Genomic DNA, 1,153,433 nt, shown 5'->3' on the forward strand with positions numbered 1-1,153,433 from the left:
AATCCTAAGTACTTAAATTAAATGATGGCTATCTTTAACAAACACACAAAGAGATTGTGATTATCTATAAGCATATTTAACTCTACACATCTTTGAAAAAAAATCAATTACAAGAAGCATTATATGCAATATATATACAAAACATATACTGCAACATGATACTCTTGGAATACTATATTTAATAGTAACTTCATAAACACCAAATTATAAAAGACTGTGCAAACACAACAAAGAAATACGAACACTTATCCAGAAAAAGCTCAGGATGACCTTTAAAGATAAGAATTGTCAAAGTAATGTGAGGGGGTGGGCTCTTTACCTGTCTGCCTGCTGTGTGAGACGGGCTTTCAGCACCTTTGTTTCCTTCTGCTTTCCCTCCTCCTCACCCCAGAGAGCCACCAGAAGTGCCCTGTCCTGGAACAGCTGAAACAGAAAGAGATGAGAGGAGATCTGACATGATTAGACCCATCCAGCATCAGAAGACAGAAAAGAGAGGACAGGAATGGTGGGACAAGACCAGCCTGGCCTGCACGGTTATCCTTAGCCAGTGTCAGACTTCTAATATTGCATAGTAGTCAGAAAAAATTCTAGGAGGTGGTTTTGAGGGAAAGGTGATGGGAGAAGATGAATATTATATCCATGACAGCTGGCAGGAGACACACAAAGGATATATTTTCATCTAAAATACAAAATGAGAAAAAATTAGTTACGGGGTTGGTTTGTTTTGCTTTTATTTCTACTAACGAGATGAGGAATGGTCTTTCTGTTTGTTTTGGACACAGAAAGGATCTGTAAAACCTTCTTCACTTGACAGATTTGCTTTCCTGTGTGGGAATAGCGAAAGCTCTGGGAGAGATGGATAAGAAAATAAACCAAAAACAAACAGACAAATAATACAAAACTCACACACACAAAATCCCATTGCCTAAACTCTTTTTGAGTGTAGAACCTAAACATCACCCTATCCGATAGGCTAAACCAATGATGATCTTGCTTTCTTCAGGAAGAGTAGACATAAAACTGCAGTTGCATAGTTAGGTGAGTCTCTGATTCAAATACTTTATTCTTCCACCATGCAGCATGAAAAATCAGACTCTGGGCGTCTTATCTAGGCTGTACAATGTAGATGGCCTTTGCAGCTCTTCGGCTACCTTGTCTTGGTATCTTAACACCCTTCACAGCATAGCCATCAGCAGAGATCTCAAGATGTCCTTCCTGCTCCAGCAGCAAGCCCCCAGACCTCCCTCTCTCTCTCTTCTCATCCCCATTTGCAGCAAAAGATCCCATTTCGAGAAGCTTTTGTGTGGGCTTGAAAAATTTTTAGTAAAATTAATCCTTTTCATAAGCATTCCAAACTTGTAATTCCTCAAATGTTAAGAACATTTACTGCTCAGAAATAGTTTGTAAAAAAAGTTACTTACTGCTAAATCCATCTGCCTGCTTAAAGGTGAAACTTAAATATATTCCTTAACAGCCTCCAAATAATACACTCCTCTGATGTGTCTATTTTCAGATGTTTTGTATTTTTCTGCAATCAAAATTGCAAAACTTTTTAAAATGATAGCTCTGGAAATTATATTTTGTGTCATTTTGACATACTCCTTCAACAGATTATGGAGTCAAGGAGCTAAAAGAACATTAATATTCTTTAGGCAGTCGTTATCTGGCAACTCTTAAGCAATTTCCTTGCCAAAACTAGAAAGAAATATCCCTACAAAGATACTTAAAAAGAGACAATGCCTGCTTTGGTGATCACTCCATGCAAAGCCTTTGTGAGAACTGAATTTAAGAATACATGCTTAAAGCTGGAAGTCATTCTTTGTTCAAATAAGAATGAACTGACCTGAAACAGCATTTCAGCTCCTTTCAAACCCTCAAAAACCTAAAGAGGTAGCTAAAGAAATGTCCTGCATGAGAAAATAAAATGGAAACTTTCGCAATATGAAGTAATTTCTGCCCAGACAAAGAGCACACAGCCATCAAACTCAGCATAAATTATAACCCAAATGCATGTGTTGTAGCACATTAACCGGTTGTGACCTGATCCTGCTGGCGCAGTAATTCCATGGAAACACTGGGGAAAAGACAAAAATGAAGGGAATGGAGATTTTTCCCCACTCTCTCCCAGCCCCTGCTCGACTGCAACAGGAACGCCAGGGCTCAGCTGTACGCAAATCACCCCGCCGTGTTAGCTGGTTCTTTTCACTGGTTTGAAAGAGATGGAGCTTACCGGAGCTCTGCCAAAGAGTTACACACAAGTGTGCCTTATATTACCATTAAGGAATAATTGGATGTTAATATAAAACAAAATATCACTGGCTTCTGTACCATACACTTCTGTTCTGCTGGGTTAGGATTATGCAGCCAGAAAGGAGGTGGAAGTTAATCTTGATAAATGTTAAGAAACAATGCTATGCCATTTGCAATTTAAAATTTTTAATTTTAACCTATTGGGCTGTTCCAAAACACTTCCTTCAATAACTTTTGAATAATTGATTTAATTATTTTCTTTGATCCCATAGGACTTGGTTGAATATTCAGCTTCAACCATTTCTAAAAATGGTTCACTATGTCAAGCATCACTCATTTATCTATACATGACATTATTCTATCCCTTCATAAACAACTTCAGTTTTCCCTGTAACATCATGACAATACACTCTGGGGCACAAGACATTTTGGCCTTGTCTCTCTAAGGACACATACCTAGTCAAGCACAGATCCACTAGGAAATCTGAAATCTTTGTTAAGAGCCTTGCGCTAAGATTTTTATAAAAGAGGTGGCAATTAATGTAACATCTGCTTTGTTTCTTCTTTCTTTCCTGTTGAAAGAGAATATTGATGTGAATAGATGGCTTATGCTAGGACAAAGCAAAGAAACAAAGCTGACTAAGGCACATTCCCAAACTTATGATGCAGCAAATATTAGGATAAGAGCTACCACACCTACTTGTACATTGGTCCACTGCAATGGCATGTCTACTGTCATGAGTTGACCAAAGTAATGAAAAGGCCATAGATACCTTTTCATAATTCATATGGAAATCACTGTAAATGTCTCAAGCTTTGCCTTGCTGGCCTGCACCAGCTGCCGATATGTCTCAGCTAGGAACATGCCCTGCAGACACAGAAGGGGCTGTGTGGAGCACATCTGCAGTGTACATCCACAGGATCAGTCCACAGATGTGGTTTCATGCTGAGCCTGATGTAACTCAGGGGTTTTTCCCCAGCCAGGACACCAAATGTTACTTGGAAAGTGACAGCGGAGAAACTCATGGTAATAGCAAGCAATTTGCACATGAAGGTTTGTTAATAAAACATGCAGAGATCAAGGCAGCCATTGTACACAATGGTTTGGGGAAGCTACACAGAGGATGTTCTTCAGCTCTGAGGACATGTGGAAGGACAGCTGTAAGGGCTGTGTCCCCCTGTGCTTTCACAGCCCAGTCAAGTATTTCTTCTGTCAATCTGCGGTCTTTGTGTTTCATTTGGCAAACTCTTTGGCTATGTGGCATACCGCAGCCCTTTGAAAACCAGTAAAAAAAAAAAAAAAAAGTAGGATTTCTGTATAATCACTTGTTATCTGCTTTGTTAGCTGCTAAGCCAGACAATGTAGTGTCCTTTTATTAAGAGCCTTCAGTGTACACACATTTTTTCATAATTATCTGTTGGGGTTTTTCAGCCATTCCTCCTGACCACATGTTTGGAAACTCAAAATATTTGAAATATGTTTGATTCTCCTTGAAACTTGAAATAATTCTCCAAATTCACAGCAAATAAGGCAATGATTATTATACAACTTTCACGAAATATCTCAGAAAAGCTCCCTTTCATAGTCATGATTTAAGAGGAACAATTATCACTGCCTAGCCTTACTTTAAGGCTGCAGCTTTAACAGGCTGAGATCACTGTGATTTCATTAATAATCAATAAAAGAGGCAATAGAAGTTTCCCCTTCAAGCATCTTATTCACAATGAAGGAATGTTCTAGTTTAAGGCAAAAATGTAATGCAGATGGATGATGACAACATCACTGGAAAGATCTTCAGGCATTTACATATTTTTCTGATTCCAAAACCCATTAGAGAAGTCAGGCACATTTTGCACTCACTTTTGAGTGCTGTGAACACTGTGAATTTAATAATAAAAAGGGTTCCAAGTCACTGCTAGCATAGTGCTAAATGCAACCTGTATTTCTCGTAGTTTTTTCCCCAAGTGACAATCTCAACAAGTCTAGACAGACATTTTCTCCTACATGTTCACTGAATCCCTCCCATTTTGCTACTGAAACACTTCAGCAGCAACCTCAGTGAAACAATGCAGCCAAAACCTAGCATAAAATTATGCTGTAAACCTTCAGTGGATAGTTGTGTGGAAACGTCTTTTTCCACAAATAAAATAATAATAATAACAAAAACACAAACAAAGAAAACACCTCTATTTATATCTTGAACATCTTGCTTTTATATATCCAAATAAAAAATTCATATTCTCTGATGGTATCAGGGAATCGCTTGCAGCCGAATAGATACTTTTAACATTTTCCTGCTAATATTATGATAGTAGCATTGTTATAGCTGTGATGGTCTTACAATATAAGGGAAACAAGGTCTGCAGGGGGAGAGGTAATACCTTTTATTAAACCAGATGATGTAGCTGGAGGAAGAGTGACTCTGTGCCCTGGTAAAAGTTTTGTGCCTGAAAATATCTGTTGTTATTTTTTCTTCCTTTACTGTGAAAGAAATTGGTCTTCTTCCCACAACTATTCTGCAATCACACTGGCTATGCTGGGGAATCCTCTAGCTTTCATTGTCCCTGCCACTGTCTAATAGACTCTGTCTATTGTCTGCCACTGACAGACAATAAAAATTTTACTGTAAATAACAACCAGAGCTTCTCCATAGCCTGTTGGGTGAAGTGTCCAAAAAGATGGGGACAAAAACAGGATTACAGTTCCCCTTTCTGTCTTACTTACATGTGGAGGCAAGCGGCACATACAGAGGATTAAACCCTATCCTACAAGATGCTGGAAAAAAGGAAAAAAAAAAAAAAAAAGCAGTGCAGACCCAGGCTGAACCAGCTGCAGTCAGCGCTTTGCACAGAGGAGCCACTGATGTCTCCCATCCTATTACTCCATGCCCGTTCCCAGCAAATGATGAGGAGCAGGGCCAGCAAGGGGCTGAGCCGCGGTGCCTCAGCTCCCATGAAAATGAAGCTGGGACAATGAGAGGTAACAACACTTGAACCAACAAAGCCTTCCCTAAAGGAAAGGTCAATACGGAAGAAGACTAAGGGATTGCCTTAGTTGTCAGAAGTGCCATCTTTTAATGAAAATGGCAAGCACAAAGTCATTTATTTTTCATGTATTACATGGCAACACTTGTCTTGCAGTCAGGTATCGCAGGCATGCTTTCAGTGCTGTGGTTTTAATGAGGTGCTTGATCCTTGTGTAAAATCAGCACCACAGCCCTTATCCAGCAAGAACTAACAAGGAACTATAAATGGCCCAATTACCAGGCTGAAATGTCATTCACACATTTGTTATCTCCCACACCAACAGGGAAAAATAACACAGAGACACAGTAGCTGAAGGCAAATTGCAATTACTGTCGATTGAACTAGGACTTGCGAAGCTCTTCATGTAATTCAAAGCTTTAAAATTTAACGTGAACTATATTTAGTTTCCAACATCAGCTGGGTTCATTAATATTTTGGTTTAGATTTGCCAAAAGTCACAATATCCTTATTAATAATATTAGCAACTCTAACTGTTGTCTACTTGATACTCTACTCAGTTTTTAACTCTTTTGCTAAATTACTTCAGGAGCTGCAGCACTTGAGACAGAAGATTTCTGTAACACATGGTCAGGGAGAAGCTGGACACTCTTCCTCCAAGTCACTACCATGTCAGTGCAGGGCATGATACCTGAAGAAGGGATTTTGCATATTTGTATTCCAGCTGTTTTTCTTGCACTCAAGCCTTAGTCATCCTCTTGCTAAAGCATATGCTGTTAATCTTTAAAAAACGCTAATGCGATAACCCCATCTAATTTAGATATTTGTATTAGCAGTACTGCAATGCACTGGTATGCCTAAATAAAGCCATCTTCGAAAAAAAAATAATAATTTGTATTTAACATTTTAACTGCCTTATAAAAATATGAGCAATGGCAGACAGTGGGAGTGCTGTGGTCATGGTAAGCAGCACTCAGTTCCTCCCCACTCTCCTTGTTTCTCAGGCACACCAGCTAACCCAAGCATTGCTCTGAAATAAAGCTTTTCCACTTACAGCTAGCACAGTCAATTCCCAGGGAGTAATCTAAATCCCTCACCACTTTCAGAAAAATTTGTCTGTTATATACCTAACAACTGAAGATGACATGATCTTCTATAAAGCATTTCGGATGTAAAGATGAAACAAAACTATGCACTGAATGTCTCATTTCCAAAGCGCGCAAGGAAGCTATAGGAACATGTTTAGATACCAGCACTGCCAAGCTTAAACAGCCTGCTAAAAGAAACAGAAGAGTGCTTGTATTCCCCCTCTTACCGTGAGCTGTCAGCAAACTCACTAATTGGGGCTGTGAAATCGCTTATTGCTGGTTTTATCTGAAAAGCAAAGAGGTAGGGATAAGGACAGGAGCAGATCAGGCGCTGACATGGACTGTGATTCACTCAGTTTATAGACTGATTATGCACTGGTGCAGATCAAATGTTTTCAACGCGTTTCTTCTGCTTTCCAACCAAGAAATATCAAGCAGATTTTAACACATATGCTTAAATTTGCTTACAAGAACAAGGGTGTTGCATTTTATATAAAACTAATTATGGTAATACATGGTGCTGAATGCAGGGAGCTACAAGCACTGGAAACAATAACCATGTCTTATCTTTGCACCTTTCTGAGTGATAATACTCACAGGCTTTTAAGAGAGAAATAACATTTTTTTTTTTAACTTTGGCATAGTTCATTCATCTACAGGATTTCACTGAATTTGGTATAATGCAGGAAGACAGCCTAATTTTCAGCAGTTTTTGGTAAATCTCACTTTACCACCCATCTTACAGAAAAGTCTTTTATAGATAGACCATGCTGTGTACTGTTTGATTCCAAAGTGATTCCCAATTTGATTCCCAATTAAGACTTGAAAAAAAAAAATCATAAAAAATTGTTCATGAGAGTATTGCTACAAGGTGTCTACAATTTGTTAACATAATAAAAAAATAGTTCCTGAATTTTTGCTATTTTTGCAATTCTTAGTATATAAGGATCTACTTACTGCAGCTTAGTAGGTCTTTCCATTTTCTCTTACTTCTTTTGTTCTGTTTTGTTTTGGTGCATGCTTTTTGGAGGTCTGGTGTGTGGTTTGTTTGTTTCTTTCTTTTTTTCTTTTTTTTTTTTTTTTTTCATTGTGACTATTAGGATAGAAGGTCAAGATAAATTACATTTTCTACCCATCATTTTTCTCCTGGAGTATCCTTCGCATCAGCATTTCCCTCAAGCTAAACTCATGCTTCACCAGTTTTTTTAAGCACAACAAGCAATCTAGAGCTTGCCATCTCATAGCAGAGTCAATCCAGCTTGCAGGAGAGGATATTACGTTATGCTTTCTACCCGGCACACATCACTCCCTTGAAAGCATATGCTCCTTTCTGCTGTTTAATAAGAGAAGCTTTGGCCTTTGGATCAAATGTCACTTGCAGTACCTGCTGGAGCCGTAATGTGTATCATGGATTTGCTGCAAAATCCACTACAATTATTATGGAAATTTTCCTTAGGAATATAAGGGTCAGTGGTTCCAGGGGAAAAAAAACAAAGAAACAAACAAACGAAATAATAAACCACAGAAAGACAGAAAGACATCCCAGCTACTGGAATGGACAAGCTACTTCACTTAATTCCCTAAAAGGTGCCTGGGACATCTGGACATCGCGGTCAGCCCAGACTCAGCAGCTTCTTTCCTCTGGCATGTAATGTATTGGAGTATGGAAAACTGTCCACTTGTAACTTAGTTACAAGCAAAAGATCAGAAGTGTTTAAATGAGTGCAAGCGCATCCTTACTTGAAGTTAAACAAGAACTTAATCCCATTGCAGGCATGGTCCCTACACTACAGCCTCACTTGTAGATTAAATTTTCTACAGGACAAGTTTTCAAAGGGCCTAGATTATCCTATGGCTATCTAAGGTATCTAGAGACATAATTAGTAGCTCAAAAAAAGAAAAAAAAGGAAAAAAAAAAAGGAATTAAAACACTCATATTTCGGATACTAGAGTGTATTTGGATTGTATTTTGTATCTTTGTATCCTGAGCTTAGGAAAAGAGCTTCATTAGTTTTTTTTTGTTTTTTTTTTTAAAGCATCTCACCACTGACAGAGACAGATTACTGAAATATATGGTCTTTAGGTCTCATTCAGTTCCTAATCACTGGATCCTGTGATGCAGTCAGGTAACATTTTTCTCTCCAAGCACATTACAATTTGCAGGCAAACTGGGTAACACTTTCTAAGCTTATTTAATATTTCTAGTGTGGTTGTCAGCTGGCTTATGAAATGTTTACCTTTACGGTGGTTTCCACGTTCCTCTTGATGAGTTTCCTCTTTGGAAATTAAACTTATCCATGATATTGTGCAAAGATATTGCCGGTACTGCTGACCAGAAGGAGCACTGAGTTTCCTGAGGCCGTTTCATAATTGCATTTTGGAATACAAATGAGTTTACACTCTGAAGAAGATATTTCATTTGAATTCTTCCCAACACAATTTCTTTTTTAAACTCCATCATCCAATGTTCACAAAGTCTATCCACACATTAAATCCTGTTCTGTGACTGTGCAAAATAATTCTCGTATGGGGTTCAGCCACACAGTTTTGGCCCTGCTTTATCACCTGCACTCTACGCAAGTGAAGGCCAGGTAGAGCGAGGTGGACACCACGTGTCCTGTGTGATGTGCAGGTAAAAGTTGTGCTGTGCGGTGACACTGAAATTGCAAATTCAGAATTCCTGGTTTGCCCAGCTGTGAGTCAAATCAAAGTAAAACAAGCAACAAATTGCAAGTGGATACTCTCCCAGACCACCCAGAGTCCCTCTGATCGAGTAATGCTGTCAGGCGGTAGTATGCATTATTAGAGCTGCCCTACTGTGGAATATTGTGTCAAAAATCTCTGGTAAAGCAGAGTTCTCTACTTTTTATTACTGTTTTGTGACTTGAATGCCCTGGGTGCTAAGCCCCCCAGCGGTTTAGAAAGGAGATTTCCACAGCTTAATATATGGCCCACCAGAAAAAATGTGGACACAAGTAAATGACGATTTTGTCCTTCTTCTATTCAGGCTTTTTCTCTTGTTGGTGGCATTTTTTTCATAACTACTAAAACACATGTGTGCTACACGAGAGTTCCTTCGATGCTCTGGTCTGGACACTTCGGTGTCACGCATTGCCCCAACTATGGCAATCATGAACTTTCAAAGAGGGTTTTTCTACTTTGTCACCACATAACTTCTGCCAGCTCTTCATTATCATCTTAACACTGAATTTTTCCACTACCTGTGTTTATATCTTTTAAAAATTTCTAATCATGATTTCCAGCCAGTCTAGACATGGATAGTTCATTTTATCTTTCTGCACAGTGCATGCTTTCCTGACCCACTAACCATTTTTATAGCTTTTCTCTAAACTCCCTCCAAATTAGTCAACATCTTTCTGTTAATGATGCATTCAGAGTTAACCTAAAAGGTGAAAAAGCATCACTAAATGAGCTCCTTTCTACACTAGCAGTGGCTTAAATGAAAGCAAGTTGAAGTGAAAAAGTTGATTTTAATGGTGCTAGCAGTTGAGTAGAAGTCTGCTTAGATGTGGAGCCACTAGGCAGATGGATGGCTACATGAATTTTAACAGGCCAATATGCTAATGTGGAGACGCCAATAAACAGAACCATTTGGAAGAACATTTGATGGATTCAGGGCAATGTCATGAGGATTTCAATATCTTTAAAAGGTCTTGGAAATTAGAGAAAGACAGAAATGTGTTCTCTTCACACTCCTTAAAGGGAATCTTTTTTTTTTTTCTTTAGGTTTTGTTTGTTTGTTTTTGTTTCAATTCTTTTTGAAGACATGAAATAGCAACCATGCAGTCTTTTTACATACGGAAATGTCAGACCAGGAAAGGACTGAACTAGTTATTGGTTCTGACTGAAGCAGAAGGGATATTTGGGGCAGGGAGTTTGAGGGAGAGAAGGATGTTTTCCCAAATGTGCTACTCCTCTGTATCCATGGACTACCATAAAATTTCCTCTGGTGTTAGAAGTGATCAGTAACATGGAATTGCTCAGCTTATAAAACATTATTGGTTGTGTGGAGAGATTTGTATTAAAATTAAAATCGTATCGAGTTCTGTACATGCCTTGAATATAGCACAGTGTGGAAATATAAGAAACGAAGGATGTGGCTCTTAAAATATCTACTCAAGAAAAACAATAAATAAAATGCTAAAAATGGGAATATATTAAATGCCAGAGTCTAGATCTGCAAATACTAAAGCAAATGTTTAATCATTTCCATCTTAGTTACATGAGTACTAATTCCATGATAAAGAGTCTCTGGCAGGGCTAAAAGGGGAAAATAAGAGCAAAGAAGTTTCAACATCAGATTCAACATCAGATCATGAGAAAACTTCCAATGTTTCCCAGAGCTGAGGATTAAGCTCAAAACATTTACAGAAATTCATAAGAAATTATATCTTCTAATGAAAGGGAAAAGGGTTCTTGTAAATTTTTAATCTAAACTATATAGACAATTACATTAATAAGACTTAATTATATCATGAAATATTTAATGTTTATCTCTATGCTAAATATTTTTTTGAACATAGTTCTCCTAGGAAGATTTGCAAGAATTTTGTTTAAGAAATACTTAGAAACCAAACAGAAACAACTATTAAAAATAATTTTGAAATGTACTAATAGCACAGACCATTGCTTCCATCATTACTTAAAATAAATAAATAAATAAATAAAAATACTTTGGTAATCTGTACATTTTATTCTTTTTGTAAATACAGAGAAAACATAATAAATACTTTGTTCAATATGTTCATTTAATAGAAAAGCAGCTCATAATGTACAATTAATATCAAAGTTTTGGCAGTAATGTGTAACTATTTATTAATGTCTACATTTACTTTGTATTTTGCCAAAACTAACCAGCCATATATTTACTATCATCCACAATGTGACTAGCTAATTAATCCACTTGTGAAATTTCCTAAATTGTATGTTACTGCTATTTTTGTTATTTGGCTCTTCAGCATGACAGTACTTCATAATTAACGCATGCCAAGCATGCCATATTTCTTGCAGGAAATGCACTGGTTTCCCAGCAGTGACTCTGCTTCAACACGGGATATGTCCCTACTGCCCCACAGGTTGGGCTCCAGTTCCCACCGAACATTGGCCCTGACTGTCTGTGCACCTGCCAACTGGTGCTGGGATGTCAAACTTTAATTTAAGAATATTACCAAAAACAGTGTAATACCCCTAGAACAGCTGTATTTTTTTTTTCATTAAAATGAACATTGCTAATGCTGAGGCAGTTTCCTCTGTAGTATCTGAAGGGCTGTACAACACTTTGGTGGCTCAGCCCTCCTAATTTCATTGAGGTTCATAAGAATTAGGTGGCAGAATGCCATCAAGTGATTATTTTTTTTTTTCACCCAAAGCATGAATGAAACACATGTGACGTATCTAACATGCATTAAAATGCATCTAATATGGTCAATAATCAATACCCATAAAGAGGCCCCATGAACACATGGACAAGTCCTTCCCTGGGCTGTCAGCTCCTCCCAGGTAGGAATCACTGCTATGGAGGCTACCCTGAAAAAAATAAGCATGTGTTTTTGTAAATTGGAGGCCTGTTCTTACATTTAATACAGTTAGTACATGTACTGACTCATACCTGTACATATTTTATATATATATTTACATCTAATGCATAAAATGTATACATTTCCATATGCACACACACCTATATCCATATGTGTATACAGACACAGACATACAATCTATACAGAAGCAGAAACTCCAGCCTCTATTTGTCCACCTCCCCCCACACCAGAAATATAGATTATTTTTATTTCTGCAGGGCAAGATCAGAACTTGTAGAAGAAAAAGGAGAGTAGTTTGCACCAACGTGTAGGCACAGAGGGTGCCCACGCAAGGATGACAGGGTTTGGCACATGGGGGTTGCAAAGTGGTGCTCTGCATATTCAATTTCATCAGTTCCTAATGTTTTATTTAATAATTTGTCAGAGGATGAGTCACTGTTATTATTTTTTAATACAAAACACACATGCCATTTTGCTACGGCAATCTCTTTAAAAGTTCTGCTCACAGCATGCACAATCACAGGAATTTCCCACTCTTTGCAACCTGTCTGTCTGTCGGGTCTCACAACAGCCAAGGCACTGCAACTTTCTCTAGATTCGCCTTTCTGTTGTGTTTTACGGATTTTCTCTGCCCTTCCTTCCCGCCACTTTCTCCTGCCTTTTTTATTTATTTATATGTTCTATCATTTTTATCTCTTTTCCCTTTCGTCTATAACGCCTTGCTGGCTTTAACTCACTCTTTCCTTTTACCTACTCTACCAGGCTGCAGTTTTGATTTGTGGCTTTCCTGTTTTATTTGGAGGCCGATAAAGGAGGGAGCAAGTGGCCCCCTGTGCATGGAGCCAGGAAGCAGCACAAGGGCTGGTGCATCAGAACCGTCTGCCCTGCACACCGCACAGTGAGGGGCACGAAACAGAAAAATTACAGCCTCTAGCTCAAGGAGAGAAGCTGCAGTAAAGCATGGGGAGCCAAGAGCCTGGCCTCAGAGGAGACGAGCAAATAAACCTGCCCAGGAATAAGAGAGAGGGCTGCACAGTTTGCTGCAGCTCAGAAACTCCAAATTAACCAAAGCAAATCCTGAAAGCCAGCAGGGACCTGCAAGTGCATGGCAGGGAAGAGAGGAGGAGATGCTCAGAAACCTTTCTGTTGTTGTTCTGCCTCACTTCATTTCTTTAGTTGTTGTTGTTGTTTAGAAGGTAACTAGGCATGTAGGAATGCAAAGCAAACAAACACAAAGGGTTGTGGTTTTTTTGTTGTTTGTTTGTTTCAATTTAAAGCACTCTGCTCTTTCCTGAAAGCTTACTACCAAGAAAAGACAGAAGCAGACCCGCCTCCACTTGAGCTGGTTTGCGGCCCCCATTACATCTGTCTTGGGAGGCAGAACAAGGCACGGGCAGATCTGGTCCCACGGTTAGTGCACAGGGCAGTAGAAGGGGCCAAATTTATCAGATCAAAATCTGATTTTCCCCAAGTCATTTAAAATTTCTTTTTTCTTTTCTTTTCTTTTCTTTTCTTTTCTTTTCTTTTCTTTTCTTTTTTCTTTTCTTTTCTTTTCTTTTCTTTTCTTTTCTTTTCTTTTCTTTTCTTTTCTTTTCTTTTCTTTTCTTTTCTTTTCTTTTCTTTTCTTTCTTTCTTTTCTTTTCTTTTCTTTTCTTTTCTTTTCTTTTCTTTTCTTTTCTTTTCTTTTCTTTTCTTTTCTTTTCTTTCTTTCTTTCTTTTCTTTTCTTTTCTTTTCTTTTCTTTTCTTTTCTTTTCTTTTCTTTTCTTTTCTTTTCTTTTCTTTTCTTTTCTTTTCTTTTCTTTCTCTTCTCTTCTCTTCTCTTCTCTTCTCTTCTCTTCTCTTTTTTTTCTTTTCTCTTTCTTTTCTTTTCTTTTCTTTTCTTTTCTTTTCTTTTCTTTTCTTTTCTTTTCTTTTCTTTTCTTTTCTTTTCTTTTCTTTTCTTTTCTTTTCTTTTCTTTTCTTTTCTTTTCTTTTCTTTTCTTTCCTTTTCTTTCCTTTCCTTTCCTTTCCTTTCCTTTCCTTTCCTTTCCTTTCCTTTCCTTTCCTTTCCTTTCCTTTCCTTTCCTTTCCTTTCCTTTCCTTTCTTTTCTTTTCTTTTCTTTTCTTTTCTTTTCTTTTCTTTTCTTTTCTTTTCTTTTCTTTTCTTTTCTTTTCTTTTCTTTTCTTTTCTTTTCTTTTCTTTTCTTTTCTTTTCTTTTCTTTTCTTTTCTTTTCTTTTCTTTTCTTTTCTTTTTTCTTTTCTTCATTTTTTAAAATTATTTTTAAATTATTTTAAATTATTTTTTTACGCCTGAAAAATTTAGGGCTATAAACTCCTCATACCCTCAGGTGCCTTCTTAGGAATTGATTTACAACTTGTGTTTAGGGAAAGCTATGTCTTAGCTTTAAAATACACTCCCCATTTCTATTTCCACTCTTCCTAGTAGTAAACAAGGCACAGCAGACCTCACCTTTTCTTTGAAACGTGCAGGACAATTACCCACATGTCTCTCACTGCCACCCTGCCGCCAAGGAGTCCCCTTTGGACCAGCAGCCTGTGGGTAAAAAAGTCAGTGGTCAGCCACTGCCATGGTCTCCACCAGGCTTTGTGGCAATCTTTGGCACCAGCAAATCTTGAATTTTCTTACCTCAGACACACTGCCACGTCCATGGGCATAAGGAAAGAGGGAGAAGAGATGGCTGGGGCTGGTGCACCAGGGTCTCCATGGATGGTGCCAGGTTCAAATTCAGACTTTGAAGGCACAGTGAGATGAAAACAAATACCAGTTTAACTTGCTACCTTGCAGCTTTTCCTAGATCATTAAGTCATGCTATAAATAAATAAATTAACCTCTGCCTGTGTTAACTTTGCTGTTCCTTCAAGGAACTTTCACAGCAGCATTAATGTAAATGTGCCAACATTTTGGGAGATTATTCTCATTGCTGATACACCTCATGCTTAAAATGGGAAATATTCTTTCTCAGTGCTTGGATAGACATTTTACAGGTGGCCCCAGCATCCAAGTCCTGCCTCTAAATTCCAGTACACAGCCTTTTAATAATCATCATCATCATCATCATCATCATCATCATCATCATCATCATCATCATCATCATCATCTTTTATCTTTACGAGCCATCTTGGTAGCATCTCTGTATCACAAGCTGATATTCCTCCATCTCAGTCAGAGAAGGTAATCCCTTACATAGGACTCAGTGACTTTTCTGGCTGCAGTGAACTGAACTTTTTTTACACCTAGAAATTAATGAAAACAAAGACACAGCAAAAGAAAGCAAGGGTGCAGTGAAAAGATACCACACAGGCTGCTGACGGTGTGGAGTGTCTGCCCACTCAGGAGCCCATGGAAGTATGTTTTTCTGTTGGATTTTATGAGCCGCTAGATAAATTTTCTCATGAGTAAAAGCATTTGTAGCCACACAATGGAAAGCAAATATAAAAAAGGCAACACGGTCCCATGTTCTGGGCAGTGCAGACAGGTACAGAGTACATCCCACCACCTTGCACATCTCTGTTGGGCAGGAGGGAGCCTCTGTGGGTAGGGTGCAGAATCGGCTTTGGTGAGTGATGGTCTAACTGCATGCAGCACATTTTATGTTCTGAAAACAGAGGAAAATGAAACCCAAGTGAATGCAAAGAGGAGAATAAAAACATGACAATTTTGCAACTGGCAGAGGAGAAATGAAACTAAGATTTGGCAAGAGATCAGCTTTAACTCAGAACCAAACCCAACGGGCACTAGTGATATAGCATATAGCTATTATCCTTACAGTAACAGAGAAAAACATCAAAATAGATCATTTCTTTTGTGTTTGAAATAGGCCTTTGGCCTAGCTCCACACAAGAGCAACCTGGGCTAGATAACACAACCGGCATTCTTGCAATGCTGATGCTCTGACAAGGTGCTTTGTGAGTAAAGCAAGGGAAGGTTTATCATCATGTATCTAGTTATCTGTCCTAAGAATGCTTTCCATTTTAGTTTTGTCATTAAGATGGATTCACTCAAGTCCTTCTTTAGTACCAAGGTAAAAATAAGCTTTCCCTTCAAACACAGCATTTTTTTTCCTATGCATTCACTTTTCAATAGCATACAGGATTGTATACATATACATACATGTATACAAAGTGGGATTTTCACACACAAAAATTAAAGAAAGCTCAGTCTTTACAGTAACACCTGAGAAGCCCTAGAAGAAATATGCTGGTTGCATTTCAAATGTTTTCTGCCATAACAATAAAAAACTTTTCCAGGGACAGATGCTCAAATAAACCAGCACAGCTTCTCTGAAGTGAACTGAGCCATGACTGCTCCAGCTACAGATTTTGTCCATAGCAGATACCTCTGTGGACTGATCCTGATCCTAGCGAAGTCAGCCATGAAATTCCATGTATTTTCCATAGGGCAGAATTGGTCCCAGCATATACATATAGCTGAATTGCTGAAAAGATGAAGGAAAAAAAGACATCATAAAGTTCCTGGTTTGCTAAGCAGATGGTGGAAAGAAGGCCAATTATAGTGTAAAGCATCATTTCACTAAAAGAAGTGTGAGTGCTGGAAGAGCTCTGAACAGAGGGGATTTTGCTCTGCCATGTGCAGTCTCCAGGAAACAAAAGGAAGGGTGTGACTGAAATGAAGACAGGCAGAATGTAATATTTTCCTTTGATGTGTAAACAGATTTAATGCAACAAAAATCAATGAGGAAACTCTCCAAAGGAGAGTATTTTAATGTGTTATCATATTTCACATAGATTTCATAAAAATTCAATTTCAATTATAGCACAGTTTACAAACAGTGCTGTGCCTCCCTGGAAAACATATGGCCATCAAAACTTCAAACAAAATACTGCCAAAGTCGCTCATAAAAAATAAATAGCCATAAGCCAGTGTGTTATTGTCCTTTTAATGTTTGTTGAATGCCTATAATTCTTCTCGTGTCCGCCTCGGCTGTCAGCTTTCTGACACTCAGGTCTCCCTTTTGCTCACCTCCCCTGGAAGATGTCTTGGAGAGAGAATGCTAGCAGGAGCTATAGTGTGAGGAGTTCTTAATTATTTGGGATATTATCTTACATTTCCAGCTGTGCTGCTGCAGAAAAAAAAGGAAAAAAGTATCATAACCACCCCCCCTGCAAAACAGCAGTGTAGCAGCAGCAGAGAGAGGATGGCTGAAGCACGGGGTGGTGCTGCAGCGTCTGCTGGAAGTGGGGAAACAGGCTCTTCCCCAGCAGCAGTAAATGACTTCCTGAGAGCTGTGAGCTCCTGCACCAACTCCTGCTTTGATAAATTAATAACCTGCTCCATGGCTTGGTGTGCCCCAGCCCAGCGAGCTGCAGCCCCTTCGAAGCTTGGCACAGGGTGCACAAGTGGAGTTGGTGTCGGGCACGTTGCCTCTGGTCCCTCTGCAAGAGGCAGGCCAGAGCCACAGAGGATCAGCGAGCGTTATGCATGCAGGTAGGGGTTTATTTTAGTACTTTTGTCAGGGGATTAGATCAAAACGGATTCTGTGCTTCTGCAACACAGGGGCTCAATGATGCTTAATACACTGCGTTGTGCAACAAAAGGGCATTTACATCTTACACAGAAGAAGCTGAAAATAGATCAAGACATCCAGTACTGGCCTCACAGCTGGCTCTTTCCACCTTGGCTAGAAGTTGCAGGGCAGAATGAAGGTAAAGTCTGGGGAAAAAAGCAAAGGTGGCTTTGAAACAGCCCTGACTCACCACACCAACACGCAGCTTTGACAGCAGCGCACCCTATATCCCAATGACCACTGCACGGATATATGTGACAAACCCTTTTTCATTCAGCTGGGAAATAGGCACAGTTCTATCGAAAAAGAAGTGATGCTTTCCCCCTACCTGTTATTTCCAGAAGTGTTATTGTGCAGTTCCCAACTGATGCAGAGAGAAGCTTCATCCAGTAAAACCAAACTCTACCCTTTTTTCAACAGTGACACACCTCTTTTGTCCTTTAAGAGCATCCAGATGTCAGGAGACCAGCTTTGGCAAATGAAGGGCTGCCATGGCTGGGGGAGGACAAGGTGCTCTGTGCCTTGCTGAGCAGCAGCTTTTGTCCCTGTGGTGGGTGCACAGGGAAGGACCTCCCTACAGGACAATGCCACAAGCATGCCTATGTCCCAGGGGCATTTGGAAATATTGGGGGGGAGCTACTGGTTATAATGGTTTTGCACTGTGCTCGGGCTGGAGAGGGAAGCTGGGGATGGAGGGGGGTTAATACGGAGCAAGTGCTGATAAAATGCCAGGAATGCAGCAGGAGAAATGAAAAAAAGGAAATATATGGAAGAAGGAGGACATTATTGATAGCATTAGTGAAGTGTAAGTGTGTGGGAAGAAAACGTGATGTATACTGGCAAGGGCAGAAGAGCTCACAAAACCGATGTATTTTAGTCATGAGAGTGAGGACACTGTGCAGAGGTATTAGTTTTCCTCAGGATACACCTGCCTAGCAAAGACTGCAGTGGTGGAGGGATGGCAGGCAGTGGTGCTGGCTGTGCCTCTGCAAAGATGTTACAGCTGGTACCCGTGAATTTTGCTCTGCTTTCACTGGAACAAAGAACAGACATCCTGCATAAATATAAATAAAAAGAAAAATCCATCCTCTGATCTACCTACCCAGCCTGAGTGTAGGACACAGAAACACAACTCACGCCAGCTAGTCTGTGAATCCTGTGGAGACAGGTCAATGTGCAGCCACCTTGGCACTAACATGCTCCACCTGCAAGGACCCAGGAGAGATGATCACCACCCTGAGCTCTCTCACTCTGCAGGGCCGTCTCTGATGCTGTATGCCCAGCAGGACTTTATGTAATAGGAGAACTGGGCAAAAATATGCATTGTCTGTGGCTCTGCTCAAATGGGATATTCAAGCACCTGACCGAAATTGCTAGATGTCACTGGGACCAGCCACTGACTGAAAAGACCATGCTAGCTTGAGAAAGGCAAATATTGTGGAGATAGAGCTATGAGAATATAGCAGTTTATATATATATACACACACATATATACATATATATATATATTTTTTTTTTTCAGAAAGGATGTAAAATGTATCTTTTATGTTCTCCCATTGACGTTAATATGGTGTCTCCACAGGATGTGTCACACTCAGAGGAGGGCCAAACATTCCCATATCTGCCATTAGGATTTTACAGGAAAACATTTAGCAGAACGTTTTTCCCATAAGTAGTTCATCTCTTCACTAAATGCGCCATTTTGACAGCTTCTATCTTTTATAGGGAAGGTCCTGGGGGGGGAATATGGTCTTATGGCTCCTTGGCCTAAACAGCCATCAGCCATGTGGTTTTGGTCAATTCTAGAACAATAAAGAAAAAAAAAAAAAAAGACTGTTTTCTTATTACAAGCAACAGTAGCTAAGTTCACAGCAGATATCACAGGAATACTAAAATAGATCATTCCCTAAATGCCTGAGAAAGTAGCAATAATTTAATGTTAAATATAAATACCTGACACTTTCAAGCTAGTTCAAACTAGTTTCATCAATAAATATCCTTGTATAGAAAGATGAGTCTCATAGCATATCCCAAAAGAATTTAAAAATGATGGGAAGACTTCATGTACAATTACAACAGCGATAGTATTACAGTGCAGTACAGGAATGTACAATTCTGCACATTAAATATTCTCCTTACAACCTACCACCTGGGTCTCTCCTGCAAGGGCAAATTTATTTTGATAATTTCCAGTCCCCTATTTAGACATCTGTAGCGTCGAGGCAGTTTGAACCCATAAACCACAAATTCACACTCAGATGACAGCCCTGTAGGACATTCGTAGGTGTGCATGTTGACTCAGCCTCTCACCATTAAACAAAACCCCCAGAATCTGCAGCAGTTTGGGGTCAGACATAATGTGCCTTTTTGTCTTCGATTTCCTCCTACCTACCGCATTAGCTGAGCCCCTCATACCCAGGAGCAGGCAGTGGTGGGGCAGGTGGCTCGTGTTTTGCTTCCCCAGCCTTGGGTTTGAGAGCCACAGGAGACAAGCATTTGGGAGTGATCTAGTGCACGTACAGGAAAGCACCAGGCTAGTATCTAAGTGCTCTTAAATATTTAACGAAGAGTCGTGAAGAGGAAATTGGCCACCTAGCTTAACTTGTAAACAGCAGGGCTGCATTAGCTGACAAACGCAGCAAGTGTCTAAAGCGCTAACAGGCAGGGAAAAAGAAAAAGAACAAATGCTGAGGATGAACAAATGGAGGCATAAAAACACCTTCGTTAGCAGGTGGATCGGTGTTGTTGCAGGAGGTGGGAAAGGACCCCCTGGTTGTGGGCCATGAAGAGTAAAGGCTCTTTGGGGCTCCTTGGAGAGTGCCCCATGTCCTCAGGACACAGTGGGGGGAAAAGGTTCGCGTGCGCTGGTCCCTTGAGCTCACTATCTGCCTCTGAAAACCCTGGCTCAGGCAGCAGAGGAACATATCCTCTGCCCTTCTATGAACTCCCCAAGGATCAAAGACAGTAAAAGGAGAAAGCCCTAACCTGACATTTGTGAAAAGGAACATAAAATATCATGGTGGTGGGTAAGCAGTTGGTTAAAACAGACTGGGAAGCCTGAATGTGACGCCCCATGTGGTGAAGACAGTGGGACAGGGACAGGAGCAGGCCTGAGGCAGAGCCTGGAGGACGAAGTGCAAGACCAATACTCGTCAGAACTGGCAATGTCACACAGCTGGCACGGCCAGCGCTGCCACAAGGGCTCCCCGACATCAGGAAACATTCAGGGAGCTGTGGTAAACCCCAAAGGAGGTTGTTTTGTGTGGGCGGCCTTCCCTGAGTGGCCCTGTGCCTGGGGCCTGGGCCCAAGCTTCCTGCAGCAGTGAGGGAGGTGGGAGGGGAGGAAGGCTGTGGTGGACTTTGGACTTTGATGAGGCTACCCATGAGTGAACGCGAAACAAAAGACAGCTGATGGAAACTAATTGTTACATAAAAGAGCTCCGTACAGATGTGTTGAAGACACAGTTATGAAAGCTGCGATTTAACATCTCTTCCAATAAAACCTGTGTCGAATGACAGCCAAGCCTGACACAGTTAATTAAAGTGGGATGCGCAGACACTTATATAGAGACAGCAATAAACAGCTTTTTCAGTTGATTAAAAAGCAAAGACTGAGGCTTTTGACTTGGCACAGAATATATTTGCTGTAAGCACACCTCATTTGCCACAAGTTAGGAGTACTGCTGCTCCCAGCCAGAGGGTGAAGCCCTCGGTGCATTTAGCTGACCACCCCTAGACCAGCAGCAGCGTGTGAATGGGCACGGGCAAATAAATTATAATAAATGACTGACACAGCCCCATGGCTGAAAGGCTGTAATGAGTTTGGGAGGTACCTGGCCGGTGCATGGTGCTAGGCCTCCAAAAGGCAGGAAAAGTGTTTGGAAGTGGTTACACATTTTGTGCAGTGGTTTGTCTTTCCCTTTTCCCTTTCACAAATGCTCCTGTCGGTTGCTAGACAGAGAAAAACTGTGCCAGAGCACTGAAAAATTAGTTTGGAAGCAGAGACGCTTATTCTTGGTGCAACTGGCTTTTGTCATTCATAGTTTTCAACCATTGCCGTCTGCAACAGCATCCTGGGCTTGCAGTATGACAGCCAGCACATATGTACGTAGCAGCAAAGTGCCTTGCCACAACTTGTGTTTATAGCCAAGGAAAGAACAATAGAGAAGCAAGAGGAGCATTATATTCATTCCACAGTGCCTTGTCATTAACAACAGCCTCCTGCAGCCTTTCTTCCTCAGCAAATTGTTTTACTGAACAATTTACCAGGACCATGGAAAACTAAAGGTGGCTGTGGCTGAATTTCTGCTTTCCACCTCACTGGGTTCATTAAGCATGATTAACTCTCTCAGTGAGAATGCCACCAGCTGTACTTTTACACTGTGATGCTGGTATCCCAGGATTTGTGAGCATGGTTTACATTACTCATCTGGATTCCCACACTTACAGAATATTTGTATGGATGGGACATGTACAGTCCAGACGAGAAAAGGTGAGGTGTTATGGTAAAAATTTTGTTATTCATTTTTCTCTCTCTAGTAAGCAACAACACCATATTTTCCAGACGCATCGACATGGTAAACAATGTGGGAAATGGAATCAGAGGGATTCTACTGAAAATACCAGCTAACTGCCAACAATAACATAACATGTAACGTAACGTAACAAACATAACATAAAGTATAATATAACACAATGCAATGCAACACAGTGCAATGCAAGCTACCTGCTGATATCAGAGGACTGACAGCAAAGGTAAGGCAAGTTGTTGGATACAAGGGCTCATCAACAAAGCTAATAATCCCTCATAAATGGATAATAGATATAAAACAGAGTTACTTATATAGGATCCAGAGGGCTAAAAGAGGCTAGAAACTATATGGAAGAGTGAAGGAGCAGAATGGACACATTTTTAATCGACCTGGTGCTGGTTTCAGCTAACAGCCAGAGCTCTCTTGGCTCAGGAGCAAAGCAGAGTCCCTGTCAAATCCGTACTGAACTTAAAAGTAGCAGAGAAAAGCAGAAACTCAAAATGAGCTTTAGTAATGAACCTGCACTTTACTTTTCATAACAATGGATTTTTTAAAAGGTATGTCAAAGAGAATTGAATTTGGATCCATGAATACTGCAGTAAATGATGTAAGTCAAGTTAATTAAATTCTGTCTCCCAAGAACTACATTTTTCCTTCTTCTAGCAGATATATGCTACATATTGTAGTCTTGGTTAAATCCAAGCATCCATTTTGGATCAAAGTATTTTCCCCATGAAACTATTCTGAACAGAATGTATATTTTGGAAAAAAAATATACATGTTCAAAATGTACAACGTACATATTCAAAATGTACATTTTGAATGTATAAAATAGTCTCATAGGCAAAAGCTATAGAGAATAAAGGAAGAATAAAGGAAGATGGTAAAGTAAAGCCAGTGCGAACCAGTTCAAAATTCTTTTCTGTTAAATTTTGGTGCAGGTGCAGGACCACTCCTCACCAAGACCAGCCTTTGCTTTGGGAGGAGGTGGGATGTTGCCAGTCTTTCCCCTTTGGGTGATAATAATTACAGTGCACACCACCAAGAAGCTCTATCAATGCACAAAAGAGCCTGTGGGACTTACCATCAAATGGCCAAAATGTTTCTTGCAGCATTAAATCATCAGCAGTCACAAGGTGTACAGCAATGGGAAAAATAAGTATATCTCTTGGCTTTGTGGAGGAAATAGGGTGATAAAAGGCCCTCTCTCATTTTTGATTTTTAGCCTGTGAGTGTCATTTCACATCCAGATGCCCATCAGCAGTATCCAAAGTTCATTACCAATACTGCTTCTGAAAAAAAAAAAGTACAAAAGATGAGAATTTGTATCAGCAAACCATAGGGCAACAGTGTTTTATAAACACTTTAAAATATATAATTTTTCATTTCTTTCCATTTGAATACTCACAGTAGCAATATCGTGTGTTCTTACAAGGGTTTTGCACCACAGATTTATGCTTTACTGGGAACTACACCGCTACCTTCAGCAGTAAACTTGGTTCAGAAAAACAAAACAAAACAAAACAAAAACCTCACGTGCCCTGACTGCACAGTGAACAACAACAACAAAAAAGAAAAATAATAATAACATAAAAATCTATCATTAAAAAGTGGGTTTGCTACACAGAATTCTGAGCAGTCTTTAATTTCCACTGTACATTTTCACCCCCACTGAATGGTGAACTCCGGAGCTCACACACAAACATCCAATGACAGGATTTTAAATCCTGGGGCATAAAAAAACTGATTTAATCAACCCAAAGCATGTTGATAAAATAGTTAAGTAGATTAGATTAAAATTCCATACTTGCAATGTTTTATGAACAAAGCTGTTTAGTCCTGTGGGTAACATTTTTCTTTGCCATAGTCTAAGAAAAATGCCACAAACAGCTGTGTTATGTATGCTGAATACATGTTACTTATATCATAATAACTGCTCAGTTCTTGGCAAACTCAGAATTCAGAGTACTCATAAAGAGCAAGTTATGTGCATATCCATTTCCTATTAGAAATTTAATTACGTGGAACCAGGCTATGAAAACTAGAAATTTTGTTTCCTGCCCACGTGCCTGGACTTTGAAGTCATCCCTGTGTTTATGTGGTACTTTAGCGCCAAATATTGCTAAATTGAGTGCCACCAGATCTCACACTGACAGAAAATACTCACAGAAGTGCATTTTCATACTCAAATATGAAGCTAAGCAGTACCATGAGCAGTATCAAGTAAAGCAGGTACATCTCAGTGGTGATCGCTGCCGAGTTCCCCCCAGCTTAGCATGAAGAATGATTGGGGAGAATGCTTAAAACCATTCAAAATTGAAATTACAGAAGAAAAGGTAGGATAATGGAGCACTTTGCTTTGCAAGGCTGCTGTAGGTTAGGTCAGGCAACATTTCAGTGGAAACATACTATTTCTATGAATTCATAGCAATGAAAACTAAAATGCGAGATGCCTTTATTATCATAAGCTTCAGTTTCTCTACGTATGCTTTTCATGAATTCCTGTACTTTACGAGGTTCTTATGATCCCCAATTTCTTCGAAGCAAATACACATCTCTGCACAAATGCAGCCTTGCGAAGAAAGTGAGCCAGACAAGGCAGCTGTCCTTTGTAGCTCACGTGTCTGATCCCAAGAGGAGGTCAGCACAAAGTGGCAGCAAGAGCGAATGCAAGAGCCATCAGGCAGGAGAAATGGCAGAATTTCAACTCCTTGGGGCCAGGAAACAGCGAGAGTGCTGGCGAGGGTGAAGAGAGAGAGGAGGGGACTGGAGAGCAAGTGAAGTACCCCTGAAACTGGCTGGAGAGAAAAAGGGTGCAATCATTGCAATTGTACATAACAGACCTAGTGCATTGTACAACTGTAGCATTTGCACAGAAGGATTTTCTTGATGGAAATATGTGAACAGGGCCTTCCTGGGGTAGCTCTGCATACCCACATTCACTTCATAGAATCACAGAATGGTTTGGGTTGAAAGGGACCTTAAAGCCCATGCAGCTCCAACCCCCTGCCATGGGCAGGGACACCTCCCACCAGCCCAGGCTGCCCAAAGCCCCATCCAGCCTGGCCTTGGGCACTGCCAGGGATGGGGCATCCACAGCTTCTCTGGGCAGCCTGTGCCAGGGCCTCACCACCCTCACAGCGATTTCTTCCTAATATCTAATCTAAATCTCCCCTTTTTTAGTTTAAAACCATTAACCGTGTCTTATCACTACACACCCTGACAAAGAGGCCCTCCTCAGCTTTCCTGTAGGCCCTCTTTAGGCCTAGGAAGGCTGCCGTAAGGTCTCCCTGAAGCCTTCTTTTCTCCAAGCCAAACAACCCCAGCTCCCTCAGCCCGTCTCCATAGGAGAGGTGCTCCAGCCCTCTGATCTTCCTTGTGGCTTCCTCTGGACTCTTTCTAATACCTCCATGTCCTTCTTGTGCTGGGGGCCCCAGAGCTGAATGCAGGGCTCCAGGTGTGGTCTCACACGAGCAGACCAGAGTGGGTGAATCACCTTCCACAAACTGCTGGTTACACTTCTTTTGATACAGACGCTTCCCTTGCCTTCTTTCCTGCTCTTTAAAATCCATATTTTAGCAGGGAAAAATCTATATTTTGGCTGAGGAAAACAAGCAAACAAAAAAACATAAAACCCCTAAATGATCAAAAACAAACAATATCAAACAAACAAACACAAACCACAAAAATTCTTTCTTAGAAGGCCTGAGACTATGACAATATGTCAACTATTCGAACCATCCCAAAGAAGGCCTCTGCCTGTTAAAAAACATGTCTTTCTTTCAGCTGCCTTATGGCCTAAGTCCCTCAACCCAAACGAAAATTCAGTCATTATCAGTTCTATAGGAAGAATAGAATCATAGAATCATAAGGATAACACAAATGCTATTTTTTTTTCCTGAAGATTAACAGTATTCAGTCAGTTCTGAAATATCTCCCTCACGCACACACACAAATACACCCTGCTCAATGATGCAGCAGGCTCTTGGGGTATTTATTGATTTTCTACCCTGGTGCAATCATGAAATACGATGGATTGCTCTTCCTGCATATCTATACCAATGTACATCTACGTCTGTCCTTTAACTATTCTATCCCTTTCTTTCATCTTTTGTCTTAATTGTAGCACTGGTACCTGGTGCTACCTGATGGTACCTGAAGGTGAAAACTGTGGATTTTCAGCCAAAGTGCAAGTAGTAGGAGCAAGGTGGTCTCAGGTACCTGCCTCCTTTAGTGGCTGTCCAAATGTTTTTTTTTATTTTGCATTCAGTGCAGTTTTACACCTTGTAGTCAGTCATTAGTGCTAAACTGTTAATGGACTCACTCATCTCGGAAACTACAAATGCAGCACATCATTGCCTTCTTGCTGATGCTGTGAGTATCATCAGACAACTTAATCACACACGTACCTGTGGCTCTGCATTTAAAATACACTTGAATATTGTTGTGCCCATTAAGTGTAGACTGCTAAATGTGTAAAATATGTGACTTGTGGCTTGCCACCATAGTTTTTATCGTAGACATTGAAATAGTACCGTTTTGAAATAAAACACACAAATTAGCACTGGTTGGAGGGTGGGTTTTGTGGTGAATGTTGTACCTCTCAGGAAGTTTTCAATGACTTAGAAATTGCTTTTGTAGTAAACCCACAGAATCATAGTCCCTTTGGCCCGAAAATTGTGAACTTCTAGACTGATCCCCTGTGTAATGTAAGAACTACTTGAATTAAGTCTTTGCTGAATTAAAGCATTATCTGTTTAGAAAGACATTAAGTTTTGATTTAAAGATTGCCAGTGATAGAGACTGTAACAATTACCCTTGGTAATTTGACTGAGCAGGAAATATCCTCACTGATTGAAAACAAAAACCTCAAAACTAAACACAAAATACTTCTATCTGAAACATGACCAAATTTCACTCATCTGATTCTATATTAATCCCATGGATTCAACACTCATTTATACTCCCCTGTCCTGTCTCATGGAGGGATCTCTGATCTTAAGCTGTACTTTGTAGTAAGAATTTTGCAAAGCCATAGGTATTTTGTTTAGTTAATGACCCATTCCAGTTTCACAGTTTAGCTATGCACTTCCTTCAGCAGCGAGTTCAAGATACTATTAAATTTCAGAGTAAGAATTTCATTTTTTTTTACACTCAGGAGTTTTGTTGTGGTATTGGAGTTACTGATTCATTATCTGCATTACTGACTTGATGCTTCAATAGATTCAGCCTGCTGCTGTGAAATAAGGCAGGGCAGGGAGTCAGCAGAGACCTTCCTTCAAGCTAACGAAGCTCAAAGGTCTCTCAGGCCGAAATGATTAGGAATGCTTTGTAAGACTATGCCTTGTTTTTGTTGGTATATCTATAATGGAATTAGATATATTGGTATAGGACTGTCTACGTGACTCTCTGATGCTCAGAGGTTTGCAGAGATATTACCTCTTGCCTTTTTTGATATAGATATAACTTTGATTTTTTTCTTTCTTTTCCTTTTTTTTTCTTTTCTCTTTTTTTCTTTTCCTTTTTCTTTTCCTTTTCCTTTTCCTTTTCCTTTTCCTTTTCCTTTTCCTTTTCCTTTTTCTTTTTCTTTTTCTTTTTCTTTTTCTTTTTCTTTTTCTTTTTCTTTTTCTTTTTCTTTTCCTTTTCCTTTTCCTTTTTCTTTTTCTTGGTCTGCTGAAACACAAAGATATTAGTTTAGAGTTCCAGTTTGGTTTGAGGGACAGTTTCTTACAGCTTATACCTAGCATCAGCAAGGAATCAATGACTGTCTTAATTTACAGAGTAAGATTTATAAGCAAAGAAGTGACAATTTTGAATTCTGTGGTCATTTGAACTGAAGTGAGAAGGAGGTGGCAAGGAGAGCAGCCCCATGTCACCCACCAGCATCATCAGATACCGAGGATGGTCCAGAGCTTTAGTGAAAGAGGACAATACAACACGTTTGGTCTTCATACTGTCACCCACAGCCTGGCTGAAGACATTATTTCAACAGGCTCCTCTGTGCTCATGAGTGGTGGTGCAGGACTGAGATGTGTATGCCACAATGGGGTCATTTTATCAGCTTCATTTTAGCTCCTCACTTTCTTAAAGGCTGTAGAAAGAAGTATGGTTTCTCCAGGATGGATAGGACAAGCACCTTTAAATGTCAGCAGTAGAAATTGATACATACTCATAACAAAGAAAGGACAACAAGTGCTGGAATTGGTTGTGTAAGGACACTGTTGGTACTTCTCTAAAGTGTGAAAGAAATGCCAACAGAGGCTGGCTTAGCTACAGCTGATTCTGTTTTGGAGACACAGAGAGGGCAGATGCCCCCCTGAGGTCCTGTCAAGCCCTGTGATTCTGTATTTGTTATCCTTAATTACATAGTTCCCTTCCTTCAGTGCCGTCTACAGTTTTCTGTCATCTGTAATGAGGATGACTCTGCTTTTCTGTCATTCAGATCTTGCAGAAACATCACAAGTTTTTAAATTTTAATTCGAACTCTACAAATATAGTTAGTACAAATAAAGAGAACAGTTCAGTACAAAGAACTCTATTTCATATTATCTGTATCCATGGAAATCCAGTTAATTTCCCTGATTTTTTTTCAACCTGCCAGTGAACTGCTTCACAGAGAATAGGAGGTAAAAAAACCTATGAAAACATTAAAGAAATAGAAATGCACTTGGGCACTTGGGAATATGAATAAGGAAGGCTTGAAAAGAATTTAGAAAATAAGATGCTGCTGGTTGCTGAGTCCTACAGACTTTGGATAAACGTACATACTCTCTAAAACAGCTGAAAACAAGAAAGAAAAGAATCCCATCTAATTCTTCTATTATATATAATACACGATGTGATTTACTGGCTAGACTCTTTTTCTTGTTCTAATATTCCAAGCAACTTGAAACAGCACAAACCCAAACCTGACGAATATAGAGGCAAGCACTGGGGTAAAACTCTGTTTCCATGTGCTGCACTGGGATGCTGGTAGTGTTTTTTATTTGCAAGCAGCAGAATTTGGGACACCTAATTGAGGACCCCATTGTGTAGCATGCCACATTTAATCCTTGCACTGAGAGTGACACACCAAAAAATCACTGTAATGAGCCCCTGGATATCTTTAGGGTTCAAATGTGCCCCTCAATGCTTTTCAGCCAGCTGGAGGAGAGGAGACCTCTCCTGGTGTGTGCTTTCAGTCTCTTCACAGGGCTCATGTGTCATCAGTGGAGGCTTATTCGGGTGCTCTGTGGAGCCTCTCAAGGATACACTGGGAAGCCAAGGCAACCTGCAAGGGGTATTACTCATTTGATTTACAGTTTTGCAGTACCTTCCTGTGCGGAGTGCCTGGTTGTTATCTTGTACCTTGATGTCCATCAAAGCTCCTGCCAGTTAAGGGAAAATTAGACAGAAGTATTTTTGCAATATCAGCATTCAGAAAAGACCACGTAGTTGCAAGCGAACAAAGCCCCATATTTCAGTCCTATTCTTTTTTCCTTTCTTGTTGTATTTAGCTAGTTTGCACGTTGCCTATCACACACCTTGTGGAATCTCTATACTCCTGCTCACCTTTGAAGCTGCATCCTTGGAGACAATCCTGTCTTGGTGGGCAACGCTTGCCCAGGTAGCCAAGCATCCTTTGCCAGATTTAATCTTGCTCCCTGAAACTTGCTGTTATAAGATTGTGTAGGTGTTCTTAATTAAGAGGCACATTGTTTCACATCCTCTGGGACACAACTATTGCTTTATTAGAGACATCTTCTTTCCTTATGGACTTAATTAACTGCTCTTGTCCCAGTGAAGGGTAACGCTTCCTACACCCTCCCCTTTGGAGAGTCACCAAGCAGATCTCGGTGTGAAGTGTCCTCTTCAGTGAACTTTCATATTTTATATCATGCCGTACAAATAAACATACTTGATGCAGCAACTAAATGGAGTTTGGATGTTTGCAGGTTATTGCTTGCTCCTGGCTGATGAGATAGCAATTAACCACGCTGGAGTGACAACAAGTGTGGGGTGACTGACCTCAATATATTCAACTTTGGTAGACAGTAACAATTGTTCTGATAATAATGATGCCAACAAAAATTGGATGTGATACGGAAGTATGTGACAAGATTCAGGTTGTCATTCTGTATTTATTGGATATGGCTATTTAAACAGACAATATAATCACTTTTTTTTAATTACATTGTCATTATAGTCAATGTTTTGCTATTTCATTTAGTGTTAATGTGCTTGTTAACCTAAATTATCTTATTCCTTTATTAAAACGTTTATATTTCAAATAATATTTTTTTTTTTTAAAAAAAGGTCAGTTTTATAGCATATGAGAAGAAAAATGTTTAATAGTGTTTTAAATTTACCAATTTGGAACCATTCTATTTAAAAAAGTTGAAATATATTATTAATATTTTAAGATACTTTTAGCAGTAGATGTAAATGTTAATGGATAGTAGAAACTTCATATTAGGACAGCAAAAGAAAAAAAAAATTTGTTCTCCTGATCACAGCCCCTTAAAATAACATAGTATTTTGTTGCAATTTTGATATTCCTTAGGTAAGGGCACTGTTGTTTAGTCAGATTGATTAATTCAGTGACAGGAGATGTTCTTCAATCCTTTAACACTTATTAAATTTATATTAAGACTGATCAATGCATGATGAGAGCGGGCATATAGTTTGACAGATAGTCTTAAAACTGGGTAGACAAGATATTGATTAGCCATACGCACAGCTTTTAACTCTCTGGTGTGCTTCAGTCCTGGAAATCCCAAGTAAAGCACTTTGCTTGTGCAAAGAAGTGGGGCCAAAACCACTGGTGGTGGTGTCCCATCAGTCCTTCTTGCTGCACTGTGGGACATGACAGTCTGTAACCCGCAGTTCCTGCACAGTCCTTCAGTGCATGCCATTACTTTTTACTGTCGCCACAGTACTAGGGGATTACTTTCAGCTCTTCGGCTTGCTGTGTCCCAGTGACCTTGCATATTTAATCATAATTGGAAGTCAAGTGACTTTTACAAGACATGAATGTTAATTAGCTTTCAAATTGCTAGAGAGGGTACTTTGTCTGGAGATCCTCTGATTGCAATAATTAATTAGTTGTGCGAGGTCAGCCTCCTGTCTTGCACAGTTCATTGAACGGCATCTTTTCAAATATTTATAAAGATGTTTTAGTACCTATCACTGAAAGCTACATTAATGCTTTAATTTTAAGCAGGAAAAAGGACAACCTAATATTGTCAGACATGACTTAGACAGTATATATAATGGCTATCTCAAATTAGCCATTTTATTATGTTCTTTTTTTTTTTTTTTTCTTCTTTCTCATGTCAATTAATAGCGGGGGGAAAAGACACTTGATTCTGCAGTACAGGAAACAAACCAAAAAAATGAATTAAAGCTGTGATTGTAGCCTAATTAACATTAAAATATTGTTCAGGGCAATGAAGTATTAGGACTTTAGGAATTTCAAGATAATTAGACTAGCTAAAAGTATACGGAAATTCATCGCACGTCTATAACAAAGGCTTCACATCTTCTGAGAAGTGTCAGATAGGACACACCAGGGCAGTACAATGTACGAACCCAATCACGCTCCTCACAGACAAAAACGGAAGAAGGTCACAGTCTTTTTATGACAGACCTATTTTCAGACTGCCTATTGAACTACAAAGTCCCATGAGGTGGATGTGTTTTCTTGAAGCGCAGTAGCGCACCAATGCCAATTGAAAGGCCACCGAAAGAGCCTGGGCATGGGATCCAGGCTGGGGAAGCACAGGCTGCACACCAGCCTCGGGGCTCACACGCAGCGTGGCTCTTGCTGCAGGGCAACTCCAGGCTGCACAAAGCGTCCCTGTTATAGCCTTGCTACTAAAATGAAGTCCAATGACTAGCAGAGATCTGCAATTTGAAAGTGTGACCTCCGCAGCGAGGACAGCAGTGCAGCATGGCATACTTTCATGCTTTATGCCATTTAAACAAAGAGGCTCTGCCCAGTATGTGCTGGGCAACTTAAAATTAATTGCAGCTACATTCCTCCTCCTAGCAAAACCAGCAACTACCATCAGGTTTTTAAAGTAGAGTGTCTAGGAGCTTGCATCCTTAGGGCAGGATATGCAGACATTGCTTTTTTGGGTGGGGTGGAAGGAGAGGAGAGATGTTAGGATCCACAGACATGCCTGGAAAAGGGCAACTATAATCAAATGTACACAAGAGTCTTCCCACCTCACCTCACCTCGCCTCGCCTTGCCTCACCTCGCCTCGCCTCACACCTCACCTCACCTCACCTCACCTCACATCTCACCTCACCTCGCCTGCCTGTTCTTCCTTAAGGACACCTCTTCTGAGACTTTGTTATAAAAGGTGGCAGACCCCCTTCTACCATGTGGGAACATTAACGTTATTTTCATTGCTTTCTTTTCCTTATGAAAATTGGTTGTGGATCAATTTAAAAAGGTGTAGAGCTGCTATACTTACACTTCTGTAACTTCGAAGCTCCAGATTTACAAAATACTCATTTTCATATCATATTTCACCAAACATGAAGAATTTCTGTTGGGCAATGCCCATTTTCATATTGAGCACCCCTCTCCAGCCTTTCTAAAGGCTTCCAGAATATTTAGCAAATTCCCACAGGCTATGTGAGCTTGCTCCCGCAAGAGATGAGGTTTTGCTAACTGTCCTGCAGGTACATTGTGGACAAGGACATTAGCTATGCAACTAACACCAAACCTTTTAATAGCTTGGACTCAGAATCAATAAAACTAAGATAAAAATCTTAAGTTTCTTGCTATGTTAAGCTCACAGTGGCAGTATTAATTCCACAACAATACAGGTCTATTTGCTCCAGTTCATGCTTGCCAACACGAGGAACTACTGTTTGAAATTCAGGACTCATGAGAGCCACCAGGAAGCAGGTATCCCAGGCTCACAGGCTAAAAAGGGCCACCTATGTAATGCCATTTGCCAAACTTCGATGATACCTTAACTGAGCTATCAGCATGCTGTCAGACACCTTTCAACACTGATCACTGTGGTATCTCAGGGAAAATCATCGCTGCCAGTTTATCAAGAAGTCCTCAGAAACACAGGCAGCGAACCATTGCAGAGACTTGCTCCAGCAAAACAAAGGGAGGGGACACACTGCAATTGAACAACAACTTAATTCCTCTCTGGAAAGAAAGGTCACTTACCTGGGACTGCACTTCTTTAAGGTGCTTTGTCTATATGTACACTCACACAGCAAGCATGTCTATACACAAATACTGCAGACAGAGTAGCCATAAGGACACATCTAAGCTTTGCTGCTTTCATAGTATTTTTTTTTTAATTATTATTATTTTTTTCCCACAACATTCACAGCTCCATGTAAACATCTCAGGAGAAACATTTTGCTCGAGTCTGACACACAAGCCAGATACAGCCACTTATCCAAGCAAACGGTGTCTGAGCTGACAGAGCACCCCTTAACCTCCCCTTCAGAGGTATGCATATGTGTTTATTCTCTGAACACCATGAAAGAAAGGCTGTGCATGATGTCCACCAGTGGAGCGTGAGGTCTGGGACAGAAGACAGAAAGCTGCATGTGACATACTCTCTGCTATACCTTTCCTATCACTGGCACCCAGCAACACTGTGCTCTTCACCCATGCCTTCCCAAGGAACCAGAACTTCACCATCCCTAGCTTGAGGTACTGTATTAGCCATGTGAGCTATGCCCAAATCTTCTAGTTGTCAAGTAAGTTAAAACTTTGAATCTTAACATTGTCTCTTGCTATTTGGACGGAGCAAGACCTGATGTAGGTGCTGGGCTAGGGCAAAGCTCAGCTTCTGGCACCAGGTTGCCCACCAGCACAGCTGGGCCTGTCGACACAGGCAGAAACCCATTCCTGAGGCCCTTCCCAACTTGAGTTATTCCAGTGGCTGAACAATGATCTTTTGAGCAGATTGTCTCTTTGGCTAGTACTGCCTTAAATCTAACATGCATATATTATTATCTTACACTAATCCCCAAACACCTACTTATGTGACACGAGATTGCTGCTTGTGCCTCACCAACACGAAACAAGTGAGAAACCATTCCACTGCACAGCTCTTTTCTAAAAGCTTCCGAGTTGAAAACTTGTGTTATGTTCAGATTTGTTTATTTAAGATTCAGAACATTCAGTGACCAGATTGTATTTTTTTTCCCTCCAGATTGAACATTCACTTGACATGTAGTAACATAAAGAGTTTAACAGTAATCCTAGATTAATATATCCCATGAGTTCCTGTGGCAGTTACAAACTTTCCTTTCAACTTACCTGTTAAAATGAGTTTACTCTGATTAAATACACATCAGTTCAGATACTATACATATTGTGTTTGTTTAAATATCTTGAAATATCTTGATAAAAAAAAATTAAAAAAAAAGTCTAATATTGGTTTAGTGGAGATAGTTGTATCTGTTTTTTGTTTTTGTTTTTCCCAGGTAAAACTTGTTCAGCATCCTCCAGAGACCAAGAGACCAGCAGTTTCCTCTATTCATGTATTACTTTGAAGGCCGCTGTCAGAGGTCATGGGAGTCACAACATGTACTAAGTGATGTGCAGCTGGCATAAGGAACCAAAAGATGCTTTATGCTTCTTTTCTCCTTTTTGTCATCTTACAATATGGGCACTAAACTAGAAACCCTTATTTTCATCAGATCTGTATTTCACACATGTGGAGATGGTAGGCGTGATAAATTAGAGAACCAAAATGATAAATTATCATCCCCTCTGTCAGCCATACCTCTGCTCACCAATCCATCTCTCTAAGACTTGAAAAATTCCAAGTGCCTCAATTTCTTTGTAGTGATGCCCAGGGCTAGACAGACAAGTTTCACTGTTGGTTTGCTTGTTCCACATGAAAAATGTCTTAGTTTTTAAAGCTGATTACCCAGACAACCTTTTATTATCAATGTCATTTCCTTCTTTTATCACCTTCTCATCCTCCAAAAAGGAGAAGGAGAAGGAACTCTTTTATGTGAAACAGATTTTTGGAAATGTATTGAAATAAAATTTTATTACGTATGTGACTACACTAGTTATAGTCACTACCAGCTTGATAAGAATAAATTAATTATTGTTATATCAGGACCTTCTCTGTGATCTTGCTGATAGCTGATCAACTTGGGAAGAAATTTTAAAGGCCTTCCACTACAGAGCTTTTCTTTCTTTCTGTAAATAACAGACCCATGATTAGCGAACAAAAAACATTCAAAAATGACAATCAAAATAAATATTCTCAAATGCATTCCTAGTCCCCAAACTGTTTTCATGTTATCTTAATTGTGCAGAATGACTAATCAAAGTAGCACCAGCAGCATCAATCCCGATGTGTAGCTTTGAACTTGTCTTGTCGTACTTCAATGTTTACGCAAACTCTTGCATAGAAGAATGACAGCCTCTATCACAAGGCAGAGACTCCATGACACTGTTATTGTGTGTGAACATACAGAATGTCTTTAAATAATAATAAGAAGAAATCATTAGAGAATTCCATAAAGTTTGGCACAAATGCTTTTTTCATGTGTTCTGTTTAAAGCTTCTCCATTCAGCAAAGCAGTTTGCAATATAGCTTGTATTGAAGCACATCACGTCACCCTTCAAGCTTATGTGTATTTTTTTCTGTTGAAGGAAAATGTGTGCAGTGAACGTAAAAAGTGACAGAGCTGTATCATGGTCACCCAGGAACTTGAAACCATGCCTTAGACGTAGCCTAAACCTAAGAGGTAATTGAACAGTGTATTTCAGGGTTAGATTTATCAGAAGTTCCATTTCCCTGAATAATTTTAATAGCTGATATTCATGGAACCCACAAACTGCTTCACACTGCTAACAAAAATTATTAGTATTGTGGAAAAATAATTTTACCCTGATGAATTCAATGAAATAGTTATAGTACTAGCATTTCACATGAAATGTTATTAGTACTTTCAGGAAAGCAACCACAAACAGCCTTGCAACTATACCCTGAAGAGACGGATGTTTTAATCAGTGATACAAGCACATTTATCCAATTTTTGTTTTCTTCTAAGTTTATGTCAACTTAAAACACACAAGAATCTATGGCATTAAGAACAGCAAGAAGTTTGTGGAAATGTAGGAAGTTCATAATTTTGTTGTTCCTTGCAACTATTTATATAATTTCCTGCGCAAAAATATTTTACTGAATTTATGAGGATGCATATACAGGATACTAATCAGGTTCTCAATCTTCCACCCTTCAGCTCCTTGCATCCTGTCTGCAGATACAGAACTGGGGACTGAGGCCCCAGAACTGGGCTCTCAAAGGATTGTGAGAAACAGCTCCTATGGAGAACCTTGGCAAAGTTAAAAACAAATCAAAAAAATCCAATACAAGAATTATTACGAGGTTTAATTTAAAGATCTTTAAGGCATGGCAGTGGTAGAGCAAAAGAACTCCATCAAAATTCTGCCTAAAAGCTAAAGATCAGATTCTGATCTAATATCCAACATCTAATAACTCCACTGACATCAACTGTGTATTTCTATGAAAATAAATAAATTTAATTTTTAATAGTAATTTACACGTAAGCTAGTGTAAAGTAAATGAAAATGTCTCACTGAAAGGAAACATGACACATCACAATAAAAAAATTTCATCTGGTCTGTATAAGAATTTATGATTTCAAACTCATGTTACCTGCATATCCACTAGTTAAAATCAGTTCTGCCAGAGAATTGAAGATATGAGGATTTCTCCACCAGAAAACAGACATTTCTGAGAAGAGCACATGCTCAGACCTCATAAAAACTATAGTTTTATAAAAATTGAAGGGCCAAATCCATATCTGATGATTTCAACAGAATAAAGGCAGAACCTGTGGAATCATAGCTGTGTGGTATGAAACTATTTAATTTGGGATTTTTGTTCTAAAATTCTATTGACATAATATACAGCTATACACTTAATTTATCCAAACGTGCAGAGCTGCAAAGAACATCCAAATAGAAGTTGTATAAAAAGCAAAAATTGTCATTAAAAAAGGAATTTAGCCATTCGTACAAAGTAATGTTCTTTCCCTTCAATTTGCTTTTCTTTAGTTTTCATTTTAATCTTAAATTTAAAAATTAGTCAACACACTGAATCAAGTATGTAGATTTTCATTTAAATAAGTCAGTCAACAATTTTTTTTGTATAAAGTATTTAACACTTCATTGTAGAAACATAGGCAAAATGACTATTATAACCAAAATGAAAAATACTGTTCAATCTAAAAAAATGTACTTAAACAAGAACCTGAAAAAGTTTATGATATGCATAACATTGTTCAAGCAAAATTGCACTAGTATTACATAAATCAGGAGTTTTATAAAGGCCCCAATATGGCAAAGTTTAGAAATAGGTAGTATGCATGCACAATAGTACAACAAAAATCTCTTATAAAACAGCAGTTATTTTTGTAATGCTTGTACAAAGGGAGTAAAGAGCAACCACAAACATATTTAATCTGTTAGGTTAATATATTATGATAGCTAAAAGTCAGTCATGTCTAGCAGAGGAAGGAAGAGTCCTCCACAGTATATATGTGTGAATCAGTCTTTTGTGCCTTTAAAGTTACGTATAAAATACTTTGATTCAGTTCAAACCTGAAAGACATTGTATCCTTTATTTCCATCAAAATTAAAAAAGTTGAGTCAGATTTTCCTTCTTAGCAACAACAGAAAACAAACCAGGTCAGAGCAAGTGCTGGAAACTGATACTGAGGCTTTTCACTTCTGATAACTAGATTTTGGTATTTTACCCAGACTACTGAAACTCGGGCTTAGGTGAGGTTTAACTAATATGCAATTTGGTTATGTTTTATCTCATCAATATCCCAATTTATTTTTATTTAAAGCATCTGCTGTGTTTCGGATTCCTTAATATCTCTGAACAAGTATGATTTTTTTTTGTGATTGCCAAAACTGAATGCTGTGATTGTGTGAGTGTGCTTAAGGTGTTTTGTGTGTATGCGTTTCCCTACTGCTTGGTACATGTTGAGGAATTATTAATCCATAAGTAATTCATATGATTAAGTGAATAAACATATAATGCATGTGTAGGCAATGCCCTCTTGTGCTCTAGGGTGGCTACTGTCCTAAAGGACTCTTGGAGTTCATATGCTTTGTCCCACAGCAAGTAAGGTTTCAGCTTCCAAGATATATTGTTACTATGTTCTATAAGGTTTTAATAAATACAAAGCTTGTTTACATGGTATATATGTTTAGTATAGCATGTACAGTCACTGAATTTCTGAAACATAATCATTGTGTTCATGCAGATCATTAGATGTTTCATTTCTATAATCTTGTTTACTTCTTGGCAACCTAAAGCTAATTTAAAAGCAAGTTATGTTTGTTTGTGAAAAGTTATCTAGCTTTATCAGGATCTGAAGAGAAATTCTAATGGGCACAAAGAAGAGAGTAGACCATTCAATCATTCTTTCACCATTTAAAATAAACAAAATTACACACTGTACTACAGCTTCCAGACTACATAATGAAAAAGTGCAGATACCATCTTCATTGATTAAGTAGAACCAAAAAAGTTCATAGAAAATAGATTGCTCATTTTCACGCTACAAACGATAATGTTGTTTGCCATTTTAACAAATTTAAAGGTGTGTTATTTCAGCAGCATTGTTATAAGTTGTACCGTAGTGCAGTTTCTTTTTCATAAAAATACCTTACAAATGGTCAGTCAAAAGTCATCAGCAAAAGAAAAACCCAGAAAACATCAACAAAACAAAAAACAGAGGTAATGCTGATGCCAAAACAATTATAATACTGTTGGTACATAGAAAAGTAATCCTTATATTTTATACATTTATACAGAGTATAAAAGGTAACAGCAGATTATGCCACAGTCTCCCTTATCCCAATATCTATTTTCTTTGGAAGGAGTTCTCTTCTTTCATCAACGCTTGCTAAGGAGTTTCGACAATTTTGTCCATCCATGTATAACTTTGCATATACTGGATTGGAGTAATTTGTTGGCTGCAGAGAAATTAAGCATACCTTAGATCAGTCAGATTAAACCAAAATAAACATTTATGGATATGGAAATGGGGTTGTTAAAGCTAGAACAAGTACACATAAAATATAATTGGACATATTTAATAGATACCTGGACTTCTGCAAACCTGATAATGGGTTAATTATTTAGTTCAAATTAAATTCATGATATGAGACATGCTATTAAAATAATCAGTGACATGACATGCAGCATAGTATGATATTAAAACCATAAAAGCAATGACAAAAACAAAAACCTTGAAAAATGTCTCTGAAGTTCACTTGTCCACCTTATTACACCAGAAGATTTCAGAATAGGTATGAAGAAGTTTATAGAGAAGGTGCACTGTGAGACCATGTGACGCGTTTAACAGTAGAAAACTGCAACCAACAGTTTCCATATATTACCTGTTCTAAGACATCAGCATCCCATCAATAGCTGACCATGTTTTCGAATTCTGTGGCCCAAATATACAACATGATTTGACCAAAAATTCAATACTTTTGTAATGAAAATTAAACTTTGTTTAAAAATAAACCAGCATAACTATTAACATATCATAGTATTTACAGATTGAGAAATATTTTCTCAACAAGTTAGGTAGCTTGGACTGTAACGAAAAAATCTATTGAACTGAGTAATACTTCATTATAGGACAAGTCCATTTTTAAGTCTGCAAAGCACTCGAGTATATGAGAAATCTCCTACATATGACAGTGTAAAAGGATGAACATGGATGAAAACTTACTCTCCTATCACTAATGCTAAGGCAAAAGCACTCCCCAAGGTTTATAATATAAATGTCTCAAATAATTTCTTCATACTTTGTGCCTTTATTGTCTTCTAGAAGACCTTTACTATCCAACTAGATATTCAGCCTTTACCTATAATAACTGGAAAGGGTACTTTATGGTCAAAACATTCCTTTCTCATAACCAATGAAACAGTACAAATTTGCTTACACAAATATAAATGTTTACAAAAAGTAGAAGAACAGTAAGACAAAACAGGTAAATGAATTTGTTTGGTGTATGTAAGAAGTGATTAAATTTTTTATTACAGCCCCTACCCCCTCAAAGGTGGGTAGATTTTCTTTATTTGAAAATATGCTGAAAAAAACACTTGGGTAACAAGGAATAAAAGGAGTCCAGAATCTTAACTTTCCTTTTTCCTGTTGATCAAAACTCTTTCTGAACCCAGGGTTCAGATATTCTTTAGGATGGCTAACTAAAGCAGCTACTCCTTTGGGTTAGTTAAAAGCTGCCTATTCTATCTATTACAGATGACAAAGTTACTGCCATGCTTTCTTAGAATGGAGGAAGAAAAAGGTGAGTCACATTTATTAAAAAAAAAAAAGCTACTCTTGTATGTTTTTGGAAATTAAATATGTAATAACTGCTGCTGTAATTTATGAGAGCAAAATCTCATTTAAGCCTGTCTATTCCAATTGAATTGGAGATCTTTACATTTGTCATAATGATTATCATCAGCAAGTTAGGTTTTTTCCAACTGACAGGACTTTTTATTTCTTTGACCATCACTGTTAAGGGTGATAACTACAACAGTACAAAGACTCTTGGCATTTATATAGTGCCTCACAGACAGTAGGCTCTGTCTCCTGATATCTCTTTGAGTAGGTCCTAATGTAGTACAGTGAGGCACAATAAGTAAATGGAGTGTCTTGAGTAACAGAGTTACTGCTGCATATGGACATATATTCTAGGTCTCCTCGTCAATGGTTCTATAGTCCATCAGAAACATCATACCCTCTACAAATTGTTACATTTTCAAACAATAAAGGACATATTACAATCATGCAAGAATGCAAATGGCACAAAAGATGAATATATACTGAGGCATATGAAAATGAATGTCATATTGATATCCCTTTTTAATATTTTAAACTTCAATGTTTGCAAACATCACGCTGAAGTGTAGTCAGTCTGATACTTTAAAAGTAACTACCTTAAGATTTTATTCAAAAATTGATTGAAAGCTGAGCAATCAAAAAATGCATTGCAAATATTAAAGGAAATTGTTCATTTTAGTGTGTATCAAATTCCTTTAAAATGACTTTTTTTTCATTTACGTGGGAACTTATTTCAGCTTGATAAACTTCACTAAATGTCTGTACATACGAATTGAAAATACATCAAGATATATGGCTCCGAATGCTATGCTAACCTTACATAATGCTATGAAAAAGCATCACTTTTCTCACTGGCTTTGCATCCCTTTGTAAAGATACATTTGCAGTTTTAGCTCTTTGTATGCAGAGAGGAACCCCTTATCTCAAAATGAAAATGTATTAATCCCTGTCATTCTTCCTGACATTAAAAAAAAGAAAAACAAAATGAAACCACACACAAGATACCTATATTCTAAAATGACAGACAAACTTTCTTTAGTGAGGGGCTGTGGTGGAATGAAATGAATTTGAATCATCATTTCTCACCCCTGTTGACAGTGGTCCTTTCAAGTCAGAGTTTAGGTAGATTGATGGAGTTGTGTGGGGAAGCTTGAATGCAGTGGGCCCTCCCCCTATGTATCTGGCCTGTATAAACAGAAAAATTCAGTTTCTGTGCTAACAGAGTATTTTCCATGTGTACTTATAATCACTGTTAAATAATGTTTTCAATCAGTGCACTGTTTATTTTAGAGTGTTCAACAGCAATAATAATAATAATTAACAAAAGCTCATTGCATGTATTCTTCAGCTTGAAAAATTCCTGCATTCAGTCTGAGAAAAACATTCGGCATTTTAAAACCATTTTTTCATTAAGTATTAGAGCCCGACTTCAAAATGAGCACTGGTTCAGTTACTCACCCTCCAGGGAGTAACTCCATTTTCAGCTTACCTCTTGTACTCTGCACACTGACTATGTGATTCAGCGATGACATTCCTAGAGCTAACAGTAATCCGGTTATTGCTTTGTCAGAAATGCCACAGAATGATGGCTGCCCTTTGGTGTATGTCTGATTACAGAGCTCTAGGAAAGATATCGCAGCATTACCCTGTTCATCCCATGTCACATCACTCAGGGTGTTCAGTCACTGAAGAGTGCTGCTGCAGAATGACAGCATCCTTTACAAGAAAATGATAATACTTACTAGTTTTGTGTAAACATTTAATCTATCTATCCAGCCAGGACTCTGAATTCTTTATGCCTTTGGGAGTTTTCATATATGAAGTAAGTTAAATCTTCTATGTACGAATACATTCTTTCACAGTTCAAAAGGTAGACTCTATGATAATGTATTTCCATTCAGTATTTGTGACTAGACTAAGAAGATGATTAGGCAACTCAAGGCAGAATGTCTGTGACAAAACTCACTTCACAGTTTAGTTCCAACTCTGTTTTGGTAAAATACAGGCACTAGGAAAGAATATCCATCATCAAGCATCAGACTGCAAAAACAATTGTTAATATACACAGGAAGTTTCTTCTAATGAAACCTAACTTGTCTTTATGTCCACTATGTAGTTAAATCTAAACAGCATCATTTTGTTTCTATTAATGACAAAGGCAAAATCTTTTAAAGACATAAAATAAGTAGTGTTTTGGCCACTTGAAAAAAAAAAATTACCTTTTCTGCATTTACAGTAAAATCTGAGGCTAAAAGACCACCTTCACTGTGATCATGGCCCACCTCATACATGTTATATGATGGATTGCCAATTTCAACATTGATTCCTCCGTTTATAATAGGCTGTCTTCTGATAGTTTTTGTCCTGTAATGCATAAACACAAGAAATAAGCTAGTGACTTAAGCTAGTAGCATACAAGTGTTGAACAGCTAGACCTATTTTAACATTTACAATCTTCTCGGAAGAGATTTAAAAACATTAAATTTTACATAAAAACATTACATTTCAAAATATAATTTTAAGAAAAAAACAAACGTTCTTTATTGAAGTCAACTCTATTTCTCTTCTGAAGAGTGATTATTTAACTGTTGAGAATGACTTCTTCCACTTAAACAATTTACAGACCAGCAACTAGTTTTAACAATTTGGCTATTACTGAATCTGTTGTTTAGGAACAGCAGCATCTGACATCCACGGAGCCTGGCAGGGACAGCATTACTAATGGTACAGCCAGAAATGTATTTTGTTGGCTTTTCAAAAAGAAGAAATATATATATATATATATATTTTTTCCTTCACACTTCTTCACACATTTCTAAAGGACTTAAAAGGAGACATTATCTCAGTTTTGGAGGTAGGTTAACAAGCCTCAGGAGAAAGGAAGATGCTCAGGAACAACCAGCAGACCAGCTACTGGACTGAAGTAGGTGCTTTGCCATCTAAGTCTTCTGAGCCTTCTTTAGTAGGCCACATCAATATTATTTGGAATATTTCCTTGTTAAATCTCCCTCTCCACTACCACGATTTTGCTAAACACAAGAAAGTCAACAGCTCTTCCAAGTGTCTTTATACAGTAGAAATTCCCCAACAACTCTGTACAGCTTTTGAAGAAGTCAAAATATCTACTACACTCCCTAATGTAATTATGAGCTGTAGGGCAGCTAAAAGTCAAGAGAACAAAAGATTCACTGTTCAGTGCTGGAACTTGGCTTTCTGTACAAGATAAATACAGTACTGATGACGAGGCTCAGGATTCTACAGTAGGTACTCTGAACATTGTTTACATCTTCACTACAACTTACACAAAATCGAAAAGAACTAATCAATGTAAATAAATCAGAGTGAACTATAATTAGAAACTGGAAATTCTCCACAGGCTCTACCTGCAGGTATTCATAGACATGAGCAATATTTCTTAATTACATGGTTCCAAAGAAATACATTAATTCTGCTTACTAAGTTCACTAAGTCTCTGGATAAAATTATTAACACTTTTTCAGCCTTGGCAGGATTGAGCAAACTCGACAAGAAAGAACTATATCATCTTATTTACTGCAGGTGGAATACAAACACAGTAAATATCAATTGTTCCAGCAAGAACCAAAATGTAACTAACTAATTGTATCCAGAAACAGGTTTTTTTTTTAATATTCTCAACATTGAAGATTTTTGATATCAAAAAGGTGCACATATTTCAAAGATTTACTTTTTATTGCATACATAACTATAAAAATACTTACCTTCGTTTTCTTTTGCAAAGAAATAATCCAATTACCAGAGTAGTGATCAAAGTCACCAGTAAAACAAGAGGAACAATGATTGCAATGCTTCCTAAAACAGGAAAAGGAAATCTCATTGATCATTCACAACTAAGTCTAATCACAGCTGTAAAATAGTTAAATTAATTTTAAAAAGAATAATATTAAATTAATAATTAATAATTTTTAAAAGAATAATATGTTCCTTACCAACAAATTTCATGTGATAAGCTTCATTAATTTGAGATTTGAATGTTGAAAAAATATCACAGATACTGGTGTAAACACTACCAGAATTTTTGTCAATTAATCATACCTGAGTTAATTCTCACCACACACACACCTCTCCTAAACCCTGCCCTTGTTTGCAGTAATAACATACGAAGGTGCATGGAATTGCCACACACTTTGGGCTTAAGTAGCATGGTCACTGATATCAACTGCCTCCATCATCTTCATCAGTATATTTAAGTATTTAAGTCACAAAAGTAATAATTTAAAAGATTCAGTGCATGGTTCTGATTGAAGAATTCTGTTGTTAGCATTAATATATATTTATTACTTTTATTTGTGGGAGACAAAGTGTAGTAAGCAATATTAATTTCTGTGTGGTTGGCATATCCCTTCCTTTTACTGCATTCTACTCAGGAGCCAGTAATTTTGTTATGTTGATATAAGCAATCAAGGCAACTACAATAATGCTTAATGTAGCAGAAAAACAGTGCACAGATCAGACAGCAATGTTAAAGCAGAGGAGGGAGCAGGGAAGAAGAAAATCAGCTGAACATTATTTTAGCGGATAACTAAAATGAAACCTGAAAAAGTAAGGTCAGCAGCGGTACCCTTCTAAGAATTTCTCAGCTCTTGTAATTCGTCAATAAAAAAAATACATACAAGTACTTTTATGTTATAACAGCTCTCAAAGTGGTCCTTACAGACCACAGGACTCCAGCATGAAGCCAATGTGGAATGAAATGCATTTCCTCTAATATCACAATACTTAATTGGTGGAAAATGAAAATACTGCTTGCTGTTTCATTGACTAGATGGGTTGATTCATGACAAAATAAGATGTTGGCAGTCTGCTCTACATGAAACAGTATTAATAAAGAAATGCAAAAAATGTCCTTGAATTCTACCTGAAGGCTTACTGGAAGCCAAGTCAGATTCTCAGAGGCCTAAAATAAAGTACTATCGAAAAAAACATTAACGATTCTGAATTCACTTCAGCTTATAAAGATTCAACATGTAAAGAACATTAAACAATTGCTATTTTAAGATAGCATTTGTGTAAATACCTGGATGAAGTTCTCCTTTAGGGGGAAAAAAAAAAAAGTTCATTTTGTCTTGGCATGTGAACTTACACAAAAAGCCCTGAAAAACAGGCTACTAAGCCTGAGCTGCTGTCTGGGAACCATGGTGCAGCCTGGGGTCTAGCAGAAGGCAAAAGATGAACAGATGTTTCCTGAATCATAGCAGGTATTCCTTCAACAAGAAATATCTAGCTAGGTTTTGCCTGCTTTTTTGCCTGTTTCCAACTTGTAAGTTTTATTTCACTTGTCTGGATTGCTAGGAAGATTTCATCTAAGCATCAAGCTGACCTGAATAGTGGGCTATTCATTCTCCTGCTCCTCTTGGGTTAAATGTGACTGAGACATATAGCAAGGTACCATCAGCATACTCAATGCACCGCAGGGGACCTTGTCCAGTTTAAACTGCCAATGCCATAGCAATGCCATCCTTTTATGCTTACAGATATGTTTAAAAAAAATACGACAGGAGCTATTCTTATTTTCAGGATGATTTTCACAGCAGGTAAAATTCAAACCTCTGCAGACAGCCAATGCAAAAGTTATGAACTACTTACAACTCTATTTTTGATGCTTTCAGTGGGACTTAAATGGTCAGAGGTCTTGTACTAGTTCTCTGCACAGCAGTGGTATCACCAAGCACTTGTCACTTGATACATTTTAAGAAAAGTGCAGGCTAGCCTTGAAACAGTGAGTGTATGGCATATGGCACATATCCAAACCTTCTCATGAAACAGTGTCAATCAAAATGTTAAAAAAAAAAGGAAAACCTTTTTTTTTTTTTTTCAATTTAAAACAGGTAACCAGCACATATCATATCACAAACTCATATTCTAAAGTATCAGCAGGTTAACATTTGATGAGCGATAGCAGTTATTTGAAGTACTTACTTGTACTAATATTGTCAGACTTGCTGCTTTTGGGAGCTGGCCTCTCACACTGTGTGCCTGACCAGTTGGCTGAACATCTAAAAGGATCCAATTAAGATGGTAAAATTAATAGATGTCAGCTGTTAACACAGTAACCTATTAAAGAGACCACCAGCATCTTCTCAAGAGCTACACAAATGACAACTGTGATTCTACAAAGAAAACAATAAGCTTCATGAAAGGAGTCAACAGTACTCTGCCATAGCACTTAAAACATTCTAAGTTCTTAGTTCAAAACTACAGCTTTGTATCTTCAGTTGCTGTTATTATCACTGCAATCTTGATTCCAGAGTCCTTTTCTAAAATTATTCGATAATAAAATAACCAATCATATATTAATGTATCTTATACCAATTACCGCCTACTATGCAATCATGAAGGAGCACGTGAGCTGTATCCATGCACAGATAACTTAGTCTAGCAAGGTTTATTTGTACTATGTTGTCTTAGGGTCAGCTTTGATCTAGAAGCTCTATCAGCCACTTCCACATTGCAAAAAGAATACTTGACTGGACATAAAGCACCACACGCATCCAGTAACTCACACTATCTATACTAATTGCCTCTTCCCAGGGTGCTGCTGCTCCCCTTTACGCTGAATAATGCAAAGTTTACCACAAAATTGTTCTTACAGACCTGGCTGTAATAATTTACTTGCACAATTAAGATCAATCTTTGAGTAATATTCACAAAGTTACTGAAGTTTTCCTTTTCTTTCTATTCACATTTAAATGTTTTCCTGAAAATTCTATAATAAAATGCTTTATCTTTTATTAAATTTTAGCTATATAAGTACATACATATTTATAGCAATATATACATATGCATGTAAGAGAGTTAAAGCATAAAAAGCTACAAAACTGAAGGAATAGGAGGATCTCCATTGGCTTCAGAGGTCCTTGAATACTGATAATGTTAAGAATAAATATTTTGTGAGCTAGCTACCTGGATGAGCACAAAGTTATTCAGCTGTAATTTCCTTGTGTGAATATCAATATGCAAATATTTCTTCAACTGAGAAGTTGCTCTCCATGCATACAAGCAAATACAAGGAGTTCATGCATGCAGCCTCAGCACATCCATCAGAAAGGGAAAAAAATACCTGAATGAAATCCAGTTGCTTATTCATCCTGCCGTAAATATGATTAAGTTTGCTACAGAACCTGAAACTCTCCTTGTGGAAACGGCAGGAAGTAGTCACTTTTCATCTGCCTCTGTTGCATATTGTGCAGTGACTCATATTTTTCACCGTATTTTTGAATTATTTATGAGTTTCAATACGGGTTATCTTTAGGTAAATGCAGTAGAGCATTACTTTGCATGCAGTTCTAAGAACAGCTATTATCTAGTGCCTTTCTAAGGATTAAATGAATTGCAGAGTTTAGGGCTGGACATGCTTAATGAGCAACATTGTTCTATGATACAAAAAGGTTTGGAAAGGTACAAAACTTTCCAGATAAATATTGTGGAATTAGTCCCAGCTAGCTTTGCTGGTGACGCCTCTGACTCTCTTTTGTCTTTGCAGATCACATGGGAAAGAAGGCTAATTCTTCCCTTTCCTCTTAACCCTTTTCCAGCACAATCCAACATTCAGACAAAACCCTTTACTGGGTTTCATATTAAGTTTGAACATTCTCTGGAAGGTTTCTAATTTCTTTCTTTTTTTTTTATTGTTTTTTTTTTTTTTGTAGGATTTATTATGCACATACTTAAATTCTACAGACATAAGTAATGCACAGATGCTATTTAGAAACATGTTTATTAATTGATAGCTGGTTCAAAATTTTCCTACATAGATTACTTGTGTTATAACTTAGTCAGTTCTTTTATTTATTTAAATTTAAATGCAGCCTTCCATTTCCTCACAGCCAAGGAACCTCCCCAATTGCTAATTAATTACAGAAAATATGATTTACAATAATTTATTTTAAAACTGAAACCAACTGACATGTTCACTCCTGATTACCACCATTTTAGCCCTTTCCAAGCCAAACAAAACACAGTTTTAGTATTTTAAAAGATGTATTTGTTCCTTTTTTTTTTTTTTATATATATAGACCCTTTTTTATCAATTATATCAAATGGAAGTGATTACACTGATGGCCTACCTTATTAAGATACTACTTAAGGAACTATTTTTTCAAAAGTTTACCATTTAACGCAGGGCTGCAAAGAAAGTATCTCCATTCTTATAGACAAACACCTTAAATCTTTATATTTAGTATATTCTATAGAGAACCAAACTGTTGGTATGCAACAACCATGAAAGAAATCTATATTTTTTACTGGAGGTTTTGCATCGTTGCTCTTGAGGTTTCAGTTCAGGTGATTAAAACTTGTTATGAGAGGCAAGTTCCACTTAATGCTATACTATGGAAAATAAATTATCAGAGTTAGACAATACATTGACTTAGTACCTAAATCCTTATATTGAAAGTTTTAAACAATTCTACTGTATAAGAGAATCACTGCTGTAAACCTACCTAAAAACACTTAAAAGAATATAACATAGTGAGACTAGTAAAAGATTCACCACTGAAGTATGCCAAGTATAAGCTTATCAGAAAATTGTGCATACTGTACAAAATCTTAGATATGACACCATGACAGCTGGTGGAGAAAGAAAACCTGCAGCTCTATATGTAGAAAAGAGAGGAACAAATTAAGGTAGGAGGATTAGTAGTTCTTGGCATTTTAATTGCAAAAAGTCAGCAATATTGAAACAGTTCTGAGGAATTCGATTGATGTCTCATAAAAACATGATAGCTAGTTGCCACTTCACTTTCCTTTTCCAAAGGTTTGCTGTCACCAATATCCTTCAATGGGACGGAAGCTGACAGGATGGCAATGATTTTCTTCTGTACTTAGAGGTAAAATGCTTGCCCTTTTATGGTCTAGGAAGGTAATAAAGAATCTTCTTGGGCAGACAGAACAGAAAATGAAATAAAGTCCAAGGGAAAAGTGTTTGCAAGGAAATTTGACACTGAAAATTAGCCCTGAGCAGGCACATGAATAATGCTGGGGTTAGGACATGGACAACAGTTGCTGTAGGAATGTGGGAAAGATTAGTAGGTCTAAATTAGTTTTACTAGTGTTCAGATACAGTAGACATAAGTTGTTCTTAACAACAGACATTTTTCTGATATTAGAACATTTAAACTCAGACTGTTCAGTATCTAGCATGGGAACTGACTTCTGGTTTAATTGGATGCACATCATTTTGTACTTTTCCAAATCATTTGATACCAGGAGCTTTTGTTCTGTAGCACTGCCAAGAGTTTTATGGCCAAAGATATGACATTTGCAACATTTGCAGCATGGGCCAAAAAAAAAAAAAAGGGCATTGATGAAGCAGAAAGCCATTGATTTCATTGCATAAAGCCACCGGTTTCAGTGAAGACATACATACTATCAAGAACTGCACAGAAAGACAGTGATAAAGCCTAATCTGAGCTACACAAACAAATAAAGATGGAAACAGATGGGGATCTTGACAGTGAAGGACAGGTTGGAGTCAGTTGAGTGGTGCAAGGTGCTACAGGTGCAAATCTCCAGTCCCCAACAGAGTCAGTGAACAGATCAAAGAGCAACAGCATCCTAGAGAATGCCAGTATAAATCCCGAAAGTGAATGTAATAAACAAAAGGTTGTACATGGCCTGCTGCCAAGGTCATTAATGAAACTAGCTACGGCTCTCTCTCTTACAATTTAGTTCTACATTTAGAAAGAGGTGACTGCTCAGGAAACACACATTGTGAGATACAGACTGCCTGTGCAATAGGAATTATTTATGCAAAGGAAGTAGTATTGCAGAAGAGAAATGTTTTAAAAACTCTAAACTGGAATTGTAAAGACATCTGACTTATAATGAGAAACATTCAGAATTAAGACATTTACATTTCAGAGAATGATCATGCTGTTGTTACAGAATCTATTCATGAGAGAAAATGTCTCTTTTCTCTATTTTTCTATAACCCTTACAGGTCAGTGCACTGAAACACTCTAAACTCAATTATACGGGCACTTGACCAAAAGGAACCATTTGACTATGAAATGTCTGAACAAATAGAAAAAGCTAGTAAAAAGGCTAAATTGGAGGCAGTGTGGATTTATCCTTTTTTTTTTTTTGTGTGTGTGTGTGTGTGTATATGTGTGTGCCACAGGCACTGTCATAAAATATAATATAGAAGGCATAATATGCAGTTAAAAGTGCTGTCGTAAAGAGCTGCTTTCCAACTCAATACACCAGTGTGTAACAAAAAAAGTCAGAAAGCAGCACTGAAAGATTAGACCAGAAGTACAACAGAATCTGTGAAACAGTCATTACAATACAGAGGTTGAAGGGGAATTGAAAATGTTTCTTACCTAAAAATGTTATTTCTTCATTACAGTAAGTAATATAGTGAAGTAAATTTCTAACTTTTCTTTTTAGTCAAGCCATAGATAGCAATGTATTAAAAATAGTAAAAACATTCAAAGGAAAGTATCCAGCCCTGCTATTTTGAGGACACATTAAAATTCTACTAGAAAATGTCTTCTCATTAGTGTTATAATTCTTTGTAAGATGAGAACACAGAACATCTGGATTATAGTTATTTACTATTTGTATTAAATCGCACCAAAAGACAGAAATTGAAATATTTCACTTTTTCCCTAAAACTCTGTAGAAAGACATAGTATGAAAAAATCTTTGCCCTATACTAAGTCACTGAACTATTCCTTATAAAATAAATAAATAAATAATAGCAATACTTAATAGAAGCAGTCTTCACACAGGGAGCTGATAGTACAGAGTTATACCCACAGACAAACCCCAAAGTAAAGGAATTTGCTGTAGAAGCTAAGGGATTGAAACCTTACAACATGACTTGAAAAGGAAGTACAGGTTACCTTGCTGTCCAAAAAAATAAGAACAGAAAAACTGCATCACCCAAAAGCAGGCAACTTTTCCAACAGAAAATTACTTTTGAGGAATGCAAAGAATTTTGGTAAAAACATACAAGAAAAACTGTGACTTTTAACATTAATTTAATTTTTGCATGACATTAATACACAGAAATCATCATTCACAACTAGTGCATGGTGTTCACTGCTAAGGAAAAAGCCTTGAGATGCATCTTAGCCTCTATGACTCCAAAGTAAAAAAATAAGTGTAATTGTGAACTCCATGCTGTTAGGAATTTGTATACAATACATATACTATTATAATATTTTAATATTATTAACATAGAGTATATAATATTTTAATATTATTAACAGAGTAAATATATAAAAATTAAGCATGTCTAGATGACTACTACTTCGGCTGAAATTACACTGAGCAACCAAGTAAAAGAAAAAAGAATAGACTGAGGTGGTAAAAATATTAAAAAGAATGAGAATTGACTGGATCAATAGGTATATGACAAACCATGTTTCTCTCTCCTTCTCACAGAGGTAAAGTAGTGATGTATGGCAGCAGTTGCTATGCAAGTTTTATCTGAACAATTTTAAACTTATAAAGGATACTTGCATTACAGCCTAGCTGCTAAATGGTCAATGAAGAATGTACATATTCCTGTTTTCCAAGGTCTTGTCACTTTTTTCCTTTGCCAACTACTCCTCAAACATCTGTTTGCACTTAGTTCTTTAACTAATGCTAGTTTACAATACAAACTGAATGAAAGATCTTCCACAATATAAAGTTACAACCTGCTGATTATGTTCAAATTCAAGACATTTATAACAGACGTTTTTTAGTTGAAAAAGAAAGGTCTCAACTAGCACAATACAGTGAAATTCCTGTTGTAATTATAATTGTGTAGCTCATTAAATATAACCTAGGAAAGCATATGGAAAACATTTATTACAAGATACTTGATATATTTTTCTGTTCTATGATTTATACTGCCTGTCATGATTGCAATTGCCTTCTACTCTTAGGCTGTCTTCTCAATGCTGTGATTGTTCTATGCTGCAGTAGCTTTTCTTCTATTCAACCTTCAGAAAATGCCAGTCAGAGGATTTCATAAGATTTCCTTCCTGTCCAGAACCAGACTATGGGTCTACCTTAACCTTTTTTTGATCAGACTCCTGCCATAGTTTTACATTTACTTATGATTTTGCATATACTTATAGTGTCTCTACATACATATACTGCATACGTATATTTACATACTAACTGTTCACATTTAAAGATTTTTAACGAGAAAAATGTCAGGAGAGAGGTACAGCATCACAGGTATATGAGTTTGAGGGAAAGTACTCCATCTGGAGGAACTCAGTCTTTTTTTTCAGATTTGCAATAACATGTACATGTGTACACATGCGTGTGTGCACACACCCATGCATGCATGCACACAAATTTTCTCTCTCCAACCTACTGAAAATAAAGCTCACAATTTATTTACATTTTATTACATTCCTGGAGGAATTATTTATTCTGATATCTTCATATAATCACTTCAAGTTCAAGCTTCTTGTTCTCACACATAAGAAATTGATTTCTTTTCTCTCCCTATGTGTTCTGTATTGTTTCTAACATATTACTCAGCCAAAATCCTAATTTTAGAAAGGAAGTAATTTAAACGTGGTCCACCCTTCACTTTTCAGTTTCTTTTGCTACTAAAGTCACGCTTTCCTTCAAGCTCCTGTATCATACGTGCCTTTTAATTAATTTGAAAGGCCACTGATTTCTCTACTCAATTTGCTCTCAAAGCCATGCATCTGCTTACTGCAAGCAATTAAAGTATCTAGGGTGACTTCTACATTACAGAAAAAAACAGTCTTCTAGTTTAGAAATACAACACACAAAACCTGAAAGCCTCTGAACAGTCAACACTTCTAACCATGGACAACTAATTCAATGTTGTGTATTGTCTTCTGAACTTTCTTTCTTACAGATGACAGCTAGGAAACAGAGGCTCTGAAGTTTAGATACACAGACAATAGCCTAAGAAGGAAGAAATGACTACCCTTTTAGTTAGCCAGCAAAATAATATAATCTTACTTGTGTCACATTGAACTTCTCATCCAAACTGATGCAGGGTTGCTCAAAAGCCCATTAAAGCATTTATAAACTCTCTTTAAATTCAGTGGGATTTTGATAAGGACCAACACAATTTGTGTCTTTTATCAGTTTTGACTGTAAACTTCTTAGAGCAAGAACTATCCTTTGTTATGTTTCCATAATGCCTGGTGCAAGGGTGTTACAATTTTATCACATTTTTGTGCAGATGCTAATAATAATACAGAGTTATAGCAAACTATAGATACGGTAAAGGTATTAAATAAACAAATGTAAGAGAGTGTAATATTCTACTAAATCAGTATCTATTATAGCCATTTCTACTAAAGAAACTGATAGAGTACTGCTTACGTTACAATTAGGGTTGAGCCTGTATATTTGAAAGCTTTTAAATTTTTTCCAACTCTCTTCACTGATGTAATACAAGACAATCTCTCACTAAACCTTGCTTCTCTTTCATGGTGTATAGTTAGGAGATAGATAATTAGTGGGAAGGAAATAGAGATGCAAATAAAAATAATTATTAAAACAAAAGACTGACTGATAGAACAGCTAGAACAGACAGTTTGTAAAATAAATTGAAAAAACATTTCTTGACTATTTCCCATCTGAATCTGATCTCATGTTCATTCTGCTTTCAATGGGCTGATGAAGTTACTGAAGCAATTCAGACATATCTCATACGCTTCTAGTGTTACACGTCCCATTCCCTCAAGATCATTACAGAGTAGTACTGAAGATACTTTTAACAAACTTAATACATGAATGCTAAAAAGACAGTAACTACACATAAGATCATACTGTCTGAGGACTCCCTCAGTGGTACAATTTTCAGAAAAGGTCAAATTTTATCATTTTGATGTCAAATTCTTTCAACCCTTGTTGAGCAGAAAGGAAAACAGAAAATTATACAGGAAAAAAATAATGCTTTTTATATTCCTAAAAACAATGCAAAGACTTAATAATCTAGATCTGTAGGTGTCTTACATACAAAGACAAATCACAGTGTATCCTGCATCTTTCAGAACTTGACAGAGTATTTATTGAAACTGAAGACCAGCTTCACAAATTCTTCCTTTTTTGGTGGTTGATACACAGTCAAAGTGAAGACTTAAATCATTCATAAGCTGGTTAGGTAGAAAGTACAACTTCTGTTTCCAATGTGCGCCTGATATTTGCTGGATTAAAAGTTTTAAAAAAATTGATACAAAGTTTTTTTAAAAAATTAACCCTAACAGCAAAGGTTGTTTAAAGGAGACTAAATTCTTACAGGCTTATGTAAGTTTATGTATGTAAAGTTTATAAACATATATAGTATATATATGTATAGTATAAAAAAATAAATGTTTAAGTAAAAACAAAAAAAACACGTTTTTATACTGTAACATAAGCATGTAAACATAACAACTAAAACATGTAAAACATGTAACATAACAAAAGTGTATGTATAGTAAAGTTTATAAACATATACGGTTCCTCTGTATGATTATGGCTAGGATTGCCGTTTAGAATGGATAAATCTTATTTTCTCTTGTTTTTACTGAATGATAATAAGGGCTTTATTACATACAAAGTATGCATTCTCAACTGATCTGGCTGCAAGAGGCAGAAGAGTTCTAACTGAATTAAAATAAAACTCTCTCTCTCCAATTTCTTCCCTCCAAAAATCATCCACCTGTGACTAGTTAAGAAAAATGTTAGCTCTTAATTGTCTCTCAGAGACCAAGCAGATGTCATCCATAGTGTGACCAGAAATGCAAATTGGAGGGGTAAATTATCTTCTCTATCAATGGAGCAGAACTTACAGAAAAAGTCTTTGAGAATCCTGTTCCATGGCACAATGTCTCTGGGATATTTTCATTCCTTCCTGAAGTCTTTTACTTGATAGTATGAGGTCAGTAAAATTATAAACAAGCTCCAGTTAGAAACTAATTTGTGCCCCAAAGACACAAGATATTGGAAAAAAAACAGTGAAATTTGAGGTTGGCAAGAAGGACTGAGACATATGGAACTACTCTTCCTCGATCACTGTAACTGTCTTTAACTCCATCAAACAACTATTTGCCTCTCTTCCCTTTCTTTTAAGCCAGAAACAATTTAGAAGACTCTCTTAACTCCTAGACACAGACAGTGGCCGTACTAACCCAACAATCACTTTGAAGAGACAACAGGAAGAATAGCTTTATCTGCGATTATACTGTGAATGTGAAGAAGTAAATTATCTACTAAGGCTTCATTTAAACTTCATCTTCTTCTCGTTACTGATTCATCTGAATCTCTTCCTCACACTGAAGAGAAACTTAAATTCAATCTTTCTCTAGTACCTTCTTTTCTTCCATGTTTCCCCCTTTCCACCTTGTAATACATTTAACAAAAAAGCTTCTAAAACTGTATTCAAATAAACCTCCTGAAATGAAAGAGAAAGGACAGTTTAATTTTACTAAAAATCATTATATTGTTAATGTCTGTTGCTACCTTATTTATTTATTTATTTTGAGCTTGGCATATTCACTTTACTGTATAGCACAAGTGTCCAATAAAATTAATCTTGGGAATATTGTCACAGTAAAAGTAAATAGTAAGTAAACAAAATAAGTTAATCACTCTGTTCAAAATGTTGCAATCCCTCCCTCATCTTTCTTTGGAAGACAACCTGCTCAAAAGGGAAGAACCACAGCCTTCATCAACTAAATAGTCCTTTGGATACTAGCGTTTCACCTTCAGGAAGGAAGAAAATTGGGTCTAATATCACTTTTACACAGAGAAGTGAATCTTTTTCTCTCTGCTCTGTCTTCTATAAGCTGTTGTTTTGTACTTTTCCCTAATTATATCTTTCAAAAGAAAAGGAATAGTCTCATTCAGTCTTGGAAAGTAATACCTATCCGGGGATTTCTGAAGCCTGTTTTGTTACTTTCTACAGCTGAGTCCAAAGTGACCATTGCGTGCTCTGGGCAGTGGCTTCACAATGGCTTCTGAAGGTAAAGAAGTATCTTCATCTGTCTATGTGTTTGGCAGCATGAATCTTTTCAGCATCGTTCCTATTCAAACAACCCACCTCCGTACTTCTTTGACTTACATAGTTAGAAAGTAGGAAGAAAGGATTAGGGGGCCTGTAGAACCTGTGATACCTTTCTGTTAGCATAAATTCTTGAAATTGTTGGCATCTGGCCTCATATAGAAGCTCTAAGGAGGTTAAAATTCATGTTATCAACTCAAAGACTAACCAAGAGATTCAAATATGATTTTATATATATATATATGTTTTAAACTGCTTCTCATTTTGGTCAGCAAATATAGTTAAGCCAAAAGATCATGAGAACAGACAATGTCAAAAAATAAACATCGATGCTACTCAGAAAGTTCCTAATTAAATTAACCTCATTGAAATCCTACTGTAATATCCAAAGCAGTTTTGACTCCAGTAGAAACAGAATGTAACCCTTGTTGGCTATAGGAATGCATATTAAAAAAAAAAAACAAAACACTTCATATTTTTCTGTGAAAATCTTACATTAGATAAAAAGTAAACATTTACTGTTTAAGTAATAATTCTTAAAAATTATGAGAGAGTATGTAAAATTCAGAACTGATTCTGAATGGTGTATTTTTATGCTATTTTATCTGTTAAAACATTTCACAATAAATTTTGGACAGTTACTTTCTTGAAAGCTCAGATAATATCCCCAACATATTGGAAAAAAAAAAAAAAAAGAGGAATGGTACTTGCAGTACATGACCTTATAAGCAGCAACATGTTTTGCTTCAGGCTATCTTATTCTTAAATCTGTAGGATGCACAGAAATAGAAACTGCCCTGGCAATCATTTCACATGAATGCTGACCAACAGACCTACCTCTCCATACTCTTCAAAATTTTAAGACATGGTAGTCAGAAGACTAATGTACTTTCTAATGGATTTATGGTAGCTCTAGCCAGTTTCATTGCCTGAAAAGCACCAACAAAGTATTTTGATTGTACTGTTTAAAAAATAAAAAATAAAATTATTCACCATACCTAGTCAGTCTCATTGCTACCTACCAGACAATGTTATCAATCCCCACAGCAGTTTACATTTTCACAAACCATGCATTCAGATGAGATAAGATTAAAGCTGTTGGAGATTTTGTATTTTATCCCAAATCTAGGTCTTTGGCTCATGACTTAAATTCCTACTTTTGCATCACAACTGTTGAGTAAAGCAACGTACATCTAACTGTTATTGTGCATCTCTGTGTATGCCTAACTTACAGCATTTTCAAAGACTGAGTCTGTTTATTTCCTGATAAGGATTAAATTTTACCCTTTAATACATAGACCTTAAATCTGTTAGCAAAATACAGCACACAAGGGTGTCTATTCTATACATTTTTTTTACCAGCAAAGTTATGACGTAGCTCAAACACTTCTGTTTAATAGTTAGTATTTTACAGCATATTTCTATAGTTTACAAAAAGACCTATGAATACAGGCTAAACTCTTGAAAAGGTAGCTAAATAGCTCCCCAGCTTCTTTCCCTAAAGAGATAAGGAATAGTAAGTCAGTTTTAGACTACAGAACATGTGCAATGTCACTGTTTGCTAAACTTTATGCTGTGTAGGATTAAATTGATAAAATATCTCAATGTGAACAATAAAAGCCAAGAAGCAGCCTTTTCAGTATTTTCAATACATTTTTTAAAAATAAAGCTTTTTATTTCTTCCTCCAATGACATAGATACTCCAACAATATGTTTAAATATAATCATCAGTGAAACTATCAAAGGGTCAGTGTGCATTACAGAAACGAGAACCCGGATTAAGTATATACTGTGAAATGTATGTGAATGTGCATGACTTGAACCAATGAACTGTGGCCTGAAATGATGTCACAGAATGTGCAGCATTAAGTGGAAGGTTAAACCTACTTGCATCTCGGTTCATTAAACGCAGTTAAAGTGCAAATTCCCTCATTCTGACAGTAGTAATCACAAGGGTTCACTTTCTGGTCACAGCGCTGACTTTTAAACCCCACAGAGCATCTGCAGAATTTCAGTAAAATAGACCTCTATAAATATTCTGCCTTTTGCTGAACAGATTTTAAATGCATTACATATAATTATGGCAAGACACGCACACATACACAGGCACACACCCATAGATATAAATAAATTAATAGCTTTTTTCATGGAAAGATCTAATCTGACTACACTGAAAAGTTTGCTCATCGAAGCTTATCAACCACTTTTAAAATAATGGGGCTATACAAACTTAGGTGTTCAGGAATCTAAGACTTGTAACAAAGTAGTATTGTCAAACATTCTATGCATTTGTATTGATTGATTCAGTGTGCAATGGTCTTAAGCATGTTCATGACTGTCTTCTTAGCATGGTTAAGTATTGACATATGCTACCACTTTTATATATTGCAAATCCATAAACAAATTAACATATGAAACTTGTTTTCCTTGAGATGCTATGGTGTTCCATATGAATTTGAAAAAGAATAGATCAGTTATATTAAGAAAAAGAAAGGAAGAATCACAAGGTTCCAAAATAACTGTTCTAGGTGTTTAAGCACCTAGACTACTAGACTTGCCCATCACATTTTAGTCTTACATATTACAGCTGTTATATTCTCTTTCTGCTGAGATTTATGAGTCTCTCTAGTCTTCTACTAACGATATTTAAGGAGATCCAAATAACAGGTAAAAAGGGCCAGGTGAAAATAACAATAATAATAAAAGATCCATAGGTACTTAAAGCAAAATAAGGACTATGGTGCAGTTGCATTCCACTGTCTCTAGCCCCAAAGCTGCAAACATTTGTTATCAACTTCTTTCCAATAGCTCAACCCTTATGGTTTTGCACCTTTGCAAAGGTGCTTGAGCATTCATAGGGAGGAACATTTGATCTGTCTCTTACATTGCTCAAGCCACAAAAGCTAGGCATTTCTGTAACCTCCTTGAAAGTCTGAATACAGCTAACACTCTCTCTAAAAACACCTACGTCATGCACATCAACAAATGTCTGCATCTTACAAAGGTATTGTAATACCAGATCGCAGACAAGAGTTTACTTATGTCACCCTGGAAATTACATATATAAGTCTAATTCTATCTTCTAATACCTCATATATTCTCGGAGAACACTGTGACATCTAGGTTGGTTTAAGAAGTGGAAGACTATTCCACAATGAAGCTCTTCTGCAGTGCAGAAAAGATTGGATGATTTATTAGGCAAAAGTAAAAAAAGAAAAAAGAAATAATCCAGAAGTGTGACTCAGTAGCTCAGTGCAACTCAGAGCAGGAAAACAATAATTTCTTGCTATGATGACTACTTCTGTATTTAACATTTAGTAGGTGAAAAAGATACACCATAGCTCTCAAGAAAGGACTAGAATGTAGGCTTTACTACCTCTTAGGAGAGTACCTCACAGTCTAGTCTACAGAATTAGATTTTCTTTGGTATTGGATGTCTGGGCTTAAGAAAAGCATCTTGAATTATTTCCTTAATGCTGGTGTACTTCTGCAGGAGGGGAGAGCAATCTCACCACAGAACAGCCAAGCTTCTACGGGTAGTGTAAAGGTTAAGAGAGAAACGAGATACATGAGCATATCCCCTGACACATAAAGGAAATAAACACTGATATCATTCTCCCTGTTCTCTAGCCATCTGGTTCCTTACAGAAACGTATCACCACCACCTCTGACCGCCTTTATAGAAGAAAAGACTTCATCCACCTTTGAATAGCAGGGGCAGACAACCATCTTGTACATTTGAATTCCATTCCAGAACAAACGCGTAAATGAGCTTTAGATCTGGCCCAAAATTATTAAAAGTCTCAAAACACTTATCTTTATGTCTATACGCACACAATATATAGCTCGTTGTTTGATACACATATTGCAAAAATGTAGACAAGGGTTACAGAAATAGTCAGAAAAAGTACCAAAATATGCAACTGGCATACTTTATTTCCTAAAGAGATCAGAAATATAAGAACTTTAGTATTTGTCAGTGTTTTAATATGGCCTCCACAGATATTTTAATGGTCTCTACAATGCAGGATACTCACAGACAGAAAGGTATATTTGTGTCTGGGTCCAGCTGACATGTACCACCATTGTAACAGTAGCCATCACATAACTGACAGGTAGAGGCAATCTTTCCATTAGTGCAACTGTCATAGTTAAAAAAAGAAATTGCCATCAGTATATTAGTAAATCTAGTGAATCCCATTACAATGATCCATATATTAAAATACTAATTTTGTGATATGTATTAGAATTGAAAGAATTCTAGGTTTCTAACTTGAAAAGCTAGCGCAGGCAGTGAACTTTTTACACAAAATATTTTTAATCTTTCCTTTTATGAAAATAAACTATTATTATATAAAATAATCACTCAGCAATACAGCAGCACATCTTAATTTATATGCTTTCATTAGTATCAATATGTCTTTTTCATTGTCACAGATACTGCAGGAAGAACACATTTTGATAGTGTGGTAAAACTAGACTGTTAATTAAATATTTCTATGGCAATTTTTTTTTTTCCAGTTGAAGACACATTCAGTTTCCTGCTACGTTATGCTTCTCCCAGTGAGGAGTATTCCAAAAGTTGGTTTAAAAAGGCAGGAGCCAGTGAGTTCACCCAAAACTTGGTACCTGCACACTCAAAGGCACTGTTCTGATGTGACCATTTCAGGGGCAAGTTGCTCTGTAATTGATTTTACAGATTTAAAAGATACTGCAGTGTAATGGCTATCAAATATGTAATTTTGAACATAACCCTCTTTTCCCAACACACACACACACACACACACTTACTTGCATACTATGTCATTACTGTCCTTGTTTATTATGCAGTGTCCCCCATGACATCTTATACACTTGTCCACTTCACATTTTGGACCTTCAAATCGTACTGGACAGACACATTCTACGCTTCCATCATCAGAAATAGTACATGATTCAGAATTCACACAATAATGGTGGCAAACATCTGCAAGAAACATGAAAGCTAATTACAAAAAAAACATTAAGGAGTGTCATATAAAAAAAAAAGGAAGCTTTTTTACTTTCTTTCGAAAAGTACAATAAAAACAAAATGGTAAATGAAACTGGTGGCTCATTGAAAACTACAAGAATCAAGAGCCCCCCCAACAGATACGCAATATATTAACAACATAGTCTTGTGAAGTGAAATAGAAATATAAGTTCATAAGAGGTTTTTTTCTTTCTGGATGTCTAACCATTCATGGCATCATCACACATGATACAAAGACTACTGATGAGAAGCACAGCAATGTTAATATATTTAATGGGACATTGGCTGAATAAAAATGTTCTGATAAATGCATATTACCATTAAAAGCGTTATGTTAAACTGAAATGGGAACAGTATTTTGAAATAATTAACTTTTATTTTCATTTGTCCACATATAAAATTTTAATGAAGTTCTAATATTACCATATAATGACATGACCAATAAGTTCTACAAAAAATACATACCGCCTTATCTTTATAGGCTGTGCAGGACTCTATTATCTTATGCAACTGCTTCAACGTCAGCAGGACTGAGATTTAAAGCAGTGAATTCTTTAACTCTTTGGAAACACCAGTAACCATCTCATTTCCCTTTTATATAAAAAAGTTGGCAGACTAAAGAAACTTCTAGAGCTACCAAGATATGTTAATATCTAAACAATTACGTTCATTTTTATTTATGTAAGAGTGACAACTTTCTTTTGACTAAACAGTTTTATTTTTACATCTTGTCATTTAAGCTCCTCAGTGGGGACAAATCACTCCTGTCTGTTTCTAGTACTTCAGTTCTGTGTAGTTAACATTGTGTTGAGCTTTTGGTGGTGTTCCTGATGGACAAATGAAGTAATTAATAGATAAGATGCGTCATTTCTGAACTACGCATTTGTATTAATTCAAATTGTTCCATATTAATAAAATATTAACTTTCTGTCAAAATTAAAAAATTCAAGTCCTTTGAAGATCAGGATATAGCTGAGGACAAGTCAGCTTATTTACAAGTCAGAGTATTACCAAGCTCTTCAATGGAAAATGAAACCTTGGCCATATGGCAACTTCAGCCTTGAATGTGGAATTGTAAGATGTTGTTTTAATATTTTCAACATCAGAGCACAAGTAAAATACCTATGCAGGTGCATGTATCACACTTTGCGTATAAACTGTTTTTAATCACATCATACAAAGACCAAAACAAGTATCTTAGAGGCAACTAATCTTTGTAATAAAGTTATATTAATATATTTCAATAGGCATACAAACCGACCACATTTAATACAGCAAAAAATCATACATACATTCGAATAAAGCAAAACAAACAAACAACTTAGGTGTGAATCTATACACATATCAATAGTTGTCAACCTATACAATTTCACAGAACTGTTATTGGCTACAAAATAATACTCTAAAAGATTGTAAGACTCTTCTTTTCCTAAAAATATTAAGTTTTAAATAAACAAAACCTTTAGTTTATTTTGTATTTTATGATGTGTTTGAGTCTCTCTGTATTGTGGCATTTTTCCAAAGTGTCAGCAGAAAACCCAAATCTGACAATAAGCACTGTTTAAAAGTAACCCTAAATTTACATTTAAATTAATTCTTTTAAACAACAACAACAAACAACAACAACAAAAAGCAAAAAACATGTTTGCAGAAGCATTCAGCTAGAAACAAATTGTTTGGTTTTGGGTAAGCCTCAAGTAAATATTTTTTCTTAATCTGTATGTCTGTCTGGGCATGATTTATGTACTATACTGTTTTCAAATACCCAATTGTGTCTGCAGATAGTTATTTGTGGATCCATGCGGTTTGTTTAATACCAAGTGGAAGAGAATCACAATTACTGCTGGTTTTTCTTTCAAAGGTTTCAATATATTTCATAGTCTCCCAACTGGAAATACATTCAGTTTACTTCAGTACAAATCCTATTTAAAGATACGCAGTAACCCATTCCCTGTTTGACAATCTTTCACTAAAACTAAGTACTTTTTGTATCTAGTAGGTAATTCTAAACCAGACCTTTATAATAGCTAATTTCCCTTCAATTTTGTTTAAATCTAGCCTTTTCAGTGAAGTCACTGAATTATGTAAAGAGATGATGGTTTTCACGTTGAACGTCCTATTCTGCAACAAGCACTATGAAATCCTCTATCTCAGTGTTATAGTCAATGCAAAGCACATGTAGAGAAAAAGAATTTTTTGGAAAATAGGAAAAAAATTCTGACCTCAGAAAATTAATTGATATTAAGTTAGGCTTGCTTGTTAGTAGCTGCTTGTTAGAATGCTACAGACTTTCTAAAGGCATGAAAACCTTTGGATAATAATAACTCAGTGAGAAGAGATCAATGGGTGAGTAAAATGAAAAACTATAGAGAACTTAATATGCAGAGAATCTAAGCCTTAAGCCCTCAGAATTAACCAAGAGTAATACTTAGAAGTCATGATTTTCAATACTATGAGCAGGCAGAAACCATACTTAAGGTGATCTTCGAGTGAGTAGATGAAGGAACATGGAAGAATGAACCTCAAAGCAGCACCGATGATACGCTGCTTACTAGGATTAGAAATAAAATGGTAAAGTAGCAGTTGGAGAAAGTGTTGGCTATTTGTGAAGATAAAGGATAGCAGAAAAATCTTTGCTTTAACCAACTATGTCATTATTATTATTATTATTATTTTAGGAATTCCACCAGCAAAAAATAACAAATGTAAGAACTTTAAGTAGAAAATTTTAATTCAGTGATATTATTACTATTTATGAAGTCAGATGTCTGGGACAGCTCCATTTTAGGTGTTTCTTCATGGAAATACCAAAATTAATCACTTCTGAAAAAGTTCTTTTAACCTCCTATATGAGCAGATGGATATTGTGGAAGCATGTTCAAAGTGTATCACTTTGATACACCAGATCCCATTTTCTTAGGAGAAAGAATAATTTTGGAGCTAAGTTTATCAATGCATGCCACAGATAAATAAGTCAATTCATGTTAAACTTCCATTCTGTAGAACTTCTATTATAAATCCAGGTTTACTAGCGTGTGAAGATTACTTACAGTACTGACATCTGTCTCCTGTATACTCAGGCAAGCAGCTGCAAAAGGGTTGATTTCCAGCAGTGACGCTGCAGGTTCCTCCATTTTGGCAAAAATGATGGCAGACTGTCTGATTGCAGTTTGGTCCTGTAAAACCTAGTGCACAGTTGCAGGTAGGCCTCCCTGTTCAAAACAAATAACACTACTTTATGATAGAAATAAATACAAATTAAAATAATAATCACTACATTAAAGATATATTTTTCATAACATTAGCGAGCTTTAATGTATGAGCCCAACTTTTTCAACTTACACTTGTGCATGTATGGTCGGTCACTGGCTATTTATTTGGGAATTATTTTGAAAGACTGTCTTAGGTAGGAATTTTAGATATGACTAAGCTCTTAAAAACATCCTGACAGGCTGGATTCCACTCAGTTGCAGAAGGTAATATTTGTATAATCATCATTGCAGTTTCCTCAGAGTTCAGTCCATTATTCTCAGAAGTTCAAAGTTTTGTATACATCATATGAATACGCAAATATTTACTAGTACGCTAGTAAGTCACTTTTACATAACATTTTTACTAAAAGAAATATCTGTGGCTGTTCTGTTATCCTGACTCTCTAATATAATAAATATTGTAACTTAAGAAGAGTTGACTTGTATGAGACCAAAGATGTACATAAGGTCCAATATGCAACGTCTGAAAAGTAGTGAAGGCAAGAATATTTGTGCAGAATGAACTACTAGTCTACAGTAGCTTATTTTTAAGGGGTTTTAAAAGTGTTTAAACCCTAATGCATTTTCCTCCTATGATTTTTACCTGTTTCAATTCTCCTATTTTTTCCCCTTATCTAAATCTAATGTCTATGAGATTTATAGCTTTGTTACAACTTCACTGTTTTATTAAACTGTTCCACTTATCACTGATTTTTTAAGGCTTATCTTCTTTAAAACTACATTCTGTATCATGTACACGTCTTTCCATCTCCTGAATTTGCTTCTATATCTCATTTATAATCTTCTCTTCAAGTCAAATGACTTAATGTGTCCAACTAGTTGGTCCCCTTCTCACTTCCTAATAATGTAGTCTCATTGTTGCTTATTTCTTATGATTTTTTTTTCCACTTTCCTTCCCTTTGCTTTCATCATTCTGCATTTTGGGTTTCCTTAAAGTTAGGGTAAATGGACCAAGTTTAACTTTTCTCCTTCCTGGCTTCCAAAATTGGTATGGAGAGATGCAGATTCATCAGAACCTGAAGACACTTCTGGGATAAACGTGCAGACAGAACAGACTTCATTTGAATCATAAGGAATCCAACCTTCTGGCAAGTACAATCAAGATCTTAACTGGGTCCATGCAGACTGTGACAGCTAACAGGCAAAGACACAGAGACACTACATCTGCACAAAGGAGTATGGATAGGCTAGCAATAGTCTAACAGTAAATAGGTATCAGGCAGAACAAAAGGAACGCGCCAATAAGTAGACTACAGAAAACAAACACAGGAACATGAATGATTTATATATATATTGAATAATTCTAAGAAACAAGGTGGGAGAATTGAAATGTCCAGTCTTGAATGGATACATCAATATAATTGGCTATGGCAAATTTGTAAAAGGAAACCAACTAATGGGCTGTTGTAAAACTTGTATGCATTTACTCCTTATCACATCTTTGCTTGTCATGGAATAGGGCTACATGTAAAGAAGTATTAGGGTTACAGTTAACTACAATTAACTACATAATACACACTGTATATACATTCTACAATGCAGAAGCCCTTCAGACTGGAATTGCAGGCACAAATGGAAAAAATTGATTATTGGATTTTTTTAGCGACTGCCCAATCTAGACAATGGTAGGGCTGTGGAATTGGAAAGAGATCAGAGAAAGACAGATAATGCAGTAATGATGAAAGACTCCAATCATCCCTGCATTTACATTTGTAAAACTCCACACCAAGGAAGGATGCAGAAACTAACTTTTAAGATATAAACAATCCTGCTTCATGGAGGCGTGGGTTGGAGAGCACACAAGATAAGCTATGTTTGACTTGGGCCTGACCAAAGACTTGGTTTAAATTGTACAGGAGAGCCAACATATTCAGTAGTCAAAGGAATTAGCATTTATGGGTTACTTTTCCATAATTATTTCTCACCTTTGTATTAATCTAACAGAAAATATTTACTGTTGCCTGATTTGCTGAAGCATTTTGACTTGGTCCCTTCCTTGCTGTATTTGGCCTCAATCATTGTTTCCTCAGTAATTTTTATACAGTCTCTGGTATAGGTATCCACAACTATCAAATTCACATTGGCTCCTGATTCTGCAGCTAAAACTCTGCAATGTGAGACTCTTCTTTTTCTTGTCTCTGTTCTATTTAGTTGGATGCCTAGTTAAAGTTATACAGATTAACCTAAATATGCCATAAACTCCACAATTCTCATTTTCTTCCAGTCTGCCTTTGTTTTAATGTCATATAATCATTTAGTATCATATTCATGGAAGAATTTTTCGATGCAGGTGAAGTACCATTATTTTTTCTACTTTTTCTAAGGCATGTAGAATAATTTATTTATTATTTTTCCTTCCCTAACTTCTTACTCTTTTGTTACATCAAACCCTTCACGTAATTCTTTTCTATACTTTCTATTTTAAGCTATGCTAATTTAAAGTGTTTTGCAAATCATTCTAATGCCCATGAGATCAGTTAGTCTCTTCCTCTAATGAGTACAGCAGGAACAAACCCATTGACTTAAAATAGTTCCAACTAGTTTAATATGCATCAGCCTGGTTATTCATATCTGTCCCCTGTGATCTAAACATTAAATCAAAGATGTTGAACTCAGATGTTAGCACAGAGTCTTTGTTTCTCCCCATGTATACACTTATATTTAAATTTCTGCCCTCGAATCAGAGGTTTTCACATAAACATTCATCCGAATCCATCTTTCAAATAAAATAGTGATAGAACGTAAGTTCGAAATTGTTTTTTATTACTAACATTCCCCTATTTTTTAAACTGATGGACCATGATATTTTCCTAGTTTGTAGAAAAGATTATTCTATTCTTTGCTAATGTAGCCTTATAAATATGCCAAATTGCTGACAGTTATATGAAAATTTAATTCAGTATAGCCTAAACACCATTTTTGTCACTGAATTTAACATGACTTTTAGTAATGTTAATAGTTCATTGCCTATTTAACACAGACTGTTGGCATCTGAAATAATAGTAATAATAATAATGACGTTTTCATCTGCCTTACTCTCATAAATTATTTTGGATATAAAGTGGTTCCAAGAACAGTTTAATAAAACTACAGTATTAAACAAACAATGCCACAAGTTTTCACAGCACAGAATTCAAATATTGATTTATGCTTGCAAAGAAAATACTTACATTAACCAACATGTCATATATCCTAACTAACAACCATTGCATCTCATGCACAGAGAATATAAGCATTTACACTCATTATGAAGTTTCAGGACTAGAACTATGTAGGGACAAAAGTACAAGTCATCTCTTAATCCCTCAATTGTGCCACAACAGACATATTCAAAACACAGTATGGAAAAATATTCACTACACAGTAGAAAAAAATATTAATAAGATAAGTGGCTTACGGAGTGGTGACTTCTTCAAATTCAGATAGCCATCTTCTGGTGTATTTTATTAAAAAAATAAGCAAAAAGAAGTTCTGAATAAAAAAATAATCCCAGTTTTGTTTTTTTTCTTCAGTGCAACCTTCAAATGGTTTTACTGTATGAGAATACTGTCTTTTCCTGTACCTATTACAAATCAGTACCCTAGCCTGCACCTATCCTGTTTAGACCCCTAGCATATTAATCCCAAGAAAAAATCTGTTTTTGACTATCTATGTTGAAAAATCTTGTTTGTAGGCAAGGAGGACAAAATAGCAACATATTTTCAACGTCTCACATGAAAATGTTTTAATTTGAAAGCCGTAATAATAATACCTAGAAAACAAGAGGCACATCTTTTTGTTTAGGATTTCTCCACACTCAATGCATTACAGTGAATACGCATCTTTGTGACTTACTATTCCTAACCCAATTCTTGGATAAACTGAATTTCTCACTACATGTATGTGCAAGTGGTAGCATGAGGGATGAACTCCCCATATCAGTGCATATTTTCTATTTGAAGTAATTATAAATAATAATTCTACACAAATGAATTGCAGCCAAATAATACATTAAGGGAGGACTGATAGGACATATAAAACAAATAGCAAAAACTATGATGACATTTCTTTGAGTAAGCAATGTACTTGTCACTATTGTCTGAAGATTCTCTCTATAGCCTCCTCTCTCTTAAAAAAAAAATACAGAAATTTTAATCTTAACTGTGAAACTGATAAAACAAACAAAAAAAAATCTGTTTTTTTTTTTTCCAAAAGTTTTGCACATAATTTAGCAAGTTAAATAACAATGCCTTATGCTGACCCTGGGATATATAATGTTGGTTTTGGCAGTAGGACATGACCAAAACATGTCAAACTTTTGGCATGGAGATGAAATGTAGTTTCCCCCTTTCTTGCCAAACAAAACAAAACAAAAACAACAACAATAAATCATCTATAAGAAGCTGTCAGAGACCAAAATCTTAAAATGTTCAATTAGCAGAGGCTGTACTTACCCCTAGTCTCCTGTTTCAATTTCCTATATAATAGGAACAGCTTTTCAAATTATCTTAAAAATTAGCTAATTAATATTTTAGTGCATTGTTCCTGTAATATCCAGGTGATTTATTTCTTGTATCTAGTCATATATCTAAAAATCCTATTTGAATTTATTTTGTAATGAACAAAGCTGTAGGGCAAGCGCTTTTGATTCATGCTATTACCTAGACCACAGAGAAATATTCTGCATTTGATATGACCACAGAAGGTATTCTGCTTTTTTTAAGAAAGTACAGCCTTTTGTTTTAGGAAAATAAACACAATTTTTATAAGCTTTTTTCTTTTTTTCTTTTTTTTTTTTTCAAAAAAATTAGATCATCTAGATTAATGCCTGCACCAAGACATAGGTAATTTATTTCTTTCAGTCAATGGTAAATTTCCTACCAGCAATATGTGTATTCTATTCGTTATGTATGAATACGCACAATCTATTTAATTTGCATATTCTACTTGCTGTCACTATTAAAACAATGTGGCACACCATAAGTAATATAAGTAATATCATGTCCTCTAGAGTAGTTATCAGCAGTTTGTGGGAATCACAATAATTCATTTCTCTGATGCTGATGAACCATAATTAGCTTTACTGAACCAACAGTACTGGAGAGAAGCTGTATTACAGTACATAATTAGTAGCCGAGCTGATTGGGATCAATCCCAACAGATATGTATTCTCTCCATGTTGTGAAAGAAAAGGAGAAAAGAACCATCCCAAAATGCATTATTATAATTTCAAAGGCTGTTATTTCCAAGGTTGTTTGTGGGGCTTCTTTTGGGACCCCTAGATCAGCTGCACACCAGACCAGACATCTTCGACCCCCAGTAAACCACGCACCCTTCCTGCACCTTCCCCTGTCCTGGCTACAGGAAGATGTACGCGTGTTGTGCTTTAAGCCAGTGGGCAGCTCAGCACCACACAGGTTTTTGCTCACTGCCCACCCCTTACCCATAGTGGGTTGAGATGAAGACAATAGGAAAGAAAAGGAAATAATAATGATAAAATAGTATACAAAACAATTGCTCGCCGCCTCCTGACCGATGTCCAGCCAGATCCTGAGCAGAGGCAGCCCCACGCCAGCCAACTCTCCTAGTGTTATTGCTGAGGGACGTCCCTTTGGGCAGCCTGGGCCAGCTGTGCTGGCTGTGTCCCCTCCCAGCCCCTGGGGCACCCCCAGCCCCAGCTGGCAGGGCAGCACGAGGAGCTGAGCAGTCCTTGGCTCTGGGTGAGCCCTGCTCTGCAGCTACTGAAACATGGCTGTGTTATCAATGCTATTTTCATCAAAAATCCGAAACACAGCATTGTGAGAGCCTCTATGAAGAAAATTAACTCTGTCCCAGCCAAAGCCAGGACAGCATGCCCCTTGGAAGCTTCCCAGTTTGAACTACTGGGACTGACCAGATATTATCAAAGAACTTGTTTACTTTGCTAGTGTTTTCAGTATGCACCATCACGTCCCCAAACCATCTTGTTTTGTTTACATAACAGAACATAAAATAACAACTGTTTTATATATATACTTATATACTTATGTTTAATCAATTTTTGTTTAGTGGAAATAACAAATTTATACTTGTTTTCATACAAACACCATGATTCTATGTGGTTAAATATAACCTTTATACCATAAATATAGTAAAAAAGATTTATTTATCTAACTTTGTGAACTAGTTAAATCTTGGTATTGTGTTCAAGACACTTATAAAATTTTGATCCAACATTTTTACCTTTAACTGTAAGTAAATAGGAAGTGTATTTGTATGGTAACTTTTTTTTTTCCAAATTCCCATTAATTTGGTATATTGGAAAGTGTTCATTATTATATCCAAACTTTTAATTACACGTCTCAGATGTGTACTTTTAATTAACTGATGACATTTTCTTTGTTCAATTTTTGTAGTTCAATACAACTGTCATAAACTTAAAAATTTTAATTAAAGCTGCCCCAATCTCTAGCTATATAATGTTCACATAGGAATTTGCCAAAAGGCTTAGCAGTAAGTAAACCAACAGTGAATAATCCCTGAATTGCCAGTGGGATTTGTTTAACAAATTAACATTTGTGTGCAGATAATGAGGTTCTACAATTTACCACATCTAGCAAAGATTTAGCACTATCATGTTTTAAAAAAATGAGTAATACTCTGCAATTTACTTAATTGCTTATCACATTCCTATTATATATTAGGTAGTGAAAGAGAGCAGAATTTACACGTTCACTAGAACACACACATTTGCCAGAAGTGTATTTTATATGCTGCGTCATTCTGTTTTTATCGGAAAATGATGAAAGATCTGTTTTCAGGATGTATCTACCTTGGTTTTCTAGTAAGACTCCCAACAACAAAGAAACTTCCCAAGTCCTACAGAAACCTCACAGCAGCTGGGCTCCTGCAGAAGCTCATTTCCCTGTGAGGCTTCCGGGCAAACACCAGCAGTATGCAACCGAACCATCTTCCCTCAAGTCAGGAGGCATGCACCACGGCAGCTTGGATGAGCAAATACCACATCAAGAAGTCCAGATTTTGCCTCCGGCAACCCCAAATTCACAGGGGCTCTTCCATAAGCCCATTGTGGCAGAAATAATAGACAGCAACTGACTCCTTCAAACTGGGAAATGGTGGAAATAGAGCTGCTAAGTGGTCCCTGTGTACTCTACCCCGACTCCCGCTCAGCATGCTGATGGTCTGCCATCGCCATCTACAGCTGCCTCTGCTCACACCGGTGCTAGCCCCGAGGCACACACTCTGCAGCACTGCCCTGTAAATTTCCTCACAGCCCCTAAGCTTTCCAAAGGGCATGCGTGTAGAACACTTGTAGATTGACTCCATTGAGGCTATTTGAGTTGGATAATATAAGAAAATGGATAAGGGCAATCTGATCTTCTACAAAAGACAGATTAAAGCAAGCTGAAATTATCACAGGTCATTTATATTTTGCAGGTAGGATCTAGATAGGCACTAGCACACACGTGGCTGCTCCAACTTCCGAAGAAAAATGCTGCATCACTTTGAACCAAAAAAAAAAAAAAATTGGGAAAATATGTGAAACTCGATTGCAACAGTTAGCAGGACAGTTTGGTGAGACAATTGTATAATGGATCAAAAGCTGCATTAGGAGGAACTGGTTAGGAACATGGTATGCACAGATAGGAACTGAGCAGTAAAATTAAAATGATACTGAGCTGACTTAAAACGGAAATTTTATACTTTCCAGTTGTAAGAGAATTCTCTACACACACAAACAAAAACAGTATGTACCATACTTTTGGCTAGCGGACAGGTCAACCTGGTAGGATGTAACATTGGAAATCTGGGCATAATATAATGCCTGCTCTTGAGTTCTACAGCCATGAATGAAAAGCAGAGGAATTCCTGTAATAAAGAACCTTTGTATTCCTATGTGTTGCAATGTGCAAGGATAAACTAATCCTATCCACTAATGACTCTCGTATGAACCTGACAAGGCAGATCAACTCTGCCTGGAAGGCCGAGATGATGAGAAGGAAGTAAATGAATGCTGGTCTGCTTCAGATTTCACACCCTCAGTCCAAAATGTGAATGGTATGTGCAACCCTTGAAGCTAAAAGTGCATTGACTGAATTCAGTGACTGAGTAACATGTTCAGCACAGTGGTATACCCAACTGGAAAGAAGGAAGAGTTGCTGAAAAAACACCTAAGGAATTAAGCTTTGTTGAGTTAATAAATTACAGTTTTCAATGCCTTAGGGGCATCCAGTTTAGCTTCACTCTGTAAGATATATAATGGCTTTAGTATACCATGGATTAGATTAAACGAGGACATAGGGACATCTCACTGACATGTTAGTTTGTTTCAGGAAAACACAATTTATTGTCTGATATAGATAAGAAATATAGTCTGATAAGAAATAGAGATTTCTTCCTAATAGAATATTTACAGGGTCCAGGGGCAAGGCAAGCAAGGAAAATGAGATGTGGATCAATTTGAAAATTTTATCTGGAATGCTGGATGGAGTCACTTTGATTTAGAAAGATATATGGTCTTTTTTTCCATGTCTCCAGCACATGAAAGTTATGGCACAGGCTTCAAGGCATGGCTACCCTCATGAATTGGACATGGCAGATGGGAAATCTGGTTAAATTGAAATATGATTATTAAAAATTCAATGAAACTTGGAAAGTGGACAGAGCACTGCAGAATACTACTCCTATAAGCAGGTATGCCCAGTAAGAGTCATCAGAACTTTTGACATTGTAAGGACATGGGAGTCAGATGCTCTCTTTTTGCTTACAAATAGAAGCTGCAATTTTAATAGCCAGGTCTCCATTAGTAATGAGCAGGAATGGTACTGTGTTGGCTTTAGCTAATAAAGGCTTGGCATGCTTTGGCTAATTTTGGTACAGTAAACTTCTGATGCAGTTAAAGGTTCAGATTCCCAAAATCAGGCAACTGAACATTGAAATGTGGACTGTGGTGACATCCAAGCTGGCTCTCCTAATACATTTTTGGTATAGGCACGTAATCCTGTTTGAGACCAAGAGGAAATAAGGACAACGTCTGCATCTCCAGGCCCTCTGTAGCAGATGGGACCACGATTAACAATTCAGCAGAAGTATATTGTATAATACACTCATATCTCTCATTTATTCACTGGTGACCAAACGTACTACACTAATTATTTCAGCAAGACTGAGAGATTTCAGATGCTGGATTTAATAGGAAAAAAAATATTCAAAATCCAGGTTATAGCATAGCTGTGTGAGCACAACAACTGCTAGCTGCCTGGTAAAGAAAGAACAAGTTGCTGGAGGTGAGTGAGCCCTATGGCTACTGCCAACTGCCAAAAGAAAAGGAAAAATAAAACCCCAAGGTCCAGGATTCAGAACTGAGCTGTGCTATAGGAGCTAAGTTACTAGTTATATACAGCCTTTTAACCCCACAAAAGTATCAATTAAATGCCAGACATTTAAAGATGTGGGAGTAAATATCCTCTATTCAGATGAGAGTGAAGTTCTGCGCATCATTTAAATCACCCATGACTGTCTTTCATTCACTTGCATGTCCTCACTAAACGTGTATTGATCTCACTAAATTGATACAAATCTCTGCTTATCATTTGTGTCAGTAGTTCCATTAGCTGTTAGAAGCAGTTTCAAGTACAATTAATCAACTTCAAGTTGATTGTGCAAGTAATTCTTATTTTCTAATATTTAGTCATTATTAATAATATTAACGATGAAAAACATTGTTAACCCTCAAACACTCAGAACTGAAAAATCATTTGTTTAACATACAACAAATTACCAGGTTTGGATTCACTTGGATTTTTGCTACCACATGTCTGTAAATCAGAAGAGGATCCACAGAAGCCAGTATAGTAAGTGAAACTGAGTTACTAAACTATATAAGCTAAATTAGTAAGAATGTTGAGGAAAGCATTAAGATGTAAGCCCCCTCTATCACAGAGACTAAGATTAATTCTGCATTACAGGGAGGTCCCTTTGTGTTAAACAGACACAAACTCCTCTTCTACAGTCCGGTGCCTGTACTTCCCTTTCAGTAACGAGAATGTTGGTCATTTCAACACAAAGGAGAAAATGATTCTACTGCAGCACCTGACAGGCTTCTGAGAAGAGACAAGACATCAAACTCCTCCTCCAGCTGTCCTGTTTTTAATAAATATTTAAATGTTCCTTGGAACAGAAAATAGAATTCATCTTCTGCTTTCTCACATAATTACTAAATTTTAGAGTACTTCTTAACACACTTTCCCTTTCTAGCCCAAACTATTTAATTGAAGTATACAACCTAGAACAGCCTACATGTTAGGGACATAGATCAATTCCCAAATATGCACATTTTGACAGTTAGGATACTCTTCCTTGAGGTAAGAGATGTGATTTCAAATTCCTCCAGGCAAACAAAGGATTTGAATTCTGATCAACCAATTCTTCTTGAGAATTAGATTAGGAAAATGCCTATTTTGTGAATTCCAGTAAGATACTGGGAAAATTTAAGTCACACCGCTTTGTAGCTCAAAGAAACAACTTGACATGTATGCCCAGTAACACCTAAGTCCTTAGCAGGAGAACTGAGATAGAGAGAGGACAAGATGTATGGGGCTTTTCCAGATGTGATTTGACTTGACCTTACAATTTACAATTCCCTTTTCACACCTCAGTATGTGTCTTTACACTGAATACTTACATGCTTGCTTTTGTGGGATGTAGTTTAGTTTTGCCAAAACACTGAGATACATGAAAGGAAAGCACTATTCATTATAAAGGATATGTATAGTATATACTGATATATGTCACAGAATGTAAGTACAAACAAAGGAAAGAAGTTACAAAGATTAAGAAATCACAAGCTAGACATATATTCAAACACTTAAATTACAGTAGGTATAATAATATAAAGCTGCTCAGAAATATTTACCAAGGAGAGAGGCTCCACAGGTTCCTCCATTCTGGCAGTAATTGTAGCAATGATTGGTTTCACACCTTTCTCCTGAGTAACTTGGCCAGCAGTGACATCGGGGATCCCCCTTCTCATTTATAATGCACTTTCCTCCATTTTCACAGGTTAGTTTGCAGGTATCATCTGTAGCAAGAGCACACAACTGTTTTCAACAACTCCCTCTCACGTGACTGGCAAAACAGAGCCTGTTCATATTTTAAATGGAGCTACTGATCTCTGTCAACGTGGATAAATAAATAAATAAATATATGTATGTATATATATATCACTTATCATAGAAAAAAGACACCCTTAGAAGACCGTGAGCCCCCACTGGAAAGGCTGTTAAGATCTCCAGAGGCAGTGGGAGCTGTACAGCAGGGCTGGAGCCTGGTATCATACCAAGGTACCGGCACGGGCACGTCTGCTTGGCAGCTAGCTGTGCTTCATCCAAATGATGCGACATGAAAACTGACCTCCTGAGGACAGCAGTTATTACGAATTCTTGTTTGAAGCTATCATTCTTAGTTTAAGAAATGAAAAAATGAATTTTGGTTTCATCTGTGGGATCTCAGAAAACTTCCCTGTCTTCTGGTGACCTCAGCGTAATGTGGCTTGCCTTTTCCTATTTGATTTTTTTTTTTAATCTCTCTTCCACTCTATTAACACCCTTCTTAATTAAACTTTATCCAAAATATTTAAAAGGAAACTAGTCATCCTTTAAATCCTCCTCATAAATTGATGTTTGCATACTAACTTGTTGCTCTTAAACCATGTTTTCAGATATATTATTTCCTTGCCTGATTATTGCACTTTTCTCAAATTAAGCTGAAACTAGACAACAAACCTCAAAGTTCTTGTGGAGGACTGAGTGGCACTACATCACTTCAGGTGTTTACAGTGACAATACTAAATACCATATGTTCTTCATTTTTTGGTATCTACCCTATATATATTTATCTACTGTAACAAAGCTACTTTGTACTTGGAATTTTGAAGATGCCTCAGTATTTTATTTATTTAGGTGGTTCATTAAATCCTTTGATGTTCCATGAACCATTCTTCAGTGACTCATTATAGAAGTTGGATATGGATAATGTGGCATAACTTATTGGAGAAAAGGTCTATTTTTGTTTTGCTTATCTTATCTGTTTTACTTATCATTAGTCATGAGTTTATAGAGCAGAGCTTAGTAAAAACTGAGCAACAGTACAGACAAGTGCTCATTTTTATGAACCTTTCTGATTGCACATTAAAAACATCAGTTATAGTTCTCTTCTAGACCAATTCTGCAGAGTTAAGATGCAAAATTTGAAAAAAAAATCAATTATGACAGACATTATTAATTCATCAGAATAATAAAATATCATAATGCATATTTATAAGAATGAAACATGAACTACAAACTTCAAAGTTACTGTAATCACACCGAGAAATACATGCCTTCATATTTTCAGGAAAATATACTGAACCAAAAATTGCCCACAGTGAAGATTTCTAATCCAACTGCCTTTCAAAAACGTAGATATTCACGTCTTAGACATTTTAAATGCAATATACGTTAAAACTTTATGCAATGGTCAATGGTTAACCTGGAAAAACATAAAAGTTGTTATATTTTCCATCATAATGAGATTACTAAAATTTGCTACTGGTTTTGTTCTCTATTCAACAGTTTGAATTCAAGAGTTTAAATACAAATCTAATATGAAATGAAGGAAAGTAACCACAATAATTTTGGACTTTTAAATAAACAACAAACTAGGACTGAAAGATGTAATGGATAATCCAGTTTAAAGATACTATGTTAGACTTTAACAGTATAGGGCTTTTAATGCTGCTGTTTTGTTGTCTGAAAGTAAATACAAGAGTCAAATTACTCTTGCTGATTCACATCAGCCAAGTACAAAAGAGGATCAGATGCCTTTGTGTGCGAGACAAGATCAGAATGATCCCATAGGAGAAAACAGGAAGAAAAAAACAATACAGGAGAGAAACACAGAAGAATTGTTATAAAAAGCTGAACACTCTTAATTTGAATTAGTGAATAAAGGCCTCAAGAGAAAAGAGTTGAGAACATCTGTAATATGCATTTACTTCTGGAACAAAGCAAAGTAAAATAAATCAGAAATACTTCTATCTGGAGTCAATCCAATACTAGTTAGAGCTAGCAGGAACTTGGACTCAAAGACCTCTCAGCTGTTCTTTTCACTTCTAAAATGTCAGAAGTAAATAATTTCACTTGTTATAGTACTTCCAGTCTAGCTACTGAATCTATCTAACATGAAAAAATGTAAAGGGTTACAGGTCATGTAATTTTATCTATTTTCTTCTAGCCTGGTTACTTATTCTTCAGCTGCCTTGATTTGTCTAATCAATCTTAATACATCTTCAATAAAGATCAGAGTAACTTTGATTTGTGGTTTTTCTTATGTTTTTCTTCCTGATATGACTATTTGACAGAAAAATTAATGAATTTATGGCCTATTTGCGCTCTTTGCCTCTTTCCTCTAACTGAAAGTAAAATCTTACACAGAAGAAACACTGAAAAAGCAGCAATACAAAGCATTCTGAATCTCACTGATATTTTTTCCTTCACTTGTCCAATTTTTTGTGTTCCATCCCTCTCCCCCAAACACACACATACACATCTTTCATTGGCATTTCTATAACAACCTTTTCTTTCTTGAGAAAAATGAATCTTACTTTTTGCTATTTTTTTTTCCTCTGAAATATCCACTGATTTCCAGACTAGCCAGCTAAATGGAGAGATGAGGCACATGGTTAATGAATGATAGTCATTGGCACAAGAAGTTTCCCTTCCAACAGTGGAAAATAATCATCTCATGGAGCACAAAAGTATTTGTTCTTGACTATCCTAAAGAGAAGTGCATAATTCATACTTTCCTGAGCTGAATGCACCTATTAGGGAGAAAGTACAGAGTTCTAATGTTATGCTAAGGTTGTGCAAATTTTTCTGTCTCTCCAGATGAGAGTCTTAATATCTATTAGATTTTTTAGAACAAGTTGTAACCTCTGAATTTTGTCTGAATGCTGTATGAAAGACCTTGATTTCCCTTCAGATTTTTTTTTTTTTTTTTTTTGCTTTAAAAAATCCATTTGGTTTACAACCCTAGGTGAAAGAGAAAGGGCTAAAAAAAGGATGCACAGTGAGAAGAAACTAACACCTGCTTTAATTTAACCCATTTTCTTCAGTTCTGGGATATATCACTCTCAATGGTATACCTTTCTATAAATACAGAAAATAGTTCTGTAATCAAATATTTTTTCAAACCAGAAGGAGACGTCTGTGTTTTACACTGTTTTATTTGGTATCTAAACAATCTGAAAGCAGGACAGAAATCAAGAAGCTAGCATATGAACTGCTATAGCTTTGGCTAGTACAGCTCCCTGAGGCAGAATTTGTGGGTGAAAAAGAAAGTATACAGGGATTAACCTCTACGTTCCCAGCCAGAGCACTTGGTCTGCCTCCACTCTTGCACAGTGGGCAAGTCATCCCAGAAATGTGCTGAAGGGAACACCGTGATAAACTAATGTTTCATCTCTCTTCAGAAGCAATGTCAGATCTGAGTCTTTACAATTTTTTCTCTGGCTTTTCATCCAGTCAAGACAGCATAAATATTCCCTTCTTAAAATGAAAAGTGATAAATATTCACCCCCAGAATACTGAACTCCTGGAAGTGTTCTGTTACTTTTACTCATTCAGCTGTGATACACACTGTCTTCCTCCAGTGCTAGTCTCTACATTTCCATCCTCTCGGTACATATTTAGCATCACTGTTCTACAGGCAATTAGATACAGTGAACCTGATGGATGCAAATCAAGTGGTCTCTCAGAAATATGAAGAGGTACTCTACCAATATGAAATCTAAAGAGTAGCTTCTAAATTGAAAAAGTTGGGCTTGCTACAGTCAAGAAATAAATCACACACACACACATAAAAGTTGTGCTCTGTCAGTCATAACCTGCTTGGGAAAAGAGAGATGGAAGTTTATCTAAGAACTCACAGGAAATCACTTTCATTTTATTATCAGACCATTCTGAATGATACAACACATGTATATTGCAATAACTCTAGCTTGAGAATGCCAAATTAAACCCCCAAACTGTTTTTCAGCCGTTGTAAGAAATGTTGGTAAAACAGCTGTCTGGAGCAATCTGGATTCAGTCTTACAGAAAGCCACTTTAGAATTCCTCACATAGTACTTATGAAGAAAAATCAATTCAATGGATCAAGACTTACAGAAAGGCAATTCTGTTATGCAGAATTTGAAGACTCACCTCAATTTTCGTTGGTTAAAAATCAACAACAATCTAATGAACCAGAATTTGAGTCGTTTTGGGGGTATAGTCACAAGAAATAGAGCAAGAGCCCTAAAGTGGTTAGACAGCTAAGTAGTAACTATGGGTCATTGAAAATAATTTTTAGATTGTACTGTGTCATCAGAAAAATAAATTTTATTGAAGCATTTCAGGCTTCTGATGACAAGTCAAAAGTAGTCAGGTAGAAAGGTTTCCATCTCAGATGAACAAAGAGCTGATACTTGGAGGGGCAGGAATTGTGGATTCTCTCTGAAGACAAAGGGTATTTAAATAGATCTGTCTTAAAAGTTACAGATCTTGTATAGTATACTAATACTTTCTGTCACTGACTTCTCAAACACAAAAGAAACCATATCCTGTGATTTCTAGAACCTTTTAAAATCCAAGCTGATTAGGAATTCATTTCAGCTGTATAACTACATTAGGTTTGGCCTTAAATACAGTAGAATAATTTTAGAGCACTTAACACTCTTCTTTTATGGGGAAAAAAATGTATATATAGAGAGCAAGAAATCAGTAGCTATTTTACTATGAAGTCTAAATTTCTTCTGTTTTGATTTTAGAGATTATTAGATATTACCAAAAAAAGGTCATTTTAGATAAAAATATTTCAGTTGTTTTTTCTTCTTTTCCTATTGCTTCAAACTCATTATAATTTGCTATGTTGCTCTTACTGCCTTTTAACCATTGTTGCAGCCTAAGCAGAGCTGTTTCTTGAGGGTCTTTTATTTTTTTCTCATGAATGTCTCTAGTTTAATTTGAAATCCAAAACACTTTTGACCTTTTCAAACCTCTTTTGGTCAAAATGTATACACATCCATTTTTAAATATAATTTTGTATCAAATCAGCTGGAAAGCTCGTTTTTATTTTGATGAATATAAACAGTTTTCTGAATCAGGCATTATGCTTTTTCATATTTAGTTTCCATTTCAAATATGTAATACTTATGATGAACAACATAAAATAACAAAACTCTGACTCACAGACAGGCTAAACTCTTGCTATGAAAAAATTGACCATTTCCTGCTTCTCACAGTTTTCAATACCTACCTAAAAGGCTCTGATCAATGCATGTTCCATTAACCAATGATTTTCCTTCCGGACAAGCACATGATGCACCAGAAGGGTTGAGTAAACAGATGAATTCACATGTCAGATCCAAGCATGGATTAGGCACTGTTTCAGAAAAGAAAATATTTAAAAGTTTATTTTTGGTGGTGGCAGTGTTGTTTGTTTTTTTTTTCTTTGTTTGTTTTTGTCATAGAATTATCCTGTGTTAGAGAACTGGGAAGAAGTAAATAATCACAAAATTCTGATACACTTCCAGTTTCTAGAATATCAACAGCCTGAAGACAGTGAACACTCACTCAAATGGCAGTGCTTGATTCAGACCATGATAGAATTTACTCCATCAATAAGAAACATATTGGTAATATGCAGTAAAAACCCTCATTTGTATTCAGCTCTCTTCTAATTTTTTTATATTCCATTCACAGTGTGGGTACACAAGGCAGGCACTTGTCCAATGTCTCTTCAAATGAAAGAAAAGGCATCGAAACGTAAATTTAACTTATATAAAGAAATATAACTAAATCTATTTTCATTTTGTACAACCAAGATATGTTTTACATTTCTACAGCTGATGGTTACTTTAAGGTTTTGGTTTATTTTTCTGAGGTGAACTTGCCAAATATTTAGTTTTAAGTATTTATGCTTACTCACAGTCCATTTGTTTGTAGCGATGAAAAATCAAGGCACTTTTTGCTTTATCAACATCCACACTTAGGTATTCTACAAGGCTCTTGCCAAATTTGTGTACTCTAAATGCACCATTTTTAGGACCTGCTCCATATATGTAATCCTCAAAAATGTCAATTCTATGTGGATGCAGTAAACCTTAAATAAAAATAATACACACAAACACATATTCATATACAAATAGTAAACAGTTTTATTTTAATAATAACTTATATTGCACTGTAATTACAAGCTAAAAGGCATTATTATTCAGTGTGTGCAGTTTTTACCCACAAAGATTGCCTTTTAAAAAGCAATCTTCTTAAAAAGAATTCTTTCCATACTATGAGCAACTAAATGTGTAGCTTTGTATTAGCTTTCAACCTCAGAAAATGGTTGAACATTGAGAAGCAGGGAAACCCTACAGGAAAGACTAGCTGATGAAAGACTACCTTTTATACTACACATATTTTAATTCATAACTATGGTAAATAAATGCAAAATAAAATGCAAAGCTTCTACCAATTCCTCATTTTTAGTAGCTAGTATCTTCCAGAAGCCTCTGGTGAATTCCAGACTGGTAGTTAAAATGCTCTCTAGCACCAGATGTAATATCATCCCAATGAAAATCCAATACCAACTGCCAACTAAGCTTTCCTCAGCATGCTTTCAAATTTTTGAAGTCTTCAATGTTCTTTCTACTAAAATTTCACAAAATAATGTTACATATATCATCAAATTATTGAAAAGCCAACATGCAGTTGTTTAAAAGCAAAGTTTGCTTGATCAGAATCTCTTTTCTTCTGAAAGAAACTTTCCCAACTGACATTCTTTTAGCAGAATTCTGTGATTGTTAACTGACTGGAAAGCCAAATTAATTTTTTTTCTCCCAAACTGACCCTGGTCAGATCTCATCACAGTCTACAACTTCCTCATGAGGGGGAGTGGCGAGGCAGCCGCTGATCTCTTCTTTCTGGTGACCAGCGATAGGACCCAAGGGAAGTGTTTGAAGCTGTGACAGGGTAGGATTCAGAATGGATATCGGGAAAAGGTTCTTCACTGAGAGAGTGGTTGGACTATGGAACAGGCTCCCCAGGGAAGTCGTCACAGCACTGAGCCTGCCAGAGTTCAAGAAGTATTCAGACAATGCTCTCAGACACATGGTCTGATTTTTTGGGTGGTCCTTTGGCAACCCAGGAGTTGGACTTGATGATCCTCGTGGGTCCCTTCCAACTCAGATATTCTATGACTCTATGATCTATGAACTTTACAATTCCTATGCAATGCCGAAAGCTCCAATTTCTAACTAGTTAAGGTCTTCCTGCTGCAATGCAAATTCAAATGAGGCTACAAAAATATTTCTCACAGTGGTATTTAATAGTAACTAAGCTAACTATTAGGTAACAGTCTTGGAAATTTGCACGTATAATTCTGTATTTGTTTCCCTAAAGTAACTTTATCAGACTATTAAAAAACTTAAATACGTATTTGTTCAGATAATATCTAAAGTATTATCTACAAAAAGCAATGAATATTAGCTCTTAACAGTGAACGTTTTTTTCTTACATAGTTTCTCAGTATAGTAAAATTTTTGCCCAATAAAACAGAAATCATGTTACATAAATCCTCTTCATACCTTGTTTACTGCTCACGGACACAACTGAATCAGAACCATCAAAAAGAACACTTCCAATAACAGATAATTCAAAATCAGCCCAGAACAAACGCTGACTGAACTGATCAACTACAAGACCTAAAAAGAAAAAAAAAAAAAAGTTCAACCAAGTATATAAAGGTTAAAATTTTTTTATTAAATCTACAGTTTTCTATCATTCATATTCCAGTGATAAAGATGACAATGAAAATACAGGCTTGGAAACCAAGGAATAAAATATAATATCTGCAGCTTAAACATTCCTTGAGTCAACTGGTTTCTTTTACTTTCTTAAACTTACACATCCAAGGTCAGTACCTCAGCAAGTAGGGATATCTACCAGTTGGGAATATAAACATAGGATCTAATCCCGTCATTTTCTCTATCAACAAAAAAAACTATTTTGTCAATAGATTTCTAACCAATAGCACTAGCGTGACTGCATGTTAGGAACTTTAAAGCATTCACATTTGACGCTATATTCTGAATCTATACTGTTTCCACAAATATATATCTAACTATGTATTTGTTACCACCAAAACTTCATACATAGTAATTATTACAGAACTAAAAATAAGATTATTTTAATTAAATTAGGTTGAAAGTGTTGCAAGAATTAAGCAGCAATATCCACAAATGTGTTTACACTCATATATATGGAAAGAGAGCAAAAGTGAGAGAGTGAGAGTACAAACAAGTATAAAAGACAGAAAACAATGTGACTACTCAACCTCTAGGCAATAACTAAATAGTTAAATCGAGCAGTCCATGTTACTCTAGGGGATGCTTAAATGATTAATATGTCATTTTAAGTCATGTCAAAAGCTTCAACCTATAACAATATTTGAACCATAAAATAATTTAATTCAGAGCTTCTGAAGTTATAGTGTATTTTTAATAAGAATGGGAAGTATTTTTCTTCCTATTTATGTAAGTAGGTAAGTCAGAAAAAAATACATCAAAAGAAATTATACATAACAGCAAAAATTCTCATCTTAAGGTCATAAATTAATCAGCTACAGATAGATGAGAGGAAGTAGAGGATGTGTGATGCATAAACCAGTGAAATATGTTTCTATTTGTAATTCTGTTTTTTTTAAAAAAAAAGTCTTTAAAAGAAACACTAGAATTCAGACATACAGTTAAAGAGAATAATTTCTGGTAAAATAGCATCATAATGTGTTAACTCTGGGTGTTATAAAGTACTTGTAAGAGAGAATATTTTAGAAATAGTTCCCAGTCTCCAGCTTAAAATTATATATATATATTTTTGCATTTTAGTAAGAATACTTAAATATCAAAAAAAAAAATATCTCAATGATTCCTTCACAATACCAGAGATAGCACATAGTAAAAAAATATATATATATTTTTAGAACTATATTTACAGATCTGTGCATCTGGCATGTTCACAATGTTTTATAAAAGAAGCTCAGCAAAAAACAAGCAAGAGTTCTGATAAACTAAATTATGATCTCTTTCTGTCCTAATCATCAGAATCTACTTACTGAATTTATTATTGACTATATATTATTGTGTTTCAAACTTGCCTAGAAAAGAGCATTAGCTTCTTCTCCTCAGAGCTTTCCTTATCACGGAAATAATGCCTTAAGTTGTTATATTTCAGTCTAATCATGTCAATAAAGAGAGGGTATGACCTTTGTAGGGTGAGTGTAATTTGCATATACAACTCCATAAACCCACCTCAGCTAGGGACTTAGAAGTCTATTAAAATATTACTACTTGTGGTAGTGATAGTGTCAGCTAACTGACATTTAGATATTCAGATAGTAACCTCTAGAAAGAAGCCTGTATTTCAATAGATATGCATAGCAAAGTTGGACAACCCCTAATTTGCAATACAATAATAACAAATTATCATTGTATGCGTGAAGAAACATCAAATATTGCATGAGAAAATGGGTTGCAAACACATCATTTGTGGTTTCAAGACAGGATGCTGATATTTAAGAGAGAACCATTTCATTATTGATTTATCATTTCCTTTGTCAAAAAAAAAAATTTACTTTTATCCTGACAATGGAGTCTTAATGGTAATTCATAAGATCTCAACATGCACTGTCAAGCTTCAAAATATTTCTGTAAAATACTGAGATAATTTTGTTGCTTCTTTGAACACCTAAAACCTCATTTTATATTATTTTGCAGAGTATTCAGGAAACTAACTGTAATAGGCTGTAAGACTTCACATACGGTCTTAGAAAACGTGTTTCTCTGCTAACTGGTGTTCCCTTAATTGATTTTGCTTGTCAAGTGTTATTGAACAAATCATTTTTTTTAAACTGATTTTATATAGTCCTTTGGTACTGCTTTGTAAAATTAACCAGTTAAGCTTTGTTACAAGAGTGTAAGTCATATCAAGATGCATTGTTTGAAAAAAATAAAGTTTTTTTATTAGTAGCTGCACATCAATAACCTGAATATATATTAAAAAGTATACAATAAATATATATTTGCAAACTGAGAAATGAGAATTCAGACAAAAAATCCACAATGAATTAGCAAATGCCATGTGATTAAGAAGAATGGATAAGGTGCACACCTGTAGGTCTTTGTAAATTCTTTTGAACCAATATCCTCCTCAGTGTACCATCCATAGATGATTCCTCTATGTGAGAGCGATCCCCAATAACCGTCCAGTACATCATCCTAAAAGCATTACACATAAAAAAAAAGAAAAAAGATAGAAGCCTATACTAAAACTCAGAACACTTTATAGATACTATTTTTTTTTTTCTTTTGTGAGCAACCTACCTGAAAGATGGGAGATAGCTCACCCTGATTTACATACAAGTAAACTGAGTGGCAAGGTTAAGTAAATGACTTGGAAAAGTTTAGACATTAGTGGATATCATTTTGTTTCTCTTAATTTGCATCGTTATTTGAATTACAAAACCAGAGTAATGTTGAAATATACATACCCCTTTTTAGGATTTACAGCAATTGCATATGGTTCTCCTGCGATACTTGTTAGGAGTCTTGTACAGTTAGGTCCATTCAATTGACCTACATTGATGGAATATCTCAGACTAGTCCAATGAGTTGTATAGTAGCTGAACCAATGCATTCTGGAATGATCGGTCCAGTAAATATTTCCAGCAATCCAGTCAACAGCAATGCCCCTAGGTCTTTTGAATTCTGGACACTAAAAGGAACAGATGTTAAAGTCAGATTTAATGAAATGATCATTCACAGCAGCTGCATAGTCACAGATTTGTATTGGCAAGGAAGTTTTAGCTTTAACATATATGGTGAAAAATTTAAAAACACTTCAATGGAAAGACAAGCTCCACCTGTAGGAGTAAAAACAGTGGAAGCAGACTGCTCATAGTTCTACTCAACAAAGAACAAGGCAATGGTTCAAAACAACTGTTTCATCAAGTCTTGGGCTACCTAAATTATTAAAACAGCACTTAGGCATGAGCTACATGAACTACTAATGCTGAAGCAAATAAATGTTACATATCGAAATTCCAAATGAAAGTAAAAGAAAGAACTGAGATTATTATACTCTATGAAAAACTATGCTATGCAATCCCTACCTAATCCTCCCTCATTGGAAATGTTTTTTGAGACCATTCTGAGTTATGGCACCTCAGGAGTCTGCCAAGGAAAAATAAAATCACTGCATTCAGAACACTGCAAAAAATTACCTATGTATTCTGCACAATATTAGTATGCAATAGTAAAGAAGCTATTGAAGCCCTTTTCCTCCCTTGCTGTTAACTGTAACTGTGCTCCACCATCAATTAAAACTAGAGCTATTCAGCTTCACACACAGCATTTACAAGAGTCTTGACTGATTACATCTTTGAGATTATAAACCATCATATCTGGTTTATATGAAATCATATCTGTATTATGATTTCACAGTTATGATTAAAGTCTAGATCCTAAAATACAGTCCTAAGGGAATAAGATCATACTGCAAACTGGAGATACATATGAAGAATATTCTCTGAAATTTACTAAAATTCCTGAAGAGAGAAGTAAAATCTATAAAATAGGACTACCCAATTATTTCTTACATGAATGCAGTATATCACCAAAAATTAATACTTGCATGAACTAAATACATATAAAAATTGTACACTGGTTTACATATAATTATATCAAGTTAAGTTATGAACAAAAAAATTCTATTCTTTGACAAATGCAGCAACAGAATGCTAGTAAACTATGTAACTGAAATCAGTAAAGAAAATCCTAAAATAACTTATTTTCCTTGGGTATCCTTAATACTACAAAGACATTTGTAGACTTTTTTTTCATCATAAAATAAAGGTCATTTCAGTCTCTAGGTGAAGTAATAGGACGTGCAACAGTGCATTTAGATAGCCTGCTGTTTGTAAAACTTTAATCCTGCAAAAATGTCATAGAATGCATGTTATAAATGTAAACAGAACCCCGACTTCCTATTTAGATGAATATTAAACCAGCAAAATCAACCACCAAATTTACAAATTGGTACTTCTTTAAAACACAGGTCATAGTAGTTTTTTTTAGTTAAAATAATACATCATAAATCTTTTTGCAAAATGACGATACGAGCAGGATATGCTTTCAGAAATACAACAAAAATAAATTATTCTTTCAAGAAGTGTAGCATCTGAATGCAACATTGTTTTTTTTTTTTCCACTCGTTAAGTAATCCAAGCATAACTCAAAGAATTTCAAGTAAAAGACATCATACCTGAAAATGTGTTTTTTTGATTTTTTTTTTTCCTGATAACCTTTCATTGCATTTTTTAATCTAAGATCCTTTTAATCCGGGATAATATTCATGAATCTGTGTCTAGAAGACTCTCATGCCTGGAGATCTCCAGTTACTATTTTGGAGACCATTAAGATTAATGACTTACCTGGAAGCACTGGACTACAGTGCTGGAACTACACTGGACTACACTGGAACCAAATGTTCTTTTGGGACAGCAGCTACCATGGCCAGCAATGTCCCTTGCCTTTCTTTGGACTGTTCATGAACTGCTGTTTATAGTAAGACTGCCTTTTTTTTTTTTTTTTAACCTGGTTAACACATCATGCAAGTTCCCATGCAGTGTGAGGGGTGGTTCTCAAAAAGCTGATGAAAGCGGATGAAACATGCAGAAAAACTTCTGGAACGCTGATCTTTCCTCATTCTCAACTATACAGGAGAAGTGAAATTCCAGTAATGCTGGGATTCATATTAAAGATCAAATTAACAAGGAGATAACCATACGAAATGGAAAGCAGACAGCTGGTGTAACAGCTTAAAAAGGGAGAATAATAATAATAAAAAAAACTAGCTGATGCTACTGCCGTTTAATTCTCAGTTGTGTTCATTAAGTTTCAACCTAGCTATATCATGTTTCTGGTGTCTTATGCAACTTCTTGTACTGTCTACGAAAATTACTTATTGTAAATGAGCTTTTACCTAAATAGGTTATTTGGATTATGTTAATTTTAAAGAATGATTTTTGCATACAGAATAAGGCTGAAAATACAGGAACGAAATCCTATTTTCTACAGTTCTTTTAGCCCACTCTGATGCTGAATATAATTTACTACAACTTATTAGAAAACCTGGGATTTGAAGCTTGATAACCTTTTATAACGTTAGTTTCTGCACATCTACTGAACATGTCAGCCTGACCATTTTTTATCTGAATTGTTGCCTATTGTAAAACATCTTTTAAAGGTACATAAATAAATAAACCTACAGTAACATCTTGGATTTGGAAATCGTTTTGATATAGTGATAGATTACATTTAGAAATCAATCTCTGAAGCCGAATTTGATTGGAGGAAGTTTGTTACACATACAGCAGGAACTCATCACCTTGCAATTCTCAGCATTTTAACTAGAAAAGACAAATTAAAAATATAAGTTCTATCATAAGTACATCTGAAGAAGTATTTTTGCTGTTTTCTTTAGAGATGTTTTTGGTATTGCATTTCTGTAGAAAAAAAGAATGATTTTTTTTTAATGTATCTTGATTAAAAATAATATATTATCCAATAATAGATAACAATAAAAATAAATTAGAAAAGATGATACTTGAGAACTCTTAGGCTTTCACTTATGAAGACAGAAAATTTCCTTAACAGATGAGCATCCCGGTAGATGCAAATATTCACCAAACCACTGTTTGTATTACATAAGTAGGATCATTTAAATAACATATCTATCTGATACCAGACAGAGAGGCTCTCCTAAGGTCATAATTAAACATCATCCATACAGAGCTGCTGCTTCAACGTAAAGCAATAACTTAATGCTGTTACCTTTAAGAATAGTAAAAACATTCTGATGATATGCACAACTAAAAAAGAAGCAGAAAACCTGTTACTGTTCAAATCAGTTAACAGCTGAAAAGACCAGTGTAGATATTCCTTAAATATTCCTTGAGCTTGAATATCTGCTATTGTCATCAAGAATTTGCACAGGAACTCTCCTGTACTAATGGTATCATGGTGTGTACTGGAACATCTCAGTGTATGGATCTGAGCAGGATTTTTTTTCTTTAAATAGTATTTATTAGCACTTGGAAAACATCTTCTGCATAATTAATATACCGTGAGGTAAAAATACACACGTCAGTTCCAGTAACCTCATGAAACACATAAGTCACAGAAAATATTTGTGAGGGTAACCTGGAAAATTTCTGTAAACCAAACATTATCATTTTATAGATTTCAAACTAGTCGGCAGACTTAGATACCACTCTTACTTCATATAATGTGCATTAACAGAACATATTTAAGCTATGGTACGTTTTAGCTGGGGTTAGTAGAACATTTAAACCATTTTTCCATTTAAAGCAATGGACTGAATTCCCCATGACCCGGGGAAAAGCTGGGAGTACATGGGTAGATAGCTATATCATAGGAGTAGTTGAGGGCCCTTGTTAAGCTCTCAGAACAGTGAGCCTGGAGAAAGCTTCTAATATACTGATTAAATACATTACAAAACCTATGTTTTTCTTCCTATTATACAGTACAATTATTTTAATGTTCAGCTTTGTGTTCTCTTCCATGAAAAAACAGCACTTGAGTTTAAGTGGCAAATCATTGTGTTGAAAATTCACCTCAGATAACTTATATATCCTCTCTCAAAGGATTACACCAGTAAACAGCTGCACCAGTTATCACCAATTCACTTGTATGAACTTGATCAGAATGTAATCCTCTTCTGTATCTGCCAATAAACTCTGAAGAGTTGATATTTACTATTTCTTTTAATGCTTCAATTTGTGCCAAGTTTAAACCCCTTTTCACAGATAAATATAAGAGATACTCGAAGCTGTTCTCTGAGGAAGGCTCTTGATATGCTAATTCCATGGAGCAATTTCAGTTGAGATGTATTTTCTGCATTAATGCAATTACCTGAAAATGCAGGTGAGTTTGTTCAAGTTTGCCATCCTGATTTACATATCAAAGTCTAGATATAAAAGTTATAATGTAACCTTTGAAAACTTATCCATTAAAAACTTGAGTTAAGTATAAGGAATTTTCAAGCTTTTTAAAATCAAAATTTAAGTGACAGTGCTAAAGCAACACTATAAATTAATTAAATCACTGATCTGCTATATATATGGCAATAGTATTTGAGTATTAATGAGATAATATTTGGAAAATATTCTGAATAGGTTAATGCAGTAAGAAATAAATGCTTCACAAATATAAATGCAAGGTGGTTGGAATTAGATGACCTTTAATGTCCCTTCCAACCCAAGCCATTCTGATTCTATGATAAATGAAAGGTCTCCAACTTATATTCAGATATACTCAATTCTGTTCATTTTCCACATACAGATCTGTAAAAAGCTTTATATGGCTCGGATGAAGCACCTTCACAAGCATCTACCATCTACCTGAATTGTTAGACGAAAATGGTATATAAAGAAAAGCATTTTTTTTTTCATGCAACACTGGGAAAGCAAAGCTGTATTTTGATAACCTCAACTTAAGAGGAAGTGACTAGAAAGTATTCTGGCATAATAGCAAAACAGTAACACAAAAAACAATATAAAATAATAGTAATTGTAAGAACATTTTTACTTTATTCATTTTAAACATGGAGACAACATTGAATCAGTTAGGAAAATTTGAACCCCTGGACTATTAAGAAGTCTCAAGGAAGTTTATGTTCAATTTTATGGATTCATAATAAAGCACAGATCCATTAAAGATGTTGTGGGCCAACAGACTACACTTACCTTTGTAGGAGTTGACTGGATATTAACCACGAAGAAATAAAATAAATCAATAAAAATAACAACAACAACAAAAAGCCCAACGCGTTCATTTCACAAGACTTTACAAGTTTGTTATTTTCTTTACGTAAGGAATTTGATACAGAGGTTTGTCTAGCAGGACTTCTTAGGTACAGGTATCTGCCACTTTCATATGAAAAAAAAATATCACAGTAGAATTACTCCACATTTTCAGTGAATACTTAGATTCTCAAAGTATCCTGCCCCAAAACTTGAATGACATACGTGACCAATAGAAATGCTAGGAATAATCTTCTGTTTTAGATCTACTTCCCACACATATGCTATCATAAACAACTGTCCACTGGTGCCTACATCCTCAGGGTTTCTGCTCAAAGGTCAGAAATGTCATTCACTTGCAAAGGTAATTTTCTTGGAGGAAAGGTACTTAGAGCGGGTTTCAGATGTGCAAGATTTGAATGACAGATGAACGATGACTGTTGCTATTGGTGTTTATTGTACTGGATACAAAAGCATTCATGTAATGTAAGCTCATCCCTGTTAACTCTCTTAATTTTAAGGAAACAGCTAGAAAGATGTTCTTTCTAACCTCACTTCTACTGGCCAAGAAAAAAAAAAAAAGAGTAACTGAGTAACTCTCCTTCTGCCATCACATTTAATACAGTCAAAAATCTAAATTTAGAGCATTGCAGAAACACAGACATACAGATCATGTTGTTATCTTCAGTTCAGCACTAACATATGCTTGAGAATCTTCTACATACAGGTTAGGTAAAATGAATATCAATCTGCACTTCATTTGTTTACAAGTAAAGACTGCTTGAAATTACCCTAGGTTAGAAAAATCCACATTTCTGCAGCAAATGGCAAAGTGACATTTATACTCATTCAAAAATAACTACGCAGTTAAGTAAATAAAGGAATAATTACTGCTTTCGTTTTTAAGTGTTTCTCATAGATTTTCTAATATTATTGTTTACCTGGTCACTATGGAAATCAGGCCTCTCTTTGGCCTATCTAAATTTTCTGTTTTCCAAGTATTTGAAATTCATGCCTTTCTTTAAACAATATCACATATATATATATATATTATAACCTCTCTTCTTTTCTCCCTCTTAAAAAAAAAAAAGAAAGAAAGAAAAGTATATATATACCTTCCTAGTACACAATATTTCCAAGTTTCTAACATATTGGTTATTTCTGTGTAGAACAATTTTAAATACAGTTGTGTTCTCCTAGAGCCATGATGAAGTCTGTCAAGAGTCTTGAAAGGAAAGGCATAGTAATTTAATTCGACACATACTATTTGAATAAAATAATTATCAAGTAACAATTTTAGCTTATTAAATCATTAAATTATTATAAACAATTGGAAAAGAAAAATAAATGGAAATATATTTGTTATTTGTAATCTTTGGGTTTGTTTACTTACTATCAAGCCACTGTTACTTTGCCTTCTCTCTCGGTCATGAAGTTTTTTGTAGAAAATTCCTCCAGGATTAAACTGAGTACTCCAAACAATCATGTTCCCTTGAAAATATGCATCCATTCCAGTTATCCTTGAATTATGTTCAATATGTGATATTTGTTGATGAACATCACTGTAGTTGAATGGATATGCAAAACCCAGGATGTCAGTGTCATTAGCAACATAGAGAACTTGATCTTCAGAGCCTAGGAATTATTATAATGAAACAAAAATAAGGTAAATGTCAATTAAGGCAAAAATCAGTGGTTTTCACTCAAGTAGCTTTTTGGTGTTTATCTGACCATTTCTTTCGTTAAAAAAACCACTCATGCTCTGGACAATAATTGCAACTCTTCATACTTTGATACTATTATATGACTTCAATGTTCTCCAGACTCATACTGTATATATTACGAAGTGTGTAATGTAAGAATTTGAGCACTTTAAGCAATATACAAAAATAGGGGATATTATGCATATATCCATAACCCACATCAATTGCTACACATTTTTAAATGCATGTTGTGTCTAAAGGGTCCTAAACAAACACAAACATGCCAATAGGCATTATTTTAAAGTGCTCTAGTATCTTTACTGAAGAGAGTGAAGCTTTGAAACTGACTACAACAGAAGCAAACTGGACTAGAGTTGCTATAGAACATGCACAGTAATGCCTTACATCTCAGCATTTCAGATAGTGTTTATGGATACATGTGAATGTGCAATATTTATGGTTATCTAGTTACTATCTACATTTGGATATCATATATGCTATTCATAAGAAAGATTATTCTGAGTTGTTTTGAGAATTACTTGTGTGTATTATTCAAGAAATATTTATCTAAATATTGATTATATATGCAACACATCAGCGCTACCAATGATGTACATAATAAATGATTTAGTATAGCCCATTTATTATAATTTCTGTAGCCTTACCTTTTGCTACACAACTGTTATTCCTCTCCTTATAATTTTTCTCACATGTACATTTGTATGACCCTTTAATGTTATTGCAATGTTGGGAGCAGGCACCAAATACCATACACTCATTGATATCTGTGAGGGAAACAAATGCAGTTTATGAATCTATAGTCTAATACTATCTATTATTTAACTGAACATCCTGGAAAAATGCAAATGAAGAAAACAAACTCATAAGTATCAGTATATCTTGCAACAGTGAAAGGAAGCTTTCTGCAATTATTACTAACGTTATTCCCACTGTAATCAACACACCTCAGAAAGACATGTATATATATATTTACTATTTCTCCATCCTTCTTATATAAACCTATAATCATTAGAGCTTGAAATCAACTTTGAGAATGAAAATGCCTGCTACAATTATTTCCAACACATCTACCTCTGTTAGACCAAAAACTAAATGATCACCTGTTATTGGACAACCTCCCATGAATGGCATTTTCTCAAAAATCAAGTTATTAAGCTTTTTTATCAAGAGTCTATTCACTTTGACAGTCCCATTGAAGTGATATGCACTTTTTTCTGCAAGTTACTGTTCACCAGTAAAAAAGAAATTTAATTCTTAAACTATTCTTTGGAAGGTAGAAGTACTTATCTTTAATTATAACATCCTTTTTTTTCTGCTCAATGTGCCATCATAGATATTAAGACATGTTTTCTAAGGTATTTTACCTTCAAACTATTTATCTTTGTTTCAATTCTCAGTTTTATGCATCTTCATTATTTTTAAGCATCCAAAGTATTCTCACATATATATTTAAAAGCCGGTCCTAAATGCTCAGTTAAATATTCTATTAGACCATGAATCATCCATTAAAATCTTAAATTAGAAATTCATTTAATATTTGTCCTGAACCTTTTGACATTCACAATCAATGTTAATCTTTGATAACATCTCCAGGTATATTCATAACTCTATATCCTGTAAGTCCTTTCAGTTTCTTATCTCGGTTTCTAAATCTCACAGCTATGAAACAGTTTGGGAAGAGAAAAAAAAAGTGATATGCAACCCCTTCTTTAGCATAAAAAATGGACTACCCAGCTGACTTTTAATACTTTACAGTAAAAGTGATGGAAAAGGTCTGTACCTTCACATTGTCTATTTCTCTTGTTTCTCTGAAATCCAGGTTTGCATTGACACAGCAGAGATGTTTTTGTTTGATTACAGTATGCATCATCTCCACAAGGATTCACATTAGCTTCACATGTATATTCGGTGACACCTAAACATAAACAAAATGTCTAAAAAAAAACCTGATAGATTTGTTTATCTGTTAAAAATGACATTAAAATAACAAAAAAAAGTGACAAATTTATCTTTCCGTTGAAAGATCAAGGTAAATTTTAAACAAATATATGACATTACAATGTTTATCTACTTATGCATATAAATTGACACTATTTAGTTGAAATACTGTGCTTCACATCAAGAATTTAATACCAAAATTTATCTTGCTGCAGATGTGAAATAAAGTGCAATCCATTTATAGCTGATCTACTCCAAAAAGAACTACTCTAAACGCTCTAAAGGCTATTGCAACTTTTCCTTCCTTTTGCAGAACATCAAACAGAATTAAAATCAAATAACAATTAGCTGCCTTTTATTTTTTATTTTTTTTTTTAAGACTTTATCTGTTTATATACACTGTACAGGTTATGTTATTTTCATGTTACACTTCAATGTTGTTGAAAAGGTTTTCAATGGATGAAAGTCTCAGTTTATTCTTTATTTTCTGCTACAATCATGAAAACAAACTGTCAGAAAACTCACTTATTTTGCAGTCTTGCTCATCTGAACCATCTCCACAGTCATCAAACCAATCACACTGTAGTTCCATTGGAATACATTTCTTATCATTACAAGCAAATTCATCTTTTTTACAAGGTCTTGTTTTATATGCGATTTTATCTATGTAATTACAAATGAGTAAGAAAAAAAAAACAGTATTTAGGCAGTATTTAAGCTTTTTAAATTATTTTAGACACATGTAAATCGAAATGACCATGAAGCATTAAGCAACTGGAAATTATTTCAAGCTTAATTTCTTTCAATTTCAAACTCTGATCTACTAACCTCCAGTTAAGCTTTACTGAAGGACAAGCAGATCTCTGTAACAAAGTTTGCCTTCAGGTTGTTTTCTTTGATCTGAATGCCTTGAAAGGTAATGTCACCTACCACAGTGATCTTCATCCGAGTTATCACCACAGTCATCAACCTCATTGCAAATCTGTTCGGGTCGCAGACAAACTCTGTTGTTTCTACATCTGTACGGCCTTGTTGGAGGGCATGGAAACTTTACTGTATATTAAAAAAAAAAAAGAAATCAGCTACTACCCAGCTAGTATTCTTGAATCTTCTTTAATGTCTCCTTATCAAGGCAATGAGCAGGCATGGGAACACAGCTGTCCTTGACATACGAATGGTACTTTTTATGTTCTGATACCTAATAAAAGAACACTTAAGCAAAGTTTACAGTGTAAGTTTTTCATTTCAAGAATGAAATTATTTTGTGTGATATGGATAATTACACTTTTTTTTTTTTGAGAATCATTAAATATGACTGACATAAAATAAAGGAAGTGGCAAATTTAATGCTGATCTGTATTTTGATGTAGAAACAACTTTTTCCCATCTATGCACTTCCTCTAAGAAGATTATTTTTTCACAAATATCTTATCTGAAATTATATGAATAGAAGTAACAATGGAAAACTGTATCAAATTGGATGTGCTCAACAATTGTTTGCATTGATGATTCCATAGATTGTTGTTCAATGGAATGTTAAAGTTAATTATAGCTGTAAAAGTTAAGTATAGCTGTAAAAAATATTTTCAACATTAATTTTATTAAACTTGACTGAACTCATTATGAAAATAACTTGTAGCTGTTAATCTAGGATTTTTTATTTTCCAAGAACTCTGAGAATTTCAGTTTTACAGTGTTTCAGATTTATAAAATTTCAGTTTTATAGCTTCTGTGAAGTTATTTTATTCGCGATTGCAATGGCAGGTGTCCTGAAAGCAGGAGCACACAGTAAAAGTTTATCATAACCTTATATTCCCTATTACCTGATAGCTGCTTTCTCCCCTGTTTCCTCATTGGCTGAGTACTACAGGTTCACAACCTATTTGACGCGCTTCCATATACGTAGAATTTAATTTGACCAACCATTAATTTCTCCTTTTTCTTTTTTTTTCCTTCTTCTCTCATGACTAGAGGGCCCATGATTTTTGTTTTTACTGATTTTGCATGGCTCATCCTGTTTTTCTTAGCTATCCTCCTTATTTTGGGACAGTGGGACCTTCCCCTTATCTGCTTAACATACTCCACACTGCTATGCTGCACAATCACTTTTGAATATGCAAAGTTAGTGGAATTTTCCACTGCAAAGACACCTTCTATTGCAAAACCAACTTTGTTTCTCACACTATCTAATAGATGATGTCTTTTGTTTTGTGCATTTTTGGAAAAAATGGCTTTGGTATTTCTAAAGTTTTGTGATGCTAGACTTCTTAAAAAAATTACTCAAGGTAATTTCTATGTAATGTAATAATACATTTAGCATTTGTTAAAGAACTGTTGTTTTTAGAATAAACAAGTATACATCTACCAGATAGACATAACTTTAAAAAGGCACGTAAGTAATTTCTTATTTGACATCTACCCTGTAATTTTAACAAAGACTGTAAACTGAAAAAAGAGAGAGGAGGGGGAAATTATATCCAGTTCCTCTGTCTAGAGTTTTCACTGACACAGGTAACAGTATAACGCAATATGAACTCAGTATTTAGAAAGTATTACTTTGCTTGTATGCTCACATTTCAAGATGATCTTCTAAAGATCAAATGAAGAAAACTTAGATGTGCGTGTCCTTATACACTTAGGTATTTACATGTTATTTCTAAATCACTTACTGGCGTTACTACATTGAAAACACTGAAAAATTTAATGCCATACCACACATTTCAGCAACTTCATCAGAGTTATCCCCACAGTCATCCTCTCCATCACAAACCCAAAAATGCAGTTTGCAGAGAGAATTGTTGCACAAGAACTCATCAGCTCTACATATACTTCCCCCTGGAAGGAAAGAAAGAAGGCAAAAAAAAAAAAAGGAAAACAGAAAGACAAAGAATGAATGTCAGTTCTTGATAAAATCAGTAACATTATTACACATACTATCTGCAAAGGATAACACGTAGTGTAACTACATGAACAAATCCCACATGTAAGAGTTGAAGAAGCAGAGGGAAATACTCATTGTACTGTCTTCCTTGACCATACGCTTCTTCCACTTTCTTTTCATGACTGTTATATCTAGCAATTTCTTATTTGGCCTGACTAGAAAGATAAGTTACCAAAGAAAGACAATGAAAACTCACCAGCTATAAACTTTGCTATTAGGGTAGATCTAGACATATAGGTACAGAGTAGATAAGACTAGGTGACCTCTAAAAGTCTACTTCTTTTCTTATTGGGATATTTAGCAGACACAAAACACATCAAGAATATTTTTTCCATACAACTTTGGTATTGATTGATCTCTGAAGCATCTAACAAAACAGAACAGAGTGTGAGAGCTAGAGTGTTCAAGCTTTAAAAATGCTTCAAGTTGGATTCAGTTTTAATATGTGCAGCAGTAAGAAGGTATTTTGTTTCAAAGATGTTACAACTAAATTTTACCATTACAATCAATGAAGTTATAGAAACTTCTTGAAGTCTTGAAGTTCATTTTCTACAGAACATATTTTTCTGGTAAATGGATTCTCAGTTTTCTGAGAAAAGTAGAATACAGAAGTAAAAAAAAGAAGAAAAAAAAAAGGCCATGTACCTGCAGAGCAGGAAACAATGAAATTTTTTAAGATAGCATCAAAACTCTCCTTGTGGCTTTGCTCAATGCATTACATCTATTCTAATAGTTAGATTAAGCTCCAGTGGCTTACTTGTTCACTCAGTGCCCTGTTCACACCCCATTAAAATGAACAGAAGGGTTTCTTTCACCATAAAAGGTTCAGAACAGGTTTATTTTTTTTTTTTTTCCAGAACATTAATTTGTATGAAATACCCACTGTGTAAGAGGATGCTGGGAACTCTCATTCTATGTTACTGAATATGAGTCACTTCCATTGCAAATATAAGTTACAAGCAGTAACAGAAATTTTATTTATTATTATTCATGGAAAAAATATAATCCAAGTTGTTTTTTTTTATTACAGAAGACATGAATATAAATAATTGTGTGTATAATCACAATAAAACCACAATACTAGTTGAATCATAAGACTGAAAGAAACTAAAAAGTTGTATTTTTTAAACATGCATTTGTGGGCTACAAATAAATAGTATGGAAATTGTTTCAGAATGCTATAGAATAAAATTCCATTTTTGTTTGCTGTATTTCTAAAGAGAAAAAAATAGTTATCAGTGAGATAAACTGGCATTTGTTTTATGTGATTGCTCTGCCTGTCATAATTCTTTTATAGAATAGATTTCTATAAGAGAAATCTTAATTGTGACATAAATACAAAGTATTATAGCAATAACCAACTAGGCAAAAGGTTTCTTATTGCATTATAAGCAATTTGCAGTTCACAGAAGCTTCATTATGCCATCCAAAGAATAATGTAGGCTCCAGATAAAATAAGTATGTTACTACTTATTTACAGTTCATTGCTTTTCAAAGAGATATAGGCTAGATATTTGTAAAGGCAGTTTTAAAATGGACTTCTAAAAGTTCGTTGATTTTTCCATCTTTTTAAAACAGTTCATATTTCAACACTTCCAAATATGATATCTGCTCTTTGCAACTGAACATCTCTGGAACAGATTTCAGATTTCTTCATTGTTATTCCTTTCTTCCATATTTCATAATTTTCTGGTCTTTCAAACTAAATCATCCTATATAACCTCTTCCCCCCCTTCCCCCCCCAAGGTTAAGCATTGTGGCTTTGTAGTTTTATGATACAAATAATGGAAGAATATTTTGCTCTGCAATTGCTTGCTTCACCTCAGATTATTATTGCTTACTTCTGTACTGCATTATACCTTTGAAAGTACACACAGATCATATGACTCTAGATGCCTAATCCACAGAACTATACTCGAAAGAGAAAGAAAAAAAATAAAAGTCTGGAAAAATAAAACAAGAAACTGACAAAATGCTGAGTAAAATTTTACTATGATTTCTTTGACTGAGAAGTTCTGTCTTTGCCACAATTATTGAGTTACTACACTTAAAAGTCTTGTGCAGAGTTACACTGCTACTGCCTGGTAGTTAAAGAAAGGTTCAATTTAAAAAATAAATTCAGAAATAAAACATTTTTCATGGTCCTAAGCTCAGAAGAAATACTAGGGGGAACTTCAACAATATTTAGTTGCTTACATCTATGCATCTGTGTCATATATGTATGCAAATATATACGAATGCACAATTGAAAAGGCATATTAGAACAAGATTTCTGAATTTTCATCAACCCTGAGAATTAGACTAACAGACGTATTTCTCAAAAACATTTGGAAGCTTAGTATAACCATGAAGGTAAACCATGAAGGTATAAGCATAGTGTTTAGCTTCATGTGAATCAACTTATGTGCATACTTCTGTTCTATTAGGAGAGAGAATTCAAAGCGTGGTCTTACAGTTTCTGGTTAGATGCAGGATTTCATCTACATGAAACAACAGAATATTGGGGTCTTATTTATTTAGCATTTTTTCATTATAATGCATGGTTTTCATCTTATTGTTGTAAGATTGTTTTAAATAACAACAGTCTAGTAATAGTGGATGTATTACTGATTTCTTTGATGATAAAAAAACCAACCTTGGTCACAGTCTTCTTCATCACTGCCATCCACACAGTCATGGATTCCATCACAAAGCCATCTGACAGGAATACAGTAAGCCTTATTTTTGCATCGAAATTGATCTTCTTTACATTCTGTTACACAATCCATCTGTGTAAATACAGATGTGAACTGATTATTAATGAATAAAAATGACAACATACTTAATGACAAACTTAACAAAATTTACTGACGCTTTTTCATTGCCCTATGTATTTAATAAAATACAGTTGTCCCTGACAATGGAATATGTAATTTAAATAGTTACTGAAGTCCAAGTGAAATCGTAACCACACTATACATGTTCTGATAGTGCTTCTGTTGCTCAGCATTAGCAATGGAATTCGTGGCTATATTTATATGTCTAAAGTGAATTGTCCTGAAAGAAACAACCCTGGACATGAAGCCAGTTAGTACAAACTGTCTCATATCCACATCGATCTGGACTAGAAACCTACAGAATAGATTGTCTTCACCTGCACTGGGTAGCATTTAGCTCATGCAAACTTCTGGCTCTAAATGGCACCTTTATGGCTCTGAGAAAAAACAACTATTTTTGGTCTTTTTTTCTTAAAGTTGTTCAAGAAGGTATTAGCGTTTTAAAAAAGATATCAACAGTGTAATATCTAGGAAGAGTATGGCATGAAGGCCCATGGAGAGTGAGGTGAGTCCTAGGATTATTCGATATCTCAAGGACAGAGGGAGGCAAATGTGACACAAAGTCATCCATGTTGTGAGTACAGAACAGTCTCTGAAGCGAACTGCCCCAGAATGACATCCAGGTGTTGATTTAGGGGAAACAAACTGACCTATTTGAAAAGAAGGACACACAGCAAACAAACATAATCCACTGTAAATACAAAGCAACCAAAATCATGGGGCTAACTTATCTGACAATGTTCAATGAATGCAGAAAGAAAAAAAGTGTCTCTATTCAGTTCAAAAACTGTTACAAAATTCATGTCATACACTAGAAAAATAAAATTATCAGTTACCTCATCAGATCCATCAGCACAGTCATACTCCCCATTACATTTCAAAGATGCTGAAATACAGCCTCCACTTGCACAGACATACTCACTTGAAGAGCAGGTTGGAGATGCTGGTTACAAACACATATTTTAGCATTAAGAAAAAGATAACTTATGTATAAGCTGCCTTATGATTCCATGTCTTTATCTGGTTTAACACAGTGTGCAAACATGTATTTATAAGTGACGAACTTTTCCAAACTTACAAGGAAATATTTGACAAAACTGAATTGTCTCATCCTAAGTAAATTATATAATGACAATGAAAGGATATGTGTTTTATCACTGAGAAATTTCTTTTTGTGTTTTCCTTATGCTTGGTAAGGATAGCAACTACATATATACACATATTCATGTAATTAGTATATTATAAAATGCATACTTAAAGTGGGCCTAGGTTTTACGTAAATTATATAAATGCTAATAATTAAACAAACTTAAGTTATATGAAACCGCAATTTTGGCATGTATACATTATTAAAGTTTAAATAAATACATATTAATCAGTTTTTATTTAAAATACAAGTAGACATTTTTGTTGCATTGGAAATCAGGAGAGTTGTGTCATAAAATTCCATTAGCTTCATTAATGCAGATGAAGCTTACAAAAATATAATGCAAATATAAACAACTGAATTTTCCAAGACAATAATAATGAAATAAAACAACAAATTTGCTAGAGAAAACCTTCGTGTAAGGACTAGTAAATAATGAATGAACACCATAAAACAAAAAACCTCCAGATACCCTAGTAACATGCCAAGAGATGCTGGTATTCTCAGAGCAAAATTTTGTAACCTGAATTATATTTCACTAAAATTAAATAGCATTCCTCTCAACAAGTTTCATATTGCGTGGCTGTATATAATTTTTTTTAAAAACATGAGTAGGAAGACAGAATAATACAAATTCAAAAGAATGAACTATATCAGACTTATTTGCACTTCTCCCTACTCGCAATGCACAAGTAGTCAAGTTGTTGACTTATTTTCTCCTTGTTTCATTCTGATTTATTCCTTGTTTCATTCAGTTTTATTTGTCAGCATTATATAAAACAATACCTGGTTCACAATTTTTCTCATCATCCCCAAGTTTGCAGTCTTCATGACCATCACATTTCCATTTTGCTGATATGCACTGACCGTTGGAACACTGGAACTGATCCCTTGAACAGCCTGTTTCACAATACCTCTGTTACAATAAAAACAATGTGTATACAAAATCAAGAGTTTAATATAAACATAGGTAAATATACAGCTAATCAGAGAAATTAATGGCCATAACCCTTCACATTATTAAATATAGCAATGCCTTATAAAATAAAATATCTTTGTAAGTATGATCCATGAAAGGTGGGAAGCATCTGAGGTCCAATACTAGCAGGAAAGGAAAGGGGACAAAAGGAAAGAACAGGGAAGCTGCAAAGCAAATATCCATGAAGCTTCTGCTACATAAGCAACAGTCTACGTTTTTTCAACAAAAAACATAAACCAAACAAACCAACTGCTGGTATTGAAAGCAATAGCTCCCCAGCTAGGACAGAAAATGTATGGAGGATGGGAAGAGGTTCAGATCATTGATGGGGCCAAAAAGATGTAGATACACTACAGATAAATATGACTTGCTTCTCCTTTTAGAACTAATTAAATAGGTTCAATTTAGTAAATACATATGTATTTATCGACTCATGTCTACAATTTCCATTACTGCTTATTAAAACAGTCATATGTGGGAAAACCATGGTCAAACAACATAAAACTACCAATTTTCTCAAATGTTTCTCCTGGAAGAAACCTACCTCATCTGAGCCATCTGCACAGTCATAGTCTCCATCACACCAGAATCTTGCTGAAACACAGTCTCCATTTGCACAAAGAAAGTCTTTCAAAGTGCACGTTTGAGGCTCTGAATAAAGAAAAGTAACAACCGAAAGTAGTAAATCTCTGTTTATTAGCATTTAGATAAAAATATTTCATATAAAAAAATCCCCAAACAACTAATCGATGAATTACTGTAACAAAGTCAAAAAACCACCAACTCTGAAACTCTCAGGATTTTTTTTATCTATAGGATTTTGTATTGTTAAAATTTAAATTTAAATTTAAAAAATTTAATTTCATTTACATATAAGATATTAATGAAAATACTGTCATTTCAGTTGTCAAATTTCTTTAGAAAATAATGTGATGATGAATATATAAACATTATTTATTTTAATGCATGCATGTTATCACAGGTTCAGTGAGAGATACCACAGGCTAGAAATTTGTTTTGCACTCATTGCTATCCGATCTGATTAGAACTAAACAGATCTTTCACTTTCAATCGCTCAATAGTGTACCTTTTATCACATACCTTTTAGCAAATATGTGTGTCAAGAATTAGCTTCCCCTGTGCTAAGCATTCAGGGGAACAGTCTTGAGATGGTAAATGGAATACCTAAGAAGGAAGGTTCGGAGTTTCAAGTAAAATAATTCCGTTTTCAAGCAATTAAATATGGGACGAAACATGACAATTATCTACTGACTGAAATGCTGACAAAACTGTTAAAGTGTTTTAACAGAAAGAGAATACAATGAGGTGAAAAAGTTAATGGACAGCATACTTTCATAAAAAATACACTATTGTCAGAACGTTAGAAAACAGAAAAGAAGTAAAAGTAAGAACAAGGATGGAGTTTTTAAGTAATGTCAGAGAAAACAGAAAGGAGATGTTAGATAAAAAGAATCGTAGGAGCTTACAGATGGACAGGAGACAATAAAAGTTGGAAGGTAAATGGGATATTTTTTGATAAATTGATATGTTCTTCTATTCCCTAGGAAGAAACAAAACACAGGTAGGTCTGAAGCCACTATAAAAGGCGGACACAATAAAAGGGAAGAGCAGACAAAATTAATTCAAGGTACAGGCAAAGCAAACAGAAGTAGGCCGCAGGGAACGATGGAGTAATCGTGCGAAAGTGAGATTTGTTGCTTCAGCCTATTTACTTCACTGTCTGCATAGCTCTGCATTTTTGCTTTTACTGCCATGAAAACACTGGACAAGGGATCAGAGTGGAAGATTCTCCCAACAGAATACCATGCACTTTCCTCCTGAAAATGAGGACAAACAGCTGGTAAAGGGCTGAAGGGCATGTCCTATGAAGGGAGACTGAAAACACCTGGGTCATCTAGCATGGAGGAAAGAAGGCTCAGAGGCGACCTCATGCTCTCTACAACTTCCTGAGGAGGGGAAGTGGAGAGGGAGGTGCAGATCTCTTCTCCTTGATAACCGATGAAATGTGCCAGGGAAGGTTCAGACTGCATATTAGGAAAAAAATTCTTTACTGTGAGGGAGGTCAAAAACTAGCACAGACTTCCTAGTGAGGTGGTTGATGCCCCAGGCCTATCAGTGTTCAAGAGACATTTGGACAATGCCCTCAATAATATGTTTCAACTTTCAGTCGTCAGGCAGTTGGACGAGATGATCTCTGAAGATCCCTTGAAACTGAACTAATCTGTTCTAAAAGACACTGGAAAAAAAATGAAGTCCCTCTGGACTGTGAGCCATTAGATTAAACAAAGGTACAGAAGAGATAATTGAGCAAAATTTAATTGAGCCTCTATATGGAGCCTCTTGACTGCCACAGTTTTGGGAGCGTAGGACTGAAAAAGCAACCAAGGTTTATTTGTGAGAATATTTCCATTGGAGGAAACACTGCATTATGTAAATAATATAAAATCAAGAAAAAAGATTGATTGGTAGGATCTTTTCAACAGAGAGCTGGGAAGAGTTCAGGCAATTGGCAAACAACAACAACTAAATCAGTGGAGGAAGGGGGAAAAAGAGAAAGGAGGAGAAGATGAGAGCAGCAATAGATTGAGTAATGTTAAAGGGTCTTTAAATAGCAATGGAAAGTAGCAACATGCCTGTTTTTGAGAAACATAACAGAGTGATCAGGGAAAAGCTAAAACAAAACAAAACAAACAACACTCCCATCCCACACCCAAAATTAGAAACTTCCAATTTAGAATTTGGCAAATACCAACAGCATGACAACATATTAGACATGAGTCGCACAGATCTATGGTAAAGTCAAACTAAGATTTTTTTTTTTTTTAATAGAAGTCTCCAATTTTATAAATCAAAGACTGTCTCAAGAAAGGAGTATTTTTGATGAATGTTTCAGCTTCTTCATTTGTTTTCCCCTCACTTCATAATTAAAAGCCAAAATTACCCTCTTTGAAAGTTTTTAAAGAGGAATTTCATTTTTCAGGTAGGCACAACTTTTCATTTTGAAGCTGTAGGAAAATAGGAATAGAAGCAGATCTACACCAATTTCATCAGTTCTCCAGCAATGTTATTTTTAAGCAAATCAAAGGTTAGCTTTTATATGGATTCTTAGATTATATACATAATACTAATTTTCTCAAAGCAAAAGTTCATTGTATAAATGTTAGCAAATCACTGACATTTGATCCTTTTTACTGTTAACAGGCCAGGAAGAGGAAGTTCAAGATATGATAAATTATGTAAAGGAAATACTTTGTGGAAAAACAATTCATATGCAAATAAGCATTTCTCATGTTTCTATACTTATTTGCAAAATATAAGGAAATACTTTTTCTATACTGCTAATGAATTATTTATAAACAGAGATTTGATTCTGCAAAAATGTACACAATGAGCTAACTTCTCATTTCTCTGTTTGCAAGAAATATTTCTTCTGCTGTTGGAATACATCTCTGTGATTTACATATGAACACAGAAGAGCACTTTCCCATCAGTGCTGTGGCTGTTAGTGAAAGGAATAAATATTAATAGATCTCTGTATAACCAATAAAGGACAGCATCTTTCAGCTTCTGCTTTATAAAAGCACTGAAACTCCTTCCTGAGAAGAGCATTTTTGAATTATTAGAAAGAATCTTATTTGAAACACAGAACATAAGATGATCTCCTTTCACATTTTAAAGTTGGAAAATTATCTGTAGAGCCAACAGACACTTTTGTTATCAGTTTAAATGATAACAATAATGGGACCTCATAAGAAAGATTTAAAATCATTTCATATTTGGGGTTCAATTTCTTATTTAATAAGCATGGATATTGCACTATCATGAACTGACAGAATTTTATTAGGAGACCGAGGTACTTGCATACAACTCAGAGGGAAGAACAATTTTTTTTTTTTTTCCTTAAAATAAGATATGAGGTTCAAACTTATACTGTACTTTTTACCTGTATTAGTGCAGGCCAAACATGTTTGCTCCTTATGAGAATTCTGTATTTTGCAACAGCTGTTGCAAAGTCAACTTTTAGAGAAACTAATTTGTATAAAAGGAAGGGTGCAACTTGTATGTAGAAAAACAGCAGCAACATAAACATGGGATGGGAGCTCTTCAAACAGAATGAGTTAGGAGTGTATATTGACCTCTTGATTCATTCAGGCATTTGGCAGCCCATCATACGGACTTAGAGGAATTAGAGGGACATACTTAGGCCATACTTTCTTTCAAGGCATTAAAGATTCTGCAGATACAGAATGGAGCCGTTCTGTAAAATGCAAAGCAAGAATGAACGTAAAGCAAAATTATATTACCTAGAGAGGCCTTCAAAGAAGTCATCCATGTCTCAGTTCTTTTGCAAATGTTTGCTTAGCAATCAACAGAGATTTTGTATTCTTGGGTAGACTATCGTCAATAATAAACAGCTTTAGCCTATTACACAGGTAAACTGTGTATACACAGACTGTGTGTATAAATTGTGTATACACAGGTAAATTATCTCAGGTAAATTGTGCAAAATATGCTGTTCTATGGACTCTCTCTGTGGAGAGTGTAATTAAGATAAAAACCAAGGAAGAGTCATACATGTAAAAAAACAGGGGCCAAGTTAAAAATTATGGGTGATGATTACTTATTCAATGGATTGTTTCGTTGTAAAAGTTAATTACTTTACAAAAGAATGGTAAAGATGGGAAAAAGAAAAAAAAAATGTATCCAGGGGCTCAAGAGATTTGAAAGAGATCTACTGAGTTTTACTAGGTATACAAAGCACACACGGATAAGGAAAATCAATGAGCTAAAAATATAAGTTGAAAGAATACTCAGAAGACATTTCTGGCTTGTCATTGTTTACTCTGTCCTAGCCACTGACCACTACTGGGAACAAGCCAGCAAGATAGATCCCTGGTCTGAAGCAGCATGTTTATATATTCTGCCAGAGCACTGGCTCTGGCAGAATAGTGATGATGCAGTAAGTGATATTTGTAGTAGCTATTCTCTGTACTGAAAGAACTAACTTTACAGATAACTACATGATACAAATATATGCCTCGAAGTCTCATTTTGTGAATGGAGGTCTGTGCCTCACTGTAAGAAAAGGATGTAGCTGGGGTTACTGTATTCATCGGATATACTACCAGATAATTATGTGGGAGTGAAACCTTTCAGTAAGCCAAGCCAGAGTACCAAGTGTGATGCATCCACATAACATTAGTGGAAACAGTATTAACATGACAAAATGAAAGAGGAGGTAAAATCAAAACCATCCTTCCTTATAAGTCTCCACTGTTATACAGCTAAAAGCAGTAGCATAGACCATCCTGCAGAATGAATGCCTGTAAGCACAAAATAGTTAATCATTTTTTTCTTCATGTATTTAATGTGATTTTCAACACAGATTCTAATTTTTTATTTTGCTATTTTTTCAGCATCATGTTTAATCAAAACAAAGGCAACACTTGTTCTTTGTTAATCTAGGCATAGGACTGGTAGATGTACATAAAAGAAGAAATCTTTAGTACACATCATTTTATTGAAGTAAAGCCTTTACTTGCCTTTAGCTACCACTGAAACCTACCTGCTTTTAGAAAACTGACACTAGGCATGGTCATATTTGCACCAAGTCAGCTGAACCTTAAGCAGTGTAAAGAATACAGAAAATTTATAGCACTGTCCACTCAAGATCTACTCACAATGACATTAGGAGACATTCTAGCTTAGTTTCTTTCAATATGTTAATTTAAATGTTTTCACTCAGACATTAAATAATTGCTAGTTCTCATTGCATTTAGGATACAAACTTATCCATGGACAAAATTAACTAATTTGTTTTCTTGACAACTTGTAAGCGCAACAAAACAGCACTGAGAGGATTATCCAGCAACCGTAATATTTCCACACTGATTGAATGCATGTCCTTCTACAGCATTATTACATTTGCTTTGCTTCAGTGTTTACAGTACTTTATATTTTCTTTAATTACATTCAATAAAACATTGCTGGTGCCTTCTTTTGAGCAGGAATAAGACTCATTACTACAGATTTTCCCATTTTTTTTAAGTTCCCTGAAAGAGAAAATATTTTTGCCTAATTTCTTTAAAAATAACCCAAAAAACTCTAACAGCAAAGTCCCCTTCCAAAAAGATAATAATTAACTGAAAAGAGTTAAAAATACATTCTGTTTTGTTTAGTGCTAGCAATCTGTGCCTTTACCCTCCTTAACAATTCTTACTTATTTGAGAGGGTCAACATGACAGCAGGCAGCCTTCATTAGGATTAATATTTTAAAAAGGTTTTCCAGTTTTGAGCATATTCACTGGAAAATTCAACGGCTACTTAAAAACATTTATGGCAAGTTTGGTAGTACTGTCAGTTACACTGTCTTCAATGTAACCACTGCTTCTTGTGTGTCCTTGTCTAGGTTCCCGTTAACATGGCTGTCCTCTCTCTTCCTTGAACTACTCCTGTCAAACTGCTTCTGATATGAAGTTGTGGGAATGGGTGTGACATCCTTCACTAGCTTTTTGTCAGTTTTTTGAAGGAGCACAACACTTTTGCATTCATCTATATAAAATGATGTGTTAAGAAGTTCATTAGATAAGAACTACAAAGAAGTAAACAAATAAGCCTGGGAGGATAGTTCACACTGTACATTGTAAGACAAATACAGGTAAAGAACAAAAAAGTCTGGAGATGCTATGCCAGAAACACAGTCTTAACAGACACATCTCTTTGCATTATAGCACTAATAATTTTTCACCCCAGTGTGTGATATTTTCTAACTCGCTCTTTTTTGCTGCTGATAACTTCAGGTTACTATTGTATGTGAAAGTAAATAATCTAGATAAATGTACATACTTGAGCTGAATTTCTAAAATTCAATGAATTCATTCTGTATTCTTGAGAAACAGCTCATTTTCTGATATAGCTGCCTGAAAAGGCCTTTGTAAAGTCATGTATGCTATGAACAACTTATCATAATGTGCCACGCAATACATTTTGTCAAATTCTTTTGAAGCTCTAATATATATTTGTTTCATTGAACTTTATTCTATAAGTGGCCAGACAGCCCATAAAGAATTTTCTACATCTATTTTGAACAACTGAACAATATTATGAATTTTCCCAATGCTTCTGAGATTTTGAATTTTACAACTGTGCCAGCCTACTGTATTTAATTTAGACAGCAGAATAAGGGACTTAGGAAGAAAACAGTTAGGAGAAAAGGATGCATTTGACAAGCAAAAGAAAACAAAAAGTACCGAAAAGCAAACACAAACTACAATTATTCACTACACAAAGATCTGTTTAACGCTTATATATTGTAAGGTTTGTTCTGAGAATTTAAACAATTTTAGTTTGATGCACAGGTTGCATCCAGGTACTCTCAACTCACTAATTCTATCCACTACAATTAACTACAGATTTCCTTATCTGAAAGTCTGGAGAACAGCCAAGAATGGAGTATATAACTTAGGTATTGGTGTGAACACAAAGATGGCAAGCTTAATAAATAAATAAATAAATAAAAAAGAAATTGCTGAATAATTTCTCCTACATTATTTGAACACTTGTTTTTATAACCTTATTCTATGACAACCTAAACTTTACAGAAGAGAATTATCAGTTCTGGACAATAAATAAATACCACTTCACACATGACAAAATTTCAAATAAGATGCTTGATACTTGTTTTGCAAACAGTAGTAATGTTTAGTGGAGGTGGGCTTTTTTTGTTGTTGTTTTCTGTTTTTAATTTTCAACTTTTAAAAAGATTATCCGGTCACGTAGATTAACACTGCTATACCAAATCCATGTCTTTCTTTGATTTTTACATGAGCATAATAGAAAATAATTTCTTGCTATTTATAATAGAAATAGAAAAAATCTCACCATCACTAATACTCAATTCCGAAATAAAATCTCCAGTGAAGCTAAGGAAGCTTTTGTGTGTTGTCAACAACACCTGCTTCCCTGCCCCACCTCCTGTCCAGGTTTAACAATAAATGGCTCTGAGTGATTACTGAGACAGATGACATTTTCCTCTTTACATGAAGCATTTGCATTTGAGAACTATGACACCATTGCTTTCAGTAACTCCTTTTTTTTTTTTTTTTTTCTGCAAATAGATAGTGATAAAAAGGCATGTAAATCCACTTAAACTTTCAAGCTAAATAAGCTAGTCTTCAGACATCCTCTACCTCTGGACAGCATATCTTGAAAGGGAGAAAGGAGCAGACAGCATTTGCCCACCATGAGAATGCCTAGTTTATTAAACACTCTAGCTTTGAGGTTATTACCTCAAAGACGCTAAATACACATTCAGGATATACAACCAGAAATATGCATTCAAGATTGTCTGAACAAAAATATATTAATTTCTTGGATTTCTAAAAACAAAAGAAAAAAAATGGACAGAAATTGTTTGCCAAATGAAGAGAGGACACTTCAGAACTACTGCTGGAATTTCCCTCTTGAAATATTTTATAAAGACAATGATTGCAAGATGAAAGAAACCATTATGAATTTGTCATTGCCTCCTGAGAGCCAGATCTAAAATAACACACTGGAAGTGGTATTACAGAGATTTATTAGGCATTGAAGTTCCTAATGGGTGGGAGAGAACTAGATTAACCAAGCTACTTTCAGTAACAAGGTCGACTTTTTAATCTAGTTAAGTATAATAGAAATGGGTTACCAAAGGCACAAAACATGGCAAATCATCTAAGCAATATACAGAAGGTGATGGAAAGATAGTGTTTGATCAAAAACGTGTTTAACAAGTTGTTAACAGTATTATTATTGTAATTATTAAACAGTAATTGTTTCTTGTTAAACAGTATTTCTCACTATGTTTTACGTTTCTTACCTAGAGATAATAGACATGAAACGTAAGAGTAACTCTGACAAAGGTAAGCTAATTCTGATACTATTGATTGTGAATTCATCAGGTTATTGAGAAGTCACAAGTCAGACCTTTTTATTTATTTATTTATTTATTTATTTTTGTAGCTCTCATAGAGAATTACAGATCTTTAAGAATTAATAAAATCGGAAAATTTCAGCAAGGGACATTTTTGATTCTGGTTGACTGATTTTCAATGGATCAGGTGGCATTGTAAGAAAGCACATATGTGCAATTTATCCGAATTTTAAAAAATCCCCATACATGTTATACTGACTGTATTCATTGTAACATGCACTTAGGTAAAAGTTACTTACTACAGTTCTCTTCATCAGAATTATCACCACAATCATTTTGGCTGTCACATCTCCAATGATCTGGAATACAGTTGTTGTTTTTGCACTGGAATTCATGAGGCCCGCAAGTTTTTTTATCTGTAATTAGGATTAATATCATTTACATCACTGCAGAGTCAAAAGTGGAAAGATTGCTACTGAACACTGACACGACAATATTACCAAAAACCTTTCAGAATGAGCAACCTAAATACTTAAAAAGTTATCTTCAGAACTAATTTATTTCTCATACTGCATTCTTTAAGATTTTATTTATTCACTCATACCAAAAGAGATATACTTATAAATTTGGTTATAAAATTAAAATAAATACTGTAAAAACCTCTCATTTAAAGTGAGACGTGAAATTTAGAAGCGATGCACAGATTAGCTCGGAGAGGTTAACAATTGAATCTCAAAAAATACACTGACTTTTTTCTTGAATCTTACTGTAAGATTGCTCTACAAAAGATCAGATCACAGTAAGCTACAATATATATATATTTAAATGTACATAATATATATTTCTCTACAGCTATGTTTACATGCAATTATTTAAGACTAATCATACCTAACAGAAAACTTTGCATTTTGCTTTATATTTTTATCTTTTGTCATCTTGGACTGAAAGTTTGCTTATACAGAGGAAAAAAAGCACATAATGCTAAATTGAAATTAATTTTCTTCATGCAGTAAATTCTCAATGAGATTTCCTGTTTACAGAATAGTATCATAGCCAAAGCCTTTCGGGGATGCATGAACATTCTGAACTACTCCAGCAGGAAGGAGCTGTCTCTGTGTTTTATTTTTTTATTTCACTGTGATGATATTTCAGCAGAAATTTCTTAATTTCCATTCAGCTATTTCATAACATCTCAGATCAGACTTCATGTTCCTATTATGACAACTTGATAAGTTCTAATAACTGTCAGAATGAAAGAGAACTGAAACATTCACTTAAGTCAACCTGCTTTTTCTGCCTCTGAAATAGAAAGGATGATGTCCCAAATTAGAGGTATTACATTTGATGCCATGGCCCAAACTGCTGCTTGTTGTAGTTTGCTTTAGGTGTGGTTCTGGAACTAGAGATATACAGCAAAAAAAATTTTGAATATCAAAAAGGTGGAGGCAAACAGCGACATAGCTCCTCACACTCACAAATTTGTTAATTAAAATACTGCCTTTTGCATTTGTTCCCCGTTCTCTGCCAACATCAAGATTATAAACAGTTTTCTCAAAAAATACTTTTTCTTATGATGTTTCTCAAGACGACAAAAGTAATTCATAGATAGTCAATGATAGTTCAGTCACGACATTTCAAGTACTTACATTGGCAAACAGTTTTAACTTTGACAAACAATCTTAACACTTTTAACATTATACAACACAAACATAAGAAAAATAAAAAACAGAACTCTTGCATTTCCACCTGTAGCTTTGTAAAAGGTGGTTTCAAATCAGAAACCCATCCTACACATTAAAGTACTTCTAGTAAACTCTATAGTCCCACATCACCTATCTGCCCACAAAATGAGTCCTAAAGAATAGTCACAGATCATATATTATTTATTCTTCCATATTGGACAGACACACCAAGATCTAATCAGTAATACACAGAATGCAGAGATAACATCCTTTCCTTCGGCCACTTGCTAGGTTGAAGACAACATGTAAGATATCTTTTCTTATTCTTTATAAAGAGTTACCTCATTCTCAAGGACGCTAAATCCTTTTTCTAGGATTGCCTCTTTACACTTTTGGAGAAAGGCTGGATTTTTTTTTTTTTTAATTTTTTAAATATCTATGTGTGTATTCTAAATGTATGATTATTAGTTGAATATTAGTCTTTCTTCTTCCTACTCTAATTTACCTAAAACAAACACATATTTAACTCTTTCTTTTAAAAAATACTTTTTATATCTGCAAGGCTTTCTTCACTTGAGAAATCTGAAAGCTTTTTATTCCTTTGGGTTGACTCTGATCTCTTATAGCAGCTTACAGTTGACATGTCTTATGGACCAGATTTGCTTGTCTTTTATTTCCTTCTTCACATTAATGAGAGCTCAGGAAAACCCTAGGACAATAGAACAAAGATATAACAAAGAGAAATATTTGGGAAAGTTGTGTAACAAATATATGATCTTTCAGACAGAGCAATTTATTCAGCTCAAAAGAAATAGTGCAAGAGATTAATTTTTGAATTGTGGAACCCTGAAAGGCACACACATATTTGTCATTGTTGTCTTCAACACTAAACTGCTTTGCATTTTTCTTAAAATGAGGCTGCCCGAAAATGTGGAAGTTCAGATAGGAATGGTACAAAGAAAAAGAAGTAAGTTACGGTAACTCAATTTTTGTATTACTCTCTTTATTATTGACATAGATTAATCTATTTACTGTAAAGGCCCCTTTTCTTATATTGTGTGACTGCCTGAGGTAGCTGCTGGTTGGCTGGAGTCCATCTTCTGTACTTGTCTAATGATACTGTATTTTAGAAGTACTTCTAAATGAGCATGAAGAAAATGGGATAAAGACTTAAATTGAAAACAAAACCCAGATGATTATACATACAGGCTAAAAGCACATTGATACCAATACCAATGAAGTAAAAACCAAAATTTTGCCACTAACTGCATTACACTGCAGTTTGGGGGATTCACCATCATCAGGAAAAACAAACAAATAAAACAAAAACAAACAAAAAAACACTTTTACTCTTTAGGCTAAAAATTAATATTTAAATAAACGAGGAAGCAGAAAACAGTCATACTAACATTGACACATTATGTGAATAGAAACCTTAAATACACGTAACTTTTAAAGCAGATTATAATCACTTTCCAACACTGAACACAGCTTTCTTCATATGCTAACCCCAAAAGGGCCTTTTGCGATGTAAAGGACTAAAGATGTGAGTAAGGATTACCATAATTTAATGGCTTGTTTTAACTGTCTGGACAGCAGGCATGAATTAACTCTACCTATTGTTCTTTGAAAAACACCACATGCTCATTAATAAGCATGCACTTCCTAACTGCTTTAAATTGTCTGAGTTGAAAATGAACCATAGAAGACTAAATACATTCAGAACAATTCTAACAAATTCACTCAATATAGTATTTCCAATAACATATGGTAGTAAACATTTACTAAGCAATATATACGTGACTATGGGACACTTAAGCAAAGAAGAAATTACCCTTTATGCAAGTTTTGCATTGCAAGCATTTTAAAAATGAACTATAAATGATAACAAGTTAGTATTAGCACCAACATATGCATATCTTTATTACACTCAACTTGTAGCTTCATAATTTAATTTTCCCATAGTTTGTTCATAAAAATAGCCGTCTTTAAATACATTAAAAAACAAACAAACAAAAACACAGACGACCAAATCTTGTTCTAGCTAGTGATATAACAAGATCATTTAAACATATTTCAAATCCTAAAAATAAAGAAAACTTTAAAATGTGATTAAAGCCATCTTGTTCTTGCATATGTTTACTTATTAGATGAGTGTGCATAACAATCACGACTGGCATAGAGATTGTGAGTAGGGATAAATTTTTTCCTTCTGATCCAACACAAAAAGTAATGGCATTATATTCAGCTAGCAAATTTAAAATAAAAAGGGAGGGGTTTTTGCACAGAGGTTCTTTCTATTGCTCTTTCTATTGGCTTTTGCCAATGATGAATCACAAGTGTCTTAATTTTTTTCCTGTTCAATATTAGTTTTTTTTTTCCCCTTAATTTTCCTTATTTTTTTCCCCGCTCTGCTTTCAAATTTTGTGCTTTGCATATATTATTATATGAACCTTTTTAAAATTCTTTGTTCCATTTCAGTTGGGCTTGAATGGGTTACTCAGAAACATGAATCAACACTTTGGCAGCTGGGAATGCCCTTTATGAGTACAGCTCTTGCACTGACATCTTTCCTTCATCTTGCCTGTAGATGATCTGCCTTCTCAAACTACCATATTTAAGTACACAAACTTTATAAGTATCAGATGTTCTTGGAGAAGTCCTATGGGGTTGCTGAGTTTGTGGGATTGTGTGATAGGACATGTCTCACTGAAGCATACAGACAGAAGCAAAAGTTGGTCATGTCAAACTGCAATCTGCTCTGGATCCTTTTGTCCAGTCAGTCTTAACACCTAATTCTCCATTGAAGATACCTCTGTTGACAAACATTTAAGTCAACTTCGTACTGGTCTTTATTCTGAGTTACATTTCCCAGTATATCTCACAACACTGACTCTTGTTGCATGGAATAAAGTAATTCATTTATTACAAGATCTTTTTGCTACATTGAGTGTCTTTCTTACTCCAAAATAAAAAGGTGATGCAGAAATTATACTGAATAATCTACTGAAATTATACAGTAGATTATAGCAAATTATGACATTTTTCACTGTTTATTAATCATAAAAACAATAAAGTATGCAGAATAAATTGATGAAAACTGGATAATTCTTTAAGAAAAATCATGAAAGTTATTATATTCTAGATGAGATACTACTACTTTATTGGCTGGAGCTATAAATTAGTATAATATAAAGTGCATAGTTTACTTATCCAACAAGAATTGTAAGAGCCAGACAAAGCTATCATACCAGATAGGTACTACCATACATTGGAAGAGGACATGTTAAATGAAATCCTTATATACTTTTGCTACTTTTTTCAACAATGTCAAGCTACAGTCATATTCAAAACAGTAATATATTCTAAACCTGTGTCATGCTTACCACAGTTAGCTTCATCTGATCCATCAGCACAATCAGGGTCTTCATCACATACCCACAGTTTAGAAATGCAATGTTTAGTTGTTTTACATTGGAAGTGGTCTGGAGAACAACTGTTTTCAGCTTTAAAAAAAAAAAAAGGATTTAAAATTAAAACAAGAAGTTTCTGCTTATATTCCAAACACGTTTTGTACGTAAGGTTTAAAAAAGAAAAAAAAAAGTAACTTCCATAAGAAAACAGTATTCAGGTTTATATTGTTTATAAATTCATCATCTTTTTAATATTATTTTACACACAACAGCAAGATCTGAGCAAGAATTTAGAATACAAAAACATCCTCACAATAAAAACACCCTGAGTGCACTCATGGATTCCTTCTTCTATCCAAGCAGTGAGAACACTGCAACAATCAAGAGCCTTTTCACAGGGATTCCTCCTCTAGTTATTTATCATGAAAAGTTACTTGCTTTGCTGATTTGTTTCCTACAACATTCAGCTCCACAGACTAAGAGGAAAGTTAAGTTCCTGCCTTAAACCAAGAATCTGCTTTCAAGCCAGCATGGGTGGAATGCTACTTAGAGTGGAATGCTACTTTAAATTCATGTAGTGAAACATGATTCTACCTCAACTAAACTACCTCACAAAAACTTATGCCAGATCTTACTATTTCTTAAATTCATAACAGAGTATAAAGGCAAGATGAAGGACATATACCTGGACTGGACTGTGAACCAGTTATTTGAGACCAGATGCATAAAGATTTCTTTAGAGATAAGTATATGTACAAGAACCTTTAAATTGTCCTAAATTGAACTGAACACAGGTGAAAAACAGCATGACCTATTCTCTGATAACATTTTCCAACATGAATACTTGTCCCACTTTTACCTAGTGAACTCCACAAAATTTTAACAAACTTTCCTATCCATGTTGAAAAGCAACTTGCTACTTGGCACCGATGTAATACCACTGATACTGATATAACAAGGAGACATGCTTGTTTCTTTCTTGGGTTTGGCAAAATGAAAAAAAATGTGTTTGTTAAAAGATGGTGTATTATTTCTTTCAGCGTCATTTCCATGCATCAATTTACAGTGCTGCATTTAAAAAACATGTAGACTTGGATATGCTGCTAACTCTACTTACAAAAAGTAATACTTCTCAGCTAGGATACCCCATCAAGAAATTTCAGTGTCTACCTTCCTCCATTTTACATGTGGAAAGCCTTAAGTATATAATATGACTTGTTCAAGGTCACTTAAGTATAAAACCAAGCAGTGGCCAAGCTGAGAAAAGGTCTTTGTTTTATGAATGTTAGTCTGGTGAAATCAGAACAAGATAGATAATATCAACTATTACCTGTCTTGTGACAGGAACCCTAACCACCTTGAACTTTGAGGCAGACTTAACCCTCCCACTTTGGGTAGTCTCTCCTAAGGCACTTGAAGAGTTTTCAGAAGCCATAAACTAGATTTTATTAGAATATAAACTAGCACACTTAGTTTTCTTAAAAGAGAAGCTCATAATGTTTAGGTAAGACAATAGTGTTTTGTTTTTTTTTAATTATTATTTTTAAGTATATAATGAACCCTTCCAGCCCCCTACCTCATGCCTTTGCAGGTGGGTTGATAGCTGATTTTCAGACAATTCAAAAGCTTGCTTTGTATCACAGCAGACTGTCCTATCCCATCCTAGTGGAAAACATTCCAAGGAATTCACTGATGATCCTGACCCTATTCCTACCACAATCCTTGAGCACTGCCGTGCTGTGGACTCTACTGCTCTGATTTCATTTTGCCGGGTTCACCTCATGGTTTTGGGAACCTTTCATGTAACATGTCCAGATCTTTATAACGAAAAGAGCAATCTCCCTTATCTTCTGGAGGTGCTTACCTGACACCACTTAATCTGTTTTTAAAGAAATGTGACATGCAATAACAATATTGTTAGAGGCTCTGCTGCGCTGATTGTAAGATGCCATTAAACATGATAACTAACAAAGCCTTTGTATCCTTAGCAACCCTTCCCTTGGAGAAGGACGTGTTCTTTCAGAAATGCAACACATGCAAACTTTGAGAAAACTAATTCTGAAAGTAGGAATGAGCACTTTAGATCAGCTGTAGATCTGATTAATGAACTGAGTGAAGGACAGAGATGTATTTGAAGACAACAACATTATTTTAATTGCAGAATGATCAAAGATACTACCTATTCAATACATTTCCATTTAAAAACTGAAAATATTTTCTCTATTTGTCTCTGAGAAATATGGAGTGAAACTGAATTTACCGAAAGATGTATAAAAAGATGAGTAAATGGAAAGTTGCATAGATAAATTAATGAAGTCCCCGTAGAAAAGGGAATTGAAAAGGTAGAGAACTATATCAATGAAAAGGGATATAGAAGGAGCTATGGATCTACAAAATACCCAGTAAAAGAAGAAGAAAATTATTTTTCCCTTTAAATGTGTTGCCGAAAGCCATGGCAGATGAAAGCCTCAAGAATATGAGTCATTTGTGAGGTGGTTAAGAGTAAAATGGATATTTCAGCCTAAGTCAGAAACCCAATTAAATGCTTGAAATTAATTTATTTACACACCCCTTTTCTTTGCAATGACTTTTAAAAATGAAGGTAATAAATGACATTTTACCTTGTTCTCTTGTATATAAAGCACTGTACATCAAACAATCCAGTGCATTAGCTGCTTTGCATGTTCCTCACATTACTTTGCAGAGGACATTAACATTATTTTACATATTGTATTTCAGCTTCTGGTTTAAAATCAGCTACAGTTGTCAGAACAAAATTTTCTAAACAAAACTTACGGCAGTCTCTTTCATCTTCTTCATCACCACAATCATCCTGTCCATTGCATCTCAGATTTATTGGAATACACTTCTGATTCTTTGTGCACTTAAACTGACCTGACAGACACACATGTGTGTCTGGAATTTGAAAGAATAAAAAATATTAAATTAAAGAGATTAAAAGTTAAAGATTAAAAAAATTTACAGATTAAAAGTTAAAATAAAAATACAAATAACTTTCTTGATAGCACGGCATTTATACCAGTTTAGCATGTTTCTTAAGTCTTTAATACATACAGTCACCTACCGCAGTTCAGTTCATCAGAATTGTCCCCACAATCATTCTCTCCATCACAGATAAAAGCTGGAAGAGCACAAAGTCCAGTTCCACACTGAAAACGTCCTGGCTGACATCTGAATTCAGCTGGAGAAAAAAATGCTTATTAATACTATTGGAAGAATGATAAAGTGTCAATAGCGTTGTTCTTTCTCAAAAGAGCTATCAAAAGTATTTGTGAACATTGAGCCTATACAGTCAAATAGAAATCTAAGTAGATAATAGCAAATAAAATGTACGTGTACTACTGTAAAATTGATTTCAAAGTGTGAGATTTTATATTCACGTAACTGTAGTTATAACTTCCTAATGATATGTTTATCATTACAATGCTCTACAGGTTGATGCTTACTAATAGTTCAACAGAAATTTGCAATTTAGGATATAAACATTTCAGTTCAAGTGTGCATTTAAGAAATTTACTATCTCACTCTAATTCCACCTCCCATGAGTCTACCACTGCTTTTTCTCATAGCCACTGCCATTTGTGTGAATGAGCAATTATGCACTTCTATAGCACTATTTTCTATAAACAGATTATAGCTAAAAATGTTAATCTTACATACGGTGATTATATATGTTAAGGTTTGCTTCAAAGGCCTTTGCAGCAGAAAAAGAGAACTAATAGCATTGTAAAAAAACATGGATTAGAGATTTCAGTACACAAAATTCAATGAGCTGTTACTTATCTGGAAGACTATATAACACAGAGTTTTTTTGTGTTTATAAGCTTGAGGGAAGAATACAAGAATATTTTGTTTTATGTAGATTAATTTAATAGTATTAAAGAAGTTAGTGACGGTGACTGAGAACACAGCATCATTAATAGACATTACTGTTCAGTAATCTAGTACACTAGACAGGTACTTTTCTAACAACTAAGTAAACCAGCAGCCAGCTGCCATCAAAACAACCATCCTTTGGGATGCTGAAAGAATCATCATTATTGACTTCCAGCTGTCTACAATTCAATGGAGGAATACTACAGTAACCTACTATTTGGACTATGGGAGGCTATTGAGAAATATGCTGTATCTTTTGTAGTGTGTCAAAGTTACACAGATGCATGAAAAATGTTCACTGCATAAAATCATTCAGACTGGTGGTGAAATTCATCTCACCAAACTTTCCTTTGACAAAGTTTATAAAACTATAAAATGAAAATGTTTATATAAAACATATCATGAAAAATAAACAGAATCTTAGTTGGAGTCACATCGAAAACGTTGCTGTTTCAGGAAATTGCATTAAATGATACCATGCAGCTAAACCTGTATAATTGCAATAAAACATAATCTAATGAAAATTGTAATATCACATTTCTATTGCAAAAATAGAACAATTAAATTCAGCAAAAATTTAGATGGAATCAAATAAAAAGGAAAAATGTGTTCTTATAATTTTCCAAAGATCTTAAGAGACACTTAGTAATCATGAATTAATGAAAATCTTACACAGCCTGACAGACAAGACTCTGTGCCCTTTCTAAATCTGACAGAGACCAAGGAAAGCAAAACAGTGCTGCAAACAAAAGCTTTCAAAGAAAATCCTCTTCTTAACATTTATAAAGCATTATATTTGGTTTGGACTCTACAGACAAAACTGAGTTCCAAATGTAGAATGCACTTACGGCATTCCTTGGGCTCATCAGAGCCATCCCCACAGTCGTCAACAGTGTCACATTTCCACCAGAATGGAATACATTTGTCAGTTTTGCAACGGAACTGGAGAAAAGGAGAGAAAGAATATGTTGTTTTTTACAGGAACAGCATAAACTATAAGAAATTAGATTCATTTGATTAAATCATTGTTCCACTAATAACTTCTGGTTGTTGATTTTATAAAACCTGATCTAAAAAAAAAAGTGTGTGTTTTTGGAGATGTATTGCACTGAGACTTCAGCTGACAGAAGTCACTGCAGTTTCAATGACATTGCTACACTCATAGTTCCACTGATAAAAAGCAATCACTGCATTTTGCTGCATTCCATGACTTGATCCTTTAAGATCTTATTCAGAACAACCATAAAAACAACATTGTAATTTTGTTTTCACTGAAAAAAAAAACCACAAACAAAATAAAGGGTAGAAATGATTTGATGCAATCTTCGAGGGCTAATCCTAAAATCAGAGTTCATTATGTTAGGGAGAAAAATCTGGATAGACTATCTGCACCTTTCAACAAATGTGTTTCTTACCTGGTATCTCTATGAGCACAGAAGGGAAGGAAACCAGCAAACTTAGATGTGCAAGACATTTAATTTTCTGTGACAGCATATTTTTTTTCATTTCTTCATGTTTTAAAAAATATTAATTACTCAATAAAACTGTGTTTAAGAGGTATATAAAACTTGGTACATTAGTTCAGTTTTAATTTGTCTGCCAAGACTGTTCAGGGTGTCACTGCCATTTATACATTGAGCAACATCATTCCCATACCACACAGAGACATGCTATACAATTGGTTGGATCTAAATTCAGGCATGTAGCAAAAACAAATTGCTCTATTTTATCCTTCGGTGCATGTTGTTGTATACCACTATCAACCTCTACTAGACAAATACATCAGCTCCAGATTTTGTTTCTGTCTAATCCAGTATTTTAAGAGAGTACTTATCTGGATATCCATACTCTAGGAGATTATTTAGGAATGGGTGTAAGGCTGTTGTTCCGTTCTACAAAGGTAAGCATATCAGAGTAGCTCAGCAGAAGGCCTCCTGGTGTAGGAAACCAACAGAAACTCAGACAACTCTCATTCTTTCTACTTTCTGTTTGCTAGCTTGGCCTTTTTACTGCCTCATTGTTTTAAAGTACCAGCCACACTGCTCACCACAAGGCACTTCAAGCCATTAAACTGACAACATAAATTTAATTCCAGGAAATGGGTACTAACTCTTAGATATTTTTACACTGCATGGAAATACTTATGATCCCTTCTAAATCTGGTATCCAATCACTTAGTAAAATTGGGGGTCAGAGCCATGTAGGTGTGTGTGGAATTACCTTAAATGGCCTTCTAGAGTCTGATGTATCTTGTACTGAATAATTTCTTACATCAGATTAGCCATCAAAAGACATTGAATGTCTGCCTGTGTGTAAAACGAGCAAGTGTATCAGCCATCCAGCTGCTTCAGAAATGGCTAACAGTGGATGTGTTTTCATGAGTGATTATATCATCAGAATAACTAGAATTTTACAACAAAATCTGAAAATCTTTACTGAGCAAAGTATGTTTTTGCCACAGACCTCTGCATCTGATGCCATTAGGCTGACAAATTATCAGAGAGTAGACAGATTTCAGAATTAGAAGAAAATGACTAATAACCAACATCAATTTGTAGTTGTATTTCTGCAGGCAACTTCTCCTATATAACCCCTCTCTCCCTCCTAAGGAATGCAGAAGTGATAAAATATTACTTTTGGAGGATCCAAGATACAACGCTATCCTTCAAATCAGGTTATGAATTAATAATTTAGAAAGGAGCCACTCAATCAACTGTTAGCATGTAAGTAAAATTAAAACAAACAAACAAAACAAAATAGAAAGTGCCTTTTTATTTTAATAAAATAAATTTAAGAAGGTGAATATATGTGGAAAAAAGATTAGGTAAGACATTCTTCATTTTCTTTTATTCTTTCTTTTTGCTCACCACTTAATGGGAAGTGACAGACAGAAAATCTAAACATAAAAGATGCAGTGAACAAAGTAAAACCACAGAAAGCACTGCATTATGGTAACAGAGGAAGACACTGGGAAGGAATCTTAACAATATTACTTGAATGAACTTGTACATCATTATAAAATGACGACGATAAATTGAAGATGACTGCTATTCCTTCAAAATGAAGAGTAAAACCCTTTCGTTACTGAATATGGACAAAATGCATCATGATATGTAATGTTGTAAGGTCATTAGCATACATATAATGAAACTCAACTACTAGAAAAATTAAAGCTTTTAAAGGCCATATGTACTATTACAATCAACCAAACTAATTGAGTAGAACAGTCCAAAGCCTTTTATCAAACTGGTTCTCTTGTAAGAAATAAATCAGTATGTTCCAGTTAATCTAACTTAAATCTTAAGAAAATTAATTTATTTCAAGTCATAGGGAATCCATCTCCCATAAATAATTCAATGTTTTAATTGATACAATTTTTAAGTAATTGTGTATTTTACCACTTTTATCTACCTAACTGGACAGCTCAGTCCCATCCTTTTCTTGTATCTTGTATTTGTGTAAAGTTTGTTCATGCATGAATACCCTCAAACCATTTTGTCATTTTATCGTTCATGTTTTATATATATATATTTTTTTTCAAAGCAACATTTATGGGTTTAGTAGCTGTATTTGCTCTAATGACTGGAGGAAACATCCACATTTGACAGGGAGCAAGTTCTGTGCTCTCTGTGGAAAAAAAAAGAAAAAAAGAAAGAAAAAAAAGAAAAAAAAGGGCATTTGAAAGTAAGTCTATTTTCAACTAATAATCTTGAAGATTAAGCACTTTAAATGTGTCCATGAATTTCCTAGTCTTCAGGTGCTTTGACTGCTGCTTCCACATTTCATGGACACCAACCTTCGTTATTTAAAAGCAGGTGAAAACACAGTAAAATGCAACTCTTCTCTACATACATATACACTTACCTGACTGGCAGTGCAGTTCGATAAACATGTCTTGTTATCTGCAGCAAGGTAAAAGTTAGTGGGACAGGCACAAGTATGCATCTTGTCAGGGGCTAGAAGGCATAAATGACTGCAACCACCATTGTTTAGTGTGCACAGATGTTTAGACACTGTGGACAGAATTGGAAAGTTGTATCAGAGACTATTATTTCAGTTTATTTCAGAGTATCTGCTTTATAGAGGAAAAATGTATTACACACTTTATTTTCACAAAGGAATGTTTCATATCAAAAACAAATCAAAAAAACATATCAAAAACATATCAAATTTTCCTTTTGCCTTTAAGCTATTCTTCTTTTTTGTATGGAACAATTAGTTATTACTAAGGATATACATTCAATAAAAAAAATGATAAAAAGAAAAAAAACTCATATATATATATAATGAGACAAAAAATTAGCTAATCTAGATCAAGTACCAAATTGTATTCAGAATTCAAACACATAGACATCAGGAAACAAGACACAATCATAATGCCTATATTTTCTGACCTTTTCTCAGTACAGAAGGTTTCTAAACAACAGCATTGTTCTGCATTATTAACACTCTCACACTTTTGCAATAATAACGCTAAATTTCTTCATAACATAATGCTCTGATCTTGGTAACTGTTAGCTTGAACTCTAACGTAATTTAACCATTGTGTACTTCCAGTCATTAACTATAAAGCTCTTTGGGTATTTAATCACTGAACGAGACCAATCACATTCATTTAATACTAGATATACTTACAACATTAATCACATATCTATATTTTAAAAACTACTGAAACTTTTGAAAATTTCTGAAATTCAAAATAAAACAAATAAAAAATAAATCATTGCTGATAAATAATCTTCAATTAATTATTAATTCAATTAATTCTTAATCTTCAGTTAATTCAGTGACTGGCTACTTACTAAGTGAAACACATGTACATGCTGCATGGAAAACATAGAATAATTACCATCAGGTTGTCTATAAGAATGATACACCTGGATGTCTGTTATGGTGTGCCAGGAATTAATCAGTGACAGTCTGTCTAATCCAGAGGTTTTGTGGGCACGGCTGAGTGATTTGGTTTTCCCGTCTGTCCAGTAGATGTAGTCTTCAAACAATGTTAGTGCAATCACCCCTGGAATATCTTGATTAGGGACTGTAAGAAGAGATGCTAAGATTAATGCTCACTCTTGGAAGACTGCCAGCTAAAATATTCCATACTGAATGGGTTGACAGATACAACTGCCATATAATGTCTTGAGAATAATTATCATGACAATATGTCAAGCCTAAAGGGTTCTTTATTACCAGTTACGAGAAAGATGGATGAGGTATGTGAGCTCTGCTTGCTTGGAATTAGTTGGCCCAATCAGTGTTAAGGAAATGAAAGAATTCCAGTCAACAAAAATCACCTCCAGATTCTAAACCAATCACGTTAAGTTGTAAAGTCATACATAACATAATTATCACTTAACCTAATTTTTACAGAAGGCCAGTATTCATTTGCTGTCTTCGGAGAATAAAAGTTATTAGAAAACACCCAAAATACAAAGCATACATCCCCAGATGCATTGTATTTAACACAATTTAAGGCAATTATTATTATTTCATTTTGGCAAAATATGCTGACAAGTGAGACAGGGGGAAAAAACATTTTATTAAATTAAACATAACAGTAAGAGGGCATATTGTTTATTCCTAGCATAACCAACCATACAGTAAAAAAAAAAAAAGACACAAAGTAATAACACTCTATTGTTATAATATCACAAAATTATAAGTCAACATCACTTAAAAAAGGATGAAAGAACAAAAGGGAGAAAAAAGCTTTGGAATGTTTTTTATCCTACTGTATGCTTGGACTATTTGTTCTTGGTAAACACACACAAAAAAAAGGTAGAATTCAGCTTATTTATAAACTGTATGTAACTGTAATCATAAATGTCACAGGAAACATCTAACTACAATGTTCAATTTGTGTATTATAGTCTTTTATCACCGAATCACTCTACTACTGATAGAGCTAAAAAGGCAAATTATAGAAGTTGAGTCTGTCATTTTAAGCAATATATTCTTAACATGTTTACCTTGTTTTCTTAGATGACGATAGCTTCATCTTTCTACCTGGAATGTGCTCAAATAAGTTTGGCAAATCCTAAAGTCTCACTGGAACATTACATAGTTCACTGACAACTGATGACCAATACTTGTATATGGAATAAGAATTTAGCAAATGTACTTTTGTGTACAACAGTCTTTCCTACACAATGAATGCCAGCTTAGAGTATGCTGCCTTCTGGTCCTGAAAACAGATTCACAGATTCACAGATTTCTCTAGGTTGGAAGAGACCTCAAGATCATCGAGTCCAACCTCCGACCTAACACTAAGTACTCCACTAAACCATATCCCTAAGCTCTACATCTAAACGTCTTTTAAAGACCTCCAGGGATGGTGACTCCTTGCTTTTTAGACCTGAAATTATTTTCCTTTCTTGTATGTTTGCACATTCCATAACCATCATACTGAAGCAATGATACTCTTATAAAGTATCATTGTTATAAAGCTTCATAACATTTCTGAGAAATTAGTCAAATTGCATTCATATAAAAATATCACAATTTTGGCACGTATTACATACACAGCTTTGGCATGGTTCTCTATATAGTACAGTGTCCCCAAGAAAAGCTCTTAGTATTTCCCTTATTTGTAAAAATCACATTGTGAAAACGGTGTCTACAAAATGGAAGTGAGTCACTCTCCATGTTGACTGTTGCTATCCCATTTGTCTTAGCAATGAAGGAAAGAATTCTTGAAGAACCGTTATTTTCAGCTTTACCACCAAAGCAACAAGACAAGTCAAAGAAAGGAAGAACATAGAAACTATAAGCACAGGTATTTCCATCATACTGGTTATTTTCCTCAGGGTGACATTTTGTAACCAATGGACTGATCAAAATACATTGCAGGAAAAACATCCAAGACTCAGGAAAACTCCAAGAGGTACAGTAGGGTTTGTCTGTCCACTGGAAAACCCATAAGCATTATTATCTAATTGTATCAGTTACTTGCACATTAATTTTACCCTGACTCTGCTCTGGTGTGAATTAAGTAATTCACTCTGTGGGGAAAATAAGCTGAAGGCTAGACAACAATACACAGCCTCACCCTAGATTTAGTACAGTGTGTGGGAGAATCTCCAGTACTGAAAACATTGGAGTGACCTACATAACCCTACATCTAGGCACAACAGAGACTAAGCAGTCAAATGCTAGTCATTACTATTTTTCTAATGTTCTTTCACTTAACATAAGATTTTTTCCACTTAAGATTTTCCTTGAATCTTCTTGAGAGATTCTTCAAGCTTTGCACACACCTTTAATAATGCTGAGTTCAGCTTAATACTGTTCCAGAAAAGGTATGCATCACTAATTTTAAATAAAGTGAATGATCTATAAAATGCCTTAGCATAATTATTAATTGGGAATACTAATTACCATATCCTATTCTTACAGACAGATTACTGTAATTAATTAAGGAAGCATAGAATTTACACATTCATGTCAGGTGGAATAAGGAAATTACAATTCTGAAATATGAGTTAATTAAACTCTGTGTACACACATGCTATATGGAAGAAACATCTTTTGGTTTGAATCACTACACAGTATTTCAGCAGATCCCTGAAGAACTGGACCGCTCTGTGGCCACTCCCCTCATGTAGTTAATTCATTAAATGTAAGTCATTCAACTGTGTTATTACTGTGGTATTACCTTTACCATGGGATTTTGAGTACATCTGGGCACAATCCATCGTGCCATCTTTATATGACTTAGTTACAATAAACTTAGACTTAGGTACAACATACTCAGCATTTTTCAAATTTTATGTATGTTTTTATTCAATATTTATTTACTCAATATTTATTTATTCAATAGCATTTGCTATTGAAAGTTTTCTTATAGCCTCTGAGTCATATGGTTGTGTCACTGCAAAAAAAACTAAAAGACAAGCAGGAAACTTAGGTTCATCTGCTAAACTGCAGAAAATTCCCCGCTGATCTTAAAGGATAGTTTCTAATGAGAAATGCAGACCAGACTGACAGAAGAAGCTGGAAGGAACTGCAGAAAGAGAAGCCGGTACTTGTAAAACACTGGACTGTAAAACCCTGAAGCTATTCACAAAGCCATTTATCTTACTTTTATTTGAGTTCTGAAAACATCTTTTCATATAAATTATGACCCTTTCTGTTACTTTTGACATTAAATTAAAGATGTCAAAGATACCACTCCAGCCTTTCTAAATTTAAAAAAAAAAAAAAAAAAAAAGTGATGTTGCCTTTGTCTGTATTCTCTTATTCTGATCACAGTTAGGATTAAAATCAGAACAAATGGGCATGTAAAAGCTTTAACGCACATAAAGAGGATTTACTTGAGACAATTATCTTGATTTGGTCTTCTGTAATACTCCCCACTAATGAAAGATACCTGTAGCATTCATCCTCTCTTTGGCCATCCAGTAATTATAAATAAACATCATATCCTGAGTACAGATATATGAGCAGATGCTTACTTTCCTTTCTGTGTATATCTGTGGGTTGTCATAATGACACACAATCCATTCAGAAATCCGAGTACACAATTCATCTTAGCTTCAATGGATTATGAATCAGAATCCAGATGAAAATTCATATTCATGATCTAAAAAATATTCAGGAGAATAACATACTGTTTCAATTCTCTTATCATGCCTTACTAATAGGGAAGCTAAGTAAAATGTGTAGTGTAAGATGCTAACTACTACAGTTAGAGCACTGCATTTCAGAAAACGACTGATGCAAGTAGATTTTTCCTTGACCTTTTCCTAAAAATAATTCTGTAAGCACCACGTTTAGAAACTTGTCTTTCATAAAATATCTTAAAATCAAAACCAGAATAGACAATATGATGTAGCAGGTATTATATAATCTATTTATGTTCTTTAAAAGAAACATGATGCAGTGTCACAGTGTATCTGTTTCTAAAAACTGGATTTTGCACATAGGTCAAAAGATGAAACTGTCAGGGGCTTAATCACTCTCATGTTAGGGTTGTATTTTGCTGCTGCTATTTCTGACCTCTACATTTTCCAGAATAACTAATCATGAAATAAGAATGGATGCTGCATCCAATCAACAATGAAGCAATGTGAGTCTCTTGAGAGTAGTTCAGTTTAAATATTTGACATGTAGGGTGAGAAACTGAAGCCCCCACAAAACAAAGCACCTTCTTTTCATCAATGCTGCTAAATGAGTACACATTCATATCAGCCACTTATCGTGGAAGCTTTCTCTTTGAGAAGAACTGCTTTTCCAACTGAGTATAGAGCCAAGCTCATACATTTTAATGAAGGAACTTAGAAATGATTCTGTACGTAAAGGGACCCACAAGTTCACTCCTGAGCTCAGCTACACCTGCACGTAGGAGGCATACAGGATAGCAGGACCATTCCATGGGAACCATGTGGCCAAGCGTATACACACTGAACCCTAAAGCCGTGAAAGGAGTGATGGCATGATGATTTCGACTGCTGAGCAGGAAGTCGTCCTAGCCAAATACTGATCTAAAGGAAATAATGAAACAGTACTATAAACAACTCATTTGGTCTGAGAATTTTTTAACCCCTGAGTGACTTCATAATTTTAACGGGTTTCTCAGTTAAAGTCAAGATTTCATGAAGTGATGTTCAATAGAAACTTGATCAAAGTCAGGACCTTGCATCATTTATGGCTCTAAAAGACCTAAGTCTTATGACTATGAAGCTTGGAGAAGTTACAAAAATAAATAATAATAATAATAATAAAAACACAGGGAAGCAACGAAAGGACTATTTTATTTAACATAATATGTCAACATGTTAAATAAAATAGTACAAACAAATGTAAATAAATATATATATATAAAGTAAAATACATAGAAAGTAAATACAGTATCAATGGATGGAATTATATAAATTTTATTCCAAGCTGATCGTAAAAAGCAATGTATTTTCTTTCAGTTGGTACATCTGTAAAGACTGAGGAAAGATTTTATTAAAAAAAAAAGCACACAAAAAAAACCCACAGATATTTAATGGCAGTTGATTCTGATTTCTTTCACTGCTTGAGGAACAGTACTATCATAGTTCTATCATATCCCAAGCCAGGGGGGTTGGAACTAGATGATCCTTAAGGTCCCTTCCAAACCAAACCATCCTATGATTCCACAGCTGAATATTACTTTGCTTCATTCCTTCATTGTTTGATATATTATAAATAATGGAACATCAGAACTGTTGACACCAAATAAACAGGTTATAAAATCTACAGTTTGTATCAACTGTGAATGACAATAAAATGTGATATAATTTTTATGTCATATTTTTTGATGCAACAGTAAAATAGTCCCTCATGTTTGTTCTTTGCCTCTGGGGACATCAGCATTCCAAGTTTTCCAAAATCTGAGGCAGTGACAACTGTTGATTTATCATAAATGTATGTAGTTGAAGAAACATGCACTGTCTTTTTTCAGTCTCTTAATTCCAGAGAAGTTCAGTTACGTTACTGCTCTACCTCTTCATAAATGGCATACATTATTTACATGTTGCAATACTAATTACAAGTCTCAGAGCGTACATTACGGAGTGAACTATACTTGTAAACAGGAGAGCAAGACTAATTGCCCTCCTTTCTTTAGCAAGCACTGTGAAGATGGACTACTTTCTGCATAATCAAAGTAAAACCAGGTCAGAGTCATAACAGGTAAGTACCACCACCTTCCCTGTATCACCTATTTTAAAACATTTAATCAAGGTGTCTACTTGCCAGCCCATCAGTACAAAAGTAATACACTCTGTTATGCACAACTTCTTTAACAACTATGAGGGACGAAAAACACAGAATGCGAAATCACCACTCTAAGTCATTTGGGAGGAAAACTGCAAATGAAATTTGTTTTTGATTCTTTTTCCTACCACAGCCTTGCTCCGTATTACAGATGGGTGATTCCCTTGCAATCCCTTCCTTTTCTAACAGGCCTTCTGCTGCTCTTCTCTACAAGGGTTTGATCTTATACAGAAATAATGAACTCTCTCGCAGTGGGAGAAGATGCTAATCTCAGGTAGTGCTTAACCAAACAGGAAAAAAACAAAACAAAACAAAACAAAACGATGAGAAATTTCATCAGGAAGTGAAGCCAGTAAAGAGAAGGAATGCACAGGCCTATCAGAAAGCTGGAGGAAACTGGAAGAAGAAATATAGGTAGGTAGTAAAAGAGAGAAAAAAAAAAAAAAAAGGGAGGTTTGCAACACATCGGAAGCGGTGGGGAAAAAGAAATGATTAAAAACTTGAACACAAATAAAAACGATAATAGATAACATAATAGAGAGAAAGAGCTGCATGAACTTAAGGGAAGAAGAGACACATAACTCCACAAGAGGCTACACGATTCTGCAGATGTTAGAATCGCGTAATCGACTTAAAATGTCTTCCTCTTACATATTACACTAGTTTTGATTCAAGAATATAAATTAAAATGCTCTATGTCATATCTGTGATAAAAATGTCTACTTTTTCTTGTTTGAACAATGTTTCCTTCTATTTTCTGAGTACCCATAAGCATAGAAAGCATACATTTGACTTCAGGGGTGAAAATAACGTTATCCAGGATGTTTTAACTACAAACTTCAATCACTATACTGAAGAAGCCATACAGAAGAAGTGAACATCAAATTATTTCCAAAAGTAAAAGCAAATACTTTACTAACTAAAATGAACAAAAAATGTCTCACTGCCAGCTGGTAAAATCATTCTATAATCACTATTACTATACGGACATTTTCTGTTAAAAAAGAAACCTGTCAAAGTCACTGAGCAGGAAAAAAAATAAAAATAAAATAAAAATATAGGATATATAGATTAATTCTAGTAATTGAAATCGTTTCACAGATACATATATCCAAATGCATTTTTAGAATGGTATTACTGATATTTTTACTAACAACATGCACATGCACACATACTCTTTTTTATAAATATAATATATACATCACACAAGCATGCTGGATAAGTATGGAAGATCCACGTACTGGCACTAAATGGTAGTATGCCTTGCCAGTCAAAAATCAATTGTCAGGTGTCCCAAAACTACTATCAGAAAAGAAGCAGGAAATCTGGACAGAAACAAATTCAAACATCTTAAGATACAAATGTATCAGTGGCATTAAGGCTGACTATTAAGTATGACTTATAATGATACCATGAGCAGAGACTAATAAATTTTCAAAAATCAGCTTATAAAATCAGTTGATCAAATCTAGGACTGAAATATTGTACCGTCCAACTTTAAAATGTTTTATTGCTTTTTTATTTAGACGTGAGCAGTTATTTACATGCCACTGCTACCCTTTAGTAGTAAAGTACAGAGTAGTATGCTATCACAATAGTGCTTAAATCATTCTCAAATACATACTAGTCACAATTAGAGCAGAAAGACACATAATGTGCTAATGAGTTTCAATTTTCAGATTTATAGAAACCACTTATGTGCCTACCGCTCTCAACACCTGGAGACACATGTATCGCTGCAGTTTCGATATTCATCCCCACTCTGCCTCTCAAGCTGTTCCTTCCATCACCTTTGCTTCCCCCATGCTCCTGCCCAGATTCTCCCCTGCCGTCATCTAACTTTGAGTACATAAACTGCTAAGCCCCTTTTGTTTATCTCATTTATCTTCTACCACATGTAAATGAGCTATTCAACATTCTTCACCTTTCTTCATTGAGAACAGATGGCTGCCTCCCCTTTTTGATTGCTTTGATATCAACAAGGAGAGACACCGTGACATAAGAAAAACTGAGTTTTCTGTTCTCTGTTCTAGTTGCTTTCTGACAGCGGTATCTGCATGGAAATTAATGCCAATCCCTTAAAATTTGTGATGCAGTATGTCCAGCACATATGGAAGCTTCACTGACTTCACCAGTAAATGTCCATTAAGATTTTAATGAGTATGTAGAAAAAGTATTTTCAGAGGCTTATAATCTAATGAAATTTTGGCATATTATCGCAGGAACAACAGAAGATATAGAAACCAACCCATTGGCAATCTTCGTAACGTGGGCTCCATAAACCAGAGACTGGAACCTTAGAGTAAGATAACTGTGCGAAGTGACTTTAACGTAGGAGAACCTATATATTTTTCCTGAATATTATCCTTTGACAGAGATAGAACACAATACAATAAAATACTCAGATTTAGGAAGACATATGAATTGGAGATTTTTATCTGAACAATTATGAAAACTATGACTCTAGAACCTAATAGTAGAGGTCAAGCAATTATTATGAGTTTGTGCTAACAACAGATGCAGCTAACACCAGATGTGGTTATAACAAACAATTCCACAGATGCCATGAAAGCTGGAAGAAAACTTTTCCAATATCAGAACTACAGTTTGTCTGCTGTTAAAAATTTTCTTTCCACACTTTTCTAATTTTTCATCTATTTAAACTGCAGTTTAAATCTGAAAGGAATTGATTTCTGTAATCTGTTAGGACAACTCCATAAACAAATGGATTTACACTGCTATAATACTCGGGTGGCCGAGTTTAAACTTAGACACAAATGTTCTATTTCTACCTACAAAGCCCCTGAAATTAGTAATTCTTGAAATTACAAATGCTAAAAATTTAAAAAAAAAAAGGTTAGCATCCCCGAAAACTTTTTACTTAATACTGTAAAACTTGCACATATTTAGAACAATTTTAAAGTTTGTAAACACTCAGGCTCAGGTAGAAACCAATTTTGAAGACAAGGATTTTTCAATTTAAGATAATATAGAAAAGTTTCTGTCTGATAACTATATTACAGCTAACAAAGTAATTTCCAAATACACAGTTCATTTAAAGGCTTAGCACATTTTCATTGCTTCATGTCCATGCCCCTGTAAGATGAAGCAATGAAGTGCTCTAAAAACTTTTGTTTTTAGAGTGTAAAATATCAAAGAATTTGGCACAGTTAAATTCTAATCTTAGCCCAGAGGAGTTTCCGTACTTCCTAAACTGGACTATCAGATTCCATTTTTGTATTTTCAAATTCTCATCATCAAAGAGTGAAATGGGAAAATGGTAGGTACTCTGAAGGATAGGAGGAAGGATTGCTTGTGTGAGGCAATCTGATAGCTAGGGAACTGCAAAGCTTGCGTATCCTCTGGGCAATGGGAACCAAAAGCAGCTGTTAAGTCTGACAAATTCTTATTTTTTTTATTTTTTTTTAAAGCTCACAGAAGTAAACCAGCTTAGTGCTTAGCCAGATTAGTGCCTCAATGCTTGCTTAATCATTTACTGTGCATAACATTTGTGAATGCTGCAGTGCTAAATTGGCTAAGCTCTAAAGACAGTTTACATAATCACACATTAAACTTCAAATAGATAAGCAAGGTCATTGCTGCCCCTAGCGCCAAGAAGAGCTCCCAAGTAGGGTAAGATTTCTGGCCTAGTTAGCATGTTTTCAAAGTTCTTACTAGGACTCTTGACAGTTATAAAAGCCCCCTTTTCTGTTGAAATGCTGAGGAATTTTACAAGAGGAAAGCAGCAGATGTTCTCTTTTCCCAAAAAATCTTTAAGACTCTTAAGAAAGAAATAAAAATACTTGTTGTAAAAAGTGTTACCATTATGATCTACATTTCCAAAATACACAAAAACTGCAGTTGCATGCAAAAACAGTCGTTAGTTTAACAGACACGGTGTCAAAAATTAGCCCCAAATTGTTCAATTTCTGTAAGTTTCTAGCACAGACTTTGCAGTTTTCTGTGTTCTATCTCATACAAAAAATATCTCTTTATGATGTATATTCAGATCTATCCATTCTAACATCAGACTTATTTGGTGGATATTGTGAAGTCTCTCTGTCATTTTCTGATACTTTTCATACCAGGTCATTTAAGATTCAAAAAACATCTTTTCAGAAAAAAACTCAGAGCAAACTAGCTCTATCCTCAAAGGTCAGAGAAACAGGTGAAAAAATACTTAGCTTACGCTACTTAACTCACAACAGCTAGCACTTCAGGTTGCATTGCTCACATGATTCCCATTTAGACTTTATCTGCTGCGTGAGTATGTATTTTATGCTCACCATCTGTGCCTTTATCCTTCTACATATGAAAATACAAAGGACAGAGTAAGCTCAAGCATCCATTAGTTAACTTTGACAATAAAAAGTGTCTCAGAATGACAGAGGAAAAATAGACCATGAAATCCATGTGAACAATACATCTTCAAGAAATATAGTTATCACAAGCTATGAAACAGATCTTTCTTATTTAAGTGCTCATTGACAGAGATTGCAGTTTCTTGTATCAAAAAGCTAGAAGCGATCACTAAGTTTTGTTTCCTCTAAATCCCAACCGCTGAACTTCCCCAGGTTTCCCTTATTAGGGCAATTCATTTGCAATGGTTAAATGTTATTTTCCAGAAATGTTTCTTGTCTTGTGCTGAAACATGAAGACATGAAAAATTGATTTGAAAGTTTGTTCTAAGAGAAGCAGGAAAAATATTCTGATTAAATACAAATTGATCATTATGAAGTAGCTCTACAAAATTCTCAAAGCACCTTTTAGAACATCTACAGGCATGTTTGATCTACTTCAGATGCCAAGGATTCTATCACTTATTTGTTAAATACACAGAAACTTTTGTACAACTTGGTTTGATAATTGTATTTTGCGAGAAGCACCTGATAACAGAAAATGACAAACAGTATTAGCTAATGAGAAAATCTTCCTCTCACATAATTTAAATACTTCAGGATCTTCCTCTCAAAGCAAAAGTTTCTTCTCGCTTGAATCTCTTACATGTCATCTGTAAGAACCATGTCCTTAAAAGTATTGTAACAGGTTTACATAAAGTCACAACCACTTATGCAGTTTGCCTCAGACATTTAATTGTTACCAAATTTTTATGAATTTTCATTCCAAAATCATCATAGTAAAACTTACAGGCCTAACAGCCTACAGAATGTCCAGTAATGCTTGATTCCTAACACTTTCACTGTAATACTTATGGAGTCAGACATGCTCCTTAAGTTATGAATGCATTCAGCTGTCTAAAACTGGCGGCAGTGTTGTTAGCAGGGAAGCTGCTCTGTACTGCTACCAGCTATGGCTTTGTGACAAATTGCTTCTCCAGATTCATGTTATCTTCTGGGGGAGTGATCAACTCTGTGAATATAAAAGCAGTTGAAGGTGATTCTCACTCAAGCAACAGAAACCTGTAGGCTGGAGACCAAGGCAAAGGACACCAAAGACAGTGAAACTGGAATTTTGCAGGTATCTTCTCAACTGTACTGGTATGAGGACATTTTCTGAGACAGAAGAAAAAAATCTAGAACATTCAGACTGAAAGAGAAAACTGAAAAAGATTTGACCACTGCATTTGGATGTGGACTAAGAAAGAAACATTTCCACCATTTCCTTCTTTCCCTTGAAAGATCCAGAAAGAGGAGTAAGAGAATAATTGTATGGAAACTAAATAGCAGGATAGCAGAATGTGGAATAACATGAAGAAGAGTATGGAGCCTTGCTTTACCTGTCAGAAAAATAGACTGTCAGCAGGAATTCAGCCTGCAGACAGGATATGTCTGAGCAACTATTGCTTGGCTGAGCAGGTTAGGACCATTAAACTGTCCTGTGCTCACTACAAAAAACATGGAAGTTAATTCTGAGATTAATGGGAATGTTTACAGCTCTCATAGCTATTGCTGTAGTCTCCCCAGTTCAGCATTTCAAAAACTGTTCATTATCTATTTATAACTTACTCTTCTTGAACACAAGAGCTAGAAAACATTTTTTCTATTTTTCCTTTCAGAACAAAGCTCCAATCTGGAAATAAAGTACTCATTTCATGAGCTCTGGTTCAGAGAAATCCTAGAGGCACTCAGTATGAGATAAAAGCCCCCAAAAGCCCAAATACACAAGTTTTACCAGGATAACAGCAGTTCTGAAGTTTAGGTAAAGCTTGTGGAAGGAAGCTCAAGTAACAGTGTTTCATCTTAGCAGAAAAAAAATAACCAAAACCAAAACCAATTTCATATATTTCAATTAAAGTTTAAGATTATACCATAATTATACCATTTGGAATATGAGAAGTACTCATCACAGTGTAAAACTTTTTTCTAAAACACTTTATAGATAAAAGACTAGCTTTCTAATCATCTGTTAGGTGAGAAGCAGAACACAGGGATAAAAATTAGTTAATTACATAAGTATTTCAAAAGTTATTATTTTATCCATCTACCAAGAAAGCCCCAAATTACATTTGTAATACTAGTCTGCTTACTGACTCATGCTGAGCAGACTAATGGGCTTTCCAGACCTTCTCAGGCTGCTTTTAGCCACATTGTAACACATGGCACACAGGACATATTCCTTCCACTTTTAATAGTCAAGTTTCTCTGGCTTTATAACTTGGTCAAGTATATACTACAGCACAGAATTGACAGGGCAGCCTTTGATTGCTGAGTCTGTTCCTAGAGTTTTTGTTTTCATTTGACATTTTTTCCATGGGCAAGTTTAAAATGTGGAATGCATGTTTAAAAAGGATTCATATTCACCATAGATAAGGAATATGAAAAGCAGCTTTTAAAATGTTGATAAAAAGGAAAAAGTGCATCAAAATAAAGTTGCAAAAATGTTTTAAAGTACTGTTTTCACATGATTCTAAGTAATATACAAAACGTTTCAGTTTTAAAATTACCAAAAAAAAAAAGTAATTAGCTGTTTGACTAACCTTTATGTCTATGAGATCCATCCATGTCAGAAAACTCGATGTGATTTTCATCAGCCCAATACAGTCTGTGGTTGACATAATCTATTGTAAGAGCCATAGGTCTAGATATCTGTGTTTCTATGACAACTGTTTGACTGGAGCCATCCATACCAACACGGCCAATGTGAGGATACTCACAGCAATCAATCCAGTACAAATATCTAAAAACAAAATACAACAGCTGCTTGGTGATGAAAACAGAAAAAAAAAAAAAATGTAATTAATTTAGTTGACGTCAAAAATATATTGGTAGTCGTTAGTCATTCCATGATGTTTCCACTTTCCAGGTAGCTTTTTTAAAATTATTTTTTAATTCATAGAACTAGGTTAATTTTCTGAACAACAGTTTTATGTAAAATATTATAATATTTTACAATTATATTATATTATAGAATCATTTATGTTGGAAAAGACCTCTAACGTCATCAAGTCTTAGTTGACCATCACCATCAACTGTTAACCTAGCACTGCCAAGTCTACCACTTGACCATGTTCCTAAGTACCACATCTACACATCTTTTGGCTACCTCCAGGGATGGTGACTCAACTACTTCCCTGGACAGCCTTTTCCAATGCTTCACAACCCTTTCAGTGAAGAATTCTTTTCCTAATATCCAACCTAGACCTCCCCTGGCACAACTTGATGCCATTTCCTCTTGTCCTATTGCTTATTGCTTGGGAGAAGAGACCCAAAACTGTCTCTGTAACTGTTAAGAAAAATGTCTCCTGTCCCTATAGCTCTCATACCAGTCAAGAAAGCAAAAATAGCGGTGATACTCAAAACTTCAATCAGAATGCCAGCACAGATTAATAAATAAATTATGCCAAGCAAAATTACTAATTACTGAAATTAGCAACTACATTCACCTTTTAACGAATTATTTAAATTAACTAGGCAGTTCACTGTTGTGAATCACTGAATCACTTACAACTGCAACATCACTGTTGTTGCAATAAATTTTTCAAGCCTATTGACCATTTAAAATTTTTAAGACCCCCTTAGCAGTAAGTGAAGTTTATTGTATATTTAAAGGCTTTTTTTCTAAAGTTATATGTGGACTACGAGTCTTCTCTCTAATCTTCCTTCCTCCCCCCAAAAGCCTGAACTGCTATCTCCTAGTACTGAATCAATCCAGTTATTAGGCTTTTGTTAAAATCAAAACCCTAATTTTATAACGCAAAAATAGGCAAAAGCTATCTTCCAGTTAAGAGGGTTGAAACATTTTCATTCTTCAATTCACATGCAAGGCCTATCAAAGAATGTCTTCCAATAAATTATAGCTGAATAACCCAACTTATTTGGAATCTAGCGAACACAGAAAAGAGTGACAACAAAACAGTTCACTTCAGTGAATAAATGAAACAAGCTGCAAGATTTATTTGTCTCTCATACAATATGAACCTTTTGTTATTCAGTATCCCATTCATTCATTAACAAATAAATATGATGATATAATAATTGTTGTTAATGCATTTTAGACTACTGATATCCAGTATAGCTAAAAGTCAGATAATAAAAAAATAATTAGTGCTTCTCTTCTGATTTTATAAAAAAATATAAAATTAAGATCAAATATTAATTACTGCAGAACTGTTTCTTCATACCCAGCTTGAGGATCCAAGGACAGATCTCTAGGAAACTTCACCCTTTTGCTCACAAGGACAGTAGGGTATAAGCCATTGAGTTTAGACACTTCAATAATTCTCTTTTCGGTATCAGACCAATATAGATTCTTCCCAATCCAATCAACAGCCAGTGCATTGGGAACAGCAGTATTGTGGACTACCTAGAAAAGCAAAAATTAACCATCTAAATACTGTGAGAAGGAATAAAAATTAAAGAATTAAATATATCTGAATACTGAGAGGTTGGATATATGATACAGAGAAATACAATGTGAGAAAAACAGGTATTACTCCTTGTTAAACAATGACACTTCTGAAGTAATGACACCTTTGAAAGTAAAAACAATGTGACACCATTTCTTATAGTCAGTGAGAATGGAGAATAGCCTGATGTAGTAAACACCAAATTTCCAACTTCTTTACATTATGCACTAAATTTTAACAATTTTGTATCTTTTATTTTTCATCTTAAGTTTGTAATGTTCCTTTTGTCTTAATAAAAAATACATACTTTTTTTTCCCCTTTACTACTCTGTTTTTCATAGAACTGAGATGAAGCTTCTTTCTTGGTAACACACCCTAAAATATGTCTACTTGTTAGCTCACCACTTCTTCTCACACTACATTGGCGTATATTTCATTTTAATATCACACCAGTGTCATACATCATGACAGATACCATGAGGGCACATACCTTAGGCAAAAAGAAAAAGCTCACCTGGTTGGAAAGTAAATGCTGTGCTCTTATGGTCAATGTTCATTTCGTAGAAGGAAGAGGAACTTTCTAAGAATTAGTTCTATTTCAAAAAGACTACCTTACTGAGGAATAAACTAAGGGATGGAAGCAATTTAGTGCCATAATGGATAGACTATGATTCACTGACTTGGGATGTGTTATTCTCAAAATTTCTGATGACCTGAATAATTCTGAGACTTGAACAAATATCTCTAGACATACAAGACTACAAACCTCATCCTGACAGTATGACTCAATCTAGTCTGGCTGGGAATACTTCACGTTAAGTATTGTCTCAGGCTATATTTGAATATTCCCAATCATCTCAAAATGAGAGTCCAACTTCAGCTAAGCTTCAAAATTCTACTCCTAATTAGGTCTCTGTAACTAGAACTTAAGTAAAAAAAAGATTAAAAATCACAGGGAGCAACATTGGAAAATATTTAAGATTTCTTAAGTACTAATAATGGATTTATTACCATAGTGAACATTCTAATTTATCGTCATCTTCACCACTAAAGGCATATGCACTCAAGTATAAACTTTACATGTAAACATTATAATGTACTACTGAATGTCTGATTTTAATTTAATTTACCATATGAAGACATTGAAAATCATTCAAGAGAAGAGATACTGTGAGATACTTTACCCTAATTTTATAGTTATGAATATGTAAAAACATCCTTTCAGGTTATTACGTTATTTACCACCTTATAAAATCTTTCTAAAATTAGATCAAGTTGTGCAACATTTTTTTCACGTGAATAGAATATTTTATTTCCTAGTACCTTAACATTGCCAGCTTCACTGTTTTATAAATGTGCGACTGCATCAAAGCTATGCAATGCAACATGGGACATTTCATGTACAAACAGACAGATCTGCAAACTTATATTTGGCTTAGTTACACTGTCTAGAAGCATCAACCAAAGTAATTAGTGTCTTTTCTGATGACTTTTCTTTCGAAGGATCACTTTAAACTTATTCCAGTCACAGAAATGACCAGTGTGACATTTAAAGTCTACAGACCAGCTGACTACAGCATTTTCCATAACTTCAGTATTTCAGTATACTTACACAGCTTACCAACTTAGACTTGTTTTTTCTTTGGCTTTCTGTAAACCCCACTGCACTAACAATTCAGTCAACTGTCAGTTAAGTCATACAGAATTTAGCTCATAAATACAATCCTCTTAGCCTTTAACTCTATTTCAGACAAGATCCAAATGCAATTAAATTTTACTATGACTTGCTACCTCATGCCATGTATGCGTATGCATATACCCAAACTTCTCAAGTTGGCTTACAACCATAAAGGAGAATTTTCCAAAATACTCCAAAAAAAAAAAAATACATCTAGCAGTAACTTTATTAATCTACAACTACCTTGATGTCACTTCCATTCAAACACATTCTGTTTATCCTACTGCCATTTGGTCTGCTGGAATCAATCCAATAGATGAACTCTTCTCTATAGTCAAAGTCTATTGCAATCACATTATTTAGCCCCTAAAAAAGGAAAAAAACAAAAATAATAATAGTAAAAAAATCAAGCCAACTTATTCAAATAAGTTTGAATATAAAATATTTGATAGCATTCAGAATGCAAAATATACTGCATACAACAGTCATCAAAATGCTTCACTTTACTATTATTTTTGAGTACCTTTTTTGAGGTACTTTAGTTTTAAATAATCAGAAAAAGACAAAAATTATAACAGTAATAAGTATGGTGACAAATAACTATTGCACTTCAAAAATTCAGATGACGTGAAACTAAATGAAGTTGTGATATTCTTCATTTCTGATATTGAAATTAACGTTATCAGTAAATGTATTTATCTTTTGCTCAATCTTTTTGTTAATTACTACCTTTGGCATTACTCTAACAAACAAGAGGGAAAAACAAACAAACAAAAACCAATCTTGCAACAATTTTCACCAAATGTAAGTGTTATAATGCCATCTCACAAAGGAATGGAAGTAAAATACTATCCTATCTTGTCAGCTCTCTGGAAAATGTAAAGATATTCATTTTGTAACAAACTCAGAAATAGCATAACATTTACTATCTTTAGTGGTTAGTTTTTACTATTTATATAAATGAATCAGGAATTAAAGACTGTGATGTTCAAAAAAGCATAAATTTTAATTCTTGAATAAGGTTTTCAATTCTCAGATGCACACACACACATATATAGCTAGTATATATATATATATATACATATATATATATATATATAAAGTGTGAAAGTGAGAGATCCAGCAGGCATCTGGAAGTCTCCTATGGCTCCAATTACTATGCCAATATAACAAAAGAGAGTGGTGATCGGAGATGAGGTAATCCTATAGGTTGGAAACAGTAGTCATGTAATAATGGCTTTTCATCCCAAATAGAAGATAGGAAACAAAGGTTTTGCATTCAAATGATGGCCCTCATTTCCTTATCTGAGAACTGGAAAGCCTTGTCCCATAACCTGCTTAACATTCTACTTGTAGTGAATTCATGGTTATTCTTAATATTATACAGAAATGTTGTTATCAATCAATGATGGAGCAGCAGTAGTAAAAAGAACAGATGCAGTTTGCACTTTTAAAACCATAAGATCTTTTCATCAATTCTATTATCAGCCCAATGACCTTTTACTCTAAGGTATGTTGACAACCTCCCTCGTTAATTAAATTCATACTTGTAGAGGGAATGCTCTGGAATTGACAACTCTAAAATAAACAACTAAGAACAACAATATTTAATTGCCCTGAAAGTAATATGTGGCTTATCTGCAAACTACAGTGTAATAAGGTAGATCTATCTTTTGAGCAAAACTTAGAGGAAAGGAGTGATCAGGCAGCACAAACCATCAGTAAAGCCTGAAATGACACAGTGTTTCAAAAATCACATATCCATGCACACATAATTTTAGTAAAATCAGTTGCAATTCTGACACTTGTAATTGTGCTACAAAAAAAATAATCTGTCTCTTTTATTATTACTAGCAAACATGTACCTAAAGATAAAGCTGCACACCAAATTCTTAACAAAGGAGACCAAAGATGAATCATAAGACTATCAAAATGTATAACATTCTGGAAATCAACGTCAGCAATTTGTGAAAAGCTCTATACCTACATATTTTAAAACACTGAGTAAATTTCTTAAGTATGCAGGCTGATAAAAGAATTTGAATGCCTTCAAATCTTTTGTTTCAAGTGTTTTATTTTGGGTGAGTTTAGTTCCAATATTTATCAGAATATTAGCTGCATGTAAAATTGTTTCTGTATATTTGCAACAGAGTTCTCTGTCCAGACAATATCTCTTCCTGCTCTGCATATCACTTTGAAGTCCTCCTAGCATTATTCTTTTTCTTTTCTCTTCTATCCTGCTTTAAGAAGGAATGGTAAAACTTTTAGATGGCATCAGCTGCTTTAACCTCGCATCTCAAACCTGTGGTTTTATTTGTCTCTGTTACATGCAGCATACTGTATCCTAGTCCATAAGTTGTGGTCCCCTTGGTGCATCAATAAAAAAAATAAATACAGGTAAAATCACTAAAAAGGAGGAGGAAGATTCTACCTACTTTGGCTATGGAAACCCTACAGGTTTTAATGACTACGAGTGAAGGAAATGGAAGGCAAAGAATACAGATGAGATGTATTTTGAACAGTTGAACTTTTTATGTACATTTGAAAAGAAAAAAACAATAAAGGAAAAAGCTGGCATGTAACAACTCAGAGAAGACTGAATGAACTCCTGCTTTCATCGCCTCTACTCTGAGTTTATATGAATAATTGTTAGAATGACAAAGCACAGATCAAATACACAGAGAAGGGAGGTTTTGCTCCTTTGCCAGAGCAGTTCTGGTATTTGCCTTCATCTGGCAGATGTCTAAGAAAGGGTTAGAGCTGATCCATCGTACCATTACAAGGACAAAAAGATGTCCTCATGAGGAAGACAGCTCACCTGTTCTGCTGGTATAGCTTCCTCTTTTGCTTTCAAATCTGGATGTTTTCAAAAATGCAATATTTATAGGATCAAAGGCCAGAAGCTTCAAAAGTTGATATATATATTAGACTAATGAATTGATGTGATTCAGAAACCACAGATTGTCTTCAATGGCTGGAGCTACATTGTCCCTAATGTAGTGAAAAGGAGTCCATTAAATTCAAGACTAATAAAGCTCTGCGCCAATCTGTCAGCACCAAGCATAAAGAAATTTTACTGTTGCTCCCCTCTTTTCACAGGCTTCTAGTAATAGATATACCAGCAAAAGAGGAAAGGCAGTGAGATGTAAATGAGAGGCAGTCAGAAGGATTTCAGAAGAAAAAACAGATTTTAACAAAATGTTTCCTATGCTTAAATAAATTAAAATGATTAATGTAAGATGGTTAATTTTGTAATTACTGTTGCGAAGACCTAAACACCTTTCTTGTGACATTAAGATGCACAGCTTACTGACACAAGAAATCACAAAAAACCTGATGCTATTGACTGGCATAACTGATTTGGAACTCTAATCTGTGGTAAGTAACTACACTTAGGTGAAGCATAGAAGCAGAGCAGAAACTGCTAAAATGATAGCTCTGTACTTACTGGGCAACTTTCTATTTTTGTAGTTTTTTCAAAGACTTGTTTTGCTTTGTTTTGTTGTTTCCTGTCATAATAATTTAGAATAATTACACGAAAAAATCAGATTTAGCAAAAGATGCGTGTTCATGCATTGTAATGCTGCAAATATTGGAATCGAGTTTGTCTAAATTAAAAAAATAGATTTGGATTCTGACAGTAATTATCCCAAATAATACATGGCCAAATATATATGTATTTTTTAAAAAAAATAAAATATACAAATTGTTCAAAACATATTGCAGTGGAAGAGGATCACAAATAACATAAATTTTCGTACATCAGAATGACTGACAAAACAACTGCCTGAGCCTTAATCATCTCAATACTCAGGTAGTAAATTTAAAATATTAGCAAAACTGTGAAGGTACTGCAGTTGTTCTGTGGTGCATACAATGCCAATTGTAGAATGATATTTCTGTCAGTTGCACACTTTAAATAAAAATAAAAGTATCGAGTTAAACTTAGAGCATGGTACTATGATTATACCTGTTTCAACAAAGTGTAGTTGGATCCATCAGTGCTAATTTTTCTTATTTCATGATGATCAGCCAGAATTAAGAAAGGTTCCTCATCTAAACCCCGGGAGAAAGAATATATTAGACTAGCTTTTACGTTAATTTATGGAAAATCAGGAATACAATGCTGAAATACAGATGGTTTGAAAAATAAATGTTACATGCTCTGATCAATGTTATGGATGAAAGAAATATTTAAAACATTCAAATGTTCCAAGAAAGATCAATGATGCAGTATAAAAATGAACAAAGCAATCAATTAGTATATCTTCCAATGTAATTTAATTTTTTGCCTTTGGAATATGGGAACCATACTGTATTTTATGATAATTTAATGTCAGCAATTAAATTTGAAATATATTTCATACCACTTGTTTTAATTTGAACATTCACTTTCAAATTATCACTATTATTTTTTTTCTGTTGCAAACCAAATACATTTTGTCCATTACTTTTTGAGACCTCAATACTCTGTATATTTTAGATATAAAGAAACAGATATTTGGATAAATCTTGACTTTCTAATTCTGAATTTATGCCAAATTTGGCTTTTTTACCCCATTTTTCTAATTTATCAAATAGTATTCCTTCAGATTATGCCATCACTTTGAAACATCACTGACAAACACAATGTTTTTTGTTTTTTTTTAAGTCTTTGTTTTCATTCTACTAACTGAGATTGATACACAAAAAAATAGTAATAATAGAAAATGTATTTATGATTTTTATCTACTGCTCATACATTCTGGGATCTAATGTGCCGTCAAGCCTATTCTGCTCTTGTACTAAATACTTTGCCCCACCTCACCTATATGGTTAACTTGTGAGACATTCTTCAGTTCTTCATGATCTGAGGCACTATCCTCAGCAAAGACTGTTAGTGGGTTGTGAAGAAAGGCTGCAATCTCTGTTCTGTTGTAAAGATCTCAAGGCAATTTATACAAGACACCAGCGTTATGCTGAATGTTTGCATGTTGGTAGCTCCTCTCAGCACAACCATCCTTGCCACACCTCACACAGCTTTGTCATCATCGCTTTTGAAGTCTGATTTATTACAACTCCAGTATACAACTGTCCAACAATGTCCTTCAGCTCCCCCTCTCATTTGAGCACTCTATGAGTTCTGAATATATGAGTGGCTTTCAAGGCGTGAGATAGGAGTAAAGTAAAAATTTGATCCTGTATCTCTACCCTCCCCCGTGCTTTCACTCATTACTCTTGGAAGCACCTGGACAAGAATTTTGAGGCAAACAGAGGTTCCAGTCTTCCTATCATTAAGAAAGAAAATAGATGGTTTTGATAAAACAACAACCAGCAACCGACCAATGAAACAAAAACTCTGCAATGCAGGAATCTCCTCAAGCCGAAGACTGCACTATGAACAAAATCCAGCATAAAGCAGTAATGGGGTTTTTGTTTCTTTTCTGTTAACATTTTGTTCTTCCTTTCACTGATCTAATGAATCCTACTGACTAAAATACGTAAAAATAACATCAAGGACATGGACAGAGGTGTGAGGAAATAATCAGTGTTCTTATATATCTTGAAATGTACTGTGTATTACAGATGAGAGTTGAGGATTTAATATGCCACAAGAATAATGGAATTTCTTTTGCAATTTGCAATTTCTGTTCTATTTTCCTGTTCCTCCTTTTCCCATGCACATGTTGAACATACTGGGAAGTCTGAGGGACTATTCACCAAAAATGATTTGAGTACAATACATACTAAAACCAGAACTTATTATCACATTCAGACATTGAATCACATTCCTACTGTTTGTTGAAGAAGTACTGTGCTTTGAAGTAACTGTTTATCTTGCTTAAAAGGGGAACAATAAAGACCTTGGAGTTAAGGAATGTCACAAATTATTTTGGATACAGCTGTGAATAAAAAAAAAAAAAATAATAAATTGTGATACCTGAAAGGGATTTACAGCCATTTGGGTTATCAGGCTGTATTTCATACCCTTCTGCACACAAGCATTTGTAGGTTCCATATGTATTGATGCATTGCTGGCTACAGGGAAATCCAGATGAACATTCATCAATATCTATACATGTTTTGCCATCATCCTTCAGCTGGAATCCAGGCCAGCATTTGCACTGGGAAAAAAAGAACACAAATATATTCATTTTGAATTACTCGCTGACTCTGTTATCTTTTGAATGTGTTAGCATCATAAATTTCTTTATGTAGCCTCAGGTTTTTAAGTAAAATTCTAACTACACTGCTATTCATACTGTTAACAGGCACACATAACTACATTTCTTGTCAACTGATGGTGAGATCATAAATATAATTCCCTGCCAAATAGATATCTCCTTAGAATAAGTAATTATTCTTTCAACATTAACTGAAGCAGAAGTAAAATGCATCTTTTCAAAAATATGGAAAAAATCCATAAAATATAGAAATTTTCCCTAAAAATATGGGGAAAAAAAAAACAACATGAAAATAATGACACATGGCCCCCTTTTGAATTCCTTATTTTCAAATGCACATGGACTTTTTGGTAAGGTTGATCGATGGTTTTTAATGCTTTTTTCTTGAATATTGATAACATCCAGCATTCTGTGTAACGGATCCGGTAATGTGAATGAGAACTCTGAAGCCAATTTTTACTCGGGTCTGATGATCACTGCAGTAAACTGATTGCATGCAACATCAGTGATGCAAAACACAACTGGGTAGAAACAGGTGAGAATGGATGAGGAAGTTAATATCAAATGATTTGAATCGGAAAAAAGTTCTAAAGGCATCAAATATGTATCAGAAGAAATTGGTGGCCAAGTGAAGTGAGGACAAAAAGGAGAGTTTTTGAAACATACTAGGGAAAACGAATTATAGTATTAGACAACTATTATTTCAGAATATTACAAATGTCAGTAAAAATGCAGAAATGCCATACCACTTAAACTGAGATTCTCTTCTGTATTTCACAGAAGACCAAATGATGTTATTTCACATAAGTTTCAAATAAATTTACTTGTATGTAAGGATTAAAAAAAACAATAAGTGAAAGATCTTCAGAATTTTAAAACTGCAGTTTTCCTTACGTATTTAGAACTGGGCTAACTCCTCAGAACTGCAAAGAATTAATCTCTGGTAACTTAAAAGAGCTATAATCATTAGATATAAACACTATAGTCAAGAAATGAAGAGGCTTTGAAATAGGAGCATATTTTTATCAACAGACAATTGCATGTCAGGTTACTTGTATTCTCTGTTTTGTTCTCTGCAGAGACCCATCATATGGTTTCTACACAATCACGCTACTACAACTTTGCTACTACTTTGATTCATCTAGCCTAGTCTCCATGGCCTTCAGATTCATGGTTTCAAGGGTTTGACTACCTAAGGGCCTAAGCCATATTGGCCAAATTCTGTTTAGATCTCAGTGAGCCAATATTTTACTAAAAAGATGAAAAGTTTGGGTGTGTGTTAGGGATACTGCAGAGCTAAAATCATGAAAAAATGTCTCTCATAATCCACAGCTTCTACTTACAGGTTAGTGCAGTGATTAGGGTTTACACAATACACAGGAAGTATTCTTTTCTACATATTTCAGAACGCAAGAGTAGATTCAGGAAATTCAACACAAATCACATGCAGGTAACTACAGGTTTTATTCTGAAACTAAGGCAATTGTACTTTGTTCAATTATGTTAGTACCTTTGCCTTAGGAAAAAAAATGGAGAAAACTTCTACTCCTGCTATTCACTTGTACGTTTGATTTTTTCACAAATGAAAATGAGACTATTTTCAGTGCTCTGTACACATCAGTATAATTTGCTACACACAAAGAATTGTATGCTTTTGTCAATAGGTTTAAAGTATGTTTTATACCTTTTTTTTTTTTTTTTTTTTTAAATATTTATATATACACGTGGCAATTATTTGCTTACTGGAAACAAAACTTTGAATCTTCTCACTACGGTAGGTAAACCACTTCAATACAAGCCACACATCACAATGTGTGTGCAACACATTGGAGTTTTATAATAATCATGCAATAGTTAAGAAACAGGTAAGAATTAAGAATTTGCATTTTCTAACACCATATCTTATATTCACCTTGTATCCAACGGGAAGATCCTGACAATCTTGAGAGCAGCCACTAACTTTCTTACTGAGGCATTCATTAATGTGGCAGCTTTTCTCATCAGAACCATCACTACAATCTTCTTTGTTATCACAAACATCACTTTGAGGAATACACTTGCCATTTTTGCACATGAAAAAAGAGCTGTTACATGACTGCTCTGGAAAAGAAAAAAGAAGACACAACTTTGTGTAGTTTATTAGTATTTGGAATTAATTTTCTGATGGATCAACTGCAATATGTGCATGTAAGATCAAACAGTTGTGTAAAAACTGAATGTTCATTTCTTATTGGTAGTATTATAATACCTTTTTACTTTTCAGTATCTGCTTTTTCACTGTTTGGAAAACTTAAAGGAACCTCCCATCTTTGAAAGACTTGGTTGAAAATGGTCAGTGTATTTAAGAGACTGACTGCCTCTCTTAAAAGATTACGAAGAACAAGTTAAAATGAAGTAATGCAAATTAGAAGCCTAATAAATATGTTAGATATCACGTATTTGATGTAATACAAATCAGCAGCACAAAAAATTACACTGATAACACTGAAGATAAACTTTTACTATCATATAGAACTAAATTTAATTAAAATAGTCTGTACTTCTTTAGGAGGACTTCTGTAATTAGACTCAAAAGTTAGATTTGGAAAAATTAAAGGGAGAAGTAAAGTTGAAATACAAGATAAGTGTAGGGAATTTTCCTCCTGTAATGAGTGACTTAGATTAGAAACAGGTCAGATCATTAAACAGGGAACGATGCTAGACATAGCTACAGATTCACATATTAACATCTATATCATACAAATCCCAGGGCTTTGAAAGATTTTAGAATTCATTTGCAGTTTTTGAGATTATCTGAAAACTCTTGTGTATGTTCATAACATTAAGATCTTCAGTAGAATTGTCAAGAGACTGGTGGCAGAAGCTCCCTATGCATTCCCTATGGTTTGAAATTTCAGCAATAACATGAGGTCTATCAAATAAATACTACTGTTTTGGGTATGACTATTTAATTTTCACACACATTAAGATGTGACTATAATGTAATGCTAATTTTATCAAGGATTGGGATTTTAGGTCTGACTTCTATAGATATAGGTAAAATGTACCTTCCTGATTTACAATGTGAGCGCACCTACAGCCTCACATCTTGGCAACAGGTCAGTTCAGTTACATTCCACATCTCCAAATCAGAATCACAATACTTAAATATCAAGCACTTATGTTGCCTTACCACAAAGCAAATGAGTGATTTCCATCAAAATCATTATAAAGGCCTACTATGCAATAAAGCCATAAGATCTAGACAGCAGAACTGGTCTTTCAAAAAGCCATAGAAAATGATATTATATGCAGACCACTCAAAAAACAGTCAGACTTGAGCAAATTTATTCATGCCAGTAAAAAATATCAGCAAACCCAATCATATCTGCTCAGTAAACACAAACCTGAACTTTTGCATTTTACGTTTATAGGTGCCTCATCAGAATGGTCTGGGCAGTCAAAATCACCATCACATTGCCACTGGGAATTTAACAGGCATCTTCCATCTGCACAAGTGAACTCTCCAGGATGACAGCGACGATATCCTAGAAATATAGTAATCAATTACTTCATACTTTGCTTAATATTTTTGACATACAATTTTGCATACACAAACCAATTTAATTAAAATTGTCTTTTGTTCTATAAACAGATGCAAAGCATTATATGCTTACACACGAATGTCTACCAACAAAGAGAAATCAAATAGTTGTTATGCAGCACAGTATAGTCATGAAACAATTCCCACCTACGCAAAACATATTTATGCAGCTCTTACATAAATACATTTTCCTTTAGAAGTAATTTAACTTTATGCTATTATTAGGAAATAGCTTTCCAACAGACATTTGAGAAATTACTATACCCACCAAGTAGTTTTTACAACATGTTTACTACTCATAAGCTTTCCCTTTGAAACATTCAAATAGTAATCATTTTAACCATTCCAAGCATGCATTTTCTAAGACTTCCACAAAATTAAGATATATAAAGTTTATATACTTTAAAAGCTAAAATGGATTATTCACAGAAAATTGTAATATATAAGCAGATATTTTCTTCTTATAACACATCTGTTTAACCTAGAGTTTAAAAACAACAAGCCAATAGAAAAATCTGGAAGAGTCAAATTTATTTTTTCCTATTTGGTTTTGAAACATGAAAGTTTCAGATGGAAAATGACCTTCTATTTGAAAGATATTTACTTGTAAGATTCATTACACCAAACCAACTACTAATAAACTTGTGCCTGTTTTGGAAAGAAAACTGTAATTTTTCCTGTATTCTATGCATATAAATTCTGCCTCAAATTACCTGTAGTCCTTGAAAAGAATCTTGAAAGCAAATTTTGATTTATTTTAAAACTCAAGAAAAAAATACAGAGTAAAATGGTTATAGAAGAAGAATTACATAGCTATACTCATCCTGGTTATAAAGAATGATTTTGATTTTTTTTTTTTAAAATCCAAATTATGCAAAATCATGTTTAAAATTATTTCCTTTTGGGAAAAAAAAAAAATCTCCAAAAATTTGATTCTTCCAAGAAGCAAATTTAAATTCTAGTTACTACTGAAGCTTTGATTTAAATACCCAGGTTGTGAACATCTGAAACAAGCAATGATAAGAGACAAATTATAGAAGTAGAGTTAATATTTGTCCTTCTTTTCTAATTACTACATTTCCTGCTACATAGCATAGCTTTTTTTTGATAGCAGATGGGACATGACATTTGACTGCCTGGGATGAGGTATCACTACATCAAGAGCTTTGAACCTTTTGTATCTTTAGTTATCATTTAGAAATGTGTTCATGTACTATTTTCAAAATGCAATATGTTACAACATCAATTACAATCATCACTTGGAATACAAAATAATTCTGAGGCCTCTGAGGTGTTGTTTTTTTTTTTTTTTCCTCTCTCTCTTTTAACATGCATCATGCTTGAAAGAAGATAGGCTGATTTGATATTTGATGCTTTTTGGTTGTCTGAAACACCTTTGACTGGGAGTTTTTATAAGCCAACAGTTTTACCTCAGATCTGTAATGTTTCACAAAGATGTCACCATCAAAAATTTCATTACAAATGTGAAGAACAAGGGCCTCTGTTCTCTTCCCAATTTAATATTGCCTCTTTTCTGGATGAACAGGATATAAATAAATTGGGAACTAAAATAAGAAAATTCTTGCTATTCCTATATTTGTCTTTTGATTAGTTACATAAAGTATTTTGTACAGATTATCCTTGAATAGGGTTCCTCTTTTCTTTTTTTTTGAAGAGCATACGAAATGCCTTACAACATCAGACAGTGGCTCATCTAGCCCAGTATTCTGTCTCCAACAGCAGCAATAGGAGATGCATTTTAGGGAGAATATATTTTGTTCTCATGCTCTCCCCAGCTTGAATTATTTTTATGTTTTTGTTTACAAGTAATTAATTATTTAGATTTCATAAACAAAACAGGATTATATAATGGAATTAAAATTTGTTTCAAATAAATTTTCAAGGGCTACAAGAATTTTTACAATCTGTTTAGATGCAAAATCTGATACAAGTTAAAACTGGTTATTCTAATTGCCCGTCCTATTTTTATATTATATCTGAATTATTCCCTAGGAAAACAAACAAATAAATAAAATATACCCTTGAATAATACAGATGAAAAATAATAGTGTTTTAAATAGAATCCTCTAACTTAGCTTTTAGAAATGTATGTCAAATGAATTTTTATCCCACTCAGTAGACAGCGGATGCTGAATAACCATATAATTTGGGGGGATATCAAGATGCAGATCTAGCAGAGCTCTAAAATCTAATAGAGCTATAGTTAGGTTACTTAGTTTGCAGTCAAATAAAAAAGTAGATATCTCAGTGAAATAGATGGTTAATTTTTACATCATAACAGCACCTTAAAAAGTCTGTTTTGGAATTTACTTCCTGCTCTCTACAAGTAGTTACCTTTCTCATAAATGAATGTATCCCTTCCCTAAAACTACATTATGAGTTTACCACACTGTTTTATCCTAGTCACACACTACCGTGTGTAGTTGATTACTACCTAACAGAAAATCGCACTGAAGCACTGCAACATGTAACAGATGTTGCTGTAGATTTCAGTTTACTCAGTAGAAATTAAGTGGAGCATGTTCCTGAAGGCAGGTCTATATTACAATTAGTTCAGTAGTCTGTACACTCCTTCTTCTGTTGCTATTTCCTCCTTCTGCCCCTCTCCAAAAGTCTGTCAAAATACTTCTATTTATTTGTTAGTATTTTAAGGGACCATGCATGTAGATGATGCTATAGAAAATATAGAAATATATATATATAATAGAAATATATGAGCAAAAAATTGTAATCATTTAGAAAAAAATGCACTTATTTCTGAAGTTTTTGAGAAACTGTTCAGTTCTAAATGTTTATTAAAGAACTGAAGACTGCTTCCAAGTAAAATCTGATCAGAAAAGCACTCCTCCTACTCCCCTGACTCCTCAGCTTGTTCATGTAGTGCTAAATAAAGGAACAAACCCCTAATGAGTCACTTCCTATAAAGGGTTCTGGCATACGGAAACTATAGTTTATGCTTTCACTATTGTGTGGGTACACTCTCAAAGACTCCTTTTGGCAAAATGATCTAGATAGCAACAGCTGTTAAGATACCAATGTCAGTATAAAGTGTGCACTTCAATCACCCAAAACAGTCAGTACAGGTGCAATGGGGTGTGCATCTGACCTCACAGAAAGCTACAGTCCTCGATGGATTAGTGTGCTGTAGAGAGCAGCAGGAGTGCACTCAGGTAGAGCTCCCACATCCCCAGGAGATGTGCTGCAGGGCTACCTGGGAGCCCAGAGGGCACATATGCTTGCAATGCCGTGTGCCAGGGTGGGAGGGAAGGTGCATTTAACTTCTGTGTGTATGTGTGTGTGTCCATGGGTGTGTGTATTCAGAACTCTGGGGGATTAGTTACAGGAGGGCATTTAAAAATGAGTAAGGTATATTAACATTTTACAGGTGTACTCTGATTTATCCATTGTGTTGTTGTTATTTATACCAAATGTATAGTTCATCGATATCCACTTAATTGTATGTCATTAATAAATCAATAACCTGCTTTGATCCTGGTTTGGTTTAACTACATGAAGTAAGCAGTTTTTCATTACAACAACTTATTGTCATCAACCGCTCCTTTCAAAACACCACGTAGTTTACTTAAGTGAAAAGGAAAAATAAAGTCTGATAGGAAGTCTGCATGTTTGATCTGCTTTTTTCTAGGGTAGCTAACTACACTGGCAACCGCACCAGTGGCATGGCGCAGTAAGGATGCAGCAGTAGAATGAAATAACTGGTAATGAGAACCTAATATCCACAGTAGAGGCATTTCAGGATTTCACTTCACACTAGCTCTCCTCTGTTCCTGTGGACTTCCTGTCCATTGCTGTCTGAAGTATACCTACTATCTGGCTCAGTTTCAAAGGATTTTGTTTGTTTGTTTCCCCCTATCATTTTGTTTGCTTCAGCAGTGCTGCATGTGTGCCAAAACACCATATGTGGGGGTGCCTGGGAGATTCACTTCAAAAGTGCACTCCTGATCTGACCTACATAATGTAGATGCAGCAGGAATCACTGCTTCATCTCAAAGAACCAGGAGTTATAGATTGCATGTTTTAAAATTATTTTAAATCTTATTAGCAAGTAACTGTAAGTCACAACCATAGGAAATAATTTGTCCTTGCAGCTCCAGCTCCAAGTTAATACCACTAGTTAATGTTAAAACAATTATAAAAAATGAAGAGGGTTTTTTTTTTTATATTATTTTTTTCCAATAGTGACTTTAAAGAAGCAGACCTTGCAGGAGACCCTGTAGTTAACAGTCTGAAATTTTTCTGTTTATTCAACTTTTATTGTACTTGCCACATTCCAGTGATTCATCTGATCCATCTCCACAGTCATCATCATGGTCACATACAAACTGTTTGGGAATGCAGATGTTGTTATGGCACATGAAAGCATTCTCATCACAAGTGTTATTAGGAGCTAAAGAAAATACAGTACATAAAAAAAAAATGAAATTGAGAACAGTAAGGTATATAGCCATTTTCTTACAGAAAAATGACATGAGAAGTAGCTATTGTCAGTGTATTCACTGTAAATAACTTTAGCTTTTTGGATCATCACACAATTAAATGGCAGATAAAGCTGCTCCTAACCACTAAGATACCTAAAGGATAGCTAAAATCTCACATAATCCAAGACAAAAAGGTTTCAGAAGTTGATGCTGTCTACAGCTAACTTAAGGTTTGCCTCTGAGAAAAATAAAGTTAGTAAAGTACAGGTTTCTTTCTTATGTTACTCTGCTCCTTAACAAAAGCTCTTTAAAATCCATAAATACCCCAAGTCCAGCCCATCTTAGAAATAATATATCATAAAATATGCATAAAGGAGGCTGTAGCGAGGTGGGGGTTGGTCTATTCTCCCATGTGCCTGGTGACAAGACGAGGGGGAATGGGCTAAAGTTGCACCAGGGGAGGTTTAGGTTGGCTATTAGGAAGAACTTCTTTACTGAAAGGGTTGTTAGGCATTGGAATAGGCTGCCCAGGGAGGTGGTTGAGTCACCATCCCTGGAGGTCTTTAAAAGACATTTAGATGTTGAGCTTAGTGATATGGTTTAGTGGAGGACTTGTTAGTGTTAGGTCAGAGGTTGGACTAGGTGATCCTGGAGGTCTCTTCCAACCTAGATGATTCTGTGATTCTGTGATTCAGTGCAGAGACATTTTTTCTGTATTTTTAATCTACACCATTGTTATATACGTAAGACAAAACCTCTAGTGAAAGTACTACTGTAATTCTGACACATTCAATACAAATGTATTTCAGAGGACTGTAAGCAATACTTTATAGAGCAGGACACGCCAACATCTGACCAATTAGCCAGAAGAAATTCTGAGCATCTGGGCATTATAAAGGCAAAAGTATCAAGAAAAGAAATACTATGCATTTTAACATGCAAACATACCACAGCCTGCTGTAGAAAGTTCATCACTTCCATTAGGACAGTCTCTTTCTCCATCACAGAGCCAGTGTTGAGGAACACACGCATGGGAGCCTAGGCAACTGAACGTCTCCACAGCACAGGTAACTGAACCTGAAAAGATGCTATGTGTGAGTGTTCAACATGGTCTAACTGCTGTTTGCTTTGTTTTGTTGTTGTTGGTGGTGGTGGTTTTGATTGTTGTTGTTTTAAACATAAATGGTAATGACTGGGGAAGCTAAAAGAAAATTTGGTTTGTACAGTATGATAAACATACAGGCCAAAACTGTATTTTACAGTAAAATTTTGACAATCTATTCTCTCTTCTGTTCTTTCCATTTACTCTTTCTTAATTCACTGCAAAGAAATTTAATTTACCGTACTTCATGAAACCTGTCCAACAGAATAACTTTACTGACCAATTTTGGGCTTTATGTTTGACATCATGCTTTGGAATGTCTGAACATAGGAACTCATTTTATTATCCTCATAATCCTAACTTCACTATACTCTATGCCAGGAGGCTGCAGGTATCCAGATCTTTCACGAGACAGCCCCATATGTCTAGAAAAGAGCAATACGCACTACATATAATAGTAGCGGAAGTAAGAAAATCTTCCACAGTTCCAATGCAAGGAATTCAACATACTGTTTGACTAAATCTGATATTATTATTATTATTATTATTATTATTATTCAGTTTTTTCTCTATACAAAATATTATATCCTAGGATTTATTTTACTATTTTGAGGTAAACATTTGTTCAATCCATCAATTAATCTTCTTAGATAAGCTAAATATACTTTATTAACAGAGTATTTTCTATTCATTTTAATTAGAAATTAACAAAATAGTAAAACAAATTCAAAGTCTTCGTTATTTTTTTTTTGGTACTACTTACGCAAGTGAAAGAAAGCTTTTGTTTATTTATACTCATTTGACATTTTTGGATGCTTCTGAAATCAAACTTCAGGCTAAATAAATAATGATTATGTAAGGTTCAAAAACACAAAGTCATCTTGATCTCTCTTTTCTTTTTACAATTTAGAATGGTCCCCTGTTCCTATGAAGAAATACAGCCTTAACTCCCACTTGGTTACTGTTGTGGATTTTTTCCTTTTCAGGACAGGGCTTAGAATTTTGTGGGTGGGCTTTCCTCTAATAGATCTACAATGTATTGTCAAGATACCAAAAGAAGTAATCCTGAATATCCTTCAAAGAAAAAAGTAACAAAAATCACCGGGTTGTAGTGACATTTGGTAATTTGCTGGCCTTTGTCTTCTTTCCTCCTCCCCCTTTCTATTTCCTGCTCTGTGTTTCCTATTAAGGTTCAGGCCTTGATGTTTCTTAAGGTTTCACATTGTTAAATAGTAGTCCCAGATGCCTGTCTTCTCATTTCACACCTGCTCCCCTGATCCTGTTCCTAGGGGGATGAGAGACAGACAGAAATCTTCCTCTTAAAAAGACACTGCCTCCAACTCTCCAGTCTTCACGCTGACCTGAATACCATGAAAAAATGTACTGTAGATGGAGGTCAACTTGAAGTTAATGTAAAAACTCATTATAACAGTATATTTTCTATCTTCATCCTTTTCATTGGTTAGCATTTCTACATACGTGTTGATTAAGAAATTATTTTAACAAATCACAACTCTGAAAACGAGCTGAAGAAATTTATCTACTTAATGTAATGCTTTCAGTAAAATAATCATAAATAACGATATTTTTATTGTGTTATCACACATGAAATATATAGCAAAATACTCTTTGCTGAACATACTTTAAATAAGAAGATTAAAAAATATTTAGAAGTTAATTTTTTTAAAGAAAAATCATAAAATACAACAGACAAAGATGGAACCAATTTATAAAATATCATGAAATTGTATCAACAGTGTAATGACAGCATAACTTGACACAAGTGATTTTCCTTCTAAAAGAATTCACTAAATTTTCCACTCAACTGAGTCTCAGATAAAAGTAAAAATTTCCTGTAAAATTAAAGTATTTAGGGATTTGAGAGGATGCAATCATGTTTATGCAATCATGTTTACAACTGTATATACAAAAATTTAAAGGGAATAGCAGAAAGAGTTGTGAAAACAAACAAACAAGCAGACTTTTAGAGTCTTAAGGCACCTACCTACCACTGAAATATAAAACTGAAATAACGATACAGGTATTTTACCTCAGGGATGGGAATTAGAGAGAAGTTTGGTTTTGCCCATGGTGGCATGCCCCTCACGTCCTCACTGACAGACTACACACAAATCATATAGTCCCCACAAAAAGGAATTTAGCAAGGCTGTTGGCAGGGGAGAAGATATCCTCTATCCTTTAAGGACACGTTCCCTTTCCACTACCTTCATGGATCACTTAGTATGTATGATCTGACATGATACAGAGCTAAAATTATTCTACTTACCACAAATAGCATCACTCTCATCTAAACCATCTCCACAATCATCCTCACCATCACAAGTCCATTGTTTAGAGATGCACTTGTTTGCAGAACAAGCAAACTGATTCCATGAACAGGACGTATCTAGGAATGACACCAACCACTTCATTTGTTAGGTTCAAAACAGCACTGTGATTCCAGCAGTTTAGCCAATGAATGGATCCTCAGCATTGCTCCTTTCTGTCCTCCCAACTGTACTGTATTAATACACTCAAATACAGTATAATCCTAATCTCTGTATTCCAGATGTTATCAGTTTATCTAAGAGTTTGCATTCGCCAATACATTTTTTAAAAGGAGCAATTAATTAAATAATGATAAAACATTCAGAATGATTACATTCTAATATTTGAAAACATTTTGCTAGTGGGAAAAGGACAACCTTTAAAAGCATAAAGCTGATTTGTGTATTTTCACATGGATGTTTTAACTATACTGAACTGCTTTATTTTGGTAATAGGACAGAGATGGCACAGTCCACATTTTCCAACTTTATCCTCCTCTTGGTACTGCAGTATTTAAATGAATTTTAAATATTTCATGTTCTTTTCTCTCTTTCAAGAAAAATAAGGATTTTAATCTGAAAATGAAGTATTAGGGACTTTTTTTATATAGCTTTATATTCAATCTCAGAGACAAACTTGCATACTTCTTTTTGTTTTTAAAGTGTGTCAGTGGTTACAGAAATAAAAATAAGATAAAATGCTCACCACAGTGCAATTCATCTACTCCATCCTCACAGTCTTTCTGCCCATCACAAAGCCAGGTGTTCAGAATACATCTTCCACTAGGACAACCAAAATAATTTTCTTCACATGTGGGTTTGTTTTGAACTGTGATAAAATAAAGAATGTAATGTAAAATGGTCTCTACTAGTATGAATAGGAGCCTAATACATTTCTGCTAAATTTCTGAATACTGATGGACAACAAAGTGATCATGTTTAAAAATGTAAAAAAAAAAAAAAAAAGTTATATTATTGTTATATTATTTAACTGATAACTAAGTACTTTAGGGAGCTGAAATACTTTGGAGAAAAAAGAGAGCACAGCTTCAATTTAAATTAAAGGGACCTACAGATGAAAGTATTAAGTATTTCCGTTAACAGATTTTTAGGTCAGGTATATCAACACTGCTTGTTTTTTTACACCAGCTGAAGAAATTGTCCTTCTGTTCCATCTGCCAGTACCTACAAGATAACTTAACTGGGGCAGTATTCTTCTCACTGGGATAAGCTATAAGCTTGACACATGCTCTGTTACCATTGAATTACAGTACTGACATAGGAGCCTGAGATTTAGATTTTGTCACAAATGGAAAAGTTGTTCTTCCATGCTTTATTTCTTTGTATATGGTGGAAGTCATTTGAGATTTATTTGAATGAATACTCAGAAAACAGACATGGGGAATGAAAACGTACCATATATTTAGTTTCAAGACACAAATAGAAGTATTATTCTAATGAGCAGCACATATTTTCAAAATCTCAAGTAAATTTGTTGCCTGTGAAAACCCAGGCAATATGTACTCATTCTGAAGCTCTCTGCAAAGGGTTCTATTACTCCTTTAATGTATCAGGGCTATCTAAAGTTGTTTTGATTTTTTTCCCCTCTTTTTCTCTCTCTTTAAGGAAAAAAAAAAGTTATGATATTTATGGCTTCTGCAGTTGTATGAATATAAAAAAGGATAAAGAAATAAATAGGATGTTTATGATGGCTGGGTAGAAATTAAAGACTGTCCAAGTATAACCACCCCTAAATGAATATTTTGCCTTAATTTTCTGTAAGAACAATGACACTGAACAAAGTTAAGATTGTTAATGAGAATTATCATATTCATAACAGAAACAACACTCAGAAACTTAATGTGCCACAGTCAGTCAGTTCTGAATGAAATGGCAAAGGAAATCACAAGCAGGTTGAATTGGAATGGTGCTGCTTTCTAATAAAGGGAGGAATGATCCAGGCAATTAGTCACACATTAAAACGATGGAACTTTTGGCACACATTTGGAAAGACAGGATAAAGTAACACAAATAAATGGACAATGCAATAAAATGCAGTATTAGTTTACTTATGCAACATTAATTTACTAAAGCTATAGCATACTACCATTAAAATCTTCTTTGGTATGGAAAAAAACGTACAAACAAAGGAAATACAGTAATTCTAAACTATTTTGAGCTCAAATACATGTAATACTAAAGAATGACTGGATAATCTGCAGAATTATGGAGATTAGAATGAAAACTATAATTTAATATGCATTTGGCTATAGGGAAGATGAATGTTCTTAATAGCGGGTTTAATTGATGTTAGTGCTGAAGTTCTAGGTATCCTCTGGATCCTTGTAATGTTTTCATCAATAAAGTTGGCACAAAGTAAATGAGAATTCTAATAGGTTTTAATGATGCAATGGGATTATCACTAAGAAAAACAGAATACTAAATGGAAAAAATCAGATGATGTTAATTACTCAACTAGAAAAAAATAGATGATATTTAACAATGTAAAATTCCAAGTTTTATTTGTACTAATTAATAACATTAATTATTAGAAAAAAGAGAGATACTGGTTGTAAGGAGAAGATTACAAGTTAACTAGAGCAAGTCAACTATGAAAACAAAGAAACAAAATTTCTTGTGGGATCTTTCTCTCCAGTGCTACTGCATAGGTTCCAAGAGTAAATCTGTTTCAACACTAATAATTTACGTTATCTTTTAATTTCATTAACACTATGGTCATTCTGACAAAAATTGCTAAACAAAACATCATGAAAGTGCAGGCTTTCCCTCAAATTTATATTATATACGCATATATCTTGAAAAAAGTATATTTCTAACATGTTAGTATTCTGATCTCATGAAAAATTCAGTCGCAAAGTTGGAATAATAAGACTCTTTAAACTGTCAAATACATTTGCTTCTTGTTTCTTTCATGTAAGATACTCTTCTCAGTCATTATTTTTATTATTGGCTGTTTGCTCATACCTATTGTAATAATATTTCATGAGTCATCTTTCAAAACTCTAGCATTATGAATTTATTTAACTTTTTCTATATGTCATAAGGGTGTAATGTTTTTTCCACAGGAAAGTAGAAAGAGAGAAAACCAAGACCCATAGGTTTGTATGTAAAGTAACACAATTTCCAGCAGTAAATACCTCTTCCTTTTCTGGAAGCCTACTACCTCAGCCTGGGGACAGGGACTAAGGTGTACCACAATCTCTTTGTACTGGCTCAAGAGCGGAAAAATCACCGAAGCAATAGCCCTGGATTCTACCCTGTCAGCCTACACCAAGTACCTCAACAAAATAAAAGAGAAATTGAAAAAAAAAAAACAAAAAAAAAACAATTCAACAAGGAAAGAAATACAATCCACTAAAACAGTAGTTAATAAAAGTTCCTGAGCATTTGTGCCGAAGCTTGATAAGCTTGATATTTTAATGACTGATGTTTTACTTAGATAAAAATGAATAATGACAGACCTAACCTGGATGAAACACGAAGCTAGATATTACACTTGTCTTCAGAGAAATGCATTAATTTGTAATAACTTGCATTATCTAATGAAACGTAAAATAAAAACCGCAGAGAAAAATTTCATTAACATATTTATCTCTACATTAAATATTAAGTATTGACTGAGTAAACATTTTGCAACATATTTAAAAATAATATCATAATATATTTTTTTCCAGAAATTTGTGTATATACACACACAAACATATATATATATATATATATTCTTTTTGACAGTTACCTGGGCATTTTAGTTCATCTGTGTAATCTCCACAGTCATTAGATCCATCACATATCCATTCCGGCAGTATACAAAGTGAAGTAGAATTACAGCTAATAAATCCCGTAGATTTTATTCCAAGTTTATAGAAATAGGCACAGTTTGTATTTTCTGGAAAGAGACAATAAATTACTGTATCATACCTAATACAGACTGAAAGCCTTATTGTTTGCTTTTTATGTTTAGCTTGAATTTGCACAGACCATGCAGCTGTTGGCATCCAAGTAATGACTATGAATTATCCACTATATAACAAGGAATAATCATGGAACAGATGCTAAGATGAAGCACAGACAAACACAAACTTACCACAGTTCTTTTCATCTGAAGCATCTGCACAATCAATGATCTGGTTGCACTGTGATGATTTTCCAATGCAAATCCCATCTGCACAACGGAACTCTGTTGAAGCACATGTTGAATCTATAACGTATGGTTAAAAAAGATATAAATTCATGTACTAAACAGACAGTTCAGATGCATATTATACTTTTTATACTTAAAGCTTCTACCTTTTAGGATGGGGCCTTCAGAACTCACTGTACCTTCCAAAGCTAAAACTTCAGTAGAAATTAGTAGGCCTAATAAACTCAAAAGCATAGGTTTCTCATTTTTAAATTTCTTTATTGAGCCTAAACATCTCTCTTTAGATAATCCACCTCAATTTGAGATAATCATGTGAGAAGGAAACAAGCACTTCCAGCACCATTTATGAATCTCTTAAATTCTTTATTTAACACCACATAGGGGTTCTTGCCTGTATGCTTTTCTCTCTACTCATATTCAGCTGTGAGATTAAAAACCACGTAGTACTTTCAGAAAAATCCTAGCCACTAGAGTTACATGATTTTTAGATATACATTGCATAATTTCTCCTCCAAACTTTCTGAATTGTAACGAAGGATTTGTGTTGTCTGCTAGATAATTTTTATTCATTGACTGAAGCACAATATAAATATTCATGTTTTAAGATATAAAAAGAAAAACAATTTCAATATAAAAAGAAAATCAATTCTGGTAAGTTTTACAAAGGACATAGACATTGTCATGCATCTGAGAAGCAAAGAAACAGAACATTGGCTACTTCAAAGAAGAAACAGTGCAGCAGATGCAGAGAAGAAATAACATAGCATATTTTTCATCCTTTCCATCTGTGGCACATGTACTACCTCATGTATCACTTCATGGAAGAAGCTGCAATAGTATTTTTGGAGTTTTCCTTAGCCCAAAAAACCTCTCCTTGTAGAGGACAGTAGGTGTAAAACCAAACTCAGTCTTGATAATCAGTCCCAAAATATGATCTCTTAAACATACCAGTGTGCACCTGCTCTTGTTTTTGAATTATAAAGAAAAAATCCAAACCCCTGTAATTCCAGTAAAATTATCTGCATTTTCTAATTACTTCTGTTTACATATGAAGTATTTACAGAGTAAAATTCTGAAACCACCTTGGAAGTAACTGCCATTTACCTTTACAGTCAAATTCATCAGAGTTGTCACCACAGTCATTTGCACCATCACACACTTTGTTACTTGAAATACAACGGCGATTAGAACATGGTTTGAAACCCTTTCGACAGCCTCTATTTTCTGGAAAAGGAGCACATAATTTTATTTAGACATTTGATACATTAACAGAAATAGCCTTACATTAAAAACAAACACACATACTCCAGAAAGACATTTTAAGTGAAAATGCATTTGAAGCTACAGAAAAAAACTTCTGAAATTGTTTTTGTCCAACACAACAACTTGGACTGATAAGCACATGAAGAATGATAAAGAATAATACATGAAAGCATGATGAGAAAGAACAGAAGAATGGCAAATAAAAGAATGAAAAAAAGGAAGTCTAACTACAAATTTTCATTATCTTGTGATGCTAGGAAAAAGAACTGTTATAAATTCTGATCAAACAGCATGAAAAATCTAGATTGCTAAAGTAAAACAAATCTGCCCTAAGCCAAATTCAACAATACTATGGAGATTAAAATAATAAAAAATATTAGCATAAAAGTTTCATACCTGACAGACATCTGTTCATCTACAGGATTAAGTATGCCTTAATTTTTGAATACTAATACTATAAGTATTGGTATTGCTTAAGTAAGTACACTATTGAAGAATGTATTAGTTTTGAGTATTCAAACATATCTAACATGTAAAGTATTTCCTGAAGCCCTAAGCATTGTAGAATTAAAGCCACAATTATAAACAAAGTTCATAATGTTCATTGGACTAGTTAATCAGTAATGAATCCAGCATCCTGTACTTCATCAGATTCAGGAAGCAACATACTCTGCATGACCTAGTGCATGACAGAATTACATCTCTTTTTCTAATATGTAGCAAAAAGTTCTGTATGGTTGATTTAAATCAGGCAAACGTTACACAAGAATATTGCAAACTAATATAATGTCCATCACAAAAATATGTGGCAAATTCATATAAATACAAATTGTTGGATCTTGCATTTATATTTTTTCAGTATCAAAGAAAAAGTATAAAGTAGTTTTAGCAGCTCTGTAAACCTGAAACTGACTTCTGATACATAAGACAACTACTCTGGAACAACAAAAAACAGTATTTTGAGATTCTTCACCAGCTGTAGCTTTCTTTCTAATTTGTTCCCATATGACTTTCTCTCTATTCCTTCAACCTACTCTCCTCTCCTAAAAAAGTACAGGAAACTATGAAAACTTAATCTTTCTGCTATGGACTGTGAATGAAATCAATGACTAAAGCTAACAGTAGAGCCACGTATGTTTAATCAATATAGAAACATACATGGCTGTGGTTTTTGTTTGTTTGCACCATGTTTTGTGCTGTAGAAAATAATTTATCTTTATGTCTAAGGAATAGACACAAAAACAAATATGTTAACACACTACTTAGTAAGACAACCTAAGAAGGAATTCATGGATATAAGTCATTTACCCTTCAGGTGATTTGAAGCAGTCACCTGTAATTCAAGGGCTTCTGCCCACCAGGTAACTAGCATTGTTTTGTATATTCTGGATTCTCATTTCCTTGTCTGATGTGTTTCATTTTTTTCAAATTCAAACAAACAAACTTCCTTAGTTATTTAAAAGTAGATGATCTGCTGGAATGTTAATATTAGATCGACATGAAATGATTAGAGCAATTATCACCTATCAATCTGGAAGGTAACAGGATGCTAAGTGAAGATGAAAGAAGAAGACAGCATCATTTCCAAACTGTACTCAGATGGTTGGTGTTAATTTTTTCAAATGTGGAAAAATAAATAAATAAATAAATAAATAAATAAATAAATAAAAGCTATTCTGTTTCTTTTATCCAGTATCAAACTTGGCTATTAAAATGACAGAAGTGAAATCTGGGAATGACAGAGGTGAACTCTGGGAGTTAAAGTGGACATTTTCAACTGTGGAGGAGGCAGGTATAAACCTACTGGTTTTGAAATCACATGAAATTGTTCATAGGGGAAACAAAAGAGATATCAAGGCTGGATACGGAACAAAGTACAGACCAAGAAATGGCACACAGGTATCAAGGAGTTTTCACCTAATATGCAGGACACAGGGATTCAGTAAAGTGACTTAGTGAGGTAGGAAAATTATCTGAATTGCAGTGATTCAGAAGCTGTAGCAGGCAAATTCATAATTCAGTTGGACACACACACACACACAAATAAATAGAAGTGATTCAGTTTATTATTATTAGGACAAAAAACATAAGAGCAGGATAGAACCATTTGGGTGAAATATGAAGGTAAAAAGTAGATGGCCCTGTATCTAATTTGTTGCAAGATGCAGACTGATTGGTGTGAAGAATAATGTTAAGATATAATATTAAGATATTATATCTTAAGAAAGATATTAACTTAAACAGAAATTTCTGTGGAAAGATTTATATTACACAGCCATTCTTGTATTTTATACTTCTATTTTAGTGCTTTCAATGCACAGAGAAAATATTACTAAACACGGGAACAGAAATATAGATTGTTAAACTAAAGCTGAAAATACCGTTGTTTTTGTTGTTTCTAAGCTGTTTCCAAGCTGTGTTTTTCCTAATTTTTGTTTTAGAGACAGAAATATAAGAGCATTTGAGATGCTTTGTATTAAATATAAGACAGCTAATACATGAAGTTTGCAAGGAAATACCTTAAAGGATAATTAATTTTGTCCATATAATGTCAGGGTTTTTTTTGCTGATTTTTTTTTTTTAATCAGTAATTTGGCATTTCCTTCTTGTAGTGCATTTTAGTGAGTATGCAAGTAGATATAAGCAAGTAGAAAGTCAGAGAAACCAGCATAAAATTGTATAACCGAAATAACATAAAGTCAAAAAAACTGGAAATACTCACCACAGTAAAAATGTTTCTCATCAGACTTGTCTTTACAATGAGCAATGCCATCACAAGTCAGTTGATAATCAATGCATTCACCATTTCCACATTCAAACTCAGAATACATGTTGCAAGTAGAATTTTTAGCTAAAAATAAAATATATCAACACATTATTTTTATACCTGTTACCCTTAGTGAAACTGAGAGCAATATTTGGCTGCATTTATATTAATCTCCTCCACAGTTTTAGAACACCAAATTACAAAAAAACCCATAGCATCGAAATTTAAAAGCTCCCACATAGTAGTGGCCTGCTAGACTGATAACTGATTTGTACATTTTTTGATATTTCACAGGAGTGAGGACCAATATCTAAATAACAAACACTTCTCAGACATTTCATATTGGGGTGGAATTCCAATCCACGGTAGGAGAGAGCCTGTAAAAGATTATATATATATCCATGAATAGAGAGAGATCCATGAATATATGTGAACAAGTAGTGAAGCAAGTTAAAGGCAGTGACTCTGATGAGATGATGACTTTGTTATTACTGTTCTCAACATTTCTTTACCTACATGCTTATCCACAGCTTGTATATAATCATTTCTTAGGAGATGTTTAAAAAGCTCTTCAATATAGCACATCCAAGAGCAAGAAGTAAACTCTCAGCATTACCTAGTGGTTAATTTGGACTCAGCTCTGTTGCGGTGTACTGCACAGCTGCTCAGCGTGTACACAAGTGCCAGGATCAATGTACTACACACAATGTTAAAGGGATAGCTTAACACACAATGAAGAAAACCTGTTGTTTATACTTCACTTCTTTTTATTCAGAAAAAAATCATTGGTAGACATGAAAATTTTGTGTTCTCTCCTTTTCAGAACAAATATTTTATCTACTATTTTATAGGAGAGATGTACATTTAATATTTTGACTTCTGCTTTCCCTTGCATATTGATTTTCTGTTAGTTCAGTTAAAAAAAACTAAGAAAGTATTGCAGTATTTACACAGAATGATTTGGTTGTGGACTTTGTTAAAGTACGTTTGCTATATATGCATGGATCTGAATGAAATATCAAAGCTGAGAGAAAGGAGAAGTATACAGGACAAATCAAGAGGAAGAATGGGGAAATTATATCTATTTAGTATGTTTTGGTTTTTTTTTTTTGCTTGTTACCGTTATAATTACTTCTGCACAATTTCAGGAGGAACAGATGTCCTCTACACGCAAAAGTCAAGCCAACATAATTTGAAAATAATTCTTGATTTCAGTCAAATATGAAGAAAAACACAAATATGGATTCCAGACAAGGTGAGATCTGATCCTCAATATAATTTATAGAGTCCTTTAAATTTCAATTATGTTATCACAGCAATGCTTTATCCTTCTTTTTTTTCCCCCCTTTTTCAGCATTGTAAGAGGTAAGATATTAGGAAAAATCATCCTCAGTTAGATCTGTAGTTCATCTAGTTCAATATTTTAGACTGTAATCTTGAAAGAAAGTCCCCCCCCCCCCAAAAAAAAAATCTAAATCAAAATGTATGGATAGTTTGCCCTCAGTTGAAGTCTGACAGTAAACCCTTGTATAGATTGCTTCAAATCCCAATTTTCAGAAACAAAAGATTTTAATGCCTTTCAGAACTGTTTAGTTGATTACAAACAAGTAGTCAGTGTAGTCTTATTATCCATATAATCATCCAATTCCTCTTTGAATTTTACTAAAGCTTTGTCTCAAGAATCTTCACTGGCAGTATGTTATGTGTACATTTCACATCCTTCCAGCACATAGTTCCATGTTCATAAACACCAATTCCACATAGGGAAATTGTGATCTTAGGAAGCTACAATGGATGACCACATATTCTGAACCACTGGTGAAACTGAAAAAATAGTTATTTCTTATTTTCCTTATGTGTTGAGACATACTGGTTCAGAGGCAGCATGGAAAGATGTAGGAAGAAGAAAATTTGAGCAGAACATTGTCAAAACAAAACAAAACAAACAAAAAACCAACCAACCAAACAAATAGAAAACATATTTCCAAGTAGTCTACCCACATATATTGATATATTGGCCAACTGCTCAAACACAGACTGCATGATTAAGTACGACAGCCTTAGTTAATAAGTTACAATTATTTTATATATTTTAGGACATGTGTATTGGGTTTATGTGGCAAGGTTGTGGTAGTGGGAGGCTGCAGGGGCGGCCTCTATAAGCAGAGCCCAGCAGCTGCCCCATGTCAGGTACGGGCCAGTATCAGCCAGCTCCAAAGGAACCTCCTGCTGGCCAGAGCCAAGCCAATAAGCGATGTTGTTTGCAAGTCTGTCAAAGCAGATTTAAGAAAGGGAAAAAAACCTGCTGCACAACAGCAGCTGGGAGAGCGAGGAGTGAGAGCCAGCCCTGCAGCCCCCAAGGGCAGTGCAGCAGGAGGGCAGGAGGTGCTCCAGGCACGCAGCAGCAGTTCCCCTGCGGCCTGTGGAGAGGCCCCTGGTGGAGCAGGCTGTCCCCCTGCAGCCCATGGGTCCCACACGGAGCAGATCTCCACGCTGCAGCCCGTGGAGGAGCCCCCGGTGGAGCAGGTGGATGTGGCCCGGAGGAGGCTGCGGCCCATGGAGAGCCCCTGCAGGAGCAGGCCCCGGGCCAGAGCTGCAGCCCGTGGAGAGGAGCCCACGCAGGAGCAGGGGTCTGGGGGGAGCTGCCGCCCGTGGGGGACCCGTGCTGGAGCAGTTTGCTCCTGACAGATGGAACCGATGGTACGGACCCATGTGGGAGCAGTTCTTGAAGAACTGCTGCCTGTGGGAAGCCCACGCAGGATCAGTTCGTGAAGGACGGCATCCTGTGGGAGGGACCCCATGTGGAACAGGGGCAGAGAGTGGCCATGAAGGAGTGGCAGAGACAAAGTGCTGTAGACTGACTGCAGCCCCCGTTCCCCGTTCCCCTGCGCTGCTCGGGAGGAGGAGGTGGAAGAAGGTGTTTTTAGTTTGTTTTGAACTTCTCACTGCTCTCCCTAGTTAGTAATAGGTAATGAATTTTATTAATCTCCCCATGCTGAGTCTGTTTTGCCTGTAACGATTGTTGAGTGATCTCCCTGCCCTTATCATTGTATTTTCTCCCCCTTTCCCTTTAAGGAGGGGAACTGAGAGAGCAGTTGTGGTGGAGCTCAGCTGCCCAGCTGAGTAAAACTACCACAACATGAAATGAAAGTACTCGACAGAAAGAAACTGCAAATATGAAATGTTAAGTAGAATACAACTACCCAAATTGGAATTGAAGGAGGGAATAAATATTAATGCTTTTTAACCTCCCAAAAGTCTTGTGAGACATAAATTACTTAAAAGCCTGTTATGTGCTAAGCTTTCAAAAAATTTGTAAACACTGCTAGAGCAATTTTTACAGTATATATGAGCAACCAAATTAATGACTTGGGTCAACTATCTTTGCTTGTGATAGTCAACTGCATCACACCACAGAAAAAGCACTGCATCAGCTAGTATTACTTACTCACACATCTGTTATCATCTACCAGTATTCTATCCCCTCTACATGAACAGTTCACTCGTCCGTCAGGAGTCAGAAGGCATAAATCATGACAGCCACCGTTCATTTGTGCACAAGGAGATAATTCACCTGAAAAACAAACAGGAAAAGATGGACTCTGTTTTATTAAATTTGCTTCAACGGCCAACATCTTAGAGAGAGCAAAGATCACCGTATTTCAGATTTATGGGTAATTGGTTCATGTTTTATCAGTCAGATGAAAATGTCAGCATGCCTCAGAGGCTAGCGTGTTAAAGCTAAACAAATGGAGTTATTTTGAATATAATCACTAAACAAAACCCACAACATTCAAAACCGCAGGTATTTGACAAGAAATGATTTAGCTACTATCACAAGAATGCCTGTAGCAGACAGTGTCCATTCAATACTATTTAGTTACATGGGGAAGAGGTTATATCGCACCATTTGTTAGCAGTTCATACAACAAGAATTTATGAAACGTAAAATGTTTTAACTTTATTAAAACTAAGTAAAATTCCTGAAACAAGTGATATGGAATCAATAAAATAGTGTATTTTCTTTTGTAACTTACAACTGTTAGTATCATTGGCAACAGCAATAATGCCCATTGGCTGATGTGGGATATCAGAACGAAGAACTTTTGTATCTCCTCCTGTATATTTACTGGAACGCAGAATAGCTCTTCTCACCCCATCTGACCAAAAGATATAATCATCATATACTGCCAGGCTGAGAAAGGTGCCTGGCCCGGATTTAACGATTACCTAGAATACATAAGTACAGAAGAGGAACATGAAAAGGACTGGTGTCTGTGAAAAAGAAATGTTAGTTTCTTAATAGTTTTAAACAAAACATTTATTCTTATATGCTTACAGCACCTGGAAAAATGAGATAACACTTAAAATGTCTTAAAATGACACTACAAGGGTTAACTAATTGATACTTCAAAGTTTCGTAACTCCAGGTTTCATAACTCTATAAGTAAAAAAACACAATTTAACTAAATGCACCTATAAAAATACCTGCTCAGTACACTACCTGCTTAATAGCCTAAACAGAACAGAGAAAAAGAGATACTGTAGAAAGGCAGAAAGTCTACAAATTGTGTCTTTATGAATCAAACTGAGAAGCAAGTTTCAGAATTGGAGTGTTTGTCACTATGATGACATTAGAAACTTGAACGCGACACACAAAAAATGTTTTGTGTTTTAAGATCAGCAAATTATAAAAAAAAGAGGTCCTCACTCGCCATACTAATTATCAGTTTAAAGCCTAGAAAGAAATTATGAATTGCAGTTTGAATGAAAACTGCAGAAATACGATTATTTTAATTTGCCTAAATATCATCTATTCTAAAATATTTTCATATATGTTATTTCTTTCTGCTTATTGGAATGAAAAATTTAACATGTACAGTTTCTGTTCTGAAGAACGTAACACATTTGTAATCTGTCCTCTAGTTTAAAATTCAATTTTGTCTGAACAGCAGAATTACTGGAAGGGAGTCATTATTTTTTCCATTAGAATTTTTGAAAGATAATGAAAACAAATAATATTCTAAACACACGTGTTGCATTTTATTCTTTTATGTTTCTCTGTGAAAATTAGAGACTATACTACATGTATAAAGTTGGAACAATTCTAATCCAGGATGGCATGAAAAACTTTATTTATATATCTAGCTTTTGCTTATCATAGGTAAGTTGGGATAAAAACTGAAAAAGAGTATCTTAAACAACCCAACAGAAATCATTCCTTTTTATAATTGCCAGTGTTCAGCCTATATCTCTACCTAGGCTACCATGTTTTTTTCATCTCCTATATGTCCTTTTTCCTCTTTCCCAAAGGCCTTTTAGTAATGGCATGAGTTCATGGAAATCAACGTGAAATATAGAGGATAATTATTGACATACACACAGCAACATTTGATGAATTTGAGCTACTCATGCTGACTGCACATATGCACATGGGCTGCACGTTGCATGCAGAGCCAGCTGGTACGCTATTCAGCCTACCTGCCCGTGGGTGATGTGTGCCATGTTTTTTAAATGATAACAGGAGAAAAAAGTAATATGGTCAATCCCGTATTAAAATAAATCTTTGTCATCATGCAAAGAAGTCACCTAGTATAGAGGACATCTAAATTCAATTTCCTGGAATAATAAAACATTTTTTCCCACTACAACTCTGCCTTCAAGATTAAGAAGGTGCCCTAACTCTGCAGTATTCAATGCTTCTCCATGCTAGAAATGAACATGTTTAAGTTTCTGAAAACCAAGCTGCAATAGTAAACTTGCAGTGTTCCTGCTACTACTCACATTTGCAGTTTAGATGAAATAAATATTTAAGCAACTATTTATTAACAGACCTGGACTTTTCAGCACCATTCAAATGGGGAGTATTTATCTCTAAAAATTGTGACTCTTAACAAGGTTCTTTGCAACTACATGTGTATTAATTACACAATACTAATTTTCAATATTATGAATGATAATGGGAATCCTCATCGAGTGTTAAATGTATGCCAATCTCTATTACAATTTCATGAGAACGTGGTTTTAAAAATAATCTTATTCTCCATATCCTTATAAATTATTGTTGTTTTTTAATTAATTCCTTCTTTCAGTTAATTTTTGTCAGGTTACTAACGTTGCACATCAAGATATTTTTGCAAACAGACCCAAGTTAACACTGTCACATGGCTGTCAGCCAGCCATCTAGCTTGCATGCGTTAGAGGACTTTATTGCCACTCTTTCATCAATTTCAATCTTAGCATTAATTTAAAGAACTATTTAAATAAAGCAACTCACCAATGATAATTAAGTGAAATCCCTGGCAAAACACCTTAGCAAGCTTAGAAGCTAGGGGGCATTTTACTCTTTGCATTGGTTCTGTACTTCTTCTGACATCGGCTGATGGAAAATACAGGCATGTGGAAATTCAAGAAACATATGTTCTTTTTGATCAGATTTGCAACAGAAAAGAATCAAGAACAGAACATTCCCATTACAACTAATATATTTATCCTGCTGAATAGAGAAAAATAAAAAAGCCGCCAAAACTTCACTTCCGGTACCGTTAATTTCCAAGATTATCCGCAATTCCAGCTGCTTTTCAAACACAGAAAGAACAAATTGCTTAAAAAGTCCCAAACCTAACAATAAACTATCATAATTAGAAGAATAGGAGACAAAACATGATGAACTTAAATGTCTAGGTGGCAGATGCAGCATTTTTTTTTTTTAATATTAACCTTTTTTTCTGCCCTATTATTTCTTCTAATTCTGTTTAACAAAATCACACAAAATCAGTAGAAATTTATTAGATAGTTTCTCTATAGAGAATGGGTTAAATCTTATTTTATTACTTGACAAACAGTCAATCTCATTAAAACATCTGCCTTCTGGTGGACATTTTTTTTTGTTCAAGTTAGTTTCCATATCTCATAATTTATTAAGATAGAGAGAATAAATCAGTGTGATTCTTCAACTCAGAACCATGTTCAGGATCTGCATCTTTTTGTAACTGGTACTGACCAGATCTTAGTGAGAATCTTTTCTAAGACTTTTTAACACATTCTGATTTTAATGGAGTTAGACATTCTTCATTTCTAATTGCTAATAATTTTGCATGCTTTATCTCTCTTTTAGCTTCCTTGGCCAATCTCACTTCTGATCTGCCTCACTGAGTTATCCACCTACTTCTTAAAGTAACATTGGTGTCATGGTGAATATCTTCCAAGAATTGACCAAAATTACAATACTGTCCTCAGTCACACTTGTCTTTCAAATAAATATAATGACATGTCTGGAAAGTAATTTGAGATGTCAATCATAAAGTCAAGCTTTTCGTAAATGCACAGCGAAACCTTTAACTTCCATTTCTGTATTAAGTGATCTGATGGAACAGACATGATAAAATGTTACTGAAAATGGAAGTTGAACACCAACTTCAGAACTATTTTTGCTTAATGGCTTAAATACAGAATTCTAACAATAAAAACACGTCTTAGAGAAATTGAAGGCTATAATTACTGAAAAATTTTACATGGAGAAGCCTCTAAAATGCATTTTAACAATCAAATCTGTAGGCCCACAAAAACATAACTGAGAACAAAACATTGTAGTCTGGATGTTAGAAGATAACCAGACTTCTGTTTACAGATCACTAACTATAGTTGTAGGTTCCAGATCTGTAAAACGTTACAGGGCATACAATATTGAATGAGAAAAGAAAAAATAAAATAAATAAAATAAAATAAAATCAAAGATGCAAAGATAGTTTACAATAGACTGGAAAAAAAAGTTCTAAAACATAAAATCAGCTTTATCAGCTCAATCTCTGTTCATGCCTAAAATGTTATACCTAAAGCAACACTAAGCAACCAAATGTGGCTGTGCCACAATGTGAAATCTAATGGAAGGCAGGGTCAAAAACTGAAGAAAAAAGGGAAGGGATTGTCAAAAAATGACAATTGCCAAATTTATTTTTAAACAAAGATCTGATGAAGTAGAACAATAAATGTATATATATATAAAAAAAAAAAAAAACAACTGCATATTGTTTAAGTAAGAAAAAGTAACAAATATAACAAAAATAACCTTCCAAACTTGGAAGAGTACTTCAGCAACCACATATTAAATGAACTCTAACACTCCATTTAATAGATACAACTCAATACTGCTAAATTATGTTCTATCCATTCATTGTACTAGATTACTGTGGTGAACAGAATAAAGAAAGAAGCAGCTACCTGAAAGAAATTCATTATATTACATTAGCATTTCATGTTCTACCCTACAATTTCTATCTTTGTTAACCTAACTGAAACTAGAAAGCATCAAAGCAGACACAGTGAGGAAACAGGTAATTGGTTTAAAGTATTCTTTAGGGGTGGCTGAGAGCAAGACCTTGCTGAAAAACCGCAGAAGATCTCAGACCACCACAATGCGGGAATAATTTTTACTTGTATCATCCTAATGTTACAGAAACCGGATATCTTGCCAGGCTGGATAACATACCAAGAATGAAACACTTCTGCCCTAGAAATATTTAACCAGATCAATAATACAATTTCATGGTTTGATTCTGGCATTCTTAGTAAGAACACATCTATGAGGTGATGAGCAACTCTGATGAAGCACTGCCAGTGAGGTCAATACAGCTTAAGTGAAGATTTGAATGAAGAAGCATGATATACATGACAATACCAAACTAATGCAAGAAAAGAACTCGGGAAACACACACAATTCCATTCTCCACGTTTATCCTTCTTTTTGTTAGCTATGTTGAAAAAGACAATATATTATTTTCTGCCTGAACTTCTCATTGTTATAAAATTTAAGCTCCTGATTACCCTCTGTTCTTCAAGGGATATATCAGTTAAAACATCTGTGAAAGAAAATTTTGCTGGAAAGTTTGAGGAAATTTCATCATGTATACCTTGTAACTTTCTCATACATGTTCTCCTGAATTTTATTCTGAGGTAACAGGTACCTGTACCTGACACATATGGTGGATCTGATTAACTATTTTGCTATATCTATATGTTTCTTGATACAGGTTGCAATCAAGGTTTTGAAATTCTTTGCAGTTTGACGCTAATTTTGGAACCATGGTCTTGTAAACCATATTCTGAAGGTATGACTATATATTCCATATTATCTAGCTCCCATATTTTACATTATTTATAACATTAAGAAAAGGCAAATAGCTGTACATATTAAGCATGAAAAGATAAATACCCTAGTTGACTGTGTTAGTTGTTATATCCTGAAAAATTGTTTGCCTGTCATAACACGTTGTGTGTCATCGTACATGAAAACTCAGATCAGCATTTTTGACAATGGAGTTAGTTGATTCTCCCAAAACAGGTATTGGTATTGGATAACAGCGATAGCTATAGAATAGCTTTGTATAAGTCACCCACTACAGCTCCCAAAAAAGACTTCAGAATGCTGTTGTAACTTGTAACAGCAAATCTTACTACTTTTAGGAGCTTTTTTAATGTAACAGAGGAGAGTTGAAAGTGCAGAAAGACAAACAAAGAGATGATAGACTAGAAGAGGTAGAAGTGTCAACAATAAATGCCTGAAAAAATTAAATGACTAGTTTGTCTTGCTGATGCAAACTGAAAGCCAGAAGTCTTGATGAAAAAGTGGAATTTTAGTAATGGTTTTTGCAATTAAACTACATCATCTCCCATTTCATGTTTGCAATGCATATTTTGTTCTATCCTGCGCGGATCAGGAAAGCAAAACTAAACACCAAAGGAAAACAGAAAAAAAGGAGCAGAACAAGACAGAGGTATGGACCAAAAAGTGAAAATGTAGACAAAATGTATGGGAAAAAAAATCAAGTCTAACAGGAAAAAATAAATAAAGTGTAAGAAAATGATTTAAGAATTCCTGTTGATCTAGAAGAAAAACATAAGAATATCCACTCTAGAAATGGGTATTTTCTAGTAAAACATTTAAAGCACAGAAAATAATATTGTTTTTAAATTTACTACTAATAAACTAAACAAGGTGTTTAGTGACACGTTCTTCATTTACTTTATCGTGCACTTTGGGAGGTACAAAGTCCCTGAATGGAAGGCCTCATGAAATATGAGAAATGTAGAGCTAAACATGCAAGAATATTGTGAACACAGATCAACTACCTTTAACATATTCCAAGCAAAACATCTACTTAAGCTAATTGAGCACTCCAGCACCAAAATGTATGATGATAGAAGAATAAAGGAGTACAAACATATTTTAAAATTGAGATTTAGAAAAGTAGAAAATAAGATTTGTAGAGTAACACACTCATAAGCATTACACAAAAGAAATTCTTGTGGTTTCAGTAAAGTTTGGCACACGAAGAAAAATTATGATTCTCCTATGAAAAGTAGAGAATCTCTCTCTGTCTTTTACTTACTTCTACGTTTTTCCCCACATTTTTCAAGTTTATACAGATTTTTTTAGTGCAGTGGTGCTTCAGGGCTAATACCAATGTAGAGAGTATGGTAATGGTCTGCATATTCAGAGTTTCACAAATTGGAATGTGTTGAGTTAATAGAGCACTACTTCTTGTTCAGAATTTTTTTCAGTTTAAGATCTAATATACAATTAATAGTAGAAGAAACATTATTTTTGTAACATTTTGTTCATTTTAAAGATGGTAACAAATGCAAATTGACATTTCCAGTGAATATATTTGTGATTTATATTTTACTTACATATCTTTGTGATCCATCATATTCACACCTCTCAATTTTTCCCAAGCTGCCATCTGAAAAGTAAAGTTTCTCTGCCCTATGATCAATGGTAAGTCCATTTGGTGTCAGAATATCTGTACTAATGATAACCTGTGCATTCTTGCCCGAGAGGGTAGATCTCATGATGCTTGGGAGCTGCTCGTTCCAGTTAGTCCAAAACATTAAGCTGTATTAAAATCAAAATAATAAAGAAAACCGTAAGATACATTTTATGATTTAATTCTCTTTATGGAATGAACAACAGAAAAAATACATGCGAAAGGACTGGTATGTAAAAGAGAGATAATAAGGAATCGAGTGACCTTGGTATGTTCTACAGTGGGCACATCAGGCCCATGGCTGATGTTGAATAATGGTAGACAAAATGTTATGGAATGAGCTGTGGATGTAATTTATACACTCATCGAAAGTGGTGTGTGGGGGACTGAGACTGCCCATTTGCATTAGCTGACTTTTCTTGAAACCAGCTTGGATTTTTTAATGTACCATGAAAATGCAATCAATATTTGATCTGAAACATAAAAACATACAAAATGTTGTAGCTTCACTCTGTGGTTGCTTTAAAAAAATTATACTAAAGTTTGTCTTCTAAAACAAGAAATCCACTAAACCTTCATAGGGTACAGCTGTATTAGATGACTGAAATAAAGAAGTGAAAAAGTGCTGATGTGTTCTTGACATTAATTATAAAATCAAAATTTGGTAAAGTCTTCATCATCATAATACTTACTTTTGACATTCATCTAGAGCTAACACATGTGGATGATCATCTTCAGACATTGTTATTACTGCTTCCCGGTTGAATGCTCCTCGACGTCTCTGGTCAACGGTGTGCCTTGTAATTGAGGATGTGGTTGAACTGGTCCAATACAGAGTGTCCCAAGCTCTGTGATAAGCAAGTCCCTCCACTGACCCAACATCTGGAAAACATGGTTACAGAAAGAGCAAATAAAACTCCTTCTGAAAAGACCTTTTCTTGTTGATGTTGATCCTGCAAAATCACAGAGTTGAGAGAACCACAGAATTCAGCCTACTGGCTCCATCAGTTCCTTTATACTTCCACCTTCCACCTGTTATTTAATTTTTTTTTCCCAAAACCAAAGTTAAAAAATATTTAAAAATATGGAGAGCAAGATCACTCTTAATATCCTAGTACCGTATTTGTCAATGCTAGCATTTGTTGAAATAATATTTTCACTACAGTGTCTCCAGCAAATACATTAGAAATAATATGCTTTTATTCAAGATGGCAGTAAATTAGTCACAACTTTAGACTTCATATTAAGAGAAGTCTTGGGCATGTTTTTACTAATTACTTGTACTATTTCACCTTATCTTTGGATGTATTTTGTAACAGAGATACACATTACATTAATAGGGATCAAAGTGTCCTGTTACTATTATCTGAGTAGGCTTTTATAAAACACCTGAAACACACTGAAAAAAGACCAGCTCTGAATGCTGTAGCATCAATACACTGTTTTAGTAAGCCACAATACCACACACTTTCTTTCTACATAAAAAATGTGTTAGAAACAAAAGCAAATATTAATAAGCAGCTAAAACATATATTTAACATCCAGAAAAGATAAATTGCATCTGATTTCAGTGTATAAAAGTGACAGACTGTGAGAATTAGTAATTATTTCCTACCATTATTTTTGAATTACCACAGAAATGCATGCTGATTACTTCACTTATTATTTTGTTAGAAACAAGTAATTTTAGACCAGAAGGTTCATACAGCTATTAATGAACTATAGAAGACAAAACCTAAAAATATAATAAGGATTATATTATGCTGATTATTACAATTTACACTCAGCTTTCAGGAAGATGTAATTTTTACCATGCAATTTGTACACACAGAACAGAAAGTCCCCAAATCACACCAAAAGTTTCATCACACCAAAAGTGCTAACACTAAATTAAAACTATGAAGTAAATAATTAATCAGTATTTTAGATTTCTCTTTCTTTGCATTTGGAGATCTCCTGATTACATTTTCATGATGTATCTGCAGAGAAGTCGCAGCAAATTTCTTACAGAAGAAAGAACAGAAGAAAAATTAGATGACACCCCTTAAAGGGAGGTGAATATATGTAGAAAAGCTATTTGTACCTATGAAGGGAATTAATGAATAAAATATATTCAGTTCACTTAAAGTAACTCAAGAAAGTGAATTGAGTTTAAAACTGGCATTGAAGGCAACTTGAAAATTACAAAAAATTCTTCTGACCATTGTAAAGGTTACATTTTAGATAAGAATTCTAGATGTGACAAAGATTAATGGGTTAAAAGTATTCTTTAAGAGCAGTAGCCATATTATTTTTAATTTTAAGCATCAAAACATATTGAGATATAGCAAATGTTTCTCTTTTTTTTTTTTTAATATAAATCACCAATTGAAATCAAAGAGAGATAGTTCTTTCAAACAGCAGGACAGAGATGTGCAAGCACTTTAGTACTTTAAAACCAGTTAGAACATGCCTGAATGCAGGCTTATTATCAGCTATGGTTTATATAGTTTCTGGTATCATCTTTCCGTATGATAAATTAAGAAAGCCAGTTGCTTCATTCTTGGATATTGCAACCCTGAGCACCCACGACACATGCATATTACTTTATGCCAGGGTATCACAGTATCACAGATTTCTAGGTTGGAAGAGACCTCAAGATCATCGAGTCCAACCTCCGACCTAACACTAAGTACTCCACTAAACCATATCGCTAAGCTCTACATCTAAACGTCTTTTAAAGACCTCCAGGGATGGTGACTCCACCACCTCCCTGGGCAGCCCATTCCAATGCTTAATAACCCTTTCGGTAAAGAAGTACTTCCTAACATCCAACCTAAAACTCCCCTGTCGCAACTTTCGCCCATTCCCCCTCGTCCTGTCACCAGGCACGTAGGAGAACAGACCAACCCCCACCTCTCTACAGCCTCCTTTAAGGTAACTGTGGAGAGCGATGAGGTCGCCCCTGAGCCTCCTCTTCTCCAGGCTGAACAAGCCCAGCTCCCTCAGCCGCTCCTCGTAAGACTTGTTCTCCAGACCCCTCACCAGCTTGGTCGCCCTTCTCTGGACTCTGGAATGAAACAACTAATTCCTCCTGAAATGTAACTCTGGCATGGTTCTGGCAAAAATATGCTGCTGAAACAACAGTCTGTAGGGAGTATAAACAGGATTATGTCAGTCTTCATTCCTTTTGTCCACAGACCTCCCAACCACTGAAATCTGTATTTCTCAAACACACCGTACTTCAGGACATGCAAGAAATATCCCTGACAACATAACATTAAAATATCACCCTTAGGACTGACATGGCCAGCACAGTATTTTAGGCAACACGAACCAGAAGAAATCCTAAAAATAATAATTTTTCAGAGCCAGAGAAACAGAATATGGGATTAAATGGAAATTTGGGATTGTCTAAAACATCCTTAAGGCACTAGGCCAAGCAGTGCATATGTGAACCATTTTGCACCCTGGTCTGGGTCCAGGGATTATTTCCAGGGGCAGAAATCTGAGATATAGGTTCTGATATACTTCTTGGTCAATTTTTGCAAGTTTTCTGCTAAACTGTGAAGTTAAAAGAAAATTTAGGAAAAGTGATAAATGTTAAAATACAGAACTAGGAATATAATTCAAATTTAATCTATTAATTTCCATTGCACTTATGTTGAATTTTTCCTATTTGCCATTACTTGCAATTCTGTAATCTAAAAAGATGACAGAAAATATACTGACATTTTCTGACCAATTCTGCATATTACTCATCATGATCAAACCATCAGAGAATTTATCACTTTTTTTTTTTTTTAACCTTTCATACCTGTGCAAGTTGACTGTTTCCTCGCCATAATTATGGAAGGTTTTCGAAAAATGAAACAAAGCCATTTGTTCGGCGATAAGACATAGCCCTTAGGAGGCGAGGATTTAACTAAGATTTGCAGCAAATCATGCTCTTCAATTGAAAGGCACCTATCAGAAAATAACAACCAAACCAACCAAACAACAATACATTTCCCTCATGTAACCTTTTGAATTTCTATCAACTTCAGCTTTGTTACTTGTCTGTACCTGTCAAGAGATTCAAAAACAAACTGTTTATACAACATAGACAAAAACTACTCTGTAGTAGAAAAAGGATAATGATATTGTTCCTGCCACAACTAGAATGATTAAAGTGCTCTTGAAATACAAGATATATGTGGGTTTACTTGTAATTTCTACGCTTAAGAAGTCCTTATTTTTCTACAGAAATCATGTTCTTGTATAATCATTCACATTATTAAATTGGACCAATACATCAAACTGCAACTCCAGATCAGGGTGTGTAATATATTCTTATAGTATGAATATTATTAATAATGAAATGGTCATTTCTAAATTTTTAGAAAGAGAGTCATGGAAAGGTCTGCCATGTATGGAGAAACTGCATACAGATGAAAAATATATATTCCCTTGTTTGAATGAAAAAACTAAAATGAAAAAATGTTCTGTTTTGAAAAACCTTGCAATATATGCATGTTCTGAACGGACAAGAACTAAAACAAAGTAATCAATAAAAACACTATTTAAGAGCGAACAATAGCAACAATTCTAAAAGAAAATTTTAAAAGCTAATAAAAATACAATAAATCTCTGTGATTAAGGGAATTTCAAAGCCTTAGAGTTAAGAGAAAAAAAGTAATCTGAAAGTTTATTGCTTAGAGTCAGGCTGTAAAGGCTGCCTGAAATCAAATATCTGATATTCAGTTATGCAAATGTGTTTTCATAAAAAGAATTTCAGGAACTACCTGAAGTATTTGTGATCTTTTAAAGAAGAGAAGTCTCCTTATAGACTGTGATCTCATCTTTGAGCAACCTAAATGTGAAACTATTAAACAGCTCAGGTGACCTGTGAGTGGATGATAATGTTTTCCTAAACACCACACAATCGCTTTGACTAAAATATATGCTTTTCTTAAAAAAAAAAAATAAATAAATATGAAGGAAGGAAGGAAGGAAACTATATAAACACTATCTGTAAGACAAGAATTAAATGCTAACTAAATATTGTCTGCTGAAAGCATATACCAAGTGCATTTGCTTAGTTCCACTGGAAATAAAAATCCTGAAGGATTTATACTAAGAATTCTCCTTTATTTTTCAACAAACTTTTTTTTATCATGTTGCTCACTTATGAAATTGAGAACTCCACCAACACAAAAGAGAATCATTTAATACTTTTAAAAAACACAAATCTATAAGGAAGGTGGTTTTAAATTCAGTGACATAAGGACCAGACAGTAAATGCTAAAGTCATCCAAGATTTAGATAAATTCTTACAATGGAAAACAAAACTAACTTTGCCCTTATTAGCATTTAGTATGAACTGGATGAATTGTCATCAGTACATCATGTAGGCAAATCTTCACTATAACTAGTAGTCAATGCTACAAAAGCTTTTTGTTTGTTTGTTTACATTGTTTCTTGGGTAAAAATATGTTTTGTTTTACATGTTAGTCAAGAAATGTAACATTCATATTAATTATTTTACAGTATAACAAAAATTAACAGTGTAATTAAAAGCAAGGACCAACTAAGGACAGAAATAGCCCTCAAAATGGTCCTCTAGCCACCTTCGGGTGTCTCTCATCAAAACTAAATCTTTTATCAACTTCATATTGCCAAAGAAAGGTCACTGGAGGAGACTCCAAAGCAACTGCATTCTAGTGTCACATCATTACCATTTTGCACTGAAATTATTTTATATTTACTTATTTCTTACTCCTTATGGGATATCCTAGGGCTTTTGTTGTTGCAGTTAATATATCATCAGATATTCAGTTACTTTAAAAAATAAGCGAAATACGTTCTCATCCTATTTTGTGCTACAATTGGGGGATTCAATCCCAAATCTACTGACAGTATGAAAATTAGTGATTTGTTTACTCTCAGCTTCATATTTTCATAGCATCATACAATATTCTGAATTAGTATAGCATAAAGAAACTGGAAATGAAAAGAAACACATTTGTTTCACTGACATATTGAATTAAAACACTGATGGCATTAGATGCCTACAGCACTGATTAAATTTATTCTAGGCATGAAGCAACAGTTTATGATTTTCACATGAATAGCATACTTAAATGAAAGGAACATTAATACAATATGATATTAATATACAAATACTCACATTATTCACCTGCCACTGACATTCTGAATTAAATCAGCAATGGGGTGTATAACTGATTAAATATCTACACAAGAGAATGCAACAGCTTATGATTTACAAAGGCAATGGTAGAGCGATCACATCATTATGTTGCCAAATGCTATCTATCACTTTTACTGAACTTAACGAAGATGGATTGCATACCACAGATGAGATGCGGCCTATAAATATTGTCATGCTGATCTTCATCTGACTTTCCCAGGGAACAGACAAGCAACAAATCAATAACTGAAGAACTCAGATTAGAGCTCCCTCATTACTGCAAATACAAAATAAATACTTAAGGGCGTAAAGTTTAAATTATCCAATAGTTCTAGCCACTGACTTTCGGTAATGTATATAGTATTTCACTGTCTCCTAGATTTTGATCTTCTGCAAGTTTTAAAATTCTCTAGGAAGTTTACAGTCAAAACTTTCTCAGTTTTGACTGCATCAGTTCAACTACCTTTTTCATTTAATATCCTATTCTTACACACCCCTTTTCTTTAGCACAGTTGATAAGCAAGAACTGTCAACATTATACGGCAAAACAGTTTTGTTTTGTTTTATTGATGAGAAGCCAACAAAATAGGAAAATTGAGCATAAACAACACTGATATCAGAATTTTGGAGAAGGCTTTAATACTTAGATGTACTTAACATTTAACACCTGTTTCTTTTTTATTTACCCTCTGACTTGGCTTTCACAACTTACCTTTCAGGATAGAGTCTGTCAGTTGTTTTACCAGACTGGGCATGGGAGATGAAACTGCTTTCTGTCAATCTGTTTGTGTAAGATTACCATGATAGATAACAGGTGATCTTCGGTGAAAAGAATGCCTCACAAGCAGCAAAACACCCAATGAAAGGGTTATAGTTCACATAACTAACTAAATGTACAATTAGAACTCTAAATAATTATTTCTCTTCTACTTTTCCCTTCAAGTAGCCAGAAGGCAGGAAGTAATTTCTGCTATATAAAATTCTAAGACAATAACAAGCTGTTAAAAACAAAACAAAGAAAAAATAAACCAAGATAAGTTGTATTTGACTCAAAAATTAGAGACTGATTTAATTTCTTAATTGCTTCTGACATCAATCATATGTATAACAAGGACACAATATGTTATATTGTAACAGAAACCTTAAATATCAAATATGACAACTCTGTATTGCAACAGTTCAATTAACTCATTATCCTGTTTAGCCTATGAATATTTTAGTGCACATGTAAAGTTTGCTAAAATTATACCATAAATCACCCTTATATCATTTTTCTATATCTGTAAAATATAAAATCATGCTGTACAGTATTACACATTAAAGATTATTAAATCTAATAAAATAATATAAACGTAGGCTTTGTGTTCTTGCAGGCTAGAACTACCTTAAGTTCAAGACACTATAAATGCCTCCATGGATATAAGCTCTCTATTCCTTCAAACTGACTGCAGTAACCATGAAAGAATGAACATTTGTTGTGAATCAACTAAAGAGAAATAAAATCGTTTTAGAATTGGGGGGGGCGGGAGGGGGGGAATGACACATGATGATGACACAAAATAAAACAAACAAAAAAAACACAAACAAAAAACACACTCAATTTTTTAAAAAGTAGAATACTGGAATCTCAGATTCTAAAATGTTCAGTGACTTTCTAACAACAAGTAAAAATTGACTCTGTGTGATAACTATTCACAGAACACTTCTTAAATATGCAGCAAAAAGAAACTAATGGTAAGTATCTTTCTGGATTTATAACATTGACTTAGTCTGTATCAGTGAAGATACATAAAATATTATATGCAAACACTGTATATGTGAAATAAATATGGCATGAATGGCAGGCAGATGCCCAAGTAGTAGGATGTTTATAGTCTAGTCAATACGCAAAGTTATGAAGGTCTACACAAAACACCTGGTGAAATTATTCAGGCAAGGAATCATTCCAATTAAGCATGGAAAAAGGCCGTGAACGTAACCTGCAGTTGATGACTTTAATCATACTTAGATGAACTAGTCAACCAACTGAAAACACGATAGATTTTTATTGTGTGAACTAACCAACCAATGGAAAAGTAATGATAGAGGGAGGATATTTCTGTGCAAATAAGTGCATTAGATATTGATTAAATGCATCTCTGGGACGGCAGTGGTAAACCCCAGTTTGGAGCTGGACAAGGTACGTGAAGCTGGACATTTAAGAGCTGATCACCCATCAACACTTAGCGAACACTTAGCTCACTAATAGGGTGTTATAAGCTATGGAGTGCTGATAATGTAAACAGCACAGAGATACCAGAAGGAAAGACTCAAAGGATCAGTCAGCAAATCATACAGTGTTCATGGGACATTTTGGCACAGCTGCTGATGTAAAAACTCATATCAGCAAATTTACATCAGTAAAAAATTAAAAGAAACATGGAAAGTAGAAGCAGTCACAGTGTTAATTCTTTCCGAATCATCTCCAGTTTAAGAGGCAAAAGCACCTTTCCTGAATACTGAGGATGGGAATGCTAGCAATAAACCGAACTGAAAGATCAGTGTATGTTAGTTCTCACCATGAATACATTTCAGTTTCATAGTAGGGATAACTAAACAAGCCACGGAATGTGCAAAAATATATATTCCTAGAAGAATAACTGGTAAGTATAAAGTTAGTAAATGTTATCCACCTATACAGTTATTTACTGTACAGACTGTAAATTCTACCCATTAATCATAATACACCGCCACATACAAAAACAAAATATAGTGAGAAACCAGACATTTTGTTTTTGCTAACAAGGTAGCAGTTGTAATAATAATTTTTGCTTTTACTACTTAGTGTCTTAGGTTTAACAATAGCCTCTCACTTTTCCCTTGTTGAAAAGTGAAAATCACTGGAACTATACCGTATACAATTAAAATAAATGCAATTTGTTTACAAAATAAAAAGCAACTATATTCAAGTATTTATATTTAACAGATTAAAAATTTCTTCTGAAGAAGAAAGCTCAACAATGAAAGGGACCTCATACAATGTACCAAATTTAATGCTCTGTAAGAGAAATGGGAATATAAATGCCTTTTTGACAGTTAAATTGGAGCCATTTAGTTAGCAAGAATAGTAGCACACATTGGAACACCTTTAAAAGATTCAGACTGTAAAAAGCCTTACAATACATCACAGGATCTGACACTTTATGTTAGCAGTGAATAAATTTTTGCCTTCTATAGACACTAGTGCCTGAAGTTCAAAACAGAAGCAGCCTTTTTTTCACATAACACTTCCTTTCTTACCATGAAGGATATTACACTGGCAAAAATGTCTTAGTGTAATTGTTTACATAGTTAGGACAGAAATGGCTCACCAACAGTATCTCATCTTAATACTTCTTCCCATTTCTGATTTGCTTTCTTTTGCCTTTCCTCCCCTTTCCTCTCTCCCTCAATTTCTAATTCATTTCTTTTCTTTTTAGTGTTGTACAACTATATCAAACCTACTTGAATGCTGCAGTCTTCTACAGATACACTGAAGCAGGTGTTGGTTAACGAATAAATTGTCTCAAACCTCTACCTATGATAAAAAAGGAAACTGCATTATTAGCTTAGCAGCTCAGGCTCTTATTTCAGAAAGTATTCCTTGTATAAACATAAGCTTTGAAACTTTAAGCTTTGAATTTTGCACTGTACACATTAAGAGACCACTTTCCAAATATACAGGTACGTCATTGGACTGTGTACTTTCTTAAGAAAATTTTTCTAACACAACTGACAGATTGAAACTTATTCTACATGACAGAAATAAACCTGACAATCTTGAAAGAAGGATGCACTGTGATATTTAATATTATGACAATTGTATGTGCATAGTCTTACCAAATCAACACAGAAGGTCTGCAGCCTCAGAGATGCATGTGGCTCACTCTGTCAAAAGACTTAGGTGTCAGCATGGCCTCTTCATCTAAGTATATAGGGCATGTCCAGAGAGTTGTTCTTATGACCACACCACACTCCTACTCCTATGCTGTCCTCAATTTTGCCTCCAGAAATGCTGAGGCAACTTCTCGCTTCTGAATGCAAGTTAGTCATCAAATAGCACGCCATCTACTCTCTAAAGCTAATCTTAATTTGCATTTGTAGTGGGATGGAAGATAGTTCACAGAGATGGTTCATCAGGGAGATGGTTTGAGATTGTCTTCTCTCAGTTCTCGGTTGATAGAAAGTTTAGACTTACTGACCCACAGTTTCATGTTCATCAGGGGAGGAAGAAGGGACATGGATGCTGTAATGGCATTCTACTTCTAGGCAGACAGAGAAGGAAGGATACCAAAGTAAAGCAGAAAAGTTTAGCAGATGGTTTATGAATTAGGGCTTAATCATGAATATTATAGAAGGATAAAACAAGGTGCATCCCATTGAATATTATGTATTTTTGGCCTAATGGCTCAATCCACAGTGATAATAATGTTTCCTAACAGGAAACAAAAAGTTTAGGATACAAGCGATCTTCATGATTTTAAATGAATTAAGGCTCCAATTAGCTGTTTGCTCCACCCAAACCACGAAGAATCTACTTTGGGAAAAATATGCTATCTTCCACTGGCTTTCTCTAGATCAAGCTTAGACCTCCTATCCAATGTAGAAAAAAAATCTATTCAGATAATCATGTCATTAATAAGAAAGTCAGCTTGCATTTTATCAGTTGACAAAATAAAAAACAGCCAATGGGAGATGTGGTATAAGAAGGGGATACACACGAAATATTAACAATATCTTATATTAAACAGATATTTGTTTCTGTTGAAACATTTTCATTTTCAGTCATTTCAATCTACCCTAAAATTACTCTTTGATGGAAGATAAGTCTGTTTAGATCTATAAAGACTGAAAGTACTTCATATATTTTTATCAGAATGCATATGAAATGGCTTCTAGTTTGAATATTACGGAAACATTCAGAAGTTTGAAATAATGGTGCTGTTCCACCTAGAAGTGTTCAACAACAAAGAAAAATAAGAATAGAATGCTCCCAAGGCTCCCTTTGAGATGAGAGTAAACCCTATTGTTCTAAATGAGACTGACAACCTGCAGCAATTTATACAAGTCAGATTTCCAAATACCTCCTTACATAACCCTGTGCCTTTAACTGCTAGTGAATTCTATTCTTTCTGTATAATGGTCCATTATCTCATTTTAACCTAGGTTTTCAGTAACAAATTCTCCAAGAGAATGGCAAAAGCTGGGATGTCTACTTCAGGTAGGATTTTAACACCTGTTCAGTGATGGCCAAACCAACATACTGATTGAAGCTCAGTGTCACTTTCATTTATTACATTCTCTATCTTTTTTTGTATTTAATGTCTTCTTTCAATTTCCTACAAAGCCTGTAGTACATTGGGGCTTAAAATTAGATAAAATTAGAAGACAAACAACTTGCAAAGTGCATGTAATCTCTCTAGACCTCTCCTAGAATATTAAATGAGTTAGGATATGATTTCCAAGGCATTGCTTCTCTTAATCAAAAACTCCGCAGTGCTTACACAAAATGAAAAAATAGTCCTTTTTGCAGAGTAAATCCTGCATGATTCCTCAAACTGGAAGAACAGAGAAAGCGTGTATCAAAATGTGTTTTCTAAATAGAATCCCTTTGTGTTTTGTTTCATACAGAACTACCATCGACAACAAACAAAAGGAAAGTCACGAAGGTTCTCATGATTTATGAGGAAAAAAGGCACTTGGGATTCTGTTTCTTGGAACTGTAAAAATACAGTTTGCCTTAACAGGTTCCTGAAACTTTTATAGCACAATGGGATACAAAACACACAAATGTATAGCCAGTTTAAGTCACAGAAGCAGTCTAACCTGTCTAAAGCGAGCTCCAAGGGTGATCTTCACAACTAAAATGTGGAAGATTAAGAAAAGAAAATGAAATGTAATATCTTGCATCCTTTCCTTTTTGGAAGGAAAGACTGAGATCAAAACACATGATACAGACAGTTGTCCTGTCACAACATATTTAAAACATGTATTGCTATAATGATGTTAATTTTAAAAATCTCCATCGAGCGGATAAAACTCTACATGATGCTATAGTAACAAAATCATGAGCAATACTGAGTGGTTAAATAATTCATGAATCAAAAAAAAAATTATTTGTGAGACATCACAGCAAAGAAAACAGGGAATTTTTAAAAAACAGCAGTCAGGACCAACTCCAGTTACTTATTAAAAAAAAAAAAAAAAAGTCCCTACTAACTGACTGACCAACGGAAACAAAGTTAGAAGTTATGAAAGAACTCACTTCCAAAACCTATGCTGCACAAAAATAAAGGTGTTAAGGAATGGCATACTGTGGACATGCTACACTGTTGGTTTTGTTTGTTTGTTTGTTTTGATATTGCTCCTTCCTGCTGAAGACAGAACCCTCTCAGGTACCAGGTTCTTGGTGAGTTTTGAATCTGTTTTTAGTGAACTGGAACAAGTTAGATAAAGTTGTTTATATGCTGTAAATCTACTTTCCCTGAGCAGAAAATGTGTTAGCTAATGGGTTGTTTATGAGTTGCAAATCTGTTCAGTGAGGTGAAAATTTGTCAGATAATGGGTTGTTTATGAATTCTAAATCAATATTCAGTGAGTCGGAACTATGTTAGATAATAGCTTGCGTATGGGTTGTAAATCTGTTTTCAGTGAACTGGAAACATGTTAGATAATGGGTTGTTTCTGGGTAGTAAATCTGTTCTCAGTGAGCTAAAAACATATTAGATAATGGGTTGCTCGTGAGTTGTAAATCTGTTTTTAGTGAACTGGAAACCTGTTTAATAAAGGGCTCTTTATATATCTTAACTGTTTTTAGTGTGCAGAAAAATTCAATAATGTGTTAGATTTGAGTGGCATATCTGATTTCACTGAGGTAGAAATCCATCAGCTAATGGATTCTTTATGAGCAGAAGATCTACATTCGGTGAACTAAAAATCTGGGACAATAATGAACTCTATTTTCACTATTTGATTTAAATACAGAGTAAAGTTTTGCCTGATTTGTAGACCTCAGCTTAATGAGGTCAAAAGAGGCTGTAGATCTGTAAGAAGCACACTAGGTAATTCTAATGTGGTTTTGTATCCCTTTCCAGTAAAGGAAAATTTGCCACAAATGCCTACTGATAATTTAGGAGACAAAAGATAGCAAAATAAATGTCAAATACGTTATCTTTTAATCCTGCAATGAAACATCATTAGTGAAATCTGTCAGCTGGATTCCATTCACTAATTTCTGTCTAATCAAACATAGTCAACATGGAAATCAGAAAATTTTCTCTCTTAACAGTGAATGGAATCACTGATGTCATCTAGTCTAACCATTGTTGGTTGTTGTTGTTTTTTGTTTGTTTTTGTATTTGGGTATCACTGTTAGCCAAATATTTCTACTGTATCAAGCAGCCCCATGAACTGTTTCCTGTTTGCAGGGAGAGAAAGTCATGTGCTGACTGCGGAAAGGAAGGATATGTGGTACAAGAATGCCAATTTTAAATGGATCGCTCAACATAAAGAAAGGGGTTTAAAAACATATGAAGGAAAACAATATAGTAACATATGTTACTTTATATTGTGATGCAATATCCCTTCTCATTTACAATGAAAAAACAACTGAAGCATTTCTAGAAAAACACCCTTGTTCAGAACTATATCCTAAGCATATACAGTACATTTCTGAAGGATACAAAATTTCATCTGACATTCAATTATTCAGAGTGCTGACTCTGCTAATGAAAAATGAAATCAGGCATATTAGGATTACAAGTAGAAACACTTCCTAACAATTTCTTAAAAGTATAATTCTCATCTGTGCTCCATGAAATGTCTTTAGTTCTTGTACAACAACCTATTATAAAGTAATGAGGAATAGTTTATTGTTCTTTTAAAAAGCCAATTTGTATCTGCATTGCTGCTTCACCAATATTTCTTTCTCCTGTTTTAAATGTAAAATTCTCCAGTGGCTTTTCATGTAATGCTTTTCGTCCTATCCTACAATACCAGAGTTAAAATAACGTTGTATCATCCCCGCACACGTGAGCTGGCTGTCTCTCTTGTAGAGCTAATCTCGGCTCTGAATCTCTAGGTTTAATGCTTTCCAGAGAGTAATGAGAACATCCTGACAACATTGCTTAGTTTCATTTTACTGTATCTCAGTATGGATATCATTAATTCCTCTATAATATGCACACATAAAAACACAAAATTAAAATAAATAAATAAATAAAGACTTTTGTACCATATTCAAAAGATGCTTTTCCACTCTTTAATGTGAACAGTTTTCATGACTTGGAATAGCTTCCTAAAACCACAGTGCAGAGGTGCACAATGATACAATTATCCAGTGTAAACTGTAGAAAATTAGTTCATCACTTTGCAGCTGTTTAGCTTATTTCTTTTCCAAAAATATTGTTTGTTAACATGCAGTAGCAAAGGACAATATGTTCTACATCAAATGTACTTCCATTTTTCCAGTCACTTTCTTTTGTCTTGTTATTGTTTGACCCAGACAAATAGCTAAATGTAGCAATGCCACAGGCAATATAACATGACAGTAGAAATTCAAATAAGAATTATCAGGGAGAAAAAAAAAAACAACAATAAAATACTTCAGACATTATGGAAAATGGCTACCAAAATGAACTATAGCCTCTGGAAAAAAGTAAAAGAAAATCAATCAGTATTTGAAAAATAACATGAAGAACCATAGTAAATACATGCTTCTGATGACTGATTACAGATGAATGAGATTTACGGCATATTTTAAAATAATTACATTAGAAAAGAAATTTAAGGCAGCATAAGATTCTGGACTTTAGATTTTTGTTGGACATATTTTCCGATGGTTAATATTAGGCTATATTTCTCATACATCCGCATTCAGATTTTCCCCGAATTTGAATTTTACCATGACAAACCACAAAAATTTGCATTAACGTTGCATAAAAGTTATGCTAGACTTTGTGATGATATTGATGTTGATTCCTTGAGGAGAGACAGGCCTCAAGTATTCAGAAGCTAAATAAAACATCAAGTTTAAGAGAAATCCCCTTGCTAATGTGGTGAATGAAGGCATAGTGAATACGCAAAGTTACTGAGTAAGCCTCTCCTTGAAAAGGACAATTTCATAGGTTAGAGTTTGCCTTGGATTATCACTGAGCACGAGTCGCTTTTCTTGAGCTGAATACAAGAATGGTGAGTCAACTGGACACAATGACCATGGTCCCAATATTTTTATACCGAGGAACAGTTATGTCTGCAGAGGTATCTTACAGTATTCCACTCCCACTAACTACAAAAACACACAACTGATAATTTCACGGAGTAACTGGACTTCTTTCATGTCTAGGCAATGTATAATGAGGTTTGTTAGTAAAGCTCCAAAAAATTACCATAATACAAATTAAATATGATCATGACCTTTTTTTTTTTTTCCTAGTAATATGCTTCACATGTCGTAAGATTGCTATAAATTATTTTGAAGTTGTAATACAGAAAGATAGTGTTTAAATATATCTTGCAGGTAAAAATTGTAATAGTTGTGTTATATGCTTATGTATACTAAAACTTTTTTCACATTTTTAACCCTATGATGTCAAGTGGTTATCAAATTTTGACTTAATAAGTGTTACTCAAAGAAAATACATATTTTGTGAAATTTTTACTCACTTTCTATTAGCACTTTTCTGCCAGCCCAGTTGTCTGTAATAACTTGTATATTTCCAAAGTGTGCATCACTGAAGAATATCCGATTAGAACCTCTTCCTCTCAGACTGTAGTCAAAAGCAAGAGCTATCACATTTTTGAAGTACTCTGGATTTTCATATGGCCTTACTGGTGAATTTAAGTTGGTTTCATCAGAAAGATGTATACTTTTTAATATTGTCCTTCCTGAGTATAACAGGTAACCTTTATGTCTTAGGCAAGTAATTCCATCTTCTGCAAGATAGCCATGTGCACAAGCACAAGATCTTTGTCCATTTCCCCGATAAAGGCAGAGTTGATGACACCCACCATTATTCTTGGCACAAACATTAGTACCTGTAAGAAAAAAAGAAGAAATAAATCTATCTTTTGTACAATTACAAGTAACTAACTTAAATCAGAATGCAATTTTACACATTCCAAGGATTCTTCTCTTAAACTTTATCTACAGTACAAGTAAATCAAAGGCCAAAATAGCAAAGAATATAACTTCAATGACAAATAGACAAAGTAAATTTTAAAGTAAACAATCTAATAGCAAACATAATTAACATTCTTTCCAATTCACAAGTGTATATACTTTATAAATAGAAAATGATTGAATGGATTTTTCTTCCACGTTCCGATGAAGACTTAGATAGAGACTTATGAGCTGTTTCAAGTGCTTTGAAATATTTTATTATTTTTTTTTAAACACCTGTTACTGGCAAAGAGTAAATTTAGATACCATCAGAATCCTGCACTGTTCTTAGTCAATTCCTATCGAAATGAAAACATATATATTAGTATGTACAAAACTGTGTCAATCCAGGTCACTGTTTTAATAACAATGTTTCCTAACTTTTTGTTCAAATTTCTTTTAAAACCTGACTTTAAAAACTTACTCCCTGACAAATGCATTCCATTAAATAATCATTGTCAAATTAGTAAATTCAATGACATAAACTACACTTGTTACAAGCCATATTTAAAATTACAGTAATTGTCAATAATTAGGACCTATTTTACTTTGTCTTTTTTTTTTTTTTTTTTTTGGACTATGTATGAAATACAATTATAGTTAGTTTAGATAATTTAGTTTCTGTTTCTGACAGCACTTTCCATATAACAACTCAGCTCTTTCAGTTTCCCCATTTCTGATTTTTTTCCAGATAGTGAAAACAAAAACAAAAAACGGTCTCAATAAATTGGTTTCTGGAAGAAAACCATTATAACTGTCAGGGAATAAGTAGCATCTGAAAGTACCGTTGACTGCATTTTCTAACTGCTACATTTCAAGCTGAAGGTACATTAAAGCAAAAGTAATGGGGGATGAGAGTTAACTTTCTCTTTAAATTAGAAATGTTGAATTTTGAGTTCCTAGGCAAAATTCCATGAGAAATATTCCTCTGTAGTCATGCAAAAATATTGGGAGACTTATCTGTATACGTTTGCACTTGTGGTTTCTTTTAAGAAGTTTTTGAATTTTTATTAGGCTAGAAATGTTAATATCTGGTTGGAAGGATGAGTTTGAGAGAAAGGCAAATACATGAAAGAGATCCTCAAGTTTCTAAAATCTCTCTTTGAAAATTTCAATGCTTCCACAGTTCACCAGCTGTAAATATCTTTAAAAACAACCAGCTCTAAAAACAGTTTAATTAAGGCATATCCTTGCACATGTAGAATAGCACTGAAGGATAGGAATCCACTTGCGAATAGCACTACAGGGCTGGCTCATCAGAAAGGGTAAAACAGGTGTTTGAAAAAAAAAAAAAGCATTAATCATTTGTCAATCAACAAAGGTTCTTTGTGTGGTTTTGGTTGTTTGTTTCTCTTTCTTTTTTGTTTGCCTTTTTATTCTTTTTTTTTATTATTATTAGAAGGTCAGGAAACTAGCTAATTATTTTTTTTTTTTAAGGAGCATTGACTACTTCTAGTTGAGTAAACTTAAATATATATATATATATATAAAATAGAGTTATATAGAAAAAAAATCCAAAAAATATTTTTCACCTGTTTTTTCCCTTTTGTCCTTCTGGCTCACTGATAGCCCCTCCAAAAGACATTAACCATTTGTACCCTAGTAAAATTTGAAAAATGTATTAAAAATCATTCAGTTATGTTTTTCAAGCTAACATTAAAAGATTTTTAGCCTCAGTAACCATTTATCCTATTTCTAATGCAATCAAGTATTTCAAGCTACCAATAAAATCATTACATATAATGAAGCATTTTTATCCAATTATATTTTCCTAATCCTAAAATACAAAGCCCTTCCAAGCAAGCAGACATTAACTATTTCTAGCCTAGTTAAAAGAAATAATATTTTTTTCTGTGGATATTTTTTATCCATAAAATATTATGTCTAGAATACGGTGAAATTGCATGCAAAAATCTTTAATAAAATTAATACACGTGCTCATTGTTCTTAAACTATTTAAAATTTCTTTAAGAAAAAAAAATGAAAAGACTATCTTATTGATTGTTAAATGTTTTCTTTCAAAATGCACATTTATTTTACATTTCATATTTAAAACAGTTGTTTAGGAAAGACCTACATAAAAAACAAGATCTTCAGATACGTGATGCTGTGATTAAAGCAACTTTTGAGTGCTACCAACACTAGAAATATTTGTATTAAATAGTTTATCTTTTTATGGTAATACTTTATTCCTCTGTGTTTTTGAATATATATATATATATTCAAAAATCTATCTATCTATCTATCTATCTATCTATCTATCTATCTATCTATCTATAATTTGGTCTGGATTTCCAGGTAGCAGTTTGTTCTGAGGAAATCATTACCATTTGTTGGTAGACTTCTTAACACTTTTGCTAACTTAAACAAATACATGAAACAAAGATGTTGCTTACAAAGGTGATACAATCATGTCTCTATTTCTCATAAAATAGTTCTTGTTTTTCAAGACCTCTACTGAATTAGAATTTTAGGAAAGAAAAGAAAACTAAAAGAAAGATTACTCTTAGTGGAGAATAAAATTCATCCATTTGTATCTTTATATCATAAATCACAGAGAGGATATGATAACTTTTGTCTCTTCAATTTGCAAAACAAATCAAATTCCAGTGAAATCCAGTTATTTACAAGGTCTCTTCCCACACAAAAATGCTGGACTGAAAACCAAGGAATTTCAGGAAATAAATATTTGAGAGACAGAGGCTGGGATTTTCTAATCGTGAAAGAAAATTCTGCTTTCCAACAGAAATTTGAGACAGCCTGAGATTACTGCTCTTTAAAGCACAGTTTAAGGCCTATCTCATTCCTAAAGAAAACAAAAAGGTATGATACAATTTGTTCTGGTTTTAGACTTTCTCCTGAAACACCCAGAAGGATTTTAGTAGAAATTGTACTATATATTTTCTTTAATACATTAATTTTAGCTAAAAAAAAAAAAAAACAAAAACCAAAAAACTTTAAGAGTAAATGTGGATATATTGCAAAATTTATTGCCATAAATCATTGATTATTTAACTTTTTGTAAGTTTTAATATACATAAAAAGTATCAGGCAATATTGAAACACGTAATAGTATCCTTAAGAACAGCCAACCTTTCTCTCGTGCTCTATTAAAGATTTTCACTTCCTTCAGGTTTATTCCAAGGCCAGTCCTCATGGTCACAGCATCCGTGGCCTCATTCTTGTGGCCTCTTCTAATAGAGCCATTTGCATGTGCTCTGCCAAAAAAGTTGAAGATGTCTGATCAACAATCCTCAACTAATTCATACCACACAAATGACTGAAGGGCAGTGGAGAGTTTGCCTAACAGAAGGTGAAGAAACCTGGTCTCCTCTATGACACTGATATGCTTAGCTTTCAGTATCAGAAATACCCTTTCTTTGGAAACTGTGTAACTTTCTGCAATCCATTCTCTGACCTTGCTAAGGAATGGCTAATCCTACAAAGGTGAAGCACCTGGCACTGAAATAACATTTTGAGACTCAAATACTTATGAAAAATAAATTACCTGTCAGACCAGTAGATGTAAGCTCCGAACACCGCGACAGAAAACATATCCACATTGCTCCCTGACAGCACAATCTCCCGATTCCCTCCACTTTCAAGGTCAATCCTTTCTATCTTGTCGGTACGAGCATCACACCAATATAATTTATTTTCCTAAAGATTAATTTTAAAGGAAACATCAACAGTCTTGTCCAAGTATTTCATTAAGTGTTATTAAGATTACGCCAAAGCGATAGACCAATTGACTTTAATGAAACATAAAAAATATTGTACATCTTAATGTATACTGGAAGACAAAGAAACTAACCTCATAGTCAATGGAAATTCCATTAGGCCACACAATCCCCAGGCTCACAAGCACAACCTTCTCAGACCCATCTAAGTGTGCCTTCCCTATGCAAGGAGTTTGTCCCCACTCTGTCCAAAATAAATACCTAAAATATTGCAGAAATTACCAATTAAAATATAGCATCAAAATAAAGAGATGAAAATGTGTAATACTGTACTTCAATAGCAAACAAAATGAATGTACCATTAATAGATATTTAAAAAGCATAATAAGGCTTATGTATCTTTGTATAACCTTTAGAGGATGAATGTATTTTAATACTTGTTTGATTAAATATTTTTTAGACAGAGTCTTTGCAGATGTTATATATGAAGTCATTCTTAAAACTGTAATTAATCAGTCAACATGCAGTTCTTTGCCTTAAAGGATATAGCTTTACTGCTTGGGAAAATCAAAGAGAATTAGAAAGAAATTACTGCAACACAAGCACACACATCTAATACCTACTAAAAATGTTGTGATTATACAGGTGATGTATGTATAACTAACTAGCAGGTTAAAGGAATCTAGAAGCCTCCCAAGCAGCTGCCAAAAAGGTAACACAATATATTTAATATTGGAGTATTAATGGTAATAAATATATTGCTATATAAACTTAAATGAACTATTAACTAGCAAAGAAATAAAAACTTGATCTTCCCAGAAGTCTGAGAAGGCATATCTAAAATACTTGTTTCCTGGACCTTTGCAGGTAGAAGTATGCCAGAAATGTATTTGGTGTATATGCTGCAATGCTTGAATAATGACGACCCAACTTTTTTAGGAACTACCCCATATATAAGTTACATAGCTAACATGGAGATGCAAGTGGCAGAAATTTGATGAAGTCCTGGAATTAACTTTCAAAAAAATATCTGTGAAGAAAACTAAGTCAGAGTTTAAAACTCCATCCCTCCAAATACAAATCAAGTTTCTCAAATGTCTTCAAAGGAGGTAGCTTCAAAGTCTGAGAAATATTTCAGACCTCCCCACCTTAACTCCATATTTCAATCACAATTTAAGCTTCATCAGAAAACTGCTATTTAACTGTGTGGAAGAAAAAAAAAATCAGCCAAATATGTTTTAAATGAATAAGTATACCTGATGAGGGACAAAGACGCTCCTCTGTAGGACTACACATTCTTAACTTTTTCCCTAGTATAACATTACCAACCAGCTGAATGCTGGCTGCTTCATATCTTGGTATAATGGGCAAATTCAATGAGATCAAATAACTGCTATTTTCCTCTCCGTTTTTATAGCTGTCAACTCAAGCTCCAAGAGAAATGAAAAAATGAGAAGTCAGGGCAACGAGAGAGTGAGGAGGAAAGAACACCTTTGAAAGTTTTGCCTGGCAAAGGGATAGAGATATGACAATAGCGCAGAGGGTAAGAAGGCATTTATCTCCCCACATAAAGATATACCTTTCCTTCACCTTCAAAACATTGCTGTCCTACTTGCATGAAGTAACTTTGATTGGAGACATCCGATGAGATGTTGTGGCAAAGTATTAAAAAGGGAGTCCAAGCTTACCTGCATTCACAAAAGGTGTACCTTTCTAGCAGACATGTAAAGTATTTACTAATCTGCAAGTAAAGGGTGAATACCTATCTGTGTTTTGAAGACGTGAGGTTTACCCTTCTGGTCAAAATAATTTTATCAGGTTTCTGTGTACTTTTCTGCAAAGGCTTTTTTTTTATTTATTTTTATTTTTTCCCCTCCTCTGTAACAGAAGACCACAAATGTTCTGGTACACTAAGCACAAAAATATTTTAACAAGATCCTGAAGAACAGCATCAATCTGAAACTGTTAGCAGATACAGCCAAGCATCCAGTGGTGCTATATGAACACAGCTGTAATCATTTGTGGCAAAAGCTATTATATTATGCAGAAAATAAAACTCACTCTTGCTTTCACCTTCACTCTTAAATACATTTAGTTTGAATTCCCTAGTCTGCAGAATACACAGATCACTACATCTAAATTCTCATAAAGGAAATTGTGGTAAAGATTCAGGCAGCATTTTGCATCAATGGTATCAATCTGGCCTCACTGAGAAGCCAGAATTCTTCATTACTAGGGCTGCAGACTCCTCTGACTACAGAGACTGCTTTCCTGAACATACTGTGATACTCATTTGATTGAATCTGAGGAAAATGAGTGACACATCTTCATCTCTAGGTTTAAGAGGATACATACAATGTGGCCTGTGTTTTGCAGGATAACTGTAGCATTTATATCCACTGAGTCATAAATCAACTCAGAAAGCACATTTCATGTTCCAATGAAAAAAAGAAGGGAATTCTTTGCAGAATTTACTGCTTCTGCATTACTTGTAACTCTATTAACAATAGCTTTGGAGCTTGAAGGGGACAGAAAGTTCTGTATTTGTCTTAGTGCTTCACTGTAGTCTGTACTCTTATCAAACAGTTGGATGAAAACAGACGTAATTTTTGACACTTACTCTCTTACCCATGTGCTTCATTTAACATAGCTTTCAGCTACCCTGGGCAATTTCCTTCATTGTTGCATGATGATGTTACATGACACCGGAATTTATAACTGTCAAGGATTACACCATTCTATCATTTCATCATCACACTGAGGTCTTCATTACCTAGTGTGACTTTTTTGGATTTGCTGGAAACTTAAGAAGCACTCAACAGATTTAAGCAAGTTTCCAATCAATGTCTACACTTCCGTGAAAATGATTATCTTAGAAGATAAAAACTTGTGCAAAGAAGATACAGTACTTCATTTAGATAGAGACTCATGAAAAATCTCAGCATATGTTAAGAACATTTTCTTCCACCTGTGTTTAGTTACAGAACAATACATTCCAAAACAATCCTTTCAGGTTTTGATTTCTAAAAGCTTCAGTGCTAACATGCAGACTTTAAAAGAAATACAAATAGCCACAGTCATGTTACCCCTTTTCTGGATGTACTGCAATAGATCTTGGCTGGTCCAAACCCTGGGATATAATTACATATCGGAATGAGCCGTTGAGTCTGGAAACTTCAATTAAGTTTAAGCCATGATCCGTCCAATATATGTTACCTAGGAAAAATACCATGAAGTTACTGGAAAAATAAAACACTACTTGAAAAGTGAATTCTTGAGAAGTGAATCTTAAATGTGTAAGTTAAGACCAGAAACTGCTATATTTTAAATTACGTGCATCTAATATTTTTAATTTCTAGTCCTAGTCAGCCTTCTGCTTTAAAGTATAAACTTGTATTTATGATTGTCACAGTTGAGACTGTTGATATATGAAATAGTGTCCAAGATATGTAAAGATTTTTTCCTGGCTGTAATAAAACTGACTCCTCCTCCACCCAAAATAATAATAATAATAAAAAAAAAAAACCTCCACACAAAAAAACAGTTATACCATGTTAAACAATAATAAAACAAACAAACAAACAAACAAAACTAAATTATTGAAAGCAAATTGAGTTATTTGGTCTTGAGCTGAAATGCAAGAGCATACTGTCAGAAATCATGACAATACCTCAAGCAGGTAAACACCTACCTGCTATCCAGTCCACTGCAATGCCTTCAACTCTTCCCAAGCCATTTGTAACAATGTCTTCTTTCCACGTTTGGTCTCGTTTGGATCTGCTGATTTTGTTGAAACCCATGTCTGTCCAATAGATTGTATCATTACCTAGAAAAAAACATGATAAGGATTCTTGGATTAATTTAGTTACTTCAGTCCAGGTACCTACATCAGTAACTGTAAAACTTCAATAATATGTCAGAGTAAACAAAGGAATGGTTATCAACACTATCATTTTTAGTTCCAGAATATTCAGTGCTCTGAAGAACTACAGTGCCAAACTGCCTATACAGTCATTTCCTTCAGTAATCATTCAGATTAAATTTTGGCAGTAGCAAAAAAATTTAACTAGAAAAAAAAAATAGAAATTTTGATAGTGATATAATAAAAAGCATAGAAAACGGACACATAGAAAATACTCACTAAATTAATTTGCACTAAACTAATAAGGATCCCTGTGGGTTTCAAATACAAATAATATTCCAACATTTGCTGAGTTCCAGTTTACATTTGGTCCGAACGATCCAAGTGATAAGACACTCTCATTTTATGGAGACAGCAATTTTCAGGGGTTCTCTTATGCTAATAATCAAAGTCCTGTGTATCTCAATAAAACATAACATTCACAGTAGGACTCAACCACTGAAAACCCATGTCATGGGAAACAAGGCAATAGGAATTCAAATTAAGCAGCTGGCCTTTATTTTGTTGTAGACTCTGTTCAGTTATAAAAGTGGATGGCATCGCACAGAACTGTGCATCAATGCTGTCTGTCGGTTGTCACTTAATATCATAATTGTACAAACCTGTTTTATTTTCCAAATTACTCTGGAAATTAATAGAAATGGAGATGAAAATTCCCTTCAGCATCTGCTTCCTGAAGTCAGTTCTGGCTTCAGACAGATGGAAGGATAGCCTATACTCAATTTGAAGCCTTCAGCATCTATTTATCTATTCTATTGCTGGAATCTGAAAAGAGAATTAGTACCCGGAAATGACCATGGCCACAAAACAGGAAACAACTATCTGCAATTTTCTGCAGCTTCTACAAGTATTTTGCTGAGTGTTGAGCACTAGTATCCACAGCCTCATACCCCAGTACAGTCCTCAGGCAGCTTATTAGCAAACAGTTAAAATGAATTCCATGTAATGCATTTTGCCAATAAAAAATTGGTAGCTCAAGATTCAACATAAAAAGTACTCATTGAGAATTACCTTTTTTCCTAGGCCTTGTGAGCTTAGTCTGTAAACGTTCAAACCAATTATTTCAACTAATAGAGTACAATCTATTCTCCTTTGCACCTTTACATGCCTGCCACAGATACAAATGCCTAGAGGCACAATGATAGCATGAGTAAGAGCAGGAACAAACTATAGAGAGAAATCTGGGGAGAAACGTGTGACAGCGGCTCTGGGTTCCCAGCTCACACTAAGTACAACAAAACTGAATGAAGAATTTGGAAGACTCTTCTTCTGAGAGAAGCAAAATCTTCCAAGTCTCAAACCCCTTCTGAGATTAACTACTGCAGAACTGAAAGGGGCTCAGCAATAACAATGTGTTCTGTCAAAACTATTAACAATTTTATTACTCCACTGTAATATACAGTCAACTTCCACTTCCTCCATATATAGTTGCGATTTTTTTTTTTCCCATTTATAGGAGTGGTATAAGATATCTTCCACTTATATGATAAACTATGCAAAATATTTACCTGCATGGAAGTCTATGCCCACAGCAAATGAAGTTCCAGATACAGGCATTAAAGCATCCATTTTATCATTTGGATCAAGAGGTATTCCTCTAATCCCTTCATGAACAGAATACATAAGAAATGATTCAATACCTAAGGGGAAAATCAAATAGGTAATGAGAACAAAATGGAGACTTTCCCAATCAACAAGACTGGAGGAATTAATAGGCGCTAGACATAGTTTTCCAATACTGCTCCCTAATTTTCTAGAATGATAAATCCAGCTCTTTGAAAACACATTCATGAATTATTATGGCATATTTATAATTAAATAATAAATACAGTATTACAATAGAAGGGAATTATTGTACATTTCAAGCACCATCTTATGATTAAGTAATTAGCTTTAATGAAAAATAAAGCTAAGGAGAAAATATTTTGAATTATGAGAAGTTTAAGAATATTTTCAGTGCATATATTTTTTATCACATGCATTATTATTTTCAGTGCATATATATTTTCAGTGCACTTTATATATTAAATAGACAGTTTTACAGAACTTGTAGAAAGCAGGAGTCAAGACTGTGTAAATTATCTTCTGAGGCATGAGATTCCTCTCACCTCATTTAATCATGCACACTTCCTTAACAGACAACACAGAAATGCATTGTTTAAGGGAACAATGCATGTGATGCATTTTAAATGTCCACATTTGTGTTAGTCGCACTCCAAAAGCATCTATTTCTATTAAGTGGGAAGAAACATTTGAGATGAATCACACCTTTCCACAAATAGAATTAAAACAAGTACTTTGTTGCATTAATCTCAAAGTTCATATAATAGAACACTTCTAAGTTTAAGGGAAATTACACAGCATGATGATATGCAACTTGGAATTTTTAAGAAGTCCAACTGCAATACAGGAAAAGTTCCTTTTTCTTCACACAATTTTTTAAAAAATTCTTTCTTTGTAAAAAGCTAGCTCGTAGAACACCTCAAGAATATTAACCACAAAATTTCGGATAAATACTGAAAGCAGTTCTACCTTTGCATGACATGCGGTTTTTTTGAAGGTTGTAGCCTACTGTACAAACACATGTTCTGGTCGTTTCTGATGTTGGTAAACAGAGCTGGGAACATCCACCATTGTTTAACTGACAAGAATTGCTGCCTAGAGCATAATAGGGGAGAAGACACAAGAGGCAACAAAATTTTAACAGTATAATCCTGACTAAAAATTAGTGTTGTTATCAATTTACTAATATTAACAAAACCGAATTTTGTTCAGGTAAAGTCTTTGTAGTGGAAATATGCATAAAATATTTCAGGCTATACTATTATTCATGTATTTTGTCATGCTGCACTCACAGTATTTTACCTGCGCACTGAGTTTTTTTTTCCCCCTTCACAGTATTTTTTAAAAATAACATTTTTTTGAACAATGTCTTTTTTATAGTAAAAACATATGATAAAACTGAAAATATCATATTAAGTTTATGAGTAGCAACACTGAAATCTCACTAACTTTAGTCCAGAAGGCATGTCTTATTCTAGATGATTAGCAAAACATGGATCATATTTTATTAATTCAAATGGTATACTAACCTTGCATCTTCATGAACTACCACTTGTCTAGTAAAATTTACATACACTCCAATGTGATCTCATAGCTCTATTATCCTACTTCTTACTTAGAACATTTCATTTTAATACATACTTTTTAATAAAATGTGTAATGAACACTGTACAAAGTACAATAAATACACCTCAGAAATTTGAAGCATCATGAAGAAACACTTAAGTCAACTATGACATACAAGGAATTAGTTGATTGCAAGTTACCAAACCCATTTGAATCTAAACAGTACTTACTGCATATATTTCTGTATTCCTAGCTTTGAGATATTTCTTCATATGAAGTCATAAATGTGCACTAATGATTGAACTATACGAATATGAAAGACACCTGCGACATCAGCCATTCTGTGATTCTCCCACATTTAAAACTAAGGGCAAGACTTCCAAAGCACATTTGGTATTTCCTAGATTTGGTAAAATGGCAAGTGTTCAAGGGAAGTGCTCAATATGGAACTGAATAACATTGGGCCCTGAAAGTGAAGGCTGAGATTAATGAAACTAATCTCACATTTTCATAGACTTTTTGATAGACATCTTAAGCATGACAAACTGGTGATGAATGTGTGATCTTTGAGAGAAAAAGTTGAAATTCCTATGGAGCAAATCTGTTGATTAACTTTTCCATGGCTAGCTGTAATTTTAATGACTACCCACCCTTACTGAATCTTAATCATTCAAAGAAAAGATTTTAGAAGACCCAGATGATGCATATCTAAGATTTGGGTCTGACTGCTGATGCACACTTAACTCATACATGCAAAAGCAAGTTATTGCCACCTTTAAGAACACTTTATTCATACCTGTGCCCTTTGTAGCATTCATTTTCCATTCAAAGTGGAAGAGAAAAGGTAAAAAATAAAAAAAGGTAAAACTTTAATGGCTTTGTCAATGCACAAAGCTGTAATATATGATCTTCTAGAGTAAGAAGTGGAGCAGCCCCAAAAGCCTTTCTTTCACACTTGAGTTCTGTGAGATGATGTTAGGACTTCTAAAATTAGTTATAGAAGATTAATAATAATAAAAATAGCAAATTTTGTAGATCAAAAGGTAATTCTAGTACATCAGCTAGTGTATTTATCAAGTATAAAGGTGGCGTCCAACCAGGAAGAAATTTCTGAGTGAAAAATCTAGCAACTGTACAATGAGAAAACATGGTGTGACTTTCCATTGCAATAGAAAAAAAGCAGAACCCCCTTGTTTCTAAGTAACTTATTTTACAAACTTAAAATATTTGTATTAATCCTGTACTTTAGGTCAAAATCAGTATTATTTTTAAGGATCTTGAGTCCCACTGTGTTAAGTGGTCTTAGGATCACACGAATGTATTTGGTCAACCTAGGATTTTTTTGTTGTTGTAGTGCCCAACAACGGATAAGCCTCAGTGCCAGATTTTTCTCAAGTGAAATGCAACCATTGTTCACTATTTTCTGAGCACACTCAGTAACCCACACAGGCCAAGAAATAGAATCCTGGGTTAGTAAGAAGAGCACTCTGTGGGATATATCCCTCATACTGGAAATATAAGGAGACACCAAATGTCCAACACAACTCCTTGTATCTAACAAAGACACCAACTGCACTTAAGCACAAGTCATGTGTACGTTAATAAAACCAGATATTAAATGTTCCTCCCTACCTAAAAGCTGGCTAATGAGATCTTTGGACTACTTATTGTCCATCAGACAGCTTAGCTCCATGCTTAGACTACTTATTTTCCACCAAACATTAGACAGTTTAGCTCCATCCTGTGTTCTTTTTGAAGATTCTCCACAAAACGAAACCATTTGTAGATCTCATCGTCATCATTTTCAGTGCAAACATCAGCACTTTGAAAGCAGCTGGAATCAGAGCTAATCTCTTTCTAAAGAACCTCCCAAATTTTTTCATCTCTAATCACCTCCAAATTCATAAAACTGTATGCATAACCCCAAACTACACTTTTTCATATTATTTTAATTCCCACTTTGCCAACTAAGTTTTGGCAGTATTAGTAATATTCCCTCATTTTATTGTTGATTTATGCTGCTGTCATTTCTGTCAATTTAAATGAATTAAGTTGTCTTAAAGCCAATAGGTAATTTAGAATATTAATGAATTCTCTGTTAATACTTCATTTGTTTAAACTTTCAAAAATTTGAGATGATGTTTACACATCAACTCTTATTTTCTGACTAAAAATTTTAAACTTAGACTTTAAGGAACTCCAACACTCATTACAGCATAAACTGTAGAAAACATCTAATAAATTAAAATACATCAGGCAGATATGCTAAATCAATTATCTCATATTCAATAATTTATTCAATAGTTAAATATTTTAAAATATTTTATCACTGAATTATAATGAAATGAATGTTACTGTGTTTGAAGAATGGATGGAAAATAACGCAAGAAAAGATACTACATAGCCTAAGAGCCGGTTAAACGTGCTTAAAATTTTACATACCTTGTTGTGCTGCCTTATCATACACTTTCATATGCACAACACCTGAAGTTTTGTTTCGCAGGACAGCTGGGTTTCTTCCATCTCTTTTGTTACATGTACCAATCTGAGCTAAATTCTGGTCTGCCCACCAAAGCTTTTTATCTGTAAAATTTTTAAAATTAAGAGGAACATTATCGAATTACTTACGTTTGAAACCTAATGGGGGGGCAGAAGATTTTCAAGTTAATTTTTAGATCAATTGTAGGCAAAATTGCACAAAGAACAAATAATGTATTTATAAAAAAAAAAAAAAGACTTTAGGACTCTTTAGGACTTATAAATTTGTTTCTCTTTAGGTGAAAGATTTTCACACATTATGAAGAGGAAAACCTGTGAATTATATCCAATTTATAACTGATAGTTACAAAACATTATTCACATATCAAATACTATTGCTAAACAGGGTTTGTTCTCAGAATTTGATATAACCATTCATTATGTACATAGAGATGACAGGAACTCAAGTTTTAGGTTTTTACTGTCTTGAGTGTTCAAATTAATAAGTATGACAATTATCATAAAAATCATTAAGAATCTCGTTAGTGACTTTAAGAAATTATTGAAAACACCAACTTACATTAATAATAACCATTTTTAATCATAAGTTACATGAGATATTAAAATAACAGAAAAAAATGACATACTATGGACATACTAGAATAAAAATTCAAATCATCCTAATCAATCCACATATACAGAATACTTGTCAAAAATTAATGACAGAAAATTCTCACAGGATGCACAATTGCAGTATATGCAGCATATTTTTCAAGGGTGGGATTTAAAGTGACTTGAGTCACAAATATTTCATTTAAATTTAGACAGGATTTTACGTGAAATGATGATAGAAACACTACATTTGAACATTTTCCTGTAGCTACATCAGTTATTGTGGAATGTGAATTTTCATTAAAAATAAATTATGATACAAATGTTATATTGATGCACAAATAATGTGCTTCATAACAATTAAAACAACAGTGTAGGAAGAAAAGCTATTTGAAAGAAATTTCAGGAAACTGAAATGTATACATGAGATGTATATTGTCTCCATTTCACTTACTTCACTTCAGGAAAATTTTATTTGTGAAATATCATTTAAATATCAACATTAGATATTGTTTAGTTTTGTTCAGAAAAATACAACATTCATCAATGCCATTTTTCATCATACAACTTTGAGACTGACTCTTCACCTGCTGGAATTAATGCAAGTACCTCTGCAGTTAAAGAGCTTGTTAGCATTATATTAATCTAACAAAAGCTAACAAAATGCCCTAGTGTTGATGGTTAAGGTCAATGTAAACTTCACTATGTTACCTCAAACCTTTACTGGGGCAATATTCCTACCAAGTTTTGAATACTTCATGTTTCATGCAGTTATACAAGTGGGCTACAATAGAGGTCACAACAAGCACAAAGCCAAAAGAAACAAAACAAAACAAAGATGACTTATCAAGAAACACATCAAGAGCAAATAATGCAAACAGAAGAAAAGAATATGAAATATACACTTGAAAACCTTCCCAGCAGCTCTTGTAGAACACTTTTATTCCCTATTGCTAAGGCTTGGAAGACAGAAAAGGCTGAAACAAGAGGAAATCAGAACTCCGGAAAGGCCCTTAAGTAAGTCTTCTCGCTATTTCTTTATATTTTTATGCATATAAAAAGCCTCAGTTATTAGCTTTATTATAGCTCTGAAGGATGACATCAAGGTCTTAGAAAAACTTTCCACAACAGCTACTTCCTGCCCATGTTTCAAAGAAAACACTGGGATGACAATGGCTCTGTAGTACGGCACAGCTTCTGGGATAGTATACTGGCAGGGACTAGTAAAGTGTTGTAAACTAGGGATACTCAAGGACTGCTCACCCTTGCTCCACATCTGAGACTATCAAAACTTCAGAATCATGGTATTGAAATCAACCATGACATGCTTTTGTGACTTGCCATGTGCCAAGAGAGGAAATAAAAAGTGTTTAAATTTCGCACACACAGGCATTAGAATTACACATTGAATGTGAGATGATTTGTTTAATGCAAACTAATATCTTCTACATAAATAATCTTCCACGATGTACATGGCAATAGTTCAGAATAGTTCAGTCTAGAGCAAAGTGAAGAATGCACTGAAATTACAAAAGTGTATTACTGAAAGGCAAGCAAGCTTCTGTCAGATCAAATAATAATAAAAATAATAATAATGCTTACTGTGCTTACTGTCTAATTTTAAGACTAAACACCAGCTAACGTAAACTTACTTCCAAAATGAGAACTCAGCTAATTCTTTCCAACACAATGTTCACAGTGAAGAGCTCCTTACCTAACTAATGCCAAGTCCTTCAGTTGTTTCCCTTATAACATAATCTTTTCATTTTTATCACAATTAATTTCAGCCAGCTTGTTCCCATCTATTCATCAATCTCAATGGTTGCTGGAAGCAAAGCAAAACAGTCCTTTCCTGTCTGGTAGAGACTGAAACACAGAGCATACCAAACATACAGAAAACACTTAGCCAATGCTAACTCTTAATGTCATCCTTCAGACATTGCATAAAAACATTATTGCAGTGAAGAATTTCCTGATATTTCTAGTCAGCCAAACAAATCCAATGCAAAGCCCTGCTAGCTGTTTCTAGGTGCAACAGGAACATCAACATCCCGTATATCATTTTTCACAATAAAGATGTAAGTTATTTCTGCTAGTTGCTAATTACTATTTAAAAACTTGGAAAAAATCAATGCAAAGATAACACAATCTTTACCAAAACACAGATTTCCTTATGAAGGACAACTAAGAACATGTATATGTCATACTTTCTTGACAAGCTCACAAGCCACCCAGTACAAACTCTTGTCTGCCTGAGCCCCAGTATACTGCAAAATAGCTGAATGATTGAATGGTCGAATCCCTTCCATTTGCTGGCACACGTATACTGGTCAGCTTATCACTTTATGAGTAGCTCCAGAGAGGCAACAGCATGTGCTTTGTTTTGACATAGAGAAGACGGAGAATGGAGTGGAGAGAAAAAAAGTGTGGACACTTAAAAATATGAGAGGAAAACAGGGTATTGTGATAGTAAAATTTGGAATTGAGAATGGAGGAAGGTCCTTGCAATAGAATGGAGCAGAAGATGAGGAGAGAAACTGATCTGAGCTCTTAGAATAAAGGAAGATATGGAGTTTTCCACTGGAGGCATTACTGGGATAAAAATAGAGAGAAAAACCAAAGTTACTGTGTTTCTAAGATGCAGAAGACAGGAAGCCAGTCTTCGCCAGTTTCTCTTCTGCTGCAAAAGCTGTTCTTTTGAGGGTACTCGTAGAGAAAATCCTAAATTAAAATGCCTAGCTAATGGAAATTCTACTGATTTTGCCCTGTAGAATAAATTTTTACAAGTGAACAAGCTTGCTCTTAATGCTTTTAATTTTTAATTAAAAACAAATCATAATCAATATCTAAAAAATCATTGAAAAACTGAAAAGCAGACTCTACCTTCCAATGCATCACAATATAATTTTAAGCAGTTTTTTCAAACTCAAACTCCAATGAATAAATGGCCAAACACTGACATGGAAACCATAGCCAATCTTGTTTCACGTCCTGAACACATTAGTCCTCAATGCCTCTAGAATATACACAGATTTTTGATGTGATGGCCTCCAAGTATGAGGCTGACATGTAAGTTCCACAGTTTGTAATGTATTTCACAATACCTGTTTCTCATTTTCCCTCAAATGCCACAACACCCTACCTACCTGAGTAGGTGCTTACTCCCTCGACAGCACTTAAGCAGTAAGATGATCTCCTTCCAACTCATTGCAGGTTGTTTCTCTTGACTTAGTCAAGTCAGCCACCTTAGTGACTGACTAACACTCTGTAGTTTATCACTTCAGAAAGATACAGATTTTTATGCTATAAATTTGAAGTTATACTTCTGCCCCAATCCTCAGCCACAGATAATTTCCTATATTTGCATTAATAAAGAAATTTAAGTTATTTTGTTAGTAAAATTTAATCCATCATATAAAATGTAGTTCTGGTACTACATTTCTAGGAAGCTTTAGTAAAGAAACAAGGTTTCATTCACCTATCTCTGTTATATTCTCGCAGTTAAAAAAGTGTCATAAAAGCAAGTGCAAGCAACTCTCTTCTACTCTCAGCCTTTTGGAAAAGTTACCATTTTAATAGCATCTTACCTCAGATTTAGACTTGACCAACAGGCTTGAGGGCAAAAAATTATGGGTCTCATGAAAATATTAAATTTAACTAAGAAAGGTAAAACAACAGAGAAAGTAAAATAAATTATAGCAGAAATTTGAATTTCTTCAAAATTATCTTCAGTTTTGTATGTGTATTTTCAAACTGGTACAATGTAAATGGCAGTATATGGGCATGTTTAGGTTAATAAAATATACGGCTTTGCAGTGAGTTAACATTTCACTCATGACACTTAAAATATTAATGACTGTGAAATACTATCTTGCAGCAATGTTCTACGTGAAGAAAAAAGCATGAACATTTCCTTTTTTCTCCAAATAGTTATGTATCTTTTAAAGATCTTAAATGAAATAATTAAATGGAGCAAGTCCATATAATTGCAAGTTTAACATCATCAGTATTTTCATTTCAGAAAGACAAAGTTATTACTGCAGATGAACTAGAAGGAAAACGCTATATAAAAAAACTTTTAATCTTTGGGAACACTGCATTTCCCACAAATACTGTGTGTTAACTTAATTTCTAGTTCATTTTCCTATCAATTAAATGAATTGTTGCCTATGATGCAGTTTTAATATTTAAGACAATTAATATAGAGAGCCAGATAGCTGAGTGTTTCATGACAAAAGTTGCAGACCTGAAAAAATTATTATCCATTGCAGTAACTGTACTTCCACAAAATAATATAAACTTTGAAAATATAAAGGAAGAAAAGCATTTACTGAGTGGTTTGCACAGGCATGTGATGACAGAACAGTCTACAGAATTGAAATATTCTGAATATGAAGATTTGGAGACACAAATGGAAATCTCCAGTGAAACTGAGAGGATGGTTGGGCACTGGAACAGGCTTCCCAGGGCTGTGGTTGTGGCACCGAGCTGCTGGAGTTCAAGAAGCATCTGGACAATGCTCTCAGACATAGAGTCTGATTTTGGGGTGGTCCTGTGTGGAGCCAGGAACTGGACTCAGTGATCCTTGTGGGTCCCTTCCAACTTGGCATACTCTATGTTCATTTTATTTCTACATCAATTTTAAAGGAAATCTATCATCCTACACATCCAAAGGTGCTAGAATTTGCTGACTGAAAAGATCGTCCTGTGATATCTTTCTGTTAAATTAATAGTAGCTTATAAAAATCTTTTGAACAAGAAATTACTGTGTTCAATTTTGATGGCGTGAATTATAACAACAACAAAGACTTAGATGTGAGGTAAGAATATAGTGGTAACTGAGTGATATAGTCCACATGAAAATAGGAGGGGTTCTGTTTGTTTGTTTGTTTGTTACATGAGATTATGTCCCACAATAATGGATTATCTATCCTATAAACTTAGTTCAGCTTTTGAAATAATGAATAATGAAATAATTTTACATATGTTGAATGGAGCTTTGAGCTTGGTTGGACGGGGCTTTGAGCAACCTGGTCTAGCGGAAGGTGTCCCTCCCCAGGGCAAGGGCTTGGAATTAGATGATCTTTAAGGTTCCTTTCAACTCATACCATTCTATGATTCTAAGTTATTTCAGTATTCAAAATCTGTATTTGAGCATTATTCAGAATAGCCAATTAAATAATTTTGGCATTGACTGTCATACTGTGCATGGTATATAATCAGAACCTACAGTTTTATGTACCCAACCCCCCCCCTAAAATTAGCTATAAGGCTGGAGTACAGAAAGAGAGCAAAATGTATACAATTTTGATGTCTTGTAGCATTTACTACAAAGAGGTGACCAAATTCTTAGGCATTTCTTTAGTATTTTTATGTGAAACTCATGCTTGGCTATGGTTTGACAGCCTACCAAAACAGCAATCTGATGACTATCTCTGGAGAGCAAATAGGCATAATCCCCAAATAACCAACTTTGCATATTCTTTTACCATGAGATGAAAGCATGACATGTGCTTAATCAGGAGGTTCAATCAGCAGTAATTATCCTTAACACATAGTTTCCTTTCTCCCTTTAGGTATTAGCATAGAGCCAAACAATTTCTGCATCACCAACTGGATGTTCAGTCATGTGCCTCTTTAGCTTACTGCATTACTAGATGAGGCAATTGCTGCTCGAGGGAATAGCATCCAGACAATTTCCATCAGTGTTGTCAGACATGCAAGATCATACAGCTTTTTTTTCCTCCCTTCACAACAGACACAAGAAATAGAGAATGAATCAGCACAATATAAATTCATTACTAGCCCTTAGAGTACTGGACTGCAAATGCAGTGCTTAAGTAGTTTCTTATGATGTCTATATTATTAACAAGGGCAAATCAAAAAAGATCACAAGAGAATAGCCAAAATACACTTCATAATGATTCTTTTATCTTGCCCTTCCATCTTTGTTAACATGACACCTGGATAAATACTACTTAGAAATATAACTTGCAAGATCTTACCGAGCTAGTATTTATTTTTATTTAGCACAGAGGTTTTACGTGGTGCACTACAAGTTTTTGAAAGAGATATGGATACAATATGGGGAATTAAAGGAGAAAGGCAATCTGAAAATTTAAGGGGATGAAACTCATGCAAATCTGGACATTTAAGGTATAATAATAATCAAATTTTGAACTACAAGCCTCTCAAGTTCAAATCTCTTAAAAATACCAACCAAGAAGCATTAACTGGTGTTAGCTGTTCAGCTGTAAAATCATAGAATTATAAAGGTTGGAAAAGACCTTGAAGATCATCTGGTTGAACCATCCTCCAACGACCAATATTACAGCCTTAGAGCTAAAAAATACATGTTTTAGTTGTTCAGAAACCACTGGATGTGTGACACCCACCACAACACAGACTCACACACACATACACGCACACACAAAAGGTTACTCATTAGGCTGAATTAATCTGTTTCTATTTTTTAAATATAATCGATTATTTTACAAAACCACTTGACTAGCATAAAAACAATTTTCTTCCAGAAAATAGCAAAGAAGAAATAGCAACTCTATTTGAAATCTTTAAATATCAAACTCAAGTTAAATGATTTGTTTGATTATGCTAACAAGAATGTTGCTCGATCACTAATTACAATCTTGTTGCTGAAACTGTGTTATCATATATATTAGAATTGTTGTATTTATCCATTTTGTTGGGTAATTAGTATTAAGTACAGCAACATATTGGGAAACAGCAATTTCAAATGCCAAAAACTGCTACACTAGCATTGTGGACAGTCCTTTGGAGATTTCAAGCAGTACTCTAAATGCAAATTTTGATGGACCATTAGTTTTCATTAATGATAGTTTGAGTATTTATGGAAGACAACTATGTACTGTACTCAGAACTGGGCAAATTGCCTAGATATATTTCATATATTAATGCTAATGTAATGAATGGTGTTACAGCAATTAGAAGACTGATGACTTGGAAAATTAAGGTGTATGTATTTGAAGTTTCCTGATCTAAGCAGCCCCTTTGATTTCACAATTACGTTCAGCAAAGTCACAGCTTCTACCATTTGAGTTACTAGAAATGGATTGTAGTGTTTTTTTCAAAACTTTATGTAGTGAAAAAGAAAAAAATAAAAGAGAAAAAAAAATCAAACAACCAATATATCAACTAACCATATGACATGAAGTAAATGTCAGCATAAATATATTTTAGTAATATGAACCAATATGTTCTGTCAAAATGAAATACTGTAATTGTTATTGTCGGTTTGTTTGTTTGGTAGTACACCTTGATGGCTGTATTATATACAGTTTGTGTTGAAAAGACATTGTTCTAATATCTGCATTCCTTTTTGGAGAAGCTAATATATATCTCCAATTTCGTTGCATTGCTGAATGAATTTCAATAGAATATTATGCACTCACAGAATCATTCACTATGTTCAGTTACTGTATTTTATGCTACTGAAGAATGACTAGGGAAATGCTACTACTTATCACCATAGAACATTTCCTTTGACGTTTCTACTATATCATATTCCAATTTTCTAATTAAGTGAGCTGGATTTTGTGATTTTGTGTAAACTGCTTCTGCGAGGACCTGATACAAAATCCAGCCAAATATCTCTCATGGAAGATTTCGACATCGTTTTCTTCTCAGCTACAACCTTACAGTAACTAATCAATACTTCTCTAGCAGTGTTCAATTTTTGATTTAGGGACATTCAAGGAAGACTACATCAATTTGGAAATACTTTAGATATTACTGCAAGCCCCGTTGTAATCAAAATCTTGCTGTATAATGACTCTGCTCATCAATCCAGAAATACATAAAGTTCTCACACAAGAGTAAATTTCCAGCCAGTTTCAGTTAGAGTTAAGGAACCATAATCACTAAGCAACTTTGAAGGCAGGAAATGAGACTTTATACAGAATGCCAAACACAGCTATGTAATTTGATTACACAGAGACAGCAGCTACCAGGAAAAGTGGCAAAATCAGATATGGAATATCGTATCTTAAACTCAATCAAATCTTAAGAGAAGTATAGAAAACGTTTTCTCATTTTCTTAATCTTGAAAAGAGTACCACTGTAGATTCTCTCACATGGAATATCCCAAGTTTTTGTAAAAGTAGATATATTTTATATCAACCTGTAAATGGTGTCTATAGTAGGTGTTAAAAATTATGCATGGAAATGCACATGATGAATTAGAAAAGCTTGTAAAAGACCACAAGAAATTTCACAGGAGTTGAACACAATAAAATGAATTGTCAGTACAGTGGCAGAAGAAAACTGCCATTGACCACATGTAAGACAATGAACAGTGGGAAGTACTGTACAAAGCATTAACATATATTTCTGAATAGTAATTTAATTAAAAAACAGCTGATGTTGCACTCACTGACTCACACAGAGGGAATGTGCTTTTGCAGAAGAAGTTTGGAGGAGCAGACCAGAAAATGTGACTTCATCATGGATTGATAGCAACATCTTTGTAATACAAAAAGGCAAGGGCAAAATTAATTTTTTATATGCCTAAGGGCAAGCAAAAACTAGTAATTTTGTATATATTCAAACATTTTGCTTTCAAATGGAATATAATTTTCATCTCTTATATATCATGCATCAAAAAAGAAGTGGCAAAGGCAGGAACCAGAAGACTAGGAATTCTGGAGCTTAGCGTATGGAAAATAAATGACTGACACTGTTGAGTAGAAAAACAATAAATACAAGATACAGAAAGATGTGAATTACATAACTTGTTTCCATTTCTCTCAAAGATAAACCTTGACACCAACTTTTTTGTTAACATGATTTTAAAGGATCTAATAGTCAGAAAATGTTAAACAGAGTCTGGAAAGGACAGTAAATATCTGAAACAGTAGCAGTTAGCTTCCAAACAGTTTACAGTGGTTAGTTACAAAAAAATTTCAGGAATGTAAACTATAAGAAAATCTCCTTAAATCTCCTGGAAATTGTCAAAAGACACGTTAGTTTTCTGAGCAAAAAGCTGGCCAGACAGTTGCCTTCTGTAAGAACCAGGGCTTTCTCAGATCACGTTACGGTCACTATGCAAGTAAAACCAACTCGCTCTGCCCTCACAATGAATTGAGGTTCCCTCCAATCTTTCCTGGTTTTAGCTGTTTAGAACAATAATATTTCTAACAATCAAAAACAACTGACCAATGTATTACGACCTGTCGAGACTACTCTACCACAAGTGTCTGAAAATACTGAACTCCATCTCTTCTTTCTGCCCCAGTGGAAACATAAATCAATGATACGACATGATATGATCATAACATAACATTAACAAAAAATTGAAGTTCTCCAAAATACTACTTTTATCTGGATAGGTACCAAATGCTGAAGACAGAAAAATGCAAAAGAAAGCAAAAGCCTACAGGACTCTAACACTGAGTGGAACCCAAATGCCAGAAAATGGTTAAGAGTTTTGGCACACGTCATGTCTATTTTCATTTTAGTTGCTAAATGTCAACTGTCCCCCCCCGCCTCCCCCCCAAAAAATGAAGAAATATTCCAGTTCATGTTGTGGTTTAAATATTTACCACATTTCTAGATAAAAGCAGTGAGGAAAATTCATGAAACAGACCAAAAATGATGCAATAAACACACAGTTACTGCAACTCTCCTGCTAAAACTTTCTATTAAAATTGTAAGCTAACAGATCAATGGGGGTACTAAATTTTCACATACTATCATATTAAATCTTACATTATAACAAATTATTCATTCTTCTTTATTTATCTCTCAGTAGTTATTATTGCTTATCATTTATTGATCTCTTGTTTCATTTTGTACTGTTTTCTGCTCTGACTTGTTTTACACACAAAAATGCCTGAATATAAGAAGCTGATGTAAAGCTACTATCACTTCAAGAAAATAGATGGCATCTTTGTTGCTACAGTATGTTCCACAACATAAAAACACACAGGAGAAACGAATACAGAAATCTTTCATGTTTTTCAGTCAGAGCATGCAATACTGTATCAATAAAAACAATACTGTATCAATACAATCATACTGAAATGTCATAGTGCAGTTTATCAAAACTATGGCTCCTAAATAAAGACAAAACAAAAAAGCAGAACAAACAGAAAAAAGTAAACGCATCTTGTGTTTATCAATTTTGAGTAGGAAGGTTTGTCATCACCCACAAAAACAAGGTATCACAAACTAGTGATATTATATGCATATATGTTTAAAAACTAAGCCATAGAAGTTCTTGCCTTTCCACACCGGCAAAAAATCTACTTTAATACAAACATGAATGAAACACTCCTCTTTAAATGATAGCTGTAAACTCTTTATTCTATATCCCAAATGGATCATCACTGCTGTAGTTTCTGTAAATCACAGATAAACACGATACCCTATATGTTTCAGTGACAGTATTGGACAAATATTCTTTACAACATTTCATATTAAAGATCTTCAACAGTTCCCTGAAGTAAAGGTCATCCATTCATTCAATTCCGAGTCACAATCAAATCAATGAAAGACAATTTTTCCATATTAACATTCATGACTCCTTCTGACACAAAACTTGCTTTTGTTTATGAATGCATATATAAAAGCATCCCCTCTCTAACTGATTTTGACAGCATTTACAGCTCAATACTGGCCAAATAGTTTCACAATAAAACTCTAAGCAGCTTTTACTTTAAAATATAACAACTTACACTGTGTGTATAAAGTCTTTGAGGTTCATTTGAAGTAATTTTCAAAAGCACACCAGCTATATGTGCACTATACAGTTAATCAATCAAATAAAATACATTTTAAAAGAGACTGGTAGTTGATGAGTCAACTATACCAACAAAAATCTAGTTATCAACAAAACTTATGTGTGGAAAATCCAAGATAAATATAAATTATGTTGAATTAAACCAGAATAAAGGTGAGAAAAGCATTTAGAAGAAAATAAAACACTAGTTCTGAGTTAAACTGTAATTTCTTAACACACTGTACCCTAGAAAGGGCAAGAGATGAAGGTACATATAAGAAACATTTGAATCGACAAAGCTATATTCTCGTAATATTCAGCATTCTCCAACTTAAAGACTCTACTTAATAATTTTTACTTATGTTACCTCTCTTCTTCTGTGTTTTTTTTTTTTTAATGTTTAAAAATATTTAAATTATCCCAATATTTCTAAAGTGCAATGTATAAAAAAGAAAAAAATCGATTGAATACAAAGAATATTAGCAGACATCTGAAAATCCAACTCATCTATTTATGAAAATGTTTCATCATTCTCTTGGTTTTCTCACAAAACCAAGTCTCACTTTTGCTGTATGCATTATCTACAGTAAAACAATAACTTTTACAAGTTTTTGACAGTTCATAATTAATTAGCTTCCAATTGTTTGAAAATTATTGCTATTACAACTGTACTTACCCATAATGGTTAAAGCCGTGGCTTTTGGTAAGTCTTCTTTCATGGACTCTATTATTTCAAGATTACCACCATCCAAGTTGCATCTATTTATGGTTCCGTTTCCTGAACTGATCCAGTAAAGTTTGTTCTCCATATAATCTATTGATAAACCTGTAATTAACATATACAATTTTAACTGTCGTTTGGATACCTAATATACATTTAGCATTAAGCTGTTTTTACAACAAAAATGTGTTCAAGAAAAAAGTATATTTACATAAAATTGTTATCTATCCACTCAAACTTTAAAAAACAAATCAAGAAAACCAAATAAGCTCAGACATTTTTAGTGAAAACAACATGCTTCTTGAAATATTTCTGCCTTTATTTCTCCAAACATCTACAGAAGTCAATCAGCGACTGACTGATGAAAGTATCATCTGGCAGAGAGCTACTTGAAGGAACTGAGGTCCTAAGAGATGTCATTAGCTACTAGCCAGAACTAGTCATTAACTACAACCAGAAGCCAACATTTTTATTCTAAAATTATGATTATATATTCTTAAAAACAATCTTTTTGTGTGTGTGTTTAAGAACTAAGAAGAGTGTTCTCTCCATAAATGGATAGTCTTCTGCTTAGAATGCTGACAAAGATTAAAAGTACCAAAACATAATAACAGTACTCAATAAATTTATAGTACTAATTTTAATTTCATTTCATAGTAAACTGACTTCATGATCAGCTCTTTGGAATTAGAAGCAAGAGAATTTAGAAATAAAAATATTTGCAGAATAGTCTACTAAGTAAACTAAGCATATAATATTCTGGAAGAAAGAGAAAAGAACTAAAAGACAATATATTTCAGACTTCTCAAATCCTTTAAAACTGTTGAAGAAATTGCAGCAAGAGATTTTCCACAGTGAAATATACTTGGCATGGTGACAATACATGCCATAATAATTTGCTTTGGTATTAGACTTTTCCCAGAACTCATATTAGGCAGCAGATGATTGCCAGAAAATACTGTATTTCACTACAAAGGTCAGCTTCTAGAAGGTGCAAAATACTCTCCTTCCATCCTGTAATCTGCTTCTCTGTAGAAAGCCAGGTATATTTTAAAAATTCTGACAGGAGAAAGCAGTGCCATGTGCTGCAGTACTTAAGAGTTTGCATCATGACACTACTTCTTTTACGCACAGCTGACATATTAGGCCAAAAGGTGTCCACTTTGCAAGCTTTTGAAATGTAGTCTTCCATTTCCTTTACAGTTACTGATATTTGTTCCGCTCTCTGCAAGTGTATCACCCAGAGGAAAAACAACAAAAGCTAAAGAAAGGATACGGAGTATTGCTTCAGCAGACTGATCTTGCAACATCTATTTGCACAGAAGTGATTCCCAGCTGGTACAATAAGCACTGATCAAAGTGAAAGGGTAGTACTTGGAGACACCTGCAGTACTTGGGAAACTTTCCTGAGAATCTGGATGAACCTTGCCATGGAGTTACAAGGGTAACACACAAATATTAAGGTTTCCTTACTATATGGATAGAATTTGCTATTCCCAAGAAGTCCTGACTACTACCAGACAACTGCTCACTGATTTCATGCAGGCAGGTCTATTAATGGGGTTGCTATGAATGTTATCTATACAGCAATTACAATGTTATGTTGCCAGGTTTTCTGCTATTTCAGTTATGAAAGTAATATTTCTACGCATGGGTATACCAAAACATGGCATCACCTGACAGAAGTAACAGTCCCATCACCTTCTACCCAAGTCTATCACAGCTTGTCTTCTTGGAACACTTTCCTGTAGTGTTATACCAGCTATTATTTACCTTTCTGAAAATGTATTATTTCTAATGTAAGCAGAGCATGCTTATTTATATTTTTCATGATTTTTTTTTTTCCCTAACAAAACCAGGTGATTTTCTTGCTATATGTGCCACAGACCTTCAGGATATATTCTAGTATGGGTGACAGGCTTACACCCTATATCAAGGCTGTTAAAGTCAACCTGATCATTTGGACTGTAGAAAAGAAATATTTATACTGACTCTGTAAGCAACTACCAGATGGCAATACTATGTCCCCATTAGAACACTGACTTCGAAGCACTTGTCCTTAACTGACTACCAAGGCATATCTGTCTCTTATTAATACTACACATTTTGCTTTTCAGAAAACTGAGATGAAAGGAAGACAAGGCCCATCTATCCATTGAAGACCAAGTATTACAAACTCAGAGTGCTTCAAAGAGCCTAGAATCATCAGCTAGATGAAAACTGCTACTATTCTTAACAGTGAGCTCATACATCTATTTTGAGTAAATGATGTAAAAGAAAACAAACTGCAATATCCTGAAAGAACTGTCATAGCGGTGACCTGCTCTTACATGTATCTTTACTGCACATAGACCTAATCTGGTACAATTAATAACCTGAAGCCTTCTCCAATTCCTCCTTCCAACACAACATTAAGCAGCAAATGAATGGACTGAAGATCAGGTCTTGGTGATCAGGTCTAAAATTAAACTATACAGTTAAAATTAAGTCAGAAAAATAATTACACAAATGGTATCCTCCTCACAAATAAGAAAGATCAAAATAATTTAGTATTATAAAAGGTATCATTTATGTGTTAGTTAAAATACAGGTATATTATCAAGAATCATTGAAATAAAAGATTTAAAAAATTCTCCAGAGAGTGTAATCTCTTATTTTCTTAGTGGCTTAAGAAAGATTTTTTTAACTGTTTGTGGCTTGCTCGCTTTCATGTATAAATACTTGTGTGTCTAAAATTTGGAAATTTCTGCACACACATATTTAATTAAAAACAAAATAAATAAATAATTTTAAGATTACATTTCAAGTGCCAGTCTCAAAAAGATTTTTGGTTCAAATCTGCACGATTTTGTTTGCAGACTATATATAAAGAAAAGGAAGGACAAGTTCACAAGTGATATTCAAATAGTCAGCCAACAAAATGAAACAGTATCAGTTACAAGAGCAAATGGGTCTGTACTAGACCAAAATGGAAACTAAGCTTATTTAGAGTGAAGGACAGACCTCTGCTTTAACAAACAAACAAAAACCCCATAGCCTATAACTATGGAGTCCCTTTAATATAGCTCAGAGTGTGATTCAGTATGTTTTTAAATATTATTTATCCAAGATATTCCCATACTTAATATGAATACAATATTCCATAATTTAATAATACCTGTTTCCTTAAAAGCAATCCAGTGGAAGCATGCTTTTTATTTTTAGAGCTTTATAAAAATTCCTTAACTGATGATAAGTTCAAGACACCCATAATCAAATGATCTGCCTCAGAAAGTACGAAGCTAAATATAGCAATAAATCTGAATCCCTAAGAAAGTAATTTAATGGAACTCCATTGACTAGTTCTTTTTTCAACTGATCTATATATGTCAGTATTTGAGGCTTTTAGAACTGAAAAATGGACTATTAAGTTCTAACTAGCATCTTAAGACAAAAGTAAGAGACAAAATTTGTCTTTGTAAGATTATCGGTTTCCAAAATATTTAACCTACACAATCTTGGTGTTCATACAGAATATTTTAACTGAAATCACCTCCTTCTTTCAAAACCAAACTCAAACTGAGAAAAAAAAAATGGTGTCAAGCCAACTGAAGAAAACATAAATGTTCAGGACATCTTAATAAGCCGTATATTTTTCAATAATCCACTCATGAATTCACTTATTAGCTCATTCACCTCATTCTCCAAATACTCCAAATTAGCACTACATGAGCTGGAGTATTCCTTATAGAAAAATACAGTTTCTTGTCTTGAAATGAAATGCTACTTTGGATCTTCAGCAGTTTTTTTCTTGTTCTTAGTATGGAATGTCTTATGCTAATGATAATAATTTAAGCTAGTAAAATGGGTATTTTGCTCATGTATGGGTGTGTAGAGTACAATGTTGGAAATTTAACACTTGTTTTATCTACAAAACAGTGTATTGATTTTTCATCAGATATACAACAGAATCTCTTTTCACGTTCATCCTGACTGACAATAGAACTGAGCCAAGATGTCTACCAATTATGAAGTATTTCAGCAACTGACAGGTGCAAACTTTACTTTCGCTTTACATACATATACACATACACAATTTACTTACTACATGCTTTATGACTTATCACACTTTCAGACAGGCAAGAAGAAGGGAGAAACAACTAAATCTCTTTGGTATCCTTTGTCTCACTATTATGAAGAAGAACCTTCAATCTGGAATATAACCTATTTGAGTAACTCAGATCTCAAAGGTGTTAAATTAATCTAATAATACAGAAAAAAAAAATCTCACTTGCAGCTCTGTGGTAAAGTAAAAAGCTTATGTCACAATCCTCAGTCCTACAGGCTTACAGAAATGTTTAACTGTATGAATAGTCCATCTCGTACCACTGAGACTCTACATCCATGAAGAAAAATGTCACAAAACCCACATGGATTTGCACATGCAGCCTTTGACCGTACCGATATATTTACAGAAAAAAATGAGTACTTACCACTCTACCATGCATTTGGTTCAGTGGCTTTACTGCTACTCAGAACAAACTCAATGACAGAAACCATAAGGACTGCAATTTAGGACCTTGTGACCTATGATCACAGGATATTCAGTGCAATAAGTTGCACACAGCCTTACTTCTTAATATTGCCCAAATATTATTATATGAGTTTATGCTTCACCTCAAAATTAGTGGCGTTACCACTCTTTTCCTCCAAATAAACAGACAACTGTTTTTTCAGGTGGATAGAAATAAAATCAAAATCAAAAATAAAACAGTTGCCAAACATTTTCTATAAAATTATTTGAATGTATTGTCTAAAATGCATGTTGTGTTTGCTCTAACATCAATTTTATTTCATTCATTTTTTTTGCTTCTGCAAGTTTAATACATTCAGTTATCAAAAGCCATAAATTCTTTAAAACATAAACAGTTTATTGATGGGCTTTTAATCTGGCAAAGGTAATTGAGATAACTACTTTAACTCCTTAAAAAAAAAAAAATCACAGAAAGAAAGGAATCTGAACAACAACAACAACAAACCTAGTACACATAGAGAATATATAATATTCAAGAAAGTGCTCCAATTTACTGCCAACTATATTAATTCACAAATATTAAAAATGAGGTTAAGTCATATGAAATGCATGCTCCAATTTATCCTCTCTATACATAAAAAAAAAAAAAAAGAGCCAAATTATCTTTTCATCGTGTAGCTGGGATTCTGTTGAGGAAAGTTCCAAATTTCCACCAGTCAAAGAATGCTCTCGCATTGATTAAATTGATTAAATTAATTAAAACCCCACTCTGCACTTTTTTTTATCCATGTCCTAAAGTAGAGAGATGCAGGTGGGTTCTACTTCACCTTTGGTCCACATAACTAAGAGTACACTTAACGCATTACAATAGATTTCAACTCAATTAGAATGGGCCAAAAATACCTTAAATGGTGAAACACAAAAATACATTAGTGTTTTCCATGTCTTTATGCACGTTCTTATCACTTTTAGAAAGTACATGAAAAACATGGTATATTAACCAGGATTTCAAAATAATGTTTGTATTAAAGTACCATTGAATAAAAAAAGAAACAGCAAAAATGGTATTTACCGACAGGATCTTTTTGATTCTGAAAGAGAATTTTGCTGTTGCTGCCATCCATGTTTGCCATGTTAATTGTGTTTCCATCGGTCCAATACAGCTTACTTAAGAAGAAAATAAACATATTGAAAACATTGCCTTGTGTACACAACATTTTTAATGCACCAGAAGTGAAAACATGTTCATAAATTTAGAAGTAGGCGAAATATACAAATAGCAATTACATGATTTAATTAATACGAAGCTTTAGTAGAGAAACATTATTCAATTAAGAAATTCTTAGAAAAGTCTTTCAAACGGATACATTTAGTTCAAGTTTGAAAGACAACAAAATGGGCAAACAAAATCTGAATGAAGAAGAAATCATCTGATGAGCTTTACAACAGTTTATTTATTAAAACCACAGATATCTTACCCTTTTACTGGGTGAACTGCAAGACACTGAGGTTTATCAATTCCATGGATGATCGAGGTTTTCAAGGAACCATCTAAATGTGCCACATTAATTTGTGTTTCATCAAATTCTGAGCTAATCCAGTATAAATTACGTGATATCCAATCTACTGCAAGACCTCTGATACTCTGAGTATCTGCAAAAATTAGAAGCAGTTGTTCTTTTGATTTTCTTTCTAGACTATTCTCAGTCTTTGAGGGAAAACAAACAAAGAAACAAACAAAAACAAGCAAACTTTATTCTACAATTTTTTAAACAAATTTATGCAATATTCTGAGATGTATTTGTAAACTGGTTATCAAGAACGAATAATCATGTTTCTTCCTTACACATCTGAATAAGTACCATGGAATTTGCATTAAGGATTTGGGAAATCCTCCTTAAAAAGTTCTAAAAAAATAACATAAAACCTATTGTTCAAAAATAATAATCAGACAGACTCTTCATTTTCATAGTGCATTCCTCTATTTAAGAAAGCATTTATTACTCAGTGAGCTATTAAAAAGTGTTTTTTTGAAAAGATGATAATGTGGAATGAGTTAGCTTTGACTAGGTAGTTTAAAGATCACATTTAATAGCCATAAAATTACTTGTGAAATAAGAAAAAGGTTCATGTTTGTGTAGTCGCAAGTCATACTTAACATGTAGAATACTAAGAAGCTTTCTAAAACAAAGCAATACTGAAGTTTAAAAGTCTACTTTCTTTATCACTGAGCAGGTTCACTATATAATATGTAAATGGTTCAACAGCACATAAATAGTTAGGTAGCTACAGCACTGAAGAAGGTTTTTGAGTTCTGGAGCTGATAACTAATGTTGCTTTGAAGATGCCAACTTAACTTCCTCCTTAGGCTTTGAAAAGGAAGGATGTTATGCAGCTGTTTATAACAAACACCCTAATCCTAAACCAAAGCAGCAAGAAATCTACTTGTATTCACTGATTAAGGTTTAAAGTGTAATTTATCAAGAACCACTGGAGGAAACTACTATTCTTACTGTAGGTATGACACTGGATATGAACTTCAAAATAAAGACAAATGAGAAAGAGAGATAATTTCTGAAACAATGTATTTTAAAGTTTATGCAGCCCAGCACAGATAGCTCTATCCAGAGTCTATCACAAATATTTTTTATTAAATATGCAAGACTTTTCATGGGAGGTCAATGACTAACAAGAATAGGCACTGCAGCAGTTAGAAAAAGCATGCCTACTAGAAGGAATCAAGCTCTGATGGCAGCCAGTACAAGTTGAGCTAGCAAAATATGAGTGAGATATGATTAATTACATAGCTTCACAAGTCTCTTTGCATATGAAAGCCTTCGTTAACAATATATTGATTAACAATGGTAACATATGTTAATATCTACCTTAAATGGCGGGAATTAATACCAAGGTAGCAAAGTGATATTCTGCCTAGGCTTAGCAGTGGTTCATGATGCATCTTTGTAGGTGAGGAAGGAGGCCAAGGGTGATTTCATTATAGTTCATAGTTTGTACACTATCTCTTCAGCAATTTAACTTGGTTACTTTCACTGACAGAATTATAGCCACTGACAAACTAACATGGCTGTTAGTTTGGCTTGGCCTGCATATATGTAAGGTCAAATGGTTATTGTGCATAAGAAAGTTTGCCAGCTTTCAAGAATGCATGAAAGGACACTGAAAATACAGCCTTGACCCACTTTAAACTGTTCCCTTGCCTCTTTTTTCTTTTTTTTTTCTTTTTTTTTTTTTCTTTTGGTTGGAAGAACTAGAAAAACAAGGATTTCATCCTCTTAAAATGATTAAAGTATGACTTCAGCATCCTTGTGACATTGGTATGAGACTTCATCCAATGGGAATCCTACTACTATATGCCTATAAAGCTTCTTAATTTTTTATGACAAGTATAAAAATGTAACTGTTAGTGAATGAGATCATTTACACAAAATAAGTACTCCTTATAATGTCTGGATACATCAGAACATGATAATTTTGCAAATCATTTTATCTAGTCTGCGACAGAAGCTAACATCAACTAAAAAAAAGATAAAATTATGAAATAATGCTAAATATTAATAATAAATATTATGATAACGATAAACAGAAACACATGGTGAGTCAGTTTCATTAAACTTCATGAAGTTTTTTGATGAGTTTCTTAATTTTTCACTGTATATTTTATACAGTAAACAATGGTGTAATTCTACTACAATTTAAAACCAAACCAAACCAACCAACCAAAAAAAATTCTCTTTTAGGCACCTCAGTTCATGATGTAGAGAAGAACTTCAAGAGACACTATAAAACTCATTCTCCTTATTGGTACTGAAAATTGTCTCTTATGAGATAGCAAAGGAAAAATAAAGATACCCATACACAACAAATTATCAATCTACATAGTCAAGTGGGGATATTGCCATACTTGTCCAATGACTTTCTAAAGTTTGCTAATACAGAAGAAATGTCTTCTAAAGTGACACCCGGGAAAGAATATTTATTTATTTATTTATTTATTTATTTCTGGGGTTAACTATTCTAAAAAAGTATTTCCATTTTTTTCATTTGCTCTCAAAATGAAAAAGTCTGATCTTACAAAAGTGAGTTATTTCTTTCCTCCTCTTCCCCTTCAAATATACACTCAACAATTTGCCTCCAGATAGTCCCTGTCAGACAGTTCTGCTTTTTTAAGGAGTGATATTGCGAGACAAAGAGGAACTGAGGGGAACTGAGGGGAAGGGAACTGAGGGGAACTGAGGGGAAGGGAAGGGAAGGGAAGGGAAGGGAACTGAGGGGAAGGGAACTGAGGGGAAGGGAAGGGAAGGGAACTGAGGGGAAGGGAAGGGAAGGGAAGGGAAGGGAAGGGAAGGGAAGGGAAGGGAAGGGAAGGGAAGGGAAGGGAAGGGAAGGGAAGGGAAGGGAAGGGAAGGGAAGGGAAGGGAAGGGAAGGGAAGGGAAGGGAAGGGAAGGGAAGGGAAGGGAAGGGAAGGGAAGGGAAGGGAAGGGAAGGGAAGGGAAGGGAAGGGAAGGGAAGGGAAGGGAAGGGAAGGGAAGGGAAGGGAAGGGAAGGGAAGGGAAGGGCACCACTAGCAAAGAAAACAAATGGTGTCATTTTAGTACCGGAGCTACTGCCATAAGGTTGAAAAAATCAGGTACAGACTCCTCAGTCCATTAAGTTTCTGTATTCAAAGTACTGAGCAAAAAGTGTCAGAACAATGAAGGTGCTAACTGCAGAAAAAGCAGCCAGTCATGATTTTCCATTTGCAGGTTTTTTTTTTTTATTGTTGAAATAAATCTACTTATTAAAAAAGCTCAGTAAAAAGGAAAGCTTATGTTCTATTTTATGTAACTGAAGCAGCAAGAACATAACAAAGATGTCCAGTATTCAAAAAAAAAAAAAAAGTAATCAAAAGACTCCAGTTCCTGATGTCCCCACTGAAGTACTGAAAACAGCTTGATGTCAATCAGCTTGAACACGACACATATTGCAAGAGAACAGGTAAATACATAACAGCAGTATCACCAAAATTACAAAGCTACCATATGGTGTGACTCCTTGATAATGCCAAATCAGAAAGATCTACTTGCAATTTTTCTGCTCTTCATCTTTATTCCTTCTACCTTCCCCAGAAGGCAGTATTACCATTTTTTACGACACATTTGAATTTTGTATGAAAACAATGTTAGTTATGTACCAATATATCTAAATAAAAATATATTATGATTCTATAAAATGAACTAGAATCCTAAATAAAATTGTTTTCCTATTGTTTATATGAATTATCCAATACCAGTGAAAAGTATACCAAACAAGAATATGAACACTTAGAACACGTGAACTTTTACCTAAAATCAATTATTTTTAATTCAATATTATATTATTTACCTCTTGAAATAATGGTTTCTAAGCCAGTCCCATTAATGAAGGCACGCTTGATTGTCTGTGTTTTCACATCGGTCCAGTACAACCGTTCCTCAACAGCATCAAAATCTATGACTGTCACATCGTCAATGTCAGGAACAGTGAAGGCTGTGATGAAGTTGAAGTATGGATTCTCTATGTCCACTCCTCTTATTTCAGAATGCCTCGCATAAAGAAGAAATTTCTTCCTTTCTGGTAGAAGACAGGAAAATATCACCACATTCTCTTTAAATCATTGCTAGCAGAAGTCAAAGTTATTTGTTTAAAATCAAGTTACAAATGTGTAAATACAGTTTGTGTGAATGATTTAACATCTCCAGAAAACCTGCACTTATTGACATTTGAGAAATAATGTTATACAGCACAAAAATCACAGGAAAAATATATTAATTTTGGATACTAGATGTGATGTCACTGTGCCACTAAATCAATGCAGTCTAGTGAAAGACTAGGGAAAAATCTTAAATAACATTTTAAACCTTCTATCCCACTTATCCCAATCAAAAAGAGCTTAATTTGCGTATCATAACAAATATTAACACTTGGTGTATTTCAGGGGAGCAGACTATCACTGTAACAGGAAAGTTCCGCAATCAACAAAACTCAGCAGAAATTCCACAATGTATATGTGGAATATTACAAGGTGTATATTACAAGGTTTTACTGATAATAGACACAATTAGTTGACATTTAGAGGGCTTTTATAGCTTTAAAGTGTTTATTATATTTTTTTTTAATAAAATTCTCCTACAAGGCTATATGTCTAACATTTGCTCTTCATTTTGTTTTCTTAATCCTTGAAAATGAAACTAAAACAATTTTAGAAAAACAGACGGAGATTAAAGCTATTAAGTACCTTTTTGATATTCAGGTTAATTGACTCATCACTTTCTGATGATGAACCTTACACCATAAATCCTTCTGTTTTGCAAAGGTAAGTTCTAATAACATATACACACAAGCAATAGAAAATATGATCATGATGGTAAGTATCAATGCTACATATAACCCATATATAAGAATAAGTTGCCAATTCTGAAAAAGGAGATGTCTCTTTTAAATCTATCATTAAAATGCTCCGTAGAGATTGTTTCTAAGGCTATTTTAATTTGTCCAGTTCAAAGTCTGAATACAATTGTCAGGCCTTGAGAAGAAAACTTACCGTAACATGTTTTCTTGTCTAAAGAAAGTTTCATCAGATGTGGACATGCACATGCAGCACTTCTGTTGTGATTGATCAGACACATGTGAGAACATGGACCTCTGCCCTCATTAGCAGCACATGGATTGGAAGCTAAAATTGTACAATGAAACACACAAAATATAAAAATAACTTTTGGAGCTAGTCACCATTCTTGTAGCACCAAATATTTTCTCATTATATCATGATTACTATTTTTATCCTAAGCTGATTTACTAGCTTTTTGCTGAAAACAAACAAGATTCTGGGAGAAAATTTAACTCATTAACAGTTCAAGAATTTTTTAATAAGATTTTTAATATTAGTATTCTGAGAAGTGAGAAATACTTTATTCATCTAAATCTGGAGTAACACAGTAAAGAGAAATAAATATTTCCATAGAAATGTAATCAGATATCAAGATGTACACCTCATTTTAAAGTGCAATACTAAAATCTGTTAGTAAGTATATACTGTAAGGCCTAATCTTTGTGACTCCTTCAAATTTCTCACTGAAATTTATGGCTAAATGACATTTAAAAGGTAACTGCTCAAAATGTGATCAATATATTACTTATGAAGTTTAATGGCCTGCTCACCTTCTTACTGATTTGACTCTTGGATCTCTTCCTCTGTTTATAGACTGAGGAGAGGAACACCCTTATTTAGTTTCTTGTTGTATATTTAGTATCATCAAACAATATTCCTCAAACGAAATATTAAATTGCAATAACTAATTCCTCATTAAAGACAGTCAAGAGACAAATGAAATTGTAACTGTACTGAGTGAGTTAGTAGCTGCTTCTAACATTACAGAAAGCTGTACTAAAATATTTTGCTACGTTAGCAATAATTGCCAGTGATGTGACTTTCTGTGACATTAAAATTTGATTGTACAAAGTCCTACTTTAGTTGCCATGCTATTAACCTTGTCTCATTTGCTGGTGTAAGGTACCTCTTTCATCAAAGCAGCATAAGCTATACTGGTGAGAGAGTGGTGAAAATTATCTTTGAAGAATGACCAGGACTACTGAGCTTGTACTTGTAATCAATTTTCCTAGGTTGATAATGAAATCATGCCCAGATTTTTTTAAAGTTCGGGCAGTCACAAAATTTATCATTCCAACTTCATGAAGCCAATGGATAGAGTTTTCCCAGTGAGATATTAATTTTGCAGTTTATTTATAACATTTAAATATGAACAATTGCATACTCCTAACCAGGAGGCACGGAACAGAAACTGTCAGTGAGGACATCAACAATACATTTCATTTTGTCAAGAGTAAAAGCTTAGACTGTGAGATGAACTTCAGCAAATTCAATGTTTCCCCTCAATTTGACCTATTAATTAGAACATTAGTGGAAAATCTAACATGAAAAGATAACTTGAAAACAACATGCAAAATATCTGCTTTTTTCAAAGAAAAACCTCGCCTAAATGTAACTTTTTTTCAAGCAACTTCCTACATTTCTCTGAACAAGATGTGCTGAAATTGCTTTAAAGACCAGCAAGTAAACTAATTGAAGAAGACTTCTTAGTGTTACAAAAGCTAGCAACTATTGTTATCTTCATTCATTATTACACAAACACGGAATGAAAATTTCAAAAACTCCGATTAATGGGTTAATAAAATTCTATCTAGCATTTTCCATCATTCTATCAAAAAAATCACATTTTTTCATATTTTTCTGTTAAGTCCCTTTCAAATACTAGTAGCACTGGAGGCCAATCAGCTCTTTCCCAGTCTTTGCTATTTTTCCTGTTATTCCAAGGCTTATTGAAAAGAAACATCACACATCCTCTTTGTCGTCATTTCTAAATCTCTGACAAGAAGTCAGCTGGGCCAGTAGACTTAAAAATATTCAGTCTTGGTTAATAATTTAATATATTCTTTGACTGATAATAGACTGTAAATACCCTTTTATTATCTTTATGTGATGGCTATATTTGATTTTGGAGTAAACTACCATAATCTAAAAATGGTGTATACAAGCAGATGTGTATATATTCCTTTTACATTCATACTGCTTTCACCGAGTAACAGTTAAGTCTATTCTTTACTTTTTAATAGAAAACAATTCTCTTGAAGAAAAATAGGTATGCTACTGGCCTGACTCACAAAACTTTGGCTCTTTCATTTCCTTGTGCTAGTTCTAACACTTCTTTCTAATTCTATCGTGAATCACCATAAAACCATTCCTTACTTATCTTCTCCATGCCATTTAGGATTTCACAGACTTCTTTCGCGGAGAAGCCTGTCTATAAGCTTTATTTCAAGATGCAGCACCTTACCTGTCTTCATACAAAAACCTTTCACACACTTTTGATCAGCCTGTCAAGCTTTCTCTGTATCTTTTATATGATCTGCTTACAGCATTCAAGATGCAGGAGTGCTATGGATTTATACAGCATCACAGTTCACTGTGTGGTTCTTTATTCCTTTCCTAATCAGTTCAACCAATCTATTTTCCTTTGATCATGGCAACCCACAGAACTGGTGTTTTCATCCAACTGGCCAGCCTTTTGCATTATTTAATTGATTTCCACTCCTGATTGATTGTCAATCTAGTGCTCTTACAGTACTGTGCACAGTTAGACATGTCACTCTTCATCATCTTCTTTGCGGTTTTCTTGACTGCTGTCTAAAACATTATTTAAACAAAATGTTTATTTTTCTTGACCAGTAACCCTTAAAAAGCTCCAGACATTCTATCACTAGTTGACAAATGAGAGATTATCCTGACAACCTCTGAATATGCATTTGCTATGGAGCAACTTATATTAGCTTTATATTGAACCCTTCTGTTCTTGGCATCAGATTTCAGCTAGAAAAAAAAAAAATCTTCTACTTTAATGGTGGATGACATGATTAAATTCTGCCTACACCTTCAAATATATGCACTTTACTTACATCAAAAGGATACTTTTAAATTGCTGACAACCTATTCTCCATATTATTTAAAACCAGTTATAGATCTAACACACTGCTCACCATCAATATTTCCTGTAGTGTTGCTTTTCATAGGTCCAGAGACCATTCTGTAGTACTTGGTCAAGTGAAAATCTTTATACTACCTGATTGTAACTGATTATTTCAGCATTAATTTTTTGAATTTACAAGTTAGTCCTGATCAGAAAATGCACTAGTTCTCAAATATGTATTTATAACCTATATTCTCTATTTCAATTTCAGTTTTTAATCACTCAAAGATTTAGTCAGTATACCATTTATACATTCGCCATGAACCAACATAGACAACAGCAATAGTAGTAGTTCAAAGTTAGAATGGTTCTTCATGGTATTCTACTGTATACAGCATAACAGCTTTATGGCTGTTCTGAAGCTCTTGTTAATGAATCTCTCTGCTTCCCCTTCCTCACCGCCATGTCCAGTTCAGCCACCCAAAAGAATGGGCTTCATTTAAAGCTAAACAAAATCAGTCTGTTCACATTTGCGAGTAAAAATTTCTCATTTCTCTTTCAAACAGAAATCTGCAAGAAAGCTGACAGGTACAGGAGAGTACACAGTTTAAGATGAAAGGGTACCACAAAAATCATGAACAGAGAAAATTGAAATTAATGATATAAATACAATACTAAGAATACAGATTATATGGAATTCCTGATTTTAAAAAAGCATACTGATATACCAGGCAGATGAGAAACACAGATGTAAAAGAATAAGAAATGCCGTATAGGGCACAAATGATATGGGAAAGCCAAAGGCAACGGTACTTTTAGACAGTGGGTGCTATATTTTATAGAAAACTTCCCCCCAAATTAGAAATTTACTGTTAAATTAAGTAACATAAAAGAGAAGTGACAAAGAACTAATTGAAATCCAACAGTGAAAAGCTACAACAGTGAAAAATTATGTGAATAAGTAACAGAAATGAAATGGCTGATAAAATTCAATATATGCACTAAAATATACATGGGAAAAAAATAAATTAAAAATCCCAATTTACGGATACAAGGATGAGCACAGAACTAGCATCTATATGTCCCAGATCCTTTTCTGAAGTAACAGAATTTATATTTTGCTTATGAAATGACTGTCCAATAACCCTCATATTACAAGAGCTAGGATACACTGAACAGAAATATCAGCTATTAGGGCCACGATGAGCATGATGAGGTTGTCTTTCACACAGTGCACAGTAACACACTGAGCCACTTGTCCAAAAAGTTGCAGACATCCAGAATTTATTTAAGTTCAAAAGTCAAAAAGAAAGGTTCATGCATGAAAAATCTGTCAAAGGCTTTAAGGCACAAAGATACCATGTGAGGTTGAAAAAATCACTGAGTTAACAGCTTACTGGAAGCTGACAGGCTATATGGGAAGAGCATGGCTGTTATCTTCCCCTAGGTCCCCGCTTTAGGCACTGATCAGCTTCAGTTGACAGACAGCTGATGTTGAGCTGGGAAAGACAAATGTAGGAAAGTAGGAAAGAGTGTTTTTTATAATTCCTAAAACAAAAATGAAACTTTCAGAAGCCACAGAGGAATCCAATTTAAAGTTTGGAAATGTTGTATATATTTTGCAGGATTTATAATACATTATCAATCTTACTGCTCGTTTCGAAGTAAGAATGATGTATACAAGAAACTTATGATAAAATCTCAAACACATACAATTTTAAAAATCCCTCCCCAAATGAAAAAGCCCAAACTTTGCTCATATGCTACATTTCTGTAAAAGACTACACAAGCCTCAACAGAATACTGTAGTAAAACAGTGCTAGGAAGTTAAATGATTTCCATGTTTTAATTACAAAAAAGCCTGGTGGTACCAGTATGCTTTATATTCAGCAGCTTTTCTACTGCTTGTCTTAATTTCCAGTCTATAAAAATTTAATCTGCAAAATACAAAAATAATATCGTAGCCACTTTTTTTAATTGAATACAAATTATTAATGAAAAAAATGTCACAGATACTTTTTTTTAAATAACTAATAAAATTATTAATGAAAAAAAAATGGGAATGTGTGAGGAAATCACAACTTTCTAACTTTTTCAAGCTGTGATCCTTCCAATGCTTATGTTTACCCCTCCCATCACTATCCTTAGTAGTATAGCTTGTGGTACAAATACAGCTTCTCATGCCTAAAATAGAAGACCTTGTTTTTTGAAGCAAGTGGATTTTTCAAATATAATGGTAGTTGAGAAAATATTTTTTCCTAGAAAATCTGCATTTTCTATGTTAATAGCATTTCTGACACACTGCTTTGATTCTGTAAGATAAGTGGGTCTCAAGCACATATTCCTGAGATGTGACATCATGCTGCATGATATCAAGGAGTCTTCCAACATTCCCTGTCTTTACTAGCAGGTGAACCTGTTACCCATACAAATATCTCACTAAAACTTTATTACCTTAAACTAGCACCTGTCCTAGATTAACTGAAATACTTTTAGCTTTAGGCTACAGTAGTTTATTTAGCTCTGCTGTACTTTATTTCAATCAAAATAAGAAACATGAACTTAAAAAACTAGTAACCTTTCACCTTTATAGGTGACCCAGATGCATACCTACGGATCTGAGACTACAAAATGCTTGTCTTTTTATGCTGTATTTATTTTGACATTTTCCCATGAAAATATAATGTTAATTTCATTTTGGAATTTGAAACTGTATATTATTTTGTTTGTTTTACTGTACAATTGCTACAAAGGCAAGGCAAGGCAAGGGAAAAGGGAAGGGGAAGGGGAAGGGAAATAAAGATGTAACCGAATAGCATCACCTTTTGTCTCTAGCTCCAGTAAAATTTCATGTAACTTACTGTAGATTTGTAGGAAGGAATTGCTTCCACTGAAAGATAATTATTTAAAGTAAACCCAGAAGGCTAACCAAAAATTGAATTTGGTATTTTCTGCATCATAAAAATTGAAGCTGCAATTACACAACTTGATATTTAAATTTCTTGATGCTGGCAAATTACAGCTGAAAAGTCAGCTTATACCTTCCCTTAGGCCAATATATCTATGACGATGGACTATCATCTCCCTAGGCTACAGTCTCTCTCTAAAGAAAGATCATCTCCCAAGAAGTTGCCTGGCGCCAGTCCAAACTGAAACCGAACTTGGTTTTTCTAACAGTAAGAAAAGGCTAATGGGGACTCTTCTGCTACTGTGAAGACACTGAATATAGAACACAGGTCCTCAAACACCAAACTGGAGGAAGTGACTAATTATATAAAATGGCCAAAAGCCTTACTTGAAAGTGGTCCACAGAGATGCGTATTTATTCCACACATTTGAAGGTACTGGACAGAATACGTGAGATAACATGATACAAATTTTACAGTATTTTGTATTACCATCAACTTTTTGGAACAAGAGTTTGACATTTTTTGACTTGGGTGCTCACACTCCAGTGGCATTTTTTCCTTTCTTATATTCACATACAAATTAAGTCACTGTACTTTGTAATGTCTCACAATAAAAACACATGCCCAATTGATTTTTTCAGCATCAGTGTTTTCCTGGACGCATTCCAAGAGTTTTCCCAGGTAGAAGTTACAGCTATGTAGTTATATGTAAATATGGCCTAAATACAGCCATAAGCTACAAAACAATATATTAATAGATAATGCACTTGGTGTTATCTCAAGCATGTCAGAATGTACATTGAACTCAAAGCTACAAAAATAGGAGAAAAAATGTACATATACATACAAATGTACATATGGAAAGTACATATTTGTACAAATTATATATGTTTTAGTATATATTTACATATTAATTATGCATTATTATAGATGTGATAGCTATAAAACATATATTATTCAGGCTTTACATAATCTGTATCCTTAAGACCCTTTTGACTAAATAACATATCAAAAGTCAAAGACAGGTCAAAGACAGAGAATTAGAGACAATGAAGTTACCAGGGAAGAATGAACAGCTAATGGGATACGCGAGACAGTAAGACCACAGCAGAATAGTTGTTGCAGTAAAAATAAACGTGTATAATTAATAAGGGGACAACTCACTTCATTCATTAAACATGACTTGCTTTCTTTTGGATGATCTGTTTTGATGTTTACAAATAACTCATGAGATATTGATATAAAAATATATAGAAAAGATTACATAGACTAATTCTTCCCTCCACTGGCTTATACAACTAATAAAACAGTAGTGCTACACTTATATAGGAAAGCTATATAGAAGAGTTAGACTATCTTGAAAAAGCTGGCACTCCAGCTATGATTAAGAAGTTCTCAGTTCTCATCTCTTTATGATCAATACTCTAACGTATCTCTTTCCAGGTATGGGTTTTAAAACCATCAGCAACATCATAATATTGCCTTCCTGTTGTATACATGATTTTATAACTTTAGATATATTTTAAACATTGGCTTATACACATAGCTGTATTGAAACGTCACTTTACTTTGTTGTTCATTTTACGTGGGGGTTCCACTGGGAGACTGATCTCCAAGTACCCTTTCAACAAAATAACTGAAGATATTTACTAAAGAACACTTTCTTCTGCTCAGCATCTTATTATATCCTTTCATTACTACTTCAACTACTACCTCATCCTCCAAAAATGTGTTAAGTCCTTTTATAATTAATTTGGTTCTAATTATTGGTTATGTTACTAGCAGGGTCTTCCATTTTTCACAAGGAATTAAAAAGAATATTTCACTAAATCAGACAATCCAATAGTAGTTGGGTATTTACTTATCTTCAGCTACAATAACTCAAGACCAGATTGTATTCATCTCAAAAGTTAAAACTGACCAGATTGCATTTATCTCTAATGACAAAGCCTATGCACTTTGCATAATTGTACAGCAGTGTTCTGGTATAAATAGGTGTTTTGCTATAAAAGCTAGTATAAAGTTGAAATGATATGTATGCACATTGAGAGGTAAGTTATATATAGATGAAATTGGGAAGTTACAAAATAATGTAAAAAGAAATAATTAAAGAATTTTATATTATATAATTAATGCATATACTGTGAATTTCCTTTCAGCTTTGATTGTTATCTCCAAAAATAAGATTTCATGTTGACATTTTCAACTCTGAACTTATGCCTCCAGAAGGCTGAGCTCAACCTTCCATGAAAAACATACTATTGTAATTTGAAATTGCAAGTTGTTAATGTTATTTAAAAATAAAAGTTGTTAAGTGAATAGGAATCGCTTTGGAAAAGCATCTGTTTAGGGGCAAGATCCAACTGCAGCTATAAAAGGTAGAAAAGTAGTAGTCTCTACTAGTAGAATCTAAATTATGTAGTCCTAAGTATGAATAGCGGGACTGAGAAGCTAGTAGAGACAGAGAAGTGAATGCCAAATTAAGAAAATTGTAACACTAAAAGAATATTTACAACTAGAAGTTGCACAAACAGTTTATTTTACAGAAAAAAAAAATCTTCCTTCAGAAAGAAGCACGGCAGCTAATATTGTTATGTTTGCTTTTGTCAGACTAGTTATAGTTACTTCAGTTACAAAAAATACTGTATTCAAAGCTTTTTAAATATATGTTGTTCTGCACTATATTTGTAACAGATAAAGAGCAAGAGTTCACATGGGCAGCATTCACAGACACTGATCTCACGTTAGTTCTCACCTGAATAAAGATTCTATTACTACCCAAGGAACACTAGGGATGAATATGACATTTAAGTAAAAATAGTCAGTTCAAGGCAAATCCATATACAGACACAAGTATATGAGAGAGTACTTTTTTCCTCTCATATAAATAATAATTAAGTGTTCTATAAATACGCACCTTGTGGTTGACGACTTGGGTGATATATCTGTAGATCAAATGGCTGAGCACTTGTTTTTTGTATTACACTGACATTCTGGCCAGTCCATTTATTGGCTTTTGCAAGTGTATTGGTCCGCCAATCTGTCCAATATACTTCACTCCCATACAAGGAAACAGCAAACGGGTGAGAAAGATATTCATGACCCCGTATAATTTCTATCATGCCGGTTCCATCATATAATGCAGAATAAATAGCATCTGATCTAGAAGATAAACCCAAATTTAAGATTACATAAAAATAATAATACTAATTAAAAAAATCACACAGCCATTATGAAATTGGTGCAAAATGTATTAAGACTTTATCCTTACACTGTTAAGACCAAAGAATGTTTACAGAGCATCACCAACATCATAGTTGATTTAGTTCACATTTTTAATTCCCTGACTAAGGACGTGAGATACTGTTTTGTTTGTATGCTGTTTTTAAAGTCAGATTTACCTCCATGCTGTGAAAATACAGAAAACAAACAAACAAACAAACAAACAAAAACAGTTTCTATTCAGAAAAACATAAGGAAAAGAAAATGTTGAGTAGCTTGGGTCTTCCGTGTGTTAGTGCCAGGGAGCACTAACAGCAGACTGCTGTCTAAGACACAGCAAGCCAGGAGCCATGCATGATACAGATGACAGGGCAGAGACCCCATCATCCAGGACCACATCCTACTGCCCCTGCGGAAGGTGAGTATGGCAGGTCCCAGCAGTGGCAGTCATGTTCAACCAACAGTCCAGATCTTCAGACAAGTTTCTGGTGACAAGACAAGGTCAGGCAGGGAAGACAGCTTGTGGGTTGGGGTCTGAACCGACAGGATCCACTGCTATGGCTGAGCTGAAATGGGCTCCATGGGCCCCTGGGAAGTCCAGTCATGGCCATTAAGATCTGGTGATGTACTCAGGGCCCTGACAAGGAGTTGTTTAAAGACCACAGCTCACTCAGGAACAGAATTTCTCATATGTAGATTCTTTTTTATTTTAACCAAATGTATTCACTCACTGAATGGATCACATATACTCCCATACAGTCATACATTGACACACTCCTTTAGTCAATGTCTATGCACCAAAGACTGCTAAGGACAAAGAGCTGAACCACAAAGTAATTATGTATAATAATAATGCAATGAGAGGAATGTCCATAAACTACATTCACACACAAAACTCTTTATGTTCAGAATGTACATATCTACATTCTACTTACAACGTATCTCACATTTTTGTATGTAAGAATAAGGATTTATAAACAGATAACCAAGAATTCTGCTATCACTTTACCTGGCATCTGTCCATACTATTCTTTTTTCAAAGTGATCCACTGTAAGGCCATTAGGCCAGGCTCCAGTATCCATATCTTTATATATGATCTTTCTTTCTGCTCCACTCATAGAAGCAGATTCAATGCGAGGAAAATTTGCATCCCAGTCTGTCCAAAATAGAATTCTGGTGAGAGAAAAGGAAAACAGATATAAGAACATCTTTGAAGCATGTGAAAGAATATAAATGTCTCAATGACAAAATAGTTGGAAAAAAGGTTCAGTCACTCTCATTTTTAAAATGAAATGAATGTGACTTTCCATTTAGTGCCTAGGAACACTAGTACATACTATATTGAAATAATGTGTGAGGGTATAAATGGGCCAGTCACATGCAAATGGGTTGCTGTTCAGTCCGCTTGACTGACCATATTCTGCACGTTTTGTTCTTGTCTTCCTGCTAAGTGACATTTCTATCTCCTTTCCTAGGTGAGGACCTCTACTCTGCATGTATGTTGTGTATAGATACCTACTAGGACAAGACCACTGGTGCTCTTCATGTCTGTGCTGAATGTTTTAGCCTTTGTTCACCTATGTGGTCAGTCGTGTGTATATGTATGTATGTTTACGTACGTTGTGTATCTGTGTGTACGCAAGGACTGAGAGTACATGCTGAGTCAAAATGCTGGTTGGAATTGAAGACATGAAGCTGTGGCAGCTTCACCTCTACTGAGCTACAGCATTTGTGCAATCCTAAAACAAACATCTACTTTAAATTATCAGTGTTTCTGTATTCATATTTACGTGTGAAAAGACTGAAGAGCTATTCCCATCTGTGTTCAAAGATTTTATTCTTTCACTGTTTCTAACAAAATGTAGTATACAAATGCCTCTAGCTTTCCAAAAGGCATATTAAGCATTCATTTTCAGGAAGATTGGTGATTTGATTTGGTGGTGGGTTTGTTTGCTTGTTTGTTTGTTTTCCCCCAGTGATTTAATTTGAACAATTTATCTGCCAGTTCTTCTGCCAATAGGATGCCACTTTTTAAAGTTCTCTTTTAAAAGATAACCTATGCACTCTTTAAGATAAGCTATGCACTCTGTAAATAAGCTTACTAGCAAGTTGGCAAACATTATCTCCATTTTAAAGATCAAGAACAAAACAAAAAAGGTGGGATTTACCTTCCCTGACTTTAGTCATCTAAACTATGTTTTTATAGTCACGCAAATATCAAAGTCAGATAAATTGTCCTGGCAATATCTAAATCTGTCCATTAACTGACCACAGGCTCCAGTTATTATCATCTACATTACAAAATTAAAGGAAACAATCACACAGCAAGAGAAGTATTTTGTCAACAAATAGTATCTCCTGAGTTACCTTTTCTTAACCTATTTCGTTGGGGCAGAACACACTGTAAAAGACGGTATTTCATTAAAAATACAGTTTCAGAAATTATTACAAACAAGTTAGGTTCTATAACTTACAGCAAAAAGGAAATCAAATTATTTCACATTTAAACCTCAATTTTTAAAATACTCCGCAACATGAAAAAGTAAATTTTTTTATAATTACCCATATCTGGGATCCAAAGCAATAGCCCTTGGATGTTCCATAGCTCCTGCTATTAATGTTGTTCGCAAAGTACCATCTAGTTTTGCAACCTCTATTTGGTCCAAATTGCTGTCTATCCAGTATATATTTCCTGCAATCCAGTCTACAGTAAGACCTTCAGGTGTGGCCAGGCCATGTTGTACCACCACTTCAATGGCACTAACACCTTAAAAGAGAGAAAGAGAGAGAGAGGGAGAGAGATTCTTACAAAACTAATACAGCCTGATAGAGTGGACATGGACATACAGATCTATCATATGCTCTTGGAATGAGCTCTTGATTAATCCAATGGATGACAGCACTCTTTCATTCCATGTGACATTTTTTCTTTGGAAATGGGGTAGACTGGTGTAAATAAGTACATTTCTGACAGTACATAAATAAATATCATTCTATATTAATTGAAATTTTTAATTCTTTGATAGTTTAGTAAGTAAAACCCTGAAAATTTCAATGAAGGCCAGGGCTCACATGGAGTCACACAGCAGACATTCTTGTACCCTATTACCAGGGACCTCTTTTGCAATATCTGTGAAGGACATGCTTGTGCTGTCTCCCACTGACTAAACATACCAGACAAATTTCATGCAGCTCTATTTCACTTTCTTGTCAATCAGAAAAAGAGAACACTGAAAGATAATGATGAAGACAGAAGGAGCAGGGAGAACCCTGTTTGGACTACACAGTTTGAAAAGCACTACAAGAAAACCTTACTTTTTTCCTTTGAATTCACAATTACAATTATGCTGTCACTGTTTACAAAGATCTCTTCCCCACCATAAAATTTATCTGGATCTCCAAGTGATTCTGCACAAACAGCAACTACAGAAGCATTTTGTTAGCCCTTGGGAATTCCAGGAGGGTGCAGCGTTATTTATATATATACATATATATATATATTTAATAAAGCACAGAAGTCACTTGGCTTTTGATACAGTGTGATTGTAACACAATGTGATGACAACAGACTACCTTACTAGTTTCATACAAACACCACAAACACTAACGGAAAGTGGCAAGACTTTGGTTCTCTTTACATACTTAGCCCTGTAGGCTACTTCTGTCCTAGTCTGAGCCCATGGATATAAACGTACCCACAAATACCATCTACTATGGAGGAAAAAAAAAACTGTCAGAGAACGTAAGCATGAGTGCATATGTGAACTCTTATAATAGCAAATTTTAGATACGTCCATCAGTTAGCTCACACAGGAGTGAAAGCACCTGAATAAACACTTTAACTAAGAACATCATGTATAAATATTTTTTAATATATTATTAAATAATATTAAATTATATTGAGTTATTGGCCATAACGATGTTACCAGAGAAAAGAACAACTCTTTCTGAATGCTATGAAACTACAAAGAAAAATCTTTCACCTAGTGAAACCTGATCATTTATCAGACATCTGATAAATTCTTGCATTTTTATCAGTGTCCTGGTTTCAGTTAGGACAGAGTTAATCTTCCTCCTAGTAGCTGGTAGGGTGCTATGTTTTGGATTAGGATGAGAAGAGCGCTGATAACATGCTGATGTTTTAATTGTTGCAGAGCAGTGTTTACACCAAGCCAAGGACTTCTCAGCTTCTCGCTCTGTCCTGCCAGCGAGCAGGCTAGGGGTGCAGCAGGAGCTGGGAGGGGACAGACCCAGGACAGCTGACCCAAACTGGCCAAAGGGGTATTCCATACCATCTGGGGTCATGCTAAACAATATATAGGGGTGGCTGGCCGGGGTGGGGGCTCCGGCTGCTCGGGGATAGGCTGGGCATCGGTCAGCGGGTGGTGAGCAATTGCATTGTGCATCGCTTGTTTCATACATATTATTAGTAGTAGTACTATTATCATTATTATTGTTGTTATTATTTTCCTGTCTTAATAAACTGTCTTTATCTCAACTCACAGGCTTCACTTTCCCGTTTCTCTCCCCCATCCCAGAGAGGGAGGGGTGAGGGTGAGCGAACAGCTGTGTGGTGTTTAGCTGCCAACCAGGTTAAACCACAACAATCAGACATCTCAGGGCTCTCTAAAACTTCCTGAGGTGGGGAAGTGCAGAGGGAGGTGCCGGTCTCTTCTTCCTGGTAACGGATGACAGGACACATGGGAACGGCACAAAGCTGCTCCAGGGGAGATTCAGACTGGACATTAGGAAAAAATTTGTTTCCTGTGAGGGTGGTCAAACACTGGAACAAGATTTCTAGAGAGGTGCTTGATGCCCCACAGTACAATTCTTGTAGTTTTTTAATATGGTGAAGCTAAATTGCAAAAAAAAAATGAAAAGAAAAAAAAAGATACTGAACTCATTGGACCCTTTGAGGCTGCCATTTTTCCCCCCTACAGTGTATTGCAAAAGGAAACTTTTATAACAAAATTTTGTTCTAGCAGTGCACCAATCTAGATACACACCCTTTTAAAGGCAGAATGCCATCAAAGATCCTCTTCGTGTGAATGGTAGCTCAGTTACAATTTAGGAAGTCCAACACCCTGTAACTGCAGTTGTTCTGACAATTAAGAAATTAAAGATTAAATTCATACCTCCAGTATCAGAAAGCTTGCCTCTGTAAATTTTGTCTTCTACCACGTCTGTCCAGTACAGTAAACTCTGACTGAAATGAAAATCAAGTGCTATTGTATTTCTTAAACCAGGAACCAAGAGGCTGTAGTCACGTTTGTGAAGATCAATTTTTCTGATCTCATGTCGAATAGAAAAAATTATGAAAGCCTCAAATGGATCTGGAAGCAGAAGATTATACATTTCAAAAGAATGATAAAGAAGAGATTATTACATATTGCTATAAATGACAATTGGAATAAGAACAGCAGAGTATTTTTTCAAGAGAAACATGATTAAAACAATTAACTTTCTCATAGTCTTTTGAATATATTTTATATTTTTTAGTCCTTTAAAATTTCCCACTTCTTCATTCTAACATTATCTTTGATCACAATAAAATCAGAAATATCAAACTCAACTATTGAACCATGGTTTATAGCTCCACCAAAAATAGTTCCATAATAAGATCTTTAAAAAGACTCAAGTTATCAAAATTAAAATCTGTTTTCTCAAAAGCTTCAGAAATATTAATCCATTAAATTATACATTTTTCCACAGCCAGTTAGCTGAAAACAATTGGCTTATATATATAACAATAATATATATAACCTACTTTTATTTATCCATTTATTTATTTTAATTAAACCCCACTGCAAACTACCAAGCAAGGAAATTAATTTTTTATGTACTTACTGGTATACCCCATCACCAAACCCACCTACCACTAAAGTTCTCCTTCCTTTGCTATTCAAAAAATTCATGTAAATATATACAAAAGCTCTCTGTGTAGGTCAACCATACTATAAAATTGATTTTGTATATAATTCTTACACAGTTCAGATTAGGGAAAGTTTTTCAGACAAGTAGCTTTGTTAATGGATCTCTGTAAACTTTCAAATAAACTCAACATATCCACACTAATAAACAAAGGTTTTCACACTGAACCACCAGAAAGTGGATGTGTTTTTTTTTTGTTCGTTTGTTTTGTGTGTGTGTGTGTGTTTCAGTTATTTCTCCTAGAATGCAATACAAGTGTACATTTTTTATTTTTTTTTTTTAAGTTAAAGGAGTAGATACCTCTCTAGAGTTATGTTTCTGCCGATGTACTTTTTCATAATCTGCCTTGGCCTTTCCAAATGATCCTTGTATTTGTTAAAGCAATGACTACCTTTCTGAAAGGCCTATTTTTCAAAGCTCTGCTGTGGTTGAATAATTTAATGAAGAACGGGATCACTGACATTAGTAGCAGTTTCACAAGTATCAGTTATCTAAACCTGAGAAACAGTTTAAGGGCACTTCACAATTTCTGGTAAATTGGCAGCCGTTATGCAAGAAACCACAGGCTAATAACAACTTGTGTTTTAGGCAACTCCAATGCATAAGAAGACACATGATATAAAACGGCAGTAGTTTCTTCTATGTTTCTCAGTAATAAGCACCAAAACTGCAAAAAAGAGAAGAAAATTAAAAAATATGTGCTTCCTTGGTGGCTTTTTTTTCCATTCAACTAGAGGAAGTCTACCTCAAACTAAATAATGTAAGGTACAAATCATCAGATACAATGATGAAAAGGATTAGAATTTAATGTGATTTTAACAAATTTAACATACAGTACATAGAATGTAAATCAACAAGAAGAAATGGGTAAGAAAATACATGTAGGCAAAGTAACACCATTTGGGTGTTTGAGGCTTTTTGGTTTAAATGAGCAGATCAAATTTTTATTTTTATTTTTTTTCCCTCTTCCTTTCCCTTCCTGCAACAATACAAAGATATACATTCAGGTCTTTGGTTACTGTGACTGATATACAATCAAGTCACTGTTGTGATACTACATAAAAAAAAAGAATGAGTTATACTGTGACAAACATGAGACAAGGATTGCAAATTAAAAATTTCTCCAGAAAGAAGTCAGAAAGTAGACAGAAACCAGTTTGTCCTGGTTTCAGTTAGGACAGAGTTAATTTTCCTCCTAGCAGCTGGTAGGGTACTATGTTTTAGATTAGGATGAGAAGAGCGCTGATAACATGCTGATGTTTTAATTGTTGCAGAGCAGTGTTTACACCAGGCCAAGGACTTTTCAGCTTCTCGCTCTGTCCTGCCAGTGAGCAGGCTGGGGGTGCAGCAGGAGCTGGGGGCGGACAGACCTAGGACTGCTGACCCAGACTGGCCAAAGGGGTATTCCATACCATCTGGGGTCATGCTAAACAATATATAGGGGTGGCTGGCCGGGGTGGGGGGCTGGCTGCTCAGGGATAGGCTGGGCATCGGTCAACGGGTAGTGAGCAATTGCATTGTGCATCGCTTGTTTTGTACACATTATTATTATTAATACTATTATTATTATTATTATTAGTATTATTTTCCTGTCTTAATAAACTGTCTTTATCTCACTCACAGGCTTCACTTTCCCGTTTCTCTCCCCCATCCCAGAGAGGGAGGGGTGAGGGTGAGCGAACGGCTGTGTGGTGTTTAGCTGCCAGCCGGGTTAAACCACAACACAGTTTTACTCAGGTTCCTCTATGACAAGGATATTTAAATACAGTCAAATTGCTAGCACTAATGATTATAACTTGAAAGCAAAAGCTTTCATAAAATGAAAGCCCGAGCACAAACAAGATGAGACCTGAAAACTGAAGAATCGTTTAGCAAGTTACAAGAATACCTTTTCTTTTGACTAGAAGCCTGGCTAGTGAGTTGTGAACTCAAGTCCAGCCATCATTCTGCTTTACATGATGTAGCAATCAATCACAGTAGTCTAGTAGTCTGTATGATTGGAGTGGTCCAGAATTTTACTAACCCCCCCCTATTGCTGTGTGTCTATTAAGTACCACGCTTCAAGGATAATAAGCTGCATAAAATTAAGTATGTAATTGATGGGATACCAGACCAGTAGGGAAGAATCTAGGAAATTATCAAGCTGAACCTAGATCAGCAATGGCTTGGCACTGTAAATACGGTCATCACAAGGCTTGCATATGAAATAAATATGATATAAATCTTACCTCCTTAGCTTTAGAGAAGACAATCTACAATACTGTACCCTGTTCTGAGCATGACTCTTAAAGAAGAATGTGAATCAACTACAGGAATTTAAGAGGAAATTAGCAACCTTTTTAATAGGTTTAGAAAGCATGACCTGCAGAAAAAGAAAGAACGAACTGGGACTGCTTAGTCTAAAAAAGAACAGAGCAAGATGATGAGTGGAAGTACATAAAATTCTTCAAAGACTTAAGAGGTTGTTAATATGGAAATGGGAAAAATCTTGTTTTCTATATAAATAACAAGTAGGCCAAGGATTAAAGGCTTAAAATGGAGCAAGATGACTCAGAAAAGCCAGAAAAAAATCTTAAGGGAGAGTGGAGCACTGAAATGTATCTCCTCTGTGAAACTGGGAGTTCACCATTGAAGGTGTCTTGAAGGTCTTTGAAAGCAGATAAACAACAGCAGCATTCTTATTGTGTTTGATGTTCTTTCCAACCTTGTAATTTTATAACTATGAATGAGCTACACTGCAGTGAATTATAAAATTGAGAGCAAATACTCTGTATTTTACCAATTAATTATGTGTATTTTCATATACTCTTGCTTTGGCTGAATTCAATGAAATGCGTCTTGATTCTCTTCTTTCCTGATCTCATTTTTCTTTTTCCTTTTAAGAATGGTCATTGATAACAATGTAGTAGACAAAAACCATACATTTCTGTAACTACTGATTTCATGAATGCTTTTTTATCATATACAGTAAGTATATGAAATTCATGATATAAAGATGAAGTACAATCTGCATCAACAAGTGAAAGAAAAAATTCTGATAGAAGAGAATTGCAGGAATAACGCACTTAAAAACACTGTATAGAAAGACTAATGCTTCACCTTTTCCAGTGGTTTTAACTTGAAAGTTTTGGGAAAAATATGAACTGAAACATTTATTTCCCAAATAAATGCCTATTGTTTCCTTGAAGCTTACTGTAATAACAGTAGGACAAACAAGCAACTTACACGATGCTTTTCTGAAGTTTACCTCAAAAGAAAATGATAATTTTGTAAAGAATTTAGAAAAAAATATATAAAGTTTGGCATTGCATTTTTTTTTCCAATTTTAATATTGATAGCTATCTGGTAATTTTAACAAAATGGAATTCAAAAACAGCTTAAACAGATCAAGAATACAGACATTCATCCTCTTTTCCAAGTATGTATCTAGTAATACAATAAAAATACACGTAACAGAGTTTCTACAGCTTAGGAAAGGCTAAAAGTCACTTTTTAATGAAATCTATAGTACATGTTTCTGAGTTCATCAAACTTTTATTATACGAAGTTCTGAAAGGTGGAACATAAAAATGAAATTTAAATATCTTTCAAGAACAGTTTTTTCCTCCCTATTATCATCTAAAAGAGTTCAAGTGCAATATATCAGCACAACTTATTTTGAAGGATGTTCCAACAGAAACTAGGAAGAAGTGTATGGAAATATATAATTTATATTGACTTTCTATTTGAATAATGAAGCCCTATAGCATACTTTTAGTTCAATCGATACAATTTTAAAAGTGAATGAAACATTTATTCTTTGGGAAGTCAGTAATGTAACGGTACATGTCAGAACAGTAAAAGCAAACTAGTTGAAAACATGAAATATGGAAAGCGAAGAAACTGGAGAAAAACACTACAGCACATAAAGCCCTCAAGAACTGAAGATAACATAAGCAGAAATAAGGGAAAACAGGGGAAAGGAAGAGACATTGATAGAGAACCTAAAAAACCCACTCAAATTAATATTTCTATTTACTTATTTTTGTATAACTCATTATATTACCCCGGTTATTCATTAGATTCCTCTGGCAAACAGACTTTTTGATTCTGATATGCCATGTGCAAAAAAAAAAAAAAAAGGTGGTGTTGGTGGGGAATCATAATGATTGCTGTATTTTCAGTCTATTAGTATTCCCATTATATTTTTGATGGACACTCAGCTAAATATTTTGTAAAGTGTCTTGAAAAAATGAAGTGCTGCATACTAATGTTACATGTTACTGCTGTGTACTACAGAACTGTTTGTCTATATACAGGAAAGTGCTATTTTAGATACCAAAAAAAATGTAGCTAAGGGCAAGGTAATAATTTTCTTCTGAACATTTTTTCTCCTGGATGAATGATTATTGGTTACTGCTCTAACATAATACACTTATACTCTGAGTTTAAGGCAAACAAATATGGCTATTCTAAGACTTACTTTATATCAACTGGTAATATTGAAGACTTTGGACATTACTGGGGACTGTTGACCTTCACAAGATCACTTGCAACTCTAGTTGTAGTAGACAACTATAAGCCTTTGTTTTATGTTTATGTAAGAACTATTGTACAGAGATGTAAATTGTATGGACATTTTGAGGATTACAAATGCACAGATGAGACCAAAATTGGGCTCACTTGACTGGTTACTAAAGCGCTCTTCACACAGTCAGCAACTAAAGTATCAGAGATTCTATCCTTTGGAGTATTTACCATACCCTTAAATGAAAGAAACTCAAAGGGGTCAAGACTTTATTATTAATTGTAAAAGTATATGACGTTTTAAATACAGAATAATTTTGTTGCTGTTTTGACGGCATTCAGATATAAACTTTATAGCTTTAAAGAAAGGTATCATCTTTCTTTATACCAGCTGACATCCCCAGTCTCAGATCATATATTTAATATTAAATTCATTGATAAGATGTGAAAAGTCAATTTGTAACTTTAGATTCGTACTTACATGGCTAAATACTAAGCAGAAATATCACATGGCCCTAAGAAAAGCTGAGAAGCCTCACTCTGTCTCAATTTTCTTACTTTTCAGCACAAGTGAGTCTATTTTTTTCTTCTTCTAATTTTTATTTTTCCCTTAGCTTTCAAATACTGCTAATTTGGTATAATTTAAAGTTAATTTCAAGCATTCCTCTACAACAGTTACTAACATCATTTTATAACACTTTTAATCCTTTTTGTGTGTGTGTGTGTGTGTGTGTGTAATCCAGTAAGAATGTGTGTTTTTTTGAATGCTCAGAAATGCCAGTACTAAAATAAATTAGACTCATCAAGAATCAAAAAGGAGTAAAACAGTGTCATAAATATCCCCAAAGTAGGGAAAGATTCTGGAGAACAGAGAGATGCATGGAGAGATATGCTAAGGGATGCCCAAGGACCCTGACCAGTAATGTTCGAGACCAGCAACTCAACGATGAATAAACACAATTTTAAATCTCATTCTCCTAAATCAGCAGTGATCCCCCTTCTGGAAAAGCAGGTCGAGACCTAGCAAATGTAATGCTGGAAGGAGAGTGAGTGATTGCAATGATCAAGTACGGCAAAAATTCTAATCTCACAGTTCTTAAACAAAGCACAGTATGCAAATCCACTATGGGCTGTCATTTACTGTGTCTTGCCAGTGACAGAAAACCGCTGCAAAATAATAGAAACAGCCTAACTTGAAAGTGGGGAGCGGAGTCATGGCAGGAGGACTGCCTCTTTTTGCAAAAGCAAGCTAGTAAGAGAACTCAAAGTATGTCTTCTGCAATCTTAGACAAAAGTTCCTTGATTCTCTAAATATTCAACTCATTTTTCTTTGTATGGCCTACAAGTGACAAACAAACTGGAACATGTTGAACTATAGCTGCATTCTTTTGTTCACATACATGTTATTTAAAACAGAAAAAAGTAATAACCACTAAAGATGTTCGCTTTTTGAAACTGTTGAGTTCAAAACCAGCTAACCTTCTAATACTTTTGCAACACTTCAAGATTGCAAGAGGAGTCTGGATGTAACAAGGCAAGGCACTCTGTTAAAATTGTTTTTATTTACATATTAGAAGACTGATCTTTTACTTCACTTAACCAATCAATATCAAAATGTCACAGACTGATAATTTTCTTGAAAATAAATAGAAAATACCCTATATTCCTTATATACATATATCTATATGTACACATACATAAACATAAATACATATATAACTCCCCTGCATCAAAAATATACTTCAAAATGCTTAAAACTCTGAATGACTCAAAAATTATATGGCATTAGCATTCTATGGGATGTTTTATAAAGTAAGAACTAATACTGCATTACTCCTTCATCCTGCATCACGAACAGCATCACCTTTGATGAGTTTTTCAGATTCCTATCAGCCCTAAATTTTCATAATCCAAACCTATACATAATATTAAAAAATGGGTAAAAAATGAACAAACAACAACCTACCACTAAATGGACATAACAGCTATTAATGTCTGGAACAGTGAACTGAATTCAACTTACCGGTACTAATGCAATTTTCTCCATCCTTACTGAGCTTCCAGCCTTCATAACATGAGCACTTGACAGTATTTTTATGCTGTTCACATACTTGACTACACTTAAGGTGCTTGGTACAATAATCCATGATTTCACAAGTTTTGTTGTCTATACTAAGACTGAATCCTGCAGGGCAGGAACACACAATTCTTCCTCCAGGAACCACAGAACATTGATGGCTACATCCACCATTATTAAGTGAACATTCATCTGAAATAACATGGAAAAATTAAAGCATTAAGGACTGCAAGGGACATCAGTTATATTGTATACTTCTTAAAGACACCGGGTCAACTAAAACATATGAAAAGCCTCTAAGAAAAGCAAACTGAATTTTAAATCTGCTAAACAGCTATGTGTATTTATTTTTAAAATGATCTAATTTTTAAGTATTCAGCATTGTAGCTTTCCTGCAACCTTTCAATATTTTAGCATGACAGATGTACAATGCATACATATATATATACACACACACACTCATCTTCACAGACTTTCATGCATATTATTTCTTTCACTGAAGAAATACAGTGTACATACAGAGTTAGCCCACGGCTGATGTATAGAAAAATAAACACACATACTTTCCCAAATACTTCCCTTGCCTCCAAATACTTGATTTTCTGGGTTTGGGAAGGCTTCATCTCTTAGTCATTAGGTATCTATATCATAAACAACTCATTGTCAAAGAAACATGTACAAGTAAGAATTAAAAATAAATAAATAAAAACAAATAAGGATTTATTTATCCTTCTTTTCCATTAACAACTACTAGAGAATACTATCTCTGCATCGTCTATGTCAACACTCTCACATTATATTCTGCACATAACTGATGATCTGCAAAGCTCTCCTAAATGGATTGATGGTGATTTGTGAAACCTTTAAAGAATCTGATTTTAAAGCATGGTAATTGTGTACAGTGGTCTGTGAGAAATTCTGTGATCTCTGGAGCAAAAAAGCCATAGAATTACTCCTTACCTCATAATACTACTAATAATCACAGAATCAATGGCAGTGCCAAACTGGTCCATTGTTGCACTGGAAACAAGGCTTCATTTTTATTTTTTAATCTATTTGTGTCTTTAGTTATTTTGTTTGATTCTACCAAGTTTCTGAAAGCCCTGTTCACTTGTGATAAGATTTATAAAAATGTTTTCTAAACAAGAATTATTCCCTTCCCAATTTTAATAAAGCAATAAAAAGGACTTTCTTCTAATAGCCCTTTGTTCAGATTTCAATTTTTATTTTTTTTATTTTTATCTTTTTAAAGACAAAAAAAGGATCAAGCTCTTTGAAATATCTAACATGCAAAGGTGCAGCCTGACAAGCCATACATCCTGAATATATCCTTCATTTTATGCTTGGGTTTGTTTTAAAACTAAATAATTAAGACAGGTAAAATGCCTGTTGTTGAGTAGCACACCATCTAGAAGTTGTAACAATTGTTAAAAGACAAGCTGGGCCCTATGTTGTGTCCAACAGGATATAGATGCCATAATTGTCTACTACTAGTAGAAAGATGATTGTCCAAATACAGCAACAGCACAGAAATAATATAAATGACCATACGCTATATCTTCTTTCACCTGGAGTTTAAATGATGCACTAACAACAGAACAGGTGACAGTATGGGAAATTTGGGGCTACCACGTAATTTTAACATACTCCAGAGGCACAATGAATTTAACAATCCCTCTAACAGCACAGTCTGCAAACCAACAGAGTAAGACAGTGGAAATCTCTGCTCTCTCCAGCAGCTTTTGCCCAGCCAGTGAATTCACTCAGCTACGCTAAACAATTAAGGTGACTCAGCACAGCCCATTGAAGGGTCTCCTAGTGAAGACTGATCCTAGAGAGTGAAAACGCTTGAGAGCACCTCCAAATTCTGTTACCATCAAAGAGAAATGTTAATGCCTTCTAGCTATCCCAATACATTTCTTCATGATCTTCTATACAGCTACTGACAGGTTTCCATCAACTCAAGCTTTTGTAATCTGAGAGAATTGCACATTAGGTTCAGTGCTTTCATTTATGCCAGAGCCCCTTAAATTGTTTACCTCCAGAAAATGAAAGAGTTACCTAAGCAGCTATGTTTGCCCTTATTTGAAAAAAAACTGATAGATCAAGGAAAAGAACAGCATGATTTAAATTAAAATAAATAAATAAACATAAATCCTCACACAGGCTACTGTGATAAAATTTCCATAAGATTAACATGAGAAGTTTTGTTTGAAAGAAAATATTATGACAGACGGTATCAAGGAATCAGGAAAATGTGTCTAAAGCAAATACCACAAAGATCGCCTTCATCAGATCCATCAGGACAATCTCTTCTCCCATTGCAGAGCTTCTCAGGCTGTAGGCAGATGGAGGTATCATTAGCACAAGGGTATTTTGGTGGTCCACACATATAGCCCTCGCAATTATCCTCATCAGACTGATCCTCACAATCAATATCGCCATCACATAGCCACGCTTTGCTAATGCATCTCCCTTGGAGAAAAAAAGACACAAAATAAACACAGGAAATCAGACTGGAAGCAAGCTTTGGAAAAAAAATGTCAGTAACATTACACAGGATCAATCCTGATTTTTTCTATACCGAATAAAAATGCTTACAGGCAGGACATATTCTCATAATCTCAGTTAAATATTCCAAATAGTACTAGTTTTTATTATTTTTTTTTATTTTTTATTTTTTTACTTCAGCTTTTCTTCCTCTCTCCTCCTTTATCTTCTATTCCAACAGCCTTCCATAGAAGCAGTGTTTCAAGATATGACATTCTATTTATGTGGGTTTGAGGAACAAAATCTTTCTAGGAAGTATAAACAATACATTTCCAGAACATGACAGAGAAATGATTTATCTTTTACACAGAATAACTATAAAGGATGAAACATCTGACAAGATTTTAGTACTACCAAAGCAGTGTTCAGATCATTTCTTTCAGTCTTTAAAAGGAAAAAAAAATAAAATAAAAAATAAGAAACCAACACCTTTGTGCTGACCACTAACATTTAGAGATGCAAGACAGCCTTTTGACTGAGAACATGGTAATGATCTTTAAAAAAAACATACAGGTATTAAATTAGAATCACTGAAGCCAGGGTTTGTAACAGTTAAAGAATAACAGACAATGAATGTATGTGTGTGCACATGTGTGCATAGTCATGTCCCAAACTGTATTTTCGATCTCTCCAGCATAAACTTGTTACTTGCTAGCTACAACCACAAAAGGCTGGTTGTAAATTTTGGTAACACCTGGACTGAACAAAATTGTTATGGACTTATCTCTCCAATTAATACGGAGACATCAAATAGAACTAATTAAGAAGCTGATCTTGCACTGTGCTTCTGCCTATAAACTACTTAGAGAGGCTGTCTGGAATGGGACAGAAGATCCTGGAAGCATGGGGATCCACTGAGAACAATGCCTGTGGATGCCCAGGTAATGGCTGGTGATAATCAAGACTTAAACACAAGACTGGTAACTGCAAACTGCTGAACAGCATGAACTAACGTGACTTTCTGTTCAGCCTTCCCAGTTTGGCAACCATCTTCCCAACAGAAAATTGAGACTGAATATGATACCAAGCGAGTGAGTGAAATAATCAGCTAGAATAAACTCCCATCCCATTGGTTATTAAATGCACCCCAGTGCCTGATCCACTACAGGCTATCAGTTACTCTGTGTTGCACACGGCATGGCCCCTTATAAAACCACCTTGAAAGAGATTCTGTAGAGCCGTCTACAAAACGTAGCACCCATCCCTAACTGTCATTCTACTATCTGCTATAAAAGAGTAGCTGATTTCAATTTATTTTTAAAAGAATTGTTTGCTGGTTAGCTTAAGATGAGAATAATGGTTTTCATTTGTTATTTTCACCTTCTTTTAATTGCACGGGTACCATCTTCTTCACAGAATGATACAATACACTGGTACAAGAACAAAGAAAAAAATATGTTTCTGCAGCATCCCACAAGGCTGCTTTCACTTTCGGTGAACAACACCAAGAATTGAAATTTCAGGATCACAGTACAGAGAATGCGGTTTCAAACAACAGAACATAATTTTACCGATGCAAAATCCCTGAAAAATTAAACGGGGAGAGAAGTCAATTAGAATGAAAAGCTTTCCCCTTTTGCAATAATGGTCAAAGCCCTAAATAGGCTACCAAGGGGTCAAAGTCCCAAAGTCCCAAATATCCAAAAAAGATAGAAATGAACAGACACAAGGAAACAAAGCTGTTCACATAACATGTATGCTGTCTGTTCTCACATGCAATCAAAATTGCTTCAAAAAATGCCTAGATTCATTATTATCTTGAAATGAACATTGATTTTATATATTATTCTAACACAGCAGTAGAATGAAAGCTAATGGAAGACATGAATACCAAGCAAATGCCAGGTCCCAAAGTAAATTGGTGTTGCTTCTAGTAGAGCTCCTAATCTGTTTTTCTTTTTCTTCCTCTTCTTCTTCTTCTTTTTTTTTTTTTTAATCTTTTAATACATACAAATGTTTACAGAGCAAATCAGTTTTCCTACCTTTCCCTTACCTTAATGAAGATATATTTTAAACTAAATGATTTAGCTACCACTATGATAGCTATGACATGTTCTTAAGTAGAATATACTTACAAGGAATTAATCTTTGACAAAATTCTAAAGAGACAGACCTAATGAAATATTATGACTCTCTTGAAATCATTATTTCAAATTCACTCAATTATTTTTGCTTTACTGCCCCTTACTGAATCTTACATTTTTCGTTTCTAGAAACCATTTCTGTAAAATTCTATGATAAGTTAACTGCCTCAATGGATATATCTTTTCTTTGCCATAGCTCTTTAGCGTAATACAGAAAAAGTAAATGTAAAGTAGTACATTAGAAGTTCTGAAGCAAGAACTATGGGTAAAAGACTCATCCAAATGCTTCTCCAGCTTTTTTTTTTTTTTTTTTTTCCATTTTCTACTACTATTAGCAAGTACAACAGAGAATTAACTTTTTACACACTGTTCAGTCTTTGTCAGTCTACTGAACCCAGGGAGTTTTTGGACTGATGATCTATTAAACTGTAGGAAAGCTGCTTTGATGGACAGTTAATTGCATTCATTTTCCTCTTAGTGTTGCTCCTAACTGCTGAAAGCTGTAATGCCTTCCTAACCTATGGAATGGACCCAAACTCATTCACACAAAAATGCATATGTTCTAATCTGACATGTTCAACAAAATGCAGCAACTATGCCAGTCAGTCAATGATCTTACTTGCTTTGTAGTACACACTTGAGACTTAAACTACTTTCTCACACTAATTTCTGCTATTTAAAAGCTTTTTCTTCAAAGCAGATGCTTATAAATATCTCCTGGATGAGACAAAAGAGAAATTTTCTCCTCTACTCATCCCATATCACAATCTTCCATTTTGACTCTTATATTCCACATTCAGACAGTATTATTTGCTGTTGTCCTCCTCTTCCAATATCACTGTAATCACCAGCTGGTTACTTCCTCTCTGTGTACATTCCTTATTTTCCCACTCAAATAAATACTACTTCTTCCTTCATTTTTTTTCCTCTGGTATATTATTAACACATGGGGGAAAAAAAAAAAAAAGAACAAAATGATAGCCCACAGGATAGCATTAAAAATGGTGACCTACAGAATTAACTGCTTCTTCAACAAAATACAAAAAGCCGTTAAGTATGAAAAATGTACAATAGAGTTCAGATCTATTGCTTACTAAACTGAAGTATTCATGACTTTTTTACATTTGTCTTCCCAGAAGTACTTGAATACTACTACCATTAGAGCAATTTTTAAGTGAGATTGCACAGATTTTAGTTTTGGTCCAGTACTGCAATCTGCAAGTAGGAAACAGAATAAAAAGTATAGATTTTTGCAGTACATAAATCTGAGTTGAGGTACATACCTGTAAAAAAGTTGTAGGACAGAATCTGAATTTAGAATACTGAATTTAATTTTAGCTTAATCTAATTTAGCCTAAACTAACTTAGAAGTAGTCTAATTTAATTTAAAAGCAGAAAGTGGACTAGAAGCAGCCCAATGGTAGCTAATCTAAGGTAGTCAATATACCTCCTTCACTACTGCTGCTCAGAACTCTAACATTGTTTATTGCATCTCCACAAACAACTGTGTGATGTTCCAGCAAAAATGAGAAATGTCAATCTGAAATCCATTAATGCAAATTAACAGATTAATTTACCTTTCTTTTGAAGCAGACCTATTATATTTTGATTTAGTAAATTGGACACTACCACCTAGCAATATATAAAGGGAAAATTAGCCCATTTCTCTTAATATGAACAATTCTCACAAGTGTGAGGAGCTAGACACTATTATTTGTTTAAAATAATCCACAGAGAAAATGACGTTCTGAAACCTGAGAATCATGAGAGGATTATGACATAAACTATTTCTCATAACACCATTAATATTCATTTGTCCCACCATCCAGAATTAAATTGAAAAGTAACTAAATAAAAATTTGATTTCGCAGTTTCTTGTTACAATGCATTACCAACATGTCTCCTCTGGAACAGCAATTTTGCTCTTTCCAGGACTGGTGGAAGGAAAACAATGAAAAAAAAGTTATTGATGAAACTGTCAGAACTGATTCCTGAAGTGATGATTCCACACAACTAACAAGTATGATCGAGTTTTCCTATAAATGAAAGCCGTATATCCTTAAATTCAGCAAATGTTTGATGAAAATAAAATTTTTGCTGCCAGAGAATTCACATTTCATCCTCCATACCACAAACTGACTGAGACATTGCACTCATTGCACATGATTATAAACATGGTTAAACGTACAATGAGGAAAAATAGTTTGAAAACTTTTCCCCATTTAAGCTTCAGAAAAAAAAGATATTACACTTCATAAGGAAGTGCCTTTCTTCTTTCAGGGTTCCCATCAGGCTATTTTAGGGAAAAGACTATTCTGTTAAAAGGGAAGAATCTCTTTTCACTTACTGAACATATTTCATTTTAAAACTACTTAAATACACAGCTATGGAAAGTGCAAGAATACTAAAGAAAGTGTTTTATTTTGTCTAGACAAAATTCTGTATTTCATATTTTTAATTTTCATATTTATTCAGATGTTATGATTTCTGTAACTTTAAAAGCCAAGTAGCAGCAAGCAACCAAGCATTTCTAAGACATGCTGAAGTAGTTCACATATTAAAAATTCACTCTGTTCATACTGTAAATTTCAATAAAGTACTTTACTGTATCCATACAAATTCGCAAATACTCCTAGTCAGAGTTCTGGTTTGCAACATTTCTCATGCTCAGCTATAACACAGACACTAGGACATGTTCTTTCCATTACTAATGGCAGCTATAATTACTACTTATTATATATACTGCAATTTATACTTTGTTTTTAAAAGTTGTTTTACTGCCAATATTTCATTAAGCTTTGAAAGAAATTGAAAAAATGGTAAGTACAATTACAACCTATATACATTGCATATTCCTTTTAAGTATGATTTTGCAAAATATCCTAATGTAAACATTATCTAGTCATATTATTTTCAGATTTTTTAAAGTAAGTAGCAAGATTAGATTTTAAGCATTCTCAGAGAATACATTTTTCTTTCAATGTTGTCATTAAAATTTCCAATGCTGTAGTTCTAATTCTTTGAAGTCTTCTAACTAATTACTTTACATAATTTCAATGAAATCACTTGTAGTGCCAAAGACGGAAAATGGAAGAAAACACTTGGAATTTAAATCATTATTAAACGCTACATTTATGTATTTGTTTTAATGTACTATCAAGAGAACAGTCTCAGCTTTACATAATCTCAAAAGCCATCCATTTTATATCATAAATCAGAAAAGAGATTAGGGAAGGATATTCTCTTCTCCTGGTACGAGTAACATCATCTCAGTAGTATTAAACACTAAAAGCACTGTTTACATAGTACCTTTATGACCAAGTCACATACAGAAACACAAGCACAGTATTAGTAAGTGAGAGCAAAACATATTTGTGAATATATACCTGTACTCTTGCAGGAGAACTTTGTTTTTTCATCACACAGACGTATAGTTCCATTGCAGCCTTTTTCATCACTACCATCTTCGCAGTCCTTTTCTCCATCACAGCGCCACAACTCAGGAACACAGTTCCCATCAGGACTGCATTGAAATTCCTTCCCATTGCATCTTCCAGGAGAGGAAGTTTCTTAGAAAAATGAGAATTACATTGAAAAACATATTCATGTGAGTTTTTTCTATGCAAAGTTTACAATGAATTGGAATCCCCTTTACTAATCAAAGCCAAAGCCAGAGTACCCAAGTATAACTCCACACCGTTTTTTTTCCCCTTTTTTTTTCCTAAATAACCATAATTCTTGCATTCTATCATAAATAAATCAATAAAAAGTTCTTGTACAAGTGTATACCGTGTAGCAGAGCAGGATACAGAAGAACTGTTGATGACTGTATAAAACACCTATTTCAGACAGTGACTGAAGTCCCAATGTAACATGGTATTGTATAAAAAGAGATGGGAGTGAATAGGGAGGCAAATCAATAGTACCAGACCAATTATTTTGATACACGTAAATAATAATATATTTTCAAATATATAAAAATTAAGAACTTTACTCATGTACATTCTGCTAATCCATCTATTTGTATGAGGTCTGCAGATAGAATGTAGACTCATAAAAAGGACCAATAAAATCAAGTACAATTATTTTATTGTGGGAAAATCACTATGAGAAAACTATGAGAGAAGAATATATTAGCTTCTTTTTATCTGTTTATTCTTTATCCTTTACCACAAGCATGCTCCCCTTCTGTCCCCACCCAAATAAATACAAAGTATGACATTTGATTGTGTCTGTAGTTTGTTAAAACATTTCTATGTTTCAGCAATACTACCAAAAATTAATATTTGAATAACACAGAAATGAGAGAGTTACTACATAAAACAAAAACCAACCAACCAAAACAAACAAACACACAAACAAAGAAAACAGAAAATGTAAACAGTAGCTTAAGGAATGTTCTTTATTGGCTCTTTATCTAGGTAGCATGCACCTCCGTTAAAAGGACAAACATCATGTTTATCATAATTCAGTAAAGTAAAACGATGAAACTTCTCTTGGCATAAGTTTCTTTTTTTTTTTTAATGCATTCTTCTGTGATATCCTTCTGTATTATCATATTACATCTCAAATTTTCAAAGCTTGTTGTAAAACTAATCAAATTGCTTCCTGTGTTGCGTTCCAAGGAGATTCCAGAAAGTAACTTCCCCTTAAATCATAAAATGTGTAAGACAAGGTAATGACGTAAACGGTCACTTCCCATTTGCCACTCTTACCTATTCCCACTTCCTCTTCTCTACCTTAATATTCTGTTAAATATTTCTGTTTACAAATAAAATGCAGATTTCCACAGGGAATAACAGGTACAAAGAGAGAGAAATAAATGGGCAAATTCCTCAGTTCACTTAAGTGTATGGGGGTGGGGAGTAAGATTGACATCTTCAAACAGTTAAATGGAAGTTTGTCAACTATGTGAGCAAGGAAAGAAAAGATAAAGACCATGAGTTATCCCAGAAAAGTACAGAGATGTCTACTACAAATCATACCAAAAGTAGACTTTTAAATGTGGTAAGATGATGTTTAAATTCACTATGACTGTCAGCAATACAGCAAAACTTAACGCCACAATTTGTAGTGTGTTTATTGCAAGTTAGGGACTTCTTCACTGCTTCATTGCTATTGAAAATACAAGAGAAACACAGTATGTAGCCTATCTAGGGTCCTTTGTATTTATAATAATACATTCTCTGTATTTACCAGAAATAAAATGTGGGAAGAAGAAAATAGCTACCTTCCTTGGTGCAGTTTGTTTTTGTTTCATCACTAAAATCTCCACAGTCATTGTCACCATCACATGCCCAATGGCTTGGGATACATCTGCCGTTATAGCACCTGAACTGATCAGCAGAACATGAATGGATACAGCCCAGTTCATCACTTCCATCGCCACAGTCATCATCTGCAAATATTAATTTTTATTTTTTTAATTTTAAAAGATACAAAACCTGAATAAAAGATGTCAGGAGAAATAAACTATTTCTGAAAGGTGAGAAAAAATAATGTGGTAAATAAAACAGTCTTGTTTGTTAACTCCCCACAAAAGTACAGTAAACTTATTTCTAATACACAGTGTTACAGAATATCTTGAGTTGGAAGAGACCAATAAAGATCACCAAGTCCAACTCCTGATTCCACACAGGACTACCCAAAAATCAGACCCTATTCTGAGAGTGTTGTACAAATGCTTCTTGAACTCCAGCAGGCTCAGTGCCATGACCACTTTCCAGGGGAGCCTGTACAGGGCCCAACAACCCCCTCAGTGAAGAACCTTTTCCTAACACCAACCCTGAACCTCCCCGTCCCAGCTCCATGCCATTCCCTCGAGTCCTGTTACTGTCCCCAGAGAGCAGAGCTCAGCTCCTGCCCCTCTGCTCCCCTCGTGAGGGAGCTGCAGGCCGCCATCAGGCCTCCTCTCAGCCTGCTCTGTGCTGGGCTGACCAAACCAAGGGACATCAGCTGCTCCTCACACAGACATACGGAGCTTCACCTCTAAACCCTTCACTGTTTTCATAGCCCTCATTTGGACATACTCTATTAGTTTTATGTCCTTTTTATGCTGTGGTGCCCAAAACTGCATACAGTACGTGAGGGGGGGCCACACCAGAGCAGAGCGGGACAATCACTTCCCTCTGTGCGCTAGCAGTGCCATGCCTGATGCACCCCAGGATAAGGTTGACCCTTTTGGCTGTCAGGGCATGCTGTTGACTCTTATTTAACTTGCCATCCACCAGAACCCCCAGATCCTCTTCCATAGGGCTGCTCTCCAGCCGCCTGTCCCCCCAGCTTGTACGTGCAGCCAGGGTGGCCCCTTCCGAGGTGCAGAATCTGGAACTTTCTCTTGCGGAACTTCATGCAGTTGATGACTGCCCAGCCTTCTAGTCTGTCAAGATCTCTGCAAGGCCTACGTGTGAAGGAACATGTAGTTCCGTAACTCTGTCTCTTGCCCCTCTGTCATTTTGGATAGTCTAAGCCCCTTACACTTCTTCACACTTAGCTATTCAGTCACAGATACCAGTAAAGTGTTAGAGGGCTGTAGATTTTCTTCATTTCTTTAGTCAACTACAGATGCTCCCAAATGAAGCTGTTTTATTTTATTCTCAGTGATTCCTTAAGTTAGACAGTTAAATACATGTATAAACAAGCAAGCATAGAACTGTATATAAGTCAAAATGAAAGTCTGATGTCAACAATTATTTTTAGCAGTATCACTTTTTTTTTTTTCTGTGCACTTGCAACAGTGAGAGTTAGAGAAAGATAGCAGCATGTAAGTAAGGGTGAAATGTAGTTTCTCATTACTTTAATGTTGTAGTCATTACAACAATCTTAAGGCAGTTTCTGTAATTTGATTGTGATCACCAAGAGAGGGAAAAAATAAGTATGTTAGATAAACACTGAAGGGTTTCCTTTACACAGAATTTCAGCAAGCACACTGTGATAATTTGGGGATTTTGTCCATTTACAGCTATGAATTCCAGTCAGCCTCATAAAATTACAGTAATATCAAATTATGTGGTGGATGAAGAACCAACCCAATGTTGTTAGAACTGGCATGATACCCCTCCCGCATCACAAGCTCTGGAAAAATATTCATGTGAATAGCTGTCATTCAGATATATTCTCTTTAGGACAAAAGAAGTAACTATATCATAAAGCCTTCCTGACCTTCCCTCTTAGTTGCTGTTTATAAAGTGTAACTTGCCCACGAACAACAAATTAGGTATTTTGTCACCGGAACAGCTTTGTTTTCTAAAAGTAGAAAATACTTTCATAAACAACATTTTGTTTTTGTTTTTAAATAATTGAAGATTGCATCACAATTCATTTTACAGAATACACTATTTGCAACTATCACCATACCCCACTGCACTGTTTCCTGAATGTTCCTTCAATTTTGCTGCTTTCTATATTAGGTAAGTGATTTAGAACTACTATACTTATTCTCTGAACCAGTTGCAAGACAAACTGGTAATATTAGTCTCATAAGAAAAGAATGAATATCAAAGTAAGATCTACCCTATTCATTTCAGATTAAGAACACTCGATACTTGCCTGAATCACAGAGCCATTTGCTGCTAATGCATCTTCCGTTTTTGCAAATAAATTGAGTTAATGGTTCACACGTTGGGAATTCTGTGAAAGTGTTCAAAAACAAAACTTATTTCATGTACATCATCTTTAGTGAGATTCTTTCACCCTCCTGCATGCATAAATTACACAAGTCGAATACATTATAAAAAACATCTGCACTTGCACTTGCCTGAGGCAATTTGGAAAGGAGGAAAAAGTGAGCGAAAAAGTGAGAGAAAAAAAAAGGGGGGGGGGGAAGGCTTTTAACAATAAACACCATCCAATACCTATCCTTCATCAATGTGGACAACTGAAGTGTATTATTCTGTGTCATATGTCATGGTCCTATACTCCCATCAGACCAGGCCTGTCTGCCATTAGTTTTATGACTGATACAAATTGAGTTTTCAGCATTTTTATTTATATAAAAATGGTTCCCCAATTGCAATAACTGCCAATAAAAGATAGGAAATAGAAGACTATAAAATTAGAAGGTTAAGTACAAAGTAAAAGAACAGTCAAGAAATAAAAGTTACTGCACAATGACAGAATAGAATGCAAAATTAAAATGTCAGTATTTACAATCATTTCCTACATGTATTCCTGCAAAAAAAAAAAAAAGTAGAAAACACATTATCATTCATAGAGAGTCATCTATTACAATGAACTTTGTTTTTAAGATTGTGTAATATGCTTTTGCATAAAATGATTTTTTTTCAGATTTCTTTTTCTTCTAAAACCAATGACATAGCTAGGTATGCACATTCATACTATTTACATGTTAAGCTGTGCTTGTATCCGTTCCATTTGGAAAATACAAGATCCACCTAACAAAACCTACAAATTTACAGGAAATAATCTGGAAGTTTAACTTGATTCAAAACGAGTGTGGATGAGCCTAAACTCTCTATAGAGACGTTCAAGAAAGTAAGATTCTTCTCAGAAAGTGTTAGATACCTAACACAAACCAGAGACAACGATATTACCAATCCACTTGAACTACTAAAGGCAAGTTCTTCCTTCACTGAGGACTTCCTGGTTGGAAGTTCCGACAAAGAACATCCTAAATGCAACAGAAAGTAACATCTGAAATGAGGCATAGCCCTGTCAGCTACAACAAAACTGCCAAAAACTACAGCAAATCACCAAGTGGATTCCTCATTAGGTGTCTCCAGCTACATTAGATTGTTCTAGTGTTGTTACAACTGAGCTGAAATGAAGCTAAACTTCACAAAGATTTTGAGAATCAGGCCATATCATCACTCAGGAGTGAAGCGTTTTTCTGATCTTTTTAAACATGCTACATAAACATAGTATTTCTTTATAACAATAAATGAAATATTTAGTCAATGAGTCTCTGACTTAGATTTGCTGTCTCTTGCTGTCTTTGTTGCAGAAAATGTGCTATAGCTAACACAAAAGCTATTATTTTTATAGCAGCTCAGAGACAGTTTTAGCTTAAAAAAAAGTCACACCTAAAGCAACAAACAAGCCACATCAACTAGTAATATTTAGAGATCACCAAGAACATTGTAAGACTAAAGTGATTATTCTGCTTCAACACAAGAAAGAGGTGGGAAGAAAATTTAACACCAGTGACAAAAGTTTGTCAATCACTCTTAGAGAGTCTTTTGTTGTTAACATTTGTTTCTTGGGGGAACACTTTACAGTGACAACCAAAAATCTGTTCTGATACAAATAATGTAGATGTTCAAGGATGATGATGCTTAGCTATGATATATGCTTAGATGTTTTAAGCAAAACTGAAAGCATTTTTTTTGTATTATTAGCTGTCCCATATTTTTTTCTAAAAACTTAATCCTTATATTAAATGCCATTTTCCCCCTTTCCTTATATGAATGCCTTCATGACTTTATTTTCTTTATGTTTCTGTCTACATATGGCTTGTATAAAGAGACTGAAACTAATCAAAATGACTTGTGATTACCCTTACACATACACACATATTGTGTCTCTCAGATCACCACAGTCTTTCCAAGGATGTTTTCCAGTATCTCCAATATTTACTTCTCAAACCTCCAGACTCTACAGCTCCCTCTTACATCCTGGAGGACAGACACAACACCACCCCTCGCTGTCACCTCCTGAAGCTGACTCACAGCCATCCCTGTGCTGACTGCCCAGCAGACACACAAAACAACAAAGGTGCCTCTTGAACTCACAGGGAACTTTCTGCACAGTGTAGACACCAATCTTATTTCTTTTTGCTATCCAGCTGTTCTGTAAAAGCTCTGTTTCTTTGATACTTTCTTTGCCTTTTGGTTATTGACTGCAAATGCCATGACAGGTAGACAAATGGACACTAAACACGATCTTAAGTCAGGTGAAAAATAAGGAGGGTCTTCAGGAATGCCATGATTCTTAGCAATGGTTGTATTTTAAGAAAAAAATATTTTTGATACTGGCATCACCTTTCCCATCCTGCTCACCAAAGCTATAGACTGGCATAAGTATACATAAGTTATTGAACCAATATAAGCCAAAAGTTATTCATAGCTGAAGACTGATGCAGGTAAAAAAACTATTTGTAATTGTAACTATTAAATACAAGATGAATTTTAAACTGTTTCACAAAAGAATATTGGAAAGCTAAATATTTTTGATGGCAGCAATGCCTTTACCCATTAGCCATCAAATTGTAAGGCAGAAAGAAAAATCAAATATTTGACATATTTTACAATCACAGTACTCAGGCGTAAAAGAGCAAAATCCCAAAATATGGAACACAGGTAAAATTTGGCTAAACTGAAAGACAGCAGGTGAAATGATTGTTGATTAAATGATCTGAAGAAATATTCTAGATAAGCTGACAGGATATACCATACCAAACGTGAGGAGAACTTACAAAGATAATATTAATATCTATAAACTGACCACAAACACAAGGTATGGCCAGTCACAGAAATTATTACAGTATCAAGTGCCATGCTGTACCATTACAGAAAACATCGTAATCTGAGAGACTGAAATAAAGCAAGTCCACTGCAATCACCTTCTCTACCTCTGTACACGGCAGGCAACAGATCTTACTTGATTTGAAGCATGGCAATTAGAAGCCTACCTTAATGCATTTTCACTCACATAATGCTTTTGTTTTTTTTTTCAGCTTTATCAAATTTCTCATCTATTGATCAGATATCAAGTACTTTCAATATCAAACAAGTCTTTTTTCTTAACAAATTGTTAAAAAGTAATGAGAAACAAGAGAAAACAAGTTAATACTCCATGAAACATAACAACTATGTACATATAAAATTTTTGAAAGATCTTGAATGCAGTTATAAAAGAAAATAGCGCTGAAAATTACACATGGCCTTAAAAAGTAAAAATGTAAACTCAACTAATGGGTATTAGCTGATTGCCAGTCATGAATAATTGAAAATTAAACAAACTTAAAGGATTATGAATCAACACAATTTACTGATTGGATCCTACTCTATAGATTTTCTGGCAGCTGAGGACCTTGAGATTTATGTTTGTGGAGCACAGGGGTATCAGCCACTCTCATTTACATATTTACTCTCTATGTGCTTTTTTCTTGCTTTCCACTGGAAGGGCTTCATCGGTATTGAGATTTTTGCAGAAAAACTGTTATCAGTAACAGAACTCTAACAATGCTGAAAGTTTACATCAGTAAGAATTTTCAAAAGAGAAAAAAAAAAGGAAATGAAATCAATGATAGTGTTTTCATAGTTTGATTTTGATTAAGAAACAATGTATTTTTGTAACAGTGAACTAAGTTAGAATATTAATACATCTGAGAAAAAAATACAGATCTAACTACTAAGTATCCTAACAAATATAGTTTATATTTATTTATTTACTTCGTGTACAACCTATCACTTCACGTTTGCATGGTTGATGCTACGAAAATATTCTGTCTCAGTGTTCTTTCTCAAAAACTCTTGAAAAGTCATTCCAGAAACATGTCCTATAATATTGCAACACACTTACTGATCCATATTAGTAAGTGGATTGATTTACTAATCCATACTACTAAGTCAAATAATATCATAAATATTACCTTGTAAACAGGTAACACCCTGATACAATATTTTGCAGACAGCTCATTGACCTTTTTGCACTCAGACTCATGGCAGTTACCTGTGACCTGTCAAACAGATGAAGGCAGTCATGCTGACTTATAAAAACTTTAATTGCTTGGAAGCAGCTGATTAGAAAGAGTGCATCTCTCTTTGCAGTATCTCAGTAAAGCAGGAATCATCAGAGCTGCTAATAATTAGTATCTCATTATATAACCAAGAAAGATTCCATTTTCTGCAAAATAGCACATTGATTTATTGACATCAAACTATGCTGAGTGGGCCCAGGTATGCGGCTGAGATAAAGATCAGTTTATGAAGGTGACAGTATTTAATAATGGATTGTAAATTAGAAATGTATTAACTGATCTGCATATTTGGTATTGTAATTAAAAACTCGTTAATAGAATATGTAGTCTTTGTTTGGTTTATTTATTAATCAAATAAATTGTATTTGTCATTTCAGAAAGAGTATCTTCAGTTCATATAAAAAGAAAAAGAAGACCCCTCAGACTCTTTCTATGTGTCAGCTTGCATTAAAAGAGAACCTTATATATTGAACTTTCTGCAGAATAATTTTACCTTTTGCCAAGAGAAAATTCACTTACCACAAGATGTCATTTCATCAGTTTCATCTCCGCAGTCATCCTCCCTGTCACACAGCCACGATGTTGGAATACAGCGTCCATTCCCACAAGCAAACTGGTCAATCTGACATGTTCTTGCTGTCAAGACAAAACACTCCAAAAATGCAAGGGAAATGGACTAAATCTGTTAGGTCTTTTGGTGCATGTCTGTATGTAGAAGTTGCAAATCTAGATAGCATCTCCTGGCCTGGTTATTCATTTTACTTTGTCTGACTAAACATCATTCACTTCCTTTGATTTTAGAGAAAATTGAGGTAATCTGCAGGACTGTGTTCTACCTCTGTATTGTATAATTCTTAGTGGTTTTCCTATGTTGAAGAAAACACTGTTTTACATGTAAATATACAAAACTAGGTGGTAGAAGAGCAGTAATACTTGATAAAATAACAGTGCTAGAGTTGAAATAAACAAAAAGCAGGGTATGAAAAATTCTAGCTTGTAATTGGAATTTTAAGTCTTTTATTTACAAACAGTATTTCATAAGATAAACAATGATTACTGAGATTCTTATTTACACAGAAAAAAAATATAGCATGTGTATAACGTGCCTGGCTTTACTGTTCCTGGAATCTTTGCATTTGCAAATAAGAAACTGTAATGATTCATTAAAGTATACGATATATGTCTTTTCTCTGAAGAAACAAAGATCATTAAATGAAATTATACTATGTAACTACCGAAATGGTTTTGAAAGTTGATGAATATCATAAATCATCAATCTAACATAGAAAGCTGACACTATTTATGTGTTTATTCAAAATGTGAACCTGTAACTACAATGCCAGTGATAATGACACAGACTTTGATCCAGATTTAAGCTTTTGAACTTCATCTATATGTGACTCTACACTTAAAAAAGACTCATACATTAGAAACCCTAATAATCAAGAGAGTACTTTTTCATTTGCTATATTCAATTAACCTTTCATTTTTCTTCACAAAAATAGCCCCAAACAAAATAGAATACAAGCTTAAAATAGTTCAAAGAACTATTCTAAATGTGAATAGTGTTTGACAGTGCAAAAATAAAAGGAAAAAGAACACAAAATTCAAACCACAGCCAACTGACACAGGGATGCAAAGCATGGTCTTCAGATCAGACTCTTATTCTGCAATCATACAGTTGAATATAAAATGATATCAAGATATATTACGATCTGCAGTAACACTGTAATGGTGACATGGACTTTACAGGCCTGTATTTGTGCTAGACATTTTTTTAGCCAGACCACACAAATAACAACCAGTACACAGAAAAGGAAAATTTAAATCAAGCAAACTGAGTTCGGGTACATGCTATCACTGGATTTCAGTTTAAAATGGCCATCAGCTTATTGATGTCTGATATTTTGTACATAATGACTGTTTAGTGTACACTACTGACCAGCAACAACCATCACTTCAAGATTTGGAACTCCATGATTTATTTTAGTGGAATTAGTAAACAATCTTCCTCTTGGTATTTCCTTATAAATCCATTACATAGTTAATAAATTGCAAATGCAAATGAAAACAATTTTCAAGATACCAAAAGGAAATTGAGTAAGAAGTTATGCTTTTGTCAGCATAAAATAAAATTTACTCATCACAGCATGTTAACAAACAATTCTAACTGCCAAAAAAGATTTAGTGGGGACAAGTATGCAACTAATTAGTGCTTTGACAGTCAACTTATATGGATAGATTAAGTGCTGAATTACTTTGGAAAGCACAGTCGAGCACAAGGATTAAGTGAAACATAATTTATATTCCAGCCTTAGGTGCATCAACATCTGAATTAATTTAAAATGGCAATAATCAGATTACTAAAAGTAGACTGGTTCAGTTCAGCTCAGAGCAGTCCTGAATAGTTTATGGAGCTGGAATTAAGTAAAGTTTTTACCTGCACAGGTTTTATTTGATTCATCTTCATTATTACCACAATCATTAGCTCCATCACAAAGCCATCTCTTGGGAATGCAGCGATTATTTTGGCATTTAAACTGATTGTCAGGACAACTATGATTGACTGGGAAAAGAAAAACAGAAAAGCATTTCTCCTAAGAAAATGATCAGAAAAGCAACTGAAAACAGTGTATTAAATTGTATTTAATGATGATGCAGTTAGCATGGTTATCATTGCTACAATATAAAAATAGTTCAGCAATGCAGTCAATAAAAAAATTGAGTACTTAAACATAAAAAATACATAGTAAAGAACTTCCTATTACACTAGTGTCAATATGGAAATCCTCTTATAATAATGACTAAGTGACAAAAGGTAGCAGCATCTTATAAGTACAAATGAAAAGACATCAAAAGTGAACAGACAAAATTCTGTTTCCAAAAAAGTGCAAATGCAAGGTTTATCCTGCATGCCTCTAATATATTATAGATGAAACGCCTGAGTTTCACATTATTTGAGCTACAGCAGTTAATACAAGCTGAAAATATAATGATAGCCACCCAACAACAGTTCCGTTTCAGGCTACATTTGGTACATGGAAACGTGAAGTTGAAGGTTTATCAGAGAATTTCATCACCTGAGAATTTCAATAGGCTTAAAACACAAAGGATCCATAAAAGAACTTTTATTGCCCAGCTGGTAACCTAGTAAACCTATACCATATACATGACAGGGTACATGCGTGGGAGTATGGCACTCAAATGACCTGGACTGGATGCACATATCCATCACATTTGTTAAAAAATGTCATCTCTTGTAACTTGCATTATTTAATACTGAAAGATATTTGCTTAAAATCATCTTGAACTGAACAGGAAATTTTACATTTTTTTCAGTGTACCCAGGTCCTAATCTGAGGTTGGACAGGGCTGTATATTTTTTCCAAAATAAAAACAAAAACATTGAAATATAAAGGAAAAAAAATTGGGATTAAAACAATTTTTAAGAAGTAATGCAGTAAAAATTGATCCAAGGATTTATGTCGCAAAAGGTAACAAAAACTGGTAAATTGTCGGATCCATTGTTTGCCATCAAGCTCACATTTATGTTCTGTGTAAATAACATTTGGAATATAAAATCCTCAAATATATATACATAACATATATAAAAATTGACAGTGATTTAGGTATAGATATATGGCAACATGAATAAAAACATCACAGGTATCAAGAGAAAGGCAATCTCACAATAGGTTTAAAATGACAAAAGCAAATCTTTCTTGAATGGCAAACACAGGTAACTGAACACTTCTCTCACAAGTCAAGTTTATCGGCAGCCAGATATCACCAAATTTTTATTATGTTACGCTAAGGAAAAGAACAAATATGGCTCCATCTATCTCAAAATTTAATTGTATACATAAATACTTTAGCTATCTTAAAGTCTAGTAAAGTTGAATTAACCAAAAATAGTTTAAACCATACATTACATACATCTGATTAAACATGTTAATTTCTAGGTAACCTATACATAGATGTTGAATAGATTTGTCCCTCAACAGAAATCATTGACTTTTCTGTAAGCCTGGGAAATTCGCTACTCATCATTGAAAACTATCTAATTTTTAATAGAGGGGTAATTTTTTTCTCTAGTACAAACACATGGATGCTAGGGGATTATGTCTAACTAAACAAATTTCAGATACCTTTTCTTTTAAAAGTAAAGGACCAAACACTAATAAGTATTTTAAAATACTCAAGACTACCTTAATAATACCTTAACGTGAGCCACCTGAGCGCATGCCCAAATTCCAAAATGAGATCCCAGACATTCATTACATGTTTGGAACATTAAGTATGGATCTAAACATTCAGTATGCCATGCCTAGACAGAATACGTTTCTTTTCAATTCACCTAAAACTAAGTCAGTACAAGTCTATTTATTTACATGGAACGTAAGTATGGGAGAAGGAAGGCAGGCAGGTTTCTTAAAAGCAAAAACAAAGAGAAGCAATACAAAATGTTAATATTGCCACAAATTAGAATATGAGTAGCACAAAAAGAAAGATCTGAGTGCCTTGTCTTGATGGCACTCCACAGGTCGTCAGGGTATCAGAACATCCCCATACAGATTCTCAAAACATCCACATAAGGAAGAGAAGGGGCAGTATATAACCAGACAGAAAGAAAAGGCAGGCTGAAGTCACTGACTGAAGATACGGGGAATGTACAGAACAGGAGTGGTGCTGGAAGACATTCCAATAAAGAGACAAAAGACAATCAATGTCAGATTCTTAAGGGCAAAGATGAAACATTCAAGAATCCTCACAGGGTTCCAGGAAATATGTTGAGTATTCAACTGCCATTACGGCTTGTCATCCACATCATTCACAAATAATATTGGTAGACTACAGGGACACGTGCTACCTGAGAAACTGGGAACTGAAGAATGAATATGAGTGAACTCAGTTCTCAGTTTTGATTTAAAATAATAACGATCCTCTGTGAAGTCTAGCATTAGGCTTTGTTGCATTAGTAGGGCTTTGCTGCCACAATATTTCTATTTCCTTAAAAAAGGATGTCATTGAGTTTCTTTATTGTTTTAATCCGTGTAAAATGAGGTTTGCAAACTGAAGCGCATATAAGCAAAACAAAACAGAACACCAAAGGGAACAAAGATGTAAATTGCTAAGCACATATCCAAAATACTATACAACAGTGAGCAGAGATTTGAGCAGGTTATAAAATGTGTTTGAAAAGATGCACGTTACTGTCAATGGCCATATATACATCTCCTTTTTACTTACCAGAGAATTTCAGGTGTCAAAAAGTAAAATACGCTGCAGTGTAAAAGTGACAAAAAAATCTGGTATTCAAGAGTGAAAAAGGTATCTCACAAACCTGTTTTTGCTAGCTACCAAATATCACTGGAAGAAGGAAGAATTTGAAAGCACAAAAATTATGTAAATACTGCTGACCTCCTTTTCCAGATGTGACAAGTATGTATGTTCTGCTTCTTTTATGCTAATAACAGGGTCTGTTATTAGCAGATCTTGCTCATCTACACAAGAGCAATAAACTATACACCGTTTCAAATGCTGGGTTAAAAAAAATAATAATAAAAAAATAAAAATCTCCTGTTCTCTTCTACCTACTCAGCCATCCACAGTCTCTTTTTTAAAGTTTAACATATATCTGGAAACAAATGGTATTTAAAATGAAAGGACATCTTGCAGGCTTATCCTTGACATTTCAGTAGCTTTTATCTTTGACCTTTCTACCTATTCTTCCTATTGAAAACAACACAGAGTGAGTGTGATACTAGTAGCACATGAACCCTTCATGAGTGTTTTGTGTGGAAGGTGCAAGAACACTTGAGATAAAGATTAATTAATAATCTGAGCAAAAAGGTATTCCAAGTTGTATTACACTTACAAAGCAACCTAGTTTGCAATATGACTGGCAAATAAAACTGCTATCACACGTGATGAAAGTAAAACAGGAAGATTATTTTTTTTTTTTAATCTGAATTTATTATTAGAGACATAGATATTTTTAATGGTATTTAAGCTTTTGCTTATATATATTTAACGAGTGTGTATTCTATTCGTAACTGCAAATAATTCAGGCTAATTAAAAAAAAATCTATTGAAGTTACTATAGCAACTGTTGAAAAGGGATTACTGCTATCATACTGGACTCTTTAACTGTATGTCACATACAGGTTTGGGACCAGATTATGATTTCATTTATATCTGTATAAATCCCCTAAGTATTATGAGCTTTGATCAATGAATTCATCTAAATTACACTAATTTAAATGAGAATCAATTCAACTCTGCCAAAAGATTTTCCTTCTTATTCTTTTTATTAGTTGAACTCCTTATTTAAGTATAAGAATGCTTTGTATTAGTAAGCACTACATTTTTACATTGTTAGTAAGCACTACAATTCAGATCAACTGGACAAATGTCTTGACAAGAATTATGACTTAAATCAGTACAACTACTACATGGAGCTATCAAAATACATAAATGCAGGATAAAAGAAAAATTGTCTATGTAACAGCCACGCAGAAAAAGACCAAGGGATTACAAAGGATGACAAACTCAGTATGTATCAACATCAAGCCTGTGTGAAACAAGCAAGATTTACCTAAGGATATATAAACACCACTCTCAATCCTCACAAACAAATTCTCTCAGCCTCATCAGGTTCATAAAGACCTCAGCAGAAGTACATACATCCAGTTTTGGACACCCAACCCCAAGGATCATTTGACAATGTTCAATAAAGAGCAAAGAAATCTAAACAAACTAATAAACAAACAAACAATTTATTGTGAAAAAAAAATAACAAAACAACACATTAGAGTTGGTTTTTTTTTTTTTTTTTTTAGAGAGAAAAGACTGAGAGACCATGACAGAAGTTTTCAGACAAAGAGAACAATGCTTCACAGTAGAAGAGTTCATCATGTCTACAATTGATAGGAAAATAAATAATGAATTTTCATTTCTGTAAAGGAGACTTGGTTTAGGGAAATGATCTAATGATAGAAATAGGCAAGCATTGCAACAAACTGAGGAAGGAAAGAGGAATTTTCACAGCTGCAACTCTCCTTTCCAGGAATGACACAGATACATAATTGGTATGCTTTCTACTATTTTCATTTCAACACTGGGACTCTAAAGTAAAGATAACAATACTATAGCTCTACTGAAACTGAATTTTTAAAGACAGATTACATCTTGCTATAACTGGAAGTATTGTATTCTTTCTTCTTAAATAAATACATAAATAAATAAAACATTACAGAATCACAGAATACTTGAAGGTAGGAAGAGATTGCTTGAGATCACCTCGCGCAATCCCCCACTCAAGCTGGGTCAACTAGAAGAGGATTCCCAGGACCATGCCCTTTTGAGTTTCAAATATATCCATAAACGGGCAATCCATTGCAGAGTTTGACCACCCTCCCAGTATAAAAATGTTTCCTTGTGTTCAGATGAAATTTCCTGCTTTTCAATTTGTGTCTATTACCTCTTGTTCAGCATGTAGGCACTACGGAGATCTGTCTGTCTGTCATCTTAATTCCCTGCCATCAGGTACTGTACTTAGCCTTGAACTGCCTACCAAGGCAGCTGCCAAGGTGAGGCTGACCCAGCTTAAGAAGAAGGTTGACTAGAAACAACCTGAAGCCCCTTCCAACCTCAACTACTCTATGACCCTATTCAAAAAGTGCAATAATGGGAAACCAAGCAAAATATCCCTAAACAGAAAGAATTAGAAATGACAATACCAAAATCAAAACCAGTATGACTGACATACTCCTCTTGTACTAAGCTATGAAACTAGTACATGAGTGTCATTTAAAAATACTATTATTATTATATGCAAGAAAATGAAAGATTTACATAAATAACTTAAGGATATTGCTTGTGCTTAATACAGATGTATTATTTTGTTTCCAGATTTTTAAATAAAGTATGAAATGTGGGTTAAAATTTAAAAGAATACATACAGCAAATTTCAGAATGTTCATCACTGCCATCCAAGCAGTCATCATCCCCATCACAGCGCCAGCGATCCTGGATACAGCGCTTATTGTTGCACTGAAACTGTTCAGCTTTGCACAACTGTGGTAGCACTTCTCCCTGTTTAACTAGGAAAAATATTCCAGAAGCACATGTGATTTATCAGCTTGATAAATACAGAATGCAATAGTACCTCTATATAAATAGATACTATTTTTTTTGTTAGCACTCTTCAGAGGAGTTTTTAGTAAACTTTGGATTTTTTAGGTAATTCCTCCCGAAGCCTGTAGCAGCATGCAGACCTGAGTGTATAGTTGAGGTAATGTATTTTTAATAAATGGAAGAACAGAATATGCCACTCATAACAGAATGGCAATCTTTTTTATTTTTTTTTTTAATTGATGCATAAGATGATAGTGTAAAGATACCAGTTTAAAATATTGTAATGCCTCACTGACAGTGAAAAGAAAATATTCTTACAGACAATCCAAAGTCTGTTGCACACTTAAGGGCTAGAAAATGATTACTGAAAAGCTGATTCTTGTATCTAAGCAACAACTCAAACACCTGCATTATGCACTGGTACAAACTCAGCAAGTAAAGGATAAAATTCTATGGCGGCAGATTTAAGTAGCAAGCTACAAGCTTACTGGTAAATCCAGACAGACACATTTCTCAACATAAGGTTCAGAATCTTTAGTGTGTAAAATACAACACATCACTCTATGACCCTATCAGGAACACCAAAGTCTTTGGAAAGAGCTGGGCACTGAAGTCAGATGGGAAAAAAGGAGGAAAGATACTTCATTGAGATCTGAAAGTGTCTAGCCTCTCTCTAATGCTAACATTCTATCTTACCAGTGCTAAATCCTCCTTCCAGTATTTTCTGCTAAAAAGAAGAAGTTTTCTTTAGCAACAGAGATGTCTCTGCCAGCCATGCATTTGGGTCCAGTTCAAGGTAATTGTAAACTCAATAATGTTCATCATGATATGAAATAATCCTTTTGCTTTACTCAGCTCTACCAGGTCTATAGCTGGAGAGCTATGTAAAGTTTTACACACTACACTTCAAGAACTAATGAATGAGATCAAAAAGATCAAAATTTTAAGTTACAAAATGTTGTGTAATCTTTTTTTTTTTTTAATGCATATATTATCTGACATTAACCTTAATTTTAAATCCCATATTTTATTATGAATATTATTGGTGTTTCAATGAAGATATCCAAGGAAGAGATGAAAGGAAAAGATGGCAAATTTGCATAGCCTATGTAAGGACATATTATGTATATAAATATCTGCTTGATGGATTTTATAAACATCTTGAGAACAAATATTTTCTATGCCTGATTTCAGCTAAAGATATTAAGTCCATATAATAATCTGAAACCAGTTCATATAGATTATTACCTTGAAATTTTCTTATATTTCTGATATTTTGTAAAAGAGGTAAGTGAAATATTTAAATCCTTTAACACATCAGACATTTTAAAATATTTTCCAGTGAACTCTTTAAAAAGCTTACTTGTGCAAGTTGTACTGTTTTCCTCCAAAAGCTGATTATCAGCACAGGCACAAACTCTGCCTCCAGGAATGGCTAAACAAAGAGTACTGCAACCTCCATTGTTAACACGACATGCATTATCACCTGTAAAAGCAAGAAAAGGAACTTTAAAACTAACAGCCGTGCTAGAACAAGTTTTGTTTATATATTTGTTTTTATTTTTCTTTTTTGAGTATGTAAGCATTTGAAGATCCTTTTACTGTTATCCTCTCCATTTAGGGAAACATTATTCTCATAGTTTGTTTACTACAGCTTATAATATAAAAATAATTTCAGATACAGGTTGCAATAACTTGTAAGAATAAAAAGCAATTACATCATTAGCTCACAGCATTCTATCTCACGTTTTAGGAGATGAATAAACGTTGGAAACTATTTAATATGTCACATCTACATGTGATGACAGATTGCCATGAATGTAGTAGTTTTAAGAAATCCAACAGTATATATAGAAATGGTCTGAATTATAACGGCAGTTGCACATGTTCAAACAATGTGACTACAAATGCAGACTAAGAAAAAAAAGAGAAAGGAAACAGAAATTAGAAGTATAATGAGATCACGGCAGACAGAATTCAATGCAGACATTACACTACTCTTTGATGAACACATCTGCTATTTCTTTGCTTTCTTTTCCCCTGTTGTTCCTTCCCAAAAGCCATATGCAGTTCACATGAAGTTACTGACAGCTGTCAGGTGTTCTAACAAGCACTGCTGCATACTGGTGATGATACTGTGAAAATACAGCTGAATTTTAAGCCTGGTGACAAGGTACCTGTGAGATGTCCTGTAAACCTAAAAAAAAACCTGCACCGTTTTAATATACTGGCTATTACAGCTGAGCAAAGTACATCTTAAAGTTGTATCTGTACTAAATAGCATTGGGATAAATGGTGACATTTCTATTTTGTTACTTTTTCGATTAATGTACAGGATCAAACATTACAGGACTGCAAATATCTGAGGGTCTCTGATTTTCTGTAGGAACTGTGGGACAGGAAACACTGTTCTACTTGTACGTGTCAAAAATGATAGCCCAATAGGCTCGACATTTTTCTTTTTGAGATCTATAAAGATATTAATATTTAACATAGCCCACTTTTAAAACAGTATTTTACTTATACTCATTCCTGTTTAGTTTCATGCTTTCAATCTCTGGTAGCAGACATTAACCAGAAATATGTTCTCACTAAAGAAAGCAAATATTCAACACTTATCTAAATTCTGTATGCAGTAAATGGATTCCAAAGTTTTCTTCAGTAAAATACAAATGTGAATTAAATTGTGTGCATTTTCTAAACTATCCATACTACTTTATGGCTTTTTATCTCATTTCTCTACTGACACAAGTAGCATAAACCACCTACTCTTCCACTACTCTCACAGGCCACTGACTTGGATTCTGTATAACAGCACCTTGTACTTTCAGCAGACTAAGTCATATGTTGCTGATGGAGATCTTACCCAAGAAAAAGCAAATTAAACAAAGTATTTTATGTGTATGAGCCAATGTGTACATATTATCCATTCTGTCTTATATTTTCAGTGTCTCTTTCACATATGAGGAAAACAGTAATAAACACAGAAGAAATACAGTTAGTTATACTGATTTGGCCCACTGTTTTTAATAAGTATAAGATGATAAGTTTTAACATCAATGGACTGAAATATTAAGAAGTGTCTTTGTCATGCCATAATCAGCATGGAAAATATCCTTTTATAACAGAGCTTTGAAGAATCATATCTTTTTAATACCTTGCTGTTTGCGTGGGTCATAAATCTGGAGCCCAAACAAAGGTGGTCTCTCACTTCTTAACAGTGTCACATTTCCTGTAACCAGATCCAACTGGAAAATAGACCCATTCATATAATCTGTCCAGTAAACACGATTTCCATGATGTGATAGTCCAAAAGGATGATTCAGATCTTTCCCACTGTAGACTACCTGCAATTAATTAGTGATCATTGGCAAGGTTAAAATAATTATTTTTTCTTAGCATACATTATAGAGAACATAAAACAGAAAACAGGAAAACTGAGATTAGGAGATTAGCAATGTGCAGACATAGCAATTTAATGCAATGAATTAAATAGTGTAAAGCTGTTCTGTGCACCAGCAACAGTTAACTCCAGAACTTCATATACATTCATTTTAAGTGGATAATGCACAGGAATGCAGGTAACCATGCAATTATTATGTTCAGTAAAAATCTACCTTCTTCCCTATCATGGAAGCATGTTCATTTCTAATAATTTTGGATATGTGTGAAAGATATCAAATATTTGCTCCTTCTGAAATGTTGCTGAAATCCTCTTCTCCTATAAACAATCAATCCCATATTTTGGAGTGATTTTTACCTCAACTAGGTTTTAAGTCAGTACTCTTGCTTCTACCAAAAGCAAAGAACAGTGTGTATGAGTTGCTTATTTTTGTTCAAATGTGAAGCAAAGAGCAGAAACTACTTTTTTATTTTTCTTATTAAATTCCCCATTTTTGGGGGGTTGTGGTAACTTAAAAAACAAAACAAAACATGCCACAGTTTATTCTCATAATAGTAAAAACTATTTTTCCCTACTAATCTTCTGCCTCTGGTTAATTAACATACACAGAACTACAAATTATAACCAAATCTGGTCTCTATTTTATTGGCTGCAGGAATGTAAACCCACGTCTTTGCTATAGCTCTAGTCTCAGGACTCGTTAACAAGAAATACAACTACAACTACAGAGCTATCTGATAAAGAAGAATAGTTTAAAAATATTTCCTACAGAATTAAAACTAAAAAAAAAAAAGTTTTACCATTATGAAAATTGCATTAATTTGAATGATTTAATTTAGAAAGACATAGAAGACAGCAAAAGTCTATATCATCTACTTCTGGGAATGCTGCCTTTATACTTCATCATAGCAGCTGCTGTTTGGGATGATTAAGTTCCAGTATTCTTCTGTTGGCTGGGCTACTTCCTTGAACTAATGCCCAACAGTGTATTTCTATCTTGCCTCCAGAAACAGTGAAGCAGTTCATCGGATTCTGTACCTTGTCTCTATTTAGAGACACATACCCAAGAGAATAAGGAGATATAAACTGTTGAAATACAACTGCTTTGAGGTGACAAAACAGCATCTCACTTTCCCCTTCAATTTTTCTATTTGGCTTTGGAATGTATTTATTTATTATTCATTTATTTAATGGTCAAAACACTTCAGTTAACTGCTTTTGATAAAAATTAATCCACCAACTACTGGTGGAATTAATTTAGAAATTCCCAAGCCCCCAAATCTTCACTATACCAACACTTACAGAATTAAAGATGCTACTGACCCAGTTATATTTTAACCAGAAAATCCTGGAATAAATAACAAAGGACCCAGCATCCAGAGCAAGCATCTTCTAGTTATTTTTGGATGCATACAATTTACTCAGATGTCTCTAAAGTTTATTTAAATCACAGGATTATATAAGGAAACCTTTAAAAATCAACAACAACCAACAACAGAAGAATTCTGTGACACTTCAATATAAAGCCTATAAAGACAGGTGCTTCTTATTATTCAGCAGTTACAGCAGGAGGCAAAAACAGCATCTCTCACTAGTAATCCATGTGTAATTCATGGCAGCTGCATTTACTTGTTTACACCTGTTCTGCCCAGGAACTTTCCAACAAGTCTAACATGGAAAGTAGACAAAGATCTTTGATTAAAATTGCCTTGCTCCCAGTACACTTACCTTCCTGCCCCCTCCATTACAGGACCATAATGGATTTGGAGCAAAAGTATAAGCACTAAATGTGAATCCCAACCTAGCTATTGTGACAAACTGCAACACTACTGCATTGATACAGGTTTAAGAGCAGATAATCCAATATAAATGATTTTAAAAGCAATATGTGCTTGCACAGGGTGTAGTACCAGGGAGAACGGTGTCTACAGTCACTATTTTCAGTACTAGAGATCTGCGTATTGGTCCTATTAAGGCCATCATATGGAGGGAATCATGAATAAAGGACAAGTGAATTTGTGAAAAAAATCCTTTACACAGAAGTAAAAGGACTTAATGCCTGCCACTCTCTATTAACACTAAAGGAAAAATTTCAATTGTCAAGGTACTAATTTTATGAAATAGATGGCTAAACCTCCCCCGTATGATTAGATTCCAGTCTAAAGCATCAGCTGTTTTCCATATGTCTGTTCTGTGCTTGTTCCTTCTAGAAAACAACATAGGACTTCTATAAAGATTTGTATCTAGTTAATGCAGCCATTAGTAATAACTAAAACAATCTCTCTCCAGTGTTGTCTGCACTTGTTGAGTGTTTCCCCTCTACATAGTACCACAAATGTTCAAATGAGGTCCTGAGATTCATCAAAAGCAGTAAAGCTAAATGAAAGCCTCGCTCTGGCAGAGTCAAAAGAAGACTTTTTTTTTTTTTTTTTTTTTTTTTAACTGAAAAGCTCTCTGTAGTTTGGTGGATCAATCAAGATGAAATTCATTGTCACATGAGAAAAATATATTAATAAAAAAAATAACAACTTTTGTGTCACTTTCTAAAGTAAAGATGAAAACTTTAAGCTGTATTTTATTCTTCTGCAGGAGACTGCCAACATCGCTTGTTTCAACAGAGATGACACTGGACATGCCACAGGGTTACACAGACTTTAAAAAGCTTGAAAAGTATTTTTAACATAACACAATAAAATCCAGTGAAAGAGCACGCCTGTGGCAAAGCAGCAGTATTTTTCTTTTACCTTTCTGTCAGTTCCATTCAAAAATATCCTTTCAATGTGATCATAATAGGCATCACACCAGTATAACACATTGGCATGATAGTCCAGAGTTAAACCATTTGGCCATAGCATCTTTGATGTTACAAAAATCTGCCGACTGTAGCCATCCATCCATGCCTTCTCAATTCTTCCCACACTGTCATCTATTTCATCTTCTTCCCAGTCTGTCCAATACATCCAGCTATGAAATCATAAAAAATGAACATTTAGATACCATTTTAATCATGTGAATAATACTGTAGACTTTTAACGGAAGTTTGGAACAGTATACCCACAAGCCAGAGCAATTTTGTCTTTTGCAAGTCTTTGCATGTCTTTTCCACTGCTATATAAAGATATTTACTTTCCATGTATACCGGATGCTGCTAAATGATACTTAAGGATTTTTTCTCATGTTGTAATGAATTACATGAATGCCAAATGGACTGACATGAGAAGTGAAAGAATTGTTTAGGACCTTTTTTTAATCGCACCAGAATTATGATTTTTAAACCAGCATTTTACTGACTTTGTCATGAAATTTGAACGTTAATTGCTGTGTAGTTTGTGGGTTTTTGTTTGTTTGTTTTGTTGTTGCCAAGTCTAATTTGCCTTTACGATGCAAATCTGATTTTTTTATTATACTTAATACTATCAAAAAACTTCAATACATTAGTTGCACTCTAGTTGAATAGCTACAGGATAACCTTGATGTTCTGTGAACTTCACATCCCACATGAAAGCAGCCAAATTACTCTGAAACTATTATGAGCAGTCTATCCCTTACAAAAATATTTAGAACTAGATGTCTAGAAGAAGTATTTGAAAAATCTCTAGTACGGCTAGTAGGCAATTTTAGTGTAGTTTTAAGTGCAGCAGTGTAGATAACCAAAACTACAAAAAATAAGTACCTATGCTACTCTGGAAAATCAGGCAAACATTGCAGTAAGTCATCTAACTGTATTCACTCAGATGAGTTCTCTGAGACACTCTACTGGCCATTACAAACACACCCTGTGTTTACTTTTTTTTTTTTTTTTTTTTAATCGAATTAGTGAATTTATGATGCCTTATTACAGAATTTGCTGGTGACAATTCTGATTTCAACAATTTAAAATACATAACTTGAACTTATACAAAAGCCGAGGGTAGCAAATATGCTAAGAAATACCACGTGTTTCTTACAAAAAGGAAAGCACAGGTTCATGGAAAGAAACACATAGAAGCCAGTATGTAATCTATGAAGCCCCTAAACAGCATTCCAGATCCTGTGATGGAAGGTAACATTAATATGAGGAAAATACTTACTTTGTAACAGATGCATACTTTAAAGCCAGGTATAGGTATGCCATTATTAAGCATTAAATAGAATAAAAACATCATATGTTTCTTAAACAAATATGGTCCTACTTCTGAGTATTAAAGGTGTCATGACTTCTTAGGTATTTAGACATCTCACCTAATTTTAGAATCATAAATCCGTTGAAATCAAAGTTTCTGAAATAATTTCTGTAATCCCAATCCACCTAATTTGTTGTTACTTTAAAGAATAAAATCTTGGAATTTTAATCCTGATTGTCTCCATGTTTCCAAAGGAAGGAAAAAAATGAAGAAAAAAACGGTTTTCCTGACAAATCCGTTCAGATTAAAAGACGCTCAGGCAAACATTTTCAAATCTACTGGTCAAGCATTTTATTCACATCACTTTTACGTTTAAGAATAATTTTCTCAGTTTGTTGTTTTTTTTTTTATGTAAGAAATTGGAAAAAAATAAAGTTATACCATCATTACACAGATTTAGAGATATGCAGGTGTACATCTTTCGTTTCTTTTCTATCTAACATGATTCTAACATGAAGAAGGTTGTATTGGGTTCTTTTAGTATCTTTGCAAATATATGCTAAGAACATAAACAAATTTTTGATCCATGAGGCTTATAAACCTTATAAAACACTACATTTAATCACAGAATTTTAAAACCTATAAATGCTGTAAAGCTCAAGGAAAGACACAGGTCAGTATGGAATTTATATTGAAGGCCAAAATATGTTTTACACATATTTACATGACTGATAAAGAGCGATTAATGAGCTTTCCTCCATTAACTTTTTGTCTGTACTTATTCTAGTTATCATGTCATAAGCTAAAACATGCTTACAGTAATGGACATTTACATTAATGTGCTTTAATTGTATCTCAAAATGCAGTTAATACTTCTGTGTTGGTTAAATCAAGACTAATATTTTCTAAACATAATTAAAATGCCATAATAAATGTTATCCCTCAGGAAAAGCTTCCATGAGAAGCATGATCATGAAGGGCAAGTTATTTTATTAGAGAAGTGTTTTATATAATAGTCCTTTCCAGATAATACATCTTCATACACTATTTCCTGTGTCATGCATTTACTGAGCTGGAAAATTTAACAAAGTAATTTTAGGTATGGTTATGGTTTGTGGTCTGATTTTACATTCTTATTATCTGACCTTAATTAATTGTAGCCTGTCCACAGTCACTTCCATTCCTCAAGGACAAGCTCAAAAGTGAAAACCTGATAGTGTAAATACATTCTAGTACTAGAAAAACAGCAATCAATCCAGCCACACTAGAGTTACCTGCCTAAATCATTCCTCAGTGACAATTTTCTGAATAAATGTATCAGTGAATTTTTAGGTATACCACAACCATAACACACTAATATAATGTTCTTTTTATTATGCAGCCTATCACAACCAATTATATTAGTAATGAAAAATACCTGTCTCATTTATTTTTGTAAACTAATGTGTACAAGGATATGGTTTTAATTAACTTGAGAAATAGAGACTTAAAAAGAGAGAAATAAAGAAGAGTATTATAGAGTTCACCTAATATTAAAAATACATACAGGTCTGATACACTCAATTTGTTCAAGCACAAGGTGAATCACATTCAAATTAACTTGACATAGGTTGAGCTGTGTCTGAGCATACACATTCCTCTCAAGGCTTCAGGAAAGAATTCTTGTCAGGAATTAGAGATATAGACTAGACTACTGCAGAATTTTAGACTACCATATGGCTTTACAGACCCATCCTAAGCAAAATTCAATCCTGTATTTATCCTATAAAGATATAAATTAAACATGATAGACTACTCCATACCCATTGACTGGATCAACAACAATTCCTCTAGGGTGGGACATGTCACCCTCCAGCAAAGTTTTCCGACTCTGAGCAGCCTTTTCCAGTCTGGCTACAGCGATTGTTTTCCTGTGGCCATCATTTGTCCAATAAAGATTATTTCCAATCCAGTCCACTGCTATGCCTTCTACATTATCGAGATCTGAGAGAGAAGGGAGGGGCAGTAATAAAAAATTAATATTATACATTCATGTTCTAACACTATCCATTAATGTCAGTAATGGGCAATATATCGTAAATATAGCTAAATTAGATTATTTTATTGGATTAATTATATTTGCTGAATTACAATACTGAAGTTTGCTGTGTCTGTCAGAATTAATTTTTGTTGAAAACAACCTACTGGCCATAAAATTTGTGTATTAGGCCATCAGCCCTGCATATGTTAACTGTAATCGGACTCAGAGAAAACACTATTTAACAAAATCCTACTTAACTTTATCCCAAAATGGTTATATCACCCAAGTCAGGAGAAGCTTCCAGGATTAGCTCTAGTATTCCATCTAAATAATCTTGTTTTCACCCAGATCAAAATATCATTATTTTTTAAAAAATAAGCAAAATACACATTGTATATACATTGACCATGCAAAGCACATCACAACAATTTGAGTAATTTTTATGTACAGGAGCAAATCATTAACACAGCAAAAAATACACACACAAACAGCATGCCCCAGCGGCACCCCCACCTCTTGGCACCCACAAAACACCTTTACACATAAGCAGCCCTTGACAATCCCATTACTTTTCAGGCACACTTTGCTTGCTCCATCCCAACTCAACCAATGCTTCAACACCGCCTGTCACCCCCACCCCACCGCCGTGTGGCAGCCGGGGGTGCCCTGCCATTGCCGGGCCCCCCTGAGGTGTCGGGGTCTGGCTGTGAGCACCTCGGGGCTGTTCCGAGCCAAACACCGGCCACCAGCAGCAGGAGGCACCTGAGAGAGGCCCTAGTGGCAGTACCAGTGGTTACCTGACTGCCGCCCGCCCCAGAGCCTTCCCAAAGCGTTGCTCACTTTAATAGTTTTCTGAGGTAAAACTTTGGGTGGAATCGCTTATCCTCGTCCTCAGTCACTCCTACATGATTTGGCACAGCTCAGGTTGATAGTCCGAGTTAGCTTTACGACAACAACATTGTGCAGGGGTAATGCAGTACTCTAAAACTTTCAAATTTCGTCACACAAGATGTCTCCCCATAATACAATTAGTAAGCACTAATGGAAAGGCCATACTTAATAAGTTTAATAATTTCAGCATAACTATGAGGTGGTTTTTTTTGCAACAGATCAGACCTGTTTTCCTTGGGACAAACTCTTCACCAATACTATTTTTTTAGACCACAAATGCCTTTACTGACTATAGCTCTAATAAATTATCCCATTCCCCACAAGAAACCAGTGAAATTCTTCATAACGGATGGGAATGTAAGACACTTTTACCTAGTCACAATATACATAACTTATTTAGCAGACTGCAAAAAACTTACTGCTTACTATAACCCATAGATAATGTACAGGGTACCATCAAAAACACACCAAGATAAAATATGAGTTTTATCCCCAAAATGAAATATTGGGCTTTTTATACACTTGGATGCAATAAAAGCATCTATAAAAGGTGTCATTATAATCTCAATAGCATTGTAACATGACAAGTGACTTCACAGCCCTTTCGTTGAACAATGTTTTTCAGAGAGTTGTACTGTCACTATATCCCTATCAAGTTAGCAGAGACATAATGCTTTCAAATAACATTTTTCCTAAATTTTATAACTATTTCCTTAAAAAAAAAGCAAATGCATTTAAAATACAACGTTGAAGTATGTTAAGAATATAGTAAAGATGTGCACTGTATTTTCAAATCTAAAAATAACAATCCCCTTATTAAGACAGATATTTCAATATGTATGCTTCAGTAAGAGCCTGCTAAAAGTTATATCATGACAGCCATGTAATATTATTTAGAACTTTTTCCCTTATCAGTATCCCCTGATATAAAAAGGTATATTCCCTGTTTTCCCTCAGTACAATGGCAGTGAACAAACAGCACAGATTAATAAAGAGAAATATACAGATGAGATATTCTTTAAAAAAAATAATAAAAAAATCCTGTCAATACCATGGAATTATATATGAAAGTATTTGAGAAATGAATTTGCTTGTCTTGAACAAGTTAACAATGTGGTTCAGAGTAGTTCAGGATTAGGATTAGAAGTCTCTCTAGTGTGCGTAATTGTTCTATCCCAAGAATATTGCCTATGTTAACTTAAACACTTGTGGAGATGTATGTAAATGGAGGTGTATGCATGTAAAGCTGTGATGTATTTAACACTTGCTAGCTTTTTTTTTTTTTGTCTGTTCTAACAGGAATTAAAGATATGTAACATCTAAAGCTTTCATATTTAAAGTTTTTTTTTTTACTTTAAACATGAGGAATACAAATATAAGATTTTTAAAAACTCATATTTCTAAAGGCAACAATTTGCCATATCGGTTTTAAATGTATAAGAGATTATAAGCACAGTATATAGTTTCGTATAGAATGGCCTAGCTCCATTAATGTCAGTTAAATCATGTGCACTAATATTGCCTAAAATACTACACATAACACAAGCATATACATTTTTTAAAATAGTTCTTCTGTATATCAACCAGCTAGATAGATAGATTCCAAAGATCTGTGTAGACTTATTGTTACCTTTTTTAAACAAAAATTTAGCCTTTGCCAATCCTTGCTAATATTTCCAAGTGAATAATATAAATCATTAAGGCTCACAGTGACCTCAAATAACATAAGGGGGGGCAAAGCACTGTTTTTTAAAACAAGAAGAATAAAAGAGGGAGAGTGTGTGTTTGTGGCAGTCCAACTGAACAATATTTAAGTCCCTTTAAAAAATTCTGGTTTGTTCCATTTTTTAAATTTAAAAAATGTATTTCAAAAGTAAGTCTGAAGCCTTTATTACAGCATTTTCTGTTGCTGATGAAAGTACACTATTATTGCAGTTGTGCTGCCAACTCTGGGATAGGTCTTGCTGTGGGCTGTCAAATAGTTATCAATACTACACAGCAGTTTATTTTCCAAAGTGAAGAATAAGAAATCACAGCTGAAGCTGTATCGGAAATCAAACTCCAGCAGTGTTAGGTGCTCAGCGTTCTCAATTGCCAGTCAACAGCTTGTAGGATCAGGCTCTCATGTAGGCAAACTGTAATTATCTGAGTTACAGTGTTGTTTGAGCTAGCATATCTGTTCTTGCAAAACCTGATAGTCACAAAAAATGACAACTTCTCATCTGAGAAATGACACAGATAGAGCTCCTTAGCAGCATGCTGTACAGAGCAAATATTAAACCACCTCCTGACACACCTGATTTTCTCTAGTAGCCTTCCACCAAGGAACGATTTAATCTATCCCTGTTGAGTTCTTGAGAGCTGACAGAAATAAAAGCTGAGGTGGTATGGCTGGAGGCCATATTAATTTTTAAAATCATGATAAATACATTAACAAATGTTCTTTAAACATTCTTTAAAGTTATGAAAATACATCAAGTTCTAACTAACAATGTAAGCTTCTGGAAAATGAGTGAGGAAAGAATGACACTGATTTTATTTATTTTTAAATATTAGGAACACCAAAAATACATCATCAAATAAACCACAACTCTTTTGGTAGTGCTTTGGCATTTTGCTACGTTGTATTTATAAAGAGTAGAAATTAAAGTTAAACATTATTTAAAAGAATCTCATCGAGTTGCTGATTTGATATACAATGTTTATTCATGTTTGCATGTTTGATTAGACTAAGCTCAACCTGTCTGACACCTTTCAGCAAGGATACTCTTTGGTATGACCGTGAATGTTTAAGTCTATATACTGTCCACTCTACCTGTACTCCACATTTGGATTAGCTTGTTGTAAAATGAAATGTGTGTTGTTTTGTTAAAGTTCAGCAGTAGAGGTTCTGTGATGTATGTTATCCATTTCCATATTCACAGTGAAGAATTACCAGATTGGCAGCTGAGTGTTCGTTATTTACTCAGACAGCCATTCGTTATTATGCTATCACCAAGCTCCTTGTAGCTACTCCTGAAGGGATCTATCTGTGTGCAGACTTTGAGGTCTGTAGAGAGATCTTATACCAAAAAAAAAGCACCACAGCACTGCAAATGGGAGAGCTGCCTCTGAGACAGCTGGATTAAAACATGGGTTATGAATCATGGGGAATGAAAATCCCTGCATTAAGGCAATAGTATTTTAGTTACTTTCACTGGCTCAAGCTTCAATTTACAAATAGAGACATTAAGCTCTATGAAGAGCAAGATGGATATTCATACTGCTTTTTTTTTTCTTGAGTACTAGAAAATAATTACTGCAGAATGTATTTCAACTGAGGCAGTAGCTACATCTTGCTGAAGCAGTCTTTCATGAAAAATGTCTGTTAAAGAAAAAGAAGGGTTGACAAACTAAAGCTTTGATTAGTGAAATAACATTTAATATGAAGAGACGTGCCTCTAGACCAGGGACATTCTGCACAGTATGATGAGAGAGGTGGAAACTAGAGAACTGCTGATAGTTTTTCTACTTGATATAATATACAGTACAAATATCTTAGTTCAGATTCTCAAAAGTGTTTAGATTTTCCTGTTGCTTCCACAGATGCATGGAAAAATACATCAGGAAAGACAAAGCCAAATAACTTTTTTTTTTTTCCCCTAATTAGTTTTCAAGTGATAGTACTACAGAAAGTCGTCCTCTGCCAATCTACTTGAATAAACTCCAGAAACCACATTGTGATACAGGTTGTAGGTAAAAAGTCTCACAATATTCATAAGGACATTGGATAGATTAGTGAACAATTACAAGAATTACATTATGGATCCACTGTACCTACTGAAAGAATGCAGTGGAAATGTAGGAGTATAGGCTAAACAGACAAAGAATTCGCAGCAGAGCAATTTAACCAAACAACATTTCTGCAGTATGGAAAAATAAATAGGAAGTTCTAAAAAAAATGTCTCCAACTCTGTTCAAGGTCTAGTTTGGTTCTGTTTTCAATGGGTGATTTAAACAAAGTTTTAAATTATCTGTAAAGGTCAGTTCAACTTCTCCTGAGTGAGATTCTCTGAATGTCACTATCAGTTAGCATTGCCTACCATCTTTGAGGATTGTTTCTCGCTCTGTGCCATCAATTTTCTGTCGTCCAATTAGGAAACTGGTAGTATCAGCAAAGTAAATGTAATTGGTTTCGGCATGGAAGTCCAGGGCACGAGGATTGACTAAGTTTTCTATAGGGATCATGTATTCATCAGATACTTTGGTATTCAGGTCCATTCCCCGTATTATTCCTGGGCGTCCCTTCCCATAAAAAAGAAACAATTCATTCTTTGGTCCTGCAAAAGAAAGATTACAAACATAAACAACTGATGCTGCCTAATCTTCTTTACAGTGCATAATGTCACTGTTTAATTAACCAGCACAATTAGTGGGGGAGCAGGAGAGTTATTCAATACCAAAAATTAAACTTTCATATATTCCAAAGGTATCTAAACTCAAGAAATCTAGCTAATTACATTACCTTAATTAAAATACAAATTACTTCAGTGAGTTGCTTACATCTAATTATTTTTTCTATAAAAGTTCACACTGAAAAGAAATGCTAGATCACAGAATAACTTTGCATCTAATGCATCTAATGTGAAATGCACATATATAGCACTGCAGACATTTAATTTTACAATTCATTAGGATCTATCAGGGTAATGTAGACCACGACTGAAGCGATCATTAGATCTAACAAGACTGTAAACTTCAGCAAATTCAAAACACCATTACACCATTTTTTTTTACCTGAAGTTTCTCAGAAGCAAACAAAAGGTTACAGTAATTTTATTTTATTTTATTTTCAAATAGGAAGGAGTATAACAAATTGACATGCTGACTTCTTTCATACTGAGATACAAAACATGGATACCGATATTTCCTACTTCTTCTTTTACAATTTCATTAAGTAGGTTAATTACAAATAACTGAAATTTGTTAAGGTGATTTTCTTTCCTTAAAGATAGTTACAAATATCCTTAGATACTTCATACTATAAGCATAGCTCTTAAAATTGTCTAAAATATGTTCTTTTCCCAGTGCCTCTCACAGTTGTTTGCTGGAATTGTTCATGCAAACAGGGAGAAGATTGACTGAGGTCAAATACATTTATCTACCACCATCCATCAAAGCATTTAGTTGCATGCCTTTCTTTTGAACTAAATCAATGTCATTTGAACAAGAAATCAGACAAGAATAGACTCATAGAATCACAGAACGGTTTGGGCTGGAAGGGAACCTGGTTCCATACCCCTGCCATGTGCAGGGACACCTCCCACCAGCCCAGGCTGCCCAAAGCCCCATCCAGCCTGGCCTTGAACACTGCCAGCGATGGGGCAGCCACAGCTTCTCTGGGCAGCCTGTGCCAGAGCCTCACCACCCTCTGAGTGAAGAATTTCTTCCTAATATCTAATCTAAACGTACCCTCTTTCAGTTGTCCTATCACTCCATGCCCTTGCAAAGTCTCCATCTTTCTGTCTTTCTTATAAGCCCCCTTTAAGTAATGAAAGGCTACAGTAAGTTCTCCCTAGAGCCTTCTGTTCTCCAGGCTAAAAAACATAAACAAAACAGCTCTCTCAGCCTTTCTTCACAGGAGAGGTGCTCCAGCCCCTTGATCATCTTCATGGCCCTCCTCTGGACTCGTTCTAACAGGTCGTTCTTGGGCTGGAGGCCCCAAAGCTGAACACAGGGCTCCAGGTGGGGCCTCACAAGAGCAGAGCAGAGGGGGACAATCCCCTCCCTGCCCTGCTGGCCACCCCTCTGTTGATGCAGCCCAGGATGTAGTTGGCCTTCTGGGCTGCAAGCATGCTCTACTGGCTCACCTCGAGCTTTTGATCCACCAGAACCCCCAGGTCCTTCTCTGCAGGGCTGCTCTCAATGAATTCTCTTCTCTTACTCATGTCTGGGATTGCTTTGACCCAGATGCAGCACCTTGCACTTGGACTTGTTGAACCTCATACGGTTCGTGCAGGCCCACTTCTCAAGCCTGTCCACTTACCTCTGGATAGCATCTCTTCCTTTTCTCATGTCAGCTGCATCAGTTGTGCTAGGTATAATCACAGTCACATAAATCAAGCTTCCTGTCAGAAAGTATTATGAAAGAAACCTTGCTTGCCCTATTCAAGTGAAGGGTCCATTAAGATTGTTGTAAGATGATTGTATGGGTATAAAATTGACGGTGACTGAAACTATTTAACAGTATTTTAGTACTTATGTATTGTAAGAACGCATAGTTTATATTTTAAAAAAAGAGTAAAACTGGTAACTTGTGATGATTTTTTGAAGTCCTTTAAACGGCATCCCTGGTATAATTTGTCACTTCTGTGAACTGGCCCCAATCAAATCATTTTAAGGAATGAAAAGAGTATATGAATTAAATGTCAAGTACATGTTACAAAACAGTTTTACCTGAAAACAGCCCATGTGATTTCCATTGTTATTGATTTCATGTTAAATAACACAGTAACTAAGCCCTGAAATATTAGCATCTGGCAAACTGTTTGATTTCAGTAACATACTTTTGCATGACCTGCCATCGCTTCCCAAGATGAAGCCAGTCCTGCAGCGACAAGTCCGTGTTTTGTAGTTGCTGCTGAGCAGACAGATGTGCGAACATCCCCCTGGCATTCCATATGGGTCCACCTCACATGCATGGCTTCTGACTACAATGAGTGAAAAACAGCATGAGTGAAATCCAGTTAAAGTAAGATAATTATATGCATCAACATGTCGAAAATTTAGATGGGAAAAAAGGGGATATTTTGTCATGGCAAGTCTTTCCACAGGATATAACTACAAAAGAAAGACTTTTTAAGGTGATAACCAAAGTGGACAAATGCATATATCCAAAAGACCATCTTGTGCCTATCAAGCCTACAATGCTGTATGGGATAACTCCTTTCTGAATGAGTTTCCGTAGAGTCATTTGCTGGGCAGCACTCTGCTGGGATAGATGACTTTCTTTACCTTTATTTGTTTGTTTGATTCTTTCTGTTTGTTTGTTTGTTTGTTTGTTTGAGAGCAGAGTGAATCTCATGCCAAATATCCCATTCCAGTTCACTATTCATCTAATGACATTAGACAGCACCTTTCTGGGGGAGACAACTGTGCAGAAACTAAAGGACAAAATAAGTAACATTTTTCCCATACTTGAACAGATGGGACAGAAATCCAACTAAAGCACAACTCTAAATTAGCAGATTAATATATCAAATACACTTTAAAAAATTATCTAAGGTAAATCTGATCAGGAAAAAAAAAAACACAATCATTCTATTTTGCATTTACTACACTGACTTAGAAGAGGATAACAGTATTTTAGATCAAAAACTGCTTTTCTCTTCTTTCTCCTTCCCCTCAGGCTTTTCAGTTTTTGTTGTTGTTGTTGTTTGTTTGTTTTTAAAGTAATCCAGTGGTTTAAGATCAATATTGTTAAAGTTATACAGAAACTCTACCAAGTTCAGCCAGCCTCTACAGCAAATCTTGACAAGCAACAAACATGTCCATTCAAAACAAAAGGAGCTGCAGAGTGAACAAAGGGCAAGAGGAACAGATTAATCACAGGATGTAATAAAAGATTACACTGTGCTCATGTCTCTCCTATACTCAACCTCTCTGACTCCCTCAGGGGTACAAGAGGGAGGCCTATAGCAAGAAGAGAGTCTTTGCAGCCTCCTTCAGATGCTGACATCTGCAAAATCAATGCCCTCAGCTACGAGGTGAAAATTAGTTCACCCAATCAGTTGATAGCTTGCTACCACTTCAGAAACCTCTCTAAAAGCAGTCAGGTTTTTTAATAACATTGATGTTAACCACCAGAATTGGTGTGTTAGCTTTTACATCCCAGCAGTCATGACAAGGATTCTAGTATTTACTGCTATCGGTCATATAAAAAAAAAAAAATGCTTACAAACTATCACTGTAAACATTTTGGATCTTATTATCTTTGTGCAAAGTGCCCACAAATCATACTGATGTTTTGAGTGCAGAAAGTTATGCAATCAGGCCTATGATTCAAGTCAAACCTGAGGACTGTGGACCTCAGAAACTGCTATTTTACCAAAAATTCTGAGATTTTAAAAGTTTTTCATTATAGACTAAAATGAAGTTTTCTTTGACAAAAGGCAAAGATTGTATTTAGTAAAGCCAAGGAAAACTTAAAAACAATTTCCTGTCTCACCAATGACTCTGCTGACAGGTTGGAGGGCTACCTGACTACATCTCCATTCTTTTTGGCAACTCCAAAGACTGACGGAAGGAATGTCGACTCCCTCACACAGGTCCAGAGAATCCAGGAATCTCCAAGGTCGGATACCCAACCAGCTTGGTGGTATTGGACACCTAACAATTTTGAGTGTTAAATTCTGAAAGGCTGAGTGTGTGGAGCCAGAGAATTTACAAACCAGGGCTCTTAGGCAGTTCTCCAAGCTGAATGCTCAGGAACCAGCCGTGATAGGAGGTCAGGGAAGTGTGAAAACTGGCAGTGAAGCACACAGAAGACTAGGAAGATGAAGAAGTCACAGAGAGTTCTGCTATAGTGTCAGATTTTCACTGCATCTTGTGAGACATCTTTCTGGAAGAATGCTCTTCACCGCACATTCACCTATTAACTCGGTTTACATTTCCTAGAAAGAGGAATTTTTATCTCACCTGCTGTTTGAGTTCTTTTCTGGTACACACGGATTCCGTTAGCATTGTCAAGTCTAGTAAGAGACTGAACATCGGTGCCATTATATCTGTTTATCTGTAAAATGCTGAAGTTATCTGAATTAACTGCATATAAATAGTTTTCAAATACTGCCAAACCACAAAGATGCCTAACCTGGAAAAGAGGAAAAAAAAAAAAGGTCATTATTTTAGCTGAATGTTTTAGGTGCATCTATGTTTTATAAACATCAAGTAATAATGTGAAATGTACATGGCAAACTGTATAAAAGTTTCTCGTTATGCTGATAAAATTAGGAAAAAATAAATGCAAACTACACTACAAATGTAGTTCACACTCTTTTAATCCGAAGTTTATAGTTACTAAAGTTTTGTACAAGAAAGTAAGAAAAATAAAAATATTTAACAATCTGTATTCATTTAGCCTTTGAATTTCCCTGGTTCTCTGTCTTTTAAATTAAAAACACCTGCATACTGTGCTAACTGCAACAGCTTATATTAGTATTAACTAATGTTAATTAACTATTAATACCTAATATTAACTAATATTATTAACTAATATTCTCTAGCATTAACTAATAAATGTAGTAAATACAGATACTTAAAACAGTTTATAAGTTGAATTAATGTATTTTTTCATTGTGATATAATCAAAGCCAGGTAAATCGTGCAAGATAGTCTATCCAAAAATTTTTTTAAAGTAAATAAATAAATATACAGTTTCCCTAGCTATACTTGAGTTCCTTTTGTTTGATAGCTTTGAATATGCTTGTCATCACACTCTACTGCTTGTTTCTCAAAAAACAAATTCTAAGACTTTATTCATCTCTGATGTGCATGGGCACGCTGATTAAAAATTACCTAAATTTAGTTAGTCAGTTAGCCAATAACAGCTCAGACATGATGTGTTCAATAATCTAGAGGTTATGCTTGATCTCTAGATTTGGAATATTTAAAATACCTCATTGAGCAATTTGAAAGCAAGAGTTGGTTGGCAGATGTTCACAAGCTGAATATCTTACTAGTGTAATCAATAAATTATTCACCACAAAGTATTTACTCCGCTCATTTATTCCCAAATTCAGACATACCTCACAAAACAAAAACAAAAACGATCCAAAACCTGTTGTCCATCAAATATTTCAGTCCTTCCTGGAAATTACCCCCAGCTGACCAAATCTTGCCATTGTATTCTGCTTTTAGCCATTTAAAAGAAAACAACTGAAATCAATTGAAGCATTTCATTAAGACCCAATAGAAATTCAATCCAATTAGAGTAAGACTAGAGATAAAAAAGAAAACAGACTTGAAAATAATGATGAATCTGTACCAAATTGTTGAATTCTCCTCTGCATTATAATCCTCTTTCTTTCCTATTACCATTTGCACACAGTTTAAAGCTTTATTATTTAACTCCCATGAGAGCTTTATATTTACAATATTAACAATGTGACTCTTTTTACAATGCACGTTATAATGCCTTAATTAATTTTTATTTAATTTATTCGTTTCGGTGGTTTTTACTTCTCATAAAGATTTTCAGCTACCTTATGCATGACTGGAAATGTTGCTTGCTACAAAGAATAGTCCTTTGAAAGCCATCCAGGCTATCAATCAGAAAGGCTGTATCATTTGGAAAGCATGCCTTTTGATATGCTTGTACTTATGAAGTAAAGTTTAATCCCTAAAAGTTCTTTAGAATAGTTTGCTGATTATGCTAATTATTTGTGTTTTGGTAAACAGTGTGTACCTGGAAGCAAATAAAGAATTACAGCAGAATAGGTAAATAGGTATCTGCATGTATTTTTGCACACCCTGTTTAACCACAGGGAGAAGCAGATGTACCCACACCAGCTCTAAGAATCTGAGTAGCAGTCAGGAATTGTTTGGTCCTTGCTAATTTTCCCTCAGTTTCCATGAGCCTGTGTGGAATTGCTACCTACTACTCCATTCTCCACCCTGAGACAATAATAATGGATTGATATATTCCTGTTCAAAAACTCATACAGTCTTAGCATTTGTATTTATGACTCTGAACATCTGAATCAACTGGGAAAAACACCATTGCCATCAACAAAATATGATTTAAGGGCATCCTGATTGGTCTGAACAGGTGAATACCTTTTGCCATTCTCCTGTTTCTTTAATATTTTTCTGCCTCTTAGTCTTCCCTTCCTGAATTGGCCATGATATCTTCTTGACATTAATAATTTATCCCCTAGTATATTTCCATTGCCTCATATTTTTTCTCCTGAAGTCTTTTACAATGAGGACTGACTTACATGGTGCATTGTTAATGAAGCACTGAATTTGTCTATAAGTTGCAAGATATGCTAAAAACAAAAACCTGTAGAAAACAAACCATGTAATTGATTCTTTTAATGTTTAATGTATATGAAATAAAAAGAGAAAAAAAAATCTGAAATTACTCTGGTAGCATTATGTATGTTCATTTATTGATAGCATTTTCTTACATTTTCAAATAAATACCTACTTGTCTGCCTTTAATTACTGTATGTCTCTTTCTCCCTTCATAGTCTACAACTTCCACATTATCCAGATAGATGTCAACCCAGTACACATATTTATTGATGAGGTCTAGTGCAAGAGCAGTTGGCTGTTCAATTTTAGAGTCTACTATCCACGTCCTGTTCATTCCATCCATGTCACATCTCTCAACCTTGGCAACATTCCCGTAGTCTGTAAAGAAAAGCTTTCTGTAGAAAGAAAATAAAATGTTATAAGTTTCAAAAAGTGTGATCATAGTGCAAAGCTCCTGGTGGCACTGTGGAAAATAAGTTTTCATTCTTTGTCGTTTCAGGGGCTGTACCTAACCAAATTGACAATCAGCAGTGATTAACAAAAAATTCAAAATATCCTCTAACAAATTCACAACTACGTGGCATTTTCTTAAAGTGGAATGTACAGAAGTTCTAAATGCATTTCCTTACACCAGATACACCCCTCATGTAGTACTCGATTTGTTTTTAAATGGTCAGTATACATATGTACAGAGACTATAACAGTATGTTAAATATATCTATATATCCACTATTTATTTAAAAAATAATAATAAAAAAAAAGGCAAGATAGTTACAAGAACCAAAGAGTGGCAAAACCATGAAGCACTTAGATGGTCTGGAGAACAATTCATTGCATACAAGGTGTATGCAATCACAAATACAGTGATCCACACTGTCAGGCTTTTGAAAATATATTTCTAAAGATGCATTAGTCTGTAGTGCATACATATCACCATGGAATATTTAGGACAGGTCTACCAACTATAAAAAAGCTTTAAAATGTTTCCACAAATCCAATGAGTCATTCCATTAAGAGTAATGGGAAACTATCTAAGACGTAAAAATTCCTACTGAAGCTTCTCAACCCAATCCTTGATTAGAATTCAGTGGATTTAGTACACACAAATCAATCCTGATTAACCTGACAATGTTTTAACAAGATTAACTATTTGTGAGACTAAATTGCACTTGCTATAAAAGACAACCTTGTCATGACTTTAACATATTATAAAGAATAATATGATTCCAGAGGGAATGTTACTTAAACTACCTTGAGAATCAGGATTTTGTTTTGCAAATGAAGTTAATTATCTCCTAGTTATTACCATTTCTGGTAATAACACTGCATCAACACCATATAAGGTGTGTTTATGTTGAAAAACAGTAATTTATGGCCTTGTAACATCTCATAGAAATTCAGCATTGTAGTACGTTTTAAGCTAGAAAGAATACATGGTTGCTAAATAGCCAAATGAGACCCATGTCCTTTATTATTAACATATTCAAATAAATAAGAATACAATTTAAAAGTAGTTAAAAAGTTTTTCATTGGAAATATACACAAATTAGAACATCAGTAAAAATATTGAAGGCATAAGAATTATCTGTAGGTACAGCAGCTGTCAAATGTTAAAATGAATTGATCACAGAATCATAAAGTAGGACTTGAGGAGAATTTGAAAGGTCAAGTAGTCCATCACCAGGCCATAAAGCAGAGTAAACTTTACCTATAACATTCTTGAGGGATAACTCCATTCCTGACAGGGAATCTGATTAATCAAAATACTTTTGAATTCCTGTCTCGTCCTTTGTTGTAATTTTGTATCCCAGCTGTACTTTAAGAGCATTTAAAAAAACCACACACTTAACATTCTGGTCCATATAATCAAAATGTGCACGCTACAGATGATATGCAAAGTAAAAATTATGTCTGCAAAGCAAATATTTCATTTGGAATGAAAACAGCCAAAAAAATTATGTGACTATATATCTGTGTGTATATGTATTTAATCAGCAATAACAAGACCAATACCTATTACATTTAAAATAAGTTTTTGAAGTATTACATGTACTCTAGTTGACAATCTTTACTTTTGGGGATCAGACGTAGATTATTTAATGGAACTTTATATCTCAAGATTCAATTATTCAAATCAAAGCTCATTTTGCAATCACAGAACCAAAATGTGTTGTTGCTGAGATCAGGCACACATACATCTGTATATATTTCTGCATACATATATACATGTGTATACATATGCATATATATACACACACACCTATGTATCTGTTTGTGTATATATAGATCCTTATATATATACATACATACACAGAGCAGCTACAAAGACCTGAAGCTTGACTTCAAGCTGACTCTACTTGATTGCGTAGTGCACAGTATTCTTACACAAGATTAATGTTTCTATGTGATGTCAGAAAACAGACTAATTCACAAATTAGAAATGATAATTCTTTGCCTTTTGCAACTATTTCTCTCTGGGCCATTTACAACTGATCTCTTTTTAGATCAGAAAAAAAAAAAAAAAATACATACAGTAAAGAGCATCTAATTTAAGTTGCTTGTCCACCTTTCAGGGATGGGGAGGTCATTTCTTACTTTTCTAAATATCTGATTTATATTACCACCATTTGTGCTAAGGCAGCTATCATGACTTAATGTGTAAATAACATACTTTTTATTTTTAGAATAATGACTCTTCTCCTGGAGACTGACAGTAATAAAACTTTATCTTTTGATGTAGAGGCAAAAGATAGAACAAGAAAATAATTGCCTAACTGCCGTTGTATGATCAAAACATACTGAAAATTAAATTAAGGAAATTAGATGCTTTACCATGTAATCTTGAAATACAATTCTGTGTTTTAATACTAGTACAGATTTTTAGAATGAGGTTTAAATCAGAATTGCATTTCTAACACATGAAGCTGACCCACAATTACACTGTCTTTCCCTTCCTTGGGAGTTCTCAAAAATACGTTGTAGTGGTATTTATTGCAACTTAGACTAATTCTCCTGCTCACAAATGGTGCTGGAGTTGCTTATCCATTTTCAGCAGAGGGTGGTGAAATCTTTTATCAAGTCACAGAGCAATTTCAGCATGAATACCATTTGCATTTGCCTGTACAACCCAAGCACTATGCATTAGTACTGACCTTGAGGGACCAACTCTAACAGGGACAGGGAGATCTGTGTTCATTACAGCCTTTATTTCCTGAGACTAACAATGAGGATGCTGTCTGGGACAGCTACAAAATAGTAAAAATTCTGGCATTAAATTTATATTTTTTTTTAAGGCATGTTATTCTTTGAGAGTTCCAGACTTCTTCATGCATGGAAATTCTGAATAATCTCCCAGCTCTTTGAAACTGTATAAGACGCATATTCTGCTCATTGGTAATTAAGACTAAGAGGGGTTATATTCTTCATCAAGTCCAGGTGCTTTGCAAGCATGAAATATTACTCTTTTTTCAAACTTCTCAAACTCATTATTTTGCTGTTTTGTCCCAATGCTTCTTTCAGAATTCTCTTCCAGAATGGTTTGTTCTAATGGGTATGAATCTACATCTAATAATTTAATGACAATTTCTTCAAGACTAAATTATAATCTACTGATTTCTGCAGCGCATTTATTTGGCTTAAACAGTTCTTTTCACCTGTCTTTTCCTCTGAATGTATTTCTCGATGGCAATCAAATTCTTCCACTGTCTACTGAGCATCTAGAGCTAAGCAAACAAAGTCAATCTGTCTCATCTCATAAGGCAGGCTTTTTATGTTGCCCTTCTCTGCAGTTATTACAATTTTAGGTCATGTTATTGACCAGTGCATGGTCAGCACTGGATACGGTGTTCCAGAGAGGAGCTTGCTGGTGTCTATACAAAGGCACCGTAACTTCTCTGCATCTGCTGGAGATTCATCCATCACTGGATGGCATTTGCTATTTTCACAGCTCTATTACACTGCTGATTTACAGTCATCCTATAACCGGCTATTACATGCATCCTCCTCCCTCTGCTGATTTCCCAGTTTTCAGATGACTTTCTTCAGGCTATGAAGTGTAACCCGTTCCATAACTGAACAGCTAAGTCTTAAAAACTTGTGGTTGGAGTTTTTCCAACAAGAGTTTGATTACAGCTAGGAAAACACAGGGATTACTCCTTCACCATCTGAACAACAAAATCTCTGTAACATTTCAAAATATCCTCAAATGACAAACCCGTCAACTAAAAACAACAATAAAGTCATGTTACCAAATAAAAATTAATTTAAAGAAGAATGCCATCACCAGACAACAGTAACAGTGAGTTTCCCAGTCTCTGTTCTTATACCAGTGGTCAAAGATTCATCTCCCCTTCGTTATCGCACACACACACAACCCGCCTCCAAACTAGTAAGGTGGGCCTCAAGAGGCCTGCTGCTCTTTTCTGACAGATGTCTGCCCTGAATGGGAATTTCCTTTCAGACCCAGACAGTTACTTTCTTCAGCTGTAAAACATGATATGCCTCCCTTATCACTGTGGTTTATTTCCCCCAGCTTCTCTTTTGCCACTTCTCTTTTCCAAGCTTTCAGTCACAGCATTCATGATCTGCCTATCTCATTAGCCTTGAAAGAAATATGTGCTCCTCGTAAAGCTACATTTGGCCATTTGAATGACAGAAATCTTAACTTCTTATGCACCTAAGAAGCCATATACTGGATAGCATAATCAGACAATTTTCAGGGGACAAAATTTCACAATTCTGCAACTCTTTGTCAAAGAAAAATAAAAAAAAAAAAGTATGGAACAATGCATGGTATGATAAAACAATTTACTTTTTTTTTTCCTGACACATACAACTGTGCTTCACGGTTGAGTTTATTCGCGTCATTATTTTTCGTCCTTTATTACTCTCCTCAATCTCTCATTCCTCTTTGTAATAGGAAAGAGGTACACTTGTAACCATGTCCAGAAGCTTATGTATTCAGCTGCCAGGTCCCAGACTTTAAATTGTTCCCTGGACAACTTGCAAGCCAGCCTATTTGTAGTTCTTATAGCTCCTCTAACTCCCAAGTTGGCTCTTAAACCTCAGGTGTTCCTTCAGTGCATCTCTGGAACAGAAATGTGTTATCATACAGTAACCTAAATCCCTCATGAGGACAAGCAAAGCACAGTTTCAGGAATGCTCAAACAGGACAAACTATCGCATATCTGATAGCACGCTGTGATTTAAGACCAAATGAATGAGTGGGCTGGGTAGCAAAGCAGTCCCAGCTGTGCAGTGCCTACCCTTGAGGCAAGGCTGGGGGAGCCCTGGGTGCCTTAAATTCTCTCTTGGGTTATCCCAGTCTCTTCCTGTCCTCTCACCTGGGTCACTCTAGATGCTGTCAGTCTTAGGAGCCGTTAGAGAAAGCCCAGGTTTCGAATAACCTCTTCAAACTCTCCCAGTGCCTGACTGACTCGACTAGTACTAGTTCTATGCTTGTCTCAAAGGGGTCCACACCTCCACAACTTTCCCAGTAGCTGATAGGCTGTTTTCACTCAAGGTTTTTCCTCTGCTCCCATATCCTACAGGGTTACCTAAAGCTCACGTTTACACTGTTGTCAGTGAGGCCCAACCCATGGCAGATGCCACATAGCAGTCAAATGACAGTGAAAATACCACCTTCTGCCTCCACATCTTCCTCTCTCCCTCTGGTTTTCTGTTACCAGAGATAAGGGATTGTTAGCATAAGCACTATGTGGTAGGAAAAAAATAAGGATTACACATGCACTGACATTTAAAAGATAGCACATTCTACTTAAGCTGAAGAACCAGAAAAGATGTTCTTCTGAAGTACTTACAGGTTCACTAGCTTAATTTCAAAATGATGGGAACTGCTGGGGCAGATTTTGAAGGAAGAATGACAAAGAGCTTGGCCGTTCATGGGGCAGAGTCAATTGCAATGAAGTTTTAGCAGGCGTAAATTAATATAATATATACAGAGAGAAGGCTGCTTTCTTAGACAAAGTTAGGACCGTGGACCAGATCTATTCAGATTAAAGGAAAAGATTTGCAGTATATCTCAATAGGAGCTACAAGTTGAAAGAGGAGTATTTAATTTCCAGAAATTACATTGAAATGATCATTATCAAGACAGAAAGCTACTAAGATATTCTGTTAATCTCGGGAGAAATCTTGCTTAATGAAAAAACCTAGCTGTATTCTTTGGAATGTATGAGTGATGCCAAGTTATAGGCTTTTTTTCTCACTTAGAGGAGGGATTATGGTATGGGCAAAACTGAATTGGAGTAACAGAAATGGGATGAAATTTAATAACATAAAATAAATAAATAAATAAATAAATAAACAAACAAATAAATAAATAAATAATAATAATAATAATAATAATACCTGTTTTAAAACTAATAAGAAGACCTTTGGAATTGATTGGCACCAGCCAGATACACTCTAGGACACATTGTAAATACAACAAGATACATTGCAGGATAACTAAAATTATGGGGACTGCGATGAACAGGGATATTTTGGGGCTCATAGGAGCGAAATTCTATTACAGCTCCTCCATGATTTCTGTAAAATAACAGGAAGACACATTCCAAGTGTTTGTAATATTTTGGATTCATAGTAATGAGTGTAAATAGTAAAATAATAATAGTATCTTCTCATAGGGAGTTGTAGATTTAGTGCCACGCGGAAAGCAGCAAAGAGCTGAACTGCAGATAGAAATAAAGCTCAGTTAGACAACTCCTTCGCACTGCACAAAGCCTAGCTCGAATACACCATTTGTTCCACAACAGAACATAGGCAAAACCAGCAAAACTTAACCAAAAGCCTTAGGGGGAACATTTGTAATAAAATACCTTTCTTTTTACACAGAAAGCACCAGTTCAAGCAAAGGTTTTCTTATTTGCAGTAACACAGACAGAAGCCTGAGCAAGGAACAGGGTAAATAGGTGTGAATTTGGGAAGGGATTAAAATCCTATCGGTTCACTGCAAAGGTGGCTACAAATTGTGACAATCCATCTGGTTCTTAATGAACAGAGCAACACAATGCAAGAGAAAAGTACTGCAACTACGTTTTTCTACTACTCTAATTGTCCATCATTAGAAACAGACCTAACACAAAACAAAATTTGTTTTCCATTGGCAGGAGGAAAAAGAAAAAAAAAAAAAAAGAAAAAAAAAAGAACACCTCGATAACATTTCCTTAGACACACAGAAATATGCATGTTCAGAAACTTCATAAAGTGAATGTAACACGATAACTCAGGACTGTGATTTATTACATTGCTTCAATTGTATGCTTGCCTGTTGTTTTACCTTATCAGGACAAAATCCTGCATAGAATTTATCAAGTTTGATCCTTTCCTTTCCACTTTTGAGGGGATAAAAGCCTTCATTTTCTTTTTTCTTAGGAATGACAACCAAATAGACATTTTTTAAAGGTCATAATGACCCTTAAAAAGTTTTTCATCCTTCATTTTCCACTGAAATAAGCTTTCTCTGCAGGGTGGTAACTGCAAGTGACTCTCCAATCTACCGTTTCTGAGTGCAGCAGAAATAATATATGACAGTAAGATATACAGTTAACTTTCTGTCTTATGACGTCTTTACACAGTTTCAATTTCTCTCACAAGCTATCCTTCACACAGAAACTAAATATGGAGCAAACCCATATGCAGCCCACTATGTTCTCCTTCTTGCTGCACATATGAATGAATAGGTGTGAATTTCTGTAAGTGCTATAAAATGCACATCTGGAATACAACAGCAATAAATCAAAAGACAAAACACCCACAGAAATGAAACTCAATTCATAAGTTTTGCTATAGAATAAAAATGAAAAGAAACTTTGTGTTACATTCATTCTTGCCATAATAGTTAAATTTTTCTCCCACTAATATTAAGATTAAAGTGATAAGACATAATCTTGAAAAGCTGCATCCTTTAGCATACACCAAAGTTATTCTTGTTTTATCTGCTATTCTGGCTAAATACAATTCAGAATCCTTTAATTGAAGCAATGTAATTACCCTGAATAATTTTGTAAAGCATTGGTGCATTTTCATCACATATTCTCTTTCTTCTCAAGAAAGGGATGTTGTCTGTATTTTGAAAATTTATTCCAAATATAAAATTTTAGGAAGTCAATCAAATGTCTTTTATGTCTATGACAATGTTTGTTTGTTTTTTTTTTTTCATAAAAATGTGCAAAGGTTTAATAAATGTTATTTTTAATTGCAAGACACACTGCAGATGTATTTAAGGCCTCGTTAAGGCCCTTGAACATTACTATTTAATTTGTCCAGTTATGTGCTTCTACAAACTCATCAGTTAAAGTAAGAATGAAGAACCATTGATTATTCCCATTTTATCAGAAACCAGCTGTGCCAAATTACTGTGTTGATCCACTGGGAAAATTCAGTTTTTAAAAACACTCAAACTGTCCTGTGACATGGCTTTCTATAATCACTCAAGTAGACTTTTAAGAAACGACAGACAAATAATACCGAAAAGTCTTTCTTATTTTTAAAAATAGGATATATAAACCCCAAAGTATTTCACACACAGACTTTTATATTCATCAAATATGTGTTTACATCCAAGTCATGCACACATTTCTCTTGGATATACTTAAAATCTATAACTGCGCATGGAGAGAACGTGATGATGAATATAGTTCTTGGATTATCCTAACTAATTATTTCTGAGGATTAGATGGTCATTTCAAACTGCTCTGTATTTTATGAGATGTACAAGACACAGTAAAATAATTTTGCCAGAGAAAATTAAAATTCTGTTTTCATTGGAAACTCAGGGTCTGACATATCCTTAAAAATCAACTAAAGAGTTATTTTCAGTGTAATATTTATATTATTCTGCTTAGAATGATTTCTGGAACAACAAAATGGTGCAATTTGACCATTTATAATACTTACATGAAAACAAGTACATAGCAGAACATGCACACTCAAAGACTTATTTTCAAAGGTTTAATTAGGATTGTACTGAAGTGTTCTCAGAGAAATAGCCAGAACACAGTACTTTTCCTGAAACTATTTATTTTTCACTATATATTATTATATGCACTCAGACTGTTTTTTTCTTCAACTCAGTAAACAGCCTTTTCCCCTAGCTGAAAAGAGAAAATGTTGAAAATTGCTGTTAAAAAACAGGATTTGGGGGGAAAAAAAAAAGTTTCATTAAGTTTCATTAATTGTTCAGTACTTGTAGGAAAAAAATAAAAATAAAAATAAAAAAGAAGAAAGAAGAACCATGAAAGTGTGCCTGACTTCCAGCCTGATGAAATTCAGGCTAACAGGCTGGAGTGTGCTACAGCTTACTAAGTTCAGCTAAGGAACAAATCAGGACAGCACTGGCAGGAGCCAGCTTTTTAAAAATTGTTGTGTAGACACAGTGGGCTATTATTTCAGAAACATAATCCTGCTTCTCAAGGGGCTTTTCTTTCTCAGAATTTGAGACACGACCCTTTTAATCCAGTGTGAGGAATTTTAGGTTTATGAACTGTTTGGCAGTACGAAATGCAAAACTAAATATTCAGTTTGTCTGGGATTTAAAGTTACACTTTGTACATCACCTACATCAATCACTACAGATTTCTGTTTTAAATTAAGAATGCTAGGTTTTCAAACTTGTGATTTCTGTTAACCAAATTCTATTTATATTGAAGTTACAGAGAATGAAAAAGGAAGCATTGTTTGCAATATTAATTTATTTAAATATTTATTATTAATGTGAAAAATAAATTTTAACAGTTCTCCCTCATTGGTATTTTATGACCTATGCCAGACTAAATGTCAGTAACAGCTGGCATTTGAGAACCTGTCTCATCCATCTCATACGGAAAATGCTACAATAATCATCATTACAGAGGATTATATTAAAGTAATCAAAAATCCAGTTTGCACGCTTTAGGAATCTCAGGGCTCCTCCTTTGCATGCAAACGTGAAGAAAGGCTAGGATTATACTCACAGGTGTAGTCTTTAGGTCCCTGAAGCTTCAGACCCCAGCTTTTAAAACTGATGATTTCAAGTAATGATAAATTAGCTGTACACAGCAAGGGTCGAATTTCTTCTCTCCAAGGAACTCACAAATGGAGAACGTATCAGTGGCTTTCAAACCCAATTACATGTTTCTATCTCTGGAAGTCCCAAAGTTGTAGACTGGTGAAAGCTGACTGCTTTTCTGTAGGAAATACTATTGTGGCTCTAAGCATCCTTTCACCACAGTGATGAGAAGATACATCTAGAATGCTGTGCTTAAGGGCCTGTGATAGTAGTTCTACAATACCACTGGCCTCACAGCTCCTGATGTTTAGATTAAAGCTTTAAATATAATCAATGACACCAACGTGGAAGATGATCTCAGATAAAGACAGGCCATGCTGTAAAATAACTAATTTGACAAAATTTACTCTTTAAAATGTATTTAAACATATATATGTATTAATTAACATATAAACTATACTTCAAAGCAATCTTTATACATGCTAATAATCTCACTTTATGCCAAAGGTGAGCAAATACATCTCACATTTGATCTACAGAAGCAAACATGGCTAACGAAATGAATTGCTCTGTTGCCATTGTGCACATGGCTATTCAGCATGGCCCAGAATACAAGAGACAGTCTGTATTTGACAGCAACGGGCCGATCTTTATCGCCATATGCAGGTTTCCTTTGTAACAACGCACTAGACATTGCAGGTTAGGGAATTACTCCAATCTAACTGATTATTCCGGTCTGCGAGCAGCAATGAGGAGGTACTCAGGCTCACCAAGAAAAACATGTACAAGCTGTGCAAAATAAAATAAAAATAAGATTCACATCCAACACTTCCACATTTCTGTTTACAGATCATCCTTTTTTAATATATATATTCTTTTTAAGGTAATAAATTCCAACGTGAACATTAAAACTTGTCCTAGCTCCTGAGGTTCTGACCACGTATCTTCTGCTGGAGAAATTGCTTCAGACACTGCAAGTTAACAAGGCTGTGCAAGTCGTGTTAATGGCACATCTTTCTGCACGCCTGCAGAGCCCGTAAGCTCTGCACCATGGATTCTTAGCTAGAGCATTATTTTATGTCAGCAACAACTGAATTACTTGATGCCATGCCTCCCCTTGGCATTTAGCAGCTTGTAAAGAAAAACAGGCAGTTCATCTTACCCATTAACTGCCAACTAAGCGAGTCATTTTGTCCCCAAAATTGTATTACAAGTTAAATTAAAAACAAAAACAAGAGCTGGTCTGAAATAAAGATCATAGACACGGAATTATCAAGTAAATAGAAAGGAAAAGAAAAAAAAAAAAAGGAAAGAAAGACATGATTCATAGGGAATCGTAATATTTGAAAGTCAATTGGAAATATTGTATTTGTGTTATTTTATCTCTTCTGAGATCAAAGACTCTTTAAATCTTTCTGATATATTGTTCTTAAGGTGTTACAAAAAAGAACTTGATGTTGGTTAAATGACTAGTAACTTGGTTGTACTCCACCATGGAAAAGACTCCAGCGTTTTGCTGTTGTTACTCCACCCTTGATCTCTTAACCTTTAATTTGCAGCAGCTAGTCATAGCAGGAAGGCAGTATTATTTATATTACTACTAATAATTAGTGCCTAATTACTAGAACTAATACAAAAACTGCTAGAAAAGTGACTGATATAAATACAGGATATAGAGCTCATGAATGCTGATTTGAAACACAAATATATAAATGACAGAAAGATTTCAATTTTGACTTCCAAATATTGCCACAACTGAGAGCTCACTGGGGGCTTATGACATTACTAGTTATATCTCCACTGTGACAGAGAAGTTATACAAATACTAACGGGCCAGAAAAGATTGTGTATGCTGCTTTAGTTAGCAAATGTTTTCATAACGTTTTCCTCAAACTATTACTGAATGCTGTGAAGAATACAAGAGAAAAAGATTCTATACATTTTCATATACATGTTTCTACACATAATAAACACTGACAAGGGAGTGAAAATTAATGGAGGTTGTGTATTTTGATGCTCAAAGTCATTTCAGTTGAGCAGGGGCATGGAAACATGGTACACATGGTGCTCTCATGCACATGCATTAGTCAAAGAATGGAACAGTTGTGGTGCTCTCATATGAAAAGTGACGAGACATGAAAAGAGATATAAAGCGTTGCGTGCTAAAGGTTTTTGCATCTGTAGATTAAGGTTTTGAAAAATGTCCAAATATACTCAGATGTCAACATTCCCAAGAATAGCAGGTGCTCACCACTTCCAAAGAAATTACTCAAGAGTCATGAAAGCATGCCTAGACAGAAGAGTATCTGCTTTGAGTCATTATGTCCTCCTGGAAATGTAAAGTATAACCCCACCCCACCCCCCAAAAAAAAAAAAAAAAAAAAAAGTCTTTCATTACTCTGCAAGCAACCCACTAGTTTTAGGAAAAAATAAAAAATAAATAAAAATAAAAACCCTAAAGTACCAGATGCTGCTTACTTCTTAGTCACAGTAATATTGCAACATCCGCTGATTTCCTGCTTAAAAACAAAAAAGCAAACAAAACAAGCCACCTGTCCACCAATAACTATGTTATGAACTACAGCCTAATGACCTGCAATGCTATTTCTGCATGTAGCTAATAAGTCAAGAAAAAGTAGTTAAGCTCTGCGGAGCCACGTGCATCTGCATCGCTGTTCCTGCTGTCCAGCCCTTTTCACTTGGACCGTGTGCTTCCCCGGCACAATTTTCACAACAGAAGAGTTAGGGCAGACAGAAGCCCAGCCACAGAGGCCGAAACAGGCCGGAGCAGTTCCAAGCAGGATGACAACCAGAATATTAAAATGCGGTGATAGATGCTTTTTGCAGACAAACATAATGGTGCAACCAAATATCCCCCCATTTACTGGGGACTTCCAAAACCCTTTCATGCCCCTTATCAAGCTGAGAATAGCTTCCTACAGCTGAGCATTAACACCAAGGTGGATTCTCCTATTTAGGATATCAGACGTACAATAATTACAGTACTTCTAAGGGGAGCTTAGATACTTCCACATCTTTCTTTCTGTTTCACTAAAACTTCCCATCACATACACGTAAATTTAATGTATAACTCTTCCGTTCATGCAGCTGCTTAAATACGGGAATCGTCAACATTGTCACTTTTCTTTTCCTCAAACAAGCTGTAATAAGAAAAATAGGTTGCTTGGGGGATCCTAAGGTTTTTCAGTAATCTTGGATTCACTGGAATTGCTAAATACCCAAACCTTCTGAAAGCTGACCATACAAAATACTTTTTCCTGGGAATCTAGTCAGAAATAGTTTGCATTCAACAGCTTACACTCTTGTCTTCCCTGACGATTTTCAGTGGAGACTAAATGAATCTTGATTAATCTTTTTTGAGCTTCATATTCAGCAACATAGAATATAATGACGTGAGTTACAGAATGACTCTAGGGTAGGGCTTACTCACTAATGACACCTTTTATGAATGGGATATAATGGGGGAATTGCTTTTTGTTCTTCATGTGTGAGCAGTGATTTGATAGGCGAAGATCAGAATATTCAGCTTTCACTCATGTCTTTGTAAATGTTAATGCTAAGCTATGAACGCTGGAAAAGAATAACTTACAGTACTGCAAAATTCTTATTATTTTACAGGAGAATGACAAACATTTATTATCTTCCATTTATGTTGAATTTTTTTAAGTAAAATGTGGTATTATATCATTATCCAAATTTATACTTTATTATAGCATTGGTATTAATGTCAACCAGTCAGAGTTAAATTTCATTCATGGGTTGATAATCAGCTGAAAACATGAGAAGCTTAATATGGCAACTTCCCCTCAGGAAGAAAACAAAATATGATATTTTCTTGGTACAATACTGATAAAGATCCAATATCTACAAACCACAGGCATAGAACCTGACAGTCAAGTTAAAAAATGTTTTTGTGTGTGTGTATGTTCATAGCTGTTCAATGAATGGCCTGTAGACAACCAAAATTTATTCTTACAATAACTTGAAAACTGATAAAGAATTGTTACTGCTCATGACAAACGGGGATTAACCTAACTTACATTCTTTAGTGGCCTTTCCTATCTCCCATTCATGCAAAAAATTTGCAACTATTCCTAAGATGAATGTTTTACAAATGACTATAACAGTACTCCCCACTTTGTCTTGAAATATAGTGTTATTGTTTATTCCATTTTTTTTCCAAAATAAAAAAAAAAATCTCAACCAAAACCATGCTACCTAAGATGTTGCTAATAAATAAACACTGTGATTTTAAAATACCAGCAAACCAAATTGGTGGGCTTTTTTTCACAAAGCATTCATAGGCAACTTCAGAGAGAATTGTGTTCTCTCAGCTTTCTGAAGGACTACAAATGTTACCTTTGTTCTTTTGAATTTTGCTTGAGAAATCGTTAGTATTCCCAATTAACAAATTTGGTTTGAGATTTTCTGGAAGATGATAATTACCACAAGTGAAGCTGCATGTCTGAAATTTGAAAGATCTGAAAGATGGCTCAAATTTTGCTCATGTTATTATTTTTTAACATGAGTTGTTGGCCTGAAATTTCTCATTTCATTTCAGTGCATCATCCCAATCCTTAGTTACTCAGTCATCTGCTACTATTTGCCACATGAAGCTTGTCTCATTTCAAGAGCAGTGAAAACCTGTGCTGTCACGACAAAGTACTTTATAGAAATGTCACATCTGTAAAACACTTAGCATGCTCATTACAGAATTTTGAATTTCAGAAATTAATTAAGCAAGTGACTGAAGCTGTCACCCAGTCCAGAGCAACAGCAGCTAGTTCAGCTTACATTTCCCTTTTTTTTTTCAAGTGTCAGTAAAATGTATTACCACAACATTATGTAATATCTTTGTTTGCAGAAACAATTGATGAGATTTAGCTGTATCTCCCACCTCCCAGAAAAAAATATACCACAAAACAACTAGCCAGAGGAAAATGTCACCAAATTATGTAACAACAAAAAAGACTCTATTTCAGGGAAAAAGTGGACAAGTTACATATACATATATGTATGTAGTGAGGGGAAAACTCAGTGTACCCAGGTGATCCCTGCATACCCTGCTTCTCTATAAATTCTTTCAAACACCAACCTATCCTGCACAGATTTAAAGAGGAAGATGATTCCTGAACATAACTAAATCAGAAAAAAAGGCATGAACAATTGCAGAAGCATGGAATAAATATGCATTTATTGCCAAGTATATGATTATATTAATGTTCAAATTAGGTTACGTAGGCATGAACCAATGTATTGATAGCTGAGCTCTCCAATACCACCTCACAAACTTAAATACTAATCCTAAGAACATTTTCACACTCAAAAATCTGACAATTATAGCTCATGTCACTGAAAATATATGAAATATGATAACAAAGTATTTATGATGCATCCTACCCAGCCTAATGGGCTTTATAAGTGCACTGCATAAGTGGTCACTAACTCACTCAAGCAGTTCCTTGCCCCTTGGCCTCCAGGCCACCAGACACATCGGTTACATTTTAAAACTAACTAAGAAGCTTTATTAATTAGCAAATTAACTTTTGTTTTAGGAAAAGAAGAGACAATATATACCCCAATAATAATGCAGGGCACATTATGTCACACATGCTGTGGTGGCAGCAGAAAAGGAGGTGAAAACCTCTTTTTCCAACCCCAATGCAGGGAATGGAGCTACACAAACCAGAGCGAGATTGATCAGCGGAGATTGCCTTTATTAAAGCAAGTGATACAGTTTGAAGAAAAGATTCACTTTCAGGCAGACAACCCCTCAAGCCTGAAAGCACATCATGGTGTGCCTGTGTGGCAGGAAGGTTTGATTTCCTTATTTTAAACCAAACTCGATACAGACCGACGTCAGAGGGAAGTGGATCAGAGTACAGCCTTGGGGGTCTTGGGGAAGAGGGCTGGGGAGCTGTTTGTTTGCCTGAAAGCAACAGTCCACAGGCATAATTAAAAAAATATATCTCAAGACTATTTTTGTTATATTTATACATTATTTGCCATCAGAAAAATAATTAATGTCTACTTTACACATTAATTGCAAAGGCAGTCAATTCACTCTAATCAGCCTGAGGTGAAGGGAGCACAAATTAAGCTGAGGCTTTTTTTTCCCCACTTTGTTTCAACTTAATTGTCCTCCTCTGACAAAACCCCAGTGAATAACCTTACAATCTCCGGCACTATTTTAATCAAATTGCTCGCTGGTGCCTGTGACAAGGTGGTAGATAGCCTGGGCCGGAACCCACAAAGCGCCCCCTGCTCAAAGCAGTTATTTCCTTTCTTACCTCGTTAAAAGATGTGTTCCTGGGCTTTTCACTTTTTATTCCAAAAGAGGGAAAGGAGCAGGGCAGTAAAGATACTGCTTTATGTTCCTTACAGGTGTTGCTATGTTCAGCAACCAGTAATTGCTTCATACAGCCTGCTTCTTGATGGTACCTGGGTGTGCATGCTTGTCAAAGCATGACAGGCAGAGTGAGCAGCAGTGACAATCAGTACAGAAGATGGTATGGTGCCCAAATCCCAATGAAAGCCCTGGCAATATAAAAGATAACCCCCAGGGAACTAGGGATGCAGTTGCTTTCAAAAATCCTGATTGCTTTCTTTCCGTGTCTAAACATCTTTGAAATGCCGTCTTCATCGCTGGGAAAGTGAGAATCAAACAAGAATTCACAACCTGAGTTCTGAACTCCAAATCCCTGCAAAGTGACTAGAGGGAGTGAAGCACTTTGAACTAGGATGCACAGTAGTTGTATTTAATTACGAAGCAAAATAACTTTTCTTTTTGTTGTTGTTGTTTTTGTTGCTGTTATTGTTTTGCTTTGTTTTTAATTAAAATAGTAATGCAGGCTGTCCTATTGCTGAACTCAATTAAGTATGACAGGGTATGTTCAAAACATGCTCTTCAAGCTCTGCCACTCCAAGTCTAGGCTGGAACACCTGATCTGCAAGTATCAGACAGATGTAAACAGGAAATAAATTACCATCTGAGCACCATGCTCCAGAACTATGCTTCAGAAAAGCTAAGACTCATTTCAATACCTACAAAACAGTTGAAAATCTAAGGACAATTTAAAAGGTAAGGAAATTTTCAATCAAAATGAAGTGTAGATTGGGGAGAGCAGGACATTTATTTTCTTTCTTGGTTACGTTATTCCTCATTCAGAATTTTGGTTGAATGTTTTATCAAGCGATTTTGGTATCACGTAAAATTTTCTGCTAAAAAGGCAGAGTTTACAATGCCATACTGTGACAGACAGCCCGCTAGCTGGGTTAAATCTGTTATTGACTAGAGGTGATTTTCAAATCTGTATGCGCCCATTGCAACGTCACAGAACCTGTCCCCACATTTCCTTTTGAAGCTTTTGTTCTTCCTATTACTAATTAAAAATAAAGAACAGAACCAGTATAATCGTGTATGACAGACAAAAGTTCTCTTCTCTGCTCTAACAGCTATTTAATTGTCTATGAAAATTATTTATTTCTTTATGCACTGGTAAAAAGCTTCAGTGGGAGAGAATGAAGGTGGTAGGTAGGCCAGTGGCCAGACAGTGGTGTGGTGTGTTGGAGGAGTGGCGATACCTAACCCCGGTACTCCCAGGCATTGTATGAGCATCTCCTGCGGCCGTGGCTCTCCCAGGAAGTTTCTTCCAACACGGTAAGTTTAAGAGTTCCCAGGTTCACAATATAGGACACACAACCTGTTGTAGAGACAAAAGAACTTTTCCCCTGCAGTTCTACTTTTGAAACACTCAAAGTCATTAGACTGTCTTTACGTATGCATACATTGCTGAAGTCTGCATCCTGCCATGCGGAAAAACAAAACATGCCAAAGTTCAGGGGCTTCCATCTTTATGATCATGTGCCTGGAGAAGTCATAAAATCATGCTTTATATTTTCCTATCCATTTTAACAGAAAGTGCCCTGGAAGTAGTTCGTAAAACTAAAAAGTAACCCTCCCCTGAAAACCAGTCTTGATACTAGAAAACCCAGAGATCAAGTTATTCTTTATTTTTAACTGCACACCACAAACGTATTTTGGTATGAAAACACTAGCTATTTATAGAAAAAAATAATTGAATGTAAATGCTCATAACAGATCACTGGACATTAGTGATCTTTGTTTTAATTTTAATGGGAATGCATTCTGTTTGAAGTACAGAAATGGAAACAGTAAGGCAGAAGGCACGTGTTGTATTAGCAGCTGGTTTTAGAATACATTTTCTAATGTCACATAATGAAGTCAGTGATCCAAGAAAGCCAGGAAAATCACAGGGTAAAAGGAATGAAAATGATGATATTTATTAAGCCTCTTTTCAAGTTTTTCTAATAAGAATACTGTCACTAATCAGTCATTCATAACAAATATTCATTAATTTTCATCCTTCTCAAAGCACTGAGCGAAAGCAAGGTATTTTTAGAGCTGATGAAGTTGAGGTGTTGAGCAGTGAGCTCACACAATTGACAAGTACTAAAACAGGAAAGAAACTAATTTTTTTTTACCCCTTACACCTGTGCTTTATCCATCTGTATGAAGTTCTCTTTACAAAACACTGATCAGGCAGCATGCCTACAGCTTAAATACATCATCAAGTGACAGAGATGTATCCACATTACCTTGTTTGCTCACTATAGCAAATATTTGCTTTAATTTCCAAGCTCTGCATTGCTGTAAAATAATTTATAAATCTATTAAGTATAAAACCTCAAAATTGTATAATTTGGCTCATGCAAAATTAATTTGACATGCTACAGAAAAAGGGAAGGACTTAACATGGCTGTGACACACACCAGAAATTTATAAAAACAAACTGGTTCTGCCTTCTCCTGTACACACAGCTACAGAGCTTGATAATGAATCTGTTTTGGAAAGATTTCATTAAGACTTTCTCTTTTTTTTTTTTTTCTCTTTTCTCTTTTTTTACCTATAGAGGTCAGGGCATGAGCTCTGAAGAGTACACCACAAGGCATTCCTGGAGGTAACAGAAACGTGAGCTCACCTGGGGTTTATATATATATTATATATATATATATATATGTATATATATATATAAAATATAATATATTAAAAATATATATATATATTATACTGGGAGGATGGTGTGTGATGTTAAGAAACAGGAGTCAAAAATCATATAAACCAAAACTGGAACTACGTGCTAAGCCCTGTCTAGACCCAGCAGCAACACAGGAAGGGTCCTCCATAGTGAATTTTCCAGGTTTCTTGAAGTCTACTTTTTGCTATAAATGAATGCAGTAAGAGGGCTATGCAGAGATGTCTGAAGTTTCATGAGACTTCCTACTTACGATATTACATTTCTTAGCTACAGACAAGATAATATATGTATCTGCAGAAAATCAGAATGGTTAGTAAGAGCCACCTCCCAGATAAAACCTCACTATCTCACCTCTTTTCTCTGGTTTTATAGCATAATTCCTGCCAAGGCAGCTTCCAGGAACACCTAATTCTACGAATCTGAAATCTGAAGTATATTTTCCCTGACAATTAGATTAGGGAAATGGAGGAGGCAGAAACTGCGGGCCATCACTATCACTTGAAACTTGAGGGTTAGCTCTTGCAGCCACAGCGTCAGTTTGTTTAGCACTTCAAGAGATTGAGCTTGATGGTACTGGGTTTTAAATGACCCTATTTGCTTTTAGAGAAAGACAAAGTATGGAAACTATCAGACTGAGTTCATTGACGTACATGTAGTACATGAGCAGTTCTCATGTTACTCATTTTGGATGCAAAGTAATAGGGACTGAGAAATGTTATGTATACCTTCTTTTCCCCTCCATTTTTCCTAGCCCAAACAGAAGCATCTTTCCCCGGACACTTGACACTGACAGTGACAGTCACTACTTTTAATGCTGAAATAAATATCATCTCCCAAACCTGCAAGATACCTACTTAGTAAAGGAAGTCTCTGCAATTTTCATCTTGAGGTTTCCTCACCATTTGTAGAAATCTATGCTATTTTGCAGTGGCAAAAGCTTCCTATCGACACCTGTAGGTTTCAAATTGCAAATTAGGAGCTCTATCTCTCTGCAGTATCACAACAGCAAAATAAAACACCAGCAGGACACCAGATGTGAAAAAGACGGGATTTGGCTCGTCAAGAAGGATTTGGGTCCCATCCAAGGGTGAGGGAAAATGGAAGCTTCTATGAGTTTTTAAATTCTCTTTTACATGAAGTGGCCCATTCACTGCTCTTATTTTCTTCTCACCTAAACAAAAGGAGGTTGCTTAAATTGATATGCAGTTCAGCCAAAGAAGATTAACAATAGGAGCTGAGGAAGATTTTTCCTCACAAGAGAAGTGTATTCCCTTCGTTTTCCTTAGTGCTGGGATAGACTCACATTTAAGGGACATATAACTGTCTGTGTGACTGTATGTTAGAACACACTGAATAAATGTGTCATTTACAGAAGATCATAGTTGCTTTCTAGCTGCTTGGACGAGTGAAAATGTTACCAAGAATTATTCAACGTATGCACGTTTTAGACCTGCACATAATTGCTTACATGACAGTAGGACAGAACTTACAACTTCATAAACACATGAAAGTTACTGTCATAGCTTTTCCATTTACCATATTCTCTTTCAACAGATAGAAAATGGTGAAATTACCTTTCTCATCCGTGGCAAACTGTGAATATGAGCTCTAGAAGCCACCACATGCTGAGGAGAAAATACAGCCCAGGTGCCCCTGGTTATTACTAGTTGTCATGTGTTTTTTTTTTTTTTTTATTATTATTCTAAGAGGCCTGTAAGACTTCATTATCTGATTTTACAGCAGTACTTTACTGATAACAAGTAAAATTCAAGTAAAGGAAGCATGGAGAAATGAAATGGTACGTGCTGGGAGGCAGCAGGCTGACCAGCCCAAGAGCAAAATTCTCTACAGCAGACAGGCCAGGTTGGAGCTGTGGCCAACTCAACTCAAAAACTGTAAATCAAAACAAAACCTGTGCTCTGGGAGCAATCCACAAATTGCATGAATTTTTATGAATGTGTGGGAACACACGTCTTTTCTTTTTTCTGATACCTACCCACGTTAACTCCATCTGTGACATCCTAGTATTATTTTTCATCCTGAAGCTTTCTTTGCTTTATTCTTCCTTCTCTTTTTTTTTTCTAATGTTCTCCTTATTTTTGTCCCCAAGTAAGGCTTTCTACATCCTCTTCTCCTTGCTTTTGTCCCATCTCACCCAATTTGCTCCACCTCCATTTCCATTTCTATCTGCTTCTCTGATCTTAGATTATTTGTACTGCACTGACTACAACCTGACATTTCTTATTGTCTTTTCCATGTCTGTCCATATTATTTTTAAGCACTTTTCTAAAATACATGATAACAGAAAGGAATGGGAGCTTTACAAAGTGATGTTTCAAAATTGAAGACACAGTGGCCTAGAGACACTAAAAAAAATATTTAAACTTGATAATAGAGAAGGCTCTGTAGCTGTGATGTTCACATCTTTATTACAGTTTCTTTTCCCCTGAAACGTTTCTGCAAAGAAATAGCATGATAGGATAAAGTACCCATCATTAAGCCTCAGTATGTGTGAATATGGAGGTAAGCCAAAACAGAAATAGACAGCTTATATGGATTTTGGCAAGACGATATTTGGCATTTAATGCATTAAGTGGTAATTTGCATTGTATTTATTTAGCTGAACATTTATGGTACATTTAAATGTGAGAATAATAAGTAAAAAGAGTTACAAAAACTGCAATCAAACTGTATGCTGCTCTAAGCCTAGAAATTATTAAAATGAGATCTAATGTGAGTATTATTTGATTTTTTTTCTTATTACAAAGGATTCTAATGATAATATCCCTAGGGTTTTCAACGTGTTATTTGTAGATGCAATTTTTCCCTCCCAATAGAAAACTGGACCTCTAAGGCAGCTTTCTTAAGAAATCTCATATATATATATGTTTGGTACAACAGTCTACATATAAGCCTGCTTTTCTCATTCACCTTTTGCAAACCCTCATACGCAGTCTAAAAATTTCTGCAGATCACCTGTTGAAACACAGTGCAACATACACAGAAACCATAGATCAGGTTCTGACACAGAATAAACTCTTGTGATTTTAGCACATTCATATTTTTGGTGTCATTTTAGGGCTTTTAGGGGTTTTATCTGTGGTCCGGAGACAGTAATTCACCTTCAGATTTGTTCCATCCCCCTCCTCCCCAACATGTTTCTAGTTATATTAATTGCCAAATACTTACATGTTGTTTGTCTTATCCTTGTATCATTATCTTCAAGGGACAGCTGTTGAACAGCTGCAGAGGTGCACTATCTTTTGTACATGTGGGGAAGTAAGTTTGTATTTCTGCCTGGGATTCCAGTCCTTCTCTGTAGGATACCCAAACATATTTATCTTTGTGCGAGATAACGTTTGCCATTTAATATATTAGCGGATAATCCATGCTGTATTTGTTTAGTTGCGCTCCTCGGAACGTTAAAACCCAGGAACATTTATTCTGCAATGTTCTAAATTGGTTGCAGAAGCTGACAGCAGAATTTCCTGGAGATTTTGACTGCAGCTGCTTCTCTGTTTTGCCTTATGGAGCTTATTGTACGTTACAGTCAGTACAGCCATTTTTAGCCATACGTTTACTTGAATGCAAATGCCCAAACTTGTCCGTGTGTAGTTTTTTTAACTATCTGATGTTAGAGCCAGCAGAGACAAGAGGAAAAGCTGTGCCAATATGCACATCGGCACTGCATTTCTCTGGAGAGGAAGAGAGAAGACTGCAGCTTGCTGCAATCCCAGCTCGGCCTTGCTGCTGCCAGGGGTACCTCCATCGCTGGAGCCTAGGGACGGAGCTGTTGCTGTCACAATGCAGCAGAATGCATGCTGCTTGCAAGGGTGTGATGTATGTACGTATTCAGGCAGCCAAAACCTTGTGTTATTTTGTCCACAAGACATATGCGTGGCCTCCGTGGCAATGTTTGCCCCAGCAAACAGCTGTGGTACTTCAGCCCCTGACTTCAGGTCTTATACCCTCCCGCAATCCTAGTGACTATCGAGTTTGTTAGGGACAAAAATTGAATACTATAACAAAAATTCACTCCGTACTTGAAATAAAGCTAATGATTGCACTTAGTTTTACAGTGGAAAGAAGAAAAGAGTATAATTAAGAGCCATACATTGCAGGGGATGAGTGGAGCACGCCTGTTAGTGCCTGCAGTGAGTACACAGTCGGTTTGTTGTTACTGTTGTTTTTAATTGTATTCTTGCTTTCTTAAAATGCAAGCAAAACTTTAAATTAAAATATTTACTTTTCATATGCAGCGTCACCTGCCGCCTTCATCTGTTAAAGCTGATACCTTCAAGGTGATATATCTAGTTCATCTTTGGGCAAAAAAAAAGCACACAAAAAGAACAAACCATTTCAAAACACTGCTCTCACAGAAAGCACAAGCACCATCTGACACAGCCTGGAAAGCACCGTGGGGCACAAGAGGCACCAAGGGCCCCATCTGGTGTAACTTGTTTTGTCAGCAAGCAGAGAGCGCTCACCCATGCATATGTTACTGCTTATGTTGTTTAACTGGTCAATGATGTTAATTACAATTAAATGTTCATTGCAGAACTTTATAGCTTGTACGGGTACAGGAACATAGACGTGATTAACTAACTACAGACTAAATGGAAATATTTCTGAAGCTAATGTTTCTGAAAACTATTAAAGGAATTCAGTCAAGTTATATTTCCTGTAACTAACTGGCAACAGGGAAACAGATAATGCAACCACATCTCTAAGGAGTACATTAGAGGGAACCTACGAATATCCTTATCCAGCCGCGTAGTTTATGTGTGGATATTCACAGTAATAATCTCTGCTCAAAAAGCTTTTGCATCGTATCTCCCAGCATCTGTAGTCTTACTGAAAATAAATAAATAAATGAATAAAATAGCATTATCCTGTATGTGTTTATTTAATATATATTTTTTTCAATTTTTAGAAGGGTCAAAAGCCAGCTCACACTCTCTGGAGCTGATAGGCAACTGCTGCCAATGTAAGCAAGCATTCACCCCTAACACTAAGGGGTGACAAGCCAAAGCTGACGCTGCCCACACTCTGGCAGCTGTGGCTCTGTGTCTTCCAACGTTCCCTACAAAAACAGAAGTGTAGAAATAATTTCCTGAAGTTCTGCTGGGCAGAAGGAAACTTTTTTGGATTAGTGAGCAATGGATAACAATGTAGAACACATCTTGTTTTGAAAAACTCCGTTTTGCTAAGTCACTTACTGTGGTGACCACTTTCAGCCCCTGTTTTAAAGCTGGTTTTTGTATATCATGGGTTCCTTCACAGGTCTGGTTTTGAGTTTGGCAACTAATATAGGTTCGTGGAACCTCTTCTCTAAACATTATGGAAATTTTATTAAAAAAAAATAATAAAAATCTCCTTGACGAATGTTGCAAGTCTGTTTGCCTTCAAACAAGGTGATAAAACAGTTGACACCTCAACTTCTAGTTCTCATCTCTTTCTCCTTAGAAACAGGACAAGGTTGGATTTATGTAATTTAGCCCCACACCATGAGCTAAGAACACAAAAACTTACATCAGAAGTGTTACAAGTGCAAAATCAAGCACTCAAGTGTTAGCAAGTGTTACACAGTCAATATAGTCTGAAATTATCACACTACATGACCAAAATTATTTGATTTCAGCCATTCCTACTGTTAACTTCAAAACACACCGCCACATTCACTATCAACTATTGCTTTCTTACATTATGTGGAGCCTCCTGCCCTACAACAGAAATGCATTTTGTTCAAATCCTGCCCTGAGCACAAAGCTCTTCATTCCCAAACAGGCACTTCACTGGCGTTCGTCCCCATCTCCTACCACTCCCAATATATTCATGAATATTCCCTCAAAAAACCCTCCCAAGCTGAAATGAAGTAATCTCCCTATTTTACCACAGAACTTAAGTGCAGAATTTCAAACATACCTGCTAATGAGCACTCAACTTAAAATATGCTAAGGCTGATATTGCACAGCACTTTGCCTTTGACACTTCGACACCATGTGCTCAGCACCTCATTTCCCAATCACTTCAGACAGCTGAACACGGTCAAAACTTCCACATACCAAGGACGCAGGTGGCTCTTGCTGGATATTCATACGACGTAAAGTACAAAAGCAGTAGTGTCTTGTGTAACTTTTGGCTAAAATAATTCACCAGCCACAGACAGGAACCCTCTCTTAAAATCTTGGACAAAATCCTGAGTAGAATTCAATTTCCTTTCCTGAGAAAATATGTTTACACTTCACACCTCCCCTACCTCACTCACAACATCCTTCCCACAAAATGAAAGTAACAAATGAGAAAAGCTTCATTAAGTCTGGCAATGTGCAAGTCTACAACGTGCAAGACATCTGGGGAGGAGAAATCAACGTCTGTGCATGTGAGCTGTAGGTATACATCACGCACAGACACACACTCCATAAGTAAAAAAGCAGGCTAACTTAACCAACCCCAAACAGTCTTGGCTGTTAACAGGATTGAGTATGGCCTGTAGGCATTCAGATCTTTCAAAATTAAGCTGCCAATATATTTAAACATTAAGTTAGGTGCCAATATTAAGGTCTCACTTTTGAAAATTTTAGAACAGACATCATTTTTTTTTTTATTTTTTTTTAAGTATGAGATACGTATATTAAAATACTGGAATACAAAATATTACCATGCTCAGAAAAGTGCCTACATGACAAACCACAAAACAGTAATTTAATAGGGAGGCTAATACATAAAAAAAACAAAGGAAAAAAACACCCTTAAAGTTTCCGAAGATGCAACATATTCATATCAGTAAACCATGTCAAACACTCAGGAATACAAACAAGAGCTTGGCTTGGTGTAGTCAACAAATTTCCGTTCCAATTAAAATATTTTGGTTAGAGGTCTGATTTTCTGTTGAAGTCAGTGTAATCCCTGTTGGAAAAGCAGTTTGCTTATTCTCCGCTCCTTATGCTCAGACAAACGAGCCGTGCCAGCAGAAAGCACCATATATTCTCATTCTGTGGGGTAAGATCAGCCAAGAGGTGGTGCTGTACAGTTTCTGTGTCTGAAGAGTTCTATAGGCATAACCGTAAGTTTATAAAACTTAAAGAGACTGTAAGAATGTAAGTGGTTATTTTTTCAGCGGGTAAAAAAAGGCAGTGAGTTTCAAATATCCTTCTATTAATATAATTTTTCATTTAAAATCTGTCGATGTGAATCCCTGAGCGTTTGGGTTTGGGTTTGTAGATTTGCTGTCAAATAATAATATGAATAATAATGATCGATGTAAAGCTGAAGTAGAGTTAATGAGAGGCCTTTTTTTCTTGGCCTTCTTCTAGGCTTGTCTACACTAACAGTTTGCATCTCCAAAGAGCTGATTACCAACTGATTCAAAGTAGACGTGTTTTCAAGTGGCAGTCTGGACACCTTCCAAACACATCAGTTCTGTAGTTTAGAAACACTCAGCCCGAGGCCAACTGTAAACTTGGACCACATTTCGTGTGTGTCTGTGTGTTGCCTTACCTATGAAAGCGAATTAGCTAGCTCAGATTGACTGGCAATGAGCAAACTTAGAGCAAAAAAAAAAGTTTCTAGCAGTAGAACAACTTAATTTCAAAAAATGAATTAAGCAAGTTTTCCCCTGTTATTTTGTTGTATTTTTCAAAATGCTAAAGGTGAGAAAGAGAAATGTTGCTAGTAATTCAAAAGGTCTCGTCCTTAAAGAAAAGCTGCTCATCACCTACTATGGCCACAATCCAACGTGGCAACTGGCTTCTTAGCTGTGTTCAGCCATGCAGCAGTCACAGACACCACCACACCATCCCTTCCTTCCCTCCAGCTTCACACATACTGAGGGCAAGATCAAAGGCTGAGACAACGTCACGCTGTACCAGACAATAAGTAAAATCTGTTTGATGCTTTTCACATGTTGCTTACCAACCACAATGGGAGAAGGCTGCTCATACCGCTTTACAGATGCAAATGTAAATAAAACTTATAAACATACAATTTCGCTGCAGTCTGTTAAAATAAAGGCAGTTCTTAAAAGGCAAGGATGCCACTCATGGACACAAACTTCTGCAGATTTTCTGTTTCAGTTTCAGTTTTCAGTTTCATTTGCAGTAAATCATGCCACTTCTAAAAGAAAAGGACAAAGAGGGTTTTTTTTTGGTCCTTATTTTACTTCAAATCTCTCCAAACCCCTCAAGCGGAGAAACAAAACACATAGTTACTTTGGTAATGTCTCAGTATATTTTAAAATGTACTTTTTAAACAACACTGAAATGCTAGTAAACACATTTATTCACACCTACTCTCCTAGTATCCCGTTATTTGACACTGTAAGCTTATAGATACGTACACAGATACCACCTCCTTTACTGAGAAAGCGTAACACAAGGCTAGAATATCCCTGCCAGACAGACATAGTCCTAAACATCCCTAGCGAAGAAGATTACAACTTCCACGTGGGTCATATGCTAACATCTCTTCAGCCTAGTAAATTCTGCCTTTATCTATTGAAGCCTTTGCAACAAATTAAAATGATTTTTCCTGTCCTTTCTTTAATCACCTTCCAATAATCCATATTTCTATTTAAGCAGCTGTTTATAAAAAATAGTTATAGCTCTTCTCAACCTCCTCCTTTCTAGATTAGACTGTCACAGTTCCTGCAGGCCATGTTTTTTACATCTTTTATTTCCTATTATGATCTCCAGATTTCCTCCATTTTTTCTATATCTCCACCAAAAGGGTCATGTTTCAGCAGAGCTTCAGCAAGGCATGTTCACATTGGTGAGCATAGCAATGAGGGCACTGACATGCAAGAAACCTCAGGAAAACAAAACATAGGTAAACAGTATGAAAAACCATACACAGAGGTAACACAACTCAAGAGAACAGCAATTCTATCAGGATGATATCATCACACAGATGATAAATTAACTGAATGGACTTCATCATTTTTTTCTGAGTTTGAGTGGTTCTGATTAATCCAGTATCAGAGTAATTCCAATGGTTTTATACTTGAAACCCTGCATATATAGAGGCGGTGATTTATTGTCAGTGAAGAAAGAAACGAATGGCATGGCAATAGCTTATTAGAAAGCCTATCTTTTAGACAATTTTGCACTGCTTGAATACAAAAACTGATGTAAAGACAACGCAAGAAATGTGTGGCCATTACTAGAAAAGATTTTTGGAACTTTGTAACATCATACTATAATAAATGGGTGAACTATTTTTTCTTTTAATTTTTTTGATTACTTGCATTTTGTTCATGTTTTGGAAAAAAAAAAAAGAAAAAAAAAAGAAAAAAAGAGTGTCTCCCTTTCTTACCCTCTGTATATATACACACTCCCTGAGTCCAGGCTAGTGCAAGTAACTCTTAAAAGAAGACAGGTTTTAGCAGTTCTTTTGTAAGATATTTTTCTGTGCTTCCACTCATGCAGTGCTCTAATTCATATCAGAACTTGTCTTCTACATAAATGACCTTACAGAAGATGGCTAGATAATAAGACTATCAGGTAATAAGAAAAATAAAATAAAAGGAGAATTCAGATGGACATGAACATAATGTACATGCATTATAGAGCCTTAAACTCCCATTTATATTCTCATTGAGAAACAAAGTGGCCTCAATTCTCTCTGGCTTAATTGCTTTCATCCTGGAGGAAAATCATTGATAGGATGATTTAAATCTTGCAGCTTTTGTCTGGACATTGCAGGTAAAAAAGAAAAGACTTCAAGCCTTCTGTACGAGGCAGAGTAGCACACCTATTTTCTATTCCTTCACAAATACTGAATTCAATTCAAAGAATCAGAGTAATTTCAGTGAAAGGTGAGAGTTTTGTTCTGAAGCCTAACTAGCTAAGGACTGAAGGACAGGGATCTAAGGGCAGAAGAGTAACTACACTAATTACACAGAGACAGTTTAAAAAGAAAGCAAGATGTGTTGCATCAGCCATGAATTGCCCCAGGTGATCAAATTCATGGAGCTTTATGAGTGCTGTCGCTGTTCATGTGTTCAGCTTGGTTTGCTGAACAATCCAAATGGTTAGTAGAAAAAGGCACCAAGGATACCCCTTAAAAAAAAAAAAAAAAAAAGGCGGGTTTGGGTAAAGAGGGTGCTGTAGTCAACCGGCAGCCGAGATCTTCAGGCAGGTTGCAGAGAAGTGAGGGAGGTGGGATGGTGCATTCAAGGTCCTCTGGACCAACTGACTGAAAGGCAGCCTTTGATAACTGCAAAAGTTTCACTGACTTAAAAATTATTTTATTTTTTGCAAATTTATTACAAGTTACAGCTATGTTGTGATTTCATAAGTGTTTTTGAAAAGCTTAATCTATTGAAGCTTTTTATTTCCACTGTTTTTTTTTCCATAATTATTAACACCATTCAAATATTCTTCCTACTAGACACAAAATACCTGTTAAAATCATTGCACGTGCTGCAAAATAAAGAAAAAATGTTTACTTTAGTTCATGTTACAATAGGTTTTTCTTCAGTTTCCCACCAGTTAGCTTTTTATTCTCTGGGCAGTAATCCTGATTATTAGATGATACCATCACTCAGACTATCAGCTAGATATTCTAATAATACTGCTAGTGTTCGCTTTGCCAACTCTTTCACTCTTTCTTTTTTAGGATCAATAGAAAAAAAAATATATTCTTTTTCACTCAGAGTTTATCACTGTTATTAGTACCTCTTTATTTTTTTGAATTCCACTTTTGGTTGCATTTGAGGTTTTGGGTACCCAGTACAGTACATCTTCCTATGTATACGGAAGACTGGATATTAATTATAGTCATCAATTATTAATGTCAGTAGTATTTGGTTAACAAACATGAATGCACAATAATAAATGCACTCATATAAATACTTGAAAAAATACATGCACTAAATCTATTCAAGCTTCTTCTATTTTTATTGCCATGAATATAGTAGTCACTTAGATCCAACTATATAAGCTATTTTTGTAAATGATTTCACTTTTAATGCAGTTACCTAATGTGCTTGGTATTTTGATTCTTCCCGCTTTATCAGTGACTTTATCGGATGCTATTCAGCTGAATTTGTTGACTTTTACATAAAAGCTTGTCTCTTTTAATACTTAGAAATCCAAATATTTTTGAGTTTATTGAAGAAAAAACATTATTTCTTCTATTTTCTATTTGCACATGCATGCTAAATCATATCACGTTATTTCAGGTAAGTGCAGATGAGGATATGACTTTTTCCTTTTTGTCATTAAGAGCAGCAGCAGCAGCAAAGTTTCCTAGTGAGCAGATCTGTACCACTACAGAAGAAACAGAATTTCAAAGGAAATTAGGTCCAGCGGGAAACCTAAAGGTGACAGAATTAAAAAAGAGTTTTATGCCACAGTTTAGTTAGCAACAATTAAAATTACAAGATGGAATGGCATAGAACTGGAAGCAGAGTTCTCTGAAAACCAGAAAAAAAAATCTTCTCCCAAATGTTTAGCAAGCATTTGAACTAAACAGATAGCAGCAACAGAGGCAAACAATTTCAAAAGACCGCTATTTCTTACCTCTCACAGCCTGAAAGAGGTGGTGGAGTGGGAGGATGAGCAACAAAATCTGAATTCTTAATGAAAACTTCCAGATTGTCATTAATTATTGTAAAGATTTTTATTTTATTTTATTTTATTTTTGAAGACGATTCTTTTCCAGGTCACCTTTAAAACTTTCTAAAAGTTACTGTTCCTTATATGTATCTTACAGCTCTTTGAAATTGCTTTGTGACAAGAAGAGGAACTGAACTCTTTTAATAATGGCATGTTATTAAAATACTAATGATTTTGCTGTTTAAAAGTGAGCTTTAATGATTATAACACTCCTCTTTGATCAGCAGGAAACGGTGACTAATCTGAGAGAAAAAAAAAAAGTTTTAAGACGCAGATATCTCTCAAGCCTTGTGGGTGCTATAAAAGCTCAGAGACAAGAGAGAAAAAAGAGAATAAAAAAGGCAGCAGACAATAAGTGTAGATGTTTTATTCTTATCCTAAAAGACTCCCCTGTCTAAATGACAATGAAGCAAATGAAGAAAAATATCTACTGTTTTGACCTCCCCTGCTTTTTGAATTTTTGCTCCTCTCCTCCCCTGCAAGAGACTTGATTCCTATTGATAACAAATTCCCTGACTTTCCTTGTCTGTGAAATCACTCCAGTCCAGTCGCCAATTATCACACTGCCAGGTCAGCTCTAAGACATTTTTCTTGCTGTCTTTGAGAAATCTCTCCAGCACGACACATCTCTGGCCACTTTCTAAAAGCAGCTGTGAAGGGAAAGGCCATGCTTCCCACAGCCAGCTGCTGGGATCCCCATTCACCAGTCATGCTAAACACAAGGAAAGATTCAAATCGAAACATTTCTTATTAAAAGAATGTCTCTCTGGCTCCTCATCACCTGACTTGTTCTTCTTTGGATATTGCAGGACTCCTAACACGGGATTTCAGGGCTCTGTCTAGTCAGATGCTCCATCAAAGACTTGACCTGTGCAAAGGTTTCTCTGAGCTTTTTCCCAGATTCCACCAAGCAGGAGATTTCTTACCAGCTTACAAGTCTTGCCATGCTGCCAAACAGGTTGAATCGTCAGTCCAAAACTCATTCCATTCACAGGTGAAAAAAAAAAAGAAAAAAGAAAGAATCTCTTTGCCCTCTGGATGGTTGTTTTCCATCCTCTGGATGTCCTTTGCACACCCCAGGCACTCCTGTGCATTTCCTGAGCATAACTCTCTAGCAAGGAAAACTTTGATTCAGTGACGTGTAAAAACTTTCCTATTCTTTCGACTTTGTTAACGTGAACTGCTCAGTCAAGTTCACATTACATTTTGGGCTGTTCAATAACCACAAATGTCTCTGGAGGACAATCATACACAGCTTGATTAAGAAAATACTTGACTGCAGCTGATCACTCTGGACAACAACAGGGTTCATATGAGACCTCCAATGTCTTCCTAATACCCATACGAGAATTATATCAGAAGTGCAATAGATTTACAAGAAAAGCAAGCAAACAAAAAGCTTACAGAACAGAAACAACTGCTCCTTAGGAGTTTTTTTTAGAGCTTCTTTTAAATATGTTTTAAGGATGTTGCTCAGCTCAGTCCTTATACAGAAGACCACATTTCAAAATGCCATCTCACACTGTGCTTTCTCCCATTTTCTCAAATTTTAGACTGAGGGAAAATGCCCAACTATTTCAAGAACTTTGTTATGTTTTTGTTTTTCTTTTTATAACATGGCTTGATTTTAGCCACAGTAAAAGCTGTGCTTTCAGTCTTTCAGTCCTTAGAATCTAAGAGGAAGTTAATGGAATAATCCTTTTTTTTTCTTTTCTTTTTTTTTTTTTTTCCCCTCAGAATGAGTTTCCGAGATAAGGAAAAAGAAAACTTCAGCTATTAATCCTTCCCTTGTTCACCTTTGTGGATTGGAAAGGTTAGCAACTGATTGCTATTGCATACTTAAAGTGAAAAAGATTTTTTTTTCTTTTTGCTGTTCTACAACTGTTTTCTTTTTTCTTGACTTATTAGCATTTACAAGAATTGGTACATAACACCATAACACATTAACAGACATGGCTTTTAACAGCCATCGTATCACAATCTCTTCCTGTATGCATTTGCAGTTGTTGCATGAAAGAAATAAGCAGGGTTCTTTTTTATTATTACTTCTACAACATAGCAGAAGGAAAAGCCGATTAAAAGATTTATTCAAATATTTACATGACACACAATGTTGCAGTATTAAAGTGCGAGCTTGCTCTTTTTACAAATCTCTTTAGCAGTAAGTCTTTTCTCCCCATTGTTACTAATACAACCTTTAAATGGTAGCTACAAGCTCCCATTTCAATGCCTTCAGCCTCTAATTGAGCGTCCTCTCCCATTCTTCTCTCCCCCTTCCTATTCTCCCCCTCCGCTACACCCTTCCTTTGTAGTGATTCATGTACGTCTCACCCATTTCTTCACTCACAGTACCTCTGTGCTCTGCTCCACGCATCCTCCCACTCGCCGGCTTCGCTCTGCACGTCCTCTCTGTAATCTCACCCTATGTGCTTTTTCTGTACACATACCTTTATGATTGGATCCGTTTTGGAAGTGCACTCCTTAAAATTCAACATGTTTTCTATGCTCCCTATTAAATGAAAGGGGAGACTGAAATATAAGAGAAATAAAATGCCTTGCCTATAGACATCTAGCTTGTTGGTGGCAGAGCTGACAGAGAACCTAAATACAAATCTGTGGTCTTGTCAGTTTAAAATGTATCGCCTTCCCTGTCATACATGTATGGGGATCCAAGCCCTGTGACTATGCAAGCTGATTGCCAAACTAGCTAGGATTCTTTAGAAAGGATTCCCCGTGACTACAGACCACAGCTAGAGTGAAAATCCTTCTAACTCAGCTCATATTTGTTTCACGTGAGTCATCAGTACCATCATCAACTGTATGCCAGTTTCAAGGACCAGTCAGAGCAATAGCTTCTGTTTCTTGACCACCGAGGTCCCATATTAAAATTTATCATAACTATGAGCTGCAGACATTAGGAGCCAAGCATCTTACTTCAAAGGTATTCGATAGATAACATATTATTGCAAAACAATTTATTCTTCCTATCTGTTTCTGACTGCCACTTCGTTTTTCTACTAGCATTGCTCTAGCTTTTTAGTTCAGCATACACTTCACTGACAAGTCTGAACTCCGAACAACTCCCAGTGGCAGTGGAAACCCAGCCGTTCCCTCTGGTAACAGCCCCCTGTGACGGTTCCAGTAATTATGTTGTGCTATTCTGAACTGAAAATCAGTCGACGAAGCAGATGAGTATTAGTACACCAAAACCTCTAGCTGGGTAAATAATTAATTACCTCGTTTTTGTTTGTTTGTTTTCCTAAATGTTTCAGGTGGGCTTTCGTTAGACATCGTCTGGAGTACTAAAAAAGGAACGCAGTTTGTATTGGTAAAACTGCTGAAATCCTAGACCAAAGTAATATGCTTAGATTAGACACGTGACAAACTTGCTTGTTCAAGATCTTTTTCAGTAGCAGAGTCTTTCTTCTCTCAACTTAAAGTTGAGTTTTAGAAAAATAACAAGAGTTCTCATTCATTCGCTGTATGGTGTGAAATAAGCTTAGTAGTTCAAGTTCAACTGTAAGGACACAACAGTATATGAAACCATCACCACTAAACATCGAACAAATCTCACAGAGATGTAAAATTCATCACACTCACACAAAAAAAAAAGAAATGGATTAAGTAATTTTCCACCTACTCTCATTTTATTCTAATGATAAATGGAGAATTTCTGGTTCGTAAAGTAACAACTAAATGCAACTAAAACCAGCTCAGATGTGAGCACATAAAAATAGCAGGGCTTGACCTTGTACTACTACAGGGAAGTCTGTCATAGATATAAAGTCTTAGGATCAAGCTCTGAATTCCTTAATGCAGGAAATGGTCTTCTCTGTGCAGATGTACTTTCAGCTTTTAGAAGAATGCTGGAGACAGTGAACACACTATAACAGCAATACATGTTACAGGAGCAAATACCTTAAAATGTAATTATATCTAATGCCTTAAAATGTATTTTTTACAGGAGCCCACAAAAACCAAAACCAACCCCCGCCCCCCAAAAACAAACAAACAAACAAACAAAAAAACAACACTCATCCTGGGCTTCATATTTAAATACAATAAAAAAATAAATGAATAGTAAATCTGCAAGTTACCTAGACAGCAATACCATGTTCATACTTTGACACAGAAATATGTCTCAATTAGAATCAGCATGAAAGTAAAATGAAAAGCAAAAATAGAGAAAAAAAGAACGGAAGAAAACACATTTTTAAGTAGCCAGAATGTTTTGATTATCTCTTTTCATTTTGTACCAAAGCCCAGTCACTAACAAGTACAAGTAATATATAAAGTGAGGATTATCAATTACGATGTATGTTAGATATCCTATTAACATAACTACATATGTCATATAATTAATATAATTGCCAACTAAAACTGTAAAGAAATAAAGTCCACCTAGTGTTTCCATCATGAAATAAACTGATATTGCTCTACGAAGAATCACAGTATTAAATATGATCACTTATAGTCTCCCTCCAGGCCAGCGCTTCCATCTACACTAAAACAGACATGATTGCTCTCAGATGTGGCACTGCAAAAGGCAACTATCTGAATAAGGATGGTTTGCAGCTAGCTAAGAACAAACAGAAGGAAAACCAGTCTTTCTTCTTCTGTTCCATTCCTCCTTGCAGAATCAAAGTGCTGGATATAATTCTTACATCCCTGACAGATAAGATTATCTAATGACAAGCTGTGGATTCATCTAATAAATCCCGCAAAGAATATACAAGCAAATGTATAGAAAAAAAAAAAAAAAAAGGCTGCTGCTGGCAGATCTGAAAGCTTCAAGTTCTTTCAGATCAGAACTTGCAGAAAAATCAATTTAAACACGCATTTTTTATTTTTCTTTTAAAACAACACTGCAGTCAGATCAAGTCAAGCTCACCATCTGCTGCAGATAGAAATACAGCTATACTCAAGAATTACATTATAAAACTTCTTTGTAAACTTTACATGCAAGCTGTTCTTGTCAGAATTAAAGTCATTGTGATCATGCATCTTAATATTCAATCAGGCTTTAAATAAAGAGTGACAAAAGTCCACATATGGATGACAAGCTGTTCTACAGTAAATATTTTTGTATTTATTGAGAAGGGGCTTATGGCTGTTTAGGACGTATTCCACCAGGCATTTTGGTTTAACTACTTACAGACTAATAAAACCAAAATAAAATCTCTGTTCCAAAATCCTCACTGAAATTTACAGTTTTTAAATTAACTTAATTATTCCTATTTAGCTATGCTTTTACTTCATCATTTGCTTGAAAACTTTTCCCAGCTGGTGGCTGTTATAGAGTAGAAGATTTTTAGAGCCCTATATTTTAGGCAAGGCTTTATTCCCAGGTGGCGTTGAACATAACTATACAAGAAAAAAAGCAAATACAATGTGTTTTTATCATTATTGCTGACTGTCTAAAGCAGAGGAAAAAAATCTTTCAGTTTTTTGTGTAATTAAACTTCTTAGAGCCAGTTTCCATATTGCTGCAGCTGAGGGAGAACAGTATAAGAAGTTCCTTTTCCACATACTCTAGTTATAAACACAATTTACAGAAAAACAGAAAATAATCTTAGGAGAAGTAGAGATAAAATTGGTTTTCCATTTCCAACTTCACTTCGAAAAGTTACAAGGCACAACCTGTGATTAATACAGTTATGTTAAGTACTTGCTGCAAGTGCATTACGTGTTACTACTTTGTCCAACTGTGCAAGTAATTCAGGACAGCAGTGAAAAACAGTTTTTAAAACACTAGAATGAAGCAGATACACAGACCAGCACACATCATATAAGGTCAACATTTCCTAACGCAAATAAATAATCTTACCCTGATGTTGGATCAACAGCTATGGCCTTAGGGTTATTGAGATCCAGCTCGATGAGCGTGACACACACTGTTCCATTCTGGTTGCAGACAAAGATCCTGTCACTGACGTGATCCACGAAGTAAAAATTCCCAGTGATCCAGTCGATTGCTATTTGCTGTACATCTGCCAAAAAATCAAAGGATAAAAAGAAAGCTCAGAAGAACAATTGTAATGCAAATAATTATTTGTAATACAAGGAACTTCACCAAAGAAACACTCTACCCAAAGAACTCAAGCTGTTTTTACAATGAGATTTTATACATGGTATATGGTATATAATAAAGAATTAAATTCTCTATGGACAAAAACTAGTTAGAGAGAGTTGTTCCTTTCTAAGCACAAGTCTCATTTCAACTTCAAGGATATCAAAGGTACACATTTGTTCATAGCACTGTTAAATATTTTAAATTCTGTCTGTGAAATTTTGTAATGATATGCTCAGAAGCAACACCACCAACCAATAGTGTGTCTGCGAGAGAGGGGTTGGAAATGGGTGTCTGTTACGCCATGGGGATGGCACACTGATAATGCTTGCAGCAGTTTATTAGATACGTATAAAGGGAACTAAAAATTGATTATAAATATTCCACAGAGATTCTAAAAGCCTGTGTGTAGCTATGTATGTCTAAACACACTGTATGTAATATAGCACATACGTGTGTGCAATGAATTCATTTTTTTTTTTCTTTTTCTTGTTGTTTTGTAAAGTCTGCATGCAGCCAGATTTCTGATTCACCTGTCACAATGATTAGCATCAAAGTAGCTGTCTGCCTGGTACCTGGAGAAGTTTCTTAACAATGACCCAGGAGTTTTTCTCTCAGGATGCTAAGGTGGCTTCACAACCACCTAGCACTACTGCTCTCATTTCCAAACAGTAAAAGGTTTTTTCTGGTGGGATCCTGGAACTATTTCTTGTAAATGTCTTCTAATCTCTGCGTTTTTAAGTCAATCTACTGGTCTAAAACATAGTCTTACAGTAAAAAAGCATAAAGAAGTGCAAGGAACATAACTATCAATTATCAATTTCATTTAACTAAGTTCATTTAACTAAGATTTCTTTACTTCCTATTCTCATTGACAGTACTGAATTGACACCACCCTGTGAGATAGAAGACTTGGTTATTCTTAAATTAAAAATAACAAACTACTATAACTATATTTCCTTTGAAATATTTTCAATGTTAAATACGAATGAACTTTCATTTTCAAAATATATATTTATTATATTACAATGATTTCAAGATACTGATAATATAACAAAATTATTTCATGACAGAAAAAAATGTGATAAAATAGTATTTCACACAGGGTTTTTTTGATGCTTTTAGTTTTGATACTTTCAGTTTTATTTATTTCTATCATCCTTCATAAGTTTTTTAGTCCCAACAAACACACCTGAATAAGAACCTGCTGTTTCTATCACACTCATCTTGTATTAGAGAATATAAAGTAAACCTGATTCAGAGAGAAATTCCAGTCAGTAAGTTTTTGACAATAACTGAGAGTTTATGAGTTATGTATTTGCTAAATACTTAAAACAGACATGGAGACTCATGCATTGTCCTTCAAAGTGCAGATAACATAAACAAGATTTACTCAATAAAATGTCAAGACACCAGCTCTACTCCATCTCAGCCATCCTATTACACAGTTCATTACAGTCTCTTCTATCTCAGATTTCTTCCCTTCTGCTACTCATTTTCCTTTTAATTCACGGTGAATATTATGCCTTTTCTCTTCTGATAGCTCCTATTATAAAGACACGCTGAGCTAGAATAAAGGAATGCTCCATTTAGTCCCGGGTCCAACCTCCAGAGGAGGTCAATGTCAGGTGCGCTATGTAGCACATAAGACATATGTAAGCACTAACAAATATTTCATACAACACGGGGAAAAAATAATAATAATAAATCTTACTTATGGAGAATGAAAGTTACAAAAGAGATTCAATTTTAAATACTTCTAGACACAAAATTAGTAATTAAATTCTTGCAATGTGAGCTCTGGAACACTGCTATACTTTGGGAAGCAGAGGAAAAGGGGGGGTACTGTCTTCTTTCCAACCTGTGGGAAAATTCCTAGTTTTGCCTAAGTGTGACACATACTTGAAAGGCATGATACATACAGTTTATTAGATCTGCTCACGTAATGATACTCACATCTATGAACTATTACCTGCATTTTTTTTCATCAGTGATTTGTTATTGTGTCATTAACGAGAAATGGCACTGGACAGGTATTTATGGAATAAAAGGAAATTAATTGAAGGTCACACTAGGGATAACAATTTGCATCAAATAGCTGCAGCTGAGGTTGCTCAGCAATCCAGGCAAAGTGAGACACCTAGAAGCAATTTAACTGGATAACCTTTGTGTCACAGACTTCAAAAAGCATTCAGAGCTCTTAACATCTCTTTGCCCCATTTCCCTTCCCCAGCAGGTTGTCTTTGGGAAGAGTGTGGAGTTACCAGCAGCACAGGCTGTTTACAAGACATAGGCTCATTACAACTGCGTTCCTTATAAAGCTGTTCATTACAAAGCATGCTATGCTAGAAGACTCGATTACAGTTTCCAGAAAAAGAGCCACATTAATTCACATTTTTCTTCAGAAGTCTACTGCATGAAATGGAGGAGAGATCTCCCACTATGGAGAGAACATTTCTCTAAAATAAACCTTCTAGAGCAGTACATCATTGAAATCTGGTAATTAACTTAGACATTTAATGCACAGTAGCATTTTCATTTAACAGTTCATCTAACACAAATATGTTGTGTATTTTAGGTACCAGTGTTGTGGTTTAGTTTTTGTCTTTTTTATACCATGAGCTCTGCTGTGCGTAGGACACATCCAATTGCTCACAAGAGAAGCTTATAAAGAATTGTCCAAGTCTACGCCTCTGTAAAATCATATCCCATGTGAAAAATCCACTTAGCTGGCAGTTTTCATGATTCAAACTTTTAATCCCTATGGTTTCACTATAGCAGCTATGCATTTAGATGCTTTGAATGGCTCTCCAGTTATCAGACAAGTCAAATGTACTGTATGCTACAGAGATAAGGTTTTGGTTGCACTAGGGACTTTTAAAATATATATTTTTGTGGTCAAGATGTTACTGAATTAATTTCTTGCTTATTTCTATATTCATATATTAAAACTGAATATGTGCAGATGGCTAGTTCACTGACATTGTTAAAGCAATAAATCTTTTTTCTTTCATTCACACAGCCTCAGAAGTCTCTAAAAGAAACACCTTTCCTGAAAGCACACATATTTATTCTGAACAATCTTGTATATGTTTTTGAGGGTTTTTCCTATTTTAATTACAGTTTCCATGGAGTATTTCTGCCAAATGTGATCAACCTTCCTTTAGGACTTTCTAAAAAACAGAGTTTCCTCTTAAGGACTTCAGAAAGAAATGTTAACATACCATATAGTCTAAATTTTGGTCTAAATCTACTTTGATTGATGACGTTATGTAGACCGTGGGCACTAGCAAGTGTGACTGGAAGTATATATTTTTTAAACATACAAGTATTATTATACCTTTAGAGAAAATGACAATTTTGTATGAGGGTGACTAAGTCTTCAAATGCTACTAGAAATATATGTCTTATGGCCAAAATATAGTTTATGAAAATCAGAACCATACTGAATTACTGTCTTCTTTCATTTCAAATCTCAAACATGTATTTTGTACAGTGCACATTTTAATTTCAAATAAAGACTTGCACAAGAAGAATTCAGTTAATGGAAAAGAGCAAAAACCAGTGCCATATTCTTGTATTTGTACTACTGCTGTAATAATTGAGGATTCAACACAGGCACTGCCTATTAACGTAAATATTATGGTAATAGATTTTATTTTTTACAAATGTGGAAGAAAGAGTAGAAATAGAAAAATTAGCATCTTTTCTCCATTTATACACTTCAGTAAAAATTTCCCGTTTTTAACATGCAAAATGATCTAAGCACATGACAAGGAGAAACTTAAAGTAGCTCAAGTCTTTTATAGAAACTTCTGAGTGAACAGAGGAATGATTCTGGATGAAGTATAATTAAAATTAAAAATGCCTAGTGTGATCCCCATATGCTTCTGGTTAATAATTAAAAAGATAGACGACCTCTCTCTATTTCAAGAGAAAGAACTAAGCTTCTACTGCCTTATATACTTAAATTTTTCCTTGCTCTGGACGACTGCAATGAAGAACTGGGAAATCCACTCAAGACTCAATGAGCAACAATTTCATTGACAATTGCTATAGGAAATAAGTTCTTTTTATAAAACCTTTTTATTTATTGCATAGAGACAATACTGATAGTTTCAAATAAATTGTATATTATCTACAGTAAAATATCTTTATCGGCATCGAAATCATAAATCATTATTTATGTTTAGGCAAGGTTTTGGATCTTTTTAAAATAATACTATTTTTGCTTTCATTTTCCTAATATTAATGGATATAATTGAAAATGCTATGAAATAATATTCGTTTTTGTCACAAAGTTTATTTTTTCTTTTGCAACAGTTGCTCTTAAAGGAAGTATTATTTTGATTTACACAAAAAGCTAAAAAAGAATTAGGTATTAATTCTTCTTCCATAGCCCATATACGTTTCTTCTGAAGCAATATAACATCCAAACTTCCACAGAGGAGTTTAATGCTATATTCTTTGCTGGCATGGGGGAGATGAGGGACAGGGAAGTGCTTTAAAGTAGTGGTGGTTCAATAAAATAGCAGCCGGTGTGGGTGGGCAGGTTTCCTGGCCCCCCACGAACACCACCTGGAAACTGCAGGTGAGGAGGGAAGTACCCGCTGCTTCTGCACACCCAAACGTCGAGTGCTTATTTTACAGGACTTTGCAAAGAGCAGCTCGGCCTTGTCAGGTAGCCAGGTCAGCTAAGAGCCACTCGTTTAATTTATTCTATGATAATTGGCTCAACAAGCAGGGTAGTTCTAAGGACAGTGCAACAGTTGTTTGGACGGCTGGCCATATGCTAGGGGAATAAATGCTTCTGAGAAGCGAGAGAGGATTGGGCTAATAAAACTTGTAGGAGTTAATGTTTCTGTAACGAGTATCCTAGCACATGGAAGGTGTCGGTACAGTCCCTAATGGTCACACACCCTACGAGTACTGGGGTGGCGCTGCTCAAGTGCCCCGTGCCAGGAAGAGTCACCTTCTGTCCCGTCCACCAAAGACAACCGGGAACAACAGCTCTGCAGACCTCACAGGCAGTTTCACACCCGCTTTCTCCACAGCCTGTTGTGTTAGGAACTGTGTGCCTCTGGGGCTGTCTTTCGTAAAGCAGCCTGCCATGAAAGTTAGCTTCACTGTGTTTCAACTACGGAAGAACCTCCTGCTTTCTGCTGAAGTCCAAACATGTAAAATAGAAACAAAGGTTTTAAAAAATAAAAAAATAAATAATAATTTGGAAACTAAAACCTCAAGAAATGAGGTCATAAAAAATAATATAAAAATGGGACAACATATTTGAAATATTTTGCCTCTTGCTATGTTCCCTGAACCTTCAGGGTGTATTTTTCCAACACATATGCATTTTACTTCTCCACCACTAGAAAGCTTGATTTTCTTTTTCTTTGACTGAAAGTTGACATTTTATCAGGTGAGACTGTGTGTGTTGTGTAAGGTAAGCAAATGATAAAAGTGCCAGGCATGGACAAACCTGTTCAATTTAACTTACTATCTATTCAGAGGAAAAAAAGAAAAAAAGAAAAAAAAGATAAAAATACTTATTTAAAACCAACACATTTTACTCTAAAAAGTAACAAAAGAAAACAAAAACAAAAACAAAAGAAAGCAACTTGAAGATGGGCTTTTTGACAACTTTTGAGTAATGAGACTAATGGTAGCAATCATTTCTTTTTCCAGAACAGACACCAAAAAGGCTACCAGGTAAACAGTAGTTAAAGCACGCTTAAATGACAGGCTGTAAAATCTGCCTTTGCTTTGCCTCTCATCTGAGAGTAATGCTCCTAATTAGTAGCCCAGACAAGCCAGTACTGACACTGTGGTTTGGGAAAGTTAGATTGGCATAGATTTTTCTGTGCCTGTCCTATTGACAGCAACTGGCTGTAACTATGTCTGCAATGCCATTTACAAAATATATTTTTATTAAAAGTGCCACCATTCAATAAGTTAGACAACATTGTTGTCTAAACTTTAAACAGCCATGTCCTGAGTGATTATTGCATATGTTTAAAAATGAATAATCAAATGACAAATACCGATCTATTTTTTGCAAATGACTCATCCTCAAACACAAAATTCCTTTGAAATAAATCAGCCTTCTCAGACAGTGTTTGTAAGGAGTACAATGCAAAACCTAAAACATTACATTTAAATAAGCACTTTAAAACATCCAGACTTCAAGTTCCTCAGAAGAAAAGAAAGCTTTTCCTCTTGTTTGCTAAGTAACATAATTTAAAATTCAATAAATTGGGTTCCTGTCAAAAATACAGTTGGTATTCTTCCAACCATACAGGATATTAGAATATAATGTTTTAAAAACCTATAAATGTGAACATGGAGACAATGGCAGCTTCTCCAAACTGATTTTTTTTTAAATATGATTCTATTCTAAATATTATGAATACTTAATAAAAGCATCCTGATGGCTCATGAAGACATCCAGTCTCTCAGAGATGTCGTCTCTCCAATCACTCAGAGATTCAAGCATTCAGCTTCAGCTAGACATAGGATGGAACATGTTTATGTTTAAAATTAAAATTGAAATGTTTAAGATTGTATTTTTATCCTTTTACTGGATGCAGCTCACTTCTGAAGAAGAGAAGGTCTAACTCCAGAAACTTCACCTGATTTTGGAGTTTCTGAATTTACCAGATTCACACCAGTCAAAGGACTCTGCAAAGGCCACGATACAGGCTACCCCAAAGGATCCGTGTCAGTCCTCACATCTGTAAGTTAACCTCTGAGCACTGATGAGAAGACGTGCGTGCAAGTCAGTTTTGCGGCCTCTTAAGCAGTACAGCAGATAGCTATGTACACTTGCTGCACCTTTCTGCAGAAGGAGGCCAGGCCAAGCAGTACCGTTATGACAGGCTGCAGTTCGTGGGCTGAGGTGGCACACAGAGAGGGTCTGAGCGGGTGCGGACAGAGCAATGCAGGTCTAACGATAAACCCCTTCCTTCCACTGGGAGCCCTGAGACCTACAAAACAACAGCAACAACAAAAATCCCATCTTTATTCTCTAACAAATCCCTGTTTACAGAGCTTTCAGAGGAAATGTGCTGATGGTAGATCACAGGCCCCATGCTTGGGCTATGGGCCTTTGCCTGGGGTTTTACAGTGGGGTAGTAAAATCTGCCCCTGAAGCTTTTAGCATAGCTCTTCTTTTAGTCATGTTATAAAACAATTCTACCTTACAATGCATCACATTTCCGGAAGGAGTAAAATAAGTGAAATTTTCTGCTGCTGGTCTCGAGTCACAAATTTGGCCATGATGCCAAGATGTGCAAGGCAGAAGCATGAAACAATAAAATAATGGCCTTGTGAATGGCCCTGTTTTTTAATCCCAGGGCTTAGATTTTTATAAGAAGTTAATTTTCTGCCACCAGTCTCGTCAGAAACAAGTAAGAATAGTCAAAAATCAGATCATTTCTAATTTCTGCATTACTGAGTTTCAAGCACATTGCCAAATGATTGTAAACTTGTAGCGGGGTCCCAGTAGCCTGCATCCATACTGAACGATAAAGACAGATTTATAGAGGTACATAGCTATAACAGTCTCTTTTTTTTTTTTTTTTAACTGCACATTCAAAAGCTTCTTATAAATCTGCTGAGACTGTAAATCAAACCCAGTTATTTACTTCAAAGCAGTTAAGTCATCCACTGTTAAAATTAAAGCATAATTCAGCCGCAGTACGCATCCCATCAAGCGTGCGGACTAAGAGACCTGCTGGGGGAAAACAATGCGGCTGCATTAGGCTGTGATACCTGTCTCATTGAACCTCCTCCATCAAAGGCACAAGTCTACAACCTTCCCGCCTTCCAGCACTGCCTGCTGCATGTATTAAGAACTTCATAAAGCATCTTTACACAAAAATAAGGTCGCTTAACCATTTTCCCATAAAGACGCTAGGCAGTAGATTACAGTTTTAAAGACGTGTCAATAAAGTGTGGAGTTACTTTGGCAATACAAAGTATTTAGGGAAAATGACTTCCAGAAAAAGTTTGGACAGTTTAATCCCAGAGGCGGACAACAACTCTTTAAGAAGCACTTCTTGGGGGGATAATGTAGATGTAAGTTAACCTTCTCAGCTCTTAAACAAAGGTTTAGGGGAGGAAGGAAATTCATATTGCATGTCTTTTGTAGAAGGTGACATTTGTCAGACAAAACTGGTTCACAGGATCTAGAGCACACTGTAGTCTCTTGCAGGTAAAATGCAGGTCATAATTTTGTAGTAGAATTTCATATTGAGCTCAATATAGCTGCAACTAGCAATGTATGGTCTAGACAATATGAATATGCAGTCCATGGCATGACCCAGTGCTATAAATCAATCTGTGTCTTTTCACCAAAGGGCATTCTTACATTCAATTTAATTTTAATCAGTAGGTAGTACTGACCATAGAATATTTCATTCTGATATATATATCAGAAATACTCATGTTGGGCACAGAAGTCTTTATCTTCATCTCAGACATATTAGGGGTAAAGGAGAAGACGTTACCCTTTCCCCCCCCCAAAATAAAAATCTTTTGCTAATATATATATATTAAATAACTTGATTATAATACAATTAAAATTTGCATACGGAGTCCAATTTAAATCCAGCTTGAGAATTATGACTTAAAGAATACTACAAAATATTTAAAATCTTTAATCATAAACATATATCCTGAACAGTTAGCAAATACAAGCTCCTTGTGCCACATAATGTCTCTAAAACAAACTCATAGCATGTACCTCACTAGATGAGATGACCTCTTTTTTTCGGTGTTGCAAAGGAAAGAAAAGGAAAATGCTCCTTAAATTAAAGGGTATTAAAGTTTCCTTCACCTTTTTCCCTGAATCTAAAAATGAAATCCTTCAAAAAGGATCATCATATCCATGGCTAACTATTCCCACAACCCAGAGGAATCACTATCACCACGAGATGCCTTCGGCATGCTTGTAATTCTGCAAAACACTCGAAGCCACCATATAGCATTCACTAATGTCAGATGCCTCATATTACAGTTCGATCAAAACAAACAAATAAAACCCTTCATGCCTATCAATGTTGGCTGCCAACTGACTATAACAAACGCATACTCATGCAACCATGATCTCATCCTCCCTGTCTTCCTCTCTTTTTTCCTCTCCATTTCTTTTTTCCGTCCATTTATTCCATTATTCCATGTTGTCCAATATCAAAATAGCAGCCTTTGAGGAGAAGACTGTTATTTGTTATATTTGACCTGACCAAAAAAGCCTAACTTTCCAGACTTAAGACACAGGGTTACTTGATGCACTTAAATTAAAACAAACAAACAAACAAACAAAACCTCTTGCTAACTCTTTTCCCAAAGGGTTCAGTTCTGAAGCTAATGCAGTGGTTATTACCACAGGAAAGAAATCTGAATTTTGTAATCAGTTGTACAGACTTAGTGAGTAACCTGTATATCCTTGAAAGAGTCTTCAAATGAAAATGCATACTATTTTCAGGATATTCCTAACTAGAAGAGAAACAGCATTGATTTTTCCAACACATTATATTTCTTTCCCTATATGTAAATACAAAAATACCTCTCCATATATATATATATAAATAGAAAAAAAAAATCACATAGGCAAAATATCTTCATATGACATACGAGCAAGTCCAAAAAATGCCAAAAGGAGTGAATCTCTGGAACTGCACATTGTGGCAGGTATCCCCATGTACTCTGCAATCAGCTCATTATTTTTGCTTACATGGTGTGACAGAGATCCTATGCAATTACACAAGCAAAGACGGTTCAAACTTTTATCAGCAGCTCAAGAACCGTCATGGTGAATGCCTGACCCAACACATCAAACCGCAGCTGTTTGGTGACATGGTGATAAAATGCAGGGCTTCAGCTCTGTGCAGACAGACCACCCCTTTTGCATAGCGTCCTCCTCATTAAATAACTTACAAAGATTTAAACACATTTATTATTTTTATCAGAACTAAGAATATACGTAGCTTAAACTTAACTTTAGCAAAAGTTATTTAATCCATTTAAAAAAAAAAGTGTAATTTTTCAATTTCAGAATGAGTGCTTTACTAAAAACACCATTAAAAATTGTAAAGCAAAACCAAGATTTTATTTTATTCAACCTAACTGACAAATAGTGAGAAGCATAAGATTTGTTCCTCTGTTTTATTTATTTAGTAATATTGACATGATCCATAAAGTTTTCAGCATTTCAGGTTCTATTCCAGAGTTGAAGTCAAAAGAAAGTTTTGAATCAAATTTGTTTAATTCTGGGTAGAAATCTACAATTTAAGTTCTGTGTATTGAGAATACAAAAATATTTCCATGAACTACAGATTATACTTTTTGAGCTAGACATTGCTTCTGCCATTCAAAGAAGTTAAAAAAATAATAAAAATATATATATTAAACCACCAATTCAGATGATATTTTTAATTTGCCATGCCCACCACAGTGCAAATAATAATCACAGTTTTATCAGCTTTTGCAAACATGAAATTCCTCTTTCTGTAAGAGCCGTTGATAAAGTGCTATGGAAAGAGCAAGGACTTTATTACATTCTGACCCAAGCAAACTCCTTTGTGCATCTCCATCACAGGCTACAATAAAGCACTGAAGTACCCAGGCTAGAGTAAGTACTGAAAGCAGACCTACACAGAGGCCAAACTGAGGTACTTCAAATAACTTCCTAAAAAGCAGTGGCAAAGATGCTGCAACAGGCTTTTATTTTATCAGAGAGGTAGCTTCTCATTTCAGATTACTTCAATTAATGCAATTTGTCATTCATTTATGAAAAGCATGACCTTTATTTACACTTCACCCTGCAGCAGTACGAAGTGTTAGATCAAAGTAGGAGTTGCAAAACACAATTATGCCCCTTTCTTTACTATGAAGACAAAAAGGTTTAAAGGAAGATATTTAATTTTACTGTGATGTTATTGCAATGAACCTTCTATGATTTGTGTCTCAGATAAAAGTCTTAAGGTGGCTGAAGAACTAACTTTAATGACATGATACAAAGTAGAGTATGTAAGAAGAAAGATTTCTTTATTTTTTCTCTTTCTGAGTTGACATTAGTGGTTTTTTGTTGTTGTTTGCTTGTTTTTTTGTGTTTTTTTTTTTATGAAGTCTGAATGAAATGTTTGCATGAATAAACTAATATCTCGAAGTAAGTAGCAAATTTACTGTCAATTATTCTAATGGAAGTAAACTTGATTGGCATCCTGTGTGACAAGAAATTACAAAGCAATATCTCCACTTTGGAAAAAAAAACACTAGCTATATCATCAAAAAAATATGTGACATTTATAAATAAAAAGTAAAGAAGATGAAATAAGTTCATGAATATATAATTAGCAGATGATATTTAATACTAAGTTAAAAATCTAAATCTTTTATTGTCATTGAAGTTAGCTTCTAAGAGCCTAAAGCCTCCAGTTCATAGCCAACTCCACTGAAATGGGAAGATTACAATTGTATGCCTCCTGTGTATCTCCTGTATACACTTCTGTACTTAGAAGAAAGGCAGAAGACAGTGTTCTGTGAATACTGAGGACATCTCAAGAGCCTGAAAGCCATAGCAGAAAGAGTAGAAGACTTTTAACAATTGCTGTGGCTAGACAGTTCCTTAGATCCTGCATAAGATCAGAAGGGGGTTTTGGTTGTAAAAGGAAATGCAGTTCTGTTACTGTTTCATTTACAGCACGTTGCAGGAAAAGGATTTTCTGGTTTCAGCAGACAGCAAACATAACAAAACAAACAAACACTCAGCCAGAACTGGAATCAGAGGAATGAGGGAACATCTTTCCTAATCAGAGAGAAGGCTGCGCTGTGCACATGTCTGCATCTCCCTGGACGCTTACCCATTACTGAAATCCATAGTGAATTTACAGAAGCAGAACAAGTTCAGTTGTGAAAACGATATTACAAAGAATAGTACCAGTTGCTACTATGTAAAAAACAAAATGAAGTCAACAGGGTGCACGTGGATGTTGAAGCCTTGAAAATGTGTGTCTGATCACATACAACAAGCATTATTTAATTCCACATTTCAGAAAAGTGATTCTTGTGTTTGTTTGTTTTTTACTGTTATTTCATTATTCTTATATCTAAGGACATAAATACATTTGTAAAATATTCACTATAAAATTGTGTATTTTATATTTGCAGCAATCTAGTTATCTACGCAGCAGAGCCTTACAGCCCCCAGAATTATTCCATTGTATCTTCATAACCTTGTTAACAAAGTACAAAATGTTATTGTTTTACAAACAGTACAATCACAGAATTGATCAGTGAGAAAGGCTCCCTCAGCATTATGTTTGATAAAGATAAATTTACATGATTACCAATATTTTTATTAACTCTCCGTTCTTATTTTATGAAATCCTTCTGCTGCTGTGGGAGATGTCCGCTTGCTCATGAAACTCCTCCCTGACACAAGAGCTTTGCTATGCAGGCTGGGTTGCGATGTAGGGATGAAAAACAATACACGGTTCTGTCGGAATGTTAGGACAATAACGAAACTAAGATGGAAATCCAAAACGGTCAGCTAGCAAGCTGATGATTGGGAAAAAGGGAATTCTACAATGCAGAACTGAGAATAAGGAGATGAAGAGATGGAGGCTTTGCAGAGACACTATTCAGGAGACTGTCTGAGGCAGAGCCCAGGAGTTTAAAGAAAAGAAAATAATGCAATCAAAAATTTGCACTGAGAAATACCATTGAGATAAGACATTTGATTTTCTGCACACAGTCTGAGAATTAAGTGTCCAGGGCATGACTACTGAAAAGCACATGAAAAGAAAAAGACAGCATGCCAGCTCAGATAAGAACAGAAGCAGGGTTTTGACTGATGTCAATGGAAGATCAATTGTAGAAACTGGATAAGTAACAAAGGTTGAAGAAATAGTAGTATTATATCTGAATGACAAAAAAAAAAATCCATTCTTGGCAATTAACAAGCAGTTAATAAATAGCTCTTATTTCAAAAGTGCGGGTAACCTAATGTTGGCAGGAAATCCAGCCAGTTCACAGAATCTCCTAGGGAAGCTTGTGCCTCAGAAATGCACAGTGCAATGTTACAGGGACACGACTCAAGCCAGCATAAGCCCCCAAGTCAGACTGAATGGACTGCATCCAAAAAGCACCAACAGCAGACAGATGCTTCACGGCTAGCCTTTAGAAGCTCCTAATACATGCACAGTCCTCTTAGGGTCTCTGATATCAAAGGTTATAGCTTAACTTTTGTGCAAACACCATCAAGTTTTGAAATATACAGCTGAAGGTATGAATACTATTCTTAGAAAAAGGCCGTGGATTTGCAATATCTACCATGGCCAACGGAAGACACCTAGCTCAACGTTCATGTTGGAACAGAAACCTCAGTCTTCAGGCAATCTCTGAGCCTGTCTCTGAGAAAGGCTGAATGGATGGATTTAGCCAAAGATGTCCTGGATTTGGCTGGGATCCAGTTAATGTTCTGCCCAGTATCTAGTATGGTGCCATGTCTTGGATTTGGGACGAGCATAATGTTGATAACATGGCGATGCTTCAGTTGCTGCAGAGCAGGGCTCACCCAGAGCCAAGGACTGCTCAGCTCCTCGTGCTGCCCTGCCAGCCAGGGGCTGGGAGGGGACACAGCCAGCACAGCTGGCCCAGGCTGCCCAAAGGGACGTCCCACACCATGGGGCATCGTGCTCAGCAATAACAGTGGGGAGTTGGCTGGGGTGGGGGCTGCCTCTGCTTGGGGTCAGGCTGGGCATTGGTCAGGGGGTGGTGAGCAATTGCATTACTCATCCCTTGCTTTGTACATTCTTTTATCATCATTTTATTATTATTTTCCCTTCCTTTTCTTTCCCATTAAACTGTCTTTATCTCAACTCACAGTTTTTACCTTTTTTGCTCATTCTCTTCCCCATCCCGCTGCGGGGGAGTGAGTGAACAGCTGCATGGTGCTTAGCTGCCTGCCGGGTTAAACCGCAACAGATGTGAACTACCCTTATTCTTCTGGTAAACATGATTATCATCAAAAAGGCTGTGTATAACCAATAATCAGAAAAGATTAGGCAGGAGTTAAAGACTGGAGCAGAGTGATAAAAGGAAGTTTCCATAAAGCCTGAGTCTCTAAAGGAGTCTTATCATTACAAAGTGCAAAGTAACCACACGCAGAAGGACAGTTATCAGATAGCACTGCTGCTGCATTAAATGAAAGTCCATAGAGCACCAGGAAAGCTGTATCACGCACCCGATCAAAAGCTCTCTAAGTCCAGGTCCACCAGAATGGGGAACGAATGTATTAGGCTAAAAAAAATCTCAGCAGCAAAGCCTCCTAGCCTATGCCATGTCCATCAAGATGACCCCAATTATGTTCTACCTCATTTCCTGTGAGCCCCTGCTGCAAAGACAGTGTTTCCCATCTCAGGCCACGGAGTAAAAGATGTTCGAACTAAAGATTTGCACTTGTGTCTGCTGAAGGGGACTACCTAAAAGAACACGGGAATTAAAGTAAACACAGAAACGTATTGAAATCCCTATTTCCAAAAGCCATACAGGAAGGCATGAGGGAAGACTCAGGAAAGATGTAATCTGACACGTATGTCACTGACGGCCCCATTTAACTGCCTAAGTTGGGGGACAAAGCTGGTTCCCCACTGAGGATCACTGAGTCCCACAGCACTGCTAGAACTTGTACCAGGTAACATTTTAATAATAATAATAATAATAATAATAATAAGTTGCCATCGTAAAGGGTAAGGTCAGCTTTGAATAACAGTAGGATTTCATGATACCAAATGACTGGGCAGTAAAAGGAGATGGAAAATTCAAGCTGGATAAACATGATTCTCAAGAGAAAAGTGTGACAGTTCTGTGTGTATAATGATGGCTCTATCTAAAATGAGATAGTGACACTACAACAACAACAAAAGCTTTGGAGAAACTGTCCCAGAAGCAGCATTTTTCCAGTCCTCCCAGAACTGCACCACAATGTAAGGTCAGCTCCAGGGCTCTAGGAGTGCCAACCAGATTCCAACTATACTGTGGTATTTCTTTAGGATACTTTTTTCACACCCCATTCTGCTTCCAGTTACTCTATTAGATGCTCTGAGCACTACTAAAGTGTGATTTGAAGTACAAATGACCTTTGTCGTGAAGCTGTCTCATTTCTATTTGTCTTCTAGGAAGTCTGTAAGCATAGACAGTCTATCACAGAAAAAAAAAAAAAAAATATCACAGTCTACAACTATAATGACAGCCTCTAACACCTGTCTGGAGACACGTTCAGGGGCAGGCTTCACATAGGAATAAACACCTCCCCCCAGATCTTCACAGTTCCTCTCCTCCTGAGTAAGCCAAACTTTTGTTTGATTTCTCATGAATATTCATACAGACTTCACAGGAAGGTTGCTGACAGAAGCACCATCCTTAGTGCTTTGCATTTCCTTCGATGATTGAGACTCATAAATGCCAAGGTAAATGACTAACTCTTCTGAACAGCACAACACTCGTAGCTGTTGTTAATCACTGGAAGGAAGCATTGCAGGTCTGGGGAGGGGAGAGCTTTGGGATTATGTTTGTTTGTTTGTGTCTGCATGATTTCAAAGTCCAAAGACAAAAGCAAAAAAAATAATAAAAAAAATAAATAAAAATGGACAGCCTCAAAGACCTTCCTAGCCCTCATGCCTTTAATCCTTACTCAGTTGTTTTTGTTCAGAAGCTATTTGATGTTTGTTTTTTCCCTGCTAAACTCAGAAGAAAAAGCAAACGTGTATGTGTGTGAGTGCACAACTGGGGGGACCAGAAATGTGCAAGAAAACAAGAATGTAAGCAAAGAGACACTTCTGGATCCTGGTCAAATCCTCTGGGCTCCCTGTCTGACGGTCCTCACAGCAGCTGCACCCAAAAAAGTTAGAGAGCCAAAAAGTCAGCCTTGGCCTAGGCTCATGCAGGCAAGGAGAAGATGCTGGCTTGCAACAAGCAGTTCCTGCTCCCCACCAGAGACTACCCAGCCTCCTTGCTCCTGCGGTAGGGCAGGCTAGAGAAGTCAGCAAGATTACAGCTGAAACAGTACAGGCAAATCCTAACGTTTCTCTTCATCCAGATCAGTCCCGTACAAGCAGATCTGTAAACAGAAAAGCCTGTGTGCCTTCCCAGGTGAGGTGGCACTGAGGAGGTATAAAACACAAAGCAGCAAAGCTAAACACAACAATTTCAGGATTTGTACTGGAGCACTGTGATAACTAAATGCCAAGAAAAACCTGAATCAAATACCATCCAAGCAGAAAATCTCATGCTCTGAAGCAGCATCCCAGAAGAGTTTTCTGCAGAATAGTGGCTGAAACCCAGGCTGTGCTGCCTGGTGCTTGTTTGGAGAGCACATTAAGTGCTTGGTACCTATAATGACGAAGGTGAAAAATGCCTATTAAAGTGAGGAAGAAGGAGATTGTCATCCAGAAGATGCTGCTCCTGCTGCCTCCCTGTCCCAACACACACACAGAAAAAAAAAAAAAAAAAAAAAAAAAAAAAAAAAAAAAAAAAAAACATGAACCATGAGCATAGTATTGCACATCACAGGTTTGGAAGGACAGAAAATTGTGAGAGACTTTCCACTTTCATTCCGTTAAAAAGAAATTTTGCTAGTTTGGTCCTCGAGGTAGCACTTCACATAAATGACTGTTCCTGGAAGTCTTGCTGTACTAACTGGAAGTGGGTGTGAGACAGTGTGAAGCGTCAAAGAGCACACCCGTTATTATGGACGGTGGTTGCACAAGCTGCCTTATCTGAGAGTCTTTCCTGAAAGCCTCTTTGGCTCCAACACTGTCTGCATAAATCTTTCCAAAAGGAAAATTTTCAGCTTAACTTCCAACACCTTCTAGGTCTAGAAAAGACAAAGGTGAAACAACATGCCAATGCCTGGCCTTGGCTAACACAAGATTGTCTGTACTGACATTGCCATGTCCACAGAAACCTATTCTTATTTAAAGGAATAAACCTATCAAGCAAGCAAACAAAAACCTTATCGATGATATAATAATTCTCACAAGACTGAAACTTGCTTAAGAAGTAGCACAAGGTATGTCAAACTGCTGTGCTTCAGCAAACGACACCTGAGATGCAGACCAAGTTAGCACTGCTCTTCAAAGAAATCCGATTGTATCCATCCAGGACATGTATGTGCCAAAATGAAGTCATGTTGGACTGTCTTCTAAGGGAAAATGCTGGATACTAAAGCATCGTAATTTCTTTTATTGTGTGAATCCAAAGATTCTGCTGACTACCTAGAGCTTACACTATATACCATGAACACTAACTCATTTTCATAGTCTGCTTTCCTAGAGGTAGTTTCTCATCTTTAAATAGGACCTACATTCTTGTTCCCAACTACAGGACTTACTTGCCTTCACTAAAAAAGCACTTTGAATAAGGCCACTTCAAGCAGTCCCAATCTTTTTGTATAACTGACTTTTCTACCAATTTTTGTGTCATATGCACACAACATATTTCCTTCCAGATAGCTAAGGAAAACAGATTAGAAGGCTGGGATAAAGAAATTCAAAATTCTGCAAATACTGCTAAGAGTTGTTTCCTCTCCTTTTGGAATGTTCTCTTTGTGGCTAGACAATAAAGAAAAAGTTATTTTCTATGAAGAACAGACCTTCCATTTTCCTTTGACTAACTCCATGGGCACAACCATTTATTTGGCTTGAGCTGCCAGAGGATGTACTTGCGCTTGAAAATGCACAGGCTGAAATCCTTCACCAGGAGGCAGAATGAATTTGTTTGCCTCACCCGATGCAGGTGCTATACACTGAAGAGGAATAGTAGAAGGTGCATGATGGGTAGCAGAAGACGGAGGAAAGAAAAGGAAGAATTTAAGATTAAAACTCAGTTTTGCAGTAGCCACAAAATGACCTATACATGTGTACAGACATATATAAGAAAAATAGTAACACCAGGCCCCTTGCAGAAATAACTCCAGGTGTATGTCTGGAAGGGAGGATATTAATCAGGTGGACAATTTCTGCACTGAGTACTGGAAAAGAAAAATAATAATAACACCACAACACCAAATCTGCCACAGATGAGCTCTGATTGAACCTTCTGGATGTTACTGTGCCCATGATGAGCAGCATGTTTTCCATGCTGCCCCATGCCGCAGGTGCCCCGGCGAACCAGCCTGCTCAGACTGGGCACCGCAGAGCTAGGAGCAGGAGCGGGACAAAAGCAGCTCTCACACTACTTGTTGCCCTGCAAAGTGCACCGAGCACCTTGGAGCTGATATGTTCACACCATGGGGACTGTTGTGGTTCCAACACAGTTATCCAAGAAGAGCGCCTGTCAATATGCTTGTCTGGGAGAAACACCACCACAGCTAAATCTGCTGGATTTTGTCAATCAGTGCTCCAAGCAATGTTTCTCTAAGCCTCCAAGCACCGTTTCCGTATCAAAACTGAAGAAAAGGTTGGAACAATTCTCTGCAGTCGGTGCACGTCCGTGGGAATTACAATTCTTCATTTAAACAAGACTGAACAATTACACTAGAGTTTCAGGAAAATATTAGAGTCCACAGGCTGATGTGTACGAACACTATGAAAAATGATTAGCTCATTAATTCCAGGCACTGTATTCATTTCAAACACATAATACAGCCTTAATTTTGCAAACAGATGTGCTAATGCAGATCCGAACACCACAAAGATTAGCAATTCTCTTCACATGCAGAGAAGAGAGGGAGAGGAACGTAGGAGAGAACTGGTGAAAGAACCACAAACCATAGCGCTAGGATCCACTTTGAGGATGAAGATAAGTGACAGAACAGACACACATACAGTTCAATACAAAACAGATTTTGCTAAGGACTGCAGTTAATCTGATTGCTCTTACTAACAGGAAAAGAAAAGAAAATATCAATAACAGAGTGAATTAAAAAGGCACAATCAAATACTACCAACAAGATTCTTAGGGCTCTTAGATATCTAGAGTATGAAAAAATAAAATAGGAAGAAGGCAAAATGAAGTACAACTATACTTTACATCTAGGATAAGAGAGACCTCTAGAAGTAATATTGCCACAATGAGTGGCAAAGCAAACCAAAACAAAATGAACCCCTTTCTATTTTTTTTTTATTCTATTTAATTTTCTATAGAGTAGATATATAATTAGGAAATAGGTTGAAAATACATGTAAACAAAAACCCTTTACTCTGCAGAAATGACCACATTTTACAGCAGCTATCTTGATAGTCTAAAGCACATTTTCTACAACAAATTGATTACTTTGATATGCACAATATTATATCACCATTGAATTTGTGGTTTGAGTATTTCTGAACCTGATGGTCAGAGAGTTTGAGATCAGTTCAGAGTTAATCTTTGATGTCCATCTCTACTTAAAAGTGTTTTTCTAAATCTTAGGTCCAAAGCAAAACAGTGGAGGTTCTAGCCCTGAGTTTTCAAAAGCCAGGTTAATACCACCATTGCACTCCTTGGTGCTGTGTTTTATAAGCTGATCTGTGGACAATTCTGCTGTGAAAGAAAATTGCATTTTTTGGACTGTATGCTATTTTGCAGTCTGTTCACATTAAAATATGTAAGTGGATGAACACCTCCTTCAGTAGATAACAACAGTCCACAAATTGAAAAGATGATTGAGAAGTAACGTTGTAATGCAACAGACTAATTCCATATTATGAGTCTTTTTTTTTTTCTTAATTGCAAAAAAGGCAGCAATTTGTTTCCAGTGTCAGGAAATATTTTGTTATTTTCAAGAACTGACATACCTACGATAGCTGACAGCAAATGTGATAAGCATGTGTCTCTTCTTCATTCACTGTCAATATTATCCCAGTAGTAAAAAACATTTTCAAGCTTTATGTAACACTACTTTGCCAGAGAAGAGAATTCATTTTATATTTGTTCTTCTGTTGTACTGCCCTGGTTTTGTAAGTTCTACACATTATATTTAAACTATAAAAATGCACATTTTAAAAAACATTGCATGCATATATTTTTTATTGGAATGAGAAACATAAAAGTGCTTCAATATGAGTTTCAATATTTAATGCCTTAAGACTATCTTCAACAGCAAGCCTCCAAATATTACTGACATCTCCTGCACCAGGTCACAGCAAACACTACAGTTTTGCTAAATGACCGTCAGATACTTACTGTGAAGATACTGAGCAATGTTTATTATCCACTCGTCTGTTAACTTCCCAGCTTTTGTTATCCTGGTGCATTTCAGCTGACTCGAAAGATCTCTCGATTCAATCCAACAAATTTTGTCCTCTTTGTAGCTATAATCTAGTGTCAAAATTGCAGATCCTTTAACAGGGGTTCGGGAAGACACTTTGCTTCCATTAAGATACAAGACCTCAATTGTTTCAGAGTTTGCAACCAGAAGAAGAGGAGGTCTATCAGCAGGCTCTGAAAACAAATCAGAATTCAAAGTGTTAGCAGACTGTGTATAGCATATTTATCATATCAGTTTTAACATAATTTTTAAATGTTCTTACCTGCATGTTTTCAGAGATATAATAAATAGGTTTTGTTTTTATTTTCATAACTATCATATATTCCAAATTACTACTCTATTTTATCCTGCTGTTCTAATAGTTCACATCATTAAAGAAAATTAATTACCCTAGCCCCACAGCTTCTGTTTAATTCCAAGTGTCATTATTGCAACATTTTTCATGCCCAAGTCATAAAAAGAAATACATTTATGCAAATTATTTCTATCCAGATTACTGACATTTCTAAAAGAATGGAGGGCAGTAAAACCTGAAGAATTTATGAGTCCGCATGAAATGGTGAGGTACTTTTCATATCTTTACTTTCTCTTACTTTTCGTAAAGTAAGAGAAAAACTGAGTGAATGCTTCTACAAAGCAAAACAAAATATTAAAATATAAATAAATAAATAAAATAAAAAAGCACCAAAGCAAACAAACCCAATGCAATGGAACCTGGCTACCTGCAGATGTTGGGTATAATACTGTGCAATGCAAGGGAGAAAGCTTTATGCAGTGGAGAATCCCGATAGCGAAAGGGAACAGAGACTGCACAGTTTCCACTGGGTTAACATTCAGGTCACAATAAACAAACAAACAAAAAATATGAAGAAGCAATTCACATTCACCTGAATTACTTTGACTGGAAATCCTGCCAGTAATTTATAAAAATACTTGAACAATGTGTGAACACTGAAGGGAACAATAATACCCAAACAGTGAAGAATATATAATTTAAAGTACAAGATATTCAGCTGAAGTGATGCTACAGGATAATGATTTAACACCCAGGTCAAGTTCAAGTTACAATTAAAGAAAGGTATGTTGTACACCCAGAGGAACAAGCAATACTCATCGAGCTAAAATATGTTTTGCATATGATGAGTGCTATTGGGCACAAAAACAGCTGGTCTTGCTTTCGGTGTATTTTAATTGCATTCCTGCCTAGAAAATCCAGGGCTGGTTTGAAATTATGCATCTGACTTAGTCAAGTATTAATTAATATTAATCTCAGTATGATGAGGATTTTGAGAGGGGGAGAATCCCCTCCCTCATCCTGCTGGCCACGCTACTTTTGGTGCAGCCCAGGACACAGTCGGCTTTCATACATTGCCAGGATTCTACTTCTTTTTTTAATTTTTTATTTTTTACTCCTAGGGTAGGATTAGAATATAACTGGCAACTTGGTGTAGCTTTTCAATTTTTATTTTTTATTTTTTAAAGAGAGGAAGGTAACTCATTTATATAAGCAGATGTTTATCCCCTGTAAAGAAAGGATCTCTGCTTTGACTGAACTTTCCAAAGAGACTCAGGTTCTGAGTCACTGACTTCCCCGTACAGCTGTTGTTGCACTAGACCAACTATACACACTGGAGCATGCTCCTTACAACAAACCATTGGTTAATTTCAGTATAAACAATCATTCCTGAAAGTTGCCACCGCAAGCAGCAGGATTTAAAGTAAGGAGTAAGCAAGAGCTACACAAATCAAGATATAAATTTTCTGCAGATTTAGATTTTCTAAATATATATTATAATGTTCCGCAGATACAGATTTTCTGCAGAGAACCTCAGGAAGGTAGTTCAAGAACTACTGACACCTATTTATACACCAAAGGTGACAAGAGATGGACTATGTGGAAGAAATATTGAACAAGTCAGTGCTGTCAATATTTCTAGATGAAAAGTAGAATTTTCAAATAAAAAGAATAAATGCTTATATGGAACCCAAATTGACTAAGTCCCATTGAATATCTAAATCTGTCATTGATGACTTTTTTAGCAGAAATACTGACTCACAAGGTCCCACAAAGAATTCTGGGAACTTCTTTGCATCTTTAAGGGAGATGATATTGAACTTTCATGCAAATTTTATGGTTTAAGTTTGCTTCAGGTTTAATTGGAGTAGCAGCGATGCCTAATTTTGCAACGAGGTATGTTCACACGAATAATAATGCCAAGTGGACACACTTCTGAAGTTGTACTTAAAAACAAACAAACAAACAAAAAAAAATTACCATAAAACACAGAAACTCACACTGCAGTTGCCAAGCATGTGGAAAAAATATTTGTGTTGCCAAGTCTCACCCCAAGAGCTCTCAGCCTAAAGCAATCTGCTTACAGTCAGAAAAATAAAACAATGTTTAAACACTGTATTAAAATGAAATATTTTCAATCAACATTTTACTTCATACAGTTTTCAAAATTTTGCTAAGCAATATCAGGTGAGGAAATGGGGAAAAATGCATAAATAAAAGGATTTACAAATAATATTTCATCAGCAAGTCTGACTAAAGAGAAAAGATGCTTTATTAAATACACTGCTCAGTGGTCTTAATGAAATCCACTGAAGTAGGCTTTATATTCTGTTCTTTGGTACCATGTGCTTTTATTTAAACATCTCTTTTGCTGATATTTTGTTTACTTTTTTGCCTAAAACAATACTTTCTATAATGGATCAGCATGCATTCCTTCTAAAGTGGATTTCATTCTTTCCTATAGTTTTTCAGTACCTTGGAGCATACTTCTCTCCCCAGCAAACCACATGTTGATATCTGCAAAACCACACTTGTATAACTTACTACTTTTCTAACTTACTGACTGTCCTTATCTTACATTTACTATCACCATTTAAATCCATGCAATTTTTTGAAAAATTTCAAAGATCTTTAAAGACTGAAGAAACTTATTTGTGAAACAAACTCTTGTAAAGTGTTGAGGCACAAATGAAGCCACAAGTGAAGCTCCGTAGCCATGCCTTTTTTTTTTTTTTCTCCAGAAAAGAAGGCAATGAAGTTTTTAATAAGCAATTTTATTTGAAAGGTGTCCTGTGTATGGAAATGTCTGTCTCTCCCTTTCTTATAAACTTATGCTACCCATCAGAAGAAGAGAACTTAAAGAGTTTCTGTTTCCACCACTCACTGACCCCAGTGGAGAGTTTCCAAACTGGTACAAAAGGTGTTTGTGTCTGCCTCCTGCCAAGTTTTTTACATCTAACAGCTCTGTGACCAGCTGCTTCCTTCCCATGAAATAACATCACTCCTTTCCTAACCAGCAGCAGTGTGAAAATTTCCTTATTAACATTTTTGCTCCTGTACTTTGTATTAAGGAAGATATTACCACTGCCTGCAATCTGTAAAGCCTTCAAGAAGCAGCAGATACTTAGGAGCTGTTTGCAGATAAGGAGCCAGCCTCGTTGCTCAGTTGTCCAAGGCTGTCATGGAGAACCATATCCTTTCTTGCAGTGTTTTGAACCTACGTATTGGAAACTGTAACAAGGATTTAATGCTTCACTGAACTCTAGATAAAGGTTGTATTTCAGAACTAATGTCTAAGAAATAAAGGAATTATGAAAAAGAATTAGCATTGACACTCCTGAGCAACAGCTGTAATCAAACCTGGCTCCAGACAATGGAATCACAAGTACTCCTGGCACTGCTAAGAGGTTCTGCTTAGCTGGCACTAGTAAACATTAAAACTCATCTGTGTTCGTGCAGAACTTATCCAGAAACTAGATTATTGAGCTTGAAATTCTATTTTTCAAGCAGTCCATACATGAAACAATTGAAGGGCTTGAATCAGTTAATCATGCTTTTTCACAGTAGGGTATTTAGCTTGCCTATTTCAATGTTGTTCAGATAAAGACTGATTCATTATTACTTACTAAAAAAGAGTAATATATGGCATTATCATGAAGAAAAAAGAAAAAAAATACAGAATAAAATAAAAAAGTTCCTTTAAAGCATTTTAAAGTATTGTGTAAGGTAAACAAAAAAAGAAAGAGAAGCTGAAAAAAATGTCTCGTCTTCCCCATCATAAAAATCTACTTGTCTGTTTCCCAAGAACAGAATCTACAAAGCTTAAAAGTTTAGTGGACAGATCTAAGATGAGTTGCAGTGAGCTGACTGCAGCTTTTCAAATAACTGGACTTCATGTGTGTTATTCTTTCTGGAGTTTTCCTTTATTTATTTATTTATTTATTTATTTATTTTAAATAGGAAAGATAAGACGTGAGTAGCTCTCTAATCCAGGGAAGTTTTATGATTCATCCCTCTTGGCTAAAATGAAAGCATCTTCCTTTGGATTATGTTTAAGATAGAGTGGTGGAAAAGATGAAAGTCTTGCATTTCCCCCTCCCTGATCTTGTCTAAAGTACAGATCAGTACTGATGTCACAACAAATAAGAAACTAAGGCGTTTTGCTCTGCCACCAACAGTCCTACTTCTCTGAAAGAAAATCTTCAGAAATGCCAGTATTTGTTGTTTCTTTTTTTTCCTCTTTTATTTTTTTTGTCATTACTATTATACAGAAAGGATAAAAATCTTAATTCAGTGTTTACAAGCAACTAGAAAAACCTTCTCCTGAGGTAGATTTTAAGTCCTTTGCTCTCAGCAATGCATGTATTGCATAACTGTCTGAAAAATATTTAGCACTGTTGAATAGAATGCAGTCAAATTTTATTCTGAAATTCATTTTCAGTGCTTAAACAGTCCTACAATGAACTTGAAACTAAAACCCTTGAAACTAAAACCCTTTCTAAAACCTTGAAACTTAGATTTGTGAAATTTTACAAGAAAATTGTTTTGTGAAATAAATTTAAGAGTGATGAATGTCAGAAACAGGTTTTTACTTTAATCATTATCACTTCAGCCCTCTTTATCCACATGACAAATGTTTCTTCTCACATGGTATTTCTCTCTAGATGGCCTATGAGGGTATAAAATATATCAGGAATTTTGGAAGAAGGTGATTTTTTGTTTCACCAGCTAAAGATTTCTGATTCTGTCGGATTGTTTTCTTAAATATGCTTTCCATCCAATGCAGGCCTTAGAGTATAGGCATACAAACTTGGCAAACAAAGATTTTCCAAAACTCTTCTCAGCAAAGCTACATTTTGTTTCATTTTCACCTTAGAAGAAGTCATCAACTGCTTCTTTATTCATAAAAGAAAGTGTGGTTAAAAAGTCAGGAGAAAAAAACATGGTGTGCCCCCAGCTGTTTCGATACCTATTTTAACGTCCTTCCCAAAGGTACCGTGCAGCTAAAAGTTTCAGGCTCCAAAGTTATGTAAATGAGCCGAGGAAGTAAAATGCAGGCTCTAATGAGGGATGAACCTCCCCACCTTCACAGCCAAGCATTTGGCTGCCTGAAGGGTAGAAAAACAGCAGCTTGTGTGAGGTGCTCTGCAAATTGTACCTACCGTACCACACGCGGCCAAGGCCGCTGTGCGGGGATGGGTTTGGGGCCTGTGGAAGAGGCCGAGGAGGCCTCCAGAGGCCGCCTGCACCGGGACAGGGCTCCCGCAGGCCACAGCTCCCAAACTCAGCTCCCCTGCTCAGCGCCTTGGGAACTGGGCCTCCACGAGTTCCCCCACTTCTCTTCGTGTGAGGATTCAGAAACCTCTCACTCAGGTTACAGAGGCAACAAAAACGTGGCGCAGGGCTCATAGTTACCTCTTGTGCTGTACCTAGGACCACAGATGGCAATTTATATTTGTAGCAGATCTGCTGTTATTAACATCAGAAAGCTTTACATAATGCCTAAGCTAACTTAAACCTCTATTGCTTCTTATCTTTCATACCTTTTGCACACAGAATACTCTTTAGTTCATTTTCTTTATGAATTTGACAACTGCTTTTGTCAAATGCAGACTAAATGGATAGCTCGCTCTTTCCATCCTTATTCTCCTTAGGCTTTTTAAGGAAATTAAAAAGTTGATTATTTTTTCTAAAGGTTCTTTTTCCTTTTTTTCCCTTAGATACAACCTTTTCCCTGGATTCTCTTCTACTGGTCCACATCTGCTTTGCATGCTGTCCCTCTCTGGATGTCACATTCCAGCTGACGACTTCCCAGTGTTGAGTGAGCATTAGAATTACTTTGAAGTCATAACGCTGCTTATACATATCAGGATTGTACCTCTCCCCTTGCTCAACAGGATGGAATTGCCCAATTTCTGACCTGTGATCCATTACACAATTTTAGATACTTTCCGGTAGGACTGGCTCCTCGTTGCTTGCTCCCCAATCTTTTTTTTTTTTTTTTTTTTTTTTGTGCAGGGCAGCACCTTGCTTTTGACCCTGCTTGAACCTTATCCTACAAGGCAGCAACCTGTGAAAAGCAGTTTGTATCATCAGTGAAGCTATGAACATGAATGCTTAAGGAAAGCTACATCCTGGTACATGGAAACGTCACTATTTTCCACACTGTAAACTGTGCCCTGTGAAACAACATAAGCTGTTACAGGTCACTATAGCTCTTGTAGCATTCTCTGCTAAAAGCACCATCATCACTGTGCCAGGAAGTTCTTTGACCTCTGTGCTCTATGAAGAGTTTAGCTCCACTGTTCAACATATTGATAACTGAATCCAGCCTTACTTCAGAGAAAAATTATGATTACACACAAAACCAACATAATGAGCAACACTCATATCTGCGCGGTGCCATGATCTTGATTTGCACTATACTGAAGTGATTTCTCTAGTTAATGACTAGTGAACCCATGCTGAAAATAACAGAAAAGATGAAAACTACCATAAAGCAAACATGACAAAGCTCTAAGAAAGACAGAAGAACAGTTCTTCTCTGTTAATATATGATCTGATTTATTTCAACAAGACCACCAAGACATTGACACCTCATTACAACACTGAGTTACACACTCTGCTGGATATAAGAAAGGAAATTCAAAGGCTCATCTCAAGCCCAACGCTGGCAACATGAGAATTTCCTGACCTGGAATAGTGATATTGACTTTTATGCAGCGGAGGAAGAAAAGCATTAAAATATTTTTACTTTTCGTGGTCTTTCTTATCTCACAACACTTATCTGTGTATTAAAAAAAATAAATAAATAAAAATCGCTCAGCCATGTTGTGTGGAACTGTATAAAACTTCATACAAGCAGTACAAGAACATGTAACTTACTGGTGCTCAAGTCAGAACATACTTAGCGATGTTCTTAACTTGAGGTAGCCTCAAAAAAACAGTGGACCTTCACATTTTATGATGATAAAATAGCTACAAATAGAAGTACTCGAAAAATATATAATAAACAGCTTTATACTAGGGTGTTGAATCATCACGGATGTAAAAACAAACAAACAAAAAAAAAACCAAGAAAGTGTGTTTTTTTAATATAAAAACATTGTTAAGTCAATGTGCTGAGTATGAAAATACTTTGTACAGTATCGCTTCATTAAACAAAATTCACTAATTTCCTCAAATAACCAATTTATTATTGCTACTGGAACCATGCACTAAGTAAAAAGAAAAAAAAAGTCTAGTGTGAATATGTGTATTTTGAAATTCACCTCGGGATATTACAAGGACAAAGCAATCTCATGCCTTTTTTCATCCTAAGGGTACAATTACCTTGTGATCATTTCCTCTGCTTCCTCACTACCTCTGATGTCTTCCCAGAGTAAACAGCTTATTTTGTTTGTGTGAGGAAAAACCTTTGATTTATTTATGAAGAGGGAAACTGGGGACTATTGTAATCTTGGCTGAACTGAGTATTTCACTTTAATTAATAACAACCATATAATAACTTCTAATACTTCCCTTGGAGTATTGTCATAATATGTGAAAAGTTGTTCTAGGGTTGTTGTGTTGTTCTTTGCAATACAGTGAAGGACTTCAAGTCCATATCTTCCATATGCTCTTCTATCTATTTTCATATATATTGTCTATACAGGACCAAAACAGAAATTATTTTCATTAAGGTAAAAAGATGTTAAAACTTACCATTTTTGGCCTTGCAAGATCTGTTATCAGGCTGAAGTACGTAGCCCTCCACACAGCTACAAGTGTACGATCCATCTGTATTTATACACATCTGGCTGCAGCTTCCATATGTATTACATTCGTTCAAATCTAAAGGGACATTAATGAGATTGTTTAAAGATAATAAATAAATAAATAAATAGTGGAATTTAAAAAAAAAAATCTAAGAGGAAAGTTTGATCCATTAAATCATTAGGGTAATCATTATGGTATTTATGTATTCCCCTTCTCAAGCCATGACCTTATCACCAACATTGGCTGTTGAAATTACCCCAGCAACCAAACAGAAGGCCAGGAGTTCTTGAGTTAAACTGCTGTTTATTTTTAAAGTTAAAACCTTCATTTGTTCAATTAGCATCCAATGTCTACATCATGTTAGGGAGACATCCGGACTCTTGTTGGTACTAGAGAACGCTTGTATTTAAAATTATAAGGGGCTGTGGCTGAAACAACATTTCAAGGGAGAAAATTGATTATCCTTCTCAACCTATTTGTGCTGGAAATGTCTTACAGCTCCTTAAATGAACTTTCACAACTTCTACATTAAACCATCATCCACTACATCAAAAACTATATATTTCTCTAATCTAAAGAACAGTTTTCTCAAGTAGGATATATAGGCATAATACCATAAACTCAAGACATGCTATTTAACAGTGGTTGAGGGTTTAAGTAATAAATTGACTTTTTAAAAAACTGCTGTTGAAATTATTTCCTCAGATATATTTTCAATCACGAAACATGACAACCATAGAACAAAAGAACTTAGAATAAATTACATTTATGAAGAATCTGGCTTAGCACTATTACGTGTAGAGGAGTGATTGGTAGTGAGCACATACATAAGGCAACAGAACTCCAATCTGCTTATAAAAATAAAACAAGAAACAAATACCTGGACAGAATTAAAAAGTCATATATTTTAAAAATGGAAAAGAACACCAATTTCAGCCCACATTTAATTATGCCAAAATAACATTCCCTGTTAAGTTGTATGATCTGGGAGGGTTCATTTATCAAATTCTAATCTAGATGTGACTTTATGGGCATGAGGCGAAATGCTGCAAGTGTCCCCAGGTCTCCTAGCAGTGAGGTCTGGAGAGCGGCTCACACAAACGAGCTGTAGGCTCATTTGAGCAAAGGAAAAGAAAAGGAAAAGAAAAGGAAAAGAGTGCCCAACTCCTTTGGTCAGGCTGAGGATGCTTTCATCCCAGTAAGTTAGGAATAGCTGCTGCTGGGGCATGGGCACAGGAATATCAAGGAGTCAGCAGGGAAGTCCGGACCCTCATTATGGTGGGGGGCTCTTTCCCTCTGCCTGATCCCACAAGTTCGTGCTCATTCCCTGATGAACACCACTGAAGCTGGGAAGGAAGCTTGTGAGCACAACAGTTCATCCATGCTCACCAGCCTTCTGTTAGCCTGCCTGCATGGCTCCCAGACCCAAGCTGGCAGCCCACCACTGTTCCCTGCACCTGACAGCCATCGAGGAGCCATTAAGAAACCCGTGTGTCAATCCTACAGCATCTTTCTTGTTTACCTGTGCAGCTTCTGCCATCACTGCTTGTTTCGTATCCATCTCCACAGTAGCACCTGGTGCCATTCCTGGTAATGGCGCATTTGTATTGGCAATTCATCTGTTGGCACTTGGGTAGCAATTCTGTAAATAGTATTATTTAGAGCAAAATGTTAATAAATGCTAATTTATTATTCCTATATCACAAATTTTAACAACATATATATGCATATATATGTGTGGGTGTGCAAATGCACCTCTCAGGAAGGAAACACCATCACCATTTTCACTAGCTGTTGTTGGAAATATGACGTAATACATTGGGAAATGCTTGCTTTGAAAACTGTATTTTGGCAAGATAATAAATCAGCATTCCACTTCTACCAAAAGTTGCTCACAAATATATTGTCTAGGTGTACTGTTGTTCTTCTTAGATGTCTCTTTTTCACACATCAGTCATATTTAAAGCAATGATTTGGAAAAAATAAAAAATATTTTTTTTTAAAAAAAAAGCACCAAACCTCAAAAGAAAAAAAAAAAAAGGTTGTAGTCATAAAAACCAGCAAAGATTATGAGAAAGATTTCAACATCTTTGTCTTCCCTATTTGTCATATCAAGTGATCTTTTGAAAGCTTGTCTTGATTTACTGATACGCATATAACCTTTATAGTAATCAATGGGCATGTATTCTGGCTCAATAATTTAATGTTGGACATGTGCTGTTGGATAAACACTGGACATAATGTATGTCATTACTACTGAAGTCCTTCATAGCATCTATTGCTTACATACATACCATCAGTGCAAGGCATGATGCTAACAGCTAGAAGAAATATTGTAAAAATATACACTAATGATTTCCAGAACGTAACAACATGAAAACAAACTAAAAAAAAAAAAAAAAAAAAGAGAGAAACTTCTCAGCCCCAAGCTGGATGAAGTATATCAATTATTCTGCTAATCAAAAAAGAGTATTTTAATGAACAACATTTTTCCCTACAGGAAAATAAGAAAACGATTGTGGAAAACAGCTGTAAAAGCTTATCTGAAGATATTTTTCAAAACTACATGCAGATGGATCAGAAAGTAACCCAAAAATGGACAGAGAAAGGTTCTGTTGTAGGGTTGGATTCAAGTGACTGGGAATGTCCTAAAGAAAAGGAGAAGTCTGTAGTTTAATATGTGGGCAGTTTTAATCTGTCTGATCATTATTCATCAAGCTCTACTGGGGTCTAGGGTGAAAATTAATATGAAGAAGAGTCAGCATCAGCATCTGAAACCTGGGGCTGCTGGTGTCAAAATAAAGAGGACACTTTGGGAGAAAAGTGGATGTGGCTGCCACCCAAAGTTACTGCTAACTGTACTGAAAAAAAAAAAGAAAAAAAAAAGAGGTGTCACACAATTATCAGAGGATATTCCCTAGAATTCTACAGGCCACACAATTCGGAGAGTGACTAGAGGCTGATAAATCATCTACTGTCCAAATCTGCCCATTTGCTAAGTGGTTTGTGGGTTATTTCTCTGCCTTGTGTGCCCTTGTGAATAGGAAGGTAACACATTTTGGCTGCAGCTTGCTTTGTTGGCTTCTTGTCCCTAGTCCAGTCCTTAAATCTATTACATCCTTCCAAGAACAAGTCCCAGTCAGAATGCAAACAAGGAAATTTCCCCAGAGGTAACCTGAAATGGGGCCGCATGCCGAGGTGTGGAGCTGGAACTGAGGCTGATTATATGCTATCTGTTTATTTAATATTTCTATCTGCACAAAATCGACATATACATTTCATTTTCTAAGCAAACATGGATCGACCATCCTTTACAACCTATAATTTTCTTCCTCAAATATTTGTCTTATGCTGTGCAGCCGGTAGCTTTTACCGGATGATAACTATTTGACTCACAAATGGGACTTGGCTTGTTTGCACTCTTTTCATAATGGATACAGATAGCCAGCAGCTTCAACTGGAATAGCGGGACCTGCACACGGCCAGTAAAGGCTGCTGGAGAACAGCAACAGTAAATTGGAAAGTGAGATACATTAGAGAAAAGTGAATAAAAGCAGCCTATATGCTCCTTTTTTTTTTTTTTTTTTTTTTTTTTTTTTTTTTTTTACAGAAACTGTTGCATTTCATTGATTCTAAATTATTGCAGTATCATGGGGATGGCTTTTACCAACAAAGCAGTTGCATTTTCTTTACAGTACGTATAACTGAAGTACTGCACATAGCCCATTTCTGCCAAAAATATTTCTTGTCACACATCTCATCCCTCCTTCTTTCCACACAGTTCTATTTTTCACACCGTCTATCACAACTTTGCTGGTGTCCTCATCCCATCTGCTATGCTTTTAGAAAGGGATTCTCCGAGACGGTACTCTGCTAAAACTGCCTCCACTTGCACAACTCCTTACGCTCACTTGGGTACGAATGCTGTCTGATCAAGTTGATCTGCTGATCAAGTAAAAGATTATTTTCAAATGAGTTTTCTCAAAAGACATTTCGTAGACCCTGTCAATAACTGTTTAAGAAAGTTAAAACTGGAACAGGGAGAAAATCCAAATTTCTTCTCTCATTTTAACCAGCTCTGACAAGAAGCAACTTATGGTTTGTCTCAGGTTTTACACTACAACTACTTTCACCAGTTTTCCCAGCCGGGAGTCCTTCAGACACACCAGACTTTCCAACAAATCTGCTTAAGAAGAGATGCCGACTGCCATATGTTTCTGACTTTAAAAGTTAAACCCTTTTCCCTCCACTAAATTATCGGTCAGATTATTACAGCAGCAATTGGCCTCCACTCACAGCTCGCGTGCAGAGCTTCCTTGCTGCCTGTCTGACAGACACCTCCGTGCCCCCGAACATTTTTGCTCTACCGCTGATCTCCGAAACCTGCCAGGGGAATTCACGAGCGGAAAAACACAAAATACAACAACAACATTGAGGGTAAATAAATCTATTTTCTATTTTACTGGCTTTTTTGTTTTCTTCACTTTAAGTAACTGATCCTGAAAACCTTTGGGGAGAAAATGGAGTTAGCTTGCCCCTGGAAACGTTTGAAGTATTGAAGGACATGCTATGGAAGACAGGGTGTACATTTATGGTTTGGTTAGATTTGTAGCAGACTGCTTGGGAAGAGGTGAGGAGGCAAAGAAAAATCATAAAGCAGTGAACATCAATATTTCTAATGTTCCAGATAGGAAATGTAAAGAACGGGGATCCTCATTTCTTGTCCTTCCTACCTTGCTTTAGGATTAAGTAAAATTCTGTTCCCACTCTGGTCTCCCTTTCTGAACGTGAATTGGTTTATGAAGTACGCAGGCAGTGAAGAACGAGCATCACCAAGCTTTCCATTTTTAACACAGCTACAAAAACCTGTATTTGTCAAAGCGCAGTATTTCTGCTGCAAGATTTAAAGGAAGAAGCTAAACGGAGGGGAAGCAGCAGAAGCAAGCTTTAAAGCTCACAAGGAGACCCACAACTCAAGACATGGAGCTGCAGAGCAAGGCAAGAGATTTGCAGAGACGCAGGGTAGCGCAAGTATGTGAGTGCCTTTAGGATGCTCTATTTTCCCCAGGCCTGGGTCGTAATGCCAACTCATCCTGCACTGCTTTAGGGCCTTTTCTTCACTGTTCTCTTTCTGCCCCCAGAGACATGCAGGGCAGCATTTTTGTCTTCTCTATGTCCCATGGAAGAACCTCTCTAAAGCAGAGCTCCAGCTCTACCACAAAAGCCCCCCTGCTTTCTCAAATACCCCCATGTCAATCTCATGCTGACTTTGCTATTCCGCTAACGCCCAGGTACCAGGCTCAAAGGAGAGCAGTCCATCAGGCCAAGACGCTGCTGATAGCATCTCCCCTGACATGATATACCTTTGACAAAGACTCAGAGGAGCTGTAAGCTTTTTGGAAAAACTGCTCCCACAGGATTTCATAGTAATAAAATCCTGCCTTCATTTATCCCTTCTGTGTTCAAGGAAATACACTGCTAATCATAGTTCATCCGAAAGGAATGATATAAGGAACTATCCCCTCTTGCATGGCTTTTTAATGAAGGAATTAACCAATTGATCTGACTAACCTTTTTTTCAGTTCCTCCTCAACTGACACAGGGTTCACACCAGGTTCACACCTGGTTCTTAAACTTACATGTTTTGGCTGTTTTTAGCTTGCACTTTCTTAATTCTGTATATTTTTGGGCTAGGAGGGATTGTCGAACACTAGAATGGATTTAAGAAGATGCCTCAGTGAGACTTCCCTTTCCTGAGAGGATGGAAGGGGACTAGATTCGCATCCAGCAACATGTATTTAGATGCCATTATTTTTAGTCACTTTGATGATAATAAAGCCTTTTGGCTGCAGTGGGTTCCCAGTTACATTTCATTAGTGCATGCGTAATATACAAATCCTGTACAGCTCTTTTTGTAATAATGCTAGAGTACAGACGACATCCTAGCACCCTACATTAAAATTAGCCGACCACACAGTGCTGATAAGCACCAGTGATACAGAGCCAGATTAAGTAAAAGCAATTGCCTGAAGTTTGTGGTTCTAAGATCAAGATAATTTGCTTAGGGAACAATAGCAGGGATTCTGCTGTCAGTTTGGGACTTAACAATCTGAAACAAGGGATTCTTGTCAAATAGTTCATCAGAGGATGGCTGTGAGCTACCAGCGCCACGCTGCCTGTGGAAAAAGCAAATGCAGCTCTGGGAGCATCAGGATGTGTCCTTCCCACAGACAAAGCCACAAAGACAAAGGGCCAGGACACCAGTGAGTCCTTTTCTTGCTGAATGCAGATGTTTGTGGCTGTGCCCACCCCACGGGTACCTGGAGGATAAACCCAGACTCGAGCAGGCTTGGAGAGGGGCAGGGGAACAGAGAGCTGCGACCTGAGGGCAGACTGCAAGTTTCTGTGCTGGTTAGTGTTGGGAGAGGAAAACCACAGGCAGTCATGAATATATCAGAGGATCAACAGTGGGGAAAGAGAGAGTATTTAAGCTAAAGGGTTATTGGTGGAAGTACAAAGGGGTATAAATTGTTCATTAATACATTTGGGCTGAAAAGGAGAGGTTCTCACCTATCACCGTAATCAGGCTCTGGTACTGCTCTTTGAATGGAAGCAGCAGGGACAGAAAATAAATGTTTTCAACATGGATCATGATAAATTCATGAAAAAGAGCATATGGAAAGGCCCCTGAAATACCAGACACTGCATTCATGACCCAGGAGGTTCTTTCTGTTACTGTATTCCTCAAGCAACACACCATCTTATGCTAAAATATCATTTTTCATTGCGGAACTAAGATTAATTCTTTTTTTCCTTGTCTCTGAAACATACCCAAAGGAAAACTTATGCGAACTTGTTACCGAATTAGTCTTCTAATTGTACTCCACACGCGTTCTTGTTTCTCTTAAATATTCAGATTCTTTTTGGCAGCTTTGTGTTTCATGAATATACTTGATCTTATCACCGTGTTATTCACTCAGCTTTTACGATTCAATATTCATACACTGATGTCTAGACTGTCCTTATCACGCATATGCTGTAAGCCTTATTTTTCTTTTCTAGTTCATTTTCAGTTTTTTTATTTTTATTTTTTGAAGTACAATTCTTTTTATATATTAGACCCTCTAATGCAATTTACCCCAAGTTTTTTTGTTGTTTTTTTTTGTTACACAAGATAAAGCTCCACAGTTTGCTTCTCTGACAGAAAAGGGTAGTTTGATTGATAGAATTCAATTGCTGGATTGAAATAATGCAGCCTGTTTTTAATCTTACATTCGTTGGTCATTTTATTGGCTTTGACTATCATACCATAAAAATATGACAAAAGTATAATGATCTTTGTCACGCTCCTCGGCCCATAACTCTGTTATGGTAGATATACCACTGAGAAAGAGATTTGGAAATCTAAGATAAGATTCATAACCTTGTACTCCTGCTATGGGTGACCCCTGCCAAAGTTCAGCATTGAAGCAGGAGACAAATTCAAAACAACATGTAATACGGGGAGGAGACACAAAAAACCTTTAGGCTAAATAAATAAATAAATTCCTGTACCTATTTTCTGTTTCGGGTCAAACTGCAGCCTCTGCATTTGGGCACCAGGTGTTTGACTGCTGCTTTGTAACTTGTGATCGGGAGGCTTGGGAAAAGACAAGACTAATGCTACTTTTTATTCATCCCCCAAATAACCCACCCATTTAGAAACAATTGCTAGAAGCCTTAAAGACAGAGACATTTACAGGTAAGGTCTGCAAGCCAGCCTCCAGGTGCCCAGCCCCAGAGATCGGTTAGGCAGTAAAGGTTTTCCATATAGTGTGCACACAAGGAAACAACCACCCCGCACGGTAACCTAAAAACCTTGCACGCTGAACTGCCTAAAGGAAGTTGTAAGCCCTGGGTATAACTGAAATCCTTCATTTTCCTTCACAGAGCTTAGACATCTGAGCCTGGACTGCTCAGAAGTAACTCCACTTGCTTCAGCTCCACAGTGCACAATCTTCTCCTAAGGCTAGTTTGAGAATGGCACTTTGTGCTGGGTACCAGGCTGCTCCTGAATTTTCCATAAAATAGTTACTGGATAAAAGATATTCATAGATTACAGTATTTCCACCCTTTGCCATTGCTATAATCATCAGGCAACAGAGTCATACTCTGAGGTGCATCCTCTGAGCCCACAAAACCCAGACTTCCTGCGGCACTGATTCCTCACAAGGACACCTTCCAGTTCATACGACACGGTGAATGGTGGGTGCATCCTGCAGGGGAACACTGATGTGCTGTGAGGTGGGGATAGCCCAAGGGCCGAAGGCACACCTGGGTATTGCTGGGTCCCATCTCCTGGGCAAGCGCCATAAGCACAAAGCTGTCCTGTAAAAGCTGGGCAGCAGCTTTTGTCATATAAATTGTCATCAATAAGAAAAAGGTGTCTTAATTATCCAGTGTCCATCCCCGTCGGTACAAGTCTCCACACTGGGAAGCCTTGGTACAGAACAACAACTGACATAGAAAGTTTCACCTGAAAGAGTGAAGGTTTCTGCCCAGTATAAGCACTTGTTAGCATGGTGGCATCCGGATTGTACTTCGTAAATTCTACCTGATTTATCTCAGCCCTCCGTTGGATCTATTTTCCCATCACAGTCTATGCTGGCACATAGACTGTTGTTGAACAACTTAACGTATTATTTTAAATAGACATTAAAATGTATTTGCCTATTTTATGATTAGAAGAAAATTACACATCTTGTTTAATGAACTTGTTGTCTGCTCAAAACCAGAAGTATCTTACTGTGATTATTGTTCAGTGAAAATGGGCATGTCTTGCTGAGTAACAAGTGATTAACAAGATATTATTAAAAAAGACAGATTTCCTTTTCTGTCATCTCCAACCTAATGAAATCAGAAAAAAACAAAACAAAACAAAAAAAAAAAAAACAAGGAATGTTGCAAGAAGAATAAAACTTAAATAAGCAAATCAAATCTTCCAAATCCACACTCCAGTCAATGTTCCTTTTCAGAAGTGAGAATATCCATCTTCAAAATATTACCTAACAGCATCTTGGCACAATATTCATGGATAAATTTATTTTTCAAGGATGTGCTATTGAAACTTCTTCCTGCCTAAATCTTGACCTACAATATTTGGCTGAGCTTCAAAACAATTTGTTTTATGTGGTGCTCTTCAACCATAGCATCACAAAACATTTGAAAAGATGAGATCAGCAGTAGTAGGCATGTAGTAAAATATTAGCTTCACCAGTGGAAATGGCTCATTATTTTGACCTTTTGCTGTTTTAGTTATACCTTGGCAGCCACACTCAAGCATAAGCATAAGCTAAGGAGAAGTACACCTGAGAAAATTCAAACTGGGCAAGTGATTTCATGACTGAAGGGATGAGACCATGTATATGGCTATTAATCTGGATGCAAGCTATAGATTTAAAGAATATAGATTTTAAAGAATACATACATTTATTTAATTTTGAATAAACTGGTATATAGTTTTAGGTATTTTCACAGTATTGAATACATACTGAAGCAGGTTCAGTGACTTAGAGAGAATCATCATTAAACTACACGTGTCTAGTGAGGTATCACAGACACTTACCCGAAGCCTGACAATACTGAACATATTCATTAATAAAGCAGAAGTGAAAGTAGCAACTAACAAAGTTTGTGCATGGTGACAAAGATCAGAATGGAAAAACTACAGCGAGGACCGATGGTTATCCAAGAGCAGGCTACCTGGGCTGCTCTGCTTAGTAATCTGGACCTAGTCAGCTAAAATGCATTTACTCATGGTTTCTCATTTTTGCTAGTAAATTGCATTTCAGTGCTTGAGGAATGCTTGAAGAGACAAAATGTAACTTGGTGGCTGGGGCAGAGCAGTCTCTGGCGTGAATAAGGTTAAGCGCAGGGAGGCTCTGGAGTCTCCATCTGTGGAGACGATTCGAACCCAGACTGGACACGGTGCTGGGCAACTTGATCTAGGTGCCCGTGCTTTCACCAGCTAGGCACTCCCAAAGGTCCCTGCCAACCTCAGGGAGTCCGTGGGTCTCACAGGCTGTCCCTTCCCTGCAAAGATCTGCCACCATCTCTTCATCTTGCAGCAGCCTGAAACAGGGGAAGAGGGAAGAGGCACAAGTGACTGCCACCTGCAGAGGGCAGGTGACAACGGGAGGAGAAGGTTAAGATGGGGAGCTTGGGAAGAGCTTTCTCTTCCCTCTCTCCGCCTGCAGGTGAGACGGTGATGGGAAAGAAGATTGGGCAGTGGCTGCTCCCCGTGGAAGCTGCTATCTCCTCTCTCTCCCACGTCTCTTCTAACCCTAACTTCCCTCCAGCAGTGACAGCTGCACAGCATTGGCAGGACGCAGGAGGCTGTTCATCCTTGCACGGTAAATCTCCATTTCTTCAGGCAAAGCATACAGCATGTCACCTTCGAGACTTGCACAAGTCAGCTATCTACTTAGGTGATAAATAGAGCCAGCTCTGGCATCTAAATTCAACACAAAGCAAAGTCACAAACCGGGAAAAAGGAAATGCATGCTCTTTTCACCAAATGAAGGGAGAAAAAAAAAAAAGGATTTAAAAAAAGGATTTAAATTTGATAGTGTGAGATCAACCACACTAAATTGCAGACTGCCGTGTGCAAAAGCAGTTATATATTTTATAAGAGGTAATACATAAGCTTACTCTCTGATGAAACATTGTCTTACACTTCTGCTTCTGAACTATCACTCACTTTAACCATCAAGTATTTCGATGATCTTATTCAATCTAATATTTATGTACTCAGCCTTATTCCACATTTTGCTGATGTTAATTTCTTATGTGCTCAAACATACTGTTGTTACATCTCTGAAGCATTCATTTTTTAAATTAGGCTTTATACTTCTTTGTTTCTGTAAAAAATATATAAATATATACACACAAATTTCTACATGTCAGTAACACCAACCATTTACTGCAAGTATTTAAGTAGTAATAATTTTAAGCACTCTTTAATAAAACAACCTCAAACTAAAAACTACTCAGTGAGTCTCAGAGTGCTCTGGAAGTGTTAATTAATTAATAATTGAAGCCCCACAGCGTTCTGTTGTAATAGCGACCCACTACAACATTAGTATAGGTTCACTAGTGACACCCGTTCCTGTGACTCCAGCTATCTCGCCTAGCCACTGGGTAACAAGGACTTAGAAACAAGTGGAAGAGGTGTGCCTGTTCCTCTAGTTTTATAAATGGTTGTGATTTCCAGCTCTACTTGATGGGAAGCCAGATCACCCTATGTCTTCATCGCTGTTCAATGTCTGTCTTAAAAGAGTCTCTTGTAGATGACCAATACATCTGCCCTCCTCACACAGCCCTTCTCGTTCAAGCACAATTGTGTTAAAGTCCATATACATTAAGTAATAAAAATTTCATATAAGTTTGTTTTATGGCATCATATAACACCTGATTTAATAGAAATCTTCTTTGTTAAAATGTACTTCAGTGCCAAATTCATACTATATATCTAAAACTTTTTGTAGCAATTCTGATGAGAGTTTCCTATAAACATAAGGAGAATATTTATATTTTGAAATAATGTTTATTGAGAAGCCATGGAGTAGAATGAAAATTTGTTATTAATGCACTGAAGTAAAAATTTCTTTTCAAATATCTTCAATGAAGACTCGTGACTGAGACCACTGTTGTCAAGGTAATGCCTGTTGCCATTTTATGCTAATCAGTTTTTATCATACAGTAGACCAGGACAATGCTCTGAAGGTTTTTAGGTGGTGTGTTAATTACGAAGGAATTGTGGAAGGCCCTCAGGACAATGCTCTGAAGGTTTTTAGGTGGTGTGTTAATTACGAAGGAATTGTGGAAGGCCCTCCACACAAGGAACCTTTCTGTTCCATGAACCCAAAGGATAAGCTACAAAGCAAGACACCCACACTGCTCAGAAGGAAGTGACCAACACAGTAGCTCTGTGAATTTTGGTGTACATAGCAGGACTTGTACTGCTCCAAAGCTGATTTATATCCAGTGACTACGGGAAGATACTAGAAAGCAGTAATCTGTAACAGCAAGTGATGCTACAACCACAGACCCAGATCACCACATGAGGTCTTAATTCATCCAACCTCAGTCAATTACCTTGTACAAAATGCTTCAGCTGAAATTCTTAATACTGCAATTCTCACTACTGCTATCTGTGCCTAATGAAATCGATAGAAAGTGTTTCATTTATTCCTAGTGGCTGCTAGGCTTGGACCTTATGCCATCTCTGCAGGCAGTAATGTTTAAACCATTGAGCAAGGTGAAAGAAAGTAGTATTCTGATGTTTTCCACTACTTGGAAGACACACTTGAAGGCACTGTAAGTCTCACCAATCTTCCTGGTTTAGATTGGCTCATCTTTGCCTGCATATCACTAATGGTCATGAGTGCCTATCGATCCCCCTCAAATCAAGCAAGGTTAATTGCCTGCTGCTCCTTGGCTTCCTTTCAGCCATCACTGATCACTTTCTGATTACCTGTGGTGAGATGCAGGCAGATGGTGGTCAACTACATATTATTTTAAACAGACATAATTCACAAAAGTGCTATACGTATGGATAACAATAATGTGTCTTGAAGACTGCATTATACATTTATGCTGTAGGGCACTTAGCTTGCTTGCTCCACTGGATACTCGGCTTAATAAAGACTAAAATTCCATTAAGCAATACATTTCAATAAGAATGACTTTTACTGTTATCTAACTACAATGTACTGGCTTCTAAGTGACCAGGTTTCATTAGCGAATAAACTTGGTGGAAATGAAGTGTCCTGCAAATCAGTAGCAGAGGTTAAAAAAAAATAAAATAAACCTTACTGTATTTGTTCGAAGATAATTCAGAAATGAAAAAAGCAAAAAGCAAAAACAAAACCAACACTACTTAGGATTATTAATATCCCATGTTATTCCACGTGCATGTACCTTTGAACAGTGGAGCCCAAGATGAGGTATCACAAACGTGTGCAACTCACATTTATCATGCACTAAACCCATCTGGACAGGAGCTGTTTTTCTGCTTTCAGCTCTGATCTGTCTTCACAGTAAATTGTTGTAAGTCTTCCATTATATTATGACTCAGAATAAAAATATTTTAAAATATCCAGCCTTTATTCAAAATAAAATCTGCAAGACTGCTACAGGCTGCTATGAAATGATGGTATCTACAAGAGCTCGCTCTCAGTAACAGTCACAGATTTGGAAGAAGATGCATGCACGGAGTAGAGGGGTTTTAGCTGGCAATCTAAGTCACTGCTGCAAGAAAATGGGATGGCAGTGTTGCCAGACTGACTCTTAAATGAGCAAAGCAGGATACAAAGCTTTCACGGAAGCCTTAAAAGTGTCCATTGCCCAGCAAGTTGGCATTCTCTGTTGTGTCTCAAACACATACAGCCTAGCAGATGCAATGCCACTTTCCCCTTAGGTAGCACACGAAGACATCTTGGTCCTCCTCTGGATTGACAGTTTGTAGCAGAAAAGGGCCAGGTTAGCCTGTGCATTTCTTCTGTTGCCTCAGCTAACACTGCAGATATAATGGTGCAGTAGAGCTGGAAATGATGTGGGAGTTTTAAAACATTCCAGAAAGGCCAAAAGATTTTTTTTTTTTTCCTTTTCCTGATACTGGAAAAAAAGCTAGCATCTTTATTTACTTTGGTCACTTCTCAGTTATGTGGAAAAACATAATTAAATCATTTTGAAATCATAAAAGACACCTATAATAGCTTTTTCCAACGTCCAATTTCATGCCTCTTCATGGAAGTAGTACCTCTGAAATTACTTCTCTTCATGAATACAACTTCACTTGATAGATAAAATCCTCAAAAAAATTGCCAAGCAGAAACCTCAGGCTCACGAGGCAGTGCCTGCCTGGAAACTCAGCCAAGGACTTGGAACAATTACATAAAGGGATTGAATAGCAACAGATCCCAGAGAACCAAACGTGTGACTCAGTAACTGATTTTTTTTTGTGTACACAGCTAAAGCCAGTGAAGGATAAGAGAGAGGACTTTAAGCTAGAAGTGAATTAAAAACTAGCAGCAAGGAAAAACTATACCAGAAAAATAAAATTCTTACTCAATAGGTTTTTTTTTTTTTTTTTCCTAGGAGACAGATATATGGAGTTCTGAGCTGGGGCAGGGGCTGGAATAAGTGACATTTTTTTTTTTTTTTTTTACAAGTCCCATTTACAACGTCTGCCAGCTAAAGAGGCTGAACCTTTATATTTTTCCCTGCAGCATGCAGAGTCAGGTTGCAAGATGGCTCCTGGAGTGGGTTTGTCCCGTTGGAGGTGTACAACCCATGACAAATGCCACACGGAGCTGTACATTGCTGCCAGTGTCTGCAAAAATTCACAATTGCCAATTCTCAAAAAAAAAAAAATGTTGCCAATGGTTTTCTTATTTTACTTCTCAGGGTGCTATGAACCCATGAGTCTTATCTCATGCAAGTCTGTGAATGTGCAGAAATGTAGATGTTCAAAAAAGCTAGAAAATACGAACCCTCAAATCCCAGAGCCTAGAAAAAAACTGAATTACACCTGTTCTCCTGATGTCTGTTTGGCATTTTGTTTTCATCTCACCTTGTATCCAACTAGGATTATTTAGCTGTAACTTTTCTGCAAGAACTACTTATACCTACAGTGCCCACTGAAAACATGAAATTAGCAATAACCTTGTAAAGTACGGTACTGTTTCCAACCATTTTACCATGACTCATCTTTCCTCATTGTTTTTCATATATCTTACCCAACTAACGAGACTTGAGCCTTTGGCAACGTGTAATTGATTCAGCGCTGACGAGATTGAAAGCAACAGAAGCACAAAAATTGCTTTTCATTCATTATTTCATTTAGCTGTAAGTCAGTCATCTATCCAGAGCAGCAACTCGCACTGCTCAGAATTGCCTATCAGTATTGCTCATACATGTCACTGACCCAGGCACAGATAATACGTAGGAAAGCTTAATCTAATTTTTCCTAAATATTTTCCATAGGACAAAGCCATCTACTAATTTGCATTATGAGTTCCCCAGCTGTTGTTTCGGTACCTTTTTTTCTTTTTCAAAGCCTTTCAAGTCTCTCCAGCCCCAAGTAAAGCCCATCCTCTAAAGCAAGGAACTGGTAAGTAGCATACTCCAGTGATGAATATTCTCTCCTCTATGTATTTTTTAATGGTTGGGTAAAGGTTATATTTTTTTTTAATGTAACTTTATATATTTGTACATGTATATGAAGAGGAAAACATGCAGTCTTTCACAGGAGAAGTCATTTCCACGTTTTATTGGTGGAGCCAATGTAAATGAACGCCATCCTCACAGCCCACCTCTTTAGCTTCATTCTCTAAGGCATAAGGAGAAAAAGCTGATAAATAAGTTAATATAACACGATATAAAAATTCTCAATACCAATTTCAGCATGCCATAGCCTGAGATTATTAGAGGCACAGCTGCAACGGATAATGGAAAACGAGTGACTGAGGTGATGTGCTTTAGAGGCTAAACTGTAGTACAAAGATCAGCCCCTATTTCTAGCTCCGGAGAATAAATAAAGAATTGCCTTGGTATTTACAAAAGGGCTTCGTGTATTACTTCAGCATGTGGTTACTATATTCTGGCACATTAAAAGTTAACCCAGCTTTTGCCTGGCTTCTGGAGGGAGAAAATAGAAAAAGTGAGGGGGGAAAGAGCATCTCTTTCTTTTTTCTCCGGTTTTCTTTTCCAAAGCTTCTGATCTTTTAGAGGCCAGTCCAACCGTGCCAAGTGGTGGGCACAACACAATGAGTACTGCAACAGGTTTTGTGGGGATCGCTGCTTCTCTCTACTATCTTCTCTTCTATTTTGATATATCCTCTTCACAAAGAGTATAATGAAATTCTAGCAACTCCCAGTGTAACTTTTCACAACTTTTTCAGGCAGAAACATGGGAGGTGGATGTAACTGTAGGTGCTCTCAGCTCATTCCACATTTAGCAGAGAACCTGACCTTTTTTTTTAATGAAACCAGTGTTATGCTGGAGCTCCACAGGACTCAGTCGGCAGAGCCACCTGCATCCCAACTGAGAAGTTAATAAATAAATGCTTTGCTTGATATTAACAAATTGTTAATATCATGTACACATCCTAATTATACTTATATATGAAGTAGAATAATTGAATAGTGTAAAATGTGTAAATAACAGATTTTTTAAAACGTAAGTTATAGGGTTTTCTATCTAAAAACATCTGCAGAAGTTTTAAACATTATCACTTGAAAATGAAGAATAGATACATTCACTTCTTTGAAAATGATTCTTATAAGAGACAGTTTCCAGCATGCTTTAAATTGTGCACGTCATCTGAAGATTTTCTTAATGAGTTGTGCTTTGCTCTAATAAAATATGGTTTTGAAATTGGACAAAATTTCTCATTATTAATTTATTTTCTGCCTCTTGTTCTTCAACCTGGTGAAGACCACAAACTATTTTCCTGAATCATGTTTATCTGTTTTATATGAAAAGGTATGCACACGTATTTACAAAACACGAGTGAAATAAACTTGGTACATTATACAAGGCTGTTAATCATCATCTTACTTTTTTTCTGTTACCAAGCCTAGTGGAAAAGCTTAGGTATGCCCAAAATTAAAGGTAACATTGGAGTAGCTGAGCAAAAAAAAGTCACTATTTATTTAGTGACTTTTAATAAAAACTATTAAGCACGTGAATTTCAGCAAAATCTCTACTCCAGAAACTCTTAATACATTACTACTGTGAAAAATAAAAAGGCAATTAAATATGTGATTTAAAATAGGTGCAGAATAATTAAGTTTTTCATGAAGAAAACAGAAATTGAAAATTAAATCGGGGAAGCATTTTCGGTGGTAGCTAAATTTAAAGTGTGTACAGCTCACCTCTGCTTTTTCTTACATTAATGTGGTAGAAAAATTCTATTTAAAAAACATGTTTGTTTCGTAAAAGCTATCAGTACAACTGAATGTTTTTGGTTTTTTTTTTCTCTTGTTCCACAGATTTGGGCTAACTCAATACAATAAGAAAGTAGGGCGGCTGGTTGGTAGCACCCGTGCATCATTACTTCCAGGTAGCTTTAGGGACCTCACTTTTGCCAACAGCAAAGCAGCGTTTCTGTGCTTTTCCCACATTTACAAAGCAGCCCCGAACACACCTGGATTTCTTTGGATAAAGTGATGTTTATTCCAGCCAGGAAACTTAGCTCTGCAACACTGCTTCTGAGTAGGTAATTGACTCCAAAGAAATCTGAGGTGTGACCCTGCTCCTGAGCTCGTGCTTCCTGCTGCACCTTGGGATCTCCCGGATTCCTTTGCTGTCAGTTTGTTTTGGCTAAGGGGCAGGTTTTCCTTTAGCTACCCATTGCAGCTGCTGTAACTGAGTTGTTATGGCTTGATTACTATTTATTCATTTGTATCAGATAACATCACATTTGTATTGTAATATTACATATGTATTTCTATATTGATCTACAGCAACACCTGGATCTTTCTTTTTTTGAAGGCCTTGTTTTCTGCCGATGACTGGAGATGGAACCTAAAAACTGATAAATACTTCTCATATGGAGCCAGCTATTAACTGTATTCAGCAACATTTTGTCAGTTGCCAAACAGATACAAAACAAAACTTACAATCGTGATGGTTTTGAATTCTTTTTTAGAAAACAATTCCTCTTTTCTAACTAAAGCCTTTATTTCAGCTACTTCCTAAATTAATTAGTTGAATTTCACAAGCACTGAGCATTTTTAAACTCTAGCTGCTAGAAGGAATTATTTGATGGGAACTATAGCTATTCACCATATCTCAGGAAAACATTTAATTTATGCATTTAAATCTGAATTTAAGAGATTAATTTAGCTATCATCTCTGCAAACAAAGAACAGTGAGGTCTACTCTAACAGACAAACAAAGTGTGTGTTTATGTTATGTTCTTTCCCAGGCCCATCAAATTTCAATGGCTTTGGGGTTGAACAAATTGTGACATTCCTGTCTCGGGAAGGTTCCTTCTTTTGCTTCGAGGTTTCTGGGTCTAGTTTTTTTCTTCCTTTTGATGTCTCCCAGTTTTTAATGGTGCTGCATGCTCCCCATCTCCTGTCTCTCCAGTGCGCTACCCAAGTTATCTATCCAGAACATGCTCAATTATTTGAGCACCGAAAAGCACCATTTTCTCCTTCTTCCAACATGTTTAACTGTCCTCAGCCCAGCACACAGAACAAAGGAAACCAGAAACAAGAGTCTCTTCATTCCAACTGCCTCTAACAGAGGCTCTCTCCCACTAAGAGAATAATATGCAATACTCACACAACTGTGAAAAACAATTCCACTACCACATTTGAAAAACAGAGGTTTCAAAGGGCAAACAGTTAATATTTTGCAGCACTTTTACTGTCCCATTCCTATTATCGAGGCTGTAGGGAAAGTCAGAGTAGAAAAATTCATTATCTAACACTCCTCAGTGTTGCCTGACTACAAGTGTACTATTAATTAGAATCACAGAATAATTAAGGTTGGAAAAGACCTCCAATATCATCTGGTCCAACCATCAAAGCTATTGAATAGCCAATTGAAGCTATTTAACATCTATTAAATATATAATTTATATACTTTTTGTTTCATGCTTTGGTGACTGTTGTGTCAGCTTCCTTACCGCCATCCAGTCTCCCTCCAGCAGGTACAGAGACCACCAACCCTCAAGACAGGTAACCACCAGATGGACCTGTCCTGCCATCATCCGAAGCATTGCAAATGCAGTTTATCATGAACTTAAATCACTTTTTTTTTTTTCCTGTATACAAGTCACAGCAACGTTTCAGAGGGCTACCGAAGCAGTAACTAGTACCACATTCAGCAGTTATTTCATTTTCTTCTATGCATCTACCTGTAATTCTCACCAGATTCAAAAGGAAAAGGCAACTACAGCAGCCTGCAGTGATTACGCTTCAGTTCATAAGCAGCTTTGATGATTTCATTGCTATAGAATTATATTTTTTGCATGTGCCTTTCTTTTACTGTGAAACAATCTGTTCTCCATATGGCAACAAAAAATTGCTGGTTTCCTTTTCCAGTTTTAGTTTTAACTTACTCTTTTCGTAACCTGATCTTGTCATCTTGTCTCTTACCCAAAACTCTCCTTCCTCCTCAATTTTGCTCACGGCTAGCTATATACAAACACATCTACGTTGTATGCCTGTAATCCATGCATGCACCATTTCCAGGAACATCCGGTAGAGACCAACTTATAACAGACGCAAACATTAGGAGAACACAGTAAATCAAGAGATGGATATCCACTAAGAGTACAGCAACAGAGGTAGGGGCTTTGTTTGTTTTCAGAATTGACTTCATTATTGCAAAGCATGGCTTTTGTGTTTGCTATAATATGGAAAATATATAAAATATCAGAGAAAATTCTCCATTTTTGTATACCATAAGTCTATGCTTGAGTGACCTCAGTTGTAAAGCAATGTCATTTACTTAGTCCTACACTAAATATTGTACCTTAAGAACACATTGTATATAGTTACACTCTGTGAAAACAGGAGTTTAAACACAATTTCATCTTAGGAAGATTTCAACGTGCATAGATTCATCCATACATATTTAATATATAGTTTCAGAACTCCTTTCCAAGCATTACTGTTCACTATCCCTTACATTTGCCTGATGCAGCCTTCAACATACATTGAAAGCCTAAACCAGTACACAACCCAAACAAGTAGACAGTGTGCATCCTAGCAGTCACAGCCAGTTTCAAGTTATGTCCTTTAAGTAGCTGATGAATGGACATTATTACAAAAATGTCTATAAGACAGGTCTATCAGAGGAGCCTTGGATAAAATAAAGACTTCAGATACTATTAGAATTAATGAATTAGGTCAGGTCAGGTAATTCATTACCTGACTGAACCAGAATCCAATCTGAGGCATCCTTTAAAAAAATAAAAAAATTAAAATCAAATGAGGTAGCGTTCACAGGGAAGTTGTGAAGATAATCATAATTTAAATAAGAAAATGCCTGCACAGTTTTAGCGAAGTCTGACAGGGATATTCTGTGCAAAAGCAGCATGGTAAGCAACGGCAAATTTCCACAAATTAATTTGACCTTGATGAAAGGCGCATATTTTTATCAATCAGACTTAACAAATATTGACTTTAGGCATTAACCAATGACATACGTAAACATCCAGGTTGTTAAAACAGTTGTCAAGTTCATTTTCCTCCTGAAATCATAGTTTGCTAATAAAGATCTAGCTGAACTTCACCTCTGAAAAAAAAAATAAAATGTATTGCCACATGAAGCAAGAGTCAGATTCTTCTCTGCCTACCAACTGCTGAAAAAAGATATGTTGCCCAGGCAGACTGAGATCTAGAGCCAGGACAGACACAGATGAAACTTGGCCTAACTATAACACCAAGGGACCCCATGGCCATGACCATCCCTTTCCAGCAGCACCAGTAGGATGACTGGGAAGAGGAAAAAAAGACACCACCTTTGCTTGTGGCTGAGTTACTCACTGTGGGATCATTTCCATCAGAAGGCTATGAGGACAGCACGCTTCAGACCCATATAACATGGTGCTCCACCAGCACCTGCCAATCCACCAGCAGCTAAATGAAGAAACAACCACCACCTGGAGGAAAACAAGGTCCCCGCTACATTTCCTGAGTGAAGAGCACCTGCTAGCCCTCGCCGAGAAGATAAAAGGTCTGTGCTGCAAGGTGAGGCAGGAGCTGCAAACAAATGACAGGCCTTCCAGCAGGAAGGGCTCCTGGCTGGTGAACTGCTCAACTTCTGTCTCCTCCAAGATCAAAGTCTCCTCTGCACTGTCAGATGCCCTGGCAGAAGGGAAGGGCAGGGACCACAGTGGCAGCCAGACTTCAGCCAAGCGTTTTCAAACATTCAGTAAGGTGAGCGTGAGATCAGATTTGACGAGTACATGAAGGCTTTATTCTGTACCACAGCATTCACACATCTAGTTTGTGTCATATCCAGCCTTCACCGAAGAAACACCTCAAGGCATTTCATGACTGTGTTGACATTTCAATTATGCTGCATTTAAATAGATTTGCTTGTGCTGAGTCTTATTTCTTGCTAAAATATTTCCCATTCTAAATATAGATTTATGGTGTTATTTATTAAGTCAAATTCTGACAGGAAACATGCTAAGGAAGCAGCAAAGCCGAGCGTCACAGTATTTGCCTCCTCCTTTTTAAAATTCTTTCTCTCTCCTTGTTTCATCTGCCTCACGACTTGAGGCTCTGCACGCAGAGTACTGCGGTGAGAAAACCAGAGCTCTGTAAGGGATCATCAAACTGGGGATGGTGTGCAGAAAGGAGAAAGAAGTTTTTCTTTTTTTTTTTTCTGCTGCCTCCTCAAGTGAGCTCTGAAGTGAGCAGGAGACCAGTCTGCCCACTGGGATGGCCCCCAAAAGGTGCAGGCTAACTTTAGAAATCCGTAAACGGTTTAGAAATGAAAGTCTGTAACTCTTGGAGCCGTTCAGCCAACCAGTACTTTTTCCTCAAATTTCCTCAAAGGTTATAGGGAGCACTAGCATTGAAGAACTGGGAGACAAAAAATCGCATCCATAATTTAGCAGCCTCACTGTAATGACCAGCTTCTCTACAAGCCATGAAAATGTCAAAGCCTTTGCTAGTGGAGTTTGCAGAGCTCTGTTAAACAGTTTTTTACACAGCAACCCCTTAGGAACCTGCAGGTTCCCACGATAAGTACCAGATTTACAATATTTGAAGAAAGAAGAAAAACTAAGAGTTGGTTATGTTTCATACATTTCTCCCCTTCTCCCCACTCATGGCTAAAGAAAGTAAACGGTGGCTAATTCCAACCTCTCTGGATATGAGGGCTTGCATTCAACATTTTTGTAGTTCTGGCTGGGCAGTTCTATTGCTTTAGGTGATCTGTGAGTAACGAACATGAAGGTGCCTGAATATTTTCCTACACGTCTTTTAGAGATTTGTACTTACTGCTGTTTATCCAAAGAAAGTAATGGCTCTGAATCCTGTTGAAAAATGTCCCACAGCACTGGCAAACTTTTTACTGAATCTGGTTTTATGAGGACGAATAAAACAAGCGTGCATAACTATTCAGCAATATATACTACTCACTTTTTTAATGCGCCTAGAAATATTTGAGGGAATGTGAAGGTGATCTCTTGAGAATATATCCAATACCCACTGTTACCCTTAAAATCCCATGCTGAAACTTCATTGCCAAAAATAGCCTCCTAAAGGTGACACTCATATGAAAGATGTCACAAGTTGCAGCAAGAGCTGCATGAATATATATATATAAGCCATATTTACAGTGCTGCTGCAACTTGCACATTTATTTCAGTATTCCCCTTCCTATGTGACATTCCTTCTGGTATTTTACGTGAAGATTTTTGTTTTGGGGAATATTTTTAACTACATGCAATTATGCATGTGGCTTGCTTGCTTAAGAATCTCATTATTATGGGAATGTGAAATGTATCCACAAAAATGTTTTTGAATTAAAAAAAAAATAAACCTGGAAATCAAAATGAGCAAGAGACAGGTGTTTTAAACATTCTCTAAAACCAAATTTTACAAGGCAAAGAAAGCAAATATTCCAACCCAAAATATCATTTAATGAAAGAATTCCCCACATAGCCCCATATGAAGCAGGTAACAAACAGATGTCAGCACATCTGCTCATGCATAGGCTTTCACCTGTATGTACTTTTTACAGGTCAACAGTCAGTACAAATAATTACACATAGCCTTATGCACATATGTCTTTGGATGATCGGTGGAGAAATAATTTCTCACCAGTTGCCTGCCTTCCCCCAAACCATTCAAGCACTGGCTGCAACACAGGAGACAGTGAAAGCAGATGAGAATGAACCCTTTTGGAAATTCCCTGGAGTCTGACTGTGCTCAGCAAGGCTTGGCTGTTTCTGCACAGGCTCTGCCCAGCCCTGACCCAGCTGGTCCAGCTGAGCAGAGCACAGCAGCTCAGGGCAGCACCAAACCTGTCACAAGATCCTACTGCAGCATCTCCCCCAAACAGGCTTCTCACTAAAAGGACCATGTGCTGCTGCACTGACTTGTGTGTTTCGTAGCACAGCTGAGGCTCCAGACCCGATTCGGATTTTGGGATAGCAGTAAAGAAGTAAAATCCAATAGAATATTGGAACAGAGAAAGAAAGTTGTTATTCAGGTGACGTAAAGGCTGTTGTGTCACCTGGATGTGATACTAACTTCAGGTCATATTGTCAACCACAGTGAATAGCTTCTTTTATTTTATATTTTATTTCACTCCCATTTCCTCTACAGTAGGCAATTCAGCTACAAGATGCAGATGAGATGCAGGATACTAGCTACTGGTATAAGAAATATTTCCACAGCTTTATTGCAATGCTTTGGACTCACTTCACATACATGGCCATTACAGTCAAAAACCAAACCAAAACAAACCAAAACAAAAAACTACGAGATCAATAATAAAGGAGTTCAGTAAATAAAGTAACACCTGGGGGATGTGATGTTGGTACTCTGTCCCAAAATAGTTGGAGGAGCACTTCCCCATGCATAGTTTTACTGAAGGATAGGTAAAGGACTCACAATGCCTGGGCCCCCACCACTTTAGTAAAGAAGCACGTGTTCCTGCAGTTGTGTCTTTGGAGACCTCTTGTGTAATAAGCATAGCAAGCTGCAACTTGATGATAGCTACACCGGCATGAAAGCTGGAGTTGTGAAGAATTACACCCCTACTACCATTATTTACTATGTTATCCTGACCCACTTGGTTCACAAGAGAGGAAACTTTGGTTGACCCCTAGAATTCACTCTAATTATTAATTATAATGTGTAATTGTAATGATATTGGTGCCTTGGAGTAAGGATAACATGGATAGAGAAGATGATTTCCTTGTGAGAACCAAGCGCAAGATCAAGCTGAGCTGTGCCCAAATTCAGAATGGCAAATACAGATCTTTACTTCAATACAAATGAGAACAAAACTCGTGGGATTATCCTCCGATGTAAGGACTGCTAACAGGGCTCCCTATTAGAATTATACCGGCAAAATCCAGCAACGTGTCAACCAGTGAAAATCCACTTGTTCTGCAGACCCAGGCTGCCTACCAAGTTTAACTATCAAAAAAAAAACAACAAAAAAAACCAACTACATCCAAAACTCAATCCAAATGTTCGTATGGAGAACTTTTAAGGGACCAATATTATTTTACTCACTTTTTACAATGTATAATGTTCTCTGAAGTGCCTTTATTAGCTCATTCAGGGTTTTAATAAATTGAGAGACCATCCAGGATCAGAGACTTACTTTCTTTCAAGCGGTACCTCCAAAACCCTTTCCAATGTTCAGAAGTTCAAACCAAATGCTGACTACCACAGTGTGCTCTTCCTGACCTGAATATTTCAATTTCAGAGCTTCCTAATGAAAATCTCCCATCAAACACTTTTTTTATTGACAATGGTCTGCTCTTCAGAACAAAGAGAACTACACCTCGAGAATAAGAAATGTGTACCTGCAACCCTCCATGTTTTATTGACTACAAAAGTTCTCTGACTTCACGGTTTCTCCACACACACACACAAAAAAATGACAGAAAAAGCTGTGCCATTAAAATCAGACGGGAATCAAGACTGCCCTAAGAGCCCATTATTGCTGCTAATGAGGCTGATACCGCTGCGTCGAGTTGCTCTTTTGCTACTGCTGCTCCACAATGCAGTCAGCCTGATGAACTCGGATCTGCATTGTCAAACACCAAGAACACAGCGCAGGAAGGTCGCGAAGTCCAGGTAGCATTATGCACATTGGTAAAAGAAGAAGGAAGATTGTTTGGAAAATAGGAAATATGCAAATCTGTCCATTTCATTAGCAAAATGTATCTCAAACTTCGGAGACCCACTACAAAAAAATATGTATATATATATATAATAATATGTATATTATATATATATAATAATAATGCTTCTGTGCTCCAGCCGGGTATCTGCAGTATGGGATTACTTCCCTCAGCCAGTGCAATGTAACAGGAGGATGACTTAAAGGAGCCTTCGGAGCGAAGTGTCACCGCGTTCCGTAAGAAACCTGAGATATGGCACACATGCGGATCCACATCCACACAATTTGTGCAGCCTCCACCTTGGCATAAAACCGTGCACTTTAAAATATGACAATCATAACTTCCCATTTTCAGATGGTACCATTTGTTACAGGATGGTTGTCTGCCATGTATTTTATCTCCTACATATGAAAAATTTATAGATGCTCCTGAAGATGTTCCTGAAAAAAAAAATCGAGGAACTCACTATCAACTTTCTGTATAAAGCAGCTCTCATAAAAATTTCTTCTCCTTGGTACTAACGCATCAGTGCTCGGTGTTGGATAGCAGGGCTCCCAGTAACAGCAAATGGCCAACTTGACTCTTAAACAAGCTGCACTTAGGAAACTAACTAAAGGGGGCATAATCATATGGGAAAGGCTATAGCGAGGTTATTTTCTTGCTTTTGTTGATACCGTAGGACAGAAGGCACAACAGCCTGAGTGTCACTGCGTCAGGCAGGTCAGTGGACTCACATAATGAACTACTGGGCCATATGGACTATTAAAATATGGCTATTTACATCCAAACTGTAATTCAAAACTGAAAAATATCCAGAAATATATGAAGTCCATATTTTAGATACCGATGTCTCCTAGACTTTCAGCAATCACTTCAGCTTTGGTAATCCGCAATCACATGGACACATGCTGTCTGCATTGATAAGGAAGCATTTGTTAGCTATGTTTACCATTTTATTTCATATATACATTAGTAAATTTAAGTTCATATGAAATTATTCATATGAAATTATTTAATTGCATTCTTCGAAATTGGAGACAGCAAATATAAAAGGTAGAAATTGATAAAAAGCTGTGGAGAAGCAACTAAAAACTGAAAAAAAATGAATAGTAGAACACCAAAAGTCCCAAGTTGAGAGACCTGATAAGATGACAATTACAGCTGAAAAATAAAAAGCTAATGTATTTTCATGATCTCCCATCTCTTACAAGAATGACTATATCCCTAGATAAAATCTTTTTTTTTTTTTCCCCTTTAATGAAATGACATTCAAAAAGCCCTTCAAGAAGAACAACTAGCAGCCACTACAATATTCTTCTTTAGATTTTTAAAAAGAGAGAAGATGACCTGATTGAAAAATGCTGGTCAGCAACAATAGCTTTGTCCCATCCTTTTTTTTTTTTTTTTTTTCCAGAGGAGAGAAGTGCTCCCTGACTGAGAAAAGAGTGGGCAGAAAGCATGTTCTCCTAATCACTCTCAGGTAACAGGCCCCAGCTGAGCTCTACCAGGCAACAAGCTTTCTATTTTCTTTCAAAGAAAGGGAAGGAGACCTCATTTAGAAAATTTAAAAGTTGGATGATTTTTTTTTTTTTTTCTCCCTCGTGAATAGAAAAGGCTGCAAAATTGGCTGACTAATGCTGCAGAAGCTCTTCAGAGCCATATTGGTTTCATTGTGCAACAGCATGAGAACCCAGTCCCTCTCACCCAGGAAACAAACACGTGGGGATAGCTATGGGCTCCTGGGCTCAAAACGGCCAGTTTTGCTAATTCTACAGTGAATATTAAGAAACCTGTATTCTGATCTGTTTAAAGCTATTTGCAATGAACCACCGAAGTATTTCAGAAGAGCTGAGAGACGCGGTTCAATCCTTATGTTAAATAACGGAATCTGCCAAAAAAAAAAAAAAAAAGGAAAGAAATAATTTGGGTTAGTTTGATTTGACCATGACAAGCAATGACAGAACACAGAGCCTGGGGTTAATTTGAGTTTCATAATGTAATGAATGGAGCCTGTCAGTCAGAGAGAAAATGCGTTAATAAAATGAAATCAGGTACAAGTGGGGATTAGAATTCCTCTCTCTGCATGGGACTACAGTGGCAAAAGGCTATTGTGCAGAATATTAAAACTAAAAGATGCTGATAAAACAGCTTAGCATGTTTAGTAGCTGGTGCACAAACACGATAATCATTTCCACGCTGAGCACAGAATCAATACAGCGAATTACTTGCAAATGCCTCACAGAGTGTTTTCAATGTCACCAAGAAAAGTTCTCTCTCAAAGCTCGGAGCCTTTCTCTCTTGCCAATACATCTCCCACTCACTTCCCACTGCAATACTTCTTTCTAGCTCCGAACGTCTTCTGTCTTGTTTTTTGACACCCTGCTCTGCACAACTTCTTTAAGTTTCATCAGCCCTGTTCCCTCTCCATCCTCACACACTGTCTCTGAACACTAGGGGGACCAACAGAGTCATTTTTTTTTTTTTTTCTTAGGCTGCTCCGTCAAAAAAAGAAAAGCCTTGTTCGGAAGACTTTCTAATTATCGTAGTATCAACCAGCTTTTTTTCCCCACCTCCAACTTAACCAGAAAAAAACCTGCGGCCAGTTTCTATCTCCTCTCATTCCAGCTCTGTAATTTAGTAAGTCTTTCATAAATTTGTTTCCAGTAAATAATTTATTTTCTTTTTTGTTTTGACCTTTAGTGTTGCAGTTACTGGCATAACTTCTAGGTCTTATAGTTATTTTGACTTTCTCTGAATCTTTTCTTGTCGAGACTTTTTTGGTACCATGTCTTCTGAGTTTTTAAAGAACTTCTCTTACACCTTTTCATGCATCTTTTTTCTTGAAACTGAACGTGCTGCACTCAACAACCTATAAACTCAGTGTTTTGTGCAACCCAAAGTAAACAGTTTCAAAAAATGTCATTACAAACAAATAAGAACTGTAATAATTGCAGGAAGAATCTGCATTTAGTTTTGATGCGAACTAGACCAATGAAGAAGCGATGTGGTAAGGATTTCTACAAAAGTTTTAGAAGTATAAAACCCACTCAAGGAGGAAAAAATAACAAAATTAGGTATCAGAACAGAACAAAAAACTGAGTGGAAAACACCACTGAATCTCTTTCTTTATATATGTTTTAAAATGCCAGTAGAGATAACAAACCAGAGTGAATGATATCAGACTCAGTAATATCTCACACTGAAGGCATACAAAGAGCTGGAAAGGCCTAGAGGATTTCTAGGACTCAGAAACCGATGGATTCAGAACAGAAGAAAGTGAACGAAAAAGGCTTTACTTTCCACTGTTCTTTTCAGTATCATGAATTATGTTCTGCTGTCTGCTGTGCATGCCCTTTCCTTTAACATGCTCTGCTTTTTCATGATAAACTGCTGTGGGCAATAACCTATGTATGCTTTTCCCTACAACCCAATTTTCATTTAGTTCAAAATCTGTTTCTGTGTAAACAGTGAGACTTCGAAAATGTGCTCTTAGGCTTGAAGTCACCAGGGCATCCAAACACCCGGCAGCCTCCAACCACTGCCTTACCAAGCTTCATCTACTCGATGCTGGGTATGTTGTACGGATATGCCTACCTAATTACACATACTCCAAGCGTAAAACATTTATTCTTGATAAAAGCAATGTTTTATATTAAAATTGTATGATTAGATTGAACCCCTGAGTCTTTGGTGCTAAAACGTTTAAGAAGGGTGTTGTGGCGCCTGGCCATGGACAGGTGCAGTCACCTTTTGCTTACATCAAATGCTTTGCTAGCACCACTGCCGTAATCCATATTTCATCTCTAAAGAAAGAAACAAAACCCCACACCTCTTCCATACTATGTTTTGATAATTAATTGCCACCTCTAAACTTTTCTTTGCTACAACTTATTCCTTAACTACAGAAAAGCAAACAAACAAACAAATACACAAAACCAAACCAAAGCAAGCAAAAAACAACCACCACCAACAAAAAGCAACATATAGTATCAGCATGGAAGATTAAAATTTCTTTTTAAAAATTTAAATATCCTCCCTGGCAAAATCTAAGTGTCCTGGAAAGTCCTTTTAAGAGTTCTGTGAAACTCCTTTCACATAACCATGTCTCTTAACTTTTTCAGGATTTATGGTCTTCTACATCTTTACTTAACTGAATCATGCTATAACAATATATAATATATATGTATATATATATAATATATATATATTTTTTTCAGGGGGAGTACCAAAGAAAATCAGGAAAAAAACAACACAGAACACCAATCTAAGAACCACAGTGATTGCAGAAATAATTTTGGACTCTACAGAAGTCCAAATTCTTTGGGCTGTGGAGGTACCTTCACTCAGCAAATAGCTGGCACAGGAGACAATCGATGCCTACCATTACTTCACTTAGTTGCTATTGCGCTCTGTGCAGTCAAGCAGATGCGTGAGCACTGCTCATCTCCTCCAGAGCAAAGCCAGCTGGTGTGGCACGGTGGCATCTCATGCCACCAGAGCTTTCACCTCTGCCTATGGCCACGTATTAAAAAACTGCAGTTAAAACCGTTCCTCGCATACAAAACAGCCTGAGCACGTATGCTGGGTCATATGCTCATAATCTCACACTTTTTGAACTTCCAAACTTTTCTTAGTTTGCCCTTTGCTTGTTTAAACATGATTCATTGAAATCTATCTAGCGTCACACTAAAATAGCTATCCCACACCACAGAATAATAATTATTTTTGAAGATACAATAGTGGTCCTGGCACAGGAAGAGAAATGAACCAAGAGACTGTTCTCTGGGGAGATCTAGCACACAATTTGATGTGTAGTGTGAAAACTATCATTTCAGTGACTCAAATCTTCAGACACCTACCATGCAAATTTATTCTTAAATTGGTGTTAATTATTGGTATAAATTTACTTCTCTGCAGCTCCGTAAAATTGAGTTTTTAAATAAGAATTAGAAAAAGTATGATTTCACAGCCACCACCTTCCTTCTCTTAAGATATTTGTGGGCTCTTGAGCTTTCACTGTAATACCAGAGACTTGAAGGTTCTGGATTATAAACTGTCTCATGAGGCAAGGCAGGTAGCTCACATTTTTTCCAAAACGGCTGTAATTTCAGTATTACATGATGAGATTAGGATTGACTGCAATATGTTTTTTTCTTTTCTACCAGAAGAATGGCCTCCTCTTCACTGCTGGAACAGAAAAATGGCATTCACTGTCTAGCTGAGGGTGTCAGCTGGAATAGTTATAACCCTAAAAACCAGAGGAGCTGGACAAGCTGATAGCAAATGTGTGGATGAAAGAGGTTGAGGCAGAGATGGATTAGGACAGGGAGGAGGAGAAATTTACAGGATAGAAAGGATATTCTGACTGAATAGTCAGAAGAAAATGCATCTGGTAAAGGGTGTATTTTGTCTGTACAGTTAATGGATGTGTTTGTACCCTACGGTGTAGTAGATACTTGCCAGAGTGTCTCACGATGACATGAGAATGTCATAAAGAACATCAAGAATCCTCATGGGAATCTCCATCCCTACAATTTTCATATTTGGGACAGTAGAAATGTTCTATATGACAGCTTTGGTCCTCTGGGAGCTGTGCAAAAAGAAAACCTTGAGAGAGCAGCAAATTGGCACGGACAGGAGCTGGTGCTGAGCCCACCTGCAAAGCCACAGAAGTTGCACAATGCAAATTACACGAAGACCAACAACTCCTGCAGAGTGGCTCTTTGCTTCGTCTTGGTGATGATTGTCACTCATCCTGATGAGAACTGTTATGCTCCTCATTGCAAGCTGTTATTGTTTTTTCCCTGTGTATTTCAGGCATGCTGAATGCCAAGTCTTTTCCTGCCTAGCTGCTATCCTAAGGATAGCATCCTAACTTTATGTTTCCTTCCTGCCCATTTCATCGTTCCTTCATTATGCACTTGGCTCTAGCCTAGTTTCATGCCCTGTTTTTCTAACCACTTGGTCAGCTTTGATTAGGTGCCTTTTATGCAGGGTAAGATTTCTTGAAATATGAGCATTGGTATCTCACATTCGATACAGAAAATACTGGAACAAACAAAAATATCTGCCCTACCCAAGAAGTAGCAGGTAGCCCTGTATATTGGCCACATCTATTATTAGCAAGTTATTCAAAATGTGTGTTTTGATCCAGGGAAGAAGGAAAGAGCTCCTTTCAAGTTTAATTTTGAAACACTACATTAGCGGAGAATAAAACCAGGAGTTATATTTCCAGACTATTTAATCCTTTTCCCAGAATTTCAACGATTTGGAAATGAGTTTGTAGGATTTAAGAGCAGCAAATCAAAAAGTTGTCTACTGCACAGTCCTGATGCTATGTCCACGCATTAGTTCTACCAGCAGCCCTCAAGACAGCGGATCAGGATGTGCTGTCGACATGTCCACAGGAATCAGACACAAGGGATTGCAGGGTCACGCTCCAAGACTTGTCTGGGCAACAGGGAACACATCATACATATGAAGTGAAGAATTTATTGTTAGTCCAATTCTTCTTTATTGAATAATACCCCAGTAGTCCAAAATATATAATTAACAAAGAAAAGACTCAGTAATAACAGCATACTTCAAAGCTAAGCTAGGTCAGGCGATACTTGCTTGCCCACTGGGCAATAGCTAAAATGAGCTGCAGCAGCTCGAGTGCAGGCAAGCTGAGACCTGGCTTTTACTGGGAAAAGCTGCTGCCTAGAAAGGTTGTTCTTTGCCAGAGGATTCCAAAGCAAGAAGGATAAATCACTAAATGCTGTAAATGATCATTAGATTTTTGATTGGATATTTAATCTAGATAGCTTAATAAATAAATAAATAAATAAATAATAATAATAATTATATTAAAAAAAAAGAAGCATTCTTTAAAACTCTGCTACTCTGCTATCTTAGAACTTTATTTAACATTCCTCTTGCATTTTTCCTTGTGGTAAAATATTTTTTTTTTCTGCTAGTACTACTAGAAGAAGTATCTTCTAATAAGGCAATATTCTTGTTTGACATTCAATAATTAATAAAATGTGTGATATGCTGGTCACATAGCTTAAGCTCCTCAAGTTCAGGTCTCAGGTACTATGGTGGTGAGTGTAGGAACCTCAACAGCACAAAATATATTTTCCTACAAAAGAATATTATAACTTCTTATCCGCATTTAACTTTGTACTTAGATGCCAAAGAGCACTTTCAAAAATTAATTCTGTAGAGTAAATGTTTTAAAATGTGTAATGTGTACTACCTTGTGATTGCTCAACATAAATATAACCTTATTATACAAATTATTATTTGTTGCAAGTAACTGAGGGCAGAATTCCCTATAACTGTAATTTGCCCATTTTTTGGCGATTCACGAACCAACGTAAAATATAGTTCAATTTCTCTTACTGACTCACATTCAAAATATAGCAGAAATGTGCCCCTATGAAAAAAGTCAGCAAGTATTTTTCCTTGATGGTATGTTAATGCAGGGAGGGGGCAGATTTGACATGTATCAGATTCCACTCTTACAGATTTGGATTTCACAACAAACTCTCTTTTCAAGTTGGTACTATCTGTTGACGCTTATTGGATCTACCAATAATTAAAATACTGAAGTGGTAATTAACAAAGGTGCTGTTAATGAAATGTAAATATTCTAGTGGCTTAGTAATAACAAGAATGACTTTCAGATTCCTTTGGATCATGCTTAACAGCACTACACAGAACAGAGCTGCACTTCAAAATTGCCCTTCCACTTGTCCACACATCTAATACTAGCCGAATCAGTAGCTAACATCTAGTGAGAAAACATAATTTCTCTTTCTCTTGTTTTTGCTTTTTAAAGTGTTGCCTGCATTCAAAGTTCCTTTCTAATTTGGTGCCTGGACCCTGGAAACTGAGAACTTGGGCCCAAACCCAGAAGGGTTCTACATTCATCAATAAAGATGAATGTAAGTACCAGAGGAAGAAACACAATCAGAAGACAACCTAGTAGGAAAGGAGACAAGGAGACAAGGAGACAAAGGCCTCTTTTCTTCTTTCTTCCCATTCACACAAAACAAACCACTGTGACATAAAAAGAAATAGTAACAACAAAGAAAGGTGCTTATTGCTTCTGAGTAACGAGACTATCTAAATTTGAGACAAATGTACTGGATTTTAATTTCATTTCACCGTACTGAAAAGAGGACAGCCTAATAACGCTCTTTAGTGAGGCTTCATCTTATATTAAAAATCTAACAAACACAAGACTTGCAAAAGACTTGCAACACCTGTTGTTCTTTGGCACATAATGAGTAGTAGGCTGAAGAAACGAGGTTTTCAGGTGAAACCACTCTTGGTTGTTCAATTTACCAACCACAAAACTTCCTGCCCATATTTTACTATCTAAAGGTTTTCTGTTTGTTTGTTTGTTTTTTTAACACCATTAATGGTTATTTCATTTTCAAAGGGAAATAGCTCATCAAAACTGTACTATAGGGAGCAATCCTGAACTCAAAGAGGGATAGCTAAGAGATATAAATATTTAATCTCTAATTTCTTAGATTCATTGACAAATAACTCTTTGAGTCTATCACAGTAATTGTTAAAAGAGTGCTTTATAAATGAGGAATAGACTGTTCTGTAGCACTGTGCACATAATATAACAGTCAAAGTTTCTCCACTCTTTATTAACTTAGATCAAAACCTAGAAATTATCTTGTGCTTAGGAAAGAGAACCACAGGACCACACACTACTTGCTCAGAACTGGTCATTAGTACCTTGAGAGAATAAATATTTACCTCTGTACTAGTTTTGGCAGATTAATGGATGAAGAAATTGAATATTTGATCAATTTCACTTTTACTGAATATTCGTTCTGCATTTTGTACAACTCTGCGGAAGATACACACAATCAAAATTCACACTGGAGTTCTACTGAGTGTGCCTAATTGATAATATTGGCTAATTAAATGCAGCTTGTGTGCATATTAATTTGCCATTTTTATTTTGCCACTCTGAAATTCCATCAAGCTTCAAGTAATAAAGAATGCAAACGGCAATATATAGCCATCCCTGCTGCTGAGTACACATCCGGAGTTTCAAAGCACAGGAGCTACTACTTCTAAGAAAAAAGCCACGTTTTGACTCACTTGGAATATGAAAGACAATCTCGAACAAGCCAGGCTTTTCTGAACTTATAAAGGTAAAAGACGTGGTTTACTTCAAAAAGACTGCAATTTGAAATTTCTTAGATTGATATACATATCACCATAAATTAAAATCCTTACAGATCTGTTTTAATGTACAATATCAACTTAAAATTTCCTTCTCATACATAATCCACGAAAAAAATATAATGCACAGTTTTTTACTACCATTTAGTGATGGGTGCTTTTAGGATTGATCTAGCTGAAATCAAAATCTTCTGTGAATTTGCCCTCGGAAGTCTGTTCCTATTTGATTTTTACTCTAACTTTGTATGTCATGAAATTTAGACAAGCTTCCAATCTTTTTTAAAGGCAATGGAAAGAAGTGATGCTTTTGTGCATTTGTCCTCACAATGCATGAACAGATGTTATTGATATGAGGCCTCCTATGCACACAAGAACTGAAGAGGGCCCTATCTATATTGCTGTAATTGTCAGAATCACTTTAATTTTGCAGCCACTTTCATCGCTCTGATTGCCTAAGTTTCCACTGGGTAAAAATAAAACATTGACTCTTTCAAAAACTCATGCTTATTCAGTATCAGGATCATCTCACACTGTCTTAAAGGAAACCAGGATAAAAAAGACTAGAAAGAGATGACTCTTGGGTTCAGAGCAGTAGCAGGACTCCCACCAGTGCTGTACATATGTCCAACCACCAGCATATTCCGAAGCTGGGATTACATTACTCACATGAGTGGCTGGCACATTTGACAGTACATGAGGGAAAAGAGTTGTAGGGTGAGCAAGGGGAGACTGGCTTTTTACTACTTTTTTTTTTTTTCTTCGAATTATCTTTATATTTCAGAAGGATATTTTCTGTGCAATTTGAAATCCAAATGGAAAGTCTTTGGCATTGCTTTCAAAACTCACTTAAACTATTTAATTCAATAAAGTTCTTTATCTGAATTCATGGAGAAACGGTTTTGACAACTAGTAATAAAACCTGGATGTTTCAGAATGCTGTGTTAATAAGACTTGAATTTGATGGAATAATTTCTCTGACCTCTTCGTAAATCTTGTACATTACAGAGATGTCATTAGCAGCATTCAGTAAAAGTAAATGTGCTTGCTGAAGAAAGGAACTAATGTGGATACATTGACATTTATTAGTACCTCATTGTATTGTTATTTTACACTTTTGTTTTGAAATTGTAAGAGAATTCAGGTCACTGATAAAAACCATTATTCATTCCCAAAGGATTTTTGTAATGTAACTTCGGTGAACATATGTTGCTATCTATTGCATACTCCAGATGTATGCCAGCAAATAAGGTCAAATTTATAGCCTTCAGGAGTAATTAGTAAGTGGAAAATCAAAATGAAGAAACTGTGCACCGGCAATTCTAGATAATTGTAGGAAGACTTTCAGTATTGTTAAGAATCTCAGAGAACATAGCAAAATATATGACTTTGTCAAAACAGCTGTCATCTATGGCTTACTTTATTGGAAAGAGTCAGACCTACCCTGTGCCAGTCCCTGAATTAGACAGTGGCAGTGAATGATGATAGCAATACCTCTGAGGGTTGCTAAAATCCACTCCTTCACAAGCAACAAGATGGAAAGACAAGGGGAACAGAGGAGTCTTTAGACTCTGTCTCAGAGCCAGCTGCCACCAGCTCCTCTTCTGGGGTCTTCCACACACCCTCCCAACCTCAGGGAGCACACCAGTGCAGAGCACGAGGCTTGGTCTCACTCCTCCGATGGCATCTACCAGACTGAGCAGTCCCATGTCTCAATACACAAGGTCTGATGGAGGTTGGAAGTTCTTTAGCTGTGAAGAAGTTCAAGACAGCTGTCATGGATCTCTTCTATGCCTGTTCAACCTGTTACAACCATTGATTGTATTAGTAGGAGCTAAGAGCTAAAGGCAAGATCAGTCATGCTGTTCTGGAGGAAAAAGTATGAGAAGTTTCAAAATGGATCCAAGAAATTCATAAAGCTAAGCAGAAAAGGGCGATCCAGATGCAAGGTGATTCAGGAAGATGCTAAGCTTACAAAAACGGAGAGCGCACACACCTAGTTTCTCTTCCTGCCCTACTTCTTGTATTTTTCCCAAAGCACTGACTCCTGGCCCCTGGCAGAGGACAGATCCTTTGGGGTGAGAAATGGAAGAAAATGTTTCTCCTTTGCCTTATAATCCCCTTTACATTTACCTTTCTCAGTTACTGTACATAAAGCTATGGAATTAGCCAATAAAGGCCAAGTATTAAAGCTATTATTTCTGCACTTCCAAAGTTACACTTGAGAATAGAAGACTTGGAAGAAGTTCTGCTTGATTCTTAGGGGGAAAAAAGGCTTATTTATAAAATGTAACAAATGCAACTAGATGAAAAGAAGCCAACCACACTAGCTTAAAAGGAGTAATACTTCATTCAGCAAAAAAATGGATACTTGCAGTACGTGAACACAGCTTTAAAATGCTTCTGAAATTTTCAAATTAAGAAATGCATTTGTTCATCTCTGGAGCTGGACTCAGTGATCCTTGTGGGTCCCTTCCAGCTTGGGATATTCTATGATTCTTTAACAGTATTTAATTATCTGGGGAAAAGCAAAAAACCAAACAAAACTTCCTAAAATCACTGAGGTATTTTTGCATGATTTTCCACAAACATGGAAGCCTTCTCTAGTTTCATTAATAAACATGGCTTTCTCTTCTGTTCTACTTCATAAATTGATTAAACGAGTTTTAGATGCCATAATATAGATTTGAAAATGGTTATTCTGCACCAAGCAATTTGCACTACCAGGCCGAGTTAGCATGTGCGATTCCCTAGTGTGCACTTACAATGTATAGACAAGAAAAATTTAGGCCGAATTCAAATGGTGGGGAAGACAACAGAATGACACTTGAATAATAAATGGTTACAAATCCTGCTCTCTGCGCAAATTTACAGCCTGATTTGAAAAGCACAGTTCTTTTTGCACAGGACTGCATAGACAGCTACCACTGCATGGTAGCACGTTTTCTGACAAGAGCACTCCGGCTTATAAACCTTAACAAATGAGGGAGATTTTAATTCTTCCATCTAAAAGCAATTTTCCTGGGTAGCTGGTAAAGCACAAGATAACTTATATTCGTGTGACAGAGAAGTAAAGAGAAAAAGCAATATTTTATTGATGATTTGAAAAAGTCATCAGCAAGCTGGCATTTGTATTCTAACAAACTTGCCATCCCAAACTGTGTTCCCACCATTCCTTAAAATATCTTATCACCCAGTCAAAGTTATCCTAACTTCGGTTTCTTAAATCCTACTTCAGGCACCTACAGTGTAGATCTCAATGAACCTAATCTAACGCTATTTTTGCTAATAATCTAGTGAGTAACACAGACCTAAATCACAGCAATGTCACTACAGACTCTGCTGGTGGAAGTTCACAGTGCTAAAGAATGAGAACAGAAAGACGATGACTAGCATAGGTGTATGTTTTGTATCTCCAAACTGCTTTTTATGTTTGTATACTTATGGGAACAATTAAGTTTGTTCTTGGAAGGCCTGAACAAAAGCTCAAAAGGACGTAAACAGAAACTCATAAATAGCTGTGGGTTGAAATCAGTAGCAACATAACATCTGTGTCACTTCATTCTTAAAAAACAAACAAACAAAAAAGATGTGTTGCATAGCAATAGAAGAAAGAAATATGAACCGCAGGGCTACAGAGTTGTGAAAACTGTCTTTTCCATTGCTTATTCCAGGTTGTTCAGGTGCAGCAAATGCTAGGTGTGCTGTCTTTAGTGAAAGTAAACACCCATTTCCCTACATTTAAAACCAATATGCCTTTCAGTAATATATTTTTGGTTTTTTGTTTGGTCTTTTTTTTTTCTTTTTTTTTTTACACATAACAGAAGAGCATCTAGGAGACTTGAAATACGTCCTAAAACTTTGCAGTGTATCAGTGTTACTGTAAGTCTCCAGTTTCCTGCACAGCTTTAGTCCTGCCTTGTGCTAACACCACCACTCTTCAAAACTAAAGGAGAAACCAAAACCTTGGCTTAAGCCATTACCACTCTGAGCCTCTCTGATCAGAAGGATCCCAATTATATTACTAGCAGAGGGTTTACTTTTTTGTGTATGATTACTAAGAATTTACTATTTTACTATTTATATTTACAATTTAGAATTGATCTGGGTGCTAGAGATATTTTCTTCTAGTACAAACAAAATAAAATGTACAGTGAAATGAGAATCTACACCCAAGGGAATACGACCTTCAGTAAGGAATCCCAGGCACATCCATTTTCTACAACAGCTGAATGGGAATGACTAAAGTAATAGGTTTTAAAATGTTTTCTGAGAAGAAGCAGCAGCAGTACCACAGCCCTTTTTTTTTTTTTTTTTTTTTTTTTTTTTTACCATTGTGATTCTGTTAGGAATCAGGTAGGCAGGAATAATTATATAATATATCTAATTCCATTTACACATAGATCTAAATGTAGACGTAAGACGTAAGACTCCTTCGTGAAATTCAGGGCTCTGGAGCTGTCACAGAGTGTCTCACTCAAGCCCTGTGTTATAGTTTGCAAATGCACAAGAGTTGTTAAGTTTCCCATCCCCGGGGAAACTGCATGCATTGCAGATTTAGAGCATTCTGTCTGCAGGCACAAGCCAGCCCGAAGTTCCATGCATCAGCTTTTCTGCTGGCCAAGGAAGAAGTGACCTTGTTCCCTGTCCTTGCTACCAGGTTCGAAAGACGTGGGAGAAGGTCCATGCAGTACATGCAAGTACTGACCGAGGAGAGGTAGTGGCCACGTTGTGCTTTGGAGCTGTCATGCAAATATGCTCCACAAGCCTGTAAATATATGCGTGACTATCTTTTTTCTTTATGCCTTTTTTTTTTTTTTCCCCGCCTTTTTTTCGCATTCCCCTTCTCTCTCCTGCCTTTTCTCTCGGGCAGGCTGTTACCCGTCTATCACCTCACCGTGGGCCCAGGTGGCACTGACACGTAGGAGAAAGCCGCAGCAGCGCTGCCAGACAAAGGAAGAAGGAGCCACACAGATCATTATGTGTGCTGCCAAAGAGGAGGAGCAGCAAAACAACTGGCATCCAGTTCGTTTGGGACTGTTAGCAGGTGCAGCAAGTATCCGTGAAACTAAACGGCACTGTGGGAATACAGGGGCTGGTTTAAAAATAATCTGTCAGTAACCCGAAAATCTACGCAGACTTCAATTTGCCTATCTGCTTCAGCGACACTGTTCAGCCGGGCAGGCTTTGATGTGGTACTGAAATAAGAAATTCATATACACATAAACATGCACATTGGTAGATAAAAATATATATCTTGCACTGATCTCTTCTGGATGTTAAGTCAGCTCCGTCTGCATTTCTGTGCTCAGGTCAACCTCCTGTCTCCGAGCCCCACAGAAAAACTCTTGTCCTTTCTAATAGTACAGGTATCAGAGCAAATGCTGTGTGACTGCCTAGTGATCTCCAAAAACAGAAGGCATATATAAAAGTACGTGATAGAAGTGTTGGGACTTGATGTGACATCTTTTTACAGCGAAGCCATCAGATATTCGTTTTTGTTCATGTATAATTCAGAGTGGGGCTTCAACCTGAAATGAATACACTGCATGTGTAGTTGTGCACTTGTGATAACGAAGAATTTAGGAGTAATGTAAAAGAACATTCCCAGAACAGAGAGACATTTTTTGCAGTGTTTCTCCATTTGAACTGTCAGCTCACAATTTTTGAAGCTGTTGGCCCATTTTAACCAAACCAAAGGCTGGGAGTTTTAAGGCGGGGAAATGTGGGTTATGGTGGGTGGGATGCCAGCAGAGGTAGGTCTGGAAGGCCTAGGTAGGCCTGGGTGAGCACAGGGTAGGGAAACATAAATCTGTGGGTTTCAGAAAGGGAAGATCCAGGGACTTGGCGAGGAATGGATGAAGATGCAAGATACTATTTCGTTTTTAAATTTAATTTATGCTTGTGAAACAACTATTTTTCACTTGGCCCTTGAATAACAGCCCCCTCACTTTCTGACTCACTACCTGCTTGTACCTTGTGTCTTTGTATTGTTTCCAGGAGTTGAATCCTGCTTTTCCCCTTTCTGGGAGCATGCTGCATTCTCGTCTTACTTGAAGACTTTAACCAGGGCAGCTCTTCTTCCCAATTCCTGCCTTTAATCCCATCGTTCTTCCTACAGTGCTTTGATTCACGTTATATTCCCCTCTCTGGTTTTCAGACCTCGTCCTCCTACAATGCCATATATCCCAGAAGCTTTTCTATCCCCTCCATAGTCCAACCATCCTGTTTTCCTGCCTCTGTCTTGATCTTATTTCTGCTATTCCACTTTGTAGCATGAAAGGAAACACAGGAGAAATGTATTGCCACTGGTCTCTTTGTTGAACAGCAGCTTATAACTGCTTCTAGGACTTCGTGGGTCATCAGAATTCTTGAATGGTTTCTACAATGGTTTCGGCCTTATTTTTTCAACTGTTTTTGCAAACATCTTGAGGTGTTAAAGTGAATGTAATTTCTTTCAGCCTGAATGGCTTGGAATCGGCTATTTCTCCTCTATACCAAAAAGCAAATGTGTATTTGATGCCCCTGACGGCTGTCTTTGTTCGGGGATCTATATGTCTCTGCTTGTAGACTGTTGTGGCATGATAAAAACCTAAGAAGCATTAAAAATATTAGCCGCATTTCAACTGACAGCACATATATCTTGGTATTGAGTATATAAAGAAAATCAGCTTAGTTTATGAACAGGCTCGGGTGCAACTGTAGTAATAGACACGGTGCTATTAAAGAGTGACAGTCTGTTGTGTTTCCATTACAACTGTCATCTCTCGGGATTGTGCAGGCCTTACATGACTGCTGCTCGGAGCACGCCATGCCTGGGACAAGCATGAGAAGCAGAGCAGAAAGATGAACAGCAAATCAAGCTGAACTAATGACACAGGTGAGGAAAAGTTTGTTGAAGGATAATGGCTTTGTGCTTCTGAGGAAGATATAAACTGTGAAGGGGAAAGTCTGTTTTCTGAGTCTGAGATGAGACCAGGAATGCGTAAGATTCAACTGCAGTCCCGCAGTGTCTGCTTGCACAACCTATTGACTTGCAGATAGTCCTGAAGGACATTGTGAGCCTCGATTAATATTTGTAAAATGCTTCAAAATGGAATGCTAACAAAGAACAGAGCTATCATGAAAATCGGTGGGAATTAGGCCAAAATCCTGTTTTTCCTACTATTCATTTCTCCCATTGATTCTCTTTTGTAAGTGAGTTACAAGTTCTTCTTGTTTGTGATAGCCTATTATCTATTTACCAGCTTCCTTTAAACAAAATCCTCTTAGTAAATGAGTCTGCTTTTCCCTATGAAAAACTGTTAACTCTTATCTCTCTTATGTTGCATTGCGTTAACTCTTATCTCTCTCACATTGTATTGCATAAATCCAAAGCCAGTTAGAAGAAGGAAAAAAAAAAAAAAAAGATAATTGTGTTAACAGATTATTACTTAGTACTTTTTCAAGAAAAAAAAAATGACTTAAATTACTACAAAGCACAAATATTGTTTACAATTAAAATGCAAATTCTAGGCTTTTAAGCTGAAACTTAGTACCCAATTTCTGTGATATAAACTGGTAAAGAACAATATTACATTTTGTTTTTCACTTCCAACAAACTGACATGATGAAATCTGGTAGTCAAGTCTCTCTCTCTCAGATGCATGAAGTATTCTTCTGAGATCTGACACCCATCAGGACGCCCTATGAAAACTTACTGTACTGATAAGAATGATTTATTGTCTGCTACAAACACTGTTGTTTCATATTGTGAGGTCTTGTTAGAATGCTGATGTATTAAGACAAAGTACCATCACCTTCTAAACTTAGATGTGATAATATATAAAACCCGTCTTTGTGGTCATCTAGCTACAGTACTGTAATCCATGAGAAACAGCATCTTTCATCTCTGAGGAGCTTTTTGTAATGTAGCACCTTAGCTCTGAGCTGCCAATTTCTGATCAATCCCGAGCATCCAAAACCAGTGCATCTCATACGTTCATCACTAAAGAAAATCATCCTGTTTAAACAGTTCTGGGTTTATACTTGGTAGCATTTTGAGAGGATTAACCAATGACGAATACATAGTAATAGTTCCCACCTGACAATTAATTTCTAACTAACTCACAGAGCTTTTAAGTGTCGAGAATTCCTCTTATGGCTGCTAACATTTCATAAGACTGCTTTTTCTTTGATTTCTAAGTTTGAATTGCATTTTCAGGATTAATTTTAATTACATTATAGTAAGATGTAACAGCAGAGTAACAAACTCTGTAACAAAATATTCCCTATATACTAATTGCACCACCCACCCAAACTACTATTCTCTGATCAGATGCATGGTTAGTATTTCATAAGCTACTGAAAAATAACAGAAAGCTCCCTCTGATTCACTTGGGAGAATTACAGATTTCAGCCTCATTGCATAGCAGATACCAAAACGCAGATAAACAGAAACCTGCTGAAGTCAATGAAGGAAGAGGGACCCCCATTCCCACCAGAGATGTTGTGCAGACACTGAATGCAGGCCCAGATCTCTGTCCTTCTGATGTGCAGACTTACATCTTAGCCATGGAAATGTTGGCTGAAAAGCTTATAGAAAAATGAGAAATAGCAAAGCAGTCAAGGTGCTGCTTGTGTCCGTTAGCATGTTAATCAAGGAACGGGATAATAAGCTTTTTGTTTTGTTTGAATTTAGCAATCAGACTGCTACTGCTTATGTATGAGCATATATTTAGCAAAATTAGCAAACAAAGTTAGCAATCAAGTAGCTGGAAGAGATCATTCCACGCATCCAACCAGGCACAAGGTTTACATGTGAAGAAGATCAAGGCTCTTTGGGTTTGTCTGCATTGCAGTAGAAAGGCTGCTGCAGGGTGAAAAGCACTGATCACCCAAGTCTGCAGTGGCCAGCTGATCAAAGGAAAGGCTAATTGATAGGGAAGTCATTTGGGTAATTATGATTTGGTTGCTCAGATCTTACACATTTTTAGTTCAATAAATCTCTGCCCTGACAGATGTACAGCCTGGTACCTCTTGAAGCTGAAAGGGTTGTATCTGAACATCTAATTGCAGGTTATAGGAGAGAGGAAATAATGTTCCTATCTGTAGCTCGCAGTTACATAATGCAAGCACTAAGTACCTAGTATCTCTGATACAGAGCAGGGTCAAGACTCATTTTTTGTAAGGACAAACTATTACTGGATGAACTATTGAGTGATATTTCCAAAATCCCATAATTTGATGAAAATGAGTTTGACTCTACTATCAGTACCCTTTAAAGTAGCTGATGAAAATGCCTTCCTGCCAAAGTGAAGTAGGAAATAAAGATACCAACATATGATTGGTTATAATAAAGAAGAAAAAGGTTATAGTCAGTGAATCTTGCAGTCCCAGAGTATAATCAGACAAAGCTGAGTGCTTTCACCACTAATTTAAAAACTGGTATCTCAAATGCTGACTATTAAAACTGCCCAGTCATCTTGCAAAACAAACAAACAAAAAGCAAAATAAAATGCATTACCACAGTTAGGCAGAAGTTTTACAAACACAAAAGGAAATTCTGAGTAGGTAAGTGGGATATTCCATCTTACTTCTGTTAGACTACTTATAGTTGGAGACAGCAAGAGTGGAGGGATATTTTTCTGTTTATGGGTTGGTAGAATGCAGGGATTTATCCTGAGTGCAGGGAAGAAAAGCTGGACCTCTGCTGATTTTACCAGAAGAGAAAGAGTTATGTTCTACATATTTCCCCTTCTTATTTAACAATACTTGATCTGGACGCCTATACTCTACCTCCTTTGAAAGGCCTTGGCAGCACACAGCTGAAATTCACCGAAATTCCCCTTTACCCTCCTCCCAGGTGCTTTCAGTGGAAGTCCCAACTACTGCTGTACAGGATTTGACCCATTCTGAATTGCAGTACTTGGGCAAAATACCATACATTTGTCCCTAAATGCTTTTGAAGCTCAGTTCCCATCAGCTTGATGCGTAAGTAATGCTAAAGCATAAACAACTTTATGAAAAGATACTATGAAACATGAAGTTTAAAAAAAAAAAAAAACACCAACAACCAAAAAAAGCCCTTACTTCTTTCAGAATTTAGATTCATTGAGTAAGCATCCAGATTTGAATTGAAAGTGCTAACAAACTCCTTGCTATGACTACTTCTACCCAAAATCATAGTTAACCTAATTGCATAAACCAGTAGGAACTGATAGCAATTTTTATGTTCAACAAACATGTAAGAAACCGAGCTTGTTTTAGGAGAAGCCACAACCAGGAACACAAGATTACTTCCTGGCTATATTCTTCAGTAGACAGCTACCTGTGTTAAAGAATAAAATTTAGTGACAAGTGTTCCATACATATATATCCAATTATTTTGTTCTCTGGGGATTGCTTTTTATGTCTTTGGGAAAGGAAATGTGTGAGTTAGACTGTGATCTTTCTCAGATGCAGCAGATCTGATTGCAGTTTCTACAAGGCCATGTGGTTGATATAGCCTTAACTTAAGGTCACAGCAAACTAAATCTCATTATTGGCTGTTAACTATAATCTTTTATTCACTTGAATTTGACTTAATTATATTAGAGCTTTCATGGTGATAAATATTTTCTAATACACTTGACAAGGACAAAATACCAAACACTGTAATAAGACAAGAGACTTTGGGTCAAAATCTATTAATTTTCAGTGATATAAATCAGGATTAATTCTTTGGATTTATACCACAATACGAAAAAGAAAAAAAAAAAAAGGATTTTGTTTAATGCTTTATATTTTGACGCTGTACCTCTTGAATAAAGTTAATTTAGACTCCATTGTACATGTCAAATTCTTTTGTGGGTCATCTATTTTTTCTAATCTAAACCAAGGCATTTCCACATACATCTCCAAAACAAAACATTTGCATGAAACAATAAGAAAATCAAGGTCCTCATTGTTTGTTGCTCAATGCTTCAAAATGTCTTTTGAAAATGGAATTGTTAAGTACAGCTTATATATCCATAACAAAAATAGCTCATCCAATTGTATGCCACGCTCTGATTTTTAGCTGAATGTGCTCGGAACAATCTGGCATTGTTCAATCAGCTGCCAGAGCTCTCCTCATCTGATGCTGCCCAGGTGTGTTGATATATGGCAGGCAGCATTTGGGGCAGAAGCTTCTCCTAAGGAACAGCTGGATTCTTAGCTGTGCCATAAAAGGCCTTTTCCTTTCTTACATCTGGCAGCTCCTATTGGGGATGAAATCTAAACTTCTGCAGTGAGAGTCACGGGCAGCCCTGAAATGCCGTGTCTGGGTGTTTTGACCAAAGAACCTGCGCTAGGAGATGCTGTTTACACTGGGATTTAAATCATCCAAATGCAGAGAAGGTTTTAATTACTGCTGTCAATATTTGAAAATTTGCTTAAGAGAGGTATAGCTGGAGGAAAGGAGAGGAGATGCACTGGGCCTCTTGCCTCTCTGCCTTCAGTGGGGTTGGTTCAGGAAGCCTCTACTCACTGCTCCAAAAGCAAGAAGATGTCGAGCGGCTGAATGTGATCCACCTTGGAGGTGAATCTCCGGCAGGTGCAGAGGACAGCTGGTAGCAGGCAGGCAGCAGCAGATGGGCAGGACGGTGGGAAGGTAACCCCAGGCTATCAGGAGATGGCCAGGGCACGGAGGGCAGCTCTGCCTAACCAGCAAGTGGATCAAACAGCAGAAAGGCTTCCCCTCCTGGTTCACCACAAGTCATTAATCACACCTGTTGGGTTTTGTGAATGTCTTTTTTAGATATTTTTTTTTAAAGATGTTTTAAGGACACAGCCAGACCTTCCTCCTCACTTTGGTCTGTCGGATTAAACTGACAGCAAAACCTGAATCCTGTAAATTTCAGCAATGCCTCTAGTGAAATTTAGATCTTACTTTTGCTGGGTTACATGAATATCTTAATTTAATTCCCATTTGAAATAAAAACTCACTTATTGTTCAAGCCTGAATTCAGAAAGTATTGCCAAAGAGTATGTAGTCACTGTGGCGGTACTGGTCATTGACCTATGAGTTATAATACCAGTGAAGGAAGTATTAAGATACTATATAGCTAACATTCCTCAATCGACTGTCATTTGTGAGATGCACACTGAAAAATATTAATGAAATAAGGTGCTTAATGTTTGTGGGTTTAAAATTCATTAAAAAGTACTATTTTCTTACAAACAGAAGTATACAAATGCAATAAAAAGTGAACTTAAAAGGCAGTTTAAATCCTAGTTTTGTTTTGTTTTGATTTGATTTCGATTTCCTGTAGCACAGCTTGAAGATAATTTGCACTGGGTTAAAGCACAGTACCCTAACCAAAAGCACACCCCGATATAACTCTGAGTTCTTATGTATGAATCTGAACTACAGCTCCTACCTTGTGCTGCACTGTAATTTTCTGTAGAAATTCATTTTCATATTCCCACTTCCACTAACAGTTAAATCTACTTTTACATTTTTTTTTCTTAGTGATACTTTGGAAACACACATCAATGACACTGCCTCTGTTTGGAGACCAGCCATTAATTCAGCTAGTAAGTATCCAATTTGCACTTCTATCAAAATAGAAGAAGAACACGGGCACCAATTTAGCACCTCCTCCTGCTCCCAACCTTCGCTGCCCCTCCTGCTGCCCTCGCAGACCTCCCCTGTGCAGAGCCAAAATTAGCCTAGCTGCGCACCCGACACTGACAGACATATGCAGAGGTTCTCTAATTTGATTTTTATCAACTCAACAGGGAAAACGTGAATCTCCACAGCATCTCATTAGGGACCAACCAATTACTCTTACTTGAACTCCCAAGCAGAGATGGATAAATAATTAACAATTTACTAGATGATTTAAGATTTTTTTTTTCTTCTAAGAAGATTGCCATTTTTTTGCCTTTTTTTTTTTCGTTTTTGCCTTTAAAAATAACCTGTAAACTATTTCCATAAATAATCCCTGGTCTGTATTTTCCAGCTTTGTAGGGAATTCTTGGAGGCATTTGATATTCAGCACTCACAGACTGAGCTAATTGTCTGAAACCGCAGATCACACATTACGTTCTTCTCACACGTTTGGAAGGTTGCAGTAACTATAATTATTTTCTGAAGTGAATATTCGATTTCTGCATCTAAAGCAAAATACTCTGCAATCTTATTTTTAAATCTACGTTTCCCTAAGCATTCTTGTCACTAAAGCACTAGAACATTTGAATGTACCAAAAAGCATTTTCACTTCAACTACTAAGATTCTGTGTATTGCAGTGGTCTGCAGTCTTTCTGCAATGTCATTGGAGAGTAAGATATGAAATAGATACATCATTGTATTCACTGAGGTTCGTCCTGCTCTGGTACTCTTCCAGCCTCAGGGGCAAAAGAGTCAAACACCAGCCTCTCAGATCTGGAGTCTGAGTGAAAGTAAAAAGGGAAAAATCTCAATACACAAGTAACCATCGTTGGGATCGGCAGGGAGGAGCAAGGAACTATGTTAAGAACAGAAAAAGATATAGATCTGACAGGGAATAAAAGAAGGCATCCTGTGCTAACAATGTAAATAATATTTATTGGTTTTGTTACAGGACCTAAACAGCTCTCTATATGAATAAAACATGCACCTCTCTGTTCCAAACATTACTGTTTTAGTATTTTTCACAAGTCTTTAGTCTGTCCAGAAACCAAGGAAAACAAGAGGGAAATAAAGATATGGATATGCAGGCATGCATTCTTACCTATAGGTAAGAAAATATGCACATATATAAATTCAGAAAGCTTTCAGCTTGGAAGGCAGGAACTTTCAAATAATGGATTCAACCCGTACTTAATTAACTCCAGATTTAATTATTACAACACCAGAACTATAGCTTTATAAAGAATAGCTGCCTGGAGACTATCCTTCTTTACAGACTATGTAATTACAAATTCCACAATATTAAACTAATCCTAATATTGAAAAAATATATATGTATATATACATACAGAACACGTTAAGAATATTGCTAGGTAACTGAAATTGTGCAAAAACAGTCAATTACAAAATGAATTTGGAAAATATTCATGTATACAACTCCGGTTAAAGAAACGGGGATGCATACATTGTTTTCAGAGAAGAAAAATACCCAGAAAGAAAAAGATATGATAACACTTCGAAGAAAAAACAGGGGAATGCTACGGGAGAGGAAATAGTGAAAAATTCTTTTTTTTAAAGAATCTTTTTCCCCATTTCTATACCTAAAATTACAAGAAAAAAATAATCTGTGGCAAATTTATACCAAAAATGAAGCTCAGTAATTCTTTTGGCTTCTCAACATTCCCAACTCACTATTTTGTTTTAGATCATTCTCTAATTTCTTTGAACAATTCTTCATCTGCAGCCTATTTATAGCAGCGTTAAACAGTCAATAACCCAAAAGTGGACTGCTTTGATTATAAGCTTGCGATGTTCTGCTTCTTGAGTGGATGATAGGTCTTAGAATTATCTGTCTGTGTGAATTCATTAAAGATACTTGTAAGAAGCCAGTAAGCTCCTTTATGGAACCAGGTAGCTGAAACAATTTGAGACTTCCATAAGACTTTGGCAACCACCACTATTCAGCTTGATCGGATGTGCACAGGACATGTGGGAAGAGGAATTTCACTGAGTATTATTTTGTAACCGTTTTTCCATTAATGAGAGAGAAATAGAAAGACCAGTGAAGCAGTGAGAGAAAGCTGCAAATTAGCCTGGGGTGCAGCCAAGGAGGTTCTGGAAGCTCTGTCCTCAGAAAAAGCTAGGAAGCAAAGCTCCTGGCTGAGCGCCGGTGAGCCAAAGGCATCGTCTGTCATAATTCCTGGGCAAGGGAAAATAGCTTAAGATATTCTCTGGGACTACACAGGTTGGTGTAAAGAAACATGACTACAGAATCTTTTTTTTTTTTTTCTTCCTGCCTGAAACAATCTCCAAGAGTCTGAATTTGGTAAACTGCTTCAAATAAAAAGGTATCGTGTAAAGGTTATAGACAGAATTTAGTTTCCAGGGCAAATAGGTAGGAATTGGTCTTCCTGTTGATCCATGCTGGAACAAACAGTGTGGATACTTTCATAGCTCATTGATGTCTCAGAAAATGAAAAATATGATTTAAAACAAGGGCTGGACACATAAAAATGAATTAAAGCAGTGTCTGAAATGTTTCTAGAAAACAGCTGAGGGATGTCTTGCTTCTGGAGATCAAACATCTGTTAAAGTAACAACCAGACTGTCTAGACAGATTATGAAGTCCATTTGTCTCGCAATGGCAAGACGAATCAGGATGAAGTGACTAGTAATGCAATTGCTACTGACAAAAATATATTTCATATTACATGGTTAGAAAAGTTAAAGGAAACTTGCAATTTCTTAATAGAAAAGAACCACAAAAAGGACTTGAGCACCGAGAGAGGAATGGGAAGACTGCAGGTTGCTTGTTTGGTAATACTTGGTATACTGACAGAAAAACAGCCCAGCCCTACTTCCAGCAACCGGCTGATGATGCTGAAGAACTCGTATCACTGATGGGATTCAGTTATCCCAGTTTAGTGCTGGGCTTTTTACAAAGCTTTATTCTAGCAATTAGTCAGAGGTGGGCAAGGCACGCTTGAAAGCTAAAAGGAGAAACAAAGAAGAAACTACCCAAACTGAGGGAAGGCCTTTGGAGACTTGTCCTCTTGGCGCAACAGATTAGCTGCTTCTAGGATAAACCAGAAATGGCCTATAGCTGCTATGAAATCCGTCATGGAACTCGCAGTGATAACCAGGAGAGGAAGCACCTGCTAGGACAGGGAAGGAAAGCTGTCTGCAATAGTCCCCAGTCCATCCTAATGCCTAAGATGTCCATGGGACAGTAGGTTCTCATCTGCTCCATGACGTTCCTGACCAAATTAGACCAGTTTGTAAAACAAGAAAAACAAAAAGTAGTGAAACAACTATGGAAAAAAAGCTCAGAGGGCTATATGTAACAGCATGTTGGCTTAGTGTCCTGTTTCTGAAAACTGACAGAAGATGCTTAGGGAAATATACTATCAACAAGATGTACAGAGCCAACTTTCCTCTGGTTTACCTTCCCAATTTCTGACAACCAGTGCCCAGTGAACATCACAAACTGTTGGCTGTTCCAGGTATACTGATCAGTATTAGCACCAGGAATTTCACCAATCCCGTTTCTGCACCTATTTTTCTGCCCCACTTTTTTTTTTTTTTTTTTTTTAAATTGTGTGGCTAATTTAACTACGCGCGGAAAGAAAAAAGAGAATGGCTGTACAACTCAAATGCACCACAACTGCTAAGAAGACCAGTTTGCTGCAAACCCAGGAACACAAGCATCAGCTGAAAGTCACTTTCGCATTATGAGATGCAAGGAGGAACACAGCTCAGAGGCACCAGTCTATAAGTGTTGTTTACTTCGAGACCTCTGTTTTTCTTTGCTTACTGTCAAGTAATAATAATGTTAGTAAAGCAATTATATTCAGGAATAATAGATATTTGCTGAGACTTAATAGTTATCAGATCAGACATGCTAAGACAGCCTGGGGGAATATTAGCAGTTACAATTCTTGTGGATCTGGAGGAGAAATGCCATACCTATCATTGCTTGCTGAATTATTTAACAGGCAGAAAATGGTAAAGTAGGAAACACTGGTGCAAACCTGAAGTAGAAGCTTTAATAAGTACTGAGAGAGAAGAAATCACTAGAAGAGGGCACTTCCCTTCAAATGGGCAAGTCAAATGTTCAATAAAGACAAACTTAATTGGTCCAGCCAAACACTGAAACTGGAAGAAAATGAGAAAAGTACATCTCTGAGGCTCTGCTTGAGAGTTTAGTAAAGAAGGATGAGATTTCCAGGCCTTTTGCTCATTTATCAAAGGTATAATTGAGCCTTGAACCATTTTGTAAGCTTTCACATGGTTCAAAAAAAAACCACCCAAACTTCATTCAGGATGTGCTCCAAGGGAGCAGGCATTACTAGGTTGAATTTAGTAGCTGAATGAATTGGTTTTCCACATACTTCTTGCCTGTACTTACTGATGTATTATGGTGTCTTATTTTTATTGGTTATATGGGTGATTCATTTATATACAGACCAATTAGTACCAATGCTTCCTGTATCATTAACATATCCACACAGTTTCTTACATTTATTCTGTTTCCTAACCAACAACTCAAATAACCTTTTAGTGTTATACAGTAACTTGTTTACCTCATCATTACCTCATCACTAGCCAGGAAAATTTCTAATTAACCATGTGTCTCAAGCATCTAAATTGCCTTGCTTGAATTTCTACAAAGTTAAACATCTCAATAAGGTCAACATCATTTTAAAGGATTTGTATTCATTAACATCCTAGATGCAACAGGTTAAACCTGGTTTTCCAAACCACATAAAAAGAAGGGATTGGCAACTGCAAGTAAATCGAAAGGAGAAGCAGAGATTGCTTCAGACTAAGCCAAGGCTTGTTGTAATTTAAAGTGATGGCTTTTGAACCCAACCATGTTGAAAAGGCTAATGGTAATGACAGTGTATGACCTGTCTGATCACTTTTTTTGTCATATCAGACAATAGGTGATTTTCTGTTGCATGCTAAAACCTTTCAAATGTATGAAAGATGTGTGAATAACATGGAAAAAAGCTAATCTACACTGTGAACATAAGCTGTGAGCAAGAAAGTCTCCTCAATAAATGAAAATACAGATTCTGTAGAACAGTGTATACCCAGACACGCCAGTGCAGAGGATTAAGGCCTCTGTTCTTTATAAAAAAGGCAAATACTGTTAAATTATTGCTTTCTTGGTTAAGAGAAAATAGATATTGTATGTGCTGAAAATAATTATATTTTAAAATTTCTAAAGTTTTGGCATTATGACAAAATCAGCCATAAAAACATACAAAAGTACTGTAAGAATTGTAATTCCTAATGGATAAAATCATTTAATCAAGTTTTAAAATGTTTAAAACTGCACAGTTCAGACAGCTTCTTTTAGATCTCCTTAAATGAAAGATGAAGCCAACTGAAGTATCTCTTTTAGCTAAGATCTGATTATCAGCTCATAAATATCACTGATGGGAACATTTATGACAAAATTGTATTGGGTACCGTTCTCTGACCTGGTGACAAGATGCTTTCATCCTGTGTACCGCATAGGCAGGGTGGTACAGCACTGCATAGACTAGGAAACTCCTGAGATGCTAGACCAGATCAAAATACGATGCATGGGGCAAGCTCAGAATGTACAAAGAGCTGTAAGAGTTGTATAAACTACAGTCAGGGAAGTTTGTCTTGCCGTGTTTTATATGTTCTTAGTAATACACAGTGTTTATTACAACTATTTTCATGACTTATTCAGTAATATTATAAATTCCTGACTTTATCTTCCAAAAGGGCAATATTTGATAATTTTAAGAAATGTACAGCAACAGAAGAATGCACTGAAATTCACAGGAACTGACATTCAACCGAACTCCCAGGACAGGGAGCAGTATCTCACCTGCCCAGTCCAAACATGATAAAAAGGTCAGCTAAGAAAGACCAGGATCCTGAAATAAAATGGGCAAAGGTGTAGTATATTTGAAAGGCAATGAAAGGAGAAAAGAAAAAAATGATAAAAAATAAAGCAGATGGAAATTTCTCACTAGTAAACGTAATATTTCTTCCCTTGGACCTTGACAGAACTGGAAGCCAGTGAGCACTTGCAATGCATATTTAATTCAGTGGGTGAAGTCCTAACCGTTGAAGCATTTAAGTTCAGATGCTTTATGTTCCACTGGTGTAAAGGAAATGAAACCCCTAATAACCTACTCCCTAAGTTTAGCTGTATCTGGCCTAAAATATGTATTTACTACAGCAATGTTCTCCGGAGAGTTCCGATGAGTGAATACTACTTTGTAAAGGAGATCACATTTCAGTTGTGTTATGCACTTCAGAAAAATTATATGCTTCTCTTACACAACATAAAGGTCAAATCGGCAGCCTGGAAAATTTCTGTGTTAAAGAGAAGAGCTGTCTGGAGCTTTTCTATTCAATGTCTGTTCAAAAGTTTGGCTGGGTATTTCATAGGATATCTCAGATATCTTCAGAGTGGTACTGTCCAGCTTAGTCATACAACGCTCTCTAGAATGCAATATATTTGATTGTTTCTTTGTTGTGAGAGGTTTTAGGTTAAGCATAGCTTCTCTGTTCCAGTATGATGAGCATGTTTTCCCATACTGCTTCTATTGATTATCTACATACAATGATTTTGATGTCAAGGTCAATTTTGTGAAGGGTCACTTATTACTTGTACCTTTTTCTTACAAACCACAAGATTTTGACCTACCAACAACCTCTCCACAGAATCATCTCAGCAGGAGAAAAGGAAAACAATTCTGGCTGAACTGGTTCTGTCAAATCTTTAAAATATTGTGTCACTATCTGAAGTGATATATGTGGCACATCAGATGAATAGGAGCATATATCAATTGTGTGATCTGTGATGCACGTGCGTCATGTAGTGTGACAAGAAATTGATTGAACAATAAAATGTAACAAGTGCACTCACAACAGACCAATATATTTGTTAAATGTTTTTAGGAATACCACAGACCATAATATTTCACATATTTTAATATTTTTTTTTAAAAAAAAAGGAAATTTGAAAATGTTGTGTGAAAAATATGCAGGAAAAAGTCTTGTTCCCACCTTACTTTCTTGATGTGACATATTTAGGTATTTCTTTCTTCATTTTACATGCTTTGCGCTTCTCAGTAAGGATCAAGAAGCGCAACTAATACAGTCAATATATGAAATCATTCTTTATATGCCAAAATTGGAAGCCAGTCCAGGCATGTATGTTCAAGAGATTCAAACAACACCTGGTATGCAATTTTTTAGGTAAGAAATATCATGTATGTATTTAAATAGAAACGTTTAATTGTACATAAATGTTGGAATATCACAAATATAAAAGTATTTGGTCAAGCAAATGAGCTACACACATCAATCTGTGAAAGAAGAGACATCAGTGCCTCATTGAGACTAGCTACAGATCAAGAGAGTTCAAGCAAATGGTTTCTGTTATAACAACATATCTCCAAAACAAATTATAGCCCTTGTGTAGGGCTGGCTCATCTGACACAGGATCTGTGGGAGACGCACGCCTGTGTGGAGTAACAGCTCCAGAGTGCTATTATGCACAGCACATAAAATGGTTTCAGACACTTATGTTTAGTCCTTGAACCTCTCTCTTAATGGAGCCTTGATTCTCTGGCAGTCTGCAGGATGTATAGAGCGGATACTAATAAACTGGTGTATAGCTTTGCATTTAATGAATGCACAAGTGGTCAAATGAAGTGGTCAAAAACTCCACTCATTGCATAACCTTGTTGAAGAGACAACCACATACATGCAAATATACATTGTAAACACAGTAATTATTTTTTCTTTACAATTGACACAAAGCAGCAAGTAGAGTATTTCAGTAGAATTTGTTTTAATCTGGTATCTGAATTTCCATCAAATAGAAAATAAACATACCTGACTGTTAGTCTAATATTTGCCTAAGATCTGTTAAAGATCTTTCATGATTGAAAGCAAATAAAGAGAAACAAAACTAACTTAGTAGATGTCTAGCCAACTCTCTGTGTATTATGAACTTTGCATCCCCTACTATTTTTCCTAATGTTTTGATAATCCCATTCTAGACTTGCCCCAGTCATCCATAGGGATAACAAATAACTAAAAAGACTGTAATGTCATCCCCTTCCTAGCTCATGCTTTGACATGGAGCTTTTATTTATATTCAGTTTCCTTAGATCTAGTGACTCAGTTCCTACCCTGTCACTTCCATCGCTGCTGTTGATACCTAAACCGGGCTTGATACCTAAAAGCTGAGATTAATAGACTTCAGAAGTACCTCAAAGGAACAACACAGCCAGCACTCTTGGCTCAAAGGAGCATTTTTAGAGCAAAATTCTCAGATCTTCAGAAGAAGTTGGAAGGTCTAAGACTTTTAATGTCTCATTATTTTAAAAATCTTAATATGGTAAAGTTTCTGAGGGAGTGTGGGGGAGAAGAAAGAAGCCAACAAATCACTCAAGCTCATAAATTTGATGCTACAGAATGCAGATATTTACTAGCTGATTTTACACCCTAGCTATAGTTTGACTATTACTTTAGCTTCAGAATTAGCGTTCTTCTGTATCTTGATTACATCTCTGCGCATTCCCTTAGTCTCACTGTGTATTTTGAAACATTATCATTTCCTTTGAATTGACTTCTCCCAACTGTTTAACGCCAGTAGCAAAATTTAGCCTCTTACTGCATCATTCTCTTTAGAAATGAAATGCAGAAAGGAAAACTGTGTTGCCTGAAGACACCCCTTCAGTCACTATTTCACCTCAGAAGACCTATCTGGGGTCAGTTGGTTTATCCAATGAAGTCCCTCCCTGTTTCACTCTTGATTCGTTCACCAATTCGTGGTTTGCATCACACTTTATCAAAGACTTCCAAAACTGATATCGGGCAAGTACATTTACAAAAATGTTACTGCTTTGAGAACTTAAATACTTTTCAACAAATGACAAAAGAAAAAAAATATTCTAGAACTCAGCGCTCCTCCTCCAGAAATTTACTCCTGGGCTACATGTTTTTCACTTAGGGATATCATGGTATTTTAACGACAAATCAATGTTAACAAAAGTTGAGAGCTGCCCACTCAAGATATCTTGCAGCATGATGATTGAATAAATTGTGTTAAGTGATGCAGGGAGATGTTCACATTGGCCCAAGGAGACAGAATTTGAACCAATGTTTCATACTTCCTGATGAAATGATTTAAGCACAGGCATTTTAGTTGAAGCTAAGAACCTCCCTCCAAACTTTGTGTACCTCAAGATATGATGAAAATTCATTATCATGTTTGTATTATTCAGTATAAAATGAAATTTCAATTGAAAATTCTCCAAAACATTCACCTAGTCCTGGCTATGACCAACCTCTGTTTTCCAGGAAAAAAAAAAAAAGCACTACTTTTTTAAATTAAAATTCAAACCAGCCCAGTAGATTTATTCCCTACAAGGCTTTAGACCTTTAAAAAGTTCAGTAACATGCAACATTTCTATTCACGTGCAGGAATATAATGCTTTCACCCAATATATTTTGCATTCAGCAGTCAAATGTACTATGCAAACAAATACACTCCCACAATCTTTAGACTTGAGCATCACATTAAATTTGAAATTCAGAAAGGGTATAAAATGTCAAAGTTGAGTTTTTAAAAAAATGTATGACAAGGAACTGATGGATGGGTGGAGCGGGATGTGCAATAATTACTTAGTGAGGAGTCAACTGAAATAAGAAAATGAAGAAATATAATCACTAAAAGAGATGAGCGCAAACGGTTTAGCATTGAGGTAAATGTGCAGTGCAATGTCTCCCATCGCATAGGTCTGGTTTTCACTTATTCATTTTTCCTATAATTAAACTGACAAGTACATATTTATGAGGCAAAATACAAGTATATCACTCCTAAACTGTTTGCAGGTTTTCTATTTCTGCTCATTTACCCGGGTCTATTCTACATGTCAAAGCATGCTGCGTACAGATGACTACTAAGAGTCTCAGAGCTTAGCAGGAGTTCCATGTCTGTATGAGAGAGGTATTCATACGGTCAATGAACAGCTTCCTTATGTCATATTTGTAGATACTTGAGGACACCTCTCTAAACCACTTCAATCACTTAATTTTCTTCTGCCCTTTTCTGCAGGGAGAAGTATTTTTGCACTGATTTTGTAACCGCGAAGGAAAAACAACATTTAATGACATTGTTAATTACCCCTCTTATTAAACCATTTTCAAAAATTAAACTCAAACACATTTTTTTTGAACTAAAACTAATATATGTCTAATATCTTGCTTTACTGCTAGTAGTCTCCAGAGACCAACAATGAGATTCCCCCAACTTACATTCAGAGAGAGAGCCCTGGCCCTCCAACATTTAAAATGTAATGCAAAAAATAGGCAAGGATAAAGAATATAATTGTATCTGTCTTTTCACTGAGGAAAAATGGCATTGAAAGATTAACAATTTTAAATAAATCATCACATTAAAAATATCAACTTGGATAAGAAAAGATAGATAACTCTCTGCAAAGGTTCATCACTGGATATAGAGTCATCATAAGCGTTATGTCTTTAGAAACCACCTGAAATCCTACCATAGCTCATAGAAAAGTTTCAGTTAGAGACTACTATTTGTGTTGATGTCTGGCTACCAAGCATTAATCATTTATGTCTTTCTACATGTAGGTTTGTAACTATAAAAATATTACAAAGGTATTATTTCAATTGCATTACCATTAGAAGGAAAATATGAGTTCATGAATCAGCTTATCTCAGTTTTGGAAGCTGAAGAGTAGAGAAAGATGAAGAGAAACAACAAATGTCTCAGGTTTTCCCTAAATGTCTCAGATTTTCCCTAAGCAGTTGTTGGTTTTTTTTTTTTTAATCAGTAAAATGCATTTGTTTGTGCAGTCCTTTCAGATCCTTAACAGAAAGATGCTCTGAAATATACTGTTGTTGTTATGGCAGAGGTCACCAGATGGCACTGTTAAACATTTTAAGATTTAACTGATAATGATTTTTTTCTTTTTTTTTCCTTTTTTTTTTTTTTTTAAGATGAGCAAGGTTTTAGTTTTAAAAGAAAATGCTATTGTGTTGCTTTTGTGATAGAGAATCTTTGAGGAAGCTCTGACAATTAATTTGAAAGTTTCCTGTCCATCTTCATTTCTCTAACTGGAATCAATAATGGAGCATGAGTATCTCCTGGGATCTCTGGTTTAAGTCTCCAAGAGGCAATCTCCCATGTGAGCTTCTTCTGGCTTCTTTGTTTCAGAGACTAACATATGTAGTGTAAAATATACTCATCACACAAAAAGCATAAAGTTCTGGCTGTGTAACAATCCCTTTTTCTCATCTGGAAGCAAGCCACAAAATGTTGGTATCTGGTACCACTTGTCAAGAAGGGAAAAATTATTACCTTCCTTGGAGTGGGAAGGTGGATCTCCCCCTTTTCTTAATATAGATTTATTTATACTTTTCTCCATACCTACAGGTCCTCTTATTTTTCTGGAATGTTCAGTAATATAATGCTCTTAAAATAGGAGAACACACTTGGATGGAAACTTCTTCACAATGCTTTATACTAATTGATACTTAACAGTCTAGCAAAAACCATTCTGATAATCTGATAATCCCTCCATTTTACTGCTTTTGCAGGGGAAAGTCACTGTCTATGCAACAATTAAGTTTTCTTCTTCCCAAAGATCAGTGGAGTTCCATCAGTTTGTTAACCTGAAATCTTTTTTTTTTTCCAAGTACTGGAAGACTTATTGATCAGTAGTCTTTCACAAGATATATATCTATATATCGTATTTGTCTACTTAGATCTAGCAGTAGTGGAAGGAGTGGGAATGTGTATAAAGTTGTACTTAAGATGATAAAAAACATAGTCATGTTTGACATGAGTTTTATCACCTGGCTAGATGTTGAAGAGATTTATTAAGACAAGTTCTCTAACTGGACCTGAAATGATACATAAAAACTCACTAGCTGGTCACTCAGGCAAGAAAAGCTCTGAGGAATTTTAGACCATGCTTTTATATTTAGTGAATTTGCTTGTCACTTAATATGTTAGTATAAATAATAACACATTTTTAAAACTTCATCCTCAGGAGTATAAAACCATCCACTTTGTCAGCATGTATAAATTGTTACAGTAATATATGGCTGTATAGTTTGGGCAAGTCAGCAAAACTGTATTTAGAATTAACCCAGTGATCACTTTCATTGACACCAATAGAAAATTAAGTCAGCAAAAGTGCTACTTTTGCAGAGGTATAATAATACACATTTTAAAATTTCATTTTACTTCTTGGCGAGGCAACAGATTTCTTTCTGTGTAAGTCACTTAAACTCTTTTGGTTTAGCTCTTTATCTATAAATTGGAAATAACAGTATTGTTTGACACCCTTTTAGATGTCTTTTGGAACCATGGTCTCAATCTGGGCAATGGCAACACCTATGAGAGTGTTTAATTCAGGTATATTGATATCTCAGGGTATCCCTATTTTCCTGTGTCTTGTGGGGGAAGAAAAACTAAGTCTTGGATCCATTCTAACATAATGCAGAAATGTCTCTGAAATCTCAAAAAGTAGCATCAGAATATGAACATGACCCTTTGAACTGTAGATGTCTCTAGACTGGGCAGTCCGTAAATAAAAAATATTATATTAATACATTCCATATTCAGGAACTTGCAGTCTCCTTTGTGTGCATATGTGCTTTAGCAAAAAAGTGTAACCCTTCATCATAAATTTAAACTTTGCTGAAACAATTATTCTACCTCTATGCGGAATTCTATTAAGAATTTCAAGGAAAATGTCAAATAAAATCAGCTGAATATTGCAGTCTATTTTACCATTATATGAATTTCCAGAAATCGGTATAGAAAGAACAACGCGTACATCCAGTTCTTTCAACCAAAATCCCAGGTGCTCAGAGGCTCTACTGTCAGTCTGAAATATTTATACATTGATCTTCTAAGTACTTAAAGCTCCCATCTTGCACACTGTATAACGTGGTAAAGGCTGTCCATCTAGACCTCATTGCATGAACAGGGACACGAATTTGTTAATCTGACTGTATTTTACTGGTGAACTCATCTAAAAAAGGCTCATTTGATTAGGTTCAGAAGAGAGTTCTGCTTAGTATAATTCAAATAATCTAGTGAAATCAATCAATTATACTGATTCAAAGTTGCCGAGAATTTGGATTTAAATTCTGGTAAAATGTATGAATCATCGAGAGCATTACAGATTTGATTTCTATCTGTTCGAGTCTTCGTGTGTATAATTTCTTTTAATCAATGCATGGATAAACTATAAAACCTAAGGAAAGGAAAGAAGGAGGAGCTTGGGAAGATACACTATTATTTTAATCTATTGATTCATAAGATATGACTGTATAATTTTCATTTGCATCTTTAATCAATGAAATTACATTAAAATAACTAAAACACATTGAATTTTGGCTGGGTGACACTTGTCAAAACTATAACATCCGTTAGAGCTGTGGTGGAATGAACTAAATTTAGTTTATATATCTGTTAAACAGAATTTAGGGGGGGGGTGGGGGGGTGGAAGAAACTGAGGTGATAAAATGAAAGATTTCTATGCAGGAATTTTATTTTATTTTTAATTCTGTCAATCTCTTCACTGTTGTAGTATTTGTTTATTACACACTAATGGGGATGAAAACAGAATTTAAATGGAGGTTTTTGCAAGTGCCTAAGCCCTAGTTCAACAACCAAAGTATATAAACTTATTTTTTAACATTATCATCTGTGTTAAATAAGTATTTGATGTCTCTCTTAAATGAGTCTACCACTATTGCTGGCTCCCAAGTGCTCCCAGTGTCACTAATTGATTATCACAAACAAGAAAAAATTCTAGAACATGAAGCAAAGCTGATCAAAATGAAATTTGAAATACATCAGGAGTAAAATAGTGAAGAACAAAATGATATTGGAATGTATGGGAAAAGTCGAATCCACAATAAAGAAAAAATTAAATGATTTCTCATATAAAGGATTTAATTTGGAACAACAGTAGAAAGAGGTTCCCAAGTGGTGGTTATTAACCCAAGGCATCATTACCCATGCTTTTATGCATGGAAAAGACCACTAGCAAAAATATTTTCTGCTTTTAAAATTCTTTGCAGGGGTTGAAAATGGAGCTCATTTCAAGAAGGAAAGCACCCCATTTCTGTCCCCCCAGCTCAAGAGAGAACAGTTGGCAGCCTGTCAGACTGAAGGTGTCGGTGTGACAACATCCATACAGCAAACACCTGCAGCCCTTCTTCAGGTCTGTGATCTCCTCGGTCATTGGCAATTTTAGAAACTGAAGGAGAGAAGACAAAGGCAAAAGGCTTGCAAGTTTCCTTGAAGTGAATAGGGCAGTTTTTAGGAAGAATTCTGCTGTTTTCACAACTTTTTCAAATTTACAGTATGAGAAGAGACTGGTGGTAGCTAATGAAAGACTACTGGGAATAACCTAAGAAGGAAAGGCTCTGAAGATGATTAAATGGAGAGAGATTTCTATTAATTATCCTTCAGTGGATTACAGTCTGGAAGTACTTAGCTATGAAACATTAGAGCTCATCAGGAGAAAGGCAGGAGAACTTGAAGAGGATGATCTTAAAAGGCAGGAAAAGAAGTAAACTTCACAGACAAAATGGATTTGGGGATATTTAAGTTGGGGACATTCACTAGAAAATATGAGAACGCATGTAATTTCAGTGTGAGTTTGAACACGCTGCAACAGATTTTATTTTTTATTTTTTTTTTTAAAGATAAATTGCAAACAAGGAGAGGTGAAGTACTTGGGGTGGGAACTGGGGCGGTAACTGCCTAGGTCACAGGCTGGATAAGGGAACCAGCCCAACCCATGTACGCATTTGGGGGAGGTCAAGAGATACGATCAGGGTGCTAAGATACAGCTGTAAGGGTGAGAAAATAAAAAGCAAACTGTGAAACTAGAACTCTCCCAGGAGGTAAAACGGATACTGAAGGAGTAATAGGACTAACAGTGACTACTAGTAGGAGAAGGGATTATGGCCATATACAGTCATAGTGACTCTAGCACTGAAGTATACTTGAAGTGTCTTGAAGTGCTACAAAGATAATGGTAGAGACAAAGAGGCCAGGGCAGACTGTTTATCTACAGCGCAGTCAGGACTAAATGACAGTATATATCAATGGGTTCTGTTTAGTCAAATCCACTTTGGAGTTCAATGGTTGAAGAGATTAAGGGGAATATCAGGAGTCTGTTATGTGGACTTGGATTTAACTGATAATAAAAATTATGCATTAAGGCCAGCAGGAATGCAGCTATCTGATTCAGGAGCAGCATACATGCCTAAGTGGTCCTGGGTAGTGCTGTGGAAATGACAACTATGACCTGCTGTTGAAACTAGCTCCATGTATAGGTCCTTGCATCTCTTTCCACACATGCCTGTTCTTCACCCAGTTAAAGCAAGTCACTTCTGAACATAAGAAGAGTGCAGAGATCAAATGCATAGCTAGGAGAGAGACTGGGATTTCCGTGTGATTTAAGTACACACATCTGCTTTGTAACCAGATGGAAAACTTAAACCCCAGTGTTTTACGATCTCTTGTTCAGCCCTGAGAAGCATTCACCATGCTTCGTGGGATGGCTAAACAGGTGGGCATTGCCAGGCATCTTGTCCAGTTTGAGACCAGAAGTCACGGACTGGAAAATCCTCTTCTTTTTGGAAGAAGAACCCAGCCTATAACCCCAGTATGAGATCAGTCCTCTCTTCAGGAAGCCAGACATATTCCAGTGGGTACAGTAGATAGTCTCCTTTATCCTGTGCCCTCACTCCCATTGTTTTCCTTTAGCTTGAGAAGACTGCACTTGTTCCCATGTAGGAGGATGATCAGTAGTGAGCCACTTTTTTTTTTTTTTTTTTTTTCCCCTCTGGAGTTTCAGCTTCATATAAAAACCATTCGAATTTGCAGCAGAAAAGAGCCTGCAGCTTGGCCTTAAAGAAAGTTCATCTGATAGGAGAAAGCGTTGGGGTGGACATAAGAAAAATGGAGTATCATTAAAATAGATTCTAATTTTGTGCAGTATGGAATATTAGAGCAGCACATTCCCCCTTCTTCTTGCCTCGTGCCCTAGGGGTCACTCACAAGGTTAACGCAGCCACGCAGGACAGACGGGGACAAGCTGCTGGCTTCATGGCACCCAAGGAAACTGCGCGATTACGTTGGTCATTCACAGAAACAGAGTCATTTAGGTTGGAAAAGCCCTCTAAGGTCATAAAGATCATCATTCAGGGCAAAGAAGGGCTAGTCACTGTGAAACATTGAACTGCTACCTGCTTTTTGATAGCAGATAGTGAGGAATATTGACAAAATCAGCATCAAGATTCTCAGTTTTTTTAACCGGTTTTCTTGTAGCACATAAGTATCTCTGGGAGACAGAAATGCCTTTACAGATTGCCATGTCACCTTAAATTTTGGTGACTCAAGCATCGTAAATGACTTCACTCAGGTACATAAAAAATAAGAACAGCGGGAACAGTAGAAATAGCTAGTGAATACCTCTGGATATTCAGCACAATTTAGACTCCATGAAATATATTTTTTTTCAGTACAACTTATCCATGGCAATAACATGCTGATATTTACAACAATACACTTGATTATTTCTGAGTATTGCATTAAAAAAGAAAAAAAAAGGAATAAAAAACAAGCAAATCTGAGAGCAGACTGGATGGTGGCTGCTTTTGATGCTTTGGCTGCTCTCCACTACCTTCATTATTCAGCTCAATAGGGTGCAAGATCAAGAAAGTCTGCTTCCACCTCTAGGACAGGGCGGCATAACTCATAAGTGTAGTGTTCCTAGGGAAGCATGTGAATTGGAATCACAAAGCACAAACCCTTCTTCTGTAGAATATTATTGTTCATCCAGAAGTCAATATCAAGCCTTTACATTTGGGAAGGAGGAAGTGGAGAACACAGAAGAAGGGATGGAAGCACTGATGGTGTGGCAATGAATAACAATTTTGTTTAAAAATTGTGAGAAAACAGCCTGTTTTCATTTATTGTCTTCTTAACACACACAGTTGGACTTCTCTCATATTTATGCAGCTTTGCCAATATCAACTTATTCCTATTGAAACAGTGCATACCTTTTTTGTACTGTTTCTAATGTGTAATTTACTTGGGTGGGAATAATCCTGTGCATTAGACTGAGTCAGAAAACAAATAAAACCAACATAATGAAAGTAATTTCTTTTATATTTGGTTTCCATGCAGAAGATTCAAACTTGTTTGGGGAAAAAGCAAGAAGACAACGCAGACACCGATGTTTAGAAGCCCTTGAGAGAAAGGTGCAGCAACCTTAGAGAGCTGACTGGCTGAGCTCTCCCCACGCACACCATGGGATGCCTGGAGGAGAGCAGCAGCTTCCATGCCACCTGAATCCTCCACGGATGGGCACAGGAGAAAAATATTGGCTTCCCCAAAACCAAAAACACGGACAAGAAGCTAGTATTCATAGCTGTTTCTTCAGAACCCTACTTCAAAGAACCAGTTCTTTGGAGTGGGAGGTTATGCCTTTATTCCTCTCTCTTGCTTCAAAGTGTTAAGCACTTCTATTAACACATAAGAAAAATATTCAGGTCGCTACTGAACAGAAATAATCTTCCATGCAAAAACATCATAACCTAATCATAAAATACCTATCAGACATCCCCAAACTAAACCACATCCATCCCTGGGTTGGAAGGCAGGGAATTTGTTACAGCAGCCCCAGCCCTCCTAACAGCAATAAGAGGGTAAAATTAAACACAGCACCCAATGAAACTAAGTCTGTATAGACCTCACAGAGCAAATATTGTCAAGATATTACAAGTAGCACACCGGGACTCAGGACTTGAATACCACAGGAATCGAGTGCTTTCACAACCTGAGACTTCGGGGTCTCGTGCTCTTTTTCAGCACATCCAGAGCACAGGCGAGGCAGGAGGAGCATTCCCAAGGCCATCACTTGGTTATTCCTGAGGCCTTTGGCATGGCCCTTTCTGTTTCTCCCATTTTTATTTACCTACCCAATGTACTGCATTTTCATCTTCAGCTCATTATGCTTTAGAAACACATGTATTTCGGTGCCTTTTCTACAAGCAAGAAGACTTACGCATGTTACACATAGGCTAAAGCTGGAATACACAAGAGATCTTGTTCATGCCAAACTGCCCTCCTTGCCACACAAAGCACTCTGTAGGCAGCTTTTAGGAAATAAATTGTGTAAAATGGACTGCATCTGACTTGAGCTTGCATTATATAAATAGGTAAATGGTTCCCAGACTGAGTACTTAAGGATCTGCATTGACTCATCAGCATTCATAACTTCTGCCATAACATGAAGGAGATAAAGCACAAACAAGCACGGAAAAGAAGATAAAAGAAGAGTTGTTAAAAGCAAATATTCTTCTTTCATTGTGTTGTTAATTTTCTCTTTAACAGATCACATTCCCAATCCACCCTGAGCAAGGCAATAGTCTCAGTGGTGGTGTATTTTGCAGATCTCTCAGCAGTAGTACACATAAAACCCTACCTATATAGGACACAGCTGCTTGAAATTTCCAGGCAGCCACCAGATTTGTTTTTGTTTGGGAGGATATCCCCTCAATTGATGCACAGATGGAGAAGGCAGTTAACTAGCAACAATAATAATCATCCTCCATGACAGGCTTAGAGCTGAATCTAAGCCTAAGGTGAGGAGCTGTGGGAGTTTTTAAGGCACAGAGTCAGTGCTCTGGTCATTAGTGCTAGCACACGATGTAACAAAGGCACAAACTTGCTGTTTTGGCTAGGGATGGACTCTTCTGTGTAAGCCTTTAAGCCCAGATAGAGCTATTAGACAGAACCATGTATTAACATACCTGGTGCAGAACTGGATACAAACTAAAGAGATAAACTATTTCAAACAGCTTTTAACCTTGGTGAACAGGTGAATTCTGTAATCACAAAAAGCGTTATCTTGGAGGTTACCAGAATGGGGAAGGACAGCCTCTTGCCTCCTCATCTCTCATGTGATTCCAATTTAAACCATACAAAATCCCCTGACAGGTAGGAAGGTGTTTTTTTGTTGTTTGTTTTGTACACAGTCCCACTATCCCAAAGCAAAGCTTATCACACAACTGTTAGATCCATTATCTTATTAATTATCATTATCATAATGCTAGTTATGGGTAGAAGACTGATTAGTTTGGTCCAGGTTTAGATATTGTGCTGATACAGGAATGCTTAGGAAATTTAATTGGCAACCTATGGTGAAGTCTTTTGAGACAGACATTCAACTACTTCTGCTTCCATGCTAGTGTAAAATATGAATAGTGGGTGAAAATTATACCAATGCGCCGGATTAACCTGGAACTCCAGGGAAGATCTGAATTCAAATAGTTAGGTATGCACCAAATTATTGTTTTCAAAACATTACATCAGCTTTCCTCTAGGCACAGAAAACAAGAGCACAAAACTGTTGCCATCCCCCCGTGGATACCTTTTTAGTGCTTGGAGTACTCTAAAATAAAACTCATACTTTTTATGTATAGCAGCAAATGAGAACACAAAAGGTGTTCCAGTTATTTTGCAGTTTATCTAAAGCCAATCAACCTTGCTATAAATAACTACTGAAGCAGTAATACGTACACGTGTGTGTGTGTATACCTACAATGTATTTCAGTGATCTTTTTTTTTTTTTATTCCACACACAATCACAACAGTCCCCAAAACACATGTTTTGTGAGGATCTATGATGCCCCACCAGACATTTCGGAGCTGTCCTGCTCCCCGTGCCCCGACTGTCCCATTGTGCGTGGGCTTTGGCAGCGGTCACGGCTGCAACTGCAGCAGAAAATCAGCTGAACTTCTATCAGCCTGAGGTTTATGCTCCATGCTGTTTGATTGAAAAATGAAAGTCTGGATTGTTTTCTTTTATTTTATCCAAATGGTTGCAACAGCCCATACATTACAATTGTGTGAGGAAAGGACGAGCAAGGTCAGAGGAAAATGAAGTTATAATTCAGTGACAAAATAACAGGCGACACATGAACGTATTGGCAAATCATGCCCAACAATATAACATTAGTCAAACAACAACAAAATGATTGATAGATTTAAGTATTCCTGTCAATGATTAAAATATGTAACTCTTGTACTTATGAACTTTATCATTTTCCCCTTGCAAGGAACAACAGCCATTTAGTAATTGCTGCCTTCTTTAAGTCACCAGCGCAGATTTAATGTGCTCAAAATAAAGCTATCATTGCTTTCAAGCCATGCAAAATGATTGCAACCCTTTTTGGCACCTATCAATAAAAAATGGGTTTGTGGTGATATTAAAAGATGAAAATCACTTTCTTTTACTCACTGACATCTCCTTTTTGAAGTTAACTTTATGACTAAAAAGAGAACAGCCACCTTTTGTCACTGCTGGAAGATGGATGGATTAAAAGGAGCACATCTCACTGCTGCAAATAGACTACAGATCTTCATCAATATAAATCCACAAAGCATTTGACTGTACAGGGGAAACATATTCTGAAACTTTCATTCCACGAAAAGATTATGGGAACTTAAAAGGCAAACAGCTATTGATTCTTTCTTATTACATGAACTGCTAAAGGAAGGAGAAAAAGCAAATATTTAAGCCATTCCTTTAAAATCTCTTCCTCAACTTGCGGCTCTTCTTAAATGCTAAGCACTGTTAGCACTTCAGTGCAGTCTGTGCCTTTTTTTTTTGCCCTCAAACTTACTGTCTTTTAGTCTGTAAATCAATGAAATCTCATAGAAACTGATTATTTGTTCTGAATATAGCAGCCAAATTGTCAATGACTTATTATTTTATTTTATATTTTATTCTATAGTACCCAACAGGGTCACTGATCCTGACTCCACGTAATAACCAACTGGTTTTCCCTTACATGCATAATTGGCTCTGGAGTGACTAGGAACAAGTAATAATTATTACACCAGTACCCAGGAGCTCCAGACACATACCAGATTTCATCTGTAAAGCCAAAGTTTTCTTCATGCCAGAAAAAAATCCAGTTTCTGACATAGGAGGTATGGAAATGGGAAGCACGAATGACAGCAAACACACCTGTAAGTATGATAGGCAACTGCCTAACGTGCCAAGGACTCCATTTCATATGGTCTAATTAGGCTATTTAGTTTCTATCCAGAACATCAATATATCTCTTCATTTGATTAAAGATACTGAGTGATCATTTTTTTAAGACTGATTTTATTTTTAAAACATTTTGGACAAGAAATATGAAGGGATATCATGAATTCCGATTAATTTCAATACAACTGAAAAGCTTTATCCTGCCCTGTTTTGGATTATGCATCTCTTTCTCCCTAAAAACACCCATCTTTAGACAACTCTCTGAAGAACACAAAAGGCTATTTTCTGAAAAGAAATCACACTGCAGCTGATGACACACCTCTCTTTAAAAATAACTTGTATGGACTGAGGTAAAAAGAACTAGCAAGTTTCTTTACAATGGTATCACTGCTTATCCCAGGCACCATCAGATGTTTCCAAAGGTTCCTACCAGTCACACTCATATAGCAGCTGCCCTGGTTCTTTCCTGCCCCCAGAACTGCTCAGGGCAAATGAGGGGAGGACACCTGAGAAAGGAAGAGTAATGATGCACCTGGAAGCTGATTCCCTGGCTGAACATCGTGTCGTCCTAGCTCACGAGGTAACTGTGCTTTGCAAGGTACACGAAAGAGAAGAGGAGCCGTGATAATATCACAGGGACAAGGCAACACTGATCCACATGCAGGAGCCTTCAAATTCTTAGAATACTTCATGCTTTGTAAGATCGTAATTTCTGGTCATTATTTTAAATTTTTATCACAATGAATAAAAGCAATTTTTTTTCCACAATTCTGGAGTCTAATTATAAAACTTAATGTTTGTCCCTGCTTTAAAGTTAATACCTCTGTGTGCAGCATGGATTTATTTGAGGTTTCTGCAACTCTCTTATTAAATGTATCAGCATGGGAAACAAACAAAACCACTGAAATCTATATTCTTCATATTTAAAAGGGCAGATCTACTGTAATGTTTTATTAAAAAAACTAATATAAAATTGTTTTAAAAACTCACCTTTGACCTTTTAATAAACATTTTAGTCTTCTGTACACAGCAAAACTTAAAACCATTTAGATTCTAGTTTTGATCAAAAAACTACCAAATTTTTTAGATAATGTCCATTAGGAAAGAACAAAATCACTAATGGTCTTACCGTTTTCATGCACATATGAAACATTTTTTCCCCAAAATGTCATTTTTAACATTCAGATGCAAGTCCCTTCACAATGGTACAAATGAAAAAAGTCTTACTGGTAATGCTCAGGAAAACCAGGGATTGTGCTAAAATTCCCTATCTCAGTCTTGCTTGCTGGTAGCTCACCTGGGAAGAGTCTAAGCAAAACAGGGTAAGTGCTCACTCAGGCTGTGCCTCAGACTGACAGCTAAATCCCAGCCAGCAGCCCCACCAGGATCTACCTGCACTAAGTCCATAAAGGATCAGATCTTCAGAAGCACATACAGAAGCACCACAGAAGAATCAATACAATCCTAAGTATCAAGCTACTACTAATTCTGACGTTTTTCTGCTTACAGTTCCCAAAACATTGGAGTTATGGAACTGCAAACCTTAGTTATGGTCAGGCTCTCAGGTATGACCGGACTTCTCAGATGGAGAGGCAATGATTAGGAGCTTGCTAAAAGGAAAACTACATTTTCTACAGCATACATCAGTTTAGAATAGAAAACTGTGTTACACCAAAGGCATGAAATACGTTTCACAGTACATGTTTAGCTCTACGATCAACATTTCCAAGCTACTTGCCAGCAGAATTCACAGTGTTGAACATCAGCATTGTTAGCTCCTTGGAAATCCTTGACACATTTTCCATAGCCCAAATAGACTTCTCATCTGCATTAACAATGCTTTCACAGGGGGAAGCAAGTTCCTGAGCAGAAATTCAGACCAAACACGTGTTACAGCAAACAAAGATCACAGCACAGTAACTTCTCTGCATGTAATCAGCCTGGGGTAGCTGAGTAAAGAGATGAGTAAAGTCCATCTCTCCATTAGGCAAACATCACTACCAAGGATGAGAGCTGGTAAGGGGAAGTTTTTAGGTCTGTGCCTGTTACCCACCTTTTCACCTGATCAGGAATAGGATAGGACTAGGAGGAAGTTCCATGCAGTATGCGTGCAAGCTGGGGGAGAAGTAGCATGGTTAAAAGCTGCTCTTGTTCTCCTGTTTAGATCTCTCACAGTGGTAATCCAGCCAGACCCCAAAATGAGTCCCATAGGATGCAGTAATGGCCATCAAAAAGCAGAAGAATCTGTGGCAATGAACTAGAAAAATCAGACAAATTCTGGAAGACACAAAGATTTACTAAACCACTGTAGCTTTTCCATGTTTCTACCCCCAGAAAATGCCCACAACATGAACCAATACTAAATCTCACCACGAGTAAGTTTCCTACTAACAACTCTTTTGGAAGGCAGCTGCGTTTCTGCAGAAGTCTAGAACTCCACAATCGCACTCCTTCTTGGGACCCTACATGCACAGCTGTGCCTTCGTTAGGGGAAAAAGAAATATGTGGGAAGCACTTTCACAGCTGAAGCTAGAAGCAATGGCCTGCAGATGTATCCGCTAACAAGAACAGTATTTCATTCATATTACTTTTTACTTTGGGAGATGATTGTAACTCAAACGAACATGAGCCAACAGCAATTTCTGCTTTCATTTACAGTCCGTATACAGAAAAAAAGTTTCCTGGGTCCTTTGCTGAACACTGCTAACAGCTTTATTAAGACCAACAGACTGAATTTCCTTATGCAGCTCCTGTAGGGTAAATGCTTTGAAAGTGCTACAGTTCCTTTTCTAACTATGCTGGGATAGGCATGGAAGTTGGTAGAACTGGGGTCCAAATCATGTGAATTTACATTAGACCCAGCTTCCCTCACCTGCTGCATGCTGGAAAGTTGTATATGTATCATGCACATCCTTAATAATGCACCTTATTTATTAGTTATGCAGCCAGGGATCCTTCAGACCGCAGCAATCCTGGGAAAGGATAAGGCATTTTTCCCATGGCTCCTCCCAGCTGTAGAAGCCTTGGTCATCAGGAGAGAAAAATCTGCACTGGCAGAGTTATTTTTTATTAAATGTAACGTGTGGATGTTTTTAAGGTTTGCACATTTTAAGATTGCAAATTTCTGAATTTAACAGAAAATATTTGCTTTTTCTTACATCCTGCATATTAAGTTTCAGCACTGGAATGATCCAACCCTTTACATCTGTTTCAACACAGTATCGAGAAACCTGGCATATGCTGGTGGACTTCAAAACCATAGGGCTGTTTTCAAATAGCAGAAAGCCTGATTTTCTTTCAGATCACATAAGGGCATTTTTTGTCTTTCATCTAGTTCTCCTTTGTAAACCTACATAAGACACATTTAATAGAAACCAGTAACCTTTTCAGTAAGAGAGGAAGCATCTATGATCCCCATTTTACTTCATCTTAACTGTAATCCACAACATGTCACTAAAAAGTATGATGCTATACAAAGCATTTTTCCATTAAGCTCAAGAGGGGGAAATTACTGTTTGAAGATGACTATGTTTTATCCTCTCCTCTAACCAGATGTTATGACCAATGCAAGATTTGGTTTGGATTTGTGTTTCCTTCCCTTTTCTGAAAACCAAACCATCCAACTCCCACGTTAAGCAAAACCCTGTTTTCAGGAAGAGCTAGTAGAGCATTTTCCATTCTTATGCATTGTAGGTCATTCAGATTTACCAGGAAGCACAAGGACAGGCCCCACACTGTGACCACTTAAATTTGTGGGTAATTATCTGATTATTATTTAATGTAAAATATTTGTGTCAATTCGTGGCAGAAAGCTGAATAGTTACACTTCACATAAGTATTTCTAATTAAATGTCCTTAAATGCAAGTACTCAGGATGTCAGAACGGGTTTGTTTTTATGCAACTGTACACATTTTGTGCAACAATTTGCAGCACAGAACTTACTCCTATCCTGTTTTATCCTCCTGATGCTGCCGCATGCCATTACTTTGTGATTTTCAAACTACATTCATGGCTTTCTTGTAGAAATCAACTCATATAACTAAAAACTACCTGCGCATAAATGTTTCATGCCATTCTTGTATCACTTCATTGTCTTTCAACAAAGTAAAAAAGCTCAAATTTGCTAAAAGACAACTAAATGTTTTGATAGTTCAGAATTGTGAGCTATTCTCTTTTTAATCTGTGAGTCTATGTCACTTTTGATGATAATGCCTTGATCCCAGATGGAACTGTTCTGCCATAAATATTTTAAAATAGAACAGAAAATGTGACTGCACATTTTACTTTGTTTAGCAAATAAATCAAGATCTGAATGCTCGTTAAGTGATGTTTGTTTTTAATAAATTGCAAGAGTCAATAACAAAAAAATGCAACTAAAAAATAATGATGAAAGTGATGACACAACCAGTCAGGAACATGAATTCTTATCCTACAACTACATCATTTCTCCAGCAGTTTTTGGAATGGTTGCTGAAATTGCCTTAGAACAATACTGAGGCAGCATGCCATGGAGGTACCTTATCACCAGGTTTAAAATTAATAGACAAGTTGAGATTATTCTTTCCAGTACAGAAGCTTTACCTTAAAAGCAGGGAGAAAAAATCTCTGCAAGGAATAGTTTCTAAATAGGCAGAGTGTGTTCCAGAGTCCCAGAAGAGGGGACAGAGCTAGCAACAACTCTTGTCCTTCAGTAGAGAACACTTCTTTTCTTATATATCCCCTCTGACACAAGAACATAGGTCACAGCTCCGGGTTCCCTACCCAGAATATCCTCTGGGGGTCAGCAGGGACTCCTATCATCAATATGTTTACCCTGCAGGTGTACATAACTGATACAAGGAGCTGCCTTTCCCACATGTAGCTGGATTCGCTTCTGCTAAATTCTAGAAGACGCACATCATTAAAAAAGAGAAAAAGTCAATTAAACTAGTGGCAGGTCCTACATCTGATGCATAATTTTGAAAGAGGCAAGACCATTAGGCAATAAAAAGTACTGTAGACAGCAACAAATTGTGCTGAATTGCCTGCTGGTAATTAAAAAGTGCATTTGTTTAAAAGGCCATATATAGTTCTTAATGAGCTAGGACTCTGACCTTCAATAGCATGGCGAAGAGATGTGTTTGGGGCTTAAATCACTCTAAATGAGTCTTTTATTTTAAAACACAGACATTGCCTCTCTGCCTGATCTGGCTTTGGGAACATGACATCAGCTCTCATAGAACCTCATCTAAGCATGGAAACCAAGCTCCATCCCAAAGGGTCAGAAGAGTGTCACTGTGCATCTCATAAACCTATTTTTGGAATCATAATATGCTCTGCTGCTAACTCCTCCTCTTTTATACTCTTAGCGGCCTTCACTTCCTTTGAGAAAATGTGAAGGCTGACAACGGTCCATTGTTCCTTTAGTCCATCCCAAGCATAAGACAATTAATCTTCCAAGTAGAGTTTTTAACACTTTACTGCATTTTAATGAATGTTTAAGAATGACTGGATGAACTAAAAATTCTTTTAGAAAGATGTTAAATGTAGTTTTAGGAAGTTTCATTTCATAGAGTACCTTGCTACAGCACAATATCCCAGAGCTACAAAGTTCACAGAGCAGCCAACACAAATACAACATCCTTACCCAACAGTTCAGATGCACGCCAGAAAACATTACTGTTCTGCACAGAGTGGGAAAAGGTCACATCCTGAACTTCAAACACAGCTCATCCTTCTCCAGATCTAGCATTTTCATAGGGTTTCTTTAAAACTAATCATCCTTTTGCATAACTAAATAGAATATAAATGTTTCAAAAAATTAATCACACACTTTTTTTTGGTTTTGATAGGACCAGTCTAAGGGCCCAAAACGAAAGGGTTATTGCCATTAACTCTAGTAGGTTTCAGGTCTGATCTTAAGTAAAAATTTTTGCTTGTTGCACACTGCTTAATTTTTGTAACAAGTGTCTTCAAAATTAAAGAAGTTAAAGAACTTAAGAGCCTTGGGATCACATTACCTTCACAGAGTACAGGAAATAAGATCTGCATTCTCTTTGCATAATATGTGGGGTTAAAAATAATATTAAGAGGAATATGTCTCTTCTGCAGTACACCAACAGCATAGATTATGTGTGATTCAAATGCAATTGATTTCTACTACATTTATTTAGTGAATACTACTGAAGCAAGGATGAGTACCATTTTACATAATCTGTGATATTTACGACCTTCAGTTTCAGGTGAATTTTGTCTCTTTCTCTCCAAATTTCAGGGAATGGAAGTTTGCAGTACCTAGTATGGAAGTATGTAGTTCCTTCAACTCAAAATCAGAAAGAACATGATGACAAATCATAAGTTTCAACCATTTAAAACATATGCTGTTTACCCTCTTCCATACTGGTAAGACAAGTGTGTGGAGCAACTGTGGTAAAATCTGTTCTAAAGGACCAGTATCAACAATCAGAGACACAAAAGAGAAAGTATTCTCACTTTATGGAGTCTCCTGGCACACTCTTGTTTTCTTATTTTAGTCAGTGCAGTGGAAACACCTTCCTTCTCTTTGACACGCATATGTCCAAACAGCGGGCACTGATTTGAAATAGGTCTCGTTTACTAGCCCTCATGTAAAAGGACTGTACTGAACCTTGTATGTCTGATCTATGCATTTCCCAGATTTCATTCTTGCTTGATTGCTTCCAGTGATTCTTCTTACTTGCCATTTACTGCCTGTACTTTCCTGTGGTATCACTTCTCCTTTTTGTTTCTACCACAATTTTTACCTCTTTCTATTGCATCTCACAATATTTTAATCTGTATTTTCCACAGCTAACTCAAAGTATAGGTCTTACTCCTCTGAGTTAAAGACTGCTATGCTTTCTTGACTCAGTTTTTTTGTGGAGAAAAGACCACTGAAATCTTCCAGAGAGGATATAATGAATTCTGGAAATCAGCTTTTTATGCTATGTGCATGTTCTTGCTTCTGAGTAGAAGACCAAGAGTTATTTCTCAAAGTGTCAAAGAAAACTTCTTCACACCACTGAATGTTATCAATCTCACTTAAGATTGCTGGTGACATCTTGACTTGTTTATCATAGTCTAAGAAATGATAGCAACTTTTAACTTTTAAACTATATTGCAGGATTTGAAAATGACTTTCTGAATATACAGTTTCCTGAGCTTAAAACTGCAAAATGCAAGAAGCAGGATATGGTATGAAATTAAAGTCCTTGGCTAGAAGAAAAATGCATGAGGTTCCCCCCCCCCCCCCCTCCCCCTTTTTTTTCCTTCTCACCTATAAATTGTATCATGAGAAAAGACAGAATAGCCTAAAGAAGTCTTCCGGACGTATTCCCTACTGAACACTTTACAGGAATGATTAAAAACTTGGCAAAGGAAAAGCCTACCTTCATCAAGTTTTCTGATTTTATTAGTAAATAACTGACTTGAAAAGATACAAACCTAGCAATCCCGTTTTCCTTTATATAATAGGCTACAGATTACAGAAGAGGAAGGCCTCTGTAAATACCAGACAATGTTTTCTAGCTACTGAAAAAACAGGAAATATGTAAAACAGAAATATGTAGAGGCATACGTGTGCCAGGTGGGACTATACCTACACCAACACCCAGGATCGACCCATTTTGGTTAATAACACACAAATGATGGTTGAGACAGGAGCTACTTACAGACCAGAACCAACTCTTTGGCATGGAAATTAAAATGAACACTTCTGGAGGTTCAAGTGTTTGATGTAATGAATGTTTAACTGTTTATTCCAGAGAAGAGAGCCATAAGGAGAAAAAGCATCCCCCACGCAGAACATCTTGTAGTTTGCTCGTTTGTTTGTTCACCTTGGGAAGATAAGGAGCTGGGAAGTCAAATCCCTGCAGGCAGGGAATGAAAGAACTCGAAACCAAGTCTCATAATTTAGCTTGGCTGAGGACTCCTGGGGCAGAAAACTGACAACTGCACTTCTGACAAATTATGTGATGCCAGCCCTTGAATTTGCTCTTTTCTTTCTTCTTTTCCATCTTCCATTTGATACTATTCTGTAAATTTAGGTTGAATTTATGAATAGCTTCAGGGGGACCAAACCCATGTTTTTCAGCAAATGTACCTTTCACTTAATTTTCTTTCTCACTTCAAACATCAGGTTGCTCAATTACTTCAAAATTCTGTTGATATGAGCAATGAATACACAAATAATGTAACTGGAATATGAGTCCATGGAAATTTAATAGCGATGCCTTTTATTGATGGATGGGTGCCTCAGATCAATTTTTCCTCATCAGATATAATTTTATTATTAGTTAACGTAAGAAATATTAATTGAATTCTTACCCTGCAGGTCTAAATTTAAAAGTTTCCGTACACTATGAAAAAGAAAAATGCTCTAACAGAAACTGGAAAAAGTAGTGCTCCTACTAAGATTTCAGTAAGTCTGACCTATACCCTCCCTTCCCTCCTAGTACTAGTGACAACAGCAGAAGATAAACCTTGTGCCACCTTTCTCCCTGTGCCTCAAAGGTACTAGGGATTTGTATGCATTTGGTGTCAAGCCCTGGTTTCTCCTCATTGAAAAGCTGTCTCCAATACCTACGTATCGAGCGTGCATTTAAGATATACTCCATGATGTGAAATAACAGAAGCTAAGCAGCAACTACAATTCCTGCTTGTGGGATACGTTCATGAGTGTGTTGGGTTTTTGTTTGTTTGTTTTTTTGCAATGTGTATATGTCTGACCTCCTGATAAAAAGATTGTGCCTACAGTATTTATTGCCATAAAAACACTTTGAAATTAATTTGTAGAAAACGCATCTTCCATGTTTCATGTAAGATAATTCCTTAAAGAATGCTATTAGCTGTAACATAAGGGGAAAAATAATCAGGTAACTAGACACACTAATCAACAGAAAGATGATAAAAAATCTTGAATAAAACTGAAAATGGGATGCTTATAGAGAGAGTTTATATGTTTGTTTTCTTTTCTCAGTAGAGGGCATCCTCAAAACAGTAACAGCAGGCAACAACAACAGCAGGCAACAATAAATACCATTTAACCTAAATCCCTGGAAAGTAGAACAAAGCTTTCTCTGATCACTCCATCGCATCCCCCTACAACACTGACTGTAGCTGCTTCCATCAAGTTTGTGCCAGCTAACTGGCCCACTTAACTATCATGATCTAATTTAAAATATGAGAAATTAACGTGTCTACTGCACTTTGCTCATTTTATTAGGCAATCAAATCACAGAAAAACTAAAATATTGGAGTTGCAATCTTTAATGCCCTGTCTCGTACGGAAGAAAGAACTCCATGGTTCAAACATTCTGGACTGCACTTCCTACTGTAAAAACGGTTTCCATGACCCTGAAGAAAGTGTATTCATTTTAAACAATTCTGCTCATTAGGAAAACTAATCAGTAGTTGTATTCAGGCAGACAAACATTTGATTTTGCTAATAAGTAACTTTATCCAACTTTTTCTCTCAAGAAAACAAACACTACAACTTGAAATGGAAATAGAAAAAACATGTTACTCTTTCAATAGACAGGATCACCACAACACTCGACACAGACTATATTCTACATTATTTAATGATCTACTAGCATATATTATTATCATATATGGTGAAACATTTAAATTATACGCTTAATTTACTATACAAACAACGCTGATATCTTAACAACAGTATTCACATTATCTGGCCTGAAAAATCCCTTTAGCAACAACCCATAAAAGGTGGGATGAAAACACATCACTCAAACATCTTCCACTGCTCTATCCCCCTGCCAGCCACCTTTAATTTGCTTCGCTGCAATAGGATTTTGTGATAGAAAGTTATTAAATCACCAAGCCCATGACTTCTTTCTCTTGACAGCAGAACAGACTAAATGACCTTGGCTAATTTCAATGAGCCACATCATATTGTATTAAGGCAAAAAGATGAGAAAGACAGTAATATACAAAGAACTGGTATTTGGATGGTAAAATGAGAAGGAGATAAAACAAAAAAAAAGGGGGGGGGGGGGCAATACATGCTTTTGCTGAGACAAATGCTCTTATTTACTAGCAGCTCTGATCCAAAGCAAAAATACTTATGATCATCTTATGTCTACGCTTTTTTTTCTCTTTTCTGTCTTATAACCAGTGAAAATGTAAAAATTTTAATACAAAATGCAGAGTGGTTGCAGAGGAAATAATTTTGAATGTTACCTGATGGTTTCAGCAGCGCCTCTGGTACATCAGAAGCAATGTGAGGTTCCCTGAGGGTACAAGGATTCAGTAACCTGATGTGACACTTTGTACAGCACAGTCTTAGAGGGTGATGAGTGATTTCAAACTTGTCAGAATAAACCAAATCAGCTTACAGAGATTTCTTTTGCTGGCATGCATAGGAAAAGACTCATGAGAAAAAGGTGGGAACATTTACAATTCTAGACTAATTTAGATTTTCTTTGTTCCTTTGAAACACGACTTCATGAGAAAGGAAAAGCAGAGGAAAAAAAAAAGAAAAAAGGAAGATTAGGATATAAATGTAGCTCCATAACTTTATACTTTTATAATTTCTCATTCTTGAAAGGCCTGAAGAATCCATAAAGTTCTGAAATTTCTATTTTTGCCTCTGGTAAACACTACGTTAAACTTCCTAGTGTTCCAGCTGTAGAAGTGCCAGAGTGAATACATGATTCAGTAATAGCTGCATTAATCTTCATCTTGTAACAATTCATTCAAAAAGCTTAAACAGAAAAATAATGCTCTGATTATAGGCTGCTGCAAACATAACAATTATTTGGCTAAATCTTCTGTATGTGTGTTTTGCAGGGTTTTTTTAATACTAAATGATCCAGAGCTTACTTTTGTATATTTTATTGACTAGAGATTAAAGCTCAGATCACAATTAACAAAGATTCAAGTAATCCAAAGAGTTGGCAGAGTTCTATCAGATCTCAGTTAAGTTCAGTTTAACTTAGTTTTAATTAAAAAAGGAAGTATCTCAAGTAACCTCTGTGATCTCTCCTAGATTTTCTTAATCTTAATTAGCCCATTAAAACGTGTCGGGTTACATGTAGGTAATATATCAAAAACATTTTCAAGTTATTTTCATAAGACAGTCTTCCGAATGTAACGCAGATGCTCCTGTGCGCCTAGGCTCGTCTTGTCAGTGGTGTTAGGTAGGCAGACAGGTAGACATGCAGGCAATTACCTTATGAGTGACTCTCAAAATAGCAAGGGCTTTAATGGATGCTGCAGTCTTGCTATTATGATTAATTCCAATATGAGATGGTATAAGCAATCTGAATAATCAGTATTTTAGATGGGAAAGATACAGTCACATTTTTCCATCAACTCTGACTTCAGAGGGGAGCTGCTGTGACTCAGAGCCCGGACAAGCAATTCAAGTGCAGGTCACGAGCTCCCCTGAGCCCAGGCCAGCAGCTGTGGCACTTCACAGAGATGGGATACTGGCCAGATACTACTGACAGTTAATCAGCAGCAGTATTTGGAATGAAAGTGCCCTCAAAAACCTTCTCACTCTGCGCACTTCAGGGGTTTAGCATGAGCAGAGACCTCCAGTGAGTCCCAGTAGCATTCCTGCTTTCCCCTCCCCGAAGCGGGCTTGTCTATCCTCCAACCAAAGAATTACAGAGCATAATGCATGGTGAGGGTGTGACAGAAGACCATTTAATGTGACCACTCTGTACTTTACTTGCTAATGTGTCCACTGGACAGCTGTACACATAGAAAGCTGTTATTTTGTCTTGTCAGCCGTACCAGATAAACTTGCAGCATTCCTGTGACACAATACAACACTGCCCGCAGAAATACGATGGATACTGCAGTGTAATGCATAACAAACTTCATCTTTTAAGTCAGAGCAGCAGACTGGGCTCTTACCTGAGCGTCTGTTATTTCTGTCAGTTTTGCTTCTCAGTAATTGTTCCCAAAATGTTCTATTTTATGATAAATTGGCACAGAGCCAAAGATTTGCAGAACATTTGTGCTAGCAATTTTTTTATTTTATTTTTTTTTCAGTATTCTTCTAGTATTTTCTGGCTGAAATATCCATAATTTTAGCATAATAATTCCTGCAGCTATTAATAATAATGTATTTCTTAAGCTAGTTAAGTGGAAAAGGTCATTTCTACATTCTGTATAAGTTCTTGTTTTCTACAGCTCTAAATCAGAGACAGACTGGAAACTACTTTTGGCATATTGAATTCAATTTTTTGCCAAATATATAAAAAATACGGATTTATAGAACTGTACAGACCACCTCTGCAGCCCTATTAAAAACCCTTCCTAAGATTCATAGGAATGTGACTGTAATTCTCTAGAAATTATCTTAAGGATATATCTAATCCTTTACCTACTCAAAGCTAAGTTACTCCATCTAATCCTTGATGGATATTTGTCTAAGTTGTTCCTAAAACCTTTTTGGGGAAAAAATGAGGCATTTTCTCCTTCAAAATACCACAAAATCAGTGGCTGGAGCAAGCTGAAGCGACATGGTACCTACCCTAATGGACCACAGGCAGGCTGCAGCCTAGGCCCGTGCCGGCAATGCCCTCGGCGAGCTCACCGAGCGTGGTGCTCTGGCACGAACCATGGGAAGAAAAGACTCAGAGCTATAACCGTTCAGCCTGCAGGAATTCGGTGACTCCCCTGTGGCACAAGGTGTTTTAATTAAAGCTGAGCTTCAAAAGTGGCTGAAAACGCAACAGAAATAAAGATGTGGCTCTCAAAAGAAACATGAAGAATGGTGTTACAAAAAAAAAAAAAAAAAAAGGCTAAACCAAAAAGAAAAAGCTCTGAACCAGTCCTCTGCCAGAACAGCTCCAGTTTGGGTCTAGTTCTGGCATCAGTACATTTACCTGAGCCTTATCCCACCTCCAAACAGCCGATGGGCACTGACCCTGACCTGGCTAGTCACACCAAGGTGAAATTATCTGGGGAGCCTCAGGACACCAAACAGCCCCAGCCTGCAGTTTAAACGAGGAGCAAGTATATACTTTGAGCTCTTGCTTACATTTTCAGCATCTGTAAAGCATTCTTCAATTAGTCAAAAAATAGCTAAGAAATCAAAATAACTAAATACGGATGCTTTATCTCTAATACACGCAGTGAGTTTCAGTTCCAGTGAACTAAGCACCCCTTCTCCTCTGAAGGACATTGGAACACATAATGTGAAACAACCATACATAATAAAACATTTTTTATTTCACATTGCCACAACCCCTCCTGAATTTATGCATTACATTCACCAGCAAAAAATGCATACGTGCTTGAACTAAAAGATGATGAGAAAGGAAAGTCATTGTATTTACTACTATTCCCTTGAAATTCCACATACATTACCATTTCACACTGCAGATATGATCATATTTTTACTTGCCCAGGGAAAGGTGCAGGCCTGAATATCTCTCTCAAAGATCATAATATAATGAATTAACATGAGAATGTTAAATTTAGAGAAAGAAATGAGAATAGTTCCAGTTACTGAATGCTTGTGCTCCATTAGTTCTTGAGCATTACTGGAAGCCTTCACCCTTGCGGAGCTGTGACCTGATCACTGAGATGTCCCTGCCACGGTCACTTGCCCCATAACTTACCTACACAGAGCGATCAGCAGATCATTGCAGCATAGGTCTGTGACCAGCTGAGTTGTGTGCAGCTCAATATTTAGAACTGATATTACCCCCCTGATTAATCAAATATATCATATGAATAATCTTAATTAAGGAGTAACATAATTTGAATGCCACTAATACGAGGAAAAAGCTAACAATTCAGCCAGGTTTCCGGAGCAACTTTGCAGGTTTTGGCCACAGAGATGAACTAAACATATCACTTGTATACTCAGTCCTTAAAAAATACAGCAACAGAATGTCTCAGCAGTCCCCCCATTCATTGTTCTGATACATATATATGTATAAAATAGTTAATACTATATTGCATTCATACCAAACATATCATATTGACACATTAGCGACAGCTGTTAGCAAACTACATGACCATAACGTAATAGGATTGTTTTCTTATTCTTTGGTTTTGTTGATAGAAATGTGTCCACTAAAATTTTCAAGAACGACCTCTATGGCTACAAAATATTAATGAGCTGTTAACCACTTCTGATATGAGTTACTAGGCGACAACTTTCTTCATAAGAATATATTTGACAGGACTTCATTCTATATGTGTTCTGTGACCAAATGTTTACTTTTAGTATGTTTAAGTAAATGTTATGGTAATTTATTAGAGTAGGCATTAATTGTACCACTGGGAAGTTTTCATATTCATATATGATAATAAAGAAAGGAGTGGGAATCAATAACCTTGCAAGACTGATTTAAGCATAAATTGAAAGGGCGTGCACGAAGACAAGTGATTTTATGTCGTTACGTATGAAAATCAAATGTATTTAATTTACACTACTATAAGATTTTAATTTTGGTCAATTTCTTTTTTCAATTCCACTGTTCTCCTAATTTAAAGAATTAAAACATAATAATTATTCAGCTTTGGCTGTTTTTAATCCTTTGTCATTCAATCCAGATTTACAGAAATACATGAATCACTGAGAAATACACATTTAAATTGTGAATTGTGGCTAATGGGTGAATACTGTTCTTTTTTTAAAAATAAAAAAAAAAAAAACAGAAAGCCTCAGTAGGGACCAAGTATTGCTTTGGCCAATTTAACTTTTTTTTGGATCCTGGAACCAGTGCTAAAATCAATATGCTGACACAAATTTTGATTTTTCTATAATGCTTGTTGAACAAGCACTACAAAAGCAGAGCCTTCAAGAAAAGAAATGATTCCCATCACTGTGAATAAGAATTGTCATATATTGTATGACAGCCTCTGTCCTCACCTGGTTACGTAAAAATAACTATTTGTAGTTTTGTGAAGTCAGCAGTATTGCACTGATTAATTCCAGGTGGCATTTTTTGTTCCTTATTTAATTTTTTTATATGGCTTATTTTTGGTGCGGGCTTGGATTTTACTATGACAGTTCTGGAAATCTGTCCAAATGAACCTTTAAATTCTAATTTAACTTTCTGAACTGTATCACTAATTGTACCTTTTCCTGTATATTGTCACATTGGATTCTAGCTGAAGTCCCAGAACCTGTTCCTGAGTTTCTGTTTTTGAACATAAGTCCTGTTAAGGATCATCAGCAATTATTTGCCTTGCAGTGAAGTCTACTGATTGAAAATAGTTGACATGTTAATGATTGATGGTATCCTAGATTTGAGCTTAAAATGACAGCCCCATAACTGTCCCCAAGGCAAAGCTTAATAAAACTTCTGAGTATTACAGTTGAGGCGTTAAAAAAATTGACCTACACCAATTTCTATTTAGGATTTCTCATTGCCAGAATTAGGTAAGTACGCTCCTAAACATTTGATAATTTAAATAAAATCGTCCCCATAAGCAAGCTCTAAATGCAAAATAACACTCATGGCAAATCTAACGTCTTTTTCAGTATTGTTTTCATATTTTATTTTGTTTAAATGAATCATAAGAAAAAAGAAATTCTGGCAAACATTATGCTGTGCAACTTTTTTTTTTCCTAATAAAGGGTTTCCACATCATTCTCTTGGAATAACCAGTTCCATCATACGATCTTAATAAAAGTCTGAAACCCTGCATGTAATTTTTATTCTCATTTGCTTCATAAAAATAAATAAATAAAATTAATTAATTAAATTTAAGAGTACTTGAAATGTAGATTAAAATTAATTTTTGTTTTATATGTATATACATTCCCAAGAAGAAAGTTCTAGTTCTCTTTGAACTCAAGAAAATATACAGTAAAAGACTTCAGGTTAAAACATTTTTTCCTCAGGAAATCTACTCACCCCGACAATGTACTCCTTCATCGTACCCATCTGAACAGTCGTAAACACCGTTGCAGAGCTGGGACAAGTGAATGCATTTGTTTGTGCCAATGCAGGAAATATAATTCAGGGTGCACTTGAAATCCACTTCTTCAGGACCTAAAAAAAGACACAGAACATTTCTTATATATACTTTTATACTTCTGTATCTACAACAAGGCAAAAAAAAAAGTTCTATATTGCATACTATTCCCATTTTGAATCTCAGGGCAACACTCCACATATCAGTCCATTCTGATGACTTTTGGCGCATTATCATTGCTGTAATTAGGAAAATTAAAATCATCAGGTAATGATTAGTGCAATTAAAAGGAAATCAAGGGGTCAAAGAAGATTACTTCCCAAAATACAGGTGATAAAATACTGCATTTTTTTTTCTTCAAGTTAAACTTTTCAGAAGCTAAAATTAAACTTTACAAACGTTAAGAAGTATCATAGATTTGCAACTGCCTTGTGAATCCCAGTGTGGGGAATTCTACGGTCATAAGAATAATGGGTACTTATATCAATATCCACTGTTTTGCTATATGGATAATCTTAGCTATTTATGGAATTCCATATAAATGCTACACGTTTATGGCTGCATTACATCACAGAAACTGTCCCTCCATCCCAGGAGTCTGGAGCCATGCAGTACAAGATGGCAGGGGAGGATAAGGGTGCTGTGATAGCTCCCTTGGGGATGCAATCCCCATGCAATCACTGTGCATTCCCTTATCTCTGAAGCGTTAAGGAGAGGGATTTTCAAGGCTCTCTGTTGTTTATCACTTTGTGAGGGTTCTGAATGATTAAAAAACAACAAACATTATAATTTCACATGAGATGGACTTTGAGATTTTTAACACATTACAGAGCACATGTAGGTCTGAAGGGTTTAGCTCGTATAGAGGATGAATTGTACATAACTTATGCGCAGTAACTGAGCTACACAGAGACACGCAGAGGTGTGGAAGTTTTCAGGAAACAACTTGCAGCACCTTGCCTGCTTGTGTCAGAGCCTTGGGTCTGCGCTAAACTGACAGCTTTTAACAGTCCTCCAGGGAAATATCACCTAGGATGCACCATGCTCAGGTGCAATAAGCTTTCACCTTCTCCAAGGCACTAACTGCAAGACGAAGGACAGAGAACACACAGAAGCTGAGAGCTCTGGGAAAATCTCAGCTTTGGCAGATTTTGTCTCTTGGAGTCAGCAGGCCAAAGTGAAGCTGAGCTCCAGAGGGCATTTAGGATTTTTAAACAAGTACAGAAAGCTCTTAGCATGGCCAACGAAATAAAAATCCTTACTTTAAACAAGTGTCCCGATTAGAAGACTGAAGCATGACCTTTCACTGCCACCCTGCACGCCAGCAGGCTGCCCAACATTTGGAGCAGGCGCACCCAGCACCCTTCCCGGGGTTCCCGGTGTCCCTCCTGCCTGGCTCTGATGGGTGACACTGATTACATCCTCGATACCTCCGTCACTGACAGACAGAGCACAGTGCACTCGTCCTAGGGATAAATGAGTGATGTGCACAGGGCTGAAAGTACGCTGTCTGGCATGCATTATTTTTACTATATCCATATTTTATCATATCCGTGTTAGGATACGATGACAGTAGTAACAAAATCTGTTGAGAATGAGAGAGCTGTGACCCCCCAGCACTGGCACAGACCAGCAGCAGGCAAGGATGCAAGAGGCGAGGGTGAAGCAGCTCTCTTCCCTTCTTCCCTTCCCACTGGGCAGCACAGCCACTGGGTGAGGTTCTGGTTCTCGTCATTGTTGGTTTTGCTTGGACTTTGGCATTTTACTGTTTTCTCCCCACTGAGGTAGGAGACTTCATCCTATGGAGCATCCCATGCACACAAAGCTCACCACACTGTGCCTGAAATCTCTGGCAGTGCCGGGTGTCCTCCAGGACCAGCCACACTGTGCAGGGCCAAATGCTCGGTGTCAGCTAGGACAAATAAAACTGGAATGCTTAATTTGATGCCCATTTCAGTTCCATAAGGACTTGAAGGCACCTAAAATTTAACAAAACCAAACTACTTATCTGATTTGTCAGTTACAGCTTGTTTATTCATTGCATTGGAGAACTGTGAATAGAGTGTGAGGAGAAAAGAAAACTACTTTTTCTTTAAAAATAGAGAACATTCGATAAAAAATAAAAATAAAAAATAATTACATCTGTGAAGTATGGAAGCCATGGTACTTGCATTACTTACGTATAAACCTAAGATTGCTAGAGTGCTTTCAGCATTCACAGATCACAATCAATCAGAAAATTGAAATCTGTGACCAAGAACATAAGCCCATGTATTTTTCTTCTAAAAATAATGAGTGAAAAGAATGAATCTCTTCATTAACATTTAAAATCTCAACAGGAAAAAGCTGATAAGCATATGTCTAAAGATTTCAGTATTTAATTTTGACTTGATGCATTTTATTTTAGAATACAAAGTCTCCTTCAGGACACAAATATACTGCGATTTTAAATATATTATCTAACTTAAAATCGGTAGTAGGGGGCTTCCTAAATTGTAGTTCTTTCAGGGGGAGCAGTGTCCCAGGAAACTGGAACATTGCTCACAATGTTTTGTTTTCAAGAGAGATTTAGTTCATCACTTGGGAAAACAAGAAGGTTCTGAATAGAAGGGATTAACTTATTAAGGTGATTGACTAAGGTAAATTCACCTATACTTTTTCGTCAAATTGACTTACACGAGGAGGTGACCTCCAGTCCCATAAAAGGGGGAATTGTCTGCAAAATGACAGGTCTCAATTACCCAATAGTGTCAATGGAATAAGACAGCATGTCCCAAGGCCTAGGAGCAGCCCAAAACTCCCCATCTTCATAGATTAAAAACCCGAAGCTGAGCACCAGGCTGCGTGGTGCTGTGCTCTTGGTGCAGCACACGCTCCTTCGAGTGGATCCCACCCCGCCGCTGCACATCCCGGAACATCCAACGCAAACAGAGATGAGCAGCTCCTTATCTTATTTACTCCTCTCCCATTTTCCTCGAGCAGACAGACACTTCTGGCAGTTTTATCAAGTGAACTTTGGGAAAAGGAATTTAAAAGTGTTCTTCAAAATAATCTCAGTGTATTTTACATCAGTGCGAGAATGCTAAGAACATAAAAGACGGATGATGTCTTTTCTTCCCTTCGAAAGACACGATAATTCATAGCCTTGCAGGTTGGTGGAAAAATAGTCAAATTGCTGGCTGCAATTATGGCAGTACAGCACCCCAGCACTTCAAACGCTCGCACCACGACATCGCTTGGAGGGCAGAGGACTGAAGCCGCCTGCTCCTGTAGCTCTGTGCAGCTTTCTGGGCTGGCTCGGAAGAAGACCGGGCACCACCTCTGTGGTGTAACTGCACAGGAGCCCGGGCAGTGGGCACCTCACTGGGGTCAGCCCATGGCCAGCCCAGGGTGGGCACGGGACAGGATCAGGCCCTGTGAGGGTCCCAGGGTTCGAAACGGCCCCGGGACGGTCAGGCAGGGCCAGGCGAGCAGCTCTCTGCTTCTTTCCCCAGATCCTCCAGAAGGCTGGCTGTGCCTTGGGAACAGACGGAGTGAAAGCAGGCAAACAGGGATACATTTCAGATCCAGATCTCTTTGGCTACTTGGCCAGGATGACCATTTCTGATTTGGTCACCCTGTGTCAAGGCTTGCTCCACCTTCTCAGCATGGAAAAACCCAACACTGTGGTTTTGCCATACCCAGGCAATACACAGTGAACACAGCTCGTGTCCCTTCAGCAAAATTGCCCTTCATTCAGTGGGGGTTGAGAAGAGCTAGGAGAGTCCTTGGGATGCTCGCCACGTCCAACACAACCTGCTTTCCTCCAAAGAACCAACATGATAAGGTGTTAGAGACCACTGTCAGAATTAGCAGAAACATTTCACCGTACACTTTTGACACGGTATCTGTCTTGAGTTCATGCTCGTTTATAACCACATTTGCACCTGCGTTGCTCCAGGCTATACTAAATTTCCAACTAGAGGATGCAACTGAGAACATGCAAGCTGATTATTTCCACTAGGTTTTGTTATCACAAGCAAGGTGCAAGTAGTTTTCATCAGCCAAAATTATGGGTGAACATTATTTCATTACGTACATTTCCTTCTAGAAACATTCCTCCAAATTTAATTTAACATTCAGTGCTAACTTTACGGAGGAGTTACAAAGTATGAATAAAAGATGTTTGCAAAGATTGTAGAGATGGCCAGACAGAAGGAAGAATGCCATGGTGTTCAATGCAAATTCAAGGTCCACAAAAATTCATTAAATTATAGTTAAAAACACACCCTCACTTCTTGCAAACTCATTTAGAGATGCTCATATATGACAGCTGTTACCAAAAGAAAAACAAACAAATAAAATAAAAAGTGCACAAAGGCTGCTAGTTCTGAGTTTATTTTTTCACCTTTGTCTTTCTCAGGATGGTTTTCACAAAGTGTTTTTTTCATTCAACATCTCAGATAAGCAGCTAGGCAGTAGCTTGCACTTTTAAATAACAGACTAGGTAGACAAATGTAGCACATCCTTTAAAACGCATTTAATTTACTTGAGATCCAGCTTTTTTCCAGCAGCTCTAATCCTGAGCTGTCCTCAGCCACAAGAAACAATTATTCCAACCTGTGGGATGCCTTCAAAATTTACATTTGTGTCGTACATCAGTGATGAACAGATCCATCCTGCTCTCCTAGGGGTCCTCCTGGAGTCAGGTACCCAAACAGTGAGCAGTCACCCATAACAAAGCCTATTCTGTGGGTTCAGCAGCCCTTGAATTCAGTTCTGTCTGCACATGTGAGTGGGAGCCCCACGGAAGGCATTTTGTACTGGTGTCCACCTCCAGCACCAATCCAGCAGTGGACAGAATCTGAACCAAAGACAAAACTGATATTTGTGATGCAAATACCAGACCAAAACATGTATTTTTCTGTTCTGACTGCAGCACGTGGTCCTCTAGGGAAGGTTCACTGTAACAGCTACCTAGGTTTTCTCTGCAGTATTGATGAATGAAGAAGATTAATGACTGTAATTAAGCCAAAATGGCCCAAAGTTTAAGAAACGATAATCTGCACAACTTTCTGGATCCCTCTGGATAAATATAGGCTTAAATGAAAATACTCCACTATGGTACAATACGGTTTGTGGTTTGTCCAACACTCTCTGCAGACTGTCGGGTCCATTTCTCCCCTGAAGCATCCCTGTGGCACTGTTGGTATGCCATTTCTGCTGGGCATTCTGGGTGCAGTATAAGATTTTTAAGACCAAAGAATTTATTAGGGGGATTGGACTAGATAATCTTTCAAGGTCCCTTCCAGTCCCTGCTATTCCGTGATTAAGAAAATTAAGACTCACTCTTCTTAGCTCTTGCTAACAGCAAACAACCTGCCCCATGCAGCCAAAGTAACAGGAAATATATGACATAGTTTAAAAAGTGTTAGAAGTCGTCTGCGCTGTGTGTTTGGTTTGGTTTAGTTTGGTCTTGTACAGATCTCTGACAATAACCAGGGTTTTAAGTAGTGCTTATCATTTATAAATCTTGATATTACAACATCTTAAATAAATGAGATATTTCTGGTTTTTGCCAGAACAAGATATACCTTAAAAATATTTAGGGTTTAAGGCTAAATTATGGACATTAAGAAGAGGTTGCTTTTGTAGAAAAACTACGGATTAATGTGAACATCAGTCTATTCTTCACGATCTTCATTATTATCATGATTAATATATCATGATTAATTCTTTTTATACTCAATGCTTGAAAACTTCCAAGAGGTTGAATACTACAGATCATTTTCTGCATTTGCAGGTAGTGTTAAATTCAAACTAAACACACATCATATCCCATGGTATCATAACTGCCTTAAAAAGTCATTCGTCACACAGGTATCAAATCTATAGTATAACTAAATGCACAGCTAAATACAAGGACTTTGAAACATTGGGATTAATTTATGAAAATTACTTAACATATTTTTTTCTTTGTTATTTTACATATATGCAAGGGATTTCGTATGTAATAAGGATTTATGCATCATAAGTTACCCTTATTCATTCATTTCTTCTCTTATTTATCCTTGTGCTTTATTCACCACACAGACTGACAGTAAGTATAAGTTTGAAGTCACCTTCTATTAACTTAGGTATTCAGCTGCCCACCAGAGTAAAAGAATAACAAACACTTATGCTTAAGTATGGGTGATTGAAAAGAAGAAGAAAGCAGACAAAATATTGTGCTGCTCGAGGCAGAACAATAGCTGTTCTCTCTGACCTCACAAATACAGCATGTTCTCTCCAAAATAGTATTTCACTAGAAAGAATAGAACCAGCAGCAGTGAGAAAGATTGGGAATGTGCAAATGAATGAATATACTTATTGCAAGCCCTGTGACCAAACATAAGGTGAGACTGCCAAAGCCTGTAGAAAGCAATACTGAAATAGAAACAACAAAGAAACTGCAGAACTTCAGAAATGAAAAGATTGCTTTGAGTCATCGCAGTTCTGAAATCAGCGTTGATTCACAGCCCCTGCAGACCTTGTGCCGAGCACCTCATCCCTCCTCTCTCTGAAGGGAGGAGTATGGGCACGGACAGCCCTCCAGTGCCTACCTTCCCTTTCAACAGCTTTGGCTCTTCGGGCTTTGCACAGGGACAAGAAACAGCTATTCTAGCCAAAGTTTCCCAGATCCAAACAAGTATTTGCATTGATCTCACTCTGTGCTTAGAGTTCCAGTGTGTAACTCAGTCATTCAAGAGTACATAGTAAAATAAAAATAAAAAATGAAATTAGCTTCCAAAGGATGGTTTATAATGTCGTGTGATACTGTAGATTAAATAGTTCAAAAAAATATCCAAACATAAAGCTCAACAAACCTCATAGTTGCACACAAAGCTCCAATTTTTATACTCCTGTGACAGTCTTTTACTATTGGATTTACTATTAGTATTGAATACAAAGGAATACACAGGTGCAAAACACAGCATACGGATACTGGGCTTATACAACTCAGCCTTTTCCCTTTAGCCTATACGGTTTTGTAAGTACCAGAGAAAAGCAAACAGACAATCTAAACCTGATACAATACAATAAGTTTAATTGTTTAAATGCTTCCTTGTGTTTAAAAACACGAGCACCGTTTGCATCCTGCTATTGCAATGACTGCTAGTAGCTCTCTTTGAGACTTCTCCCCAGTAAACACTTCCCTTTGGCTCTGTTTTCCCTGATCGCTGCTTTCTGCATGTCAGACACTTGCTCATCTTCACTACACAGATGTAAATAATTAACAGAGCCACAGGACTCAGCTCTTCTACTGTAATGTAGCTGGTAGCCACTGGAGAGACGGAGGAAAATGATATTAAAGACTGCACAAAAACTGATGAAGAGCAAAAAGAGATGTAGAGAAAATATAAACCAGCTCAGCCCTGGACCTGTGGGAACACGTGGGCTCGGACAGGGCTGCAGTCACAACGCAGCTCTCCTGCAGCTGATCAGACCAACGGGGTCAACCATCAGAATCGGGGCCGGATCTTAAAGGATTTCTGCCTGACAGGAATCTACCTGCTAAAGCTGTAACATCCACCGAGGAAATCTGACCGGTGATATTAAAATGAGCTCACAACAACAAAATCCACCTGGATTCGTAAATGCAGGTGGGCATTTTGCATCCAAAAATGACCTCACATAGAGAATTCATCTGGACAAAAAACTGTCCCTATGAATAAAGAGGGAACACCACCTGCTTGGCCAAAGCCCATCTAACATAATTCTACAAGACTACTGTTTTTTTTTGTTGTTTTTGGGTTTGTTGTTTTGTTTGGTTTTTTTTTTCACAGAACAGCTTTTAAATTTGGCCATTTCATGGCTCCTTCACAGAAGAATGTGATTTTAAAAATATTATTATATATTTCTGAACATGGTTTGGGACAGTCAGAGAGATAAATGGTGACATACGGAACACCAAAACTTATCCGCCTACCAACTCTTCTGCAGCCCCTCTGGTTACAGAAAAAAAGAAAAGAAACTACAGCTGGGCAATTAGATGGGGAGGGGAAGTAGAAGGGAGTCACCTGGAGTGTTCCAAGCATTCTTTCCACAGAGTTCACACGCTGTGCCAGAAGATTAATAAATCAATCAATTAATAAAGTTTAGCACTTAAAGACTACCATAGTTGATCAAAGTCGAAGTTTAGTGGAAAAGGCAATGCAGAGATGTAACTGCTTTTTCTATATGAACTGACAAGGATCTAAAGTCCAAAAGACAAATATGTTGCAATGAAATCTTTTTCTCAGCTCTTGTATTTTTTCGGATGTCAGTGAAAACATCTTTATTGGAATCACCAGCAGGGCTGTCATAGGATAATGTAAGGCATACCTATACACATATATATATATATGTATACTTGGCATAGTGCATATATCTAAGACATTTTCAGCCCTATGAATCAGATTAGAAAATTCTGACCTTCATTAAACTTAAGGTAAATATCTTAATTTTTTTCTGTTGCATAAATCAAAACCTACTCTCTACTGCTTCACCAGGTATTGGAAAACTCATGTCTTTCTGTACATACCTCTGACTTTTGCCCCACACTTAATAACTGTCGTTCTACAGACTCTATAAATAGAGTCTGTATGTACAAACATGTGTTTGTACATACATATAATGCATTAAAAAGAGCGTATATGATGTATTAGTGTGTCAATACAGTAAATCACACTTTCCCATTCACCATTCTATAATGCACTACAGTTATGAATATAAATATAGGAAATGGGTCTTGCAAAGTTTTAAACCTCTAATTTATCTTAAATTCTCCTAAATTTTACCCTTAAGTTTTCATTTGAATTTGTCATAAATGGAAAAACCTTGAAAAATTACACAGTCAAGAAAAAAAATGCATTCTCTCAGAGGAATTATTAAAAAAAAAACAAAACTCCTTGCAGGCAGAAAATACTAATAAAAACATCTAGCTGTAGAGAAAATAGGTTTGTGTTTCAAAGCAAGAAGAATGAAGAACTCACAAGAGGACATACATACCATGAACTTTTCTTGAAAATCAAGTCTATCTCTTATCTTGCAAGACTCAGCGTGCCAGCGGTGTTTGATTAAAAGCAACAATAACACAATCCTCACCATTAGGATCTTCCATCACAACTGCCCAGCATAATATAGTTACGCCTCAATAAGTTTTAGTATTTTTATATACTTGCTCAATGACCGCAGCTTCAACTTGTGCAGTAAAATTTCTTCATACAGATGCCAAGAAAGAAAGAATTTATGTTCTTTGCTACAGTCCCTAAAAATTAAAAAGCTAAGGCACAGTCTTATTATGCCCTTGTATGTAGGATGTATCAGAATACAAAGGAAGATTCTTGTATGTGCCTATACATATGCAAACCCATTGTTAATGTACATTCCCTGTCTATTCTTGGAGCACAGACTGTCAAATATTTGTCAATGTAGACTGTAGGAAGAGGTGAAAAAATGCTCTCAGTTTTTGGGAAGCAAAAATAATTAATATTCTTTGTACAAGGAGAAACAGAAAAACTTTGTTAATGGATTTTTTTTTGGTGATTTACTACAATACACTAAAGCAAGACTTTATGATCAAGAAAGAAAGGAGGTTTTTGTTGTTGTTATTTTATGTAGATGGTCATTCACCATTACTTATAAGGAACCTATTTTTAATCTGGAGATTTTTACTTAATTAGTGTCTCACATCTCAAGGCTGTCTTGTGTCAACTCTTGTAATGACTTGATGTCTATGTGCAATACAGAATGGGTTGCTAATAGAGTCTCAGTTTGAGAAGAATGATAATGAGGTGAACAAAGAAGTGTTAATTACTTACACAATTAAAGTACCTAATACCAGCAATATTGTAACACATCTACACTTATAGATATTTACATAGAACCTCTGTGTATAAATGTCAGTGAAAAAAGGCAGGTAGATACCTGGTCTTTATAGAACGAGGCAGTGGTGTAATGGCTGGACACAACCTAAAATGATCCCCGATTCTCTGCCGAATACTAGTGCTGCCAGACATTATAAAAATGTGTTTGATTACATTTACACACATTATCCATCTATATGCATTCCATTCTGTCATGTTCCAGCTCATCTTTTCATTACACTGTGAAAATTCTTTTAAAACGAGGAAATAGTAAGAGTTATTTACTGGATCATATCTGCAACAAGAGCTAGAAATCTGAAGAAATTCCTTCTGTAGCCCACATCTTATGAACATTTATGCATACACAGAGAACCTCAGAAAAGTCTATGGACCGAGAAATAATTTACCAAGTTCACATTTGCATCAGTAGAACCGGAATTCAAACCCAGAAATAGTTCTGAAATCATAAATAGCATGAAACTTTCCAGGTCTGACAAGATTTATATAATAAAACACAAGTGTTTTAAAAACAAGAAAGGACTGAAACATACACTGATACCTTAACTTCCCATTTTAAACAGCAAAACAGTCTCCATCTTGCTTGCAACATATTAAGACTCTTTAGTAGATGATGTTAGGATTTACATGCATGTTTTATTTATGATTTTGGGGTAGAATTTTACCATCAAAATGTATAACTGTGTTCTATAACCATGTGAAAATTTAGCTTAGAGGGCCAACATTTCCTAAGTATTTGATTAAAAAAAAAAGTTATTAAATCTGCATTATTTATTCATTTTAAAGATTATCTTATATGTTTAGTTCAGCTTTACCGCAGTAACTTAGAAATACATCTCATGCATTTTTTAAAATGAGCTAGGTAGTTTGCAATCAAAGTTATTCATTTTTATTTTGTACACAGGCACATAGATGTAAACTACCTCTAATTAAAATAAATTGTGTGACTTGTTTCTTCTTATGCAGTCATGCACTGAAATGATGGAAACCAATTTTAATTGTTCTGAGTACAAAATTTAACACTATAAAATACTCAGGTTTGCTGCAGTATACTCGGCGTCAGAAAGATAATTACGGGGCTTCCCATTGCACAGATACTGAAGGTCCTATTGGATTCATCACTGGACTGTAACTATAAAATTACTTGGAACATTTTGATTTTCAAATGGAAAGTAATATGTACTGGAGTGCATATCAAAGTGACGTGTTTTTGTCAGCCCCCTCTGACTGCTGTTTTCCACTTCTCACCACGTATCTATACCTTCACTTCCTTAGAAACATGTATAAGCAGACCAAAACTCATATAGGAAAAATTAGGACAGGTGAAAAAAATATTGTGTATTACTTATAGGAAACATTAAATTAGCAGTTTGGACAGACTTGTGAAAGGTTTTGCAATGTGATAGGTAGTACAATTCAGAAGGAAAATGAGTTTCATATGTTTCCAAGTTACAAAATAGCATAGCTAACCTTCCCTCCTCATTTTCGTACACCTAGAAGGATCCTAAAGAGGCCTTATTTAACTTCACTCAGACTTGGCTGTATCTTTTCCAGAATACAAAAAAAATGAAGTGACCAGAGAAACAGCCTGGTGGATGCACAGAACCGACGCTAGTCAGAGTTGCAGCAAGGCCTAGTGAACAAACCAGCAATCTCCAGCTCTTTCCAGCCAGATCTCCCCCCACGACTGGACTAGTAAGATTCATGGGAACAGCTCCCAGGGGCTGCTTCTGCTGTCAGCCTGCAGCCACTGCAAAGGGCTGACGTGCTCAGGCTTTATCCAAGGTAATGCTTTTAACTGTCATTTTTAGTGCAATTAGTGGTGTCTGAATATATATATATATATATATATATATATATATATATAGTTCACCACTAAAATAAGATTCCAGCACACTGGAATTTCCAGGAGCTCATGCCTGGCTTTTACCATAATCCCAACCAAGGAAACTAAAGCAAAGAAAGAACCGTATTTAGGTCCATTCAAAGAAACAAGAAAGGATCAATTTAATGTGAAACACAAAGGAAAAAAAAAAAGACAAAATATTATTTTCCTGCTAAGCTCTGGTACCTGAGGAGAGCTACAGAAACCATTCCTCCCTCATCAGCCAATTCTTCAGTTTTTCAGAACGGAACATGGAGATTTTCATTGCTTGTGCTGCATTTTAGGCTTTTCACCACTTTCTTTGAAGAGCTGAACAATTCAGGGGACTCAAGAGGGAAGGGACTCTAGAAGTGCAGGGACTTTGGAAGAGGCAAAGGGAAGTGAATGGAAACACCTGAATGCACGAAAAATAGCACAGAAAGGTGACATCCCAGGCCACATTCAGTTTTTCACCTTTTACCGTCTTTCACAGCATTACTTCTAAAGGCAACACCATAAACTCAAGGTAATGATACAATTGCAACATGGGAAGTGTGGCCGAAACCTGCTATGCCTGAATGAGAATGATCACTGCTAGGGTAGCGAGCAACCCTACAAGCCTCAGTGCAATCCGGATGAGGCGCTCCTGCCTGGCAATGCACGTGGCCACACAGCAAGAGCCAGTAGCTCATTCCCAGGAAGAAGCTTCACTGCAAAGTAGTTGGGTTTTGCCCTTCATCTTCTCAATCTTTTTTTTCTCTTCTCTCTTCAGGAAAGGAGTTTTGCTAAACCATGAGATTCATCATTGTGACCAGCAAAATCACTTCCTTCAAGGGAGCTCGAGACAGTGCTCATGAAATAATTCAGCCTTCGGCAGTGCTCGTCAAGGTCTAGCAGACAGCTATGTGTCCCAGGAAAGTCTCTAACAATTATATTAAACAAACAAACAAAACTGTTTTCTCTAATGGCCTACTACAGTAGATCCAAGCTATTTTAAAAGTCCTGGGTTTTCAATCTATTAAGACTAAAAAGCTTCAAACCACCTTCTTGTTATGGAATTATAAAATCAAACCTGTTCCACTGAAATCTATAAGTGATGGGAGAAAGACTACAAGGTAAAATGGATGCAGAAGAGAATTTGTCTTAACAAGCTGTGCGTATTGCTTTTAGAAAGGTCTTATGTATCTCCACCAGAAGTTTGTGGGGACAAGCCAATTAGGTAAAATTAGAGTGTTGAAGAGAGCAATGAGGAGATGTTGGGTTGTGTCTTATAACGGACATAGGAACGGTTTATTGAAAGTATTTTCTCTCTTCCACAAGTGTAACACTAGTAGTGGAGAGCATTCCAGTTAATCATAACAGAGCATACTGAGCTGGACTTATGATAGGTATTAAGACCATTTGCCCCAATATTGGGCTTTAACTGTCAAGATTTAAGATTTAAAAATGTATAGTTGAAGTACTTTGAAACATTAAACCCAAGAAACTGACAAAACGGTTTATAAACAAGATGTATATCATACTGGTTTTATATATAATACAAAGTTTAGAACACGTTACTCTGTCAGAATAAAGGTGGAATTTCTTTTTAGATCATTTTTACTGTCTTGTCCTAATATATTGTGATTCAACAGTTACAGGAGCATTCAATAAACTGAATAAATATAAATTCAATATAATTAGCAAACAAACTAAAGTTCTTGTGTAGAATTATAAGCAAATCATTTCAGATTTAGACATGAAAAGCACACAACTATCTCCATAATTTCATAATTATAAAAAAATAGAAAACATTTCACCAAATTTTGAGCACAAAAATATTATCCTTCCCACTACTATATCCTTAGCAATACAGATATTTTGGTATACACGAATATTTTGGTATGTGCTTGGTATTTTCAGCTCCAATTCGATACAGAGCTTTGTGTGTATAGACACAGAACTCTGCCCTTCAGGAACAGTGCTGACACTGATGACACCAAACTGAATATTTTTCTACTATAGCTTAAAAAAAAAAAATCTTTAAGACTCAATTCTTGAATACTACCAATGAATCAGTGTTGAGCAACTCTCCCTACAACATGAGAACTCATTCCTGAGATCCCCTACCTTTACAATAAGATAAATACATGTTTTCAGGAGATAAATGGCCCCTTGCTATCTGATAGAGTATGGCTAGTCCATCAAAGAGAAATGCCAAGTATGCAAACCAGGTGTTGCAGACAAGAACCCCATTTTTTTTATGACTTTTTATGACCTAAAACATTTTAAAAGTTTTTCAGAACTTTTTTGTTCCTTTGGTTGGATATCACATTGAGCTTAACTTGCTTCACAGTTTTCTCCAGGACACAAAGTTTTCTCCTCCTTGAAGTCACAAGAATGAGTGGGTAGTCGTACTGCAGCTCAGCATAAGTGCTGCAATTTAAGTATCTTTTAGTAGGGACATTTGTTGTTCACTTTAAATAAGAAGTAGAAATTTTCCAGCAAGGTGACAGAACATAACAGATACTGTCTTGGTACTACTGTTTAAAGAAAAGGCTAAAATGGTTGACTAAATAATGACGGAAAGTATGTATCTGATAGCTACAGAGGATGCATGGGTGAGTTTGAATGCTGTCAGAATTATTTACACTCTTTACAGTCAGATTATAGAAGCAGTAGTTCATTTACTTCAATATAATTTCAAGAAATTCCTTTTGTGGTTACTGAACCTAGCTGCTTTACTCCAGCATTTGGTGAGGCACAAAAGTCACTTTATTCTGATGAAAGCAGCTCAGAATGGTTTGTAATATTCATATTTTACCTGAATACTTTCCTAAGGACTTTTAGAAGTTGCATATTTAAAGGATTCCTTTTACAGATGGCTGCATCAACAATGGTTTCCCATTAATCGCAATAGTTTGCCTTTGTGCTGTATTTTTCTAGATTAAGACCCAAAAACTAACATAAACATGTCTATTAAGTTTCTTTGTTTCTTGACACTGCTTAGCTTTCATCAAGGCTCAACTCCTATTAATTTAAAGCACCATCCACAAAGAGCAAGATTTGTTATTTGTTATTAGTTATCATGCCTTCATTTATTTTTATTATGTTCATTTTCTTATACCTCAATGTCTCTTATTTCCTTTAAAAATAAAGAAGCCAATGTCCACAAATGTTTTGCCTTAAAATCATTCAGGGCTTTTATAAACATTTAATTTTGTGTCTGTTCACTGTTGCTCACATTTACAACAGCTCCTGGGTCTAGATCCAGAGCATACGAGGCAGGTGGAGTGAAATTAGGAGATATTTAGACAACCAAATCCAACACTGTGATCGGAAAAGTCTGCCAGGCTCTGACGGTGATGTCCATTTTCACCTCCCAACGGTACAGTGCAGAGACACCTGACAGCCCAAAGCAGAGGTGCTCGCCTAGCATCGTGGCAGAGGGGCCAGCTCAGCTCCCACAAACTTTAAATCCACCATCCTCGATCATCGACTCCAGCTGGTATAATCTAGGCTTACAGCGATGTGACTACTGTTGTAGCCCTAAGGCAAAGAGGAAACTGAATATTTTTTCCTAGCCAAAGAAATGAATTGCAGGTTAAGAAGCATGGGAGCTGCTAACTTACTGTTTTGTTTTTAATTGTATTTTTATGTTTTACTGGGGAAAAAAAATGGAGGCAGGTATGTTAATGCAGTTGTCTTTTTGAGAATTGTCCTTTTCCTGTACAAATACTCTGCAGCAGCGCTGTTTGTATGTGCATAATATTTAAGAAGTAAGAGCCTGTAGGGATCCAGGACTGAGACAAACTACCCCTTTTCACCTCGTTATTCTTGTGTGAAGAAGAAAAACCATCAGGTCCTCTCCCTAGTGAACTTTGTGTTTGTTCTCAGACACCAACAGTATTTGTTTTACTGACAATTTGTACCAGTTGGTTTGTCCACTCTCTGTGCTAAGTTTTGGATGCCCTCCTAAATCTAAGATCAGCTAACAGGAGCTAGGATGACTTTTTAACTCCATTTTACTGTTTCAAATATGACATTTCATTCTTGCACTATTGAAATTTGTTTCAGTTTTAAAAGGACATAGGAAATTTCTTTTTCCTGACCTTTGACATATATGTGTCACTCATAAAGAGTATAAGTAAATAATGGAGCTGGAGGGAAGTAACTCTTCCTTTTGCTTATCCTCACAGAGCTCTTTGCTTTTCCCATGCTAGAGATGATTAAAAATAAGAGGAGCCCACACCGTGAGGCACAGTCGCAGCCCCTAGAACTCTTTACTCCAACGACGACTTGTTTCCCTTTTCCTCTGTTATTGTCCTTTGGATGCTTTTATGGGGGAAAAAGTCAGTGTGCTGTTAGGGGGACCTTGCTCCCATCTTTTGTTCTCTCTGCCTTCTGGTATTTTGGGGGGATGTTATTAAAAATAAAAAAATACCACTTTTAGGTGCTTCTTTAGTCCTGACTCATTTTCTGCCTTTCACATTCCTTTCTGTTGCAGTCACTGGTTTTACCTAGGTGCATATACTGTACACATTAAAAGAAAGGCAATGAAACTGAGATCACCATGTAAAAACACTGCACCCATTTTTCCTTGCAAACATGGTATCTAACTTTCTGATCTGTTCTTTGGAATCTTAATTCCTACAACACTGCTTGCATTGGGTCTGCCTCGAGGTCATTCCTTTTATCAGGAGAACAGTAACAAGTAAAGCTCCTGGCCTTTGTACCAGGATCCAAATACATTTCAAGGACTTTATTTTATGGTTAAACAGAAATGCCATTCCCATTTACTTTTAGAAACAACACTTGTGAGGCTCCTTGCTCCAGGCAGTAGCTCATGAGTGTCCTGGAACATGAAGAACTTAAAGAAACTTAAAGAAACTTTAAAAGTTTCTCTCCCATACACTACCTACTGAGGAACTACAGAATCTATCCACAAGTATTGATATTAAAGGCAAAAAAAAAAGGAACTCTATTAATACCAACTCATATCTGCATAGTCAAAATAACACTGGACGTATAAACCAGGATCACAGACAATAGATTAGGTAACAGAAGCAAGCAGCAAAAGGAAAAAATAAAAATAAAAACAAAATCAAGATCTACATTTACTGCAACATCTTTGTGAATTATTTTTCTTTCAAGAGCTACGATGTGTGCAGATTTTGATTAATGATTAGAAATACAGATTCTTACTTAATGAGCTGAAAAAATAAGGTCTTATGTATCTCTCCATATATTTAATAACTATATTTCTATGTTCACAAATAGATTTGTAGAGCTCCATAAAGTCCCAAACCTGTTAAGCTCTCACATTGTTTCCCTGGTATGTAGACACAAGTACCGTCACCCGAAAGATTTTCAATCCAAGGACTAAGTAAACTTCCTTAGTGTCCAGTGAAGCTCTTAGAGAAATTACGATGTTTTCCGAACAAAGATGTCCACAGATTTAGGTGCCAAAAGACAAAACCCTATTTTTAGATTGGTAAAAAAACAAGACATCCCGAGTTTCCAAAAATTTTTTGTTCTCAATAAATAATTCAAAATATACATTTTACATCCAGAAAATCAATGTGCTGGACTACTGACATTCTGGATTTTAACTGCAGGATTTTAACTGGTATAGCAAGTGGTTTTCAAGACAGGCACAGCGTTTTGTTCATCATTCAGCTTCTTTTTAGGGGCGTTCCATCATTTGATGACTAACTGCTGTGCTGAACATCCTCTTTCCTGCTACGCAGTTTGCCTTGTACATTGTTTGGGGGCAGTGTACAGCCAGCTTTGCTTTGAGAGCGACTGTGCCATCGAGGTAATGGAATTCATGCTTGGTTTATTGTGCAGAACTGCCAATTTTGCTCCTGCATGGCTATTTCATAGCAAGGCTTTTAGTTCACAGTAAATCTCTTCCCTTTCTGAACACGAACTGCAAATTATACAATTAGTGTCCTTTTATATCTGAAGAAAGAAATCTAAATGTTAACTAAATCCATTTTTTCCTCTTGATGTGTATTCACAATGGCATCTCAGGCTTCTTAGGTCACCAACCACACATTATTATTAATCTTCTTTTTCTTCAGACTTCCCATTTCACCTCACTTCTAAAACTCTATTTACTACCAAGACTTTGTTTTTCTAAACTATTTTGAATCTTTGTTTCCACCAGCTTCAGGAAGTCCCTGTGCCACACAAGTTCCAGTCAGAATGCACACGTCATCATTTTTCTCTCAAAATGGAGATTTCCCAACAGACCTCAATAAAACAGTCTGTAGTGAAATGCAGGCAGATGTCTGAATGACCCCTTTCTTCGGTTATAAGGCTTAGACCCTTTTTAGTTTCCCATTTTTTACTGAGAGTTTCCTTCAGTTTGCTACTATGAATATTCATTAGATGTTTGCTACAGCTTACTTCTTCCTTTCCATCAGGAACTGGAATATAAAGAAATTTTTTTTTCTACTTTGGGAAAATGACCCCCAAATGGGCCCAGAACATTGCAATCAAGTTCATGTTTGTCAGCTGGGGCAGAAGAGACATGGTCTTGAGCTCTCCATCCACATTCCTGAGGAATATTCTGCCCATATTCTGGTTATTCCAGACTCCCTGACACCGTAACTCTGTCAATAACAATTAAAAGTGATACTGGTCATGCGCTGTCTCTCTCCCAACACACAGCACCTCCTGCTCCCCACCAAAGTCAACATAATCCAGATTAACCACAACTCTTTGCCTTGCACCAATTCATATTTTTGAGACTCCGTCCTGGGTGGCTGCATTGCCCGTTACTGTAGCTCTTAGGCCACATCGGCAAGATCAGTAAGTAAAATAATTTTGGTTTGCTTTGTTTTTAATGGGCAAGCTGAGACTTCTTCAGCCTGTAGCTTAAATTGTTCAGCATTTCAGACACCATCTGCTTTGTGCTGGACACGTGCCACAGACGCATAAATATCTGCAGAGAGAAACTTGGTTGTTATTGCCACATTTATCCCTTGGCTCTGTTGTATTTTATGCTGCAAGTCTTTACTGGTGTATAACCCCATTTACCCTCATTTACAGGAAATCATCCTCTTTTACCAGACTTTGACAATTTATCTTAAATATAGCATTCATGTGAACTGAAGAAAACAAATAATCAATTTTCATAAGGGCTGGGAGCCTTCTGCTGCCTCCCATCATTTCTCCTATGAAGGAAGGGCAGTGTAATCAGGCAGGTAACTTTTAGACCAAGAACAAGTGATGCAGCAAGAGTTATTTCAGCCTTGACAGGCAGCTCCACCCTCCCTGTCATGCGCACATTACAATTCAGTGAAATGAAAAGCAGTTTTCAATGGGGAGAAATTGATTTTATGCCTGAACTGAACTTGGCAAAACTGCTTCATAAAGAAAGGGGTATTTTTTTCCCCCAAGTTTTGAAAATGACTTAAAATGATTTTTATTTTTTTTTCCTCAGCTATCTCCCTCCGGGTTTTATGGAAGGATAGTTCTCATTATCAGAGACAGCTTGAAAGTTAGAGGCAGAGGCATATGTATGCACTCACCGAGCTGGCAACCAAACGCTTTAATTCTGTCTGTCTTCTAAGAGCTTCCCAGTAGAAAGCTGTACGGAATTAAACCCGTCCTCCCCTCCTGCACGCAATTTTGCAGACATCGTAACTACTGTTGCTTTTCATTTTACAGCAGTTTGATAGGACCACAATCCGGTAGCGGTGATGCTGGGAAGCCAGCAAAACCTCCGACATCCCCTGAGCACAGCAAAGTTTGATCGCGTTCATCCTGGAAGGCAGCAGTGCACAGCATGGTAGACAAACGGATTATCACTTTTGATTCTTGTAAGTGTCTCCTATTCAGCCAAGCATGCTACCCTTCAAACACGTATCTTTTCTTTTTCTTTTCCTTTTTTTTCCTTTTTTTTTTTTTGTGGCAATGCTGCAACCACGAGATGAAAATTTCCGAAGCCAGACAGCTTGTTTGAAGGCCGTATTGTCACAAGCAGCTGTGTTAATTAAAGTAGAAAATCCAAATGCTTTTATACTTATTGACACTTTGAAGGAATTGAAGCTTTGACAAGCTGCTTTTCCAGCTGTTATCTCACTTTTTCACCTAGCTCTCACTGTGCCTTCTCACAAGTAGTTCTTCCCTTGACCTAACGTGATATGCAACTTATCTATGTTCAGCAACTGGAAGACTGCTTGAGTGGCTCGACATCTGCTTCCAGACAGCTAGAGATCTCTCTGTCACCCCGGGTCTGAGGACAGTTGTTGACATGCACAGAGATTCAAATGATTGTCAGATCTGACTGTAATCAGCCTTTCGTAGAGCTGCAGTGAGTGCACAGAGACACCATCTCAGGAGAAAACGTCCCTCGGTGCACAGAGCTCACTGACATTTATTCTTTAGGCCAGCACAGAGATCTGAGACTTTTACCTTGTTTTGGTGCTTAATAAATAAAAACAACCTTAAAAGAAAATGCAAAGAGGAAAATTTACTTACCCCTTCGCAACCTAAAGCCTACACCAAAAAAAAAAGTAAACTAAAAATCCCAAACAAAGCTGCATTTCGTCAAACTTTTCAGTAAGTCAAAACTCCCCATGCCTGGATCTACCAGATTTGATTCTGATCGAAATCCTTGGCCTCATTCCATCCAAAGCCCTCACCCTCCCATCTGAAATGAGTCAGTTAGACTTTGCAAAACAGAAGGTGTAAGGGAAGACGAGGATGTCTCACTGGTCGTCAGGACATCGTACGATGGTAGGTAGGAGGATAAATAAGTGGGCAGATCGGCAGGCGGGTAGGCAGACAGATGGGATATACTTTTTTTTTCTTATACTACCTGAATTTATGTCAGAATAACAGAATTATGAAAGGAATAGAGAGCACAGAGTGCATAGAGAAGTATACCCATCATTGATTTTTCTCTTTCTGCATTAGATGGGAGAATACAGGCATACAAAAAGCATAGGAAAACAACATTTACAGTGACAGAGAGAGGCTTCAAAAAGAAAAAGGCAAATGTCAGTAAAAAGATACAAAATATTACATGTGAAGTCGCTTTGAGAGGATGAAGAACAGCCACAGGAAAGATGAATAACGGTAATTACATTTATAACAGAAAAAAGCTTTGAGAGCACTGGCTTGGATACATCTTTCAGTGGTTGGGTCTTCAAGAGCAACAGCTACTTTTATGTTGCTGACCCTTTAATGAGGCGCCACAAACTTTTAGCCAGAGGAACCTTTTCTGAAAACTGTCACTAAGTCACTCTGCACAAGCCACTCCTCATGTAAAAACTTTTTTTTTCAATGGTTTAAAATGATGGATTCCCAGCTTGAAGCATACTTCGTTGCTAGACAAATCGTTCACGCATACATTTGGAACACACAGCCAAGAAGCCAACACTAGCAGCAACCCAGCTCATTTGCCTTTAAATTAAATGTTGCTACTAATTATATAGCATGTTAGCGCAACTAACAGCACTCCACCAGAGCCTCTCACCCGAAATAATAACTATTTATGGAGTTTAATACAATTATGACCCTTACGGTCACCATTTGGTTCAAATAATAATAATAGTTAAAAAATGGGAACCACTAATTCCCTGGAAACACAAATAGTTATACAATCCATCAAGAAACAACATGAGAAAAAATAGGAAAATTTTATTTTAAAAAATCTTCATATGAGAGTGGTTCAGATCAAGATTTTAAGATGATTTTCATCCCAGTCCCTGAATTCTAGGAAGAGATGTCAATACTGGTATGTCCCTCCCATTCTTCTGAAACATATTTTTAGCTCCATTAAACATAACCATTGAGGCTTTAATTTGAAAAACAAAACAAAAACAAAAAACAGATCAGGGTCTCATGGGTATATTGATGGAAAGACAACATGTAAATTATTAAATACAAGTAGTTAATACAGAAAAGCTAAAATACCTGCAAGATCATGCATAATTCACTACATATGAAGAGCATGCACAATACCTTTTTGAGTAGTTTATCAGACCCATAACTGAGATTTTTCTATTGGAGCCATTAATATTTTCTAACCTTTCTACAAGGCAGTTGATGGTCTTTATTCCAGACTTCCAAGTACCATATTAAAAGGCTAATATAGCTATTATCTATATAATTACGTGGGGATTGTGTTGCTGTAGTAGGTACTACGTTATTTTTATTTGTAGCAACATAAATTATGAGTAAATTCCCTGAAATCAAGGCAATTACAGCGTTATGAAACATACGCAAGCAAAGACATCCTACCCCACTGGTAAAAAGGTCCATTATGGCTGTTTCTGAAAAAGGAGGAATTAACTGATGATACGATTCACTATTTCCCATGAACAATGTGTCCAAGCGAGAGAAAACCTGTGACCTTATGGGATTTATCATAACTAGTCCTTATTCAAAAACAGATGAATCACTTATGCAAAATATTTGCCAGCATAAGTTTCTTCTGAGCCTTTTGACTATTTGGTTACCTCGTGGTGCTACACAACTGGTTTCTGAATTCCAGTGCCATCCCTTCCCTGCTCTGGTCTCTTCTCAGTCAAGACAGTCATCAGTTCAAAGAGATATACGTACCACTTCTTTTGTGCAACTTTGTGAATAAAAAACTGTTTGTGAATGTTTTCAAGCAGAAAATAAAAGGCCATATGAATTAAAAGAAAGCAAGCAAGAAAGCAAGAAAAAAAAAGCACAAAATAATCCCCAAACAAACAAACAAAAAACCCCAACAACCATCAACTCGTGAATTTTATTGCAGCTTGGATTGTTAAACACCCTTTTGTGATATTTGCTTTGGTCTAATTGCTGGTATGTAAAGATGTTTTTACTTAAATTAAAGATCAGATCAAGGTTACCTGCAGCTGTAATTCAAGCTGCAGCCTCTGGGTACCAGCTGGGTGAAACAAAGATTGTACTGATGGATGGATTGGCTCCCCAGCTTCTCCATGTTGTTTGCTGTTCTTTCTGCTGTTCCATGACAGGGTTAAACAGCCAGACATTAACCTTGACTTTGATATTGAGAGATTCTGTACGCTAGTGTTCAAGTTAACAAGAGGAGATGAAAGGGAAAAAAAGAGACGCCTGTCCTCCCTGCTTCCATTCCTGCCTCCCAAATTTTGTAAAACCCATTACTTTCAATAATCACAAAATATCATTAACTTCAGGAACAAAGAAAATTCACACTATTTCAACATGATCTCTCTCTATTTAAACAAATGCACATGAGAAGGAGACAAATTTGCAAGGAGACAAAATTTTTCAAGACTGGTCCTTTCTGTTCTGAAATGACCAGTCTTGAAAAATTACTAATCTTTAATCAATGAAATTTGTACAGATAACTGGAAGATCTCCTTTATTCGCTTAAGAAACACACAACCCTGGACTGAACTAAAGCATTACTGGAGACACAGGCTGGTACGGAGTCAGAAATGCTGTCATCTTCATTGAGCTAAGCGGGCAGAAAACTAATACAGAAGAAGAAAAAATCTTTGCAAAGGCGAATCCTTGCCCTAATCATTCGGCAAGATGAATTCAGCTCCCAGAAAACTTGAGAGCTAATTGCAGCATAAGGATATTTAAGGAAGAACCCTATCAGAACCCCATTGGATAAGCTACACATTGTACTGAAGTCATTCACATAACGTCATGCTGTTCTCACAAATCCACTAGCAAGACAGCTTGCATTCACAAGAAATGCTACAGAGTATTTTAGAAGTGTAGGTGTGCAAGACGTGTGCCTGGAGAGTCACCGCTGGGATTCAGCTGGATGGTCTCCGGGGACAATTTGGTGAATCTTCCAATCTGAGGCATCAGCGAGTTACACAAAAATCAAGTATAAAGCTATTTTTTTTTTTCATTTCCTAAAATGTTAAGCTCAATTGTTTAATTTGACACTAAGTAGAAACAGTGAGGTTTCCTTTACAGTATTCTAAAGTGCAATTCAATTTAAAATCTTCACTCTCCAATACATTTTTATCCACTTTTAGTTTAAGCTAAGTTCATGCTACTGAAATCTGAACTTCTCTGCAGACTACCAGAAGGTAAGAGAGAACTGAAATCTACATCCATGTACATGCTGACACAAGATTCGTCAAAAAGTTATGTCTCATTTTTCTTAACCCAAATTACACATTATGATTGAAAGCTTTTCACTGACACTGGTAGCTGTCCAAAAAAACTAAAACAAGAATATGGGAGTCATTTTCATCATGAGATGCCTTCTGTCCTACAGTCAAAGCCCTCCAGAACATGATGGTGCAAATGTGCCCCCCTTTTTGTCTGAAAAATGGTGTGCTTTCAGCTACTTTTTTCACTCTTGCCCTTAAAGCACTTTAGTTTTAATATTTGCCTCCTTCTGTTTTTGATTATACTCTTTTGTTTGCTACCTTATTTATTTTACATTTTCCTGGTTTCGGTCTACTCTTGTAGTTTTGTTTCCATCTCCATTTACTAGTTGCCTGTTTTCTTAATATATTCCAGCAGGTAGACTTCCCCATAGTTCTTGGTTGCTTCTTAAATTTTTCTCTTAGCTTGCAATAGCATTTTTAATCCAAGTCATTCCAGTAGCAATAAACACCATAAAGGAAATATTTCAGGTATGAGATTATCCTTGCCCAATTACAAGGTCCTTTGAAAGATGTTCCTTCCGAAAGAACCCCCATTTCTGGTTTCTTCAGAGTTAAAGTAGCGAGGTGGTGACATGCTCTAGAGTCAATATAAATTGCCTGATTGTTCCACAGCTGCAGGAGACATACGCCATATTTGGTTTCTATTTGACATATTTTCTTGAATAATATTTTAAGGTAGCTTTAACATAGAGCTAAAGGGAAAATTCTTCATAGAACAGGGCAGGCCCTTGTATGTACATTTTGATTTCTACAGATAATCTTGAACCACAAAAACATTAGCTATAAGAAACCCTATAAATTTGGTATGTCAGTATTCATCACTCATTTTAGTGATTTTTTTTTCCATTTAAATATCAATCTGAATAACATTTGGTTTCCATAAGTGTTTGCAGAAAGAAAAACTTGCATCTTTTCAGTCTTTTCAAAAGAAAATATTTGCTCAATGAGTTTAAGATGCTCATTACCTTCCCTCCATTTTTAAAAATTTCAGGATTTCACTGGAATTAAAAATCTATTCACAGTTCACTACTTCTGCAGACTAAGAGCTTTAATTGGCCAAATAATTATTTGCTAAGATTATTTCAGCCAATTATCTTGAAGTACACTGTTGGTGCAGAGGGTGGATTATTTGTCAAGAGGATGCAGCTGCAGGATGTATTTCAAGACAACATTAGATAATCTGATGGTGTCTGGATAGGCTGAAGATTTATTTTTTTTTCCCATAGCATTTGTTGTTAAAGGGTTATGGAAGAATCCCTATGCCTTTTATCCATCCACCAAATAACTTATAATCTTTCAAAAAAATGATATAAAACAGATTGCCCTATGTAGGAATCCGTCCCTTTTCACAATAAAGCCTCAGAAATTCCAATAGGGATATTGTAGCTCTATGTGAAAGGCAGCTGCATCCCATGGTACAAAAGGTAAGCGAAAGCATCCTTTTGATGTGTGTGTCCTGCAGCGTTAACCACCATTAATTATACTGAAGCTCTAGTAACTGTGTACAAGATAACAAAGAAGTTCTCAGCAGTCAGCTACAACCAAAATTTAATTTCTTTGAAATAGGATCTGTCTATACCCAAGAACACGACCTTATCTCTGCAGCTTTGTTTACTTCTCCCATTGATTTATATGTAGAAGATACAACCTATTTCAGTGATAAACTTCTGAACAAAATAGACCCGATATTTATCCTCTGCTGTGGGATCTTTTTAAAAACTAATAAAGCTTTTTATTACAATCACACCTTCAAAATATTACCGACTTCCTGAGATGTGCCCAACTTGGTGAACCTGTCTCACTTCATGAGATGTGTGAAAAGGAAAGTTCGTTGCTTAAAGAAAAATGTAAGTTCTCAACTTTGAAAATATTAAGATCTTGTCAAAGAATAATAGTGGAAAACCAATCAGGACAGTATATAATAATTTAGAAAGCCAATTTGCCAATCATTTGCTCTACTATGAGCTTCTGTGGGGAACTTCTCCTAAATGACAACAATTTGACTGGCAAATTGTAGAGCTGCAAAAGCTCGTCTTTGGCATCTCCATTAAAAGGCTTTCAGCTATTTCTTAGCTTGCTGAATGTAGTTTTATTTTGTTTACTTGTTTGGATGTAATTGCATGCAATTTGTAATTGTGTCTTCCCCTATAATTACACTGCCACTTTTTGTAGTGAAAAAATGATGCAGCAACCACCAAAGCATGGTGGTGTAAAGATATACGATGTGAAAACTGATAGATTTTCAATACTACCACACATGTTTTTTAACATGTAGTTAAAGTAGTACTCCCACTTCTGTTGTGCACACATTTCAAAACAGCACCATTTTTTTCAATGGCAACCTGAGAGTGAATTTAAATTTTCATCCTATTGGTAACACAGTGGAAATAAATACTCTGCTAAACTACAATCCATTCACTGTTTAAAAACTTTGAAATAACTATGTAGACTCACAACCCTATAATTAAATAGGGATATTTTACAAAATTCTGTAAGGTGTCCAGTGATCTGTGAATGCATTTAACACGCTGAATTTCATTAATTTCTAGAAATTGGTCCGAAAGACGGACGTCTTTCAGTCACCAAATCGATACTTTTGATAATCCCTTCAGATATTAACTGAAGAACACGTTGTTTACACAGGAGTAGGGTCAAGATACAGGGCAGAATTGTAGAGTAACATTAATTGATGTCAATGCAGTTGAAATGAAGATCTAATCCACAGCTTAAAAAGTCCAAGCCTACATGATTCAGGGTCCAATCCTGAACTATACTGCAATAGTGGACATGAAATGAGGAGAAACTACTGAAGAAATTGTCTTTCTCCTTGCTGATGGTGACATGAAGAGGTAAATACCTTGAAAGTCAGCTCATGCTGGCTGTTTCTCTGTTATTACCACACTTAATTCTTATGCTTAACAACTGCTTACTTTTTTTTTTCCTTAGTTTCCTTTTCCTTCTAACACATCTTAGTTCTAACAGCAGTGTATAATCGACAACCGAGAATTAAGCACTCCATCATATGAAATGGGACACTCCCAAAGGATCTTCTGAACACCTGGAGTGTAGGGAGCTCTGGCTACATATTATACATCTTAATTGGAAACTTAATTGGAAACTAAGACTTCCCAAACAAAACCAAATGCCCTAGTCAGCCAGTGGGGCAGGCATGGGTATGAATACTTCAGAAGCAAAAGGCAACAGGAAGAGTGCTCTGACTGCTATGGCATTACAGCAGAGGGATGGCAGGAACACCATGAGTTCTTGTACCTCAACCACAGAGCTTACTGAAGTGACCCTGAAAGCTTTAGTTATCACTGTCTATTACTTACGGACTAGATCCGCCTGGCTTAGACGAGAGTTTGTCCCTACTTTCCCTAGCTAAGGTGTTTTCCGGATGGACAGAAAAAGTCTGGTGCACCCTCATTTACAGGACCCATGTGGAATGTTTCAAGAACCTCCACCTTCAGTTAGCCACTGAGTAACAGAGGATGGGATCACACACAGAGAAAGCATGAAGTTCTCCTCCACATTCCAGGAATGAACTATGCACTTTGCTTTAGTACAGAAAAAGACTACTTTTCTCCAAGTCCTTCACGTACATCACGCAAATTTTGACCCACAGACATGAATTTACTGTCTAAAGTATGGAAAGGTACATTGCACTGATTTACCAACATATTTTTGCAGTACTGACAGAATACTAGAAAAATATTTGAATTTCTTTAGCTTGGCTATTAACAAAAGCAGAGTAGGTGCAAAACATCTTAAGGAACTGGCCACAGTGAAAACATTTTAGTCACTTACCTAAATGGATGCAATCCAATAACAGCATTACAAACACTACATAAAAGCACTTGCATAAACCCTGCTAACTAGCAGGGACTTTTGTGTACCCTGCCCTAAACATTCTCTTCTGGCTTAAGAACATCTGCATACAGTGACGGGCTGTATAGTTAGAAAACATGAATTAGGAAGCTGGTGAGAAATGTCACTGTTCTGCACATGAACCATTGGTAATGGGCACATGATGACCACTATCTATGTCATGGGCACATGATGTCCACCCAACGCCTTTGTGCAGTCCTACCATCCTCGTTTTACAGATAGGATAGTGGAGACATCAAAGTAAAATAGAAAAATGCTGATAGATAAACTTCTGGTTCTTCATTTCTAACACGTCCTTGCTGTTACCATTGTTTTCAAGACATAGCCATTCTTCCGTCAGTAGTCTTCCATACTTTGTCTTTCACAAGCTACTTTTTACTGTCCTTTCACTTCAATATCTATATATTTGTACTTGTGGATTTTTTTTTTTTTTTTAGGAAATATAATGATTAAGCAACTTTACTGAAATAAGGCATGCCAAGCACTAGAGAATCTTCACCAATGTGCCTTTCTTTCCATTTCCCAATTTTATTCATTCATTATACCCCTCTGAACCACAATTCTTTTTCAGGGTAGACTTTTTTAACACTATGCTCAACTTTTTACTGCCTCCATCAGGTGCTGGAAACATACAGAATGGGCAAGTAAAAAAATACATGTGACAAAAAAGAAATAGGAAAGCCACGCTGAAATGTCTTGGAAAATTTCCTCCAAAACACAATCTGTTTCTCCAGCAGTATTACGACTGGCCTCCTCGGAACAAATCTATTTCTTATTCCTCCATCATCAGATGGAAATGAAAGAGAATGAAAACAATAGATGCAAAGGAGAATGACCATTTTTCAGGCAGGTGGGGGAGGGATGGTTTTTGACAACCTGCTCTGTTCCATCTTTCTTTCCCGTGCTCTCCCTTTTCAATGGGAGATTTCCAGGAGTACCATCCGCTTCACCAAGCGTTTAATACTGTTCTCCACTAAGGAAAAACCCAAATCGCAAAGCAAGGGGCAGGAAGCAGTTGTGGAAGGAGGGAAGGAGAGAGGAAAATCTCACAGTAGCAGCATCTGCTTCCCACGAGAAGCCCCACAGCAGCACCCGTGGAGTTTGCAGGTGCAAGACCACAGGACAGGAGCACAAACCCGGCACACAGCACTGCCCCTGGGCCTCAGCAGCTATGTGAGAGGTTGTGGAGCTAAAAGCAAAGGGAAAGCTGCAGATCTACAAATGCAGGGCTGGTGGGAATATTTTTAAAGCCACCTGTGGGACAACACATCCTTTCACTGTGCATGTTGCCATCGATGCCCGCGTTGCTGTCAGAATACTGGTCTCTCCGCAGAGGCCTTTTCATCAGGGTCTACACACAGCAGAAACTCTCATACCCCCTCCTCAGTATGCAGCACTTTAGCTGAAAGATTTTTAACTCACATGTGCCTTTATTCTTCTTTCTGTACTTCCTTATCAAACCGAGTATCTATTCAGTGACATTCTAAAAACTGATAGTTTAACAAGAAAGATAATAATATATAGAACTACTATTCTGATATACCCACAGCTTTTATTCCACTTACTAGCAGATAATCTAGCGAACCTACGAGCAAAAGAACACCTTAAAGCTTTGAAGAACTGAACCGGTTACCTTATAGTGCCTATGACTGAGATCAGTATATACTAACTAATATTCTCAGAGAAGAACTAGTTCTACTGCTGCAGATTTCCATACCCTATTGAAGATGTCTGTTAAGAAGTCTACAGCAGCAATAGCTTATGGTTCAATCCTTGGGAGTTCCCTCCACGGATACATACAGCAACAGTTGAGAGCATTACAATGGAATACAGGGTTGCAAGTCCTGTATGTATTTTTCATCTAAACTCAGTAATTTTTAGGAGGCTTATTATGTCAAAATAACAGTATTAGTATCGTTTGTAACCTTCTGAGAAATATATTACCTTATATATCAAGAAAACTAATTAGAGCCAAGAACATTGTTTTCTTGTTCTTTCTAAATTGTACTCAACCTTTTTATTGGCACAGTGAATTGTCCCTGGTTGAAAGTGATGATTCCTTCAGAGCCGAACACTTACATCTTCATTTAACAGGGGAGCAAGCCCTGAAGAAACAATATTCCCGTGTGTCAAAGTAGTATGTGTTTGAAAATAGAGCGTCTTGTGCAGAACATTTCAATTACACTTCTTAATGCTTAAAGTACAGTGACCTCACTGACTGTTTTTTCCATCTAGTTTACACCTATGGGATATATAAGCAATTCAATGTTAATGCAGTTGGCCATAACCACCACCACCACACAAAAATAAAATAAATAAATACTTGAGAAATCAAATGCTACTTTGTAAATCATTGCATAAATTGACTTTCTCACAAATGTCACTAGCTTCAACCATACCACAGCAATGACAAGTTACTATGGAAACTAATGTATAAATTATGTTTTAGAATAATTAAAGTGTGCATTTCCTTCTGCATCACGGTATTTATTAACCTAGGTAGCGAACAAACCATTGTTTATACAGGAATCCACCATCCCAGAACTGACTCCTGGGCCTCGTGGAACTGAGAAAGAATGCGTCTTTCTGACAGCGAAATACTTGGCAGTTTATCTAACATCACTTATCCTCTTCAAGAGGACCCATTATCTGTGCTTTGTATCTCTGTCAGGCACCAAACGAAATGCAAAAAGCAGAAGGGCTGAACTCAGCCATATTTCTCAGGGACACAGTGGCAAAGGAGACAAAGAAGAGACAATCACATCGAATGTTCTGAATAGTGGCAATGGAAAATATTTCTAAAGTGGTTGTAGATATGAATACATCTTCCTGACCTTCTACATCGTCTTATTGCTGCTTCTATGCAGCAACGTAACTAATCATTTTCCCTCACATGTTAACACAGTGATAAGCAAAAATAAAAAAATAAAAAAAATACCAGTATCTTAGTCCCAAAAGATCAAACCCTTTGTTCTGCAGAGCATGCCAATGTATCTGTAGAGGGATCTGTGAAAGGGATGAAGTTAATTGCTTTGTGAATCCAATGCACTGTTAATAGAAATTTCTTCTGAATAAATAATGTGGAAATAGGAGAATTAAATAGTTCATGATTTTCTAATTTACCTTAATTTGCACTCATTTTGAATTGCCAGAGCAGAACGTGTTCTGCTTCTCAGCTACCTGAGGAGTGTAGCCCTGAAGAGACGGGGGAGTGGGGGGCCACAGCAGGTGAAGTCCCATCCTCCAGCAGTAAACACACCCTGACACAACTGTGCTCATGGCCAAGCTGTGCTCCTTGGCTTCCCACTGGGAGGGACATGCTTGAGATCCAGCATCCCCAAGGACGTGAGCAAGGAGTCCCCACAGCTCAGTGCTTGATGGATTCCCAGATCCCCATCACAGGACTGAGTCCCCACAGTCTCATTTCACACCCAACAGCTCATTCTGGGGAAAAAAATGGTAAAAGAAAGCATTCTGTAGCCTTGTCTCTCATAAACACACTTCCCACCTTTAAGTGGGACCTCATTTTCCACTGTTCTGGGCATTGCCAAATCTCATCTTCCAAGTGACAAAGTGACAAATGTCTTCCATGCTTGCCCCTTTTCCCACTTCTCCTAACAAGGAACCGACAGCCTCCCACAAAGTTTTACTCATTAAGCTAACTGAAGTTAACAGGGTAGCAATTTGAGTGAAGAGTTAGCTATTACCCTGTTTAAAATATGTATTTTATTTATTTTTAAAGTAAAATGTTTCTGTCTGATGATTAGGAAAGAACCTGAAACTCAGGATTGCTTGGTTCTGTGCCCCTGCTTTGTCTTCTTGGCTCACAGTAGGGATTTGGGACAAAATACTGTTTTTGCAAACTTCTGCTTTGCCTTAAAATGACTTAGATGCTTATAATTGTAATCTGCCAAAGCATAATTATGTGTATATAACATCTGAGCCCCCCTGCTGAAAGGTGCTATATAAGCGTTATTTAACCCCAAGTTCATTATCACTATTAAGTCTTATAATCAGAAGAACAGAATAATCTTTTTTGCGCTAATTCATCATCTAAACATTAATCATTCAGGAGGTTAGAAGCGTTATTAATTTCTAAATCTCATTTTTTGGCTTTATTGCAGAACTTACATGGGGAAAAATGAGAAGAAAAAAAAAGAAAAATTACATCTACTCAAGAACAGCATAGGTTATGAAATCCCCCACATCACATATGCCCAGGAACAGCTGGAGAACAAACACGCGCTGTCTTTGAGGCAGTAAGTAGTGCCGTGTATGTTATGGAAGTTTCTGTCTAACAGATTTCAGCGTCAGAGAACCAACATTTGACATTCATTTGCAATTTCTGGCTGCTGGAAGCTGACCTGAGAAAGCCAAAACATATCAAAGTGTCTTTTTAAGCTTAAACTAAGTTCTCCCTCAGAAGTAAAAGGAAACATCGGATTTTGCTATTCAAAACAGTACTACTCCACTGGTGAAAATGAACTTTCAAAATCAACTTTTACAGAACAATGGAAAATCTTTAGAGGAAAATCTAGCAGGACTTCGTTACTCCTGGTGTCTTGGGGTACGCAAAGAGTGTCAAATTTGAACTGCTAAATATTGAATTTTCTTAATTTCCTTTTTTTTTTTTCCTATCTATATAATTTGATTATGGAAACTTCATTAAGAGATGGATTGAGATTTTCTAAATGAGTTAAAATTCTGTTTCACTCTACTGCTAAATTTAATCAAGAAGGCTAAATTTATATAGAACAATTCTTCAGAGGCAAGTCATTTTCCTAATGTGAGCCCAGTAAAAGTCTGCATGAAAAAACTGCTTCGAGTTTTTTTTGGTTTTGTTTTGTTTTGTTTTTTGTTTTGTTTTTTCCCCCCTCTTTCGTCACGTAGATACTAGTGACAACCTTCAACAGTTCTCAGTTAGCTGATACACAGTCCTCAAGCATCAGCTCAGGCACAGGCATTTGTCTTCGCTTTCTGCCTAAAGGGAATTAACATCTTGGTCACTCTGGGAAGGGAAGGCAAGGCAAGGCAAATAAAACCGTTCGGATAGATCCTTGATGTTCAGCTTCTAAGTAAATCATGTGGTAAATTTGAAAGTTTGAACAGAAGTTTGACTGAAAGGACACCCAATACAGAATGTCGAGGTGATAAAATGGCCGCTCCAGCTCAGTGGCAGGGAGTTGCACATGGGTAAGAATACCCCTGCCTAGCACAACAATGGGGCCCTGATAATACTTTGCCAGGCACAAAAGGTATCTTACAGTCATGTCAGACAGTTCTCTGAAAATGTCATCTTAATGCTCAGTAGCACTCAAAAAGGCAAATAACAAACTATTAAGAACATATCAAAAACATCATTATGCCGTTGTACAAATTCATGATGCACCACGTCTGGAATTTTCCATCTAACTCTAGACACTTTACCTCAAGAAGGATTTAACAGAACTGTGAAAGAGTTTTGTGCTTTTTTTCTTTCTTTCCTTTTTTTTTTTTAAAGACACACTGTATGGAAGTTTCCACAACACATACACACACAAAACCAAACAAACAAACCCCTATAGAATTAAAAAAAAATGCACGACAAAGTGAATCATGGCTTATTTTTAAACTATATCTCATAAATAAAATAAAAAAGACAACTTTAAAAAGGAAAAAAAATATAGAACCACCATTTAAAAAACCTTGTAAAACACCAGCTTTGCAACAAATCTTTGTAGGATTTCATAGAAGTTGATGGATTCAAAAACAAATCAGGGGAGGAGCCTGTCATGGTCTATGGGGTATGATGGCAGGGATGTAAATTCCAGCTACGAAGTGCCTTCGTGTTACCCCTGGGCCACCAAGGAAGTGGTTTCCCAAGTGGATTTCCCAAGTGGATTCCCAAGGGTGCTAAGTCTGTATTTGTCCTGTATCTTTTCTTTTCCCTAATGCTCACTTTCCAAAAGATACTGAGTTGGTTGGATGCCTGGTATCACCAGTTAAGCAGTTTTTACGCTTCTGGACTATAGTTTCTGAATTCTAATGCTTGCTTGTTATTGGTGAATGCCTGATCCAACTAAACTTTGATTTAGTACTATTTTATATATATTATCAGATAAGAGCTCATTATAAAACTATTTCCCAAGACATTTTCTGTTCTTCCTTTTTCTTTTTTTTTTTTCTTTTGATTTTGCATTCTTACAGCTTTCCACGAAAGTTATTTAAACTCCATCTCACACGATGTGACTGAGGGAAGGTGTTCCTCACCCCACTCTCACAAATTAGAGCCTGCGCGAAGAGGGGTGAGAGCGCCCTGCGCAAGGTCACCAAGGACCTTGGTGATTTAAACCACTGTGAACCTACTGATGCACAACTATCGGGTAACTGAGTGGGAACTGCGAATCTGCTGAAAATATGCTGTACTGCGAAGAAGTGAAAGACAACCTAATGGCAAAGGTCAAGGACTGAAATCAACAGAAAGATTCGGCCCAAGCCATCGGACAGTATTATCCGGTATTTTTCTCTAAAACAGCAACTTACCCAGCAAATTGCTAAATTCCTCCCATCCAAGACACCCATCAGTCAGACAATACATCAGGATTGCAGTCCCATGGCAATTTTAAAATGCCTGTTCCTGATCTTCCTCTGTACGCTGGGCTTGGCTGCCCTCCTGCTTTCCAACACCAGTGTTTGCACCACCCAGGTCCACTCAGGAACCTGAACAGGCGAAAGCTAACCCCCTTATAGGAAAAGGGAATGGTCTTCGGGCAGGTTAGCTCCCAGCATGGCTCATGGTACAGATGAACAGATTTTAAGTGACAGCAACACAGGAAATAATGGAAACACTTCTGCTAAGGGAATCATACGCAAATTCATTCTATTTTTTTTCTTGATCATCATTATTATTGTTATTGTTCAGTGTAAAACAACAGCCTATATTTCCGTAAGCCCTTTTGCCCCTTTAAAAAGCCCTTAGTAAAGAGGGCTTTAAAGAGGGTTTTTTTTTTTTTGTCACCTTTTATGATGACTAGTTGCTTCTCTCTCGAAAGTTATTTTTCCTAAAGTGATTTAAAATGCTTTCAGTCCCAAAGATATAAGACCTGGCGGTAGTATAAGGAAATACTAATTAATCAACATTAGCAACATGTCCGACTACATAAACATAACTGAATTGGTCAGCAAGCAATTGACCCTGCCACTTGTCCAGTGGCATTAGGAGGGCATAGGAGAACCTAAAGGAAATGTGGTCATTAAGGTATCACAGCAGGTTTTGCACTCTTAGTGTTACTAGACTACATCTTGTTAAGGAATACCATAGCTGACAGGTATATGTACCATAATACAGCAGCTAAGCACAACGTAGCACTGTCGGGCCCTATGCATGACGTCTCCGTGGCCTTTGTGTGTGATGAGGTCAGGACTCAGACCGCAGTCTGAGTTAGAGCTCTGCCCTGAAACAGAAGAGATGCCTCTTCCATCAGAACCTGTTACAAACCACAGTTGACAAGAGCATCCCAAATCCATTCCAACAGTTACTATTAGACAGAAAGCCACACACACAGAAAGGTGGCAACGCTCTTTCACAGCAGCTTTAGCACTTCAAAACCTATCGCTGTTCTAACTTGAGAAAAACAAAGCCTCCTGAACCAGCACTGGCAGGCTGAAATGTCTTCTTTCAAACTTTAACTTGCACTCTGTGGATCTGAAAGCTGTCCATGCGTGTGAGGTGGTATCTGGGAGGACTACACAGCACATCACAGACCATGCTTGAGGTTCTGCTCTCATGCAAGCACAGTGGTTTTCAATGTTTCCAGCACAGTTACTACCACAATATTTTGGGAAGTCTTTCTTCCTCTTCCCCTTTTCACCCGTTAAAAATATCCAGCTGTCAGATTCCTGCAAAATATATTTGCTTCACGCAGCCAACAAGGTCTACATATAATATTTGCTGTTCTCCAGCACCCTGTCAGATCAGAGAAACAAATCTATATGCTATGATAAAAATGCTTCCCCCTCCTGACAACTTGTATACCATACAGTAATGAGGCAGGAGACCGAGCTGATCCGTGCTGAGGCCCCAACTAGACTGTCAGCCACGCGTACAACATAGTTAACCAAATCCAAACAAAGCTCGCAAACACCACCTAGGTTGAGGAAAGCACAGGAATGTTTCAAAAGGGGATGTGGTTCTTTCAGAAATAACCATCTCTAAATGCATTGTGTTTCGATGGCTTTGGTTTGGGATTTCTTTGCCAGTTACTAGGCTCACAGATTTCCTTCTTCATCTGCTCAGAGCTGGATATCCTGCATCTGGTGAATTTCATTCAGCTTCTCCAAAGGGAATTTATGCAATAATTTAATTAAGGCTTCCTTTTGTTCAGCTAGCCAACCTGGATCAGGGGATTACAGGGATCCTAGGCACAGGCAGGATGAAATTCTGTTCATGGGTAAGGCATACCAATGATGAATTATACCACAGGGATGGGAAAAACAGATTAATATGGGGACTATATGGTATCACCAGGAACCTTTTTTTTTTTAATCTCTTTTAGTAAGAATGGCAGAAAATTGAAAAATACTTTTGCTTTCACCAAAATATTTGTTCAGTATCAGTAAGAAATGGAGTTAATTGAGCCTGAGGCTCAGTTATGAGGAGGTCCTTGGCGTTTCAGATGTTTGACAGAATCTCCTATTAAGACAGAAGATTTGGAAACTCAGAAAGCTGCCTCCAATGAAAGATTAAAGCATTCCCCATACTTCTAAGCACAGCACAAGGTAAAACTTGCCTTAGATTATTTTCAGCAATTTCTCCCTCACCCCAAAAGCAGGTCATGCAACAACAGTACACAGGACTATAAAAAATGAAATGTATTATTACTTTGTTAAGCATGTGGGTATTCAGGAACATTTAACCATATTTGCTTTAGGCTTACCTTAAATTGTAGCTTGATGTTTCCTCTTGTTCTTGTTTTTTTATCCTGTCTACCCTCAAGATGATCAGAATTTATCTAACTCAATAGATTAAAGCACACTGAAGAGTAAAATAATTAAACATATATACATATATCAAAAGCATGACTATCTTGAGAATGCACACTACACATAGGGGCACATACCTGAGCATAGATTTGTAACACGTATTATTTAGGATATTAACAACGAGTGAACTCCACGCATTTTTTTGCGCTCACAAAGGTAGCAGCACAGAAGAAAAGCAATATAAGTGTGCTGAAAATCTACACTTAGAACATTCTCGAGGATCCTTTCAGAGATGTATTTTCATAAATAAAACCCTTAAGCAAAAATAAATTTGGCATAGAAATTCTATGTCAGTTCTATATTCAAATTTTATTTTTCCTAATGCCATTTTCTCCTCTTCTGCCTATATGATTGGCTGCTATTTCCTCCTCCTCCTGAAAAGCACCTCTAAATTCTACACCAACTGTACCATGATAATAATAATAAAAAATATTGAGAATCATTCTCCATTTCATCTCTTCTGGTTGCAGAGCTCTGAAAACTCTAAATCTAGTTCTATCAGAATATTTAGAATAAATCGAAGCATAAAAATCAGGATTTTTATTGAAGCATTTTATCTTTCTCTTTTTTTTTTTTAAATTTAAGAGATGTATATGCGTATACTACTTACTCAAGGAAGATCAACTATGATCAACTGTAGTGCTTTTTAATTTGCATTATGAAATGCTGACAAAATTTCAGCCTTCTCTGTCCTGTTTCATTACCCTTCCTCAGATTTAACAACATATGCTCTGTCAGCACTCTTCATTTATAGCACACCCCTCTATTCTCTCTGGCTGATACATCTTGCTAAAAATACAATGAGGATTTTTTTTCTCACACAACTTGGGTCGGAGGGTTGTTCTGTGTATATTCTGTTCTTTCCTCACCTACCAAAAATCATCTTCCTGTCATTTCTGTCTTGAAGCTTCTCAAACACACACAGCAAGGTATATAATGCTCTTTTTTGACAACTTCTGTTTTTTTTTTTTTTAGCATTACAGAGGTTTCTCATGTTCTTATAGATAGCACTCGCACAGGCAGCATTTACCTGCTCCTCAGTTTGTGCCAGGAATTTTTAGTATGCCTTCAACCACCAACAATTTCTCCTCTGATGCATTAAGATGGACATGGTCTACGGGAGAGCTGCGCGTTTGCCCATACTGCAGTGACTGGAATCTACCAGAAGAAGTTCTGATGACCTCACCTAGCAAAGCTCCAGGTACGTACAACTCATGAAAAACTCGTGAATGTTTTGTTGGACAGTGGATTAGTCAGCCTCCCAAACACACCACTACCACCACAGGGATGATAATCCTTCCATGCAAAATAGAGGAGATTAATGGAGTTAGAGAGTTCGGTCAGCTCTGTACCTAAGGCTCAAATAAATGGTTTGAATTTTCCGTTACGTAGAAAATTATCCAAAACCATGCACCAATGGTTTCAGCCTTTAGCTATTATTATTTTTGTGATATAGCAAACAGTTTTGGTAGCAAAATACCCCTCCCATTTCAATTTTCTACAAATTCACTGTTTCCTGTGCAAAACAAAATCAGGTCTTAACTTTCATATCTACAATCTTCTAGCTTCTTCCAGTTTTCCATCACAGGGAAAGCATACAAACTTTTCATCTATCTTGGAAGTCTTCTATGAGTATAGTTTAAATTGTCAACACATGCTTTGAATTGCAGACAGAGTGTTCATAAATGAACAAAATTCAAATACACTATTTTTCCATTCCTACCTGGTATACTTTGTTTACATATACAAAGGGATAGCACTAAACTCATATTTAATTCATTTCCATCAAACAACAGTCTGGAAGAGTAATGACTTCCCAGGTAGGATCTTCAATCCTGAGAGTGTGACTTTATCCAAAGCGTGGGCTTTTTTGCATGCTGCTTGCATGTGCAAGAGAAATTCCGGCCACTCTGAACCTGATCTGTCACTATCGTCATTAACTGCATCCCCAAGCCTTGCCTGATCTGAAAATTTTAATGATATAAAATATCATTTTATATTTTATTGTGTGATAAAAAAGTTAAATACTACAGAAAAAAAGAACCTCAAACGTATCTATGCAGTGATGCCATATATAAACCAGTTTTAAAATATACCAGTCACTTACTTTTCATCTACTGCACCATATTGTTTTTCTGCTCTTCTTAACCAAACTATCATGCACTACAAAGCTTTTTCCAAGGCATATGACTAATGTCAACATTTTTATTTTATCAATCAAACTTGTAATCTCATCAAAAACAGTATCAAGGTAGCTTGGTAGGATCTATTCTAAGCCAACACTGTTAGGCATTAATTATATTACCTTCCTTAAATTTTTATTAAGCAAGCCTTGTATTAACCGCTGCATTATTTTGCTCCAGATCAATATCAGGCTAACAGGCCAGCAATTAGCAGGACCGTTCCATTTATTCTTTTTAAATATTGGCACAACATTTATCCTTCTGTCTGGCATCTGTACCTTCCCCAGATGAGTTATTTCAGTTATTACAAAGACCTGTTTTATACAAACAACAAAATGCCACTGCCTAAGCAACTTTAATTTGACCTTTTTTTTTTTGTATAAAACTCTAGAATATATTTTCAAGAAGCCTTAGGCACCTAAACCCATCAACATTAAAAGCTTACTTCCAACTTTATAATACCACTGCCACTCAAAAAAGGCCTGAAATTTGGCTCAGCATCTACACTGAGCTCTTAGGAGTACCCAAACCTCCTCTTACACAGTGGGCACAAAACTGTGGCCTGAAAATGTTCACGCTCGAGACTCATCAAAGCAAGCCGACATTCAGCTCTCTCACTTGTAGGGCTCATCATGTAGATGTGCTCTGATTATTTCAGGAAAAAGAGCAACTACAAAAAAAAAGTACCCCCTGCCTGCTACTGCCTACCCTGCTGACAAATACTCCCCAGGGAAAATCCCGGCCCATATCCTCCCCACCTGAGGAGACTTTAATCCCTACTTCACACCTCCTTGGAGGGTTCCCAACTGTTAGGCTGTCAGGTATTATGCAACTCCATCTGTTTCAGCTACCACATTTAGTATGGATTATGTACGTAGCCACTGAGCTAAAATAAGGGGAAAAAAAGCAAATCTGGCTCTACAGTGTGAATGGGGCAAAGAGCAAGACCTCTGGGCACCACTTCTACCACCACTTCAGTGAAGTGCTCTGTCCTTTGGTGGGACTTTTCAAGAGCATTATATCTAACTGACGTATTTTAAAGAGCATTAATATCTAGCTGATATGAATATGTCACTGCAGAGCAGTGTCAGATATTATCAAAAATTATTGCAGAGCAGATCGTACCAGAAAGCTAATGATTAAAAACATCCAGAAGGAAAAATGTTCCTAAAATTTCTTAACCTCTAATTGGATACATATGTTTAAATATATAATTTCATATATTCATATGCAAACATATTTAAAAATAAAGACTACAGTGAAATAAAACTGACACCCCTATAGAACATGAATTGAATTGGAAGCTCTGAAACAAGCAAAATATTTCACTGTCACTTCATTTTCTTTCTACTTCTGAATATTATACTGCACTGTGCTATGTAGATTACACTCTCATTACCTTATTAAACAGAAAAGATATCATCACAATATAGATTAGTATAGTTTATACATTTAGATAAATTAATGAAAATCATGAAGTAAAAATGAAATGTTGCAAATGTCAAGATGAAAAGTTTTGACATTATCAAAGCAAAAAGAAGAGTTCATATAAACCTGCTGTAACTGAAGACAGCAGTGACACAGACTAATGGGCTAATACAACTTTTAAACCTAGAGAAAATTTCATACTTTTGTCAAAAATATTGCATTAAAAATTGATGTAACTGCTTTACTATTCATATAACTCTTTTATTAAAAAAAATCAAAGATACTTCTACACCATCTTCCACAAATGGTAAGTTATTTAATTGCAGTACAAATTATTTAACTGTTTTTCCCTAAAATGTTAATATCAGTGACATAATTACAATCTTTCTTTTATTAGGTAATTTTTCAAGATGTGGAATATCACTTGCTTATGACATTGAATGATGTAGTGCTCCACTCATTTTCTCTTCAGAGAGCTTTCTAAGCAGAGATGTGAGTAAACCAGAGTATACAATACACAGGAGCAGTTCCTACACACTAACTTCACTACTGAAAGTAACCATATTTTTAGTTACTGTTAATCTGTTTTTTTTGGTTTTTTTTTGTTTGTTTGTTTTAATTAATTGACAGTTCATTGAAAAAAGCAGCAGCATAGTCTAACAGCCCTCAAGAAGATAAAATAATGGTCTGAGTTGATAAAGAGGCATGGCCTCTTTGCAACTTACACTTCTTTTCCAACTCTAGCTCAGCAAATCTCAAAGGAACATCAGGTGAGTTGAAAGTCACCCTGATAAACAGTAATAAAACTGTTTATTTTCTAAGAAAATTTTTATAGTCTATCAAAAAGGAAAAATCTACCTTGTCTCCAAGCCTTTCATTTACCCTCTACAAGAGTTGCAATGAGCTGTTTGCATGTAAGTCAACATGCAAAACAGAAGCAATTTCAATACGTGTGAACTCTTTTCCACTTTAGCGTGTTTATGCAGTGTTTAAAAACCCAAATCCTTATCCATTTCACTCACTACCTCAACAAATATACATAAATAATGCATAGCAAAAGATACAATATCAAGATTCTCCACTGAAACCCCACATTAACTTTTTGCTATTAATTCTTAATGCACAATGAAACGGCCAGTTTCTCACGGAGCACTTCGCAGTTTAGCCGCTGACCTAAATAAAGCAAAAGTGATGTTTTGTGGCAAAAACGAGGATTTTCACAGGCCACAGATGAGGGTTTTGTTTGTTTGCTTGTATGTCTGTCGTGATATCAGACCAGAGGCAAATACTTAATAAATTTTCAAAACCCTATCTCCAAAGCAAAATACCACTTGAAGCCCTGTCAAAACACCACCATATGATTTTTTTTTTTTTTAAAGTACATCATTTTAGAGGAGTAGGTCTAGGAAACAAACTGACAAAAGAATTGATCTAGTCAACTGAGTTTTAGCAACAAAAAAAGGAAATCAAGGCATGGAAAGAGAGAGAAGAAAGAAGACTTATTCCAGAAAGTCTTGTGAACCCCTTATCAAATTCATAAAACAAAACAAAACTCTTATTATCGTAGCTTATGTTAACCAAACCTACCTTTCCTAGTCCTATACACAATTTATATACAAAATCCTGTAACCTTTTCAAAAGAAAGTGCCGTATTATTACAAGAGTGGCCCAGAGGCTAACTGCTAATTACGATCACTTTAACAACAATGCTTAATTTAGGGAGTCAATATGGCTTAAGAAAAAATACTGAACATGTTAAATGCTGCTAAACTCTCAAAACAGTTATGTTTTGAGCACAGCCATGTGGGTACAAAGTTTGTAGTGGATGAATAGTTTATATTGCCTATCCTTAGCTCTTAAACCTCCTGTGTTCGTAATGTCTATGTTTGAACATTTCCAACAGGTTGAGTCTAGTCATGCAAGTGCCATATTGCATTATGGTCCAAAGCAAACAGTTACTTGCGGACTCATCATTGCCTGTTTTTAACTATCATAATGAGTTTTTAACAGATTTTCTGAACACAAGGTATTAAAAGTAAATAGTGCATACCAGACATGAAGTTTAAAGCTCCTGCTGTGAACACCAGATCTCTTTGTGCCCTCACCTTAATTTTAAGATGCTGCCTCAAGTACAGGAAATAAAAGTGAGCCATTAATTGTTGTCTTTGGCTACCACTTCCCTTACCCATTTTTAAGAACTGGAGCCTATCTTGTTCAAATTCAGTTTGGGCAACAAAAGTAACTGCTTTAAGCAGTCCGGCAATAGCACACTGCATTGCAATAATCTTCACGGCCTATCCATCCCAGCTAGGTTTTGCATCGTGAAAATGGCTGTACTTGGTTCGTTTCCATTCTTCTGGCGACTTTTGTTGTGAGCTAAACTGGACAAAAGCAAACCTAGGGACCTGTAGCAGGTTGAAAGGAGGCAGAGATTCAAAGATAACATCTGTGGAGGCTTTGCCAGTCCCTGAGGCACATACACAAACCTTCTCTTCAAGCACACCAACGGGGACAGCACTGCATCTGGGCACTCTATGTCCACCTACTAAAGTCTCTATTTCTTTGAAAATCTGGTCATTTGCTCATTATCAAATAAACTGCTAGTGAGTTACGGGAATTCCAGATACTTGCATCTAACCAAACTGTTTAACCGGTTCTCAGCATAGTTTGGCAGAGAGTGGTAAAAATCACATTTTCAAATCAGACTGTGGACGTCTGAGTTTTCAAGGGCTGCTAAATGCCTGAAGAAGCCTGTGTTCTGAGGAGCACTTCCCTGCGGCTGTAATAGGGACCTGGTGCAAATCTGTTGAAAGGCACAAACTAGTGATTTTGCTAATGGGATCCTAGAAATTAATGAATATTAGTATTATAAGGATTATGTCATCAGGTTTTGTTTTTGACAACTCTGGAAAAGGTTATTAGAAGATGCAATTTCTTAAGTATGTTTCTCAAGTTGGAAACTTTTGTTAATATCTATTCGTTTGAACTCTGACAGATTTTGAATTTTGGATGTGCAGAGTTGGAGAGGGAGGGCAAAGAGGAGATGGAGAAGACAAAAAAGGAATGAATCATCTTAAATACTAAATGCACTTTAATGGAAGAAAAACAGAAAATATACTTTTTATCTAAATAAACCTCGTGTAGAGAAAAACCTTGCCATTTGAATTCTTTACCTAATAATTATTTAAAATTATAATCAGAAACAAGACAAAGGTGGGGTTTTCTGCTTTACTGTCCTAGCCATTTTTCTTTTAAATGGATGAGGTCTGAAGAGTCGCACTGACAGTCGTGGTGGCAGCACTATGTGCTACCATTTAACCTACAATGGAGAACTAAACAATACAAAAGGAAGTACACGCAAGTTTTAGTTAACGATTAGTTGGGTTTATGAGCTCACTCAGGATTTTATTCTGTAAATTAATGGAAAAAAAGCTGTTATTTCTTTCATGAGCAGTTGACATTTGCGAACAACAAGGCACCAGACCATCAGGTGGCTAATTTAAGCATTAACAGTCCTTGGCAGGAAAGACAGCCAGACTGCATGCAGGCATTTATGACAGCATTTCTAAATGTAGGTTTTAGTCTGTAATCCTATAAATGAACATTCTTTTGTGCAATATTTTGACAAATCAAGAGAAAAAATGCCAGGAAAAATCCAGCAGATAGTATGAGTCACACCTTTCCTAAGCCATTTCAGGCATCTGTTACTATGGGACCATATGGATAAAACAGAAGATGCAGGTACCTTTTCCAGTCACAAATATTCTAAAGATATGCATATGGGTAGAAAAATGTTAAAAAAAATAATAATAAAAAAGTGACCCTGATTTCATTGTCTGTTAATGACAATGTCACGTACTATGCTTACGGCAGCTTTTTTCTTACCGCTTTTACAATTAATTGTTTTTCATTGCTGCTCTTTACGTTCTGATTTCAAGGTGCCAAAACCCAAAGCAAAACACTTCATCTTTAAAGCTGCTTTGTGGTAGGGGATCCATTTTTTGTTTGTTGTTGTGTTGTTTTTTTTTTTTTTTTTTTTAACCACTAAGCTGCTTGTTCCACATATGTAATTTAAAATTTGATTATTTTACTGAACGCTTATTATACTGTTAGAAAATGAATTAGTTCAACAGAACAGGCTAGAATTGCATTTGTTTTCCCCATATTAGAAGGTCACTGAATGATGAATGTTTTGATAATATGGGTTAATGGATCATTACCTATATTTGCATAAATAGAGTTAATCATCATTGTTCTTCCATTTATTAACCAGAGAAGAATCATGAGGTATTACCACTAAAAAAAAAAGTAATAAAAAATCTCACACATCTGAAATACTATAAATAACATTTGCTTACCTCACATGTTTCTATATATGGGTTCCAAAGTGTTGGCAGACCTATAAAGTACCAAAAACTTGGAGGGAGAATAGCTCCTGCTGGTACTACATATGTCCAACTGCACTTTGCAGAGAGATGCCACAACTAAAATCCCAAAGTTTTGAAGACAGAGATGTGAATCAAGGCACAAACCTGAAGGAATTATTCACCTTCTACATAAAGATCACAAAATTAAATGAGCCGCTGTAGCAAATTACAGTGTACGAATTGTTTCAAATTATGATTTTTGCAGTTAAATCATTGTATGATGTAGCATCCTAAGATTTCTGGCAGATACTCACCAGTTTTACTACCCTTTCCCCTTTTTGATATCAGGAACATTTCAGGAACAGACTGGTAGGAATTTTTCAAGCTGTTCTCAAGGTGTGAATGAACTTGAGCTACTTCCAAAACCAAGAGAATTGAAAAACTAGAAAAAAGTGCCATTTTCAGTCAGGCACCTGAAGAACTATCTAAAAGGGAAAGCAAAGCCTAAGAATAAAATGCTTTTTCAAGTGCAAAACCACACAGACATATACTTAATTCTGTATGTCAGAGTTTCAAGTCCACTGGGCTGAACTGACTGCAGAAGTTAAATTAGTAATATTAAAAAAAAATCTCTCATGGTATTTTGAGGAATATCCAAGTCTTATAAGAATTCACCAATTTTATTTTTATTATTATATTTTTATTATATATATACACACATATATGTTCTTAAGTCAGTGCTGCCATTTTGAAAACTTTGATTACTTTGATCTGTGTTCTGGTTCTTTGGTTTGCATGTACCCTTTTGGCCCTGATGCAGACAGGACTCCATGGTGGTTTGAATCCAGCAGAAACATTAGCACCAAAAGAGCTTTTTCTTTCCTTCCCTCCTCCTTTCCTTCCATTCTGAAGGTTTTAGCATACAGTACTTCCCCTCCGACTTCCTTATCAGTGAACCATATGCAGTGCTCATCATGAAAGCTGTATTATTACCTCTGATTTTCCCATGACACCTCTAAGAGAAATCAGCTTTAAATCAATTACAGCATCAATCAACCTCCATGCACTTCAAATTCAACAGGATCTTATGTTTCAAAACATCCACTGGAAATAGGGACTGCAAATATATACACGATGACTATCTTCTGTCTCTCGGTTGCAATGTCTTTTTATTGTAACGATAAGCAATGACACTTGAAATAAAAGTGTTTGAAATCTGAATCTCACTGTACTATGTTAGTGTCTCAGGACATAAACAAAAAAAATCAAAATCTAATGCCTGTTTTATCTTCTGTTTTTCTTCCTGTCTCATAAAATAAAACCGCAAATCTATAGAATATACAAGCAGTAAAAAAAATGTTTTTTCTTTGCCTCTGTATACCCCTTGCTGTCCTGCACTGTAGGTAATTCCTGTTTAGTCAGAAATTGCTTTAAAATAAGAGAAGAAGCTGCAATAGATAAATACGATTGTGAGCATAATACAGAGGCGACAGCATTCAACCTCTGAATGTACTCTACAGCAAGCCAGCATGCTCTCATTTGTGCCTCTAAATCTACCTAGGAAAAAGGTTAATTTTCTGCTAGAAATCACCAATCCAGATCCAGTTTATAAATGGAACTTGTCTATACTGACGTGTATTTATTACTTGTCTCTGCTTAAATTCATACCTCACTGAAATTCTATTTCTACATTATTACTAGCTGATACTAGTAAAATGTATCAACATCTAAATTTTGTCTCACATACCCCTAAGTGTCCCCCCACGCTGTTGCTTTGACAATGCTGGTATCACTCACAAACCAAATGCTACAGAGAATTTTACCAGAGCTAATCTTACTTCACATGACCATAGGAATCTTCTAGTCATCCTTCACAAATTGCTTTTATGATATCCTCTGAGATTTTCTTGTATGTAGCCCTGTGCATGACACAATCAATTTGAAGCAGATTTGAAAACTATTATAATATAGACAAATATCCCAGTATATATATGTAGGACTATTTTAATCTTATTTGCTTAAGGGTGATCTAGACATAAATGATTATCAATGAAAATGCATGATTTTTTTAATCAAAATAAATCAAGAAAGATTATGCTTCTTCCTCTCTCTATTTCTCCAGAGGAAGCAATCAAGTTCTATTTTGAAAACTAAAGGATATTATATCAAAGTTATTTTACTAGGTATAATTAGAAAATAATCTTATTTCCAATTGTCGGTAAGAAATATAATGTGTTATTACTAAAACATTAATTACATGTAATTTAATTATTACTTTGAACAAAAATAATTCCTCTAAGCAAACCAGCAAGTTTTGTTACTTTATGACAAAAGACTTCAGACCATCTGCCCATTTATATGATCAAAAAAAAGGCCTTTTTTTTTTTTTTTTTTTACTTTTTATCAGAAGTAAATATAGAGATATTTCATACTGAGGGAAAGAAAGGAGACAGAAATGGAGGCACAACTCTTGGTTTCTGTCTCATAACAAGAACAGTTACCAATGTTTGCTTTGATGAGAACAGGCTGACCTTAGACTTGTGCAAGTATTAGTCAGCAAAAACCCTGTCAATCGAATTAAAGAAGCTGATCCTGATAATGCCCTAACATCCCTGCTTCTCATCAGCTACAAGATGCGAGATTCTGCCCTTGCACACCTGTGGCTGGAACATCCTTTGTAGTCAAAATCCCAATGGCAGGCTTCATGCAGCTATTTTGGTCTCATTTTTCTTTTGCATGCAAAGGCTATTGCATTTTATTTTTAATATATAGATTTATAGGAATGTATGCGCATATTGTGACAGCAAAAGAATTTAGCAGGGATAGAGAAAGTATTTTTTCCTTATGAGTAAGGAGATGACTTAAGGCCAATCTTCCATTTTTCCTTTCTTTACAAAAGTCGGTCAAGGTTGAGCTAAATATGAAGTAGATGGAGTACAGTTTTAAACTCATTTCAAAACAAAAATAATAATGGCATTCCAAGGTAACCATAAAACAAAAGGAGGTTTTCCGTTTTAACAGCTACAAAGGAACTCAAGTCCTTAAGGGACACCTGGCACTGCAGCCTGTGACTGCCTTGATACATTTCCCCCTGCAGAAGCACTAAGCCTTCCTGTACTCCTACGTGTAATTTTGTCTTCAATGAACTTTCTGGTCCTAGAGACAATTCAGGCAAAGCCAATATGGATAAATATGTCAAAGAAGTATGCTTATTAGCATGTAAGCTTAGATTTCGGTCCTATTAAGTTTATTTTAACTACTGTAGTGATGGTACATAAACTTCAGCATATGTTTCAGTGATGCTTACAAAGGTAAGCCTCCACCTAACAGGAATGTCCTGCCCATATTAATTTTCCGGTTTGGAGAATATAGCAAACACGTAGCTACTTTTCTTTGTAGTGCCTGTAAAATAATGGATAGTTTGGGATTTTTCTATCTATATTTCATGTCAGTTAAGAAACTACAGTTTGTTACACAGAATAACAGAATTTTTCCTGAGCTTCCTCTATACAGAAACAAATTATCTGCCATTTTTTGTTCATTTATCCATCTGCAGTATTTCCTGACAACACTTTCTTCCTTGTTTTACCACTATGTAAATATACAGCATCTTTGGACACATTCCATTCAAGTCAGAAGCAAATGCAAGTTTACAGTAAAAATGTCCCAAAAGCTATAAATCTTTACCCAATAGCATTAAAAGATCTTATAAAGGGCATTATATCCTTGGGAAAGGCACCATTTACTGTTCATTATTCTAGCAATCTTCCCGTAGTAATGGGTCATACTTAGTGATGCAGTGTATTTAGGGTATGAAATCAGCAAAGCACATAACTGTGTGCTTACATTTAAGTATGTGCCCAAGTCCATCTCCGCTCAGCGCGGGCCACTGACCCCCATTCAGCAGAGCACTTACGAATTTCTGCCTCAACCTGAAAGTGCGTACACACTTGGAAAACTGGTATGTGTTATTACCACAGGTTTTGTTTAAAAGCAAGGAAATTGCCTACAAAACACTTAAATCAATGTCATGCTTGTAAAATATTCTTCTTCCTGTTCAATGTTATAAATTCTTCTCCCAGGACTTAATAGTTTAGCCATATTCAAAGCTATTAAAATAAACCATACAGATAAGGAAACACACAGAAGGAAAACAGAATATGGGATATTTCACACTGAAATTGACAGTCAATTTTGCAATTTTCCCCTATTCCTGTAGTCCATTTCAACACCACAGTCCTCATCGGAATATCGCTAAACATTTAATGGTTAAATGTATTTGCCACTCACCTTCTTGGCTCTGCAAAACCTGAAGTGATACACATAGGCAACTTGTAAGATGCACTCTATTTCATGTCTGCGTGTTTGTGTTATAGAGATAATAGAAAAAAGATTTGCTCAAACAAAGACACTGGCATGGATGTGATGTTATCCTATTAGTCTTAATTCTCCCAGTAAGTACCAACCTTTAAGAGAAAATACACAGAGGAGAGGAAAACAGGCACAAGATTCAGCTTATGGTTTTGAATGGCACCCTGTAAATATCAGATTGACAGTTCTGACCTTTCCGAATCTGCTGAAGCTTTCTGAGAAGTCGGTATTTTCAGTTTGGGGTTTTTACATAATTTTCTAGGAAGAAAAGATTCAGAAATGCATTGTATACACATAAAAGGTTGGATTATGCTTGGTCCAATGTTCACCAGTTTGCAAGCGTTACCATGATTCAAAAAACACATTCATCAGTTTGTTCTCCCACCTCCTACTTAGTTTTTTATACTTTGTACCAATGTTTTTTTTCCAGGAAGTTGTTTCTTGATAAATCAATAGCTCTTAAAAAATACGTTTAAGGAATTTGCTTTGAAGAATTACATCAGTAGGTTACAAAACACAAGTAAAACCAACTTCAAGCACACAACCTCCCAAAGCCACTTCTGGGAAGACGAAACTGTATTTGGTATCTGAGGTTATTGCAGAGAAAGCCCTGGAGAACTGCGCGTTTGCAAATCAGACAACATTTGAATGCCGTTTTAAGAAGGCTGGCTTCTGAGAGGCAGTTGCCACCTGATAGGAGCAGTTGTCTCTGATACGAACAGCAAATCGCTCCTGATAGTGCGTGTTGAATCAGAAGAAAGAACATGGTTATAGCGTTTTGATCTTATGCTAAATATTCATGTAATGGCCACAGGGATGAATAGTAACTATCCTCCCATGGAAGTGGTTTTTGTATATAGGTGTCAGTGTCACGGGAGCAAAGATTAATCTTTCCCTTTGGTTGCTACCAAGGCACACAGATAGCATATGAGAGTTCTTCAAAGTGCCAAGCCAGACTCCCAGCTTTTGCCAGATTGTTCGTACTGTCCTGCCACAAACCGAGCAAGACCCCACCTTTATAAACGAAATTTAATTTTGAGCCTATTTCTTTTTTAATATTGAACTGAAGTTAGGTAGAAGCCAGAGATTTAAGGAAGCTATGCCAAATGACATCTCCATAAAATAAATTATTTTTCCCCATTTATCTTGCTTTTATTATGTTTAAACCAAACAGGTCCAGCCATTCCTTGTCAGCCAGCAGAACCACAAGGTTTTCACCCTGATTATTTACTATAGATGTCCTGATGGGTTAAAGGCTGCAACTGTGGAGAACACTATAGTAAACACCTATCTTAGATACGAGATGATTACGAGACACAGTGAGGTCTGAATTGTAATTAAAACCAGTATTTAATGTTTCGTGCCATAACTCATGACTACTACCACTGGAAAGAAAAAACAGCCTGCAACCTTAAGTTCTTTCTCTCTCTGTGATGGGAACACAGCCTTTCCCCACAAGCCCTGGCAGAGGTATACCCACTGTGACACTGTGGTTTGTGCCAATACGCCATTAAAAAAAAACACACTAGAGGGAAAAGAGCTTACCTAAAGAGCCTGTTCTGCTATTGTCTTTCTAATGTTTATTTTCCTTGCTAAGCATTTTGACCACCATCGATGTTATTGGAAGTTAATACATCCAGAGCTGAGACAAGAGGAACAGTGAAGGACGGCGGTTTGGCTTACAGATTATGCTTACGTCCACTGAAATGCTTTTGGCAGGCCCCATCACCATGCTGCGGTGTGCAGAGATCAGGCACCAACCAGCAAAGCCATACTGCAGGGCTGGAGACGCCCAGCACATGCAGAAGAAAAGGGGCATCACCAAAATGGTTGACCTTTGAACTGTCAGCTAACAACTTCTGAAGAGAACAACCACTGGGGTCCCTAGAAACATCCAAGTTAAGCCTAAAAGGAATCTTTAAATATCTTCTAAGAAAGGTGATGTTAAAGAGAATGAAATAAAAGGCTCTGCTCTTGGAACAGCTCATACCCCAAAGCTAACTCACTTCTATTTCATGCCAAATAAAAGCTGTATGAATAACAGAATAAAATGTTATGGCTGCTAGCACAATTAATTAGAGATGGAGGAGAGCACAACTTTCACCTCAAACAGAAGTGTCCCATTAGAAGAAGAAAAGCTGGTAAAATATTGTGACCATTTCCAACTAATTCAGTACAGAAATCAGGAGATGCCGAGAAAATATTAATTTACAGTATGCATTGCTGTTGCGTTCCCACTACATGGCAATGTTTGTAAAACACCTTCTGGAGATCATGTTGTGATGATAGTGAATCAGCACTTCAGATGGCAGATCTCTTAATTTCTCTACTACTACTTTTGGCAACAAGAGCAGCATTATCTTCATGGACCAATTAAGTCTATGCACTTCTGTGGACACAAAACTTCCACAAATAAAGCAGAGAGCACTGAAGTCCATCATCATACTCTCGAGTCTGAACCTTCCTTCTAAACTTCAATTATACTCCTTTGAGCATTCTGGGAACTAAAAAGGAATTCAGGAATTACTCAAAGATAGATACTGCAATCCAAACCCCATTGCGTATTTTATTTGTAGCTGAGTTCATAAAGAGCCAATTTTATGTAGTTTGAGCTTATCATCTGCTTCTTATTAATCCATACAAATACTTAAAGTATTAAAATATAAACTGTTAAAAAGGTGTTATTTTTATTCAAATGCAAAATTTCTTTTTTATAATTCAATGACATTGCATTAAGAAAAACTAATTTTGCTTAAATGGTAAGTAATACAGAAAAAATACCATTGCAAATCCCAAACAATACAACATCTTGGATTCACATTTTGGACTGCTAGGTGCAGCAAGTGTTCTTTAAGTATTTCTCTTTTTACCTTTACATATTGATAAATATTAGAATAACTCTCTGAAAATTTACCTTTCCTCATTTGAGATTCCACTAATCAGTTAAGGTTTCCATCCAGAAACACTACCAATTTCTGAAAAATAGAGCATCTCTCAGAGTGAGGAAACAGTCCATACACTGCATGCTATGCTGAACTGAACCGCACAAAAATTCAGGGATTGCCCTAATAATACAACACAGCAACAGTTTGAAATCAGTGAGAATATATGTAATATTTTCCAAAGGATATTTTTTCAAAGGAATATTTTGAGCACTCCTAATATCATACCTGTCTCTAAAGTGCAGTCCCATTTAAATTGACAGAGTTACTGGTGCAATGGCTTAACCTGAATGAACAATTTACATTTATTGCCATAAGTTCTCGTAACTTAAAATTGCACTACTTCTTTGAAGTCATGTGGATGGTCAGTTTAGGAAAAATTTAGGAACAGTAGTACTCAAAAAGTCACAAAAAAAAGATTTCTCTAAAGATAGAGTTGCTGTTCGCTACAGCATACATTAAAATTCCTGCAAAACAAGCTTTTTGTAAATAAGAATTTTTTTTTAAGTCTTATGTGTTGATATTATAGTTTGTATGGTTTGTTAGGCAAGAGTTATGCTCAACTGACTCAATGCAAATTGCAGAACTGCACAGATATACACAGCGACACACTTCTGTCCCCACCAAACCTCATTAGCAATGATGACTGACAAGATGCTCCGTGTGTTAGAAATGGAACAACGAGGGTTTATTCTATGATGTTTACCCATAAGGAAAAAGGAAAACCATGTATTCTTGGTTTGATTTTTTCTCCTTGCATGTAATAGGAACCACGTTTCCCCTAGGTATACATCCTTCTATGTTTATGAGCAGATGTAGGAAGGAAGTATAGTTTATGGTATACTAGTTTTAAATTGACTCATTTGTGATTTCATTAAAATGCAGAATTAATTTTATATCCCCAGGCAATATTTCCACAGAATTCTCTAGGTTAAGATTTTCTATTTCACTAAAAAGAAAGTGATTTTCTAAAGAGTTGCTGATTTTATATTTCATTAGAACTGCCACTGAAAGAGAAGAGAACAGAACAAATTTTGTTACTCGATATTCTACATTACTTTTTAAAACAGAATATATTTCATGAAACCTAATGAGAAAGTCAAAGAGCCTCCACTTGCTGAACATCTATGCAAAATCTACATCGAGCAAATGCCTTTGCTGCACACATTATGCTTTTGACTTCTGTGCCTTTTCCTTCCTTTTATACTAAATGTATTTATTCTGGATTAGTTTCACCCAATTTTTACACAATAAAAAATTAAAGAGAATGTTGGTGGTATATAAAGCAATATGCTACAATATTGCTCCCTTCATCTTAGGTCTCTCTAAGACATGAATAAGAAAATGAGGGACAATCTTGCAAAGGTAATTTCATTAAGAGGACAGGAGTGCTGGTTGTGGTGATCATCACAGAGTTATCTATACTATCACTTTGTTTTTTAAATACTGAGCAGAAGCACATGCTCATTATCATCATCTCTAATTAGGCAAATATCTGTATTCTGAATAGTGGTGGAAACTTGTAGGGAACTGCTGCCTCAAACTGACCACCATTTACATACATACGCATGTGCTACAGGCAGGTTTGTTTCGTACGGAAATGTGGTATCAGCACCGCGTTTTCAAAGAGCACAGTTTCGAGTGAAACCACAACCATACCATGCTTTTTTTTTCCCCCCAGACTTTCTATACTTAGTGATAGGCCATCCATGAATGAAATTTACTGAAGGTAATCTGGAAATGAAGAAAAATATTTTGTGTGCAAGACCACACTGCCTTTTTCTTAAATTCAAAGTCCAGCGATTTAGGTCTAAAGTGACAGTAAACAACAAAGCTCATTTAATCTGAGATATATGCAAATATTTCTTAAATTCCACAATCAACCCAAAAAAGGCTCTATATTTTAGAATACTATATATGCAAAGTTTAATCTTACAAATTATGTTGATGATGAGCAATAAACTTTGACAAACAATAAAAATCAATATTGAACTTCTGGTTAAGTATTCATTAGGCCCAGTTACCTTTTTTTTAATGCATTTTCTACTAATGATATTCAGGTGACCCTATAAGCTATCCTCAGACAAGTTTTGAACTAATGCTTGAATATTTGGCATGCACTGTATGCATCTGAAATGACAAGATGAAAAGTCATTTGAAAATTGTCATGGGAGATTTAGTCACAACCAATTATACTGAGGAGTTACACAGGCAGGTAGATGATAACCCCAGACCTGTAGTGCAGGTGATCAAGGGATATTATTATTTGCAGAATAGCTGTCTCTTCAGTTGCAACCATGGCAATTAGGTGACAAAGTGACAGGCACATATTCTTGATGGAGTAACCAAGACTCACAGCAGATGAGGTGGCCTCCGTCGGCAGTAGGCTTACATCGGCCTGCCCTTATTAGTTATTTCTTGTTTACTCTTCCTGCCAGTAGTATTCCTACACACTACCATGTGCGAACATAAGTATTTTTGTAAAAACTGTGAACTCTGTCAAATTCTAGTATCTTATTAATAATTGCAATTTAGTTTGGTACCAGGTATTGTTTACTAAATGTAATAACTGTGGTTTCAGAAGGAGATGTTATATATATATATATATGTATGTATGTATATATATATATATGTAATCTGAAAATTTCTGCCCAAGCAGTCTTTTTAATATGGCAAATATGCAGAGCATCCAGTAAAGCCATAGGGCAAACAGTACAGTATTTCTTCTGTTTATGGTGAAGTTATATTATAAATGTAGGGAGGAAAAAAGAAGAGAGAAGTTCCTTTATTCTTCCATGCTGTTTCCACCTTGTAGGTCCATCATTTCAGCTATTATTCTGCGACTAAGGAATGAAGTATAGTTTTAGAAGAAATTAAAGCTTTTCGGCTTTTGCCAGCCAGAGACAGTTCAGATCTGTTTACTCCAAATAACCTCACTGCTCTTTCAGTATTCTGGTGCTTGAATAATAGCAGCTACATTATAAGTAATGAAAAAAAAAAACTCTTCCACTAAACCCCATTCAGACAGAGATTAGAGATTAACATGAATGACACTCTTCTTCATCTAACGCACTACTACAACACGTGAAATTATCTTTGTGCAGCACTTTTGGTAGGGTGCTTTTTTATAAACTGGCTATTTGAAATTCCTGACATTTGGATTGCTGCAAAGTATTTATTCAGTGAGGACAAAAGAAACAAAGACTAAGGGAGAGGGAAGGTCAAGAAACTGACTCAAAGTTCACTCCCCAATTAATTTGATCCACTGGGAGTCTTGAACTTTCTAAAAATTGGAATTCAGAAAGAAACACGTAGCATGAGTTAAGTAGCTGTGACTGGCCTGATTTACACTCCAAGAGCTATGGGGACAAACAGAAAATACTTTTCTTTCCTGCATAATACAGAAAAAAAAATGAAGTAATGTAAAAGAAGGCAGCATTTCCCAAGGGTCACCAGAGGTAAGTGTTGCAACACAGGTTTTTATTAATGCTGTCTTAGCAGCTTATCTTCTGAAAAGCCATTTCTCTTAGAAAGAGATGAACAGTTCATTGCAAAGTTAGCCAGCGAGGTAAGTGTATGGACCCACTGGGAACCCGAGGTTGGAAATAGAAGGCAACACCGCTAAGTAATAAGTCCTATTTACCACATTAGGGTGTTTCGTTCATATTCCTTTTGTATTGAAAAACTGTAAGCAAGGGGAAAAGACAGTTTCCAAAAACCTTAATTTACAAATAGCCTTGTGCTATTTCTTGTAGCTAGAGAAAATAAATAAATCTTACTTGATTAGAACTGTGCTAAGAAAAATATAAATGGAGTAGAAAACAACTGTAGGGGTACAGAGAGGCACACGGAGGGGAGCATAGCTCCCTGATGTCAGCTTCCAATTTCAGCTCATTTCAAGCCCCTTTTTGTTCTAAATTTCTTCCCTTTAGTATGTACTAACTTGTCTACTTACTTTGACAGATTCAGTTCTGCCATGAATGGATGTTATACCATGTATTTGAAGAGTATGTATGACTAAATTTGGCCAAACATGTCCTCTGGAGCATATCCGCAGATCTCAGTTTCTCCCAGTGCTTGAAAATACCAACATTTTGGGCAATTAACTTTTCACTTACTGTGCGCTGCTGTCAGATCAGATAGAGCTAATTAAAGATTTGTTACTTTTGCTAAGATTCAGCTCCGACAAGTCATACCGAAAGGCATGCAAGAAGACCAAATATCTAGAGGCAGAATCTGCCTATCTAACAGGCAGGCAAAGGCATATCAATTTTGACAGAGTTCAGTTCTGCTGCTTGACCTTCCCAAAGATGACATGTAAGACTATGCTTATATTTCTCACCATTCTACTGCCTTCATTGTATCTCTTATCACTGCCACTGAACCAGTAAAACTCTCTGCTCCTTGGCCTGTATCACCAGAAAGGAGCAAAAGGCAGGCTCCACAGAAAGGGACGTGTGGGAGAAAGTCTGCCAACAAGCAGCCTGGTCTGTTGCGCTGCACCTCCACGCAGGGGCAGAAGCAGGGAGTACAGGGCTGGCTCACCCTCCTTGGTCCTGACATGACATCTGTTTGGTGCTGGAGGAACGATGGGGAATAGAATGGAAAATAACGTCGTATGTGCAACCATTTGCATGGGGGTGTGGAACATGCTCTGGGCATAAAAATTGAAGGCACTTAAAAAGAAGTAGATACCAAAATATAAGAAAATATCTAGTAAAAGGAATGAACTTTTACAGGTTTATACCTTGGCCAAATATGGGTATGAAAATACACGTTTCTGGTGGATTTCGTGGGTGGAAGCAAGAATGGGATATGTAGTCTCAACATTGGCTAATTGCAGTTTGAATGAAGACAGCCGTGGGCTGCTTTGGAAAGGGATGGAGGGTAAAGGAATTTGGGAAGTGTTGCCTTGCCTCACTGAGTCTTTTGAACATCTCAGTGAAAGGCTGCACCATTTATAATTAATGCTCAGCTCAACAATGCATTTTCCCTTAATCTTTCTCTTAAATACTGGACAGACTAGAATATTTCAGTTTACAAATTATTTAGCTTACCTCATAAAACTGACATTGAAATTTCTGCCAATATATTTAAAGCAGAAAATAGACATAAACATCTGACCAAAGGGTTTGATATGGGAAAGCGCTAAACAACCTGAACTGTAAACACTGCTGCAAGTTCTTCCAGTAATAGATATGAAGCAGAATCTTTCCCATAAACCTCCAAAGACATTAGGTTAGATTCTTTTAAAGTCCAATCAATGGAAGTGGTAGTCTACTACCAAATTATGAGCCTGTCTGTGACTGAACTTATCTGACGAGTTGCTACATCTTAAGTGGTAGAGCAGACATCTCTTCAGGAGAACTTGCAGGAGCTGGGACAGACAAACTACTGACGTCTCTAATATTTGCTTAGAAAAAGAATAGGAAAATTGGACTGTCTGTAGAGTATTCAATCCAAAAAGCAATTTACATAACAAAACCAAATACATCATTGAATAGGCTTTTAAACCAGAAAGGGCACTTGCAAACAAAGTATTCAGCAGCATGTCTGTTTTAATTATAACTGTATATACAAAACATACACCGTAGGCATAGAAATGGATGGCAATTTTCTCTCATTCTCCATCCTTGACCTAATTTCAAACCATTAGATAAGACATCGGGAAACCATTCTGAGGGATGGCGAACACTTCCACTTTGGGACTTATGTAATTTTTTCAATATTTCATCTGCCTGTCCTAAGCCTTCTTAGGAGGAATGTTCTTTATTAGCCTTCACATATCAAGACTGAGTGCCAAAAACGCAAGCACTCTAAATGCTCAGGACAGTTCTCTTTTTAAAATGGTAAGTATAATTGAATACTATTTGCCTGAGGAGATTAGAGTTGCAATATGTCTTATATATCCTAGCTGATTGAATAATACACTTAATGGAACATACCTGGGAAGATGAACCGCTTATCTGGTTGTAGCATATGTCTCCAGGAAAGATAAGACACTTGACTTCTTTCTCCTTCACAACTGATAGTTTGTGATAATTCACTTGTTTGTTCATTTGCATACACCAACTATTTTATGGAGTCCTGCACACCCACTCAGCCAAGAAGAAAATGCAGAGAGGAGCAGCAAGCAAGCAGTAGCCCTCTGACATCCCTGAGCTCCCCCAGCCCTCTTCCCCAGCAGGTCTCCCCGGCTAACATAGCAAAGCAGACGACCTCCTGCACATCCCGTGCTCTGCAGAAGGGAGAGAAGAGCAGGCAAAGCTGCAGCTAAGTGAAAACAGGCAGACTTCCTCAGGTCCTGACCCGACTGCAAGCCCTTAGCCCAGTGATTAAGCAGCCTGGCATAAAGTTAAACGCGCAGATCCCTCTCTTGCCCTGCAGCCGAGCTCTCTGCTGCTTGTTAGTCATTGTCAGACTCGTACCTGTACACTCCAACTAAGACATCTCATTAATCACCAGCAATACCTAGAGTTCAAGTTTACAAAAACCTGCTTCACGGGCAGGAATAGAAAGGGAGACATTTTCCTAACCCCAGATTTGGTGTGACAATTAGAACCTCTCTCCAAATTTCTATTGGGTATAATGAAATAAAAGGGAGAGGTTCTTTTCTTCTCTGCCAGAAGAAAAAATAAAATAAAAACATACGCCTTAGACAATAAGCACATAAATGACTGGAATTCTCAGCTACCAGGAATAAATGTCACTTAACAGGTTAAGATATTTTTGGTATAGCATATATTGTATGTATACAGAAAGCCTTCCCATTTAATTATAATTGCACTGCTTTAAGAAGTGTTATGGAGGTATTATGACGATGTGTTTAACTGGTGGCATATCCCAAACCTTTCCCAAACATGCCACAGAGCAGGTGACAAAGGGGCAATGTCCTTTAATTAAATGTCCTTTAGTCCTTTAATTAAAGGAGGCAGGGAGAGCACAGAAAAAAGCGACCTGTTCTGTACCTTCCACCTGGAGTGCCACCAGGCAGCCACTGCTGCCCCTTGAGTGACCGTCCATACCCCATTTCCCTGGGGCTGACAACCAGCAGCACCCACCATGAGCAACCAGAGGCTGGTCTTCGCCGCAGGACAGCTGTACCTAACACAGCTGCACACCAGCAGAATCGGTCCCATTGGCATGATAAGCCCTCATGGGGAAGATGGTCCGTCACAGGCGGCCATGAAGAACCTGACAAACCAACACTCTTATGCCCATGGCCAGAAGAAAAAGTGCAGGGAAAAAAAACTGAGATACCCCGTAGTTTTCTTCCTCCTGTAAGCTCTCCCTTGCTGATGCTTAGCTGTTTCAGGAAGAATACTGACGAAGAGTACAAGGCATAAGCATTTTATTTTATGATCCTTCTTTTCAGCAAACCCGTCTCTTTAATGAGCAGAGATGAGAGCTATTGTTCCATGAAAGGATGCAGTCAGCCTCCTCGGCAGCCACTTTGAGTCATTACAGCCCAGAGCTTTACTCAAACAGCGGCAACAAACTCAGCACTCGGAACAACACGTAAGATGGAAATGGTCCTGGGTAGGCCAATCTTTGCTTTGAAAAGGGCATTTTGGTCCCAGGAAATCAGAGCAGGGCCCAGCTCTGAATAAATGTTTCTGTCGGGTGGATTTACGTGGGGCTCGTGGAGGCCGTGTCCTGTTTGGCTCCAAAAGGCCGGCAGGTGGGCACGCATTGATGGTGTGGCTCTGTCCCAGGCAATAAAGGCAGTATTTGTGCCAACTGAGGTAGAAAACTTGCTGACACAATAAGCACCATTGCTGAAGCCATTTGGCAGAACCATGGCCAAAGGCAGGAAACCAGTCACATGAAAACAGTGTATATATATTTATGTGTGTGTGACTTACAGGTTTTCTAGAGAAAAGCTGGGTAAACCTCAAAGAATGAAAAAAAAAAAAGTGGTCTACAAAGCCAAAAAAAAGTCCTGAAGATAGGTGTGCTGTGGCAAAATGCACCACAAGAAGTCCTAACCTACCTGAAGCTGAGAAGAGAGAGGGGGACAGACTCTCCCCTCCAGGGGCTCAGGGTTCTGCAGCAAGATCTGCACCGGGAAGGCAAAAGGCTTCAGAGAAAGATGCTGACAAAGGATGGAGAGAGAAATAATATCTTGGCAAACTCCTTTTTACTTACATTACTAACGAAAGCGAACAGAGACTTTTTACTGCCAACAGCCTTGCTAGCCAGTAGTTCACAAAGAAATGACTTAATAGATTTAATAGGTGAATCATTTCCTATATTAAGTTACCAATAATTATAAATGTAACAGCCAAGGTTCCGTAGTCTTGGTAGCAGGTCACCCCAGAGCCATGTTTTCTACCACTAGCTGGTCCCTGATTAAGGTCAGATTTAAGGTCTTAAATTTAAGAACTGACCGAGTCACCATTAGCATGGCAGAAACAGTTCCTGCCTCACGGGCATCGTGCCACTTCTGACAATTTCTGACAATCCTTACAACCACAAAAACATGAGCTTAAAACAGATTGAAAAGGAGAAAAAGCTGCTACTGAAGGCTGAAGAGCCGCTGTGGTAATGAAGTGGTGTAAACCACCATCATCCCACATGGAAATCCACCATATTCCCATTAGGTATGGTAAGCACGGTGTAGAAATCAGATTATACCGCATGAAAACTTTCCTATACCTAAGAGATTCTTAGGTGATCAGAGAATGCTCTCTTGATACTTTAAATACGCTGTCTTTTGAACACTGCAAAACATTTCCTGCCCATTTGCTGCAAGCTATCAATTGTTTTGAACAAAATAGTTGAGATAACCAGACTAAAAGGTCTAAAATATAATGTCTTGTTTTTAATGCAGGTCAGGTTTTTAGAGCAGGATAGAGCCTATGACAGAAATTCCCTCCTCCGCTCCTTTTCTAAATATCTATAGTTTATAGTGGGATTTCATATAAAAATATAACAAAAAAAGAGTTTTGCAGTCTACTTCTAAAAATGCCTTTCAATAAAGCAAACATGCAGGTGCAGTGCTGTGAAGAGAGTAGCTATCCCAAGTTGGACAAAACAGTATGATTTTATCAGCGTCAAGAACAAAGAACAAAACCAAGAAGAATGGTGAAAAGAAAGGAAAAAAAAGATATGAAAACAGAACAAATGTATATAAATATACATTTGTTTATATATAAACGTATAAATGTTTATAAATGTATAAAATATAATGTATATAATAATATAATGATTATATATGAATATATATATTATATATAAATACAAACATATATAAAAAACAAAACCAAACATTAAATCCATTAACTGTGGCACTAAAATGGGACAGTAAAAGAGAGAAGAAACAGTATTTGAGGGAAGGGGAAATCTATGCTACTGTGACATACACCTTGTCTGCAGTGGTATTTGGCAACTTATTTATTCCTGAGATTCTGAAAACGGGGAGTTTGACTGGCTTTCCCTCCTAGAAGAATGCTCTTCGGAACAGAAAACTTCTTTTTTCCTCTCTACTGTGTAGTCACAGTATGAAAACTGGAAGAGCTGATTCACATAACCATTTTACTCATTAGAGTCCAAAAGCCAGCAATAAATAGTTTAATATTAATTCCACTTTTGAGTAGAAGATGAAAGTGCTTCAAAACCAGTCAAACTGATAGATAGCACTGATGCTCCTAAGCATTAGTGTTAACATTAAATGGACTTGCCCACAATAATCTGCTCTAAAACCTATAATAAAATTTCACTATGCAAGTGTGGCCCCTCCATCTAAATATAAAGCCTAGTTGAAATATAAGCTTTAAGTGAAATATTTGTGTGACACAATAAATAATGAAATAATTATGAAGTTGTTCAAAGTAATTTCAGCCTTGCCTTTGTTTAAAATGGCCAGCTGCATAAGCAACACAAACACATGCTTGTCAATAAAGGGGTCAGAAAATAAAGTGCAATACCTGCGAATGCTTTCAGTCTTGATTATGTATTTCACTGAGACCAAACTACATTAACTGATTTATATTTTCATTCCTTCATTTTCTACAATAAATCCTCAAAAATGCCTTAAGGAAAAAAGTTCAAGGTCCAGCTGCTCTTACTGTCACCTTTACCTTTCAAAACAGTTGAAATACATTAGAATAAAATGATTACCTTGAACTTTACTGTGGTTGGTGAAAATGCTGTTGCCAAGCATTCCAATTAATTAAGTCCCTTTGAATTTTCATAGGCAGTGCTGCAGTACAAGTAACCCATATGTTCTGAATAAGTGTATTTGTATAAGGAGATATGTGCTAAGCTGAGGGGAAAAAATACATCTGGAAGGGTAAAAGCACAAGGAAAATACCACAGACCATCAAAAAGCTTCCGCTGCTTTGACCGTGAGGCATTTTACCTGGTTGCCTTCACATCTTTCAGTGACCACAGACAAACATTTAGGTTTCAGTTCTGATCTTTAGGAGAAGGATTAGCAAGCCTTTAGAGCTGCAGATTTTATTTTCATCTAGATTCTTCCTTCCTGGTTAAAAACAACGAGCTCACAAGTTTTCATGCATCTCAACAGAGCTTTGCAAGTGCGTTAAACTAGTTTGGATGAGCTTACTTGATTAATCAAGTCCTCAAGCCTCAAAATATTTCATTTTGATGGACACAAAAGATAGCACACACAGCTGAGTGAGAGAAGAAATTTGAGCGTGGCTCTCGAGCTGACAAGAAGCTTTCCATTTCCAGTCTTATTTGATAAATGTGCTCGGGATTTAACCTCTGTGTTTGCCTGTATGTGAATTACTGTATGTATTACCCCTCTCTAATTCAGTAGCATGCAATAGCGATAACACGCTTTCCAAAGAGTTGTCATTAATTAATTTTTCAATGGCCTGCCTTTAGTTACACAGCAAAATCTAAAGATTTTTGATAAACTCGCAGCATTGACTTAACTGTGTCCACTGAGCTGGACAAGAAATTTTATTTATGACTTCAAATGAAACAGCAATAGACCAGCCTCAGAAATCCCATATATATCAATGTATGGTACATGGCAGCTCCCATATAGTGATGGCAATTAGAATAATTACGTGTTATCTTAATGGCAATATTTCTAAATCAGTTTTTAAGTACTATTTTAAGTGATTACCTAACCTGAAAAACTCTAAAAACGAGAAGTGAGTAATTTTAAAGGCTTGCATGTAGCATATTTCAAGTTCTTACATCCATTCAGTGTTTGCATTCATATCTGATGACATTCATATATAATTTATGAAACATTCCCACACTTCATCAGACTAAAAAACGTGTTTCTGCATTTGTTTTTTAAAACACTACATTGAGAAATGCTGAAGGATTTGAGAAACTGTGAAGGCTAAATCACAGAACAGCATTTGCAACTGTAACTAAACTCCACCTGCAAAACCCATTGGACCATGTGGAATATTTGTTCTTTTGCTCCTAACTTGACAAAAACCGTAAAGTAATAGAACATGACTCCAGAAACCTCATCACTATATCACAACCTTCATTCAAATTTTAAAGCTTCATGGCAACACGTGAAGTTGGAAAAAAAAAGTTTAGGGGGCTATCTGGAGTTACAACAGCTTATATATAAATGCCTACACGGGCACAGGAATGATTTAGGAGGTTACACCCTCAATCTTTAATGATGCAAGGAGTTGAGTCTTCAGTCCTGATGTTAATCCGGAACACCTTCCCCTCACTGTCACGCACTCACATCCTGGGAGCAGTGCTATAGTAATCACATCGTTTAAATCTGCTTACCAGACTTCAAAGAACTTGCACCCCTTTGTCACTTACCACCTGACTCAAAAACCTATTTCAGCACAGGATAAACTGTAAGTACATCTGAGATCACCAAGTTCCAAGGGAATATTGTTATGATAAACAACCACCGGTATTTAGAGTAACAGGGATGTAAAGGTGAAGGTAAAGACAGGGTGCCTTTAAGACGTCCACTGGTTGAAAACAAAGCAAAATGAAGTTTTGGCTTTTCAAGGAAATGTATGTTTGCTGTAATTATAAGCATAATATACGTTAGCCGTAGGAGTTACTGAGATTGATCTCTCTAATTTTTTGCGTAAATCGCAACAACGTTTACAAAGTGTGCTCATTAGAATAGAGCCATCACTTCCTTGCAAAACTTCACCCTTCTGTGTGATAATTATAGCTCAAAAGACAAAGTTAACCTGGTTAGATACAATACAACAAACATAACATTTTAAGCGTCGACAACACGTAGCTCCTAGTAAGCTGCTCTGTGCAGAGCATGGACCGAGTCTAGGATATCCACTGTTAAAGGAAGTAGGAAAGGTAAATAAAAGTGCGTGAACAAACCTAGAGTGAAAGAAGTGCCTCTGAATCTGAGCTCTTACTGTTGTAAGAAACACCTGCATACGAACCTTGTCAATAACCATTCTCACACACTATTATTTCTCTTTTGAATTTTACAAGCTTTTTTTTTTTTTGGCAAATTACTAACATAAGATGTAAGCTGCTTTTGCAGTAATGTGATTTTAACTTGCCTTTTGAGAATTTTTTCTTTGATTAATGGTAAATTGCTGTGAGTATTCAGTGTCTTTTAGTAGCCTACTTCTATGTATTAACAACAAGATAATTATAGGTGATTCATTTTAACAAAATTAAAAGCTTTCACACGTGCAACTTTCAGCCCAAAGATGATTTGAATTTACTCCAACAAGTCTACACATCATGGAAAGGTGCCAGTACTTTTCTGATCGCCAGCTCACTCCTGGATTTTTGCAGGGTATTGTTGCTTAATTTTGAAGCCCTTTCACTCAACTCCCACACTAGAACAGCATCTCAAGCTTTTGAAACGAAGCCCAGCATCTACAAAACCAATGCAAGCAACTTCTGTTTTCACGAGGCAGTGCACTTCTGGCATTCAGCAGACACCTTGGTAGAGTCTGAAGTGGCTGGAGGACCCCAGGGCTCACTGTTTGCAAACGGGCTGCTGCCAGCTCTGGCAGTGACTGCTTCAACTTGGGAGCCTTCCTGTAAGACCTTCCATGATAAGGTGCACACTGGGATAACGCCGTGCTCTGGTTTCCCACCTTTTAAAAGCTGCTCTCGCATTTACCATTCCGTGTGAAGACCTAAGCTTGCCATTCATTTCTCGCGCAGCACTTCCCCATCGATTCCAGGTGGATCGATAAACCCTGCTGCTCCCCGGCAAGCAGAGGGCTGCCTGCCAAACAGCGCCGTGCCACCGGGGGAAAGGGAAGCCTCTGCCCCCGGGGAGGCTGCCAGCGCTTCCAGGGTATGCACCAGAGTTACCCCTATTTCCCACAATGTTTTAATTGGCTTTCCAAGAACCTCACCACGATATCTTCCTCTCCGTTAAACAAATACATCAAAGAAAACAGACAGAACATGTGAAGAAAGTTGCTTTTGAGAGACTTTGCATAAAATTGCCCTTTAAGGCCCCTAGCTATTATTATTTTTACCACCTTATTAAGACTCAGATGTCTCTGCCCTGGATTGCCCCAACAGAAATAGGCATGTGCTTGCGTAGGTCACATTCAGTTTATTGCTTGTTTTGGCTTACTGTGGAGCACAAGAGCAGATCTGCTGAACTGCTGAGTGGATTTCTCCACTCTAACCAAAGCACTGTGTATCAACAACACAACATGATATCAGGTCTAAAGTTCTGTTAAAGTTCTATAGTTCTGTTGGGTAACATTAACTTGTACTATGTAATTTTCATTAAGCAAAGAAATAAAAACAAAAGCAAGAATCAGAGCTGAAAAGTATAAAAGCACGATAACTGCAAAGCCGATCAATGAAAATAATGTATACATGAAATAAATCTCTGCCGCTATATATAATTGACACCGGTTGCTCGGTAAAAATACAATGCAAGTTTACACATCTATATGAATCCCTAAGAGATTTTAGTTGTCATCAGTATGGGTGGTAAATCTGACAGAACAATATAAAAAACATCTATAATCAGTAAATACATTTAGTTTTTTGTAAATATTGTTAGGAGCAAAATAGCTGAGACTTTACGACAGCCATTATGACGTTTTTCAACTATCAATTAGAAAAATACTTATTTCACCAATAAATAGTTGTCAAAGTGACAACTTACTTTCTTGAGTCTCCAGTTCCATCAGTGAACTGAAACTCCGATCTGGGTCGGGCACAGCTTTACCACGCATTTTCTGTATAACATGCATTTTACTTCTCTCCAGATGCAGCGATGGCTTAGTAGAGCATGGGAATTAAAAGCAAATGTAACGAGTCCGGGCTACTTGCTCACGGCATGGCTTCCCCCGGCTGTGTTTCTTTCCAGTGCGGTACCAAGTCTGACCTTACTGATCAATCCTAATCGATGCTATTGATTTGTTTGGAAGGCAAAGACGCAAGCTTCCCAGGGAAGTCTAAGACTTGCTAAATATATCATCTGTGAAAGAATCTCCTAAGGAAAAAAGAACTGGAAACCCATTGTTCGGGAGCATTAAAACACAATGTGACAAAGCCATTGTAAATATATCACCTAGAATGTTATGGCCCTGGAGGGAAAATTGTCTCCAGTGAGCCTAAGCTTATTTGCAATGCATTGAGCTTCGAGTCATGTGCTACTCAAAGAAACTTTGAGGCAAATCACCTATCACTAATCGCTATCTGTTCACTAAGGTACAAATATGTACACCTCAGGTTTTAGGGCACTTCTTCCTTATTTCATTTGTCATTTAAATTGACTCTGAAGTCAATAGGAAATATTCCTCCTTAGTTCACTGACATGCTCTTGATTATTTCTGCAGTTACAAGAGCTATAAAAATCAATGTTATTATTAAGACAAATACATTTTATGTAAGGCACAGAAAATACTATTACAGGCTAGTTCCTTTTTAATGTGTTTTATTTCATTACTGTTAAAAAAACCACACCACCTTACATTAAAAGCACAATTCAGTCCATTCATAAATTGCAAGCTATCAAGAAAGTTTTCTAAGTGAATTAACTCGACTTTGGGACAACCCAGATTCAGGCAATGAAGAAGTCAATTTGTCAGGTGCAGAACATGACTTCTTGCTGTAGCAAACCCAACTGCACAAGTTTGACTAATGCACAAGCTGCTTGAGGTTTAATAAAGACCAACGTTCACAAAGCACACCACTGACAATCAATTTGAAATCAAATCCCCACCACAACCTCAAGCTAACTGTTTAAACTGAAATTTCCCAAAAAAATACCTGTCTGTTAATATTTCTGAATATTTATTTTCTGTTGCACTGACAGGCTGCAGAAAAGCCACCGTTGCTCCATTCATTATTTGGAATTGACTTAATATGCTGCGGTTCTACAGACCAGAGGGTTAAATGAGGTGACCACCACATAGTCTGAAAAGGTTGTTTACACATTATTTTTACCCTAATAAACAACATTTTCTCCCAGATGTTTACTTCTTTGGGTTTTCTGAATAAGCCTTACTTCCTTGATACTGTGGCTTTGTTAGCGAGAGATGGCAAGAGCGCAATTGGTGAAAACAAAGGGAGAGGGAAAGAAAATGCTATCTTGGGGGGGAAAAAAATAAAGTCTGCAAACGAACACTGGGAAACAACAGGCAGTAAAGAGTCTAACCCCTAACACCTCTTCCAGCCTATGCAGTGTTTGTGAGGGTTTATCCCCAAGGCTGAAATGCTTCAGAGGGTAAGCGATAGAGCGACAATGCCACATTTATTTTGTGGCAACACACAACGCCAAATTCAGTCCCTAACTTCCTCACTAACTGCAGACTGAAGTAAGGAGCTCATGTATATTGAGATTTGCTTTCCCATTTCGTCATCTGATAGTGGCATTATCTCCCTCATTTTGTTACAATTTAAAAGTAAATCTGTTTGGGATGTTTTATGCTAGTAACTCTGCAATTTAGGATTGCAATACAGAGTGCCCATTTTGCACACTAAGCACTCCCAAAAGGTATATGTCCTAATGCCACACTTCTTTATACTCAAACACCAGTGAGAGCGGGGAGAAGCAGCACGTCCTCGCATTGTGATGGTTTACACTGAGCTTGTTTTCCTTGTTGTGCAAGAAACTGCACAGCTGTGCAGTTTGGGGTAAATTCTCACTTATATTGATATAAATGCTGGTTTGAAAAAAAAGTAATTTTACTTTTAGGGCCATTAGTACTATAATGTGAGGAATTTGATTCAAGCTACATCCTATTAAAGAAGCTCAAGTTGTTTAAATTGATTTCTTTAAGCACCCCTTTCATCTCCCAAAATCTCCACAACAACATACCTAAGTTAATAATTTTCGAGCACTGCATTTTACGGAGAGTTGATATACAGCAAGAGTGCAACTTGTCTTGGAGGGGTCAGGTAATTCCCCATTAGATAAGAACTCTTACTGAAAATCACATCTGCTTTTCATTAGTCATTTTTAAACATCATCAGCCATCGGGGGCTGCAGATAACATTCAGAGTATCCACTGCACTGACAGGACGTACAGGGTGATCTTGGCAATATCTCCTTGTGGTGGTTTTACCCAGCTGGGCAGCCAAGCTCCACCACAACCACTGTCTCACTTTCTCTCCTCAGAAGAAGAGGGAGGGAAGAAGAAAATATTCTGGAAAGAAAAGCAGGCCCCCCTAGCCTTGCTGGCCGTAGGGGCTTTGGGGGGAGTCCCGGAGCTGTGCTAGGGCTGTCCCCTAGCTGTTCAGGGCCAGACACAACACAAGTGATGATACCAGGGCTGCCCTGCCGCAGGCACAGAGCACAGCGCCGTGCAGGCCCTTGCAGGTAAGGTCAGCCCCATCCCAGCCAGGCCCAGCACGCTCCTTTGACTAAGGCCGTACGCTTCTGCAACCAGCGTTCTCCTTTGACTTATGCTTACAATAAGGAACAATACAAAAGCTATTACAATAACAACTGTTTGTTTGTTTTCATGAGCTGTAAATAATTAAAGTGGAAAAATCAAACAATTTAGAACAAGAAACTAACTCGGTATGGGGGCTCACCCCTTCTTTATATGGTATGTTTGTCCTGTACACAAGTTAGAGTTCCCTAAAGCCAAATATTTTTTTGTAAGATAAAACACCTGTGATCACATGCTGGGCTAAACTGTGTGGAAAGACTAAACCTGTAGTATTACTACTGCACGCTAGTTTGGTTTGTACATTCTCTGCTGTCTCTAGGATGGCAGATAAACTGGTATTTCTCACATACAAAGACTGTTGATATTGATATTAAAATAAATTAGGTATTCTGAATAATTTCCCTTCAACCTGGAGTTTCAGGAAATACTGAGTAAGCCATGAACAGATATCCACAGCCCCCCGTCCCACGTGCTGGGTTGAGTTTCCAGCTCACTCGTGGATTCAGATGTTCAGCCCTAAGCAATATCTTCTCATTTGTATATGTCTGACCTAATGTGATTTATTTACTTTTTTTTAAACCTCAGAGGTAAGATAGAAATGTCAATAAATTAAACTTTGGCCAATGTATATGACTTTAGTTTTTTTTTTTTTTAAAGCAAACCAAAAAGGAAGAAAATGGGGGAAAAAGCAGGAAGCAGTCTCCTATGACTTCAGTTTGAAAATAACCAGTCAACTTAGGCAATATTAAACTCAGGATACTATTTGTTTTTTCTCTGGTTGGTAAAGGTGAAAATTATCATTAGTCTAATGAGGTCTAAATTGACATTTCCCTATTCTACAAAAATTCTACCTGTTGCTTGTAAGTATTTGGTCCAGCACCTTATTTAATATATAATGCAATATCTTTCAATTCTATTAATCCATAGTTAAGATTTGTGAAATGGAAAGTTTATAATAATATTATAATCTTTTAATTTTATTATCGTAATTTTAAAAACATTGATCTTTATATACAGCATTTCCGAAGTACGTGTACTAGCATTCCAGCTTCCTTACTGTCTGAAAGAAATATGAAGTCGGAACAAGTATAAAAAAAGTAGACTGAGTTCTAATTTGGAACAGCAGAAAGCCTAACCACATCTGTCTTACCATAGCAGCTCATGGTTCCAATTTATAAACACATGGGATGTATTTAGTGCACATTGCAACTTTTTTAATGTATCACTTCTTCAAAGTCAGTGTTCATATTGCAAACTTCCAAAAAACCTTTGCAAAACAGCCAGAGCACGACAGCGTGAAGTTTACATATCCTCTTGCCTTGCTTCCCTCTCTTTCCACTCAGTCGGTAACTGCTGCATTACCTCCCACCGCACTGCTGTGCCCCCAATGGAAATGGGACACAGTCTGCAGCAGTTGTTCCTAATGCTTTCTAACAGCTCCTTGCAGTTTTTTTTTTTTTTTTTTTTAAGAATTTAATCACTCTTCAAACATTCTGCAAACATCAGCTGCTATATTAAAAATGAAGGATATATTATAGGGTTTTTATCCTCATAAAGTTCTATAAAAGCTACGTGCAAGATTGCTGTCTGCCTTTTCAATCAGTGCTGAGACAGCAGAGAACCACTCCTGCTTTACTGTCTAAATTTCCTAATGAATGCAAATGAAATGCCCACAGTGGCAAGGAGCAGGACCTTCTCTGACTCTCTAGTTTCAGCTACGAGGCAAAAGCTGTCTCCTAACTCAGCTCTGGGGCGGACACCTACCTTGCGGGTCCAGAAGCCTGCACCACTGCATTCCTCAAGGCTCCTAATCCTTCTGCCTTCCTGCTCCTTCCTACATGGCATAAACACTTGCATTTTAACACTAAGCTGTGCCGCAGATCGGAATCACACACAGTTAAAGTGCCAGGGCTGCTGGCACTTTACTTCTAGATTTATTCACTACTTCAATATTTATTTCTTAGCACTGGGGGAGGAGGAAAGAATGGAAGAGGGATAAAAACATACACCCTTAGCAACAGATTTTTTTTCCCCAAAAAATACATAAAGAACACTCATTGCTCAGAATTAAAGAAATTACTTTGTACAGCAAACCGCTAGTAGTAACTTGAAACAAATTCTGCTAATTGTACTCAGGAAAAAAAAAATGCAGTTGAGATAACTAATCAGCAGGGAATAGTACAATCTGGCAAAGAAAGCTGTCAACCGAAGGAGGAATTTTTAGCATGGCTTATGAGCCAGAATTAGGACAGCTACACATTTTTCACAGTTTTTGGCAATATTTGAGGAAAGGCTAAGTTTAAAGTAGGTTAAAAAAAGAAACAAAAAATAAATTCAAACCTATTACCAACAAAACTTTTGGGGAAAAATATATATTTGTAATACACATTTTTAGCACCACATACACACTATACATATATATAGTGCTCATAATCAGGACTCCTATGTTCCATTTTTCTCCTTTTCACTGGAGAAGCCACACAACCCTCTCATGCCTTTGCATATCACCTGAAAAAAGCAAGGACAATAAATGTTTATAAAGCTTTGAAGGATGCTGGATGAACTCTTGTGTCTAGAAACACTCGGGAACAAAGAGGAAAAGCAGCTGGTTGGCAGTTAAAAAAACAGCTAAAGAAACTGGACCTTCCCCAGTATAAGCCCACACCTGAAAGTTTTATGAAAATCCTCACTGCCATCTTCTTGTCCCAGGTCCCAGCTCCTCCATTTCTCCATTTCATCCCGTGTCCCATTAGGAGGAGACTTTTGGGGGGAGGGGGCTCAAAATATCTTTGAATATCCATGCATATTTGAGGAGTTCCACGGACTTTTAGTTACTCAGTAGGATATATGAAGTATTTGCACTCAAGGCTAATGAGATCATCAGGGGAATAACCACTAATGATTAGAAGTCAGAAAACAAAATTTACAGCACTGAATGGCACTCAGGCTGAAGTGATCTGGCACATTTAGGAAAGATCACATACCAATTAACTAGCATATTTAAAGAGTTTATGGAAATGTGTAATTCTGTTTCCTCAGAGATAATAAATAGATTTTGTGTGATTAACAACTGGTTTATTTGCCTGTGTACATTTTATTTATTTAGAATTACTATAGAATTTATAGCAGACCTAGAAGACTAATGAAGCAAAGCTACAGCTTCCAAATTAAAAAAAAAGTAGATAATAGATGAGAGAGAAAAGTAATGGGTTGCATTAAGTAAAAGATTCACATTGGTACAGGCATAATGCAAAAGAAATCTACTTCAATTTACTTTATTCCAATCTAAAAACAGTACGGTAGATGCACAAAACCAAAAATTACTCAGACTGGAGCTAGGTTAGTGCCAAGCAGCACTCGTGTAATAGGAAAATGCTGATTAGAGAAAGAGTACGAAGGTCATGTTCTAACTGAAGACTAATTGATCCCAGTCCACTTGAATCAATGAACTCTTTACCACTGACTTCAGTGACAGCAAACTGCATCCACAGAGGCTTCTGCTCTCGGGGCACACACTGAACCTCACAGGCCTGCAAAGGTTGCTTCGCACAGCTGAAGCAGTGAGTGATGGCAGTCATCGAAAGCCACTCACAACTAACACCTCCATCGTGTATCACTGTACGTAACCCATTATGCTTGGTAGCTCAAGTTAGTAAAAATTATGGAACTTGGGTTGCAAACTTCCTGCCCAGTCTCAGACACGGCATTCAGAAGAATCTACAGAATATAATAAAACTTCATGTGCTACCAGAAACAAACAAAAAAGAAAAGTAAATAAGAAACGATGCATTGTTCTGACACAAACAAAAATTCAGAAGTTATCTTTGATGCAAGATGAGCCATTACAAAAAGTGCCTTTTAAATCAGATATTTTTGGTCTGGATCTCCCACATATTAGAATGCTCTTGAAAAATGTATTTTAGGACTGTTCTTAGAGAAACCATCAGTCACTTGTAGCCCTGTTAGCAGTTACACTTTTCCCCCCCCCCACGTATAATTATTTTACTATCTATTTCTTGTTTTTCCTTTTACAAGTGCTTCTTTGACTGTGGTTCAGAGTCAGTTATTTTCTGACCCCACAGTTGCCGCTGAAATTAAGTCACATTGTAAGGTTGAGTTTGTTGCTTTTGTTGCTTCTCCCAGTGAGTCCACTTTATTCTCTTATTTCATTGCTGGTGACAATTTGTGGAGCAGCTGGAGGTGTATCAAGCTGTCACCACAGGGCCGGCGGCCATTACACTTCTGAGGAGGATGCCTCCAGCCTGCAAACTCCAAAGGGAACAAACTGAGCACAGACTTCTAGGAACTGCCCACTGAAAATTAAGTTAACACTGCATTCAAGAAGTTGATTCTGGAAGCACTTTGGTCTTAACAAGGCTGTTCCATCTCTAATAGTGCTCCTGCTCTGCGTGGATTATTTTGACTGTCAGTGTGTTTTATCCGTTTCTCTTTTTCTGCCTCTCACACACACAAATTTGCAGTAAGCATTATTTCAGGTCCAAATTCAAAACAGCAAGATTAGGAATTTCAAAAGAAAAAAATATTAAAAACCTAAACAAAACAACAAAAATCCAGCACAGTCACCCCAAGCTGAAGCATTCCCCTGCCAGATGCTCCAGTCTCTCCCAAAACAGGCAATCCTCTGCCAGAAGATCTAAGCTACCAGAGACTATGCTGGAGAAGCCACACCAAGAGCATCACTCCGCGGAGACCTGTCACCTCAGGTCATGCATGGAGCTGGGTTTAAGAGTCTCAGAGTCTGCTTTTTGAGGGGACACACGGCCCAGTGCTGCCAGGAGAAGCCATGGCCTTCCCCCTCTGCTTCTCCGGCCTCATGGTTTCACCTCCTCCCGTCCTCTAAGACTCTGGCACTTGTCAGGCCTTTCACTAATTTGGTCAGCTTGCAAGCCCTATAGGTGAATATCCATTAAAAAAAATCTCCCATTTCAGTAAATTATACATGCTCATGAAGCGATCTGTGGGGCATTGGGATGAGTTCCATATAATCTGTGGGTGCATGGGCAGCATCTTGGAAAGAAGAGACAGGAGGGGACAGCAGGGCAAGGAGTCACAGGCTCAGCTAACAGAGCTGTCACCAGATATCCCACACCACATTCCCACATAAATTACAACACAGATCCTCCTGGAAACTCCACTAAGGCACGTGGAAAACAAAGACGTTACTGGTGGCTTTTGGCCTACAATGGGGTACAGCATTGGTGGATCAGGGAAGAGCAACCGATGTCATCTGACTGGACAATGCATTTGACATTGTCCTCCATGACATCCTTGTCTCCAAAATAGAGGGACATGGATCTGATGGATGGACCACTTGGGGTAGATAAGGACTTGACAGGATGGTCGCATTTATAGAGTTGTGGTCAATGACTCAATGTCCAGGTGAAGACCAGCGACAAGTGGCATTGATCTTATAGCAGCCTTCCAGCCTGCCTTCGTTTTTTGTCTCAATTCTTCAATTACATCTACTTCTGTTTCCATCTTTCACTCACTTTCCTTAATAGCGGCACTGAATGAAAACACCTTCAAAACTTAATGAAAAATTAACCAATGTATTCAGATTTCACTGCTAAGTCAGCATGAAGACCAAAATGTATATTTCAAGTCTTGGACAGAAAGATCTCAATTCCGTGAGATATGGTAATTTTGGAGCTCAGTATAAACAAGAAACATAACACATCTATGTTTCAGGGCATCTCTTCAGCGTTTTGCTGTTTGCATCTTGGGTTTGCACAGAGAACATCGCAGTGCCCCATGTGCTGGTGGAACAGAACTTGTGGAAATAAGAGCAAGATATTTCTGAAAGAGTTGGAAAACAAGAGCAAAATAAACAACTTGAGGCAAATTTATATAGAGAAAATTTCTGCAAACGCTTTTAAAATTAACATGTTTCTAAGCAGTTTCGAACTATGTTGTCAGCTGCCAAGAAACAGTCAAAAGAGGTGATATTACTGATCACGGATACAGCATTTATACAGAGACTTAGTCCACTGCTCATCCTCCAAGAGCAGAACAATTTCTGGAAGGACCAGGGCATGCAAATGCATTGAGCTCCAACTCCAAAAAACACAGCCAGATGTGGCAGACTTATCATTAAAATCACATGGAGAGGCACTGCCTGCAAAACAATTTCATCCTCTGATCTCTTGACTTATGCTTGAACACAAGCCCAGCTTGCCGGCTGGCCCCAGGCGGGGAAGGCCTCGAGCAAACTGGCATGTCGCTGGTCCTCACCAACACAGCACGCTCCATTTCCCTTTTCTGTCCCCCTTTTTCCCAGTGTGAAGGAACAAAGATAAGCTTCTTCTGGAAACCAGAAAAATCACTTAAGATCTCACTCCCTTCTTTGTATTCCCACCTCTGTCTCCAAGGTCTTCTTCCCTAGCGAACCACAAATTCTGACCACCTTACCACATCAGGTTGGCTGTTCACGAAGTGCAGGCATCAAATTTCTGGATTTAAAAGCAGCCTCAGCCTTCCCACACTATGCCACAGCCTTCCCTGTGTCACCTTGCCTTTTAGCAGCCAGTATTTTCAGCTATCTCAAGCTTTCCAAGGCCTCTGTGGAAGCAGCTAAAAAGGGCGCGGAGTGGAACCTGCTATACTTTACCGCCATTCTGCTCTTCACTTGAGGGTAAATTTTTTAGATTTTATACACCAGATGGACTGAAGAAACTTGTTTTTGCCAGAGTTTATCATTTCTTTTACATAGCAGTGCCTATGTTCAGTTCCTGTTGAACAAAAGAAATTATTTTGTGCCCAGTCTATTTCAGTGGGTAACTTTAAAACTACATTTTATTCTTCACAATCTCTAAGCAAGAGTAATACACAAATAGGACCAGTTTGTTTTGGAAAAGCTAGCACCTCAAATAAAGCCACCAGGCCACAGTTTGGAACCAGTGGTAGGGTACACTTCCAGGCAGGATTTAATTAATTTTAAATGAACGCCCTTTCTCTTTTGCTAAATGATAGCTGTAAGTGGTATGAGTACAACAAATTCCTAACAGTATAGTTATCCCACAGATAAAGCTTTTAAAGTATGTTTTTAAAAATTAAAGACCCTAGTTCCATTGGAATAGTACGTTTTGTCTGAATCTAGTACAATTCCCATCAAAACAGGTTTCTGGAGATGAATAAAAAACTAGTTGAGTACCATTCTACTTGAAAAAGATTTTTGAAAGTAATTCTGTAAAAGAAATTCCTCCATAAACCACATTCCTGCTCCATTAACCCTCATACAGTTACAAAGGATTATAATGTAATTATTAACTTTAACAAAGATATTTTACTACAGAGACCCTACGATATAAAGATGAGTAGCACGATTTATCTTTTTTTTTTCCCCGTTTTTACATTTTTCATTTGGTGGGTTTGATTCCTACTCAAAGATTTAATCTTTGTGGCATAGATACTGCATTACATCAAACACACGTACTAAGACAACAAATACATAGAAAAGATATATGAAGGGAAAAGTCAGAGGCTGAAAATACTACAGCTAAGCTTGCCATTTATGACTTAATATTTAATGTTCCCAAATTACACTAAGAAAGCTTTTTTTAAAATAAAAATAAAAATAAAAAAGGAGCCCACCTAGCATCCTTTAGCCGCCTTCCAGCCAAACTCGCCATCCACAACCCTTGGCCAAGCAGCAGTGGCCTCAGAGCTCTGCCTTGCCAGCCAAGCAGCAGCATTCAGGTCTTCCCTTGGCCGTTCCCATCCCCTCATTCTGGCAGGGCGGGATGAAGGAGGAGGCAGGGGACGCATTAATTTAAAGTAAAAGACATTAAGTCTGTCCTAACTTAAAAGGAGACTAGGAGAAAGTGAGCTGTGGTGCTGAAGCAGGTGAAAGGCTGTGATTAATAACCTCTTGTATTTTTCATCTTTCCATGATTTTAATTAAAAACACACACAATAAGAACAGATTAGAAATATACTTTACGGGACTGAGATGAAAACATGCTACTGCTTTCAAGCACAGTTCAGTGCCCTAACACCACACCTCACCTACAGTTTGTGTTTCAAAAACTGCCCTGGACCACACTGGATGGGTCTGGATGAGCATCTCCACTTCTCCTACTGCACACACTGCCCTACAAAGCACCTCAGAGCAAGGTGCAGCAGGCAATCTCACTCCGCCTGCTGGCACCACTCCGTTCTACACAGAGCATTCATTCGGTCTGTGTCAAAAGAGCTTTTTGAGTCAAAAATCACATGCAAGAGCAAGCCAGTCAGGACGTTCAGTCAAGCACACCGCCTCAATTTCGGTCCCCACTCCAGTGACCGCCAAAGACTTAACTTACAACTGCCACCAGGATTTCCTACACACCCCAACCCGTCACACATACTGTGCACAGCAGAGCTTGATTCCTCAGGAAGCGTCAAGTGTCTGCTTGGACTTCTTAAGGGACTGGCATCTGTCTGCACTCTGTGAGAGCAGCCTTTAATTGTGTCGGCGCCTGGCAGCCTGGACAGGAAAATAGCCATGTAAATGTCCTGCTCAAGCACAGCGCCTTCCCCCCGAACACATCAGGGCTCTGTGCTGCTGCTGACATGCCAAGCATGAAATAGTCAGGGAACTGTGTTGCCAGCTTGAATTGTTAGCCTGTACACAGTGCTGAAAGTGAGTTCCAGATACTTGGGCGAGTACCTTGTGTTAGGAAGCAGTATGGTCTCTACCGTAAGTAGAAGAACAGCTCCAGTTATAATTCTGGTAGAGAAAAGCAAAAATCTGTTCTCCAGAGGTAACAGTCTCCCCCCCCTGCTTCCCTTTTACAATCAGAGGGAAGACAGATGAACTACAAGTGTGCAGGTAAAGCTACAGAATGCAAAACTGCACAAACATTTTGCTCCCACAACCACTAGAGCCTGGTGCTGCAAGCAAAACTTTTTTCCATTTCCATCTGCTACTGCTTATGGAGCTAGGACACCAGCTCTTGAGAGGAAGCAATTTCTACAATAACTTTCTTTTCAATTACATTAGCCTTTGTATTTCTTCAATATGAAAAAAATGAGTACGTTGATGAAACAGGAGAATTTCTTCTGCGAGCCTGAGTGTTTTTTTCCGTTGTACTTTGAATACTGATACCTGGGAGCTCTGCATAAAAAGGGCAGGAAAAATACAGTTTCTCAAGGGAATTTAGACTACAAATTACTGATGTGCTAATAAGATTCTATGTGTAAAGAGGCACAGAGAAAGGAAGAATAGAGGAAGTTTCAGCAGGATACATACAAATAGACAAAATTAAATAACACTGTAGAAGTAATCCTCTGTAAAAGACATACTTTTAGGCATTTTCTTTCTCTCCACTTAGTTAAGCAAATCAATCAAGTAACAGAAAACCAGAGCTATGCCTCCCTTTTCTTCAAAAAAATCATTATTACAATAGAATTACCACCAATTGTTATGACAAATGTTACTAAACAGCCACTGCAATAGGAAGGGTCAGCCACAGTAACAGTAAAGAGTTCGTACTATAAGAATCTAGCCCCATATATTTTGTTAAATTTTTCTAATGAGACAACTGAAAATGCCATGGGATCAACAGATCTGACCTCAAAATCCAAATTATATGATGAAAACCACTTTTCTGCAGTCTTCCCTTTTCACATAAAGGAGTAATTTGGGTGCTTTACATAAAGATAATCTGACATACCCACTTTTTACAAACTCTCCATTTTGCTTTTTTCTCTGCTTTTCTGTATACTTGGAGATGATATGTGAACATCTTCCTCCAATAGATTTTTTTTTACCCTGAGAAGTTTTTTTTTCCCCCTGCATTTAAATTAAAAAAGAATCTTAAAAAAAAGGATAGTCAATTATGGTTAGATCTCTGGTATTATGTTCCTACTTATTTTCCATAATTCTTCAGCAATTTGTAGCTCACGTCACAACCATTAACTGGTCAGAATATAACTTTTACATACAAATTGAAATTTATTTCCTTCAGAGACAAGAGCTGCCAGCTAACTGAAGGTTATCTACCACTTCTCACAAAAAACACATTTTTGGTTCCTATACAGCCTCAGCAAAATACTGCAAATCCTGTGTGTGCTTTTTCTAATAAAGAGCAATTACTTTGGTAGAAGGCAAGCAGCTTTGTTCAGAAACAGATTTAAAAGACTTGGAAATACCAGCCTTTTGGATTCACAGCCTTACCTAATGCTGGACTGATTTTTTTTTTTTTCTTTCAACTCTCTCCAAAAGCCACGTCTTTTTTCCTTTTTTTCTTTTCTAGCCTCTGGAGTATCCTTCCATTTCAGCATCCTGTCCTTTCTATACCTCCCCTTTCTTTTTTGAAAAAAAAAGAAAAGCCATGCATGCAGCAGTGGAATTTCAACAGCTACTAGGCACATGAAAGAAAAGAAACACCACGCAACAAGCCAAAAGCAAAAGAGTTTTAGTATTTGGCTCCCCAGCTAGTCAGGACCAACTGTTGTCACCCTTTTTGGAGGAGCAGGGATTTGCTGAGGCTGTCAGTGGCAATAGGAAGGCTGGTACTGCCCGTTCCCTTTGAGACGTTCAACAGCCGCAGGGAGCTTGCCGACATGAAATCTTGGCAGAAGCTACAGAGGCCTCCCCAGAGCCCCATGCAAGCTACACAATTGCTCATTTGCCTGCCCTGTCTGAACTCAATATCTCTTTCCCAGTGCAGCATTACTCCGCTCTACGGGAACGCTGAGAACCTTCCGTGTTCAAAGGCAGCCAGCGCCAAGGTCAGCTTCTTGTCTAAATACACCCTGATTCCGAAAATTAAACTTATTGTTAACTTTCTCTGACTTTTCATGGGACAGACAGGGACTTTATACATTATTTAATAGGAACTTTAGAGTGGAACAGTAGCTCCTCAAGGCTCTTCCAAAAAAGTACAGGAGGTTACAGAGCACTGAAGCTGGATGTGCTCCAACCTGTCATGAAAATCAGCAAGCCTTGTATCTGTCCATACATTTCTTCAGAGAAACATTTTTTCATTTTATTGCATATCTTTTGTACGCTATTTCCTATATAATTATGAGAACCCATAGGTATGATATGTATTTCACTGATTTCAATAAAATCTAGTTCAAAACCATGTGTGGACAAAATACACATTATACCTACTGACAATACTCTGCCTTCTATGCTACGAGATCTTGTAAACAATAAGTAGCTGTGATTAGCAACTGAATGTACAGAGATTAGTTCAAATTAATGTTTGGTTAACATGGCACTGTAGCTGCAGATGACGTATCACTGCCCATGTATTATAGTAACTACTGCACAAAAATTCTGTACCGATCAATTTAAAATAACCTTGTAAAGTTTAATTACTATCTAACACGAGCAATGAATTGAGAAAATGTCAGATCTTAGTAAATGTGTCTTTTATCATAGATCAGTATTTCACATACAATAATTATCCCATTAATGCTAAATGAAATGCTTATTGAGTGTATTTAGCATGCAGTGTAAGTGGTTGAAATGACCAGGTATATGTAATAATATCCTGACACAGTTGAAAGAAAAAAGTCATTTGGAAAGACAAATTACACTTGTTAAACAAAAATACTGTACAGAAGATGACTTTTAATAGAAGCAAGTTTTCTGAAACAGTTTGAGTTTAATAAATGAAAAAGATACAATAGTAAGCTACAATACCTTCCTGAAGCAAGAAGGCTCTGTGCCTCATTTGGTTTTAATTCTGTCTTATAAGGTAAAGAATGGAGAATGGCTAAGTTGCTAGTTTATCTAACTTAACACACCCCACACTTGTCAAGTATGCTGTGATAAATAGTTTTAACTACCTTCTGCTCATCTTTTTATTATAGGACATGAAGGGATTTGTAGATTGAGTCTCAGAGTTTGTCATACATTCTACAGAAGAAAGCTGAAGAAGGCACTTAAATGAGGTTTAGTATGAAAAACACAATTAGGTAAACAGAGCAAAACTATATTTTACATTGAAAACATCTAAGGCTTTAGAAAAGCCCCTAAAGAAAGCTCAATGTTTTATGACAACTGAACAATGTCATAACTACAATCTTCCTGCCTTTTTCCTGAAATATGTTTTTACAGATTCTGTATACCTGAGGAATACACGTACGAGTACCCTGCTGTCTGAACCAGGTATGCTGAGGAAAGAAGTCCTTTGCTGTCATATGTAAGAGGGAATTAAGACAAATGCACAACTGTATCAATAAGCACATTCAATATGCTCTGCACAACAGTCTTTGCTCAAACACCCCTAATGCTTACGCAAACACGAAGATTCCTGTTGTCAGATAAATGCACACTGCCAAAGCTTACAGCCTCCTCTTCCCCTTCCTAAGATCAAATCCTTTGCATACTTTTCTTAGGCAAGTTTCAAAATGAGAACCCACCTTCACATTTTTCTCTTTTGTCAAATCACTACAGCACAAGTCTCACAGCCTCCTGACTTAGCTTGCCTGTAGGCTACCACAAATATGCAGCAGTGTCTTTCAACAATCACAGCAGCATAAAATTATGGAAAGAAATGCATGCATCTGTATTTGTTACCTTGTGAAACAACTGACTTGCTAAAAAGCTTAGGCAACCTTAAGAGCGTGCCTCCTGGATCATTAGCAATTTATGTGCACCAGTAATAGCCATTGTCATTAAGTGACCCTCATCCTCTATGCAATATGCATCATAAAATCAAAAGTTTATTCCAACTCTTTCGATGTATTTGCTGTATATATCTCCTTCTCATCTTCTGAAGCAAGTTTTGACAGAAGTAAAGAGTAAGGAGTTGTCCAAGTGAGTGGGCAGATGAGTTAACTTCTCATCTGTTAGAAACGGCAACTATTTTCTAACCATCTCATTAACATAGTGGTTCTTAGCTGACAGTTTTAACGATCCTGTATCCCCCAAAGTGTCACATGAATCTTGAAGCACATAATGATTACAGGAGAGCAAGAAGTACATTGACTGGAATATTAGTGAATGAAGTTCACTAAATTGTGACTGGATTCCTAATATGATCGATGGCTTAATTATCGTATCACCCTGTCATCAACATGACAGAAGCCTGACAGCTGTTGAAAGCCATCACCTAACTGCTGATCCAGAATCTGCACAGATTTTAAAACCAGCAAAAGAACCCCAAGTTTACACAAACCTCTAATGAATACAGGTGGGACAGATGCTGCCAAATACTGCGTCACTATAGGCTCTACTGCACACTGTTCCTGACATTCAGTATACTTTGTTCTTGCTCTGTATGTTTACAACATTTCAAATGCTGTTAAAAAAAGTAATATACAAAAATAAGCATTAAAAACATTAAAATAAGAATAAGCCATTTTACAAAGTATCACCAGAACCTTTTAATTTGAAGTGTGAAATAAAAACACAGTAAAACAGTTGGTCAAGCTGTTTTTCCTGCTTCTGTTTATAAAACTTTCCGAGAAAACAACCGCCACCAGCAGCAGCCTTGCAGAGCAGTACTGCCTACAGCTACAGCACGGCAGCAAGGCACGTTGGCAGAAAGTCCCTGTGCAAGGAAAGGAAAAAGTCCCCGTGCCAAGTGGGCCTTCCCACTGTTGCTTGGCCTTGCCTGGGTTCATAGACTCGACCATTATCTTGATAGTTTCGCTTCTGACTCAGATTAAGGGTACTATTAACTTTTATTAAATCCCCCAATGCTGAATTTATTCAAACAATTAAGTGATTGAGAGCGATCTGCAAAATAACTACCTGGTCACCAAGAAACGCTGCCATTCCCAAAGGCAGCACTCCGCTGACTCAAAAGCAGAAACTCTTTTAACCTCAGTGGTAGCTCAGCTTCTTTAACTCCCATGCAGTAATATTACAAGTTTCACACCATGCTTTCTTTTTGGTTTTCTACTATAACTATGCTAAAACACCCTTCAAAGCATCTTTTTTCCCTCTCCCCACAGCATCCACTATGCTAACCACTAAACAAGAGGGTGTGGATCTTTATCTTAATTACCATCTTATATTTACTACTTTTAGTAGTAAAAAAAATCTTTCTATTTCAGCTACATCATGTGATATTGGTGACATCTATCTACAGACAGAATTCAACAAAGGTTCTCATAAAAATTTCCATTCTAGATAGATCTGTATCAGTCACTTTCCATTTTAAAACCAAGCAAGAGTTATTTTATGGAACCTATTCACGTTTCTTGTTTTCTCTCCATGTTGCAACACGCTTCACAGACCGAACCTATTAAATATGGGACTAAAACATTTTTTATTTTATCACCATTCCTGGATCTTCTCAGAGTGGTCTTAGCATTAGAGAACCCGTATATTTAAAAGCCTCTGGTAGGAGTGTGGAAGTAGTTATGTTATGCCAAAGCTAATATTACACTGTGCTGGTCACATTTTTAATGCCACATCTAATCAACCTCTCTCCGACTCCTCATGTCGGAGTGACTGCAGAATAACATTGTAACCCTGTATATATTTTTCTTCGTTAATGGTGTAACTGAAATGGACACCATTACAGGGTATGCTCTCTCTCAAAATACAGGGTGAAAATTGTTAAAATAGCAAAATATTTCCAGACAACTCACATTGGAAAAACAAGCTCTGAAATTCAAGGAACACCACATTCTACTTAAATATGAAAAGAATTAAAAAGGTGACCTGTGCATTTCCCTCGTTATCTGGAAGAAAGAGTAGAAACATGGAAGAGATTCAAGGTAACGCAAGACCAGAATGAAGAGTCCCACTGTTCATGCATCCAGGCAGCACCAGCGCCAAATCCTCCCAAGCTGGAGTCAGGCTTTGCTGTGCTTCTACCACTCCAAGCATCGCTCTGCAGCGGGTGGATGTCCTGGCAGGCAGAGGCATTCTGGCAAACAGGCTGAATTCATGACAGCAGAAACAGCAGACAGTTAAGGCAACGTCTGGCACTTGCCAGAGAGATGAAAGAACTGAAATTGTATTACTTTGCAAGAGTTTGCATGGCAGAGCAAAGATCACAGAATCACCTCCGCAGAAGACGAGTCCTTCACAGAAGGAACAGGCAGTATTTCAGCACAAAATGAATAGACTATTAGCCTTCAGCAAATGGGATATTTATTGTTTTTAAATTGTACATTAGTCCCCCAGCAACAATGATATTTTTAGTGCACATCAACTGCGAGACTAAGAGAACACGGAGCTAAAACTGAGGACTCGGATTAGTGATTTTTTATGCCCTGCGGGAATACAAGATCTAAACAGATGCACACATAAGTGAATAAGATCCAACGATACTAGGGGAATAATGCCAACTGCGTCAACAATATGAAAAGGCTACTGCTCAGAAACGTCCAACAGATAGCAGACTCTGGTCCCAACAGACAGTCTGGAAAGTGAAGAGATTTAATTAAAAGGGGGAACAACCCTGAAACAAAAGGTAAGCACAGAGATAAGAACACCTCCCCGAAAAAGCATTGTCCTTTTACAGTACCATGGTCAAAAAAGAAGCATACATAGCTGCTGTGTAGCAAAAGAGCTGGCATCCACACAAATGTTACCCTGTCATTTTGTATTGGTATTTAGAAGTTTTCCTCAGAGAGGCGTGGGCTGAAACATCAACATATCAGTATTAAAAATTCCTGTTTTCTTCCTGTAGCTTTGAAGTTGTAGATATTAAAGATGAAATGCTTATCTATTCAAATAGAAACGCAATTTTGACCTTAGCACATTACTGTGAAGACAAAACATGTTGTTTTGATATTTACAAGATGCCAAAATTAGCTGCACTTCACAATCAACCACATACCATCCTTGATAAAACAGCCTTGCAAAAGCCACTCTGGAGGAGTAGAGAAAAAAATGAAAACAAATCAGTTACCAGTAGCGGATTTTCAACCCAAACTCCAAAAGCATCAAATCATTGCACTTGTGCACCGTAGACAAGGGAGTCACGAAGCCTAAACTGGAAGCAGACCCTGCATATATTAAAAATGTTTTCCAAAACCACCTAAAAAGCATCCTGCAACTGCCAGAGCTGCTGCTGAGGATGAAATTCACTATCCAGGTGAGAATGGAAGGTGCAGTGTAAATTAACGATAAATTTCTAGTTGGCCCAATATATACTCCTCCTGGTGCATATATACATGTTTTTTCTAGCTAAATATGAGACAGAACTGTTACCTTGAGATGTTTTAGCCACGTGCAGCTGCTGTTACACAATGTATTAGCGAGCAACATGACCACTCAGAGCTTAGGCACTGAGAGGAGCAGCCATGCTAAAAGAACTCTGGTTTTAACTAATGTCTGAACAGTAAATAACCGCAGGTTAATACAGCTGATGCCTTCCACTAGGGCGAGACACCATAATGAGCTGAGCACAACCACGCGCAGAGGCCTACACCAAAGATCGCTGCCTCACGAGCACTCCAGTGGGCGGGCACGGATCACTGTCCAAATATTACTGCTGGCTGCAGACTAATGCAGTTTTAACAAGCTCAAAACATCTTGCTAAAATGAATCTGTCATTATAAATAAATGACAGTACAGTGGGCACACAGCGTAATGCATTCACCAAGGCTATCGCATGGTGGTAGGAATTAGCTTTGGTACTTAGCATGTTCTTACGCTGATTACAGTTAAGGTTTCTACATACACTTTTTATTCTGGCAATTTCTCTGGCAATTTCAGCTACTAAAAGAGATCTGTCAACTTCACGCATATATTTGGTATAAGACAAAATCCCCTGAAAGACTCACCCAATATCATTAAATTCTACCACTAGTAAGCCGGTGCCTGAGGAGTGCGGCCTACCCCTGTGCGCCACAGCAGCGTTTACACCGGCAAGCCTGAGAGCTCAGGCTTCCGAAATATCTACCCAAATGGTTATATCTTTAACCAAGCTAGGAAGATGTGCTTCGTGAGAGATGGGATTCAACCTCAGCACAGCACCAGACCAGAATGTAAGCTATCTTCAGGCTTAAAGAGAATCCGCGCACGTACCTGTGCATTCACAGCTATGGGAGCTCCTTAGATGTTATAGGCAATTAAAAGTAGGATTGTTATAGCAAACACGCACACCATTTATGTGAAGGTTCTTTTGCACTGCTCTGAGAGTAGAAAGAAACATTTAAATTCAAATAAAAGCAAGTCTGATGTAGTGCTCCCCTGCACAGCCGGAGAAACATTAAGAAAGCTTAATCACAAAACAAAGCTCCTCAGCATAGACAGCCACAGAGAAGCATCCTAAATTCAAACCCAAGACTTCTTTTTGCACTGTGAAACTTTTAAAATTTGTTTTCTTAAACAAGCACTAGCTTCCGAGCTTTTTTCTTTTTTTTTTTTTTTTGTTAAAGAGCAAGTTGACAGCCCCTTTCTATATGGGTCATATATGCAAACACATCCAAATGGGGATTAAAAAATAAAGCTTTGAGGGAGCTGAGAGTGCTGCATCACTGGTTCTTCTATACGATTGACTTCTCAGCAGCAATTTTATACATCTCTTATCATCCTTCTCCAAAATGGAAAAGGAACGTTCCCTTGACTGTGTATGAAGTTTTTCAGTTATTTACTGCGATACCAAAATCAAACCGAGAAAAAGAAATCTGTTGCAGAACCTCAGTATTTTTATGCATTCAAAATTGTAAGCCCGCTGGCAATTCGCATGTGACAACAAATACAGCTGAGTCATGGAAAAATAGAATAAACAAACTATGATTTATGGTTTTCAGTTTTACCACAAAAAAAGCAACCAAGCTGTCTGGATGAGAGTAGTTTTCACTTCCTTCCCAGGCTTACATCACTCCCTATTGGAATACAGTTTTACAATTACTTTGAAAACTAAGTTGCTTTTTTTTTAATATATATATAAGTAAAAATAAAACTACATTGCTGACAGGACCACAGAATAAAGGTGTTTGACTACAACAAAAAGTTTGCACTGACCTACACGATAACTGGGGAACTGATTAGATCCTCACGCTCCTTCTTGCATGAGTTTTCCCTCGTGAGGCCAGGAGGCCATTTGGTCCTACACAGCCTTCCCAAGCTTTTTTAAAGTGCAGCTGTGGCAGGTCATTGCATCAATGTGAACTGTACTTCCTACAATGCCAAGCTGTGACTGCATTACAGATGTTGGCCATATGAACTACTGTGTGCTCTCATCTTTCTGCCTCCTTTTCCTGAGAGCAGGCCAAAAAAAACAAAAGGGAACAGGTCTTAGAAGTCAAGAGACACTATATGCAGCTCTTCAACCCATCATCAATGCAAATAAATAACTAAAATCCTTTTCTTTAAGTTTCTCTTACTCAAACTTACCCTTGTTCCAGCTTAGCAGGAAACACTTATCTGTTCACATTTTCCCACTATTTCCTAAATTTGAGTTCCAACTTCTATAAAACACTCGCTGCAAATGCAGAATTTCTCTTGTGCACTCTAGGGACAGTTTTGGATAGGTAACTTGCAGCAGCCTGTCTCTGTGGCCTGCACACAGAAAGCATGGCTAAAAGCCCAGAGGCAACAACTTCACAGACCAAGCCTTAAAGCAGGTCAGTAGAAATGGAACCATTCATAAATAAATAGTTTTAAAAACAATCCCATTTCTTAAGCTGGAGACAGTGGCTTGCCCGTATAGAGCAAATTTAAAGATCAGGCTTAAGATGGCAGATTATACAGTTTTTCCCCACATTTTTCTTGCTGTGTACTTCAATCATTAACAATCTTTGTGCCAGCTCCAGATTACCAAAAAAATAAAAATAAACAAACATGTCTCTTAAAGGCAGTATTCTTTTTTCTCTAATTTAAGAGCTTTCCAAAATCTTCTGGCAGCCAGATTTTTTTATGATAAAAAACAACCAGAACTAGTAATATATTAATTATTTAACTGAAATAAATGCATCTGTTAATGTGTTTAATTAAGCATACAAAATGCTTTATTTCATTTTATTTGTATTTAAGATTTCCTGTTTTCCCTGAAGTATTTATTATCCAAGGCATGATTCTTCTAATCTTAGATATACTCTGGGACTTAAGTACTATTTTATATCAGCATTTCTCAGCTGCTTTTATCATGAATAGCTATATTACAAACCATGTTAATGAGCTGTTTAGTATTCATGTATTAGACTTTTCCTCATTTTATATGGAAATAGTACTATAAAAATTCTAAGAATACTAGTTTTATGTGCACAATAATGATGAGATACAAAGCAAATAAGGAGGAGGAAATCTGGTGGCAGTGAATATGAAATGGATTAGTACCTCGTCAATGTGCTTTACATTGGTTTAAAATTATTAAGCATGTAATTAAGTAGGATCAATTGCACTGTTTGTTTTTGAGGTAATGTTTTAGCTATTTTAGATGTTTTATCTTTAAGAATTTAATTTCACACTACAATGATATTCTTGTAATCCCCCCCCTCCTGCTACGAAGCCACATAGTCGGGATATGCATGTAACCCATGACATATCAAGAAGTGACCCAGGGCATAAGGCCAGGCCAAAATCACTGCAAAGAAAGATAAGAACAAGGCAAATTAAACAATTTCGTAAACACAAAAATAGTTCAGTTCAGCTGACCTTATTAATCAGATGTATTCCAGTCCCCAAGATTGTTAGCAGGAAAGAAATGCTACAGCTACATGCAGCAACTGCAGCCCTGACCTGGCTGACCTCAGAGCTATCTCCAGTGCAGCCGAAGTGAAATGAGATTACACTTTGTAGGAGCCTAATGAGTCAAACTGTCAGCCTTCAGCACACTCACAACTGAATGCAGATCACAGAAATAAATAAAAAAAGTGGAATTCTCACTTTGTATAAGGTGGGGACAGAGAAGACTATTTTCTAGATAGGATAGAGAACCTACAACTTCATGGCTGAATAAAAAAGTGAAAATACATCGGCTGTCTAACTGAATTGTCTCATTTAAAACCAGGAACTCCAAATCTGTGAAACAACACATTTGTTATGGAAAATCTGATGTCTGCATGTCTGTGCCCCCCCCCACACACACCCTCACCCCCCCCAAAGGTGCGGAGTACCTCATGTTATTGCAAATACACCATCAAGTTATGCCTTCTAAGAAGCTGCGACTTTGATGAGGTTATAAACTTTAGACAGTAAATGTGAGTTTGGCATTCTTATAAGGAAATTTGGGTCCAATCGTGTTCTCAATAATAGAATCTACTCACAATTATTTCATACTGGGCACATCCAAGTTTTGCATAGAACCTCATGCTTGTTTCTGAGGGCATAGCTCACAGTCCTGCAAAGCTGCACACAGATGTTCATGCTGCTTTGAAAAAATGAGGTAAGATGAAAGCATTAAGCAATTCCAAGATGTGAAAATATTTCATTTGGCACAGTAAAGTTTCACCTAGAAGTACTGGGACATGCATAAGAGCTGTTAAAACAAGAACTTTCTGGATTAGATCTGTAGATCCAAAGTTAAACTAAATCCTGAAGGACACTTTTGAAATTAAGTCTTTCCCATCATTTCCTTTCCTGCCCTATTAAAAGAGTAAAATGTAGTGCAGTTGAATGCAGACCACTGAGTTACACTCCTTTTGCATAGCTGTGTTATCCTTTGCAAGCAGAGTTTTTGTCTTGCATTATTTCTTTGTCCATAGCAAAGTGTCCTCTTTGCTAAAACTACTGTGCATTATGGAGCTAAAAAAAATTCAAGTTTTTATTTTAAATCAGTCCTATTTTCAAAAAAGAGCAATTTTACTTCTCTTCCAGCAAGCCATCTGCCTGCTAATGAGGGTTGTTTTCATCAGTAATTTTGAGAAGAAAAATGGTTATTACACTTTAGCATTTTTTAAGTGACAAAGAACACCACCCAGCCCACTATTTTAATGCCTAGCATTTCTCCTAGTACAGGATCTGCAGGCCAGATGTATCATTATAATTATAAATATTTGTAATGAGTCTTGGTGTAATCGGGGCCCACAGTGAAGCAGCATCACCTCAGATCAAAATCTTTCAACATGAAATTTCATATATAATATTGCTGTAGTTTATAAATCCCTGTATTATCAAAAATAACCTTTTATACCAGCAGTCAAAAAAGGGTTTTGATGTTGCTACAGGCTTACGTTTTTAATTTTTTTTTAAACACCTCATTAATAGACAAAACAGTGATACAGTAATTTCTCTACCTCTATTTACCAAAGCTATTCCTGGCAGACACTGGAGTGACATCCTAACAACTAAAGCTATCACAATCATCTGGATATCTGGCTAAATTATCCTACTTAAAGTGTATTCCACATTTCCCCAAATACTTTTTTCCTGATGCAGACTATTGAACAGCACTAGTAAAAACCAAAGGGACTGTTCAGGAAGATAAAAACTGAGGAAATGTAGGGTTAAGAATTTGGACATCACTGAAGAGAAAAAGATGAGACCTGTGAGTCTCCCAGAAAAGGGAAAGGGAATCTGTTCACAAAGATGACAGAGGAAAATAAAGGAAATACATCGGAAGAAAAATAGTTTTAATCATTTTATCAGCAGAATCACAGGAAAATAATGAATAAAGCAACAGTGAGGACTAGGACTAAATTTTTTTAAAAAAAGCAAAAATGCAGAGTTGAAGAAAAGCAAAAGTTAACTGCAGAAGAGTTGCCAGGAGAAAGAGAGGAAATGAAAAAAGAAGTAGAAATAGAAATTGTTAAGAGGCAAAGGAATGCAAAATAAGTGGGATAGAAATAAATGTGCACATAGAGACTAAAACATTATGGAAAAAAGGTTAAATATACACCTAAATGGAGATGTTCTACCAAATAAAAAAAACACTGCAATCTTGCATCTTTCACCCTCAGTCCCTCGCTTAATGATCGGTAAACCAGTTACAGCTCCACATTTTTAGGATGACAATTTTTTTTCCCCACTGCAACTTAGAGACTTGCTGGCGCAGCTTTCTTAAACAAACCACAGTGCTATTGCTTGGATCCTCACTGGGTTCTCCTGCATTGACATCCAGGGGACGTATCCCTCCTGTAAAACCAGACAGGACTGCATGCATACCTGAAAGACTGCTCATGCCCAAACAGATTACCACTGAAACACACATCTTTTGTTGCCAAATATTGTCAAGAAGGTCAATGATGCAAAAAACAATGTCATTACTTTAGGCTTAACAGCCAGCACAACCTCATGAAAGAGAAAGTGTGACAAGTCTTGCTCTCTCTTCTCTTTACTTTTTTATAAAATAAAATTGCTTTGGGTTAAAAACTTGCAAATGATCTTAGTCAAAGTATGACTTACTTTTATGTTTTTCAAGAGATTGATCTTTTCATTTTTTTGTCTTATGAGTATATATCCCATTAGAGCTGCTTCTGCATAAGAAGTGCAATTTTAGCAAGCAATTAATCCATAAATGAGCTGTTTCAGAGTTTTAGGTATTGGACATCATCCTTCAAAGGCTCTATCCTGCCCTTGTATTATACCTACATGTTTCCACAGACCTTAAAAGAAGCCCATTTTGTCAGCAATGATCTAACTGAATTCCCCGTGAATCACTTTCAGAAATCCATACAAAAGATAATCAGCTACAGACAAAAAAAAGTAGTATATTTACAATGACCATGTCACAGAGATGCAACGACCTCTAAATCCTTCGATCCTGAACTTGTTGTTGCATACTTTATACCAGAAATTACAGAGGGAAAAAAACAGCTGGTGAGCTACAGAATTTATACCTATTTGAACCTGGGCCTCTTGCTAGGGACATTGAGTTTCTGTGAGATAACAACATCATGACACCCTGTGCAGTTCTCATCTTTCACGCAGACTGGAGATTCTCTGATTTTGCCACCCTGTCCCCAAAGTAATTCATAAACTTTTTTTTTTTAAAATGTGCCCCACGTGCATAGGCTGAGAGAAATCTAATGCAGCATTTTGTGTAATCAGATGGTCGCAAACCGCAGCACTTTACTGAGTCCAAGGGAAAATCTTATCTAAAGATCATTTCATATTAGCAGCTCAATGCATCTCACAGAGGAATTATTCTTTGCTGATCTTCTTACACACGACACAAATCTCCCGCTACACATTCGCAAGGTAGGAATCATTATCAGTAAACCCCAAATGGGCTAGCCTTAGGAAAGCATACTGGCCTACACTAAAAGTTAATGTAAAAATGTGTTGGCAAGTTGAAGATAACTATTTGAATAACTATATATCATATTCACACTAACCGCATAATCATCTGATAATCTATTGCAAAGTTTTCAACTTGCTTTTAAGGTAGTTGCATCTGGTAGAAATAGGCCTGGGTGCATGGACTATGTAAAGGCCCACATTAAAGAGCATACAGACCAGAGATCAGAGTACAATTGAATATACAGAGTAGAAAAACAAATTATTAAAAACGTTGTTGAATGATTCTAGTCTTTAAAATTACTATTTTTAAAGCAAAAGCAATTCTATTTCCTGCCAAATTATGGTATTAGCCTGACTGTAGCCTGTCACCTTCAAAACAATCATTTAAGAAAAAATTTTTATTTAGACAACTTCAGTTGCAGCACCCTACAAAACAAATGGTCTCTGTTGCTAACCCTTTGCAGGGAATGCAGCACTGCCAGCCAAGACACCAGGAGTAACTTGCCGTACTTCTGACACCAGGTGGATTTACCTTGCCTCTACCTGTTTGAACATATCTTCTTATGGATCTGGTCTTCTTATACTATATTCTAGTCTCCATCATGTATACGCCCAGATCCACCATTTACTACTACAATAAATTAATTAGTACCAGGCACACGCTTAGTCTTTCCATACTTGAGATTACAGAAGGCAATCAAGCTCCAACCAAAAGCCACATAAACTCCCTCAGCTGATGCTCAGGGCTACACTGGTATTCAGTGTTACACTAGTACATTTGCTTGGCTTTTGTTTGCTGCAAGTTTCGATCTGTATATAGACTGGATATAAACAGTCCAACTAATACTGGGATCAGAGGAATACAGCCCTGGGCTGGGTTGGCACCTGCCAGGTGCCCACCCTGTTGCTCAAGAGGACAGTGGAGAAAATAAGATGGAAAGCTCGTGTGTCAAGGTAAAGACAACGAAAAAGGATTAACCTTGCAGTGTTTTGCTGTCTCTTCAGTATGTTTTCGCAGCAGCACCACCAGCGTGGCTGTGGTGGGGCCGTTGATGCCGGATGGAACCAGACCCAGCTGTGTCCAGCATGGGGCAGCCCCGGCCTCTCCTCACAGAGCCCCTGCAGCCCAACCCTGGGCACACATCCCCTGATAATATTAGGAAGAAGTTTCAAAGTTAGGGCCATAGCCATATGCTTAATCACACGAAGTACTCACACAGAAGCGAACAAACTGGTTTTATTCACACAAGGATAACACATGCCTTCCAGTGATTTGACAGTATGCTTATGTCTCAGTAGTAGTTTTACCAGCCATTGGACTGGTAAGCTATAAAAAGAAATGGCCTCTAAATGTTCTTTAGGGCCTCCATACCATCACTTATATGTTACTGGCTGAGACAGAAAGAAAGTACATTATCATGTTATTCCCCAGCCTACGATGTGCACTCCCCTGCACCCAAGGATGGGGTGGCCCAGAGGGAGGAGGAGCAGAACAAGTGCTGAGAAACACAGGAACATTCCCAAAGCACAAAACCTCTCATGGGGACAGCTAGGCCTAACCAACGGCTGTCCCAAACACCACAGTGGATCAACCTTACCTCCTCCAGCTCAACTGTAACACAGGATTTGTCTCACTGGGATGCTTCTCTGTAACCTTTCCAAAAGGCTTAGAGGGTACGAGCACTATCGACATCCATCCTTTCCAGACTGTTTGCTCTAATATTCGGTTAACTGCCAGAACATCAGCAATCCTATCACACCAGCAAAACCACCTTTCCTGGAGGGGGCAAGCACATCAGTTTTCCCAAATGACAAAGCAAGGAGAAAGCAGAGGTCAGAAGCTGAAGCCAAGGTGAACATCTGCGTGACTGCTGCCTGAGGAAAAGGGGCAGAGAACAGCAAAATATCTGAACAGGACAAAGCACAGCAAGTGGTTATATGCCAAAAACTACTATGGCAGAAACACAAGCCGCAATAAATACATCTTTGCTAGTGTTTACCAACCGCAGTTGCTTTGCCAGGTGAAACCACAAGGAGACCCTCGCTTGTGTTTTCTTTCAGCTCTGCATAAACAGTATCAGGAAAGTTCATCCTGCTTCAAAACATTCATCTTGTTCTGTCAGAAGCACTTCTCATCACCAGCTAACATCTAACTGTGGCAATATTGTATGGTTCTACTACACATTTAACTTAATTTTACATAAACCAGCAAAAGTTTCATAAGATCTGTTGACATTTGTCATTTAGTTGTGGTTTGTTTCCCACAAGGGCTATAGAAGTTAAGTTTTATGCTACTGATATGAACGATCTTGATTCAGAGAGAAAAAGTAGGTATACATTCATCACCTCAAACAAATCTGTTTAATATGACTATCAACACAGTTAAGTGTCTTGCTGAAGAACAGGTATAAGCAGCTATTTTACATAGCAGATTTCCTTCTTCAATAGTAAATGCATACAGCAATATTATGAAGGGTAAAAACACCAGCATATTTTTCCCTTGCATCCAGTGATTTGTCATTTACTTTCAACAGCTTCATTGCACCTCATCTTGAATGTATGCAAGTTATTTATTGATCTGGAATTTTCAAAAGCTACTTTTGAGTGGTTTGGGAACCTGACTTCTATTGAATTTCAATGACTCTACTTGTAAAAGAATTAGGAGCTTTAGGAAATTTTATCTTTGTTTCATGCTGCAGGAGCAACGCAGCACCCAATTATCCTTCGCTGCTAAGAGAACTACAATCGAGGTACCAAATTAACAACTTTTAAGCTTGTGAAATTAGTCTCACATAATTAGCATCCAGAGAACGAGAAAAGCAGAAAAGCTATTTTAGCATACAAAGCGAGACTCAGGCTTTTAAACAATTTCTGTTTTCTGCCTTCCTTTTACTCCTTCAGATTCACCTTAGCCATGATTACAGAAGATGATAGTCCCTCAAAATCCTACAGAAAGATTTATCAAAACATGTTGAAATCACCTCTGATAAGGCTGTATCTATTCAAACTTCTAGAGATATGAACCATTCATATTTGATGACTTGTTAATGTAAACTGGGGTTCTTTCAATTCTGCAACAGTCAACTACAAATAAATTGTCTAAGGGGCTCGTATTCAAATAGCCATTTGGATAGCATTTAAGAAAGCTCTAATAAAAGACAAACAGTGTCAGGATAACAAAGTATAGCTGGGGACAATATGAGAAACAATCGCTGTCCAGTGGTGCAGGGTGAATTATTTTCAGAATTTTGATGCTGCTTAGATAACGGAGTGTCGAGTTCTTTCACGTCTTGGTAGTAGGACAACCTGGTATTTTAACTGTGTTTTTTCCTCTCATAAGATATTCTTGGTACTCGAGCAAATACTTGGGGTCATAGATGTCTCTGATAGGTACCTGTGCCATAGCAAAACACTGCAGCCTGGAACAAGCCACAGAATGGTATGAAGAGTTCAGGGTGTACTTGTGCCAGACCTCAAATCTCCACAGGGCAAGTATCAGCCAGTTCTATAGCGTCTTCCTCTATTTCATGGCTAACAGAAAATAAAACGTCCTTTGCACCGAGCATCACAAGATCAAACACAATCAGTGTGCACAGCTTCAGAAAAGTTACAGAATATGAGTAAGTTCTTTCCCTCCTCTTTCACCTTTCCTTAGTATGATGCACTCTGGCAGAAAGGAGTTTATGAACTGAGGTTAGAAAACCATATGCGAGCCAGACAAATCCTTAAGCCTAAAGCTGTTAACACAAAAATCCTTGAGTAGTAAACAGATGGAGTCATCTGCAAATACACCTTTTAAATCTTGACCCTGTTAGTAGGAGGCTGAGAGGGAAACCTGGAAATAGTATATCAAACCAAATCTTCGGATTTCAGAAGCCATGCACTGATATTTTCTGTGCAACCACCAGACTTATTTAGAGATGAATATGCTAGTCAGAGGGCCAACTGTAATGCAACATGCACTGGTACCCCAAAATAACAATGTTTTAAATTGGTGATTTGAGATACAGTTAATGAATTTCCCACTTCAGCCCGTATAAAAGCTTGAGATAGGGAAACGCTTACAGCTTAACAGCGATATTGGTAGCAGGAATAGTAAAATTAGTAAAATTCAATATTAACCAGACATTTACATCTACTTAGCAACTAAAACAGGGAATATAAAACAGATATTAGGTGTTAGAAAAGGTTGTCACTGGGTTTGATTTCTAAAGTCCATTTGCCTCAAAAGTGTTTTTGACCTTTTTGTATTTGTCCCAGTAAAATAGTTGAGCGGATAAGCCTATAGACAAGAAATAAAATAAATCTTTAAGTAAGGAAGTCATATAAACATTTGCACCTACCTCCAGACCAACATCTGTCTGTAAAAGTCAAACATGTCTGACCAGATTCTGGGGCACCTGACAGAGTTGTATTGATTTCAGGTGAGCTGGCTGATTTAGCCTACTGAAGAAGCAAGCCTCATCCGATTAGGTTAAGTAAATTGATTTTTGAATCCTGACTATTTGCAAAAACCTTATGAACAACCTAGAGAATTACCACCCAAGAAAGGGTGGAAATTACTTGGTCAAGAGTTTTTACTAATATAATTTTTAAAAATGAACTTTCTTATGAACAATTCACTAGCAGAAAAGCAACAAAATCTGTTCACTAAATTATTCATTCTGAATTACTGAACCAGGTTCATTCGTATTATAAAAAGCAGCAGCTTCACTGAGAGCAGAATGAATCCCAGCTGCTAAGAAACAGAGAGAACACATGCAGATGCTGTAGGAATTGACTTCTAGTCTTACAAACCTATTCGTGGGATGATTTAGTGGAAGATGGGAAGTTGAATGGGGACAGACCAGTGATGGATGCTCTCCTTTGACTCAGAAGAGCACAGGCTATGACAGGACAGCTCCACCACTCTTGTCCAAAGGAAGCCCAACACAGACAAAGGAAGCTGTGCCAGCACAAAGCCCTGCCCCAACCTTTGCCAATGCAGAGACAAAATCCAACATTAATGAAAAAATCACCTCTCCCCTTTCTGTCCAATCCTAGACCTCTTTATTAAAGCTAGTATGGGGACTATATTGCATGGTTTCAGGCAGATTCCTGAGAAAATCTGTTCATACAATGATATATACATTTGTAGCCCAATAGCTTTCAGGCTATTGCAAAATTTGGTAAAAACGCCAGCAGGAGAGAGGCCACAGAGATATTGAGTACCTAAAAGTTTTCTGCAGATAGATGGCTGAGTGATTAGTGAGACTAATAAGACTTTTCATATTCTCACTGTGGGAAAAGCTGTAGCATGAGAATTTATCTCTTTTTAGACACCTTGAAAGCCCCATGGGAGAGAAGTTAAGAACTTCCACTTGCAGGAAAAGCTTTGATCCATGTTTTCACATTATTAGAACCCAGAAAACCCTATTACTAGGCACAAATCCACAGAAAATCAATCAAACTTCATTTGTTTATGGCTACAGAACAACTAGCAATATCTGTCAAGCCACACCAAATAATTCATCTTACATAAGTCAGCAAAGGGCTGACAAATAGAAGTTGCATTCATCTATAAACAAGCAGACACATGACGCAGTGCACTAGAACTGGAAAGTGCTGCGTCCCTGGCATTAACACCACAGAGTCCTCAAATATTTCATAAGGATATTTTAAGGTAGTTTATAACTCCTTACAGGTACGATGATACAGAGTGTCAGCAAGAAAATTAAGGAACATTATATTCATCTCCAGTGAGAAGCAACTTACCTGATGAAGCTGCAGTACATATACATATTTCAAGAAATATTAGATTTGACAGCAAATTATGCTGACTAAACAAATACAGAACCACTAATACTAAAATGTAATTGCAAGCAAATATATGGGAAAGTTTCTCTCAGCATCCCAGTGCTGTCACTGCGTCCTCATGCAGAGGCCTGGACTGAGTTGAACTGAAAGGGAGAGGCAGGGCAGTCCCATTACAATTACCTTCTCAGCCTGTACACTCACACATTGTCCAGACACCTCATTAACCAGCAGCTCATCAACATAGGGCTACCTAACCTGTACACTCAAAGATGCAAATGTCCTCCTGCTCTACAGTCAGGAAAGCAATGATGTTTCTGACATAGGACAGCACAAGCAATGCATCCGACAGAAATTGTTAGTATTTGCAAAAAGGAAAGGTGTTTCCAAAAGGATCAGACCTGCTGGTGTCAGAAGAGGATGGGCTTTGCCACCCTATTCCCCCTTTCTTTAAGTCATCAATAAACTTCAAAAGCTATGATTTTAATCTGCTGTGATTTTGAATGGCATTATTAACACAAATCATATGGTGCAGTACAATAAATACACAAACTGCTTGGCAGGAAAATAACCAGGTAACCAGCAAACTGCTAGATCTGGAACTACATGCTAAATATCCAGAAGCAAATTAAAAACTGCATGTGACAGTTTTTGTATTCTTATTGCAATATTCGTTACTTGAAAATTTTGGAACTGTAGATGTGTTATGCTTCAAATCTACGCTTAAAAATTTTATGCTGCAGAAGACAATAATCAATAACCAGTGCAGTAATAAAACCTTAAGTATACCTCATAGTCCCAAATACATTCTGTTTTTAAAAATCCCAAATGGTTTCAAAAGCAGTTAATCAGAGCACCCTCACCACAGTCCCAGAAGCAATTTTCCTATCAGTTTCAAGGAACAAACCATGGAGCAGTAAGGTTGCAATCATCGGTACAATATTTGCCCAGTCAGAAATGGTTTCTAGACATCTCTACTTTTCTGTCCCTCATTTTAAAGATTAGACTCCTAAATAGTGTCTGATGTTTGATACTTTCTTTTATCAGTAAACCACATTTCTAGCCTTATTGATTGTCAGTATTGCTTTGGTACTAAATACATGTTTCTTCTCTTACATTAAGTGATTATCCTGGGGATAAAACCAGTAAATTCCCTCATTTTCCTCAAAATCCAGGAAACAAGGGCACATTAAGATTTAATATCACCTCAACTGTAGTCTACAATGCCATAAAAAAAATCTGTAAGGTTGCTGCTCTGGTCTTCAGAAGCTCTTAGCCACATTAAATAAAAAAAGGAAGGAAAAACCCATCAAGGTCTTTTATTATAATTAAATGTGTTGTATTAAAGCTCTCTCTCAATTTCTGATCTTTGCTTCTTTTCCCTTCATAAGTTTTTACATCTTCTTTGATTTCTTCCTTTGATGTTTGCATGCTCTTAATACCTTTATTGAAAATATTTTGCACTACTCATTTCCACCCAGCCCTCCCTTTTTTGAGGAATACCTTTTTCCCTGTGCCTGACTTTGCCTCTGCCCTCTACAGCTCACTGAGAGCACAGGGAACATAGGCTCTGGTGAGTGTTCATTATGAAGTGGCACACAAACAAAACACCTTCCATTTCTTTTGTCTCTCACCTACGCAGTGAATGTAACCTGTTACCCTGATACGAAGATATATTCAAGAATTAAAATAAATAAATAATAAAAGCAGAAGCTTTCCCTTCAATTATATAGTTAGTGCAAATACAAATGTTACCTTTAAAAGGAAGATAAAATAAAATTGGCACCTTCTTTACTTACATGTGTCTAAAGACTCATCTGAATCATCAGGACAATCAGGTTCTCCATCACACAGCCAGTGCTGGGAGACACAAGTCGTGCCGTCACGACACAGAAACTCTCCTACGTCACATAACTGATGTTCTTCTGAAAACAAGAATGGTTTAGAATGCAACAGTTAAAAAAATAAAGAAAAATAAAGTGGCACAATGAAAATCAAAAGTGAAAATAAAATGATTTTAAATCAGGAATCAAAACAAAGAATAAAAACTATGGGAAGCAGTAATTAAAGGAGGTATTTAATGGTAATGCCCTTACTCAGGCTGAATAACCCTAACCTCTGGCTGCAGTGTTTCAGTGGGAGCACCCCAACCAGACATGAACAGGATTAGCACAAATCACCTCCCTGAAAAAAGATTTTTAGGAAATCCTATTCTCATCTTCAGCTCTTTCACCATTAAGTAAATGTGTTAAATAGACAGAACTCAACAAGCTTTAAATTTCATGTTTTCAACAGGGAGGTATCCTATTCTCCTCCCCTGCCTGAGAAAACATTGACAAATTTGTTGTTTCAAGTAATATTTTCTCCAGGACACACTTTTTTAAGCAGGCAAACATCTTTTTAAGCATATGTACAAGTTTTTGACTACTGCTTTAAATATGTACTTTAACAAGTAAATCCTATCTCAAGTTTATATATGAACTATTTTACTTTTCATGTAACAAAGCTGCAGTCCAAGTTAATGGTCAAAATTGAGGCACCTTGATAATTATTTCCTTAAAAAGATAACAATTTTTGAAGCCTGGCACAGCCAAACTATCAGCTGACTTCAACCAAAGTCTGATGTCCTTGAGATCTACAAGAGTTAATTAACCCAAGACTATTCCTTCATTAACTAACTCTTCTATCATTAATTAAAGCCCACAAAGCCTCTGTGCAATATATTGTATTCTTTTTCTCAACACAAATTGCGGTAGTCCCTTCCACAAGGTAGCAATTGCAGATCACTGGAAAGGTTTCTCAATGATTCTCTCAAGCTTACACGACCAAGCAGTAACTTCTCTGGAGTCGATATTTTTACAAAGATATAAAAATAAGCATATAAGCATTTGGGGGATGATAGTGTATTATTACTTTAGGAAATAACTGTAGGGATATTTTATTAAAATTAACCTATCCATTTCATCCTGCTTACATTTAATTTTCAAGATCAGCCTCAAACTATTGATGGATACTGTTTCAGATTAGTCAAAGTTGCAACTATTATGCAGATAAATTTAATATTATTTAATACAGCTACATCATGGCTTCTGTAACTCTGTAGGAGTTGTTATATTTTAATTCTTTGCATTTACTACTACTGCAAGAAGCGCTGAGTTAAGTTGTTCATTTTGTACAAAATGAACAACTGCGTAATTAAAAGTGCAGGTTTACATGCTCAAGGAAGCAGTTTTGCATTAAGCACCTCCCTGAAAAATTTAAGATCCCTCTCTGGAAGTGCTTCTTGAAAATTCATACTGGAAATAAGAAAGAGAGAGGGAGTTTGGTGAGCTTTAGCATTTCAAGGATGTACAGTAATATAAGCAAATCTGTATTAATTTTTAATTATTTCTTTTAATAAAATTATTAAAATTCATAACAAGTTTCTTTATCTATGGAAACCTTGTAGCACAGTGTGAACTGTCATTTTCCATGCATTACATGCATGTTCCTAAAAGACATGGGAATATCAAAACTAGCACAAAGACAGTTATCTACTATGTCCACATACTTATACCACTCAAGATCAATTTTTCCCTCACATTGGTGACCTGGGTATGCATCAAATCTGTAGTAGAACTACTTAAATGATCAGAGCCCATTCAATACTTTCTTCTTTTTGCATATAGCTATTTCTCAGAGGAAAAAAAAATGGTTGAAATGGCTAACTGGCATGAATTAAGATTGTTAAATAGTTAGTTAAGTTTACAGATTTTTGAACTGACAGCTAAGTGGCAAAAAAAACCACATTGCTGAATATAAGTTTAAGCTTCTAGAAACATTTATACAGTCAAGTTTGCCCATGTGACTGGTTCTACAAGAATTACCTAAATGCAAAATTCGTATAGAAAAATAAACCTAATTTCTTTTCTAATTCCTAACTGGCAATAATCGACTAGAAGGAGAAATCAATGTTGTCATTTATGCTGAAATGTAATACTCCAAGTCTAATTATATGTTGCAGCAAGTGAAGCCCAGTGTTAAGAAAATCACATTTGAATCCAGTGGAGAATTTCAGTATAGTTATTTAAGTTTGTAAACGAACCTTACAGTGATACCAATAAAATCAATGCAAAATTTGCAGAGATGCTCTTTTGCATCTTTTAGGCGAGATGTCAGAATTAAACCCTGCCCAGAATTAACACCTGCAGCCATCTCTGAAGGAAACTCGGCAGCACGGGAGGAAATTCTGCATTCTTCTTCATATTTCCCCTTGGAGGCACCTAGTTGAAGGCAGACCGACAACCAGTAGGGCCACACTGATGTTAGAGACCGCTCTCCTCTGCAACATTCCGTTGTGTTTTATACTTTTATCTGCAGTAAAATACCTTTTCACTACGCAACCTCAACTGCCAGTCAGAACAAAATGCAACCTCAGAGTAACACTGTCAGTAGGATAAGGGACATATCCTATCACTGTTCTTATTGCATGGTCACATACGCCTACACAGATACATCTTTTCTCATTTGGAGTAAAGATTACAAGCTGATTTAAACTAACTTGATACAAACTTGATTTAAAAATAAATACTTCATAGTTCAGTCTTATGCATGTATTTAGAAAAACTGCTTGTTTTCAACTTTTTAATTTTCTTTTAATTGAAATAATTTAGCTATTTCCACACAATTAAACTCCTTCCTTGTATTTTATTCAACAGTACAGAAATTATGGAAATCTCAGCTTTTTTATTCTCTATCTACAGAAAAACCCAGCAGAGTGAAAAAACACTGACTTATAGAACACTGAAAAACAGATCTTGTTTGGAAGAAAGCAGCTTTATATTCACTCAGGGTTTTATTGGCTCTGAAACTGCTTTTTCAAACTGTTTTCTTTTGCATATCTATAGAATTATCACTTATTTTCAGCTGCTGACTTTGTAAAATGAATTAGACCAGTTAATCATGGACATGCTGTAAATAGTGTTGTATTTGTTGTTTTTTTTTTAAGGAAAAAAATGCATCCTAAAAAATAGTCATCTAAGATGGCCTTATTTCTTAACAGAAAAAAAATTACTTTCAATAACACATCTCCGTACAGTTTCCTTCTGTATTGTGTGTGCTGTACTAGCAGGCTCCCAGCAGATGAGAAAATTCACATATTTTTAACATACCAATTCTGAGATACAGAGCAGATGGTCAGAAATCATCTCTCGATGGGTAAATAAAAGCTTTGCCTCCCTAAGGACAGTACTCCTATGCTATGTCGCGAACACCTGGCAATGGCTCTTCGAAGGAAAGTTTCACAAACAAAATAGCCAGTGCCTTTGTTTTAAAGTCACTGTTTCTAGAGGCAGAAATTTATTCTGTTAAAAGACAGGCACAGCTTTAAGAGGATGAAGCTCAAAATCTCTGTTAGGAAACCAATTACATTTAACCAGTTACACTAAACCTGGAAAAATAAATAAATAAATAAAAATCCAGGTTCAATTTATCAGTATTGCAGTTTCCCAGGATTCTCCCGTTCATACCTGCAGTACACTGCTACTACTAGACAAGCAAAATAAGCAGACCAACAAAAAGCAGCGTACAAGATGTCTGTCTACAACAGGAATACCGCAACTTTAGTTAGTTGCTTCTGTAAACATACATTCAGCACAGAAAAGATGAGGGATAACAGCCACCGTCTGTGATCCCGTTGCCTGGTAGAGGCTCAAGGTTTCTGGATCCTTTTTATTTGAGAGACCGCAGTCATGAAAAGCAAGTCAACAGTGGGCTTAGAAAGAGCTATGTGTGAAACAACATTTATATAATTGTGCGTTTCTTCAGTTCTACAGCAAGAAGATGAGCTCACTCCAAAAACACTGTGGTGACCCAGATGGAGGGCCTGCCCAGAGACGTGGCTGTTCAGGCCTCTGGCTGCAGGGAGCTCCTGAGCCTGCTGCTGCTGCTGGGGAAAGCAGCGGGGAGACCGCCTGTTCTCAGGGGGAAGGTCTGCTCGCCATGGTGGCTGAGCTCAGGGTGGAGAGACTGAGGAGCATCAGGGCATGTGAACGGGAGATTGACTGGTGGAGTAACTCCCTGGTGTGCCAGAGGGAAGGGCACCAGGGGGATGCCCCCCCAGAGCGTGGTGGAGCCCCTGCCCTGTCACTACTGAGCAGATGGAGGGGACCAAAAAGACAAAGAGGGTTGGAACCAAGTCCCACTTCGACATCGCAGGCAACCTCTCCCCCTACCTACCTCACTTCCCCAGTTGCCCCTCCGTAATAGGTTTGAGGCCCTGGATCTTGAAGGACAGGTAGGTGAGGATGTGGTGGAAGGCCCACCTATGAGGTCACATCAGAAGAGGCAGCTGACACCAAGCCTCAAGACTGCCTCCAAAAAGAAAGAAAGAAGGGTAATTGTAGTAGGAGATTCCTTTCTGAGAGGAACAGAGGGCCCGATATGCAGAACTGAACCTCAACAAAGGGAAGTCTGTAGTTTACCTACAGCCCGGATCATGGATATCACCAGGACACTCCCCAGCCTCGTGCGCTCCACAGACTACTACCCGCTACTGATCTTTCAGATAGGTGGGGAGGAAGCTGCATACCCTAGTCTGAGGGGAATGAAGAAAGACTTCAAGGCCTTGGGATGGCTGGTGAAAGAGTCTGGGGCACGAGTCGTTTTCTCTTCCCTCCTTCCATTCTGGGGTGAGGGCATGGGACAGAATAGTAGGATCCACTCCAAAAATGATTAGCTACATGACTGGTGCTACAGGCAGGGCTTTGGGTTCTTTGATAATGGCTGGGTTTATAAGACATCAGGCCTGACAGTAATACACAGGAAAGGTTTGTCTCACAGGGGCAAAAGGGTTCTGGGACAGGAATTAGCAGGGCTCATTTGGAAAGCTTTAAACTAGATCCTAAGTGGGAGGGGGTTGTAACTGGGTTTGCACCAGTGGGGCAGTGCCCTAGCAGTGATGAAGACCAGGAGATCTCCCACCCCCATAGAGTGAAATCAGCGTGCTCAGCTCACTCCCTGAAGTGCCTGTACACCAATGCACACAGCATGGGGAATATGCAGGAAGAGTTAGAAATTCTTGTTCGGTCAAGAGACTATGATTTAGTGGCAATTACATAGACACAGTGGGACAGCTCACAGGACTGGAATATGGTCATGGATGGGTATGTCCTGCTCAGGAAAGACAGGCCAGAAAGGCAAGGTGGTGGAGTTGCTCTTTATGTGAAAGAGAGACTACATTGTATTGAGTACTGTCCAGGGGCGGATAAGGAGCAAATTGAGAGTCTGTGGGTGAGAATTAAGGGGCAGACTTGCATGGAGATACTATTGTGGGTGTCTATTACAGGCCACCAGATCAGGATGAGGAGGTTAATGAGGCCTTCTACAGGCAGCTGATGGCAGCCTCACGAACACAAATGGATGTTTAGGGAAGAAATATAATGTTTAAGTTTGTTTTTACAAAATCTTTGAAGAGTGACTTGAAGTTAGAACATTTCATGAATTTTTCGTACCCACAAAATTAGATACTATCTTTCTTATGATTCAAATGAAATATAAAAACTTTGAAATTTACAATTTTCTCTCAATTTACAATAAGGAAAAAGGGTAAGAGAAGATGGGCAAAGAACATCACAGGGAGATGTGTTGGTAAACATCCTTTTAAATTTGGGGATGGCAAGACTAAGAAAAGAAGGATGCCACTACACTTTTTCCTATCAGGTAAGTGATGAAAGTTTATACTGACAGTTTGGCTCCATGTGGAAAAAAAATCAGATAAACACATACAAGTGTTGGACTCCACGATCTTTGCAGGTCCCTTCCAATCAAGCTACTATATTTTAAAGTGCTCAGCTGTTTTATCCCTATCTGCTTACCCAGGCAGAACTCCCAGGAAAGAGGGGGAATTGCCTGCCAAAATAGCAATCGCTTCAGAAGCAAAGAGCAGGAAGACAAAGGAAGCACAGAAAGGCCAACGAGAGCTGTCCCCAAACTGGACTTCAGGTGTGCTTCTACATTTTGATCTGATGCACTCACCAGCACCTGTCTACACAATGGGGAGCTTCTATCAATGATAATAAAGCAGTTCTGCCATGTTTCAGTGATATTATGCAACCCTAAACTTGTACTTTTAAGTTCTTAATTAGTTTTGCTTTGATTTTAATTAAGTTATCTTCATTACAAGAGCCTAAAAACTTAGAACTTTTTCCCCCCTCTCTAAAGCATGTTTTCCATTTGGGATTTTCTTTGATCTCTCACTCTGAAACATGGAAGGGTTTGCAGATTAATTTCTGCAAAATTTACACAGAAATTGAAAAGTATATTCCGGTAGTAATTTATGTTAGAATTCATCATATGCTAAAACCTAAATTACTGTAACTGAAAGGGAGATGCGAAGAAAGAGCATGTACAGCAGTTCCTACTTATGGCTTCAGACTTACATAATCCTTTTCCAACCTTTTATACCTTTTGAGTTAAATCTACATTTTTAGTGCCCAGAATACAGCAAAACGTTTAAGTTTTGCCACACTAAAGTACAGACAAAATTCTTGGAATGTGTCTTGCAAAACACTAAACAGAATTTTACATTCAATTTATAAATGAAATGTTGTTATCCCTTGTTTCTGTCCTGCCTGGTTCAGTACAATGCCATGCTCAAAGTCAGAGAGCAAAAGTTTTATTCACACAATCCAAAAGTCTCTCTCAAGATTAGCCAGACTCAATTTGTGGCTGTTGGGAAAGGGCTTAGCCAGTTATGTCTCTATCCGTACTTAGTCCTTCTTGGCAATGTCATGTACATTTTCTGTATACTTACTCAGTTCCCAGCGTACTACTTATCACATACTCAGTTACTAATCAACTAATTGTTTTTATCCATAGCAAAGCACATGCACAGGTACCAGTCGCCAACATTGCCAAACACCCAGTTCATGCATCGTATCCCCTGACGCCACGTACAAACATTTCTCAGTCTGCACATCTTCCCCCCAGCAAGGTCACAGACATCTTGTTTACAGTCTGGTCAGTCTTCTGATTGACAACAGATATCCTACTTCTCAGTCAAAACAGAGTCCATAAATATTCACGCTCAGATTCCTCATTTACATTACACAAGCTAAAATAATTCATATTTTGCAGACTTGCCCAGTGCTACTTCAACTTACAGATCATGCTGAGCAAGGGGCATTACAGATCAGTATTAACAAGAAGACTAGAAACATCCACCACTTTATACAAATCATGAAGTATTTGGGGGAGTGGGGAGGAGATACATTTGGGAACGGTCTTTTTCCTCCCATTTTTGTTCATCCTTTGACTACCTAGTATTTCCATTAAGGGGGCTGACCCTGAGTCCCCTCCTGTGGATTTGGACCAGAGAAGGTTATTATTCAGCCTTAATTTGGCACACTTTATGGACAGAGAAATCTAAGAAGTGTTCAGATAATGAGAAAGACCCAAATATTCCTGAGACGATTTTTACCTAATCAGCAAAGGGTCACAAAATACTACATATCTCAGCAAACTACAAAATGACATGATAGCAATGCTCTCTAACACAAAAATGCTACAGAATAGCAAGATACTATATTTACTAGAGATATACTAATAGGAGAAAACATTTCATACAATCTTGTCATTTGCCAATCCCCACTCCAAGTAGCCCTAGATAAAAAAGAAGTTGAAGTCCCAACAAGCTCACTACAAACCAGTTCTTTACCGTTATCTTTTACCCTCTTGAAAACTGGTGGAAGTAACCAAGTTCCCCAGTGTGGAGTTGTTGTTCTTCCCCGACTGCCAGACTTACAGTGAATATTAACGTCAGGGTAGAGGGTCAAAGTGGCCATCACTTATCCCCTTACGTATGAAGAATGACAAGCCCCATAGCAGTCAACAACATGCCCTTTTAGCTGCTGACAGCCAGACAGTGCCAGGGTGCACAAGAGCAAAAACGCTTTTGTTTGTGAAAAGCCCTCAAAGAGTTCCAGTCAAACAACAACTCTCTCTTCCCCATTTCACAAAACAAAACATCCCTGAAGAAATCGTTTATATGGAATGAGAGGCTCTCCACCTTGGTTTGCATTATCGTATCGTGCTCATGTTTCATCTGATGTGGTGTAAGCCTCCTCATCAGGAAGAAATGGTTGCAGTGGTTGCAAGAGAAAGGAATAAATAGTCCTTGTAAGGAATGGTGAGGATGTTGGTAGGAACCTTTGTAGGACACCCTATGAACTATGTGTTTTCTATCTCAAATATACATGTTTTGATAAGCAAGACAAGCTTGCAAGTGCAAAAGAAATTCAAGAAGCATCCAGGAGAGATGGCTTGCATAATGCATCATTTTGTACACTTATTCATGCTTGCTGCCTCTTGAGGAAATCAGTGGAGAAAAGACTAAGTCTTTCAGCTACTCCCAGGATTAAATCTCCAAAAGATCTGAAATAAAGACTCCTGAGAAGTAGAAAAAAATGAACAGAAGGATTGGGACTGAAGAAAAGTCACCCTGAGCCAAATTCAAACCCAGTTCAATACAGTATGCCACGTGTTGTGCCTCTAAGCAGGACTTCAAATAAATCTTTTTTGTCTACAACCTGCATTAGCTGTTTTAACTTACATATTTCCACATTATAATTTTACCTTCTCCTGCTGTAAAGCTTACACATATAATTGTAATGTTTTCAAGGCAAAATTGCTTCTTTTTCTTAACAGTAGAATGGAAATCTTGAATTGAGGCAAATTATTTAAATAAATGTCATACACAATATTTTCCTCTTTTGGAAGCTGAAAGCATAGCTTATTACATGAAGCATAATTATGCATTAAACATTAAACAAACATAGCTTATTACAGTATCTTTAGTAAGTCCTCTGTTCAGCAGATGTTATTGTGAATTTTCACATACTAATATTTTTAGCAAACAGCAGAAGATAATTTAGATAAATTTCTTATATCAAAGGGTAATCAATAGTGTCATTGTTTTAATTCAGTAGTTTTATTGCCATGTAAAACATAACAAAACCATTTCCTTTGATTTTTTTTTTCAAACTTTAATAGAACAACATCTGCCCAAGCAAGGAGGAAAAAGCAAATTCTAAAATTGTTGCAACATTTAGAGATATCAGGAAATGGAGGGAGTAGAAGTCTGTTCTGTTTATTACCAGTTTTAGAAAAGTTTTAAATCTTCTTTTAAAGTTTAGATAACTTCATAAAGGCAAGAAACAGGCAAGGTGTCGGTAATTCAGATGGCTGCATAATAGAAAAAATAAAATTGTGCTTAATGAAAAAGAAAAAAATAACTATAACCAGCAAGTTATCAGAAAGGACAAAAAAGCTAAGCAGTGTGATATGTACTGTATGGCACCTGGATTGAACTGAACCGTCTTCTCTGCGTTCTCATTTATTTCCCTGGGAGGGGGATGCTGAAAGTGTTATCTTTGCCCATTGGATTTGTTTTCTTCATTTTAGGACTCATTTTAGGATTCAAGGAAAAAATATCATTCCTTTTGCCAGAAATAGCAATGGTATCAATATTTGGCCAGATCGGTTAATCCTAGAACTGTTCAGTCTTCCAACAAAGTGGTTTGTTCAAGAAAAATCCCAAGGTCTCATATAATCCATTAGTTCTTAATTACTTAAGTTGGCCTTCCTTTCTGCCCTCCTGCTTGCATACTGCAGAAGACATCAGGAGCTTCAAACAGCCACAGGCAGGACCAGCAGCAACGTCATGAGGTTATCAGGTCCAGCTCCTTCACCATAAAGCAAAATCTGGTTTCCTAAAGCATATCTAGCACCGCTTATCAGTGCGGTTCTTAAAATATACAAACAAACTTTGTGAAATTCCTGCCCCTACTTCAGTCCTCAGCTATTCTTACAGAGAGAGCATTTGCAATAACGTGCAGCCTAGCTGTCATTACAGCAATCAGATTGTATTTATCCAGCTCCAAACTGCTGCTTACAGCTCACATTTAAGCGCAGCAACGCTGAGCTATCCATCTTCTCTATCCACTCTCCTGTTGTTCCATTGCCAATCATTTAATACTAACTGCTCTGCTAGCAGTGATCAGTGTCGTGGAGATAGTGGCTGAGTTTGACAGATAGCCAAGCTGGTCACCCCCCCCACACACACACACAGCAATAAATGTAACGGGCTGGGGGCAATACATGGCAGAACTTGCAACTTGCACACCACTTAAATACACGAGCATAGGGACATGGAGGATGGCAACACAGAAGAAGCGAGAACCAAACTCCTGGAGAAAACTTTATCAGAAGGCAATTAACATCAAGATGCCCTTGCAACAAGTAAAGAAGCCCTGCCCTGCCCCACTCCTAGTCAGAAGCAGTGAGCCTGCTGTCAGTAAACGGATCTCAGAGCAGTCCCACTTAAAATGACAGGGAATAATGTTGAACAGGTTTCGATAGCAGATGGAAGCCTACTACGTAATTCAGTTTTAATGACCAAAGAAGTCTTAAATATGAAGGTTTTGTTTTGTGTGACAGAAGATTTATATGAAATGCAACAGCCAAGTCTGCTACCATAAGCAACTACATATGTTCAATACATATTAATTTTATATCGGAATAATTAATCTACAGGGAAATGATGTTAAAGCCTAAGATATTCTTATACTAACTGAATGATTAAAAGCATGGAAGAACTATGAGAAAAGCTAAAAGTCCTTCCTAAGTACAATCTACATACACAATTAAAAAGGGTCCTACTACCAGGGTTAAGTATTCTGTTCAAAGTAAACACTGAATAACTTTAATACAAAAAAAGTTCAAAACAATCATTAAAAAAAGTAACAGTAACATTCAATACTTACAACAACACAAACTTTTTTATATGAATCGTAAAATTGATTCCAATCCTATAAATGGCTCCATATTTATGCTGGGCCCTACTGAAGTCATACCCATTATTTTAAATAACTCTAATCAACAGTCCTAAGTTAAACTGTAAGAATTAGGTTAATGGCACACCAAAGAGTTGCTTAATATAGACTTTACTGCAGTTTAACAGTTGGGAAATTAGTTAAAATTGCGATCTTCTGCAGTTCGGGCCTGTCTTTTTGATAGCATGATCCAAGACTGATAATTTCAGGTATAATTCAGAAATGTACTTATAGAATAATAATTTTCACACCAGTGGAGAATAAAGTGTTGAGGTTTTAGCTGCTGCTGTCACTATACCTTGGATGACCTGATCTGAGTAAAGACTATTTAGAGGCAGTAAGACGGGATATTTAATAAGTTACTGCTGGAAGGTTTTAAATGGTATTTACAGAGGCAGCTTGTGTTCTCTCTAAAAAGGTGATGTTACAAAGAAGCATCACATTGATACAAGGGATGGAATTCATATCTCAAAGTAGCTTTATGCTTTGTAAAAATGTGCCAACATATATGCCTATTTCATCACCTCGAGCAGCACAGTGTCACCCGGCTGCCTACGGAGAAGTTTTGGAAGTACCCCAGCTTGGGTTCATTATCCAACGCAGGGCAGCAGGCGTAGCGCCGGGTGGGTTATGTGAGCCTTGAGGACAGGCACATGGGATTAACGAGCACATATGCTCATTTGACTGTTTCCTTCTCATGTCCAAGGAGCAAAGCTTTCACACTGTCAGACTAGGGATATGAGTTAGCAAAAGGATGAGGAGACCATCCCAGGCCTTGGGTATAGACCTGTAGTAAAAAATTATTTTTAAAGCAAGCTAGGAGTTGCCCATCTCTGATGAGAGTTTCCTTTTAAAATTGAGCTCTTCTTAGCTTGCATTCTAGGACCATCATAGGCTCATCATCTGCGGAAAACCAAGTGAATTTTAAACAATTCATTCTGAATTTTTTCAGAATTCACTCTGAATTGTTTAAAAGTCTAAAAAAAGTATGCAATATATTTAATGTTTTGTAACACTTGCATCTTTTTTCCTCCCTTTATCAATTGATAAATAGTGATAGCAAAGCAAAAACATATAAAGTATTGAATTTTTTGATGTCATACAAAAACCAAAGAATTATAAGTTGAAATAATTACTGCTTTGGCTCACTTAGGTGAAATTCAATTAGCCTTCATAAATGTTAGAGGAAGGTCCCACCTCACAACACAACAGGCTGGAGGGCAACCAGCACGCATGCAAAGTCCTCTTGGCCCCCCCACTCTCTTCTGTCCAAAATCTTTAAGCTTGAGACCTTCCACATACAGGGAACAGTAATTAAAATTCAAGCAATGGCTGTGGAGATGGGAAAGAAAACCAATAGCTTCATATTCAGAAAAAAAAGGCCAGCTTTAAATAAAAGCCAAGATACCCATAGTTAGTGAGCTCAGGACAGAACCTGCAGATATCATCATTTTAGCAGGTCAAAAGGCTGATCAGTGTTTAGCATGTGTTAGCAAAAACCTGAGCTCAATTCAGCAGGAGGGGTGCTGAGGACTTTATTACCAGCTTTGCTAGCTTCGAGACTGCGCTAAGAAAATTACGCCTTGGCTTTTACCACACAAAGGGAAACAAAGACTGTTTGTGTGTAACACATGGAGTTACTTTGTCTCTAAATGCTTATTACTGCTTACCTTTAAGTGATTATATGCATATCAAAGGTGAGCCACACTCTGTATAGTAAAATACATAAAATCTTGTAAACTGTCACTTTCTTGACAGTGTTGCCACAGTCCTTCCCAGCTACCTCCAGGTGATGTGAAAACATATGCTTGAACTGTCTCTGCTGGGACTTATTAAACAAACAGTATGTTCTGTAGATTAAACCATAATTAGGGATGATGTCAGGATTGTAAAAGCTCAGTAATTATGCCCCCATTTGTTCTACTAATTTCTGCAGCACTAAAAACATGATTTCTCACAGGCTAGTATGAAACTGGTTGTTCACAGTTCAGAAGTCTCCTCTCATTTGACAGGTGAAAATAGTTCTAAAAAATTAACGAAGCCATCAGGTTCCTCTGAATATTTTTTACTTAAAGACTTCAGGGGACTTTGGATCAGGCCATAAATATGGAGCTCTCATATCTCCGTGTAGTATGGACCACTTAATAGAGTTAAGTAGCATTCATCTTTATACTATGTCCTCCCTTGATAATAGAATAATAGCAGATGCTTACACAGAGAAAAAAACAATATTAGGAAGTACGTATTTTTAGCAACTTTAATTATATTCTAGCAGCAGGACAGAAAGAGATACAGAACCATACGAGCAGGCAATTCTCCCCAGAAGACAGACGCAGCTTTGGAGCGCCGTAGCAGAATGATTTTACTTTTGAGTGATTTCGAGTCAGGGAATTACTGAGAAGGCTGTTTCTTCGGTGCTGTGCTAGTTATTTTTTGCAGCTGTTCTACAGTACCTCCGTGACCGGGCTAAATCACTGAAGCAGACTCAATCCTTCTGATTCCTCCCAAACACATGCATGTATGTACACGGGCTCCGGGAAGAGCTGGTTTGGCCTGATCTATGATCACAGCATTCACACTTTTTAGTCCTTTTATATATCCTTTTCTCCTGTTACTTATGGGACCAAATTTCTAAGTTGTGCCCTAGCTGCGGATTCACTAAGAGCTGTCCACTGTACTTACGGGCACAGGCAAAAGCAGTATTAGCTCTCAAATCTACTGCTGTTGAGAGGCTGTGGAACTGAATGCCAGTGCAATATTTTTTTTAATTGTGCAATATTTTAATATTGCAAATGTGCAATATTTTTAATATGCACCCTAAACAATTGATTTTCCATCCTTATAATGGTCAAATTAACACGAGGAGATCCAGAGAAACAGGGATTTGGAACATCAGTTTATGATTGTTAGTATATTGAAAATTGATGTTTGTTAGTATATTGAAAAAAATTACTTGAGTTCAAAGTAGTTTTCCTAGCCAGGAGGCTGAAGGAAAGATAAAGGATAGAACACTCGAGTTACTACTACAATGGTCTTCATACAAACATTTTTTCATTATACATATTACTTTTGCAGTGTGCAAAGCATGATGTATAATTTAGATTTCATTTAAGATGCAAGTGAATAAAGAGCTTCATCCCATTTGTAAATGACAGGTTTCCCTGCTGTAGAGTCCCTATCTCTCAGCAAGCAGTGCAAATAAATACACGATTTGATGGAAGCTCAGCTTCGAAAATATTTACATCACCAAGGTAAATGTTTATTTTGGTGGTTTAGTGCCATATTAGTAATGGGGGAAATAAAGCCTCATCTGTTGCCTGCGAAGGGACATGTCTGTGAGGTGGCGGAGAGCACCTGCTTTACCTTGGCAGAAGGCACCAGGAGGCATGAGCCCAGCGCAGACAGCAGCAGTTCCCGTCCAGGAGCTGCTATCCGTTTGGTTGTGTGCTTTATGATACCACAGATTTTAAATTTGTGATAGTAAATTCATCCATGTCAAGCTGCAGAGCACCACACACGTGGTCCACATTTCAAGATGGATATTAATGATGTAGGCAAAAGTTATACCTAGACTAGCCGACTTGTATTGCAGAAATAACGAGCTGGTGAAAGAAACCCTGCTCAGAACAATGTAGAACAGCATTTACAACAGGGGTTGTAAAAATCCTGCATAAGATAAGTGTTAATAACCCCCCCACACACACTTACAACACATGAATACCCACTCCTGCAGGTGTATCTGTCACAACCTGGGGAACCAGGAGCAGCACACTTACAACCAAGAAGGGGCTTCAGGTGCTGCAGTGAGCATGGTCCTGAGCACATCAACTGTTGCCACAATTTGGGGTTCTGCTCAGGGGAAGTACCCATATGCTTACCCTCAGCTTACCACTGAGGATGTTTTAAGTTAAACGTAAAGAATTTAAAGCCTGACAATCAATAATCCAAACAGAGGTCTTGTAAAACAGGTCTTAACATTTTACAGTGGCATTAAAATATTTTTGGTGCTTCAACACCTCAAGACTGAACCTTGACTTGTTCTCTTACAATCCAGGAGAATTATAATGGTAACTGAGTTATTTGCAAATGAAGCTGTGCTCATTCAAGGATAGCCAGTGTCTGAAAACACACGCTCTTTCTTATTGAGTCCGATACACTTTGTACATTACTGGTGGGTCCAGTCCAAATACCAGCTCTTATAAACCAACTCTTACAAAGCTTTATCATCATTCTTAATCAAATTAGTACTTATCTTATGATAATATTATGTATTGAATTGACTGCTTAAGTCATCATTTGAAGGCTTGTGTAATAAACAAATTTAATATAACTGAAGTAGGCCAAATTATGGTATGACACTCAAAAATATTAATTTTCATTTCACTTACTATATTTGCAGAACAAATACAAGCCTGAATTAGGGCTCAGGGAATGGAATATTTAGATTGTACAATCTAAATATATCTCCTAGGGAAAAACAATTAATTATCTTTGTTACTGCCTCCACTGCTGAGAACAGCTGCAATTTCTGGCTTGCCAAGTTGACATCATTGAGGGTTATTCCTATTAATATCAATTAAGATCTAAACTGTTTGAGTCTCTTCAATAATGATACTCAAGTAGGTTTAAAGTGGCATTTCACAGAATGCACACCTGTTGTCAGAATCGTGGCATTTTTTTAAATATATTTTTTTTAAATACAGATATGGGTCACTGAACCATGTCCAAGCACCAGTACCTAAGGCACACTAATTACTAAGATATCTCCACAGAATTGCATATTTACTTCCACCTAAGAATGAAGATATAAAACCTTGTTCTTCAATTGAACCAGAGTTACTATTACCCCTCACTTGTGGGCTGCAGTTAAATCAGATCATGTCAAGTCATTGCCAAGTCGAACCGGTACTGAGCACATCACAACCTCACTGCTGAAGGCATTACAGCTGGCCAGAACTCCTCACTTGCATCTCAGCCATGCTTTTCATCTACCTCAACTATGAGATCAGCAGAGACGTCAAAGACTATTCTCACCTCAAGAGAATCTCTCACACAGCTTTCTATTTTTGTTCTTATGTTTGTCAAATATGTTTCTCATAAAGCCATTGTGGACAGAGTTATATAAAGAACAACCATCACCTTAAAGATACCAGAAGACTGACAACAGTTGAACCAAGTCCAACTAAACTGAGGCTTAAGAGTTAATAAGTTAACAATTTTTCATCATTTTCCTTCTACTTGATTGATAATATAGGATTTTTCTCATCCAGTCCCACTTTATGTTTCAAGGACAAGTCTTTAAACTACATTTCCTTTTAGATTCAGAATTAAAAAAACAATCCTGCAGAAGCATTAAAGTGAAAAAACAGTAATGGTTTTGAAGACATCTCTGAAGACTGCACTGTGAAATTAAGTAATTTATGATGGGTTAAGAGGAAACACTGACAGAGCAATACACACAGGATGGTTTGAATGCTGCTTTGTGCATATGCATAAGAATACGTTAGTATTATTTTTAAAACTAGTAATGATCACTATCAAATATAAAGAAAGTTTGAGGAACAACGTGTTCAAATCCTGGAAGGTACACGTACTAGAAAAAACGAGACAAGAGATTAAAGACAATTTGACAAGAAATATAAAGTTTATCTTCCATTTTGAATTAAGTCTCATGTTATCACTGAGAACAAAAATATTAGTCCATGTAAGATGTTAACACTGAAGAAGTCTTAAGGTGATAAATGTACTTGTAAACATCAAGGACAAATCCCCCCACACTTTTTTTTTTTTGAAAAAACTCACACCACCTATATGAAGTTGTTTCAATGATCCCTTAGGGTGCACATTAAAATGACTAGATATTTGAAAGTATTTTGGAAATAGGCCTTTTGAAGAACTAGAAAGATGGTATTATAATATTCTAAACAGCTCATCACAGCATTCAAAACTTTGACGCCCAAGATATAACTCAGAAAAAAATAGGATAAGATGCCCTAGTCACGCAATATTTTGTTCATTGCTTTGTTAAATGGGATGAGGATGTTTTAATCATTATTAGAAGTTCTCTTCTGTGCTAAGTAAAATATAGGTGGTCATGAACTCCTCATTCCCCACTGTAACTTTCCCAGTGATTTAAGGCCCTGTTCAGATCTCTGCACCCCATTTCCATCATCTACATGGACTTAGACAGAAGCATGCAAACTAATTTGTAAAATGTCTTGGCCATTGTTTTGCATTTTCCAGTATGATCACCGTTTCTCTTTTCATCTCCTACCGTGCTGATGGAGATCTACATCAGCACAGTGCTGTTACCCTAGTTTGGACCCTGGGCAGCGCTCCCCCTTGCCTTTGTTCAATCAGAAATATCACACTGTGAATCCATTATAGTTAAAAGGGGTAAGACATGTCTCAGTCTAAGGATTGAGGAGGTAGAAGCGGGTCTGTATTTTTCCTCCTTCAGCAGCAGTATGACTGGTTTAACCTCCCACAGAGGCTTATCCACCATTCTAAATTAATTTTATGTTCTGTAGCAGAAATACTTGTGCATTCATGAACACTGGGGAGAAGGAGTAAAGAAAATCCCCCATGCTTTACAAAGATGAACGAGTTGCAAATCCACATTTCCAGAGCCTTCCTCCAAACTGCACTGATCTTCCCCAGGAGAGAAAACAAAAAAAACAGAACTACCACCACCACAGATCTTTAAGGCTTTTTTTGGACACTTCTTACATGAGAACTGCTTTTCATGGTTTCATTCTCACTCCTGTGCCTGGCCTGAGCAAGGAGAATGAAGGTGTGTTTTTCAGGTTCTTGTGGTTTTCTGCTTTGTCCCAAACATGACACTGCCCACCCCACACCTCCCTTCTCATTTCCACCAGGTGACATTACTTAATGATGCTCCAGAAATGGTGCCAAAAAGCAGAAGGCCAAGAGAGCCATGGGACCGTTGTTAATGAAGCAAACCCAAGATGAAAGTATGGTAAGAAATGAGAAAGACAAAGAGATGAAAATAGAAACAACTGAAAAAAAGTAGTCAAGATAAAGGCAAAACAAATGCAGATCGTAGAGGTACTCGGTTGTGTGAAACATCTTTCATACATTTAGAAACTGGAACTGTGCACATCCAAAATCCACAGAGGGGCCATGTGAGAAGGAAGAAACCTTTTATCAGTGCTACACTAAGTTTGCATCAAGTAGGCAGAGAAAATAACCTTTAAAACTGAAGTCCTATTCATCATTGAAAACCAAATGCAGTATCACTCCCATTTAACTCAATGCTGCTTCTAATAAAGTGGTTTAGGCTTGCTTTATTGGCTTACAAGTTCATTTTTATTCCAATCAGATTCACTGATAGACACCGCTCTGCTTCCCTGTCTTGTCAAAAGAACACAGGACCAAGACAACCTCAAGGCTGACATTTTAGTACATAATAGCACATTTATCATTCAAAAGCAAGTGCTTTGTTTAAAAAAATATATTCCAAGTAGCATCCTGTGGCAGGTAAAAAAAATCTTCCTGATTTTTTCTAATCATGGTTTGGTTAAACACCACCAACTTAAAAGAGAGTACTTCATGAAAGATTCCTATTTTTCCCCCCCATCCCTGAAGGTAACTGCTTTAAGCACTGCATAAATTAAATTCAGAAACACTAAACTTAACCTAGATAGTTACCGTATGCAACTGAGAGGTGATGAATAACAGAAATCCACAGAAACAGAGACTACGGGAAAGAAATTTTATGGACATAGTGAAACTAACAACCTTTTCTTTGAATAAATTCATGTCGCATTTCTTTTTCATCTTACCAGACATAAGGCAACAGAAAGCAAAGAAAGTGGGCAATGTAATGCTTCAAATTGCTCATGAGGAATTCTGATATTATTTATCAGAATTTTTTGGTCAGGCTTTTCTTCCTCTAGGCATACAGTTAGATCATTATGCCATACAGACATGCAGTCTTCCCTCGGTTTTCTGGTGTTCATTCCACAGGAGGACAGAGGAGCACTAAGTCTATTTCCACTTCCAGTAATGCTACACTGGAATCATACGTATATATATTCGTATAAACGAGACTAATTTATGCACAACATGAAACATAACTTCTCCTTGCCTGTCAGTACACCAAGATAAATAATTAAGAATTTCAGCTTGCTAAAATATGACCTGGGGAATAAAAATCACCCAGAGAAGAGATCAAGTGAAATTAATTTATTTAGCAGAACAAGACAAAGGCCGGAAGGGAAAATCATCACTGACCATGAAGGTGTCAGAAGAGACAAAGGAATGTTTTTACAGGTGTTCGTGTGCATTAGTATGGGAACTAGTCAAATTTAATGTAAAGAAAGTTAAAAAATACAGATTTTTGACAGACTTCATGACGACCAGTAAAAGCAAAAAATTAAAAAAAATACAGTGGTGCTTAAGGAAAGTAATGAATGGGATATACAGCTGTTATATTACATTCCCAAAGTTCTTGATTCATAAAGCACCGACAGTATGACCAAAACTTTCTATAGTCTGTACTAAGGAGCACGTTTACAGTTCAATTTAACACATTTACTGGGAGCTGTTTACAGCTTCTTCACTGCAATATGAAGACCAGAAGCAAACTCCAACCAACTTGCATTTAACATCATCAGCCAAAAGGAAAAGTATAATATTACCCCATGCCATACCCCTTTAAAAATCTATCCTCCACTTAACTAGTGACCCCAAGGTAATAAGCATTTCTTGGAACACAAAGTGTTCATTTTTGAGAAGGACGGAATATGTTTCCCAAATTAGGTGGAGCCCTACAGATGTTGGCATTAAGTTTCCTGATGGGAATCATGATCATCTGTCAGAAAAATGCATAAATCCTTTGGGCTCTGTAAGAAGTTCACAGGGTTCCTGTGAAATATTAACTAGGCTCGATGCAGATATTGACATTTAACTCTCCATTTGCACTGGATTTTTGTCTGACTCATCATTGCTCTCTCCAGTTTTCTCAGGCTCCGTATTTTATAGAGCTGACCATATGTTTAGATTTGTATTTGATGACATGACAGCAAAGCTGCAGAGGGTGAGAAGCTACATCTCTGCCTGATGGCTGTGTTGGGGCCACAGAACTGAAGAAACCTCCTGCAAAACCACATTGGCAGCTTCCAAACCTTCACGATGAAATCTGTGCTTATATTGACAGCTGTAGTAGAAGCATGCAACCAGGCAGCCCATAGTACGGCTAGGTCCCTCTGTTCCTTTTACAGAAGTAATAGGGGAAACAATAAGTTAGAATTTGAGTTTCTTGTTTCTGTGGAGAAAGGAGCTGGCCTTTCTGCAGATCTATCATCATTCGCAACACAGCAATATGGCAAGACAGAGACTTCATGAATGTTTTATGAAGTTGTAGGTGGTAGCAAACTGCTTCTTGCTCAAAAGAGCAAAATTAGAGTTCGAATCCTTCCTCATCAAGGATTCCTTCATGAACCCAAGGAGCCCTTTCTTAATTAAAAGTTTCACTAAAAACAGTATGTTTTCCACATACACAGAAGAGGTTTTTGCTTTGGACAAACAGGCTTTTTTTTTAATTATGTCCACTTAATTGAAAAATTCCAACCAGCATCTTACGAAACACTTGAAAGACAACACGGTCATGACATAGCAGCATGCGAGGGGGGAATTTAACAGTAACTGCAAGTAGCCATCCTGACATCTCACACAACTCATTGGATTGCCCCTGCAGAAGAGCTCTGGAAGATAACTTGTTATCAAACGCAGGACAATATTACACTCTTGAATCACAACACAGCTCTTTGAGGCTTTCAGCTCTTGACAGTCTTCACTGAGGATGTGCATGTGTAAATAGAGTATTTTCAAGGCGCTGAAGAAGCTCTGAGAATTGTTTCCCTCTTTAGGTTGGCCTCAAAACTATGAAAGTAGAAGAAAGGAATGGAAATTAAGATATTAACTGAAACCCTCTACTGCAGCTGCACATTGCATCCCACTGACTTCAAGGTTTCCTCCAGCTGCCTGTGTACCAGCATGGTTCAGATCTGCCCTTTGGCACGCTACTGGAATCCCAGCCTCAAAAGAGAAGAATCCCACTGAATTGACAGTGCACAACTCCACACAAAAATGAAATAAAAATATATAAATATGCAATTTACAGACCAGTCTGTATGCCAATTAACCACATAAGGAGCAAATGTTACGCAGTCAATAAGAAAAAAAGTGAAGTGGCCAGAAACAGAAACTATTCCCTCAAATACAGCACTGTGCCCACAGAAACGCTTTTGGGAGACCACTCCATGCAGGTGTTGGCACACAGCACACTCTCCTGCCGCGCTCAGCTGCTCGAGCATCTCCAAGCCATGCTGGTGTGCGACGGGGCTTGCACACCAGGCTCCCCCAAGAGGGGATCACCCCACATGCTACTTGAAGCCCTTTCAGAATTTTGCTTCTCTTTTTCAGTATTTTTAATTTCTGTAACTGCTAATACACTTTAAAATCGTAACTGAAAGCAAATTAAGCATTTAACTTTAGTGTGTAATGAAATTTAAAAAGAAAAAGAAAACACTAGTAAATTAGGAGATCCCTGATTTTCTTCAAATATTACAGGAAGCCAAACTTCAAACTCTTTCACGGAACAAAACTTCTGTCCTCTGCATTCTTCTAATCAGAATATTTAAGTAATTAAAAATCATCCAATGGAGCTAATTATAATTCCAACATAAGCAGAGCCAAGATTCAAGAAGGGAAGTGCTATTAAAAAACACCATACAATCAACAAAAATTTGTACTCTAGAAAAACATAATTGGTCTAACTTGATATAGATGTACATTAGTTCTTGGATGCAAAAAAGCAATGCTTGATTACAGCAGTAGAGAAAGCTACCATGATTATCCTAATTAAAAATTTGCCAAGTTATTTATAGTATAATACAAGGAAATGACATTCATTATCCTATAAACTATTCAACAAACCATTAAGCACTGTAATAAAAATCAATTGGCAAAAAGAGGTGCAATTATATTTATACTCGTGTAAACTCCTTAGTGAACTAAAACCACAGCAGTCACCAGTCCCGGTATTCTTCATACAAGCAATGCAGAAGCATTTGAGAGATTTAGAAACATAAAAGTATCATTTAATTAGCATGCTAGCAGTTGTTTAATCAGTTAGCTTCCAATTTAGTAGCCAATCACCAATCACACTTCAGGTTTTCAGAGCACTGAGTTCAGAAGAAAAATAAAATTAAAAAAAAGCAGTTACCACTCAACAAAAGAGAAATAAGTCAAAAACTATTTTACCACCTTTAAAAATGTGTTGATTTATTCTTAATTAACTGATGAAGCAGCATTCTGAAGTCTTTCTATCACTACACACACAATTAACTCATAAGCAATCAAGGAAATTAGAAGAAAATTAGAAACAGGATTGTCATAAAGTGTTGATCATCTACACCTGCAGTACACATCTGCTGGAATTTACCTTGCATTATGAAACAACCAGACCAGGCTACCTTCAAACAAAAAAAAAATCCTAAACAATCTAGGGTGCTGAAGTTAAAGAAAATCAGCCTACAGGTGGCATTTTTGATCCAAGGTAACAGTCAAAACCAATTTAGATGAACCTGAATAAATTTCACAGAGGTAGAAGTGAACATGCCATGACTTGCCAGCACCTTTTCAGTGCCAATCCTATTTAAGCCCATTTAGAAAGACATTACACTCCTATCCTATTGGTTCTGCTGTCTATCAATTTTTCATGCTGGAAAAGAGAGTTCATCACCCTTGTCTCCATCCGTGTGTCTCACACCAGCTCACACCCCCAGACACGACTGACCTTTGGCCGCAGCAGTGAGGAGCCACTGCCCACCACGGTCTGCCTTCACATCAGCAAAGCTGGAAAAAAACCATCTCAAATATCTTGGCATATAGTGCAATAAGATAAATAATATTTTTTTGCAAGCTCAAAGGCTTGTTAAGCACCTGCAAAAACAACATGAAGTTTGGTGGGTTTGCCAACACACATGTATTTTGGAAACATCATTCAGGAATGTGTAGGCAAGCAGTTACTCAATTTGAGGTAGTGTGTTAGTGCAAAAGGAACTCTGTGCTTTGATCTCATTAATGAGAATGAATGAAGACTGGATTTCACCAGGGTAAATGAAGCCAGGAGACTAAGCTCGCATACACCTTTGCTACTACAGGAACACAGGAGGATATAACTAGGACTTCTTCACAGTAATGGGTTTATTCTACAGATTCATCCCTTCATATCTAAAGACAACAAATAAAAAAAGTAAATAGGCTACTTAAAAATAACAAGCATAGCTATCTTTCTCTTTTGCTCCAACAGGTCAGAAACATATTTTACAGCTTCCATTTTCAAGAGGAGGCTGTGGGAAATGTTTGTACCATATCTTACGCCTACTTAGCCTTCTGAGTAGGAGATGCAAGCTAGTCTGTATGTGTTATGTTACAACTCCCAGCCCTCTTACACATTTGCTGGCGGGTTCAAGATGAGCATTACCCCAGGTTTAAGTTCAATTTGAAAAATCCATTAGTTATAAAAATAAACCTAATGCCCCCTACTGAGGGGAGAAGGCATCCACAAATGCCAACTCTCTCCACAGTTCTTCTGAAGGTGCTCACGGCATGCTGACCACCCACAATTGCTGGCAGCAATGCTCTTAGAAGCACTGCTGAGCAGAAAGATTACTGGAAACATGTAGCTGAAGCTTGCAGAAACAGATGTTTTCTCTCTGGTAACGTAGAAACTATTTTTTACTTCACTTTCTCTCTCATGAGAATTTTAAGCGATAAAAAACCCAGCTTGTCCCTCTCATTTTGGTCTCCAGTTGCAAAAATGGGCACCTGCTTGGGCTCCATACCCCACCGCCAGCTGACAACATTAGAAATACCCAAAGGAGCTAATGCCAAAAAAAGCAAATTTTGATGCTTACTAACTTCCTTACTAATATTTCTTCCCTTACAGAAGAGTCTTTTTAATTTTATTCCGCGTACACTAAAGAGTCAGCATAAAGAATTTGAACCCATATTAGAAGGGGGAACTTAACAGCAAGATGTGTTCCCAATTAGTAGTGAAGTCCTTGACGTTTATGATATAAGCAATGATGTATATTTACGCTATCAGACCAATAATAAGAGATGGAACCATTCAGTGTAAGAAATAGAGGTACCAAATTTTGACCTTGAAAAGGGTGTTACAAGTGTCAGCCCACACAGATATACCCACACCTCTAGGTACTACAGTGAAACACAGCTGTTGAACTTAAAATATGCTGCATATCTGGGGAACCTGAACCACCCGAGCTTGCCCTAAGAGAGCATCTGAAAACCAGATTGAAACTTGAATCCCATCTGATATACCCCCAAGAAACTGGAAGGTAGCTGTGACTTAGCTCTAAACACCTTTTCCTCCCCTCCTCAGCACCCCAACAGATTACTCAGGCCCGGGTATTTGGTCATAAATTTGTTTTCTTTCCACAGAAGTTATGAACTTCCTACTAGGAATTACTGAAGAAGCTCTTATATTTATGTACATACATTCATATCACATCTGACATAACCACCATCAGCTGCCCTTAAATCTTCGCAATACATCATCGGTGCCGTACACAAATGAGGGTTTGGCCATTGAGAGTAAATCAGCAAGGCCTTTGTGTTTCTTGCCATGCATCTCCTGGCGTGTATTTCAGCTCCGTGCCACCTCACATACTGAGGCACTATTCATCTCAGCTGCAGGGAGACAAGGCAATTAAAACATTAGCATCTTCCTTCAGCCTTCTGGAAACTGAGTGGTGTCATTTCAAAAAGGAAAAGAAGAGTTCAGCCCCACTCGCTCTTCCTCCCGACAGCTTCAAACTTCAATGTTTGAGATCTGCAATGGCACCTGCATCAGTGAATTTAACAGCTTCATTGGACTAGCTTTTACACAGCAGATACTATGCAGAGGAATGGGGGAAAATAGCAAACAGGAAAGACAAATGAGCCTCAAATACACAAGGCTGGGAGCTGCTAAGTGATGAGCATGAATTCAGGCCCTAAAGCTACGAAGAGCTAGACTGCTTTTTAAAAGGCCTACTTAATTTTTAACAGTTTTTTCTTATAATACAGGAAAGTGTATGAAACCATACACAACACAACAAACCCTTCATCTAAGGAAATCAAAGTACTGTTCTGAAGTAAAATGCCAGAGTGGCAGCAAACATGTTTAATCCTAAGGAACGTACACAGTGTTTTGTTCATTATCGCTGGGAGAAGAGATGATGAAGAGGGGGAATAACGTATGTGAGAAATTCGGCGCGAAAACACATTGAGAGTGAAAAACCTCACTTTCTCCAATTTCAGCTTTCACAACAATCCAGCAGACAGCCGCTATTTTTGCCCCACACTAACTTCACATCTAGGTTTTAAAACAACTGGCAACCTAGTTGTGAACAGGTATTTGTCATGAGCCACCAAAGAGATCAGGCGATGTTCTCTCATACTGCACTCGTGCAAGGACTTCTCCCAACTCTGAAACCAGGAATAAATCCCATCACTGCTTCTAGAGCACATCCCTCCTGTTCACCAAACCCAAGCCAGCTGCCCCTGTTTAATTATTCAAGTGCACAAGCACATAGCCAGGCAAAATCATGTTTTCCTCTTTCACAATCTTGCCACAGAGGTTCCTTCCCTTATCATATATATTCCAAGTTTCCTCGATATTAACCTAAAAAGAAAGCAAAAAGGAATTATTTCAATCTTTATTTAAATTTAGGTGAAGGATGAACATATTTTTTCAAAAGCAGCCAGCTCTTGTTTGCCATCCTTATGAAGTGACCACATTTTTCTGAAGGCTGAGTTTAGTAATGGGAGCAGCTAGGGGCTGAAGTTCTTCAAAAACGTAGACCCCAAATTACCTGCTGCTGTCTCTAAGCCTCCTAAAAAAGATAAAGAAAATGAAGGCAGGGAAAACATTTGATCTTCCATCTTTCCTGGTAGAAATTCCTTCCTATCTTTTAAACACATTTAAGGCAAGTCCTGGAAGTAAAAGCATATACGCAGGTGAAAGTAATTGTATGATACCAGAGGAGATCTGGCTTTGAAGAAAATTGGAATTCTTCAGCGTATAACATGTGCAAGTATCATGTTCCCCCTGTTTTTAATGTTCTGCAAAACTTGTGGGTGTGTAATGAGGTTTAGTCAAAGTCACGGAAAAAGGTTATTTACTCATGTGGTCCTGTTGATACATAGATTTCAAGGCTGAACCAGTCAATGGCATTTTGCCACTAACATCAAAAGGGTTGGGAACTTCCCCTTAGCAAAATTACATACAAAAGAACCACAAAGTTGTTATTTTTATAAAACTTTAAGACTAGCATAAAATAAGCATAAAGCTTAAGCATAAAGCTCAAGATGACGTTAGCACTTGCCAGATTTCTGTGTAAGAACAGCAGTGCCCTGTTTCCAGTCAGCTTATTTGAAAAGTTGCCCTGGGATGTGCCAGAGAAAGCAATGGTGAAAAGAGCAGACAAATCCATCCCTCACCAAGCATGCTTACTGGGTTCCTGAAATCGTTATCTTCATTAACAAAATGGTACTGTCACATCATAGCAATGTGAACAAGCAAACCAGCTTTATGTCATTTTAGCACATTTGTTAAAGAAAAAAGTAATAAAGGAATACTGGATGAGTAAATGCCCTCACCTTTCCAAAAGAAGATATAGGATTAAACATGCTTGAATGTCAAAGACATTAGTCACCAAACTGGGGGAGGGAGGAAGACACCACAAAAAATAACCCACAGCTGACAGTTATTTGTTTAATGAAACCACGGATGTGGACAGGGCAGACATATCCTGTGTGCTGTAGACAGTGTTAACTTTCTGATTCATGCTGCCAGCACTGCTCACACTCCTGTAGAAAAAGAGAAATGTGCTGGCCAGGTAGCAACATTGTGCCCACACTCAGAAAATGCTGTGCCACAAAAAGGATCTGGAGAAGCGGAGATAAACTCCCCCAGTGCAGGGAGCAAGTGTATGTGCGGCATACAGGTACACCTGTACCAACAACATCTAAAAGGACACAGCAGAAAGAGCAGCCTAGGAGTAATTTGAATGAAAAATGCTGTACTATGGGGGCTTCAAGTCTTGCTCCTTCTGGCACAGGTGGTTCTGATTTAATACATTTCTGTGTTTCCACCTGCACAAGAGCCACAGACTTTGCCTTGAGGATGGTATCAATATCCATTGCACGAACAACAAGTATCTAACCAACTGTTCTCCTTCCAAACCATGCTGGAAGACCATTTCCATCATACTCAAGTGACTGCAATGCCATCTCATGTGTCTTCCTTAGCAGAAAAGTGTAACTCAAAACTTCTATCTCGCAGAGAAGTGCCTAAATTAGGACTTTGGGCTCGGAATTCCACGTTTCCCCTGAAACCACATCACCAGGCAGCTGGTAGCACAAGCCTCCCTGCTTGAGACACAGTATGGGCACCAAGGACTGCACCACAGATCATTTGTCAGGACTGGGCTCAATTCTAGGAGTGCTCAGACAATTTTGCATTCAACGGTTACTAAAAAAAACCACTAAAAGCCACTGAACAGTTACCTTGAAACATCTAACTTGTTTTCCAATTACACCTTTATCATCTTTCTAGAAGGATGCTCAAACCTCTATGAATTCTCAAGTTAGTTAGTGAAAAAGTTTAGTAAACCTGTGAAATTTATCCTGAGAAATCACCAAGAATTAATTCTCAAAGGGAAAAAAAAAAGAAGTCTCTTCTATTAAAGTTTGAACAGAACAAATCACTTGGGCACTGCCAGTATGGATTTCCACAAAAAAAGAAAATGTATATATACACACACACCCCTAATTAGTCCCTTCAGTCATTACAAGTAAGACATAAGCTAACTGTGATGAAATAAAACTCAGCAAATGTAGACCACCACATTAGGGCTGGTTAGGGTTCCCCCCCCCCCCCCCCCCAAATGTTTAAAATCACATTTTCTTTACTAAAAAACCAGCAGGAGTTGAAAACACCACCAAGTTACCCAGACTTAAAAATAACTAGTGGTATGTCACTGTTGAATCTATGCTTCTGTAAAGTTATTCTGTGTTGTTAAAAGTCACCATGCTTTCCCTTTATAGTCAAGCTCTCAGAAAGGAAATGTTGTAAGCAAATGACCCCCCACGCATTACATGAGCGCACTGCTGACTTCTCTCCTAAAGCTCACGACCACGTGGAAAGCACAGCACTTCTGAGCGACGTCCAGATTATGTAGTAACATCAGGACTATTGTCATCAGCAAACAGAAACATGGTACCTCACACTACATCGTACTCCCCAAGGACCAGACGATGAAAGATGCTGGCAGCTGCTGAAAAGAGAAAAGCTCAGTGAATTATAAAAGCTGCATTAAACCAGCTTTCACATTTGCTTCACAATTAAGGGACAAAGGTTTGTGAGGTGGGGAACAGAATCTTAAAACAGTGTTATCATGAAATCCAATATATAGGGAGGTCTGGATTTTTCACCACTGCCAGCCTCCTGTTATTTACATTAGCTCCGCAGCTGAAGCCTCGGTTGCCTGTATTTGAAACCTTGCTACTCATCGCTTGCTAATAGGCTCTTACCAGCCTCAAATGCCAGCTACATAAAGGATGAAACAACTCGAAGGGAAGAGAGACCAAGGAAAAATTGTTATGTCAGTACAATGATTCTGAGACTATTTTGTCTCTTGAGTTTGTTATTCTGCATTTTTTATTTTTATGTGTATATATATATATTTCACTTGAATTTTTCACAACTGTTATTTGTTTGTTGTAGTAGCTTAACTATGTGACAATGGTTGGTTGGAAATCTAGTTAAAATTCTCTAATGCGTACCAGAATTACACATGCATCACGTTATCTTGTTTGGAAACATCACTGGATACAGGCCAGATAATCAGAATTTTAATTAACAGCTAATTAGAAACACAGGCCTTCTCTTGGAGACTCCCAGTAATCTCTAGATATCTCTAAGGTTGTTATCACATCTTTTACAACAACTGTTTTGCACTAATTGGAGTGATTCTTTTTTCTGCTTTTAATGCTCCATCCTGGCTTTTATGGGTTCACCACAAGCACGTGGTCATTAGTTGCAACTGATGAATTAGGCTAGAAGTGGGCTAAGAATCAAAAATTCATTCAAATTACAATACACTGAAAACATTGATTTCCCCCTAAAATTTAAGTTATATTTATACTTCAAAACCCAGTTCTCAGTAAATGGAAAACCTGATAAACTTCTGTTTTTTCAAGTAGAAAAAAAAAGACTGCGACAAGTGTCTTAGAAGTTTACAGATATTTCGGTGAATGAATTCCCTATTATTTCTGTTTAAAAAACAAAGCCAGTCAGCTGAACATCTTTAAGAGGAAGGAAATGCTCAATAAAGAATTCACCTTTGTCCCTTGGGCAGGGATATTTTTGATTAGCCTCAGCCTACAGAACTCAGTGCTGAATAGCGCAGGTAGGAGAAGAACCGAGATTGTTCCAGGACTCAAGGGAATGCTAAAACATCCAGAGACGCACCCCAGGGATTTGAAATTGCTCAGTATCACTGTGGCTGCCATCCAGCCTCAATCATGAGACAGTGCTTCTCAACTGATATTAAGAAGGAATCCACTGCGCGACGCTGATTAGACCGATGCGTTTTGCTGACATTGCCAGAAACATTTATTTTAATACAGTGGAGTAGGTAGCTGAGGTTAATTTAAGTTTGACCTTGAAGAAAAAAAGAGGATATTATATAACAGATAGGACAGGTGTTCAGGGATATATATATGGAAATATAAAGATGTAAAAGCACTTCACCATTCAACCAAAATATTCCGCCAGTATTAAAATTGATGCTATATCCGCCTGAGTCAATATAATTTACCCTTATCAAACCAAACAAAGGATTGGGCCCCATGTACACCCCAGACTGCGCTGGTGCCCCTGAGCTGCCCTGGCTGGGGCACAGGGCCACCAGGGGAGCACATAGGTGCTGGCTAAGACAGATCACTGCGTGCAGCGATACAGGGGGAGCTCACCGAGTTGCCACCACGATTCAAGCTGTCCTTCAAACAAATGACAGCAGCTCTCCGAACTTCAGCCTGATGCTTTTGTTAGGGAAAGGCACAGAGCAGCTCCAGTGCCCTGAAATGCTTTCTGGAAGCACCCGCAGAGAACAGCGATCACTCTGATTGCTGCCCAACTCCTGATTCTGGTGAACAAGGTAAGTGAGAGGGGAGAGCCCCCAACTCCTGCACACTGAGCCCCAGGGAGCAAGTGCACAGAAAGCACATTATTTTTTTTCCCTGTGATCAGGATGACTCAAATAGCTGAGGGCCTGTATTTGTGCTCCTACCTCAGCAAAGTTTTATTGTGATTTACCTCTGAAACACCTATTAAAGAAACAAGCAAGGCACTTTGGTGGCTTTCTCTATTTCGATGGTTTAAAACACCTCCTTGCCTTCTACCTTTCCTTCCTCTCAAACATAAAAGGAAATGAGATCTTTGTTGGAAATTTGTATAGTTATTATCTAGGCATATGGAAGCACTGTACTATGCCTCAAGCTAAGAAATACTGTATCTTTGCTTTTCAAAGTGGCTGAATCAAGCCTCAGGAAACACAGAATTGATACAACCCAGACACACAAATCACTTTCAAGTAGACAGTCAATCTCATTTCTCTATCCGTTTATATCCCAGAACCTAAATGTTTCTCCTCTCCTTTGACCAGGGATTAGGTTGGCATGGCAAAAGCGTTCTGACACAGCAAAACAACGTACACGGGTATTTTTCAATCCGAGTCACTCAGAATTATGTATGTCTGACACAGTTCGTTCCAAATTATAGACAGAAAGGTGGTATTTGGATAAGAAGCCTTATCACTACACAAGTAAACTTCAGTGCTAGCTCTACGTCATACAGAACACACCATGCTTTATTTAGCAGACTTCAAAGAAACTTAACAATTTCTGAGGTTATAAACACAATCTGCTCTGCAAGGCTTTATACACTTCAGTAAGCCAGAGTCAACGCTAGTTCTAGTCCAACATTTCCTACTGACTCCTTGACAGCATTTTTCTCTTCCCTTTTGCTTTTCCATCCCTGTACGAGCCTCCTCCAGTTGTTACAGTGCTGCAGTTCTGCTCCCGCAGCACTCAGGGTGGAGTTCAGCTACAGCTAACAACACGCAATTTGATTATTTCTCTGTTTTGTATTGAAACTTTCACAGGCCTCGCACGGAAGAACACGTGGAAGGCCGCACCCCTGGACCCCAGGTTAACAAATATCTGATCCCTCCTACCAACAGACCTGATCAACCAGTTACTTCTCCCCAGCGTGGAAAGTGACCTTTGCTCTTCCCCCAGTTCAACTAGAGACCCGTTTCAGGAATAATTTATAATGCAGGCAGTATTAGTGCAATAAGTTTACAGCCAAACAGCTCTCCCAAGAGAAATTATTGGAGGCCCCTTGAGTTTTGGTCCTAAGGCAGGAATGCTGGAGCTGTCTGTGCACTAGAAACAACAGCCCCTACCTCACCTTTCTCCTCTTCATGAAATCTGCTACTCTTTCACTATAATAACTGCCTCAAGGCTTCTGTAAAGAACTTGTCTTTCCATTTAACTTCCCAGACTCTTAACCGCCTACTAAGCGTAAAAAACAACACGCTTTCCCCAGACCTACCCTTAGCTGAGATAGCTCTCACCACCACCACCCCCATTATTAATTTTATTTTCATATCATTAAGCTTTTACAACTCACCCCATTCATCCTGCATAGCTCTACACTTCTGAATATCCATTCTTCAGGTAGTAAATCCTAGAAACAGGAAACTGTATTTCTTTTAGAGCACCTTAAAAGCATTCCTGCCTTTTGTTTTCTGCCCTTGCTCCCTGAATCCTTATGAGGTCCAGGTGTTTTCCACCAAGTCCAATGAGGAGACACCTGATTAAAGAATCTCAGCTGACCTGAACTTTTATCCTCCTTAATCACACCTGACCTGAACCCATTGCACCTGAAAAAAAGGCAAAATCCTGACGAATACTTTCTAACTTTCATCTCTGGTCTTTTAAAAATTGTATAAGACACCATAATTATTCATGAAGTAAAAATAAAATTAAATTAAATTAAAAAATGGAGCAAGTAAAGCAGTGGCTGGTGTGATCCCAGTATCTGCATGGTTTATAATGCTGGGGGAGGCCCATATTTGCTGTGAGCCAGGTATCTCTTTCAAGAAGACTGAGGTGCTTCTGCAGATCTTTAGATGTCTGCGTAACCTTAGCCAAAACATTAGCAGATGAACGGTAGCTCTTGGATCTCAGCTTTAGACCAAGTACTTAAATACTTCATAAATTTCAAATTAGTGTCTAGGTCTTGGGGGGAGGATCCGGTGATAGAGTTTATAAAGTTATAATCACTGCCATCAGATAAAGCTTAAAAGAAAATGATGGATATGTCTAGGCTTACCTGCCAACAGGGCTATAAAAAATAAAGAACAAAACAAACAGAACTGGAAATGGCATTAATATCTGATTTTAAAATAAAATTGATTCTAAGTTCAAGCAACTTCCTTGTGGTATTGTTTAGTTCGCTGCCTTTCTTGCACTGTTTTTCTTATACCAAGAAGAACATTTTTAAGTGACATGTCAAAGTTATACATCATCAGGCTGGTGTATCATGGTTCAGAAAATTTAAAAAGCAGCAGGTTGCTAGGACCCCTGGTTAAAAAGCAGCTTTCCAGGCAATGGTTTTGACATCATTTTTTCTTATTGGCTATCGATATTTCCAACAAATTATTTTTACACCTCAGCCTGTGGAGTCATAGAGAACAGGGATGGACATCTCTAATTAGCAGCTGCAAACACCTGCTTTCTTCTTATAGTTTTCTGTTTGTTTTTTTTTTGTCTTTTTTTTGTTTTGTTTTGTTGTTGTTGTTGTTTGTTTGTTTTAAACACGCTAATTCCCTGCAGTTTTGCATATTTTGTACAGTTTTCTTGAAGTTACTTGTAACTGATTGAAGTTGGATACTAAATTAACATTCATCTGAGTACTTAAAAGTTTCACACTTACTGAAAAGTAAGTTAGAGTTTACAAAAAATAAGTCTTTAACTATATGTATTACTCATGCAAACAGTAATCTTATTTAAAAATAATTTTATGTAAATATTTTGCAAAGTAGTACAACTGAGGAAGCGAACCAAAATTCCAAATCTGAGTGTCAGTATGATCTTCTGCCTCACACAACAGAAAACCAGTATGGAAGAAACTAATGCTTTCCAGGGACACTATTGATACATTTCTGTGATCTAGAAAGGATGCTTGCCACAGGCTGAGACAAACATTAAGTTTTTTCCCCAATATTTCTTTTTCCTTTTCTACCTTTCCCTTGTTGGTTATGGTGAACACAGACTAGTGTCATAATTATTTTTTGTCCATATACTTTCCAGTAGAATAGCAAACATCATATATGAAGTAGAATATAGAGAATAGGTCTATAATGTGACATCACAATTTTGTATTGTATTTGCATATTAATGGTGCTGGTGGGAAGTACAAATTGAAAGAAGTTATTAGAATATGTAAGCTGAATTTTCCTGCATAAGCCATTTTCATATCATGTCACCATAAAAAAAATTGTGATGAATGTTCCCCCTGAAGCTGACAAGTTACAAGGGCTTGTACTAAGGGAATAATAACTCCAAGATTCATAAAAACGGTAATTACTTTATCAACCTTCTAGTCACATTGCAGACAGATACACTGAATCACTCCAAAATAACACTGACATAAAATTAGACTTTACGTTGATATTATATTTTTTACCTGAGGTGCCCTTTAAAAGAAAAGTCCAATATATTACAAATTAGCCCAGAACCAAACAATCTTGTTTATCTCATGCATCTAAATAATGAGGTAAGGCTGGATGGGTTAGAGAGAAAAAGGAGTAGACAGCAAGAGGAGAGAAGTATTTGAGAATGACACTGGCCAAGGAATAAGTGACTGTGTCTTATGGCTATGAATAGCAAAGGTTAAGAAGTTGAAGGCTCCTGATAAGGCACCATCTTCTTGGACAACCTCCTAGGAAGGACAGTAGAGACAAAAAGACTCCATAAACCCAATCAGCTGAAAACAGAGCTGGATTAATTTATAAACGAGGTTATGCGGTGGTGCCATGACCCAGGAAGGTCCTCTCATCCCACATTCCACTCGCTCCTTCCATCACCACCTCAGCTGCCAATGACATTCACAAATGACGCCTAATTAACCTGAAAATCCCTTTTTATTTCCTGTGTGAAACTGCCCCGTGTATCTGCACCTTCACAGGTACAGAAATGATCAGAGACAGCTACCTGCATTAACAAAAATAGATCTTGTCTCTGGAGGTAGACCCGGCATGATTTTTCAGAGCAAATCTGGAACCTATAGAGAAGACAGCTGAGAAAAGTAGTGCAGTCTGCAATAGAGAAGACAAAATGCTAATTGTGACCGTGTAATTTCTTACTAAGCAAGGTGGGGATCTCTGTACTCCATCCTCAAACCCTGTTTCGCTGTATAACATCTGCGAAGTGACAGGGACCTGCTGACACCTTTGTCCTCACATCCCAATCCTTCCAAAGACCTAACTGTTAGGCATTTGTTGTGTCCAGTCCTTCATCAGTATGCCTGAGAGATAAGGGATGCTACCATGGAGGGTGGGTGGTAGAAGTGTTTCATTTACTTGCTCAGAGCTGAGCATTTAAGCAGCATGTGTTCTGTGTTTTGTGACAGGGGCAACTGGGGGGGCAGAAAAGAGGAGCTCATTACTTCTTCATTGTTATTTCTAATTACTTCTTTCTCATCGCTTCTCACTCACTACTTGCTGTTGTGCATCCTGGAGGGCTACTAACGTCACTGGTGTGTTCGCCCCCATTTTGGGGGACAAAATTTTAACATGCAATTTGTCTCACCCAGCAGATCAGTTTACCATTTTCTAGAATATTAGGTTTGTGTTCTGGCAAAACACAGCTTTAGACACTAGAAGATTTTTGACATTCTCACTTATTGGTGTTCTCACGGTGTTCATCAATTCTCAATCAGGAAAGCATTGGGCCCTGAAACACATAGTCAGTTTGGGGTGGAAACAATGGGATTCAACATATTTCTGTGCATAATTTCCATTGAAATGCATGGGATATACAAATATATAAGATTAGAAATGTCTAAGATAAGAAAAGTGATTACAATTTTGAAGGCTACACAACAGACAGCAGCAGAAAACCATCTTCTAAACAATATTGAATTTTGTTGTTGTTGTTGTAGGTATAAAATTATTTTGATTGCCCTCCCTGTGTGAGCATGAACTACATTTACTAAAAAGTTTTCATCGCATTATTTTAATTTCTAATGAGTCCTTATGCCAGAGCACCAATACAGCTGGACATTTTTCAGCAGTCATTTGCAGCTGGAAGTCTCTCTGCAGAGTAACTCTATCTCCCCTGTGAGCTTCCAGGCTAAATCCAGCCTGAAGAGGCAATAGCTCAGCCTTTGTTCCAGCTCAGTCCTTGACCTTTTTGTTTACAGTGCTAATAGGGATAGCAGTTACTCAGATTCAAAGTGGCATTTTTGAGATGTGAATAATCACATGAGAAAATGGACCAAAACAGTCAGTACATTCACAGTGCCTGCCTAACTGAGCCATTAGCTACTTAGGATTCGGCCACTAGCGCTGATCTGTATCAGAACAGAGACAGTGACCTATAGGAGAAATAATCCATATCCCATTACCAACTCTCTGAGACATTTGTTCCTTCTAAAGTCCAAGATTTTCAATGACATCCTTCTAAAAAGGCTCTCTTTCATGTCACTTTTATCATCCTGACCTTGCTCTAGTGGGAATTTCAGTTCTGTCCTTTGAGACATGCAGATGATGCAAAATTTCACTCTCTCCTCTTGCCGCACAAAGATCCAAAGAATAAAGCTCCAGCTTGTGACTGGGCTGTCCCCCTCTCCTGCGTGACCGGCCGGGCAATGTGTGCTCCTGGTCACGAGGCTGCAAGCGTGTCTCGCTGTCCCTGCAGCGCCAGCCACGCTGCAAAGGGAACACGCCTTTCTATAGGAAAGCTATTGATTTGATGTATTAAATAGGTATTATACACAAAATACATTTACTGAACTGCTTCTTGCAGCAGTGTAAGTTATCCCGTTTGACAATAGAGTCTTCACAAGTGGGAAAATGTGACATTCGAGACACCAAATAACTGCCCCTGTGTTTTGCTTGGCAACCAAAGGTCACTGATTACAGTCCTGGAGATCTTAACATAGCTTTTCTGCAGTCCCCTGTAATACTCCTTGAATGAGCATAAGACACTCTATGCTGAACCACTGCGGCTTGGACTTCCTTAATTATATGGGAATAAGATAAAGATTTCCCCAAAGCACTGCAGTGACTCAAAGGCACTCAGGTTTGCCCAACTAATGGGGTCAAAACCTCTGTAAATGTCAGGTTCACAGGTATCATGACTCAAGGGCTATGGCCTTAAGTACAATGCAGGCAGGAGAGTTGTAATTATGACACTTAAAACTATTCAGAAGACTGAAACCATGCATTAAGTATAAATGGAGAGTATAAAAAAAAACTGTACGGCGACTAGACTGTTTGCTACATCCAGCCATGGGTTTAAGGTTACCAATTCAGAAAATTCAGCACTTATCACTGCACTTTGCATCTGACTTTTATCAAAAAACGGTTATTTTTTGTATCTTGGGGCCAGAAACGCACAGGAAAAGAGTGAAGAGTACCTGAAGAGATGATAGAGGCTGTGTTGTTCTGAATTTCTGGTGCCATATTACTACCCTTTATTATGGCTTTGAAAAGCAAGATCCTTGAGGAGTGGAGGATTTTCACCACCAGTGTTGGGGTCCTACACAATGACTGGAGCATGAGAATACTATCTGTAGGACAATGAGTCTAAACTGTTGCAAAAAGAAGAGTGTTTTTTGTTTGTTTGTTTGTTTGTTTTCCTTTCTTTTTGGAGCTTTGATCAATAAGTACTAAAATATCCTTCAAAGTTCATAAAAACACTTCTCTGTATATCGGTGGACTCTTAGCCCCTTCTAACTTGATTCACGGCCTTAATAAGTTCAGTCATCTGTTCTTCCCTTCGAGTCTCACTTGAATGTGGAGAAAAGCCTTTTTTTGATTTATCAGCCCCGGAAATTCTGTAGTAGCAGTACGTACAGCACATCCAGCAACCGTTTCCTTTCAACTACACTGAGGTTGTACAAGTAAGGCCTCTCATTTACAGTTTCCTTGATTTCACAGATGAAGAGAGGAAAGCCATTGCCCACTACAGTGTTTAAGAGGCTTGTAAAACGTATATACAAATCTTAACTAATCTCCCCAGGAAAAGGAGAGTTGCTGCTCCAGTTTCAATTTCCCTGTAATTTCAATGTATTTAAATTTCAGATGAAGTTGATACAAAGAAAAGTGGCATCATAGAAATGCTATTAGCCATCTGACTTTCTATGCAAATCTATAGCCATGAAAGATTACTGGAAATCATGTGGTTGAAGCACTGCAGTACATGTAGAAAACGTAGCAAGTAAGGTCATACTTGCAAGCAAATTCACATGATAAGAAAGAATTGCTTTGATGATTTTTAAAACATCATAGTCATACTATATTGGGTCACCCACACTAGCTTGAATCTTTTTTTAAAGTTATAATAAATTGAAAAATCCAATTTCTTGGATGAAATATTTTTATTTTTAAGTCAAATTCAAGCTTGATTGAAATGTACTTGCAGGATTTGCAAAGTAAGCCAAGTCTGCAAAGCAATCAAGAAATTTTGACGTAGGTATCTGGAATAATGTGTCATACATGCTCTCCGAGCTTTCAATGTGAAGGGTCCCTGTGATGTACGGGAGAGGGGAACTCTGGGATTCAGCATACCTGGTAGGCATACTCCGTTCTGGTGGAACTAATACATTTAGTTGCTTAAGCTTAATGGGGAAGATTTAAAGAAGTATTTGAATATGCATTAAAAAAAAAAAAAAAAAGGAAATCTGTGTTTCTCATTAGAGAAAGTTGAAATAAAATAAAAATTCCTAACTTTCAAATGACTTTTAGTGCTCTTCTACTTGTCCTCTCTATCAAACAATACTGCATTAGCTGCTATGCTCTCATTTAGGCAGATAACTGCGATCACAGCAGTAATTTGGGCCTGAGCTAAGAAAACTCTTGCATCTCTTTTGCTGTGATAGATCGAGGACTGACACATGACCTGGACACCCCTTTTGGCCTGGAACACAAAGATGCTGTACATGTCCTAGTTGTTTCAGAATACATTTTGGGAAGCCTTCATCGTGCCCACATGACTGCGTAAAATTTTATATAACTATTTGTTTTTAATCCAGTCATCTGTAAATTAAATGGGTGATCTAACATCTTGCCCACTAGTGTCTGTTGGATGTTCTTTGAGGATTTCTGGATATCAAAGTATAATCAGACTTTTTGCTGAGAAATAAAGTACTTTTCTTCTGTCTCCCTCTGGTTGCAATGGGATTATCAGGAGAGGGATTTGTTATTATTTTATTCTCTGGCAGCTTTAAAAGAGAATTGAGATATTATATGTTTCCTTGGAAGTCCTTGCAAGATTTTGTCTTTTCAAGTGCTTGAAGCTGCAGTGCCCCTGGATCTCTTGCGACAAAGAGCTCTGACCTCTCTGCAGCAGCCTCGGTGCGCTGAGCATGGAAAGGAGGCAGAGGGTCCTGCAGCTCAGCCTGCATGACAAAATCCCTTGCACAGTGAGGACCCTCCCCAAAGACGTTGGTGCGGGGGTGTTAAAATAGAGAGCAGAAAGCTGGGCTATGAAGGAATACACACAGCGGGCTATTTCTGGGTGAGGTGAACTGGAACGAGCTCTTGTTTCTGTAGCAGTTGGCAGAGCCGAAGCCAGCTGGCAGAAGAGCCCCAGAGCAGGAGAGGAGTTTTGGATGAAGGCAAAGCCAATGCAGAACCTGTTTTCCACAAAAATCCTCTTGTTGAGATAACATTAAAGGCGGTAGTCCTGCAAAAAGAGCCTAGTGTACCCACCGTTCCAGGTATGCCATATTCTGTAGCTCAAATAATATTGTCCTGTTTTCTCCGTTCTTTTTTGAAAGAAGTAAAAATAGTAAAGAACTTGAAGTACTTGTGTCTCGACCAAACCCCTGTAGCTATCTCCCGTGCTTTTTGTGGGGTTGACTTCCACTGCATACATCACGTTACAGGGAATAATACATTCACACTACAGACTTACACGCACTCTGCTCTGGCACGTTAGGAGGCAGCAAAGCCGACTTCAGTACACCTCTACCAGTATTATTTTTTTATGTGGGCTACCAAAGGACAAGGCAGTTTTAAACAAATCTTTCATGTCATCAAAGAAATCCTCACATCACCAGTCATTTGCTGGGACAAAAAAAAAAAAATATCTACATATTGCTTGAGGGGAGCTTTTCTGCTGTTTTACCGTATTGGTAATAACAATTACTTCCAGAAGTTCAGAGCAATGAAAACTTATGGGAGCGTATGGCAGGTGTGACATCTCTGCCTTTTACAACAGAATCAGCACAGACTCTTCACTGCTTTTTACCTTTAAAATTATTTTAAATTGGCTTGTTGGGACCAAGCTGATTTTCCCCAAACTGTGTCTCCAATTCTGCTCTAGCTTTGAAGACGAGATAGTTGGCAAACGTTATAAAAGCCCCGCTGTGCACACAGGCTTTCTGAAAAGCTTGAAGCTGCCTTCACTGCTAGGAACCGCACTTCTCAAAGGCTTCCTTAGGCACCGAGCACTGAGCAGTGCACTCCTGAGCTCTGCACACATCGGAGCTCACCGGTGGGGAGGTACATGGTGGAGGATGAGGGGACCGAAAGGGCTGCAAACCTCTGTGAGCCTCCCCTCCCTTAATTACTCCCACGAGGCTGTTTCAGGAAAGGGCTTGGGGTATTTCTCACATCTTCATCAGTCCCCAAGGTACCCTCAGAAGGAAAGAGCAAATGCAAAGAGCATCAATATGTGGGCTTAGCCTTAAATTGCCTGTCGTGCCACAGAGGTAATGTTACAATTACCGGCTTCTGTTGGCCTTGCTGCAGAAGGATTTCCTTAAGTTTTCACACAAAAGGGGAGAACGGTACAGAACGCTTTCCCTTTAAATACCCTCATTCTAGATGCATCTGACACAAATATTTTTATAATTATTGTTTTTTAATCTACCTGCAGTTTCTTTTCAGAAAGACCGCTCTAAAATCCTGTCATTTTTGGTACCGAGACGCTTGTATTTGCAACCAATACGGGGTGAGCAATGAGCTCTGTGTCGATATGAATCTGCCGTGAATCTGCAGAGGCAGATGCTCTTATTAAACCACAGCTTTATTTGATGACCCAGTGAGTACAGCAGCATGCAAGTGATTTCTCTATCAACCCCACCTTTCGGCACACAGGAAAAGGTGATGGTTTTCCTCCCAGAAAATTCACTAAGAGACAGGAAAGTATGAGTAATTTTATCATAAGGCAACTAGCCACCTGATATGCCACCAACAACTTTTAAAATGTGTGAACTTGAATTAATAATAAACTAAGACCCAAAGAAGGAAGGACCTAATGGGAAGGACCCTTGCTGGAAGCACAAGGTGTGCCACAGTGCATCAGGCAGCTGAACTTTCCTATTTAGAAGTGGCTCCTGAAAAAAGTAACTAACTTATACCTTTTTGAATATTGCAATCTTTTACCATAATCCTGTCCAGCATTGTAATAAGGGACTAAGTAGCATCTACAAAAAACATGAAGTAACACAATTAGTTTTTTTTGTAAATGGTATGCAAAGTAACAACTGCATTATCATCTGTAGTAAAAACCACTATCCTCTGACGATACATTTCTCTGTCTAGACAGAGAAAAGTGAGCTATGATCCATCCGAGCAGTAAAAAGACACTTCAGCTGTTGATTTCCTCAAGCCAACTCTGTAAAAATGGTGGCAGGATGTTTTAAGCAGAGGGCCTTCATTTGCAAAATCTGCTCTCGTATTTTGCTGGAACCAAATTGCTCTGACTTCGGGATGCAAGGCAGGTACATTCATTCTGGCAGCCTTTTAATCGAAACTCGTCTCTGGCAGAAAGGCAGTTCTCATGTGTGACAGTAATGTAGATTTATGGAAAATAATAAGGCGATCAGCTGCCCTGTAGAGTTATTATTTTGTTTCATTCAAAAAAATAAGACACTGAGACTAAACTGATGGGTTGATGTATGCAATGACATGCGATGCCTGTTTCATAGTTCAATGATGTTAATCGAAAAACTCCCATTGCCTTCACTTACGAATCAGCCAGCAAGTTTAAAAACAAGGCAAAACAAAAACTCAGTAAGAAAAAAAAAAACAAAAAAACTAGTACTAGGTAAATACCAGAACAAGAGCCATTTTATAAATATCCAAATAGTTAAAAGAATTTTTTCTGAATGTCCCTTTGTGTTCCTTTGGTTTTGATACTTAAGCAAATTTAAGACAAGATTAATCACTGAAGCAGTGCATTTAAAATTAATATCTCAGAATATGTATTGAATATTATTAGATGAATTTTAAATTTATAATCATGTTTATACAAAAGTAATTATGACTTTTTTTGTTCATCTACCTCCTGATTATAATCTCGTCCTAATAATAAACTCTGCCAGATCGATCCAAGTTCTTTCTTTGACTTTATTGTGCATGGGAGCAGACACCTAGCCAGAGAATAAAACGTACTGCATGATCTGGTGCATCCAATTAAAGCTGCTTCTGTTTCAAACACCAAGCTACAGAAACACTCAACACTTCTCACAAAAAATCCTTCGCAAAAGATTCCTGGGAAAAGACTGCTAAGAAATACTAATGAGCAGCAAAGAATACTAATGAAAAAAACTCATAGGGCAGAAATTAAAGATGATGCAGTTGCACATACATATGCTCATCTTTTCTGCTATGACACAAGGAAACATGAAAGTCAGAAAAAAACGTTGTGTCAACTTTGAGACAAAACCCTGTGTTGAAAGTACAACTGCACACAAGACTGTTGTGTCATTCCTCTTTTTGTTTATCAGGCCAGAGACATTTTCAGGAAACCTGCTTTTTTTCAATTTTGTAATTAATATTTTCAAAACTTCATTTCAAGCACACGAAATTGTTTATGCTGAAATAGCTGAAAGTATTTAAATCATCTGGCTTCACACCTATTTTTATAGTGGTAAAAACTGCGGGTTTCAATAAAAAATCATTCATTTAACCACAAGCCAAATATCATGGTCTCAGGCAGGTCAAGTTGAAAAGAAGATAGTTTTCCATCAGGATACAGACTAGCCAGAAAACAGGATGCATTACACACGGTAAATATTAACACAAAACAAGCCCAGGAATCTCTTGGCTGAGTGTTTCTCCACTCGGATGCTTTTGCGATGTGAGCACCTCAGAGGAAACATTTCTGTCGCTTCTTTTAAACCCCGTAGCTTGATCCTGAGCCTTTGCAACATTACATGATCTAATAACAGGCATCAGCTGTTAAATGGAGACTCCTCTCCATCACATGCAATTAAGAACTATCTGAGACGTTTCTCATCAAAGGGAAGATACCATGACATTTCTGATTTACATCTAAGGGGGCTTATGTTCATCCCAGTGAGCAGTACCCCAAGGGAGGCTGACTGCATGAGTCCGCTCTGGGGAAGTCATGCTGCAGTAGCTGCTTCTCACCAAACTGCTTTATTTGTACAGGACAGCAAAATCATTTTAAACTACCAGTACCAAACTGCGTACCGCCCTGTCAGCCTTCATAGATAGTTTATAACTCAAAAGAGAGCAAACTTATCTAGTCACTATCTGATACTTCCATTTCCTTGCAAAGTTTTTCCGTTTTCTGTGGAAAACGTACTTACTCCTAAGTCCCAGCAGCTTTTTTTTTTAATTTTTTTTTTTTTTTACCAAGAGATCAGTTAATCTTTGTAGACTGTTCAAAGCAGTGATTGGGTAGATAAGACTCTAGCAAAGTAAATGAAATAGGAGGGTACTGGAATGGCTAGCAGTGCTAAAGGTCCCCGTGTCAGAGTTGTGCCCATTTTGTGCTCCAGATTTTGTCGAGGCCTTCACAGGCTCCGCTGGATGAGCAGGGGGGAGGCACCAGGCAACGGCACTGCGCCAGGTCAGAAGCACTGGCCTTTAGTTATTCCCCAGCTTCCCCGGCTTCTTCTTCCTAGAACATCTAAAATTGCTCCTTTGAAGGGCTCGTGCAGCCAAAATCCCTCGCTGGATGCGAGTGCTGCCTGCAGGCCGAGGCCTGTTACCAGATGGGGCGAGCACTTCCCTGGCTGCACTGCAACGTGGAATACACTTTGCGAACCTAAGTGGCAGCAAACATTTAGGATCACCGTATGCTACCCTTACTTATTCTCTGTAACTTCCGCACAGCCTTCAGCTATGGCATCAGCCAAACTCCGCTGTTGATATTTGGATTATTTGTTTCACGTGGCACATCAAGTGGCACAAACATAGAGGGTCTCGTACTCCCCGTGGCAGTGAAACTTGGAGAGGCAGCGCATTTTTCCTCACTCCTCATCAGGGTTTTGAGTCCAGTCCTGACATTGATCAGCTCACAAAACTCCGAGTGATTTCAACGAGAGTTCATATATAGCTCAACGGAAAAGTGGGATTTATTAACACACTGCCGGAGCTCGCGGACTGCTGCTGCTACGTTATTGATCGGATCCTGTGAAACGGCATGTCTACCCAGGGAGATTATGGATATAATCAAGTAAGGGACATCAGACTGACTGATATTTGTACAAATTTCATATTGCTTGTTATTTTCCTGGTGCTGCGTGCAGGGAAACAGAGGGAGCAACAATATAGGTGGGGAATAATCTCTAAAAAGTGACTACAGAATGAGCTTACAGAAACTAAGTGGCATTTACCCAAAGCAAGAAAAGATCCTATCTGGGCCTTATCAACAGTACTTTTCAAGGTATGAAGTTCTCACAATAGCTCTTTCTTGTTTGGGGTTATTTTTTCCTCACTTAGCTTTAACCTTTCTGGCCAATCCACCCCTACAATTTCTTCCTCATGAAAAATCCCAGCTGACACTGGCCTGAGGTCTGCCTACCCATTCTAGGATTTGGAAAACAAGTTTCCTTCCCATGTGATGTGCCTGGGCTCAAGGCTTCAGGTGGACTTTAATCAAATTCACACTGCCCTTTGCTTGATCTGAACAATCAGCTCAGAAAATTTCTCATTATGGTATTTGTAAGAAGAAATAATAACCTGTCTTCCTGCAAGCAAACACAATTTCAATGAACAAAATTAACGGCTGTTTCTGTTAATTTTTTCCTCCTACTGATGTGATAGGTTATACATGAGGTGTAATTACAATAGTGTCAACGTCTCTGTTGAAAGAGTTAATCTGCAAGGAAAAAATCCCACCAGTAAAAAGAAAAAAAAAAAAAAACATGCTATTCAGATGAACTGTTTATTTGGTAGCTTTTCTGTGATCAAATTGAAGCTAAACTGAACTGCTGAAACAATAAAAGTAAATTGTTGCTTGGGGTTTGCAAACCTCAATTAAATAAATATTACGCAGTAAACAACATTCTGGATTTTAATTAGGATAAAACAACTGAAAAAGAAGTTACCAACCATTTACCTTTATCTCATAGTAACCTTCAAATATTTCTTATCTTACATGAGAGCATATAACAGAGGTATAGCTTAAAAAAAAAAAAAAAAAACGCACAAATGAAAGCTCCAGCTTTACTTTCATCAGTACCAAGAAGTCATCTTAATATACAATTCCCCTCCTGAAAAGTTTCCATAAAACTTTAAATTAGATAAATATAGGTATTCATGGTGGTTTTCTGCTTGCAGCTTTTCAATTACTTTTAAGAAAGCAAAACATTTTGAAAAAAAACGTGATCGATTAGTTGCACTCCCTCTAACAAGAAAAAATAACCATCTAATTATCCAGGCATACAAAAGTGAATGCTAACTGTGGGGTAACTAATTTTAAATGGCAGCTACCAGGATGGAAAATCATGGCTGATTTTGCATTTTTACCAGTAGGTGTAATGCAATGTGATACAGTATTTTCAGTATCCATTTGCTTTTTTGTAATGCTGTGCACTTTGTAACAGAGTTGATTGCTTTGTTCAGTTGCTGGCATACCTTTTGCAGTGGAGTTAAAGCAGATTCCTACTGAGACAGAAGACACCATCCATGCTCCCATCTCCCACCAGTTTGCTCCAGCCTCGCAACTGGCTTCCTACAGCAAGCTGAAGCTGCCTTTCCATGGCAGGGAACAGTGTGGAACAAAGAGTAAACTGTAATATACATTATTATGGCTTAAAGAATAAAATGCTGTGTTACTTCTTCACACAGAGCAGCCAACAGACCCCAAGACGTGCCCTTTGGGTGACCCAGCAGCGGCACACGCATCGCATGTGAGGCCATAGGATGCGGGATGGGATGCAGAGAGGCACTCACAGCACCAAGTGATGCGCTGCTCACGGGTGCCTCCAGATCCACGCCACTACGTCCCAATCACTATTTTGTCTGAAGGAATAAAAAATACCACCTGTGCTAACAAATGGATGGGCCTCTGTCCCCCCAGGGAATGTGCTGGCTGTGAGCTCTGTGAATAAAGGCCATGGTTTGTTCGTGCCCCCGGGTGGCTTCCAGCTGCCCACAGGTCTCTCTGCGGGCTGCCAGTCCACTCTCAATCTGGGTGAACCCTCAGGGCCTCCAGGATTTTGGTTCATCTGGGAGGAAAAAGCCAGGATAAAAACCCCTCCCCTGCATCGGGCAGGCTGAAGAACATCACCTTCACAAAAAGATGTATTTATGGACACCGAGTGTTCAAGTGTCAGTTAATGTCACTTAAGCTGTCTTTAAAAAAGTGAGATTCTAGCCTCCTTATAAATATTGTTCCATTATTCAACAGCAAGACAGCACATTCTCAGTGGAGACAAAATTATCGGTCTAAAAATGAATCCATAAGCTAGTAAAGAAATAGCAATGGCATTTCTATGGGCTGACATTTCTGCACAATGTAAGCTATTAATTTCCTAATTACTCAGGTAACACTATTCCAGTGGGTAGCTCAAGCAACAATTTAAATTGAACCTTAAGATTAAAAAATTTGGCCTAAAGGCTTGGATTTCTATCTTCCTTTTACACTACAATCCCTAAAAGAAATTAGCAGGCTCAAATTTTTTTGTGGCTCACACCAGAGAGGAGAGGAGAGCACCTCGCTGCTGAGCCCCTGTCCTGCCATGGAGCAATAGTCACAGCTGCCACATGGTCTCTGGCAGAATGGTATATTTTGAATTACTTTTCTATTTCCCAGAATACCATCTATCCCCCAAAACTGTTTTTTACCATTTCTCTCTCTCTCCTTTTTAGCATGCTGTTAAAACATTTGCATTCACACCTGGAGCAATGCAATTGCTAGGATGCTCACAGACTTCCTCAGTATGAGAAGTTTAAGGGAACACTTTATATCACACGTGTAGGTGTCAATACCTTCTGCTGCTGCTTCTTTAGGTGATGATTCCCTAAATCAGCTTTTAATACCATTTTATTAAGGAGCCAATCCTTATGAAATGTCATTACACCAGCCCCCTGCTCCTGGGTAACCTTCACCAACCTGATAGGGAACATTTAGGTAGGAAAAGAACCTTTTATTACTATTATTAGCAATGTGGAAATGAGGGATTTTTATTTTTTTTCCCCAAGAAAATGACAGAATGATCTGTAAACAGCAGGCCAAAATGTCAACTCAGATTTGCAGCGCGGGTCTCCAGCCGTTCCCCAGCCAAGACTCACACACTGTCTCTGGCAAGCCAGGCCAGCGCTGCAGCCCAGCCTTAGCTGACAGCAGTCCTCTTGGCTCTCTTCGTTCCCTGCCTCTCATCTGCTCCCCTGAACTCCCAGTCTCCTTGCTAGCATTTGTTCTTTCCCACAGAAAGATACGCCCCTAGAATAGGGTTCTCGTCCCTCTGGCAGAGACAATGCCCCAGCAGTCTGATCCTGCGTTACCCAGAGGATAACTGCTGAAGGGCAAAAGGAAAGATTTCCTCCGCCCTTACAAACGTATCACCTTCACTTCCATGTGACCGACAGCTTCCAGGTTTACAGAAGAAAGATTGGCAGTTCTGTGATGTGGAACATCAAGCTAAATCCAACCTAATTCATTTAAAAGAAAATCCATCTTTTAACGCTTCAGTTGGTTGATTTTTTTATCAGCATAACACAGAGCCCATAGCACAGCTGACTTCAGAAGTGACATTGGGGCTATTTCTTTCTCTCCTTGTTCCCAGCCTCTCAGCATTTGTTTGGATAATGCATGCAAAGAAATGAAGAAGGCAGCAGGGAGAAATAAGGCAGCTCCGAGTGCACCGGAGCACTGGCAGGGCGCTGTACTGCTCGCTCTCCAGAAATCAACTCCTCTCAAGTTCTCCAATGGCACTGAGCACTAGAAGAAGAAAATCTGCATTTGGATGACTTAGAGCTCCCTAATTATTATTTTGATATTTCTGTATGTCTCTTGAGGAATGCTGTTTCCTGTGTTCATCATTTCTCTCCATCTCTTATGCCTCGGGGAGCCCCACGTGAGCTCTCAGCCAGCCGCTGGCTCCTCTGAGCCTTCTGCAAACGAACATGCAGGTGCCCTTCTGCCATCAGTTTTCCGACCGGAAGGTTTTAAGGGCCATATCTGACCAGTGTCACTAGCCGTATTCCTTAATGGAAAGCTTATGTGAGCTTATTTAGATGCATATATGTGTGTATGCACACATTACTTCCATAAGCTCCACAAAAAGAAGCTTAAGAAGCTTTCTTGTGCTCGGCTCCAGCCCCATCGCCTACATTTTCTTCCACTGTTAGAGGATTTTTTAGGATATATTAGATAATGGGATGCATGCAACTAAAACCTCTGTTCAAGCTATATTCAGCTGGTCTGTTGTGCCTTCACTGATGGAAATTGTAGCCTAAACAGAGTTCTTTCCTGTGGTACCACAGAACTGAGATTTAGAGAGCTGCCATTAACTGGCTAATGCCTTTTCCCCAGACTTCCTTCGTTGCAGCCAAGCATAAGCTCACAAAAAGGTATCTCAGCCAAAAACTCCCTCTTCAGAGCCTTGGAAGTCATTTTGCAAGGCTGAGAGCCTCTGCAGAGCAGGATGTACAAGCCTTGTTTATGGAGATGAGAAAGAAAGTAGGCAAGCTTCACATCAAATGCATATAAATAGATCGCTAGATAAAAGAATGTATTTGCAAAATGTAACCTATGAAAAATTAATGCTTAAGACAAACACTGTGATCTCACATGTGAAGCAGGAAGACTGGGTGCCTATAGGTATGGAGAACCAGGAAAGAAAAGAGTGTGAATTTGTGAGAGTGCCAATCCAAATTTATAGGAAATCACTGGAAGCTCACACGGCTGCATTTAAAAATTGACTTTCCCCCTTAGTGTCTCAGTAGATCTTGCAGTGACATCTTATTGCTGCTAAGTGAACAAAGCAGCCCTGAATATATAGTTAAATCACACACAATAGCAAACATTAATTAATTGATATTTGAATAGTGTGTTGAGAGCGTAACGGTTGTACAAGTGGGATTTGGGAAGCATTCACTCAAATTTGACATCTTCAGTATTGTCAGTCCTCCTTTCAGCTTCCCGGCACGGTGAGAGCTGTGGTTTCAGAGATGCACAATGCCTGGTGTAATAGCTCTGCGGCTGGAAGTGAAGGTGGGGACCGCGGCGGCTTTGTTCTCCTGTGCCATTGCCAGAACTGCTCGTGCTCCCTCTGCACAATGAGAGGATGCAGGTGATATTCTACTTTTGAAAGTTTCAAGGCGTCCGTAGTTTTATTCAGTTTTTCTGAAAGGTCAGTACCATTCAGATTGCTTATCAATGATACCTCCTCGCCTATGTATCATTTTAATACTGTTGCAACAGTTTTCCTGGTTCAAGTCAGCTCCTAATAAAAGAGGATGACATGTACTAGAAGTAAAGAAAAATAGCTGTAATAATAGTACTCCAGTACTACTTACTTGTCTCTTAACCTCTTCCTTTCAAAGGCTCCCACACTGCAGTGCTCACAAGAAGGTTACCATTGAATTATCCACCAGAAATCTATTGACATCTCTTGCTGCTTTGGTGCAGTGGTGTGCTGGGCAACAAAAAGAGAACTCTTCTCCAATCCCTGCCCCTCTTCCTTCTCAAAGTATGGGTCTGGAAATAAAACCTGTTGCAGAGTGTGAAGATTTTTTAAATTAAGCCCACAGTTCCAGGCAGATATCAGCTCCGACTGATAGCTCGGCCCCCAAGGACGCCGCGCTCGCCCATTGCCCCCCTGCTACTTACAGGCATTGTTCTGTGGAAGCAGTTTTAAAAAATTCTCACTGATCATGAAAGCCAAATAAACTAAATCCCAGAAGCAAAGGCAAAAGCATCAATACAGTTTTCTCTAGCAGCCCACTGCTATTTATACAGGTGACTGTGAACATTCGCACATCAGAAAAGTGGTATTTTGGCATATCTTCCAGGAGCATTCATCTCCCTGATGGATAGCACGGTAAATACGCTGTCCCTGATGAGGAAAAGATGCTTGAATCGTCACAGCAATAGTCTGCAATGAAAGGGATGCAGATTCAGTTCCCTGTCAGATTTCCCTATACAAGATTTTTTAGAAATCTCACAGGTACCTTTGCATTGCAGTTCAAGGATCTAGGTGCTTTTTAATGCCACAATTAAAATCACTGTGCTTTTCCTAACTTCACAGAGGAATTACCTAGATTGATACATTAAAGGATGAAGAATTTGTTAGGGAGCTGGTACCGCACAGCTTTGGTATCTGAAGCGGATGGAAATTGGGACTGGGTGAATCAAGATTCCGACCTAAACCTGAACTGCTTCAACAAATGATGGGTTCAGGCAGGCAGAGGGAGGCTGGGGTCTGCTCCCTTTGGAAGGCACAGAAGCTCCGTAATTACTGAGTTACACCTCTGTCCCCCACATCGCTTTCAAGAGGGACACACAAAACTTCCCAGCAGAGAATGGGGCAGTCTCTCTCCCTGCATGGCATAATGGTAGGGCTTTCCACATTTTCGCTGCTTTCACAGCAGAGGTGGGACAAATCCCATGTTCTCCATGGACAGGCAAGAGAATTTGACATATATATTTAAAAAAAAAAGTAAAGTCTTGTGCTGATCTTGCACCCCGGGCACCCAGGCATTCGCAATGCAATCTGTGTTATCTCATTTCAAGATTAAGCAGTAAAGTAGTCTTGGCCTGGTTCTTCTTAATAACACTAACACCACTTTTACAATGATCTGGGCTGAAAGGTTTAGTATTAAGGAAAATTGCCCTTCCTTTATTACTACCCAATGCTGAGCCATTACATTTAATAAGAAAAACACCGTAGGCTTCGGAAAGAGCAAGATCAGGGTTAGACTCATGCTAACACGGAAACAGTCAGAAATCTCCATTCAGAAGTGTCCCAGGCAATGAAGTTCTCTGAATTCCTCATCTCTTAATGAAGACACGCAAGTCAGAATTTGGAGCTTCTTTCAGTTGAACATCAGTGCGAACAACAAAGAAGAATGAAGATCGATTGGAGTCTTTTGGCATCAAAAAAGCCAGCGCGCCGCGTGTCCTTGTCGGTGCTCCCCAGTGGATATGATCGGAATAGCTGCAAGGACTGGAGAAGCAGTAACTTTTGGAAAGTGCTATATCTGCTACAGAAGCATCACATTAAGTAGACCATTTCCAATGAATCCCAAATGCTCGTGTTCATTAGCTTTTTTTGTGAAAGCAGAATGCCATGTAAAATGTGCATTGCACAGCATGACTTGTACTTGTGCCCTAGACAGTGAAGGAAGTCAAATCACATCACCAAATCAAACATCCCCAGGAAAAAAATCTATCAGAACAAAAGGAAAATTATTCTGCAGACCTGCAGTCAAACAGAACTGGGAAGACTATGATTTCTTTACACAAGAGGACAAAGTACATGTATTTTAAAATAATATCTAAAGCTAATATCTGCTTTATAAACCTTTAAAACATAAAATTATTTATTTTGTTATTACTTTAAATAAACAGTGCATGATGAGTCTGGGGACTGTTTCAGTGTGGAATAGGATATTAAATAGCAATTGTGTCAGTTATGTTATTAAATCCAAATCACAACAGCCATATAAGTTTTTTGTGTTTGGTTTTGTCTTTTTTTTTTTTTTTTTAACCTGAGAGACAGCATCTTATATAAACAATGCTCTCCATAAGTCAAGGACTATGGATGGGAGCTGATGCTGAAGCAAACAGATGTAATCTCTGAGGCTTTGCTTAGATGTGGTAACCTGGTAGCACTTCCCAGCTCCTTGGACAGGATGGTGGCAAGATGAAGCCAAAATGCAACCCCCCCAAATCCCCTTCTTGAGCAGGACCCCCCACCCTGGAGCCCACAAGGACCTCCAGCCCGTGTCAGTGGCAAACCAAGAAACCCTTAATTTAAGATAGCAGAAAAGCAGGTTGTTAAAACACTTTGTTCTTTGGTAAATGTTAGGTGTTTCTGCTTCTTACGTGCACAAATCAATGTGTCAGGCAGGGAGGACTTTACAAACAACACTTTGAACCAGTAAAGAGATTGAGTTCACTAAGCAGGATATGACAAATGTCATAGCTGACTGGAACAATTACTGGTCTTCCTCACATCTTTATAAAAAGTGCAACCTGTCTCATAGCTAGAAGTATTTTTTTTGCCAGGTAGGTGAGCAGGACCAGAGTAACAGGAGTCTTACACCAGAATATTCACTCATTTTTTACTCCTCGGCTCACTACATAAATTTTGCACATGGTGGTCATCAGGATGCTCTTGACTACCGCGTGCTTATTGCTAGTCCTTCTTGGTCATTTATATAAATGTAAAAAAATGAGCAAAAATATTATCTAACTCACCGGGAAGTTATGAACTGTCACTGTTATTGATAACAACAGGAAATGAAATCTACGCCGGTTCCCCTTGCTCAGCATTAACATGGTAAAGTCGTAAAGCAACTGGAAAATGCAGAGCCTGTAGTTCTTAAGTGCAAGGCAAAGGACCAGTTTCTGTGGTGTGCCCCCCCAGCCTGACATCTCTGTGACTCCAGAGTTGCACCAAAGCAGACGCCTGCCACTACTCCTTCATTTGCCAGTCCTCCTAAGACCTTGGTCCGTGGTAGTGCCGTGACAAGTTTCAGATGTCTGTGACTTTAATAAAACAGCTCAGCGTCTGGCCCAGATTTATCATTATATAGCAAAGACGACAAAAGTAATTTACTTAATCAAATCAGAGGCCACGGCCAGGATACTACGCTGGATGGACCGTGGCCAAGGACAAATGCTTCTTGAGAAGGTGGACTTTGCAAAAGTACATTCAGATTGGATTTTAGATAAAAAGTAATGCTTTACTGTGGACATCTATGGCAAATTTACCCACAAGCAAAGATATTTTTAACTGGTATTTTTGAAGGAGCTACGAACCTTTCCTAGCAAAAGTCCTGCAGCAGCAATCTATGCAGAGGGGAGATGGTGCTGACCACCAGCACGGCCCACTGGCTTTTCCCACCTAAATCCCTGTCTTCCCAACAGCAAGGATGGCAGATATGGAGCACACCCTGCCTGTTCCTGCTATGCTCCTCCAGGTATCTGATTGCGATATCTCCTTGGACCCTGGAGACCACTGTAGAGCTGGCGTGGACTCCACAGGGCACAATCCAGGGACACAGAAGGAAAAGCAACACAGGAAAAGGCCAGTGGGGAAGACAGTGGGATTTGGGGAGTTTTGAGGAAGAAGCCAGCATAGGAAACAGAGAAGTCTCTTGAGTCATCAGGTAACGTAATTTATCACCACAGAAAGCAAAAATCAGTTGCTGTTGCCCAGGACTAAGCACTTCACTAACTCAAGATGTTGGCCAAAAGAAGTCCTCAAAAACAGCCTCTAAAAGCAGCAATTTTAGGGCCTCGATGCCCTTTTGTCCTCCAGAAGGTATAAAAAGCACGGAACAGAAGTCTATTAACTTGTCCCAGAGTACTGGAAATGTCTGACAAACAGCCAGGACTAAACCTGGAGAAAGATGCTTTACAGAAGACGCACTGGCTTATGACAGCATTTAACGTTCAGTCCCTGTAAGTCCTCCAGCTCCATCATGCTCTTGCAGCAAACATTCTTGTCCCTTGGAGAAAATCACCTTCCCTCGGTTCTTCTGGGCTGATCACCTAAACAAGACTGATGTCAGACCATGAAGTCAGAGTGACAGAATTGTCCTCTTCTGGAAGAAAACGCTACAGCACTATCTGTGGAAAACCATGGCAGAAATATAAAGACAAGACAGTGTCCAAACCCCTGCATAATCCATCAGCCCTGTTCCTGTTCATCTCCTCCACCCTGCAAGCCCACAACAGGAGGAGCAGGCTTTGCTCCCAGGCAGAGCTGTGATAGCTGTTATCAAGCACACATCTTAACAGAAGTTCGGGAAAAAAAATCACATTTATCCCCAAATCCTGCCAGACGACTTCAGCTTTCATTCAAGAAGGTTCCTCGGCTGGATAGGGATGACAGCCACGGCACGAGCTCAGGCGTGTGCAGGTGCTGCCATCCTGCTACCAAGGCATTCACTTTGCTAAGCAGAAAACTCTGATTCAAGACATACACACACACACCGGAAAAAGAAAAAAAAAAAAAAAGAAAAAAAAAAGCTTAGAAAAGCTATTTCTAAAGGCTACTTCAGCCTTTTGGAGTAAAATGATATATGTATATATTGGTTTTTAAAATGCAAGTCTCCTCAATCCATGCGAGCCCTTGATTTTTCACTTCCCACCAAAACTACCACATACGTGCCCAGTAACTCACAGACTGGTAGCAAAATCCTGCATTGATGAATAGGTATGCTTGTTGAGTGACACTAGAGATTGCCAGCTCGTAAAGTTGTTGGGTTTTGTTTGTTTGTTTGTTTGTTTGTTTGTTTTTTCCATAAGCACAGTTTGCCAAGTAGTAACTATAAAGTTCAAAAATATTTATTCAGATAGGATCTGATATTGATCTTCGATGAATTCCTGATTTGGCAGAAATTTTTAGGGACCTGACCAGTAATGGCTCCATCACAGTACCAGAGCTCCACCTATAATGAAGCGAATCCCTACTATCTTTGCAAAAGCACAACATGCGAACGTGACTTCTACTTTAATCCTCGAAAAAAACGGATACAGTCTATGCAGTGTTAATAAGGCAATTATCGCACAAGCGGCACATTTTTTTTTCCTGTGATTTCCTAATTAACATGACTATCAACTGCTTATTAATAAAGCAGCTTCCTGTGCTTTGACTTGCAGCATATTGTAAACAAATTTACGATGCCATTTCCTGCTTCACCATTTACATCGCACTCTTAATTCACACTTGTATTTGTTTTTCCTATTTGTTAGGGTATTTCAGAGAAAACTGTACATCATAATGGGGAAGAAACTCAATAGTAGAACCAAAACCACAAAAAGCAGACCGGTGGATTATTTCCTATTAAATTATGCACCCAGGGAGTTTTTCTACAGTATGTGAAACCGCTTGCCGGTAATCTGGACAAACTACCTCCTCCTACATCAGTATTTTATTTGCCTTTCTCCAACAGATGCTACTGACAGTTTACTAAATGGTGCACCGGTTAATGTATTTAGGAGAGAAAAAAAGAACATTTATTTTCATACAAATTAGATCATGCACGAACCCACGTTAATTGCAGCATTTGGGGAAAAAAAGGCTTCAGTCCAGTAAATGAGTCCGGAAACATGATTCTTACTCTTTCTGATGTTAACACCAAGCAACTTCCAGTGCACTCCTCTGCTTTGCGGTTCCCCATAAATGCCATCCCGTGGCTGAATTCTCCAAAGCCAGCAATTTATATATCCATCCCTTGAAATTACATCTTTTGGTGGTGCAGCTGCCTGCAGCTGAGCAGCCTGACTTTGCCATAAGCGCGTGTTGTTTTAAACAAAACAGCGCGGTTTGCACACTGCTTTCTAACTGACTGTCTAATGTGAGAAAGCATTTCGGAGTGAACTTGTGCCGAAGGTTGTGTAAGCATTTAAAGGCTGGGGAGATCGTTTCCTGTAGCATATAACCTGCACCGCACCAGGCTAACTAATGAGTCAGAGAGTGCTGAAACCCTCCGGTCCCATAAACATCCACTAATGAGATGAAACAAGATCTAAAGTGCTCAAACGTTGATAAGTACGGAATGTAGCTCACAATGTACTCTTCACAAATTAGCCAAGGGTTGCTATGGCTCCTTAATGAAACGTTATTATGTTTTAAAACTGAAACCAGACATCTGGGAGGTGCCGGGAGGGGGGAGAAGGAAACGGGAGCGAGTGTTTGAACACCGTTGTCTAGGCTTCCTTTCATCAGCCAGCTGAATTTGCTTACTTGTCCTGAATGAGTGGATCCATTTCTTCAGCTGCCACGGTGCCTGGCGATGAAGCCGAGCAGTGTGTGCTGCCTTCCGCTCCCTGGGAAGTGAGAAGCTCGCGGCTCCGCGAGGGCAGGCGTCTGCAGGCACAGCTACGCGAGCTGCGAGCTCCCGGCCCCCCGCAGCAACAAAGAGCACCCGAAGGATTTGACTGACACCAGCCCACCAGTGGTTTTAACGAAGCTTCCTAGTCATTAAAAAAAAAATTAAGCCCCAAAGTATTGAGGATCATCTATTTCAAGGTAAACTAGGACATGAAAATATTTATTTTAAATAGTTCCTTGTATGAGACTGTATCGATTCCTTTCCTTAGCAACCTTGATATACGTGTATATAAATACATATACATATATATATATGCACCAGCATATATATATACACATATACACACACACATATACACACAGACATGTATATACAAAACTTCAGTGAGAAACAAGGATGGATCTGGCTCCATCCACAGCAAGCCCCAGGACTCACCACCTCCTGGAGCACCCAGACTCTTTAAACAGCACACGCACAGCTCTTTCCTCCTGAGTTGCAGAGCAGGCACTGCATTACAACACAGGCTTCCACGAGAACTCCACGCTCCAACAGTGGCCTTAGAGGTGATGCTGAGATCACCTGGCTAGTGAGTAACTGGTTAAACAAACACTGGCAATGCTGAGCAGCCCCCATAGAGTGAATCTTGGAAACATTTTTAAAATACATCCTTTTAAATGTCTTTTTGAGAGGCTGAATTGAGGGAGGACCGTGCTGACAAAGATTAAATGAGCTGACATTCACTCTGCAGCACTCTGGGATGCAGAAGTCCGCTGCAGGTCCTGCACATCTACCATGCACATGGGCAGCTTGCACAGCCCTGAAACAGAATCCTAGAACGGCTTGGGCTGGAGGGGACCTTAAAGACCATCTAGTTCCAACCTCCTGCCATGGGTCAGGGACACCACCCACTAGATCAGGTTGCTCAGGGCCTCATCCAACCTGGCCTTGAACACCTCCAGGCATAGGGCAACCACAGCTTCTCTGGGCAGCCTGTTCCAGTTCCTCACCACCCTCTGAGTGAAGAACTTCATCCTAACCTCTAATCTAAATCTCCTCTCTTTTAGTTTAAAGCCATCCCGCCTTGTCCAGTCATTGTATGCCTGAGCAAAAAGTTGCTCTCGGTCTTTTTTTATAAGCCCCCTTTTAAGTACTGAAAAGCTGTTATGAGGTCTCCCCAGAGCCTTCTCTTCAGGCTGAAGAGCCCCCGCTCTCTCAGCCTTTCTTCAGAGGAGACCTACTCTAACAGGTCCATGTTCTTCTTGGCCTGGGGGCCCAGACCTGGACGCAGCACTCCAGGTGGGGCCTCATGAGGGCAGAGCAGAGGGGCACAGTCCCCTCCCTTGACCTGCTGGCACCCCTCTGTTGATGCAGCCCAGGACGCAGCTGGCCTTCTGAGTTGGCCAGCTCATGTTAGGCTTTTCGTCCAGCAGAACCCCCAGGTCCTTCTCTGCAGGGCAGCTCTCAATGAGTTCTTCTCCCAGTCTGTGCTCATGTCTGGGATTGCCCCAGCCCAGGTGCAGCACCTTGCACTTGGACTTGTTGAACCTCATTCAGTTCACATGGGCCCACTTCTCCAGCCTGTCCAGGTCCCTTTGGATGGCATCCCTTCCTTCTGCTGTATCAACTGCACTGCTCAGCTTGGTGTCCTCTGCAAACTTGCTTGGGGTTCACTCAATCCCATTGTCTATGTCGCTGATAAAGATTTTAAACGGCATTGGTCCCAAAACAGACCCCTGAGGGACACCACACATCACCGGTCTCCACCTGGACACAGAGCCATTGACCACCACTCTCTGGGTGTGACCTTCAAGCCAATCCTTTATGCACTGAACGGTCCACCCTTCAAATCCATCTCTCTCCGATTTGGAGATGAGGATGTCATGTTGGACCTTGTCAAAGACCTTACAGAAGTCCAGGTAGATGACATTAGCTGGTCTTCCCTTATCAACTGATAAGGGCGGCTTGGAGTCCTGATTCCATCTTTTCTAGCAAACAAGCACGTAAAATATATCAATTTTAAATTTAATTCCATTTAAATCAGTTTAACTGAATCATTTTCAGTCTCCTTCAAATCTCTCCTGCCTTACCTGTGGCAACATTTCCCAACCAAGTCCCCTTTCGCTACTGTGGACAGTACTTGGTATTCCCTGTTGCTGTCTCCTTTCCAGGGTGCCTATTTTCACAACTAAGGAGAGCTTTAATATTTCACACTTATTCTGCTGGCAACTCTGGTAATAGCTCTCTAGGGAAAATATTTAAAAATTTAGAATACAGCTGTACAGTTCAAATGCTTGATAGCTATTCCCGGGCTTGGCACCACTACAAATGACAGGTGAGGGCCTCTACGTGCACTTAATGACTGCCAGCCCAAATTGCAGGACTGGGTTCAAATACCTTTGTATCAATCATTCTGGCTGCTGAATCAATTGAACTGATGTATCGAAGCAGAGGCCTGACCCACTTCTTATTACAGTCAATGAGATATTTTTCACATTAATTACTGAACCTCCCCTACAGATGCAAAGCAAGCAGATGACTTTCCATGGCCCACATTTTCCTGGATGCCATTTTAGGGTACTCTGGTGATTTCTTCTGACCTTAAAAACTTGAGTATGACTTAACCATTTAAATATAACTATAAAGTAAAATGTATCATTTATTTTCTCAACAGGAGACTTGGCTCTCAATCATGGGCAGTAGCCCACCACCCCCTGGTACCTATGATATTACAACAATGGTGTCAAGAAAAATATATCAGCATTGCCAACGGCGGTGGATCTGATGAGACTTTAACATATAGCTTCCTGGGGGAAAAGAGCTGTGCGAAAACAAGCACTTCATGATGCAGAGTGAGGAATAAATCTTGCCACTCAAACTAATCATTGTAGTAAAAATAATAGGTTGGATTAAAATCAGCTCTGCTCTTTACTAATTATGGTATTTTCTCTCTCTAATTAGAGTTTAAATCATATAGTTCTACAGATGCATTTGCAGCATTTTAAAAGAATGATAAAGAAATGTAAAGAAAAAAATGTTTAATTACAGTTGTTTATATATATATGTGGTCTAATTATCTTCAAGTCATTCAAATACTGATCTCAACAACCTGGTACTGGAAAATTCAGGCTGATATTACAGTTCTGTAATCAATATTCCCAGAGTAATTACTTTACACTTCTATAAGAAAAAAGACTCAAAGTGATTTTGAAATAACTGTTACAGATGATACATTACGTGATTTTTGTTTATTACTACCTACTCTTTCCAATTTTTATAGAGGTCTTAGGACAACACAGAGGTCTCAGGACAAGATTTTCAACTAATCTGGTCATCTTCCATTTGGCGAACGTGGTGAATAATAGAGATTGAAATTAAACCAGCTTTTCTGGTTATTTTCTGTTTTGCAAAAACTCATCAGTGATGATGGGCTCTCCTGTTTTTGTGCTGCAGCAGAGGATACCCAAAAGAATAAAGCATTCTGCTGTCACTAATGCAGAAGTGCCGCTCTGTGAGGTTCAGGTCCATGAATGAGGTCAGTAGGAGCTACTACTTTAAAAATGGTACCACTTAAAAATACATGGCAGTATACAGTATTTTGTTGTTGGCTGGAAGGAGAAATAGATGTGAATTGGCTATTTTCTTCGTCTATGTTGAGACAAATGCAAGTGATAAGCAGCCATGCTAAATGCCAAAGTAGTAGATGTTGCTACCACCTCACTTGGAATCTGACAGTATCATCCAGAAAATCCTTCTTTCACTAGATTAGGAGTGTATATAACTTAATTAAGGAGAGTTCTTCAACTCTTATCGAGTGTCTCAGTCAGTCAAATAAACACACTCACAGATCTGTTTGTCTTTTTCTTCTTAAGTGTACCTGATCTTTTCCTGCATCCCAGAATCTGTTTGGACAGAATTTGCTCTGAGAGGTGAACAGTTATGCAAGTCATTTTTTGAAACGTTTAAGAAACACCTGACAGCCACAGTCTGGACTTTTCCCTGTCCGTGTGGGCTTAATAATTAGTTTTACTCCAGATTTTTAGTTTTCACCACAAAACTAACAGTAACATCTGCATACTTGTACCGGCTACAGCTACACAGGATATCTCACTTTGATTTACGGTTTGGCAATAGGAAAACTACTTTGATGATTTGTTTCCTCCATGCATCTGTTAATTCTGCATGAATACTTCATTTCACTGTTTCCTAAATTGCAAATGTCTCCCTCTCATGCAGCACCCCATGGTTTAGTGTTGCGAAGGGGCTGGGCTTTGCCGTAGCCATGCCTCATGGAAAACAGTCCGAGAGTCGCTGAATTGACCAGCTGTGCTCTTTCAAACAATAAAAATCTGCTGTAGGGCAATGACAGATTGACATTGTCCAAAATTTATGCTCTATTTTCCTACCATTCACTGTAAGATCATGACCTTGTTGTGGATTTTCTTGAGGGAAAAAGATTATAATTATTAACTTTACATGATATGTAAATATATGGATCAATGCTTCTCTCAGCACACAGCTGACAGACTATTCAATGACTTTCCTTTTTTTTTTTTTGTGAAAAAGATACTGTCAACTCTTTACTTTCCTGAAAATTTCCTCATAAATGTGTCTGATGGCACATCATTAAATGCTGAGCTGTGGCATTTCCCTGAAGATATAATTATAAAGCTGTGGTAGGGAAAGAGACAACTCTTTAGACCACTCTTCCTTCTTTTATGGCTATGTAGTTTGGTGCCTAATGTGTATATTGAATTTAATTTAATCACTTCTGTTATTTTTTCTTGTTAGACAGCAGTCATTTCGTACAGGAGCATTATAAAATTATTTAGATGGGACCTTCTAGTAGCTCAACTTCATTAAGCTGGAGCTAACTGTTTATAAACTCAAAAATAGCATGTGTATCTGAGGTAATGGCAAGAAAGAGCCAGTCCAGGAAGTTTAAATGCCCATGCCAACATGCAGACAGCTACTACATATGAGCCAGACGCCTAAAAGCCCATTGCTGCTGGAGACCCAGTGCACGCAAGCGGAGGAATTTGCAGAGCACTGGGCTGAGGAGCCGAGCCGATCGCTCCCCAGGGCTCATTGGCGTTATTGATTAGGTCCCCACCGGCTCTGCAGATGAGATGTGCTGGCTGCATGTAGATACGGACAAGTTAGCCTCATGCTGACTCTCACCAAGAGTCTGGAGTTAAGTCACTGCTTAGAATTTTTTTTTTTTTTTTTTTCTGGAAGAGTCTACTCTTTCCACTGAAACTTTCTGAACTCCTATTTTTTTTTTCTTTCTCCATATTAACCTGCAGACACATGCAGAGACATACTGGGACATCGTCATCCATAACAAGTGTTTGAATTCAGGAGGAGTGTCTGGGTAATACTGCTGCATTCATTTTTGCTGGGGGCATCACAGTCTGTTTTTAGAAACTTGTAAAGACAAGTGTACTAATCCAGGGATGCTAATCCATCCCACTCACCTCTACCATACAATTAATGTAACACAGGATTACTGATCTTACCCAGTCAGCCTTTTGTGATAGATCTCCCAGCTTTCCCTAAATAACCCATGCTATTGGCTACTTTCACTACCCGCTTCTTAAAAGCTTAACAGCGGGATCTGAAACCCCAGAAGCACCTCTCTGGTACCCCCTGCCCTGGGAAGCCAGCCTGAGAGCATCCCAGGCTGGACCAGTGCACGCCACGTGCAGTGCTGAGACAGACCCCGTGCTTGGCACTTCTGCCCAAGCTAAATGAAAGCCTCTTCTCAGCAAAGAGCAGCGTGATCAGCCCTATTCTGCACTGATACCACTATGTGCAACTACCTGTGGGTAAGATCTATTCCAGAATTACCTCCTTCTAAAGCTTTACTAAAAGTCAGCTAGGCTCAGTTCACAGTGATTTCATATCCAACCATTTATTTTCACTGTATTAGAGATTCAGTGATCATCTGTGTCACAGCCACCTTCTTTCCATTACGCATGCATTAATTTGATAAAGTGTGCAAACATCCCCAGAAATGTGAAGTTTGTGTATCAAGTTTCCACCCATAGATCACGCACTTGAGCAACGACCCTGTTAAGCAGAAAACCTATTTTCATTCCTAAATGTGGTATTGCTGAAGTCAGTTAAGTTACACCCAGCTGCCATAGCAAGAACAGACTTTAGTGCCCTGCATTTTCGGTTTCAAAGACGGAGACGTCTCCTAGCCATTTAGTTGACTGGGCATGTGGTTAGTTTCCACGATGTTTAGGTACTATAAAAAGCACTATTATGACAGTGAGCTGCAAGTATCTTCTTTCAAAAACCTGGCCATCTCCTGCAGCTGCTGGGGAAAGAGCTCAAAAGTTCTTGTTGTTGACTTATACCAAAATGTGTCATATGATATACATAGTCATAAGAGATTATAAGAACAAGGAACATGTGAACAAGAAAGACAGGAGAAGAATAAGAGCTTATCTACCCCAAGTTTTTCTTTGACTTAGCATGATTTTAAATGAATCTAGCTAAACTAGCGAAAAGAATTTGTAAACCTTATAAACCAATTTTACTGTGGTTTAAATCAATTTAAAAGAAAGATTAAAGTCTTGGACACAGGAACTTGTTACCATGAGTAACAGATTTCTGCACCACAGGCAATCTGCGGTAAAGTGGAATATGTCATAAAAACTGAAATAACATTGTCAGCAAAGGCTTTTGTTTTAATTTTTCTGGATCGCATAAGCCTGTATGAAATGGCGACCTCATGTAAAAAGAGACTAGGAGAGGTGAAGCCATGAATGTGCAAGAAAAAAAGCATTAGAAATGTTTCAAATAATAATCCATGCACATAGAGGTCACGCAATAAACATTCATGTAATGCCAATTTATAACCCTACTGAGGGCTCTTCATAGTATTATAACACCAGGAGAACAAAGCTGGAGTGTTTTCTTGCCAAAACAGGATTTTCTAGCACTTCTTTTCACAGAACAATCGGTTTATCTGACTAGTTTCAGTCTTTCTGCACTGCAGCTTCTGAACACAACCTGCACCAACAACCGCATGTAAACCCAGTTGAATACTGCCAGCCACAACAAAGACCACCGCAGCCAGCTAAAGATTGTGATTAACCTCGGTGATCCTTTGCACATGTGCTTACTGTACTCCGCTGTCCACCATGGGAAGCTGCCACTTTGTAAAGATCTTGGGGAGATCAGACAAGAGAGCATGAGAAACAAGCCGCTCTCCAACCCAAAGAGAGCGTCCCCAAATTAATGGTAATCATATTTACTGTGCAGGGTGGAGAGAAGTAATCAAAGTGAATTATTTATTTGATGATCAAAAGTCTTCTGTAGGTCTTTATAAAGTGTCACTAATATTCTGTTAAAATTCTTCTAATAATAGTCTTAAGAACAAGTGAGCAGTGCTATTCGGAAGAAACAATATTCTACACTGCATGCACAAATACCTTAGATTTCTGGACCTTTGCTATTTATTTCCACTGCTATTTATACTCTCATTTTATAAATAATACCGATTTACCACAATTATCATCTCAGGAACCTGGCATACCTTCTGCTTTCTAATTGCACGACAAGCTTGAAGAATTAGAAACAATTTGTAATGGGGCAATGCCAACACACGCCACGGCAATTTTTTCTAAGCAACCTCTTTCCCTCTTTGCCATAAAACTGCACGAAAAGTGCAAGTACTACGAATGCCAACAGAGGAAGTTATTTCATTAAAAAGTTTGCAAATACCTTTTCTCACATCCCCCTAACTACGCTCCTAGCCCTGACCCCAGTTCTCCAGGGAATTCAACGTGCCTCCTCTGAAACCAGCATTGCATGCAAGTTTTTTAAAAACTAGTGAAATGCTATGGGCTGGCTCACTGCCATGAAAGCAGGGACATTGAAAATTAAAAATGACATTCCTGGCTTTCTTTCACACTACCCGTTTCTTTCTCGCTTTCACGCAGCAGCCTTGTTTTGTCACTGACCTTTGTGGCGCTGTAAGAAGATGGAAAGGTTTGACACAATAAATCATAATGCCACCTCCGGTGTAATTGTATAATTCCAGACCATTTTTTTTTCCTTTAATCAAGGTGAAATATAGTGCTTCACTTTCTTTAGCGGGTTCAAATAAACCCTAAGTCCCAGTAAAAATTAATTTTCTTGTCCTAATTGAATCCTTGGTTGATCTGGGATTGCTCATGGCCAAGATGTTTGGCACAATAAAAAACAGAAAATTGGGTGCAGGGTGTAGCAGAGAACAAGATAAAACTTTGTACTGTTCAAGCCCAGTCTATAACAGCTACCCGCAGTACCATGTATTTTTAAATAAAATCCTTATACGCTTAGGGCTAAATTATGAGTAGCTTCATCCTCGGTATGGTTAGTCCAACCCTTTTTGAAGCTAATTATGTTATTTCTGAGTCACAGCTCTGCTAAATCCTAGAGGAATTTCACCTTTATGGGATTAAATGAATTGGCATAAAGGTTGGGACCAGGACTAAATGCAATTTGTCCTTTAACATCTTCTTAAGTGTTTTATCCTATGAATATTTCACACTTACTGCTCTCCCAGATGAAGAAAAGCATTATTTGTGCAAGCCAGAAAATAAAGGTCTCAGGGATCTGCCACCTAGCCAAGAAAAGGAGGAAAAATTTAGAACTCCTTGAGAGTGAGAAGAGGCAAATTCAGCTCTCCAAGCAAGAGCCAGGACGATGCTTGAAACCCCTTCATCCTCCTAAATTTATGTTGTCAGCCAGCAGAAAAGCACATTGCTGCTGCGCCACCAAAGCCTGAGAAGATCAATAGTAAGTGGGTAATTAAAACCACAGCGGTGCTTCAGGAAGCGTGGGTCTTCTAAAGACGAGTGGTCGTGTTGCTTGCTTGTACGTCAGATTTCAAAACTCTGAATCTCTGTACTTAAACCTCGTGTGTTTTTGTTTAATCATGAAAAGACGAGCAATAAGAAGAAAGCTTTCTGTACCAGCCGTCCAGTGAATTCCTATGGATACTTGACAGTGCTGGAAGAAGGGCAAGGGAGCCATCCTCAAATAAAGGAGAAACCAAGAGCTAAAAAAGAGGAGCAGGACCAACCACTGACTTCACCACTGACACTGCTTTTTACAAATTGACCCGAAGTGTCCAGGTTACCAACCATTTTGCAATTATTATTTATGACTTTACTTCACTTTCACAAAATTGTCATAAGTTGGTTTATTTTCCAGCCTGTGTACAGATGGAAAATTGCACTGAAATTCAAACTCTAGCTCATATGGCTTTGATTGGAGTCCATCATCTAGCCTCATAGTTTTGCTTGAGATAGCCTGATGCTGGGGATTACACTTTACTGCCTTTTAAAAGATTCAAAACTCTTTTTTTTTTTTAAATCTCAATTTACATCCTGTTTAAAGAATATTTCTAATAGCACCAAGTACAACCAAACATAATTTCAAAGGCAATGGAGCTTTTGTTGTTTGTTTTGTTTGTTTTTCATAAAAGTAAAAGGCTGTAGATGTCTGACTGCCTCAGCCATCAGTCAGAACTCGCACGTTAGTGTGAGCTCCTTGCACACCTCCTTCAGGACAGAAATGAGCAGCACTCACGGCAAAGGCAGTTCAGCGCTGTGCAGTGACTCCAGCTCTCCTGAATTCGATCCTGCTTCAGTATTTAAATACTACTATGGTACTCTCTCATCCCCTTCCTAATAAATATAAAACACATACGTTTTTATACTAATTAGAGAGGGGATATGAACATTTATTACACATTTTTGGAGAGCTGTTTATATATTTGTTAAGCCAGCAACCTCCATCATTCTTTTTAATTAATAATGTGTGTCGTGGCCTTGATATTTATATGTACTTTTCTTTTTTTTTGCAAGAAAATATTAATTATATTCACCAGACATGAGCAGAATATGTAAGAAGCCATTTATAAATTAAACACAGTAGTTTGTGGTTTAAGGAAAGCAGAGCTAACCTGAAAATATGCTTAGGTTTACGGATCAGAAATACGGGTTTTGTTCACTACAACATATCAAAATATAATCGACAGATGGCAGAACACCATTGGGGTTTGGTTTTTTGTTGTTTTGTTTTCTTAGCACACATTTATCTACATTAGACTTATAAGACAACAATGACAGAGCTCAACGAGGATTTGGGAATATATTTTTGTGTTATAAATGCTTCAGTTAGAACAGAAGACAGAAGAAAGAGGTTAACCTGTGTGCTGAGGGTCTGAAAGAAGAAATTTCTAATTCAGAGAGATTTAGGGGTTACTCAGGACTAGAAGCTGGAGATTTGGGTTAAGTTGCAATAGGAGAGCCCGTAGGGGTAATTTGCTTTTAAACCGAAAACACTGCAAACGAACAGAGAAAAAACCTGCAGCCAAGCCTAATTCCTGTCCACATTTCCCTAATTCAGTGAAATGTAGTAGAAATGCACAGGAAAATGAGCTTTGGAAGAAAACTCTCTATGCTGAGGCTAGAGGTAGCACTCCTTTAAAGTGCGATATCACCTCCACTCGTGTTTGTGAAGCTACATTTCTCCTGTGCATGTAGCTGTGATACTGCTGGGTTAGCATCTAGCAGGTTTTCTACCTTCATCCCTTCATCTCCACAGCTCTGGGCACAGCACCAGGGTGGCTGACGGTGGTCCTTGCATCCTCGGGAGCACAGCTGCCAGCCTCTGCGGCTGATCCCTTCCTGGGTTTTGGGCCCTGGGGTTTGAGGAACATTTCTTAACATTAGCAAGTTATCTGCCATGCTTGAAGTTCAGCAAGTATCCTGCTGTGGCTAAAAAAAAAAAAAAAAAATACTGAAGCAAACCTGAAATGCTGAGCCTGAAAAGCTGTTCCACAGCATTATTTTTTTTAAGTTAAGAACTTAGAGAAAACAAACATTGGCGTTTGAGGAAAGCGCTCAGCAGAGCTAAATCCCTCATCTGATAATATTCATTGGAACAAAAGACAAGAGATTAACCCACCTGCTTTGAACAGACTTGCTACCAGACAGGCAATTGCAGGTAAATTGACCTGCTCAATAGGAATGAATAGGAAAGGATAATGAAGAAAAACACTTTTTTTGTCTCCATCTATTGGCCAAAAGTCCATTTAGCTGCTGTTTGGGTATGCATTTTGTAATGCTATTACAGAAAGGACATCTGTGCAGCGAATACCCCAACATCCCCATCTTTTCTGTCTTGTGATAAGGCTTTTTGATGCCCTGGAACACATTCTCCATCTGCCTGATAAAAGCCTTTTTGTACAGAATGCAGGTGTCCAACTTTATTATTTGCTCGTGAGGCTGAAATAATGCAGCAGTCTCCGACAAGGCCCTTTCCTCCCCGAGAAATAAAATATGTGCCTTTACAAAAGGAGAATATTGCAGGCAGTATTATATAGCAAAGAGGCAATTTGGGTTTTTAACTAAACACTAGAGTTAGAATAGCATATTGACAGCACCGTCTTGCTTGCTGGTGACCTGGAAACTGGAATAATATCTTTAGTATCATAAACAAATGTACAGGTCTGAACTGAGGGGAACTAATGATTTAGGAATTCTGCAGTCGGGAAAGAGACAATAACACTCCAGGGAGAGAAGGTGCAGCGGGAATAAGCAGCTATTTAAATGTGAGCAGCATCTCGGCCTCCCTTTTTTTGAAACATTAGCATCCACAACAAAACAACCTGTATGTAAGTTAATATTGGCATACTGTCCCTGCTCAGAAAGCATTCCCGCTGCATTACAGAAGGCAGCTGGGCGGCACAGTAAATGTGTCATTTGCTATTTAACATCTCTGTGACCTGGATTTAAATTCACAGGAGCACAAAATGAGGCTTCAGTTCCCGCGGAAGGCTATTAAGGCACACACAGGAAGGCTTGTGAGGGATCCAAGGCTGGCGGGAACGCGCTCCCCGTGCTCACCCCTGCGGACGCCCACCCTGGGGCTGCGGGAGACGGGGAACTGGATGGTGTTTGTTAAAAGGACGCCTTCAGTTTGGTGGAAAGGCACCCAACTACTGTGAATAAATCTTCTGTTTATTTACAAGTTTACCCACGATGCTTTACCCTCCCCGTGAGAAAAGGCGCTTGGCGTGTCGCTGCCCATCCTAGCGCCTCATCGGAGAGCTTTGGGAGTCTAAATGTTTTCCTAGCCACAAAGAATAAAAAGGAGAGCTGGGGAAAAAATCAAAAATGTCACAGTCTCTCGCTTAAAGCATCATTACCCACAAGCTACTAGCACACCACCGGCCTGGCTGCTGCATCCGCGGATGAGGATGAATTGCCTACCTTACCCTTACGAGGCAGGGCAAGCGTTCATGATGAGGCTTAGCTTTAAATTAAGCTCAAACTATTCCTTCTTTATTAGGATTATGGGGAATAATTGCTAGAGGTGACTTACTGAGACTCAAGGTATGTCCGTATCTTAAGAGAAGGTTACAGCGCTGAGGGAGCTTGCAGGGTGAGGTGCTGGGATAGGGCAGGGATCTGGTCCAGGAGAGTCCCCGGGGAACAGAACCTGCAGCCCAGTGCTGGCAGCACCACGGGAACTCGGCGTGCTGGCTCCGAGGGAAACAGCACAGAGGGTGGAGCGGGGCACGGCCACCGCGGCCAGGCTCTGCGGTGTCACCGTGGGGACGGGAACTTGGTGGTACTACAGGACAGATAAACTGCATAGCCATTACCTTGAGCCAGCCCTCAGCTGGCACTTTTCCATTTTCTCTTGAAATCGTGTCCTCTGGGTGAACTTTGCTCGTTATAATGCCAAAACACAACTCCACCCCAAAGGCCACCTGCCTCCAAGGTGTGACCACCCCTCACGGAGCATGCGCTCTGCATTTCTCTGAGCCTATGCCTTCAAACCAAAGGGGAGAAGATTTGATACCAATTATAATGAAAGTACATATGACCAGAGTCACTCAAGCTCCACCTGAAAGTAAGAAAATAGCATAAAAATGGCCCAAGAGAGGAAGAACTTTAGAGAAGATACCATTGCAGACAAGTCTGGAGGACATTGCTGACTTTTGTGATTAGCTGAGGAGCTGAACCTCTTCCCCCTAAAGGGACGCCTGTCGGGTGAGGTCTGAACCCTCGGTTATACCAAGTGCTTCTCTGGGAAGCTACCAGCTACTACTATGGGATTGTTTCATAAATTAACTCTTTTGCAGCTGGCTGTGTTAGTCATATTCTTGGTATTTGCAAGTGCTTTGCTGACAGCATGTGCATCACCAGCAAACCAAAAGAACCTGGACTCCTGATGCTTCACTAAACTGCACCAGTCATTAACCTGCTAGAGTGAAGGTGCTATTTGTGCATCCGTGATCGTGGTGGTTCAATATATTGAATGCCCCTGGACTTACGGTGCTGCACTGGGCATCAGTCAGAATCCAAGCCCCAGCCCCTCTGATATCTGAGGACAAGCTGGGATGCAAAGGGGTTCAGGTCCTGCCAAGCTTCTTACCCCTTAATGCAACAGAAAAATTGGTGTCACAGACCGGATTGCCATGGATAAACTGCTGCAAAGGTATAAACACGTCCCTTTCCCAGGCTAGGAAGGAATGGGCTCAAACGTTTTGGAAGTTTGAAGAGAGAGCGGAAGAGCGGATAGAGCAACGTAGAATTGAGCAACAGGTTAAAGAAGGTAAAGGCAAAGGAATTATTTGTGCTGTACTGGGGGCTTGCTTATCCTGTGCTCAAAAGTAATTTAAAGAATCTCCTCCCCCTGCGAGAATTGCACATGTAGAATATCCTGCGTTAAAATCAGAAAACAAAGTGCTGGAAACATCCCTGGCCTTTGAAAAAGGAAAACTGAGAGAAACTAGGAACAGATTATAGGGAACTTAAAATGCTATCGACCTCGGCTGAAAGGCGAGAAAAACAACTATAGGAAAAACTAGATCTCTTACTAAACCAGTTGCCATCCCCACTCTCTGCTAAACAAATCCACAAACTGATACACCGTGCAAATCCTGAGACATGGGACGGAGACATCTGGTACGGTAATGATAACACTGAACTGGTGGGAGATTGGGATTACGATCTTACCCCAGATCCTGTACCTGTATGACCAAAAATTGCAAGTGACGGACATAACGACGTTCATACTACAGTTTGAACTCTCTCTGTCTGAATTAGTAAAATTTCAGGAAAAGTATTCTTGGTGCCCAGAGGAATTTGAGACGGAATACATGTGGTGAGTATCCCTCGAGGAGAGGGCCCGAATCCTATTAAGTGAGGAAGAGGCAGGAGGCTACTGGGGCCCTGGAGTGTTTTTAACCATTGCACCAGCTGATCATAATCACTCACTGACTACACGAGCTGCCTATTGGGCTGGCGGCACAGACCCACGAGAAAGAGGAGATCCCCTTGTTATTAGACCTTACTTATTAAAAAAATATTAATTAATTAATTTAAAAAATAATAAAATATTAAAAAAAAAAAAAGTAAAGGTACACCAGATTAGCACCTGGTGGATCTCACTTTCTTTTTAACCCTGCTGGCTGAATACAACTGAGTATATTTTCTTCCCTTTTGTGTTCACAGGAATCTGGAAGGAGTTGCATGTGGATGGCTGGAGAAAAACAGGTCAGCAGGTTGAATTAATAACATTATGTTTTACCCTGTATTATTAATTCAACCTGCTGATTTGCCAGTTTCCTTTGGTTTGTAGACAGAAGGGTCCCAAGCTTATGTTAAATACACCATGAGTACAGGACAATCCTCCATCAAGGAAAATTTCAACTTGCCCACTGTGGTTATGCATGGGGCTGAAATGGATTCCAAACACGAGTGGGATAGAAAAAGATGGGATGCAAGGGGGCTTATTTCCTGCCCAGCTTCTTTACCCTTTAACGCAACACATTAAAACATAAAGCTTGAACATGATCCAATTTTTCACTTTTCTGGGCACAGTTATTTTGTTAACATTCGTCAATACTCGTGAATTTCGTGGCCCAGCAAGCCCTGAGCACCACACAGGGTGCCACACCACTCCTTTTCCTCCCACACCACCAGTGATGCGAAGCCAGCACTCCTCACCCACCACCCGTGCCCTCTGCATCCAGCTAAAAAAATAAAATCTTTGCTAAAATATATCTATATTTTTTTTCTTTGTAGGGATAGGGTTCAAACGCATCCATCCCTTGGTTCCCTGACCACCACACAGGAGCCCATGGTGGTGCTGGCACAGAGAAGGAGGTACAAAGGTATAATCTACATACAGACCTAGATTAATCCTGAACAAACCTGAAGTGAACGCCAGAAACTCAGCTGAAAGCAAATTTACTTGTAAAGTTTCCAGGTAAATACATTTTACATAGAATTTGATTTTTTTTTCATCATTTCCTTGAAAACTTGAAACTAATAATTTCATTTCAGATAGCTGAAGTTTAACCAAAGCATCTCAGTTTGTCAATCTAAATCAAATCATTCTATAATAAAGTATATCTGTCTGAACTGCCACAGGGTGTTTTCATTTTTGTTAAAAATAAAACAATGTGAAGCATTTCTTAATACAATGAAGGATAAACTAAGTTGTGATTAATGCTGAGAGGTTCTTGAGTAGGGAGTGATCAAAAAATAACTGTATTTGTCAGCATACTTTTATCGGTCCCTTTCTATCTGGAAAACAGATTAAAAAGATAAATTTAAGAAGGATCTGGATACCTGTCTGACCTATGCTGAACCAAAATTAGTTCTTTAAAATCCCCCAGATGTCAGTATTTTGCAAGGTACCAGAGGTGCCCAGATTTGCTCACTGCCTCAGTGCTGCCCTGCCCTGCTGCAGGGCCAGCATTTTGTCCATTTTCAGCACGAATTTCTTTCCCCAAAGCACCTTATTTCCTGCCACATGAAGCGAGCCCCTGCACAATTGGATTTCTGGGAGGAAGGGACCAGGTGCTTCCCCTGGTGTCCCTGCTCCACCACACCCAGGTGAAGGTACAACCTGCCTGGTTCTTCTCACTCCTGCTCTCCATCACTCCTTTGCTAATTTCTTTTACCAGCCACTTCAGTATGCTGTGCAGAAGAATAGCTCTCAGCAAGAGACTCGGTCTCCAGCCTTTCACCTCAACAGGTTCTTTCAGCTGGCAGCATAAGCAGAGCCCACACCCCATGGACCTAATGCGGATCCCAACTGTGGCTCCTGCAGCTCTCCACAGTTTGAGTTTATACACAGATGGAGTTTAACCCACATACTTGTCTATTTACAGCCTCAGTTTTATCTGTATTTTGTCACTGTCACCAAGTGCTAAAACATCTACCAGCCCCAGGTTTCATCAAAGAGCTCTTGCTGGCTGAGTTTCCGTCTTTTTTTTTTTTATAATTTTTCTCCAGAAAACTCTCATTGGAATGGAATCCACCGCCTTATTAAATTCCAGAAGGACTCTTCAGGACTGGGGAGAACTACAAATCGAATGCTTCAGAATAAATCAAAGCATAAAATTACATTGTCTCTGGCAAGAAAAAGATTTGATTATCCGCATTTCCGTACAAAGAAATTACAGGAGAACCTGCATTCAAGTTTAAAGGCCTGACTTGTTTTCAATTGAAATGTAGCAAGCAAACAGGAATGTACCTCCAATCTTATCCTGACAGGAATCAGTTTGAACTGATTTGTCCCCTCCCTGGTGACAGGGAGTGAATGCAGAGCACTTGGTATTGCAGATGTAGGCTATTTCAGTCTGTGCAGCAAATCGGCTGGGATTTTATGTGTATCAGGAATTGAATTGTGCATCTCTCCCAAATGATGGGAAAATCACTCCCCATGAAGGTGAGGTCGTTGAAGGAATCAAAGAACAGTACAAAGCACGCTATAAATAAAGGTCAGCTTCTCTGTAATTTCTCCAGAGAAAGACTGAACTTGAAAACATGTGGAAACCAGATAATTGCATTGTCTGATGCATATTTGTAGTCTATAAAAACTTGTATATCAAAAATATCATCTGAGCTAAAAATGGGCTATATAAGGATTAGCTATAAAAGTCAGTAGTTAATGATTCACCATAATACATGATTTAGCTGTAAGCTAGAAAAACATAAAAATAGCTCAAGAAACTAATTTCTTATGCTGTTTCAGGCATATGGATGATTTAAACTCAGGCATCTCCACATTTTTCAGATCCCTGAGCAATGGCATCTGATGAGAAACCGATCTGTTTAGGCATTCTCTTTCTAGGGTAAGTAACGACACTTTATGGCATCCTAGAAAAGATTGTGTAGTTCTGTAACTGGTAATTTCGTACAGCTTGCATGAGGTCTGTGTCATCCCACAAATTTCACAAAGAAAGTCACTACTCCGACTGGGTGTTATAATTAATTACACAAAATTGCTGGGATAAAGAGATGAGCACGCCACCAATTCCATAGACAGAAAACTGGTGGAACCAAATAGCAATTTCCAGCAACCACAGCTGAACTAATAGCAGGGATGGGTACAATACTCACGTCCTAGGCTCACTGTTAAGTTACAAGAGCAGAGATCCTGACTGGACCGTGCCAGTGGTCTGGCCTGGGGTAATCTCCTGCAGGTCTACATGGCTCTGTGGTGTGGATCGTTGATGGTCAGACTAGATGATCTTGAAGATCTTTTATAACTTAAATGATTCTATGATTCTGTGAAGTGTAGGGAAAAGCCAGAGTGCAGAGTTCAAATGTGAAGCTGAGCTCCGAGTTGTGTTCTCCTGGCTGTCTGCAAGCGATGCCAGCTGCAGATCAGCTTTGCTATTGGCAGCTTTACTCTTCTGTTCTCTTCTTTCAGTACGAGCTTTCCTCACTCGTCAAACTTCTGCAAACTTAAGATCTGCTGTTAAATTCCTTAATATTGCACTCGTGAGTGAATGAGATGTTTAGCCAGTGAGTTGAGCTCTTGTCAGATTTAGCTCTGAGCTGAGTGCTTTTGATTTCACAGGCTCAGCTGTTAGGGCTCAAATGAGCTCAAATGATTTTCCACATGCTGCAGTCGGAGAGGGTCTTATCCTGCCCTTGTTATTTCACCACAGAAGCTCAAGTCACGAAAGGAGGCTTTCTGCTTCCCAGCTCCAGGGAAGAGAAGGCTAGAAGGATGACACAGCAACAAACTTTCAGTTCTCTCATTTATTTTGGATCAGGTCTGCATCTAGATCCAACATTTTTAAGCTTTTTTTCCATGGTCTTCTGAAATGTCTCTGTCTAGCACCTTGAGTACTGTGTGTGCAGATTTGGGCACCACAGTATAAAAAGGACATAAAACTATTAGAGTACATCCAAAGGAGGGCTAGGAAGATGGTGAAGGGTTTAGCAGGAAGACGTGTGAGAAGCGGCTGAGGGCCCGTAGTTTGTTTGGCCCAGAGCAGAGCAGGCCGAGGGGAGGCCTCGTGGCGGCCTGCAGCTCCCTCACAAAGGGAGGCCTCATGGCGGCCTGCAGCTCCCTCACAAGGGGAGGCCTCATGGCGGCCTGCAGCTCCCTCACAAGGGGAGGCCTCATGGCGGCCTGCAGCTCCCTCACAAGGGGAGGCCTCATGGCGGCCTGCAGCTCCCTCACGAGGGGAGTGGAGGGGCAGATGCTGAGCTCTGCTCTCTGGGGTCAGCGATAGGACCCGAGGGGACGGCATGGAGCCTTGTCAGGAAAGCAGCCCTACCTGCTAACCAAGGCTGTGCTATTGCACAAGTCATCAGATAATTAATGATCAGATCTCCACTGATAAACTAATGAAGGAAAACCCTAATGAAGAAAATTCTGCTCTTTATACTGGTGCATCTCAGGCTGATGTCAGCAGGAGCTGCGCCAATTCTTGAACTTAGACCCAAGTGTTTGTGTAAACACCACAAAATAACTCAAAGAGTTTTTAACATCAAATTCCTACAGCAAAGTCCTTTATGTAGCTTCAGAGCTTCCCATAATGACACTGGGCACAGTTATAAAAACAACAGTCTTCTAGGAACTACACTATAATCACTTTTTTTTTTTCTTTTTTGATAACAATCATCAGAGAATCTCTTTAAGATATTCGATGTGGTAAAATATGTAAATGACATACAGTTGCTAGGAGATAAAAAAGCGACATGAACTTGTGAAAACATTGCAATCTGCTGCCTTCGAATCTGCAAGGTCAGCTGTATTTGTCATGATGATAACTTATTTGTATTGTCTCCACGCTAAAAATGAGGTTCTGTACAGGTTACCTCTTTACTGAATACTAGCTGACCTACTGTACCCATCAATTGGTATTTATTACAAGCCTGGTTAACTTCCTCACAGAGTTTACAGCCCTTTAATTACATTTTGCCAGACTAATTAATAAATATACTATACACAACTCCTTTCTGCTGAAACAAGCAAAGGCTCCACATTCAACGCTTTTGCATTCATTTATTTATTTAAACATTTCATTAAATGTTAGATATGTCTCTTTTTAATGAAAAATGTTGTAACATGAGAATGAAAGTGTGGTTTACTGCCCAATTAACAAATCTAGTAGCTTACTCTGTCACTCAATGAATGATAATGCATTGCTCATAAATCAGGAAGAGAACTACTTAGGCATAGACCTTGTAATCAATGCTACAAGTATTGGCTGCTCTCCATGTAATCCAGCACTAAATGTGCAGCATGATTTTATTCCAGTAACACATTAACAGAATGTACAGCCATTCTGACTTTTGTAAATGGTCTAACAGCGTCACAGCAAAAAGCATTTGTCCATTTTTTAACATAAATGTATCCCGATGACAAATGTATTTAGCAAGAGTAGTGATGAACCAGCAACATGAACTAACCATGGCCTTCCAGTGCTTTTTCTTTTCTACGTTTGTGAGGGGCCCTCCACCAACTGAGGCACACTGGCTAGGATTCAGTTTTTACGTGGAGCTTAATTTTTCCATAGATATTCTTGGGATTCCTTTACTTTTGCATTTGCATAGGAAGAGATCGCTTTTACAGGCTGCATCGGTTGCATTGTTGGCCATAAGAAGAGCCAAAATACTACAGGTTGTTGGGGCAACTGCGAGAGGCTTTGTAATAACATTGTGGAAAGCTCAGAATACAAACAGCAGTTTTCCCACTTCCATCCTCAATAATGACTTCCAGGAACTGTCCTGCTCCAAGGATTTGCCACTGTACTGTGGGAAGATGGCAACACTATACTTATTGGGCTTAGTTATAAACCTTTTCTGATATAGACTTGTTGTGGTACGAATGTGCAGAGGGTATTAAACAGGATAAGTGCTAAAACATCTCACAGGAAATAAAAAAAGAAATGTGTTAAAAGATTTCACAAATACATCGATAGAAGGCACAGGACAAGATATACAGCTTATGTCACTTTTTGGTTGACAACCCATTTTTTGCTGACGTAGATGCTACGAGGAAGCAAAGGAATTGGAGACCCCAGTAAAACGACGTGCGGTACTGATATGTCAAACATAAAAGACTGGTGAATCTAGCTGGTTTTTCTAAAGTGAGCTCACTTATTTGCTAAGCAGCTTTGCCTGAGCTTTCACAGCTAGAGCTGCAGAGGAACAGTAACTGAATTATGAAAGATCCCCCTGGGATATTTGAAAGGGTGAGAAGGTTCCAGAGCAGTGGAAGAATAAATCCTAATTTTTATCCAAAAGAGAGAGAATGGGATAATCATGAAAATATTAGCAGGATAAACGTGTTGAATAACAGCCAGAGGATCTTTACCAAAGTCATCCTAAGTAGGATTGAGGAAACACTGAAATTAATAATATGTGGATTAGTACAGTTTCAGGATGAAATGGTGTTTATGTATCAAATCTTTCTGATCGCACAAACTGGAGAAATAGAGGGATTTTGTGTGACAATTTTTGCAAAAGTTTCTTACTCAAAGAAATAGTCATAATGTGCAATAATGGAAAATTTCTGAAATAAGAGAAAACAGGTACAACTGTGACTCTTCTGCTGCACTGTCTACACATGTACTGAAGCAAATAATTTAGATTATTATAGAAATATGATGGAAACATTTTTTTTTCTACTTCTCTTTCTTCCAGGATGAATTAATGCATTTCCTCAGGGAAATAGCTGATGTGCTTCCAAGGTGATCTTGGTACTACCAGTAAAGAACTATCAAAGTAAGTTATTATGAGAACTAACGGGAAATGGGAGGCCAGAAGAAAAAAAGATATATCCAAAATATATCTGAAAGAAATGAAATATTAACAAAGATGAAATATATGCTTAAAAAAATTCAAATGATTTTCCAGATGATGTAAAATGGAATCAGAGAAATTTTTCAACAGACAAAATCTCCACTGCTAATGAATGGCAAGTCTCCCATCCACAGCAGTGGAGCTACCACTCAGATGTAAGGACTTAGCAGGATACTGACAAAACAGCTTTTACATTTGTATAAGTTGTATCCAAAGAAAGCTTTAATTTGTAACGTCAGGAAGGCACAATTTGACCTAGGTCTTAGGAAATATTGGTGTCACTCCAGATCTTGCCTTGAGAAAGTTATTGGCTCTCCATAGCAGCAGTCAGTATAGGAGGTAAATGTAATTGCAAAAGAATTACGTTCAGTGAAATGGGTGTACAATTACTCATCATTAGTGGCCAAATACATACAAGGTGTTTCTGAATTGTTTTAACAGCATCAACATCGTTTGGATGTTAGGGAATGATCATATTTATAGCAACATGCATATGTTTGTCCCCACATAATCCTAGGCTTCGTTAGAAGCTCCGGCTGAGAGGGCATTGTCATGAATCACAAAGAACCCGACCAGTACAATACTTTAGGAGACTGAACTTGGGTCTGAGATAAGCCTCCATTTCTCTTCTCGAGACTTTCTCTGCCACTCTCCTTTCTGTTATCCCTATGTTTTGCCATCTCACAGCCCTTTTAGAGGGTCTTTGCTCTCCCATTGTCACATTTGATGCACACTGATGATGAACAAGGTCTGGTATCACCTTTCTGCCTCAGACTGTTTTTTTATTAATCAGGGTATGTAAAAACCACAGCCTCACAGTGGTTGTTCATTAATCGCCTGCAGTTTTCAGTCTTGTGCCTGTATTGCTGTGAAGGACTATCCTGGAACTGAGTGCATTTGGAAACCAGAGTTCTTGTTTTAATAGGATAGCAAAGTTAAAACAAAGCTGGGCAGAATGGTAAATTCAGAACAACAAAAAAATCTGCCAAATCCATTTCAGTGTTTTTTCCCTAGAGAATATTGACCATTGTTACCACGTGGATAACATTTCTGTTAAGGTAAGTTCAAGTTGGAAGAGTCTTCTCCAGTGCACCATCTTAGAAATCCAATTTATAAATGTTGTAGTGTGCAACACTCATAACTGATGACACTAAGGCATTTGTGCCACAGATGTAAATGAAAATAAAAAGGAAAGACCCTTACACTTTCAGAACTAATCCATCCTAATGACCACTAAACTGAAGATTCATCACCTCACCTGGCTTCATACAACCATCTTTGCCTTAAGACAGTCTGCAAGGCATAAAGACATCATTTTTGTTTCCCTTATGCTTTCCATTTAATAATTTGATTTATGCGATTGAAATAGTCATTATGTTTAGAACTATAAAACCTTAGAAAAAAGACTTGCAAAGTTTTATACAATTTACTGTGCTTTTCTAACTAGGTTACATACCCTAGTAAAGTTTTTTCCTTACAGCACCTACCTTCCAAAGCAGGTCTGAGATGTTGTTCTTTTTACTATTTTTAAACAAAAGGCAGATTTAATACTTTACCTAAACAGACTAATTAGTTGGTTAGATGCTTGTAGGCTGACTGCTGAAGGAATAAGCAGACTGCATTTCATTAATCAAAATCAGGTTTAACACCCATAACTCATAAAACATTTACATTTTACAAATCAGCTGATATATTCACAGACTCACCATCAGAGGATTGCTTGTGCTTATCCAGGATTCAGCTTCTAACTGAGGCTGCTGTGTATCTAATGAGCACAATGTGTTCTAGTGACCTCCCCAACATGAAAGTGCTGCCCTTGTTTAGACCCAAATTGCTTTTCTCCCTTTTACTTGATGAACATGAAAGTGGTTAAAGTACTACACTGCTATGCATAATTTAATGTTATATTTATTATTTTCCTGTTCTGCTTATATGAGCAGAGGGTGGACAAATTCAGAATTTATGTACTGAACTCAAAGATAACACTAGAACAAAAGCCATAATGCAGGGTTGTTAAATAAGAGGAAGTTCTGTTTGAACAGTGGCTACGGATATATCCATACATACGGAACTTCGCAACCATGAGAAATAAAATGTCAAAGAATTTAAACAACAGTCTTTCATGGGTTGAACTCTAACACCAAAAATTTCCAAAAAGCACGGCTTAAAAAAGCACAGTAGTTAAACTGCAGTGACTGAAATACCAACTTTGCTTACCAACAGCACTGCAACGCTCTCTGCCTTAGACTTCCCAGGAGCTGTTTCCCAAATTGCTTGATCTCTCTAAATCTCTAAAATAGAACAGCAACAATTCTCATCTCCTTCTCTAAGATGCTGTGAAGGTCTCTTGTCATGTGCTTGTGCGGACTTCCCTGCTGGCTCTGAGCTCAACAGAAGTATTTGGACATTGCTGAAATTTAAATAAAATTATTACTAGCAAAAATTACTAGTGATCACCATCTCGCAAAACTTAACCATCAGCTGCCGTTTGAATGTTCAGTTTACACATGGCAATTGTAATTCACCCCACTGCAATAGTGATTTCTATCTATAATTTATATCACTATAAAATTTAAATGGCTCTGCCTGTCCTCATCCGAGCTTGTGATTCACCTGAATGAAAAGGCACAATACGCCTGACATCGAAGGGATGTTGTTTCACCTACATAATGGACTTCTTTTCTCCCTTCCACTTTTACAAGGATTTGATCCTACCCTTGAGAAGCTGTGCTGCTGCTTTCAAAGAGTGGAGGAGGAAGCAGCGTGGGCTTTATCCTGGGTTTTATCCCTTGGTAGCGGAGGCTAGGCTAACCGGATGAATGTTATATCCTACTGCTCCCTGATATATGCACCATTTCCACCTCAAAGCCAAGCAAACCCTGAATTCATTACAATATCACGAGCTTTAAATAAATTAACACCCAGCTTGTGGCAGGACTTGCTGCGTGCTGAGCAATTTGCATGCTCTACCTACCTCCATGGATGTTTCTTTTGCTTTGCCACTCTCCTGTCGACAGAAATCAACTTGGGACAGGAAGGATTTCACCTAATTCTAATTCTTTACCTCTTTTGCTTGAACTTTACTTAAAACTGATATGAAAATTGTAAATCGGAGTTTTATTAAAAGTTGATATTAATCAAGGCAGAAATTAAAGAAATCAAGCGTGACAGAAGACCATTAGACTGGACTGAACTTGGCTGTCCTGATGTCCTGTGTTCATTACCGGCCCCTGTTTCCCCGAGCAGCCTGACTGATGCACTGTGAATTGCAAAGAGTCGGTGACTCACCAACAGCATGGAAATCACAAAGATTCAGCGCAGGGCTGGACACCGGAGCAGCAGGGGAACTGTGGACTCATGGGCCACTTCCGTGGCATACTTCAGCACAGTTTGAATGTATGAAGTGTATCATCTTCTTTAATCAGTGGTATTTTCTCGCAAAAAAGTCCCGTGATACTCAAGACATACTTGAGAACTGAACACGACTGAAATGACTTGCAGCAGAGTTTTTATATTTATTGCACTCCTGCCTTCCCCACTCTGAATGCTTTTGACTTGGCTCGCTGCGGGCTGCATTAACTTGGTGCCATATTGCAGAGGGGAAGGAAAAATGCACAAAGCCTTTTTTTTTTTTTTTTTTTGCAGGACATGTGCACATACACACTGCACACATGCACAAGTATGCTGGTCCTGCCTGCCTTCTGTGTGTCTGTGGCTTAGGCAGAGAACTTCACAATTCTCATGAGCTTCTTAAGTTAAGCTATTGAAGAAATTTTTCCAAGGTATGAAGAAAGAAAAAGGACAACAAGGTAATACAAATAAAATCACGGTTATTTTTTCCCATTAATTTAGGGTGGAACGCACATGTTAGAAACAAAATGCCAAAATAAATAATTCTCTTCTTTTTAGCATTAATGATAAATACCATTCTCCTACGGTATGACCAAGTGACCAAACTACACAGCCACATAGGTAAGTCTAAATATTCCTCTGATGACTCATCTGGCACACTGCGCCCAGCATTTTACTAATGAAAGGACTGCAACGTTCCAAAAAGAAAAAGATGTCTTCTATTATTACTTATTTTACGATAAAAACTGTGCAAAACTTCCTTCAGTATTAAAATAACAAAGGCCTTTCTTCTTACAGGAATGTAACTTGCATCTTAGCGAAAACTATTTCAAGTTTATAAAAACTCAAAGCAATGCAGCTTGCTTTGAGCCCCCCTCCGGTCCCTGGTTTCCACCAACCAGAGGCAAATTAGGAAAGAAAGCGCTATTTCTACTGCCCTCCTTGAGAAGAAATAAATAAATAAATAAAATCACTGAATAGAAGAACAGCTCAATTGTGGTAACACGCTGCTACTGCCATCAAGGTTTTCCTGTGACACTAAGATGCTCTCCATCACCATTGAGCCTTAGCTGGGGTTTTAGGAGAGTGTTTTCTGATATATCTTGGTTTGAATTTAATTCAATTCAGTTATTTATAAACTAGGTTAGCCTCCACCCTAGTCACACTATTGTACTAGGGGGTTGTTGATTAAGGATCCATCTATTCCTTAGCAAGGTCACCTGGCCCATGAAAGCTATTTATGTCTGGGATGCAAGCTCAGGACATATTGATCCATAGGATGAAGAGAGATCATAGGGCAAAATGCCCTGACTATTTTTAGTTGGGTTAATTTTTTCCCCCAATCAGATAACAGGAAATGACTGCTTTAATGCATTGTGCCGGCTCCCTTACTTTTCAAAGGAAAAGCTGTCCATGTCTGCACGTGCTGCCGTTTCGCCATCAGTTTTATTATTTCTACAGGCTTTACATTAGCGACGCCAGGACAGGATCTGAATGCTGGCCATTAGGTCAGATTGATGGCCCCACTCCGGGCTGCCTTGGAGAAGCCGTAAGACCACCGGGGTGCCAGCACAATTTCAGCACGGCGGCTGTCCAAATGCAAAATACCTGTCGGGCCAGGCACGGCTCTCCCAGGGAACTGCTACACGGGTCTGCATGGCTATGAAGACCAGCACGGCAGTAAAACAGAGAGAAGTGTCTCTGGCCTGTGCCACCTCCAGTCCTGGGCTTTCAGGGACAGGCATGGCTTGTGATGCTTAAATGGCATTTGAAAAAAACATTTGCACAAACTATGCAACCGTAGCTTGAATTCGTCTAATAGAAAAAAAATATATTTGGAAAAAAAAAAAAAAAAAAGCTTCACTTCTCCCATTTACCTTCTGTTTGCAAATAAAAAACTCTTCAATTTATTTGCTGAAACATTTCCATAAAATATTAAAACAACCACTGGCATCAATTTTTCTCCTATTGCAAAGAAAAATTTGCAACTCTATACAACTCCAGTTAGAAAGCTTTTATTGCATTTATTTCCATAAGATAAAATCAGAATCTGCTCTCTTTTACAAATCTGATTGCTTTTGCCTTCTGGTCTGGTTTCTCTCTTTAATGTTTATTCTTCCAGTCAGCACTTTGCAGCACTGATTGCTTCAGCTTTTCTTCCCATTAGACAAAACTTTCTCCCAATTCACATGCTCAGGGGTGGGCTCAGTGCGAGCAGTTCTTATCTGCGTAATGCAGCACTGCGCCGTCTTCCACTCTTGAGTAATCAATTTCCTAAATATCTTGTCATATTTGGGTGGCACTGGTATTTATATCAGCATTCCTATATATATGTATATATTTTTTTCAGTGATGTACTTCTGCTGCCTTTGTTTATTAGTCTACAGCTTACCTGAACCCACAACTAACCCCAAAAAGCAAACCTTGGGAGCGGCCCCAGCCAGCCACCAGCCAGAAGGAGCAGCAAAAGAGCCAGCTGCAGGCAAGGAGAAGGGCAGAGACTGCATCGTCAGCTCTGGGCGGGCTGGTTTCCAGGCTTTCAGGCAGGTAATGCCGAAAAAGTTTGTTGCCAATATTGCTTTATGCTCAGCAGAAAATCCTCGCAAAGTTTTACATTGCCTACAAGCAGCTTGTTTTAGAGAAGCAGTAAATAGTTTGAACCCACACAAAGAGGGACTCCAAAGAGAAATGACAAGCAGCATTGTCATCAGACACTGTCAATCAGACTTCAGTATTTCGGACCAAGGCAGAGATATGTAATGCTCTGTGCCTTGCAAAATAAATAAATAAATAAATAAAAAATAAAAGCCACTTTCCCCAAACTTACATCCATCTAGAGGCCGCAGCATAGGAAAAAACATAGGCATTGGCTGCAATGGCATTCAGCAGAAATACACGTGCTTTTTGGCCCAAAAGAGGTGAAGCAGATTTCTTCTTCCTACTCATCCTGAACTTTATCCGTGCTGCAGCTATTCAGGGAAACGCTTTTCGTGATGAAAGGTTAATTGTCTTTTTTGTCATTAGCCCAAATGAAATTAAAAATAAAAGTTCTCGAGTTGTTGAGAACTGAACCATCTGTGCTCTCTACGCTTATGGTAACCAATTGTTCCCTCTGATTTGAGGAAGGATAAGGCAGTTTCTGCACGATCCCTGTAAAGCTTGTAGAAAAAAGGGTAAGGATGGACGGAGTGGTTGCAGGCCCAGCAGACACCGCGGGCACTGATCATACCCAATCCAAACCACAGTGTTCCCCAAATTGGTATAACCATGGTTAGTCTAGGAATGGGCTAAGACAACAGTAAGAAATATAAACCCTTCAGTCATGTCGCCTGTCTCTTACATTTCAAGGAAGTAAGGCACTACAGAAGAGCTCGCTTTGTTTTGTGAGTACAAAAATGCCTGACATTAAGGAGCCGAGAATACACAGAGGGAAAGCCAAAGAGCATTTCAAATGCTCTGTTAAGTTATGTATAACAGAGCCGTCTGCATTCATTGCAGGACACCTTTTCCAGTGCATCTGTTGTGCTTATTAGTATAATGAATCCTTAATGAAAAAAAAAAAAAAAAGAAAAAAGAAAAAAGTACTGAACAATACAAGTACATAACTTCTTTTGCACTTGCAGTGTTAAAATCAGCATAGGCCATGTACGTTTGGCATCAAAGCTCTCGCTGTTCTCTGTGAATATCTCAGAAACCCTCTCTCGCATCACACAGCCAGCAATGTTGATGAAGAAATACCATCTTTGAAGGATGTTTTCATTTGTTTTCATTTTCCCCTTTGTATATGACAGAGCTGCTGCACACAGATGACTCGGCACACACCACAGCGTGTTTGAAGGTGATGCACAGGCAAACTCACAGCCCACAAATCTTTTCCAGAATCAAACTTACGTACATCTTTTGTCCAGAAAAGCTCCTTTAGCACTGTCGGCTTCATTTATGCCTTCCAGCTCTATTTTGAACCAGAATGGATGAAATCATCGCATGAGACTCAGCTTTTGTGTCTTTCTGGATTTGGCTGCAGCACGTGTTAGTGGCAGGGACTTTGATGGCCGAGGTGTAAAGGAGCCCAGGGCTTGTGCAGGAGCTCAGGGTGGGCTATGGACATGCTGTGAGCTGCAATCCACTGGTAATTTTTGTTGGGGACCGTTTTCCTATCAGTCTGAATTTGGATGAGGCTGCTTACTGAGCAAACGCTGACCAGGACTAGATGCGCATATGTGCATGCGATTTATAAAAACACTTGGGGATCGGCTTCTGAACAACATAGCCAATTTTCCCTGGCAAAATCTATAAAAATAGGAACCGTTGATCTTTCTGATAATTGCAAACTGAAAAATAGATATGTTTTCTGCTACAGATTGTGCCAGAACTTGCAATCTGCTCACAGGAAGCATGAAGTCATAGGATGGAAAGTTCTTCTGTTATTGTATCTGCATTGCCCTCTTTCTGTCACAACATTTCTGAGCCACCGCGATTTTACTAAACTCTAAATTCCTGCTCCTCTATTACCAGCCATAAAGAGCTTAGCTTCATTATGCAACTGTAATTTTGCTTAATTTTTTGAGACTTCAACATAATTTCCTTCATGCAGGGTAAGAGAAGTTATTGAAAATGACAACATTTTAGTTGGGTTGAATGAGCTTATCGCCATTGCTCTGCTAGAGTTATAACTTTTGCTGCCTAATATAGAAACCTACCTGGTTTCTATCTAAATACAAAAGGAAGGACCGTTTACTTTTGTTTTCGTGTATGCATTTGAGGTAAAATAGCATGAAATATTGTAGGAATGGCCAGAACTTTCCAAAGATAATTTGAGTGTGAGCTGATGTACCGTTGTAAGGGAAAATGCCTACGTTTTCTGACAACTTTTAAGAAAACCTATACACGTGTTTTGAGGGGGAAAAATCCCTCCAATGTTTAGAAAAATATCTATTGTAACAAGCTTCTGTTATTTATGTAGACATTTAAAATTCAGGTAAGCCTTGGGCCCACCCAGCTTGTTTTAGGGCCTGGGTACATAGCACCCAGTGAGAAGCAAGGGACTGTCCTGATCCAGCTTTTGGCAAGCTCTGCAGCAGCCACTGTGCATTTTGCCTTGGTCTGCAGGACACTTCTGAGGTCTTTTACGAATGCTGTGTGCCACAGGAGGAGACAGCCCCTCTATCACAGCAGAGGGTGCAGAGCTGGCCACAAAAAGTACGGTGATCCTTGTTTTGATTGAAGCCATGCCTCGAGCCTTGAGCCTGCAACTATGTCAGGTTTGTTCTTACAGATGAGCACAAGCTGAGGAGCAAGGACAGCTCTCCCGATGTCACCGGGATGATTTTTATGGGTGAAAGCCTGTCACAAGCAATGAGGCACAGGCACCCTTCGAGCCTGTACGTCTTCCCCAAGTCTTGGTGCAGAGTTATTAAATGCTCGCATCGCACAGGAGCGGTTTGGCAGCAGAGGGCATTTGTCAGAGGGAAATCAGCTTCGGCCAGACGACTCTGCTGTCTGACAGGCACAGTGCTGGGGACAACACAGCCACTCCTGCACCAGCTCTAGGTAGCCCCCAGCTGCCCCAAAACCTCTGCAAGTCTCCTGGGCTCCTCCATCCACTGCTCCTCCTACCCCTTATTACCTACAGGATTTAAAGCTAGAAGGAGATGTAGGGTTTGAGAGTAAAGTAATGCAACTATGAATTTCTCCTTTACTTTTTTTTTTTTTTTTTTTTTTTTCCCCGCTATTGCTAACAACGCGTGCAAGAAAATGGAGTTTTGTTTCTTGGAGCCTCATTGTTCCCATTGTTCCTGATACTTCTCCCCATGCCTTTTAATTTGAAGTTATGATTGCTCATTCATTATCATTTCAACTGCACAGGGCTACAAGTAAATAGCAGCTTTTTGGAATAAATGCACTCACAATGTCCTAGCTGAAAGTCCTAATGCTTCCCAGTGAATAAAGTGAGAAGCTGAAAACATGTTTTGCAAACAGAATACTCCCTGAAGTCTTAATGGTTGCTGTTTTATTTTTAACTTGCCCATTAGCAGCTCTCAAAAACTCCTGAGGCTTCATGTGCAAAAACCTGCAAACATTCCTCTGCAGACAAAAGCAAAACCACTTTGAGCTGGGAAAAAGGAAGGCAAAGGAGACACGTAGCAAGGTGCCCATCCTTACCTTTCAGGGCAGGATGAACCAGCCCTGAACAGAATGAAGAATAAAAGCAGGCAGTGATGCACACAACAAGATAAAACACCTTAGTTTAATAAGACTGATGAAAATTTGGAAACTACCATATGAAAAGCAGACAAATAAAGCCTAACGCTCTTCTCCACGGACTCGACATGATAGGTGTGCCTCTCCCCCCCGCCTCGTGTTCCCAACATTTTTTAATCTATCAGACCAGATAACCGATGCTTCCCTGTCTTTAATGCATCTTTTACTTTTTCCTCTGAAAAAGACAGACGATATTTTTTGGAGTAGCTACAGGCTAGCATTTCAACTCCATTCATCTGCTCTGTTTTTGAACTGATATATTTTGTATGAATACCACCTATGACTGTGTTGGTAAATTGAGACAAATTACTGTTACAACCAAACAGAAGGGCTGGGATATTGGACCTTTTTTTTTTTTTTTTCTATATCCTGCACCTCTGCAGAAGTCATCTGAAAATGCAGTAAGAGCTAATCTAAATATATATATCACACTAAGTATGTTGGATTAATACATTTAATATAATTGTTATTATTACTATTAGTTCAAAAACAATACTTTTTTTTTTTTATAGATGTGATAATTTATCATTTGTGGGAACTTGGATAAATGTAAGACAGGCTTTATTTTAATAGCATATCATTGCCTTTACACCAACACTATTTCCCCCCCCAAAATGCAAAACGTGGAGTATATTCGCTTTACCAACGGGAACTATTTTAAGTAGTTTACAGGTGTGAGCAGCGCCTGCCCTGTTCTCCCGCACCATCAGACGAAGGCCGCTCGTCCCGCAGACCTCCCCAGCCTAACACAGACGTCCTCCACAATTATTTTGACTGCATTATGAAAAATTGCTATATTGCAAGAATGCAAGTTTGGCCTCTCAAGTCCATTATGCTTTGACTGCGGAATAGCTGCCAGCAGTCAGCATTTGCAAGCAATTAATATAAAGCACTGTGAGATTTGAGATACCATTACTCTTCCTTCATTAGACTTAAATACTTACCTTTGACAAATCTGTGGTTGGCAAAATCTGACTTTTAAGAGCTTCTACAGTATGCAATTTTACCTTGTAGCACGTTGAAATTTCCAAAGTGCACATTGAAAAAACAATGCATCAATAATGACACGCATCCTATCTGTCCTGAAGGGATCACTTACTCAACGTGGAGGGGCTCACAGACTGTATGGCAAAACATGATGCATGCTATTAGGACAGTCCTGGAGTACTGTGCTGGGAGGAGATACAGAAATAAATGCCATCTCTCATAAAGATTGATGGTTCTCAAGAAAGTAGATGAAGCCTAAGACATGCTCCTAGTAGCATTTCCCAGCCAATATGCAAAAACGAGATTCACAAGTGAACAGGGATACGAGTCCGTCATTAGTGAAATGGAAAAATGTCTTTGGTAATAAAGACACATGCAGTAGGGAAGGATAGAGGATAAACACTGGGCCGTCATCCATCCCCATTCCCATCCCATGGAGTGGCCACAGCAGATTAAAACCACCAAAGGATGTAAACACATCACGCCGTGGTAACCCAAAGCTCGTAATTCTGGGAGTATTATAGTTGTTGTGCTCTTGTTAACCTTCCAGAACCAGGATGTTTTGATTAATTATTAATGAAAATAGTCTGAAATATGTCCTCCAGGGAGCACGGAGACTGAAAACTCTGCTCCAATCGGCACGCTCGCTCTTTGAAGCACACACGATTATTTAAGATTAGAATTTACAGCCACAATTTTAGGTGACCTTGCGAATGGATATAATATATTTCATTAATTTATTTTTATTAAGTAATGAAAGCATCGGTTCCAACAGATAATGCAAGTGGCACTCCAGCAATGGGCAGTCATTATTTCCGTGTCAATATTCATTGTGCGATGGCTCGCAGAAAGTTGCTGCAGATCCACAAGGAAAACAGATGAATGACAGTTTATGAATCTGCATTTATTCCCCTGTCTTTTACTTAAAGAAAACACTTTCAAAGAAGGAAAACAAAATATCCAATCAAAGACCTGCAAATCAGAAGAATTCTGAGACTTGTTTTCTAAAGCACTGTTATCCTTTAAGGGAAGGGCACTGGGGCTGCAAAGGCAGACCCTGTGCCCAGGCTGCTGAATGGAGTATCAGGCAGGACTGAGAAGGGAATGAGATGCTTCTTATTTGATTGACTACAGGGGAGACAGTGATGTGTGACCTTGAAACAATGTCCAGAAAGCTCAAAATGCTGAAAGAGCAAAGCATAACCTTTGAATGTTAGAGTGTGCTCGTGGATTGCTTCATAACACAGTTACTGGCGCGCATATTGACAGATAAGAGCGGGTTTACTTACAAAATTACTCCCTCCTATTCCTCCTCAAAGACTCAGTGAGAATCTGTGCTCCTGCTTAGAACATCTCCACACCTACCCTGCTACCATCTGCCCCCATGGCTGTTCCTGTCCTCGTTTTCGTCTCTGCAGTGAGCCCTAGCCTGAAAGCACAACTTTAAAATCAGCCCAGAGACGGTCTAGCTGCGTCTATCATCGCCGAGCGACAGTTTATCATAATTCCTCATTTCCTTGTTGAAAGACGCTTAAGTGCTTTACAAATTCCGCAAGCAGGGCTCGCATCGCCGGCGTGCAGCCCCCACAGTGTGCTACTTGGCAGCCTTTTAACTGGCACAGCCGCACCGCGCGAGGCTGACAACAACAACAACAACTGTCCGCGTACAATCCTGGTGGCTTTGTGCAGGCAGAACAACGGGAGGAGGTATTTTTGGCAAAACCGACTTCCTCCTGCAACTCTGTTTGTATTATTACGTTCTCCTTTGAGGCACAGATAGATTATGATCAAAGGTGGTGTCGGGCAGCTTCTCCCTTTGTCCAGCTCTCCATTTCATCGCTTCTAATAGAGATGTCCATTTGTCCACAGTTGAGCAGGGTTTTGTTGAATCGCACCAAGGCTGATCAAACCTAGTCTGAAGAGGAGCCTCACGGATAATAGCTCGCTGCCTCCTTCCCCATCCCTGAAGAACTTGATGTTTGAGATAAGAGATTCTCCTCATCTCATCTTAATAATGCGTAGCACTTTACAAGTCCTGCTTCAAAGTGTTACACAGACGTGAATTGTCACAAAGCCCCAGTGAGATAGCAAGGTATTATCTTCACGGAAAAGATATAAAAAAGAATACCCCAAACACGGAGAGCTTTAGTGACATCTCATGATGGACAGGAACGCCGGGTCAGAGATGGTATTAGATCTCAGAGGTTCATTGCTGTCAGTTTAATCTCTAAATATAATTTTACCCCATCTGTCTCCTCCGAATATTAACTATTCATAGCACTGTCTCCTCCTCCCTCTACCCAGATTCTTCATTTTTAATGTTACTAGCATGGTAATTACACAAAATTGAACTATTAGCACCAATTTCTATACAAATCTATAAACTGTGAAGCATAGCCTCAGTGTCACATTGTCTAGAAGAGAAGACGGGCGTGATTTAATTGAATATGACTTTTCTTCTTTATCTAATTCGTTTCGTAACAACCTCGTGGCACTGGTAATATTTCTCTCCCTTAAGGAGAAGGATGAAGGGCCATCTCCTCACCTCCCACCCCGGGTGGGCTCTCCTCTTGCAGCAGCCGCTCGGGCTGTGACAGATCGCCCACCGCCAGCCCAGCAGCGGAGCGGAGGTGCTCCGGGCGCTCCCTCCCGGCAGCATCCTGCGTCTGGTGCCCTGCCTTGGCCACCAAATTTATTGGCAGTAGGGAAGAGAGCAACAGGATGATACAATTCCCCAGCCATCTGGCTACGGTACTGGTTTTCTTAACCTTGTGTATGCTAAATAGCATAATAAATTTTGAAATAAGACTTTGAGGTGGCTCAAGGGACCCTTTATTATGACAGTGTAGGTCTGTTATGAACAAATACTACCGGCTATAGGTCATCTCCAAACGTACTTGCACCCTGCTATCTTAGCTTTAGGTTTTTTTTGAGGTAAGTGACTCCTCTGGTAAACTTTTCTGTTGTGCAACCTTGCTCTCAGAGCTATGGCTGCAAAATAAATCCATCAGTTTGGAAACGGTAACCACATTATATACTGAGAGCAGCCTTCTCAGGGAGTTGGGCAACTTGAAAGCAATCTTTGCTTTCCCTGCTGGTCTGACCCTATTACTTCAGCAGATGAGAAAGCAAGTGAAATAAATTCCCCGGCACGGTGAGGCTCTTGTCCAGGCCGAGGTAAGCAGGGAGGCAGTGCTGTGCATCCGCCGGGCTCATCAGTGCTGGAGCCGGGACACCGCGGGCTCTGCAGCACCGTGGTGCTCTACTTGCAAGCTCCTTTGTTGGTGCTGCAGCCCCGCCACCACCTCAAACCACGGGATCCTGGCAGGCTGGAAGAGGACGAGAGAGGTGAGAGAGAGGGAAGGGCAGGGCATACTGACCCTAAATTAGTGGATTCTGGCATGGTTTTTATTCTGGCACTGATTTTGACCTTGAAGCCACGACTCCAGTCCTTCTCGCTGACTGCCTCAATCCTGTGTCTGTCCTCCACGGCACACACCCTTCTGCAGAGCTACCCAAACCAGCCACCTCATTTTCCAAGAAAATTCTCTTTCTAAAGGAAAAAAAAAAATGGACGGCCATTGTTTTTACTTCTGATCCAATATCTATTCTAATCTAAATAGAAATGAACCAAAACCAGCGGACAAATTTCTTTAAAAATGTTGTGAGGCACAAGGGTAGAGTCTTGCTCACTGAGACCTTCACAGATTTGCAAGTCTCAACTTTCCTAATGAAAACATTTTGTTCTTTCCACCATGCCGCACAGCCGCTAAATTAATTCTCCACTGTAATTATATTTGTAAATTGTCTGAGTTAGGTTTGCAAACCGACCCTACAAAGAGTGGAGGAAAAAACACATCTGCAGGCTCAGGATTGTTCCATATGGGTTTTTCCTTGTTACTTTTTTTTTTTTTTCCCCTTTATCAAATTCAGAGCTGCTGTTCATTGCTACAGTACTTCACAATTAATTGCAATTAATTAACCTTAGAGGAAACCTGTAAGTTGCTGCTATAAGCTCCTTTTTTCCTGGTCTGCTTTTCTTAGAAGACTGTTTTGGGGAGATGTTAGGCTAAAGAAGGATTAAAAAATCCCTGACACTCAGACTGAATGCTAATACATTTGAGGTTTCATCTGAATTTCCTGGCTTAAGCTGCTGTCCCTCCTCTCTCTGAAAGCATCTTGCCCCCAAAAAGCTCAATCACGAAGAACAATAAAGGAAATAATTCCTTTTTGTTGGTTTCTTTACATAATCTTTCCACAGCTAACAGAAGTTGTGGGTCTGCAGTATTTCTGTAACTCAGGAAATGGATGGAAGCCTAGCTAGGAGCAGAGCTTTGAGAGAACCCAGTGCCACTCCTACAATGTGGAGCCCACGGGGAGAAGTTGCCTGCGTGTGTGGCCCCCACGTGCCAAAACGTGTGTTGGGTTTCCGATAGTACCAGGGTCTGTATAGCCCGTATGTAGATTATTCCCAAGCATCCTCTGCACAGGACAGTCCAACAGGCTAAACTTGGGAAAACGATGCCACCAGCACCGTGGCTGTACGAAAATGATCAGTTTCCTGCAGGAAGATTGCAAGAGCAGGGACGCTTCTTTCTTTTTTTCCATGCTGAAAGAGATCCTGGCTTGCAGCAGAACAACTTGAGCTTAAGGGCTCCCAGAAATGTTTTTATGTAAATCAGACTTCATGCATTATTTGAAGACACATTTTGGAATGTAATTTATTAGTGGGTCATTTTTTCCCTAAAGTTGAGTTTCTATTTCATGGAAGACTGGCTTTTGTCAAAGCCTTTCTATGTATCTCAACTTTCACTACGGTTTTACACCCCTAATATGAACAGAAGGAGATGAAGGCTCATTAACGAGCATAAAGAAATTACATGAGACAATGCTATCAGATTTAAATTCACCAGCCATTTCACCTAACCTTTTAAATTATGGTAACCTGCAAAGGATTCTTCAAAGCCCTGGGGAAAGGAGTTGCTAGGCACTCACAGATGCGCAAAGGGAAAGGAATCCGTTACCCATTATTGCTGGCACGAGGACCATCCATCATCACAGCTGTGCCTGTCCAAGACATCTCCATGGGGCTTCCCAAAAGTGGAGAGGAGTTAGGATGAGGACCCCAGAGTGATACCCGAGGAGTCTCCAGAGCCATGTGGGAGCTCGCCCACGTCTCAGCCATGTCCCTGGCCTACTGAGACTGTTGCACGATGTATGGCCCCCAAAATAAAACAAACTACAGAAATGGGAGAAAGGAGTGGGAAAAAGCCCACAGTGCTGAAGGCCGGGAGATACACGGAGGGCAGCTGAAGGGCACATAAATTGCCTTTCTCTATATATGTGAAGGGCACTGGCACAGAGGAAAACAGTCAAAAGGTAGCTGTAATTTTTATAACAGCTGGCCTGACCTTGTCAATGTATTTATACCGCGGTAACAATTAAAAGCTGTGGTTTGGGATCAGCACATGAACGTGCTAAGTGCTGTACTAACAGCGATCCCAGGCAGAGCATCCCCACAACAGCCATTCCCCAATCAAAGCATAAGGTGAGGCAGAGGCAACAGATGGGTACAACAAAAGGTTAAAGCAGCAGGCAATGACAGCGAAATGATGATGATCAGTGCCACAGCCAGCATCTCCAGCACGCAAATGCCTAGCTATTACGGAGAAGGCTGTAAATACCGCATGAGAGGCAAGTGTGAGGAAAGGAGCGAGGTGTGAAGGTCTAATTGTGGCAGGAGCTCTACGGAGCAGCATAGAGAGAAGTGGAGAATTGCTCTGAGGAAAATTGACTAAGCCTTGCTGGCAATGATATATGACTGAAGACAGAGGTGGTAGCAAAAGAGAGGTAATGACAGCGCAGGGGTGGTATGGGAACCTTTAAAGATGAATAGTTCATATTTGGCGACCCCATTTTCCTCCGCTATTGGGATATGCTCTTACAGACATACGAGCCCTTGCTATCTGGTGCCTTTTATCCGTGATGCTCTAAGTGGAAAATGCATGTTTCTTTCAATATTCAGGAGAAAGTTGCCAATAATAATAGAAAAGAAAGCCTAACTGCCCTAGTATATTGGTTGTCGTTCTTTGAGACTCATGTAACACCTGACTAAAAATCCATCTAATAGCGGTGTGTTTTAGTCCAAAGGAGACCATAATTCTGTATAATCAGTGTAACTATGCTTAAAACTCAGTCTGTCAATATGCCCTTTCAAAAAAGTGTTTCCAAAGGCTGCTTTCAGACTGAAGGCTTTGGCACTTAAAGCATATATGCTTTCCTGTAGATTTTCTCCAATCATAGTTCCACAATGCAGCCTTCAGACATATAAATCACGCGTTCATCTACAAGCATCTGTGGGGAGTGGATTCCAGCCTGCCTTTTGCGAGAGACTGCAATTATCATCTAGGGGAAAAAAAAATCTACATTTTACTGTTTTTAAATAACTAACATAACCTTTACGTATAATAGCCACTCTCTTATCCTGCACACAAAAAGCGTTACATATGCTGCAAAAAACAGAACCACTGCCAAGTGAATCAAGCTTGGAAGTCTCTTGGGCTAGCTTGGAGGGAGACGATTTCCATCTCCTACACACCTCACCTGCATGTCTGGGTTCTCATTTCCTAACTGTCTTTGCTCAACCAACACCTAATCTCTTGCGTGTTTCTCTTACTACCCTTCTAACCTGGGTTGTTATAAAAAGGGGATGACGTCTAACGTCTTCAAACATCAGGTTTGCTGCGTGACATGGAAAAGCGGGTACCCCGAGCGTGTAACTTCTCACAGTCCCCAGGGAAGAAGCACAACACGCATGTTGATGAGAGCAGGGGAGACTGGACTGACGTCCACCCGCAGCGCCGCCAGCAGCACGTCATTAGGAGCAGGGGGAACAGCCTGGGAGTGATTCCTCAGCACCTGGACGAACGCAGAGGAAGTACAATTCCCAGCCCTAAAAACTCACCGGTTCTTTCCAGGTGTGATTTCACCATGGTGTGCATTCCCCAAACAAGTTTTATTATCCTGTATGAAATTCACACGTCTTAAATGTCTGGCTTGAGGATTTTTGAGGCCCGCACAGCATGATTAACTTAATCAAAACAGAAACCTACTGTTTTAGAAAGCAACCTCAGTGACATCTTTTTTCAGCTGGAGAACTGTGAATAAGGGCAGTTTCAAGGGGGGAGATTTCACAATCAAGAGCGGATTCAATTTCCTTATAATACCTACTACAAAAGAATTGCAATCAAGTGGCTGCTTTCTAATCATCTCGAACAAGAGCTGAAGCCTACTGCAATTATGGGCGTCCTTCCACTGATGTGAGGCACGGGCCAGAATGGACAAGAGAGGACCCAGAAGTGGCCACTGGCCATGACAGCGGTGTCCAAGCCAGAGGAAGGGCTGAAAGTTGCTCTGCCCTTAGCATCAGACAGCTCAGGAGCACAACCTGTTGGGGCCTCTCACCGGTACAACGCTGTATAGGCATTAATTGAGATGTGCTGGCCCAATAGGAAGTGGTAACAGCTCAGATTTTATTTGTTGCAAAGCAGAAAGAACTTAGCCTTTGGAAAAATATGTATAATTTCATGAGACTTTTCTATCTGTACCAGTGTGAACACAAACATGTGCTTCACCTCCCAAAACCTTCGCCCAGCAATAATAGAGAAAAGAAGAACCTCACTCACCAGGCATAGCGATGCTGTTTCTTTCTCCTTGCTCACCATCCCCAGCCCACGGGTGCCCTTGTGTGCCACCCGCGGCCGAGCTGGCTCCAGCCCTGCACGCAGGGCAGGCAGTCCATCCCAGCTCCCCGCCGCCGAGCCCGACCTCTCACAGCAGATGTGTCAACTCACTCTTTTTATTCCAGAGGTCACCCCTCGCATTAGCCAGGACGGGAGCACCAAGAAGATGCACGGCCAGAGGTTAAAAGACAGGGCTGGAGCCTGAAGACACTTATATATGGACCTGCCACGTATCTTGGGAGAGTGTCATGAATTTTGCAGTTCTGCAATGTACTTCTGCAGAAACTGATAAAATACCACGCATTTTCTCCCAGAGCCACAATACCCTCGACTTCGGCGAAAAGAGCACCAAGGTCCAGGCGAAGAGATCATGAGTTATCATCTCGGCTCTTCTGCTGACCGCCTGTAATATTTCTCTGCTCTTTATAATTCTTAATAACCCCGGTGTTCAGTCCCTGCCAGGGGACAGATAACTGTAATTTACCAAATGTATAGCTGCGATGGCAGAGAGGTTGGGCAGGTCATCGCAGGCAGGCCTGGGAAGAGAGTCCGTGCCGCCTCTTATCCAGTTGCTCTTTCAGGAACAGACAGAAAATAGTCAGGGTGCTGAATGGCCGGCTGTCTGTCTGGCAGGTCACCTAATGATCACATAATGAGATCACACAAGGGGACTTAGGAGGTTGTTTTTGTTTGTTTGTTTGTTTGTTTGCATTTGCATTTGTGACATTATGCACTGTATTTGACATCCAAGATTTTAATCCTCATTCACTAATATTTATTCAATCCCAAACAACATATACAATGAGTTGCCCTGTGCTGGGTAAAAATCCCAGAGGACAAAAGAAGGACTACAGAGAATGTTGGCTAATCACCCAATTAGCGAAAAATTGAATTTAAATTAATGTGATGAACCAGGCGAGGTGTCAAAAGCGGGCTAAACTGCAAAATGAGCTACACGTAGGTGAAACTGGAAGTTTATGGATCTTAGCGCATGCTGAGGAACTTTCCCCATGCCATGGGTGATGAAATTAGGGAGGACAGTACATGAGTTTTTATTCTGTTTATAGCAAGTCAAAACCTGCTTGGAGTGGTCTTACAGCAGTTAAGATTCAACCTAAAAATTGCATCTTTAGAGTGAAGAAGCCTCCTTCTTGAACACATAACAATAAAACATATTAGGAAAATTAGATTTCCCAAAGGCTTTTGCATGTTTGAAGGCAAAGGCTTGAGCCGAACCCAAGCAATTAAGCAGTAATCTCCACTGCTATCAAACAGATATTCCTGGCTCGGATAAGAAATAAGTTTTGTGTACCTCACAGGTGGGTACATTTTGTTTATAGCTACACGCAAAGCAAAATTACAAAACCTACATGAGTGAACACTGAACTACTCCTCTTAGTTGCACAATTTGGTAATAGGTAACTCATAAAGGCAAATGTTCTGCAAAGACCAGACCGTCACACAAAGCACTCGCAGGATGTAAGGCAGAATACCGTGCACCCTTCCACATACCTTAGTTTGAAAAATACAGCTAAGTCCTGGTCAGGTGATTAAGGAGAAGGAAATTAGAAAGAGCTTGGTCTGTTTAGCCTAGCAAAATGAAGTCTGAGAAGGGATACAATCATTCTTTATAGGTACATTTGGAAGTAAACAGCAGGGAGGGAGAAGAATTATTTAACTTTGAAGGCTGATGCTCACACAAGATTGAGGGGCTATAAATTGTTCATGAATAAATTTATACTGGAATTTAGGAGATTTCTGACAACTTACAGGCCTCCCAAAGAAGCCGGTATAGGCAAATTGATTTGAAAGGAAGCTCGATACATTCTTGGAGAAAATAAGAAAGGGCAGGTGTGATCTTGAAGACAGAAATTAAATTTTTCAATGCAGGATTCAGGAGTTTGATTTGCTGCAATTGTTCAGATTTGGCTATAGGAAGACTCGATATCCTTGTTTGACCTTCTGCATGGAAGTCCCTGAGAGTTTCGTCTTGTTGACCAGGCCACACAGCAGGCCTAAGTGTCAAGTGGACAAGATCAAGAGATGGTTTTCAAGGTGAAATGCTGTTTCCAGATTAAAGTAACATGCTAGTTTTGGAGTGATGTTTTCTAGGATTTAGCATCCATGCCCCCTATCTTTGTAAAGACGTAATATTTTTCTAGAGTAAAAGAAATTATCCTACTTTTACTGATAAATAAAGGCAAACCAGAGACTTTTGTAGTGGTCGTTTATGGATCATATTTGCAGATTTTTTTTTATGGTTATATGCACACTTTCCACAGGCAGTTGAAGAATATCTGGGAATGTTACACTTGTCACTGCATGATCAAAAAGTTCATGTACTTTATTTTTGTGCTTTGTACCTTTCTCATTTTCAGATACAAATTCCATGTGAAAACTAATTTTCCTTCTACAAAAATTTCTGTATGCATGATGTTCATTATAAGTACTTCAAAGTAACCCCATCTTTTAAATTTACTGACAAGTCCTTTAGCTACCTCTTGTAAAGGCTTTTGCAAGTTAGAGAACTGCTGAGCTTTTTCCAAGGGCTGTCTAAATTTTTTATTACAAGTGGCAAAAATTAAACTACGAAAGGGACGCACTTGGAAAAATGCAACTTTTTTAAAGCTCATAAGCAAGTTTTCATCTGATAATTAACACATTTGTATAAATTTATGCTTCCTCCTAGTATTCCGGTATCTCTTCTAATCCTGCATATTTCACCAAAACACCTTTAAATATTCTTGCATACCTCTGCACTAAAGCTGCTTTCTTTTCCAATGCATTTCAAAACGGGTCATTGCCACAGTGAGGATTTTAGTGCAATCCATCAATCTCACTACATTATGAACATCAGTAATGACAGAAAAACCTTCCTGGAATTTTTCTTGCTTATTTGGAGAGGGGAATTGATGAATATCATGATATGTTTGAGCACAGTGTTCAGGAATTGATTAAGGCAACCAGACAGAGAAGGCTGACTCAGGTGTGCAGCACCCCCTGCTAACCTTTGGAAGGGCTGGGGGACTGATCCTCAATGCTGTAAATCCCAGCAGCGCTTCTGAAGCCAATGGGTTATTCTAATTTACACCATATCAGATCCCCCGGTGATTCACCCTGAGAGGGTCCAAAAAAGACCCCAAAACTCAGGAGCGGGGGAACGAGGTTGACTTTGTGATGTTCTCCTCTCCTGCAGAGGAGATGTAGGTCACTCTGAGCTGAACGAGCCCTCCTACACAAGCGTATGCTCCGGATGTGACACCCATCTGTCTTTCTGGGTTTACACAGCCATAGCCTACAAATCGTGTTCTGGCATTTCTTCTCTTTTTTATTCCTCCAGCTTACTTAAAAAAATAAAATAAAAAAAAGCGAAGGCATATAACGATAGAGATAACTCTCCTGTAACCTCTGCAGCACATTCAGTAGCTATCAATGTCAGCCTGTGTGTGTTCAAGGTCTGCGCTGCAGTGATTGAGTAATGTGTCTGGTAACACGATCTAAATATGAAATTATCTGTCTACCTACTTACAAAGTTCAGAGTTAACATGCCGATAACAGAATCTGACTTTTGCACCTAATAATGCATGATAACGTTATATGCTGCTACTTGAAAATGTAGGCATGCCTGCATGCTTTATTTGCAGACATGTCTGGAAAATGCACAGACTCCTACTATTATTTTTAGCACTTTAAACCAGATACTATAGCCTATGAATTTAGAATAGAGTGGAAGTAAAGGGAGGAAAAAAAAAGTTATGAAACTAACTTTCACTTCAAATAAGGTATAAATAGATGTCAGTCTCTCAGCTGGGATACAGAGGAAAATACATTCAACATCATTTACTCCCCACTGCAGAAGAAGCAAATTAAATGCAGCAGTAACAACATTAAAACTGCAACAGTTTCCAAGAACTTATCATTACAGAAAGTGCATCCCTTTCAACTGTCAGCCCTCCAGCACTCCAGGTCTTTATATCACATTGTTATTGCTAACCTCTGATCCTCCTGGATTCAACAGCACTGTAAAGAAAGCCAATTAAGTAACAACGGATCCATAGATTTTTTTTCTACCATCATGTTAAAGGTGTGACATCATCCCATCATTGTCTAAGTATTTAAGATTAAGAGTCTAATCTCCTTGGCTCTGGATACTTCACAGAGAGTAGGGAAGCTCCTCCTAAGGACAATGGATCTGACTTCTCTTGGGAGGACAGCAGACGTAGAAAATGCCAGCACTGTCCTGCCAGCACAGGCAAATGCTGGCCTGAGGAGAGGCAGGCATACCAGCTTTTGTTTGTCTTCCCAGCTCCATTCCACCTTTTCAGGATCATTAATATTAACTACCCACCAAACTAAACGGTTGGGGTTGAAGCATCTACTTTAAAGTAACTATTTAAACAGCTTTGCTCATTCCATATAATTATCAGTTGCCCTTACAGAGCTGTGGTTGAAACCATTGTGATTATCAAATTTACACGAATCAATCAGTTGCCCAAAGGCCTGTTGTCGCCCTGCTAATGGGAGGCAGAAAAAGCCCTGCAGGTCTGGCCAGGTTGGCCATTTCCAGGGAAGAGCCGAAGAACACCAAGAACATGGTCGCCAAGGTGAAAAACTCTCAGGGATTTCCATGCAGAAGGTCACACAAGACTGGCTATCAAGACTTCCTGTAGCCAAATCTGAAAAATTACAGTAAAACAAACTCCTGAACCTTGCATTGAAAACTTTAATTCCTGTCTCCAAGATCACACTTGCCCTCTCTTATTTTCTCCAAGAATGAATCAATATCAAGAAATGGAAATTCGTATGGAGGGTGGAAGGAAGACACCCAGTGATCCTGTTCAGCTGCAGGAAAAGGTATAATATGGGTATAATAAACATGGTTTTTCTCTTTCTGAATGGTCAGTCTAAGCCTTTATTTTGCAGTAACACCCTGGAAGGAAACGTACACAAAGTTCCCACAGCCAGGCAATGTACCTCCAACATCCAAATGCGAAGCTCTTGTTGTACTGGTTTTCTATTTAAAGCACATCCCTACGCATGTCATCTGTAGTAAACACTAGTTGTGAAAAACCTACTCAGAGCAAGCACATTTCACCACATTTTGACAGAAGAATAGGTAGAAAATAGCAGCTGAACACTGAAAGCAGGACTGGAGTTCATCAATAGGCTACAGCTCCTGTCAGCGAGAGCTGTGCCGCCACATTGCCCCATGCTGCTGTTGACATTCACCACGTGGTATTTAGAGAAATACAGAAACAAACTAATTGCACTGAACAAGGAAGCAATTGGTTAAATGCACCGTTACCACACAGAACAAATTCCACCCCCGTGTAATGGGAACCTTTTGACGACTGAAGATCAGGCCTGGTACGATGCTTCCTCCCAAAGCTGAGAACTCATAGCCCCATTTACGCCCTGAGGAATAAAACACCTCTCAGCACTCACTTGTGGTGGCAAGCAGAGAAGTCCCGCACATGGCCTGGAGGGAACAACTGGTGTTTGGGGCAGAGCGTGAGGACCCACCTGCCCCATGCGTCACTCCACACACCCGCCAAGACAGTCTTTGGAAGAAGCGCCAGCTACCCGGGTCCACACCATCCATCAGCTCTTAAAATCATAGAATCATTAAGTTTGGAAAAGACCTCCAAGATCATCTGGTCCAGCCACCCCCCTACCACCAATGTCACCCACTAAATCATGGCCCTAAGCGCCAGGTCCAACCTTTCTTTAAACACCTCCAGGGACGGTGCCTCCACCACCTCCCTGGGCAACTTGTTCTGATGCCTGGCTACTCTTTCTGAGAAGAAATGTCTCCTAATTTCCAACCTGAACCACCCCTGGAGCAACTTGAGGCCATTCCCTCTAGTCCTATCACCAGTTACCTGTGAGAAGAGGCTGACCTCCAGCTCACCACACCTTCCTTTCAGGCGGTTGTAGAGAGCAATAAGATCTCCCCTGAGCCTCCTCTTCTCCAGACCAAACGCCCCCAGTTCCCTCAGCTGCTCCTCACAGGACTTGCGTCCCAGGCCCTTCGCCAGCTTCGTCGCCCTTCTCTGGGCACGCTCCAGGGCCTCGATGCCCTTCTTGTAGTGAGGGGCTCGAAACTGAACACAGCACTTGAGGTGCAGCCTCACCAGAGCTGAGTACAGACGGACGAAAACATCCTGGTCCTGCTGGCTACACTATTCCTGATACAAGCCAGGATGCCGTTGGCCTTCTTGGCCACCTGGGCACACTGCCGGCTCTTGTTCAGGCAAGCACAACCAACTGCACAGCTTTCCAGAGCTGCTTTGCAGGGCAGCTCTTGCAGCTCTGCAAGCTCCCTTCCATCACTAAAGCGCTTCTGTGACACGCCGCTAGAAACTAGCTGCTTTGCAGCAGACTACTAATACCGTATCACAGACAAAATAGCATTAATCTAGAAACGGTTTAAAATGGGTAGGACTACAGGATCTGAGCTAATGATTCATAAAATCATTTGCAGCTATTAGTCTACAAGGATAAGTGCTGCTAGTGCTTTTATTTCAGTGCTTGGTGTGGTACCATCAATTTAAAATCTATCCTGTACACTGTGATAGATTTACGTGTGCTGTGGAATCCACAGCAGCCTTGTCAGGATTTTAAAGTCTAGATTGCCATATACAATTACAGGTGTCACAATACAAAATAACAATCGAAGACACTTAGAGGAAAACTCTGAAAATTCCTGTGCACACTGTGTGAGAAGGCAGTTGTTTAATATTCCTGTATAACACTGTGATTATTTCACTTGATGGAAGTGATATATTTTTACATAATTTGATCTAAGGTTACATCTCTCCTGCAGATGATTTGCAGTCTTGAAATCCCAAAGGAGAGGGAAAAGTATGGAGAACATTTTTAATGGGCAGATGTCATTTCTATGAACATTACACCAGTTGTCAATATAAAATCTTTTGCCTGGACTCTATCTTGAAAAAGCAGTTTTGAAGCTGCTTAGCTGGCAGATATTTTTGTTCTTAACCTTTTTCTTGAATAGCAAAAAGGCATAAATATGCAGTTGTTGGGCATATCTAGAAGAGTTCATATTATACAGGCAAAAACAGTCACAGAACTGAAAGGAATGCGTGGGTGTACAGAGGACCCCTCGGCGGACGCGGTCCCTCTGGATGGAGGTCAGGTCTTCCAGACTCCACAACTCGTAGGAGCTAATTTGCTGCCTCTCCCCAGTGCAACCTGACAGTAGTAGTTCATTTCTATCGCTCTAATAAATTAGATAAAATGGCTGAGGTGCTGGGAGACTCACAAGCCCAAAGGATTGCTAACATGATGAAGACTTTATTTTTAAGTCACTAATTGACATCCAATCATGGAAAGAGTAATGAAGAAATCATAGTTGTCTGGAGACCATGTGGGGCTGACAGACACATTCAATCCCCTTCTTTAGGACAGGCATGAGAAATGCGGCACGTTATTAAAACGTGCAGTGATATGTTGGGCAATGGCGACCTTTCAAGGAGAGGAATTGAAGGAGCAGAGATTGATGGGTGTCATTTCAACCTTTTCCAACATGATGGCTGTCCAACTGCTAAGGGGATCAAGTTTTCTTACAGCAAGAGTGCTCAACCTCTTTGTCACGAGGGAAAGGGGCTCTCACCGGGTGCAGGGCTTTTTTGGATGGTTCATATTCTCTGGCATTTCCTTGAGCTGAGTGCGCTGCTAAACACAATCTCCAGAGAAGACTGATAGTGTATGTCTGGCAGTACGAAAACCATAAACGTGGTTCCTGAGGACTTTGATTTAACAATGTTTAAATTTAATTAAGTTATTTGTATTGTACAATTAATTATGCTAAACTGCCTAAGCCTTGAATGGATGTACTTTGCCTTTTAATCTAAAAAAAAGCACACACATAGCAAACCAGTAGCAATGAAGACATAGCTGATGCCGAGGTTAGTAGAAATTGAGAATCATGTAAGTGTTATGGAAAAAAAAATAAAAATAAACAAGCAAAAAACCCCGAGCTGCTAAGAAACAAGAAACCACACTAAGACATTTTCTCAGGCTATAAAGCAGAATGGTATTCAGGAAAACCACCAGGAGAACTACTTGGACTGTACCTGATACTTTGAGTTACCTGGGAAGTTCTTTCTACTGTCAGTTAAAGACGCATTAAGGAAGCCAAAGTTCCTTTTTTGGTTCATCATCTCCATCCCTTATGACTCCCCCAAAGAGGGAAACTCAAAAGGAGAGAGCAGCTGAGCTGCCTGTTTTAACTAGCTGGTTTGCTGGGAAGGAGCCACCAGTGATGCAAGGCTTGCCTAGATCACAACAAAAGATTCAACATTTATCTGGTGGTGAATGAAAGATTTGGGACATTTCATCCTTTTTTTGAGTGGGAGGAAAGAATCAGTACATGCAGGTCATTATCAAATTTTAAATTACAGAAGGCCTATATGTGCATACACACTCATTAGCCTTTTACAAGACCAACTGTCATTTTTATTTTAATATTTTGACTGTAATATTGTGGCTCATTAATGTTTCTGATACTTAATCACAGGGTACAAACCATAATTGTTCTATTTCTAATAAGTCTCTGACCTCTATCCTCCAGATGACAAACTGTAACTGTTTTTCAAAATACATAAACCTCTGTAGAATTTCACATAAGTTTCCTTCCAATAAAAGTATGAATATATTTTATAAACTTCCATTAAGCACTTCTATTCAGGCAAACATCTTGCAAGATTTTGAGCAATACATGAAGACATAACGACTAAAGTTTTAAGACAATTGATAAGGAAATAGGAATCCCATTTGCACATTGGACTGTTCCTTTCCATCGAGGCAACCAGAGGACAATACTAAAATGCCCTCTAGTTGCTTTAAAATAGACAACGGCAGGTTCAACCTAAAATGTTAAGATTGAGTAAAGTGCTTTATTTTCTTAGGCACACTTGGATCTTGCAACCAGTATTGATTCAATGTTTGTGTAAAAAACCTCTCTAACATCTCATTCACTTGATGGGTCCTTTGGGGTGTAATATTGTTTCTTCTACTATTATGGACCATTGCCTTCAAACACTGTAACATCTGCGTTACATGATTACTAACTTCTCGGGCCAAATTAGTCCCTGGTGCAACTTCACTGAAACTAATCAAATTATGCCAGGGTGAGTCTGCCTCTTTGCCTTTCCACATTTCTTTTCAAAAGTTATAGTGTGAACGATGCAACCCTTCACCTAAACTTTTTTTTTTTTTCTCTAGAGAAATAATCCAAGGAAATGTAAGTGGCTTGGAAAGAATCACTCAAGTAAAATCCAGGCTTATTATTATACTTTTCTAAGTAATTCCCAGTTTTCTGAATGGGAGCAGTCATTACCAATTTCTCCTATCTCAGGACATAAAGCAGGAAAAAAAAAAATCCAGATTAATTGGAACTTGGCATTTATTTTACTCTTTTGGAAAGAAGCCTGATCCCCCGGCTGTGCTTTCAAGTATGGGTTCTTTGGGAGACAAAACGAAGCACAGAAATCCAGATGGGGATGAAGAGGAGATGCTTCACGCATCCTTAGGGAGTCTTACACATCTCTTTAAAGATTTCTTTGGGAAAAAAAGGCTATATTTGGAACTACACAACAATTTAGGCTGTAAGGACCTCAGGAGGTCCAACCCCCTGCCCACGCGAGGGCTGACAGCAGCATTAGATAAGGTTGCAGATCTTCGTCCCTGCCATTCAGTCCCATTCGGAGGTTAGCTCGATAGGTAGCCAACGTTTAACAGGAACCCTTACTGGGGTTCTAATTGTCATTACTTGCTTTATAGCAACGGCTGCCTCATCAAGAGGGACATTTCCCTCAGCTGGAAAGGTGGCAGCAAATGTGAGTTATGGCAAAGCTGAAACACAACGCGAGAACGGCCCGGAGCGGAGAGCGGGATGAAGGCAACGCCGTGCTCACCAGCAGCGCCAGAGGAGATACAGGAGGCTGACGGAGGCAGCATTTATCCACAGGAGGGAGGAAAAATGAGTGAAATAAAATGTGGAATGGAGAAATTTGTCAGAAATGGCAAAGAAGAATCACAGAGGAAGAAGAGAAACTGGGGTATAATCATGAGAAACGGATTACCTGCTACAAAAGAACTACAGACACACTGTCTACAGGCTTCTCATCGCTCCTATTTTCTATTGATTTACAGCATCAAAGAAGAAAAGACGATGAGGGAAACCTGGGATAGCAAGTACACTTATATAATTAGTACGATTAATCTAAATATATAATATGCCCATGTCAAAATATGCCAGACTACAGGTAATCACGTGCCTACCCCACACAAAGAGACACAACTGGATCTTTGTAGGAGGTCGTTTGTGCAGCCGTGTATAACCAATAGGTATCAACATAAATATAAAAGTTGTTCCGCTCTGGAGTGTTCTCAATTACAAGGAAAGTCAATATTGAGCATTTCCAATGCAGAACAGTAAGACTCAGTCCCGCAGTCACTGTGCAGTGTTTCCCCTGAGTAAGGTTAGAAAAAACACAGCCAGTCTTGTCTTTGAGAAAGTTCGTGCTTTGCCAGGCCAAGACTGCCAAACCGTACTGTTTTGGTGTAACTGGGACTTTCTCACGTGACAGACGCGATCTTGAATGCAAGTGCTGCTTCAGTCCTGCAGCTTTTAGGTATCGTACCTGCCACAGCATGGGCAAAACACGGCATTTAAGCAGCTTCATTTCCATACCACTTAAGGAAATCACAGATTTCTCCTCACTTTTGGAAAGAAAAAAAAAAAAAAAAAAAAAAAGGTTGCCATAGCATGATGTGTGTGCTTTTTGGCAAAAGCCCTTTGTGGCACTGGCCAAAGCAGCATGAGCACCGTGTGCGTTCAGGCACCCTGCTCGCTCCCAGAGCACTGGCACTCATGGGCACAGAGGTGTCCATGCAGAGATGAATCGTCCCCATCACCACAGGCATGGGGAAACCATCCCTTCCCTTCTACCAAGTGACTTTGAACAGAGTTACAAATGAGCCGCACCATCGAAAAAATCAGACCGATAGTTAAGTCTCTTAGTGGTTAGATGAGAAAGGCTTATAAAATTCACTCGTACCACTGTTTATTGTACCATAAATTATCATAATGATTTTTTTTCCAAATAAATACATACTACACGTCACAAAACATGAAGAGATAATATGCATATTTGAAAAATAAACTTTGCCAGCAAATACTCCTCACCATATTTCCAGTAAATACAATTTGCAATCCCTATTATTGCTGTGAGATTCAGGGGTCTCTCTTTTGGCTACTGTGATATTTTAAGTGTTACTAACATAAACGATCATTGCTCACATGCACTGACGAGACACCAGCTCCCTGTTGTTTCATAAGAGCTCTTCTATCTGTATTATTTAATACCTTCAGATACCTTCGTAGACAACTAGAAATTACTGCATTTTTGTAATGATGGATAAAAGTAATCTATGATTGACTAGGAATTACAGAACTATTGATTAAATCAGGTTACTGAAATCCCATGATTCATTTTCTTCATGGTACGCAGAAAATAATTTATCAGTCTCACAATCTTGTCGTTTTAATATCTGTAGTGTAATTTAACTTTCATTGTTAGCAGGAATCTTCAAGAGCAGTTTATGACCTTGGCTAGCTATGGCTAGAAATAAAACCACTTAATGATAATAAAAGTAAATTTGTTAGAATTTACATACTTCTAAAAATGGATTATGTGCTATAATATATGCATACAATATATGCTGAAAACAATTAAGTAACATAGGGAGAAGAAGGGGGTATAAAAGAGAAAAGACTGTCAATTAAAAGAAAAAAAAATGAAGGTAAAAATTAGCTTCTTAAAGATATGGGAGGTAGAGTGGAGATCCATAACTTCCTCGTGACTTTTTTTTTCCCGATGCTTCCATTAATAAGGCGTATAAAAAGGAATAGGGACACAGAGGAAATGAGACGAGTTGTTTTACTGAAAGTTCAAAAGTCTTCAGGATAAACCCAACAGCAACACCACCAGCACTTCCACTTGCTTTAGCAGACACTTGTGAGTTTTTTGACCTGCTGAAATGAGCATACCTTTTACTATCATTTTTAAAAGTAATTTCATTGGCAGCAAGTAAGAGTTAACAGAGTAATTTTTACAGAAACGTGATGCATTTGCTTAAAATACAAAACTTTTTCATGACAAGCAGTTTGTCATACTTTTGGCAAGGTTATACACGATTGCCTTTTTATTTTTGGCTGTTACAGAGGCTAATGGCATACTAAAAATCTTCTTTCATGTACAAATTAATTGTGTCCTTTTGCAATTCATATTAGCCTGCCTTACTCTCCATTCGGAGGCTTTTAAAAGGTTTATATGGAACCAATGGATGTTCTCATTTATTGTGCACACCACTTCAATTACCCACTTTCCACAAGTTGAAAGCAGAAAGACTGCATACAGCCCATTGTCAACATGCAGTAATTTGGCAGAAAAAATAAAATAAAATAAAGTTCTCTTCAAAATAAAAAAATAAAAAAGGAAAAAAAAAACAAACTCTCAGAAAGCTTGGGGGATTGTTGGCAAATTATTTTTATATTTAGCAACTACAAAGAAGCGTGTGCTTCCTAATGATGAACTGTATGCTAGCAATTTGCAAAGCGTTGGGTCTCACTCCTGTTTCTGAGAAAAATACCTTGTACACCCTACTCCTGTTGTACACCCTACCCTTGCAATCACCTGAAGACCATCAGCACTCTCCTTTCTGTACCCAGATTTTGCAGGTGGGCAAAGACTTTCTTTTACACACCAAAGTGTCTATGGCAAGCAGAAGCACTGGGCTTGGAGCTGGGCACTCTGTAGACAAACTGGAGCCCAGAGCAGCAATGGGAACGCTGAGCTCACATCCTCCTCACGCACCAGCTGGACCTGGGGAGACATTTGCTGCGAGCACGGGATTTCCCCAGTAGCCTACAGTCAGCAGAACGGGACGACGAACGGATTTGTCACCGTAGGCCACTCTGAAACACCGAAATTTAGCTAACACGCCTCAACTTGGCTGCTCTACAGCGCTGCAGGAGCACGTGGTGCTTGGCCCTCCACTGCCCTGGCTCCACTCCAGCAACGCCAAGCACCGGCTGGATCAAACCACCCCTGCGTTGATGCTGCTCCGTGAAACACTGCACCTTCATCAGCACGGTAAGAAAAGCTAACAAGAAAAAAATCTATACTCAAAAGGCATTTGTTCTGCTTGCATTCAAAACATGATTTTTTTCAGGCACGTACGGACTACAGTTAAAAGAAAATTCGGCCATGTTTTTTCCCTTCTTTCCTAGATATCCCTTCAATGCTTTAAAACTACTATTAATTTTTCAGCCTTTGGTTAAAACCTTTTGATCTGCCCCGCAATACCAGCTGGAGTCAGCTGCAGAGAAGTGAGCTGCCTTCCTTCCAGCCTCCGCTGCTGCAGATTTACCAGCAGGAAATTTGGGGAACTGGTTCCTATGGGAAGAAGGAGCTTGTGCTGACCAACAAGGGGAATTACATGTCAGAGGGAGAGATCCCAAGGTGCAGATAAACGTGATTCAACTGCTACTTCAACGGTTTGCACCAGGACCTCTCATTTTCTACTCCCTGGAAATTTCAAAAAAATCTTTGTGTAATCAGAGAGTCGATACATCTACATACTACTTCCTTTCCTCATTTTTCCCTTCCACTCAGAAGTATTTTTTGTACAAGAATGTTGACATTTTTAAGGACAGAAAAAAATAATTTTCTGTTTTTTTTTCCCTCTTAGCATGTCATGCTTTGTGTCATTTGATAATATACATGACTAGGTTTAATTCTCAATCGTTTCCCAAATCCAATTTGACTACCTAACAGGGTTTAATTTACATGATGATACAATTTCTCACACCAGAAAGCATAGTAACCCTTCTTCTTTGGAGGTTAATGGTGATCTAGCTTAAAGCCCAAAAGATAATTACAAGGAATGTGCTTCAGGTGACAAAGTACTTTTGACAATCCCAGGCTGTTGATAGCTTTTTAATTATACTTCTTCCCACCATAGGAAACAGTATGCTTTCTCCTAAATAGTTTGAAGGCATTTCAGTCTTATTTATTTATTTTTCCATAAATTGCTAAGCACTGTAATCAATACCTTTAACTGACTGTTACCCCAGGCTCTGCTCTCTTGCTTTCTTTTATTTGGAAGAGAGATTAAATTTTGGGTTAATTTTTTCCCCATATAAAATGAAATACAAAAGAGCATCAGGAGAAGAATACAAACATTTATTGACTTGCTTCTTGTCTTCTGCACCCATTTGATATTTTGTGACATTTAGAAATTGAAACTTCGCAGGATTTTTAGGTGCGAGCTTTGCTAACGGAGAAGGTCAGGCTCTTAAGCAACAAGGCAGTTTATGATTATTAAATATGACCAACTACGAAGAAGAAAAAAAAGGAAAATCTCATGGCTGATTTTGCATATTACTGTGCTTTCTGACTACTTTTCTGCTTGTGGTTTGCTCTGCGGATATAAAAAGGCTGTTCTGGTCAGAAGAAGAAAGTAATTGTTCTAAATGAATGTAGTGCACGGCATGAGTAATAACATGCAGGTCTACACTTTTTTCCATTTACTTTATATGCAAGGGTTGATTGTCTTTTATGCCACTGAAATTAGTTTCCAACTAGTATTTATGTGTCTTACAACAAATTGTTTGTCACTTTCTCTGATTAAATGCACTCTTAATAACACCCAGCTTTAAAAGTCTTTTCAATTTGGAGCCCACAGCTCAATCACTGCACCTGCCCCTCCCAGCACCTTGCACTTGTCCTTAAATAAACACCTCTATTTAACAAGAAGAGTAAAAAAAATGAGACCTGGATAGAAGCGTTTCTCAAAAAGAAATGTCTTAGGATAGAAGCAAAGATGCAGCAAACAGTTTTGATACTTGGAGGCATCAAAAACCATTTATGTAGAAATGAATTAAAAGAGTAACGTCACCTCTTCCCTCAGGCTTTTGCTGCATCTTATCAGTCTCCCTGCATGATATTACTAATATGCATGGAGAAAGCAAAGTTGTCTATAGGGGTGTATAGAAAGTGAACAAAATCAAAAACAAACCAAGTCACAGAATGGTCAGATCTAGGACAACTTCTAGTTCACGTTTTTCTCATCCCTATTTCTTATTTAACTCAGACTCAGATGCATTTCCAAGCCTCTGAGGAAATGCATCATTTTCAGGCAATAGCAGGAGTTCTTAAATCTGGCCTAAACCAGCTGAATCTGGTCTTGTCCTAATAACTGTCAATCTATGTAATTGATCTCTGGGGCACCCCAGAGCACCTGAGCATTGCTGGTGGGTGTCACCTATAGGCGGTGTGTTCAGGGTTTTCCCCTGCTGCAGCGCAGCACCTATCTTGGGGCTTAGCATTTCCACTGGGGAGCCCTGGCAGCAGCAATTACAGGGGGCTGGTCTGCCAGCAAACCTGCTGAGCATCAGTGTTAAGTTATCCTTCTTTTTTTTTATTTTTCTTTGGTAAATATAGCTCATAATGGCTTAACGAGAGAAACAGGGGCCCCTGAAAAAAATAAAATAAAATAAAATAAAATAAAATAAAATAAAATAAAATAAAATAAAATAAAATAAAATAAAATAAAATAAAATAAATGGATATTTACACTCACCTACCTACCCTTAGCTGGATGAGCTGCCTTTATGGTAGGGATCAGCTTGAAGAAGTTACAGGCTGGGTGCGTGCTCTTGCAAGCAAAGCAAACAGGAAAGAAGGCTTATTCAGGGCATGAGATTTATGAATACTAATGATTGTTTATAAACAAACAAACAGCTTAAGGTACTCTCCACTTTTGAAAGCTAGACTGGAATAACCCTCACCTCCCCAGCCAACTTCAAGGCATATCTTTGCTAAGGATTTACTGTATATTTACATTCTTGTCATAAATGACCTTTTATTTTATTGTATGATGTTTGCCCTTATTAAAGCCTAGTGACAGTAGACTGTAGTATTTTAAAAGCATGTCATAGTTGAAAAAACTCCACGTTTCTATTTCCCAAAAAAAAAGTGGAACTTTGTGTACAATGTTATTCAGATTTCAAAAGATGTGTTATTGCCTAAAGTATGGTTACCTGGAAATGCATTATCTCTGACACTACATTTTAATCTGAAAATAATAAAAACCTCTGTAAATGTGTTGCAACTATATTGAGTTACTAAAGTGAGAGCCCTGTTACTTACTTGTTGTGGAAAACTACTACGATTGCTGGTGGAAATTAAAGTGGTCTTATTCTGTCTGATTTATTTGAGGTTTCAAGGACAGACTGAAATAGCAAACTGCATCTTAGGTTTGCACTCATTTTTTTCCCAGTATAGGTGTATATAGGTTAATAGATAGAGCAATTGGGACTGAAATACATTATGTAAGTTAAAAAGTACTGAGCAGGGTGGTTTTATTCAGGGCTTCAATAAAAGTTGCTGTACAGACAGTAGATGCTGGAACTCAGGCTTCCCTCCTGAATCTGTAGAGTAGCAGTGCCTCTGCACCAAGGAAGGCTTCAATAATTAGTTTACAGTAATCTGCAATAACTGGAATAAATGAGATCAAGTTTATGCCAGGAAATTGAATCACTTTTTTTCTTCTTCTAAGGCAGCCTCTGGATCCTCCGGCAAGCTTCCTTATCGTTAGTGAATCTCAACAAACTGTGAATTTCAGGAGTCATAAGCTTCTTTTTTTTTTTTCTTGATCAATCTGATATATCAAGCATTGAGTCAGAACTGTATTTTTTTTTAACATGCTTCCAGTTCTTCCTTTCCTCTGCCCTTCTTCTTGTTTCCCGTCATATGCCACACTGTCAATCACTTTGATATGGTCATCAAAGACATTATATCTGATTTACTTCCCTGCAACAGTTTATTTTCTACACAGGTCAACGCTTCCACATTTATTTTTGCCTGTCACATTATCATCGTGTTTTCATATAACTTAATGACAGTACATTCAATGTATGATTTTGCTGCATCAAAAATCCATCCTGAAGCAATCTTCAGATGTAATGGCTTTCAGTGTCACTTCTGGTACCAGATAGCTGTGAAGCCTGCACTCTGCACAGGCTGTTTTCATTCTCAGTAGCTGTATAGTTATTTTCATTGCCTACGAAGCTACATAAATAGTCTGGGTCAAAGTATGATGCAGTGAATTGTATGAATGATACAGATTTCCAGCTGCATTACTGATTTCATTTTAGGTATTTGTATAGCTGCTTTGAATTACTTACGCACACAGAAAAACTTGCATTTTCTGAGCTGTGCTTACTAAAAAAAACCTAAGATCCAGCCGTTTTCTGGAGGCCCTGCTGCAGGCCATACACCTTCCCCCAGGGACCAGCGCTTCCTCCAGGTGCTTGTGGCTCCTTGAGCTTTGCTTCCTCAAGGTTCAGGCAGGCCACCACGTGGGCTAAGAGCTGTGCCGGTTATTATAAAGACCATAGGACATCACTACAGTCTTATTAAAAATAAACCAGCATGTTTTGAGGCTGGCCAGACAGAGAATGTCATGAGAAAGCAAGTGTTCTGTGCTGAAGGAGCATAACCCCTCTCACCTACCATGTGAGTAATAAGAGGCAGCTGTGCAAACTTTAATAAAGGCGGATTCGTGTTTTCATTCCCATTTCTAAAGTAAAGATCGCATTTGTTGAGCCATGCTCTTTCTGCCTGCGCGGTTCCATGTTTCAATCCGATCGCCCCCTTTTTTCGTCTGCCATATGCATAACAATGCCGTGACAGCTGAGGGGACGGCGGGCTGACACGTTCACTGCTCTGAAGGATGGCCTCCTGTCATCTCAGCTGTGAGGGGACAGCCACAGCCTGACATGGCCTAACGAACACGGAGGGATACGTTCTGTCCGTCCCTAGCGAAAAGTTGCAAGAATGCCTTTTTTCCTCTTAATGCCACAAGGCGATATTACAGCAAGTAACACCTCACCTGCCTGTCTCATTAAGGTATTCAGCATCTGTATTTTACAGAACTGAAGAGTTTAGCAAAGCCAAAGCAGCAGGAGAAATTCCAGGCTGTTCCTTAGCGCCGGAGAAATGTATAGGAGAAATATGTCAAAAGGCAATTTTAAATAATGCTACCCAAAGACACTAAACAAAACACGCAACGCCCAACCATTCAAATGGCAAATGTAAACGCAAGCTTGTTTTCAAGGGTACAGTTTCTGAAGCTATTAAAGCTAGGAAAAGGTCATTTGTCAAGGCAGTATCCAGCGGTACATCTTGTCCTTCTAATAAGAAGGATTTATTTTCTCCCATGACAGCGAAAGACAAACAGAAGTACTGAGCTAAAATTTCTCAATTTGACAGTAACTATGACTTTTATGGGTGCTCTAACAATATGATCTATACACTTGTAGTAGCTAGAAAAGATTTTGTAATTCATTTGGTACTGCAGAAGGTCATCCCTTCCCACATGGAGCTGGTCCGATATGTCCTTACATGTACATTATTATAACAGTGCATTTGTATACATACACTGCTGTTTCATATGTATATTGTATATCGATATGTTGCTGCTGTTAATGATTTATCATGTGTAATTCCACATGAATACTAACCACAACTGTTTTGTGACAGGAGGGGTTTAAAGGATAATAGAAATTAAAACTCTATAGTGCTTGATAAAGCAGACAATTGATTCCCTCCTCAAATATAGGAAGGTTGTGAAATGTCAAGTTAGATGTACAATTTCTTATACTTCTGGTTTTTAAATTAAGTAGCAATTCAGCCCTAGCTCTAAATGCTATGAGTGCAGATGTCTGACATGAGTGATGATTTCTCTTCTTCTTGATCAAAAAATATTTAATTTACATAGCATATTCAGTAAAATGTTAGAAATATATAATGCTGGCAGTGCTTTATTAACTTCCTTGTCTTTCTGCATAGTGTGGGGGAGAGAACACAATATCACTTGGATTCAGCACAGCCTAACTTTAGTCAAACAGATACAAAGCACATAACTAATATCCTGCATAACACAGATACTCCAAGATGTCTTTTTGTTCCAATTCTGGACAAGCCCTACATATTCAAAACATGCATAAATGAATGTTTTAAACAAAACATTACATCAGTCCAATTACTCTGTTTTAAATCAGGCTTGTCCTTGTCACATTACATCATCTTAAAAAAAAAAAAAAGTAAACCATTCAACAAAAATAATTTCAAATTGAAATCCAGAAACATTCCCAAAAAAGACTGAATGGGATTTCAGCATTGCCACACAGAAAAACTTTCCAGGATCTCCCTCTGAAATAACAACCTGACTTGGTATATCTCAGGCAGACCACGTGAAATTAGCAGAGACGGTGGCAACTGGACGCCATGAAGGTTTATTTGGCTGCTTCGCTGCAAAGTCCCTGGTGGACTGGGACGCGGATGTTGCCCTGGCACTTCTGCATCTCCCTGTGCAGCTGGACTTTTCACCAGCTCGAGCCCTGCAGCCCCCTTCCCGGAGCTGCAGTGCTGGCTCTCAGCACTGGTGTTCACTCACTTTTTCCTGGGCACGGCAAAACCACTTCAAGTATAGCTTGTCCTACCTGCTGCAGCGCGACTTCCAGCTGTTATTTCTAAAAGAAGACTACATTAGCTTTTTATATGGAACACATGACAACTGCTCCAGGCTGCAAATAGCCTCCTAAATATCCTCCTGTAGTTACTGGTGTGTTAACAATGAGCAAGCGTCTCTCCTGAAGTCTTGCTGAGGCTGCTCAAGAGGCCTGAATCGAGCAGGGTAAGTCCCCACAAATCCTACTAATGGTATCTCACATGGCCTTCTGACAACCTCTCCTACCAGTAACAGGTTTTCCTATTGAAAACTGAGAAAAAAAAAAAGTGCGATCACGGAACTGAACTCCCCATCTTTATTGGTGAGATTGGGAAAGTTTGCGAGTGGCCAGGTTCAGGTGGAGAGCTTATCAACCCTGAGCTCTGCTGTGCAGGCCCAGTCCAACAACGGAGCCCAAACGGCAGCTCCCCAAAATGGCTGACCCTGTGCCCTGCCAGCGCACAGGGCAAGGGCTGTTGGAGAAATAAATTCAACTGTTCTACTCCTAGTATCTAAAAGAAACTAGTTTTGGAGTCCTCCTCAGCAGTGGAGTGAAATTAAATACAGTTAATCATACCGATATTTGGGATACAGAGTTTTGTTTTCTTTACGAGTCTTATGCTTTTTTGTTGTTGTTGTTTTGTTTCCAGCACGTTTTGTGGATTATAAATCCTTTTTCACTTCAACACTACTATAAATATACACTCTGCTTTAAAGACAAAGCATTACCAGATAATTTAAAGAAAATCCAGAACCACAGTCTTGCAGCTTTCTCCAGAGGCAGAGACCCCCTAACCTGCACCAACCACAATTTCTGTAGGAACGTGGCTATGAAATAAGCCTCATGCACTGCAGTGTACATCACTGCTATAAGAATACGAAAAGGCAGTAACCAAATAAAGGTATGAAGTAAAATAGCCAAGGGTATTGCAGCAAACCCTAGAAATCATGGGATGTTACTTGCAGATGTAGTATTTTAGAAGGGAACTAGGAAGAGGAAAGGATGAGAGCAAAATATTCTTCAATATGTAAATTACTTTGTACAAGGTACATTGAAGTACCTTGCTATTATTACATTAAATGTGCAATTAAAGAGTTAATTGGCTTCTAAGCACTCCCCCACACAGCCCTTGCATCCAATGCACTGCAAATGCCTGGGACTGCACAGAAGGGACTCACCCTAATTCCCATCTCCACACCGCTTCCAAGGGGAAGTGCTGCATGAGGAGCTGGGCCTGACACATGTTGTGCCCCCCTCTTACATTTTTAAGGGGGTGTCCTGCAAACCTGTAGCAGGGCAATTACCAAGAAGTTTTAAGAAAACTCACAGATGTCTTCCATTCTGACACCTTGGTCACCTCCCTCTAGTAGCAACCACCCTCAGTACACCTGAACAGCCCTTCCAAAGCTGTAACACCTGGAAGGCATCTTGGGGTTTATACTGCTGCTGTTTGGCGACTAGTTTAATGTGATGAATGTCCTTGTCCACAGGCCTTTGGCATTACAAATAACTACTTGATGTAGTTCAGAAGGATTACTTTTTTGACCATTATTTGCAAAATATCGATGGGCAATCTGTCTGTGTAAAAACAGAAATGTACAAAGAGAAAGCCCTTTTTAACAGGACTTAGGAAAAATCATGTTGCAAACATTGTGATTTGGTACAGAGTCCATGCATGAAGAAAATTTGCTAAAACAGCCAATTAGAACATTATTCATATTACGCGTACTTCTGCATACAGCAAATTAACGTCTGCGTTTTTTTTAACACAGTTCTAACAATTAGCAAAGGCAATAGATGACCATAATGCTAGGTAGATTTAAAGTTTTGAAAAACTTTGTCTTCATGAAATTAAATCACAATTTTTTACACTACACATAAGACTGGAATTTTCAGATTATGAAAGTCACAGATTTAACAACACACAGAACTGGAATTTGCTCTATATTTTAACCATTTTCACCCCGTTATTAAAAGTACCATAATCATAACCATTTTGTACTGTGACTAATCCCTTCTTTCAAAACATACAAATTTCTCAAGTTCCTCACTGCTGTCTGCTTTTAGTTTTCCACATTTTGCTTTGCTTACTCCTTTGAAAAAAAAGCACTAATGTGATTTCCAAAGTTAAGTATAAATAGAGGGATGTACACAACTGCGGGTGCATGGGGTAGTTAGGCAGGTGAGATAGCCTCTTTTTTAAATTTGCATAAAAATAAAAAGCGTGGAACTCAACAACAGATATAATGGAGAAAGCGACAGGAAAGAAGCAATAACCATTAACATTCAGGGCTTGGAAGGAACAATATGAAATTTTCTTCTCACCTCACACTCCCTCCCAAGACTCGCAAAGAACCTTTGGCATAGTGCTGCAAATTAAGTCTGTTAACAAGTATATATCTTAGCTTTTCTTTCTAATTAAATGGAAAAAGATTTCCTTAGGAAGCAAAGAGCACAGAAATGCAAATGGAAAGAACTGACAAATAAAGCTAATGCCCTGTTTCCACAAACATCAAAGAGCCCCTTAAGTGACATTTTGTACACTGTTGAGATTTTGTGCCGGTTATATCAGTTTATTACTGTTTCTTGCTCTGTTTTAGGTACAACTCTGCCTCTGTCTCTAAAGAAAAGCAAAAGTCAACAGACCTAAATCGTAACCAACCTATCTCAGCCATTCACCAGACTTCTGATGTGCAGCCAGTAGAAGTATACAATTAGTGAAATAATTGTATACTTATTCTTGTGGGTTTATTTATTTGCTTATTTATTTTCAGAATGAATATTATATTCCCCATTTACAGTAGTATTCATTCGTACAGGCATTTAATTTGCATTTTTGCACTACTAGTAGAACTTCGCTGTCAATTTCAGATTTCAGCTCTGAATTTGGCAACTTCTGACTCCTATCTGCAAGAAAAAAATCTCTTAAAAGCTGACTACATCATGTCACTGCGACCTGCTCATTAGAAAGTACCTTTTTTATAGTTACGCATTAAATAATGGAATTTTAAAACTCCAAATTCAACTTCAAAGTACAATTTCAATTATATCATCCACTTTGAGATTCTTTATCATTTTGTTAACAGCCACTGTCATATTTGATCTCCATCCCATACACAAGCAAGATGGACTATAGCATTTCAGCCTTCAGTGCATTCTGCTGTATATGCAGAGCACTGCAAGCCCAGCATACTAATAATCACCTTTGATTGACAGTTCTTTAAATTAATGGCATTTGGACAACAGCAGTGAAGATGATCAAGTTTAAAAACAACATAAAAGTTAACTGGCAGAAAGTTCAGCCTGCTGTAAAAACCCGTAAGTGTCCCATAATGGCCCATATAAGGTTCTCTGCTTCTGCTGGTGTTTGAGCTAACTAGCATGTTAATTTATAGACCATTTTGCTGCACGGTATTTTGGCCAAGCTCTGTCTCTTTACGGTTTTCCTTCCATGACTTCTTTTATTTAGCATTTAATAAAATGTCTGTAATGTTTTACAATCAGAGGCCACTGGGAACTTCTCTGCTCCCACCAAAAACTTCCACAGGAGCATCACCTTTGACGCAATGGTGGAGAAGAAAGAGTGGAGCAAGACTTGAGCAGACCACCACTACCCAGGATAAGCCAACAGCCCTATTACTACTAACAGTGCAGGGTCTGCAGCACACGGATGAGTAGGTATAATACCTTAGCTCCACTGGGAAAGCTGTGTTTTCATGACAGCATTCAGCACCCTCCCTTTTAGCTAGGCTTCAATTCTACGCAGACAGCAGCTGAACGCCCAAGAGCCCCAACTCGAGCACCTCTGCAGTGCTCCACGAGATGCGCAACTCACCACACCACTGTTGGGGTCTGGACATAAGTGCAGTAAGGAGCACGCTGCAAGAAACAGCACACACAGGCAACTTAGAGAGGAGTCAGGTTTTTCTTCACGCCTTTCAGATGGAGAGGAACAGCCTGTACTTTTTTAAACTTCGTTTTTATCTAGATCATATCTATTCCTAACTAATTCAGCTTTCGGAATTTCATATGCAATTTAAGCTCTGCAAGGTCACCATTTCCTAAAGGGATTTTAATTTTTAAAATTTTACAGATGGTTATTCAGCTCAGACCTGCAAGTTCATAAACAATTTTTGAAATATCTGGTTTACAGTTGTATTCTAATTGTAGTGAGATGAAAGAGGTACAGGCCTGACTTTTTTCTAGCTTCAGACACATTTTTTTTCCTTTCAGCTATACATTTCAGCCTATTAAAAAGCCTCTGAAAGGTAAGAAAGCTAACATAAATGTGATTTTCTTCCTACAATTAAAGCAGCAAGTCTTTCTACTTGCTGCCAGTCGTGTCATACTAAAGTTTACAGGTGTTTCGAAAATCTAACATCTCTCTCTGTTTTCCTTGACACCATGAGGCACCTGGATTCTTTTCTTAATTGGAAATGCTTTCAGCTGAAGAGTCAGCACGTAGGTGTGTGTGGTGGTAAAGAGCATTAGCATTGCACCACTCCGGGAGAAGCTCACAGCTGCACTTACTTGGGTTCTGCTCAACGTCTCTTCCATTTTTATCGTATTTGAAAGTAATGCTGACCGGGAGATAAATGATCAAAGAATGAATCCATTAAAACATGCTAACTGTATCTACATTTATTCCATTTTTTAATATTTTTATTATTTTTGCTGAACTGGTAATATCTTAATTAACTGGGAACATTTACAAAGCTCTCGGTGGGCTCCGTTTGCCCTAACAGGAATGCCATTAGTCATTTACTGCTCACCAGGGATGACATCCAGCCAGCTGAGGCACTGCTCCCCACTAAAGAGATCTGACCACGGTGATTTACAGCCTTTAATAATAAATAATCTTTTACTACTTCTACTTTTCTTGGCCAACGTCAACCAAATCCTTACATGTGACATCATTTAATTTCCATTAGATGGAAATGTGCTATCCTTTTGCCAACAGGCCTTGCAGGTCTATCTCCCGTTTGGCGTGGAGATACAGAATTGGGTGTTTTCATAGTGAAACCTGAATTTTTCCTTGAGAAAAGTTGTGCTCAGTTAATATGGCAATTTCTTTTAATGTTAATCCAAAACTCTGTATTTTTAACTGCATTTCATCCATGTATTACTGTTCATGTTAAAAATACATGCATAGGAAGGGTTTTTACTGTCAGCACTTTCTGCAGTGAGTCACCACCTTCACAGTTGCAGTTCTGAAATAATATTTTTAAGCTCCAGTTTTTCCAGCTGTGTCCAAGCAGACCACTGGCTCCTGTGCTGAAATCCCTTCACTTTAATGGGCACCATGGACTTACTCCCATCAGGGACAGACTACAGAATAAAGTCTCGGTCTGGCTGCCTTTTGTATGTGTCAGGCTCTCGGGGAGCTGTAGAGTGAAAATTGAGAGAAGTAGAAAAATGACATTGTCGACACCCCAGACAGACATAACACCTGAAAGCATGTTTGGAGTACTGCAAAAATGCAATTAATTAATTGGATTTGAGGTTGATGTCTCTTAAAATAGACACAGCATCTCCTCCTCTACCAAGAGCAAGTCGCTGTCCCGATTCCCTTTCCAGCAAACTCCCTTCCTTGCTACGATGAACAAGTTGGAGGCAGAGACTGTGTTTGCCACACTGTCTTCTTCCTGCAGAGGATGAAATACTTTACACAATAAAAGTCAATGAGCCTGCGTAACATGAGGGCAATTCCAATGCTGTCTCGGAGGGATTTATGATTGACTGAAGCAATCGGAGATGCTGATGGCATAAACTTATACAGTCCACTAGGAATATTTACTCTCCATTTCATATCTGCCACAAAAGCCTTAAACCTGTTTGCTGAATGTCACTGTTTCAGTTCATCAACACCCAACACAATGATCAAACTTTATTCAGCAGGGACCTGGTATTTCTTCTGCTTTTCCTCTGCTGAGCAGCATGGGTTAATAAACTGAAATGACTCATGACATCTTTTTAATGAATAATAATCTCTTTGCTTTTTAACATTTTTAGTTTCAAAACTGAGCACAATTATTTAAATAAATCGATATTCTCTTGGAGGCTTAATATCTGCAACCAGGTTAAAATATTCCTTACTTTTCTCTTTTCTTCTAGGTCACCAAATTTATTAGAAACCATCTAAAGCAGACTGTTTTGACAGCTGCCTTCTTAAAAATAAATGTTCTCTCTCTGTTTCTACAATTAAAAGAAAAAATAAAACCTATATTTAGATTCCAAATAAACCAAATAGAATCACCAAGATATCTCCTGGTCTTTGGGAGGTTCCATGATACCACTACTTAAAAAAATTATTTTAGAGGATCAGGTTTTACTGCTGAATTTCCAGAGCTTCTTTACTAATTATTTGAAGAGATTGTTTAGGAAAATGTGAAATTAGAATGTGATTCTTGTTGAATGCCTGCTGAGATAGATGAAGGGCTGTCACGGCCAGAAGGGCTCCTTGTGCCAGATGAAGGCTGCCCTTGGGGGTGCTCTGGCTGTGCATTACTCACCCAATCCCTCTGTCACTCCTTTGCACGCCCTATCAAAATAACGTTCTTATTAACACATCTTGTTTGCTTGGTCGCTGCCATTTGTTTTTATTTGGCGATTTGTTAGCTGCGAGCACATCTTGCTGACAACAGCCTCTTGGTGCCAGTTCAGTACCTGAATGCCAGAAGAAAGGTGTGGGGTTCACTGCCCAGCATCTGCTTCATGCTTCCCTGGTCTGGAAGGGTTCATATCAATACCTGAGCATGCGGGCAGATAAATAAGAATAATACTGACTTTCCATTAAAAAAATAAAAATAAAATGGTTTGTCTCAGCGTAGAAAACATATATGGCTCCCTTTGTTAATGTGGGCCAATTTAGGCACAGTCACCAGTGCAAAAATATGCTGGAGGCTTCAAGAGAGGCTCCCGTGAGGATATACGCCTGCTTTAAAGCAGCGACAGAAATGCCCAGCAAACAGCTTGGATGTGCTGGCACTTGGCTGCTCTGCTCGGAGGGGACAGATCCGGAGCCACGGTGGCCCAGCACCAGCTGAACTGGCAGCAAATGAGAAAGACGTGCCAGTGCCTCGGCCCTGTCCCCACAGCTCCACAGCACTGCTCCAGCACACTCCCCTGGAGCCTAAAGGACTTTCCTCTCTTAGCAAAAGAAAAATAATAATAATAATAAAAGGCAATTGCAAATGTTCACACAGCACAGGCTGGAACTGAGCCTTCTTCAGCCATCGGTAAGTAGAATAATGCAACGATACTTCCTTTTCTATTATGTTCCCATCGATACCCAAAGCTGGTATTTATTAAAGCTAACTCTAAGAGCAAGTTTAAACGCCGTGCAGTCTCAGGTCTGCTCCTGTTGTGCTGTGTCCTCACCCTGCCCTGTTGTGCTACCTTGGCACCTCCCTGCCCCAGGGAACCCCCGCGGACCGTGGGAGCAGCTGGGTGCCACGGGCACGCTGCACGGAGCATCCCCCGGTTAGAATCCCCAAAGAGAAAAGGTAAGGGAACCACAGGGGCCATGCTAATTGACTTTCAATATAAACAAATAAGTCATTAAATAAGCAACTCGGTGGTTTTACTTGCATGAAATAATGGCTAAATATTCAAACAGAATTACACTGAAGTCCTGGTTAACTCTTACATCTATATAGGCTCCTGATGCTCCAAACTGACTTATGCTAGTTAGGAGTAACTACAAGCAAATAAAAACATTTATTTGCTGTATTTATCTGAAACAAAAGCAAATGGAGCTATTTGTCATAACAAAACTACGTTATTTCAGAACAAACAAAGCCAAGTGCTTACCTCTGAGATTTATAGGGTGGGGGGATTTCAAGACATACTATATATAATACATTTTTACATGTGCAAAAATTTACCAATGAAGTGAAATGTAGTCTACCAGAGAGGATCTAGGTGCCATCCTGAGCCAGGAGTCTCCACTGCCCAAGGGATCTCTGGAATTCAGAGACTTGGGGAGCAAGCCCCAAACACTGGGGAGCCTTCGGCAATGCTTTGGCCTTGATCTAGTCAATGAAGACTATCCTCTTAGATAAACTATAAACTCACAAAATACTGAAATCATTGTTCATCACAGTGTTTTCCTGTGAAATGCTTTCCTTCTTTAGGTCTTTGGCTACCATTTGGTACCTTTTTTTTAGTCTGCAATGCCTCTTGTTTCCTTTGCAATGCCCTTTCTATCCACAACCAAGTCCCCTCCTGCAGCTACAGCTCCTTATCTCATCACAACAAAACCCAGCTCCTATGAAGAGCTTTCCCACATTATTTCATCAGCAGTGTTTTCTTTAACTCCACATCATCCCAACATTTTGTCACTGCCAAGATCTCAGTAGGGACTCTTTGGAATAAGGAACAGTTTTATTTGTAGACTATGGTAGTCAACGTTCTCCGTGATTTTGGGACCAAATCAAGTCTTTTATTTCTTACCAACAAGACTGCAAAAGAAACCACAGAAGCACAGAAGCCCATAAACATACCTATTTATTTAACACAGCTGCATTTTTAGGAACAACTGCAACCTCCTGATGTTTCCCATAGCTCGAAGCTTGGTCTGTGCCTGCTCTGGGAAGCAGGGTCCATGGGACCATGCCATGGGGCAAGTACCACCACTGACCTGAAAACCTCCTGCAGATGCACTCCAAGGGAGAGCCAATCCCATTCTCCAACACCAAAAAAAAAAAAAATCTCAATTTCCATGTGTATTAAAGAACTGACAGGAAACAAAGGGAAATAAAATATGCAAATACTAATCATTCTCATATCTATCACTTTAATGACATCCCAAACTTCACCACTTTCCCCAATATTACTAAAATTCCACAGCTTTCTCCTGTGTTGTCACTATTTATAAGACTAACACATTTCAGAATTGCAAAACAAATGCATGGAAAATTATTATGAAAAGCAAAAGTTTCTTCATTTTGATGTTAATGAAGTTTCTAATAACCGTTTTCATTCTAAGTATCTCTAAATATTAACTTTCATACCAAACTCATTAATTTTGTGAATTATAAATTAATACAATAGCCTTCAAACATCTACTTAATTTCTGCTAATTTCTACTGTATTTGCAGTTTTACATTACTTGAATACTGGCATTTTTTCATTGACAGCAACAGGCAATTATCATCAATTTGTGAAATACTGGGCTATTGGATTTTGAAGAATTAAAACCAAATGAAGTATCTTGGGAATACTGATGAAGCTGTTGCTTGGTCACCTCCTCCAGATATTCTGTTTGCACAGTAGGCAGATGGATGATGTTTTTAAATTCATTCAAGTCAGTCAAGAGTAGGGTGGAATAGGACTAAAATGTTTTCCATCAAAATTCAGTGCAAATTCTTCCAACTCTGAAGACAGAGTGGAACACGAAACACTCGAACTCCTCGTTGGCTTGGCTCTATTAGCTTGGTCCTCAAACACAATTCAGAATCTAACAGATGACTTAAGATAATCATGGTACATCAAAAGCCGTAAGGTAATAGATACAGATGGTATTAAAACAAAAACTGCAGCTAGCCCTAGGGGAATCCCCTTTGCCGTGAAAGCCTGCCAGGAGTGGCTTGGCAGCTCAGCATCAAGCATTCCCCCCACAGCAGCACTGGATCCCAGCACCCATGTGTGTGCTGAGAACAGAGGTGGCCCTCAAGGGCATCTGTAAGAGACAATCTCAGCAGACAGACAGTTATTGCAACGTTTCTTAGAGGTTCACTAGCCCAGAGCAATTTTCTTTGGACTCAATGAATTCATATAAGAAAACTCACTTAAGCAGAATGTGAATTTCTGGTACCTATGGAGGTTTACCCACCATTGGTCTCAACTCTTTTCAAGGATGATGCTCTGAAGCAACCAATCTTTAATTTGACAGGTACAGGCTTTCTTGTGTATTCTAGTAAACACTGTAATTTACAGATTTTCACATTCCTGGCAAAAAAAAAAAAAAAAAAAAAAGTTTCACAAATCTTGAATAGGTCTTTTCCTTATTCAGTCACTTTGTGCAAAATCAGAAGCTATATGTCAACTTTAGTACATCAAGGATAAAATTCATATTCTGTTCTCCTTTGAAATCCTTCAGGACCTAATTGACTGGAATGACAGAATAAGACCCATGGAGAGAACCATCGAGTATAAAATTACAATTTCATTTATTATGAATTCTGTTTTATTTAACAGTCTATAAACTCTGGCAAAAATTCTACCACTTTGTGTTTTTTTTTTTTACATTTTTAATTAGTTTTAAAAAGATCATGTTACACAGAAATTCTAATGAATTATTTTTGGTTGATCTCTTCCTCTGTTACCTATCCCAGATTTTCTGGTCATTAGGTATTTCTCATGCATGTCGGACCTTTCATTTTTAACGCTTAGAATGATCAAGGAGCCTGATGTTTTGTCATTTATTTTAAAATTAAGATGACCGTGAAACCTAGCTCAGTTAGTCATTTCTGTATAGTAGTCCCTTATCATTAAAGCAGCAACATTTTCCCAACCTCCATAATTAACCTTTTTGTACAACTGAAAGCAATAGCAATCTATCCTTTGAAAGCCCTTCTGGGGCTACTTAGCACACTTCTTTCACAACTAAACAGAAATAAGCCAGCAAAGATGAAAAAATAAAATCCACCCTGCTTAGAATAAAATTAGATACTTTGTTCTATATCAGGCACAAAAATATCTCAAATCAGAATTAAAACCTCATTTAACTTTTCTTTTTTTTTTTTTTTTTTTTTTTTTTCAGGTCATAAATGCCCAGCTTTATTTTTATCTCTACAAACCCATCAGTTACGGGTAAAATGTGTATTATCCAATTGCTTTCAGCATAAGATTATTTCCCCTTTTATGCAATTGTTTGCTTCTACTCACTATTCTAAAATCAATTTCTATTGATCCAGCCAGTGGCTTGCACGTTGTTCCCGACAAAAAGGAAAACTATGTCATACAAATTCAAGGCACTAGAGACAAGCAAGTTCCATGATCGTATCCAGCCTTCATTTTCAGAAAAAATCTCTTATATTTTCTGCCTGTGATAGGGAGCGAAGCTGATAATAAACACAAGCTTACTTCATAAAACTGGATGCAATACTAAAGGAAAAATTGCTGCAAGAGAACTTCAGCTCATGTCAACGGGCGTAAAGCAAGAGCGCTGATCTACCCCAAGAGCCTGCCACTCACGTATGAGGGCACAACGATAATAGTGGCAGGGTTTTATTTATTATTCCGGAACTACTGGGTGTTTAGGACTGCAGAATTGCTCCTGAAAGACTGAGCCATGACTCATGCTGGGCAGCCCATGTGCATGCCGATAAGGCACTCCCGTACACTACTGAAGGCTCCTGCATGCTACTCCATGTGTGCTACAGGAAGCCTCTTCTGGGAGGCTGCGCTGTCGGTAAAATTACTAACATAACTTTAAATAGTCCTCTTGGAAAACAAGCCACTACAGATGACACGCAGGAAATTATACCTATCCTCTGCATAAAAAGAACACTATTTCAAAGTTAGTGTTTGAAGACCTAGTGGCTGCTTCTTGTTTGGCTTACAGCCTCTATTTCTGCATCACAAGGAATGGAAATACCCAATGTATGAGCTTGCTACAGTGGCAGAGATGAAGCCCATGTTTGTAGGAGGAAAAAGAATCGAGGTCTTGGCAGAAGGGATTTTGTTTGTTTGTTACTTGCTGGTTTGCTTTTTCTGGCAGCTATCTGAGGCAGTTGAAGAGTTCTGAACGACGGCATAAATCTCAGTAGAGATACAGCGAGCAAAAGCAGGTGAAGTGAACAAAGCTGAAATTTAATCACATTTCTATTATAATCAAATATGTATTCACAGTTGTGTACAACATATTATAAAAACACACAATGAGCTAAATTGTGATTTCAGCGTGTAAATAGCAGAGAAAATGCATTGATCTCAGGAGAGCACTTCTGGCTTCTCACTGGTATAACCAAGAAGAATTTTGAACAACATATGCTAATTATATACAATATAATCTGGCAATCTGTACAGTCATCGCTGAAACTAAACTTCATTCATCCTGTCAGAATGTTCATTGGTCTGAAACTTTGCTACAGAAAGAAATATAACCCTCTGATTTTTGTCAGGCAGCAAGTCAAACTTCAAGTCACATTAAAAGATAAAACTTCAATACATATCTAAATTCTAGTTTACCTTCCCAACTCGGTTTGTGGATGAGGTATGATTTCATAAGGCAGTGACTTACCAGAACTGCAAAGAAAAATATCCTGCACGTTTATTTCTCCATTGTCAATTTTACATAATTTGTTGTTCGATTAGTAGGAGCACATAATTAAAAACAAAGCCCAGGTAATTAAATTAAGAACTGATTTATTTCTAAACCGTATTCCTTATGGTTAGAAAGTCAGAAGCAAAACTCCGTCTGCATTTAGAGAGAACGCCTGCATGAAAAAACACATTAATAAAGCAGGTCGGTGAAGGGAGGCAACAGTGTTTTCTACTTCCTTTTCCAATTAGAAGAGATCCTCCAAAAGTTAGAGGGTTTGTCTAGGCTACAATATGCATTTAGTTATAGTTTAACACCGTACCAGCCTTATGCATCTCCTCGGCCCCAAAGTGGCTTTTGTCACTCTTAGTAAAATGGAGTAACCTTGTCTCATTTTCATCTACTATAACCAGAATCGTTGTGGTTTCCTTGACTCACAAAGGTTTTTCTTGGCATCTTAAAATCTAACCCCTCTTCCCTCCAGCAGGGGTTTGGTTTAGCTCATCCCGGGCCTCCTACCCACAGTGGTGGAAAGCCTCTCGCAGCTGGCTGCAAGCCTGGGGATGAGCACTGGGAAGGGTCCCACCGCTTTTCGAGCGTGCTGAACTGGGTTTCTCACTCTCCGTTGAAATCTGAATACCGACTCCCTGATTTGCATGTTCCCAGATGCTATCCAAGACAAGTGTGGAATATCCCCTTGCCAACGTTTCGCTATTCAGCACGCGTTGACGTTGATGAACGCTGATACTTCTATAGGTAGCTGTGCAAAAAATACCTAGATGCATTTTAACATCTACCCAATGAACTCTTCCTCAAAATCATCAGGCTTGAACCTGAGGTTACAAGTAAACCATAGCATGTGATCATTCGTCGCTCCTGACACCTTCCCTTTTTTCCTCACTTGAAAAATTGATCATCGTAATACCAAAGAAAGTTTGTATTAACATAAATCTATTCCACTTAAGCACTGGCTTGGACAACGAATTATTAAATCTTGACAAAAAGAATATTTATGAGGTACAGAAGAGCCTTCTGACATAGATGAATCAATATTTTTTTTTCCTCAGAATTCTCGGAATCATCAAAAAGACAATATTTATATAGAAAAAAACCCTAAGGCAGTGACAAGGATGATATCGTATTTTTCTTAAGTCAGTGCAATAAAGTAAACAAGAGGAAAAAAAAATCAAATCTAACGGAAGAGCCCACAATATGTCACAAGGACATGTTGTTATAAATGCTAGGAGAGAAAGCAAAGAGTTCAAGCAGTGCCGGAGGATTTGTGGCAACAGGCAGACAGAATTGCATCTGCACCCTCAACATTAAACGACACATGTAATAGGGCATGCACAGCTTCCATTTCGGGATTTAAATCACTGGATGTTCTCATTGGACGCTAGCATAAATCCACGCTGTTAACACGTATATAAAATAATCTAATAAAACCCTTCCATTATCAGCAAAATCTCCTTTAAAATGCATTTCCAAGACTACAGCCTGCAAGCTAAGATTAGGTCTTACAACAAACAGGGGCAAAGAAAAGCGGTGGCTCTGCACCATCTGCCACTTCTGTTCCTCCACTGCACCTCTTTGCTAGGCATAGGTGGAGGAAAGTGGTACTTTTAAGGATGATTCAGTTTTTTGTTTTTTTTTTTACTGATGTCTTACACAGAAATCTGCACCCCAGGATTTGAGGATTTTCCCCTTTTTTCATGTTTTTGAAATAAATAAATAAATAAATAAATAAATAAACAAACAAACAAACAAACAGCCAGGCTTATCTTTGTATTCCCATTATCACCAGGTCTGACATGGAACAGTATTATTTACCTCATATTTATTTTTAAAGGTTAATTAAGGTTTGTACACTACCTTGCGATGTGCTTTGACAATTAATTTCCATTACTATTGATTACCTCATACGTCAGCACATGAGCCAGCACCGCTGGCATTTTCTGCTTCCAAATGATGCACTACTGGCATCGAAGGCTATTGATGGTCATGGCTGAGCTGCTGCAGAAGACTGTGCTGAGAACTGCAACCATTGCCTTCCTAAAGTACAGCTGGTCCTAGCCAGCGCTAACCTTTCATTGAATTCAGCTCTTACAGCCAGAGCAGGAAAAATATCTGGTTTCCTCACCCCTGATTTATTTTGCTTTTATTTCCTTTTACCTATTACATGGTTTAATGAGTTAAAAAAATGGTACCAGGTATCCAGATCAGGGCCACTTTTAAACTCATTGATTTATATATTCAGGTGAATTTAAGTACAGCTCTTCTCTGGGAGATTTAGGCTTCTGCAAAACGAAGACACCTCTCCAGCAGGAAAGGGCAGATCAGCAGTCCTGTACAACCATCCACCTACCAGGAACAGAAACAGGCCTTTTGGAAATAATGAGATAAATCTAAAATCAGGCAGCCTAGGAGAGTTGTAGCTTTTGAACTTGAAGGGAAAGCGAATGAATTTTTCCTGTTTTGACATACTAGACTGAAAATGTTCAATTGCTCTACTGACAACACTTTGATTTTATCCCTAGATTTACCATCACCATATTTCTAAGCTGCAATAAATCAAAACACAACTTCATTTCCAGCACTTATAAAGAGACACAACCATGTCTCCCTTAATTGGATATTAAAATTAGTCACATAATTATTAAAGAAAACAACTCGAGGCCTTCCACTGAAGGACATTAAATACCAGAAGGTATTACTATTTTTGCAGTGTTTGAGTACATTCACCTGCCATCGCCATCCCTTTCAGACAAGAAAAGCTCAGAGGAGCACAGCTGACCCAAGTGTTACATATTTTCCTCTTGTGCTCTGCGGTTCTGCTCGGGTCCGTTCTGTAATCTAAATGCTAGTTGTCACTGTTCAAAGGCAACTACACTTCTGAGATGCTTCTGATAGGAGACTGTTTTCATTTCATTTTGTGGTGGTTTGAAAGCTTTTGCATCTTTTCTCTTTGGTGCCAGTTGCTTTGTATGGTAGCTGGTCTTGAGTTTTACACTGCAGTGTTATGGCAGGGACTGCAGGAAAAGATCATCAGCCCTTTATACTGCATTTCATTTTGCACCAAAACCCCCACATATTTTAAAGCTAAGTACCTGTTGGTAGTGTAGCACAACTTTCAGGGGTTTTTTGGTTTTTAGTTTGTAAGATGCGTTCTAACCACCCATCTGAGTACATGCAGTGCTTTGCATAAGAGGACAGCAAATAATGGGTCTGATTTATGGTATTGCATTTTATTCTGTGCCACACTATTAGTTTTATATATATATATATATGTCACAACTGTATTCATTAGATTGAAAAAAATATCATGACCATATTCATTAGGAGACTGAAAAAATATCACGACCGTATTCATGAGGAGACTGAAAAAAATGAGTATTAATGGTCTAAAAGCCATTCTTAAATATAAAGAAAATATATTGAAACTGTAAAAATGAATGCATTTTTACTGGAAGTGCAGATAGATAAATAATAGCATCACAACAATGCACCAGTAAACCACACACAAATTTTGGCTCACAATTTCAAATATGCTCCTAGTAGAGACTGCCTAGCTTCAGAAGCATTACTGCAGCCAAGGCATTAAAAAAACATCAGCTGAGAGCCAGGCACCTACACAGGGTAGCAGGTTATCGGAGCAGACAGTTGTTCCCATTCACTTAATGAAGTTTCCTCAAGTTGCTAAAGGGTACAGCTGCTCTGTGCCCTTTTGGAGCTTTAAAAGTCTTCCCTTGGAGATCATTTGCAGTTGCTATGTATTCAACAGTTTTGAAAATCCAGCCGTCTATCTTTGCATCAAAAAACCCATATGCCCAGAAGAGGTCCGTGGAGGGAAATGTCTGAAATCTTGACCTTCTGATTTGATCTTTAAACCTAGACTTGGATGATAGCAACAACTCCAAAATAAGCATTTGATTGATAATATCCTGAAAGCCAAATGTGTTCTTTAAACACTTTGATGAACCTGCAGAATAGTTGCATCTGCCTCCTTTTCCGGACTGTCATGCAACACCCTGTGAGGAATTGTTTTTTTCCCCAACTGTATGCAAAGAGAAAAAACACAAACACACTTGGATCTGTGACTTTAATCAGAGCAGAGTTTAAGGCTATGATTAAATAAGATAAAGCCCAAGTTTGGAAAATGTTGCCTTTTATAGACCGTAATCCTTTCTCTGAGGATATCAGTATGTTGAAGCATTATTAGTACAAACTCAGCAGTGAGGCAGGCCAACACAGCTTTACAGGTCCAAGGAAGAAGCAAGACAGCCTGGGGGGCCCTGGCAAACCCAGCAATGCCTCAGCTCATCGCGAGCAGCCGACTGTCCCTCGGGTGGGAGGGGGTTCAGCTCCCTTGGAAAGAAGACTCCGGTCGGTAAACCTGCCTCAAAACTCATGAGGGTATGAAAGATTTTCTTTAAAAATTGCATTTGCCCTTCTCATTTTCTTTGCCTTAAGCCACTGCTGTTTTGGTAATGGCCACAGGAGAGAGCAGCACTACACTTGGATGTTGTTTTTGCCAACCAGCCCTTAGCTGGATTTTTCCTTTGGGCCACAGATGCCGGTGATGAAGCAAATACCCAAAGAACAAAATACCACCCTTCATCAGCATATGCTGATCATAGCTGTCTTATTTAGGCTAGAAACATGATGTAAGGATGAAAGCAGGAAACTGCGTATCAATTTTTTTCTGAGTTTGTTTTACTTTGCATTAGAAATTGTGCTTCCACAGCACAGATTGTGGCTGACATGGTAGGGGATCTGCACATTTCAGACACAGAAGCCTCCCAGATGTTCTGAGAGGGCGCAGCGACTCTTGGTACCACTCAGCACCCCTTTCTGGATCCACCTGATGTTCAACAATATTCCAGATTACGCAGCACAGGCGCCCAGAAGGAAGAAGTCTTTCTTGAAAGGCTTTCTAAAAACGAGTAGAGGAATGTTTTCTGTTCTCTTCTGAAACGCAGCCTTCCCGTGGTGATTAACATAACTACCCTCGGCATGGCCAGCAGAGCTGGTCTTACAGCAACAGACCCATCGTTTTTATTCCGAGCATGGGCAGAGCAGTGATTATTACTGCACGAGAAATTTTACTAAAGTTTTGTATTCTGAAGATTTTGAGGAACGAGTTACTCGTTTGGCACCAGTGAAGACCTCCTACTTAGGGAGCTACCCCTAATTTACCGATTGGAAACTGATGGATGAAGCAGGATTCATGGGGGACTACAAATTGTCCTGGGCTCTTAAACCTGAAATGTAAAAACATACGAGACCCAAGCCACCCGCTGCACTGACAATCTGGCACAAAACGGCATAGGTCGAACATCTAGCTGCTTGCTCCTGCTTTCCAGGCTAAAATTTAGGGCTGGCATCTTTATTCGATGCCTGCAAATTACAGCTAAATGAGACCTTTCAGTGGTGTCAGCCCCATGCAATACAACCACCCTAAAGCAAAACCAGCTTCTGCTGGCTGGGAAGTGATGATGGATTTTGGTAACCAAACCTGACCCTCGCTATTAGAAACCAGCACCACATTTTTGTATGCCATTCATAAATCATTTTAATATGCAGATGTATGCCTGCTCTGTCTGATTAGAAGGTAAAAAGGCAAACGTTCCTATAATGTGAATTAAATGCCCTACATTCATAGTAAATGACTGCAGAAAAGCTGTAAGGATTCCTAACGGCGAGCCACTCTTCCTCAGGAATGTTTTCAAAAGGACTGACAGATCGATAATAAAATCAGAAATAAAACTACACATCACTTATCCCACAAGAAGCCTGTAGACACGGCAGCTACCGATATTCCTTCTAGTTACAACACATCACACAACCCCTCTCTCAGCTGTTTCGCGCCAATAATGAGCATAGGCTGCTGCGACACGGGATCCCATTTTCTCCCATGCCCTCCTGCATGCTGACGGCAAGAGCGCGTTTTATAAACACATCCCGGTTATTTCCCTTGGGCTGGATGAGACACACACTGGTGAGCACTTAGAAGTTCAGCATTTTCTCCACAAGCTGCAGCGAGTGGCTCTGTGAAAGCTCTCTCGGCGGGGTACTGTGCCTCTGAAGCGTGGATTTCCTCGGCTCCCCGCAGGATCCCACAAACATCTCACCCAGGAGTTCGGCTCCCCGCTATCAACAATGTAGTGCATTGCCTACCAGGTCCCGCAATGCCCCAGTGCTGCTGGTAGGTCATGTTAAGCAAAAAAAAAAAACAACTAATTACAGCACCGAAGTGTACGTGTGCCTGTAGTCCTTCTATACTTCAATAACACAATCATCTGCTGCAATGAATAATAGCATGTTACATGGACAATCACCCTTGAGGGAAAGCGTTCCTCTAAGCCTAGATGACACCCTGCATTCAGTCCATTTGTACTAGAGGAGGAATCAATAAGCACGCCCCACGAAGGCATTTCAGCAATGCCACTCCAACCTCAGCTTGGCGTGCCGAAAAAGATTTAGATCTGGGAAAGCATTGCCTACCGGAGGGAAAAAAAAATATGCTCACACCAGTCTCATTTTGCAGCTGTAATTTCCATTCTGTTTTTGCACTGCAAGGTGATTTGATGAGCCAAAATAAAGTATTTTAATAAGTCACTTCGTGAAAGCTAAAGCTGCTGAAATCTAATTTTTTCTTTCACAACTCAAGTACTCCAAGAGTAGTCACCGACTCACCTGAGAGTCCTTGATGTTCCATTCAGACATCTCTGATTAACTGAAGGAAGCACTAAAACCCACACATCGGCAAGCCTTAAAGGAAATGTTTGGGAATGTAAGGAAGTCATTACAAGCACCCAGTCACGTTACGCGTTCCCTCTGTTTTGAAAGGTAATCTGAAACAAAAAAAAACACTTTTTCTTCAAGAACTGTTTCTATCGAATAAAAAAAGAATAACATAAAAAGCCTTGAAAAAAATACCGCCGGATTATAATGCATACCCTTATCTCCACAAAAATCACGTGCCAGATGAAAGAGAGGGCCTAAGCAGAGATTTCTTTTAGAGCACCTGAATTTGCTACAACAAAGAGATAAGCAGTATTATTACATCCTATTCTGGGATTCGAGTTTTTGTGCTTGCTAATTATCCTGGAGCATTCTGCAGCCAGAGTTCAGACCTCACATTTGATTCTAGCAGAGATGAGTAGAAATTGTACATTCAGAACAAGTACAGCGTATGCACAAATTTGTCTTCATTACCAGTCTGTTTTCAATGACCAGAACAGTTGAAACATGCCAGATTTGGGTCTTATTTATGATACTCATGAGAATCCAGCTATGCGACTACGCATTCACATCCGTATCGCTAAGACATCGCTAACTTTGTTTCCCCAGTTGTAAAATGGGAATAATAATGCTTAGCGGTCCACATTGCTCATTTAATGAAATAATTAACTAGAGACAATTTATGTTCCAATTTAGGCCCCCTTTACAACTGCAGCAGAAATGAGAGAATTGCACAGCGAGCAAGTCATGGCATGGTGCCTCCGAGGAGATTAAGTGCCATTGGCACCTGCTGAGGCTCAGTGCAGCCGCGGCTCAGGTTGCGACTTTGAATCTGCCCAGGAGAAGAAAAGCAAAGCCACAGGAGCCAGTGGGGAAAGCTTTTTATCAATGCAAACGCTTCTGCGTACTCAAAATTGGTAGACGTTAAAATTATCGACTGGTCAGCAGTTGGAAAATTTCATATGGACTCTGCTCATTTTGCAAGTGCTACAAAACTCAGCTCAAACAGCAGAGCAACTGGACGCTGAAATACTTCACGCCAATCAACAAGTTATCTGGAGTCACCTGTATTTCTAAAGACCTCCACAGAGCTCGTACACGTCTCTACAAATACATATTTTGCTCTGAGAGCCCTGTTACAAAGGAAGGCAAACCCCCATACAGCTGTGCAGGGAGAGAGGCCCCAGAGGCAGGAGGGGCTGCCGACGCAGGTACGGCTTTGTGAGACAGCAGGCAGCTCCCACAAAACCAGCCCCAGGGGAAGTTTACCCTAATGGCAACCTATGAAAACACGGTATTTACTGGGTAAAGGTTACCGCTCAATGTTGCTTCCACTTCGGCTTTCAAGATCACCATGATATACATTAAAGAACATTTTCATGCACATTTTCTTTGTACCAACAGCCACCAAAGTACTCTGCTGAGGGTAAAGTGGAACTCAGTCATTTAATGATTTATACTTCAGGTTCTTTGTGAGCCGTTTACAGCTATGAACTTTAACACAGGAGTTTAGGGATATTTCAGGAGCTATTAGCATAATGATCCCTTGTTAGGATCCTCAACTGACAGAATTCTCAAATGGTCTTTTTCAATTGTAAGGTCAGAACAAACAAGCAATCACGTTGCTAAATATGACACGCACAAACATCGCACATCTGTGTTCCTATGGAAACTGTTTCATTTATGTTTGGGATTGACATTTATTTATTTTTTCTGTTATTTTACCATCTCTCAAAATTCACCTGTTCATCTGAAATTTTCAATGTCCAAGTTGAAAATACCGATCCCAGTGCTGATCTTAGTACCAGGAACACTTTATTTGAAGCTGACTTAAAAATATGACTTTTCCTTCATGAATACTGAATGAACAGTGGTTTAGTTGGGACTAGTATACATGGCAGCATTTGAAAAGAAACTGAATGCCTGAAGTATGAGATTTATACATCTCAGCTGAGTAACTCCTGTCCTTCACACTTCTCCTCTACACCTTAAGAAGGTTGCTGTGCTACTTCAGCAATTCATTTACAGCCCCTCCTTTTCTTATTTTTATTGCAAGTTGACTGGTTAGCAAAGATTTTTCCCCTTGATCTATCCATCTTGTCTGATTTTCCTCTCTACATTTACAGAAATGGTCATAGACACGTTATGCTTCATGAAGCTTTTTTATACTTGTAGGAGCTCGGATCAGAGTAGCTTGGGAAGACTGAACCAATTTAGCTAGAACAGGAATTTGACCCAAAGTGCTGTCAAAAACTTAAAACCTGAACTCCTTCAATATTTTAGATGAACATATCAGTTTAATAAAAGTTGGCATTCTTCTGAACCTCTGTATAGCATTCCCAGCCAAAAAGAAAAATAAGACCTGTTTGTATGAGATCACAGGTCCCAATGGAGGAAACCAGAGGAACAGCAGTTTCCATACAGGTAACTTAAGGCCACTCATTAAACAACACAAATTGCTACAATTATTTTGGATTATTGGAGAATTACCAAGATATATTTTACTGGGTATATGTTAACACCTTTCTATGGCTCTCAGAGTAATAAACTATGATAGGGATGTCTACACAAAGAAAAAAACACTTTCAAACAGATCAATTCTGTAATTATAAATAATTATTAGATAAATTAAATAAGAAGCAAGAATGCAAGAAATCACATAAAACAAGGTCACTGCTAAAGCCAGGCTATTCCAAAAGAGCATAAAGCTGGTATTTCTTAGCTTCTACAGACTTTCAGAGAAACATTTATTAAAATTTGTCTGTCCCTAGCTCTTCTGCCCTGGGAGGAGCGTGTTACAGCTGACATTATCATTTACAGAGGTTTCTCCACATTATAATCAGTCCCCAAAGAAGCATTTTCTCCTCTCAAATCCTGTGGTCCCTAAAGCAGTCCCTGTAACTAAGCAGACCTGTAATCTTTCAGCTTTTCAGTATCTTGCAGCAATTTGCTGGCCCTGCTGAGCACTATTTCAGGATCGTTTGTTTTAATTCTCAGTCCCCTCTATTCCCCCAATTAAAATTCGAGTTAATTAATAGTACTGGTACAACTAAAAAGGTGTCAGAAAGGCCTTAACTTTCCCTTCTACTCCTGTTGCTTCAAAATAAGAGTAGCTTTTTCTGTGTTTTCCCATGTTACTCCTGTAATTTGTTATACCAGCAGCATAGATTGGGTGCATTTGAAGAGCTCCAAGAACATTTTTTTTTGCCCAATTCCTGATTGTTACCACATTAACCAAAACAGCTTTGTCCTTCATCTGTAATATGTTTCCTCCTGTCATGGAAAGATTTGTCAGGAACTTCGTAGCTCGGGACCAATGCACACGCTCAGCATCTGCAAGACTGAAATGTAATCCTGATTTCAGTAGGACCGAGGAGGATACCCCCTGAGAGGCTACCTCTGTCTCCCCATGCTTTTGTGTTCAGATAATTACACCCACAAGCAACTTGGCTCACCATAGTCTCCTCCAGCACATCTGCACAGTGATTCACACCGCAACAACCTGAGGAGATTTCAGTCCTCAAAGAAATCAGTCATGGTGTGTCTCTGCTTACAGCTAACTTCTAGATGTAACACATTTCCAATGTGTTGATGCATACAGTCTGCAGAATAAGCAATGAAGTTTCTTTTTTTCCTAACTAGCTCCACAAACACATACTACCACTTCAAAAGGTTTCTCCCCAAAACACTGACACCTCGCAGACAGAGCAAGATAAAAATCAAAGGAACAACCACTGGGACCACTGGAGGTTTCTGGGACTGGCTCTGCTTCACCAAACCCAACACAGACAATCAAATCATTGCACAGTTTCTGAACATGTTCAGTGACTGGCTGCTCTTTGCACTGAAGGATGCTCTTCCAATACAAGTGGCCATCAGTCATAGAATCTCTGATCTAGCTTCAATTCAAAAGATCAGCTACTCCAAACCATTAATTCTTAGGGTTCTTCAACCAGGAGGGAGTGCAGGAGCCTTGTCCAAATGCCACTTCCATTGCATTGTCTCCACTATAGCACAGTTGTTCAAGTGCAACAAGAAAAGCATGCTATACGGTCTTTAGCACATAGTCTGCACTTCATCTCCTCTGCTTCGTATTTATAGTCTTGACAAAGTCAACATCAAGGTTACCTTCACCCGAGGATCAACGCCACTTGACTAGCCCAGGCTAAAGCGAAAATTCCGAAGCTGAACCTTACCTGACCGTCTTTTTCAATCTTTCTCCAAGTATGATCAATGCCACTATGCACAGCTAAAGCTGTCAGTCTCCTCTTTATAAAGCTGCTCATCATATTTATCGTAGCCAGTTTTGCAACCCGAAAGTTGATTTTCAGTGAAAACCCACCTCTGAGGTCAACATTATATGACAATGCTCTCTCTGTATTATCAGCTACCCTACGTGTGTCCTGTAGCAGTTAGAGCATCAGCTAGAAAAATGTTCACAGACAACACAGCTTTTCCAAAGAAAAGCTTTTTATATGCTGAAAATTTCCGTTACAGATTTACATAGTGACTCCTTCTTGAACTTTTGATATTTTGTGCTATCTAACAATAATGGTTTGCTCAAATACTTTAGCTTTTACAAATCTTTTTAGAAATAAACCACGATGTAAGCTAACTGGAAACACGTACATCTGGCCTCAACTATGTGACCACCTCCTCTAGAAGCATACTATTTTGGTGCAATTTTCAGGTAAGTCTTAAAGGCTTCTTTCACAGCCCCTACATTTTTTTGATTGCTGACAGAATTACCTTTTATGTTTTAAGTATTTAACTGGGAAGGAGGAATCTTCTTAAAACTGTGATACTACTTGGACCCTCCTCTTTTGGGAATCATACAATCATATGTTGGAAGAGACCTCTGAAGGACTCCAGAGAAACTCTCTCATTTAAAGCAGAGTTAAATTCAGAGTTGGGTCAGGTTCTGCTTGGGCTCATGAAGTACACTGTTGAGGATTTCTAAAGATGGAGATATCACAGCCCTACTGTGCAGGTGTCCCACTGCTAAACATCTTCATTGTGTTTTTTTTTTTTTTTAACCATTTTTATCATTTCTAGAAGGAAACCTTTCTGCAACCCACGACCATCTCTAAATGTAGTTTCACGTCCAAGATCAGAACTCTTTTCCCATCCACTGTGTAGAAATCCATTTCTCTATCCATTCCCTCACTGCTCAGAGGCAGTGTTCAAACCACTAAATTTTACTTTTCCGATAAACATTCATATATCATACTTCTTACAGTTGCATACAGGATGATTAATGCATGCCATCCCTTATTGTTTTCTTTAACAAGAGCAGGCATGGGTTACTGACCAGATTGTGATGATACCAGCTTTGGGATGGACCATCTCTTCTCTGCTGTTGTCTTTGAGGGAGACTAGAAAAGCACCTACCCAATTAATTTTATATTTTTTTAATGGACTTTCACCTCTAAATAAACCCAAAAAGACAGCAGATTCTAAATTCTATTTAGAATTTAAGATAGTCTGAAGCAGTGTTGACACACAGCTGTATGCTCAAAATTCACAATAAAGAGTTGAACGTCATCCAATCCTGCAAGTAACTTCTGAGGTACCATACTGGCTCGACAAAAACGAGATTAAAAAAAAAAAAAAAACAGTCTGCTAAACTCAACATCCCTGTATACTAAGAAGCACTCATCTGACTTTGTGGGAAGTGCAGGGAGCTCTGCAATTTTTATGGTCAAATTACTTATGTTGGTACCCAACCACAAATTTGTATGCCAAGCTTGAGGGTACACCTCTGGAAAAATCCAGGCTCCAAATCAAGTGAATCGGGCAGTAAATGAAGTAATCTAGGTTAATGCAGTAATGGTCAGGCAAAGGCGCAGAGATGGAGATCTAGTCTGTCTAGGGGAATGAAAAAAAATAAAGGTTGAAATGTAAGAGTCCATGAGATGTACTAGGAAACAAAGGGAATAACTTTGTAGCTAACATAAAAGATAACAATGGCTCTGAAAGCCATTTGACACAAAAACAGAAGCACACACAACAGTAAAAATATGTATTATTACGCTCAATGCGACATAACCACTTTCCAGAGTAACCTACTTAGGAATGTGTGTTTCCTCCAGATTTAAAATTAACGACTTGATAGATTGAGGGGAGAAACAATCTGTCGTAAAGAGATCTTTTAAACAAGGCACATATGCACCGTAATACTTTAATTGTACATCTGTGTATTTTAGAAACATATCTATCTGACCTTCTGCATACTAAGAATTCATTGATTTTCACTAATTCTTAGCGCTCAGCAGGATCCTTGATTCTCAGAGCAAACCGACAGCAAACATTTGTAAATCTCTTACTTTGGAAGTGCCTTAACAAGTCAAGGGAAGCACTAAATTTCTTTGGTATGTAGTGAAAATATTTTCTTGTTATGATTTCAGGACCAAAAAGTGGTCTAAACACAAGGGTTATTTGTAAGCAAGTAGATGGAGTCAGTAAATTAAGTTCAGTCACATGCATGAGTTTCTTGAATACCGAAATGTTCTTTGGCGATTTTGGGCTGAGCATCACATTGCCATGCACATGCCAAAGGACAGATAGTGTCTGAGTTGTCCTTTCTGTCCTTGTAGGACATGATCTGGCTACTGGAGATGTGTCTAAGCTGCAACTAATTAGTCAACTTTTGCCTTTAAGTTCCTGTTATTCCTGTTATTTTGAGTTGAACAGACACCATGCAACAACTGCAGAGCTGCTCCTAGAGACACTAGAAAAGCTAGGAAGAGATTTTCTTAAAATCAAGATGTCGAAATATTCCCCTTATTTTTCTCATTTTGCATTTTGTTCCCTTGATTGCTTTCGTCAATTTATAGCTTGTCTTTACTTGGTTTGATTTGCTTTCCATAATGTATCCCCTTCGTTTTTCATCCTCTGAAGAAAACATTTTGCCTCAGAGGAAAAAATTTCCATAGAAAGTTTTCTTGGATTTAAAGACCACTTATTCTGATTTTTGAAAGATGCTCAGCTCTTCCTTTACATATTCTCTTTGAACTGTTATATTGTCCTCTCTTTTTTAGATTTAATAATCTGCTATTTTTAAAAGGTACATCATACGTTCACAGTGCTGGAGCTAATTCTCTGCAGTGAACATCGCAGACAGAATACTTTCCTATACAAAAGGAAATCAGATGAGAAATGCCAGGACTGGGTTGGAAGCTAGTGGACAGGTACATGCTTCAACAGTTAATTTTCTAGTGGGTCACAGCACACACTACTGTCTCTTGAGTAAACACAACCTGCCAGTCTTCTGTACTTAATTAGTAACATACCACATTTTTCCACCAATTAAAAACAGTGGTATACATTGCTTTTTTAAAAGATCACTTTCCTACTAGGACAAACAAAAAAACATGAACACTGACACTGAAAATATTATTGAAAAAACCTGCAATAACACCACTGAAATTCCTTTTTTTTTTTTTTCCTCTCCTGAACAGCAGCATGAATTATTCTTCAGCAGCGAGCAAATAACATCAATTAGGAAGAGAAGCAAGATGTGCTACTATAAAAGGACATTATCTCCCCTTGGCTAAAATGACCTTTTTAAAGCCAAAGTAAAATTTTTAATTAAAAGTCTGAATTGCTTCTAGGACTGTCTTAAAACCAGGAACTTTTCATAAAATTGAGGTAATTATGAAGTACCAAACATATGAGAGTTTAAAATAGGTTATATATATCACATATTGATCCATACAGGTTATATAAATTTGTGTAACAAGCATATGGATTTAATCCCTCGCTTGTACAATAAAATATGCTTACATCAAAATCCATTTATTTGTTACATATTGGTTTATGAATAAAGAACGTTGTGGCATTACTATTTTATTTGCCTGCATACAAAGTAGGGGTTCATTTATGACAAATTGATTAATGCATATAATATGTTGCTTTGCAGTTGTGGAATATTAGATGTAGCAGAATTGCTTTTGGTTTGTAAGTCATTAATTTGCTGATAAGCCATGCTGGTTGGATTTAAACCCATAAAGGTCTATTTGCCTTTAACTTTGAATAACGGCTGCTAAGAGGTACCAGGAGTTGTGTATGCAGAGAGACTCCTGCAGTATGTAAGAAAATTACTCCCATGTTTAGGAGTTATCTATGTTATTAAAGGTAGCCATAACAGAATTTGAATATTAACCTACCATTCACATGAGATTTATGACTAGATGAGCACCAAAATTTGGAAAAAAAAAAAAAAGCTAAGTTCACAGGAAGAATGTATATATGTAAAACAACATTTCTGTAAGATGTGTATGTCGCATCTCTTCTTCAGCAGTAATATTAAATACATACTTTCATTAAAAAATGTAGCTGGCTTTATGACGCACATTTTAAGCAATCTTTGAATCTAATGTCACCCTCAAACTCCAGGCAGAGGTTTATAGGAGGGAAGGGTTCATGGCATGGGGAAGGGAGCAAGAGGGGGGCTTTTCCACCCTCAGTACCATGGCCAAGCATCACCAACTGCAGCATCCCAGAGCTGTATCACTGGCGTATTTCTTTTACAGAAGTAACAGCTTTATAAACCTGCTTACTCCATCCCTGTTATAGCCTGTCAAGCCCACTGAGAAGCAGAGAAACCCAAAAAGCACAAATAACTCTTCCTTTAGGAGCACGGGACCAGACTGGCAGGTGCAGAGCAGCAGCCACGGGGCCATTTCGGTGCCCGCAGCAGGGCTGAGGCCCATGGGAGCTCCATCTGCTGACATGGACAATCAGCTTTGCCAGAGTTTGTCCGGAATTACCACTTCCATATTTTCCACAGATCTGTCATCTCTGACATAAACCTGCCAAAAAAGCTGAGCTACTGACTAGTCGTGGAGAAGGGAGCAAGAGCAACTTCTCCTGATGGGAGAAAACTGGAGGAGAATTACAAGGAGGGGGGCACAGGGAGGGGACTCTACAAAATAACTGCAGATTCCTTCTTTCACAGCCTTTTCCAAGGATTTCAACATGAAAGGGGAAAATATGGGTCTATGGATGTGATGAAACACATATATATATATAAAATATATAATATATATATTTGCTGAGGACTCCTCTAAAGAGCTTGCAAAATAACTGTATATGAAAACTAATTTATAGGGAAAAAGCTATATGGTCATTGATTTAAGCTTAAATATTTGGTATTGATTTTGGTTCAAAAGTGGCAGCTTCTTTTTTTATGTACAGGGTATTGGTTTCCAGTACTAGCACCAAAGAAATTCACTCTGGGTGCTAATGGCAAAGTTTGGGTCTCTGATAGTAACAAAGGCTTAAAACTTTCTAATGCTTTGAAAACATCGCTATTTATTCTACACCATGACAGACAGGAAAGTATTCCCACTTTAACTGCAGAAAAGGAGGCACGGAAGAGAAGACAGTAACTCCAGACACTAGGAGGCTTTGGAGGGGTTGCAACACACTTGGCAGAAGTGATGGAAATCCGTGTCAAATCGATAGGTGCAACTGATTACCTGCTATCACAGATGATGATGATAGCACTGCTTCAGACCAGGAGCTTGAAGGCTCTTGTTTGCTGGGAGGTTAAACATGTTGCATTCACATCTCACTTCAATTACATTGCAGAGGTAAGAGAAATTAAATAGGCATTAGTCAGCCAACCTCATTAACCCTGAGTTAAGACAGAGAGACAGAAATCACTAATTTGAACACGCATTTTAATAAAGCAAACACGACACAATAGGTTTACTATGATGTACATTAAGAATAGGATTAATAGAATAAGATTAGAAAGAATGCTTTTGAGTGCTATAATGTTTCACACATTAGAAAAAAGACTGGCATGTTTGAAAATATGATGCCTGACTGATTAACATCCATTTAATCTTTTCAAATGTTAAATTTGCTTTTCAGTGGAAATGTATTTGTTGAAACACAACAACTGACTCCAATGCACTCCTACCAGAACGATTGCATCTACCCTGAAATCCAAATATTTCAGCCAAAATCAATGCATTTTAACACAAGTCAATAAAATTACATGAGATGAAATACTTATTTTAACCAATACATTTCCCATAAAATGTACATAGTGTTACTGAAACCAACCTAAAGTCATTGGATCTCAAAGTTAAATGTAAACTTGAAGTTAAATAGAGGAAGATGAGGGGGAAAATATTACCAGTGGTAGCGATCTCATTTGAGACAGGCAATACATTTCCTTAACAATGAAGAAAAATGGGTAGTAGAGTGCTCACTATGCATAATCATTTTTCTTCCCTATTTACCTACGTATTCTAGAAATTTCATGAATAACCTTCCATTTTGTGTCTGTATTGCCCAGATTTTTTTTTATTTTTTTTTTTACTCCCAAGATTTCTGCTCCAGGGCAAGGAAGCCACTGAGCCACAAGGGAAACAACAGCTCAGCAGGAGAGCAGGCAGATGCTGCTGGTATCTCCGTCCCTCTTCCATCCGGACACACCACAGTACTCACTGGAAAGCAGCATATTTCTGAAATCTGCCCATACTTGCTTCCCACTTTGTGCCTGATTGTGTGTATCTGAAGAAAACACCGCATCACTTCTGTGCCCTTGAAAATGTGGGATTGTTTTTTAATATTTAATTTTTTTAGGAAAGTTTTTTCTTAAAATGACCCTTTGCATGTGTTCCCCATGATGAATTACCTGAGATGCACAAAGCTGGTTATTAACACCATATATTGCTACGTATCACTATATACCGTTGCCTGATTAGAACATTCTGGTTTGACAGGTCAAAAAAAAAAAAAATTGTACTTTCCTAAAACGATATGTGCTCCCTCTAGTGTCCATGAAAATCCGCTCCTAATGGCGAATAGACTGCATGGGATCACATCCAGTGCTACAATAAAAGCCTATAAGAACTAATATATGACTCCAGAATGAATCAGCATTGAATTAAATCATAGGATTTAAAACAGGAGATAAGTTTGCAAGAATTTAAGAAAGGTTAAGCTAGAATACAGAGCTGGTCAGGAAAAGACCCATATAACTGGAAAGAGAGCAGCGTTTCACTTTTTGTATTCATATAATATTTTTGGGGGGTTTAGCTTCCTAAAATACATCAGCCAAGTTTCTGTTTTGTCACAAACCACTACATTTAAACTGACACACCACTCAAGGCATTTGCCTCTCTTAAAACAGCTAAAACTATAAATTCACAATAAGATTAAAATCAATTATTTAAATCAAAGTTTTCTGCTTGTTGGTTTAAATCACAGCTAAATCACTTTGATTTAAGTCAATTCACCTCACTGAACCCTTTAATCTTTAAGTCAATGACAAAGCTCCCATTGACTTCAAGAGGATGCTTTAGGAGGATTCCCTCAGGCTGAGCAAACCAAACTCTTGCCTGTTTTTGCCAGAATCACGTTTAAGCAGCTATTAGCCAAGTCCGATACATTTGTTTTACAGACCAACAGAGGGGCATCAACAATTACACAACCTCATGCCGAAAGAGTACAAAAACGAAGCGAGAATCCCGTCTTTTTTCCCCTCCCCTGCTACATGTTTTTACTTTTAACTAGCTCTGTTTGAAAGCTAACTTTGTCTCTTCTACAGGAATGTTAAACCCTGATCCAGCAGCATTGCAGAGAGCTGTCGGAGCCAATGCAAAACTCTGTTTACACCAAATCAGGTCCCATCTGTCCACTCGCACTAAATATATTGGCTGATCAGGGTCTAGGAGTTCTCTGCACTTGAATTGTTCTTTTTTGGGGGCATCAGGACGCATGCAGCATTTTTAATAAAAAGCTGGCTGATGTTTTAGTGCCAGTGCTGCGAGAGAAAGATCCTGCATTCATTATTCACAACTCTCTCTGAAGTCAGGGCTGGGTTTTGCCAACACATTAATTCTCACTATTTTTTTTTCGGAGGAAAAAGAAAAGATCTTTGGAGGAGAACCAAACCAGTGAGCACACACAACAAGCACACATGCAAATCCATATCAGAAAGTGTTTTCAGCAAAAAAAAAGTGGCTGCATTAAAGACAGAAACACAATTTAAACATTCAAATTAAATAAGGCAATTAAGACAAACTAACTCACGTATTCCTATGGGCATCTTTAAGAGCTCTAGATGTAGGACCAAGTTAACTGAAGTGGTGCTGTTAATTTAACTAAACCACGAAATGGTCCTTGTCCCTCCTAAAATGGCTGTTTCTCTGGATACCTCACACTTACGTACTCGAACTATTCCTTTCTTAGTGGCCATTTCTGAGCATCCAAGGGGCTTTTCTGACCGCTTACAGCTTTCCAGGAACCGCGTGTAGTTCTGATAAACACTGATATAATAAAATCAGAAGCTACCGCCCCTAATGAAGCAATTATCTCGCAAGCTAAAAATAAATATAAGTCCAATTAAACAATTTTGTTCTCCCTAATACTGCCCAGTTGTTCTTTCCCTGCACCTTTAACACAGATGATGTGCGCACATCACCATATAATTTGCGCCCAGAAGCACGGTACTTCTGGTGTATATTTAGATATTTGGGACTTTTGCAATCACAGAGGCACCTTTCGGAAAAATGGAGCCCTAATTCACTAAATGCTGTTTTTGCATTTTCCTCAACTCTTCCAGGAAAAGTCGGCAACAACAGCATTAGCGTATCCCCAAGGTAGTCAAGAAATTGGTGCCTTATTACCCGTGATCACACCAAATTGCGGAGGAATTACGTAATTTGTCTCTACAGGTCACATTACGGCGACTACCCCTGCACAGGGAGAATATCAACACGGAACTTGTCCCCATGGTTACACCCTGATTAATGCACGGCTTCTTTGTAGAAGTTCAGGATCAGCAGCTGCTGGGCACAAACCCAATGTAAACCCGGTGCCCTGCTTAACTTGTATATCCCATGGACTTATCTTTCATTTTGCCAACAGAAAGCTATTAATAGCAACATTTTAAATAAGCCACATTTTTGAAAGTGAATTAGAAATCACCACAGTGGGAAGGCACTTATAAAGCATTGTTATACCACTGAAGAGATCTGAACACAATTATTAGATGTATTTCTAGAGGGAGAAATTTCCTCTATATGGTTTTTTTTTTTTTAGAACCATGCTCGTGGTTTTATGTCTTGAGGGTTTGCCTGAGCAAAGCAAGAGTTTTGCTTACATGAAAAGGAAATTTGAAACTAATAGCAACAAGTGTAACACTAAATATAAAGGTAGAAGGACTTTAAAGATAATAATGGGAAGCAAATGGCTAACCACAAGACTGAAGAGGAACACATGGGCTAGAAGAGGTGCACAATGCTGCCTGATGGCAGACTGGTCCAAGACCAGCTGCAGAAAAACCAAAGTCCCCCACAGATATGAGTACATAATATTTTATTATTATTTTTTTGGTCATAAAGAGCTTTCAAATAATTAAGCTACTGGTACGGTATATTAGAAACTAGCTTTAAAAGTGTTTCCATCAAGATACGCATGGCAAGAATATGTGAACTATCAGATACAAAGACAGGGCTCATGCACCAGAGACACTGATCATCTCCCAAACTTCCACTTCACCAAAAAGTACATGTAGGAAAAGTATTGGGAGGAGAAGAACAAAGATAAAATAAGCAAAAAGCTCAACACCAACTACATCAAGACCAGCGGGTTTCCTCCCAGCCTTTTGGCAGGTTTTGCCTCGCATCTATGCGGAATCAGATACATGGATTGGGGCCAAGAAATACACAGTTATGATTTTATTGAACAATCTTTATTGGAGGAGAGGGGTTGTTAAACTTTCACTTACAGCTTTTTTTAAAAGGTAGTTTAGTAAAAAGGTTGAAGCTCTGGGGACCGTTACCACAAGATAAATGTGAAAGCTTTGCAGATCCAGAGTGAATCTGCTTATGTAGAACAAAGAAAAAGAAAGCACTCTGGAGAAATTAAGGCCATCTCCCACTTTCCATTTGTCCTTTCCTTCCCCAGAACCACCTCACCCTAATCCTTTTTTGCTTCAAAACTTGAGGACTCCTCTGGCTACTTTACCCTCTAAGAACACTTGAGTCAGACCTCACATCCTCCTGTTTCATCACGTATCAGAAGCTTTTATTCCTTTTAGACACCTACTCCAACTGCTGCCCAGCTGGCTCACCTCTGCAACCCTTCCCAACGCATCGCCTTGCCCACTTCAGAGGTGGCATTTGGAGCCCAGCAATTCCTCGTACTCATGGGGCAGGCGTCCTCGTCTCTTCTGAGCAGAAGCCTCGACTTGCATGCTGTCTCTGTTCCTAAATGCATCCCTCTTCCCACGCCAGCTAATCCCTGGCTCACAATACAACCCCTATGCGTTTTGTCACTTTTTTGTAACTGATCTACTTAGGAAGAGAACTTTAAAAATTTGCAAAGGCAAAGTAAGAGAAAGACATATTATTCTTGAGAAAGCAGTTATATAACCCCTCATTTGTAAGATTATGCACTGCATAATGACTTTGGGAATATCTTGTGCAGATCAGTTTTACATGTACATTAGTTTCTACACTCTCAGCAATCCCGGACCTTGTCGCTCAGCCCGTCACACAGATGATCCTTGTAATAGCAGATTTGTCTTTACATATTTTTATTCCTAGCCTACAGCACAAGACAAAGAAGAAATAATTCTTAATCCACTTTGCCTAGCTAAGACCGAAAGGACATAATTCAGGCACAAGTGAACTTGCTCTGGAGCCCCAGCATCCCGCCTGCATCCCATAGATGGGACATTAGGAGACCATAGGGGAGAAGACCAGTTTTCAAACAGGCTGCAGAAATGAGGATACCATGGGTAGGGCAGCACGTTCATTCTCACCAGGTAGCACAATTTCACTGTTCCTGTTTAAGGACCCAGCAGAGGGAAAGACGAGAGCTCCCCCAGGAGCCTGGCTGCAGCTCACTAGGACAGGTCAGTTGATGCAAGCTCTTCGGGCAAGGGCTCTGCCTGACCGAGTGACACAGCTCGAAAACACCACCTGACCTTGAGAAAGTGGCAGAGCTTGGGTTGTTTTGTGTTGTTTTAGACTTGTTCTGGCCTCGTAAGGAACCAAAACAAACCCAACTTCCGTGCAGGCAGGCAGAGTGAGTCTCCTGGTGGCAGTGGCCAGTTCTCTTGCCTGAAAACAAGTGATAAATAGCAGTATTATTCATGCATCAACAGCAGATATTCAAACACGTCTCAAAGACGGTGACTGCAAACCATGCCAAAGCGATACATACAAATCCATATCGCTCCTAAAATAACCTCTTTCATAGCTCTCAGCCAAGGAGCGGCTGCATCCTCCTGGTACAGCAGAAGTGTCAAAGGCATCTTCCTCTTGATCCCTTTGGATGAACTCGCTAAGAGAAGCCGTGCTGCTGGAGCACATCAGGTACAGGTTCAAACAGAGATTAAGTGACTTTCACAAGTGGCAAAGAACACTGGAATACGGGGTCTGAAATGGAGGAAAGATTTGAAGAGAGGTGAAGAGGTGACCTTCTTTGATGGAAAATGAACAGGTTAAAAAAATATGAAAAAGCACATCCAAAATCAAAAAGTTCAAATCTTTCCAATGGCATTGAGACAAACCCCAAATAGGAACAGATTGTGAAGAGTTCTGGAATTAGGAGGCGTGGGTTTTGTTCATAGCATTTAGGGGTCGTCGGTGTTTTACATGGTTGTGGTGGTTTTTTTGGTTGTTCTTCCTTTCAGGTTTTAGAGAAAGGCGAGGATATATTCAAAAGCCTACCTATTAGCATATACTTCTTGTGAGACAGATTTATGAAAAAGATTTTTCTAAAAAAAAATCAACAGATGGCACTCCGTAGGTAAGTCTATTTTTTCATTTAATATATATCTGACTGCAGTCTTGGATGATTTCACGAGTCCGATTTGAATACAACTAGTCTGAAAAAGATATGAAAGACAGATTTGAATTACACTGACCCTCGCAATTCTATTAATGACAGATGAAAAACACACGCACAGCCAGGAGATCTGAATCAATCAGTTTCAGAGGCATGAGGCACCGTGCGTCATTCCATTCAGCAATTAAGCAGTTCCTAATATTTTATGATTAACAAGTTTTCAGTCACTACCACTGTAATCTTTTGTTAATGAGACAAGCCTCCCCCCGCCTCCAAAAGAGACTTACTGGTACACAGCCACACAAACAACAGCAATTCCAGGCTTCCCAGCTCAGATCGTGAAACGCCGCCGCTGCCTGTGCCAGCTACTCCAGAAATCAGCGAGCTGAGCCTCACAGCACTGCCCACACCTCTGCCACAAGGAGCAGGAGCAAGCCTCTCCCCGCAGCCCTCTGAAACCAGCTGGCAACCTCAGTGCACTTTTTACGCAAGCACAACCTTCGTCTAGCTGACTTTACCTTCTGCAACCCTCTGCTGGAAATGAGACAGAGTGGATCTGACTCCAGAAATGCATCGCTCCGACACAGAGGGAGTTTTGTTCTGGACGCTGAAGCAGACGGGATTTCAGCAATATTTTCTAGCTGAGCAACTGTCAGGAGCAACCACAGCTGCAGCAGCACTGGAGTAACCCATCCTGGGCAACAATCTCCCTAAAAAAACAGTTTTTCAGGCCCTACTTTGACTGAAGGGGGAATTTTTCTAGCACTAAATTATCTCCCCCCTTTTTTGGGGGTTGGGAAATAATTTATATACTAAATCAAGAGTACGTTTTAGTGGGTTCCCATACCTACAGACAGGCACCCTGCAGTTCCAAAGAGCAGACCGCCGTGTAATTGCACGTTTTTCGTCCTTGTGCAAATAACTTGCAGTTTACTGTAGGCTGATTCTTCTACATGTAATATCTGGATTAGCAATTAACATTTTAATTAAAGATGGATTAGCCAATATTAGGAAAATTATGTCTGGAACTGTTCGATTTAAAATCCACGACATATATACAGATAAACATATCTTTGTTAAGTACAAGTAATTTTCTGGTCTGTGTAAGAATGATACGATTTAGGACTTTGAGAGACAGCATAGTAATTTGATATTATTATACGTGGAGATAACCACAGAGCAAATATAATACATGAAAAGTACTTTTTTCAAGAAGCTGCATGGTTACCACCAAGTGTTAGATGTTCATTTAGTGAGGGCTGGGACTGCAGTTCAAGAAGCTCTGCCTATAGACCACTTTAATTTAGCTATGTTTAAACCAAGCGTAGTGGGGAAGGAGGACACACTGTTCTAAATGTAAATTGTATTAGCAACAACATATTGAGATTTCTGTACTTCTTGTTCCATTCGCAGTTTTTTGCCGTGAGAATAAATCACAGCATGTTTTCTCTTCTCGTAGCAATCTTCATCACAAGATGCCGGAATGAAAACCATGCTCCTCGCACTTTGCATCTGGTCTCTTTTTGCCTGGGAGCTGGTGGTTTTGTTGGTTTTGTGGTTTTTTGTTTGTTTTTTTGGGGGTGGGGGTCAGGTGAGATGGAGATTAGCAGGTGTCCCCCTTCTTTCCAAAGGGAACAAAACTGTGATCAAGGAATAAAAGCCAAAGAAGTAATATAGAGAATAGGAAAGTATATATGGGGTGGAATACTTGAACCTATTTACCTGTCATTAAAAGTACACAAAAATTGCACTTTCCTGCTCAGTCACTGAAAGAAACTGGAACAAGCACGCTTATGGCAAACAGCATTATCAGAACCCACTGAAAACCTTAACAAATGTTCTCATCAGCATCTTTTGAACCCATCTGGATACAGCTGAATGATTTTGCATTTACAAAAAAATTAGTATACTTGGAAGCCAAGTAACTAGCACAATAAATACAATGAAGCAGTGATTTATATAGCCAGACCTTTTACTCTTTAGTACCAAGGTATTTTACTTACAATAAGATATATAAAAAAAAAAATCCAGATCATAGCACACAGTTTCTAAAGCAGCAGCAAATCAAAATCTTTTAAGCCAATTAACTTCAAAAAGGAAAAGCTTGCTGGGGTTAAATAAGTAGTTCCTCAGCATCTCCCTGGGTTGAATTTCACTGAGATCAGGGGTGACAGAGCTGTTTCCAACAGTGAGTGAGGTGGCCCAGCACCCAGCGGTGGGTACAGCCTCATGGCAGCAGAGATACACCCTCAGTAATTCACAGCCAAGCAGACACGGACACTGAACACAGATCAAATGGAAAAAAAAAAAAAAAAAAAAAAAACTTTTCATCCTTAGCAGAACCAGTGAACTCCAGGCCAGTGTTAAAAAGCAATGTTTATATAGGTCATGTCAGATTTGAGTATGACTCCTCTCTATATGCTGAAGTCATATCTTTAAGAAAACTCACTTTCAAAGCTTGGAAGGAAGAGGAGACAGAACAATGAGGAGCAACCCGACTTACAAAGCAACCAGAGAACACTGAGGCAGCAGAAATACATTTCAGAGCTGCTCATTTGAGTTTAAACATGACATTTCCCCATTTCATAGACGAGCAGCAACAGAGAAATAGTCGCAACAGCAACTGCTTCCTCTGCCACCGTCCTTCCTGCAAACTGACAACCTGAAATATTTTCATGGGATAATATTGTGGAATAGCAATTCAGACTTGCTACTAGCTTTTTGCCTTTTTTTTTTTTTTTAAATAAAAAATAAAAAATTCAAGTAGCAACACTATTCTGGACCACACTGAGGTTCAAAACCTTGGGCTCAGAACTACCTCATTCAGGTTTAACCATGCAAAAGTTGGTAATAGACAAGAAGAGAGCCAGCAGAGAACGGTAGGGATAGGATGAACTGCTTTCCAAGATGAGTCCTATCCAGGGAGCCTATGTGAGGGCAGGCAGGAACAGTCCAGCAAATACAACCTCGGTGCCAACCCGGACATCCCCATGGCCAAACCCTGTCCTGCTGCAGGCTACAGACACAGTCAGAGGGGCTGTCACCATCTGACCCTGCGTACACGTTGCCTCTTCAGCAGCCATCATCAGACTTGTGCTAACAGCCTTCCTGAAAAATATAACTGCTTGATTTAACATCTCTGGGAAACTGTGAGACATTACACAACGTTGTAGACCACAGCCAGCTCCCGCGACGAGACGAATCGCTGTACCAGCTTACAGGCTGCAGTGTAATGGGAACGCTTGTATTCCTTCCAGTTACCGTAGTAAATAATAAATAATTTCCATCCATTGAGACGTTCTCTGATGTGAATTTAAGAAAGACAGGCCCAATACATTTTCACTGTAAACAGTGTAGTGCGTGTGGCAGTTCTTTCTGTAAATCTGTTGACTTAGCCCTTAGAGCATCCTTTAAAATTACTATACAGTTAACACCTTGTAGTTCCTGTACTTGTCAAATCATGCATTACTATTAACATCTCAGAAATAATGAAACAAACAGCATGGACTGTCAAAACCTCAGCTGCATTATCATCAGGAAAATAGAATTATGAAGTGCTGTGCTTGAATTCCACTAAGAGCAAAGTTTAAAAATCCACTCACAGAAGTTGCTGCAATATTTGAGGGGAGAGAGGGTATTTTGAGGCAGCACATGTGCTGCCTGAAGCTGAGCTGTCATAGCAACAACCTCATTAAACTGCCCCTCTTGGGAGCACTAACCTGTATCCCAACTGTTGGAAAGATGTCATTTATAATGGGACTTAATTCAGTTAAGAGTCAAAGTACAGGAGACTTACAGAAAAGTGAAATTGCTAATTTAAGGAATTCGCAAAGGAGCGCAAACACCATATCAAACGGCTGCGAAAAACTCGGCTTTTGCCCTCATCTTCCATTCCCCGTAACCACCACGAGTATTTCAATCTTTCAAACACAAGGTTTGCAACTTTTCAGAAATTCCTTTTTTGTCCTTATCACTCCCCTGACCAGGACTCTTAATATGCCTCTTTTTACTCGTCTTTTATTGCCCCTATACCCCTACAAGCAAGGGATGGCCAACTCATCTGTCCACCCTAATTCTCCCCAACACCGAACTCCTGAGACAGCAGCCCACAACAGCTTTCTTTCTTCTCCCTAGCTTTGCCACCCTTAAGGCTCTTCCTGAAATGGATATTCAAATGAACACTTGGGTCCATGGACAGAAATATCCACCAACGTCTAGAGCTGCCTCAATACTGCACTCGTGACTTCCATAATGGAGTGGCAACGCAACGACAGAAATATATTAATGCGTATTTGGATTTCACTTTTAAAAATCTATGATTTAATAACTTTAATTGACAGCAATAACACATGAGTACAATGCGTTTTGGAAGTGCCTTTCAGGTTTTTAAAGCAGTGGAGATAATTGTAGATGAAAAATGAAAGAAAACTGCACTGCTCAGAAAATGAGTCATTAACCTTTCAACTCGAGAGTTACCGCCAGAATCCAGACCAGCAGGGCTGCAAGGGCTGTGAGAGATGTAATAGAGGTAATTCGGTACTTTTAGACTGATTTCTTTTAGTTGTCTTTTAAACTCTTCCCAACTTGGCCTCCATATCGCCAAAATATAATCACTTGACATGTCATTAATGAATCACCAAATACATTTGCTGGATCTAAGGAAAAAAGCTGAGCTTTACATATTCTCTGCCCATAAGATGCTGTCCTCAGCATTAAGGTAAAAACCAAACTACTTATGTGATACCAATTCTTTTGGCCTGAGTGACAAACCCAGAATTTCCTTTACTCTAGTAGCTCTTGTAGAAATTAAGGGTTGCAGCTCCTGTATTTGCGATCAAAGATCACAGTGTCACTTAGAACAATATGATGTAGAGAAAAAGTAATAAAAATATCTGTGCAGCATCAGCTGCACATAACAGGTTATTTACAGCTGCCTTCCAGGATGTCTTACTTCAGAAGAAATGTACCTAGTTAACTTCCATGGAAGAGACCTGAACTGCAGAACATTGTTTGGAAATCATATTAATAGGTAACACCCCGTATAAAATGAGAGAATAGTGCATGCTTCCCATAATCTAAAGAAAATGAAGGTAATTTATTAAAGCTTTCCTCAAAAAGCACATTAGTCATCCAGAAACAATACTGGCAAATAAATACATGGTTAAAGGAAAAAACTCAGTTTAAGTAGTTTTGAAAGAACATAACCAACTAAACCATAAGTTAAGAAGAAAACCCTGCCCACATTTTCACTGACCTTAGTTGTCCCCCATGACACACTCCACAAGAGACATTTCGTCTATGATTACAAAAAATATTAACCGTCTTCTATTAAATTATTTTATAATTAAATATGCAGTTATTACATTCTTGTTTGCTGCTTTGTTACAAAAAAAAAAAATTCTCTGCAGCTCAAGGTGTGCTTTTATTGGATATGCATGGAGCTGTGCAAGACTGTCTGTATTTTAATGTGTTTATTTGCTGGCTGTTGGCAGAGTTGTCCCGGAGTATACTTGAAGCCAGTTGCAATGTACAGATTTTTCAATAAAAAGGCAGAAATATTGGCCAGACAGTTAATTAAATGGCACCAGGACATTTTTTTTTCTCCTTTCACAAACTCCAGTTAGTATTCCAATCCTTTATTAGGTGCCCCAATGACACTGAAAATAATAAATCTTCATTTATTTTCAGTAGATTTCTAACCTGGTTGTTTTAAACAACATGATGAACACATTTTAGCAGAATACATTAGCTGTGCCAATTTAATAAGAGCAAGATTGATGGAGCCTTCCCTTTGGTTCTCCATACGGGGCAGGGCCTAACTGCAAGCACTCAGGGAAGGAAATCCCTTGGTTTGCTCTTCTTCAGCAACATTTTGCCCTTTTCTGGGATACAAGTTCTCCCCCCCAGGCTGTTACCAGCCTGTCCTCTCCTAGTCTTTGCTACTGAAATTCATCAGCAATCTCTAGCGCTAGCATCACCCAACAAGAGCATGGAATGACGAGCAGCATCTGCCCCAAGGGCTATGCTGCCATGCTCAAGGTGTGCTCATTTTTTCCTCATTATTTGGTTCAGACAAATTGAAGTCTGTCACCACCTCCAGCAGAGAAGGCATTTCTGGCTCTCAGGTCAGATGGTCTGGCAAACGATGGGCTACCAAGGCCAAATATGGGAAGAAAGATTTTCCCCCCACTCTATGACCCCTTATTCTGGTATCACCACCCTGAAAAGATACGATGTTCCCCTCCTTGACCTACATATTTTCTGTATTTTCATATTTACATAGCTGTGATTGAACAAAGAACTGATCTGGGCCCAAAGCCTGCCGCACTCATGAGGAAGGCCTCCACAACCAACCCTGCCCCAGCTGCCCCACTGCCGCTCCACACGCAGCAGAAGCTGAAATCAAACCTCTCCCGCAGTGCTCTGCCCAGCCCCAGCTCTTCAGGGATTTTGCTTTAAAAGTTACACCTAATTTAGCAGATGTTGGCAGTTTTGCAGCAGCTTACCCCAGCCATTTCTCCACAGAAACCCGTGACGGCAAAGCAGGAGGCCTAACCTTGCGAGTGATACGAGCCCCGCCGGCCTAGCGGGAAGCTCAGGTTTTAAGCGGTGTTTCTCCCCAGGTATGGGCACGCATATTATTACCAGTTAATGAAATTCAGACGCATACCTCCTACTTATTGCTTCTGAACGGTATCCTTTTGGATGTTTTGTGGACCAGACTGATATCTATGAAGATATTCGCCTTTTTTAAAAAATATAATTAGAACCAATGTTCATGTCAGTATGAGAATCAAAATAAATATTAATAAATAATGAGCTTTTGGACTATATTATTGGACAGTTTCAGCCCCCATCTAGAACATTCTCTGACAGTTTGCTAGACTATGGTTTCTGTCTGCTCTAAACAGTAACAGATTTCTCATAAGAAAAAAAAAAATGGTACCTATCCAGGCATGCAGACTGGCAAATTTTGAGATCTAAGTTTATAGAAATAATTATATTCTACTGCTCCTAAAAAAAAAACAAAAGAGGTGTAAAGATTAGACTACTCCCCAAAATACAGTTTTTAGAAATCTGCTTATTTAAAATAACTGCTTGCTTTAAAGGGCAACTATTTCTACAGCACAAAGTTCACATAGATTTCCCTGCAAGTCCCAAATGCAAACACTATCTGCAAAGTCCATATGCTTTGTATTTCACAAAAGCTTTGCAGAATACATTTAACATGAGAGAAAAGAGTTAGATTTTATTCTTCACTTCATCTTTTTGACAGAAAAGTGTCAATAGAAAGATGTTGACAAGAAAGCAAACTGGAGCCTGTGTAACTTTATTACTGAAGTACGGGGAGATTACTTTGTGTTATTAAAACATCAATGTGCTACAGCTGACATTTGTGTCTTACAGTGGCAGCAATTTCTATTGGGATGAGCTGTTTTATACCTTCAGTTATTCAGATATTCAGTCACAAAAAAGAAAAAAAAAAAAGAAAAAAACATTCTTTAAGTCTACAATAAGGCAGGTGAATGTAAAATACATCCATATGGACCTGCAGTCCCAGAGTGCATTACCGTTCATTTCTATAAAAATTAGATCTGGATCATCCATGAATTTTTCACTAATACATTCATTTCCAAAAGCAGCAGCTTCAAGGAGTTCTGTATTTTCATGAAGGAAAGAAGGAAGATTGATTTCCCATGGCTTATAAAAGACAATACTCACACATGCCAAACACTGTTGCTCATCAGCTCTTTTATTCCGGAATGCAAACTCTGTGGTTCAGAAGCAGAGTGGAAACTTAGTAAGAGCTGTGGTGTTTATATTTTTGGGTTTGTACTGGACATGGCCTTTCTTGCTCCCTACCAAATAAAATAATCCTGTAATTTAACAAGTAGCCCTCCTAGCCTCTCTGTTTCCATTATCCACTTCTAGTGTGTTTGCTTCCCTGAGGCTGCAATTCCAAATGAAAGCAACATTCAACAGGCACTTGTATCATCAAAAGCTGTTACTCTCTAATAAGCTCTGCAGCACCTGGACTCCTAAAGTTGTAAGAGGTTTTCCCAGGCATGAGATTTTGGAAATTTGATAAAAAATGGAGATAGTCTACCCAAGGTGCCAATGTGAGATGAAAAAGTACAGTCACCACTCTGCTTGCCCACAGTACAAACACAAAACCTATGGCCAGCCGATGCTTGTCGTGACACATGAAATAGAATTATTCAAAGATTTCCATTTAGACATGGCAACTTTTCTGCTCAGTGTAAAACAGGATAGAAAATGGAATTCAATGTAAATGCAATATTTAAATGTAATTTCCCCTTATTAGTTTTATGTATGCATGATCAGTCATTGGTGACCAATTCAAGATGACCATCCTCAACACACACATATTCTACCCCAAATCAGAAAAACAGCCATTAGCTGGCTTCTAGAAACAGCTCTCCACAGCGCTACTTTACTCGTGGGACCACCAAGGACATGCTATATCATCTTTAGAAAAAATGGCCACTGTGGGTCTAAACAGACTGTTGATCTATTACGCTCTGACATTTTTCCCTTAAGATATATCAAGCTGTAAAAGGCATTCTATTAAGTTTTCATACTTACATCACGCGTTTCATATATATTTTATATATATACAAAGTCTTTTATAAAGTACTTAAATCCAACAACTAATTTACAAATGTGACGCAGAATCCGAGTTGTGCCATACCTACTACTCCTTTAGCACTTACTTTATGAAAGTGTTTTTAGTGTGCTCCTAAAAATTCACGGCCACACATTAAGTACTCCTGTAGTTTAAATTCGTTTGCTGGCCAGCTTCTGAGCACCAGTCGACACCACAAGAGCAGCAATCACGGCACGTTTAGCTGCATTACCTTTTTTTTGCAAGGCACATTTGACACAGCGCGATACCATTGTGCAAAGACAGGCCACCAATTAACGTAAATCAGTGCGGTTTCATTGAAGAGCATTTAACGATTCTAACTGACAAAATCATAACACGGTTCAGAGTGTTTTACTCATTGCTGAATAACGTTAATTGGTTAGTGGAGTTGGGCTTTTTTTCAGTAAAAGAAAAAAGTTTTTTATCACAGAAGTGTATGAATTGTATCAAGAACATTCCACAGCAAAAGCGGTAATGTGTTAGAAATATAAGCAGTTTTATATGCTTGAATGTGCTTTAAATACCATGCCTCACAGTTTGTGTCTGAGCAGTATTTCAGAATTTCGTCATCATGTTGACAGCCATCTGCTTCAAACTCTCTCCCTACTGCCCAAAGAGCGGTCAAAATTGGGTACTGACAAACCGAATTTCTACACAGGAAGGAAGCTCCTCATAGGACAAAGTAAGTGACACAGGCTAGAGATCTGAACATACACTCCCAAAAGTTTGGGGGGAATAAATAAAGTTACGGACACCCAGATCTGACAGCCTCCTGCAGCATTACGGGATATGCAGTTAGCAGGTCTCTGTGAAAACGTCAAAGTGGCAGATTAGCTGACACCAATTCCCCGGAGGAGTATAATCTACGGAGTAAATGGGTAATATTGTGTACTGTCAGCTCTGTTTAAGTCACAACCTTCAAAACCCAAAGAAAGAAATGTAAGGTAGCAAGCACAAGGGAAGGAATTCATTCCGATGGGTCTGTGCACACTCGCTGACCTGAATAGCATGCTCCTATTTGAAAAAATGTGCTAATGGGCCATTTGGGTCAGGGCATGAGATTATGTCTGCCCAGCCCCTCCCTGTGCTCCTGGCTTTGCTATATACAGAATCTTCCACGGTCTCCCTGTACATCCAAGGTTTAATATACACGTTTATACTTGCAATCCGTCCTCACGGAAGTGGCTTATAGCAGTCCTACACAGTTAACTGCTGCAGATCAGGCTAGCCTTGGAGCCAGCATCTGCAAGATACCTCCCTGCTCTCATGTAGCCCTGCTTTGTCATCAACAAAAGAGTAAAAGCAATTCAGCCTGACAAGCCACAGGCATGGAGTAGTGCCTTGGTTTTCACATTTTCACACCTGTGTAGTCCCAACTTGCTTCATCTCCCCTGTATATGATCTAACATTAGCCTAAAACGTTTTGCCTGAGACTACTATAATAAGTCACTACTATGAAGAAACCATTTGCTGTTCACTATTCTTTCTGTAATCTAAGAACAAGCCACTTGGCTTAGTGGCACCCAAGAGGAATAAATTCAGTTTTGCAGCCTTCTTCCCTTGCTCCCAGTCCTTAACTCTACTCTGTTTGCAGACATCCCTCAAAATAAAAGCCTCAGTGCAGTTACACAAAATAAACCATTTTAAACCAAGTGTTTCAGATGAGGTGAGATTACAGGTCTTCCAACATTTCTCAACTGGCTAGATAGTAGTGGTTTATCTCCTATTTTACTTTGAGCATTTTTTCCCACTACTAAGTAAAGAGAAAGAAGTCTACATTTTTCTTTAATAGGTTCCATTTATATGGCCTGACAAAACAGAAAGTAAACTTTTTTTATATACATCTTCACATATAACTTGTATGTAAAATGATTAATCCCATGAACAAAGGCACTTCAAAGTGTCAAGAAGTGGTGGACTAGATGTGACATTCAAGGGACCCAATTTAGTAAAATCACAGCAGTTTCTAAATCATAATTGCTGGTTTTTGTGTGTGTGTGTGTGTGTGTGTGTGTGTGTTTTCCAGCTACACTTGTTCTTTCACCACCTCTGCTCACAGCAAGGAATTGGGAAGCGGGCTGTGGAGAACACCCAGGCTAGTCCCAGCCCCTAGCTGGGCTTCGCAGAATCACCTCTTCTGCCAGCCCCAGAGAATCTCAGAGCTTAAGCAGAAATGATGGAAGGACTGAATGAGAACAGCAAAAGCATTTATAAATATGACTGAGAACTTTTAAAGCTTCATATGTATGTATGAGCAGGAAATAGCCCTGTCTATCCTCATAGAGCAATGCCGTATTTCTGCCATTCATCCAGTAATAGCTCACCTCCACCTGTAAGCTGAGCAAATCCTGAGTGTGCAAGGTCTGCATGACTGGAATACCGCTGAAACATGGGTCATTTGAAAAAAAAAAAAAACATCAAAAGAAACTCAGCTGGGCTCATCTCTGGATAGGCACACAATGACTCCTAAGGAGCCAGGTTGCTGAATGACAAGGTTCCATCCTCACATCCCTCCCATACCAGCATTTGGGAACTTGATCAAAACACACTGGAAGCAAGACAACTTTTCCACGCTCTTCCACATGTTGTGGATCAGTCTGTCAGAGCATTTGGTACAAAAACACCTTCACAATTTAGGAATCGAGTGCTCACCCATCACCTAGGTGCCATCTCCCTATTTTTATTGATCACATTCAGGCAGTAGGAAGCCGAATGAGCCACACTTGTTACGTTGCTGTTGAACATCTTTGCCACTGTACTGCACTGCTCTAATCCAGCAGATTTTGTGTTCTAAATTCCTTTTAATGAGTCTTAGCTACTTTAAATGAGTGATAACTAGCAGGAACTAGACATCTTGAATGCAAAGTACAGTGCTTCATCTAGAAAACGAGCCAGCTTTGTCTGCCTTACACAGAACCAGGTTTAACTACAACCAAACAGCTTCCAGGTAGTAGACCGTACATATCAGCATATTGATCTGTCTGGAATTTCATCTGTTTTTCTGACCTAAGGAGAGGGTGGTCTGTTCAAAACAATTGATTTTTTTTTTTTAAATGAGAAGTTGACAATTTATCATTAAAAATAAACAATTTATGAAGTAACTCATTTTCTAGAGGAACATTACAAACTGAGAAAAGCAATCATGAATTTGATCCATATATTTTAGAATTAGATGTGGGAAATACAAAAGTGGGTTCACTACAAGGAACCAAGTCAAAACTGAATCAAACTTCCGAATAAAAATACTGAAAGAAACAGTTAGTTTATTGTATAAAAGCTGTAGTACAAAACAGACAAAACATAACTTAATTAAGTCTACCAATTAATATTTCCCAATGATATTTTAATAAAATGATCCAAAGTTTCTTTGCACTTCTGCATCCTGACCCCATAACCACCAAGTCCAGAACAAAGAATCCATTGATCTCAGAGGTATAAACTCAGGGCTATAATCTATTTGTTAGCACAGTGAAGCATAAATAAAAAACAATATTCTCCTGAGAAGAAAGCTTCATTGCTGAATGACATGCTTTCATTTCATAAGCACACAGTTTTACACAAATACCAATATACTTTGGGTAAATCAGCATGTGTTTGCATATGCAAAAGAGCATCCAAGTAGCTATGAACTTGCGCTGCTCTTCTCTTTCATCTTCACAGGATTTGCAAGCAAGAAGAGGCAGGTGTTTTGGGGAAAGCGATCCATCATCTAGAAACTTACTGCCATTTTTTCCATGATCATTTTGCATTAGTAACTTTTTTTTTTCCACATGCACTTTTATGCCTGCACAACACCACAGCATTTCTCCAAAGAGGCGCATTTAAAGAAGGATATATTAGAAGTAGTAGCATTTTGGTACCTCAAATGCCTTAAAATATCCTAAAAAATTACATTTGAGGAAAAATGCCTGCACATCCCAACAACATGTGAATATACAACCATTCTATCAGAGTACAATAAGCAGCTTCCCAAACTCTTTGACAATATCAACATTGTATTTTAAAAGTTGTTGACAAAAAGATTTTGGGTTAGTTTGCAGATAGGCGAATTAAAATCATAAAGCATTACATGAAAATTGCCTGGGTATCTTTTTGTTCTGCTGGAGCGTGCGCTCGTGTGAGCAGAAGAGTCTCCCCTTGACAGAACAGCCCACAGGAGAAATACTGCATTTGGAAAGCATTGCATCAGCATTTGTCTTGCACATGGTCTATTCCCCCTTCAATATATCATCATAAGACTATTCAAAAAAACAAAACTGCATGTTGTCATTCCCCACGTTTCCTTTGTTCATTCAAGGAAAAAAAAATACTGAAGCTTATGAACTGGTATTAAATAAAAACTCAGCGGTTGAGAAAACCTGGAGGAATTGTATGTATTTTTTTTATTCTCAAAGTTTAAGATTCATCTCTACGGCATTTATCCTATCACACTTGAAGCATCAGTCATTCAACAGTGTCACACACGGAAGTTACCAAGGAACCTTCTACGGACAGTAAGGCAACAGGTAGTCCAAAATACATTGATCTCACAGAAAGAAAGAAAAAAAAAAAGGCATTCTTATTTCTGAAGCAAAGGTGTGTTTCAACAGTTTGGCTCTTCTGGAAGGCCACGTTATTCAGCAGACAGCAGCACGTGAGATGTTTAGGAACATCAGCTGGCGATAAGAGCACATTTCAGGACACAATGTACCGTATCTAGAACTCTTAATACTGTAATCTCTACTTTTCCACCTCAGAGAATTCAACTGGATTTCTAACCGAATAGAAATAAAAATCTCCAAGTGTACCTCCCTGCAAGACTGGCATTACATCATCTTTAAAAAGCCCTATTACTTAGCAATGCCCTCATGTATCCCAGTCTTTTGTTATTAATACACAACGGCAATTTATTACAAAATGGTCGATAAATGTAGTTGTTAGAGACATACAATCTTCTTTTTAGTGCCCAATTTTATTTCCAGCTTGGTAGGGTTCATAAAAAAGTACATATTACCCAAGCCCAATTCTATGTCTACATGATAGGGGGAAAGCCCTGACATACCCGATAACAAGATATAACAGATATACCTACACTTCCCAGGTACGCAGGAAGATCTTCCTACTACAAGGATCTTACCAATTAAATTAGATTAACAGCATAGTGAACACACTACTGGCAAAAGCACATCTTTGTCTCTAATGATCCTTCTTAGATCCCGCTAAATCTACTTCAGAGCACTGGGTTTTAGGGGAATCCCGTTCCTGGGGTCCCGGAGCTCACGTGCAGGCCGGCACCAGCACTGCCCACTGCTCCTGGGGTGGCAGGGGCAAGCCATGATCCTGCTCATCTCGCTTCGGGACTACCCAACACCTCCGGAATTTTTAGTGCTTTGGTCACCGAGTAGCCAGCTGAAATACTGCTCTGCTTACAAATATTTGCATCCTTTCCATAGACTGAATTTGAGACCCAAAAACTTGTTTAGCTAAAACAAACCAGTGGGTTAGACAGAAGGTACGCAGTCGTTATTTGACTAATGTTATTTAAAAATCCAATTAATTTCTAATCACGCTTGCAAATTTAGGACCCATTCTGCAGTGCCTGCACTTAGCCCAAGATCTCACTAAGCACAGACTCAATAGTCATAATGACTTACATAAAAATAATTGTGTTCTGATATTTTTATCTTCAGGGTTCATGATTAAAAGTGTTTTGGGTTAGTGCAATTAAAATCACTTCCCTAAGCAAATTTTATTTAATTACGTTTTAAGGAGCATAACTATTAAAGACAAATTAATATATTAAAAACTAGGAAAAACAACATGCTGGGACTCAAAGTACGATGCTGTAACAAGAACTTTCTACTACCTAGATTACCAGCATCTCTACAGACAGACAGAGCTCTAAATTCTTAAATTAAAGTTACATAAGTACTTTACAATCAATAAAGAGAAACCTATTTTCTTCAACTCCAAATAACAGACAAAAGCACATACAACAGGCTCTAGAGGAACAAGGGCTTCCAAACTGCACTTATTTCATTGCTAGCGTGAGTTTTGCCACTTGAAGCAAGTGGGGTAAGACCGGGGTCCATATGAATGTAAAGGTATGTGTATGTGCTCAAATTCACACATAACATTTCAGAAAAGCTACTGTGTGAAGTAAGAAGAGATTTTCTATAAACCTTTGGAGAATAGCTACTTCAACACACAGGAATACCAGACAAAACCCAGACAAAACCCCTATGATAAATTAGCAAAAGATTTGCCACAGAACAAGTTTACATACAATCCTTTCATATAAAACATACATTTTTGAACTGTAAAACAAAGTTTTGCCTTTTAAGCAGTTTGTGCACTTCTAACACTTTTCCTTTTATTCAAGTAAAGCTCTCCAAAACCATTGAACTGAGCATAAAATAACTTGAATAAGAGAGAATACGCACGTCGGTTCAGAGAAAACCCAACACAGTTTGCTCAGTCTCCAGAAGCATCAGGATTTTGTGCATGCAATCACATACTCAATCGCGGACGCACATACATCACTGATTGCCCCATAAAACCAGTCACTGAAATTGCACTTGTGGAAATCTCTCACGATTTCTTTCTTTAATTACTTCTTATTGCACATCCTTCTAACTACTGTCCTAAATTCCTTGATATATCTTCAAGCTTCTCTGTAATTGTGCCTCTCCCGTGACAGATAAGTTCTTAAAAGCACACCGTGCTTCCTGCAGCATTGTTCTTTGGAATAAATAAATAGGAATGTCACTGCGACCTTGGAAGCATTTCTTTTGGGTATAAGATATTAGTACTTATCTATGTCCAAGACACATAAAACATGAGTATGAAGCAAGCGCCTCTGAAGCACAGCACAGAAGGAGCTTTTTTGGGAATACTTCCCAATGCATTGCCAAACTGGAGCCCAGGCTGGCGAAGCACAGCAGTGGTCGGTGCACTTGGTTTCAAACATTCAGCTACTAATAACGAGATGGCTGGAAACCCCCTGGCATCCCCACTGCCACCCGCTGGGGCACCTTGCTGGAGAGGGGAGGCCACCAGCAATCACCCCCACCAGAAGGAGACAGATTTATTTCACCTGGTCAGTTTCTGCTACCGGGCCAGTAATCCAAATTAACGTCAGCTGAACCTTGAACCTGAAAACTCCATTTTAAGTCATTCATTTCCAGCCCTTACTTAAATATGGTCAAAGGACACCCTGAAAACAGTAAATTCCCTGCTAAGTGGAATAAAGATGGAAATTTCTGAAGGCTTTATGACTCCAGAGAGGAGTAGCTTTCGTGAAGGCTTGCTTTTCCTTCTTTAAAAGCGTAAGTTACCCCAAAGCATGACTTGAACGTGCGATACATCGTCCTTTGGGGGAAAATGCTGAGTTTTAATTTACCAGAGAACACCCCTCTGCTCGGTACAAAGCCTACCTGTGGAGGAGGACCACCTGAAGGACCACACTGACGAGGACAACCAGGGCACCTGCCAGCTGTGGTCTGCCACCAAGCTGAGCTGCGGGCAAGCAATGAGCTGCAAGCCTATTAATAACGAGCCGCATACTCATTAACGCTACTGGGGATACACATTTCACTGGGGGAAAGAACCAAACCACACAACGTAGTTGTACAGGTTATCCAAACCCAGCCCCTGAGTCCAGGCACCTTCCCCGCAGCCCCAGGGCTGCCAGCTCCAGCTCTGGGCAGGTAGGGATGGGACCTGGGGCTCCTCAGCCTTGCCAGCATTAGCAAGGCTTCTCAGCTTCTTTACCAGAATAACTACAAGGGAATGGGGTTGTGAGCCTCCTCAGGAAGAGGCTGATTGAAGCACTGTAAGGCGAGCTGTACCTCCTCGTCACCCAGGTAGCACAGCCTCAGCTGCAGGACTTCTCCCTCCTGGAGGGACTCCCCTCTCCAGGCTGCCTTTTTCCTTCTTTTTCACCTCATTTCCATTTCTTTCTCCATGAGATTTTTCCTTCCCAACTTCTATACATATATATATATATATATAAAATAATGTAATATGTATGTCATGTAATATACTCTAGAGTAGCTGTAACCTGGCTGAGGACAGAGCCGGTCTGATAAAACTCCTCCAGCATATTGCAAACCTAGAGAAAATCTTTACATACTTCAAACTTTGGTGTTTTCTTTTCCCCTCACCCTTTTTCCCTAATGTTATCCACTGGTCTAATAGGTGTCACCTCTCCCTGCAGAACCTCACTAATATTTAATATCACCATGGCTACCACAACACTGCTATTAACACAATCCATGACATTTCCCCAATTCTCGTATTACCAATGGTGAGCCACAGTGCATCCCAAATTTCAGTACCTTTCACATACATTAAGCCTGGCACGCTTCAGTGCCCCAGAATTTCCTCCCGCAAAGGAAAATCAGCTTGGTACCGTCAATAATTTTTGCAGCATATCATAAAGTTTATCTGATGTGCAAATGTAATTTTCTTCCTGGAAGCCTCATCCCGAATCCCTTTTAGGTTGAGACCACTTGACATTTTTTAACAAAACGCCTTTTAAGTCCTAATGTGTACTCCGCTCGGTTTTGATAAGACATGACGTTACGATATGATGAGTTAGTTGATTCTAAGTAAATTTGATTTATCCCACTTTTGGGGCCGGTACGATTTACAAGGATGTTGCCTTTTAAGATGGGATTGATTGTAACGTAAGCTGACAGCACATTTTTTTTTTGTGAAACGCTGAATCCAAGCAAGGTAACTACAAACACAAAATACGGGGAAAACGATGCAAAACTGAAACACCAGAAACTGATACTGAGGAAGAAGCGGCACCCGCTCATCTCCAAAGGGGGGGGCCGGAGCGACAGACCCGTTTCCAGCACAATTCCACCAAATGTTTGCAAGTTTCATTTTTATTCCCCCGGCTCGGAGGCAGGTTGCAGCTGCCGAAACCCAACCCGCCCGTTTGGGGAGCACGGCGGAAAGTTCGTGAGATATTTTCCATCGCGCGCAGCCCATCGCGACCGCCGATCTTCGCCTCCTGACTGAAGTACGAGCGCGGGCACCGGGCGCAGAGCCGGCTCGTTCCTGCGAGCCTCCCCCCCTCCGGTCGCTCGCGTGTCGCGACACCGGACGCTACCGCCGCTCGTTCGCGATAGCCGCGTGGGTCGCGACAAAGCGGTCGCAAAGGAGAGAGCCGCGGAGCGGCGCGGAGCCAACTCGGGCGGCCGGGAGCCGGGCGCACCTCGGGGCGGCGGCGCCGGGAGCCCGATTCGGAGTCAGCTCTGCTCCGGAGCCAGAGCGGAGCCGCCGCACCCCGAGGGGTCCCGGACCCCCTCCTCTCCCGGACCGCGGCGGGTCGCCGGCTGTGCCCTCATCCCCTTCTCCATCCCCATCCCCTTCTCCATCCTCATCCCCTTCTCCATCCCCATCCCCTTCTCCACCCTCATCCTCATCCCCATCTTCATCTTCACCCCCATCCCTATCTTCATCCTCATCTTCATCCCCATCCCCATCCTCGTCCTCATACCTACCCCTTTCTCCATGCCCATCCCCTTCTCCATCCTCGTCCTCACCCCTACCCTCACCCCCATCCCCTTCTCCATCCCCATCCCCTAAGTTTCCACGCCGCCACCCCGGCTCAGGGGCAGCCTCCAAACTTCCCCGCCGCTCTGCCAGCAGCGGCACCGGGGGCATCACCGGCTCCGCAAAGTTCCCCGGGCTGCCGCCCCTTACCTCCGCGGGCTCCCGCTGCCCGGCCGCCGGCCGGGAATCCCCAGAGCGCTGCCGCCAGGGCCAGGAGGAGCGCGGGCATCGCGGCGGGCGCGGAGCGGCGGCGGCAGCTCCGCCGTGCGCGGGGACCGGGGAGCAGCAGCGGCAGCGGCAGCAGCAGCGGCAGCAGCGGGGCTTTGCGGCTCCGGGCTCACCGCACGCAGCGAGCGGGCAGCGCGGGGCGCCCGCGGCCCCCAGCGCCGCGCTCCGCCCCCGCCCGCCCCGCGCCCCGCCCCGCGGCACGCCCCGCGCCCGCGGAGCCGCGCGGAGGAAGGCGGCTGCCGCCCCCCGCACGCGGGGCACTTTTTGTTTTTTTTTTTTCTTCCTAAATCTTTTTCCTTTTTTTTTTTTAATTTCATCTTTTTTTTCCTTTTTTACTTTCTTTTTTTTTCATCTTTTTCCCTTATTTCATCTTTTTCCTTTTATATTTCACCTTTTTCCCTTATTTCGTCTTTTTCCTTTTTTATTCCATCTTTTCCTTTTTTATTCCATCTTCTCCTTCTTATTCCATCTTCTCCTTCTTGTTCCATCTTCTCCTTTTTATTCCATCTTTTTCCTTTTGTATTTCATCATTTCCTTTTTTATTTCATCATTTCCTTTTTTATTTCATCTTTTTCCTTTTTTATTTCATCTTTTTCCTTTTTTATTCCATCCTTTTCCTTTTTTATTTCCTCTCTTTTTCAATCTTTAACCTTTCAATTATTCATCCATTTATTTCATTTCTTAACTCCCATCCATTTATTTAGCTCCTTAATTCCCACAGTTCCTCTGGATTTATTAATTTATTCCTTATAAATTCCTTCCTCTGGAAGGCTTCGACAGCAGGCTTGGTGACTCGGCAAAAAAAACCTCCCACCCTCACCTTATTAAGCTGCAGAGAGTAAAGATCCATGAGAAAGTGACTTTCATCATCTACATGAGAGCAAAGTTTGATGCCCAAAGGCCGCTTTGCAAACTCTGTGCCAGTGAATGGTGGGTCCTGATGTACATTTGAGCAGGCAGTAGGCTCTCATCATGTGTTTGTTCCCCTTTCTGTACCACCAAACCATAACTTTTGCCTTACATAAACATACTACCTTGAAATCGTCGCAGAACACTGCTACGGTTTGCTCATCACATTTTTACAATTTTTTTTTGAACCAGTCCGTTTACCAGATGAAAGGTGATAAAGCTTTCACATCACCCTCAGATATTAGTGTTCTCCAAAGACAGCAAGGTGCTAAAACTGACTACCGAGACCTTTGCATTTCAAGGGTAAAGCCTCAGTCCTTTTCACTTCATGTTTGTATTCCCCAACACAGAACCTAATGCCTTTTATATGAAGCAGCACAGCCAAGAAACTTCAAGAGGCAGAAAGACCAAGTGCTACTGAAGGAAGGAATAGCACACAGCCCAGAAGCAACATGAAATATTTCATTATTTCTGCTGAAATGGAGGAAGGACCCCGTGATGCAGTTGCCCAAGAAGTGAAAAGCCCCATCCTGGTCCCCGTAATGCCCCCAGGGCCAGGCTGGCAGGACTCACAGAGGTATGCTGGTAGCTTTATTACTCCAAGTAATTTACAGCTGAGGGGAAAAAATCCAGTTGGAACAAATTCTGCATTTATCTACTGTCCATAAAGCCCATATAATTCCCCTACAGTCAATTTGTATTTATATGACCATAACTGAGCAGAATTATAGATCCCAATGTAGAAAACCTTTGCTAATATGAAATGAACAGATTTGAACTACAGACAAAAAATTTGGCATTGTCCATGGTCTTGGAAATCCGTGGCTTCTATAACCCAAATGAAGTCACGCTGAATGTCACACTGAAACAATGCTCCAGCACATTTACAGGTGGCATCCTTCTCTAAGCCACCAGAGCCACCTGGACGGCTCTTTTGCATTAATTAAGATTTTATTTGAGCAACCTTTTACATTTCAGATATGAAAACGTGCAGATGCCAGAGCTAAATGAGAAAATGTGTGAAGGAAAACCAGGGAATTCCAAGTGGTGAGGAATTCCTGCGTAAATCAGTGACATTTCCCACGTGCCAGGACTCTCACGTGGTGCAGAGACATAGAGACATGAGCGCTGGCAAACGAGCATGCTGCCACCGTATTCTTGGGATACAGAAGGGTCTGTACAACACAGTCTCCTTTCATCTCGACTTCTTGCATCTTCTGCAAAAGCCTGAGGGTCTGCACAGTTAGCAGTGGTCATGCTTTTCCCCCAGACATTACCTGTTCATTGGCATGCTGGCCTTCCACGCCTTCCCACAACACCGCGATGCAAATCCTGTTTTCAACCATCTGATGCTTTATTTCTAATTTGCTCCTGTTCGGTCTTATTCCATACTTATTCAACTGCAGTCCTCAGTGCTCTTGAATAATTTCCTTTAATGATGCGGTGCAATTTACTGCCCATTTTAAACATTAACATTTATGAGAGTCTTTGAAGAATTAATTGATCTTACTTTCAATACTGCAGATCCGACATGCACCTAAACTTATTAAAATATTTAAATAATATTTATAATAAAAGTCAGTGGCCTCCTTGTTTACAGGAAATAAGGTGTCAATACCGAGCATGCCGTCAGAATTATGACTAGAAAGGCAATTACCTGTAAGTAATCATTTGTCAAATCGTTGCCCAAAAACGTAGCTTGCTTTAAGCTAGCACTGTGGGGATAATTATTGTAGAAGCCTGGGTTTAAAATACAGGTTGTTGAACAAATAAAAGTTGACCTTTAATAAATCGTTCTCCATTTCATTTCCATTAGACGTCACTGGCTATGAAGTCACATCCCTGGGACTGAACTGGATGACTTGAACCATACAGTACAGAGACATACGAGCAGGGTGGGTCCCACATCTCCTTTTCACCTCAGATAAAGTCGTCAATAGGAGCCCCTCTGTAAAAAAAGTTTTCAGGTATATCTTCTGTGAGTAAACCTACAATTGTGTAATGAAATAACCAGATACCAACCCAGTATCTCTATGTAGATATAATTCCAACTCTTCAAACACCAACCCGCTATACAGAATGCTTTCCTGTACTTTTAATTTTTTATTTTATTTTTTAAAAAAGGAGATTTGGGCTGGATGTAGCCACTGTATTTCTGCACACAGCTTCATGCAGGTCCCTGCATGGTGCCTAAGCACAGCAATAGTCCCCAGACTGGGACTGGAGTCAGTCTGTCACCCTGACTGAGGTCCCCAACCAGTCCCCTCTGACAGACCCAACAGAGAAGCACTGGAGAGTCAAGCCTATAGCAGGCATGGAGTAGAGAGACAAAGAGTGTTTATCAGTGTCTATTCGTCACTACAACCCCAAAAATGTACTTATACAGGAGACTAGAGTGAAGTGCCACCAAAGAGAAAATGCAAAGTTAAAAATGCTGCTAGAGACCTGTTTGCTCCTACGGTGCTTTCTAACTCCTTCCTCCTAATCAGAGAAATTAACACCGACAGGTTAAATAAATGAATTCATCAAGCTATAGAATATTATGAAATCTCTTATTGAGATAAATTAAACAAAGTAGAACCAATCATTCGTGCTCGCTGGTGTAACACAACGCAGGAATATTAATTATCGGCCAAAGGTAATCCTGACATTAGGCACCACGGAGCTACCCCAAGAGCATCCCTGAAAACTGTCTTAGGATGTATTTTACCTATTCCACATCACATGTGGCCTTCCTGTGGATGGGCGGGTTGTGGCCGTCACCCTGTAGGCTCCTGAGCGCCCAGAACAGCGGGTGCTGAGCTGAGGGGTGGGTGCAGAGGTAGTGAGCAATGCGTGCAGCCCTTTGGAGAGCATCGCGGGTGCCCCGCCGGGTTGCTAGGGGATCGTGCTGGCATCAGGCTGAAGGCGGTTGGGTGCCCTGTCCTGTCCCACCACGCAGAAAAAAAGTTGCCAGGCAGCAGCTGACACGAGGTCAGAAAGAAGGAAAAAGGTATTTGAAGGGAGCGAGAAGGGAAGAAAGACCCGAGATTAAAAAAAAAAAAAAAAAAAAAAAAAGGCACCGTTTCCAAATTCATGGCTTTGCATTACGAGCCATCCCTACCAGAGAAAACATCCCTAAAGGAATTTTTCATTACTGCAGTGCAACAGTGGTTTCATTGCTAAAGACTTTCTGAATGTGCATCTTCAACAGCTGCTGGAAAAGTTCTTCACGTGTGAGCTGTAATGTGCATATTTGCATACCGAGTGCCATGGATGGAAATCGCTGCCTGGCGTTCCAGGCGTTTTAAGTGGATCAGTGTGAAGACCTGCCACAGAAATGCAACAAAAAATGGGGCGAGAAAAACCCGGAGTTCTAAACCTGGAAACCACAAGCCTGATCTCCATCTTCCAGCTCTCATAAGAAGTTCTGCTGCCTCGCTCTGCCTGTAACTGCCTGCGAGGCAGAGCAGGGCCACACACGAGTTCAGGTGACACGTGATGATGAGCTGATGCACGTCTGCTAAAGACAAGGCAACAAAAACCTGGCTTATGGCACCCGGAGGTCTGCTTGAGACAAGGGACGTTTCACCCTTAGCTGGATAGGCTTCAGCGAAGACATAAATGGGAGACATTAACGCTGATTGCAAGGCTTGTTTCTCAGAAAAATAGGCTCCTAAAAGTTATTAGAACAGAAAAGAGCTCATCACCTTTTGAAGTCGGTTTAAAGAACAATTTTGCAAAAAGGAGAATCTTTTGAATGACAACTGTACTCTCACATTATTTTCTTACCCAATAAATTAAGTTTCTTATGTAAAATGGGCCGAATTTCCTGCCTGGCACCCTGATGCACTCAGAGATGCTGCACCAGCATGCACAGAAAAGATCAAGTTTATTTCCAATAAATGGAGCAACTCCTTGTCCCCAAAGTAATGCTTGTGGGAAAACAAAGCTTAGGAAAAATATTAAAATTGGGAAAAAGCAAGAAAAATATCTGGTTAAATCTGTTTCAAACTGCCATGGTAAAACTGGTGTCAAGACTGCACGGCATATTAGCCAGTTCGAGCTAATATTTTCTCCAGTTTATCCCCAAATAAATATACTTTGCAGCTGTGAACACCATAATAAAATTACCTTTGTTTAATAAAATGTGAGTTTCCAAGACAGTGTACACTGTGACTTCATCTCACAAATATCCATGAGCACATGCTTAAAATTAAACACACGTTTAAATATTCCACATCGTTGGTCCTGAAGATCCAGTTACTGAAATGGTTGAGGTGTGAACACGAAAGCACCTCTGTGGTACCACCAAGGGGTGGCAGAGGTAACCCATCCTACCAGTAGTAACTTTGGATTAATTTCATAGTGTATAACATTCACACAAGACCTATTCAGAAATATGTGGGAAAATTGCCTAAGGAGAAAACTCATCTTTTTTTGATTAAATCTCAATGCAACTAATGTGTGAAATTTTCAATTTCATCATGTAAGTGTTGTGAAGTAAAGTACACAGCTGTATCTTTTATTTCCTAAACACAGGAATAAACCAGTGGAATCTTTCTCAGTGATAGTGAATGATTAAAATAATAATAATACATAAAGCGTAATGTAATTCAACAGAAGTCATTATCTATTTCCACAATCTTCTATTAGGTTTCCATATTTTACTGCTCTCCAGGAGCATATATTTGCTATTTGCCAGAAGCATGGAAACTAGAAGTAGTATTTTAAAAACAAGTATTTGCTTAAGAATTACATCTGGCAGTATTGAAATCGGAGAGAATCCATGCCACTTAATAAGTATTGTAAATGGATCTCATTATGACATATATCAGTCATGTATTCATAAGCATGCAGGATACCACAGAGAAAAAGATGATATATGAAACAGGTGTATATATACTGACAGACCTGGGAAGCTCGTGGTTATCTAACATGCCCTGGAAATACATAAATCACTTCTCCTTATGGCTATAAAATCAATTATAATAAAGTTATTATTACAAAAAAAAAAAGCTAACTTGCCACTATCTATTGTATAACAGCTCTACATGCAAAAAAAAAACTTGGTTTAGAGCAAAGCACTACTATCACTTCATTTTTCATATTTTTCATAGTTTTATTTTTCATATTTTGTGAAGAGTTTATATTATAGGTGCTTTTCCCAAGGGAAGTGCTGTCCCTTTCCATCCCATACATCCACATCCTTTGATTTATCAGTGTTATAAACTGATGCAATTTCCCCTTCTCGATCAACGTTGGACACGTGCATTACTGAAGAAGCCTGTGTGAACACTTTCTTTCTGGCACAACGTTTTCCTCTACGAGAAGCTGCGTTGTGTCACTTACACAGTGTTTAGCCCTACGGCTACTGGTGCATCGCAGCAGCCTCCGTAGCCCGATTGCATTGCAATGGCATCAGTGCCGCCTGGCCAGGCACGAGAGCTGGTGTGCATAAGAGTTTACTACTCCAGCTTCCCTTAACACTTCCTTTAGGACAAATTATAACTACTGGCTAGTTTGAGATGTTTAGAAAATTGTCCTGCAGACAGCTATTATATTCACTTTTACTGTATCTTCCTCCAAAATGCATCAGATTGAAAACTTACGGATTTGCGCATTTCAAAGATTAAATGAGCCTTCCCTCCCCACTTCAAAGCAAATTATTGTGTGATGGCAGCCAGGTGCCGTAGCATGATTTTCATTCTGGTTTTGGGCTAAATCTTATTAATCATAAAACAGATCAAATAAAGGAACAGCTGGTACAAGGTTTTTGCCATCAAATAAAGGCTTTACGATAGCAGTCCAAATGCAAACAGTCATGGCTACAACTGTAGGCAAATTTTTCCTTCATGGCAAAAAAAATAAAATAAAATAAAGTTTAACAACAACAACAACAAAAAAGATTTCACAAGTAATTTGAATAAATAATTGTTTCACTCCATAAAGTCAAGAACAGAATGCGTGACTGTCATTAAAGTTTAAGACAATCCCAGAAACTCAGTAGGCGAATAATAATAGTATCTAACATTGAAACATAATGTACAAGATACCTTGTTTAGAATTGAAAAAATGCAGACAAGCTCCACGGTCTAGGCGATGCTTTTACGCTTTTAGCATAATCAGGCTCTGAATGTCATTTAAATGCACCTTTTAATATCACTTTGTCTTTCATCAGGAAATAGCAAGCCTGTGATTAAAAAAAAAAAAAAAAAAAAGGGTTTAGTTTATTTTACTCACTTTTGTTCTCTATATAAACGGTAATGTGAAAATGTGCCCCAGGGTCTGCCCCATCTCAGCGAAGCACAATCTGACTAGTTTGGGAAGAGAAGGATCTGTTTGCAGTACTTGAGTGCCCCCCATAGGCTACTCCTCAAACAATGGCTTTAAACCAGGCGTGAAGCCGAAAATCTTTCCGTCTTGGGGAAAAGGAGCCTAAAACCTTAAAAACAAACAGCTCCGTCCCATAAAGATACAGCTCACGAAGGAAAATTACAGTGGTTGATATAACTTTAGTGCCAATCTCTCTTTCCATTGCAATAATTTATTTTTTTTGACAACTGTGTGCATGGGGGATTGAAGATTCAGTTAAATATAACTTATTTAAAAGCGATCATTTAAATTGATAAATTGTCTTCCCTCATAAGTATGATTTATTTTAAAAAGTGGAATATCCGTTTTCTAACAGAATTAGCAAAGAATTTAAAGTTTACAAAAATAGAAGTCTCAAACAGAGTTTGTAACTTGCAGTGACATAGTTCTCAAAGAGAAATACTTGACAGCAATTTGTATGTTCTATTAGAAGAAAGAAAAAAATAATTATAGTGAGTACTTAAAGGATAAGAATTTAAAATGATGCTAACACTCTCTCTTTTTATCTCCATTTATCATTGGCAGTACATTAAAATATATTGTCCTTTTGTTTCCTGGCTGTTATTGGATTAAACATTGCACCTCATCGCTGATGAAACTTCACGTGTAGAACCTTTGGGCTGTCACATACCTGCGGGGCTGATGGAATTAGCATTGCTCTTCAGGCATACATTCATACATTGGAATACATATGCTGTCTTTTAAAAAGCAAGTGAAAAAAAGTCAAGTTTTATCAACAGCAGTGTTTTCTGAGCCCATGCACTGCCCCAAGTGCTGTAGGATGGCACATTCTGCAGCACAACACATCTACGTAAATGTGCTTATGGAGCACCTTATGTCTGCGTAAATGCACTTATGGAGCGTGAAGAAGGAAGGTGGCAGAAGGGGCAAAGGAAAGTAGTTGGAAAAAAAAATCAACTGCGATGTTAAAAAAAAGTTCAAGAGGTATAGTGATGTTACAGCATACTTCACAATGGAACAGAAACCCTCTGAGGGGTTAACTCCCCCAGGCTCATTCGGCTAATGCTGTTAGAGAATCACAGCATTTACTCTTTGGTGTCAGTAGATGGAATAACAATGAAACTCAGAAACTGCTACATGGAGGAGAGGGAGAGCTAGAAATGAGAAAACACGGTGCATGATGTCAAATGAAAAAATAACGTATTGAAAATTTAAATTCACGTTCTAAGCAAAGATCACATTCATCTTTACACAACTCTTCTTCCTTATAGCAGAACAGGTAGAGCTGTGAGCACACAAATGGGAATAGCATGGCTCTCTACATTAAATTTAGTCCCTCTCCTCAAACTGCAGACAGACTCTTCCCACAGAATGACTTCGCCTTTCCTTGGTCTGAAGTCCAACTCATTTGCTGTTAGCAGGGAGGACTTTTGCTCACCTGGACATGTCCGATCTCAGTGGACGCCCAAAAGCCTGTGTCCCTTTGTACACTGAGTATATCTGAAAGTTTTCTTAAGCTAGTTGCTAGGTAGATCTTCATTGGTACTGGCTAGGGCTTGAGATAGATTTCCCTTGAAAATGTGATTTTAATTCAAAATGCTGATTTGCTCATTTTCCCCTCTCCCCCTCTGCTGTAAAAGATAGGTGTCCTCCTCCTATGGGGATACAAGCAGCGGTAGTGGATGAAAAGGAGGAGACTAGAAAGATGAAGGATCTTTCTGGTAAACTGATGGCAAACTGATGTCTTGTTCCATTCATCCTGGTTCATATGGGTCCTCACTTCAATAAACTGAGAAGTGTTTTCATGGCCGCATGCTAGATGTCCATCTAAAGAGACAGCAGCAGTAGGCTGTGTGCTCAGCCAGAAATAAAGAGACACTGACTATTAGGCAATGTCCAGTGCCAGGTATGTGTGCAAAATAACTTCAAGGGCTTTGAAATTATTGGTCATTACCAGAAACAGCAGCAAAAGAGGGCAGAAATATCAAAACACACGCACATGCCTGTGGCTGTGAGGGACCTGTCCCGAGGTACTGAGATTTCAATGTCAGGTCTCATCACTTGGATAAGAACATAGACCTGTTGTTCTCCAGCTCTTTTTCCTTGATAAAAAGATGACAACTCTTCTCCCCACATGCAGGAATAATGGGGCTCAGCTGTCCCTCCATGCCAGAGGGACACGGTTCAACATCTGCACTTTCATTTTTGGAAGTCTTTCAATGATTTCTGTCAAAGAAGTCTTAAAAGAAAATTGCAGCAAGATGAGAGAGAAAGTACTTTCATGGATAAATAACTAACAGATAAGAAACAAAGGGTAGCAGTAAATGACTGTTTTCTCAGTAAAGAAAACAGAAGTCACTCCTAGAGTCCCAGAGGAGACTGAATATTCCTGCAATATCCCATACAAATCAGAAAGACATCACGTACATTGTGGTTTACACTTTGTCTGTCTTAATACACGCTGAAGCTTTGTGTACACCAGTAACCCTGTGTCCTTTCTCTGAATAAGAATAGAGGAGATTAAAGAAAAGTGAGTAAATTGTACAGGAAGCAAGAAAAGGCAGAAAGGGTAACCTAAGGAATGAACAGAAAAGAGAAATTCAATAGCAGCTGAACCGGGTGGGAAGAGAGGTCCATGTGAAATCCTTCTTCAGCTTATGTTAAAAGCTTATTCCAATTAAAAAAAAAAAAAAGGGGGGGGGGGGGGGGAGGGGGAGGGGAGAGGCAGGGGTGGGAGTCACTTATCTGACAGAAACAGGTGTTAAGTAGCCAGTGACCCACAGGGAAATTATTGAATGAAGCTGTCCCGTAGGTTTCAAAATCAGAAATCATTTACTACATTATTAGTAAGGCTTTTTTTCTTTCTAGCAACATACATCACCAAACTGGCACTTGGCCAGTATTTTAAGATGATGAAAATAAAATTACAATAACAGATTCCTCCCATCAGCTTTTACCACCCGTTATTTCTTAGGGGTACACGTGCATGCGGAAAAAAAAAGGTAACAGGCACCAGGGATTTATTTATGTCTTTTCTCAAAGTAAACAAAAGTATCTCTGCAAAGCCATAAACAGAGAAGGAGGCAAAAACACTTAACAAACACACATATTAAATGTACTTTAATGGAAAGGTTTTCTTTCTAAAAAATCTACAAGGATAATGCTATAGCAGGACAAACAGCTGGGACTATTTGAAATGGAGGCAAGAAGATCATGTAGTACCCTATGGCAATCCATCTGGGGAAGATTTTAAAAATATCCAACACTTTATTTAATATAGTCTGTCCCAAAGGCAAAACTATTTGCTTTTCACAAGCATTTTTATGAGCTACATCTTAAAAGTAATCACTGGCAGAGATAATTTATTGTTAGCCAGAGAGGATATTGAAAGGCAGGGGAGCTATTAATCATCTATGCAGATATGGGTGAGATCCTGGCCCTATGGAAGTCAATAGTAAAATTCCCATTGACATCTGTGAAGCTGGGCTATTACTCTCTGTGCTTGTGCTTTGAGTGTTCCCTCTAACTCCTAGGTCAAGTTTCCTGCGTGCATAATGCTGCTGATTTACAAAGAGCTGCATCACGGCTGTGCCTAGGAAATATCTCTACTTTGCTGAAATGAAGGCTTTTCTGCAAGAGAGTCACGGCTTCTAGCTTTACGAACAGGAATTGTTTCTGTATTGCAGGATCCGTGTGTGCTGTAAGAGTCCAGATACGGAGGTATGGGCGTTCTCTGTTTGTAATGAATTGCAAGGAAGCTGCAATTCGGATCTTGCTGGTGAGACTCTGCACACTGTCTTCCTGGCAGATCTGTCTGTATTTAGCTCTGATTCCTCCATAGAAGTCAGCAATAGAGCTGTCAGCTGTGACAAACCATCAGCAAGTCCAATAAACAATTTCAGAAATACCCATACTTGAAATACTTACATGCAATTACGTATGCCCTTCAGAACAATCTACCCCTTTCACATAAAGTGGGCACGTGAGCCCCAAGAGTTAACTCTGCAGCAAAAAAAAACAGGAAGCCAGAAAAGAAAATACAGTTTCAAGCAAGCTTTTCCCTTTCCTGTTGGAGACAAGGATACGTTTCGCAGCAGATCACTTGGTGACATTACGACACTTTGATGTCACGACCAACGCACTCTCACTTCTGCTCAATATTTAGATTCCCTGCGAAGCGCGTTGCCAATACTTCATACGGTTCCGTCTCCTCTGCAGCCATAAAGGAAGAGATCAAATTATTTCTACCTCCTTGTAGACAAAGTGCTCCAGAGGCATCATTTCTAGCCTCAGCCCAGGGGAACAGAAGTGATTAAACAATTGCTGTTTAAAAATAGCATTGCACATCACCACTGGTCCATCGCAGAGTCAGCCGCAAACTATCAGCAGCAAAGATGTTTGTTTTTACCCTCTTCTGGGCTGCCATGGCAGCCAAAATATTCCCTTCCTCTGAATTGATTTGTTCTGAAAGCCCAAGTATATTTGTTTTCCTGAGCAAATCCGTATGATTAATAATAGTAGGTGAGAGTTATTTTGTGTGCTTTATTTTAATGAATAAAACCCAGAGCACAGAGAGGTTTGTGTTCAAACAAGGCTTGAACAAAATTATGTGAGGGATTTTGGCTTTTCATGTGTCTTTTGTTTGGTGTTCAGGATTCAAACCTGTTGTGCCTTGCTCCAAATCCCCGCATGGGAATAGAAGGGTCTGACCCCGGTGATGGATTGAATCACTCTATCAAGAATATTGGGAAATGTAACTTTTTGTACAGAAGCATAGGGCTGATATGAGGAATGATAGCTTTATATATATTTGGTTTTATGTATATTCCAAAAAGGCTGAAAAGGCTGATCTATCTTAATTAAATCATGAATAAATATGAGACGTCCTTCCTTCAAAGCCCAGCCTGCTGCCTGAGCTCTGGCCTCACATCCTGGGCAGAGCGTGATCCTACAGGTTCAGCCCGCTGAACCCTCTTGTCAGCAGCTTGAAAGATATGCTCAAAGTGCAAGATCTGGTCCGGTGGATAGAGAACGAGATTTATTTAACAAAATCCTGGCAGCCTGGGGCCTTCGACTGAGATTCGAGAGACGCCCTGGCCTCCTTCCCAGGGCTGCGGGACGGCAGCCCTGGCATTCGGCATGGCGAGCCCCCTTCCTGGGAGCCGCACTCCTCATTGCCGCGTCAGGGAGGAGCATCTGCTCCTTCCCGAGGAGGTGGGTAGCACAAGGTCGATCTCCCAGCCTCAGGGGGGTTCTGGAGACACAGCCCCACTCTGTTTTCCCATGGGAAGCGAGCACGCGGAGCAGCCAGGTAGCTGGGCTAGCGGCTCTGGCCCAGCACCAAAACCCACGAGGCGCACACCCAGACCTCAGAGATTTTGGCATGCGCTGTTTTCCCTACCTCGAGGTCCCATGCATGAGCTGCGTTCTGTCTGTCGCCTGTCATACTGCGGCTGGCCACCCATCCATCCCAAATTTTGGAGGGGAGACGCTCCTGATTACGGAGCATATGTTGCCCTTCTCTGCACAGCGCACAAGGCAGCCAGAACAAACAGAGGTGGGGGGCGGATGGCGCGGGAAGAAGTGGGGGGACGATCCAGGAAACGTGATCTATGCTCTGCATGCAGAGGAGCATCAGATGCAAAAAGCATCCTAATTATTGCTGGTCGAGACAGAAGTGAACTGCCTTCCTAATTTTTGCAGAGCACTGACAGGAGACACGCAACCCACTTGGGCTGTAGCAGAGATGGAGCAGGACCACCAGCAGTAAGGTCATGCCAGAGGGCTGCAGGTGGGGCGATAGCTATGGGGCAGAGCTCCGCTCCTCCAGTGGATGCTGGCTTTGTGCTGAAGTCATCACGCATTGCCTTTGGTTGCCAGCCTCGTTTACCCGTTCCTCCAAGAGAGGTCTAAATAATGTGAAATTAATCTAGTGAAAAGTAAGTGTCTCTGGATAAAATATTCCCCAGCTGTCTTTTTCAAAGGGTAGCTGATGTCAGTGCCTGCGTGGCTGTGTGAAATGACTGTGGAGGGAAAGGGAAGAGCAACAGGGAGGTGACGTAATATTCCTCTGGCTTTTCCGTGCGATACACAAAAGCCTTTTCCACATTACCAAATATCCATATCCCACTAGGGCACCAAAAGCCACTACTCACACAGACTTCCACAGCACGGCAATTGCCTTGCAGGTGCGTGGGGTTTCCCAAGGGCAGCAACCAGCCCTGATTTTCTAATCAAACAGCGGGGAGTTGTAACGCAAACAGAGGTTCAGATGCCAGCTTCCCATCCCACTCCTTGGTGATCAGCCCTCAGCAGCACCTGCCCGGTCCACGGGCTGTAGACGGGAGGGCGGTGCTGTGCCTGCCTGGATCGCCCTCCTGTGTTAAAGACGGGGCTCATCCTGCTGCCTGGTAGAGAGAGGGTTTGTGAGCTTGCCAGGAGCCTCTAAGTGCTGGCACCTGAGCTAGAGCACCAGGACAGATTGAAGAAGAAGATACGATGACAACCTGAAGAAAAGGACTGAATAACGAGCACAGATCTCTGTTTGAAGTGGGAGTGTGCACGGTGCATGAGGAATAGGCAGAATTCTGAAGTCAGGCTGCTAAACCTGTGCTCTGCTGCCAATTTCAGGTGTCTTAAAAAATGCCATGGCCTGAGCCGAATACGTGTATGTACGTGAAATGTGGGTATGCATCTTTATAAATGCACTGTATGGCAGAAATGAGGGCAGGGAGTGGAGAATTAGCTAAACATAGGTTTACACTACACTGAAATAGTCAACATAAGTAAATCAAGGTCATATTTTTGTATGCATTCTTCAAGCTCAGACCAGATTTATTGGCTGAATCTAGAGTTGTTTTCCTTTTTCTTTCACTGTTCTTGTGTTAGGAATCTCACAAACCTGTTGTAATCGATTACGTAAGGGCTTTATCTTCGCATGAACTGAATCACTTTAGTACGTTGAACTCCCCTCCACCCCATCTCACCCGCAGCTGAATATAATGCCATTGTGGTATTTTCTACATTAAGTTGCATCTGTTAGGCCAATTTAGGTCATTCACTGTCAGCACCACAGTATAGAAATTTCAAATAAGCTTTCAAAGTAATCAACAATTTATCATTTATTTATGCCTCCCTTTTATATATAGCTTAACATTTAGGCATTAAGATTAAAAAATAAAAATAAAAATCTTTGAGTTTACTATTGCATTTCACTGCATAATTAAAAGCATGGATCTGTTTTGTTTGATATATAAAACTCTTGTGTGGTGTGTAATTCAGCTAGTGTTTCTGCTTCTAGTACATCTCTATTCCCATATTTCACTAAAGGGAGTGGAAAAAGTCAATTTGTGTCATACAGCGCTTTTTACATTTTGGAATTCATAACCCTCATAGGACAATAGCATAAATGATGCATCGTCACATTATGCATCATCTGCTGCACGTACCTGACACTGAATGAAAAGCAGCTTTCTTGAGTAATCCCTTCACATGGTCAGGCTGCAGCGGCTCTGCCGCCCTAGGCAAAACTCCCTCTCTATCAGGCACCCACAAACGGGTGCTGCATGTTTTGCAAGAACTACTCTCAAGGCTTTCAAGTTCACCCATTCGCTGTCACTCACATTACGTCTGCTTTTCAGCAGGAAGGCTGCTGCCACGGCTATTTTATCTGAAAATGGAAAAAGCATTAGTTCTGCGATTTGCCACTCTCTTAATTTTTTTGAACCTTTCCTGCCCACCTCAGTTGCTGCTCCTGTCCCTGCTCCTGCAGGACCAGCAGAAACTACAACCATCGCTGCTCCTGTGGAAGAAAGACGCAAAGGCTCGCCACCCTGCAAGTCCACCTCAACATGTCAGGCAAACAAAGCTGCTCCTTGTCAGCTACAACAGGAACCGTGAACACTCAGCATTTGTCTGAATGTCTGCCTTCCCCAAAGAGCAGAAGTAAACTCAGTAAGAGTGGTTTGCTCTATGGATTGGTGGCTGCTGCTTGACAATGGAGGAACTGCATGAAATTCAGAAATTCTGAAGTTAGAAATTATCTGGAGAGAAAAGAAAACCTCGTCCCTTTTACAGATTAGAGAGAGAGAGAGAGAGAGATTGTGGAGAACGATACCTAAAACAAACACCTAGGAATACTGGGTATTAGACAGTTATTTGGTGATGGAGAAGAAAACTTATTAAATATGAGCTCCAGCAATAGCTTTCTATAGCAACCACAGAAATATGAGATCTGGGCAAAAGGAAAAAGAGAAAAGCATTTCTTTTGACTCTATTGATGAAGACAACAATTTTTCCTTGAATAAGTCTGGGGAAATTTATCAAAAGCCTTTATTCATAACATGCTCAACAGGGGAATATGAAAATATCTTACAGTATAATAAGCAGGTGTCTTGCCCAGTATTCTCTGCTCTCCCACCTAATGATGGTGAGGAAAAAAATGGTTTAATTATTGGTTTTACTTCTTTGCTGAATAAAAATGGGCTTACTGAGGGGGATTTGCATTTTTGGTCCTTGTTAGGAAGTCAGAACACACCTGTACAATCGCATACTGAAGGCCTTAGATGAGAAGATTAAAATGCGCAATAATTTCAAGATAGAATTTGCATGTTCTGATCCTTAAATTGCAAAAATATAGGCATGCTTAGGACAATTACATGTTTTTTCTTTAGCAAACTAAAAAATTAAGTACACAAAAAGGAATTCAGAAGAGAAAAAGTCGATCTCACATCTCATCCAAATTAAACAGGAAAAGCTTCTGCTTAAAGTCTAACAATGCTAAAATAATAATTCTGTTTTGAAAGAGCTTTTATATTCAGAGATATACTTGGTTTAATTTTGTGCTTCTTAGACAAAGCTTACTCAGTTTGGGTCTAATGATTCTTAGTTAACGTGGAATAAACATCAGATGATTCCCTTACTTCAACCATGTTTTAAATTTCAGAGAAATTAATTTAAGGTGTGAACGGGAAGATGAGTAAAGGAAATCCTGAGACACAAACCTGACCATGCAGCTTTGCGCTGATTGCTTTTTGCTCAGACATGCAAACTTTAAATCAACCCTTACTTAAGCCTAGGGAAAAAGATTGCACCACAACATGTATTCTGCCATCTTATTCAATCCTGTCTGCAATGTCCTTATGCAAATTCTTTTACTCTAGGTCATGGTTAGCAGCTTCTTCAGGTGGTCTTGAGACGCCACTACTAATAGACATGAATACTGACAGTAATAAGGAACAACTGTACAGGAAAGAACAAGGTGTTCCTTTTTTCCTTGCATTGAATCCGTGCTGTAGCCAGAAGCACCAAGGGCTTCAGTTTCCCATTGCAAATGTACCTGTCTCAGCTGAAAGGTAGCACTATCAAAGATTTATACGTTGCAATTATAAAGTATTATTTTTAGATGTTTCTCCAGGATTACAACATTTCTGCCAAAATCTAAAGTTGCATAAAAGAGCACTCAAAATGTAAACCTTAAAATGCAGTTTTAATAGCATCCTCAGCTTGGCAGCAACCCAGCATAGTATTGCTCCACTCCCATACCAGGAAAAGCAATAACCTACGTACGAACCTCTGGGTGGGGGAAGACAGTCAGGAAGCACCTATACATAAATAGTGGTTTCTGCTCCTGGCCCCTCAATACCATTCACAGCCCCTACAGTGAAAGCTTTGATCCTGGAAATAATCCGCACTCTAGTATAGGGGGGCATCTGTATATATGTCAAAACTGCCTTGGTAGGTTTGTTTGGACCTGATGAGCCAAGAATTACTAGATCTAAAATTGGACTGTGGTCAAGGTAAGCATTGTGAGTAAGAGTATTGGCAAAAGCGGCTTTATTTGGAGAAAAATGGTAACCTCTGCCATTTGTGATTAATTGTTGTGAGCTGTAATTGATCTCCAACACCTGTCACTCACCAGAGAAATGCCAGGTGAAAAACTAGAGTCACCACAGCCACATCTCTCTTCTCCCCAAAATACCTCCTTGTCCTGACAAATACACATATATGTATATATATATATATATATATAGAAAGAAGGATATAATGTAATGTTAGTTCAAATCCTAATTCTTCACAATTTTATTCAGTTTATTCTGTGCAGCAGAATATGTTCTGGTACCAGTTACCCTTTTGTGCAGAAGTAATAGACTTCCCTCCCTGTACCCAAGCATTTTAGACATTTCAAAACATTTTCTTCTGGGTGTTTTTTTTTTTTGGTGTGTTGTTTTTGTTTGTTTGTTTTTCTGTCGTGGTTGTGTTCTCCTTCATCTCTGCTATCTCTGATAATGCTCTGTTAACCAGAGTTATTTTCATGTGAGTCTGATAACTATTTATGGTACAAGCAACAAGAACTATGACTGCAAGACATGGAACGAGGTCTTATTTCTACCAAGAACCTTAAACGTTAAACCCAGAAAATTGTGTTACTCCCCACTCCTCGTCCCCTGGAAAGTCAAAGTAGTGACCTGATTCAATAGGAGCCCCAGAGGGCATCCCTCTGGCACAAGGGAAGAAGAGCTCATGGATCCACAGGGAAGGTCTAAGAACCGTTCTTTTGGACAAATGCTCTTACACTGTTGATGAGTCAGTAGTACTTCATCATCCAGCTGGGTTTTAAAAGGAGAAAGCCTTACACAGAAGAGCAGCAATGGGCAGCTACCTTTACAAGGTGCCTCTGGGCTTCCTTCCAAGCCAGGTAGGTACCATGCTCTCAGCCTTGGCTTGGGCAACCAAACTCAGGACAGCAACATGATTTTAGGCTCACCTCTGCCATCAGTACTTCTTGTTGCAGATCAGAGCATACCCGTGCTCAGTGCATAGGTTTTCTTGGTTCATACTTCTGAGGCATCCAACTTTTAGCTCAAGTCCCTAATACCCAGAGCTTTGGGTCCTGCCACTTCTCACCATTTTAAAATCTAAACTGAAGTGACTTGTGGCTGTTTAAGGAGGTGTACTTGTGCTTCCCTAGGTCTTAGAGGAGTGTCCTCCTGCTGAGCCATCCACCCTCACCACCGTGGGAAGACAAGACTTTGCATTGTAGCAGCACTCAATAGCCCTCACAGATCATGTGTGTTTGCCTGTGAAAAAAGTTTCTCTGAATTTCATTCTGCTCCTACGTAATGGCTTCTCTGCCTACTGCAGTATAAAATTAACTTCAAGGTGAGAACTTAAACTGTGTGCATCGGCACAAAAAGACACCCCCCAAAGTCATCAGCAAGAATATATTGTACGAGATTATGCTGCAGAAAAATAGCTGCTGCTGCTCCTTCCATCCCATCTCTGATACAATCTCATCTTGATTCATGTAGCTCAAATTTGTTTAAAGGAGTAAGAGGAAATAAGATTGCATTAGGGATATGCAGCCATGGTTTAAGTTACACCTTTGTCGTTTGCTCATTAAGAGAACCTGAAAATGTTCCCAAATTATTACTTCATTAACATGGATTCAATTTTATTGACATATTTTCAATTAATGCAAGGTCTTGCTTCTACAGACCTTATAGATGTCGTCCATTAATAGTAGCAATAAATTCTTGTAACTCTGAATTTCAGGACAATCCCCAAACTATGGGTAGAATAACGTTAAATTTCAAAACAGGAAAAGGAACCCATAATCATTGCACATATTTTTAGTACTTTCCTGAAGAGTACGAGAATGTGTAAAGGGAGAAAGCAGGTTTGGTAATGGTGATTTTGAAAGACTGCAACTATAGTTTTATAGAATTATAGAAGACTGCACTGAGCGATGTCAAATATAGCTCCCTACATAAAATGTTGTTAGTTTGTCTTGTCAGTCTGCTGATGCATTTGCACTACTCCATTTGGCAAGAAAGGAAAATGTGGGTGTCTTGCTGGGGTAATAGTGCCACAAGTGAATATGCTAGCAATTTTAGAATGATCATTTCCATTCCTTTTCTCTTTAAAGTTCTCTCTATAAAGACTATATGTTTCTTTGAACTTTTTCAAAGCTGACTGTTAGGACTATAGGGTTTTTAATCTACCATCAACTTCATCTTTCTCTTCCTCCCTTCCTCTCTTGCTTTTTCCTGTCTATTAAGCAGAGATTTCAGGATATTTTATTTTACCACTCCCCAATGTCCGTAGTGATCTTAGAAGAAACTCATGTTACTAGCTAGGCTAGTAACTGCAGACTGAAATAGGTATTTGGTGTTGCAGTTTTTTTTGTTGGTGGTGTTTTGTTGTTGTTGTTGTTGTTGTTGTTGTTGTTTTCCAAAAACCACCACTGATCTCCCACAGAACTCACCAGTTTTGAAACAGAATACGGGGTTATTTTACATATGTTTTCATTGAAAATTTTAACAACAGGAAAAAAAAAAAAAGGAGAGAGAGAGAGAGAAATATCCTTAGCACACACAGATTCCTTCTTTAGTTTTAATTTTAAAAGCCTTTCTATTCTTACCCAAATACAATTCACATAATTACATAATTTAGGATTTATTATAAAATAATATTATAAAAGAAGTAGTTAATACATTTTCCTTTTCCCTTCATTTAGTGTGAAACAGAGAGCTGTGGGTTTAGTCCATTAAGCAGATATCTGCTACATGAAAACTACAAATATTCTGAAGTTTCCAAAACAAACAACCCCAAACCTAAAAATTAGCTTAAAAACTCAGAAATCAGCCTGAGGGAAGCTCAAGGAAATGAATAAAAATATCCAGAAGGAATTAGAATCAACACTGGAGAGACAGTAATTGGGTTGATTTTAGGCTGACTAATTCACACTGAAAGTATCTCCTACATTTTTTTATTATTATTATTTTTTATTTTTCATTTTTTCTAATGTGCTGTTAGACTTGTCTTCAAATAGTTTCATTCTTGGAACTCCTGGAAGGTTTCCACTTATGTTACGTGTTTTTTTTTCTACGTTGCTTTTCATCATTGTCATAATTCACACATATACTTATATGTGTGTTTGCATATTTTAAATATATATTTCTAGATTTATATAGAAAATACCTTTTAAATGAAGCATACTAGAAGCAAACTAATGCAAGCCAGGAAAGCAATGACTGCCTGAGGCTGGCAGGATGCAGTCCTGTGGTCATATGTGAGGTTTCCCTGTCCAGTTATGTGACACAGGAGCTAAAACTTCCCCTTCCAATATGGTGCTAAGGCCTCATTCTTTGCCATTAAAAATTAACTTACGATATCTTGCCTTTCTAGCAGTGGAAATGCACACCAGTGTAGTGTGGCAGTGTGGCTAAATTCTGAGCATTTAGCCCAAGGTAACACGAAAATAAATTCACTTTATTCAATAAAGTAATTTAAAATCTGCAGTGGAATAACTGAAAATAAGCATTTTTCACTTGAACTCAAAATTTCTTCCTAACTGAATTGCTCAAGGAGATCCCATATTCTCACCCATACCATACAGAGAGCACTTTCTTCCCCTTTGAACAAAATAAGACCTTTCCTTGCCGTATTAGCTACCTAGATATTCATATGGTCAGCACAAATTACTGGGATGACTCTGCCAAAGAAAAATGTATTTGCAGTCAGCAATCTCTTCTCCTCAGATGTCAGTGTTCATATCAAGAAAGTAAACAAAATTATAAATTAGACTGAGAAGGAAAATAACAGCAAAAATCCTGTAAAAAGCAAAAGCTCACTTTCCTGGGAAACTTTCTGGGTTCTTTGTGTAGTCTCAGCATGACCGGAGGGCCTGATGCTATATATATAAGCATGCATACAGCTTCTGGGTCTTCATGCACCCAGTTCTTTGCACAAAGACTATTGATAGCCTTAAATCAGCAACAATATTCAAGTTTTGAACAAGTTGGCCAAGATAATGTGGGAAGTTGGAGGCAGAAAAAGGATCAGTAGCCCATTTTCTGTAGAGTTGTGTTGCTCTTCCAGAAAGCAGCGACGAAGGTCACACTGTAAGACATCTGGAAATTTGTAAGGAGAAAAGGAAGAGGCAACGTTGAGAAAACTGAGCTGGGGTTTATCCTTTGCAATTTAAGAGCGTGTTTGTTCTCCAGACTGGCTCAAGGAGTTACAGCTTACAGTTCACACACTTGGATTTTCTGGCTAAGATAGGTTGAGTGAAAGCCTCCGTCTGAAGTTCCATCCATTCGAATTGCCCCATTTCTTCAGGTTCTCCTGTAAAGCAATGTTGCACCAATGCAGAGTAATATAGCTTGGCCTCTGGACTGCTTCAGGAGCTTTCAGAACGATTGTAAGCCAGTATTTCTATTCTGAAGGTCTGTGAGAGTCAGGATATGGATCAGTGTAGATGATGCTAAGATTGCAAAAGAAAAAGAACCTCTAACTTTGCACCTTTTAACTAGAAAGCACTGCTTAAAAGCATTACGGTTGCCAGTAAAAGTAAACATATCTATTTTAATCCATTCTCTCAGATTTTTTGAGTTGTGCAGTAGAATGTATGACACTATATCTGACCGTAATGGTAGAATGAAAGGCAAACAAAATACTAGGATATTTTTCTCCTGTACTTTTTACTACTCGAGAGGTGACAGTATCAACAGATTATCCCAATGGGATGGCCTCACCTATAATTACGACTTCAATTTTGGTTATTTTATAGAACATGTAACACTAATAAATGGATATACTGAGCAAAGACACAAGCTATAAAAAAGAGAAACCTTTAGATAAATATGTTTGTGTATATGGATAGACAGAAAATAATAAGATGGTTTAGCTTGTGCTGAAATGATAAAAAAGGAATCAAGAAATAAAATACTATGTGCAGTATATTGCTTATCAGGAGGTAAACTCTGAGGTGATATAAACTTCCCTAATGTAAGAGGGATAAAACATTCAATAAAACTGAAAGCTCTCACCTTTCAAACATGTAAGAAAACATAAAATTATACTTCTTCTCTCCCACCTTCCTCCCACACTATTAACCTCTGGAACTCAATGTTAGTCACTAAAAAATAAGGTTTTGTGTAGACAAAAAGAGCATACACAATTAAATGTATCATGACAATTTCATAAGATGCTCACACTTCACAGAATTAGCAGACCACATATTAGAGTTAGAAAAAAAATCTCTGTGCAACATCATCGTACCTTCTGAGGTGTCCTTGCATCTTTCTTGCGAGTGCTAGAGAGAAAATTCCCCTTTTTCTGATCATTTTAAGGTCCATAGTGTGATTACAACACATCCCAAAACATAACAAAAGCGAACTTGATTTGTTTTCTCCATCCAGATTAATTAGCAACATTGCACAGGATCCCTGAACCCCTATGAATATGATTAATTTCCTACTTCATAGAATTCACATCTTTTGTTCCAAAAGCTATCCTGATGTTATGTGCTCAAGAAAATCAAATAGTTACAGAAAAGATCTAGTTGGGATTTAATTTGGTATTTTTCCTAATAGGTTGTCAGTTCTAGCACACAAAATCAATTTTTCTGCTGATTTCAGGGAAAATATTCCTGATTTAAACCAGTGTAAGTGATATTAGTCTCAGGCCTTTCCTCATGCCTAAACATATTTACATTTTAAATGGATTAAAAAAAAAAAAAAAAAGCCAACCTTATTTTACATAGCATCTTCTACACACTCTCAAAGGAAAAAGAAACAAACAAAAAAACCAGCACACCACCAAAATATCTAAATAAATAAATAAATAAATATCCGTAAAGTTTTGTTTCAGTGACATTATAACAATATAAAGTCAAAGAAGAAAAGTCTATTCCACCTGAGATTTGGAAGTGGAACAGAAACAATGGAGCCAGAAAATGCAGAAAAGTAGTTCTATGGGATTGGAGCTTGGAGAACAAGTTTTGGAGAGAATACAGAGAGGAAATCAGACCAGGTGAGATGTCAGAAAGGGAGAAAAAGATGAAGACTCTTCACCTCGCTATTTCTGGCAAAAGATGTTTCTATGACCAGCTTCATGTGGGATCTCTGTAGTATAGGATGCAAAAACCAAAACAAAGCCAACCTTGAACTGCTCTGTGTGGCAAGGGAGTGATTACTTTGGGGCTCTTCCTCCCAGTTTTTCCCTCTCCAGCTCTGTCTCTCATTAGATGTAGTCAGGACCTCTTTGCAGATGGGAGAAACCCACCAATAAAGAAGAGATAAAATGCAATTTTTATTTCATTTTTTTCTCAGCACCATGTTGATAAAATCTCTTTGTCTTGCACACAAGTAGATGGCTCATTCACTGCTCTCCAGAATACATCATGCTACATGCCCAGAAATAATCTGAGCCAGACCCAACCCAGGTGAAATAATTCTCCACCTACCTTCTGGTCTTGCTAAGAAACATAATGTGTGCTGTGACTGGGGGTCTGTGTAATGAATGTCCTATAAAAGCTTCCAAAAGGCAGGGCAGGGAAGACGAGGTGAGTTTGCGTGGTAGTTACACAGTACTTGGTATCGAATCACATAAAGATTTCTCAGTTTTCATGAGCTTTTAGTTACCGCGGTTCAATATGACATGATATATCTATAGGCGTACACCAGGTCACGTCAGCCAAAGAAATGTCATGTCAGTACTTCCCAACATCTGAACGGAGAATAATTTGCTAATGGAGTGTAACGAGATGCTGGGTCACCCGTGCAGCCTGGGGAGCCTGGTGCCACGATGACACTGGTGTCCCCTGTCCTCTGACAGAAGGAGCAGAGCCAGTGCAGGAGGAGCTGCAGGAATGCATAGATCTGCTGGAGGGAGCATCAAGGGACAGCCTTGTTTGCTGGAGAGGGCTGCACACGATTTATTTTCATTCACAGCCTTTTCTTTCCACGCTAGCAGATAAGTAATCTTCCTTTTCTCAACTGCATCCTTAATTATAGCAGACAGACGATTATTTACCACATTGCAATTTCTTTCGGATTCATTAGTTTGCTCAATGTACAGCTAACTATGGCATTACTTTCCTTTGGCAGTGTTATTGTGGAAGGGTTTGGTAATACACAAAAGGAACATGTAATAAAACTCAAAATGTACCATCGACGACAGCCCTCTTCTAAAGGGTTAAGAAGGCATAATAACAATATACATTGAATTTGCACAATCCACTGCATAGGACCATCAGAAGACTTTAATAAGAATAATTGATACAATAGTCTTGGAAAGCACTTTTGAAATTGGACAATATTAAGTTTATTAGCATATAACTGAACGATATAATAGGTCAAGTCATTAACTGGAATATTGTTATAGATTGAAAAGAGAACCTGATTAAAAAGAGAAAAGAAAAGATTATTCCATTATTTTTGCCTTTACTATTATTTCAGTAGTCAAATGTCTGTTATAAAATGTGCCTTGAATTATTTCAAGATGGATTTTATATCCCATCCAAAGCAGACACCTCCAGCACCAATCAACTAGTTACTCTCACATATTTCCAAGCTTTTATCGGTAGCCTCGATGGTAAAAATAAATAAATAAAAGCTTTGTTCACCTTTTTTTCGCTTTAAAAGAAATGCTTTCCACCTAATTCTAAAAAGTGGGGCTTTTAGGCATGGAGGATTGAAGGTCGTGCAGAGGGTGTGCTGGGCATGCCGGGTGTGCTCCATCAGGCCTTGGGGTGAGGCAAGCAGGGAGCAGGACATCGGCTCCTTCGGTTCTGCTCGTGCCATGCCACCCTGCCAACAGCATCTCCCCTTCAAACCCGGTGGTCACTGACATGTTTTATGCCATTTATGTTCTCAAGAGCACCTCTGAATGTGCTAAGAACTCCAGAACTCCCCAAGCGCACCAATAAGACCCCCTCAACCATTAAAAGACACGAAGAAAGGTGAAACAATTTTTGCAACCTCAGGAGCTTGTTCTCCAAGCTGGGCTCCTTTCTGGCACCCCCAGACATCCCACAAGACTATTGCCAGGCTCCAGAAGAGCTTTAAGGCTTTTTTCACAGAACCTCTTACTGGTGTTCAGTTTCTCCCTTGGGAAAACCAGCACAGGCACTTTCCCTGCGGCACCTCCCAGCTGAGAGCACTCCAGCCGACAGGGCTTCCCTCCATCCCACATCCTTACCACCAGCAGAGGACTTCCAGCCTGAAAAAGGAGGTTTTGTCCCTCTGGGAAGCTCAAACAGGCATCTGCAAAACAAGAGGGCATGCCCGTAATGCCAGGCACGTCCGTGGGCTTTTCCTCCTGTCAGCAGACTCCTTCGCTGCTCATTGTTTTCTCTCCTTTGCACTGAAAAAAAAATGCTTGCACAAATTATTATAATTTATTTATTTATTTATTTTTGTAAACCTAGTAATAAGCATCTATTTTTACAGACGAGTTTTGATTTTGTATGTGACAGCAGTTCAGGTTATAGATTAGTTACTGGGGTGGTGAAATTAATGAAATCTCAGCTGCTTAGCCTAATAATAACAGGAACATGGCTAAAGGGGATGTGGAGCTGGAATGGAAAAAGAGAAAAACATTCCGTTACAGTAACAGTTGTGTTATATATTTTTATATTGATTTGAAATTCACCGTTTCTTTAGGTCCCCACACATTCAGTTCTGTGCTTGCTATTACCCCAGGGTTTGGGATTTAACAAGCCTTTCAGATGAACGTCCCTGCTTCTCACAGACACTATCTCCGACTTTCTGAATACTTACGGATATGTTCTTGTAGCATCTTACCTTCAGTTAGCTTTTTCAAGCCCTTCTTTGTAGCCATCATGGCTAGCGGCAGAGCAATTCAAAACGGTAACGTGAGACTCCAGAAAGTGATTTTGCAGTAAAGGACAGCTTTCTGTGCAAATTCGAGTCCAGGGCTTGGTCAGGCTTTGCCATATTCTATTCAATATTTTTTTTGAAGTTTGCTAAAGTCAGTAAGGAGACTTCAGGTGACTTCATTAGACTGTGTCTGAAGCCCTTTGTTACACGTTTACAATCTATAAGGCACTAAACTTCTACTCATGCCAGTCCTAGATCCCCTGATCATATGCAGTATTTTATAATTACTGACTCACTGGTTAAGTTAAATCTAAGCCTAAACTTAGTTCATCTAACATCTTAATTAAAAAGACAAAAAAATCACAAATGTATTTGAATTAACAGTTGCTATTAAAACTTTGAGGATAATTTTCAGGCAGGATTTTAAGAAAAGATATCCTGGTGTTATATCTGACTTCTGATTTTTCTTTCTTTTTCAAAACACAGCTTACTTTTCAAATGTGTTTTTGCTTTGATAAGCCTCAGAGTGCTAGCATTAGCAGCAGTTCTGAATCAACATATCTGTCGGTGATTTTTTTTTAAATGAGGCAAATAAATTAAAGATCAAAATGAGTATTGGAATAATACAACACATTTCTTCACATGAGGGAGTGACCTCGTTTGCCACTCTGCTTTACAGCAGTGATGTGCCAGCAATGCTAATAAAGTGCTATCAATTCATGTGCCTTCTCAGTTAAATACTGTTGACTTCAAGAAGTGACACATCTTAAATTGTATAGTACTGTATGATACATAATACACACATACAAAAACCCTGTGTGATAGAGGGCTTGCCTGCCCGACACAGCATTAAGCCAGGAGTGGGACGGAGTGGGACGAGGGTTCTTGGCTGAGTGGTGCTGCCCAAGCTATGTCCAGATCTGGACTCACGTATGTGGAAATGTAAGGATCGAGATTTTGTATCATGGCTCATGAAAGGAAAGCTCACGTCTATCATGCTTGAACCCACGATCACACGAGCAGAATAATATGTAGCTGCAAAATGTGCAGAGGTGAGATGCCCTTGGCACATGGACCCGTAGCAGGAGAGAGGGGGACAGGTAATGGCACAGGTTTCCACGTGAGCTGGAAAGCCAGGCAGCCAGCTACTCGTCCACACTAGATGGTTTGGCTTTGCTCCTGTTGCTACCAATGAGTGCTAAAATAGAGTTAGCCCGCGTATGCCTTCTATGCTGAAATCCTAACTTAGCTTTTCTATGTAAACACCCATTTAGTATCCATATCTCACTCCTACCTTTGTAAAGTAAAATAATAATATTCCCTTGCCTCATATGGTGTAATGAAGATTAATATATTAAAGATAGTGAGGCTCTAGTTGCTATAGTAATGGGCTATTTAAATAACTAAGATTAAAAAAAAATAAATAAAAAAGGAGAAGCATTTCAACAAATGCCATTTATTGAGGGCTACTTCTTTTGTGTGAAACACATCTTTGGGATGGTGAATACACCATATGGGAAGCCTCCACAATGCTGAGCAGGAAAGGAGCCTGGTGGTAGCAAGCGCTGAGCACAGTGCAGGCTTTGCCATCCTGCCTGCCTCCAGGTTTAGCTGCCTGGTGGCAGGGCACCACCCATGGTGGGTCCATCTGAAAGCCCACAGCTGGAGGGAGAAACCTCTGAGTATCCTACCACAGGCTGACCAGGTGGTTTGTGGTTTGTTTTAGGAAGGTCCGGAGGCTGTGAAGCCACCGACTGGTTTGATTGTTTGTACAGACAGAGAAGCCTGGAGCGCAGCTCCCCTCCTGGTCGGAAGCAATTCAAACCTTTGCTGCTAGAATAAAAACTGTCTTGGAAAATACCTCTGGTCTGGAGACCAGAAACCCAAGAATAGCTCCTAGTGTGATGGTACAGGAGCTATACGGTGGGGCTGGAAATGCAGGTTTGAACTTTCCCTGGCAGAAAGTGAAATTAAATATATGTTCTCCATTTCTTGGGCAAAAGCCGTACGAAATAGCTAGCATATAAAACACATAAGCACTACTACCAATCATGCTCTCGAGGGCCAAGTTTTAAAAATAAAATGACTTCATCTGTATTCTTCACATGTTTGTTGGCCGTAATCTGAGCAGCTATCAGATCAAAATCCTCCGAAGATTTAGGGAAAAGAAGGATGATTTCTGAGTCCTGATTGGCCTGACAAGGGAAGGAGGCATCACCCTGCTGAAAGGGGAGCAAAAGAGGCGAAACCCTACTTGCCCCCAAAAGTACCTAGCAGCCAGCACGACTTTTGAGCAAAAGCTTTGGCTTATACACCTCAGTTTCACCTAAGTCACACTTTAGTCACTTGCAATGTTTTTAGATCTTGACCATAAACACACTGAATGATTTCCTAAACTGCGCCATAAGAAAACCAGAAAATTGGAATCCTTCCCCATTCTGTAAAGATGCACCCTTGTGCAGACAAGGATGGTTGCTTTCATTCTCTTTCTCATCATGATGCAGAAAAGGTGAATATGACAAAGAAAATGACAGGTCTTTATGGAAATTTTGAAGTTGTATATTTCCTAATTTGATTTACAGCTTTTTAAAATTAGATGCTCTATTCCTTTGTAAAATTCCATTTGAATTAAAATGCATGGATAGAAATTAAGAAAATGGATAGAAGTGTATCTTGGTAATAGGTCAAATGCAAGATGTATAACTTAAAAACCAAACCTTAAAGCAAGCAGATTTCTGTTGAAATCAATACGAGCTGAGAAGGCTGGCTCAGCAGAAGGTGGGAAAAATAATACTTTGCTGCTTCTTTACACTGAAGATAAGTCAAGTCAGTCCACCATGACCTCAGTATATAGCAGACTTCATACTTAAATGGCTTATTTTACATATGGGCAATGATCTTCCAACCTTGACTCCAGCTTGCACTCAATTCCACCAAAAGCATTACAGACGGAAGGAAAAATTTACAGTATGGTAAGACAGGATTACTTTTTTTTTTTTTTTAAAGCAGGGTGTTTTGATCAGGAAATTATGACTCACTGTAGTAAAGTGAAGTGTTTCACGGTAAAGTACCAGTTTTAAGAGAACTTTTGCCTGGATTTTTTTTCAAATTGAGTAGGAAAGTTCTGACTCTAGTTCTATACAGGGAAACGTACCTCTGCGAATGTCTCTGTATTTGTTTGATGCAAACTAGAGACTTGAACCTGACCTTCCCCAAATACCATATTAACATGTAGTCTCATGCTTTTTCCCTATTCCAAAGAGGAACTACTGTGATAAAGACTTTCTGAACCATTTGCTCTGTTCCCCACCTAGGAAAAGGACCGAGTCATTGTTTTGGGTCAAGTAGTTAGTCAGCCTCCTTCTTTCTTCACCCTTACACCTCTAATTGTTCAAAAACTATTATTTACCTGTAAAAAGTGGACTCAGACAGAGGAAGCACAGCCCAGGAATAAGTAACAGGCTGGCAGTCAGTGGTGTGCGGGATGAGCCCCGGGCTGAAGTCCTTGAACCAGACACGGAGGGACCTGAACTTGGCTCGGGCGTGTCTTAGGTGAAGGCCTCCAACAATGAGTCTTTACAATTTTGCTTTATGGTGAAAACTTCCGAAACCTCCTAGTTATAACTTGCTTCAGAACAGGACTTTTTCAATCTGAAAATGTTTTATAGGATGAGGAAATAACTTCCTGTCTTGGGCTAATTTTCAAATTGGACCCCAAGTACAATTATTGAATAGTTTTTAGGGTGTCCTGGCTAACTGCATTGACTCCATCACAATGACGCTTTTATACCTTTTAAAATATATATACTTTTGGCAGCAATTGCCTGAAATAACTGAAGGGAATTTCAGGCCTTGAATATTCTTGAATTCAATGAGTAGTAGCCTTTTTTTTTTTTTAAACATTCTGTGGGTATTAATTAGTTAGCAAAGATTATTAACACTTTATTTATATTCTCAAATGTCTGCTCATGCAATTCACTATATTGATCTCCTTATAGCATTTCAAATAAACAGTTTACCAAAAAGCTTTAATTATTTAACAGTCCCTCATTCATGTCAAACAAACATTTTCCTTCTTTTGGAGGAAAGTGTTTGAAACATCATAGGTTAAAATTAAATTATTTGACCCAGACCACAGAAAGGCACTTTCAAAGCTGAAATCATAAAGCACTAGACCTTACTTAAATCACCTCCACAGAGGTTTAAACTAAAGTGTTATGCTTGTCATTGTAGAAAAAGCTAAAACTATGTACAAAGTCAGCCCCAGTCACTCAGCTAATAAGTGTAATCTGTTTAACTGCTATAACTCAGACATTTTGGATTATGTGCACAGCAGTGCTGGCTCTAATGCTTTTTAGCTGGTGGGGTTCTCAACAAAAAATGTCACTGTGAACACGTGCATGTGCGTGTTCGTGCAGCAGAGGTTGGAGAGAATGGTATTGTACAAAACAAAACCATAGTAAGTGATTAATTTTCAAGATAATTCTAGCAAGACGAGAATTTAGTTGTAAGTAGGAAAAAAAAAAAAAGGCCATTTCTTTGTAAATGTCCTTGAATCTTTCTTCTCTGCAGCACCTTTTGTGCCTTTAGTTGGACTTGCCATAAGCCCATCTCTCCAAGGTTCAAGGTTCAGCCCAAGAAATCCCCCCTAGGTGTTGGTGCACAGCGCATGGAGGCACCAGCAGTTACCATTGCTCTCACTGAAGGCGTTTCCCAACACAAAACTTCATCATAAAAAGGAGATGTCAAGAGCACGGCCGCACAATTAATTTGTACAACTCACTCCCCAAATAAAAGCATGATGTGGGGGAGAGGGACCTCACTCTCCGAGGCAGAGCTCAGGCTGGTGCACAGCACCCAAGTTCAATGCCCATCTCTCTATCACAAATCCCATCAAGCTATTTTTTTTTCCTGAATCAGGGATGTCAGGAGGAGATGGGGGTCTGCTTGCAACTGCCTCGGTTTTACCAGGAGTGAAATGACTCATAGCTGATGCACTCAGAAAATCAAGGTAGGTAACGTCATATTTTTCAAAATTTCAGAAACTTTTGAGAGCTAATGCTAGGTACAATTGGTAACCTTGAGCTATAGCAATTATTTTACGTAGAAGAAGATAGAAACTTTTGTTTAAATTGAAGTTATAACTGACTTTTCTAGGATCTATACACAATAGGCAAGAAACTGCAACTATTAAATCCTGGGCTCAGTGGATAGCAGTATAAATGGGACTTTGTCTGGCAACACTCTGAACCCTCCCCCCACCTGCCCCCACCCTAAAGATCTTTGGGATTTGGTGACGTATAATTATTTTTCACCCTACATAAATACTGAGAATGCACAGAATTCCTTATTATTTTGGTTAACGCACTTCTGCTTTTGAAAGATATTGAGGAAAATACAGAAAGCGTACATCTACAGTCATCTCTCATGCCTCCCATCTGTAAGGAGAGAAAGATAAGAGTGGGCATGATAGCACGGAAGAGACCAATCTGTGTGCTTTTATGACCAAAATGCAATCTTCTTCCTTCTAGAATATTGTATATCAGTTTTATGATGAATTTAAATATCTGTGCAGAATCATAGGTTTAATATAGATAATGTATTTTATAAATTTTTCTGATTTAATTTCCTGGCACTCTTTCTCAGTTATACACTGCAGGCTTTGTTACATAACAGGCTCTAGATGATTGATAAAAATAATATTATAATGAAACGTGAATTAACACTAATTCAATTTGGTGGGTTTCGGAGATGACGATTATTGATATATGGATTTTCTTCTTCCAAAGGAATACACAATCAATAGCACTAAAATTAGGATTACTCAAGTGAATTGTCTTATTCATGTATGCAACTGCTTTCACAATTCATAAATTTCACACAGTTTCATAGATTTTAAGGATAACAGTTATCGTAATAACTTAGTGTCACTCTACATTATTGTGGCTGCAGTTAGAGTCAGCAGTGATTTAGCTCACACCTTATCGTGATTCCCACTGAGCACCAGAGGTCACCTGCAGGAGGGCAGGAGTGCATGGATGAGGGCTGAGAAGAGGAAAGAAAACACTGGAGCGTGAAAACCAGTATATTCAGGGAACAACCAACATTTATCCCAGGCTGCTGTGGCCACCCGCTGCCAGCCACTGAGCGGTGTCACACTGTGTCTTTGCAATCTTTGATTGCAATTTTGCCAATCCGTAAAATCTGGCTTCAGGCATAATGCAGACCAGAGACCAAATAAACACCGTGGGTGAAATACACACAATAGCACAAGGCTGTTTTGATTAATTTCTTTGATATGTCTGTTTACAAATGTCTCTAATATATCAGAAATGGTAGCCAAGCCGATGCAAAGCAAAAGGAAACAAAGCCAGCAACAACTTTTGGTAGATGATTTTCTGAGTAGCTTTTTAGGTTTTGGTGTCACTGATGCTGGAAAGTAAATATAATGCACAGCTTCATACACACATGAAAAGAAAACTTCCAAAAGAAAAACAAATCAGGTCTAATCAACCAGTTGTCATAACACACTGTACAGTACATTCGTACTTAAAAATGGTTCAAAGCCCTTTAAAGAATGCATTTATCTATGACGAAAAACCACAGTTAAATCCAACAGTATCAGCTGCAACAGTAGATTATGAATAAAAGATCATATATGCCGTTTATGATATCTTCAAACAGGGTGTGCCAAAATGTGTTTCTAAGATGGCAGAATGATGTATTTCAAATTCAGGATCCTTTCCAAGGTCCGCTGAAGTCAGAGTTAAAATAATTCCTCTAGAATCGGATTCTTCCTCCAGTAACTGTGTTAAAAAGCAATAAAAAAGAAACAAAAATATTATAAATTAATGGTTCAGTTAAGAACAACAAGATGCGAAGCAAGAGAAGCATGTTATGAATAAGGGAACTGAAAAATTTCCATTAAGAAGCCTAAGCTGCCAGCATCTTCTGGGATGGAGAATAAAGGAAGAGAAAGAATAACAGAATAACTGACCTGTTTGTTTGTTTGTTTGTTTTCCAATGGAGTCCAAATGGCATTGCAGTACACTACCACAACAAAAAAGTGTTTTTTTTTTCTTTTTTCAGAGTTCCAGATGGTGAGAGGCTCCAGAAAAGGAACAACTTTTCATCCCCATCTGTGGACTGTGGGCACCATGTCATTTACATGAACCTTCCTCCCTAGATAACTTTGGCAATTACTTAGGAGTCATCAAAAATGTAAGCAAACTCCAAATTGATTTAATGATGACATTAAAGGCATCTGTGAAATGATTAATTTGGTCCAATCGATACACCACATCGCATTCAGCTGCCGAGGATCAGCGGTGCAATCCTGTCAGCAGCAGTGCTGGCTTCATTCAGGGCTCTCCAGCAGGGTGTCCCTTTTGGCTTGCCCTTTTTTGACTGACAGGAGTCAGGGAATGGCTACTGGGAAGAGGAGGATGGCCGATGAGCTGAACTCTGCTTGCCCTGCCCTGTGCAGCTCAGTGCTCAGGAGTGAGCTGCAGATGCTGCAACATCTGGCCTGGGAGCGGGAGCATGTTCCAGTGCAGACACAGCACTGCAGCGCAGAAACTACCTGCCCTGGGCAGAAAGTCTATGCAAGTGGTGTTCTCCACATAGCCCTATTTCTTCCTTTTTTTTTTTTTTTCCCCAGTGGATGAGGACAGACAGCTCCTCTCCTCCAGTTTGGCTGACTGGCTTCTGAAAATTAGGTGATTCTGCTGCTGGCTTACCAGCATAAGGTTGGAAAAGAGGAGGAACGTAGGGCTTACATACACTTTTTCTCTTTGAATATACACTTTTTCATGCCTCTCCTCATCCAAATCATTTTCCGTTTGTTGGATGCCTTCCCAAAGTCATCACGACAGAGGAAAGACTTTAAGGGGATTTAAACTAGGAGAGTTTTTTTGCCAGATCAATACAGGGTTGTCATTTAGTATATAAGGGGAAAAGTGCAAGTATGACACACTTGTGAGGGAACTGGGCAGACAGTTAATAGTTGAGGTAACAGGATGAGAAGTCTTTCACTTTGTAACAGATGCCCCCAGCCTTTTACTTATAATGGACTACATCCTAAAATGTAAGAAATCTGCTGAACTGATAGCTAAGAGAAAGACTTTAGCTAATTTCAGTTTACAAGAAGAAGGGCAAAACTGTTCACTCAGACAGTTGTCTATCCCCAAACGGATATCCATGTTCAATCCTATACAGGATTTGGTCACTTGAGACCTTGTTTAAATCCGGTCACCTCTGTTGCTGATAAGAAGCCATTATCACTCCACTCCAGTTGATCTGCCATGCTCTCCACTGATGGACACAGGCTGTGTTGTAAGGGAGAGATGTTTACACCGAATAATCACTGGTGGCCAGCCTTGCAGAAAGTAAAAAGGCAAGAATTTCATAGCTAAAATTACTTTCTCTGAGACGGACCCCATCAAATCAATCAGAGTTTGAGGTGGCCTTTTATTATCACTGAACAAATTGTTGCTGTCCTTTGTGGTAAAATGACAATGCCATTTCCAGGGCTTTTAGTCAAGCCAACTTTGTTCCTAGACACTGAATCCTAATGGTTAGATTTGTTTCTTTTGTTTTGAGGTAAGTTGATGGCAGTGAAGAGATTATAGGCCAAATATGGTAATTGGGATAGTAAAAAAGGTACACTAAAACAGAAACATTTACCTGTGTGTGAAAAATCAGCCATTTGCTATCACATCAGATCTCTCATGATCTGGTTGGAGGAAAAGACCATCTGGTTCATTCTATTCTCTTCAAAAAGAAGCGTCCCTGATGCTTATTCTCTGCCACTTCTCTCTCCACGGGCTGCAGCTCCGGCCCGGGGCCTGCTCCTGCGGGGGCTCTCCATGGGCCGCAGCCTCCTCCAGGCCACATCCACCTGCTCCACCGGGGGCTCCTCCACGGGCTGCAGCGTGGAGATCTGCTCCGTGTGGGACCCATGGGTGCAGGGGGACAGCCTGCTCCACCAGGGGCCTCTCCACAGGCCGCAGGGGAACTGCTGCTGTGTGCCTGGAGCACCTCCTGCCCTCCTGCTGCACTGACCTGGGGGGCTGCAGGACTGGCTCTCACTCCTCGCTCTCCCAGCTGCTGTTGTGCAGCAGTTTTTTTCCCTTTCTTAAATCTGCTTTGACAGACTTGCAGACAACATCGCTTATTGACTTGGCTCTGGCCAGCACTAGGTTCCTTTGGAGCTGGCTGAAACTGGCCCTTACCTGACATGGGGCAGCTGCTGGGCTCTGCTTACAGAGGCTGCCCCTGCAGGGCCCGCTACCACAACCTTGCCACATAAACCTAATATACCTACTCAACATGCAGCTAGAGACATTCTTGAGGTCAATTTTTAGATCAGCTCACCAAAACTGGTTATGAGTAGAAGCTGATTATAGTACTTTTTCATCTCTGAAGAAGTTTTAGACCTCTGATGAGTGCACCCCCCCCCCCCCCCCAAGAAATAAATAAATAAATAAAATGGAGGCAATAGTAAACACACAACAATTTTATAGGTCTTCTCTTTTGTAGTCTGCTTTTGGAAAAAGGCTTTAAAATACACTTTTGTTTCACGCAGATGTTGAGAGGATTAAATGCAAGCAAGGCCTAGACCAAAACAACACACCAAATGAGGCTGCAAAGAAGCCTCTGATCAGACTCTGTGGCACACTCTCAGCTTCTGTGGGTCAAAATCATGCACAGACACTAAGATTTTAGGAGGTTATTCACAATTCAGAAAGTTTTCAGCTTCCTAATTAAATAAGTGTAATCTGTGTCTCCCAGAAAAAAAAAAAAATCCTTCCTAAGTATTTTCTATTTTCAAAAGAAAAAGAAATATTTGACAAAAACAAACAAGCAAAAAAGACTTTTAGGCCCTGATCCAGATCCATCATAATCCTGAATGTACCAAAATAATACTATGTCGTTAAAAGCCTAATTGACATTGTTTATTTATAGATTTTTATGTCCACCAGACTTTGACCAGGCAAATAAATCATAATATCATTTGCACTGTGGAAAAATATTCCATCAGGAAATAAAAAATTCATTCTTACCCCAGAAACATCTACGTAAGCTGCTATACATAAAAAACTAGTTGTCAGTCAAATACACCTTACCTCTCCACCTCAGTGTAGGCACAAAATATTCTCCAGAACCTTCCTGTCTGCAATCTGCTATGGCATGTTGGGGAGAAATATAGCAAGTTGTTTAGCTGAGAATAAAGTGTGAATCCACTACTTAAATCAGTGGTTTACTAAATAAATTTAGGAAATCATGGAGAAGTCCAAGATTTAGAATCCCTTTAAATTTTTGAAGTGCTTCCATTTTATTTTATTTTTCCTGCTGGCTTATTGAAGAAACTTATGGAGCAGCATGACAGGTTTCAGTAATAGAAGAGATATCCCGTTTATTAATCAAGGTCTATCTAAGTCCAAGTATTGACTACTGATTTGCCAAACTCCCTGAGAAGATCTCTAGAGATTGAAAATGTAAGGATGGACTACAAAATTTGTAAGCATCTAGGACTGGTCATATCCTTGATTAATGAGAAGACATGATGACTTCTAAGCACAAAAAATCAATGCTATATGTTTCTCATCTCCCCCACCCCAAAAGGAAAGAAAAATTATGTACATGACAATACTCGACTCTAACAAGTTTTGCAGACATATAATATATGCACAGTTGAAATGAATGTCCAGAGATCCCAGATGGACCCATCTGTAAAATTAATCTGAACAGAAAGAGGGTTTTCATGCACAGTTTGGAAATGTTTTCTATTGTTTCATTTTGGTTTTCTCTCTATAGCTTTTGTGAGTGATCCTTAAATGTTCTTGTTATGCATTTTCTTACACTTATATTTAGACCAGGTACAATTTTAGATTCATTATATATGGTGATTTAATTTACTCTGCTAATAGTTCTGGTATAAGTAGTTAAAATTTAAAACTTTTTTTTTTTCCTTTATGGCATTTATTTTAGGCCATTTCATTATATCTACAGAATTAATGAAAACAATCTTTTCATATTTTTTATGAAATACATCTGTTCATACAGAATTGTGAGACATATTTTGCAGAAAAAAAAATATTTCAAATAGCTGGGTTTGCTTCTTTCACCAAAATAATTTTCAATTTTTTATTTTTCTTTTTTTTATTTTTTACTGTTCTTGTACCGTGTTCTACTCGGAGATTATTATAGTTTATCTTGCTTATCAAAAGCTCACTGACTTTTATTGAGCTGGAAATATTGTTTGCTATTCACTGTCAATCAAAATCTTAACTCCTACTTCTAGGTATCCATTCTGCTTTACGGTTCTGATTGATATTGGAAAAAAATCATTACTAGGTGAAACTTAACACAGAAGTAACTGGTGGACATGGTGTTGTGTTGAAGAGAAGCACGTGTAGCACCTACTTGTTAGGATTTAGAAAAGTCACCCAAAAGCAATCTGGCTGCGTTACTTGAAGGCGAGGATACTTTCAATTAAGAAAACTTAGTGAAAACTTAATGCTTGGAGAGAGTCAAGACAAAAACAAAAACAAACAAAAACAAACAAACAAACAAAAACACTACTACAAATAATTGGCTGGATTCACCTACACTTGATTTTTATGGACTTAGTGAAGCATCCCTTGGCTTTAGTCCAAAGAGCATTAAACTTTCTGGTTGTTGACATTCCAGATGTGGGTATGGTAGAATAAACCAGGAATCATTCAGCAGAGGTATAAAGAGAAAACAGTGACAATTTGGGGGAGAGACAGTCTTTCTCTCCAAAGAAATTGGGTGCAATGGCTAGGCTAAGCCACTTCTATCCTACAGATCTAATAGGGTATATCATATGAATATTTGCATCCTGGACACCTTGCTCAGTTGTTCTGAGATGATGGATTTATCTAGGTGAGCACTAAACATTTTAGTGCAGTCTAGGAGGATACTGAGGGAAGAAACTTCAGAGTGGAGTTGTTGCAGACATGCTGAAGAGAGGGTTGTGAGTACCCAAACTTTTGGGGAACGAGAAGCCACCATCCTTGCTGTCCATACTGCTCCATTCAGGCACTGATAGTAACCAGTGATGTTACTTTGTGCCCTTCAGCTTTGTTAGACAGAAGCAGAGCCTTCAAAAGATGATGTCTGATGTTGGACAAAGAAGTTCCTGTAGCTCCAGTACTGGATGTGCTCTTGGATTTTGTGCAAGAGGTGGCTTTAAGTTTTATTGAAGTGCTCAGATATTAAACCAGAATGATCTTGTCAGTGAGTTCCCCCTTTCATGTCATCCTAATCCCACACTCGCCAATCTAGCATGCAAGGTACTTCTTCTTTAAGTTTAAGGTCTTCTCTGGAGTGAACTCAAGAGTTCCATGCTTGGGAGCTCTGAACTCTCTGCTGTTACAGCAGTATTGTCCCATGGAGGCTCATGAACTAGGTGCATGAGCTGAGACTTGTTTTCTCACTCCCATGTTTCTGATCATAGATAGGGAATGACCTAGGTGATCCCTCCATTTTCTTTCATAAAAAGCAGAATTAAATGAAGTGAAAATACCCTAGCCACTAACCAAGAAAGCAGCACTGCTGTTGTGATAAAGGAATATATTCAGTTGGAGACGGTCAATTTAAAAACAAACCATCAGTCTGTGAAGGGCTCCTTAGCTGTGAAAAACTAGGCCCTTAATTTTTTTTTTCAAATCAGACAGCTCAATTTCATTACCACCAGGGTGACTTTCAGGGTCACTAAGACAAAAAAAAAAACAAAAAAACTAGCAATTATATTAAATGGGAAAACAAAATAAAGAAAACAAACAAAAAAACCCTGACTGTTCTGTTTATTTGAATTCTGCCATTCTGTCATTCCAACATGAAAACTGTCCTTGAAGTCTAGTACAACTTACAAAGGCAAACAGTGGAGCTACTTTATATAAATCAAAGTAGCGTCATATGATCCCCAAGCACCAATGTGTTTCTATAAAGTTAGAAGCAAACTCTATTTTAAGCACCAAAGGACTATGTGCCATCTTTTCTTTTTGTTTTGTCATTCACCAGGGGCATGCATCTAAATAAAAGGAATATTGTTATCAATAAAGTCATTCTCCATATGGTGATGCACAGCCCGGGCTAAGCTCTAATAAATGACCTGCTCATAAGTCAAATGCAAGTGCAAAGCCTGAGTCATTCACTTGTCACACCTGACTCTTACACTGAGTGATACTTCCAGTGGAGAGACAAACAACTCATGCATATGGTCTTGCAAAATACAGATCCTAGAAACTCTGTAAGTGGCAGCACTGGGGTATGCTCTCAGCCCTTCTGTCATCGAGGCTAGCAGCAAAACTCTAGCGTTATTACCAGAAATGGGATTGGACCACTGCTTGCTTTACTCCTGCTTCATATGCAAAATGCAAAACAAAAACAATTGAGAAAAAATAAAAAATCAAACAACCTGAAATGAGGAAGTTTTTATCCAGAGGAAAAGCCATCGTGAGACTGGGGCAGTAGAGGGGTCTTTTCAAAGGAAAAAGAGCCAACTATGCTGAGTTAAATATTTCTTCCAATATTTGAGGAATCTCAGTTTAGCAGGAAAGGATTAATAATAACAAAAGTAAGAAGAGAAGACAAAGAAAAATGTTTTTATAGTCAGCTCCAATTTTCTCTAATTCTCAACTATGCTTTCAGTCATTGTTCCCCCTTCTATCTCAATCCTTTTATTAGACATAAAAATATTATTTTAAAGTTCCCAAAATAATAATAATAATTAGCATTAAGAAGCCTAGGTGAATGCAGCTATGCCCTTAGATACGGGCTGAGAAGAAAATATTCCTATGGAAAAAAAAAAAAAATGTCTTTCTGTCAAGATTTATCAAATAAAATATCCAGTCTCCTGGCAATAGAAGTAGGACCACTATACTTTAAATTTTTCTGAGAAACAAACATTCTGAGCACAGCAGCCTATTATCTGCTTGACACTAGTTTCATTATCTATTAAATTATGTGACCTTGGCTATAAAAAACCTGTTATCTGGACTGCATAAAAATCCCCTTCCCCTAGACAGGTTTTGTGTGTTGCAGTTTGTTCATTCTTTGCACTTTCTATTTCAGCATCTCTTTTAAAACTCCTTTGAGATGACACTCTCTTGTACACTAAGTGCATTCATTAAAATTCACATTTATTTCAGAAATACTTAAAATACACACACAAGTATTCAATACATATACATATATATATTTCATTCAGGTTACACCAGATTCTGTCTGAGCTTTAGTATGAATAGTCTCTGCTGGTAACCTTTCAGTTACAAAGAATTCAGCATTCAGACCTATCAATCTTGTAACACAGAGCTGCCAAATCTTTTAACTCAGGAGTATTTTGTTTGAAGGGCAAACCAAATTGACTCATGTTTCCAATAACTATAATGTCCGGCTTCTTATCAGTATTAATAAGAAAATGCAAATTGCATTCCTGTCAAAGAACTGCAAAAAAAGTTGAAATGAGCAGTACAGGCAGTAAATTGCTTGCAATATGCTATTATGTTCAGATTCATATTTTCAGCTATACAGTAGTTTACTTGAGGTGAGTATAAAGAGCAATCAATGTAAAAGGGACAAAAGTGTTCCAAGTGTGACTTTTAAATATGAACAAACAGAAGAACACGATTGTACAAGAAACAATAACACATGTCAATATGTAGATCATAAGCAACTTAAAATTAATCTATTTATTGAAATTTGCATTTAAAATATAAACAGAGCTACTATTAAATATGTATACATATAAATATTCTGAATTACCCATGGAAAATGATCAACATTTAGTGAATCAATTTTCTTTACGCTTTGTAAAAACATCTGCTTTATTGCTTTTTGGAAACAAAATTAATGTGAAGCCTTAGAAAAGCTATTAAATGTGAGAACTTGTGGCTCACAAAATGTTGCCCCCTCTGATTAAATTATATCATTTCTGTTTCTTGTTTGATTACCTAATGTTATTCTGAAAGAGATGGCTGTACTAATTTTTGGCTTGTTCAAAATAAATATTTGGTTGACTAATTCAGCCTTTTCTTTTATGTGTTTGAAATGAGGAGAAATCACAGGGCATCAATATTGTGTATAAGGGTCAAATGTGGTCCAAGTTTAACTCTTGTAACTCACTAATGCGTGACAGAAACCTGGGGATGTGCAATCACAGGACAGGTTAGAGGTTAGCATTAAAAAGTTTATTCTGTCAGCAAATAGAAGGCATTAAACAAAATGTTCAATTTATAGTTGTTTATCTTCTTTTCAGGGTAACCAGCTATTTCATTTGCATTAAGCTTGACTATGCTGGCTTTCAAATGAAGGAGAGAAAGAAACATTGCTGAAATATCTTTCGGGTATCAACATTACTTCCTTTGACAAATATAACCCAATCCAGGGAATCAATGTTAGACCATGCTTCCTGTTACCTATACATGGTAATATCTGTGTATATTAGTGTTCATAAATATGAAAATTATTAGAATTTTCTCATTTGAATTTGAATATTTAATGTGACTTACGAGGGGGCTACAGTCCTCAAGAAGACACTGCTCAAGAGGAGATGCAGCCTTTCCTACAGGCATATCATGCTGCATGCGGCAGTTATTAGATGATAAAATTGCATCCCAGATTCAAGCCAGAAGCCATTAGAACAACTCGCTCCATGCTGGTTTCACTCAGGGGCACATGTGCATTTGCAATTCAATCGATTACCAAATAGATTGAAGGTGTATCCTTGCAGGATACCTTGCACCTTGCACGAGTCTCCAGGTAGCTAAAGCAGAGAAGATGGAAACCTACATTTCACTTTTTACTAGTGAGATGGAAGTGTGAAAAAACATGCAGGCCACAGAAGCCAACGAACAATGGGAGGACTCTTTAAATCATGATAGATAAATTCATTATTTAAATTCCGTTTAAGCTACAATATAAACTATTGAAAATTCCTACTTATCATGTCTTCTCTGAATGCTAGCAATGAATTGGCATCAGAAGAAAAAAAAATTATATATATATATATATATATATATATATATATATAATTAAGTGGTAACACCAACCCTCCAAATGAGACATGCTGCCATACTTGGTCACAGTAGAAGAACAGAAAGAATTTTTGTCCAGACTACAAATGTTATCATGGTCTTCATATGGTCTTCATATAGGTCTTCACATTTTTCTAAAAATGTCTGGTCATCTTCTTTGAACTCTTTTCCATTCTGCTGTCTTTTCACTGTTTGTTCAGGATGTTCCCATACCACAGATCTGTGCAGTGTTGCAATGCCGTATGACTTTGTTGCTTCATTTTCTGTTCCTTCCCTTACACTTCCTGGCATTTTGTTTGCTTCTCTGACTTTGAGTGAGTACTTTCCATAACACTTCAGCACCTATAATTTCTTTAGGTCCTTTATTGCTCCGTTACTCAGAACTGTGAAATCCTTTCATTGCACCTTGCAGAAGGCATTTCTATCTCTCTGGTCTGCCTGAGCTTTCACATATAAATTGACAGAGCTCATACTGTTTTCTATTTCCTTTATTTGGATTTGACTTCAATTTTTTTCTTTTAAGGATGTCTTATTCTTTCTAATTGTCTCTTGTGCACCGTTCTTTAACTATGTTGCATGATTTTTTTTTTCTTTGACCTCTCTAAAGATATTTTTGCTGAGTATGTTCTTTAGGTCAAAAAGAGGGTGCCTCAGCCTACTACAAATATTTCAACCCTTTGACTTCCCATTTTAGAACTGTTTAAAGGGTTTTCATAACTTTCTGTAGCTCCACTTACAGAAGGTATTACTTTGAAAACTACTATATAAAATTTAGGCTTATTTAATAATTCAATAAAGTTGCTAGTACATCAGTACAGCTAGGCGTCCTATCACTCAGCATTTTTTAGGACAAAGTCCTAAAAAACAGTTGCTTCTTCCCAACTAGAAAATATATAAAATTATTGTGTTATAACTACAAAACTAGTCTGACCCTGATGCCCAAAATGAGATTAATCTATGAGGATCAACATAATTCTCCCACTCTGCTATTTCCAACCACCCTGGTGATCTACTCCAGGTTGTGAACCTGATGGCAGAAAGTTGGAGTGTCTGAAAGAGTGGTCAAGGAGATGGCCTCTCTCACCTTCCCCTACTCAGCAGCATGCATGCTGCTGGGGGACCCCAGTGCCGTGCTGAGTTGTTTGTCCCCTCCATGCCTCCAGTTCATCTGCCGTGGTCACCTGGTCTCTGAAGAGCATGGGTGGACTGGAAAATGTGCTGGCAATCAGTTCAGAAAATATGCATGAATTTTTCTGTTTTTTTGTTGTTGTTGTTGGTTGGTTGGTTGGTTTGTAGAGATGTCCTCATTGCCATTTATTATTATTATTTTTTTTCCTTCCAGTTGATCTATTTAGTGTGTTTTGTTGTTGTTTCTTTGTTTGGTAGGTTGTTTTGTTTTGTTTTTGTTTTTCTCTCAGGAGATAAGGTTGGAGGGCTCATCCCTGCATCTGACATATTTAACCTCATGAGGCCAAAAGGTCCTTTACTTTACATGAATAAATTATAAGTGCGACTAACAAATCTACATTTCCTTTTGTTGAACGAAATGCTATGTGTTGTCATAAATATGCTTATGACACTAGAATCTGCTATCATGTTTGAATTATGATCTAGACTATATTCTTCCCCCTTTTCCTTTTTTTTTTTTTTCTTGGAATATATCAATGAGGAATAAACTTCAAGAAATTCATCATTGATACAATTAAGAAGCAAGCAACTTAATTATTGTCCTTTTGTCTCTGAGTACAGGAGAGCAATACTGAATTCTGGAAATGTGTGAGCCCCAACACTTATCCTATACATCTACTGTCTAATTTGCCTAAGAGGGAAAATCCACTCTGACTGAACCCACTTCAATCTGAGAAAATGAATCCAAATGGAAAGCTAGGGAAACTCTCTGAAATGAGACAAAAATTTGTATAATTGAATAGCTGTAGTTGAATTAATTCATTTATCTTTTACTCAGTTTTTATTCCTTAAAAATACAAGAATATAGTTGAAATCTTGATGCTTTGGAATTAAGTGAATTTATGTTTGATGACGATTTTATTTTATGTCTTTGTCAAAATGGCTTAATGTTAACTGAAATGATTGAAAGAGTATCAGATAGCTTAAAAAGTTTAGCTAGACCAACTTTTTAATTCCCTACGTCCTATGCCTTAAAGCTGATTTTAATGAAGAAGATAGAACATTTTGATATATATAGTCACATTTTCTCATCTCTTGTATATTCATGACTTTAAAATGTTCAGATATTTCATTTCTCAGTAATCAAAAAAGCACATGAAAATATCAATAGAATTATTCAAATCTCCTGTAAAATTTCAAAGTATTTCCATAGTAAATGCCAAAATTAATGGCAACACTTCACAAGATGAGGTTAATCACAGTTCATTGTTTTGCTGTTCTCTGCAATGATAATACTCATGGTATACATGTAGATGTAATAGGCAATTTTTGTAGATCCACTACTCAAGTATTAGAGCAAGATGTTTGCAATTCTTGCTGCTGACTACTGTTTGCAGAAGAACCAGCTACTTAATTTATCAAATGCTAGAAACCATAGCTACAATGGATGTCTGCACCCACTGAAATAATTTGGAAGGCTAATTACTGAGAAGCCAGACAGTGTGGAGCGCTAAGCATGATTAAGGAAGGGAAAAAATTATCAATTCCATTTGAAAATTTAGCTCATTTCCTTGGAGGCCTGAAGATAATGTCTGAGAACTATGTGGACTGTTGTGGAGTCTTGCATTTGTGAACTTGTCAATAGACTGAGCACTATGGATGCTTAAATACAGCTGCATGTCTGGGATTATAAGGGAATTTATCTTACTCTTTAAAGGTACCATTCACTCTATTAAGGCCCACACAAAACATTTGCATTAATTTGCATCACTTACAATATGAATAATAATTCTCCTATCCTTCTCCCAACATTGCAAAGTCCTCCTTAGCAAACCTAAAAGAATTCATCACTCCCTGAATTCATCAAATGGACAAAAAACTTTACCTCACTACGATTAACTCTGTCCACAATACATTAAAGAGCTTAGTCCATCAGGATGATTTGCTGTGCTTGCTTACACATCAGAAAGTCTACTCCTCTGCAGCCTTGTGAGTAAACTGAATTTTAATTTCAGATTTGATGTCTGGTCCCCTAGTTCTTGTTTTATATAAATCATAGATTAAACTGCCCAAAATATTTTCTGCATCCTGTTAATTCCATTGACAGGATCTCATGCTATACTCCATAGTCACTGCTTCTCTACTCAGAAAGAAATGGTAAAAAGATATATTTTTTTCTTTTTTTTTTTCAGGAAGCTAATGCACAACCTCCAGCTTAATGTGAAACATTCTAGTAGGACATATTTTCACAGGTCACAAAAATTTAGGACCCACTCATAAATCAGGTCAGGTGAGATTACCGCTCCTGTGTCACTGCCCATCAAAACTGCAGAGTGATTCTGTTGGCCAGCCTTAACATCTGTCAAGAAAATAGCAGATGGATTACAGCTGAGCATTGCTTTGACCGTTTGTGATCTTTGTAAAAGAGACCCAATGTGTTACAAGGAAAGAGCACCGAGGCTTGTCAAGAAAACCTGAATAATTCCTATATTGCTCCCCATGGCTTTCATTCTGCTTATGTGCTATGCAGTTCAAGAGGCCTACATCTCACCTTCTTTAATGTCCTTCCTAGTTCTGCCAAAATACCCCTGAAATCTGCAGTGGCTGTCCTGGTGACCAAGGGGATGTGACTGATTACCTGCAGAAAGCACAATTTTTGTTGGGCATTGGCCAGAAATACCAATTTGCCTACATGTTGTATGGTACAGAAGAGAGAAGGTGCTGTCGCCAAAAGGGACCTGCAAAAACCAGATGAAATTAGGCTCCTTGGTACTGCTGAAATTTTTATGCAGTTGTCTTGCAGAAAAAGTCTCAGATGTCCTCAAATATTAATACATGTAATGAAATGCTCAGATTAGCAATTGCATAAATCCATTCCTCAGGCGGAAGTTTCAGCCGGCGGGATGGCAGCCGATAAAAAAAGATTGCTCCAGCTACAGTCACCTTTACTTAAGCTGATGCCAGGTGCTATCATCCAATTTAGAAGTCAACACAGTATGTGAAATATGCTTCTCTGGGGGGCAAAATCTGACTCATATTATTCTCAGCATACCGGCGTGGTGGGTGTGAAATGAGACACTGCGGGATGGGAGAATGAGGGCAGATTGTGGTTGGGAGGATAAAAGGGCTTCATGAAACCTTTTAATACATTTTAACTAAGAGACTTGGGGCCGTATCTTGTTCTCAATTTTGTGTTGACCTTTATGGGGTTTTAAAAGAGAGCAGAATTTCCCTGTTCTTAATTTATGCCACTTACTAAAGATCCCTGGAGTCAAATCTGTGCTAATTTACACAGTATGCAAATCCTCTAAAGTCAACGGGTTGCAATGTAAATCAGACCATAAATCAGATCAGAATCTGGCCCCTGAAGAAGATCTGATGAAAAAAACTTGCCCTAAATGATTCTAAAGGAGCAGCTAAACCTATTGATTTTTATTTAAATGAATCACATTTGGATTAGGTCTCAAAATGTTATTAAAAATTGAAACAGAATGATCTTTATTCTAGAAGATGAAAGTATTTAGCATATCTACCCACTTGGGACTTGAAGGGAAAACCTGTACCAATAGCAGGAACCAATTCCTAACCAATGTCGGAAAATTAAAATATTCCATAAATGACAGAATCAAAATTTGGTATTAAATATTTAAATAACATTGAAATATCTAAGTGAAATGGAGATAAACAGTAACTTTATTTCCTTTTATGTTTGTTTTTGTTTTTTAATGCTAGAATCTTTATGATTTACTAAAGCATTTGTTCCAAGGCCCTGGATATCCTTGATATCTCCACACATTCATAACGTATCATTTTGGATCAAATTCATGGCTGGTTTGCACAGGTGCAGTCACATTAATTTCACACCTCTGAATTTAGCTCCTTGCTGTGTATCTGGAGACCATTCATCAATATTCTCTAGAAAGTGGCTAGCTCCCTTCTCAACAAATAACCATATCAGTCTCTGGTATTTTCAGCCAGAACAAATTCCTCTTGGTGGCTTTCATTTATATATGTATATTCTTCTAAATATAGGATATATTCCGCCAGATGGAAAACAGGGTGTATATGAGCTTCTATGACAAACTTTAAATAAATTGGGTTTGTGAGGAGTCCTTCTCAGCTGGTTATTACATCAATAAATCAAGAAGTATCAAATGCAGAAACATTCATCAGATTTTGATAATGTCTTACAGAGTTATTCAGAACAGCTGACATAAAATAGCTATAATTACACATTTGGTATTGTATCATGTGTTTCATATTTCATAACATTTATTCTCAGTGAATGTCTCAACAGTCTCCTATTAGTGGAAGGCCATTATCCTTTGACAATAGCCTATTTTTCTATCCTACTGACATTAACTCTTAATTATCTTTTTTTTTTCCTTTTTTTTTTTTTTCTTTTTAACAATAATAAATTAAAGTCAATGAGGATTATGGAAATCTCTCTAACTAATACCCTGTGACTGTTACCTTAAATGCTTAGGGCTACGAAATGAAATTTAGTGTGTATGAGCTCAAAGAAGCTATTTACTACTTTAACATTTTACAAGTCATACATTAACATTTAGCAAGCCATAAAAAATTTACATCTTTAAGCGATTTGTACTTAATAGGTTAGCGATATGCATTTCATTCAGGACACTGGGAACAGAACCTATAAAACAAAGGCATTCTGCATTGTCTGCAAGTCATTTATACTGCTGGTGAATGTACCATCAAACTCACAGAAAGAGCCTGGTGTGCTTTCCCTGTTTTGTTAGGAGCTATTTTTCAAGAGAATAACAGTACAGTTGCAGTAGCAGACAGATACAAACCAACTTAAAGTTCTTCAGCTGCTAGCAAAATCACAAAAATTTAAGGAAAAAGACATTTTTTCAGTCAAAAGACAGATATTAATAACTGCAACCACTATAATGAAGTGATGAACATAATTTATCACGATTAGATTAGAATAAATATCGCTATATAATGTCTGTGAATATCTGCCCAATTTCTTTTCAGTAGTTCACTGCAGTTGGTTTTGGTCACTTTCTATATGCACTGAAAAGACCTGCTATTAAGGACATACACTTCGTCTCAGGATTGTGGTAGCCAACCTCCGGAATGCTCTGTAAGTGAGTTATATCCATAGTTAACAGAGATGGTGCCACTAGGTGGTACCCAAGAATATAAAGCATAGGCAATCACTTCTGTAGGATTGAGTCCTGGTTTTCCACGGGAAAAAAGCTTTCTTTGTCATTCTGAAAAGGGCAGTGATAGTCTCATCACCTTCCAGGTGGACATTGGTGGCACAGAGAAAGGAGAGGGGAGGCCAGATGCCTCCCAAGTATCATCCTGTTCTCCCAATTCCCATGCAGCAGCACTAAGCACCGGGGCAGCCTTCTTTTCAGACATGGATTATTAGAACCTTGTGAAGAGGTGTTCAACATGAGAGTGCAAGCTAAAAATTCTCCAGATTGAAACAGAATGGGAATTAATTCATGCAAATTCTCGACTTCTTTCAAATGCACACCTAACAGGAAAAAAAGAAAAACAACAACAAGGATTTCCAGATTCATAATTCCTTTTAAATTATTTACTCTGTTCTGTTCATGATTATATAAGCTAATTTGGACAAGCAGCTATTTTTCTATTTGCGTATCTTTGCCATTGAAAGCTGAAAAATGAATATGAGAACAGCTCAGAATAGGATGCTTAGACAGCAAAATACTGCAGCAATAACTAGTAAAATGTTTCTTTCAAAATAACCATGTAAGATGTTGCAATTTGTTTAAAAAAAAAATAGATTACAGATATGGCTCTTACTTTCAAAAGTTATTGTCTTTTACAAGTGTATTATTTATTTCTTAAAAAAAAAAAAAGTACCATGCATTACTGCAGTCTTGAATTGGTCTCTGAAGGATAATTTGGCTTTTCCTCTGGGAGATCACCTGGGAAGCGGGCTGCTGCTGTAAGAGCTCTGCAGCCTTTACACTGTGGAGCTGCTGGCGCATTGCTCTGCTGCAGAAGGCTATGAGTAGCACACGGGGCATGGACTTCAGCAGGGAAAGGTGGAAAGTTACTGTGAAAATGGGAATATGTGTTCCAATCCTGAAGCTGTCTCAGGAAAGGCAGTGGAAAAAAACAAAACAAACAACAAAACAAAACAACAAAAACAGTGCCCCAAAGAAATATTAATATCTTTCTGCTACAGACTTTAAGATAAGTTTTGTTGTTTGCTTAGTAATATTATTGTTTACTTTTTTAAGTAATTTTATCAGTTAATCTTTAAAACAAAAATATCAGTTAGACCATTCCACACCTCCTCCAAAATAAGCCACTTTTTAAAGGCAATTTGATGAAATATGTTCTTCTGCGTTATAACTTGTGTGTGATGTGAGGTGTTCTTTCCTGTCTAGCCCATCTTTGGAGGGCAAAAGAAAATGATACTACAGACACTGTCAGATTTTGTTTGTACCTCTGTCTCCTTCTAGATTAAAAAGTATACTGTTCCAGAAACATACAATTACAGAAGTATTTCTAAGGTCTTGAATGTTTCTAAGCTACTCCTTCAATTAGAAGGGTAATAGTGCTATTTCAATGCTCAGAATAAACGAAGCAAATACTGTTCCAAAATGTTTTAAAATAACATTTTTTCCCCTGCCTGCAAGAGATCAAGTAAACTTTCAGATGTTTTGATTCTGAGCAAGCTTTCAAACTGTTGATTCAATCTATAGCTGAAATTACTTCGGGATCAGAAATTTTTTTGCTCAGCTGATCATTTTGAAGATGTTTTGAGGCACATACAGACCCAGGAAAAATGACGAAAAATCATACTATCATGAACTGCGCTGGGAGCAGCATGGTGTCATCTGCAGTGCCATTGCTTTTCAGGTTTGCTTTTTCCCCAGGGTGTGCCTGCCTCCTGAGCAGATGACAGAGTTCTGACCCATTGCTCTTTCATCCTGCCTAGGAAATGTAGTGCCTATAGCTCCCCAAGTGAAAGATCATGGAGACTTTCAGCAGCTGGCAAAGGCATAAGTATCGCAGCTAATGCTCCAGCTGATTTCAAAGCACAGTAGGTTAAACCTGCGCATACAGGTAATGAAGCAGCTTGAAGACAGGTCAGTGGAAGTTTAGGCAATCAAAAGCCGTATTGTTTGCTGGGGATTTTACTTCCGAAGCTCCCATCGTGGAGACCTGAGAGACCTTTCATCAATTCCCACCTGCATATTACGTCTTTGAACTAAATGCTCAGAACATTTACTCTGTTCTCACTTAAAATCCAAGAAGAGAAACAAAAGAAATAGCAATCTGAAATGCTCATGCTATAATTCATAATTTTGTTGACTTTTCATTATGCTTTTATTAAACTGACTATAATTGGAAATATCAGAATAACTCCTCTGGCACTGGGTACTATCAGCAATTCTTTTGTCTTTGTGAGACATAATGGGGGAAAAGAGGGCATGGGGATATTACATCTTGCTTATTTTGGGATATCCTGATCATACAGTTGGCAAAGGTCTTTATCTGGTGGGAAGTTTTCAAGAAGATTGGGGCCAGAGGATCTGCAACCTCCTTGCATATCTGTCCCGATTCAATGGCTACGGTTGTAGAGAGGGGAAAGAAACAAAACTATTTTCAATAAATCTTACACATAACTCAATGTACAACCAAACACATCAACATTAGGAATCAATTAGTAACTCAATGCATAGTTCTGAATAGCTGTAAATTACTGTGTACACTAACAGCTTTTAAGCAAACCTCCAGGGCAGGTTCAGTTTTTTCACAAAAAAACAGAAACAAAACAAACAACAAAAACATCTAACACCATAAAGCTGCATAGGGAAAAATGTTCAAATTAACATAATCTATTTTAATTTACAAGTATACAAGTCTTACTTTGAGCAAAACAGGCAACAACAAAAGCAGCACAATTCTTTCCATATCTGTCTGGATCATTTAGAATATTTCTCATTAATATCATAGCTCATAGAATAATTTTCTCTATTTCTTTCTCTCTCTTTCATCTGTAATATCTGTCACTCCAGTATGCTGTGCTTAGAGACTTCTGCAGATTTTTCCTGCTCGAGTCTTTCTTCCCTTTGCTCTAAACTATAGCACATTTAAGTGATGTAACTCATTAACTTCCCCATCCCCATGAAAGTGCCTTGTTCTCGCTGAAGTCCCTATGAAAATATACTATGTAAAAATGGAGATAAACTGTTTTGTTTATTGCCTTTCAGCAACTCCCAAGTACATATGTTTAGGAAACCAACATATATCTGGCTGACTCCCAGCAATTATCAGGATCAGTTCTGCTAAAGAAGAGAATGTGATTTTTAAGCCTGTTCTCTAAGCTTTATCATTGTTAATGGTACATACTTCACCAAAATTTTCTTCAGAAGCATTATGTCAAATGCTGACTTCATTGCACATATGTCAGACACTGATATCATTATTATTACTCAAGTCTTACTGGAAAGAAGTTGGGGCCAAAGCACTTAATTTACTTAATTAATTGTTAACTGACCAAAATATGTCTTCCACAGAGAAGATGGGAGTACAATGAAGTGAGTAAAATTTCTCAGGAATTTAGATCAGGCATTAAGTAAAGTACTATCTTTTGGAAAAATATACGTCACCTAATACAAAAGTTCTTCTCTTTGTTCAGGAAGTTTGTTAATATTCTTGCTTATGCCATGATGAGCACAAAGGTTCTGCATAGGTACTAAGCTTGTCTTTTTCCTGCGTTTGCAATATGTATAATTCAGACTTAAAATGAAGTCTCTTAGAAAAGCATAGTGATGATAAAAAAAATTCAACTATCTTGTAGAATAGGAAAGAGAAATCAGAGCATCCCTCACTGTGGTCCTCATGACAAATATTGGGTGGCCAATATCCTTGTCCTGTAAGTAACTAGAGAGAGAGTAATTTTATTTGGGAGAGGAGTCCCATTAAATTCTATTTAGTCTGGTAGTTTTAGTGGTAATAGAGAACTGTGGGTCTGAATGGAGCCTCATATGTGTTTATGTCTACTTTTTGTCTACTTCTGATTTTTACTTAGTTAAAATTAGGACGTGGAAGAGGATGTTGTTCATTATTACAGTTTGCAATGCTTTAAAATACAACACTGCTGTAGAAAGGAAGAATATCCAAGAAAAGCAAGAAAGTAACCAAATACTCTGCTTTCCTTTTTTTGAAGGCACATCCTACCTTTTTTTAGAGATTAGGAACACAGCGTTGTGCACCTACTTAGAATTCATTTAAAACATGCAACCACTAAGATACGTTGCTTTGGTTATTTATAAACTGTCAAAGGATTACACGAAGACTAAATGAGCTTGTGTAGGTAGTTCACACACCTAAAATACATTGGGAGCCAGGTATACTTCTCAAGGCAGCAACAAAACTTTCTCTGCCCTTTAGTGAGCATCAGCATGCAAAATATGAACATGAGGCGTTGAGTGAGCTTAGCCTAGGAATTTCTTTTGGTTCCTCCAGCATCTGCTTCTCCCTGAGCTACCCAGGAAGCCTGCAGCATTGATGTTGGGTGCTCCCCAGCTACCTGCCAACAGCATCTCAGCGCTTCTCACAACTTCTTTCTAATTATTTTACTAGAGATAAGGTTATATGAAAGCTCTGTTTACCAAAATCTTTCATGCCTTCACAGCTAAAGCATAAGAAGTTCACTTGTAATGTACAGCCTCATTTAGGTCATCTAACCTGAACTAGGAGGAAGAAATTGAATTAAGAGCTGAGCTAGCAAGAATTATATATTGCATTTGCAAAAAATAAAGCACTTCAAATCTCAACATATTACATATAGAAATACATTAAAATAGTGTTAAATTGGCAGAAACAAATGCTTAGAAACTTGGAAATACCATTAAAAACATTGCTACCTCATGCCACTTCACACTAACCCTTCTTCTTCATATTAAATATAATACTGCCTTTAACTGCTTTTCATACCTTTTTCCACAAAATCTTTCCTTTGCTCACTTCACAATAAAAGGTTCCCTTCCCCTTTTCTCACCTGTCCTTCTCTCGTTTCCTCCTTCACCCCAACTTTTCTCTCTTTAGTTCTTCCATATCGCTGAAACCAATGACATCTCCCCCACGCTCCCATCCCTTTCCATCCCCTCCACCTGCTTGTTCTGCCACCTGCATCTCACCACCTCCAACATCTCCTGGACATTTGCTAACCCCTCACACTGTCATATAACCATCTCAAACGCCACCTCGTAAATCTCATCGCATGTCTGAAGAATTTCTTTCTAACATTCATTGTCACTCCCACAGCACCTGTCATTATCCAGGATAATTAATTCTTGATAAGTATCAGGAAATAATAGGGAGTTGTTGGTCAAGGGCAGGGTTCAAGCCATAGGGGCTCAGAAAGGATGCACTATCAGGTAAAGGGGACAACACTGAGTTAACTCTTCGCCTCTTACAGCTCTTTTTAATTGGCGCTATTAAAAGTTTGCACTACATTTTGTCTTGTATTTGAACTAACAGAAGAGTATCACCTTGACAGGCAATCATTTAGGGAAAAAAAAAAAAGTATTTAGAGTTAGAGCAGTTACACTGCAGCCTGAGTTCCACACAAAGACATCAGTGCATGTCACTGCAGGATCTGGCTTGACCGAGTTACGAAGAAAAGCGGTGAAATGGACGATTCCCAAAATACTGTCAAAAGAGACATTTTCTCTCTAATGCCTTTCAAGTATACAACCTTAGGACTCACTCCTATCAACAGAAGGTAAAAGATTTTTAAACAGACGTGCAGTTTTAAAATTGACAGTGTCCCTTTAACAACTTCAACAGTTGGGGAGTTTTATGTAGGTGGGTGGCTCTGATGCTAAATAGTTAAACCTGCTTCAATTAAGAACTTGTGACTTCCAAAATTAAATCTTCTCTGTGGAAGAAACTAACAGTGACTAGGAACAAAGAACAGTGGAATACGTCAGCTTTAATTTATCCAGGTTCAAGGAGGGTCATCTATGTGCCTGATTTTTTTTTTTTTTATTTTTTTTAATGTGAAGAATTAAGTCAAGTTTTGTCTCTGTCACAATAAAATGTTTCCACCACTGTTATACAGTAAGTTTGTTCTCTCATGAGTAAAAGATGCTGGGAAACATCTACTAAGAGCAGAATACGTAAGAAGCTCCATTTTTTTATTTATTATGTTGTGATAGTGCATGTAATTTATATCAAATTCATAACACCTCTCATACCTAGTTGTCCTTTCTTATGATTTTTAAGGATGTCTAGGTCTTGTAACTATTCACAGTCCTGCTCTATTCTGCTGGCTGTACAGTATATTTCCATTTTCTACAGTGCAAAAAGCCTTCCTCTTCAGCTTCCCAGGCTGCAACTTCTGTCCACTAATGCTTCTTTCAAGTCAATGCTCATTCTTCAAATCCCCTGTCCTGTTTGCCCTGTTTACTCACTACCTTTTGAGTCTATCAGTTTTTCTTTCATCTCATCTTCAAGTCATAGGCTATTTTTTTTTTTTGTTGCTGTTTTGTTTTCACCATGAGCAGGCCAGAAGTAAAGCATATAATTATTAACAATCTAATAAAAAGTCACACTATTCTAATTACTACTAAAGACACAAGTGCCGCTGCTGTGATTTGTAAATTTTGGTGAGATGCCACTGCCCAGTCTGGGGCTGTGCTGGTGTGAGCAGTGAGCTCCTTGGTAAGCCAAAAAGATTAATTGTGCACGTGGGTAACATCTTTACATTCGCCATATGTCATAAGTGCAATGTATCTCAGATGTGTTGCCTTCACAGTACCAAAAACGCAGTATCTGCAAGCAGTGCAGTGAGCTCTGGGGCCTCTGGCACTGGGCACCTACAGTTGTTCTGCACTTGACGTGTGCTTCACTTGTCCTGTGCTCCACAGACATATCTGCACGTACTGTGTAAAACCACTGTGGGCTGTTTCTGGGCTTGCAAAAGCCGATAGGTCTGCAAGTGCAAATGTATTCTCATTAATTAGAATAAATAACCTCATGGTTTCATGGTTAAGTTCCCAAACTCCCAGTGAAGGAGCCTTTTGCTCTGTTAAACACAGCAGAATTTGCATCTAAGGGAAACATTTTAGGATTCTGTGTTTTACCAACAATTAAAGAACTGAGCTGCTGCTTTGCTTGCACATTTGCAATGTAAATCTGGAAATTTGGGCCGCTGCAACATAGTTTGGTTCCAAACTTGTAGTCATATTCACAGGGATGGAGAGAGTGACCTTGGTTGTGATAATGGTAGAATTAAGAATGAGAATTAGCTACTTTGTCTCACAGAAATTGTTTGGCTAGTGAAGGTAATTTTTTGGGCAGCTTCTGCCAGTGTAGAGCATAAGGCAATATGAGCTGCACCTCTGCGTGTAACCAAACATAGAAGGGAGCGAAGCAAAGGAGCCTGGCCAGCAAAACCAGGCGAGGAAGCCATGAGGCTTGGATTCAACAGTCCACAGTCATCTCCTCTAAAGGAGAGTACAATTAAAACCTGGACCGTGATTTTACATATCACCCTGTAGTTAATCAGCCAAGGAAGGCTGTGGTGATACAAACAGCCTTCTCTGCTGGGCAGCACCACCTGAGAACCACTGCTCCTCCTGGGTCAAAAAGAAACCACTGGCTAAAATTTCAAAAGTAATTTTCTCAATCACCGTAATTCAAAATTACCCTAGCCAATTCCACTTCTTCTTCTTCTTTGTCCAAAAATGAGCCCCTATTACTGCTTATCCTTGGTTTGTATGTGGAGAATTGCCACTGGCCGTGGGGGAGAGCCAAGAGAATAAACAGCCACTGAGCACAGTCATGTTCCTAAAACTGAAACATAAACGTCCTCAGAAAAGGATCTGGAAGAACCTCAACACAAGGGAACTTCTCAAAATCATCCTCTCCTTGTAGGACTCTGTGCCGAGGGAGGGTTGGTCTGCCTGCAGACTGCTATGCTCTCCTGTGGTAAGGATTCTCTCTTACAAGTCATCAAGATCCTTAAAATGAACCATGATTAATATATTTCATAGACTGACTGTTTTATATCTGAATTTTTAGTCTGCTTCACCTCTGTAGGAGCACTGCATCTAGAGCTCTCACATCCATGCCGTTTTTGGTATACCTGTAGTATCCTAGCTATTGCATAATTAAAGATATTTTAATTAGATCATGCAGAAGTATATATTAGAACCAGTTTACACTTGAGAACATTAAAGCTAACCATGATTTCTGTGTTTCAATCAAGATTATTTGTTGTATAGACATGTGCTCTGTTTTGTTAACACCTATGAACAATATGTTGCAGATACATGGAAATATCTATTTAAAAATATGAAGGAAATAAATAATGTAAACTGAAATATTATGTCTTTCACTGTGACTGTGTTTTGAATCTACAACATACCAGCAGTTTTCACGTAGAGAAATGGTAAGATTTTTTAACTTTCCACTCAAATGAAATTTAATTTCTTTATTCCTCAAGCTTCATTCAAATCAGGCTGGACACCAAAACCTCCCCCTTTCATGGAAGTCTCATCATAACAAAAGTCATTGCTACATTTAAAGAAAAAATCAGATATATAGAATCATGAGTTTATTGGCAGCTATGGCAAAAGTTACACTTCTCATTAACATTTTAAATGAAGTCTTTGATTGCAACCCTGTGCTACATTAAATTGTGCTGAGAAGGGCTATGAAATTACAATCTCAAGAAGGGGAATACTGCTGTTGGTTTAAATCTGTCACAATTAGAATAATCAATCTCTGGGTATATACCCCCTTGTGGGGATCTTTGCAGATAGATATGAAAATTTTATCTCCCCTAAAAGAATGAAAAGCTTGCAGCCCCAGACCTGCAGGCTGCTTTAGAGGGACAGGACCTGTATCATACAGTTTCCATAGAGATACTCCACTCAAGCCAGGACAAATCTGCACAGAGCAGTTTGGCAGGATGAGACTCAAAGTTTTAAAAAACAATTCCTTGACAGTTAATAAAAAACTCAATTATAAGTCACATAGCATTAAAAATATGACAGGAAGAGAAAACAAGTCATGAGACACCTATTATCCAAAGATATTTCCAATTACAAATTGCAGCACAACTTGAGCACCTGGGTTATTCGTGTACACTGTCCTGAAAGCTGATTACAACTTCATGATATGAGTGATACAATGACTAATACAGTATCAGTACCAGCATCTCCCACTCCATTCTTTCAGTATCATGTAAGTGGAAAGTGTTTAATTAGAAAGCTTTCAGTATTCATTTTCTAGCTTAATAAGCTTTTCTGGTTGATAAGAACCTTATTATGGGTTGGGAATAGATGCCTAGCCAACCCCAAAATGTCTTTTTCCCCCTTCTTGTCATATAAGAAAAACAAGCAAATGTATTTCCCATCCATTGAAATGTTGTTATTAGATTGTATGTATTTTAATTGAGCTGTGTCAGTTCAATTAGTATAAGGGCAAGAAATCTTAAATTATATTCTACTTTTTTGAGAGTAGAATGGTGGGTAAAACAGGGTAATTCAAGGCTACAGATGCAATTTTGCCAGTGTTTTATGGTAACTCTGGGCAAAAATATGGTAACTCTGGGCACATTTGTAAAAATTCCTTGTTGTGTACAGCAATGCTTAATCAAAGCATTAGCATTTTAACCAAATGAAGCTCTTATTTTACTCTTCAATATGTGTACTCAGTTATTTCAGTTTCAACAAAGTCTCTCTATTTGGTAGTTCCTGAGTAAGCTAAAGGTGTTGTAGTAAATTATAGGATGATTTTATGCCAGAATGCCTCTTTTCTCTGTATGTTTGACATGAGAGTGTAAAAGAGTTAAACCACATAGAAACTGAAGCATCTCATACTAAGCAAATGTAGAGTATTCAAAAGGAGGAGGTATACAAAAGATGTGTAGATGCGGTGCTTAGGGACTTGGTCCAGTGGTAGACTTGGCAGTGCTAGGTTAGTGGTTGGACTTGATGACCTTGGAGTTCTTTCCAACCTAAATGATTCTATGGTTCTGTAATACTTTCATTTTTGTTCCCAGGAAACCTGCAGTGCCAGCAATGGGATTTTTTATCTTTATGTTCCAGAAAATTTCCTTTATCTGTCTTAATATTCTTTGCAAAGAGAGAGGATTGACTGAAACAGGACTCTTTGTCTTGCTAAATATTATTTAATATTTTCCTCAGAGTTGCTCTTCAAGACATGGGATTATTTTCAAAACTGAAAATCCATGGCCTGCTTTGGGTTATCCTTATAGGTATAACCCATAGGACAGGTTTGACCGTAGGGCAGTCAAAAAATATTATTACGCCCATTTAAGAGGAGGATAATAAAAGGTTTTTAAATAACACTTGAATCAGTCCTGTTTGATTTAGTTTTATATGGTTCTTACAAGCTCTGGGATGTGTAGTTTTAGCTGTAGATCTGATTCTTGCCAAGTATCATCACTGCTATGCTGAGCATTTATCATGTAATGCACTTTAGGGTGGCCACCCAGCAGATACAATCCCACAGTTGATACCTAAGAGTAAATGTTAAGTTTCAAAACATGAGAACAGATTTGAATTTCACCTCCCCTTTATCTAAGGAAAATTGTTATCAAATTTTGTGCTGAAATAGTAAAGAGAAAAAAGATAAAAAGTAAAAGCCTTTCATTTTCTCAAAGCAACATAGGGTCTTAAAAGCTTCAGGAACAGATGGGTAAAGGCACACCTTCAGTGACTCTTACAGTCGGTTGGAAGCAGCGAAGCCAGATAGCAAGTTAGGCAGATTGCTTCCTGACACCAGAAATGGGGAAGAAGAGCCTTTTTGAGCATGAGATTTTTTTATTTTTTTTTTTCAGTTAATGGATGAGTTGTAGTACAGAGATTGTTTCATCAGTCTTAACTGCATAGTTTCAAACTTCATGGTTTTCTCCACAGTTCTGACTTCTGACATTTTCTAATTGGGAAACAAAACCACTCCATCATTAATGCTGTACGTTTGCAACTCCTTTTTTTTTTTTTTTTTTTTTTGGAGCTGCTAGTGACTAAAGCAAAGAATTATCCTCATTATCAGCTACATCACAAGCCGCAAGTGTCCCTGCCCCACAGCATCCACACTCCTGCCAAGCCAGAGCCCTGCCGAGAGAGGGTCTTGTAAATTGGGGAGCCAAAAGCCAAATGCTTGTGCTTACAGGAGCTGATCTACCAAAATGGGGTGTGGGGAGCTGTGTATGGATAGTCCCCTTCATTTGTTCAATTCAATAAATAAGATCACTCCCCTTTTTAAAAAGAGGTAGGAAAAAATCTCAGCTTTCATCTGTCTGTGTTTTCCAGGGAAGCTTTGTGTGGTTCAGGGGTCACAACCGGAGTGTTTTGGTTATGGTTAAAATGGGGCATGTGCCAAAGGGCAGGGCAGAACAACAAACTTCAAAATTGACTTTATGTTGCAGTGGGGTATGTTCAGCAACAACTCTGTAGGGCAAAAAAATTCTTTACAAAATCCTGTAGCATTCCTTCTAGGGCACTGAATGCAAGCAGGTTTTTGTGTGCAGTTTAACTAATAGGAGTGCTTTGCTTATAAGAATTTAAGCATACAGGTAATGAAGTGTTCAGCATGTGATCTACAGCTGTAAAAATAAAATGCATAAGAATATTAGTTTGTTGGTTTTTTGTTTGTTTGTTTTTTAGTTTATTTTTTTCAGGAAATATTTTATTGTTCTGTTTTCATTATCATTATAAAGAAGGTAAGAATATAAAAAATAATCAGCACTTTTACTGTTGTTGTTACCGGATATGGGAAAAATTGATCTCTGAATGTTTAGAGAAATCTTTGTTCCATTATTTTCAATGTAAACTGACAGTAGGTCAAAATCCTAACGCCTTGACTAACAAGCAGATTCATATTTTTGTATCATCTGATGCATTCATCGGGAGATATAATTAACTGTGTTTTAAGGTGTTCTGTTTTTCTGTGATGCACACTATTAAAACTGCGGTGCCGCATAGATCCGAGGGCTGAAGTCCTCTCCTGATTGTGCTGGGTTGGTGGTCAAGTAAATAACCTATGTGAATAGGACAAGATTGACAAATACAATAGTGATATGAGAAGATATGGTGTTGTTATTTTTGTCAGAATGAATAGTTTTTGTCTCCTTAAGACAGTAACCAGTAAATGAAGAGATCTCTTGCAAACTCCACGCTACTGATTTCTGTCTGTTTATTGTAAATCTTGTCTCAGTTGATGTTCCCCTTTAACCTCTTATGAGGTATGGTTAATGATGAAATCTGAGCTTTTCAAAAGGAAAGAGAATGAGAAAGGGAAATGGATAAAATCTCCATTTTAATTTTTGTTGGAGAAAAGCTTGAGAAAGGTATCTCTGAGATCCTAGAGGTTTAACAGAGCAAGTCAATTATGTGAGCTCCCATTTTTTAAGTCACTGTTTTCAGGCTAATCTAATGATTGGGCCTGGCTTACCGTTTTAACAGCTGCATCTTTACTGACACACATAGAATTATTCATAAGGCTGATGTCAGACTATCCCAAGGTAAGTAACATTGGTGGGATTAGGCCATTATGAGCCAATTTTATGCCTACTGGAAAGACAATTTTGCTATTAATAAAATAGGTAGACAGATAGGGCCTTTTGATTGGATTCAAAATATTCTGGTTTATATTTATCGTTTGCTTTGTGTATATTCTACTTTGTGTAAATCACATCATTTTGTAGTGTCTATTTCTGTGACTGTGAAATATGCCTTTATAAATATAACATAATATGTTGTTTTGAACGCCAAATGGTAGTTTGCATATTGTTCTATAAGTTTTAGATTTATGCAAGTCACATCAATTTTTCTTATGAATTCTTTTGAATTTATTTAACATATGTTATTTTGTATAGGAATCCTACATTTTTTTTTTTCCCTCGAATGCTTTTATTTTTCATTCTTGTTTGCATTTGTATTGTTCTCCCCTTTTCTCTGCTCTTTGACTGATATCTGCATGCAGACTCTCTTTGAAGGCAAACAACCCTGGCACACAGCACTGGAAGGTTACAGACGAATAGTAAGAGACATACATAAGACATAGGTAGCATTACAATAGAGGAAGAAAAAGCATGATGCATTATTATCATCTGTATGACCTCCCTCTGAAGCAGTGCACAGCACCAACTTTGATGTAATTACTCCTGAATGTGCCAAAGCAGTACTCTCTGAAATAGCCCCAGTGTCAAACATGATGAATGGCCAATTCCGTAATGTCAGTCCCAGTGGTGATTCCAGCAATGGCACAACCCACTGAACCCCAGGACATCCGCAAGCCTGGATGAGGAGGTAGCAGGGCCCCAAAGGACAACTGGGATCTCCTCGTCTGGTCCTAGCGCAGGATATCCAAGTTCTTTGGTGCCCCTCCTGCTACAGTTCAGAGCAGAGGCACCTTGAGCAGCTGCCTTCTCCAACTCAGACAGGGCATGTAGAGGGGCTTTAACACCTGCTGGCAGGTGAATCCTGCACTTGTCAGTCTCAAGAGAAGTAACTGATGCGATAGATTATATACATTTTCAATCTAAGCACCAAAATATGAACAGCTGTGAACACACTGACAAAAATTCATTTTCAGCTGGTTTACGCCTTGTTATGGTATTTCTTAAAGATGTGCATGGCTGTTTTAAATTAAGTTCATTTAAAATTAAGTTCATCTGTGTCAGTAGGCTTATGTAAAAGTTTTAAATTCTGCATGTCTGAGGGCGGTATTCAATAATTTATCTGGAATTCAGAGACAGTCAGTTTGCTTATCCAGTCACTTTCCACTTTTGCTACCAAACACCTGCTTCTGCAGTCCCAGCACCAGAGTCGCTGCGTCCCAGGAGATCAGTCCCACAAGAATATCATCTCGGTGCTACGGGGGGAATGCCTGACAGAGCGAATTAGTGCAGTGCAGCACTTTGCCTCTGACATGCATCCTCCTGCAGTGACTATGCTGCTGCTCATCAAAGAGGCATCCCATAGGGTTTAATAAGGTATTCATCTTATGTTGATGACTCATCTTCACCATTTAACACACGGTAGCAGTATATATATATGATGTCTCAAAAGTTCTTTTATGATCTACTCTGAGCTCCTGTTTACATAGATCTCCATCCCCACAATACCCACTTCCCTTTTATTTCAACTTAAAGAGTTGAAAAAAAAAATGCACAGAATATGTGGAATTTATGGTGCTTAGCAGGCTTTTTTCATTTTTTTTAAAAATTAATTTCTCAGTGCTGTCTTGATATTTACTTTGAAAATGTTCTCCATGGGTTTTGTTTTTAATAAAAATCAATCCCAGTCATAATAATAGTTCATCTTAAAATATTGTCTTTGCAAATTCTGCTAGCTTCAGATTTCACGTGAATTGCCACATAAAATATGCAACCAATAATAAATTATATATTTAATATAGATATGTCTTTTGGAAGGAGTATTCTTTTTTTCTTTCAATAATTAACACTCTTCCAAACCCCCAACTTAATATGTACAGAGATAGATTCTAGCATTGAAGAGCAATTATTACAACAAAAAATTTTTGGGGGGTTTCAAAAGCTAAAGATCTGTTCCTCAAATCTTAATGAGAAGTTATTCCTTCTCTTTTGCTTACATGTCCTGTTTGTAAACCCTAGCCTGAAAAATGGTTGTTTCCTCTGCCATTCTCCTTCCACTCTAACCAATGCTTATGAATCATTTTTAAACTTCTAGATTATTATTCAGAAGTTTTATTCAAGAATTCCTTTCAATTATTACTTTTTCCATAGCCACAGGTAAATACCAAATTTGAGGGATGCCAGTCAGAAATGACTTTTAATATAATATTTCAATCTTAAGCAACCACTGTTTCAAAGAACACTGTAATTTATTAGAGTAACAAACCAGGCTATAATGGACTCAAATCAATATAATACAATTAAACCACATAAAATATGCAGAGCACAGTGGCATTTTGGCTCTTCTAACTACTTTATTCTCATGCTCATATGCATTGTTGTCTCAAGGGATGGGCCCATGGGGACAGTCTCCTGGTCCCCTAATTTGAAAGGGATCGTGCAAGCAGTATGCAATACCTAATGTACAGGCATCGATGACCATCTCGCTTCTCTGAGTACTCTTGAAAAATGTGTGGAGTCTGTACAACAGTTCAAGGTGTTTGACAGAGCTGTGCTTGTTTATTATATAAACAGAAGATGTTCTTACATTGTTCGTTAGTATAAATAGATTAGAAATAAAATAAATAAATAAAAATAAATATAAAGTAAATAAATAAAATAAAATAAAATAAAATAAAATAAATAAAAAAATAGAAATAATAATATTAAAAAAAAAGCAAACTCTTTGAAAATGCTATAAAACCAATTTTAAATGCTTAAAAATGAGGCTAATTATGAAAACTAATTCATAACACTTCCTACTATCAAAATCCTGCCTAAAGCAAATGGTTAATACACTATAGTGAAATACAGTATACACCCCCTATCTGATTACAAAAGGCATTTGAAGCATCTAATGCTTCTAATGTTTTTAGGCTTTGGTCTGGAAAGGTGCATGGTGCCCACATTTTCTAATAATGTATCAACCTTGAGGATCAGCCCTTTAATGAGTTTTTCCTCACATTTTTTCTTTAATTCCCTTCTGATTAGAAGACTTCTTTTATTATGCATTAGTCCTGGAGTCTGATAACTATGCTGTGGGTTTTTTGAGTTTGAATAGCTTTAATTCTGTTAATTTAACTTTATACTCTTGATATGCTAAAGCCAAGATATGGTATTCTGTTGTAAACCTACTTCAAATATCTCACAAATTATCTTTTGGTAATTTTTTAAAATTTCTGGGCGTAAAAGAGCCTTCCACCAACTTTATTTTGCAACAGATATTTGTAATCGATGGTAACTATTTCACAAGAACATTACTTTCTATCTTATTACATAACGTCTGGACATTTTACAAGGATAAGCTACAAAAAAAATAAAAAAATAAAAAAAATCTGCCTGAGCCTTCTCTGGAAATCAAGATTGGCATATAAGTTGTTCATGGTGTCTTCTAGTGGTGATTCAAAGGTCAGAACGCTGTGTTATGTTTAATGACAGCCTTACAATAGAAAGATGGTTGCTATTAAATATGAAAGACCAGAAAGTACGTGCTACCTAAATAACTTTTGCAGATTTGAAAAGAAAGAGCTTCTTTCACTCGATGAGTGTCTCAATCTAAGTATCATGTTTTCATGAGTTTCTAAAGGAAAAAATAAACGTCTCTTGAACTGAGCCTTATCTTCAGCTGGCGTGAAGACCCACTCATCGGTGTGACACGGCTGAGTCACCATACCTGAACTTACAGTTGCTAATATAATTTTTCAATGTACCTAATATCACAATGGAGCCTGGAACTTGGGCACGAAAGCATTGTATTTTTTATAGGACTGAAATATATTTTTTAAAAATTGTAGCCTTCTTCTTTAAAACATGTTACTCTCAGAACTGTTAAGAATGCATGCAGCTTGCCTGGATTTTGTTTTTGTACTTGGTTTGCTTGCAACACTTTTCTTTTTTGCTTTATTTAAAACAGAACTTTATTGTTTTATATTTTTCATTAATTTGAGACAGTACAAATGGTTCAGAGATATCTGACAAGTTCAGGCACATGAAAAATAAAGGGATATGTTATTGATGAAAAATCTTTAAAACCGAATTAAGAGTTGCAAAACTGTGAACTAAAATGAATGCAGAAAGTATTCTTTTCCTAGCTGCATCATGTTAGTGCCTTGCTAAGACAGCCCCGACACAGAGGTAAAGACAGTTAAAATAGGATTTAACCTGAACCCCTGCACATGGTGGTGGCTTGATGCTCGGCAGTTTGGATTCCTTACTCCAGCACACCTGACATTTATTTTTGCTGCAGTACTTGGTTTGCTGGAAAGCGACTTTGAAAAGGTCTACAGTCCATAAAGCCCTATACCATGGGGTTGACCTGAACTAGCCGTGACTAAGGTGACAGCTGACCTGTGGCCTCTGGAGGTGATTAACCCTCCATGAGCTTTATTTTTCCGGTGCCAAACTACCTTTCAAACTGGGATAGCGAAAGACGATTTGGCCCAGAATCTGTCCTGCTCAAAAATGCTTTTGCAACCTCAAATTGCTTCAGAACTTCTTTTGCAGAGCTGACGGCTTCTGTGGTGTTTATTTATAATTTGTTTATTCATTGGATTTCTTGTCACGCATGTATGCAAAGCCCCTTTTACTACAGGCTCAAATATTTGTTTACTTCCAGTGATTGCCTTTGTGGAAGCTCTCATTATTCTGAGACCTCTGGCTAAAGTGTCTTTGTCTTGGATGGAGCTCGCTAAGCCCTCGCTGATACCCACCTTTTGTTGGTTTACTGAATCACGGAATTTGTGCTTTGCTCCAACAGTGTAAGATAAATTTCAATCCCTTGAGTTATTTTTTTAGTCTGTTTTATTTGTGTTTTGTTTTGCTTTGTTTTGGTCTTTTTCCAGTTTTCTGGGGAAAGAAGGAAAATAAATAGGAGAGAGAAGGAATTTGGAAGTTTTCAAGCAATTTGAAAGACAACCCTTTTCCAAGAGCTTCTCTGGTTAGAAGCCTTATTTTTGTAGCACTTAGCAGAAGGATGCCTCATTTCTAAGCTCATATTTTTAATTGTTTATTTACATCTGTTTATCGTTATATTATATGGTGTCTACACGCTGCCAAGAACCTTTGCATCTTGCTAGCACTTTTCTGCCTTAATCCATACTATGTCTGGCACTTTTAGTGTGGGGAAAATCCCAAATGCTGATCAGCTGATTGTCTGTGATCCTGTTAATATTTTTGGAATTATTTGATTTTACATTGTATCTCGTATTCTAAGAAAACAAACAAACAAAAAAATCATATGAACATACTTTACTTTAACATCTCAGAAATTATAATTACACCCTGCTTATGCTAGAACATTAACATATGTTATCTAACATGAAGATAAATGTTTTCCCTATCTTGGATCCGATCGTCAGATTTCTTCTGAAGTAGCAAAGTGTTTTCACACTCAACAGTCTTGCTGCCGTGAGGCCACCAGAAGTGGTCATTGCTTCTCGCTGTGTGCAGGAGCTTGTGCTGCCTTGCAGATCAGCTTCTGAGAAGAACTTGCTCAATAGCTCTGCTGTATGTGATTCCTATGGAAATGAGATCAACATTCAATAGCGAGTGACAAAACAATATCAGTGAGGCAGAGAAAGCTTCTGTTGATAGTGCTCATCTCCACGTATCCTGGGTACTCAGTGAAAATGAATTTGGATGCAGAGATAAACATAGCAGCTAAGGGAATTATGCCTAGGTTATAGCTGTGGAAGTTGAGGCAAAGTAAAAATTAAGGAATCTGCACAAGGACACAACAATAAATCTGCGAAATGATAGGCAAGGAAATGTGGCCTTGCCCTTTTGCTTTACCCACATTAACTTTTCTCCTTCCAGCACTTAAGTTTTACTTGTGCCATAACAGATGCTGCCTGAGACAGCCCTCTATTTTGCTAAGAAAGATCGATCCTCAGAAACAAAGTGCTAGTGAATTGTTCTGGCTTTCCTTTAAGCACTATTTTAAGCTCAGTTTGCTTCAGGGTCATGTGGTGGTTATTTTTTTCTCAGTTCTCTTGCTTAAAAGAAAATAAAAATAAAAAAATAAAATCTGATTAATAATATTATTTTTTATGAAGTAGTTATTTCTGATTGTCTTCTTCTAGTTTGCAGTATTACAGGGTATTTCTTGTTTGAGTATGGAACTTCAAATCTCACTTCTCTTCCCATAGAGAAAACTAAATGCTGTTGCGACAGCGGTATTGAGGTTAGGTTCATGGGTTTCCTATTGTGCTCAAGACAGGTAGCACTCATGCTTCATTAAACAGTCTCTCCCAGCTTTAAGGTATATGGTTCGGACAGTGCAGAAATCTGCCTGATTTGTCCTATTGCACATTATTAGATTTGCAGATACAACATGCTCAGAAAAAGATATCATTTCTTCCTTCTCTTTTGCCTGTATTGAAACGGCTTGCTGAAATACGGGATCGGCTGGACTCAGGCCAAAAACACTTTGTGGCCATATATTTCTAATGGTTTTGTTATGAAGAATAGCATTTGGCTAATGGACCTGTACAGCTGCTGGAAGCATATTGATATACATTCATAGCACAAGTCATATACAAGGGGATAAAACCACGAAAAATCTAGCAGGGATTATTTTGTCATGTTTAGGCGTTTTCTTGCCATTTGCCTGTTTATTATATTTGCTGGTTTATATTGAGTTCAATAACATAGCAGATATGTTCTATCTTTTCTGAGATCATTTCTGGCCACTTTTTTTGGTACAAGATACACTTCTAATAGCTCTGTCATCCAATTCAGGCTTTCGTTAAAATGTATTAAACCTTTCCACTCAATTCACTTCTTCTGCCAAGGATGCTTCTGTGAAGTACATTTTTCACACTTTTTCCACTATGGCTCTTCTCAAAGATTGGGTCATTTGTGTCAACTTGTAAACAGTCTTTTGGCTTATGATTCTTTTCTGTTATTTTTATGGATTAAAGTGGTTTTAGTGGTACGGTGCTGTAATGTTTAAAGATAATTAGAATGTCCCAGTTTCAGCAGCATAGAAATTATTATGTTAAGCCAAAGCAATGCTCAAAGTACGGTTTTGACAATAACCCATACCAGATGTTTCAGAGAAAGGTGCAAAAACTCTATACAGCACAACAATGTAATGGCTAAATGGGAAGCTTCTCGTTATACCCATCAGCTAGGAGCTTGAATGCCCTCAAGTATAATACACGAAATGTTAGAATTCTTATTTGATCAGCAGTTGTTCTTATACGTTTTTAAAAACAGGTAAGAATCACTACCTTGTCTGTGTATCGCAGTATTCCATCTTTTCCTGAGAGGTGCTCACACCATGTTTAGAAACAACTCTAAAATATTGAGTAGTCACAAATCTCCTTTGATTATTGAAGAGATTTTTCCTTCTATGCTATTGGGAACAAATACCTACTTTTGGCTTGTACACAGAGAGAATAAAGGGCATACTACTAACATGATTTTGGGAAGATGTCCTACAATGTAGGTTTAGTGTGGATACAAATGAAACTAATGCTGTAGTCTCATACCTCAGTGTCTATCACGAGTCTATTTTTAAAAATCACCTTGTTTATGTCCATGAAAGTGTTGTTCATCATAATTAATACATAAGAATTGCCATGTAACTCGTTGTACATGCCAATAAAAATGTTACCTGAATGAACAAATTAAAAGTCTCACTGCTTTGCCTGCTTTATTAGGACAATGTATTCTGCCTAGGTGCACAGTTAAAGCCCAATCGTCTGATCCAAATGTCTCCAATCATGTGGGATGTTTTTTATTTGCATTGATATGCTTGGGTTTGTTTTGGTTTGTTTGTTCAAGTGCATTTGCTCCATTTTCCTGATAGATTGCTTTCAGTTCTTTCTGGATTTTTATAAGTGGTACTTGACAAGAAAAAGGAAATATTTGGAAAATATTTCAGCAAGTTATTTTCTGTGGACATGGCTAGAATATTAGGTGAAGTGTTAGACACATTGACAGATGCTGATGTTGAGTAGATATGTTCCATAAAGTGATATGAAAGGGGGAAAAAAAAAAAAAAAAAAAAAGGATGACTGACAAAAACAATGTAATAAATGGCTTAGGCAATCAGTACATTGTAGAAAAAAATGTTTCTAGACAGTTGTAGACAGTATTTGCAATTACTACTCAAATCATTTAATTCCAGCCATATTGGAAACAGTATAATCCCATGAACAATGTGAAGAAATATGGCCAAATTGTAATAGAGTAAAATTATTCAGAGACTAGTGAGAAAATCCAGGCTACCAAGAAGAAATCCAACAAGCGGATGATAATATATTCTACTTATCTGAATGCTTAGCTGTCTGAAGTAGATGCATAAGAGTAGAGTCTATTCAGCAGTGTGGCTATAGAGCAAGGTAAGGTGTGGGCTTTGTTGAATACATCACAGTTACCAGTGTGAGAGAGCTATCGCCCTTCACTGAGCCTACTGAAAATAAGCACCTGTTTCAGGGACTCCTGGAGAGCAAGAAAAACTTAGAAACAGCAAACTTTCTCCAGCAGCCTCCTCCCAAGTGCAACTTGAAACACAGCTGTAATATATTCTTCTACCAATTCTAGTAAAATCCAGCAGGAGAGAAGCTGTGAACCTGCAAGGAAAGGCAAAATATGCCAACTGAAGTTATCACAAACCAGATAATTTTGTGGGTAGGCTGGTTTTGAATTCACCCACTATTACTGAACAAAGACCAAACACAAATGGCTATTCATTATCAGTTTGGGCAGATAGTCTTTCTGACCTATGCAGAACAAATGTATTTGCTCTTTTTGCCTTCTGACATATTGATCTTCTGGAGCCATGCAGACGCTTGACAGCATCTTTCAAAATGCATTCCTATGGGATCCAGAAGCTCTTGCAGAAGCTATGTACTTGGAGGGCTTCTAATTCAAATTAGGGTGTCATTCTGACCGTGAAGAGAAGAGAATATAATATACAAATATAAGAACAAATTATGGATGTATGCTGACTTCTGAAAGGCTGTGCTGGAAGCCCAGAAAATACAAAGAAAAGCATGAGGGAAGTCCAGTTCCTTCCTACTCTTCAGACAGAGTTTGTACAAACATAGTTGCATATGCATAATGATGCAACCTGAAAAGGTTAGAAATACAAAAATGAATTTGCAAGAGTGAAGAAACTAATAATTTCGGGCAAAAAATGTCCCTTGTCACCTGGGAGTTTGGAGGCTTTTGAAAATATGTCTTTCCATTGAGTTATACAGTTTCTGTCCCCAACAGACATTTGTGTGAAGTGCAGACAGAAAACATTAAAAAGAAATCTGTAACAGCCAACAAGCAGCTTAATCAAGAGGATAAGTTAGAAAGAAAAGAGGTTCAGGGAAAACCAGAAAGTCAATGTGTTGTACGTGGACTGCACAGCTTCTCTTTAAATAGTTATCACAATGAAATAAACAAATTAAAAAAAATGGTTTAGTTTTAGAAACATGGAGTCCTTTCAGGTTATTATTCAATCTGTAGTATGAGAGAGAGAATCTTCAGAGGGAATTACAGCATAATGTTTGAATTCAGTTTTGAAATGCCATTCATATGGAGATATTCTTGTCTCCAAAACTCTATGAATCTGTATAAACTCATCTCAAATGTGACATCTACTTGTTCCTGTTGAGATTATGGAAGTATGCTTAAAAAAAAGGAATAAAGATGGATTTTTTTTTCTATATGGCTCTTGCAAGCAAATAAACTATAAATAATAATAAAATCCATCAGCAGTGGTATAAATCTGGGTTTGCTGTAAGACAGCCTGAAAAGTTATCTGTGGACTTGAACAGATAGCTGAATGATTTCTAAATATGAGGGATTGTGGTTATACCACTTCCAGCAGGTTTCTGATTCATAATCATTTCTTTTTGATTCTGTTGCCTTTTCCAAGGAACATAAGAAAATCTATTGGTAGTTTAGTTTTGTAATTGTTAAGTCCCCCGATTAATTAGGCATGCAATATAAATGAGTACAACACAAAAGTCAGTGCGTGGGAGGTTGATGAGATCATAGTTCTACCACAGTTAGTTTCTTTAATTCTAAGTGAGTCTGAAGTTTCTGGAGCTGTCAAATTTTTTTCTTTCCTTCATCAGGTCAAGGAAAAATAAATTGCTGGGATTCATACAGAAGAAACTGTGTAAACTGTACTGAAAATTTATGCTTCTGTTATATACCATTTATGGTATTCAAGCTGGTATTAGAGTGGGATGACTATGGGATTTATAGGTTCTTCTACCAGAGAAGAAATAGATTTTGGCTACTGGATATGGAAAGGACTCTTGCTCCAGCTGCTGAGCTCTCTCCAGATTAGAAGGGGGAAAAAATGACTGACACAGATGCTCTGTGCTACCCCATCCAGCCTAATTTCTGCTTCAGAATAAATACTGGTGGTCCAGGTTAGCAAATGGAGTCCATCACCCTACAGAAGACAGAAAGACCCCAAGAAAGGAAACATCCTTGCCACTTTTCAATGTTAAGGTGAAGTTCTGCTCTGTCATTTACTTGTATTGCAGCTAATGTGAACCTATAAGTAATCTCAACAAAATCAATAGACTAATTGCAGAGAAAAGTGTTACCCAATGGGGATAGTGATTGGCAGAATTTTGCCCTTAGATTTCAATTAAAGTTATTTACCGCAATGCTGTTTTCACCATCTTTCTTATGAACCAATTTCAAGAAACAATAGCAATTACATATCTGTCAAAAAGTGTGATTTTCAGAACAGTAAATAACAACAGTTCATGTGCACTCCTTTACACGCTTGTAGGAATTAATTCAGCGATGTAAGATGGGAAGAGTGGGATCCAACAAACTGCCCATGCTAAGCCTGGTAGTGATGTGTAATGCTCACCTGTATGCCCCTTAATACCTAGCAAAGTTTTGGTAATTTATGACCTACCTCCTAAAAGCTGCTTTACTTGCCTCAGCTGAATAATGGCTACCTTTGCACCAAAAGCCTCTCCTAGTTAATTAAACTGGTTTCTTCAGAAGAATTTCCTGGCCATTTGGTCACATCCATTCAATACAGCTCACAAGTGGAAAACTCATTTAAGTAACTCATGATTATGGAATCCGGGTGAAATTATTTAAAATGAATATGTGTTTAAAGAAGCGATTAAATACTGAAATTGTTCAATGAAAATTCCATATACCGAATGGTGAGATATAATAGCTATCTGATCTGTTAAAAGGAAAAACCTTTTAAACTAATCGATCTTCAGCACAACAATTTATGTCAGTGCCTTTTAAGATGATCCCTTCTTAAATGGGTAGCTGACAAAGAAATATATCTGATACAACTGCTAAATGAATAGGTTTGGAATGTGCTAAGGCAATACATTTAAGAGGTCTTTCATGTATTTTGAGAAGAGGTTAAAAATCCCAGCAGCTCTTAAAAAGCAGGTTCTTAAGTGGTGTACTTTTTGTGCCATAAGATTATGACTGAATTGGATAGTACCGTTATAACAAAACATAGTTTTTCTCCACAGGAAAAACCTTTTTTCTCATGACTTTATTTTCAGAGGAACACGGTAAAAATGTTGGGCTTTGTTCTTACCCTGAATAAAAAAATTAAGCACATTTTAAAAAGGGACAGACTGTCTACAGCAGTTTTACAAAGCCTGGAAGCATTTCCTCATTCCCACTCATTCATCCGTCCCGTCGTGGTCATGTCCAAATTATCTAGTCTCTGGCTGGCCTCCAGGACAGACTGATGAAGGTTTTGTTTGCATGATTTTCTTTGGCATTCCATCATCTGTACATGTAAAAAAAAATATTAAAAGTTATTGGAACTTACAGGTTTTTGTCCTTAAGATAAAAAAGAGGTGGTATCCTCATCATTTTAGCAAGAGCATTTCAATCAATAACATATTGCAAAGTTTTGTCTCTAAAAAGTATTACAGCGATGCATCCAGTGTCTCCTGTAATACCTCTCCTGCACTAGTTATCATGAAGAACAGTGTAAGGGGGGGAAACAGCTACAATTTTTCATCATAATGTTTGCAGACAGTGACTGGTAAAAGGTGGGGGGTCTTGTATCACTTGTTCCTGCATATTCAAGTACATACGCTGCATTATGTACAGTATTGAACCAGGAAACATCTGTCCTGAAGAAATGGAGAAAAAAGCATTTTCAGAATTTGCTTCTTTGTCTTCCTCCAGAAATAAGCACTAAATTGCGACCCCTTGTTGAGGGCAGACTGCAAAATGCTGGTGTCACAGAGGCAGGCGTATTTACCTAGAGGAAAATCCTAGCGCAGATCTATACTTTTCTACTGTAAAAAATGAGCCAAGGCATGGCTATAACTCAAAGTATATCTCTGTACTTAATGAGAAACCACATGCTGCTCACCAGTATGTCTCCATCCAAGTCTGGGCGCATCATCTTTTTAAAATCAAAGAACAGTTGAGATTTAATGTTCACCAGTAAATTTCCACTCTACTCCCTTTAGGAGAATGCTTCCGATTCACAGACATCTTTATATGCCTATAACTCTTTATTTTTAGTGTCACTATATTGCCTATGAGACCTCATCATAGGGGTGGGCAGCTATCTAAATAAGGTGAACATGCAGGACTAAAAAGTGATTTTCTAATCTCAGAGTAAGACAGGCAAGAATGTAGAAATAAATAAAAAAGAATGGGAGAATATGAGAAAGCAATGGGATAATATTGATTAACATGGTATGTAGTACATCTCAGTGTAGACACAGACAATGAAAAACAAAGTCATTTCAAGAAAAGAGAGGTCTGAGGGGCATTCTGGAGGAGTAGTTATTTTTTCTTATGTTTATGGGGAGCTCCTTCAAAGAGGGAGTGAAAGTATGGGAGAAAACATGAAAGTGCCAACTTGAAAAATGAACATTTTAAAAATGGAGTTTAGCAGCATGATCTGGTTGGAGGTTGGGATACAACATGACATTGGAGGAGGAAACAAGAAGTTTATGTTTGATACAGCAGAGGAAGCAGGAGGAGTACTATAAGCAAGACAGAGGATTGAGAACAGCATTCTACTTGGGGATCAATAATGCAAAGAGAAGGGTATTGCAGAAACTGAGATTCCTCACGAAGAGAGCCTGGGCTGAATTTTAGCTGCTTTAATATGTATGATACTTACACATCATAGACATGCTGAGCAGGAAAAACCTGCAAGATTTTACCTGAAAAGAGCTAGAACCTGATGAAATGACAGCATGATGACATCATCCATGGGATTCACAGAGAAGAAAGCTTTTAATTCAAATGAAGCCTAGATCCAGATTAGGTTGTCTGAGGCCAGCAAGTGTTAAGTATTAATAGAAAGTTAGTGAAAGGATGTAATGTGGGGTTAATGCAGTTAATGCCAAAGGAAATTGTCAGCAACCAAAACGAGAAGAGCATCTTTTTTTTTTCCTGAGGTATATCCTATCCTAATGAGTGGATGGTGCATTTGTTAGTGGATGAGTGGGTTAGCACATAAAGTGAAATTTAAAAGCACATTTTTTTGCTGCTTATTATCTGGTTTGCTGTAAGATATCTGCAGAGGTTGTTGTTTGGCCCAACCTGGTCCCCGTATCATGGGGACAAGATGTGGAACCATCCCTCTGCAAGCATTTAGAAGGGGTGGACTGGAGGTGCCTATTGCTGTCCCCTACCTACCTGACTGCGACCCCCATGAGTCTGGAAGTGACCTTGGCCCAGCATCACTGCCCTAGTGCCTTGTCCTCTGTGCTGTTATGTTTGGGCCAAAAATAGAAGTGCAGGCGATGTTATTTAAATCCACAGATAGGACAGATGATGCAGCACTTTGAAGTGCTAGAAACACCTTGCCAAGGTTACAAGGACTTACAGGATGGAGGTCAAGTCCATAGATATCCCACGTAGTACGGAATGTGCATGAAACTCAGATAATCTGAAGGACAGAGATCTGAGTGCAAAGAGGGTACTTCTCAGGAACAAATTAATACAGTGATGTAAAGACAGCTTATCTGGTTACTATTTATATTGCCAACATGCTAGAGAGAAGCATTACAGAAATTGAAATACAAGATAGACTGTCTTTGAGTGATGAGTTAATGTTAGTCTTCAAAGGGAAAGTAATCTGTGATAAAATTTCTCACTTCATCTTATGCAGTCTATTTTCTAACAGCAATGAAACTGGTGAAGGGACTAGAAAACAAGACTTATGAGGAGCTGCTGAGGAAATTGGGGTTGTTTACTCTGGAGAAGAGAAGACTGAGGGGAGACCTCATTGCTCTCTATAACTCCCTACCTGAATGGAGGCTGCAGTGAGAAGGGTGTTGGTCTCTTTTCTCAGACAAGCGATAGGATGTGAGGAAACAGTCTCAAGTTGCACCAGGTGAGGCTTAGATCAGACATTAGAAAGAATTTCTTCATGGAGAGGGAGATCAAGCATTGGAACAGGCTGCCCAGGGAAGTGGTGGAGTCCCCATCCCTGAAGGGATTTAGGAGACGTGGGGATGTGGCACTGAGGGACATGGTTTGGTGATGGGACTTGGCAGGTCAGGTTGGTGGTTGGACTTGGTGATCTTGAAGGTCTTCTCCAAGCTAGATGATTCTGTGATTGTATGACTGTAATAAACTAGTATGCACAGGATACCTGTGCAAAGGATTTTCCACGTAAAGAACATGAAATAAGATGCTTTGTTAGATTTAATGAATGAGATTTGATTAACTATTTGTATTTATCACTTTTTATGGATATAAAGTGTTCCAAGCATTCCAAGTCAAGGCTTAAGGCCCAACTTTGACTTAACAGAAGAAAACAAAGCTACCGTCTAGTTTAATCATTCAATGTATCTATTACAAAAGTGAGATAAAAATGTGACTACTGACCTGTAAGATTGACCTGCAATATATGAGCAACTTAACAAAAAATCCTTTTATGCTGTGATAAATCATGTAATTCACAGGATAAAATATTTTCATTTGTGTACTTTTTAATATGTAGTTGTCATCCTGATATGTCCATTAGGAGGTGAGGTGACATGGAAAGCATGTCTTTAATAGTTATGTGACTGTGCTAGATATGGAAAGAGTATCTGCTGCATCAGATCCTGAAAGGAGCACTCATAGAATCATAGGATCATAGACTCTATGAATCTGTGTTACTCAGAGAGATGTGTGGCCTCAGCAAAGAGGTAGGGACAATTTCTCTGTTTACAGCAACTTTTAACAAGAAACAGATCTACGGTAAAGAGCAGATAAATTACACCTTGACCTCTCAAACAGGGCATTGAATAGAGGGCAGTGATAGGTATGCATGAATAGACATCTCTCTGTATCTAGGCTTGCGCAAGGAACCACATTTCTTGCAAAGATCACTTTGAAATTACATAAGATATTACCGATTTCTTTGCTTTAAAGAACTCAGTTCTCATTAACCAGCAAATGGCAATGCTTTGCAGTGAAATTATGAAAGAGCTGAAGCAATATATATTTCTAGTGGTTTAATCTTGATATTTGCCTTGAATAGAAAATAAAATCAATTACAAAGACAGAAATATCTGAATTACATAGAACATGCCCAGCAGAGAGGTTGGCGTCATTGTTCTAAAATTCTCACCTTACATTTCATTTTTTAAATATTACATTACATTAGGCAGATTGGACATAAACTTCAAGTAGCACCTGGGAATATCTTTTACCTTTTGCCTTTTAACAAAATCTAAATTATATTGTAGACAGACATAGTTTCTTCCACCAACAGTATGATAACATGTTTAACATGTTTTTGTATAGGCAGGCTCGTTGTGTAGGTTTAGTTGTATTTATGTCAGAAAAAAGTGACAAAACCCACATCTAATTCTATGCGAGAGTTTCTGTATTATGGGGAGGGAGCCCACCACTTTGGTGGTGACCCTGGAGAGTCACCTTGGAGGTAGTTCAGAGACGTGGACATTGCATTGAGCGACCTGGTTTAGCAACAGGCCTTGGTAGGTCAGGCTGATGGTTGAATTTGGTGATCTTGAAGGCCTTTTCCAACCTAGATGATTCTATGATTCTGTAATTCTATGGTGTCACCTTAGGCAAAGGAACACCTCCTTCCATGGCCACACAATGTACTACTGCTGGTGCTGTCTTTGGAAGCTGTAATGCAGAAATGTGGTTGGAACACAAAGGAAGAGGATCCTGCCCGATATTTATTATGCAAATCCCAGTATATGCCAAAGCCCATTTGTACTTATGTATGCATGTAGACATGTATGTATGTTCTGACACAGGGCAGCCACCAGGACCTGGTGGTCAGGAGGACAATATATCCACCTGTGCCTGTCATCCTGTTGTGCCAGGGACTGCATCTCTGGGCAGGTTCAGTGGGAACTCACAGGCTCTGTCTCTTCACAGGAGTCAGACTCAGAAGCCCACGCATGAATATTTAAACAAAAGGCATTAACAAACCTGCCTGGAAATGTAATAAGAATGTCTTTTTGAAGAAAATATGCTTCCAAAATGACAGATAGCCACATTTTTCACCTCTTCAGTTCTAAGTGCTCTTAGTGTTAATTTGTGAATTATGGTTTCTAATGAAAATAGTACTTTATGCAGTAAGGTGGTATTACATTTTCTTAATCTATTTTACAGAAGCCCTTTTGTTGTTCAGGCTGTTCTTATTTAAAAGCTAAGGCTTGTTTTGTATTTCACTGCCTGTCGCCAGCTTGCTGACAAAAGTAAAGGCTATGAATTTGTTAGACCCTACTTTATAATATATTCTGTTTATCATCATTTCTTTTTCATTATGGCAGTGTTATTTTCGCCGCTGTACTGAAGGTGCTGTCAAAATTTTCATTATAAATATTGTTTCTGAGGGGTTTGTAAGTCTAAGGGTTCTGTATTAAAATTCTGTCTGGCTGAAATTTGGCATGCAAGTCTCAGTAAGGAAATGTTTTCTTTACATGCAGTTTAAATTGGCTTAGTCATCTTTTTTAAAGAAATTTGCATGTCAGTATCAGAAGCCACATATATAGTACAGTCTCATATATTTAAATAACAACAAAACAAACATCTATTTATACAAAATGTTTCTGAATTTCAATAGGTATCAGTCTACTACCACAAAAAGATACAGAAGAAAAATCAGTGATAAAAACCACCTCCTCCATAAATACACGTTGGCAATTTTATGACTTCTAGGTTGCTACTGTAGATTTATAAGGTAATGAGTAAAGATGGTGTGTTCAATATTTGACAGAGATGCAATGCAAAAATGTAGAAGTTAGTAATGGTAGAATAGATATATCATCGTACCAGCACAGGACAGGCGTTTGTTTTTGAAGGGATTCTGTTGACATAAGCAAGAGCAATCTTTTAGTGACCTCTTATTTCATGAGACATTCAAGATGCCTAGTCAGAGTTTCTCTACATTTTAATTTACAGAGCCTAATTTGTACTGTCATTTCTCTGCTTCCGCTGACTTTTTAGGGATGATACACCTGTCTAATGCTTATTCCTGTTATAATACCTTGTTACAGACACTTTCCATGGTTTAGTTCACCCACTCACCTCAAGATCTCATGCTTACCGCTTTTCCTCCTCTACATTTCAATACGCTTACAATGGCAGAATGAATAAATAATGCTCTAAAAGAAATCGATAGGAGCAACATTTTTAATTAAAAAGGTGCAAAATATGACAAAATAAGTGTAGGATGTGCATCAGACCATACTCAGAATAGCTGTGCTACACAAATGAGGAATCACAGATGTTTCCTGTGCCTTGATTCCTGGCACTTTACAGTTTTCTTAAAATAATTAAGGCACAGGAAGAGGGTTGAACAGAGGTGATTTTTTTCCCAGTTTGTTTTATGCCTTCCCGGCTCCTCACTGAGCCCCAAGATGAAGCTGTATGGGCACCTGCCTGCAGTAAAAGCTCTGTCTGCATTCAGGCCTGTATACTAAATATAGACTAGCGAGGATCCATCCGGAGCTGCACTGTGCCATAGCCTTCTGAGAAAACACAGCAGGAAAGGTTTCTAAACATGTATTTACCGTCTTTGTTTCAAAGTGAATAAGTAGTTGAAATTCAGTGGAATAATGGTTCACTTAGCCCTCTCCTGTCCCTTGGTGCCGCTCACTGCCACATGCCTATGGCACAGAGTAACCTGCCCGTTTGAGTGACGCACACTGAGGGTTTCCTCTGATGTGTGCTCTGCCAAAGCTGTGTTCCCCATTGCCTTCCAGAGACCTCCAGAAATCATCATAAACTTCTTTGTGAAGGTTTGACAGTTTTAGGTATTTTTTTTCCTTTCTTTTCTTTTTAATAATGATTACAACTCCTATATCTGTCTTTGGAGACTAAGTTTCCATGGCTTGGAGCATATGCAATATCTTGCCTGATTAATATCAGTATAGATATCTGTACGTACGTGTGTGCCTAATTTTAAAAGAAAAAGATGCTTCATTAAAGGAAAAGTCCCTGGTGATTGATGTAAGAGATGTTATGTTTGTTGACAGCAGGAGAGGGGAATATAACAGCAATATATAGCAAGGTTGAGACTATCACCTCTCTCTGTGGTCCACCCCCCTTGTACTCCTCTAGCCTCCAGAAAAGCACAGTAGCTAGAGCGGTATAGCTCTAACAAATCCAGAAGCACCCACCAGGGGGCCAGATCCTTCTCTGGGCTTGTGTGCTTCAGTGTGCTCGCTGAAGCAGACCCAGAAAGCTTCGCAGTGACAGCAGTGCTGCGGGAAGACGCTGGGCTCCTTTTTAACATCCCCAGGTGAAATATCTACACCAGGTCCCAGGTCCTTCAGTCAAGTAATAATTCACAGGGTTTGAAGAAGAGTGTCTAAGATAATCCTTCAGGCAAAACAAACAGCAAAGGTGCAAAAAGGCCTGTTTGATGAATATTTATTACTAGGGAAATAGTTCTGCACAATTACCCGATATTGTAAAAGTGAGTTTGCTTTTGTAAAAGTACGTCCACAAAGCATGATACTTCAGGGAGATCCACAAGTGAGGCTTAATCTTCCTCTAGAACCACTCTAGAACCACCCTGTGAAATGACGGATAACTGTAAAATTCAGGTGGATAAACACACAGCTACAGTTACTTCTCTGCAAAATATGGCAGACTCAAGGTGATGACAACCAAGTCAGTACAGCATTTCTATGAGTCAATTTTTAAATTTTCTTTTCCAAGAGAGGAATGAGAAAAAAAAAAAAATCAGATAAATTCTATGGGTTCATCTCTAGGAATGAGATTCTGCTGATATGTGGATCTAAATCTAAAGATGTTTCCATAACTTCAGTCCTGCAGTGGTTAAAAATCTTCAAATTTTGAGTTCCACCTTTTTTTTTTTTTATCCTTTTGTTTTATTCCTGTGCCAACACAGTCTTTAAGTTAAACAGCTCTTCTTGCTCCCCAGTGTTAAACTCCATGCTGCATTCAGGAAGGAAGTCGTGTCCCTTCTCGGCCTTTCAACAATGGTAAATTGTTCCGTTCGGCTAACTGTGGGCATGCTTTGAACACAAGTACAATGAACTCGTCCCTTCTTTCCAAGCATTAACTTAAATGTTGGCTTTCTGCCACTTGTCACTCAAAAATCAAACACAAGAGCAGTTGCAATCACACAAATTTCTCTCTTATTGTTCTGCTTGTTTTGCCTGTCCCTCTGGTGACCGGGGCTAAGCAGTAACTCCTGAGACAGCCGAGAAGAACTGCAGTACACAGGGAAAAAAATGACCAAATTTAAAATTCACTTATACTTGTGTCAACCTTGGTAACCCCATGGGCTGTTATGAAAAATATTTTCCCTTTTTCTACTACTGATTATAGTAGAACACCACCCAAAGACTAATCCGTTTTATTGTTGCCCACAATTTCCTGTGGGGGGCCAAGACCTCCATTTGGATGTTCCTTTGAGAGAATATCTGAGTGATGTCCAACGCGCTTCAGCAGTGGAAGGTCCAGAAGAGGGAGCAGGGAGCATCATATCTTGCTCATTTAGCCTACTGCAAGACCGACATCAATAACTCTGCTTCTTTGTCCAGATTGCTGTTTCCTTCTTATGACACTTCATGGAGGTTGCATTACTCATCGCCACAAAGACACAGGTGCAGTGGGTTCAGTGCCAGGGAGTTCAGTACTGTGCAATAAAATCAAGGCAAGGCAACTAATCAATTTTGGATGAAACACTTCAACCCCTCCAAGAAAAATAAAACCCGGAGTTAATTTACTAAGTTGTCATCACCATCAATTATACATACAGCATGTTTAATATTAATTGCTGCTGTGAATATACTAGGCTTCTTTTGCTTTATAGAGCAATATATAAAAATATAAAATCTGTGTATAGATACTCTATGTCTTTAGTCGACCAGAAATCAAGGATCCAGATCCTTAAGCTAGAAGTTGGAAATTCAAATCCAAAAGAAATATTTCCCATGCTCTGTTGCTCGGGGCTGTTAGAGTGATGCTTTCATAGAGTAAGCCAAGGCTTGAGTTCAGGCCCAGGCTTCTGGCTCGAGACCATCTCTTAAAAGTAAAAATGAAGCGACCGACCCCAAAATATACAACCTCTGTTTCTGCTGTATGAGTTAAAGCAGGAGAAAATCCTTCCCTGATGACCCTGACCCAGAATAAGTGCGTTCCTGCTTAAAACACTGCTTCGCCATTTAGGAAAATTTATGGCAGCGTAAGTACTGAACATTTGGTCGCAGCACTTTCACTCTGGGTTTGCCTAATGAGTCTGCAATCATCATCTTTTTGTGGAGGACTTTCATGCCGGTTTGACGTTCCCGGGAGGAGAACCCCGCAGCATGGGGGGCTAGTGGCAGCCCGGGGGCAGCAGCCAAGTGGGGGGCTGCAGCTGGGTCTCAGTGCAGCGCTGGGACCCTCTGGAAGGAGAAGGGGACTGCTGCCACTACCACTCACACTTAGACTGCATATCGTCAAACTGACTCTAATTTTTAATTCTGGAAAATGTGTAAGTTCGGTGATAAATATATCCAGTTTCAAGTACACATACATATGCAATCGGGCAGGAAAAAAAAAAAAAAGGGATATTTAAAGTGGAAAGTTGCAGAGATGATGTGGGTGTCTCACTTGCTCTTTGAGGGTCCTGACTGCCCTGAACTGCTGCAAATATATTCCAAACACTTGGAAAACAAAACAGCATAAACTTGTTGAAAGAACATTTTGTAGAAAGGTGACCTCAAAAGTAAACCATTGCCACAGGCAAAAGCATGTTACCAGGAGCTCCTCAGAGACAGGGGGCTAATCCTTCTCTCTCTTTGGGTGGTTTTTCACCAAAGTATCTCTGCATATCCTACTGGCGTTGTGGTTTACACCGGAGAAGGACAGCATCCCTCGCTAAGAAGGATGTTTATAAAGCAGGGAAGCTGTATCTCTGCTCTGGGTGCCATTTCTAGCAGCAGGGAGGAAGCACAGGCTGGGAAGGGAGCGCATGCCCGTGCTGCACCATGGAGGCACTGGGAAGGCTGCAATGTCCGTATCAAGTAGGGAAAAATAATGCCACTGGCATCCCCTCTACCACTAATTTTTAAAGAAAAGCGGTTGAGTCTTCAGCCTGAACTGCAGTTTTTCCTCTAGCCCTTGATAGTGGAGAATTTGACATTAAAATTTTGTTATGAAAGCACTCATCTTTGAAATGAGTGCTGGAAGAAATGATTTTTATTTTTACTTTTTAAACCTAGATTTAATGCCTTTAAAACTCCTTTTCATTAAATATCTGTTGGCCATATGCATTTCCATGGCACTATAACAGTGCTCATCAATATGCTAGGATATTATTCTTACATTGTAAAGTGCAACACAAATCTGACTGCTTTTTATGAAATTTGTTCAACACAAGCTCCTTAGAGAAACCAAAGCAAATTTGTCAAAATGTTTCATGGTTGCCGAATTTGATTACTTCCCCCTTCCCCCCCAAAATCTTCTGTCAAAGAAATATCACCCAGCTGTCAACAGATGTCCAATTTTATGCAGGAAAGGAAGAACCCAGCCTGAGAAAAAACATATCCAAATTCACATCAGCATGAATCTTAGAGGAATTAGAAGGAAAAGAAAAAAATATATATCCAAATCATTTTCATAATTGCATGAAGAGTGGCTGCAGACAGCGCAGTCTGTAAGGCATAGGCTGGGTGTGGGTCAGGGATGCAGTTTGCATTTCCTCCTCTCTGGCCAGCCACAGGATATTATCCTGGAATATCCAAACCCTGTCCATTATTTAGAGCATATCATCAGAAAAAGCCTCGTAAATGAAAATGCAATGCATGTTACATTTCGCTGGGTTCTCCTGAAGATGTGTCAGAGTAAAGCTTAAGGTCTACTGGGTTAAAGGCTAGAACTTTGGAGGATAAGCCATGAGCTTTAGGTAGCTATTTTTAAAGAAAACTAAGGCCTCTAAAACATTGCTGAGGTTCAGCTCCTTGTGCAAGCAAAGCAAAGAGAGAGAAGACAGCTCAGAGAGTGCCAAACCCTTAACTGGGATGTACAGCACCCCTGTGAAGAAGGTGTTGTTATCCCTGTGTTTACAGACAGGGAATTATTTTAGGTGTGACTTCTTTCATTTGCTCAAAACATTAATTTCAAGAAGAAAATCAGAATGAGCTGCTGTGAATCCCCTGCTAGAAGGCAAAACAAATGAACGCCTCTGAGAAAACACCTTCTAGGAAAAGCACTGCACTGGACATTTCTGCGTTTCAGCTCCAGAGGTGACTTCCTCAGTGACAGCAATATATCCTGAGCACCCCAATGGTGAAGGTGAGGAAGGTAGCCAGCATATTAGTAATTTACAGCCTCTTCTTTCTATTTATGTCCTGTAATATCCTGCCCTAGACCAGTCTGTGCCCCTAAAGGTTTGTCTTTTGGGGGCATTTGTCATATGAGGTTGAAGGATTTTGATACACCAAAAAGAAAATAAAACAAAAAAGAAAAACAAAAAACACTGCTTATGTGAAGAGTAATCCAGAAGGCATACTGGGCTGATGGAAGATGAAAACCAGATTAATCCAATTTGCTACGAAAAATGTAGGGCTTGGATTAATTGTTAACAGGGAACTAAGCTGAAAATTAGTTATGAGCTCTTGAGACCACCACATCTAATACGTTTTTGACAGGCATTACCACAGTGGTGTCCTGACCCCCTGCCAGAGCCAGAAGAGCATTCAGTATTAAAAACGTAAACGAATATACTGGGATGAGGCTCAGGTAAGACACATTTTACCCAGATGTAGAGTGGTCTATCCCATTTCAAAGGCTCTCCCCTCTACCCTCACAGTGGCCACAAAGGCAGACATCCATGTAGCTACATGCTGCCTCATGGTTCCCTAAGAAAAAAGCATCTACTCTTGCCTTTTCAGATATTCTCCATTTTACATATTTACTCATTACTTTTAATCAAAACCACTTCCTGCCACTGCCAAACTTACTAAGTAGAAGCTTTTGTCCACACTCCTTGGTTTTGTTACCTAAGATTATCCCAGATATTCCTGCTTTTATTTCTGTGTACCAGAGTTAATTATTGAGACCAAATTGTCATCAGTGAAATAGGTTTGTTATTGCATTTTTCTCTTTCCCATTGACTAATGGAAAGATGCTGTGATTCTCAATACTTGTGTTGTTGTGGTTTTTTTTTTTTTTTTTTTTCATTTACTACTATTATTTGTGTCAACTTTCTGTTATTTTAAAACTTTGACTACAAGACTGACACAATTACCACTTTTGTGTCCTCACAGCAAGTGGAGCAAAATATTTCACAATAGCCAGGGAGCTATCATATGATCAATCACACTGTGTCCTTTCCCTTGAAGTCTAATAGCATCCTACCAGCAGGATCCTCCCTCCTCATTGATTACCTCCCTCCCTTTATTTCTTACTGATTTATTTCTCGTATTCTCAGCTTTAATTAACAGGGATATCTGTTCTTTCTTTCTTTCCTTTTTTTTTTTTTTCTTTTTTTCTCCAGACATTTAGGCACCGTGAGGATGATGAATAAAAGTTAAAATGTTCTTTTCAAACAGAACATCCTTCTGTTTCCTCCATAGAGGAGGCTATGATGCTCTGTGTCACACAAAGCCACAAGAAGCAGTTGGAGGCATGTGATGCTGAGAAAAGTTGTTTTCACTACATCTCTGGGTAGAGCCTAGCTCTTACACTGTTGTTTTACAAGCTCTTTCTTTAAATGCACAAGAACTGAATGACATCAGAGCTTGATTAAATCCACAGCTGTGCAGATAGCAAACATAAGAGATACTTACATTCTAATGAAGACCTACTTGAAGTTACAAAACAGAAATAAGCCTTCTAACAGAGCAGGTAAGAGCATTGCGTAACTTGATTGTCAACTGTCAAGACCCCAAAGTCCTTTGCCTCAGGGTTTATAACATCTCCCATGTTAAATATAACTTGCCATAATTTATACTCCATTATTAACCCTTTTTTTTCATACTCACATTCTCTGCTTACACAACAGCCGTATACAACCAGTACAGCAGTCCGGTACAAAGGAGAAGTGTTTTGGAAAACATCTCACCCTCCTGAAGAAAATCTCAAAGCAGATTTAGAAAGCACATCCTAATTTGTTACAAAAACATCATCACTGTTGGCATGGATACTAATATTTGGATAATAATTACTTTTCTTTCTGACTATACTGGCACTGAAATACTGTGTCTTCAATAGCAACCTTATCTGTTGAAACTTTCTCCTTTGAGAAAAAAGCTAAAGAGGGTAAATAAGAAGACTCAGGGAATAGCAGAATCCATCTTAAAATAGGACCACAACAACTAGAGAATGAACACGAGGGGCAGTTTGGCAGAGTCTGATAGAGTGAGTAGTCACGAAAAAGAGCTAATGGGGTTTGCATTATGTATAGGATGCTCAGGCAGACAGCTGTTTTAGACTAAATTTGTTTCCATAAAATCCCAACCCAACCACATCGTGCAGATGACTGAGCGAAAACTGCAGTGTGCCATCATTCAGTCACTAACTTTGCAAGCCTTTACTGCTCTGATTAGCTGCACTGAAGGCAAACTGCTTGGACTGTTTCTACTCAACAGTATCTTGAGATACCGTATAATTGTTCAGTTCATCCTGCGTTGCATTGTTCGTGGTTTTACTCATGTAATGCATAATTTGACAACTTTTTCTTTTGTTCTTATGTAAAAGGCATCACGGGAGAACAGCTCCTGCAATCAGTCACCATCCCATTGATTTAACTCCTAACAAGATAAGAACTGAACGTATTTTCAAACACATTCTTGCTATTGAAGTCATGTCATCAAAATAGGAAACAAATAAATGTTTTCAGGGGTGTCTTCTCTAGCTGGTTATGATGTGTCGCATCACCTCCCTGCTCTTTTTGTTCTCTGGGCAACACTTTCTCTCTTGGTCTTTCAGAAACAAAGGATACAGTATAATTTACTGTATAGTGGGGAAAAAAGCTTTCCAGTTTTGTCGTGAGACCCCTCAGTGTGCATTCAGACCTCCTGAAACAACCCCCAGGTGCTGCATGTGTCCACCCTGAAGGGAAAGAGCCTGTTTCACCATGTACAAATGCCCTGGTAAGAACCAAAACAGGGAAGAGAAGCAAAGATGAAGCTGAATCTCCCAGAGTGGCAGTAATGAAGAAAGCCTGAGAAGCAAAAATGCCCTTGCTGATTCCAGAAAACAGTCCCACGTTGATAAAGATCCTGCCAATTATGGATCTGTCCTTTCAATCTGGAGTGGTCAGGCAGGCAAAACCCTTTCCTGTTGATAAACCTTTCACTTCTTCTGCTTTGCAAGACAATGAATACGGACATTATCTTCAGTTTGACAGCTTTACAGGTGTAAGACTCTCGATATTGCTGCGTGCTGCCAATCTCTTTATGACCTGGCACAACGGACCTGCAATGTTCATGACAACAGTCTGGATGGTTGATCTACCAGCACTAAATTAACTGTGCAATATCAGCAATCAGAAGTGATAGACTTTAATTAAAGGTCCGGTAGCAATAGCGAGTTGGTGACTGGCCACAGGCTGCTCCGCAGTTTGGCCAGGAGGATCGATTGTCCATAAAAATAATTGAGCAATCTTCGGCTGCGCTCTTCCCCTGCTCTGATCTGCTGTTGCCATTGGCACAGCTGTACACAACCACCCTCTGCTATTAGCTCTGCTCTGCCATTGTGAGCACCGGATTGCAATCCAAATCCTCTTTTCAGGATGTAAAGCGCATGTTCCAGGTGCTAGGCGCTGCATGCGCGAGGCGTTTGGCGAAGGATGCTGATGATCTGAAATTGTCAGTCAGTAAGCAGAGCAATACCGTGATGCTTCTGACTAAAGATGTTTTAATTACAAAACAAAAGTTGAGATAATAGACAACCTGGCACTATCGGACTGCGGAAAAAAAAAAAAACAAAAAACACAGCCAGCTTACAGGTCTACCAAAGTACCCAGTGTTACACATCTGATATCCATTTGATCCTCTATCTCTTCTCATTAGCTTGCCCTGTTTAAGAAAAATGAGGCAAAGAAATGCACTGTTTTTACAGTTCTGCCTCTTTGTACCTCTGTGTGTGACAGGAAATGGATTCTAAAGAGCTGCCAAGAAAACTGCATAAATGACATTCAGAAGTACTTCTGTAAAATTCTGTTTACACTTTACATCTGGCGAAAAGACATGAAGACTTCCCCAATATCTGAACAATCCATCAGCTTTCCCTCTGCATAATTATTCCTTGCAAAAGTCATGCTTGGGGAGGAACACTGGAAAATGCCCTTATGTTCTCATAACCTCCAGTTGTTGGAAGTGTTACTGTTGGTGTTAATATTGCTAGGAACTATTTGCAGGAGATCCTGGTTATCATGAAATTAATTGCAAGACCTAACTGACTCCAGTAAGGACATGATTTCCCTTAATATCATACATCTGTTTTTACATAAGATTATTTAGATTTCATTTTCTCCTGCTCTTATAATGTGCTGTCCACTAAAACTGAAGTCAAGCAACACCACGTTCACATTCAACTTAAGAGTTCACCACTATCTGCCAGGATGTTTTCCAAAAGGAAAACAAGACCTGCCCAGGAACTGCACTTTCAGAGTGAGCTAAGTGCGAGCACCAGAACTCCCATCCTGAACATCTCAGCAGCTACTGAAATGTAAAACATGCTCCATTCATATTAGCTGCAGCTCTGCGCCAGGCAGAGGGAGAAGTTCTGTAAAAACAGTACCCTGGGGCTCTGCAGAGACTGTCTGAGGCACCCACTGCCTCGATTTGCTCCCTGCTGGCCAGCCGTGTGTCAGCTCTGGTCACAGCCCAGGTTCATGAATACATCTTGGCTCAGCGCTCATCTCAGGGCTGGGAGCAGAGCCCAAAAGCATGGCATCTCCGTGCTGTGTCCTACCTGAACATGAAAGATAATTTGTAAATTGAATGCACTTGAATGCAAGGACGTTCTTTCTACATTTCAGGTCTGTAACCTCAGCCACAAGAGACAGTGATTTTTTACTTTTTTTTTTTTCATGTTCTAACAACAGTCTTCAGTGCTTTCTGACCAGCATGGTCTTCACTTTATGTTGTAAAAGTCTTGATTTTATAGTGGTGTGACCAACAGATCTTTAGTGCATCATCCCACTGAGGGCTCCGTTCCACTCTATAGCTAGTCCTTCCCCCTGCTTTGACTGGGGAGGATCTGCTAGGATGAAAGATCCCTGCTGTCATAATGCTGGAGCCTACTTGCCCATAGCAGAGAGATGGTGCAATAGAAGTTTTCTTTCAGAGTAGTTTTCATGTTCTAGTTACACCCACCCTCATGCATTTTACACAAACACATACGCGCATGTTTTTAAATACATAAAGCGGCCTACATGTGTCTCTAGCAAGCAGGAAGAAATGGCAGGCAGATATAGCAGGCACACCAGTTGCCCCTTCAGTTCGTGATAGGAACATTATTCAATTACAGGAGTGCTTCCCCTTCTGGTTTTCACTGAATACTTTCCATTGCCACTGCTCGCTGTGAGGGAGCTCATCAGTTCTTCATTATTTAAAGACCTCTGCCCCGGATCCCACCAGCTGCCACTGCTCCACAGATGTAGGAGGCAAGACCTACCAGACCACGGAGGCCCCTTTTTGTTGTCTGGTGGAAGAACTGTACTTTCTAGGTTTTCTGGGAAACAGCAAATTTCTAGCTTTTTCTTCAATCTATTTTTTTTTTTTAAATCTTGTATTAATAAATAAATAAATAAATAAATAAATAAATAAACTAAACCTTCCCTTTTCCTATTTGGAAAATATACCACATTTTAATACAGTTTTAGGGAATAATGATAATAATAATAATAATAATAACAACAGCAACAACAACAACAACAACTATTTAATCCTACACTTCTACTTATTTAAACATGTAACAATGCTAATATACTTAAAGTCTTATTATAGTGTTTATTTAATCTGATTAAACTGCATTTTATACGTAAGGTACTGCTCACGAATCGGTATGTCCCAGGCTCTGGCACTTCTCAGAACATGCTCTGAACTCGATCAGTTTGTCCATACCCTGCAGGTAACATAACCTCGTATACTGAACATCAATTTGAAAGCTATTTTGAAGCTCAGTTCATTGCATGAAAAAGCACACATTCCATAATCAATAGGCCTTTTTTCATTTTAGCATTTCCATCTAATTTATTGCTATTTGGTGATTTTGATCATTAATGTGTTGCTACTAAGCATTCAAATAGAAATTAGATATCTTCCCCTCAAGTAAGGAGCTTTTTCTTTTCCAATATGCCTCAGATGCATCAGAGGGACTTCAAGCATCAGGCATAGTATCCATTCTTTTTTTTCTTTAATTATTGTTATCTTTTGCTGTGGGAGTGGAGACAGCTATTTGTAAATATCTTACCCATACATTAAACAATGTATAGAATAGGGAACGGATCCATGTGATTTAGACCCAAATACAATGTTTTTGATGATTCTAAATGTGCACAGTTGCTGAAACTGTTGCTATGTTACATGAAGACATTTTGTGGCAGCAGAAATTATTGAAGAGATTGAAGAGCTATGCCAGATGAAACACAATGTGATGCAATTCAAGTAGCTTTTTTTTTTTTTTTTCAAGATTTGGAAAGGTTACTATAGAAGTTTCCTTCAAAGGTAGAGAAAAATCTCCTGTTTGGAGCATAACTGGAAAAAATGCAAGTGCCAGTATACTCTTGGAGGATTGCTTTTTAATTCTTTATTTTTTTGTTTTGTTTTTTTTTTTTTGTTTTGTTTTGTTTTGTTTTTAATTGAAGCACTCTTCACTTAAATACTTGTCTTTATCAGTCATGATAAAACAATTTACTACATACTTAAGACTCCTACAAAGCTCATAGAGTGATACAGAGATTTTCAGCTTCTCATTTCATATGTTTTGTATGTAAACATCTAAAAGATAAGTCCCTGCTTTGTTTTTCAAGCAGGACAAGACAATTCAGGAAGCAGACAATACTATTAAATCCATGCTATTCTGTGCTGGAAAGTCTAAAGCTTGAAGATTTGAGAGGTGCATTTCCATAACAGAAACAGCTATACCAGTTCAAAGCACACAGAGAAATAACAGTGATGTTGCATTCCTGCTGCATCTGCCGATGGAGCTCAGCTTGTGAAGTCCATTTGAACATGATGCTGTCTTTAGGGTGAACAGAAGAATGAATGTTTTTTCCTTCTCAATTCCAGAGACTGAATGGAAACTTCATACTCTGTAACGTCTCTCAGAACTGACAGCAATATCTAAATCATCTCTTTTTTTTTTTATCTGTTTTATTTTGTTGTTGTTGTTTTCTAATCTAAAAAAAAAAAAAAAAAAGTTGCTCTTGTACAGAGGAAAACCTCCTCCATTTAGCAATAGAGAAACTCTTGTCCAAGTAGCCACATGATGAGAAGAGCAATGCAGGGAATGATTTCCTTATATTTTTTTCAGAGTGGGATCCAGTGAGACTGTCAAAAATTCATTGTATAATAGCTTTCAGGTTTTTAGTGAGACTGGATTTTTGCTATTATAACAGATAATAAAATAATTTTAGCAATGATTGGGATTAAGCTGTTATTTGTAAGCCATGCTAAGAAAAGAGTATGATCTGCAAAAAAAATAGAAATCAAAGTATATTAAAAAAAATAAAAATAAAAATTACAATTCCTGTTTCATTCTCTTTGGGGGTACTGGTGCATGAGTTCATGGCTTCTCACAGGGTATCATAATGACTGCCGTGGGCTCTGTTAACTATTGTGAGCAGCTGCCTTGAGCCTTCTGCCCTCCTCCTCCTCCCTCAACATTGCTTGCCCTTCCTTTCCCCCACACCACCATTGCTACCTAAGCACAATCCCCTAAACATAAGAGGTTAAATAAGGGCTGTGACAGCGACTAGCAGAGAAAAAAAAAAAAAAAAACACTCAGGGAGTAAAAGGAAAAGGATGTACATCACAGGACTTGACTCAAAGCTGCTATGGCAGTATTAATCATTTGGAGCTGTACCAGGCACCAAATGCTCCAGGCACCAAATGCACTGAGCTTCTCCCTGCTAGTCCCTGAGACGGCTGCTGTGCTCCCCCACAGCAAAGAGGCTGCGGGTAAATACAACGGGGGTTAAAATGCTCAACACGAGGAAACTCCGCCTTTACCAAACTCCCAGGAGAAATCTGAAACCATCTTACAGTGCATTTCAATTTCCATATGAATTTCAGGTGATATGGGGAAGGGATGAAATTTGAACAATGCAGGTTGTCAAATAATTGGGACGGATCTACATAAAATGTTCTAGTTTCCAGAGGATATCCATAAATTATATATCTTGATTTAGTAGGAACACGTGAGTGTCCCAGCAGTCCTGATGAAAGACTACGAGCCTCGTACTGATGTCAGAAAATTTCAGAGTTTGCCATGCCAAAGGATTCACCCACGGCTTCTTGGGCTTAGGAGAATGGCATGGTGGCCAACAGAACAACACAATCTTAACCTCAGACCTGAACACCTTCTTTATTGTCATCATCAACGGCAGATCTTTTGCAAATAAATAGCAAACTTCCCCCCCCCCCCAGCTGCATCAGAACCTACAGAATTCAACATTTTCTTATATTAGTAATAATCAAGACTTTTCCCCTCACAGAAAACAAGTAGATCCAATTCAAGCACATGGATAACAGAGATACGGCTAGGAGAAGAGCAGTGTCCATCTCTATAGATTCTTATATAACCAGTCCTTAGGTGCAGAAAGTGTAAAACAAAAGCCGTATATCTAAAACCAAAACAAAACAAAACAACACAAACTTTGTGGGACAGCAATTTTGTTTTTGATATTGTTTAGATTTACAGTGCTTCTTCTGAGCTTTGTTTGTTGTGCTGTATTTCTTAATGATCGACTTGCTGCAGTAAATAATTCAGAAAATCATCCTGTACTCTATTGTTCTTCAGGCATATGGATTTTTTTTTTCTCTTCAAAGTTCAACTTTCTACTGTATGTTGAAAATTTCAAAGCTCTCTGAGGAACTGAATACAGGTTTTGTAATTATAACAATTTCTAGCCTAGTACCTGTACATCTGCTGTACCCTTTAGGGAATATAGCAAAACAAAATGTATCAGTTCCCTCTGGATAAAATGTGACAGGATTTCCATTTTCTATTTTTCCAGACCACCTAGGCTTATTATTTTTAGAACATTATGGATTGTTATTAAGCAGTAACGGATTGTTTTGAAAACACAGACAAGATGCATAGCATAGCCCTTCTAAATGAATCTGACTGCACAAGCACGGCTACTTTTGCAGCAATGCAACTACATTTTCATGAACTATAGCAGAAATAGATATACAGAACTTTACAGTATTAGTCCTTTATAGAAAGATAGCTTGAGGTTTTCAACAAGAAACCACTATTAACTGCTTTTGGTCACATAGAAACATCTTTCAAAAGAAACCTTTTAAAGGTGTTCTAGTCTGATAAGTGTAACAAATACTGCAAATTTCCACTTCTATTTTTTTTCTGAAATAAAACTTATACTGTGTATGCACATATGTATAGGCAATATGAACCATTATATGCAATTGAACTTTGTGAAATGTTTTTTATATTACCATTTTGTATCACCATGCTGCATACATATTATTTCATGTAAAAGAAAATGCTGAAATAGTACACCAAGCTATCAAGTAAATATTATGCTCTAAAATTAAAATATTTTTTTCTAGGGGACAATGTTCAAATTTTTTTTGGAGGTATGTCACAATGAAAAAGATCTACTTGATTTTCACCTGTGTCACTCTTAATAAGAACAAAACTGAAAGTGGACACCCAGGAAGGTGTTAGGTTTGCGTGGAAAGCCCAGCTCTAGCTAAGTTAATGGCAAAAATCCCATTTCACCTCTGTGTTTTCTCAAATCACCTGTGAAGATTGGTTACCTTTCTGCCTCTGTTATCATTTTAATTATGCTGCTAATGTTTTTTAATTATATGCACACACTGGGTTATGTCTCTTGTGCTGCTTCTACGTTTTCCCCCACTCAGGCTTTGAAAGCTGGAGAACACCTGGTTAAAGAGAGCTTCTGAGCATCACCTTCACTGATTCCCCTCCAGTTTCTTGAGCATTTCAGTGCATCAGGTCTTTAATCGGTGCTTTACTCAAGAAAGAGCAACGTGAACGTGGGCACCACAAAAGCCCTGCTCCCCTGCCAAAACGTGCCAAACACAACACCTGTCGACCCAAAGCATCCCAGAAGAGAGAAGACCACATCAAACCTGATGTATCATGATACTATGTAGGGGAAAAATTACCTGTTTTTTGTTGTATTTTACCACTGCAGAGTAAATCTGAGTAGGTCACAAAAGGTGGTGTAATGTGTCTGTGCCCATCCTGCAGGCAGCACCATGACCCCTGTGAGCACTCAGTTACTGGGACCAGCAGATTAAGCTCCTGTATAAGCCACCACCGTGAGGACAAGGGACTGTGTGTGATTTGCAGTGAAATATTTTGAAAGAAACTCTTTAAGATTCATGAAAACTGATTAAGGGTACATGGGGTTAGAGGCAAATTTAAAACAGAACTCCTAATCTAAATTTGGGACAGAATATATGCAAATTATTATCAACTACATTTCAGTCAGACACACAATGTTGTAGATGTTTCCTGAAGGATAGATGACTGCATAATGCCTGATTCATACAAAGATGTGTGAGCAGACAGAATTTGAAAGGAAAGCTTCAATTTAGTTCTGTAACTGTTACTGCGAGAGCTGTTAATAATTTTCACCATAACACCAGAATTTTGGCATCTGCTGTCCCTCTCCGGGAGCTATTCTTTGACTGCAGAGATGGCAATTTTTTACTCTGAATCAGGCTCAGACCCAATTGTCCTCACCTGCCCGTATAGAAGGACAGGATGAAGAAGAGCAGCTGGAGCTACACCCAGACCTGTTACTGCTTTTGCCAGGCCCTGCTCCTCCCTTGCTGCCAGTTCCCCCAGTCCTGCCCTCAGATGCTGCATATTCTTTAGCTATCACAAATTTTTCTTGCAAACCTGAGAACTGGCCTGAGCTGCATCTGAGCAAGAAGCAGCTTGGACGGTGGGTTGAATGACAGAGTCATAAAGAAACAAGGAGATAACAACTGCAAGCTAAGAGGTGTCAAGGACAGCTTTCTAAAGCTCTCCTCGGCTGTAGGTGGTAACGCTGTAAAGGGCTGTTCCTCATTCAATCCAGTTTAGTTTAAATGACTGCTGAAGAATGGATTAAACTGCTCTGTTCACCCTTGCCCTGAGCTGGACTAATACCACTCCCACAGCCAGTCACTGCATCGCAGCCAGAAGCACGAGGCCTTCACAGCCCGGCCCCAACTCCGACAACTCTCAGAGCTACCAGCAGGCCCTCTGCTCAGGAACACAGACAGCAGTACTGACCACCTACTGCTAAGCCAGTCCAAAATCTTTATTTTCATTCAAGCCATGGCTTGGAAATTGCTTGTCTTCTAATTCGCTGCAAAGCCCTGAGCTCCTGATTGCCCACCCTGCATGTGTGCTGCTTTGCTCCCCTGATCCCTGCTGGAGCTTATGTTATTTCTTGAACTTTGCAGGCATGCACACAGGGAGCTGATGTGCTGATTTGGACACACTAAAATCTGGTAGCTGTGCTTGTAAGGACATGCCTTGGCTAAATTTGCCACATGAATGCAACCTCTTTGGTCACTTTAATCACTCCCTGCAGTGAGCAAGGATCATAGGCACTAAGCCCTTCTATAACGCATGAACTCCTCTTTGTAGCTTTCTCCAAAATGTCTCAGCACCTTTTGGAGGTGTTTTTTTTGTTTTGATGTTGGTGGTGGTGGTTTTTGTGTTTTGTTTTGTTTTCAAACTGGAAATAACATAAAATCTTGGATTTGGACTTGATGATCTTGAAGGTCTGTTCCAACATAAATGATTCTGCGATTCCATGAAATATTAATTTCCTTGCATAAATAATGATCTCATATACCAGACACAGTTTTTCTCTGTCCCAGCATATAAAGGTGGTTGTGGCAATATGGAAAGCGGATGCAAATACTTATTTAGCCTCCTCCAAAAAGGACCCAAGTCTACACTTATATTTTGGCTTGTTCTCCACTTGTCTCTAAAGCCCTGCTCTATGGACTGTCCAAGCTGCGTGCATCCTTTTTCTTCCCATGTCCCAGCTCAAGTGAGCCCATGAGCTCTCTCCAAAAGAAAATCTGGTTGCAGTTGATAGGATAATTTGCTCTAGGGTTACTGCAGATCAGACAGCACTGTCCACGGACCCTGTGAAGTCTGGCACCCTCCTGCTGGTACAGCTATCCAAAAGCACCCCGCGGGCCTTGAGCTCTCAGATGCCCCACGTTACCAAACACGTACTCTCAGTGCCATGCTGCCCGCAATGACTTGACTCAGTTTGTACACAGCCCTCACAGCTTCAAGCATTTGGACTGGGAAAAAAAAAAAAAAAAAAAAAAAAAAAAAGTAAAATCGTGGCCACAGAGGCCATATGCAACCCACAGGGATGCAAACCAGGTGCTCTACAGTTCATACCTGGCCAGTCTGCTCCAAGAAGCAACCTCTCTGTGCACTATGGGTGTGTAGTTATCCACCTCGGCTGCCTTGACGTCAAGACTCTCTCCTTGATACGGTCTGCAAAGACAGAAGCAATTTTCCCTTTCCTTCACTGAAGTGACCCCCAAAAGCCAGCGTGGTTGGTGTGGTGAAGGTGCCAATCTCCAATCAACAGGACTTAGGGAGATCCTGGGTTTTTGCAGTATTGTTGCAGCCATCTGGTTTGCAATCTTGGGGGAAGAAAGAATTATCGTGTTCCCTCTGTCCAAAGCCTCATAAAGCGACTCTTTGCTCTTCTGTAACTCAGAGGATATTGCTCTTGGGCAATTGCTTTCTAATCTATGCTTTTCATATCATTCCTGTCACTTTGACATTTGGAATAAAAACACAGGATGGTGTAAACAAACCTTTTAGCTAAAAGGGATGCCTAAAAAGGATGGATAGTATCAAAAATGGATCTTGCGGTGATGCTCTTTATCTTTTCCCTTCCTCTGCCTTATAGCCCTTCATCTCTTCCTTACTTAGAGCACAGAACTTCTTAGTTCCTGCTATCTAAATTACAGGTCTTTCAGCAGTTTGTTAAATGTAAGGAAACATGCATCTTTTGTGTGGTTCAGTAGAGCTCTCGTTTTTGTTAGTTACTAAGTCAGAACTCACACTGTTATTTAGGGTTTTCTCATAAGGTATCACAGATGAAAAACGTGACCTCAGAAAATTAGTTTTGGTGTGTGTGTGTGTGTGTGATGTTTGAGAATGTACAGAAAGAACACTTGAACACAAACTCAGACGAGATGTTTTTAACCTTTTCACTCATTCTGAAAGATTTGTCATAGATATGTGGTCCTTGACAATAAACTGAAAGTCAGAGCTTCAGTGAGATGCATCAGATCATGAATATGGCTAATTACTTGACAAGATAGTGGTAGAAGCTTGTGTTCGTTTCAGATGAAATAAATTGCCTTAGATGCCCTTTGCCATGTTTTACTAATTGAAAATATTGTGGAAACTGTATGAATTCAGCCTGAAAATTTTGCTTAAGAGGAGGGAGATGGGTGCTGATGGACGTTTGACTCGAAGTCAGAGAGAACAACCAGAAATGTAATCTAATGTAGGACATCAAGGGCTTGGTAGCAGCACCCCAGGCAGAGATGATCTACACGTTAAATGTTGACATGTTTTTAAGGCTTTTAGCATTCTCTTTTCACTCTTCTTCCTGTATGGTCAGTGAACACAAAATAAACAGTTAGAGGTAATATGGAAAAAAAAAGCCTCTGGATTTTCACAGTAAATAAACAGATAAATAAATAAAATAAAATTAAAATAGCATGCCATTGCTGTGTACAAAAAGAAGAGTGCATAACTTTATTTCTGAGGAGCACAACCTGGGTTATATTGGCAGCAACTGGATGACAATTGCTCTCCTGTTCTGCAGAGGATGACAGAATGTTATCTGCAGTTTAGAAGTTCTCAGGTAGTTTTAAACAAATTTTCCCATTCTGAATACACACAATGCTCTGTGTATGAAACACATTTTTATAGACCATCTTAGTGGTTGAGCATATACACTAACATTCAGTCACTGCCAGTGCTCCATGTTTTATTAATGATTTTCCCTTTATATTTTCAAAATGGTACCCTTTGTAAGACACAGAGGGGTCTATAATTCTCCAGCTGGCATTATAAAATGAAAAGGACTACATGGATAGTGTTTTTTAACTGGTAATAGAGAAAAGAAAAAGCAGAGCACTATGTTGATTTCTCTGCTATTTCTTTAGGTTTGAGAGTGACTAGAAAATAATACACAGTCAAGAAGGAACGGGAAAAATCTGTTTTAACTCTACCTACAGCAGAGGGAAAAAAATAATAACCCCTCCTGTTTAATAATCATATTTAATTTTAATTTGGTTGTGGTAACGTGGTTCCAAATAATTTTACTTAGCAAGTACAGATGGAATCAAAATCATGTTGATATTTCTGTAGATAAAATTCAAGTTTTAAGCTAGGACAAATAATAGTAAAATTACCTTGCTATGTTTGATAAAATCAGAGTGAACAGAAAACTACAGCACAGGCGACAATTTCAGGTATAAGATACATCCAATGCCAGCAAACAGCATTTAACATTGTTATTCTGACACATCAAATTGTGAAGATGAACTCTTAATGAATAAATCTCAGCATTTACAGTTTCTTTTGAAAGCCCAGTGGAATATATTAATTGACACTTTTTAACAGAAGTCAAGCAATTGAATTAGTTAAGCAATTATGTAGGTCCCATTAGTATTTATATGTATATATTAAGCTGTTGAATAACTCCACAAATCTGAACCCTGGTCACTTTGAAAACCTGTGTTGGGGCCAAGGTTATGTGGCAATATCTAGGTGCTTTTGAAAATCCACTTTGATATTTATGTGCATGTTTAGTCACTTGAATAACTTCATGGCATAGATCACCAGGCAGATCTGTAGAGTTCAGCCTGTTTTTTTCCCCCATGTATCAAATTATTTGTCTCCTTCATATTGATGGTCCAAACTGAGTTAAAACCCCTTTCAATCATACATGACTTTAATACTATTAAATTAATTTCTTGGGATCATACTCAAAATTTGTTGTGCTTTCTGTCTTTTCTTCTGCTGCTCATTGAGTGTTTGCTGAACTGTGCAAATGTTTCTCCACTAGTAATGAATACTTATTTCTCATTGACTTCTTAAAGCAAATACTCTCATATGCTTGTTATATTTTTCTTCTCCTTGCTCTAAAGATGTTTTTTTCTTACATAAACAGGCTGTGTTGCTTTGAAACCCTTTGATCTGGAGATAAAAATTCCCACACCAATGACTCTTCTGATTTCCCTTCTGATTTTCAGGGGCATACACTTCTCTTCTCCCCTCAGTCAGAGATGCTGTTAGGATTTTTTTTCCCTTCTGTAGTTTCTCTCTCTATGAACCAGAACTTTACAGCCTGTACCAGGGCTTAACTCTTCTCATCTGTAAAGGACCTGCCAAGTCTCATTCACTTTGAGTGAGAGATGTGTTCACTTTGATTTTAAAATTGCCTTCAAATTAAATGGCTCCACTTTTGTGGCAGACGATTCTGTAGTATATTTCAATAAGGCATTCAGAGCAGTGCTCCTAATCCTCTGAAATTTCATGTATTTAAATTGTCACATTTGGAGTCTTGTGTCAGACTCCCCAGATTTGGAGCTCTTGCCAGTAATAAACCATTGTCTTCCCTTTTTGCTGTTCTCCTCCCTGCTTGCTGCTGTTCCTGAGGAAGAGCTGTGGACAAAACTATGCAGGTACCTGCTCCTTTGTTTGTTTGTTTGTTTCTTCAGCATGAATAATTCTTGGAATTCTATGCCTCATCCTTCATGGTTTAAGGTGTACTCAGAATTACATGGTAAAATCTGAAGTGAAAACCATGTATTTTCCTCTATCTGTCTTCAATATGGAAAAAAAAAAATAGAAGGAAGAAGAAAAAAGAAAAGAAAAAGCACTTGGAGTAAAAGATGCCTATATTTTTTTTCCTTTTCCTTTTTATACAGCACTTACTATATTGTTATAATCTACCAAATTAATAACAGTTTTATCAGTGGATTCCTACCAACATCTGTTCTCAAGGACTGGTATGTTACCGTTGATATTTGCTCTGTTCATGCCTTACTATAGTACATCCCATGAAGATGAGGCACCTCTATTTTAGCAAAATTTAAAAACGATTAAGCAGGATCAAGAAAAATCTAAACCTCACATATTGCCCAGAAAAAGAAGCGTTCATAATATGAGAGCTCTTCTGTCTATGTCTTGCCAACTTCTCTTAAAGTCCAGAGTCTTGAAAATTTCCTCTGACTCCCAGACTTTCACCATTATATTAACAAATCTAGATGAAGCAAAACATAGCTTTGCACTCAAGAACAGTTGATCTAAAAATAAAGAAGTCAATGGCAGAGAAGGATACAAGATCAGCTCCTTTGGGCAGCCCAATGATGATAGCCATCACAGTTAACTGTTGATGTTACCACTTTTTTTTTTTTTCTCCAAAATATAAAGTAGGAAAAATTTCCATAAGGCTTTAGATCAGAGGTTAGTGTTTAAGCAATGGATAAGCTTTCTGATAACAAAATCCATGATTGGAAAGAGTACGGAAACTATGGAAATTCATAATTCCTAATGCTTTAAACTGTTATTAATGAAGATTTTGCTGGTCCAGTGACCTCCAAACCTTCCTATAATGGGAAAGGCTGAGACTATTGAAACTGGGAGCAAAAGTTTTCTAAGCACTCCCTCCCCTTCCCTGGGTTCAGGAGACCAAAGGTTTTAGACCTAGACCACTTTCATTGTCATTTTGTACAGAAAAATATGAGGACAGCAGAGGACTTGTCCTATGCGTAATATCTGAGAACCAGTAGAAAATAATGAGATGCTCCTTTATTGTTCGTCATCAAATATGTATTAGGAAGCAACACAGCCATGAGACTCATGTCCATTCTTCTTCTTCTTCTTATTATTATTATTATCATTAAATTTTGAGATGGTTTGAACCGGGAGAGACTAAGAGCTCTAATTTGGATAGCAAAGCTGTTAACTGAATATCTCATGCTACCAGGATAAGCCACTGCAATGCTAATTATAGGATTAAAAACTAGACATAATCAGTCCAGGGAGATAGTGCTCTCTTTCTCTCTCTCTTTCTAATGCAACTAATTAGATTAAGCGCTAACTGCTCTAGAATATTAGCTCTTAAGTGTATGGTCTGTGGACAAATAGACAATGATCTGTGGAGTTCCTGCTGGTTATCCATGGACATAAACTGTTCAACCTCCTGGATTCCATGGACATAAACTGTTCAACCTCCTGGATTAGATTAAAAGGCCAAATACCCAGTAGTTTCCTGAACTGATCATTAAAAGAATTAGATTGGTGTTCACATCAGGGATAACAGTTCTCAAGTAAAATGTGTATATATACATATTATGATTAGATGACTTTATTAAAAACTTTTCCTTTTTTTTTAAGGGTGGCTTTTCAATGAAATGTAAAATAAAAGCATTTTGTAATTGGAAAAAAAAAAGGTAGAAATGCAGAGCAACAGCAAATATATAGACATATGGATCTCGGATGAGTTTTGTTCATGTCTGAAAGATCATGAAGGATATAAAAGAGAATTGTGACATATGGAGGAAGCAGATTAATTAATTTGAAAACAACCTTTGTGCAGGGAACAGTTTCAGCTAAAGTAATTAAATTTAAAATATTGTATAGTTGTCAAGGTTTGTGTAAGGAGAGGGACTCTGAACAGTTATCAGGTTCTGAGAGAGCACTGTAATCTAATAAGGTAGGAAACATTGATGTGTAATACTTAACAGCCCATTTTACTTGCAGAATTATTCCACGTAACCAAGAACAAACACATCATTCTGCCTGTAACACATGCACTGATTATTATTTACTCTTTCCTATTTTTGCCCTGCTGTAAGTTCAGCTTTGGGAAACTCACATCACTTTCTCTATCATCACAATCATCTTCCCGCTTCGTCTCTGACAGCACTTCAAATATCGCTTTCCATTGCTGATAGACTAAAATGATCTTCTCTCCTACCTGCTGCCACATCTGTCACAGCTGGGGATGTACCTGCCCAGTTAACTCCTCCGTCAGCCACCTTGCTTGACACTGACAATATTATAATCACCTCTTTGCATAGTCTCCAGTTTCATGACTTAATCATGGGACTGTAAATAAACGTTGAATAAAAAGCTATTATTTTAAATCTTCTTGACCATTATTTATTTTGAGGAAAATATCCTCAAGCCATCTACTGAGGAGATAGTCCAATAAAATATTAAGAGCAATTTTGTCAATGTAAACTCTGAAATATTGAGAGGGTTATGGTTTTTGTTGTTTTTCTTTTTTTCTTTGTGAATTTCAGATGCCAAGTAACCCTTGCCTCAAGCGAAGAAAGGTTGTTGCCTAAGCAGAATGGCAGCCTGGGCATGGCTCTCACCATAGTTATGACACTCTAACTATATCTCACTCTTCTTCAGAGAAGTGAAATTTAGATTTTGCCCCAGGTTTTCAGGGGAAATCCAGTTGCGCCATTGTGCAAATACTGATAGTTCTCTCTTGAACACATCCAGGAAAGAATTCTGAGTTACATTAAACAGTAGCATAATTTAGTCTGCCTGTAAGGGAAGGTTAAAAAAAAAAAAAAAAGAACAATTTGTATTGCATACATCGCCCACCAAAAACAATGTTCAAGATAGAAGACTTACAAACCTCTTGAGTTTTGTGCTTGGCATGTGTTTGAGACTTTCTGAAAGTAGCTAACCCATCCCAAATGTAAAAAGAAAAATCCCCAAAAGCCAGTATCTGAATGCATTAAGTGTATCTCCTCTGAATTCCCTGCCAAAGTCACTTCAGTCATCAAACTAGCACACAAATGATATGCACGCATTCTTACAAGCAATTGCCTTTTCCTTTCACATATTTCTGAAGAAAAAAGTAAAGTTTAATTATGAAGAGATAACCAGAGGTGTTACCCTCAGAATTTAATTATTATTTGATTAAATTTCAAAAAACACAACTAAGCTATGACAGGGGCAGAAAGTATAGTAAAATGGTAATTATGAAATAGCAGATATGAATTAAGATAAGTTAGGAAACATTTTTTAAGTGTATGCCTGTGGGAAGGGCAATAAAATAAGTGAATATTCTCTCATTCTTATAAAATATTAACATTTTGAGTTAGAAGACGGATTAATTGATGCCATACGCTGAATGGATATGGAAACCATGCTACCATTTTTCTTCTGAAACTCCTTTTTTTTTTGAGAAAAGTGGGGTGTAACTGCTATAAAGTGGGCTTGGCTGTAAAAGTTGCACCTGATGTTTCATCAGAGTATCCCAATCGAAAAGAGAAAATTGTAACTGGGTTGTGCTGGTAGAGCTCAGCCTCTCTGAGTATGGCAGCTTCTTCTGGCACTGGCCCTGCATTTTGTACTATTAACTTGAAAATAAAAAGCAAACAATTATGGGGGGGATTGCACCAAAAATGAACCAATGATGAAAGACAGAGACCAAGCTTTGCACAGCAGAAGCAGGCAGGTGTATAAATCGACATGGCTTCTGCGATTTGCTCTCAAAGCCCTGCAGTTGCAGCTAGCGCTGGGATATTTTGAGCAGCTGGAATTTTAGTCTGCCGGTTTTTCCAAAGACAAGCAAATTTACATACTTCTAAGACTTCATATTAATGATGGATAGTCTTACACGCTTCTTTAAATTGTCAAGCTGTTTTCTGGTGTAGAGAACTGCCTCCTCACAGCACTGAGAGCAGAAAGCTGAGAATTGGAAATAGTGGAGCCAAGGTTTTATGCTTTTGATGCACCTGTCCCAGGAGGCAGCCAAACCAAGGAAAAGGAAGCAGCGCCAAGCCAGTCTCAGTCTGGATGCACGTGGGGGATGGCCATCCTTAGCATCTCATGCGTGCTCCCCAGTGTTGGACACCCCAAACATGCCCCTGGGCCCACCTGCCCATGCCGCCCTCCTGCATACACACTCACTCACTACAGGCTCCTCAGAAATGACAGCAACTCGACGTTTAGCTATCAATGCTTGATTTAAAGGTAATGACCCAAGAATGCATGCTGAGAGCTCAGTCTTGCAAATCTCTGCACAAGCAATAACCTAAACACACAGAATATTCACTATAAGGCTGGGATTAATTTCACATGAAATCCCACTTCCTCGGATATAATTTATGGGAAAACAAATCTTTTCTGTTAGATTTCCCTTGCAGAATCACCGAGTGGTTGAGGTTGGAAGGGACCTCTGAAGATCATCTACTCCAACCCCCCCTGCTCAAGAAGGGTCACCTAGAGCACATTGCAAAGGATCACATCCAGGGAGGTTTTGAATATCTCTCCAGAGAAGGAGACTTCACAGCCTCTCTGGGCAACCTGTTCCACCACTCTGCCACCCTCCTAATAAAGAATTTTTTCCTCATATTCAAATGGAGTTTGCCTAAATGATCTCTAAACCGATCCTTCTTGACTAAGGGAAAGTCTTCCTTTCTCCAGACTTTCTCTCCTGTCTCCAGGGTTTGGGACTCCTGAGGACTGGCATTAGCAGTAACGACTGAAGAAAAAAAGGCAGTCAGTAACTCTGACTTCCCTGTATCCTTCATCACCAGGGCACCCACCCCATTCAGCAGCAGGCCCCCATTTTCCCTAGTCTGCCTTGTACTACTGATGTATTTGAGGAAACCTTTCTTGTTGTTCTTGCAGATTTAATTCCAAATGGGCCTTAGCCTTCCTTGTCACATCCCTGCATACTCTGACAATGTTCCAATATTCATCCCAAGTGGCCTTTCCCTGCTTCCACCTCCTGTACACCTCCTGCTTATGTTTCAGTTTTGCCAGGAGCTGCTTGTTCATCCATGCAGGTCTCCTGCCCCCTTTACTTGACTGCTCACAGATATGCACTGATCTTGAGCTTGGAGGAAGTAATACTTGAATATTAACCAGCTCTCTTAGACCCCCATGCCTTCTCAGGACCTAACCCATGGGATTCCTCCATGTAGGTTCCCGAAGAAGCCAAAGTTAGCTCTCCTGAAGTCCAGGGTTGCAATCCTGTATATTGCTCTGCTTCCTCCATACAGGATCTCTGAACTCCACCATCTTGTGGTCACTGCAGCCAAGGCTGCCCCCAACCTTCACATCTCCAATCAGTATTTCTTTGTTTGTTAGTAAAAGGGTCAGCAGCACACCCCTCCTCATTGGCTTCTCCATCACTTGTGTCAAAGTTATGAATGCTCTGCAAGAAACTGCTGGGCTGTTTGTGCTTAGCTGCAGGGCTTTTCCAGCAGATATCAGGGTGGCTGAAGTCCCCCGTGAGAACCAGGGCCTGTGATCATGAGGCTAAGCTGTTTGTAGAGGACCTCATTGTAGCTGTTTGTAGAAAACCTGTCCAGCACTCTGTGGAAGGCCTCATCTACTTCCCCTTCCCAATCAGGTGGCCTGTAGTAAACATCCACAGCAGTGTCAGCCATGTTAGCCTGCCCTTCAAACCTTAACCATAAGCTTTCAATTTAGTCCTTCATTTAGTTTTGCTGACTACCCTGTCTCTATAACTCTCTCCTTTCCCCATCATTCCTAGTTTAAAGCCCTCCTTAGCAGGTTTTTGGCAGACACACGTGCCCCACTTAGTGAGGTGGATCCCACCTTTCCCCATCAGTTCCCCATCAGCTCAGCCACCTGCTGCAGGAAGATTTCCACCTGGGCACACTTCTTGCAGGCAGGTTTGTTGCCTGGCCCTTTCCCAGGAGAAAGGTTCAGGTGTTTCCTGCAGTCTGAGGTCTATACTGCAGCCTCTCCCTTCAGCAGCTCTGTCTGGGTGGAGGCAGCAGCCACCCCTGGTGGCTACACCATTTTAGGTGTAGGCCCCTCTCAACTAAGCACTCATCCTTACTTCTCCATTGCTCAGCACTTTAGCTCATTTTCCACTTTGGTATCTGTACTCTCGTGTTACATTCATTTTACTTCCCGATCATGAAGACACATCTAAGGAAAGCACCTAATCCTGAAGTAAATTAATAAATCCGTTGAAACAACAGTTTGATTAGAACTGAGGCGACGACAAATACCTTGTGTGTGTATGCTGAGATTCCTTTGTACCGTCCTCTAATTAAGGATTTAATAGCTTCCAATAATCCAAGTGTCTTTTCCCTGGGTTAACTAGTTGTCTTTCTGCCCTCAGGGAAATATCAGTTTTCTCCTCCCAGCACATCCAGTGAGAGGTTTCCTTACACAAACCTTATACAAGCCTGCCACTGGGACTCCACCCTTGTTTTTCCAGAAGGATGAACAAGTGCTGCGGTCTTTTGCTACGATTTTAATTCAAATCACAGATGAGTTCTGCTGATACTTGGTTTTTCAGTGGAAACACACTGCTTTTTTGCTTATTTCTTTGGTAGGCACTGTACCTAATTGTTAAAGGAACAGGCTTTTATAGCCTGGGAGGTAGAAGGAAGTAATGGAAATGGTATATTTATTCCATTGCAGTCTTACTTTAGTTTCACGCATTAAAAATGTAGAAGGGTCACATCCTAATACTAGATTTTCTGATCATATCAGAAAATCAGAGCTCAAACGTGCATAGTTTCTTTAACAGCAGAAATTAATTGCAAATGGAGTTATTCTTTTTGCAGAAACATCCACAAAAAAAAAAAAAAAAAAAAAAAAAGTCTTGCCTTGCTTTTCTCACTCTTCATCTGAAAGTTATCACTAAGGCTATAGGATATATCCTAAAAATTTCTAAAATTCAGCCTGGCATCCTTTAAAAAATATTTTAACCTAGTAATCACTGTGAATTTCAAATCCATTTGCTAGAATTTTAAGAGATTACCTACTTTTCTTGCTCTCACGCCTAGAGAAGCTGCCCTAACCTGATGCCTTATCTGAGGAATATATGTGTGGAGAAGTGACTGTGTGCCAGAGACCCCTGTGCACATTCATAAGTGGGAAGGTAAAACTCCTAATACTTGACACCACACAAAAATACAAAGATGTTTCTCCAATGGCAAAGTACTTGTGGTCTCCCTTCGTCTGTTGCTAGGAGACCTGTTTAAGAATTAATCAGGGAAACATCACAAATGCTGCTAAATCATGCACCACACTACAGATTGAGCTGCTCCAAAGAGATGAGAAAACTTGCTTTTCCTGTTAACCCGGCACAGACTGGTATGCAGCACAATTTCCTTCAGTAAGTACACTGCTGTACAAGTGCAAAATATTTACACTGTGTCTCCAGCAAAGTTGACAGTTATGTCTAGCCAAGAACTACTTGTACAACAAGGACAAACACAGGCATATTAGAAACTGAAGATGGAAGGATATGCTCAGCCAGCTTTAGGGCATGCTGCAAGCTCAAAGTTGGACTGTGGGTTACATTTCCTTTCAGAAAGACCTGGAGACTGTAACAGAGGATTGGTGGGCTCTGTCCAGTCTGCCCTGAGACCCCAGCATAGAGCCTGAGAGATGCTAAGTATGGCAAAAGCGGGACTTGAGTTGTGGTGGCAAGGAGCTCTGCTGCCAAGTGGAGAAAACTTTGTGAGTATCGGGATGTTTCACCACATTACCTGTATGGGCACAGAGCCAGATATTCCCATGTAACTGTGCTTCTACCAGCATCCCAGTTCCTGCGTGGAAAGAGAAATAAGCCTTTCCTGGATCAGGCACTTTGAAGTCAGTCTGGCATGTTCCTGTGCAGGAATTGTGTGGAAAAAGCATACCAGTTAACACACACACGCACTTCAACCAAACGCTTTAACTGGTGCCAAACCTGTATTTAGAACAGACGAGAGATTGAGTCTGGCACGAAAAGAAGGGAAAAGCTGGCACTTTGTGCACAAACTGGGACCCCAGGGCTCAGAAAATGATGCTAGGGAGCAGAAAGCTGAGAAGTGCTGGAGTGGAGGGTCAGATTCCCTGTTCTGCACTTCACAGCATATGTTTCAGAATTGCTCAGCCTCAAACTGTAGAAATTAGATCTAAGATTCCTGCAATCAAAAGCCAAAGATTTAAAAAAAAAAAAAAAAAAGCTTTTGTCGTGTGAGTGTAGCCATGTCTTAACTGAGGAATGGGCCCATCATGTTTTTGGGCTTAGAAATGGATTTGTGTTCTGATCCAAGAGATTTACATTTCTGCCCTTGGTTCCAGTTTCAGGACATACTTAGTTGAGATTTTAATTTGTTCGAAGGCTGTGACTATGGAGGGGTCTGAAATGTGTCTGAGTATCTTTTCAATAATGAAAATGAGGCTTTGGAGAAAAGACTGTGCACAGACTCCATAGAAAGAAAGGCAGGCTACTCTGTGTTTAAAGCTTTCTGCTGGGTTCTGGGCCATTTCCTATGCCAAGTGCAAAATAAAGAGCATTTGTAGAAACAGACGGGGAAGATCAGAGCACTGGTAATGGAATTGAAAACATCTCAGCTTTTCGTTTTGTCCTTTGAGGTTACCAGCCCAAAGTCAGCACCTGGGACCGTGGCTGTCGCTCTGCTGGTGGTCTTGATCAAGTTGCCATTGGACAGATTTCTCTCCTACAGACCCACCACAGTATCTGGTAACCCATCTGGAGATTTGTTTGCTGAAATTCATAAAGCTGTGTTTGTTGTGGTAGTTAAAGGTGCTGTTAAATACAAGGGAGAAGAATTAATCTCAGAGAAGGAGCCAAAAAAATGAATTGGTGTGGAAAGTGTATTATTACTTGCACGTCTCAAAATGTGTGGCCTCTCCTCATCAGGCCGGCAATGTGTTGGCAGAATGAATAAGCAGGGGCTGCTGCTGTGGCTCATGCTCTCGGTCTGGGGAAGGAATTGTTTTCTTTCTGGGTCTTGCAGCCTGATCTCTGAAGTCACTAAGTACATTTTGAACTGAACATGGAAAAAAAAACTATTCCAAGCCCATTCTCTCCCAGTCACAGCACACCTTATGCTAGTGTTTTGCTAATTGTGATTTTGATTTTCATAGCATTTATTCTGGCTTCATGGCACTGTGTTGGAATCTTCTCTCTACAAAGACAAAGTCACCGGAGGATGAGGAAATGGAGTTTCCTTTTCCCTCTGTGTGTTCAAGAAAGCCAGCTCCCACGGGTAGAGCAGGGTACCCTCATTGTTTCAGTTCTCTTTAACTACCAGGTGAGTGGGAAGATGAGCCTGCTGCATCGAACACAAGCAGGTAGGAGAAGCAAGCAGTTCTCTGAAGGATATTTGGAGCTATTGCAAACCCTCTCCTCATCTGCGCCTGCCGTGCACCAGCCCACTGTCTCGGCAAGGCTCCAGCTGGCGCTCGGATCTCGCTCGCTCGCGCTGCGCACACCTCAGACGACGTGGCTTTGATCACGACTTCATGGCACCGAGTATAAAGCCATAACAACCCACACCTGCAGGATCTCCTCTTCTTCCCACGTACGTCACCAGCCGCAGTCCCACTGATGTCAATGGGAGTAGGATCAGATGTCTGTGCTCCAGCTTCTCAGAGAACGCGCCCGGCTTTGTAAGCACCTTTTTTAACACATCCTGTTAGGTAAACATACCGAGCTGCAGTAACATCAGCTCAGCCTCACAGCTAATAATAGAGAAGCTTAGTAAGATTCAAAGAGGGTTAGAAAAAAATATTTGAAATAAAACAAAAACACCCCAATAAAATGTCTGCAGTTACACCGAGAGAAAAGAAATATACGAGGGACATAAATCCCTGCACAGCAGGAGGGAAGCTGTCTGCCTGCTCAGGGTCAGGGTGAACAGTTGTTATCGACACATCCAAGACCTATTTGAGCAGTATCGGACATCAGTATTGGACACTGTCGATAGACAGATCTTACACTAGATTAATTTGATCTGGCAAGGTGAATCCTATATTCCTAATACTCATAAAATGTATATTGGCTTTTCGTTTAAAAACCCTCCAAAACTAAAAATAACTCCCTCAGGCTTCGATATCAAAGCTATTCATTTCCATCGGTTAAACACTGAATTGCTTTTGAAATCTAACACTGCTAAAACTGGTAAAATGGCTCTGGCCATGAGCAGCCAAGGAAATCCTCGCTTCTCCATCAGGAAATCCCAGCCACTCCACTCCACCAGCATCCCGTCCCTCTCCAGCCTGCGCTCCAGTCCCTGCACTAGGTTTTGCTGTGTGTCTTCGAGGAGGATTAACTGCTAATTTTTGGTTGAATCTCTTGATTCTCCTTTTTCTTTCTCACACTGATCCAGGCAAACAGATGTCTTGAACACCTTGGAGTATGCCCACTCTCACTCCTGGTCCTTCTTCTTTCCAAACAGTAATTGTTCCAGCATCCAAAGAGATAAAAAGGCATTAAAGGTAATGACCCTTGTTCTGATTTCACATAAGGCTGGGCCTTACCCAACAAAATCTTAATCCCTATTTTACAGATAATTATGTATCAAAAGTGATAAATGTTCTGTGACAACAGTATATTACCCAGAGAATACTAAAAGACTGCTGTCTCTGGGAGTAACCAGACGTGTTTTGAATGTGGAGTTGCAAAAACACACATATAAAATGTTTGTAGAAGCATTTCTCTGTCTCCTCCTCATGACTCCCACCACCACCACCCCCCCCCCAAAAAAAAAAAAGAAAAAGCATTTTGGAAACTGGATAGTAATTTGGTGTAACTTTTAAATGAAATTTCGAAGGCAATTCTGTGTGCATTCAGCACTATTGCATCTCTATAGTTAACTTTTATAACAGCACATTAGCCTTGAATATCTATTAAAAAGAATTTGTAATGTTAGATGAGAGATGACTACAAAGATGGTGCAATGCTGCTTTAAAACTATTGATTAGATCAGTAAAAAGACATTAAAAGTAATCATGAATAGCAAGCATATTAAATGATATTGCCTCATCTCCTTCAGCACCAGCTTGTGAAGTAACTTTAAGCAATGTAAAATGTATTAATATAATACTTATTTAAAAGAAGAGAACACCACACACTCTATAAATTCTGATCAAAATTAACAGGTTTTGGAGGTCAGGAACCAAAGGATTCAAAATGTGAAAGCAGAGCAAAACAAGGAGAATAATTTTAGATATTTAATTATTTTAGCTTTTAAAGCTTTTTTAACAAAGTAGAGTTCAATCTGAGGAATTATTATTGTTACAGAAAAATAATTGACAACTATAACTTCAGCATATTTAAAACAGTTTGAAACCAATTAGCTTCTCACCTAGACTTGAAGGAAGGCCAGTGCTACTTCTGTAGTATAATGCAATCAAAATCACATTGAAGTATAACAGGAACTGTACTGATACAAGTTTCATTTTTTTTCAAGTTTAGAAACAAAATTAATTGGACAAGTGCATAGAGAGAGTCACCATGCACTAGGTTCATCAGTAGAGAAATCCTTTGTACAATTCAAACTCCATCCTTCAGCCAACACAAAGCAAGTTTTAATAGGTTTAACTTAAGATTATTGAATAATGCACGGATGTGAGAACAGAGTGGCAAGTATCCAAATAAACCCTACGGGTTGGATTAAATCATTAAAAATTACTAAGATCTCATATGCACTTCTATGTTTGGGTGTGTGTGTATCTGGCTCTGGGAAAAGTTGTGCACTCGGACTCTCCAGTTGTGTGTGCAGACAGTGATTTTATCTCCTCAACAGATGTGTGTTTGTGTATTTATGTGTTTCTCTTCAGAGGACCTGCGTTTCTGGAAATGATGTCAGCTTTCACTCTTGCTTTTCGTTCATTTGATCACTCTCCCTTGTGTTTGGGCTTGCTAGATCCAGGGCAAATATTGCCTTAATGCCCTTCTGACATAAATAGGAATAATTTTTACAGTCTAGGGGAAGGTTGAAACCACAAATATAACATACCACAGGCTACCCAAGGTACCCGCACAAACATCATCTTGCAGGGTTTCTGCTGCCAGACCAAAACCACCATGGCCACAGTGGCAGGATCCAGTCTCCCTCCTCACTTGAGAGATGTATCTGGCCCTTGTCACCCAGTGGCACAGCCTCAAGACCATCACAGATTATGAGATTCTCCTAGATGCAGCTGAGGCTGCAGTATTTAACATTCATTTCTTTTCTGAGACATTTGCAACTCTTTTCCTTTTGATGCAAACTTAGCTAGTTACATATGCATTTTCGCTCCCGCTCAGACTACCTTTCCGTGCACAATGACATATGTCTTGAGACCGCTGATGGCAAGGCGGGACTGGAAGGGAACACCTGCTTCCTACAGGCCAGGCCCCCACTTCTACAAGTGCATCGTGTCTTCCACGCGGTGACGAACTTCTTAAAGAAAGTTATGCTTGCCGAAAATAAACTCTTTTTGCCAAGTAAGTCCATTGAAAAGCAGTTCTTTGAACAGAACTTGCATTGCAGCTCCCAGTGAGCTTCTGAAGAGCACTACATTTTACCCCAACTCTAGTGGGGACATGGTGGATTTGGGAGTGCTGGTGCAGTCAAGCAGGTAACCTCTGTCTGTGCCAGAGCAGCTTTAATCTGTGTTGCCCCAGATTTTGTGACAAAATATGAGAACATGGGGCACTCCCACTGAGCTCCTGAAGTGTTGCTTCTCTTTGGGTCTTAAGCCTGGTATCTCTGCAGGCATTTAGGAAAGCACGGAGACATAGATCTGGTGCAAAAAGAAGTCAGAAGAATATAATGCATTGGAAAAGACTGGTTCTAATGCTGCCTAGGTTGTGGAGATACCCCTGAGGGCTGCATAGGACACGTCCTGTGCACTCACTGCACTAGGGCAGTGGCAGCATGGGGCTGACATCCTCTGCACTGGAGGAAATAAGGCTCAGAAAGATTTTGCCAGCAGAAATAAGACTGGTGGGAATAGACCCCTCTATGCCCAAGAAAAGAGCTGCCTCTGCTAGAGACCATATTTAATTTAAATGTTGTTAGCAATGTGTATATTGCATTTGTACACTATATCATGGCATGGTACTATGAATAAATATGAAGACATAAACAAGGTCATTTATGTGAAGCCAACAGCAATATTACTGCTGGAACTAAAAGACACATGCAAATATAGAAAATAAAGCTTTTAAGTGTATTGGTTGCAGGATGTTGCTAATGAAGAATAAAACATTTTCTTTTCCAGTATTGTCACTGGTACTTTAACTTCTGATATCTTAAACATATCTTCCCTTGAATAATATTTTCACTTCCTGAAAACAATTTGTTATCCAGAAAACATTAAACACTAGCAAAATCAGTCTGTACTGACTTTGATGCATTATCTACAGAGTTACAAGAAGTATGGATATTCAAGATGTCAGTAAACAAAGGGATGAACCTTCATACAAAAGAAAAAAGCTTTTTTTTTTTTTTTTTTTTTTTTTTAATAAGAGTGACATTGGATTGATAAAAATAGAAAAACAAAGAAGACCGGAATGAGACATGGAGCTTCCTGCTAGGAGCTGTGTGCCAGTTTGACAATTAATTGATTCAGACTGATTGGTGACTTGGCAGGTACCATCAACACAGTTTCCTGCAATCTGCCAGTCCAACCATCCAAAGGATGTTACTGGATTCTGCCCCACTCTGTTCCCTCTCCCATCTGCTGTGTTATGCAAGATGAGATACAGCAGTCCTAGAGAATTGGTAAAGTATCACAGAGAAATGTATTACAGTCGGCATAACGTTGTGCCATCACCATACATTGAAAAGGAAGATATGGTAAGAGAAATTCCTGTCTTCTTCTTATAAACTTAAGGAGCTTCCATCACGTCGAAATTGGATTGGAACAGCTGTGCTTTTCCAATACAATAATCAGACAATAATGCAGTAATCAGTTTTGTCAGATTCTCTACGGATTCATTGCAGCTTCTTAGTGGTAACCATGTTTTTCATTTCAAAAACACATTAATATGCGAGTGTTCCTGGGGTGAAGAAGTCTCCTTTGCAGTTCCAAAACAAGCTCAGATTTTTAAGACTCTTCAGATGAAGGGCTCACCTTGACTTGTGAGGGCACCCATGGCATTGGCATAGATTATTCACACTTCTCAGCCTCGAGGAGCACCTCTGGAACTGACAAGAGGGGATGCCACTGGGCTCATTAAAAATACACACTGTGAAGTACCTCAAGCCTGCTAGAAGCTACCATGGGAAATCTAAGCCTTACCGGAGCCATCTTTGTCGGCAACATGAGCACCCAAGAAGCCTTTCGAAATGGCTCATGAAGTAGCTGGGTGCCAGTGCCAGCTCTTGTAGCTGAATGCCGATGGCCTGCTCCCTATCAGTGTTAGTGCTGGGGTAACACAGCTCATGGCCCTCTCCTGCCTCACCAGGCACATCAGCCTCAAATGTCTCCAGCAGCCCGGAGCAGCCCGGAGTTCAGGAAGGAGTGTGGCCTTCCTGATGGCTTGTGCGACACTTTCCTTGCCAGATGCTCCACGAGAGCCACCCTGCACACCAGCTGCTGGGGCACATGGCTGGTGCGGGCCTCTCCTCCACCAAAGCCTGGTGCACATACAGTCTAGGTTGGCTTTCCCTGGCAGAGAAGACACTGGCTGCCAAACAGGGTGCACACATGAGCGCCACCTGAGCTGGCACGTGCATGGGGCATGTATTCACTGACGGGACCCTTCAGCAATTGCACTTGATCCGTGGTGAATGAAAAGTATGCGGCTAAACAACAGAATCAAGGTGCAGTAGGCCGTGGGCAATCCTGCCCAGTGTTTGTGGTGGTCTGGCTGCCCCAGCAGTGCCCCAACATCCAGTTTCAGGTGCATTCAGCCACCTCGTGGAGAAGCCACATGCAGCAATGATATGGTGGGTCTGCGCATGGGGATTTCATTTTGTACTGATGCCCACAGTAGGGGAGCACTAACGTCATGTGTTTTAAGGAAAGGAGCCAGTGTACACCACAAGCTCTTCATGGTTCAGAGAGGTCCTGTGTAGCTGAAACAAGGGAAGGGTCTAATGAGCAGTAAACTGTTACATGATACCTGCAGCATCTCCCAACAGGACAGTGCAGCGCAGAGGGAGACAGGACACACCAGAAGTCACCTCAAGATCTGAGGTGTGGGCACGTTTGATATTGCAAGCTATCCTACTGAGTGATGGATAGCACTCAGGGGTGCCATTAAGGCAGCAGAGGCAGCCGAAGCAGTAAAACAAGCCATCCACTTTTATAGATTAGTAATCTTCAAACATTTACAATATTTACTTTGAAAGACTTCATAAGACTGTAGAAAAGAGACCACAACCATCAGCTGCCGAGGGATATTCCTGTGGTGTAGAAAATGGAGCTGAAGAAAGAAATTAACTTTTTTATTTTATTTTGGCAAAAGTTTTGTTCGGCCTAGTACAAAACTCAGTTTACAGCAACCTACTAGTCTTTATTAGTTTTCAGTAGATTTTTTTTTTTTTTAAGATCTTCAAGCATTTTATTGAAGCAGAAGGGAAACAGTGAGAACATTGAGGTGCCACTCTCCCAGCCCTGTGCTGAAGCAGCTTCATGAGAGGCTGCGCTAGGGCCCATCTGTAGAGACACAAATTTATTTAGCAGAACATAGAGAACTAGGCAACCCTTACCATAATCTCTCGATTACCCTACAGAATAACAGCCCCCTTCTCAGATGGTCTCTGTGTCTGCATGATGAAGGATCACAGGTTTCCTTTACTGTGAGCTGCTTCTTCATGCAAAGTTCTGTAGCTGTGACTTCCTCCTGCACAGTTTCACATGTACTGATCCTCTTTATTCACTTACTGAACTTGTTTACTAATTTTGCTAAATACATAATGAGGCATAATAAGCTGCAGCAATCTCACTGCCGAATGGAAAGGAATACAAAAGAAAAACTTACTGGTTTATGTTTTACATCCCAGTGCATGTAGAACCAGAAACCAAAATTTATACTGCCTACCCATCTTACTTATTTGTATTTCTTCTACAGAATTTTCAAAATCCAATTACATATGGATAAGAGCCAAGTTAAGCCACTTCAGCCATACAGGCCCAAAGCTTGATTTAATATTTCATTAGAGAACTGGATATTTTCTGAGTTTGTCCATTTATCCAAAGAGTTTTTATGCTAATGACCAAGATGAGAAGCTAAGTATCTCTTAAGTTGCAAAAGTTTTATACACATATCAATGACTGTGCATTTGCCCTGGCTTGCAAGCTGTGAGAAATAACATAGAGGAATACAAATTTCTACCCCAGACCTGCAGCCTTCAGGTGCAGAGAAAACCAGGGATAAAAGCTGTAGTGGAAAGGAGGAGAAGTTGCAAGCAGAAACTAAGAGGAATATAAAATGGGTTCGCAGGTAGATTTTAAAGTTCCTTTATGCCGCTAGTAGAGCTGTGCTCTAAGAAAAGTTATTCCATTGTTTCAGCGATAAATGCAGAGGGCTCATACACCCGTATGTCTGGAGTCCAATTACATGCAAGGATAAGCTTTAAGGCTCAATCTAATTGAAAGCTGTCTAAGTATTTCTTTCCTAGTCTGGACATGAAGCTGTCTGGTGATGCTACTCAGTATTTTTTTTCAGGAAAATATTTTCTTTGCCAATGAAAGCTAATGCATGATATAAATACATTTGGAGCTTTTTTTTATTGTTTGTTTTTGCTTAGCATCTTTGTGATGTTCATTCATTCTAGTTGGAATTAGATGAAATTGCCAGTTTGCTTCATTGAGGATTTTTTTTTTTCCCCACATAGATCAAATCCATCATCTTTCTTCTCAAGCAGCTGAAAATCCACCAAGGGAAAGAGATCATCATGCCAGAAACTAAATCAAGCAACACATTGCATAAAAACTTCTATGCCAATTCCAAACAGCCAAGAGAATTGTTCCTGATGAAGTATTTCAGCCTATCAAAGACAGGCACTTTCTTTTTCTTGACTAACAAGATCAGAGACAGATTCAACAGGACTTAAGGAAAAAGTAACTGCATTTCATTTTTATTTTTTTCAGCATTAGGTAATTATTTTTAAAATGTTCTTTCCTAATGAGGTTCTACCACTGTACTGTCTAGTGTCTTTGCCTTCTGCAGCTCCAACATCTGTCACAAGAATTGCAGCACACAATAGAAGTTGGAAAAAAATTGTGTCATTAATAACAGAAATTACCTCAAGAATAGTTATTCTCTCCCGATGTTATCAAGCTACCATTAGAAATTTGCCTTAAAATAGTCTGAATTTTTGGTCTGCCAAAGGGATCCAAAGAAAAAAAATGACCTATATTCATAGCCAATGAAAAAACAGTTCTTCAAAGATATTTTTACCTCTAGCCTGTCACTCAATAGGAAACAAATAAAATTGTTATGAATACATGAAATTGAACCTTACTAAAAACTTCGAAGGACAGTCAAAAACAAGCTTCTAGCTAAATCTTCGGTATTCTGATAAATATTCAAAGCTGTACAGCTGAGTTTTGAAACTCTTCATTTTCAAAAAAAGAGAGCAAGCACCAATATTTAAATAAGACATCCTAAAGTAAAAAGAAAAAAAAAACCACATACTTTTATATAATTTCCAAAAATCCCTCCCCGCCTCTTTTATTTTTATTTTTCCCCTGTAGACTGAAATGCAATATAAAACATTTGTCTGGCCACGTTTGGCCAGCAGGAAGCAGGGTGCAGCAGTGCCCCTGACCCCAGGTGAGCCACCCACCCCGGTGTGACCTGCTGAGCACCTGATGTCTTCTGGCCACAGCACGGGAACTACTGGCCAAGGTGCAGGTGACTGAGGTACAATCCCTTCCTTTGCTGCAGAAGACATCCCAGAAGACAAAGTTTATGTCTCCGACACACCTTATCTCTGAAATGAGCCAACCTAGAAATGAAACTAAGGGCTGATCTGGGTCACAGCTCCCTCTTGCTCCAAATCCAGGTTTCCATAATTAGTCAGGTAATGCATAAACAGAAGGGATGTTCAGAGGCTGAAAGACTCTGTGGAAACAATGGGTCCTGTGCTCCAACCCCCAACATTATTTTCTTTCTGCAGCCAATTACCCTAATGAAGGGCAATGCATAAACTGTTGTTGAAGCATGGACTTGAGCCCAGGTTTCCCACTCCGTGAGAGGCAGACTGTTTGCTACAGGTTATGTTTCATGTCCCATCTTGCTAATTCTCTCTGTCTTCTGAACTCCTGCATCCTTTGCCATACTGTGAACCCATGCTGCACAGGTGCTGCCCACCTGTAATGTTCCTTAGAGGGGAAAAGTGCATGTTTTATCTGCTTACCTAAAGCAGGGAATTGAGCCCTGTGGTACTTCTTCTAGGCTTCTGCACCAAAGTTGAGACTTTTGCAAAGTTACACTTTTAAAACTTTTGATGGATACCCTTGGGAATACACTGCAGACTGTGGAGCCTGGGGGGAACAGGAGTGCCTTTTTTCCAACCTGATTCAGCCTGGCATTTAATCTCCAGAGAGAGGACTGAGGCTTCCAATATGGTTATGTTTTTAGCATTTCCTAATAGCCAGGTCTTAGCAACGCCCCACACAGTGCAAAAGTTCTCTCAATTGGTCATTGGGAACTTACTTATTTAAACTCTAGTTTCACTTCTGGTTTGTGTTTCAAGCTCTGTTCTCATGCTAAATGCTTTCGACTTAGTTCTTATGGTATCTAACTTTGATCTGAATGCTTGTTTGGAAATTGACCCTGGTCTACTCCGATGAGAGGTTAGGTCTCAAACTGAACTAATACTTTTCCAGAAAGGTTAGCCTATTGTTTATTCCAGAACAATTTTATTGTTGGATTGGTTATTTCTCCTCCTCATAGTCTATATGCATTCAGAAGTCCAGCTTTTCAATGTTTCTGGGTAAAATCAGTAGTACAATTCAGATAGCTTCTACTGATACTGCTTGTGTTCTTAAAAAAATCTAGGTAAAAAGCTATTTGGGTGGCAGGCCATCATGCTTCCTGTGAACATGTTATTCCCAGTTTGCACTGCTGGAAGTTTGAATTTGACGTCTGCCTAAACAAAAGTCAACTTCCCTGCAATCTCCAAAGAGTTAGTTAAAGAAATGTTAAGTGTATTGTGGTGTTAGAAATGTACTTTTCTTATATCTCAGAGGATCAGAGATATCACTGAGAGAACTGTACTCTTAATTACTTAAAGATCACTTCATTTTTGGAGGCTTAAACAGTGATTTACAGCTTCCAATTACTGAGCAGGAAACATATCAAGCAATCAAAGCTGGAGTTGTTAATAAAGTACCTGAATGCAATAGCTTTCCAGAAATTGCTGCGACCAGTTCAGGAAGGTATTTCCCCCAGAATGCCATGTGATAATGTACCACCTTTACAGCTTCTTCTCTTTCCTCTTTTAGACCAAGACTGGCTGCAGAAAGGACTTTAGTCTCAGCTGAGTTATACTTTTCTCGTGCCCATCACAGCCTTACATTTCTAGTAATGCTCCACAGAAAATGCATTTTCATACAAAATGTGGCTCACACAAAATGTGCCTGCAGACTCTGTTTTCTTTCAGAGTGGTGGTTATATATCCTTCCTTACCCATTGCTTATCAAGGAGAGCACTTGCCTGAGGCAAGAGCAACATGACGAGTTCCCAACTTTGACTGGGAAGACCTGAACCTGACTCATTGTCCATCATGTGCCAGCCACCACTCTACAGCCTACTTGGGATGAAGGCGCCCATCATCTCTCCTTCTCAAGGTGCTTCGCTCTACATAAAGGGCTTCAAAGTATATTGTGAAAAAGATAAAATAAAAATAAAAAATAATTAAAAAAAAAAAAGATTTACGTTGGCTTCAGGTTTGGATGCTAAAAGGAATGAACCTTGGAGTGGAGTCCTTGCCTCAAAGACCAGTTATTTATGCAGTGGATTTTCATGTAAACTGCATAATCATTCCCCTGAAGCAGAGATTCATGCTCAGGACTAAACTAGGACACGGAGCTGTAGCAGCCAAGTGGAGGCAAGGCTGTATGCTGCCATGCAGGTGATTAAATTGATTGAACGGCATCAGGACTGGGATGCGCCTTCTGCGTTTTGGGGAAGTGCTGTAACCATGGCTCTCTTTCAGGTATGTGTCATTCTAGCTTCATTCCATGGTTTTAACAAAAATAATAATGTGAGCTTTTGGTGCATTCCCCGAGGAATCCAGCTGAGGTTTCTGCGGAAGGGTGTGTGACATTAATGATACCAAGCAGAGGCTCTCGCTGAGCGCAGCCCTGTGCGGCTGCTCTCAGGGTGTGCTGCTTCTCCCTCTTGGCAGCTTTAGTCTAAGCATATCAATTTTAGCCTGCTCTCTTGTGCTGGCTGTTTTCGACCCTAACAAAACACTGCTTTAGAGAGCAGTAGACTAAAAGATATTACAGCACCAATTAGATGCCTGCGGGTGCATTTCCACGAGGCAGCAAGCTGACATAAGAACTTATTGCCACTGGAAAGGGGAAATCCCACGCTCCCCATCCCCTGCTCCCTATTAAATGCTTCAACCGTGTGTTTTGCACCAGCTTTTCTGCCCAAATACATAACTTTGTGGAAAACGCATGCAGCAAAAATATGTGATGCTCTGGCTAGGTGATGCAGGTTTGTGATGCATAAACAAGCCCTGCCAGTGCAGAGCTGGCAGCAGAGATGGGGGACTGCAGGGGCAGGAAGGGCAGAGGAGACCTCCCACCCCAGAGCAGCAAAGCATCAGAGCATGCTAGTCTGTGTGCAGACACCACCTTTGGCTTCTTTTAAAAGTAATGCAGGAATCTCATAAACTCACTGAGCTAAAATACAGGTAAACAGTATTGAGAGCCAAGTGCCAGCCTGCCAGTGATGCACACACAGATAGGTAAAGGCTACAACAGAAGACAAAGGCAAATGATAAAGCCATGGCCAGGAGTCAAAACAAACAAACAAACTACAACAACAAAAACTGCAAAGGCAGCTACATTTGATAGGGATCTTATTGGGTTTTATTGAAGTGCTTAGGGTTTGGGAGGGCTTAGCTCAGGTTTGGGTAGGCTGGGCTTGCTTGCCTGCATGAAAGCTGCACTTGTGAGCTTACGGGAATGTATTACCAAGGATTTTGTTAATAAAGTGAACTGCCAAAATCATTATCCTCTGTAGATGTTCAGGAGACTGCTTTTAAAAGGCTTGTGTTTTTCCTTCAAAGGTTTGTTAGCTTCATCAGCTGCTGTCCTGAAGTTGCCTGGTTTATCCCATATTGCGATTTTATACCCAAAGTATGCAGACTGCATATACTTTCTGGAGGGGAAGCAAAGCTATTCTGCTGACTTGAGTGACTATCACAAAATTGGAAGACTTATTCCTGACAGCCTTTATTTAAGGATGATCTTATTCTATCAAAATCTCTCAAGGCAAGCCATTAGTTCAATTTTAGCTCATTTCTTCTTCAACAGTTAGCAACCAAAAATGTGAATATTCTTGTATCAATTTCTGACTATTAACATTTTCTAAAGTCCGTTGTAGTACATGGGAGGATGGACACAAGCCAGATCAGACTTTGCAATGAAACAGTTGTGGATTTGCAAAACAGTCTAATAAGCAGAACCCTCATTTGGTGATTCATTAACTATCCTATCAACTTCTACATATAACCCAGAGGTAGCTGGCTTGCTAGCTACAGTTTGACACAGACAAAAAAGATAAAGCTAAGTGGATTACAACTGCTTTCTCCTTGCATTATATTAAACTATACTTTTATATATATTTAAAATTATCACTGTAAAATTTCTATTTCCTCTCAAGTAGAGCTCTGTTCTAGGACTTCCATGTAGTAACAGCAAAAATAGAAAGTACAGACTTTGTAAAATTGGCCATGGAAGCAGAATTTCCTAAATGTGAATCCCACCAATATATGGTACATGTAGCATTAAATTTACCAATACGTACAATATTTTTTTTTCTCCAAAGAGAATCTGAAGTTTTATGCTAGAGATTCCTTCTCAGAAACTCTTCCTTCTCACCTTTTGTTCTCCCTTTTCTGGAAGTACTTCTGAAAGGCAGATGAGATAGTAAACTGTTTGCAACTCAAACCTCTCAGTGCTGCTCGGATCCTGAATGTACCAACACGCTGTCAGCACTGAAGTGTAGTGTTTTATTTGCTGATTGCATGAATGGTATAAATGCTTTATGCGTACTGACAGTTATCAACAGTAGAGATAACAAAACCTTGGTTGTGAATCCTTGTTAATGTAAAGCTTATCTGAGTAAGTACATCAACAGAATCAGAGAGATACCACTGCCACATCACCACACAGCTATAACCACAGAACTAGCTAATATTTCTTCTGTATTTCCAGGAAAAAAAAATAATTAAATAACCCTTAATGAACATGTATAGAACTGCACTCATAAATCACCTATGAAACATTTTAAATAGCTTTTTTGGAGTTTGATCATGAACCACTAAAGTCAATGGAATATTTTCCTGTTCATTTAGGTAGGATCAAAATCAAAGCCTTAATGTCCCACTGTGTCACTTTGGGGAAAATCTCTCCTTATTACAAGAGAGTCCTGTAATTTGGTTTCCAGCTGTAGAAGATTGCTTCTTTCCTTTCCTTTTGTATGCATTTTATGACAGAAATAAAACACTGCACAATCACAGTGCAAAACAGAAGCCCCAAGGGCATCTTACAGACACTAGTGGCTCCTTAGGAAATCTTTAAAGTCTCCAAAGCCACTGTGATTGCTTTGTACTACTTACTAAAGAACACTTTCCCACAACTGGTAAATAATATGATATTTTGAAGTATATTGAAAATGCTCACAGAAGGTCAGATGCATGCACTCACTCAGAGTCACTCTTGTTACACTGCCGTTGAGATATAGTGGCAATATTATATCTTTAATAGCCAGTGCTTCATGGAGGGATGACAAGTGTATGTGCTGTCCCAGTGTCTGGCTCAAAGAACATTTTTTTGTGCTTTGCTTCCTTTGTTTACTTGTAATCTTCAGCAGGAAAAGACAAAAAAAAGACAAATTCTGCTGCAAAGATTCAGAGCTATAGAGAATAACTCAGGAAAGCAAAACAAAACAAAACAAAATAAAAGAAAGCAGACCAAAACCCCAGAGGCCTTGCCCTCGCTGTGTTGGGGCAGTAGCAGGCTGAACGGATGCGGGGCACTGCCGCTTTCCAACCCGTGAGCTGGCAGCGCTGGTGTGGGAGCAGGAGCTGCATCGAGCCAGGTAAATCATGCATAAAACGGCCATCTGCAGGAACAGATTGGCTAAATCCTATGGATATCACAGAGCCTGCACAGAGCCACCGTGTCCCAACAATGGTCCCTCCCTCCTCTTAGCGCTGGTGCCGAGGCTGGCACAGGTGCTGCGCGTTTTCCCTCCCCTTGTCCCACCACACAGGTCGAGAAAAAAAGCGCAAGCCCAGCGTTGTGTAGACAAACTTGGCAGTCTCTGTTGCTTGCTTCCCCTCAGACCCTTCTTGTGCCCCATGTTTAGCCCTGATAACAGAATACGCTGTGCAGTACTTTCATTTTTCTTCTTGCAGATGAAGATTTCCCATGCAAAACTCACTTTCAGAATATTCCAGCCTTTAAAAATCAAATGTTTGTTGAACATCGTTCTAACAGGCAGTGTACATAAAGCATATGTATTTGACAGGAAAAATAATCTCTTCTTCCCAATCAGAGACAATTTGCATATCTTATGTTACATGACATCTCAGAGAAATGCATTCTGTTCTTTTACCACATTCACTCCAGCAAGATGGAAAGCATGTATAGCATATGATATTAGCAATTCAAGGCAAGCCCATGCTGAAGTATACACATATGCCAAAATTTGAGAGATATATAAAGAGAAAAGCTTGGGACATTGTGAAGGAAAAATGTGAGAGAAATTATGAAAAGGAGAAGCAAGAGAAATGATGCAAAGGGTTCATTTGTCATTCAGATAGTTCTGAGGATAATCTTCGTCTTGTGGGATGAAAATGCAGAACCAAAGGGTCCAAGATGCTTCCAGTAAGGGCACAATTCAAGTTCAGCTTCTAAACTTTGTACAAGTTTTATTGGAAGCAGTAAAACATACTACAGTGGAGCTGTGGATATTGTGTCCCTGGATATCACCTGTAATAACTTGGGAATTTTACCAAAGGGAGGAGAATAAAAAGAGAGGATTAACTGATCAGTAAGTGGCCAAAAAATACATTCTTGGAAGGAAATAAGTTATATGATATTTATTTAGGTTCACCTTCTCTGGAATTCACACTCATCCAAGCCACATAAACTTTCCCTATGTGCTCTTGCCTCTGCTTTTAGCCAGACCTAATCTATGCAGTTCTGCTCCGTGGAGCCAGGTGTCCAAAAACAGACCCCACTGGCTTGGAACAGGCCGGTGGGTGCCCGGTGGTGCCTCTGCAGAGGTTTGAGCGCCCTGTCACTAGAGGAGTAGGGTCTTCCTGTGACTACCACCTGCAAGACCTCCTTGCAGGCAGCAACTGGCAGAAAACAAACACTTATCTCCAAGAGCACATCGGATGTCCCAGAGTTGCTCAGAACCCCTACCAGGATTTCACAATATCAATAGCATCAGTGAATTGCAGATGACTTCAGAATTGTCCATGATGCCCACGATGGTGACAGGCTGCTCCTCCAGGCACCCACGAGATGCTGCTGTGACAGACAGATGCAGGGACAGCCCCGAGGACCTTCCCCATTAGGAGCCTGGGTTCTTCTAATGCACTTCCCAGTGCAGTAAGAAATGGGATAAATACAGTTACTGCTCTCCAGATCTCCTCTCTTTCAGAGGTGCCAGAATCTGCATATCTGCCTCAGATCCCTAACTCCCAAGTTAGGAAGCTCATCTTCACTTCAATTTACACAACATATGTAACACAGTTAAGAAATTCCCACTAGTTGGTTAATTTTCCCATCAGTTTTATTCTTAGAAGAGATCCAAGACTCTCTTCATTACTCAGCATTCATAATCCAGCATTTTTAGGGCTTTCAACAGGTGTGTCTTGTCTTTCCAACTTGTACTCAGGGTGCAAGCAGTGGCAGCCTGAGACAGATTACAGCATAGCATATACTTAATTTTGTGTGTCCTTAGAGGGTAGGGTAAACCAGGCTGCTTTACAGCCCAGGTGTGAGGAATTACATATCTAATCACGAGGAAGAGCACTTAAGAGCAAGGGAGAAAAGCTGAGGGAGACTGCTGGGGGAGGGATAAGAATGTGCCTGGGGCCAGCAGGGAGGTAGGTGTGTGTATGTTACTGGAGAAGCTGCATGAGTCTTGTATCTGGCAATACAGTGAGTTTGCTTGTTTTAGTGTCTTTCCCCCTGTTCCTTACTGTAAGGTAAGTTTTCTTCCAAGCTGTGGCTAGCCAAGGGCTTCACAGTCAAGGTTTCCCTCATCTCCTGAGGGTGTTGACTGGAATACAGCAGGCTGCTGCATGTAGGCATCAGCTGCATGTAGAGCCTTGGTCACTTGGCTCTGCTCTGCCTTTATCCTCTACTTTTTGCCAGAGGTGCTTTTAAGAAAGATAGACTTGTGAAGAAGCTGCATCAACTAAGTAGTTTTTAAATCAAAAACTCTAAAGGATGAAAATTTTCCTGAGGAAAGTGTTTAGTTTGCCAAGTGATAATGAATTCATCCAGGCAAACCTCTGCAGATACTGCTGTATGGGTGCTTTCTGTTGCCTCCTACTGAACCTGATCTAATCTTTAAAGATGCTTCTTTAAAAAAAAATAATCAAAAGTTACTCCTACCTTGTCTGCCATGTTTGTGTTTAGCAGAGAAACTGTCTGTGCCAGTCTCTTTGTTATAAAACTTCATTTAGCTAGATAAATGTAAGGGCAGTTGGAATGAATGAATTTTTCCACTAAGAACTGCTTAGTTGATATGTATGTCTTGCAGCAAATTTCCCCAAAAGACATGCACGTATATATATTCACATTGTGGAGATCTACAGCTACTTGCTTGGCTAGCTGAACTTGGACTTGGCTCACACTAATAAGGATGAACTCCCCCTCCACTGTGGAGGTAGGTGTATTGAATATGCTTCATCACTTTCCAGTGCTTAGGAGTAAAGGTGCTTAAAGAATGCTTAAACCCTTTAAGAGCACTCTGAAATTCCTGATTAATCCTTAGAAATTTCGTAGGAACTTTTACCCTTTAAGTAGTTCCAAATATATTTCTTAGTTGCGGACAAGAACCTGCCAAAAGAAACAGAATATTTTTAGTGTTCCTGCTGATCCATCTAGTTACAGGTCCCTCACTTAGAAGAGATCCTGTGCCAAGTGCTCTGACATGCAGCAGGTCCTCTCAAATTCTCTGGCTGGTTCTTGTAAGCTGCAACACCACCTGGGGCCAGAGGTGAAGAAGAAACAAGAGAAGCTGTACCCCATGGCCCTGTCTCATGGAGAGTCTCCAGGCTTTTTCTGGCTGTGATAGCAGGTCTCCTTCAGGTTTTAGTAGTTTGTGGCTGCAAGCCTGCCACAAATATATTCCTTCTATTTGCATTATTTTCTTTTTAAATGAAATCATAGTTAAACTTTGAAAAGGAGGAGAACAGATTTTCAGAGCTCCTAGAATATTCATTGAGTGAAGGTATGAGTTATTAATTGCTTTTGAAGGTCTGGTCCCTTCATGTAGACACCTGGCTCAGACAAAAGAGGCTGAGCAACGCTGAAAATATGAAACAGCATAAGCATCATTACTGAAAGTTAAGTTTCTGAGGGCACATTTGGGGAAAGCTTTTTTGTTTTTTTTTCAGAAAGTTGTATTTTTGTGTTGCTGTTATTAGTAGAATCAATGTCTGATTGCCTCAACTGGAAAAAAAAGTCAATTAAAAGTACAGAAGTCTGATGTTGTGAAACTAAAAAAATGCCAGTAAGGATGGCACTTGGAGAGATTTGATGCCTTTTTAGGGTTACTGCCACTATTTTTCATAATCTCCCTGGAATTATACTTTTTTTTTGTCATAAATATAATAATGTGGGATTACTTGCGTTGCCACAAACTGGAGTTTGAGTTTTGTGTACTTTATTTATATCCCCAGAATGTCTGCTTGGTCTGGGATATGTGCAAGGGGAATCTGCTCCCTAGAAGCACAAAGGGAAACAGACGACTCCAGATCCTACACATTTTGGGGACAGAGCTGGAGTTACAGGCCTTCTTTTTGCTTGCTGCATCGTGTTCTTATTTTCCTTGTCATATGTCAGATGAGTCAGAACTCTAAGGCTTTCTCTTTTTTTTATAAAGAAAACCTTGAATAAGACAGGTGAAATAATCTAATTTAAGAGTGAGGAGAACTTCCTTTATGCAATTCTGCCTCTATTATCACAATTCAGTGTCAGCTATTGACACTCGGTCAAATTGCAACCTTGATACCTATTTAGTTATGGCATGCTGCTTATGAACAGACAGTAACTCTTCCCTCCAATATTTGTGGCTTAGCTCCATGAAAATCACCCTCTGTAAAGACAAACACAACATAAACCAAAAAAGTGGGAAGACCAGGCCAGGTAGACCCAGGAAGAGTAAATATAATCTTACTGGGCACAAGGAGTAGCTTCTCTAGCCTTGATTGAGAGAGTCAGGTGATGTGTTTTAGCTCTTGTAGTGCCATTGCAGTGGCTGTTGTAACTTAAAATTGATTAATTTTATCTCCTCCAACTGTCTAATATCTTTGTACAGCACCTTAGTGGGGAGTTAAAAAGTCACTGCAATCTTAGCTTTTTTTCTTCCAGCTCAGGTGTCCCTCATAATAATTTCTTGCATTTTTTTTAAATGCATACTGATTCTTTTTCTGTCTGTAAATTCCTTTCATTGGCTGACAGGCTTAAAGCAGAGCTGGTTTTATTTCCTCTGTTCTTGTGTTGCTTTCCCCATCTCTAAGATTCTGGTACTCCCCACCTGTTACACTTCTGAGGTCATAGTGTAGCATGGCAGTGCATTACTACTTTTTATTATATTTATTGGAGGCACTGTAGACACAGCACAGTATTATAGAGATGCCCAACAGCAACTTGATATTAAAGCAAAGTAGTTTTCCCCAGTGTGAACACCTTTTGTCTGAGAAGTAATCAACTCTAGGCTTAAACAGAGCATCCAAGGTCTCTTCCCTTGGCAATGGTGAGCCTAGTATGTTTAGTGAAGGAGTTTGTTTCTTTACCTTTAATCCATGTATCAAAAGGTTGTACAGCCTCACTTTTTAGATAGAGGAATCAGAAACCCTACAATTTTTAACAAAGATTTTTTCTGGGACTATAAAAAGGGAGTGGTGTTTTAATGAGATTCCTGCCAATTGATTGTTGATGTAAGGCAAACTTGTCAGAACATCTCATGGATTATTCAATGCTGTTTTCAAAATATCATTATATACACTTGGTTGCAAGAGGCGATTCTTTCAGTCTTGGGTCTTAACTGGCTGATAACAAACCTAGCTTTCTAATCATGTCCACTTAGTAAAATAATTGTACTTGTTTTTACCAGGATGTGGCTTCTTGAGGACCTGGGGTTGACCTCAGCTCATGCAGCCACTGAAATGTTCAATTCCCTATTCACCCCCTGAACCAATCTCTATATTCTTCTCTTGTATGTTCTAGGCTGGTACACATTACTGATAGAGAAACTTCTTTTTTTCTGTGGGACTGACTGTTGACTGATTTATCTTGTCAGTCTTGCTGGCTGTGTAGCAACCCAAATATTACTGGAATAAAGAAGGCACTGAATATGTCTGATGGGAAGAGTTGGGCCAGAATATTCAGTTGTGAAACAGCTCTGTCAGAAATGCATGCTGCTTTTCTTTTCCATGCGTTTTTGTATTCTGGATTTAATTACTATAACTGTCCACAGTGGTCAAAGCTTAAAACAGATTCAGAAGCTACTATTTCTGAAAACACTCACTCCCAAGATAGAATTTCTTTTGGCTTTGTTTCATTTATCAGTACATAATTAGTTGTAGTTCTACTTCATGCTTTTCTTAGACTTAACAAAGGGCCTCTGTCTACCAAAACCAAGCAACCATGTATTTGTGGGTTTATTTCTTGATGCTGAGTCTTCCTTGGCAGCACTTTACACGGGCAACTCCTAATATCAAAAAACACAATTGATTATATCTGTCACTTCCTGAAGTATAAGAAAAAAGCAAAATACATGGGATTTTGAGCTGCTGCTTATATTTTAAAAGCTGAAACATAATACAGTAATGTGGTGACACAATTTGATAGTGGTGCTTAGCAAGAATGTCCCAGAATGTTTTTTTCCTTCTAGACTTCACAGACACAGTACACGGCAAGCTCAGCTCAGAGACCTCAGTTAGCTCTGTTTCTTTTCTGATTTTATTATTTTTTTTAATTCAAGGGATTTCTTTTGCACAAGGAACTATGTAGTATGTGTTGAAGCTCCTTTACCTGTGTGTAAATACAGATAAAACCAGGGAAGGAGGAGGTCTGAAAGCAGATAAGTGTTTCTCTTCAGTATCACTGAAAACCTACAAGAGATTACTTTTTTCTACAAAGGTGCATGGGAAGGCAGGTGTTACCTCTGAAGGGTCAAGTAGTTTATCATGACTACCTAGTTTTACTTTCTCTAATAAAATAGTAAGGGTAAATTTTTAGAAGAGAATCAGGGACAACCTGAGAACCTGTGAAACTGAGAAAGGAAAACCATGCCTTGACTGTCTTAATCAGTCTAACTAATAGAAGCATTTTCTTTTCAGGAGAACAAAGTTCCCTCTGTTTGTTCTGGTAGCATGAGCTGATTGGTAAGGGTTTGTTTGCTGCTTGTTAGCAAAACTTCAGGGGCAATAAGTCCTTGTGAAAATGTATGCAGCATAGCAAGTGGAAAAGAAAGCATGGACCTGACAAATGCTTATTTCCAGTACCCTACATGTTCTCCATGGATCACAATTTATTGATTATGTCAAGATAGGCTTGAAAGCCTCCCACAAGGCTACAATTACCTGCCACTAGATGTTTCAGTAGTAACTTGGGGATACAGGTGTAAAGTGTTCATCCTGAAAAAGTTCTGATAGTCAGCTAACACTCTGTAATTCAGAAGATGCCAACTTAGAACATGACTGTTTGCATATGCCTAATTAACTGAGTTGTGACAACTACAGTATCTGAGCAGAAAGAGCAAGTTAATTAGACCAGCCAGATGATAAACTGTAACTCTTCTAGTAGAAACTAGGATGTCTAGAAAAGCAGTGTAGATCTCTATAATTCACAATAACTAGCTATTAGCCAATGGAAATGCGAGTTTTCATTTGTTTAATTAAGCATGTAGCTAATATTAGAACTACATGGTGAAATGACTTGCTTAAAATCTGAGCCTTCTATTTTTGATAACCCAAGTCTTCGGAAATGAGCTCAAACTCCTATTGAAATCCATTTTTTATCAATAATAGCCTGTATAAATGCTTGAAGGTTGTACTACTGCATGATAACCATATGGTATTGAATATACAAATTCCTGAGGTCAGTTTTGGGCTGTATAAAATAACCTAATAACAATCCAGGGTTTCCTTATGGACTTATTTTCTGCTAGTTTTTGTCACTTCTAGTTAAATTCTTGATGTGTTTATTACAGACAGTTAACTGTTTTGAGCTGTGTCTGTATTTTTTTAATTTGGAATCACATTTTGGTTTATCCTAAATGACGTTAGCATAAAAAGATCCCTAGAGCCTGATAGTGTGGTTCATGGCATGTAAATTAACAAACAATTCTATTCTGTCACAACTATTAATATCTCACTATCATGCACTTCATTACACATGCTATGTTTCTTACAATAGTTATAAATTCTTTTGCATGGCAGCTTCCAAAGACAGGGTTATACATCAGCAATTTTTCATAACGCAGAAATCCTTATGGCAGCTTTCACCATATGACTCTACCTTGCTAGGGAAAGCACATGACTCATTCTTTATCCAGACTGTAATTTGCTTTATAACTACTCTTCTTGTATTTAAGAACAGTATAATTATTTCTCAGTGGTTTGTTATTCAACACTAACAGAATTGATTTGATGTAACAGTGAAGGGCATATTATGTATTTTATATATTTTGTATCATGCAAGAGGGGGAAGAAAGGACACTGGACAGAGTATCAAGTGGGCAAGAAAAGCAAAAATGAAGAAATAGGAAATGGCTTTGATAGCTGTTCGCCTATCTGAACACATTGAGTAGGACCACCTCTCTAGGTCATGCCAACTGCAGAGATCCCTTATTCCTTGTGGAAGATTCCTTGCTGCAACAGATCATGGGGAAGTGATTAACAGCTGGCTAAGCTCTGTAAGTGTCACTAAGACTACATCTTTAGATCACTTGTGCGCATAGAAATTTTTAGACAAAAAATATTGACCAAGTCTAGGACTAGGAGTAGATTTAGCTGCACTTAGCCTTACTTCTTTGGTTCAAGGAGTTTAAAAAGCAAGTGTCCACTCTGAACCTTGTGACTCAGACAGAGGCTCTCACTAACACTTCTGACCTACCCTGTCCTCTATGCAGAGAAAAATCAAGTGTACCTTGTCATCTTCAATCTTGTTAAGTTGCTGTCTTATTTATGATTAAGCTTTGTTAGATCACTACATTATATCAATAAATATATTGTTGCGTCTCTCTGAAGAGTGAAGTGTTTAATTTCATCTGTGAGAGCTTTATATACTGTGGAGTAGTTCATAAACAAAAGTTTTCATGAACCCCTCTTAATCTTTTCTATCTTTCCTTCCCTCAGTTTAACTTTAAGAATATATCCTGATAGTATATTTTGCCTTTTGACATAAGACTGGTTAAACAATACAGCTATCAAATAGAAAAAGATGTTCAATGAAAGATGTGAAAAATGGTTCTGGAGACTTGAAGTGTGCTTGTATAAATTGGGTCAGCCTGTTATGACTAGTGAATTCAAAGCAACCTGCTAGTTCTGACTGCTTAGGAAACAAACTTGAGCTAAAATAACTCAGTGTACATTGTATGCATATCTTCATGTATTTAACATTCCCTGTCAAAACCATTTAACAATTTAAAGGCCATTCATGTTGCTGTTTTTAGGACATCAGATTTTTTCAGCTGATGTAGTAGTTAAACTGCTATGTGTTTTTTTTTATTCCAGTAATTTATATACATCTATATAAAAACAGATTTAAGCATGTTTACTACTGTTTTCCACTAAGGTATATATTATTAAAATTGGAGATGGTTCAGCATTTTGTGAACTTACCAAATACCACTTTATTATCAATTTGTATATAGCTTCCATGACCATATGGCAAGCTGTGTACAAACACAGGGCAGAACTCCCTCCGACATCGAGTTGCTGTTCCAAAGTACTTCACAGTAGATGAGTTATGAAGAGTTTTGAGGAGGAATAATGAAGTACCTTTACAGGTATTTCTAAAGTGTTCTTCCAAGAATAAAAGATAGCATTAGGGTAATAGTTTTAATAACCTTGGATGGTTAAATGGTTTAAACCATGCTGGTTGGTGGGAACTAATGTTGAATGGGAAAAGGCTAAGCTCTTGATATACCAGGAGGGATATTAAAGTGGATGTTCTGATAAATGCAACTTAACATTTGATGGGTTTATAAAAGGTAGTGAGTAGAGGAATGCAAAGAGGAGCAATGTAGTCAGCATAGAGGGTCGGTAGAATGCTCAGCGTTATGAGCGTATATCAGTAGAGCAGGATTGCTTTTGTCAGGGCTGCAGGACAGCAATTCTACACTGATGGACCAAAAGCTGAGAGCCTGGCCAATAACTAAGGGCAAGAGGAAAAGTCACATCCTGAAGATATCTTGTGGATTAGTTTTGCATAACTGAAAGCAAAACAGCTATAAATAACCTTATTTTCCCAAACATCTTTTGAGAATTAAACTCTGAAGAGAAATAGTCCTCCTAACTTGTAGTTTCTCTGCCTGTGTATGTCACCTCCAATGTCATTGCTCAGCAATTCTTATTTCTACCAAGCATCTCCACTATTTGCAATCGGCAGTAAAATAATTGGTTATGCTTCATAAATCACTCTTCTATTCTTTAAAACTGTTGTTAACCATTTTTTTGATACTGATAGTGGAAAATTACTGTAATCAGCAAATAAAATCAAATACTTTGCTACTTACCCTTTTTCATTAAAAAACAAAGCTATGAGGTCACTTCTTTTATACGCATTACAGAAAGGAAACAAATCTTCAGTGACTATTGCCCATCTTGGATGTTTATAAAAATAGTAGCCCTACTACTATTAAGTAGTGGCTTATAGTGTGATTACACAGGATTTCCTAAGAAATTGGTGAACTGATATGAGTATAGGGTGTCTTTTAAAACGAGAAGGTGAAACTATTACTGGTAGCTGGGGAAAGGTCTATGACTATAGTAAGTGTTTTTAAAAGTGACTTTCTAAATCAAAATACCAAGTACTTAAATCAAAGGACAGGTGCCAGGGCAATTCAATACTGGCTGTAGTTTAAGAGTTGACACATACACATGAACATTTTAATGCCTATTTCAAGTTATTTCATATCTTTTATGATGTCTTTACTGTTGGATATTGTCCCTGCAAACACTGGCACAGGATTGTGGTAATTCAGTATGAATCATGAAGGTGGAAGTGTTGTCAGAGGATTATGGAGTCCTAAAACAAACACTCTTTGAAGAAATGTCTCTAGGACTTGGGAGAAACGTAACTTGCATAATGTCAGAAAGATTTATACGAAGGTTCTTAATAGCCATTTTTGATGTAGACTAAAACTTCAGGAAATATTCAATACTGGTTCTATTGTGGAAGAAGGGATATTGTCCAATCTCTAACAAGACAATTTTCCCCTCATTTTCAGAATATAGAATCACTGCATGAATATTGTGGATGTAGCTGTCAAAAGGATGACTTTTCCTTTGAGGAACAGGATGGCTTTATATCTTAGCTAATTCTGTATGTTTTAAAACAGTATTTAACATCTAGTCATCTAAGCCTACTGATTTGCAATAGATAAAAGGAAACACTTACCTAAATGAAATGCTTACAAAACAACAAAATTCTAACAGTAAATGAATTCAAAACTATCTCTTTCTTCTTTAGAGCAAGCTTAGGCAAACATTAATTTAATGAAATACCACAACTGGAGTGTTCAAAAGTACCCTTACTTAAAATCAATGTTGTCTGTCTGTAACCCCCACTGACATTTCAGCTGCAAACATTTTTCAGAGTGGGTAAGGAGCTGATTAACAGTGCAGGTTTACAGAGACAAACTCAAGTCAATTAAGCCCCAGGAGGGGACCATCAATTAGTGTCAGTCAGGAAACCCTTTTACCACTTAAATTAACATAATGAAAAATAGTACTCACTCATTCAAGTTCAAGAAACTTTTGCTGGCCAAAAATATGTTCTTTGGTAATAAAAATCTTACAGCCACAGAAATCTTATTCTTCAGAATAATTATATGAAGAAACAGCTTTCTCTATTTTTATCGGGAAATTGTAGTTTTGAGCACTATAAGACGGTGCTCAAGGAAGCTTGGCCATGTTCTGTTTTAGTTCTTGACTTGGATCTGCAAGGTGTCATTAGATTGTGAAAGTCACTGTGGAGACAGAATTAAAGCAAGTAACCCAGCAAGATGGGGAAAAAAAGGAGCAACTAAACCACATCCTTAGCACCTGCATTTAACTGGACTGAACTTCAATGTGTGCAGGTGCATCTGAATTAAGAAGAAAAAATCAGTTTCCTTATTTTGCCACCTTCCTAATTTCTGGCTCCTTCCAACAGGCAAATGATAAAGATTGGCTTTGGATATGAATATGTATAAAGTAGTTGGTCTATTCTGGTGCAACAAGTCCAGCTAGGTGTTTTGAAGGTAAGTTTTGAATGATTTGATGTATTGTGAGACAGCCATCAAACTGATTCTCTCCTGCAAATCACATGCAATATGGAATTATTTTAAAAATCAGATGATTGTTAAACAGGATAGTGAGGACTGATTTGTCTTCTTTTCATGCAGCAATCAGATGAAACCTTGTCAATGCTGTAAGAAATTTGTCCCACAGTAATGAGAGGTAAGAAGTGCAGGAAGTACAATAACCTGAAGTTTTGGGAAATGGAAATTCCATTTAAAATGTTTTTATTTTACATTTACATTGTTTAATTTTGGAAAGCACTGTGTTATGAGGACGATGTTATCCCATTTTGAAAAGTTCATTGCCACAAAGTGGGAGCTTGGGCTTTATTTAGATCTACTCCTTTCCTCCCCATGGGTTCCCCTCCTATGGTCACAGGAGGTTACTGAGCTTTCTGTCTAATACAGCCCCAAAGGCAGCCCCCATCCAGGAGGAGAACATCTCCCTGCAAGTATTGCTGGTCATTACCTCTGGCAAGTAGATCAGGGATGCCTGGCCTATCTGAGGGACTTTGGTATATGAAGAACTTTACTTTTTTTCAGAAACACTTTTTGTTACAAAGCTAGCCTTGAAGGCATAAATCATTGTATACTGATTACTGAGACTACAAGTATTTTCTTTTCTTAGGGCAGATATTATGTTTTCTGTTTCTTTGGGGACACTTTATTTTTGGAATATCTATCATTTTATTGAACTGTGTTGCATTGTAAGTGTTTATCTTATGTATATTGCATTCCATGTTGCAGCCTGTGGCTAAGACTCATATTAGTAAGTATATTGCTATTGATTTTGCATTGTCCCCATTTTCCATGTGCATATGAAGTTGAAATTTGTTTACAATCTGTCCCTTATAGTGATCTGTTTGACTTCTGTGGTTTGCAAAAACTGATTGCGCTTTTGAAGCACGGAAAAATGTGATTTTTTTTATTATGAGCCCATTCATGACTTTGGTAAGCTGCAGAGTCCCAGTAACTGTTGGGGGCTGATTTGCTACAAAAGAAAATAGCTAGGTTTTGGGTACATGAGTTATGGTCACTATACTTATGCTGTAAATGCTACCTTTTAGTTTCTGGTCTAAGAGTTGAAACCAGAAATCCCATACTTGGCTTTGAGGTTCCCTGTGGAGTATAGAGCAAAGGGGAGACAATACACACGCTGCCCCAAAGCACGTATATCCTGAGATGCAAGCTTCTCACAAGGAGGTAGTAAGCAGCTTTTGTCTGAATATCTCCTTTTCTGTTACTTTGGTGTCCAAGTTAAGATATCCAAGCCCAGGTGTGCCATAAGGGGACGTGTGCATTTGAAATGGGGTCCTGGGTGGGGCTAGGTGACACTTAGCCCCAGTGACTGGCCCCAAATCCACTCAAGCTCTTGTGATTTCCCCGAAAGCCCCTGAGCTAATGCCTGTCACATCTGGTCCTTAGTGCCGGCAGTCATGTAAACATGATATTCATGGAGCACTGCTGGAAAATGTTAACAAATTTAGTATTTTCTTCACAGCTGTTTCACTGTGAAGGTTATTAGGTATTACACAGCTATCATCAAAACATTTTGTAATTAGCTGCTTCTTCAGCACTGTATTTAATTACAAGCACTTAGCCACAGGGAATGTTTACATCTCATAACCTCTAAATGAGAGAATACACAAGCTATAACACAACACAGCAATCTAGGTGTGTGTAAAATTGCATGAACGGCTAAGAGGTATGTCACATTGAGATCTGTGTTAATGTCATACATCACAAAGCAAGACCTGAAGAGATGCTGTTGAAGAATCTTTAACACGAAGTGTCGAAGCTCCATATGTGAGTGAATTGTGGCATATATTTGTCTAAAATGAGTTTCAAGAAATAGGCAATAATAGACTCCTATTAATAGTAGATTCCTAAGTCACCTATTAACTTATTGCCAAGTATAAATTATGTTCACGTCAGAGTGCATAACTCATATTTCCTTCATTTCTTTAAATACTTTGTCACAAAATTTTATGATGGTTGATGGCCCTTTAACTTCTATAATGTAAAAAACAAAACAGTTTTTCTACAGCTTTATTCAGGCATCAGTGGTCAGTGACAATGTGGTGAGTATTATCTCAAAGGAGTGGATAATCCTCACTGTATGGTACCAACTACAAATATAATATGAAAATTTCCCTTTCCAAGATATACAGGAGAGAATCTATTGTCTTTGGAGCACAGAGTAATTCACATTCTTTAAGTGTTACTTGGAGACCTGCAAGTAAGAACTGTAGCTGAATACATGGTTATATGTGTCACTGATTTAAGCACATAGCAATTTCTACCCATATGTGAGGAAAAATATAAAAGTGACTTCTTACCTTTCTCCTCTTACTATGTTTTATGCTTTTCCTCCATGATTTTTTTTGCAGGGTTCCTGAATGCTTAAACAATATTAGCCTTCATTTCAATCTATTTTTACTGCCATATTTTCTGTTCAAAGGTAGGGGGTAACTGCTTTAAAAAGAAAATCATAAAATCAACATTGTTTCTTGGTTTGAAACTTCCCATTTTATCTAGTGGTTATGGAGGAGACTTCAGAAATCTATAGCTTTCCTGAGAGGGCTCCTGGGCAACAGCCAAGTAGAGTACTGATTATGCAGGGGTCTGAAATATATTGGCTAGCCAAGTAAAGTGATTTTTTTATTTTGTTCATGTCTTAAGATCTGCAGTAGTGTATTGGAGTCATTAGTCACAATTTAATGAGCACTGGTTTTAAAAAAAAAAAATGTGGAAAGTGTTCACTTTGGGGATGTTTCCCAAAGCCAGCACTCAGGCCACATGGGTCTTGCATCGGAGGTGCCAGAAATAGGAGGAAAAGCACTTCCACAGAAGTGATTTCTCATCCCCGGAAGGCATTTTCACCTACACTGACAGCTATTAGACACTGTCTCTGAAGCTGCAGAAACAAGTAATCTCAGCAGTCCTATTTGTCTGTAAAAGGTGTGTGGTCTCTGCTGTTCTGAAACCTTAAGCACCAAGTTTAGAAACTGTGTTGTGGTGGACAGTTTCTCTTCAGCCCCCTAGGCCCTGTTTCAAGGTATTTTCAATACAAATAGTAGTTCGTGACTCCTCGGCTTGCAGCTTTCCACTTCAAGGTGAAACACTTTGAAAATCCATATGTATGCAAGAAATGAATTCAAGTCATTTGGGAACAAAGATGTTTTGCCAGCATTCATTAAGTGCCTTGGTTACACTTGTCCCCGTATTCCTCCAGATAAAGCAGTTTGATTGCTCTTCTTGCATCCAAGCTTAACAATAACAACAATGAGCACAATTTCAAATGCTTACAAACCCATTAGCCAAGTTCATTACACTTGATTCATTTGAGATGCATTTCAATACCACTTGAACTTGTTGGTCCTCCATGAAATATTGACACTTCCCTTAAGAGTACACTTGTTCAGATGGAAAGCGTCCTAGATGCGACCATTTAACCTGTTAGCATCCTTGGCTGTGTGAGACCTTCACAAACAGAACGGGAGCTGTTTGCCTCCCTGGCAGGATGCTGATGTTTACTCTTCAGTGCTTGTACACAAACAGTGAGTACCCATTTCATTATTTTCCTGCAATGTTCAGTGGGTGCATCCCACTCCTGGCTCTTTTTCCTCTGTCTCATTAAAGAATTTTTTCCTTCTAGCTGCTGATAGGCTGTAGAGTTTTAGTTTTCACTTGTCTGTTTCTGTAGTGTGCAGAAACTTTGAAAAGTTAGTTGTTAAGCTTGCTTCCTCTGAGATAATGAATTTAATGACAAATACTTAAAAGCTGTAGAGTCTCAAATCACCATCAGAAGTGAGGTTATGTTTTGGGTGATATTGTTGGTATCTGCTACCTGTAGTGAAAGAAACATGTTGCACTTCTAGCTATTAGGTCAGGAAACTACCTTACCATGATGTTCACCTCCTGTCTTCCAGAGCATGTATGTGCTTGTACATACTGTTCTTATTTTTACTGTATCTTTCTGAATGAAATCTTTGAAATCTGTTCACCATGAGCTTGACTGCAGTTTCCTCTGCAACGGACAGCATGAATCTCTTAAATAACAAGAAGAGGTAAATATTTCCTTTGCTTCTGCCCTGTGTGGTGTTTGCATGCTAGGATAGCTGTCGTATTCCTCATGAACATCTGAGGAAAAATTTTTCTATCTTGTCCTTTTTCCAGATTACAGCCAGCAATTTTTGTTCTCTTTCTTCCCCACTTTTTTCTTCCCACATTCTGCTTTGGTCTGCTTTGCCTTTGAACTCCAAATGTGAGCTTATGAATCCAGCCATGCTCATTGTGCATAACTTGGCTCTTCTGGATGGTTACACATGGGAAAAACAAGTTCTCAGTAGGTATAGCCTATTTCCCTTAGATAGCAGCTTTTTGCATTTCACTGGTGGAAATGTCCAGGTGAGATGAGATGAAAATTGAGCTCCTTTTGCTCAGCCGGTAAGCAGAATGGGTTTTGCATCATATACAAAACTAGGTTTGCTTGTGCACCTCTGGTCAGAAGGGAAACTGTGTATTCAGTGCAACATTTCAATGAGCTGTGCTAATGGCTGCTGTCAGGGGATTGACAGGAAGCAATAACAGGTTTAGTTAACTGCCTGGGACATAACAGAAGGCGTGTGAGTCTGCCTGGAATGGTGGAATTACCTGGGATGACGGGTCAGAGCAGAAATGTGGCCTCTCTTCTGCATGCAGACATGTATGCCTGGGTATCGGCCTTGAATGCTGCTGGGGTTTGGGTTGGTTTGGGGAGTTTGGTTGGCTTGTTTGTTTTAGATCAAGGAAAAGGTGATGTAACAATTAAAAACTGTAATGCGGAAGTTTTTGCATGAAATTTTTGACAGTGTAGACCTGGCAGTCTCTATATTGAATTATTGTTATGCATTAATTTTATGGAGCAAATACCAACAAAGTAGGAAAGTTGTGTTTCCAGAAAAATCTTTTGATTTCCAATTTTCCCTTTTCAGTATCCAAATCTCTTAAAAAAAAAAAAAACAAAACAACATAAAGCCAACCTTTGTGAAAAGCAATAAAGCTGAATTTTTTATTCATTGAAATATGGAACTTTATTTCAAACCAGAACTTAGAACTTTCAATGACTAATCATTTTTCCCTGCTTAAAAACCAATTAATATCTGCACTATTTCGGTTCTGTGCCAAACTTTTGTGTAATCAATTTTTCATTAAAAAGATCAACTACTTAGTCCATTGCCATGGACTAATAGTTTAGAACAAAGTTCATCCTTAAACCACAGAGAGTAATCAAATGGTTGAACTCCATTGCAAAAGGGATGGCTAGAAAGCTGCAGCAAGTCCTGCACTCCTCTCATGTTTTGTACGCTTCTCTGGTTGATCAAACAAAGCCAAGAGGCAAATAAGTAATGAGAGTCTGCAGTTGCTACTAGTATTTGTTTCAGGAAACTCTTCATTTCTTCTTTGCAAATGATTCCCCTGAGGTTCCAGTACCCTTTCCTTTTGTCCTCTAAAAAAGCCAATTGTATTTAGTTGCAAGGTTGTGAGCCAACATGAGACTTTTGTGCTTTGACACACAGCTGTATGCATGCGTGGCTTGACCTGCTCCAGGAGAGCCATATGTCAGTAACTCATCTTGAGCTGGGCAGTGGTGAAAGGCAAGTGCTTGAGAAACAAAGGAGAGTGAATTAAGTACAGTGTTTAAAAAAAAAACTTGTTTCGCTCAGTGCTTCATTTGTTTCTTCACCACCTCTTGCTTTCCTGTGCAATGTTTGTTTTACCTAGAGGTGTTGGTATTGTGTTGAATTCTGATGAGAGCCTGAAACCCCAAGCATGGTATTTCTTAGATTTTTTTCTCCAGTGGAAAAGAACACCTGTCAGTATTCAACTTGTTGTGTCTAGCTACTTGTGGTAGCGCTCTTTCCTTCAGCAGCTGAGTATGGTGGGCTAATTTAGGTTGAAATCTAGGACTGTCACAAACCCACATTGCAGTTCTGGTATCCATTGGTGGTGAGAGTGTGGGGCAGACTCACCAGCCTAGTAGGGGCTAGAGAAATAGACAGGTCAGTGCTAAATGAAGGCAGACCTGGGGTGTATCTGTAGCAAGGTGAAGTAGTTACTTTGCCTTCTCTGAGTTCCTGGGCAGCAGGATTTGATCGGATGTATGGTGAGTCATCTGCAGTGAGTGCAACATATCTGGGGCATAAATGTGTAATAATTCCTGTACTTGTGAGGCTTTTTGAATTTGCCAAGATGTACAAATCCATTTTCAGGCAGGCTGTAGGTTAGATATTTCTCGGTGGTGAGCATGTGCCGTGGGGTTGATTTGTATATGGTGGAGAACAAATGAGATTTCTGGCCACCACCTGCCTGGACATCTCAGATGAACCTAAAGAATCCTTAAATATCAAAAGGGCAAAAATAGTTACCACCCATCCTTGTAGTAGTTGTATAACAGTGCTACCTGCTAACACCTGCTACATCTTAATAAATTGTCTTCTGCCTGTACATGAATATATCTTGTGCAATGGGTTACTTTCAGAAGTTACCTGTAAATGACTGTTTCAAAATTAGGTTTCCCATGTGTTAAGAATTTCTTATAAATTAGTCCAGATTAGGAGGGGAAAGGAAGATTTCCCGTGCTACAGTGGGAAGCTTCAATGCCAGTGCCAGAATGCTTCTTCAGTGCCAGAAGCTTCAATGCAAGAGAACGTCTTCAGCATTTTGGAAACAGTTATGCATATTTGGCTGTTCTTATGGCAAAACAGTATGGCAGTATGTCAGTTGGAAATTACCCTCTTTCAAGTGAAGAAATAAGGTTCTGTGACAACATTTGAGCAAGTCAGTCAATGGGTAACAGGTGGAAAAATGGGATTTCTTGAGAGTTAATTCAGGAAAAAAAAATTCCTTAAGTAGGACAAATTACATCTAATTCTGCATCTGCTTCTCCCTGTTTCAGTCTATGCAATGATACTGTGCAGGAGGAGACAGTGGCAAGAATTATTTCACAATGTTCTTAAAAGCAAGTGAGGAGCTGGTTTTGATAAGTGTATTTCTCCCACAGATATGAAATCCAATGCAATCATATGTGCCTTCTGTATGAAGTAACTTCAATGTGTTCTTTCATTTTTTTAACCTTTAAAGGACAAATTGTCATTCCCCTTGAGTGCCCACGCTTGTGCTTCAGCAGGCGTTTGACACCACTGGGCTTTAAAGCTCTTTAGGAGCTTTCACAAGGAGTATCACAACCTGGCCTTGAGTGATCTGTAGTTTTGGAGGTGAGAGGCAACCACAAAGAATGCTTTTAAGAATGGTTTTGAGGCTATGAAAAGCTAATAACTTTTCCTGTTCCCTTTCCTGGCAGGTGGATGGGGGGATGAATAACTGTCAGTGGACTTTTTTCTGTTTCCCAAAGTATGTTTCATTATGACTATTGTTTATCAAGAAAACACTTAAAAAATGACAAATACCAAAGTAACTTGGAAACCTGCTGAAGATCTCTGGTCCTTGAATAAATGTCTACATGACTTTTCAACAGAAGGATGTCTGAGTACTGTGGACAGATCTTCAACCAAGTAAATGGATACAGATGGGGAGGGAGATCCCAAAAGGGCTGACTTATAAATGGATTTTAAATATCATTAGCATTTATCTTTTACCACAGAGAGTATATCTGCATAATGATAGCAGCAGAGGTGAGTGTAACACTGTACTGTACTCACTGCTGAGTGAGAAGCAGGTGCATCTCCATTAGAAATACAGATTTTTCAAGGTTTTCTTCTAGGTGTCAGACCTCTGTAGCCCTTCTTGGTTTGTAATTCAAGGCTATGCCCGGGGGGAAGTATATTCATCTTTCTTAATAGGTTTGCACAGCTCTCTAAGTGTTAGTGGGGGATTATAAATGGACTTTGAAGGAAAAATATACCTTTACTGTTGTATTGTAACTTCAAGTCTCAGTGCACAGCAGGATCTATGCATGTGTGTCTGTATATGCAATACCTGGGGGATAAGGCTTTGAAATACTTTGTTACTTGGACAAAAAAAGGATGGTGACCTGTCTTGCTGCCTTATATTAGAGCTGCGGTATTTGTGAGGAAGTGAGGGAGAACACTGCCTGTGTTTTACATTAGTTTAGTCTCATTAAGGTTGAAAGATGCTGTAATGACCAATCACTGGTGCAGGGAGTGATGGGGGGGTGGAAAAGTGCATTTTAGGAAAATACCTAACTGTTCTATGGAGTCAGAGGTTCAATGAATCTTTAAATAATTAACCTCTCAACTTGCCAATCTTTCAAAGAAAAAAATCATTCATGTTATTCCTCCAAATTTGGGAAAACCTTAATTTCACATGTAGAAAGAACTTGCAGAAAGTACTCTGAGAAGTCAAGAAACAAACCTGTTCATTCCCCTGCTGTTCTGTTTCCAAATGTTGTGCACTCTCACTCCCATTGGCTTGCTGAGAATGAATTCCAGGAGGACAGGAGGAAAAGCAATAGTGTTAATCTTATCTATTCTTTTTTTCGGTTGTTTATGCTGTTACTTTATGCCTCCTGGTCCTCATGCTAGAGTCAAAGCATGTGGAAGAACACAAGTGGGGATGAACTCCTTTCATGCTGTTCTTCATGTACCTCTGTGTGAATGTAATTTAGCTCAATATGCAAGACCTCAGCAACTTTTTGATAAATATGTAATTATTATATCAACAATTTGTTCACTGTATCATGCTATGTTTTATCTTCAGTACCACTGTCAAGACGTGCATTCCTTGCATTAATATTCCTCTGGGTCAAGTCATATTATGGATAATATGGTCTTTGAGACCTTTGTAATGGAAAAGATGTGCTCAGTCCGTTTTGAACACTGCAGATGCCGGGAAAAACTTCTTTAGATCTTATGCAACACTGATCCATTCAAACTTCACTGGTGTTTTTTTATTTTTATTACAAAGGCTCTGAGATAATAGCGTATTTTTGCTGAGGAAAGACAGTCATGTCTTTACCTTTTTTAGTTGCTCTCTTTAGTTGATCTCCTGCTACTTGTGATCTTTCTTGTGAAGTTTCAGATTTAAGAGGTATGTTGATTTCATGGGGGAGTTCATAAAGATGGTGAGGTAACAAAAGGGACTGAATATTTTCTGCTCTAAGTGGTCTTGAGTAAGATTGGCATGCAAGATCGGAATGTCACCCAAGTAACATGCCCTGCTTCTCAGCTGGGCTAACTTGTCCTTATGGTACGGTTCTTAAAAGATATTCCAGTACAGAGAGTGTTGCACTGCTTTTTCAGTTATGGTGGGGACTAAAATCTCCTATGAAACACTTTATATTTCAGATTTCTGGAATACGGCCTTTCCACAACAGTTTGATCCAAATGGTTTCTTTATTACGACTGTTACATTTTCCTCCTGCATGGGGTATAACTACAACTGTATTACTACTGCTTAGGTTAGAAGTGAATTGGAACTGATGATAAATGCAGCATTCCTAGCAATTTGCAGCTAGCTTTGTCCCTGCTGGTCCAGAGGAAGAAGCTATGCAGGTGCTCAGCCACAGTGACTGTAACTAATGAGGAAGCCAAAGCCCCTTATCTCAGCTGATAAATCCTCATCTTTTTCTATCTGTCTTCAGCATTGTCACTTCAGTGCATGGCTCTGCTGCTAGGTTTCTTTCAGAAGCAGGAGGTAACATTAGACTTGCTGAGCACAGTAACTACATGCAGCATTTAAAGCAAAACAACCTTTACAGAATGTCTCCAACTTAAAATAACTGTTCCCAGTCCTCTAGCAAAATAGTGCTCCGTTATTGGCTTACTGCTATGGGACCATTCAGACAATTGCGTTTGTGAAAATGTGCATCTCTTGCTAAAACACATCTATCAGTCTTATGAAGTACAGCCTCATCTACAACCCCAGATGAAAATACAAAGCAGAACTAAGTCTAGAGAAGACCCCTGGAAACATCTTCCTATTTCTTCAGATTGAACGTAACAGCTTTAAATGCTATTTTAAAGCCATCTGTCTATACACTTCGTAACTTGATTTAGGCTGTAATTCTTGAGTTTTCTTATGAAACTGATGAAAATTTATTTTCTAGATATCAGAAGCCTTATTGGAGCACGCCTGCAACTTTGCATGTCTCCACCATTATTAGTAATGCCTGTGTTTGGTGACTGGCCTAATTTGTTCTCAAGAAATCCATGTCGTCTATCTTCACATTTTGGTCTCAGTTTTAAGCACTGTTCTAATACACTTGCCAGTAGGTCTGACCGATCTTTAAATCTTTGGGCACTCCTTCCATCTCCTCTGCTGAGAGTTGGTGCTGTTTGCCCTTCCCAGGTCCCACAGGATTTCTCTGTCCTCAGTTCTCAAAGATAATTACTAATGGTTCTTTGATGGCTTAAGTTAATTCCTTGAGTACTTGAAAGTGCATTTCATCAAGTTCCTAAAACTTGACTGCATCTAACTTGAATATGCTTCAACCTGTCCTTCTCTTCCTGTCCTACACATTTATCGCCTAGTTAAAATTAATTAGAGACAGATACTTAAACAACTAACCTTCTTAGTAAAAACTGAATTCAGAACAGCTTTAGATACTTGAGCTTTTCTTCATTTGCTTTTATTTGACTAAAACAAAACTTGATTTATCTTCTGTTATGGAAAATGCACCTATAGATTTTTTTATTTACATTAATAGCTAGTTATAACTTGTTTTCTGTTTCTCTCTTTTCAATTCAATGGCTACATACTTGTGCTATTCTTTTACACTTTGCCTTAATTGTATTTCCACTTTCAGTGCAATTCCACTTTAAATACAATTCCCTCTTGATTATCTGGATTGTTTAGAGATACTGAATCTCTACTTGTATTTTATCTGAATCAAGATTATTTGATATTGTGTTCTTTCTATCCTTTAACTACCAGCTTTCCTATATCTTCTTTGAGTTTATCCCCAGGGACTGTCTTGACTGCTCCAAATTTGCTGACATTTCCTTTTCTTAATGTACGCTTTCCTCATTATGTTTTTTCCTTTGAAATTATGAATACAATTGTTTTGTGAATGTTTACATCTTCAGATTTTCAGCCAACAATTCTTTTCACTTCATTTTCTTGCTTCTCTGAAAGGCCCAGGGGTGCCAATTCAGGGTGTGCAGGAATAATGGTGTCCTTCAAGACTTTTGACAGGCAAATCCATCTGAAGTTTGGTCATAACTATCCTTTGATATACTTTAAAAAAAAAAAAGGCATCATTTTAGATGTTGAACTGGTTGTGTAAGAAAAATTCACACAGGTCTTTAGCATGAATCAGCATATACAAAGTGTGAAAAATCATCCTGTGAGTTAGTGTGACAGCCTGCTTTGTGTGGTGCTATGTAATGTAATTGCTCCTTACAGTGAGACGTTTTGGCTTTGCTTTGCTTCTTACAGAGTGCTCAAGCTATGTGTTTGGTCTGCATCTAGCATGCAAGTATGTTGGTTTTATGCAGGTAATACCCAGTTATCTGTAGCACATATGGAAAGAACTGACTGGAATGTACAGCAGGAGGGATGAGGGGAGGTGAACTTTCAGTCCTGATCCTGTACTGAACTAGATTTCTTAACTCACTAAAAACTCACTAAAGTATGAAATAAGAGTGCAGTGAAATGGTCTCTGCTAACACACACCACCCTTCCCTCTTTCTGGATGCTTCTATTGATGTAAGCCTCTTCCGTTCCTGTGTCCGTCCCTGACTCACTGCTGTTTGCTGTGGCTGTTCCTCTCTCCTTCCTTCCCCACCTTGTAGTCCCTCAGCCAGCAGAGACAGATATTTCAGTAACTGCAGCTATGCCACTAAATTGTAACTCTCATTTTTTTAATTGGAAAACTCAACTGAGAGATGCCTAATGATCCTGGGAGATGAATCTCCTAGCACAGTGTAACCTAATGGATATTTAGGGTGGCAATCTTGTGGGGGAAGCGAATGAAGTGGTGCCGGAAATCCAGTTGCAGCAGCAGCTCAAATTTAAAACATTTCTGCTCCCTGTATCTGTTTTACCCAGCTATTAGTATCAGCTTATTCTGTACGCTTAGCTGGCTCTTCTCTTCCTCCTTAAAATCCTTCTCAGAAGCTCCTTGCTGCAGCCCTGTTTGCCAATTAGCCTCCTGTTCCTGTTGTGCACAGCTTTTAGGAGAAATCAGTACTTTGTGTTCTGTCTCTGGAACAAACCGCCCTGCTTTTCTCTTGTACCCAAGGAGGGTCTCTGGCCTACCAGAACTGCAGTTTAGCTGCTTCCCACCCATGACTGCACTGCAGGTGGTGGTCAGAGGCCAAACAGTGACTTGATGGGCCTTTTGGTCCTTTCTGTCACATCACCAGCATACAGTTGCATCTGTATCCTTACCAGCCCCTGGCTGAGGTTCTTTCAGTATCTTTCCTTTACCAAAGCCATAACACTGCTTCATTTATCAGTAAAACAGAATCAACAAAACATTTTGCTTTTCCACTCACTAAGCTACACAAGATGATGGAGGGCGGAGAGGCTCCTTTGAGCCAGCATGTCACAGACTGCAGGGTTGTTTTGTTGCTCCTTGCGAGTGAACATGGACCCTGAAGTGAGGACTCTCACTCGTTTTACTTTGGTCTAATTGAACTAATACCCTCTTTGGGGTTAATACCCTCTTTGGGGTTTCACGGAAGAGAAAATGTAGGTGAAAAAAATTTCCCCATGTGGCTGGCTTTTTTCTCTACAGAAGCTCTTACCTGTCTTGCACCAATCCACCTTCACATGCATGACTTGAGGTGAGGGACAAGGTAGTCCAAGTAGTACATAGTCAATTCTACTAGCATACATGAAGAAAATCAATCATTGTGCAAGAGTTGGATTCATTCTTATAAATTGAATAAATATGTATTTATCCATAGCTTTATGGTCTGGCCAGCAACAAAGAGTTGGAGTAGATGGATGGGGAGGGGAAATGATTGCAAATTGAAAATGTTTTAGTCCCTGTAGGTTTGGAATACAAAGGGGGAAGGAGCAGTTTCTTCCACCCTTAAGGTGGAAAGATGGTCTATTCCCAAGCTACATTAACTCATAGAGCTAACCACTTATTCTTCCACATTGTGATGCATTCCTTTTTGTTCTTTCAAAATCCTTCATCCATTGTCTGTTAGACCAGACCAACTGGGCTGCTGATAGGTAGATTTTTAATCATAATCATTTGGTGTTAAAATGATCTCTTTCTTGTACCTGCATGGTGCAAAGCTGCATCTTTATACTGCTACTTATAGGCATGGAACTGTAATTTGCATATTGAAAAATGAAACTGGGGAGATGTTTAATGTTCGCTGTTAGTTTTTCATTAAAAAATGAATATGACAAGCCAAGATCTTGAATTCTGTGTCTGTGATAAATACAGATAAAGAGAGAAATTCTTTCTGATTTTTTTGTTAGAACTGGGCCACGAATCTTTCCCACTGCTGTCAAACAGGCAGTCCTGGAAGCACTAATGCACCCGAATGATTTTACTTAGGTGAGTGGTTTATATTGATTGGGATTGGCACTGGATTAATTTGGAGGCTCTTGAGCACTCAGGAGTTCTCTTGTTCCTAAGAAGTATCTTATTTGGTTTGCTCTTTGGCAAACTGATGTAGGTGAACTACCTTTTCTACCACCTTTCTAAGGCCAAATACTATTTTTTTTCCAAATTCACAGTCAGTGTTTTGAGCAGTCAGTGTTTTGAGAAATGATATGACAATACAGTTCAGTGTTCTCTGAATTTCTGGCAGATTTCTTGTATGTTGAAAAAATTTTTCTAAACCTAAAGTTTCTTTTTCTTTGTAGTGTTTGTGTAGTTATAAGCACGTGGAAGAGAAACTTCATGAAATAGAGCTCAGATTTTCCAGGAGACAACTTTGGCCAGGCCAAGCTGAATCAAACTAAATCTATTCAGCTGCCTTCTGATTTTTGGTTATTGATTCATGATAAAAGTCAAATTGCATGTATTCACTGTTGTTGAGAAACAACAGTTTGTTTCTCAGTAGCTTATTTTCTCAGTTTCCAAACAAGAGGAACCTTAACATAAATTTTGGAATTTTGGAGTAGGAATAGACGGGAGAACTACTTGCATGTGCAGTGCCTGTTTTCTAAGTAGACTTTCTAACATACGTGGTTATTGTCATTATGGGTGACAGTGTAGTGACAAATAGAACCACTTAAACCTGGAAGTTGGTATTTTTAGCATGTTTAAATTATTCAAATCTAGTTACTTCTAACTTTAACCTGCTGCCATGGCAATAGAACTCCATATTAATAGACTCAAGCATGTGGTTGACTAATCTGCTAAGTCTGCCTACAGGGTTTAAGGGTTTGTGTTCAGTCAGTTCTTTCCAAACAACAACAACCAGTATGGATGCATACTTCTGTGTATTTAAAAAACAAAAATCCTCTGCCATCTCTACAATGTAAGTAAAACAGTTATTAATGCTTTTCACTTAAATTGGACTTATTTTACTAGTTCAAGAGCCTGCTGATGTAAGAAGAAACACAAGAACGGCTGTAGCTTCCAAGCAGAAGGGGAAACTTTGTCTTTTTCCCTGCTGAGCAGCTCCTTGCAGTGCAATAGTTCTAGCTTTAGCACGAAGGCTTAAAACAGGGCTACCAGTAGAGGGCACCTGACAGGAAAAGTCTTCCTCCTGTTACAGTTCCAATAAGCTTTACCTCTTCAAATGTAGCATTTTAGATTAATACAGTGAAATACTTTTTTCATGACTAGGTGTTGCATGCCTTGTTTTGCTGTAGAGCTCTGCATTCACAGCTTGTATGGTTGATAATATCTGGACAGTTCTTCACAGAAAAACATTGTGGTTGAAAAGAATTTTGGACAGTTCTTCGCTCAACTGTCCTATGCAGTGCTATAGTGAAGGAGTTAGATACCAGATGGTTTCTTGAAGCAAGATCTCTAAGATTTGACACGATCCTCATGCAGGGGCAGAACGTGGAGTAGCTCACTTAATGTTGTGTTTTTAATTGAGCAATGATGTGTATAATGGGTAATGTCTTGTGTGCCTTGCTGCTGGGTTGCAGGGTCATCTATTAGACAGTTCCCGTTACTTGCAAATGCAGTGTCCCATACATCATTCAACAACCTTATGGAGAAAGTTGCAATGGGTCTTATTTTTTATCAGCTGGGGGGTTAAGGAATACTCTTCCACTTTCCCCTCATGCACCAATCATTTTTAAAAATATTATAGAAATCTTAAGTAACCCCTGAGACTATAGAATCACCGAGGGAGTCTCCTCACGGAGGAAGGGAGTCTCCTCACCAGTTGGAAGGGACCTATGCAGATCATCATGTCCAACTCGTGGCACCACACAGGTCTAGCCAAAATTTTAGGCCATGTGACTAAGTGGACAGTCCAAACACTTCTTAAATTCTAACAGGCTTGGTGCAGTGACTACTTCCCTGGGAGCCTGTTCCAGTGTGCGACCACCCTCTCAGTGAAGAACCTCTTCCTGATGTCTAGCCTAAACCTCCCCTGCCTCAGCTTGACACCTTTCCCGCAGGTCCTATCACTGGTGGTTAAGGAGAATAGGGTGGCGCCTGACCCTCCGCTCCCCATTGTGAGGAAGCTGTAGATGAGGAAGCTATCTGTGTGGAAGAAGTTAATCCCATCTCTGACTTTGCTTAGTTTTGGACTAGAGTCTTGGAAATGTGAGCTGCAGTTCTGGCTCTTCATTGCCTATTTAGTTTCACAGGTTTCTGAAATAATTGTTGCAAGCACAGTTGTACTTTTCTTTCCACTAAATAAGTGTCTGTCCTCATGGCTATCTCTGTTTCCATTGCAATATCTGTAAGAATAATTTCCAATGTAGCCCTGTTTATTGCTAGCATCTCGTAACCAAGTAAATAGCCCTCAAGTCCACCTCATCATCAGAAGCATACCATGCACTGAGGGAAATCCTAGGAAAAGCTCCCATCAATAAAAACCTGAGAAAACAGCTAGAACTAACAATTTTTCAATTATGAAAAACATCCCTAACTTTCTTTAAGAACAATTGTCCCACACCTTAAGTCAGATGAAGGCAAGAGATTAATAATAAATCTATAGAAGACCTGACCCTGCAATTTTAGGTCATTAGTTGGGAATTATTTATGCTGTACACTGTTCTAACCTTTCTTCCCTTCTGTCAGAAAGAGCCCATCTAAAGGTGTGATCTGTGATGTTAAAAATCTAGAAATCTTCCAGCAATTTACCTAGTCCTATAAAAGATTTTTACAATACTAAATAAAAGCATTTGTCAAGTGAGTGGAACTGAGAACTCTTCTTTCCAAAATATGTGAATAATAATTGAGTGCAGAACAAAAGTGTTAGTTTAAAAGGCTTTTGGAACTTTTCCAGTAACAATCAATATTTATATACTCCTTACAAAACTAAGACACTGAGCAATTGCATGACTTCAGACTGTTCAGGATAGGTAAAATAAGGACAACAGGAATCTAGATGAAATAAAATGTTTGGGGCTGGTTTCCACCCCACAACCCTGCCTTTGCCCCCAGAGAGCTTTCGAATAGGCTGCTTGACTTCCTGTCTGCTGTAGTCCTACAGTTGGGCTATATGGGACTAGGGTTCTGTTTACTTTAATAGGACTTTCACGCCAGCATGGATAGAAGTTTATGAATCAAGGCATTAGCTGGTATTTGTGGCTTCCCTGTGAATTGATTTCTTGCAGACCACAGTCAGATCTGGTTATGCTGGGAAATGTCAAGATAACTCTGATATTAAGACATTTCTCTTCCCTTGTTTGTTCCAGTGACTAGCTGCGTGATTTTCTGACAACTTCTGCCTCTTAGCTGCATATTCATATCTTCAAACAGTGAACTCTACATTTCAGATGAAAATCTTAAGACAGTTATAAGCATATTCCCTCTGCCCAGCTAAGAGATGAGGTGAGCTAGGCATTCATGAGCCTTAAGTGAAAGCAAACCCGAGGGCATTTAAGAACGAAAACACAGGTTCTGCCACTTCACGTTAAGGAACCCTTTAAGTACATGATAGCAGCAGATTATATGTCAGAAGACAGCCATGATGCTGAGTCACAGCCATAAGTGGCAGGTCTGAGAATGTTTGTTTTTTTTTTTCCATTAGACCACTTTCCCAGCTAGCATTTCTTCTAGCTGTTAAAGGGATGCTGGTGGCATGCATTTCAGAACTTCTATGAAACTATTCTACGAATCACCATTTCTCTTCCACCTGTCTCTGAGCTTTCTATTTATTATAGAAATTATAGGTTTATTAATAATATTCACCTCAATAAAACCTTTGTATATATTTAGCAATACCAGTGGGATTAGTGTTCTGCATTGGTGTAGGAGCCCTAATTCTGAACATCACCTAGGAAAGCAAGGGAACATACATCTTTCATGGCCCCTAAAGAAAAGGGACAAGCTGGCATGTGAGCTGAGAATTCTGAAATTTCTTATGAAAAATAATTTTAATTCTGTAAGTCTCTGTGGTACAATATCAACTTTTTCTATGTCAGTGAGAGCAGTAGCCTCCAATAAGAACTGCTTAGTCTTGGACATAAACAGCACAAAGAAACTGGCTGTTTTTTAGTTTTTCTGGCAGATGCAGGCTCGGTGCCTTATATTTTCAGTGATCATTTGCTTTGCTGTTTCTAGAAGTCCACAGACCAATAAAGGGACAACCTTTAATTTTTTCTTCTCCTGTCATGTTTCTGTAGGATTTTTTCCTTCAACCTTCATTTTATGACATCAATGTTGAATGCAGATGAGCTAGTGCTTCACTTGTCTGTGGATGATTATTTTCAGATAATTAACTGAAGTCCCAGATGTACATTCTGGATTTTTTTTTTGCCATGGATCTATTCCTGATTCAGTTGCTGACCAAAAAGAAACACTAAGAACTGCAGCTGATTCTGAATCACTATCTTAGTCTTTTAGACTGGAAAAATCTACACCTAAATAATTTAGATTCGTATTATTCAAGCATCTAAAGCCTGGTGCAGTACAAGTGTTTGGTGTAATTATTACTTATAAAGTGGTAGTAGCAAGTACAGGAACACCAGCAAATTCTGTAGAGGGAAATTTGACTCCCTATACAAAACACAGGTTAAAAAAAAAAGTTGCTAATTAATGCCTATGAAGTATTTACTTATAATTATATCTGTCTCCAAAGACTGCAGTTTCATTTTGCTTTGCAGTGCTGGCTCTGGCTCTAGGAAGGAAGGGGAAAATGTGCTCTTTATGGCTAAAAGTGCTTTTCTAAAGTGGATATTTAGTGGTGCTCTTGACAGGAACTTATTCATCCAGAGAAAGTCAATAGGACAACCGCAACAGACCCAGCAGGATCCTTACACTCAATACTAATGGCAATGAGGTTTAGTTTGGAAAAGCAAAAGCCCAGAGAAGTCTGTATACTATTAGTGGTTGCTTGCTCTTTAGTTCTGAATTTTGCATTTTCTCTCTTCTGCATCCCACTGTACAAAGATGAATGTGAGTAAAAGCATAAGTGAGAGAGGAAAAGAGTAACAATTGTTGAAATTGCTGAACTCTACCAAAACTACCTTCATTGGTAAGTGCAATGGATAGTTAAAGGGGCCCTTTCGATACACAGGACTCCCTAATGTACATATTCCCCTTTCCTTTAAAAATCTATGAAATAAAAATGAGGTTTTATTCAAATACAGTCTTACGAACCACTATCCAAGGAAACTAATTTTGTTGACTTTTTTACTGCACTTTCCTCTCTGTTTCTGTTAATGGCTCAGTTTACATTTTTCCCTTCTGGGTCTTGACATAAGGAAGGACACTGGAAAGCTGAATTCCCTACTCTTTTTTTCTTTTTCCATGTGCTTGTAGCAATGGAGCTGTGCTCTGCATGCACTACGCACAACTTTGAGAACATAGCCCTGAATGTGAGCCGTTCTTGTGGTCTGCTTGTCGGCTGCATAATTTAAGCATTAGGAGAGTGTGAGGAAGCAAAGGGTCAGAAATCAATCCTGCAGTCAAATGGCTCAGGGGACTTCATTTCTCTGAAAGAGGTAAACAACTCTTCCTGCAGTGGGGCTGGCATGGAGTGGGGAATGCTTTTTAGAGGAGAGTGAAGGGTTATGGAGCTTTAGTGCCTAGAAAAAAAAAAGAAAACTTGACCGTCTGCACGTCCAGCCCATCTCTACTCTCTTCCATATATTTACTCTTATAGCTCCTGCAAGAAGGCCCTAGCGCTGAGCTTGTCTCGTTTCGGTGTTAGAGCTGCTCCTCACCCTTGCAGCCCGTTGGGATCTGCTCGCCCCTTGTTGCACAGACTAATTAAACATCATGGGCTGGTGTGAGGCCCTTAAATACCACAAATTCCGTTTGCAGTGACTTACGTGTTCCGAGTGAGGTTGCAGACCAAGAGGGGGTTAAATGGTTCAGTGCTCATACGCTGGTGCCGGAGTTGCCCCTCAGAGCTGAGGGAAAGCGGCAGGGAGGGAGATGTTGGGAAGAAGGCAGCAGAGCCGAGCACGCTGATAACGGGGAAGTGGTTTCCTTAGCAACTACAGCGCTTTGGATGGTTTCAGACCAGAGTACAACTGGGTACGAAGTACCTGATTAAAATTTATTGCAGGGGACAGAAGCAGTGCAAGCCATAGCAGAGCCAACGTGTGCGAAGAAGAGCAGGTGCTGGAGATGTAGGGTGATTTGAATGATTTCTCTATTGTCTGGGCCATCTTCTGTGCATGCCGAGAAGAAAAGAGGCTTGGGAAGTGGCAGGCAGGTGAAGATGGCACGACCGAAATCTGAAGGCACGAAAATCAAGATGAAATGCGTGGCCTGGGTTCACAGCTTAAGGAAAACATAAAACTGCTTCACACTGAACATTTTCCTGAAGAATGTTCTCCTACAGCAAACTGCAAAAGCTGTTTAGCTTGGAGGGGCACATCTTCCCTCTTGGATGAGCCAACTTTTGGTAATAGTTGGTAACTGGCCTACTGTGCTTCTGTTTGTGAAACAAATCTCTTCTAATTCATCAAGGTGGTAAATCAACATCCTAACTACATGTTCTTAAGCCAAATATAGTTACATCTCTTCACAGTAACATTAGGTCCAGTGGCCAAAGAGCTACTATTAATATTTAGACCTCTGCTTTCTCCCTAGGGTTGCTGCTTGAAAACTACCAGGTGGATACTTTCTTTTTATAAATCTTATAATTAACTTATAGTCTCAGCTAGGTTATCTTTAATATTTTCTGTATTTTACATTTGAAAACTCCTGCTTTTGAATAGGAGTAAGAGGCTCATTTCTGAGTGCGAATGTTTAAACCATCATTTAGATGCCTAAGAGTCCGTTTTGGATATTGAAGGTAAACGTCGATTTGATAGTCATGTACTTTGCTTTGTGCTTAAGTTTCCTTATCTGTAAAATGACTGCAGTACACCTCTGTGTCACAGGGATGTTGCAAGATTTATTTGTATAAGAAATGTGAAATATTTTGAGTTGCATGTATGGCTGTGTAAGCATGAAATATTACAAGGAGAACTTCAGATCTTTGGAATTTTATCTGAAGTCTTGAGTCGTCAATACTGGACTTGAAATCTTATGACAGTGTCCTTTCATGCAGTATTCCCACCAGATTCACCTTTTGTGAGTGTGCTGTAGTGAATAAAAAATCTCGGCAGTGAAATGCAACTCAAAGTCAGACATTTCTCGGTTTACTTTTGTTTTTGGATCTCTCAGATGTTGCAGCTTAGAACAAATATAATGGGTAGACAGAGCCCAGTTGATCTATGGAATATAGACCGTAAAATAAAGATTTTCTGAGTCCTTGCTGGACCAAACTCAAATTCTCCAGGAATTGTAGAATCATAGGAGAACTCATTTGGTGCTTTTTAAACACCTGTTTTAGCATGAAAGGAAGGGAGTTTTGTAATGAAGTCACTGTGCTAATATAAAAACATGTGTGCTTAGATAAATGCAAATCATTGGGGAGTTCCCATGAGTTACTGAAAATCAACAAAGCGTAAGGGCCCTGAGGACCGCAGTCTGACCGAAGGAAGCAAGGAGAAGGTTGCCAACATGAAATGCTCAGACGGGCCATCCGTGAAGCCCCTCCTGCCATGCCACTTCAGGTGTCTCCCTGGAGGCATTACCATGCTTTCTGTGGTGGTAGTGAAGTGCAGAAACAGCCTCAGATAATCAGGATCCACACTAGTAGATCAAAACCAACCATGATTTTTATCCCTCAGTATTGAGGTAAGCTTGTGAATCCAAAAGCACCATTGAAGAAAAGTATCAGGCAGTAATGTGAACTAGTAATCAACTAGCCAAAATCTCAGCTGATCAGTGAATACAGCCCATATCTCAGTAGCTTCAAGGTATGTTCCAATCTCTCTGAGCAGGCTTTTTTTTTTTTTAATATATATATATATATAATAAATATATACAAGTTCTTCATAGTGATTGTTTCTTCCTTTTACTAATAGAAAGAGCTTTCAAAATAGCTGCTACTTTGCTTTTTAAAATTATATATTTTTAATGTTTAAAGTATATCTGTTAGTGTACTCAGAACAAGTTAGCTGAGGTTACTGCAACTTCCTAAATTCACATGGTAATCATATCCTAACAGTTCCAAACAAATAGCTTGTCAGCAGCAGACTAGAAGGACTCTATTTTTCACAGTCTTGGTAGTAATAATATAAGGAATGCTAACAACAGTAAATATTCCCTAAATTTGAAGGAAACATTCTTCCTTATGCTCCTCAAAGCAACTAAACAGGATTGGTTTTATCTCTGGACCTGTAAATTTGCATCCCGTAACAAGATATTCTGATATTCTTTGCTTGGCTTTGCTGCGTTCTTTCTATACTGACTGGGCTAGCCAATTTTAAGTACTTTTAGGTTTTCTGTGGCTAATATTGAGTATAAGGCAGAGCTGAGATTTTGTTTGTCTGTAATGGCTATGCAGAGCCTTCCTGCTTGCAAACTTGCTATATATTTAGGTATGGCCACCAGGCTGCCCTCTGCAAGTGCAGGATTAGGAAACATGGCAAGGGAGCAAGGAAGACTATGGAAGAAGCTAGCAGCAAAGGGTAAATGCACCCAAGCCACTGGAAATGCTGATGTTGGTATGTGAGTGTCACTATGTAACAGCACAGTACCAGTGTGAGGCCTTCCTTCCCAAATTGCTGCCCAGAAGTTGTGACCCATCTCTCCTCTACATCTTCCAGCTGTAATTCCTCTCCCGCCCCTGGCCACCACTGAGCTCGGAATGAAGACGAGATGACTTTCATAAAGCTTTTAGTGTGACTGCTCATTGTGTTGTAGTACCATCTATGATAGATTGATACAGCAGGATTAAGAAATAATTTATTATAATCTTCATCAATTTAAAGCCTCCATTTGATTTAATGAATTGAGAGTTTATCGGAAAAGCTTTTATCCACGGTCATTGACTTGAGTTCCCTTGGCCTGGCTTCTGGAGGGAGATGTGCTCTGCTAACTGGTTTGAGACAAGGAAAAGTGATAGAGGTCAATTCTTGTTTGCATTTCTAACTAGGGAAAGTAGCAGGCAGGGCTGCGGTCTGACATGTCTACTATTTATCTTCTGGGTAATTATTTTATTTATATATTTTTTTTTGTGTTATGCTGTAGTAGACAACATGATCTGTTGGGAAAGCATCTGAGAGAAGGTCTGGAAGATGTATATTCAATCTCTGTTTTTTAACTCTGACTTTCTAGGTACTCTTTTAGATAATCTGGGCAAATTCATTATTTGTTAACCTATTTCCCATCGATACAGAGATAAAGAAAAGTGCAAGAGCATTTTGAAATGATTTCCTTGTCAAGGGTAAGCTAATTATTGAGGGCATGTCAGCAGATGGACCTGATACAGGGAACACATATCAGAAGATGCTTTGTCTATATGTTTTATAGGTAATTTTAAATGTCAGTCTATACAGAAAGTCTATTTTAAACAATACAACCTCTAAAATTCAATATAAATTAAGCTTTTAAATTTAAATTTGGTAGTTTTTTTTTTTTTATGAAATGGCATAAGATATCTTAGGTAAAATTAATTTTTAAATGTTAAATTGTTGTTGAATTCTTAACTGTCCATTACAGGTAGAAAATTTTATTTTGGATAGTCACCCAAATTAAATAGGAAGAAAATGAAGAATGAGAGTTGAAAAAATATTAAGATATGACACAAAAGTTGATTCATGGTGTGTGTGTGTGTATGTACAAAAAAAAGGTAGTTATAAGAACGTAAAAGATCCTCAGCATGATTGTTGTTTACATCCTACATTATTTAAGTTCCATTTTGAATACAGATCTCTAGATACTGGATAAAAACAATGGATGTTTTTTAAAAACATCCTTAGATGTTTTTTAAAACATCTAAGGCTTTCCAATAGATTTTTATTAAATTTGATTCCCGGATGAGATCTGAGATATATAGTTAAAATATAAACTTTAACTCCACGAGTTCAATGCCTTAAAATTGTAGAGGTATTTTTGCTACATAATGAATGTCTCACAATTCTAGTTAACTATGAGGACTGTGATTAGCTTTTTCTTAATGGTTCTGCTTTACTACTAAATTTAGTTGTTTGGGCTAGCAGCTCCCTCCTTTCCAAAGATGTACAGTGGAGCTCCCTTTTCATGCCTATGCAGCCCAAAGGGAATAGGTGAGGGAAGTGTATTTTCCCTTCGTCAACGCTGGAATAAACTTACATCCTCCAGTTTGCACCACAGGTCTCTGTTGCATATTTTATGCATCGATCTTTCTACCAGAATAGGTAAAGAACAGCAGAAGTGCAGAACTTACAGTAGAGATACAAACTACATTTTAACATAGATGAAGGAGAGATTTTACTGTCTATGGCACTGTTAGTAACACCAGATTTAACAGTGACTTCAGGACGAGTGGAATCCTCTCCAACCACCCTATTAAAAAGAAAATAAAAAAGAGAGAGAGTATTTGGTGTTACGTTTGACACAAATTGTTTCATGTCATGAAAAGACTCCATGTAATAGCTATAACATGCCATCCCTGAGTGTGTAGCGGAAAGAAGCGCTCCCTGGTTTTAGGGACTGGGGTCATTTAGATTAGAACATGGGGATTGCTCTGTATGACCCCATGGGGCTAACGAAGTGAACTGGAGAAAGGGTAGTTCAATGAAAATGTGTTTGGGCAGCAGAGAAGGGGGTGACGGTGAAAGGGAAGAGCTGGGTGGGAATGAAGCCTGCCACATAGCAAAAGACAAGGTTTTTCAGCAGAGCAGAAGAGATACCTTGTTAGCAGAGGATATGCAGAGCACCTGGCAGTGCAGATAGTTATTGGGGCTGGCAGCTGAAGGGAAGTGTCCCTGAGCCAAAAAGCAGAAGGTGAACAGGGCACAGGAGGAGGGAAACCAGGCAAGAAGGCAGAGAGAGCCAAAGGGTGTCCTGGATGGTTCAACTTGCACACAGGAGAGATTGGTTATGCTGAAGCTCCTATCTGAATTTTTGTTTACTTTTACTAATGCAATGCAATACAATCTTTCCTCTCCCAGTAACACTTTTATATGTATGTGTGCATGTGTATTGGATATATGCATATTTATTGCCTCCTGTCTAATTTCTCAAGGAAAACAAAATATTTTCTAGAGTTACAGGGAAGTTTATTATTTTTAAAATGTAACTTGTAAAAATAAGTTTGAAATTGATGCATCTGCAGGTCCTCTACCTTTTGAATAAAACAGAGACTGTCCTCCCTGTATGGCTCTTAGTCTTGTGCCATGCTGGGAAGTTACTGTAAAGAGAGTGAATTCAGCTTTCAGGATATCACTTACCACCTTCAATAGTCAAAAATATTGAGTGGTATATTTATTATTCCAGCATTAATTCTCATATGAAGGCTACACTATACTGTACATCAAAATCCTAAGGGATGGAAATCAAAGAAATTTTTCATGGAACTATGAGGCATTTGATATGACAAATACTTCATAAAATTAGAAAAGCCTTATCATTTAAAAGATGAATCACACTGAGTTGTAACTGCCCTGCTGTGCTTTGCATTCTGTCTGCTGATATCTAGTATTTCAAGTGCATATATCATCGACCTCCTTATCTGTACTTTACAATCATTTTTTTCTTTTTTGGTGTTGTTACAAAATTTTTGCTGATCACTCATCTTTAAATTTAGTTTTGGAAGTGTTCAGTGGTTAATTTAAAGTATGCTTAAGGAAACATTTAAGCTCAAATTGCTGTTCTGGGATTTCTGGAGAGACAGAGGAAAACTTTATTTTATATACTGTCTTTTCCTCCAAGAACACCAGGGAAAACAGATCTCTGGTACAGTCCACACACATGACAAGGAAAGATAGTGGTTTTTTCTTAGCAATTTATCACCTTCTGTATGATGGAAAACCTAGTTTTCCAAAAGAAATACCAGGGAAAAAAATAATAAAAAAAAAGCACACCTGAAGAAAACTCACATTCAATACAGGTGAGAAACTCAAATCACCAAAAGACAAGCTTATTTACTGTATTTCTGATGGACCTCGGTCTGCTAGTCAGAAACTAATGGGGATGCTAAGGTATGACCCCACTGTGTAATTATTGTCTAGTTTGCGGTTGGATTTCTGGGAAATATGTTATTCCATGAAAAATCTATTTAGACATTTCATAACACATCTCAAATGAACACCATTTTTTAGCATGTTTTCAACCAAGCAAAATGTGATATGTCATCGTGACTGTAAGAGAACCATATTTTTAAACAGATGTCATATTTCTTATGATTACTGTATTCCATTATGAATCACCTCCGCTGGAGGAAAAAAAATCATCTCTAAATGTACAAAACCTTGTACCTGAAATACACTGTGTTCAGGAAATAAGAGGACACAGTAGTCCATCTGTGCCAGCCTCAAATACCAGTAGCTCTTTTGAGAAGAAACGCTGAGGTCTTGGAAGGGGCCACTACGTATTACAGATATGCATTTTCATATCAAAACCAGCATGCTGCAGTACCAATAAAGCCCTTCAGTATAAACAACCGTAATTGACAGTATTGTGTATCAAATGATCTATAAACTACTCTATTTCATGTAAGATGGCTGTGGAGATTTAATAGGCAACAGAAAGTTGCTATAAAATGCCATAATCTTGCACATAAGAGAACTGCTAATTAGAATTGTCAATCAGAGATTGATCACTACCTTGTAAACTGCACAAGATGTTTCTGCATCCAAGCAATTGTGTTATCTTAAGGGTACAAGAAACTGCAGCATTCAGCTCGGAGCTGTCAGCAGGATTTCACGGAGAGAAGGTCTGTTCTATCACCGCAGTCTGTTCAACAGCCCTTCTGAGAACACCTAGGGCATTGTGAGCTTCACCGACTGCTGCTAGAAAGCAATGCTGCACTCAAGGAAAAGAAAAAAAAAAAAGTATATATTTCAGTCCTTTTTTAATTGTTAGAAGAATAAATTGCTGCATCACATTCACTCCTCCATTTTCTTGTTTTGTATATAAATGAGTCATAGAAGCACAGAACATCCTGAGTTGGAAGGGACCCACAAGGATCATCGAGCCCAACTCCTGGGTCCATGCAAGACCACCCCAAAATGAGACCCTATATCTGAGAGCATTGTCCAAATGCTTCTTGAACTCCGGCAGGCTCGGTGCCATGACCACTGCCCTGGGTTACCTACAAGGAAGGGAATACTTATAATGCATACAAGGAAGACCTTAGTGGAGAAATTCTTCCTGCCCTGTGTGGTTACTCCTTCTCTTAAAGTTATCTGTTGCTCTTTCTTAGTGCTTTGGCTCTCATGGTATTTTGTGTGATGTGTTGAGAAAGAATTGTGTTTTCTGCAGCTGCATACCAACAGGTGGACAGTGTCTTGTTTGTAGAGCATCCTGAAATCAGGAAGGTTAAAAGGAATTTGTGATAAAATATATGTATTAAAGTTTTGATAAAGATCTATAGGAAATACAACTGCGAAGAAAAATGGTGCCTGCTACTTTCAAAATGAACTGAAGATTAATTATATTGTAGATTAAGAGGGACCTATTGTTACAATGTTCTTTCCCTTTTGAATTCTCGGTATTATCTGGTTCTATAAATTGTGTCCTCGGAGTGGCAAAGAGTCTCCCCAACCACCTGCAGGTGTTCAAAAAGAGGCTGGTTACAGTTTCCTGTAAGAGGTTCAGGATTTGCTGAAGGGCACAAAATTTTGAAGTAATTGTGTCCAAAACACTTGTATTTCCCCAATGTGATGCTTTGCTATCAATCAGAATCCTTGTAGAGTGTCTGGAGGGAAGAAATTTCAGGCAAACAACATTTTCTTTCTGATTTTCTCTCTCTCTAGAGAAGCTTGGCATGGTAGGTCGCTAGCAGCTCTGCCAGAGGGGACAGCAGAGATCGGTGTTGTAACTAGTTTGGTGGGAGCTGAAACAGAACAATGACTGTGCCTTAAACTTGTGGAGGATCAGGAGCTGCAGGGGCAGCCTAATGTCTGTAAAATGCTCTCAGATCTGACCTACTTACACAGGGCTTGAGCCACCTGAGTCCAGCAACCCTCCAAGGACTGAGATGGTGTGACGTCTCTGCCCTCACGGGGAACAGGGTTTTCCTCATATCTTTTCTGAATCACTCATCTTTATTTTTGGAAAATTACTGTGATAAATGGAAAGGTGATGGCGATAGCAGAGTGAGTCATTCATGGCTGAAAATAAAATTACCTTGGGATATTGTGTTGGAGAAAACAGATCTCGTCCACATCACGACTTTGTTTTATGGCTGCTGTGACTAGCCATGGGAAACAATGCCTTGCACTTAAGGCTCGTATGCAATGTTTTGCAAAGCAATTCTCAAACTGTAAGTGTTAGGAAGGTTAATTTAATACAGAATTAATGAAGAGACTATAACTCATCCTCCCTAATGTTAATCATTCAAAACATCTTTACTTGCTAACTGACTACTGTCAATTATCATTTCTAAGAGATGCTGAATAGGTAATTTCTTGTATACTGATTCTTGTCAGTATTTTACAAAACAGTCAGCATCTCATTCAGAAAGCATGAATTGGGAAAGCACAAAAAGCCCTGTTAGAACAGATGGTTTCTGTGATTGACGCCCTAATGCACAGTTTCAACTCTGTCTAGTCACTTTAACAGGAAAGTGCTTTAAGGATTCACCAGTTGGCTTGTCAAATTAACATCAGGCACTAGTTTGGGTGTAAAATCACGAGCATAAATCATTTGGTGACCTGAGGGTGGATGAAATATTAGCTAAAAGGAAACTTTTAACTTGAAGAAAAGCCTTTTCTGTGCTATGTTAACATCGTCAATCACAGAATCACAGAACATTTAGGATGGAAGGGAACTTTGGAGGTCATCTGGCCCAATCCACCTGATCAAGCAGGGCCACCTAAAGCTGATTGTCTAGCAGAGAGGTTGACCATCATCATGGAGAGAGGCTGACTAGTTAGAGCTGACCTCTTTTCTGAGGGGTGTGCTTCATTCTACACTGAAGTCACAGAGCTGCCTCCTGCCCTACCATGAAATAATGGCAGAGCTAAGAAAGGATATTTGCAAGTCCTTAATGCCAGGGTCTAATTGCCCAGTGACCCAACTACTGCTGAGATTTTGAATTCAGATCATCCTTAATGCAGAGTTGTTCAGAAAGCCAGGTTTAACAGAACTGCCGTGAGTGGTGGAATAATGTCTTAAAGTCATGTATACGTAATTCATCAAGTGTAACAAACATCAGATCCTTCATGCTGACTCCATTACCTTTTTTCTTGGGAACATTGACTCCCATAGAATATGCACTTGGCTTAGGTGATATGGTGTTTAGGTCTTTTTTAGTGTAAAAAGTCTTTAGTAGCAAGGAAAAAAAATAGATATGGCAAACCAACTACTTCACTTAAAAAAAATATATAGTTATTTAATCAGTACAATTCTGTATTATGAATAGTTCCAGAAGTCTCCTCTGAACAGCATAAGACTTGTAAGAAATGCTGCCTCTGAGAGGAAGGGGCTTTCCAATTCCTACTTAATTCTGCAAAGGATATTTTTATGCCAATAATGCATGCCTGACAGGAGAAAGAGGACTGTAGAAACTAGAAGAGAAAATAAAGGGGGAGTGAGGGGGAACCCACCAAAACAAGGGAAGAGTAGGGATAAAGTGACAAAGAGAAACAGTAAATAAATAACAGGGGAAGGGGAAAAGGGCAAAAGAAGGAGAAATATTATTTCAAGTGGTTGAAGATAAAGAGAGGAGTGAGTAGGAAGTGGCAGGTTCAAAACAAACAAGCTATAAAATGTGGGGGTGAGCTCTGAAACTCCTGCCACAGGATGTTGAGATAATTTGTGCTCTGTCTCCATTGCTTTTTCACAGTCACTATTACTTCCATATGCTGCACATGTTTAGCATAGATGTCTTTAGCAGAGAGGAGAAAATAAAAAAAAAGGCATAGTAAAGAGATTGTAAGTTCAGGTAGAAGCTAGACACTTTCATTGAAGAAAAATCGCCTGTGGGTGACTTGCTCTTTGGAAAACACGCTTAGTGGGTGCTGAGCTGCTGCTGGTGGGATGGTGCAGGGGCAGGCTTGGCTTTTTGCCCAGTCTTGGAAATGGGACATGGGACCTGACAGTGCTACTCTGGCCCTGTAGGGCTGCTCCTATGTTAGGGAAGGAAACCATGCTGATGGAAAAACGTGAACAGTGCCTGCTGTGAAGTGAAGTTTATAGACCTGAAATATAAGGGTGGAAGCAGAGGGAGAAGATTCCCAAAGGGTTAATATCCAGCTTCCCTTTGTTCTTCTTGCAGCATGGTGAGCTCCCTGGCTTTCAGCTGCTTCCCTTCCTCCTGGCAAGGTGGCTTCCACTTGCTGCTGCCTTTATGACATTGCTGAAACCCATCACTCTCTTTAAGTACACTTTTGTCCTTATGGCTCCCTAGGCAGGTATTATCTCTCATCACTCAGTATTTAGGCTTACACTGTGCTCAAGTATAGTTCTTGCTAATCTCCTTCACTCTGAGGAATTCCTATTATATATCTAGAGCATATGCAAGATTTTCTTTGGAAAGATGATCATGAGATACACCTCTCTGAATTATGCGTGTTATTCAGAAGCGGTTTTGGGCTGTGTATTTGGACTGTGTGAAGCAGCCATTTGAAATAAGATCATGCCAGGACTGTGCTTGTAGTGTTGCCCTTGGTTTGCTGCTGAGATGCTGTAAGGCTGTGCCAGTGCAGGTCAGTACAGGTCCTGTGCTGCTGTTAGTGCCCCATCCTCAGCAGGGTGAGCAGGAAACGAGATCCTATATCGTTTGCTTTACACGTCTTGGGTGGTTGATGCAACACAGAGGTGTGAGGTGGAACGTGGCTGATACAGCCCTGGGTCAGGGTGAACAGGATCTTTGACTTTCTGAATTACAATTTTGTTTCTCTCCTATTACTAGACCAGTTCCCCTCATGTATCCTTCATTAAAGACTTTCATATAACCTGATTAATTTTTTTTCTTCAGTAAACTATGGTAAATTAAAACATACTTCACATTTAAAAATTAAAAGTACTGTTATGGTGCACAAATTCTTCCAAAATCTCATCTCTGCTTAGGCTGAGAATAATTATTTGAGTTTTGCCTCTGTGTAAGAAATGCATTGCTCCAAATACAATGAAATATAAAGTTCCACCTCTAACATGCAATCAAAATGGAGAGATTACATGTACCTATAAAACAGAAATAATTTTCTCTGCTTCTCAAAGATAATTATATAGAATTTAACATATATAGAATATAATTATAAGCTAGGTGTTTAATTTCAAATCTGGAGTGATAACCCCCCCCCCACACACACACACAGTTTTAAAGTGAATAATTTGTTTAAGTTTGCAGTTTACAATCCTTCCTAAGCACATCTTTGAAACAGCATTGCATCACAGACAACGTTTTATCATCTGTTGCATAAGGGTATTAAGTCAGTTTTATTGGAAGTACAGAGGACTGTTTACCTCAGACAAAATTAAAGGGTAATAAATATATGTAATGTCAAAGTTTAACTACTCAAACCATTGTTAATTACCCATTTCTAGGTTATTATTAGAAGGAAAAAAAAAAAAAGGAAAAAGAATAAGAAGAGGAAATAAAATTGTTTCACTGCATGAAATTGCTTATAAGAAACTTCAATAGAGAATAGTATAAGAGTGCCTCCAAGTGGCACCTACCTAAATTCCACTTCAAAAAATAAAAAAATAAATAAAGTTAAAGCAAGGTACTTAAGGAATTAGTTTGCAAAAACAAGCTAAACAAACCATATCATATTTTTTTTCTTTTAGTCCATTTCATTCTTTATATCCCTACAGACATTTATGTTTAGTAGTTAATGGGAGCTGCTATGCATTATTAAGAAAGCAAACAAGAAGTGTATTTAATCTAAATCAGTGTTGTCAGATAGATGTCTTTCTGAAATGTCTTTCCTTCCTACATTTGTGATGGTCACTCTTAGATTAATTTTAGTGGTTAAATAAAACTTTTTGTCATGGCATGTTATAGCTTCAGCATTTCATGGGAATTGTCTATTTGCAGAAATTGTGTTTTCCTTTGCTTTTGTGGTTCTTCCCCACTACAGGGTCCCGTTCTCCCAGCTAGCATCCGAGCGAGGGCAAAGTGCCGACCTCTGATCTGCACCACGCATCGCTTCGTGGCTCTCTGCTGTGCGCTCAGGCTGAGCTGCTGCCATTGATGTCTGTGCAAGGAGTAAGGGCAGACTGTGCAACTGGGAGACTTTTTGCCCTACAACTGAAGGTAAATGAACCGGAATGACTAACTGAAAGGGAAGATCTGTGGATTCGGTAGGCTGTGATGTGGTAGTGCTGAAAAGAGTGGAAGAGCCTGTGTGCTAGCTAACACAGGACAGTGAACTTTGCAGGCACAGCCATGAGCTGGCAGACCACAAGAAAAGAGGGAAGCGTGTTGTTCTGCGCTCTCTGAGGTCTTGGCTTGGATAGACCAAAGGAGCGTTTTAACATCAAACTCCTCTTGGTTCTGAAACTCATTGGAACTAGTAGAAAATCTGTTCAAAACATACAGCAGAAAAGTTTGGTGTTTTTCTGTTTGTTTGTTTTTTTCCACCGTGGTAAGGAATTTGTGGAACTGATTGTGTCAAGAGGCTGTGGAGACAGGCAACACCACTGTGTTCAGAAAGGAGCTGGACAAATCCATGGGTAACAAGTCTATAGAAATACACTGAAGAAGTGTATAGAAATACACTGAAGACCAAAGATGTTGGCACCCATATCCCTAATCCAACAAATGCAGATGTTGGAAAAGACTGCAGATCAGGGCAAGTTGTGAAGCGTCTCCCAGCTGGACTAGATGGAGCAAGGGTCTCACCCAGTAGGGAATTTCCTGTGTTCTTAATAGAAGATTGTAACCCACATGTTTAAAATAATTTCTTTAAGTGTGCTTTAAATATATATGCGTATATTGTCTAGCCTAGAAAACCTGTAACTGTAGCCATGAAGTTTTAATCAGCAAACATGAAAATAACTCATATAAAGAAGACTTTTTGTGGCATTTAACAGGAGCAAATCTACAGGTTCCACAAGTTTCATGTGGCTTTTTCACATAGCTGTCTGAAGTCATTGTATTCTTTTAAAGAAGGAAATAACTTGATATCTAGGAGAAAATCACTGACAGGTTACAACACCCACAGCTAATATGTAGTTACTTGATGGCAGACTTCACAGTTTACAGATAGATTAAAAGAAATGAGGAAACTGGTTCTTACTTTAGAGCGAAATAGCATAGCATATATCCAGCCTTTTGCCTTTTTTTTTTTTTTGAATAATCAATCTGCTTCTTAACAGAGAAAATCAGCTGATATACATTATAAGAAAAACAAAATATAAATAAAGGTTGCATTTATATTTGACTGTGTTTTTGCATAGGTCTGTATAGGCAATAGCAGTTAACACTTATTTTTCAAGCTGTTCTACCCATTAAAGAGTTGGAACTTAAGTTTAGATATGAAATGAATAACACTAGCAATACAGCCTGGAAATATTTGATGCTTGTAACTTGCGTCATGGTTTACCTTTGCTCTAAATGAATGATTGCACTTTTTGTTGAATGTTTTCTGTGTTTATCTGAAGACTGATGTTTTGTAGCTTTTTAAGATAAATCATGTTTGGCACACTTCAAGCTTTATGTGTAAAATATCTTAGTTTCTTTTCAATAGTGATTTGCAGTTAGTAATCCTTGTAAGGGCTTTTTCAGAGGAAAGAGCTTTGTCAGAGATCAGTCTGCAGGAAACAGAAAGAAGATTTAAGAGAGTAACTAAAATGGTGGGAAAATTTGGGAAAGCATATCTGAGCAACCTATCTGAGAAGAAAAGAAAACGGTAAATGAGAAAAAATACTGACAGGATTTTCTCAGATTATTATATATAGATTATGCAGCCAGCACCTAATACTCCTCGTACGGCGCCTTGATCCACAGAAACTCGAAGTGAATTGAAGACAGGTAGGCAGAACTGAGCTGGCAGAAGCTGAAGGCTGTTGGAGATGACATGTATTATTTACCACTGTATGGAGAGTATTGCCCCAAATGGCAAAAAAAAAAAAAAAAAAAAGATTTTCGCTGAAAAAACATGTTGGTAGATTCATATTTTTGCCTGTGACACACGGTTCTTTTAAACATTCCTCGAAAGTTGTTACCCTGTCTTTAAACTTCACTATACTTTTTTTTCCTCCATTTTCTTTGAATGGGGGTCCTTTTACTTTTCTAGGACCATAAGTCCCTAGTAATTACCTTTCAACAATAAGAAATAATTATGCCATATTATTAATATGAAATGTATTTTTAACGAAGATATCAGTAGATATAAGTTGCATAGTGACTGCATTCTCTATGAGGAAGATCTCTGTTTATTGAAAAAAAAGCTAAACTACCTTTTCAAAATTAATTAACTAAAAACTTAACCACATATCAGCAGATGAGTACATAGAAGAGAAATCAAATTATGCATATGCAAACCTGTGGAGAAGTACAGAAAATAGCTGCATCTCAAGTATGATACAGGTATGACATTTTGCAAATATGATACCATTTATCTTGCTTTCATAGCAAGATAAAGTACTTTAATTGTGAAATCATTTTTTCACTTTTTTTCTTCTTGGTCTGAATTCCTCTTCAAGAAGTGTCTTCTGGTATCATCCTGTGCTCACGACACTGTGACTAGCCAGAGAATGCCCCCAAGCCAGAGCAGTGGCATAGCTGATGGCTGGAGCCTTGGCAATGGTTCAACAGTTCAGTAAAAACCTTTAAGCACAATGAATCATACAAGCTTTGGGCCAGATTCAGCACTGCTGATTTAAGATGGTATAATTTATGCCCCCGTCAGCTTTTTTCTCAGTATGTCTTGGAGGATGGCAAGAGTCTTCTGCTGGAGTGTTGTCTAATTAATATTACTGCAGAAGGAGAGAGAATCTGTTACCCAGTGGTTGGAAAACAGAGGGAATGCAGGACACCCATGTTCAAGCATCTGGTTTGAAGCAATCAGATGTATGCCCACCTACAAGCTCTTGTGGAAGAGGGAAGCTCCTACTGCTTTGCTGCCCACCTAAGTTGGACCTGTGAAATGGCCACAGCCTCCTTATTCTGCTTTCTGCCAGCATCTCTGCACTGCATTAATTTGATACTCACTTTTGTTCTTTTTATCATCTTACAAAGAACAAAAATTGAAGAGATTTTGTGATGGTTACACTCTATCTCCAGGCACTGAGAAGATTACTTCTCTGGCTTTTAAATCTCTTTCTTTCAAAAGATTATCTGTTAACTACCTATATCTCAATAATCTTATCAAAAAGCAATTGTTCAGAAATGCTTTAGAAGGCATTAATTCAGAATTAGGTAACTCTTTAGAGAACATTTCAAACTCACAAGTATATAATGAGTTTAATTTTTTGTAGAAAAATTAATCTTAGTTCATAATTTTATGAAAGTACTGCATGTAGCTCTTCTGCTAGAAAATTATCAAATAACATTCCCAGCATGATTCAGCATTTGCTAGGAGTATCACTACTGGAAAAAAAAAAAAAAAAAAAGGAAAAGTGAGTCAGGCTCAAGCATGCATTACAGTGACAGAGGAGAAGGACCCATGAACTAATTCTGAAGTACCTTTCAAAAGTACAATAGCCTGACACACCTTTTGAGTCAGAGCCACGTTTTGTTCCCCAGACAAATAGAAATGTAAAGATATACTTAAAAGTATCTTTATAAACAAATAGCTGTCCCTCAAGATTTCAAATGTTAAGCTAGATTAATAGCCAGGACAAAGGCTAACCTCAAAGTGTAGAAAAGAGCAACACGGGATTGCCTTTCTCCTGATTTGTTTGATTAGCGTTCCTTGCAGATGAAGGGAGAATCCACATGCGTTCCTCTGCGGAAATCAATTCAGTGACATGGCTCTACCTCTCCCTTCTTCTGTGAAGGTGAGTGAGAGTTTGAGGCACGAGGTTCCTCTCCAGGAGCATCTTCACTAAAGCTCAAATTCTTCTTTCCTCATCTGTTCAGCCCTTCTGCATGCTCTGTGCAATGGTCAGTGACTTGGAGGGTGCTCAGAAGCCTGATAACATTGCTGCTTTTGCCTTCATGAACCTCATGGGGATGAGGCAAGTGGATATTCGCCCTGCAATGGCAGAAAGTGGGCTCTGGCAAGGTCTACTCTGTACAGAGATCTTTGGAGACAGCACTGGGAGCCAGACTGGTAAGTCACCTTCTCTCTTTTTGTAGGAATTGCTGTAATATTAGGCAGTGCTCAAAGCTATCTTTCCACACTTTGTCCCAGATATCCAGGTCTGTAGAGGACAAAAGATTCAAAAGACATCTACATCTCCAAAGAGGAGATTTCCACCACAGCAGTTCCATTACAAATCAGTCCCACGTATCCTGTACCTTCCCATAGTGTCTCTGGTTTGCCTTTGAGTTGATGGCCATCTGCTCATACTATCTGCATCTATATTTATTTACGTGCACATATATTGGTGTATGTATCTCACACAGACACTTTTTTTTTTTTTTTTAAAGTTATATCCCCCAAAACACAGCAGGAGAGGCTTCAGTTGCTGAGATGATTCTCACTCACCAGTGTGGAGGAAGAACTGGTCCTGGTCTGTTGCTATAGCAATTTTCAGAGGTGTGAATGTGGCTTAATAGTGTCATCTTGGAGCACTATAAATCTAAAGTAATGCCTGCCAAACTATTACATTCTGAAAATTCCATACTAAGGGAGTTAATAAAATTGATATGTGTGCAAATGGCATTTATAAGTTGCACATTACCAATAGTGTGCTCAGTCCCACTCCAATAAAAATCAGTTGCAAAGCTCTCATTGACTTCATGGCATTCAAGATGAAGCCCAACATCTAGCTGTGATTAAGTATGCAGTCTTGACAATTCAATGAAGAAAAGATAAAAAGCAATGATCCTATGGAGAACAAAGCTGCTCGTCTATTTATCAACAAATGCATTCAAAATCTTCTATCATTAAATTATACATCAATAATATTATAAAATGGAATGGGGGGGGGGAAGAGAAAGTGTCAAACTAAAATCTTTGATGTAAAAACTTGTGCAAGATGATGAAAAGGAAAGCCCAATATAGCTGCCTAGTAAAATCTGCTAGGTGTATAAAATGTAGCATATGTATCTTTTCTGTGCAATATGACTTTCTAATTACTGTTAAATCATTTATTGTGATAATTAACAATGGTTAAATAATGAACCTTTGCAAAATTGTGAAATATTCACTCACAGCACAACAGTTCTTATAGATTAGTATTATGAGACCAAAAGGTCAGTAAGGTTTTAAAAACATGTTCAGTTCGTGTCACCTGCAGGGCAAATGTAAATTCATTGTTTAGAAACCAATAATGTTATGGGCTATTCTTGTCAGAGGGATGTTTATTATGGCCACAATGCATTAGGCGGCTGTGTCTCTGGGATCTGCTTCTATTTCTTCAGCAATAGATCTGTTTCTAGAGAGTCCAAACAGAAAATAAGGGAATTTCCTGTGTGTAGTTTTTTGGTAGAAGAAATCATGGCGTGCTTTTTCATAGGTATTGGGTGTTACTCCTTGTTAGTCTTTACTCTTTGTTGTTCTTCTGAGAGTAACACATTTATCTGTATGGGACACAATTTCTAAAGTTAGTACTATTAAACTAAGATATTCCAATGCTTGTTTTTCTTCTTTTTGAAACTGCTGGTACTCACTGGTCCGCTCATCAGCACAGTGCTGTCAGCCAAAGCATGCCCATGCAGTTTAGTTAGATGGAGGCGGAGACAGGGATTGTTGGAATTAATAAACACTTTCTTAATTGTAACTTCATGGATAGAAAAAATATAAATTTTTTATTTCAATAGGTGCACAGTCATGATGTGTTTCCACACAGTAAGTACTGGTATGTCACCAGCCAAACTTTGCAGATACATGACTAGTTATTTTACTTTAATAATTCAAGCAAATATAACTCTATTCCTTTTTGCAAAACAGACTACCACATACTGCAACTTTTCCAGACAACTATCACATTTGTCATGTAGCAAGGTCATTCTTTATTCCACCAATCAAATACTTTAGACAACAAAAACAACAAAAAATATTGTAAGACTGAATTTTTCTGAATAGACACTTTTTAATTATATGAACCTGATCCTATCTTTTAAAATTATATACCAATGTGTCATGGTTACTTTTCATTGTTTGTTTTTCAGGGAATAGAAACTAAGGGCACAATTTTTCTTGCAATGGAAAGCGGATCCAGAACGGAGCAGCAGAAGAGAAGAGGCAGAAAATATGCGACCACTTTCAGTGTGGAGATCCAGTCCCCCCAGAGTGATGGTATCTGCAACAGAGGGTGATTTTCTCTCAGAAATTCTTGAGAGATTTTGCAGCAGTTTCAGTGAGAGTTATCTGCCAGATTGTAAGGTTTATTTTACGCTATAAAGTTCATCTGAGAAATGAAAAATAACACAGATTTACTTTCACTTCATTTTTCCTTTTCATCCTCTTCTCAGCCAAGCATGAACCTCTGCCTCTCTTTGTTTCTCACAAAAGGGTTGGAGCTGATTTCCAGCAATTATTCTGAAGCAAAGCAGATCAGCATAGCAAAGTTAAAGCAATAAAAATAACAGTACAGACAGGAAAAAATATTGCATGATGGATTCTGATCTCCTGTGCTTCAGCATTAATCACAGTATTGATTTTAACGGGAATGACTTCTCAGCATACTGACTGTAGTTGCTTTTTGTTCTTTTTGTTTTACTGCGACTTGATTAGTGTCTGTCCTTCTGTGTCCAGTGTGGAACCATCCTCTGGAGAGAGTGCTTTCAGAAATACTTTTATTTTTTTCTCAATTAAAATAATTACTTGAAGAGATAAGATGACTCAGCTGGAGTTATTAGGGCTGGTGTTCTGTTTGGATTATTGGATTATTACAGAAAATTAAAAAAAAAAAAAAGAAAAACTGATTTTGTTAAGAGGCCTGTTGCATTGCGTGCCCATAAACTATAGATGTTTTTAGTTCAAAACATTTTGAAAAACATTTGCAAAAAATGTTGGGTTGTGGTACATGTACTCCTGAACAGTGAGAAAGCTGCATGAGAAAAACAATATAGTAACAGGTCTGAAGGTAGAACTAAGACCTGGAGTTGATGAACTGAATAAGTAACTCTGTGTGATTAGCACACACACAATAAGATTATATGAGTTATTCTATTTTACTGGACATTTAATTTATATTTCTATGGAGTAAATTAAATCTTCTACGATCAACATTGTCGTACTTATCTTTCTGCCACATGTAAATGTGCAAATGTACATGCACAGTATGAACATGTGCATCTCCCAACATAAGACTACATTTCTTCTCTTTGGTGTCCTGTTAATCTGTCTCTGCACAGCTACATCTTCGACCAGACAATTTCCTGGGAAGGGAACATTTTCCTTTCCCTCAGTAACAAAGTCTCTTTTCTGTTCATTCATGATTCTTGTTAAGACTTCTTTTTTTTTTTTTTTTTTCCTCTGGAAGGATCTTTCTAAGAAATATCAGCCTCATTTATTACTAACCTCAGTGGCACTGCTCAGAAATTAAATTGTTCAAAACCTTTATACTTGAGATGCTCTTGAATAATCAAATGCTGCTATCCAGAGGTCTAGTTGCATCTCTGTGTCCCTGGTATTTCTCCATTCCCTGCACCTTCTTGCCTTGTGACAATACAGATATTCACTGATCCAGTTCAGTGGACTCCTTGGGGATAGGCTGGGGGAGGCAGGACATGGTGTTGCAGGCATGAGATGCTTCTGTGGAAGCATGATCTACTGATGTACATCAGACTAAGTGTGTGCAAAAGGCTCTTGAACCCAAAAAATAACCACGGGCAGGCTGTTGCTTGCACATAGAGCCCATGCATCAATAGGAACTGGGAAAGCTGGGAGAGCAAGTGCCGCCAGCCTGGTGCTACCAGCATACTTGTGCCGCTACTACCTCTTCTTTTAACATTTATATCTCCATGTTTAGAACTGAAGATGGCTATGAAAGTGAAAATTCTTGATATACAAAGAACTGAAACCTCACATTCCTTTACTATAAGAATGACTACAACTAACTATAGAGCTGTACTTCAGTGCAATGTATTTTCTCATTATTAAGGCTGCCTATCTTTGTTAGCTCTTCTACTGCCTAATCACCATTCTAAATATTCCTGCAAATGTATCTTGGCTTCCCTGGACTGGTACTTTAACCTCTGGAAAACTATTTTTCTTGAACTAATGTGCAATTTTCATTCAATCAGGGGTGGCTGGGCTTGACTTTGTAACCTCTTGAATGCAATAAAATCACTAGAGTAATGCTTAATGACACACAGGGTTGAAAATATATTTTAAGAATTTCAAGGCTGTTACTTTCTCAATTTCAAATTTATCAGACAATTAAAAAAATAATTAAATATTCAGTCTCCGTACAACTTAACGGAGATGCTGGGTCTACTTAACAGACTTTATTAGGCTCATGGGTCAAAATTAATTTGTTAAAACTACTTAATGCAAGAGATATTGTCCTGTATTACATCTATTTAGTGCTAGCCTACAAAGAAGCCCTATACCAGATTTCTAATTCAATGCTCACCAGTCTTTAGAACGTTGTTTCAATCCATTTTACTGAGTAAATTTGACTGTGGCAAAATCAAATAACAAAGACAAATTAGTTGCATCTTCTGTTAATCATTGATTATAAATTAGACATGCTAGCTCAACTGAAATGTCTCTGAGGATGTGAATATTGGAGTTAATTGTTTAATTTAGAAAAGAGCTAGAAAGTTTGTTTCCATTTGTACTGCTTGTAATCCTTTGAGATTAACATATTTGGACTCTTTACTTGATAAGTGACAGTCTTTCAAATACTGAGTCTTTTAGATGGACCACTGTTTAAAGAGTAAACTATACCTGGACAGCAAAAGTATTTGTTTCATTGTAATGTTGACTTTCATTTGTTGATGTGTTTTCCTTGATCATACTCCTTCCTTGTACAGAAAGATTACACAATTTATCAATATTTGCAGAGCTATTTAGTAGGACTTAATTCAAGTAATTAAGTACAAGCTTAATTCCAATCAAGTCAAATATATTAAAATTAAGCTTTAGTTTAAGAAGTTTCGTAGGAAAGCAGAATGATTAACAAATCATCAGCCAACAGAAAAATGCTTAAGCTTAAATATTATTTAAAGATATTCCAACCATTTTTTTTCAATCATCTTGAAAGCTGTGAAAAGAAAAGCTATCCTTTAATTTTGTGTCAGTATAATGCCTAACACAATGGAAATCAGGTTCTTGGCTTATAGTCCTGGGTGCTCCTGTGTTATAAATAAATATTTTAAAGCATCCCTGATATGACACGTTATCCTATAACTCCTTCTTCAAAGTGTTAAATTCAGACTTGCTCCAATCTGTTCATGACTAACGGAATGCAACAGACATCTTAGACAGACTACTAAATGCATTGTGAGCATTCATCTTTAATATTTTTATGACAGAAATGATAGTCAACTCTGAAAAAAACTGAAATGACTTTAATGCAAAGATATAGTGATGATTTTTTTTCACTTGAGCTCAATCAGAGAAAGCAAAGATAGCAGAGAAAGATGTGCCACGAAACAAGGACTAGCACAAATTCAGCATTGAACTGTTGGAGCAACCCTTTCCTTGGTCACTTCATATAAGAAAATTTTCTGAGGGATTTTATTAAGAGCAGATAGCTCTGTGAATCCCAGAGGAATAGTGTAAAAAAAACCAAACAAATATATATAAATGTTGTAGACCTTGGAAAAGAGAACAGGCAGCAGCAAGAATCAAGAATATTATTTAAATAAGCTTTACCCCTTGGTAAATAGCAAAGTTTTCCCCTTTCCCTCAGCTATTTACGGCAATGTTTAGCTGGATTTACACTGTAGGTCTGCATGTCTTCTGAATGTGCTGGCCTGCCAAGGGGCTTCATTTCTAACTTTAGATTTCTTGCATCTCTATAAATGCCATATATTCTTTAAACAGCTGTATAATTAGGACAAAGAACTTTTGGAGAAGCATTTATTTTTACTGCATAGCTTGAGACATATACCATCCATTAAACCTGAGGGAGGGGCTCAGGTGTTTTGGGGAAATTCAGCAAACCAATGGATTTTGCAGAAGCAACCAATTCTGTTCATTCAATTGACATAACATCTAATTTTTCAAATTATTTCTCTGTTTCGCAAAACACAGTTTCACTTTTATCACTGCATGCTAGATTCAGCCAATAATGTAAAGACAGACACAGAAGCTAAATGAAATGTATTTTTGATCAGTTATGCAGGTCTCCTCTTGGCAAGGCGGAAACACTACCCTGGTATGGGTGGACCATGGCTGGGAGCAGGGAGTGTGCTGCTCTGGGGAGCCAGGAGCTGTGGGTGACAGCAAGGCTGGCTGCAATCAATAGCTTACTATACAAAATGCTGATATGGAGGTTTCCATGCTGAAGGCATTTAAGTACATTATTTAAATGCTTTCATGCTTTCAGTAGATGCTTAAACTTAGGGTAAAGTAAGCACATGATAAACTTTATGCACAGATGCTTTTTGGAGCTGGTGCCTAAACCCAAGGGGAAAAAAATTAAACCATCCTTTGAATGGCAAAATATACTGTCTTAATGAAATCAATACAAGCATTTATCTTGCCATTTCAAATTAGTGTAATGATCAGAATGAACAAGCAAGTTTAGAAAGTGTAACCTATCAGTGCAATGATAAATTGGACAGGCTTCAGAATATCTGGTCAGCCTTCCTGGTGATTTATGAATGTCAGAGGCTTAATAACAGAAAAAAAAAAAAATTTGGTTGAGACTTTCTATCTTGCTGTTCATGGTTGCTGTGCTCTGTGTTTTAAAATAATTTGTCTAAGTATTTGTATTAATACTATAAAACTTTAAACTAAATACAGAGATAAATCTATGTTGATGTAATTTACCTCCATCTCTGGCTACTTTCCACATAAGTTACTCCAGTTCAAAAACCCATAAAACCTTCTTACTAGAATATATAAATATATATAGTTTTAGTTTTACATTATTTTTTTCTTACACATATTTCTATATACTTCTTGAAACTTACCTTTCATTTTGGTACTCTAAACATCTCTAACAAAAGCAGAAGTGTAAAAGATATCAAAATAAATTAGCTGCATCTCCTCTTTGTCTATGTGCTACAATCCTCAAACAAAAAAAATTGATAAGCAGTATTTTATCCAGACTGTGAACAATATAAATAAATAGAGCGGGAGATATTTCTGCACTTTTGAGTGTGAATATCCCCATTTCTGAACAGTATTCAAGATTTAGTCAAAAAACCAAAAGGTTTGATAGTAATGTTTATTTGCATACAACTTCTCTCTTTACTTCCAGAGAAATTCTTCAATGGTAGTTATTAGTCTGTCCTAATGTTAAACAACAGGTAATTCATATTCAATCTACCATGCCATATATTACTGCAATAGAAAGCAAAATATTAGCAGTTAAACTATATTATCTAGTTTATCGTAGTTTATTGCTGGGGGGTTGGACTAGAAGAACTTCAGAGATCCCTTCCAACCTTGGCAATTCTGTGATTCTGTGATCTTTTTATAAACCTTGAAGAGGTGGGATAAACTATATATATATAAACTATATATATATCTCAACATCAGAAAAGGATTAGGTGAGCTAATTTTCACCTGATGTAAAATTGTACTAGTAGATCAGAAAATGTCAGTAGAATAACGCTGAACTCTGGAATGAAAAACTATGTAATTACAGCAGTGAGACAGTCTTCGTAATATAAATGTTGCCAAATTAACACCAAAATGGGAGTTACATCTGGTGACAGTGTATCTCCTTTCCTCCTTCTTAGATTTTGAGGATTTTATACAAAGTTTGTATTCCTTTTTAGGTATTCTTAACAATCTAATATGCTCTGTCACACTGATGCTTGTCATAAACTGAGATTACTACTATGGTGTCCTGAAGATTGGCTATGTATTATCATGCCACACCGTAACAGGTCTGTATAAAACTTGTCATTCTCATTTTTCTGTATAAAGTTTAAGCTGATCCCCTCCCTCCTGAGTAAATTAGACACTAAAGCCTTCAGGAAATCAAACTGAATAATCAAACACTTAATAAAAAATGCATCATAGTACATCAGCCTATGTTATCAACTTGGAAAAAAAAAAACCAGCATGAAATGCTCAGACAACAATGATTTTCATGAATATAAACATTAATGCTAACTTCAACCTCATTGTACTTCTGAGATGTTTAAAACCTTTTACCAGATTAAGTTTTCTTCAAATCTTTTTGACAAACAGAACTTAAAAAAAAAATAATCAATTATTATGAATGAACTGATTATCTGATTATGAATATGAAGTAAAATTAGGTCATGTCGAAGATATCTGTAACATGCATATTTGTACATATTTATCACAGTCCCATCACTGTAACTGATAGGTCCCGCTGAGCAAGGTGACTAAATCTTCCTGCCCCATTTGCAATCATTTGTCTTAAACCAGTTAAAGAGTAAGACACAATCTTTCAAAATGCTTTTTAGCTTACTTTTGAATAGAGAAATCTGTATTTATTCCAGAAATGAAAAAGAGAACAAACTATTTAGAATTTTAGATAATGATACATATTAATTAAACAACAACAACAACAATTGACAATGAAGAATATAATTTAAATTATAGAAAAGTGATATTGTGCCATTACCATTGATGGAAAATTCATATATATGAATGCATTGTTATATACATATTAAAAATCTCTTAAAACTATCCTTTAAGATTTTGACTTAAGTTCTCATAATTTTGTACTATTTATGAAAGGATTGCAACCCTATCCAGTATGTAGCATACAACACAAGAAACCATAATGCTGCTTTGAGAGAGTGTGAGAAATTGCTGTAGAATTAACATATTTGATATCCTGTAATAAGATATTTACATCCAGCCTATCCAATGGTTGTCCATATCCTTCACTGATAACAAAAGTGAACAATTATCATGGAATTTTAGTTTGCCTTTTCATTTCCAATATTCAATGGTGATGGTCAGCCTTGAAAAAAAATGAAAACCCATCAAGTATGAGTCATGCTGGAAGATCATATTCCTTTTTAATGTAAGGTTTAATCTATCTATGTTTGTTCAAGCCAAATTCCCAAAGGTGTCCCTGGAAGCTTCCTCCTTGTGAGGATCTAAAATATCAGTGAATGTGCCCAGGTGTAATATTCAATATTGTGTTAACTTTAATGCAGTATTTTATAGAAAAGCTTTTTTTACAGGACATCATTTATTTAATGTGATAAAATGTTAACTTAATACTCTGCCCTTCAAAATTCATTTTACTACTGTTTTTTCTTTGAAAAAATATTGTCACTTTGCAGTGACTAGCAGAACTTGAGGCACCTAGCTTGGCAAATACATTTAAGATGTCCAACTATCAGTTGCCATCAAATGACTGGTGGTAAATGTTCCTCTGAAAATACTTATTTTACAAGGAAAGAAAGCAGTACAGGTGTAAATTTTGTTCTGTGATGAATTGTTTGTTGTACCTAATAACACTTTCAGATGTCTGTGAAGCAACCTATTATAGCAATAACACCAATGACAATCTGAAGTGAACGGGTACACCATAAAAGTACTAATAAAGTTCCCTATATTCATTAATGTACCTTGTAATAGACCAGTTAGAAGACAATTTGTTCTTTCTTTCATGCAAATAGTTCTATTAATGGAGCAAAGAGAATAATGAAAATGTAAAAGGTACACTAAAACATTCTGATGAATATATGGGCTGAAGTGGTGTTTCCATGGCTGAAATATTGCAGGGAAATAGAACAATAATGTGTTCGGTATTACCTCTGCTATGAATCAGTTCAGCACTCAGTCTGGTCCATTTCAGGTATTTAGCAAAAAAGGTAGCACTGCCAAAAAGATTGTTTCCAGTGTTGCTACAAAAATTGCTAAACAAAACTACAAACACTGTTCCACTGTTAACTACATAAATGGTAAGAGGAATAATAAAGAAATGTACATGTAGTGCAAATGGATCTTTGTTGCATTCAGTTCAATAAATGTGTACCTACTTGGAGGAGGGGAAGGTTTGACACCATCTTTTGTTGTTAGCAAAGGAGGTGTTCACCACATATTTCAGATTCTATAGGAATTTAACTCAGATGTTTTATCTATCCTAAGCTGGGAGCCTGAGCAGCCTTCACAGGAAAGACAGGTGTCTGCATATAGGGATTCAAAATATCGTGCTGAGATACCAGAAGTTAAACCATACAAAGTGCCTATGGTTACAGGTTCCAGAAGTGTTAAAGTTGACAAGGAATATTCCAGTCTCTAACCCAGCAAATCACTGAAGCTTTTACTTATCTTTGAATATAATTTTAAAGTAGTCATTCTGAGTCTTTCCATTGTGAATTTATTAGTTGAGAAAAGGAAGCCTATTGGAGAAATTATATCTGTGTTTAATATAATTAACATATATCCTGATCTGGAAATGGATTTGTATACATAATGTTAAGCTCATCAGATTTAACAGAAATATTCATATACTTAAAATTCAGCACTGGCTTTATTATCTAGCTAAATCAGGATTAAATAAACAAATCAAAGTCTAGGTTCTCACTGACTCTAGGTAAGTTTTGTTCAGAGCTGTACTGTAGTCAACACTCAAACTACCTGAAAGGCTTTGAGAGTATTACTAACCATAGAAATTTAATAAAAATAACTTTTTGTGGTGCTCCTAGTGTTGTTACTATTATATATTGTGTGAGTAATCAGCTCATCAGGATATGCCATTATGGAAAGGGATCTTACACAGCTAAAGTTCTCAAACTGTGATAGAATTGTGCAGTTTCATATCAAAAACACACAAAAATGTTCTGCAGAAAAGTAAACCACTGTGTTCTGATTTCTTTCCAAGAGATAAATAGAAAAGCACTGGTGGTTCTCTAAAGGAGCCGTATCATCTGCTTATTCTGCAGAAGGGCTAGGTGCAGCATGGTATCTCAGAAATTGCATTAGAAATTTAGCACCCAGTGATCTCAAACTACTTGGAGAAATAAACTGTTAAGCATTCCAGTTTCTCCTGACCATTTTTCTATCCTTCTTTCTTTCTTTTATACCATTTCCCCTTTTGCAGCTCTGCTAACACCCTGGAAGGGTTTTCGTCTATGAGTTCTTTAGGAGGATCTCCCCCTTTTAGGGCTGAGCTTCCCTGCCATGTCCAAGTTGGAGCCTTGCCACTGCATTTACATTTAGAGGATATGTTCAGAGCTTTCTCCCTCAGCCCTTGTAGAATATAAGACAATTTACTAGGAAAAAGCGAACTAGATTTTTACCTTTTTAAAATAATTATTATATTCTATGCCTTAGAAAGAAAAGCCCTATAGAGATATTATCACTTTCTATTATATCTGATGGTTTTTAGAGTGATTTCTATAGACTCCTAATACTGTTTCATAGTGTCCTATTGATTTTGTTTCTCTTAAGGGCTTTCACACCAAAAGATTGTATATAATAAAAGGACAATAAAAGAAATTGCTAAGATCTAAGGATTATTATTCTCTGTGTTTACTGTTGTTCCAACTATATGATAAAAAAGGGCTGAAGCAGTGTGCTTATGACCACTGGGATTTGTAGTTTGTCCTGTGTAAATGTATGCTGACCTCCAACTGTCTGTGATGGCATAATCAATAATAAGAAATCCACCCACCGTTTATTATACTGAAATTGTTATGCAGGATATATATTAAGAGAAAACGTTTCATCTACAGAGTGTACTGCATCATGTTATATATCTGTACTTTCTTGGAAGCACCTATCATATCAGTGTGGATATTATATTACTCCAGCATAATAGCATTGCACTGGCAATCCAAATTCAGTATTCTTTTTCTTATAGGCTATATTTATGATCAAAATAACCACAATTTTCTTCACATAAAATATTAAGTGTAATCTAATCTTTCTCTTCCTGACAGAAGAATTTTGTAATTATATTCAGTCTTCAGACATTCTTTAAAAAGAGTAATGATGGAATTTTGGAAGAAAATGCAATCAATTCTTGTAAAAGTAAAACTGATCAATAATTTCTCAGTCATGAAAATAGTTGCACAATTGTAACAAATATTACAACCATTCTTTCAAGCTTTTTTTTCAGTCACATGAGTAATTCTTACTCAGGTAAGATAGCTCATTGAATTTGGATTATCATCAGTCTGATGTAGTCAATATAATTTTGTGTTTCTTTTGCAACAAAATCTTGTTAGGTAAGAACACCTTGAAAACTCTTTACATTTTAATATTTTATTGATGATTGATGGTATCAATGAAACTTTAACTTTCCCAATGAAGTTACAATGACTTAAAAGTGGTACCATTCACTCATCTGTAAAACTCAACTTGACATCTGTGACACCAAGAAAAAAAGCCTGCTATAGGAATGCAAATTCTGAAAATTGGTAAACACCTCCAAGACCGGTGGAGGTCCTCCACAGATCCAGCATCTCTAGTAATCACAGAATGAGCAAATTATTCAAAATAAGTAGATATTTTCAAAATATTTTTAGTATATAGCTAAAGTTTCTGAAAATATGCCTTTCAGTTTTTTGAGAAATGTATTAAATTTTGATATGATTTGTATGACTGAAACATTTACACAGCTAAGAAAAGGAATATGCAATGCAATTAATTAATACACTGAAACACAAAAGAATAAAATATTCCTTTAGTTAAAAGAAAGTCCTACATTTGCCTACAAAACTACAAAATTTAAACCACTGTGGTTATTAAAACATTATGATACACACAAAAGATGCCTCTTCAATTCTTCAAAATATGAAGTGCATATAATTTAGTTTCAGACTTTGGTATCCAGGGAAAGAAAGAAAAAAGTAGAGTGGAGTAATAACAAAAAAAGGCCTCATTTACTGCAATAGAAATGCACTGTTTACCCTTTGATGTAAAGAATCTCCTCCTTCCTTCAAATGAGGACATATTTTTTTATTTCCAGGTTTATTCAGACAGAGAAGTATGGAGTGAGCAGAAAATTCAGATATTGCATAATGAGAAAAAAAAATAATAAAAAAGATAATTTCACAAAAAAGGTTCTGATTTTAAGTTTAATTTGGAGTAGATATTCTCTCTCTCTCTCTCTGTATATATGTATATTTGTCCTTGGATTATTAGTTTCTGAGAGCCTATTGTGGCCTATAAGTAAGGCATAACTCAGTTCAAGAATCAGAAGCATTGAGATGATGTTGCTGCAGATACACTTGCTTTCTTCATCTCTCTCTTTTTTTTTTTTTTAATTGGGTAATTGAATACACACTATAACCAAACCAGTATAAAAGGTCAGAGCATGAATTAGTCTCCTCTTGGGACACTTTACCATGTGTCCTTGCAGCTCTTAAGGGCATTTCCACTATTTTTGAAGAAATAGACTGCAAACCTGGGCATTGACCATTTATTTTCAGTTGAATCTGCCTCCTTGGTTTGTCCTCCACAGCACAACAGGAAACCCAGGCAGCCATTAGTCTACAAAGGAACTCTGATAAATAATGTTTGCTGAATTTGCTTGTTGTAAGCGGGCAGTGTGGAATGAATAAACTGTACAGAAAGGGAAACCTTTAGAAATGAAGATTAAAATATGGCCTAAGGTTAATGATATATTATCCAAAGTTTCTTTTCTTCCGCTAAGGCATATCTTGGCTTACATGCACTGTAGTTGTTAAAATTATAATAGAAGAAAATATTTCAGAAGAAGAATTATTGCCAATATTTAAATTTAGAGAGAATATGAAGTATAACATGCAATTTAAAACTCATTAAAGTTATCTTACTAGTTATTTCTTTAACAAAAGGATTTGGGCTGGATTAATTATATCATGACCAACTCAGGAGAAGCCAATGCAATGTTTTGCTGATATTGTCCTTTATAGTTACATTGTAACTCCTGACTTCTGCTGCTCTGTATTCATCCTCTTGTCAAGTTTTTACTTTGAATCATTGTCTTCATTTATGTATATAAAAATGTCAGTAAGAACAGACTCATGACCATGACCTCTTTTGTAGGAAAGAGTTCTGAGAAAGGCAACACATTTTTGTTTGTTGATGTATTATTCATTGCAAGAGTACTTCTTCATATATAAAGACCCACATGGATTGATGAAATTTGGCCCCTTACTTGCATTGGAGCCCTCATGAGTTGGGTTAATACAGGAAAATCTGTACGCATCAGAAGGGCTTTTTACAATGTAAGCAACCCTGTTAATGGGTTTTATTGGATTGTCTGAATTAAAATAAATAAATAAATAAATAAATAAATAAATAAAAGAGAAGGAAAAATAAGCATTTTGGCGTTTACTGTAAATACTGTTACTTTTGTGTAAGGAATACAAATATGGCTTGAGCTTGAAGGGAAGCACAGGTTCCTGAAGAAGAAAAGGTCCAGGGTGAAGCCAAGAAGCCAGTCTGCATTTTTATGCTCTCTCTTGATGTAGGAAGTTGGAGCTGAAGAACTTATTTTTAATGTGCCAAAATCTTTTCATCTTGTTACAAATCTTGTTATCCAAGAAAATGCCCAGATCTTAAACCTAAGACTAAAACACGCTAAAAAGAATGGAAAAATGTGTGATACGTCTGCTTTCACATAACCCAACCACCATAGAGGTGGAAGTCCTGTAATTGTCTGCTAAGCAAAAAATTATTACCTTAGCCTTCTGGAAATGGGAGAAAAGCAAGCTAACAGTGTTTGAGAAAAATAATAACTCCACCATTTTGCTGCATAAGAATGGACATAGCTAGCTTTGATGAATTAAGGTACAGTTGGTACTGGTGGGAATTGAAGAAGCAGGATCAATTCAATATTGAATGTAAAATAAAACAACTCCAATTACTCTAAGAAAATTCTTCCCCTATTTTTAGCCATTTGGGAATTTTCAGAAATTCCTTGAAAATGAACTATTTTACAAGATGAATAAGCAAAATGTCATAATAAAAAGTCATTCATTTTATATTTGAAATCTGAATGGAAAGGAGAATGTAATGCTGTTGTTATTCAGACATAAGATTAGCAAAATATAATTTATTAAAGTGAAATAATCTACTAGTAGGACTGGAAATTTCTGGTTGCTTCAGAAATCCATGAAAAGTTTCAGTCGTAACTTTAAGTACCAGTGAATTACTAATTTGCTGTGGAGATAAATATTATTATATCATGACATCATGATATGACAGGGATGGTTTTGTTTTCTGCCATTTTATTTTTTTGCAAACAATTTTTTTTTTTTTTGCAAAATTCTACTGTGTTAGCCAAAGTCTCTTGATTATTGATTGAGTTCTCCATTTTCAGTTTCTCGTTCTCCCAGCATGATTTTGATCCTTCCTCCTTTTATACACCTGTGGAAAATAATTTTAAAAGAGAGAGAGAGAAAGGGAGGGAGGGAGAGGAAGAATCAATATCCCAAAATCCTCCCTTTCAGAAAGTAACTCATTTCTGTTTTCTATGAAATATAAAAGTCAATTAACTTTTTTTTTGGAATTAAGGTTTCACCTGGAAAGTGCATATAATTTTCGCCAGCTCAGATTGCGGTACATTCAGTAAGTATGTATATGCATCACCAATCTCAAGCTCTCAAAATGGGGAGATACCATTTACAGGAATATTTATTCTGAAGTTTTAATTTGCTGCTTTAATTTTCAGATTGGATGGTGTGTTAGACCATCGGGCTGATTTCATCCAGTTTCAACAGCGACAGAGTTTCTCAGAATTGTAAGAGTAGTGAGTACTTCCAACATGTTTTGTGAAATTGGCAGGTGGGTAAGTGAGAAAGACACAGTGAAGTACCTTATTAGACACTAGAGACTCCATTATTCAGCTCAGATTTCTTCCCACCTGCATTCCCCCATGATGTGCACTGGTTTGTGCCTGTGACTAGGGCACTGTGATGTCTCTCTCCCTTGCAGACTCATGCAGAGAAAGAGGGGAACTCACATCACTGATGTAATTCAGTTAAAATGACAGTGGGTTGTGAGATGGTTGTGGCTCAGCCGCGGCAGGCAGTTGAGCACCACCCAGCCGCTCACTCACTTTTCCCAGGTGGGAAGGGGGAGAGAATCGGAAAGGTAAGAGTGCAAGAACTTGCGGGGTGAGATAAGGACAGCTTACTAGGTAAAGCAAAAGCTGTGTACACAAGCAAAGCAAACCAAGGAATCCATTTGCTGCTTCCAATCAGCAGGCAGGTGTTCAGCCCCCTCCAGGAAGGCAGGGCTCATCATGTGGAATGGCTCCTTGGAAAGACAAATGCCATCACTTTGAATGTCCACCCTTCCTTCTTCTTTACTCCGGTGTTATTGCTGAGCATGACGCCCCATGGTGTGGGACGTCCCTTTGGGCAGCCTGGGCCAGCTGTGCTGGCTGTGTCCCCTCCCAGCCCCTGGGGCACCCCCAGCCCCAGCTGGCAGGGCAGCACCAGGAGCTGCGCAGTCCTTGGCTCTGGGTGAGCCCTGCTGTGCAGCTACTGAAACATTGTCATGTTATCACTGCTATTTTCATCAAAAATCCAAAACGCAGCTTCATATGAGCCTCTACGAAGAAAATAAACTCTATTGCAGCCAGAACCAGAGACGCAAATTTATTGGATACCACCAGACTTTGCATGTTCAGGTGCTCATGAAACTCTTGCATTTCAGATGATCCACCAGGGGTGGAAGAAACTTTCAGAACCCCAAGACATAAAGGTTGCTACAGACAGAAGGCCAGGAGAGGAAGGGGGTTGACTAGCTCTGAAAGTAACTTGATCCAGATTCCAAGCAACTCAGGGAAAAACTCAGTATTTTTTTCACATAGCTGAAGTCATCAACACTACAGTAAGTGAGAAAAAAGTAGAAGGAAAAAAAAAAAAAAAAAGACCCTGACTTCAATGAGAGGATTAATCCCTTGATCTTAACTTTTAGTCTTGCCCTGAATGACTGAAAAAAATCCAGATGCAGACACAGCCCCATCCTCAGTCAGTGCTTTGCAATGCTGAAGGAGTGTAAACTGTCTGGCCTTTTGAGCACAACTAAACTTTTGAGCGACTAAGAAAATGGGAATAGGACCGTGGCACCGAAAAAGTTTAAAAGTGTTTAAAAAAGGCATCAAAATGCGTACTGTGGGGTTTAAATCATTTTTGAAGAGTCAGATACATGCAATTGAACAAAAAAATAGGAACTAAAGAATATCTTGGTTTGTAATTTTGTGCAGGTATTTTGGGAAAACAATATATGTGTTGTCCTCTATTGTTAATAACATTGATGATTACAAGGTAACTTGTATGTGATACAAAAATTTGTGTAAAGACCGAGTTCAATTATTATTCAGCACATTGACCAAGCATTACAAAAAAGAATTGCTAAGCAAACTGTATTGAACATCTGTCTCAAAAATGTTTAAATCAATAGTAAAAGCAAACTTTATTTGACTTGTAGTCACAGTCTAATTCCATTCCCAAATTTTCCACAGGCTAAGTAATTACAATTAACCAGTGATTAATGCTTTAACTAATAAGAATTTTGTTGAGGAACTGAATACACAATGCTTTCCCAAAATCATGGAGAAAAGCAGGTTAAAGGGGTATTTCACAGATATAGCAAGAGACAGATATATAGCAGAAAATGTATTATTATTTGATCACTTCTGAAATTCTTCTTACATTTGATTTATGGCTTTAGAGTGTGCATTTTTAGTTTAATAGTTTTTTTTAAATCTTCTTGCTCGAAGACAAAATTATTTTCTCATTTTCTGGGAGTAAAATCAGAGGCAATTCTATTGAGCTGATGGGAGAAGAAATGTTCTTCAGAAGTGTTTCCTCAACTAACTTATGTCTTCTATTTTTGATTATGCAACTTTATTCCACTTTATACAATATTTATTCTATACAGATATAGTTCATTGACTTTTTTTTTTTTTTTTTACTAAAAGTAATCTCATGCAACACTTGCAACACTCTAAAAACATAATAATTTCTTTAAATAAGGCCAAGAGTCTTCCATTTGATTCAGATAAGATAACACTATTGAAATCTTGGAATTTTTTCATCATCATCACCCAATTTGTAATTCTAGATTATAAAGAAGAAAACATCATAAATACTGTATAGAGATATTCCAGTGCAGTTGACCTTATGAAAATCATTGGGTTTTAACTTTTTTCTTTCTTTTTGTTTGTACAGTTTCATCAGAATCAAGGAATTCTTACAAAATACTTAAATTTTCAGAAATCAACTTTTTTTTTTCAACAAAAAAACATTCTTGTTAAAAATTCATACTCTACTACCTTCCTAAACCAAATCTACTGTAATAACTGGCTTTATCATCTTCCAGATAATTAAATTAGTCCTGGATGTTAAAAAAACACCCGGGCTGGTAGTTTTCCTGATCTGCAAGTTACCTTTGATTCTCTTGGTACTTGCCAAAAAAAAATATTTATCTAAGAATGATACATGTAGGAAGTAAACTTATTGCTGAGCATCTCTGCCATTTGGAAAAGAAAATCAGGGAGTTAGCCATATAGCCCTTATCTCTATTTCAAGCTTCATATTTTAACATTTAATTATTTGAGGAATCAATAAGTGACAAAGGTCTAGGAAGTGAGTGAGGGACTTACTCTGTCATCTGTAACCTGTAGCTTTTCATATCTCTACCCATGCACAGTTTGGATATGATTAACTCGAAAACGTATTACAGCTGCATCTCAGCTCCATGTTGGAGGACCTTGTCCTACTCCCTGCCTGGTTTCCCTTGCAGTCTGGCTTTGTTTGGCCAGACCTGGACACAATGGAGCATGGAGCTCCACTACATACACACGGACTTGGACAGGCACGGATACAAAACAATGGAGGTGAAATGTCCTGACACTGGTGACTGAAGTCAACTTGCAATAAGTCCTTAGAAAATTTCCCTAGGAACCTCAGGGACTTAATGCAACTCTGTCCAGTTTGTTATCTTCAGGAGTCCTCATGGTAATGTGGCTTTCTGTTACTGGAGTTAGTGAGGCACAGATAACTGAAATAAAAGAAAATAATACATGGATTGAGCTGTGACCATTTTTATGCAGGATTTATTATTTTGGAGACTACTATTACTTTTTCTTTCTTCCTTCCTTCCTTCCCTCCTTCCTTCCTTCCTTGGCATACTTTGAAAGTTTAATCAGTATTCTAACAAGTTTCCAGTTTGCTGATTCTTCTGTTGCAGAATAACTTGCACTGGAGAACTTAAAAAGCATCTCTAATTTCTGTTACTGTCAAGGACTGGATGGGTCCAACATTTCACTTTGAAATTATGTTCTTCTTATGAACTGCTTATTAGGCAATTATAGTGCTGTTTAAGCTAGAACTAGGTAGAAATTGAAATAAAATTATTTTTAAAAGACTCAGTGGTGTTTCTTGTTGAAAGGCAGTTATGACTGTGTGGCTGTCAGATAGGGTTTGGAATAATGAGACACACAGGTAATCAGCATGAACTGGCAGGAACATTTTTTCCATGATTTCATTCCAAGGGGACCTGATTAGAAAAAATGTTGTGCTTATTACTTTTGAACGAGCATTTTAAGTAGGCCTGGCTAAGAAGAGAATTGCATATAGCATGACTATTTCAGGCATCTATAAACTGTAAAAACTAACTAGAGAGAGTAAAATTGCTATATCAAGGATTAACATTTTAGCAGTTAACCAGCTAACCAAATGTTCTTATTACTTACAACTTTAATGTGCTACTCCCAAGTTTTGAAAGGTGCTTTAGCTGTGATTGGCTCCAATGTTGGTGAAACAGTCATATGAACTAAATACAGGGAATGGATATCATGACATGGTTTCTGTAATGCCTGTACAGGTTTGTGCTTTCTTGTATATTCTAAAATGTTCAGTCTGTTCTTTGGTTCTCATTTTGCATTTACAAGGCTCCCTTCATCTAAATGGACCTCAAAACACTCTGCAAACCCACCATATACAATGAATTCTACTTTTCTGATTTATTGGTAAGTTCTTGTTAACTTTGAGAACACATAAAACTGATTAACATAAAACTGAACTGAATAACAACAGCAAAAAAGACATCTGAGTCTGCAATACTGTGAATAGCCTACTCTAGCACAAAGTAGAGAAATAATATGGAGTAATATGTCTCTGCAACATCCTGTTCCTAGTACCACTTGCCTTGCAGTAGAGCTAACAAGCCCTAAAAGAAATCTCCAGTATAAACAGAGAGTGTGAGAAGAATTTTTCACAAAAATATGCAATGATTTAAGCAAGGAAAAGCTGATCATTAGCAGAACTGAAGGAATAGCTGGGATCTCTTAATTCACCATCCATTGCACTGAGCACTGCCTCAGGCCATCCTGGTTCACAGATGTTATAACTGAGGTGTGATTCAACTCATACTGCTGCAGGAATGAAGAGCCATTGCTCTCTTGATACTGAATGCTTTAGAAGAGCACTGAAAGTGTTTTCATTACTTTTTGTGTGTATGTGAAAATGGAGTAAAAGGTCAAAAAATTGAAATATTATGGCTAACTCTAAGCCAATGATTAAGATTGTCTTAGAAGATTAAATTTTTACAGCAGTATAAAAATTCAGTTTAGTCTCTCTGTTGCCCATTTTGCATGACTGAAGCCACCAGATATGGCTTTATTGCCACAGTAGATACCACCTTTAGGCAAATATAACTCAAACTGATGCAAGTAAGAATAAAATCTGATCATTCTCTTTTGATGCTGAAAAGAAATAAAAACGCAATGGGTGGCGTCACAGAGCTCCCACAGGTCTTCTTGAAGGGGCAAAGAAGTGGGTGACAACTTTGGAAACACAAAGCTGAGCTACAAAGCCCTATCTTTTCTTAAGTCTCTGAATGTAACTCAACAATGCTTTTAAAACTGAATATGCAATTATAAACTAAAACAGCTGTTCAACTTTAGCTATCCAGAATTGTGAAAAGAAATGCTGTCATTCATTCTAAGACATAGTGATATGCCAAAGTTGAAGAGCATTTATTTGGTAGACATCTCCTATATGTTTTCCAATTAGTTTAAGCTGAATAAACCCAACAGACCAGCATTAGTAACAAACCAACAGAAAGCCAGTTGCTTGGAGCATCATATGGTTAATGGATTATAAAATAACTCTCAACAGGTAAATCTTTTTTCAGTCCACATTTTGCCTGAATAACTTAGTTATGCCGTTGGTAAGACTGAGCTGCTCTTAATACAAAAACACATTTAAAAATGCAGGACCAGACCATGGAGCAAGGTTGGAAGATAAAGCTTGCCTCTCCTCAATATAGGAGAGGCAATTTACCAAGTGGTAACAGCATTTTCAGCTTCCCAGCTTCCCAACGCACCGACTGCATGAATTGTGTTCTGCTAGTGCAAATGAGCAAGACTGAAATAATTAAATAAACAGACAAACAAACAGAAGAAAACACCTTGTAGCAAACAGACTCAGGTAGGAATATACGAAGATAAAAACCCCATAAAATGCTAACTGTGTCCTGAAACAGATGGATCGGCTTAAAATGAGTGCTGTGTTCTTGAGCAAGAGCATGTACTGAGGCACAAGGAGGACTGCTGACATCTAGTGTTTTCTGTTTAAACAAATCCTCTGCTTATACTTTTAAGGAGCAGAAGGGTCCAGACGGTTGCAGCCCCGGGGCTCAGAGAGCACAAAGTGCAAGGCTCCATGGCATAAATTTAGTGAGGGGGTTGCAGAGGATGCAGGCTTGAAATTCCTTGTTTCTGGTGCCTGTTCATATGAGCTATGTTTTAGTTTACCTATCCTTTTGCACACCGAGGCAAAGAGGACTGCAGGGGGGAGCTGCTTTTGAACATGTATTTTTTTCTCCTTCCCTGCTATTCTTATTTTCTTGAAGCAAGAAGCAGTTTTTAAAATCAAGATCATCAATCAATGCAAACAAAAGTCACCAACAGACATTCAGAAAAGTTTTGCCTTTCTGCCTTGCTTCCCTAAAACCAACAGCAATCACATTTGACTATATTTGCTTTACATGCAAAATAGAAAAAAAAAAAAAAAAGAAAAAGAAAAAAAAAAGCTGGAAAAGAGCACTTTCACAGATATCGTAGAGGCAGTAAGAGCACATAAATATTGAATGTCCTCACTGTGATTGTCATTGTGCTTCCTTTTAACCAAACATAATTCTTCTATAATACTTTCATTGGAGAATATGTTTTGCCTCCCAACGCAAGTTCATTCTCTTTACTCTGTCTATTTACAGTTTGTGCACGCTGTCTGATTATGTTAGGACTGTCATTCTGTGCTGTCATTATTATCTGGATTGTTTTGTTAGCTCTGTTGCTGTTAGACTCATTATTTTCAGCCTGCTAAATGTCCTGACCTAGATTTGATTGCCTACCAGGTGACTCATTATTTAAATTAACTGTTAGATCTACATCAGGCATTACAATCTAATTCCTTGAATTAGATTGCCTGCTGATTCTGCCTCTTCAAATGATTGATAGTTTGAATGATTGTCATTTATGAAAAAAAAAAAAAGAAAAAAAAAAGGCCATTATATATGAATCAGTATTTAACTATTACTTTTCTTTTATAGCTTCAAATTGGAGTTTGTTTTTTAGGCCTAAAACGGAGGGATGTGGACCGTAGAGACTTTACAGTAGAAAACATTGAGAATTTAATATTATGCCTGTAATAGACTTTAGTTAAATCTCCTAAAAAGACAATATTTGGCTACATTTGAGACTTTATCCTTACCTATATTGCAGATACTTTGACACACCAGCTACTGGGAAAGCTTTGTGGTAAATGCAGGAGGAGATAGTAACTTCCCCGAACATCTCATGCAATCTAAAGGTTACATTGAGAATTTCTTTTTTGCAGTGATGGATGACTGCCCGCATGAAGTGTATCATTATTTTGTGTGGGACAAATAGTGCCAGTACTGCTCATCAATGAGAATAACTGGTTCACAATCTGTCTCTCAAAGATAAGACATGAAAAGGACATAGACCTCGGAAATGACTCCCAATCTGTTACCTTAACCACAAGACCATTCTGGTGAGGATATCAGCTTTTCTTAATGTATTTGTCTACAGAAGGCACTTTGCATAAAGGAAGAAACTATTTAAAAAACTTTGTAACTATTATCCTCTATAAAATAATTTTAAAATGTGCCATTCTCTTACCAGTATAATTAATATTGTTTCCAGCTGACAGTCAGTTTTGACTCCACAAGGTCAACTGTTAAATTGCTGCAGTCACACTAAGCTCTAAGCCTGTTAGTGTTTTGCAGGAATGGAGTTTCTGCTTTTACAGTGCTAGGGATGGACTCCTTGTCTATCTGTTCTACCTCTTCTTTTTCCCCAGAGCATTTACTCTCTTTGATTTAGTTTGACAGTTTTGAGTGAGGTTAGAGGGGTTCATCTTGTTTACAGCTCCTCTGGAAAAACTAATGTATGTATATATTCATGTGCTAAAGATATAAAAGGCTTGTGTGTTGGGAATAGTTTGCTCGTTTTCTCATCGAAAAAGTTTTGTCTCTAGATCTGGTCATAAGGCCCAGGGAAAAGAAGTAATGGTACTTTAATTTTTGTAGGTGAATGTGTAAAAAGAGCAGAACTCATCCCTACGGCAAGGCTAACAGAAAGCCCTCAGCCCTGCAGACTGGCGGCTCCTGGTGCACGAGATGGGAGTAGATGTGGAGCAGGCACACAGTGAGGCTCACTGCTGGATAGTCTCAGCTCAGCAAACATGCAATCACAGGCCTAATTGTAATCAAATGAGTAATCCAGGCCCCAATCCATAAAACACATAAGTGTATAATTAACATTAAGCAAGTGCCTAGTCCTATTACGCTTAATAGAAGATAAGCATGGTCTAATGTTAAGCATATACTTTGTTGAATCAGGACCTCTCCAATCTCCATATACTTCACAGCAGCAAACTTGAAAGTCTCCAAGAGTATAAAGGGTTTCGATGGTGTGTGAACTCTGACAGACAGCAAAACCTGGGGTATATGAGGAATTTATGAGAAATGTATATGTATACCAGAGGATATTAACAGTGACAATGGAAAAACAAAAACAAAAACAAACAAAAAAAAACAGAGCAAACAAACAAATAAACAAAACAAAGAAAAGCAATGCATTTAAGCTAACTTAAACCCTCTGGGGAGTACAAGTCAGTGCATAAAGCACTCTGCATTAAGTTTTGTTGTGCATGAAGGGTAAGGAAGTGTAGGATATTGCTTCTGCTTGTTAAGACAAGAAAGATTATTATATTGGTAGAAGATCTGCTCTGTGGGAAAGGAGCTACTCGTAATATTAACAACTGGTGTGCACAAAGCCCTTGGTGGCCAGAGGATGACCCACAGCAGTATATAAGGCGCCCATGTCCATAGGAGCTTGCACAATCTGATTCAAAACCACTTTGCAACTCCAGCTTCCAAAGAGGGGGGAATTTACAACATTTACATCGCTGGCTTTCAAAATTATCTGTTATGGAAAAACTATCTGGGTATTAAAACAGGTAGAAATTGCAGGGGAAAAAAACAAACAAACAAACAAACAAAAACAAAAACAAAAAACAATGGGAAAACAGAGTGGGAGAGAATGGGAACTTGCACAGTCAAGAATACAGGAATATATGCCAGCTACTGATTGCAGAATCACATAAACTATCAAACTGTTCTGCACAGCCAGGGTAAAGTCTGCGGAATTAAACATTAATGCTAAGCTGCTTAAGATGAACGCTGTGACTCCAGACTGTGTACAGTAGAAGGGTTGACAGAAGACTAATTTCTAAAGGGGAAAATGTTTTAAAAATTAAGCATAGCCATCAATAAATCAGCCAAGCTTGAAATAAAAATAGGGGTTTGGATATATCCAGACATTTGACTATAATATAGCTATAAGAATAAAGGTTTTACAGAACTGTGTTCTAAAGTAGTCAACTATTTCTAACACTTAATGTCTTTATTCTGGAGATTGTGTTTAAAGAATTGTAACCAATGGTATAGTTCATGGATTTGTATCAGACTTCATATGGTACTAACACTACAATAATCATTTCTCTCAGAATATATATATATCAGTGCAGATACTCAGAGTGCTTTACCAGCATTATTTAATGACATGCACAATAGCCCTTTGAGGTAAGTATTGTAGAGAGGGAAAAGCTGAGACATGGAAAGATATTTCTTAAAGCTATTTTGTGAATAATCGGAAGGGTAAGAATTAGAATTTAAGAGGACTTAGTTCCCCAAAATGACTAGGGATCGTTTCTGTACAATGGTTTTCAAACGTGATTAAACTATTAAAATGCTTTCATTCAAAATGCAAATAACACATGGGCTCTAGCCCACTCTGATGTTTTTGGCCTAATCTACCTCATTTCACCGTTGAGGGCTAGATCCTCAAAGAGGCTTTGTAATCTGCCCCCTTTTAGCGAAGTGCTTACATCAATAAAACTACACACATACAAAGTTTAAGCATATGCATTAATGCCTCTGTGGATTAAAGCCATGTGGTTCAACACCTTAAAAGATTGAGTTTTAAATTTACATTTTAGTGGTTCAACACCTTAAAAGATTGAGTTTTAAATTTACATTTTAGTGTCGTATACTGTTTAAGACAAGTAATTTTTAATAGGAAGGGCAATGTTTCTGACAAACAGTCCAGCATAAAATTGACTATCTTTTTGCTCATGGGCTCATCCAGTAGCACCAAGTCTGTTCTCTGTTCGGTTGCGACTTCAGTAATGCACAGGTATTTCAGGGCATCACACAGCTAAAAGCCATCTCAGCCCTTCTCCATCTGCCCCAAACTTTGCCCTGGGGGACTGGGGAAGTTCCTGAAGGCTCTGGTTATTAGGGATTTACACCTGAGCTGATGCAGATGTGCACTCAAAGCCTTACAGCATGATTGTTGTGGCTCTTCTTTTTACAGATAACAAAAGGAAAGCAAGGGTAAGATGACTAGTTTTCAGATACCACACAGTTTCCTTTTTTTCTCATTTATTCACCTTGACTCCGGGTCACACCTCATTGTAATAATGAATACTATCCATATATATGTCATTAATTTATATGTTTTCACAAGTAAAATGTTTTCGTTGCTATTCTACAGTTAACCCAATAATATGGCAAGTGTATATACTTCTATCAGCATTTCTTAGGCAGTTATCAACACTGTATTTAAGCAAGGACATGAACTGTAGCAGACAATGAGAACTGCCTGCAAGGCAGTCAGTTCTGTGCCTTAAGTTTCAATTACAGCAAGCAGATATAATTTGCTATGTTTTGCTTGATTTGTGTTTTTAATCATTTGATTGTGAGTTTTGTCTTTCTTCTCTCTGGAAATGAAATAGTGAGGAAGTGTGCCTTTCCATCTGACTTGCAACTTAAGGAATGATTCTATTTCATCTCTTGAGAAGAATTTTTCAGAGCTTGTAGCTTGCTTTCAAGAGGACTGTACTTAAAATTTGCAATACTTTTTGGCTCCCAATGCAAGATGTCCCAAATGTGACAAACCTGGCATACAGGCTGACAGTAGCTGTCTTTAGCTCTCCATGGAGATAAAACTAAGATAACATGGAGTCATTCTGCTTTTCAATCAGAAATGAAAAATGTGATTCAACAGTACATGAATTTGTTCACTTCAGGGATGATTTTATTCACTGGTTCATCTAGAGGATGATCAGCTATGTTGGAATTTGCTAGTCTCTTGTTTAATATTCAGCAATCTTAACATTCAGTAAACCGTGGTCTAATTTACGGTTATTAGTATGGCTGCTTTTGTGAATAGATCCTGAGTTAAGTGGGCTCCTTGAGCACTTCTGTAGGTGGTATTTACAATGATCCTTACAGTAATCACTAATATTTGGTTTTGAAAAACAATGTTTCCCTTTTGATCAGGCTTTCATGTGTTTAAAAGGATGTGTGCTTCCATGTTAAAAGCAAAATGATTGCTTTTGACTGATAAAGAGATTTTTTTTCTGTTTTGTAGTAAATTTTTTGTACATTAAATAAGTTCCAAATCAAAGTGGAAAAAAAATGTAAACATTCAAGAGAAGCAAAACAAGAACATTTATCTGGAGACCATCAAAGAGTATTACTACAGTATTTCAAATACATTGATAACATTTTCTGATGTATTTTATTTATATTTCAACATTGTACTAATTTTTGTCTGTACAGAATAGGTTGCTTCTTTTATGGACCTCTCATGAGTCTGCTGCCGTCCTGTTTATCTTGACATTCACAAAGTGGAAGAGAGTGATTAGCAGTAATATTTTGGATGTGGAAACTTCTCTGCTGGGACCTTCACCTGGCACAAGTGACCTGCCATATGGTCGTGTGTCCAGATGATCACTGTGCTGTTCTCAGACACCATCAGGATTTCAGGATATCAGTTTCCCAGTAGGAAGAGCTCTCTTGTCTCTTCCAGTATAGGAATATAAGAAGACAAAGTGACCAGCATCTCTTACAGCAAGATTCCCACTTTTCTGCACACTACACACATTTATAGTAAGCTCTGGACAACGTCTACTCATGGAGCTGAGGTTCTCTGAGTGATTCTCTGGGATGTTCCCAGGTTCAGGCCCTAATTATGTTGAGTATAGCTCTACCTACCTCTGGTTACATAGAAATTAGTGGAAATGCTTACAGTTTTCCAGGACCCAGCTGTGGTTTTGAGCAAATGGCAGGACGAGGTACAGATTCAGCAGCTTTTTCCCAAAACCTAGTTTTGGGAAAGGGAAACCTGTGAGCAGAGTCTGGCAGGGAGTAAAAGGGTGTCCCACTGCGTAGTTTAAAGATGAGGAAAGCAATATCCTTTTATTAGCTCTGGCTTCTCATGCAGCAGTGCTGAAACTATCTGTGCTCTCAGAAAAGGGGTGACATCTTCAGGGACCATCCTCTGAAATCAGCATGGTCCACATCAGATCCAAAATTGCTGCTGACCTGACAGTGTGAAGACAGAGGCTCATGCTATCCTAGCATGATTACAATAAAACAAAACCTAAGTGTTGGCCCTTATATTCTTGGCTTTTTCTGGCCAGTTACTGATACCTTAATCTTCTCAGGAATGATGGGTACAGTGCCACCTCTGAATCCAGAAAATGTCGCCCTGGTATATGCTGTTCCCTATAACAGTCTCAGCCATCACAAAGCAGAAGCAGTCTTAGAACACACAGAGAATACATAAAGATTTACAAAGAGAGCAGGTAGAATATTTCAAAGAAATCTTCAATATTTTCTTCTGTATTTCTTCTCAGGTCTAAATCTTTCTGTAAGATCTGTACTTGGTAATGTAATTAGCCAAAGTCTGCAGAGGTAGCCACTTAAGCTACCAGGTTTCAGGGAGGACTGAATACCTCTCAGCCTCTTCAATCCATTTTTGCAAATGTGCAAAAAATGGGATTACTGGGAGGTTTTGTATAAGTTTCTTTAGCTGTAATTCCCAGGGAGTTCTTAGCGCTGCTCATCTAAGAGCTCATCTCTGGGGGTTGATGACTCGCAAATCTATCTTACAAATTTAAATACCTTGCCCTTAAATATCCAGGGTCAGGGTTAGAAATGCCACTTACCCTTTCCATCCCCTCTCTGCTCTCTGAGAAGGATGATAAAATTACCAGGAGAGACAGATAAAGATGAGTGGAAGGGTTAGGAAGGAGGAGAGAGGCATTTTTCCTCGCTCAGCCCAGCTTGCGCTCTAACAGGTATTTACAGGCTCTGGCTCGTGGTGCTTGTACTCAACTGTGTCAATCTGCTTCTATCCACAGGCTGACTGTAGCTAGGAGCAAGATAATTTATCTTTCTTGCTCTTACCCTTGTCTGTGTCCCCACGCATTAAGGATGTTTCTCAGGCAGCACAAATATGTGTGAAATCTCTTGATTGCCTTTGCCCCGTGTGAAAAGGCATTGTATGCTCTGTCCTTGACCAGCTATTGTTACGCCTTTATAGCTAGCTGATGAATTCTCAGAGCACAAGCACAAATTCTGATGCACTGAAATATATATATGTATATGTATGTATATGCTCTGTACTGGAAGGGCATATCTCTTGGTGACATTGCTGTCAGAGAAATGCACAGCACTCTATGTGCTGGATTTTCATATTCATGGGATACCTTCTTAGCAACTTTATAACTATGGTGCTTATAGACTCCATGCATCTTTCCTCTGTCCTCACGGATTAGTGCTTTTGGGTGGGGAAGGTGCTGTATGCTCCTGCTCTTCATAAAGGTCATTGCTCCCTAAAAGATGAGTGTCACCACTAGGCATCACTACACTCGCACCAATGTTTTCCCAATTGTCCAAAATATTGTTCACAAAAATTTCTTCCTTGCCAGCTGCAAAGAACAAAAGCAGTGATTCAATTAATTATTTATTTATTCGTAAAATGTGCAGAATTTCTGTGAGAGTTTTTCACAGCAGCTGAAAATTTCTTATGAAAAGACAAAGACTAAAACTAAGTGGGAGCTGAAGAGAGATGTAAATTATTTTCAGGTGGTCATGTTCCTCATTGTTTATTTAATTCTAGTTACAAATAGGGTCTTCCATAGACATTTCTCAGGCTAAAAAGAGTTTCTGATGTTGGTAGAGTACTCACAGAGCAAAATCATGGATGTTAAAATTTTATATTCTGCATTGCTCCAGTGACAAAAAATGACACCTTCAATTTTAGAGAACAATACCAGTAATAAAATGATATCTGGAGATTATAGAGGAATAATCTGTAAACAAATGTATGACCATAAGTCACCCTTGGGACACCAATACATTATTCTAGCATCGCCTCAAAGTATTTACGTGTAATTTTCTGAGATAGTTTAGGCAAATGAGCCCAGCTCTAACTACCTTTCTTCTGGTTTAAATGCATAGCCAGTAGAATTGGTGAAAATGTCAGGTTTCTGATTCAGCCAAAACATGTACAGTAAATCTATCTATTGTTTGGTGTTTGTTTTTTTTTGTTGTTGTTGTTGTTTATTTGTTTGTTTGTTTAACTCTCAAAATCAGTTATTTAAACCCAAATGGCTGAAGCACAACCAAAGATCAGAGATAATAAACCTTTTGCTTTTTCATTGTTCCTTGGTGCTCATTAGAGTTGCTACATCAATGTCAACCGAACATTGTTAGTTCGGATCAGGAAAACATCCACCTATCAGTGATTATAGATGCAAAATCCAAGGTTTGACTAAATTAACCATTGTTAATTAGGAGAAGATGCATGTGAAGTGTCATGCAGCACAGACACTGGTATGCCTGATCTCTTGACATTTTCTCACTTCTGACTTTTTCAGATGTATCAGAAAGAATATTACGGATTTAGACCTAACACTGTCTTCAGGAGAATTGTGAGCCAATTTGTGTTTTACAACTATAATTAACAGATGCCTACAAAGACAGTTGAAAATACTGGAGAAATATTGGGAAATATCAAAGAAATACCTTTGCGGATTGATGAAATTAACAGGAATATACTGAAGCTGCATAAATTAACCTCATATTTCAAATGCTTATTACAAATAATGAAGTTTTAATTATGAGAAAACCTTGTAAGTACTGCACAAGTCTTCTGTACTTTGCATTTTTTGCTGTCATAAGAGCTTCGTCAGAAGGCATATTTTGAGAGCAGTTGCTGGCAATATATGCTGCATGCATTCCCAGCAAAGCATTTCTGCAAATGTATGGTCATAATCCAAATTAAAGATGAAAACAGCATAATTAATTCCAAAGTGAAAGCAGAGGCAACATGAATATTTCGAGAGCCATTTTTAGTTAAGTAGGGAGATAATCAAATATATGACAGCTGAAGCCAAAGGAAAAATCTAGGATAAGAAGATGCTAATGTTCACTTACCAATGTAGCAAAAAGTCAGCTAACAGACGGGGTAGGGTCAGAGAGGTCAAGTCAGCTCTGGGACATGTGTATTAGGGAAATCAAGGCTTACAACTTGAAAGTCCGTGGCTTGTTTTTAAATTTATCTGCTGCTATGATCTTACAGACACAAATGTGCACCCACCAGATAGAATGTTTTCCTATAAACCGTTGAAGAGCTGCTATAAGCTGTGTGTTGATTGTGGTGCATCACTGTACAGGTTCATTGCAGCTAGATGGGTAATTATTGCCTTAAGACACCCTGGAGACTTTATGTGGGTTTTGCTTACATGCAGTAAGATGCTCTCAAGGCAGCAGAAATGGACCTATAACACTGACAGTGTTTGAATATAGCTGGAAGGTAATCTTTACTTCTACCTACCAGTGTTTGCCTGAGGTGTATGTCCCAGTAACTGCTTTGGTCAGGTTTAAGATCACTGTTTTTGTGTGAATTCTCCCATTTCGCTAGGAGAGAATATTAAGCTGTCCAAAACCATTGACGCACTTGATTTATTTGTCTAGAGGATGTCAAAACTCTTGAACAATCAGGAATATTGTGATGTCAGAGCAGCTTTCTTTCTCTCTCCTTGTATGGGAGTGAAGGTAAGTTACCCAAAGGAGGCTGAATTTGAACCACAACTCTTCATGGCTGTATATATATTCTCTAACAGTGATGCTGGATGGCAAGGGAATATTTATGGCAGACCCATATAACTACCACCGTCCCCCTACGACTTCTGGTGAAATAGCCCAGTGTTTGGTTTTTCACCAGATCAAACCTGAGGGAACGGAGCCTTTACCTATTTACGGAGCAGCACCAGCTGAGCGAGTCCCATACTTCTATTCAAGCTTTTCATTACTTTGGAGAAAGTTTGCCCATGCAAAAAAAAATCTTGGAGCCTCAGTTCGTATTTTCAATTTTTATTGTAAACTAACGCTGCTTTTGTTGCTCAGAATGGTGCTGCTCTCCCGCCACCTTATCTGGTGTCTGTCAAAGCCATGTGTTGGCTTCAGATGTATGTGCAGCTTCTATTGAATTCAGTGGCATTTCTTAACCACAAGGATTCAATTATCTGCTCTTAATAGCCCATCCATTTCGAAAACACCTATTGCTTTCTCTAAGTATTCTCTTAACTCATCCCAGTATTGACTAGGTTTATCTGTGAAAGATCTGCTGAGCATGCCGTCAGGATACCACTTACCCGTGTAACTTTTTCTCCGTTTGATGTTCTCTCAATTCTTATTTTAGTAAAATTCTTATCTTTTCTACAGCAGCACACATACCACTGTGCTTCTGTCTGTGCACACATCTTAGAAAACTGTGCAAAACTTTGACTTCAATGATTTCTCATAGAAAATATTGTCAGAATATGAAGTAGCATCTCTGGGAGAAGCCAGGAGGCTGCAGCGAACTCCAGCATGTAACCAAAATGTCATTGTCTCTTTAATGTCCTAATTGAGTAGACAAGACTCCACATTTTAACATTTTGCCCTAAAGGACACCAGCAGCAATAGGTTACAGCCTTAAAGACACTTCTGCCACTGAAAGATGAAAAGCTGAGTCAGTGCTGTGGGTTTGCTAACTTTTTGGTTCACGGAGGCCGATGTTGTTAGGATGGGTACCTGGACCACACAGCATGGCCTCTGGGTAGCAAAGACACTAAAGTATGAAACAACCACGGCTGTTTTCTCCACAGAACAAACCGAGTCATTATTTTTTCTCACATCCTGTCACGGCAGCAGCCCCTCCAGGTGGGTACCTGCAGGCTGCATCCTCACAGCAGACCGCAGAAGTCGATGTTTTATATTCAGACACCAATGGATGCTGCCGAGAGCTCGCTGAGTCCCCAGTGGCAGCAGCTCAGTACGGACAGCACATCATTTTCCTCCTCCAACCAGCCTACAGAAAATTGAAGTCTTTCATGTGTTCACCTTGACAGATCTGGGTTAACAGGATCCCTGACAGCCCAGCTGCCTTCCGTCCCGATGTCTCTATTTGGACACAGGCAGCATATTTTAGGAGGGGCAGAAAGATGAACAAGAGCAGCTAATTCACCCCTAGGAAAGGGCTGTGGTTTTGTGAATCCTGCCAATTGTGTGGTGTCACGCTTTCTGCTGCCTCGTCACGGTCTCATGGGTTCGCACTCCCGATCCAGAATAGGGTTGACTGAAACAGAGAAATGGGATGCATCCATCTTCTTTTGTTTACATGTTTCCTGCACTTGCTAATTACTTCAGAGGACAGCTAAATTTTACTTTGCAAACCATATTACGCAAGGTATTGTTTTTGTCTCTCTTCCCGGCAAATGGAGTGTGTTGTTTCTTTTGGCACATAACATTGCAGTAGTCTCTGTGCTACCTGTTATTACTTATTTATCAGTTCAGTGACTCCACTATGCTAAGGCAAATAAAAGGTATTGTCTTTCACCATAGAGGACAACACTGCATTTGAACGCTTTTGTTTACTGATTGATCCCGATTAACATAAATTTCTAGGTTTTCATCAGGACATTTTCCCATTCATTAAAAATGCATGGAAAAAAATCCATGTGGCACTTCAGGGCAGACAGACGTTTTTGTGGTGTGATTGCTCCTTGAGCGGGTACTGAGCTGCCTCAGACCTCAGGTCACAGTTCTGTGAAACGCACGGGAGGCTCCTTCTGAGCACGTATAACACAGGCACAAAGACTACGATTTCAGTCAGATAAAGCAAAGAACAATGTTAATAAAATCAAATTTTGGTCTGCACAAAGTTTTCATACCCAGATTATCTATGGATGTGAATTTCTCCCTCATCGGCGCTGCTGGCACCGACCCAACACGTTATGCTTACACAGATAAAAAAGTTCTCTGTCACACTGTAGCACTTCCCACACAGGAATAAGCTCTTCCAAAACACGTATGTGGCAGATCCTGTTTGTTTGCACGTTCTTCGCAGTTGTTTCGCATCCCTTTGCGAAAGTGTGACTGAGCCAAATGAAAGCTGCTGGAGGGAGGGGAGTCATGACTGGTGTCTGCAGCGACGGGGATGAGGCACGGGGTCGGCATGGCAGCGGGCCCTATGGGAAGAGTGGGGAAGTGTTGAGGTTGATGTTTGGGGCTAAAACACACATGAAGGATGTACCCTTAACTTAAGCCTCCATGAGAATACTGTACAGTCTTTTTTTCTCCCTCTAATTGCAGTAATATATGGAACTGAGGAAGTCTCCTTTGTTATTCTAGCATGAAGTTAATTTTCACATTAATCATTGTGTCCCTGTGGCCCACCAAAGTCCCTATGCTAATTTGAATTAATCGCTCTATTCTGGGCAGGTATCTCATGGTGTAGTCTTTCATTATTTCTATAATCTGCTTTGTTTTATTTATTTATTTATTTATTTATTAATTTTCCTGTTGAAATGTACAGGGAAGGACAAGCAGAATCTGGGGATGGATAGGCAACCACAGACTGGAATGCACAGGTTTGTCAGGCAAGTTTTCAAACTGTCAAATAATGTGGAAAATGCAGTGGTTGCAATGTGAGCATGGCAGTCATTGTGCAAGTGAGATGGTGCACAGGTGTTTGGACTCAAACGAGTGGATAAATTTCCCTCTGCTATTCCAGAGGGATGTTCAGTCTCTGAAGCTGTTGGAGGAGGAGGAACAGCAACAGGGTGAAATCAAGTTATTTATATTCTCAACAACACTAATCTGAAGTAACTTACTGGGTGAGCTCACAGGCATTGACTGGTGAGAAAGAATGATGACACAAACTGCTCACTGGTGGTTGAAATTAGGTCTGAGAAGGTCTGGTTTCTTAAAGACCTTTGCTGAGCTCATCTGGGTATTGTAGCAGCAAAACACTGACCAAAGACTTCACCTCAGCATAAAGCAGTGCGTTGCTCTTGTCATCTGATTATGGGTTCCTGGCTCTGTAAGGAAAACTCTTGTGTTTAGGGATCCCAAGTGGCTGTAATTAGGTGGGAAACTAGATAGTACCCAGCTGTCTTTGGGTTTGCAGGATGCAAAATAAAAGAGCCTGGTGGGCAAACACCCCCTCAAGTCTGCAAGGAGCTGTTGTAGGTCTTGTGATTGAATTCATACTCCTTCAGGCAGTTCTTACAAAGAGCATTCTCTGGGGTGAAACCACATGGAAATACAGAAGGATCTTGACAGAGAAGGCTCAGTCTTTGCCCAGCAAGTGTCACCCAAGATACTTATCTGCCAAGCAGCTTCCAAGCCTGATGGCAGCCGCCACCATGTTGTATGCCCTGACTCTCTGGAAGAATTCAGTGGCCTGCAAAGCAGACCTTTACAGTAATATTTTGAGGCCTTCCCCTTGAGGTTAACCTTAATGTCTGTTCTGAAAAGCCTCTGGACTCTACCACAATCTGGACTATTAGCCTTGTAAAAAGTAAGTAAATTATAAGCAGTTGCCTATGCATCTTTTCAACCTGTTTATTCTGTTCACTTTAGGAAAGGTGCCTGTCCTGTGATGTGCTTTATTTGTAGATCCATATAGCTGACATCTTGTGTGAAGGTTTAGGGCACTGTGCTGAATATGAGAGTCAGAGGGAGAGAATGAGCAGGAGATGGCTGGGAAAAGGGAAGGTGGTCCTGTAGCTGCAAGGGAGCAAGGCAACCATGCAGAAAATAAGGATATTCCACTTTTGTATTTAAACATGCTGGGAAAGGAGATCAGCTGTCATGACTCTGGAAATGAATGTCTACATAGACTTTTTGTATTTAAATCTGATTAATCAGAGTTAATGGTTGCATAGTGTATTTCTGGTTGGTGTGGGCTCTGAAGGCCAAGGCTAAAAAATATTATAGAAGCAGATTCTTATTTTGAATTAACTCCTACCAATTATTACATGGGAAGAAGCAGTCTGTCAGAGAAGCATCCAGTTAAGGGGATTCTCATGCTTTTGCTCACCTTCCCTTGTAGAAGTGGGACTTAAATGGGGCTAAGGTCAATTTTCACCTGCACCAGTGAAACTCATTGTGAATTGCTGAACTCATGGCTGAATAAAGGTGTCTTTGATGATTTGACTCTTCCCTTGTGGAAAACTCTTAGTGAACTCAACTACAGGGTTACTGAATCCAGAGCAACTGTCAAGTTCACCACCCTTTGCACCACCACTCTATGCGTAAAACCTGTAACAATGTTTTTGGTGAACTGGATGCAGACTCTGTACTTTGACCAAGGGCACATTTATACCTGTATGTTCAAAATCTTGCTCAGAAAGGTGTGGTAACTGTGATTAGGCAGACCAGTCTCTAAAGACTTTCAAGTGACAAACTCCACGCTTTCCCCCATGATCCCTTTAAAAAGGTTTGTTAAATAGGGCATTGCACTTGGAAAGCCTTGCTTGTTCTGACATTTCTAAGTAATTCAGATTGAGTTTGAGTCTAGTGGACTTACGTATTTGCATTTCAAAGACCCTGAGAGAGCTGCAGAGCCACACATTTCTTGGGTCTAGGACTTTATTTTACTTAAAAAAAAAAAAAAGTTGGCAATTGTTAGATGAAATGCTGACTCATCAGTGATGGCACACTTCTTGTAACCTGCCTTGGTGTTTAATTAGGGATTTCTAAAACGAACCACAGTGCAAAAGAGTGAAAAGCAAGGAGAATTCATCTGACAGGAGATTAGCAAAGGGACAGAGTTGGATCTAAAGGGAATGTTATCCTTGGTGCCTCCCCTAAATGCCTGACTGCAGATCAGCAGGCTGCAGGAGTGTACCTGCTTGTTGGGACCATTTATGAGGGCACAGGATTTATAATAAATTGCCAGGTCTACTATATCTTTCATTAGCTGATTGGATATATATATATATTTTTTTTTGGTCTCAAGTGAAGACAATACATTGCTAATATCCTGCTAGCCTGTATCCTGCCTTGGAGCCAGAGATAAGCTGCCAGCCCTTGAAGAAGAGCTACATACAATGGTTAAACCTATGTTCCAGCAACAAAAAATGAAAATGAGGGCAAAAGACTACTTTTATTTTTTTTTTAATTTGCAAAACTGAGTACAACCCACCCCCGAGTATGGGTCTTTTATCAGACCTCCAGATTGTACTGGGTTCATATGGCTGCTTACACCTGATCAACTACTTGTGGTGAAATATGATGTCACCTTTAGCTATCATTAGTAATAGAATAGTAAACACAACCCTTATTTATTTACATTATTATTTCAAATACCATCACTGGCAAATGAAATCAACCTTACTCTTTACTTGAATTTGCCAGTTTAAAAATCTACCTCTCTAATCTTGGTGCAGTGTTAAAGAGCACTCAGCAATTTGCTCACTGTGATGGTTGCTGTAGACTGATGGGATGTTGTATTAGGTAAAATGTTGTATTTGGTAAAACCAAATTAGGTAAATTTTGGTGCTGTTAGATAAGTAGTTTGAGCTTTGAAACAAAGCCTAAGCAATGTGATTACATAGATGCTCTTGTGCACTCTAAAATATTGACAAGATGTTTTTGCCTATACGTCTTCTGGTCATCTGAAATATCCCTGGACTATTCTAATACTATAGTACACTATAATAATGGGTATTTATACATATAAGTTATATTAATGGTTCTGATTGCTGCTTTGCCAGACAGTTTAAAACTCCTTTTTCTAAATATCTTGGTTACTACAAGAATGAAACCACTGATGTTTAGTTTTCAAAAAATCAAGGGATATCTTAATATTAACAAAATTAGACAAAAGAACAAAATGTATATTTAATGAATTTCAGAAATTGGGATGATTTTTTTTGAAAATAAAAAATGTTTATCTAAATCACATTTTGCAGCATGACTGAGTAGAAGATTCCTTCTTGATCTATGCATTTTTTCTAATCTTATATTGGAATGAAAATCAAAATTAACAAATTTCCCAAGAAAATGTGCTTCATACTAAACTAGACTTCTTATATTTGTGTTTTTTGAAGATTTGATAGTTTGTTTGTTTACTTACAGACTCCTGTGTTCCAACATAAAGTTTGAAAAGACTTTTTAAAATAAAAAAATGAAAACAACAAATTCAAAATATGCTTTTTTCTTCAAGTTTAAAAGTAAATTATGTTGAAAAATCAAATAAAAATGATTCCTTCCCAGAAACATTTTTCCTTTAATATTTTTCATACTGGAAAACAATTAAAATATTTTAAAATTCTAATGAGTTGTGAAGACAAACTCAGCACATCTTGGGGTATGAATGAATATTCCTGAACCATGTTCTGTATTTTTTTTTCTTTTGCTACCTATGTAGCATCTGCTAATGAGCATGCAGACTCAGCACTGTGCAGTATGCTGACCAGGAATTGATTAAGATATTCCAAGTGAAGAGACAGACACAAAACTGCTGGGACTCAAAGTCTAATGCAAGAATGAAACTGGAACCAACACAGTTGGTTTTTAATGCAGTTTAAAACCACCTTGTAGATTTAACTAATATAGGAAGCTTGACTGAACACTTCTGGGTGGATCTGGCAAAAAGCAACAGACTTCGTCGATCAGTAACAAAATCTCTCTCCTTGAAAACTAAAACAACTAAGGTAATGATGTGCATAATCAAATCTTCACTATTCAGGTGTAAAAAAAAAAAAGTCTTTGTTAATATCTCTTCCCCTATGACTGCACATCAGAAGTCTATTTACAATTTGTTTCAGTTAACAGTCTCAAGCCCTAAGCTTGAGAAGGAGAAAAATGAGTAGCAATCAAAGATCCATACATAAAATAGCTGCTCTGATGTTGTTTGTTTATTTCCAGTTCCATTGATGTCTTCTGCTTTCTTATATTTCCCAACAAAGTCTTTCAAGAACCACCTGGGAAAATCCAGTTTAATGATTTGCATCTACCTTTTTTTTTGTCTTAACCATGCAAATTTTTCTTCTAGAGTCTCATGAGTTCAGGAGGTGAGCTTCCTGGAGACGCCAGTGCATCCAAGCACAAGTTGCAGAACGTCTGATTTTACATGGCAACTTCTATCTGTTTTTTTAACTTTTAGAATAGCTAAGAAAACTTATTTTTTTTCCAAGTACAAATATATTATTAATATTAAAGGAAAAAAAATACATCACTATTATGTTGACATATGGAAGATGAGTATTATGAGTAAAGTATTCATGAATTTGCTTAATGGTCTTGCTGCTCCAAAACCATTGGATTAAGTTGTCCTTATGGTGGGATTAAGAGACATACATTGAAATAAAGGGCAGGAGTATCTGATGAATATTAACAAAACACAGACAGCTCCAGGTATAAGCAACACTGCCTGCTTTGCCTATGCCAAAGCCCTAGAAAGCCAGGCTTACTGTTTCTGCCACACAAGTTGTCAAGGTTTATGCAGTATAAATTTCCATGGAAGTCATAGCCAGACTGCATAAAATACACTAATAAATGAAATGGAGTAAAAGCTCCTGCAGTGCTATGTGCAGGATGACTGAAATGTTTTATTTGTATCTCAGTCATTAATTATCTTAATCTTTTTCATATAGGTTAAATCAAAATTCAGAGGACAGAAACATAGCTTTAACTGTAGGTCAAGTTCTTTGCCAGCAACTCTCACCTTGGCCAAGTCTGTCTTTTTTTTCATTGATTTATCTTATGTACCTTATTTATTTGAGAGAAAATAATTTATTTTTTGCTAATAAAATTAATTTTTGTGTCCCATAAACGTAATTCTTCTGCACAGGCTGAGTGTCTTCCCTGTTCTATACGCTGCATTACAAATTCAGCATAAGCTTATGTCTATACGTATGATGTTTCTCTGAGAAAAATTAGAATTTTACCTAACATCTTCTCAGAGAAGCAAAGAACTAAAGAAGGACAGTTTTATGGAGTTATATGAAAATATCCCCAATGTCTTTTGGTTTGGTCTTTTGAGATATGTATAGCAAAATTCTGGCTCAGATGAGGAAGCTTTGTCATTGACTCCTGGGCTTCAAGATTTGAGCCGTTCTCTTCTTCCTCACTGCAAAAAAAATGATCAGATGTGTGCTAAAATATAAGAATAACAAACCCCGAGGCTAGTCTGCAAGGGGATTTGCTGGGGAAGGAGTGGTAGGCTGAAGGTAAAGAGCTTTTGCTGTTTGTTCCCTCCTGGGGCACTGCACTGCCCTTTCCTATCAGCAACAGGGCTGAGAAGTTGGTGACATGACACAAATCAGCAGCCTCCCCAGCTACATCCTGCAGCCCGTATGTTCTTGACCTTTGCTTTGTGCTTACAGCGATTTCCTCCAGTTTTGCTTAATGCAGAGGGATCAGAGTGGGCATTTCCACCCTGAGACCCTCGCACACCTCATCCTTTGTAGCCATGGAAAAGCAGCCACCATGCCTGCACGGGGAGCGAGGCAAAGTTGCATTGCACTTTAAATTCATAACATAGCTTGTTCCGTGCTGACCTCCCTGTGTAGACAAGCCCTTTATGAGATCATCTGCAGTTTTGATGATAATGGTGGCTTTATTTTCTTCTATTAGGCCTTGGGGTGCAAGAGCTATTGTAAATCCTCCTGCGCTTGTGCATGCTATTTCTCTTTATTCCTATCCTAATTCACATTTGCTATCCCCTAGACCAAAATACTGATGTAAATAAGCTTTTTACTTTCATTTTTCAAAGTTATAGCTCTGCACAGCATGACACAAAAAATCCACAACTTTGTTTTTTTCTTTTTAAAAGAGAAGTGTTTTTGTGTTTTTTTTCTTTTTCTTTTTTCTTTTTTTTCCAAGGGAAGGTGTGGTTTGCATACAAAAGGTCAAATGCTCCCTCTCACATTCGATTCATTTAATAGCAGGATGCTCTTTCTGGCCATCTGCTTATTGTTGAATTAATTGTCAATTAATTGTCTCTTAATTGAAGCATTTGTTTCCAATTTTCAAAGATTAGCAGGGTATTAAATGAGAGAGGTCAACACAATTTAGGAGAATGTTTTAAATTTTGCTTATAGAAGCTGGGAATTGTAGCTTTCATTAAACATCACTCTGGTATAATTTGTGTCATTAAAAGTGGCAATTTTAGCCAATTACTGCAGCTGTTTTGAGTTTACTTGCTTGAATGATTCCTGATTCCAGGACTTGGGAAGATCTAAAATCTCACTATTGCTTCTTGCTGCTACATTGCAGTTTAAAAATAGAATTAATCATATAAAGAAACCTATTAAAGTTATTTTTTTACTGGGAAATATAACTCTTTAACAAACAAAACAAACAGATGCTAATATCTGTTCATAAAGGCAGACACTAGAGCCTAATTAAGTGGCTTTTAGATCAGGGCATGCTTGCAAAAGGCTGATGAGGTGAGGGTGGGAGGGTAGGGGAAGCATGAGCTGAGCCCAGACTCTGCATGAGGTATGGTAAAAGGGTTCCAGATGCCTAAGGGTGATCTGCAGAGGCCAGAATCCAGCATGGGGAGCACAGTGACAGAGTTGTGGTGGGTGTAATTGCACTGGGCAGATTATTAATGTGCTTAAATATAAAGGGACTGAGCTCTCAAGCCTGAGGACCATTAGGTCAGCCTCTCCGAACCTCAGCACAGCACCAGCCATTGACTTTCCCATCAGCTCTTCAGGTGTGGAGCCCCGGAGGCTGGGCTTGGCTGATGAATACTGTACAGAAAGTACCTAATTAATTCCATGGCTGCCCAGCACTGCTGGTAGCCATTGCTTTAACTTTTTGCTTCAGTTTTACATTCCATTAAGCAATTTATATGCTTAGATTGAATAAGGCCTTGATTCCTTAATGCATTTGCTTATTAAAAGGAAATATTAGTTTTGGATGATATATTTTTGAAACAACTACGGTGCTTTAGTCCCCAGAAATTTTCATACTAGGGAAAAACAAACAAACAAACAAACAAAAACTGCCTGAGTTTAGTTCAACCTATAGCTTTATTACTCAGTGATTCAGCAGATTCCAGGTGAAAATCTTCTACATGTGGGGTTTGATATTGCAGGTATTTGTGTACTGAGTAATTTTAGTAAAGTTAGAGCCAGTAAAGCAACGTCTGTTCTCTCTACCTTGATATTACTTAAGAAACCACTGTTCTCTCCCCAGATTTTAGGATGCAGACCAGAAAGCATCTGTTTTTCCCAGTATCAATGCCTAGACATCAGCAGTCTTGTACAGAAACTGATACAAGCGTTCATTTGATCACATTACATCCACTATCTAATCACAGAGAAAGGCCAAGCTAACGGAGTTTGGGAGATCAGAACTATCAGTGCCCCAGTAGATAATACTGATTGCTTGGAGAATACATTATGCTCTGTCTTATTTGATAGAGAAGAAATTCAATTTGATTTGGATGTTTGCATGCACTTTGTCTGTATGAGGATGAATGTATATTCATCTGTCCCCTTGTGGGGAAACTCTACTAACTCTGCCCTTACCCAGCCCAGACAGTCTGATTTGTCTCTTCTCAGACATATGAAGTGGTGTGGTCAGAGTAGTCACAAGGCGAGCCGGTTCATATCAGATAGACTGTGATTAGCGTATTTTACAAAGAGATAAACAAGCCATTGAGAAATGTAAAACATTTCCCAAGCTACCCTTCAGCCCTGGGGCACGATGTCCTGTGGCTTCTCTCCTGCTGATTTATGGTGCAGCCTGCAAAGGGCAGCTCTGACAGAAGGCAGGAAACCTGCAGAAGGAAAAAGGATCGGGCGTTTGAGTTGGGAATTTTCACTTAATCTGTGGAGAAATGAATCCAGAAGTATGGTAAGATGGGGAATGCATTATTTCCTCTCCCTGGCTCTGCAGTTTGTCAGTAAATTGCCTCTATTGTGTGTAATAAGTGTAAAGAGGAGGATGTTAAGGCTGCCAGTGAGTATCAGGGTCCGAATCGGAGAGTTTGGATGGGATCATGACTCCTTCTACTTACAGCAATTAACATACCATATGCAGTCAGGGGAGAACAAAATGATAATGCGTATTACAAAAGACCAAATCTGTGGCATGTTATATAAACCAGGAGAAAAGATAAATCTGCTCTTTACTTGCATTTAGCGTAAACCACAGAATCCAACAAATCCTTTCAGACTAAGCCCATACTTAACAGCTGGGAACCTGTTCTCACTGGGTCATGCCTGCTGGCTTCACATGATTTATTTCTGATTTCCATAAGCATGAGTGGAAAATATGGCCTGATTGCTTTTACTGAATAGTTACAGAAATGGGTTACAGTATTGTAAAGGTCGTTTAGTGGTTGTACATTGAGCTCTTTCCAAATAGTCATCATTTGGTTAATGGCACCTACACAAATTCACCAGAACAAAAGCTTCAAAATAGAGGATATTATTTATTTTTAAATAATGTGCTTTGTTGAAGTCCTCATCAAATGCTGTGTAGAAACATCTGGCAGAGAAAGGGAAAGATTTTAAATAAACTTTAAAGGGAGTAGACTCTACAGCTGAAAAATAAGGATTATGTAAAATGGAAAAGCATGTATTTTCTATTCTGTTGAACATTCATAAAAAGTCTGTCCCTCAGGTGTTTATCGATTTACTTATTAAACATGAAAAATCATGTTAGATTGTATGCATCAAAGTTCACGACAGGGTTTCCATTTGCAGAAACGTTGGGGAATTCAACTCTCTGATAACCTAATTATCAATGTCGTATATTTTCTTCTACCTGTATCCTTTTATAGATGGGAATGATGTTTTACAAATGTTTTTCTAGCAATGTTTCAGTACACTAAGTAAAATCAATCTTCAACCACAAAACCTGACATCCTCCCAAAAATATTGCATTCCCTGTCAAGATTAGTTCAGATGAGACAGGCTTATGCATTTTGTTGACTAATTACAAAATTAGCAGGTTTGCTATGCAAAGTCTAAGGAACCAGTCTGCACCCCATCTACTAAAACCCAAATGGTTGCCTCTGTCAAGTCACTGAGGACAGCAAACAAGATCGTAGAATTATTAAGGTTGGAAAAGACCTCCAAGATGGTCCAACCATCCCCCTATCACCAATATCACCCATTATATAATATTATAGAATCATTAAGATTGGAAAATGAACAGATGAACGTCAGCTTTTTACCTTTTTTAACTTTTACAACTTTTTAATGTGGTCTGATACGTTGAGATTCTGTTGGGTCAATAGATCTAGCTCAGGGAAAGCTTCAGATAACTACTCTCAAATGCTTTCATTAGCTATGCATTCTTGCAAGCATGTCTTCACCCAAATTACTGTTCTATATTTTCTCAAACTGATATCAGCAATTTTCAGCTTATTAGTGGAGTTGAAGTACGAACACAGTTTCTAACAAAGGCAATTCCTGCAGGTACCGTAAATGTTCTAAATGTTGCAAAATATCAGTTTTCTTTTATAACTAGGAGGTAAGGTTATTAATAAAGTCCTTAATAGACTTTGATTAATGAACCTCCACCATTCATCCCCTTATGTCAAGCAAATTTCAGAAGCCTGCATTTTTCTTAACACAAAATTTAATCTTTCATATAATCATTGCGTATTGCAGCTGTTAAATGTTGCTTCTTTCTGACATCCCTTTGAATTGGCAAACTGTTAAGATACAGATCATCGTGGGGTGCCTTTACTTTAAATGTTTAGAACCTCATTGCATGTCTTTGTAAATTGAACACAACAATTCATGAGTTTTACCCTGGCTGATATTAAATAGGTGTCTTGTTCCCACTGTGAGTGAAACCCTTGCAGATGAGAAAAATGTGGGATGTGTGATGTGTCACCGCGGTGTAAAAATTGTCTGGCTTGTGATACAAATGGCTTTATCTGCTTCAAAGCCATTGAAGAGAAAAATTGCCTTAAATGATTGTGGATTAATGTTCTGCCATATAAAATAAGAGGACTGTCAGCTACAGACCACTGAATGTAACAGGTGACTTGCTCTTGAGGCATCTGTCAGTAATATTGGGGGAAAAAAGCTGTGTTGTCAAAGAGGACCTCAGTTTGAGTGACATAATACTGGAGGCCTCATGCTGCCAATTCTAAAATGTTCTTGGAATTTATAAATATTATCAATGGCAAATTCCTATTCCTATCTGTTACATGTGGAGGTATTCTATAAGAAATCTCACCTTGAAAGAGAAACAGATACTCATCACATAAATAAAAAATAGTTCTTGGGCTGCTGACAATAATCCTAATTTGTTTGATTTAAATATGTGGGAAAACTGAGTTTTTATTTATGTTAATGTTCTCAAACACATAGGCTCAGTACATCACATCATAGGCACTTTACAAGGAGTGTTTTCACATTTTGGAATCAGTCATAAGCCTGGAAAAGCAGGACAAAGAAATAAAATGTGGGACATTAAAGTGAAATGAATAGATTTACACATAGAGATTAGCAGATCCGCTGGCTTCATTTTATCCAAAACTTGTTAAAGGATTTTTGAGGTGTTTGCATTGATTTCAGTGGGCGGCTTCATGCAGCAGCTATATGTTCATGAAGCATATATTGCATACAAAATGTCTCTACTGGCTGAGAAGTATTTTAATTGTGAAATTAAACCCTTCAGAATTAAGAAATGAGAAGTGTATAATTGTACGTGCAATTTTATCTCTCTTCTTTCACATATTTATCCTGTGTATGTCAGATCTCATCTAGGCTGCTGTGAGGGTGGTGGAAGTGGCCAGGGTGCTTTGTGTGGCTTGTGATGGTCTCCTCCTGGTACCAGGAACTATCCAGCACTGATGCAGGTTCTGCTCAGTCTCTCAACAGCCCTTTTTATCGCCCTTCACAGAAATGGATTTCACACTTCTGTGATGATTCTTTGAAGCATATCCACAGGTTTATCTGCTGATTTGAAAAACAGTTAATGTTTCAGAACTTATTCATTTATTTTATTTTTTTTTTATTTTAGTTCTGACATCTCAAGCAATGATGATAATATTTCCTTGGAAGTGCTCTTAAGCTTGATTTTTCATCTTTCTGCTTCTGTATCAGGCTTGGGAGGAAGACAGCATTGTGCTTTGGCCAGCAGTGATGCTGAGATCTGTAACTCTTCAGCAGATGCTCAGGCCCTAGCTCTGGGAAACACATTGTAAGACAACATTGTCAGGGTTTTTATCTCCTTTTACCGCTGTTTTCTTGAAGAGTTGTACACCCAACAAAGCTGCTCTCTGTGTGAGGGGCACGTAAGAGGATGTAGGCTCAAGTCAGGTTGCTTTCTCCAGGCAGGCGGCTGCTGCCTTTCCCTCACCTTCGCAGTGCCACAAGCCGAGCCAGCCACTCTTCTCGCTCGGTTGTTTTATAACTCCTCACATCAGCTCATCTTGGAAACAGATGAGCATTAATGCTGCTTTAAGAAAGAGAGCAGGAGCATGTAGGAAGTTAGCTTACAACACTTTAAATTATCATGACAGTGTGATGGAGCAGTGACACTGCCGTGTCTTGTAGATGCAAATCTGCTGTAGGCTGTATTATATCTGGTGCCCAGTTACAAGGAAGATGTGCTCTACTTAAGACATACTGCATAGAAATGCCCACTTTTCTACTAATAATTTTTCAGAAAAGAAGTGTTATGGAAGCCAGCAATCCCTCTGGATTGACTCACTGAAATTGGCTGATCTTTCAACAAAGACTTCAAAAAGAGATATTTCTGATAGTTGTTTTTTTTTTTCTCTTTTTTTTTTTTTCCAGTTAATCAGGAATGTTGTCCTAATTGCCAGTGTCACACCAATAAAAGCACTACGTTATAACATAACTCACAACCAGAAAATACCACCTACAAACTAAAGGCTGCATTAACAGTGTAGCTACTCCCCTACGTCCAACTGATGTGTCAAGGTACATGTAAGGATCTGATTAAATGTATTTGTTTCTTCAGTCTCCTTATAAAGAAAAATCACTATCAAATTCATTCATTGGGAAAAGCTGTCCCAAAGATGATCCCTGGAGCTCTCAGAAGAGCTGACTCTAAGTGCACATTGCACAAAGAAGCAAGGTGAGTGCAGGCTGGGTCTGGATGGGCTTTGATCACAACACACTACACACGCTTTTCACCACAAAAGATAAGAGAAAAAGACTAAATTTGCAAAATAACTGAGTGTGTTGGCAGGAGAAATGTCTGTCTCCAGACCGGTGATTCCGTTGTTTCAGCAGGAATCTCATTTGATCTAATTAACAAGGGCTAGGGACAAAAAAAGGGCAAATCCGAGAAACAGACTCCTTTTTTAGCTACTGTGATTGATCTGAAGCATTGCCAAGGAAGCTCCTCCAGTTCCTTCCTTCGGAAGTACAGACCGTGCTTCTCTCACAGCATCACACCTGTGCTACAGCATTTACTTCACTTTTTAAGTCCACAGAAAGAGAGGGTAACAGGAAAGAGGAGGCGTGAGACATAGATTTTTAGTTGAATCCTTTTTATCTCTATTGAGAGCGAGGCAAAGCAATTTGTCTGAAGGATTCAAAGACACTGAGAGGAGTGTGGTTATCAGACGTGTTCAACAGCTGCTTTTGAAACTCTGTGAAAAGTTTTCATTAAGGAGAGCAGTCTGGCAGGTTCACCATCCGAACCGGCGAGGAGCGGAGGTGGGAGGAGAGTTACAGGACGTGCATGAGAGCCCTGGCGGGATGTTAGCCCTTCCTTTTTCAATTAGCCACCACAAAACTCGTCTGCTGTGCAGGCTGCATCACAATACCTGCATCTCGTTGGGTATGAATTACAACACTGCAAGGGAGGGATCCGACAGCATCTTCTGGATATTACTTTGCTGACTTATTCAGGGGAAAACAAGAGTTTCCACAGTTTTCAGGCTCTGGAGATTCCAATTAACAATGATAGGATCTTTTAAAGTTATATTAAAACCTCTTTCTGTGGGATGATCCTAATGCGTCTGTATGAATATACAGAAACTTGAAACAAAATACACATAATATCAGCAAAGGTAGATTGTTTGAATACATAATAGTGAAGATTTGCAACCTAGGAGTTTTATTTAATAATCATTTTTAAAAGGCACCTAAAACACTTGAAAATATTTAGGGACAAACTGATTTTTATTTTTTTTTCCTGCAGTAAATAATAAGTAGGTCCTTTCCCAGAGGCAGCCTGGCAGCTGTTACTAGTGTTTTCTTTGCTTAATGCTAAGCCCGGTGAGCTCCCCCGTGCCAGTAAGTTGGAGGGCAGGGAACGTGGCTAGCGGCCGCAGCCAGCAATCCGTGTTATTCCTTGCCCAGCTGTCTGGCGCTTTTGAGCCCTTTCTGTCTGTTTTGAGTGATTAAACCCAGATTTCTAGGTGCCAGTCAACATGTACTTATTTCATGCACAAATAGAAATGCAAAACACAGAAAATGATGGGTGAAATGGCAGAGGACTTACGGGCACAAGTATCATTAAATACTTTGAATATTTTAACGTTGGCTCTCACCAGTTTTGCACACTAGACTACTTGATATGTTTTGGGTGAGACTCGCCCATGGGCCCCATGCATTTAGAAAGCTGACGACTTCGTGGGGAGTGCCAGTGGGGAGCTGCAGCCACGGCTTGTCCTCTGCATCATGGTTTTGCATTTCTTCTCTGCCTCCTGTCCACTGCTGGTGATATTTCTTGTAGGCGGGACTCACCCAGGGCTTTGTTTCTCCTTTTTCTCTTTTTATGTCAAGGATATCCTCATTTTTCTAACCGGAGCCATTTACTAACAAATAGCTTGTGTTTCTCTGAGAGCCCTCGGTGTCCTCTTGTGCTGTTGTGCCCTGTCCTGCCTCAAAGCCTTTGTAATTTTGCTTTGTGTCTTTGGGCACCCAGGTGAACCATGGCAAACGTGTGTTGATATAGCAGGACTAATCCGGTCCTGGAATTTTGTGGATAAATGCATTAGTAAAATAGTGGATATGCTTAGGGCAGAAATAGAAGTGATTGGTCTCACCAGTTTGTAGGGAAAGGACACAGTTACTGTGACCTTTTATTGCATTATTATTTGCAAGACTTGCTTTGGGAAACACATCTTTTTTTTTTCTTTTTTTTTTTGAGGAATAAGTGAAAAAGTGTGCTTAAAAAGCACACCAAATAATAATAAATGTCATGCTGCATTTTGTAAATATATATATTTTTTCCTATATTGCTTTCTATCCCTACACACTAAAATTTTGCTGATGTTTTTTGGGTCAGGGCGAGCATAAAGGTGTTTCTGTGAATCCTAAAACTTCTGCACATGTTAGGATTGTGTTATAAAGCAAAATGTGATGTAAGTGGCCCACACACACTTGGTGAAACTCCTGGAGAGCACTGTATCTTGCTTTTCTCCTACCTGCTTGGATCTTTTCTATTGTGCCCTGGTAATGTCAGAATAGTTTGTACAGCCACTATTTTATACCTTTGTGAACAAGGTCTTTTATCTAATAAAAGCACTTCAGTAGAATATGTTACTTCTGAGAAACAATAAATAACATTTTTGATGCACCTTAAAAAAAATTCAGCGTGTGTCCCAGTTAGATATATTTAATACACCTCTTTGATAGCAAAACAAAAGAACCGTGTGAGCAAGCCATGTTGCAGATATATTGCCATTGTTCCTGCAGGGTAGGTGATTGTAATCTTTTATAGTAAATTTAAAAAAAATGAACTGCACCAATAAATTTCATGTTTTACAATGAACACACTCAACATGTTAATCTTTTATACAGTCATTGTCCAGAAGAAATATACACGGTGGACAGTTAAGACGCCCCTGTACGGCACCAGGGCAATATGCCTTCTATTTCAAATTAGGGTAGCCAGGCAGTTTTATTCTTTAAGGCTGCTGTAAAACCTTATCTAAATGAAAGATATTAAATGGTGAAGTTACATAAAGGTATATTTCATTACAGTGTTACTGGAAGGTGATTCTGTTTTTTAACCCTTCGAGTATTTCTGAGGGTTTAGTATAAAGCTAAGGAATTTGTACTGGCCGAACAAGCCTTGCACATTTATGGCTTAATTGAAGATAATTGGCCTGGCCATCGAAGTGTTGACCTCAACATTCCAAGCTCGTGACATATAAAGGTTAACTATCACTTCCAGTAAAACCTTCCCGAGGAATTTAAAAGTTGCAATGCAAAGTTTGATAAGACATCTAATTTTCTTGCTGACTGCAATTTTGCTATTTTTAATTTAAAATTAATCTGGCATCTGATTATATTTATAACATGTGTGCCCTGACCAAAAATTATTAAAGCACTTAATGTTACTTTAATAACTGCATAGATTTTTGGTGTTTTTTTTTTTTTTCTCCCCCTTTCTCAAAATGGTTACTGAATTGTTAAAGCTATCTGTGTAGCATAATTACTGTGAAAATGAATAGGAAAATATGGATATTCTTCTATTAAAAAAAATGTTTAATCTGCTTATGGAACAAAGAAAATTAAAATAACCAATATTCAAAATAAGCAATGGGATATTCATAAATATTTAACATTGCTACCTCAAAACCATATACTATGATTTAATGGCAATACTTGTATGACATACTTTATTTTGTGGGCTGCTCTAATAAATACTATGACTGAGTTAACTCTGAGCCGGGGTTAGGTTGAACTTGGATCCTGTAGGTAAACTGTAGTAAAAAACTAACACTGCATCTTCCAGTCACAGGTTTGCCACGGGGACACATTGGATTTTCTAGTGCTGTATGTACCACCCAGAAGCGCTATATATTAACTTGTATCACGTTTCTATAAGAAAACAAGATTTTTAGGTATTTATGACTAAGCTGTAAAGCTTGTTTCTGAGTGAAATGCAGGGACTTTCATCTTATCTAACAAGTTTGCCTCTCCCGTCTTCAGACAGAACCAATTTGTTCTATTACATCGTGTGGTGTTTGCGCTGCAGTTAATAGTTACAAACACATGAAAGATTGCACAGGTAATAATTGCACTGGACATATGTCCATACAATATGGGCATATATGCTACTTCAGATGCGGATGAATCAGGCTGTAATTTCGCAGCTAGTTTGAACAGGTCCAAGTACAGATTAGCATTGCATATATCATCCCTTCTTCCCTAATTCTGTCTGTGTAAAACCTCTACTCCTCTCCCACATGAGCCAACAGTTCTGCTTGAGTGACATTATAGTGAGCTGGAGCAGGAGCGGATATGGCTGAAAATGAAGATAGATTTTTTTTTTAAAAAAAAGAGAGTGAAAAGAAAACAAAAATTCAACCACATGAATACCAGTGCTGGCACACGGGAGAGGGACTGGACTCATGTGGCCAAGACAAGAGAGGATCTTAAACCAGATATAAAACTGTGTTCAATTTTATTTCTTTTTCACAGCAAGGCCAAAAACTTCATTTCAAGGGAAACGGGGAAGGATTTGCTCTATTTTCCCAATGGCATGTACTGTTCATCTTCAGTTTTTACTGTGTTATGAGCTGCCAGGGGTCATTTATAGCCACATGAATAATTAGAAAATGTTCTTATGCAGGTGGATGTGTTCTATGCTAATCACATTTGTCCTTCTAAGGTCAGAGGAAAAAGTGGAGGAGAAAATGCAATTTTTCACAACACACTGTTAATTACTGTAGCATCTGATTTCAGGGACTTTTAAATCCAAACACCCCTTCTTACTCAGACTTGGTATTAAAGAAGTGACTTTGAAAGAAAAACTTTAATTTTCTGCACACACATGTGGCTGTTCCCATCATGACTCCCAGAATTCTTACATTTCCCTAATTATTGTTAGCATTCTTATTCAAGACTCATTTTATGGACCCCCATGTTACAATTCTTCATGCATGGAGCCACTGGTGGTTCCTGATGGAAACCCCTCCAGAGGCAGGAGAAGGCAAGCTGGCTGCACACCTCTGCGATGCTGCATGCTCACTCCAACCCAACCACAAACAGCGCTGCCATAGCTCTCAGGAGTTTCTGACTCTGTGACTCAAATAACTGCTTTCATGAGTAGCGATTGCTATGGCTCTGAGGACTTTTAGCCGCACATTTACTTATTTATTCATTGTTTCTGTAAAGATTTCCATAAAGACAGCTTTCTGGGGCAGGAAGGGTACTACTCCAGCAGCAAAATGACTCAGAGTTTTCCCCCTGTAGTGGGACAACATTTGAGAGGTTTTATTGGTGGCATTTATTGTCATTTTGCACTGCAGGAACTGTAAAAGATGCCTGCAGTGAATCTGAGAGCTTGGCTGGGAGGACTGGCCGTTAGCTGCAGACACTGCATCTTAGCACTGCTTTGAGAGACTCGAAAACAGTAATATTTTATGTGGGATGCAGAGCAAAATTAGATATTTACTAATAAAATGTTATGATAACCTGCAGTGAGGTGCTTTTCCAACCTACCCCGGGGACATCAAAATTATGGTGGTGCCTTTTGTAAAGCTGTGATCAAGCATTTCTGTAATAAACCCTTGTTTCAGGCACTTGTAACAAAATGTAGAAGAATAAGGGGGCCCATTTTGGCTTAAGCCTGTCATTCTATAGAAATACATCAGCACGCGTGCAACCAATTTTCAAGTAGCTGACCTGCAATTTTTTTCAAAATGGGAAATGAGTTGAGAATTGTCTCAGGCGGTTATTTTATTTTCAAAGGTGGGTTAATATGTCTAACAGACTGGGGCAATTTGAGAAGCTGACCAGAGCTTCAGCACCTGTGTTAATGCAATCACTATTTTTTTTTATTTTTTTATTTTTTTGGTGGTCTCATAGTGGTCGCAGGAAGGCACTGGAATCCTTTTACATTAGACTCGGAACATTCCTAAAAACAGTGGAAACACATCCAGGGATGAGACCTCAGTTGAAAAGTTGTCGGGAACTTTTTCCTCCAAGGTCAGGTGAAGCTTGCTTTCTGTCAGAAACGTGCTGCCCGTGCTGCTGTCAGCTGACATAATTTTTATGGGCTCTGTCATTTAGCTCTCAAAATCTCTGACTGGTGCAAATTTGTTCAGTTTATGGAGGCAGAAAGCACATTATGCCTTTACTTCCCTAAAATAAGATCACGGGATCACCTTTCCGAGTTAAAAAAAGCAGAGCAGGGAAAGGGGTTCATATAATCCCATTTTTTGTTTAGAGGACCCTCCAATCCCTGTTCATCACCTCTTATGCAAAAGAGGACTGAACTGCATGCAGAGCAGTGTCTGTCTTAGTTAGACACCATACCTGAGACAAGAATTCCTTCTGATGGTGTTTATTCCTTGGATTCCCTTTTGAAATTAAAGGCAATCCAGGTAATCCAGCCCCTTTAGATGTGCAGGGTGAGAAGTCGCAAGGACCTGAGACAGCCTGGAGACACGAGTTCACCTCAGAAGCCCAAATGTGTGCAAATTCCTACCTCCGCTCTGCCTTGGACGTGCTTTTGGCACTGAGGGATTCCCGTATGATAACCCAGGATTAACAGAGAGGCAAGAAGCTCCCTTGTTGATATGTTGTGCCCAGTTCCAGCAAAGCAGCTGTGTATTTATTTGACTCTAAGCACGTGTATTTATGTAGATTTACCGGGGCTTGCATGAGTCAAGCTGCATGCTGAAGTGTTGCGTAGAATCAGAAATACATTTCCACCAGCAGAATGGAGAAGGGAGGCTGATAATGGGGGACCTCTGGCCTTGATCTAGCCACACCTAAACTGGTGTTTCATTTTAAGTGTGAGAACAGTCCTAAAGAGTAACTTGTGAAGCCAAGGCAGGGCTCTCAGCAGCGCTGGAGGCTGGTGCAGGGGTACCAGCTCCCTGCTGGTTCTCCTGTCCTCTCATGCATTTCTGTGGTGCAGGGAAGGGAAGCGATTAAACAGGCTTGGAGCTATCTCTGATGTGCAGCAGCAGAGACACAGTGCTTGCATTTATACTTCACTCTGCATTGTTTATTAGAATAACTTTATTTGACGTATTACATTGCTATAAATGATTCTGCTTTCTGAAGAAAAAAATCTGCATTTCTACACAGATAACACTGATTTAGAATGAATTAAAATGAGCTAGAAGAAACAATATATATATGTATATCTTAAGTAGGAATAGCTTTAAAAAAAACAACATCAACAAAAAACCAACAACTTCTGCATTTGATTCTTTTGCAAAACATTTAAAAAATCTGTTTTATCCTTTTGTATCATAAAACTCATTTCCTCCCTTTAATGGCTCCTCACAAAACTCCTCAGTGCTATAAACTCTAGTTTTAGCACAGTATATTTATGTAAAATATTGCCAGCATTTTCTTTGAATCAATAAGCAATTTTCATGCCAATAGATGGTAGAATTGGTGTACTTTTTTTTGTAATTTAAAAGTAAATGGTATACTTTCTTAAAATGTGGGACAAATCACTTTTTTCCACACTGATAAAATAGCAGAAATCTTGCAAGTGAATCTCCCAGTTTCTGCTCAAACTCTCAATGGGCAGCTCTATGAGATAGCTCTTCTGCCACGAATTATTAAGTCTGTGTCAGGGAACTGAGTGATATCTAATATCAGACAATATTTTAGATTTCAGAGAGACTGCTGCATAATTAATTTCAAACTTTTTTCTTTTTTTCCCCATAGAAAATACATTTAAATCACCAAGAAGTTCATCTGTAAATATTGAGTTGATTTATTGGGGTTTGTACAAGTCAAGCTTGCCAAGCTGCCCAAGAACTCAATATTAATGTGCTCTTCTCATGTTATATGTGAGATTTATTTATTTTGCTTCCTTGATTGTTTTTATTTATTTATTTATTTTTATCTATTTATTTTTGGTTGTTTAAGATCTAAACTCCCCAGCAAGCTCAGGAAGAAGCAACGTAGAGCCTACCAGTAGAAAACACCTTAAATTTGTCTCCTCACTTGTGGCTCCTTGCAGTGAGTTGCCGCAGCCCTGAGCTGACCCATGAAGCAGCCCGGGTTTTTACTTTTCTAGTCTACAAACACATGAACTTACTACTTGAAAAAATGAAGTTGTTTGTTTAATAGCTTTCAAATGTGCAGAGAACCTACTATGATTAACTTTGTTGGTTTGTTGCTCTTTGTTGGCATTTATGTACGCCTTGGCACATTGTTAAACTCTGTGCATTGAAGAAATGGAGATGTATAATGCAGTAGCCACCCTCTTAGGTGGTGTAGTGGTTGATTTAGGCTGCAGTGCCACAGAAAACTGAAGTCTGGACGACCCTACTTTGGACCAGCTATTTATTCTCACTATTTTCCCCATGTGAGTTCTAGCACCCCTGCAGATATATGACTGAAAATTAACCCAGCAATTCAATATATATGGCTCCAGCTCATGATTTGGTTATAGAAGTGCTAGTGCTAGCAAAAAAAGGAGAGAACATTAACACACAATTTAGATAGAGAGAGATCAAACCTGTCAGTAGCGGCCAAACCTTGCACCAACTTAAAAGTGATTGGGGAACTGCAACCTTTTCGCTCCTTTCTTCAACCTGAGAGATGCATCTTACCTATAAAGCTTTATGGAACGGCAAGCGAAGTGCAGGGCACCACAGCATGTGTGACTTGGGCTGCAAAGAGGCATAAATAATTAGCAAATGGAGTGGGGTTTGGCATGGTTGGTTGAGTGGCACTGACCTTGAGCATCCTGAAATCTGCTCTCACCAAGGCAATTAGTGGCCGATTCAAAGGGCAGACGAAGCAGCCAGGAATCGATAAGGCGTGAGACATGCCATGGCCACTGTCCTGTTTCCTCAGACCTAGATGTTTTTCCTACTACAGAAAATGTTAACAATGTGGGAACAATTGCATTATATTCTACTTATGATATTGAATAATCACATATGTTTGCATGATATTGCCATAGAAAGCTCTTTTGACTACAGTCTTTGATAAGGTCTGTTTAATAATTATGTCATACACTATTATTAGCAGAACATTTGAGTAATTGTAAATAGCACATCATGTCGCTACATTTTTACACCAGTAAGAATTAAAACATTTAACAGAACCGTGGGAAGTGTGAAAATAATTTTTCCTCTGAGTATAAGAAAAAAACAGACCAAGTTGTTTCAAGAATTGACTTTAATTGCAGTAAACAGCACACAGAATAAATAGCTATCCATCATTATGCCTTACATTTGTCACTATGTCAAAAATTCAGAGCATAAAAAAGGTGAAATGATTAAATAAAAGTGTGATGGTGCACAGGACATCCCACCCACTTCACAGTTTGGTGTGAAAAGGGTAAAACATTTTGCTTTGTGCTGGTAACACTGCCAACAGACATTGTAGGACCCTAAACTCCAGTCTCCATAAAGATAAGTTCAGACCACCCACCCAGGACTATTGCATGAGTTTTTCTATATCTTTGTCTGCATCTTCTTTTGCAACCATCTCACCTTCTGTTATCAGTGAGGATCACCCCAGTATCCCCTATATTGCCTTCTCTTATGGCCATCTGTGGAGGAACTCCTCTCTGAACTTGTGCTCAACACTCTGTGGGAAGAAAGCCCTTCTTCCTAGCCTGACATCTTCCACATCCCCAAGGCAGACTACTGCAGCAGGAGTTGTTATCTGCCACAGGTATCACTGCCATGATCTGTCGCTGTGACTAAGCAGATTGCTGAGTCAAAGTGAGCAAGTTTGATAAATTTGCATTCTAACAGCAGACAAGCTAACAAATGGTAGAGGGAGAGACCTGGTGAAAGACAGAGACTGATTGTCATTCATTTGTATCAGGTGGTTAATATACTTTCTCACAAAGAGCTTTAATCAGGATATTTTAGGGTTACTTATTCAATACTGCATTGTTTAGGAGGCATTTCTGTTAAAAGTGGAGTTATACCAGAAAGGTCTGTGGTTGCAATACGTGCAGAAGTCTAGGTCAAGTGACTCTGAAGGTTCCTGTGGTCATCCTGACCTGGCCCACAAAGGTCAGGCTCTTGCAAGGGAAAAGGCCATCTGTGAGGAGGAGAAAGTTTTCGTATCCACTTCCAGGATATCCCTTACTGAGAGAGAAAAGAGTTTTGTTGTGACTTGAATATGAGGCTGGCCATGAGAAAAAAAATAATATATATATATATAATGGTATAAGAAAAGTATCCCACCATGGGAACAGCTTGATTTCCTCACTGCTCCTACACCTCTGACTGTCACCAAAGAATAACAGCCCAAGCACTGTGCTGGGACAAACTTCCTAAGAAGATCCATGAGCTGGTGCTTAAGGTGCCCATAGACACATGGATGGCTTACATTGTGCCCACCAAGTATTTATCTCCTTTGTAGGAGATAAATGGTGAGTGTACCAAGCACAGGTGGAACTGACTTTATATCATGAACTGGGCGATGGCATTTCCCTAGGAGCATAAGGACCATGAGCCACATACTCTGTACCCACCCAACCTGCAAGGGCGTCCCAACAAAGCTCTCCTCCCTTTGTGTTTCTCTAAAGTTCCTGTTTGCCGACGGCCTTTCGTGCAGCCCAGGTGCATCTCCTCCCAGCTATCATCTAAACTGTCTGAATATACCAATATATATGGTCATTTGTTCAGCAATGGCTACTTGCCCAGGAAGGCTAGTGCTGAACAAACCTCGAACGCATTTTTGCAGCTTGCATTTGGAGGGCTGCCTCTGACATGGGAGATGGTGCTCTCCATGCTCTTCGTGCAGCGGCAGGGCAGCAGATGCCAGAGCCCAGCATTTCCAACCTGCCAGCTGGGTCTCATCCCCCTTTCTGTGCCCATTCCCGATGCCTCCTCCCACTCTAGGCTTTGGATATGTTCAGTTGTTTGGGAACCTAAAACTCGGGCACTACAAGTTTGATCTAAATCTTCTTACATTATATCCTAGCATGCTGTCACAAATCATTACAGTGTGTAGGAAATTCACATCTTTCCCGTTCTTGCCAAATATATTAAAACGTTTCTTTTTCAGTGTAGCTGTACATCCAAATAGTTAACAATACCCACCAGGCTTAGTATATTAAAAACCAGCAGCTGTGGCAACTTCAATGTCATTTTCTGAGTTATGCTACTTTGACTGTGTTACAAGTTCTTTAAAATATTTGGTATTTTAGTTTTAAAAGTGTGTTATGATGAAATGATCCATAAGTTAGTAGTTTTCCAAAAGCCCCTGGCTTGTGTGTGTGTGTGTCTGTGTGTGTGTGCAGAAGAATATACAAAGAATCTTGGCAAATAATTAAACATTCTAATTTGAGATAATCTTTGATTAATGAAGAAGCTGCTTTCGAATGCTCTTCTCTGGCTCTGATAATTGATCTCTAATTGTCCCCTCTAAAGGTTATATATTGCCTTTCCTCATGATTGTGTCCTCTTAATGCCTTATAACTCGGATCCAGCTATTAGCCACGTTCATTAATTCCTCTTGAAAATGCTGTGAACTTTCCAAATTGAAATAGTGCTTTATAAAACCAAATTTAGTTTTATACTAGTTGTGAGTCTCTTGAGAAAACTACACCAAGAGATGTCACAGCCATGATGTGTAAATTACTCAATTCAAAATTATTTTAGCATTATGTATAAACTATTTGAGGATGTTGGACAGAGAAAGTGTAGGAAGATAACTTAATTAAAAATAATGGCACAGGTGCTTTTTTTTTCTCTTCCTGTAAGTAAACAGGTGATGGATTTGATGTTAAGTATGTTACGCCTAAGTGGTAGATGCATTTATGCAAAAATTGGAAAACCAAAGAATTTAGGATCTGTTGAAATGTTTGTGATAATATAAAAACCCTGCTTTGTTTCAGAGGGATTTTACTTGGATCTCTAACAAGCTGGGAGAACTAAGCATATTTACTTAATTGCTTGCCTAATTGAGAGATGAGGCTTCTTCATAGCATAAGTTGTTACCTTATTTCTGGAATAAGCTGGTTTTTAACCTCATTTCTGCTTAAGAAAGAAAAAGCCTTTTAACCTCTTGTTTGTCAGGTTTCCTGTTATATAGCTTAAAGAAAATTGGCTAAACTTCTTTCTTTCTGCTACAAGATACTAAATTATGTACCCCAAATGTTGGTGTGTACCTGGTGTTTGACCACATCATTACAGCAAAAGGCTTCCAATTACCGAGCCTACTCTCTGCTTAGCTTGATATTAAAAAATGCATATGGTACTTGCATAACCACAGATTTTTACAAATATGTCTAATTAATACAATTTGAAAATGCTTTTACTTCTTTCGCTCCTGAATTTTTCAGTCCAATTTCATTAAAGCAGAATACTTATTCATGTGCTGCTTTCCCCAATTTTGGCTTAATTGTTTCCAGTCTGTACAGCCCGGCTGTCTGGAGATGTTTATTACTGAGTAAATGTATTCTGGAAGGAGAAAGCTTGGCTAAATTGCTGGAAAGAAAAATTCTACAATCTGACCTTATCAAGACAGGATCCAGAAGGTTCTTATTTTTCATTTTGACTGGGGACTGTTAGCAAGGAAAAAACAATCCAAACAAGTTAACTAAAGTCTATCACAACAGTCATTGGAGGTGGGGAAGGAAAAAAAATGCTGTCAAGTTTATAATCCATTCTGCAGAATTGCAGAAAAAGTGTTACATATCCTGTAATGATCCAAAGCTATTTTCTTCTGGCTTTGGAAAAAATAAATTCTATTCCACACAAATGCACTTGGTATTTAGGGAACCTTTTAATATACTTTAAGTATATGATAACACAGAATGAGAGTACGGCATCAAAGTATTCAATAATATATTTTGAGTGATCTTTAGCAACTCTCCTGAGCATTTATGACTTGCTAGAGGGAAATGCACTTTTCAAAGATCATGAGCAGTCCCTACGGAGACCTGTAACCTTCCTCAGAGCAATTCACCACAAGCTGATAGGTCTCATCACAGCACAAGGGAGGCAGTCAGTTTAAAATGCTCTGGAAATGCCCTAAGAATACTAATATGAGTCCTGCGACTGCTGAGTCACTGCCTGCACCCTAAAGTTCAAGCAAAGGGTGATCTGGGGATTATAAATATCGGTAGGAAGTCAGGTATTGGCACAGATTCATTCAGACCTTGGCTGGTTTGTAGTCTGATTTGCTTCCTAATCAGTTTATTAGGTAATCAAAGGAAGATTAAATCTTCAGTCAGAGTGGGCTGAGCAGGTCGAAAGTGGGGACAGAAAGGGAAAGAAGGAGTGTATGGGTATGGAAAGGATGCTCACAGACACGAGAATGTGTGTTCGATCATCTAGCAAGAGTTTGGCACTATTGTACCCATCACACCTCCCGGATTTTTTAATACAGGGCAAAGTTTTGTCCCCACCTCCGTCCCCTTGCAGAGCAATGTCCTGTCCCTCTGACAGTGTGCAGTGTGGGGTGGCACCAGCCCACAGAGCTTCTGGTTTTCTCAGACTATTTGGCATTAAAATCTCTTTCAGGAATTTCAGCTTTGCCGAAATGATGTATTGTTTCAGTGTGTGCTGTTCAACCCCATTTGACTGAAAGCTGCAGAATGAGCTCGTTACTACAGAAGATGCACGAATACGTCCCCTTCCCAAGCCCCTGCCTCATTATTGTGGCCTCCCCCAGGTGTCACACCCCGCTTTGCTGCCTGTCATGACCCTTTATGTACTACTGCTTCCTCTGCTGCTCCAAGGCTGTTCAGAAGAGCAGCCTTCTATTTACACCAGGCATAGCCCAGCTTTGCATCTTCAGCCCTTGGATGGTCCAGGTCTGCTCGGTGCTTCTGATTAATCAGCACCGCACTGCGTGTGGCACTCTGTTTCTTAACTGAGACAACACGCATGTAGCACAGCTTTGCTTGTTATTTTCTGACCTGTCTTTTCTTCCTGCTCCCCTCCCCGAGTCTTATTCCAGATGGTAACTGCTGCAAGAGCTTAAAAATAAAAATGAAAGTGTGAAGTACGTTTGCTTTTATGGAGCTGCAAATGGGGGGCAGAGGAGGAGGGAAAATGCACCGGTATCGTTTGTCTAGCTCGGTTAAATTAATGTCCTCAGCTATTAGTCAACCTGCAGAGGTACAAAGTGCATCGTAAAGACATGGTACACAAATACTAAAAAAAATAAAAAATTAAAAAAAATGGAAAAGAAAATAAAAGCTCTGGTATTATGGGGCACCTCGCAATCAAGTCTTGTTGTTATTTTCCCTTTGCAGCTGGTCTGTAACTGATTCCTGATTTTTTCTGAGAAGCTCTTTGACCACAGGCAGGAAATGTGCTGCAAGCAGATGCAGTTGGCAGTTGTCCTGTGGTGTCCAGACACACAGCTGGTCATTTGGTGGGTGAGGAGCTGCAGGTTAGCCAATGGCAGAAAGAGGCCCTATCTGACACAAACACCTTTACCTGCCTTTGAGAGGGCCTTGGAGAAAGAGTGGCTGGGAAAAGCACCATAAATCCACCCCTGGAGCACTGACATTTATTTTTAAGAAGGTTATGCAAAACATAGCAAGCACCTGCCATGAGTAAAGTGGGTGCCAGGTGCCCTGGTCTCTTTTCATTCTCTCAAACGCCCCCTTTGGTGCCAACCTGCTGTCCCCTTGGGAAGGGCTGACCGCAGGCCCCCTCCTGTCCCTGCCTTCGGTAGAAATGACTTGGACGGTCCCCGCTGCCCAAAGCAAACATTAACACCAAATATTTGACAAGAGGGGGGAAAAAAAGTGCTTATCTCTTACAAAACGTTAAGGTAGACCGTGGTAAACCATTCCTTACAGCAACAGGCTTTTAAAACATCTGTGTATGTGCATTCTGCTTGGAAATGTGGTGAAGACATCAGCAGTACAGACATCTTTTATTAGTAGCAGCTAACTCAGAGAGATACATGGAAGTTTCATTTATTCAAAGTATGTTCTCTCACTGTTGCAGTTACTGTGGAGATATCAAAGCCAGGGGGAGTTACTGTTCTTGTTTTTCTTTATGCGAAAATCACTTAACCCTGATTCCCTTATTGTCCGTCTCTGGGTATTATTATTACTAGTGCAGTGGTGGAATATTTTTACCTAAATTTTACCACAGTAAAGTAAATAATTTCTTGTTTCTGTTGTTTTTTGTTGTTGTTGTTTTTAGAGAGACTCCACTTTAAAAATAGATTTTAAAGGATAAATACTATGTTTAAATACTCAGAAATAAGTAAAAATGGTAATTGATATAGGGTATGAAGAAAAACATTATTAGGAGCAGGTGACATAACAGGGAAAAATCTATACGTATTTTTGGAGGTGTGCCTAGCAGTCCGACTGAACAGGAAATATGGGAAATACACATAAGACATGCAAGAAGATTTCAGGAGCTCACTCTGGCCACCCAAAACGCAGCAAACAACTTAGAATCAGAAAACAAAACAAAACAAAACAGAACACTCTTACAGACAGTCAACTCTCTGTAAGTTGAACTTCAATGGACAGGGAGAACTTTTTTCAGACTTAACCAGATGCAAAATCAACGTCACACAACTGCTGCCAATAGGCCAAATGAATGTGTTCACTGTGGGTCACTTACAGAAGGGAAATACAAACCTTTGGGGCCTCGGAGGGAGGAGAAAATAGCAAGTGAGAGCAGGTGTAGGCCATCCTGATCAAGCAGGCTTTAAATGTGGCCTGAGCTGAAGCACAAGCTTTTCAGGCAGAGCAGGAGTGTTGATGGGATGGAGAGAAAGCAAAAGTGGTCAGAGAGCCACTGAACCAAGCTCAGCGCACAGGAGACTGAAGGTTTTACGCTGTTGTTTACCAGGTTGTTGCTGTTAGGCCTGAGGTGGGATGTATCATGCCATCCTAAGGTAAGATGGGCAGATGGCATGCTTGAAAAAATAGCTTTGGGGCTGGTTTCATGATGGCAGACAGTTTTTCTCAGCAGCTGTGTGCTGAGCAGTGCAGCGTGGGCTCCTCGGGCACAGCCTTGCCTTCTTGCTCCTGTTCTGGCTGTAGAAATTGTGGTGTTTCGTGCTCATGGGCCTCCCAGGTCACCTCGTAAGACCTGCTTTCTTCTGTTAAAGGGGATCCTTTATTGGGTTGTTTTATCGTCTTGGCAGCAGGAGTGCTGTGGCCTAGCACCACCACCATGAGCCTTCCTGACCTGATGGGCAAAGTGTCATGGCTGCCCATCTGGCATGGCATGGGTGAGCTTCAGGGCACCCTTGCTTTATTTATGGTCTTGTGTCTTGAGAAGAAACTTTAAGTTTTGCCAGGGTAACAAATGAATTTAATGCAGGCGTCAAATGTTATTGCCCTCCCATTGCTTGCCCAATAGCCATTTTGAGAGGCTGGTGTTGGGGCTGCCCTCCCCGACATCTTCTGCTTTCTCTCCTAGCACACTCTGAGACTCCTGCCACCTTGTGTGGCCTCATTCCTGTGTACGTTGCTCTTGCTCTGGCTTGTGGTGGTTTCTTCTCCACCTGTCACTGCTCCAGGGGAGTGGGGGCATGGGAGGACAGACCATTATGTTAGCTCTGAAACTTCATAAAACAAAAATACAAGGTGACAGGTTTGCTAATTTCTTTGAGCCTTGAATTAAAGGGCAAAGGTTTTTGTCTGTGCTTTTGAAGAGTAGAGAGGAACAGCTGGGAAGAAGGGATCAATATTCCTCCCATCATGAAAGTCCACAAAAACATAGTAAGCCTGTGCCAGCACAGCTGTTTTTCTGCTGCTACTGACAATCAAGGGTAAAAATCAAGATATTTTTCAAAGGAAAATGCGATGGGGAAGTTTGCACTCTGTTTTATTTCCAAGGGTGTGCTGAAAAGTTAGATTATGCTTTACCTTAGTTTCACCTAAATGGCCAACAAAACAAGACACAAATATGCTTTAGGGGTGAGTATGATATTGGATTCCTCTTGCCTCAATAGCTGAAGTGCCCCTACATCCTGTTTCTCTCTTCAGCCAAATTCCTGGTGGTACAAAGCTTCTTGAGCAGCAGTCCAGTCCTTGCTGGTAGACTACAGGTAGTAGCAAGTCCAAAATTTCATGTGACAGTGAAAAACAGAGTGAGGATACTGCAAGAAATGATGGATTGAGGCTAGCTTTATCTGGGGCCAATAATAAGTGCCTCTTTTTCTGGAAAAGATGAGAAGTTTTTGTCCAGTTGTGTCAAGTAGTGGGGTGTGTACTGCAAATGGAAATCCAGATAATAAACCAGCGTTAGTGCAGGCTTATGTGCACAGAACATGAGACTGGAGTTGTAAACTAACAATGTAATTTTGAGATACAACTGACTTCTTTGCCCCCTTTATCTATCCTTGCTGTTGATTTTTTTTTGAGAACTTCAGAGGCTGAATAAGACAAAAAAAAAAAAGTTTGCTAGTTCCAGGTGACTATGCTCTTGTTATGTATAAGGATGGGTACAGCTCAAGTGCAAGGAGTGGTGATTGAGCTAACATAGGAATGTCTGGGTAGTTTGAGATTATTTTTATAGGAGATCAAAGATGGATATAAGCTACTCATCTCTAATTTCACCTCTAATTCTTCCATTTCCACACTGACAAATCCACACCATGTAAATGCCCATTGCTCCCACTGCCATGTGCTTGCTCATTTTGCTGAGTTCTGGCTGTTATGCTGTGATCTGTTCCTTCAATAAAGCAAAAGAGCTTGGTTTAAAACCACTTCTGCTATAATTGTTTGTCTCCGTTTTTGTTCCTGTATGTGAGAAAGATAAAGATCAGTTTTTTAACTTTGCTATGGTGACAAAGGGGGGGGGGTGGGTGGGAAATTATAAATCCCCACCCCTACCTGGTTTTCAGTTAACTCTTGGAGGTCATGTGTTCAGTCCCTGCTGGGGTCAGAGTCTGGCACGTGATGGTCATTGCTCCTTAATGCAAAGCCCAGCATTTGCGCAAGGGTTTCCTCATCCTCTCACACGAGCGGCTGCCAACCACAGGGTAACGTGACTCCGCTGTGGAGGGGAAAAGATGAGTTTTATATGTAAAATATACAAGCAGTAACACTGAATCACTTCTGGATGTTAAGGTGAATATGTGCCTAGATTGCTCTAAGTAACTGAGTTTATTATAATTCCTCTGTCACATTCCCTTGCTGCAGCTGTGACACTCTTCTGTGTAACTTATTTAATTATACAGTTGTGTTTGCTGCTGTGTGTCTGTTGTTGCTATGAGCATTTACATTTTTTTCTCTACAGTTCTGTAATTTAAACAAATCTATCGAAGTGTATTTAACCTGAAGTAATCCAGAATGTGTGTTGCTCTGGGCTGTGTTTCTCAGGAACTTCCTTCTGCAATTCTGTATTCACAAAAGCAGTTCGCTTTGTGTAAAGATGAGAGGGAGGATCATCCCTTATGCACCGCCCACAGCTCTAGGTTTTCTTTGTTTGTGTTTAAAACAGCTTCAGTCCACAATGCTATTGGTGCTTTCAGTGGGTGTATTTTAACAGTGTGGACCGATATGGCAAACTTTTGTGCTCATGTATGTGCACGACTCCAATTTTCCGAAGAGTTCATTTGTACGGTCACCTGAAAATGTCAAAGGTCTGTGGGCTGAGCCTTGTTTAGCAACCTCGTGAATGCCTATTGGAGGGCAGAAAGTGCAGGACCTGCTATTTTCATGATAAACTTTCTTTGAGGATTTGATACAGCTTTTAAGTAGGGATTCATTGTATGCCCCTGTCAGCAGTGTGTTGGGTAGAAAGACTGTGAGTAAAAAAATAATAATAAAAATATCCTGGAATGCTTGAAGAGAATGCTTAAAGGGGGCAAGGGGACTTTTTACATTCTTTTAATGAAAGCATCAAAATAGAATTATAGGCAGAGAGTAACTAAAAATATTGTAATGAATCTAAAAATAAGATATTATTCTTAAGCCTAATGGGCATTCTTGTGTAAGTCTGATAAGATGGCTTGTTAATACTCACACTTTTTTCTATTTAGTTGGTAAATTATGCATAAAGGACAAAACAGAAGTAGTCACCCAGATATTCACTTCATTTGTTTGACTTTTTTATCCATTGTCTTTTATGGTTTATCCGTTGTCTTCTGTGGCTTCAAACAATAGATGAAATATGCTGATATCTGTGCTGATACAATATGTAATAATGAATGTTTTCTTAATTTTCACTATGTATGCTCTTTTTTGAAAATTAAATATTGCCAACAGTCACTTTTTTTTTTTACATTGAATTATAGCACATACTAAGAGGTGGGGAGACTGCTAAGGAATGAGATAGGGAGTGCCTTGGGGGCAGGAATAGGAAACAAATGAGAGAAGAGACCTTCAGGAACGTGTGGGGAACAAAAAGGAAAACAGATAGTAGGAGACTTAAATCCTGTGGTAGGGAAAACAGTATCAAAAGAACAGTCAACAGAAAGGGGGAAAAATGCTGACTTCATATCATCTGTATCTATTAAGATGAAACTGCCAGGAAATTTCTAGGAAAGGAGGAAGATGCCTGAATGCCTTTATTCCAGAGAAAGGTGGTGGAGGCAAGGTGTTTTTCTTGGCATTGTTTACTTTTACTGCAAGCTGTATGAAAATATCTTCATACGGAACCATGTTTATCTAAGTGGGAAGTTCACTTTGCATTAAGGGGTTTGAATTTTAATTTGAAGAGGATACAGAATATAGTTTTCAGTCAAATTAAGATAATTGGATGTAATAAAGCTGTATTGTACTTGTATAAATGTTATCTGCATGTAGAAAATAACTCATGAATTATTGTGAAATAACTACATGGGGCTCTATTCTCCAGCAATTAGAAAATGTCATAAAGCCAGCCATCAAAAAAAAAATAATCTGAGTTTTCTTCTATGAAGCATAATTCCCATTTGAAGGACAAAAGTGCTTTCTTATTCTGTTCTCAGAATTTGATCTCAGGGATTTCATTCCTCAATAGGATTTTGATTGATTTTATTTTAGTAGTTTTATCTTATTTCATAATGCTTGTATTAAATCAGGTACCTCTGAGCACTTAATCATTTTTAGTCTCTAGGTTTTTGTATTTAATATTATACTTGCTGTCAAAATTTAATATAAGTAAGAATCATAATAAACAAAACTCATTGATCAGATGCAGTGAACTACAGCAGTGACAGGCAACCAGAAGCCTGATTCAGAAATTTTTTTTGTAATAAAGAGACACCTATTGACTTCAGTCAGTTTTGGGTCAGGCCTCAAATGGAAACAACCCATCTATGCTTTCCATTCGGGTCAGTGGGTGACCTGGAATATGATAGCCATTAATCCACTGTAATAACTGTGTGTCCTTACTGAGAAATGGGGATGAGAGAGACAAATGGTAGGACGCTGCCCTGTCTTAACATGATGTAAAAATGAAGAACCTGCAGCCCAGATGAGAGGGAGCTGATCTGGAAAACCAAACTGTCCTTCAAGCACCCTTATCATCCATCTGCTGGTCATACATGGCGAGGGAATTTGACTGGCATTGCCTGTGTGGGCCCCAGGGCCTAGCTGCTGGAAGCTCCCAGGCCTTACTTTTAGGCCGTGTCCACAAGAGGACATAGGCGATGGTGATGTGCCACGTGGACCTCTCAGTGACACTCAGCTCCCTGCCAAGGCTACCGAATGCTGCTGTGCTCAGAGGAGAGCCTCAACTGAGTCATCCGTTTAGAGAAATTAAAAGACCTGTTCCCTCAGTTCAGGAGCTATGTCCCTGGGGTGCATTAAACTCAGGCATTAATGTGAGAGGGAAGGAAGGAGCCTGACTGTAGGGAAGACTACAGCCTACTGCGTGGTCATTTTATCTGGAATGAGACAGTCAGGAAAACCTGATTTCCAGCCCTTTCTCCATTTTCCTCCATAATTAAATATTCATTAGACAAGAGAACTATATCTTGATTATGTGAGTGTGTACTGGACAGGCTTTGATAATGGCTGTGGGATTAGGACACCTGTGATAGTGTTGTAGATAAAAGAAATAAGCTTTTGGAAACAAAAATGAGCTTTACTTTCCAAGTTCTCATTCTAGTATTGCCTGAAAATAAGCCCTAGTTTACTGGCAAAGCCCATAGCTTCTTAAAATTTATAATTTTACACAATTATACAATGTTTCAACCCATATGGAGACAGTACAAAAATAATGCATCTACAAAACCTTCCAGGAGAAGGTGAATGTTAGCAAAATGAAAGCTGCTGGCACTTTTTTACCCTGGGTTTGGGGGGTGAGGGGGGTGCAGAGACGTTCTTGAGTAAGATACCCAGCCTGGAGGGGGGGGGAAAGAAAATGTTCTGAGCATAAAAATTAAATGATAGCAAATTAAACCAGGTAACCAGCATCATGCTGGCCATTTGGATAAAGAGGTTTGGATTAATTGGCGCTAATGAGACTGTTCTATTTAGGGGGTTATATTGAAATACCAACTGTTATCCTTCCTGTATGTGGTGATGAAGCTCTTCTGTATAGTCTTCAGGGGCTGGCATAAAAACTTGATTAAAAAAATTAAAAACCTAAAAATTTATAATTAGGTATTTGTACTGAAAAAAATAGAGAAATGGATCATAAGAGATTTTTTTCATGATATCTGTAACTTAGAATGTACCATTTCACTGACTTTAGAACCCTTTTTCCACACAAAAAAAAGCTAGGTTGTGTTAATGAATGCAATACTCAGCTGGCTACAACCCATACAACTATCTGTTCTCTCAACAGCTTGTTTCTGGATATCTCTATGTAATATACTATTAGCTTTAAGGAAAGAGCTGATACTTGTAGAAGAGATGTACTTAGGATTTTGCTTTTCCCCCCTCACTCTTTTTCCCCCCCCACCTGTATTTTCTGGTGGCCTTGTGTCACATATTGTGTACTTCTCTCTACTATTTCTGCCTATCCCCCAGAGTTTTTCTGTTGCCCCAAAACTGTTGGGGATGTTGAAAAATTGTTGACTATTGTGTGGTCTAAATGCAGAGTTCCCTAAGTTGGGGAAGGCTCCAAGCACCTCAGCAAGCCTCCTGGCTGCCTTCTGTAACAGAATGTGGCAGACAGCACTGGCAAAGCTTGGCCCTGAAGTGCAGGGTACGTGCTTTGTTTTCTATGCCAATAGATCTGTCTAGCCAATGCACAAATGCTGTCTTTAACACAATCTCTGAGCATTATACTCACAGAACTAAGTTTCTTACAAGGATTAATGAGCTTGTAAACTTTGAAGTTATTTTGGGGGTATTCTTTTAGCAAGTAGAATTTGTGCTTGTAGCTTGACTTGGGCTTTCCCCCTTTCTGGGGATGAAGGAGCTAAAAGCCCAGGTTACTTGGTGTGGCTAGACTTAAAATATTTTAAGATCCTGGTCTTGAAAGCTGCGTTTCTAAGGATGCCTTTGCCATCTGTATCCTCCCTGCTCTACCCCCATATGTGAGCGCAAATACCCCGTACTATTTGGTAAGGAAGAAAAGCTGAAAGAGGCTGGAAGCAACTTTCAGTGTAGTAGTGCACCTGCTAGCTTTAGGAGCGCAGACTGCAGAACCAGTGCTGCCTCTGGCTTTGAGAACCTGAAATGGTGAATTATGCCTCGGTGTTTGGTGGTCTGGCGGGAGAACTGCGAGGCTGCTGATATGGCTCCAAAAGGGAACAGCAATATATTGGGGGGGTGGGGGGGATGGGACGGGACACTTTGGTTACAGCAATATGCTGCTGTGTATTTACTTGAATTGATCAGTTTTACTGTTCTATTCAAATATTTTAATGTTCTATTCGAATACTTGATAAAAACTTTAAATCAAGAAAATGTGGGGTCTAGAGTGATGCAGCTTTAGCGACTGCTTATCAGCCACTCGTGAATATGCATACTGTAGAAGTCAAACTGGCACTTTTCATTTTAAGGTGAAATTGAATGACCTGAAAATGGATCCATCTTCCCCTGTGCTACCAGCAACCATTTTAGAACAAACTGCCTCGCGGCTAGGATGCAGTCCAGCAGACAAGAAACTGGCTTTTCACTTAGATGAAGAAGATGAGTTAAAGCATCTTCGTGAATGCTTCTGCATCCCAAAAGTCAAGGATCTGCCTCCAAGTGAGAATTATAATTATAGCGGGATGGTGTGGGGGGAGGGGGAGAGGTTCTCATCTTCTGCATATGTTTATCACAAATCATTGGAAATCATTGTCACTTATGAGATAATTGAGCAATTGCAGTCATATCTGAGCACAGTATGTCCCTGGTGTTACTAAATCAATCCATCAACTTATTCTAGTACCAAAAGCTTTATGCTCTCATTCCCTTCCTGAATAAAATGTGAGGATACAGTACTTGCATGGTGCTTATGCTGTCAGTCAGCTGCTTTGAACAATATAGTGACTGATTGAAAATTATAGGCAGAAGCATTTCTATCTAATGGTTTGAAACGGCAATGTCGCTTACAGCTTATACCAAGGAAGCAACTGTGCTGAACTATAATATAGTTTGGTATTATCTATCTAGTTACAATTATTTTAGTTAATGAAAGAGACGGTACATATATTATATTAACATTTATGCCTTATTGCTGGTAGTTGAGATTATTTTCTTCCTGAGGCCAAATGGAAGACTGTGCCTTAGAACAAATAATTGATCTGAGCAAATAATTCATAATGAAACCTTTATTTGAAGATCGCTTTCCGACTTTCCTCATGCGTTGCCTACAAATAGATAACTCTACATGCTTCAATGTAGCCATGCGAAATATCCCCTACATTTTTCTGACTCATTCCTGGTGTGTAGGTTGTTCTGAGGAGCCTGGGTGTGGGAGCAGGGACACCTTTGATCAGGTAACCGAGAGGACCTGCTGTGCAGGGAGCTGAGCAGCAGGGGCAGGCCAAGAGGGAAGCTTTTGCTTCATATCAGTAGTCCTAGCACACAAAAATACAAAACATTTCCATGTTTGTGTGTCCTGGTGCTGTGCTGGGTGATGTTGCTGATAGCTTTTGTACCCACTGCTCTTGTTGCTGCTGTGTCTGGCCCAAACCAGGGAAACCTGGTGGAAGCATCTACCTCCAAAGGTGGTGTGATCCTGGGCTCAGCTCTGCTTCCCAAGTACCATCCAGGTTTATTTTCAGCTCACATGTTGAACACATGGGGAACAAAACTGTGCCTGTAGAAATGACATATTTCCTTAGGTGGTAAACATGCATAGGCATAATTGCTCCTTTTCCACCTTGGCAGAAAGCTTCTATCAAAAAAATGAGAAATAGCATATATCTTTCTTGCAAAATATTTTCTTTTCCTAGTAGAACCAGGTAAAATTGTTTAGTTTTTTTTTCTTTTTCTGAAAAGGGACAGTGCTGATGGAACTTGAGAAATTACAGTTCCACTCACCAAGTTATTTTGGAAAAGATCTGTGACAGAAAAGTGTCAATTGCCTGAATTCCTGGACGTTTTCTGAAAGTATCTTTGCCTTGCATGGAGATGCTGAAGGCAATAATGAACACTGGGAATGCAGTCTGCTCGTGTCCTTAGGATAGGGAGGTGATAAATCATAGTTGTCTATGTACTGGTGGTATTGGCTTATCTTTCTCCATGTTTAAATCATTGAGTTTTGCTATTTATATTATTCAGAGCAGAGCTGGGCACTTCACAAATATTTAAACTAGATGCTTCCCCTGCATGAAGTAGGTGCTCTCAGCCTGTCTGCCAAGATGTGGTTTTTACCAGTCGGATTAAGAGGGTTTCCCAAACTCCCCCCTAAGTTTAGGTGTGATTCTGTACTCGTACCACTTCAGCTGCCACAGCGCTGCTGGAGTGCAGAGCTCCAGTGCAGTGTAGGAACAGGACGTTATGTCCCACCCGAGCTGGAAAATGCTAGAAGGCAGTCTGAGCGGTCCTCATGCTGCTATGTGTGTTCTGGCTGCTCTGCTACAGTCCAGTTCAACAAACACATCCGAACTGAAGCGTGTCCTTGACTGCAACATGTCATGAGTCTCAAGATTATGGAAGCTCACTCACCAGTGTAGTGTTTCAGCAGCTTCAAATTAAAAGATCTTTCTTCTGAGATGTACATAGAGGTTTTATACCTTATGACAGTGTTTACTGCATCCGTTCCAACCTCCATGATAATCGTCTTTCAATTACCATAATATTCAGACCAAAAGACTGTATTTCTTACCCCAGTTACTGTAATACATAGACCCGAGACCATAGATGTGTTCTAGTGAAGATCAGCAGCCTATTGAGTAATTCCAGTTGAACAGCATGGAGAACCCATCATTCTTGGGTTCCCAAATTGACAGTTTTTCCTCTTCTTTTTTCCTTGTCTGTTTTCATTATTTCAGCTGTCAATAGGAACAGCTTCCCTGCTGAAAAACAGCAGGGGTGTGAAAATATATATATTTACATTGTGTGTCTATGGAGTAGAGAGAGATCTCATGACATTTATCTTAGCGCAGGAACAGATCCTAGATAACGTGCTTAAGATAAGTGTCATTACAGAGATTAGCCATCAAATATTCTTTATATATTTCCATAAAATGCTACAATGGGGCTTTAAAATTAAGCTTTACAACAGTCAGATGAGAACATCCATAGGAGACGTGCAAGATTATGTACATTAAAAGTATTTAGAAAGTCATTATAAGAGTTTAATTTTATCAACTGTCACAGTTGTCCATACTGTTTCTTACATTAATCAGGCAGAAACAACCAGCAGACTAACTCCCTGGCAAATCCTTGTGCTTTTATGGGTGAGCCTGAGGGACAAGGCACAGGTGAGAAAATAGGAAAAGATGACAGAGGGTGATCTAGTGAAACATTCACATGGTTAGCTCAGAGAAATGATAACAAAGTCTTGTTAATGCTTTTTCTTGCATGGGGAAGGAGGTAGGGATGACTGGATTGCAGTCAGGTGCCAAATCACCAATCTGACTAAGGCTGTGGCTTGTGTTCTGTCCTTTTATAAAGGAAATGAGTATCATTTGGGTTTCTTGGGACTAAAAAGATATCCCAGGGTGCAAGCGTTGAGCTGTGTTTCCCTGAAGAGATAGGGTAAATCTGGCTCTTTGTTTGGAGGACTTGGGAGTAGGAAGGGAATAGGAAGGTGTGGAAGAGGTGATCTTTCAGCCTTCAGTAGGGGATAGGATTCAGGTAATGTATAAGCAGATTAAGTTCTTTCTGGTTAATGAAAACACTGTATATTGTCCATTTTTTGGACCGAATATTTCTGACAACATACTTTAAGGACATGTTTCAGTAATTATCTCCTGTTTGTTGTATGCCAGCCTTTATTTCATCAGTTGTGCTTGTTTTTATTTGAAAACTGTTCATCTTGTATGTCAACCACAGCTCCACCAGAAATAAAAATGGCCAATTTCATGAGAAATGAGGGTAAATTGAGGAAGATAACTAATCTTAATATGAATGCATGATTGTAAAAAAAAAAAAAAAAAACACAATGACAGTGGAGGTTTTTCAAATGCAGTGAAATGCTGGTCAGGAGAAGGTGTGAAATGATGAAGATGCTGTAAGAAGAAAAAAGAATAGGAATAGTTTGAGAAGCAGCAGTGGTTCGGAATGAGTCTTTTAATGATGTTATAGAGGATGAAATAAGCAGCCTTTTGTGAAAAGGAAAAGAGTACAGCCTGGTATAGAGTTGATAGTATGCCCCCCCCCCAAAAAAAATCCAAACAGATGTAAAAGTAGAAAAACACATTTTGTTAAAGAAATGGTGCTGGCCTTCTTCAACAGTAACCCAAGAGGTATTATCTGGAGAGGATTGTGGTGCAAGAAAAGCTGACTTATAATTCCTTACCTTTATTTAATGCTTGCTTGGAATATAAAGAGTGTTAGTGAGATTTAGAGCTCTGAATTCTTGAGCAAAGATCCTTCTCTCTATTCCCAATGAGACAGTATTGTTGCATTTCTTGATAGGGAAAGAGCTGTTAATAGAACCAATTTAGGAGCATGAATAATATTTATACCTCTCTGCTTTCATTCATATTAAAATCTGGATGAAAAACAGACATAGTATCTGTTATACAGATTAGGCTGAAATTGCTCTCTGACTTATGCTTTTTAAAAGCTTCTAAAGCTTTAATTAAGAAATTACCTAAGTTGTCTATACTTCTGAAAAATGTGTTTCTGGTGAAGTTCAATGATGTTGGTAATTGTTCGTGTGAAAGAGTAAGACACCTCTTTCAGGCATCTAATCTATTTTTCTGCAGCTCTAACATTTTTCTGACAGAAATGCAGTCTTCTTTGATCCTAGCATGTATATTAAGATATTCATTCATCTGATCTGAGATATATCAGCTATGTTTACCAAAAATACATGTAATGTTAGCTTTTAAGGGTTTTGTAAGTACATGTGTAGATGAATATAAATTACTTACTACTACTAGAAGGTCACCATCATTTGTCCCTCTAAGATTCTCAAACATGAGAAATAATAGGAAAAGGCAGTGTTTGGATTGATAGATGATGACACGGGGTAATTAGATTGTTCAGAACCTCACTAGAGCTATTATTTATAAATTTCCAGCGCCTTGCTTTTCTCCTAATCATTGAAAGGATTTGTCAACATAGATTTCCTCCTCCTCAGATGATGACATGAAGTACAGCCCACAATATATGCTGACAAGACGAGAACTTTTGAGACTGCCTTAAAATATTCTGTGCAATGACTACATTTTTCTAAATAGCAGTTTAATCATGCAGGTAGATCTTACATGAAAGACACAGATTTACCTAGTCTTAGCTTTTATTAAATGCACAATTCAAGTAGTTTCACAACCTGAAGTAGGAATATATTGATGATGGAAGAAAAGTGGATGGTCTGGTCAGGGAACTGCTCCCTCTTCACTTACCACTGGTTATGAACCTGACAAAATCAGTGCCAGTGGCTGCTTCCCGTGCAGCCCCAGAGACCTGGGGATTTAATGCTGCCTGAACTCACATTAGTTCCAAAATAGATATAGATGGACTTTGCCAAAAATTGCAGAAGTGCAGCAGAAATAAATGCTTGCACATTTGTATTCCTTCTTAGACCCTTTGCATGAGGTCACTTGGACGGTGTCCTGTGGGGAAGGTCAGGATGTGGCCCCTCTGTTTGCACGTGGGGCCCACGGCACCCTGGGGTGCTCCGGAGCAGGCAGCTCTGGGTGGGTGCATTCCCTCCTGTGCTCATGCCCACCCATGTTTCTGTGGCTTCCCTCCACAGCTGACCTGACCCTGGTGAACGGAGAGGAGAGCTGCATATACTTCGTTGGCAATTCTCTTGGGCTCCAGCCAAAACGAGTGAAAACGTACCTGGATGAGGAACTGGACAAGTGGGCTCGAACGTGAGTGTGCTGCAGTGTGTGAAATGCCAACCCATGCTTCAGAGAAGGGCTGTGTTTTATTATGGGGTCTGCCTCAGAATGGCTCGAGTAGAGTGTTAAACCCATCCTGACCCAGGAGTAAAACATGTTCACTGTTTCCATAGCACTATTTAAATCTACTTTGAAGGTATGAGCAGTAAAAGTAGCAAAGAAACTTCCAGCTTTGATAACCTGTGCTGCACCAGGCAGCTCTGCTTTGGCTCCTCTGGAGGGCTTGCGCAGTTGAACCATCCCCTTCAATTGCTGCGTGTGTTTATACACAAGATGCACAAACTCACTTGGTTAGTGCTGCTTGCTGCTGAACATGATTCAGTTTCTGGCCCTGTGATTTTTCTAATTCATATTTTAACCGCTTGTGATTCACTTTGTGGGTGTTGCAGTGGGGCCGGCTTCCCTTGAAATGGCACGGAGCACAAGTGGTGCTGCGTGCAGATTACCATCTCCTCTTCAACCAAGTTTATGCCTGACAAGTTCACTTTATTTAGAAAGAAGCATCCCTGTCTCATCAGGAGCATCTCTGCAAGGAGCTGAGTGTGGATTGCAACAAGCTCTGCTAAGCAGAGCTGAAGTAAGAGAGCCAGGAGGATGAGATACCTTTCAGCAGTGTCCCTTATAGGAAAAGGACTTTGTCACTTCAAATGAGGGACTTTTAGAAGCTTCCCCCCCCCCCCAGTATGTCTGCATTTTCTTACATACTTTTTTTTGAAATGTAGAGTCTGTGCTTTGAGGTATCAGCACCTGTCTGAGCAGCTGGAGCAGGGAGAAGAAAAAAGATAACTAGAAACCAGGGAGCTGAAGGCAGGAAAGGAAAATAACACCCAGATGAGTGAGTGAGCTGGGAAAGATGAATACATTACAGGGTATGGGATGTGAGTGGAACCTATGTGATTTCATGGTGAGAAAGCAGAGGAAATATGTGGAGGCAGAAGGGGAAAAGCTAATCCTGCTCGCTGGGCAGCTGTGTTCCAGGAGAAATGCTGTAGATGGAGGCTGCCTGATGTAAATGTGAAAACTTTGTAGCTGCTGTTTTACTTGTTAATATATAGATGCTGTGGGTTAATAAAAGTGGTTTACTATTTCTTATTTATTGCTTATTTTCTTATAAGTGAGAAGAAGGTTGAGAATGAATGGCAGTGAATTTGAACTTTGGGAAACACTTTTTCCTTCTGGTTATTCATTCAGCACAGCACTGCAGTTTCTCTAGTCATTTGAAAAAATTGCAACCCTGTCCACTTCTGTATGATTATCGTACTTTATCAGGGAAACCGCTGAGTTCTTTCAAAAGCTAAAAGTCAGATAAGTCTTATCTGTTAGTGATGCACTGGGAGTGCAAACATATTTCAGCTCCTTCACTGTACCTTTTTATTGGTTTGCTTCCATTCTTATGTTTGCCTTTGCTACAGTGAAGCATAATTCCATCCCCCATTATATTTTTTAAAAAAAAAACTTGAAAGAAAAGGGTAAGCAGCATGTTTCTCCAGAAGACCAAACGTCCCTTCAGTAGTCGTATCCAAGGGGGAAATATGGCTGAGCATGATTTCTAGCCATCAGAAGAGAGGGAGCAAACCTGGGAAGGCTGTTTGCCAAAAATACAGCTCAAATCCCAACAGATTACACGGAATATATCAAAGCTTAAAATAAATAAAATGAAATAAAATTTACAAAACCCTGCTAGCTGTGGGTGCACCTAAAGCAACCGAGAAAGTCAGGGTAAGGTCAAGGTAAACCTGAACAGAGCAATTTATGTATAAAGAAGCTGGTGTGGGCAGGGACAGAGGATCAGGTGCCAGGGGCTGTGGAGGAATAGGTAGCTGGAACACAAATAGTTGCTTTTATTCTGGTCACCAAGGGCAGAAGGTAGGTGTTACCAGCTGAAGCCTGTTCAATGCCTTGTATGTTGGCAGCGTGGAATTTAGTGGCTGTGGCTTGGATAAATAAGTAGCGAGTATCTAAGAAATGGCATATGAATTAGACACATCCTTCAAGTCAGCAATGATATAGATTCTGTCTCTTAGAAAATGCGATAAACCAATTTGTTTGTCGTGTCATGGGACTCGTCTCAAACAGCCACTATATTGTCAGTTTAAGCTGTTTTCACCACTTAAAGCTGATAGAAGGAGTGAAAGGGAAGATTATCTGGGAGCTGTCGGCAAGGGCAGGGAAGCTCGTAGCTCCAGCTCTGGGTGCCGATGGCTGTAACTCATTAGAGCAAGGCCTGCAGGGGAAGAGGCCTCTTCATGTGTTTTTTTCCTCTTGTTGTGTTCCCTCTCGCAGCATCACAGTCTTCCTCACACACACAGTTCAAATGGAGGGTTATAGCTTTCTTCTTGTACTTCTGACTACCGCGTACCTGTTCTGTTTTGGGATTCTTTCTTGGCATGTTCCTTGGTCTCCTCTTTTATGTTAATGTATAGAGGCTGCAGATTCAAGCCTCTGGCATTCTTAGTGGAGATCTAAAAAGAGCCTTTGAGGCTTCATCCTTTTTTTCCTGTTTTGATTTCTGCTAAATCCAAGATTTCTTGAACAGGGGCAAAAAGATGATTTGTCTCCTTTCTGTTTAGCCTAAAGTCAGTAAGTCTTTTCTTTAAATCTAAAAGACCAAGGTTCAGGTTACTTGCCTAGTTGGATGAAGGCCAGTAGATGCTTTGCAGTGTCTTGTTTTCCCTTTTCTCTGTCAGAATTGTTTACACAATTAATGTATTTTATAGAATCATTATTGCGTGCAAACATACTCGGAAGTGCGAGACATTGCCCGCTGCAGTAACTCATTAAAGTGGCACTGGGAAACCAGAAGGCTGTCTGCTGCAGCACAGCTACGTGCTTGTGAAGGGCTGGAAGGGTGACCGGGGAGGGGAGAACCTGTGATGGGGAAGTTCTGAGGATTAGCCTTGTTTAGTTGAGCAGAATGAAGACTGAAGGGCAAAATAGCTGCTCTCTGCGAATGTATCGTGAGGTAAACACAGGAGAGAGAAAAGGAACCACGTTATTTAATATGCTGGTATAGTAAATATAAACTGGGAATTAATGCATTCAGGCTACAACCTAAATACATGTACTTCAAAGCACTGAAGCAATCTGGTAGCAACCTTCCGGTACAAGTAGAGTAGAAAAAAATCCAAGCCTAAGGAGGGCTTTGCAATATAGCACCTGCAATAGCAAAAGGCTGTTTTCAGTGCATCAGAAGGTATCTTTGGTTCTGTGTGCCTGCAGGATATAACAGCCTTGCAAACAGGAATGCAGCTTGGTGGGGCTCAGGCAGACCCACTTCTGCCATTCTCCAGGAGTCCTCTGCTTTGTGCATTTCAGCAGATTGCATGTTAGAGCTGTAAATGTATGCTTTAATACCTTGTTTTTTTTAGTTTTGCCTTCAATCTACTGCTCCATACAGTTCTTGTTCCTTGGACATGTCTTCCTTTCTTTTACTTTTTTTCTTAAGACCATCATGAAGGTTAAGGGTTTGTGTTGGCTCCTTAAATATCTTGCATCACTTTTGGCAAAGGAGCAAGAAGGAAATTTCCACTTGAACAAGATTTGGATGAGCACAGAAGATTCCTGAAGCTGGCAATTAATTTAAATCCCTTTTGTTACCTCCTTTGAAACCTGGGATCATATGAGAAAATGTGTTTCTAGTTCCCCTAGTGAGCTTTACATCAACCAGGCCTCAGCAAATAAAATGTGGCATTGTGATTTCTTGCCAAATTGAAAATAAAATGGTAACTGACTAAAAATTAATTTGCAGAATAAGAAATTCTCTCAGTAGTTCAAGAAATAGTTCTGTTTGTATGATGCTTTATGATTTGATGGGCCATGTTTTGTATCCATTAATTTGAGGGCCTTGACTTAAATCTCTCTTGCTATCTAGGGTGCAGTGGAAACAAAATGAAAGGTAAGCTCCTCGTGTCTGAGGGGAATGCCAGAAGCACTGAAGTTGTCCTTAAAGATTATTACCCCCAGTGCCTACCAGAGCTGAGAGAGGGGTGGCATAATATACAGAGAGATAAATTCTCTGAGGCAGAGCATAGAATTTTACAACCTAAGTGTAATAGGATGTATTGTGCCATCAGCAAAGGCTACAGAGTTTCATGTGATTAAAATAAAAAAAGGGTCCAAGAATATGCCTTTAACTACCATTTTAGCTGCAATAATTTTTCTCTTGGCATTTATATTGGCCATCAAGAGGGAGGCAAGCTGTAAGATGTGCCATAATAATAATATGAATAATAATTAATGCTGTCTCTATCCTCTTTCACTATACTTAATTTTTCATGTTTTCTTCTCAAAATAAAACATTCTCATGCCTGAAATCTCATATCTGTTTTCATGAGAACTTGGAAATTTATTCTGAAATTTTGTTAGTCTTGTGTTTTGGTAGAGACAGCTTTCACCAGTAAATTCCCATTAGGAGGACACTAATGGCTATAAAATCAGAGAAAGCTAATGAAAGAGAATCCCATAGGTAGTTAGGGCTTCTTTTTTCCCATCTTATTATGTTCGCTATCCTCTTTCAGGAAAAAAACAGATCCCCTTGGGCTGGGAGTCACCAAAAATCTTTTTTCTTTTACTGTCTGCATTATCCCTAAGTCCCCTAATCACTATATTACAGTTAAGGATAAGAAGGGAAATTAGCAATAAATGTCTTGCTGTTTGTGAAACACATACCACTGTCTTCAGGGAAAGCAGCAGCATCACATCCTGATTGGAGAAGCTAGGAAGAGCATTTTCTCCCCCTACCCAGCCTTTGCTCCTCGTCTATGAAATGTTCTTGTAAATGAGTGCTATTTCATACTGCCCGCTTTCTGCTCTCAAGATCTCATCGGAGAGTAATTCTGAAACTGAGAAGAGCAGTCAGCTGCTGTACTGTGACCTTATCCAAATTAAGGACTGAGGTGGGCCTCTTCATCAGTGGAGGATTAAACTTGTTGAATATAGCAAGACAGTATTTTATCTGCGAGAGGTTCAGTTGTACGTGTGTTCCTCTTCTACTATTGGCCTAAATAGTAGCTATTCCAAAAACAGTGTTTCACAAGGATAATCATAAAATGGTTAAAACAAATTGCACTTTTGGCAGCAGTTTGTATTTTCTTCAGGGCTGTGGTTCTTCTGCTGTTATCTCTAAGAGGTGTGAGTTACGCACAAGTTAGTCAGAGCCTGACTGTAAAGGCACCCAGGTTATTTGTGGGATATAGAACAAAATTCTGCCTGACACAGGAAAGTTGAATGGATAAAATCTTCTGAATAGGCTAAAGCATGGGAAAGTTAAAGCATGCCAGCGTTGCATGCCATCCTTTTTCCTGTCTTAATCTGCCAGAAGTCTTATTTTGAGTGAGTATGTGGGCTTCTTCCTCTTTAAAAGGTTTGTTACTTGTCTGTCTTCTTTCACTCATAACAGCTTCTAGGGCTCTTTAATTTCTACCCAGTTTCCCACTAGCTTAGTCCCTTTTTGAATCAGCTTTAAACTTGGTTCGCATGCAGCCTGGCATTTCTGACTCTAAAGGTACCCTGTGGTGCTCAGCAAATATCAAAATCATCCGGTGTGAGATGGAAGCCCAGAGCGATGTTCCCCTGGATTAGCACCATTATTACTTTTCTCAATCTGCCTTCATTTGCATTTAAATCTGTACTCTACCTTCAGTATGTTTAAGAAACTCTGCAACTTTTTATTTTTGTATGCATGGTGGCTACTTTAGAAGTTTACTTCTGTCACATTTGAAGTAAAAAATAAAAATCAGAGCAGTTAATCCAGAACTGAATGTACACATCTGTCTCTCCAGAGTAGTGGTGCATTCATGTCTAAGGTGTCAATATCATCCACTACAGATGGGAGCAGTTTGCAAAATAAAGTTTTAAAATACACTCTGTTAAAACAAAAAGGTTTAAACACACTCAGATCTAGAATAATTTGTCAGGGAGAGTGAAAGCAATAAAAATTAATGCACAGCTCTGCTTGGGCAGGTGCTTCCCTGAATGCATGTGAAGTACCTGCTGCTTTATGCATAAGGGTGAGCTCAGACAGGAGATTTGGGTGACAAACTTTTGGACAAGAAATACATATGTCTGGGAGGAAGGTAGTGTTGAAGCCTACTATCCTCTGCAGTGATGATGTTCAACTAGAAATAAATGCGGGAGGTGCAACTCTAGGGTGATTGCAGCTGGGTTCACGGGTGCTGTCCTACATGGGGCAAGGCCATGCCCTGTCCCTGCCTGCCCCCTTCCAGGGCTCCCTGCACCATGCAGACACTGCCAGGGAAAATCTCCTGTAACTTTAAGGGATTTCTAGGGGGAATTTGGGTGTCAAAATAGTTTTCCAGTAATTGAAAACCTGTAGGAAACCAGTAAATGTTTTTAATTTGTTAGTTTATCTAAATATCTACATTTTAATTGCTATAACAGCCATGTGCTCAGTTTAGATGAGTCTTCCTCCTCCAAATGTGGGCTATCCAAATCAATTACATTTCTTAGGACTGATCCCAAGGAAGCAACATCTGTTTTCATCTCTTGCCTCTTCTCTTTCAGAGGTGTTCATGGCCATTTCAATGGTCAGCGCCCGTGGGCTTTGGCAGATGAGTGCATCGTGGACCTGATGGCTGATCTGGTTGGTAGGTGTGAACTACAAGAAAAACCTTTCTCTAGAAATGGAAATAAACTTATTTTAAGATGGAAAGTCCTGATACTTTGCAAGCAGAACTTAATTCCTTGTATTTTTTGTGTCTAAGTAATTTTTCTGACTGCCTAGTATGTGGCATAACATTTTAAGTCTGTAAGTGATTTAGGAGATAAATGTAGGCAATAATATATGGGCATATGCATATCAAGAAACTAATTGCAGCAAAGGGTTTCTTGGAGCATCGTAAACCACTTGGTCTAACATGTGAAGCCCTTTTAAAGGGCACTTGGCATTACAGATTCTCAGCCTCTCTCCTGGAAGTGAACCAATGAACTTTCCCTTTTGAAAAATGATTTCTACCTAGACATTTTCTGCTTTTCCTCGTTTCTTCATCACTTAAATCCAGCCTCATATTTGAGAACTGCTTATGTCAATGAAGCAGATAATTGGGGCAGGACCTGCTATTTGTAAGTTCCCATTACCCTCCTGTACTCCTCCAGGAGCCTGCGTGCTGCAGGATGTGGGCAGTAAATGCAGCTGGTTATTCTGGAGATTGAAAAGTAGCCCTGGAGACTTCTCCTGGTGAGTTTGCCAGCCACAAAAGCAATTGCCTGAGTTTGAATGCAAATTTCCTCCATCACCTCTTGCTTTGACCTGTATGCAGTTGCTGAAATAATCTTTCGTTGGGATTTCCTTCAGACTTCTCCCTATTAAAAGGGGAAGAGAAATGTTGCTGGCATAGGCTTCCACAGATCCTTTTTCTTCCCAACCCTTACAGCTGTTGTCAAGGTTAGGTTAGTAGATTCTAGTAAGATTTGGCCAATATTTCCATTTATCTCTTGAGGGTAACTGTCAATACTGACCATATAAACCATGTTATCGTTTGTTCGTTTATGCCTTCTGTAAGGAAAAATATTAGTTATGTTGACCTATTGTACGTTAGATATTGTCTTGTGTAATTTCTCCTCCAGCTATAGACAAGTGTTCAATGAGAAGGGTGTGTGTTTTCTCCTTCAAGAAAAGGTAATAGATTCTGAACAGCAGGAAAGACATTAAGGAATGTTTAACAGCAGGCTTATTTATAAATTTAATCACTAAAGCAAATGAAGGGAACATGTGCGAGCTTTCTGACTTCTCCATGAAGCTTCCTAACCAGTAGAGTATAGGAAATTATTATTGGACCATAAGTACAAAACACTTATACACATATACAAAAACACTTATACTTGGCCAATCTGTGAAATAAATACTGAGATAACATAAATATCAGCATGGCTACACTGAGCATCACTGTGCTGCGTGGAGCAATCCTATTTGCAGTATGAAATAGAACCTGAAATGCAGATCTGTTCTTCTGTCTTCCTGGGTTCTGGTTTTGGAACTTGTTACCGTAATACCTGGTGCTCCTCAGGAGGTGAAGAAAGTGCTTTTTTTTTTTGCTTTCACCACGTTCAAGGGCAAGCTCAGTGCATGTATCTCGTATGTATCACAGAATATAAAAATGTGAGAATATAAGGGTAATCTGTCAAAACGGTGGGCACAACCGATTTAGGGGTTAGCTGATTTTTCTCTGATTTGGTCAGTCCTTTCTGGCAAGTTGATGTTTTTGTTCTGGCGGTGTAGAACTGGGGAGCTGTGGGCAGGTGGAAAAATGTCACTTGTCACACAGCTACCTTGATGAATAGTAAGGGCTTTTGGATTGGAAACCTTGAACTTAATTAACTGGAGGGCAGTTATGAACCCCTTGTTATCACCTTTTTTGGCATCAGTTCTGCAAATATCTGCCATCGGTCTGATGGTGAAACCTGTTGCCCCACGGGGTGATGCTGTGGGCTGGGCGCTGACCTCCCCTGGTGCCTCTGTCAATTTGGCTACAACTTCAGGTTAAATGTCACTGCAGAAAGCAGAGAATCAGGCTTTTCCCCTTTACCATTTGACCTGCAGAGGCTGCCAGCTCAGTGCATATTATTTAACTAAAGAAATATTTTGGCTGTGAGGAGAGGGAAATGAGAGCTTTGCTTAAACTTCACCAAACTTCACCTAATTTCTTGTCAGCCTCCCTATTTTTCTTTCCCCAATCTCATACAACGCCACTTTTTTATCAAATGGGTCAGACTACTCTGAACTTATGACAACTCTCTTCATTTCAAAGTGTGATACATGTATTTTAGATTTCTATGAAAATGATGATGACTGAGGTCACCCTACCAATTAACCTATTTTAGTTTTAAAAGACTTCAGTGGAAAGCTTTTTATAGTCCTGTTTTCTTCAGCAATAAAGGATGTGTCAATATCAGTTTGGATTTTGTTCTCCATGCTCTTCTCAGGTTTGTTTAATTAAAATATAAAATGTTCTTTGGGTTGAAATCTGGTCTTCAGATACAGCAGCAGGTTTTAGTTTAGATAGTACCCTTAACATTTTTCATGATCTACGGACGATATCCTTAGAAGGGAAGCCAATTAATATTTCTCAAATATTAGATACATTATAATAAGTGGCATTAATATTTATATAACAGTGAAAAGATAAAAAGAATAAATGTGAGGAAAATGTTTTGCTAAAATGATATTTATTATGTACTCCAGCAAGGTGTGTTCCAGCGAAGTGTGATACCAAGCGTGCATGACTTCAGTGAATTCTGAATTGCCCTTTTTGGTGACTTTAATGTAAGAGTATAAACAGAATTTTACACTCTTTTTATTCAATATTTAATATGTTATGGAAGAAGAAGAATTGTCACTTCTCACTCTAAGTAGCAGTAAGCAAAAATTATTTGAGATTTATTCAGGAATCTGCTAAAGACTGTAAAACATCTGTCCGTTTAATGGTTTATAGTGCTATAACACCTTGCTTATTAAATGCAGTCACATTTTCTTGTTCAATGAAAGTTACAGTAGTAAATATGTTGTGAAATGCAGAATCAAGGTCAGTGGAGGCCAGAGCTTTTCTCCGTGCTCACACTAAGCAGCATAACGTGGTGTTGGTAATCTCAGCTGCTCCTACCAGACTTTATTAGAACATTACAACCTTGGCAGGATCACCTTCTGATGGAACGAGATTAACTGCATAGGTGCTGCTCTACAGTGTGCACAGGTCTCTGTTGAGGGAAGACTGAGTGCTGAGCAGATTTGTAGTGACTTTGGTAAGGTTTATTTGAAATAACCAAACTGTCTTCTGAATTGGGGCCCTTAGCCCTCTTTTGAATCACTTTACAAAATGCTTTTTACTTATTCTGGTATGGATCAGGCTCTTGCCGCAGTCAGAACGGAGAAGGATGGCAGTGTCTGCCTAACACAATCATAATTGTCTCTGAAGTTGTACTTTGCGAATGCTGCTTCCTTTTATTAAAGAGGAGATTTATCAAGCAGAACATACAGGTTTTAGCCTGTCTTGGAGATACGGTATAAAGTTAGGAAATAAAGAAAGCAAACATAATTGTCTCCTGTGTGCTGGGTCTTTGAATATTGTAATAGGTTAATTGGATCATGGAAAGGTTGCTTTCTGAAACACAGTGCAGGTTATAAAGGATAACAGTTTTCCAATGACACGGATGAGGTTTGTTTTGTGGGCATGAAATTCAATAATGGAAGGCTTTTAATAAATATATAATTTACGGAAGACCAAGACTTACATGACAAATGTAGTGTCATATTTAATTTGGGATGCTAGCATGCAGCCAAAAGTGATCTACAGATTAACCATTTGTTTTATATGGAAACGGTACAGCGGGCAAAGGATTGCTCATGCAGAGTTTGCTGTGAAAGCTACAGATTTCAGAAGGCTTTTCAGAAGGAGCAGAGGGAGAAATGAGAACAATACCATTTCTTGATGCTATCCTCTTTTTCAGCCTCAAGAGTTCCATAGAAATATTAAGACTGCAAATAACACTGTTTTTGAGCTGCAATCACTCTCTAGCTGTCTTCTGTATCTGCAATAGAACAGCCACAAGGTGACCCCTTCCAGCAGCATGGAGCCTGCAGATACAATGCTATCAGAGGGAAGAAAAAGCAAAGGAGAGCAGTTTAAGTGAGGAGAAGAGCTTATTTTTCCTGCTGAAGAACTAAGTTCACTTATACCACCTTCTTCCCACAAACTTGATGAAGTTCTGAGTGTCTGGAGGAGGGAAATTATTCAGGACATTTTTCATCCCTCCTGACTTGTCCCCTGGACAGGTCCTCCAGAGTCCCTGACAGCAATTGACAGATCTTTGTCCAATACTTTCAGATTTCAGCAACACAAAGAAGGGCCACTGCATGCCTCAGTCAGAGTGGTTCTTGGCTTTTCCTGCAGTGGCAGAAGCTGAGGCCTGCCTGGCAAGGGTTTATGAAGAAACCCTTCATATTCACAGATTTCCAAGTTTTCGGGCTGTATTTCCTTGTATTGAGTTCAGCCTGTGGTTATGTCTTGCTGGTGAAGTCATAACTCAGTGAAGCTACACTCCATGGGATGTGGTGGGAGTGTTTCTTCCTGTGTTGGCTTCCTTGTGTTGGCTTCCTCTGAGGCTGGGACAAGACAAACACAGGATACACCTTTTTCTTGTGATTTCCCTTCCTCTTTTTGCCCCATCATGTTTTCCTTTCCTCTTTCTGCATCTCAGGGATGCTGCTGCCCTCCCTGCCTGCACACACTTGTCTTCATCCCTCCCTGCCCACAACCTCTTTCCACCTGCAGCAGACTCCGGCGGCGGGCGATGACTGCAGCAACAGCACACAAGCCCATCTTCCAGCTGAAGAGGACTCAACACCCTGATTTGTCAGGGGTGAACTACTGCTTTTCAGTGACAGACATCAGGCAAAATGGAAAGAAATAAGGATTGATTTTTTCTCCATATCTCAGTGCAGTGCCATGCCTTGCAGTCCCTCATTCTGCCTGAAACCTTTCACCAGTGGTTGATAAGGGTTTGCGAATTCGTTACTAAATACTTTGTAATAACAACAATTAGTTGGTACTCCATTAGCTCTGTCTGTGATTAGCTGTAGCCAAAAGGCATCTGTTATTACCCTCCCTGGGGCTACGTGGGTATGGCTTCTTGCTAAGCTGCCGCATTAATAATGGCCTGCTGTATTCATAGGACGTTTTTGCTAGTTGTTTTATTGGGGATGAGGTTAAGTTTGACATCACTGTAACCGCTTACAACAGATGATTGTCTCAATGTGTTTTCTTGCTTGCTTTACATGTAAACTTATGACAAAAATAAGTCTGCAAGGCTTGCTTTACGTACAGACTTATGACCTGATTTTTGTCTGTGGTATTAATGATAATAAATCTGCTAGTGCTTTGCTGGGAAATGGAAATACTTCATTGTTTTTTGTTTTCTGTGGCTGACCTGAAGAGAAATATTTTCCTGCCAGTGTGGCGTAGTGAGTCAGACAAGAAATCTTTTTTCTTCACTGTGACACCTCAAAAGTTTGTTTACTTTCTAGTCTTTAGAGAGACATGGACTCAAAACATACCTTTGTTTTCTTAATGCTGTACTAGATTTCTCTGAAACTGTAAAGAAAATTCCAGCCAGTATATATATATACATATATATATATATTCTTTATATTTCAGGAGCCCAAAGACATGAAGTAGCCTTAATGAATGGGCTAACTGTTAATTTGCACCTCCAGATGGTATGTCTTTTACAATGTTTATTTGATGCTGTGTTGACAAATTATTCCTTCATTTGTGAATGGTGTTAACAAATACGCCTTTCCTTTATTTGTTAGTGTAAGCAAAATGTTTTGTAGGGACCTTACAAAGAAAACACCATAATAAAGCATAACTTCTCTTAAGTCTTGAGACTTGTATCTTGAACAACGTAACGTATCAGTCCTCAGAGAGGATATTTTATTTAAAATTCACTTCTAAATAGTTGCTCAACTCTGGATTCTACATCAAATTTCAGAACTTGAGAAATGGAAGATTAATTTATAGAAATTAAAAACATATATTTTAGTCCTGTTTATATAACCATATAACAGCACAAAAAATCTGTTTGGTTTTATAAAATTGTTGCCTGAGACATGATTTTGCTATGAGCAGGTCTACTGCTGGTTATATAAAACTGTCCATGGTTCTCCAGTGCCACCGAAGTCTTGGTTCAACTGAATAGGTGAAGGTTCATGCGAAAAAAAAAAATCTGTGTATGTATATCCTTTGGACCTAGTCCTCTGTAACAGGTCTCTGACCTTTCTCAAATTGAGACACATGAAGCAGGGGCAGGATGGGGCTATGTGCTGCTAATTAGCCTGGCTGCTTTGCACTGAGTTAGGTGCAATGCAGCCAGACTCGTGCCCCATGTAAGCAGCCCTGATGTTTTAGGGCAGGCATGGAAATCCAGTTCTTCTGTGCTGTTTGCTATGCTTCTGCTTCAGCTTGGGAGAGATGGAGTAGGGTGAAATCCTGACTTCCCTGGCCACAGTAAAGCTTTGACACTGACAATGATTCTTGTAAATGCAAATTTTCACTGTTGGATTTCTAAGCCCATTGTTATGAATCTATGAAATAGAGTATTATAACACTTTCCTACTTTGATAAATGTTATATGGACAAAGAAGTATTTGTGATTTCTGGGGTATTCTCAGTAGTCTGCATGAAAGTAAAACAGTCTTTATTAAGTTACATACTGGGAACATCTCTCTCATCTCTGCTTTATGTACATTCAACATATCTTTTTTTTTCCTGTTCTTAACAGCTATCTTTCTTTAAACCTACTCCAAGACGCTATAAAATTCTTCTAGAAGCCAGAGCCTTTCCCTCTGACCATGTAAGAAATTAATATTTCACCATATTTGTATTATTAATCATATTTTTCCAAAGAATATCAGTAGCTTGATTTGAATATTTATTAGCTCATCTTGTCCAAGTAACATTACAATAAAAAAATCTGTCAGAAGCTCTTGAGCTCAGCATATTTTACAGATCGTAGCTTTACTCCTTTTGTTCAAATAAAAAAATGTTACAAGAGGAAAAGATTGAATGGGCACATTGATTTATTAGTCTTTTTTAAAGACATTGAGCAAACTACTGACCTAAATCAACTGAAGTTGTAAATGTTTTATTAATTCTTGTTGCTGTTTTACTTTATGAAACCAAATCAATACAAATTCACAACATTAACGCTTATATATCCCCAGACAGAGATGGAAATGTTTGTTCTTAGCACTTTAGATTACTAGTTCAAACATAATTTGTCTGCTATAAAATAAGAGACAATAGTCCATGCATCACAGCTTAGAGCAAATTAATCTTTGGGTTTGTGGCCCACTGCTGCTTTATCATCAACTCCGTAAATTCATAGAAATTGATAACAAACTCGATCTCTACGGTGTAATAGAAACAACTCAAACTACTAACAAGTTTATTTGTAATGAAGGAGGCAGCACGGATGTGTAAACTCAAAATTGCCTTTATTCTAAATAATGCTCATGCTAATCATGCATTTGTTCCAGGTGCACTTGTACGTTTGGACTCCATCTTAAATGTCTATGATGCTTCAGGAAAACCCTGTGCAACTAATAACACTTTGGTTCATGTCAAGTAATTTTGAACTATCTTATAGCATTACTTGATGATTTTATGCCATCTCCCAAACTATTATTTATTGATAAAAAATCAGTGAGTAAGAGTTTGAAAATAACCTTAGAGTTGATAGGTCGTTTCCTCCCAGCTGTGCAGCAAATTTAAGATGTGAGGTTAGCGTGGGCCAGCATACGTGTACCTACCAAACCTCATTTGCACAAACAGCAGTGCATATGTAACAGCCTGGGATTTAGCATGTGCTACCAAGCAATGTGCAGACCAAGGACTACAGTTAAACAACATGACCTATAGATTGTGCTGCTGTTCTCACCTTGGCTGTTATCCGTGCAAGCTTTGCTTGCTGGCGTGTAGTGAAGCACGTCCTCCAATGCATTTCCACCCTCTTTCTGCTCCATGAGCTCATCCTATAGGATTTAGGCTTTGACTTTATCCTTGCTGTCTGCTGTGAATTACATTCTAGTGTCTTTCAAACCAAAGGAAATCTAGAATGTTTTTGGAGGAGTCGGATTATCCTTTCAAGCATTAGTTTTAGTGAAAGGCAAGGCATCTGAATCCCTTTTCTGAAGTTCTGCTGTGCTTGGCAGTTTTTTCTTTTAGTTGTCTTATGTAACTACACTAACATGCTATGCACGGAAATCTCTTGCAGTATGCTGTTGAGTCCCAGCTTCGGCTTCATGGACTTGATGTGGAGAAATGCATGCTCATGATGCAGCCACGAGAGGTGGGTGAGACATAAGTCAGCTCTCCTCACTAATGCTAAGGGCAGAAGTGTGTTTTGTATGAGAGTAGTCGTATATTCCCAGGTATTTTAGTGTCTGCCTGCAGAAGATGTAGTCCATGTTCTTTATAACACTTAAATACTTATTTAGACAGATTTACGCAAGCCTTACCTAAGTTTAAATTAGGTAGAATTTGAATTGCACACTCTGTTTCTGGGTATGCTTTTTGGTATTAGAGCCCATTTTATAATTGTCTGGTTCAACTAGTGCATTTACCTTAAAAATGTTACTTTCCCCATTTTTCCTGTTTGTGAAAAGCTGACAGCATCCTGAGAGAACTACAAAAGTATAGCAGTTCATTGAGAAGCCCCAATGTCCTTTTAGTGTCCTAAGGTAAAAGATTGCCATAACGTGAACAGCATTGTGTCTTTATCAGCACAGAATAAGGGAAAGGTCTGCTTTGAGTAATATGCAATTCAGATTAACTTGAAAGATTGCCTTGCTTCACTTTTTGCAGTATTAAGAACTTTGCCACCTAACTATAAACTGATGCTGACCTTTTGCTTCTGAAATCTGAGTCATCTTGTGAGTAAAGAGCCCATTCCTGAATGCTTGATAGATTTGCAAAGATTGTTGAGATAATAACAGTTACAATACTTGCAATTCAACAGTCTTGCCCAAGCTCTTTTCAGTAACAAGTCTAATTTAATTCTAGGTTTTCACTGCCTAATTGATCCCTAGGTGGTGGTATGTTTTACATGATCCCTTGCTAGGAGGATGGGGCAGTAACTTTCCTGTAAAGAATCAAGAATGATTTTTTTTTGGTTGAAGTTCCTCTATATTTAATGACCCCAGGTTTGGGGATTTTTGTACTTCTGATGATTTGAGACTTATTGTTTTTGAAATATAAATATGGCAGGTTTATAATAGCTTCCTGTGGGATATGGAGTTTATCAGAAAAGTACAGAGTGAAACTGATAGACAACTTTTAAGCCTCGCGAGTGTCACAAATTTCAGATGCCACATAAAAAATCATTATATATGCTGTTTTTCAGTGTAAATTAAATCTGTCTGAAATATTAAAGAGTATGAAGCATGCTAGAATATGAAGTGAATAGACACTTTAAAACTGGTACCTTCAAGATAAGTTTGCTAATGATTTTTTTGAAGTAACTTACTCATAGGCTACTTTATTGCTCTACCTTTGTATATCATTACCATGATAAGGATTTGCTTTTGATCTCCTTATGCAAGCAGCATGGCTCATGGTAAAATATAGATTATGAAATAAGAAATGACAGTTTCATTACTGTCAGAGCTGATGTAAAATGCGTGCTTTAACTTTGTTTTAGGGGGAGGAGACCTTGAGGATTGAAGACATCCTTTCTGTAATTGAGAAGGAAGGGGACTCTATTGCTGTTGTTCTGTTCAGTGGGGTGCAGTACTACACGGGCCAGCTGTTTGACATCCCCAGAATTACAAAGGCTGGCCAAGAAAAGGTAGGATTGCTCCAAACCCATCCTTTAAAAAACAATTTTAGATTGATTTTCCTTGTGAAATGTTTTAAATTTCCACTTTTCGTGGAACAAAACAGCATATGTGGAAACCTCTGGGGCTGTGATAAAAAGTAAAAGCATGCTGTGCACAAATCCTCTGGGGACTGTGCACTGCATGAAGAAAGGGCTGCGAGAGCAATCTCACAGGTGGAACTTAAGGTGTATGGAGAAATTATTCATGACTATTGACTTCTATCAGGCTTTCATGTAAAGATAGAATTTCAAGAAGTTCAATGGAGAAGAGGGAGGAGGTAATCACAGACCCAATCTTTAAAGGTTTATTTGTGCTAGATTTCTGCTTTTTGGCAGACTTTCATGATTTTCCTCCTTTCCTGTGCTCTCACCGTGGTGGTGTTTGCCCCCAGTGAGCAGGGAGGTGAGCTCCCACACAGCCAGTGATGCTCTGATTCCACAGATGAGTTTTCAGAAAACAAGCACCATGTGAGGCACATCAACGTCACAAGATGGCTGTGTTTAAGTGATGACTCAGCCTTAGGAACCTGCAGACAGTGTGTGCTATGGGCATAGCTGTAAAATGTCTTTAACTGTCTCAATTGCCTCGAGAATCCAAGAGAAAATAGTTTTTAATTGTCTTCTTATCAACTGGAGGTCACCAGACTTTCTGTAGGGGCAGCCTCTTACTGGATGTACCTTATCTAATATAAACCACCCAAGGAAAATCTTATTAGTATCACTGGGTCTTTGCAAACGAGTTAACTATTTATATTTGATATTTATCTCTTTGGGGAGTTTCCTGGCTCGTATCAGGGTATACATCTTCTGTTGCTGTAGGATTGGTAGTGGAAATTTTTCTGTATATAAAAAATTCTCACTGAGCAGCGCCTGGTGACAAAATTGGTCCAAGCAGTACAAAATGATACCAACTTCTTGACACAGACGCAGAAAGCCAAGGAAGAAAGAAAGGAGAGGAATTAGCTGCAGAGGCAAAAGGGTCTGTGCATTAGCTCCATGTAGCTCTAAACAACGCCCTCATGGTGCCTTTCTTTCCAGTACTTTTATTGCTAATGAGTAGTCAGAAGGCTGGGCTGAAACACTTGATGAAAGGGAAGACAGGTGATTAATAGGATGATGCCAGTCAGTGCTGTGCTCAGTCATGCTCCTGGTGGCATCAGAACTTTTGTTCAGCCACCAACACCTGTTTGTGTACTGCTTCTTCCACAACCCCCCTCTGTGAAGGGTCTAAAAAGTGACTGAAATCTTTCTCCTCTACCGTAAATTTGAACAATCTGGGGAAAAAAAACTATCACTTTATCTCCTCTCTTAAAGACGCTCACTGCACTGTGAGACACATGATCCAAGCAGCAGAAGTGCTGTAGCTTCACTGAAGTCTATAAATGAACTCAGAGTGGCCAAGATCATGTATTCCATGGGAAAAATAGTCACCAATAATTCATTATATGGAGCAAAAATGTATTCGGTTATGTCATTTGAGAAGATAACCAGGACTTGCTTTAGAGAGCTAAAAATTTCCATAGGGCAATGCAAATAAAAATGTTAACTCATGCAGGAGGGAGCGTGGGCTGCGGAGTCCCCGTGAATGCCTCCTCATGGATGTAGACACAAACTTTGCGCACCTATACAGAAACTGCATCGTCTTACTAAAGAGGAGAGCCATTTCAGACAGCAGCTCAGTCCCCCAGCAGGCCCAGATAGATGTCAAATGCCTGTTTCCACCTCCGTGCCTGTTAGAAGCACCACGGGTGCAAGTGAATCTCCTCTTCCAGAGATATTTCAAAAAGGAAGGAGAAGAAATAAAGTATTTTAATTAACCAGTTTGTGGTTAGTGCATGTAGGACTAGGATCCAGGTAAATTCATGACCTGAAATGTCTAAAGTGTATTTAAAGAAAAGTAATTCAGCCTTGAAGAAGTGCTTGAGTGCCCAGAGAGCCTTAAAAGCATGAGACAGCCCTGTTGTTACCCCACCGTCAGATACACTTAGCTCAACATCCTTATGAATTCTGCTCTCTGGGTTAAGTGATATTTGTTTACACAAAACCACTATATAACATAACATACTGTTACATCACACTTAAAAACAATCTTCATATTGCAAATATTTACTTGAGCAGCTATTAAATCAGCAATTCATGAAAAGTTTGTTGTGTTAATAGCGGTGGGAGGTTTTCCTGTATCCTGCTGCTTCTTGGTCTTGGATTCTGGTTACAAAAGAGCAAAGTGTTGGGTCTTCATAAGAAATTGGCTCTTCTCTTCTGTTCCCTTATGACATATTACTATTTTTGGTTATGGAAAGAAGTCCTGATGAACTATTGTACAGTCGTTAAGAAGTGAGGTGCAAAGGGAGCAGGTACTGTTAATCTCTCTAAATAAAAGTTACCTGAAATTTTCTGCATTTAATTTTGTGAAAAATTTTGCTGTACATCCAAATGAGCCCCATGTTTGGAGTGCAATGCTAGGAAATTTTTGGCTAGGTCTGAATGCTGACGCTTCTGTCCATGTCTTACCAGAGCAAGGACAGCTCAATTCCTTGCAGTCTGTAGTTGTCAGTGAGCTGTCCTGGAAGCAAGGAGCACCTTGGTCCCTTACTGATGATTGTTCCTTAGTCCTTCTGTGTAAATATAGGCACTTATATTACTTTAACAATGGCAATCAGCACAGATCTTGCGTATGTGAGGCAGTAAACATAACGATACTGGGATTTCATCTGTCTTGACTTATAATAAGCTATTTCTTAAAGTCTTTTCCATGTGCTGCTTGGAGCAGACCTTTGCTTTTATTCCTCTCCCCTGCCCCAGTTTGGACTAATTGGGGAATATTTTGAGCATTTAGGACCCAGTGCCCTTCCTCAGTGGAGACAGTGTAGTTTGCTGTGCAGATGTTTCTTCAAAAGCTAACTCGATGGCTGAAGGGGAAATCCAGATGCCATGCAGCAGACTGAGAAGAGCTAGCTGCACGGGGGTTTAATTTGTCTGATATCCAGTCCTGTTTTTGTCTTGAGGCTGACAAGCTTTCAGGACACTAACTTTGTGAGCTTGAAGACCACATCTCCTTCTAGAGCTTCTGGGCATGATGAAACCAGCAGTGGTTAAAATGACTATTATAAACGAGATATTAATACAGAATGGCTGAAGTCCTTAAATTTACATTACAAGAGGGATATGCCTGAGAAGTCATATTCACAGGAAAAAAAACCACAAGGCTCTCCTTACTGGTGATGAAGGGTAGTGAATGACCCCATGCCCCTGAGCAGAAGAAACACGGCTGGGGAGAGCTGACAAGCAAGAAAACGAGAAGGGGACAGTGCAAGGTAGAAGTGTCATTTGAGGAGGAAAAAGAATTGCTAGTCAACTAGTGTAGCAGAGAGGAAAGTCCTACACCGGTGGTCTTAATTGTAATGTACAATGGAAATAAAATTCTGCAGTGCTGTACCCTATCAGGGCTTGGCTAGAGGTCTGAGCTGCAAGCTCTGGAGGTCTGGAAAATGTCCTAGGATTCTTGAGGTCAATCATTTATGAATTAAGTTACTGATTTCCTTTTACATTTTTTAAGCCAATTTCCTAAGTTCTCTATGTATGTTAAGATTCCTTCCAGAGTGAAAGCTCTGCACATAGACAGCTTCATTAAGTCATTAAATATTAAATGAACTAAATTAAGCTTGAAAAATTACCTCAGGCTATTTTTCCGTCTTAGGTCTCTCAGATAAATCAAAATTACAGTGTATTGTGTGAGAGACTCATCAGCACGCTGAAGAGGATGTAACAGTTTTCCTTGTTTCATATTTTTGTGCTTGCTGGAGAGGATGGAGGGGGCTGAATCGTTTTATTCTCCTGTCAGTGAAGAAATGGCTGACTTCTAGGAGACTCTAGCTCTCAAATGCAATTTTCATTTCATAAGTTATATTATACTTTCCACTGTCTCTGTACGTATGTAAAGTATTTTAATCTCCTGAGTCCCAGTAGGAAGAGCTTTAAGATCCTTCATCTTCATTTCTTTTCCTGCCTCTCTCTAAATGTCCCAGCTTTGCTTGTGTGAAGCTGTCATTTCTCTCCCTCTCTCCAAATGTCATTGTCCATGCTGAGTTGTTACCTGCTGGTTAGCAGCAGCTACCCAAGACTCTTTGCAGAAATGACTTTTAGATATTAGAATAAAACAGAAGAGGCAGGGGAGAGCACATGTCCTCTTCCTTGCCCATAGCAGATGGAGAGCTCTGTTTTCCCCCAGCTTGGGGAAGCAGTGTTCCCACGCAGCCCCTGTTCTATGTGGCTTGCGCAGGGAGAGCCGTTTCAGTTTGTTTTACTTTTTTCATGCAATCTGTGTGGCTAAACATTTGCTGTTCACACAACTCGTGCCAGACGCCTTCCCAGGAAAGCAAAGCACTAACATCCTTTTGCAGATGATGGCTTGAACAAAACACTAGTGGGCTTTTCTGTAGTGATGTGGAAAACCTGTCTGCACCAAACCAAGATTTTCAGGCTCATGAAGTTTAACAGTGCCCTGTAGGATTTATCAAGCAATTTCAAATCAGTGGGGAGCTGCTAAAAGGTCTCAAATATATCCCATGTGTGGCATGTTGGTGGCCGTCCTGTTTGAGGGCTACAGTTGCATGGTGTTGGTGCAAGACAACCCTTGCCAGCCAGTGTCAATGTCCACCACTCCTACAACAAACCACTGGTTTTCGTTTGTTTTAATTTTGTTCATGTGCTGCCAGATGCATACATTCTCCAAGACTCCTAATGCATTACAGTTTTACTGTTTTCCACTGAATCCAGTGAATCTCTCATAACAGTTTTTCTAAAAAGTTTGTGTGGGACATATGTATGAAGGTAAATCTGTCAATGTTTAAATCCAGAAAATGGATTTAATGTAATGTCTAAGGTAATGTCTTAAATTTTCTTATTCAGTAGCAGGTTAGCTTTAGTAGCTTATTTGTCTGAACCAAAGGCATTTCATTTCTGGATGAGAGCATGCTCATGGGCGTTCAGTGTGCTTCAGCTTCGCCATTTCTGTTGATTTGGCTTAACTTGCTCCTCAGTGTCTCCATGAGGACAAAAACATAGAGGGTGTGAAGGCTGGAATATTTATTTGAACTTTGGTTCTGTTTAATAGCAAATGTTTATATTGTGCAACCTCTACAGCAGTGAGTTTTCTTCCTATCACTTTGGGGGGTGAATTCTCAAGCTAACTTAATGCCTCCACTAGAATTAGTGTCACATCTTAAAATGCTGCTTAATTCAAATCGTTAACTATCTTATACGGAAGATTAAATATACCGAAGTATTGTTTAAATAATTTAGCTCAGACTCCCTTCGTGCAAGAAACAGCAAGAGATTCTTAAAAAACAAAACAAAACAAAACTTTTTTTTATTATTAGATGCTGTTTTTTCTGAAGCCTGTGCTCTCACTCTTATTCCTACCATGCTGTTTGCAAGCTGACTGTTTGTGTTTTTTTAAAGCAAAATGCAAAATAGCATTTTATTTGTAGTCCAGGCACAAAAGGCGGTTTCATTTATCTGTCCTTAAATAAATAGCAAAGACATGAAGACTTTTTTAGTTTAAAAAATGCTGCCATCCAGTGGCAATTTTGTATGTAAAACTGCTACTTTGTGATCTATGCCTCTGTAGTGCTTATTTTTTTTTTTTAGTGCCCTACACAAGTTGTGGTATCAAAAATACATCACTTTTAATGGAGAAATGGCAATGTATCTGAAAATTTTAGGGACAAATACACAAGTCCTTAAAAATCCACGTGTTGCATAGGATGTTGATCCTCAGAGTTTGGAAACTGGGGGGCAAAAGGAACCTTAAGCGTAAGTACAAAGTAAAAGTGAATGTTACTGCGTGAATAGTGTTGGTATGTATTTTACTTTTCTGTTTTGCTGGCTAGGACTTGTCATATAATACAATTTATTGAAATATTGTCTTCATTCTGAATACTTATTTCAAGTAATTCCACTTTACTGAATAAGAAAAAAACTTGGGAATCTAAATCATATCCAAGTGTCCTTGAAGACAAGGCCATAAAACAATTCATGATTCTAAACTTTATGGAATAGAAATCTTGCTTCTAGTTAAAATTAATGAAGGATGGAATCAATAACATGCCTGACTAGAGAACAATGTATACAGCTCTAAATATACTTTTTCAAAATAATTTTAGTAACGATAATTTTGGTAAGTAGCATATTAAATATCTCTTTCCTGCAGGGTTGCTTTGTTGGATTTGATCTGGCTCATGCTGTTGGGAACGTAGATCTTCATTTGCATGACTGGGGAGTAGATTTTGCCTGCTGGTGCTCCTACAAGGTAAAATGAATTCATTGTTCGAGATTTTCTGTGATCTCATTTATGTGATGGGTCACCAAACAGGTAAAATGAAAAGAGCTGAGCTGTTGATCAAAGCTTGGGCTGAATGTTGTGGCTGCTGGTTCAAAGAAAGAGATGGACGCTGGCTTTAGTAGTGGTTTTGTTATAAGAAGTTAGAAAAGATAATAGTGGTAATTTTTTTGTTTGACCTGTGAAGTCTTGTGTGTATTAGTGGGTGGATGCTACTGATGGCTGAACATCTGCTGTGATATTCATACTGATCTGTGGTCACAGTATTAAAGGCTCTCCTCTTACTTACCACATGGAAAAAATCTTGTAGTTATGCGATTTTCATAAATGACCTCTAAATATGAAAACATCTTTGTCTAAACACAATTTTAGATCATACAATAAGGTATCTTTTAGTTTTCTTCAATTTATTTTGAGATTAAGAAACAATAGGCACAGTTAGGTGAATTGTTTGGCATATATATATCGTGATATGAGATTGCTTTGGCCTTTTTCTTCTAGACTTCAAATATCATATGTAAACCACGAATATTTTCAGAACTAATCTGCAAAAATGCATCTGCTTATACCTACATTTAACACTTTGAGACAGATGTTAACATCTCCAGTTAGAAAAAATGAGAAATATTGAAATTTGTCTGTTTTATAGAGCAGGGTGAGGGAAGAAAAGCTCTGTTACAGATAGTGAGCACACAAAAAATGCTTACGTGATGATTTTTTCTTTACAGTATTTAAATTCTGGAGCAGGAGGCCTAGCTGCTGCCTACATTCATGAGAAGCATTCCCAGAGTATTAAACCAGCGTAAGTTTATTTCTAAACACATTCAAAAGGGGCTGTGAAAGTACATAGCAGTCTCAGTCACAGACTAGTTATATGTATGCATGTATATACATATGTTTATATGGACAGATGCAGAAGAAATTCCTTGCTTCAAAGAAAACTCAGACTAATGTTTGTTGCTGAGTTATTGCCTTAATGAAAAGGGTAGTGCAAGTTTAAATAACTTGGTTATCTGATTTTTGTTAGCTCAGAAGGGTTATTTTATGCTAACTTTGCTATATTTTGAAATTGTTAATGTATGTGCTCACATCTTAAATAATTTCCTCCTTGAAGTCTACTATCTGTTCTAAACTAAGTATAATCATAAAAGAGAATGCTTATAATATTAAAAATAAGTAACCCAAATCATGCCTGTGAGACTGTTTAATGTAAAGAGAATGCTTAACATCTTCCTTTAAAAATGGATTTTTTAAAATCATTGAAGTCTCTGATGGTGAACAAAATCAAAGACAATTTCAACTCTGTCTAATAGCTCTTTAATACTGGCATGTTTTCATTAAAATTATATCTACCAGTAAAGCTAGGAAGCATTACGTGGAGATCTGTGTTCTCAAAGACTTTATAATCCATGAAAAGCTGTGCTGAGAACTGAGGTTAGCTGCATTAAAAAACAACTACCTGTTATTTAGGATGTTATATGTCTGTGCTCGATGTATATTAAGAACAGTAGGATTAGTACTTTTAATGCATTGACAAATGTAAACACATTCTGGCTGTAATCTTTGGAGAAATTGCTGGCACTTGCTTTTATTTTAGCTTGAGGAAGGCAAACTAAATCAGGTTTCAGAGAGAAATAATATTATAATAAGCAGCTTCACTGCACTATTTGCTGGTTTCAGACTGTCTAGACTCCCAGGAGATAACAGAATAACGCTGATAAGTTCTTCTCAGTCACCCATAACAGAAAACTCATTAGGATGACATATGACCTGCTGTGAGCCGATTCGATCCTCACATATTCCAAATACCTGGATATTTCTTCTGGAAAGGTATCTGCTGCTTCCCCCTTAGGTGCAGGAGTTGGTCTCATGGCCAAACCTCTGGGCCATGGCTGTGGGGAGCAGGGAAGATGCTGGGCAGTGTGGAAAAAAGAGGGCCAGCCAGAAATCACAGAATAGCAATAGGAGGAATGAAAAAAAAAATCAAGGACTTAGAGTATTTCTTTCCCCTTGATGAAATTTTGAAACTTCAGTGAGGGCACTAGCTTGGTATTGTAGGTAAGGGCTTAAATTAGTTTTTCCTGAACTTGCTTCTTCATACATAGTCATTAACTTGTGTATTGGATCTGGATGCTGAATGTCTTAAATACAAATGCCTGTATGAAATAGTTTTGTTTTTCTCCAGCCTGGGACCCAATTAAGAATATATTTTCAAACTCCCTGCATAGACCCTTTGCATTATTGAATCATAGCTATTTCATATTTTCTGAGATTTGATAATCACTCATCAAATTGTTTGTAGTTAATATGCCCTGTTTGCATGGCTTTTCTTTCTTTTCCACATCAACCAGCCATTTCAGGTCTCCAGATAAGACAGTGAGACAAAGGAGAATTTGTCTATGTCAAAGTATTCAATTTTATAGCTGATTTAAATGCAGAGCAATTTGCTATATGTTGTACAATCAAATAGAGTGGAATTTAACTGCTCTGGAAGTTGCAGCATTTATGTTGTATCTGAAAAAACGTCTTTGGCTGTCATCTGAATCAAGGATGACACCCAGTGGCCAGACAACTTCATTTAAAAACAGGAGCACCAAACACCGTTTCTTTGCATCCCAGCCCACACATAAGCAGCTAATTAAATTCCAGTCTGGTTGATAGCCTTTTGTCATATAAACCACCTGAAATATTGTTTTTAACTCATGATCAGTATTATGCAAGTCACTTTACCCACCTGTATAGATTTCCTTAATTTGTTTCATCCTTCATATTTTCTGCAAGTTATTGACTGGGTAGTTATTTTTATATTGGATTAATATATTGTATTTTAATATAAAAATGTATGTTCTGACCATAATTCAGAGGGGCAAACCTGCAACGTTTGCCAAGTGCCTTTTCCTATTACTTTGCTGGGGCAAAAAGGACTTAGGTACTTATTGAAAACTAAACAGCTTAATCCAAATTTTTTATTTAACAGCCTCAAGCCCAGCTACTGCCTTTCATCAAAGACACTTGGGCTTGTTTTTTTTTAAGTTCTCTGATTTCCATAAGTGTGTTTTTTTTTCTCATGTCAAGTCTTGCTAATGTGAATATTGTAAGCAAATGGATGTTTGTGCTTAAACTATGCCCAGTTTTAGAAATGGGGTGCCCTCCAGCTGCTCTCCACAGGTGCTGCTCCGTCCAGAGCCGGCTCCCTGGACTACAAAACACTTTTCTGCTTTTTTTCTAATGCACCTGGAGCTGTGCATAGAGATATTAACTTATTAGCCTTATCACCAGCAACTAGGACCGTGCCAGAACTGGTCTGTGCTTTGAGTCTATAGACTGAGGTTGTGGCAGCCCCTGTGTTTCGTAGCTCTGAAACAAGCAACCCCAAACCAGTGTTATGCAGCCATACCGTGTGTCACAGCCATACCATGTGTCACGTCCCAACAGACAAAAATCAGCATGGATTCCACTTCAATGTATTCATGCACAAGCTTCCCACAAGCTCGTTTGAAACCAGCAATTCACCGGTTAGGAAAAACCATTTGTGCCCAAGAGTAAGCTTTGATCGTTAGGCCTGATGGCCAGAAGATGGAGGCTATGGACAGCACAGGCTCTTCTGCTCTCCTCTGTGTCACTGCAAACATTTTCCTGCGCTCTGGCTTAGCTTAGCTTAGGTATGGTCCTCTAATTCACTGCAAGGGCCATGGGTCTAGAAGTTACATGTTGTAACCATCCTAATTAATATCTGTACCTGAATGTGCTGAGCAGTCCTTCACTAGTCCGCTATCTTTCTTTCCACAGCAGTAAAACTGAATCAATCTGACATATAGGGGTCCCATATATCCCTATTCTCTCATGATCTCAGCTCCTCTGAGGTATATTTTAATATTCGAATAGCTCTTTTTAATACCTGTTCTATATATGACAGTGCAATATATTCTTGACTAATTATGCTGGAGCAATTTTTCACTTGGAGGAGACCTGGACAGAGCAGAGCTATGAAACACTACTGACACACTTTGGCCAGTGGCTGCAGATTGATCCTGAGCCACCAAATTTCCGTGTAAATTCAGCTGGGTTGCAGAGGGGAGACTTCCAAGAGACAGCGCTAAGGTGACAGAATAATAGTGATAATCAGCTTGAGTCACGTTTTGGGTTCAAGAACAATTATTTTTTTCTGCTGCTCAATTTCTTCATTTATATATATATATATATATATATATAAAAGATAAAACTTGCTAAGTAAGTTACCTACAAAGAAATGTGAAAGTTGGTGAGGACCTGGGATAGATGTCACAGCAGAAGTCAGGTATTCGTAGCAGTGTATCTGCAGCTGTAAATGCACAGTGAGTTTAACCCTGCTGTCAGCTGGCATAAGGGATGGGAGGGGACAAACTCACAGAGTCCTGAGATAGGAGAAGAAAAAAGTCCTAGTTTAATCCCTGTAAGAAAAAGTAAGGCACAATTTTAAAAGATGAAAGGGAAATAAATGTATGTAAAGCAGTCAGGAGAATAATGGATAAGCCTTGGCAGAGGATTAAATGAAAGTTGTACATAGTCTAGTGTTTAAAGCAAAAGGATTTATAAAGACTTTAGCACAGACTAGAGCAGGTAGAGTTTAAAAATAAAAAGTTTTGATGTGAAGAAGTGCTGCGTGTGCAGGAAGCAGCTGATGTCCAAATAACATGTCGGCTTTTGCTATAAGATAAAAAAAAAAAGTTATCAAAGAAGAAACAAAGGTAACTATTTCATAGTGGCTTTGAGGACAAGGTATCTTCAGACAAATTCTTCATACACAGAGGTGAGATGTCAATTTCTATTAGATCACACTTCTTTTGGACTTCATGGTCCCAATGAAAATACCAGAGCAAAAATGGCTTCTTTACTGAGACCTGTGTGTCTTTTTGGTACGTGAACTTTTGCACTGGTATGAGGAAAAAGAAGTAAAGCTGCTCTTGGTTAAAATATTCCTAGGTATAATAGACTGAGATGGGCCAATTCTCAGTGACCCTTGGAGTCTATCATATCTGACTATCTTAGCATTACTGAAAACTTTAACTGAACAGAGCACCCTGGCCTGGCTAAGAGGAGGATCTGGAGAAGCAATACTGAGACTTCTAGGAAGCTGCACACAATGCAGCAAAGTGGAAAGTCAGTGATCACAGAAGAAAGCGTACGCGCTGCTGTGTGCAGAAGGATTTGTCACTGGTCCCAGTGCACTCAAATTGTGGGGTAATGTATAGGCAAGCTATCCGTGGAGCGTAACACGTGTCCCTGGAGTGCATAAAGTATCCTGTATTAAGGTAGAAATGAACTGTTTCTTTGCCAGGGAGATGAGAGCAATTTAGCTCCTTGAGCTAATTTAGAAACCAAAAGTTAAAATCTCCCTTGGGAAAAGACTGTTTAGGAATAAAGGCATTGGCTAATTAGGCTTAATTGCATTGTCTTGGGACAAGTGATTTATTAGGCCAATCTAGACCCATGATGGGCCTGCAGGGGTGTGTTCTTGGATTCACCAACTGAATGGCAAATATCCAAGAGCATTTTTTAACTTTGGAATGAGTCTTTGGGACAAAAAGAGAGGTTAATGTTCATTCACATCTATTTCCATTTTCATCATTTCAGCTCTGTACGTCCTTTTATGTTGCTTTCATGATTGTCTCCTTGTTCTTTGTCAAGCATTTCTCTCTATCTTCCTTCAAATCCTCCCTTGTAATTAAGCTGCATCTTCAAGCAGCCTTGCTTCCTTTCTCATTATTCATAATCTTCTCATTCTCCTCCCTGAAGGTGTTCCATTATGTTGTGTCATCTTTGTCTTAGTTGGATTTTAAGATCCATGAGAGAGGAGCTCTCCCCCTTGTAAATTCAAGGGACCATGTGCAAATAAATCTGCTGTATGTCAAGTCTGCATCACTTACAGCATAGCTGGAGTGCGTGTGAAAGTAATGTGCTGTTGTCATCCCCTTTGTCCTCCCATGCTGCACAATTTACTATAAATTTTGAAAACTTAATCTTTACAATGGAGTATGTGGAAAATCAGATGTGGTTCCGGTTAAATTTCTCAACTATAGTAATTCTAACAAGTATGGTGATGGACTGGTATCTGCTCTTGATGCCTACTCTGTAGGCATCAAAACACTGAAATAAGCAAAGATAAACAGGCAAGTATAAGCACTTAGCTTCTGTGAGTCATATCTTCTCTCAAATAGTATTTATAGCATTGGTGGTTTTGGCTGCAGACATCTGCAGATAACTTGCAGGCAGATTCGGGGATTTTATGTATATTTAAATCTTTGCCTGACAACTTGCTCTTTCGTTTGTCCAAAACTCCAACAACAATATGAAAAAATGTATTTTCAAGCATTTTTCTCACAGCCTTTTTTTTTTTTTGGCTGAGGCTGGTCAAACTCTTGCAGGTCTTTATGGTATTCATTCTCCAGCAATAGTTTATATGATAGACCTCAGCCAATTCAAATTTCTTTTGCATCTCTCTTTCTGGACCATGCTGGCAGGACATAAACCACTCAGTCTGCTCTGCCATGGCCCCTTCCCACTCCTACCCTTGGAAGCGAGAGGGAAGTGGCTGCGTTCCTCAGACATGCGATTTCCCATCTGCAGCCTGAAGCTTTTCTCATCAGATGGTGTAAGACACAACTGCTCGAACACATGAAAGGAACCCAACACGCTTAGGCTGATGGAAAGGTGAATGTAGCCTAGGGGCAGCTCTTTACATCCCTGTTAGCTAGCAAGGAAAGGATCCCAGGGCTCTCCTTGGAGTCTCTACGGTTGCTGTGATTTCTTTCTCCTACTTCAAAGGGCACGTGTTGTTAGCGGCTTGCTCTTTGTGCCTCGGTTCTCCACTTTGAGACAGGTAGTTTTGAAAGCATTCTTCTGCTGTGCCTTGATTTTAGCAGTAAGGGAAGGCAACGAGCTGGCTTCCTTCCTGCTGAATGAGCTTCCAGAGATGCAGTGCCTGAGTTGGCATCACACACCTCTGACAAAATGGAAAGAAAACCTCCTTTGCATGCCTTGGATCACAGAAAGATCTCCCCTTTTATGCTGCTCTTAATCTGTGTGTTTCTGTACCCACCTCATGGAACCTTTCTCTCTTAGGGAGGAAAAGTTTATTTTCAGTAAAATCATCAAGTAAATTTTCTGTCACTTCTGGTAAAAGCTCTCTTCTGTGCAGAACTGTGCCGCTAATGCAACCTTGCATTTGGGATTTTCCCCTAGATGTTGACTCACTTTCAGTATTTGATTATTCTTCACTTTTTTTTTACTGTAGATTACCATTTGGTGTACTTGCTATGAAGCTTTCCTCCTAAGATTCTAATTTAAAGCTGTTCTCTACACGTGCCCTTTAAAATGAGATTTGCTATGTATGTGTTATTAGTCCACAGTAGGGAATTTGTTTCTAATTCTTCCTTACTGAACATGCTTCAAGATCATGGCATGTCCCACAGAATTGCTCTAAGCTGGAAGTACCAGCAATAGCCCTTAAACTTCTGTGCCATTAGTACCATTAACTTTTTATTCACTTGTGTCCCCTGCAGTACATTTCTGTAGTTTTCAGTTGCTGATTCAGATGGGATCTCCTGTGCTGCATGTCCCCCAGAGCTACATGTGTTCCTCTCCTGGCTGAATTCCTCTCTGGCTTTAGCTGCAGCTCTCAGTGCATCTGCACAGCTCCTATAGTGATTCATATCACAGGTGGCACTTGAATCAAACCATAAGCATTTTTAAAGGTAATTGGAAGGTCGTTGCTGAGGTTAAGGAGATAATTCAGCCTCTTTATTTCCTGCAAAGTTGGTATTCTGTGTGTATGCTGGGGGGTGTTGTGTGTGGATGTATATCTATATTTTTTTTCATTTATCACTTGTGATTATTTGTTTCCATTTGTAGTGCTTCTGCTCCACATACTCCCTCCTTCTCCTGGCTGAAACTTCTCCCCAGGATGATGTTCTCCCCAGGGCATGTGTCTTCACATTTTTCCTTCCTCCTGGTCAATTCTATTTTATCTTCACTATGGCTGTAGGCAAGCTAGATCACTTCTTTTGCCTGCCCCCACCCACAATACCTTTCATAGCAAGTCCAGCAAAGCATTTTCACAGACTGTTGTCCTTTTCTCCTTGTTATCTCCATACACCTCCACTGAGCAAGGAGCTTCTTAGAGAGCTTCATGACACTTACTTGCCTTAAGCCATCATGCCTCTTATGTGAAACACATATTTTCACAGCTGTTTGGTAAATTCTGGCTATCACACTCATTATTCCTCATTTGCCACTGAAATTATTGGCAGGGCTTGCTGGCAGTACTTGTCTGCATGGAAATAACGGGGCAGCTACAGCAACAGAGGTTCGGTATGGGCTGTGAGAATCCACACAGAGACCTACACTCAATCAGGTGCCTGATGAGCAGTTTCTTGTGAGATTCTGGGGAGGGACAATATACATCCCTCTTCCCTTTCTCCTAGTTTGAGTCTGCGTGGCATCAAACCTGGGAGCTAATCACACCAGTGCAACTGTTTGAGGAACTTGTAGCTACTTTCTGTCCCATGGCATGAAAAAGTTCTTCAACACAAAGAATTGTTTATTCATTTGTGTACAACTTATTGAGCAAAGATTTAATATGTCCCTTACCTAGTCCAGTTGTGAGATTTGGTCAGTGCGTGTTGGTGGTCAGTGCTCTTGATATGGTTTGTTTTTCACATGAGAACAAGACCATGCCAGCGTCCTCCTCTGGTGGCCTCTCACCATCTTCTGCCATGAGAAGAGCTTGGGGACCCTGGGACCAATGTTGGACCTTGTGTCTTAGGGCCTGAAATAGGGGTGTTGTGTGTGCTGCTAAACTAAGGGATACTGCAGCTTTTTAAGGAAAAGTCACATTTCGCTCATGTTCTCTGGTGGGTGAAATTTCAGCTTTTTGAGCAGAGACTCTAAACTCTGAAAGCTGCCCATTTCTGTTCTCCCGTAATTTCATATCTTAGGCTTCAGCTCAATAAAATCAGTTTGAGTTCTTCTCTCCTTCAGTACCGTTTAGTGTCAGCAAATGTTTTGTAACACAATAACACTACTGCTGGGTTCTGTGACAATTCTGATGCTTAAAACTTTGAATTCAATTAGTTCCAGCCACTGACATACTTTTTTTTTTATTAAAACTCATCTAATGTGGTTTGCTTCTTTCAGGCAAAGAGCAGAGGTGATAATTCTTACATTTTTAGCTAATGTGGATTCTAGTATGACAAAGGTCTTGCATTAATATTGCGATTGCTATATTCAAAAATAACAAAGACCCAAGGAAGCACGTCTTCTCAAATCTTAAAATTTTTATATTGTAGTTCAGTCAGACACATGTATTATTCAGAAATCTATCTAGATACCTTCCCCTCAAAGATTCATTCAGGGGACTGAGGAGACTATAGTTCAGTAAATGTATCATAGTAATCAAAACCAGTGAAGTCTCCTTTAAGTCAGAATTCACATTTAAAAGTACTTCTAGGAAAGACTGTTGCTTTTGTTTCTTGTTTAATTTAATCTATCTGAAATAGCCTAGAAAAAAAAAATGAATTCTTAAAGAATATAATATGCTTTTTTATCACCATAATATAATTGGTAACTATTCAATACTTTATAAAAATCACTCAGAACTTTATTAATAATCTCTATGAGTAAATTGGCTCCCTGCTTGATTTTTAATTTCTGGTGCTAGGGAGAATATTTGATTTCCCTCTACTAAACGTGCTAACACACTGTTGGCTGTATTCCCCCTTTTCATGTATCTGATGTTCCACTAGTGCAAGTGATATATGAGCGCTTTGTGGTAATAGTTGTTCATAAGCTGATTTAACAGTTCTTAATTCAACTTCATTAGCCTTAGAGGGGTTGTTTTTCTGTGAGATCTCTTCCCAGGATTTAATTTAGCCTGCAATTTTGTCTGCTGCTTGATCATACTTTTCTTTTGCCTGATCACGATGAATGAAGTTATCCCTCATCGCGAGCGCCCTAAGGTTTGGCGCGGAGCTGCGTGCGGCCTGGCCGGGCCCTGATCGGATTCGCAGCAGCGCAGCCATTTCTCTTCTGCACACCCCTGTTGCTGCACCTCATTTCCTGCTGTGAAAGTGAGCTCGGTCTCCTCCTGGTTTGACCTGCAGGGGTAATACAGAGGGACGTGTTGAAATTGGTGTATTCCTACTTGTGTCAAGTCTAAAAGGCTAACAAGGAAAAAATCAATTCAAGAAGAGCATGTGCACCTTCTGTCTTCAAATACCTATCAGCTGTAAATCACCTTGTGCTTGATTCACAAAACAGCCTAGGTTTTTCCACCCAAGAGTCTCTCTAATTGTGGCAATGGCAGCATTGAATTCCCCACCCTGAGAGCTGCCCAGTTACATTTGGAAAAAAAGGATGAGGAAAAACCTAAAGGACTTTGTAATTTCGGCCTTTGCACCTGCATTCTGAAGCATCATTATTTGGATTAGGAAACCTTTTTCATGATTTTGATCTAAAAAATCTGATGCTAGGCAGAAAGTGAATTTAACCTTTTTTTTTTTTTAACAAGACAAGCCTCAAAACAGCAGGAAGGAGTTGTCCCCACTGTCAGTGGTACCAAAAATGCAAGCTATTTAACAGAAGAAAAATGTCATGCCATTAGCCTCTAATACAATCATTATTTTGGTCAATACAATCATTACTTTGGTCCTTTGTCAAAGTAAAAACCTCATTGATATTAAATATGAGAAGTTACTACTTTCACAGTAACAACTTTTCATAAGGATTTTTTTTTCCCCACTGAGTTCTAAGAGACTGGTCCATTAATAATGTATGGCGTTGCTCACAAGTCACATATGCTTAATAGTTAGGAAACATTTGTAATGAGTTGAAAAGGGTAAGGGAAAGCATCAGGGTATGTGAAAGTCCGAAACTACAGAAGTCTGAGGCTAATAATTACCTGAGCTTCAAAAGCTTTTCAAATCCTAACAACAGGTCCTACTTAAAATTAACAAGCATTACACAGAATAGAATAATGAAAAAAGTCCAATCTTATCATTTGAGATAAAGAATATCTAAATAGATATAATGGGGTGGGGTGTGGGGGGAAGCTTTATAGCTTCTGGCAAGGTTTTCTGAAGGAGACAGAGTTAGGTTTCCAAATATTACTGGAGTCTAACAGGGGCTAGCTGCTAATTCCCCTAGTCCCCCATGCAGATCCTGGCCTCTGTATGTATACTGTGAAATACTCTCCCTTACTGCCAGTTTCACAGTATATGAAGAATTTCAACTACACAGGAGGGTTAAAATCTCTGAATTCTGCATCTCTGTGATGAAACTGGGAGTCACTTTACAATTATTCTTCATTTTGATTAAATACACCCCTCAGCACCAAACCAAATATAAGTATTTTTCTCCCTTCCAGTGAGCTGTCAGCAGGAGAGCTCTGGGCCAAAGCAGGACCTTGCTGTGGTGCAAGTATTAAGGGCTTGGAGTGCAAGCAGGCAGTTTGGGGCAGGCTTTTTTAATAGGAGTTCACTTCAACAGCATGCAAGCCCTCATTTCAGGTGGTATAAATGTAGAAAAACATTGTCCTTCCATGTGAGTTTCAGTTTTTGTTTCAGCACATTTGTAACACATCATGTAGAAATCAGCAATGGAGATATTGATTTATTTTTTGTTCTTGGTATAAGTGCCAGTTAGATGACATGGATCAAGAAAAGTATTAAATCCTGAACTCAACAGAAACCTAAGACTGGAAACAACTTCTGAGCCTGAGAGGATAATTTGAGGAAAGGCTGGAAGGAGGGGAAAAAGAAAACGGTGGCATCAGCCATTACCTTCAACTCCCCTCTTCCCATCTGTATTTCAAAAAATCCAGTATAAAATTCTCCAAGGAAATCTATTTCTCCATTCTTACACGATCCTCATTACTAAGTATGTGAAAACATGTTAACGAATATATTCTCACCACTCACCAGAGAGTTAGGGCAGTACTGAGCAGCATTTCTAGAGATGAGGGCTTGAGGCATGGAAAGACTAAATGACTCATCCGTGATCAGGCAAGTCTGTGATAGCAAAGAAAATTGAAACTCCTTCTCAAACTCCGGTCAGGGAGCCAAAAAGATGCTATGTAAAGCAATGAGCATTTTTTCTGTTTTCTTCAGGGGGGGATTCTTGCTGTTTATCCTGAATTTTGGCATTGAATCCAAAGAAACACAATGATGCTCATGTGCTTCCAACAAAATTAATGCAATAAAATTGAAACAAAATAAAAAAATGCTGTTAGAAAACTGCAATAAAATTAACGCAGACTAGAATGCAAAGACTGTGCCCCAGCTGTAGAGCCTAGGGATCGAGTCTGTGCTCAGAGTTTGTGGGAAGCAAGCTACTTGCAGACTTGCTAAATTTGCATTTGTGTCATCCAGTGCCTGAATCCCAGCCACGTGGCAGGCAGTCTCCTGGCAGCAGTGGTGGGGTCGTACCCTGTTGAAGTGCAGTGGGTCTGGGAGGGTAGGAGCGCAGATGCAGCCTTTGCTTCTCTCACCTGCTCCCAGTTTTCAAACAGTAGTTGCAACCTCCTGTTTTTTTCTGTCTCTGGTTTGACCTAGTCAGGCAAAACTTATAACTCATATATTTTAACATATATAATGTGTATGTGTGGCATACTTTGCTGCTCTCTTCTCTGTTACAAGTATTAGGTGTTGTTTTTTTTTTTCAGTGAGTGACCTACAAATATGTACTTGATGCTACCAGAAAGCCTATGTGAAATTTGTAAGGGAAGCTACAACCTAGTCGCCCATGTCACCCTCATCAGATTTTTATGCTGTCACTCAGAGAACGAACGGCAGTCTGCTGATGAGTTACCAGGGATCTTATCGGTCCACCTAGGGGAGGAAGATTTTGGGAATGAAGAAACTTTTCAATGGTAAACTTTGAAAAGACCTTTGTAAAGAAAAAGCTATCTAATAGATGCAAATATAGAAAAGAGCCAACAGGAGAATCAACACAGTTAGGATAAATGTTGTGGAAGTCATGCTGGGAATTCACACTGTTTGTAAATCCGAGTGAAGTGGTTTTGCAGGGAGATACAAGAGTTTGTTTATATGAGCTTGGCTTCTGGTGTTTACTTCTGTCTGAATGCAGCAGCAGTAGGAGATACTACTGCTCAGGACCTCTGAGGCCTGTCTACCCTTTCTGTCCTTACTGCACTCTGCAGAGGAATGCACCTCGCTATCTGGAGCTAAACATTTGGTCAAGCTGGAGATTCCTATATATTCCTATTCCTATATACAGCATATTCAGGAATACTTTTGGTCTTTGGGAGTTGGCCATGGCATTTATTTTATTTTTTTCATGTGCTTTTTGAAACATGAAAGCTGGACAGAGCCGAACTCTGGATGTGGCACTTGTGGCATGGTACATCGTAATCTTCTCCTAGGTCATCACCACAACTGAGGCCAGATGTAGTTTGTTCCCAGCTTCAGGCTGGCCCCAGCCTGCAGGCTTTTTGTTTTTCATTTCCAATCTAATTCCAAAGATTACGTGAGTTGTTTATTTAGCACATTTTCTGCTAATGGAAACATAGGGGAGATGTGGGCAACCTCCATTCTCACACCACTCAGTAGTGTGCTTCTCGGTCTTGTGCTTGTATGGTCTTACAAGCCATAAGCACAGGCAGTGGATGTAGAAGGGATGTACTCTTCAGCCAGCCAATTGTCATGGATGTTTGGGACTGCAGAAAACTGAGTTATTGTTGGCTTTTTCATTGCTTTTCCTGCATGAAGTTGCTTTTGTAGACAGTGTGTGTCTGCCTCAGTTCTGTGTTGTTTATGAACTTTTCTTCTAACGATAAGAGCAGGGAAAAGTCTCATGAACTCCTTAATGCTGATTCTTACTGATAGATAGAACAGCGGCATGAAAGCTCAAACAATCCTTGCCAATACCCAGAAGCTTTTACAAAATAAAATGAGGAGTGAATGAAGAGCTTAGTTGCGGCACAGCAGCTGCACCAGCCGCTTTGCAGACTGTCCCCAAACTGCCTGTTTATGATTTAGCTTAATCCACGGTTTCATAAACTGGAATGGTTTGCTGGTATATGCTCCTAATATAGACATCATTGAAGTAACACAAATACAATTTCTAGACGGCATTGTCACCTGATTATGGAGAGAAAACAAACCGATCCATACCCAGTGAAGCCAGCTAGTGTGATATAAAGTACTACTACTTTCACACCGCATTCCTGTTGTTGCACTTCAGCATGCTTTCTCATGGACGTAAAATGACTTCTCTCACGATGTAATGACAGGATGCTTCTAGTGCATTGCCCTGGATTGTGCAAGTTGAGCTGCATTAATAGTATTTCCCTGTTTTCTGTGTCGCTACTCAAGTTTTTCTATTTCTTCTTGCTGAGAAGGGAAATGAGACCCATGGTGCTTCAGGCAGTAAATTATAAATGAGTAGCATGATCGTCTGTAACTTTGACACAAAGGTCAAAGGAATTTTTTTTTGTATTTTTTCTGTGTTCTTTAACTGGATCGTCTTTGATGTCTACACTGCACATACATCATGATCATTATATCCCACGCTCTTGCATCATTAATGGAACTACAAACGAGATGGCTCAAGTTATGAACAACTAGTGCTTCAGTCTAATGCGTACGGATATGAAGGAGGGAAATGAGCTAAGTAAAAATACTTATTGAAGAGATTGTTCCCTGGTGTAAATGCGCTTAAAGGGAGTAGGACTAAATGAGAGGGTACTGCTCCTTTCTGGAGTCATTTTCCAACACAGTAAGTCTTTGTTCATTGATTTGTAAAATAAGAGAACATTCTGGGATAAAATAAGGAATTTGAAAAATCTTCCAGCAATATTTCGTTATATGCCTGCTTATTGCATGAAATTTAGCTAGTAACAGCTTGCTTTAAATTGTATGTTTTGCGTTTAAAAATGATTTCTGTGCGTAGACTGGAAAGCTGCAAAATTCCCTGGGAAAGTCTCAGTGCTTTCAAACGATGGAGACATGGGTTTTGTTTGTGGGCTAAAACAGAGCAATGTGTTACTTTATTTTAAAAGTTACTCTCTTACAGAAGTAGGCTTGTATAGGTATGCACGTTCCACAAAAACTCCACAACTCTTCTGGTGCTAACTTACTCTCCTTTTTGACATGCCAGCAGTGGGTTTCACATCCATTTTTGCTGCCAGACGGAGAGGTTAGCTGCAGAAGCACTTCAGGAGCACCTGGGTACCTGGGACAGGTGACCAGATGTCATCCTGGCACACACCATGAGCCAGACGTTGCTGGGACAGCCATTTCAATTGAAACTAGATAAGTGCTAAGTTTAGATACATCTACAAATAAAGGGCAGTGGCTGGTAAAACATTATTATAGTGGAATGATCGCAAAATTAGTCTCTTTTCCCCCCAGATGCACTAATTTTTAACACACTTCACAAAATAGGTTTTATTTGCAATGAAAATATTTTAACTCTGGAGTCCAGTTGCCCAAAAGTCTAAGGTGTTTTAAATACAAGAGCATCGCAGGAGGCTTTTAAGATCCTTCCAAACCATTTTGCAAAGATTATGGTTTGGAATTCCAAATCAATTTAGATCTTGGTGTCTTTGTTTTTTGAAGCAAGAATAATCAAAATGGTGACTGCATTTCAAAAAAACTCATTTTGCATGCAGAGTAACAACTCTTTAATAAGAAATTTTACTGCAGCATCTTAATGTGCAGTTTTATTGCCTATTATTTTTAGCGAGCATTTTTAAAGCCTTATGTTTGGGGTTTAACACCTTAGCTATTTCCCGTCGTAACAGGTTGAAATTTGGCATAGCAGTGGCAACCCTCATTTCAAATTTTTCACAGAAAATTGTAAACACCAAATTGCTAATTTGTAAAGATTTTTAGATTCCACACTTTGAAGCCTGTCAACTTAAATGTCAAATAATATGACATCCATATGGACCATTAGATCAATGATAGTGTAGGACCAGAGCTGCCTCAAAGTGCACATCCTGTAGTGACACCTTTGAAGTTCTTGAACAGCCAAAAATTAAAATAAAATTAAAAAAAAAAAAAAAGGTTATGGTAGGAAAGGGCAAGACAGCTAAAACTGTCTTTAAAAAATCCTTCATTCTGTCAGTTTGGAAAAGTTCTGAAACTTCAGTTTCCAAGTTGTAAACATGATGCTGCGGCAGAGGTCTGATTTTAAGCCAGCTTCAGAGTTAGTGAGTTTTGAACTCTAGAAACACAACCAGAGTGCTTCTCATTGGCTTTTATTGGGGCAATATTCTGGTTGATGTTCATTTTATCTTTAACTGTAGGATACAGTCCAAATAGAACATGTTATTTTTTTCTCCTTGCTACCAAGTAATAGTCCAAATGTATTTCACATATTCTTCTGCTGTTTAAAACTTCTGGAGCTCATGTAACGTGTCATTGATATTAGTAGTATGTTGTAGTAACATATAGTATTTGGAGTCTACAGTGAAATGTCCTATAGATAGTATACGGTGCATATTAAATAGCTGGAATATCTTTTATGATTCAAATCATCAGTAACTGAGCCACTTGGGCAGAAGCTGCAATATATTTTATATTGGGCATATTCATTTTGGCAATATAATATCTCATTTGAAATGAATGTATATTGCACTATTGATTTTCATGGGTCTTAGAATAGTAAAAGCATCACAACAATAAAAAAAATCCATGCTTTTTTGTATACTCTATGTTTGGATGCAGCACTCAGAGCCGTTCATAGAAGTAAACATAAAACTGAAGTTATACAGAAATACGAAGTACTTTATTTTACACTATGCAGTATTCATAAAACAAGTCTTTAACTCAAATGCTGTCTTCATTTTGTAGAGTTAACCTCTTCTAAGCACACTGCAAAGAAATGTTCCTGCTTTAGAAAGAGGCAGTGTCTTTCTATTTCCTTGTTTACTTCCAGAAAAGCTAATCTACCATGAGTTTTACTTATAGTTTTTTTCTGTTAGAAATTTTGAACACTTGCCAGGGTTCATTCCTAACAGCTCTGCTACCCAGCATAGAGAAAACTGAGTAAAAACCATGGGAGAAATATCTATATGTCCATCCCTGGAGATCTTAGACGGTCAGAAAGGAGTTAGAGGTGGCAGCTTCCTAATAGTATTGATGCATAGGAAATTTCAAATAATACTGATGTGATTAGTCAATGATATTACCATCTAAGAAGTACAATACCAAATGGAGATAGGAAGAAAAAATCCTTGGTTTTGCAATATTGACTTCATCCGCAGCATGGGGAGCTTCAGCGCCCTGGACACCAGGAGCTTCAGTGCATCCAGCTGCTTCAGAAAATCATTTGTAGTGATATCCTTGAACGTATTTAAAAAAAAAATAATTAATAATCTAATGTCACCTTAATTTAAAAGCTTGGATAAATGATATTCAAAGAATTTTTTTTTCTCCCCCTGGAGATGATCTAAAAAGTCTGATTTTTTGGATTAAGTTGGTTCATTTTTCATTTTAAATAATCTTTTTTGAATAATATGCTCAGTTCAAGAGAAGAAAAGTTTATTCCAGAGCTCACAACGTGAGGTAAAAACAATGCCAGCACAAACTCCCTACTGAGGCCCTGTTGGCCATCTGCTGCCCATCACTAATTCCTCTGCTTGGTGAGACCAAGTCAGATTTTATAGCACCTTTTAAGTTTCAATGTTCATTAAAGTAAGTTTAGGGAGGTTAAGTTTAATGCTTTGGAACAAAACAGAGGAAATATTTCTGTTCTATTTTTCATTTTGTAAAATGAATTCAGACAAAATGGGTATTGTCGGGAATCAATAGTTAATTTGAAAGATGTGGTACATTTTATCATTCACTGTTAAAGAGAAGTTTCTAGACAATAAAATGAAGTTTTTAGTGTTTCCTATTTATAGAATGTATTGTGGTTTTATGCTATTGTAAGAATTACAATGTATTATTAGAAATATATGTATTTCTTAAGTCTTGGATTGCTAATCATTTACTTTGCAAAATTTTAGGTTAATTGGCTGGTGGGGTCATGACTTCAAAACACGATTCCTCATGGAAAACAGTATGTACTTTTACACTTTCAATTTACCTGATTTGACATATTTATATACAGGCGGCGTAGCTTTTGCAGAAGTTTGAGTAGGAAGGATAGACCTTTGTGCTTTCATGCTTACATTAAAGATATTAAGCTCAACTCATCCTAAATATGTAATACAGTGAAGTCAATAAAATAAAAGGAATAAAGTAGGTCTCTGAGCATATGAGTCTGACTGTCTGTTTCCAGACATTTTGCTGACAAGATGCAGATGTGGAGTATGGATGGAAGTTTTGAATCTTTTTAAAGGCATAAGCTCTGAGGAGTGAGATTCTGTTATTCACGTGGGTAAACGTGAATCTTAGATATCTTACTTTGGGATTAGTTCCACTGGAATTAATGAGAAATGGTAAAGGCGCCTGACGTAAGTTGTGCAATAGCTCTTATGTTTCAACATCTTTAAATCCTTTGCGCTAATGATGGAGGGAATATAAGACAAAACCAAACCTGCTCTGAAATAAACTCAGTATTTATTGTCCCAAAACACAATGAGAGATGAGGACTCCTTTCTAAATATGCCAGCTATAATCTTCCTCTCCTTTTAAAGATATGGCAGAGAGACAACCCTGAGGGATCAGGAGGAAGAAAGGAGGTTTTTGTTTTGATCGGTTGTTTTGGTTTCAGTATATTTCTAATTTTCTGTGGCAGCCCCTACTGATGTGGCTTTGGCTGGTGAACACCTCTCTAATAGTTTCAGTCTGGTCTTTGTTTTCTGACCACACGTAAGAGTGGCTTTATGGAACCCCGGAAGGAGACGCAAATTACCTTGAAATACTGTTAGAAGAAGAAGAATGTTGCTTATTCATTTCCACAGACAGTTGCGAGGCAGAAGTTGGGCAATAATCATTATAAAATTAGCCAGTCTGTTGTGCATGAAGAGCATTTCCTCCACAGCATCCTCTTGCTCTGGTGCTGAAGCATGAAATATAAATGATGACACAGAACTTACAGCGAAGCTTTATGGCTTTATTAAATGGATTTTGTGAAATTTCACAGCCCAAAGTCTATGCAACTTCTATACGTGGCCTGAAGCTACACTTAGCTGCATATGCAGTCTCCCACGTGTCTCGTCAGTTTAATAAAGTCAAGGAACGTGATTCACTGATCATGCACCGTGGCTTCTCATGAGCATGCCTCTGCTGACTTGGAATTTCTCTGGTTTATGCCAGTGGTAAAAGAAATTCAAGTGTAAAGGTGGTTTTAACACACACCATTTAAACAAATTAATTGCAGTTCTCTAGTTCCCATGAAGCCACTAATGAGGTCTTTCGCTGGATAAAATTGGGCTTCTCTCGAAGTTAAAAGTATTAGTTGTGAATGGATTACTATTTCCTTTTAATGAGCGATTCCTACAGACCACGTTAGTGAAATATTTTATTGCGTGAGGATGGACTTCAAGATAAGGTCTGATCCATTAAAAGGAAGAAATCAAAAACACTAATGTAAGTTATTCGTTTTCCAGAATTACAACTAAGCGAAGGAATTAATGGATTTCGGTTATCAAATCCTCCAATTTTACTGGTCTGTGCTCTGCAAGCTAGTTTAGAGGTAAGTAATTGCTTTATTTTGAGCCTGAATTTAAGAGTATAAAATGTTAAAAAAAAATGTTATGGATTTTATTGCTGAGTTCCTTAAAAATAAATAAATAAAGTCCAGAAAAGCTAAAAAGCCAAGGTTGATAAAAACAACAACAACAAAACTGAGATACCAAGACTTGTAAAATCATACTAATTCTTTTACTGTTCTCACAAATTTTGCTGTCAGATTTAGGATCCATGAAATTTGCATCTTCAGCTTTTGGACAGGGCTCAGCATTGGGCTTTTAGGGGCTCAATGCAAAGGGCAGCTTTTCCAATACAGACATTCAGAGCTTGCCTCTCTGCAACTTGTGTGAAGGACACCAATAGAAATTTTCCTAGGAAAGAATCGTGTAACTCTGGAAGGCTGCATGGAGAGTTGCTTCTACTTGTATTTCCCTGTGCCAAACAGACGAGCTCTTTTATGAAAAAACAGATGGGGCTATTGGGTGTCCTGGAGTCCAACAGAACTGATGGCTCTGTGAATGTCATCCACTGTAGTCTCTTCCATCACAAACAGAAAAGACAAAAACTGTCTGTTAATGCTTCCATAAATGGACAATTCATGAATGTGCTGTGGATCTGGACTTTTGCCTTTCATCTCTTCGTTATTTTTCTGGTGGCCACAGGCACAGAGCCTCACATGTATCCAGGCATAGAGTTTCTCTTATGGGTGGTTCACACCTGAAATGCTGGACTTCTGGTATTTGGAGATGAAAAGGATGGTTGTACACAGACCTCCCTGTAGTAATTTTTTTCCTAAGCTGCTTGTCAAGCCAGCCTTGGTTAGCGTGGTTTTGCAGCAGCATAATGAGAGGAATTTATTTCTGCCAGCATTCCATTAATGTTAGCGTAACAGCAAAGCTGATGCTGGTACAAAGAGCAATGTCTGTACACTGTACGTCCCTCTTCTTTATTTACTGAAAAGCAGTATCTTAAGCAAACAAAGTCAGAAAATTGCCAGTTGTGCTCTCACTAGCTTACATGCAATGCTGAAGGACTGCAAAGGGCACAGCAATGCGTCTTGTTCTGCCTGACAATTTATTTTGTTAGTCCTTAAACATCCAATATATTTTTAAACTTTATGTGACCTTCGAGATAAGCTGAAAGCTATTCTGCTATGACCCAGATTGTCAGTGCTCCAGTTTGTGCGGGTTGATGTCATTTAGCCCCACTGCAGGGAGCCTCAAACAATGAGGGCTGAGCAGTTTCCATCGCCTCCCCTTTCCATGCCTGCATTACCTTTTGGCACAGCCAGGATTTCCCAGTGCTAATTGCTCTAATACAGTGGGAAACAAAATAGTTTTCATGTCTGGCAAGAGATGGCTAGTGAAATTGCATGCCACCTTCACTGGGACACATTAAACAGAAGGCAGTGTTTCCAATGGAAACAATGAAAACTGCAAGTGTTAATGCATGTTATTCCTCAATAATGCTTAAAGTGACTGTTATGGCAGTAGCTGCTCCCTTTTATGGAAAAAAGGGGAGCGCTCTACAGCCCCATTTAAAAGATCTTTTTCCAAAATTTCACCCAGGAGGCCAAATATTCCTTGCGCAAAGCCTGAGCAAACAGATTTTTGTATGCAGCCTAAGGAGCTCCATCCCTCATACTGCTGCAAAGCCCAGAGGAATAGGAGACAGGTCTCCATTTTACCTCCAGTAACAAGCTAAATGGTCATGTGTGCACTCTGCCAGCCTGCGAGGTGAGGGAAGCATCTCTGCATTTTTGCTGACCTGTGCAAGTAATGACTGCTGGTGGCTCTAGTCCCTGTCACATTTGTTTCTGTGGCTGCAAAGCCCGTCTTACAGCAGCCATATTTTGTTAGCTCAGAATAGATAAAGAAAATGTAGGGGCTTTTGGTTTTGTGCCACCTTTAGTAGTTGTGATAACATTGTAGAGTAATAATGGGATATTCTAAAAAAAAAAAAAAATTCCAGTTGCTGCTGGGAACCAAACTTTGTGGTATTTGGAGTGGAACTTCCTAGTTACCTCTCTGTACACTCTTTGAGGTGTGTATGAAGTAATTATCTGTGAGTATATCAGTAATGTTCCAAGTGTGACTCCTTCAGTCAGGAGCAGTGATGTTCTGAGAGTCACGACTGTGGATTTTTGTGCAGGACCTCAGCCTTACCTCTGATTTTGCAGCTGCCGTAAGCAGAGGTATAATAGTCTTAGAAACTGTATTGCAACTACATCCTGCGATCTGATTTGTAGAGGTGATCGGGTACTTAGATGTCTATATTCTCTCACTTTTTCCCTGCAACTACTTGCATGGGAAAAGGGAGGGCTTGGGGAAAGCAGGGATTAGTTGTTTCCAGGGTCATGTTTTCCATTGTTCTCTGTAACTGAGCCTTTCCATGAGTACAGGCAGGAGAGGAGCAGGAGCTGCCTGGACCTTTCCCCTTCCCAAACTGTTGTGCCACATTGTTTGTACTTGTTTGTCTGACAAAGCAACTGCCATGGTTAAGCAATCACTTTTTCACATTTCATGATGTTCTGACATAATTTTATTTCTATTTTATTTTTTGAGCTCGCCAGTCCTTGTAGCTGTATAAAAGCACAGAGCTGTTAAACCAGAATCAAACAATTTTTTCTTCATGTGAACTAGCAGAGACGGAGCCTGAAACACTATCTGTTCAGGGTGTAAAACAGTAAAATAAAAACAAATTTCGTGTCCTCAAAAATAAGTTTGTAGATTAGTCATGTTTGTCTTGGCCTTTGGCTTCACTTGAGTCACAAAAAACTTGTACGTGATTTTTGTTTGATGCAGTCCTGTTGTATGTATAAAGAATTTATGGATCACCTTCAGATATGCAAATGGATGCTCTCTTAGGAAACTGTTTTTATGTGCAAATTCATTTATGTAAGATGTGTACAGAAATCCTTAACAACAGACAATACTCTTTCATTATCTGAAAGTAATAATGTTGTCATGTGTGTCCAAAAGCCGTTATCTTGCCATGTGTATGTACAATATCTATCTGATATTAGCTCTTGGTTTCCAAGGTAGTATGTTTGAAGAAATCTCCTATCTAGCAAAAAAAAAGAATGACAGAGTCTGGCCCCCAAGTTACCAAAACTATCTAATTTATTAGAAAGGTCAGAAATGGTCTTGGTCACCTTTGCTCTCTTTCTATTTTCTGTAGCAATGCATTCCATAATAATGATTTAAAATCATTACAGGTTTTTGGTCAAACTACAATGAAAGCATTGAGAAGAAAATCTATTCTGCTTACTGGCTACTTGGAATACCTGATAAAACATTACTACAGTGAGGATAAAACAAATCCAGAGAAGCCCTTTGTAAAAATAATCACACCACCTCGGGTTGAGGAAAGAGGATGCCAACTCACATTATCTTTTTCCCTTCCAATCAAGTCTGTGTTTAAAGAGCTGGAGAAGAGAGGAGTAGCTGTGAGTAAATCAAACTTCATCTTATTCACTGATTTGCGAGCATCTGCCATACTAAAATAATCATTTGCCTTTCATTCATATATAATCTCATATAAGGCCAAAAAAGACTCGGAGTGATGAAAATTGCTTACATAGCAGCTACGATCTTTAGCTGCGCAAATGATCAAGCAAGTAGTGCTATTTTATAAATTATTTGTTAGTCCTCAGGTTTTTCTTTCTCTATGGATTAATTTCCAATACTTGTGTGAGTGACATCCAGCAGTCACTACTGAGGGGTAAAGCTGCTTTCCTGTTGCATGATGGTGCAGCTATTATAGCTTTGAAGGATAAAGGAGAAAAACTGGAAAAACAAAAGTATGAGCATGTCAGAAAAACAGAAATTTGTACTTGAAATGTGAGGTCCCAGTCCCGTTTGGCGGCTCCTCACTTATTTGCCCTCCAGCAGTGAGCAGAGCACAGGTGGCTTTCTCCATCCTCAGCTCCACAGCTCACATGCCTACAGCCCAGCACTAGCAAGGAGCTCTCAGCCTCCACCACTCAATTTCCTGACGTGCTCTTCGCAAGGCATTAGGCTGGACGAATTAAAACGGTGTCATTTCCGTAAAGGTGTGTTTTAGTGTTCAAGAAAAAGAGGCCACTGACTGGTGGTGCCATGTAACGGCATGGTTACTGGTGTCAGCACTGCTCAAAACCAATAAAAGCTAAATTTAAGACTATACATTTGGTGACTTAGAAGGTGAGGCTGATAGCGTAATGCCATATAAATGATATATGAGTTTTATTTCTGCTGGTGACTCATGTTCCCAAAGGGCAGCTCTTATAGGCGAAATATGCTGCTGTTTTGGTGCTGCCAGGGAATTCCAGGAACTGCTGCTTTTAAGAGGGCACAGGGCCTTATGCTGTTGGCTTGTCTTCACAATGCAGTAGTGTGCTTCAAATATGAGAGATTATTCTATTCAGCAAAATGTTTAAATTCACAGAGGAGAGAAAGAAAAATACTGCAAGCCCTGTGACATTACTTGTATCCATAGAACAAGACACACTATCTTACTGGGAGGGACATTTCTATTTTGCAGTGGTGTTTTTGTCACCTGTACACCTCATCAGCCATGGGTTGCTGTAGGTTCCAAGGTAGACCTTAGCATAAATTACAGGGCTGGATAGTCAGTTCTGAGCCCCTGACTGGCACTACCAGAGTCCTTTCTGTCCCAAGCCTTGCATCCTTTTTTATTGACCACACACCGCTCTCCTTGCTATATTCTTCACAATAATGCTCCTCAAGGTAGTTTCTTCAGTGTCCCAAAGTCTTCACGTATGTCTGCATAAATACCGTTCTTCCTTGGTGTAACTCTGTGAAGACAAGGATGACACTTAAAAATACGGCTTAACAAATAAATTTGTGACCTGGATTTACTAAGTGTTCCCTTTCTATTTTGCAGTGTGACATGCGAGAACCAAATGCTCTTCGCGTTGCCCCAGTTCCTCTCTACAATTCTTTCCATGATGTGCACAGATTTATTGAAATCCTGGGATCTGCAATTACATCTTCAAAACAAACAGCAAACAATACTGTGCTATCTGGTTCTTATTGATGGCTCAGCTGTATCTTTTAATCTATTTCTGACTAAGATGCATTTATCCCGCTGAGCAATTCCTTGCTTCGAGTAGACTAAGCTATATCCCATGCAATTTGCAAAAAAATGACTGTGCTTGAATAGTTATTTACAACAGACGTAGTTTTATTAAAGCTCATATTTCCACTCTGCTTTGACTTTGACTTCATGAATTAGTATGCTTTGTATATTTTAATGGGGTTTTTCTTAAACATTTTATGTAGTTTTATTCCATTAGCTTTGAGAAGCATGGAAGAATTGCTATCAACTAGAATGAAAAAAAATATCCCTTCTTTATTATAAAAATGATGCATAATAAAAAGTGGAAAATAGACAAATCACTAACAGTTAAAAGATACAGTCCAATTTACATTTTTAATTTCAGTCCTATTTAAAGTGCATGGTTTACTAGAAAACTAAAGTTGAACAATTAGTTGTTTAAAAATTGCTGCATACTGACTTTTTAAAAGGGCCCCCAAATTTGGTTAATTCATGATATAATTGAAGAATGACTTTACACTACAGATACCTTCTTTCCTGTGATACAGCTGCCTAAACCAATTCATCTTCTCTTTATATTTCTAGGTAGTCATTTTGAAGATGATAGTCTTGAGAAAGCTGAGAACAATTTTAAATTCATGTAACCTAGTGTGCTGCATGAGCTCTTACCAAGGTTTTAACAAGGCTTATTTCGGATTAGGCAAAATGAACTCTGGATTGTTTCAGCAGCAACAAAATATCCCACTGTTAACTTAGTGTGGCCCAAAGTTTTACAGAGATTTGCACTAGACGGCTAGGAGCAGCAAAGAAAAACTACTTACATTTAACCAATGCTTTACCTAGAGTAGTTTTAAGACATAAATAAAACCTCGGTGTACTTGGCTACTGAGCACCTAAGTTTCTAGCTATTCATCATGTACCTTTATCTTCAAGAATCAGCTATCTGTAAGCCTTTCTCTCTGATGATTATTGGTTTGATACACTTAGAAAATTACTGTTGGTAGTACTTCTTATTCCACTTTAAGGGTGAAAAATGATTTGTGGGAAGTAATTTGGGCTACTCCAGTGTTTTGGCTCAAGGGCATTTTTGCAGTTTGAAATTCTTACACTTTCTGAGCATCTCCCAGTGCACGTTGGGGCTCCTGCAGTGGGGGAACATTTGCAGTGTCTGCCTGCCCTTTAAAATTCCCTAAAGAAGGGTAGCTTTAAAAGACCTGCCACAGTAATACCTATTTCATCAGTTGTAGCATGTAGAGGAAAGCTGAAAGGACTGCAAATAAAGCATTAGTTGGTATTTTTAGCAACTATGAAAAGTTAGAAGAGCTTCTTACATGAGAATATTGTTATAAAGAGTAGCACAGGAGTCTTAATCACTGGGAAAGCTCTGGCTCACTCAAGAGGTTTTGACTGCATCGACGTCATCTGTCCTTGATTCAGCTGAGACTGTGCCATTGTGTTGCAGACCAGGTATCTGTGTTTCAGTAGCAGGGGTTTTATTTTTTGTATGTACATCTGCAGCACAGCTACTTTCATCTGCTAAGTGACACAATCATAGAAAAGGACAATTTTCCATGAAGCAACTGTTGATGAGAAAAGCGCTGAACGTGAAACTGTGACAGTCCACAGTGGTGAAAAGTAGTTTATTTCACTGCCAGTACCTTTGAAGCACTTGTGCTTCTATTCAGCTCTGGCTAACACTCACTTAGGTCTTTACTGTAAAATTAAGCAAGCTTTATATAAATCCATATGTCACACTAGTCATATTATAAAATACCTTATTTAGATTTCAGCTGCACTTTGGTTGTGAGGCAATCCCAGGAAGAGTAAGCACTCCAAATCCCTTTCTAAATAGCACCTAGACATCAAGTTTGGACAAGGTTTGGTTGGAAGTTATGGGGCGATAAATGGTGACTTTACAGGTTCCAGCCTGGCAGAGCAGTTTGGCATCTGCATTAAATGCAGTAACTGAAAAACTCTTGTATCTCTGATTGTGGAAAGTGAACTATGTAGGGTAGGTAAAATACTTCCTGAATCTATACAGTCTGGTTCTTGAGAGATAGATTATTAATAAACAATCATTAATATTTTGTCCTTCATCAACTCTTTAGGTTACAGGCAGAGAGGTTTTATAAAAAAACTGTCTTTTGTTTGAGGGATTTGATAAAAACGAGTCGGTCAAAATTCACAAACTTCAACTTTGCTGAGTTACTTTTTCTTTTACCTATGGGCTGTGAAGATAAACATAAGACTCCTTGCTTTTATATGCATTATACATAAATTCAGAAAATGATTTCCATGAAGTAAGGAGAATGAAACAAAATGACAGCATAAGCACTAGTTTTACACGTTCTTTCGTTAGTTCTTGTAAAGTTTTGCAAAATGAATAATACTGAAAGTTAACATTAGGTGTCAGTATTTTACATATTATTTAGTGAGAGAATATCAAGTGAAAGAGATTCAGTACAAAAAAAAAAAAAGTCTGCTTTTTCAAATGCTCTAAGATACCACAGTTAGAGTAATATCAGGAATAATTATGTGTGAAATAATTAATTGTATATACCCTAAATGTTTCCTGGTAGTTACATCTCTGATTTAAAATTCAGCATTAAGTACTACCGCTTTCTAATTGTGCTAACATTGAGTTCTTGGATTGTCTGAAGAAATTACATTTTTCAAATTAAACTGCAACACATGAGTGTCTGTAGATGACAGAAAATTGATACGTAGGTAGAATGAGAAAAAGTCTACAAAATGAAAATAAACATAAATATGTAGATCCCTGGTGGATGTGATCTTTTTCAACACAGCACAATATAATACTGTACAGATCTCTTAAATTCATTGTAACTGTTGAAAAAAAAATAAGGTGGGGGGGAAGAGAGTTGGGGGGTAGGAATACTATAGGATCTATTTGTGCATTTCTTTTACTCTGTTTTGGCAAAGGAAGACTAGAGAGAAGACAGTCCTCTTTCCTAAGTAGAAAATTATGGTTTTGTTTTCCAAAAGAACAATATACTTTGAGTGAAGAAAAGGTATGGCAGTTATTTATTTATTTATTTATTTTTATTTGAGGTTTGTTTCATGATAGAGAATGAGATGGGACCATTTGAAGAAGTAAAGATGTAAAATATTGGGAGTCCTTACTCTGACTACTGCAGAATCCACTCTGCTTTCATTTTATCGGCACAGTATTAGCAAGCAGAAGATGATAGATTAAACAAAAATGAAAAGAGAAAGAAAGGTAGAAAAAAGAAAAAAACTGACTTGGCTCTAAATGTGTTGTCTAGACGGAAAAAAAAAAAGATGGAAAATAATGAAAGAAATAATTAACTTTTCAAGCTATGTTATGTTGTTACAGTTTTGTTCCCAAATATAGCAGGACACAGGTGGGAATTACCCATGAAACACTAGTTTAAGAGGTAGGGATAGGTCTCAGTTGTGTCCATAAAGCTGAAGAGACATCTAGTGCTAAATCCCCAAAGGGGCTCTGCAGGATTTGCAGACATCAAAGCGGTGGCAGCAATATAATGAAGACATGGCCAAGGTAGGTAAGTTATTACATATATTCACTTATAAACCACACTTTTAGTTCCAGATCCAATCAACATGTCATGATCTGACTTGTTTAAGGGCAAGCTGACCTGCTCAGAGTCCCTTAAAAATCTCAGTAGGTACCCATCTGAACCTCTGAGCACGTGAGCCGATGAAAATATGTTTCTGAAAAGCTAGTCACACTTTATGACTAGCTGAGAGATAGTTTTGCATCATAAACCTAAACTTTTGTCAATATTTGTGAAATATATTTAGAAAGCTTATTCAGAAATGAGTAAGTTATAGATCAGTAATTTATACTTTTTTATATTCCAAGTTTTATTACCTAAACTTACTCTTCTAAGCATCATTTTATGTTTCTAGTTAAATATAAGTGAGAATTGATTGGAGTATTTCTCAATGGAATTCTATCTTTATTTCATCATAATTGGTTCATATTTGAATAATGACAGATGAACTACTTCATTCAATTGCCGTTTTAAGGCTTTGAAGTCACAATAGCAGCAAAGGATTTAAATCCTGAAGCCATTATTAAGTCAGAGAAGACATCAGGGAAAAGGAAAACTTATGGTGGTGTAATTTTCTAGACAGAAAAATACTTCTGCAGTTGCACTTTTTTCTTTTATCCTTTTTTTCTTTCTTTCTTTTTCTCCTCCTTCATCTGGACACTTGGCTGTTGTTAAGAGGATCCACTAAACTTCAGCAAAATGAGTGGCCACAAGTTCTAGCAAAACAAGTGGCTTCTATCCGCTCTGGAAGAAGACATTAGAAAAGCTGAATGAGAGTCCACACTGTAAGTAAACTTCTGTAGTTATTTTGTTATGGAGCTAGCTACAAATCATTTAAAATTCTAGGCAGCTGCAATACTGTATTTCACCAATAAAGAGTTCATTAGATCTTTTTTCTCTCTGACATTTACATCCAGTCCTGCGTACATGTTAATACTCCAAGGTATGAATTTCAAAGTTCCCTTTATCTTTGTGTACAGTTTTAAGCAATTAATCAAGTGATAAAAAATAGCTTTAAAATTATGAAACGAATCATGAATTTAAAGTATATGCTCAAAAAAGTTGCTATATTATAATTTGTGGGGGGCAGGGCCTCTTACCAACTGAGCTAAGTGCAGAAGTTCTTTATTTTTTTAACTTTTTATTGAAGGATTTTAAAGAGATGGTCAAGTTGTTAAAACATGACCAAGTTTTATATCAAGGATAGTTATTTCTCCTAGGAGACTACATCAAAGTGGAAGACACACAGAAATTTTTTGAATTTTACTTAATACATTTAAAATTACTCCCATGTGGGGCAAGATTTATATAGGCTTCTGAAATAAGCATGGGGCCACACAGCGCTGAAAACCTTTCATTTGAAATAAAAACAAATAGCATTCTTACCATCACAGTGCCAGGTGTAAATATAAAGATCTATAGGAAACCTTTTCCAACTCTTTCTTTGTAACAGAGCACACACTAGAGATGCCACTGCAGATTGAAAGGAATTATGTCTTCTGGCATGCCACCCGCCTGGTAGATTACAGATTTTGTAGATATCCATGCAAGCTGTAGACTAACTCATGGGTTCCCCTATTGCAACACAGAGCAAGTGCCCTGATCCTGAAGAGATTGTCTTGAGCGGGACAAGTGTTACTGTACCTTTGTGGTAACAGAGTATGAATCAAGCTTCCTGAGACCAACTTGCACCTTTGCTGCTCTGCAAATTTGCCTGGTGCCTTGGTTTACTATCTAGGAGGAAGCATGATGTGGTGGTGGTTCTTGCAAGGAGAACTGGCAGCAGATATCTGCAAAATTCACACTGATGCTTGAGCACAGGATGTTAAGAATTGGGACCTATTAAAACGTCATTAATGAATCTCAGTAGAAACATGCCTGTAACATACTTATTTTAGTAGCGAGGTACACCTGACATCATGTTTCTTTTTAACGAGTGTTTTATTTGAAGTTCCTCTTGGGAGGTGAAAGAAAATTTTTTAAGAAATACTCATTTTTCAAGTAAGGTGTAGAAGCAGTTTTAATGTCTTAGCTGAAAGTTTATGCAAAATGCTCAGATGCTGTTGTGTGCAATATCTGGTTTAAACCAGTGTAGTCAAGAGAGGTCAGTAATTCTGCCTATGTTTATCTTTTTAGAGTAATCCTTTGCATCTAGATAACTTAAAAAGAAATGACTGCACATTTGCAAGGATGCTCCTACACTTTCCTGTACTGCTGCCTTCTACAGAGAAAAATAGTTGAAGGTCTCCTTAGAGAAAAATAGGGTGTGCGTGGAAGTCCATATTCAGCTACCTCTGAGTTGTCTCAGCTGCATCTAAATTGGTTATTTTTCCCAAATTTCACAGCTGAGTTTTTATATCACTGAGACTGGAAAAATGACTTTGATGTGGCAGCTATAAGATGTAGAAGCTATGAGAGCAGGGCACTTCGGTTTTGTGTAGAGAAAGAGAAAGGAAAACTCCAGCTTAAGGTATGGGAGGACTCTATAAGCTGATTTGTCAGGTACGATTACATCAACAGCAGTGGTATTCCAGCCTCTACTATAGATACCATTCATATTAGGTTGTATAATTTTAAAAACACAACTCTTAATGCCTTTTCCGATTTTTTTTTTTTTTCCTGCAGGGTAAAAATGTGCCAATAAGCTTCTTTGTTTCTTGACTTTGAGTTTCAGATGGATGAAAGGTAAATGTAATGATTGATAACATACGCTTTTTTATAAGAGGCAATCCTAAAAGTTCTTCAGTACATCGGCTTGGAAAGAGGTTTTATCTGTTAGAATGGGATGAAATTGAAGGATCAGCCTTTCATGATCCAGGACCAAGGCAGTATATATGTCTCCAGAGCATCCCAGTGAAAGCAAATATTGAGAAAACATGGCCAGTGCATCCTGTCAGGAAAAAAATTCAGCGGCTACTGGAGTGATGACAGCTATTCTAGTAGAGAAGTGTGTGGTGGAGCCACCTCTTACTGAGAAGAGACCACTGGTGGGAGCATTAGCCCAGGAAGAGGGCCCTCTATGTTCCACCTTTGTCAGCCTAAGGGAAGTAAGTCCTTTTTTTCTCTTTTTTTTTTTTCTTTTTTATAATTAGATGCTATCAAACAGCTGCAATTGTGTAGAGCTGTGGTTGGTGAGGGCAGGCAGGGAACCCATGAGCTGTAGCCTGGAGAGATGGGCAAACATGACAGAACCATTGAACCCAGGAGGAACTGACAAAACGGAACAAAAGTGTTATTGCTGAGCTGTGAGACACCTTCCAGGATGTACAAGCCAATTATTAACAAAAAGGAGTCCTGTTCAACTAGTTAAACATGAGACAAGTCTGGTAGGACCAGGGTGGGCAGAGGCACGTGTGGAAACTTCTGGTTCAACTATAACAATCAGATCAGAGCAAGAGTTTAGACCTATTTTTCACTGCTAAATTTAGGGTAACTGCTCAGTGCAGCAGTTGTAGATAACCCAGCTGAAAACCAATTCCCTCAGCTGCTGATGCAGCCTGCCTCCTGGGCACCTCGCTTCCTTTCCACACAGTGGAAAACCTCAGTTCACAACTTGATTTCTACACTTCACCATCCTGTTTTTGGGAGTTTCAGCTCTAGGTATTGTGGAGATGTGTTAAAGAGCAGTTTGAGACTTCAGAGCTAATGGTTGATTGTACTTTCTGCTTTCTTACTTCTTATCCTGCTCAACATACAGTTGTGCAGAAGTGGCTTATTAAGATGATGGTATGTGCCACATATAAGGGCATACAGAAAGCACTGGTACTTGACTCTGATTGATCTGAAAATCCCATTCACTATCATTACTTATGACTCCTAGTTTGAACGTAGTTCAGTGGCAAATTAATTTAATGACTTTACAAACCTATTTATGTCATCTAAATTTCATCTGTTGTTGAAGGAACTTGAGTTAGACAGGGTAAATTCCTTCTGGACCAAAGCAGTAGTGACAAGCACACTAAATTTTGGAAAGAAATGGCTCTCAACTTCTCAAATTTAACTAATAAATCAAAGGCTATTACTTTGTATCAGATATGGATGAAGGATAACGCAAATTTTTAGAAGATCTTAAATTCTATAGAAGTATGGAAGTATCATATGACTGCTTCATTTTCATTAGTATTCTTATTTTATTCAAAGTTTCTTGCTTTAACTGGATATTAAAACTGAAGTGATAAAATACCAGAAAAAAAGTATGAATCACCAAAATTACATGCTAAAGTCTGTTATCTTGACATTTTTCTGAATGAATATTGAAATGCCTAGCAAAACAGATCTTGAAGTTCCTCCATCAGTAATCAGACCCAGACTTACTTGAAAAAAAATAAATCTTTTTATATTTAGTTATGAAAAGCATGCTCTTAATTATAATGATGTTCATTAAGACCAATGCTTTGCAAGACTACTGTTTGCAATTCAGAGGCTCTTCAAAAACATCTGAAAAAAAATGTACTCTACAATAACATCTACCATGGAAAAATATTAGAAAATGACTGAAAAATGTGCCAGTTATGCCTATGTTATATACATACATCTATATGTGTGTATGTATGTGTGCTCTTTCTCAGAGAATCACAAGTTTCAGTGTTGTCTTCTATTTTTTTCCCATTTATGGAGTATATAAGGAGTAATTTAATCTGATGAAATCAAACTTTCAATGAAAGCAAGGACGTTAGCTCTGAAATAAGACATCAGTTTTTCAGGGCTATACATCCTTTGAACTTGGATGACATTGTCTCTGAGGACAAGATGTTTGAGTTTTAGACTTTAAAGCCTCAAGCTGGAAAAATTAGTCCAGAATCTGTTCCTGTAAGATGGAAAAAAAATCACTCACTCTTCAAAAGATCAGGAAAAAAAAAAAAAAAAAAAAAGTAATTTTCTATTTCCCTTAAGTACCTTTTATTCAGTTATTTATATTGGAAGAGGCTCAACGGCCATGAATTTTAGGGGCTTATACTTCTAATCATCTGGGCATTTATGTGCTTACTGCACAGAATGTTGAGGAGAAAAATAACACCTTAAAATATAAGGATAAAGCAATCTATGGGTAAGATGATCTTAAGAAACATTGCTGACTAATTTTAATCTATTTAATTTAATATAACGAACATAATGATTTGTGTAAAATTACATTACCCCTGTTATATGCCAAATCTGTTCAGAACAGCTGCTTTGCATTCAGTATATCATAATGACATACACTGCAGAGCTATAACGCTGAAATTTTTTTTGTGTTAAGGTCCTCTTTTAGATATGCAAGATTGTGCATGAGTGAAGAAGGGCTGGTGCCTCCATCATGCAGTTGCTGCTGAAGATAACTAAGAGAGCTCTTGGCTTTGTGGAGAAATGAGTAATGAGCATGAGTTGGTTTTGGAGATCCCACTCCAAAGGAAGAATAAGCCAGGATTAAAAAGCCTTGTAGGGAATATTTTTCCAAACAGACCTAACCTTCAGTGCTGTTTTGCTTAGAAGAAATGGAAAGCTCAAGAGAACTGCATCTTGAAATAAAGGTGAATTGGAAACGTGAGTGGGGAGGTAGGTTAAAGGGACTGTAATTAATCAAGTCTTCACAAACACAGAGGTTGCAGCAGAAAAGTGGGTCTGTCCATGTCCACAACCAAGGAGTGGGGACTGCTGACTGTTGTGTCACATCTCATGTCTTAAACTCTTTCTTTCCTAAATCCAAAATACTCCTAAAACCTGAAAAAAATACTTCCTAACCCTAAAAACCACTTGCCCTTTGAAGTGTTGGTTCACTTTATCCTCCTGTTGCAGAATTTGGAGCAATAGAAATAATAGAAGTGGATGAACGATGAATGGTTTTCACACCTCAGAATGTATAAAACTGTCTGATAAATCAGTATTTTAATATACTTCCCAATCCCTCCCCCAAATCAGGGAAGAGTGGAGATGTAAGACTTTACACCAGGTACCTGCTGTTGTTGCTTGAAACTGATATTTTTGTGATAACCCAGATCTAGGGTATCTAAAGGATCAGAATACAGCAGTGCTGCATACTTGCTTTAGGACAGTCCCTGCTAAATTTGGCAGATATGGCATAAAAAGGGGCTCATGAATTCAAGATTACAAGCATGAAACAGAAGAAAGAGGAGGACAAGGTGGTCTTGAGAAACAAGGGAAAAGGAAGTATATGTCTTCAGAGACCACAGACTATAGAGATTAGGAGGAACTGAAAAACTGGAACAATCTCAAAAAGCTGTAGAATGAGGGCTATCAGTTTTCTTTTTTTGCCTGCTTAAAGTGAGAAGAAGTTAAATGCATTTGTGGGGACATATTAGAGTGGTCTAAGTAAAGGCTCCCTTCTTATTTTCTGTAGGTGCCAGCTCTGAAGACGTTTTCCAGAATGTTTAAATAGCCAGCATCTCTAATATTCAACCCGAGGTGGTACAATTTTTTTTTTTTGTCTTTGTTTTTTCCCCTCCCTTAAATCTGGATAACTCTGTTTACCAATAGCCAATATGATTTCCTATGACATCTCCCATATCTTATGGGCATGGGCAACAGCAATTGCCTGCCTGAGGGACTGGGGAAAAGGACAATGGAGTACAACTGTGTACAAATCTAGAGGTATCCTTGAATTACATGGGCAAATAAAATCATATGAAGGGATTGGAACTGACATATTGAATTGTTTAATGCAACTACCTGCTTTAGTCTTCAAGCCTTTAATAAACTGATTTTTTTTTCTTTCTTAGTTTGTTTCAGGCAGCGTAGTCTACCCTGAAAGCTGCTCAAGACATGAGAGAAGACGATCATGTGTCTGCAGAGGACTTTTACTTCCTGTGTCTGACTTTCTCTTGTTTTTATTGACTTTTTTTCTTCTTGCACAACTGCCTGGGCAGCTCTGACTCACTCTCAAGGGTAGCATGGGAGGGAGCAGAGTGAGAGACAAGCCCAAAGCACAGATAAAAGATGCATTAGGAAGAGCTGAACACTTTAGATTTGATGGAGACTGCATTATTTTTCTGAATGTCTTGCATTGCTATATGCTTACTTTTATCTTTTTTCCAAAAATGGAACTTGATACTGTAGAAATAAGCCTCTTCTTCCTTAAAGCCTAAAGAAATAGAAAGGAATATGCCAGAACATGTCAGCTTTCTTCTGCATTCATCTGCAGCATGGGATTTTACAGGACTAGCTATTTTTCCTAGCATTATTCACCATATAGCTGATGCTTTTATAATGAAGGTAGAAACAACACTACCTGGAGTATCAGTTTCATAGAAAGGAAAGCCACTTCATATTTTGCTGTGAAAACATTGACAGTTTTTGAAACATCTCCAGTCAAAAAGTCATTGGAGAGTTTGGGTCACACTTAAAGCCAGTGCTAGCAGCAATAAGAGGAGAAGGGTTTTGGAGAGGATTTTGCTAGCACCAGCTTGCAACTCTGACTTGATCATGAGTCCATGGATTAAGATTTTGCCATACAAAATACATGACTCATTTGCCTTTTTAAGGTCCGTTATGGTGTGATGTAAAAGTACCATTTTGGCAGTTTGGTGTTGTAGCACTTCTAGCATTTGGAGGACTAACGCTCCAGAAAATGCATTTACACTGCATTTAAAACTTGCATGTAACTAAATCCTGTCAAGGAAAGTCTTTACATAATGCATCAACATATGCTTGTTTTTTTTTTTTTTTTTTGTCTCTTTTTAGTACAGTATAGCTATACAATGGGTTGAAGTGGCTTGTTAAAAGTTATTAAAAATACGTCTAGGCTAGGCTGGCCTTTAAAATATATGTTCAGTGCCATAAAACACCTGGAAGACAGGGAGAAAAGGACCAGCTTGAATTTATGTAGAACTTTCATATCTAGTAGTTTCCATTAACTTGTCTTTTTTTTTTTTTAATGTATTTAACAGTTAAAAGTAAGACTGGGTAGAGTTTGAATTTTTTTTTAAAAAGTGTGAAAATAAAGAAATATGTTCCTAATTTTGAATTTTTCTAAATCCAAAGTGAAGACAAAATAAGTAAAGGTTCAGCAAATTCTATCCTAAACTTCTGTGCTGCTTTGTAAAGTATGTGTTATCAAAACTTCAGCAGCACAGCTATTAAGAGATGTTTTAATGCGAGATTATTTGTCTCCTAAAATTTGAGTGTTTTGGCTTTTAGACCTTGAGTCACAGTGCATATGTTCCTTCTATATAGCCGGCATTAAACTGTTGGAGAAGTTCTTAGGATCTATTTTCTACCACCTGTGACAATTTTTTAAAAATATCTTTTGCACTTTTAACACTGCAGTAAGTAAAATGGATTGTTTAGGAGAAAAATCAGCTCAGAGCAAAAGGTTTTGGAAGATGATACCGGAATGTTTATAATGCATATTACGGTTGAGAGGGTTGTGTGAATTTAACCATTACTGTATGTTTACACTGACATTTACACATAAGCTCCTACATTATAAACATTTATTGCTCAAGCAGGTAATATTGGAGACTGTTGTTATCTTGGGCTATAAGCCTGTGGAATTGTTGAATGGCCTTCTTGATACATGAGTTCCTAGAAACATATATTTTTTTTTGGTGTTTAAGTGTTCTGAGCCCTTACAGCAAAAAATAATGGCTACTGAATGAACATCAGCACTCTGAGAGAGCAAGTGCTGTGAACAAGGAAATGAATTAGGGCCCACGCAGATATAATTCCTTGTTCTCCTTTTTAATTTAAATATTTTAAAATCCACTACAAATGCAAAAAATATCATCCCTCTGGTGAAGAATATAGAATTAATACACTATTTCTTCATTATCACATAGCCTGCTAGTTTCCTAGTGGTGGTGGTTTGTTTTTCCAATGAATTGCAAAGTTTTGGAACTTCATCGTTTTCATTAACAAAAATTTTCATCTGGAACCAGCAATTGCACACAACACGGTTCCTCCAGGCTTGTGCTTGACTGCTGCCCACACTTAGTGTTATCATGGCTTGACTTACCCCCTGAATTAGATTGGCTGCTAGAGGAAGGTGTCTGCTATACTAGCCAGACTATGGGCTGCCTGTCAGTCATCCCAACAGAGTAAAGACTGAACGAAATGAGAAAAAAAAAAAGAAAAGTCAAGTTTTCTTTTTCCCTCAGGAGGCAGCTGGTCCAGAACAAGTCTTGGATGCCCTGTTCAAGAACCCGATTAAACTTATGATACTGTTTGAACTTATCAGACGTGAGTTGGTAACAGCTTCTGGGCATCCAGCATCCTCAGTCAACAGTGGGTTTTAAAACTGTTGTTTTAGCTTTAGTGCTTTGTGCTCTCTGTTATGAGATATGGAAATCTGGATGTTCACCAGCTTGATGACATGTCTCATAAGCAATGACGCCATGAGTCACTGAAATAGGGACAAGAAATCTGAGCCTCAGAAATGATGCTCCATCTCTAACTTGCACAGTAAACAGACAAAGACCAACCAGTGGAGCAGCAGTCTGCTCCAGGTAATGCCACTGTAATTTGTGTCCTGTTTAATTTTACTTGGATTAAATGAGCTCTTAGATTTTGCTAAATGGGTTTTTGCACATCTAAAGTATTTTCAGTCTTCCAGAGATCACACGGGAAGCTTGTGCTGCATAAGTTTAGGCAGTATGCAAAGCTGCCATCTTTTTATAGAATTTTGTCACTACTGACATACTGTCAAATGGATTTGAAGGAAATCAGACAGAGTATGCAACTTGACTTGAAATGTTAGGTGTACAGTGAAAGACATTTTCATGAAAAATGTCATGTCCTTGGTAATCTAGGCTTTCGACAAGGTAACAGACAAGTTCTGCTGTGGTATTTTATACATTTACTGATGGTCACTTCACAGTTTGACAATGAAGTCCTGTTGTCCACACTGCCCACAAATATTTACTAATGGTAAAAATGCCTTTGCTTTCATTTGAGGAAAATTTTGAGATATCTAGCTACAATAGATTTTTCAATTAGTGGTTCCCTAGAATTTGTTCCATACTACAAAATCTATTGAACAATGTACTGTTCATAAAAGAGCAAGCAATAACGTAATGCCGATGCAGGTTCTTTAAGCACTGGCTGTTAGCTTATGGAGAAAGAGCTGTGTTGCCTTCTCTCATCACCATTCAGGCATAGCATCTACTCTTCTGTTCCAAAAGTCCATCTTTAAAGCACATCCCTAAAATGCAGTGCCTACAGATAAAAATGTTTTAGTTTAGAGCTGTGACAGCCAGCTGTCATGCTGTTCAACTCCCTCTCCTGTCCACGTGCATGCATTACCTCTTCAAGTGGTGATCATTTGGGAACAAGAACGGTCTTGAGTCTGGTTTTGGATATTTAGCTCTAAAATGAAGGTTGTAGAAGTTAGCACAAAGTCAGCAATAATGATGTAAGCATAATTCATTCTATTGACTGATAGTTCTGTTACTCCTTCAGCAGTGTTATGTTTCCCCTTGTTCTTTCAGATTCTTCTTGGGTCCTTGAAGCTCTTGTTTCCCATGTGCTTCAGGAAATGATAAAGGTGTTTGCTACACAAACTCTCTTGCATCTTGTCTTGCTGCAATAGGAAATTACTTGCCTGCAAATCTTTTTTTTTTTTTTCTTTTCCTTTTTTTTCTTTGCATCATTGTAAAATTTCTCATATTCCCTTTCTGGGTCTTTCTTAGCTCCACTTGAGCCTCAGTCCTAGCTCTGTTTACTAACCATCTCTGCTCTTTCTCTTAATTCAATTGAACACTAATCTTTGTGTCAACAAGACTTCCTTCAGTGTTGAAAAGCACTTAGGTCTTCACTTTAAGCTGTTTTCTTTCAATTTAAGAAGAGTCAACTTGACATGGGACATTTGCCAGTGAGCTGATAGAGGGTGGACAACTTGTAGTTGTCCTTGGTTACCTGGGAGCATTGTGGGAGAATTCTGTTTTGATTCTCAAGTAAGAGGGACATTGTCCCAGTTTTCCTTGTGGAAAGAAGGAGACAAAGAACCAGAGACATCAGGGAAGAAAATGGGGACAGTGATGGTGACAAAGGCTGCTGGATGAAGCCTGTAGGAGGAGGAGGTGATGGGAATGGTAAAACTCAAAGGAAAATAGATATTTGTGGACTGCACCCTGAAGCTTGTACTGCTGATCCATCCAGATTGCCTTCTTATTCTCTCCCCACTGACACCAAGCTGGCAATATAATATTCTACCCAAATCCAACTGGCAGATAACTTGCCCCAAATATTGGGATGTTCTGCAGGATCCTTCTTCAAGGACCCCACTGAATTCGTTGCTAGATATCTGCATTAGTGGAGCATGTGCTCTTGAGGAGTTCCACTGGTACTACCTATCAATTACGAGTCCTTAAACTTGAGGATGAACTTGATTTTCTCAGTCTGTATGGCAGTTCTTTGTTTCACTGTGAGAAATAACCAAAAAATCCCCCTAATCTGCCAAAGTACCAACAGAAGGCTGTGCATCCTGACCAGCACCACAGCAGTCCTTGTGTGCACACTACAACCACCGTGCCCCACAAGGGAACCCCAGCTCCTCCAGGAAGATGAATGCATGTTCTGAAAGTCGAGCTAGAAATATCAGAAAGATGCTATCGTTGCCTGCTGAAAGGTCGTGGGGGAAGACGTTTGTGAAGGCGTGAAGGGGTTTTTCTGCTGGGCCAAAGACAAGGAGCTGTGTGACGTCCCTCCCTCTGGGTTCCTCCTGCCTGACAAGGAGGGACCACAATGTTGTGAGCTGCTGGGCAGCAGATGTGTGTGGCTGTGCTTCTCCAAAGGCTGCTTAATGAAGAAGTGCTAAAACAGAAAATCAAAGAAGCAGAAGTGTTAATAAGAGAGGCAATAGTACAAGTCTTTTTTTTTTTTTTTTTTTTTTTAAAGTAGCAAACTCTCTGATTGTCCAGCATTTACTGTTTTAGAAATCTAAAGTAACGGTACGGTAAGCATCATGTTTACTTAAGCTTTGTTTCAAATCAGCAAAGCAGATTTGTTGTAAGCTATTTCAGTACTCAAAGGGTTTCATTGAAGGTAAGAAAAGGGAAGTTGTCCTGAGGCTTAGAATTGTAATTCCTTTTAGCATTTCCTTTTAAACATCATGTTTACCTTCTGCAAAATCTAATTCTCCCTGTTTGTTGCAAATTCAACAGCGGAGATATTTTCATTCTTTAAAATTTGTCTTTGTATCCAATCCAGAAGAGTTTTGCCCTAGACTTGGGTGTAAGTTACTCACTGGTGAAATGGTTTAGCTACTGCTCTTGCAGGAAGTGGTTTTACTCTACTTTTTTTTCCTGCTTTCTTTCTATCTTTATGAGCTGAGGGAGATTAACCCGAATGCTGTCTATAGACATGTGACCTAGATGTTTTCCGTTTTTTGAAATAGTTAAACTGCTGCCGGTTGATGACAGTTTGAGATGAGACAAGGACTTCTGTGAGGCTGTAGGTAAGGAGTCTTAAATTCATCTTTTTGCAATTCAGAAAACTTGTTGCTAATGATTTTTAGAATAACTCTATCTATATGTATTGTGTATGTGTTAAATACAGGTTGTGTTACATAATTATTTTATTTCTATTGTTTGAAAATTTGGAAATAATAATAATGTGGAGGGTACATGTGAAATGATGCTTTAAAGGCAAAATTAGTATTCAGAATCTAAAAAAATCTGTAATGTCCTATGCAAGAGGCAACTGTATCTGATCCTCTGCAACATCCCAAGCTACTAATCACTTCTCATGTCCCTGCCTTTACTAAGTAGTTGTCCCCAAAAGTGGAAAAGGCCAGCAGCGCTGGCTGGGAAAGCCAGTTAGGCCATGTTTCCCAGCATTTGCCTTTGCTGGCTGCAATTTAGCAGTATTTGATTAACTCGCTTCCTTGCTGGTGACCACGAGGGAGGTGATTAGTAACAGTGGATACTGTAAGAATTGGTGAGTGGTGAAGGCTGATATCTAGAATTGTAGAATATCCCGAGTTGGAAGGGACCCACAAGGATCATTGAGTCCAACTCCTGGCTCCACACAGGACCACCCAAAAAATAGACCATGTGTCTGAGAGCATTGCCCAAATGCTTCTTGAACTTCAGCAGGCTTGGTGCTGAGACCACTGCCCTGGGGAGCCTGTCCCAGTGCCCTACCACCCTCTCGGTGAAGAATCTTTTCCTAATATACAACCTATTTGGTTGGTACTCGATATCGCTAGAGACTGAAGACACTGATAGAATCTCTTGCCCTGCTTGTTGTCAACACGCTTTGTACCACAGTAGTACCACTTTGTTCATCAGTAGTGCTAGTAAGAATAGGGCATGGGGAGGTGTAAAGAACAGTGTACAACAAATGTCCTTGGTTTATCCGTGGGGACTCTCAATGTTCCTCGTGGAGCTGGTCAGTGGAAATGCCATGATAGCATGTTTCCTGCATAAAGCTGTTTAGATCGAGCCTAATTAGTTCTCTGCTCTGAAGCTAGCCAAAAGATGCTTGTGTGTCCTGAGGCACATTTCACTCAGAGCTTTTTATCAGAAAGGTAGCTTTGCATTTCTGTCTGTGGGCACACTACTTTCTGGCTTTTACAGTCTTACAAGGAAATAACAACCCACAAAGATGTTCAAATAACACAATATCGCGTTTTGATTATGGGTCACACAAAGGAGAGTCAGAATTAGAGACAAAGATTTGTTTTCCTGAAAAGTTTGTGACATATACTCATGCTTGTAACTGATAGCCTTATCATAAGAAGCAACTTGTTTTTCATTTGGAAATATGGGTCAGAGTTGAAAGAAATCACACATGGCTTGAAGCTCATTTTGAAATTGTGCATACTAATTGGAGACAGATTTTAGAGCAGTGTTGTAAGACTACATTTCAGATTTTCTGTACTTTTTTTGGAGAAAAAAAAAGCTGTCCTGCCTTCATACACAAAGCAGCACAGACAGGGAAATTGTATAAAAAGAACACATTCTCTTCCTGGGCTATGTCTGTACTGCTGCAATGTCTTAGAGTCATTTGAAATGCATTTTTCCACAGAGCTGTGTGATTTGGTAAAGTAATTTGAATTCGCAGAGTTATTTTTCTATATTTTCTCCCATCCCTGCAACTTACCTCTTTGTGTCCAAAGGAAATGCATTTAAAAGCAGCACCTCTTGTTCACTTTACCTCTCAATCCAATTACACGTGTCACATATATTTGTTCATTTTCTTTTCCAAATAGAGTGAATAGCTGAACCACTTTCTGTATTTTAAAGCTTCTACTGTATACTACAATTGAATTACAAAACAAAACAAAAAATCCTTTGCCTTTGGTGGCAGTATTTGTTGTATAAATTTCCTTTTGCATTGATAGAAGAGATGCTCATCTTCTTCCAAGCAAATGTGGGTTCCTGTCCCCCTCAGTAGATCCTGTCCTGTGGGCTGGGATTGCCAGGGCAGCAAAGGAGAGGTCTGTCTCAGTCCATGGGCTCGAGCATGTTCCTCCCCACCTGGAGCGAGGCAGGAACCAGTAACCAAAATGGTGACAGAGGCTCTTTTCGATTCTTCTCCGGATGTTTGGGTGGCATAACACCACAACCGCTGGCATGGGGCTAACTTAACTGAAGCCGTTGTACACAGCTCTGATTTGGATTTCTCTATCTATTTCTGGTCCATGAATTTACTACTTTGCAGTGACAGATATTAATGAGACGAGCTTCAGGCCCAGCTCTAAAGCTTCAGGTCCATCGTGATCAGCAATGCCTCATGCAGAGGATGGCTTTTGCTGTGCTGCCCAGAGCCTTCAGCTCATTTCTGTGCTATGGAGCCCCGCAGACTTTTAGCAGTGGGAGCTGCTCTTTTCTCCTGGCCTGTTTCTACTGAGCCACGTGGGGCTCAGTGAAGTTATATGCAGTGTCTTCCAAATTCTTTGAAGACCACAACGTGTAATTCTGATACTAGTCAGTTTGTCTTTTTTTGGAGATACTGCTGTGCTGTGTCAGCTCAATCAGTTTGAGTTGCTAACTATTGTATGAGTTGTTAAAGCCTGCATACTCCTAAAGACTGTCCCTCGATGTTGGGGAAGTCTCTCTGTTAGGTGTGTTATTATCCAGAGACCTGGAACACAGCAATTGTACTGATTTTCCCTAATCCTGTGTGTCTAATTGGGCTGAGCTCTTTTAAAGACAAAAGAAAGCATCACTGGAGCTAGTTCCTGTGTGTTTCCCTCCTCTCCTACTTAAGACTTCTACATGGATGCATCAAAACAGGTTCTCAGGGCTACAAAGACAGAAGCTGGCACTGGGGAATGCCATCTATACGAAGGTGCTTCGATAGCTTTCACGGTTTCATTTGCTAACAGTATTAGTCCTGAAGTAGTGAGATGGGGTACAATTTTGGCCTTTGACTGTGTATCTTCCATGATAATTCAAGTGCCATTCATAGCACAACTGAAGTCTTCTGTGCCCGATTGCACACCCTGTATAAAACTATGCCCTTTTTCCATCCTGTGGTGGTTTTCAGCAGCTTCTGTCACAATGAAACTAATTTCTGTACTGTTGACTTTGTCTCCGAGCAGGCTGACAGCCTCCATTTCCTTCAGCTCATTCACAACAGCACAATCCCCTGCTAGGTGTGTTTTTGGAAATGTGTGACCTTGGTCTAGGTGAGGACACACTGATGTTATCTGCTTCTGGAACCGTCTCACAAAGCTGGTCTGCTTCTATCGTGGTCTCGATGAATCTTAGTTTCACTGATAACTTCTTTATCAGCATTTGAAAGACAGAAGTGTTGGCTCTTTGGCTGTTCTGAATGTTAAGGCTGTGCATTCATGCACTTGTTATATCTTTGGTTAGCTTCCCTGCCTTGAGAAATACTATAAAAAGGATGTTTTGAAGCCTCACTACAAAACAAACACAGCTAGCTTCTCATTTGCACTGGTATTTCCTCAGTACACGTCTATTTTCATTTCTAGAGTGAGACCATTTTTGTGGAGTCTGTGGACTTTATTACAAATTGAAGGACAGTCAGGTGACAACTTCCAGGCTGGCTGAAATAGGAGCAGAGAAAATGTTATTGCATGTTGTTTTTTTTTTTTTTTTTTATGAAAGGAATCTGAATGGGAAAAGCAGGCATTAATTTTCTGGGCACGGGTATTTAGCTTTTGCAAACTGACAGCAGTAACCCCTGCTACAGCTCAGTCTGCAGAAGCAGTCAGGTCACGCTGGAACAGATTTTCAGTGCATTACTTGCCTCATGCTGAAATCACCTGGAAGTGCTGATGCTTGGCACGTATAAAAGTGAGTCCTGTTTGCCAGAAACTATAAACCCAAGATTCATGCATGCTAGAAAATTTTGGCCTTTTTCTGTTCATTTTTCTGTATTTATGTTCACCTTACTCAGCATGAGAAAGAACTGCTTTGGGAATTAAGCAGAAATGTATTGAAAGGTTACTTAACAAATATTGGAATTCTCCAAATTAGCTTCTAAACTTCTGGGGGTATGTGCAAGTCATGGAGTAAAATACTAATTCAGATAGTGCATGGTTCCCTACCGAATAATTTCTTCAATAAATTAAATAAGCAAGTTTGACATTGCCATAGATAGTGGCCAACAGCGGTTTAAGACACAATATAGCACTTCCTGCCATTCCAGATTGACAAGTATTAAATCATTCACTTGTAGTTAAGCTGGGTATTGTGGGTTTGTGCTGTGGTTTTTCATAAATATTTCTTCCAAAGCCTGTGCCCGATACACTAAACAGGCACAATCCTTGAACAAATGACCTTCAAGTGACTTCTGATTCCTTCTCCAAGACATGTGCCAGACTTTCAGCACATCTGCAATGTAATAAGAGGGGAGGGGAAGAACAGAAAGAAGAAAAACAAGAAGTAAATAAGGCTGAGAGCTGAGGAGCTGTGCTTTAACTACATATTTGCTTTTTGTTTCTTCTTTTCCTGCCCCACCCTGAGCAAAGCTACCACTGTATTTGGTGCTGAATCAGATATCAAGGTACCTATCTGAACCAGATACTGAAGCTCCTCCTAGACCTGGCATAGTGCTTAGAGCCTGTACTTGTTTGCTGCTCAGGATGTTAAAATTTCTTCTTTTGTGGGCAAGGAGGGAAATGACACAGAAAGTCTGTGAAGACATTGAAGTGCTGGACTTCTGGCTCCAACAGTAACATTCATGGTTGGTGGGTCATGGCCTGATGGATGTCAGGATGCTCTCGGCATTTCTGGTGTCTCCTCTGGAGCTGTGGCTTGGGAGGCACCTGCTGCCTGGCTGGCTGGATGTTTGCTTGGGATGGTGGATTTGGAGGAACCAGGCAATCCACAGAGGGAGATGGACCCAATGTTGGCATCCATGTGGGGATCCTCAGCCCATGTGGTGAAGCTGGCTGGAGCCAAACCCCAAGACGTGCTGCCCAACAGCCGGATGGTAACACTGTGGGCATCCACAGCAAACAAGGACAGAAGCCTCCCAGGCTGGGGTTCTCCCCATCAAAATGCATTTCTAGTGAATGGCTTTGCTACAGATGAATCAACTTTTTCCAGGAGTGTGTTACATTAGACTTTCCAACTGGCTGAGCTGCTCTCACAAGTGCTGCCTTTTTTGCTTTGGGCTGAGCAGTTCTGAGGCTCAAATTGGAAAGGTCTCTAGTATCACCAGAATGTTGTATGCTTGGTTCTGCTATTAAGAGGGGAAAAAAAATAATAATTAGTAATCATTAATCAAATTAGTGTGATGATTTTGGGGCTAGGACATGGCACTAATCCATTCACTCTTTTTTTTGGAGTGTCAAAAAAAGTGGAACCAGCCCAAGTAAAAGTATCTCAGCTCCTCCTCGACAATTGCCCTTGGTAAAGGAGACAAGGAGTGTCCCCAGTCAGCACAGGCTTAGAGAAACTGGTCCCTTCAATTCATGCTTGAATTTCCCTTGGAGAATTTAGCACTGGCTATGGATTGAGTAGTGCATAGTTGCATAGACCTGAGAGTTTCAGAGACTTGAATTATAAAACTTCTTTTCTAGTTTTACTTTTCATCTAAAGTTTGGAGCTTTCTGTCATATCTTTTCAAGAAAGCAAGAGAGTGAAGAAAGGGAATCTATTTAGATGTGGAGCAAAAAAAAATGTATAAATTATCAGAATGAAAAATGTTCAATGCAGAGATTTCTTACCAGACTTGTTTCTTGCATCAAGATACAGATGTTTAGGGAGTTAAGCTGATGTATGATATAGACATTTTAACTCGGCTATGTAGGACTGCAAGGGCTCGCTTTGCACATAAATTCAACCAGTAAGAAACATGAGCTCTATTAGCTCTGCAAGTTACCCTATAAGCGACAGCTATTTACTGTGCCTCAAAAGAAACCAAACCAATGGTATCCTACAAAGGATGGTGAGAAGAGCCTTGCTGTGGTGCTGACCTAGGGGGTCTCCACCTGACCTCAGGTGTGCAGATAGTTTGTGCAGTGCGTGGAGGAGTGCGACATGCCGCCCTGGTCCTGCACAGCCACTGCTGCTACGGCCAAGGTGTATTCATCTCTCATGAGGAAAATGGCCTTCAGACACCACATTATGCACTACGGAAGGAAAGAGACTTGGGGAGAGACTGTTTATCTGGGAGTGTAGTGATAGGGCAAGGGGTAATGGTTTTAAACTAAATGAGGATAGATATAGATTAGATATAAGGACAAAATTATTTACTGTGAGGGCGGTGAGGCCCTGAAACAGGCTGCCCAGAGAAGCTGTGGCTGCCCTATCCCTGGAATTGTTCAAGGCCAGGCTGGATGGGGCTTTGGGCAACCTGGTCTGGTAGGAGGTGTCCCTGCCTATGGCAGGGAGTTGGAACTGGATGGGCTTTAAGGTCCCTTTCAACTGAAGTCAATCTATTATTAAAAAAGAAAAAAAAAAAAAAAGTAGTTTTCAAACACCCACCCATTTTAAAATGAACAGCACTTTGAAAACCATCAGTTGGAACATGCAAATTAAATGCAGGGCCATCAACTCCGTTTATATCACTACTCAATTTTGCTATTTAAATACATGGCTTTTTAATTTCTGCTCTTAACAATGTAGGGGGCAGGTGAATGGCTGCCATTCTTCTCACTATGACTGTTGGGGTTTGCACGCCAGATCTGGCACAGTTGCACTCCTGCTGTCAGTGCTGCAGACTGGCTGCTCCTACCGAGTGCGGCACATCTGGGGTGCAACCAGAGGTGCAGGTGGGCTCTAGCCCCCATCCTGCAGGGAGCAGGCACACAAGGTATCTGGCATCGTCTTGAATCACTTTTGTGAAATAACGTTTTGATGCTTGGTCCTACACAAAACAAACAAAGTTTGCAATAATAATTTTAGGTGCATTTAACGGAGCCTATGCTCAAACTTCTTGCATAATCAAATGATATTTTGACACCCTCGGTATTTCCCCTTTGCTGAAAGCAGACATCTTAGTAGCTACACATTGTGATATGAGATACTATCACATCAAACAAGCCTCTTTGTCTTACGCTGCCTGTGCCACGCAGTGCAGGGGAGCAGCGTGGTGGGGCAGGCACGCCTGATACCTTCTGCTCCAGTCTGGGGCACGTCAGAAGCGGCTGGTGAAGAAAACAAAGCAGGGGCCTCACAAAATGCAGAAAAGGGGCTCTCTCAACGCAAGCCACAAAGAATTTCCCCTTCTAGTTCCTGCTGTAGCTTAAAAGTTTTCTCCTAAAACTGCAAGTGCCGGTTGTGCTGTTTCACAGAGCCGTCTCTTGCAAGAGCAGCACCAGGAGCTCTGTAAAGGAAAGTGGAAATGGAGTGTGGGAACAGATTAGAAGTGTCTGGAGCTTTTTTTTTCCCCCCTCAGATGGGAAGTGGGAGCAGTGAGAAGAAGTAAGGGAGCAGCTGTAGGATCACAGCACAAAAACTGCTGCAGATACGTATGGAGAAAGCTGGAGGGAGGGTAGGAGGCACTTTCATGTGCTCAGCACGAGGGATTGAATATGATAGCAGGGAGTGGGAGGGAAGGGATCTTACTGTCCGAATAAGGGAAAGGCCTCTTGTTTTAGACTCTACTGAGATAGGCTGTGCTAGAAAGAAGTTACTTTTTTAAGTTTACTTTTAAAATTGTCTGAGAAGCTTTAAAGCCTGTCCTATCCAATAATCTCAGCATGTCTGTTTGACAGACTAGTCTTTTGCAGAGTGATGGGTATATGGAACTGCAGAATGGATTAAGGTGGGGCAAGTGTTCATTAAAAGTATTAAGTTGAGGGATTCTTTAGGATGCCCCTCAGCAAGAGGGGTGGAGCTGGAAACAACTGTCACCACTTTGCTGAGGGCTTACCAGAGCTCAAGGGGACCTTTTTGTCTAGTGAAGGTGATGCTGCAGCTGCAGGAACTTACGGACCGGGCAGCAAACTGAGGCATGACTTACAACTGCTCCAAGTGTTTGGTAGCACCCAAATACTTTAAAGTGTGACAAACTGCACGCAGTCTTACTCCCTGGTGAACATGAGGTGCTTCCCCCACTGTGGACCAACAAGCCCTGTCCGATATGGAGCCACAAACATGGATGTTAACGTGACTCAGGTCACAAATGTGCTGTAAGGTCCTGCCCGAGCTGTCCTTGTGATAGCTTGTTTATATAGCCGCCGTCAAATTGAAAGTGAAATTTCTGTTGGCAGAGCTGTGAACTTATAGGAAGTTTGTTTCTTTGGCTATTCACAGCAGGCTTTCAGGCGTTTTAAAAATATTTTTTTCTAATACCTCAGTTTGTCTTGTGGTGCTAACTCTTCCACTTCTCTGGAGAGTTTGGGCTGTTCCAAAATTACCATCACCACATGTCGACTTCAGGTAAGCATGGAAAGTTTGGATGAATATCTGAATCTCTGTGGGGAGAAGTTCTGCAAAATTGAGCTGGAAGTATTTCAAGCAGTCTTACTTTGAAATTTCTGTCACTTCTGCTTCTGCTTGTATCTGTAAATACTGCAAGAATAACCTTTCCCATAGTATCTCATCACTTCAGATCTGGCAACATTAAAAGTAACAACACTTTTCTGAACATTTAGGCTATAGGAACAGATTTCTTTCAAGCACCGGAGAAAATTTGTGATTCTTATGTGATCTTCCTAGAGAAAACATTGGATTTTTTTTCTATTCAGAATTAGACTACTTTAAACTAAAAAGTTGCCGTGTGGTAAGTGTCATATTCAGGTGTGAAGTGAGTTTGTAGGTAGTCAGTCTTTTGCATGGTGGTTGGGAAGCCATGGCTCTGTGCTGTACTTATTTGCAGTATATAAATATATAGCAGAAAGGATGGAGGTGGGAGGAAATGATCTTTTTCTCACCTGAAGAAGGTCAGAACTAACCAAGTTGTACTCCTCTGGGCTTTCCTAGTACTTCTGAGATATTATTTGGTGTTAAATCAATTAAATTGTTGTGATTTTTTATGATGCCGGGAACTTCTTGCTGTCATTGTTCTAATGACTGAACTGCACTCATTCTTCTATTCAATATCATAGGATGCATTAGAAGTGCTACATATCAAACAATATATATATATATTAAATACCATGTACATATGACCAGTATTCACCATTTGAAGCATTGTCTAGCTTGTACAGCATGGAAAATGGAGGCAGGTGTCGTGGATCAGATGCTCTCCAGAAAGAAATGAAATGCTTTGCCAGCAGGAAGACCTAGAAGTAGCTTTTTTTTTTTTTTTTTTTCCCAGGCATGTTCTTTTACATATTCAACTGAATTTCTACTATGGACGACTGTTCCCAGAACATATGCAGGCCAAACTGCACACAAGGGATACTTTTAGCTTCAAGTTCTACTTGAAAGTGAGATATTAAATTGACACAGGAATGGTGAAAATAGACTCCATTATGCTATCCCATATGATATACTGGGATAGATGAACTTTCAAAACAACTGTTACCTTTCCTGAGACCTTCACATGCAATGTAATTAAGAAACCAAGTGATGCAAGAGACATGACCATATGCAGTCACATGCTGACTTGAAGAAGCTCTTTTACCCCGTTGCATGTGTTGTTGTTTCCAGTAATATCTGAATGATATTTGCTAGCAAGTTTTTGTTTCTGCAGTCCAGTAGTTAGCGGGTCATAGAGGATTACAGGACTAGAGATGAATCTGTATTAATTAAACATGGTTGTGAAGAGTTTGTCATTGTATCTGTGCGACTTTGGAAGACTGTCTCCCATTCTCTTTCTTTTCTAATTTTCAAGCCATTTTCTATGCAAATAGGAAAACGTTTCCAGAGATACCAATTCTCTGGCCTGTAGGGTACAAGTAGCTTATTCAGATCTCTATTTTTATTTGTCAACTGATCCTGCTGTTTTTAAGGGCCTATGTATAACATGGAAGAAACCTAGAGGCTTTAAGCTATCATCTTGTATAAGTTTTCAGAATGACACAGAGGAAGACCTTTAGCTCTCTGCTTAATTCTTGTTTGAGTGCCAGTCTAGCACATCTGTTCATATTTTCTGTCTTCACAACTCTCTTCATCCTATCCTTGAGAGGAATTGAGCAACAGTTTGTAAAGATTAATATTTCCACTGAAACTGTATATTTGGTTAGGATGTTTTGCTGCCATCTGCCAGAAAGTGGGACTCAGTATAAGCCTTCCATTATTATTTTATCCTTTTATTTTATTATTGTGTACAGTGTTATTACTAGTGGAAAAAAATAGAATAAACTACAGTCAAGCTTCATAGCACTAAGCCACTCCTCATATTTTTAGTGCTGCGGTCAATAGGCAGGAAATCACTGAAGCATCCAACTGTAACTGTCTGTAGGTTATTGTGCAGCGTAGGCTCCGCACCCCTGTGGGTCTGTGACACACTGTAAGTGGAGAATCACGTATACCTAAGATGTACAGTAACTATCGGGCATGAGAAACGAAGCAATTGCGTCTTAACATTTTATTTCTTAGAAACTCGGTCATCAGCATAAACATACAGTATGTTCTTGTACCCCAGATTAAGTAACATTACTGCTGTACAGTGGTGAAAGTCTCTGTGCTTCCCCCTTACAGTCCATTATAAAGCATATTTCCCCACCTGGCTCCATAATGCAACAAATGCTTTGGCTTTTCTCCTTGGGTGTGCTTAGTGCTACTTTTGTGTTGCTGTAAGCCCATTAACTTCAGTGGGCTCACCATGAACCAGAGGTCCAAATCATGTACTCCATGTACAAACTTGGATGAAATTATTTTAGATGATAACACAGTTTGTTCCTATTAGATATTAAACGGATACGTAAGATTGCAGTCACAAGATTTATGTAGCAGTTAACCAAGTGTTATTTTTATGAATAACACTCTCCTTGTATGAGACTAAATAAGGTTGATATAGACATCATATCAAGGATCAAGTTAAAATCTCATTGGTAAAAGATTCTTTAACCTAAGAATTATTTAACAACAATACTTGAAAACACTTTTCTTGTATTACACTATGGCTTAGGAAGTCTGCTATGATTTTGGCCAAGTTGTGCCAAGATCTTTGCCTTTAGGTGCATCCTTCATAGAGACTAGTTTATATACCTCAGAGCATACATAAATTGTGATTAGTGTGCTGAATTGCGTATTCCCCACATGGTAGCAGACAAATTATGGTGTGACTGAGCACTGGAAGAGGGAGTGATTGCCCGGAGACGTTATGGAGCCTCCTTCCCCGGAGATATTCAAAAACCATCTGGGTACGACCCTGAGTGATGTGCTCCAGGGGGCCCAGCTTGAGCAGGGGGTTTGGACTAGGTGGTCTCCAGAGATGCCTTCCAACCTCAGCCCTTCCGTGATTCTGTGAAATGTTGGGCAGTGAGATACTGCTACAAACAAAACAGAAAGGGTTTTCTACTCTTCCCTTTGACACACGAGAATCATGGACAACTGTACATATGAATTCTAGCTGTCTGAAGAACTGTGGGCCATTTTTGCTTTTATTCATAGAAAGTCCTTCGATGCTGGACTAGAAAAGAGTGACTACAAAGCCAGCTTTTAGAAACATGAGGTGAGATGACCTCTGTGATCCTTGCTCAGTGAGTAGTCTGTTCTGAGACATCCCTGAAAGTCTAACATGGCTGCAAGAGGTAAAAAATTAAAAGGCTGTATAATAAATATTGATATAAAAGGGATAATGATCATTAATGTTAATGGGCATGGCTTGTGTTGGAAGTAGGGCATAATAACAAACTCACCAAAGTTTGTTGATGACGTTGCAAGTTTAAATGATAAGTGAAACTGTGCTGTTGAGTTTAAGACATTTAACATTTTATTGCAGATTGAACTCTGCAGGAAATTCTGCTTTATCTGATACAAAGGGCTAAATCAGGAATAAAGCCCAGGCAGTGGTGAAGCAGTGTCATTCCTGATCTCCTACTCTTACTGGAGATGACTAATGGTTGAAATTAATGCTACTTCCTAAGTACAAATTATTCCAGGCTGGATGACATCTTTCTGAAATGGAAAAGGCATAGGAACGTTACATCTGCTTTGCATTTTCACTACAATGGATTTTTCTAATTTTCTAGTCCTCGGATAATCTGGCTTCAGGACTCTCCTGGGCGCCAGCCCAGGACACGGTATTTCTCAGCAGCCTCTGCTGTTTGTGCCCTGGGTGCAGATGTGTGACACGTTAGCTGTGAGAGCAGCATTGGAAAAAAATAATAAATAAAGACAGAGCACAGTGGGAATAAGAATAATGTGAAAAGCTATGTGACAGTTTACTTGTTGTCCCCTCTCTTTACCTGTAGTTGTTTCATCTGTCCCCCTTCATTTCCATCAGTTGTGTGTTAAGCACTTTCTGCCCCTGAGCTGTACTTCAGCAGAGATAATGAACAGCGTGGAGAAGGCTAAGAGCAAAATCCAACAGCAGAAATATTTACGTAGGTGTGTTGATTTTAAACAGTTCTTTCACAGACACAGCAATATGTTTTCTCCTTTGCAAGAATGCTCTGACTCACCGTATGTGGCATGAGCTTGTTTTTGCATTTGTTAACGCTTACTTCCTCTTCCATTTTTATGTTTTTTTTTGTTGTTGTTGTTGTTGTTTTTCAGGCTTGTAGGTTTTAGTGTAATGGTGAACCTAGTGCTGATTTTTATTTTTCTGGAACATTATTGTGATAGGTTTTGATGGATGCTCTTCATGTATGATGTTGCTCTTCAGCAGAAGAATGGAATTAGCGAATGCAACCACATGAATTTTAATTTTGCAGTGTTTTCACGTTATGTTGAACCCTTTCATGTTCATTATGTTTCTGACTTGATGGTCGTGTAAATATAATGAGCGATGTTGGAAGAATTTAAAAGTTGATTTTGATGAATATTGAAAATTACATACAACATTTTTATCTCTTAATGTCGAAAAACAAATGCAACAAATTCTATTAATCATGAATATATATATTTTTTCATTTCTTGGACAATAGTACTTGCTAGAAGTACTTGGTACAAAATGCTAATGAATTAACATTTGCACGCTGTCTTTCATTATACATAGCTGTAGGAAATGTAGGCATAGCTCAAGTCAAAATTTAGAAATACTGCTACCTTCTTGTTTCTTGAAAACTAGCTCTGCATTGCAGAAAAAGCGACTGTGTACTAATTTTACCAATACTGTACCAAAACTCATTAAATAAAGTTCTTCGGTAACACTAGTCAGTCTGCTCACTATATGCTCCATTTGTGGACACAGCAACATGCCAGCATGGATTAAAAACCTGATACCAGCAACATGAAACTTCCTCTAGCTCCATGATCTGCTGTAGGAAGGGAATGCTTACTGGTCATCACTGTGAGACAGAAACCATATTCAGGCTACTAAAGACAAAAATGGCAATGAGATGAACTATTCAATTTCTACATTTTTTTTTGCAAAAAGCTAAAAACTAGAAACATGAAGGACATTTTTTTTTTTTGCATTGGAAATGATGTTACTTTGTTTCCTTTATCATCTCAGAAATGATGATTATATAGATAATAGAGACAAAACAATTTTTCCCAATCAAAAGAAAATTTAAAATAATTGAAGTATTTTGGCTGTTATCAAACAGGATTTTGTGAAAACACTGCTTTTAAAAGAAATGTTATGGAAAATGTTTTTTTTTTTAATGGTTTTGCCAAGACCCAGCATTTTGTGAGGAAGCCTGACATGTGATCTCTGCAATTTGCTGTGTTACTCTTTCAACCCGAGCCTGATTCTCAGAAATGGGATGGCTTTACAGTGTGCACAGATTTGCATGCACAGTAACCTTTCGATTTTTCAACTCTGCAGTACTCATTGCTCCCACACCACCTTTGAAAGTCAGCTGTACTTTTAGAAGTTGGGGTTTTAGAATCTTATCCACTCATCTTCCAGATATGTAAAATGTCACTTGCCCATTTGACACCTTTAGTTGTTATCTGAGCTCTGGCTTCAGTTTAGCCTAATTCACCATGGGGATGCTGTGCTATTTACTTCCAAGCACCCCAAACAAGAGGACCATTTCATGGGAAAAGCAACTGCAAGTGCTGACCTACTGAGGCTGCTAATTTCATTGACAGTACAATCCCTTTCTTCCCCCACTGAGGGCTGTTGAACTCCTGAGGCAATCTCCAAAAGTGGTGCTTTGTGCAAGACTGAATTGGTTTTGCTCTCCCAGCCAGAAACATGATTTTGTCCTTTCAGCTCTGCGGTGCTCCTTGTTTCTAAGTAATCTGATCTACACACTCTTGAGAAATTAAAGTTCTCCTTTCTCACATCCAACGCGATTTTTTTTCCCCATTCTCAGATTCAGTTTTCCCCTCCTGTATCATCCATCCAACCTCATGTTAGTGCCTTTTCTTGCACCTGAACCTTTACCTGACTTTTTTCCCACCCTTTTCTGTGCTGCATCTGTTCCACAGTGTCCCAAAAGATATACATCCAAGAGGGGTTTTCAGTATGTTCCCTGTCCCTTTTCTCGTAAGTGAATGCCATAAAATTATGCTGCCCTTTTGCTCCAGAAACCAATATAAACAAAATGAAAAAAAAAAAAAAGTCTGTCTTGGTTTAATGCCTTTATCCAACAAATCAACCGTAGGAGGTTTCAAAACTAAAATTTATATCCAGATGCTAACTATTTGCCAAAAGGCAAATTAGCTAATTATATAATGAACGTGGAGTGTCTCACAAGCAGTTGCACAGGGCTTGGCAGCTCTGCCTTCCAAAGTAAGTGAAACAAATTCCCCTGCAGAACCAGCCTGAACTTGGCCCTGATGCTGCTAATAACAGTTTGGAAGCACCAGATCGTAAAAGCATCAGATAGGATCTTTGCTCTGCTTTCTGTTAAAATTTTATCCATTTCCCGACCGTCTTCTCTTCCGTTATTTTTTAGAGCTTTAAAAAAAAAAAAAAAAATAGTGGCTTGTAATTACTACCAAATTCTTGCAGGAGCAAATGCAACGCCGTTGCGTTTGTGGAGCTCATATTGAGGGTGCCATCTACTGGCATGCAGAGCCGATAACGCTGTCAGGAGTCTGGGCAGCAAAGGATTTCTACCTGGAAATCCTAAGGGAGCAGCTTTTGTAACTTGTGTCTTTAAGATCTGCATGATCTCACCACGCTCTAGACGAAGACAAACAAAATCTGACAAAGGAAATGCTGAGGGTTTGTTTTGTTATGTTGTTTCCTGTAAATTAAGTGCTGCAGAAAGTCCCATTGTAATACTCTGATGTATATGACTTAGTCCCAATTTCAGGGAAAATGTACTGAAGTTCAATAAGATTAAAATCAAAATTTTCAGAAGTCTTTGCAGACTTGCAGTTTACTGACTGTGCTCCTACTTGAGATCCAGGGCATGAGTTTGTCACAGTATTAAACTTTTTTATAGCACATCATGTACTGACAACCCCAGACAGAGAATACCTAATTACTACTCATAATGCTCCCAAGAAGAGATATGTCAGAGTTTTACAGGTGGGAGATTTCAGAAGAAAGTCTGAGAGATGTGCTCCAGCCAAACATTGGATCAGTGACAAAGCCAGTGTTGCTCTCGTCTCTCGAGTCTGATCAGCTCTCCAGCCTGGAGCCTACTGAAAATCTGTTGAGAAGTGATTTTGGTTTGATACCAACATGAAATACAAAATGGTTTGACTCTCCAAGTTTAGAAGGAAGGAAAAATCATTTCCTGCCTAGCACTGCTGCAGATCTTACTGCCAAAATGGCAGAGCATCTCTGCGACATGGCTTTGAGTGGTGACTGCTCTGAAGGGTGCTGAGAAGTGTCTCAGAGAGGAAGAACACCCCGTGCCACTTCCCAAAGGTCCACATAAAGACTTTGCCCCAGTATCATGTATCAGCTCTGCAGCGGAAATAGAACTGAATACTCCTGAGTGGCAGGTAACTCCTTAGCTATATTTTTCTCCTCTCTTTCTGTAGTTCTACTTCTGTAGAGATTCTCGAGCAATTAATTCAATGCAGGAAATGGTCAAAGAGCATCAGCTTTACAGCTGTTTGCATTGAAGTTAGTGTTCCTATCATGGCACAATACCTTGGGTAATGCCTAATATTGAAGTACTATCTTCTTGTTTCTCTCTTCAAGAGAGCTGTATTTCCTCCTATTTCCATACCTTCAACTTGTATGAGTTTAAATCCCCTTGGAGATACTCAAAAGCCATCTGGACATGCTCCTGGGCATACCTGGGGTTGGACAATATGACCTCCATAGGTCCCTTCCAACCTCAGCCATTCTTTGATTCTGTGACCTCTCATTATTGTCTTCCATATCTATAGCTGAAGGGTGTTTTCTAGAAGGAATTGATTTATCAGGGCCATGCTATGCGAGCCATGTAATGCTATGAGAGCACCAACACAACGCCCTGTGGTCCTGCCCAGAGACATGCAGTAGCACTCCTCATCTCCCTCTCCCATCTTCTTCCACTGGTACCGTATCTTCCTTTGCTCTGAAGCCTTCATAGAGATAGACTTTCTTGATATCAGGGACTTTTATCTTCAGAGGCTGGGGAGATTTTGATTGAAAAAAATCAAGCTTTTCCAATGCATTTGGAAAATGCTGATTTTCAACTGTTTACTTAAGTGGATTTCCATTTCCATGGATCCATAGTAGGGAAACTGGCATTTCCTGCTTATGTAGTATCTAGTCCATACTAATCTCTGTTTTGTTTACTTAGAAATATAAACAGCAAGGTGTTTTGAGACCTCCTACTGTATTACTTAATCCCCAGTTTGCATATAGTAGTATCAGGTTGAACTAGGGGGAGAAAATAGAGTGAGAGTTGGACTCTGTGCTGATGTTTTGTACAGGAAATATAAAGCAACTTTTGTCAATGGAAATTTTGGGGGCAATTTGAACAGCTAAAGCACACTTTGTTGTGTTGCAACAATGCTGAGACAGGAGACTGAAAAGCATCACAGCTAGAGAAGGTGATCATTCTGTACAGTTCCCTCTGGTCCCTCCAAGGGCATGACAGCTTACGTGTTCAGTTATTTCTTCATTTCCAATTTTATGATCACAGAAACAGAAATCTCATCCATGCTGTTAGTAAACTTGTTAAATTGGTTTTTTTTTGTTTTGTTTTTGTTTTTTTTGTTTTTAGATCTTAGTTTGACTCTAGGATGATAGCAGGGTGATAGTGTGGTCCTTTAATGCACTTGTAACATGCATGTATTGAACTGTGGAGGTAAGATATGTTAATTGGCTTCAAAGCATGTCATTTTCCTTTGAAAGATTTAAAATGTGTGGTGTGAGCAGGGCCAAAGACAAAGTGTAGTGGCTGCCAGCTGGACATGACAGAGGCTTGCAGGGAGATTACACCATAGAGGAGAATGGCTTTTGAGATAAGGATAATCTTTTACATAAACTAACTCTTCCAAGACAGTTGGATGGGTGAGTGATAAGGACAATAATAAAACTACCGACTGACACAGCTCATAGTTATCCTGGTGTTCAAAGATGATCAATAACTTGCTGGCAAGATTGCTCAACTTCTCCAGATTACAGTGATGTATAAACTGCGCAGATACAATTTTTTTTTTGTTTTTTTCTTTTTTTATGAAGGGTCCTTAGATTAATACTCTTCTTTTATGTTCTTCAGGTCAATCCTGTAGCCATGGAAAGGTCTACAACTTCAGATATGGCTTCTGAAAAGCCAAGTCCTTCCCATAGTACGGGAGCTGTTCAAATGAGGATCAAAAATGCCAACAGTCACCACGACAGACTGAGCCAAAGCAAATCTATGATTCTGTCCGAGAATGTGAAAGTTCCTGAGCCTGTAAGTAAAATATTTCACAAGTCTTACCAATTTTTTAAAACCTACAGAAGGTAGGAGCTGGTATCTTAACCACGCTTTTGATAATCCTTTGCAAGGAGGGATTTATTGACACTAATATATTTTTAAGAGTATGGCTAGGCATTGGAATAACAATTTTCCTTTGCCGAAAGACAGAATTTGGCTTTCATGGCCAGGATCATAGCATTTCAACTCTCAAGTGTTACAGTATTTAAATACAGCTGCTGTTGAGAATAGTACTTACATTACGCCATGGCATCTAAAAAGACAAACACTGAAACCAGACAAAAGAAAAAGAAACTGAAATTACAACTCTGTAAATAAAGGACAACTTTGTCTGTAACAAGAAAAAAAGTCTTTCTGTAAGAACGGATGAATTGCAAAAATCAGACACGGAAGTTATCTTAATATTTTAATAGTTGCCAGAGTTGAAAGAGTTGACTCATTTTTTATCCATTACCATTTTTTTTTTAAATTAAATAGTTAGTGATGAACTCTATTGCCAGTTGTGTCCCTGCCCCTGTACTCCTCCTGAGCTACTAAACAAACTGATTGGTATGAGTCTCCCCTGGTTAATTTTCTTCCATAATGGTGGCAACTTGCAGCTGAGGCCATATGATGTTACAAAATTATTTATGCAATGTTAGCCACTTTTTGGACTCCAGATCCATTTTGTTCTCAGAGAATGCAAATGAGAGAGAAAACTCTGTTGGCTGGGGACAGAGTCCCAAGTCTCAGTCATTTTTCACAACCATGCAAGCTATTGATTTTTTGTTTGTTGATATAATGGATTCCTATGAAATATTCAGCTTTCTAACAAAGTTATTAAATGGAGAAAGCCTACTATAGCAGCTGTATTTTCTGCCCTTTTTATGCTAAGTTCAAACTCAAAATTCAAACTAGGTTAAAAATGCAACATTTTAATTATTAGTTTCTCTGCTATAGCTTAACTTATTTCAAGGACATAACATATATTTCTGGAGAGAAAAATCTCTTTAGGTCTTTGCATCTGATAAGATATTCATTTCCTACCCATTTGAACATTTTCTACAATTTCCTACAACACATTGTACATGTTTTTTCCTTTTTATCTGAAGTGAAATGTTCCACCATTACAGACCTGAGACGATGCTTATTGTAATTTTCTGGGAATACTATAATGTATTATCAGGAAGAACTGTACCTTTGAAAAAGTTTAAAAGTTAAGTATATTTAATGATGCCTAACATATTTTATTGGCTGTGTTTAACAAAAGGCACTAGGCTGCAGTTGTTTTTGACAAGCATGAAAACATCACAGCATGAGACTGCAAAAGGAATTATGTAGAGAAATTACAAGTGATCCATCTCTCAATGAATTATCCACCTCAATAGCCTGCAGAACTCAGCTACCAATTAACACCTACTTTATTACATGTTGGGATGTACTTAATAACTTTCATGTGTTTATGCACTATTACCTTGACTGATGCCTCTTGTACAATTAGGCATAATTGGCATATCAATATGCAAAAGTTAAAAGGATTAACCCTCTTAAAACTAATGAGCATTTCTGTATCCAGCTGCTAAATGAGACAAAATTAGCATTTTTCACTTTTGGGCAGGATTTTATCATGCAGTTTCTCATTGTTGATATTACCTTGTTACATAACTTTAGTTTGGGGGATAGTATGCTGGACTGTTACAGAGCAAGGGGCTCTAAAAAAGTTAAATTAGACATAAATATTCCCTGCCGCATCCCAATAGCCATAGCAGGTACAATATATGTTCACTGGCTGAGAGCTGAAAAGTTGTTTTGTGTTACATTTGTTTAGTAGCTAATTATATAAAAGTGGAGTTTTACTGAGTATATGTCATTTTACCAAGCAAACTTGGCTCTGATATAATAGACTGAAAGCTTGCCATGCTACTAATTCCCTTTCTATTTCAATTCTTTTCATCTCTTTTCGCCATGTAGAATTTTCTGACTGGATATTGACAGACCGAAAGTGTTTTGGCGTATTTACTTAAATAAGCCTCTTAAAGTTGTTTGCTAACACCCAAACTAAAAGCAAAATTCCTAAGGAACCAAATGTTTTCCAATACATGCTTAAAATGCAATGTAATTTGAGTTAAAAGACCACTGAAATATCAACTGCATGTATAAACCGCATACTGACAGATCTGAATCTGTGCATGTGCCTTGTGAAGAATTTTGGGGAAAGTATTAGTGGGAGTAGTCTCTGGCTGTCTAAGGGTCTAGAGAGAAAAAGATTCAGCTGATAAATACACACACACACTCACACAAATATATATACATCTAGTGATCGTGTAATTTCATGGCATACTTTTTCAGTATGCTTATAAACTTTACTTTTGCATTTAAAGGCACACAGACCCCTACTGAAAGATACGCATTACCAGTATGCTAAGCAAAGCCAATTATTTTGTGCTAGAAGGAAAACAGGATCTATCCTGATTCTCTATTTGGAAATTTTCAATTTTGAAGAATCCATCTCTCTTTAGATCATTATAGTCCATAAGGTATCCACTGGTCATGCTTATTTTCTGTTTTACATTGACTGAACATTTTTGTCCAATCTTCAGAAAGATTTTTCCTTTTTAAAACTAGAAATAGTTGAATAAGGGACTCCATATTACCCTTTCTCCACCCATATTAGGCATGTGCATTATACTATACATTCTATTAATAAATGGGTCAAATCCTCTTTACCCAACTTATGCAAAACCTGACTCCAGTGGATTAAGGCAATCAGCATTTGGCACATTTTGAACAATCAACAGAACTACGTATTTATAAAACATACTTAAAAAAATAAATAAAATTAACACTCCGGACATAAAGGGCAAAAAAACAGGCACAAATCTAAAAAGATCGCTGGTGATTTATAGAGAAGAAAATACATAATTTTCTCTAAGGGATTTGTTGTATTCTAAAGCATTTGCTGTGATGCTTGTAAGCACACCTGGGGCTATACTTTTGAAGGTGGACAGATTATTTTCTGCAGTGTGACAAAGAAGGATATGCATCATACATCAGTAGGGCCATATGCACTTGTGCATTTTGTAGTAGTAAAGATGCAAATAGGGGATGCAGAAGCTAACTGATGCAAAAGCGAAATGTAGATTCGTGGGGGTTTTCGTTATTTATTTGCTATGGAAATGCTTGAGCATTGTGCAAAGGTTGAAATTGATATTAATGTCGAGTTTAAAGAGCACAAATCATGAAGCTGGACACACACTGTGGTAAGCAAGGGCTCTTTCTGTGCTTAATGTTAGTGTCTGAACCAGCAATGTAAATGAATATTTGCTATTTTCATCTCTTAAACCCCAGGGAAGTGCATTTTGCTTCATTCAGAACAACTTCGAACAATGAAATGTCTTTTTTTATTGGTGTCTATATTAAGAATTAGAGCCTATTTAGACATTCCAAAATGTTAATGTATTAGAGCTTTTTCTTATTAGGTTAAACAGACTGGTAGGTTTATTTATCTCTCTAATACATTATCAGAGGAACAGGAAGCAATCTTCTTTTGTTTCTTACTCCTGTGATCATAGAATACTTGCCAAAGTTATGGCTAGCCAAAAAAGACAGAAATAAAATTGCTAAAAATATAAGCCTTCTGTTTAGCAGAGTTTTTGAGCCATATTTTGAAATTGTAGGGCTTGTACATGTTTACTTCAAATCAAGCTTATAGTCAAGTTTGAGGCTTTGTTTGTATAGATTGTCCTGAAGTAGATTCTGATATTTAATTAAAATGACACTAAATCACATTGAATTGATAAGACTTGGCATCTCAAACAAAGGTAATTGCCCGTATTGGTTTTGTACAAAAATAGAGCTGCTTGGAAAATGTGCAGCCAACACAGACTGTCAACTCCATTTATAGATCAATATGTGAAAACCATTGATCAGGCAGGCATGTGTAACAGTAACACTTTGCATTTATTTGTTGTTTTTATACCATGTTAAGGCTTACAGGATTATCGGCTTCCAAAATATTTTGACTTCCTCATAAATATGTTATCTGTTTAATGTTAATTACAAGACAGACTCCAGCCCTCTTTTAGAGTATTTTCAGTTTCATTGCTATGGGTAGTTTTAGCTGAAATGGATTATTTCAATCTCCGAGAGATCATCACAGCTTCTTTTATAGTATAGTCTATTTAGGGAAAGTTTCTGAGGATTCATTTTTTCCCAGTTTACTCTTTTTCCTGGAGGAAAAAAACAGACAAACAAAAAAAACAACACACAAATCTTGACAAAATATTTCCAGAAGCAGGAAAACTTCCTGCTTTCAAAGTTGTGTACATTGGAGGTGGAAGGTGACAAATATTCTCTTTATTGTGTTCTAACAGTGACTGCCCAGGCTTTATTCTCCCCAGATTTTATCATCATGCACTAGTCCATTATTTATGCATCTACTTTTATCACTGTGAGGAAAGAGCTGTGTTCCCTTCAAGGTGTTACACAAATCATATAATAGCACTGGGACTGAAATAGAAAAATATATGAGCTTCCCATGACTAGTGTGGTAGTTGTTAATAAATGCAAGCTTGCAGTGACGAGCACTGTGTTCCCCCAAATAATTCAGGGCAGGTAGGAAAGAAATAGGTTTGAGGGAAAGCAGTGAGTCCATAAGCACAGGTCCGGTTTTGCTTCTGGAGCAGGAACACTGTCAAAAAAAAAAAAAAAAAAAAAGGCAACCAGAAAACACAAATGGAAAAAAAATAAAAATCTGTTGGGTAACATTAGTCGTTCTCCTTTCTAGTACAGGACAATGAGAAATTAGATGTCATATGTCCCCTTACTTTATTCACACTGGTTTTGTACTTTCAAACTCAATATCTAGTATGTGTTGTGCCTGCAGACCGACTCGCTCAGCCCTTGGCTCTGGTTTTCCATCCATTTCTGTCTGCTTTTCCCCACTTGAGGGGCAGGCCTCATATTTGAAACCATAAACTTCTGTGTTTTAGGGACCGAAAGCAGAATATACATTAGGATATTCTACGGTTCAATTTACCTTCTATAAACAACTTTCCTCATTGGAGCAATGCAAGTTGTCTCCCAACCCTTTTTCAGGATCCTGTTTTGTCTGCAGGCATTTTTTCAGCTGCATATCAGAGCAAGGCTCAGAATGAAGCCTTTTGTTTTTCTGAATTTTTTTCTAATTTTTCTTATATATAGCCTATGAGAAGATATTCTTTGTTGCATATATGTATGACAGCACTTCATCTGAAAGAAACTTGGTTAGAAAGGAAGTTAATTTTGTTGTTAAACTAGCCATTTATTTCTCCTCCAAACATTTTCACTGCACCATTTCAGCTGCATTGCTTGATAGGCAGCATCATAATGAGATCATAGAAAAATGAAATAACCAGCACCTATTTCTTCTTAAAAGTAAGGATAAACTCATTTCAGCTCCATTAAGGGAGTGGTGAATGTAACTGGTTTGGCTTCCTTGTTAAGCCAAACTGAAGTTCAGACGAATTGGAAATGCTGATTTTGACTTTTACTCAGTGTGACAGAAGGATAGAAAAAAAAAAGTTCAAAAACCTCCAGGTTTTTTCTTTTTTTTCTTTTTTTTTTTTCAATCTTACATTATCTCATGCTGTGAAAATCTTTACTCTATTTACCAAGCACAAATTAGTCTTGCCAAAGGTTCTGAAAGTTTGCTACTTCAGCTTAGATCCTAAAACTTCAAAGAGAGATGCAACTCTACAAATTAGTGTATGTGCTCTGCCATGGCTATTTTAACTTGAACTTAACTAAATTCGTTTATAATTTAGTGCTGATTGAATGCTGCCATAAATGTACATGGGATACATTTTTTAAAGTTAGCCCTCTGATTACTAATTTGAATAAAAAACTCTAACCTTGTTAGCATCTGGACTTATTTCCATAATAACAACCCCTTCAGAACCTACAAAGTAATGAATAATTGACAACAAATGAAATGTTTTGATAGTTGTCGGCACAAAGCATGTTTAATGTTTTGTGTTGCTTCCTAGCTAATTATGTAGATGACACATTTGTCAGACCTTGACTGCCATTAGAAACGTGTTTCCAGAGGGGAGAAAAACAGGCTATTCATAGAGTAATTAACTAGAATGCTCAATGACCTGTGAGAGATTCAAATGGCTGCCAGTTCAGACATTGTTTTGTTACAGAAGCAGAGGGGTAATTAAAATTCCAAATTACAGTGCTATGATGAAGCATTTGTTTGTTGACAGTATACTCTTACTCTAGTTTGTTAATTCTTTTCTAAATTGCTTCTAATCCATTTTATAGCTTTAGGAGCTCCGTCTTTGAATTTACCGACAACTAATATTATGGCAAATTGTTCTTCAGCGGAGCTCTGCGGGCTTGGGGAGCACAAGGTGGGTGGGATGGCGTGGCTGTGCTTTTCCCTGAACCGACACGCCATGTGCCGTCGCCCAGACGCGGCCAACGCGGCGCATCTTGTGAAACGGTACGTTCGTAACGCTGCTGTGCTGGGGGAGATGTCTGGTTACGTGAAGAAGGAGTAATGGCAACCAAAGAAATTGAGGAAGGCGTCCTGAGATGTTGGAGGGAAAGCCCTGACGAGGCCGGCAGGTGAGAACTTTGGGATGCCGGATTCAGGGCAGAGCACCGGAGGCCGACCAGCTGCGTGGAGAAACCAGGCCCCAAACGCGAAGGACGGGGCGTTTCCTAAGAGTCGCCCCTGTCTATGCCAGCACTCTTCGCAAGCAGCAGTGGACGTGCCAGGACGAGGCGACTGCTCCCGCAGGAACGGGGGCTCTGCGAGTGCAAAGTGTTAAAGTTCCCCGACCAGTGAGCTAAACGCGAGCCCGAGTGGAATATTTATTTACTTTGCCAAAAGTGAGAAAGCGGTTTTGTTAAAGAGATCTGACAGAAGTAGCATGGTGTTTGATGCAGGGGAGCTGACAGCGGCATGGAGTGAGCGCTGATTATCCTGAAGACACTGTCAGCTAGGATTGATTTCCACTTTCTCCGTTTATGTAACGGTTCCTGTAATACAGCTGACCCCAAATCACGTTACCTTGTCATTTCTCTGCATGGATCAAGAAGAGATGAGCTGAAAATAGCTAGGCACTGACCTTGAACTTGCCAGAAAAGCGAGAAGTGACAGCGGGGGGTTGCGGCGCGGTCCCCGCACGGAGGCGGGCGGCTGCTCTGATGCGGCGGCAGCACAAGGGGGCAGAGCAGCACCAGGGATCCCAGGTGAAGCAGGAGCCGGCAGCTGATGCTACCGAAGCACGAGTCCAGGCCAAATGGCTTTTTTTTTTTTTTTTTTTTTTTTTAATTGGAAGGATGCTAGATAGGAAAAGAGCTGCTGACTCCAAAGTCTTGATGTTCCCATCATCTGTCGCTTGGAAAATAGGAATATTCGAAGCCATTCTTAATAGTGAAATACCTTCCCAACTGAAGGCATTGCTAGGAAGTTTTGCATCCTCTCCGTGAATACCCCTCCATCATTTTCTTAGGATCTAGTGAGCGAATGAAACATTTTTATTATCATTAATAGAGTTGTCTATGATTTGAGGGATGCTTGACAGGACCAGTGCATTCCTCAAAGCCTACAAATCCCTTTGAGTTTCACAGAGAACTTGATGTAAATATTTAAAAATATATATATTAAACCTGATAGGATAAACTTAAAAAAAAATAATAAAAAAAAAAAGTGTTTTTTTTTCTACTTTTTCTACAGCTGTGACATTTCTGTCTTTTCTAACGTATGCCCTGAGGGGGAAAAAAAGTCAGTTGTGAAAACATTATTTCATTTACCATCTAAAAACATGCTCTACTTTTGTTTTGTATTTTCTTTTCATTTGTGCTTGCCTCTCAGCAGCCCTTTTTGTCTTTGGTGCTGGCAGTGGCTGTGGAGACAGGAGGATGTGGTTCTCGGGGTGTCACTGCAGGTGTGAGAGCTCAGGGCACAACCAGGAACCCCATAGCCACCCTGTAAGTTAGCCAGCCCCAGTTTCCACCTTCATTTCCTTTCATTTGGCAACACCAGGGCACGTGTGCCTCCTGGAAAGGGGATGACAGTCTGTCCAACACAGGCCTTGCTTCTCTGCCTATCATCTGGTGGGTCCCTTAAACACCGGCCTTTTCACCCAGGAAGGGTCAGAGTCTTCCTGTCAGGACACACAGGGAAAGACAAGGTGCAAATAGTTTGTTCTTCTTTTGAAATTATTGGTTTTTCTGTATTGTATGGAATAAAGATGGAAATTTATGGTGAGGTCAGGTATTGGCCACATCACACGTCTTGTTTCAGAGCAGTTGCAGACAGGCATTTTTTCTTGGTGGTACCCGGTGACTGGGGCTGTGTGTAGAAGAAAAAAGGAAAATGCACCCCCTCCCCTTCATCCTTTCCATCAAAAATGTGCAAAAATTATGAATTTGATATTAAATGAGGCGAACTGGAGCAGCTCCAAATGTTTCTCTCCTCTATGTCTTAGTTTGTTCAAAGCCAAAGGACAATCATGGGGTTGTATTAAGTGCTTGGAGCTCAAAACTTGCTTGTTCCAAACTCTGCCAAATGAGGCTTTTGGTCTGTCCTGGTAAGGAAAGTGAGGAGAATATGAAAACCTAGACATGAGATTTTAAATAATCAGAAAATATTATTTTCTGAATAATATTATTTTCTGTAATTTAACATCTAATTTAAATTGAAATAATCTCATTGCTTTTGTGTCTTCTTCATTATTTCATAGGCCATTCCACAAATCCTTTTTGTTTGTTTGTTTGTTTGTTTATTAGGAAAACTTATTTCCTGTATCTGTTCTGAATGTGCTTTTAGTTTATCTACTATGCTGTCCTGTAAACAGTGACCCTCAAATACACGAATTGTTAATGATACTGAGGTTACCACCCTGATACTAAATGTCCCAAAGAATTATGCTCGAGCGTGTGCAGGGAAGAGCACTGACACTGGTGAAAGGAGTAGAAAACAAGACATATGAGGAGTGACTGAAGGAATCAGGATTGTTTAGTCTGGAGAAAAGATGGCTGAGGGGAGACCTCATTGCTCTCTACAACTACCTGAAAGGAGGTTACAGCAAGGAGGGGTGTAGGTCTCTTTTCTCAGGTGACAAGTGATAGGACACAAGGAAATGGGCTCAGGTTGCAGCGGGGAGGTTTAGGTTGGACATTAGGAAGAATTTCTTCGTGGAGAGCGACATCAAGCATTGGAACAGGCTGCCCAGGAAAGTGGTGGAGTCCCCATCCCTGGAAGGATTTAAGAGATGTGGGGATGTGGCACTGAGGGACATGGTTTGGTGATGGGACTTGGCAGGTCAGGTTGGTGGTTGGACTTGGTGATCTTTAAGGTCTTTTCCAAGCTAGATGATTCTGTGATTCTATGAAAGCTATACATTTTTGCTACAAGAGTGACATAGCAACATGCCATGATGTTAGAGATCATTCTATATACTTAATATTTCACTTGGCTCCCATGATAGACTTATCTTGTAATTATTTACTGCAACCAAGGGGAGAAGGAGCTGGACTAGAACTTGTCATGTTTCTCCTGATCCCAGCCTATTTGTTGGTCTTCTTCTGTCTCTTTACCTGCAAAACAGGATTGAGGATGATGCTTATCTCCTTTGCACACTTTCCCAAGTCTGCCTCAGAGCTGGGTTGACTGTTATGTTTCAATCATGCTCATAACATAGATAATTTTGTTCTAATCATATTAACTCTATTAATTGAAATAGAATTATTCCACAATTATAGCTAGTGTAACTGAGAGAGGAACTTGGCCCCAGGCCCTGTATATTTTCCTTATCTATATTCTCTGTGCTTAACTATTTCACTATTTTTTTGTTTAAAAAAAAAAAAAGGAAAGAAAAAAGAAGTCTTTTGGCTTCTTCATTAATCGGTTCTGTTCCCTTGATTCTATACCCATGTGCTTTTAGGCTGCATTGTTTCTCCCAGGCTTTTCATGTTTTATAATATATATTTCAAAACGTATAGTTAGAAGCATTGTTTAAAAGAGTCTCTTTGGCAATATGTGTCCACAGACACTGACAAGGAACGTAAGCTGTGGAATTATATTCCTCTTCCACTATTTTTATTAAGTACTGTATTACAGCTAAATTGTGGCATCTAACACATTTCCTTTCAAAATGCCATAAGATTTGAAATATGTAGGTACTGAAACTGAGCTGATATCAAACTTCCCATAGCTAGTCTTGGGCACCTGACCCGCACAGTTTCCCACAGGGTAAAAGTAAGCTCCATTTCTTTAAATTTCCAATGAGAAGGGACATGTGTCTCCTTGCATTGAGTTACATTATATCACACCATGTGAGGCAAAGTGACCCAATGCAACATGACAGGAGAGGTAAAGAACCAGGTTTTTTTTATCTTTTATTACTGCGCTGAAATAATTGCACTACAGATGCGATGAAATGGGGATCAAGTTATTTTGCGTGTGCCCTAAATACACGCGCTATTGCACAATATAGGGACATGCACACTAAATGTTGTTTAATACACTCAGAAGAGATTTTAAAACAGACAGCAGAGTGTCCTTGTTAGGCAATGTGCCTATTCTTAGACAAACAGTTGACAGCAGCATTCTCCTGCCCTAAATCAGACCAAATCCCCTTTGAAGCCAGTGGTTCTTTTGCAGGAAAAAGAAGTGTAGGATCAGATCCAGTCACGTTAGCACAGCAGTATTTTATTTTCTGTTTGATTTCTTGTTTGGTGAGATTCATGTCCTTAATGGAAGCAGGTGCTGATCATCTGTGATTTTGTGTTTATGGATGTGTGTGCATACGCACACAGCAATTTCACAGCCGTGGCAAAACTGAAATTCAAGCCTTGCCCTTCAGAGAGCCCAAGACCCTACACCTTGAGAGAAGGAAGGAACTTGGCTGCTCAGTGGACAGCCTGTGGAAAAAAAAATAAAAAAATCTTTGTTTTTCAGTGATAAGTAATACATTACTGAAGATGGCTAAACTTTAGAAACAGTTATGCTCTTCTTTTCCTGTTTATTGTCTGTCTAAGCTGCCATGTACTCTGAAAGTTACAGTAAAAATTTGCATTTAGGAGTACAGCTGAAACACAAACACAGCAAAAATGCGCTATCCTTTCTAATCTCTGAATCTTCCCCCAGTTTTGGAATCAAATTTGAAAGGTTGTGAAATACTCCATCCCATTTTCCCTCACTTTCCTCTCCCAGAGCTCTGCAAGAAAGATTGTTTTCCTGGATCTTCCATCCGTGGCCAGCAATGGAAGCACTGCAGCTGTGATGAGCGAATCTGTCCTCGTGACATTTGTAGCCCCAAGGCAGGTAGAAAACCCAGAGAAGCATCCAAACTTTTGTGTGTTTATTTGGACCAAACCTGGGTTTTCGACCAACTGAGCTTTACATCAGCAGTTCTGTTATCCTTAAGAGCTCATTCTTCTTGACTGTGAATCTGAAGTCAGACTCGTACTTTATAATCTCATTACACAAAAAAAACAGTGTTTAAAAATTTAAGTGCCAGGTGCCAACTCTTTTCAGTAGTTGGCTACTTCAACTTTGAGCTTTCCATTTTTTATCAGCAAATGATAAACCGAAAATTCACTGCTCCCAGTTTAGATCTTTCTCAAAATTAAAGTGTAAATCTAAAGTGGCCACCTGTAAGCACTAAAACCTGAAGACATTTGGACACAAGTTAAACAAATTGTTTTTAAAAACTGCCAATTGGTTGCATCAGGTTTTAAGAATAACTTTGCAGGAAAGATCCAAAATATTTGTGTTTTAACCTTTTCAGTACAGATTTTTTTTTTTTTTGGTTGGGGGGGGGAGGCAACTCTATATTTTTATTTATTTGTTTTTAGTCAAGAAATTGAAGGGCTGGGAAAAGAAATAACATGCCTGTAGACAAACTATTACAGGAGAATAAAGGTGACAGCACCATGAACATCTCAAAAACACAGGAAAGGTTGGGGCAGTGGGGTGTTGGTGGTGAAAAGTATGGAGCAGGCAGGGAGTTGAAGGACCTGGAGGTGGATGGGTGGGCTGGGAGAAGCAGGGTGGTGAAGCTGAATTTACTTCAGCTGTGTGGAGTTGTGGGCTTCAGATGGATGAAGGCTTGTCTTCCTGGTCTGCAGAGCTGGTGCTTTGCTGGCATTCTGGGAAGGCACTGGTCCTTGTCTTAGAGGTGTGAGTTAGGAAGGAGCTCCTCATCTCTCCTGCAGCTCAGCTGAAAGCTATGCAATGGGTGTTCAGGTAGGTGTGGATTTCTGTGTATGGTAGTTTGCAGAGCATCTTTAATTATACTGAATTTGGCCAAAATTCCTAATCCTTCAGTCTTGTGGATCATATGAGCTTTATGATGATCTAAACAAGAGAAACTCCCCAATATACCCTGAGCATTTTACATGCCCGCACACCACCAATACCTTAAAAACTGCCACTGTTTTCCAGGAATCTTGTTTGTTTGTTGTTTTTTTTTTTTTCTTCATGTAATTTTTTTCAAGGTTTTATTGCAGATGAGCCTGATTACATGAAAATTTACCTTTAAAGTACTTCCCACTTATCACACAGTTTCCTTACCTAGAAAATCCCAGTGCAGCCACTGCTAATGCTTGATAAGATTTGTACCTGGTAAATTCTAAATTACATTAATGCACAAAGCCAGTGATGCCAGGCTCCCTATTGTTACAGTTATTAAAGCTGTAACTGAAATGATATCTCTCATATTGATCTTCAGCGAGCAGCTCTTATCCAGAAGCTTTGTTTCACATTAAAGACGCTAATGATTGTCTCCACAAAATGAGCAGCTTAATAGTTAGAAAAAGTTAAATGGAAAAAAGAAAAAAACTTTGATAGCCACCTTTGATAGCTCTTCATTCCAACATCTCTCATAGCCACAAAGTGCAAGCCAAGCATTAATAGACCTTTTAATAAAATGACTTAAAAGAAATCAATGGGATTTCTCACAAAGCCTAATTTCCAGCAAGATATATTATTTAAATGTTTGTATTCCTTTTGAACAGCTCATGTCTTCCCATAGCTGCCAGATTTCTCCCTGAAATTTCTCAGGGTATCTTCTTAGCGTGTTCACTCATTACTTTTCAATTTATTATAATTATTATTTATTTCCTTACAGATGATTTTTTTAAAAATGGTGAAAATATATGTCCTGTAGTCTTCCAAGGCTGAAAAAATTGGAGGGAGGTCTGGAGAGAGAGAAGCCATTGTGAATATTTATTTGTGGGGAAGGGGACAGTCAAGTTAGATGTGTATTAACTAGGAGACATTTTAGGGCAGCCAAAGGTACTTTGGTTCCTTCATGGACTTTAAGAATCTTTTTCCATCCTTATCTTCAAGGGGAAATGCCAGTGTCCTATCAGTAGAGCTCTTCAGCTGCCATTGTCTATGGATGGTCTCTGGTAGTTAGATTCTTCTGTTCATACTTCCCAAAATGTCTTCATCCCATTTTAGTTGATTTCTGTTTGCTGGATGAAGAGAATTAACAAGAACACTGTGATAAAGACCTGTAAGACCTGAAAGACCTGAGGAGTTGATTAAGGTTGGAGTTCATAGGTGAAGAGAATATTATTGCCCTTGATTTTTTTTAAAAACTTTTTTTTTTTTTTTTTTTCCCCTGGAACTTCTGGGTAGCTTTTCTGTTAGTTTTTACTTTGTTTATTTGTTTTGGCTTAGGGTGAAGAGCAGCTGTTGGATTTCTTTTTGGATTTAACTAGATTTTTCTTTTTTCCCTCATTTTTGGCAACAGCAGCCAGAATGCAAGATAGGTATTTCCATCAGTTCATGTAATAAAAGTAGAGAAATACATGTGAAATTTTTCTGTTCTCCTATCTCATCTATTATATTTGATATGTGATATGTATCTATTTAGAGATTGGTGTCAAAGCGAAAAGTTTTTGTTTTACTTTGTTTTGTTTTTCTCTCTTATGACCAACCAACAGAAAACCACAAATTGTTCTATCCAACTTCTTTGGGAAAGCCAATTCATATTTACTATTTTACATAAACAGGGATGTGGTATGCTGGTGAGGTAGAATCTGAGGTATTAAATCAATTTGCACTACTACAGGCAGTAGTTAAACAGAGGTGATACCCTTTGTGGGATGGCTTTCACCTGCTAAGCTCCAGTCAATCTACAGTAACAATTAGGTCAGATCCTTCCTGCATTGCATGTTCATAAAATAAATCAGAAAAAAAAAAAAAAGAGTACTGTGTTGAAGAGAGGAAGGATAAAGAAAAAAAGTACAGAACAGTGGGCTACGCTGAGTTCTGCAGCCAGAAAAGAGCATTTCCCTTGTCTCTCAGGATCACATGCACCCTGGGTGCTCAGCCCGTATTTTTGCTGTGTTTTTCCCAGGCTCCAGTGGAAAAGCCTGGATTAAGCTAATGCAGGGACATGTTTTGGCTGCTTATTATTTATTACAATTTTAGTTCCAGGTTTCAAAAACAATTAGGGAAACTGCTTAATAGGAAAATGACTCTAATTACTTGTTAATTGAGGTTATCTGCTTCATATTATTCAAAACATAAATTGTGTTGACACTTGTATCCAGATATGATTACTTAATAAACAGACTGAAGATGCATCATGAATGCATGTGCCCCCCGAAAAAAAAAAGGCATTTTATTTTTTCAGCTATGATTTAATCATCCAAAAGTTGTAAAAAATAAAATAAATGTTTATTTGCATTAAGCTCAGTTATACAATGTTAGTTCCAAAATGTAAGTTATACACTTCTAATAGTGAAAAGATGAAGTATTGACATTTTTAAAAGTTAAAAGTTTTATTAAGCTTATGTGAAATATGTTCAGGCAAGGGTATGCACACAAGATGAAACAGGGTCCTGTAAAACACGGTGTTACCTCCTAAATAAATAATTTAGATGATCAAGTAACTTATTCATGAACAAAACATCTGGGTTCAAATAACCTACTAATGTTAACACTTGCTATATTAATGTTTACTTCTGTATGATTTGGGGGATCTACAAAAAGAGGAGTGCTATATTTATAAAGAATAAATTTATTTTTGGGGGGGGAGAGAGGAATCTGAACAAAATTATATTTTCTAGAGCAAAATAATTCTGTCATGTGAGAATAAAAGCAAAGTATCCGCTTTTCCTCGCACATTAGTGAGCTCTGGGATCTCTAATTTTAATTTTTTTTAAACACAAATATACAGTCCCTATTTTTTATGCCGTGAAGTAGATCTTTTAATAAATGAACAGCTAATGACACTGAAGATCATGATTCTACACCAAGAAAACCTGAGTATTTGCCAGCCATATCTCAGGGCAGTCAACCCTTTTCAAAGTGATTTTTTATTATTATTATTTTTATGTTTTATTTTTTGGCAAATACTACAGGTTATGATCATCCTATGTTCCTTACAAAAACAAAAATATTTGTAACAGATAAAAATCAATATATAAAGCTTAAAAGTAAGATTTTTAAGCTAATGACGTGACTGGATAACTTGTTGACAAAAGAGATTTTACGTGCTTTTCACTCTCGATTTTTTCCTGTTGGAAATGAAAGAAAGGCCTCTCTTCAGGCACAGTAGCCCTGATTTCAGGCTGGGACTCCATTTCTGTGCCTTTAGCTTGGGACTATCAATTGCTGAGGCGTTTTTGGAGATGTGTGCCTCCACAAGACACAATGGTGAGGCATGATGGTGCAGATAAAAGGGGGCTCTTTGCAAGCTTCTCAGAGTTATTTATTCCTTAATATGTAAAAATAACTATATCAATATGTTTTTTTTGGTCATGTATTTTCCTCGGCTACGTACCTTTTTAAGGCATTTTCTACACAAATAATACTTTCTTCTACTTTGGGTTTTGCTAAGGAACAAGGGAGATCTGCAAAGCCCATGAAGATGGAAGTTTTAGAGCTGTGTTTGTGGCCATTAATTTTCTCTTCTATGAATTTTTTCCCATTTTCCCTCTGTTTGACATTGAGCCTAAGCTTTGTTCCTGACTCGTAGCCTATGGCAGTAGAACAGGGAGATGAGACATCACGGAGATGTGGAGCACACATAAAAAGGGAAGATGTGTAAAAACTGAAATGATATGGCAGCTGAAGCAGCTTGTTGCTCAGCTTGGTTGCATGTTTGAGTGGAGAAAGCGAGGTAAATTGTGATATGTAAGAGAATAACACTCGACAGGGTGTATGGTTGTAAGGTATATGGATGCTCAATCATGTGGTGAGGCAGAAGGCTAAAGGACAAGTGCCTTCAGTAGCCGCACAGTCTGTGGATATCCGTGTGACCTACAAAACAGAGGGCGTTAGGCTCAGAAAAATATCACTTGCAAAGCATATGTAAGCAGTTTTAAGAAAAGTCCATCTATACCATTTGATTACCTATTAATCTTTCAGTAATTATTATAGAAAAATTAAGTTCAGAGGAAAAAAAAATCCTCAAAATCACACATTTATTTGTGCATCTGCACCATAAATAGATGAATTTGCACAGTAGTATGTACACAACCAACCACTTCCAACCCTAACCGGTTATACTTAAGCATCTATTAAAATTATATGTGCCCTTATGCTAGTTTTTTTTCTGAACATTTGCATCAACCTCGATATCTGTGTGTGAATGTGCTGGTGTAATAGAGCTGACAATCTTCAAATCCGGAGCAGGGTTTTTTTAGGTCAGTCTCCATTTATTGGATTTGGAATATCTGAGCGGTGAAGAAAATGGCCCTTTGTATGCTGATGTTAGAACATTTTAAGATGTTTATTCAGAGCATTGTTTAAATTTTGATACTTCTGGAGTCGCATAGAAAATAGTTTGAAAATCAGTTTCTATGGCAATATGTAATAAATTATGAAGGAATTATAATTTAGGGAGATTTGTCTTCCATTGTGTTCCATTTTGGTGCACACATACTTAAAATTGCAAGAAGATATAAGCAGATATTTTAAAAATTGGCATGAGACAGAGTGCCAGCTTGCTTCTGCCTTTCTGAAAGTATGTGCACCTGTATATATGAGACTTAAATTATTTCATTTTTGATTTGGCAACTTTCCTTGCAGATAAAGAGACAATTACATAAAATGCAGAGCACTGCAAAATCAATTTCATTATTTCAGCATGTGGAAATCGTACATTCCAGGTAGTTCTGTTTGTTCTTTAAAACACTATGCTGTGTATTCACTGTTTTATAAATCTATAGTCACTGAGTCTAGGTAATAACATCCTGAGATATATTGATAAATTGAGCATTTTTTATACTGGCACCTGCTAGAGAAAGAGACAGGCTCTTTACACAGTGAAAAGCAGCCAAATGCTAAACAGAATAGAAAATCTTCACCCTCGATATTGTATCACAGAAGGGAATCCCACAACTGCTGGACCAAACTGATGCCTTTCTTATGTCCTGGAGTTTTCCAAATACTTCTAGTTCTGACCTCTTAGGAGTGCAATAATTTCTAGAACTTTGTTTTTATGTCTAATTTTAAGTTCTTAATGACAGGACTGTTACAGGCATGCTATAATGGTGATGCAGCTATTAATAGTGATGCAGCAAAGACAGGAACAGTCAATAAATATTTGTTTTGAATAGCAATTCAGTTACAAGAAACAGATTATGTGTTTTCTGAGATACTAATGACTTAAAATATATTGGATGACATCAAGCAGTGATGGTAGTATGAGAAAAATTTAGCAGAATATAGCAAAACTTTAGGAAACTTAAATATCAGGCTAGAGCCTGAAAGAGTTTTCTGAGGTGATCTTTGCCTGTTGATTTCAATCTTAAATATTGCATTGTCATGGATATTACAAGAGGTTCAAAAACGGTTTGATTATCGTTTTAATACGTTAAAAAAAAAAGTTGTCATGACTTAGAAAATGTGGGGAGGTTAGACTTACACAGTACTAGATTAACTAATGGGAAAGTTGTTTCAGGGCTTAAATAAAAAGAAATCAAGTTAAGAATATAGTTAATGTCAATCACCATATTTGAATAATAATAATAAAAATAGTTCAAACAAAAATAGGGGCATTATTTTTTGTTACTAATCTCATTGAAAATGGCAACCATATTTATGAAGTATACTGAAAGTTTGTAAGTCATTTGACTTAATAGTACGTGACATTCTGATTAAATATTAGCTATGTGCTGTATCAGTGAAGCACACGTTAAATGGATTAAGAACTGATTAATTTACACGTTTCAGAAAGTAGTCCCTGGAGAATCATCATCAACTGGGTGGATTTTTAGAGTTGATCTCCAGGGACTGGTACTAAGTCTGACACTAATCACTCTTTTTATCTATGGTAAGGAAGTAAATAGAACAGTTCTAACAAAATTTTAAAATAAAGCAAAGATTGATGGACTGGCAAATAGGGCTGGGTAAAGGCACTCGTGGAGTGTGATCTGGATTGCTTAATGGTTGAAAATGCATTTTAATTTATCCAAATATAAGTATATATGGGAAACATAGGCCATGCTGTTTCCAGAATAAGGAACCATAATATGAGGTTTTACTGCAAAATGTAGCTTCTGTGGGTGTTTCAGTGTGAAAGAGATTGACCTCTCTGTGTGATAAAGATTGGTGACAGCAAATGTTCATTTCTGTTAACCATGCTGATGAAAAGGAATCTAGAATACTCATACTAGAATAATGGAGATTATGCAAGGAAGAGGCAAAAAAGAGGTATTGGAAATTGGGGGGAAAAAAAAAACAAAAAACACATTACCAATGAAGAACCTACAGGCTGTTTAATGTACCTGAAAGAAATTAAAAAGCAAATTGATTTCCTTCTTACCTACGTGCAGGGGCAACACTGGATACCAAAGAATTCTTTAATGTAGCAGAAAAAGGCAATAAAAATGTAATCTCTGGAAGTTGGAACCCCTCCCCAAAATAAAATGAGAGTTGCAGTATGTTTTTACATTTTGCAAAGACGAGTGGGAAGTTATCAAGAGAATTGGTAAATTCCTCAATTCGTTGAAATGTGTGTTAGTGACTTCACTGACAGCGTGGTTTAAATGTATGTATATTTATGGGCTGAAATATGCAGTCAACTTTCTGTTTCCATGCACCACCGCGGTTTCTAATAACATTTGACTCATTTGTTCTGTTGAGGTACTTTTTCTTTGCCGATAAGTCTGGTGACTCTGAGCAGCCCTCCCGGAGTACACCTTTATACACTGCCTGCATTTTGGATGGCAGCAGACAATTCTTGTTCGGTTTTGTTGAGGTTTTTCTATTGTGTGTAAGGCAGGTTACTTCTCTATCAGAACAGAATAAGGAAAATCAAATCAGGGGCAATTTCCAGTCTGTCTAGACGCTTCAGAAGTTTCAAACTGGATAATTCCATTTCTTCTTTTCTTTATCTTCTGTATTACTGTTATGTGATTTGCTGTCAGTGTAAAGCCACAAGACTAAAACCAGGAGATTCAGTATGCTTAGATCAGAAATACGCACTTTTTTCTCTTGCACATTACCTTTGCTACATGGACCAATTTATGGAATAAGCACGAGTGTGTAGTATCATTTGAAATGTTTCTTGGCCTATGAAGGGAAAATAATAAAATAACATTCAGGCAATGTGGACAATAGTGTTTTACAATTATAGTTCTTAGTTTGCTGAAACACAAGTGGATGACTTTATTGCACGGGTTACCAAAAAACAACAACACCAAAAAAGGAAAACAGAAACAAATCAAGAGCCCTGCAGACAAATACAAATTTGAGGAGTTAATTTTGTAATTTTGGCGTGTGTGCGTATATATATAAATTAACTTTTGTATTATTTTATTTCTAGTCCAATAGCAGTTCTTGGTAAGAGAGCTAGGATACTAATTTTGCGTGACAGGAAGGTAAATTGCATGTAGAGAATCCCAGTGCTGAGTAACTGGTAGGAATCTGTTAACAATCATTGCTAATCACTGCTGTTCTACCTGGTTTGCTGCAAGGTTGTGATTAAGAGTAAAAGTGAGAAATCTCAAAGGAAAAAAGAAGAAAGGCTTCATATATTTTCAATCTTTTTCTAGCAAAATGTGATGATGTCACATAGAAGTGGAAGGAGTCATCCCGCTAATTGACCTTTGCAAAATTGCCCATTTGCCTAAAAAGCTACTTGAAACGGATCAGTTGTTATTTTGATTACTCTGTTTCTTTCATGTTAGTGATTATAATGGCACCTGGTAAAATCCGCTTGAAAACTTTGCTTCATTCTTTCTTCTAGTGCAATGTACTTTGGTCTTCTGAACAACGCTGATAAGTAATACTGACTTTTTTTCAAGAGAGATTACAGTTTTTGATGATATGAGACAACAGAGGTGGAAATACATTCACAGGCTTACTTAGGGTATTAGTGCAGAGGGAAGCAGGAGCAGGTGGCAAACTGGATGGCCATCTAGATGTTATCAAGCTGACAGGTATCCAAGTGATTGTGTGTTACAGCCTCTAATTTTGATCTCTGAATAGCTTTTAATAAGATTTAATTATGGGCTTTTCAGTTGTAAGCTGTGTTGGAAGATGTTCCTTCCAGTCACATTAAAAATATACTTTGCAGAAATTCCTGTACTGACCAAAACAATGGATTTTTCTGTTGTAAAAGCCAGTGTTTTACTCCTGTACTGCCTGGAATTAGCAACCTAAAAGTTATACAAGAGGTAGTTTCACTGTTTCTTCCCCCCCATTCGGATGGATTAAAGAAGATGAAATAAGCTTGGAAGTGAAACCAAAACATTTTTTGTTGTTGTTCAGGTTCCTTGATTTTGTCACTGGACATTCATAGCGACTTCTTTGGCTTGTGTTCCATATAAATCTAATTTCATTCGGGAGCCAGGACTTTTTCGGCACTGCTCCTGTGAAACTTGGAAACAACGATTTTAAAATATGTCCAGACCAAAACAGATCAAGGCGTCACACATGACTGATTCGGCGGAGCATGCTCAAAGACAAGACGGATGTCTCCGTGCAGCAAACAATTCTCTAGGGTAGGGAAAGCGCTCTCAAATCCAGTCACCCCAGAATAAACACTAAGTTAGACACAGCCTAAATGTGCCTTCCAGCACAGGCTTCCACTGCTGACTAGATGAGAGCCCCAAGCCAGGCTGCAGATCCAGCCATGCCATTGCTTTTATATCTCTCTTCAGCCTGCTAGCAAGCATTTGAAATCATTAAAGCAGTGTTGGGGTGCACCCTGCAAGGGGGAGGAAGAACAAGAGGGGAAAAAAAAAACACACAAACACTTGTTAGAATAATTCTGTGAATATGTTTCATTGGTATTGCAACTCATTTTATTAATTTTCCATGAGTGTTTGTAAGTGTGATAGTTTGCTCGCCAGTGCTGGCAGAAACTGGGAGTCCTGGAAGGCTCCGTTGAAAATATTTGCTGCTCGGATCTCTTTGATTTTCTTCTTCTTCCTTTTGAAAGCTTCAGTTATCTAGTAAAAGACCAGAAACTATAGTATGCAACTTTTCTGATGACTCTCCTACAATATATGAATGGCAGCTAGAGGTATAAATAGTCTATAAAAACTACATGGGTTTTACAAGTACTTAAAGGTTATTCAAATAAACTTCAAGTAAGACATTAATAAAGCATATTCTTTTAGGACAATTAACAAAAATATTGATTTGTTAGGCAGCTTACTATTTAAAGTAATAAAATTGTTAAGTGTTGATTTACTGTTAATCAAACTTAGGGAAGAGAAAGATATTCTAATTTTAATATTACTATTTTGTCCTAAAACATCTTCAAGAACCTTTTGGACCTTCCCCCACCCCAAAAACAAACAAAGACAAACTTTTCATTGCTACTAATTTTTCTTAAAAAGAGTGCCTTGATATCGAGTAGGGTTTGCTCAGTTATTTGTCAGGACAATGACACAAATTAAAATGGATCTTCATTAAGATGACTCTTTTTTACTATGCACCTTAACTGGTGCCAATGTCTTCTGCAGAATGTTTTATATTGTAGAGTATATATGGAATGTGCATTGATGAACAATTTTAGACAGGCCTGATTTGGCTCTCACTGCTTTCATTATGACCCATCTCAGATTTTTATGTACTGTAGCTACTGGGACGTGTGGTGCCCAAGGTAGCTTTAAGCTAGGTTGGTATTGGAAGCAGCATTAAGTGGGCTGTGCTATGGCGCCTGTGGTCATGGCTATGCTCCTCTGATGCTTGAACCACTTTGTTTCAAGTTAACTCTAGTATCCTTCCACTGCCATTTGCAATGTAGAACAATTCTTAGACAGGAATCCATGCAATTTCATCGTATCATTCATTTTTTTTCCTTCCTTTACCCCCCCGATCCCCCTCAGTACATTTCTCCCCCCACCCTAGCCTTCGTATTTCTGGCACATATACGTCCACAGGTGTTATTAAGTGTAGGGTAGCATGTGGTGTCCATGCTTCAGTGCTATCGCAGAGGAAGGACTTCCTACAGGAAAAAAATGATCACTTTCAGTATTTTGCAGGCTGCCCATCTAAGCCCATCATTGCCTGGCATCTACACACTAAGGGCAAGGATCCAGCGAACTTGTGAGTGGGCACCATGCCATGTGAACAGATGGGCATGGAAGTAGGCAGCCAGTAGACCATGTATGTGCATCAACTGTGGGTGTTGAGGGCAAGATTCCCAGTGGAGATTGTCCAAACAGCTGTCTGGCCTGAGCCAACATGCCTACGACCAAGCAAAAGTGCCATCCCTAAATCCTGCTGAGTTGGATTAACCTTCAAAAATAAAAATTGCTTCTGCAGTAGCATAAGGTGAGTTTTTGGCTTGTTTAAATCTGAGAGAAAGAATTAGGCAGGCAGGATAAAGACAAGCACTAAAGTAGAGCCTACTAGACAGGACTGTGCATTTGTCTAGGAATATTAACCGAATTTTATACAAAGGCATTCATATGGAATATAGTAACTGATGACTTACAGGAGTGTGACATCAATGTTAATTATGCTCTTTCTGTTGAGATGGTCCTTTCAGGAGAGACTGAGCTTTTGAGTGCATTTTGTTTGTAATGTATGTGCTGGATGTGATTTTGTAAAGGCAATTCTTCTGGTTGTTTTTGCACACTTACATTAGCGAGCTGTAATGATTTTTTGCTTGCACCTCTGCCCTGAGAATACTATTCTGGGGTGCAGTTTCAGGTCAGAGTTGTTGACACAGTTGCTGTCTTAGCCAAGTTCCCACATTTGCTGTCTTTATTTTTCTAAGATCTAAAGGGGATGTGAAAAGATAATCTATCATTTTTCTCTGCCTGTATTAACTTTGACTTTTACCTTTTATGGACATAACATCAAAGAACACATTTTTGCAGATGCAAATGTCAGAGGCAAAGAACACTGAAATACTGATGTCTACTGCATTTTTGCTCCTGCTGTTTTCACTCCTTATTTCCTCTATCATCTGTAATTTTAGCAAAGCACCTGCAGTAGTTAAGATTAATATATTCTAATAAAATGGAGGACCAAAAGTAACAACTACATTGTGTATAGAAAAGTATGAATAGGAAACCTATCAATATATTTCATAATATATATTTTTGTGTGTGGCTGGATGAATGCTGTCACAGTGTGCACGTTGCTGTATTTGTTACATATTATAGGCTGTAACAGAAAAGGCTAGTGCAAATGTATAAAAAGCTTTGCTTTAAATGCTCTTTTCTTGAATCAATGACTATTGTATTTAATACAGTTAAGGCATATTGAAGCTTTGATACCAGGTTCCAGTCTGATTTCCAGTCGGAAAACCTTAGGATTAGATGCACTGCAGCTGTTGGTCCCTTTGTCAGGCTTTGATCCCCAGGTACACGAATCTGAGCAATCCGCAGTCAAGTTTAGAGCAGCCTTAGGATTTCTTTTACTTATATGGGTGGTAAGAACCTTTTGTAGCTGTCTCCTCTTCCAGATATGATTTTGGCAGATCTCCTACTCCTGAAAAGGCTACAAATGAAGCCAACGACATCAGCTGGGACTCCCTCAAAGCAAGGATCAATTGGACAAATTTCAAAGTCCATTTGAGTAGCTAGAGAGGAACAAAAGGGCTCCTACTTCAGGGAAAATCTGCTCCTGGGAAACGGCAAGACATTAATGGAGAAAAATACTTAGTGCCTCTTGCAGGCTTGCCCTTGGAGTTAAAATATCAGCCCTAATTGGGTACCCCAAATTTGGAGTATCCCTCCAAAAATTTGGGGAAAGTAGGTGATATAGTTTCAAACAGACCATGCTTTGTAATCGAAATCATGATTTATCCTCTGATCACAAAGTTCATCCCGACACCAGCTGAAATTTAAACCAGAATCTGAATAATGATTTTTCTGTTATTTCATGAATGAAGCCTCTGAATAAATTGAGATGTTTCCACAAGAAAAAAAAGCACTGTGGTGCTTGTCTACAGCGACTTCTGAAGCCAGAGAGCACTCCCACGTGATTAAATTGCCTTGATATAAAATACCTACCTTCACAGGCTGCAGTAGGAAGGAGGACCCTCTCACTGTGGGAAAGGTCTATAGGATTCTGATTTATAAGAGAGCAAGAGGTCAAGGGAAGCAAAACCATTATCATTATTTTCACGGACTCTGGAGATCTGAACTGAATATAGAGGGCAGTGTGCTCAAAGGGAGACATGCAGAGGGAACGCAACACAATCCTGCTTTTTCTTTTCCCCCCCTTTTTTTTTTCTCCCCACTGATTTCAGTCTGCAGATTCTGCTGAGAGCATGTCATATGTAACAAACTCAAGCCTGTAAGGACTGTGAAGTGGTTTTCTTATTAAATGATGCATAGAGAGATTATCTGGTCTGTAGCCAGCGCACAAAGGCTCCATCCATGCAAGTTCCTATTTCTGAGGAAAGCATTCGGTCACCTATGTAGTAATGAGATTTCAGGGACTTCGGGGTGGGGAGGGAGAAGAAGGGGAAGGCTGATGGGGACAGGACTGAAACTGCACTTTATGCCTCTATCTCCCTGCAAGCCTCAGAAAAAAAAAAATCAGAGCATGCTAACATCGTGTTACACTGCCTTGTAGTCTCTATTACTTTTTCTTCCGAAGAAATCTCTTTGGACAAGCAAGGAGAAAAACTCCTACTGTGGCTCTAAAGTCAGCCTCTGGCGGACAGCGGTGGGAGGGCTCCGAAGCAAGCCAGGAGCACCGGTGGCCAGAGCTGTGGGCAAGGAGCTGCTGGGACACGGGGAGCTTGCCCTGGGGCTGAACGGGGTCTTCTGCTGAGCTATTGCATGGCTGCAAGGCACTGAGAGCCGGGTGGGAAGGGGATTGCCCCCGCTGTTTCCTGACCGCCTCCTTTTCTTGAGGATGGGCCAAAAACTCTTGCCTTCCGAGATGACAAAGGAGCATCTCTGAGTGGGAAGACTCATGGGGTTTTCTCAATGCCTTTCAGAGCGTAAGAGAAACTTCATCATGTCAGAGTTGTTTCCAAATAATTTCTGTAGATAATGATGGACCTGCCATGCTGCTTAAGACTGGCTCTTTAAAACAAATCGCTTGGAGCACAGCAGTGAGTGAAATGTTACAAGATTTTCCTTTCTCTTGCCATAGTCAAGGTGTCTTTCAAGAGATGGGGCTATTAAGAAATGCTATAATAGATTTTTAAGTTTCTCTATCTAAGCAATTATGAGCTGTCACTGCCATATCAGAGTGACGAGGAACAAAATGACCACAGGCATCACTAAATCAGGTATCACCCCTCCTTCTCTGAGGGAACGGTTTTCACAAAAGTTTATGTGACTAGTTTGTACTTTTATTGCAAACTTTCAAGCTGCCACCAGTAAGTTCGATCCTATAAAGAATTGAGTGTTCTGGCCCTGATCCAGAGAAACACTTAAGTGCATTGGAGAGTGCTTTGCTGGATTAAGTCCAGAGCCAAGCAACATGCAGGAGCAAGTTCTTGACAGTAGGGGCTTGCTTTCTTTTTGGGGGTATTTGTAAAAGAATCTCCTTGATAGTTGATTGCAGTGTGGGTAGGATGAAACAGAACAATAGTTAGACCCCTAAGAAGAAAGGTCAAAGTGTGAACAAAGTAGTGATTTTTTGGTAGAATTCTGACAAAGGCTTCCGTGAGAACCACCTTCTTGGTGGAGAAGTAGGGTGGCCAGTGGAGACAACCACATGCACATGTCATCCCAGGGTTCCTCATCCAAAGCAGAGCTCTGCTGCACCAGGTGACTGAGAAAACTATGGTTTTCTGAGTTGACAGGTTGATTTGTGGGTATATAATCTATGGCTAATAATTTATTCACTAACCTTGGAAACCACCTAGGAAGGTCTTACAATTACCTTAATTATTTAGGGATAAAAGTGAATTCAGAGTGATGTTTCAGGAAATAATTCACTGTCTATAGATTGCATTGCAGCAGTCTGCCTCGTCCTTTTGAGAAATGTCGGTTGGTTTTGTTAGGTTTGGTTGATATCAGAAAGAAGTATGCTGCTTCTCAGTGACTAGATGAATTAGGTCAGAAATATGCTTGTAATGGGAAATAAAATCCAAATCAGTCCTCCAAGTCTCTCTTTAAATCAATGCCGCGCTATTTGAAAGGGCTAGCAATGAGTTAGTGGTGACGAATTCCCAAAAAAGAGGGAGAATTTAAAGAACAAATGGGAACACAGAAATGAAATTGGACATCAGGTTATGGTATATTACTTCATTAATGTTAAAATAGCAGTTGTCAGATGGTTGTCCCTTCTCACCGGGATACCAGGCATATGTAATGGAGGCTTTGTCTTTGTAGGAAGTATGATGACGGATTAGTGCTTAGATGCTGGAATAACTCTGGTAGGAGATGGATACCCTTTAGCTAAGTGAAGGGGGGGGCTGCTGAGCCTGAATTTAACAAAACCAGACTTGCCCACAGACTTGCAAGTGCTCGCAGAGTGGATTTTTAATGCTGCAGGTGACATTGTTGCTGACTGAAGAATGTTCATCAAATCAGAAAACTGCTGATAAGCTGTGTTTCCCAAAAAGGGATCTCACGAACTTCTCCTGTAAATCTCTGCCTTTCATCATACCCTGGGAGGTGAGGTAGAGGACTTGTGACACTTGTTATTTAGGTTTTGCTTCAGTTTATTAGGGTAATCGAATGGAGATATATAGAGAAAAAAATTGTCAAAACATCTCCTTTATGGTCTACTTATTAAAAACTGCAGGAAAGAGTGAAATCAATCCAGGCTTTCCTTTGAATATTGACTAACTCAAAAATATACCATTGAAAATTGTTAATTTTTTTTCAAAAATAAAGGAAAACTGAAGAATTATGAAGAAATGTGAGTACTGTTACCTAGGCTCTCTGGCTAAGAACATTTTAAAACTGGACTGAATATTCACATAAAAGAAGTGATACAGATATCTCATTCAGTAGTATCTGTGAAATATATTTATGAACAAATTTGTGTAAGGCCTGATTTAATTTTATAAAATCCATCTTATTAAAGAATGTTGTTGTTGATTTTTTTCAAGCTGTTTTGATTCAGTTTTTCAAAACTTCCATTCCTAAACTAAGAGGCTGGTAGAAATGAGTAAGAATTTCTTTGATTTCCATTAATTCCACTTTTTATCCATATATATATATATATATGGATATATTTATATATATAAATATATGGATATATATATTTTTTTTTTTCAAGAGAGCTTATGTAGCTTACGGATTGTGTATGGATTGGCTTATGTAGCTGTGGCGTTTGGTTGTTTCAGTATGAGCTTCAGGACTTTCTTGCATGAAATTACATTGCCCACTCCTGGGCTACAAAGGAATTTCTTTTATTTTTGTCCTGTAAGAGAAATATTCACCACTTTAGCAAAACTGCAAAAGTATCACATTAATGATCAGGTAAGAGACCTATTCTTATTGTACATATGAAGTTTTCCTTAACATTTCTGCTTTGCAGATAGCAAAGAGGTTGGCACGTAATGTCATCTACACCTGGAGTTCAATCTTTTTTTTTCTACATTTGTATTTCCTGGAAATCTTTCTATTGTCTTTTTATTATAGTACCTTGAATAACTTGCTAGTGCTACTAAAACAGTACATTTTACTATCTCCCTTCTTTATTTGGTTGTGGATGGGTTTAGTGCCTCCAGTATTATTTCTAGCATGTATCAAATGTGAGCATTTCTTTTGCTAATGCTCTGAACGCTGAATCTAAGACCAGACCAAAAGCTCCGATCAGTGTTGTACACTTCACAAAGATGCATAGGGCCCCCAATTGACAAGTACAATTCCTGGAGATAGCAACTAAATGTTAAAATAGATGCTGTGGAGTAGTAGTGTGTCTTGTTATTTAATTTGGATGAGTGAAGAATATATTTCAGAAAGCATCATTGGGCAATATGCTCTGCTGTATGTTAAAGAATAATAAGAGTGGGGGATCTGGGTAAGAAATGTTTCCTATGATCTAGACCTGAATAGTTTAGTTATGTCTTGTGCACCATAGGACTTTGAGTTGTTGGATGGTAAAGAAAAAGATAAATTGAATTAATTTATTTTGAATTTATATACATGCCTCTGCTTGCATTAATATTAAGTTCCATCCAAAATCTAAATGGAAAGACTGTAATCTTAGAAGTTCTCTCAATAGCATCAGCAAATCATTCTTGTTTACCCTACATGCTAATAAAACAGGAACATGACACTCCTGAAAACAAGATTGCAAAATACAGAAAATGTGGTCTGACATTTTTTTTCTCCCCAAAGGAGGTACTGCCACTAACTAAAGTATTTCTTATGAAAGCTCGATTGCTTAAGATGCAGAATATTAAGAGAGAAAAACACTTTAGGACACAGCCATGTCACCAGCTGTTACTCACCCTTAATGAAATTGTTAAGTGATATTCTTCATAAATAGGTCAGAGAAACTTTTGAATTGTGAAGAATGTTTTATCTCTTTCTTTGAAATGTTTGTATTAAATTTAGAACTGGTAATTCATTAAGCTCATTAGCTCTGTCTAGGAGAGTAGAGCAATATCTAGGATATAGATTTCAAGGCTTAAAAATGTTAGTGCTTACAAATAAACATAAAAGCAATGTGTGGAGAAAAAATATGGGATCATAATATGTTTAACTGTTTTTTGAGCGTGGCCCTCTGGATTAATTAAGAACATTTTCTATATTCAGACAGTTAAATATAAACAGAATACATTATGACTCTCCGTTAACTCTGTTTTAATAGAGAAAAAGAGAATGCATTATGATGAATACAGTGAAAACTAGTTAAAACCATATTTTGTTGTTTGCTTTTTGACCTCAATTAAAAGATGAGAACATCACTGAATTTTACAGAATCTAGACCCCCAAAATATATTATTCTTGAGTAACGCCAAATTTAAACAGTAAAAGTTTTGAGAAAAAAAAATATACATACCTTTTTGGTATGCATATATTTTTTTGGTATTCTTTGTTGCATATTTGTAAAATGCTGTTCAGTTCTTCCAAACCCTTGATTTGTGATGTATCTTTTATTTAATCTTAATAGTATAATGGAGTCTAATGATTTTGTAGAGTTGAGTCACAGATAATTATCCTGGCTTCCTCTTGGAAAAGAGGGAACTTGAGGAAATCGAGGACTTAGCCCTTGGAAACAGTTATAGAATCAGAACCCAATATTGCTGCAGCCTTCCAGTCATGGAGTGTTTAGAAATAGTCTTTACAGACATCAGAGGATAACAGATATATTTGGTGCTTATTCTCACATTTTTCTCTGGTTTCTTCAGTAACTTGTTTGATGGTCTTGAAGTTATAAGTATCTTTTCTGTAAAATGGGTATAAAACATCTAACCAGTTACACAGCTGTTGAGATTCTTGATGTATTTTTTAAAAGTCCTAATTTCAAAAGATTTTTATCTATTGGTTACGTTTTAGCTTAATTTGCTAATGTCGCATCACAAAGAAGCCCATTTAGATCTTTAGGGTTTAGTAGCTGTGTATTTCTCATATCCAGGGCTTAGGGGAAACAGAAAAGTTTTCACAGAAAGGCAGTAATAAAAGAAGCCAACCTTCCAAAACTACATCCAATACACACCCAGTAACTGTATTTGTTGGTCCATCTTCACCTGTATCTATTTGAATCCTCTTGGAAAATAAATCCTTGTGTTTTTTTTTTTTTAAATTTTTATTTATTCATTTATTTATTAGGTAAATCGTCACAGAAGAAATCATTCCCAACATAACTTAACGCTTGCAGACATCATTAGTACACAGGACCACACGGTAAGCAATTGCTCTATAGAACTAATAAATCACTCTTGTTATTTTAAATGTTTTTAATGTAAATGTTACACATTTACACAATACACATTACTAAAGAATAAATACATGAGTCTTTGGATGCCTCAAGATGTTAAGGGATTTGAGGGACTTTGATTAATCAATAAAAAGAAAAAAATTAGAAGATACAAAGCAATTTGTATGGCTTGACTTTGCTGTTAACTTGGTTGTACTAGATTGATATTTCATCAGTATTAACACTCAGTATAAAGGAATGTGAGCATGTCTTTGTCCATGTGAAGCTGTTTTTAATACTAATATTAATCCTTATAAATAAAAGTCAACATTAAATTTAACACAATATTAATGACACTAAGAATTTAGGGGGAATAGTGTAGAAGGATAGTGTTTTATTTATTATTACTATTAAAATATTCAAATACAGGTTAATCAAAGAAATGTTAGTATCAGTAGTACTTATATGAACTTTTCAGGATTAGGTAGGTTCATAAGCTTGTCATTCCTCTAATTAAGAAAACTATGGAACCTATATGTGATTTAGTGATAATTACTACTTTTTACATTGTTCCTAATGTTGTTAGTTCATGTGAGCATTATTTTACTTAAATAGAAACTCAAATATTTACACGTACATACTCTAATATTTTTTTCTAAATAGTAAATTATATATATTCCATTTCCTTATTTTTATTCTAATCCTTTCGGGGCGGGGCGTTTGTGGTCATTTTCTCAATCTTCCATATGCTGAAAAGGTGCAGGAGGGGCAACAGCTTAACAACAAATGATGATATTTATTGAGACAGAAACAACAGAGAATATCATTGATATATTTGGTATTCTTTTTAATATCATCCCTTTGCAGAAGGATCGAAAGTAGATCCTGAGCTGTCTTGGAAGTATTTCCTAGAAAATCTGTACAACAGAAAAAGGGATATTAACAGATGTTGAACAAGGAAAATATAGCTTCCTGAACAGAGTTTATATAAATATTGGGGCCATCCTTGAAATCTTTGTCTTAGCGATAAATTTGTTTTATAATTCCATAAATATGCTGTATGCTAATTACAGAGAACTCTGTGTACGTTATCAAAAAGATGAAGACCCTTATTTTCTTAGAGACAGCACCTACACTAATTCAATAAAACCAATATATGTAAAGTTACTTTGTTTAACCTGAGAGGTCTCATGAATATCTAGTATTTCTAGCTGTTCAGTTTTGAGCTGTTTAATTTAGAACAAAGGATGGATTTGAGCTACATAATTTAAAGCGGGATATTTTATATGCCCAACATTTGTTACTGGATTTGATATTCTTGAGGAAAATATGACTAAACAGCAACATTTTCATCTGGAAACATATCCAATTTTTAACTTTCCAAAATGTGAGAATAAAGGTAATTCAAATCCAATGTTGAAAATCACATTTGCCTTTAGTTTTGGATTGGTTAAAATAACAGTCTGGGAAGGGTGTTGGTAAACTTTGAAAGGATGAGATTTTTGGGTCTGATTCAGAGAAGCAATCAACAGCTTGAATGGTTAGCCAATGCTCCTCCCAATTTCTGTTTCCAGATGGATAGAAATATTAAAAGAATAACCTTTCTCATATGTTATTTGGCATCCCTGGCCCTGGCCAAACACCAGTTTTATGCTACGAAAATGAAGGGTTAGAAAGGAAAGAAAATTTTCCACAGATGTAAAGTAAGTTTGATTAAAAAAAAAATAATAATAACAAAAATGTAGGTGGAGTTGGGGATTAAGTCTTATTTTAGCTCTAATAATTCACCCATCCATCACTAGATAAATAGTGCCATGACTCTGCACAATAATCCCTATATACTTCCTGGGTTTTCTATGGCAATGATATGCATGACAGGAATTTGCATGGCATAAGTACAAATTATAGAAAATGCACACGCTAATCCCCGTGTACACATTTGAGAATGTCACCTAAACCATTGTCCACAGACCTCCTCATACTTACAAGCAGATAAGTACACAGTATATATCGCATTATATTTTACATACAAGTAACAGACAAAATCTATGGCAATAGTTATTATATGACACTGTTAATATAATGCTATTTCATATAATTAAAATAACAGGTATGTTTGATTTAAAAATCCTTCTGTTGCACGTCAAAACATGTTTTATTGCCATTTAATAGCTTTACAGGTGGCAAAAAGTCTACTGAAATTGTTGCAAAATCATATTGTGACAAAAATGGTGTGGAATTACGAATACCCCAGTCAGGCACTGACTCAGCAGTGTTTGAGAGAAAACATGACCACCCTGAATCACGATTGTGCTTTTGGAAACACTGAGGTGTCCATGAGTTCTCTTTTTCCTTTACTGACACAACTGTGACTTCCTTAGGTAATGAGATAGGATGATCTAATGCCTGGTCAGTGGGGCTAGTTGAAGACACTCTTCTTTTTCCCCCCTTTATTCTTTCTTGATACAAATTTACATAGTCTCCCCCAAAATCCCAAATCCGATATCACAGCTTCATAAGGGATGTTTCGGCAGATCACACAGAACCGTGCATCTGACCCAGTGTCTCTTACTCCTGCCGGCCTAAGAAAAGTATGTGCAGAACTTCGGAGGACCACAAATTGAGAGGGAGAAACAAAAACAAAGAGCAAGTCTAGGATTCACTTCTAGTATTCCAAAACTCAAATGCAACATTGATACTGTGCAATCTGATGCTGCAGCCTCATGTGTATCAGCAGAGTCCGTATCCTGTTTTGACACCACAGCAAAGGGGGCAGGTTTCAGTAACAGTAGCAGCAGAGTAGGGGAGCTATGAAGGTGATATCAGATTGCCAATACTACACGCTGCTTTGTGTAGGTAATAGCTAAGGGCTTTGCCTTTCTGGACGTATTTTGGAAAATGCACGTCACAGCTGTGCTTTCCTTTGTTTATAATTCCAGTTTCAGATTGTACGCTGAGAATTGACAAACCGCTCAATTTGGTTTTCTGCATTATAGCATGAGATCATTTAGTTCAGTTGGAAACTTGAAGACAAGTTTTCCCCGCACACGGATGCACAAACTCCAGTGAAGTGTGACTTTTTAAGGGCTGCGAGGGGTGAGAGCCTCAATACCATAGCTCATCTGAAAGACAGCACCACTTAAAAGCACGATGCCTTCTAGCATCATTCTTGCATGAGCCTTGATTTAGTATTGACTCAAAGCAAAATGTGGCACCTACGAAGGCAATGTGACTTTTCCTGTTATACACAGATTTGGTGTTGCTCTGACACTGGTTACCCCTACACAGCATTCTCTTTAGACTATAAGGATCAAGAGGTTTTTACAAAAATACAGTATGTCCTTCATAGCTATTAAGGAAACATGAACTCCTGCAACTCAATATATGAAACGACATAATTTACTTAAAATACATTTTAAATTAATTTATTTTTTACTTATAGCTAGAAACTTTACTTGCATTAATATAAGTTTCTGCTAACTCAACAAATAGAGTATTATGTGCTTTTTTCCAGGTTAATTATGCATACTAATTGACTTTAAATGTTGTTCGCATATTTTCAAAAGAACTGACTGCTATAGAAAAAAATAGGTGACTAAACTGAGAATTAATGATAAAATGTCCGCATACTAGATTAGCCAGGTGCAGACTCTTATGCATGTACTGACTAAATGTATACATTCGCCTGAATGAATGATATGTTGGTTTCTTTTCTTGCAGGTAGTGGAGAAAGAAGGATATCTTCTAAAAGCTAAAATAGCAGACGGTGGCAAGAAATTAAGGTACTATATGTGAATGTTACAGAACTTATCCATTGTAAACACATATCCACTAAGCATGCATAGATATGATAGCAGCTTATAGCTTAAATGACGTTGTTTCAGTATTAATCCAATGTATGATCAGCTTTTGGAGTTTTACAGTCCCAGAAAGCAAGCAACAGCAGCTAACAGGCTGATTGCAGGCAATGAGCATGTGTTAATGTTAGCCCCTACATTATATGTTATATGCACATTAGGGACAGCCTTAGGGCACCACACAAACTAATATATTTTCCAGGGGGAAAATTTTAGGTGCTGAGTGTGTGCTTGAGGGGTCAAGGATAGGAACCTGCCTTGTGGTGATGCCACAGGGATGCATAAGCAAGATTATCAAAAGCAGTCAGCACTTACTCGCTTTTAACACTATTTCTGCTGAAAGCAATGTGAATATTAACTATTTATGGAAGGATTTGCTATCATTTGCTGAGTCTAGGTACCTGTAAAGTGGAAGCAACGATGTGATGAGTACTGTACGTTACCAATGGGAATGAGAGATTAATGTGAAACATTAAGTTTTCTGCCTGGAGAAATAAGTTTTCATACCTATATAGCGCTACACAGTATGGAACCTAGGAAAAATAAATAAATTGAAAAAGTAGTCTGGATGTAACCTAGTCCAGCATTTCACTTGAAACTAGAACATTGTCCACACTTGGCTGAATCTTCTATAGCTGGGTACCCTGCAGCTGGCAGCGCATCAGAGACTGGTGTCACTTGGATGTTTGGAAAAGGCATTGAAGCCAGTATTACTCTGTTCCCTTGGAGCACTGGCCAAAACTTCAGCAGGGTTTGCATAGGCTGGGCATGATCTGTGAATGTGCCCAGACTGGGAAGGGGTTTCATCTTCCTGGCAAGAGCCAGTGCATATGGGGAACTTTAGTGCAAAGCATCCCTATGGCTTTCCCTTGCACACTGTGGGCACAGGGAAGAGGCAGCCTAGCTCGGCTACTTGTGCTTTTAAATAGTACTGAATGGTCTTATATTTTTGAATAGCCTGAGAAATTGTGAGCACCACTGAAGCTATAATGTGCTGCCATCAGGTGTTCGTTTGACAGAATGCAAATGCACCAGCAGCTCTCATGTTGGATGCGTTTCAGCATCCGCATGGTCGAATTTCATATTTCAGGAGCTATCTGACTCTGTTTCAACAATAATTTTAATGTCACAGTAATAGATGGATTCATGCAATATGCTTGTTGATTCCAGCTGAGTCTTCTCTGTATACTAGTATTTATACAGACCAAGCATGGATAGCAGTGACTTATCTACTTCACACACGTTTTATCTGATTCCTTTCACTTACCTAAACTTGCTGTTCATTGACTGGAGGTGACTTCTTGAACAATCCTGCTGCCACGTGGCAAAAACTAAGATATTGTGAATGGACTTTTCTAAAGAGCTTAACTTTAGGTCACTGAATGTATCCAATGAAATACGGTGTTCCCACCTGTACAGAAACCAATATGCTATGGCATTTTTTTGTTTCTTTCTTTCAGACCTAATTAATGACTGTATGGATAATCTGATAAAAGGGTTGTCTAGTTTTATACCTTCTAATTCTAGGTTATAAAAGCAATGAAGTTTTGATTTCAAAATGTCACTTTTTAAATGTAACAACTGTAGTTTAAAAGGACCAGAGAACTTGAGACTTGAGTTTAGGGAAAAAATCTTCTTACAGATACTGTGGTGAATTCAGGTGCATTCTCTTAGTATTCTCTTAATCTCCTTGACCCTGATGGAATTAAAGTATTCACCACTTAAGACTCAGAATGAATCTTAGATAAAACATCTTACCTGACAATTTAAAAAAATAAATAAATACTTTATAAGGTTATGTAGAAGGAGTGTTTTCTCCTGTAAGGTCAAGGTCCTTTTCCAAATCAACTAAGGGGTAATAAGAAGGGGAGGTGTTGATGGGAACTGAGTCTGAGGGCATGTTTATTCCAATAACGTTATCTGGCTGAGTACTTTAAAGTTAAGAGACAATGACTAGGAAAGAAAAAAAAAAAAGTCATTTGTTCATTTGTATAAATTGATCAGGGAAAAAACTGCATCTTGGAGTGTTGATTCAACCAAGCTGCCCAAGTGAGGATCTCAGGATTATTATGATAAAAGAAGGGAGAACAATAAACAAAATGCTGAGACCCAGACCAGACAAGAGAGTCACGCTGATTGAGGGGTCATCAAACTACAGGTGCCACTTGCAGCGAGATCTAGGTGGAGCCAACAAGATGTGAACCAAGAGGCCCCAGCCTGGGAGGGTTCAAGAAAATGCAGAGCTCTGTAAACCCACGGGAGCGTACAGGAAAAGGGAGAACAGAAGGAAAAAAGGGGGGGGATAGGTAGACTCAGTGATCCTTGTGGTTCCCTTCCAACTTGGGATGTTCTATGATTCTAGATACGATTCTAGAAAAAAACAATAAACAAACATATAGAAGGGCCTGTCGCATGTAAAACATGTCCAGCCAGTATGCTTCTCTGGCCAAGCTCTGTGGCTGATCATCACTGTCTGTCTGACCTTCTTATATTTTCTCATTAAATGTTTTCTCAACTCACTCTTCCATGTGTATGCGTGCAGAAGGACTATGTGCCAGCTCCTGGCATGACCTGTGTGTGCGTGTGTGTGAGTGAAATGGGTGCCAGCTGCTGGAGCCAGGCCGGGACTGTAGGCCTGTGGGCTGTGGTGCCAGCTGCTGGAGCCAGTGGGGTCCCAATGTCAGTAGCTGGAGGGACAACAGTAGCTCTTTGGATCTGAAAGGGTCCTACAGACTTTCAGCCCCGAGCACCAGCTGCTGGTGGGGACTGGTGTGAGTGGACTGGGTGCCAGCTACTGGAGCCAGGCCGGGGTGTGGGCTTCTGAGGGGCATGTGCCAGCTACTGGAGCCAGTGGGGTCCTAAGGACCGCCTGGGCTGGGGCATGAGGAGGACGGAGGGTCCATTTGGGGGCACAGGGGGACTTGTGAATGCGGCGTGCATGAGGGACGAGCCTGTGATCACTGCATCTGCAGCAAACTTCAGGCTGGGCCTGCTGGCAGGCAGATGCCTGTGAGATGGGTACGAGGCCCTTGGCTGTGCCATCCTGTGTGGCCACTCATGTCAGTGTCCTGTCCCTGTCTGTGCGTCTCTGGGATACGTGCTCAGCCCCAATGCTTGTTGTGCCTGCAAAGGGGAAAGTGGCAGCCATGTCCCCCCGCCCGGGCACAGGCCCCGGCTCCCAGCCACCTGGCAGGGGCCTGGCTGGAGCAGGGCTGGGTCAGAGCAGCTGAAGGCTGGGGCTGTGCACTGCTCCTCACTTAGCATGCCTACTACTGACTTTTTAGTTCTTTATTGTTAACTCCTTATTTCAAAACCATAAATAGAGCTGTGTTGTTCTTGAACAGGATCTAGATTGACGTGAAGTCTTTTAATGTTTTGTCAAACTTCCCAGTTTGATCAGAAGCTTGAATCTTTTAAGAAGTCTGCGTGCAAGTCTGGGACCTCAAAACAGTAGCTGGTTTTTATTTCTCAGCTAGAAAAACCTGCCCCACAAATAGCTGGAGCAAGCAGTGTTCTGTCTAGTAGAAGGACAGGTGGCCTCGAAACCTTCCTCTCCATAGCCTATGTCAAGCATTTGGTGTAAGTTGGGTACTGAATCTAAGCTGCGTACTAAGGATTTAAAATCCTTTAGTAATCCATATTTATCCAGGATATCCAGCTCATAGGAAAGTCTGTATAAAGCAGCACCCGGCATGCTTGGCCACTTAGGCCTCTGTCAGTAAAGAGACCTTGGGGCGGGGATTAAGAACTGAGGCTGTGCTTACCAATAGGCAGCTGGTACTCACCGAGTTGGTGGTGGTCATTTGCTACAGCACTCATTTCACAAGGATACTATGAAAACCAATTAGCTGAAGTTGAATTGTTCTCAATGCCAATATGCACAATCCTTAGATACAAACATAGTTCACCTCAGCTAAGGATACAGCTTTTTAGTTACAATAAATTTAGCTGAAAATTTGAAGGTGACTGAAAAACACTGGGGGAATTTTCCCAGTTCTGGTCAGATACTTTTCTAGAATTCTACTCTGCATCTTTCTCAATCTCTTTATTTTTGTCCCCATTAATATAGCATTAAAAATACAATCCTGTTTTCTTCAAACTCATTCATTTCCTTCATTTATTTTTTTTCCCCAGTGTTGTCACTTGTTGGCTATATTTTAGGGATGATCCTTAGATCAAGTTGGGTGAAATCTTGGCTATACTGAACAGAACAAAAGTTCCTCTGCTAATATCAGTGGTATTGGGGCTTCATCTCTAACACTGGTTATGCTTCTTCATGTTAAATAGGAAGGTCATTAAAAGAAAAGCAGCCTGTTGTTATGCCTGATGTGCAATTTGATGGGATATTGAGTGCAGTGGAGCTTTGAGGTGGATCTGGAAGTGAGCATCCCAAAGAAGACCGGCAGGCTTTTAAACTTAACAAAGCCAGGTTTTGCTAGAATTAAAAATGAATGTTTCAGTTGCTTAGGGATACTTATATAGAGAAAGCTCAAAGAGACTGAAAAGCTCAAAGAGATAGGAAAGAGAGAAGAATGAGGAAAAAGGGTTTCTAACAGTTCTGTGTGCCCACGGTGTCCTTACAGGCAGCTCCCTCCTTTTAAGGAACCACAACTTATGTGTGAAGCAGCCTGTTTGTTACACACATGCTCAGGTCTGTTCCGAAATGTTCAGATTTGTGATTTGCATTCACATAAAGAAATTAAACTGGGGTTGTGAACATTGTTGTAACTATCAGATGCTATGACCCCAAAATCAGTCAACTATTTTTAGAAGAAAGTCTCAAGTTTTTCTTTTCTATTAGACCAGATCCATTTGTTTATGTGGTGATTTGAAACATCACATTATGTGTAATATCTGTAATATTGTTTCCTTCTTCTGTTATGAATGTTATGTTCTTCTGTGAAGGAATGCACTGTTTCACATATCCGTGTGTATTTTGGTTTCTTCTCCCTGGCCCCTGCACTTTGCCAGCTCTTTAAGGTTATACTGTGAACTTACGACATTTTATGGAAACTTAAAGCTCTCTGAAATATTGTTCTTCTCATTTTCTCTCCTGTATTTTTGTTGTTGTTGTTCTGAGAAAGGAGAAGCTATTTGGGAACTTTCAGAATAGATCCTTTTTTGAGCTCCATATAGTCAGATTGAAATTATCTTTAGTTTTTCCTTCTTGGTTCCATTTTAAATACTAGTTACAGAAGGGTAGCAGCTATTGGAGTACTCTAAGCATATGTGAACTCTAAGCATGTGTGAATAATCCCACTGTTTTGCTGTGGTTAAGGCATCTTGGTGGAAAAGCAGAACAGAGAGGCTTTAAAATAGGAATGAGGGGAAAGAAGGCCTTCAAGCTTTGTTCTTAGGCCTCATGCACACCGTAATTAGGATAGTGCAACTCCATCAATATTGGTGGAAAATTGTTGCTGATATTGAGTTTAGATCACTTTTGTTTCTGATGTGAAATAATTAAAAACTAGTCTACACATGGAGCATCTTTTACCCACCTGCTTGCACACCTTGCTAATGTATATATTTTTATTTTTTTTAAAGGAAAAACTGGTCCACGTCCTGGATTGTCCTTACTGCTCGGAAAATGGAATTCTACAAAGAATCCAAACAGCCGGCACTGGCCAACCTGGTAGGCAATCAACCATCCAATACAGTCAGCTTCTTTGCAACTTTTACTTCAGTATAAAAACTTTGCTGTTCAAATAAGGCAAGTTCCAGCTGAGCTGGCAACCTTCAAAGACTGGAAAGGAGCTAAAGGAAAATGCCTTGATAAACTTTTAATCAGGTGTAGGGTATGAGAAGAAATAGGACTTAGAAAGTCCTTTATTAAGAGGTGCATTTTGAGAATAATTGCAAAGTGAGACAAATGGTGAGTGACTATCCAGTAATGCGAAGGTAACACTTTAAATTAAGGTGCCATTTATAAATGCTTTATTCTTATTTATGAAAATGATCACTAAATGCAGCTACTTCCTCAAATAATGTATTATAAAGTATGTTATAAAATGCATTAGTAATAAATGCTTAACAGATGATGCGATGAGAATCTGTTGCAAAGGATATTGTGAGACGTAAATTGTATTAAACCATGTATGTGCATCTTTAATACATGAATTTAAGTTATCTACCATCCTATAAAGTGGCTTATACATTAATAAATAATAATAAATTATTTATAAATGGCACCTTAATATAGGGTGTTACCAAAGCAGAAAACACTGTAAGTTAGCAAAGTGATTTTTTATCGTAGTATAAATGTGACATCTACCATATCCCCCTAACCTTCCTGAATATTTCTATGACTCCATCTAATGCAGCTAATGCAATTTCTGTAGCCTGTAGTTACTACAAAGTGAAATTTGCAGTACCTCTTTATTGTGCCCCAAGGAAACACCACTGATCTTAGTCTTTGGAGATGTGACAGCTACATTGCGCAAGCAATAATGGCATGTATCCCTTCAGTGCTAGTTACTGCGGAGTATGAGCCTATGAACCTGAATGTGGGCAACAAAAGGGGATTTTGGTAAATGTATGACACTGTGGGCAGCAAAGGGACAGGTTTGACAAAGCCCTATTGTGAAAGGCTCTCAAGGCCTGATCAAACCTGCCATATCTCATTGGAGTGATGGGTGGCCACAAAGGTGCTCTCTTTGGCAGAAGTCATAAACAATAAGCTATTTTTTCCATGGCAGGTGATTTACCCCCCCCCCCCCTTTTTTTCCCCCTATATATTCTTGATATACCAATATTGCTTGCTGTAAAATCAGCTTTAAAGAGCACCTTTTCATGCCCTACTTTTTTTGGAAAGGTGAGTGTTGTAGCAAAAATAAAGGATGAAACAATAAAAATAAGTAAAAGATGGAACCTGACACTATCTGCTTGTGTTGTTGCTAGCACAGCTGGAGAATATTTTTTTCTGAAGCCATGAAAACAGTATAACACAATTTTTTTTTTCAAAATCATTTGTTTTCCTTAAAGTTGAATTGGCTGCTTTTTTTTTTTTTTTTTAAGTCTAAAATAAATCTATTAAAGCTAGTCTTACAATTTGGTAGCTGTCTTCTGCTTCTGTCTGCTGGATGGGTATTGCTGTCATAGAATCAATGTATTTGAGAAATTAATTCATGTTATGCTCAAGTTGCATTCACGTAGCAAACTCCAGAATATGTTCCTCCTCTGGGCAATGCAAGTTGGAAGCTGCCAAAAGGGCAATTTTGAGGAAATGTGTTCTTGTCTTTTCAGAAGGCATATAAAACCAAAGAACCTAATATAATGACAGAGGAGAAATTGTTACGGTCAAGTTAGATGGAGGAGGAGGAGAGTTCTTGCAAAATGTCTTTGGTACTCATCTGAAGGATATGATGCAATGCAGTTGTGAGCCACTTGGCTCTAATTCATCCAGTGTGGACACGGGCTGCTTAGCCCAGCTCTAGAAGCCTTGCACATTCAGGCTTTCAGCGCCAGTATCATAAATGCATTCATACCCATTTCTGCTTTGAAATTCTGTGGAGGTGAGGTGCCAGACAACAAGCATTAGCTTCATCTGTAGGTCTGATTTGCTGCAGGATGGGATTATTATATTCGGTATTTCACCAGCACTTCAAAGCTCCACCAGGAAAGTTCATCCATTAATTCTGCATTTCAAGAATGGAATTTGGCACTGGTTAGGTAGCAGAAGAAAAGTGTGCAAACTGGAAGTGCATAGTTCCAGTTAGGTAGGATATGTGAGAAATTCAGGCATCATGTCTGACTGATGTGGGCGGGATTTGGGGAAAAAAAAAGTACACTGCTTTAACAGGGACAAAAAACTTTGCTAATTGAGGAGGACTGCCTGAGTGCACTGTGCTTCCTCTGGTTGCTGCTACCTTTTCTTCTCTCTCTGCAAGCCCTCACCCAAATTCTAGCAGATAAATGCACTGGTAGGAATTCAACACATAGGAGACTTGATTCTACTCTGGGACTCCTCCACATTCCTAAATTCTCAGTAGCTGAGAGATTTGAGGATTTAGATACTGAAGTAGACCTGCCTGAACTAATCCAATTCTAAAGATCTCAATCTATTTAAATCAAAAATTAAGATGTGTTGCAAGAAAGGATCTTCTGATGTCAGTCCCTTTCCCTGAAGTCTCACTTCATCACTCTGTCACCTGTGCCCATAATTGGTGAGATTCCATCCACTGTCTCTTAGCCCTACTTTACTATTTATTTATTTATTTATTTATTTATCTATCATTTTTCCTAGAAAAGACTAATTCACATAAACGATACACAAACTTGTTAGTATAGTGACAGCACATCCTGTAGCAACTCTGGCTTGATCCACATCTCTTTCTGCCACCCTTGTTATCCCAGTTCTAACACCCACAAGTTTTAGTGTGAGTTCTTCTGATCAGACCAGACACCAAACTCCAAACCTCTCCTATGGGTGCAATTTAGTGTTAGGAAGAACACAGGCATATATTAATCCCATTTTTTTGTTCGTTATGGGAAAAATAAAGCTTTTATTTTTAATTCCACGCTATATCTGAGCACTGGGGATGTGAACTTATTGTTCACTTGGTGAGTCAAATTAAATTTTCTGTCTATTGCATATAACTTATATGCAATGGTAAATAAATTATGAAAAACTTGAAGAAAAAACATCAGATAACTATTAAAAATCTCACAACCCTATTTCCTAAACTGAAATTTCACACAGTTATATAAAAAATAAATAACAAATAAAAAAGCTAAACTGGCACGTTAATCTCATCTGATAAAGCAAATGCAATGTTTATTTCCTTTGTAAGCCATTTAACCAGATATAATTTTGATAGTGGAAGGGAAATAATACAAAAAGGCTTCATTAGAAATCATTTATTTACTGATTTTTTCTTTTAGTTTGTTTTGGAAAAAGGGGAACTCAACCATTAATTAATGTAATAGAGGCAATGTTCATTCACTATAGTATGAATTATAACAAAGCATTTTTATTGTTAGCAGGAAAATGATGTGACTTAACAAAAAGATTAATGTTCCTTTGTATTATAAAGATATTAATTCATTAATTATTAATTATTAAATACTGTACATGAAGTGAAAATTTAAAAAAAAAAGACAGCATTATTATAAGGGGAATGATATCTCACAATAAAGGCAACAAGAGAGGAAAATGAAAGCACATTCTAATTATACCTCTTCTGATGACAGGATAACATTTAGAGGTGACTTAAAATTATATTTACCCAAATCCTTCATAATATTTATACTCAAAGAACTAGTCTATCTGAAAACAGTTTTTGCTGTTCCTTTGTAGAACTGCAGATACCAGACTTGCTCTAACTACAACTTTCCTATTGATTTGCTCAGAGAAGACTGGGATCCATAGCTTTCTTGTGAGGGTAGTGCTAATATCTGGTTTCGTTATGAGCAATAGAGAGAATGATCATTAACGCACATAGAGGAGAGTCTCAATATATGTGCTTGTTTACAAATATTGCTGAAAATTCAAGTTTGGATCCCGCATAGCTAAATTAGTATCTTTTTGCTCCTGCCTTGATCGTTCGTGGTCATGCTTTTGATGTATTTGTAGTGCTCCTAAGAATATAACTTGCCTTTTATTTTAAATTAGGAGACATTGTGATATAAACTGATCACAGCCCCACTCTTTCTTACCAGCATTAAATTCTATTACCAGTTGGCCTTTCTGACCAAGAAAAACTAGTCTGTTTATTCCCTGAGATAGTTTATTCAACAGAGGTTATTCTAACCTCAGGTTATTAGCCCATCTGCAAAGTAATTTAGCGAGTGAAAATGCTGCTGAAATCCATATTCATGGTGTGGAAGATTTCATTGCAGCAGACACTTGTATCAATTTACAGCATAACCCCCTCCAACAACGCTGATATAACATAATTGCTCCGACTGCAAAACACAAAGCAAGGACGCAGAGTGCTCAGGCTTTCAAGCTAACCTTAGCTTACTCTCCTGCAGTATCTCTGGGTAAAGTAAAAAATAAGTAGCAGGACAGTGTTGAGGCCAGAATGAGTTTCTAGGCATTTTTCCTCGGTTCCCTATGGATTTAAGCAGGGGTCAGTCCCCACTGCACGGAGCTCCCTGGGTGCTGAGGAAGGGCACCATGCTCAACCAGCACTGAAGGATCTGGATAGTTTTGCATGCAGTTTTCATCAGAGGCTTTATATACTACATCATACCCCAGAGCCTCGTAAGGTGTTCACAGACACCTCCTATCTTGTTCTGGGCAGAATAGCTGAATTCACCAAAAGAGAAGTTTTTGAGTTGTTTTCACATAGCAGAAGCGTGTTTATCTTTCCAAGACCTTGAGATTGCATCCCATCCTTTTTGGAAAGGGAGATGCACATCCTTACCCTTTTTTTCTGCTTATTACAGAACCCGATCAGTAAAACAGCTTCAGATTACAACAGGAAATCCAACTGTGTGTGCACCTGAGTGCACAGAGTCCAACTTCTACTGCTACCTGCAGTTTTGTACAACCATAGAAATTAGAGATGTTAAAATCTTCTAGAGTTCACCATCCCATCTTCCTGCAAAACTTCCACTGATGGATGTGCTTTCCATGGCTTTTCTCATGTCAGTGTGAAATGCCATGGCAGTTTTCCAGAGGAAGACACTCTGTACCCAGTATCCTTCCCTGTCAAGATACTATTTCCTGGTTCTTTGTCTACGGTTTTTCATCATCTTTTCATTGCATTATGTTTACAAAATGTCTCCACTTTTTCTGTTGATTGAGTAAAGCTGCCTTCTTTGTTCAAGTATTTGCAGACTCAGCCTTATCCTTTTTTTTTTTTTTAACTTGGTCACCTCTGCCTTCCAAATAGTAACTCGTTAAATTTCACAACATCTTTGTAAAATCAAGTATCAATACTGCAGTTTTGATCTGTTATTATAATTCAGAAATATTAAGCTCTTGTCAGAAGCCAGAAAGGAAGTCTGAGGCAGAGCTGGGGAAAAAAATCCAAACCATCCTCTTCCAGTGGTTTAGCCACAAGAACATCTTTCTGCTTTCAAAAACATTTTTGTATAAAAAAAAAATAATGAAAAGGAACAAAGACACACTGGACTATCAGTCTGAGAAGAAATGAACCATGGTAGTTTTATGGTTTGGCAAATGGAGGCCATAATTACAACTCCAGTACTGAAAGATGCCAGAAACTGTGGCTGCAAATTACTTGACCAGGATTTCTTACTCCGCTTCTTTTATCCTAAATAGATCCTTTTCTATCCAAAAGCACCCTGGAGAGCACACGCTTTTTTTTTGTCCTTTAATAACAACATCAGAGAAATTCAGTGAGCAATCTTCACAATCTTCAGAAAGCTGATTATATGGTTAATGATGCACTGGCCACTGTCATTTCTATTAAGTCACCAATACCTTTTTTTTTTTAAAGGTAAAATGTCTTAAGAACAACGGAGCAAAAAAGATGCTTCAAACTGATTAATTACCTTGTGTTGGTATTACTCCATGTCTTACTAAAAGGAACTTAGTGCTTTACACTGTTAATGGTAGTATTTTTATTGTTCTCCGGGATGTGCAGTAACCTAGTCTACAAAGACTACTTCAAACTACAAGGGTTTTGCCAAAACTGCTGCACAGGCAAAGTCCCTGGAGAAGGAGCTTAGATAGCAAATGAAGATTATTGTGCTTTACTCCAGCTCCCAGGAACGTAAATGGTACAGGCAAACAAATCTGCTCTTTGAGATATTTGCATCCATACGGAGGAGCTGGGGAGGCAGAGCAATGTCACTCACGGATGCATGGACTGATATCGCGAAGTAGCAGACTACGTGGAGCTAGCCTTAAGTGTTGAGCTCTTTCTGGGTGTCACACATGCCCTCAAAGCTTTCTTTCTTTTTTATTTTTTTTAATGAGCTAGAAATGATAATATGTTTGGAGAAAGGAGATAGCTTGTTTTACAGATACGATGATGTAGATTCTCGTCTAGTTTCTGTCATTTCCAGCTGCATCAGTCTCAGTTTGCAGTTGGAAAACCCACAAAACATTATCTTGAAACACAATGGCTTTTCACGAGGTTTTGCAAAGTAAGCAATTAAAAACTCTGGTCAATGTGTATGCATTTGTGTTTTGATCTACTGTGTATTAGACAATTTAAAAAAAAAAATCTAACTATATTTAAAATTATGTATTTAGTGTAAGAACTTTATTTCTGAGGTAATGCACCTGGGGAGTGGTTATCTAAGGGAATAATGAACTCTTTGGTAATACCAGCAGCTGTGCTACAATAATCTTTCATTCAACTTGATCTATTCTTATTTTATGTGATCTTGTCCACTTGTGGAAAATCAGGTTGTATTCATGGTTAATTTTTTCTTTGCAGAAACCAGGATATAAACCTGAGTGTGTGGATTTGTGTGGTGCTCAGATTGAGTGGACCCCAGAGAAATCCAGCAGAAAGAACGTCTTTCAGGTAAGAGGCAACGCATGCATTTCATTGCTCGTTTGAGTGTAGAATCTGTTAAACTAAGAGGTAGGTTTTATTTCCTTCGTTTTAGTAACTAGAAACTGATATAATACAGCATTTTTCCTGCTAATGCAGGAGTGTAGCATTTTATCAAGCGTCGGTTTACTATTTTTCCAAGGGAAGGATTTCTGATGACTGAGTCTCCCAAACACTTGAGAACCTGTTGATTTATTGATTAATGCTCTGTATTCAATTTGTTTTTAAAACTTAGTAGGTAATTGCTTTGGGTTCAGGCCTAGAATCTTGACCTAAAGGACTTCCATAAACACAACTTCTTCAAACTGCTTACACAAGCATGGCTCCAACACAGTGCGGTTACTCTGTTTATTTTTATTGCTGTTCAGGGTGCTCAGACGGTGATGACCCAGGTTCATTTCAGGGAGGGGAGGGGAAGATGGTAAAAGCTTGCCTCTGTCAGGGCCAGCATAGGAAGATGTATGTTTCTCACAGGTCTATTCATTCATGGAAAATAATATTATTTAATTACTACATCTAAATCCCATTGAATTGAAAGGGAGGATCAAGGCCTTAGATGATGAAAGGATGAGAAGAGTGTTATTGTAAGGTTAACATTCCAGGATGTAGAGGCTGGAAGAGTTTAATGCAACATTTTCAATTTTTGGACATAATCCAACTCCCATGAATATCAGTAGAAAGAGGTTTTTTTTGGTTTCACTAAAAGTTGCATCAAGCCACATTAAGATATTATTCTCTGAATTGAGTTGTTTCCCAGAGTTCTAACACTAAGATTTTTTAACAATGTAAACTATAAAGGGAAGAGAGAGACAGAAGCAAATATGCCAGGGTCAAGATATTGTTAGTTGTCAGATAGTCCTTTTGCATCACCACCAACTGAAATGTGCTGGAGGAACCAACTGTGCCTGGGTCTGGGGTTTAACCATCGCATACAAAACCCCCGAAGGGACTGTACTCAGCTTCTTGAGGAGAAACCTATTCGGGTCAACTGGGTGTTACAGATATTTTTTCAAGGTTTATTTTTCTAGACATCTTTCCAAAGCGCATGCAATATTTAGAAATATTCTTCATCTTCAAGATAGACTTACCCCCCACATCCTTCAGGTTGTCTTGAAAGAACACTTGGAGCTTTGTCATTTCCTAGGTATTTTTAAAGTAAATATTTTGGTTTTGCTGTCAATCTTCAGCTTTTTCGCTTGCAAAGTGATTAAGTATAACCTTAGCCTTCAATCCTGCAACCCCCTGAGCACGCTGACAAGCTTTCTGAGCTTGTAGGGTTTATTTCTCATTTCACAGAAAGCAAAATTTCTGTTTGGAAATTTGTATCAGAGAGGTGATTCACTGAAGCTAATACATTTCCAATGCAAAAACAAATGAAGCTTTGTTATTGATTTACCAAAAGTAGTTGTATGAAGACTTGCAATGTATTTTCTTCTCACTTCTCTTAGTGTGAGGTGTAACTCCACTGAATCAGAATAATGTGAGAAAGGAAACTCATGCACTACTGTTTGAACCCATTAAAACATGTCTTCATCAAGCCAATAAGTGAGTGGGAGAGACATTAAGAAGTAAAAGCATGGGAGGAAGGACATATGCTAAGACACATTTTGAAAAGGGATGGAGCATTGTTTAGACAGAGAGCTACAAGAAGATTATACCAGATGGTAAGAGCGAAAGAGGAGAAGGCTTTGGCATCAGTAGTGGTGACATTTTGGGAAGGGAAAGGACTGAAGGAGAGTGGTGCTACACGAGCAGATAGAGTGGGAAGGGGACTAGAGAGTGAGTGAAGATTTATGACATAGTCTGGAGGAAATCCAAGGCGAGTTCGAAAGCGGAGAGGTCAGTTTGTACCTGGATACTGAATATTGCAGGAAGCACTTCTGGTGCTCTGCTTATTCAAACTGGATGGGAATAAGATTGATAATATATGTCAACTTAGTCATAGATTTGTTCAAATGAATAGAACATGGGAGCTGGATTTTTGTTGTTGTTGTTTTTGTGTGTGTGTGACCTAAATATAGATGCATTGCATTGCTATCTGATTAAATACATTAGCTGACTAACTCTGGAATGATCAGAAATACGTATGATCGTATCTTCAAAGCATGGTTGGTGGGTTTTTGTTTCATTACTTTCTGACCAATAAAACATTATTTTCTGATCCAAACAGAGCAACGGTTGCTTTCTGCTAATGTATTGTACTAGGCGTAGATGCAGAATTTTGAGTTTGATTTAGCCTGGGTGCTCAATTTGAGTTCATGAATTATAGATTAGAAATAGAAAATGACTACTGAGATTTTGGTTTGAAGAAAAAGAAGGAAATCTGGAATTTAAAATCTAAGCATATGACAGTTAATGGATGGTAACAAGAAGATGGAGTACAGGAGTATCATAAAGAAAATTAATTGGAAACATGATCGATGCAGGGGGGGAAAAAAGAAGAAACTGCAAGTAAATGATATTCAGGCAGGAAGATTTGGGTTTCTGGTCTTGATCATGAGGTTTTCAGCAGTGTTACTCCATTCATTTTAATTGAGCTAACTCCCTGTTTAACTGGATAAGTCTGATCTGCCTTTCACACTATCCAATTTGTGCATGCAGTATATTTCTGTTCTTGGTGAACATATTAGCTTTTTTTTCTTCAAGTTTTCCTTAATAGTAACCAAAAATATGCATGTCGTGATATATAACCTTCTGATTTTCCTTCATTTATTTTACTGATGATATAGCTAGCACCAGGGAAAAGAACTGGTTAGAAACAGCTTTGCAGGATGTGGGGAAACACAGCAGTTTGCTGTGAGATACCGTGCTGTTTGCTCTCACTGGCTGAATGACGTGATACACTAGGTCTTCATCAGAGGAGTGGTGAATAAAAGAAGATTTATGTTCAAATCACATGCTTTAAATATTTCTGCTAAGTGCTAGTTTGCTCTTTGGTGTTTAGCCTGAAATTTAAAGCACTGAGGATTAAAAGGATTACAACATAATCTTAAATAATCCTAAGTGTCATTTACAGAGAGATGGTTGTAATAACTAAATAAAACCATGTTAAGGGATGGCAGTGTTGTCAGTCAGCAACTGGAACAGAAACAGTGCCTATGTCACTCTGGCATTCTCCTCTTTCCTTTCTTTGGTTTCATTTAATATTGGATAGGTACATTTTGATACGAGTTACCAAAGAAGAAAATAACACAATGGGCTACTTTGCCGTCAGTACTAGTGTGGTTGCTGAGACATCAGAAACTAGATTAGTTTACAGAATTTCTCACTTTTCATTATTTTCTGCTTCTAGTAAACTTTTCCACTGGAGTTTATTCCTTCCCTTGCGTTACTTATCCTTAGGTCTAAATCAAGCAGCTTTTTTAATTTTAAATTCAGCCCAGACATTGTAGAAGATGTGCTCTTGACCTCTGGCTTTGCAGTCCTGGAGCTTCATTAGCACAAAGTCTTGTGGCTGCAGACTATTTTTTTGAAGAGGTTTGGGAAGATTTCTTTTGGGCAATTCAAAAAAGAAGAGGAAAAATTGGAGAGAGGTAAAGAGTGCAATAAAAGGTCACGAGCAGCATACTTGTGAATTCGTGAAGCAGCTTTGTTCTCTTAATAGCCCTATTCATTTAACTAACAGACATTTTAGTTTCTTTAGTGGTATTTTTTTCCTGTTTACCAAGTTGATGTTTTAGGAATATTTCATATGCAAAGTTTCTGGAGTTTGATGCCCTGGCTCTTCCTAGGGGTCTGGTGTGATGTTGGTTTTCATTTCTATAAACTTCAGCTGTAAGGGACTACTCATTCATGTGCAACTAAGAATTATAAATGTATTTTACAAGTAGAGAAATCTGTGTTCACAGTATACATACAGTATTTCAACAGTGAGACAGCTGAAAGTACAACTGTACCTGTGTGTAATATGAAAGAATTTATCTTGCAGCTGTTTCCTATATAATAACATTTATGGCACTGATCTAGGGTAACTCCCTTGTCCTTGAAGCTACTCCAGTTTTGTCCATGAGCATAATCTGAATTATAAACTATTTTTTTCTACATACCGTGGAATTAGTATAGGATCTGGATGCCTCCCAGAGATGTTTTAAGTCTCCACTTTTTGCCATGGGAGCGATCATTTTCTTTTCCATCATCGCTCAAGAGGAAGCAGTGAGAGTGTAGGAGGGGTTTCGACTGGTATTGGTATTTGGATTTCTTTTGATGGTTTTAAATGAAAATGCTGCATAGAGGAGGCCAACCTAAGGAAGTCACCTTGCACTTGGATGGATGTGCAGCTTCTGGTGGTCCTTATCAGCAGCTGGAGCCTGTTCCCCAGCCCAAACTGTCCCTGGAGTTCTGCCTCCTGAGCCTCAGGGTGCAGCTCATACATGAACACTCAGTAACCTTTGCTGGCTTTAAATTAGATATGCGTTAAACTGCTGCTTAGGACTTGCTGCTATTTTACAAAAGTCTGCATAACATTTTGTCTGCTTTTGGAGGTTACTGCTATGATTGTGTTTAATTTCTGTCACAGGGACCTGAATATATCATTGCCTAATTAAAAAACTTAGCCGCATCACACAGTTATTAGCTGGTGTCAGTGAGAGGTTCTTTAAATAGCAAACATAATAAATTTATAATTAGTTTTAAAAAATCAAAAAACAAACAAAAAACAACCACCAAGAAATGGTCTTAATTATCATCTTAATCATCAAGTGTTTATTTTTTTTGTAAGAAGTGCAGTATTTTTACTGGGGTAACTGGGAGATATGAATGCAGCAATGTGAAATGGCCTCTGCGTTGTGTTTCTAATTCCCTCTTCCTGCTGTCTTGATACTGACTTACCTTACTGACCTTCCAAATGCTCAGTAAAATCTAATGGATGGATACAGACAATCTTCTGACCTTTCATATATCAATTATTTTATGTTATAACCTAAATACAACAAGACCTGTGAATGCATTCTTTTCTTTATTCTTAATGTTTTTTCATTAAGAAAGCCACATAATACTTATTATGATTTGACATAAGTGCATCCAAAGCACAGAGTCAGAGCTGCAGATAGTGGACACTTGAAATATATACATTTTTACTAATTTCAGGATTCTGGGACCTGACTCTTACTCTACTTTCACAATAGTGTAGCTCTGACATTTTTGGAATCACTTCTGATTTACATCTGTTGAAAAAGAGCCTCTTTATTAATACCTATTAATTACCCTGTTACCTTTTCATTTCTTTTAAGCCAGAAGTTACAAATGAAACCATACTTTCTGTAGCTCGTTGCCTTGCTTTCTTAAGACCCCAAATGTTGTGTGTCAAGCAGTTCAGATCACAATCTTCGTTTTTGGAATCCACTGGTATGGCATGAAAACTGGTCAGGATCTTATGCAAAAACTGGTCAGGATCTTACGCAACTAATCACTAGACTAGGTAGATTAGAACAACACTAGAGCTGTGTTTTCATTGCATTCCCCTATTCTTAGCTTTATTGTTGATTAAAAAAGAAAAGTAAGAGAGTACGTCACACAAGAAAAAAAGTAGCCAGCCATGATCATGGGGAAAGTTTTGGGGACGATATAAAATTGCTTACAATACGCATTGTAAACATTACAGATCTGCCTCATGAAGATTTAAGCATGACATTATTTTGAGGTGATAAAGAGGAGAGGCATTGAGAGATACTTGGGAAAGTTTTTTTTGTTTTGTTTTCTTTTTCCTAAGAAAAGAGCAGATTTAATGGCAATCAGTTTACCTGACAGTAGCTGTTCCTAAGGAGTTATCCTTGGTTATTAAAAAGCATGGAAATTAGAAGCTCTAGCTGAGAGAGAAAAAGATCCACATCGAGTCCAGTATAAGAAATGCCTTTGAAACTGGGGCACTCACTTAAGTTATGCGATACCTAGTTTCATCCTTGTTTCAGGAGTACTATGTGAGCAATGATCGGGTTTTAACTGTCCTAGGTGAATGAGCGTGTTTTCCTTCTCTCACCAATGCTTCAGTCATTTCATTTCATATTCATTTAAAATATTTTTTTTTTTTTAAATGAAGGGGGACGTACTTCAGCAGTACTATGGTACAAGCAGTGACAGCAAAGCTTTTTACCTAGTGATGGGAACAGGTAAACTGTAACACCTTGGATTTAATACATATGAAAACCAAAGAAAGAAACTGAAACAAGAATTTCAGAGAAACATAGAAAACATGAAAACTTTTATTTTGTTATAATATGGCCCCAAATTTCTGTGCTTTATATTTCAGACAGGAATATAGGCAATATTTTCGCAGGGCGTGAAGTAGGAAGACACTGGATTTGACAACTCTGTGCCTTTAAAGGGTTTGGGAAACCTTCAATCTGTACAAAGCAACAGTATGAATGAAAAGCCAAGCAGTGCAGCTGTGTTCATAAAACTGGCATGTTGAGCGGATAAAATAACGTGGCTACAAAACTATAGCTAATGTATTTTTTTCATTTCTGTGCTTCCTGTCTCTACTTTTGGGTAAGACAAAACTTCTCTGGTGTCAGCAAAGGCCTCATCTATTTTGTGACTGCAACATCAGGACAGGGAATTCTTTGTCTTTCTGCCTCTTATAACTTTTTATTAAATAAATAAATAAATAAATAAAAATCCCATTCATGGAGTTACTAATAATGTGAAAAAGTCCTGAAACAAAATAGTGAAGGCACTTCTGATATGCATTTTTTTTTTTTTTTGGCATACCTGGCTACTTTCAAAAAGATTCAAAATTCTCAATAGAACTTTAGTTGATTAGCAATTTCATATCATTTTAGCTAGATTCTTTTCTTTTTCCTGATAATTGTGTCATGTAAAATTTCATGGAAATATCACTGCATTGGAAAAAATCACTTGAGAAGTGTAACTTGAACAACTCACGGGGGTCTTGAGATGGCAATAGCAAATTTGGATCAGGAGGGATCTGTTATCGGTCTGGTGCCTTCCTGCAGTGCTGCAGATCGCCTCTGCCGTGGCACTCGCTGAAGGCTGTGAAAAAGCCGGGGCGAGCAGCTCCTGCGGCACTGCAGAGCTCGGGGTCTCGCTCAGACCTGCAGAGCTCCAGAATCAAAGTGGAAAGCAAGCCTGTATTCTGTGAAGATCAGGCTGATTAAAGGAAGAAAAAAAAAAAAAAAAAAGAAAGAAAAAAAAAACACATTCTCCAAATCTGACATTATGTGTACATAGCCGTGTCTGCCAAAAATGATTATAATAATAGCTCGCTGCACTTTTTTAAGAGGCCGTCTTTTGACGGATGTAAGTGCTGATATGCGAGTGACTGTGAGAGGTACGAGTGTCTGTGTATGCTCATACACATGTGCTTCTTAAGAAATTATGTGAATCACTTAGCTCTTGACAGCTACGCTGCAGCTTTCAGAAGTGCAGATGTTATTTGTCCATCAGAAAAGAAAATATTTATTTCAAGCCACAGGCATTTTCTGCGTTGCAAAAATAAAACGTAACAGCAGTTAATGCTTAATGTGCACGTGCAATAATTTTGTCAGGGCCAGAAGCACTGCTGAGCAGAAGGGCCTAGACAGGCAGGCGAGTGCACAAGAAGCACTGTGTGCTCTGGATAACGCCGAACCTTAGGAAAAAAGCAATCTGGCCAGCTCACCCGCAACCAAAGCGCGGCCGTGGAGCGGCTTATTTTTCTCTCATCCTTCAGCTGATTTTTCTTTTTTTAAAATTTTTTTTTCCCCCCTCAGCTGAAGAAACGCGGCGCGTTTTGTGGCTCGCATGCGAAATGGCAATGGGCTGCAGCCTCTTGCTGCATTATTCATAAACATATTGCTGCCATCTCGTGGGCAGCGCACGAGGCGGCCCGGTGGGCCGCGCGGCCTGGCCTGGCGTCGCATGGCGGGCAGCCTGGCGGGCCACACCACGGGCCTAGGGCGGCCGTGGCGGCCGCCCACCGGTTCCTAGGCACCTTTCTTGGGGTGGGGGGGGGTCGGGAATCGGTTGGGCTTTTAAGGCTTGGTTTAGCTGGTTGCTAAATGAGGTAACGTCTGGTGGAGGAAGGAGGGAGCGCTGCCGTAAACCTGCGATCTCTAAATTATGCATGCGGTGGTGGTTTTATGTTGTGAAACGGGGATTGGGTTCTGGTAGGGTAACGGTAAGCGGCTTCGGATGGGTTTGTTCGAGGTAAAGCACGTAAGGAGGATTAGTGCTGCAGATACCCCGTTTGGGGACCATGATAGAGCCCTGACGTGGGGCACCTGGTGCCTCACAAAGTGGGGCCAATGCTATTTTCATACACCTGGCAATCAGCAGCCAGGAGGGAGTGCAGAAAGGTGTAAGGAGCCTGGATTTCCTGATTCTTTAATACCTCAGGTTTGCTTGATTCTCCTGAGTGAAAATAAATAAATTCTTTTAAAAGCATTATGATTTTTCCAGCATATTTAATGTAAGTTAAATATTAAAAAAAAAAAAAGGGAAGGAAAAAGGCTTGATATGTGCCCAAACATTGCACACGTTCCCTTAATTTATCAAACTCTTGAAAAACAAAGAGAAAAATGAATCCTAAATGAACTCACTCAGAGATAATCAAATCTGACTTGTTTACATGTTTGGTGCTGGTATTTCTGTATTCAGCCACTACATTTTTAAAAATCTTGGCTAAGTCACTGTACTCCATTTTAGTGTTTCTCTTTAATGAGTGAGGCAGATATTTAAAGTTGGCTGGGCACGGGGAGCCTTGGCTGTCCTCTCTCTGAAAGGCAGCACCTCGCATTTGTGTACAAAGGGATGCCAGACGATATGGTAGGGATTCACATTTTTGTGTGGGAGTGATTTATATAGCTGACATTCTTTGGGAAGAGGATGGTTTGGGATGTTTCAAGGTGTTAAATGGACAATGGCAGGCAATTTGAATGCAACGGAAGAGATGCAAATAGTGACCTGCCCTCTCTGTTAGAAAATCTACCTCTCTGTTTTCAGCCCCATAGTCATTCTTAGGCTGTGATTCATAGACCACTAATGGCATGGGGAGACTTTTTGAAATGGTAATACAAGTGTAGTCAGCCTGAGAAGACATTTAAGGTAGTTCCCAGATGGTACAGATGAAATGAAAGCTCAGAAGAACATTTTTTGATAAGGGACCCTCCCTTTTCAAACCTCCTCCTCAAGTTTACAGATTTTAAAGATGCACCTCCAACTGATCCCATTTATAGGGTATTTTTATATGTATTATGACAGTTTGAAAACTTGAGTTTGATTCTAGGGGCTGAATTTCTTGAATTCTTGCATTTTTTAATTAAACATTTTTTTTCTGTTTCTTTTTCTTTTTTTCCTTTCATTGCTTTTTCTCTAATTTGGGGTGGATAAATTCCTAGGAATTTGATGTAATTGCATCTGTAAAACAGGGTGATCCAAGAAGCTCAGAAAATATTTTCTTTGGCAAACAAAGTTGCAAAGAGATGTGGTTTGCTTGCCATTTCGTTTATGTAGAGTACCTAACTTAAATTATCAGATAATCTTAACACTTAAAATCCCCAGCACTTCAATCAGCCTCTCTTTGTTTTGTTTTTCTGATTATAGACATGATTATTGCAAATATATTATTGTTTAAAATTTTAACATACTTGAAACCTAGAATGTGTCAAGGGCCCCCTTAAGTCATAGTTTGCAGGTAAACTTTTACAGATTGGTCTTCAGGCTAATTTTTCAAGATGAAAAGTGCCTGTTTTTATAAATGAATATTTGTGTAAGAGCACATTTTAATTTATGAAAGTAGGATCCAAATAGTAAGATTCTAAGTAAGAGAAGTAAGTAAGTAAGAGAACTATTATTATTTTCTATTATTTGTACATAGTCATCACTAGGTGGAGGCATACTTTACATATTCTATTGAATTTGTCATCTGTTATGGGCTGAGATGAATTGCATTGATACTGCATAGTTCAGTGAAAGGCTTTTAACCTGAGCTGTTGAAATAACCTGTTACCACCAAATGCCAAACTCTCAGATGGACTAAGCAGACCTGTGCCTCAAACACTTCCAGTACTGAAAAATGATGAAAATTGGATATTTTTTTAATCATGAGCTATACAGAGCCCAAGATTATCTTGAATCTCTTGAATTAATTTAGAAACAGGCACATAATTCATCCGGTGTAAAGTTCAAATGACACAAAGCAGGTGTCATGGAGCAAGAGACCAGAATAACCACTGTTTCTCCATTTTAATGCCCCATCTGCAGCACTTATATAAATGTAGGATGGCTTCATTTTGCTTCTCTTTTTACTTATGGTAGCAACTCTCATTCCCAGCCCAGTATTTTGTCATGGTACAAGGCTACTTGCTATAGACCGTAAATATTAGATTTTCACTGAGGGTGACAAGACCTACCCATACTGATGCTAAAACACTGACTTCACCCAGCTTCTCCAGCTTTACTCCAGGGGTAGATCTTACACAGCTGGGCAGGTATATGTAGCACCATGCATATGTTTCTCTCTCTGAGCTGATAGGGCAAAGCCTATGCGAAGTTGTCCGTGTCTAGCAGAGCCCAAGCTGCGTGTTTGAGGGGCTGCAAATGGGAACTCTGGGGTGTGAATATGGGAGTCAGAGACGAGAGCTGTCTCTTTCCCCATGGTTTGAATACTTTATTATGATTCTCAAGAGTTTATAATATCTGCTGGCTTTTATTGTAGGAGTGACTGGAGAAGGAAAGGTCATGGTGCACAGATTATAAAGAAAAAGCACAATTTATTCAGAAAATAATCCCTCTCTTTTGGAGTAACACAGATTCTTATTTAAGCATCCTGAGGAGAGGAGGGGGGAAACATATTGAAATGAGAGAGGTGCAAAAATGTGTTTTGGAGAAAGGCATCACGATTGCAAAGAGAAATTTCCTGAGCTTTGTTGTATCTTACCCCCAGGCTAGCCCAGTGGACGTTGCTGTGGCCTCCAACTTTGTCACCTGCCCTTGGGCTGCTCGGTCCCTCCCTCGGGGCAGAGTCAGCCGCTCACACCCTGGAGAGTGTGCCTCTGTCACCCCATCCCTCGGGCTGGGAGAACACTGCAATGGAGCTGAAATATGCCCCCCTTTTTTCTTTATATTTCTTTCCTGTCTTTTTTTATTTTTTTTTTCTCCACTGATTTGGATTTGGAATCACACTTTTAATAATTATATTCACAATCGAAAATAAAATAAACATTTTGTTTAGTGCTCACAGAATTGCCAACCAGTGCGTAAGTAAGGACGTCCAGCAATTTATCTGCCTGTAGAAAATAATTATAGCAATATTTTGAAATGCATTGGTTATAGTTTTGTTTTGAAATATAGAATGTAAATCATCAGTTTTGATTCTTCTGTTTCAAATGGCTTTTTTGGAACTAAGGCTCTTGAATAAGAGTCCCTCAAGCCAAGCTGTTACTCCTGGGAAATTCTGTAGTGGTGCTGGTATTTGAAAAATGCACACCTTGTGAGAAAAAGCAGGAAAATTCTGTCAAACAGACTGATGGGAATTCCCAAGTTTGGAAATGCAAGTTCTGCTGGAAAACAATGGCAGTGCAATATGGCTGTGGCTGCAGAAAGGGAATATGTTTTCACCATTGCATTACATTTTCTTCTTTTTTTTCATTGTCATTCTGGAAACAAATATTCTACACAATCAGTAAAAAGTGCAAAGTAAGGAATAAGAGGGAGTAATGTGTATTGGAACATAACATAGGCTTTACCCGTGGAGAAAAGTGTGAAGAAATATGGTAAAACTGAATGTAAACAAAGAAAGGGGGAAAGTAAATGTGGGAGTGAGGAACTGTGTACAGGGAGTAGGAAGAATGTAATCCAATACTGGAAGATCAAAGGAAGGGAAGCCAATTTTTTCAAATATTCGGTAATAACTTAAATGTAGCAAGGTAAGGGGTCTGAACAAAGGGTCAGAAGATCACAAATTGGCAAATGGGAAAGGAGAAAACAGAGCGAGGAAAAAAAAAAGTGTACAATTTTTTATTGTGGGGGGATCAGTTATTATTTCCATCTTCTGTTGTCTGAGGACTCTTTTATAATTACCAGCATTATTTCCTCTCCCTCTCCTGCACACACGCTCCGTCTCACCCCCCTTCCAGGCAACACTTCTCCACTCGCGCAGATTTGAGGGGGTAGGAGGATCTCAGGGGTTCTTTGCAAGATGCTCGTTTCCCACCGCAGAGTGTGGCATTGCCAGGACTCTTCAGGGGACTCTCTGCCAGCTATCCTGAAAAGCTTGCAGAGGAGTGGGAGAAGATTTGCATACTGCCCAAGCAAGGCCAGATCTGTACCCCCCTCTCTGCTGAATAGTGCTTAAATGAGTAAATAATTACACTGAAATAGTTGCAGGTTTTGCAGAGTAGGTGCTGTGATGCGTCAGGCCGTCAGGCTATTAGGGTCTGACCCTTTGTTGTCCCCCCCCCCCCCATGCTCCTTTTTTATTCAAACCTAGATTGCTTTTCACCTGCATTTTCCCCTCTAATTTTACCTTTCTCTGGTCTTGTTTTCCCTTCCTTTCCCCTCTGTTTTATATTTTTGTATTTTAATAACATATTTTAAGTCATTTTTCTCCTGTTCTCAATGTGATGACAGTATATCCTGATGGAAAGATAATAATGCCCAAGGAGGTTTTCTTTTATGAATTCTGCTAGTGTTACTTTCACATGCACAAATATATCATCTTGATTTCTAGCTCTGGGTCATTTCATTGCTCTTGTATGTCTTGCTACGAGATGTTTCCTGTAATTAAAAGATTAGGTTAAATAGATTATTTGTGCTGCCCTGTCTACATAAATGTTCTGTTTCTGTGCCTGTAGATACTGGCTTTTGTGTTTTAAGGCAATGTTGTGGTACATGAAGTTGCATCATGTCTCCTTTGTCTTTAAGCTGCTGACTTAGTGGTAACAGAAGCAATCAAACGAGACATTTACTGCCGGAGCCTCGTAGGGTCAGTGAATTAACAGGTGCCAATAAGTTCTAAAGAAGTGTTTTAATCGTTTTTACAGTATTTAATTAATGGACTTTTTTTGAGGAGTGGTGACTGAGCAGACATAAGGCTGATAAATATTTAATGTTTGTAGCTAGGGAACTTTTTCTCCCTTTCATGTAATTTGAGGTGTTTGCTAATGGAAAACAAACCTAATTGTTGTGTAGCAGGCAATCAATGCTAAGCAGCTATTAGACTGCCCAAGGTTTGGATACCTGTCAGGAATTTATCTATACGTGCTGGAATATTCTTGTGTTTATAGTCTGTCTTGTTTAGAGAGCGGTTTGGAGTCAGGGTGCTCGCAGGAGACACGAGCCCACGTGTTACTGACTGCAAAGTGTGCAGCTCGGAGCGAGTCGGTCAGAGCCTTTAAGATGGCTCTCGCTGAGCACGTCGAGCCTTAATTGAGGTGGTGGTGCAAATTCGTCCTGCTCCTCTAAGGTCTGGTGGCAGAGATTTCTTCTCTCAGTGAAGAAATGGGTTACGCCTGGCTGTCTCGCAGGCAAACCCATGGAGAAGGAGCTGGCCATGCTGCCAAAGCCCTGTAGCCACGTTCAGATAAGCTCAGCCTCTCATGGGGCTCCCTGCCTCGACACGGGGGTCCCTAGCACAGCTCGGGGCTGCAGCAGAAAGACACCTCACACCTGGCTGGCTGGGGCCACGGGCGGAGTTAAATCAGGTCCGTTTGGAAAAGGTTGTTCATGACACTGAAATCATTGCAGGTTTATTTCTTATGCTAAAGCTCGATGGTCAGCGATGCCTACTTCAGCCTGAGATTTAAACTGTGTGATAGGGCCTTACACGTCTAAATGTTCCCCTAAATGGGGGCCTGGGCTTTAGCTCTTTAACCATGCGAGTAAAAACTCATCCTTTTAGCCGCCGATTCATTTAAATATCTGTGTTAATATTTATGGACTATATCAAGTAGCCTCTAGGAACCCAATGACTTGAATACTAAGTAAGTGCATAGTGGTTTTCTTGGACTGTTGCGACTTCAGTAACTCTTCTGTTTGTTGGGCTGAGCTCTAGAAAAATGACTCCAGGCCCCAGTGTGCTTGTTGGTTTACGCAGTATTCATGACACTTAAAAAGTAATACTGGTAATGCCATAACTATGCTTAAAACTATTTTTTACTTGCTTCTTACTGTGGCCTGTTTTCCTTCACTTTTTAGGAACATTTCCATTCTTGTTATTTCCCAAATCATGTGTCCTTACTTTTTATTAAAAACAACAACAACACAAAAGTGTCTGAGCTACATTTGATGTCATACTATCCCTCAGGAATTCTCCTTTGTTCTGTTTCCTTAAAAATCAACAAACAAATGAAAACAAAAAACTTTTGTTCAATGTCCCTACCTTAAGGAACGATGTTTGTGGTACAGCCAGCGTGGCCACATTGTTAATCACCAAGCTTTGCAAGGCTTAGTCAATTTGTATAGCAAACTGTACATTTCCATCCATTCCTGCTGCTTCCTCTTAGCTAAATAAGCTATCTCAGTCCTGCCTGTCCTCGAACACGAGTGCTAAAGCGTGAAGCTGTCTCCAGCAGCCGGCCGGGTGGCTGGATCAGGGCTGGCTGCTCCATGGCTCTGCTCGTCTGCCTTTCATTTGGTCATGCAAGTTTAGAAACACAGCAGCAGTTGAAGAAATGGATTCTATTTGTTGTTTCAGTTTAACAGACCATTGATCCAAAATGTTCAAGTACGCCAGGCTGTTCCACTTGAGCCGCCTTTTACCACTGCTAGTGCAGCAATAGTCTTGTTATCAGGTTGTATGAATTAATTTTGTCGTACAGCACCAAAAGCTGGAAAATACAGCATTGGCCAGCCAGCGCTTCCACTGACAGCGCGACTGAGTGGCACAGTTCTGCTGTATTGGAGCATCACTTCTAATTAAAATGGCATGCTATTAGAATAATAAATGTGTGTTTATGCAGTGACCAGGCTTCCTGGCTACTCGCAGAATATAACTAAGAACATTGTGTTTATGGTGGCAACATTCTTCTATGAATCCCTGAGCCAATAATGGGAAAAGAGAGAGTGAAAAGATTCAGTGTCTTGCTCGCCACCTGGAAAGGAACAGAAGAAAGCTTCCTTGCGAGTGGCCAATTCTACAAGAGTTTGAAAAACCAGCAACTTGTAGAGGTTTCTCTTATGTTACGTAGACATTTGAACACACAGAGGCATACAGAAATAGTGTGATACAGGGGACAAGATGCTTATCATCAAAAAGACTGAGTCTTTCAGAAGGCTATTTTGCACTTTTCTCCTTCTGTCTATTGTTTTAACTATGTCTTTTTAAACGGTCTTAAACATGCTTTTTCCTTGCCCCTCTGCATCTTTCTTCAGTCCTTCACTGTCTGCAAACTTTTTATCAGGAGTATGCAATGTGTCCATTTATTATCTCTTGAGGATGGGTTAATACACTAGGTTGGGCTTTAAGTTGTCCACATTTTCTTTCCAGCCCCCTAATATGCAGAGAAGAATGTGCTTGTAATCAGTCAAGGCAAAATAATTGGAAATAGGAATAATAATGTGGCAACAACCAATGTATTTGTTAGCTCGGCTGCAGTGGCTTTGGTTTTCCACTTAACTCAGTGAATGTGTACGTGGCATACAGAGAAAGCAGTCGTGTTTGTGAATTTGATGTATGCAAAACTGATAATGCAGTTATTGTAAATGTAGATCGTATCTGCCGGTGTAATTAAAAATACACATCTGCTTCTTTGAAAATGACGTTTAGCTGTTGGGTTTTTCATTTTAGTCTTTTAGAGACAACTGTGCCTGTCTGAGCAAGTCATACAGTAACTTCGTTTGGACCAACTCTCACTTTGTTACTTTTTGTTCATAAATGCAGTTAACAAGTCCTTTTGTACTTCTTTGAGTGTTAATTGATGTAAACAAAGTCTGCATTTTATCTAATCCCACTGAAGCTTGTTAAAATTAGAGATGTGCCAAATTATTCCAAAGCAGGTTGTAAAGTAAGTGAACCATTAGATCCACTAGCTCACAAATGGCATAGACAATGTGTGTTCTGTTTGTTTCCTTTTCAGGGTCTGTTTATGTCAGAACTTTCAAATCACAGTTTTTTGCATCTTTAATATTGTGTTTAGTTAATCTGTATGGCAGAAGTATAAAACAAGCAGCAGGGCTGAGCGTGACTGAAGCTATTTCTAGAAAAGTCCACATACATACTCCTAATTGAGCATACCTAGAAGGCAGCTCTGTTAATTTTTATATCCAGCATTTTCTTTTCACCAAGATGTCCACTCGTTAGCATTTTCTCTTTGCAGGAACTGTGATTTGCAAAATTAGTTATTACTGCAGGTTCCAAAATGTTATTTTAGTTATGGCAACCTAATATACAAGGCATTGTGCTAGTCTCAGCTAAATCACCAGGGCATAGAGTTAGCACCAAGGCATCACTTCCATGAAAAACTTAATGGGATTGATACAATTGCATGAAACTTAAAATTGATGGTCCAACCTAATCTGTCCTAGTCTCCCCACACCATAAACTGTTCTTAAAATGTTGTTTCTCAGGGCTCTGCAATTCTGCTCTTCCATTCCTTTATCTGCTCCATTGGTTTATATTTTGGAAAATGATTCTCTTCCATCTCCTGGCTGCTGCGCAGAGTCCAAGAGACTCCAGCTCCTGTGCTGGTCCAGGACAATCTCATTTACCAACATGATTGAGCTACTCTACACTATAAGCACCGAAGTCTACTTTCCTGCTTCAGTCATGGTCCCCTTCCCCACTTGAATATTAAGTGCTTTTTCTGATGTCATCTTATAGACAATACTTACTCATCAAGACAAGGTCAGCATGCCTGCTGTGGAGCCTGGAGAACAGCTCTACACTGAACTCTGGATGGGTGATGACAATCTGACAGTAAAGCTCACTTTACCAGGCTAACTTTATCCATATTCCATGTGGATAGCACTCTAGCCGGGGCAGATGAGATTGGTATGGATCTCAAAATCAAGAGCTATCAATATTAGTCAATTAAGTACTAATTTCATGTACTATCCTGAGTTAGAGATTTAGGAGCTTGTTTGTGCTGTGTGCTGCACTCCCAATACAACTCTTCTTGATGTCCTTTAAAGCTGGATGTGTTGGCTCTCTTAGACTTTCACCGTAGGCTCCTAAGGACAAAGATGATGGATTTCTCACGTGTGCATAGTGCCTGACACTACAAGGTGTACATGGTTAAGGCTTCATGCTAATATAAATTATAAAAACTTAACAAAATAACAAGAAAGCATCTCACTGCAGTATTTTCAAGTTTTGTTTGAAGTTGTAAAAGGTGACCAGAGATGAATATTCTATAACTGCACATGTTACAGCATCTCGCAGCAATTACCACTAACCAGAAGCTTGATTCTTAAATGCTAAGTGTTCTCTCAGGCAAAGACATTGTATGTATCCAGCAGGAATACTGCTGCCCTCAAGGTGAGGGAAAGGAGATGTACGGAGAAGATGGCTAGTGCTGAGTTTTCCTGGGGCTTGGGAGCTGGCTAGAGGCATGAGAGGCATTCACAGAGGCATGAGCTACCCAATCTGGAATCAGATTCATAAATACCTGTATGGACCTACCTATCACTGACTTTGCTTTATCTTGATCTATAGGGCTGTTTTCCAAGAAAAAGTGTCTTATGGACATCTCTTTTACCAGGTAAAGCTCAGATAAGGTGGTGATACATATTAGACAAGAAAGATCTGAAAGATCAGTATATATAGATGCTTCTCTATCTTATCTTTCATAATTTTCTGGTTTTTTTTTTTTTTCTAGCTGCCAGAACCATAGCATCTAATCTTTCTAGCAAACAGGTGGCTCTTGCAGCATGCTTTACAATCAGTCAGACTTTGGCTCAGTCTAATTTGCTTAATCATATTAATTAATTACTTTTGTAAATGTCAGAAAAGTTCAGCACACATTTTACTTTTTAAAAAGATTTTTGAAGATCTTTCTAGTAAATATGTAACTTTGAAATATCTGAAGGTTTTTTAACTGAAATTCGGAGCGTAGTTACTCAGATTATTCATTACAAGTGAACTGTTCCACTTCCTCAGTCTTCTTTCTCTTAGGAAACAGATTTAGATCACTGTGAATTTATTTTGTATTTTATAACAGCTTAATCAGGTGATGCCAAACAATTTGAACTTATGACCTATACTGCAAGACACCGAAGTTATTTGGTAGTTGCAGTGTGTTGGTGGTGTTGCATTCAATGTACTGTGTAATTGGAGAATGAAATGTTTGGAGTGCCAGGTAAAACGTGTAGCACAGAAGTTACTGGGTTTTGCACAAATGCCTTTTATTTCTGTGTTCTAGGACTTGTTTGCTGAAAAGTGTTTTTTCAAGTGTTGGCAACGCCAAATTCATTTTGCGAGTATGAAATTAAGAAGGTCGTATGCCCCCTAGGGTGGAACTCATAGGTGTCGTGAGCAATCTTTCTTGGCCAGTGCTATTTGTTAATCAAAATGGTGACAGTGTATTTTTGGTTTAATTCATAATGTTAATGAGAGGTTGAGAACAGCCACAGGACCAAGGTTGATAGCTTTTTGCAGTACTGTTTTTCTGCTTTTGTGCCATATCTGTATTTGGATAATACGAGGTTGTCTAGTAAGAAATCAGGAGAGAGGTCAAAGCGTAGGTGATGCTTTGAGTGGCAGTTGTTCTGAAAATAAAAACGCTGAGGCTGTGCAGAAGTCTGCAGTCACTGAACTGCAGCAAACCTAGATGAAATGAAGGAAAACAAATGTTCCTACCCCAAGAAACCTTGGGGGAATCACTTGAAATAAAGCCTAATTGACTAACAAATCTACAAATGGTGCCTTTCCTTACATCTGACCATTTTGTGCACTTATCATAATTTCTTTCTGCTAACACGTTTTCTGACTAATGGCATCTGATGCGTTCAGTCTCCACTGCCAGTCTGGGTGTAGACGGCGTGCTCCAGATGTGCGTTGTAAGATCACTGTCCTGCAGCAATAAGTCCTTCTGTTCCCATCTGTAGCAATATTTAACTTTGAACAGGACAGTGCTCATTATAGCAATTTCTCTTTTCTCCAGTCTGTGTGAAAGCCTGAGTCTTTTGAATCAACAATAAACTCCTGAGTCTTTTGAATTAACAATAAACTAGCATGAGAAGCTTAAAAAGATGCATTCTGCCACATAATATTGTCAGGTCAGTCATCAGCTCTCCTCTTAACTCAAGATCAAGCCAGCAGTAAGAAACAAATGTATACGGATGTATATGGCTGTACACGCGTGTAAGTGTAAGTATACGCTTCTTTCTGTCTAATGACATCTCCAGCTGCTGATGCCAGGTTAGCATCAACAATATAAAGGTGTTTTTTATTTTTTTTTAAATCATTTGCTCACTGTTGTAGCTATCTCAGATGGTTGGGGCAGTTTCTATATGGGTGTGTATATATAGACATATATACACAGTGTATATATATGTGTGTGTCTTTACAAAGAGTCAGTCCATGAGTGGAGGCCTAGAATTGATACAGAAATTTCTAGATGGAAGTCCTGTTGCCTAAAACTGTTATTTCATCGAACCTATATGATTTAGAGGAAAACAGTTTTTCTACGGCACTTGTGTTGAGAAATGTTCTTCTGGTTCAGAGTGGCGTATGTGCTCAATGCCAGTTCTACAGTCCATAGCAGCAAGCTGCAACCAATATATATTGCATATGTTTTTGTCACCGTCAGGTTTATTCCTGCACCACTGATGCTGCCAACTCCGACCCAGTCTTAAAATGTAAAACCTTGAGGATTTCATTGTTTCATGCATGCTCCTGCTGTTGTACTATTATCAATACTGTTTAAGCTACTAGTTTGGATAGGAACTTCAAATTTCCCAGCTATGCATGGAAGTAGCAGGCATTATATAGACAAAAAGTAAGAAGAAGGGCTTGTTTTAATCGTCTAGGAATTTCTCTCTTTGATTTTGAGAGATGGCTGTGTGTGGTATTTTTACAGTGAAACAAAATGAAGGTTAAACCAGTACTTAGCCTCGTTCACTTCAAAGTTCACTGAATCTCTCTAGTCCTTCAGTGAGCTTGGGGTAAATTTAAGCAGAAGAAGGCACATTTTGTATGGATGTGGACCAATTGATGTTTTTTGGCAGAAACAATAGAAAACATATTACACTGTGTTTTTATGTTTGTTTCCTCACACTGTGTGGTTTTGTCTGGTTTCTCTGCAAGCAAGGTTCAAGCTGGCGAGCCACACAGTTTCCTTTTGATTTCTTTGTTGTTCATTTGTTGGAATTTGAGATTGGAAGCAGATACAGTGGATGCAAACCCAAGCGAGCCAAAATGTTTTCAGTCTGCCTGTGCAGCCCTGCCTGAAAGCTCAAGTCATTGAATTTTCTACAGCAGTGATATTAAGCTAATTCTTCCAACTCTTCTGGAATGTATGTTTCCATTAGGATGGATGTATTCACATAAACTAGTTATTTTAATATTCTTCTGAAACGAAATGCAATTACTCACTCAAATTAGCCTTTCAAAATATTGACTAAAGGGGTTATGACATTCTGATCCTTCACAAGAGTATGGTCAAAAACTCGAAGTTTGTCAAGATTCAAGATGTAAGCACATGAAATAGAGTATAAACATAGGTTATGTATACTCCATCTGCATCAATAATATTTTAAAAACTTAATCAGTATAATACTGCTTGACAGAATAGCACAAGATAAACTAATATTTTCAGTTCAATTGCACAAAGGCAGTTTAAAAATAGGATTTACCATTTGATCATGCATTATTTTCCTGATGAAAGAACATGTGGAAACTGTAAGAAATGATAATCCAACATAAAATATACAAATGTTACAAATTTTATCCAAATGCTCTAGACAAGCCAATATGGCAACCAGTATAAAATACTCTGCTGCTCACTAGCACACTTTCAGGATCAGATCTTAAATATTTTTTTTTAATGTTTAAAGATTTTTGATGTCTACAGACAAGTCCAGACAGCACTGAGGCACCAGTGCCTTCACATCTGAAGCTGTTGTTCAGCATCTGGCTCCCACCTGCCCACTTAGCATAATTATTAAGCATCGGAAATGTTTCCTCTTCTCGAGACTTCAAATCCTGGAAGGACAGTCCTTGTGCTCCTTTAAGAGGCTGCCGTGCTCATCATTGGTGTTGTATGACTTGGGGGTTTCTCACAAACTTTCTCCTCTGATCCCGTGTGTCTGCCCTACTTCCCACGTGGTGCAGGAGGGAGCAGTGGAGCCCCAAGACCAAAAAGCTGCGCACAGAGGGGTAGGAAGCACAGGGAAATTTTTTCCCCTTGTTAAATTTTTTACTAAGGAACAAAAAAACGACCCTCTTTTCATAGAATCATTAAGGTTGGAAAAGACCTGCAAGATCATCTGGTCCAACCACCCCCCTACCACCAATGTCACCCACTAAACTACGTCCCTAAGCACCAAGTCCAACCTTTCCTTGAACACCCCCAGGGAGTGACGCCACCACCTCCCTGGGCAACCTGTTCCAATGCCTAACCACTTTCTGAGAAGAAATTCCTCCCAATTTTCAACCAGAACCTTCCCCGGCACAACTTTTATAGGTAATAGGACCAGAACGCTTCAACTAGTGTCTGTCCCTCTTAAATCTATCTACTCCGCTTTTGTATCTAGATGAATTGCTGTGAATGAAGATGCTCAGACTTTCTTTCTGCTGGAATACGATACTAGGATCTCTGTCTTTCTAGCTTTAGAGAAGGGTATTTGTAGGTTTCTATCCTGAGTTTGTGTCAGGGACTGTCTGAGACAGTGAGGCTCGTCCATCTCCAGTTTTTTACTTGGAGCTTCCATTGCACTTTCACCAAGTGTGATGGCATTGCCATTTCTCAGCCTCACAGGAACTGAGGAGCACTCCTGGCTAAATGCAGGCTGCTGGAGGAAAAAGAACAGGTCCGTACCTATGACTATCCCTCTCTGAAGTGTTTTACTCACATCGCAGCCCTGCTCAGCACTGTATTTCTGAGCTGGATGTGAATGGTGAGCTACCAATGCTCTCTGCTGTGCAGCATGAAAGCTGTGCAGCCGTGGGTACACCTGCTGGCTGCTCGGGGATTAAAAAATATCTGACTGTCTGAAATAGGACCCAGGCTGTGAATATATGCGCAGTAAGCATATCGCAGAGAACAAAAGCTGCAGGTAAATTATCTTTTTGTGTGTGTTTGTTCAGTGTAGATCAACTGGGAATACATAGGTGCTTGATTATGGAGGTATTACTCTTAGTTTGGTTGTTTTAACTTGAGGTGATTTAGAGATGTTGTTTTGTAATACAAAAATGTGCAATCCTCAAAAAAGATTGAAAGGAAACTTTCCTAAGAATGTTATACTTTGATTTCCGGTTTAGATTAATGCATCAGACAAGTGGTAAATATCAACAGTATTTTCAGAGCAAAAATGGTTTAAATGAAGGGCAGAAACAAAGAAAATACATGTCGGGTACATTAGGATATGAGTGAGTTAAGAGTCTTTGATAGCGGTTACTCTGCTAGTCCAAATAATGACTAATTACCATGGCAATCCTTATGTTCTGTGCCATACGGACCCCACCATTCCTACTTAAAAACACTAATGGCAAATATACATTGCAAACAGATGCCATGTGCACATATCATTTGAAAAGGCTTTTAGGAAAACAAGATTGCTGGTCCTGGTATAGAAGCAGAGCAGTTGCGTTGCAGGATGGCAGAGCACCAGTGATTCCTGTCCCACCAGAGGGTACCCATATGTGCCACCACTGCGAGGAGATCGGGGATGGAGAGAGAAAGAAAAGCTTGGCTCAGGCTTGGACACAAATCACGCTCTCCAGGTACAGGTCTTTTGTGACAGTATCACACCTTGGTCTTCAGATATGATGACTGAACAGGCCGAGCTGCTCCTAATTAGCTTCTAGCTGGTGGTCTTCCTTAGCTGCTGTGCATTAAGCTTGGAAACCCGGCCTCCTAGATAATTTGGGGGTCCCCATCTGAAGGACTGGCTGGAGGAAGGAATTTTCAGGCCTTCCCACCCCCAGAAAGGAATTTCCCTCTGTCTGTTTTGAGCTAACCTCTGCTCTTCAGAGCCTCCCTGACACTGGCTAGACCCTGGCCATCCTCGCCAGCACCATTCACCTTATGGCAGCTCTAAAATCAAAAATGAACACGACACATTTGTAATCTAGGGGCCGATGCAGCTGCTGTAGGAATGGGGGAGAAAGGAGAGGACCAGGTAGGGCCTGTGGGAGCCCTGAGGAGCCGGGCTGCAGCCCCCCAGTAATCCCACACCTGTGTCACCTCCATGGAGGCTCGGTGTAAAACCTTGACCTCACTAACGAGTTGGTTCATAAGGGAAAAATAGGCCTATCCAAAGCAGATATCTTCTGAATTACAAAGGGTCAGTAATTTGAAAATGTGTAGTTAAATTCTGGCAAAATGAGGCGCCCATACTTGCCAGAACCCCATGCTGTAAAATAAGAAAAAAAAAAAAGTTTGGCTTGCAACCGATTGCTGTGGATCTTCCCACTCTATTCTGGGTTAACCATCACCAAACCTTGAATAAAATGAAAACTGATCTCTGTTTAGACGTGATTGCAAAGATCAGGGGGGTTTGTGCCACGGAGCCTGGGTGGATGCTCAGCCTGCTGATAAATTGCCAGTACGTGCAGCCTGTCCCAGCGCCCAGCTTAGCCTGGCAGCAGGAGCTTGTGCCAGGAATGGGAGAGGCTGAGGGCTCAGCTGCGTGTCCCTTGACTTTGTCTCCGCTCTCAACCCAACACAGCATAGACAAACCTGTCAGAGTAGAACTGATATGTTCAAACACTGATCTGCAAGTGGCTTTGCACATGAAGAAAGTTTCTCTCCGGTATTTTTTGCCATTTTCACATTTTTTTGTGATGTCAGAGGAATTAAGGAATTCTCTTTTGCAGCCATCCACTTATATGGAAATTCCTTACTAAAAGTAACTTCGTGACTCACAAAGATTGGTGAAAATTTTGTCTAATATGGACATTCACATTTATGTTTGATGTCATCAGCCTCCTAATGGGCTGGTACAACCACTGCAGCGTTAAGGGAGGGAAAGTATAACCAGTGATGCCATGGCAATTCCAGAAGCATCATGAGAAACTTATTAATGAGACATAAACTTAACAACTTCAACAGAGTAAACATATTGAGGAAAATGTATTTTTTTTTTTCTCTTAATGTTTTACGTTTTCAATGCATCGGCCTTTAAAAGAGAAAGGCACGCTGTGAATTATTCAAAGTGGCATCTTTAGGACATCCAAGTGTTTTAAAATCTAATCTCAGATTTCCTGCAGCTCCCTCCCCTCCTGTCTTGCATGTTAGTCCTACATTTTTATTGCTTTCTAGCACTGTGCTACCAGGCCCTTCAGAATGATGCTTACACTACACATTCCTCCAGACAGTCTTTCACACTTCATAAGGCTCCGAACTATCATTAATTAGGAGACATTTCCTTCTGAAAGTCCCCTATATCTCTCTGATGGTGCATGAAGAGATATATATATCTGCTCCTCACCAAATTAATAGTTTCTCCCTGTTGGTCATTATCATTGTGGGACAGTGAAATCTGTCCCAGTGTCACCGAACATGGTGAAATAGAGAAAGCTCACAGAAAACGTTTATGCATCCAAAGAAAAGAGGTGTTTTGCTTATGTGTGAGTTTACCTGTGAGTGGTGTCTGTGCTCAGTCAAGTCCTACCCATACAAGCTGCATTAATCTCTCCAGTTATTTTTTTCAGCAAATCCTATTATTTATGTTTCAAGGTACATCTTTTATAAGAGATACACAGTAAACACGATGTTATGATTTTCAGTGCATTTTAGATGTTTAATCCACGTTTCTACTTTTTTTTTCTGTTTTAACTTCTGGTTGAAAATACGACTGGATAATTTACACTTTTTAATGCTTCTCTGTACAGGGGAAAAGTACCTGGGCTCACCACTTTAAGCACAGGCTAAAGCCCAATGTAAAAACCTCAGCCTTCTTTCCGTAAACCTTGAACACATTTATCTATGTTATGTGTATTCGGACCCTTAGGAATCTTTTCTATCTCTCCCTCAGGACATTATGGGACATTTTCCATGTATATCTTAGTGGGATTGCTCAGCACCGTATCCATTCCATCTACCTCCAACTTCACCTGAAGGGCAAAATCCTTAAGATCTTGACACAATACTGATAAATACGTGGAATTATTAAAGTTGCCATCTCAGCAGAATAGGATTGCTGCTGCCTTTGTTCTCAGGGGAATACATATTTCACCCAGTAGCAAGACACCCAACTGCTGCTACAATCAAAACTCTCTGAAATGCCTTTAAGCTAATCATCTTTGAACATAAGCCTTTGTTGTTAAATCAGGGACCTTCTAGATGCAAGGCACAGAAACCTTTTTTGTTTTTTTCTCCACCTTGCACAAAACAGCTTTAAGCCTGTCACCGCTGACAGTAAGGTTCAGTGATCTGTCAACATTCACCCCTGATAAAGACAGTGAGAGAAATCCGTGGCTCTGGAGAGTTCAGTAGAGACCAAACAGTATGTTTGCAAAAGAGCATTTTTATATGTTTTCTTGTGACAGCACTAGTTTAACAGAAAATAGTTGGAGTGTGCCAGAAAAGGGTAAAAAAGAAAGGGGAAAAAATGAAAAAAAGACAGTAGTAGTAAGTTAGGCTAGCATGACATGATGGATCTGGGCTATGACAAACAGAATTGGAAAAAAACTTCCCTGGGGACCAACTATACCAGGTTTGCTGAATTGTATTTCTTGGTTTCTTACTGTGCAACAGTGCTTTTTAGTGTTAGATTGACTAGGCTTCAGAATATTTTTAAAATTGTACAAATCAAAATCCATGTAGCTTAAAAATGAAAGATGTAAAAGGTTTAGGAGTTTGATGTATTGAAAGGCATTCTGTATTCCCTCATGTGAGTATTAAATGTACACTTTGTCTGTTTGATGAATTTTAAATCTTTGTGGATTGCAACATGCACCACAGCAGTTTAGGGGATATAAACCTTGGCTGAAGAAAAGGATAAAGGATGTGCAGTGGTCAGGCTATTCTTCACTTATTTTCTGATTTGCCTAGGTGCTACAGTACATACCTAATCTAATTTATAGAGAGGTAAGTAAGAGTAGTTAGGGAAAAATCTTGAAAAATTCCTTTTGGATCCAATTCACCCAGATGCCATTAACTGCAGGGAGATTTTAATCTTGTTTTAATTTCAGTGAAATATGAAAAATCAAGGAAATCTTTACACAGAAAGTAAAGGCATAAGAAATCAATATTTTGGAATAAAAAATGTTTTTATTAAAACCTACTGTCATGTCAAACAAGTATCTCACTTGGTGGCAAGCAATATGAAGACAGACTTCAGGACCTTGAAAAATAGCATTAGATGGCATTCATCCACAAGTGTCAGAGTGCTGACATAGCAGGCCAGCAAGGCAAGGTGTGCTTTACTGAGCCCTGTTATTATTCTGCGTTTAATTCTTCCAGTGATCAAAATCTCTCCCTTCACTGCAATATCATTTCCTACAACACCTTTATAAAATGCTCATGAGCTCTAAGTTGTGAATAGATATAAAATTATATATAAAATCTAAACAAAATGTACTATCTGTGCTTTAATGGGAGTGTTTTTGAATGTGTTTTTCACATTTATGCCAAGTGCGGCCAAGAAGTCATTGGCCTGAGGGGTGGAGAGCTGCATTGGTAGGAAAGAAAGGTTCAGGGTAAAGGAGGGAGGAGCAGCCCAAGCTTTCCTGAAACTATGGTTCTGTTCAAATCAAACCAAATTTGTTTCAATTTCCTCGCTCTTCTTGAGGTTCTCTTTCCTCTCTGTGTTTGTACTGAAGTGTTTACCATAAGGTCTGAGTTTTTGAATTTCTAATACAAAATTTTAAATTCTTTGAGGATATTGAAACACAGAGACTCATGATTGAGCTCTCCGACAAAAAATCTCATAATCCCATGGAAATCTAATGGTAGGTGCTAATCTGAGCTGGACAGACATCAAGTGATGATGAAAGTATGTAAGATTTATTTTTCAGGTTTCACTATGAACATTAACTAATTAATCTTCGCAGCAATTTCCTGGTGTAGAAAAGCTTCTCTTTATTTGTTTACAGTTGCAGAAAACAAAGATTAAAAAAAAAAAAAAAGGAATTGTGGTATCAGAGTTACCACTCCTAGATCTGAGGACACGCATCCTGACAAGGTACTGGGTGTTGTGGTTGCAGCTCAAGTAGCCCAAATCAGAGGCTGCTTTAGTTCAATGTCTAGTAAGGTAAAGAAACATAGATCAGCAATAATTTTTAAAGGGCTTTTAATAAAAAAAACCTTCCCCTTTTCATGACCTTCCAGCTTATATCATTAAAGGTCACCTGTGAGTCTATAAGTAAATTCTGGACTCTTTGAGGGGGATCGTGGTGCCGTTGCCAATTGCTGTGACTCGCATTATCAGTCGTGGCACTGCCAATCACTGTGCTGATGCCTGTCAGGTTTCTGCTGCTGCCAAGCAGGATGTAAAATTGACAGGGAATGTTGTAGCACCCGTCAAGTGCTGTGAGATACCTCTGCCTTTGGGAGAGCAGGCACCTGGGCTTACAGACAGGAGCAGGGCTCGGGAACGCTTTGTTGCTGCCTCACATTTGTTGAAACTTATTAATTTTAGAAATGAAGCACACAGCTCGCCCATGGTTATATTCTGGTTGTGAAATTGATATTTCCACAGATTGAGCTAACAGTATCCAATATTATTTTCAATACAACGTTTACGCAGAGATGTGAAATAAAATCAGGGTAGGATGAAATTTTTGACAGTGGAAACAATGCTCATTAATTCTGTAGTCTAAAGTTTTGAGGGTTGATCTGTATCTTTTTATAATATGTACCGTGGTCAGTTCCAAAAATCTGTCTGCATGTTTCTTTTCTATTTGACATGGTTTCTCAAATTTCGGGAAGTTCTCTTCCACCTATTGCTCTATTCTTAGGTCTTTCTGCACAAAGAAAAGACAAGTTTTGTATTTTTACATCCATCTATACAGTGGCTCATTAATCATCCATAAAGTGTAGGGTTTTGCAAACATAATACGCACAAAAACCACAGCCAGTTGGACTTCTAGATTCGTAACAGGGCAATGACATGCCAAAAATACTTTGCTGTTACAACCTGGCACTACGTTTTCTGTAGAGCAGAGAATACTCATGAATACATTCAAGAGAAGTCAATAGCTTGTACAGCTATAGAGAATTATTTAATTAAATCTGGAAGCTTTCGAGGAAGCCATAAAAATGAGGTTAATATGTCAGACTAATAAATTCTATATAATTAAGCTCCCCAAATATAGAAATTTCAGAATATGATGCTAAACATATCACAGTAGGGACATCAATTTATTTAATCTTAACATTGTTGCATTGTCTTCATGAACTTCCACTGGTGTCACAATAAGATTATTATGACAGCACCATTAAGCCCCATTCAAATGAATGGGGAATTAGTGTCATCACGGAAACAGCTGCAGCTAAGAGCTGCTGTCTATGATCAGTAGTTATTTTCAAAAATTCAGAAATTTTGCTATTACAATAATCGTATTTTCTCTTTAGATATGTATATGGTGCAATGAAGAAACCTGAGTTTTCAAGGCACACTGGAATCAAACAGTAAATGTGTTGCCAGATACATTTTTCCACAAAATCTTCATCATTCCACCTCCATTTGCAGTAATTTTCCTGATGTGTATAAAACCCAGATATTGCTAGATTTTAAGGACATTTGATAACTTTCATGAAACCTCTGTTGTTGAGAATCTCTATGTAGTCTGTTGGCCACCTTCCTCTTTCCTAACAAATATATATTAAAAGACTTTTTGTCAATCACAGCAGCCATGGTGAGGGTGGGATGGAGACAATGCCAATGACAAGTGCAGTGAATTTAGTGACCTAGAGAACAGAGTCCTCTGAGCTCGTTCTTCGATACCCATCCACGTTTACTTACCTGTACAACATCTGCCTGTGAGCCTTTCTGCGTAGGCCTGGACAGCCTTGAGCTTGCAGTTCCTCTAAAAGCACTCGTCTCCTAGCAGTACGTATCACACCTTTTCTTAAATACTAATGGATTTATAATGACTTTAGGATTCGTAACCCTTTAAACATTTTTTTTTCCTCATATATTAAACATTGAGATCTCTTCAGAATTGTAAAGAAATGTATTTAGATTTATAGTTAATGTATTTCACGTATTGTTATTTAACAGCAAATGAAAATATGGTACTGACAATATCACAAAGAAAGTGGAGAGTTCATTATGCAAAGATGCATGTCTACAGTGTATCTGTCCATATCTAAAAGATAATTCTCCATGCTTTCTAGGGCAGATCTAGATTAATATGTATGTTTCAGGACAAAAGTAAAAAAAAAAAAAAAAGGCACTAGATATATTTAATATTTTAAGCTCTAGGCTGGATTGTTACAGGGTGGTTGCGTTGAAATCCATGTTGTTTTACAATTAGTATTATAAATAAAGATTTGAGCAAGATCACAACCTTATGGATTTTTAGTGGCATTTAGTAAGAATGGTTGTTTTTCTTCCTAATAAAGATTTCAACTTTTAAACAAAATAGTTGGAGCTACTCGCTACCTGGCTAATGGTTTCCATTCTGCCCTCAGGGATGCTAACGTTATGATAGCTCAATAAAGTGCCAATACATGGTTTTCTGGCAAGACCTCCTCCTTGTCCAAGTGGCATGCCCTGTCACTCGTCACCTGCAGATTTCCTTTCTCACACGCTCCAACCTGCTACAGTATTTCCATGCCCTGTGCTTCAGATAGCTCGGAGTGCTGAAACCTGGGAGGTCATTTCTTTCATTCCTGCTGCTTCCTTGGGGCATTTTAATGGCCACTGGGCTCTTAGGAGAGAGGCAGTAACGTGAGACACACAGTCCTGTCCCTGGGCCTTGGGGAACAACGGCTCTTCTGTGCAAAGGGAGCATAAGCACCTGTTGTAAACAAATTAAATACTGTTTTTAAAAATACAAATATTATTATCTGCCAAAATTATGCCAATCAAAGGGAGCCAGTTGGTGGCAGAAAGTACAATACAAGATATGTTCTAAATAGGTATACTGTACATCTCGCGAGTATGTGATCTTTGATGAAAAGGCAGCTTGTTCGGGATACCTAGATTGAATTTCTCCTAGGGCAGCTGCTTTGGAGGGTATAAGATATTTCTCGCAACCACCTGTTTCCTTTTATTGTCTCAGCATTTGAGTTGGTTGGGCCAGCCCATGTGAGGAGATAAGGCCGAGTTGCTGTATTTTGTTTATAAGGGCATACTTGTTCATGCTTTTAAATATTAGTTGGGCTTCAGCAGGGTAACCCCATGCGGATTGGATGAAGCAGCTGCTTTTATTATGAACTTGAGCTACTTGTGGTTTTGTGTCTTGGCACACTGCTATGTCATTTTTACTTGCCTTGCCATAAGAAAAGAGTTAAACTAACTTTATCTTTCCAAACAGCTGCAGATCCGGAGAGGGAAAAAAAAAAAAAAAAAAAAAGTCCATACTTCACAATAGAGAAGTATTCATCCATGGCCTTTGACCAGGACCGTGTTTTGTCATTGCTCATGTCTTCTGTGGTCCTCTACAGCGAAACAATCTGAGAATAAAACTGTTCTGATTTGGTATACTCTTCTACTCAGACTGTCTTGGTGAATCCTCACTGAAGGTGCAGGATAAGAGCAAGGCTCAGTGTGGAGGGGGGGTTTTGCCTCGGAGTGTCAGCGGTTGTGGTTGTGCTTATTGAACCTCAGAGGAAGCACTCCTGAAAGTGGTGACCAAGGAGTTCAAAATGCCACACAAATACCTGGGCAGCTGCAAATAGAAATGCTGTTATTTTTTATAAGTTAAAATGAGCTTGGAAAGGTCAGATTTGACTAATACCCCGTGATTATGAGACAGAGAAGTTAAACCCTATTTCCTTCTTTGTAAAGAAAAACACTGGTGAAGTGTTCGAAGGCAAGAGAATTGCTGAGATTAAAATAGTATTCAGACTCCAGTGAAAACAGTCATGCCACGTACACCACAAATTCAGTCTACAAAAGGAGGATTAACTATTTGTTTAAGTATCACTTCCACCACTTTACCAAAAAGTAAAATAAAATAGTGTCATTTAGGCACTTACAATAGAAAGTAGGAACATGGCTATATTTATTTTTGTAGCAATACCTAATCTCTGCCCATTGACATTGGTGATGACTTCTGGCTGAATTCATGTTTATTATAGTCTTAAAAAAACAACACCAAAATAAACAACAAAAAAGCATATTATTTTTCTCATACCACTTTTAATGTTTTAAAAATCCCAAAGCACTTCACTCTGCTGCTTATGATTCTTGGTAAAATCATGCAAACATAGCCAGTTTGATGCTATTTTTTTGTTTACAGTATTGCTGTGTTGTTTTGGTTAACAGAATGAAAAACAGCACAGTTAGACTACAAGTAAAAATGTTTTATTCTTAGTTTGTTTCATCAATAAAAGCTGACATTTTTGCAAGAAAGATGTTATACTATTGGAATTAACTCTTAGTCAATTGTAAATAATTGTATTATATTGGTATGTTATCATGAAGATTAGAAATCATTTCCTACAGAATCATGTTCTTGCTTTCTCAGCACTGTTTCAATTGAAAGGAATTTGAATGAAGTGCATCTCATTACTTACATAAAGTAGATGGAGCTTGAATAATTTTTATATTTATTTTCCATAGATAGCTATTACATTTCTTATCCTATCCATCCAAATTTTATAAAATAAATTGTTTTAATCCATTTTTTGGAGAGAAGCAATGAATTTGTTTTTGCAGAAGTAATACATCTGAATATATTGTAATATGCATAAAAATCTGTTAACACAGTTATTTATACAAAAAGTGTAGCTGCCTTACCTTTGATTTAATTTACATACTTTATTTGCCTTCTGACAAGTTCTTCCCTTGCCTTTTTTTATTTATGTGCCAAAAATATGTCTTTTCAGATAAGTCAACTAAAACTTTAATGTATTGTATATTTTAAAACTACATAAAATGTTTTATGCATTCGCTAGTTTTTTTCCCACAAGCATTTGTTAAAGGTGATGCTATATCAAGATTAGACATGTTTTACCACTGATAACAGCATAATGACATTGTATTTCTTAAATATTATGAGCAAATAGATGTGTTCTATTTTAAAGCCTAAGCTGACATTTAGGTTGAATTATCAAGCATTAAAAAGAAAAGAAAAGAAAAAGAATCTTTATTACTCGAAGGTTAAAACTTTGGCGGCCTCCTTTTCTTAAATATAAGAATTCAGGCGCACACCCTGAGAAAGAATGTGATGCATTTTCTTTAAGTATGTGAAAGATGTGAGCAACATAATTATTTTTCCATTCAAATGTGGAAAACAATAAAAGTTTCCCATATGTAGTTCATAGGCTGTAACTCACATCACTCAGCACTAAAGCAATAAGCAATAGAGTGTTGATACAAAGAGCTCCAACTCTGGAAATATCAGCTTAACCCTTGCTGGTCTTTTTCTGCACTTTGCTACTGTAAACATGGTTTGAATTTACATAAGCCACCATTCATATTCTTGTGAGTTCATAATATAAATAATGCAGAAAATCTCATTCACTTCCCTAAATTATGCTAGTCATTACAGATGATTCATGTGAGTATTAATCTCTTGGATGTGGCAGAAAACTAGGGAGGAGAAACTACCTATCATATCATTTGCAGTTAAGAACCTGCTGCGTATCTCTAAGCTTTACTTGAAATGCTTGTAGTAATTGGGTGTGCATCTTTTCACTCACCCAAAATCCAAGTGGCAATATGGACTTCTCTGCGATTTCCTCATGCTAGAAGATACAATTCAGGGAAATACGCTAAAGTATCAACATGCCTGGGGCCAGGACGCTGTCCTGCTGTGTAGCAGTTAGCAAGCAGGCTTCAGGGAATGCGTGCACCATGGGAAACATCTACAAATCTATTTGTTGTACCAGCATTGTGCGATGGAGGAAGAAACTGGGCAAGCAAATGCTTAAGTATTCATCTCCAAAGAACATTTTAGGGTAAATTCCATTTACATCTCTGAAGGCCAGGCCTGAAACTGCAGGTTGTATGCTATGGAGACTCAAATGCTCTGAGAATTACCTGTATTTCTGGCCAAAAATGCAGAAAGAGATGGGTCATTAATAGGTTTCTGTACATTTCCATCACTTTGGCTTTCTTGTTCACCATGCATGATATTCCTCTGAGTTTCTGCTTTTTTTCCACCTTCAGGAAAAATGGGATAAGGGAATTACTGGATTTAATCTGGATACAGATTTTGGATTTAAATGGTTGGACTTTGTATAAGTATGGGTTGGAGCCCCAGTGTTGCTGTCCATACCTGTGAATACACTTGGGTAGGTGTGCTTCTCTGGGACGTGGCAAGTGGGGACTGGTACAAGAGTTTAGCTGTTGAAACCACCAATACAGTTTGTCATTTGGTGATGCTGCAAGTTCATTGCAGGCTTAGTATTTGTGCATGCACCTAGTGCTCTGTCTTTCTTGAGTGGAAGCAGTCTTGGCAGGGAGCAGGCGCTGCTGCACGATGGCAGGGCTCCAGAGGGCGCAGGGCAGAGGGTGCGAGAAGCAGCAAGGCACAGCAGGGAGCAAACACATAGTTGGGCATTTCTCTGCAAAGCCCAGAAAAGTGGAGAAACGCTCACGCTAGAAAATATATTGCAGTCATTAGTCACAGATATTAGGAGTTGGACATTTATACCTGATGTTCATTAATAGTTGATGGATATATATAATACATTGCTGGATAATTATATTTAAAATGCATTAAAATGTGCCCTTTTTTTTTTTTTTGACAGTGGTGACAAAAAAACATTGTTTTTGCTCTTAGCAAATGTAAACTATACACTCTTTAAAATCGTTCTTTAATCCCACTTCTGCAACGGTTTTGCAGTGCTGACCATCCTGCCATATACAAGACTATCCATTAGCTCAGGAGTACGCCGGCTTCTAATTAGAAAGAATATGAAATTGGGTTTATTATAAAAAAAAAAATACAAAACATGTCATTCATACAGCTATAAATACTGTTTTGAAGAATCAGGTGCGCAAGATAGGTAGATTGTGGTTCTTTTTGCAATTGCTTACAGAAAAAGGTCATAACATTATAACAAAAGACCTTCAGGAAAGGCACGTTCATAGAGCTGTTATTGTACAGACAGGACAGAGATTTTCAGGTAGATACCAGTACTAGGTTTAAACATTTGCATCTCAAGTATCTTGAGTATTTGAATACTTTAAGTCTCAAATGTAAAAGCAAAATAAATATATTGATTGTAGTTCTTATTTAAGCCCATTCCTAATATTTTATTGTATTTTCTTGTGACACTGTGTTCAGCTTTGGTTTTGAAACCCTAAAGTTTATTTGCAAGAGCTCTTAGCTTAATTTTGTGGATTATATGGCATTCTTCACTATGAAGTTTTAAAAGATACAAAAGAAAAAACCTTGCTCAAATGTAGAAGTTATTTTTGCAGTAACGTATGTCATGATTTTTAAACATTCAGGCCTTTAAACTTTTTTTTTATAGTGTATGTTCTTGCCAATCCCAGCACAGTTCTACAAAGTAAAATATTTGGCAGTGAATTCATATTAACAGATGGAACAAGAAATTAACACGTTTTTGCTTCGCTAATTCACAGTTCTTTTAATACGCTAATTCTAAATCACCTGTTCTGACTTTGACAGGCTACAGACACCTGTTTGGGGTAATATTCCACAGCTAATTATTACATGAGAAACTCAGTTTCCAACAAAAGGGTTTCTGTGTGAAATTGTCATAGTTAACAAATTAGTAATACCAACTTTATACAAAAATAGCTTGCAGTTTTAATTTACATGTACTTAACCTTGCCTGAAGAGCTAGAAGCAGTGGCATTAGATATGAGCAGCCTCTCCCCCAGCACACCGGCGAGCTGATGCCTCTGTCCATTGCCCACTGGAGTTGTCCAGGTCCTGGTTGAGTCCTGGTCCCCGTAGCCGAGCCAGTGCTTGCTCTGTGGTACCAGACTGAGTAGCACGGTGCTGCTCACCAAAACCTAGGAGAAGAGTGCAAGAAGTTTCTTCTAAAAAGGAAGCGTAGAGTCATTTTCAGCTTGCTAGGGTTGGTGCAATTCAGTCAGAGTAAGAAAAAAAAAGTCTTCTTCTGAAATGATAGCCCTGCTGCCACATAAAGACATTACGGTGCTGTTTCATTTTGTGTTTTTGTTGTTTACTTCCATACATCAGCTACAGCGCTTTAGCGCTGAGCTTCATTGTAGAATGTAATGTTTAAATATTGCCCCAAAAGCTGGCAGTGGATAATTTAATCCTATATCATTGAATGTGTGAACTTTTTTTTTTTAATGTGTCTGTGCCTGTAAGAAAAAAAAAATACGTTTTGTGGTTGCCTTTTTAGAAGTTTATTACACTTCTGTCATAATGAGTCATCATGTTCATGTGGGAAAGGGAGGAAGGGAGTAGAAGTGAAGCTATTCCACCTCAGTGCTCTTCTCTGCTCTTTAACTCTTGACATAAAGGAGTTGATGAAGCTCTTCTCCTCTGTCCAAGCTCTGTACCTACATACAGGCCAAGGAGCGTCTACAGTAGTAACAACTTCACAAGAATGGTGAAAGGACCGAATCTGGCATGGGAGTGAGGGGATGAGCAAGGGTACTCCATTCAATGGGACAAGGGAAAATGTTCAATATGTGAGAGAAAGGCTAGAGACAGGCTGGACAAAAGTGTGTCTTACCTCAAGCTACAACAGCTAACAAAGCAGCACTGGTACTACTGTAAACTCTTTATTTTCTGTCTTTCTCAACAACCTTAAGTCTTAAAATATAAAAATAGTCTTATTTTTGCTCATCTTGGCTTCATACCTTTCTAAAGTCATCTTCAGTTGTTTTAGCAGGAGCTCGTTGTTGGTAATGATGTTTTATTGCTTAACTGTAAGATACAAATGACTCAGTGAATCCCTTTCCTTTGTTCTCTCTACTTTTGAGTCTTCCTTTCTTTTCTTCTGTCTTACATCTGCTCCTCCTTCCCTTTTTATCATGTTGTACGCTCTTGTAAAGTTGTGAAAAAAAGAACACAACCTTAAAAAAATAATACCACTATGATAAGCCTAATTAATATAATACAGCTCATGGGGAAAATATGAAAATGGCAGATAGATCATCATTAGTCTTTTTTGCTTGGATGTGCTTCCTTCTGGGATTTGAGGCAACACCGAGTTTCTGGTGAACAAGGTGGTCTGAAGTATATGGGCTTGGCACTGCCACTGCTGAACACCTGGAGATCCTGGAGTGACAGTGTGTTTTGTTGCACCCCAAGCTGACACGAGTCTTCCTGAATTTTCCTCTTACCTGAGGATAAGTAGAATCTATCCCCAGATTTTTCAAGCTTGTGTCCACACTTGCTTGATAGATTTCACCAGAAATATTTGTGTGTCTCATGGTTGATAAGCCAGGGAACATGAAGTGATTCTAGATAAAGATTGTACAGATTTACCCAGTTATTCCAGTGAGATTATGCAACAATATGTAATAAAGGGAATGCAAGAGGTCCATGATGGCTCCATCTGCTGAGCCAAATGAGGTTCATTTACTCTTACTGCACTAGTTTCTGTTCTTCAGCAAATTGATTAAAATGAAGCTGCCTACTACCTGGTACCTGGTGTGATCACAGATTCTGTGAGCATGTAACTACTCTAATTGGAGATACTAATTTTATATTTAAATAGTTTCACAGCCATAACCCTCAGTACAAATGACTTATACTATCTAAAATCCCCTTAGTGATAGCTATAAACATGTACTGAGTTTTATAGTTGTTTCTACTAATCTTCCACAGTTTGTCAGATAGAGGAGGTAGAATGTTGATCGTGCAATTTCCTTCCTGCTTTCTGTACAACAAAAAGTATTCTAAATACTGCATCGTTCTGTAAATCAATATACCCCACTAATTTTTAAGGGAAGGATACAATAGTGCTTACTACCACCAGTACTACACTTAGGGTCTGGAGAAGATGGGTAGAGTTAGGGCTGGCACGTGCACTGGGGGAGCTTTTTGTTCTTTGACTGTATTTGCATGAATAGTAATATATTGCTAATGTCTGTGTCCTTAAATGACTCTTACTTAGTGTGTGACAGTAGTTTTCAGTTGTAGTTGCTGCATGCTGCTTTGTAAGACTTTGTTATTGCTTTAATCAGTTTCATTACACCTCGGTGTCTAGATCCTCTCCTTGTCAAAATATCATAGTAAGGCATTAACCATGGGAAGATGATATGAATCTTAAGGCAGTGGGATCTGGCATTGATGCCGAGGCATTTCTGCTCTTCCACGATGTAGTCGCATGTTCCTGTCTTTTTCTTTTTTTTTTTTTTTAATTTAATTTTATTTTTTTATGCCTGACCTAAGCAGAACTCCGTCTAGTTATAGCCTTGTAAGAGAATTTGTCTCTTTAGTTAACAATGGATTTCGTAACAATCGCAATGAGCACATTTTGTCTCTTTCTGCTTATCTGACCCTGGAAACTGACAGGACACGAACTGGGGAAAAATAAGTAGCAATGAACAGGATCACATGAGAAATGCCTTTGCCCACTGTGGCTGGGAAAGAGCTACCAAGTTGGTTGTTACACACAGTGATTGATCCCCTCTCCTTCGACGGTTACGTGATAGATAAGGGAAATAGTCAAGTCTGGAAGAAGCTATTTTGTGCTCATATTAACTGGAGGATTTTCAGCAGATGTCTTAATAGTTGGAAATCAGCAATAGTATGTGGATTTATTTGTGTGCCATCTGAACCATTTGACTTGCCAGATGCATGTTGTTTAATAGCCTTTTGTACATCATTTTCAGAAGATAGTTGTAGTAAGATTTTCTTTTATTGTGTGAAATAACCCATTTTGTGGGTAGCATTTCCTATTGTTAGAATGTGTGTTGAAGAGACTAATCGGGTGTACTCATTGCATAGAAAAGAGAATATGCAAAATGCTAGCCTGTGTGTTGAGAGGCACAATTGAAACTTGTGATGAAGTCATCCTTTATATATTTTTCGAACAACACACATTTTTCTCCTTTTTAGATGTCTTTTGGTTGGCAGTGATCTTTTCTTTAGGTACTTAAAAGCCACTTTGCTGCTTCACTGTTTAGATAGTTTCAGTCATTACTATCTTATTGTCAACATTATCATACACTAATATGTTTTAAATTATTTGCAGATATTTCAGTCCTCTACCGTAATATAAAAATAGCTTCAGCTTTCTGTTGTTTTTATATTAAAGTATATCTAAAAAGATAAATGAAATCTTACACTGACTCATATCATACTCTACCTGCCAATCCCTATATGATTGAGTGAATGTGAAATACATGTACACATTGATTAATAACTAAGAACAAGATTATTTTATTGATTTTTATTTTGATTCTCCCTCAGTACTTCAATGATGTTCATAAATACCTCTGGTCATTTGGTTATGTAAGTGTTTAAAATATAATTTCACTGTATTTGCTGTTCAACATTAATGGTGATTCATTCAAAAATATTCATTGATTTCAGTGGCAATTCCTATCATGTTGTATTAGATTCTGGGAATGAGTATAGCAGACATACGGAATGACAAGGAAGAGAGCTTGAAAGTTGTCAAATTAGAGTTTCATAAAATTTAATTTGTTGATCAATTCACATCAAATACAACTTTGTGACTATTTTTATGCACAAAGGTATTAATCGGAGTCCATGGAAAAGAGCGGCCAAATAAAGGTCAACATCCAGGTTTTTGGAAAAACTGCTATAGATGTAGATGTAAAAAAAAAAAAAAATCTTTGAGGGAAACTGTTATCAAATTGAAGGGCCCTCATTCCTCCGGTCATTGGAGAAAGCTGCCGTCTACCAACGACAAAGGTCCCAATTGAATCTAGATACGGGAATGTGTAGGACGTACATTCAGCAACTCCAGCCACCAGATGGTAGACTCTGCTTACTGGTTAAGTCAGCTCTAGTGTCTGGTCACCAGTTGGCAGAAACAGCAGTAGACAAATTACATCACCTTAGAATCACAAAGCACAGCATCTCTGCTGTATTTTGATGCAAGTATACTCCTTCTTTGAAATTTCTGTTAAAACACAAAAAAACACCAAATCCTTGTCAATATTACGCAGCATCTATAAATATTCTCAGATGTAGACTGAGAAGGAAAGTATATTTTTATTAGGCTGTTTATTATGTGAGTGGAATTAGCAAGAGACAGTTGGTGTAGAAAATTAATGAACTAGAGTTTCATGGCTGGAATTTACTCCAACCTGCCTTATGTTACCAGTAAAATTTGTTTGGGGAACCTCAACATACTCTTTAGGAGACATTTGTCCATTTTGCCAAATGATCACACAACTAATGGCATCCTCTGCTATATTTTTAATTTTTCTTTCATTGTGTAGAAACAAAATATAGTGATAGAACACAAATGTTTGCATTTATACAGAACGGTTTTGTCAAAGCCTGTGAATCATTTGCATGTGTGGGAGATATATATATATATATATATATATATATACGGTTTAGAGTCATACCAAATATTTGAAAAGAGACAGCAAGGACTAATTGGACAAAATCTCAATGATTTTGTGCCTAGTAAGGTATGAACTGTAAGAGACAGCTGAAAGCATTGGATGTTTCAAAGAGAATGAAAACATCTGTCAGAAATACTTTCCACAGATTATGCTCAGTCCAGCTATTAATTAAATGATTTTGCATTACTACGTCTAACCGAGGAGATCCTTCATTACTGGGAGCAAACCAGAGGTATGTATTTGACCTTCCACATCCAAGAAGATGGTTGTATACCATTTCCTAACAGTGTAAGAAAGAAATGGAAAGGTCATCCCGTATACATGGAGGTATTTACTCCATCTGAAAAGCAAAGTTTTAATGTTGCAGCTGCTGTGGATTTTACTTTATGTTCTGTGAAGTAGCAAACTTTTGTGTTTGATCTTCAGACTTGTACTGTCATCTCCAATGCCATGAGAACTGGAGTTGTGAGAAGGCAATTTCCTTCCGAGCCACCTGACAGAAGCGTAGCTGTGAACCACTGCAGTCCTGCTTGACATTGCCAGTGGGTTTTAGGCTTAGTGTCTGACACACCAATTGCCAAAAGCCTGGTCCAAGTCCCATTTAAATGAATGGGGATTTTCTATTGGTTTTGGTAGGCTTTACTTCTGGCCTCATTTTCTGCAGTGCCACTAGCCTCAGTGCCATCCTCTCTTGTAATGCATTGCAACGAGACTGTCCTCTGGGCTCCTGGTAGACCCTTGTAGGGGGAAGATGGAGAACGGATTGATGGTACAAAACCAGGGACAATTTTTTGTTCTTTTTTTTTTTTTTGGTAATAATAATAGATGGACCACCTCTAATTTCCCACTGTCATCTGCATCTAGTTGTAAATGAAGGTTTGTCACAGCATTGATACCCATTTGCCCATTGACATTACTTTGTGCTTTATGAAGCAATATGCTCCTCTGTGCCCTCATTTCTCCCTTGCTCTGAGGCAGATGATGTGATGAACAGCACTTTTCATAGTGAAGTACATAACAAAGGCATTCCAGTTTTCTAGGAGAGAGGATATAAATACTCCTTAATTGTTGTAATTGACTGAGAATATTTGCATTTAACAGGTTTAGTGGAAGGCAAGCATCCTTATATATCTTTACAGTTACAATTTAGTTCTGAACTTTCAGAATCCCATTGTACCTCATGCAGTCCTATGCCGTTCTGTCTTACAGTTCATTGAACAAATGACTTCTGTCCTAGGGCCAAAATCTGAAAGTACCAACCACAGATCTCTGGAGTAGTACCCTGACTCAGAGGAATAATATACAAAGATTCACCTAATCTTCTTTGGCGTGAAAAATTCAGCTGGACATCTAGTAGGAAAAAGCCTGTTATGACCTCTGGTACTTTCTTCTCAAGTCAGACTGCTGCATAAAAGTCCATTTTGCAATAAGTTGCTTTTTCTGTTTCTTATTCTGACTGTTCCAGGAAGCATTATCCAGAGCTGTACAAAATCGAATGACTGATTTGTTCAAAGCTAATTGAAAATTCTCAGACCTATTAAAAAATCTGTTCTGGATTTAGTTAAGCTTTTTGTTGAATCCATATTTTTCAGCTCTAAGCCTGTGAATCAGAATGTCTGAAACTTGAGTTGTAATCAACAGTTGGGTATGGAGTGTGCAGGGGGATGTCATATCTCCATGATGCTGTAGACTATGCAGCTGAGCTGTTGTGTATGAAAGCAAACTGAGAGTTACTTGGTCACTGCAGATTACTTTTTCCTGGGACTAATCAGGGAACAACATAACAACATGGAGAAAATAAACTAGTTTTAAATAGTTCTGGAGTGGCTCTGGAGGCAGGAGCAATTCCATGCTGCCACAGCTTATTTTTCTCAAGTAGCCAAGCTTGCTTAGATATTTCCATATATATATGTATATAGATACACAGAGATGCATACAACTGTATATATGTATATAGACACACGTAGATGTGTATAACTGGAGTCACAACAGTGATGGTATGCTTGGGCACAATAACAGAAGTCCCTCTTTCAGAGACTATGGAGAAACCAAAATCTTAGCCTAAGATTCAATAAGATTCTACTCTTCCTATAGCGATCTCTTTTCATGAGTCTTTTCACCTAACGGCAAGCTCTGCTGCTTCATACCAGAAAACTTTAATGTTCTTGAAAGCACAGCAGCCAGATATTTGGTAGTTGATTTGTAGAATACGTGCAATACCCTGGAAGATTGTTATAATAATTTCTTTGCCAAGTGATACACCTATAATAAATGATTCATTAAAGTAATTTGATGCTAGCTGAAACACTTGTTTTTCAAAACACAACAGCACCAAAAATGAGGGTGAATGGATGACATATCAAGCTGAGAAAACATGGCAAACAAACATAAATAATGATTGGTTTATCTGGGATATTTTTTCCCAGTTTCTTTTGTATTTCCCACTAAGATAAATTTGTAAATGAGCATGACTGTTTCAATTCTCCTTTTAGAGTGTATACCAATATATTGTATAAACATGAGTTTTTTAAACCATTTAGTGCTCCACCAAAGTAGCAGGGCATTAGGTTCTCATTCATTCATCTGAAAACAATTAGGAGAAAATGCCACTTATCTTAAATAGTATTTGTCAGATTTTCTTCATCAAACTTGGTAAATACATATCTTCTGACACTTTGATGTGTAATCATCAGCCTAGGGTAAACCTAAGTGACTGGGCTTTGGCCCGTGAATAGCTTTTGTTGCTGCATGACATTAAAATGTTGTGTTTTTTTTTTCTTTTTTTTTAAAGATATAATGAATATTCAAAATTAGAGTTATTCTCCGTTGTACTCGCAGTAGGTCAGGTGTCATAAGATCAAGAGAATACTTAGTATGCAATCTAGAGGCTGTATAAATGGTTCTGAATTGAATTGTTCACATGGTGTATGCTCTGGAACGTCTGGCAAAAAAAAAAAGTGTAAATTAGGCACTATCAGTTTTCATTTGAATGGACAACTGGTTGAAATGGAGATTCTTTAGGATTCTTTGGATTGATAGGTAGAGGAAGGCATTCACCCTTTTATTCACTGAAAACCTTTTGAACATGTATCCCCCAGAATTAGAGCCATTCCATCCCAATTCTTCATTCTGCACAGTCCAGTCATTGATAAAACACTGAGCGCTACCACCTGAGGACTTGCAGTCTGTCACTTAGGTGATGATGCTCCATGGGAGATGATTAGGAATGCTATTTTTTAAATAATTCTTTCACTTTCAAAGTTTAGGGTAATTTTCTAGCATCTTCTCTGTAGTGGTTTCATCCTTAAAAGAAATCTAGAAGAGTTTGCAGTTAATGCCCTACAGTGATTTCTGTATCTCAAAAGGATTGTATGTAGTCATAGATTCCTGACAGAATCATTTGCATAGACCGTGGAAATTTGGATTTGAATTATGATTTACCTTGTTCAGCTACTTTTAGTCTTCAAACAAATACTGTAATATCCTAAGTTACAAGCAAAACCGTAATTTGAAACTAAGTGGACAGATGGACATAAATTACTCGATTCAGTTTCTTTTTCTGTAGGGAACAGAAATATTTATGAAAGTAACAGGAATGGAGGGGGAGTAGAGGGAACAAAAGGCTTGTAGCTATAGCTGGCTCAGCTACAGTATTTTTGTTGTTTTTTGAGGGGGGCAGTGGGGTTGTTTGTTTTAATAATTGTTTGCCAAGTAGTAATGGAGTTAGTCACACATCGGCTGTTCTAAATTTCCTTTTCCCTCAGTTGTCTGCTGGAAGGGCTGGTAGGGAGATTTCGATCTGCAGCTAAGTTTGAGGCGTCTTTCTGGCCACACAGAGGAGCAGCACTGCGGTGTTCCACTTTTCTGAGTCTGTGCAACAGCTGATGTCCTGCAGGTCGGTGTGGGTCACGCTGCCCTAAGCAAGTCTGGCAGCTCCAGGGAGCTCCAGGTGTGCCACGTGTGTGCAGGAATAGTGCGCATGTGCAATAGATTTTGTGCTGCTGGGGGATGCAAAAAGGGGTTGTTGCGTGCTCAGAATAACCAGTCTACATAGCCATGCTACACTCAAAACTTTGTTGTGACTCTGGGATCCCCAAATTGCCTGCAGAAAAAGAGCTTCTGGGAGTCACCAACCAACCAGCAATTCTTGCTGATGGCATGTAAACTGCGAGCTAAAGGTTGAAATAAAGCATCTGTTGATTTCCACTCCTTCCCCAAGCTCTCTCAAGCCATCTGAACCCTGTACTTGAGGATCTTTTGGGCAGCTCTTGTTCTTTAGGTGTGGCATTGCAACACTCTCCTCAAGGGCAGCCCTCATTCTGGTGGCTCTTGCCTAGTGTCTGTAGGGAGCACGGTTATAAGCAGCAGGGCACAGGCTCAAATGTTGTGTTGAGGATGATCACACAGAGAAACAGAATAGTGAAGGTTTACTACTCAAGTTTTAGATTATTTTACTATATATATATAATATATATATATATTATATATACCATGTCTCCACATGGAACAAACAGTTCCTCTGAGAAAAGGTAAGCATCGTGGAGCATAGTAATGAAGAGAAGTAAAGTTTCAAAGGCGTGATCCCACTTTCCTGACTCATTTGAAATAGGCAGAGAAGTCAACAGCATCTTGTTTTATTAAAGACTGTAATAATAATGAGAGCTCCAGAATTTCTAAAAAACGAAGAAAGTTAATGTAGTATCTGGAGTCTGACCTCAGGTCTAAATTGTGATTCTAATGTTAATCATAATGAGACATAGCTTCACACCCCATAAATCCAGCCAGGCTGTTTCTACAATCCAATGCAATATTTAAATAAAGAGCAGTTTCACAAAGACATGCATCACTATAGATTCCCTTTTTGCACTTTTTCAAATTATGTTGCTGCTTTATACAATCCACCTTTCATAAGCTGTCTGCCAGAAAGCTCTAAAAATAATAGCACAGACGCTTGCAACAACAAATTGGCTACCTCACTTTCAGTGAATCGAATGTTCAAATGAAAAGGTTTTTGCTTCCAAGTATTTGAGGCATACCTTGAATATGTTACCAGGCTCAGATGTAATGGTTATAAAAATAAAATAAAATAAAATGGAAGATAAAGAGGCTGTTTACAGTCATTGTGATTTCCATTTTTTAAAATAAGATGTACTGAAATGAAGGGCAAAATGGGATGGTTTGACATGGTTAGTAATTGCCCATAGATATGGCTTAAAGAAAAAGTCTGACTTTGTACTGTCTACATCATCTGTATGGATGCATGCCTATGTGTACACGTGCTTGGGTTGTCTGCCTCAGATTTAAAAGGTTCAGGTTCATCCCGTGTCCAGGAGGGAGCAAAAAGAGGTGTGGAAAGAGCAAGGCTCATCTGTGGATATCGGAGTAAGAACAGGATTCCTACCTGGCTGCTTCGTATCAGCTGGAGTTCATCTAATAGGGTCAGGACAGCACCAAGTTTCTGTGATTTGCAGGTAGTACTAGTAGCTTTCTGTTCTTTGCGGCTGAGCAGGAACGGTTTCTTCATTGTTGTATTTTCTAAACTAGAATAAATTTGGGGGAGGTTCAGGTATTTAGGGAAAGTATATGTTCTCTCTTTATGTGGCTCTATGCATACTACTTGTGTGAACACAAAGTTCTGTCAAAGTCGGTGAAAATATTTGTGAATATTCTCACAAATGCAAACGATATGCGCGCTCTGCTGTGAAGAATACGAAGAAAAGATGAGCACCTCCTCATAATACCATTTTGTTTTCATACAAATTGTCCAAAGCTATGAAAACACCTGAGTACCTGTGGCTTCATCCAGTTACCACATGCCCTCAGGTGGGATATGATGACATACTTGTGTATTCATGAGATCATTTTTCACAACCTATTCACGTATGGTGCTTGCAAGCCAAGCAGCGTGCTTTCTCCTGGGAGCTAGAAAAGAACAGCTGAGAACTGAGCAAAACTTTACAATCTTTTTTTAAACATCCGTTTCTAAAACTGAGTTTTTATAGTTTTCCCCCAAACTTCCTGGGACAAGTTCTTCCCGCTCTTCATACCGTAAGTGATAAAATGCAAATGTCAAACATTATTAGTTCTGTACCATAAGTACTAATTTTTGGTTTTGCTAAGCAGTTTATATAGGAAAATCTGGAACATTTCCAGTCGTCTTCACTATCATTTAGTCCTTAAAACCCAGAACAGACATTTAAACTGAAAAACATTATATCTTCTCTGCAGATGCACATGCAGCACCATCAGAAGATGAATAGTTGTAGTCTTGAACTGGCGTCGCTATCAAATAGACTCTGTATAATTAAATAAGAAAGCGTCTTAACAAAAAATTACATCTTGGGCACTCCTTTGTGAGTAAAGGAGTGAGCTACAGAAGGAGAAAAGTCCACAAGTGATTAGCGGTTGATTTTCATGAGACATTTCCAACACCTCTAATTTGATTTTTTTTTTTCTTTAATGAATACTTTTCTCAGTGATGTTGTTTGTTGTTTAAGATACCTCCCAGCATCATTTTTAATGTCATTACAATATGCAGGCTCTGCAGTTTGGCGAACTTAAAATACCAAACAGCTCATAAAAAACTGGCTCTTATGGCACTACAGATAGCAGCTTCTGTATTAGATTTGTACTACTTTAATGCTGCCTTTTCTATATCTCAAGGCTGTTTCATGCAAATATTTAAGCGTAGGTATTCTCACAAACAAGCAGCCAGAACATTTCAGTAACTTTGTTTTAAAAGAAAGACTTTTGAACATGCAGGAAATATTAGTACATCAAACAAAGTGAAAGACAAGGTAGTTTAACTTGTTGGTTTGTTTGCTGAAACTCTAAAGTAAATATACTGTAGCTAAAAGTGTTCCATTTTTATCTGCCTGCTGCAGTAATGGCTGTGTTACTTCAGGGCTTACACTTCAATAATTGATCAGGGTTTGTATAGCACCGGCTAAGAGCAAAAATAAGAGTGTTGCTTTGAACAAACTGCTGCAATGTTATAGCATTAGGCACAGAAACAAGATTCTGGAAATATAGATATATAAAAAACAGGAAAAAGATGGATAAGTTGGAGTGGTAAATACTGCTTCAGGCTAGAAAGTAATGAGAATTTTTCCATAGAGAGTTTTGACCTGCTATTCAAAAATTGTTTCTTGTCTTAATAAATCCTAAAAGTGTAATTTACTTGCAAAAGGGAAAGAACAAAGGCACCAAAATTCTTTTGATAACAACACTTGTTAAGGTTGATAAGTTGGGTTTCAAATGTGTGAAGAAAAATGTGTGACAGTTTGTTTTAAGGTGACAACCTAAGTGTTCAGATACTTCCATCTTGTGCTGTTTGTAAAGCAGTACACTAGTAAATGCTTTACACATGTATATTAGAAGTGGAAACAATAGATATCTTCCCACCAAATTTTGCAAAAGCTTTGGAACCTGTTTATAAATTTATAAAATCATTGGTATGATTTTTCTGTTTAATTAAGGTTATTTCAGAACATGATCAGTATAAATCAAAATTGCATGTGTTAATATTTCTCTCTTTTTGGCAGTAAATTATTTTGAGTCTTCACTTTGAAAAGATTCTCTGTTGGTTTCAAGGATTTATATTGTCTTCTGTAGACACATCTTTACTGCTAAATAAAAGAAGCATAGCATATTTACTGTGCAGCTAAAAATTAGTGTTGAAATGACAGTGTAAGAAATTCTCAATAAAAGATGAAAATGCCATCTTTAATCTGTTCTTCACAGAGCAGGTTCCTCCCGAGTGGATAATTTTAAATAGCATAGGTATCATAATGTCTGTTAACTTTATGGATTATGGCAAATATTTTACATTTTACGGCTAAGTGATAGGAAATTTAATTTATATACGAATCAGTGTGGTTATCTCAAACTAAGTGTGCACTAATGTACACAATGGAAACTAGGGTGCAACTGTATCTGAGGGCACATCGTGTTTAGCTACACAATAAAGCAATTGAAGTCTGTAGGTTATTTTCAAATGTACTCATGAATAATGCTGCTGTGTTCGATTGCTACAGCAACCTGAAGTTTCTCAAAGAACAGAAAAATGAACTTCATGCTTGCAGCCTCCTCCTCCTCCCTTCATGTATAAAGCAGTAAATGAAAAAGTATTAGCTGGTTTCCAAACAGTGTAGGCAGGGTTGCGTGACATATGGTAGTTTGTTGTTATTGAGTACTTCACAATATTACATGGATGTCAGTCTCAAATACGCTACATTTTTGTACCAGAAAAAGGGTGTTCCTCGTGAACCTCTCACTATCTGACCATGCTAATTCCTAGGTACCGTGTCTCATTTTCGTGGTTTTCAGACAGTGGTGCTTTCTACTGGAGTCACTTGTGTGCTAAAAACAAAGCACAAAACCAAACAAAACCTTCCCTGGTGTTGTTTTGAAGTGACGCCACTTCAGTGGCATTTAGCAAAAAACCTGCTCAGATGGCAGAGAAGTTGCTCCAGCGGAATTTGATAAAAAGCCAATTGTATGGTATTAAGCCACATTCCTATTGAGAATTTGTATTGACAATGTATTTCTTCTTGTGAGAAAAATTGCACAAAAAAGTAATGAGAAAAATAAGATGTTAATGTTCAAACTGTAATTAAGACCATCTTCCATTATTTTAATCCAAACGTATTAGGTCTGATTTATCCATGTCCAAGGAAGCATGGAGACTAGAAGTTTTAGGATTTTGGAAGTTCGAATTCCTTTAAATTCCTTTAAAACCCTGCAAAAGAATTCCTGTTCTAGAGAGCCATGATGCATCTTGTCAGATCTGCTACTATGGGACTCCTAAGAGTGATGACATCCCTGTATTGTGCAAATGATGGTAAATAATTAACAGCTTCTCTGGAAATTCATATTTTGACTCAATTGTGGCTTAAAAACAACTGAAAATTTGAGATACCCGAGGCTGAGATTGTGTTTTGTCCCATTTTCTTTCCCATTTCAAGTTGTCTCTAACAATATCAGGACTAAAATTAAGATGGATAGGAGAAATGATATTACTTGCTTTCCAGAAGGCAAGGCTTAATATTTGGAGAACCAAAATGTGATTTTACTGGCAGCAGATAGGGAATGCATTTTTGGTGGGTGAGTGGTCCCTGATTGGCACCCCAGGCGTGGCTGCTGTCACCTGAGCTCTGCTAAGCCACCACTGGAACAGGCAGAAGTTATAATAGCAACAGGTTTAAGGGGAAATGCCCTTCAAGAAAAGGAAATTTCGCTATTTGTGGGCAAGAGCAAAGCTTGGAAGTGTAAACGGATCTAATGATCTGTGACTGCCACCCCGCTGCATCCATTAATAGGTAGCCTTGGAAGAGAAAAGAGCCATCACTTGAGCCAGGGGGGCTGGAGCAGACACCGTGTAAGTGCTCCATGCGGGAGCAAGGAGAGGCTGGACCTTTTGACAGACTGCAGGACTAGGGTAGATTGTAACAGAAGAAGAAGCCAATTTTTTCCAAAATCATCTCTGGTCTGCTAAGAATGCTGCACCAGACCTAGGAGAGATGCTCCATCTCCTGCTGAAATTGTTCTGATAGCAGTGAAGAGGGTAATAATGCTGCAATTAAATCATTCTTATTAGGTGTCTAAATTGCTTATGATTAAACACCGGAAGGGGTAAATTGGTGACCTTTTTGTAACTAATCTGAGTTTCTTCATGGATGTGGGCAGACATTGCTTTGTGGGTTCATATTGGTTTCACATTTTCTAGACTTTTATTTCAAGCACAAATGCTTTTTCTTGAAAAATAAAGGCTGCTTATCCTCTTCATTGCAAAACAAAATCCAAAAATATAGTTTTAGCTTGCAGTTCGTCTGAATTTGAGCCCTGAATGCTATCTTGAGTGAAGATTCACTGTGTTTACTATCGTTATTATCAGACCCTCCTCAAGGCTGTACTATTGTATTAGGCTGTAATAGGTTTTCAAGTAACTTTTTTGTTTTCTTTTAAACAATATAACATTTAAGAACTACATACAAATCAGATATTGTGCTTGAGTGCTCTAGATGTATTACACTATATTTTGCCTCTGAGGCCTGCCTTCTCCTCGAAGAGAAAGAAATAAAACTTTTGATTTTGTGTAGAAAGAGGATAAACAAAGGAATGTCTAGTGACTGCATTATATTTTTCCCACACACTCTAAAAACAAAATGTAAGACTAAAATTCACAAGTAACCCTGAAAATGTCCATAATGCACATCCTTTGCTATGCTTCATCAGTATCATAAAGCATGAGGAGCAGGTGGCAAATGCCGTAAATAATGTTTTTAAGTGGACTGACTTAGAATAATGTACAGTAAGCTATCAATTAAAAAATATAACCTGATCAATTAATGGTCTTCTCCAATCATTGCAATAGCTGTCAAAGCCAAATTTTGTTGCACATGGGAAAGCCTTTTGTCATAGCAACACATTCACACAAGTAATAGTTGCATGCATAACATGGGAAATAAAACCAAACAAAATTACTATTATTACTATGTGATTTTTATCCAATAGTAACAGAAAAAAAATATGCCATGCACTTCCAAGATACACGTCTAGAGCACAGGGACTTTCTTTGCCCTGAGTAATTGCCATCTGAAGAGAGCTATATATGTAAAGAAAGACAAAGGAGAAACTTTTACAATTAAAGACGTCAGTCTTTGTAGCTGTATACTTTTGCTGTTTTGTTTTTTAAATCCTTTATTCTGGAGATAAACGTAAAGTTTAGGGAAAGGACACAGGGAAGCTTATTAACAGAAAGAAAAGCACAGGGACATAGATGACAGGGGAGAAGAGAAACGATAAAGGGAGGGATGACTGAAAATAAGTGTTTTCATACAGCCTCTCAGCCTGTGCCATACAGTAACCAATGGAGGAGGTTCATACACAAAATTTCATATTCATATTCCCCACTAGTAATTCATTGGTTTTTGTACGTAAATATTGAAGCTTGGTTTATTTTTTTCCCCTACCCTAAGTAATACTAAGCTATCAGGACTAAGGGTTGACACATATGTAGAGGAAAGTTAAGAGCGAAGGGGTGGGAAAGGCTGTTTGCATATGAGGATGGAGAAGTTGGGAACAGTGAGGGAAGGTGCTGGTCCTGGGTCTTCTGGGTGTGGAGGGGCCCATGCGTGTGTGACAAATCTGTACATTATGTCTCTATTGCATCTCTGGGGTTAGGATTTTACTGTATGAAAAGAATTAGAAAATAAGACATAAAAAACAGTATTTTAAAATGTTATTGTGATTTGAACGAGGCACTCAGGAGTTGGGAAATATCAGAGCTACGTGAACTTGTAGGAGTACTGCATGCACATATATATGTGAGGTGATCCTGCAATACCCTGTTCAGAGAACTAGATCTTCCATTACACAAAAAAGTCTTTGGGGTCAATCAGGGCATTGACTTGTTTGTTGCCTATTCTGCAAGTGTGCGAAGAATTATTAAAGGTACTGCATTGAAAAAAATATTTGACGAGTGCTGTGTCAAGCCTCTCTCACAGGGCTCCCATCAACTCTTCCCATCCCCACTTCCTGCTTTCATCTTTGCGGTTTATCACTGCTGATGTGTTCTGCATTTTCTGGAGGTCTGACCTGAGACCTCAGGAACCCACAGCACAACCAGCACAACTTCTGGTCACTCAGCCCTGAAACTGAAGTCAGCAGGGGTCTGCTCCCGACCCAGTAAAGCACTGTCTAGCACTAGTCTGAGAAAAAAAAAAAAAAAGAAAAAAAAAAGAAAAAAAAAGAAAAAAAAAGAGCTTCTAAATTTCTTGTAGTAGATGCACTAAATTAGTCGATACTTTTGATCTTAATCTCTTTGTTCCTGAAATTCCCAATTGTGGAGATTTCAACGGAAAGAGTGACACCCTCTTATTTCCGGTGGGTCTCGTAAAATGAATTAAGAATGAGAACGCTCAAGTTCTGTGAATGCAATGGAAATGATACAAATGCCTTTGTAATTCAGACCGGAGCCTAAATACTCTGGAATAATCAAGGAGAGAGTAGTAGGGATAAAATGAGACACCGGGTAGTTTTGCATCGAACCAATCATTCTGTGCTCTGGATGAAACAGGAGCCTATGGAGAAAGTGTCTGCGTGGCCATGTGATAAAGATCACTGGATTATATATGCATGTGGGGAGTGGGTAACGATCACACAGTCATTACCCAAACTTTAAAATAATTGGCTTTCCACACTTCATAATATTTATAACATTTTGCATATATGTCTTGGATGTGTATGTTAGCATCATTTCTTTAACATCTAATATTACTTTCATATGTATGCCTGAGCATTCTGTGGTGAGGATTCTTCCCATTTTTCTGGAAAAAAATAAATAAAATCTATTTAACCTCTGTCTATTCCAAAGGGGTTGTTTGGGGGATGTTTTTTGGAGGAAGAAAATGTCAGGCATCTTTATGGTTGCGTCCATGCCCTTGTTTAACAGATACATTAGAAACTAACGTAAAATGTGGCAGGAACTATTTTCAAACAGCCATCAAATGCAGTGAAGCAATTCACTGTTTACATTCCTGGTTCATACCTTCATTCTGCACGAGAGCAGCTATGTCGGTTCATCTGCTGTCATGCAAATCTTGCAGTGATCTTAAATTTAAAAAGGCATTTAAAATAAGACAAAAGATTACCCATCTCTATTTGGCATAGGAAGGGGCAGTAATGCAGAATCTTAATGTTGGCTGTGTATTTTGAATATCTGCGGTCTTACCACAGAAAATAGCCCCTACTGCATCAAGTATTATTTTGCTTTGCTTCTTCTTTATTTATTTTCTTTTTATTTTTTCTTTTTAATTTTTTTTTCTAGGCTGGCTTTCTCTCTTTATTTTTATAAATAATTGAAGATGCAATTATTTATGGGTGCACATAAGGATTCTAGATGTCTAACTATCTATCTGTGCCCACAGATCAGATAGTTTGTTATCTATATCACTATTTGCACCTGCAAGTCATTGTGCTTGGAAATTATCTCGTCATCTAATTGTGTGCACAAACAGAGGTTGGATTAAAGCTGCTTTAAAAAGAAAGCCCCTTCTGTAAAGTAAGTGCAGATACATTACATCAATGATTTGAAGAATTTGTCTTGGATAGAGCAATTCCTGGATTCTCAGGATCCTGCTGCCATTTACAATACTTGGAACACCTTTCTCATTCTTCCAGGTCCACGTGTAGGAGGTGGTAAAAAGCAGTTGGGTGTAAGCACCAAATAGCCCTTCGTGTCCTGGAGCTGGATTGGATCAGGCGTGTGATGTGTAATTTGAGTGTTTGCTACCACTGTGCTCCTTTTGAGGAAAGCAACACAAAAGCTGGGCAAGACACTCTTAAAAGTGAGCGCATTCATTATGCGGGACACTTCTTTGAGCAGAGCGTGAGCACTGACTCTGGTCCCAGTGTTTCTTCCTGCTTAAATCTCAGCCCTCTATCTTGGGCATTTTCCTTTTGAGTCGTAATTGTGCAATCTGTTTCTCATTTTGGAAAAAAATATCTTCTAGAAATGGAGCAGGCTAACTTTAAACAAGCTGCATTTTTCATGAATCAGGTTGTAAAGTTCACTGCCATGGAGGAGGCATGTCCTTGTAAAATTCTGCATTAAAAATAAAGAAAAAAAAAGGTTATCTAAAGACGGATGGTATGATATGTCAGGCTTACAATTACATTTTTCTGTAAACACAAAAGGGTTAGAAAAACTGGTCTGAACTGTTCAAAATACCTTTGAATAGCCAACAAGAAATGATGTTTACCATTTTACGAACGCTACAGATACTTTATTGTCTGAGTGGCTTCCATGCACTCCAATAAATTTAAATTGGATATCTGCTGTCCAAATTGACAGTGGGTGATTAAGCCAAAAATAAGAGCATTCGCCTTTAAATTCTAGCTGTGGCATCGTGATATATTCCCAACATTATGTTACGTTGCATCAAGGCAGTCACTACAGACTAAAATTTTGATGGATATAAAGCAGATCAAAAGGGTATAGTGATTTTGAAGTCAGTGACAATAGATGCTTCAATATTTGTACATTCCTACTAAAGAGACTTGCATTATTTTGTCAGTTTGTTTCATTTTAGGGGTATTCAGAAATGATATTCATTCTTTGATATAACCCTTAAATTGTACAATTTAAGAAAACTGACTGAAAAAGATAAATTAAATGGGTAGAAATATTTTCAAATCAAAGAACAACTGACATATATAAAAATGATGTATGTTTCTTACATAGTCCACAGGGAGAATTCTGCAGGCTTGCTATGATCTCTACAATTTGCCTCCGGGCAAACGAGGCTTTGGGATATTCTATTATCCCTTTGGTCTGTTTATCATGGAAACTGATGTACAAATCGAAGGTTCTTTTGGACCTTTCCTTTCTGTTTCCTAGATCTGCTAAGAATGAACTTATCACCTGTCCTCACCTTCAGTGAAGTGCTTTGGAGAAGGTTCAGTGACCAATAATCAATTATTATTGAGAAGCAATCAATTGCTAATCTCCATAATTATGCACATCTAAACACTATGAACAAGAAAGAGAAACAAAGCTGCACTCCAAGCATTGCCTTGTTAGCAGTATTTTGTTAACACAGGCTCTAAAAAAAGCTGCCGCAGCTGGTAGCACAAATGTGTTTCCAGTATTCAGGCCATCAACGTGATTCGTCGCTAAATGTATAGAATCAGCTTCTTGCTAAAAACTACAATTACAGGTGATATACAGATTGAAATCACAGGGCTGGTTTGTCGAAGAAAATTGTCCTAATGATGGGTTTTCGGATCGGGAATGCAGCTCTTTTCTTCCTCTGTGATGGGTACTGAAGGCAGCTGCACCTGCCTCTGTGCTGTATTCTGCCGCACTTAATGATATCTGATGATATCATTAGGCAAAGTGTTCATAAACAGATGTTGAGCCTGTGCCTAAATGCTGTCAGATGAGCGGTTGCTGGCCTGAAACAGTATTATTTATATAGAACATTTACGTTTGTTATGTTAATAACCCCACTATTAGCTCTCTGGATGTTGCGATAGGAATGTAAATGTAGTTAATATGAATAACAACCTCTTTACTCTTTGTGCTGCAGTTGAGTATAACTTTTAGGCTTTTAGAGAGAAACAAAGATCCCCCCACCAAGTCCTTTTGACTTCATGATTTTTTTTGGCACCATTCGAAATTTTGATCAGCAGATAAATGGTAAGAATCTGTAGGACAGATGTTAAAGACTGGAATTTGTTTCTCTTAACACTTCATGTTTTCAAGAAATTCTAGTATTTATGTGTTTTCTGGTAATTCCCGGACCCAGTTCATTACCCTAATATGTCAGAGTTTTGATTGTAGACACTAAATTGACAAACACTCATTAAAAATAAAAATAAAAAGTACTATAGCAACTAGAATTATGACCTGTATTTCTAAAGATTATCTTCTCTGATTGTTTAATTTATTTCAAAACAATAACTAAATATTGGGGAGATCACTTCACTCAATATTCATCCTTTTTGTTTAATGTTTCAGTCTGGTGTTTTTCTAGCGATGCTTGAAATACTGCTTTACAATTGCTGAGGGTTTATTTAGCCAAAGTTGCATTTTATACCTCATAGTTAATTCATGGAGAGTAAGTTATGTAAATTTTGACAGTCATCAAAATGTGCAGTGTTTCTCTAAAATACAGCTTACTAGCGATAGCACTGTTATAAAAATATCATTGGTGCCTTTATAATTTTATTTCATATTTTAACTCTTTCTGAATATGATTTGGGAGTAGAGGTAGATGCTGCAAATGGGTTTTTCTTGTTTGTTTCAGTAGCAGATGACGGTATTTCTGCTTTTACATGTACAAAGTGTTATTAACTGAAGTGTTGCTATAACCATGCTTGGGAGCTACAGTAAACCGTTATCTTCATTGTGTGTATTAATGCTTTTCTGGTCTTCTGTGTGGATGAAAATGTTAAAGATATCAATGTCAGAGCATGCCTGTAGCATAAAGATACTATTCTTTTCTTTCTTTCTTTTTCTTTTTTTTTCTTTTTTCTCTGTGAAAACCTATCTGGTTATGTTCCCTTACCCCTGTATTTTGTAGTGCTCTGTGATTGTATGTCTTCTCAGTTGAGTTGTCTGCTCTATATTACATTGAACTATGCATTTAAGGTGCAAGTAAATGTTGGGCTTCTCTTATAAAAAGAAATGAGATAGGAAGTCCCGGTGTCTGGCCATCCAAGAGGACAATAAAAGGGGCAACTAGATCCTTGGAAGGGAATTTAAAGGAACCCTGTTAAGGGAATGGCCTGCTTGAGAAGGCAAAGAAGATATCAGAAGGGGAATAAAATAAATAACGTAAGCATTTAGGAGATGTTCTTGAAGAAGAAACCTTCTTCTTGAAGAAGATACTACCCATGCTACTTGGGTAGTATGCCAGGTAGGAGCCCAACCAGCAGCATTTGACCATTCATACTTCCCTCTCTGGCAGAAGGAAAACCCTGGTAATTTAGACATTTCAAAACCTTAGCAAGAGGCAAATTTGAGTGAGAGAGTTTATGATTTTGGAGTATGGGTTTTGTTTTCCAGAGGAATGGGAAGAAAAATGTTAAAAACATTTTTTGTTGTGTTTGTTGGAGCTCAGCTTCTCTATAAACAATTGCTGTACAACTGTAAGGAGCATAGGAGAGGTTGTGAGAAGGGAAAAAGTGCTAAAAGTGCTGTGCTGGTTTGGCCAGGCTGGTTTGAAAATGGTCAGGGGTTAAACATTTTGATTACACTATTTTTTTTAATGTTTTATTTTTAAATAAAAGCTTATTCGGTCTAATGCATGGAGGTTTGGCAATCTATGCATTCATTAAGCTTATTTTTGTTAGGCTGGTAATGAGGACCACATAACATGTCTTAAGACAAAATATGGCTTTTGGGGCCTGAAGTGTGTGTGTGAATCCAAAAGCAGAGAGTATTTCTATAGCTCCATCTGGTCCCATCTACTGTTGTTCTTGTACATATTCTATTGTAATCAGTGGGAATCAAGTGAATATTAAGGCTAAAGAATCACATCATGAAAGAAAGATAAATTTTGTGTAATAGACCCATTACAATTTGTGAGTAATCAGCCTTTCAAGAAGAGACTTTAGAAGGCACAATGCAGATTCATTGCTATTTCCCCTTAAATATTTATTATATGTTGTGTTATTAGGTTATCTGATATTAGAAAAGAATAAAGAAGAATACCAAAACAGGATATTAAAATTCTTAGTTTTTATCTTCTTTCTTTTCCTGAATGTTATTTATAGATGGGTCAGAAAGAGACAGCAAATGTAGACACCACTGATCTTTAAGCAACTTAAAAATCTGGAATTGGATCTGAACTTTGCCAATTTCAAATAAAAATAGGAGGCAGCAAAGGGCTTCCTGTAGGATTGGTTTAATTGTCCTAAAATTTGTGGGGATGTGCTTGCTTTGAAGAGGTACATTTTTATACAGACCTCCAATGTCTGACGGCCTAAAGGAAAGCTGTCTAACCAAAGACAGAAAAGTGTAATGCAAGTGTAATGCTGGTGTACATTAGTGGTGATGTTAACATATCACACTATCAGTTCACATTGTGATGAGAACTGTTATAAGAGCTTGGCAGAAATCACAGGTTACATCACAAAACATGCAAGACCAGAGAGGTCATCGTTGTATTTATCAATAACATACAATCTTCTGCATTTACTTTTGTAGCCTTCAGAACCCTCCAGGTATAAGGATATTTCTGGCTTTTTTTTTTTTCCTTCGTTCTTACTTTATAATATACAGAAATCACTGGTTAGTGCACTGCACTATTTATAATCTCTGTGTACAATACGGGATTTCTTTGTTTCTTACATTATTCCTGGTTCCTACAAAAGGTGACGTGACTTGATCATTAGAGGTGGTAAAAAAAAAAATTATTCTGGGGGGGAGTAAAAACTTGATTCTCAATAAATGTTTGTTCCATGTGTGCTGTGATGTTGGCGTTCAAAAGGTTAAGGTGTTTAAAATAAGCCTATAAATTAAAAAACCCATCAGTGCATTGGGCCAAATTGGGTGATTTTACACCAATCAAAAAACAGAGCAGGTCCACTTAAGCCAATTTGTCAAGGAAATCTACTAGCGTAATGAATGAAAGATTACCAGGGTCATCAAATTATTAATGGAGTAAGCCCTCTCTCATTAATAACAAATTGGGCTTGTCATTGGGCCCCAGTGCTTCTGCAGCATATTAGCAAGAATTTATTTAGTCAAATTTCCACTGCAGCACCTGTAACAACAGTGATTTGCTGTGGAAAGCAGTATTTTGGGAAAGCAGTGCTAAGCTGAAGACAGAAAGAACAATGGTAACTCCTACTTGAATGAGCCCAACTTTTATTTCCTCCCTCCACTTAACAAGCCATGTATTGCAAGAGTCTCATTTTGTAAACGATAGCATATTGTACACAGGAACGCAGAAAAGATCATTGCCTCAGCAGGTAAGGATTTGATCTTAGTAAATAGGAATAAAGTGAATTCCGAGATGAAAAGTGCTCAGAAATTAGCAGTCCCTGGGTCTCCATGCAGTACCAGCTTCTCTACAGGCAGTGGAGACAGAAAATCTGGTAACAGGACAGAGGGGGCTTCAGCCTCTTTAGGTCAGTGTTGGACCTACCGTGAGGGAGAATTCATACAAAAATGCTAGAAGATAAGAAATATGGTTTGCTAGTGTTTGTTTTGTTTTGTTTTCTCTCTAGTTGCTACTTTCTAGGAAAGAAGTAGACAGAACTATTTGTGTGCTGTGGGTCTGTCGTATACATATTGTTCTTCATGGCTGGTGCAATGACATTGAGCTTAGTGCAGCTAAGCTAGAGGTGGTAAAAAAAATTATTCAGGGGGGGAGTAAAAACTTGTGAACAGTTACATAAAGTATACTTCTCCCTGTGAGGTCATCAGGACTTAGTTTTCAAAACATGCCTGTGCTCGTACAGTAGCAATGTGATCTTCGATGAGGCATGGCTTCACGGTGGGGGTTTGAGCAGTGAGTGAGCAAACTGCTTCCCTGATGTGGCCATTCCCTGATTGTGGGTGCAGGAACAATTGCAACAAAAAAATGGAAATAAGAGTCTTGTGTAAGGCCTGAGAGCAACAAGATCTCTTCATAACATTACATCTGCTGGAAATCCCGGGCACGTCCTCCTTGCTGTGCACAGCTCTGGGAAGACAGCTACGTATTCATCCCTGTGGTGGATTGTCTGTGTTTAAAGATCCTTGTGTTTCAGGACCTGCAAGGCTCATCCTACAATATTTCAGTGCACTTTGTTTCTGCACCCTTTACAGTTAAGTAGAGGAACTCAATTTTTGACAAAACCAGCTGATGCCCATTAAAATAGCCTGTCCTGTTTGTGCTGATTGTTGAGCAGATCAACACTGCTGCCCACTACATGAGTGTTTCTGGGCAGCTCATGAAGGTAAAACTGGAAAACAGGTGAATAGACCACTGTAGTCTTCAATGACGCATACAAAAACCAGCCTTAGCTTCTAGATAAGCAACAACTAGGCAGATTCATGAGTTCAGTGGGCAGAAATTATGTTGGACACTTGATTCCTGAGTTGCCTTCACAACTCTTCTCAGCTCTTGCAATTATTCCAGTGCGTCCCGAGGCTGTGAGGATTTGCCATGGAACAGTCATTCTAAGAAGTCAATGGCTATTCCCCAGCTTTTTCCACTAAAATGTAAAACTTCCAAGGACTGCATGTACTTGTGTGAATACGTACATGTGCGTTTGTCAGAAGTTAACTGAACATTATATAGCCATATTTTGATGTTGAGCTTTGGCACTGAGAATATTCACTGCACAGAAGAAATAATAACATTTTTTCAAGGTCATAAGATATTCCCACTTCCATCTCCTTTGTTTTCTCTTAATTTATTTTGAAATGCCATGTTTTATTCAAATAGAAGGAGATTCTGCCATACACTTGGATGCCATATGTACAGTTTCATGTGCAGATCTAAGAGGTCTCTGCTTCTAATTGAATTCTAGAGTATTTTATTTTTGTAAATTTTTTGGAAGTGAGGGGAGAGGATTTTAGAGTGGTAGACACTAATAAATTCTCCGCTACCTGTTTCTGAGTTGAAAACTTACTTTTATTTCTGTTTAGTTTAGATTTTGTGGTCCAGTAGTAAAGCAAGCCTTTAAATATGATGACTTCAGAAAATAATTGAAAACACTGGATGAATCATTATATTCTGTTGTGAACAGAATGGATTTTTTAGTTAAAATATTAAAATGTTGGCCCATCAGTGGATGGTATGTTGCATACTCAGATTTTTCTAGTGCGCAGCTGGTCATGTGTGATAATGGGGTAGGTGTTTTCATATTTGAATGTCCTCACTACTTTCCCAGTTTTGGATAATACACACAGGTGCAATGAAGAAGGAAAAGTCTGGAGTTTCTATTTTTGATTAAACTATAATTAAGACAATATCTTGTCATTACATCATGTCTAATTTTCTGTAAAGAAAAATGATGCAGGATAGAGCTTTAATGTCATTGTCATTAAACAGGCCCAAATACAGTTTCAAAACAGTTGAAAGAACAGGACATTGCCTTTATGTGGACACCAAAAATGGCTTTAACTTTATGGTGCAGAGGCAGTAGTAAGATATGCCCTTTTTCTGCATGATAGCAACCTGCCCTCACAATGTGGTTGATTTGTGTAAGCCAAAATCATTGACATGTTTGAGAAGGGATCGTTTTAGCACCAGGATCTACGAACAAAATCAGTGGAACAATTTTTCTATGCCTCCCATCTTCTGGAGAAGTCAATTGGCATGGGTCCTGGTGGACAGAGATTGCCCAGCAGAAGGCCCACATGATGTCAAGCAGCAGTTTCCTCCTCTCCTGCCCCTCTTTAGCTCACTGCAAAGGTACAGCCCAAGTGTTGAAGATACTGGCAAGCAAAGGATAGAACAAGTTCTTAGCCTATAACTGTCTTGTATAGCTTTATCTTCTGTGTAAAAATTTTCTTTGTTCACCAAGATCTGAAATCCCCATCACTTTAACTTGCATCCTTTGCAGACAGTATTTTCAGCAATTCCCGATCTTTTTACTCCTATCAGCATTAGAATCATTCACCACTGAGAACACAGGGGAAAAAAAAAAAAAAAAAGATTAAATCTCCTTCACTGATTATTTTTTTTTAAATATATATTTTTTTTTATTTTTTAAGATAATTTTGAAGAGTAGCTATATAGGATCATGGGATTTTATCTGAGTAGTAAGGAGGTTTGATAGCTAAACAGATAGTGAAGATGCACAGATGTAATTTTCAGCAAGTAGTTCTTAATTCATGTGCTCTTACCTCTGTGTGACTACAAAAGATCCATGTGTGTTGCAGCTAACCTTTATAATTAACAGAAGTGGAATTACAGACGAACTCATAACTATTGATATAAGGCAATGGATCAGAGGTTTTTGCTTACTAGAAGTCTTCTGGTCACATAAAGATTATGCAAGTAAGAGCTGAAATATATTTCCTCACTGCTTTAGAAATTAGAAACCCAAACAATTACAGTAGATTAAAGATGGCAAATGAAGTTCTGTGTAGTTAAACCGAAGTGATGTACCCATCTGTCTCATCGGTATTTTCCTCAAACAAAAAGAACTGGTTTGTCTGCCCTGCTGGAGAATACGTCAACCCATTTAAAGTCCTCCAGGCCTGATTGCTCACTCGTGTCCCACCACAAGTTATACTTCTCTGTAGTTCAAAACACAGAGAAGTCGATACGAGGCTGAATGCCTGGAGCTGAAAGGTGGAGCCGGAGGGCGAGAAAGCTCCGTGCGAGATAGGCAGAACGTGAGACTCACCACCTCCCCGGAGCCCTTGGCTTGTCTTTACCCTCCCACAACACAGCCGAAACAGCACAGAATGCAGAGCAGCCAGGAATCGCCGTCCCCAAAATGTACTAGCAACGTGATAATGTTGGCAATATGAGCTATATCATCAGCTGATGTAAATCAACGTAGCTGTAAAAGAATTTATAATCCTTCACAACAGTTGAAGATCCAGCCAACGATTCAGAAAAGAAAATGTTTAGCTTTTTTTTGTAGACATCAGGAAACCAAAGAGGCTCTCCAGGTGGGGAAGGAGAAACTTGATGGCAGGGAATAAAGGAGCAATACCAGGTAGACCAGCAAAGAAAACACGGCTCAATGGGCTCAGTAATCCTTGAATCTTATGGCACTAGTTTAATGAGATCTCTTCATCTTGAAATTAAAGTACAAGGAGTTTTTTACAGAGAACAGTATTCAATAACAAAATATTAAATGATAAACACAGATTGCTTAAAATCAGATGGGCCATTTTAAGAAAAAGCATTTTAGCTCATCATGATATGTAGCACCTTATTTAAATTAGGAGGTGTTAATTCTTAGCTTGAATAATATATTAATATAATATGTAAAGTGAATGGCATTGTTAATCACAGTCGCGCCTGGAACGACTTTGCTTCTGTGCACTGAATGTTAATTTTGCAAAACATTAATTTCAAAGATTTTGCAGCAGTGCTTTTGTAATTAAATATTAATGTCACATGTTATTGCAGTAGCATGTTTATGAAAGCCGGCAACACTTCAAGTCAACTCATTTGTTTTTATATTTATTCTTGTACATCTGCAATCCCTTCCATTTCACAATTTCAAAGTGAAGGCCATTTTGAATAGTCAATATGTGAACATTTTTCATTGTAAGCGTTTTTTAACATCCAACAGGGTAAATATTTAATGTTGTGTTTTTAGCTGGTATAATTTTTCAGAAAATTGGCTATAACTTTTAACAACTCAAAGGTACCTAAACTGTCTACATTTTTGGCATAAGTGATCTGAAAATAATATAGCAATAAACATGATGAAGCTGTGAAAAAATACTTTAAAAATTAGAAGCTTTTTTTCTGAAAGTTTGAGGTCCAAAAGTTGTAATTTCACAGCCAAGTGCTTTCCATTGTCATTTTATTACCTGCGGTGTTGTGACTTTGTATACATCTGAGTTGTTTGAGCAAGGGCAGGAATGACTTTCGAATAAGTTTTTTGAGTCGTGTGTTTGCATTTGTGCTGGATAATTCACGTCTGCAGTACATTGCTTAATGATTGTTTTTCAATATTTTAAAATAAACATTTTCTGTTTGTGCCCTAAGCCACCGCAGGAGCTCTGGGAGGATTCAGCCTCCAACATTTCCTATTAGGGCCAAATTATAAGGGCAACCAAGTTTGTCAGCTGCTTTTATTGAAGTGCATGCAGTATATATATGCCTGTATTGGTTTGCCCAGGTCTGTTTTGACCAATTTTCTATATCTCACGATCTTGCCTGTAGCTCTTCAAACCTGTGAATTACATTAGTCTAAAAAGAAAGTCATTCCCATTTCAGCATGTTTGGCAAGAAGAAATTTGTTTGAGGTATCATATTTTAAACTAGTCTTGCTCCCCCATCCTCCTTTAGGATAGATCCCCACTGTACAGCAAAACAATCTGGCAGAGCAAATTGTGAATTATAAAATATGTTATTTATTCTATCACAAAATATATGAACAATCAAGATGCATTGTTTAGTTATGGGCACATTTAATAGTTAAAAATTATATCTGCACCTGATGTTGCATGTTAACAGCTAATACCATTTGACAGTGATGAAATTAAAGGATGAAGAAGAGATACAAACTACATTTTACAAGCATGATGGGTCTCCAACAATGCCATTTAAATATTATTTGTCACTATTTAAAATGAACCTTTCCCCTTTAAGCTATGCCATTATGCTCATTTGTCCTGTCACCACTGACAGGCTCTATGACTCACACACAAAAATGGTCATTAGGTACTGCATCTTCATCTTATTTAAAAAAATAGAAAGCATTCTGATGCCTCTAAAAGCCTGTAATTATTTTCATCCGAGGAGATAGTGTTGCTTGGAAGGTAATTTAATAACCTTTTGCATGTACCTGGGGAATGCCTCTCTGGGGAACCAAGGTGCCGACATGCCATTCAGTCGTCAAAACATGACCTTTAATGGTTGCTTGGAGAGAAGTTAGCCTGGAACGTCGTACACAGCGCGATGCTAATTCTGCTCTCTAATGTATGCAAAATTTAGTTCTTGAGCAATGATCTTTGTAAGATGAATTAATATAGGTACTGCTCCAGGAAACAAAAGAAATTGCAGTTGTGAGAGCTTTTCCCCACCATGGTCTCGTGCTACATCGGTCAGAAGGAGCGCCCGAGCTGTCTGATTTTTGGGAAACGACAATAGCAACAACAAGACTGTACCTGGCAACATCTCCCAGAATTTCTGGGTTTAATTCCTGCTTTGGTGAGGAGTGCACGGTGTCTCTCGCAGGGAAACTGGGACAGTGGGCTGTGTGTTAGCTTTACAGGTTTGTCTTAGGCTGTGATGGCTGAACAATAAAATAGTGCAAATATAAACTACAAAAAAAAAAAAAGTACAATGACAGCTTGTAGCAAAATGAATACACGATGTGAGTGGCTTTGAAAAATGTCTAATGCAGCTACGGGGTTAAAGCAAAGAGTGTTGATTTTTATGTAGGAATAACATATGCCAAACACCTACAGGATATAGTAAATGAGGCACAGACTCTGTCCTGTGACATCTAGGTCCAGAAACTCTTTATTTTGGTGCACTGATATTAGATCCCACCCTAGTTAGAAATGCTGGGATTTCGACTCATACCCCTGACATGCCATCCGTCAATTTATTAGCACGCTGGTGCAGTAAGCCACTGAACAGGCTATATCAATTCGTTTAGTTTTTTTTTTTTCCTTTTTCCTTTTTTTTTTTTTTTCCTTTAAAATGTCTGTAATCCTCAGCTCTGCTCTCTCAACCGGTCAACATTAAAGATTTATGTTGCACTTTTTTTTTTCATTGCCACACCTGAATATGGATTACTTAAATGGGCTGTAAATAATTCATATCTGGGAATAAGTTTCCATTACTGACCAATGTTGTAATTTAATATACTCTATTATGGGTTATACAATTTTAGATTGTTTTCTGTGTGCATTCAGCAGTCAGGCAGGCAACAGTTTAAGTAAAAAGGGCAAGATGTTTGTTCAGCTTATTTTCATGTTCAGTGCTGGACTGGAGAAAGTAAAATGCTAGTTTTAACAGCATTCTTTGTAGCTGTTCATGAAAATAAAAAATCTTAACCTGAATCAGCATAAAGAAAACTGAATGAGTAAAAGGAGGGGGGATATGTATTAATCTAGATTTATATTCACCGAGCAGATGTCAGGTTTTAATGTAAAATACAAACATATTTTTCAGTAACACAAAATGTATCCCCCTCTCAATATGTGTGCTGTTTTTTTTTTTTCTTCCCTTAACCAGTACTATTGCCTGTCACATGTGGTACTTGATAATTCTGTCAAAAGTACCTATAATAGAAGAGAACATATTTAGTAAGAACTTTTTGAATAAGGTTATGAGCTACAAATAGAAATACTCCAAAATGTTAAAGAGCATCATATTTTTAAAAACTGTCCATGTTCAAGTGTTTACACTTAAAAGAGATTTAAACAATTTAAGATTAAGTTGACTATAGTAAAAAAAAAATTAATAATAGATTAATACATGAAAATCTATGAAGTCACATAAGATAATGATTTAAAAAGGAATAATTTAAAAAGATGAATTAAAAAGTAGAATCAGAAAAGAAGGCCAACATAAACTAGGGAAAAACATGCTGTGAATAAAGTCTGTTAGATCTTGAAATAGGAGAACTGCTAAATAATGCATAGTTTTATTTTTCTATAATTTGCATAAACCTTAAGAGAGTATTTATTTGTGTAAAACTTGATGTATCGAGTAAGGAGAATTAAAAAAATGGCATTCATTTTGTTTTCATTTTGGTATTTAGGAAAAATATTCTGTTACATATGGACTACTTAGACCTAATCATCTGACTGAATGTGATGTGTTTCTTGAGCCAGGTTGGAAAGGGCTGGATTGAGAACAG

At 37.8% G+C, this 1,153,433-nt stretch overlaps 4 protein-coding genes and 6 long non-coding RNA genes across 40 annotated transcripts in view; 5 read left to right on the forward strand and 5 right to left on the reverse strand.

Annotated features, from left to right (window-relative positions):
* Positions 1-1,269, reverse strand: part of LOC308198418 — a 12,503-nt gene extending 11,234 nt beyond the window's left edge. Inside the window, exon 1 of the long non-coding RNA XR_013953893.1 lies at positions 320-1,269. This is a non-coding gene — a long non-coding RNA (uncharacterized lncRNA). The remainder of the gene's footprint in view (positions 1-319) is intronic.
* Positions 1,270-37,236: 35,967 nt separating this feature from the next.
* On the reverse strand, positions 37,237-590,473 carry LRP1B (LDL receptor related protein 1B). Of its 12 annotated transcripts, XM_080600672.1 has the most exons (92): positions 579,315-590,473; positions 547,451-547,576; positions 447,864-448,001; positions 365,707-365,826; positions 364,131-364,259; positions 356,047-356,304; positions 335,638-335,800; positions 299,276-299,498; positions 296,767-296,938; positions 294,636-294,779; positions 292,173-292,409; positions 286,982-287,162; positions 283,821-284,040; positions 280,831-281,020; positions 279,037-279,159; positions 277,499-277,639; positions 271,975-272,100; positions 270,054-270,170; positions 265,364-265,444; positions 263,046-263,213; positions 261,202-261,384; positions 255,456-255,656; positions 253,128-253,373; positions 245,803-246,000; positions 243,230-243,434; positions 241,676-241,840; positions 240,362-240,606; positions 231,595-231,726; positions 230,397-230,624; positions 226,492-226,666; positions 226,086-226,180; positions 220,456-220,605; positions 208,376-208,516; positions 205,337-205,462; positions 204,313-204,444; positions 202,574-202,708; positions 201,969-202,098; positions 199,017-199,143; positions 198,711-198,862; positions 198,296-198,420; positions 194,707-195,078; positions 179,549-179,738; positions 178,780-178,984; positions 172,128-172,320; positions 171,539-171,664; positions 168,046-168,174; positions 165,165-165,284; positions 164,004-164,117; positions 163,656-163,805; positions 160,605-160,727; positions 159,859-159,978; positions 157,418-157,546; positions 156,316-156,438; positions 151,813-151,953; positions 150,339-150,526; positions 148,183-148,366; positions 146,233-146,318; positions 142,506-142,628; positions 140,360-140,541; positions 138,716-138,915; positions 125,885-126,073; positions 124,900-125,048; positions 121,884-121,977; positions 120,224-120,340; positions 119,935-120,054; positions 117,112-117,231; positions 112,343-112,459; positions 103,656-103,762; positions 102,919-103,048; positions 101,822-101,928; positions 100,805-100,937; positions 97,941-98,063; positions 96,159-96,281; positions 95,754-95,891; positions 95,071-95,205; positions 93,935-94,054; positions 92,960-93,201; positions 86,233-86,456; positions 85,854-85,960; positions 83,273-83,389; positions 81,622-81,795; positions 80,950-81,075; positions 75,533-75,697; positions 64,417-64,578; positions 61,147-61,321; positions 60,393-60,497; positions 46,296-46,372; positions 44,078-44,168; positions 42,557-42,701; positions 41,424-41,522; positions 39,376-39,425; positions 38,812-38,949 (listed from the first exon to the last, which is right to left on the reverse strand). In XM_080600672.1, exons 1-91 carry the CDS (start codon positions 579,352-579,354, stop codon positions 39,381-39,383), a joined length of 13,662 nt encoding a protein of 4,553 aa, XP_080456798.1. In that variant the 5' UTR covers positions 579,355-590,473; the 3' UTR covers positions 38,812-38,949; positions 39,376-39,380. The 12 variants fall into 12 exon arrangements, with proteins under 12 accessions (XP_080456794.1, XP_080456799.1, XP_080456802.1 ...); XM_080600668.1 differs by lacking the exon at positions 39,376-39,425 and having other exon boundaries at positions 37,237-38,949; XM_080600674.1 differs by lacking the exon at positions 41,424-41,522.
* Positions 365,835-384,501, forward strand: LOC308198386. Its single transcript, XR_013953874.1, has 2 exons — positions 365,835-375,947; positions 376,011-384,501. It is a non-coding gene; the product is annotated as an uncharacterized lncRNA (long non-coding RNA).
* Positions 590,474-590,503: 30 nt separating the features above from the next.
* On the forward strand, positions 590,504-631,220 carry LOC308198384. 2 transcript variants are annotated; one of them, XR_013953871.1, is made up of 2 exons: positions 590,504-605,709; positions 605,807-631,220. It is a non-coding gene; the product is annotated as an uncharacterized lncRNA (long non-coding RNA). The 2 variants fall into 2 exon arrangements; XR_013953872.1 differs by having other exon boundaries at positions 590,504-603,332.
* Positions 631,221-658,256: 27,036 nt separating this feature from the next.
* Positions 658,257-667,126, forward strand: LOC308198383. Of its 2 annotated transcripts, none has more exons than XR_013953869.1 (2): positions 658,257-664,964; positions 665,727-667,126. It is a non-coding gene; the product is annotated as an uncharacterized lncRNA (long non-coding RNA). The 2 variants fall into 2 exon arrangements; XR_013953870.1 differs by having other exon boundaries at positions 658,257-662,407.
* A 2,673-nt stretch (positions 667,127-669,799) lies between these two features.
* On the reverse strand, positions 669,800-715,411 carry LOC308198381 (uncharacterized protein). Of its 13 annotated transcripts, XM_080600693.1 has the most exons (7): positions 698,779-715,411; positions 697,575-697,766; positions 696,939-697,096; positions 696,430-696,644; positions 696,191-696,326; positions 681,450-681,526; positions 676,231-681,344 (listed from the first exon to the last, which is right to left on the reverse strand). In XM_080600693.1, exon 1 carries the CDS (start codon positions 715,382-715,384, stop codon positions 714,824-714,826), a length of 561 nt encoding a protein of 186 aa, XP_080456819.1. In that variant the 5' UTR covers positions 715,385-715,411; the 3' UTR covers positions 676,231-681,344; positions 681,450-681,526; positions 696,191-696,326; positions 696,430-696,644; positions 696,939-697,096; positions 697,575-697,766; positions 698,779-714,823. The 13 variants fall into 13 exon arrangements, with proteins under 13 accessions (XP_080456811.1, XP_080456819.1, XP_080456808.1 ...); XM_080600682.1 differs by lacking the exon at positions 681,450-681,526; XM_080600692.1 differs by having other exon boundaries at positions 676,231-681,526.
* Positions 715,412-761,960: 46,549 nt separating this feature from the next.
* On the reverse strand, positions 761,961-768,691 carry LOC308198215. 2 transcript variants are annotated; one of them, XR_013953733.1, is made up of 3 exons: positions 768,507-768,691; positions 764,412-764,642; positions 761,961-764,058 (listed from the first exon to the last, which is right to left on the reverse strand). It is a non-coding gene; the product is annotated as an uncharacterized lncRNA (long non-coding RNA). The 2 variants fall into 2 exon arrangements; XR_013953734.1 differs by having other exon boundaries at positions 764,412-764,607; positions 768,507-768,690.
* A 178,673-nt stretch (positions 768,692-947,364) lies between these two features.
* On the forward strand, positions 947,365-1,007,632 carry KYNU (kynureninase). Its single transcript, XM_080598779.1, has 14 exons — positions 947,365-947,598; positions 954,598-954,787; positions 959,901-960,021; positions 966,574-966,656; positions 972,219-972,280; positions 973,345-973,416; positions 974,839-974,913; positions 976,264-976,410; positions 982,652-982,750; positions 983,509-983,582; positions 1,000,791-1,000,843; positions 1,002,339-1,002,424; positions 1,005,638-1,005,868; positions 1,007,308-1,007,632. The coding sequence occupies exons 2-14, from the start codon at positions 954,619-954,621 to the stop codon at positions 1,007,458-1,007,460; spliced, it is 1,425 nt and encodes a 474-aa protein (XP_080454905.1). The 5' UTR covers positions 947,365-947,598; positions 954,598-954,618; the 3' UTR covers positions 1,007,461-1,007,632.
* Positions 1,007,633-1,022,732: 15,100 nt separating this feature from the next.
* Positions 1,022,733-1,153,433, forward strand: part of ARHGAP15 (Rho GTPase activating protein 15) — a 331,850-nt gene continuing 201,149 nt past the window's right edge. Inside the window, exons 1-7 of one of the 5 annotated variants that reach the window (XM_080599841.1) lie at positions 1,022,733-1,022,928; positions 1,023,370-1,023,429; positions 1,041,028-1,041,204; positions 1,071,337-1,071,411; positions 1,075,145-1,075,206; positions 1,080,826-1,080,913; positions 1,087,638-1,087,727. In XM_080599841.1, the coding sequence (XP_080455967.1) occupies positions 1,041,043-1,041,204; positions 1,071,337-1,071,411; positions 1,075,145-1,075,206; positions 1,080,826-1,080,913; positions 1,087,638-1,087,727 (477 nt within the window). In that variant the 5' untranslated portion in view covers positions 1,022,733-1,022,928; positions 1,023,370-1,023,429; positions 1,041,028-1,041,042. Of the gene's footprint in view, positions 1,022,929-1,023,278; positions 1,023,430-1,028,945; positions 1,031,783-1,041,027; positions 1,041,205-1,041,827; positions 1,053,455-1,071,336; positions 1,071,412-1,075,144; positions 1,075,207-1,080,825; positions 1,080,914-1,087,637; positions 1,087,728-1,153,433 lie in introns of those variants that run through there. The other 4 variants (XM_080599840.1, XM_080599843.1, XM_080599842.1 and 1 more) reach the window with 4 other exon arrangements.
* Positions 1,119,088-1,131,177, reverse strand: LOC308198123. Its single transcript, XR_013953643.1, has 2 exons — positions 1,121,191-1,131,177; positions 1,119,088-1,121,075 (listed from the first exon to the last, which is right to left on the reverse strand). It is a non-coding gene; the product is annotated as an uncharacterized lncRNA (long non-coding RNA).

Source organism: Anser brachyrhynchus, assembly GCF_964034855.1.
Source record: "Anser brachyrhynchus genome assembly, chromosome: 7".
In the NCBI taxonomy this organism is placed as follows: Eukaryota; Metazoa; Chordata; class Aves; order Anseriformes; family Anatidae; genus Anser; species Anser brachyrhynchus.

Excerpts from the sequence above, each read along its gene's own strand:
- KYNU (XM_080598779.1), top strand. The coding sequence starts at position 954,619 with ATGGATCCATCTTCCCCTGTGCTACCAGCAACCATTTTAGAACAAACT. Across the intron at positions 972,281-973,344 it reads TTAATTTGCACCTCCAGATG|CTATCTTTCTTTAAACCTAC; the intron begins GTATGTCTTTTA and ends TGTTCTTAACAG. Across the intron at positions 1,000,844-1,002,338 it reads ACGATTCCTCATGGAAAACA|AATTACAACTAAGCGAAGGA; the intron begins GTATGTACTTTT and ends TTCGTTTTCCAG.
- LOC308198381 (XM_080600685.1), bottom strand. The coding sequence starts at position 715,384 with ATGCCCCCGGTGCCGCTGCTGGCAGAGCGGCGGGGAAGTTTGGAGGCT.
- LRP1B (XM_080600668.1), bottom strand. The coding sequence starts at position 579,354 with ATGGATATTCAGAAGTGTAGAGCTATGCAGGATGAATGGG. Across the intron at positions 172,321-178,779 it reads ATGATGGATCACAAAGATAT|GTAATCGTTAAATCCGGGCC; the intron begins GTAAGTAAAATA and ends TATGTATTCTAG. Across the intron at positions 160,728-163,655 it reads AGATGAACTAAAATGCCCAG|TTCAAAACAAACCCACATGT; the intron begins GTAACTGTCAAA and ends ATTTTATCACAG.